The following is a 1,019,000-nucleotide window of genomic DNA, read 5'->3' as shown; positions in this document are numbered from 1 at the left end:
CACTCACACTCTGCACAGGACACTCACTCCCTGCAAAGGTCACGGAGACTCTGCACAGGACACTCACGCTCGGCACAGGACACTCACGCTCGGCAGAGGACACTGACACTCTCCACAGGACACTGACACTCTGCACAGGACACTGACACTCTGCACAGGACACTCGCACTCTGCACAGGACACTCGCACTCTGCACAGGACACTCGCACTCTGCACAGGACACTCGCACTCTGCACAGGACACTCGCACTCTGCACAGGACACTCGCACTCTGCACAGGACACTCGCACTCTGCACAGGACACTGACACTCTCCACAGGACACCGACACTCTGCACATGACACCGACACTCTGCACAGGACACGGACACTCGGCACAGTACACGGACACTCGGCACAGGACACGGACACTCGGCACAGTACACTGACACGCTGCACAGGACACTCGCACTCTGCACAGGACACGGACACTCTGCACAGGACAATGACAGTCGACATAGGACACTGACACTCTCCACAGGGTCCTGACACTCTGCACAAGACATGGACACTCTGCACAGGACACTGACACTTGGCACAGTACACTGACACTCTGCACAGGACACGGACACTCGGCACAGTACACGGACACTCGGCACAGGACACGGACACTCGGCACACTACACTGACACGCTGCACAGGACACTCGCACTCTGCACAGGACACGGACACTCTGCACAGGACAATGACAGTCGACATAGGACACTGACACTCTCCACAGGGTCCTGACACTCTGCACAAGACATGGACACTCTGCACAGGACACTGACACTTGGCACAGTACACTGACACTCTGCACAGGACACTGACACTCTGCACAGGACACTCACCCTCTGCACAGGACACTCACCCTCTGCACAGGACACTCACCCTCTGCACAGGACACTCGCACTCTGCACAGGACACTGACACTCTGCACAAGACACTCACCCTCTGCACAGGACACTCGCACTCTGCACAGGACACTGACACTCTGCACAGGACACTCACACTCTGCACAGGACACTGACACGCAGCAAAGGACACTCGCACCCTGCAAAGGACACTCAAACACTGGACAGGAGACTGACACACGGCACAGGACACTCACACTCCACCCAGAACACTCGCACTCTGTCCCGGAAACACGCACTCAGACCAGGACTCTCACACTCTGCACAGGACTCTCACACTCTGCACAGGACACTGACACTTGGCACAGGACACTGACACTCTGCACAGGACACTGACACTCTTTACAGGACACTCGCACTCTGCACAGGACACTCGCACTTTGCACAGGACACACACTCTGCACTGGACACTGTCACTCTGCACAGGACACTCACACTCTGCACAGGACACTCACACTGTGTCCAGGAACATGCACTCTGACCGGGACTCTCACACTCTGCACAGGACACTCGCACTCTGCACAGGACACTGGCACTCTGCACAGGACACTCGCACTCTGCACAGGACACTTGCACTCTGTCCATGAAACACGCACTCTGATCAGGACTCTCACACTCTGCACAGGACACTCACACTCTGCACAGGACACTCGCACTCTGCACAGGACACTGACACTTGGCAGAGGACACTGACACTCTGCACAGGACATTGACACTATGCACAGTACACTCACATTCTGCACAGGACACTGACACTCTGCACAGGACACTGTCATCAGCACAGGACACTCACACTCTGCACAGGACACTGACACTTGGCAGAGGACACTGACACTCTGCACAGGACATTGACACTATGCACAGTACACTCACATTCTGCACAGTACACTGACACTCTGCACAGGACACTGTCATCTGCACAGGACACTCACACTCTGCACAGGACACTGCACAGGACACTGACACTCTGGTAATAACAGGTATTGCAGTACCTGAGAAGTGAATGACCATTGGCTAGACCTAGGGGTCTACCATTGGCTAATGTACATAGCCCCACACTGAGAGGTGGGGTATAAGAACCGATGCCGTCACAGCAGCCTTCACCTTTTGTATCGTAGCTGCTGGGTACAGTTCTAGCTGATTAAAGTCGATTAGATATGACTCCCCTTTGTCTCGAGAGATATTGATTGTGCATCACACTTCGCACAGGACACTCGCACTCTGCACAGGACACTGAGACTCTTTGCAGGACACTCGCACTCTCCACAGGGTCCTGACACTCTGCACAAGACATGGACCTCTGCACAGGACACTCGCACTCTGCACAGGACACGGACACTCTGCACAGGACACTGACACACTGCACAGGATACTGACACTCTGCACAGGACACTCACACTCTGCACAGGACACTCACACTCTGCACAGGACACTCACACTCTGCACAGGACACTCACACTCTGCACAGGACACTCACTCCCTGCAAAGGTCACGGAGACTCTGCACAGGACACTCACGCTCGGCACAGGACACTCACGCTCGGCAGAGGACACTGACACTCTCCACAGGACACTGACACTCTGCACAGGACACTGACACTCTGCACAGGACACTCGCACTCTGCACAGGACACTCGCACTCTGCACAGGACACTCGCACTCTGCACAGGACACTCGCACTCTGCACAGGACACTCGCACTCTGCACAGGACACTCGCACTCTGCACAGGACACTCGCACTCTGCACAGGACACTGACACTCTCCACAGGACACCGACACTCTGCACATGACACCGACACTCTGCACAGGACACGGACACTCGGCACAGTACACGGACACTCGGCACAGGACACGGACACTCGGCACAGTACACTGACACGCTGCACAGGACACTCGCACTCTGCACAGGACACGGACACTCTGCACAGGACAATGACAGTCGACATAGGACACTGACACTCTCCACAGGGTCCTGACACTCTGCACAAGACATGGACACTCTGCACAGGACACTGACACTTGGCACAGTACACTGACACTCTGCACAGGACACGGACACTCGGCACAGTACACGGACACTCGGCACAGGACACGGACACTCGGCACACTACACTGACACGCTGCACAGGACACTCGCACTCTGCACAGGACACGGACACTCTGCACAGGACAATGACAGTCGACATAGGACACTGACACTCTCCACAGGGTCCTGACACTCTGCACAAGACATGGACACTCTGCACAGGACACTGACACTTGGCACAGTACACTGACACTCTGCACAGGACACTGACACTCTGCACAGGACACTCACCCTCTGCACAGGACACTCACCCTCTGCACAGGACACTCACCCTCTGCACAGGACACTCGCACTCTGCACAGGACACTGACACTCTGCACAAGACACTCACCCTCTGCACAGGACACTCGCACTCTGCACAGGACACTGACACTCTGCACAGGACACTCACACTCTGCACAGGACACTGACACGCAGCAAAGGACACTCGCACCCTGCAAAGGACACTCAAACACTGGACAGGAGACTGACACACGGCACAGGACACTCACACTCCACCCAGAACACTCGCACTCTGTCCCGGAAACACGCACTCAGACCAGGACTCTCACACTCTGCACAGGACTCTCACACTCTGCACAGGACACTGACACTTGGCACAGGACACTGACACTCTGCACAGGACACTGACACTCTTTACAGGACACTCGCACTCTGCACAGGACACTCGCACTTTGCACAGGACACACATTCTGCACTGGACACTGTCACTCTGCACAGGACACTCACACTCTGCACAGGACACTCACACTGTGTCCAGGAAACATGCACTCTGACCGGGACTCTCACACTCTGCACAGGACACTCGCACTCTGCACAGGACACTGGCACTCTGCACAGGACACTCGCACTCTGCACAGGACACTTGCACTCTGTCCATGAAACACGCACTCTGATCAGGACTCTCACACTCTGCACAGGACACTCACACTCTGCACAGGACACTCGCACTCTGCACAGGACACTGACACTTGGCAGAGGACACTGACACTCTGCACAGGACATTGACACTATGCACAGTACACTCACATTCTGCACAGGACACTGACACTCTGCACAGGACACTGTCATCAGCACAGGACACTCACACTCTGCACAGGACACTGACACTTGGCAGAGGACACTGACACTCTGCACAGGACATTGACACTATGCACAGTACACTCACATTCTGCACAGTACACTGACACTCTGCACAGGACACTGTCATCTGCACAGGACACTCACACTCTGCACAGGACACTGCACAGGACACTGACACTCTGGTAATAACAGGTATTGCAGTACCTGAGAAGTGAATGACCATTGGCTAGACCTAGGGGTCTACCATTGGCTAATGTACATAGCCCCACACTGAGAGGTGGGGTATAAGAACCGATGCCGTCACAGCAGCCTTCACCTTTTGTATCGTAGCTGCTGGGTACAGTTCTAGCTGATTAAAGTCGATTAGATATGACTCCCCTTTGTCTCGAGAGTTATTGATTGTGCATCACACTTCGCACAGGACACTCGCACTCTGCACAGGACACTGAGACTCTTTGCAGGACACTCGCACTCTCCACAGGGTCCTGACACTCTGCACAAGACATGGACCTCTGCACAGGACACTCGCACTCTGCACAGGCCACGGACACTCTGCACAGGACACTGACACACTGCACAGGATACTGACACTCTGCACAGGACACTCACACTCTGCACAGGACACTCACACTCTGCACAGGACACTCACACTCTGCACAGGACACTCACTCCCTGCAAAGGTCACGGACACTCTGCACAGGACACTCACGCTCGGCACAGGACACTCACGCTCGGCACAGGACACTCACGCTCGGCACAGGACACTCACGCTCGGCAGAGGACACTGACACTCTCCACAGGACACTGACACTCTGCACAGGACACTCGCACTCTGCACAGGACACTCGCACTCTGCACAGGACACTCGCACTCTGCACAGGACACTCGCACACTGCACAGGACACTCGCACTCTGCACAGGACACTCGCACTCTGCACAGGACACTGACACTCTCCACAGGACACCGACACTCTGCACATGACACCGACACTCTGCACAGGACACTCACACTCTGCACAGGACACGGACACTCGGCACAGTACACGGACACTCGGCACAGGACACGGACACTCGGCACAGTACACTGACACGCTGCACAGGACACTCGCACTCTGCACAGGACACGGACACTCTGCACAGGACAATGACAGTCGACATAGGACACTGACACTCTCCACAGGGTCCTGACACTCTGCACAAGACAAGGACACTCTGCACAGGACACTGACACTTGGCACAGTACACTGACACTCTGCACAGGACACTGACACTCTGCACAGGACACTCACCCTCTGCACAGGACACTCACCCTCTGCACAGGACACTCACCCTCTGCACAGGACACTCACCCTCTGCACAGGACACTCGCACTCTGCACAGGACACTGACACTCTGCACAGGACACTCACACTCTGCACAGGACACTGACACGCAGCAAAGGACACTCGCACCCTGCAAAGGACACTCAAACACTGGACAGGAGACTGACACACGGCACAGGACACTCACACTCCACCCAGAACACTCGCACTCTGTCCCGGAAACACGCACTCAGACCAGGACTCTCACACTCTGCACAGGACTCTCACACTCTGCACTGGACACTGACACTTGGCACAGGACACTGACACTCTGCACAGGACACTGACACTCTTTACAGGACACTCGCACTCTGCACAGGACACTCGCACTTTGCACAGGACACACACTCTGCACTGGACACTGTCACTCTGCACAGGACACTCACACTCTGCACAGGACACTCACACTGTGTCCAGGAAACATGCACTCTGACCGGGACTCTCACACTCTGCACAGGACACTCGCACTCTGCACAGGACACTGGCACTCTGCACAGGACACTCGCACTCTGCACAGGACACTCGCACTCTGTCCATGAAACACGCACTCTGATCAGGACTCTCACACTCTGCACAGGACACTCACACTCTGCACAGGACACTCGCACTCTGCACAGGACACTGACACTTGGCAGAGGACACTGACACTCTGCACAGGACATTGACACTATGCACAGTACACTCACATTCTGCACAGGACACTGACACTCTGCACAGGACACTGTCATCAGCACAGGACACTCACACTCTGCACAGGACACTGACACTTGGCAGAGGACACTGACACTCTGCACAGTACACTCACATTCTGCACAGTACACTGACACTCTGCACAGGACACTGTCATCTGCACAGGACACTCACACTCTGCACAGGACACTGCACAGGACACTGACACTCTGGTAATAACAGGTATTGCAGTACCTGAGAAGTGAATGACCATTGGCTAGACCTAGGGGTCTACCATTGGCTAATGTACATAGCCCCACACTGAGAGGTGGGGTATAAGAACCGATGCCGTCACAGCAGCCTTCACCTTTTGTATCGTAGCTGCTGGGTACAGTTCTAGCTGATTAAAGTCGATTAGATATGACTCCCCTTTGTCTCGAGAGTTATTGATTGTGCATCACACTTCGCACAGGACACTCGCACTCTGCACAGGACACTGAGACTCTTTGCAGGACACTCGCACTCTCCACAGGGTCCTGACACTCTGCACAAGACATGGACCTCTGCACAGGACACTCGCACTCTGCACAGGACACGGACACTCTGCACAGGACACTGACACACTGCACAGGATACTGACACTCTGCACAGGACACTCACACTCTGCACAGGACACTCACACTCTGCACAGGACACTCACACTCTGCACAGGACACTCACACTCTGCACAGGACACTGACACTCTGCACAGGACACTGACACTCTGCACAGGACCCTGACGCTCTGCACAGGACACTCACGCTCGGCACAGGACACTCACGCTCGGCACAGGACACCCACGCTCTGCACAGGACACTCATTCTCGGCAGAGGACAATGACACTCTCCACAGGACACTGACACTCTGCACAGGACACTGGCACTCTGCACAGGACAATGACACTCTCCACAGGACACTGACACTCTGCACAGGACACTGGCACTTTGCACAGGACACTGACACTCTGCACAGGACACTGACACTCTGCACAGGACACTAACACTCTGCACAGCACACGGACACCCTGCACAGGACAATGACAGTCGACATAGGACACTGACACTCTCCACAGGGTCCTGACACTCTGCACAAGACATGGACACTCTGCACAGGACACTCGCACTCTGCACAGGACACTCGCACTCTGCACAGGACACGGACACTCTGCACAGGACACTGACACTCTGCACAGGACAATGACAGTCGACATAGGACACTGACACTCTCCACAGGGTCCTGACACTCTGCACAAGGCATGGACACACTGCACAGGACACTCGCACTCTGCACAGGACACGGACACTCTGCACAGGACAGTGACACTCTGCACAGGACAGTGACACTCTGCACATGACACTGACACTCTGCACATGACACTGACACTCTGCACATGACACTGACACTCTGCACATGACACTGACACTCTGCACAGGACACGGACACTCTGCACAGGACACGGACACTCGGCACTGGACTCTGACACTCTGCACAGGACACGGACACTAGGCACAGAACACTGACACTCTGCACAGGACACGGACACTCGGCACAGGACACGGACACTCTCCACAGGGTCTTGACACTCTGCACAGGACACTGACACTTTGCACAGGACACGGACACTCTGCACAGGTCACTCACACCCTGCACAGGACATCTGGCACTCTGCACAGGACACGGAAACTCTGCACAGTTCACTGACACTCTGCACAGGACACTGACACTCTGCACAGGACACTGACACTCTCCACAGGGTACTGACACTCTGCACAGGACACTGACACTCTGCACAGGACACTCACACCAGGCAGAGGACACGGAACTCTGCACAGGACACTCACGCTCTGCACAGGACACGGACACTCTGCACAGGACATTGACACACTGCACATGACACTGACACTCTGCACAGGACACCCGCACACTGCACAGGACACTGACACTTGGCACAGTACACTGACACTCTGCACAGGACACTCACACACTGCACAGGACACGGACACTCGGCACAGTACACTGACACGCTGCACAGGACACTCGCACTCTGCACAGGACACGGACACTCTACACAGGGCGCTGACAGTCGGCATGGGACAATGACACTCTCCATAGGGTCCTGACACTCTGCACAAGACATGGACACTCTGCACAGGACACTCACACACTGCAAAGGTCACGGACGCTCTGCACAGGACCCTGATGCTCTGCACAGGACACTCACGCTCGGCACAGGACACTCAAGCACGGCACAGAACACTCACGCTCGGCACAGGACACTCACACTCTGCACAGGACACTCACACTCTGCACAGGACACTCACACATTGCACAGGACACTCACACTCTCCAGAGGGTCCTGACACTCTGCACAGGACACTACCACTCTGCACAGGACACTCACACCCTGCAAAGGTCACGGACACTCTGCACAGGACACTCACGCTCGGCACAGGACACTCACGCTCGGCACAGGACACTCACGCTCGGCACAGGACACTCACACTCTGCACAGGACACTCACACTCGGCAGAGGAAACTAACACGCTCCACGGGGTCCTGACACGCTCCACAGGGTCCTGACACTCTGCATAGGACACTGACACTCTGCACAGGACATCTGGCACTCTGCACAGGACACGGACACACTGCACAGGACACGGACACTCGGCACAGGACACTGACACTCTGCACAGGACAAGGACACTCTGCACAGGACACTGACACTCTGCACAGGACACTGACACTCTCCACAGGGTCCTGACACTCTGCATAGGACACTGACACTCTGCACAGGACACTCACACCCTGCAGAGGACACGTACTCTCTGCACAGGACACTCACACTCGGCACAGGACACTCACACTCGGCACAGGACACTCACACTAGGCACAGGACACTCACAATCGGCACAGGACACTCACACTCGGCACAGGACACTGACACTCTTTACAGGACATTCGCACTCTGCACAGGAGACTCGCACTCTGCACAGGACACTTACACGCTGCACAGGACACTGACACGCTGCACAGGACACTCACACTCGGCACAGGACACTCACACTCGGCACAGGACACTCACACCCGGCACAGGACACTCACACTCGGCACAGGACACTCACACTCGGCACAGGACACTCACACTCTGCACAGGACACTGACACTCTTTAAAGGACACTCGCATTCTGCACAGGACACTCGCACTCTGCACAGGACACTCACACTCTGCACAGGACACTGACACTCTACACAGGACACTGACACTCTGCACAGGGCACTCGCCCTCTGCACAGGACATTGACACTCTTTACAGGACACACGGACTCTGCACAGGACACTGACACTCCACCCAGAACACTCGCACTCTGTCCCGGAAACACGCACTCTGACCAGGACTCTCACACTCTGCACAGGACTCTCACACTCTGCACAGGACTCTCACACTCTGCACAGGACACTCACACTCTGCACAGGACACTCACACTCAGCACAGGACACTCACACTCTGCACAGGACACTGACACTCGGCACAGGACACTGACACTCGGCACAGGACACTGACACTCTGCACAGGACATGACACACTGCACAGGACACTGACACTGTGCACAGAACACTCACATTCTGCACAGGACACTAACACTCTGCACAGGACATTGTCACTCTGCACAGGACACTCACACTCTGCACAGGACACTGAATCTATGCACAGGACACTCACCCTCTGCACAGGACACTAAAACTCCACACAGGACACTGACACTCTCCACAGAGTCCTGACAGTCTGCACAGGACACTGACACTCTCCACAGGGCCCTCGCACTCTGCACAGGATACTGACTCTGTCCAGGACACTCATACTCTGCACAGGACACTGACACTCTGCACAGGACTCTCGCACTCTGCACAGGAGACTCGCACTCTGCACAGGGCACTCACACTCTGCACAGGACACTCACACTCTGCACAGGACACTCACACTCTGCACAGGACACTCACACCCTGCACAGGACATCTGGCACTCTGCACAGGACATGGACACACTGCACAGGACAGGGACACTCGGCACAGGACACGGACACTCTGCACAGGACACTGACAATCTGCACGGGACACTCACGCTCGGCACAGGACACTCACATTCTGCACAGGACACTCAGACTCGGCAGAGGACACTGACACTCTCCACAGAGTCCTGACACTCTGCACAGGACACTGACACTCTGCACAGGACACTCGCACTCTGCACAGGACACTCGCACTCTGCACAGGACACTCGAACTCTGCACAGGACACTCGCACTCTGCACAGGACACTCACACCATGCACAGGACACTCACACCCTGCACAGGACATCTGGCACTCTGCACAGGACACGGACACTCGGCACAGGACACGGACACTCGGCACAGGACACGGACACTCTGCACAGGACACGGACACTCGGCACAGGACACTAACACTGCACATGACACTGACACTCTGCACAGGACACTGACACTCTGCACAGGACACTGACACACTGCACAGGACACTCACACTCTGCACAGGACACTCACACTCTGTACAGGACACTCACACTCTGCACAGGACACTCACACTCTGCACAGGACACTCTACTCGGCACAAGACACTGACACTCTGCACAGGACACTGACACTCTGCACAGGACACTGACACTCTGCACAGGACACTGACACTCTCCACAGGGTACTGGCACTCTCCACAGGGTACTGACACTCTCCACAGGGTACTGACACTCTCCACAGGGTACTGACACTCTGCACAGGACACTGACACTCTGCACAGGACACTCACACCATGCAGAGGACACGGAACTCTGCACAGGACACTCACGCTCTGCACAGGACACGGACACTCTGCACAGGACAGTGACACACTGCACATGACACTGACACTCTGCACAGGACACCCGCACTCTGCACTGGACACTGACACTTGGCACAGTACACTGACACTCTGCACAGGACACTGACACTCTGCACATGACACCGACACTCTGCACAGGACACTCACACACTGCACAGGACACGGACACTCGGCACAGTACACTGACACGCTGCACAGGACACTCGCACTCTGCACAGGACACGGACACTCTGCACAGGACACTGACACTGTGCACAGGGCGCTGACAGTCGGCATAGGACACTGACACTCTCCATAGGGTCCTGACACTCTGCACAAGACATGGACACTCTGCACAGGACACTCACACACTGCAAAGGTCACGGACACTCTGCACAGGACCCTGATGCTCTGCACAGGACACTCACGCTCGGCACAGGACACTCACGCTCGGCACAGAACACTCACGCTCGGCACAGGACACTCACACTCTGCACAGGACACTCACACATTGCACAGGACACTCACACTCTCCAGAGGGTCCTGACACTCTGCACAGGACACTCACACCCTGCAAAGGTCACGGACACTCTGCACAGGACACTCACACTCGGCACAGGACACTGACACGCTGCACAGGACACTCACACTCTCCACAGGACACTGACACTCTGCACAGGACACTAACACTCTGCACAGGACACTCACACCCTGCAGAGGACACGGACTCTCTGCACAGGACACTCACACTCGGCACAGGACACTCACACTCGGCACAGGACACTCACACTATTTACAGGACACTCGCACTCTGCACAGGACACTCGCACTCTGCACAGGACACTCGCACTCTGCACAGGAGACTGACACGCTGCACAGGAGACTCACACTCTGCACAGGACTCTCACACTCTGCACAGGACACTCACACTCTGCACAGGACACTCACACTCTGCACAGGACACTCACACTCGGCACAGGACACTCGCACTCGGCACAGGACACTCGCACTCTGCACAGGACACTCGCACTCTGCACAGGACACTCACACTCTGCACAGGACACTGACACTCTGCACAGGACACTCGCCCTCTGCACAGGTCATTGACACTCTTTACAGGACACACGGACTCTGCACAGGACACTGACACTCCGCACAGGACACTCACACTCTGCACAGGACACTCACACTCTGCACAGGACACTCACACTCTGCACAGGACACTGTCACTCTGCACAGGACACTGACACTCTGCACAGGACACTGACACTCTGCACAGGAGACTGACACGCGGCAAAGGACACTCGCACCCTGCAAAGGACACAGACACCCTGCACAGGACACTCAAACACTGCACAGGAGACTGACACACGGCACAGGACACTCACACTCCACCCAGAACACTCGCACTCTGTCCCGGAAACACGCACTCTGACCAGGACACTCACACTCTGCACAGGACTCTCACACTCTGCACAGGACACTCACACTCTGCACTGGACACTGACACTCTGCACAGGACACTGACACTCTGCACAGGACACTGACACGTGGCAAAGGACACTCGCACCCTGCAAAGGACACAGACACCCTGCACAGGACACTCAAACACTGCACAGGAGACTGACACACGGCACAGGACACTCACACTCCACCCAGAACACTCGCACTCTGTCCCGGAAACACGCACTCTGACCAGGACACTCGCACTCTGTCCAGGACTCTAACACTCTGCACAGGACACTGACACTCTGCACAGGACACTGACACTCTGGTAATAACAGGTATTGCAGTACCTGAGAGGTGAATGACCATTGGCGAGACCTAGGGATCTACCATTGGCTAATGTACATAGCCCCACACTGAGAGGCGGGGTATAAGAACCTATGCCGTCCCAGCAGCCTTCACCTTTTGTATCGTAGCTGCTGGGTACAGTTCTAGCTGATTAAAGTCGATTAGATATGACTCCCCTTTGTCTCGAGAGTTATTGATTGTGCATGACACTCTTTGCAGGACACTCGCACTCTGCACAAGACATGGACACTCTGCACAGGACACTCACACACTGCAAAGGTCACGGACACTCTGCACAGGACCCTGACGCTCTGCACAGGACACTCACGCTCGGCACAGGACACTCACGCACGGCACAGAACACTCACGCTCGGCACAGGACACTGACACTCTCCACAGGGTCCTGACACTCTGCACAGGACACTAACACTCTGCACAGGACACTCACACCCTGCAAAGGTCACGGACACTCTGCACAGGACACTCACGCTCGGCACAGGACACTCACACTCTGCACAGGACACTCACGCTCTGCACAGGACATGACACACTGCACAGGACACTGACACTGTGCACAGAACACTCACATTCTGCACAGGACACTAACACTCTGCACAGGACATTGTCACTCTGCACAGGACACTCACACTCTGCACAGAACACTCACACTCTGCACAGGACACTGAATCTATGCACAGGACACTCACCCTCTGCACAGGACACTGAAACTCCACACAGGACACTGACACTCTCCACAGAGTCCTGACAGTCTGCACAGGACACTGACACTCTCCACAGGGCCCTCGCACTCTGCACAGGATACTGACTCTGTCCAGGACACTCACACTCTGCACAGGACACTGACACTCTGCACAGGACACTGACACTCTGCACAGGACTCTCGCACTCTGCACAGGAGACTCGCACTCTGCACAGGGCACTCACACTCTGCACAGGACACTCACACTCTGCACAGGACATCTGGCACTCTGCACAGGACATGGACACACTGCACAGGACAGGGACACTCGGCACAGGACACGGACACTCTGCACAGGACACTGACAATCTGCACGGGACACTCACGCTCGGCACAGGACACTCACATTCTGCACAGGACACTCAGACTCGGCAGAGGACACTGACACTCTCCACAGGGTCCTGACACTCTGCACAGGACACTGACACTCTGCACAGGACACTCGCACTCTGCACAGGACACTCGCACTCTGCACAGGACACTCGCACTCTGCACAGGACACTCACACCCTGCACAGGACATCTGGCACTCTGCACAGGACACGGACACTCGGCACAGGACACGGACACTCGGCACAGGACACGGACACTCTGCACAGGACACGGACACTCGGCACAGGACACTAACACTGCACATGACACTGACACTCTGCACAGGACACTGACACTCTGCACAGGACACTGACACACTGCACATGACACTGACACACTGCACAGGACACTCACACTCTGCACAGGACACTCACACTCTGCACAGGACACTCAAACTCTGCACAGGACACTCTACTCGGCACAAGACACTGACACTCTGCACAGGACACTGACACTCTGCACAGGACACTGACACTCTCCACAGGGTACTGACACTCTCCACAGGGTACTGACACTCTGCACAGGACACTGACACTCTGCACAGGACACTGCCACTCTGCACAGGACTCTCGCACTCTGCACAGGAGACTCGCACTCTGCACAGGGCACTCACACTCTGCACAGGACACTCACACTCTGCACAGGACATGGACACACTGCACAGGACAGGGACACTCGGCACAGGACACGGACACTCTGCACAGGACACTGACAATCTGCACGGGACACTCACGCTCGGCACAGGACACTCACATTCTGCACAGGACACTCAGACTCGGCAGAGGACACTGACACTCTCCACAGGGTCCTGACACTCTGCACAGGACACTGACACTCTGCACAGGACACTCGCACTCTGCACAGGACACTCGCACTCTGCACAGGACACTCGCACCATGCACAGAACACTCACACCCTGCACAGGACATCTGGCACTCTGCACAGGACACGGACACTCGGCACAGGACACGGACACTCGGCACAGGACACGGACACTCTGCACAGGACACGGACACTCGGCACAGGACACTAACACTGCACATGACACTGACACTCTGCACAGGACACTGACACTCTGCACAGGACACTGACACACTGCACATGACACTGACACACTGCACAGGACACTCACACTCTGCACAGGACACTCACACTCTGCACAGGACACTCTACTCGGCACAAGACACTGACACTCTGCACAGGACACTGACACTCTGCACAGGACACTGACACTCTCCACAGGGTACTGACACTCTCCACAGGGTACTGACACTCTGCACAGGACACTGACACTCTGCACAGGACACTCACACCATGCAGAGGACACGGAACTCTGCACAGGACACTCACGCTCTGCACAGGACACGGACACTCTGCACAGGACAGTGACACACTGCACATGACACTGACACTCTGCACAGGACACCCGCACTCTGCACTGGACACTGACACTTGGCACAGTACACTGACACTCTGCACAGGACACTGACACTCTGCACATGACACCGACACTCTGCACAGGACACGGACACTCGGCACAGTACACTGACACGCTGCACAGGACACTCGCACTCTGCACAGGACACGGACACTCTGCACAGGACACTGACACTGTGCACAGGGCGCTGACAGTCGGCATAGGACACTGACAATCTCCATAGGGTCCTGACACTCTGCACAAGACATGGACACTCTGCACAGGACACTCACACACTGCAAAGGTCACGGACACTCTGCACAGGACCCTGATGCTCTGCACAGGACACTCACGCTCGGCACAGGACACTCACGCTCGGCACAGGACACTCACACTCTGCACAGGACACTCACACATTGCACAGGACACTCACACTCTCCAGAGGGTCCTGACACTCTGCACAGGACACTCACACCCTGCAAAGGTCACGGACACTCTGCACAGGACACTCACACTCGGCACAGGACACTGACACGCTGCACAGGACACTCACACTCTCCACAGGACACTGACACTCTGCACAGGACACTGACACTCTGCACAGGACACTGTCACACTGCACAGGACACAGACACTCTGCACAGGACACTCACACTCTGCACAGGACACTGTCACACTGCACAGGACACAGACACTCTGCACAGGACACTCACACCCTGCAGAGGACACGGACTCTCTGCACAGGACACTCACACTCGGCACAGGACACTCACACTCGGCACAGGACACTCACACTCGGCACAGGACACTCACACTATTTACAGGACACTCGCACTCTGCACAGGACACTCGCACTCTGCACAGGACACTCGCACTCTGCACAGGAGACTGACACGCTGCACAGGAGACTCACACTCTGCACAGGACACTCACACTCTGCACAGGACACTCGCACTCGGCACAGGACACTCGCACTCGGCACAGGACACTCGCACTCTGCACAGGACACTCGCACTCTGCACAGGACACTGACACTCTACACAGGACACTGACACTCTGCACAGGACACTCGCCCTCTGCACAGGACATTGACACTCTTTACAGGACACACGGACTGCACAGGACACTGACACTCCGCACAGGACACTCACACTCTGCACAGGACACTCACACTCTGCACAGGACACTGTCACTCTGCAGACGACACTGAAACTCTGCACAGGACACTGTCACTCTGCACAGGACACTGACACTCTGCACAGGACACTGACACTCTGCACAGGAGACTGACACGCGGCAAAGGACACTCGCACCCTGCAAAGGACACAGACACCCTGCACAGGACACTCAAACACTGCACAGGAGACTGACACACGGCACAGGACACTCACACTCCACCCAGAACACTCGCACTCTGTCCCGGAAACACGCACTCTGACCAGGACACTCATACTCTGCACAGGACTCTCACACTCTGCACAGGACACTCACACTCTGCACTGGACACTGACACTCTGCACAGGACACTGACACTCTGCACAGGACACTGACACGCGGCAAAGGGCACTCGCACCCTGCAAAGGACACAGACACCCTGCACAGGACACTCAAACACTGCACAGGAGACTGACACACGGCACAGGACACTCACACTCCACCCAGAACACTCGCACTCTGTCCCGGAAACACGCACTCTGACCAGGACACTCGCACTCTGTCCAGGACTCTCACACTCTGCACAGGACACTGACACTCTGCACAGGACACTCACACTCTGCACAGGACACTCACACTCGGCACAGGACACTCGCACTCGGCACAGGACACTCACACTCTGCACAGGACACTCGCACTCTGCACAGGACACTCACACTCTGCACAGGACACTCACACTCGGCACAGGACACTCGCACTCGGCACAGGACACTCGCACTCTGCACAGGACACTCACACTCTGCACAGGACACTCACACTCTACACAGGACACTGACACTCTGCACAGGACACTCGCCCTCTGCACAGGACATTGACACTCTTTACAGGACACACGGACTCTGCACAGGACACTGACACTCCGCACAGGACACTCACACTCTGCACAGGACACTCACACTCTGCACAGGACACTCACACTCTGCACAGGACACTGTCACTCTGCAGACGACACTGAAACTCTGCACAGGACACTGTCACTCTGCACAGGACACTGACACTCTGCACAGGACACTGACACTCTGCACAGGAGACTGACACGCGGCAAAGGACACTCGCACCCTGCAAAGGACACAGACACCCTGCACAGGACACTCAAACACTGCACAGGAGACTGACACACGGCACAGGACACTCACACTCCACCCAGAACACTCGCACTCTGTCCCGGAAACACGCACTCTGACCAGGACACTCACACTCTGCACAGGACTCTCACACTCTGCACAGGACACTCACACTCTGCACTGGACACTGACACTCTGCACAGGACACTGACACTCTGCACAGGAGACTGACACGCGGCAAAGGACACTCGCACCCTGCAAAGGACACAGACACCCTGCACAGGACACTCAAACACTGCACAGGAGACTGACACACGGCACAGGACACTCACACTCCACCCAGAACACTCGCACTCTGTCCCGGAAACACGCACTCTGACCAGGACACTCGCACTCTGTCCAGGACTCTCACACTCTGCACAGGACACTGACACTCTGCACAGGACACTGACACTCTGGTAATAACAGGTATTGCAGTACCTGAGAGGTGAATGACCATTGGCGAGACCTAGGGATCTACCATGGGCTAATGTACATAGCCCCACACTGAGAGGCGGGGTATAAGAACCTATGCCGTCCCAGCAGCCTTCACCTTTTGTATCGTAGCTGCTGGGTACAGTTCTAGCTGATTAAAGTCGATTAGATATGACTCCCCTTTGTCTCGAGAGTTATTGATTGTGCATGACACTCTTTGCAGGACACTCGCACTCTGCACAAGACATGGACACTCTGCACAGGACACTCACACACTGCAAAGGTCACGGACACTCTGCACAGGACCCTGACGCTCTGCACAGGACACTCACGCTCGGCACAGGACACTCACGCACGGCACAGAACACTCACGCTCGGCACAGGACACTGACACTCTCCACAGGGTCCTGACACTCTGCACAGGACACTAACACTCTGCACAGGACACTCACACCCTGCAAAGGTCACGGACACTCTGCACAGGACACTCACGCTCGGCACAGGACACTCACACTCTGCACAGGACACTCACGCTCTGCACAGGACACTCACACTCGGCACAGGACACTCACACTCTGCACAGGACACTCACACTCGGCAGAGGAAACTAACACGCTCCACGGAGTCCTGACACGCTCCACAGGGCCCTGGCACTCTGCATAGGACACTGACACTCTGCACAGGACATCTGGCACTCTGCACAGGACACGGACACACTGCACAGGACACTGACACTCGGCACAGGACACTGACACTCTGCACAGGACACTGACACACTGCACAGGACACGGACACTCGGCACAGGACACTGACACTCTGCACAGGACACTCACACCCTGCAGAGGACACGGACTCTCTGCACAGGACACTCACACTCGGCACAGGACACTCACACTCGGCACAGGACACTCACACTCGGCACAGGACACTGACACTCTTTACAGGACACTCGCACTCTGCACAGGACACTCACACTCTGCACAGGAGACTCACACTCGGCACAGGACACTGACACGCTGCACAGGACACTCACACTCTGCACAGGATACTCACACTCGGCACAGGATACTGACACTCTGCACAGGACACTCACACTCTGCACAGGACACTGACACGCTGCACAGGACACTCACACTCTGCACAGGACACTCACACTCTGCACAGGACACTCACACTCTGCACAGGACACTGACACTCTACACAGGACACTGACACTCTGCACAGGACACTGACACTTTTTACAGGACACTCACACTCTGTACAGAACACTCACACTCTGCAGACGACACTGAAACTCTGCACAGGACACTGTCACTCTGCACAGGACACTCACGCTCCACAGGACACTCGCACTCTGCACAGGGCACTCGCACTCTGCACAGGGCACTGACTCTCTGTCCAGGACACTGACACTCTGCACAGGAAACTGACACTCTGTGGTAATACCAGGTATTGCAGTACCTGAGAGGTGAATGACCATTGGCTAGACCTAGGGGTCTACCATTGGCTAATGTACATCGCCCCGCACTGAGAGGCGGGGTATAAGAACCGATGCCGTCCCAGAAGCCTTCACTTTTTGTATCGTAGCTGCTGGGTACAGTTCTAGCTGATTAAATCCGATTAGATATGACTCCCCTTTGTCTCGAGAGTTATTGATTGTGCATCAATTTAATCAGCTAGTACTTTTGAAGGATGGATCTCCGCATCAAGCCGGCGTACCTTCAGCTCAGCCCCCACGCAGACAACTCCGAAAATACTTTTAAGCATTGGCTGGCGTGTTTTGAGAGCTAACTCGACACAGCTGCCGACACCCCCACGGAAAGGCAGAAGATACACCTCCTACGCTCGCGGGTCAGCCCTGCCATCTACCCCCTGATCGTTCACACACACAGGCCCCTGTTCTCACACACAGGGTGTGATTCTCCACTCCCACACCGAAGTGGCCGCGCCATCGTGAACGCCGTTGAGGTTCACAACGGCGCGGAACGCCCCGGTCCCGTCCGATTCAGGCCCTGACAATGGGCCAGGATCGGGGCCGCATCATCTACACGCGCCAGGCCTTGTCACCGGCGTGAAAGCGGCACCGCATAGATGATGCGGCCGGCGCCGCATAACGGGCGTCATCCGCGCATGCGCGGGTTGGCCGGCGCCAACCCGCGCATACGTGGTTGCCGTCCTCTCTAAGTCCTTCCCACAAGAAGATGGCGGACGGATCTTGCGGGGCCGCATAAGGAAGGAGGTCCTCCTTCAGAGTGGACGGTCCGACGATTGGTGGGCACCGATCGCGGGCCACCCCACATTTCAGGTAAAGCCCGGTGCAGGATCCCCCCTCGCCCCCCCCCCCCCCCCCCCACAGGCCGCCCCCCCCAGCGTTCACGCACCGCCCACGACTGCAGCGACCAGGTGTGGACGGTGCCGGGGGGGGAACCCGCCGTTTTGGCCTGGCCGCTCCGCCCATCCGGTCCTCAGAATAGCGGGAGTGCCGGAGAATCACCATTTTCGGTGTCTCCGGCGATTCTCCGGCCTGCGGCCCGCGAAACTCGACCGGGCCGTTCCCGCCGCTTGGGAGAATCACGGGAGGGCGTCGGACCGGCGTCCCCGGAATTTTTGGCGGCCCAGGCGATTCTCCCAACCGGCGTGGGAGTGGAGAATCGCGCCCCCTGTCCCCGATTCACACAAACACCCCCATGATTCACTCACACAGCTCCCGATTCACACACACACAGCCCCCTGATTCACACACACAGTCCCCGATTCACAAACAGCCCCATAATTCACTCACACAGCTCCCGATTCACACACACAGGCCCCTGATTCAAACACAGAGGCCCTTGTTTCACACGCACAGGCCTCTGAATCATACACATAGTCCTCTGATTCACAGAGCCCCATGATTAACACACACAGGCCCCCAATTGACACACACAGCCGCCCGATCACTCACACAGGCCCCTGGTTCACTTACAGAGGCCCCTGATTCAGATACACAGGTCCTGATTCACACGCACAGGCCCCCGATCACACACTGATGCGACCATCAATTCACACGAGATGGAGCGTTGAAGTGAACAGTGGTTTTAATCAGCTAGAACTGTGCCTGCCTGCGACTGCTCTGTACTGAATGCCGCCTACAGGCTACAGATCTATATACCTCCCCCGAGGAGGCAGAGCCATAGGCGAAGCCCACAAGGGCATCAACATAATGCAGTGTAATGTAATACAATGGTGAATGGTCGCAATAATACATTCACCACACACACACAGGCCCCTGATTCACACAAACAGCCCCATGATTCACTCACAGAGCTCCCGATTCACTCTCACAGCTCCCGATTCACACACAAAGGCCCCTGATTCACATACACAGGCCTCTGATTCACACACGCAAGTCCTGATTCACACACACAGGCCCCTGATTCACACACACAGCTCCCTGATTCACACACACAGGCCTCTGATTCACACACACAGGCCTCTGATTCACACAGCCCTGATTCACACACACTGGCCCCTGATTTGCACACACAGATCCCGATTTACACACAGAGGCCCCTGATTCACAGACACAGGTCCTTGATTCACATATTTGGGCTCCTGGTTCACACACATAGGCCCTTGATTCACACAGGCCCCCGATTCACACACACAGGCCCATGATTCACACACACAGGCCCCCGATTCACACACACAGGCCCCCGATTCACACACACAGGCCCCCGATTCACACACACAGGCCCCCAATTCACACACACAGGCCCCCGATTCACACACACAGGCCTCTGATTCACACACACAGGCCTCTGATTCACACAGCCCCATGATTCACACACACAGGTCCTGGTTCACACACATAGGCCCCTGATTCACACACACAGCTCCTGGTTCACGCACACAGCTCCATGATTCACGCACACAGCTTCTGATTCACAACAGAGCTCCCAATTCACACACACTGCTCCCTGATTCCCACATACAGCTCCCTGATTCGCACACACAGCTCCCTGATTCACACACACAGCTCCCTGATTCACACACACAGGCCCCTGATTCACACACACAGGCCCCTGATTCACACACACAGGCCCTTGATTCACACACACAGGCCCTTGATTCACACACACAGGCCCCTGATTCACACACACAGGCCCCATGATTCAATCACACAGGCACCTGATTCACACACAAAGGCCCCAGATTCACACACACAGACCCCCGATTCACACACACAGGCACCTGATTCACCCACAAAGGCCCAAATTCACACACAGACCTCCGATTCACACACACAGACCCCCGATTCACACACACAGGCCCCCGATTCACACACACAGGCCCCCGATTCACACACACAGGCCCCCGATTCACACACACAGGCCCCCGATTCACACACACAGGCCCCTGATTCACACACACAGGCCCCTGATTCTCACACACAGGCCCCTGATTCACACACACAGGCCCCTGATTCACACACACAGGTCCTGATTCACACACACTGGTCCCTGTTCACACACACAGGCCCCTGATTCACATACACAGCTTCTGATTCACACACACAGCTCCCTGATTCGTACTCACAGGCCCCTGATTCACGCACACAGGCCCCCGGTTTACATACACAGGCCCCCAATTCACACACACAGGTCCTGATTCACACACACACACAAGTCCCTGATTCACACATAGCCCCATAATTCACACACACAGCTCCCGATTCACACACACAGGTCTTTGATTCACATACACATGTCCCTAATTCCCACACACAGGCTCCCGATTCACACACACAGGCCCCTGATTCACACACACAGGCCCCTGATTCACACAAACAGGCCCCTGACTCACACAAACAGGCCCCTGATTCACACACACACAGGCCCCTGATTCACACAAACAGGCCCCCGATTCACACACACAGGCCCTGATTCACACACACAGCTTCTGATTCACACACACAGCTCCCTGATTCACACACACAGTCCCCGATTCACAAACAGCCCCATAATTCACTCACACAGCTCCCGATTCACACACACACAGGTCCTAATTGACACACACACATCCCTGATTCACACACAGCTCCCTGATTCACACACACAGGTCCCTTATTCACACACGGCTCCCTCATTCACACACAGCTCCTGATTCACACACACAGGCCCCTGAATCAGTGAGGCGAAGGGTAAGACATCTGCCCCCACACCCACCTGCAGGCCTGGCCGGTCCGACAAATGGTCCTGAAAATGGCTTCTCAGGGCCCTGGTTCCAGGTTCACACCCGGGATAACATTAAAAACCTCCCTCCAATACACCTCCAGCTTCGGGCAGGACGAAAACATGCGAACATGGTGTGCGGGGCTTCTCCCACAGCGCGCACATAAATCCTCCACATCCTCTAAGAGTTAGCTCATCCTCGCCCTCGTGAGGTGCGCCCTATACACCACCTTCAGCTGTATCAGCCCCAACATTGCACACAAGGTTGAAGTGTTCACCCTCCGGAGCACCTCACATCACAAACCATCTTCCATAATCTCCCCCAACTCTTCCTCCCACTTGGTTTCAATCCCCTCCATGGACATCCTGTCCTCCCCCAAAATCTTCCCGTAGATCGCCGACACTACCCCCTTCTCCATTTCACCGCCGTCAATCCCCTTCCAACAATGAGGGGGCTGGCACTTTCGGGATATCTGAACCTCCTTCCTGGCAAAATAATATAGATTGATATATAGGTGTTATGGGCCAGGGTTTAGAGAACTCCAAAATATATCATGGAGATCACCTGACCCACGACTTTTATTAGATTGTGGTATGGTGAGCACTCGGCCCACTCTACAGGTGTGGTGCAGCGGAAATTTTAAAGTATTTTTTGAAGCAAAACTATGTTTATTCTATGAACTCAGTTAACCTTTTTAAAACATACAGTGGACATCTTAGCAACCATCAATTGAAATACAACCCCCAAAGAATACAACACTCTAAGTACTCCTTAAACTTTTCTTTTAACATCCATAAGACAAAAACCCTTTTTACAGAAGCACATCAGGTTTAAATTCTCTACTGAGAGCAGTTATCACTCTGAATTCACCAAATGGTCTAGAGATAGGTTTTAGATGGCAGAGAGATCAAAATTACACCTTCTTTGGCTGGCTGCAGCTCCAACACCAAAACTAAACCAAAAACAGACACACCCAAGCTTTTCCTCGAAGCAAAACTAAAAAGCAGAGCCAGAGCTCAGCTCCACCCACACTCTGACACCACTGCAGCCACTTGAGCAAACATTTCTTAAAGTGACATTCACTACAGATTATTTTATAAACACCCATTTCTTAAAGGCACTCTCACATGACATAGGTAAAATAGGACTACATAGGATTATATATAGGTAATATAGGATTATATATGTGGTGATACACCACTGTACCTCCCTACCATTGTACATAGTATATAATAGTTGTGTGTAACGTGGCCCTGTAATACTGTGTATTGTACTGTAACTCTGCAGAGGTTCGGTCACTGGTAGGTAACCCGACCTGGCCACGGAGAGCTCCGCCTTAGCCACTCCCCCGGGAGTCAGTATAAGAACCTCTTCTGGGACAGCCCCCATTCTTTCTGGGGTCGTCTGTGTCGGGTAAGCCTCCCTTGTAGTATATTAAAGCCTGAGTTAAAGTCTCACATGTCTTTGTGGTTCTTGACGCTTAGCGCATCAATATATAAATAATATGATTGTATATCATTATATATGTAATATCGGATATATATAGTTAATATTAGGATAACATATAATAATACAGGGTTATATATAGGTAATATAGGATTGTATAGAATTTATATTTGGGTAATATATGATTATGATATAGGTAATATTAGGATTATGTATGGGTGATATAGGATTTTATATATAGGTTTTATAGATTGCATAGGATTATATATAGGTATTTTAGAATTGTCATATTAGATCAGTCATGATCTCATTGAATTGCGGAGCAGGCTCGATGGGCCGAATGGCCTACTTTTGCTCCTACATCTTATGGTCTGAAAATGCTTCGGCCTGAAATGGTGAATCCATTGTTAATTTCACATGCTCTATCACATGCAGGTATCTATGAAGGATTTGCTCGTGGATGGGCAGAAATAGTTGAGTTTGGTTGGTGTTTAATCGCCTGTCTTGCCCCCTGCTGACCGTGTCAAATTAAATTAGGACCCTGCCCTGGCCCAATGCCCAGTGTGGGTAAACGTGCGAGCAAGTGGCAGCTAATTGCTCCGGTGCCAGTCTGAGTGCTGCCGGGCCCAGTGTCACTGCAAGTGCGAGTGAGTCTGTTTGCAAACCCGCGGCACACAGCTGCAGGCAGAGAGGCTCCGCGCCGGCATTCCCCTCTCCACACTCACTTCCCTGCTTCATGTCCAGCTGTGTTCCCATGTGATCCAAATCATTGCCAAATTTATTCCTCGGCTAGGTTCCCCACTCCCCCGCACTCATTTCCAGGGAAACTAGCTCCAAAGTTAATGCTCAGCTCTCCGTTTAGGGTTATTGTCTATTTTTGTTGAGCAAAGTGCAATCGGCCCCAATAGAGACAGAGGAGCAGTTTACCACCCCTCCCCTGCTTCCAGCTTCGATATTGCACTCTCACCAGTATAATAATAACATGATTAAAGTACACCATGTACACTGGTATAAATTCTATATCGAAGATATGTGACATAAACATTTACATTGTCTTGAGAAATATATGCGAGAATGCATATGCAAATAGAGGATATGTCTCCCCAATGTACATGGAGGATATGTGTATGGAGTACATTTCAAATTCATAGAACCCCTACAGTGCTGAAGGAGGCCATTCGGCCCATCGAGTTGGCACTGACTCTCTAAAAGAGCAGCCGGCCCAGGCCCATTGCCCTGCCCTATTCCCGTCACCCACGCTGACTCGGGGAGAACGTGCAAACTCCACACAGACCATGACCCAAGGTCAGAATTAAACCCGGGTTCCTGGAACTGTGAGGCAGCAGTGCTAACCACTGTGCCACCTGAAACAGAAGTACATGGATCATAGACAACGTTAAAAATAACACAGCAAGTTTGGACGTGAATCACACTTATTGGAAAGAGAAGCAAAGGGCTGTAGACAGAAGATTGGATTGGATTGGATTGGATTTTGTTTATTGTCACGTGTACCGAGGTACAGTGAAAAGTATTTTTCTGCGAGCAGCTCAACAGATCATTAAGTACATGGGAAGAAAAGGAAATAAAAGAAAATACATAATAGGGCAACACAACATATACAATGTAACCACATAAGCACTGGCATCGGGTGAAGCATACAGGGTGTAGTGTTAATGAGGTCAGTCCATAAGAGGGTCATTTAGGAGTCTGGCGACAGTGGGGGAAAAGCTGTTTTTGAGTCTGTTCGTGCGTGTTCTCAGACTTCTGTATCTCCTGCCCGATGGAAGAAGTTGGAAGGGTGAGTAAGCCGGGTGGGAGGGATCTTTGATTATGCTGCCCACTTTCCCCAGGCAACGGGAGGTGTAGATGGACTCAATGGATGGGAGGCAGGTTCACGTGATGGACTGGGCGGTGTTCACGACTCTCTGAAGTTTCCTGCGGTCGTGGGCCGAGCAGTTGCCATACCAGGCTGTGGTGCAGCCCGATAGGATGCTTTCTATGGTGCATCTGTAAAAGTTGGTAAGGGTTAATGTGGACATGCCGAATATCCTTAGTTTCCTGAGGAAGTATAGGCGCTGTTGTGTTTTCTTGGTGGTAGCGTCGACATGGGCGGACCAGGACAGATTTTTGGAGATGTGCACCCCTAGGAATTTGAAGCCTCTAACCATCTCCACCTCGGCCCCATTGATGCTGACAGGGGTGTGTACAGTACTTTGCTTCCTGAAGTCAATTACCAGCTCTTTAGTTTTGCTGGCATTGATGGAGAGATTGTTGTCGCTGCACCACTCCACTAGGTTCTCTATCTCCCTCCTGTATTCCGACTTGTCGTTATTCGAGATCCGGCCCACTATGGTCGTATCGTCAGCAAACTTGTAGATGGAGTTGGAACCAAGTTTTGCCACTCAGTCGTGTGTGTACAGGGAGTAGAGTAGGGGCCTAAGTACGCAGCCTTGCGGGGCGCCGGTGTTGAGGACTATTGTGGAGGAGGTGTTGTTGTTCATTCTTACTGATTGTGGTCTGTTGGTCAGAAAATCGAGGATCCAGTTGCAGAGTGGGAGCCAAGTCCTAGGTTTTGGAGCTTTGATAGGAGCTTGGCTGGGATTATGGTGTTGAAGGCGGAGCTGTAGTCAATAAATAGGAGTCTGATGTAGGAGTCCTTGTTGTCGAGCTGCTCTAGGGATGAGTGTAGGTCCAGTGAAATGGCATCTGCTGTGGACCGGTTGCGACGGTATGCGAATTGCAGTGGATCAAGGCGTTCTGGGAGTATGGAGGTGATGCGCTTCATGATCAACCTCTCGAAGCACTTCATTGCAACTGAAGTCAGAGCCACCAGACGGTAGTCATTGGGGCACGTTGCCTGGTTCTTCTTTGGCACCGGTATGATGGTGGTCTTCTTGAAGCAGGTGGGGACCTCAGAGTGGAGTAGGGACAGGTTAAAGATGTCCGCGAACACCTCTGCCAGCTGGTCCGCGCAAGCTCTGAGTGCACGACCAGGGATCCCGTCCAGGCCCATCGCCTTCCGAGGGTTCACTTTCAGGAAGGCCGATCTGACTTTGGAAGCTGTGATGATGAGTATGGGTGAGTTATTGGCTGCGGGGGCACTCGACAGCGGATTGTTGGTTACCTGCTCGAACCGAGCATAGAATGCATTGAGTTCATCGGGGAGGGGTGCGCTGCTGCCGGAGATACTGCTCGGCTTCGCTTTTTAGCCCGTTATGTTGTTTAGTCCTTGCCACAACCGCCGAGAGTCTGTCTGTGACTCTAGCTTGGTTTGATATTCTCCATTGGCATCTCTGATGGCTTTGCGGAGGTCGTACCTGGATTTCTTGTATAGGTCAGGGTCGTCTGACTTGAACGCCTCAGATCTGTCCTTCGGTAGGGAGTCAATCTCACGATTGAGCCATGGTTTCCAGTTGGAATTGTACGTACCGCTTTCTTTGGCATGCAGTCGTCCACACATTTGCTGATGAAGTCTGTGACGGTGGTGGCATACTCATTTAAGTTGGTCGCTGAGTTCTTAAATATGGACCAATCCACTGTCTCTAAGCAGTCACAGAAGAGCTCTTCTGTTTCCTCGGACCAGCACTGCATGACCTTCTTAGCTGGATTCTCACGCTTGAGTTTCTGCTTGTATGCTGGGAGAAGGAGCACCGTGCGGTCAGGAGATGGAACGGTAGGCGCCCTTGATTTTTGAGTAGCAGTGGTCAAGAGTCTTGTTGCCCCTGGTGGAACAGGAGAAGTGCTGGTGGAATTTTGGCAGTACACTCTTGAGGTTGGCCTTGTTGAAGTCTCCGGCCATGATGAACAAGGCCTCTGGATGTTCTGTTTCGTAATTGTTTATAACTGTGTACAGTTCGTCCAGCGCCTTCCTCACTTCTGCCTGGGGTGAGATGTAGACCGCTGTGATAATTGCTGAAGTGAACTCACGTGGAATGTTCAGACTGGAGTCCAGTTACTAGTGGTGTACCACAAGGACCTGTTTTGGGGCCACTGCTTTTGTCATTTTTATAAATGACCTGGAGGAGGGGGTAGAAGGATGGGTGAGTAAATTTGCAGATGACACTAAAGTCGGTGGAGTTGTGGACAGTGCAGAAGGATGTTACAAGTTACAGAGGGACATAGATAAGCTGCAGCGCTGGGCTGAGAGGTGGCAAATGGAGTTTAATGCAGAAAAGTGTGAGGTGATTCATTTTGGAAGGAATAACAGGAAGTCAGAGTACTGGGCTAATGGTACAATTCTTGGCAGTGTAGATGAGCAGAGAGATCTCGGTGTCCATGTACATAGATCCCTGAAAGTTGCCACCCAGGTTGAGAGGGTTGTTAAGAAGGCGTACGGTGTGTTAGCTTTTATTGGTAGAGGGATTGAGTTTCGGAGCCATGAGGTCATGTTGCAGCTGTACAAAACCCTGGTGCGGCCGCATTTGGAGTATTGCGTGCAATTCTGGTCGCCGCATTATAGGAAGGATGTGGAAGCATTGGAAAGGGTGCAGAGGAGATTTACCAGAATGTTGCCTGGTATGGAGGGAAGATCTTATGAGGAAAGGCTGAGGGACTTGAGGCTGTTTTCGTTAGGGAGAAGAAGGTTAAGAGGTAACTTAATTGAGGCATACAAGATGATCAGAGGATTGGATAGGGTGGACAGTGCGTGCCTTTTTCCTCGGATGGTGATGTCTAGCACGAGGGGACATAGCTTTAAATTGAGGAGAGACAGATATAAGACAGATGTCAGAGGTAGGTTCTTTACTCAGAGAGTAGTAAGGGCGTGGAATGCCCTGCCTGCAACAGTAGTGGACCCGCCAACACTAAGGGCATTCAAATGGTCATTGGATAGACATATGGACGATAAGGGAATAGGGTAGATGGGCTTTAGAGTGGTTTCACAGGTCGGCGCAACATCGAGGGCCGAAGGGCCTATACTGCGCTGTAATGTTCTATGTATGTTCTATGGGCGCCACTTCACGTTCAGGTATTCCAGGTCCGGGGAGCAGTAGGTCGCCAGGGTCGCCACATCCAAGCACCAGGAGGAGTTGATGAGGAGGCACACCCTTCCATCCTTGGCTTTGCCTGACGACGCAGTGCGGTCCGCCCGGTGAATTGAGAAGCCTTCAGGTTGTATGGCACAGTCCGGTGAGGTGGGGGTGAGCCATGTCTCTGTGAAACAGAGCACACAGCAGTCTCTTACTTCCCTCTGAGAGGTAAATCTGGCGTTAAGTTCATCCAACTTGTTTTCGATCGCTTGGACGTTGCTTCAGTCTAACCTGCAGGCCGCCGCGTGCGAGGAGCAGCTAAATAACTGCCATGCAGACTGGAGTAGCCGATTAGACCAGTCAACAAGTATTATTCAGCAGAAATATCTTTAATGATACAAAGTATGCAGAAACAATATTTTGGATGTATCAGTACATGGCAGGAGGCAGCAGCTTAATGGACAGGCACTGGCTTGTGTTCATGATTTGGTGGGAGTATTGCTAAATCTTCAAACCTATACTGAACAAAGAATTCGGATCGTCCCCATTGAGTCTGCACCAGACACCCCAGATCTCCTTTGAACCAAAGGTTTTGCAAACACCAGCATGAAGATGTCGCTGATGTGCGCCCCCTAGAGGAAGGAATGTTGCTTCTAATTGCGAGCATTGCTGAAAAAACTGTTACTACACTGGAAACTGCTGTGGAGCTCCAAACCATTTTCAGATGTCCCTACTCCTTGCTCTTGCTTCCCGAAGAAAATTCTACCGCATCAATTTAAAGTTTGGAAGAAGAACGTTAGCACCCAGTGGATAAAGTTTTCAAATGCCGTGACATACTTCGTAGTATTTGTTTGGCTGGATACTTATCCAGGGCAGCACAGTAGCCTTGTGGATAGCACAATTGCTTCACAGCTCCAGGGACCCAGGTTCGATTCTGGCTTGGGGCACTGTCTGTGCGGAGTCTGCACATCCTCCCCGTGTGTGCGTGGGTTTCCTCCGGGTGCTCCGGTTTCCTCCCACAGTCCAAAGATGTGCGGGTTAGGTGGATTGGCCATGATAAATTGCCCTTAGTGTCCAAAATTGCCCTTAGTGTTGGGTGGGGTTACTGGGTACGGGGATAGGTTGGAGGCATTGGCTAAAGTAGGGTGCTCTTTCCAAGAGCCGGTGCAGACTCGATGGGCTGAATGGCCTCCTTCTGCACTGTAAATTCTATGATAATCTATAATGGTGGAATTGAACAAAACTGCAAATGATTGATGTTAATATATGCTGCATCTTTCCCTGGGCTGCTGTATGACAGTCCGAAAGAACACTCTCAGCATCAGCAATAGTGAGCTTCAAACCCTCTGATAAAGTGAATAATATCTTGCTAAGAGTCTCCATGGATGACAGTATCCCAGTGTTACTTGGTGGCCCTGGAAGCCTTCCGAGGTCCTGTCTTTTCAAGAACAAAAGGGGGGTCCCTGTCTCACTAATTCTGTCCGTGCACATTTCTACTTCCAATTTAAGACGGGACTTCCATTTCAGCGAAGTACAAATCATTAAAATTAAACATGTTGTAACTTAATTCTAACAGTAAGCCTCTTCGTTGGATGTGACTTGTTTTGGGAGCGCCTCCCGCAGGTTAACTGTCACTGATTCCACTTCCCTTGGTGAGCAGAGCCAGTTTACAAGAGCCCAATAATTGGGGGGAAAGGGAGATTTCCCAGTGAAGCAGACGCGCCTGGAGCGGTTGAACCTGCGCAGTTCGCTCTCCAATTTAAACCACTGCTAATCCCCTGGCGAATGCCACGATTCTTCATTTGTGTCTCTGGCAGGGACACTGTATTTTAACTCGCATCTCTCTGGGACTAATTGGTTTCAGCATCTCCCCCGCTCTGCAAATCACCGACTGAAACATTTCATCTTATGGAGGGGACTGGCAGCACTCCCCAACACGCGGTTAGAGTTCACAACAAACCATATACATTGGAGCCAACTGTCCAATTTGTAATCTCAATCTGTCTACAATATCCCCGCTGTTCACAACACAACACACGCATGATAAATGAAATGACAGTACAGGGCTCGAGCCACATTTGGAGTGACTGTGGACAGTTCCAGGCACAGCACCTCAGGAACATTGTGGACAACACTCACTCGCCAGAATGTTACCCTGGCCATTGATTAATGAGGGGAGATAACATGAACTGGGCTGGAATTGAAGTTTTTGTTTAGGCTTTTGAAAGAAACTGAGGAGGTAGATGAAGGGGAACATTTTCTGCCTGTGGAAGACTCTAGGAGGCTATTCGGGAGAGAAGTTAGGAAAGATTTCAACACACAAAGGAGATTTTTTCTTCCTTATTCATTCATGGGATGTGGGCATCGTGGGCAGAGCCAGCATTTATTGCCCATCCCAATTAAGGGTCAACCACAATGTTGTGGATCTGCAGTCACATATAAGCCAGATTTTGTATGGCAGATTTCCTTCCTAAAGGACATTAGCGAATCATATGGACTTTTATGACAATTGAACATGGTTTCATGGTGATCATTAGAATTTTAATATTTATTTATTGAATTCAAATTCCGCCAACTGCCCTGGTGGGATTCGAACCCTGGTTTTCTGGAGTTCTAGTCCAGTGACAATATCACTTCCACTCCCTCTTTCTCTCCCAGGAAAATAAAAGCAACAGATGCAAGTTGAATTAATCATTTGATATTGGAGATTGATTGAGAATATTGCCAGGAAATCATATGGAAACAAGAGTGCGTGGATAGAGTGAGCATTCAAATATATATCAGTCGTGTTCGCATGGAATGGTGGAATAGACTCAAAGGGTGGGATGACCTCGTCTGTTCCTATGTTCCTGTTAATGTTGTAATGTAAATTCCCTACACTACAACAGTCACTGCGTTTCAAAAGTGCATCATTGTTATGACAGTCTTTGGGGCATCCCAGCATGGCAAAAGGCATGTTTTCTAAATAGTTTCTTTCTTTATACAAGCTAACCTTTCACCTTTTTATTTTAGGCAGTGATTCGTGCTGTGAATCCACCAATCTGGGTGTAACCCCCTGTGATTTTAACCAACAGATATTTGCTTCGCCAGATTACTAACCAGATGTTGAAAGTTAAAATTACCCCGTTCGGAGTGTTTATTGCAAATACAAATCTACATTTTGGACCTCGTTAAAAATCATGGAAATGCTCACACTTCCAGTCACAAATATCCATTGCTGTTGTTACAATTCTGTCACACTATCATGTTGACATTTAACATTGAAATTATTTTATGAACATTTTTAAATGTTTTCTATTCAAAATGTCTATTTCTTTTCCAATGGAAGAACTAATCGATCTAAAGAAAAGCATTGTTAAAAGTTACAGCACGGAATGAGGCCACTTGTCAGTTTTGCCTATGGGTCTTTGAATGAGCTATTCAATCAATCCCACTCCTCATTCCTACAAATCTTTCCTATTCAACAAGATATCCAATTTCCCTTTGAGAGTTGCTACTGAATCTGCCTTCACCTTTTTCTCAAGCGCCTGTTCCATGTTGTAACAGCTAACTGCCTTAAATAGCATCTCCTCTTTTCACTCTTGGATGTTTTGCCACTTATTTTAAAATGTGTTCTTTGATTCCTGTCCTGCCATGTGTCTCTGTCCAGCTTTGACAAAGGGTCACCTGGACTTGAAACGGTAGCTCTTTTCTCTCCCGACAGATGCTGCCAGATCTGCTGAGACTGTCCAGCATTTTCTCTTTGGTTTTAGATTCCGGCATCCGCAGTAATTTGCTTTTATTTTTTTCTGCCAGTGGGAAATGTTTTCACAAATACATCATCAATAAAGCTTAAATCCTCGTAATCAAATCTCCCTCAATATTCTCTCCTCTAAAGACAATAATCCCAACTTTTCCAGTCTCCCCATGTGACTGAAGTCCTTCATCCCTGGGACTATTCTACACAAAACTCCTCTGTACTCATTCCAAGGTTTTGACATCCTCTCTAAAGTATGCTTCACAGAATTTGCAACAGTACTCCAGCTGAGGCCTGACTGGTGTTCTATAAATGTTTCACCTTCTTTTGAAGGCTATTCAATAATTTTCAGACATTTCTGTATTGAATTTCATCTGCCATGTGTCTCTGCCCATTTCACTAGCCTGGTAATATCCTCTTCGTTGTTAAACATCCTTCTTTATGTAGTTTAATGCATTCATTTACAAAGCCAAAGATTGTGGATGTATTTGACAGCCTCACCAAACTCTCCTGCCATTTCCAGAGATGTGAACTTGCAGGTCTCTCAGTTCCTGAACCATTTTTAATATTGCGTCATTTAATTTATATGGCCTCTCTTAATTTTTCCTCCCAAAATGCATAATTTCACATATTTCTGCATTTAGTTTGATCTGCCGTGTGTCTCTGTTAATATCTTTCTCATTGTTCACTATATTTTCAAGCTCCATGTTGTCTACAATCTTTGAAATTATGTCCCCTATGCCCAAGTTCAGGTCAATGATATATCAAAAAGAGCAGTGGTTGCAATACTGACCCCTAGGGGACACCACTGCATACCTCTCTTCCGTCTGAAAATTAACTTCACCACCGCACTCTGCTTTTTATCTCTTTGCCAACTTTGCATCCATGGAGGCACTCCTCCTTTAAACCTAAGGGCTTTAATCTTCTTAACCAGTCCATGATGTGGCACATTTTAAAAACCACTTGAAAGTCCAGATACTCATCAACCGCACTATCCTCATCAACCCTCTCTGTTATTCCATAAAAGAAATCAAGCAAAATACCCTTTTTGAAAAAAACTTCTCCCACTCACAAAAATGTATAATGCTCAAAATACAGATGAAACGAAAATAAAATCAAAACTACACACGTTCAGAAAAATGGATTAACCTGTTTTTCTATCCTGGGATGTGCTTGTTACCGCCAAGGCCAGCATCTGGTGCTCATCCCGAATGGCCCTTGATCTGAATGTTTAGCTCGGCCATTTCCGAGGGAGTTAAGAGTCAACCACATTGCTGTGGATCTGGAGTCACATGTAGGCCAGGCCAGGTAAGGACAGCAGATTTCCTTCCCTGAAGGACATTAATGAACCAGATGGGTTTTTATGACAATCATTTCATGGTCCCCATTATTGAGACTAACTTCCAGGTCTTATTAATTTAAATGTCACCAGCTGTTGTGGTGGGATTTGAACCCATGTTCCCAGGTCATTCACCAGGGCCTTGGGATTTCTCGCCTAGTGACATTAGCACCAAACCATTGTCTCGTTATAAATTTACATGTTCATTTGTCTTTTCATATTTTCACCAAAGTATTAAGTTCAAGGCTCAAGCTTCTCTCAAAAGTCTTGCCCTTTGCAGTATACATTTCCTCAATAGCCAAGCACATTTTAAATCAGATCTGTACATTTTGAGCATCTGCAGGAAGCTTGAAGAACATTGCAGAATGCAATTTGAACGGGAGTTGAAATTTAGAAGACTATACCATAGAATCTCGACAGTGCAGAAGGAGACCTTTCGGCCCATTGTGTCTGTACTAACCCTCTGAAAGAGCACGTCACCCAAGCCCACATCCTACCCTATCCAACTAACCCCTTAACCTAACCTACACATCTTTGGACAAGCGCAAACTGGAGGAACAGCAACTCATCTTCTGATTAGGCACGTTACATCCTTCTGGACTTAACATTGAGTTCAGCAACGTCAGACTGTGAACTCTCTCCTCCACCTTCAGCCCATTTTATTTCTATCAATTTCTTCCATTGATCAGTTTTTCCCTCACCATTGTCCCCCGCCCCACTTGGGCCAACAGTCCCAAGTTGTCCTTTGACACACTTTACCTTTGTTCTGCCATTCACACATTCTAATCTCTATGTGCCACTATCAGCACCCTTCTTAGCATTAATCACCCCCATTTACATTCTTTTTGACTTTCTGTCCACGGTGGGGGGGGGGGGGGGGGGGTGGAGATCAAGGCAGCGTACCAAAATGGTGCCCCGACCTGTGAGGGGCTTGTCAGCAGGAAATCACTCTTAAGTGTGTCCTTGGTGGACTGAATCTCCCCAAGGCTAAAGAAATTGGCAAACTGCTGCCAAATAGCGAGCTGTTTCTCGGCGCTGCAGGCGCCAAGAAGCACCCCGCTAAACGTTTCTATTACCAGACATAGAAATTATTCGGGTGATTAGTGCCCTTTGTCAAAGTTTTGACAAAGAGTCATCCAGACTTGGTGAGGTGGCTGACTACACTTATGTTTCCAGGTTTTGAGACACTCACTTTTAATCAATGTTCTTACTCTAAGGAAACACTGAGAAATTCAATGTTTTAACTTGAGTGAGTTGCTGCTCAATTGACTAGATGTGTCCGGCTCCATTAATCTCTCATTTCCCCTCGATTGTAGAAATTATGAATTTGGAAAAGTTATGACACAGTTGCCATGAATTATGGAAATGTTTACAGCAAAGATGGATTGGTAGGAACAATTGAGAATTCCAATAACTTTCCTGCAGCAGTTTAAAGAGTAAGTGATGAATTATTCAGAATAACTAAAATCACGATATGTCCTTTCCAGAAAATATTTTAATCTTCCCCTATTTTGGTTATTCAGTGCAAACTAAATATATATTACGATATCGGAGCAATTTACAGAAATATTATCATTTGCTGATGGGAGAGGTGTTCAAAATGTGAAAAAAATGGGTGTGGGGATTAACCAGCGCCGCTCAATGCAATGTAGGCAGAATATCACATTCTGTCTGAAATGAAAACAGTAAATGCTGGATAAACTCAACAGATCCGTGGAGAGAAAAACAGAGTTAACGTTTCAAGTCCAATAGACCTTGCCAATTCTGACGAAGAGTCACATGGACTCGAAATGTTAACTCTCCTTCTCTCTCCATAGATGCTGCCAGATCGGTGAGTTTCTCCAGCTTTTTCTATTTTTATTTCAGATTTCCAGCATCCACAGTATTTTCCTTGTTTATCTTGCTTCCGCCTGCTCCCTTCCAGGATTTCAGTTTTAGTCAGCACACCCTGTGCTGTCCATTGAGTGCACCCGTCTGCAGGAGGCCCAATATTAGGCATATGTAACTCTAGCCTGTGCCTCTTAAAGAGGAGGTGCACTGAGGCTGGAGGCTAAGATTACAGAATCACCAGAATCACACATTGTTATGGCGCAGAAGGAGGCCATTCAGCCCAATGTGTCAGCACCAGCTCTCCAAACCAGCATCAGGGCCATTCCCCTGCCTTTCTCCCGTACCCCTGCAAATAGTTTCTATTCAAATAGAACATAGAACATACAGTGCAGAAGGAGGCCATTCGGCCCATCGAGTCTGCACCGACCCACTTAAGCCCTCACTTCTACCCTGTTCCCGTAACCCAATAACCCCTCCTAACCTTTTTTGGTCATTAAGGGCTATTTTATCATGGCCAATCCACCTAGCCTGCACGTCTTTGGACTGTGGGAGGAAACCGGAGAACCCGGAGGAAACCCACGCAGACACGGGGAGAACGTGCAGACTCCACACAGACAGTGACCCAGCGGGGAATCGAACCTGGGACCCTGGCGCTGTGAAGCCACAGTGCTAATCACTTGTTTAGGGGCTGTTTAGCACAGGGCTAAATCGCTGGCTTTGAAAGCAAACCAAGGCAGGCTAGCAGCACGGTTCAATTCCCGTACCAGCCTTCCCGAACAGGCGCCGGAATGTGGCGACTAGGGGTTTTTCACAGTAACTTCATTTGAAGCCTACTTGTGACAATAAGCGATTTTCATTCATTTCATTTCATTTCATTTCATTGTGCTACCATGAATATTAGAATCATCTAATATTCTTTTGAATTCCTTGACTGAACCTGCCTCCACCACACTTCCAGGCAGCTCATTCCAGACCCCAACCACTCGCTGTGTGAAAACGTTTTTTTCATATCACATTTGCTTCATTTGCAAATCACTTTAAACCTATGCCCTTCTTTCTCGATTGGAAGAGTCAACAATGACTGACCCTGGGAGAGAGTGAGCACCAAAGAACAATACAGCACAGGAACAGGCCCTTCAGCCCTCCAAGCCTGTATCGGTAAAGGTCTTTGGATGTGTCCCAGGTGGTCTTGGTAAAAGAGCTGGAAAAAAGAGAGAGATGTCCTGTATCCTCAGGAGGGGAGAGGTGCAGTAGCCCTTCAGGCACGTGCTCATAAACCAATTCCAAATGATAACCTGAAGATCGATGCCAGGAAGGATAACCACGAAGACCAGAATGATCTCTGTTATGGACAGGGAGAGATAGTGGGAAAAAGTTTCTCTTTTTTGTCACCTCTTGAGTGTCCGTGACAAAGTGCACCTTTTGGAGGGATGGTTTTAAAACCCTTTTGGAGTCATGATGTTTAGCAATAGACAGGAAGCAGGCTTTCTGGTAAGTTTAAATCAGAAGTAAATATCACATACAACACTCCAAAATGTAAACACAATGAAAAACATTCACCCCCTCATGCACACAGGCAAACACACGCAGGTAATGATGGATTCAGGAGGGCAAAGCATGTAGCTAGAAGATAAGAAACAAATCAAATCCAGAATGAGTCCTTTAACGTGTATACATTGCAGGTCTGGATAAGTTCCATCTCGTGGCTCTTTGGAGATGAACAGGAGTCAGAAACCGTCCGAAATCGGAGTGAGGACAGAGTGACTGCTGGGTAAGTAGTACAGATTTAAATTGTTTGCGCGGGCCCATAACAGCTGATTGCTGTTATAGTGCAGGACGCAGTGGTTGCTGGTTAAGTGTTTTATTTTTACCTGTATTTAAGTTGAGCGGTTGCTAAACCGAGACACTACACTTGTAATGTCCCCTACCCTTCCACCCCCTCTAACCTAAGGGGTTGAGTGAATATCAGGTAAGGTCTTTCTTTCTTTTTCTTGTTTTTAACTGCAAGTTATCTCGGGGGGATGGCAGGGAAGGCAGTGCAATGTTCCTCCTGCAGAATGTTTGAGGTGAGGGACACCGTCAGTGTCCCTGCTGATTTCACCTGTGGGAAGTGCCCCATCTCCAGCTCCTCAGAAACCGCGTTAGGGAACTGGAGCTCGAACTGGATGAACTTCGGATCATTCGGGAGGCAGAGGTGGTCATAGATAGTAGCTTCAGGGATATAGTTACTCCGAAGAATGAAGATAGATGGGTGACGGTGAGAGGGGCTGGGAGGAAGCAGTCAGTACAGGGATCCCCTGTGGTCATTCCCCTTAGTAACAAGTATACCGCTTTGGATACTGGTGGGGGGGGACTTATCAGAGGTAAGCCACGGTGACTCTCCAGCGTTGAGTCCATTCCTGTGGCTCAGAAGGGAAGGGGGGAGAGCAAGAGAGCAATAGATATTGGGGACTCGATAGTTAGAGGGACAGGTAGACGGTTCTGTGGCAACGAAAGAGACTTATGGATGGTATGTTGCCTCCCGGGTGCCAGGGTCCGCGGCGTCTCGGACCGTGTTTTCAGAATCCTTAAGGGGGAGGGGGAACAGTCAAAAGTCGTGGTATACATCGCTACCAACAACCTAGGTAAGAGTAGGGACAGGGATTTAAAACAGGAATTTAGGCAGCTAGGGTGGAAGCTGAGAGCCAGGACAAACCATGTTGTCATCTCTGGTTTGTTGCCGGTGCCACGTGCTAGCGAGTTGAGGAACAGGGAGAGAGTGCAGATAAACACGTGATGCAGGGATGGTGTAGGAGGGAGGGTTTCAGTTACGTGGATAATTGGAGCACATTCTGGGGAAGATGGGATCTGTACAAACAGGACGGTTTGCACCTGAACCAGAGGGGCACCAATATCCTGGGAGGAAAATTTGCTGCGGCTCTTCGGGGTGGTTTAAACTAATTTGTCAGGGGGCTGGGAAAACGAGCTGTAGTCCAGAAGCCAGTGTTGAGAGTAGTGAGGTACTGAGGAGGGTATCAAGGTCGCAGGAGTGTACCGGCAGACAGAAAGGTGGGTTGAAGTGTGTCTACTTTAATGCAAGGAGCATCCGGAATAAGGTAGGTGAACTTGGAGCATCGATTGGTACTTGGGACTACGATGTTGTGGCCATTACGGAGACATGGTTAGAACAGGCGCAGGAATGGTTGTTGGAAGTTCCGGGATATAGATGTTTCAGTAAGAGCAGGGAAAGTGGTAAAAGAGATGGAGGAGTAGCATTGTTAATCAAGGATAGTTTAACGGCTGCAGAAAGGCAGTTCGAGGGGGATCTGCCGACTGAGATAATATGGGCTGAAGTTAGAAATAGGAAAGGAGCGGTCACGTTGTTAGGAGTTTTCTATAGCCCCCAAATAGTAATAGAGATGTGGAGGAAGAAATTGCAAAGCAGATTATGGATAGGTGTGAGGTCTCAGGGTAGTTGTCATGGGTGACTTTAACTTTCCAAATATTGATTGGAACCTCTATAGGTCGAACAGTTCGGATGGGGCAGTTTTTGTACGGTGTGTGGAGGATGGTTTCCTGACACAATATGTGGATAAGTCAACAAGAGGTGGGGCCACATTGGATTTGGTACTGGGTAAAGAACCGGGCCAAGAGTTAGATTAGTTTGTGGGAGAGCACTTTGGAGATAGTGACCACAATTCGGTGTCTTTCACTATTGCAATGGAGAGGGATAGGGCCATATGGCAGGGCAAGGTTTATAATTTGGGGAGGGGTAATTATGATGCGATTAGGCAAGAATTAGGGAGCATAAGATGGGAACAGAAACTGTCAGGGAAAGGCCCAAATGAAAAGTGGAGCTTGTTCAAGGAACAAATACTGCGTGTCCTTGATAGGCGTGTCCCTGTCAAGCAGGGAGGAAATGGCCGTGTGAGGGAACCATGGTTCACAAAAGAGGTTGAATGTCTTGTCAAGAGGAAAAAGGAAGCGTATGTAAGGATGAGAAAACAAGGTTCAGTTGGGTCGCTTGAGGGTTACAAGGTAGCAAGGAATGAGCTAAAGAAAGGGCTTAGGAAAGCTAGGAGGGGGCATTAGAAGTCCTTGGCGGGTTGGATCAAGGAAAACCCCAAGGCTTTTTACTCTTATGTGAGAAATAAAAGAATGACCAGGGTGAGGGTAGGGCTGGTCTGACTCAATGCAACTTGTGCATGGAGTCAGAAGAGATAGGAGAGGCGTTGAATGAATACTTTTCTTCAGTGTTCACCAAGGAGAGGGGCTATGTTTTTGAGGATGAGAAACATCCTCAATACTCCAAACGTGGTCTCACCACGGGCGGGTAGGCTGGAGGAGGTAGATGTTCTGAGGGAAGATGTATTAGCAATTTTGAAAAACCTGAGGGTCGACAAGTCCCCTGAGCCAGTTGGGATATATCCTAGGATTCTTTGGGAGGCAAGGGATGAGATTGCAGAGCCTTTGGCTTTGATCTTTGGGTCCTCACTGTCCATGGGGATAGTGCCAGAGGACTGGCGAATGTTGTTCCTCTGTTCAAGAAAGGGAATAGGAATGACCCTGGTAATTATAGGCCGGTTAGTCTCACGTCGGTGGTCGGTAAGTTAATGGAAAAGGTCCTGAGGGATAGGATTAATGACCATTTGGAAAGATGCAGCTTAATCCGGGATAGTCAACACGGATTCGTGAAGGGTAAGTCTTGCCTCACAAATTTGATTGAATTCTTTGAGGAGGTAACTAAGTGTGTCGATGAAGGTAGAGCAGTTGATGTCATCCACATGGATTTCAGTAAAGCGTTTGATAAGGTTCCCCATGGTCGGCTCATGAAGAAAGTAAGGAGGTGTGGGATAGAGGGAAATTTGTCCAATTGGATAAGTAATTTTCAGACTGGAGACCAGTTACCAGCAGTGTACCATCGGGATCAGTGCTGGGTCCTCTGCTATTTGTGATTTTTATAAATGACTTGGAGGAGGAGGCTGAAGGGTGGGTCGGTAAATTTGCTGATTACACCAAGATTGGTGGAGTGGTGGATGAGGTGTAGGGCTGTTGTAGGCTGCAAAGAGACATTGATAGGATGCAGAGTTGGGCCGAAAAATGACAGATGGAGTTTAACCCTGATAAGTGCGAGGTGATTCATTTTGGTAGAAAAAATTTGAATGCGGATTACAGGGTCAACGGCAGGGTTCTGAGGGATGTGGAGGAACAGAGAGTTCTTGGAGTTCATGTCCACAGACCTCTGAAGGTTGCCACTCAAGTGGATAGAGCCAGGAAGAAGGCCTATAGTGTGTTAGCATTTATTAACAGGGGGCTTGAGTTTAAGAGCCGTGGGGTTATGCTGCAACTGTACAGGACCCTGGTGAGACCACATTTGGAGTATTGTGTGCAGTTCTGGTCACCTCACTATAGGAAGGATGTGGAAGCATTGGAAAGAGTGCAAAGGAGATTTACCAGGATGCTGCCTGGATTGGAGGGTAGGTCTTATGAGGAAAGGTTGAGAGAGCTAGGGCTTTTCTCATTGGAGCGAAGGAGGATGAGAGGCGACTTAATAGAGGTTTATCAGATGATGAGGAGGATAGATAGAGTGGACATTCAGAGACTATTTCCTCGGAGGGATGTAGCTGTTACAAGGGGGCATAACTATAAGGTTCAGGGTGAGAGATATAGGAGGGATGTCCGAGGTAGGTTCTTTACTCAGAGAGTGGTTAGGGTGTGGAATGGACTGCCTGCTGTGATAGTGGAGTCGGACACTTTAGGAACCTTCAAGCGGTTATTGGATAGGCACATGCAGCACACCAGAATGGCAGGGCGTGGGATAGCTTGATCTTGGTTTCGGGCAAAGCGCGGCACAACATCGAGGGCCGAAGGGCCTGTTCTGTGCTGTACTGTTCTATGTTCTATGTTCTGGATTTCCAGACAAGGTTATGCCGAGTTTCTGTAGAGACTAATCTTTGCAGTCAAGAACGAATTCAACCCCTCACACTGCATTGGTTGATTAATTGCGAGGCAATTTTCTGTTCTCCCTTGGCTGGAGGAAAGTTCCCTCTTGCCCTGATGTGTCCACACTGATCTAGCTCTCCTATGGTTCCTGGGGTAATAATATTTGTGCTATGCAGGCAATTTCAGTCACACGAGCACCCAGAATGATTTAGAAGTTTGAAGCTATTGATATACAATGGAGAAATGGATGATTATTCACACCTCCTTTTGATGAACTGTTTTTTGCACAGCTCCCTTTTGTTATGTGCCAGGGTTTAGAGAACCCCAAAGTGTATCATGGAGTTCATCTGACCCGCAACTTTTAATAGATTGTGGTATGGAGAGCACACGGCCCACTCTACAGGTGTGGTACAGCAGAAATTGAAAAGTATTTTTGAAAGCAAAACAATGTTTATTCTATGAACTCATGTTAACCTTTTTAAAACATACAGTGAACATCTTAGCAACCATCAATTCAAATACAACCCCAAAAGAATACAACACTAAGTAATGCGTTCGCTGTCCTTTTAACATCCAGAAGACTTACAAAAAAACATAACCTTTAACAGAAGCACATTAGGTTAAAGTCACTACTCAGAACATTTATAATTCTGAATTCACCAAATGATCAAGAGACAGTCTTTTCATGGCAGAGAGAACAGCAGTACAGCTGCTTTGTCTGGGTGGTACGCAGTTGATTTACATTGTTTTATTCCTAAGCTATCCATAACTTCTTTGAATAACCTTGAGGTCAAATTTGATCCTTGATCCGATTGTCTTTCTGTGGGTAGTCCATATCTAGTAAAGAATTTAAGTAACTCCTCCACAATCTTTTTAGCCGTAATATTATGTACTGGAATGGCCTCTGGAAACCCAGTAGACACATCCATTATAGTCAAAAGATATTGATTCCCACTTTTTGTTTTCGGAAGCGGTCCTATGCAATCAATTGGGACCCTTATAAAAGGCTCCTCAAATGCTGGAATGGGTATTAAGGGCGCTGGTTTTATCACTGCTTGAGGTTTCCCTATCATGTTTGACATAATTGACAAAATTTTACTACATCTTTATGTAGTCCAGGCCAATAAAAATGTTTCTGGATTTTAGCTTGAGTTTTCCTTACTCCCAAATGACTTCCAACTGGTACCTCATGTGCAACTCGCAACACCTCCTTTCTATACCCTACCAGCAATATTATTTGATGAACTTCTGCCCACTTTTCATCCGCCTGCATATGTAAAGGTCTCCATTTTCTCATCAAGACATCACTTTTACGGTAATAACACATTACGTAATAACACATTGTGTGGATAGCACAAATGCTTCACAGCTCCAGGGTCCCAGGTTCGATTCCGGCTTGGGTCACTGTCTGTGCGGAGTCTGCACATCCTCCCCGTGTGTGCGTGGGTTTCCTCCGGGTGCTCCGGTTTCCTCCCACAGTCCAAAGATGTGCGGGTTAGGTGGATTGGCCGTGCTAAATTGCCCATAGTGTCCAAAATTGCCCTTAGTGTAGGGTGGGGGTTACTGGGTTATGGGGTAGGGTGGCGGTGTGGACCTTGGGTAGGGTGCTCTTTCCAAGAGCCGGTGCAGACTCGATGGGCCGAATGGCCTCCTTCTGCACTGTAAATTCTATGATTCTATGAACACTCTAGTATACACTCAGATTTCTCTTCCGAGTATGCTTCCTGGTAAATCCGTTTTATTTCTACATCTTTCTGTTGTAACTCCGCCAATTTTCCTGAACTAAGAATATACGCCTCATCCTCCACCTGTTCTTGTTCTTTTTCAACCATCTGATCAAAAATCGTTTCTGATAATTGCACTTCAGCTTTATCTTCACTCTTTGGTTTCTCCTGTTGTCTTAACCTGTGACTTTGGGACCTTGTTACGACACAATCTGGAAAAATCCCAGGATATTCATCCTTCAACACTTCAGTTGTCTGATTTTTCACTGGCTTATCAACCACAGTAGGCATCACTCCCACCTGCGATCCAGCTATATCATTACCCAAGATAAACTGTATTCATGGACAAGATAGTTTCTCTATTACGCCTACTACCACTTCACCACTCTTCACTGGACTTTCCAACCTTACCTTATATAATGGAACACTACTCCTCTCACCCTGAATTCCACATATTACCACCTTTCCTGGCAACATTCTTCCCAAACTACATAACTCCTCATCTCTGACCATTAAAGATTGACTACCTCCCGTATCTCTTAAAATTGTGACTTCTTTACCTGCACCTCCTGATACACATGAGTAAACTTTACCTACACAAGTAAATTCTTTAAAGAGATCTGGCACCTTCTTGTCAATCACCTCTTGACCAGGCTGTACAATAGATTATCACAGAATTTACAGTGCAGAAGGAGGCCATTCGGCCCATCGAGGCTGCACCGGCTCTTGGAAAGAGCACCCTACCCAAGGTCAACACCTCCACCCTATCCCCATAACTCAGTAACCCCACCCAACACGAAGGACAATTTTGGACACTAAGGGCAATTTATCATGGCCAATCCACCTAGCCTGCACATCTTTGGACTGTGGGAGGAAATTGGAGCACCCAGAGTAAACCCATGCACACACCGGGAGGATGTGCAGACTCCACACAGACAGTGACCCAAGCCGGAATCGAACCTGGGACCCTGGAGCTGTGAAGCAATTGTGCTATCCACAATGCTACCGTGCGTGCTGCCCCTTTTGCACCTCCTTTGCTTCACTTGGGCTTTCCTTTACCACTTTCACAAACCCCACTGTTTTATCCTGTTTTACCACATCAGCCTTCCCAGTGCTTTTCTTTAACCACCAGCACTGTGACTTTACATGGCCTAGTTTATTACATTGAAAACATTTGAAACTTTTCATGTCTCTTCCACCCTCCTGGATTTCTGAGGTACACTCTCATTATCTCCCATCAAATCATCTTTACTTTTACCATTTGAGTATTTCTCATGTCCCCAGTTTCTATCCCTCACAGACTGAAACTGATTTCGGAAACCAAGCTTTGATTTCTGAACTAATTCATAATCATCTGCAATTTCTGCTGCTAACCTCACAATTTTAATCCTCTGCTCTTCCACATGAGTTCTCACTACATCAGGAATTGAATTTTTTAACTCCTCCAAAAGTATAATTTCTCGGAGAGCTTCATACGTTTGGTCTATTTTCAAAGCCCTTATCCACCTCAAAATTACTCCGTTTGAGCCTTTCAAACTCCATGTATGTTTGACCAAATTCTTTCCTTAAATTTCTAAACCTTTGTCTGTGGGCTTCAGGCACTAGTTCATATGCAGCTAAGATGGATGTTTTCACCTCCCTATACATCCTAGATACCTCCTCCGGTAGTGATGCAAACATTTCACTAGCCCTATCTATCAGCTTTTTTTGAATCAGTAGTACCCACATGTCCTGTGGCCATTTCATTTGTTTAGCTACCTTCTCAAATGAAATGAAAAAAGCTTCTACCTCCTTCTCATCAAACCTTGGTAATGCTTGGACATATTTAAATAGATTCCCACCAAGCCTTCGACTTTGACGCTCTTTCTCACTATCCTCATCACTATCCTCAAACTGTACATTTCCCTTTACGCCTGCCAATCTTAACTGACTGTCATGTTTCATGGCCATTTTCTGAGGTTCAAACTCTCTCTCTTTATATTTTCCCCTGATCTGTTTCTCCCGTTCTCTTTCGTTTTGTTCTGCTAAGGCTATCCTTTCTTTTCTCCTTCTCTTTCCTTTTCTTTTTCCTCTCTCTCTCTTTCTTTTTCCTCTCTATCTCTTTCTCTTTCTTTTTCCGCTCTCTCTCTTTCTTTTTCTTTTGCCGCTCCCTCTCTTTCTTTTTCCTGTCTTTTGTATTCAAGCTGCTTTAATTCTTTCTCATGTTCCATTTGTTTAATTTGTAACTGATTTTTTGCCATTTCCAAGGAGTCAAACTGTATCTCAGGCAACTTTAAATGCTTAGCACCACCATAATTACCTCATCTTCATGCATTTTGGCAGGCAATGTAAACTGCAATGTTTTTGCCAAATCTAACAGTCTGCTTTTAGTCTCTGTCCATAAGGTACTGCGTGTAACCGTCTCCACCCCCAAAAACTTCAGAGCCTCTGAAAGAGCCATTGTCCACAACACACTCCCTACTTAAACTGGAATACCACACCTGATAAGCAACCACAATATGCTCAACCCTCACTGTCAAAAATTCACTAAGCCAACCCAATAGATAGACTTTTATGCCCCTCGAGCCCCCAATTTGTTATGGGCCAGGGTTTAGAGGACCCCAAAGTGTATCATGGAGTTCACCTGACCCACAACTTTTAATAGATTGTGGTATGGGGAGCACACGGCCCACTCTACAGGCGTGGTACAGCCCACATTGACTGAAGTCCGTATCTTGAAAGTTAAGAATATCGTATCCTTACTGGGTATGACATCTCACGCTAGCTGGCAACATGAGTGCATCTTTTAATATTGAGTCGTACCAACTACAACACTAGCCTGATTCACTGTTCAATTCACTCCAACCCCATAACCACCTACCAACAATGACTAGCAATCAGGACTCATATCAAATATTTATACATTTGACTTCACCCTCACACACTTTGCGTTATTGCAAGCCTTCCACCCAAACCTCAAAGTTTGAACTTACTGGCATCTATTCAACCATAATAGCCACATCATCCAAACACATTTCACAGCACTCACTGATACAATTGCCTCTTTCATGTGGGGCAAATTGTATTAGCATGGGATGAATTCTTTTGATAATCAGTTCATCGCCCCCTACACCATGGGCTACAGTTATTTTGTAATCCAAAGGAAACAATTCACATATACAAGAGGAAGGCTTGTTAACACCGCCCCGTATCAAAAAGACAGTCTGTTTCTTTACTGCCCACCCTCAATGATACATACAATCCAGCCCTCCTGCTGTCAATCAAGGTGTGAAGAGAGGCAGGGACAGGGAGATTGAGGGGGGGGGGGGCTTTCCTAGTTTTTTTTCCATTTTTTTCAGTGCAGCCTGACACTGTGGTGACAATTTTCTGAATACATCCACCATACCAGACTCGTCATCAGACCTGTATTCGGACTCTCTGTATAGTGACAATGGGTGGGGCACATACATCGCTCTATACGGCTCTCTGTGATACATCTCTCTGGGTGGTTCTCTGTGGTAAATTTCTCGGGGTTGTCACAGTGGGCGGGGCCTATACCGCTCCTGTACATATCCCTGTGTGGTGACAGTGGGTGGGGCCTATACCGCTCCCGGTACATATCCCTGGGCGGTGACAGGGGGCAGGGGCTATACTGCTTTCTGTACATATCCCTGGGCAGTGACAGTGGGCAGGGCCTATACTGCTCTCTGTACATATCCCTGGGCAGTGACAGGGGGCAGGGGCTATACCGCTCTCTGTACATATCCCTGGGCAGTGGCAGGGGGCAGGGGCTATACCGCTCTCTGTACATATCCCTGGGCAGTGACAGTGGGCAGGGCCTATACCGCTCTCTGTACATATCCCTGGGCAGTGACAGGGGGCAGGGGCTATACCGCTCTCTGTACATATCCCTGGGCAGTGACAGGGGGCAGGGGCTATACCGCTCTCTGTACATATCCCTGGGCAGTGACAACGGGCAGGGCCTATACCACTCCCTGTACATATCCCTGGGCAGTGACAGGGGGCAGGGCCTATACCGCTCTCTGTACATATCCCTGGGCAGTGACAGGGGGCAGGGGCTATACCGCTCTCTGTACATATCCCTGGGCAGTGACAGGGGGCAGGGGCTATACCGCTCTCTGTACATATCCCTGGGCAGTGACAGTGGGCAGGGCCTATACCACTCCCTGTACATATCCCTGGGCGGTGACAGTGGGCAGGGCCTATACTGCTCTCTGTACATATCCCTGGGCAGTGACAGTGGGCAGGGCCTATACCACTCTCTGTACATATCCCTGGGCGGTGACAGTGGGCAGGGCCTATACCGCTCTCTCTACGTATCCCTGGGCGGTGACAGTGGGCAGGGCCTATACCACTCCCTGTACATATCCCTGGGCAGTGACAGGGGGCAGGGGCTATACCGCTCTCTGTACATATCCCTGGGCAGTGACAGGGGGCAGGGGCTATACCGCTCTCTGTACATATCCCTGGGCAGTGACAGGGGGCAGGGGCTATACCGCTCTCTGTACATATCCCTGGGCAGTGACAGTGGGCAGGGCCCATACCGCTCTCTGTACATATCCCTGGGCAGTGACAGGGGGCAGGGGCTATACCGCCCCCTGTCCATATCCCTGGGCAGTGACAGGGGGCAGGGACTATACCGCTCCCTGTTTGTCTCCCTGGGTGGTGACAGTGGGCAGGGCCTATACCGCTCCTTGTTTGTCTCCCTGGGCGGTGACAGTGGGCATGGCCCATACCGCTCCCTGTACGTATCCCGGGGTGGTGATAATGGGCAGGGCCTATACCGCTCTCTGTACGGCTCTCCGTGCGTAGAATCATGTCCCTGACACCCCTTTGGTTTCGCCCAGCACAACCTGGTCCAGTGCCCGTCCTTTCCTCAACTGTGGCATTTTCCTCATATTTGTTTCGGCTCCCGTGGAACTTTTGAATTAGATAGGGCAACAGTTATCGACTGAAACGGTAAATCTTCAGGGTTTAATCCAGTCTGGAGAGCACAAATCTTAGCTTCCATGTCCCGGTCAATTTTGATGCATCGGTCTACTAATATCGCGTATGTCGTTGCTACTCAGTCCCGCTCAGGAAACACCAATTTTAATGCATTAAACAATTCTGTTTTCAAACCAGCAACAAAGGCAGAATTCAACGGTCCGAACGTACTTGTGTCCCAAGTTTCCTGCCCCTCCGGCATTTTCATTCCTGAATGCTCCTTCCATATTGCTCTAAACCTTTCTTCAAATTCTGATCCTTCCTCTGCCTTCTTCTGAATACAAACGGTGACCTTTCCCCAATCCTGTTTTTGGTGGGTTGTATTTTAACAGCCACTGATTAACTACAGTCCACGCCTCTTCTAGCTGTTGTTCATCAGTCCCTAGGGCTTCTTTAACATCTCTGGAAAGCTGTCCCATCTAGGGATCATTACTGACATAACCTCGACTCCGTCCAACGGGTGGAGATTCTAACTATGTCGTAATCGCTCAAGCCCTTCCCACGTTCGTTCCCATTCCCCCTTTCTTGGGATTAGGTAATTCTTCAGACCATCGATCAATCTTTTCCGGATTAGCTGGTTCATGGACCAACCGTTCGGTATACTTGGCTCAGGTAATTCTTTGTTCGTTTTCCACTGTTCTTACTGACTCGGTCTTTTAAAAAAATATATTTAGAGTACCCAATTATTTTTTCCAATTAAGGGGCAATTTAGTGTGGCCAATCCACCTACCCTGCACATCTTTGGGTTGTGGGGGTGAAACCCACGCAGACACAGGGAGAATGTACAAACTCCACACCGACAGTGTCCCGGGGCCAGGATCGAACCCGGGTCCTCAGCGCCATAGGCAGCAGTGCTAACCACTGTGCCACCCTGCCTCAGTCTTATACCGTTTTGACTTTAAAGGGGCTAACCGTAGGCTGTGAGTCCTTCGGGACTTTGTTTTTCTCTTTCGGGGTGTTTCCTCCTCCTGACTAATCTCTCCACCAGAGTCGCTATAGGATTCCGAACCAGTTACAAAATCGGGTCTGTGACCACCTCTGGTGGTTTCTTTTTCGAATGCTCTTGTTTAATTACTTTTACTTCAGAATGAAATGAAACTACCACGGAAGAGCTTGCGGTTGCGGCCGGCTTCTTTTTCATCGGGACGGTACGTCTTATGTCGGGAACGGCCTCTATAACCTTGCGGGCGGAGGCGGGACTTCTGGAGTTGGGTCTACAGTTTCTCCGACGGGACTCGGTTGTATGAATGTTGAGGGCCCATTGAAAAGACGTTCCCTCCCCCCGGGTCAGGGATTTAGCTGATAACTTCTCTTTAAGTTCCCTATTCTGGGTCAGAAGATCTTTTACTCCCAACTGAAGTTTTGATACTTCCGCTTTAAGCTTTGTATTTTCAGATGCTAACTCGCTATTTATTAATTTGAGCTTGTCTCTTTCCGAGTTAGAATCGCTAAGGTTTAATTTCAGTTCAGAGACTTCACATCTGAGTCCCTCAACCTCTTCTTCTAAACTTTCTAGCTTTTCAATTTTGGGTTTGTCTCTCTTTATCGCCTCACAGGCTGCGCGTAATTGCTCCTTTTGTTTTTTTATTTGCGATCATAGTTGGGACTTGCTACAGTCTCGTTTCTCTTTTGGAGCTGGCTCATTATAACCAGGGATCATTTGGTCCATTTTTTATCTCTCATGCGGGTAGTTTTTCCCCAAACCCTTCTTGTGTCATCTAGGGACCATTGTCCTTTGGAAGTATTGTACTTTAGAAATTTCTGTTCCATCTCCGTACTGGTTTCGGTCAAGTCAAATTGCTGTCTATGTAACTCTTTTGTTATCTGTAACATTTGAACCTGGATGTTTTTGTGAGGGGTGCGTAGGAGGTCACCCGACTCTAAACGGCCACAGACATGAGGGTCTCTTACCTAGGTTCTGCCGATCCGCTGCCTGATGCCTCAATGTGGTGTTTGGGCTCTTCCAGGCTGGTTCGCTAAATTGTGGGACTCTTATTTTACCTTCTAATAGGAATCGGTAGTCTGGTTGGTGGGAGATATCAAAAATACGACTTTATTATTGTTAATTACTCACTGGTATACACTTGAATAAGAACTGAATAAAAGCTTAGAAACAAAATATCAAACAACACATCAAAAAGTCAAGCACATGGCAAAAAGTATAAAGCATAAAAGGAAATCACTTCGATAGAAACAAACAGATAGATGATTCAAGAATTCAGGAACAAAGACCTCAACCATGAGGTCCTACTTTTAAGAGAATTCTTATCTTTGGTTTAACCCCTCATTTACTTTCATTGGTTTCTAATTCTCAGCTGAGACTTCCTGGTTTGTTCAAATGAATGTCTGTTACTTAGAGGATGAGTTGTTAATCAAACATTGGACATTACTTAAGATTTATTGGTGCCTATCAAAACCAGCTTAGCGTCTGTGTGCGCAGTCTTAAGAAAAGTACTGCATATGTTTTCTCACATTTTGCTGTGTCTCATAGCTTGGCGGAGACCTTAAGAATTGATTAGTTGATTAGACAGAGAACAATACGTTCCAGTGCTGAATACACTGGAATACAATGGTTAATTCATTATATGAGGCAATGACTGAGTGCACACAGTCAAGGCACTTTTAATATTTATCTCCTTTAGCTATATGCATTCAACTAAACCCTATATGAATAAAACTATGAATAAAACTAGATTCTATCAACATGATTCATCTACTGGGACAGCCAGATCCATCTGCACCTCAGAGTTTTGCAATCTCTATACATTTAATAATTTGCTGCTTTACTATTCTTCCTGCCAAAGTGAACAAGTTCATACTTTCCCACATTATACTGCATCTTGCCAAATTTCTGCCCGCATATTAAACCTATTGGTATCCCTTTGCAGAATCCTTATGACCTCTCCACATCTTACTTTCTTACCAATCTTTGTGACAGCAAAAAATTTAGCAAATGTACATTCGATCCCTTCATCCAAGTTGGTACCATATTGGGGCACAGTATTCTGTAATTTAGGACATGATGGAAAGAGCAAAGGTCCACAGGGTCCTGCTTATGATCCCCAGAAGGTACCGACCAGGTTACTGAGGAGATTCATAGAATCATAGAATTTACAGTGCAGAAGGAGGCCGTTCAGCCCATCGAGTCTGCACCGGCCCTTGAAAAGAGCACCCTACTTTAGCCAATGCCTCCAACCTATCCCCGTACCCAGTAACCCCAGCTAACATTTTTTGGACACTAGGGGCAATTTTTCATGGCCAATCCACCTAACATGCACATCTTTGGACTGTGGGAGGAAACTGGAGCACCCGGAGGAAACCCACGCACATACGGGGAGAACATGCAGACTCCGCACAGACAGTGACTCAAGCCAGGAATCGAACCTGGGACCCTGGAGCTGTGAAGCAACTGTGCCGAATACACTGGAATACAATGGTTAATTCATTATATGAGGCAATGACTGAGTGCACACAGTCAAGGCACTTTTAATATTTATCTCCTTTAGCTATATGCATTCAACTAAACCCTATATGAATAAAACTATGAATAAAACTAGATTCTATCAACATGATTCATCTACTGGGACAGCCAGATCCATCTGCACCTCAGAGTTTTGCAATCTCTATACATTTAATAATTTGCAGGCCCCTTTAACAATATAGCTTCTGCTGCACAGAAGTGTGCACATACAGTGAGAATGCCATTTTGGGAATTGAAGAGGCTTGTAACATCCAGAAACCAGACACTATTTTCAGTCGAGTCCATTTCACCCCCAATCTATTTACAATGAAAAGGCTGCACGCGAGCCATTTTCTCTCAGCTTTCTCTGTACCTCTGCGTAAGGTGGGGAGTTATGTTGGAGTATCATCCAAGCACCAATGCTTTATAAATAGGCTTAGACTGGCTTAGGTAGGTAACTAACCATAGACCACAAGGGCCATAAGTTGCTCTCTCTATTAAACAGAGACAATTGGCACCATTTTTTTAAAAGTCATTTTTATGGGATGTAGCCATCGCTGGCTAGGCCAGCATTTGCTGCCCATCCCTAATTGCTATTGAGCAGGAGAGGATGAGCTGCCTTCTTGAACCGCTGCGGACCATGTGATGTAGGTACACCCATTGTGCTGTTAGGGAGGGAGTTCCTGGATTTTGACCCAGTGACAGTGAAGGAACGGCTGATATATTTCCGAGTCAGGATGGTGAATGACTTGGAGGGGAACTTCCAGGTGGTGGTGTTCCAATGCATCTGCTGCCCCTGTGCTTCTAGATGGCAGTGGTCATGTGTTTGGAAGGTTCTGCCTAAGGAGCCTTGATGTGTTCCTGCAGTGCATCTTGGAGATGACACACATGGCTGCAACTGTGCGTCGGTGGTGGAGGGAGTGAATGTTTGTGGAAGGGGGAGCAATCAAGTGTCCTGGATGATGTCGAGCTTCTTGAATGCAGTTGGAGCATTTATCCAGGCATGTGGGGAGTATTCAATCATGCTCCTGACTTGTGCCTGGTAGGTGGTGGACAGGCCTAGGAGAGTCAGGAGGTGATTTATTCACCACAAGATTCCAAGCCTCTGACCTGCTCCAGTACCACATCCAGCATGAGGCAAGCAAAGCAGGTCCCAGGTCTATCTCAACCAGCATCCACTGTTGGTGATATTCTGAACCACGCAATAGCCATCTAGCCAACTGAGCTAACCAGTCCCCAGTCTTGCATTACTGGTTGGTTATTTAATAAAGCCTGATGCAGGTACAGATACTATTCACACATTCTAAAGGAGTAGCTAGGTGCTAGTCAGGAACATGAACACTTACTAACTGTTTTTTGTTGTTCAGATGATTAATTGTAGAGATGAACCTGTTACCTTCCCAGTCTCCATGAATCAGTGTGGCTCAGGGAAGTGAGTGGCTTATTCACATGCAAGTATTCAAGGGGCTTCTGAAGTTCTCACTGACTCAATTGTTGTTGGAGCCAGTTAATCTCTGAAAAAGTACTAAAATAATTGATGGTTGTTGAAAGATCAAGCTATAACTTTCACAAATCCATTCAGTTTAAGACAGAGGGAAATGAAATGAAATGAAATGAAATGAAATTAATGAAATGAAAATCGCTTATTGTCACAGGTAGGCTTCAAATGAAGTTACTGTGAATAGCCCCTAGTCGCCACATTCCGGCGCCTGTTCGGGGAGGCTGTTACGGGAACTAAAGGAAGATTTATGGGACTGGTCAATGATAGAAGCAGCTGCAAAAAAGTAGCATTTATTGAAGGAGCACCGTTTGTGGTACCCTCAATAACGACGCTTAGAGTGTAAACGGTAAAGAAGGCTTTAATAGACTAAGAACTATGCTAGAGCCGAGACATGTGCTAACTGCTGCACAGCCCACAAGGCAGCCCCTTATATATGGCTCACAGATGGGCGGAGCCAGAGGCAGAGTCCCCAGGGTTCCAAGCCCGGTCTTAAAGGGGACATCACCTTACATGATGACAAGGCAGTAACCATTCATCACACCGTTATAATCTAGACATTTTTGGCAAACCATTTTCTTCACAGATGCAACAATGCAAAAGCAGAACCGCCAGCAAAGTACATAATTGATTCATTACTGCATAATATTACATGACCAATCTATGTGAATGTATTCTCTTGCTACAAAAGCTTTGCTTGTGAAACTAAGGTCCAGTTTTGCGACTTGCCTCTACACTATTATCAGCCCGTGAATGTTCTTCCCTTGCTGCTCTCGGTGCTCTGTAATGAAGCTCAGCACTTGACCTGCTTTGTCGATTGCTGCTGTCTGTTTTGAGTACATGTATCAATACCTTCATTTGCTACTTCTAATTTTCTTGGTGTGTATATGTATGGATATGTATGGTATGTGGTGTGAATATGTAACGCCCATATCTTCTTCCTTTGTGCAATACACATGGTATTCATTGGTATCAAATTTCATCCGCATCGCCTCCCCAATTGCTACTTAAACACTCAAGGGTAATATCATTGATGCAGGTGCTTGGTTCCGAATCCAGGTTGGCTGAAAGTGATAGCATTACTCACCTATCCTCTTGGCAGCCAGGACACAGCATCGAGACGGGTCCAAGGAGCCATAGGTACACGGCATTCACTGCCAACTCACCTGTGTCAACAAATCCAGTTATTTAACTTGTACGGTTAACAGAGACTTAAAAGTGATTATTAACAAATGAACAGGTGGAATAACATAAATTTGGATCTACAACGTAAAGATTATCCCAATAGGATTCACACCAGCAATGGATTTAGATCAGATATCATTGTAAACGTGCAGAGTGGAATTCTCACTGCTGTAAGTCATGCTTAACAGGAGCTTGTTGCAAATTAAAAACACATCAAATTTGCTGTGTTTGGCATTGATGCCTTTAAGTAACTTTCAAGCTGTAGTGTCGCATTAACAGGAATATGAGAAATAATATATCATACAAATCTTCCAAAAGTCCTGTTATATTTTTCAGTAGCTCAGTATCACATGTGGCCAACTGATGCAAAGAAGGGCAGTGTGAATGTGGACAAAGAGTGACTTTGACACTGATGCAGGAGGTGAGAACCTCAGGGTTCTTTGCATTGACCAATGGGTTTTCCCAGCTTCAACCTTGAAATGAGCTGAGAAGAGAGAGCTTATAACTGAGCCAAGTCTGTACTCACTCTCACAGAGCAATGAGCTGGGATTGTTATTCTTCAGTTAAGATCATGATGAGAGCAAAGCAGCAAATGCTCAGGAAGAAGTCAGCGTTCAGTCCAAGAACACAAGAGGAGTTACAACTGCACCCCAATGTTCTGCAACAATCTGAAAAAGCTAAGTGAAACATTCATAATCACGCTTCACTTGCCACTTGTCTGGCTTCCAGAACTCTCCCCCAAACGTTACTGTTACTGGGATATTGTCTTGTCCCTTGTGTGTAGAAATTCAAACAGAATTTAGCACCACTTTCCAGATTAAGGTTCCTAGGGTTGGGGTGGTTGTGGTGGTGGGTGGGGGGGGGGGGGGGGGGGGGGGGGTCATAATGTCAGAAATGCGAGATACCCTGGACAATTTCTCTAGATCTTCCTTTTTTTTATTTTCTTCATGAGACGTCGGCCTTGCAAATTAAAATCTTATTATCCACGGGGAAGGCATTGGGGCAGTTAAGGAGGGCCGGGGGCAGTTTAAGAATATGGGGCTATGGGGATATATAACTATCTTTAAAAAATATTTTTATTAAGAGGCATTTATAAATATATACATAAAACACAGTCCAAAACCAAGAAAAAGAGAACAAACAGGAAATCACCTAGCCAATAAATAACACCCCACACACTACCCTCCATGCCGTTCCTCTCCACCCACCCTGCCTCCCCCGTATTTACCCCCGATATACCCCCCCCCCCCCCCCCCCCCCCCCCCCCACCACCGCTGACATCTAAACTATCCTTGAAGAAGTCGATGAAACGGCTTCCATCTCCGGACGAACCCCCCCACCCCACAGACCCTCTCAAGGTGAACTTGATCTTTTCCAGCTTCAGGAATTCCTCGAGCTCACTCACTCACACCCCCAGTTTCGGCAACCCCGAGTCCCTCCGTTCCAACAAGATCCGTCTCCGGGCTACCAGGAAGGCAAAGGCCAAAACATCAGCCTCTCTCGCCCCCTCGACACCTGGGTGTTGCGGCACTCCGAAAATCGGCATTTCTGGACTCGGGATAACCTTCACCCTCAATACCAAATCCTCCTCCACTTTGGGGAATTCCAGTCCATCCAGAAAATGCTACATTTCCTCTGCCCCCACCTGGGGCTCAAATTTATATAGCCTCCTATGAAATTCTTCAAACGCTCCATTCATCCCCACTGGATCCAGGACCACCCTTCCCCTCCCATCCTTCATCTTTCCCATCTACCTCGCCGCCTCCTGCTTCCTAAGTTGGTGAGTCAACATCCTGCTCGCTTTCTCCCCATATCATACACTGCCCCCCTGGCCCTCCTTAATTGCCACACTACCTCCCCCGTGGACACCAACCCAAACTCCATCTGGAGCTTCTGTCGCTCCTTCAACAACCCTGTCTCCGGGGCCTCTGAATATCTCCTATCTACCAGCAGGATCTCCTCCACCAGCCTTGCCATCTCTGCCCGCTCCATCCTGTCCCTGTGCACCCCAATCGATATCAGTTCCCCCTGCCCACCTGAATATTGGAAAAACTCATCAGGTCTGACAGCAACTGTAGGGAAAGAGAAACGTTAAAGAATTAACGTTTCACATCTGTTTCAACATATAATTCAACAATGTTAGATTGTGTCCTTTCTCCTTTACATTAGTCCCTTATTTTTAAAATATCCTATCCTTATATTGGCCCCAGTGCAAATTGCCCTTCCGCTTCTCACACCAGATCATCTGCCTTTTGCTCTTAATGTTCCTATTTGTTGCAATCTCCCCCAGCTACAGTTTGATATCCAACACATTCTCCCTCTCTTTAGTTCTGATGAAGAGCCAAAAGGACTCGAAACATTAACTCTGTTTTCTTTCCTTACAGATACTGCCAGGCCTGTTACGTTTTCCCAGTATCTCTGTTCTTATTTCAGATTCCAGCATCTGCAGTATTTTGCTCATTTTAGTGCTTTTTATGAGTTTGGTTAAAGGATAAATATTGACCAGAACACCAGGAATAACTCCTCTGCAACTCTTCAAAAGAATTCCATGGGATCTTGTATGTCCACCTGACAGAGCTGAAAAGGCTTACCATCTCAACTGATCTACATTTAATATAAAATTTATAACAACCTCACATCCTAATTTTGCAGTGTTGACATTTGACAGAACATTCTGCTCCTGTGGTTGTTTGAGAACTCACATTACAGGGGTTTGAACATGAAACCCAGCGCCCATTGGAATTTGGAGGAGGATTGCATACAACATTTTGGCCAAATGATTTAATTTGGAGCTGAAAATTCTATGTAACTTACCTCGCAGGAGGTGGAATTCTTCTTAGTTAGCAAGCAGCAACCCATGCTAATGAAACACATTGACTCACAGAAAAAGAAACTCTTCCTTTCTCTCACAACACATACCTGCCAGAAGCATTAAAAGGTGCCATGGAGAGGTCTATGACCCTGCAATGGAGAGTTCAGGCCCCAAGAACTGCTTAGCTTTTCTTGAGTTGGATGGAAGATCATAGAATCTATAGTGCAGAAGGAGGCCATTTGGCCCATCGAGTCTGCACCAGCCTTTGGACAAACCACTTAAGCACCATATCTCCACCCTATCTCTGTAACCCCATCTAGCCGTTTTGGGCACTAATGGCAATTTATCATGGCCAATCCACCTAACCTACACATTTTTGGACTGTGGGAGGAAACCGGAGCACCCGGAGGAAACCCACGCAGACATGGGGAGACCGTGTAGACTCCACACAGTGACCCAAGCCGGGAATCGAACCTGGGCCCCTGGCACTGTGAAGCAACTGTGCTAACCACTGTGCTACCGTGGTGATGGGAAATTTCCAAAGATGCTGGATTCTCCGGTCACCGAAATCATGTTTGGCAAACGGCCGGAGAATCACATTTTCCGACTGAATTGGGGGCGGCGGCGCATTCACGATGCTCTGCCCCCTCCAAAGCTTATCGAAGGCCTCAGGCAATTGCCTGAGGCCCGCCTCCCGATGCTCCGCCCCCGACTGGCTGAGTTTCATACAGTGCTGGACACGTGTGGTCTCATCAGCTGCGGACTCAGTCCAGCGCCGCCACAGTCAGGGGAGGGCTGGTCCTCAGGGAGGAGGGGGACATTATTTGGGGCTGGGGGCACTGTGGTGGGGACTATTTCGCAGGCCGGGTCCGCGAGCGACCTCTGCCATGAAGCACGGCGCGGCCGCTGCACGGCCACGGACCCGGCAATTCTCCGGGTCGTATCGGCAGCTAGAGCCAGGTGCTCTACGCTGCCTTCCTGCTAGCCCCCAGCAAAACGGGAATTGGTGGCCATTTTGCGCCAGTTTTCCTGGCGTAAAATGCCATCGTTCCCACACCAGCGAGGGGACATAGCCCCAGAATTGGAGAATCCAGTCCTTGATTCTGCATTGTCAGTAATCCAGGTGCAATCTAATGCTCTGGGGACAAGGGTTCAAATCCCACCATGGCCGGCACAGGATTCGTGGAGTTCCACGACAGCAAACCTGGCGCCGCACCTTGACCAATTCCGTACTGTTGAAGGGCTAGCATCAAGGCCACGTGGAACACAATCAATTCCAATGAGAAACGGTGCCGGATTCGCCAGTTCCACGATTAACACTCAGGAAGCTGACAAGCAGCAGCCACATAAACACACTTCACTCCCCACACCCACTGTCGTAATATGCACCCATGCACATCATGAGGTAAAAGCAGGCAGTGACAGACACCCAGGTGAGCCAATCATAATACAGAACAGAACACGACCAATCACCAGACAGAACACCAGAGGGGGGGCTTCCAACCATAAAACACACGAGGCATCAGCACTCTGCTCTTTCCACTGGTGACAACTGTAGTGACAGTCAGGGTGTACAAATCATTCAACACCTTCTGCACGTGGATCAGAGCAAGCCTGGTCGAGATAGTTAATGTTAATTTACTTAGAGTAGTAGAGAGCAGCACCCCATTCAGTGATGCTGAGCTGGAGACCCTCCTGGGCGTGGTGGAGGAGAGGCGGTTGACCCTGTACCCCGGCCCGGGAAGGAGGCTGCCAGCGTGGGCGCAGGTGGCAGAGGTGGTCAGTGCCATGGGTAACACTGTATGGACCAGCCAGCAGTGCCGGACAAAACTGCAAAACCTCCTCAGTGCGGCCAGGGTGAACCTGCAATTCCTTCTGTGATACATACCTGCCGCACAGTGGGGTGGGGGCCCTGGGTTGGCAGAAACACCGGGTCTGGTCCATGGGATGGAGGATGATGACAACCCGCTCTGCGATGAGCTCTGGTGCACCACATCATCTGACAATGTCTGACTCCTGCCCACGGTAGCACTTAGGTCTGACCCGGAATTGTAATAATTATAATAATGGCGATATACGGCAGATGCTGCAAACCTGAAATAAAAATAGAAAATACTGGTTAAATTCAGCAGGTTTGGCAGCATCTGTGGAGAGAAACATGGTGAGATAGTCTGGCTGTTCACACTGGCGGGATCGTGCGGTGCCACTGACGGTGCACCCCTCCATTGGTATCCCGGCAGCCATGGGTCGATTTAATGGGAAATCCAATTGGCATCGGTGGGACCAGAAAATTCTGCCACCCAGTCAAACCTGCCCCTGGCCAGTCCCACCCCCCCCCCCCCCCCCACACCGAGTTGGTGAACCTGGTGCCGATCAAAGGGTCCCGTGCGCATTGGCCCTGGCACATACGTCATGCGGCCTCCTGTGCCCGCCTGGGCTCCATGTCCTGCCCACTCTTCCCTATTCCCTCCTCGTCGGACGAGGCCTGCCGTTCATCCTCCTCCTCTGGCACGTCACCCGTCTGCTGCGTGATGTTGTGCTCCATGTCCTGCAGGCCTCCACGATGCAGGTGATCCTCTCAGCGTCATATTGGAGGGCCCTCCAGAGCAGTCTAACACCTGAACTGCATCATCAGGAGGCTGAAGCATTGGCCAATAACGCTCCTGGTTGCTGCATGGATGTTGCTGCAGCGGGTCTCTGCGTCGGTCTGTGGCCTCCGGATAGGTGTCATGAGCCACGATCACAGTTGATAACTCCTATCACCCAGGAACCAACACCAGTTGGCACGGCAGGCTCTGCCCCCGCATGTCCCACCCCCATCTCTGCACCCCTAGCCCCGTTGATGCCCGGCACCTTCGGGACTCTGGCCCTGGCACCCATCCCTGCTCCAGGGGTATCGTCGGCTGGCGCTGTCCTTGCCAGTGGTATGCTCTGCAGCCTGCACCCGCCGCCTCCGTAGGGGTTACAGTGGGCATTGCCCTTGAGTGGGCAGCATGATGCCCCAACAGTGGCTGGCAGCTGGGTAGGGGGTATGGCAGAGGTTGGGGTGTGGGGGTGCGGGAGTTGGGGGTTGGGGGACAACCATTCAGCCGGTGTCACTCTGCAGAACCAGGGGCCATGGTGGATGGTCAACGGGGTGCACAGCAAGATGGCTGTCTTGCAGGCCTTCGCAATGGCGGTCCGTGCCTGGACACGCCCCAGTCCTGTTGGGGGTTCACCGCGGCCCCATGGCCTGTTCTCCCCCACCCCCACCCCCGACCCTGGCAGGCACCCCCCACCCAACCATCCCGGCCAGTGTCTGGCCCAGAGGCCCACAGTCGCGCCCCTCTGTGTCCTACCCTATCTCTGTTCAGAAATTGCGATTTGGCGTCAATTCGGCACCCGCAAAGATTTTGCCTTCAGAACCTTTTCTCCGCCAATCATTTTTCCGATTTCGGTGTCAGCCAACGGGGAATCCCGCCCAAAGTATTTGAGATTTACAACTATTCCGCATTTTAGAATGCTTTGCTATCTCCTTAAATAGGATGCAAAAGCCATGAAAGTGAGTTTAGATTTATAGTACCACCCACCTGGACAATAATTAGCAAGGCCTAACAATGGCCCTGTTTGGTAGGTGTTGGATTGGTATTTGATTGGTGTGTGGGAAACTCCATTGTGCAGTGGGCTGCATGAGACACCATGATGAAATTTCAATATTGCAGCAATTCTCTCACGCTGAAAATATACTTTTACTTACCAGAATGTTTAGCCTGGCAGCAATTCAGCAAAGCTGTGTAAAATTGGCAACAGACTGTATTGCGTTCACTCACCAGCAGTAAAAGAAACGGATTCTCTGGATCATCATAAAAATGAGTAAGATGTGTGGCTTACTGAGCCAGCTTTGTGACTCAGTGTTTTACACTGTCGGTGAGTCATGGCATCTGGAATTCACTTACCCCCAGAAGGCTGGCTCAACTGAAATTTTCAAAGTTGAGATCAATGGGTTTTTACTGAGTAACCGTTTCTAACAGTGGAGTTCCCTTCAGTCGGGCGATAGCATCAGAAGTTGGACCTGCTTCTGCACGAGTGACACATCACCAGCCAAATATAACCAAGGCAGTGGGTGGCCAATCAATTGCCTGGAAACTGCGCCAATGAGGTGTCAATCTCACCATGACCTGATTCAAAGGCAGCCATCTTTAAACAGCACTGAGGTCTGAATGCTCTGATGCCTTGATGTTCATCGCTTTTTTTAATTTTTCCAATTAAGGGGCAATTTATTGTGGCCAATCCACCTACCCTGCATTTCTTTGGGTTGTGGGGGTGAGACACACACAGACACGGGGAGAATGTGCAAATTCCAGGCAGACAGAGATCTGGGGTCGGGAACGAACGCAGGTCCTCAGCTCCGTGAGGCAGCAGTGCTAACCACTGCACCACCGTAATACTCTTTTATCCGCATTGTTGCCTCAGCAATGGCATTGGAGACCACTGGCAGGACGAAGGACCCCAAGGCTGCTATTATTATTATTATTAGATGGTTATCTGGCTGCGTGTGACAGACGGTAAACGCCCTGGGTATGACAGACGGTAAACACCCTGGGTGTGACAGACGGTGATCACCCTGGGTGTGACAGACGGTGATCACCCTGGATGTGACAGACGGAGATCACTCTGGGTGTGATAGACAGTGAACACTCTGGGTGTGACAGACGGTAAACACCCTGGGTGTGACAGACGGTGATCACCCTGGGTGTGACAGACGGAGATCACTCTGGGTGTGACAGACGGTGATCACTCTGGGTATGAAAGACAGTGAACACTCTGGGTGTGACAGACGGTAAACACACTGGGTGTGACAGACGGTGATCACTCTGGGTGTGACAGACGGTGATCACCCTGGGTGTGACAGACGGTGATCACCCTGGGTGTGACAGACGGTGATCACCCTGGGTGTGACAGATGGTAATCACCCTGGGTGTGACAGACGGTGATCACCCTGGGTGTGACAGACGGTGATCACTCTGGGTGTGACAGACGGTGATCACTCTGGGTGTGACAGATGGTGACCACTCTGGGTGTGACAGATGGTGATCGCTCTGGGTGTGACGAGGGTTTAATCACGCTGGGTGTGGCAGATGGCGATCACCCTGGGTGTGACAGATGGTGAACACCCTGAGTGTGACAGACGGTGATCGCTCTGGGTGTGACAGATGGTAAACACCCTGGGTGTGACAGACGGTGATCACCCTGGGTGTGACAGACGGTAATCACCCTGGGTGTGACAGACGGTGATCACCATGGGTGTGACAGACAGTGATCACCCTGGGTGTGACAGACGGTAATCACCCTGGGTGTGACAGACGGAGATCACTCTGGGTGTGACAGACGGTGATCACTCTGGGTGTGACAGATGGTGATCATTCTGGGTGTGGCGAGGGTTTAATCATGCTGGGTGTGGCAGATGGCGATCACCCTGGGTGTGACAGATGGTGAACACCCTGAGTGTGACAGACGGTGATCGCTCTGGGTGTGGCGAGGGTTTAATCACACTGGGTGTGGCAGACGGCGATCACCCTGGGTGTGACAGATGGTGAACACCCTGAGTGTGACAGACGGTGATCGCTCTGGGTGTGACAGACGGTGATCACCCTGGGCGTGACAGACGGTGATCACTCTGGGTGTGACAGACGGTGATCACTCTGGGTGTGACAGATGGTGATCACTCTGGGTGTGACAGACGGTGATCACACTGGGTGTGACAGACGGTGATCACTCTGGGTGTGACAGACTGTGATCACTCTGGGTGTGACAGATGGTGATCACTCTGGGTGTGACAGATGGTGATCACACTGGGTGTGGCAAGAGTTTAATCACCCTGGGTGTGGCAGACGGCGATCACCCTGGATGTGGCGAGAGCTTAATCATGCTGGGTGTGACAGACGGTGAACACCCTGGGTGTGGCGTGAGTTTAATCACCCTGGGTGTGGCAGACGGCGATCACCCTGGGTGTGGCGAGGGTTTAATCACGCTGGGTGTGACAGACGGTGAACACCCTGGGTGTGGCGAGGGTTTAATCACCCTGGGTGTGGCAGACAGCGATCACCCTGGGTGTGGCGAGAGTTTAATCACCCTGGGTGTGACAGACGGTGATCACCCTGGATGTGGTGAGGGTTTAATCACCCTGGGTGAGACAGATGGTGATCATTCTGGGTGTGACAGATGGTGATCACTCTGGGTGTGGCGGGGGTTTAATCACCCTGGGTGTGGCAGACGGTGAACACCCTGGATGTGGCGAGGGTTTAATCACACTGGGTGTGACAGACGGTGGTCACCCTGGGTGTGACAGACGGTGATCACTCTGTATGTGACCGACGTTGATCATTCTGGGTGTGACAGATGGTGATCACTCTGGGTGTGGCGGGGGTTTAATCACCCTGGGTGTGGCAGACGGTGAACACCCTGGATGTGGCAAGGGTTTAATCACACTGGGTGTGACAGACGGTGAACACCCTGGGTGTGGCGAGAGCTTAATCACCCTGGGTGTGACAGATGGTGATCATTCCGGGTGTGGCGAGGGTTTAATCACGCTGGGTGTGGCAGATGGAGATCACCCTGGGTGCGACAGATGGTGAACACCCTGAGTGTGACAGACGGTGATCGCTCGGGGTGTGGCGAGGGTTTAATCACGCTGGGTGTGGCAGACGGCGATCACCCTGGGTGTGACAGATGGTGATCACTCTGGGTGTGGCAGGTGGGGGTAATCACCCTGGGTGTGGCATGAGTTTAATCACCCTGGGTGTGGCAGACGGCGATCACCCTGGGTGTGGTGAGAGTTTAATCACCCTGGGTGTGACAGACGGTGAACACCCTGGGTGTGGCGTGAGTTTAACCACCCTGGGTGTGATAGACGGTGAACACCCTGTGTGTGGTGAGAGTTTAATCACCCTGGGTGTGACAGACGGTGAACACCCTGGGTGTGGCATGGGTTTAATCACCCTGGGTGTGGCAGACGGCGATCACCCTGGGTGTGGCGAGGGTTTAATCACGCTGGGTGTGACAGACGGTGAACACCCTGGGTGTGGTGAGAGTTTAATCACCCTGGGTGTGACAGACGGTGAACACCCTGGGTGTGACAGACGGTGATCACCCTGGGTGTGGCGAGGGTTTAATCACCCTGGGTGTGACAGACGGCGATCACCCTGGGTGTGGCGAGAGTTTAATCACCATGGGTGTGGCAGACGGCGATCACACTGGGTGTGGCGAGAGTTTAATCACTCTGGGTGTGATAGACGGTGAACACCCTGGGTGTGGTGAGAGTTTAATCACCCTGGTTGTGACAGATGGTGAACACCCTGGGTGAACACCCTGGGTGTGACAGACGGTGAACACCCTGGGTGTGACAGACGGTGATCACCCTGGGTGTGACAATCGGTGATCACTCTGGGTGTGACTGACGGTGATCACCCTGGGTGTGGCGAGGGTTTAATCACCCTGGGTGTGATAGACGGTGAACACCCTGGGTGTGGCGAGAGTTTAATCACCCTGGGTGTGACAGACGGTGAACACCCTGGGTGTGACAGACGGTGATCACCCTGGGTGTGACACACGGTGATCACACTGGCTGTGACAGACGGTGATCACCCTGGGTGTGACAGACGGTGATCATGCTGGGTGTGACAGACGGTGAACACCCTGGGTGTGACAGATGGTGATCAACCTGGGTGTGACACACGGTGATCACACTGGCTGTGACAGACGGTGATCACTCTGGGTGTGACAGACGTTGATCTTTCTGGGTGTGACAGATGGTGATCACTCTGGGTGTGGCGGGGGTTTAATCACCCTGGGAGTGACAGACGGTGAACACCCTGGGTGTGGCGAGAGTTTAATCACCCTGGGTGTGACAGATGGTGAACACCCTGGATATGGCGAGGGTTTAATCACACTGGGTGTGACAGACGGTGAACACCCTGGGTGTGGCAAGAGTTTAATCACTCTGGGTGTGACAGATGGTGAACACCCTGGGTGTGACAGACGGTGATCACCCTGGGTGTGGCGAGGGTTTAATCACCCTGGGTGTGACAGATGGCGATCACCCTGGGTGTGGCGAGAGTTTAATCACCATGGGTGTGGCAGACAGCGATCACACTGGGTGTGGCGAGAGTTTAATCACCCTGGGTGTGACAGATGGTGAACACCCTGGGTGAACACCCTGGGTGTGACAGACGGTGAACACCCTGGGTGTGACAGACGGTGATCACCCTGGGTGTGACAATCGGTGATCACTCTGGGTGTGACTGACGGTGATCACCCTGGGTGTGGCGAGGGTTTAATCACCCTGGGTGTGATAGACGGTGAACACCCTGGGTGTGGCGAGAGTTTAATCACCCTGGGTGTGACAGACGGTGAACACCCTGGGTGTGACAGACGGTGATCACCCTGGGTGTGACACACGGTGATCACACTGGCTGTGACAGACGGTGATCACCCTGGGTGTGACAGACGGTGATCATGCTGGGTGTGACAGACGGTGAACACCCTGGGTGTGGCGTGAGTTTAACCACCCTGGGTGTGATAGACGGTGAACACCCTGTGTGTGGTGAGAGTTTAATCACCCTGGGTGTGACAGACGGTGAACACCCTGGGTGTGGCATGGGTTTAATCACCCTGGGTGTGGCAGACGGCGATCACCCTGGGTGTGGCGAGGGTTTAATCACGCTGGGTGTGACAGACGGTGAACACCCTGGGTGTGGTGAGAGTTTAATCACCCTGGGTGTGACAGACGGTGAACACCCTGGGTGTGACAGACGGTGATCACCCTGGGTGTGGCGAGGGTTTAATCACCCTGGGTGTGACAGACGGCGATCACCCTGGGTGTGGCGAGAGTTTAATCACCATGGGTGTGGCAGACGGCGATCACACTGGGTGTGGCGAGAGTTTAATCACTCTGGGTGTGATAGACGGTGAACACCCTGGGTGTGGTGAGAGTTTAATCACCCTGGTTGTGACAGATGGTGAACACCCTGGGTGAACACCCTGGGTGTGACAGACGGTGAACACCCTGGGTGTGACAGACGGTGATCACCCTGGGTGTGACAATCGGTGATCACTCTGGGTGTGACTGACGGTGATCACCCTGGGTGTGGCGAGGGTTTAATCACCCTGGGTGTGATAGACGGTGAACACCCTGGGTGTGGCGAGAGTTTAATCACCCTGGGTGTGACAGACGGTGAACACCCTGGGTGTGACAGACGGTGATCACCCTGGGTGTGACACACGGTGATCACACTGGCTGTGACAGACGGTGATCACCCTGGGTGTGACAGACGGTGATCATGCTGGGTGTGACAGACGGTGAACACCCTGGGTGTGACAGATGGTGATCAACCTGGGTGTGACACACGGTGATCACACTGGCTGTGACAGACGGTGATCACTCTGGGTGTGACAGACGTTGATCTTTCTGGGTGTGACAGATGGTGATCACTCTGGGTGTGGCGGGGGTTTAATCACCCTGGGAGTGACAGACGGTGAACACCCTGGGTGTGGCGAGAGTTTAATCACCCTGGGTGTGACAGATGGTGAACACCCTGGATATGGCGAGGGTTTAATCACACTGGGTGTGACAGACGGTGAACACCCTGGGTGTGGCAAGAGTTTAATCACTCTGGGTGTGACAGATGGTGAACACCCTGGGTGTGACAGACAGTGATCACCCTGGGTGTGGCGAGGGTTTAATCACCCTGGGTGTGACAGATGGCGATCACCCTGGGTGTGGCGAGAGTTTAATCACCATGGGTGTGGCAGACGGCGATCACACTGGGTGTGGCGAGAGTTTAATCACCCTGGGTGTGACAGATGGTGAACACCCTGGGTGAACACCCTGGGTGTGACAGACGGTGAACACCCTGGGTGTGACAGACGGTGATCACCCTGGGTGTGACAATCGGTGATCACTCTGGGTGTGACTGACGGTGATCACCCTGGGTGTGGCGAGGGTTTAATCACCCTGGGTGTGATAGACGGTGAACACCCTGGGTGTGGCGAGAGTTTAATCACCCTGGGTGTGACAGACGGTGAACACCCTGGGTGTGACAGACGGTGATCACCCTGGGTGTGACACACGGTGATCACACTGGCTGTGACAGACGGTGATCACCCTGGGTGTGACAGACGGTGATCATGCTGGGTGTGACAGACGGTGAACACCCTGGGTGTGACAGATGGTGATCAACCTGGGTGTGACACACGGTGATCACACTGGCTGTGACAGACGGTGATCACTCTGGGTGTGACAGACGTTGATCTTTCTGGGTGTGACAGATGGTGATCACTCTGGGTGTGGCGGCGGTTTAATCACCCTGGGAGTGACAGACGGTGAACACCCTGGGTGTGGCGAGAGTTTAATCACCCTGGGTGTGACAGATGGTGAACACCCTGGATATGGCGAGGGTTTAATCACACTGGGTGTGACAGACGGTGAACACCCTGGGTGTGGCAAGAGTTTAATCAGTCTGGGTGTGACAGATGGTGAACACCCTGGGTGTGGCGAGTGTTTAATCACCCTGGGTGTGACAGACGGTGAACACCCTGGGTGTGGCAAGAGTTTAATCACCCTGGGTGTGGCAGACGGCGATCACCGTGTGTATGGTGATGGTTTAATCACCCTGGGTGTGACAGACGGTGAACCTCCTGGGTGTGACAGACGGTGATCACCTTGGGTGTGACAGACGGTGAACACCCTGGGTGTGACAGATGGTAAACCCCCTGGGTGTGACAGATGGTGAACACCCTGGGTGTGACAGATGGTGAACACTCTGGGTGTGACAGACGGTGACCATCCTGGGTGTGACAGACGGTGATTACCCTGGGTGTGACAGACGGTGATCACTTTGGGTGTGACAGATGGTGACCATCCTGGGTGTGACAGACGGTGATTACCCTGGGTGTGACAGACGGTGATCACTCTGGGTGTGACAGACGGTGATCACTCTGGGTGTGGCGAGGGTTTAATCACCCTGGGTGTGGCAGGCGGTGATCACCCTGGATGTGACAGATGGTGGTCACCCTGGGTGTGACAGACGGTGATCACCCTGGGTGAACACCCTGGGTGTGACAGAGGTGAACACCCTCGGTGTGACAGATGGTGATCACCCTGGGTGTGACAGACGGTGATCACCCTGGGTGAGACAGATGGTGAACACCCTGGGTGTGACAGAGGTGAACACCCTGGGTGTGACAGACGGTGATCACCCTGTGTGTGACAGACGGTGATCACCCTGGGTGAGACAGATGGTAATCTACCTGCATGTGGCAGGTGGGTAATCAACCGGGGTCTGGAGGGGTGCAGCTGTAGTGGCTTCCGTACTGCGCCCCACCAGATGATTGGAGATCCTTTTATGTCGAATGGGCTATCATCTATATGCTCACTATTATCTGTAGGGTTTTGCCACCTCCATCAATTTTCCTGATCCTCAATATTTCCTCTCAGACTCCTCTTTATTGTGACCAACTTCAATATTTCCTTTTCCAGGGCAGTGATCAGATCACTTTGGTCTGTTGAGGCCTCCTCTAGCTCCTTTATGGTGCTTTCGTGGGCTTCCAATTGCCCCTCCGTCTTGTCTAGGGCCACCTGCATGACCTCTAGAGCTTCCACAACCCCCACCGTGACTGCAGCCTGGATATCAGTTTCCGTCTCCTCTCTATGTTCTGTCAGTTCCCTGATGATAAACATCCTCCAACCACCATCTGGTGAGGGTTCCAAGTTGTAGGAGAAAAGGGCCCATAACAACTAGATGGGAAGAAGACTGATATTCATTCTGTAACAGCAGCCTGAGGGAGGAGCCCTGGTGCTGGATGCTCGCAGGGAGGTAGCATGATTGTCAATGGTGCAGTAGGAGTTTCAACCCCAGGGAATGAGGAAGCATCATGCTCCTGTGCCTACCACTAGACATGTGAACATCCACATTAGGACTGGCTGGGCTGAGGAGATGTAATCCCTAAAAATGTTTGCTCTCTCATTTAAAAAAAATATTTTTATTATCCCCCTTTTTCACATTCTCTCCCAAATTTGCACCCACCAACAATAAACAATAACCAGTAACGAATATAATGTCAATCCCCATATCAACAACAACAATCCCATCCTCCCACCAACCCCCAAACAACTGCCCGCATGTTAACATAAACAAATATCAAGAAGGAATCAGGAATCCCACATAGTCACCATCAACACACACAGTCCCCCTCCCCCCAACGCCCCCCCCACCCCCCCCTCCCGACTAATGTTCGATGCTATCCAATTCTTGAAAGTGCATAATGAATAATGCCCATGAATTGTAGAACCCCTCCAACCTTCCCCTCAGTTCAAACCTAACCTTCTCAAGAGTCAAGAATTCCAACAGGTCCCCCCGCCACACCAGGGCACAGGGTGGAGAGGCTGCCCTCCAACCCATCAGGTCCACCTTCGGGCGATCAACGAGGCGAAGGCTACAACATCTGACTCTGCGCCCGTTTCCAACCCCGGCTGGTCCGACATCCCGAAAGTGGCCTCCCGAGGGCCCGGGTCCAGTTTCACGTGCACCACTTTAGAGATTACCCTAAATACTTCCTTCCAGTAATTCTGCAACTTTGGACAGGACCAAAACATATGAACGTGATTAGCGCGGGCCCCCCCCCCCCAACCCCCCGGCAACGTTCACACACATCCAGGCCCTCAAAGAGCAGGCATATCCTCGACTTTGTGAGGTGTGCTCTATATACAACCTTCAGCTGTATCAGCCCCAACCTTGCGCATGAGGTGGAGGTGTTCACTCTCCGGAGCACCTCACACCAGAACCCCTCCTCCATATCCTCTCCCAACTCTTCCTCCCACTTTGCTTTGATCACTTCCAGTGGTGCCTTCCTTCTCCTCTTCCAAAACAGCCCCGTAAACCGCCGACACAACCCCCTTCTCCAGTCCCCCTGTCGTCAGCACCTCCTCCAGCAATGTGGAGGCCGGCTCCACCGGGAAGCTCTGTATCTCCTTCCTGGCAAAGTCTTGAACCTGCATGTATCTAAACATTTCCCCCTGCTCTAGCCCAGACTTTGCTCCCAGCTCCTTCAATCCTGCAAACCGACCCCCAAGAAACAAATCTTTTAGTGTCTTAATCCCTCTCTCCTCCCATTTCCGAAAAATTCTGTCCCACTTCCCTGGCTCAAATCTGTGGTTCCCCCCAATCGGCATTTCCCTTGACCCTGCCCCCAACCCGAAGTGTTGGCGAAACTGCCTCCAAATTCTCAACAAAGCTATTATTACCAGACTCCCTGAGTATTTCCCCGGGGCCATCGGGAGCGGCGCTGTCGCTAGCGCCTTCAATCCCGACCCCCTGCACAAACTCTCCTCCATTCTGACCCATTGGGAGTCAACCCCACTGACCCAGCTCCGCACCTTCTCCACATTCGCCGCCCAGTAATAATACATCAGGTTGGAAAGACCCAAACCCCCTGCCTGCCTTCCCCTCTGTAGCTGCACCTTTTTAACTCTGGCCACCTTCCCTCCCCATATGAACAAAGTAATCCTTCCCTCAATCTCTCTGAAAAAGGCCTTTGGCAGGAAAATCGGCAGGCATTGAAAAATAAACAGAAATCGCGGCAACACGTTCATTTTAACCGCCCGTACCCGACCCGCCAGTGACAGAGGGACACCATACCACCTTGCCAGATCAGCTTTCACTCTCCCCACCAAACTAGAAATGTTGTACCTACGGAGCCCCCCCGCCGCCCCCCCCCCCCCCCCCCCCCCCCCCGCCGCCCAATCGCGAGCAACCTGCACCCCCAAGTATCTAAAGTGAGTCCCTGCCCTACGGAATGGCAGCCACCCCAGTCCTGCCCCCACACCCGGCCAAGACACCACAAAATATTCACTCTTGTCTAGATTTAATTTGTACCCCGAGAAAGACTCAAACCCCAGAAGCAGCTCCAGTATTCCCCCTATTGACACACTTGGTTCCGACACATATAACAAGTCCTCAACATATAAGGACACTCTATGCTCTATCCGCAGCCCCCCCCCCCCGCACTATACCTTTCCCTATCCCCAAACCTCTTAACGCGATGGCCAACGGCTTAATCGCGAGTGCAAACACCATGGGGGACATAGGACATCCCTGCCTAGTCCCACGGTGGAGAGAAAAGTATCTTGAGCTGATGTTATTTATGCGGACACTCGCCCTCGGCTCCTTATATAGTAGCTTTACCCAGTCCACAAATCTTGGTCCAATCCCAAACCGCTCCAGAACTGCCATCAAGTACCCCCCATTCTACCAAGTCAACTGCCTTCTCAGCATCCACTGCCACAACCACCTCTGTTTTCTTCCCCTCCGCCGATGCCATAACGACATTCAATACCCTTCTAACGTTCGAAAAGAGCTGCCTCCCTCTCATGAACCCTGTCTGATCTTCACCTATCACCTTTGGGACGCACTCCTCCAGCCTACCCGCCAGTACCTTCGCCAATACTTTTGCGTCCACGTTTAAAAGTGATATGGGCCTGTACGACCCACACTCTGTCGGATCCTTATCTTTTATAAGCAACAGGGAAATCGATGCCTGCCCCAAAGTTTGTGGTAACACCCCTTTCGCAATCGCCTCCTCAACATCCCCATCATCAGGGGTGCCAGCTCATCTCAGTTGACGCACCGCCTTCCTGGTAGATAGTCGGTCAAAGCTCACTTGTAGTTCCTTCATCTTTTCCAACTTCGCCGGGTCCCCATCTTCTGCATAACTCCTATCTACCTCCAGCATCTCATCTATTAGCCTCTGCCGCTCCAACCTCTCCTCTTTGTCCACCCTGGCCTTAAACGAGATCACCTCACCCCTCACCACCACCTTTAGAGCCTCCGAGACAACTGTCTTCGACACCTCACCTGTACAGTTGAAACCTACATACTCGACAAGAAGGACACCTATGTAAGATTGCTGTTCATCGACTACAGCTCTGCCTTCAACACCATTATCCCGACAAGACTTATAACCAAACTCTGCAATCTTGGACTTGACCCCTCCCTGTGCAGCTGGATCCTTGACTTCCTCACCAACAGACCGCAATCTGTCAGGATAGGTAACAGCACCTCCTCCACAGTAGTCCTCAATACCGGGGCCCCGCAAAGATGTGTGCTCAGCCCTCTACTGTACTTCCTATACACGCATGACCGTGTGGCAAGACTTAACTCCAGCTCAATCTATAAGTTTGCGGGTGATACGACTGTGGTGGGCCGTAACTCAAACAACGATGAATCAGACTACAGGAGGGAGATAAATCACTTGGTTGCATAGTGTACCGAAAATAACCTTTTTCTAAATGTCGGAAAGACCAAGGAACTGCTCATCAACTTCAGGAAGCGTAGCACGACACCCACTCCCGTCTGCATCAATGGCTCCGAAGTGGAGATGGTCGATAGCTTTAAGTTCCTGGGGGTCACCATCACCAACATTCTGTCCTGGTCCACTCACGTTGATGCAACTGTCAAGAAAGCCCAACAACGTCTCTACTTCCTACGGAAGCTAAAGAAATTTGGCATGTCTGCATTGACTCTCACAAACTTCGACAAATGTACGATAGAGAGCATCCTATCCGGCTGCATCACACCCTGGTATGGCAACTGCTTGGTCCAAGATCGCAAGAAACTGCAGAGTGTGGTGAACTCAGCCCAACGCATCACACAAGCTTGCCACCCCCACATTGATTCTGTCTACACCTCCCGCTGCCTCAGGAAGGCAGACAGCATTATTAGAGACCCCTCCCACCCAGGCATTCCCTTCTTCCAGACCCTTCCATCAGGCAGAAGGTACAGAAGTCTGAAGACTCGCACATCCAGACATAGGAACAGCTTCTTCCCCACAGCTACTAGACTCCTCAACGACTCCCCCTCGGACTGATCTGTTCCCTGTAAGATAAGAACATTATTCACAACGCCCTATGCTGCTCTTGCTCATGTATTTGTTTTGTTTGCTTTGTTTGGCCCCTTGTTCCGCACTGTAACGAATCACTGTTTGTCGATGTATCAATTGTCAATGTTTGTGTTGATTATTCTCTTTGTCTGCTATGTACATACTGTGTACGTTCCCTCGGCCGCAGAAAAATACTTTTCACTGTACTTCGGTACATGTGACAATAAATCAATCAAAATCAAAAATCAAATTTCAAATCAAAATTTCAAAATCAAAAATATTCCTCAATTACTTTTTCAATTTTGTCACAGAACCCTCAGTCCCCCAACAGTCCCACATCTAATTTCCACATGTACTACCCACTTCTCCCATACCATATCCACCCAATGCGGAGCATGATCTGATACTGCAATTGTCGAGTACTCTGATCCCTTAACCCCACCCAGCAAAGCCTTCCCCACCATGAAAAAGTCAATCCGCGAGTACACCTTATGGACCGCCGAGAAAAATGAGTACTCCCGCTCCCTCGGGTGCAGAAACCTTCAAGGGCCCACCCCTCCCATTTCCACCATTAGCCCAGCCAACGCCTTCGCCCCCCCCCCCCCGATGGGACCAGCGAGCGCGGCCGTGACCTGTCCAACCTTGGCTTCTGCACCAAGTTCCAGCCCCCCCCACTATCAGTTTGTGTGTGTCCAAGTCGGGGATGGCCCCACACACCTTCTTCGCAAATCCCACATCGTCTAAATTGGGACCGTGTACACTTAACAGCGCCACTAACCTCCTCTCCAGCGCCCCTGTCACAATCACATATCTACCCCCCTAATCTGCAACCACCTTCTCCATCTGGAACCGTACTCTTTTGCTGACCATTACCGCTATCCCTCAAGCCCTTCTGTCAAATCCAGTGAAACATCTGACTAACGCAGCTCTTTTTAAGTCTCACCTGGTCCTTCACCCTCAAGTGAGTCTCCTGCAGCATTGCTACATCAGCAACAGGATGGTATGTTGCCTCCCTGGTGCCAGGGTCCAGGATGTCTCCGTACGGGTAGAGGGAATCCTGAAGGGGGAGGGCAAACAGGCAGAGGTCGTTGTACATATTGGTACTAACGACATAGGCAGGAAGGGGCATGAGGTCCTGCAGCAGGAGTTCAGGGAGCTAGGCAGAAAGTTAAAAGACAGGACCTCGAGGGTTGTAATCTCGGGATTACTCCCTGTGCCACGTGCCAGTGAGGCTAGAAATAGGAAGATAGAGCAGACAAACACGTGGCTAAACAGCTGGTGTAGGAGGGAGGGTTTCTGTTATCTGGACCACTGGGAGCTCTTCCGGGGCAGGTGTGACCTGTATAAGATGGACGGGTTGCATCTAAACCGGAGAGGCATAAATATCCTGGCCGCGAGGTTTGCTAGTGTCACACGGGAGGGTTTAAACTAGTATGGCAGGGGGGTGGGCACGGGAGCAATAGGTCAGAAGGTGAGAGCATTGAGGGAGAACTAGGGAATAGGGACAGTGTGGCTCTGAGGCAGCGCAGACGGGGAGAAGTTGCTGAACACAGCGGGTCTGGTGGCCTGAAGTGCATATGTTTTAATGCAAGGAGCATTACGGGTAAGGCAGATGAACTTAGAGCTTGGATTACTAGTTGGAACTATGATGTTGTTGCCATTACAGAGACCTGGTTGAGGGAAGGGCAGGATTGGCAGCTAAACGTTCCAGGATTTAGATGTTTCAGGCGGGATAGAGGGGGATGTAAAAGGGGAGGCGGAGTTGCGCTACTTGTTCAGGAGAGTATCACAGCTATACAGCGAGAGGACACCTCAGAGGGCAGTGAGGCTATATGGGTAGAGATCAGGAATAAGAAGGGTGCAGTCACAATGTTGGGGGTATACTACAGGCCTCCCAACAGCCAGCGGGAGATAGAGGAGCAGATAGGTAGACAGATTTTGGAAAAGAGTAAAAACAACAGGGTTGTGGTGATGGGAGACTTCAACTTCCCCAATATTGACTGGGACTCACTTAGTGCCAGGGGCTTAGACGGGGCAGAGTTTGTAAGGAGCATCCAGGAGGGCTTCTTAAAACAATATGTAAACAGTCCAACTAGGGAAGGGGCGGTACTGGACCTGGTATTGGGGAATGAGCCCGGCCAGGTGGTAGATGTTTCAGTAGGGGAGCATTTCGGTAACAGTGACCACAATTCAGTAAGTTTTAAAGTACTGGTGGACAAGGATAAGAGTGGTCCGAGGATGAATGTGCTAAATTGGGGGAAGGCTAATTATAACAATATTAGGCGGGAACTGAAGAACATAGATTGGGGGCGGATGTTTGAGGGCAAATCAACATCTGACATGTGGGAGGCTTTCAAGTGTCAGTTGAAAGGAATACAGGACAGGCATGTTCCTGTGAGGAAGAAAGATAAATACGGCAATTTTCGGGAACCTTGGATGACGAGTGATATTGTAGGCCTCGTCAAAAAGAAAAAGGAGGCATTTGTCAGGGCTAAAAGGTTGGGAACAGACGAAGCCTGTGTGGCATATAAGGAAAGTAGGAAGGAACTTAAGCAAGGAGTCAGGAGGGCTAGAAGGGGTCATGAAAAGGCATTGGCAAATAGGGTTAAGGAAAATCCCAAGGCTTTTTACACTTACATAAAAAGTAAGAGGGTAGCCAGGGAAAGGGTTGGCCCACTGAAGGATAGGCAAGGGAATCTATGTGTGGAGCCAGAGGAAATGGGCGAGGTACTAAATGAATACTTTGCATCAGTATTCACCAAAGAGAAGGAATTGGTAGATGTTGAGTCTGGAGAAGGGGGTGTAGATAGCCTGGGTCACATTGTGATCCAAAAAGACGAGGTGTTGGGTGTCTTAAAAAATATTAAGGTAGATAAGTCCCCAGGGCCGGATGGGATCTACCCCAGAATACTGAAGGAGGCTGGAGAGGAAATTGCTGAGGCCTTGACAGAAATCTTTGGATCCTCGCTGTCTTCAGGGGATGTCCCGGAGGACTGGAGAATAGCCAATGTTGTTCCTCTGTTTAAGAAGGGTGGCAGGGATAATCCCGGGAACTACAGGCCGGTGAGCCTTACTTCAGTGGTAGGGAAATTACTGGAGAGAATTCTTCGAGACAGGATCTACTCCCATTTGGAAGCAAATGGACGTATTAGTGAGAGGCAGCACGGTTTTGTGAAGGGGAGGTCGTGTCTCACTAACTTGATAGATTTTTTCGAGGAGGTCACTAAGATGATTGATGCAGGTAGGGCAGTAGATGTTGTCTATATGGACTTCAGTAAGGCCTTTGACAAGGTCCCTCATGGTAGACTGGTACAAAAGGTGAAGTCACACGGGATCAGGGGTGAACTGGCAAGGTGGATACAGAACTGGCTAGGCCATAGAAGGCAGAGGGTAGCAATGGAGGGATGCTTTTCTAATTGGAGGGCTGTGACCAGTGGTGTTCCACAGGGATCAGTGCTGGGACCTTTGCTCTTTGTAGTATATATAAATGATTTGGAGGAAAATGTAACTGGTCTGATTAGTAAGTTTGCAGACGACACAAAGGTTGGTGGAATTGCGGATAGCGATGAGGACTGTCTGAGGATACAGCAGGATTTAGATTGTCTGGAGACTTGGGCGGAGAGATGGCAGATGGAGTTTAACCTGGACAAATGTGAGGTAATGCATTTTGGAAGGGCTAATGCAGGTAGGGAATATACAGTGAATGGTAGAACCCTCAAGAGTATTGAAAGTCAAAGAGATCTAGGAGTACAGGTCCACAGATCACTGAAAGGGGCTACACAGGTGGAGAAGGTAGTCAAGAAGGCATACGGCATGCTTGCCTTCATTGGCCGGGGCATTGAGTATAAGAATTGGCAAGTCATGTTGCAGCTGTATAGAACCTTAGTTAGGCCACACTTGGAGTATAGTGTTCAATTCTGGTCGCCACACTACCAGAAGGATGTGGAGGCTTTAGAGAGGGTGCAGAAGAGATTTACCAGAATGTTGCCTGGTATGGAGGGCATAAGCTATGAGGAGCGATTGAATAAACTCGGTTTGTTCTCACTGGAACGAAGGAGGTTGAGGGGCGACCTGATAGAGGTATACAAAATTCTGAGGGGCATAGACAGAGTGGATAGTCAGAGGCTTTTCCCCAGGGTAGAGGGGTCAATTACTAGGGGGCATAGGTTTAAGGTGAGAGGGGCAAAGTTTAGAGTAGATGTACGAGGCAAGTTTTTTACGCAGAGGGTAGTGGGTGCCTGGAACTCACTACCGGAGGAGGTAGTGGAGGCAGGGACGATAGGGACATTTAAGGGGCATCTTGACAAATACATGAATAGGATGGGAATAGAAGGATACGGACCCAGGAAGTGTAGAAGATTGTAGTTTAGTCGGGCAGTATGGTCGGCACGGGCTTGGAGGGCCGAAGGGCCTGTTCCTGTGCTGTACATTTCTTTGTTCTTTGTTCTTTGTTCTTTCAAACTTTTAAGATGCGCAAGCACCCTTGACCTCTTGACTGGACCTCCTAACCCCCTCACATTCGTTTCTGCTCTCTCATGCGGGTCGCAGCATTCCCGAAGGATAGGCAGTTGCAGATCTCAAGAATCTGGAGTCCACCTCTGAGAAACATGAGGAAGGACCCACAGAAGATACAGCGTGACATCATTCCCATCTTCTTCCTCTGCCCAGATACTCTTATGTCGGTGGGTATGAGTTTACAAGGAGACTCAGGGTCACAGGCTGGTGAGCACACACAGGTGTGACTGTATGGTTGACGGGGGCACTGACAGGCCCACCCTGAGCCCCAGACTGACAATGGGCTTTTGGTGTTGAACACAGGGAATCTGCCAGAATTGTGGGGTAAGCGGGGAGCTGCCAGAGACTATGCCAGGAATGTGTGGATAATGAAGGAGCCCAATAGGCCTCGGGCACTGCCATGTCTCAGATGTGTGAGTATAAGATTGGTGACACTTACAGGTCCAGTAGATCAGTCGCTCAATGGTGGAGATGTCAACAGTCTGCATACCATCACATTGTCCATGAGGTTAACACAGCCAAGAAAGGCGGGCAACAAATCTCCATCACAAGTGTGCCTCCCACATGAGGTGTGGCTTCCATTCTGCTTCTCTCAGGCATGGATAGGGGTTCCTCAGCCCCTCTGCCCATGATTCCAGGGACTCCAGTAGCCACAGCTACCTACGAGGTTCTGCATCTGTGCTGGAATCCATCAGCCACGGCACTCCAGGCCTCGTGGGCAGCAATGTTGCTATCTTTTAGGGGCTATAAATATGGCAGTTAATAAGGTCGCCTTTCTTAATCTTAATTATGAATACGCTTTTCAGAGTCGCCAGGTATCTCTTGATACCGCCACAAGGTTCAACCGAATATCGATCAAAGAGCCAATACACCAGTTAGTTAGTTCAAAGTCAATGGTACTTCATTTACACACAGTATGATTTACTCATGCGCAATAACACTACAGGCTAAACTATGTCTATCACTAACACCTATACTTAACTTTGGGTACCCGCTTAGGTCAGAGGAACAGTGGCTGTTGTTTGGATCTGAGGCTGTTGGGTTCGAAGAGGTAGCAGGAGTGTAGCTATGATCGTCCGTCTGGTAGCGAGCATTGAACTTGAACTTGCTTCTGGTGGTGCAGGTGGAAGGGTCTCTCCAGTTGAGAGCCGAATCCAAGAGAGCGAACACATGGCGGGGTTCCTTCTTAGACTCGGGGGGGCTTTGTGCGCTTTTAGGCGGGCCTTAAACTTGGTCCCAATCAATTGGGCATCTTCTCGATCACTGCTATCGATCTGAGCCAATAAAGGGGCAGGTGCCTTGATGACTGGGCGTGTCCTAAGTGGCCGTTGGCCTTGCTTTGTTTGTATCTTCTTGCTGAGGTAGTGGCTCCGGAATGTCTGGGACGGTATCGGCTACCTGAGCACTAGTCTTTGTTCATCGGAGATGGGCCACAATGTCCAAGAGTTTTGGTTCTGTCTGCAGTCTGTCTTCTAAATACACATTCAGGCTCTGTGCCTGCTTGTTACTTTGCATTGTCCATTTTTCCCTGTATGCTCTGCGAGTGTCCATTTTATATGCTGAAAGTGGCCATCCCAGATGGCTACAGCATGGTAGCACAAGTGGATAGCACTGTGGCTTCACAGCGCCAGGGTCCCAGTTCGATTCCCCGCTGGGTCACTGTCTGTGCGGAGTCTGCTCGTTCTCCCCGTGTCTGCGTGGGTTTCCTCCGGGTGCTCCGATTTCCTCCCACAGTCCAAAGACGTGCAGGTTAGGTGGATTGGTCATGCTAAATTGTCCTTAGTAACCAAAAAGGTTAGGAGGGGTTATTGGGTTACGAGGATAGAGTGGAAGTGAGGGCTTAAGTGGGTCGGTGCAGACTGGGTGGGCCAAATGGCCTCCTTCTGCACTGTACGTTCTATGTTCAGGAAGTCAGAGACGCCCCCCCCCCCCCCCCCCAAGGTCAGCCCAAGTCACAGGCAGCATGACCAACAGTTTGCCTCCAGCTCAGTTGCAGGTGCAGGGTGAGTACCGTGTAACAGCGCAGCCTGGAGAATGAAGGAAAGTTCTGACACTGCCTGGGATTCATGCTGATTTGGACTTTGTCAATTTGAGGCTTGTGCTAATCAATAAAGGTTAGACTCACTGCTGTGGCCATTCTTTCAAATCTTGGTGCCTTATTTGACAGTATCTATGGACTCGATTTAACGGAAACGTCTTCATGCGTGGTAGCGAGCAGGAACTGCCACGAACTTCCCGATGCTCTGCCCGGGGAGGCCATCGGCGGTATCAAAAATTAATTGGTCCACTTAACGAAGTCCCATGGGCTTCATGCAGCAAATGATGGTCCTGCCGGCTGATTTGCCAGGACCACTAACAAGGGGAAGCCGCATTTAAACCGATCCTGCAGAGCAAACCCACACAGCTCACAGCCATGCCACCGAGGAGTGCAGTCCCACAATCCGGGGATGCCAACCGGGCCAGATAGTTGGACGCGGTCGAGACCAGACAGGATGCCCTATTCCCACAACGGGCTCAGAGGGTCAGCCACAGGGCAGCCAGTGCCACCTGGGAGGAAGTGGCAGCAACCTCCAGATCGAAGAGCTTCACCAGGACGACCGGCACCCAGTGCCGTAAGACGATCAATGACCTCCACCAGACCACAGGGGTGCATTGGCACCTGCTCCTTGCCACTGCTCCCACACTCCAGAGACTTCCACGGTCAGTGAGAATTATGGGTGATTGGTGTGACAGACAGGCATGGCCTAGGGTTGCCCCTGTAATGGGTACACATGACGGGAGGGTGGTATGGTGGATCTGCGGGTGATGAGACATCCACCCATGCCCAGCCCATGCCCCCCCCCCCCTTACCGATGTCAGCCCATCCTGACTGAGGCTGCCCCCCACTGGAGATCCCCACCCCACCTTGTGCACCTTTCCCACCTCACCCCTGGTGCCCCTAGTACCCAAAAGTGATTGGACATATGTGTGAGTGATTGGGCAAGTGCGGGAGTGATTGGGCTGTTGTGTCATTCATTGGACAGGTGTGTGAGTGATTGGGAAGGTGCATGAGTGATTGGACAGGTGTGTAAGTGATTGGACCGGTGTGTGAGTGATTGGACTGGTGTGTGAGTGATTGGACTGGTGTGTGAGTGATTGGGAAGGTGTGTGAGTGATTGGGAAGGTGTGCATGTGAGATTGGACAGGTGTGTGATTGATTGGACAGGAGTGTGAGTGATTGGACAGGAGTGTGAGTAATTGGGAAGGTGTGTGTGTGAGATTGCACAGGTGTGTGAGTGATTGGGAAGGTGTGTGTGTGAGATTTGACAGGTGTGTGAGTGATTGGGAATGTGTGTATGTGAGATTGGACAGGTGTGTGAGTGATTGGACAGGTGTGTGAGTGATTGGACAGGTGTGTGATTGATTGGACAGGAGTGTGAGTGATTGGACAGGAGTGTGAGTAATTGGGAAGGTGTGTATGTGAGATTGGACAGATGTGTGAGTGATTGGGAAGATGTGTGTGTGTGATTGGACAGGTGTGTGAGTGATTGGGAAGGTGTGTGTGTGAGATTGGACAGGTGTGTGAGCGATTGGGAAGGTGTGTGTGTGAAATTGGACAAGTGTGTGAGCGATTGGACAGGAGTGTGAGTGAATGGGAAGGTGTGTGTGTGAGATTGGACAGGTGTGTGAGTGATTGGGAAGATGTGTGTGTGAGATTGGACAGGTGTGTGAGTGAATGGGAAGGTGTGTGTGTGAGATTGGACAGATGTGTGAGTGATTGGGAAGATGTGTGTGTGAGATTGGACAGGTGTGTGAGTGAATGGGAAGGTGTGTGTGTGAGATTGGACAGATGTGTGAGTGATTGGGAAGATGTGTGTGTGTGATTGGACAGGTGTGTGAGTGATTGGGAAGGTGTGTGTGTGAGATTGGACAGGTGTGTGAGCGATTGGGAAGGTGTGTGTGTGAAATTGGACAAGTGTGTGAGCGATTGGACAGGAGTGTGAGTGATTGGACAGGAGTGTGAGTGATTGGACAGGAGTGTGAGTAATTGGAAAGGTGTGTGTGTGTGATTGGACAGATGTGTGAGTGATTGGGAATGTGTGTGTGTGAGATTGGACAGGTGTGTGAGCGATTGGGAAGGTGTGTGTGTGAAATTGGACAAGTGTGTGAGCGATTGGACAGGAGTGTGAGTGATTGGACAGGAGTGTGAGTGATTGGGAAGGTGTGTGTGTGAGATTGGACAGGTGTGTGAGTGATTGGGAAGGTGTGTGTGTGAGATTGGACAGGTGTGTGAGTGATTGGGAAGATGTGTGTGTGAGATTGGACAGGTGTGTGAGTGATTGGGAAGGTGTGTGTGTGAGATTGGACAGGTGTGTGAGTGATTGGGAAGGTGTGTGTGTGAGATTGCACAGGTGTGTGAGTGATTGGGCAGATGATTGGACAGGTGTGTGAGTGATTGGACAGGTGGGTGAGTGATTGGACAGGTGTGTGTGTGATTGGACAGGAGTGTGAGTGATTGGACAGGTGTGTGTGTGATTGGACAGGTGTGTGTGTGATTGGACAGGAGTGTGAGTGATTGGGCCATTTGGTGAGTAAGTGGATAGGTGTGTGAATATAAAGACCCAGGAAGCCAAGCATTAAGGTGGCTGTTGTTTTATTACAGTCACAGAAAGTCTGCTTATGGCAATGAATATATTTACAGAGGACAGTGCCATTGGGAGAACCAAGCTCCCGGTCCCTCTACGGGCTGGCCTTTATACTGAGATCTTATGAACCTCAGCTGGGCGGGCCGCGGCCCACTAGAGGCGAAGCTCATATTGAACATGCCCCTCAGGGATATCAATCAGAGTGTCCCCCTGGGCCTTGTGAGGGATATTACAGTGAGTGATTGGACAGGTGTGTGAGTGATTAGAAGATGTGTGAGTGATTGACAGGTGTGTGAGTGATTGGACTGGTGTGTAAGTGATTGGACAGGTGTGCGTGTGATTGCACAGGTATGTGTGATTGGACAGGTTTGTGAGTGATTGGACTGGTGTGTGAGTGATTGGACAGGCGTGTGAGTGATTGGGAAGGTGTTTGTGTGATTGGACAGGTGTGTGTGATTGGACTGGCGTGTGAGTGATTGGACAGGTGTGTGAGTGATTGGACTGGTGTGTGTGTGATTGGACTGGTGTGTGAGTGATTGGACAGGGGTGTGAGTGATTGGACTGGTGTGTGAGTGATTGGACTGGTGTGTGAGTGATTGGGAAGGTGTGTGAGTGATTGGACAGGTGTGTGAGTGATTGGACTGGTGTGTGAGTGATTTGACAGGTGTGTGTGATTGGACTGGTGTGTGAGTGATTGGACTGGTGTATGAGTGATTGGACTGGTGTGTGAGTGATTGCACAGGTGTCTGAGTGATTGGGAAGGTGTGTGAGTGATTGGACAGGTGTGTGAGTGATTAGAAGATGTGTGAGTGATTGACAGGTGTGTGAGTGATTGGACTGGCGTGTGAGTGATTAGACAGGTGTGTGAGTGATTGGGCAGGTGTGTGAGTGATTGCACAGTTGTGTGATTGATTGGGAAGGTGTGTGAGTGATTGGACTGGTGTGTGAGTGATTGGTCAGGTGTCTGAGTGATTGGGAAGGTGTGTGAGTGATTGGACAGGTGTCTGAGTGATTGGGAAGGTGTGTGAGTGATTGGACAGGTGTGTGAGTGATTAGAAGATGTGTGAGTGATTGACAGGTGTGTGAGTGATTTGACTGGTGTGTGAGTGATTGGACTGGTGTGTGAGTGATTGGACTGGTGTGTAAGTGATTGGACAGGTGTGCGTGTGATTGGACAGGTGTGTGTGATTGGACTGGTGTGTGAGTGATTGGACAGGTGTGTGAGTGATTGGACTGGTGTGTGTGTGATTGGACTGGTGTGTGAGTGATTGGACAGGGGTGTGAGTGATTGGACTGGTGTGTGAGTGATTGGACTGGTGTGTGAGTGATTGGGAAGGTGTGTGAGTGATTGGACAGGTGTGTGAGTGATTGGACTGGTATGTGTGATTGGACTGGTGTGTGAGTGATTGGACTGGTGTGTGAGTGATTGGACTGGTGTGTGAGTGATTGCACAGGTGTCTGAGTGATTGGGAAGGTGTGTGAGTGATTGGACAGGTGTGTGAGTGATTAGAAGATGTGTGAGTGATTGACAGGTGTGTGAGTGATTGGACTGGCGTGTGAGTGATTAGACAGGTGTGTGAGTGATTGGGCAGGTGTGTGAGTGATTGCACAGTTGTGTGATTGATTGGGAAGGTGTGTGAGTGATTGGACAGGTGTGTGAGTGATTAGAAGATGTGTGAGTGATTGACAGGTGTGTGAGTGATTGGACTGGTGTGTGAGTGATTGGACAGGTGTGTGTGATTGGACAGGTGTGTGAGTGATTGCACAGGTGTGTGAGTGATTGGGAAGGTGTGTGAGTGATTGGACAGGTGTGTGAGTGATTAGAAGATGTGTGAGTGATTGACAGGTGTGTGAGTGATTGGACTGGTGTGTGAGTGATTGGACTGATGTGTGAGTGATTGGGCAGGTGTGTGAGTGATTAGAAGATGTGTGAGTGATTGACAGGTGTGTGAGTGATTGGACTGATGTGTGAGTGATTGGACTGGTGTGTGAGTGATTGGGAAGGCGTGTGTGATTGGACTGGTGTGTGAGTGATTGGACTGGTGTGTGAGTGATTGGACTGGTGTGTAAGTGATTGGACAGGTGTGCGTGTGATTGCACAGGTATGTGTGATTGGACAGGAGTGTGACTGATTAGACTGGTGTGTGAGTGATTGGACAGGTGTGTGAGTGATTGGGAAGGTGTGTGAGTGATTGGACAGGTGTGTGAGTGATTGGACTGGTGTGTGAGTGATTTGACAGGTGTGTGTGATTGGGCTGGTGTGTGAGTGATTGGACTGGTGTGTGAGTGATTGGACTGGTGTGTGAGTGATTGGACAGGTGTGTGAGTAATTGCACAGGTGTGTGAATGATTGGGAAGGTGTGTGAGTGATTGTACAGGTGTGTGAGTGATTAGAAGATGTGTGAGTGATTGACAGGTGTGTGAGTGATTGGACTGGTGTGTGAGTGATTAGACAGGTGTGTGAGTGATTGGGCAGGTGTGTGAGTGATTGCACAGTTGTGTGAGTGATTGGGAAGGTGTGTGAGTGATTGGACTGGTGTGTGAGTGATTGGTCAGGTGTGTGTGATTGGACACGTATGTGTGATTGGACAGGAGTGTGACTGATTGGACTGGTGTGTGAGTGATTGGACAGGTGTGTGAGTGATTGGGAAGGTGTGTGAGTGATTGGACAGGTGTGTGAGTGATTGGACTGGTGTGTGAGTGATTTGACAGGTGTGTGTGATTGGACTGGTGTGTGAGTGATTGGACTGGTGTGTGAGTGATTGGACTGGTGTGTGAGTGATTGGACAGGTGTGTGAGTGATTGCACAGGTGTGTGAGTGATTGGGAAGGTGTGTGAGTGATTGGACAGGTGTGTGAGTGATTAGAAGATGTGTGAGTGATTGACAGGTGTGTGAGTGATTGGACTGGTGTGTGAGTGATTAGGCAGGTGTGTGAGTGATTGGGCAGGTGTGTGAGTGATTGCACAGTTGTGTGAGTGATTGGGAAGGTGTGTGAGTGATTGGACAGGTGTGTGAGTGATTAGAAGATGTGTGAGTGATTGACAGGTGTGTGAGTGATCGGACTGGTGTGTGAGTGATTGGACAGGTGTGTGTGATTGGACAGGTGTGTGAGTGATTGCACAGGTGTGTGAGTGATTGGGAAGGTGTGTGAGTGATTGGACAGGTGTGTGAGTGATTAGAAGATGTGTGAGTGATTGACAGGTGTGTGAGTGATTGGACTGGTGTGTGAGTGATTGGACTGATGTGTGAGTGATTGGACTGGTGTGTGAGTGATTGGGAAGGCGTGTGTGTGATTGGACTGGTGTGTGAGTGAATGGACTGGTGTGTGAGTGATTGGACTGGTGTGTAAGTGATTGGACAGGTGTGCGTGTGATTGCTCAGGTATGTGTGATTGGGCAGGAGTGTGACTGATTGGACAGGCGTGTGAGTGATTGGGAAGGTGTGTGTTTGTGATTGGACAGGCGTCTGTGATTGGACTGGTGCGTGAGTGATTGGACAGGTGTGTGTGATTGGACTGGTGTGTGAGTGATTGGACTGGTGTGTGAGTGATTGGACTGGTGTGTGAGTGTTTGCACTGGTGTGTGAGTGATTGGACAGGTGTGCATGATTGGACAGGTGTGTGAGTGATTGCACAGGTGTGTGAGTGATTGGGAAGGTGTGTGAGTGATTGGACATGTGTGTGAGTGATTGGACAGGTGTGTGTGATTGGACAGGAGTGTGAGTGATTGGACTGGTGTGTGAGTGATTGGACTGGTGTGTGAGTGATTGGGAAGGTGTGAGTGATTGGACTGGTGTGTGAGTGATTGGACTGGTGTGTGAGTGATTGCACAGGTGTGTGAGTGATTGGGAAGGTGTGTGAGTGATTGGACAGGTGTGTGAGTGATTGGACAGGTGTGTGAAAGATTGGACTGGCGTGTGAGTGATTGAACAGGTGTGTGTGCGATTGGACAGGTGTGTGAGTGATTGGGCAGATGTGTGGACTGGTGTGTGAGTGATTGGACAGGTGTGTGAGTGATTGGACAGGTGTGTGAGTGATTGGACAGGTGTGTGAATGATTGGACAGGTGTGTGAGTGATTGAACAGGTGTGTGAGTGATCGGACTGGCGTGTGAGTGTTTGAACACCATCATTCCGGATACTTATCGGGATTAGAATCGTTCCAATTCTCCCACCACCTTCCCCCATCCCTGGCGTGTGAGTGATTGAACAGGTGTGTGTGCGATTGGACAGGTGTGTGAGTGATTGGTCAGATGTGTGGACTGGTGTGTGAGTGATTGGACAGGTGTGTGAGTGATTGGACAGGTGTGTGAGTGATTGGACAGGTGTGTGAATGATTGGACAGGTGTGTGAGTGATCGGACTGTCGTGTGAGTGTTTGAACACCATCATTCCGGATACTTATCGGGATACTTATCCCCCATCCCTGCGACAAATCTCAAGGCTATTTTCCTGCCTGTCAGACCCTACCTTTCCATGGAACATTCTTTGTGAAAGATATTGTGTAAGCAAGGTAACAACTGCATGTGACCCCCGGCGGGGGGTCGGAGAATCTCGCCCTCTGTCCCTCAGAATACCTTCTAACAACTTACTCACTACAGAAGTAAGGCTAACCGGTCTGTAGTTCTCAGGCTTATCCCTACAGCACTTCTTAAACAAGGGCACAACATTTGCTACCCTCCAATCTTCGGGCGCCTCTCCTGTGGCTGTCGATGATTCAAATATCTCAGCTAGGAAGCGGACAATTTCCTCCCTAGCCTCCCACATCATCCTGGGATACATTTCATCAGGTCCTGGGGATTTATCTATTTTGATGCACTTTAATACCTCCTTCTCCAGCATCTCCTTCTCTGTAATATGTACACTTCTCAAGACCATCCATGTGCTCACCCTGAACCCTAGCGAACACCTTTTTGAAAGACTCTCACTTACCAGCTGTCCCCTTGCCTGCAAATAGGCACCCCCATTCAACTTTTGAAAGTTCCCACCTGAAATTGGCCTTGCCCCAATTTATAATTTTAAGTTTTGGGCCAGAACTATCATTCTCCATAGTTATCTTAAACCTAATGAAATTATAGTCACTGGTCCCAAAGTGATCCCTCACTAACACTTCCGTCACCTGCCCTTCCTTATTCCCCAAGAAGTTTCTTCCTGAATACATTTCTCTCCATCCAAACCCCGAGTGCAATGGCTGTCCCAGTTAATGTTGGGAAAGTTAAAGTCCCCAACTATTGCCACCCTATTTTTCCGGCAGCTATCTGTAATCTCTTTACATATTTGCTCCTCAATATCCCGCAGACTATTTAGGGGCCTGTAGTACAGTCCTATCAAAGTGATCTCACCCTTCTTATTTTTCAGTTCTACCCGTATGGACTCAGTGGGCGAACCCTCAGATATATCCTCTCTCTGTACTGCCGTGATATTCTCCCTAATCAAAAACACAACTCCCCCTCCTCTCCTATTTCCTGTTATATCTTTCCTGTAACATCTGTACCCTGGAACATTGAGCTGCCAGTCCTGCCCCTCCTTTAGCCATGTTTCAGTAATTAAAAAAAATATATATATTTTTATTCTCCATTTTCACATTTTCTTCAGAATTTACACCCTACAACAAGCAGTAAACAGTAATGAATACAATGTCAATCCCCTTATCAACGACAACGATCCCATCCTCCCACCACCCCATACAACGGCCCACCTGACAATATAAGCCTCAAATAAAACAAACCCTCCCAAGGTGGAAAAAAAAGGAAAAAAGAAAAAGGAATCAGGAATCGCCTATGGTCACCATTGACATATACAGTCCACCCCCCAACCCCCCCCCAATAATCAATGCCATCCAATCCCCGAAAGAGTACCGTGAATGGCACCCATTTATTGTAGACACCCCCCAACCCCCCTCCCAGATTCCTCCCCTCCACTTGCTCTTGTAAATTCCTCCACCAACCTCAGTTCCTTTCCCCAACTTTTCACCCCGGCTCGACTCACTGAAACCTGTTCTGCCAGGCTCTGATGGCCGCAGACCCTCCCCCCACCTCACTCCCGTTCACTGGTCGGCTTAAACTGGCCAGTGTGGAGGCCCCCCGCCCGGGTCTCCTTCCCCCTTTCCCAGTCCCAGGAAAACCAAGAAATCCCCTTCAGCACACAAACCCCGCATACACACCCAAGCCCCAAAGAACCATCATTGTAAATGAAAGTCCCAACTCTTCCCTTGTCCAAATACACAGCGTCGACTCATTTAGTACATACACTAACACACAGTGAAAAAAATAAAGTTGCATGAGGCTACATCGGTACACGACCATTTCTCAATTCTGCCACAGTCCTTCTGCCTTCACAAACTCCTCCGCTGCTTCCGCCATCCCAAGATAAAAGTCCTTGGATTTGTAGGTCACCCTCAACTTAGCTGGATATACTATGCCGCACTGCACCTTGCTGATATACAGTGCCTTCTTCACCCGGCTGAAGGCAGCCCGCCTCCTCGCCAGCTCCATCGTAAAGTCCTGGCATATGCGTATACCAGCTCCAGCCCACTGCACCACCCGCTTCTGCTTTGCCCAGCTCAGGATCTTCTCCTTCACGCTATACCTACGGAAACACAGAGTTACTACTCTTGGCGGCTCACTTGCCTTTGGTATAGGTCTCCACGACCGATTAGCCCGATCCAGTTCATATCGGGAGGGATCGTCCCCCCTCCCCCAATAGCTTCGCCAACATCGTGGCAAAATACTCCGTCGGCCTCGCGCCTTCCACCCCTTTGGTCAGACTCACAATTCTCATATTCTGTTGCCTGGATCTGTTTTCCAGGTCTTCCATTTTGGCTCGCAGACCCTTGTTGGTCTCTATCACCTTCCGCAACTCCTTCCCCATCGAGGTGAGTTGATCATTGTGCTGCGATAATGCCTCTTCCACTTCCTTCAGTGTCTCACCTTGCTCCCGCACCTCCGCGGCTGCGCTTGTTACCGCCGCCCTCACTGGGGCAATCACCTCCTCCACCAGCACTTTCAATACCGCCTCCATCTCCTTCTTCATCGCTTCCATGTGTTTTGTGAACTGATTTTCAAGTTCCACAGCCATCACCTTCGTCATTTCTTCTGCTGTGAGCGATGCGGCCTCCCTGGTGCTCCAGCCTCCGCTTTCCTTACAGTTCCTGCGCTGACATTTTCACTCCCCGGCGGACTTCTGTTAACCCCCTTTTTCACAGCCGTTTTTCTCCCAAACTTGGACATTTCTCCTCCCTGTGCCTTCTTACAGCCTCTTCAGCCACCGTTGCCCCCGGGACCGGGCGTTAAAACTCCAAAATTCGTATTCCCGAGCGGGAGCCCTCCAGTATGCGGCTGCCTCCCGCCCGCCGTCACCGGAAGTCTCCGCCATGTTTCAGTAATAAATGCAGTTCTATCTGTTTCTCTGCCTTCCATTTTTCTTCTTCCTGACTTTTGTTGCTATCCTCTCTTTACTATCCTCCAGCTTCCTGCATTTGTTCCCATCCCCCTGCCACATTAGTTTAAACCCTACCCTAGGTAATGGTTTAATCTATTCAGAAATGCATGTTGGATGAAAGGTTTGAAGATTAATAATAGTCTATCCAAAGTGTGCTGCTGTTACTGATCTTTTGTTATTTTTACAGTCTGAGCATTTGTGCAGTGAATACATTTACATTTATCTTCACGCTGAAGTTTGCAATTGTCAGAAAATGGGACCATATGTTGAAAAGACACAAGAGGCAGCAGAAGAACATTACCACACAGTAAAAGGAACAAGTTATTCATTTAATGTTGCCTTTTGATTTCAAATTCCTCCAACTCCACTTTAGGAATTAGGTTACTGGATGAGCACGGGAAAATTGTCATAATTATATCTCCCCTGTGCCAATTGATCGCTCTCTGTGCCTTGCCATCTCTCACTCTCTCGTCCTCTCTCTCACTCTACAACGTGTCCACTTTATTGACATTTCTGATCACATGTGCATCATTCGGTGATGAGTCCTACATCTGGGAACTTGAATGTCAGCACCAAGTGTGATTCACACACGTCTGTACATTCTGTTGTTTTTTTAAAAACAAGCTGTTAGGACAGGAAGTTAGAGAAGTTTTAGAAACACAAATAAAAGGCAACTGAAAATGATCCTTAGGTTTGCTAAAGTTGTTGAATTTGTTGTTGGGTTGGCACCGACATTGTTATATATGTGGGGTTAACATGATGGATATTGCACAATAGCCCCAGCCCAATGATACAACATGATCGTATGGTCTAAAGACTGATGTAAAATTCCTCTCCTTTTGGTGGCCATCAAATCACCTCTGTTTTCAGTTGGGATACTGGAATTCCTTTGAAATTCCAAGGTCTGTGTCGCGGCGGAGAAAACGCTTTCTGAATGCATTTCTTGAAATTTTCGGCAAGTAGCATTGGGCGGGATTCTCCATTGGCCGACGGTGGAATCGGGAAAAGCGATTGGGCGGAGAATAGGTTCCAACGTCAAAATCACAGTGGGCGCCGATTAGACGTCAAATCACAATTCTCCATCACCTCGACAACGGTCGGATTCTCCATTCCTGAGATGAATGCATGTACACTAAACACCATTTGCATATCATTATCGGGCACGACCCGCTATTCTCTGGGGCCTTCGTGATTCTCCTCCTCCAAAGGGCTGAGTTCCCAATGGCGCGGTTCACTTGTGCTTTTAATTAAGCAGGCGTCATTGTGCTTTTAATGAAACAGGCGTCATTGCTGATGAGGGAGAGAGAGAGGAGATAGGACACAGAGATGGGCGACTGTGGGCTGTCGGTCCACACACTGGCCAGGCTGGCTGTGGTGGGAGAGGGGGCACTACCAGGGCTTGGGGGGGGGGGGGATATGCCGAGTGGCCAGGGTGACCCTCCACGGGACTGTCACAGTGTCCAGTCATAAACCGCCATTACCGCGGCCTGCAAGGCAGCCATCTTGCTACGCATAGCCGGACCACCCTATCTTGGTCCCTGGTTCTTCAGAGTGACATTGGCCATATGGGTGCCCCACACCCCATCCCACCCTCTGCCACCCCCCCCCCCTCACCCGGCTGACACCCGCCGGAGGCCCACCATAGGCAATACCCACAGTAGCCCCTATGGGTGTGCTAGGCTGGGGCCGAGGAGCGTACTGTTGACAAGGGCAATGCTAGCTGACCGTATCCCTGGCATCAGGGACAGTCGCCAGGGCCAGAGGCCCCCAGGGAGCCGTCCAACGATGGGGCTGGGGGTGTGGCGATGGGGGGTAGGGAACATGTGGAGGCAGAGCCTGGAGTGCCAACTGGAGCGCCATGTAACCTGGTGGACCTGGTTGGGCACAGGGGTAGGTACCATGTTAACATGTCGGCCTTTCACCCCCTGCAGACAATTGGTATTGGAATTCAACCAGCAATGATGGCCTTCCAGTTTATAGCCGCAGCCCTGGGGGATGTCCCAGGGCTGTACAAGCTGGAGCTGCTCAAGGAGGAGGAAGCTGCAGCAGCAGAGCGGGTAGCAGCGGGCGTCACGGGTCGGGCCCATCACCTCCTCCTCCCTCGGAGTGCCCGATGGTCCCCGGGCTACTCCGTGGGACAAGGGTGTGAGTGGAGCTAACCCCTGAGGCTCCCCCAACACCTGGCACTGCCAGTCCTGGAGACCCGCTCTGGTGTTGACCAGGGTCTGCATGCTCGTGGCCATGGAGCACGGAAAGTGGACTATCTCCATCTGGGACTGTGCCACATCACCCATTGACTGTGCTGCCACCTTCTGGGTTGTGTCACATCAACCAGTGACTGTGCTATATCCCTCTGGGACTGGACCCCATTCCGCTGTGGCTGCGCCACGTCGGGCAGCGCCTGGGCAATATATGCAATGTTCCCAGCCATGGCCTGATGTGACTGGACCACGCTCAGGAGGGCCGCTGTAATGTCCAGGTGGCTCTGGCACAATGTTGCCTGTGAGAAAGCAAACCTGGCTCTGCGACTGCATCTCCACGATCAATGGAACCGTCTGTTCCAGGAGCGCGAATCCCGTCTAGATGGCAGCTAGTCCCTGGGGCTAGGTTACCCTCCGACCGTCCGCCCCCCCTCAGGAGTTTCTATTTCCACCTGCTGTATTGGATCAGCTGTGTGGTGAGCAGCAGATAGTGTCCCGGGAGCCTCTTCACTAAAGTGCCCAACCGAGGTGAGTGCCTTTGGGATGGTGGAGGGTGTTGGAGACAGCTGTGACGGGAAGTCACTGACAACCTCCAACTCGAGCTCAGGGGTCTCTGATTGTCTGGTGTCCGAGCTGCTCTCATCGCTTCTCAGCTCGGGAGGGGGGGGGCTGCGGCGCTGGCTGAGGGCGGGGGACACCAGATGGATCCGCCCCATCACCAGCAGCTCCTGCAAGGCACAAGATAAGAAGCATGATTAGACGTGGGCCGGGGGTGGTGGTGGGGGTGAGGGTGATGTGGGGGTGAGAGTGGGAGTGAGGGCGGAGGGGGTGGAGAAAAGTTACAGTGTTAGAAATTCCGACGCATGCAGCCCAGGGGGTGGGTAGCTGGTGGCCTTAGTGGCCAGGACACCCGGCCATGGCGGTCTGTATGGGTATCGGCATGTGGCACAGGGTGGGGGTTCGCCCGCCCTCCAGGTGGAGGTGTCATGTTACGGGTGTGTGGGATGGGGGTGGGTGCCAGGAGCACAGTGCTGCCTGCTCACCCTGGCCACCCTGAGGAGGTTGTGCACTTTATTTTGGCACTGCTGGCCGGTCTGGATGACGTAGCACATGGCGCTGACCGCCTCTGCCATCTGTGCCCAGGCACAGTGAACGGGGGTAGCTGGCAGCCTCCCTGCCGGGCCAGGTTACAGGATCATCCTCCTCTCCTCCACGCGTCCAGGAGGGTCTCCAGTTCTGCGTCTCGGAACCCTGGGGCTGCTCTCCTCGCTGCCATCGTGTTGGCTGGGATGGGGGGTTGTGGGGAGTGCAGTATGTCTATGAGGCTGCAGCTTGTCAGCCTCCTGAGTGTCAATCATGAAACCCGCGAATCCGGCACCCTTTCTCATTGGAATTGATTGTGTTCCACGTGGTGCCGGTGATAGCCCCTCAACAGTCATCGAATCGGTCCCGGTGCGGTGCCAGTTTTCCACTAATTCCAGCATTAGTGTCAACACTCAGTTTCAGAAATGGAGAATCCTGCCCATTGACACTGCTTTTTAAAGTGAAGCAATCGTCCAGCTTTATTTTTTAAAAATTTAGAGTACCCAATTATTTTTTTCCAATTAAGGGGCAATTGCAGTGTCCTATTGAGCACCCCCCCCCCCCCCCACCCCCCACCCCCTCCGCCAACACCCTGACTCCATCCCTCCAAACTGTAGTGTTACCTGCATGGCCGACAACACGTGTTACTCAATCCTTGGCTGATGGTGAGGTCCTCTGAGTCTTGCTGAAGAAGACTCGAACTCGTCCAGTAACAACAAAGATTTATTTAGTAACTATAACTATAAATGCGTGAGTTCTTTACCTTAACATGGAAACTAGGAATTGGTTAACAAGATTTAACAATAATAACTAAACGTAACTCCACTAACTATCTATGTGGTTCTGATGTTACCCTGTTCACAGTACACCTACGAGAGAGAGAGTGAGAAACCCCGTGTGGCTGCTTTTTATACCCCTGTTGGTTCAGCCCCCTGGTGATCATGTGGTGTTGCTATTTACCCATTAACCCCTTGTGTGCATGCACCTACAGAGATCACTACATCTCCCTCTTTTTAATGTGTTACAGATTTTCTGTATGGTGTAATGAAAATTGAACAAACATAATGAATTAAGTCAACTGGGAACAGATAAAACAAGTAACGCTGTGTCCAGAATGTGATGGTAATAGTGACTGTACAAAGTCAATCAACGTTTAAAAAGTCCATCCTAACGAAAAACTTTGTGAGTCCAGACTGTATGAGTTTGATCATATATGTTGTGACCACCGTCAGTGTTTATGTGTGTATGTGAGGACATCACGAGACATCAGAATGGTTGAAGTAATTTGGTGTTAGTAGCGGACTTTCTTTTGTGCTTGCAGTGTTGACTCCGTATGTCATCGTTTTTGCAAGCTGGGTTGGGTGATTGCTGCGGCGCAGACACAAAATCATGAGATCTGTTGTTGTTGTGGTTTTATTCACTGCTTTTATCAACAGTGGGTAGACATTTAATGTCTGCTGCTGGCTGCTCATACAAGGCAGTTAGACCGTCATAGTCTTCCTCATTCACGGCTGTCGCTCCGGAGTCGTTGTTTGTAGCCATTCTGGAGCCTGTCAACGAGCTCGCTATGGAGGCCGGTATCACTCCCTTAGTGGAGTCAATCTGTGCTCTCTGTGTGGTGTTGCCTTCTGCTAAGATATGTGACATGTGGCTGTCATCCATTTTGTCGACGAGCTGCCATGTCGTCATGGTACTGGATTCTCCCACCATGAGACTCGAATGGAACTTGGCACCCATGGTGCTGCTGCAATGACCATCCGATCCGGAGAACTGATCCATGGCTGAGTGGCATTCATCAGCGAGCAAATCATCGTTTCTTGTCAAGGATGTGACATGGTGCTCTATTTGTCCAATGAGGAACTCATCTCCTGAGTAATCATCGTCAATGAACAAATCTTTTGCTATGGATTTGTCATTGTGCTCTTCTCTTTGGGTGTTGCAAACTGTATGTTTCAGGGTGCTGCGGCAGTGATCTTTAACTGTGAGTGGAGGCTCGGGCTTCATTCTGTCGCTGGGGAAAATAATTTTTTGTTTTGAAACTTTAAACCCCTTGTTGTTCACTCTGGGGCATTTTGGCTGAGGTGTGGTGACGTAAGATTCTCAGTTACACCGTAGGAGTCATCCTAGGCAAGGTCATCATTTTCGGACAGGTAATCACTGTATATTGGTTGACGGTCCATAGATGCCACGTTCCTAACGTTGCAGGGTCTTAGTTGTTGCCCCGTGGAAGTCATCTGTAGCACAGCTCGACATTTGAATGCATAGTGGTTCTATCTTCCACGCCTCAGGCACTGGTTGCCAAAAGCTGGACATTGCCCTTTTAAGTGGGCGTGTCTGCAGTTATGACATGTCCTAACGCCATCCCGCCAAGTTTGCGCATGCGCAGTAGCGTTGTCAGCCGGTTCCAGTCTCGGTGCAAACTGTGCATGTGTGTGGGCCACTTGCAGATTCCCGCGTGCGCGATTGCCGGTGAAGGAGCGCCTTCGAGAAGCCTGGGCCACCATTTTGACAGCTCCAACCACGTGGTGGAGGCCTTGGTCCCAGTAAGTAAACTGTTGATATTGTGCTTCAGTGATTTCGTGAGCAGAACATAGTGGTATAGCCTTTTCAAGATTAAGATTTTTGTGCTTCAGGAGAGATTTTCTGAATCCCTCATCAGAGATGCCAATGACAATTTGGTCTCTGATGAGGGAGTCACGGAGGGTCTCATAATTACAGGATTGGGCCAGCAGCTTTAAGTCAGTGATAAAGCTGCTGAACGATTCGCCTGGTCTTTGTATGCGCCTGGTGAACTTGAAACGTTCAAATGTCTCATTCACCTCCGATTTGCAGTGGGTATCAAATTTTTAAAAAGTTATGCCCCACTTATCCTTGTCCTCCCCTTCGGCGTAGGTAAATGAGTTATATATCTCCATGGTCAGTTTCCCTGCTGCAGCTAAGAGGTATGCTATTTTTTTGGAATCTGGCACAGCGGTCATGCCCTTAATTTCCAGAAACAAATTAAATTGCTGCAGGAAAATCTTGCAATTATACTGGAGATTACCAGAGGTTCTGAGGTGTTCTGGAGCTGGAAGTGATTCCATCTTACCAGTTTGTGCCCGAGAGACCCAAGTGGGCGATGCCTTCCTTGGCTGAATATCTTATCCGAGTTTTTTTTCTTTTTCTTGTCTGTCGAACCTAATCTAGCTAGTTTCTGTTTATGTTGTTAAGGCCAACAGTTCTTGGTACCATGTGGTGTTACCTGCGTGGTCGATAACAATTGTTACTCAATCCTTGGTTGATGGTGAGGTCCTCTGAATCTTGTTGAAGAAGACTCGAACTTGTCCAGTAACAACAAAGATTTATTGAGTAACTATAACTATAAATGCATGAGTTCTTTACCTTAACATGGAAACTAGGAATTGGTTAACAAGATTTAACAATAATAACTAAACATAACTCCACTAACTATCTATGTGATTCTGATGTCACCCTGTTCACAGTACACCCACGAGAGAGTGAGAGACCCCATGTGGCTGCTTTTTATACCACTTTTGGTCCAACCCTCTGGTGATCATGTGGTGCTGCTATTTATCCATTAACCCCTTGTGTGCATGCACCTACAGAGATCACTACACCAACCATCCTCCTTTCCCCTCTCGCCCCACCATTCCCCTTCCTTTCCCTTCTGTTCGTACAGAGACGAGGGTATCTGCTCTCTCCAGCGCAATGTTTAGTGCTTGTACCATTTGTTTTTTTTGTACAACTGTGTTGTGAACTGTTTTAATAATCAGAGTATCCTACCCCCCTCCCTGTATGTTGGTACTGAGGGGAGGGTGCGCAGTTTCTCCAACACAAAATTAGTGTTTGTACCGTTTGGCCTTGTATATAGTTTTACTGTTTTAATAAAAAGATATGGCCAATCCATCTGAAACCCATGCAGACAAGGGGAGGATGAGCAAACAGCCCACGGACAGTTACCCAGGGCCGGGATTCGAACCAGGGCCCTCAGCGCCATAGGCTGCAGTGCTAACCACTGTGCCACATGCCACCCGGATCTTCCAGCTTTATGATGTGATGTGATGGCGTTGACCAATATCAAATTTTTCTTTTGGTCAAAAATGAGAATTAATGTTACTTTATGTGGCGGACCCGGTGGGAGGAATGCCAGAGGTAATGAGGATCCTTAGGGAATTCGGGGACTTTTCGGGGTACAAGCTCAATATGGGGAAGAGCGAGCTGTTCGTAGTTCAGCTAGGGGACCAGGAGAGGGGGATTGGCGAGCTCCCACTAAAAAGGTCGGAGAGGAGTTTCAGATATTTGGGGGTCCAGGTGGCCAGGAGCTGGGGGGGCCCTGCATAGGCTTAACTTTACAAGGCTGGTGGAGCAAATGGAGGAGGAGTTCAAGAGGTGGGACGCGTTGCCGCTGTCCCTGGCGGGTAGGGTGCAGTCAGTCAAAATGACGGTGCTCCCAAGGTTTTTGATCCTGTTCCAGTGCCTCCCCGTGTTTATCCCGAAGGCTTTTTTCAGGCGGGTTAACAGGAGTATAATGGGGTTTGTGTGGGCGCGAGGGACTCCGAGGGTGAGAAGGGTGTTCCTGGAGCGGAGTAGAGATGGAAACTTACCAGGTGATGCAGGAGGAGGAGGAGGCTTCGGTGGTGGAGTTGAAAAGTAAGTGGGAGGAGGAGTTGGGAGAGGAGATCGAAGAGGGGACGTGGGCAGATGCCCTAGGGGGGGTGAACTCTTCCTCTTCATGTGCGAGGCTCAGCCTCATACAGTTTAAGGTGCTGCACAGGGCACACATGACCGGGACAAGGATGAGCAGGTTCTTTGGGGGGTGAGGACAGGTGTGTTAGGTGCTCAGGGAGCCCAGCAAATCACACCCATATGTTCTGGACATGCCCAGCGCTGGAGGAATTTTGGAAGGGCATAGCGAGGATGGTGTTGAGGGTGGTAGGATCCAGGGTCAAACCGGGCTGGGGGCTCGCAATATTTGGGGTGGCAGAGGAGCCGGGAGTGCAGGAGGCGAAAGAGGCCAGAATTCTGGCCTTTGCGTCCCTGGTAGCCCGGCGAAGGATTCTCCGTCAGTGGAAAGATACGAGGCCCCCAAGCGTGGAATCCTGGATCAGCGATATGGCAGGGTACATTAAATTGGAGAGGGTGAAATTCGCCTTGAGAGGGTCGGTACAAGGGTTCTTTAGGCTGTGGCAACCGTTCTTAGACTTTCTGGCAGAACGATAGACATTGGTCAATGGCAGCAGCAGCTCGGGGGGTGGGAGGTGAGGGGGGGGGGGGTTACTTTATTTTTGTTTATGTTATTTACACTGGAAGGGTCTGAGGGGGTGTATACACCTGTTGTCATAAGTCGGGGTGTTAATGTTAATTTATTATTTAGGTACAGGGGGGGAGGGGTTTGGGGGGTTGCTTTTTTAGATTGTGTTTTGTACTTTTTTCTTTCTCATTTTATTATTGATATTTTATGAAAACCTTTAATGAAAATTATTTTTTTTTAAAAGAGAATTAATTTGAGAGTCATCGGAAAGTTTCTCCAGAGATCTGCTTAATTCTCCCAAGTACCGTCTCTTCCCTCTACTGCCCCTCTCCCCGCTCCTGCCCCCCCCCCCCCCCGGTCTATCTCTCCCTCTCATGCTTTGGCTACTTTCCCCTGTTTCTTGGCTACCTGGCTATTCTTCTGCTTGTTTGTTGGCCACAGACAGGTCTCGGAACAATTGGGTGAATGGCTCCCACGTTCTGTGGAAGCCGCCGTCTGACCCTCGGATGGCGAATTTTATTTTCTCCATTTGGAGAGATTCCGAGAGGTCGGACAGCCAGTCTGCAGCTTTGGGTGGTGCTGCTGACCGCCAGCCAAACAGGATTCTACGGCGGGCGATCATGGAGGCAAAGGCAAGGGCGTCCGCTCTCCTCCACAGGTATAGATCTGCCTGGTCTGAAACCCCGAAGACCGCCACTTTCGGGCATGTCTCCACGCTCATCCCCACCACTTTGGACATTGCCTCGAAGAAGGCTGTCCAGTACTCCACAAGTCTGGTGCAGGGCCAGAACATGTGGGCGTGGTTGGCTGGGCCTCCTTGGCACCGCTCACATCTGTCCTCCACCTCCGGGAAGAACCTACTCATACGGGTTCTTGTTAAGTGGGCTCTATGTACCACTTTTTGTTGCGTCAGGCTGAGCATGGAGGTGGAGTTGACCCTGTGCAGTGCTTCGCTCCAGACTCCCCACCCTATTTCGATCCCCAGGTCCTCCTCCCACTTCATTCTTGTTGCGTCCAATACGGTGTCGGCCCCTTCTACCAGTCGGTCATACGTGTCACTACAATTTCCTTTATCTAGTATGACTGCGTCCAGTAACTCTTCCAGTAGGGTCTGTCATGGTGGTTGTGGGTATGTCCCTGTCTCCTTTCCTAGGAAGTTTTTTAGTTGCAGGTACCTTAGCTCGTTCCCCCTGGCTAGCTGGAATTTCTCTGTCAGTTCGCCCAGTGTTGCGATCCTGCCGTCCGTGTATAGGTCCCTGACTGTCAGTGTCCCTCTGTCCTGTCCCCACCTTTTGAAGATGGCGTCAGTCAGCGCTGGCGTGAACCTATGGTTGTTGCAGATGGGAGCTTTACCCGACATTCTGGTCAGGCCAAATTGTTGCCGTAGTTGGTTCCAGGACTGGAGGGTGGCTATTACCACCGGGCTGCTGGAGTATTTTTTGGGTGGGGATGGGGATGGGAGCGCCCCCGTGGCGAGGGCCCGGAGGGAGGTCTCCATGCAGGTGGCCTCTTCCGCGCGCACCCACTCGGCTTCTGGCTCCTTGATCCATCCCCTTAATCGCTCGGCCGTCGCCGCCCAGTGGTAAAGTTGTAGGTTTGGGAGGGCTAGCCCCCCCCCCCCCCACTGGATTTTGTTTTTTGTAAGACCTTCTTTGGGATCCTAGCATTCTCCCCCCCCCCCCACCTCCTCATATGAACGCCATGATTAGTTTGTCTAGTGCTTTGAAAAAGACCTTGGGGATGTAGATCGGGATGGATCTGAATAGGAAGAGGTACCTGGGCAGCACGTTCATTGGGAGGGGGGAGGCATGGAAATGTTAACAAACTTAACGTCCACAGGAACAGAGAAAACGGGGAAGACGGGAGGGCCGCAAAAGCGGAAGTGCGCAGAAGCGGAACGAGACGACAATGGCAGCGAACTCTGCCTGGGAGAAGCAAGGGACGACAACACCACGAACAGATGCCTACTTTTGTGTGTAAATAATTTTGCCAAGTGTACAGAGCTGCTGCTGTTGAGCGGGGGCATAATACCGTCCGATGGCTTCTCAGGGAAAATTAAAACGTCAGCAGCAGCAGCGACCCGTAGGGGAGTGGGGGTGAGTGCTCCGTTGGGAGGGTGTGGGAAGGCTGAGGCGCATGGGGTCACGTCTAGTCAATTGCTATTGTATATTCTCTTTTTGCACTATGTTAATGTTCACTCTATTTTGCTGTGTTAGGAAAAAAATATTTTTTTAAAATAAAAAATTCTCCCAAGTATACGACGACACTGTGACTGCTGGTCAAGTTAATGGGACGGGGGCAGCACGGTGGCGCAGTGGTCAGCATTGCTGCCTCACGGCGCTGAGGTCCCAGTTTCAATCCTGACTCTGGGTCACTTTCCGTGTGGAGTTTGCACATTCTCCCCGTGTTGGCGTGGGTTTCGCCCCCATGACCCAAAAATGTGCAGCGTAGGTGGATTGGCCACACTAAATTGCCCCTTAATTGGAAATAATGAATTGGGTACACTAAAATTTATTTTAAAAAGTCAATGGGACAACAATTCACAAAGGTCAATGTTGCATTTCAGTTACATCAGTCACATCATGATAACACCAGGAAAGGTTTACTGATAGGAGGTTTGTGCTTTGCACAAAATTTTGGCCAGTTGTTCTTTCTGTTGCACATGAGGAATTGAGAACATGTGCAGGCTTGAGCGGTGCTGGAGGCTGGAGGAGGCAGGGCATGTTGATGTAATTCAGTCCCCATTATAAAATGGGCACTGAATTACATTTTAAAAAGCTGATCTGTTACACTCGCAGGTGGAGCTGAGGTCGAAGATCAGTTGTGAACATAATGAAGGTGTCTAAAGGCCTGTCCAGCACCTATTTCCTACTGTCATCTGAATTTCCAGCAAAGCCCACCTAATTCCCAAGCTACAATCCTGGTAGCTGCATTCTACATGCAATAATGGTGTTTAATGAATAATTAAGGTGATTAATCTTTATCTCCAACAGTCTACATCAGATACCAAAATGGAAAGGAAAACAAACATGTGGGATTTAAACACTCTAGAATAAGTTGTATGGCAGAAGGTTGGGTTACAAAGTTAAAATTCAGAACCTTGATCTCAAACCTGCTTTTTTCTAGATTTTAACGGAAGCAGGATAGGGATTTACAGCAAACCAACTCCAAGGAGGCAAGTTGATATTGTAATTATGTCAATGAGGCTGTTCGCACCTGAATTTATCAGCTTTTCAGGATTAACTGTGGCCAAAAAGGATGCAAGGAACCCTGGAGCTGAAGGGAGGCACCTTCGGGGGGAAGGTAAGTTAATTTACAGCACGGCTTGTGGGTCAAGAGGAACAGGTTTGTTTAACATGCCCTCTACCCTTCCCCAAAATAAACTCCTTGATATCAGAGACAAAGACAGCTGGAGGTCAGGACCCCATTGCTCCTGTGGGGCAGTCACAACAGGGTTTCTGATCCAAAATCCCTTAATTGCCCTTACTACCAAAAAGTCTGCATTTCAAAATGAGGTCTTGTTTCTATGCATCATAATATGCAGGTTTAAGTTACGAATGTTTTTTGGCAGTAGGAAAGAGAAGAGCAGACATATGACTTGGGGATACCTCCTGGGCAGTCCTGATCTCTCACTCGGTCTGCTTGTTCACCTATCAACAGGTGGTAAAGGATAATGCTGCAATGTTCTCAGGGTCCTGATGTTTCACAGTCCACTCACACCACTTTGAGCAGGGGCTTGAAGATTCTGGGACTCCATCTTATGTATGTTTAAATGGACAAATCACATGCCAACACATCATACTTGTCACGTCTACAAACACTGCGGGATGAGGGTGGTCAGGATCATGGGTAAGGCACCCCCGGAGCGATGGGTGTGCAGATTATTTCTCTGAATTCCTGCTGCTCCAACCCCCACCAAAATAACTGACACTTGGTTTTGGGCAAGAGCCTCTTCGTTTTCATTTGTCTATGGATCCGGCCTGTGTCACCAGCTCTGGAACCAATCAGTTCTGACCTAAAATGACAAACGGAGTCCTATCTGCCTGTCATATAAACGAGGGCCCATTGCCTGAAACAGGCGATGCATTGGACAGCCACTAGTAGGCCCCTAGGGGAGCTGGTTAAATTGCCCTGTTAATGGGCTATAAGGCCACCTTACTCTACTGGTTACTGTAGTGAAAACTAACCATCAGCCTCAATCCTGTCCTTTGGCACTCCTCACTATTACACCTCTTATACCTCTTCACACCACTTTTCCCTGTTCCTTCCTATCTTTCTCTTCCTGCCTTAAACCCCGTGCTGCTTAAAAGTAATCAATGCTCCAATCCGCAATAATCATCGGTTTGCCCCGGGGAGGCTGGATATAGGGTTTCAGAGATGGCAAAGAGCAGGGATCGAGAGGGTGGGAGATCTGTTCATAAAGGGGAGCATTCCCAGCCTGAGGGAGTTGGAGAAGAAATTTCAATTGATGGAAGGGAATAAGTTTAGGTACCTGCAGGCGCGAGATTTCCTACGCAGGCAGGTCTCAATCTTCCCGCTCCTACCACCAAGGGGGATACAGGACAGGGTACTTTCTAGAGTATGGGTGGGAGAGGGGAGGGTTTCGGACATCTATAAAGAACTCATGGGGTCAGAGGAAACACAGACCGAGGAGCTGAAACACAACTGGGAAGAGCAGTTAGGAGGAGAGATAGAGGATGGTCTCTGGACGGATGCATTGAGTAGTCAACACGTCCACATCATGCACCAGGTTCAGCCTGATACAGTTTAAGGTCGTTCACCGGGCACACATGACAGTGGCCTGGATGAGCAGGTTCTTTGGGATAGAAGACAGGTGTGCAAGGTGTGCGGGAGGACCAGCGAACCATGTTCATATGTTCTGGGCTTAGGGGATTCTGACAGGGGTTTGCGGATGTCATGTCCAAGGTGTTAAAAACAAGGGTGGCACTGAGTCCAGAGGTGGCGATTTTCGGAGTATCGGAGGATCCAGGAATCCAAGAGGAGAAAGAGGCAGATGTTCTGGCCTTTGCTTCCCTGGTAGCCCGGAGATGTTACTATTAGCTTGGAGGGACTCAAAGCCCCCGAAGTCAGAGACCTGGATAGCTTTCTCTGTCTGGAGAAAATCAAGTTCGCCCTGAGAGGGTCAATGTCAGGGTTTGTCCGGAGGTGGCAGCCGTTTGTCGACTTCTTTAGAGAAAACTAACTGTCAGCAGAGAGGGGGCGGGGGGGTGGGGGGGGGGGGGGGGGTAGCTTAGATTAGTGTGTAAGAAAGGTGGGACCTGTGAGGGAGAAAGACGGCCTTTGCGCTATGTTTATATTTGTATGTACACTGTTTCTTCTGTTATTGTTACAAAATCACAAATACCTCAATAAAATGTTTTATTAAAAAAAAGTAATCAATGAAAGCTGGGGCCAAAACTTTCTCAACATGCACTCCTGGTGCCTGCCCAGAGAACAGAGGCAGAATTTTCAATGTCCTGTCAGTGAATTTTCTCTTACAAAGTCATTACATTGGAGAGCTGGATCTGCTTTGACTTTGGTGGAGATCTCCTAAGAAAAGGTCAGTTCTGTCCAAAGTTAATGAGGACCAAAATGAAATAGTTGTGATTAAAATACACAATTTTCCCGATTAGTTTTCCCCGGAGTGGTTATAGTATGACGAACATGTGATGAACCGGAATGTTTTCTCCCTTCTGTCAGAGTTTGCTTTTGGTACCAATCAGCTCTCCAAATGACGGGTTCCTGCTTGGGATGGGCTCGGGGTCCTCTTCATTACGAAGTCTGCAGAAAAATAAAAGCATTGGGCAATACCATCACTAATTGGATGAAAAATAAGAAAGCATTGGATGAGCGATAACCATTTTTATCTGTCCTATTCATGTCCATCCTTGATTCAAACTAGCCTATTTAAACCCCTGAGGAAAGGTTCACCAATCAACAAAGATCATCAACTGAGACAAGAAACGAATTACCATCCCACTTATTTACAGGTGAATGTAATCTTTAAAACAATGAGTCTGAGCAGGCTTGGGTGGGCATTTACAATCCCATGGCACCATTGAAAGGAGTTCTCCCAGTGTCTGGGCCAACATTCCTCCCTCAACACAACAGAAAGACATTGGCTGGAATTCTCATGTCGTCGGGATTTTCTTTTCTCACTGGAAGTTCCTGCGGGTTTTCCAATGGTATGGGGCGTCTTCAATGGGAAATCCCATTGACAAGCGGCGGGAAGAGAGAATCCTACCGCCAGTGAAAGGTGCGCCATCGCACTGAGGGACGGAAGGATCCCACCCAGTACCTAGTCTTTCATTTATTCATTGTTTGTGAACCTTTCAACGCGCAAGTTGGTTACTGTAATCATTTGAAAAGATAAGAGGCTACTTTTCAAAGAAATAGTTATCTGTTGAATGTAAAGTCCTTTTGATGTCCTGAGAATGTGTTAGATATTCCATAAACATGCCTTTTTATAGTTTCTAAATCCTTTTCCAAGATGTCAATGGCTTAGGGCCTCCTTTGGTCGATCCTCCACCCTTAGATTTACTGAACACTTCCAAATTAACCTAATCTCATCCTCCTCCACAAGATCAGTACTGTGCCATTCAGCCCATCCGAATTGGCCCCACCCAAGAGATTCTTCTCCTTGTAGCATCCAACTGATGCTTAAATGATTCTCTGAGTTTTTGTTTCCACTCCTCTATGTGGGAGTGTATTCGGCATGTTCATCGCTCTGTGTTAAGAGGAATTTCTGATATCAATCCTAAAATGATCTTTTCTCAGCTTAATCCACTGTCCACTTTTCTACTCCTGCAGTTTCATTTTAAGTAATATTCCAGTTTAACGCTTTTTGATCCCTTTAATAATCTTGCATAACTCTATAAGGTCACCTCTCAGATGCCCTCCCTTGTCAGGTTCTCGTCTCCCAGCTCTCCATTGGCCAATCCCCTGGCTAAAGGGAAAGGTGTAAGGATATGGTCAAGGCTGTCCTAAAGCAAAGGCACTGACACCACTAACTGAGAGGAGAAGAGTGTGGGCCACCGGGCATCGCTCCACCTGGTCCATCAGGGCATGAGCAGCTTCGGGACTCAGCCACCTGACAGCGGGGTGGGACGGGCCACTCACCCTCCTCTCCGCGCAACAACATGCCGCCACTGCGGAAGAGCTGGTGCATCCAGAATCGGGCTCCTTAGTCATCTAAAGACTCACCAAGCCTGACGGATGTCATCCTCAACACTCATAACATTTAAGAAGGTTTTACATATAGATATTTATTGAGATTTTAATGGTTTTTTCCAAAGTTTACAAAAAGACCGTACATTAACATATGATGAAGGATTAGTCCCCTCCCCTCCACCCTTCACACCAATATCAATTAACCCCCCCCCCATCTCAGCCCCCTCAACTAATTAAGTATTTCATTGGCATCATGTTCTATATTTCATATTTTCAGGGTTTCAGTTATTTACAACAAAAAGAAAAGAAACGACGGAGAGGGAAGTGGAACATTTGCAGTACCTTGCCTCCGTCCCTGTCCCCCCTCTTTGGGTGCACAATGGCTCGGCTCATTCGCTGGTTTTATTTACACGTTTCCATCTTGAAGGGGTGGGGGTTACAGGGTTCGTTCAATCTGTGCGTGCCTCCATTCTGACTTGGGACCTTTTGACCCTGCCATCCTCTGCGGCCTTGCTCTCGCACTCCTCGGTCTTCCCCGGCTGTTTCTGCCCCCCCACCCCCCCTCCCCCCTACAAGCCTTTGTTCTATTGGCTGTTGGCTTCAAACAGGTCCTGGAGCAAGTTGGTCAGCTTTTGTTTTGTGGAAGCCCTCTTCCGACCTCTGGATGGTGAATTTGATCTTCTTCCGGTGGATACATTCTGACAGGTCAGCCAGCCAGTCTGCAGCTTTGGGTGGTGCTGCTGATCGCCAGCCGAGAAGGAGCAGGATTCCCCGGCGGGCGATTAGGGAGGCAAAGGCAAAGGTGTCGGTCCCCCTCCCCATAAAGAGTTCAGGCTGGTCCGGTGCCCCGAAGACTGCAACTCTTGGGCACAGCTCCACCCTCAACCCCACTACCATGGACATTGCTTCAAAGAAGGCTGTCGAGAACCCAAGAAGTTTGGGGAATACTCAGAATATGTGGGTGTGGCTGGCCGGACCCTCTGGCACCGTTCACATTTGTCCTCCACCTCCGAGAAGAACCTGCTCATTCAGGTTCCAATTAGGTGTGCTGCGTGCACCACTTTGAAGTGCATGTGTGGAGATGGAGCTGGCCCTGTTCAGTGCTTCGCTCCAGAGTCCCCATCCTATTTCAAACCCTAGTTCTTCCTCCCATTCCTCCTGTGCCTCATCCAACAGGAGCGTACTCCTTCTAACATTTCTCATATAGGTCCGCGCAGTTCCCCCACCCAGGCTGTCCACTTCCAACAGTTCCTCTAACATTGAGTGTCTCGGTTTCCATGGGTATGATGTTGTCTCCTTGCGGAAGAAGTTTTTTTACTTGTAAGTGTCGCAGTTTGTTCCTGTTGGGCCATTGTAACCTTTCTGTCACTTCCTCTAACGTCTCTAGTCTGTCGTCCATGTAGAAGTCCCTAATTGTCAGCGTCCCTCCGTTCTGTCTCCGCCTCTTAAAGGTGGCGTCCATCGTGGCTGGCGCGAACCTGTTTTTACCACAGATGGGGGCCATGGTGGTCATTTCGGTCAGACCGAGTGCTGTCTCAGTTGGTTCCAGGTCCGGAGTGTGGCTATTGCCACTGGGCTTGTTGAGTGGTTGGCTGGCGGGGATGGGAGTGCTGTTGTGGTGAGGGCTTGGAGGGACGTCCCTCCATCCTCACCGATTCTGCTCCTGGTTACTTCACCCATCCCCTCACTCTCTCTGCTGTGGCCGCCCAGTGGTAGTATTGTAAGTTTGGGAGGTCCAGGCTCCCCATACTTATTTTTCTTTGCGGGGCGCTTTTGGCGATCGTTGGATTTGTCCCCCCCACAGATGAATGACATGGTCAATTTCTCAATTGTGTTAAAAAAGGCCTTGGGGATGTAGATCAGTACGGATCTGAACAGAAAGAGGAGCCTTGGCAGTACGTTCATCTTGATCATATACACCCTCCCCGCAAGGGAGAGTGGCAGTGTGTCCCACCTCTGCAGGTCCTTTTTCATAGATTCATAAAATTTACAGTGCAGAAGGAGGCCACTCGGCCCATCGAGCCTGCACTGGCCCTTGGAAAGAGCACTAAGCCCACACCTCCACCCTATCCCCATAACCCAATAACCCCACCTAACTTTTTTTTGAACACTAAGGGCAATTTATCGTGGCCAACCCACCTAACCTGCACAATTTTGGACTGTGGGAGGAAACCGGAGCACCCGGAGGAAACCCACGCAGACACGGGCAGAACGGGCAGGCTTCGCACAGACAGTGACCCAAGCCGGGAATCGAACCTGGGACCCTGGCGCTGTGAAGCAACAATGCTAACCACTGTGCTACCATGCCGCCCATACCACTATGCTACTCTACTGCCCCTTTTTAACTTCCTCCGCCAGACTGCTCAGTTTCTGGATCTGGGTCCAATCATGGGCAATTTGGATCCCCAGGCAGCGGAATTTGCTTTGGGCTCGCTTGAACAGCAGTCCCTCCAGCTCTGCCTCTCTCCCCTTCAGGTTCACGGGGAAGATTTCACTCTTGCACAGGTTGGGTTTGTAGCCCAAGAAGGCCCCAAACTCTTTCAGGAGCTTCATGATCCCTTCCATGTTGCCTTGCGGGTCCGAGGCGTAGAGGAGCAGGTCATCCGCATAGAACCTCTGTGCTCTCTGTCCCTTCTCTTTTTTTAAATTTGTTCATAGGAATGGGCGTCGTAGCTGTGCCAGCATTTATTGCCCATCCTTTTTTTTCAATGTATTTTATTCCAAACATATATGAAAAGTTACACCATATAAACAATTTGGGAAACACCCTTCCCAACACACAACTATACAGTTTGTACAAATTTTCCCCCTTTTCCACCCTCCCCCTCCTCACCCCCCCGCCCCCCCGCCGATGAACAACTTCCCAAACACGGTCACTGTCTTGATATGCACTCATGAACATAATGAGATACAGACAGGCAGTGACAGACACCCAGTACAGCCAATCAACACACAGGACAGAACACAACCAATCACCAGGCAGAACACTAGAAGGTGGTCTCCCACTATAAAACACACGAGGCATCAACACTCTGCTCTTTCCACTGGTGACAACTGTAGTGACAGTCAGGGTGTATATATCAGTTAGCACCTTCTACACGTGGTTCAGAGCTAGTCTGGTCTAGTTAGTTATTGTAAGCATGCTTAGATTAGTAGAGTGTCAAACCCACAGCGAACTGTGTACACTGCTTAACAAGTTCAATAAAGCGTACTGAACCAACACCAAAGCTTGGAGTCTACTTTCAAGTACAACTGCATCCAGTTGCAGTCCGTGTTACCCCAGGGTGCATAACACAACAGTCACGAACATCCCCCACCTTGCCTCGCAACCCTCCGCTGAATCCCTTAAATCGTATTTGATCTTTTCCAGCCAAAGAAAGTCATATAAGTCACCCAGCCAGGCGTTGCTGACCGCCACTCCAATAAACTTTGTCGCCAGGCAATCAGAGAGGCGAAGGCCATAACGTCGGCCTTCCTATCTTCCATCAGCTCCAGCTTCTCTGATATCCCAAATATCACCACCAAAGGGTCCGGTCCAACCTCCTCCCCCACTATCCTCGTGAAGACTCCCACCCAGAATCGCCCCAACTTTTCACAGCCCCAGAATATATGAATATGATTCTCCCACACTTCTCGCCAGCACTTCTCGCACTCGTATGTCACTCCCTGGAAGAACCCACTCATTCTCGCCCGAGTCATATACACCCTGTACACCACCTTGAACTGTATCAGGCTCATCCTTGCGCACAAGGAGGTCACCTTTACCCTGCATAGCGCCTCACTCCATACACCCCAGTTTATCTCCCCTCCCACTTCTCCTTAATCCTCACCAGCTGCTCACCTGCCTACTCTCCCAGCCACCTGTATATGTCCCCGATCCTGCTGTCTCCTTCCACATCTGGAAGCAGCAGTTGCCCCAGCAGGGTGTACCTCGGCAACCCGGGGAACTCTTTCCAAACATTCTGCACAAAGTCCCTTACCTGCAGTTACCTAAACTCACTTCCTCTCGGGAGCTCTGCCCTCTCCTTCAGTTCCTCTTTACTGGTAAACCCTTCTTCCAGGTACAAATCCCTCACCTTAACCAGCACTTCACTCCACTTCATATACATACCATCTATCCCCCCCCCCGGCTCAAACTCATGGTTTTCACACAACGGTGTTAACACCGCAATCCCCTCCATCCTGAAGTGCCTCCTCAACTGGTTCCAGATCTTCTCCGTGGACTGCACCACCGGGCTCCCTGAGTACCGGCTCAGCGCCATTGGCAATGCTACTGCCACCATAGCCCTTAAGCTGGATCCCCTACAGATTCCTCCGCCATCCTAACCTATTCCACCCCCTCTCCTTCCCACCATCACCTCAACTTCTCCACGTTCGCCGCCCAATAGTAATGTATATAGGTTCAGCAACGCCAACCCTCCCTGCTGCCTCTGCCTCTGTAGCAGGGTCCTCTTAACCCTTGTCACCTTCCCTGCCCATACAAAGTACAAAATAATTGTGTCCAGTTACTGAAAGATGGCCTTCGGTATAAAGATCAGGAGTGTCTAGAATATGAACAGGAACCTCGGTGGAATGTTCATCTTCATGACTTGGACCCTCCCTGCCAAAGTCAAGTGCAGCATGTCCCACCTCTTGAGATCCTCCCTAGACTCCTCCACTAGTTTTGTTAAATTCCATTTATGAAGCATCTCCCATTCCCTCGCTGCCTGATTCGCCAGTATTTGAACCTGTCTCTGGCCACCTTAAATGGCATCTCCCCTAAATTGGTTTGCCGACCCAACTCATTCACCGGGAACATTTTGCTTTTCCCTACATAATAATAATAATCACCTATTGTCAGAAGTAGGTTTCAATGAAGTTACTGTGAAAAGACCCTAGTCGCCACATTCCGGCGCCTGTTCGGGGAGGCCATACGGGAATTGAACCTGCACTGCTGCCTTGTTTCATTACAAGCCAGCTGTTTAGCCCAGTGTGCTAAACTAGCCCCTGGTTTACATTTAACTTATATCCCGAGAACACCCCAAACTTCCTCAACATGCCCATGATCTTGTCCATGCTCTCCAGCGGGTCCAAAACATACAATAGTAGGTTGTCAGCACAGAGCGACACCCGATGCTCCCTCCATCTCCTCGTAATCCCATGCCACTCTGTCGACCGCCTAAGAGCCATTGGCAGAGGCTTTATAGTCAGTAAAAAGAGCAGCGATGATAGCGGACACCCCTGCCTTGTTCCTCAGTGCAGTTCGATGTTCCGTGAAACCATGTCGTTGGTCCGCACACACGCCATCGGTGCCACATATAACAGGCGCACCCATACCACAAACCCCGGCAAAAACACAAACCTTCCTAGGACCTCAAACAGATATCGCCACTCCACCCTGTCGAAGGCCTTCTCTGCGTCCACGGACACCACTACCTCCGGTACCTGAGATCCCAACGGGGTCATAATCACATTTAACAGTCTCCTTATATTGCTAGAAAGCTACCTGCCCTTTACGAAGCCTGTTTGGTCCTCCACAACAACCCCCGGGATTCATCCTTCCATCCTTCCCACCACCAACTTAGCCAGCACTTTCACGTCTGCATTTAACAGCGATATGGGCCTATATGACCCACATTCCAAAGGGTCCTTCCCCTTTTTTGGTATTAACGTGATTGTTACCTGCGTCATCGTCTCCAGCAACTCCATCTTTTCCAATGCCTTGTTAAACGCCCCCAAAAGATGTGGTGCCAGATCCGCCGTAAACTCCTTATACAATTCCGCCGGGTAGCCATCAGGCCCCGGAGCCTTCCCCAACTTCATACCCCTTACACTGTCCAATACCTCCCTCAGCCCCAAGGGCTCCTATAGTGCCCACCTCTTCACTTCCTCCAACTGTGGAAACTCCAGTTCATTTAAGAACCATCCCATGTCCGCCCTGTACAGCTCCTTATAATAATCCCTAAGCGCCTTGTTTATCTTCCCCGGATCCGACCACATATCCCCTGCTCCAGTCCATATCTCAATATTTCCCTGGACGTGGCCTGCTTCCGCAGCTGGTGCGCTAACATTCGGCTCGCCATCTCCCCGTATTCATACTGCACCCATCTTGCCCTATGTAGCTGTCCTACCACCCTCCCTGTTAGCCTATCAAATTGCCCCTGTAATGCTTTCTTCCTCACCAATCCCTCCGTGGTGGGCACCCTTGAGTACTCCCAATCCACCTCAACTATCTCATTCATTGCCGTTCATATTCCTCCCTCATTTTCCTATCTTCATGTGCCTTGAATGAGATAATCTCCCCTCGGACCACCGGTTTTAGTGCTTCCCAAAATGTGGCCGCGACACCTCCCCATTCTGGTTCAATTCTACATAATCTTTAATCACAGTCCGCACTTTGTCACAAAACCCTCAATCTGCCAACAACCCCGAATCGAGCCACCATACCAGCCTCTGCTCCCGTCCTGATCTGAGCCAAATCCCTAGCCAATGGGGTGCATGGTCCGAGATTACTATCCCCGCATACTCTGTCCCCTCCACCCCAACCAAAACCTCCTGGCTCAACACAAAAAAGTCAATTCTGGAATATACCCTGTACACATGCAAAAAAAAGGAATACTCCCTTCCCCCCTGGGTTCTTGAAGCGCCATGTGTCCACCATACCCATATTTTTTATTAACGCACCCAGATCCTTTGCCATTCGTATCCTACCCATTGACTTGGGGCTCGAAATATCTACCTACGGCTCTAGAACACAATTAAAATCTCCTCCCATGATCAACTGGTGTGTGGCCAAGTCTGGGATCCCCCTCATACAACCTACATCATCCCGATTCGGTGCATACACATTCACTAATATCACCGATATCCCTTCTAATACCCCACTCACCATTACCTATCTCCCATTCGGATCCCTCACTTCCTTCGCACTCACACACCCTGTTTTCTTACTCATCAAAGTTGCCACTCCCCGTGACTTTGAATCAAGCCCCGAGTAGAAAACCTGACCCACTCATCTCTTCTTCAGCCTAACCTGGTTCTTCACATGGAGGTGCATTTCCTGCAGAAAGTCCACCTCCACAGGTCTCTTCCAACTCCTTCACCTTCTTCTGTCGGGTTTGATAACCAGCATACACACCACTCCCGGGAGGGGGGGGGGGGGGACTTCTCCGCCCTTCAGGTACACTTTTCTGTCAAAGTTGTTGCAATTCCAGGTAAAATTAGCTCTTTTCTACACCTTCAAGCAGGAGCTGCCCTGTGTGTGACCATTTTATCACAGCCGCCAGTGGAGGTCCCTTATTGCCCATCCCTAATTGCCCTTGAAGGGGCAGTTAAGAGTCAACCACATTGCTGTGGGTCTGGAGTCACATGCAGGCCAGACCAGGTAAGGACGGTAGATTTCCTTCCCTGAAGGACATTAGTGAACCAGATGGGTTGTTACGATAATCGACAATGGGTTCATGGTCATCATTAGACTTTTAATTCCTGATTTTTATTGAATTCAAATTTCACCATTTGCCGTGGTGGGATTTGAACCTTGGCCCCCAGAATGCTACTCTGGGTCTTCTTGTTTACTAGTCCGGTGTGTCATGTGAGTGACCCTTTAAGAAAGGTTTTGTGTCTTATCACATGGCTTCAACGATGTCATTTTGTGGGTGGAGCTGAGCTGTAGCTGTGAGGTTTGTTTTACTTTCGCTTTCTGTTTTGACTGCCGTGGTCTACAGACAGAGAAAATAAGTGTTTTGGCCCATCTCTCTCTATTTTCATTTTAAAGAGTTGCTCCAAAACCCATTGATTATAGTTACTTGTTTTGGTAACATAAAAGATATAGTTTTCTTCCCAGAAGGGTTTAAACCTGCTGATGGGACGGCATCAGAATCTGAGGGAAAGCCAGTTTTATTCAAGTGAGAATGCAGAGTTCTGGACCACGCCCTTGAAAAGGGGTTTTTGGTTTATGGGATTTTGTTTTTGAATTGGAACAGTTAAGGGGGAATTCATTAAGTGTTATACAAAGATTACTGTAGCTGGGGGTGTCTTTAAGTTTGCAATTGATAAAATTTCTTGCTGTGTGTTTCTATAAATGTTAACTAAGTTCTTAGAATAAAGTTTGTTTTGATTAAAGAGTCTGGGAAGACTGATGAATCACACCTGAAAGGAAGGGTCTTGTGCTCATCCTCGCCAAATTCAACATAAAGGTTGTAGGTCAGGTGGACTTCATAATATACTTTGGAATTTCTAAACCCTGGCCCATAACAAGTGACAATACCACTACCCCACCACCCCTTCCAATTTTTCGCCGTTCTGAGGGCGATTGCCAGCAGCTCAATTGCCAGGGCATTTAGAAGCAGGTTCAGCAGGCATCCCTGCCTTATGCACCTGTGCAGCTGGAAGTATTTAGGGCTGGTGGTGTTGGTCCGTTCGCCAAGGAGGTGAACTCTGTTCCCAGTTCAAACCGCTCTAGTATCTCACTCGGTCAAAGGCTTTTTCTGCGTCCAGGGAGATGATTACCTCTGAAGACCTATCCCTATATGGGATCATTATCACGTTCAGCAGGCGCCTGCTGTTTGCTGTTAACTGTCTACCCTTGAGGCATGGTAGCACAGTGGTTAGCACTGTTGCTTCACAGCGCCAGGGACTCAGGTTTGATTCCCGGCTTGGGTCACTGTCTGTGCGAAGTCTGCACGTTCTTCCTGTGTCAGTGCGGGTTTCCTCCGGGTGCTCCGGTTTCCTCCCACAAGTCCCGAAAGACGTGCAGGTTAGGTAATGTGGACATTCTGAAATCTCCCTCCGTGTACCCGAACAGGCGCCGGAATGTGGCGACTAGGGGATTTTCACTGTATCTTCATTGCAGTGTTAATGTAAGCCTACCTGTGACAATAATAAAGATGGTTCTGATTAAAGCGCGTCTGATCTTCTGCGACCTCCTCGCAGTTCTCCAGTCACTTGGCCAAGATTTGTGCCAGTATTATCACGTCTACATTGAGCAGCGAAATGAGTCTGTATGACTCGCATTCTGTTGGGTCTTTGTCTTTCTTGGGTACCAGCGATATAGTGGCTTGTGCTAGTACAGTCTTGAGTTGCTAGATCTGTTCGATTTAGCACAGTGGTAGTGCCTCTCCACCAGAAGCTCCATGGGTGGGACCTACGAGTAATGCCATCCCCCTCCCATGTGAAGTCGACCAGGTAATGCCTAGCTACCCTCTCTATGCCCTTTGTAGCCTCTTCTCTGATCACAGCCTTCAGCACCTCCCAGACATAGAGGGCAAGACCTCCCCATTATGATTATTAGTAATATACTCATCCATGGCCTGTGATAGCTTTCCGCAGAAGGCCTTGTCGGCCAGGAGGGTCGTGTCCAACCTCCATGGGGGGCGGTGGGCACGACCCGTCACCAACCTCACTTCCATAAATGTGGAGTGTGGTCGGAGATCCCGATCGCAGAATATTCCACTCTTGCTATCCCGAGAAGCACCAATTTCTCCATTACAAAGAAGTCAGCACGGGTGTAAGCCCTGTTTGGGGACCCTCCAAAGTGGTTCCTTGTTATCTCGTGTGGTCTGTTGTTGCTTTGCTCCTGTACCGAGCACTTGCCCTCCCTTGTCCCTTTGTGCCCCCCGTGGTTCTGCTTCTCTCTCCTTCTGCTGCTAACCTGCTTCCCTATTGTTGTCCCCTTACTCTTTCTCCCCCTCCCCCACCTAACCCTCTAGCTATTCCCCCATTGGTGGTGCACACCCCCATGTCGGCAGGTGCTCTCTCCCCGATGGGGGATGCGCCGTGCACCTCCCCCCCCCCCACCATTCATACCTCTTGGCACTAGCTTTCCCATTAGTGCAGTGGCCCCACGCCTGGGGTAACCCGAACCCCTTTTAGACCTTCTGTGTTGATTTCCCCTCTGTCTCCTCCTCACCCTCTCCTTCACTCTGCTACGCTCGCCCCCTCCTTTCTGTGTACTGGTTTGCATGTTCAGGACTAGGCGGTACATCTGCATCTCCGGTGTCTGCCTCATTATTGCCTCTGCTGCTGTTTGCCCAGCCCGATCTTTTGGACAAACTCGTCCGCATCCCACAGGGGTCGTGAAATAATGTTCCCCGCCCTGGTACCTGACCCAAGTCTCCCCCCCCCCCCCCCCCCCAGGTGCAAGCCTTCATTCGTCTGGCCCAGTGTTGGATTTTCTCCTGGTACCGGTGCAGTTTCGCGATGATCGCCCTCGGCTGCTCCCCAGCCTTGGGTTTTGGCCGGAGTGGGCCCTGTCGATCTCTGGTGGGTTGGGGAAGCTGTCCCTACCCATCAGGTTTCTCACCATCTGGGCCACGTAGTCTGTCGGGCCCCTGCCCTAGGTTCCCACTATCCTGAAATTTGGCGCTTTGAATGGTTCTCCTGGTTCTCAATCTTTCCCTTAAGTTTCCCCTAGGTCGCCACCAACCTCTTTATTTCCGCCTCCAGGGCGACGATCGAGGCGCTCTGGTCTGTCGAGGCTTTTTCCAGGTCCTTGTTCGTGTTTCTCTGGGCCTCCAATCTCCTTTCTACTTTGTCGAGGGACACCTGCATGGTGGCCAACACTTCTGTGACCGCCACCATTTTTGTTGCCTTCATCTCGACCTTAATTCATTCTTCAGGCGCGGTTCATCTTATGGGTTGCTGGTCTCCCTCTCTCTGGTGTGACTACAGACCCCTCCATATCGTGGGTCCGCTGCTCCGCTCACTCCCTTCTCTTGTCCTTTGCCGCAGCTTTTGGGCTCTCTGCGGACTCTGCAGTTACTGTTTCCTGACGGTTTCCCTTGTCTGTGTTTTGTACAGGGTGAGGGGATTTATTTTTTCCAATTTTTCCGTGCTAATTTTAATTGGAAGTGCCTATTTTCTACTTCTTTGGAGGAGAGCCACCTTGTGTGCATCTGCTCAGCACATCCCCATTACCGAAATTCTGCCAAGTCTCTTCTGACCTTGCAACAAATTGATCTCCTCTTTAAGAAGTATTTAGATGTGCATTTCTGACGCCAAGGATTACAAGACTGTGGACGAAGTGCTGGAAAACAGGATTAGAATAATTAGGTGGTTGTTTTTGACCGGCGCATACACGACGTGCTAAAGGGCCTTTTCTGTGCTGTAGACCTCTGGGGCGAAATTCTCCCCCAACGGCGGGATGCCCACCGACTGGCGCCAAAGCCGGCACAAATCAGACGGGCATCGCGCCGGCAAAAAGGTGCGGAAGTCTCCACATCTTTGGCGGCCTAGCCCCAACATTGAGGGGCTAGGCCGACGCCGGAGGGATTTCCGCCCCGCCAGCTGGCGGAAATGGCGTTTGTTGCCCCGCCAGCTGGCGCGGAAATGCGGCGCATGCGCGGGAGCGTCAGCGGCCGCTGTCAGTTTCCCAGCGCATGCGCGGGAGCGTCAGCAGCCGCTGTCAGTTTCCCGCGCATGCGCAGTGGGGAGAGTCACTTCCGCCTCCGCCATGGTGGAGACCGTGGCGGAGGCGGAAGGGAAAGAGTGCCCCCACGGCACAGGCCCGCCCGCGGATCGGTGGGCCCCGATCGCGGGCCAGGCCACCGTGGGGGCACCCCCCGAGGTCAGATCGCCCCGCGCCCCCCCCCAGGACCCCGGAGCCCGCCCACGCCGCCTGGTCCCGCCGGTAAATACCAGGTTTGATTTACGTCGGCGGGACAGGCAATTCCTGGGCGGGACTTCGGCCCATCCAGGCCGGAGAATCCAGCGGGGGGTCCCGCCAACCGGCGCGGCCGGATTCCCGCCCCCGCCCAATCTCCGGGAGCGGAGACTTCGGCGGGGGCGGGATTCACGGCGGCCAACGGCCATTCTCCGACCCGGCGGGGGGGTCGGAGAATGACGTCCCTGATTCCTAGAGACTGCTACCGCCCACCTCTCAGATATTCCCCTTTCAGATTACAAAGTTCAAATGTCCCAGTTTTTCCTCATAATTCACACATCTTGACATTGAAGTTCAAACTTGAGCCTCTTTTCTCTCCTGTTTCCAGTGCTTGAAAGGGTCTCTTATTTCATGGGGAGCGTCTTTGTTGGATCTTGGTCCTTCAACTTAGTTTCTCATTGTTTTTATCAGTAAAAATAAATGATCAATCCCCCAGCTCAACCCAACCAACCTGGTGTTATGTTTACCACAACTAACGGTGTTGCCGTCTTCATCACGGCAGAACAACATTGTGCATTAATTAGACTGTCTTCACAGTGAGAGCAGAGTGCAGTTGGCAGACTGGATTTTGAGAGCCAATTCACATCAGACCTGGTTTATACAAAATAAAATTTTGCAAAACAATGGGCTGTTTTAAAAGTTCCAGAACTTTCAGAAAATGAAGTTTAAAAATAAATAATTCCACACACCTGCTGTTGGGGGTTTAAGAGCGATGATTAATAACCGGTGATTTATGATTCTAATAAATTTCCATGGAAACTTGGAACCTCTGAAAACTCCACAGAGAAGCTGGTTTTTGGTACGTGCCTTTTGGGTCTGTGTGAATATATTTGTACTACGTAACATCCAGTAGAAAATGGACCATTTACCTCAAGATTTTTTGTACAATCCTTTTGGATTTTGAGACAGCCACACAATGATTAAAGTAAAAATAACAACTTGCCTGAGCCTTGCATGAAGTTTAAAAAAATCCTCCTTGCTGGGAAGTCGCGTGACAACAACAGATGTGAAAGCAAGACGGCAGAGGAAGAACATGGGACTGGAATGAAAGATGGAGGTGGTGGAGATACGATGATGATGGGCATGAACTCAAAGGCTGGTGGTCGAGGCCTGTGGGAAACTGCAGAACTTGCCGGAATTCCATGAAAAGGCTTTGGGGACGTTCGAGGCGGAGGCTTGTGGATGAAAGATGATGAAAATGAATTCCTTATTGTGAGAAAAATAAACGGATATCGGATCAATGTGTTTGACTAAAAATCTAACTTCGGAAATCTTGCCTCACCATGAGTGTCTTTATTGTGTTAAAATGAAGCTCTTTATCCCATTATGGTGTAAGTTTTGCATTATTATATTCGATCATTTTTATCCGTAATCGTTTCGCTTTTGTATCACCTTGTGCAGAGGCAGCAGATTCGGTGAATCTGAAGCTAAAGTCATTACAGAATCTGTCCATCATTCTACATCTTCACTGATATGACAATTCACATTGTTTCCTAAGCGTTTTGCAAATGGATCACTTTCCAAAGTTTACAGTGCAGTGTTTATTGTTGGCGGTTCCTTTTTTATCAAATTAACATATGATTCAATTAATTCTGACTTATTTATATTACAAAAACCAGAATAAATAATTCTTAATCTGCCAAATTTGAGTTTAAGGAAGGTAATCTTTCATCTGTTTAAGTATAATGTCAACAGGTGTGAAAAGTGAAGTCTTTCAGGATAATATTTGTTTAATAATCTTAACTTAAAAAAAAGACTGATGGGGAAGTTGTCTCCACTAATGTTACAAGGTAGCCTCATCCCAATGTCTATGAACAAACTCTTCTGGCCAGAAAGCAATGGAATCCAATCGTAATATTCAGATCTGAAAATCCCTCAACAGTAACTCAGGTCCAATGACACATTCACCAGTTAAAGGCCAACTTTATAATGCTTTTATTTGAAGAAAACTAGACAAACATGCCAGTGAGGAGGGATTATTTATCACGGCTGGAATTTCTGCACCAGCTTCACAGCTGGAATGGAATGTTTAAAGATGAAAAGATTTGGAGACAGTTGTTTCAGACAGTCCTTCTTAGTCAGGAAGAGGAAGGAGTCAGTTACTGAGCAGTGGAGAACAAAATTTAAATCAAATCAGTTGGGCAACATTACACATTTTGATGGGGTATAAACTTCATGGACGGATTTGTCAGCTGTTGAATCGACACCAAGGTGTCTTCAGGAGAAATGATCAAGGAGAATGTGATCTGCTAAAGTTCCCTAGATTTTAGAATTGTTCCTATGGATTGGGAAGTAGCAAATGTATTCCCACTGTTCAAGAAAGAACTGAGGGAGAAAATTGGAAACTATAGCTTGGAATCAATTGTGGCGAAAATGATGAAATCTATTGTAACAGACTGTGTAACAGGGAACGTGGACAATCACAATATGATTGGGCAGAGTCAACAGGGTGTTAACTCATGTTTGACAAAACTATTAGTGCTTTTTGGGTTGTAGCTAGCAGGGTAGATAAGGGAGAACCAGTGCATGTAGCATATTTACATTTTCAGAAAGCTTTCCATAAGGTGCCCCCACAAGAGGTTGTTGCACAAGTTCATGGAACAGAGGGAATATATTAGCATGGATGGAAAACAGAGAGGAGGACTAAACAAGTCATTTTCATGTTGACAGGTTGTAAATAGTGGGGGGCTATAAGGATCTGTATTTGGCTCTCAGTTTACAAACTATTGACTGTAACATATATAAACTTGCTGGAAAAGTAAACAGTGAGTAGGATGTAAAGAGGCCGCAGAAGGATACAGACAGGTTAAATGAGAGGCAAAATGGGGTGAAAGATGAAATAAACTGCAGGGAAATACAAAATTATTGATTTTGGTAGGAAGACCGAGAGAATACCCTTGAAATGTGGGAGACTAGAAAATGTTGGTACTTGTACATGAATCACAAAGTTAACCTGCAGGTATAGCAAGCAATTAGGAGATCCTTTTTTTGCGAGAGTATTGCAGTATAAGAGTAATGATATCTTACTGTAATTATCTTGGGCTTTGGTGAGACTAGTTTTTATCTCCTTACCCGAGGAAGGATATACTTTTTTTTTTCTTTCATGGGATGTGAGTGTTACATCTAGTGCTCATTCCTAATTACCCCTGACGTGTGGCTTGCGAGACCATTTCAGAGGGCAGTTAAGAGTCAACCATATTGTTCGGAGTCACATGTAGACCAGACCGGGTAAGAACGGCAGATTACTCTCTGGAGTTTAAAAAACGATGCATATTAATGTCGGGAATTCTTAGAGGGATTAACAGACTGAATTTCCTGGTTGTGGCAGCTGGAACACAGAGTCACAATCTCAGGATCAGGGACCCATCATTTAGAATGGAGATGAAGAGAAATTTCTTTAGTCAGAGTGTGGTGGATCTTTGGAATTCTCTACGTAGAGGCAGCGGATGCTCAGTCATTGAGTATGCCCAAGACAGATACAGATAGATGTTTGGACACTGAGGGAATCAAACAATATGGAGACAGTGAAAGTAGAGTTGAGCTTGAAGATCAGCCATGACTTTATTGAATAATGGAGCAGATTCAAACAACCATGTGGCCTGCTCACATTCCTGATTCAGATAGTCTTCATTTCTGGCTTAAACACAGTTCCTGGATTTTTAATCACATGCCTTGTGTTCATTTTTGTGCCTCACTTCATCATCCAGACAGGTTTCTAGTTGTAGAACTGCACACAGTATTCCAACACTGCAGTCTCACTGAGGTTTAATTTAGGTCCATCATTGCAGGTTTTATTTGATCTACATTTTACCATAAACTCCACCTATTCCTCCAGCTTTTACAACCCACATTTAGACTCCAGGCAGATTTCCTTCCCTGGCTTTGGTCTTTCGTGAAGCTTGTGGGCAAAGCGAAGCCATGCCCACACAAACCAAGGCAGATGTCAATACTTGATGTACCGAACAGAAAATTGAAATTTTTCCAGGCTGTAACTGTGACCTCTCAGGATGGAACTTGGGACAGATAACAACTGACCAACACGAAGAAGGTGTTGTAGCGGCACATTCTGATACTCCTGATGCAATGACTCAGTCTCAGCAACATGATAGCACATGGCAGAACGGTAGCACAGTGGGTTAGCACAGTTGCTTCACCGCTCCAGGGTCCCAGGTTCGATTCCCGGCTTGGGTCCCTGTCTCTGTGGAATCTGCACGTTCTCCCCGTGTGGGCGTGAGTTTCCTCCGGGTGCTCCGGTTTCCTCCAACAGTCCAAAGATGTGCGGGTTAGGTGGATTGGCCATGCTAAATTGCCGTTAGTGACCAAAAAAGGATAGGTGGGGTTATGGGGATGGGATGGGCTTGGGTAGGGTGCTCTTTCCAAGGGCCAGTGCAGACTCGATGGGCCAAATGGCCTCCTTCGACACTGTAAATTCTATGATTCTATGATGAAGGCAAAATTCTAGTTGTTGCTCTCCATTCAGATGAGCCACATGAAAAAAAAGAGGAGATTGTAGTTTCCTGGCTGCTACTATAGGAAGGACCTACCCTGATTTTGGTTCGGGGGTAGGTGAGGAGGTGGAAGCTGGTTAAAAGTTCTCACTGAATCTTCTTGCTAATCCTTTCTGCTGCTTCACTTGGATATTCTTGAACACCCAATAGGGAAAGTCTGAGGAAAGTGAATTGGGAGGATGGGTTGCTTTGCCATTATGCTCATTGTATGAAATACACTGGGCCCACATCTACCAGAGCTGTAGGCCTTACTCTGGGTGATAGAGGCAGCCAAGACCGGATGTGTCTACATCCCAAGCCTATGAATGAATACGCTGGGAGGGAAATGAAGAGGAAAAGATTGTGTGTGTGGGTGTCGACAGTATGTGCATCTCCTTCTTGTGTTCGTCTCTCTTCTCCCTCCCCTCTGTCTCTCTCTTTGCTGCATCTTTGACACCTTCCTACCTCTGTCAAATCTTTTTCTTGCAAGTTCTTCTCTTTTAACCAAACCTTATCCGTGCCTCCATTCTCCCTCCCTTTTACCTTTCTTTCTTTCTCATTCTTGGTTTTTTGTTCATTTTCCTCATCCTTTCTCTGCCATTCTCTCTTTCCCATCCCCTCCTCTTTCACCTCTTTTCTTCCCACCTCAATCCTTCATTCTGTGTCCTTTTCTCCTATTTCCCTTCTCTTGTCTCCTCTTAATCATCTCATTGTTTCTTTCCTTTTCTCTCTCTCTCATACGAACATATGAATTAGGAGCTGAGTAGCCCGTTCAGCCCCTTGAGCCTGCTCCCCATTCAATAAGATCACAGCTGATCGAATTGTAACCTCAGCTTCACATGCCTACCCCCGATAATGTCGACGAGGTTTACTACAGGTTTTAAAAAACGGAACCAGGCAAAGGAAACCCGATGAGGTCTCACGGGTTAAGCACATCCCCTGTGGGGAGAGGGACATGCCTCCGCAGTTCCCTGGCACTTCCCCCGGTATCCGGCACTGCCCCTTCACACTGCCCCTGACATCCTGACACTTCCCCCTCACACTACCCCAGCATCCTGGCACTGCCCCGTCACACCGCTCCAGCGTCCTGGCACTACCCCCTGGCACTGCCCCAGCACCCTGGCACTACCCGATCACACTGCCCCAGCATCCTGGCACTGCCCCCTGCCACTGCCCCAGCACGCTGGCACTACCCCGTCACACCGCTCCAGTGTCCTGGCACTGCTCCTTCACACTGCTCCAGCGTCCTGGCATTACCCCATCACACTGCCCAGAGCACCCTGGCACTGCTCCCTGGCACTATCCCAGCACCCTGGCACTGCCCCCTCACACTGCCCCAGCACCCTGGCACTGCTCCCTGGCACTGCCCCAGCACCTTGGCACTCTGGCTCTGCCCCTGGCACCCAGGCACAGCCAGGGACAGTGCCAGGGCAGCCCCTGGGAATTCCATGGGCCCTTGAAAAATGGCGTCCCTGTCTCTGGAGGGCTGGTTTATTCAGGCCCCGCCCACCAGCTTGACAGTGTGGGACTCGCCTCCAGGATTTATTTTTCTAAGCGCTGTAAAATATGGTGAGGAAAACCGACTGAGCGGCAGGCGACCGAAACACAATGGGCTGGATTCTCCGATTTTGCGGCTAAGTGACGACGCCGGCGTGGGAACTGTGGCGTTTTACGACGCCAAAATCAGCGCTGAAGCCGCACTGATTCTGGGACCAGTGAGGGGCTAGCAGCGGCTCTGGGTAAAACCCCTGGCTCCCGTGCCAAAAACGGCCGGAGAAGGTCAGGTCCGTGGCCGCACATGCGCACGGCGACGACCTGCAGCGGTCACACCACACAACATGACGCCGGCCGTGCGTGGACCCCACCTGCCAAACACTGCCACCCCCGGCCACCCCCAACCAGTCCCCCCAGCCCTCGCGGAAATCGCCCCGGCCAGCAGCATGGCTTCTGCCCGACTGTGGTGGCGCTGGACAGTCTGTGGCCCCCACGTTGGGACCCCGACCACTGAGACCACACGTCAACCGCGCGGTCGGGAACTCGGCCCATCAGGAGCGGAGCATCAAGGGAGGGCACTCTGATGATGGATCAACGCCGTTCCAACGGCGTGCGGCTCGCAACGCGATGACGTCATTCGAGGGGGAGGAGAATAGAAAATCAGCATCAAACCGGCGCCGCCCCTGATTTGGCCGTCAGAGTGGATTCTCCGCCTGATCGGCGCTTACGAAATCGGCATCTGGCAACGGAGAATCCCTCCCATTTTCCTCGCCGGAGCCAGCACTCGAGGGAAAAAAGGAAATTTCCGCCCTCTGCTGTCACAGCATTTTGAGGAGAGATTTCAACAGATTCTTCACGCTCTGACCAAAAAGATTTATCTCCATCTTCATCTTAAGTGGCTGAAGCCTCGTTAAAAACAGTGGCCCCTAGTTCTAGATTCTCCGACAAGAGGGAATATCCCGTCCTCATGCACCCTGTCAGTACCCCTCAGGATTGCAAAGGTTTTGATCAAGTCACTGCTTGCTCTTCTAAACACTAGTGGGTACAAAACTAAGGTCTCCAAACGTTCCAGAAATTTGATGGGATAGCTTATTGAGCTAATCCATCAATCACCAGTGGATGTCAGGCTAGGAACATTACAACAGGCAGAGAATGTGGGTGTTGCTATACAGATTATGACAGGCAGAGACTGCGGGTGTTGCTGTACAAATTGCAACAGGCAGAGACTGCCGGTGTTGTTGTACAGATTACAACAGGCACAGATTGTGGGTGCAGCTGTACAGATTACAACAGGCAAAGACTGTGCATGTTGTTTACAGATTGCAACAGGCAGAGACTGTGGGTTTTGTTGTACAGATTACAACAGGCAAAGATTGCGGGTGTTGCAGTACAGATTACAACAGGCAGAGACTGCGGGTTTTGTTGTACAAAATACAATAGGCAGAGACTTGCGGCTTTTGTTGTACAAATTACAACAGGCAGATACTGCGACTTTTGTTGCACAGAGTACAACAGGCAGAGATTGCGGGTGTTGCAGTACAGATTACAACAGGCAGAGACTGTGGGTGTTGCAGTATGGATTACAGCAGGCGGAGACTGCAGGTGTTGCAGTACAGAATACAACAAGCAGAGACTGCGGGTGCTGCAGTACAGATTACAACAGGCTGAGACGCCGTGTGTTGCAGTACAGATTGCAGCAGGCAGAGATTGCGGTTGTTGCAGTATAGATTATAGAAGGTGGAGACTGTGGGTTTTGTTGTACAGATCACAACAGGCGGAGGTTGCGAGTTTTTTTGTACAGATTACAACAGGCGGAGTATGTGGGTTTTGTTGTCCATATTACAACAGGCAGAGACTGCGGGTGTTGCAGTATAGATGACAGCAGGTGGAGACTGCGGACGTTGTACAGATCACAACAGCTAGAGGCTGCGGGTTTTGTTTAACAGATTACAACAGGCGGAGGATGTGGGTTTTGTATTACAAATTACAACAGGCTAACACTGCGGGTGTTGCTGCACAGATTGCAACAGGCAGAGACTGTGGGTGTTGCAGTACAGATTAGAACAGGCAGAGACTGCGGGAGTTGCTGTACAGATTGCAACAGGCAAAGTCTGCGGGTGTTGCAGTACAGAATACAACAAGCAGAGACTGCGGGTGCTGCAGTACAGATTACAAAAGGCAGAGACTACGTGTGTTGCAGTACAGATTACAGCAGGCAGAGATTGTGGGTGTTGCAGTACAGATTATAGAAGGCGGAGACTGTGGTTGTTGCAGTACAGATTACAACAGGCAGAGACTGTGGGTGATGTACAGATTACCGCAGGCAGAGACTGTGGGTTTTGTTGTACAGATTACAACAGGCCGAGTATGTGGGTTTTGTCATACAGATTACAACAGGCAAAGACTGCGGGTGGTGCTGTACAGTTTGCACCAGGCAGAGACTGTGGGTGTTGCAGTACAGATTACAACAGGCAGAGACTGTGGGTGTTGCTGTACAAACTACAACAGGTAGAGACTGCGGCTGTTGCAGTATAGATCATAACAGGCAGAGAATGCAGATGTTGCAGTACAGATTATAGAAGGTGGAGACTGCGGTTGTTGCAGTACAGATTACAACAGGCAGAGACTGTGGGTTTTGTTGTACAGATCACAACAGGCAGAGGCTTCAGGTTTTGTTGTACAGATTACAACAGGCGGAGTATGTGGGTTTTGTCATACAGATTACAACAGGCAAAGACTGCGGGTGTTGCTGCACAGTTTGCACCAGGCAGAGACTGTGGGTGTTGCAGTACAGATTACAACAGGCAGAGACTGCGAGTGTGGCAGTACAGATTACAACTGGCAGAGACTGTGGGTGTTGCTGTACAAACTACAACAGGTAGAGACTGCAGCTGTTGCAGTATAGATCATAACAGGCAGAGAATGCAGGTGTTGCAGTACACTGCAACAGGCAGAGGCTGCGGGTGTTGCAGTACAGATTACAGCAGGTGGCGATTGCGGGCGTTGCTGTACAGACTACAACAGGCAGATACTGAGGCTGTTGCAGTACAGATCACAAAAGGCTGAGATTGCAGGTATTGCAGTAGAGATTACAGCAGGCAGAGACTGCAGCCATTGCAGTAATGATTACAACAGGCAGAGATTACGGGTGTTGATGTACAATACAACAGGTAGAGACTACGGGTGTTGCAGTACAGATTACAGCAGGCAGAGATTGTGGGTGTTGCAGTACAGATTATAGAAGGCGGAGACTGTGGTTGTTGCAGTACAGATTACAACAGGTGGAGACTGTTGGTTTTGTTGTGCAGATCACAACAGGCGGAGGCTGTGGGTGATGTACAGATTACCGCAGGCAGAGACTGTGGGTTTTGTTGTACAGATCACAACAGGCAGAGGCTTCAGGTTTTGTTGTACAGATTACAACAGGCCGAGTATGTGGGTTTTGTCATACAGATTACAACAGGCAAAGACTGCGGGTGGTGCTGTACAGTTTGCACCAGGCAGAGACTGTGGGTGTTGCAGTACAGATTACAACATGCAGAGACTGTGGGTGTTGCTGTACAAGCTACAACAGGTAGAGACTGCGGCTGTTGCAGTATAGATCATAACAGGCAGAGAATGCAGGTGTTGCAGTACAGATTATGGAAGGTGGAGACTGCGGTTGTTGCAGTACAGATTACAACAGGCATAGACTGTGGGTTTTGTTGTACAGATCACAACAGGCAGAGGCTTCAGGTTTTGTTGTACAGATTACAACAGGCGGAGTATGTGGGTTTTGTCATACCGATTACAACAGGCAAAGACTGCGGGTGTTGCTGTACAGTTTGCACCAGGCAGAGACTGTGGGTGTTGCAGTACAGATTACAACAGGCAGAGACTGCGAGTTTGGCAGTACAGATTACAACTGGCAGAGACTGTGGGTGTTGCTGTACAAACTACAACAGGTAGAGACTGCGGCTGTTGCAGTATAGATCATAACAGGCAGAGAATGCAGGTGTTGCAGTACACTGCAAAAGGCAGAGGCTGCGGGTGTTGCAGTACAGATTACAGCAGGTGGAGATTGCGGGCGTTGCTGTACAGACTACAACAGGCAGATACTGAGGCTGTTGCAGTACAGTTCACAAAAGGCTGAGATTGCAGGTGTTGCAGTAGAGATTACAGCAGGCAGAGACTGCAGCCATTGCAGTAATGATTACAACAGGCAGAGATTACGGGTGTTGATGTACAATATAACAGGTAGAGACTACGGGTGTTGCTGTATAGATTACAACAGGAAGAGACTGTGGGTGTTGCTGTACAGATTACAACAGGCAGTGACTGTGGGTGTTTCTGCACAGATTACAACAGGAACAGATTGTGGGTGTAGCTGTACAGATTACAACAGGCAGAGACTGTGGGTGTTGCAGTACAGATTTAAAAAGGCAAAAATTGCAGGTGTTGCAGTACAGATTACAACAGGCAGAGACTGCAGGTGTTGCTGTACAGATTGCAACAGGCAGAGACTGTGGGTGTTGCTGTACAGACTACAACAGGCAGATACTGAGGCTGTTGCAGTACAGATCACAACAAGCCGAGATTGCAGGTATTGCAGTAGAGATTACAGCAGGCAGAGACTGCAGCCATTGCAGTACAGATTACAACAGGCAGAGATTACGGGTGTTGATGTACAATACAACAGGTAGAGACTACGGGTGTTGCTGTAAAGATTACAACAGGAAGAGACTGTGGGTGTTGCTGTACAGATTACAACAGGCAGTGACTGCGGGTGTTTCTGCACAGATTACAACAGGAACAGATTGTGGGTGTAGCCGTACAGATTACAACAGGCAGAGACTGTGGGTGTTGCAGTACAGATTTTAAAAGGCAAAAATTGCGAGTGTTGCAGTACAGATTACAACAGGCAGAGATTGCGGGTGTTGCAGTACTAATTACAACAGGCAGAGACTGCGGGTGTTGCTGTACAGATTGCAACAGGCAGAGACAGCGGGTGTTGCAGTACAGATTAAAACAGGCAGAGACTGTGGGTGTTGCAGTGCAGATTACAGCACGCGGAGACTGTGGGTGTTGCAGTACAAATTACAACAGGCAGAGACTGCTGGTTTTGTTGCACTGATTACAATAGGCAGAGGCTGCGGGTGTTATACAGATTAAAACAGGCAGAGAATGTGGGTTTTGTTGGACAGATCACAACAGGCGAAATATGCAGGTTTAGTTGTACAGATTACAACAGGCGGATTATGTGGGTTTTGTTGTACAGATTATAACAGGCAAAGACTGCGGATGTTGCTGTACAGATTGCAACAGGCAGTGACTGCGGGTGTTGCAGTACAGATTACAGCAGGTGGAGATTGCGGGCGTTGCTGTACAGACTACATCAGGCAGATACTGAGGCTGTTGCAGTACAAATCACAAAAGGCTGAGATTGCAGGTATTGCAGTACTAATTACAACAGGCAGAGACTGCGGGAGTTGCTGTACAGATTGCAACAGGCAGAGACAGCGGGTGTTGCAGTACAGATTAAAACAGGCAGAGACTGTGGGTGTTGCAGTGCAGATTACAGCACGCGGAGACTGTGGGTGTTGCAGTACAAATTACAACAGGCAGAGACTGCGGGTTTTGTTGCACTGATTACAATAGGCAGAGACTGCGGGTGTTATACAGATTACAACAGGCAGAGAATGTGGGTTTTGTTGGACAGATCACAACAGGCGGAATATGCAGGTTTAGATGTACAAATTACAACAGGCGGATTATGTGGGTTTTGTTGTACAGATTATAACAGGCAAAGACTGCGGGTGTTGCAGTACAGATTACAGCAGGTGGAGATTGCGGGCGTTGCTGTACAGACTACATCAGGCAGATACTGAGGCTGTTGCAGTACAGATCACAAAAGGCTGAGATTGCAGGTATTGCAGTAGAGATTACAGCAGGCAGAGACTGCAGCCATTGCAGTAATGATTACTACAGGCAGAGATTACGGGTGTTGATGTACAATACAACAGGTAGAGACTACGGGGGTTGCTGTATAGATTACAACAGGAAGAGACTGTGGGTGTTGCTGTACAGATTACAACTGGCAGTGACTGCGAGTGTTTCTGCACAGATTACAACAGGAGCAGATTGTGGGTGTAGCTGTACAGATTACAACAGGCAGAGACTGTGGATGTTGCAGTACAAATTTAAAAAGGCAAAAATTGCGGGTGTTGCAGTACTGATTACAACAGGCAGAGACTGCGGGTGTTGCTGTACAGATTGCAACAGGCAGAGACTGTGGGTGTTGCTGTACAGATTACAACAGGCAGATACTGAGGCTGTTGCAGTACAGATCACAACAAGCCGAGATTGCAGGTATTGCAGTAGAGATCACAGCAGGCAGAGACTGCAGCCATATCAGTACAGATTACAACAGGCAGAGATTACGGGTGTTGATGTACAATACAACAGGTAGAGACTACGGGTGTTGCTGTATAGATTACAACAGGAAGAGACTGTGGGTGTTGCTGTACATATTACAACAGGCAGAGACTGCGGTTGTTTCTGCACAGATTACAACAGGAACAGATTGTGGGTGTAGCCATACAGATTACAACAGGCAGAGACTGTGGGTGTTGCAGTACAGATTTTAAAAGGCAAAAATTGCGAGTGTTGCAGTACAGATTACAACAGGCAGAGATTGCTGGTGTTGCAGTACTAATTACAACAGGCAGAGACTGCGGGAGTTGCTGTACAGATTGCAACAGGCAGAGACAGCAGGTGTTGCAGTACAGATTAAAACAGGCAGAGACTGTGGGTGTTGCAGTGCAGATTACAGCACGCGGAGACTGTGGGTGTTGCAGTACAAATTACAACAGGCAGAGACTGCGGGTTTTGTTGCACTGATTACAATAGGCAGAGACTGCGGGTGTTATACAGATTACAACAGGCAGAGAATGTGGGTTTTGTTGGACAGATCACAACAGGCGGAATATGCAGGTTTAGTTGTACAAATTACAACAGGCGGATTATGTGGGTTTTGTTGTACAGATTATAACAGGCAAAGACTGCGGATGTTGCTGTACAGATTGCAACAGGCAGTGACTGTGGGTGTTGCAGTACAGATTACAGCAGGTGGAGATTGTGGGCTTTGCTGTACAGACTCCAACAGGCAGAGACTGAGGCTGTTGCAGTACAGATCACAACAGGCCGAGATTGCAGGTATTGCACTATAGATTAGAGCAAGCAGAGACTGCAGCTGTTGCAGTACAGATTACAACAGGCAGAGATTATGGGTGTTGCTGTACAATGCAACAGGCAGAGACTATGGGTGTTCCTGTACAGATTACAGCAGCCAGGGACTGCCGGATCGCAGTACAGATTACAACAGGCGTGGACTGCGGGTGGTGTACAAATTACAACAGGCGGCGACTGTGGTTACTGCAGTACAGATTACAACAGGCAGAGATTGCAGGTGTTGCAGTACAGATTACGACAGGCGGAGATTGCAGATGTTGTACACATTGCATCAATCGGAGACTGTTGGTGTTGCAGTACAGATTACAACAGGCAGAGATTGCGGGAGTTGCAGTACTGATTACAACAGGCAGAGACTGCTGGTGTTGCAGTACAGACTACAGCAGGTGGAGACTGCGGGTGTTGCAGTACAAATTACAACAGGCATATACTGCGGGTTTTGTTGCACAGATTACAATAGGTGTCATATGCACATTTTGTTGTACAGATTACAACAGGCGGTGTATGTGGGTTTTGATGTACAGATTATAACAGGCAAAGACTGCGGGTGTTGCTGTACAGATTGCAACAGGCAGAGACTGTGGGTGTTGCTGCACATATTGCAAAAGGCAGTGACTGCGGGTGTTGCAGTACAGATTACAACAGGCAGAGACTGCGGGCATTGCTGTACGAAATACAACAGGTAGAGGTTGCGGCTGTTGCAGGACTGATCATAACAGGCAGAGAATGCAGGTGTTGCAGTACATTGCAACAGGCAGAGACTGCGGGTGTTCCAGTACAGATTACAACAGGCAGAGACTGTGGTGTTGCTGTCCAAATTACAACAGGCAGAGACTGCGAGTGGTGCTGTACAGATTACAACAGGCAGTGACTGTGGGTGTTGCTGTTCAGATTACAACAGGCAGAGACTGCGGGTGTTTCTGCACAGATTACAACAGGAACAGATTCTGGGTGTAACTGTACAGATTACAACAGGCCGAGATTGTGGGTGTTGCAGTACAGATTACAACAGGCAGAGACTGCGGGTAGTGCAGTACAGATTACAGAAGGTGGAGATTGCGGGTGTTGCTGTATAGACTACAACAGGCAGAGTCTGTGGGTGTTGTAGTACAGATTAAAGCAGGTGGAAACTTCTAGTGTCAGATTACAGAAGGTGGAGGCTGTGGGTGTTGCAGTACAGAAGAATGCAGGCAAAGAATGCAGGTATTGCTGTATAGATTACAGAAGGTGGAGACTGCGGCTGTTGCAGTATAGATTACAGATGGCAGGGACTGCGGGTGTTGCAGTATAGATTACAACAGGCAGAGACTGCAGGTGTTGCAATACAGATTACAACAGGCAGAGATTGCGTGTGTTGCAGTACATTACAACAGGCAGAGTCTGTGGGTGTTGCTGTACAGACTACAACAGACAGAGTCTGTGACTGTTGCAGAACAGATCATAACAGGCAGAGAATGCAGGTGTTGCAGTACATTGCAACAGGCAGAGACTGCAGGTGTTGCAGTACTGATTACAGCAGGTGGAGTTTGCGGGCATTGCTATATAGCCTACAAGGCAGAGACTGCGTGTGTTGAAGTACAGATTGCAGCAGGCAGAGACTGTGGTTGTTGCAGTACCGTTACAGCAGACGGAGACTGCGGATGTTGTACAGATTACAACAGGCAGAGACTGTGGGTGTTGCAGTACAGATTACAACAGGTAGAGACTGCGAGTTTTGTTGCACAAATTACAACAGGCAGAGACTGCGGGTTTTGTAGTGCAAATTACATCAGGCTGATACTGCGGCTTTTCTTGCACAGATTACAATAGAGGGAGACTGCGGGTATTGTACAGATTACAACAGGCAGAGACTGTGGTGTTGCAGTACAGATTACAACAGGCAGAGATTGCGGGTGTTGCTGTACAGATTACACAGGGAGAGACAGCAGGTGTTCCAGTATAGATTACAACAGGCGGAGACTGCGGATGTTGTACAGTTCACAACAGGCAGAGACTGCGTGTGTTGCAGTACAGATTACAGCAGGCAGAGATTGTGGGTGTTGCAGTACAGATTATAGAAGGCGGAGACTGCAGTTGTTGCAGTATAGATTACAACAGGTGGAGACTGTGGGTTTTGTTATACAGATTACAACAGGCGGAGGCTGCGGGTTTTGTTGCACAGATTACAACAGGCGGAGATTGCGGGTGTTGCTGTACAGATTGCAGCAGGCAGCGACTGTGCGTGTTTCTGCTCAGATTGCAACAGACAGAGACAGCGGGTGTTGCAGTACAGATTAAAACAGGCAGAGTCTGTGGGTGTTGCAGTGCAGATTACAGCACGCGGAGACTATGGGTGTTGCAGTACAAATTACAACAGGCAGAGACTGCGGGTTTTGTTGCACTGATTACAATAGGCAGAGGCTGCGGGTGTTATACAGATTACAACAGGCAGAGAATGTGGGTTTTGTTGGACAGATCACAACAGGCAGAATATGCAGGTTTAGTTGTACAAATTACAACAGGCGGATTATGTGGGTTTTGTTGTACAGATTATAACAGGCAAAGACTGCGGATGTTGCTGTACAGATTGCAACAGGCAGTGACTGTGGGTGTTGCAGTACAGATTACAGCAGGTGGAGATTGTGGGCTTTGCTGTACAGACTCCAACAGGCAGAGACTGAGGCTGTTGCAGTACAGATCACAACAGGCCGAGATTGCAGGTATTGCACTATAGATTAGAGAAAGCAGAGACTGCAGCTGTTGCAGTACAGATTACAACAGGCAGAGATTATGGGTGTTGCTCTACAATGCAACAGGAAGAGACTACGGGTGTTCCTGTACAGATTACAGCAGGCAGGGACTGCCGGATCACAGTACAGATTACAACAGGCGTGGACTGCAGGTGTTGTATAAATTACAACAGGCGGTGACTGTGGTTACTGCAGTACAGATTACAACAGGCAGAGATTGCAGGTGTTGCAGTACAGATTACGACAGGTGGAGATTGCAGATGTTGTACACATTGCATCAATCGGAGACTGTTGGTGTTGCAGTACAGATTACAACAGGCAGAGATTGCGGGTGTTGCAGTACTGATTACAACAGTCAGAGACTGCGGGTGTTGCTGTACAAATTGCAACAGGCAGAGACAGCGGGTGTTGCAGCACAGATTACAACAGGCAGAGTCTGCGGGTGTTGCAGTACAGATTACAAGAGGTAGAGACTGCGGGTGTTGTAGTCCCGATTACAACAGGCAGAGATTGCGGGTATTACAGCACAGAGTACAACAGGCAGAGTCTGTGGGTGTTGTAGTACAGATTAAAGCAGGTGGAAACTTCTAGTGTCAGATTACAGAAGGTGGAGGCTGTGGGTGTTGCAGTACAGAAGAATGCAGGCAAAGAATGCAGGTATTGCTATATAGATTACAGAAGGTGGAGACTGCGGCTGTTGCAGTATAGATTACAACAGGCAGAGGCTGCAGGTGTTGCAATACAGATTACAACAGGCAGAGATTGCATGTGTTGCAGTACATTGCAACAGGCCGAGACTGCAGGTGTTGCAGTACAGATTACAGCAGGTGGAGTTTGCGGGCATTGCTATATAGCCTACAAGGCAGAGACTGCGTGTGTTGAAGTACAGATTGCAGCAGGCAGAGACTGTGGTTGTTGCAGTACCGATTACAGCAGACGGAGACTGCGGATGTTGTACAGATTACAACAGGCAGAGACTGTGGGTGTTGCAGTACAGATTACAACAGGCAGAGACTGCGAGTTTTGTTGCACAAATTACAACAGGCAGAGACTGCGGGTTTTGTTGTGCAAATTACATCAGGCAGATACTGCGGCTTTTCTTGCACAGATTACAATAGATGGAGACTGCGGGTATTGTACAGATTACAACAGGCAGAGACTGTGGGTGTTGCAGTACAGATTACAACAGGCAGAAATTGCGGGTGTTGCCGTACAGATTACGCAGGGAGAGACAGCAGGTGTTCCAGTATAGATTACAACAGGCGGAGACTGCGGATGTTGTACAGATCACAACAGGCAGAGACTGCGTGTGTTGCAGTACAGATTACAGCAGGCAGAGATTGTGGGTGTTGCAGTACAGATTATGGAAGGCGGAGACTGCAGTTGTTGCAGTATAGATTAAAACAGGTGGAGACTGTGGGTTTTGTTATACAGATTACAACAGGCAGAGGCTGCGGGTTTTGTTGCACAGATTACAACAGGCGGAGTATGTGGGTGTTGCTGTACAGATTGCAACAGGCAGGGACTGTGGGTGTTGCAGTACAGATTACAACAGGCAGAGACTGCAGATGTTGCTGTACCGATTGCAACAGGCAGAGACTGCGCGTGTTGCAGTACAGACATCAACAGGCAGAGACTGCAGCTGTTGAAGTACAGATTACAACAGGCAGAGATTGCGGGTATTGCAGTACATTACAACAGGCAGAGACTGCGGGTGTTGCTGTACAGATTAGAGCAGGCAGTGGCTGCCGGGTCACAGTACAGATTACAGCAGGCGGACACTTCGGGTGTTGTATAAATTACAAATGGCATGACTGTGGGTTTTGTTTTACAAATTACAACAGGCAGAAACTGTGAATGTTGCAGTACAGATTACAACAGCAGAGATTGCGGTTGTTCCAGTACTAGTTACAACAGGTACGGACCACAGGTGTTGTAGTACAGATTACAGCAGGTGGAAACTGCGGGTGCCAGATTACAGCAGGCGGAGACAGTGGTATTCAGAACAGGTTACAGAAGGCGGAGACTGCGGGTGTTGCACGATTGATTAAAACAGGTGAAGACTACGGGTTTTGTTAAAAAAATGTCAACAGGTAGAGACTGCGAGTGTTGCAGTACATTACAACAGGCAGAGACTGCGGGTGTTGCTGTACTGATTACAGCAGGCAGAGACTGCCCGGTCGCAGTACAGATTACAGCAGGCAGAGACTGTTGGTACTTCAGTCCAGATTACAACAGGCAGAGATTGCAGGTGTTGCCGTACAGATTGCAACAGGCAGAGATTGCGGATGTTGCAGTACAGATTACGGCAGGCAGAGATTGCAGATGTTATGCAGATTGCAACAGGCGGAGACTGTGGGTTTTGCAGCACAAATTACAACAGGCAGAGATTGCGGTGTTACAGCACAGATTACAAGAGGCAGAGAATGCGGGTGTTGCAGTACAGATTACAACAGCTAGAGACTGCGGGTGTTGTAGTACATATTACAATAGGCAGAGACTATGGGTGTTACAGTACAGATTACAGAAGGTGGAAACTGCAGTTGCCAGATTACAGCATGTGGAAACTGTAGGTATTGCAGTACAGAAGAATGCAGGTGAAGACTGCAGTTATTGCAGTACAGATTACAGAATGCGGTAACTTTGGCTGTTTTAGTATTGATTACAACAGACAGAGACTGTGGGTTTTGTTGTGCAAATAACAACAGGCAGAGACTGCGGGGATTGCAGTACAGATTACAACAGGCGGAGACTGCGGGTGTTACAGCACAGATTACAGCAGGTGGAGATTGCGGATATTGTACAGATTACAACAGGCAGAGACCTTGGATGTTGCAGCACAGATTACAAAAGGCAGGGTCTGCAAGTGTTGCAGTACAGATTATAACAGGCAGAAACTGCGGGTGTTGCAGTACAGATTACCAGCAGCAGAGACTGCGTGTGTTGCAGTACAGATTACAGCAGACAACGACTGCGGGTGTTGCAGTACAGATTACAGAAGACGGAGACTGTGGGTGTTGCAATATAGATTACAACAGGTGGAGACGGCGGGTTTTGTTGTACAGATCACAACAGGCGGAGATTGAGGGTTTTGTGCAGATTACAACAGACAGAGTCTGCGGGTGTTGCAGTACAGATTATAACAGGCAGAAACTGCGTGTGTTGAAGTACAAATTACAGCAGGCAGAGATTGCGGGTGTTGCAGTCCAGATTTCAACAAGCAGAGACTGCGCGTTTTGTTGTATAAATTACAACAGGCAGAGACTGCGGGTTTTGTTGTACAGATTACAATAGGCGGAGACTGCGGGTGTTGTACAGTTTACAACAGGCAGAGACTGTGGGTGTTGCAGTGCAGATTACAACAGACAGAGATTGTGGGTGTTGCAATACAGATTACAGAGGCTGTGGGTGTTGTAGCACAGATTACAACAGGTAGAGATTGCGGGTGTTGCAGTACAGATTACAACAGGCAGGGATTGTGGGTGTTGCAGTACAGATTGCAACAGGCAAAGTCTGCGGGTGATGCAGTACAGAATACAACAGGCAGAGACTGCGGTTGTTGCAGTACATCTTACAACAGGCAGAGACTGTGTGTGTTGCAGTACAGATTACAGCAGGCACAGATTGCGGGTGTTGCAGTATAGATTTCAACAGGTGGAGACTGCGGGTTTTGTTGTACAGATCACAACAGGTGGTGGATGGTGGTTTTGTTGTAGAGATTACAACAGGATGGAGAATACGGGTATTGTACAGATTACAACAGGCAGAGGCTGTGGCTGATGTACAGATTACAACAGGCCGGGCTGCGTGTGTTGTACAGATTACAACAGGCAGAGACTCCGGGTGCTATTTTTCGATTCATTCAGGGATGTTGGCATCACTAGCAAGACAATCATTTGTTGCCTATCCTTAATTGCCCTTGATCGGAGTGGCTAGTTGTGGGCAGTTAATTGCCAACCAAATTGCTGTGGGTATGGAATCACATGTAGGCCAGACTGGGTATGGATTGCAAATTTCCTCCCCTAAAGGACATTAGTGAAGCAGATGGGTTTTTCTGAAAATTGACAATGGTGCCATTGTCATCATTAGACTTTGATTCCAGATCTTTACTGAATTCAAATTTCACCATTTGACATGGGGGGATTAGAACCTGTGTCCCCGGGGAATTACCTCCGGTCTCAGCACCTCCCAGAACAGTTTACAACAGGCTCAGCCTGTTGGTGTTGGAGTACAGATTACAACAGGCAGAGATTGCGGGTGTTGCCGTACAGATTACACAGGGAGAGACAGCAGGTGTTCCAGTATAGATTACAACAGGCGGAGACTGCGGATGTTGTACAGATCACAACAGGCAGAGACTGCGTGAGTTGCAGTACAGAATACAGCAGGCAGAGATTGTGGGTCTTGCAGTACAGATTATAGAAAGCGGAGACTGCAGTTGTTGCAGTATAGATTACAACAGGTGGAGACTGTGGGTTTTGTTGTACAGATTACAACAGGCGGAGGCTGCAGGTTTTGTTGCACAGATTACAACAGGCGGAGTATGTGGGTGTTGCTGTACAGATTGCAACAGGCAGGGACTGTGGGTGTTGCAGTACAAATTACAACAGGCAGAGACTGCAGATAGAACATAGAACATAGAACAATACAGCGCAGTACAGGCCCTTCGGCCCACGATGTTGCACCGAAACAAAAGCCATCTAACCTACACTATGCCATTATCATCCATATGTTTATCCAATAAACTTTTAAATGCCCTCAATGTTGGCGAGTTCACTACTGTAGCAGGTAGGGCATTCCACGGCCTCACTACTCTTTGCGTAAAGAACCTACCTCTGACCTCTGTCCTATATCTATTACCCCTCAGTTTAAAGTTATGTCCCCTCGTGCCAGCCATATCCATCCGCGGGAGAAGGCTCTCACTGTCCACCCTATCCAACCCCCTGATCATTTTGTATGCCTCTATTAAGTCTCCTCTTAACCTTCTTCTCTCCAACGAAAACAACCTCAAGTCCATCAGCCTTTCCTCATAAGATTTTCCCTCCATACCAGGCAACATCCTGGTAAATCTCCTCTGCACCCGCTCCAAAGCCTCCACGTCCTTCCTATAATGCGGTGACCAGAACTGTACGCAATACTCCAAATGCGGCCGTACCAGAGTTCTGTACAGCTGCAACATGACCTCCCGACTCCGGAACTCAATCCCTCTACCAATAAAGGCCAACACTCCATAGGCCTTCTTCACAACCCTATCAACCTGGGTGGCAACTTTCAGGGATCTATGTACATGGACACCTAGATCCCTCTGCTCATCCACACTTTCAAGAACTTTACCATTAGCCAAATATTCCGCATTCCTGTTATTCCTGATGTTGCTGTACCGATTGCAACAGGCAGAGACTGCGGGTGTTGCAGTACAGATTACAGCAGGCAGAGACTGTGGGCATTGCTGTACAGACTACAACAGGTAGAGACTGCGGCTGTTGCAGTACAGATCATAACAGGCAGAGAATGCAGATGTTGCAGTACATTGCAACAGGCAGAGACTGCGGGTGTTGCCGTACAGATTACAGCAGGTGGAGATTGCGGGGATTGCTGTACAGACTACAACAGGCAGAGACTGCGGCTGTTGAAGTACAGATTACAACAGGCAGAGATTGCGGGTATTGCAGTATATTACAACAGGCAGAGACTGCGGGTGTTGCTGTACAGATTAGAGCAGGCAGTGGCTGCCGGGTCACAGTACAGATTACAGCAGGCGGACACTTTGGGTGTTGTATAAATTACAACAGGCATGATGTAGATGTGGGAAATGCTGTTCCAATCAAACAACATCCATATAGACTTTAAAATTAGCACAGAGTAACAAGGAGATTGAGAGTATGCTTAAAAATGGCATAATTGAAGTGGGTTGCAGGCAATGGAGCTCTCCCATAATGATGGTGCCAAAACCAGATGGTACCCAATGGTTGTGTGTGGATGATAGAAAGGTTAATGCTGTTACAAGAACGGACTCTTATCCTATCCCACGTTTGGAGCATTGCATTGAGAAAGTGGGACAATCCGCTTGTATTTCCAAAGTGGATTTACTTAAAGGTTACTGGCAGGTACCTTTATCCGAAAGGGCGAAGGAGATGTCAGCTTTTGTGACTCCAGGTGGTATATTCCAATTCAAAGTTATGCCATTTGGTATGAAAAACGCGCCAGCCACATTTCAACGGTTAACTAATATAGTTGTTTCAGGATTACCCAATTGTGCGGTATACATCGACAATCTGGTAATTTTCAGCCAGACATGGAAAGAACATTTAAAATATCTGAGGGAGTTATTCGATCGACTTCAGGAGGCGGGTTTGGTGATAAACCTATCCAAAAGTGAATTTGGAAAAGCCTAAGTCACTTTCCTTGGCCATACAATCGGACAGGGTCGAATGGTCACACGGGATGTGAAACCAACAGTCATTGAGGAGTTTCCGATACCCTCGACACGATGGGAAATTATGCGATTTCTTGGCATGAATGGATTTAATCGAACATTGGTGAACAATTTTTGTAGCGTGATTGCTCCACTGATGGACTTGCTGAAGAAACATCGAAAATCTCAGTGGACAGCGGAGTTTCAACAGGCATTTGACAGCCTGAAAGCTGTGATAACCAATGCTCCTGTGTTGGAGAATTACAAGGGACTCTGTGATCAGATTGAACTAAAGTATCTGACTTTAAAGAGAAATGCCGAGGCGTAGAGGAATGGATGGATCGTGCAGAGACCTTCTTGTTCAAAGAGACTGTCAATCGAGAAGGATTTCAGTTGGAGGAAGATGAACGGGAAAAAAATGGACTATATTATTATACCTGTTTGCGTGTGTTGTTTTTTGAAACAAAAAAGTATATTTACTGTGTGCATTTCTGAAAGGATAGTGAAAAGGTGAAAAATGAAACCATCTTGAAGTTGATGGGGTTTTTTTTCTTGAGTGGAGGTGTCATGTGAGAGTACCTTTGAGAAATGGGTGTGTATCAATGGGTGTGTATATAAATATCTGTAGTGAGAGTACCTTTAAGAAATGGGTGTTTATTACTGCAGTGATGCCAGAGAGTAGGTGGAGCTGGGCTGTCTGTCAGCTTTTTAATTTCGTTTTAGGCTGTTTGCTGCAGGGTGTGTTTTAGTTTCATTTTCAGAGCTGGATAGCTGCAGTCACGGCCAGAAGGTGTATGAATCTCTCTCTGTATTCTAAAGACTGTAAATCGATCCTTTAGTGATTTAAAATCAATAACTGCTCTTCGTAGTGACTTTAACCTGATGTGCTTCTGTAAAGGTTATGTTTTTAGTAAGTCTTCTGGATATTAAAAGGACAGATTACGCATTACTTAGTGTTGTATTCTTTGGAGGTTGTATTTGAATTAATGGTTGCTAAGATGTTTACTGTATGTTTTAATAAGGTTAACTTGAGTTCATAGAATAAACATTGTTTTGCTTTAAAAAAATACTTTTCCATTTCTGCTGTACCACACCTGTAGAGTGGGCCGTGTGCTCCCCATACCACATCTATTAAAAGTTGTGGGTCAGGTGACCTCCATGATCCATAACAGGAATGCAGCAATTGCTTTACTCTGTTGAAAGCTTCTTCCTGGGAGGTCTTCCAAGACCAACAAGGGGGTTTCTTTAGCAGAATATGTAAGAGGCCAAGACCATCGATACGTTTGGTACAAAACCACCTCGAGTAATTTATGATGGCCAGGTAGGTCACCTGTTAGAGTCCTTCCTTTAGATTTCCCTTTCTTCCCATTTATTTTGTTCTATTTTATTATTTTTGGTCTGTGGACTCACAATCGGAATGTGCCTTGAAGCAGGAGACGTAGGCTGACGCAGCCTGCCAGTCAGGAGAGGGTGTTCCAGGATTTGTTGTTTTGGAGACGAGAATACAGAGGGGAACCGTAAAAAACAGCTTTCGAGGAAGTCGGTTTGATCGGCTGGCTGGCAACCTGTGGGTTAGTTGGGTACAGTGTTCTGGCTGACAACCTGTGGGTTAGTTAGGTACAGTGCTCTGGCTGACAAGATGTGGGTTAGTTAGGTACAGTGCTCTGTCTGACAAGCTGTGGGTTAGTTAGGTGCAGTGTTCTGGCTGACAAGCTGTGGGTTAGTTGGGTACAGTGCTCTGGCTAACAACCTGTGGGTTAGTTACGTACAGTGCTCTGGCTGACAAGCTGTGGGTTAGTTAGGTACAGTGCTCTGTCTGACAAGCTGTGGGTTAGTTAGGTGCAGTGTTCTGGCTGACAAGCTGTGGGTTAGTTGGGTACAGTGTTCTGGCTGACAACCTGTGGGTTAGTTAGGTACAGTGCTCTGGCTGACAAGCTGTGGGTTAGTTAGGTACAGTGCTCTGTCTGACAAGCTGTGGGTTAGTTAGGTGCAGTGTTCTGGCGGACAAGCTGTGGGTTAGTTGGGTACAGTGCTCTGGCTGACAACCTGTGGGTTAGTTACGTACAGTGCTCTGGCTGACAACCTGCGGGCTAGTTGGGTACAGTGTGCTGGCTGACAAGCTGTGGGTTAGTTGGGTACAGTACTTTGGCTGACAACCTGTGGGTTAGTTGGGTACAGTGTTCTGGCTGACAACCTGTGGGTTAGTTGGGTACAGTGCTCTGGCTGACAACCTGTGGGTTAGTTGGGTACAGTGCTCTGGCTGACAACCTGTGGGTTAGTTAGGTACAGTGCTCTGGCTGACAAGCTGTGGGTTAGTTGGTTACAGTGTTCTGGCTGACAAGCTGTGGGTTAGTTGGGTACAGTGTTCTGACTAACAACCTGTGGGCTAGTTGGGTACAGTGTTCTGGCTGACAAGCTGTGGGTTAGTTGGGTACAGTGTTCTGGCTGACAAGCTGTGGGTTAGTTGGGTACAGTGTTCTGGCTGACAACCTGTGGGCTAGTTAGGTACAGTGCTCTGGCTGACAAGCTGTGGGTTAGATGTGTACAGTGCTCTGGCTGACAGCCTGTGGGTTAGTTCGGTACAGTGCTCTGGCTGACAACATGTGGGTTAGTTAGGTACAGTGCTGTGGCTGACAAGCTGTGGGTTAGTTGGGTACAGTGTTCTGGCTGACAAGCTGTGGGTTAGTTGAGTACAGTGTTCTGGCTGACGACCCGTGGGCTAGTTGGGTACAGTGTTCTGGCTGACAACCTGTGGGCTAGTTAGGTACAGTGCTCTGGCTGAAAACCTGTGGGTTAGTTAGGTACAGTGCTCTGGCTGACAACATGTGGGTTAGTTAGGTACAGTGCTCTGGCTGACAAGCTGTGGGTTAGTTGGGTACAGTGTTCTGGCTAATAACCTGTGGGTTAGTTGGGTACAGTGCTCTGGCTAACAACCTGTGGGTTAGTTGGGTACAGTGCTCTGGCTGACAAGCTGTGGGTTAGTTGGGTACAGTGCTCTGGCTGACAAGCTGTGGGTTAGTTGGGTTCAGTGCTCTGGCTGACAAGCTGTGGGCTAGTTGGGTTCAGTGCTCTGGCTGACAAGCTGTGGGCTAATTAGGTACAGTGCTCTGGCTGACAACCTGTGGGTTAGTTAGGTACAGTGCTCTGGCTGACAAACTGTGGGTTAGTTGGGTACAGTGCTCTGGCTGACAAGCTGTGGGTTAGTTGGGTACAGTGCTCTGGCTGACAATCTGTGGGTTAGTTGGGTACAGTGCTCTGGCTGACAAGCTGTGGGTTAGTTGGGTACAGTGCTCTGGCTGACAACCTGTGGGTTAGTTAGGTACAGTGCTCTGGCTGACAACCTGTGGGTTAGTTGGGTACAGTGCTCTGGCTGACAATCTGTGGGTTAATTGGGTACAGTGCTCTGGCTGACAAGCTGTGGGTTAGTTGGGTACAGTGCTCTGGCTGACAATCTGTGGGTTAATTGGGTACAGTGCTCTGGCTGACAATCTGTGGGTTAGTTGGGTACAGTGTTCTGGCTGACAAGCTGTGGGTTAATTGGGTACAGTGCTCTGGCTGACAAGCTGTGGGTCAGTTGGGTACAGTGCTCTGGCTGACAAACTGTGGGTTAGTTGGGTTCAGTGCTCTGGCTGACAACCTGTGGGTTAGTTGGGTTCAGTGCTCTGGCTGACAAGCTGTGGGTCAGTTGGGTACAGTGCTCTGGCTGACAAGCTGTGGGTTAGTTGGGTACAGTGCTCTGGCTGACAAGCTGTAGGTTAGTTGGGTACAGTGCTCTGGCTGACAAGCTGTGGGTTAGTTGGGTACAGTGCTCTGGCTGACAAGCTGTGGGTCAGTTGGGTACAGTGCTCTGGCTGACAAGCTGTGGGTTAGTTGGGTACAGTGTTCTGGCTGACAACCTGTGGGTTAGTTAGGTACAGTGCTCTGGCTGACAAGCTGTGGGTTAGTTAGGTACAGTGCTCTGGCTGACAAGCTGTGGGTTAGTTAGGTACAGTGCTCTGGCTGACAAGCTGTGGGTTAGTTAGGTACAGTGCTCTGGCTGACAACTGTGGGTTAGTTAGGTACAGTGCTCTGGCTGACAAGCTGTGGTTTAGTTGGGTACAGTGCTCTGGCTGACAAGCTGTGGGTTAGTTGGGTACAGTGATCTCGCTGACAACCTGTGGGTTAGTTGGGTACAGTGATCTCGCTGACAACCTGTGGGTTAGTTGGGTACAGTGATCTCGCTGACAACCTGTGGGTTAGTTGGGTACAGTGATCTCGCTGACAAGCTGTAGGTTAGTTGGGTACAGTGCTCTGGCTGACAAGCTGTGGTTTAGTTGGGTACAGTGCTCTGGCTGACAAGCTGTGGGTTAGTTAGGTACAGTGCTCTGGCTGACAAGCTGTGGGTTAGTTGGGTACAGTGCTCTGGCTGACAAGTTATGGGTTAGTTGGGTACAGTGCACTGGCTGACAACTGTGGGTAAGTTAGGTACAGTGCTCTGGCTGACAACCTGTGGGTTAGTTGGGTACAGTGCTCTGGCTGACAACCTGTGGGTTAGTTGGGTTCAGTGTTCTGGCTGACAAGCTGTGGGTTAGTTGGGTACAGTTCTTTGGCTGACAATCTGTGGGTTAGTTGGGTACAGTGTTCTGGCTGACAACCTGTGGGTTAGTTGGGTACAGTGCTCTGGCTGACAAGCTGTGGGTTAGTTGGGTACTGTGTTCTGGCTGACAAGCTGTGGGTTAGTTGGGTACAGTGCTCTGGCTGACAAGCTGTGGGTTAGTTTGGTACAGTGTTCTGGCTGACAAGCTGTGGGTTAGTTGGGTATAGTGTTCTGGCTGACAAGCTGTGGGTTAGTTGGGTACAGTGTTCTGGCTGACAAGCTATGGGTTAGTTGGGTACAGTGTTCTGGCTGACAAGCTGTGGGTTAGTTTGGTACAGTGTTCTGGCTGACAACCTGTTGGCTAGTTGGGTACAGTGTTCTGGCTGACAAGCTGTGGGTTAGTTGGGTACAGTGTTCTGGCTGACAATCTGTGGGTTAGTTGGGTACAGTGCTCTGGCTGACAAGCTGTGGGTTAGTTGGGCACAGTGTTCTGGCTGACAAGCTGTGGGTTAGTTGGGTACAGTGTTCTGGCTGACAAGCTGTGGGTTAGTTGGGTACAGTGTTCTGGCTGACAAGCTGTGGTTTAGTTGGGTACAGTGCTCTGGCTGACAAGCTGTGGGTTAGTTGGGTACAGTGATCTCGCTGACAACCTGTGGGTTAGTTGGGTACAGTGATCTCGCTGACAACCTGTGGGTTAGTTGGGTACAGTGATCTCGCTGACAACCTGTGGGTTAGTTGGGTACAGTGATCTCGCTGACAAGCTGTAGGTTAGTTGGGTACAGTGCTCTGGCTGACAAGCTGTGGTTTAGTTGGGTACAGTGCTCTGGCTGACAAGCTGTGGGTTAGTTAGGTACAGTGCTCTGGCTGACAAGCTGTGGGTTAGTTGGGTACAGTGCTCTGGCTGACAAGTTATGGGTTAGTTGGGTACAGTGCACTGGCTGACAACTGTGGGTAAGTTAGGTACAGTGCTCTGGCTGACAACCTGTGGGTTAGTTGGGTACAGTGCTCTGGCTGACAACCTGTGGGTTAGTTGGGTTCAGTGTTCTGGCTGACAAGCTGTGGGTTAGTTGGGTACAGTTCTTTGGCTGACAATCTGTGGGTTAGTTGGGTACAGTGTTCTGGCTGACAACCTGTGGGTTAGTTGGGTACAGTGCTCTGGCTGACAAGCTGTGGGTTAGTTGGGTACTGTGTTCTGGCTGACAAGCTGTGGGTTAGTTGGGTACAGTGCTCTGGCTGACAAGCTGTGGGTTAGTTTGGTACAGTGTTCTGGCTGACAAGCTGTGGGTTAGTTGGGTATAGTGTTCTGGCTGACAAGCTGTGGGTTAGTTGGGTACAGTGTTCTGGCTGACAAGCTATGGGTTAGTTGGGTACAGTGTTCTGGCTGACAAGCTGTGGGTTAGTTTGGTACAGTGTTCTGGCTGACAACCTGTTGGCTAGTTGGGTACAGTGTTCTGGCTGACAAGCTGTGGGTTAGTTGGGTACAGTGTTCTGGCTGACAATCTGTGGGTTAGTTGGGTACAGTGCTCTGGCTGACAAGCTGTGGGTTAGTTGGGCACAGTGTTCTGGCTGACAAGCTGTGGGTTAGTTGGGTACAGTGTTCTGGCTGACAAGCTGTGGGTTAGTTGGGTACAGTGTTCTGGCTGACAAGCTGTGGGTTAGTTGGGTACAGTGTTCTGGCTGACAACCTGTGGGCTAGTTAGGTACAGTGCTCTGGCTGACAAGCTGTGGGTTAGTTAGGTACAGTGCTCTGGCTGACAAGCTGTGGGCTAGTTAGGTACAGTGCTCTGGCTGACAACCTGTGGGTTAGTTGGGTACAGTGCTCTGGCTGACAAGCTGTGGGTTAATTGGGTACAGTGCTCTGGCTGACAACCTGTGGGTTAGTTAGGTACAGTGCTCTGGCTGACAAACTGTGGGTTAGTTGGGTTCAGTGCTCTGGCTGACAACCTGTGGGTTAGTTGGGTACAGTGCTCTGGCTGACAAGCTGTAGGTTAGTTGGGTACAGTGCTCTGGCTGACAAGCTGTGGGTTAGTTGGGTACAGTGCTTTGGCTGACAATCTGTGGGTCAGTTGGGTACAGTGCTCTGGCTGACAAGCTGTGGGTTAGTTGGGTACAGTGTTCTGGCTGACAACCTGTGGGTTAGTTAGGTACAGTGCTCTGGCTGACAAGCTGTGGGTTAGTTAGGTACAGTGCTCTGGCTGACAAGCTGTGGGTTAGTTAGGTACAGTGCTCTGGCTGACAAGCTGTGGGTTAGTTAGGTACAGTGCTCTGGCTGACAACTGTGGGTTAGTTAGGTACAGTGCTCTGGCTGACAAGCTGTGGTTTAGTTGGGTACAGTGCTCTGGCTGACAAGCTGTGGGTTAGTTGGGTACAGTGATCTCGCTGACAACCTGTGGGTTAGTTGGGTACAGTGCTCTGGCTGACAAGCTGTGGGTTAGTTAGGTACAGTGCTCTGGCTGACAAGCTGTGGGTTAGTTGGGTACAGTGCTCTGGCTGACAAGTTGTGGGTTAGTTGGGTACAGTGCTCTGGCTGACAACTGTGGGTTAGTTAGGTACAGTGCTCTGGCTGACAACCTGTGGGTTAGTTGGGTACAGTGCTCTGGCTGACAAGCTGTGGGTTAGTTGGGTTCAGTGTTCTGGCTGACAAGCTGTGTGTTAGTTGGGTACAGTTCTTTGGCTGACAAGCTGTGGGTTAGTTGGGTATAGTGTTCTGGCTGACAACCTGTGGGTTAGTTGGGTACAGTGCTCTGGCTGACAAGCTGTGGGTTAGTTGGGTACTGTGTTCTGGCTGACAAGCTGTGGGTTAGTTGGGTACAGTGCTCTGGCTGACAAGCTGTGGGTTAGTTGGGCACAGTGTTCTGGCTGACAAGCTGTGGGTTAGTTGGGTACAGTGTTCTGGCTGACAAGCTGTGGGTTAGTTGGGTACAGTGTTCTGGCTGACAAGCTGTGGGTTAGTTGGGTACAGTGTTCTGGCTGACAAGCTGTGGGTTAGTTGGGTACAGTGTTCTGGCTGACAACCTGTGGGCTAGTTAGGTACAGTGCTCTGGCTGACAAGCTGTGGGTTAGTTAGGTACAGTGCTCTGGCTGACAAGCTGTGGGCTAGTTAGGTACAGTGCTCTGGCTGACAACCTGTGGGTTAGTTGGGTACAGTGCTCTGGCTGACAATCTGTGGGTTAATTGGGTACAGTGCTCTGGCTGACAACCTGTGGGTTAGTTAGGTACAGTGCTCTGGCTGACAAACTGTGGGTTAGTTGGGTTCAGTGCTCTGGCTGACAACCTGTGGGTTAGTTGGGTACAGTGCTCTGGCTGACAAGCTGTAGGTTAGTTGGGTACAGTGCTCTGGCTGACAAGCTGTGGGTTAGTTGGGTACAGTGCTCTGGCTGACAAGCTGTGGGTCAGTTGGGTACAGTGCTCTGGCTGACAAGCTGTGGGTTAGTTGGGTACAGTGTTCTGGCTGACAAGCTGTGGGTTAGTTAGGTACAGTGCTCTGGCTGACAAGCTGTGGGTTAGTTAGGTACAGTGCTCTGGCTGACAACTGTGGGTTAGTTAGGTACAGTGCTCTGGCTGACAAGCTGTGGGTTAGTTGGGTACAGTGTTCTGGCTGACAAGCTGTGGGTTAGTTAGGTACAGTGCTCTGGCTGACAAGCTGTGGGTTAGTTAGGTACAGTGCTCTGGCTGACAACTGTGGGTTAGTTAGGTACAGTGCTCTGGCTGACAAGCTGTGGGTTAGTTAGGTACAGTGCTCTGGCTGACAAGCTGTGGGTTAGTTAGGTACAGTGCTCTGGCTGACAACTGTGGGTTAGTTAGGTACAGTGCTCTGGCTGACAAGCTGTGGTTTAGTTGGGTACAGTGCTCTGGCTGACAAGCTGTGGGTTAGTTGGGTACAGTGATCTCGCTGACAACCTGTGGGTTAGTTGGGTACAGTGCTCTGGCTGACAAGCTGTGGGTTAGTTAGGTACAGTGCTCTGGCTGACAAGCTGTGGGTTAGTTGGGTACAGTGCTCTGGCTGACAAGTTGTGGGTTAGTTGGGTACAGTGCTCTGGCTGACAACTGTGGGTTAGTTAGGTACAGTGCTCTGGCTGACAACCTGTGGGTTAGTTGGGTACAGTGCTCTGGCTGACAACCTGTGGGTTAGTTGGGTTCAGTGTTCTGGCTGACAAGCTGTGGGTTAGTTGGGTACAGTTCTTTGGCTGACAAGCTGTGGGTTAGTTGGGTACAGTGTTCTGGCTGACAACCTGTGGGTTAGTTGGGTACAGTGCTCTGGCTGACAAGCTGTGGGTTAGTTGGGTACTGTGTTCTGGCTGACAAGCTGTGGGTTAGTTGGGTACAGTGTTCTGGCTGACAAGCTGTGGGTTAGTTGGGTACAGTGTTCTGGCTGACAATCTGTAGGTTAGTTGGGTACAGTGCTCTGGCTGACAAGCTGTGGGTTAGTTGGGCACAGTGTTCTGGCTGACAAGCTGTGGGTTAGTTGGGTACAGTGTTCTGGCTGACAAGCTGTGGATTAGTTGGGTACAGTGTTCTGGCTGACAAGCTGTGGGTTAGTTGGGTACAGTGTTCTGGCTGACAACCTGTGGGCTAGTTAGGTACAGTGCTCTGGCTGACAAGCTGTGGTTAGTTAGGTACAGTGCTCTGGCTGACAAGCTGTGGGCTAGTTAGGTACAGTGCTCTGGCTGACACCTGTGGGTTAGTTGGGTACAGTGCTCTGGCTGACAACCTGTGGGTTAGTTGGGTACAGTGCTCTGGCTGACAAGCTGTGGGTCAGTTGGGTACAGTGCTCTGGCTGACAACCTGTGGGTTAGTTAGGTGCAGTGCTCTGGCTGATAACCTGTGGGTTAGTTGGGTACAGTGCTCTGGCTGACAAGCTGTGGGTCAGTTGGGTACAGTGCTCTGGCTGACAACCTGTGGGTTAGTTGGGTACAGTGCTCTGGCTGACAACTGTGGGTTAGTTGGGTTCAGTGGTCTGGCTTACAACTGTGGGCTAGTTGGGTACAGTGCTCTGGCTGACAACCTGTGGGTTAGTTGGGTACAGTGCTCTGGCTGACAACCTGTGGGTTAGTTGGGTACAGTGCTCTGGCTGACAAGCTGTGGGTTAGTTGGGTACAGTGTTCTGGCTGACAAGCTGTGGGTTAGTTGGGTACAGTGTTCTGGCTGACAACCTGTGGGCTAGTTAGGTACAGTGCTCTGGCTGACAAGCTGTGGGTTAGTTGGGTACAGTGTTCTGGCTGACAAGCTGTGGATTAGTTGGGTACAGTGTTCTGGCTGACAAGCTGTGGGTTAGTTGGGTACAGTGTTCTGGCTGACAACCTGTGGGCTAGTTAGGTACAGTGCTCTGGCTGACAAGCTGTGGGTTAGTTGGGTACAGTGCTCTGGCTGACAATCTGTGGGTTAATTGGGTACAGTGCTCTGGCTGACAACCTGTGGGTTAGTTAGGTACAGTGCTCTGGCTGACAACCTGTGGGTTAGTTGGGTACAGTGCTCTGGCTGACAACCTGTGGGTTAGTTGGGTACAGTGCTCTGGCTGACAAGCTGTGGGTCAGTTGGGTACAGTGCTCTGGCTGACAACCTGTGGGTTAGTTAGGTGCAGTGCTCTGGCTGATAACCTGTGGGTTAGTTGGGTACAGTGCTCTGGCTGACAAGCTGTGGGTCAGTTGGGTACAGTGCTCTGGCTGACAACCTGTGGGTTAGTTGGGTACATTGCTCTGGCTGACAACTGTGGGTTAGTTGGGTTCAGTGGTCTGGCTTACAACTGTGGGCTAGTTGGGTACAGTGCTCTGGCTGACAACCTGTGGGTTAGTTGGGTACAGTGCTCTGGCTGACAACTGTGGGTTAGTTAGGTACAGTGCTCTGGCTGACAAGCTGTGGGTTAGTTGGGTACAGTGCTCTGGCTGACAACCTGTGGGTTAGTTGGGTACAGTGCTCTGGCTGACAACTGTGGGTTAGTTGGGTACAGTGCTCTGGCTGACAAGCTGTGGGTTAGTTGAGTACAGTGCTCTGGCTGACAAGCTGTGGGTTAGTTAGGTACAGTGCTGTGGCTGACAACCTGTGGGTTAGTTGGGTACAGTGCTCTGGCTGACAACCTATGGGTTAGTTGGGTACAGTGTTCTGGCTGACAACCTGTGGGTTAGTTGGGTACAGTGCTCTGGCTGACAAGCTGTGGGTTAGTTGGGTACAGTGCTCTGGCTGACAAGCTGTGGGTTAGTTGGGTACAGTGCTCTGGCTGACAAGCTGTGGGTTAGTTGGGTACAGTGCTCTGGCTGACAAGCTGTGGGTTAGTTGGGTACAGTGCTCTGGCTGACAAGCTGTGGGTTAGTTGGGTACAGTGCTCTGGCTGACAAGCTGTGGGTTAGTTGGGTACAGTGCTCTGGCTGACAAGCTGTGGGTTAGTTAGGTACAGTGCTGTGGCTGACAACCTGTGGGTTAGTTGGGTACAGTGTTCTGGCTGACAAGCTGTGGGTTAGTTGGGTACAGTGCTCTGGCTGACAAGCTGTGGGTTAGTTGGGTACAGTGCTCTGGCTGACAACTGTAGGTTAGTTGGGTACAGTGTTCTGGCTGACAAGCTGTGGGTTAGTTGGGTACAGTGTTCTGGCTGACAAGCTGTGGGTTAGTTGGGTACAGTGTTCTGGCTGACAAGCTGTGGATTAGTTTGGTACTTTGTTCTGGCTGACAACCTGTGGGCTAGTTGGGTACAGTGCTCTGGCTGCCAAGCTGTGGATTAGTTGTGTACATTGTTCTGGCTGACAACCTGTGGGTTGGTTGGGTACAGTGTTCTGGCTGACAAGCTGTGGGTTAGTTGGGTACAGTGTTCTGGCTGACAACCTGTGGGTTAGTTGGGTACAGTGTTCTGGCTGACAAGCTGTGGGTTAGTTGGGTACAGTGTTCTGGCTGACAACCTGTGGGTTAGTTGGGTACAGTGCTCTGGCTGACAAGCTGTGGGTTAGTTGGGTACAGTGTTCTGGCTGACAACCTGTGGGCTAGTTGGGTACAGTGATCTCGCTGACAACCTGTGGGCTAGTTAGGTACAGTGCTCTGGCTGACAAGCTGTGGGTTAGTTGGGTACAGTGATCTGGCTGACAAGCTGTGGGTTAGTTGGGTACAGTGCTCTGGCTGACAAGCTGTGGGTTAGTTAGGTACAGTGCTCTGGCTGACAAGCTGTGGGTTAGTTGGGTACAGTGCTCTGGCTGACAATCTGTGGGTTAGTTGGGTACAGTGCTCTGGCTGACAATCTGTGGGTTAGTTGGGTACAGTGCTCTGGCTGACAACTGTGGGTTAGTTAGGTACAGTGCTCTGGCTGACAAGCTGTGGGTTAGTTGGGTACAGTGCTCTGGTTGACAACTGCGGGTTAGTTAGGTACAGTGCTCTGGCTGACAAGCTGTGGGTTAGTTGGGTACAGTGCTCTGGCTGACAAGCTGTGGGTTAGTTGTGTACAGTGTTCTGGCTGACAAGCTGTGGGTTAGTTGGGTACAGTGCTCTGGCTGACAAGCTGTGGGTTAGTTGGGTACAGTGTTCTGGCTGACAAGCTGTGGGTTAGTTGTGTACAGTGTTCTGGCTGACAAGCTGTGGGTTAGTTGGGTACAGTGTTCTGGCTGACAATCTATGGGCTAGTTGGGTTCAGTGCTCTGGCTGACAACCTGTGGGCTAGTTAGGTACAGTGCTCTGGCTGACAACAATCAGTGATTGGTTTCTGAAGCAGGATGCTTTCTGAGAGAGCTCGACAAAAGTGGTTAGACCTTGAACAAAGAAGGAGTTTCCACTTTCTCTGCTGAAGTAAAGGACTGCTTTATCGTTCTAAAAATCAGTGAGTGCCTGGCACATATTTACTATGTAATTGAAATGATCTTCAAACTACAAAGAATGTAGACAACCTTGCCAGAGAAAACTCTCTCAAGCTGAGAGGAAGAAGCATCAAAGTGAAAGCTTGAACTCCTGAAAGACTTCAACTGAAAACCATCACAGTGCTTGGAGCTCTTTATCCTTTTCATTTTAGCACCATTTTTATTCCCTCTCCACCGCCCTTTCCCTCTATTTTGTGTGTGTGTATATCTTACATATAATATATATACAATATATAGAGTGGGGAGGATTGGATAGGTGGGGTTGGGTAAGGAGTATTGGGTAGTCAGTTACATTTTTGTCAGTTTAATGATATTGCTGTTAAATAATAAAAGGTTACTTGTGTTAAATTTACAAACCTGTTGACTGCAGTTTATTGGGCTCAGCCAAGGCCTTCAGGAATTTTAAAATAAAATCCAATTTCACTTGCATTGTGACTCTGGGTCGGGTGGGGCTGGAATTAACTGCTTGAAAGGCGCATTTCCTTTTCTGGAGGTGAACTCCAGCCTCCTGAAATCTCTTTTACACCTCCTCTAAGTTTGTTATATGCGTAGTCTCAGTTGATCCAGTTATAAGGACATCATCAAGGTAACCCCTGTAGCAGACTCTCCATTGTCCTTCAGGATATTGCACATTCTGAAGACACACCAAAAGGCAGGCGCGTGTACTAGGACGGACCTTTGTGTGTGTTTATCGTGACATACCTCAGGGAAGTATAATCTAATTTAAGTTGCTGGTAAGCATGATTCATAGCCAGCTTTATGTCAGACTGACCTCCTCCCAGCTTTTCATGCAGCTCTTTGTTATATATGTGGGTTGATATTTGTCCCTTTAAGAGTTGAGGCACATGATAGTCAGTGACGTCATTGGCTACTTCGTGGGCTTAGAGGTAATAGAACATAGAACAATACAGCGCAGTACAGGCCCTTCGGCCCACGATGTTGCACCGAAACAAAAGCCATCTAACCTACACTATGCCATTATCATCCATATGTTTATCCAATAAACTTTTAAATGCCCTCAATGTTGGCGAGTTCACTACTGTTGCAGGTAGGGCATTCCACGGCCTCACTACTCTTTGCGTAAAGAACCTACCTCTGACCTCTGTCCTATATCTATTACCCCTTAGTTTAAAGTTATGTCCCCTCGTGCCAGCCATTTCCATCCGCGGGAGAAGGCTCTCACTGTCCACCCTATCCAACCCCCTGATCATTTTGTATGCCTCTATTAAGTCTCCTCTTAACCTTCTTCTCTCCAACGAAAACAACCTCAAGTCCATCAGCCTTTCCTCATAAGATTTTCCCTCCATACCAGGCAACATCCTGGTAAATCGCCTCTGCACCCGCTCCAAAGCCTCCACGTCCTTCCTATAATGCGGTGACCAGAACTGTACGCAATACTCCAAATGCGGCCGTACCAGAGTTCTGTACAGCTGCAACATGACCTCCCGACTCCGGAACTCAATCCCTCTACCAATAAAGGCCAACACTCCATAGGCCTTCTTCACAACCCTATCAACCTGGGTGGCAACTTTCAGGGATCTATGTACATGGACACCTAGATCCCTCTGCTCATCCACACTTTCAAGAACTTTACCATTAGCCAAATATTCCGCATTCCTGTTATTCCTTCCAAAGTGAATCACCTCACACTTCTCTACATTAAACTCCATTTGCCACCTCTCAGCCCAGCTCTGCAACTTATCTATATCCCTCTGTAACCTGCTACATCCTTCCACACTATCGACAACACCACCGACTTTAGTATCGTCTGCAAATTTACTCACCCACCCTTCTGCGCCTTCCTCTAGGTCATTGATAAAAATTACAAACAGCAACGGCCCCAGAACAGATCCTTGTGGTACTCCACTTGTGACTGTACTCCATTCTGAACATTTCCCATCAACCACCACCCTCTGTCTTCTTTCAGCTAGTCAATTTCTGATCCACATCTCTAAATCGCCCTCAATCCCCAGCCTCCGTATTTTCTGCAATAGCCTACCGTGGGGAATCTTATCAAACGCTTTGCTGAAATCCATATACACCACATCAACTGCTCTACCCTCATCTACCTGTTCAGTCACCTTCTCAAAGAACTCAATAAGGTTTGTGAGGCATGACCTACCCTTCACAAAGCCATGCTGACTATCCCTGATCATATTATTCCTATCTAGATGATTATAAATCTTGTCTCTTATAATCCCCTCCAAGACTTTACCCACTACAGACGTGAGGCTCACCGGTCTATAGTTGCCGGGGTTGTCTCTGCTCCCCTTTTTGAACAAAGGGACCACATTTGCTGTCCTCCAGTCCTCTGGCACTATTCCTGTAATCTAGGCCAGTTGGACAGTTAACAACCATCCAATAAACCTCTGTTAATTACTGCATTCAACCCATGTGTTTCAGTATTGCCAATCTTTTTATCCTGCAATTACAATACACAACAGGATAAAAAGAAAACTGGAATGGATCAGAAAAAAAATATTTTTAATATAACTGAAAAGAAAATCAAAGCTGTCGATGGTTGGCATTGAGGCAGATCAAGAGTGGCTCAGCAACTGTACCTCACACAACATATCATGCACCTGGCGTCAGACCGATAAAGTTGTTGGGCAAATAAAAGAGAAGGCTCTATACCTTAATTTTAATCCAGCACCACAAGGCGTTCAGGCTGCAGAGCTCTCCGCGTGCAGTTGCGTAAGACATCGGCAAGTGAGAAAAGAATTTGGGCATCGCTAGCTGATACAGTTGGCTATTCACTATATTTAAAATTGACCATTATAGAAGGGAAGTTGCGAGAGCATTCTGATATCGTTGAAAAATGGCGGCAAACTTTGACATCATTGGTGCATTTGAGGAAGACTCAGAAAACTGGAAATCATATGCAGAGAGATTCCATATTATACCCTGGCCAATAAAATTTCAGACGAGATTCAGGTCACTGCTTTTCTTCAATCAACTGAAAGCAAAACTTCATTTGTTCAGAAGTTTGGTCCAAACCAGGTGACAAAAAAAATAGTTTGTTAAAATATTTTTGAAGATCATTGTGCACCAAAGCGTTTAATTATCACAGAGAGGTTTCAATTTCACTGAAGGAATCAGCGAGAGGGGGAAAAGCATTGCAGAGTTCATTGGGACCCTCAAGCACTTCGCGAAGCTTTGCAAATTTGGTGAATCACTTGATGATACCATGAGAGATCAGTTGATTTGTGGGTTGAAAAATGAGGCCATTCAGAGGAGATCATTAATGGAAGAAATCTAAAACAGCATTAGATATTACCATTTCAATGGAACTTACTGCTAAATAGGTTTCTTATCTCGGAAAAGGCACAAGGATCCATAAACTGGCTACCCTCAAGAAAACGTCGACCCAGCAACAGGCGTGCCATCACTGTGCAAAAATGGGCAACTCACAGGCTGATTACTGGAGCAAGGATAGCAAATTCAAAAATTGTGGCAGGACTGGTCACACAGCAAGAGCTTTGTTGAGTAAAGCAGTTTCTCCAGAGAAGAATGTTCAAGGAAAAACACAGAACACTTCTAAAAGAAGAAACAAAACAAATACAACTAAGAAAATTCCTAATTGGGGAGAGTGGAGAAGAGGGATAGTAGAGGAGAAGGGAGGAGGAGAAGGGGAGGTTCTCCTGAATTTCTAGGTCTGGAAAGAGTGGTTCAATTACTTCATTAATGTTAACAGAATCATAGGATTAACTTGCTGCTTTTAGTTCTGCCATGGGAATGTCACTTTAAGAAATGTTTGTCTTATCAAGTAGCTGCAGTGATGTCAGTGTGGGGGTGGAACTGGGCTCTGGCTCTGCTTTTTACTTTCGTTTTGAGCTGAAAGCTGTTTGTAGCTGAGTTTTAGTTTCGTTTTCAGTTGGGGAGCTGCATTCAAACCAAGGAGGTGTATTTTGGCCTCTCTCTCTCTGCAGGCTAAAGAATGTCTACAGCTCACTTGATGATTTCAAAGTAATACCTGCTTCTGTAAGGAATGCAAACCTACTGTCTTTGTTAAAAAGGGTCTTTGACTTATGGATCTTGTTAGGAAAGTTACTAAGGGTTACCCATGGAGTACTGCATCTTTTTTTTTGGGGGGGGGGTATTAGTGTTGGTAGTTGATAAGATGTTTACTGTGTGTTTATTAAATGGTAACTGGATTCATAGAATAAACATTGTTTTGTTTAAAAATACTTCAGTTCTCTGTTGCATCACACCTATAAAGTGGGCCCTTGTGCTCCCCATAACCAAAATCTATTAAAAGTTGTGGGTCAGGTGAACTCCATTATATAATTTGGTGTTCTCTAAACCCTGGCCCATAACGAGCATTAATCTTATGTTGTTTAAGAAAAATAATACAAATTTTAGATAATTTTTACCAGCACTTCAACATGGTACAGGGAGTATAATGTGGGAAAATGTGAACCTGTCCACTTTACGAGACGGAATGGAAAATCAGTGTAATATTTTGAAGGGAGAGAAATTGAAGAAAGCTCCGGCACAGAGGGAACCGAGTGTCCTGCCACATGAATCAGTTCAGAGAAGGTTTACTCCACTGATTGCTGGAATGAATGGGGTTATCTTATGAGGAAAGGTTGAGTAGGTTGGGTCTATATTGTCTTGATTATGGAGCAAAACCTGAAAAAATGTCTGCACATAGTGAACATTTAAATAAGGCGTGCTTTAAAAATGAACAAAAGTCAAGGATGGCTGATGATGTAAATTCTGAAAATGTAAATTCAGGCACTGACTGAGGATTTCTTGTGCGGATGATACTAGGCCCTGAGAGACAATGGAATATTACATCTCTCTCTCTCTTCGCCCCCCCTCCCCTCCCCCTCCTCGCCCCCAGACAAGAACATGTCAAAGGCACAAAGCAACTGACTTTAATCTCTTGTGGAGATAATGGAAGATGATTATCATTGCAGTGGGAATCACACCCTGGTTAGTTATGTCCCACACCTGGGGCGAAATTCTCCCGAAACGGCGCGATGTCTGCCGACTGGCGCCCAAAACGGCGCCAATCAGACGGGCATCGCGCCGCCCCAAAGGTGCGGAATGCTCCGCATCTTTGGGGGCCGAGCCCCAACATTGAGGGGCTAGGCCGGCGCCGGAGGAATATCCGCCCCGCCAGCTGGCGGAAACGGCCTTTGTTGCTCCGCCAGCTGGTGTGGAAATGGCATCCCCGGGCGGCACATGCGCGGGAGCGTCAGCGGCCGCTGACAGTTTCCCATGCATGCGCAGTGGAGGGAGTCTCTTCCGCCTCCGTCATGGTGAAGACCGTGGCGGAGGCGGAAGGGAAAAAGTGCCCCCACAGCACAGGCCTGCCCGGGGATCGGTGGGCCCCGATCGTGGGCCAGGCCACTGTGGGGGCACCCCCCGGGGTCATATCGACCCGCGCCCCCCCCCCCCAGGACCCCGGAGCCCGCCCACGCCGCCTTGTCCCGCCGTTCAAAAGGTGGTTTAATCCATGCCGGCGGGACAGGCAATTTATCGGCGGGACTTCGGCCCATTCGGGCCGGAGAATCCAGCGGGGGGGCCCGCCAACCGGCGCGGCCCGATTCCCGCCCCCGCCGAATATCCGGTGCCGGAGACTTCGGCAACCGGCGGGGGCGGGATTCACGCCAGCCCCCGGCGATTCTCCGATCCAGCGGGGGGTCGGAGAATGACGCCCCTGGGTTGTGAGTTCTCCCCCTTTTCCAGGAGTACACAGAAGAGTGGGATAGAAAGCCAGCTGAAAACATGATGTGTGTGGACTAATACTGGGTGTGTGAAACAGAAGCAAGAAAAGGCAGCAGTCGTTACCCATGCTCTGGCAAGTAAAATAAAGGTCTCGCTCTCTGATCACTGGAAGCAGCAGTCAGTGAAGTCACTGCTGAAAAAAAAGCTGGACAATTTCTCAGCTAATCTGCAGGACTCTGGAATCGCAAAAACAACTATTCAACTGAAGTCAGCGCGACTGGAATCACAAATCACAAACAGCTGCAATGTTTCACCATCTACTCCTTATGGATGAGTCAAAGACAGATTTGCATATCTTTATTTAAAAACTTATTTTTGGACTCACTACTCATTTTCAATCTGTATGAATGTATGGCCATGCAGTTTTTATTTATTTTTTTCACTCAAGAAACTCTGGTTAAATTAGCTCCATTTAAAACATAAATACATTGGGATTGTGAACAGATACCCACAAGGGAAGGGATCCTTTTGAAGCGATCTTGTTGTGACCAACAAAGCTCTCGTCACTCCAAGGCAGAACAATTTGTGGGTATCCCATTGGAATTTAACAAATTGGGGCTTGTGCCAAGACTGTAGTTGCGCCACATCTAGCCGTGAATGGTGGTGGACAATTAAACAATTCACTGGAGGAGGAGGTTCCGCAAATATCCCCATCCTCAATGATGGAGGAGCCCAGCATTTTTGTGCAAAAGAAAAGGCTGAGGCAACAATCTTCAGCCAGAAGTGCCGAGTGGATGATCCATCTCGGTCTCCTCCGGAGGTCCCCAGCATCACAGATGTCAGTCTTCAACCAACACGATTCAATCTACGTGATATCAAGAAATGGCTGAAGGCACTGGATACTGCAAAGGCTATGGGCCCTGACAATATTCCGGCAATTAAACTGAAGACTTGTGCTCCAGAACTTGCCGCACGCCTAGCCAAGCTGTTGCAGTATAGCTACAACACTGGCATCTACCCTGTAATGTGGAAAATTGCCCAGGTGTGTCCTGTGAACAAGAAACAGGACAAATCCAATCTAACCAATTACTGCCCTATCAGTCTACTCTTCATCATTAGCAAAGTGATGGAAGGAATCATCAACAGTGTTATCAAGCGACTCTGACTCAGCAATAACTTGCTCAGGGACGCCCTGTTTGGGTTCCGCCAGGGTCACTCAGCTCCTGACCTCATTGCAGCCTTGGTTCAAACATGGACAAAAGAGCTGAATGCCAGAGGTGAGGTGAGAGTGACTGCCTCGACATCAAGGCACCATTTGACCGAGTATGGCATCGAGGAACCCAAGCTAAACTGGAGTCACAGGAATCAGGGAGAAACCTTTCCATTGGTTGGAGTCATACCTGCCATAAAGGAAGATGGTTGTGATGGTTGGAGATCAATCATCTCAACTCCAGGACATCGCTGCAGGAGTTCCTCAGGGGAGTGTCCTGGGCCCCTTCAGCTACTTGATCAATGAACTGCCTTCCAATATAAGGTCAGAAGTGGGCATGTTTGCGGAAGACTGCACAATGTTCAGCACCATTCACAACTCCTCAGATAATGAAGCAGTCCATGTCCAAATGCAGCAAGACCTGGACAATATCCAGGCTTGGGCTGACAAGTAACAAGTTACATTCGCGCCACACAAGTGCCAGGCAATCATCATTTCCGACAAGAGAGGATCTAACCTTCGCCTCTTGATGTTCAATGGCATTACCATCGCTGAATCCCCCACAATCAACATCCTGCGGGTTACCATTGATCAGAAACTGAACTGGACTAGCCACATTAATACTGTGACTACCAGATCAGGTCAAAGGCTAGGAATCCTACGTCAAGTAACTCACCTCCTGACCCTCCCAAAGCCTGTCTACCGTCTATAAGACACAAGTCAGGAGTGTAATGCAATACTCTCCACTTGCCTGGATGAGTGCAGCTCCAACAACACTCAAGATGCTCAACACCATCCAGGACAAAGCAGCCCTGCTTGATTGCTCCGCTTCCACAAACATTCAAACCCTCCACCACTGATGAACAGTGGCAGCCACGTGTACCATCTACAAGGCGCACTGCAGTAACTCACCAAGATTCATTAGATTACACCTTCCCAAACCATGACCACATATCATCTAGAAGGACAAGAGCAGCAGATACCTGGGAACACCACCACCTGGAGCTTCCCCTCCAAGTCACATATCACCCTGACTTGGAAATATATCACTGTTCCTTCACTGTCGCTGGGACAACATCCTGGAACTCCCTCCCTAACAGCACAGTGGGTGTACCTACACCTCAAGGACTGCAGCGGTTCAATAAGACAACTCACCACCATCTTCTGAAGGGCACCTAGGGATGGGCAATAAATGAATACAAAAATTAAAATGAAAAGTTTCCACAGAGGGGATGGAAGACTTGGGGACCTCGTCTGGAGACCATTCATAATGGTATCCATTGGAGATTAGAAGATTGAGAAGTGCTCTTATTGAAACATTAAGGATTCTGAGGGGACTTGACAGGATGGATGCTGAGAGATGTTTCCACTGGTGGTAGAGACTGGAACCAGGGGACACAAGTTTTTAAATGAGTGCTTTCCCATTTAAGACTGCATTAAAGATAATTTATTTTCTCTCAGAGGGTCATTGGTCTGTGGAATTCTCTTCTGCAGAGAGCAGGGGGGGCTGGGCCATTAAATATATTCATGGCTGAGTTAGGCAGAGTTTTGATCTACATGGCGGCGGGGTAGACAGGAAAGTAGAGCTGAGGCCATCATCAGGTCAGCCATGACTGAATGGCAGAGCAGGTTCGAGGGGCTGAATGGCTTACTCCTAATTCTTTAGCTTTGGTACTCATATTGATGGAGACACACCTGTAATACCGCAGCTGAAGGCTTTTGGCTTTCGATGGCCGGCATTATTGCAGTGAAATTGTGTTTGTTTTACTGAAAAATATGTGTTATACCAAAGCTCGAGAGAACGCATGTCTGGAAAGCATTACAATGAACTAATTTCACTTGAAGGATTGGGTTGTTTCATAATCCCTGAACTTGAAACTTGGGCAGTTTACTCCATAGTCTGAAATCTGAGATAAGAAAGCAGTTTTCAAACTATTTCAGTGCATTAAATGTGTAATAATGTAGTGCCATGCTCAAAGGCTGACTTATTTAGTTTTGGGATTTTGATTCTCTTCAGTACAGATTCTGATAACCCTCGTGCCCTGGCTGTGATTCTTATAAAGACATCAATGGCAGCCTATCATAGAAAGTTATTAAGTGAAAATCAAAGACTAATTGCCAAGGTCCACAGTCGGTATGCAGTGAAATGGTCACCCTATAGGAAGTTGGCATCACCTTGATTCATTCAAATAAAATGGGGCGGGATTCTCTGTTAGCGGAGGCCAAAATCGGGGCAATCGATTGGGCGGAGAATCGGTTCCAACGCTGAAATCATGTCAGGTACCGATTTGACACCAAATCGCAATGCTCCAGCACCTCAATAGCGGCGTCAATGCATTTTCCGGAACACACGTACAGTAAACACCGTTTGCATATCATTAGCAAACCCGACCCAGTATTCTCCGGGGCCTCCGTGATTCTTCGCCTCCGATGGGACAAGTTCCCGACGGCACCGTTCACTTGTGCTTTTACAAATCGTGAAACCGATGTGGTGGCTGGTGAGAGATGAGGTATGGAAGGTGTCCAACATGGCCATAGTTTGCAGAAAGTTGTGCCACTGGCCGGGGGGGGCTTCTGCCAGCTGGGAGTGGGGGGGGGGATAGCAGGGGGTGACCAGGAAGTGGGCTATGGCGTCAGGGTGGATGGGCATGGAACACCATTGCTGCAGCTGGCAAGGCAGCCATGCAGCTGCACACTCCGCTAACAGCCCACTTTGAGCTTTGTGCCATGGAATGTATAGGTTCCCCCCCCCCCCCCCCAGGGCTCCCCCCTGGGTGCCCTCTGGCCCCCGCCGACCCATCAGCTATATGGGCTCACTCCAGCGCCATCTTGTTGGCTGGGATGAGTGTGTGTGGGGAATGTAGTATGTATGTGCAGCTACAGCTTGTCCCCAGTGTCGATCACGGACCAGGCGAATCCCCCACCATTTTCCATTGGAATCGATTGTGCTCCACGGGGCTAGCCCCTGAATGGTAGCGAATCGGTCCAGGTGCGGCGTTGGTTTTTCTGTGGTAAAAGTCCACGCATTCTGCATTGGCGTCAACACTTAGTCTCAGAAACGGAGAATCCTTCCCATGGTGTTTGGGAAGCCATGTTACTATTTCCGTCAAATCATAAAAACTTACAACACAGTGGGAGACCATTCAACCCATTGTGCTGGCTCCTAGAAAGTGTAGTCGTGCTTTCTGTTGACAACTCAACAACTTCCTTATTCTGAAACACCAGTCCAACACGCTTTTAAAATTATTTCAGATCAAATTCCTGATCCTGACAACGGAGTGAAAAATGTATTTTCATCTCCCTCTAGGTCTTTTGCAACTGATTTTAAATCTGTTACTTCTAGCTTTTGGCCAGAAAGAATAATTTTTCTATATGTACTCTATCCAAACCACTCATCATCTTAAAACTTGACTGGGAACTCTCTTTTGAGCTGTACCTGCCTCACTATTGTGAATTAATTCTTAATTTCCGCCACAGGCACGGTAGCATATTGGTTAGCACTGTTGCTTCACAGCTGCATGGTCCCAGGTTCCTGGCTTGGGTCACTGTCTGTGCGGAGTCTGCACGTTCTCCCCGTGTCTGTGTGGGTTTCCTCCGGGTGCTCCGGTTTCCTCCCATAAGTCCCGAAAGACGTGCTGTTAGGTGAATTGGACATTCTGAATTCTCCCTCTGTGTACCCGAACAGGTGCCGGAATGTGGCGACTAGGAGATTTTCCCAGTAACTTCATTGCAGTGTTGATGTAAGCCTACTTGTGACTATTAATAAAGATTATTATAAGTTGCAAAGGACTGGACTGAGAGCAGCTCTAAGGAAACTCGCGCCTGGCCTTTCACTTCCAAAAGCCTAGGTTCAAATCATCACCAGACCGGGACAAGGCTGGCTGGGGACCAGGCAGTGGTGGAGGTTGGTTTCCTTACTATTTGTAATGTATGGGCGACAATATAAAACTGCCCATAATTCACGGCTGCCTGATTGAATTGAGGACAGTGACCACTCAGTCTGTCTCGTGTGAAAAATTAGAATGTCACACTGGTTCCAGGAGAGGATTCTTGACTGAGTTTGGAGATAGGTAAATGATACCCCATCAGATTTACTTTATATTTGGCTCGACAAGTCAGTACGCAAGCAGTTTAACTTTATCTGCCCAAGTTATCTATCAACCATTAGTGATGAATGTTCAGAGATTCTGCAGCATGGACATCCCTCATCTGTTTCATATCTTGGAGTAATGCAGAAATGAAACCAGTTTTAAATGTTCATCAGGTCTATCACAAGATGCCTGAACTCTTGCTGAGATCTCAGCTTCTAGTAGCTTCTGTGGTGTATGTGTACTTTGTTGTGAGTCCACACTCCAGTTTAACCAATCAAGCACCATGAGCATAGATCAATTACCAGGCTCTCATAATCAAACACAGATTGATTGAACAATTGAACACTAGAATCTCCACAGGGAAATGATGAGCCATTGAAAGGACCCGCAATACATCGAGATGTTTCTCCATATCTGTTTATTAAAGCAGTAAAAAATATATACAAGGCCAAACGGTACAAACACTAATTTTGTGTTGGAGAAACAGGGCACCCTCCCCTCAGTACCAACGTACGGGGAGGGGGAGGGGGGGGTGGATAGACTGACGATTAAAACATTTCACAACACATATCTACAAAATACAAACGGTACAAGCACTACACTTTGCGCTGGAGAGACCGGATACCCTCCACCTCTGAACCAACAGAAGGGAAGGGAATGTGTATTTGGGGTGTCTTATCACCTTTTTACACATCAAATTGGGCGTAATATCGCAGCAGAATATGGAGTTCGACAATGGTTCATTACAAATTAGCAATAACAAGGGGCTTAAGGTGTGTTTTTGTTACAGGCTGGAACATAGGAACAGGAGGAGGTCAAAAGCCCTTGAGTCTCTTCTGTCATTCAGTGAGATCACGGCTAATCTGTACATCGATCCATATTGGAGAGAGGAAAGAAAACACACACTGGGAAGTCAGCAACTTGACTGCATTCATGGAAGCTGGATACAGAGAGCAAGGAAGGGGGGTGACTGGCTGCGAACAGCAGGAAGACAAAGAACAAAACCCCACAAATAACATATCTCATCATATAAACATGGAGTAAGATACTTGACAATATTGTATAAAACTGCCAAGACTTCTTGGCCGGAATCACAGTCTGAGCCATGCACCGTCTCTAAAGTGGTTGGGCAGATATGCACGTGGCCTGTGGTTCAAACTGTTTAGTGCAGAATCATTGTCCTTAATGTTTTTTTCAGCACTCGCAGGAAAGGGGTGAATGAATTCAAACATGTCCACGATCCACGCTCAGCATGGGGGGCCTTCAGTTAGCAGTTAATTCCATAACCAGCTCCTTCTGGATCTTCCTTTGGACATTATTTTTTTAAAACAGAGTGGAAAATGACCAAACAATCAAAACAACAAATTGTCTGCACTGTAGACTAATAAAACAGAACTGCTGACTATAATCGTGTGGCTACATTCCCTTTTAGTTTTAATAGTTTGTTTTGAATCAGACAAGTTAGTTTTCAGCCCAAATGAAAAGTACCTTTATGACATGAGGTTTTCAAACAAGGTTTTAAAGAGTATGTCTCACCATGAATTCCCTTTTGAAGAGGCAGTCTCGCCAGCATTTTAAAAACCAAACTATTGCAGAAAAAATGCTGATCAACTCTTCTGCTCCCTTTTTACATGTTGTTTTCTTTAACAGTGAGTAGAAACGATACTGGGAAAATCTGCTGGTGCATTACTGAACATCGAACATAGAACGATACAGCGCAGTACAGGCCCTTCGGCCCACGATGTTGCACCGAAACAAAAGCCATCTAACCTACACTATGCCATTATCATCCATATGTTTATCCAATAAACTTTTAAATGCCCTCAATGTTGGCGAGTTCACTACTGTTGCAGGTAGGGCATTCCACGGCCTCACTACTCTTTGCGTAAAGAACCTACCTCTGACCTCTGTCCTATATCTATTACCCCTCAGTTTAAAGCTATGTCCCCTCGTGCCAACCATTTCCATCCGCGGGAGAAGGCTCTCACTGTCCACCCTATCCAACCCCCTGATCATTTTGTATGCCTCTATTAAGTCTCCTCTTAACCTTCTTCTCTCTAATGAAAACAACCTCAAGTCCATCAGCCTTTCCTCATAAGATTTTCCCTCCATACCAGGCAACATCCTGGTAAATCGCCTCTGCACCCGCTCCAAAGCCTCCACGTCCTTCCTATAATGCGGTGACCAGAACTGTACGCAATACTCCAAATGCGGCCGTACCAGAGTTTTGTACAGCTGCAACATGACCTCCTGACTCCGGAATTCAATCCCTCTACCAATAAAGGCCAACACTCCATCGGTCTTCTTCACAACCCTATCAACCTGGGTGGCAACTTTCAGGGATCTATGTACATGGACACCTAGATCCCTCTGCTCATCCACACTTCCAAGAACTTTACCATTAGCCAAATATTCCGCATTCCTGTTATTCCTTCCAAAGTGAATCACCTCACACTTCTCTACATTAAACTCCATTTGCCACCTCTCAGCCCAGCTCTGCAGCTTATCTATATCCCTCTGTAACCTGCTACATCCTTCCACACTGTCGACAACACCACCGACTTTAGTATCGTCTGCAAATTTACTCACCCACCCTTCTGCGCCTTCCTCTAGGTCATTGATAAAAATGACACACAGCAACGGCCCCAGAACAGATCCTTGTGGTACTCTACTTGTAACTGAACCCCATTCTGAACATTTCCCATCAACCACCACCCTCTGTCTTCTTTCAGCTAGCCAATTTCTGATCCACATCTCTAAATGAACCTTACACATCTTTACATTTAAGAGTAATTTGTATTAATTTGGGTCTCTTTTGGTGCTTTTTCTTGGCTTTGTATTAGAAACAACAAAGTAAAATGACCTCTGGCTCTTTAACAGGAGAGTTAGACCGTAAGACAGAGGATCAGAAGTAGGCCATTTGGCCCATCAAGTCTGTTTCACCATTCAATGAGATCATGATTGATCTGATAATCCGCAATTCCACTTGCCCGCCTTATCTTCCCTTACATATTAATAATCTGTCTATTTCAGCCTTGCACATACTGAACGACCCAGCCTCTACAGCTTTCTGCGGTAAAGAATTCCATAGATTCACTACCCTCTAAGAGAAGAAATTCCTCCTCAGCTCTGTCTTAAATAGGTGACCCCTTACTCTGAGATTACACCCTCTGGTCCTAGAATCTCCCACAAGAGGAAACAACTGCTCAGCATCGACCCTGTCAAGCCCACTGAGAATCCTATATGTCTCAATTAGGTCACACCTCATTCTTCTAAACTCCAATGAGTTAACAGACCGATCTTGACACTGGGGAGGATATTTGATCAGGTGATCAAAAGCTTGGACTTGGTATTTAGGGAGCATCTTAGCGGAAAGGGAGGTCCCACAAAAGCCCCCAACCTGAATTCCAAAATACACTCATTTAAATCTGGTGCTAACAGAGTTACCCATACCTGTCAATTTCTTGTTAACTTTCGTTACATTATTCAAGACCATTTTCCACACCGTGTATAGGAATGAAATGCTACAGATACAGAAAACTGGTAATATCACTTAGTTCACAAGATAATTACACGCGGAAGTCCATTTGCTCTGTCTTAATTCATCCATCCAGAGGTCCCAATGAAAGAAGTCACAAAGGGCATTGGAAATTTGAAATTCTCCTGAAAATGGCAACTGATGCTTAATCAATTACAAATTCTGATATTAATTGATTTTTGTTAACCAAAGGCATGAGGGAGTACAGGACAAAGGCAGGTACATGGAGTTAGGTCCCGAATCAGCCACCTTGTCTCAGAATGGCAGAACAGATTAGAGGAGATTAAATGGCCTAATCGCGTTCCTATATTTCCAAGGTCCACTCAGTGTAACATCTAATTATTTAAGTGATCTCTGGGTTTTTGCTTCCATGACTGGACGTCTAATCCACATGTTGTGCAAAGAAGAATTTCCTGATACAAGTCTTCAGATAGTTATTGTTAGAATTGAGGACTCTTTGTCCTATCCGTGTGATTTTATATCACCCTTTCTCCTCTCTGACAGTCTTCCCAGGTTGAAAAGCACAAATATTTCGAAATTAGTTCCATCAAGTTTATGTGGTTTGTTTGTTTGCTTTTGGGGAATGGCGAGGAAGCGTTGGATGGTTATTTAGTGATCAACATGTCTTTTGAATTGTCACCGCTTCTGATGATGCAATGTCAGGAACAGCATTTATCTTTCCAAACTTGACCAAATATGATTAAATGTGCAGATGAAACGTAAGAAATGTAAACTCACACTAATCAAAACATTGTGGAACCGCCGAGATAAATCTTTCAGTTTCTCACCATACTTGCCTCGTTCAATGCTGATTAAAATCCTGTCTTCAATAAAACTTTTGGTCATCTGTCTCTAATATCTCTTCCAGCTCACAGTGCCATTTTGTCTTATTACCCTTTTATTAAATAACTTAGGATGTTCCTCTATGTTAAAGACACATTATAGATGTAAATTGTTGTTCTTTTTATCTGCTGCATTTAGGATTTCAAGAAATTCCCAAACACCTTTGCGTATGAATTATTCCACAACTGATCACAAATGCCATCTCCTCCCTTCTCACCTTCTTCCCTATCCTCTAATCTGGGAGATCATTTGTTAGGTGGGAGTGTGGTGAAAGGGGCCAATTACACTGCGTGTTATGCTCGCAAAGTCATTTTCAACAGTTCTGGGCAGCAATTGGAAATCATCACAATCTCTGCTAACCCAAGGACAAGCAGATTGGAACAACTGCTGCTGATCACTTTAAAATATATCCACCCCCACTGTGCTGAAGCACAGAGCATCTGACAAGTCTAAGGACAAGGTCCCTCATTCAAAAGCACTCTCGTAATGGGCGAAACATCACCTCCATGAAACATCACTAACAACACTCCCTCCAACAAAAAGGAGGGCGGTGCCACTGGAAAAGTCAGGAAAACCACCTTCGTGAAAACCCCGCACCTGCATATACCTAAAGACCTTCCCCCACGGAATCTCAAACTTCTCCATCAACTCCTCCAAACTAGCGAACCACCCTTCTAGAACTATTTCCTTCATTTCCATCAACCCCCACCCCCCCCCCCCCCCCCCCCCCCCCCCCCGCTCCTCCCATCCCTGATACCCAGCATGCAGCCTCACCGGCTCAAACACATGATTCCCTTAGATCGGCATTAGCTTCGACCGTGTCCCAAACTCCATGGGCGCCATTCTCCGATGCCGCGCCGTACCGGAGAATCGATGTTTTCGCCATTTTTCCGCGCGTCGCCGGTCCGACGGCATCCCGCTATTCACCCAACCGGCGGGAACGGCTGATTCGTGGTCTGCGCCGCGCCCCCAACTAACGGTTGGCCGCGGGACGGAGAACCCCCGATGGAGTGCGGCGGCAGGAGGGTGGTGAAGACATCGAACCAAGCCGGCGCCGTGGTGAAGAGGTTTGTCTGCTGGCCGAGCGATGCGGAGGCATGGGTTGAGCAGTGTGGGAAACGGATACCGTGGCGGGTGGGACGGTGCGTGTCTGATTGAGCAATGTGCAGGCTGCCTGGGCACCCATTCATACAAAGGGCACTGGCTGCCACTTGTCAAAGCGCCCTACTAACAACCGTCCTTGCCTCTCCCTCCCATGCCAACCCCCCCCCCCTTCAAGTGCATGATGTTTTCGCAGCAGCCGTTGATGTTTGCCGCCTTGGCGGCAGCGGCAGCCGTCCAGATGGCAAACCGTCGCGTGCGAGGAGGGAGGCTCATGGAGGGTGCGGCAGAGGGAGTGGCAGCGGAGGGCCCCGTGCCAGGCGCTGCTGCTGCAGGCCACCATGGCCGACCAGTCCACGAGGAGGAGGAGAGTGCGAACCACCCCCACGTCGCCAGCCGGGAACAGGGCGACGACACAGATCCTGAAGCGTCACCTAGGGACGAGGACGATCAGGTGGTCGTTCCAAGGCAGCGGAGGCGTGTCATGCATGACCAAGTGTACCGGGACTGCATCTCGTACGAGGACATGACGGAGGTGGCATGCAGGAGCAGACTCCCGGATGAGCCGTGGGACAGTTGCACATACATGCAACCTGCTGGCAAACCTGGAGCCACATGGAACAGGGGGAGGACATGCCCTCCCAGTGAGGGTGAAGATAACTGTGGTCCTGAATTTCTTTGTGACCGGCTCCTTCCAGTCGCTGAGCGGGGACCTGTGCGGGATCAGTCAGGGCTCGGTGCACTGGTGCATCCGGACAGTAACCGATGGCCTCTATGCAGTCACGGGATGGTTCATTGACTTCCCGGAGGACCGCGCTCACCAGGCTGCCAGGGCATCGCAATTCGTCAAGATGGCCGGCATTCCGATGGTACAGGGCGTCGTGGATGGTGTTCATGTCAACCTGTGTGGACCACCGCGGGACAGGGACGTCTTCATGAACAGGAAGGGGGCATACTCGATCAACGTACAGATGGTGTGCGACCAGGGGATGAGGATTATGCACGTTTGCGCCCAGTATCCGGGAAGCGTGCATGACGCCTTTATTTTGGCACAGTCGTTCATCCCCGCAATTTCCGAGAGTTACCCACCCCGGATGAGGGGCTGGTTGCTGGGCGACAGGAGTTATCCGTTGCGGCCGTGGCGATTGGCGCCCATACGGAGGCCAGAGACCAACGCAGATCGCCGGTACAATGAGGCGCGCGCAGCAACCAGGGGTGTCGTGGAGAGGTGCTTCGGTCTCCTCAAAATGAGGTGCAGGTGCCTGGACCGATCAGGGGGCGCCCTGCAATACGACCCTGACAGGGTCGGACGGATCGTCGCTGCATGCTGCGTTCTGCACAACATCGCCCGACAGAGGGGAGATGTCATGGAGGAGGAGGACGGACATGAGGCCGAAGAGGCCGCCGACGCTGATCATGAGGAGGAGGGTGTGGTGGGGGAAGAGGAGAGGGGGAGGGCAGGAGGGAGGCGGGGCATAGACACCATTGGGGCGCGGGATACGGCCGAGAGGCTGCACGACGGAACCGATTGGGGCAGCGGGCACGCAATGCGCTGATCAGCGCACGGTTCGTTCACTGGGGGAGGGCATCGTTCTTCAGGGCACTGGCACCATTGACCACGCGCATTGGCACCACGCAGCACCCCCCTCACACACATCCCGCACCAACGCCCAACCCTACCAGACACGGCACCACCATCACGCCGCACTGCACCTGCGGCACCTCGTCACTGTCGGTAGGCTGCTACCTCCGTAAGCGGGTGTGAACACTGCCATGCTGGGTGATGACAACCCGCTCTGCGATGAGCTGTAAGCCACAAATCGCTACTGACCGTCTGACTCATGGCCATTTCTCAACACCGCCACCTCGGTGTCCCCTCTATGCGTCAGGGACACTCCATCACATGTCCATGTGGGGCCACGGGCGTTGTCGCACGGAGGACAAGGCGTGTTTGGTGTCGGGGTGGGGTCCACTCCCGGCCTCACCCTTGCGGTGATCCTCGGCCAGAACCGTCAGTGGGCATCCCCACTTCCCCCCCTAACCCCCCCTTACGGCCACCCCCGCCCCTAACCCCGCCACCCTCCCTTTCCCTTTCCCTCCTAACCTCCCCACACCGCCACCCTCCCTTCCCCTCCTAACGTCCCCACACCACCACACTCCCTCCCCCCCAACACCGCCACCCTCCCTTCTCCCCCTAACCCCCCCACCCTCCTTTCCCCCCTAACCCCCCACACTGCCACACTCCCTCCCCCCCTAACCCCCCCACACCACCACTCTCCCTCCCCCCAACACCGCCACCCTCCCTTCTCCCCCTAACCCCCCCACACTGCCACACTCCCTCCCCCCCTAACCCCCCCACACCACCACTCTCCTTTCCCCCCTAAACCCCCCACACCCCCTTCACCCCCTAATCCCCACAAACCGCCACACTCCCTTCCCCCCTAACCCCCCCACACGGCCACTCCCGCCCCTAACCCCGCCACCCTCCCTTCCCCTCCTAACCTCCCCACACCACCACACTCCCTCCCCCCAACACCGCCACCCTCCCTTCTCCCCCTAACCCCCCCACACTGCCACACTCCCTCCCCCCCTAACCCCCCCACACCACCACTCTCCTTTCCCCCCTAAACCCCCCACACCCCCTTCACCCCCTAATCCCCACAAACCGCCACACTCCCTTCCCCCCTAACCCCCCCACACGGCCACTCCCGCCCCTAACCCCGCCACCCTCCCTTCCCCTCCTAACCTCCCCACACCACCACACTCCCTCCCCCCAACACCACCACCCTCCCTTCTCCCCCTAACCCCCCCACACTGCCACACTCCCTTCTCCCCTAACCCCCCCACCCTCCTTTCCCCCCCTAACCCCCCCACACTGCCACACTCCCTTCCCCCCTAACCCCCCACACCACCACTCTCCTTTACCCCCTAATCCCCCCACACCCCCTTCACCCCCTAATCCCCCCACACCGCCACACTCCCTTCCCCCCCTAACCCCCCCACACCGCCTTCCCCCTAACCCCCCACACCGCCACCCTCCTTTCCCCCACTAACCCCCCCCACACCGCCACATTCCCTTCCCACCTAACCCCCCACACTCCTTTCCCCCTAACCCCCCACACACCGCCACACTCCCTTCCCCCCCTAACTCCCCCCCCACACCGCCACCCTCCTTTCTCCCCCACACCGCCACATTCCCTTCCCCCCCTAACCCCCCCCCCACACCGCCACCCTCCTTTCTCCCCCCAACATCGCCACCCTCCCTTCCCCCCCTAAACCCCCCACACCACCACCCCCACCCCTAACCCCCCCACACCGTCACCCCCCTTTCCCCCTAACCCCCCACACCGCCACCACCCTTTCCCCCTAACCCTGCCACACTCACTTCCCCCCTAACCCCCCCCACACCGCCACCCCTGCCCCTAACCCCGCCTCACCGCCACCCTCCTTTCCCGCACTAGCCCCCCCCACACCGCCACCCTCCCTTCCCCTCCTAACCTCCCCACACCGCCACGCTCCCTTCCCCCCCTAACCTCCCCACACCGCCACGCTCCCTTCCCCGCTACCCCCCCCACACCGCCACACTCCCTTCCCCCCCTTAACCCCCCCCACACCGCCACCCTCCCTTCCCCCTAACCCCCCCTCACCGCCACCCTCCCTTCCCCCCTAACCCCCCCACACCTGCTTCCCGCCCCAACCCCCCTACACCGCCACCCCCGCTTCCCCCCCTAACCCCCCCACACCCCCAGAAAAAGGGCAGATGCATGGAGGTTTGGAGTAGCAACATTTATTGTGACAATGCAACACACGTGCCTTGCCCCTATAACTAATCTGTGCCCTGCACCCGTGCCAACTTACTATGTGCCTAATTTTTTTTGCCTTACGTGCCCTACCACTACGTCTAGGTGTTCCCCCAGACGGTACAGCAGGAGTGGATGCGGACTGCTGAGTGTCCTGCCCTTCGACTTGGCTTCCAGTCGACGCATGCTCCTGGGGCGGCCCGGCCTGCATGGGCCAGGCTGCTCGGCGGGCGTGCAGGATGGCATGGTGACACCCTCCTCTGCCCACTGCCCACCAGATGCACCAGGGACATGACGGGGTGAGTGCGAGTGCCCCGATTCCTCCCTTGCTGTGACTACAGGGACAGGCACCGGGACCTCCTCCTCCCCCGTGGAGCCAGTTGGCCCCCGGGCCTCGCTAAGGGACAGCGGTGCGCGGGGAGGCAAGCCCCGTTACACCACCGACACCTGGCGCTGCCAGACATGGAGACCCGCTGTGGTATCGACCCGGGTCTGAACATTACCAGCTATGGAGCTGAGGGAGTGCGACATCCCTGTCAGGGACATCGCTACCTCCCGCTGGGTCTGGGCGATGAAGGCCGCCGATGCTCTCAGCGATGGCCTGCTGAGACTGGGCCAGAGCCCGGAGCGCGGCGGTAATGTCCATGTGGCTCTGGAGCATGGCTGCCTGTGAGAGGGTAGTCCTGTCATGGGCCACGGATGACGCGTGCGCACTAAGCCCCACGTCCTGAAGAACCTGACCCATGGCCGAAACCGTTGCCCCCATTGCCTCCATCGCGGACGCCACCCGTGCGGTGTCGGCCTGGGTTGCAGCCATGACCGGCAACACACCCTGCTCCTGGTCGCGGATGGACTCCTCCAGCTGCGTCTGCAGTTGCCGGAAGACAGCCGTCATCCCGTCGTCTGGTCCTTGGGGTGCCAATGCATCGGGTCTGTGGGTGGGCCTGGGATGGCCAGGAAAGCGGGAGCCGGCTGAGCAGCAGCTGGGTGCTGGGCCTGGCCTGCGCTCCGACCGTCCGGCCCCTCGGCTTCTCCTACCTCCACCTGCTGTACCGGTTTGACTGTGTGGTGCGCACCAGTCTGTGTACCAGATGCCTCGCCACTAACTTGCCCAACCGAGGTGGGTGTATCTGTGGTGTTGGGGGGTGTGGGTGACAGCAGTGCCGCGGCCGCTCGGTCTTCGCCTGTCCCCAGCTCTGTCTCCTGGGTGGAGCCGTGGCCCGCTGGGTTTCGACCACGGCCGGTGCGAGGTTCCCTGCCCCTGTGCCTCGAGTGCCGCGACGTCCTCTGTGCGTCACTGTCCGGACTAGCTGTCCACTCCCCGTCCATCAAACTTTCATACGAGTCGTTATCGTCCGTCCTGACGTCTCTGTCTGTCCTCTGTGCGTCAGGCCTCGGTGTGCCAGCCTCAGAGGATGGCTCTCCTGCCCGTTGTCGTCCCCGTCTGTCTGGATGGATACTGTGGCCGTGAGAGGTTGGGGCTGCACGTCGGCGTGGTGAACAGTCAGTCCCACGGCGGTGCTCGTGTGGCCCTGGAAAACACATTAAGGCAGGTCTCGGTAGTCTGCGTCGTCGTTTGTTAGGGGTTGAGCGGGTGCGTAGTGAGGGTGTGGACTGTGGGGTGGTGCAGTGTCAGGCGGTGGGGTGTGAGGGTGTGGACTGTGGGGTGGTGCAGTGTCAGGCGGTGGGGTGTGAGGGTGTGGACTGTGGGGTGGTGCAGTGTCAGGCGGTGGGGTGTGAGGGTGTGGACTGTGGGGTGGTGCAGTGTCAGGCGGTGGGGTGTGAGGGTGTGGACTGTGGGGTGGTGCAGTGTCAGGCGGTGGGGTGTGAGGGTGTGGACTGTGGGGTGGTGCAGTGTCAGGCGGTGGGGTGTGAGGGTGTGGACTGTGGGGTGGTGCAGTGTCAGGCGGTGGGGTGTGAGGGTGTGGACTGTGGGGTGGTGCAGTGTCAGGCGGTGGGGTGTGAGGGCGTGGACTGTGGGGTGGTGCGGTGTCAGGCAGTGGGGTGTGAGGGCGTGGACTGTGGGGTGGTGCAGTGTCAGGCGGTGGGGTGTGAGGGGGGGACTGTGGGGTGGTGCAGTGTCAGGCGGTGGGGTGGTCTGGGCGTGGACTGTGGGGTGGTGCAGTGTCAGGCGGTGGGGTGTGAGGGCGTGGACTGTGGGGTGGTGCAGTGTCAGGCGGTGGGGTGGTGAGGGTGTGGACTGTGGGGTGGTGCAGTGTCAGGCGGTGGGGTGTGAGGGCGTGGACTGTGGGGTGGTGCAGTGTCAGGCGGTGGGGTGATGAGGGTGTGGACTGTGGGGTGGTGCAGTGTCAGGCGGTGGGGTGGTCCGGGCGTGGACTGTGGGGTGGTGCGGTGTCAGGCGGTGGGGTGTGAGGGCGTGGACTGTGGGGTGGTGCGGTGTCAGGCGGTGGGGTGTGAGGGCGTGGACTGTGGGGTGGTGCAGTGTCAGGCGGTGGGGTGATGAGGGTGTGGACTGTGCGGTGGTGCAGTGTCAGGCGGCGGGGTGGTGCGGGCGTGGACTGTGGGGTGGTGCAGTGTCAGGCGGTGGGGTGTGAGGGTGTGGACTGTGGGGTGGTGCAGTGTCAGGCGGTGGGGTGTGAGGGCGTGGACTGTGCGGTGGTGCAGTGTCAGGCGGTGGGGTGGTGAGGGTGTGGACTGTGGGGTGGTGCAGTGTCAGGCGGTGGGGTGTGAGGGCGTGGACTGTGGGGTGGTGCAGTGTCAGGCGGTGGGGTGGTCTGGGCATGGACTGTGGGGTGGTGCAGTGTCAGGCGGTGAGGTGTGAGGGCGTGGACTGTGGGGTGGTGCAGTGTCAGGCGGTGGGGTGGTCTGGGCGTGGACTGTGGGGTGGTGCAGTGTCAGGCGGTGGGGTGGTGAGGGCGTGGACTGTGGGCTGGTGTTGTGTCAGGCGGTGGGGTGTGAGGGCGTGGACTGTGGGGTGGTGCAGTGTCAGGCGGTGGGGTGGTGCGGGCATGGACTGTGGGGTGGTGCAGTGTCAGGCGGTGGGGTGATGAGGGTGTGGACTGTGGGGTGGTGCAGTGTCAGGCGGTGGGGTGGTCCGGGCGTGGACTGTGGGGTGGTGCAGTGTCAGGCGGTGGGGTGTGAGGGCGTGGACTGTGGGGTGGTGCAGTGTCAGGCGGTGGGGTGGTGCGGGCGTGGATTGTGGGGTGGTGCAGTGTCAGGCGGTGGGGTGTGAGGGCGTGGATTGTGGGGTGGTGCAGTGTCAGGCGGTGGGGTGTGAGGGTGTGGACTGTGCGGTGGTGCAGTGTCAGGCGGTGGGGTGGTGAGGGTGTGGACTGTGGGGTGGTGCAGTGTCAGGCGGTGGGGTGTGAGGGCGTGGACTGTGGGGTGGTGCAGTGTCAAGCGGTGGGGTGGTGAGGGGGGGACTGTGGGGTGGTGCAGTGTCAGGCGGTGGGGTGATGAGGGTGTGGACTGTGGGGTGGTGCAGTGTCAGGCGGTGGGGTGGTGAGGGGGGGGACTGTGGGGTGGTGCAGTGTCAGGCGGTGGGGTGTGAGGGTGTGGACTGTGGGGTGGTGCAGTGTCAGGCAGTGGGGCGGTGAAGGGGGGACTGTGGGGTGGTGCAGTGTCAGGCGGTGGGGTGTGAGGGGGGTGGGGACAGAGATGGGCTGAAGGACTGCATGCATACAGTGGACTCTCACTTGGAGCTTCGCCTCCGACCTGGCACGGCGCTCCCTCCCGGCTAGCGGCTCCCCCGGCATGGTCCAGTGCCCTCTGCTCACATGGGGTCAGGGGGTGCAGCTGGGGAGATCCCCCTCCGGAAGTTGCACGCTCCTGGGAAATTGTGCGCAGTCTTGCCCTTGGGGGGGTGGGGGGGCGGTGGAGCACATGGTTAGACGCACATTTGCAGGACACTTGTATGATCGCAACTTTATCACACACCGGGGACACTCCAACCCACGTCATGGCACCTGCCCGTGGGGGGGGGGGGGTGTCCACATCTGTCCCGGGTGCAATCAGGCCCCACCCGGCCCCCTGGCTCCACCGTGCCCCCCCCCCTCCCCTCCAGCGTGGGCAATGGGGGGGGCATTGCCCGGGGCGGGGCTCAGGGAACCTACCCTCTTGAGGTCGTGCAGCTTCTTCCTGCACTGTTCTCCCTTGCTGGGGATGTGCCCCACAGCGCTGACTGCAGCCCCCACCTCTCGCCATCCAGCCTCATGGTGCTGCTCGACTGCCGTTGTCCTCGTTGGTGGTAAAGATGCTCCCCCACTGCATCCAACAGTGACTCCAGGTCACTGTCCCTGAAGCAGGCTGCGGCGCGACGAGGCTCCTCCATGTCATCCCCCGGTGTTTCTATGCCCCCTGCGCACTTCCTTATACGTGGCGCGACATCATCGTGGCGTCGCGCGATGACAGCGCCGCTCCAGCGCTCTGCACACCGCGTTCCTCGCGGCGCCGCTGCTGGCCCCCCCTCAGGTAGTGAATTGGCCGCGCCGTAGGCCCGTTCGCGCCGTCGTGGAACGCTACGGCGTTCACGATGGCGAGGGCACTTGGTCTCCATATTGGAGAATCGCCCCCTCATATCTTCAGCATGGCCACCACCATTGGACTATTTGATAGATTGGAGACTCAGGCACAAAAATGGCAGATGGAGTTTAATCCGGACAAATGCGAGGTGATACATTTCGGAGGATCAAATCTAGGTATGAATTATATTGTAAATGGCAAAACCCTTCGGAACATTAACATAGAGAGATCTGGGCGTGCAGATCTACAGTTCCCTAAAAGTGGCAAGACAGGTAACCAAGGTGATTAAGGCGGCATATGGCATGCTGGTCTTCATCAGCTGGGGCGTTGAGTACAGGAGTTGGGAAATCATGTTGCAGATGTATTAAACCTTGGTTAAGCTGCATTTGGAGTTTTGTGTGCAGTTCTGGTCACCACATTATCAGAAGGACGTGGAAACGTTGGAGAAAGTGCAAAGAAGGTTCACCAGGATGTTGCCTGGTCTCGAGGGTGTTGGCTATGAGGAGAGGTTGAATGAACTAAGATTGTTTACACTGAAAAGATGGAGGCGGAGGGGAGACCTGATAGAGGTCTACAAAATTCTGAGAGGCATAGGCAGGGTGGATAGTCAGAGACTTTTTCCAAGGGTGGAAGTGTCAATTCTGTTATATTACGATGTTGTAATATATATATTACTCTTTTTGTAATATATATATTACAAATCACGAGTTGTTGAAATATAGACATAGTCTTCCAGTGATGATGTAAGTAATTAAAGTAATCGACTGAGTAATATAAAATAATCTCGAGTTCTTTTTACTTAATACTAAACTAGTAAACAAACAAATAACTGTAGATCAAACTAGTAAATAAGATAAAGATAATTACTTATAGCTATTAACTTCTTCTCTCCAGCTCTGTACTCTCTGCACTCCAGACACACACTCCTCTAGGAAAGAGCGGGAAAACCTTTATACAGGTCCTGATAGTGTGGCCATCTAGTGTTCAGTTGCCTGAACTAGCTTAACATAGTCTGATCATGTATCAATACATACCGAGATCAGGAAAAACTGGTGTATGAATCTTAACTTGAAGAAGATCACGACGATTTCTTCTGATTAACACGCCATCTGATGTTTTTACCAGGTATGATCTAGATGAAACTTGTCTAAGAACTAGAGCAGTGTCTGATCAACCTCCTTCAGGAAGTCTGACGCGAACAGTATCATCTACTTCAAGAGGTTTCAGATTCTTGGCATGTTGATCATAGTACTGTTTCTGTTTCTGACATTGATGCAGTTTTTTCACAACATCAGGTTGATCAGGATCTGGAATATTTAGCTCACTTAGTGTTGTTCTGATGTTCCTGTTAAACAACATCTGCGGTGGGTGGAGATAATCCTGTGGTCAAAGGTGATGATCTGTAAGCTAACAAGGCTAAGTAGATTGTGAGTCTCTGGCTTTACTTAATAACTGCTTAATTATATGAACGCCTTTCTCAACCTTTCTGTTAGATTGCGGGAAATGAGGGCTTGAGGTGATATGTCTGAAATTGTATGTCGTTGCAAATTCTGTCCATTCCCAACTGTTAAAACACGGACCATTATCAGACATTATGGTTTGAGATATTCCATGTCTAGCAAAGATGTCTTTGCATGCTTTAATAACAGTTGTGGATGTGAGATCATTCCGTTTCATTACTTCTGGAAAATTTGAATAATAGTCTATGACTCAAATGTAATCTCTGCCATATGAATGAAAGAGGTCAATACCTACTTTCACCCATGGTGATAATGTAATATCATGTTGCTGCAATTTTTCCTTGCACTGTTGACTTTGGTGTTTCTGGCAGGTGGAACAGGAAGTAATCATGTCTGTGATGTCTTAATTAATACCTGGCCAATAAATCAATTGCCTGGCCCTGCGTTTACATTTCTCAATGCCCAGATGACCTTCGTGAAGTCTAGTTAGATTTCTGACTTCATAGGCTCTGGAATGACGATTCTGTCATGTTGCAGTAGAATACCATCTAATATCGTCAGTTCAGACTGTATTCTCTGGTATTCTGGACAGTGACCTTTTGGCCATCCATTCTGCAAGTGATGGATTACACTGTGTCTCCTCGCATATTTGCTGAAGTTTGTGATTGGACACAGGAAGTAGTTCTTTAAACAATTGTAGATAAGCATTGTCATTTATTGATTCTGTTGATGTGATCTCTGTGTCAATTGATCTGGACAGAGTGTCAGCTACGATCAACTCTTTGCCTGGAGTATAGATAAGGTTAAAATCATATATACGCAGTTTCATCATAAGCCTTTGTAGTCTAGGTGTCATATCATTAAGATTCTTGTTAATAATGTTGACAAGTGGAGCTTCCGGGTGCGGCGATGACCAGCTAAGTCGCACGTTTCGGCACCTCCCGTTGAAACGGACTTTTGGGCTCTTATTAAGAGCCCCAACGGCAATTTTTAACGGCCAAAATCATTGTGCGGTGAAATAGGAGGGAATCCCCCCGGATAAATATGGATAAAGGAGAGGATAGCGGCCGAATTGCAGTGGATCCACTGGAGCAGCAGCAAGGAAGGGAAGCTCGAAGCAAGATGGCGTTGGAAGGTGGCTGTTCGATATGGGGCCCGGAGCAACAAGAGTTCCTGCGGCGCTGTGTGGAAGAGCTGAAGAAGGAGGTGTTGGCCCCGATGCTACAGGCGATTGAAGGGCTAAAGGAGGCGCAGAGGACCCAGGAGTTGGAGCTTCGGGTCGTGAAGGCAAAGGCTGCAGAGAATGAGAATGAAATACAGGGCCTGGTGGTAAGGACAGAGGCGCACGAGGCACAGCACAAAAGGTGTGTGGAGAGGTTGGAAGCCCTGGAGAATAACTCGAGGAGGAAGAATTTAAGAGTCTTGGGTCTTCGCGAAGGCACAGAGGGGGCGGACGTCGGGGCATATGTGAGCACGATGCTTCACTCGCTAATGGGATCGGAGGCCCCGACGGGCCCTTTGGAGGTGGAGGGAGCTTACCGAGTTCTGGCGCGAAGACCAAAGGCAGGAGAAATACTTCGAGCCATAGTGGTGAGGTTTCACCGCTACAATGACAGAGAGATGGTTCTAAGATGGGCGAAGAAAACTCGGAGTTGCAGGTGGGAGAACGCGGTGATCCGCGTGTACCAGGATTGGAGTGCGGAGGTGGCGAGAAGGAGGGCAAGTTTCAACCGGGCCAAGGCGGTGCTCCACAAAAAGAAGGTTAAATTTGGAATGTTGCAGTCGGCGAGACTGTGGGTCACACACCAAGGGAAGCACCACTACTTTGAGACGGCAGAAGAGGCGTGGACATTCATTGTGGACGAGAAGCTGGAATAGTCTGGCGAGAGAAAAAGCTTCTGTAATAAAGTGGTGGGGTGACTATGTGGGACGAGGAAGGGGGGGGGGGGGGGATTTTTTCAATTTTTCAATTTTGTAACTTTTCTCTTTTCCCTCGTGGGGGGGGGGGGGTGGGGGGTGGGGGGGGGGGGGTGGGGGGTGGGGGGGGGGGAGTATGGGGAACTGTGGGTGCCGGTGGGAAGGAAAGGGGAAGGAGAAGGGAACTGCGCCATCAGGGGCGGGGCCGAGTGGGAAACGCGGGCTTTGTTCCCGCGCTATGGTAATTGTGGCGAGAACGGGGACGCAGGAAGGAGGGGGCCTCGCACAATGATGGGCCGAGGCCAAACGGGGGAAGCCGAGGTCAGCCAGAGTTTGCTGACTTCTGGGAGCAACATGGGGGGTGCAACTACGCTAGAAAAGGATCTAGCGGAGGGGGGGGGGGGGGGGGGGGGGAGTTAACTGGGTTGCTGCTGCTAAGGGGAAGGGGGAGCTGTTATGGGGCGGGGTGGTCGGGACGGGAGAGCACCATCGATGGGATATACGGGTACGTGGGAACCGGGTGAGGAGCTGGGTTAGAAAAGGGGATGGCTAGTCGACATGGGGGGGGGGTTAAAGAGCCCCCCAACCCGGCTGATCACGTGGAACGTGAGAGGGCTGAATGGGCCAATTAAAAGGGCACGGGTACTCGCACACCTAAAGAAATTAAAGGCAGATGTGGTCATGTTGCAGGAGACGCACTTGAAACGGGCAGATCAGATCAGACTACGTAAAGGATGGGTGGGGCAGGTGTTCCATTCGGGCTTAGATGCGAAGAATAGGGGGGTGGCTATCTTAGTGGGGAAACGGGTACAGTTTGAGGCAAAGACCATAGTGGTGGACAGCGGGGGTAGATACGTGATGGTGAGTGGCAGATTGCAAGGGGAGGTGGTGGTTCTGGTGAACGTCTCCGCCCCGAACTGGGATGATGCAAACTTCATGAAGCGCATGCTGGGGCGTATCCCGGACCTGGAGGCGGGAAAGCTGGTAATGGGGGGAGACTTCAATACGGTGCTTGATCCAGGGCTGGACAGGTCTAGGTTTAAGACCGGGAGGAGGCCGGCAGCGGCCAAGGTGCTTAAGGACTTCATGGAGCAGATGGGAGGAGTAGACCCCTGGAGATTTATTAGGCCTAGGAGTAAAGAGTTTTCATTTTTCTCCCATGTTCACAAGGTGTATTCACGGATAGACTTTTTTGTCCTGGGAAGGGCACTGATTCCGAAGGTGACAGGGACGGAGTACATGGCCATAGCCATTTCTGACCACGCTCCACATTGGGTAGATCTGGAGATAGGAGAGGAAAAGGAGCAGCACCCACTCTGGAGATTGGATATGGGGTTGTTGGCGGATGAGGGGGTATGTCTAAGGGTGAGGGGGTGTATCAAAAGGTACCTGGAGCTTAATGATAACAGAGAGGTCCAGGTGGGAGTGGTCTGGGAGGCGCTGAAGGCGGTGGTCAGAGGGGAACTGATATCCATAAGGGCCCATAAAGGGAAGCAAGAGAGCAAAGAAAGGGAGCGACTGTTGAGAGAACTTCTGAAGGTAGACAGGCAATATGCAGAGGCTCCGGAGGAGGGACTGTACAGGTAGGACAAAGGCTACATATGGAATTTGACCTGCTGACCACGGGCAAGGCAGAAGCACAGTGGAGGAGGGCACAGGGAGTACAGTATGAGAATGGAGAGAAGGCTAGCCGGTTACTGGCCCAACAACTGAGGAAGAGGGGAGCGGCGAGGGAGATAGGTGGGGTGAGGGATGAGGAAGGTGAGATGGAACGGGGAGCGGAGAGAGTGAATGGGGTGTTTAAGACATTCTACGAGAGGCTTTATAAGGCTCAGCCCCCGGAAGGAAAGGAGGGAATGATGCATTTCCTAGATCGGCTGGAATTCCCGAAGGTGGAGGAGCAGGAGAGGGCGGGACTGGGAGCACGGATTGAGGTGGAGGAGGTGGTAAAAGGGATTGGGAGCATGCAGGTGGGGAAGGCCCCGGGACCGGATGGGTTCCCGGTGGAATTTTATAGGAAATACATGGACCTACTGGCCCCGCTTTTGACGAGAACCTTTAATGAGGCCAGGGAAATGGGGAAGTTGCCCCCGACTATGTCGGAGGCGACGATATCGTTACTCTTAAAGAAGGAAAAAGACCCGCTGCAGTGCGGGTCTTACAGGCCTATTTCCCTCCTGAACGTGGATGCTAAGCTCCTGGCCAAGGTGATGGCGATAAGGATAGAGGATTGTGTCCCGGGGGTGGTCCACGAGGATCAAACTGGGTTCGTTAAGGGGAGACAGCTGAACACGAATATACGGAGGCTGCTAGGGGTGATGATGATGCCCCCACCGGAGGGGGAGGCGGAGATAGTGGTGGCGATGGATGCTGAGAAAGCATTTGACAGAGTGGAGTGGGACTACCTATGGGAAGTGTTGAGATGATTTGGTTTTGGAGAGGGGTTTATTGGATGGGTACAGCTGCTATATAGGGCCCCGGTGGCAAGTGTGATCACGAACAGGCAGAGGTCCGACTACTTCCGTCTTTATAGAGGGACAAGACAGGGGTGTCCCCTGTCCCCGTTACTGTTTGCATTGGCAATTGAGCCGCTGGCCATAGCACTGAGGGGCTCTAGGAAGTGGAGGGGAGTACTCAGGGGAGGAGAAGAACACTGGGTATCATTGTATGCAGATGATCTATTGCTGTATGTTGCGGACCCAGTGGAGGGGATGCCTGAGATAATGCGGACACTCAGGGAGTTTGGGGAATTTTCGGGGTACAAATTGAATATGGGGAAGAGTGAGTTGTTTGTGGTGCAACCGGGGGAGCAGAGCAGGGGAATAGATGATTTACCGCTGAGGAGGGTAACAAGGGATTTCCGGTACTTAGGGATCCAGATAGCCAGGAGCTGGGGAACCCTACATAGGCTTAATTTAACACGATTGGTGGAACAGATGGAGAAGGATTTTAAGAGATGGGACATGGTGTCCCTGTCACTGGTGGGTAGGGTGCAGGCGGTCAAAATGGTAGTCCTCCCGAGATTTCTTTTTGTGTTCCAGTGCCTCCCGGTGATGGTTACAAGGGCTTTTTTCAACAAAATTGAGAAGTGTGTTATGAGCTTTGTGTGGGCTGGGAAGACCCCGAGAGTGAGGAGGTGTTTTTTGCAGCGTAGCAGGGATAGGGGGGGACTGGCACTGCCGAGCTTATGTGATTATTATTGGGGCGCCAATATCTCAATGGTGTGAAAGTGGATGGGAGAAGGCGAGGGAGCGGCGTGGAAGAGACTGGAAATGGCGTCCTGTAAAGGAACCAGCCTACAAGCATTGGCGACGGCGCCGTTGTCGTTCTCCCCAAAGAAATACACCACAAGCCCAGTGGTGGTGGCAACGCTGAAAATTTGGGGGCAGTGGAGACGGCATAAGGGAATGACGGGAGCCTTGGTGCGGTCCCCGATAAGGAATAATCATAGGTTTGTCCCGGGGAGAATAGATGGGGGATTTAGAGCATGGCAGAGAGCAGGGATTGTGCAACTGAGGGATCTGTTCCTAGATGGGACTTTTGCGAGTCTGGGAGCGCTGACGGAAAAATACGGGTTGCCCCAGGGGAATGCATTTCGGTATATGCAATTGAGGGCTTTTGTGAGGCAACAGGTGAGGGAATTTCCACAGCTCCCGACGCAGGAGATTCAGGATAGAGTGATTTCGGGGACATGGGTGGGGGATGGTAGGGTGTCAGATATATACAGGGAAATGAGAGACGAGGGGTAGATCATGGTGGATGAGCTGAAGGGAAAATGGGAAGAAGAGCTGGGGGAAGAGATCGAAGAGGGGCTGTGGGCAGATGCCCTACGCAGGGTAAACTCTTCGTCCTCGTGTGCCAGGCTTAGCCTGATACAATTCAAGGCCTTCCACAGGGCGCACATGACCGGAGCAAGGCTCAGTAAACTTTTCGGGGTAGAGGATAGGTGCAGGAGATGCGCGAGAAGCCCAGCGAACTACACCCACATGTTTTGGTCATGCTCGGCACTGCATGGGTTCTGGGTGGGGGTGGCAAATGTGCTTTCGAAGGTGGTGGGGGTCCGGGTCGAGCCAGGCTGGGGGTTGGCTATATTCGGGGTTGCAGAAGAGCCGGGAGTGCAGGAGGCGAGAGAGGCTGATGTTTTGGCCTTTGCTTCCCTAGTAGCCCGGCAAAGGATATTGTTAATGTGGAAGGAAGCTAAGCCCCCGGGCGTGGAGACCTGGATAAACGACATGGCAGGGTTTATAAAACTGGAACGGATAAAGTTCGCACTAAGAGGTTTGGCTCAAGGGTTCACCAGGCGGTGGCAACCGTTCATTGACTATCTCGCAGAACGATAAAGGAACTGGGAAAGTAGCAGCAGCAACCCGGGGGGGGGGGGGCTCGGGCTCGGGCGGGTCCTCAGGGGTGTTTTTGTATGGATATTTTTACTTGGATATGTACATAGGCTTGTTTGACTTTATTATTTGGGAGAGTTAATATTTTGTTATGGCAGTTGCCATTTAGTTTATATATTATTTATTTATTTGTTAAAAAACGGTCATTATTATTTATATTGTTTTATTGTTGTAAAAAGGGAAAAAAAATTTGTACTGTTTTGTTTGGCCGAAAAAAAAATTTGAATAAAATATATTTTTTAAAAAAAATAATGTTGACAAGTGGATGATGGTCTGTTTCCACAGTAAATTTTGATAAGCCATATTCAGAATCATGAAATTTGGTTATTCCAGTACCAAGTCCAAGACACTCCTTCTCAATCTGAGCGTACCTGCACTCAGTTGAGGTCATTGATCTTGAGGTGTAACTTATGGGAACCCAGTTGCTGTGGTGGACGTCCTGTTGTAGCAATATGGCACCAATGCAATTCTGACTGGACTGGCATCAGTCGAAATTTTAGTGGTTAAGTGGGGTCAAAAAATGTCAAGCTTGGAGCCTGAATCAGCTGTTGTTTCAAATCTAACCATTCTTCATTGTGACGCTGAGTCCATTCGAAATCAGTGTTTTTCTTGATTAGCTGATGTAATGCAGTAGTTCTGGTTGAAAGATTTGATATGAATTTCCCCAGGATGTTCATAAATCTGAAGAAACGCAAAACAGCCTTCTTATCTTTCGGTTGCTGCATTGTTTTAATGGCTTCAATTTTATCATTGTCAGGTGTGATACCATGAGCTGATATGTTGTCACCAAGAAATTTTAGAGATGAGGTGGCAAACATGCACTTCGATTGGTTAAGTTTTAAACCATACTTATGTATCCTTTCAAAGACTTTTCTGAATCGAATCATGTGATCTTCTGCTGTCGTAGACCAGATGATTATGTCATCAGCATAAACACGAACACCTTCAATGTTCTCTGTCATTTGTTCCATTATATGATGAAATATTTCTGATGCAGAAATAATACCCAAAGGCATTCTATTGAAACAATACCTCCCAAAAGGTGTGTTGAACGTGCAGAGGAGCTTGCTGGAGCCATCAAGCTGCATCTGCCAAAATCCTTGAGATGCATAATTTGGTGAATATTTTGGCATTGGCCATTTCTGAGGTGATTTCCTCTTTTAGGTATTGGGTAATGCTATCGACGAATATTTCTATTGAGATCTTTAGGACCATGCATATCCTTATATCACCAGATAGTTTTTTCACACAGACTAGGGAACTTACCCAATCTGTTGGCTGTGTCACCTTTTATATAATTCCTTGAGCTTGCAGTCTTGAGAGTTCAGCTTTCAGTTGTTCTCGGAGGTGTACTGGTACTCGTCTTTGCGGTTGTATTACTGGATTGTGTAGCCATGTAAAATGGCTGCGTTCCGATTAATCTGGCCAAAACCCAGTTTAAAACGGCTAACCCAAAAGACTGCTGGGAAAAGCAGCCAAGAAGACACAGGCAGGCAGCTGCAGACAGGTTTGCATATTCAGCTCTGGGAACGTAGCCCAGATCGATACTCAGGGCTATCAACAGCCCATCAACCCAGGTATCCGCAGTTGCATTCAGGACTGTTTACACCTAATCTACTCAGACATCCACAGTTAAATCGGCTATCCCCGGGAACATATTAGCAATTGAATACCGGGCCAGTCCTGTCGGCGCCTGCAGTGGCCGAAACAAAGGCAGGTGAGCGACCACCCCCCGATCGAGGAATCGCCTCACCATTGGACACATCGACCCCAGAGATTGGGGACAGAATCCAATCACTTGGGACTCAGGGTCAAGGGCCGCCCCGGGAGGCGGGAAGCCCCTGGGCCCTATAAAAGTGAAGGTCCAAGTTCAGATCTCTCTCTCTCTCATCTTTGCCTGCTCGAGACCTTCGCAAGACCAGCCACCGTGTATAGTAAGTTTGAATCCAGCGATCGCTATCCGGTAGAGGCACCTAGCCACCGACCTGTAGCAGCCTTTTGAATCCCGCGGGCCAGATTTGATTGGACAAGCCAGTCGTTTCCCTGACCTGGTGGGCGCTTCCAAAGTTAAGTATTGGCCAGTAGTGATAGGTTTATTATATAGAAAGTAGTATTAGGGTATTAATATTGCATGTTGTGTATAATAAATGACCGTTGTTTTAATCCTTACTAAGCGGTGTGCTGTGTTATTAATCATAACCTGAACTTGAACCACGTGGCGGTATCATAAAGATACCTGGCGACTCATGAGCAAAGGTGACCTAAACAGAGCAAATAGACTAAGGTTAAAAAGAGCAACAATTGGCATCTTTTTTAAGAAGAATTTTTTATTGATATGGCAGTGTGTCCATGGCATGAAAAACATCAGGGTATTATTTTAATAATTGCTGGATGTCATCGTGTATTGTAGGTGTCTCAGACATATTCAGGAAGATTCTCTGAATTAGCTGTAAATCTTTACACGCCTGAGCTTCAAATAGCGAAGATCGATGATCATCCACTATTTCAAACCGTAACTTTTTGTGAATGTCCCTGTTGCTGCCATTTAGATAACACGAGCCATGCTAAATAATTTGATTGCCATTGTAATCTTACAATGAGCATTCTGCAGGAACTCTGTCGTAGTCACCTGTGATAGTAGACAAGTCTTTGGAATTGAGAAGATTTGCTGAAGCGCCTGTCTCTAATTTGAAAGTTATAGGTCAATAGTTGATACATACTGTAGTCATCCACTCATTGCTAACGATGTTGAACATAGAACAGTACAGCACAGAACAGGCCCTTCGGCCCTCGGTGTTGTGCCGAGCATTGTCCGAAACCAAGATCAAGCTATCCCACTCCCTGTCATTCTGGTCTGCTCCATGTGCCTATCCAATAACCGCTTGAAAGTTTCTCAAGTGTCCGACTCCACTTTCACAGCAGGCAATCCATTCCACACCCTAACCACTCTCTGAGTAAAGAACCTGCCTCGGACATCCCTCCTATATCTCCCTCCCTGAAACTTATTGTTATGCCCCCTTGTAACAGCTACATCCACAGGAGGAAATAGTCTCTGAACGTTCACTCTATCCCCCTCATCATCTTATAAATCTCCATTAAGTCGCCTCTCATCCTCCTCCATTCCAAAGAAGCCCTAGCTCCCTCAACCTTTCCTCATAAGACTTATCCTGCAAACCAGGCAGCATCCTGGTAAATCTCCTTTGCACCCTTTCCAATGCTTGCACATCCTTCCTATAATGAGGAGACCAGAACTGCACACAATACTCCAAATGTGGCCTCACCAGGGTCATGTATACTTGCAGCATAACCCCGCGGCTCTTAAACTCAAGCCCCCTGTTAATAAACGCTAACACACTATAAGCCTTCTTCACGGCTCTATCCACTTGAGTGGCAACCTTCAGAGATCTGTGGACATGAACTCCAAGATCTCTCTGTTCCTCCACATTCCTCAGAACCCTGCCGTTGACTCTGTAATCCGCATTCAAATTTTTTCTACCAAAATGAATCATCTTGCACTTATCAGGGTTAAACTCCATCTGCCATTTTTCGGCCCAGCTCTGCATCCTATCAATGTCTCTTTGCAGCCTACAACAGCCCTCCACCTCATCCACTACTCCACCAATCTTGGTGTCATCAGAATTTACTGACCCACCCTTCAGCCCCCTCCTCCACATCATTGATAAAAATCACAAACAGCAGAGGACCCAGCACTGATCCCTGTGGTACACCGCTGGTAACTGGTCTCCAGTCTGAAAGTTTTCCATCCACAACCACCCTCTGTCTTCTATGTGATAGTCAGTTACTTATCCAATTGGCCAAATTTCCCTCTATCCCACACCTCCTTACTTTCTTCATGAGCCGACCATGGGGAACCTTATCAAACGCCTTACTGAATTCCATGTGTACGACATCAACTGCTCTACCTACATCTACACATTTAGTTACCTTCTCAAAGAATTCAATCACATTTGTGAGGCAAACTTACCCTTCACGAATCCGTGTTGACTATCCCGGATTAAGCTGCATCTTTCCAAATGGTCATAAATCCTATCATTCAGGACCTTTTCCATTAACTTACCGACCACCGAAGTAAGGCTAACTGGACTATAATTACCAGAGTCATTCCTATTCCCTTTCTTGAACAGAGGAACAACATTCGCCACTCTCCAGTCCTCTGGCACTATCCCCGTGGACAGCGAGGACCCAAAGATCAAAGCCAAAGGCTCTGCAATCTCATCCCTTGCCTCCCAAAGAATCCTTGGATATATCCCATCTGGCCCAGGGGACTTGTCAACCCTCAGGTTTTTCAAAATTGCTATTACATCCTTCCTCAGAACATGTACCACCTCCAACCTACCCGCCCGAATCACACTCTCGTCCTCAATAACATGGCCCCTCTCCTTGGTGAACACTGAAGAAAAGTATTAATTCAATGTCTCTCCTATTTCTTCTAACTCCTTGCACAAGTTCCCACTACTATCCTTGACCGGCCCTATCCTCACCCTGGTCATTCTTTTATTTCTCACATAAGAGTAAAAAGCCTTGGGGTTTTCCTTGATCCAACCCACCAAGGACTTCTCATGCACCCTCCTAGCTCTCCTAAGCTCTTTTTTTTTAGCTCATTCCTTGCTACCTTGTAACCCTCAAGCGACCCTACTGAACCTTGTTTTCTCATCCTTACATACTCTTCCTTTTTCCTCTTGACAAGACCTTCAACTTCTTTTGTGAACCATGGTTCCCTCACACAGCCATTTCCTCCCTGCCTGACAGGGACATACCTATCAAGGACACGCAGTATTTGTTCCTTGAACAAGTTCCACTTTTCATTTGTGCCTTTCCCTGACAGTTTCTGTTCCCATCTTATGCTCCCTAATCACGTCGTAATTACCTCTCCCCCAATTATAAACCTTGCCCTGCCGTATGGCGCTATCCCTCTCCATTGCAATAGTGAAAGACACCGAATTGTGGTCACTATCTCCAAAGTGCTCTCCCACAAACAAATCTAACACAGTGGCCCGGTTCAGTACCCAGTACCAAATCCAATGTGGCCCCCCCTCTTGTCGGCCTATCCACATATTGTGTCAGGAAACCCTCCTGCACACACTGTACAAAAACTATCCCATCCAAACTGTTCGACCTATAGAGGTTCCAAACAATATTTGGAAAGTTAAAGTCACCCATGACAACGACCCGGAGACCTACACACCTATCCATAATCTGTTTTGCAATTTCTTCCTCCACATCTCTATTACTATTTGGGGGCCTATAGAAAACTCCTAACAATGTGACCGCTCCTTTCCTATTTCTAACTTTAGCCCATATTACCTCAGTAGGTAGATCTCCTTCGAACTGCCTGCTGCAGCCGTTAAACTATCCTTGATTAACAATGCAACTCCTCCACCTCTTTTACCACCTTCCCTGCTCTTACTGAAACATCTATACCCCGGAACCTCCAACAACCATTCTTGTCCCTGTTCTAACCATGTCTCCGTAATGGCCACAACATCGTAGTCCCAAGTACCAATCCACGCTCCAAGTTCACCTACCTTATTCCGGATGCTCCTTGCATTGAAGTAGACATACTTCAACCCACCTTTCTGTCTGCCGGTACACTCCTGCGACCTTGATACCCTCCTCAGTACCTCACTACTCTCAAGACTGGCTTCTGGACTACAGCTCGTTTTCCCAGCCCCATGACATGATTTTTTGTTGCTTGAAGAGTTTTCTTGGTTGCGTGAAGAGCTTTCTTTTTTGCTCGAAGATCTGTCTTCGCTGATGCTTCAATCACTCCGACAAAGAAGGTATTTTCCAAGGAGAAAATTTCATCACCTTGTGAAAAATCTTGTGGTGAATTGACTTTTACATCCGTTTCAACTGCTCTCATGTTGTAATTCTTCTTGTGTGTAGGAGGGAGATACTTTGCTGAAGACGGGCACTGAAAAGCATAATGATTCACCTTGGAACATCTCAAACAACATTTTCCAAAAGCTGGGCAGTTTCCCTTTAAATGAGCATTGCCACTGGGGCTGTTTAGCACAGGGCTAAATCGCTGGCTTTGAAAGCAGACCAAGGCAGGCCAGCAGCACAGTTCAATTCCCGTAACAGCCTCCCTGAACAGGCGCAGGATTGTGGTGACTAGGGGCTTTTCACAGTAACTTCATTGCAGCCTACTTGTGACAATAAGCGATTTTCATTTCACATTGTGACACGTCATCACGCTGTAGCCGTGACGCATCATTGACATTCGCGCATGCGCAGACCTCTTCTGCGGCGTCTCGCATTTCTGTGCGAAGTGCGCATGTCCCGAGTTGGAAAATGCGTGCGCAAGATAGCTGCCTTGTCTGTACTGCCTGCGACACCATTTTTATTTTCTCAGCCTCGAGGTGGACTTTTGCACCTTTTTCTTTCGGATAAAACTCTAAGTATTGACTTTTACTTTGTTCACTGGAGATGCATTTTTCAATAGCGATTTTCAATGTAAGATTATTTTGATGTAATAAGGCTTCTCTTAAAGATTAATCTGTTATACCATAAACGATTTGGCCCTCGCTAGAGTCATGCAGATCCGCATAATTACTGGTCTGAGCTAGGAGTTTTAGATCAGTTATGAAGTTGTTAACAGATTCTCCAACTTTTTGCACTCGCTTATGAAATCGGTATCGCTCCAACATTTTGTCAGTTTGCATTCTGCAGTCATCATCAAATTTGGCGATTATATGTTCAAACTTGGTTTTATCTTCGCCCGCAGCAAAAATAAATGAGTTATAGATTTCAATTGCCTGCTGTCCTGCTAGGGACAGAAGCAAAGCGATTTGTCTAGCTTCTGAAGCAGTATTCAGATCACTAGCTTCCTGATAAAGCTGGAATTGTAGCTTAAACAGTCTCCAATTAAGATTAAGGTTACCGGTTGTCTTCAGATGTTTGGGAGACTGCACTTGATCCATCGAAAATCGATCCGTAGTCGAGGATTCAGTTTCTGCGATAACTTCACCAGTCGAATAGTTGGTATCAGAACTTTAATAATAATAATCGCTTGTCACAAGTAGGCTTCAATTAAGTTCTTGTGAAAAGCCTCGAGTCGCCACATTCCAACGCCTGCACGTGGAGGCCGGTATGGGAATTGAACCTGCGCTGCTGCCTTGGTCTGCATTACAAGCCAGCTGTTAGCCCACTGTGCTAAACCACCCCAATATTAACTACCCCCCCCTCCTCTCCCCTTAACAGCTAATGGTGATTAACTCTTTAGAGTAGGAAATGAATGGCTACCACCTCAGGTAAAACCCCTCCACTGACCCCCTAGAGTTTGGACGATTGAGGGATGATCTAATTGTTGTGCTTAAATGATAATTGAACTCAACATGGTAAACATGGAGAAGTCACTTCCTCTGCTGTTACACAATCTTAAAATTAGATTTGGAAGTTTTAGGTGCAAAATTAGGAATTATTCACACAAATGGTATTGAGGTCTGGAATTCTCTCCCTCAACTGACGGATTCATAATCGAAAAGTGGCAAAATTTTGTTTGGTTGGTTATCAAGGGATTGTGGTTATATCGATCAAAGGTGGGTAAGATAGAGGTGAGATACAGAACTGCCGTGATCTAACTGAACGAGAGACTAGGCTCAAGGGAATCAATGTCTCCTCCAAGTTGGCTGTAATGCTTTCTCTGATCCATTCAACGAGGAAGAGCCGCCAAACAATTAGGTTACCAAGGGTATTACCTACCAACAAGGAGTCAGTAACCTTCAGGTGAGATAGGTAGAGAGAAAATCGATGTGAAACACGTGTCAAAAATGTCAAGAAAATTCCACGACAGGGATAATTTGGTTCTAACTGTTCTCAAGTGATTTGCAAAAGTAAATGTGATGTGAGAATTTTTTTCCCCAAACAATAGTGTGGTGTTCCGGTCTGGAATGCACTGCCTTAAGTGTGGTGGAGGCAGGCTCAATTGAGGCATTACAGCGGGCAGCACAGTGGTTAGCACTGCTGCCTCACAGTGCCAGGGACCAGGGTTCAATTCTGTCTTTGGGTGACTGTGTGTGGAGTTTGCACGTTCTCCCAGTGTCGACGTGCGTTTCCTCCTGGTGCTCCGGTTTCCTCCCACTCTCTAAAGATGTGCAGGTTAGGTTATGTGCATGATCAATGCATGGGATTACAGAGATAGAGCAGAGGAGAGGACTTAGGGAGGGTGCTCTTTCAGAGGTTCGTTGCAGACCCGATGGGCTGAATGACCTCCTTCTGCAATGTAGGGATCCTATGGCATTAGATGATTACTTGAATAGAAACAATGTCCAGGGCTATGGGGAAATGCTAATGCTCGTTTGGAGAGCCGGTGCACACATGATGGGACAAATGACCTCCTTCTACACCGTAACAATTCTGTGATTATTGTGGTGTTGATAAACATTCATCTGGAATTAGGTAGGGCCTGAAAAGACAGCGAACCCAATCAAAACTACAAGAAATTTCAAAATTCTGTATTTCTTTTTCATTCCATCATTACTTACTGATTAATATTTCAAGGGTCCAGGTCAAACAATGTTTTTCCTGCAAAAATTTGAAACTTATCTCCATGTAGTGGCCCCTGAAAATATTAATATACTTTCGGGAAAACAGTGAAAATATTGTTACACTCCCAGGTAATTTCCCTTCAAATATTTATGCACTTTAAGGGCGAACAAGCTGTAAGTATTGATATACTTTGAAAGTAACATCCACCAGAAAGTAATATAAAAGAAAAATATGGTAGATGCTGGAGATCTGAAATAAAAAGTTCAGCAGGTCTGGCAGCATCTGTGAAGAGAGAGAGAGACAGAGTTAACATTTGAAATTCAATCAGACTGAAGAGTCGCATTGGACTCAAAATGTTAACTCAGTTTCTCTCCCTTATCCTGCGGTCAGTGATATAGATGCGTTAATAATTACACACTTCTCTACAAATTTGGATTTAATTTGTCACGGGTACCGAGGTACAGTGAAAAATATTGTTCTGCGTACAGTCCAGACAGATCATTCCATCCATGGAAAAACACAATGTAAATACATAGACAGTCATCTGGTGAAGCATATGGAGTGTAGTACTACTTAGTAGGGATGATGTGGGAAGAGGTCAGCTCAGTCCATAAGAGGGTCATTCAGGAATCTGGTAAAAGTGGGGAGGAACCTGTTAGTGCGTGATCTCAGACTTTTGTATCTCCTGCCCGATGAAATGAAATGAAAATCGCTTATTGTCACAAGTAGGCTTCAAATGAAGTTACTGTGAAAAGCCCCTCGTCGCCACATTCCGGCGCCTGTTCGGGGAGGCTGTTACAGGAATTGAACCGTGCTGCTGGCCTGCCTTGGTCTGCTTTCAAAGCCAGCGATTTAGCCCTGTGCAGATGGAAGAGAATAACCTGGGTGGGAGGGGTCTTTGATTATGCTGCCTGGTTTCCCAAGGCAGCAGGAGGTGTAGACTGAGTCAATGGAGACAGATCTGTATGATGGACTGGGCTGTGTTCACGACTCTCTGTAGTTTATGGTCTTGGGCTGTGATGCAGCCAGGTAGGATGCCTTCTACAGTGCATCTGCAAAAATTGCTAAGAGTCAATGTGGACATGCCGAATTTCAAAAAACAAACAACAAAGAAAAGTACAGCACAGGAACAAGCCCTTCGGCCCTCCAAGCCCGTGCCGACCATGCTGCCCGACTAAACTACAATCTTCTACACTTCCTGGGTCCGTATCCCTCTATTCCCATCCTATTCATGTATTTGTCAAGGTGCCCCTTAAATGTCACTGTCGTCCCTGCTTCCACCTCTTCCGGCAGCGAGTTCCAGGCACCCACTACCCTCTGTGTAAAAAAAAACTTGCCTCCTACATCTACTCTAAACCTTGCCCCTCGCACCTTAAACCCATGCCCCCTAGTAATTGATCCCTCTAACCTGGGGAAAAGCCTCTGACTCCACTCTGTCTATGCCCCTCATAATTTTGTAGACCTCTATCAGGTCGTCCCTCAACCTCCGTCGTTCCAGTGAGAACAAACCGAGTTTATTCAACCGCTCCTCATAGCTAATGCCCTCCATACCAGGCAACATTCTGGTAAATCTCTTCTGCCCCCTCTTTTCGTCAAAAAGAAAAAGGAGGCATTTGTCAGGGCTAAAAGGCTGGGAACAGACGAAGCCTGTGTGGCATATAAGGAAAGTAGGAAGGAACTTAAGCAAGGAGTCAGGAAGGCTAGAAGGGGTCATGAAAAGTCATTGGCAAATAGGGTTCAGGAAAATCCCAAGGCTTTTTACACGTACATAAAAAGCAAGAGGGTAGCCAGGGAAAGGGTTGGCCCACTGAAGGATAGGCAAGGGAATCTATGTGTGGAGCCAGAGGAAATGGGCGAGGTACTAAATGAATACTTTGCATCAGTATTCACCAAAGAGAAGGAATTGGTAGATGTTGAGTCTGGAGAAGGGGGTGTAGATAGCCTGGGTCACATTGTGATCCAAAAAGACGATGTGTTGGGTGTCTTAAAAAATATTAAGGTAGATAAGTCCCCAGGGCCTGATGGGATCTACCCCAGAATACTGAAGGAGGCTGGAGAGGAAATTGCTGAGGCCTTGACAGAAATCTTTGGATCCTCGCTGTCTTCAGGGGATGTCCCGGAGGACTGGAGAATAGCCAATGTTGTTCCTCTGTTTAAGAAGGGTAGCAAGGATAATCCCGGGAACTACAGGCCGGTGAGCCTTACTTCAGTGGTAGGGAAATTACTGGAGAGAATTCTTCGAGACAGAATCTACTCCCATTTGGAAGCAAATGGACGTATTAGTGAGAGGCAGCACGGTTTTGTGAAGGGGCGGTCGTGTCTCACTAACTTGATAGAGTTTTTTGAGGAGGTCACTAAGATGATTGATGCAGGTAGGGCAGTAGATGTTGTCTATATGGACTTCAGTAAGGCCTTTGACAAGGTCCCTCATGGTAGACTAGTACAAAAGGTGAAGTCACACAGGATCAGGGGTGAACTGGCAAGGTGGATACAGAACTGGCTAGGCCATAGAAGGCAGAGGGTAGCAATGGAGGGATGCTTTTCTAATTGGAGGGCTGTGACCAGTGGTGTTCCACAGGGATCAGTGCTGGGACCTTTGCTCTTTGTAGTATATATAAATGATTTGGAGGAAAATGTAACTGGTCTGATTAGTAAGTTTGCAGACGACACAAAGGTTGGTGGAATTGCGGATAGCGATGAGGACTGTCTGAGGATACAGCAGGATTTAGATTGTCTGGAGACTTGGGCGGAGAGATGGCAGATGGAGTTTAATCCGGACAAATGTGAGGTAATGCATTTTGGAAGGGCTAATGCAGGTAGGTAATATACAGTGAATGGTAGAACCCTCAAGAGTATTGAAAGTCAAAGAGATCTAGGAGTACAGGTCCACAGGTCATTGAAAGGGGCAACACAGGTGGAGAAGGTAGTCAAGAAGGCATACGGCATGCTTGCCTTCATTGGCCGGGGCATTGAGTATAAGAATTTGCAAGTCATGTTGCAGCTGTATAGAACCTTAGTTAGGCCACACTTGGAGTATAGTGTTCAATTCTGGTTGCCACACTACCAGAAGGATGTGGAGGCTTTAGAGAGGGTGCAGAAGAGATTTACCAGAATGTTGCCTGGTATGGAGGGCATAAGCTATGAGGAGCGATTGAATAAACTCGGTTTGTTCTCACTGGAACGAAGGAGGTTGAGGGGCGACCTGATAGAGGTATACAAAATTATGAGGGGCATAGACAGAGTGGATAGTCAGAGGCTTTTCCCCAGGGTAGCGGGGTCAATTACTAGGGGGCGTAGGTTTAAGGTGAGAGGGGCAAGGTTTAGAGTAGATGTACGAGGCAAGTTTTTTACGCAGAGGGTAGTGGGTGCCTGGAACTCACTACCGGAGGTGGTTGTGGAAGCAGGGACGATAGGGACATTTAAGGGGCATCTTGACAAATATATGAATAGGATGGGAATAGAAGGATACGGACCCAGGAAGTGTAGAAGATTGTAGTTTAGTCGGGCAGTATGGTCGGCACGGGCTTGGAGGGCCGAAGGGCCTGTTCCTGTGCTGTACATTTCTTTGTTCTTTGTTCTTTTGTTCTAAAGCCTCCACATCCTTCTGGTAGTGTGGCGACCAGAATTGAACACTATACTCCAAGTGTGGCCTAACTAAGGTTCTATACAGCTGCAACATGACTTGCCAATTCTTATACTCAATGCCCCGGCCAATGAAGGCAAGCATGCCGTATGCCTGCTTGACTACCTTCTCCAACTGTGTTGCCCCTTTCAGTGACCTGTGGACCTGTACACCTAGATCTCTCTGACTTTCAATACTCTTGAGGGTTCTACCATTTACTGTATATTCCCTACCTGCATTAGACCTTCCATTTACCTCACATTTGTCCGGATTAAACTCCATCTGCCATCTCTCCGCCCAAGTCTCCAAACAATCTAAATCCTGCTGTATCCTCTGACAGTCCTCATCGCTATCCGCAATTCCACCAACCTTTGTGTCTTCTGCAAACTTACTAATCCGAACAGTTACATTTTCCTCCAAATCATTTATATATACCACAAACAGCAAAGGTCCCAGCACTGATCACTGCGGAACACCTCTAGTCACAGCCCTCCAATTAGAAAAGCATCCTTCCATTGCTTCTCTCTGCCTTCTACGACCTAGCCAGTTCTGTGTCCACTTTGCCAGCTCATCCCTGATCCCGTGTGACTTCACCTTTTGTATTAGTTTACCATGAGGGAGTTTTCTGAGAAAGTATAGGTGCTGTTGTGATTTCTTGGTCGTAGCGTCGACATGGGTGGATCAGGACAGATTTTTGGTGACATGCACACCTAGGAATTTGAAGCTGTCGACCATCTCCACCTCGGCACCATTGATGCTGACAGGGGCATGTACGAATTTTGCTTCCTGAAGTCAACAACAGCTCCTTAGTTTTGCAGACATTGAGGGAGAGATTGTTGTTGTTACACCATGGCACTATCTCCGTCCTGTACTCTGACTAATCGTTGTTTCGATATCTGTCCCAACTTGGTCGTGTCATCAGCAAACCTGTGGATGAAGATGGAGCCAAATTTTGCCAGTCATGTGTGTTAGCAGGGGACTAAGTACGCAGCCATGCAGGGCCCTGGTATTGAGGACTATTGTGGAGGAGGTGTTGCTGTTTATTCTTACTGATTGTGATCTATGGGTCAGGGAGTCGAGATAGGAGCCAAGATCTAGGTTTTGGAGTTTTGATATGAGCTTATCAAAATACTCTGTCCAAAGTTCTGAAAGATAGGCAGTGAAAATTGGGCTAACCTCGGAAGAGAAAAATTCAAACAGTAATATAGATAATAAGCCAGAAAGTACAATATGTAACACTTGGAAATTTAATAGATTTCATTTGGAAATTTAATAGATTTCTTCTGGATCACAAGAATCTTTACAGGGCAGACGAAGGCCATTCAGCCCATTGAGTTTGAATTGGCTTTCTAAAAGAGCATTCTACATTGTCCCATTCCAGTCTTATAACTGTAACCTTGCACATTATTTCTTTTCAGATTGCATTTCAATTCCTTTTTGAATACCTCGATCAAACTCACCTCCACTCCTCCCTCCCAGGAAGTTTGTTCTGGACTCCAACCACCCTCTGGGTGAATTTCCCCCCCCCCCTCAGATCTACTCCTTTTGCCAATTATTTTGTGCCCTGTTGAAAATGTTCAGTATAGTTCTCGGAACAAAAAGCAGTCTACTTGTTCAACTGGAGGGTAATGTTTCCAAATTTCTCATATCTCACAATAACTTCAGTCTGGAAAGTTCGTCATATTTCTTTTGCAAGTTAGCACAGCAGAAAATAGTGGGTACAGCATGTACAGAAAAACAAGTATTGCAGAGATGAGTTGTAACCCTGATACTAATTAAAAAGAGTGGGCACAGCGACAAGATTTCAAGATATTAGCTGAATTCTGGTCTCCCTGATACAATTCATGGGTGTATGGAAGACTCCATCAGTCCAAATGTGAGCCTTGACGGGGTGGGGCCTCATGCTGAAGGCGTCTGGGTGGTTTACAAAGGAGATTACAATGGGATGAGAGAAGAGCTAGCTAAGATAGACTGGGAGCAAAGACTTTATGGTGTAACAGTTGAGGAACAGTGGAGAGCCTTCCAAGCGATTTTTCACAGTGCTCGGCAAAGGTTTATACCAACAAAAAGGAATGACGATAGAAAGAGGGAAAATCGACCGTGGATATCTAAGGAAATAAGGGAGAGTATCAAATTGAAGGAAAAAGCATACAAAGTGGCAAAGATTAGTGGGAGACTAGAGGACTGGGAAATCTTTTGAGGGCAACAGAAAGCTACTAAAAAAGCTATAAAAAAAGAGTAAGATTATGAATAAACTTGCTCAGAATATAAAAAGATAGTAAAAGTTTCTACAAATATATAAAACAAAAAAGAGTGGCTAAGGTAAATATTGGTCCTTTAGAGGATGAGAAGGGAAAATTAATAATGGGAGATGAGGAAATGGCTGAGGAATTGAACAGGTTTTTGGGTCGGTTTTCACAGTGGAAGACACAAATAACGTGCCAGTGACTGATGGAAGGAAATGAGGCTATGACAGGTGAGGACCTTGAGATGATTTTTATCACTAAGGAGATAGTGACGGGCAAGCTAATGGGGCTAAAGGTAGACAAGTCTCCTGGCCCTGATGGAATGCATCCCAGAGTGCTAAAAGAGATGGCTAGGGAAATTGCAAATGCACTAGTGATAATTTACCAAAATTCACTAGACCCTGGGATGGTTCCAGCGGATTGGAAATTAGCAAACGTGACACCACTGTTCAAAAAAGGAGGTAGGCAGAAAGTGGGTAATTATAGGCCAGTTAGCTTAACTTCGGTAGTAGGGACGATGCTGGAATCTATCATCAAGGAAGAAATAGCGAGGCATCTGGATGGAAATTGTCCCATTGGGCAGACGCTGGTTGGGTTCATAAAGGGCAGGTCGTGCCTAACTAATTTAGTGGAATTTCTTGAGGACATTAACAGTGCGGTAGATAACAGGGAGCCAATGGATGTGGTATATCTGGATTTTCAGAAAGCTTTTGACAATGTGCCACACAAAAGGTTGCTGCATAATATAAAGATGCATGGCATTAAGGGTAAAGTAGTAGCATGGATAGAGGATTGGTTAATTAATAGAAAGCAAAGAGTGGAGATTAATGGATGTTTCTCTGGTTGGCAATCAGTAGCTAGTGGTGTCCCTCAGGGATCAGTGTTGGGCACACAATTGACATAGATGATTTGGAGTTGGGGACCAAGTGCAATGTGTCCAAGTTTTCAGACGACACTAAGATGATTGGTAAAGCAAAAAAGTGCAGAGGATACCGGAAGTCGGCAGAGGGATTTGGATAGGTTAAGTGAATGGGCTAGGGTCTGGCAGATGGAATATAATGTTGACAAATGTGAGGTTATCCATTTTGGTAGGAATAACAGCAAAAGGGATTATTATTTAAATGATAAAATATTAAAACATGCTGCTGTGCAGAGAGACCTGGGTGTGCTAGTGCATGAATCGCAAAAAGTTGGTTTACAGTGCAACAGGTGATTAAGAAGGCAAATGGAGTTTTGTCCTTCATTGCTAGAGGGATGGAGTTTAAGACTAGTGAGGTTATGCTGCAATTGTATAAGATGTTAGTGAGGCCACCTGGCGTATTGTGTTCAGTTTTGGTCTCCTTATCTGAGAAAGAACGTACTGGCGCTGGAGGGTGTGCAGAAGAGATTCACTAGGTTAATCCCAGAGCTGAAGGGGTTGGATTACGAGGAGAGGTTGAGTAGACTAGGACTGTACTCGTTGGAATTTAGAAGTATGCGGGGGGGGGGGATCTTATAGAAACAGATAGAATTATGAAGGGGATAGGATAGATGCGGGCAGGTTGTTTCCACTGGCGGGTGAAAGCAGAACTAGGGGGCATAGCCTCAAAATAAGGGGAAGTAGATTTTGTACTGAGCTTAGGAGGAACTTCTTCACGTAAAGGGTTGTGAATCTATGGGATTCCTTGCCCAATGAAGCAGTTGAGGCTCCTACATTAAATGTTTTTAAGATAAAGATATAGTTTTTTGAAGAATAAACGGATTAAGGGTGTTCGGACCAGAAAGTGGAGCTGAGTCCTCAAAAGACCAGACATGATCTCATTGAATGGCAGAGCAGGCTCGAGGGGCCAGATGGCCTACTCCTGCTCCTAGTTCTTATGTTTCCATTTGCAATGCCCCATCCTCTGCCCACGTGACTCATCTTCAGTTAAGACCCTCCATATTGAGTCTGGAGTAACATATATGGGTGTTTCAATAAAGGCTGTGCACAAGAAGGGGGAGGGGGTGATCTCAGATTTGGAAATAGGTCGTCTTCATAATGGAAAAGATGACAGCTTGGGGGGGGGGGGGTCTAAAAGGACTCTTGTTCATTCACTTACAGTAACTCTTCATCATGACTTGCTATCCAATCTATTAATTCCCTGCTCGATGTTCTTGAAGCCCAAAATCTTTGTGCAGCTGTTTCACAAATACCTTCTTGAAATACTTACATTCCATACCCTTTATCGATCTCATCAATGGCTTAAAAAACAGATAAATTTATTAGGCTTGACTGGATTTTAACAAATCTGCGCTTGCTGCCTGTTAAACAGTATATTTCAAAATGTATATGCATTTTATCACAAATTATGTATTCTATGAGTTTGGCCACAAATAAGACTATTTAATCTATAATTATCTGAGTTTTGCTCTGCCCACATTCTAAAAGAAAACATGTTAACTTTAGTATCTTTCAGTTCTCTGCCTGTGTAGAAGATTGAAAAAAATGTTTTTAGAAACTTTGCTACTTTCCTTTCAAAAATTAAAGTCCCAGGATCTGGTACATCACTGAGTTCTGCCAACCTTTCCACAGCTAATCCTTTTTGTACTGTGAAAGTCTATCAACTTTTTTTTTCATTCATGGGATGTGAGCATTGCTGGCTAGGCCAACATTTATTGCCCATTCCTAATTGCCCTTGAGAAGGTGGTGGTGATCTGCCTGCTTGAACTGCTGCAGCCTGTGTAGGTACACCCAGATTGCTGTTAAGGAGGGCCATTGAATATCAAGGGATGGTGGTTAAATCCTGTCTTGACAGTCATTGCCTGGCACTTATGTGGCAAGAATACTTGCCATTTGTCAGCCCAAGCCTGGATATAGCATGGTGGTTAGCACAATTGCTTCACAGCTCCAGGGACCCAGGTTCGATTCCCCGCTGGGTCACTGTCTGTGCGGAGTTTGCACGTTCTCCCCGTGTCTGCGTGGGTTTCCTCCGGGTGCTCCGGTTTCCTCCCACAGTCCAAAGATGTGCAGGTTAGGTGGATTGGCCATGCTAAATTGCCCTTAGTGTCCAAAATTGCCCTTAGTGCTGGGTGGGGTTCCTGGGTTATGGGGATAGGGTGGAGGTGTGAACTTGGGTAGGGTGCTCTTTCCAAGAGCCGGTGCAGACTCGATGGGCCTAATGGCCTCCTTCTGCACTGTAAATTCTATGTAATCTATGTAATATTGTCCAGGTCTTGCTGCATTTGGACATGGACTGCTTCATTATCTGAGGAGTTGCAAATGATGCTGAACATTGTGCAATCATCAGCAAACATCCCCAGTTGTGACCTTATGATGGAAGAAAGGTCACTGATGAAGCAGCTGAAGATGGTTGGGCCTGGGACACTAACCTGAGAAACTCCCGCAGTGATGTCTTGGAGCTGAGGTGATTGACCTCCAACCACCATAACCATGTTCCTTTGTTCCAGGTATGACTCCAACCAGTGGAGAGCTCCACCCCAGATTTCCATCAACTCCAGATTAGCTGGGGCTCCTTGATGCCATACTGGGTCAAATGCTGCCTTGCTGTCAAGGAGTCACTCTTACCTCACCTCGTGTTCAGCTCTTTTGTCCATGATTGGGGCTGCATGGTAGCACAGTGGCTAGCACAGTTGCTTCACACCTCCAGGGTCCCAGATTCGATTCCCAGTTAAATAATAATAATAATCGCTTATTGTCACAAGTAGGCTTCAATGAAGGTACTGTGAAAAGCCCATAGTCGCCACATTCCGCCGCCTGTTCAGGGAGGCTGGTACGGGAATTGAACCCACGCTGCTGGCCCTGTTCCGCATTACAAGCCAGCTGTTTAGCCCACTGTGCTAAACCAGCTTGGGTCACTGTCTGTGCGGAGTCTGCACGTTCTCCCTGTGTCTGCATGAGTTTCCTCCAGTTTCCTCCCACAAGTCCCGAAAGACGTGCTGTTAGGTACTTTGGACATTCTGAATTCTCCCTGTGTGTACTCGAACCGACGACTAGCGGCTTTTCATAGTAACTTCATTGCAGTGTTAATGCAAGCCTTCTTATGACAATAAAGATTATTATTATTAAAGGCTGTAATAATAATTTTTATTACTGTCACAAGTAGGCTTACATTAACACTGCAATGAAGTTACTGTGAAAATCTGTGTAATGAGGTGAGGAGCTGAGCGACCCTGGCCGAACCCAAACTGAGCGTCAGTGAGGTCATTGCTGAGTAAGTGCCGCTGGATAGCACAGTTGATGACCCCTTCCATCACTTTGCTGATGATCAAGAGTAGACTGATGGATTGATAATTGGCGGGGTTCAATTTGTCGTGTTTCTTGTATACAGGAAAGACCCGGGCAATATTCCACATTGCTGGGTAGATGCTAGTGTTGTGGCTGTACTGGAACAGCTTGGCGTTAATTGCAAGGAAACTGCGGAATGGACTGTTGGACAAGCAGTCTAATAACATGAGAGTCAGTGGACAAGCCAAGAGATGTAGACAGGCAGAGCTGGGAATTGTCAGTGTGTATGTGGAACTTAACACATGTAAGTTTGCCAAAAGGCTTTTATGTAAATGAGGAAAAGGAGAGATGGAATCAGTCACATCTCATTGGACCCTGACTTTTAGCTTCATGTTTTAGTTCAACAAGGAATTAACAACAACCGAACTCCAAAAGGTCATCAAGAAGGAAGACACAGATTTAAATGTGATGTTGTAATTAGTTTTATTTACACCACAATAGCGAGTTGTCAGAATGTGGTACAAAATACTGGACTGCTAACAAAGTCAAAAATGAAGTCTGTACTGTCAAGGAGATACACCATTGGACAGTCTGAAAGTCTGATCCATTTCAACAGGCAAATGAATTCCATCAAAAGCTACCACAATAAGGCTATCACCAATAAAGTAGGTCCATACAATAATTGATTGTGGCTAAAATACAGAAAACCCGTTCACTGGTACTGATAACAATGGTGGTGTCATTTTTGAGTATGGATAGGTACAAAGAAGGTTAAAATATAGTTACAACTTCCATTACTACATACCTGAAATAAAAGTTTTTGGGTGAACAAACTTTAAAATCCATCTCACACATTTTTCATCCCCTCAAACTGGAAAAGAAAACAAAAGGCGCCTCCACTATGGAGCACAAAATGTAATACACCGTAACGTGATACTTTGTAGTCAATATCAAAACACGGAGGGAGGTGAGGCTGACAGGTAGCCATCACTCCTGCTTCTTAACTACAATACCGCCCCCAAAAACCTCTCTTTGTAAATATTCATCCACATCGATCACAATACACAACTGCTAAGTGGATTACCGCTACACGATTTATGGTGGCAGAGATAAAGAACAGCTGCGCTGAAAGGTTAACTGTTTATGATCTTAAATACTTAGTCCAGAAAAAAAATTGCTTGTCTCAAAAGGGTTGGCCCCAAGACGACGCAGGCAGTTAACAGTTTTACAATTTTTTTTGCTGTGTTCTTAAAATTTTATATGCAGATTATGCAATATTCTACTGGTAATGACACAAGTGCTAAATTTTTTTTGTCAAATTTAAGTATCAATTTATAACAGTATTAAAGAGAGTGATATTTGAAGATATTTCAATAAGTCACAGGCATCTCCTTTTGAGGTTTAGCAATATGTTCATCAGAAAAAAAGTCAAAACCTCATCTTCAGATGCCAAGAAGAAAAAAAGCGAAACTCGGTAAGCTGCCCTGGAAATAACTTTGCAAATTGCGTGCATACCTGTACAGAACAAATGATATCTCTGCTTGTGGCACATGCAAGCTCACTATCTTCCATTTCATGAAAAAAAAATACAGTTCAATGCCCCTTAAAAGAAAACAAACAATGGGCCCTCTTAAAACAATGTTTAAATTCACCTTATCAAAAGAAGGAATGAATACATAACTCCACTTATTTAAAGGAATGTTTAACATCAAGAGTAGATGCAAACAGTTTCTTAAAAGTCACAGAATTGATGTGTTAATTGCTTTGCAATCAAACATACATAATCCTATAGAAAGTGTGGAACACTGTCTTAAAGATTACAGCTGGTTATATTTTATGTTGTGTAAATCTGTTTTAAAACAAAAATACAGTAGTGCCCTTATTCAGTGTTGCCAAATATCTCACACACGCACACATGCTCCACGTACTCCTCACAGCGCTAAATTCATTAAGCTTCAAGCAACCATTACAAAAGGAGGAATGAAAACCATTTACTCATAGAGAAAAAAGTTACTAGTTAATGACCCCCATGTCAGTTGTCCCATAAATTCCAGAGTGAGCGTGCTTGTGTACTTAACAGATGGCAGGACAGTGCACCTTCTCTCCCACACTCCAGTGAGAATGCTGTTTTACAGCCCAGGCTTCAACCAGCATTAGTCACATTCTGGGGCCAACCCAAGCACCTGCAGAATTGAATCAACCATGGGCCCAGGACCAAGTGCTTTCCATCCCTGTTAATAGTTGATAAGCACAGCTCACAGACCTACACTGTAAAAACAATCAGTCTTTGGACAAAAACACCATCACAATCTTCCTTCTTGGTTTCAGAATGGAGCAACTGAAAACCTTATGCTAACTCCCCCTTAGCAAACGGCAGCCTTCTGCAGTGCAACCAGTTACAAATATCAAATATAGTATCACTGTAGTATTACTCATATTTAAATGGGTATGATATCACCTTGCAATACTATTCTTACAAGACTTCATTTATAAATCTACTTAGAACAGATCATATAGTAATATACACCAACTGGAATCATTACACAAAGCTTGAACAAGATCCCTCACTCAAGGTACTTCCTCCTAAAAAAAAACTCCAGTTCACTTCTTTAAGCCATCAGAAAGCTACGTTCCATGTAGGGAAACAAAATAAGGAAAATTAAAATTAGACTGGAACCAAGGAGTAATCACAAAAAAAGTCATGAAAAGAACAGAAGAATTTCAGCAAAATATTAGTGGGAAAGGTAACTGGAATTCTTACCAAAAAAGTAATTTAAAAAACCAAGTTATTAGGTCTTATGAAACATGGTTTAAAAACTTGTAAGGACTTCTTTGTATAAAAGTAGACATTATTTTGTTAAATGGTTTACCAGGAGTAAAAATAAACACAAATAAAAAAAAGTTATGATTAAGGTAGTTGCCAAGTGACTTAAACATGTTGGCTCACCACAAACATTCATAGTGAGGTATTCCTCGAAGTGTCCACAATCCTTCTGTTCCCATCTTCAGTAAAAAGCCATCATTTTCCCTGTAAGTGCCCACCTAATAAAAATCAAACTTGGTCTGCTAAGAAAACGTTTATACATGATTATCTTCTGTACTATTAACAAATTACCTGGTCTTATCGTCAAAAAACCTCTTGTTGTCTAATGGATAACATTACTATTGGTTTATATTTTCATTTTTTATTAGAAATGAGGACCACCGAAGTGGAAGTCTGGAAAAAAAATCCTGCAATCATGCTTTTGAGTAACATTCCAATCTTTAAACATGTTTACCTGTCGCAATTCAACCTAACACATGCTTTGTTATTGGTTGATTCCCTATACTACTGTGTTATATAACTCACCATAATAAGTAAAGCAGGTTCTAATGACAACCTGCCAATTTCCAACAGTATATCTGCCACTCTGGACTGGCAACTACCTTAAAATAGGTTAGGGTTCGTTTGGAAAAACAGCAAAAATGGTACTCCAACAGGGTATTAAAATCCAGAGACTGGATTTCAGATTTTTTTTTGCATGCATGCCAGGAAACACAAGGCTTCTTCACCACCATATTTCCACGTCACAACAGTGGAGGAATCATTTCCACACTTTTAAGGCATTGTTCCTCAATTCAAAAATCAGCAACCATCTGTTGATAAAAAGGCACAAACGCTCATGTCTTCGTAGGGATTCTTAGAAAACACCCTCTTAATTCTCTTCCATTCTGGTATAGTCTTTCTCTCCACACTGTAAATGTTCTCGGAATAATTACTGTACGTCACATGATTTTGTTGAGATTACAATCAATGCATCTGGACTTGTAGATGTCATTACATCCTTTGCTAAGGACAAGAACATTAGAAACAGTGGTTGACTGCCTGAGACAGGAGAACTTTTGAGTAGGTAAACTCAGAGCAGGGCTTTGAGATTACACCTCCTTGGTGACTCTGCCAAAGTAAGTGCTGGCTGTCCCACAAGCCTATTTCAGGAATGGACAGAGGTAAAAAATCTTTACTTTTTTATTGCCAGCATTTTGCTCAGTCGTCCTTGGATTCTGGAAGAACACCACAGCAGGACACAGGAGATGCAGAATGAAGTCTTGGCAGAGTTAGAGAAATAAAGATATTGTGTGCAAAAGAGAGAACTCCAGCTGGCAACTACATAGGTGGTTCTTCCTCCATGGGTTCATCATCTGGCCTGCAGGAAAGGAAAATAAAATATGCTAGTAACTTACATACAGAAAAGACAAAGGCTCCTATAGTCATGATCTGAACAAGTGCCACACACTATCTAGTTTGTCATAACAAGTGCTGTTTTCCCAAGAAGCGAACACCACCGCCCAGCTATCAACACAGAAGCAAGTCTTGTTTACAGTGTCAAAAGTGAGATATTCCTTCCTGCCTCACCTCTTCTCAGCATTAGACCCTTGTTTAACACCCATTGACAATGAAGCCATAGCTGTTACTGTGTCAGCTTCTTCCTTATCACACTTTTGTGCCTCTATCAGTGAATAGCCCGCAGTAGAGGAAAAGCGTTGTAGCGACTTCCAGTATTTACCTAAGAATACATAAAAATGCAATTAATAATCATAAGTTTTATACATCTGCTGGTACCAGTCTGTCAGCAAGAAAGATATAAATTTAATTAGGATTTATTCAATAATACTTAGTTGTTTTAAATGAGTTAACACTTCTTAAATAGCAGACAGAAGACTCTAATGCAAACAAGCTCAGTGCTTGTCTGCTAATATTATTAATAGCAATTTTTAGTTTTACTCTGTTGTAATGATTTAATTACATTCCCCTCTAAAACTATGAATAGTGAACATACAAGCTTGGTGGACAGTGAAAATCACCGTTGTCCCAGATGACCATAAGCTGCTTTTCCCTTTGTAGGGGAGCGCTGACTGGTGGGTATTTAATCTGAGGATCACCACACCACAGTCGAGAGGCAAGGTTGAGAAGGCCTTCATGAATAACCTCAGCCGATACGGGAATTGCACCCACGCTGTTGGCCTCGCTCCGCATCACGAACCAGCTGTCGAGCAAACTGAGCTAACCGACCCCCAGGAAATATATTCAGCAGACTCAAAAGACATTTTATGGGGTAAGAATTACAACAAAATGAATTTTTAACATCATAATTTGTGAAAGTATTACAGGCTCTCAACAATAACCATTTTTGTCACATCTGTACAGAAAGAGTGTATTTTAAATGTTAGAAAGTCCTTCTTTTATAAATATTATTTGAACAGGTTTATTTCTAAAATGGTATTTGCATGAACTATATTGGGAAAACTTTGCTTAAAAAACTGCCCTCTAGTGGAAATATTAATTATTAGACGTGTAATTCATAAACTAAGCTAACATTGAAAGCCCTTTTGAGACCAATTTGCAAGTACTTTGGTTGGTTTCATTTGATGAATGTGTAACATTTCCTTCCTCGACTATAAATTTTTCCATACCAAGAAAAAAAACATAGTTGCATTGCCAACACCTACTTAAATAAGCAAGTCTAATTCCAGTTTACAGCAACAGCTATGCTATGTAAACTAATGGTGCCACAATGTCATTCTTTGTTCTATCACTGCGGTGTTAGAGTAGGTTATTGCAGGTTGCTATAAATATTACAGCACCAGAGCAGCTTCTCTGGTTCAGTTTTTACCGTTAGGTTAATGGCATCAAATGGAACAAAACTGAAATTGCATATCACCAATTTAAACTTTAATGCAGACAGCTCCTGAAAATTGCACTGATGGCTAAAGTACTTATTTGGCTTATCTTTTTGATTTAAATAAGCAAATTTAAATTTTGCAAGTGTGATAGTACAGTGCGATTGTGAGCACTTATCGGTCTGTCTTAAAGAAAAAAAGAAATACACAAGGTTTAGTTGATACACAAACTAAGTTCAAAGTTTTTACTGATCCCAAATGTACCAGTCTCCCAGTATTTGTCGAGTGTTTAAATCACCTTATCTTGATTCTAACTTTTACAACAATTTCTTGCTTAAAATCTTCATAACCTGATTTGTTCTTCTACACTTCGAAGTACAAATAATACAAAAGATGGTAATTTCTTTGCTTCTGCCTTTTTAGCCCTTCCGTCCCACCATTGCAAACAATTCCCCATATGCACATCACTGCCAACCCCACTCGACTGTGCTAGGTGTCGTGCGTAGTATGACTTGGTGACTTGCGCATGAGTGATATTAATCAGTAATTTCATCTGCTGATGAAACATATATTGAGCTGTTTAAAAAGGACTTTTAAAAATCAAGAAAATATACTGATTTGATGGCTGCCACAAGTCACCTGCCATCTGGTACTTCAAGTCGACCGTTTCTGGAAATTTCCAATGTGAATGACCATTCAGACGTACCATGAATCCCTTCTCATAAATTTCATAGCTGCTGATGTCATCAACTACTTCAAAAGATTTACTGAAACTGTCCTGCACTTCTAAAAGGCTTTCTCTCAAGTGGAGGCAGAAACTCCACCAGGACTATAGTTATAAGGAAAGGGTTTTATGATCTCAAGATGGATGATGAATAATTCAGCAGCAAATGGTTGGAACATTATTGGCCATGGGATAAGAGCAACAATCTGTTCAGATATCAACTAAGCAAATACATTCTGAAATAATGATGGGGATAGAGATCATGATTGGAGTAACCGTTTTCTGACTGTCTTTTAATAAAGCACACAATTTGCTAAAACAAAGTAGTCTCGAAAAGCTGGCAATGAAGCAGTAACGGTCTCCTTCATCTTTTCTCCCAAGATCAGGACCATATCTCTATACATTATAAAATCTATTACAGAGATAGCAAATTTCCATTGAAAGGAATCTCAGGTGCAAAAATCATCGACTTCTGGAAAAAATGGATTAGGTTTTTTAAATAAATTACCTCCGACAACTGCAGTTTCACATGGGCTTAATCTACTAGAATTTCAAGATCACGGTGAAGAAAAATATGCCGTAGTCAAGGATACCAGAAAAGGACTCATAACAGTTGACTTTTTAAAAACTTTTTAGCGGTGAATGTGAATTTGGCTGAGAAAATAACTTCTACTGTATAGTTTGAATTCTGCATGTGTGTGTGTGTGTGTCTGTAAGTGGGTTGCAAAGATCGGGTGCAGGTTTTTATATCTTTAGCTGCGTGGATTTTTAATTTCATAAAATCTACCTTTTCTTTGTTTTAAATTCAATAGAGTCTGCCAGACTGGGTTTTTTTTTGCAAGTACAAAAATGATTAAACACAGACAGTGAATAAATACCTTCATCCCCACTAAATTCACACAAAACCCTGTCACTGTCATTCTTGAAATGGTATCACTGGGGAGTCATTTTCATCCCTCCTGTGGCCGTAACATAGAAAATTATGAGATCAGACTGGACTGACTGCTCCTGAGATTGTTTTCTGCTGTCCCGCTGAAGGGAGCTGAAGAGGTTTATTTTGAATGGTCAGCTGAGTTCATACAATTCATACCTGGAGGTCATGGGCAGAAAATTGAATTTTATCATTCCAACATGTGCAACTGTAGCTCTGGTTAACTTGCCATTTGATTACAGATCTGAAATATTTATATTTCCTGGTCCTGTGTAATGAGACAGGAATAATGAATGATCTCACAGTTATTCCTTCTCAGAATGTGCGATCATAGTGTGGTTGAATTTAAAATACAGGAGTGAGAGAAGGAAAAATCCAATACCAGTGCCTTGTGCTTAAACAAAGGAGACTACAATGGTGGCACAGTTTCACACTGGTTAGCAATGTTGCTTCAGAGCTCCAACGTCCCAGGTTCGATTATGGGTTTGGGTCACTGTCTGTGTGGAGTCTGCACGTTCTCCCCGTGTATGTGTGGGTTTCCCCTGGGTGCTCCAGTTTCCTCCCACAGTCCAAAGATGTGCAGGTTAGGTGGACTGGCCATGCTAAATTACTCTAAGTGTCCAAAAAGGTTAGATGGGCTACTGGGATGGGGTGGAGGTGTGAGCTTAAGTGAGGTGCTCTTTCCGGGGGCCGGTGCAGACTTGATGGGCTCCTTCTGCACTGTAAATTCTATGAATGGGATGAGGGAAGAGTTGGCTAGGGAAGATTGGGAGCAAAGACTGTGTGGTGGGACAATTGAGGAGCAGTGGAGGGTTTTCAAAGAGATTTTTCACAGTGCTCAGAAAAAGTATATACCAGTGAAAAGGAAGGACTGTAGGCTCTAAGGAAGTAAAGGAGGCTATCAAACTGAAAGAAAATGCATACAAAGTGGCAAAGAATAGTGGGAAACTGAAGGATTGGGAAATCTTTAAAGGTCAACAGAAAAGCCAAGAAAAAAGCTATAAAAAAAGTAAGATAGATTTAGATTATGAGAGTAAACTAGCTCAGAATATAAAAACAGATAGCAAACGTGTCTACAAACATATAAAATGAAAAAGAGTAGCTAAGGTAAACATTGGTCCTTAAGAGGATGAAAAATGGGATTTAATAATGGGAAATAAGGAAATGGCTGAGGTATTGAACAGGTATTTTGTGTTGGTCTTCAGAATGGAAGACGCAAATAACGTAAGAGGTGGCGGGGGAAATAGCAAATGCGCCTGTGGTAATTTACCAAAATTCACTGGTCTCTCGGGCGGTTCCAGCAGATTGGAAAACAGCAAATGTGACGCCACTGTTGAAAAGAGGAGGTAGACAAAAGGTGGGTAACTATAGGCCGGTTAGCTTAATTTCTGTAGTGGGGAAAATGCTTGAATCTATCATCAAGGAAGAAATAGCGAGACATCTGGATAGAAATTGTCCCATTGGGCAGGCGCAACATGGGTTAATGAAAGGCAGGTCATGTTTGACTAATTTAGTGGAATTCTTTGAGGACATTATGAGCGCAGTGGACAACGGAGAACCGGTGGATGTGGTGTGTCTGGATTTCCAGAAGTCAATTGACAAGGTGCCGTCCAAAATGCTGCTGCATAAGATGTGCATGGCGTTACGGGTAATGTATTAGCATGGATAGAGGATTGGTTAACTGACAGAAAGCAAATAATATCAAAATGGACTATTATTTAAATGGTAAAAAATTGCAGCATGCTGCTGTGCAGAGGGGCCTGGGTGTCCTGGTGCATGAATCACAAAAAGTTGGTTTGCAAGTGCAGCAAGTAATTAAGAAGGCAAATGGAATTTTGGCCGTCATTGCTGGAGGGATGGAGTTTAAAAGCAGGGCGATAATGTTGCAGCTGTATAGGGTGCTGGTGAGGCCACACCTGGAGTACTGAGTACAGTTTTGGTCTCCTTACTTGAGAAAGGATGTACTGGCACTGGAGGGTGTGCAGAGAAGATTCACTAGGTTTATTTCTGAGTTGGGAGGATTAGCTTATTGAGGAGAGACTAAGTAGACTGGGACTATACTCATTGCAATTTAGATGTGAGGGGGGATTTTACAGAAACATAGAAAATTATGAAGAGAATAGATAGGATAGAAGCAGGGAGGTTGTTTCCACTGGCAGGTGAAACTAGAACAGGGGGCATAGTCTCACAATAAGGGGGAGCAGATTTATGACTGAGTTGAAGAGGAATTTCTTCACCTAAAGGGTTGTGAATCTGTGGAATTCTCTGCCCAGTGAAGCAGTTGAGGCTACCTCGGGAAATGTTTTTAAGACAAAGGTAGATAGATTTTTGAATAGTAAAGGAATTAAGGGTTATGGTGAGTGGATGGGTAAGTGGACCTGAGTCCACAAAAAGATCAGCCATGATCTTATTAGATGGCAGAGCAGGCTCGAGGGGCCAGATGGCTTACTCCTGCTCCTAGTTCTTATGATTGTTTTTCAAATGCAACATGCAAAATACTATTTTGAGCAGAAATATTTAAGTATTTTTACTGCTTATAATGTAGTTAATTTTTTGGACATCGTCAAATCTGAAGGTTTCAGGTTGCACAAAAAACAAATTCACAGCTTTTAGATGTTCGTTGACAACTTGTCTTGTAAAATTCTGCCCTGATTCAATGGGGTGAGAATTCAGTCTCGATAGGACACTAAAGGCTGCAAAGGAAGGTCTGGGGCTCATTACTCACTCTCCCCGAGCTGGAGAAAAACAGAGCTTGCTGCCAGATGCTTTATGTATACTAATATTCAGTGACATTCTGTTGTGCATGACATCATCATATTTAATCTGATTTTTCTTTCCTTCCGAAGAAAAGGAAAGCTTTGAAGTTCAACAAAAGTGCTTCTGACCTACCACTAAATCAAATATCTTAAAAGTTAGTTAGTTCAATACAGTCATCCACAGATACAACAGCAGAAAATCAGTATAGTTCTATTACTGTCCACACTCACTTTGTATTTCGATTACGTTCTCAATAGAACGAACAGCATTGGGATTTGGTCTTTGCTGTAACACTTCTTGTGTGAATGGCTCAAGCTGAAGAGAAAGAAATCCAAAAATAAATAATTAATGCTTTAATGAAAAGTGCAAAACCTTTTGTTCCTTTCTTTTATTGAAGCACAGAAATGTGTTTTGCAATTTGACGCACAAAATTACAAAAGCATACTGACATGGCAAACCTAACTGGAAGCCACAAACCCCAAGGTTCTGTAGTCTCTCGGTTTGTAATATGTATACAGGGGTGACGAGCAAGTCAAGTGACAAATTCTACCTTGAAAAATGGATGCTTTCAAGTTTTTGCGATGATGGGGCCAAGCTGCTTTTCAAAATTCCAGCCAGCTGCTTTTCAAAGAAACCAGTCAAGTCCTCATCTTTGCAAGTTAATTCCTGAAAATGCTCTGAGCCATCATTTCCAACATCCTACATTTTGGTCTCTTCAGTTAGTGACAAAGGAGTCAGGTCACATGCAAGCATTGTCAAGATTTATTTATTCACTTCTCTGCTGCTATTTGTACTTTAAAAAGTTGTTTTTAAGAGAATAAGACAGAAACTATAACTCCATTTATATCTTGCTTTTGTTGAAGCACTGACACTCCAATGGCCAGTGCGATTGTCCCAAATCCTTTATATCCATTTTGTTTTCCTTTTCATAACTGTTGTGATCTATATGCACATATAGGAACTTGTGTTATGCTGCTTCGTGTAGCATAAACTGCTTCCTTGATGTATGCTTTGACAAAGGATGCTCCAGACTATGAAATGAGTTCAACGTGTTTATTGAACTATTAACACAGTTCTTAAATGAGTTCGACTCTCTGCTAATCCAACTGTAGTAACTCAGTCTATCTTTACCAGCCTGCTCTAAGCCACGTGCTGGGTGTGATGCTGCTGATCAACCCTGATGTACTCGCTAGATGTCTGTCTGTGGAAAGAGGCAGAGCATGTGTGCCCTGTCCTTGTATATGGGTTGTAAAGTGCCCCCTTGTGGTAATGCCACCTCTGGGTGTCCTGATTACCCATTGGTTGTGTCCTGTTGTAATGACCCATTGGCTGTATGTCTGCATGTCATGACATCTCTGGTGCTCCCTCTAGTGGTTACTTAGTTGTAGTATATTTACATTAACCCCTTGTGTATATCACCACATCCCCCCTTTTTTCATGTTACATGTTTTCTGTACTTGGTTAAAGAAAATTGAACAAAATAGGTAGATAAGTGATGACATGTACAAGTCATGATGACAGTGCTGATTATACAATACCAAACAATATTTATGAGTCTAAAGTTCATGAATTTATACGGTCGAGTGGCTTTCTTGTTTTGTTATTGAAGTGTCGATGTTGATGTTGTCATTTCCTTGTGAATGCCGTCAGTGTCCCTGCAGTTAAGGAACCAAGAAGTCATCAGGAGGTGTTCAAATGGTCAAATCACTTCGTTGTCTGATTTGGACTCTTTTTGTTTTCGATGCTTGTCGTAGTGAGTCTTGTTGTCATCTTTCCTGTCTGACCTGGACTGGTGTCTGTGTTTGCGGTATTGATGCCATATGTCAGCTGCCTTGAAAGCTGGTCTGCTTGTTTGTAGTGTAGCAAATGTGAATTTGTAAGGTGCGTTATCATACCATGGTATGTCTGCACACTTGCCATTGTCTTGAGCTGTGCTGTCACAGTGTCCTGCATTTGCAGAGTTGTACCATGTCGTACCAGTCGTTGTTCCAGTGTTGTTGGTTTTGTCGTGCTTGTTGTTGACATTGGTGCCTTTGGTATGCTTCTTGTTGTTGTCTGTGTTGTTTTTGTATGTTTTGTTGTTGTGTTTGTTGCGCTCAATGACCATTTCGAGCGGAGAATTTGAGTCCTTCACAAAGTTACTTGTGTCAGTGTCCTTTGTGGCATCTGCTGCTTCATTGAGCGTTTTGTCTTTGATTCCTCGGTGCTCTCCGTCTGGAGTCATGTCCGGTTCACTTGAATCATCTTTGGCTTGTCGATGCTTCCCGTCTGGAGTCCATTCTGGTTCACCTGGTTCATCTTTGGTTTCATGATGGTCCTGTGTCGGAGTCATTTCAGGTTCACTTGAATCATCTTTGGTTTCTTGATGCTCCTCGTTTGGAGTCAAAATGTTCAAGATTTCATTTTCTTGTGGAGAGGCTCGAGTGGATGAGGTTTCAATTGATGTGGTCGCACTAGACTCACAAGTAGTTTCACTTGGATTGTCGAGTGCCTCTGTGCATACGAGCAGAGATCTGTCAGTCCCGCTGTGATGTTGCACATCTTGTATGGGAATTGTGATGCCTTCGTCACTTGTCGCACATACAATGGGTAGACCTGCAGTGTCTTCTTGTTGGTTAGATGAGCTGGGTAGACTGTCAGAGTCTTCTTCTGGTGGCTCAAGTAATCTGGGTAGACTGTCATAGTCTTTCTGTTGTTCACGTGAGTGTGGCAGACTTGCATCGTCTGCTGCGGGTTGATAAGGTGGATAGACCTGCACGGTCTTGTTCATGCATGGACTGCACTTGAGTCTTGAGTTGCTCCCATTGTGGAGTCTGTCAATGAGCTCGCTGTGGAGGCTTGTATCACTCTCTCTGTGGAGTCTGGCATCGTTCCCTGTGTGGAGTCGTGCAGTGGTCTCGCTGTGGAGTCGATCTGCGGGCTCTCAACGGGGTCGTGCATGGTCTCGCTGTGGAGTCTTTCATCGCTTTCTGTGTGGAGTCGTGCAGTGGTCTTGCTGTGGAGTCTTTTCATCGCTGTGTGTGTGGAGTCGGGGACTCTTCATGATGCGTGGACCACTTATTGTGTGGCATCAGGCCGCTCTCTGTGGGCTTCATCTTCTTCGTGGGTATTTGACAGGTTACTGTCATCCAATGTATCGACGATCTTCCATGGCATCATGGTACTGGATTCATCTACCATGAGCCAAGTCGTTTTGAGCTTTTCAACCGCGGCGCTGATGCTTGTATGATCATCATATCCGAATAACTCAGCCATGTCTGAGTAGTATTCTTCGATAAACCAATTATCTTCTTGTGTTTCGGTATTGTCATTGTGCTCTCTGTGTCCAAGGAAGAAATCATCGTCTGAGTAGTAGTCTTCAAGGACTAAATCATCTCTTTGGGCGGTGCTAACTGCTTGTATCAGGGTTCTGCGGAGCTTATTTTCATCTACTGGTCGAAGTTCAGGCATTGTGCTGTCTTTCCAGGTGAAAGAATGGTGTTTTGTAGCTTTAAAACTCTTCTTTTTAATTTTCGGACATTTCCCCTTTAAACGGTCGTGGTCTGGGGCCTCTGACGTCATGACGCTCGTGACGTCATGCGTAGGACTCACCTGCGCATGCTGAGGTTCCTTTACTGTGCGCTCTTTACGGAACTGTGTATGCGCGGCTTCTCGCGCATGCGCAAACTGACTTTTCTGTACTGTACGCTCTTTTTGCAACTGCGCATGCGCGGCTTCTTGCGCATGCGCAAGACACAGTTTTGCCGGTTCGCTTCTTCTTGGGAACTGCGCATGTGCGGACTGGGCTGGCTGGATATGCGCAAGATGGCTGCCAATCAAAATTGCAGTTTGCTTCTGTTGCAACCCTACCTTTGCCTCGTGGTGAGTATTGGCGGGAGTTGAACCAATTTCTTTTGTGTTTACCTTGCAGTAGCTTTCAAATTTGTCAAGGACTGTCTGGAATTGTGTTCTGTCCTGCCCTTTGGAGTATTTAAAGGAGTGGAAGATCTCTGTTGCATGTTCACCCGCAATGGTGAGTAGAAGAGCAATCTTCTCAGCATTGGCCGCGCCAGTTAGGTCGTATGCTTCCATGTAAAGCTGAAATCGTTGCTTGAATGCACGTCAGTTGGCAGTGACATTGCCGTGGTACCCGAGTGGATTAGGAACCGGAATCTCGATCATCGTGCCTGTGTTCGGTTGCTGATTGTCGCGGATCTTGCTGAGTTGAACTAAATAGATGAAACAGGCACTCCTGGTATCACGTTATGTTATGCTGCTTCGTGTAGCATAAGCTGCTTCCTTGATGTATGTTTTGACAAAGGAAGATCCAGACTATGAAATGAATTCAACGTGTTTATTGAACTATTAACACAGTTCTTAAATGAGTTAGACTCTCTGCTAATCTAACTGCAGTAACTCAGTCTATCTTTACCAGCCTGCTCTAAGCCACATGCTGGGTGTGATGCTGCTGATCAACCCTGATGTACTCTCTAGGTGTCTGTATGTGTGCCCTGTCCTTTTATATGGGTTGTGAAGTGCCCCCTTGTGGTAATGCCACCTCTGGGTGTCCTGTTTACCCATTGGTTGTGTCCTGTTGTAATGACCCATTGGCTGTATGTCTGCATGTCATGACATCTCTGGTGCTCCCTCTAGTGGTTATGTAGTTGTAGTGTATTTACATTAACCCCTTGTGTATATACAGTGATGCATATCACCACAGAACTTAAAATAGGAAAACATTTTGAAAACCAGGAAGAAACCCTGGAATTTTAAGTCACATCATCAAATACACAAGTTCCACACATTTACATATCTTAACAAACCATTATAATATTTCAGGAAAACATCCAATTGGATATTAAATTAGTTATGAACAAGAGACTCCTGAACAATTTTACAGCGTTCATTCTCTACCTTTATCATGAAAAAGGTTGTCTGGAAAACCCCCTGCTATATTTTGCATCATAAAGAGCAATAAAACAGAAGCACAGAAGACATGGCTGTTTACCAAATCTAAATTACAGAATACACTGAAATAGTTGCAACCCTATGATGAATAATTTTATATGCTGAAAAACAGCAAAGTTGTCAAGATCTGGAATGGCTCCGGTTGTACAGGACAGTGTATCCTCACTGTGCTTAGGAGCACTTCCACAGGCACATCTGATGAATATAAGTTTGATGAAATGTGAACCAGCTCCCACAATACAGATTTCTATATGGCAGCTATCCATCATCTATATTGAACTGAAAAGGTATGGAATTATGGTGCACAAAATAATTGTAGAATCTGAGAATAGACACTATCTGAATTAACATCAAGTTTATATTTGAATAATATCTTTCACCCGGGCTGGGATCAAACCCAAATGACTCTCCATTGAATGGGGGAGTGGGGGCTGGGGGTGGGGTGATGGAGGTTAGCTTTTCATTTCTATTTGTTGCAAGGGTAAGATTTCATCTGAGTATTAGAGGATCAAAATGTTCTGTGGAAACGTTTTCATTTGCTGGTGCTTTTCCTCTGTGGCAATTTTCAGGAAAAAAAACAAGGTGTAAGAAAAGCAATTTCAAATCATCCACGCCAATTTCTTTTTTGGGCTCTGCATGTAACACATTTGGACAGTAGAATTCTTATCGGCCTAATGCTTTGATATGAAATAAACCCTTAACTTTAACCATGTAACCACAGTTTTTGGATGTAGATGCTTTTGTGCTAAGATTATATAATATTAAGTTAACTGAGCCTATTCAGATTTCATCACAAAACGTGAATCATAGCAGTAAGATAATCATGTTCCTTGCCATTTTCTCCTGAAAAATCAGAGAAAGAGTAAATCATTTCAATCATCTATCTTAGTTTAACTATCAATAAAATCTATCAAAGAGACCCCATAAAACATTTTAATATTTATTTTAAAATTAGTAACTTCAACCAGAGGCACGAGATCTATCTAATAGTTGATCCACTGAGGGCACACCACAGGATCATGAAATTTCCAATCTTATACATTTTTTTTTTAGCTGTAATAAGCACGTTATCTGGGTGTGTTTGTGTGTGTGTGTACCATGTTGGTTTTGGTCTGGATTCAAGCGGAAATTACACCAGTGTTAAATTCAAGTGGATATTGGCACTTCTTTGAATGATTTGCCATATTTGATGTCCAAAATGATTCTGGAATAAGTCCAAAAATAAGTTTTTATTTCCAAAATTCAACTTTTCCTTCTTCTGTCAATTAAAAATCACGACAAAATAAAATCAAGATAGAAATTCCCAGCGTAGCAGCCAATCCAATATATACAGTTGTACACATATTTTAAAAGGTACATATGAGGGTTAAGCACCCAATCTTGTGATTAATGTTCCTTCTGGTGCCGGATTATATATTTTTTCCACATGAAAGCCTTGTAATGCCAAAATTTCATTTTAAAAGGAATTTGGAAGCTAGATGATCCAAAATGTTCTGCATATGCTTATGTTGGAAACATGCTAACCTATTTTACTTCTATGCCAGGGGGAAATAATGTGCGTTAATAACTATGACAAAGATATGGTATAGTTTACAGTCTGCGAGATACTCTGTAATCTAACTGCGGTATGATTCTAAGCATGATCAAACATTTGACTCTTGGCTGTTTTTATCCCTAACCCCTCTTTCATAAAATACTACATTTAATCCATGAAAGACCAATTTGTTTCCCTTTTTAACTAAAAGAATTATTAGCATAGAATTTAGGAGCCAAAACGTACACCATCTCCCTTTCAGCAGTAGAGTCAAAATGAAGAACAAATGCTCTCCGAACTAATGTTTGTTTTGTGAGAGAGTCCGAAAAGGAACTGAAAAATGCTTGACCGAACACAAACGTTGTCTTGTTCAAAGATATGGTGTAGCCTACAGTCATCTTGTTCAAACACTTCATGCCACTGCCAGCAATAGCAAGTAGTATTTGTCAGGTCAGAGTAATAATGTCTCCTCTGCGGTTCTGTTTCACAAGGGCCAGATTTCTAGTCAGGTCAAGGAAACTCCAGTTAACATTTCATCACAGTTTTTCCACATGCCAATTTGATCAATTTTCCACGGTTCCAGCTGCAGCACATATCTATACATGTGTGCCGACTTCTGCTGACATTCTTCCATTTTACAAGCAGACACCAGGACTAATGTTTGAAATTCCAGTGCTCTCACCACTGAGATGTGGCAGTCTGACAAACCCAAATGTCTGATTTCTCTTTTCCTCCCCCCCCCCCCCGCTCTCCTTTAGCACTAGTCAGGAAAGTCAACAGTCTGTGAAAAACCCTTATACAATTTACAAAATATCCCCATCCAAACAGCATTACTGTTTCTAAGGAATCAGCAGCAAATATTAGGTCAAAGTGCACAGATTGTATGTAAACACAAATAAAACCACTTGCCAAGTGCAGTGAAACATCCCTTTACAAAGCTGGAACTCTGGATATTCCGTAATCACATTCTTGTAAGAGCTGTAATCCTCTACTCAGTCCCTTACGTATTGCTTCGCATATCTCAAAATTCCATTATATTCTATTACTCAGTCCATCAGTTATTGTTATTCAGTCCAAACTGTGACACTGCAGGTTCCATCAACACATTTCATGGAATGTGGAAGCCACACGGGTCATTTCACTATGTTGGCTCACTGATTTCCTTTAGTTTGGTTGCCATCTTAATTCTGATTAAATCAGACAAATTTAATTAATTTCTAAGACTTTTTCTTAAAACTATTCCCCAGCCTTCCTTCTTAGGCAGGAACTGGTAGATCCAGCTCAGAGATCTCATGATAATGCTTGGTTGAGCTGATAATGTGCTGGGAGTGCCACAGGTACTGGCGACCGATTAAAGGGAAGGCTGGTCCATCGGAAGGAAAAGGCAGCCAGGGGTCAGGGTCTCAGGATAAAGGCCTTAGCCATTCAGGATTGTGATGAGGAGAAATTCCGTCACTCAGAGGATTGTGGATCTTTGGAATTCTGTACCTCAGAGAGCAGTGCTCAGTCGTTGAACAAATTCAAGAGTGAGACTGAATGGCAGAGCAGGCTTGAATGGCCAAATGGTCCACCTATGCTCCTATTTCTTATAGTTCTTATGTTCGTAATTATAAATTTTTTGGCAGACCTCCCTTCCAGCTGTATTATGGGACATACCTCTACTAGAAATATATTATGGAGCCTTTATTTGATTGGTGTGCAGGTTCCTAGCTCACTGGGTCTGTCTGCATTAGAGTGAATTGAGCTGAGTGGCCATGGAGTAAGCTACTGTGCCATCAGCATGGTGTATTTACATTTCTAGGTCCCTTTGGGATAATGGTTACTAGGATGAGATCAAGTGTCCCACATCACAAATATTTAATTTTACTTTATTTGCACTGCTTGTTTGAAAAGCATATAATCTGCCGCAAAGTGGAAACATAGCTGAGTTTTATCAACGTAATGGTGCAATGCACCACATGCACGCTCCTCCACTTATAACGTTCTTGATCAACTATCCACACTGATCCTGTGCAAAACTACAATAAACATTTCCCTTCGAACCACATTTCAGTATTTTTATAGTTTGGGCTGTACTGGCTATCTTTTGTACCCATTACATTAGCCAACACTCATGTGAAAAGGATTTACTTATATCAGGCATGATTGTTAGTTTAATAATTCTTTAATTCACATCTATTTACAGCCTTAGCATGGAAAAGGGATAATGCTCATGGCCTGCAACTCTGCTAATGCTGTTAAGCATCAAGGTTAGTCACGTCTGTAATTTTTGCCTTGCAAATTAGGAATCTTTAACTTGTTTGTTGGCAACATACATTTATTATACATCACACTGTGTACCATGCATATTATTGAAGTGGTTTGAAACAATAATGTATATTTAAATAAAAAACTTCATCTAAAATTAAATATCTTGCATCACATTTAGTCTTTTAGCTGCAGTAATACAGTGTTTAACGAGAAGTTTACACAGATGTGCAACCAGATGTTCGACTACTTCTGAGTCAGCTTTGAAAAGTATTGCACACAAGCACTTAAACCAACCACTGATGTTTACCGTTTGGAGTTTCCATTTTTTTGGTTCTCATTTATGTGACATAGAGTATTGTTGCAGAGCTGCTTTGCTTAGATGCTGTAATTCACAGTTGACATTCCAACAATTCTGTCTACATGTAGTTGCGCTTGGACATACAGAAGTACATGTATTTAATTAAGCTTTGATACAGCAAACCAATGGACTCCCACAAGGCTCAGTACTGGTTCCAACCCTGTTTATGTTGTACACAAAATTACCTCTGAAATTTCCTGTATGCCAATGGCATCTGCCTCGTAACTCAAGCCCCTGACATCAGATACCTTGGACCAGAACTTAAATGAGGACGTATGAAAACTTGAACAATACTGCAACACATGGCAACTCAAGCCAAGCCCTCAAAAATAGTATCCAGCTTATTCAATTTTTACAACGCAAAAGCGAATAAAGAGCTTAACATCTAAATGAATGGCTAGAAGTTAAAGCACCATCAAGCTCCAACATACCTCGGGATTGACCTTAGATAGGACACTGACCTTCCAGGAACATCTAAAAACAACTGCAGCCAAGGCCAAGTCCAGAAACAAGTTGATTGTCAAACTAGCCAGCTCAATGTGGGATGCTGCTACCACCACCCTCTGAACCTCATCATTTGCACTCTCATACTCAGTAGCAGAATACTGCCCCCTGTTTGGTCAAGTTGATCACACTCGCACAAAGAGTTGATACCCAGCAGAATGCTATCATGTGTATCATTACTCGAACCACTCCCGTGGCTCCTTGTCATGGCAAACCACACTCCCCCACATTTCTGCTGACTTGCAATAACACACAAAATGATAGAAAAAGTTCAGAGTGCCCCCCACCTGACACTTCATGCTGGTCTATTCGGCCCACCCAAGGTACGACTCCCATCAAGAAAGCCGATCTGGAAAAACCCTTCTACATAGCACTTCAGTACAAATTCCACCTGGACAAATAAATGGGAATCTTTGGACATGACAAACAAGTACCTGGTCTCAAACCCAACCCAACAGCTACCTGGTTTTAACCTTCCAAGGAAAGAGTGGTCCGTCCTCAGGACCGGCCACAACCCCTGCTTAGGGCCACAGATGGATCATTAGTGCCAGCCTCTTATGTGCCTGTGGGGGAGAGTAAACTGCACCACATCATAGAAGAATGTCCAATCCACAGATTCATTGGAGGCCTTCATGCATTCAACACAGCAGGACCAGAAGAAACGGCTCGCCTAGGAACTTTGCATTTTTTAGATAAATAATAAATAAAATGCAGCAAATGGGTCATGAACAAAACTCCTAACATTTCAGGTCAAAAAAAAATAGGTCACCCTCCAGTTTAGTACAGAACTGGTACAGAACAATATGTAGTTACATATTAACTTAGTTATAAAAAATGGTCAAATGGTGAACCACTTAGCAATGGCTTTCATGAGAGATGAAACTCTTTCTGTTGTTAAATGCTCAGTCAACTTCTCTGTTCAACTCACAATGCCAAATGATCAAGCACTGGTCACTCATCTACAAAATGTTGTATTATGTGGAAAGGCTGGGGAGCAGCAAAAACAAAAGAACAAAAAGCAGAGACAGAAACAAAACAAAAAGAATAGAGTACTGGCAATAAGCTTAGGCTGGCTGTCCTAAACTGTAACTATCATCGCTCACCTCTCCTGCGGGAGAATATCCATTTCACCAGCAGCAGAACTTCAGAACAAACAGAAGTTTTGTATCATGAATTATAAGTATGGGGAAATACTTTAAAGGTGAAATATTTCAGCACACCAACAGGCTGCAGAGTTGTTTACTGCTTCAAGGCCAAATACTGAGACTCTAATCTGAACTGAGCTGCTGCAAAGAGGATGGGCACCTACACAGCTGGGGTTTGTGTGAGGCAGGGGCAGGGGTTTTAAGAAGCAACCTCCAAGCAGAATGTTTTGGAATTGCATTGCTGGATGCAAACGGTGGTCATTATGGGCAGTTCAGTGAATGGGAGAAAAAAATGACTTGAAAAGAGAGAGTTTCACCTTTACAAGAGGAAAATGAAGTACGGAAATGTTTAGGCAGAATTGTAATTTCTTTTTAATGTAATTGTTCTAATTGTTCTGATCCAAACAACTTTCCAGGACTTTTCCCAGTTCATTGTTGCAACTGGTTATTATAATTATTTCATCTAAGTTACTGATAAATTAGTCCTGTGGAATTATATTTCTTTTGGAAGTCTGCCTTCATTTCATTCATAATCTGCAGCAAAAGGCACACCTGTGAGTTCTTGAACTTGTCAGCTTATAATGTGCATTGATGTTTTACCTCATTTCCAAGTAAAGCAGAAACACATGCTTCTGAGGCATCACAAATGGCAGTGAGATCATGGCCCCCTTCCAGGGCTAGCACGACACGGCCTCCAGCCAGGCCCATCAGCTGTTTGGTAAGGTAGCCAAAACCTGTGTCAGGAAAGAGGAAATGCAAGAGAAGTTAAAGGTCAGAAGCCTACTTTGACGCTTGGCATACGATCAAAGATTCCAAGTATTACATCACATCTGAAATGGCCACCAGGGATTACTGGGACTAAATGTATAATATAAGCCAGGTTTAATTTCAATAAATACAATTTACTATTTCAGCTCAGCCCTTTTTGATCTTCTGTTTAATATATGCATTTTTTTGTGATAAATGTTTTGAATTTCCTAAAGTGGCACGCCATCTACCTCCAGGGCCTCCAGAAAAATGCCCACTTCTCGTTTTCTCCAAGGCAAAAGCAGCAAACAATATAAACAAATATCTCAGAAATGCTCAGGATTTCTACTCATAAAAAAAGCCGATTAACTATTTCTAAAAATTCTTTCTATTTCAAACCTCAAATTTTAACATATACTCTTTTGTTTATGGCTTTTCAAACAAAGACTCATTTTACAGCTCAACCAATAAACCCGCAGCTCCGAGGATGGATTTAAACCTCTTTTTGAAGATTAGTGTTCATAAATTCCTTCCCTCCTCCCTAGAGCTGGAAAACATGGATCATTTACTCTCATTAATTTGGGTCCCAAATAATTTCAAAACAACTCTGCTCTAATTAAACCACACCACCCACTTGAAATAAAACAATAATTTCAGCTGTCATGAGAAAACTTACATTTAGCAGAGACTTTGTAACCCCCAAGAGGGGCAGGGTGCCCTTCTACTGCATCAAATCCAGAGGACACAAGTACCATATCAGGGGCAAATTCATTGGCAATGGGCATCACTACTGTCCTGTAAAGAAAAACAAATATCATCCTTCTTAGACTGCAAATAATTACTGACCTTCATGGCACTCAATTGTTTTTCAAAATGTTCTTACTAATTAAAAAGGTCAACAGTGAAGGCATTATTAAATTAAGTTTATTTTTGGGTTCATTTTACACTAAAATTTAAAAATTATGAAGGAAAATTATGCTGACTTTCGCAGCTAGCAATCCGATGCTTTTAGATATTAGGAAGATGCAGCAGTTGAATTTTAACCCTTTATGCTTATTAAACTAAGGTTATTGGAGGCGTGCTAAGCACTGAAACATTAATATTTTAATGCCAGTTAGGTTCTTGTTTGGCAAGGGAATCAAAGGTTATCGGGAGTTGACATGAATGTGGAATTCGAACACAAACAGATAAGCCATGATCTTACTGATTGGCAGAGCAGGATTGAGGGCCAACTGGCCTACTGCAGCTTCTACTTTGTATGTTTATAACATTCTGCTCCTGAAGTATGAGAATATAGTTCAATTGTTAATTCTGCTCAGAACCCAATTTAAGCTGTATAGAACAGATGGTGCAGCATAGCAAATTGGCTCAATCTGTTTGTTTCCATATACCAGGGGCTGGATACTCCCAAAATGGGGCTATGTCCCCACTCGAGCGTAAAAAAGGCTAGCGTTCCACGCCAGACTTTCCATATAAAAATTTACAACGATTCTCCCACCCGCAGGTGCTGGCAGGGCCTCGGAGTGCTTCTCGCAGCTTTCGCTGTGCGAATGGGCCCCCGCTCTTCCGGTCGGGTATCCGCGCATGTGCACAGTGACGGCCTGCAGCGGCCGCGCCGTGCGCCAAAGCGGACTCGGACCACGGACTGACATCAACAATGTTGGTTCCCCCGAGATGGCGCATGTCCGGAGATCTGAGCAGCCTGATCGCTGCCCTGGCCGCCCATGAGTCCCCTCCTGGTGCTCCATCCTCCCCCACCCCCCACAGGGTGGCCGCAGACTGAGTCCGCAGCTGCCACCCGAGGTTCCCAATCGATAATACGTGGTTAGAACCACACTGTCGGGAACTCGGCCAATTTTGCCCGGAGAATCGCTGGGCGGGCATCTGTCAATGGTCCCCCAGCCGCGCCGCGTAATCCGCGTGAGAGCGACTCTCCCGGGACCAGAGAATCGTGGGAGTGGTGCCGGCCATAATTCCCGCGTGAACATCGATTCTCCGCTCCTGCGCCAAACGCGATTTCGACCCGGGGCTGCGGAGAATCCCGCCCCAGAAGACTGGCAATTATAGTCTGGCTGAACCAGGATATGGAAGCGAGATGGGGAATATTAAAATTGAAGAGCTTAGCCTCCATGGTGGCACATTGATTAGCACTGCTGCTTCACAGTGCCAGGGATCCAGGTTCAATTCCAACTTCGGGTAACTGTCGTGTCTGGAGTTTGCACTTTCTCTCTGTGACTGCGTGGATTTCCTCCAGGTGCTCCGGTTTCCTCCCACAAAGATGTGCAGGCTAGGTGTATAGGCTAAGCTAAATTGGCTCTAGGTGGAGTTACAGGGATAGTGTGGGGTTTGGGCCTAGGTAGGGTGCTCTTTCAGAGGGTTGGTGTCGACTTGATGGGCCAAATGGCCTCCTTCTGCACTGTAGTGTAGTGCATAATAATTTCTATCCAAAACTGGAGACCCGTGGAAATGAAAGCTGCATATCTCACAAAACATCCCAGAACATAAAGATTGAAATAGTGGCCAAGATTCTCTGTTTGGGAGACTATGCCAAGGATTCTCCGATCGCTGAAATCGCATTCGACGAGCGGCCGGAGAATCCACTTTTTCGCTGGAATTGGGGGGCAGCGCCGTTTTTGCAATGCTCCGCCCCTCAAAAACGTCATACTCTTTCGGCCCTCTCCCGATGCTCCGCCCCCCGATGGGCCGAGTCCCGACGGCCCGCTCACGTGTGCTCACACTGTTCGGAGACTTCATGTGGCAGCTGTGGACTGTGTCAAGTGCCGCTACAGTCGTGGAGGGTGGAGCCGTTCCGCTGGCAGGGGGGGGGGGGGGGCCTTGGTGGGGGTTAGGAGGACTGGTGGGGGGGGGGGGGTGGTCTGGGGGTGGTGAGGGCGGTTACAGGGGGTCAGCTTTTGATAGGCTGGGTCTGCGCACGGCCGGCGGCATGCTGTGCGGCGCAGGCCGCCCCTTGCGCATGCGCGGCCTCGTACCCGGCCTTGCTGTGGCAGTATCCGCAGGTAATGTCAGGGGGCTTTACACGGCGTGGCTGTTAGCCTCCCACCGGGCGGAGGGCCGGTGCGGGGGCAGTGCCGACGTTCTGGAATCACCTGATGAAGGAGCTGTGCTCCGAAAGCTAGTGATTACAAACAAATGTGTTGGATTTTAACCTGGTGTTGTAAGACTTCTTACTGTGCCCACTCCAGTCCAGCGCTGGCATCTCCACATCATGAATTTAACCACAGGCATACTAGAAACTGGCAAATGCTAATTTTAAATGTCTTTACTCTAACAATACAACAGTACGGTATGACCTAAAAAAAAAGACATGCTTACAAGGGAAAAGGGAGCTGGCCCTCTCTTTTCCAAATGTTGAATTTGTATGAAGATGTTTTAAGTTTGAGGTGGAATAGTTGGCAATTATACTCTGAAAAAATCATCTGAAGGTTTTCATGTGTGACACCTACACCTGTTACAGAAATCAATCATCTTCTACATGTTGGACTTTTCATTAACTGAATGAAAGAGAAAGAGCGATGGTGCACAGAACACATGACTCCAACCAAATTCTGAGCACCTCCATCTGGCTACCATTGCAGTGGTGCAAGACAAAAATCTGAACCAATCCACGCATTAAACTTATTCACATAATTGCTGCGATTCTCCGGCCGTGTTGCACTCAAGCGAGAGCACAATGCAGCCAGAGAATACCGGGAGAGGCTGCAGCAAGTCCCATGAGTCAGAACTCCATCCCAAATGGGCGGGACCAAATGGCCCTTGCGAAACTAGGTCGTAAACCTACTTACGACCTACCTGCCTGGGATTCACCAGCCTCTCTCGATTCTCCAGCCTCTCCAGGGAGGCTGTATGTGGGCGCCGATCAGTGCTGGTCCACACAAACGTAGACCAGCAGGAACGGCACCCTGGGGTGGGGGGGGTCTCACGGGCCATTAGAGACCCCTGGGTAGTCTGGGTAAGTGCAGGATGGCTCCCTGACCTTCTCCCTGGAACTGCCAAGGTGCCCGATGGCACTGCCAAGCTGGCAGGAGCATTGCTTGAGTGCCAGGGTGGCAGAGCAAGGGTGCCCGAATGCCCAAGGCGGCACTGCAAGTGTCTTAATGAGCGTATGGGCTGAAAGAATAAATTCTGTTTGCCACGTGACTCTTAAAGTACTAAGTATATTTGTTCCTAAAATAAATTGTAGAAGTAACAGGATGTACATGAAAAGGTACTAAAATAGATGTTGATTTAAAAAAAACACGTTTCCATCTTAACAAATAATGCAACAAAACCACAGGAATGGTACAGCACAGCAAAAATACATAGGTACAGAGGACAGAAGAACAGCAATACAGTTGACCCAGTACAATCACTAAACTTTTTTTTTAAATTTAGAGTACCCAATTCATTTTTTTCCAATTAAGGGGCAACTTAGTGTGGCCAATCCACCTAGCCTGCACATCTTTGGGTTGTGGGGGCGAAACCCACGCAAACACAGGGAGACTGTGCAAACTCCACATGGACAGTGACCCAGAGCCGGGATCAAACCTGGGAACTCGGCGCCGTGAGGCAACAGGGCTAACCCACTGCGCAACCGTGCTGCCCTACAATCACAAAACTTGACTTGGCTTCTCTCTACGCATTACCAGAAAACAATGAAGAGGAGGATGAGGCCATAAAAACATGGCAAAATAAATGCACATCTTCCCGCGCGGCGATTGCTCGCAACGACCATGAGAATTCAGGATAAGGTCTTTGCGCCATTTTCAGGCGTGTACCAGAACATATCCCCCTTGGCTCCAGCAACATCAAAGGCACCAATAACAGGCTATAATGCCCTCCTCTCAGATATCAGAGCTGTCTATACTCTTGCAGGAGTCAACCACGGATTCTTCAACCTCATAGTAACAGAAATTAAAAATTACAGAAAAGAAAAATCGGCAGAACACCAATTCTAAGGATATTTTGCAAATACCAGAAGATGCAACAAAACCCCAAACTCATGCACAGTACGGAACGATCATCATTCCACATATTAACACAGAGGGGACCAGCAAATATTCATACAATAGGTTCGGAATATAGTCAGTGCAGTCAGCTACTCCCAACAAACTAACCAAGGCAGGACAAAAATGGAGAACTACCAGGAGCAGAAGGTCTCAGGATATAAAGGACCAGAACACAACCATAAGCCATGATCCTCCGGCGCATGGCCCTCACCACAAGACCAAGAAAAAAAGCTGCTTGTTCAAACTTCACTTAGCCTCTCATAATATCCGTCTAAGAAGGAACGTTCCGAGTGGAGGAACAGGATACCAACCACAGTACAGGACCTGGCCCAGCCCTGCACCCTCGTGCACTTTGGAGTCAGTGATCTAAAGATACTCAGAACGCATCAAGGCTCAGCCTCTCATGATGTTTCTGGTAAGTGTCTTTAAGAAGGAACCGCCCAAGAATAAAGGTGCACCAGGGTACCAGCCACTGTACCAGACCTGATCCTAGTCCGGCACATTCTTGAATATAGGAGTCAGTACCCCCAGAATACCCAGCCAAGTCTCACCACCCAACGAACCTCACTCCTCACTAACTGCACACAAGGCAGCAGTCTCAACAGACCAAAAACACTGCCTCTCCATGGAAGACCTGACTGCAAGGAGGGGACTCAGGAAGCCAGCATACTACTTGGAGGGCAGCGCAGATCTTCCCCATCTAGCCTACCTCAAACCTAAGAAGGACTCCAACAAAGCAGATCCACAGCATACAGACTCTTATTACAACAAATCAAGCAAGGATCAACCGACCACGCCCAGGCCCACACCATCACACATTTCCCCTTACTCCAACAACTCCAGAGACGCCAACCAGAAAGAAGAATCTCAGGGATACATGATGTGTCTGGGCTTTAGTAGGAGATAAGCACGGATTCTCAACATAAGTAACAAAAATAAATAATCTCTATAAATAAGTTGAGTGGTGTCTACAATGCACTTCCTCTTTGCAAATGCACGGAGTATAGCACATAAAAAACAGCAAGAGTATGCACAAACCACATGTCACATTACTGACTTAATATGGCTTTTGCCAAAACAGGATAACCAGGCAATCCTCCCCTTTGTGCTCATATATCATATACCATTGTCAGGAAAAAAGGCAATGACGTGAAATCAACAGCATAATCTGCAGGTGAACTGCAGGGTATCAACACCATTCTTGGCGCTTAGAAAGGACAAAGCCATGACAGGATAGTCGAGCAACATTCAGGATCCTCCCAAAGTTCCATCAAACTTCCGCCACGCCTGTCTTCTCGATGCCCAGGCAGCAAATCTAGGCCCTGACAGGACACGAGGAGCCGCCTCAAACCCTTCATGACAAGCAATGAGGACAAGACAACATAAGACCAGTAGTTGAGGTCTCCGACCAACCCCAGCCCCGAAGACCAGATACAATGAGCTCCATCGAACCTAAAATGCCAAACCATCAAATCGAGATTGCAAAAACATGGCAGCCAACTCTCAAAATCGGTTGGAGATTCGTCCTCCACTCCCCACAAGAAGCGAGATGTACGAGCACTCCCCGTCTGGCATCTACTCCCGAGTCAGTCAGGATAAACGACAAACCATGCAACTGGATTTCCAAGGACTGAAGGAGAGTCCTCACCAGGGAGAGCACTCAATGAAATAATAGGATTCTCTTCTCTGCTTCCACTATTTTCTCAAGGGTATTTCGCAGTTCATAAAAGTGAGGACCAAAAACCTGTACCATGGAGCAGAGACCATCATCCAGAACATCATTCGCACTGGCGGCCATCACCTTGATGTCAACAGCATCACCAAGGCGCAGACCGACTCATGAGTAAAACTGCCACTGCAAGCTGGACCCCACCCCAGCCGCCTTAATCAAAAAAAGAAGTTTCAATTTAACCCAGACCCTCATCGTGAAAATCGAGCCAGGATTTGCCAGGGACGTAGTAAAAGACATATATCCTAAAAGTAATTATGGGATGCGCATTAGTATAAAATAAAGGATTAAAAGGCAAGTAGACCAGAGCTTGGCTAAAACACAGCCACTTCCATGGTCACATCATGTGACCCGTGATTTAAAGAAAAAATTATTTAGTGTGGCAACATTAGGAGGCTGCTCCCCTCACAGCATTTGTGAATAGAGACCCAAGAATTATATTGGAAAAAATACTGAAGCTAGCACGACACCATTTAGCTACTTGGGTCAGGCACCAACTGGTCAAATACTGTATCGTATTGAACCCAAACTGATTCTCTTAAAATGCAGATTTCCAGAATTTCTAAGGTATCTTTTGTTAAAAATATTTTCAATGGCTTATATTTGCATTTCAAAGGCAATGGGGAAAAGAGCAACAGCTTGTGCAATGTTCTTGCAACACAGGCAACTATTGAACCATATATACACCAAGAAATAAATCTTCTTAGTGCCTTCATGAAGTTAAATTAACCATGCAGTCACTTTTATGGGATTAAGATAGGGCTTATTTAAACCAAAACAATCTATTCCAGAGGTATTTTCTTCAACAGGTATAAAAACCTAGGCTTATATTCTAGCCAACAGTAACCATACTGATTCGGCATGAACGCATCAGGTGAACTTATGGTATTCAAATGTATCTCATCTGTGTCATTGCCATCAGTTCAGTAAAGACCATCATTTCAAGTAGCAATTCTAAACTTTGAGCAAGTAACAAAATGACCCACCATTTAAAATAGCATCTGCAACAAACTACAATGTATGTAAAAAACATTTTGGAAGTTGAAGGCATAATTTCCCTTTGTAATATGAAATTTAAGCAGTTTAATAACAGAATTCACATGTCCATTGTTTGATTCTTTTGTGTAGCAGCAAAAACAGGCCAGGGGAATTTCTTACACTCAGGCTCATCACTGGCAGTCTCCAGAGGCTGAACATTTGCTATTGTTAGACAGGAGTTCACTTAGTCATCCCAGATTTTCCAGAAATAGAATGAATAGAAAATAGATTTCCAGTATCAAGTTTAACTAATATTGTATATTAGTTGTAATCCCTATTTATGCACCACAATTGTGTTAAAACATGTCTTTTCTAAACCTAGAGAAATTTAAAGAGGCATTGTCCTCAAACTGACTTTGTGCATTGAAGATAAAGAGTCAGAAAAAGTATGCTTCATTTTTGTCGCAATGATGATGCCACATGCGAGTGAAGCAACGGTTTGTTTCAAGTGATGTGCACCATTCTGCTCTGCATTAGTGAAGAAAGTATAAGATTTGCCAAATTTCTCCATGAAAATTGCATTCCTTTGAAATACATCGCCGTTTCAGAGAATCGCCTGGGTCGCCAAATTTTCCTGCGACGCCGGTCCGACACCCTCCCGCGATTCACGGAAGCGGCCAGATCGGCACAATCGCGTTTTGCGTGGTCCAGTAAATCGCCCGAGACAGCCAAAATGGCGATTCACCGGTACCCCCGCGATTCTCAGTGCCGGATGGGCTGAGCGGCCTGCCCAAAACGGCAGGTACCCCCCGGCGCCGTCCACACGTGGTCGCTACCGGCGGGAACAGTGCGGGAACGCTGGGGGGGGGGGGGCATGTCAAATGGGGTCTGGCCCACGATCGGTGCCCACTGATCGTTGGGCCGGCCTCTCTGAAGGAGGACCTCCTTTCTTCCGCAGCCCCGCAAGATCCGTCGGACATCTTCTTGCGGGGTGGACGGCAACCACGCATGCGCGGGTTGGCGCTGGCCAACCCGCGCATGACGCCAGTTATGCGGCGCCGGCCGCGTCATGTATGCGACGCCGCCTTTACGCGGCGCCAAGGACTGGCGCGCGTAAATGACGCGGCGCCGCTCCTAGCCCATTTCCGGGCCCTGAATCGGTCGGGATAGAGGCCGTTTCGCGCCGTCGTGAACCTCGACGGCGTTCAAGACAGCGCAAACACTCTGTCTCCATTTCAGAGAATCGCGCCCATGGACTAAACAGAAGACAAATAGAAGAAATCACAGTGAGCTCATTAAGCAGACTATAACTCACTCTCAGCTTCTCCCTTGAGTTATTCAGTCAGCCTCGCTTGTGGAGCTGTTTATCACTTCTTGGGACTGACTAGGATGTGACGGTATATATGGCATAAGGGAGTTTTTGTTATAAACTAAAACAAATTAAACTTTAAAAAAAACCCACAAGTTTTTATATAAAACCAACCTCACTGCTAAGTATTTGATGGTATTATGAGCAGCTATTAGATGCTTTGAAGTAGAGCTGGGGTATCGGTGCAAAGCCATAGGTATGAATAATCACAGAGTCATCACTTCTTGAGGCTAATATTATTTCACCCCACAGGTTAAAACACCTGCAATTCCTAATCTTGAAGTTGCTGAATGATAAACATGGACAAAAGATAGATGCTCAAGGTAAGGAACATGATTATTTTTCTTCCAATGCAAAATGCTAGTTTAGGTTAGATCACGTGTTGCCTGTTCCGCTCCCCCCCCCCCCCCCCCCCATAGCACACTCACACCCGCATGCTGCAATCTGACAATTAATGAATACTGTTTCTTGTTTAGGAAAAAAGGGAGCCCTGAAATCTATGCAATTCACTGGTAAAGCAGACTGGCATTGTGCTCAGAGCAACTTATACTACTTCTATGGGGCAGATGACAAGCTGAAGGCTGGATACTTCGCCATATGAAGGGAGGAAAGGAAAGAGAAAAAATAATTAAAACAAACTGAAGGTGAGCAAGTCACCACAGGCCATTCTTGCCCCCATTTTAGTTACAATTTGAAGCAGCATTAGTTAAGACTTTCTTGATAGGAAGAAAGCTGCAAGGCAGGGGGAAACTTAAAAGGAGGGGAGAGAGGGGTAACGATCAACAAAAATACAAGAAGCTATAAAATAACTTTAGTGCGTTTCATATACATATCATCGGTGACATAATTATTGGCCACATGAGTTGTTGGCGAAAGGGTTAAACATCTATGAGCGTGAGACATTTAATTACTGTATTAAAATTGTGCGCTTTCCACAACTTCAGTGTCCTAGGGATAGCTGTATTCCGCATGCAGATTAGGCCATGTAAAAAGACATCTCTAGACACTGACCAGCTAGCACTGTTTTATTTGAGCCACGCCACCAATAACTATTTCAAACATGCTGCATGTTGCACCCAACAATCACTTGACCTATAGTTGCGCTGCCACTCTGCGATATTGGAGCACGCACTGCAAAAACTAGAGAACCATTACAATATTGGAAATCTGTTCATGTTAAAAATATGCAGGAAAATAAACATTGTACCAGCTTGTAGCACTTCAATTACAAACTAATCTTTAGCCCAATCAAAATGTGTGTGTTGGGACATTTCGTTCACTGCACATTGTTTTGCATAGATTCTTTCAGATTACATTTCTGATCACTTCATTAACAATGCAATTTCTTATCCAGCCGGATCAACACTTGCAACAAGATAATAAACACTTGTGTGAACAGGTACTAAATTGTTCTCTCAACTGCTTTAGTTAATTTACTGGCTTCTGCCATAAGACATTGCAAATATAAATAGGTTACAATTGATAATTTTGCATCCAAACATAGCTGACTGTTTCCCTTGGAAGTGATGCAATGCCATTAGGTTATACCCGTGCCCTACTGTGTGAAGTTTCTTAACACTCCTCCCCAGTAAATTTCCTGCAAATACACAGAGAACTTTTTTTTGTATTCATTTACCCTGTACATTTTTCTAAAGGCAGAGCTTGAGACTATGGCAGGCCTAGTCAAAAGACACTGAGCCGTTTGGACTGAAAATAAATGAGGCAAAGACCAATGTTATGGCTCTAGGTGGCAATGCAAAAGTCAAGATTAGAAGTACCGTGATAGAGGCAGTGGAAAAATTCATCTTGGCTTGATGATAAACACCAAAGTTACATCCAAGAATGAAATCCAGGTTAGATTAGCTAGAGGTGTGGCCAGTAACTTAAACAGGTCTGGAAGTGCATCAACACAAAGCTGAAAAAACATCTTGCACAATCACTAATGTGGATTGTTGAACTCAATGGAGTTAATACTCTGAAGAGGATGAGAGGAAGATAAAGCTTTTGAAATGTGGGTATTGCGGAGGATGTTTCAGAGTCAGCTGGATGGGCAAAAGACAAATGAGTTAGATCAAGAGTAAAAGTTCAGGAATCAAAAGCGTTGTTAATGGACAGCACAGCAGCACAGTGGGTAGCACTGTTTCTTCACAGTGTCAGGGACCCAGGCTCGATACGCAGCTTAGGACAACTGTCTGTGCGGAGTCTGCACGTTCTCCCCGTGTCGGGGCGAGTTTCCTCTGGGTGCCCCAGTTTTTCCCCCTCAAAGTCCCGAAAGACGTGCTTATTAGGTGAATTGGGAATTCTGAATTTCCCCTCTGTGTACCCGAACAGGCGCCGAAAAGTGGTGACAAAGGGATTTTCGCAGGAACTTCATTGCAGTGTTAATGTAAGCCTACTTGTGACACTAATAAAGATTATTATAAATACAGTTAGAGAGAGAGAGAGATGGCCAAGTATGCACACTTGAAATGAAGATCAGACAGTCTTGCCGTGGCAACAACAGGAGAAATCTGGGGTAAAAATAGAAGAAAAAATTGGATGGGTGGATAAAATGAGGCGTTGAGTGAGGGAGGCTTGAAGAAACTGGCGAAGAAGCAAAAGGATGTCAACTGCCCCACTAAGGCTTTGGTGACAACGAACAAAAAAATGAATGAACACTTTTCCAACACCAATTCCTGCCTTTAGTCAAACTACGTGTTACCTGGTCAGTCTGAGTATATAAAAGCAGAAATGTGACTTGTCATAGAAGTCATGGAATTTACAATACAGAAGGAGGCCATTCAGCCCATCGAGTCTGCAAAATGATTTATATGCAGTGACTGGCACCATGCCTCATTTGGATGCCTGGAATCATGCTCAAGCCACATGCTCGTCATGCCTGCTGTTTGAGCACCCTATCCCCGTAACCCAGTATCCCCACCTGTCTTTTGGAACTATGGGACAATTTAGCATGACCAACCGACCTAACCCTTTGGACTGTGGGAGGAAACCGGAGCACCCGGAGGAAACCCACGCAGACACAGGGACAACGTGCAGACTCCGCAGTGACCCAAGATGGGAATCAAACCTGGGTCCCCAGCGCTGTGAAGCAACAGTGCTAACCACTGTGCTACCGTGCCGCCCCCTGTGGTCCTGGGTGTGTGACAGCTGCTGCCAGTGGATCATATCAATGTTCATTTGAATGCTGTCATCTTTGTTATATAATGTCATAAATTTGAAGAGCATATTTTTTCATCTCCACCCACTTACCTCATAGAAGTAATTACAGGCATTTCACACCCATGATATGCAGGGTCTATTCTTCACAGTGTTTCAGCAGTTTTTTTGCATCCCCACATTACCTGCTAGCTGGGTGGGTACATCCAATCTGGTCTCTAGCAAACTGCTTGTAGATGTGAGAACATGACTGGGGTAGGATGTGGAGGAAGGCAAAAAGAGATCCATCAGAAGATTTTCTGTCTGGAGATGAATTTGTGATTTATCTGTGGTGAGGTGAGAGTGCAATGATTTTTTTGTGCAGCTGGGTGCCTCCAGGGTGGAGGTGGAGATATTTGCAATATCTTGTGGTTTACCATCCACTGATGAGTAAGAGGTCACGGAGGACCTCTATTCAGAGATCTGATTTTTATTTCATTCTCTCTCACCAGAAAACAGCAGGCATGATGAGCATGTGGCTTGAGCACGATTCCAGGCATCCAAATGGGGCATGGTGCCAGTCACTGTATATAAATCATTTTGCAGGCACTGCATGCCAACTTTTGTCCTATAGCAGAACCAAAAGAGATTCCATTCCCTCAATACCTAGCTGGTGTGAGATCATAGGCAAAGAAACATTCAGATCTACGCTTGATGTCTGGGCAGCAGTCTGCTGTGCCAGCTACATTTGAGCAACCAGGGGAACCAAAAGGTACCTACTGTGAGACACAGCTGATGACTCTGAGCAGCAGGTGAACAAGGAAAGTCATGCTACCACACAATAAGTGAACGAGCAGCCCACTGGTGTGTTAGAACGTTTCCACTGTCTCGACTGCTCTGGAGGAACCTTGCAAAACACGGCAGAGTGGGTCTCAAGATTCAGTTCCTGATCCACCTTCTCACCACTTCCCTCTTCTGAACCTGGGTTCCTGTTCAATCCAGGTCTGATCCGATTCCAGAGCTCCAGAGTTGTGAAAGTGAGAGTCCTGTTGGTGTTGAAGCACCGAGCTGGGGCTGTGATATTCCAGGTTTAAAAAAATGACTAGAATCTGCTCCTTCTGCCTCTAGCTGCTCATTTCCAGAGCACTCACTCACAGTGAGGGTTCAGGGTAGGGAACTGGCGAGGAGTATTGAGGAAAGAAAAACATGGATTACAATAGCCCCAGCTTGGCACTTCTGCACCATTTGGACTTTCACACCCTGGAGCTCCTGCACCAGATAAGATATGCATCTTGAACAGGGACGCAAGTGCGAGAGGGACAAGCGGTGACATGGGGAGTCAGGGAGCAAGAGCTTTGACAAGAGAGTGGGTCAGGGGTAAGAGAGAGACTGCAAGTTGGAGGTTGGGGAGGGGAGAGCGTGCAAGTCGGAGAGTTAAGGAAGGGAAGGATCTGCAGCTACCGCAGTGGAGAATCAGGAAGCAGGAGGTTTGGGAAGCAGAAATGGTGGCAAGCAGGAGTTACTGCAAGTGGAAAGTTACATGTTTCTTTGATATTTTAAAATTTAATTTATTTAAAAAGCTATTTTGTTTACCAGTGTAGGAATTTGGCAATGTAAAGTATATCAACTTACATGTTACAGTATGTTTTCATGTTTTTTTCTAATAAGGAAGATCCGACAGAACCTAACTCTAGTTTTAATACTGATTCCTGTGGGAACCTATACCAAGTGATTTCACTTAAGGTCGCAATTTTCAGGAACGCAATCAGAACCTTTAAGTTTCTGCCTGTATGGAGTTTGCACTTTCTCCCAGTGTGTGCATGGGTTTTCTCTGGGTGCTCTGGTTTCCTCCCACAGTCCAAAGAAGTGCAGGTTAGGTGGATTGGCCATGATAAAATGCCCCTCAGTGTCCAAAAGGTTAGATTGGATTACGGAGATAGGATGGATGCATTGGCTTAAGTAGGGTGCTCTTTCGAAGGGCCGGTGCAGACTCAGTGGGCACAATGGCCTCCTTCTGCACTGCAGGAATTCTATGGAAGATTCACCATTAATCGCTTATGATGAAACTACTTTGCTTGCATAACCAGTTTCAAATCTTCTCCCTTTATACTGCTTTTGTGAACAAGGAAGTGATCCTGTCAGGTGGCATGAGTTGCTCTAACAGTCCAGCTTCAATCATCATTGTGGCAGCCAATTCCATTTTAGTCTCATTGAAATACTTCCGACAATCCGGCCTACTCGCTTTGAACCTGGGAGACTTGGACTGATTTTTCTCAACAATTCCTCCCAGATTTTGTTTTCTGTAGAAGGAATGATGCGCTGTCTTGAACAATATTTTCCTGTTGTGAAGAACAGTAAGTCAATGCACATCAGCATCAAAGCCTATACACTGCCTGCTGCATGATAATGTAGATGCTAATGTATATCGTGTAAACTACTTTTTGACGTATGTAACACTGGGTCCCTTAAAATTAGTCAAACCAGTCGTTCATACCGTAGTGAGATAATCACTTGTTTGGTTGGGTCATGCAAAATACAACATGTACTGAAGGTAACATTTTAATATTAATTTAGTACTGAAATCAGCACTGGCACCATGGTAATTGAAAATTAATTTTGTTAGATACACCAGAAATAAAAACACAAAGGAAAATCTATTTGAAAATTCTGTTTTTGACCTAAAGGTATTCTTTACCAATGCTTTATTCTCTTTGGGTTATATATTTCATTGTCTTTTAATACCAAATTTTATTTGCTGGTAAATTTGAGAACTGTCTTTGCAACATCCAGATTCCTGGTTATGAAGCTAAATAGTCATCAGCTCTGACGATTTGTAGCCAGCTATGGAGAGATGTGTAGAAGTAGCCTGTGACAACAACTTCCACAATATCCCTTTACCTTCAGAAGGGTCTAGCCTTCACTTAGTTCCTTTGCAACAGCTCTGATCAAAATTAGGAACTCTCAAAGTGGGAAAAGATACAAATGTAAAGCCTGCACCCATGGCACAGCACATTGATACACCTGCCTTTTTTAGAAAGATCAGTATGCTTCTGATTAGATATACATTCTAAAACTAATTGCTTTCCAACAGGACTGGACTGAATGTTTCAGAGTCTTTGTTTATGGCAGCATGTTCACATCAGCAAAGAGAGAAACTCTCCAGAGATTTAATGGTTTGATGTCATTTATATTTTCGTATGTTATTAATTTGTGATGCAATTCCTGTAATTATTTATTTTAAATACAAACAAAAAATGCTGGAAATACTCAGCAGATCTGGCAGCATCTGTGGAGAGGGAAACAGAGTTAATGCTTCAAGTCGATGACCATTCATCCATTTTAAGTTTGCTTCTCAGTAGCTGTTTAACATTCCTGTATATACCTGTAAATAGCAATTCGTCCTTGATCCATGATGCCATATTCAGGAGTAAAAATTGAATAAAAGCAAACTGTTAGGGCTTACCCATTTTTTCTTAAGTTTTCATGATCATAATTATAAGCGGAATGTTTTTCACTCTGCACCATTAAGAGTTAAAACACGTATCTTCGAGCACCATCGAGCGTAAAGTACTTCTGATTCCCCACAAACTTCAAAGACCTTGCATTTGGCATTTCCAAGACTGGTTTGAATTAAGTTCAATTCTACACTACACTTCCAAGTTCATGGTGAAACTGAGTGCCTTCTGGATTTCATTATGTCCAATTATCTTATCTTTTTTCATCTTAGGCTTGATCCCCTGCAAATGCAACGTGGCATTCTATGGGTCTAAATAACAAGGTGCTGCCTTGAAGGCATCTATTGTCTCCTGGGACCTGCAAACTGCTGAATATATGACCTGCTGCAATTTTTTCCTAAGCCCGTGCGCGCTATAAATTCTATACTTCAAAGCATTATTTTGCTAGAAATTGGTGAAACAACTTGCAGAAAAGAGTTAGTTAAAATATGTTAACTTCAAATCCCCAAAATACATGGCATCACTCGAGGAACTTGGCAACAGATTAAAAACTCCATCGGAATTGTTTTTAGCCTATACAATTTGTAAATGAGGCTACAAAAATCTTGCATCTTTACTTGAACAATTGCATGGTATGTTCTGAAGCCTTATCTGAAGATTGGGTCGTAGGTTTCCAAAGGAGATGTTTGCAAATTTCAAAAATGTGAGAAGTACTCTTTTGAAAATAGCTGGTTAGTAAGACAGTACTAAACTTTGTGTTGACCTATCTAATTAAGGCAAACAATTTCAATCAATAACTTATACACTTGGATGATTCATGCACATTAGAAAGCTATTTATACTGAAGACGGATAGACAATTTTATTAAAGATAAAACAAAGCCTAAAGCTGCTATTCGGAGTTGATGCAACAAGATTTATTGCAACTGACCTCGGTAGCCCAAGTAACAAAATAGAAATCAGTGAGGGTTGTTGTTTTCAAATTAGTGAAACTGTACATGCTAGGATATTGAGTGAGGAGAGGGTTAGGCTTGAGAGTCTTCCCCCTCCCTCATGGTTATAAAGGGCACAAAACCCAATGCCAAAGGCAAATAATGCCTTCTACAAGAAGTTATTGCAGAATGCTGTGCCTACAGAACTATACCCCAACACTTTCAGGGATAAAGAGAAAGAGAAACTAAGTGGGAAGAGTTAAAACTTTTTAAAAATGCAAGCGAAGATTAAAAAGGAAAGGTGAGAAGGTAAAAGCAATACACTGCGGACGCTGGAAATTTGAAATAAAAACAGAAAATGCTCGCGAGGCTCAACAGGTCTGGCAGCATCTGTGGAGATAGAAACAGAGCTAACGTTTCGAGTTCATATGACTTCTTCAGAACTCTGAGGACAAGAAGGTATTATATGCCGGAATACCAAACCTTCCTGTCTTTGGTCGGTTCAAATACCTTTTAAAATAATATTTGTAATTTTCATCAAAATTCCAAGAAACCCGACAAACTCCCCAAGTATTTATTTAATGACATTTCTCAGAATACTGGATAGATACTGCACATACTGTTCAGAAACATTGGGTTGGATTCTCCGTTGCGCCGACAGCGCACCCATGCCCGGGGATTTCCCGACGGCGTGGGGCAAATGGGGAACCCTATTGGCCGGCTGGCAGAATGGAGAATCCCGCCCATAGTTCTTTATTTTCAACAATACATCAATAATAAACAAGAAAGCCAGAATTGTGTCCACAAGCAATCTATAGCCCTTTTCCACTCCAGAAATTTTTTGCCGTGTAGCGAGGCTTCACTACCCTGAACATATGCAGTTCATGTACTATGAAAAGGTTTCTAGATCAGATTTCAAGACTTGCAGGTACTGAGTTGTAACATTCAAATTATCAGATGACACAAGTGTAATTATAATCATTTATAATTTCACATCCTTTATTTCTTTCTAGTTTGTCTCATACACCTAATACAAAATCAGCTTGGTTTCTTTATTTTCATTTAAATCCATAGGGCGAGATTCTCCGGAAAGATTTCCAAGTGTGGTAGCGAGCAGGAATAGCCAAGAGCTTACTGGCGCTTGGCCCGGTGAGGCCGGCAGCGTAAAACAATGTTAATTGGTCCATTAAGAAGGCCCCACGGGCTTCATGCCAGAAATTAGGGGCAGCACGGTCGCATTGTGGATAGCACAATTGCTTCACAGCTCCAGGGTCCCAGCTTCGATTCCCGGCTTGGGTCACTGTCTGTGTGGAGTCTGCACATCCTCCCCCATGTGTACGTGCGTTTCCTCTGGGTGCTCCGGTTTCCTCCCACAGTCCAAAGATGTGCAGGTTAGGTGGATTGGCCATGATAAATTGCCCTTAGTGTCCAAAATTGCCCTTAGTGATGGGTGCGGTTACTGGGTTATGGGGATAGGGTGGAAGTGTGGACCTTGGGTAGGGTGCTCTTTCCAAGAGCCGGTGCAGACTCGATGGACCGAATGGCCTCCTTCTGCACTATAAATTCTATGAAATGAAGGCTCACCATCTGATTTGCCAGGACTGTGGTCGCCAGCCGCCCGCTAACAAGGTCAAGAAGCACTTAAACAGCTCTTGCACAGCCAGCCGCACTCAGTATGCAGCCATGGCACTGAGGCGACTGGCCCCGAGATTTGGAGACGCAGACCTGGAGGCGCTTAGAGGTGGTTGAAGCCAGGAAGGATGTCCTGTTCCTCCAAGGATCCTGGCAGGTGAGCCACAGGGCAGCCAGTGCCACCTGGGATGACGTAGCTGTGGCCTTCAGCTGGGCAGCGTGACCAGGAGTCCAGTGCCGCAAGAAGTTCAATGACCGACATCAGGCCACATGTGTGAGTTGGCAGGACCCTCCCACCCCCAAATCACTTGAGCCACTCCCCCAACTTTTCCTTCAGCCCCCCCCAACCCTTCCTTTCCCCCCCCCACCCTTCCTTCCTCCCCCCCCCCCCCCCCCACGGTGAACCACACGTGCGGCTAATGATGCCCTCTCTTGTGACCCAGCAGGAGAAGCTGACCCACGATCGGGAGAGGGCCCATTCTGGAAGCGGGGAGCAGACATTGAATCCGCACGACCTTCAATAAAGCATAAAGGTCAAATCAGCAGACAGCAAGAGTAGTCAGAAAGAAAAAAGTTCTGGGTCCAAGGGGAAGAACAAATTGGATCGGAAATTGGCTTAGTGGCAGGAAGCAATGGCCATTGGGTGTTTTTGAGTTGAAGGTTGTTTCTAATGGGGTTGCACATGGTTCCTTTGCTTTTTGTGACATGTATCAATGAGTTGGAATAAGTATAGGGGGTAGGATTAACAAATTTGCAAATGATACAAAAAAATGGCCATGTGGTTGATTGTGTGGAAAAAGGCTGTAAATTGCAGAAACATATCAATTGACTGGTCAAATGGGACGAAAAGTGGCACATGGAATTCAATCTGGAAAGTGTGAGGTAATGCACCTGAGAAGGGAAAACAAGGCAAGGCATAACACAATAATGGTAGGGACCTGAGAAGCATAAATGGACCTTGGAGTTAATGCCATAGATCCCTCAAAGTTGCAGAATAAGTAAATAAGCTGCTAAAGAAGCCATGCAAATGCTCTGAGGCACAGAGCATAAGAGTAAGGAGGTTATGCTGGAGGCCACTGTATGCAATTCGGGTCACCACATTACAGGAATAATATGATTGTACTCGCGAAGGTACAAGAGAAGATTTACAGGGATTTTCTTCTTCTTCATTCTTTCAGAGGATCGGGGCATCGCTTGCAAAGTCAGCATTTTTTGCCCATCCCTATCTGCCCTGGAACTGAACATTTCAGGAAATAGTTAAGAGTCAATCATATTGCTGTGGGTCTGGAGTCTCATGTGGGTGAGACCAGGTACAAACAGCAGATTTCTTTTTGTGAACCAGATAAGTCTTTATGACAATCGATGATAGTTTCATGATCAACATTACTGATCATCATTAGCTTTATATTCCAGCTTTATTAATAGAATTTAGACCATAAAACATAAGAGAAAAATTAGGCCATTTGGCCCATCGAGTCTGCTCCGCCATTCAATCATGGCTGATATGTTTCTCATCCCCATTCTCCTGCTTTGTCCCCATAACTCCTGATGCTCTTATTCATCAAGAACCTATCTAACTCTGTCTGAAAGACATTCAGCGATTTGGCCTCCACAGCCTTCTGGGCGAATAGTTCCACAGATTCACCGCCCTCTGGCTGAAGAAATTCCTCATCTCAGTTTTAAAGGATCGTCCCTAATGTCTAAGGCTTGGCCTCGGATTCTAGCTTTTCCAACTAGTGGAAATATCCTCTCCTCGTCCACCCTATCTAGGCCTCTCAGTATCCTGTAAGTTTCAATAAGATTCCCCGCTCATCCTTCTGAACTCCAACGAGTACAGACCCAGAGTCTTCAGCCGCTTCTCATATGGCAAGCTTTTCATTCCAGAGCTCAATCTTGTGAACCTCCTCTGGACCCTTTCCTTAGATACAGATCCCAAAACGACTCACAATACTCCAAATGGGGTCCGACCAGAGCCTTATACAGCCTCAGAAGTACATCCCTGTTCTTGTTTCCTAGCCCTCTCGACATGAATACTGACATTGCATTTTCCTTCCTAACTGCCGACTGAACCTTAAAAGAATCTTGAATAGTACTCCTCAGTCCCTTTGTGTTTCTGATTTCCTGAGCCTTTTCCCATTTAGAAAATAGTTTATCCTTCCATTCTTCCTACCAAAGTGCATAACCTCTCAGTTTTCCACATTGATTTCCATCTGCCACTTCTTTGCCCATTCTCCTAGCCTGTCCATGTCGTTCTGCAGCCCCCCTGCTTCCTTAAGACGACCTGTCCCTCTGCATATCTTTGTATCATCTGCAAACTTAGCAACAGTGCCCTCAGTTCCTTCTTCCAGATCATTAATGTATATTGTGAAAAGTTGTGGTCCCAACACTGACCCGAGGCACACCACTAGTCCACGGCTGCCATCCTGAAAAAGACCCTCTACCCCCACTCTCTGCCTTCTGCCAGTGAGTCAATCCTCTATCCATGCCAGTATCTTACCCGTAACACCATGGGCTTTTAACTTATTTAACAGCCTCCTATACAGCAGCTTGTCAATTTAAATGCCATGGTGGGATTTGAACTTGTATCTTTAGAGCCTGGTCCTCTGGATTACTGCTCCAGTGACATTACCACTGCGCTACCATCTCCCCCATCATGTGTCAGGACTGAAGAAAGAATGGATAGGTTAATGCTGTTTCTTTGGAATAGCCGAGCCTGAGGGGAGATTTGAGGTGAATAAAATAACATGGTGCCTACATAGGATGGACCTATTTCTTTTTCCAGATATATTAACACACAGAGGCATAGATTTAAAATAATTGGTAGAAGGGTTAGAGAGCAGTTGAGGAGAAATATTTTTACTCAAGAGGATGCTGGGGATCTGGAAATCACTGCCTGAAGGGATAGTGGAGGCAGAAACTTTCGTTGTAATTAAAAAGTACTTGGATATACACTTGAAGTAGTGTAGCCTACAAGCAACGGACCAAGAGCTGGAAAGTGGGATTAGGCTGGATGGATCTTTTTGGCTGGCACAGACATGACGATGGGATAAGTGTCTTCCTTCTGTACTGTAAATTTCTATGTTTCTATTATACCTCTACATCCCTATCAAGGTTTATCCTTGGGTGATTGACTAGCATTCACTTTTGACCCAGTAAAGCACAGCAAAGCTTTGCCCTTATGTAACCTGGATGAGAATGCTAGGGATGGGAATTTGAATAAGAGTTTATTAACTGAGAGTCAACACCGTAGTGTTATTGTATCTAGTCACCCCTAAAAGTTTTATTTTTAAATTAATTCACACCTCCAATAGCACTGAACTGCTCATCCCTTAACTATTAGATTTTGAATGCTGCACAAAATGTAAGAAAATATAATACTTAAACTTGCCTTCAAAATGACTCATTAAATCAAACGCATTTAACAACACGGTTCACAATCTTTACTCACATCACTGAATATTTATGAGTCTCACCTAAATGCAGTCAAATATTCAGCATCGCCCATTGGTGGATCCAGACCTCCAGTCCAGGCCATATTGAGGTTAAACCCTACCCCTGCGCCAGTCCCAACCTAAAATTCAAAAATCAGAAACACTTTCAACAAAGAAACAATGTCTTCCCATTTCAAATTAAATGTTTACATCTTAAATTACACAGCAACTCCAAACAACTTTGGGATTGCTGTTATTTACAAAACAGCATACTTTATACCTGATATTCCTGGCTATTTATGACTATTCTATGTGCAATTTTATGCTATATAATGACTTAGAATAAAGAGCACACACTTGCTTCATAAAATGTTAATAATAATAATCATTATTATTGCCACAAGTAGGCTTACATTAACACTGCAATGAAGTTACTGTGAAAAGCCCCCAGTCGCCACATTCTGGCGTCTGTTCGGGTACACAGAAGGAGAATTCAGAATATCCAAATTACCTAACAAGCACGTCTTTCTGGACTTGTGGGAGGAAACCGGAGCACCCAGAGGAAACCCACGCAGACACGGCGAGAATGTGCAGACTAGTACACAGTGACCCAAGTGGGAATCAAACCTGGGACCCTGGCGCTGTGAAGCAACAGTGCTAACCACTGTGGGTTAATAGTCTTGTCTGATTTAAAGCAGTATCGATCACTATATCTTTCAACAAATTAAACATCACACGGTAAACAAATCAGAACTCAGAACTAGGTTTCATCTTTAGTAGGATAGTGATCATGATAGCAATCATAACAATTTGAAAATAAATGCTGCCATGTCTTCTCTATTATTTAATTATCAAACAATTCAATTACCTGACAAATTCATTACAATGAAAAGGAATAGAAGCCAAATTAAATTATTTTTAGGTTTATGATTGATGCTTTAAATGACATGAGACTTCTTTTGTAATCTAAGCAATCTGCATTACTTGCCTCATCTGGGGCTCCACTGCCAGGGAAGAAGTTGCCATCATCATAACGATGCAATGAAATGTACAACACGTTGGGATCACTGTAGAACGCCTGTTGGGTGCCATTACCATGATGCACGTCCTGTTACACAATATCAGAAAGCAGATTGAATGGCCATGTTTGAAAAGTAGAATTTTGGACTCGTCTTTAAATCTGGATCAGAATTTAATTTGTGACCAAAGGATTGCAGATTCTTTCAACACAATTTCTTCCTGACTGATGGTCACTAACATTCAAACATGTTCACCCTCTTTTATCTCTTTCCCCCACCCAGTCCTCACCCCAGGAATCAGTCTTTTGCTGCTCCACTGTGTTCTTTTGAGGGAAAGCAAACTCTAATTACAATCTACAGCACAGCTTTCACACATTTCAATCGACTACAAAACACAAAACAATTCATAACTCAAAAACAAATTACAAACTGATACAGTGATTAAAATAATTTAAAAAGCATGCCCAAAATGTCACTCGGTCCAAGTTCAACTGAAATGATCAGATGAGATCAACATATTTAAACACCAACTGGATGTGACCTTAAATAAGAGCACACAACAGATTTGACTAAAATTGGGCTGTAAAGCAGAATAAGTCTCTCCTCTAATTTGTGCCTTGCTTTTGGCCTGATTCACTCACCCAGTCCACTATAAGGATTTTGCTGACATTCAACCTCTGCTGCAGGAGTTTGGTAGCAATGGCCACGGAATTGAAGTAGCAGAATCCCCTGGAGGCAAGAGAAGTGGGGAAGAGAGAAAACAAGTGGAAATGGTTAATAGCAGTGTTCTTGATTTTAATCATTTGCATTCCTTCACTAATTTATCAGAGGGAAAAGCACAGTAGGACAAATTTTCACCAGCTTTTGTCTGAACCTCATATGCTGCCAATTACACACAAACTACACCAGAATGGCAAGTGGCTTTGGTTTGTTTGTACATGGAATTGGGCTTCACCGGCTAGGCCGACATTTAGTGCGCATCCCCCATTGTCCTCGAGAAGGTGAAGGCAAGCTGTCGTCTTCTTGAACCACTGTAATCTGTACAAAGTATGTATTTGTAAGTAACAGAAGTTGTTTTTCAGTGAAGAAGGCTGAACCAGTTACTTACATTGGTGTGCTCTCCTCTGCATGGTGTCCAGGAGGCCTCACGACCGCAAATCCATTCTGCAAAACACCATCATTTACATAATTCAGTACAAGCTGCAATTTGCACTGATACACATGTACTTCCAGTCAAATTGCACAGATGAACAACAAATAATCTGCTCTGATGATATTTCAATAGGTTAAGGTAATCAGTAGCTCAGTATGCAGACTAAAGATTTTCAGGTTTGATCTGTGTTAGCTGGCTGCCTCAGCAGATAGCAGACATTTTGGCAATGTATTGGAGGTTAAGTGGTGCACATGTTTCTCCGGCAAGAAGCCAGTTCTTTCAGGAAAGAAGAATGGAAACTTGCAAGATAAAATTCAAAATAATTAATCAGTCACGTCCTTCACTCTCAAAAATAATGGGCGGAATTTAAAAGAACAAGTTCTAAGCTAATTTTTGGGGGGTTTTACAGGGAGTTTCCCGCCGGGTATGCCGGAGAGTTCCCCACCGCTATCAAACAACATTTAGTCACTTTTTGGGGCCCTGAGGAGTTTCTCATCGGTTTCGTCCACACTGAGAATTGTTTTCAGCACTGGGGAGCTGAACTCAGAGGTCGGGTCACTATTTTGAAAGGGTGCCCGATCTCTAAGGGAGCTTGTGGGTCCCCCACACCCCCCAGCCATGGGCAATGTCACCCCCCACACCCCCCAAGTGAGTACACCCTGCTATGGGATCCCTGAGGACCCCCTTCTTCAGGCTCCCCACTGCCCCTTTCAGGTCCTCCACCCGTCACTCCCCCAAACTCTCAGAGGCCCCTACTTACCTGCCCTGCACTTCCCCATCCTTCATACCCCCCCACCCTCCAATCATGGGCATGGCACCCTTTGGGCCCTGACCCTTGGCACTGCCACTCTGGCACCATTTCACTGCCACTCTGACAGTGCTCCTGTAAGCTTGGCAGTGCCACCCGGATACCTTTGGTCACGCCCCTTTTGGCAGGAGTCTGATTCCGACACCTCGCGGACTTGGGTATATCCCGCAAGGCTTAATGACTGCCGCGAAGCCTGTGGGAGGCCTCTCACGGGATCTATCAGCCGCGTTGCGCTATTGTGATCAATAACTGATTACCCAAGCTACTTAAAAGCACTAATGAGTTTCATTACATGCTTTATTTTAATTATGAGAAAAGATAGTTAAGCATGAGCCTTTGTGCCTCAGCAAATAAAATAGGACCACTTAATTACAAGTTTAAGTTTTATTGCTAATTAATCAGAATTACAGAAGGAATTTCAAAATTTGTCGACTTCAGTAACGATTCAGAGGACTCGACTAATAATGGAGAGCACAGGTTCAAATCATGGTAATTTGAGAATTTGAATACGTTAAAATAAGATTAGCATCAGTAAAAGCACTGACAAGGTTCACTTGAGACTTTTGTGGAAGGAAACCTGTTGTTGTTGCCAATATGTAACACCAATCCTTCAGCAATGAGTGTGACTATTTTTTATTAAAAACACTCCTCTGAATTTGCCTGGAAAGCTACTTAGTTATCGTATCAACTTGGAATGGACTTTAATGAACACAACAAGGGTGTTAAATACTTTTTCACTAATTTTAGGCCACTGGCCAAGATCAATTTGACCCCATTGTGTCAACAGATCAATTCCCTGAGTCCTAAGGATGCTCCATATAAATGTTCAACTGTGATACAAAAATGCATTGAGGAATATAAAGCAAAACCCAATTTTACAAGCCACAGAATAATGACAGGGTATTTTAAAGTTGGAAGCAATGCAGGATATAGATTTCTTATTTGCAAATCCATCAAGCATACCTGTGGTGATTGTCTCTATAAGGGCAACACAACGGCTTGTACCTTCCTCAGAGTGGCAATTTCGAGGGACTTACTTCGCAGAAATTCTAAAGTTCGTGTTTCACCCACTCTTCCTGTAGCCACCTGAGTTGGCCACTTCCCGACTTAAAATGGAGAACTGCAAAGGCTGAAGGGAAATTCAGCCAACACAGGCAAAGACTAGCAAATACAGAAATCATGTGTATTAAGACCTGTAAGGTACCAGACAGCACTGAAATCAGCAGCCATCTGCATAGTAATGTAGCAGCCATCTACATATTAATGAGCGATCCCCAGGAACAATCGAAACATTAAGGTAAACAAAGCCAAGCCAGACTCCTCGGCGCCAGCAGGAGCCAATACAAAAGAGGTTAACGGACACTTAAAGATCGCCCAACGATCAGGGAACTGCTCCAGCATTGGAGAAATCGAACCAAGCGATTGGAACAAAGTCCAATCACTTGAAACCAGGTACGGGGTCCGCCCAGAAGGGAGGGAAGCCCCTGGGGACTATAAAGCAAAGCCCCTAAGTTCAAATCGTCCTTCTTGACAGGGTCACTCAGCAATGCGAAGCAACCCCTGAGAGTGAACCGTCCAGCGGCCTCCAAGCAAGTAAGTTTCAAGTCAACGCTCGCTATGAGATAGGCGCTCCTAGCTACCAGTCCATACCAGCTTTTGAATCCCGTAGACTCGGGACCTGAACGAAAGGCCATTTGTTCCCCTGACCTGGTGGGCCAGTCCGAAGCTAAGTATAGGCCTGTTAGTTATAGAGATAGTTTATTAAGTAGAATTTATGCATGAGTAGCGATTGACTGTGTATAATAAATGTGTATTGATTTGAATCTTACGAATTGGTGTGTTGAGTTATTGATCATTACTTGACCTTGAACCTCGTGGCGGCATCATAAAGATACCTGGTGACTCGAGAGCAAAGGTTATAAAACAGAGCCAATTGAACCAACCAAAAGTTAGCAACATTCCTCACTCAGGCTGGGTGAGACAGGAGCAGTGAAGCACGCTTCCAGCGAGGAGTAACAGGATGCAGGGAAGAAACACACTGTGCTGCACTAGCTGTTCTAAAGGAGGTGTTTAAAGTAACAAATTAATTTAAATGTAAGTGGTTCAGACAACGGGGAGGGGGGGGTCAAGTCGATTGGGCCCAGGTGAGGGATCTGCTTGAGGGGTGTGGTGGGGGAAGGGGAGGGTGGTCATGTGTCTGCAGGGTGTTCCGTGCGAAGCTGGTTCTGGATGTATTTAGTTACTCTGGAGTTAGAAGTGATTTTTTTTTTGTTCTAATTCTTTCAGAGTGTGCAGGGCAGGTGGATTGGCCACGCTAAATTGCCCCTTAATTGGGAAAAAAAGACTTAGGTACTCTTTAAAAAAAAAAGAAAAGTTCAATTATCAGGGTTAAACTGGCAGAACCATCCGAAGTTAACAATTTAAATCATTTCTGTCGGATGGTTCCCAGCCTAGCGTAATTGTCCAGAGGAAGTTAGCGCTTATGGGCAATTGCCGAGTAAACTCTTGCGTGGAAACTTCCTGGAGGGATTCCCCAGCGCATCTTTGGGGTATCCCCTAATGCAACGCTGAGGAACCATGAAGTTTTGCATCTATATCCTGCTATTGTTCCTTTAATTTTGCAATATATCCTAATTTTGCCAGAGTAAGGCACTGTTTTGTAAAATAATTTGCTACAGTGCTAGCTGCAAGACAAGCAAATTTATCTTTTAACACATTACATTCATTTAGAAATGCTATCTAATCCTTCTGGTTTTGGAAGAAGTTCAGAGAGAAAAATCATTCCCTGTGGTGAGTTGGGCAATAATCAGAAGTCATGGATTTAAAATCATTGGTAAAACCTAGAGGCATAGGAGGTGATTGTTTTCACTCATAGTTGTTGGGATCTACCTGAAAAGGGGATGCAAGCTGATTCTGTAAATAATTTTTTAAAAAGAGAGTTGGATTTGTGACTGAGGACAAGGACTTATAGTAGACAAAAAGAAGAGGCGTGAGACCGAACACCATTGCTCGTTTAAAGAGGTAGCAGAAATAGAACAGGCCTAATGGGTTCCTTCTGTGCTGTAAATTTTTTAATATTCCACTCTAACAATAATTCTACATTAAAATAGTGACTATATTTCAGAAGTATTTATTGGCTGTTGTTATGGGTCAGGGTTTAGAGAACCCCAAAGTGTATCATGGAGTTCACCTGACCCACAACTTTTAATAGATTGTGGTACGGGGAGCACACGGCCCACTCTAGAGGTGTGGTACAGCAGAAATGGAAAAGTATTTTAAAAAAACAAAACAAAGTTTATTCTATGAACTCAAGTTAACCTTTTTAAAACAAACAGTGAATATCTTAGCCACCATTAATTCAAAGATAACCCTCAAAGAATACAACACTAAGTAATCCTTTAAGCTGTCCTTTTAACATCCAAAAGACTTAACAACCTTTAAACAGAAGCACATCAGGGTTTATATTCAATACTGAAAATATTTAAATTTCTGAATTCACCAAATGTCCAAGAGATAGTCCTTCATGGCAGAGAGATCAACAGTATAGCTGCTTTGGCTGACTTCAGCTGCAACACACTGAAAAACGAAACCAAAAAGACAGACACACCCAAGCTTTTCTCAAAGTGAAACTAAAAGCAGAACCAGAGCTCAGCTCCACCCACCCTCTGACATCACTGCAGTAACATGAGGAGCCAAACATTTATTAAAGCAACATTTTCATGACACCTCCCCCCAAGAAAAAAAATAAACCCATCAACTTCAAGATGGTTTTATTTTTCACCTTTTCACCATCCTTTAAGAAATGCACAGAGTAAATATACTTTATCGTTGCAAAAACAACACACGCAAACAGGTATAATAATAGTCCATTTTTTTTCGTTCTTCTTCCTCCAACTGAAATCCTTCCTGATTGACAGTCTCTTTGAACATTCTCTGCACGATCGGTCCATTTCTCTACGCCTTGGCATTTCTCTTTAAAGTCAGATACTTTAGTTCAATCTGATCACAGAGTCCCTTGCAATACTCCAACACAAGAGCATTGGTTATCACAGTTTTCAGGCCGTCAAATGCCTGTTGAAAGTCCGCTGTCCATTGAAATTTTCGACCATCAGTGCAAGTCCATCAGTGGAGCAATCACGCGACAAAACGTTTGCACCAAAGATCGAACAAATCCACTCATGCCAAGAAATTGCATTATTTCCCTTTGTCTTGAGGGTATCGAAAACGTCTCAAGGAAAGTGACTTGGGCTTTCCCAAATTTACTTTTGGCTAGGTTTATCACCAAACCCGCCTCCTGAAGTCGATAGAATAACTCCATCAGATGTTTTAAATGGTCTTTCCATATCTGGCTGAAAATGACCAGATCGTCGATGTATACCGCACAATTGGGTAATCCCTAAACGACTGTGTTAGTTAACCGTTGAAATTTGTCTGGGGCGTTTTTCATGCCAAATGGCATAACTTTGAATTGGTATCTACCATCTGGAGTCACAAAAGCTGAAATCTCCTTCGCCCTTTCAGATAAAGGTATCTGCCAGTAACCTTTAAGTAAATCCACTTTGGAAATAAAAGCGGACTGTCCCACTTTCTCAATGCAATCCTCCAAACATGGGATAGGATAAGAGTCCGTTCTTGTAACTGCATTCACCTTTCTATAGTCCACACACAACTCTTGGGTACCGCCTGGTTTTGGTACCATCACTATGCATGAGCTCCATTGGCTGCAACCCACTTCAATTATGCCATTTTTAAGCATACTTTCAATCTCCTTGTTAACCTGTGCCAATTTTAAAGGGGTAAGTCTGTATGGATGTTGTTTGATTGGAACAGCATTTCCCACATCTACATCATGTGTAGCCATTTTAGTACTTCCCAATTTATCCCCACAAACTTGCCCATGTGATATCAATAACTCTTTCAGGTCAGTTTGTTTTTCCTCTGGAAGACAACTCAACAATTTATCCCAATTTTTAACAACATCCTCATTTTCCAATTTAATTTGAGGTATGTCAAATTCACAGTCATCTGGATTTGGTTTGTCACTTTGAGTTAGACTCATTAAAATCTCCTCCTTTTTCTCTCCTTCCCTTTCAAAGTACCTTTTAAGCATATTCACATGACACACTCGGTGAGTCTTCCTTCTATCTGGTGTTTTTACCACATAATTCACCTCACTTAATTTCCTTTCAATCTGATAAGGTCCACAAAACCTAGCTTTTAAAGGCTCACCTGCCACTGGTAACAATACTAAAACTTTATCTCCACTGGCAAAACTACAAACTTTAATTACTTGTCCGTGACCCGTTTCATCACATTTTGTGCAACTTTCAAATGTTGTCTAGCCAATTCACCTGCTCTATTTAATCGTTCCCTAAAATTTGACACGTAATCCAATAATGTAATTTCCGATTTCTCACCCAACAATTTTTCCTTAATCAATTTAAGTGGTCCTCTTACCGCATGACCAAAAATTAGTTCAAAAGGAATAAATTTGGTTGACTTATTAGGTGCATCCCTAATTGCAAACAGTACAAATGGAATTCCTTTATCCCAATCCTCTGGATAATCTTGACAATAAGCCCTCAACATTGTCTTTAATGTCTGATGCCACCTTTCTAACGCTCCCTGCGATTCTGGATGGTACGCAGTTGATTTAAATTGTTTTATTCCTAAGCTATCCATAACTTCTTTGAATAACCTTGAGGTAAAATTTGATCCTTGATCCAATTGTACTTCTGTGGATAGTCCATATCTAGTAAAGAATTTAAGTAACTCCTCCACAATCTTTTTAGCTGTAATATTACGTACTGGAATGGCCTCTGGAAACCTAGTAGACACATCCATTAACGTCAAAAGATATTCATTCCAACTTTTCATTTTAGGACGCGGTCCTACGCAATCAATTAGGACCCTTGTAAAAGGTCCCTCAAAAGCTGGAATGGCTATTAAGGGCGCTGGTTTTATCACTGCTTGAGGTTTCCCCATCACTTGACATGTGTGACATGATTGACAAAATTTAACTACATCTTTATGTAGTCCAGGCCAATAAAAATGTTTCTGGATTTTAGCTTAAGTTTTCCTTATTCCCAAATGACCTCCCACTGGTGTCTCATGTGCAACTCGCAACACCTCCTTTCTATACCCTACCGGCAATACTACTTGATGAACTTCTGCCCACTTTTCATCTGCCTGCATATGTAAAGGTCTCCATTTTCTTACTTTTACGGTAATAACACTCTGGTATACACGCAGATTCCTCTCCTGTGTATGCTTTCTGATACATCCGTTTTATTTCTATATCTTTTTGTTGTAACTCCGCCAATTTTCCTGAACTAAAAATATCCGCCTCATCCTCCATCTATTCCTGTTCTTTACCAACCATCTGATCAAAAATAGTTTCTGATAATTGCACTTCAACTTCATCTTCACTCTTTGATTTCTCCTCTTGTTTGCGATCTAGTTACTACACAATCTGGAAAAATCCCAGGATATTTGTCCTTCAACACTTCAGTTGTTTGATTTTCCCACTGGCTTATCAACCACAGTAGGCATCACTCCCACTTGCGATCCAGCTATATCATTACCCAAGATAAACTATTCCTGGACAAGATAGTTTCTCTATTATTCCTACTACCACTTCACCACTCTTCACTGGACTTTCCAACCTTACCTTATATAATGGAACACTACTCCTCTCACCCTGAATTCCACATATTACCACCTTTTCTGACAACATTCTGCCCAACCTACATAACTCCTCATCTCTTATCATTAAAGATTGACTAGCTCCCGTATCTCTTAAAATTGTGACTTCTTTACCTGCTCCTCCTGATACACGAGTAAACTTTACCCACACAAGTAAATTCTTTAAAGAGATCTGGCACCTTCTTATCAATCACCTCTCGATCAGTCTGTACAATCTTTTACACCTCCTTCGCTTCACTTGGGCTTTCCTTTACCACTTTAACAAATCCCACTGTCTTATCCTGTTTTACCACATCAGCCTTCCCAGTGCTTTTCTTCAACCACCAACACTGTGACTTTACATGGCCTAGTTTATTAGTGAAAACATTTGAAACTTTTCATTTCTTTTCCACCCTCCTGGATTTCTTTTTTAATCTGAGGTACACTCTCCTTATCATCTCCCATCAGATCACCTTTACTTTTGCCACTTGAGTATTTCTCATGTCCCCAGTTTCTATCCCTCACAGGCTGAAACTGATGTCAGAAACCAAGCTTTGATTTATGAACTAATTCATAACCATCTGCCATTTTGGCTGCTAACCTCGCATTTTTAACCCTCTGCTCTTCCACATGAGTTCTCACTACATCAGGAATTGAATTTTTAAACTCCTCCAAAAGTATAATTTCTCTGAGAGCTTCATACGTTTGGTCTATTTTCAAAGCTCTTATCCACCTATCAAAATTACTCTGTTTGATCCTTTCAAACTCCATGTATGTTTGACCAAATTCTTTCCTTAAATTTTTAAACCTTTGTCTGTAAGCTTCAGGCACTAGTTCATATGCGCCTAAGATGGATTTTTTCACCTCCTCACATGTCCCAGATACCTCCTCCGGTTGTGATGCAAACACTTCACTAGCCCTACCTACCAGCTTTGTTTGAATCAGTAATACCCAAATGTCCTGTGGCCATTTCATTTGTTTAGCTACCTTCTCAAATGAAATGAAAAAGGCTTCTACCTCCTTCTCGTCAAACCTTGGCAATGCTTGGACATATTTAAATAGATCCCCACCACGCCTTTGACTTAAGACGCTCTTTCTCACTATCCTCATCACTATCATCCAACTGTACGTTTCCCTTTACGTCTGCCAATTTTAACTGACTGTCATGTTTCATGGCCATTTTCTGAAGTTCAAACTCTCTCTCTTTATCTTTTTCCCTGATCTGTATCTCCTTTTCTTTTTCTTTTGCTAGGGCTATTCTTTCTTTGTTTCTTTCTTCTCTCTCCTTTTCTTTTTCTCTCATTGCATATTCAACCTGCTTTAATTCTTTTTCATGTTCAAGTTGCTTAATCTGCAACTGGATCTTTGCCATTTCTAATGAGTCAGACTGTATCTCAGGCAACTTTAAATGCTTAGCCACCGCCATAATTACCTCATCTTTTCGCATTTTGTCAGGTAATGTTAACTGCAATGTTTTTTGCCAAATCTACCAGTCTGCTTTTAGTCTCAGTCCGTAAGGTACTGCGTGTGACCGTCTCCACCCCGAAAAACATCTGAGCCTCTGAAAGAGCCATTGTCCACAACACACTCCCTACTTAAACTAAAATACCACACCTGAAAAGCAACCACAATATGCTCACCCCTCACTGTCTTTAACTTCACTAAGCCAATCCAATAGATCGACTTTTATCCCCCTCGAGCCCCAATCGTTATGGGTTAGGGTTTAGAGAACCCCAAAGTGTATCATGGAGTTCACCTGACCCACAACTTTTAATAGATTGTGGTACGGGGAGCACATGGCCCACTCTAGAGGTGTGGTACAGCAGAAATGGAAAAGTAATTTTAAAAACAAAACAATATTTATTCTATGAATTCAAGTTAACCTTTTTAAAACAAGCAGTGAATATCTTAGCCACCATTAATTCAAAGATAACCCGCAAAGAATACAACACTACGTAATCCTTCAAGCTGTCCTTTTGACATTCAAAAGACTTAACAACTTTAAACAGAAGCACATCAGGGTTTACATTCAATACTGAAAACATTTAAATTTCTGAATTCACCAAATGATCAAGAGATAGTCCTTCATAGCAGAGAGATCAACAGTACAGCTGCTTTGACTGACTTCAGCTGCAACACACTGAAAAACGAAACTAAAAAGACAGACACACCAAAGCTTTTCTCAAAGTGAAACTAAAAAGCAGAACCAGAGCTCAGCTCCACCCACACTCTGACATCACTGCAGTAACATGAGCAGCCAAACATTTCTTAAAACAACATTCTCATGACACTGTGAAGTACTTTGGGATGTGGTTTAGATAAGGTGTTTTATAAATTCAATTAATTTATGTTTGTAATTTCATCTCCCAGGTGGATCTGTGACAATTCTAATTTTTTCTTATTATGGCTGAAATGAATTATACAGACCAGCAATCATAGGCCTAGAAGAATCTGTCCCATATTGCAAGTTATGCATACTGTTAACTGACAGAAATTAAGAATTTCTATAGCGCCCGTCATGACAACAGAACATATCAGATCAACCACGATCTCACTGAAGGGCGGCGCATACTCAATGGCTGAATGGCCTACTGCTGCTCCTATGTCTTATGGTCTTATGAACATTCCAAAGCCAATTAAGCACTTTTTGAAGTGTAGTCACTGCTGTAATGTAGAAAACACAGCAACCAATTTGTACACAGCAGGTTTCCACAAACAGTAATTGCTAATTGACCCTAAATCTGTTTTAGGCATTGGATGAGGGATAAACATTGGCAAGGCAATGGGAAGAAGCCCACTGCTCTTCTTTGCCTATTGCCAAGCGATCTTTTATACCCACATGATGAGACAAATGGGGCCTCAATTCAATGTTTCATTCGAAAGACGGCATCTCTCCAACAGTGAAGCATTCCCCAGTATTATACTGGGGTGTCAACGTGGATTATGTACAAGTCTCTGGAGTGGGACTTGAACTCTCAAAAACCCTGTTTCTGAGAGCTACCATTGAGACACAGCTAACACAAATATCCCAACTTACCAATAAAATAAAAGGGTGTAAAAGTAATTTAGACCAGGTGACCAAAAACATTAGTACTCTAAAATTTGTAAATGTTTATATTCAGTGTCCCGGATCCAATGGCAGCGTTTTCTACATCTAGGTGAATTTCCCTTTTCATAACTTCCCATTTATTAGTTATTGCTTAAGTTAAGAAAAAGACTCACCTTCAATTCCTTAGTCGCCACTTTAAGAACAAGCTCAATCACACAGCCTGCTGCCAAGCGTGCAGCACTAGATGAGTGGATCTCATTCCAAATTGTATCACTGTCAACCTAATCACCAAAACAAAGAACTGCTGAATTAACAAAGGGGCTTACATAAATGCCAGTCACTTTTTAAACAAGTTAGCTGAGGCAATGCTGCCTTTAAAATGCAGACAATAGGTAAAGGATTATACATGCTTAATGAAAATAGTCAAGATATTTGAGCAATGTAAAATATCATACATATCGTACCAGTCTGATACATGCCCTGGTCAGGTTTGAACAAAATAAAGTCTCTTGCCTGCAATTGAGGTTTGCTGCCATCCATCCATATCTGGATTCATTTTGTGCTCTCATTGTGTATTAGGCTTTATGCATCCTAATTCATGAAGTGAATGGGAGTGGGGTGAGCAGGAGGAAAGGAAAACTGTTGGCAAACGTATCTCTATATGATGCCAGTAATTTCCTAGTAATGTAACTTTACTCCTTGGTGTAGGTAGGACTCTGATTTAAGCAGGCGCCAAACTAAAGTAGGCAATTTAGCTTATTTTCAGCATCTAATTGATTTTGCTTTGCACTGAGTTTTAAATAAACAACTGTCTTGACAAAATAAATAGGGCATAATATCAAGCAAAATTTTATTTGGATGAGGCAGAATAAATGACTTTAATTTCCCAGTTTAAAGAAACATTTATATAACACCTTTAACATATAATAAATATTCAAGGAGCATTATCAAACTAACTGACACCAAGTTACATAAGTAGATAAATGACTAAACATCTGGTCAAAGCAGGGTTTATGGAGTGTCTTTAAGGAGCATCTTACTGAGATCCTGGGAGGAGGTGTTAGGGTTGCTATCTCAGATTGTGGGGGTGGAGGTCAGGCCGGGCCCTATGGTGGAGCTTTTTGGGGTATCAGAAGTGCCGGAGCTTCTGGAGTGGACGGGGCCGATGTTGTGGCCTTCGCCTCTCTAATTGCCCGGCCAAGGATCCTGTTAAATTGGAGGTCGGATACACTTCCGGGGATGGCAGCCTGGCTGGGGGACCTGTATGACTTTCTCCAGTTGGAGAAGGTTAAGTTTGAGTTGAGGGGGTCAGCGGAGGGCTTCGAGATGCGGTGGGGGTCGGGGTGATAAAAGGGGGGAAAATTGTACAAACTGTGGATTGTGATTTTGTGGCGTTCGTATTTTATTTGTTGCAGTTTTACAAATGTTTGGAATAAAGTATTTTAAAAACAGAAGCATCTTACTGAGGAGAGAGAGATAGAATGGTTACAGCGCGGGAGGCCATTCAGCCTTTGTGCCTGTGCTGGTTCTCTGCAACACACTCCCATGTCGTCGTCCCCGCCCCCGCGGCCCACAATTTCTTTCTCTTCAGATAATAATCCAATTGCTTTTGCAAGCCATGATTGATTCCACCACACACTCAGGAAGTGCATACCAGATGCTAACCACTCGCTACGTGAAAAATGTTTTTCCTCATGTCGCTGTTGCTTCTTTTGCCAATTATCTTTGATGCCCTCTCGTTCTCGATCCTTTCTCCAATGAAAACAGTTGCTCCCTATCTACCTAATCCAGATGCCTCAGGATTTTGAACACCTCTGTCACATCTCTTCTCAATCTTCTCTTCTCCAAGGAGAACAGCCCCAGTCTACCAATTTAACCATATAATTGAAGTCCCTCATTCTTGCTAATTATACTCTCCAGGATGTCAATGGTTGGGGTCTTGGTGATGGTGGCACCCTTAAAAGGTCCTGAGGATAGGGCAGCATGGTGGTGCAGTGGTTAGTACTGCTGCCTCACGGCGCCAAGGTCCCAGGTTCCATCCCGGCTCTGGGTCACTGCCCGTGTGGAGTTTGCACATTCTCCCCGTGTTTGCGTGGGTTTCGCCCCCACAACCCAAAGATGTGCAGGCTACATGGATTGGTCACGCTACATTGCCCCTTAATTGGAAAAAGTGAATTGGGTATTCTAAATTGATTTTTTAAAAAAGGTCTTGAGGAGGTGGATGTGCATTGTTGGGCAGGATTCTCTGGGAATCGGCGGGGCGGGCAGAAACGGCGCAGTGGAGTGGAGGGAACCACTCCGGCGTCGGGCCACCCCAAAGGTGCGGAATCCTTCGGACCTTCAGGGGCTAGGACGGCGGCGGAGTGGTTTGCGCCCCGCAGGCCGTCGTGGAAGGCCTTTGGCGCCCTCCGGCCCCGGCTGGCGCGGGTCCGTGCATGCGTGGGAGCGTCCGCTGACGTCATCCCCGCGCATGCGCAGGGGGGTTCACCTTCGCGCCGGCCATTGCGAAGGCATACACGGCCGGCGCGTAGGAATAGAGTACCCCCACGGCACAGGCCCGCCCGCGGATCGATGGGCCCCGACCGCGGGCCAGGCCACCGTGGGGGCACCTCCCGGGGCCAGATCCCCCCCGCGACCTCCCAAGAACCCCGAAGCCCGCCCGCGCCGCCAGGTCCCGTCGGTAAGTGACCAACTCCAATTTACGCCGGCGGGATCGGCATAGAACAGGCGGGACTTCGGCCCATTGTGGGCCGGAGAATCGTCGGGGGGGCTGCTGCCAGCGGCCGCCGCGATTACCGCCCCCGCCAAATCCCCGGTGCCGGAGAATTCGGCAGCCGGCGAGGGCGGGATTCACGCCGACCCTCGGCGATTCTCCCACCCGGCGGGGGGGTCGGAGAATCTTTCTTTCAAAAGTTGTCTTTCAAACTTTGTTAAGTCACCACAATATGTAGACTGGATCACGTAACACTCACATGAACCAAAGAATAGGCCTATGTGGTCAGCAGCCTGGGTTGTGATTCCACATATTCTTGGTCAAATAGTTTTGCAACATGCAGTATTTAAGCTGGGGTGACAAGTTTAACTAATAGTAGATAGAAGTCTATGGAAGTAGAGGGAAGTCTTGCTAAAACTATACAAGGCACCATTAGAGTACACCTGGAATAATATGAATAGTTTTGATCCCCTTATCGAAGGAAAGATATACTGGCATTGGAAGCAATCCAGAGAAGGTTCACTAGGTTGATCTTGGGTATGGCGGGATTTTCTTATGAGGCTATGTTGAGTAGGTTGGGCCTGTACTCATTGGAGTTTAGAAGAATGAGAGGCAGCCTTATTGAAACATATAGGATTCTCAGGGGACTGGACATGGCAGATGCTGAGAGGATGTTTCCTCTGGTGGGAAAGTAAGGGGTCACCCATTTAAGAGGGTAGTGAATCTGCAATTCGTTATCACAGAGAGCTGTAGAGGCTGGGTCGTTATGGCTGGGAAAGATTTTGAAATCAGTAAGGAAATCAAAGGTAATGGGGATAAAGCAGGAAAGTGGAATTGAGGATTATATCAGATCTCATTGAGAGGCGGATATGTTTTATGGATCTATTTTTATTCTTTCAGGGATGTGGATGTTGCTGGCAAGTATAGTATTTGTTGCACATCCCTAATCGCCCGTGAACGGAGAAGCTTGTTGGGGCATTTTAGAGGGCAGTTAAGAATCAACTACATTGCTGTGGGTCTAGAGTCATATGTAGGCCAGACCAGGTAAGGAGAGGCTGAGCGGTTTAGGGAGGGTATTCCAGAGCTTAGGGTTATGGTAGCTGAAGGGGTGGCCACCAATGATGAAGTGATTAAAATGGGGAATGTGCAAGAGGCCAGAATTAGAGGAGTGTGGTGAGTTTGGGTGGCTTTAAAGCTGGAGGAGGGTAGAGAAAGGGAGGGCAAAAGTCATGAAGGGATTTGAGCACAAGGAGAAGAATTTTAAACATTGCCAAACTGGGAGTCAAAGTAGACAAGTGAACACTCAGGTGATGGGTGAAGATAAATTGGTATTAGTTAGGATATGGACACAAGAGGATTGGATTAGTTGAAATTATCAGAGAGTGGAAAACTGAAGGCTGGTCAGGTGCTTATTTTAAATATTTACCATAACTGGTGCAACAGCAGGTAAGCTAAGGCCATAGATGGTAGAAGTGTCAGAAGAACATGATTGGACCACGAACAGGAAATGTGAATATTGCAGTCAGTAAATGTGAATCTGTTCAGTAAGTGAGGACCTATCTTTGAAGCGCAGCCTTGTTTCATCATTTTTCAAAGTTCACAATTCTCATGCCAAAAGTGGCTAAATGAAGGAGAGACAGTTGCACAGAACGTCCAGATTTTTGTTGAGGGTTAAAGGCTGGTAGAGATGATATTCAAGCTGTGATCCACCTCAACAATTAAGCTGACTGAATTCTATTCTGCAGTTACAAAATCTAGGATAGAGCATAGATAAGTAAAATGGAGGGAATAGTTAGAGGGGAAGAGAATACAGAGAACAAAAGAGAGAAATGAGATTAGAAATGACAGCCAGATCAATCCGGAGAATTGCAGGTTGGTGTCAACAGAACTGAAAAAGTCCAGCCATAAAATATATTGATAGTCTTGTAAAATAATGTGAAGATGAGGGGAAAAAAACCACATGTTTGCTCCAATCCTATCAAACATTCTCCCATAATGTGCCTGTGTTTCAGCAAGCGAAAATGCTGTTGCCTTGTGCATTAAATTAAAAAAATACAAAAAGCTTTGAAAAAAACTATTTCCCATGTATATAACAAGGGTCTGGTGTTAAGTGAAACCACAATGTATTTGTATGCGAGTAAACTATTCAACATAAAAACACATGCTAAGGAACTTCCATTCACACGCACGCTAAGTCCAATGCTGTTAGGCCTGTCTTTGTGCCTCTCAATTCTTTTGTTTATTGAGCAGATTGGGAGAGTGGTGAACACTAGTTCTGGGAAGTTCACACTGTTGTGACAAGTTGGGATTCTACCGCTGCCCTGTCCTTTACAAACACTCAATTCAGAAAGAAATGAAGTCACCTTCATTATCTCCAAGTCACTTGTCTTACAAAACTGCCAGATGTGTCAAACTCTTTTTACTAAGAATATTTGTGGAAGCAAAATGAAGAAAATTTGTTTTTAAATTAAAGTTTTAAATAGTTAATAACTGTTGGGAGCACTCGAAGCACGTTCAACTAAATAGATACAACTGCTACCATGAGACGTTACGTGGGAAATAGTTCTTGGCATTTCTTTCAAAGCTTTTTGTATTTTTTTATATAACGCACAAGGCATTTTCACTTGCTGAAACACAGGCATATTATGGGAGAATATTTGATAGGAATGGAACAAACTGATGAGTTTTGAGTTTTTCCCTATCATTTTAACATTATTTTACACTCACACAGCACTAGCATCTATGAGTCAGTCAAAACAACATTTTAAAAATTAAAACTGGTCTCTAAAAATACTGCTCTAACAATTCTAATCAAATAGCATTAGCGCCACATACTATTATTAAAAGTTTTCATCAAAACATTTAACATACAGCAGGTTGTTGCATCTACAGCCAGAATATTAAAGCAAGTCAGAGTTTCTAAGTGCTCACAGGGGAACTGAGAATCCATAGAATTCCTACAGTGCAGAAGGAGGCCATTTGGCCCATCGAAATACACCAAAACTCTGAAAGAGCAATCTATCTAGGCCCACACCCTTGCCCTATCCCCATAACCCCACCTGTAGAAGGGACTTTAGTTGGCGGATTAGTTGCCTTAATACCCTGTATTCATTTTAACCAGGTGCTTGACTATATTTCATGGAAATAGGCACTTGGCAAAGCATGATAGATATTTAGCCTTATTTTTAGTCAAGAAGTTCTGTAGGAAACAGTCAGAAGGTCATACAATGTAAACAAGCACATTGTTTTGCTGACAGCAGACAATTATTATTTTTCTTAGGCGAGGAACTCAAGGCCTGTTATTAAACTCTAACTCTGGCCTGCTCGCTTTTCTGTCTTTTTGGTAATCTAAAGAATGCGTTTTGTCCTAGATATTGCTTACTGCATCATATAAATTGCTTGCCTTACCTTTGTAAAGCGGGGAAATTTGGAATGACTGTGGTCTCTCTAATCCCCACACGAACTTGTTGAAAACTCGAAGTGCTGACTTATGATTTCTTCAACAAATTGGCGTAGTCGTTGCAGTTTCCCTAATTTACTGGGAAGTGAACCCTGAAACGAATCTCTAAACAGAGACTCTCTTAGCTGAAAGGGAGAGTGCCATAGCGCGACCCCAGCTGAAAGGGGAGTCTGCGGCTCAGCAGCCTTAATTACTGGCCAGTGACTCATGCTAGGAGAGTTATCTTAATTAATAAATTACTGATAGCTGCATGAGAAGAACAAAGGTGCCTTAGAGACTGAAAAAACCCCAAACTGAACAATCAGAAGGGTTCGAGATTCGCAAAAGGACTAACATCGGTGTGCGCTCCTTGTAGTATTTGATAATAATCTCCCGTGGTCCTTGTTATATGTATATGCTCTAAAATATTTTTCAGAAGGAACGATGAGCAATAAACTCGACGCCCCCTCACAGGTCGTCCCGAAGCCTCAGTAAAGACATCCGGAGCGAGAAAGAAGGTGAACTCCTTAAAGAAGACAGATGAGGGAGTCAAAATGAGTAAGAAAATGAAAAGAAACAATCGTAAAGCAACGGAATGAGGTAGGAAAACCTATATGTCCTGCATAGGAATCTAATGAAGCTGACCCGCTCTCAGGAAAAAAAAACAGGGGACTAAAAGTAAACAGAAGATTAAGGTAAAAGCGTAACAGATGGGTTCCTGTCGAAAAGGGAATTCAGATTTTCTGTAGCCGTGAGATAAGGCTCACGGTTAACTGGGATATTTGTGAGCTGTGAGAATGTGTGTTTTGTTTAACCAATTAATTTTGGTCAAAGCATAAAGTGCTAAATGGGTTGTATTTTTTATCGTCTGTCACTGTGAGTCCGAGTATATAACTTAAGTGATTTGTGTTGAGATTTCTCTAATGCACTGAAACATTGGAAATTAAAATCAGTTTAAAAGAAAGTGCCTTCACAAATAAAATTGAATATGAATAAGTTTTTAAATTACGTGAAAAGACGTAAATGGCATCTTTCCAAGTTCTCCGCCCCCTTAGGTTTTGCAGGAAACATTAACCATTTCAACAGACAGATGACCTTTTCTGAATTGACAAAGTAAAATATACATCTCTAAGAATAGCTAATGGCTATAAAATCAATCATTGGAAATTGACTTAAATGTGTGGTATTTATAGTCCCCTCCCAGGGGATGTTTTGCTGCTTCTAAAATACTCTTATGGTGCATCTTGGCCAGCTTTGAAGGATGGGATTGCAGTTCCACCCGGCATAAACAGGGACTGGGCTTACAATGATGATCATTTAAATGAAGGAAAGAGTCCCTTGAACACTGGTTAGCAAATGGGGGGAAAGAGGCTATCATGCAAGGGGCCAAGAAGCATAGTGACATAGGCAAGGTGACACAGTGTTTGCAGAAGAAGGGTGAGAGGTTGCCCGAATTTGTGGCCAGTTTTAAGAACTGTTGGGAGGAACATACCGGTGTTGCATTGGAAGACAATGGACCTTTAGTGGTGCAGACATTATTGAATTGCATGCTACCAGAGCATGCGCAAAGTTACAAAATGATTAATCTCACCTGGCAAACACAGCCATGGACGGCAGTGGTTACCTCCTTGGTAAACATGGACCGAGAAGGACTGTACACAGCCCCCAAAGATCAAAAGCCTAGAATCACAGGGCAATTCTACCAAGGAAAGAGTGGGCAGGATCGGGGTCAACAGGTCAGCAGAGAGCAGAGAGGTAGGGGTAAGGCAGAGGACAGTGGCAAAGGAGGGATAGATCCCAGGATCAATGTAGAAGATGTGGGGCAAAGGGACATTGGGCTCGTGAATGTAACTTTAACCCCCAGGAAGGATGCACCCCACTAGGAGACATGCCCCCTCCCCTGCCTCCCTTTACGTACTCTGACCCGAACCCTAATCAAAACCAATAGGGGTGTCATGGAGAAAAGGTGGTACAGGTGGCCATGATCAGAATGTCCAATTCAGTAAGAGACAGTAGCCTATGACAACGGTTAAAATAGGAGATCATTATGTGGACCTTCTGATCGATACCAGTGCTACTATGTTGTCTGTGCCCCCCTCCGTGGAACTAACCCCCATTGAGTCTTCTATTGTCACTGTGTGAGTAGCCAGTATTCCCATGACAGAGCCTGTCACACCTGTATCACGCCCGACTAACCTGGAAATTGATGATAGCCCCTGGTCGATACTATGATTATTTCAAAAACTAGCCCTCTCTCTGCTTGGCAGACAGACACTCTGCAAATTGGGGGCAATAATACATTGCACTAACAATGGCATGTTCATGGAACTGCCTCAGATACGCGCTCATCAGTTCTTGAATTTAATAGCTTCTGACCAAGAGCCAGATCGCTCTGTGTCTGTGTTGTATGCTGGCAGCTGAGCATTAACCCTTACAGTGCCACTGTTAAAAAAAAAAAAAAAAAATTTTTAAACTGCAGGAAGTCTTACAAAAGGTTAATGACCCTTGGGCACAGCGATTAAAACACCTGAGAGAGTCCAAACGAGAGAATATCGTGATCCACTGCACGGCTTGGTATGCTCGTGAGGATGAGCCCGCATACAATTTAAAAGCGCAATGTCACCTAGGAAAGCAGACAACATTGCATGTCACACCATTTTTATTTTTCGGTGTTGTGGGATTAGGAATGTTAGTACAGTTGACCGATAGTCAGAGGGACCTCTTTAGGATGGGTTTAATTTCAGAACCCCATTTAACATTGGCCGTAAGACATCCCACTAAGGCAAAGCAAATTGGAGAACTGATGAAAGAGGCCAGAAAAAAAAAGGTGATACATCAGATTGATGTTGAAGTAGACGGACAAAATTGCCTGATAAGAGTTTTATGGCAAACAGGAGGGCAGAGAGACCTGGAAAGAGGAACAATGGCCCGCTACATTTGAAAGACAACAACCGCCCCACAACATCCATCATTTACTCCCTTCAGTCCTGGCCCAGGTACTGGCACATCTATGAGCCCAACAAAAAATGTTGGAAAAGTACATTCTGCCCCAGCGCATAGGGTGAGTTTACAGAAGAACAATGCCCTGCCCTGCTTAAAACTATACTGGTTCGCACTGGAAGCAGAAAAAGGGATAGAGGGAGTGATCAATGCACTATTACAGCAAGGGGTGCTGAAGAGAACACAAAGCCCCTGTAACACCCCTATACTCCCCATTCCAAAGGTAGGAAGACCCAACGAGTGGTGGTTTGTGCAAGATCTCAGAGCCGTTAATAAAATTGTTAGCCCGATTGCTCCATTGGTGCCGGACACAAATGTAATTTTGTCTTCTATACCACCAACAGCAGACACCTTCTCTGTCATAGATTTATGCTCAGCCTTTTTCTCCATACCATTGCACCCAGAAAGTCAATATCTATTTGCCTTTGTATATCGGAATCAACAGAATCATCCAGCAGAGGGCAGTAGAGCGGAGCTGCTGATTGGCTGTCGCGGGGGAAATTTGCATACGCCATTGTGCTCATCCTAACTTGAAGATGTACCCGAGCAAGAGACCCTAGCTGTTCAAGTGAAGACAAGCATCCAGCAGAGGGCAGTAGAGCGGAGCTGCTGATGGGCTGTTGTGGGGGAAATTTGCATATGCTGTTGTGCTCACCCTAGCTTGAAGGTGGTTTGTGGAGGAGCTGTTGTCAAGTGACACTTAAACCCAAAACACTTCTTCAGTGCTTCCCTCCCTACTCCCTCCTCTAACCAAAAAAACCCAACCGCTGTAAAGATCAAGAGGAAGGCTCGAGAGCAGGTAGAAGTAGAAAGAAGTTGAACCGTGACGTCACGGTCTGCAGGTAAGGGATTGGCTGGTGACAGGTAAGGAGTTTTTCTTTTCTTTTCCCTCAGGTGTTATTGTGCGGGGCGCAGAGGTTGCTGAGTGAGTGCTTGCTGAGAAGGGGAGTGAACAACAGGTAAGCTCTTTCTTTCTTTTTCTTTTTTAATCTAGAGCGGATGGCAGGGAAGGCAATGTTCCTCCTGCAGAATGTTTGAGGTGAGGGACGCCGTCAGTGTGCCTGCTGATTTCATCTGTGGGAAGTGCACCCATCTCCAGCTCCTCAGAAACCGCGTTAGGGAACTGGAGTTGGAGCTGAATGAACTTCGGATCATTCGGGAGGCAGAGGTGGTCATAGATAGAAGCTTCAGGGATGTAGTTACTCTGAAGAATAAAGATAAGATAGGTGACGGTGAGAGGGGCTGGGAGGAAGCAGTCAGTACCGGGATCCCCTGTGGTCGTTCCCCTTAGTAACAAATATACTGCTTTGGATACTGTTGGGGGGGGGGGGGGGGGAAAGAGACTTACCATGGGTAAGCCATGGGGTACAGATCTCTGGCACAGAGTCTGTCCCTGTTGCTCAGAAGGGAGAGGAGTAGAGCATTAGTCATTGGAGACTCCATAGTTAGGGGGATAGATAGGAGATTCTGTGGGAACGAGAGAGACTAGCGGTTGGTGTGTTGCCTCCCAGGTGCGTGATGTCTCGGATCGTGTTTTCGGGATCCTTAAGGGGGAGGGGGAGCAGCCCCAAGTCGTGGTCCACATAGGTACCAACGATATAGGTAGGGATAGGGATGTAAGGCAGGAATTCAGGGAGCTAGGGTGGAAACTTAGATCTAGGACAAACAGAGTTATTATCTCTGGGTTGTTACCCATGCCACGTGATAGCGAGACGAGGAATAGGGAGAGAGAGGAGTTGAACACGTGGCTACATGATGGTGCAGGATGGAGGGTTTCAGATTTCTGGATAATTGGGGCTCATTCTGGGGTCGGTGGGACCTCTACAAACGGGATGGTCTACACCTGGATCAGAGGGGTACAAATATCCTTGGGGGGAAATTTGCTAATGCTCTTTGGGAGGGTTTAAACTAGTTTGCAGGGGCTTGGGAACCTGAATTGTAGCTCCAGTGTACAGGAGGTTGAGAGTAGTGAGGTCATGAGTAAGGTTTCAAAGTTGCAGGAGTGTACCGGCAGGCAGGAAGGTGGTTTAAAGTGTGTCTTCTTCAATGCCAGGAGTATCCGGAATAAGGTGAGTGAACCTGCGGCATGGGTTGGTACCTGGGACTTCGATGTTGTGGCCATTTCGGAGACATGGCTAGAGCAGGGACAGGAATGGTTGTTGCAGGTGCCGGGGTTTAGGTATTTCAGTAAGCGCAGGGAAGATGGTAAAAGAGGGGGAGGGGTGGCATTGTTAGTCAAGGACAGTATTACGGTGGCAGAAAGGACGTTTGATGAGGACTCATCTACTGAGGTAGTATGGGCTGAGGTTAGAAACAGGAAAGGGGAGGTCACCCTGTTAGGGGTTTTCTATAGGCCTCCGAAAAGTTCCAGAGATGTAGAGGAAAGGGTTGCAAAGATGATTCTGGATAGGAGCAAAAGCAACAGGGTAGTTGTTATGGGGGACTTTAACTTTCCAAATATTGACTGGAAACGCTATAGTTCGAGTACTTTAGATGGGTTCGCTTTTGTCCAATGTGTGCAGGAGGGTTTCCTTACACAGTATGTAGATAGGCCATCGAGAGGCGAGGCCATATTGGATTTTGTACTGGGTAATGAACCAGGACAGGTGTTAGATTTGGAGGTAGCTGAGCACTTTGGTGATAGTGACCACAATTCAATTACGTTTACTTTAATGATGGAAAGGGATAGGTATATACCGCAGGGCAAGAGTTATATCTGTGGGAAAGGCAATTATGATGCGACGAGGCAAGACTTAGGATGCATGAGATGGAGAGGAAAACTGCAGGGGATGGGCACAATGGAAATGTGGAGCTTGTTCAAGGAACAGCCACTGCGTCTCCTTGACAAGTATGTACCTGTCAGGCAGGGAGGAAGTGGTCGAGCAAGGGAACCGTGGTTTACTAAAGCAGTCGAAACGCTTGTCAAGAGGAAGAAGAAGGCTTATGTAAAGATGAGACATGAAGGTTCAGTTAAGGCGCTCGAGAGTTACAGGTTAGCTAGGAAGGGCCTTAAGAGAGAGCTAAGAAGGGCCAGGAGGGGACATGAGAAGTCTTTGGCAGGTAGGATCAAGGATAACCCGAAAGCTTTCTAGAAGATATGTCAGGAATAAAAGAATGACTTGGGTAAGAGTAGGGCCAGTCAAGGACAGTAGTGGGAAGTTGTGCTTGGAGTCCGAGGAGATAGGAGAGGTGCTAAATGAATATTTTTTGTCAGTATTCACACAGGAAAAAGACTATGTTGTCGAGGAGAATACGGAGATTCAGGCTACTAGACTAGAAGGGCTTGAGGTTCATAAGGAGGAGGTGTTAGCAATTCTGGAAAGTGTGAAAATAGATAAGTCCCCTGGGCCGGATGGGATTTATCCTAGGATTCTCTGGGAAGCTAGGGAGGAGATTGCTGAGCCTCTGGCTTTGATCTTTAAGTCATCTTTGTCTACAGGAATAGTGCCAGAAGACTAGAGGATAGCAAATGTTGTCCCCTTTTTCAAGAAGGGGAGTAGAGACAACCCCGGTAACTATAGACCAGTGAGCCTTACTTCTGTTGTGGGCAAAATCTTGGAAAGATTTATAAGAGATAGGATGTATAATCATCGGGAAAGGAATAATTTGATTAGAGATAGTCAACACGGTTTTGTGAAGGGTAGGTCGTGCCTCACAAACCTTATTGAGTTCTTTGAGAAGGTGACCAAACAGGTGGATGAGGGTAAAGCAGTTGATGTGGTGTATATAGATTTCAGTAAAGCGTTTGATAAGGTTCCCCACGGTAGGCTACTGCAGAAAATACAGAGGCATGGGATTCAGGGTGATTTAGCAGTTTGGATCAGAAATTGGCTAGCTGGAAGAAGACAACGGGTGGTGGTTGATGGGAAATGTTCAGACTGGAGTCCAGTTACTACTGGTGTACCACAAGGATCTGTTTTTGGGGGGGGCCACTGCTGTTTGTCATTTTTATAAATGACCTGGAGGAGGGATTAGAAGGATGGGTGAGTAAATTTGCAGATGACACTAAAGTCGGTGGAGTTGTGGGCAGTGCGGACGGATGTTACAAGTTACAGAGGGACATAGATAAGTTGCAGCGCTGGGCTGAGAGGTGGCAAATGGAGTTTAATGCAGAAAAGTGTGAGGTGATTCATTTGGAAGGAATAACAGGAAGACAGAGTACTGGGCTAATGGTAAGATTCTTGGCAGTGTGGATGAGCAGAGAGATCTCGGTGTCCATGTACATAGATCCCTGAACGTTGCCACCCAGGTTGAGAGGGTTGTTAAGAAGGCGTACGGTGTGTTAGCTTTTATTGGTAGAGGGATTGAGTTTCGGAGCCATGAGGTCATGTTGCAGCTGTACAAAACTCTGGTGCGGCCGCATTTGGAGTAATGCGTGCAATTCTGTTCGCCGCATTATAGGATGGATGTGGAAACATTGGAAAGGGTGCAGAGGAGATTTACCAGAATGTTGCCTGGTATGGAGGGAAGATCTTATGAGGAAAGGCTGAGGGACTTGAGGCTGTTTTCGTTAGAGAGAAGACGGTTAAGAAGTGACTTAATTGAGGCCTACACGATGATCAGAGGATTGGATAGGGTGGACAGCGAGAGCCTTCTTCCTCGGATGGTGATGTCTATCACGAGGGGACATAGCTTTAAATTGAGACAGATGTCAGAGGTAGGTTCTTTACTCAGAGAGTAGTAAGGGCGTGGAATGCCCTGCCTGCAACAGTAGTGGACTCGCCAACACTAAGGGCATTCAAATGGTCATTGGATAGACATATGGACGATAAGGGAATAGTGTGGATGGGCTTTAGAGTGGTTTCACAGGTCGGCGCAACATCGAGGGCCGAGGGGCTTGTATTGCGCTGTAATGTTCTATGTTCTATGTATTAAAAAATACTTGGACGAGTGCCAGTTGTCTGCAGGCTCAACATTCCCTCAATATGATGATGATTTATTGATAGCCTCAGAGGGAGGGCTAGTTTGTCAACAGAATACCCTTTTGTTATTATCACATCTGGCATAGGGTCTCAATGGACAAACTGCAATTCTGTCAAGAGACAGTTCAGTATTTGGGATTTCAGCTTCAGCGAGGACAGTGGAGGCTTGGGTCTGAAAGAATACAGGCTGTAGCAAGGGTTCCAACTCCACACATGAAAAAGGAAACCTTTACCTTCCTCAGAATGGTGGGCTATTGCAGGCAGTGGATGCTGGACTATAGAGAGATGGACGCAGTACTGTACAAGGCTACCCTACATGACGCCCCTTCATTTGTTACCTGGACCCCAGAGAGGGAGCAAGCATTTTGTAATTTGCAACAAGCCATGATTCGTGCCCCTGCCTTGGGACTTCCTAATTTCACCAAGCCCTTTACTCTTTATGTGAATGAAGCAGGGGTATTTGCAACAGGGGTCCTGGTCCAAGAGCATTGAGGAGGGAAAAGACCCCTTGCCTATTACTCGGTCGCCCTATGTGCAGTGGTAAAGGACATGCCAAGTTGCTTAAGAGCAGTAGCAGCCACGGCAGCCATAGTAGAACAATCAGTACCCCTTGCACTCGACCACTCGTGTACAGTATTGGTTCCTCACTCTGTTTTGCTGCTGCTTAATTCATCCGCAATGCAGCATTTTACTGCGGCTCGAAGCACTGGGTACGAGGTAATCCTTCTCTCGAAGACTAACTTTACCTACAAGCGAGCACCAGCTATCAACCCTGCTGCACTCTTACCCGTGCCCTCAGAAGAAGAACATTTGTTTCATCATGACTGTGTACAATTGGCTGAAGCCACCACAACCCCTTGCCCTGATTTATTGAGTCACCCACTAGAAAATCCAGACATCATCTTTTCCACCGATGGGTCAGCAAACCGACCAAATGATATAAATCAGAAAAATCGCAATACAGGCTTAACCCCGTATGAGATATTAATGGAACACCCCATGACAACTGGAACAAAACCCCCAATGACCCCAGTGGCAGTAACCTTAATATGGGCAGATGAGGCATCACTAAAATATGCCCAGGCCATGTGTGAAACCGCTGAAAAAAATATACATGAAAAGGTGTGACAGGCTCAGATGCATCCAAAAGAGGGAAATACACACCCCTTTAAACCTGGAGATCAAGTATATGTGAAAACACTAAACAAAGATTATTTTTCTCCTCGGTGGAATGGACCCTACCAAGTGCTGCTAACAACCCAAACAGCCGTTAAAGTAAAAGAAAAGCCAGATGGGATCCACGCAACTCGTGTAAACTACATCATACAGAACTTTGAGAGTACTAGCAAAACGCTGACCTGAAGAGAATGACGGCATTGATGTTTTTATATTATCATATTAATCCAACATCATGGAGAGGGTAAACTGAACATTAACACCTTGATATACATGTCCCACTCATACGCAGAAAGGGTAAATAAATCCAGTTGTTGGGTTTGTACACAAATTCCCAGATGCTCGGGAGAGGGCATCCCCGTGCGACCCATCCCATTCACCAGTAACGAGATAGCAGAGTGGGCCCTGCGACTGAATAATACAGGGCATGGTGAAGATACACAGGATATGTTAGATTGGAGATCAGCTGGATACGATATGAAAAGGTTTAAAGGATGGTGGTGGCCTAGATTTAATGTGACACCCTGTTTGATCCTTCCCAATTATATTGGAGTCCCAAAGGGTAGTATATGCTTTAGGAAACATAAAACATATGAGACCTACCCAGTAGGCACGAGTCAGTGCGACCAGACCTTGAATTGGCAACCCCCTATGCTCCGCCTTACAGTTAAAGGGCTATTCATCTATGACTGGTCAGCGGTTGAAAATCGAACTAGTGGAGGCCCCTGGGGAGGGGATCCGATTAGACTAATGGTGACTGATAGTAACGGAAACCTGACCGCATATAACGGCATATATTTTATCTGTGGATGTAAGGCATACCCGTGGTTACCAGAAATTTGGGGGGGCTCCTGCTATTAGGGATATGTAGTCCCTTATGCACATCACGTCCAGTAACTGCAGGACCATCCACAGCACAGGACGACACGAAGTGTTATGACATGGGCACAAATGCTGGGAATCATGATACCACCATTATGAATAGCCACTAATGCATACGACCTACGCAAATTACGCGACATCCTTGAGCAGGTAGCTAATTACACTGCGGAAGCTGTTAACCAGATAGAAACTGAGATGGTTGCTATAAGAGCGGTTGCCCTACAGGAATTGGATGGCCCTTGATTTCTTGTTAGCTGAAAAGGGAGGTACTTGTGCCCTGATTGGCAGTGACTGCTGCACATACATCCCTGATAACTCAGAGAAAATTGATAACCTGGTGGATCACATTCGTAGAGAGGTAGCACGATTGCATGCGGATGGGGGATGGGACTTTGGCTTTAGGTGGTTGGGAACATTAGGACAGAGGATTGTGATTTGGATTATAATCATCATTGTAGGGCAGCACGGTGGCTCAGTGGGTTAGCCCTGCAACCTCACGGCGCCAAGGTCCCAGTTCAATCCCGGGGTCACTGTCCGTGTGGAGTTTGCTCATTCTCCCAGTGTTTGCGTGGGTTTCGCCCCCACAACCCAAAAGATGTGCAGAGTAGGTGGATTGGCCATGCTAAATTGCCCCTTAATTGGAAAAAAATGAATTGGGTACACTAAATTTTTTTTTTTTTTTTTAAATTAAAAAAAATCATTGTAATCCTGATTGTCGTATGGTTACTGTTTAAATGTTGCTCGGGGTGTTGTCAGGGCATGGGAGCAAATATGACGGCATTGCCTCCGTGGTCCCAGCCACTTAATAATCAGGTGCCTATCATACGTCCATTCCCCTTACATTATCGCCCACCCTTTGCTGCTGAGGACACTGTAATGTACTAACAATGTGTTGATCATAATGAAATGAAAATCGCTTATTGTCACGAGTAGGCTTCAATGAAGTTACTGTGTCCTAGTCGCCACATTCCGGTGCCTGTCTGGGGAGGCTGGTACGGGAATCGAACCGTGCTGCTGGCCTGCCTTGGTCTGCTTTAAAAGCCAGCGATTTAGCCCAGTGAGCTAAACCAGCCCCTGGTCAACAAGATCAACAAGGAGGGAATTGTAGAAGGGACTTTAGTTGGCGGATTAGTTGCCTTAATACCCTGTATTCATTTTAACCAGCTGCTTGACTATATTTCATGGCAATAGGCACTTGGCAAAGCATGATGGATATTTAGCCTTATTTTTAGTCAAGAAGTTCTGTATGAAACAGTCAGAAGGTCATACAATGTAAACAAGCATACCGCTGCACATTGTTTTGCTGACAGCAGACAGTTATTATTTTTCTTAGGCGAGGAACTCAAGGCCTGTTATTAAACTCTAACTCCGGCCTGCTCGCTTTTCTGTCTTTTTGCTAATCTAAAGAGTGCTTTTTGTCCTAGATATTGCTTACTGTATCATATAAATTGCTCGCCTTACCTTTGTAAAGTGGGGACATTTGGAATGACTGTGGTCCCTCTAATCCCCCCACAAACTTTGTGTTAAATAAAGGACCTTTGGCGAAAACTCATAAGTGCTGACTTATAATTTCTTCAACATCACCTAACCAACAGATCTTTGGACACAACTGTGGCTTATTCCCACACTGAACAGAATAACTTGGAATGGAATTAACTGAATTTTTCAATTAGAAAAAATAATCAATTCATTATTGTATCTTTATTTAACACATTATATAACTCTTGTAATGGTATCGAATGTTTATCCATTATGCAGCTGAGCTATGTATAGCAAAAAGTTAAAAGGTACGATCCAAAATCTGTGTTGACTTCTCCTAACTTGGTTGAGGCAATGGTAGACACACAGCAATTGGTTTCAACGACCCACATTTTGCAAAGACAAAATCAAGGCTCCTACAGCAGATTATAATTTTTTCCAGAAATGTGTATGTGTGGCTGCTGGTGAGGACAATTCTTGGTCAAATGTGCTGTTCCCAATAGATACTGTCATTTATGAATAATGACCATTCAATTGAAATACTGAGGATGAATATGATCTGTATCCAATTAAGAGACAACATTTCCATAAAAAGGCTGAGGGGCGGGGAAGAAATTGGCAAGAAAAGAATTGGACTTCCTTTGTTTTCTCCCAGTGCCAAACATAATTTGTGGCTAACGGAGGTATGCAAACAACGGTTCCCATGCAGCTAGTTATGTTGGTCTGAATTGGCTGCTGTATGTCAGGAGGACAAATTTCTCTCCCACCCTCTGGAAATGTAGTCAACCTCTAATAAACAATTCCTCACAGCTGAGAAAGGGAACTGAGCTGTCTGGTGGAATCAGGGTATTTACAGAGTAAATTCACACCCACCAGGCCTACGCACGTTTTGCAAGTCCCTGCTCTAAGGTGAGATCAGGAACATTTCTTTAGTTATCATTTAATTTCCCTGAATCTGTTCCCTGAACAATGTCACACATATTCCAATTGTGGTTTAGCCAACATTCTTAGTACAGCAAACCTTGAATTCCTGTTTGTAGGGGACATCTGTTCTCAATTATCTGCTGAGTAGAAGTCAAAGCAACAATTTATGTTGCCGTTGAGATGGAAAGAACAAACAAGACATTATTTACGCATTTTAAAAGGGAAAAAAACTTACTCCAAGACCGCCACAAGGAAGCATAACAAACATCGGGGTGATGGAACCTGTGGAATAATATTTAAAAAGAGCATTTGGTTAACAGTACCAAGATAAATCAACGTTTGTAGCAATATTGTCATCACAACTCAATGGTGGGGATTACAAATACATATGAATGTCTATAAGGTGCATCTTCCCTTAAAGCTGTGTTAACCCCCTTTTAGTGGCCTCTTGGGCCCATGCAAAAGCTTTTTTCACCGAAACAGTTCTTCACAGTTTATTTGCTGTGTTAGAGTATTCAAAGCTATTTTCCTTTCTTTCAATTCTTTTTGTCAGTTGACTGGAACTTAATTGGTTCATAGTCTACAAACTATGCAAATAAAGAAAGAAATTGAAAAAAGTTATAGTCAAGTAACTATGCAAATTAACAGATGTTTATGCACACCAGGGGATTCTGGCTTCAAATCTAAAAACTTGTTTGTATAATAGCAAGGAACAATGTATTTTTTCTTTCATGCTTACCACAACAGAAGCCTAATTTCCCAAAAAACTACAGTGCATGATTCCATAATGTATACTTACAATTAAGGCAAATAGGAATGCAACACTACTAGATTCATGGGGTCAGAGGCCTCCTACTTCTTTTGTGAACTAGCAATTAGGAAAATGTCACGAATTATGGCAATCCACAAGACCAATAGGTTTCGGGCAGACCAAAGAGCATGTTTCATTGGGTTGATGATCTTCCAGCAACTGCTGATGTTTGTTTCAGTGTGCGTCCCTGGGAAAAGCCTGTTGAACACAGTCCTGCGCCAAGGAGCTGCTTGGGATGAACCCTGACAAAAGCCACCCATCTCTCTCCAGACCTTCTTTCCAAAGGCACATTCCACTTAGAGATGGACAGTGGTCTTTTCCCCACCACAGTCAGCTCAAAGGCAACTTGCAGATCAGGTGAGACTCCGGGCATGTAGGAAGGATCTGATGGGGAAGGCCTGTCTCACCACCAGCCATGCTAGATCTTGTTTGAAAGTTATGATTAGGCATTTTGCCAAATGACATTGACAGTCTGCTCACCATCTTCTTTTCCTGTAGGGCATCCAGGATGTTACACACAAATCACAATCTGATGAACTTGTGGCCAAGTTGTCTAGTTGTATAAATGTTTCCACAAGGGACAGGTGGTACGGCATGGTCCAACTATTTGGGAGTGCTCTACGGCAGCTTGGCCATACCCATCATTTGCAACACTTGGGACATGTAGAACCTCAGCACGTAGTGACACTTGGTCTTTGCAACCGAGGACTTACGCACAACTTGGTACAGCCGCACTCAAAGGTGGCCATCAGGATTAGGGCAATGTTGGGCACGTTTTTCCACCCTTTTATCGAGCGGTTTATACATTGTGTTCCTTTGAACATGGTCCATTTTTGACCTCCCATATGAAGCAGAAAATAACTCGGATGATTGTCACAGCATAGAAGTAAGGAAAAGGCCAGATTGGCACCATGTATAGCAACACCAAGAACGTCTCACAACTGATGACCAGCTTCTTAGCTGCAATGGAGAGAGATCGTCGTTCCCACATACCCAGTTTTTGGTTATTATACCCATTTGCTCCATCCAGTTTATAACACATGCCCTGGTCCATCCGAACCATATTGCCAGCACCTTCAGGCCACTTGACCGGACGGTGAAAGGGGGCAAGGAATCAATTAGCCCAGTTCCCAACATGGCCTTGCTCTTGCCACAATTTACCTTGGCACCTGAAGCCAGTTCCAACTGGTCACAGATGTTGATCAGTCTGTGCACTGACAGCAGATCTGCGCAAAAGATGGCTACATCGCCCATGTACAGGGAGGCTTTGACGCGAGTGCCTCCACTACCCGAGATCGTGACTCCTCTTATGCCCGAATCCTTCCCGATGGGCTCAGAAAAGGGTTCTATGCATAACATGAACAGAACAGCAGAGGGCAGCCCTACCTGACTTTTGGATTTAATTGGAAAGCTTTCTGATTCCCACTCGTTGATTGATACTGCGCTATTGATGCTTGTGCAGAGCAGTTGGATCCAATTGCGGATTCCCTCCCCAAACCAATTTTGGAGAGCACATGTAGGTGTGTGATATTCTGCCAAAGGCCTTCTCCTGGTCCAGACTGATGAGGCAGGTGTCCATCCTCCTGTTCTGCACATAGGCAATCATATCCCTTTGTAGTGCGAGGCTCTCAGAGATCTTCCTGCCGGGTACAGCACAGGTTTGGTCAGGGTGGATCACCAATTCCAGAGCAGACCTGACCCAATTGGTAATGACCTTATCTAGAATTTTATAGTCTGCATTCAACAATGAAATGCGTTGCCAATTTCTAATTTCCTCCCTTTCCCTCTTCTGCTTGTAGATTAGGGTAATGGTGTCTTTCCTCATGAATTCTGACATGCTCCTGGCCAGAAGCATACTTTTGCATATCTCCAGCAGGTCTGGGCCGATACAGAACCGAATACAACTCAGCCTGTAAACCATCACCTCCGGGAGTTTTACTCTCCTCGAAGGACTCAAGGGCCATAGTCAACTCATCCAGAGTTAGCGGTATGTCCACATTTAAAAGCCATGGTTTAGCACAGGGCTAAATTACTGGCTTTGAAAGCAGACCAAGGCAGGCCAGCAGCACGGTTCAGTTCCCATACCAGCCTCCCCAAACAGGCACCGGAATGTGGCGACTAGGGGCTTTTCACAGTAACTTCATTTGAAGCCTACTTGTGATAATAAGTGATTTTCATATCTGTGCAGTAATTAAGTATCAGCAAAGTGAATTTTAAAAATGACTTTACTAAATCAAATAGTTAGGTGAATTTGTTAGGTGAATTGGCCATACTAATATTGCCCAAAGGTTAGGTGGGGTTATGGGAATAGGGACGGGGGATTGAACCTCGGTAGGGTGCTCTATTGGAGCAAGGGCTGGCGCAGACTCGATGGATCGAATGGACTATTTCTGCACTGTAGGGATTCGATCATCTGAAAGGAGTCTTTTTACATTGAAATCTTACGACCATCTGGAAAGAAACAAAAACTGACAGCTTTTTCTTACACGGCAAGGTCTTCTCTTTGAAATTAAAGCATCAGAACACACATGATGTAAGCATTCCAATAGGTGATAAAGCAAAGATAAAAATACAATTGGACATTTGACAAAAAAAGTGATTGTTGTGTTGTGGGAGTTTTAACAGGTAGAAATATTTTAGATTCACAGGAAACCCCGCAGACTACTTTCCAGTATATAAGTAAATATAAATTGTTTGGTTTCCCTTTTACTCATTTCCTTGGAAACAGAAGTTACATTCGCGCCATAGAGTGCCAGGCAATGGCCATCTCCTACAAGGAAGGATCTAACCATCGTCCCTTGACATTCGATGGCATTACCATTACTGAATCCCCCACAATCGACATGCGGTTTACCATTGATCAGAAAATGAACTGGACTAGCCATATTAATATTGTGGCTACCAGGGCAGGTCAAAGGCTAGGAATCCTACGACGAGTAACTCACCTCCTGGCCCCCCAAAGCCTGTCCACTATCTACAAAGCACAAGTCAGGAGTGTAATGGAATACTCTCCACTTGTCTGGAAGAGTGCAGCTCCAACAACACTCAAGAAGCTCAACACCAAACAAGACAAAGCAGCCCGCTTGATTGTTCCTCCTTCCACACACATTCAAACCCTCTACAAGATGCACTGCAGTAACTCATCAAGGTTCCTTAGACGACACCTTCCAAACCCACGACCACTATCATCTAGAAGGACTGCAGCAGTTCAGGAAGGCAACTCACCACCAGCTTCTGAAGGGCAACTAGGGATGGGCAATAAATGCTGGCCTGACCAGCGACGCCCAAATCCCGTAAATGAATTTTTTAAAAACTAAACACACGCAGAGAGTGAACATTTCCCCTTATGGAAAGAGTATAACTGGAGGCCATCAAAATAAGAGTTACCAAGAAATCCAATAAGGAATTCAGAAGAAACTTCTTTACCCAAAGTGTGGTAAGAATCTGCAACTCGCTACCACAGGGAGCGACTGAAGTGAATAGTATAGATGTATTTAAAGGGAAGCTGGACAAGTACTTGAGGGAGAAGGGAATAGATAGTTACAATGGGATATAGATTAAAAAGATGGGAGGAAGCTCGAGTGCACATAAACACTATTGTTGGGCTGAAGGGTCTAATTCTGTGTTGTCAACCATATGTCAACCACTGCATAGAGAATTGGTCCCAAAACCTTTGGATCGATTTAGACAACTTCTAGTGTTTGATTGGCAGACGTTTCCGGTTTGGTCTACAGTTGGTGATTCTTTTCTCCCTAACGGAAGTCTTATCAGGAGCAAATATGACAGGGATTTATTTTCAATTCAATGAGAAAGGGGAATAGGGAGCAGAGATCAGTACATGGAAGTAACCAAGCATGGGAAATGAAAGCAAGGAGAGCTGTTTTAGAACAAGTTTTAAAACTAAAAAGATGAGCAATGAAAAGGTGTCTGAATGGGTTAAAAAAGGGGTTAAAAAGGAAGACTAAGTCACAAAAACAGCAAACAATAATGAACATGACAAACAAAAACAGCACAAATAAATGGTACTGTAAATAAGACAAGTTATGGACAAAAAAACAACTAGAAAATTGATCAATATCTAAATTAAACAAGTATGAGAAGCAAAAATATTTAGTGCAGTAGGTGCTGAAAGTGCTTTTCATAAGGGTTGCATTTTACTTAAATGAATTGCATCACAAAGTTTAACTGCAAACGTGAATCTGAATGTTGGAAGTCAAAATTTAACATTTTTGTATCAATTTTGTAGCCATTTGAAATGTTTTTCAAACTAATGTAAAAACTTAAATACGAAGGACCACCATTTTGACCGACTGCACTCTACCCGCCAACGAAAGCGGCAACATGTCCCATCTTTTGGAGTCCGCCTCCATTTGGTCTACCAACCTCGTCAGATTCAATTTATGTAGGGTCCCCCAACTCCTGGGCTATCTGGATCCCCAGATACCGAAAGCTCCCCTCCCCCTATCCCTCTTTCTTGGTCTCCCGCCTGTAATACAAAGAGCTCACTCTTCCCTACATTGAGCTTATAGCCCGAAAACTCCCCAAACTCCCTTAGAGTCTGCATGACCTCCACAATCCCCTCCATTGGATCCGCCACGTACAGCAACAGGTCATCTGCATATAGCGACACCCGATGCTCTTCTCCCCCTCGGACCACCCCCCTCCATTTATTAGACTCCCTCAATGACATGGCCAATGGTTCGATCGCCAATGCGAACAACAGGGGAGACAGGGGGCACCCCTGCCTCGTCCCTCGGTACAGTCGAAAGTACTCCGACCTCTGCCGGTTCGTCACTACACTCGCCATCGGGGCTCTGTAAAGGAGTTTAACCCAATTGATAAACCCTACCCCGAACCCAAACCTACGCAGCACCTCCCAGAGGTACTCCCACTCTACTCGGTCAAAGGCTTTCTCCGCGTCCATAGCTGCCACTATCTCCATCTCTCCCTCCTCCGATGGCATCATTATCACGTTTAAGAGCCGCCGCACATTGGTGTTTAGTTGCCTGCCCTTTACAAATCCCGTCTGGTCCTCGTGGATTACCCCCGGGACACAGTCCTCGATCCTCGTGGCCAGCACTTATGCCAGCAACTTTGCATCCACATTGAGGAGCGGGATCAGCCTGTACTATCCACATTGCAGTGGGTCCTTGTCCCGCTTTAGGATCAAATCTACCGCTTTGGCCAAGCTTTTTGGTCATCTGCCTTAATATCACCTTAAGTGGCTTGGTGTCAAATTTTGCTTTCTGCACTCCTGTAAAGCAACTTGGGATGTTTTATTACATTAATGGTGGAACATAAATATAAGTTGTTATAGCTGTTTTGTGGCCAGTCCCTGAAGCACTTGATTCTGCATACAATAAAAGGTGATATTATGTTGAAAAAGGTATTAAATTATAGAAACAGCTCAAAGAAAAATATCCTGCAATTGATTACTTTTGTTGAAAAAAGACAATATTTTCAGCATATGAAAATTGGGAAAATAGTTGTTGGTTTATAGTTTACAACATCATAGGTGAACTTAGTTGTCTGGGCACATTCAGGCCCTGAAGGCCACAGACTCTTTTACTCACCTTCTAGCAACCCTTTGGTCCTGTCAAACTTTATACATTGTTGGTTTCTGACTGGCTGAGACTGGCTTTTAGGTCTGTCTTTACAGCTAGTCAAACAGCAACTTCTTTTTGCAAGTTGTGTCCATTGCCAAAATGTAGCTGTGGCAACAACAAGTACTTTTATAATTTTAAAGAGAGGAAAATAAAATTAAAGTTGAAATAATAAAAAAACAGAATGCAGTAAGAAATTGGAAATCAAGCATTCCAATCAAGAAATTGGAAAGAAAGGAAATCAATGGGAAAATGGGAGAATGGTACTTCATTACATCTTAGTTAAACTGTTCACTTTAAATGGTTATGTAAATTAAACTTAAGTAATAAAGTAATATAACAAAGCTTTATTACTGTAAGTTTAGTGATTGTTTCAGAGACAATGTATGAGTTGACATTTCCCAGCCCAGTGAGAATGCTAGTTCTCGACTTGCTAGCAGGTTAAAGGGTTAAGGGTTCAGTTCCCCACAGGAAGATCATATTCTTTTAATGCAACCCAGCTGGATTACATTTAAAATAAGTAAGGACAACGTGACATGCATAAAAAAGAACATCCATTAAGTGCAGGTAGCTCCTCAGAAACCCTTTAAAACAAACAGGCAAATTACAGAACTTAAGACTTCGGAATCAAATACTGTTGTTATCTGTTAAGCATCGAAACTATTGCAAAGGAAAGAATAAATAAAAAGGTTTGGGGAATTTTTCATCTTTTATTTTATTGTTTACTAATGTTATGTCATTGCCAATGTCTGGGATATAATAGCTACTTTTGGAATGCTGCATCAAAAGGTAAAGAGGAGTGAACTGCACTGTACCTAGCAGTTTCTTACTGTCAAGCTTCTGTCGATTCAATGGGTTTGTGCCATAAAGTAATGCATGCTGCTCCGAATGGACAACCTGTAGTTCTTCCAGTGATGCTTTCCTTCCTCTGATACACTATAGAAATAAATAAAACCAGGTTAAAGATATAAATACAATGGTAAACTGAAGCCAGAGGTGGCTCAATCCAATATAAATCAACAATACTTCTTCGAACAGTTAAATTACGCTTGTGATGTTTAAAATATTATGTTGTAGAACTGTATCTTTTAGACTTATAACATTTGGGACTGTCAGCGAAATTTTCCGCAGCAGATGCAGCGAACCATTGACTGCTGGTGGGATCCTCTGGTCAATGGGATTTTGCATGGCATCCCCAGTGGCGAGAGATTGACTACGGCAGACTGGAAGATCCTGCCGGCAGGAAGGGCTAGAAATATCCTGCCCTGTATCTTTAAACATAAAGTAAATAAAAGAGGCCATGTGACCTGTTCTGAGGTCTGTCTGACAGTAAGCCTGGGTGGTTTGGTTGTTAGCGGTCAAAGGACGGCTTAGATTGTTTTGTTGAAAATAGGATGCAAGATATTTATGCTTGGGGGCCAATGATCACAATTCTGAAGTATATCATGACTAGACTCTGAGTTTCCCAAAGTCCCTGAAAGGTGGTATAGATACGGATTTGTAAACAATGGTACTGCAACCTATCCAGGTACTTCTAAGATGGAAAGGATTTGGGGTTCAAAGGTACTGGGCGGAATCTTCCACTCTGAAGTGTTGGCTGGGATGAGAAAATGGGTGTATAAGTTTTCTCTCTCAATTCTCTGGCACTCTGTGCACAGAAAATCTGGGGTGTGGTTTTTGCTGTCAGGCTGGTGGGCAGGGCCTAATCGAGGCAGCACACACCGGCTCCACAGAGATCAGAGCACCATTTTCGGAGGGCACTCCAACCTGGGTTAAACAATACCCTCTCCCCCCAATATGGTGGGAAGTCTTTAGGTATATGTAAATTAATTAAAATAGATTTAAATGAGGGAACCTTATTATGTCACCGGTGAGTGCAGGGAAAATCACAGAATAAGATCTTGCTGCCGTGATTCTCGTTTAACCGGTCATGAGATTTTCTGCTGACATCGCTATTTTTGCCTGTGGCAAACTCCAGCAGAAAATCCTCCCCCCCACGAATCACCATTTCTACTTCAATACTTCAAAAGTGGATGTGTCTCCTGTTGCTATGGCGAAGTAGGTAGATGACGCCATTTTTGAAATTAAGTTACAAACTTCCGCATATAATTACGAATATCACAGACAGCAGTTTCAATTGTTGTCTTGTGTGCTCTGCAGCCATCTGAGAAGTAGAGGGCAAGTGATTAAAGCAAACAGGATTGCGCCCGATGGAGAGAAAATGCTGACTCTATTGTTTACCACGCAGAACGTTTGTGAGTGCTCACACTCAGATCAACCATGATCTTATTGAATGATGGAACAGGCTCAAGTGACGGAGTGGCCTACTTTACCTCCTAATTCATAGGTTCGCATGAAGATTGAGTTTGTGAGGATTAAAAGGAGGCTGGAAGATTTGCTTAGCTTGGAGCTAGAGGGAAGGAATTTACAGTATAATTCTACAGAGAAAATCAGTTCTGGGATTAGACATTACCCAGCTAGGAAATTAAAAAGAAAGCAATCCATTGGGAGCTGAGAATTATTTTAGAATGGTTCCTGGAGGATGAAGTGTCTACTTAAGGGACAGTGTAACGCATGATCATAGTCGGAGATTTTTGGTCGTTCTAAAGCTTAAATGGGCAATCTCCTTTACTGTAATTTAAAGCATAAGTTATTGGGGCAGCACGGTGGTGCAGTCATTAGCACTGCTGCCACACGGCACTGAGGTCCCAGGTTCGGTCCCAGGTCACTATCCATGTGGAGTTTGCACATTCTCCCCGTGTGTGTGTGGATTTCGCCCCCACAACCCAAAGATGTGCAGAGGGTAGGTGGATTGGCCACGTTAAATTGCACCTTGATTGGAAAAAAATAATTGGATGCTCTAAATTTATTAAAAAAATGAGTTGCCTACAAAAATAAAAGTGTTTAGCCAATAGTGGTTTCAGTAATTTGTAACAGTAAAAGTTTTAAAACGTAAAATGTTGACATGTCATTCTTTCAACTGTTAACCAACTTTGAATTATCAGTCTTTACAGAGTTGTAACAGTTACTACATTAATATCTTTTATCCCTGACATTTTTCCCTTTCTACACAAATAAACCAGTAAACTCATCTCTGGGGTGGAGTAAAAAAAGAGTGTGACAACAATGAAAATAATAAACATTTGATGTGATATGCAAAGGACAACAGGCAAATATAGTGAATTGCAAAGCTCTCATTTGATCAAGTGATTTGACTGCTTTCATATTGGTAAACTGATCAAACTATGCTTTTACAACGTCAAGATTGTTCCCATATTTCCACAGTGTTATGGCCGAGAACAGTATCTCAGATGTGGAGGGCCACACCAGAGTCTCTTAATGCCAGTATTGTGTACATAAGCCACCGTGGACAGTGGTTTGGCCAGATTAGAGCTAGAGAGAAGGAATCTACAGTGTTACCCCTACAGCGAAAATCAGTTCTGGAATTAGACATTGCCCAGCTAGGAAATTAAAATGAAATAAATCCAATGGAAGCTGAATAGAATAGTTCCTGGAGGATGAAGTGCCCACTTAAGGGACAGTGTAACGGATGACCATAGTGGGAGATTCTTGAGAAAACGCAAACCACGTACCTCTCTCCGCTATTTTAACTGGTGTTAACCAGTTTGTTTTAAATAGACTAACATTGCCACTAAAAGTACATTGTGGACTTTACAATAAATGTTCTAAGCATTTGTATGCTAGACAGTAATGTCAATTTATAGTGGCTATGAAAGAAAGTTTTCTGCTCACACTTAAGGCAGTCACTATCACTTTGGCACAGGAGCTAAAGGCAGTCACTATCACTTTGTGACTAAGCCAAAGAAATCATATCAGCATATTAAAATGTTTTTCCCCTAACAATCATTATTGTGCATTATTGCTGAATGCTCTTAAAGTAAATCTAGGCGACATGCACATGCCTTTAATTGTATTTTTAGTCATAAAATATATATTGCCATTTTGTTCACAATATTCCCCAAAGTGATAGATACGGTTCTAAACAATTGAACAGAATATGCCTGAAATGTGTAATTGAAAGCAATGGTACCTGTGGTAAAGTTAATAATGTGTTGGAGGAGAGGAGCACATTAAAGGGGCCGTTTCTGTAAAAGCGCAAAGTTGGCATTAATAAGTTCTTTATAGTTCTTTTTTTTAAAAAAAAACAACATGGATTTTCCACCTCCCAAAGAAATAAAAATCACATATTCTCAGTTTCTGCATTTGAAATAGTAGAGTCATTCCAGGAATTCAAAACTGAAAATATGTATGGTATCTTTAAAATGATCTTTTGCACAGATCAAAAACTATCCCTCATCAGTTTTGGTGATATCCTGATGTTGTCATTCAAAATTACTGCTGCCCCCTGCTGCCCCCTGTTGGCTATGAAACATATCTTACTGTTACCAGAGGTGCAAACAGCAGGGGGCATATGCGGTTCTGCTTAAATATGCTGAGTGGAATCTATTTAGGACACAAACTATATAAAATTGAACAATGTGCATTAATTAAGCTCCACTGTACCATTTAGATAGACAAATAGATTCTCAAATGTATACCCCAAAGAATTTCACTGCTGTAGTTATGTTAAGTCGGTTTAAAATTACATTTACTGAAGTAGCTTGCAGTCAACTTTATAGTTAGTTGAAGTCTTCTGATCACCATAATAGAGAAAAGCTGTTCAAGTATTCTGTTCAAATGGGTTGGAATTCCTCTTTAATATTCAATCTCTGTATCTTAGCAGATGGGATTCTTATATACATTGTTTTACACCAAAATGACTGCAGTAGTTTAATCCCAATAAATTAGAATGTAGTTTCTCAATTATGGATAAGATTCTTTGGCCTCCCTGTGGTGAGAGGTGACCTGCAGTTGGCTGAATCTGCCCCACACAGCCAGGAAATCTGTGGGGTTGTACCGTCGGCAGGACCAGAAAATCCTGCTGGCGTGAACAGTTGCAAGATCTCGTCCTGGGTTTGGATACGTGGACTGGATGGACTACACCCCAGGGTTTTAAAAGAGATAGCTGAGGAGATAATTTCATAGAATTTACAGTGCAAAAGGAGGCCATTCGGCCCATCGAGTCTGCACCGGCTCTTGGAAAGAGCACCCTACACAACGTCAACACCTCCACCCTATTCCCATAACCCAGCAACCCCAACCAACACTAAGGGCAATTTTGGACACCATGGGCAATTTATCATGGCCAATCCACCTAACCTGCACATCTTTGGACTGTGGGAGGAAACCGGAGCACCCGGAGGAAACCCACGTACACACGGGGAGAACGTGCAGACTCCGCACAGACAGTGACCCAAGCCGGAATCGAACCTGGGACCTTGGAGCTGTGAAGCAATTGTGCTATCCACAATGCTACCGTGCTGCCCAGGAATATTTCAGGAATCACTGGAGATAGGAGGGTCCCAGAGGACAGGAAAGTGGCTAATGTAACACCGCTGTTTAACAAGGAGGGAGGCAGAAGATGGGAAATTATAGGCCGGTTAGCCTGACTTCGGTTACTGGTAAGATTTTAGAATCCATTATTAAAGAAGAGATTGCGGAGTACTTGGAAGTGCATGATAAAGGTCCTTAAAGGACTGAGTCAGCACTGCTTCGTCAAGGGGAGGTCATGATTGACAAGTCTATTAGAGATCTTTGAGGAGGTAACAAGGAAGTTAGGGAAAGGAGAACCAGTGAACGTGATTTACTTAGATTTCCGGAAGGCCTTTGACAAGTGGCGCATAGGAAACTGTTAAGCACGTTAAGAGCCCATGGTGTTAAGGGTTAAGATCCTGGCATGGATAGAGGATTGGCTGACTGGCAAAAGGCAGAGAGTGGGGATAAAGTGGTCTTTTTCGGGATGGCAGACGGTGACTAGTGGTGTGCCTCAGGGGTCGGTGCTGGGACCACAACTTTTCACAATTTACATTAATAATAATAAACATCTTTATTGTCACAAGTAGGCTTACATTAACACTGCAATAAAGTTACTGTGAAAAGCCCCTAGTCACCACATTCCGGCGCCTGTTCGGGTACATGGAGGGAGAATTCAGAATGTCCAAATGACCTAACAGCACATCTGGAAGAAGGAACTGAAGGCGCAGTTGCTAGGTTTGCAGATGATACAAAGATCTGTAGAGGGACAGGTAGTATTGAGGGAGCAGGAGGGCTGCAGAAGGACTTGCACAGGTTAGGAGATTGGGCAAAGAAGTGGCAGATGGAATACAATGTGGAAAAGTGTGAGGTTATGCACATTGGAAGGAGGAATGGAGCCATAGGCTATTTTCTAAATGGGGAAATGCTTAGAAAATCAGAAGCACAAAGGGACTTGGGAGTCCTTGTACACAATTCTCTTAAGGTTAATATGCAGGTTCAGTTGGCAGTTAAGAAGGTAAATGCAATGTTAGCATTCATGTCGAGAGGGCTAGAATACAAGATCAGGGATGTACTTCTGAGGCTGTATAAGGCTCTGGTCAGACCCCATTTGGAGTATTGAGAGCAGTTTTGGGCCCTGTGTCTAAGGAAGGATGTGCTGGCCTTGGAAATGGTCCAGAGGAGGTTCACAAGAATGCTCCCTGGAATGAAAAGCTTGTCGTACGAGGAATGGTTGAGGACTCTGGGTCTGTACTCGCTGGAGTTTAGAAGGATGAGGGGGGGGGGGGGGGGGGGGGGGTCTTATTGAAGCTTACAGGATTCTGCGAGGCCTGGATAGAGTGGACATGGAGAGGATGTTTCCACTTGCAGGAAAAACTAGAACCAAAGGACACAATCTCAGACTAAAGGGAAGATCCTTTAAAACAGAGATGAGGAGGAATTTCTTCAGCCAGAGGGTGTTGAATCTGTGGAACTCTGCTGCAGAAGGCTGTGGAGGCCAAATCACTGAGTGTCTTTAATACAGAGATAGATAGGTTCTTGAATAATAAGGGGATCACGGGTTATGGGGAGAAGGCAGGAGAATGGGGATGAGAAAAATTTCATCCATGATTGAATGGCGGAACAGACTCGATGGGCTGAGTGGCCTAATTCTGCTCCTGTGTCTCATGGTCTTAAGATAAGGAATTCCAACAAACTGGCTGATTTATATATACAGAATTTCAAAAGATTTCATACCAAAGCTCATATATTCATTCAGTAAATCAATCAAAACAAAAGCAGGGAAAAGTTGAGCCAATAAATTTATTTTGGAACACAGTTCTGCGATTTTTAAAACATATAGTTATGTCGGTGAAATTTCTTTGTAATTGGTCTTGTGTGGAGGAATGAAAAAAGAGATGAAAGAGAAACACTTGGGTCAGAGGTTTGCTACAACAGGAGTGACTGTAACAGAGATGATTTGGCAATCTGGAATTCAGTGCGTATTTGGATCAAATATCTAGTAGCCAGAGTAAGTTTAGATTTAGCCAATTGTGGTGCGCATCTATGTGACATATTGCAATAATATTTCTCTATTTCCAAAATATCTGAAGAAGCTTAAACAACCTCATGCATCAACACATCATCAACCCCTGCTAATTTGAACACAATTAATGGTACCTTAAACTAAACTTTATGGAAATAAATCCTTTTTGGTTTTGCACAAATCAATTTGGTCTGCACACTGAAATTATTAGAATAAAGTTTTATACTTTCCATTGCCTGCATTGTGCTTAATTTCTAGCTATGTTTTTTCCAATATGTTTTTAAAAAAAGGAAAGCACAAGGAAGCTCCGCCACCCGTAAAATTGGTTTTATTTATTCTGCAGTCAAAAGGTCTGTAGCCGTTGACTTTAAAAATAAAAGCTTCACCAATCACAACATGAAAACCTGACATCTGTTTTTGGGTATATGGCCTGTAGCCTGAGGGGTAATTCAACATTGTAAATTTTCAGGGATACAGCCTCATCTTAGCACAAGAACAATTCATTCTGCTTTAAATGGTATAAAAATCTCATCACTAATGTTTGACTTCCTCTGAGCAATACCACAGGAAGCATTAACCATGTCGAACTGTACTGAAACTGCTGTAGCAGTTTCTGGAAGGCACAGGTTATTCAACAGAATGGGATTTAGCATTGTAAAACAGGGAGCTAATATGACTACCATATATTATTTTAGTATGTGGGACAAGTTTAATCAGAAGCTCTCCCTGAAATCATGAGCATGGGCGAGCCCATTATCAGACTAGTTATACCTTCAACGTAAAGGAAAGAATACTTTCATGTCAGAGATTCGCCACGTTGTCACTACATATATTGGTGCTGTACAAGTATATATGGTCTACTTTTTCTGAAAGCTGTTTCTATTAAAATATTCACTTTAAACAATTCAGACTTTTTTCTTCTGATTTTCAGTTTCAAATACATTTACTGTATTGAAACTTCTGCCAAAGCTCCAACAGCATCCTGATTTCCCCAGGTAAACCTTTCATCATGTTAAGATGATTTTTTTTTGATCTTACATATTAAATGTATCCCTCTTCCTAGCCAAGCTTTAAATGTTGCACAACCCTCACCCACTGTTAATATCAACTGCACTCCTGCTTTGCCCCTGCTCAAGCTGACAGTTCCCTCCTGTTTCAAGCTATTGTTGAGAGAGGAAGTAGAGTAAATGAGGATGGGAAACAGTTTGAGAAGCCTCAGATCTCCAGCACCCTCCGGGCGGGTGGGGGGGCGGCCGCAGTTAACAAGATTTGTTGGGAGGAGAAGATAGAAATATGAAGTAACTGACAGTGGAATAAGTGTAGTTAACGATAGAAGGATTGAGAAAATATTTTAGTATCAGAGGATATGACCAGTTATGGGAGTGACGGGCAGGTAGGAAGGAGTGGGGAAGGCAAGGGAGGGGGTGGACAATGAGGAGAATGTGTCTGCGGTAGAGGATGGAAATTGCTCTGCTGAGGGATATTTTTCACACAACTCTCACCCAAAAGCTGCCTGCAGCCATTGGTGGTTCCTCTCTCTGATGTAACATCCACATCCTCCATCTGAAAGGAAAGGGGCAGCAAGAAGACACAGAAGCAAAACAAAGTTAGGGAGAGAAGCAGAAGAGGAGCGAAAGGAAAAAAATCAAGCAGTGAGAGAGGTGAACGGCAATATGATAACGATAGAGACATGTGGGAGAGATGTCGTTCCTCTGATTTACTGGGTACAATGGGTACTGGGGCAGCACAGTAGCACAAGTGATTAGGGCAGCATGGTAGCACAAGTGATAGGGGCAGCACAGTAGCACAAGTGATTAGCACTGTGGCTTCACAGCGCCAGGGTCCTAGGTTCGATTCCCTGCTGGGTCACTGTCTGTGCGGAGTCTGCACATCTCTCCGTGTCTGCGTGGGTTTCCTCTGGGTGCTCCGGTTTCCTCCCACAGCCCAAAGACGTGCAGGTTAGGTGGATTGGCCATGATAAATTGCCCTTAGTGACCAAAAAAGGTTAGGAGGGATTATTGGGTTACGGGGATAGGATGGAAGTAAGGGCTTAAGTGGGTCAGTGCAGACTCGATGGGCTGAATGGCCTCCTTCTGCACTGTATGATCTATGTTCCATGTTCTATGTAATGCTACAGGAGATCAACTAGTTATTAAGAAAGCGATAATCAATTTGAAATTGCAATATTTCAGGATCATATATTTTCTTCTTTCCTTTAGATATGCCAGGTATAAAATAAAATATATCCATGAGGTTGAATTATTTTTGAGGTTCACCACATATTATTCAAAATTGTTTACATGGGGATGGAGGTTTTGGGAAGACAAACGTAGATGTCATAACCTTTGCAATAAAGTATTTGAGGTATAGTGACAAATACATTACTGGTATTGCCAAAGTTCCCTCAGTCCCCCTTTCAGATACATCGACAGATGGCAATATATTAATTCAAAGCAATATTTCCCTTATACTAAATTAGATCTCAAGATATTAAAAAGTATGTTCAACTATTAGCAAATTATTTACCCTGGTCAGGAATTACACCAGTTCAATATACACATCATTAATTGCCTCATATTATTGGATGAAGGAAAACTGTGCAGAATACAATCAGTAACGCAGGTTAGTAAGGTAATTTTGAAAATTCCTTGCAAAAATACAGTACAGTATACACAGAGGGATATATAAAATATGTTCTATTTATTGACCAATCCACCAGTGGGTGTAACTCGATCAGCAAATCTCGAGGGATGTGCTAACCATATAGGTTTTCATATAATTCAATACAATACATGACACATGGAAATAATATATTCCAAATCTTACCAAACATTGTTTTGTTACTATTTATACTTCATCCATATGGGATTACTGTTCAATACGATAATGTACCAGTATAATCTTTTTGTAGGTAAAAGTTCAGATGGACTGGTGCCAGTATCATGCTGAGCTTCAGGTCTTTCAAATCACATTATAAATATGTTTGTACTTAGCGATATGTTTCAGTTTTAAACTAACCAAGTGATGGTCTCACCCGATGAAGATCATTGGTATTACTAAAGATGCCAACATGTTTTAAAAACCTTTTTGTTTTATAAATAGTTTCAACAAAAATACTTTGGGGTGGGGAGCGGTGAGGGGTCAAGGTTCTATATTGGGTTTGGGAATATGTAAATGTATTGACATGCCTTTTCAATATTGCACATAGCTCATCATGAAAAATTAAATTAATAATGCAGGTACAAGAATCAGTGGCTACATTGACAACTCAAAGAATCTTATTTTTTGGAAAAGGAATGGTTCGAACAAATACATTAATAATAAATATATTTAAAAAGAATAGAAAAGTAGTCCCGGTAGATTTTACCACATTCAGGATATGGGGAAACTGAAATGTTTCTTCTGCTCATTAATTTTAACAAACATGGGGAAAATATAATAATTAGTGCAGGTATGCTTGGCAATCCAACCCAATCTGGATAAATGACAGACAGAAAGAATGTCCTGCTAAATAGATCTACAAAAAGGAAATGGTTACATTTCACTGTTAGCTATCCAAAAATATAACTTGACTTGGGAGAATGGTCTGCTGATAGAAACGCACAACTATTTCAAGAGCAAAGGCTTCTTTAAAATGTAACTGTCACACTACTTTCTTGGTGTAGACTGTTTCTTTAACAGACAAGGAAGAATATTATGAATCAAAGAAAATAAAATCCAAAATTGCATTGCTGCACAGCGGCGTGTTAAAATTCAATATCTGGAGTGCAAACCAGAACAAAAACCCAGATTGAAATCAATGAATTATCACTGCTTTAATCCATTTTTGTTTTAAAAAACAAGTAATTTATAGAACATTACACCTCGCATAAGATGTATCCATCATACTTGCAGCATTATCCTGCATAGATGCAAATTAATTTCTGAATTATTTTTATATTTGATTGTGTCAAGTTTCATATCACAATGGGATAGGTTGCTAATGTACTAAGTGGGTCAACAAACTTCTAATGTGGATGTGTGAAAAATCAAATTAATGAAAGAGTGAGCCTTTCACACTCTCAGATGTGCCAAAGTGCTTGACAGCCAATGGAGTACATTTGAAGTATAGTCACTATTGCAATGCAGGAAAGACAGCTGTAAATTTGCAAAGAGCCAAGTTCCACAAACAGTAATGAGATAATGTCCAGATAAGGGCGTGCATTTAAGACAGAGATGAGGAGGAATTTCTTCTCTCAGAGGGGCAATGAATCTGTGGAATTCTTTCCTGCGGGGAGCAGTAGTGGCTGGGTCATTAAGTATGTTCAAGACTGAGATAGACAGATTTTTTAATCAGTAAGGGAATCAAGGGTTATGGAACAAGATGGGAATGTGGAATTGATGATTATCATTTCACATCAGGAATGATCTCATTGAATGGCCGGAGCAGACTCGAGGCCGAATGGCTTACTTCTGCTCCTACGTCTTATGATCAGTTACCACTTCCCTACCAGTAGCTGATCACTCTTGTCACTGAAAAAATGGCTTTTAAAGCAGCTCCACGTCCCAGTTCCACCAAAGTCCGGTTCTAGCACGACAATACAGAGTTATCTCCTACAGCTAATGTAACGTGCCTACAATAGGCAATGGACGGTTTATGTAAATCTATGTTGTTCGTTTATATCCCAATTGAGTGCTGCAAATGAATCACTTCACCAGTTTTATTTCTTATGCCACTGAATAAAACTGAACATAGGTTGTCTTACACAATTCTCACTTGCTACATTTAGTTGTGTCAACAAATGAAGGATGACTTCCGGTTGCGGCTATGCGGAGCTAAGCCGCACGATTCGGCAGCTCCCGCGAAAACGGACTTTCAGGCTCGATAGAAGAGCCCCAACGGAACTTTTTTCACAGCCAACCCATGGGGAAGTGAGGAGAGAGGTCCCCTACTAACTTGTATGGACCGGACCCGCAGCGAAACGGCCAAAAAAGTGGCATTGGAGCAGCGGGAGAAGAGAGGGAAAACAAGCAAAATGGTGGCGGCCGGGGACAAAGAGGAGATGCAGGAATTCATCAAGCACTGCTTCGAGGAGATGAGTAAGGAGATGGTGGTGCCTATGTTGGCAATAATTGAAGGACTGGGGGCAACCCAGAAAGCCCACGAGGTGAAGATCCAGGACAAAGTGAGTGAGAATGAGGACGAGCTCTTGGGCCTGGCGGTGAAAGTGGAGCGGCACGAGGCGCTACGCAAGACGTGGGCGGGAAGACACGAAGACCTGGAGAACAGGTCGAGGAGGAATAATCTGAGGATCCTGGGTCTCCCAGAAGGAGTGGAGGGGGCTGACGCCGCGGCATATGCGGGCACAATGATCGGGGCGCTGATGGGCGCGGAGGCCCCCCCGGGATTGCTGGAGCTGGAAGGGGCGCACCGAGTGCTGACGAGGAAGCCCAAGGCAAATGAGCCGCCAAGGGCGATGGTGGTGAGATTTCACCGGTTTACGGACAGAGAGAGGGTCCTGAAATGGGCCAAGAAGGAGCAGGGCAGCAAGTGGGACAACGCAGAGATCAGAATATACCCAGACTGGAGCGCGGAGGTCGCGAAGCGGAGAGCGGGTTTCAACCGGGCCAAAGTGGTGCTGCATCGGAAAGGAGTGAAATTTGGAATGTTGCAGCCAGCGCGACTGTGGGTTACACATAATGGCCAACACCACTACTTCGAAACGCCCGAAGAGGCGTTGACCTTTATACTAACTGAAAAGTTGGACTCTAATTGAGGGTTTGTGAGGGTGGGGGGTGTTTGAGGGTTAAAGTACGATGGTTGTTGTATATAGGGGGTCAATCACGCGGAGGGAATGTTATATGGGCTGGGGGAGAGAGACAAGGCCGCGACAGGAGCTGCGCCAGAGGGGGCGGGGCAGGCTTTGGAAAGCGCGTTTTTTTTCCCCCGCGCGCGGGAAGAATGGCGGGAAGGGGAACGAAGGAACGTATATTGATGGGGAGACTCCCACACGGGGGCGGTCAAAGGGATGGCGGGGGAAGCCGGGGTCAGCAGGTGTCAGCTGACTTACGGGAGTGATATGGGGGATCAAAAAAGCTAGACAGGGTTCTAGCGGGAAGGGGGGGGGAAAAGGGTTGCTGCTGCACTGGCCGAAAGGGAATGGGACACAGAAGAGGTGGTCGGGACGGAGGTCCCCCGGCTGGGGGACCGGAGGGTGAGGGAGACGCGGACACGGGTCTGGCCCAGAAAAGGAGATGGCTAGTTGGCGGGGGGGGGTTAGAGCCCCTCCAATCCGGCTGATAACGTGGAACATGAGGGGCCTGAATGGGCTGGTGAAGAGGGCTCGAGTGTTCGCGCACTTGAAGGCAGACGTGGCTATGCTCCAAGAGACACACCTGAATGTGGCGGACCAGGTTAGGTTAAGAAGGGGATGGGTACATCAGGTATTTCACTCGGGACTGGACTCGAAAAATAGAGGGGTGGCAATTCTGGTGGGAAAGCATGTGTCATTTGAGGCCAAGACTATCGTAGTGGAGAATGGAGGGAGATATGTGATGGTGAGTGGTAGGTTGCAAGGGACGTGGGTGGTGTTGGTAAATGTATACGCCCCGAACTGGGACGATGCTGGATTCATGAAGCGCATGCTGGGGCGCATTCCGGACCTGGAGGTAGGAGGACTGATAATGGGAGGGGACTTCAATACAGCGCTGGATCCAGCACTGGACCGCTCCAGATCAAGGATGGGAAAGATGCCGGCGGCGGCCAAGGTGCTCAGGGGGTTTATGGATCAGATGGGGGGAGTGGACCCATGGAGGTTTGTAAGACAGCAGGCCAGGGAATTTTCTTTCTTCTCCCATGTACACAAAGCCTACTCCCGGATAGATTTCTTTGTTCTGGGTAGGGCGCTCATCCCAAGGGTGGAGGGGATGGAGTATTCGGCCATAGCCGTTTCGGACCATGCCCCGCACTGGGTGGAAATGGGGCTGGGAGAGGAGAGGGACCAACGCCCACTGTGGCGGCTGGACGTGGGACTGTTGGCAGATGAGGTGGTGTGTGGGAAGGTGAGGGGGTGTATCGAAAGGTACTTGGAGGCCAACGACAACGGGGAGGTGCGAGTGGGGGTGGTATGGGAGGCGTTGAAGGCGGTGATCAGGGGCGAGCTAATCTCCATCAGGGCTCATAGGGAGAAGACAGAGGGCATGGAAAGGGAGAGGTTAGTGGGGGAGATTTTGCGAGTGGACAGGAGATACGCAGAGGCCCCGGAGGAGAGATTACTTGGGGAAAGGCGACGGCTCCAGACAGAGTTTGACCTGTTGACCACGGGGAAGGCGGAGGCACAGTGGAGGAAGGCGCAGGGGGCGACCTACGAGTACGGGGAAAAGGCCAGTCGGATGCTGGCACACCAGCTCCGTAAGAGGACGGCAGCGAGGGAAATAGGGGAAATCAAAGATGGAGGGGGAGCCATGGTTCGGAGTGCAACGAAAATAAACAAGGTATTCAAGGCCTTCTATGAAGAGCTGTACAGATCCCCGCCCCCCGGGGGGGAGGGGGGGAAGATGGGATGAGACGATTCCTAGAGTAACTGCGGTTCCCGAGGGTGGAGGAGCAAGAGGCAGCTGGTTTGGGGGCACCAATCGGGTTGGAGGAGCTGAGTAAGGGTCTGGGGAGTATGCAGGCGGCGAAGGCCCCGGGGCCGGACGGGTTCCCGGTGGAGTTCTATAGAAAGTATGTGGACCTATTGGCCCCGCTACTAGTGAGGACCTTTAACGAGGCAAGAGAGGAGGGGACCCTGCCGCCGACAATTTCCTTGATTCTGAAGCGAGACAAGGACCCACTGCAATGTGGATCGTACAGGCCGATTTCGCTCCTCAATGTGGACGCTAAGTTATTGGCAAAAGTGCTGGCCACGAGGATTGAGGACTGTGTACCGGGGGTGATACATGAGGACCAGACGGGATTCGTAAAGGGCAGGCAATTAAACACTAACGTGCGGCGGCTCTTAAACATGATAATGATGACGTCGGAGGAGGGAGAGGCGGAGATAGTGGCAGCTATGGACGCAGAAAAGGCCTTTGACCGAGTAGAGTGGGAGTACCTCTGGGAGGTGTTGCGTAGGTTTGGGTTCGGGGGAGGGTTTATTAGCTGGGTTAAGCTCCTTTACAGTGCCCCGGTGGCGAGTGTGGTGATGAACCGGCGGAGGTCGGAGTACTTTCGGCTGTACCGAGGAACAAGGCAGGGGTGCCCCCTGTTGTTTGCATTGGCGATTGAACCCTTGGCCATAGCACTGAGGAAGTCTAATAAATGGAGGGGGGTGGTCCGCGGGGGAGAAGAGCATCGGGTGTCGCTATACGCGGATGATCTGCTGTTGTACTTGGCGGACCCAATGGAGGGGATGGTGGAGGTCATGCAGACTCTGAGGGAGTTTGGGGAGTTCTCGGGCTATAAGCTCAATGTAGGGAAGAGTGAGCTTTTTGTATTACAGGCAGGGGACCAAGAAAGAGGGATAGGGGACCTACCGCTGAGGAGGGCGACTGGGAATTTTCGGTATCTGGGGATCCAGATAGCTAGGAGTTGGGGGGCCCTACACAAATTGAATCTGACGAGGTTGGTAGACCAAATGGAGGCGGACTTCAAAAGATGGGACATGTTGCCGCTTTCGTTGACGGGTAGAGTGCAGTCGGTCAAAATGGTGGTCCTTCCGAGGTTTTTGTTTGTGTTTCAGTGCCTTCCCATCGTGATTACCAAGGGCTTTTTTAAGAGAGTAAGTAGGAGTATTATGGGGTTTGTGTGGGCGAATAAGACCCCGAGGGTAAGGAGAGGGTTCCTGGAACTCAGTAGGGACCGAGGAGGGTTGGCGCTGCCAAACCTAGGGAGCTACTACTGGGCAGCAAATGTGGCGATGATCCGCAAGTGGGTTATGGAGGGAGAGGGGGCGGCATGGAAGAGGATGGAGATGGCGTCCTGTAAAGGAACGAGCTTGGGGGCGTTGGTGACGGCACCGCTGCCGTTCTCGCCATCAAAGTATACCACGAGCCCGGTGGTGGCGGCAACGTTAAGGATCTGGGGTCAGTGGAGACGGCACAGGGGTGCAGTGGGAGCCTCGGTGTGGTCCTCGATCAGCGGTAACCACCGGTTTGTCCCGGGGAAGATGGACAGGGGGTTCCAGGGCTGGCATCGGGCGGGGATTAGAAGAATGGGGGACCTGTTCATTGACGGGACATTTGCGAGCCTAGGGGCACTGGAGGAGAAGTTTGAGTTACCCCCGGGAAATGCATTTAGGTATATGCAGGTGAGGGCTTTTGTGAGGCGACAGGTCAGGGAATTCCCGTTGCTCCCGGCACAAGAAATTCAAGACAGGGTGATCTCGGGTGTATGGGTCGGGGAGGGCAAGGTTTCGGCAATACACCGAGAGATGAAAGAAGAGGGGTAAGCCCTAGCAGAAGAGTTGAAGGGTAAATGGGAGGAGGAACTGGGGGAGGAGATCGAGGAAGGTTTGTGGGCTGACGCCCTGGGTAGGGTTAATTCCTCCTCCTCATGTGCCAGGCTCAGCCTGATACAATTTAAGGTGGTTCACAGGGCGCACTTGACGGGGGCGAGGTTAAGTAGGTTCTTTGGGGTAGAGGACAGATGTGGAAGGTGTTCAGGGAGCCCGGCGAACCATGTCCATATGTTTTGGTCATGCCCGGCACTGGAGGGGTTCTGGAGAGGAGTGGCGGGAGCAATATCTCAGGTGGTGAAAGTCCGGGTCAAGCCAAGCTGGGGGCTAGCAATATTCGGAGTAGTGGATGAGCCGGGAGTGCAGGAGGCGAAAGAGGCCAGAATTCTGGCCTTTGTGTCCCTAGTAGCCCGGCGAAGGATCTTGTTATTGTGGAAGGAGGCGAAGCCCCCTCGCCTGGAGGCCTGGATAAACGACATGGCTGGGTTCATTAAGTTGGAGAGGATTAAGTTTGCCTTGAGAAGGTCTGCGCAGGGGTTCTACAGGCGGTGGCAACCGTTCCTAGACTACCTCGCGGAGCGTTAGAGGAAGGCCGGTCAGCAGCAGCAGCAACCCTGGGGTGAAACGAGAGACTGTTTGAGGGGATGGATGAGCGGGAGATAACATGGAGGGTGGGGGAAACTGGCACGTGCGGGCGAGAGCCAGTGTATAAAGCTATGTAAATATACCATTTTGCCATGTATATATCTTTCTCAGAGTGCGATTTAGTGTTATTTTGTTATGGGGGGTGGTTATTGTTTGTAAAGGGAGAAAATTGTGTTGTCAAAAAATCTTTATAAATATATTTTAAAAAACAAAAAAACAAATGAAGGATGAGATTTAATTCTCATCGACACTCATTTTGGGTTTCTCTTGATCCAAACATGGCCAAAAGAGATAATCTCGAGGTGAGGCAAGAGTGACTGCCTTTAACATCAAGGCAGTATTTGACAGAGTCAACAGGGGGAATACTTTCCACAGGTTGGAGTCATACCAGGGCGGCACAGTGGTGCAATGGTTAGCACTGCTGCCTCATGACGCTGAGGACCCAAGTTTGATTCTGGCCCCAGGTCACTGTCCGCGTGGAGTTTGCACATTCTCCTCATGTCTGTGTGGGGAGGACTTCCTGTTGCGGCGATGCTCAGCTAAGCTGCACGTTTCGGTGGCTCCAGCTCCGACGGACTTTCGGGCTCTTTTTGAGAGCCCCAACGGGATTTTTTTTTTGACAAAACCCGGTGTGGGGTGAAGAAATAAGGAGTCCCCCCCCCCAGTGTGCAGGAAAAAGATCGGTGGCGGTGGTCAGATCACGGAAGATCCTCGAGGGCAGCGGCAGAGGAGAGAAAAGAAGGAAGCAAGATGGCGTCGGAGGGAGGCCGGGCGACATGGGGACCGGATCAGGATGAATTCCTCAGAAGGTGTGTGGAGGAGTTAAAAAAGAAGGTGCTGGCCCCGATGTTACTGGCAATCGAGGGGCTTAAAGAGACACAAAAGGCCCAGGCGATAGAGCTCCGTGTGGTGGAGCAGAAGGTAACTGAAAACGAGGATGAGATCCTGGGCCTAGCGGTCAAAATGGAGACGCACGAGACGCTACATAAGAAGTGCATTGAAAGAATTGAAGTCCTGGAAAATAGATCAAGGAGAAAGAACCTCCGGATCCTGGGTCTCCCCGAGGGAGTGGAGGGAGCTGACAGCGGGGCTTACGTGAGCACGATGCTACATTCGCTAATGGGAGCTGAGGCCCCCTTGGAGGTGGAAGGGGCTCACCAGGTCCCTGCGAGGAGACCAAAGGCTGGAGAACCACCAAGGGCGATGGTCGTGAGATTTCACCGCTTCAATGACAGAGAGGTTGTTTTGAGCTGGGCCAAGAAGGTACGGAGTAGCAGATGGGAGAATGCGGTGATACGAGTGTATCAGGACTGGAGCGCGGAGGTGGCGAGAAGGAGAGCGAGTTTCAATCGAGCCAAGGAGGTGCTGCAGAAGAAGAAAGTAAAGTTCAGGATGCTGCAGCCGGCGCGATTATGGGTCACGTACCACGATAGACACTATTATTTTGAAACGTCGGAAGAAGCATGGACCTTCATCCAGAACTGAGGGACTGATGTTGGGCGGGAAACGACAATTTTGATGTATAGAAATGTAAATTGGGGAAAGGGAGGTTCACTCTATCGGTACGGTCTTTGACGGGGGACACACTGAGAAATGTGGGCGCCGGTGGGGAAAAAAGGGACATAGGTGGGGGATGGGGAATGGGAACTGGGCTGTAGGGGGAGCTGCGCCATAGAGGGCGGGACGGTTCTAGGAAAGCGCGGGTCTTTTCCCGCGCTAGAGAGATGATGGCGGGAAGACAGGCGCAAGGAGGATGGGAGTTCCACACACGGGGGGGGGTCAAGGAGAGAGCGGGAGAAGCCAGGGTCAGTTGAAGTCAGCTGACTTTCGGAAGCAATATGGGGGGAGTAACCATGCTAGCTGGGGATCTAGCCTGGGGGGGCGGGGGGGGGGGAAAGAGAGGGGGGGGGGAAATAACTGGGTTGCTGCTGCTGGGATCGAGAGGGAGCTGGTAAGAGAAGAGGTGGTCGGGGCGGGAATGCGCCGCCTGGGGGACTGGTGGGTGCGCGGGACCTGGACGTGGGACTGGCCCAGAGTGGGTGATGGCTAGTCGACGGGGGGGGGCAGCCCCGCAATCCGGCTGATCACGTGGAACGTGAGAGGCCTAAATGGGCCGATTAGGAGGGCCCGAGTGTTCGCGCACTTAAAATGACTGAAGGCAGACGTGGCCATGCTTCAGGAGACGCATCTGAAGGTGGCGGATCAGGTTAGGTTAAGGAAAGGATGGGTGGGACAGGTGTTCCACTCAGGGTTGGACGTAAAGAATATTGGTGGGGAAACGGGTGTCATTCGAGGCTAGGAATATAGTAGTGGACAACGGTGGCAGATATGTGATGGTGAGTGGCAGACTGCAGGGAATGGAGGTCGTGCTGGTAAATGTATATGCCCCGAACTGGGACGATGAGGGATTTATGAAGCGGATGCTGGGACGTATCCCGGACCTGGAGGTAGGAAACTTGGTAATGGGGTGGATTTCAATACCGTGCTGGACCCAGGGTTAGATAGATCGAGATCCAGGACCGGAAGAAGGCCGGCAGCGGCCAAGGTGCTTAGGGGGTTATGGACCAAATGGGGGGGGGAGTGGATCCGTGGAGATTTGCTAGGCCGCTGGCCAAAGAGTTCTCCTTTTACTCCCATGTCCATAAGGTATACTCCCGGATAGATTTCTTTGTTTTGGGTAGGTCACTGATTTCGAGGGTGGAAGGAACGGAGTTCTCGGCCATAACTGTTTCAGACCATGCCCCGCACTGGGTGGATCTGGAACTAGGGGAGGGAACAGCGCCCACTCTGGCGACTGGATGTGGGATTATTGGCGCATGAGGGAGTCTGTGGAAGGGTGCGGGGATGTATCGAAAGGTACCTGGAGGCCAATGATGATGGGGAGGTCCAAGTGGGGGTAGTATGGGAAGAGCTGAAGGCGGTGGTGAGGGGAGAGTTGATCTCCATCAGGGCTTACAAGGGGAAAACAAAGGCCAAAGAGAGGGAGAGATTACTGGGGGAGATTTTGAGTGTGGATAAAAGATATGCGGAGGCCCCGGACGAAGGACTATATAGGGAGAGGCAAAGACTCCAGACGGAGTTTGACCTGCTGACCACAGGGAAGGCAGAGGCACAGTGGAGGAAGGCACAGGGGATGAGATACGGGTATGGGGAAAAGGCGAGTAGGCTGCTGGCCCACCAGCTTCGTAAGAGGACAGTGGCGAGGGAAATAGGGGGAGTTAGGGATGAAACGGGAACTACGGTGCGGAGTGTAGGGAAGGTAAATGAGGTGTTTAAGACCTTTTATGAGAGGTTATATAGGTCCCAATCCCCGGAGGGAAAAGAGGGGATGCAGCAGTTTCTGGACCAACTAAGGTTCCCGAAGGTGGAGGAGCAGGAGGAGGTGGCAGGCCTGGGGGCGCCAATTGGGGTGGACGAGGTGACTAAAGGGCTGGGGAACATGCAGGCAGGGAAGGCCCCGGGACCAGACGGGTTCCCGGTGGAATTTTATAGGAAATATGTGGACTTGCTGGCCCCGCTGCTGGCAAGAACCTTTAACGAGGCCAGAGAAGGGGGGACTCTACCCCCGACAATGTCGGAGGCGACGATATCACTAATCCTGAAGCGAGATAAAGATCCGCTGCAATGCGGGTCTTATAGGCCTATCTCGGTCCTGAATGTGAATGCCAAGTTGCTGGCAAAAGTGCTGACAATGAGGATAGAGGATTGCGTCCCGGGGGTGGTGCAGGAAGACCAGACAGGGTTTGTAAAGGGGAGACAATTGAATGTTAACGTGCGACGGCTGTTGGGGGTGAGAATGATGCCCCCAGCAGAGGGGAGGCAGAGATAGTGGCAGCAATGGATGCAGAGAAGGCATTTGATAGGGTAGAGTGGGAGTACTTATGGGAGATGCTGAGGAGGTTTGGGTTCGGGGAGGGGTTTGTCAGCTGGGTTAAACTCCTCTATGGGGCCCCAGTGGCAAGTGTAGTCACAAATCGGCAAAGACCGGAGTATTTTCGGTTACATAGGGGAACAAGGCAGGGGTGCCCTCTGTCCCCATTACTGTTCGCGTTGGCAATTGAACCCCTGGCCATAGCGCTGAGAGACTCTAGGAAATGGAGGGGGTGGTTAGAGGGGGAGAGGAACACCGAGTGTCACTCTACGCAGGTGACCTACTGCTGTATGTGGCGGATCCAGTGGGGGGGGGGGCGACAGAGGTTATGCAGATATTGAGGGAGTTTGGAGACTTTTCGGGATATAGGCTTAACATGGGAAAGAGTGAGCTTTTCGTAATACACCCTGGGGACCAGAGTAGAGGGATAGATGGCCTGCCGCTAAGGAGGGCGGAAAGAAACTTCCGATATTTGGGGATTCAGATAGCCAGGAGCTGGGGAACCTTACACAAGCTCAATCTGACTCGGCTGGTGGAGCAGATGGAAGAGGATTTCAAAAGGTGGGATATGCTGCCACTGTCACTGGCGGACAGAGTGCAGGCGATTAAGATGATGGTCCTCCCGAGGTTTCTATTTGTGTTTCAATGTCTCCCCATCTTGATCACTAAGGCCTTTTTTAAGACAATAGATAGGAGCATTATGAGCTTCGTGTGGGCAGAGAAGGCCCCGAGGGTAAGGAGGGGGTTCCTGCAACGCAGCAGGGACAGAGGGGGACTGGCGTTGCCGAATTTAGGCGACTATTACTCACCCCCACAACCCAAAGATGTTCAGGGTAGGTGGATTGGCTACACTCTAAATTGCCCCTTAATTGGAAAAAAGAATTGGGTACTCTAAATTAAAATTTAAAAAAGGTTTGGAGTCATACCTAGCATAAAGGAAGATAGTTGTACTTATTGAATTTCAAATCATCTTAATCCTGGGACTTCGCTGTAGGATTTCCTCAGGAGTGCAGCTCTAATAAAACTCAAGAAGCTTGATACCACCCAGGCAAAGAGGCCCACCGTAAACATTCACTCCCTCCACCACAGACTCACAATCGCAGCAATGTATGTCACCCTGCAGCAATTCACCAAGGTTCCTTTGACACCACCTTCCAAACCCACAACATCTACCACCCAGAAGGACAAGGACAGCAGATGCATAGAAACACCACTACCTGCAAGTTCCGCTCCAAGCCACACGTCATCCTGACTTGGAAAGATATCTCCATTCCTTCACAGACACTGGGTCAAAATCCTGGAACTCCCTTCTTAACAGCACTGTAAGTGTACCCTTACCACATGGACTGCAGTGGACCAAAAAGGTCAACTCACCATCACCCTCTTAAGGGTAATTTAGGGATGGACAATAAATGCTAGCCTAGCCTATGATGCCCATATTCTGTGTAAGAACAAAAAAATTGTAAACTGTTGCCAATGGATGCCCAAAGTCAAAATGACTTTTCGGTATCATCTTAACATGTGAAATCTTTCAAAAACTAATAATTTGCCTCTGTATATCTTTTAGTGCTGCATTATCTGGGTGCAACCTGAAACTGATGAGCATATTTTAGTCTCCATATTTCTCTGCTCAACCAAAAATTATATTCTGCGCAAACTCTGAGCCTGTGTGAACTTAACAACATTAAGGGAACAACAAGAAGGGAACAAGAGAAAAGATGGAAAATTATAGGCCAATTAGCCTAACCTCGGTTGTTGGCAAGATTCTAGAATCCATCGTTAAGGATGAGATTTCTAAATTCTTGGAAGTGCAGGGTCGGATTAGGACAAGTCAGCATGGATTTAGTAAGGGGAGGTCGTGCCTGACAAACCTGTTAGAGTTCTTTGAAGAGATAACAAATAGGTTAGACCAAGGCGAGCCAATGGATGTTATCTATCTTGACTTCCAAAAGGCCTTTGATAAGGTGCCTCACGGGAGACTGCTGAGTAAAATAAGGGCCCATGGTATTCGAGGCAAGGTACTAACATGGATTGACGATTGGCTGTCAGGCAGAAGGCAGAGTTGGGATAAAGGGTTCTTTTTCGGAATGGCAACCGGTGACGAGTGGTGTCCCGCAGGGTTCAGTGTTGGGGCCACAGCTGTTCTCTTTATATATTAACGATCTAGATGACGGGACTGGGGGCATTCTGGCTAAGTTTGCCGATGATACAAAGATAGGTGGAGGGGCAGGTAGTATTGAGGAGGTGGGGAGGCTGCAGAAAGATTTAGACAGTTTAGGAGAGTGGTACAAGAAATGGCTGATGAAATTCAACGTGGGCAAGTGCGAGGTCTTGCACTTTGGAAAAAAGAATAGAGGCATGGACTATTTTCTAAACGGTGACAAAATTCATAATGCTGAAGTGCAAAGGGACTTGGGAGTCCTAGTCCAGGATTCTCTAAAGGTAAACTTGCAGGTTGAGTCCGTAATTAAGAAAGCAAATGCAATGTTGTCATTTATCTCACGAGGCTTGGAATATAAAAGCAGGGATGTACTTCTGAAGCTTTATAAAGCACTAGTTAGGCCCCATTTAGAATACTGTGAGCAATTTTGGGCCCAACACCTCAGGAAGGACATACTGGCACTGGAGCGAGTCCAGCGGAGATTCACACGGATGATCCTAGGAATGGTAGGCCTAACATACGATGAACGTCTGAGGATCCTGGGATTATATTCATTGGAATTGAGGAGGTTGAGGGGAGGTCTAATAGAAACTTACAAGATAATTAATGGCTTAGATAGGGTGGACATAGGGAAGTTGTTTCCATTAGCAGGGGAGACTAGGACCCGGGGGCACAGCCTTAGAATAAAAGGGAGTCACTTTAGAACAGAGATGAGGAGAAATCTCTTCAGCCAGAGAGTGGTGGGTCTGTGGAATTCATTGCCACAGAGGGCGGTGGAGGCCGGGACGTTGAGTGTCTTTAAGACAGAAGTTGATAAATTCTTGATTTCTCGAGGAATTAAGGGCTATGGAGAGAGCGGGTAAATGGAGTTGAAATCAGCCATGATTGAATGGTGGAGTGGACTCGATGGGCCGAATGGCCTTACTTCCACTCCTATGTCTTATGGTCTAAGGCTTTGTGGTCTTCAAAGGACGGTGTTTTAACATAGCAGAATAAACAGTGTGTATTACATGGTGGAACATTCCTTCCTATTATTAAACTATACACAATTCGCTCCATTGAAGATGCAATATTGTTCTATAAAACTATCACTAGCAGACTTCACACTCTAGACATTATATTTGGCTATTGATGCAAAATTCCTCAAATATTTGGTGTTTCTGAGCTGCAACTTAAACTGATGAGTACATCCTCATCTGAAAACTTCCCGACCAAACAGCAATGAAACTAATAAAAAAGAAAAATACTGCGGATGCTGGAAATTTGAAATAAAAAAATCTGAAATAATGGTCACTGGCCTGAAATGGTAACTCTGCCCTTCTCGTCACAGATGCTGACAGGCTTGCTAAATATTTACAGCTATGAAAGTAAGTGACTAGGGTGGCACGGAGGCGCAGTGATTAGCACTGCTGCCTCATGGCACCAAGGATCCAGGTTCGATTCCGGCCCTGGGTCACTGTCTGTGTTGAGTTTGCACATTCTCCCCATGTCTGCGTGGGTCTCAGCCCCACAACCCAAAAAGATGTGCAGGGTAGTTGGATTGGCCACGCTAAATTGCCCCTTAATTGTGAAAAAAATAATTGGGTATTCTAAACTTAAAAAAAAAAAATGAAAGTAAGTGACCTTTGACTCTGCGTTCACTTAAGGGGCAGGCCACCTTAACTACCTCAGCAACAGACTAATAACAGATGATGCATTATATAGTATAATGCTCCCATCTTTACAAAATAGCATATCCTCAGATTTACCATAAGCAATGCGATAAAAAGATCTGCTGTATTAATTGTCTTACATCTGGCATGTGTCTGTCACACATACAGTATGACATATGGAAAAACAATCTATTTTAAGGTAAAACGCATATACTAGTCATTGATCATGGCAATTTATAGATAGTCACAAGATTTAGTGCTGAGAGTTATGAAGTAAACAAGCCAACCATATTCTAGATCTAAGAACACCTGCGAACACTATCAGTCACCCTATTTTTATATATGCATTTATACTTCAAAACACTTTCTGTATGAAGGAATTGCGACTTCAAAGAAAGGAAAAAATATACATAAACAGCGGGTAGAAAAGAATTGGAGAACTGGACAAAAATGTTGCGAATTTAGTTTCTAGATTTCTAAGTCAGAGCTAATTGGTCATTTGTTCATAACAGAATTCTGGATTCGCCCAAATAGAATCACAGAAAGGTTATAGGACAGGAGGAGACCATTTTGCCCAGTGCCGGTCTCTGCAAGATCAATTCACATAGTCCCATTTCCCCACTTTTCCCCTGCAGCCCTGCAAATTTCTTTCTTGTCAGATAATTACCAACTTTCCTTTGAAAGTCATTTAAACCTGCCTCCACCACACTCTCAGGCAGTGAATGCCACTCCTAAGCAATCACTGGGCAAAACATTTTTCCTCATAATGCCTTTGGTTTTTTTGACAATCGCTTTAAATGTGTGTCATCTGGTTCTTGACCCTTCTGCCAATGAGGACACTTTCTCCCCATCTACTCTGTCTAGGACTCTCATGATTTTGAAGACCTTTATCAAATTTCCTCTTAACCTTCTATCTTCCAAGGAACACAGTCCAGGCTTGGCAAATCTATTCCTCATCCTGGAAACAATTCTCTGAATCTTTTCTGTATCTTCTCTAATACCTTCATATCTTTCCTAAAGTATGGTGCTCAGAACTGGACATAATATAAAATGCTGATTCAAGCCTCAGTTGAAGTAAAGGTTCACCAGAACTTCCTTGCTTTTGTACTCTATAAAGCCTACGATTCCATATGTGTTATTCAACTGAGTTCTCAACTGCCCTCCTACTTTCAATCATTTACACACATATAATACCATGTCCTTTTGCTCCTGCACCCATTTTAGAATTGTAAACCTTATTTTATATTGCCTGTCCTTGTTCTTTCTACCAAAATGTACTACTTCACAATTTTCTACATTAAACGCCATCTGTCATGTGCCTGCCAGTTCCACCATCCTGTCGAGGGCATCTTGATGTCTATCATTATCCTCCTCACAGATCACAATGCTTTCAGCTTTGGTGCCAGAGCTAGAAATTGCCAAACAGTTAGGCATTATTCGTTGGATGATTTAAATAGTTGTTTTGATCGTTAATATTACTGGCAGTTCTGTAATGTAATAAACTTTAAAACATTCCCCAGAGAGCAAGTTGTAGTAACAAAGTACATCAGCTTCCACATTCCTGCAATCCTGAAAATGCCACATCCAGAAGCTCTGTGTCTAGTTCCATGTTGTTCCCAACAAAAATCATACACATTTGAAGCTGATAGTGGCTATATAAACAGTAATCACTTGAGTTTCATGAACTCAGCAGCTCAGAGAAGGCCACTGTACATCTATAAACTTCTCAGTATAAAATACTCTAGTGCTGTGAACAGAAATGGTACAGCAGCATGAGTCTTTATTGGGGGGATTTTCAGCCCAGGTTTGCCACCAGTGAGAATGGCAACGCAGGTGGAAAATCTGTAGAGAATTGGGAAATGTAATTCTCTCCAGAGGGGGCTGCACAGGAAGTTCCCTGGTACTGTGCCAGTGATCAGTGCCAGGGGCAGGCCCTCGTGGGAGTCCCATTGGTGAGGAGTTTCTAGTTTGTCTGTGTTGGGGTGGAGTGGGCACTGAGTGGGCGGAGAATGCCAATGATACTTCAGATGATTGTTTTGGGGGGGGTAGCGATCGGTGCCCTTTAAAGGTGTCGGCTCTATCATGCCCCACACGGAGAGCTACACTTCTTTTCTGTCTGAGCCTGACACTTGAAAAAAATGGTGAGATTCCACCCTACAATTTCCAGTCATTATAGCTTTTTTGAAAAAAAATCTTTGCATTATGAATAAAATTTATACATGCTATGTGGCATATTTACCTAAGTCACCATTAACAGTTTTCCTACAACATGCCCAAACATAAATACAGAAGCGTATTCCACCAATTTAAATCAAGTTAACATGCCATGACAGATCTAATAACTAACACTCAACTATGCAGATAAGTTAAAATAATTCTTCTCTGCATAAGTTACATACAGCTTTAAAATAGTTCAAAGGTAATATGATCATGCAATTGGATAAACCTAAACCCTTACATTATTCTTAAATTTTGCATTTGACCAAGGTTGTATTTTAACTTTTTCTAATAATCATCCTATACTATTCAACAAGGATAGTGAAAGTGTGTTTCCATATTGGCTTATTTCAAGGAGTTGCTATCTCTGGAAATTACCTCACATTTGCTGCGTAGGCCAGTCTCTTGGAGTCGAGACCAGATACTCTGGATTCTGCCAGCATGTTCTGGATGACTATTTGTATTTCCACAGGTACAATGGTGTTTTAGCATCAGTGTATCATATATTAGACCTGTTATAGGAATGAAAAGAAAGCATTCAAGAAAAAATAGACCAGAACTAAATGAGCAAAAAAAAAAAGTGTAAAATATAACTAAATCTTCTTGTGGGGTACAAGACTATAACAGGAAATGGAGATTTGGTGAAATTCTTGTTTGTTCAGGAATGACGTTCATAGATTGTCAACATGTTCTTCTGTTTACTAATTTTAGCTATATGTAAATATGATCATTAATTAGGAAGAACCACTGTTAATAACAGAACTGCCAACCCTCCAGTCAACTACAGAAAATGTACATTGTGCCTGGTGTACTGGAAGAGAACCTATAGTTCTCAGGAGGTAAAACAATATTGCAGTGGCCAATCGCTCGGAGAAAAACTCCCAGGGAGACAATGGAAACAGTCAAGTGTTAATTTATTGCAACAAATTAGAAAGCTTTTTCGGAAATTATCGAATCAGAATACAATGCATGGTAATTTGAGATGTGAAATGTAGTAAATGTAGCATGTTTGAGAGGGAAAAGGTGATTTTGGACTGGTGATTCCCCAACTGGTGAGTTTGTTTCTCACGTCGTTTAGAGGTCTGTTGTAGATCTATCGATAGAGATCAACTGCCATAATAAGTCAGATAATGAAATTCTCATACCAATGAATCCACAGCTTTCAGGAAGAAGGTGAACTGGGTATTCTTTTCAACCAATGGGTGGTTTGGGTCTGGAATGCACTTCCTGAAAGTGTGGTGGAGGTAGGTTAAATTGAGGCATTCAAGGAGGCATGAGATGATTATTTGAATAGAAACAATGTGCAGGGGTACAGGGGAAAGGCACAAAGTCATGATCACATTTGGAGAGCTGGTGCATACATGATTGGCTGAATAGTCTCTTTCGGCACCGTAACAATTCTGTGACTAGAATACTAGATGAAATAGTGGTAAAGTTTGAAACACACACAAAAAAATCAAAGAACTCGAATATGTTCGACGCAATGTTGAGAATCAAGTCTTTCAAGTTAAGTGGCATATTTTCAGTGACACGGGCTTTAAAAAAAATATTTCAGGGGATGTGGAAGTCACTGGTCAGGCCAGCATTTAATTTCCATCCCTAAATACCCCTTGAGAAGGTAACACTGCGCTGTCTTCTTGATCTGCAGCAGCCCATGTGGTGTAGGTACACCTACAGTGCTGTTAGGGAGAGTGTTCCTGGAATTTGACCAAGTGACGGTGAAGGAACTGCGATATATTTCCACATCAGGAAAATGTGTGACATGGAGGGGAATTTGCAGGCGATGGTGCCCCATGCATCTGCTGCCCTCGTCTTTCTAAATGGTAGAGGCCACGGATTTGGAAGGTGCTGTCCAAGGTGGCTTGATGATTGCTGCAGTGAATCATGCAGCTGGCATACACTGCTGATATTGTGTGATGGTGGTGGAGGGAGTGGATGTTGAACATCGTGGACAGGATGCCAATCAATTGGGCAGTTTTGGCATGGATGGTGTTGAGTTTCATGAATGTTGTTGACACCCTTGATGCACAAATATAGCCCACAGCCAGAGAGATTGGGCCCCAATTTTAGTTCTGTGTAAGTAAATGGGTTGCTTCACAACCAGATTCAAATCCAGGCAGATTACAGAAAGCAACCAAACACTAATGTGATTCTGTAGCTGACTCTGCCTCCACAGTGAATTACTATAATAGCTTCTTAGCATTGGCTAGATTTATGGATGAGCTTTGGATAGTTCATTTCCTTGATCTAGGTGATTGGGTGGGTAATAATGATCAAGGAAGATGCCCTCTTTCTCTCAGCGAAATATATTCACTGGTCCTATTTTCAAGTATTTCTGTCAAGAAACCTTTGGTTCTGTAAATGTAAAAGCTTCTCCCTTTGCCAAACTTTAAAAAATACCATTATGTCAGAGAACCTGAGGGGCAGCACGGTAGTACAGTGGTTAGCACTGCGGTCTCACGGCGCCAAGGTCCCAGGATCGATCCCGGCTTTGGATCACTGTCCGTGTGGAGTTTGCGCATTCTCGCCGTGTTTGCTTGGGTTCCGCCCCCACAACCCAAAGATGTACAGGGTAGGTGGATTGGCCACGCTAAATTGTCCCTTAATTGGAAAAATAAATTGAGCGCTCTAAATGTCAGAGCCTGGCCATTGAGTACCATTATTTTGTAATTCCATAGAGGTCAGGAAGTCCTCATTTATTTTAAACCCAAGGATCCATATCTCCCTTATTCTGAAGAAGCCATTCAAGTTGGCAAATTTAGCAACATGCATTTTTGGTGCACTACTGTGTAGCGGCTTTGGAATTTTCAGAAGCATACTTTAACAATGTTTTTCAAGAACCACAACTACTTGTGCAAGCTTTTGCCATGCGTCCCAACTTCAAGGGCCTGAACAGTCACAAATCTTTTCCCATTATGCTGGCATTTCTACAGCTCTGCCCATATCTAAATGGCTAGTTTGTCAGAGTTCCCTTTCACACACCATAGGCAGCTATCCTCTCCAGTACTAATCCAGTAAGATGACTTGATATTTTTGCACTGTAAGAAATTCATTATCCAGTGTGGGATTTGTTCTTAATAAAAACGTCCCCGACCCCTTATGTCCCTCTGACAGCAGCTTCCTGCTATTCCCCAGCCACCAACATTGGCAATTGTGCCAGTAGCTGCCTAAACCCCCATGCTCTTCTAAAATCCCCTCATTAAACTTGCCACCTCTCTATTGCCCATCTCCAGAGCAGGGGTGTCAACCGCAGGGTGGCTTGGACAGTTAAAGGTACAATCACGAACGGTGGGGTAAAGGGAATGGGGTGATTCCAGAGTTGGAGAAATGTAGAGGTATGTTGGGGAAGATTAGAGACACATGGGTGGCAGGGGGAGGGTGCAAGACTTTGAAGGGATTTCATCTAAGATGAAGAAAATTTTTAATATGAGGCATCGGAGGACAGAGGTTACTGGTGAGCAGGACTTGGAACAGGTCTGAGGATGGAGAATGGGATGCAGCCAAGAGTACTATGGCATACTTGAGTGAGATAATTATAAAGGCTCGGGTGATATAACATTTAATAGGTGGGTTAAGACAAGGTGGGGGAGGGATAAATGTTCTTTGTTGGAATGTGGATGTTGCTGGAAAGGCCAGCATTTGTTGCCCAGCCCTATTTCCCTTGAACTGACCGTGTTGGGTTCAGTCGACTGACCATGTCTGGGAGATGCCGCTAATAGGTAGCATGCAGATCAAGATTATAATTCTGATTAAAAAGTTCAGTAATATATTTGGCACATATATTTTGCTACTAAACGATAAGCACATCAAGCATAATGTAGTAATGTAACTTCTAGCAGAATTCAAACACTTTGCAATAGGTAGAGTGATAAAGACCTGGATATGTAAAATTGATCAGGGGTAAAAATTCAGGATTGGAAAAGTGCTTACCTGTAGTGAATTGAGGTTTACTGGGTGGTTCTTGAACAGAGATAGGAAAAGTGGCAGAAGCAGGTGATGACTGCGCTCGGGAGAGTGGACGATGTCCGCTATAGGACACTGGAATCCCTGCCGCTTCCATGGATGCTTGATAATTGCGAAGTTGATGAATACGTTGCTGTTCAAGGAGAAGAGCTTGCTGTACCATAGAGAGAAATAATAAAGTAAAGCTCAATGTTTGAATAAATTAAACATAAAGATTTAATTCTTGGCTCTTTATTATCCTTCCTGCACTCCTTATGTACTTTTATTTTTTGATTATTCTCTCAGGTGAGTCACATAGTCACAATATACGTCAATGACTTGGATGAAGGTACCAACTGTAATATTTCCAAGTTTGCTGACGACACAAAACTAGGTGGGAATGTGATAGGTGAGGAGGATGTTAGAGACTTCAAGGTGAAGTTGAGTGAATGGGCAAATGCATGGCAGATGCAGTATGACATGGATAAACGTGAAGTTTAGATAAAGAAACAGAATGGCAGAGTATTATTTAAATTGTGATAGATTGAGAAATGTTGACAAAGGAACCTGGGTGTCCTAGTATACCAGTCACTGAAGGCAGGCATGGTACAGCAAGCAGTTAGGAAGGCAAATGTTGGACTTCAATGCAAGAGGACTTGAGTGCAGGAGCAAGGATGTCTTACTGCAGTTGTAAACGACCTTAGTGAGACCACACCTGGAGTAGTGTGGGCAGTTTTTTTCTCCTAATCTAAGAAAGGGTATACTTGACAAAGAGAGAATGCAGTGAAGGTGCACCAGATTGATTCCTGGGATGGCAGGATTGCCGTATGAGGAGACATTGGGTCGACTGGGTCTGTATTCACCAGAATTTAGGAGAATGAAAGAAGATCTAATTGAAATGCATACAATTCTGACAAGACTGGATGTAGGAATGCTGTTCCTTCTGGCTGGGCCCAGGGTGTGTTTGTGTGTGTGTGTGTGTGTGCGTGCGCGCTAGAACAAGGAGTCAGTCTCAGGATGCGGGCTAGGCCATTTGGGACTGAGGTGGGAAGAAACTTCTTCACTCAGAAGGTGAACTTGTGGAATTCTCTACCATAGAAGGCTGTGGGAGAAAAGTCACTAATATATTTAAGAAGGAAATAGATTTCATGGAATTTACAGTGCAGGAGACCATTCGGCCCATCGAGTCTACACTGGCCCCTGAAAGAGCACCCTACCCAAGCCCACACCTCCACCCTATCCCCGTAACCCAGCAACCCCACCTAACTTTTGGACACTGCGGGACAATTTAGCGTGGCCAATCCACCTTACCTGCACATCTTTGGACTGTGGGAGGAAACCAGGACACCTGGAAGAAACCCATGCAAACATGGGAAGAACATGCAGAATCAGCACAGACAGTGACCCAAACCGGGAATCGAACCCGGCTCCCTGGCGCTGTGAAGCAACAGTGTTAATCACTGTACACTAAAGGCATCAAGGGGTAAGGGGTGAGTGTGGAAATGTGGCATTGAGTCAAGAGGATCAGCCATGATCACATTGAATGGTGGAGCGAGCTTGACGGGCCGAATGACCTACTCCTGCTCCTATTTTCTACGTTCTTATGTTCCGCAGCTCCTTATAGCTCGGTGAACATTTTCATTAGTCCTGGTATCTAATTAAGCTTTTGGTAATACGCCCAGGATATTGTATAGAAAAACTGGTTTTATCTGTATTTTCATTGGACCGGTCTCCAGACCTTGTTTCCGACTTTGGCTAAAATGACAACTCATTTACCAATAAATAAGTGAACCAGTATGGCATACAGGCTGGGTTTTCAGCTTCTGTGCTTACCAGCCATGATTCCCACCCATATTACCCTGGTGAGCATAGCAGCAGAAAATCCTAACCCTTCTGTTTTGTGACAGAACTTAAAGTAACCATGAGGCTAAAACTGATAAAAATACTTGACTTTTGTCACAGGTGCCACCACATTACCAGAATTGTTGGGTCAATGCAAATTTGAACAGAAACCAAAAAAAAAGACATCAAATAAATATTATTCCTATTTCAATGAGTTAGGATTCACCAAAACACAATGGATTAACCATTACCCTCTTCCCAATGTAAATTATATGCTGTTGCTACATCTCATCTACACGCAGTCCTTTGGTGAAACATATGAAAGCCCACTGTTAGTTTTCATATATATAGTGACAGCACCCAACTCTACCTCATCACCAACTCTTTCAACTACTCCACTGTTACTAAATTATCAGACTGCTCATCTGCCATCCAGTACTGGATAAGCAGACGTTTCCTGCAATTAAATACTGTGAATACCGATGTCATTTACTTCAGGCTTCGTCACAAACTCCAACCTATAGCTACAGACTCTATTCCTCTTCCTGGCAACAGTCTGAGATTAATCAGTCTTGTAGTGAAGATTCTTTATCCTTGTATTATATTTAACTTCTCCTGTAGAGGGCAGGATTGAGACAATATCAAGACAATGCTATATCCTTGCATCTTATAGCAAGTTGAAAAATGGGAAACCAAAACAAATCCTTATATCTATTAGAAAAAAGTTGAATAAAAGCTGGACTAGCCAAGTAGTCAGAGTAAATTTGTATCTGAAACTGAACATTAAAGGAACAGAGCAACAGGCCATTTTGGCCCTCCAGCTGGCTCTGCCATTTAGTTAGATTAACTAACATCTTCTTTGCAGCAGTGTACTACAGATAACTTCAAGAGCTAATAAATTTGGAGAATTAAAATATCTTAAAATAATACATTTTCATTTTTGAGTTTACCTTCCCTCAATAAGATTCTCAACCAAAAGGATCTGCCTCTAATGTGATCCAGCACTACAGGCAAATTTTCAAAACAGTCCAATGAAAAAAAAAAATAGAAATTTTTAAAGCATGCCATTAATTCATTCTTTGCACAATGTCAATTCTTAAATGGCTCAAGTGTACAAACACAATTGCTTGCTCTTTTCCCCATCACATAATTCAAGGTAAATGTACATTTTTTTTTAAAGCTGTCTTCACTCTAAATGTTTCGAGCACTGTCTGTAGATCCATGCAGAGAACCTAGAGAAAACACCTGCTGAGCCTTTGAAGTGGACAGATTAATGGTCGTCTCCAGCATGCTTTGAACTGTGCGCAGAGCAATTTGTAATCTGCTCATTAGAGATAAAACAGAGCCTTCCACTCCAGAGTTGAAATTATGCTTTATTAGCTAGTTGCAATTCAAAAAGTGACTTACTTTAACCAACATGTAGAAAGATGTATGTAGCTTTCAAACTCAGCTATACTGAAGTTTCCACTCAACAGGTCTGTGTCTTTAGATCTTATAGGCTTGAGACTGGGACACCTTAACTGCTACAGAACACCAACATTTTAACTCCTTTTCGAAAACAAATATGCACTCATTCCCTCCAGTTTTACCCTCATTGAAAAACGTTCACTTTCATATAGCCTTCTGAACAAAAGCTATATTCCAAGACTTTCATGGTCTTTTCTACGCTGTAGATTATAATAGGAAGTGTAACTCTATGGGAAACACAGAGGCAGTTTTTCCACAGCCAGAGCAACAGGCTGGATGTGGTGCTCTTCGTAGTGTCTAAAAAGCTACAGCAGCTGAATTCTAAAACAGTGGAAATATGGAGTCAAAGTTATAATACACTGTATTGTGCTGTATAAAGCTAATTAAATCAAAGATAATAAAATTTTAGAAGATTCACTTCAACAACTTCAAATCTGTTTTCTCTATGCTAATTCAGAAAGTAGACTCCATCTTAAATCCTTTGAAGCTCTATCGTATTTTAATTAAAATGAAGTGACTAGCAGTAGCAAAATAATATGCTCTGTATTAAATAGTCTTGACCTGCAAGAACAACAGTCCCTTTTAATTTAAACATGCATTTCTTTCCTTTCCTTGGCATTCTGAAATTCTTTCCTTTTTCCCTTTCCTTTCCATGAAAACTCCTTTTTGATTCTATAATACCTCAGGAAAGGGGCTTGACAGATTAATCAAATCTCAAGACTTCTATCAGGAAACAGTTCTGTTTTCTCTCCAAATTAATGACATCGCCAAAAAAGCAGCCAAGAGAGTTCTTTCCTCCTAGACATTATAACTGGCACAGGATAATTCCCAATGGTTAAGACCATTACCTGACTTTAGTGAAAACTTAAGGGATAAAGTTAATTTTACGCCTTTCATCTATATCATGAGCACAGGTTTCCCCATCAGTAAGCCTAACCACTGGTGTCAATTCAATCAAACATAGAATTTGCTAAAATTGTTTCAAACATATCAGGAGCCCCCCATTGGTGCAGGTAACCACTTAGGTCTCAGTGCAATTAATTGGAGTCTTTTCTGCTAACCATGAAGCAGAGCCCTCTGTCAAGTTACTAGCTGTGTCCCAAATGTTTTCATGGCAGCTGTACTTTCACACGTCTGCACATTTTAAATGGGTTAACCCCTTGTGGAGTTTAAATACAGTACAACACCGTGTACTATTCTTATTGGCTACATACATAAGCTTTTTGGTGCTGACACGTCATCAGAAATAGAATGTTCCTATGACTCTGCTTACAGACAGACATCCCGCCAGCTGTCACTCATGGGAATGCAACAGAAAACATGGCGTCACAAGAGGCCTAATTTAAAAGGAATACAATTTATTTATACAAACACAATCTGAAATCCCTGCAGAAGCCAACTGCAAAAAACCCTGCTGGTGCCTTCTACGATTACTTAGCTGGTGTCAACAGAAATGCACAACATTAGTCTCAAGATACCATACTTAATTTTACATGAATAATTCTACTCATACAAGCCAGACTCTGGTCAATGCTAAAGACCATAATTTGAAAGTTACAGGTGATGCAGAACTCATCAAATAACCCAGCACAAAGGAAGATGGTTTTGGGTAGCCCCAGACCATTGTTGCATACTCAGGGGAGCATCATTGGCCCAATCATCTTCTGCTGATTCATTGTTGACTGTCCCTTCATCATATGGTTGGAAGTGGGGATGCTCACTGATGACTGTATAATGTTCAGTCCCATTTGTAACTCCTCAGATACTGACACAATCCATGCTTGCATGTAGCAAAACCTGGATAATACTCAGACTTGGGCTGGAGTGGCAAGCAGCATTCCCAACACACAAATGTCAAGCAAAGAGTGTCGTGTTAGGTACACTGGTATAACACTGGCTGCAACTGGATGCACCATAGATCAAAAAGATACTTCAGACCTTGAAGGTAGTTCAATCAGGTTTATTGAACTAATAGCACAGTTAGCACAGTTCTGTGAGTTCGACTCTCTGCTAACTTAAGTGTGGTTACTCTGTCTGACTGAACCAGACTAGCTCTTAGCCACGTGGTGGGGGTGTGAAATTGAAACAACACCCTTGACTGACTCTCTAGATGTTCATCAATGGAAAGAGGCGGAGTGTGAGTGCCTCGTGTCTTTTATAGTCAAATCCCACCCGAGTGCCTGCTTATTGGTCATGTCCTGTTTTCTGTGTCCATTAGCTTGCTTGTCTGTATATCATTATGTGTGTGTCCGCAAATCATGACATCTCCCTTTTTTCAATGTATTGCTGGAAAATGACCGCGCATTGATTTTTCCCCTCTTCTTATGGTCTGATTGGTCTGGTCACTCGCGGTTGGTACGGAAAGATCATCTCGGCGAAATCAAAGGTCAGTCTGGGGATTAGAAAATTAAACTGATGGGATATCATAATTGATAGTTCAGTTTTGGGTTAATTGTGGAACTGATGGGACATCTGGAAGATGGTTTAGTTGCACGAGTGTTGTTGATGAACTGATGGGACATCGGAAGATGGTTCAGTTCTACGAGTGTTTTTGATGAACTGATGGGACATCGGAAAGATGGTTCAGTTCCACGAGTGTTTTTAAAACTATAGTTGATTAAGCTAAAATTGTATCCTTGGACTGAAGTGGCGAGAAACGATAAATTTTAAAAGAAACTGGATGCTGCATGTTAGTTAAAGCAGAAGTCTCTCAAAGGGTTAACAGCAGCTTGAGTTAACAGGAAGCTTGTGGCGTAATTGGATACCTTTCCTTCGAGTCAGTGAACTCCAGCAAAGTTACGTTTTGAATTAATTAAAGGAAACCAGTGGGTTTCTCTACCTCTTTGATAAAAGTTATTATTTTCGAAAGCAATTGATTGAAATTGCCAGAATCTTAAGTTTTACTTACTTGAAATAAAGTTAATCTCATTTTATTTGTGAATTAATAGAAACTTAAAGAAACTCACTGACACCATTTTAAAAAGTGTAAATCTGGAAATGACAGTTGACTTTGCTCCGGTATACATCACCGCAGCTAACTGCTTCCTCATTGATAGCAGCCAACATTTTTGTGAATGTAAGAAAAACTTGTTAAAAGAAAAATTGTTAAGATAAAGAATTAATTAAGTTGTAAAAGTTATACAAGTTTGTGTTTAGCAAATCGTAAATTTAGTTCTGAGCTGAGATCAGAGCTAAGCTTGCAGGTTGCAGTAATTCAATTTGAATTTTCAAACGTTTTAAGTTTTAAAGGAACACTGTTAGAACCTTTTCAATAATTTTGCCAAGTAGCAAAAATTGCCATTGGTTATAAATAGGCAAATAAATAAAAAAATAATAATAATAAAAAAGAAAGAGAACCAAAGTATGAAAGCTAAAGAGTTAATTAGATTATGGAGACAATATTGTCAACATGAGAGGCATAAGATCATGTTATTCAGTTGGCAAGAAAATGCCCTTAAAATGGGGATTCCAATTAGTGAAGAGGGTAAAAAAAGAAAACGCTAGACATCTTGACAAAGGAGTGTGCATTAAAAAAAAACAATGGGCTACATAGTTCAATGGCTGGCCTTGCATTGACAGAGACAGAGGATGAAGATTAAGACAATTTGACCAGGTCGGCTAGGATTCCGACTGCACCTGTAGCATTGTCTGCACTAATTCCGGAACCACTAGAGTATCATAATTTATATCCAGTCACTGCTCCCCAGATTCAAATCACTCCAGCCCCTTCGGTTGATAGCGTGGGTCCTATTTTACCATCTTCACTATCTAAGAGAGAAGGGGAGCACTGTTCCACAAGCCCAATTAGCTCTAGGACCTGATCTCGGACAGCGAGAGAAGGGCCTGATCCTATCCAGAAACAATCAAGCATACCAACTAAATCCCTTCAGACCGATAAGGGGGAACAGAAAACTCCGAGAACATAGGGAGAGGAAAGGGATGGTTCTGAGGAGAAGGAGCTCCCTCTAGTGACAGGGAGGGACGTCAAAGTCTTGGAAGAGCCAGAGGAAATAGCTAGAGTGCCCCCTGGTGAGACTCTGAGACAGTTGCCGATTAGGAAAATACCAAACCCTGACGCTGTGACGGCGGCCGCCCAGCCCACGATAGACGTTTATTTCCCATGGAGACCCAGTGAGATGATGGCTATTATGGCTACAATCCCAGACAGAAAAAAATCTCCTGCTGCGTTTGTGGATCACCTGAGAACTACCATCTCAATTTATCAAGCTGATTCTAGGGACCTCTGGGCCCGAGTCCAGCAGGTTTTAACCCCAGCAGAGTACCGCAATCATCTTAATCACTTGAATTATGCTAGCCACGCTGCACTTCAGCAAGCCCATGCGTTGGACGATGATAGACGGACACAAATCCTGAATGCGTTGAATAACACATTTCAAAAGCACATAAATATTTCTGCTATCTAAGCTCTCAAACCTAAAGAGATTGAAGAGCCAGAGGAATTTCTGGAACGTTTTAATGAAATCTACCGTGGACAGTCAGGCGACTTGCCATATCAAAATGGTCAGAATTCCCCTCAATATTGTGCTATGTTAATGCGTTGCCTGCCACCTTCCGTGGCTACTGCCGTGAAATGTAACAACATGAATTGGACAGAGAACGACCCTTCCCGAATGGCCAGGGCAGTCAGATTTTATTGGAAGGAGGGTGTAGGCCAGGAAGGAGGCTCAGTTACAAAGCTTAAGACTGAGTATGTAATGAAAAAGGATGATCTGAGACCCCAACCAGCGGCAGAAACGGTGGCTTACCAGCTGGAACCCCAATATTGTGACTTTGGGTGGGTGGATCAGCAAGGGGGAGGATATCAAACCCACCCAAAGGGACCCTCAGCTCCTCTTTATGGCCCACCGTATGTACCAACAGCTTTACAACCGCCGCCCCCTCTGAGGGGCCATTGGTCTACTGGGAGAAAAGGACGGGGCAGATATAGAGGGAGCAATGCATGTTTTAATTGCGGCCGTGCAGATCACTGGCAACAGGAATGCCCCTTTAAAAGACGGGCAGCAGAAGGAGACTACCCGACCCAAAGGAGGAGGTACCCACCAAGGGGAGGACAGACGAGATACACTGACTTCTCCCAGGCAAACCTTTCACAACACAGGATTGACTAGATAATTTAGTCATAAGGACTCTCCAATCGGAAAGGGAACCTATTATCTCTCTGCAGATAGGAGATCAACATCACCCATTTGTAATCAACACTGGAGCAGCCATGTCTTCAGTGCAATCAGAACTTCGACTGCCACTATCTGACCACACGCAGTATTTGTCGGGGTTCCAAGGACAGGTGTGTGAGTATCCTATCTCTGAACCTGTGACAGTCACTTACGAGAATAAGTCTGCAGATCATCAGTTTGTAGTGACTACTGGATTGGACTGTAACTTGTTGGCCCGAGATTTACTGTGTATCTTCCAGCTACAGCTAGAGTGCGGAGACGAAGGGGTGACTGTTCAATCATGGAGGATGAGACAACAGTGCTATATTTCTATCACCCCCCAGTGGTGGACGTTAGACATTGAACATTCACTGCATCACGTTACCCTGGCCTATGACAGAACCGGACAAAACAGGGAGTTGGAGGACAAATACCGGCTGCTAATTGGGACCGAATGGCCAGTCAAGGTTATAGCCATAGTCACGGGAAAAGAAGGTATGGCCGATTTTGTTACAATACCACCACATTTATGGCTACAGTCAGCTTCGGTAAGCCCTCATATTACACGTCAGGTCCACGTCCGGTACCATGCCAAGGATCTGGGGCCTATGGTAAGGAGGGCAGTGGATCATTCAGGTCCAACAGAGAGCGCACTTCAAGTGACGCCAGACGGCACTTCCATAAAATATTTTGAGGGCCCTGAAACGATTAACACTCGACTTCAGCCAACCCACAGCTCTGGAAGAATAGGGGATTCCTTGCGTCGGCAGGCACGGAAGTATCCCACCGGGGTTTAGTTAAAGACCTACTGCAGGCCCTCCTTATGCCCGCGCAGATTTCCGTCATCAATGCGCTGCCCATACAAACGGTAAGACTCCAGTTGACGTGGGTAATGTACAAGCAGATTGTGCAACGCGGACAGCCGTGCAAATTTAGCAAGTGATGGTGCCTAAAATGTTAAGCCAGACTAAACGATCTGCTATAACTAGGTCTGCTTCTGACAAGCCAATGCCAACCATCCAAGACGTCATAAGGTTCCAGGAGGACGCTCCTGAGAGTGATAAACAAATGTGGAAACGGTTAGGTTGTACATATGATTCTGTTTCCTCTTTATGGACCACGCCAGCACATCAGACTTGGATGTCTGATGTACTGGCTTTATGGGTCACTGAATGTGTACACTTTGCAACTCATTGTGGGGCTCGGGGGACGAGTGATTTGTTGCTGGACACTTGGTGGCACCCTAAAATGCAGGGGTTGGCTCAGAGTATTAGCACTCGGTGTTTGATTTATCAGCAATATAACACCGGCAAAGGTATCCCTTGTGGTATGGGGCAAACCCCGTTGCCCACTGGTCCCTTTGAGACGCTCCAGGTGTTTACATTGAGTTGGAAAGGTGTCAATGTTGTCAATATTATAAATATGTTTTGGTTATTGTGGATGTGTTCAGTAGATGTGTCGAGGTGTATCCGACTATCGATAATAAAGCTGCTACTGTGGTTAAAGTTCAGGGGCGAAATTCCCCGGAAACGGCGCGATGTCCGCCGAAACGGCGCAAATCAGACGGGCATCGCGCCGCCGCAAAGGTGCGGAATCCTCCGCATCTTTGAGGGCCGAGCCCCAACCTTGAGGGGCTAGGTCGGTGCTGGACGAATTTCCGCCCCGCCAGCTGGCGGGAGGGGCCTTTGGTGCCCCGCCAGCTGGCGCGGAAATGACATCTCCGGGCGGCGCATGCGCGGAAGCGTCAGCGGCCGCTGACGGGATTCCCGCGCATGCGCATTGGAGGGAGCGGAAAGGAAAGAGTGCCCCCACTGCACAGGCCCGCCCACGGATCGGTGGGCCCCGATCCCGGGCCAGGCCACCGTGGGGGGACCCCCCGGGGCCAGATCGCCCGGCGTCCCCCCCAGGACCCGCCCGCGCCGCCTTGTCCTGCTGGTAAGGTAGGTGGTTTAATTTACGCCGGCGGGACAGTCATTTTAGCGGCGGGACTTCGGCCCATCCGGGCCGGAGAATCGAGCGGGGGGGCCCGCCAACCGGCGCGCCGCGATTCCCGCCCCCGCCGAATATCCGGTGCCGGAGACTTCGGAAACCGGCGGGGACGGGATTCACGCCAGCCCCCGGCGATTCTCCGACCCGGCGGGGGGGTCGGAGAATCTCGCCCCTAATGCGGGAAATCATTCCCCAGGTATGGTATACCAGCTCAGTTGAGTTCTGATAACGGGCCTCATTTTCTTGGACAGATTAACCTGCCTCCCTTCTCCAGTGCTATTTTACAGGTGTGGAGCATGATGGGGTGGCTACGCACCGCCTGTGTGATCTTCGGCCTCACCTCGCTTGGAGTGTCATCGGCGACGGACATGGAAAAGGGAAAGATTATCTACATTTGTAACCCCAGCCAAACTACAAGGACATTTTGTTTATGCAGAGGTGATGTTCTTCGATGCCCCCATATACGAGGGCATGGTATCGACTCAGGGAAATTCATCAGGTTAATTGACAATGCAGGACTCATGAAGCAATTGCACTGGTCCCGGCGATGGGAAGGAAACATTACATGGACATTGCCTTGTTTTTGGAGTACATATAAATTTGATTTTGGATGTGTTAAGCTTGGTGCCATAAAGGTACAATCAGACCGTCAGGAGAGGGTAGGAAGAGGTTGTGGAAGAGAGTGGGGGAATAGAGAGAGGACGGGGCGTGTAAGGAGGGGAGTACAACTAGAACGTAAGGTTATCAGGAGATACACTTACTTAATTTAGAGGCCAAACTGAGGAAAACCCGGGTAGTATGAATCTCTTCTACCAGATTTACCACCGCTTGTATGGCCAGGGACGGGTTGTCTGCTACCCGAACCCCGCAGCGGTGTTTAGGTTATTTTCTGTTTCACCGCTTTGGGGCACTCTCCAAACGGTGGTTCATTGTCAGCGTTCCGAGCCACCGCCCGAGCAAGTCACTCTTCCTTACGATCCGGGTTCAGCACCACCGGCTATTTGCCTTCCCCTTCCTCGGGATAATTACCGTTCACAGTAAGATACGCTGCAACGGTGGAGGGCGTACATACCTAGCCATTTCACTCCCAATAGGGACTCCTGGTCGTACGAGAATTGATTCAGCAGTGAAGGATACATTGAACGCCGGCCTGCAGCTCCTTTGTGGCTGGGCGAATGTCTCTTGTATCACTATTGGGACTAGGACTTTCCGCATTGCTAGGCGGCCCAAATGGGTAAACTGGGCTACTGGGGGATCCCTACGCAACCGATATAATGATTGTGATGCTAGCCTGTACACGGAGCAAGGATACTTCTTTTTATTTAATGGCACAGCGATCAATGTTTTGTCACCCCCATTTCCCCACCAAATTGCTATTCGGACTCTAGTCCCTACCACAGTCCCCTGCCCCTCGGCGTGGATGCTGCATAATCAGTTAGCACGCCGGGCAGTCTCAGCTGAATTCTGCGAGAACTGGAAACAAACTCAGGTTCTCGCACCCAACCGGGGCCACTCAGCCGGGCGGGGAATTCTGAGCGTCTTGTAGCTGCGGTTGTTTGCAATGCAGAACCGATTATGCTCTTGACTATCTTCTGGTCAGTGAAGATGGGGTATGCGCCATAGTACAGGGCAAGTGTATCATGGGAGTTCAAGACTTAACCGCTAACATCGCTAAATTTATGGATCGTATACGGGATCACCTGGACGGAATGCAGGATCCTGGTTCTTGGGGTAACTGGGGATTTGGAGGTTAGAAGGATTGGTTGATAAATATGGCCATGTATTTAGCAGTGACTATTGGCTGCATCTTTGTGGGCCCAGCCATCCTTAAATGCGTGATGGGTAGAATGCGGGGTGCACTGGAACAGATAGATGCCCCAAGAATCTTGGCTGTTAGGATCCACGAGAGTGCAGCGGATGAAGGGGGCTACTACAGGAATTGGAAATGCAGCGGCAAATCTTTTTAGATGAGGGACCGTAGCTATGGATTGAATAGTTCGGTTATCATGAAATGATAAAAGGAGGGAATGACAAATGTGATATAAAATAGTTACTTTTGAGGTATTAGCTATTGTAATGTAAATATAGGCCGGTCTGATTCTGTTAGTTCACAGACAAAGGATTTCAGAACGCATGGCAAAGCAAGGGGGAGGGGTGTCCAGATAAGCAGGAGAAAAGGATGCTGGGTAATAGGAGGCCAGAGGAAGGGATGAGAAGTGAGCCAATCAGGATGTATGGTCAGGTCAGGAGGGGTATAGGATGACCTATGGGAATCGTGTATGTTACACTTGATGCCATTTGAATGTATTTGCAGAAATCCCTTTGTCTCCTTCTTCATTCGTTTTCCAGGGGTATAGGAGACTTGTTCTGTGTCCTGTGTCTGTGAGAAACGAATCGGATTTGCAAGTCAAATAAAATAACTAATGCTATACCTGCAAATCCATCTCGACTTTTGTTGAGGCCAGACTGACGGGTAAAGAAATTTATATTTGTCAGCATGACATGTTTGAACGTATTTACAAGAATAGGCCAATATTAACATATATACATGCAGTGGATGTGAACATATGTACATGTGAAAACAGCTGTCTAATGCGAGAACACAGAACATAGCAAACAGAACAAATGTTCATAAGTCCAGTCTCTGTGGCTCGAGTCTGATCCTGGTCAACCGCCGGAGAGGTGGTGGTGGGGACGACAGTGCCTTGATGGGCGGGAGAAGCCTGACTGGTGGCCTTGTGGGTCGAGGTATCAGGAGGTGGCAAAACAACAGAAGGAAACGGAGAAGAATGTGGCTGCGGTCATGCAACTTTGCGCAGTGCCCTTCTGTTTTGTCACACAACAGAACCATCAGCCAGACGCACAACATACGAGCGGGGGCCAGCCTGTCGAACAACGACAGCTGGAGCTGACCAGCCTCCATCAGGGATCTTGACCCAAACAGTGTCGGACGGGGGTAACACGGGTAAATCGGTGGCATGAGCATCATAGCCCCGTTTTTGCCGGTCTCGGAGTTGCTGCACCTTCTGCAGCACTGGGAGGTGATCCAGGTTGGGCACGTGTATGGCTGGAAGTGTCGTTCGCAGGTCCCTGTTCATCAGGAGTTGAGCCGGCGACATGCCAGTGGACAGTGGGGTCGTCCTGTACGCAAGCAGCGCAAGGTGAATATCAGACGCAGAATCCGCGGCCTTGCAGATGAGCTGATTCACTATGTGCACCCCTTTCTCAACTTTTCCGTTTGACTGCGGATAGTGTGGGCTGGAAGTGACGTGTTTGAACTGATATGACTTGGCAAACATAGACCATTCATGGCTGCTGTAGCACGGGCCATTGTCACTCATGACAGTAAGTGGGATACCATGCCTGGAGAACGTCTCCTTACAGGCCTTGATGAGGGTCCGAGATGTCAGGGTAATTGGAAAAATAATCAATGATTAACACGTAATCACGACCATTTGCATGAAAGAAGTCGATGCCAACCTTGGACCACAGTGAGGTTTCGATTTCATGCTGCTGAAGTGTCTCCTTACTCTGTGCTGGCTGGAAGCATTGACAGGTCGCACAGTTAAGGACCATGTTCGCGATGTCCTGGCTGATCCTGGGTCAGTAGACAGTCTGCCTGGCTCTGCGTCTGAACTTTTCCATGCCCAGGTGGCCCTCATGGATTTGACGGAGCACCAAGCTCTGGAGACTGTGTGGAATTACAATCCGGTCCAGTTTGAGGAGGATGCCATCAACCACCGCCAGGTTGTCCTTTACATTGAAAAATTGAGGGCACTGCCCTTTTTGCCAGCCATTGGCGAGGTGTTGCAGAACACACTGCAAGAGGGAGTCTTTGGCTGTCTCCTCGTGGATACGAATCACCTTCTCATCAGGTGCGGGAGGGTGCGAGCACACAGCTGCACTTGTGACTCAACCTGTGACTCAATTTGCCGGATGACGTTCAGTGGTTCACTAGGCAGGGTGATGGAGCGGGACAGTGTTTCAGCAATGATGAGCTCCTTGCCAGGCGTGTAGACCAGGTCAAAGTCGTACCTTCTGAGTTTGAGGAGTCTTTTATCGTCAGATCCCACCCCGAGTGTCCTGCCTGCTTATGTGTGTCCCCGCACATCAAGACATAGAGTATCTCCAAAATGAAAGAGAATCAAACCATTAGCATTGATCAGGAACTTAAGTGAATCAGTCACATAAATTCTGTGGCTACAAGAGCAGATCAAAGGCTGGGAAGTCTGTGAGTTATTGCCAATAACTTGCCTCAGGACTCTCCAAAGCCTGTCCACCGTCTACATGGCAAAAATGGAGTGATGGAATACGCCCCACCTGTCTGGATGAATTCAGCTCCAACAACACTCAGAAACTTGATACAATCTACTTGATAATCGCCCCATCCACTACCTTAGTCATTCATTCCCTCCATAATCAGTGCACATCAACAGCAGTGCGTAACATCTATAAGATACACAGCAGCAACTCACCAAGATTCCTTCAATAATACATTCCAAATGCATAACATCTACGACCTAGAAGAAAAAAGGCAAGAGGCATATGGCAACACTGCCATTCTGATTCAAAATTATATTCCTGTTCCTTCACTGTCAGAGTCAAAATCCTGGAGCACCGTTCCTAAAAGTAACGTGGGTCGACATGACAGAGACCAAAGCGGAGATGGTGATATAGTGGTAATATCACTGGACAAGTAATCTGGAGACCCAAACTGATGCTCTGGGGACCTGGATTCAAATCCCACCACGGCCATTAACTTTTTTTTTAATTAAATGTTTTATTGAAAATTTTTGGTCAACCAACACAGTACATTGTGCATCCTTTACACAATATTATAGCAACACAAATAACAATGACCTATTTTATAAACAGAAAATGAATAAATAATAAATAACAAAAATGAAAACTAACCCTAATTGGCAACTGCCTTATCACAAGTAACACTCTCCAAAAATATAATTTAACAGTCCAATATATAATTATCTGTAGCAACGACCTATACATATTATACAGTATATATTAACAACCCTGAGAGTCCTTCTGGTTCCTCCCCCCCCCCCCCCCCCCCCCCCCACCCCACCCCCCACCCCCCAACCGATCCTGGGCTGCTGTTGCTGCCTTCTTTTTTCCATTCCATCTATCTTTCTGCGAGGTATTCGACGAACGGTTGCCACCGCCTGGTGAACCCTTGAGCCGACCCCCTTAGGACGAACTTAATCCGCTCTAGCTTTATAAACCCTGCCATGTCATTTATCCAGGTCTCCACCCCCGGGGGCTTGGCTTCTTTCCACATTAGCAATATCCTACGCCGGGCTACTAGGGACGCAAAGGAAAAAACATCGGCCTCTCTCGCCTCCTGCACTCCCGGCTCTTGTGCAACCCCAAATATAGCCAACCCCCAGCTTGGTTCGACCCGGACCCCTACTACTTTTGAAAGCACCTTTGTCACCCCCATCCAAAACCCCTGTAGTGCCGGGCATGACCAAAACATATGGGTATGATTCGCTGGGCTTCTCGAGCACCTCGCACACCTATCCTCCACCCCAAAAAATTTACTGAGCCGTGCTCCAGTCATATGCGCCCTGTGTAATACCTTAAACTGAATCAGGCTTAGCCTGGCACACGAGGACGACGAGTTTACCCTGCTTAGGGCATCTGCCCACAGCCCCTCCTCGATCTCCTCCCCCAGCTCTTCTTCCCATTTCCCTTTTAGTTCATCTACCATAGTCTCCCCTTCGTCCCTCATTTCCCTATATATATCTGACACCTTACTATCCCCCACCCATGTCTTTGAGATCACTCTGTCCTGCACCTCTTGTGTCGGGAGCTGCGGGAATTCCCTCACCTGTTGCCTCGCAAAAGCCCTCAGTTGCATATACCTGAATGCATTCCCTTGGGGCAACCCATATTTCTCGGTCAGCGCTCCCAGACTCGCGAACTTCCCATCCACAAACAGATCTTTCAGTTGCGTTATTCCTGCTCTTTGCCACATTCCATATCCCCCATCCATTCCCCCCGGGGCAAACCTATGGTTGTTTCTTATCGGGGACCCCCCCAAGGCTCCAGTCTTTCCCCTATGCCGTCTCCACTGTCCCCAAATCTTCAGTGTAGCCACCACCACCGGGCTTGTGGTGTAGTTCCTCGGTGAGAACGGCAATGGGGCTGTCACCATAGCCTGTAGGCTAGTCCCCCTACAGGACGCCCTCTCTAATCTCTTCCAAGCCGCTCCCTCCTCCTCTCCCATTCACTTACTCACCATTGAAATATTAGCGGCCCAATAATACTCACTTAGGTTTGGTAGTGCCAGCCCCCCCCCCCTATCCCTGCTACGCTGTAAGAATCCCTTCCTCACTCTCGGGGTCTTCCCGGCCCACACAAAACCCATGATGCTCTTTTCGATCCTTTTAAAAAAAGCCTTCGTGATCACCACCGGGAGGCACTGAAACACAAAGAGGAATCTCGGGAGGACCACCATCTTAACCGCCTGCACCCTCCCTGCCAGTGACAGGGATACCATATCCCATCTCTTGAAATCCTCCTCCATTTGTTCCACCAACCGCGTTAAATTTAACCTATGTTCAATTTATACCCTGAAAAATCCCCAAACTCCCCAAGTATCCGCATTATTTCTGGCATCCCCTCCGCCGGGTCTGCCACATATAGTAACAAATCGTCCGCATACAAAGATACCCGGTGTTCTTCTCCTCCTCTAAGTACTCCCCTCCACTTCTTGGAACCCCTCAACGCTATCGCCAGGGGCTCAATCGCCAGTGCAAACAATAATGGGACAGAGGGCATCCCTGCCTTGTCCTTCTATAGAGCCGAAAATATGCAGATCCCCGTCCATTCGTGACCACGCTCGCCATCGGGGTCCTATACAACAGCTGCACCCATCTAACATACCCCTCTCCAAAACCAAATCTCCTCAACACCTCCCACAAATAATCCCAACTCCACTCTGTCAAATGCTTTCTCGGCATCGATCGCCACTACTATCTCCGTTTCCCCCTCTGGTGGGGGCATCATCATTACCCCTAACAGCCTCCGTATATTCGTGTTCAGCTGTCTCCCCTTCACAAACCCAGTTTGGTCCTCGTGGACCACCCCCGGGACACATTCCTCTATTCTCATTGCCATTACCTTGGCCAGGATCTTGGCATCTACATTTAGGAGGGAAATAGGTCTATAAGACCCGCATTGTAGCGGGTCCTTTTCCTTCTTTAAGAGAAGCGATATCGTTGCTTCAGACATAGTCGGGGGCAGTTGTCCCCTTTCCTTTGCCTCATTAAAGGTCCTCGTCAATACCGGGGCGAGCAAGTCCACATATTTTCTATAGAATTCGACTGGGAATCCATCCGGTCCCGGGGCCTTTCCCGCCTGCATGCTCCTAATTCCTTTCACCACTTCTTCGACCTTGATCTGTGCTCCCAGTCCCACCCTTTCCTGCTCTTCCACCTTGGGAAATTCCAGCTGATCCAAAAAGCCCATCATTCTCTCCCTCCCATCCGGGGGTTGAGCTTCATATAATTTTTTATAAAGTGTCTTGAACACTCCATTCACTCTCTCCGCTCCCCGCTCCATCTCTCCTTCCTCATCCCTCACTCCCCCTATTTCCCTCGCTGCTCCCCTTTTCCTCAATTGGTGTGCCAGCAACCTGCTTGCCTTCTCCCCATATTCGTACTGTACACCCTGTGCCTTCCTCCATTGTGCCTCTGCAGTGCCCGTAGTCAGCAAGTCAAATTCTACATGTAGCCTTTGCCTTGCCCTGTACAGTCCCTCCTCCGGTGCTTCCGCATATTGTCTGTCCACCCTCAAAAGTTCTTGCAGCAACCACTCCCGTTCCTTACTCTCCTGCTTCCCTTTATGTGCCCTTATTGATATCAGCTCCCCTCTAACCACCGCCTTCAGCGCCTCCCAGACCACTCCCACCTGGACCTCCCCATTATCATTGAGTTCCAAGTACTTTTCAATGCACCCCCTCACCCTTAGACACACACCCTCATCTGCCATTAGTCCCATGTCCATTCTCCAGGGTGGGCGCCCTCCTGTTTCCTCCCCTATCTCCAAGTCTACCCAGTGTGGAGCGTGATCCGAAATGGCTATAGCCGTATACTCCGTTCCCCTCACCTTCGGGATCAACGCCCTTCCCAGCACAAAAAAGTCTATTCGCGAGTAGACTTTATGGACATAGGAGAAAAACGAGAACTCCTTACTCCTAGGTCTGCTAAATCTCCACGGGTCTACACCTCCCATCTGCTCCATAAAATCTTTAAGTACCTTGGCTGCTGCCGGCCTCCTTCCAGTCCTGGACTTCGACCTATCCAGCCCTGGTTCCAACACCGTATTAAAATCTCCCCCCATTATCAGCTTTCCCATCTCTAGGTCCGGAATGCGTCCTAGCATCCGCCTCATAAAATTGGCATCATCCCAGTTCGGGGCATATACGTTTACCAAAACCACCGTCTCCCCCTGTAGTTTGCCACTCACCATCACGTATCTGCCCCCGTTATCCGCCACTATAGTCTTTGCCTCGAACATTACCCGCTTCCCCACTAATATAGCCACCCCCCTGTTTTTCGCATCTAGCCCCGAATGGAACACCTGCCCCACCCATCCTTTGCGTAGCCTAACCTGGTCTATCAGTTTCAGGTGCGTTTCCTGTAACATAACCACATCTGCCTTAAGTTTCTTAAGGTGTGCGAGTACCCGTGCCCTCTTTATCGGCCCGTTCAGCCCTCTCACGTTCCACGTGATCAGCCGGGTTGGGGGGCTTCCTACCCCCCCCTTGTCGATTAGCCATCCCCTTTTTCCAGCTCCTCACCTGGTTCCCACGCAGCTGTATCTCCCCAGGCGGTGCCCCCCCGCCCATCCCCTCCCATACCAGCTCCCCCCTCTCCCCAGCAGCAGCAACCCAGTAATTCCCCCCTCCCACCCCCCCCCGCCCCCGTTAGATCCCCCGCTAGTGTAATTACTCCCCCCATGTTGCTCCCAGAAGTCAGCAAACTCTGGCCGACCTCGGCTTCCCCCCGTGACCTCGGCTCGCACCGTGCGACGCCCCCTCCTTCCTGCTTCTCTATTCCCGCCATGATTATCATAGCGCGGGAACCAAGCCCGCGCTTCTCCCTTGGCCCCGCCCCCAATGGCCAACGCCCCATCTCCTCCACCTCCCCTCCTCCCCCCATCACCACCTGTGGAAGAGAGAAAAGTTACCACATCGCAAGATTAGTACATAAAACTCCTCTTTCCCCCCTTTTTAACCCCCCTCTTCGCCCCCCACATTCGCCCCACCACTTTGTTCAAACGTTCTTTTTAATAACCCGCTCATTCCAGTTTTTCTTCCACAATAAAAGTCCACGCTTCATCACCCGTCTCAAAGTAGTGGTGCCTTCCTCGATATGTGACCCACAGTCTTGCCGGTTGCAGCATTCCAAATTTTATCTTCTTTTTATGAAGCACCGCCTTGGCCCGATTAAAGCTCGCCCTCCTTCTCGCCACCTCCGCACTCCAGTCTTGATAAACGCGGATCACCGCGTTCCCCCATTTACTGCTCCGAGTTTTCTTTGCCCATCTAAGGACCATTTCTTTATCCTTAAAACGGAGGAATCTCACCACTATGGCTCTGGGAATTTCTCCTGCTCTCGGTCCTTGCGCCATCACTCGGTATGCTCCCTCCACCTCCAACGGACCCGCCGGGGCCTCCGCTCCCATTAACGAGTGCAGCATCGTGCTCACATATGCCCCGACGTCTGCTCCCTCCACACCTTCAGGAAGAACAAGAATCCTCAGGTTGTTCCTCCTTGCATTGTTCTCCAGTGCCTCCAACCTTTCCACACATCGTTTCTGATGTGCCTCATGCATCTCCGTCTTCACCACCAGGCCCTGTATGTCGTCCTCATTCTCGGCTGCCTTTGCCTTCACGACCCGAAGCTCCCGCTCCTGGGTCTTTTGTTCCTCCTTTAGCCCTTCGATCGCCTGTAGTATCGGGGCCAACAGCTCTTTCTTCATTTCCTTTTTGAGCTCTTCCACACAGCATTTCAAGAACTCTTGTTGTTCAGGGCCCCATGTTAAACTGCCACCTTCCGACGCCATCTTGGTTTTTGCTTGCCTTCCTTGCCGCTGTTCTAAAGGATCCACTGCAATCCGGCCACTTTCTCCTCCTTTTTTGATCCGTATCCAGGGGGGGAATTCCCTTCTGGTTTACCGCACAGTGTTTTTAGCTGTCAAAATTGCCGTTGGGGCTCCTATCAAGAGCCCAAAAGTCCGTTTCACCGGGAGCTGCCGAAATGTGCGACTCAGCTGGTCATCGCCGCACCCGGAAGTCCACGGCCATTAACTTAACCATGAAACCATTGTTGAGTGTTGCAAAATCTCATCTCCGTCCTTACCTGATCTGTCCTACATGTGACTCCAGACCTACAGCAATGTGACTACAAACATGGCAATTAGGGATCGGCAATAAATGCTGGCCCAGCCAGCGAACCCTACATCCCTTGACTTAATAAAAACAGTGGCTCTCAATGGCAATCAGGCATGAGGAATAAATGCCTGTCTTGCCAGCAAGATTCAAATCCCATAAACGAATATAAAAAAAGCGATGCTTAAACCAAATGCTGTACAATCTATGCAGCATATGCTGTAGCATATATTTTCCTGTGGGGCTTGATATATTGAACAGCACATAAACAGTCACTCAGCTGTGATCACTTGACTATTCAAAATATTGGGAAATGAATCTGAATGAAGCAAAAACTACTCGGCACATCCTTCTACAGGTACTGATAATTTCACTGGAGTAACAAAAGCACAAAGTTTATTAAAAGGAATCTATGTATATATTTAGATTCAAGTTTTAAGTTCACATACATTTTAGTGATAACAATTAGGCTTGCAAGTTTCTCCCACCTTCCAATACTTTTATTTCTCCATTGCATCAAAGAGGAGGTTTCCAGGTCAAGATCACATGCCATTTATTACAATATAAAGTGATAGGTTTCCATTGCATATACAATATTTAAATGGAATACCATGGGAATGTAGCTGTGATTTATTGGTGTTGTTCACCTTAGAGTGAAAGGATTGAGGGGAGATTTGGTAGAGGTGTACAAACTTATGACAGGTTTAGATAAGGTAATCAAAGAAAAGTTGGTCGCATTAGCTGAAGGAATGTGCAAGAGATGCAAGGGCGATGCGAGGCTAGCATTTATTGTAGAGTGGTAATGATCGAGAACTCACTGCCTACAAAAGTGATGGAAGTGAATATGCAAAATGATTTTAAAAGGTAAAAAGCAATTGAAGGAAACAAACTTGCAAGGCCATGTGGATAGAACAGGGGAATGTGACAGATTGGGTTGCTCTATAGAGATCCAGTATGTACCTGATGAGCTGAATGGCCTCCTTCTGTGCTGTGATGATTTTATGACATGGGCAAGCGTGCACCTATTTCAGCCAGCGTCACAAAATAAACATTTACGGTCAAACATAGCCCAGGTATTAAAACTAGAGCCTTCTGACTGAATGGTTAGTTTGACACAAGGAGACATCTTGATTCCTTCAGTTACTTGGTGATCAGGAAAGTGGAAACTTTTTTTTATTAAGGAATGGAGAAAGGAAGTAAATATATTTGTGGAAGGTCAGGAAGACCAGCACAGGACTAAATCGCTGGCTTTAAAAGCAGACCAAGGCAGGCCAGCAGCACGGTTCAATTCCCGTAACAGCCTCCCCGAACAGGCGCCGGAATGTGGCGACTAGGGGCTTTTCGCAGTCACTTCATTGAAGCCTACTTGTGACAATAAGCGATTTTCATTTCATTTTCATTTCAAGAGTGGACTTGCCAAAATTGGGAACTTTACTGGTGAAATCCTGACTTAGAAAATGAGAAAATCCAGGGTTGGAGCATCTTTTAAAATATGATAGACGATTTTCACCTTTCCCTCTTTATCTCCTTCCTCCATCTACTTTTGTTCTGTTACTGACAGTGACCACAAGTCACTACTGACTGCAGCGGTTCAAGAAGGCAACTCACCACCACCTTCTAAAGGGCAACTGGGGAGGGGCAATAAATGCTGGTCTAACACCTAGATCCCATAAATGAATTTTCAACAAAATATGGCTACTTTTTACATTTGAAACTGCATCTTCAGTTGGAGAACAGAAGTAACATACCCAATTTAGACTTTCCACTTTTGGAACTAGATTATAAACAGGGAATAATGGCGGTCAGCAGATTCAAGTTATAATAATTAACTGAAAACACTAGAATACATAATATATTTACAATTAAAGTTTATATTGAGTGATTTAAATCTAGCGCCTATGAAAGCTTGCACACATCAGAATGCTGACAGAAAATGTTTAAAGTGTTACATTTATTTATCCGGATGCAAGTTTTTTTTAATGAAAATATTTTTATTCAAGGTATTTTCACATATTGAAAAAGAATCAGAAGAGCAGAACAAAACAATTCAATAAACAACCACACCCCATCTGCTCCCCTGACGCCAACTCCACCTCGCATAACGCCTTTTCCATTTTGACCGCCTTTCCACTCCACCCCCTTGCTGACCCTTCAAACCTCCCGAAGGAAATCAATAAATGGCTTCCACCTCTGGGTGAACCCCTCTACCGACCCCCTCAAAGCGAACTTGTCCTTCTCCAGCCTCAGGAATTCTGCCCAGTCACTCAGCCACACTCCCGCTTTAGGTGGCTCCGAGTCCTGCCATCCTGGCAAAATTCTACACCTGGCTATCAGGGAGGCAAAGACCAAAACATCGGCCTCTCTCACCCCTGGACTCCCGGATCTTCCAACACCCCAAATATTGCCAGCTCTGGACTCGGAAACACCTCCACCACTGGCATCTCGGACATCATGTCCGTTAACCCCTGTCAGAACCCTCTCAATCTCGGACAGGCCCAGAACATGTGGAAGTGATTTGAGGGCCCCTCCCCACATACCACCCACACCTATCCTCTACCCCCTCAAAGAACCTACTCATCCTCGCCACTGTCATACGAGCCCTATGTACCACTTTAAACTGGATGAGGTTTGACCTCGCACATGACAAGGACGCATTCACCCTTCGGAAGTCCTCCGCCCACGTGCCCTCCCAGCTCCTCCTCCCATTTACGCTTAATATCCCCACAAGGATTTTCTCCCTCTCCATCAACTCCTTATCGGCATCTGACACCTTCTCCTCCAATATTTTGTCCTTCGACAGCACCTTGTCCGACAACCCCAGGGGCGGCAGCACAGGAAAGGACAACACCTCTCTTCTTACAAAGTCCCGAACCTGCAGGAACCCAAGGCCATTCCCCCCGGGCAACTCACACACTTTCTCCAGCCCCACGGATTTGCCCCCTATAAACAAGTCGCCAAAGCGCTCAATCCCTGTCTGCAGCCTTCCTAAACCACACATCCAGCCCCGCCAGTGCAAACCTATGGTTATTGCATATCTACGCCCACACTGAGGCACTCTCGAGCCACAGATGTTGTCTCCACTGCCCCCATGCCCTTAGGGCCAACACTATCACGAGGTACACGGAGTACCTGGCTGGTGAGAAGGGTAAAGGGCAAAAACAACAAAGCCCTCAAACCACGTATTCCTGCAGGATGCTGTCTCCACCCGCTTCCACACCAACTCCTCCCTCCACTGCCCATTTCCTTACCATAGCAATATTCGCCACCCAATAATAGTTCATCATATTTGGCAACGCCAGCCCATCCGCCCCCGCTCCAAGAAAGCCTTGTTCATTTGCGGGGTCTTCCCCGCCCACACAAACTCATTGACTTTCCTAAAAAACGACTTGGGAACAAAGATTGGGAGGTTCTCAAATACAAACTGAAACCTCAGCAGCATCATCATTTTCACTCTCTGCGCCGGCCCTGCCAGCGACAGCACATTCCAACCTCTTAAAATCCACCTTCATCTGCTCCACCAGCCGAGCCAAGTTCAGTTTATGCAACTGCGCCCAGCTCCACACTACCTGGATACCCAAATTCCTGAAACATGACCCCACCACCCCAAATGGCACCGCCCCAGCACCTCCAACAAATATGGTCACTCCAACCAATCAAAAGTCTTCTCCATGCCCATTGCCACTACTACCTCCACCTCCTGTCCCCCCCACCCCCCGAACGCATCATAATTACATTGAATAGCCTCCTCACATGCGCCGACAACTGCCTCCCCTATCACCCCCGGGACACAGTCCTCAACTTGCGATGCCAACACCTTCGCCAATAACTTGGCATCTATGTTCAATAGTGATATCGGGCAGTACGACCCACACTGCTCTGGATCCTTATCCTTCTATAAAATCAGGGAGAAGGAAGTCTGCGGCAATGTGGGGGGGGGGGGGGGGGGGCTCTCCCTTGCTTCATTATATGCCCTTACTAGTAGTGGCTCCAGGTCCACCCCAAACTTTTTATAAAACTCTGCCGGGAACCCGTCGGGCCCTGGAGCCTTCCCTGTCTGCATTCGTCCCACACAATGCATCGCTCCACACTATACATCACCTCCCTCAGCCCAATTGGGGCCCCCAGACCCTGAATCAGCGCCATCTCCACTTTGAGAAACTCTAACCCAGAAACCGCCGCAGCCCCTCCTCCCCTGTTGGGGGCTCCGACTCGTAGTGCCTCTCATAAAACACCTTGAACACCCCATTTCCCCCTCCTGGTCCATCACTACCTTGCCCTTAACATCCCCAACTCTACTAATCTCCCTCACCACCTCCTGCTTTCTTAATTGGTGCGCCAACATCCTGCTCGCCCAATGAGAGTCCGAGACCATAATCTTCCCCAACATCCGCCTCATAAAATCCACGTCATCCCAATTTGGGGCATAAACATTCACCAGAACCACTGGCATCCCCTCCAACTTCCCACTGACCATCACATACCTATCCCCTGCATTGGCCACAATGCTCCCCACCTCGAACGCAACCCGCTTATTAACCAACACCATCACTCCGCTCATCTTCATATCCAGACCCGAATAAAATACCTGCTCCACCCATCCGTTTCTCAATCTCATCTGATCCCCAGCTTCGAAGTGGGTCTCCTGCAAAAAAGCCACGTCCGCCTTCAAACTCCTCAGATGCGTGAACACACACAACCTTTTAACCGGCCCATTCAACCCCCTCACCTTCTATGTGACCAGTCTTTTCGGGAAGGTTCCCCACCCCCTTCCCCTGCTGATCAGCCATATTGCTTTTTGGGCCAGCCCCCGGCCCTCCAGGCCTGCCCTCAGATGTCCACCACCATCGATCCCTTCCAAACGGGACCACAGCAACCACACCCATGTCAACAATCCCCTCCCTGACACTCAAACACGCCTTCCCCCTGGTAACCCCTCCTACTTTACTCCCATTAACTAGCCCGCCCAGCTAGCATGGTGGCCCTCGCCCAAGTCCTCCAACCACCCTTCCTCCCTCCAGTTCCCCTCCCCCACCAACCAACCCAACTGTCAGCCCTAAAGACTAACAAAAGGCACATGCACCATTTTTGCTCCAGCGTAAGAACCTGCCCAGAAAGCCAACCAGCCAACACTTTAAAAAGCACAGAAAACTCCTCCAAAGTCCAGTGTCCTCACACTCCTGCCAGTTCATTATCCCTCATAAATCTTATCGCCTCTTCTGGCATGTCGAAATAAAGCTCTCGCTTCTAGAAAGTCACCCACAGGCGGGCCTGGTACAGCTGCCCAAACTTCGCCCCCTTTTCAAAGAGGTAGCCTTAATCTAATTAAACCCGGCCCTCCTCTTCACCAGCTTCGCACCCAGGTCCTGATACACCTGACAAATATGATATAAATAGTTAGTTTAAATATATTAGTTACAGTAATGTAGATGTAGGCCGGTCTAATTCTAGTGAGTTCACAGACAAAAGATTTCAGAAAGCATGGCAAGGAAGGGGGAGAGGTGTCTGGCAGAGGAGGAAAAAGGATGCTGGGTAACAAGAGGCCAGGGTTAAGGAATGAGAAGTGAGCCAATTAGGATGTATGGCCAGGTCAGGAGGGGTATAGGATGACCTATGGGAATCGTGTATGTGAAACTTGATGCCATTTGAATGTATTTTGTAGAGATTCCTTTGTCTCCAATAGCACTCGATTCGGAAGACCATGGAGGCAGCTTGTGTTCTGGGTTTTTGTGAAGCGAGTCAGACTTGCAAGTTGGTTAAAAATAAATAATACTATGCCTACAAATCCATCTCGAGTTTTATTGAGGCCAGACTGACGGGTAAAGAATTCAACATTTGTCATTTGGTGCCGGAAACCCGTGATATCTCAAGACGGTTACCAACCAACCGCGAAATCAGAATTAGACTGATTTTGGACAAGGAAAGTGGAAAAGGGCCCACAATGTGTAGCTGGAAAATGACCGCGCATTGATTTTCCCCTCTTCTTATGGTCTGATTGGTCTGGTCACTCGCGGTTGGTACAGAAAGATCGTCTTGACAAAATCAAAGGTCAGTCTGGGGATTAGAAAATTTAACTGATAGGATTTCATAATTGATGGTTCAGTTTTGGGCTAGTTTTGGAATTAATGGGACATCAAAATTGATGGTTTAATTCCATATGTGTGTAGTTTTGGGATTGATGTGACATCAAAATTGATGGTTTAATTCCATATGTGTGTAGTTTTGGAATTGTTGGGACATCGGATGATGGTTTAATTCCAGGTGTGTGTGTTTTGAAATTGATTTAATTCCACGTGTGAGTGTTTTGGAAACTATAGTTGATCAAGCTAAAATTGTATCCTTGGACTGTAGAATAAACGCCGTCTTGAGGACTAGTTTGAGATTATGGGGAATTGCTTGGATAACACGAATGATCCAGGCACGCCATTGCAAATAGTATGTGATATTTATCCAGATAAAGCGAGAGATTTTAGGAAAATGTCAGCAACCTTAAGGAACAAATTGGGTGACGAATGGCCACTAGGGGGCACTAAAGACCTGGATATCATTAAGAAAATTCAGGGAAAAATCTGGAAAAAGAGCCAAAGTATGAAAGCAAAAGAATTAATTGGATTATGGAGACAATATTGTCAAGAGGAAAGAGATAAGATCATGTTATCAAGTTGGCAAGAAAATGCCCTTAAAATGGGAATCCCAATTAGTGAAGGGGGGGAAACCAGAAAACTCTGGAGATCTTGAAAAAGGAGTGTGCATTCAAAAAACGTGCAAGTAACGAGAGGGTGGACTCGAAAAGAAAAAGGGCTACGTAGTTCAATGGCTGGCCTTGTATTGACAGAAGCAGATGAAGACTTCGAAAATTGGACCATGTCAGCTAGAGTCCCGACTGCACCAGGAGCATTATCTGCACTAATTCCGGAACCACCAGGGTATCATAATTTATATCCAGTCACTGCTCCCCAGATTCAAATCATGCCAGCCTCTCCAGCCCCTTCGGTTGATAGCTTGGTCCGATTTCAGCATCTTCACTGTGAGTTAGAGAAGGGGAGCTCTGTTCAACAAGCCTAGTTAGCTCTAGGACCCGATCTCGGACAGTGAGAGAGGGGCCTGATCCTATCCAGAAACAATCAAGCATACCACCTGGATCGCTTCAGACCGATATGGTAGGACAGAAAAGTATGAGAACAAAGAAAGAGGATGTGAATGGTTCTGAGGAGCTGGAGCTCCCCCTAGTGGCAGGGAAGGACGAAGTCTTTGAAGAGCCAGAGGAATCCGCTAGAGCGCCCCCCTAGTGAGACTCTGAGACAGTTGCCGATTAGGAAAATACCAAATCCTGACGCTGTAACGGCGGCCGCCCAGCCCACAATAGACGTTTATTTCCCATGGAGACCCAGTGAGATGATGGCTATTCTGGCTGCAATCGCAGACAAGAAGAAATCGCCTGCTGTTTTTGTGGATTATCTGAGAACTACCATCTCAGTTTATCAAGGTGATTCTAGGGACCTCTGGTCCCTGGTCCAGCAGGTTTTAACCCCAGCAGAGTACCGCAATCATCTCAATCACTTGAATTATGCTAGCCACGCCGCACTTCAGCAAGGCCATGCTTTGGACGATGATAGATGGGCACAAATTCTGAATGCGTTGAATGTCACATTTCAAAAGCCCATAAACATTTCTGCTATCTTAGACCTCAAACCTAAAAAGACTGAAGAGCCAGAGGAATTTCTGGAATGTTTTAATGAAATCTACCGTGGGCAGTCAGGCGGCTTGCCATGCCAAAATGGTCAGAATTCCCCTCAATATTGTGCTATGTTAATGCATTGCCTACCACCTTCCGTGGCTACTGCCGTGAAATGTAATAACATGAATTGGACAGAGAACGACCCTTCTCAAATGGCCAGGGCAGTCAGATTTTATTGGAAGGAGGGTGTAGGCCAGGAAGGAGGCTCAGTTACAAAGATTAAGACTGAGTATGTAATGAAAAAGGATGATCTGAGACCCCAACCAGCGGCAGAAACGGTGGCTTACCAGCTGGAACCCCAATATTGTGATCTTGGGTGGGTGGATCAACATGGGGTAGGATATCAAACCCACCCAAATGGACCCTCAGCTCCTCTTTATGGCCCACCGTATGCACCAACAGCTTCACAACTGCCGCCCCCTCTGAGGGGCCATTGGTCTACTGGGAAAAGAGGACGGGGCAGATATAGAGGGAACAATGCATGTTTTAATTGCGGCCGTGCAGATCACTGGCAACAGGAATGCCCCTTTAAAAGACGGGCAGCAGAAGGAGACAACCCGACCCAAAGGAGGGAGTACCCACCAAGGGAGGACAGACGAGATACACTGACTACTCCCAGGCAAACGCTTTCTCAACACAGGATTGACTAGCTAATTTAGCCATAAGGACTCTCCAATCGGACAGGGAACCTATTATTTCTCTGCAGATAGGAGATCAACACTGCCCATTTGTAATCGACACTGGAGCAGCCATGTCTTCGGTGCAATCAGAACTTCGACTACCACTATCCGACCATACCTAGCATTTGTCGGGGTTCCAAGGACAGGTGTATGAGTATCCTATTTCTGAACCTGTGACAGTCACTTACGAGAATAAGTCTGCGGATCATCAGTTTGTCGTGACTACTGGATTGGACTGTAACTTGTTGGCCCGAGATTTACTGTGTATCTTCCAGCTACAGCTAGAGTGCAGAGACGAAGGGGTAACGGTTCAATCATGGAGGATGAGACAACAGTGCTATATTTCTATCACTCCCCAGTGGTGGACGTTAGACATTGAAAATTCACTGCACCACGTTACCCTGGCCTATGACAGAACCGGACAAAACAGGGAGTTGGAGGACAAATACCGGCCGTTAATTGGGACCGAATGGCCAGTCAAGGTTACAGCCACAGTCACGGGAAAAGAAGGTACAGCCACATTTATGGCCACAGTCAGCTTCTGTAGGCCCTCATATTACACGTCAGGCCCACGAACAGTACCATGCCAAGGATCTGGGGCCTATGGTAAGGAGGGCAGTGGATCATTCAGATCCAACAGAGAACGCACTTCAAGTCACGCCAGACGGCACTTCCATAAAATATTTTGAGGTCCCTGAAACGATTAACACTCGACTTCAGCATCACCGGGGACGTGACGTTTTGGAATATGTCAATCCACAGGTCTGGGCGGAATACCCATCACAAGTGGGAAAGACAAATGTTACACCTATTAAGGTAACGATTAAGGACCATGTGAAGCTGCCTTCCATTCGACAATACCCCCTGAAACCCCAAGCTGCCCAGTCTATAGATAAATTAATCCGAGAGCTGTTGCAACAGGGTATTTTGGTCCCTTGCCAATCAGAATGTAATACCCCCATACTTGCTGTGCCTAAACCAGCCAAACCAGACCAGTACCGATTAGTACAGGATTTACGTTCAATCAATGCCATTGCACAGCCGTTAGGCTCAAATTCCAGCTCGAGCCCGGGTCTTCGCCATAATTGACCTTCAGCACGCTTTCTTTGCCCTTCCACTCGCATCTGAAAGCCAATATTTGTTTGCCTTCACTTACAATGGACAGCAGTATACCTGGACCCGACTGCCTCAGGGGTTCGTCAACTCAACTACGCTCTTCTCCAGATGTCTGCAGACCCAACTCCAGGCCTTGACATTGGAGCATGGTTCCACTCTAGTGCAGTATGTAGATGACATATTGGTAGCGAGTCCTGACGAGCCCAGTAACAGGGATGATGTGATCCAGTTATTAAACCACCTATCCTCGTTGGGCTATGTTGTTTCACAATCAAAGGTCCTGGTGGCTCAGACAAAGGTCAAGTTCTTAGGAGTTTTACTTACAGCCACAGAAAGAAGTCTCGAACCCAGTAGGATTGAACCAATATGCCAATTCCCCGCCCCTACCACAGCCAAAGAGGTCCGTCATTGGCTGGGTATGGTGAATTATTGTAGGCAGTGGATACCAAACATCGCTGTCTATACAAAGCTGCTGACGCCTTACACTAGTGAAGGGGGGAATTTTACTCACACCACCGAGGTACTCGAAGTCTTCCGTTGCCTGAAGCAGGCCTTGATACAAGCACCGGCCCTCGGTAGGCCCTTGTACGACCGACCGTTCCAGATATACTGTACTGTTCTGGAAGAATGTTCAACAGCGGTACTCACCCAGCAACATGGGGACAAGCACCGGACCGTAGCATATTACTCTTCCAAACTTGATCCAGTGGCGTTGGGCCACCCTGTTTGCACCCAGATCTTGGCAGCGATATACAAGTTTGCAGGCTGCTGCCAATATAACTCTCCAACTGGATATTACGGTGTATAGCTCCCACTCGGTCATCGCACTACTGGGGCAACTGCAGACTCAGCATCTTACCGCAGCTTGTCAGAATAAGTATGAAATATACCTTTTGAACAATCCACGTCTGACATTTAAATACTGTACCACTATCAATCCAGCCTGTTTTCTTAGCGGTCCCCCTGTCCATGAAGACGCACCTGGCCATGACTGTTTAGCCTTGATTCAGGAAACTACCACAATAAGGGACGATCTGAGTGATATTCCGTTAGAACAACCTGACATGATTATGCATGTTGATGGCAGTGCATTAATAAGCTCCACTGGCCAGAGACTGTCCGGTTACGCAATCGTAGATCAGGATGGTCTGATCCTAGAAGCGGCCGCTTTTCAGACCCCTTATTCAGCCCAACAAGCCAAACATTTTGCCCTTACCCGTGTATGTATACTTGGGGTAGATTGTCGGGTAAATATTTACACTGACTCCCGATACGCCTTCGGGGTAGTTCATGATTTCGGACAGCTCTGGAAGAATAGGGGATTCCTTACCTCGGCGGGCACGGAAATACCCCACCGGGGTTTAGTTAATGACCTACTGCAGGCCCTCCTTATGCCCGCGCAGATTTCCGTCATTAATGCGCTGCCCATACAAACGGTAAGACCCCAGTTGACGTTGGTAATGTACAAGCAGATTGTGCAACGCGGACAGCCGTGCAAATTCAGCAAGTGATGGTGCCTAAAATGTTAAGCCAGACTAAACGATCTGCTGTAACTAGGTCTGCTTCTGACAAGCCAATGCCAACCATCCAAGACGTCATAAGGTTCCAGGAGGACGCTCCTGAGAGTGATAAACAAATGTGGAAACGGTTAGATTGTACATATGATTCTTTTTCCTCTTTATGGACCACGCCAGCACATCAGACTTGGATGTCTGATGTACTGGCTTTATGGGTCATCGAATGTGTACACTTTGCAACTCATTGTGGGGCTCGGGGAACTAGTGATTTGTTGCTGGACACTTGGTGGCACGCTAAAATGCAGGGGTTGGCTCAGAGTGTCAGCACTCGGTGTTTGATTTATCAGCAATATAACACCGGCAAAGGTATCCCTTGTGGTATGGGGCAAACCCCGTTGCCCACTGGTCCCTTTGAGACGCTCCAGGTGTTTACATTGAGTTAGAAAGGTGTCAATGTTATAAATATGTTTTGGTCATTGTGGATGTGTTCAGCAGATGGGTCGAGGCGTATCCGACTACTGGTAATAAAGCTGCTACTGTGGTTAAAGTTCTGATGCGGGAAATCATTCCCCGATACGGTATACCAGCTCAGTTAAGTTCTGATAACGGGCCTCATTTTATTGGACAGATTAACAAGGAGTTCTGCTCCCAGTTGGGCATACGCCAGCAGTTACACTGTGCGTACAGACCGCAGGCGGCCGGGTTGGTTGAGAGACACAATCAGACCCTCAAAACTAAATTGGCTAAATTAAGAGCAGACACGGGACTGACATGGCTTAAGTTGCTCCCTGTTGCCCTCTTCCAGCTGCGGGTTATGCCTGCGGGACCGGCCCAGCTCTCTCCTGCCAAAATCCTTTTTGGCAGACCCTTTAGAACTCCCTGGAGCCTGCATGTTCCCAGACTGGTTCAGTTTCGCCATGTGACTGAAGAAATGACCACCTATGTTCTCGCCCTCACTAAGGTCCCCAAGGAGCTCCATGGCCAGGTCCACGCGGCTCACCCGCCACCGCCCCCATTACCTAGCTCACTTTCAGGACTCATGAAGCAATTGCACCGGTCCCGGCGATGGGAAGGGGACATTACATGGACATTGCCTTGTTTTTGGAGTACATGTAAATTTGATTTTGGATGTGTTAAGATTGGTGCCATAAGGGTAAAAATCAGACCGTCAGGAGAGGGTAGGAAGAGGTTGTGAAAGAGAGAGGGGGACTAGAGAGAGGACGGGGCGTGTAAGGAGGGGAGTACAACTAGAATGTAGGTTATCAGGAGATACACTTAATTCATTTAGGGCCCAGACTAGGGAAACCCGGGTAGTATGAATCTCTTCTACCAGATTTACCACCGCTTGTATGGCCAGGGATGGGTTGTCTGCTAGCCGAACCCCGCAGCGGTGTCTAGGTTATTTTCTGTTTCACCGGTTTGGGGCACTCTCCAAACGGTGGTTCATTGTCAGCGTTCCGAGCCACCGCCCGAGCAAGTCACTCTTCCTTACGATCCGGGTTCAGCACCACCGGCTATTTGCCTTCCCCTGCCTCGGGATAATTCCCACTCACAGTATGATAGGCTGCAACGGCGGAGGGCGTACATACCTAGCCACTTCACTCCCAATAGGGACTCCCGGTCGTACGACAATTGTTTCAGCAGTGACGGGTATGGCTGTTTGCTGTTAGAAGTGGAAACGAACATAACATGTCTGTTCCCCACCTGTACGGATAGGAGGTGTCATATCACCCAGGCGTCTGGCCAATGTGTTTGTTACAACACCACCTGCGTTCCATTGAACGCCGGCCTACAGCTCCTTTGTGGCTGGGCGAATGTCTCTCATATCACTGTTGGGACTAGGGCTTTCCGCATTGATGGGAGGCCCGAATGGGCGTTCCAAAGCTGGATAAACTGGGCTACTGGGGGATCCCTACGCAACCGATATAATGATTGTGATGCTAGCCTGTACACGGAGCAAGGATACTATTTTTCTTTTTAATGGCACAATGTTTTGTCACCCCCATTTCCCCGCCAAATTGCTATCGGGACTCTAGTCTCTACCACAGTCCCCTGCCCCTCGGCGTGGATGCTGCATAATTAGTTAGCACACCGGGCAGTCTCAGCTGAATTCTGCGAGAACTGGAAAAAACCTCAGGTTCTCGCACCCAACCGGGGCCACTCAGCCGGATGGGGAATTCTGAGCGTCTTGACACTGGGAGGTGTGGGGGATTCCTTGGCGGTCAGCGATAGGAATTATTTTATTTGTGGCCTTACCATCCTGGGAAATGAAACCTTGGGAGCCCTCGGGGCAATAACCAAGGAATTGTCTCAGCTGCGGTTGTTTGCAATGCAGAATCGGTATGCTCTTGACTATCTTCTGGCCCGTGAGGGTGGGGTATGCGCCATAGTGCAGGGCAAGTGTATAATGGGAGTTCAAGACCTAACCGCTAACATCGCTAAATTTATGGATCGCATACGGGATCACCTGGACGGAATGTAGGACCCTGGCTCTTGGGGTAACTGGGGATTTGGAGGTTGGAAGGACTGGTTGATAAATATGGCCATTTATTTAGCTGCGGCACTCGGCTGCATCTTTGTGGGCCTGGCCATCCTTAAATGCGTGATGGGTAGAATGCGGGGTGCACTGGAACAGATAGATGCCCCTAGAATCTTGGCTGTTAGGATCCACGAGGGTGCAGCGGATGAAGGGGGGCTACAACAGGAATTGGAAATGCAGCGACAAATCTTTTTAGATGAGGGGCCGTAGCTACGGATTGAATAGATAGGTTATCATGAAATGATAAAAGGAGGGAATGACGAATGTGATATAAAATAGTTAGTTTAAATATATTAGTTACAGTAATGTAGATGTGGCCGGTCTAATTCTAGGGAGTTCACAGACAAAGGATTTCAGAACGCATGGCAAAGCAAGGGGGAGGGGTGTCCAGATAAGGAGGAGAAAAGGATGCTGGGTAATAGGAGGCTAGAGGAAGGGATGAGAAGTGAGCCAACCAGGATGTATGGTCAGGTCAGGAGGGGTATAGGATGACCTATGGGAATCGTGTATGTGACACATGATGCAATTTGAATGTATTTGTAGAGATTCCTTTGTCTCCAATAGCACTCGATTCGGAAGACCCTGGAGTCAGCTTGTGTTCTGTGTTTTTGTGAAGCGAGTCAGACTTGCAAGTTGGTTAAAAATAAATAATACTATGCCTACAAATCCATCTCAAGTTTTATTGAGGCCAGACTGACGGGTAAAGAATTCAACATTTGTCACACCCACAGCTCACTCCCCACCTAGCTCACTCCCTTCCAAGGTACATTTCTTGGTCTGTCTCGCCCATCGAAGGATCTTCTCATTGTCCAGAAAGCGGCGCAACCGCACCACCATTGCCCTCGGCGGCTCGTCCACCTGCAGCCACCCCCTCAGTGCCCAGTGTGCTTGGACCACCTCCAGAGGCCAATCGAACGCCCCCCCCCGCCCCATCAATTTCTCCATTATCCTTGCCACATACACAGCAGGCTGCGCATCTCCAATGCCGACAATCCATACGTTTTTCCTCCTGGAGCGAGTCTCCAAATCCTCCACCTTCTCCCTCAACCTCTCCTGGTTCTCCTCATCACTCCCACCTCTGCCACCAATGAGGCCAACTGCTCCTCATGGTCCCCCGCCGCCTCGTCAACTTTCTGGATAGCCTGCCCTGGGGCTTCAGTCTCTGCTCAACTCGCTCAATCCCAGATCTCAGCAGTTCCATCAACTTGGCTAGGTCTCCCAGGGCCTCTTTGCTCTGTTGCCGAAATTTATTATTTGGGAACTCTACCAACTGCTGTGTCGACCACTGGGCAGGCAGCGCCCCTCCCCGCCCCCCTTATCCTCAGTTATATTTACTTGTGGTGTACCACAAAGACTCTCCTGCTCCCCCTGCTCTTTCTTTCTTGCACCACTCCTTGTCCGTGGATCCATCTATCAGCCACACCAGAGGAATATTACCTTCCCCAGGCATTCCTGTACATTTTTCACTGAAATACTTTTAGGCAGGAGAAAGATTTTTTTAAATCCGCCTGGAGCAGGGGCCATCAAAGTGCGACCATTCACTCCATGGCCAGCACCGGAAGTCCTGGATGTAAATTTACTGAGATACTTAAAGACTCTGCAGCAGTGTGTTGTGCAGCCAGTGCAAGTTGCGTTGTAGGTTTCATAGATCATAGAATTTACAGTGCAGAAGGAACCCATGGAGTCTGCATCTACCCTTAGAAAGAGCACCCTAACTAAGTTCACACTTCCACCCTATCCCCGTAACCCAGTAACCCCACCCAACCTTTCTGGACACTAAAGGCAATTTAGCGTGGCCAATCCACCTAACCTGCACATCTTTGGTCTGTGGGAGGAAACTGGAGCACCCGGAGGAAACCCACAGAGATACGGGAAGAAAGTGCAAACTCCACACAGACAGTGACCCAAGCTGGGAATCGAACCTGGGACCCTGGATCTATGAAGCAACTGTGCTAACCACTGTGCTACCGTACTTTCAAACAATAATAAGGATTATGTTGTACAACATATTACAAAATGAGATAAAATTCCAATTATTATTGACATATTAGCTGAAACCAAGGCCTGAATTTATTATCGTGCACATAGTTAATTTCTGTCAGAAAAAAATACTTTAAGACCATTGATGTTTTCTGATGCGATCAGCTTCATTCTACTACATTCCCTAGCATTGAATACTTTCAACTACACCAACAGTATAGTTATTCCCCATCGAATTAGCCAGAAAAAGATAGCAGTCACTTAGAAATGAATGAAACTCAATTTATGGCACCGTACAAACATTTCTTCCTTTCCTTCATGATCCTGCTTCTTGAAAACTGAGCAGTCATAGGAACAGGAGTAGGTCATTCAGCTCCTCAAGGATGCCCCGGCGTTTAATAAGATTATGGCTGATATGTGGCCTTACTTTGGCCCATATCCCTCAACATCTTTGCTTAACAAAATCTATCTCAGATTTAAATTTAACAACTGTTCCAGCTTCAACTGCTGTTTGTGGGAGAGAGTTCCAAACCTCTACCACCCTTTGTGTGAAGAAGGGCAACCTAACATATCTCCTGAACGGTCTAGCCCTAATGTTTAGACTATGCGCCCTAGTTTTAGAATCTTCAAACAGTGGAAGTAGTTTATCTTTCCCTGTTAATATCTTGAATGCTTAGATCAGACCACCCCTTAACCGTCTAAATTCTAGTGAAAACAGGCCTAGTTTGCGTCATCTATCTTCGTAACTTAATCCCTGTACTCCAGGTATCATTTTTATAAATCTACGTTGCACTTCTTCCAAGGCCAAAATATCCTTCTTACGGTGTGGTGCCCAAAACTGCTCAGAGTTCGCCAAGTAGGGTCGAACCAGGGTTTTGTATAGCTGCAGCTTAACTTGTGTCTTTATACTCCAATTCTCAACTCATGCACGGCCTTACAAATAGTCTTAGTATTATCATATCGTTTGCTTCTTTCAGTCAGTAACACAACAGTAACATGGTTCCTCGCCATCTCCTGACTCCAAGTGAGCTTTGCCGCTTCCTATCAAGCCATTCCCGGACATTGTCCATTGGCAATATCCCAGGAGCAGCCCAGCAGAGAGGATGAGAAGATGTGGCATTTTCACAACAGCATGGAACAACAAACTTTCCTGTCAATTATACCATTTGCTTTTCTTCGTCGCCCAATATATAACCTACTTAATTCAGGAAGGTAGCACCTAAAATGCAATTTAAAAAAACGCTTGCATGTATTAATAATTCTTGAAGCACCATATATTTTTCTAAATTGTATAACATTGGGATTGGTGACTGTTACAATTTTATCTTCCACATTTTTATCTCTTTTCAAAATTGGATTTGGATTTATTGTCAAGAGTACTGAGGTACAGTGAAAAGTATTGTTCTGTGTACAGTCTAGACAGGTCGTTCCATACATGAAAAACCTAAATACACAATGCGAATACATAGGTGCTGGCATCGGGTGAAGAATTTGGAGTGTAGCGCTACTCAGTAGAGATGCTGTATGAAGCGATCAGTTCAGTCCATAAGAGGGTCATTCAGGAGTCTGGTAACAGCGGGGAAGAAGCTGTTTTTGAACCCGTTAGTGCAAGCTCTCAGACTTTTCTATGTCCTGCCCGATGGAAGAAGTTTAAACAGAGAATAACCCCGGTGGAGGGGTCTTTGATTATGCTGCCTGCTTTCCCGAGGAGAGTCAATGGATGGGCGACAGGTCTGCGTGATGGACTGGGCTGTGCTCACGACTTGGTGTAGTTTCTTACGATCTTGGGCCGAGCAGTTGCCATGCCAGGCTGCAATGCAGCCAGATAGGATGCTTTCTATGATGCATCTGAAAAAAACGCTGAGTCAATGTGGGCATGTCAAATTTCCTTAGTTTCCTGAGGAAGTATAGGCGCTGTTGTGTTTTCTAGTTCGTAGTGTTGACGTGGGTAGACCAGGACAGATTGTTGGTGATGTGCACACCTAGGAATTTGAAGCTTTCAACCATCTCTACCTCGGCACCATTGATGCAGACAGGGGTGTGTACAATACTTTGCTTCCTGAAGTCAATCACCAGCTCTTTAGTTTTGCTGACATTGATGGAAAGATTGTTGTCATTACACCATGCCACTAATCTCGCTCCTGGACTCTGACTCATCATTGTTTGAGATCCAACCCATTACGGTTGTGTCATCAGCAAACTGGTAGATAGTGTTGGAGCCAAATTCTGTTTTTTTTTTTTTTTAAAAGCTTTTTATTGGCATTTCTCATATTTATAAACAATTGTATATATACACATCACATTTTTCTTACCCGCGTTAATTTACTTTATTGTACAGAAAGGTTTATTTTGTCTTTCTTTTAATTGGTTCTATATACATTTCGCTGCCCTCTGGGTCGGTCTATGGTCTCTCCTGCCCCCCCACCCTTGCATACTCCCCCTATCCCTTCCCCCCCTCCCCCTGTCAGCTTCAGCTGAGCTTTGTTTTTATTTTCAGGGGGGGGGGGCTCTCCTCTTCGCTTCTCTTCTTTTTGTGGTCTCTCCACCTTCCTGCCCCCCCCCCTCCCCCAGGTTGCGCAGTCCTTTGGTTCCTCATCCACCTTGTTTTTTAAAAAACCTCCACCTTCTTTCCCAGGCCTTTGATGGTTCGGTGCATTTGGTTTGTCGCCTTCGACATCACCTCCTTCATCATCGTGTGGAGCTCCTCCCTGATCCCCTTCTTTATGGTGTTTAGCTCCCTTTTCAGCACGCTTCTCCATTCTGCCCCCTTTGCGGGGGGAGGGGGGGGGGGGGGGGGGAATGGTTGAATGGTTGCCGCATCCTGTTCCTGCTCCGCTGTTCAGACCGTCATCTTCGTGGGGCCGTCTGCCTGCGCGCCCGCAGCTCCTGCCCTTTTCCTTCACTGCTGCTCCTTACATCTCGCCATTCTCTCAAATTACTATTTCCAGGCATATTCCTTTTGTGTGCCTTTCGCCTTTGGCTGGGTCTTGGTGGGATTTTTAAGCTGAAATTCTCGATAAATTACCTTTGTTGGGTTCGTTTGGCAGGAGAGCCACCTGATGTGCATCCGCTCAGCATGTCGCCGCCATCAGAAGTCAGAGTTGGAGCCAAATTCTGCCACTCAGTCGTGTGTGTATAAGGAGTATAGTAGTGGGCTAAGTACGCAGCCTTGTGGGGCCCCAGTATTGAGGACTATTGTGGAGGAGGTGTTATTTATCCTTATTGATTGTGGTCGATGGGTCAGGAAATCGAGGAGCCAGTTGCAGAGGGAGGAGCCAAGTCCTAGGGTTTTGGAGAATTTCTTGAGGCTTCTCATGTGTCTGCTCATTTGCAAATCCTAGCTTCTGACTTTTGTTGAACTTCTAATTTAATCTATCCCCTATTGTACATAAACATGTTATTAAATTTTCTTAAAACCTAGTAATAACTTTGTATTTTAAAATGGTGCCATTGGCAAATATATAGTACTGATGAGAAAGGCAATTTGGCGCACCTAGTTCATCCAAACATATCTGGTATATAATACAATAGAAAGGAAATCATAAAATAATTAAAGATTAATTAAGACCCTTTCTTCCTGGCTTCTAGTTACTTCCTCGTCTTGGTCTTTCCATAGTTGGCCCTGCTTTTGCAATTCTGGCTCTCAAACCATGGGAGGTGCAGCCTAGAATGACATTCATGGGAACTTCCCAGCCATCACTTGATGATTTCCAATGTCAGCAATGGAGAGGTTAGGTATTCCATATAGAGGAAACTCCATACGTTCTCATTTGACTAACATTTAACATAAGTTAGCTCCAACACATTTCACCAATGTTCTGGGTTTAGAATCTCTAGGGGTTGGATTTTAAAGACGAGTCATCGTACAATTCGCTGCTGCTGACTCTCAGAAGCCCATTGCCATTTAACGCTCACTTGAGCATTGATTGGCAGTGGGTGGGAACTGCCCACTCTTGGAAGTCCCACCCATGCGAGCTATGAACCAGATTGGCCTACAGCTATCCAACCTGGCCAAGCACAGTGCTGCAGTGGCCAGAAACGGGACTGCACCACTTTGTCTGGAACTAAGTCCAGGGGCCATTGTAAAGATAAGTCCTGGGGTTGGAAGGGTAGGAGATGCCCTGGGGGTGAGGAGATCACAGATCACAGTGTTGAGGGGTAGCCCAGGGGAGGGCCATCATATTGAAGTGCCTCCACCCCCCTTCCTACCCGAGATAGAAAACCTTTTTTTCTCTGTTTCCCACCCTACTCACACTGGCTTCCGTCATGTGAATCCTGCCTAACTGTGAATTTTACACTCCCCCCCCCCCCCACCTCAGAACCTGTCTTGGGCGGGGGGGGGGGGGTTAAAATTCTTCCCTAGGTTATTTAGCTTAGAACCAGGGTTTAAAAAAATATTTTATAACATGTTTATGCACAATAAAGGATAGATTACATCAGAAGTTCAATATGAGTCAGTTTGGATTTGCAAATGAACAGACAAATGAGACACCTCAAGCAATTATGCAGTTAGTTGCACAAAAAAAATACAAATCACTTCATAGATTATAGATGTAACATGATTTTTTTCAAATGGAGCCATTTGTGTTTTATGTATGGTGAGAATAATTAAGTTGAAAACATTTTGTGAAAAATGATAGAAATATCTCTAATATTTCTATCTTAACCTCAACAACCCTACCAGCACTGCCTTCCACTGACCAGGATTATTAGATTCCAATCTGTCACTGATTCTTTTGTCACACGTCCTGGACAAAGATTGGAGTCAGATATTATTACCCTGGATGTCAGCGAACTTGGTTCCTAACATTTTTGTACTAGGGTTTTGTTTGTGTGAACTGTAGCCAACCCATGACGGCTAGCTGAATTAAAGAAACACACAAGACCAAGATGTGTGTTTACCTTTGGCACAGACCACACACAATTCATGGTCCAGAGTGTTTATTTGTTCTTTTGAATACATACACATGCAAAATATATTTCATGGCTGGCTGTACTCAGGAGTTGAAAGTAACAAACTTGAGATTTACAATTAGAAAAATCTATCAAGACGGCAGCAAAATAAATTAAACAAGTCAGTCACTAAAATTATGCCTGTATCTTGCATTTGTGAGGTTACACTATCTAAATGTTAATCACAGTTAAAATCAAGAGCAAGTTGGAATAAAACCAGAGGGCTGATTTAAACTCCCAGTGGGAAATTAGCAAAAGCAGATGGCATTCCTGTCCAGCAACTCAACTTGAAGGCTGGCAGATTAAACAGCCTGCCAGTCAGCTCGTTGTCCGTATTGAATAGAAAACAACAGCTGGCTACAGATGGATAAAAAAATTTTGAGCACTCATTGCTGTTGAGTAACTCAAGACAGCAATTTTTGACATCTGCAGGTGCAGTTAAATGCTGAAATCAGGAATTTGTTGTCTAAGTCACACTGTTCCTCCAGATGTTATGATATACCATTATCTTCTTGAAATATTCAAAATTCAAGCACGTGAAGGGCATGAAGTTGTGGTACTTACCCACTAAATACCTTCCAAAAATGCCAGTAAGTTAGAACTTGACCATTCAAAATGTTTTTTAAAACAGCATGGTGTTGGACAAGTCTTAATTACTGCCAACTCTGACCTCGAAAATTAACTCAATAGTGTGGAGTCTCATTTCTGAAGATTTTTGTTGTCGGAAATTTAAAAAAATAATTTTTGGGTGTGATTTTCTAGTTGTTCCCACAGGCCGGATCATCTGGTTCCCCAGCGGTGGAGGTGTGACCAACGGGAAAGCCTGTTGACAGTGAGCCGCACATTGGCGAGTTGTCTCTGCCACTGTGGGGAGGAGGGCAGAAAATCACACCCAATGTTTCACTTTTTCGGTTATCTTTCACTTAAGCCCACCTCTATATTTCCCGCGTGGTCTGTGCATGATTTGACACTGAATTAAACATTCTAACTCACATCTCTTGGTTTGGACTCTGTGGTAAGGAGATGTACAGCTGTTTGCAATGTTCAGATAAGTCAAGATCCCCTGTATTTTTTTGATTCTCTAATTACCACAATAAGCAGTGCAGAAACCCACAGACATTTAAGGTGTAATGAACGGGACCGTTCCTTGTCGATTGAAAAATCCCTGCCATTTACCCTTGGGTAAACAAAAAATTAGTCTGAAAATATTGTCAGCTGACAATTTTGTAATGGATCCAATTTTAAACATCACAAAAGCTAGCTTAAGAGTTATTTACTCATGCACTCTCACCCTTCACCTCCACATGAATCATTACACTAGCTGAATTTGTACAAAGTCACTGATACTGTACATATATATATGTTCACTAAAACACAAAAATACCTGTCTGAAAAGTAGTTCCTGCTGTTGCTCCGCCTGCCTCTTTCTTTGCTCCATCTCATGCTGCTCTTCCCCTTCTTCATCACTTTCGATTGGTTCTTGTTTGACCTGTACCACCTTGTTCATAGTTGTGGACTCATTTGGATTGACACCTCTGTCTGAGTATGGTTCTTCTGGCATGGCCTGATGTTCTCTGAGCTCCTCTTCTGTTTCTTCAGGGTGACTTTCATGCTGCCTGGGCTGCTCGCTAGGCTTTGGCATCAGCTGTTAAATGACAAGAGGAAGGAAAGAATCGATAAATAATTTAAGCATCAAAGCCAACTCATACTACTTCAGATCCAGAACCTTTAAAAACTTCAGGTCCGAATAACCATATTTTCACAATAGAAAGAAATTTGCCTGCAAACTGTTTCACAATCAACTTGCAGTGATTTCTTTATAATTGTTAAGCCTTTCATTATAAAGTTAACAGCACACTAACAAAGGACACTGTCAAACTAATGTCACACATTAAACAAAAACATAGAAAGCTATTAATCCACACATCTCAAATTCAGTGCTCCAATTGACAGCCCAGATGATGTTCCAAAACCACTTGGGCTTTACAGCACGAATTAATGGAAAAAAACGTTTGTTGGGTGTTGTAGCACTGGGATGATCACGTTATCGAACGAGACTCTTATTTTTTCGAGCCTCAGCGGGGAACGCCTTGCCGAGGCCACGCTTCATTTCCTGCACTGAGGAGCTCCGCTTGCTAGTACAGGAGATCAGAGCGCCATTTTTAAATGGCGTCCCGATCTCTTGATCCCCCAACGCAATCCAACCGGACTTCCCCAATGCCCCAACATACCTGTTGTGGAGTCTTCAAGCCACCCCCACAAACCCACCTCATAAGGGCAGGGCACCCCCGGGCCCGATTCCAAGCAAGGGCAAAATGCCACCTTGGCACAGCCAGCCTGTGCACCCTGGCAGTGCCACATGCAGTGTCAGGCTGGCACCCAGATGGCAGTGCCAAGCTGCTTGGGTGGCATCAGCAGTGCCAGGGTGCCACCCTGTCCAGAGGCTGACCACCCGGTGGCCTTAGTTTGCCTGGCAAAATCTGGAACAAGACCTTTTACTCAGTGGTCCAGGTGAACATTCATTGGCACTGACCATCAAGGTGCCTGTTACTAGAGGGTCACCCTGACTCCAGGTCTCTCCCCAAGGTTGTGCATTCTCTTCTCCTACAATGAGAGGAAGTGTGAATCATGACATATGTGACTAGCAGGACAGACAACATTTGTGAGGCATCAGTGTGAGAGGGAAAGAGGATTAATCGGAGTGTGCATGTGTGACTGTTCAGATGGAAATGTGAAGTGCCTGGAGAAAGAGGAATGAGTGGGACCTGCAAGGTCCGTTGCAAAGGAGAATGCTTGGAAAGTCAAAGTCTGGGGCTTGGTTTCTGAAATTCCAACATCATTTTCCTCAATCTCCTGAGCTGATTGATCTTCTTGATGCACTATCTGCTGATTGGAAGGACCACACTCCCGCTCTGACTTGCTCAGCTATTTTCATCCATGCCTACGTGCATTCTTCCTCCTGTCCTGAGAAATCCCTCCTTTGACATAATCAATGTGTCATCATGCCTCTCTCTGGCCAAGGAGTTCAGCGGTGGAATGCTATTCCTATGGCTTGCTGGAGAGTTCATTGGGCTTGTCTCGTCAATGCTCCTGCTGTTGTGGCAGGAATATGGCACCATTCTAATGTTACAGTAATAAAATGAGAGGAATGCTGAAGCACTTTCATGACCATTATCTTAACTCTAGATTACAGGAGTCACTAAAGCATGATGCAAAACGCTCTTGCAAATCCAGTGCAACCTATTTCCTTTTATTCTCTCTCCTGTTTATTGTTTTGCATACATATTTTTTTCCTGTTTGGTTTAACAACTTTAAAACTTGGTCCCTTTTTGCCCTGGCTATAACTTCCATTTTGAAAGAAAATTAAATCAGAATTTATTTGGCTTCTCGTTTCCAGACAATCAATCAAAACTTTTACATTAACCCACAGCAAAGTGCAAAAACACACAAAAGCAGGAGAAGAAAAAAAATCAGTCAGTTATTTTGGAGTCTGATAGCATCCACACGACTAAACTTATGCACAATGCTGTAGGAGTTAAAAACAAATTGTTCTTGTGCCGTCCATTATTTAGGTATTCAAGTTCTCCAGCTTTTATAGTCACAGTAATGACCTCTGCTCTTTGCCCTTGGGCTCTGATTGCATTTGGAAGAAATTCAGTGGAGAAGATCTGAGGTCAGTGCTCCAAGTTCACAAAATGCATATTCCTGAAACTGCCCTTTACTCTGCACTGAAATATCTTCACATTGAGCAGCACTCAACAACGAAAAACAAACACTAGGGATAATAGCAGCTAAGTTGAAAGAAAAAGCATATAAGGAGGCAAAAGTCAGTGATAGCCCAAAGATTGAGATAAATTCAGAATCCAGCAAAGGAGGGCTAAAAAGATAATAAAGAGAGAGAAAATAAACTACATGGACAAACTAGTGAGGAATACAAAAACTGACAACAAGAGCTTCTTTAAATGTTTAAAAAGGAAGAGAAAGGTCAAAGTGAACATAGGCCCCTTAGAAAATGAATGTGGAGAGATAGTTATGGGGAACAAGAAAATACCAGAGGGCTTAAACAGATATTTTGCATCGTCTTTAGGATGAAGAAACTTCGAACATCCCATTAATAATAAAGAATATGGGGGAGGAATTAAATACTTTCACCATCACTAGAGCTGTATTAGATAAACTAAAGGGGCTAAAGGCAGTTACGTCCCCTGGCCCCGATGGCTTGCATCCTAGGATCCTAAAAGAAATAGCCACAGAGGTATCCTTGGATTCTGGAGATGTACCGGATGATTGGACAACTGCCAATGTGACATCCCTATTCAAAAATGGGGGGGGGGGAGGCAAAAGGTGGGTAACTATAGGCAGATTAGCCTAACATCTATTGTTGGAAAAATGTTGGAACCAATTATTAAGGGAGTATTAGCAGCACATTTGGAAAATCATAATCTAATCAAGCAAAGTCAGCATGGCTTCATGATAGGGAAATAGTGTCTGACTAGTTTTTCGAGGAAGTCACAACCAGAATGGATAGAAGGGAATCAGATGTGTTTTATTTGGAATTCCAGAAGGTATTCAACAAGATACCTCGCAAAAGGTTAAGTCATAAGATAAAAGCCCATAAGATAAAAGCTGGCATGCATAGCGAATCGACTAATTAAACTCCTATTTATGGAAAGAAATACTGCACACGTCATCGGGACATAATGCATCTTCTTACATCCCACAATCTGCACTCAATTCAGAACTACAAGGCTGAGAGTCACAAAGGAATTCAATGTGTCACTTCCTACAAAATTCCTTTATAGCATTTATCTTGGCAAATATGAAAATGCAGTTTGGGGACAGGTGTCAGTAATAGGACCAGTACCAGTAATAGATCTGACCCTTCACAATCAAGAGGTAAAACACTCCTCTCTCCTCTTGTTGTCTTCCATTTCAAATGCCATTGTCATGATTCGAAGTAGAGGATTGTATTATTCAGTAGGAATTTTGCAAAGGCCTGAAGCTATTGCAAGTTCTGCACCAAGTGAAATACTATGCAGGATAATATTCCAATGAAATACAATAATGTAAATTAAATACAGTAGACATAAATTTGAATTCAAAAACAAAGTAGGTGGATTGCTTTGAATGGCCATGGCTAGATTCATATGGAGATTAAAATTCTAAAATACAAATAAAAGTTATGCCCATTTTGGTTTTAAAAGTTTGTTATTTAGTCATTGTCTTCAATCTCTGCCACAAACTTTGCTCCCTAGCCACTTACTCCATATCTCTCACAAGTACCTGTCTGAGAATACACAGCTGATCGCAACAATTTAAAAAAATATATTTTTTAATTCTCCTTTTTCACATTTTCTCCCAAATTTACACCCAACAATAAACAATAGTCAGTAACGAATTCAATGTCAATCCCCATATCAATAACAACGATCCCATCCTCCCACCAAACCCCCAAACATTAGCCTGCATGTTAACATAAACAAATGACAAAGAGGAATCAGGAATCACCCATAGTCACCATTAATACATACAGTCTCCCTCCCCCCAACCCCCCAATGTTCGATGTGATCCAATTCTCAAAAGTGCATAATGAATAATGCCTATGAACTGTAGAATCCCTCCTTCCTTCCCCTCAGTTCAAATTTGACCTTTTCAAGCGTCAAGAATTCCACCAGGTCCCCCCACCACGCCAAGGCACAGGGTGGAGAGGTTGATCCCCACCCTAACAGGATCCGCCTTTGGGTGGTCAACGAGGCGAAGGCTACAACATCTGCCTCTCCGCCCGTTTCCAACCCCGGCTGGTCCGACACCCCGAATATGGCCTCCCGAGGGCCCAGGTCCTGATCGCAACCTTAGTGTCATATTTGACTCTGAATAAGATTCTAACTAAATATCCGTGCCGTCACTAAGGCCATATATCTTTACATCCATAATATCGCCTGATTCCTCCCCCCCACCCCCCCGCCTTAGCTCATTCGCTATCTAAACTTTCATCCATGCCTTCATTATCTATGGACTTGACTATTGCAATGCATTCCTGGCTGACCTCCCACCTTTTACTGTGTAAATTTGGTTAAATAAGTGCAGGAAGGCACGAGGAAGAAAGATGTCCAAAACCCAAAGGAAAGCTGCCGTGAAGAAGGCGGCGAATGAAAGTTCGCCGTCGAGTGGAAGGGTTGGCTCAGCATCTGGAAGGATGCCGGAGGCTGGGTCGCTGAGTGGGGCCGCACTGTTCACGGCAGAAAAGATGACCGAGGTGATGGTTGTGGAACTTGAAAAACAGTTCACAAAGCACTTGGAGGTGATGAAGAAGGAGATGATGGCAGTATTGAAGGTGCTGGTGGAAGAGGCGATTGCCCGGTGAAGACGTCGGTGTTGAAGGCATCGGCCAAGGTGCGGGAGCAGGGTGAGAAACTGAAGGGAGTGGAAGAGGCCTTGTCGCATACAGTGACCAACTCACCTCGATGGGTGAGGAGCTGCAGAGGGTGTTGGAGGCCAAAAAGGGTATGTGAGCCAAAGTAGAAGACCTTGAAAATAAATCTGAGGATCGTGGGCCTGCCCAAAGAGTGGAGGGCCCGAGGCTGATAGATTATTTTGCCAAGGTGTTGGCGGAGCTGTTGGGGAGGGGGAAGATCCCTCTTGGTACGAACTGGATCGGGCTCATAGGGCTTGGAGGCCTAAACCAAAGACGAATGAGCCGCCAAGAACAGTGATTATTTGTTTCCGTAGGTACTGCGTGAAGGAGAAGGTTCTGTGTTGGGCAAAGCAGAAGCGGGAGGTCCATCCTGTGACATACGTATATACCAGGACTTTACTGTGAAGTTGGCGAGGAGGTGGTTGAGTGAAGAAGGCACTGTATAACAGCAGGGTGCGGTTTGGTGTACTGTACCGAGCTAAGTTGAGGGTGATCTCCAACACCAAAGACTTTTATTTCGAGACGATGGAAGCGGCAGAGGCATTTGTGAAAGCAGAAGGACTGGGGCAGAAGTAAGAAATGCGGCTGAGGATTGGTCTTGGACTGAGGATAGTGGATTTGGAGGAGTGTATGTAGCTCTATTTTTCACTGCATGTTGTTATATGTGCTAAATGAGTTGACTTTGCCTATTTGGACAAGGTAAGAGTTGGGATTTTCTTTTGCAATGATGGTTCTTTGGGGGTTTGTGTATTTACACTGGGGTTGTGTGTTGAAGGGGATTTCTTTGTTTTCCTGGGACCGGGCAGGGGGGAGTGGATTGGAGGGGAGAGAAGCTTGGGCAGGGGCCTCCACATTGGCTAGCTCAAGCTGGCCAGTGAACAGGAGTATGGTGTGGGGAGGGGCTGCGGCCATCAGAGCCTGGTAGAACAGATTTCAATGAGCCTAGGAGATGTGAAAACTTGGGGGAAGCGGACCGATACTGGGTGAGATGTTTTCAAGATGAAGTGGATGGGAGGATTCTGGGAGGGGTGGGGGGAGGTGCTTGATGGTAACAATAGGATAAGGTGGGCCAAGCCCAGGGGGCAGGGCCTGGAGTTATGAGGATGGTGGATAGGAGGGGGGTTTGCGGGGAGGAGGGGGGTTTGCGTGGTGGGGGGGGGGGAGAAGAGGGGTGAGTGACCCCCAGTTAGGGTAGTTACGTGGAATGTGAGGGGTTTGTTGATGGGAGGATTTCAGGGTCATCTCGGGGGCAGTGCTTGTGAACTTGGAACCAGGGCCCCTAGAAGCCATTTTCGGGGGGTCGGACAGGCTCGGGCAATAGGCGGGTGCGGGGGCAGAGGTTTGCTTCTCCATCCTGTGACACAGCTTGGCGGGGGGGGGACCAACTTGAATTTCTTTGACTCCCGGGAAGGTGAAGTCTCAGCTGAAGTGGATGAAGGAAGAGTTTCAATTCATATTTACGGATTGTTAATTTGTGTTTTTTTTTTAACCTGGAATGTACGCGGGATGTTTTGGTCTCTATATATTGAGTGGGGCGCGGTTTGTGTGTCGGGGACTGTTACTGTATTTGGTTTGGTTTGTTTTTTCTTTGGTTGTTAATTGATGAAAGTGTTGAAAATGAGGAGAATAAAAAGATTTTTAAAAAAGAAATGAATGTGTATTTTTTTATTGATTTACCTGGACAATCACAGAAACATAATCCTCAAATTTCCAGATGATACCAAAATGGCACACAATCAGAGTCAAAGGATTGAGACAATTGGGCCAGATGTGCAACATAATTTGGATTAGTCGAAAGTGGGTTCTTACTATTCCTACGTCAGGGCCAGAGCTCTGGGTTCAAGGCCCACTCCAGGATTTGATGGCCACGGAAGGCATTTTCATAACATGGCCAATGAGTTGATTATCAGCCTGTAAATGTTTTCAATAAGCCTGATGGTAGGCAGTAAGAATGGGAGAGTTTTCTGGTCAGTCAGCCTGCAGCACTTTGCTCAACATAATCATGGATTAATCCAAAGGAAGCCCATGATCACCAACACCCACTTTGGGCAGACAACCTGAAGGAGGAGGAGGACAAGATGCCAAAAAGGAAGTCATATGTAAGGCTAATTTTAAAAAAAATCGGGAGCAATTGGGGTTAAATCTGTAAATCCATCTCCCCCAGATGGAACTACAGTATATAAAAACAAATAACCTACTGATTTGCAGCGGTATTTCGACAGTTTTAATATTGAGAAATAACTCAGAATCTTTATGGTGCAGGAGGCCATTCAGCCCATTGAGGCTGTTCAGTAGTGTCATATGAGAGTACCTTTAAGAAATGGGTGTTTATTACTGCAGTGATGTCAGAGAGTGGTGGAGCTGGGCTGTCGGTCAGCTTTTTCCTTTGGTTTTAGATTGTTTGCTGCAGGGTGTGTTTTAGTTTTGTTTTCATAGATCATGGAATTTACAGTGCAGAAGGGAGCCATTCGGCCCATCGAGTCTGCACCGGCTCTTGGAAAGAGCACCCCACCCAAGGTCAACAACTCCACCCTATCCCCATAACCCAGTAACCCCACTCAACACTAAGGGCAATGTACCACGGCCAATCCACCTAACCTGCACATCTTTGGACTGTGTTTCAGTGTTGGAGCTGGAGCCAGACAAAGCAGGTGTACTGTTGATCTCTCTGCCATGAAAAGACTAGCTCTTGATCATTTGGTGAATTCAGAATTATAAATGTTTTCAGTAGTGAATGTAAACCTGATGTGCTTCTGTTAAAAGGTGTTTCTTTTGTCTTCTGGATGTTGTTTGGGAAATTATTAAGGATTACTTAGTGTTGTATTCTTTGGGGGTTGTATTTGAATTGATGGTTGCTAAGATGTTCACTGTTATGTTGATGTTTATGTTTTAAAAAGGTTAACTTGAGTTCATAGAATAAAGTTTTGCTTTAAAAAATACTTTTCCATTTCTGCTGTACCACACCTGTAGAGGTGTGGTACAGCAGAAATGGAAAAGTATTTTTTAAAGCAAAACTGTTTATTCTATGAAGTCAAGTTCATAGAATATGAACGATCCAAAGTTCTCTTGGCCAGCTGCCCCCCGCAACCCACCTTGCACCTGTTCTACACTTATGCTCATCCAAAACCCTGCTACCTGTGTGTTTGCAGCAAGTATTGCTCACCCATCCTACATTGGATGCTGAACTGTCAACTAATCCATTTGGGGCTGTTTAGCACAGGGCTAAATCGCTGGCTTTGAAAGCAGACCATGGCAGGCCAGCAGCACGGTTCAATTCCCGTAACAGCCTCCCTGAACAGGCGCCGGAATGTGGCGACTAGGGGCTTTTCACAGTAATTTCATTGAAGCCTACTTGTGACAATAAGCGATTTTCATTTCATTTGAAAATTCTCATCCTCTCCCTATCTTTGTAGCCTCCTCTGGTTCTACAAGACTTGGATTCCTCTGTCCCTCTTAAGATGGAATTATCTCTCCAAGCCTTGCCACCTCTTCACAATGCTCTGGTTCTTTAAGCCACTATTTAGAGCCCATCTCTGACCAAGTTTTTGATCATCTGTTGCAATATCATGTTATGAGGCACAGGGCCAAGTTTTGTTTGATAGTGCTCTTGTGAATTATCTTTGGACACTTTATGATGTTAAAGATGCTATATAAATGCAATTTGTTGTTGCTGAGGAGAGAGAAGTAGGTTGGATGGAAGTTTCAGACAGCAAGACTGAGATGGCTGAAGGTTTTGGCCCTAACAGTGATACAAAGGATTAGTGGATCACAGGACATGGAAGGTGAGTCTGTTGCAGCTTCTGAACTGCTCCATCATCTCTATCTTTGATGTAGTTGTCCTCAGGAAAAAACATATCGTCTCCCATTCAGGTCACTTCTCCTGTACACTTTGCTCCTCAATGGGGTAGTGTTTAGCCTATTTAGTGCACAACCTGCTTAACCATCCATCGCCAGATTTGGCAGACACATCAAGCACAATGACGCATTACTTGATTACCCCTTTTTCTTTCTTCCACCCTTCTCCCCTGTTACCCCCTTACACTCACCACCGACAGAAAGTGCAAAGTGCTCAAGAACTACTGTTAGTAGAGTCTTCTGCTGACCTCATCCTTTGTTGCCTACAAAGCCAAGCTTTTTTCAAGGTTACTCCCTGCCAGAAATCTGATCCGATATCTGTTTTTAGTTTCTCTATCTTCCCCTCACATTCTCTCTGAGCTAAGTCTGTTCATGAGTTACACCTCTTGTATGCCCAATTATGGACATTGTACATCCTTGATTTTCATTACCACATTGGTGGAAATGCCTCAACTCTTCTCTGACCTCAATTATGGATTCCCTTCCAAAACCTCTCTGCCTCTCCTCCTGTAAGACTCTCCTTAAAATCTATTCTTTTAACCAAGCTCTTAGTCACCTTTCCTAACATCTCCTCCAACTTTGGCTGACTGTCAATTTCTGTCAGATTTCACATCTGCAAGATGCCTTGGAAATGTTTTTCCCTGTTAACAGTACTACATAATTGCAATTTGTAAATGAGCATTTCAAACTACTATGTTAAGGGACGGAGGTAATTTCAGTGGAATGAGGAATGAGCGGCAATGGATGACATTAGGAATACGTCCTCTGGTAATTGCTGATTTATAAGGTGTTGATTGCAGCACTGAAACAGACTGTATTATTGAATTCAAGATACAAATTGATGCATATCTAGTCATACACAGGATTCAGGGATGTGGTTTACTTAACCAACCTCCCAGACTCAACAAGATGTCTCCATGAATTTTTTTTTCAATTAACATTTTATTGAGGTATTTTTGGTATAGAAACAACAACAAAATAGAATAAACCATAAACATAGTGCAAAAACAGTTTACCTTTCATACAGGTCTCACCCTTACTCTCTCTTCCCCCCCCCCCGGTCTGCTGACGATTAATTTTCCGCAAGGAAGTAGACGAACGGTTGCCACCTCCGGGTGAACCCTAACAGTGACCCTCTCAAGGCGAACTTAATTTTCTCCATACAGAGAAAGCTAGACATGTCCGATAGCCAGGTCTGCGACTTCGGGGGCTTTGGGTCGCTCCATGCCAAAAGTATCCGTCTCCGGGCATATTGTGCACCTGTCCTCCACCCCAAAGAATCTGTTCATCCGGGCCACTGTCATGTGAGCCCGGTGAACGACCTTAAATTGTATCAGGCTGAGCCTGGCACATGTTGCAGACGTGTTGACTCTACTAACGCGTCTGCCCATAAACCATCCTCTATCTCACCTCCCAGCTCCTCCTCCCACTTACGCTTCAGCTCTTCGGTCTGAGTCTCCTCCGACCCCATAAGCTCCTTATAGATGTCCGAGACGCTCCCCTCCCCTACCCATCCTCTGGAAATTACCCTATCCTGAATCCCCCTCAGCGGTAGGAGTGGGAAGGTTGCCACCTGCTTATGAAGGAAGTCCCGCACCTGCAAGTATCTGAATTAGTTTCCCCTCGCCAGTCCAAACTTTTCCTCCAGCGCCCTTATACTCAGGAAACTCCCTCTATGAACACATCCCCCATCCTTTCAATCCCTGCTCTCCGCCATACCCGGAACCCCCCATCCATACAGCTCTACTGCTGGTTCCAAGCAAAACGAAAAACTTTTTACAAAAACAGAGAAACAAAACAGAGAAAACAGAAACACGAACGTTGCAGCCAAGTTCAAAAAGTTCTCAGTCCTTGGTCAGCCCTTTCTTTCTTGCAAAGTCCAACGCGTCCTCAGGCGACTCAAAGTAAAAGTCCTGATCCTCATGCGTGACCCAGAGACGGGATGGGTATAACAGTCCAAACCACCTTTTTCTTGAAAAGGATCGCCCTGATCGGATTAAAGCCTGCTCTCCTCCTGGCCAACTCCACGCTCAGGTCTTGGTAAACCCGCAGGATGCTATTGTCTCCCACTTACAGCTCTGTGTCTGCTTGGCCCACTGCAGAATACGCTCCTCATCCGAGAACCTGTGGAATCTCACCACCATAGCCCTCGGGGGATCTCCCATTCGCGACTTCTTCGCAGGTGCTCTGCGAGCCCTATCCACCTCCAAGGGCCGGAAGAAAGCCCCATCCCCCAGTAACTTCTCAAACATGCCTGCGACATATGCCCCAGCGTCCATTCCTTCGGACCCCTCCGGGAGCCCGACAATTCTTAGGTTCCGCAGGCGGGACCTATTCTCTAGGTCCTCCATCTTCTCCAGAACCTTCTTTTGCTGGTCACTCAGCATCCCCACCTCCAGCTCCACTGCGGTCTGATGCTCCTTCTGCTCAGCCAGCGCCTTCTCCACCTTCTGGATCGCACGATCCTGGGCATCCAACCTGAGCTCCAGCCACTCAATCATCGCTTTTATTGGGTCCCAGCAGTCCCGATTCTGTGTAGCAAAGCCCTCCTGGATGACTTGCATCAGCTGCTCCATAGACTGCTGGGTCAACAAGCCAGAGGTTCGCCTATCCGCCATGCTGTCCTCTGTTGCAACTACAGCCCAAGTCTTCTCTGTCTTCCTATTTCTGCCCTTACGAACACTTTTAATCCTTTTCTCCATGCACTGAAGTGGGAATTCCGTAGAGAATTGCAACTGACATCCATTCTGCAATTCAAGTCCGTTAAAAGATCGGGGGGGAAAAGGTCCAAAAGTCCGACCAGAGCGGGAGCCACCAAATGTGCGACTTATTCCTTCATAGCCGCCACCGGAAGTCGATGTCTCCATGAATTAAATGTCCTATTTTTTTTCTCTATGTTGGCAAGTCACAAAAGTAAGTAATGTGGCTTTATTATAATGCCCACAAAACATTTAGCTGCAGTTCATGGTTATAGTGAAACCAAAATTACCAGGAAATATGCACGTTCTAAGATCAACATGTTCTAAAATCAGAATAACACTGTTTAACATGCAAATAGAAACCATTGTAATACACTCATGGATGATCAGATTAATCTCACACACTGAGTGTACCAGTTATTTCATGGTTACACACACATCCACTTTTAGTTGCATCCTTTCCATGTGATGTGTACATTGAACAGAAACTTTATAAGCTCACTGTACTCCAGTGGCTGCAAAGAAAAAAAAGCTAGCACTCGATCTCCACAGTTTTGTAAATTAAGATTTTAGATTGCCAAAGCAGCTTTAATACAAGATTAAAAAATGACTAGCAGCAAGTCAATTTAACAATTCCAAGAATGTTAAAAGTGCAGGGGGGAAGCTCAATTTACTAATATGACCAAAATCCTGAAGATGAATCATTGACAAGTTCACTACATTGTATATTTTTGCATGAAGTTAAGGTTACTTTTAAATCTCAAGTCCAGGATACAATCTGATATTGGTAAAATAATAATAATAATTTTTATTGTCACAAGTAGGTTTACATTAACACTGTAATTAAGTTACTGTGAAAAGCCCCTAGTTGCCACATTCTGGCGCCTGTTCAGGTACTCGGAGGGAAAATTCAAAATGTCCAAATTACCTAACAGCACGTCTTTCGGGACTTGTGGGAGGAAACCGGAGCACCCGGAGGAAACCCACGCAGACACAGGGAGAACGTGCAGACTCCACAGACAGTGATCCAAGCCAGGAACCTAACCTGGTACCCTGGCGCTGTGAAGCAACAGTGCTAACCACTGTGCTACCTTGCTTCTCTCTTTCCCACCCTCCCCACACCAAATATGACAAGAAAATATATCAGTGTATCGAACTTCTGTCCATCTTTTTAAGGACTGTAAACACCATGGTAGTTATGCATATATTAAAATTTCAAACAAAAAGATAAAATTTAAAAATAATCAAATATTAAGGTACATCAGACTATATCCTTCTAACAAAAGCAACAGTGTAATACAATTCTTTAAGCTCAACAATACCAATTATAAACTGTCACAGTTGATGAATTCAAGGGCTACAAAGTTGCCTTAACAACCATGGTAACAAACCACATGAATACTCTTATTTGATGTGGTCAACAGTGGGCATACGCAGAATATAGTGGCAGTTCTCCAAAAGTACAGCATTGACGTCAGAAGGTTGTGCAATCATCTCATTTTGGCTCTAATCTATAAACAATGAACAAGCATTGGACATCCATGCAATGGAGCTAATGTTGTATTTGCAAAACACAGTCCTGGCATTAAATATATATGACATCTAGAGGAAGAAACTCACAAGCCAATCAAAGCCGCTTTCCTATCCCTCCTCCCCAACTCCAGTTAGGACCACATGCATTAAATGCATTCTGTAAACTTCTGAAAAACATCTCTAGTGTTGACAAATAGTTCTGCTTTAACATTAAAAATGTTCAAATAAATAATATCCCCCAAACAACAAATTCTTAGACGGTAAATAAGAAAATTATTTAAATATACAGAGCCAAATGGTCACAAAGAGCCAATCGCCTTCCTCTATATTAATTTTTATTAAATTATAAATATTGGCCTGGTGAAATAGTCTGCACATACATTGCATTAATATATGATGTTTTAAACCAAATATTTCAACTATCCAAAAATCTTCTATGCAAGCTTGGCATTTCTTTATAGGAGTGTAGGGCGGCACGGTAGCACAGTGGTTGGCACTATTGCTTCACAGCGCCAGAGTCCCAGATTCGATTCCCAGCTTGGGTCACTGTCTGTGCGGACTCTGCACGTTCTCTCCGTGTCTGCGTGGTTTCCTCCGGGTGCTTTGGTTTCTTCCCACAAGTCCCGAAAGACGTGCTCGTGAGGTGCTGTCTGCCAGTATCAAGACCCGCCAATCTCACCCCTCACACAAACTTCACTCAGCCACTCAGTGTCCTTCACAGGCCCAAGCTCCAACAGTCTCAATGTTGCAAGTACTGTCCCCGCCTCCTCCTATTGGTGAGTGGAACAATGTGGCTATGGATGTGATGCTAGGAAAGTTAATTGAATAATTTGGACGCTATTCGGATGGAACAAGGCAAAATATTGCGGGTGCAGGCAGCTGCGACCAGCATTTTCAATCTAAAAGCCGGTTGCGGCCTGGGTGCTTCTCCCACGCACACCACGACCGATTGCTCCGCGACCCAGCCGCAGGTCGTGACCCTGAGTTTGAAAAACCCTGTTTTATAGGATTGTGTGAAATGATTATGCATATTGTCTAGATTTTTTCCATTTACACAAGTCCCGGCAGCAATTTATGATTCCACTACTCAGGGTTAAAGAATATGTTAATAGCATTTTGCTAAAGTGTGTCAACATGCGTACTAAGTATCACAGTTGGCACACTTTACCTTTGGCCCATAGTTTTGGATCCAGCTGTGAGTAAATGTAATGAAAAGGTCTCCTTTCTGTGCTAGCTGTAAGAATGGTACAAGACGTCTGAGCACACTGACAGAGTAAGGGGAATTTATTCTGCATTCAAACAATGCCAGATCTGACCGGAGAGCAATCCATCCAACAGCAAATAATTTGGAAAAGTGTATATATTTACATTGCCACTATTTCCTCATGGATTAATTTAAACTCAAAATTCAAGTCTTTGTAATATTGAATTTCAAACATATTTACAGTGATATAGATCATGGTTAGAATTAAAAATTCTCCAGATAAATCCCAAGCAATTACATAGAACTGCACATAAAAACCAAGATTTTCTCAAATAAATAGTCTTGGTGCAGCTATAAAATCAGATTTACTATCAGACTGCTCAGCTATTTTTCTGGCCCAATGTCATAAGATAATAAAAGAAATCTTCAAATGAAAGACAAAAATACATTACTGAAAAAGGCACAGAGGAAGCAATCAGTGACAGTATCTGTTCACTCAAGCTGCCATTTCAGTTAGAATGTAAAACAGTATTCACCATGTTCAGCACTCAAGTGGTTAGCACTGTTGCTTCACAGCGTAAGGAGCCTGGGTTCGATTCCCGGTTTGGGTCACTGTCTCTGCTGAGTCTGCACGTTCTCCCAGTGTCTGTGTGGGTTTCCTCTGGGTGCTCCGGTTTCCTCCCACAAGTCCCAAAAGATGCACTTGTTAGGTGAATTGGACATTCTGAATTCTCCCTTGGTGTACACAAACAGGTGCCGTAGTGTGGCGACTAGGAGATTTTCACAGTAACCTCATTGCAGTTTTAATGTAAGCCTACTTGTGACACTAATAAAGATTTTTTTACAAATAGTGCAGGATGGTGTAGAGGCAGCAAATGCAGTGGGATTGGATTTACTGGCTGCCCTTTCCAAACCACATCTTGCATCTGCAGGTTGCATTACATGTCCACATCCTTGACACAAAACCCAAAATATAAAGTGCTAAGTGTACTTTCCCATAGCATCTAAGAATTTTGTTTTCCTAGCAAATGGTAGTGAAAATATAAATGTTAATTTTGTTGAATAGCTCAGCACTAAAGTAACAGTTATGCACAATATACATCAACCATGAACACATAAACAAGCAAACATTTACGTCTCTACTCCTACAAAGCAGTCCAGTGCTGTACTTTTCTTTGTTCTTTGCATCTTGACAGATACATGAATAGGATGGAAATAAAGGGATATGGACCCTAGAAATGTAGAAGATTTTAGGTTAGTTGAGCAGCATGGTTGGCGAGGATTGGAGGACTGAAGGGCCTGTTCTTGTGCTGTACACTGTTCAACACACTGCTTCTGCATGCAGCTTGGAGAATCTGTGGTGTCATCAGTTCTGTACATGAAGCCATTCCACATACAAGTGAAGAGCAAGACTGGAATTCATCAGAATATCCTACCTAGTCACATACAAAAAGCTGGGTAACTAGCACTAGGCTATTAAAATTAATGCCCATGATATTGTGAAAATATCCCCTCCCATGCATCAATGTAATATTGCACATTCCCTTTCATCTTATTCCTTAAATCTTTTCCCGTTTTCAAACTTATTACATCCCTGGCAAAAGAATGCCAAAAATCCATCTGAAACAAAGTAGAAATTTAATTCATAAATAACTACAGATTCATGATACAACTACATTTTCAAATATAGAATTGGAACTATGCTTTGCTATTTACCCATAAACCACTGAAATCTATCCCAATTTAACAACTATTTATTGAGCCCTTTTGAGCCCATTTTGAATTTTTAGAAGGGTCCAGGTGTTGTAAATGGTTAGGATTAATGGCCATTGTTCAGATTGTGGATCTAGATTTCGATGATTTGGTGTACAATGCTAAAATCTGCTGACAATGATCAAAATAGGGTTCTAGCTGTAAACAATGTGGAAAAATTGCAAAAGGCAAGTTTTGTAGAAGAGAATTTCAAGAGTCAGGTGTAATTTAATGTGGAGGGTTGGGAGATAATATATTTTTGGAAGAAAAATAAATGCATATTCTGTGGGAAGATGTAAATGAATATGGAGACACAAATGGTGAAACTGGTCTACTCCAGAATCACAAAATGAATGGATTTTACATTGAGCCAATTTTCATTCCCAGCAACTAGCACGTACCAATTTCACCACCGAAACATCTTGAAAATAGAGGTCCAGGCAAATAAAGCCATATAAAAAGAGGAACGGCATTTTGGAATGATGAGAGTGGCCGAAGACAAAAAGGTCTGAATATTTTTTGTGACGAGGAATCAAGGAATTATCGCACTTTTATAAGAACTAGGAGCAGGAGTAGGCCATCTGGCCCCTCGAGCCTGCTCCACCATTCAATGAGATCATGGCTGATCTTTTGTGGACTCAGCTCCACTTTCCGGCCCGAACACCATAACCCTTAATCCCTTTATTCTTCAAAAGATCTTTTATGATCTGCATTAAATGTAAATGCTTTTGGGTGACTTCAAAAAGGTGAAATTATTTGACTTCAAGTCAGTAAAACCATTCAGTTTTCCCTTTTAACTGATATTATCGTCACTTCTGTTAACCAACGCATTTGCATCAATCACCAAAATGGCCTCATCATTTAATGCAGTTATTGCAAGGACAGGACGAAAGTTCATACGGTTATATATGTGGGTTGTTGCTGCAATGTCTCTTTAAGAGTTAGTAGGTCACTTGATAGTCCAGGATAGAAATGGCAGCACGGTAGCACACGTGGCTAGCACTGTGGCATCACAGTGCCAGGGTCCCAGGTTCGATTCCCCGCTGGGTCAGTCTGTGAGGAGTCTGCACGTTCTCCCAGTGTCTGCGTGGGTTTTCTCCGGGTACTCCGGTTTCCTCCCACAGTCCAAAGACGTGCAGGTTAGGTGGATTGGGCATGCTAAATTGCCCTTAGTGTCCAAAAAGGTTAGGAGGGGTTATTGGGTTATGGGGATAGGATGGAAGTGAGGGCTTAAGTGGGTCGGTGCAGACTCGACGGGCCAAATGGCCTCCTTCTGCACTGTATGTTCGATGTATCTATGATGTCACCGGCTGCTTTGTGGGCTTTTGCCTTCGGTCAAAAGCTGCTGCAATCGGCCAGTCATTTTTTTTTTTACTACACGAGTATCTGAAGGGGAGTTGTGAGAGCACACAAAGATTGCTTAAAAAAAGGTGGAAAACTTTGGGTATGATGGGCTCATTTGATGAAGACTCAGAAATCTCAGATCATACTCTTGATAGATTCCACTATTTTATTCTCACAAAAGTACTAGATCATGATGTTGATTATTTGATTGAAATGGAAGCGGAGGACGACATTTGACTTATTTTCACCAGAGGAGACATCTGACATGGTAGAGTAAAACCAACAGTCACAGATCCTGAGACCAGAAAATAACTCATAGAAAAGCCTGTTTAAACAAAGTGAGCAAGTGCCAGAACACAGCTACACCATCAATGACAAGTGGGTTCCTGCAACTGTTTTGGTTCAGACTGGCCTAATCTCCTACACAATCCAAACAACAGATGAATTCATGTGGAGATGCCATGTTGATCAATTGTCATCCACTCTCGTCAATGTGCCAGTGCCACAACTACCTCTTGAGGGAACAGCCTTCATTCCACCTGATTGCGTTCATCTGCAGAAGCAGAGATCGTACAATATGTGCCAGTACTAGTCTTCCCTCTGAAAATGAGACTGTAATGCCTTCCAGGGCAGTCATCAACTGAAGAGCCTGAAAATACATCTAAGTTGTGAACAACATAATCCCGGAATTGCACAGGCGACATTCCGGGACATCACTGGCTATTTCAAGGGTTTTTGGCTTCAGTCTGGTTCCAGCTCTTGCACAGCGTACAGCTTGCAAATAAATCTCCGTTGATTGTTACCGTAAACCCACGTACTACAGCATTCTCTTCTTTTAAAGTACAAGATACAACTACAAATCTAAAATGTACCAACAAAACAGGACCTTGCTGGATTATGTACATGCAGCAAAGCAAAGGACTACGGCATTGCTTTTCAAACAATCCTACAATATGACCCCATTTTAACTCTCTGCCACCTACTCAAGGACAATTAGATATGGGAACAAATACTGGCCTTACCAGCAATGCCCACAATCCATGAATAAATTTATAAAATGTTTAAAATTAACAGACCACAGATGCCAACAAAAACAAAACAGTAATAAAGCAGAATAGTATTCAGCATATAAAGTTCACATAATGGTGGAGATGGTTAGCAGTTTCAAATTCCTAGGGGTGGACCAGGACAGATTTTTGGAGATGTTGATGCTACCACCAAGAAAGCACAACAGCGCCTATACGTCCTCAGGAAACTAAAGAAATTCGGCATGTCCACATTAACCCTGACCAACTTTTACAGATGCACCATAGAAAGCATCCTATCGGGCTGCATCACAGCCTGGTATGGCAATTGCTCGGCCCAGGACCGCAAGAAACTTCAGAGAGTCGTGAACACCGCCCAGTCCATCACACGAACCTGCCTCCCATCCATTGACTCTGTCAATGCCTCCCGCTGCCTGGGGAAAGCGGGCAGCATAATCAAAGATCCCTCCCACCCGGCTTACTCACTCTTCCAACTTCTTCCATCGGGCAGGAGATACAGAAGTCTGAGAACACGCACGAACAGACTCAAAAACAGCTTCTTCCCCACTGTCACCAGACTCCTAACTGACCCTCTTATGGACTGACCTTATTAACACTACACCCTGTATGCTTCATCCGATGCCAGTGCTTATGTAGTTACATTGTATATGTTGTGTTGCCCTATTATGTATTTTCTTTTCTTCCCATGTATTTAATGATCTGTTGAGCTGCTCACAGAAAAATACTTTTCACTGTACCTCGGTACACGTGACAATAAACAAATCCAAATCCAAATCATATAAATAGAAAAAATATTTCCATATTCCCTTTGTGATGGAAGACTCAGTAAATCCCATTTTCCTTTCTCACACACTTTGTAATAAGCCCCTCGGTCCCACCACAAATTCTCACTCACGCTCTACTTCGTAAACCCCCTCCCCCCCAACTCACTCGCTGAGCAGCACCTTTCTTTCTTTTTAATAATATTTTATTGAGGTATTTGAAAAAGTTTTGTAACAGTAACAAAAACAATGACATCAACATGGTAAAATAAACATTTCCCCCCCCCAGCCCAATCTTCACGCACCTCAACCATACAACAACAATCGATCCGCCCCCCCTCCCCTTGGAATACTGCATCTGCTGACATTTTAATTTTCCCCGAGAAAGTCGACGAACGGCTGCCACCTCCGGGTGAACCCAAACCTTGACCCTCTTAAGGCAAACTTTATTTTCTCGAGACTGAGAAACCCAGTCATGTCACTACCCCAGATCTCGACACTTGGGGGCTTCAAGTCCCTCCACATTAACAAGATCCGTCACCGGGCTACCAGGGAGGCATAGGCCAAGACGTCGGCGTCTTTCGCCCCCTGAACTCCCGGATCTTCCAACACGCCAAAGATGGCTACCTCCGGACTCAGCACCACCCGTGTTTTTTGCACCGTGGATATTATCTTAGCAAAACCCTGCCAAAACCCTCTAAGCTTCGGGCATGCCCATAACATGTGGACATGATTTGCTGGGCTTCCCACGCACCTCGCACACCTATCTTCTACCCAGAAAAACTTGCTCATCCTAGCCACTGTCATGTGTGCCCAGTGGACTACCTTAAATTGTATCAGGCTAAGCCTGGCACATGATGAGGAGGTATTAACCCAGCTTAGGGCATCTGCCCAGAGATCCGCCTCTATCTCTCCACCTAGCTCATCAGCCCACTTGCCATTAAGCTCCTCCAACGGGGTTTCCTACGCCTCCGAAAGCTCCTGGTAAATATCTGATACCTTCCCCTCCCCCACCCAGGTACTGGCAACTACTCTATCCTATATCCCCAGTGGCGGCAGCAGCGGAAAGGCCGGCACCTGTTTTCTCAGGAAGTCTCGCACCTGCAAATACCTAAAACTATTCCCTGCTAGCAATTTAAATTTATCCTCCAAGGCTTTCAAGCTGGAAAGCTCCCATCAATAAATAGATCCCCCATCTTTCTAATTCCTGCCCTTTGCCAACTCCGGAACCCGCCATCTAGCCTACCCGGTACAAACCTATCATTATTATAAATCTGGGTCCAAATCGGTGCTCCCTCCTCTCTCTTATATCTCCTCCATTGCCCCCAGATTCTCAAAGCTGCCACCACCACCGGACTTGTGGAGTATCGGGCCGGCGAGAACGGAAGAGGTGCTGTTATCAGTGCTCCCAAACTGGTGTCTTTACATGACGCCGCCTTCATCCGCTCCCATGCTGACCCCTCCCCCACTACCCATTTCCTAATCAATGATATTAGCCACCCAGTAGTAATTAGAAAGTTCGGCAGCGCCAACCCACCCTCCCCTCAACTGCGCTCCAGTGACTTTCTTTATTCGTGGGGTTTTGCCCGACCACACAAAGCCCAAAATAATCTTATTCACCCGCTTGAAAAAGGCCTCAGGGATGAAGATGGGGAGGCACTGAAAGACAAACAGAAATCTGGGGAGGACCTTCATTTTCACGGTCTGCACCCTCCCCGCCAGTGATAGCGGGAGCATGTCCCATCTCTTCAAGCTCCTTCCATTAGTTCTACCAACCGGGATTGGATTATGCAGTACCTCCCATTCTCGGGCCACCCGGATTCCCAGATATCGAAAGCTCTTCCCTACCATTCTAAGCGGTAGCTCTCCCAGTCTCTCCTCCTGGCCTCTTGCCTGGATCACAAACATCTCGCTTTTCCCCATGTTCAATTTATACCCCGAAAAATTGACAAATTCCCCCAAGATTTGCATTACTTATCCCATCCTCTCCAGGGGGACCGAAATGTACAAGAGCAGGTCATCTGCGTAGAGCGAGACCCAGTGCTCCACCCCCCCCGAACCAGCCCTTTCCAGTTCCTAGAGGCTATAACACCATGGCTAATGGCTCTATGGCCAGAGCAAACAGTAGCGGGGAGAGGGGGCACCCTTGTCTCGTCCCTCGGTATAGTTTAAAATATCCTTCTCCTGTTTCAAGTTCAATGAAGTAGAGGCCTGCAACACTGTTGGGGGAGGACTCCCTTCTCTCTTGCTTCGTTAAATGTGCTCACCAGCAGTGGGCTCAATATCTCTGAAAACTTCTTATAGAATTCCACTGGTTAGCCGTCAGGCCCCAGGACCTTGCCCGACTGCATGCCCTCCAGCCCCTTGATTATTTCCTCAATCTCAATTGGGGCTCCCAGCCCCTCCACCAGGTCCTCCTCCACCCTCGGGAACCTCAAGTGATCCAAAAACTGCCTCATCCCCTCTACCCCAACCGGGGGTTCCGACTCTCATAATCTACTATAGAAGTCCTTAAACACCTCGTTTACCCCGCTGGGCCCAGGACAGTATTACCGGCTCTACTCTTTACTTTACCTATCTCCCTAGCCGCCTCTCTTTTCCTGAGCTGGTGCACCAACATTCTGCTTGCCTTTTCCCCGTACTCATAGATCACCCCCCTTGCCTTCCTCAACTGTTCCACTGCTTTCCCTGTGGTCAACAGCCCAAACTCTGCGTGTAGCCTCCGCCGCTCCTTCAGTAGCCCCGCGTCCGGGGCCTCCGAGTATCTCCTGTCCACCTGGAGTATCTCCTCAACTAACCTATCCCAGTCAGCCCGTTCCACCTTTTCTCTGTGGGCCCGTATCGAGATTAATTCCCCTTTGACTACTGCCTTCAAAGCTTCCCAGACCGTCGCTGCAGAGGCCTCCCCCGTATCATTTGTTTCCAGGTAGTTCTGGATGGACTTGTTAACCCGCCCACAGATCGCTTCGTCCGCTAGCAATCCCACATCCAGTCTCCACACTAACCCGTAGATCCACCCTGTGCGGGGCATGATCCGACACTGCGATTGCCGAGTATTCAGTATCCACCACCTTCGGTATTAGTGCCCCGCTCAGAACAAAAAAGTCGATGCGAATATACCTTGTGGCATGTGGAAAAAAAGGAAAACTCCTTTGTCCTCGGCCGTGCAAACCTCCATGGGACTACTCCTCCCATCTGTTCCATAAAACCCTTCAATTCCTTTGCCGCAGCCGGCCTTCTCCCCGTCCTAGATTTTGACCGGTCCAATTCCGGATCAATCACTGTATTGAAGTCCCCTCCCATGATCAGGTTATGTGACTCTAAGTCTGGGATTTTACTTAACACCCGCCTCATAAATTCCACGTCGTCCCAATTCGGAGCATACATGTTCACAAGTACCAGTCGCACCCCCTCCAACCTCCCACTCACCACTTCATGCAGTACCTACCCCCCCCACCCCCTTGTCTGACACGATTCTCCCTGCTTCGAATGCCACTCGTTTGCTGATCAAGATCACTACCCCCCTGGTCTTTGAGTCCAGTCCTGTGTGGACACTTGGCTGACCCACCACTTCCTCAATCTCGTCTGGTCTGTAACCTTTAGGTGTGTCTCTTGCAGCATTGCCACGTCCACCTTCAGCCCCCTCAAATGCGCGAACACGCGAGCTCTCTTGACCGGCTCATTCAACCCTCTAACGTTCCATGTAACCATCCTGGTCGGGGGACCTCCAACCCCAACCCGAATCCCCCCCCCTCCCCTCTCCCCCTTAGGCCAGCCTTGAGCTCACGCCCTCCGCTTCCGCGAGTCCTCGGGCAGTCGCTGTTCCTGACATCCCATTTGTCCCCTAGTAACAGCTCTTCTCCTATCAGCAAAACAGCTCCCACCCCTTCCCTCTCCCCCCTAGCAACAACGCTAGAAACGCAATCCCCCAAGTCAAACTCCAGCTTAACACCTGCTCACTTCCCACTGCACTTCCGAGAGTCAGCTGACCCATGCTGACTTGGTAGCTCCCGCCCCTGGCACCAAGCAGTCTGTCTCCATATTGTACTCTCCTCTCTTCCCCCCCCCACATGAATAAACATTTTAAAAGCATCATATTCCCCAGTAAACAATCAGAAAAAAGTGAAGAAACAGTCACTTTAGAAAATAGTCACCCAAAAAGCAGAACCAAATTCAAAGCCACTCCCCCCTCTAACCAGCTCCCTGCAAGACGAAACAACCTTTAACCACCCACACAGCCCATCATTTCACATAGCCCTGCTTAAATTTCCACATTCCAGCGCTACTTAAATTTCTACAATCCAGCACAACAAATTGCCGCCACAGTACTTCTCCAAGGCTTCAGTGTCTTTTAAATCGCCTCTAGTTTCATTTCTTTAATAAAGGTCCATACTTCGTCTGGCATTTCAAAGTAGAAGTTCCGTTCCTCATGTGTGACCCACAGGCGGGCTGGGTACACTATCCCGAACTTCACCCCTTCTTAAAGAGGGTAGTTTTTGCCCGATTGAACCCAGCTCGCCTCTTGGCCAAATCCACTCCCAGGTCCTGATAGATGCGCAACTCACAGTTCTCCCACTTGCTGCTCCGTTCTTTCTTGGCCCACCGCAAAACGTGTTCCTTGTCCATGATACGATGAAAACGTACCACCATGGCCCTCGGCGGCTCGTTTGCTCGGGGCTTCCTCGCGAGGGCTCTGTGCGCTCTGTCCAATTCCAGGGGCCAAGGGAACGCCCCAGCCCCCTCAACTTCTCCAACGGCCGTCACATTAGCCCTTGCATCCGATCCCTCACTGCCTTCAGGGAGGCCAACAATTCTGAGATTCTGCCTCCTCGACCTATTCTCCAGGTCCTCCAGCTTTTCCTGCATTCTTTTCTGACGGTCGTTCATCATCCCCACCTTGCTTTCCAGCACAGTTATATACTCCTCGTGCTCGGACAACTTTTGTTCCACCTCCTGGATCGCTCTCCCGTGGGTTTCCTGATTCTGAACCGCTTGATCAATCGAAGCCTTAATCGGGTCCAGTGTGTCCTTCTTCAGCTTGGCGAAGCAATCCTTGAAAAACTTCACCAGCTGCTCCGTCGACCACTGTGCCATCTCCCCACTGCCCTGTTGCCCCGCCATGCTGTCCCGTGCTACCAGCTCTACTTGCGTCTCCCTTATAGGACTTTGTCTTCTCACACAGCCACTTCTGGTCCAATTCTCCATACACCGGAGGGGGATTTCTCCTCACTGTCTCACTCTTCACTGATTTATCCCATAAAATCCGGGAAAAAACAGGGGAAAAAGGTCCAAAAGTCCGTTACAGGCGGGAGCTATCAAATGTGCGACCTACTCCTCCATGGCTGCCACTGGAAGTCCGAGCAGTGGCTTTTCTAACTGCCTTACAGCAACACCAAGTTGCTCTGGGGCCCCAAAAGCTCCTTCATGGCCAGGCCACTGTGACTGAAAACTGGTACAGATTCACTATACTCAGCAGAGAATGGGGCTTTGCTGCACCGTTCTGGGTAGTTAGTTGCACAGTGGTAAAGCATGTCAATTACTATATCCATTTTATCCTATTTTGGATGGACTTTCATTCAGACTTGATTGAATGAAAAACTCAAACAAAAACGTACCAGTCTGAGTTAGCAGTACGGGCAAATTGTCAAAATATATTTAGAATAGAAATATGGTTGTGCTAAGTGTAGTTAGTCAATGAATAATACTTTTCACAATATCTGCATCTTTGAACTGTTTACGGAAGATTCTTACAAATTAAGTTTCTTCGTTTTTGTTTTGCAAAGACAAGTTTTGAAACATCCTGCATCTTAAAGCTAATTATAGTGTAACATCTCAATCAATAAAGAAAATAATGTTTGTGTCTTGTGAGCTTTTTTTAATGCAGCAAAGAATTCTGTAATTTATTTTTTTGCTGGTGTTTGGAGGTTATCAGCTTTTGCTTCCAGTGCACAAGTTTAAACATCTCTTTTAACTTGGCAAATCAATAAATAACGTGCAGTGGAAAATTTACTCACTAACTTTGGAAATTTTCAGTTTTGACACATCTTCATTTATATCCTCTACAGTCACTGTTTCCAAGACTTGCAGAAGAAAAAAAGTTCTGCATCAGGCTCAGGTTCCGTGGCTCCCTCTCCTTCCTGCACCTCTCCTTCCGGCCTTCCGAACCCTGGCTATGCTGCACTACCTACATCACTCACCCCACCCGGGTTGTAAAACTATGCTACCCATATCCTTACCTGCAGCAGGTCCTGATCACCCATCACCACTAAACTCACACTTACAGTAAGCCCCAGTACCTCAATAGTTCTAATTGAAGATACTCATCCTTGCGTTTCAAATCCCTTAGAGGGCAGCATGCTGTAGCACAGTGGTTAGCACTGTTGCTTCACAGCACCAGGGACCCGGGTTCGATTCCCGGCTTGGGTCACTGTCTGTGCGGAGTCTGCACGCTCTCCCAGTGTCTGCTTGGGTTTCCGCCGGGTGCTCCAGTTTCCTCTCACAAGTCCGGAAAGACGTGCTTGTTAGGTGAATTCGAAATTCTGAATTCTCCCTCTGTGTACCCGAACAGCCGATGAGGAGATTTTCACAGTAACTTCATTGCAGTGTTAACGTATGCCTACTTGTGCCACTAATAAAGATTATTATAAGAAATGCCATATTCCACTTTGGTAACATCCTCCAGCTCTAGAATTCTCTAAGAGCTCTGCATTCCTCCAACTATGGCTTCTTGTGCACCCAGCTTACATTGGTCCATGAATTCCCTCCCTAAAACTCTCCACATCTCGACTTTGTTGTCCTTCTTTAAGACCTTTTAAATGGACCTCTTGACCAAGCCTTCCAATTACTCCACCGAATACCATGATCTTTTGCTCGCATCAATTATTGTCTGCTTACGCTGTCATGAAGTTTGTTGAAACCCTGGATCATTTTTCTATGTTAAAGATGATATCTAAATGCAAGGTGTTGTTTTTGAGCCTGTTAAATAGGATTGAATTTTATAGCCCCCTCCTTTGTATTTATAGGTAGGAGCATGTAAAATAAAATGGATGCCTAAGGCATCAGCCAGCCACCCATCCTTTTGGTCAATTGAGGCCTTTGAGTTGGCAAGGGCCCCCCAAGATGGTACATCACTTTTTCCATCCCTCCCTGCCTTCTAGAACCCAACCCACAAGCCCTTTCCCTCTCCTCGCTAAGGTTCCAATCTCTCCCCGAAAAACCCTGGACATAACTTTCAGTTCGGTATCTGAGGCTCTTCTTCTCAGGACTCCTGATCGTCCCAGAAGTGCCCACTGTTATATTTTAGCACTGCTGGGATTATTCAGCTGCTGGCTAATCAGCTCAAAGGCAGGACTTTGTGTGCATGAGGAGCAGAAGTCTTACTCTCACATTGTTAAGGCCACCCCCAGAGTACTGGCAAGCAACATTCCCCGCCCTCTTTCCCCCACAATAATATTCACCCCATGTAACTAATTTTAAATTAGAATATGCAAGTTGTTGTTCGGTAAGAAAGTTAACTTTTTTTTTTAAAAAGTGTTTTTTATTGAGTTTTTGGTATGCAAAACAAATATAAATACGAACAAACAGTGGGAGTTAAACAAGAGAATGTATAAGAAGTAAAACTAGAACTATTTACACCAAGGTCGGTTTTGACTATTTACATAAATACATCACAGTTTCCCCTTCCTTTTCTTTTATTCCTTCCTTACAGTGTTTGCTGCGGTGATTGTGGCCCCCTGCGTTACGCTCCCCACCGGTTTTCCCTTTGCTTTTCTTCGCTTTGGTTCAGGTTGTTGTTGCCCCTGCCCCCCAGGATGGTATGTTGCCTCCCTGGTGCTAGGGCCAAGGATGTCTCGGAGCGGGTACAGGACATTCTGGAGCGGGAGGGTGGATACCCAGTGGCCGTGGTACACATTGGTACAAACAACATTGGTAAAAAAAGGGATGAGGTCTTAAAAGCAGAATACAGGGAGTTGGGAAGGAAGTTAAGAAATCGGACCTCGAAGGTAGTGATCTCAGGATTACTACTGGTGCCACGTGCTAGTCAAAGTAGAAATGACAGGATATATAGCATGAATACGTGGCTGAAGGGATGGTACCAGGTTTCAGCTTGAAGGGGTGAGGGTGGTCCTAGTGAATGTTTACGCTCCAAACTGGGATGATGTAGATTTCATCAAAAGGCTGCTGGGGAAAATCCCCGACTTGCATTCGCACAAGCTGATTATGGGTGGGGACTTTAATACAGTCCTTGATCCCGACCTGGATCGGCCGTGCTCCAGAACGGGCAGGGTCCCGGCAATGGCAAGGGAACTGAGGGGGTTCATGGAACAAATGGGGGGGTAGACCCCTGGAGAATCAGTCGGCCGACGGGGAAGGAGTTCTCTTTCTATTCACATGTTCACAAGGTTTATTCTCGTATTGACTTCTTTATTATGAGTAGGGACTTTTTGGAGGGGGTGAGGGATACAGAATATTCGGCGATCACTATTTCGGGCCATGCTCCACATTGGGTCGACCTGCAGGTCTGCAAAGAAAGTTACCAGCGCCCACAATGGAGGTTAGAGGTGGGATTGTTGGCAGATGAGGGAGTGCGTGAGAGAGTGGGGAAATGCATGCAGAACTACCTGCAGGTCAGTGATACAGGGGAAGTCTCAGCAGCGGTGCTCTGGGAGGCGCTGAAGGCGGTGGTGAGAGGGGAACTGATCTCAATCCGAGCCCATAGGGGCAGAACGGACAGGGCGGAGATGGACAGACTGGTTCAGGAGATGATACGGACGGACAGGGAATATGCGGAGTCCCCGAGGGCAGAGCTACTTGGGGAACGACGGAGATTGCAGGCAGAGCTGGGGGCACTATCCACTGGGAAGGCCGTAGAGCAGCTCAGAAAGGCAAGGGGCGCGGTGTACGAGTATGGGGAGAAAGCCAGCAGAATGCTTGCACAGTAACTTAGGAAGAGGGAGACGGCCAGGGAAATAGGAACGGTAGTGGGCGGGGCAGGGAACCAGGTTGGAGACCCGGCAGGATTGAACAGGTATTCAGGGACTTTTACAGCAAGCTGTATACCTCGGAACACCCCACGGGGCCGGAAGGGATGAGGCGCTTCTTAGATGGGCTTACCTTCCCAAAGGTGGGCAGGGGGATGGTAGAGGGGCTGGGGGCCCCAATTAGGGCTGAAGAAGTAATGGGGGGCCTGAATGGGGGCAGTCGGGTAAAGCCCCGGGGCCGGACGGGTATCCAGTGGAGTTCTACAAAAAGTTCTCGGGGATAGTGGGGCCGGCGCTGGTTAGGGTGTTTAACGAGGCGAAGGACAATGGGGTGTTACCCCCGACGATGTCGCAAGCCACCATCTCGCTGATATTAAAACGGGATAAACATCCGGAAGCCTGTGGGTCCTATAGGCCAATCTCCTTGATTAATGTTGACGCTAAACTGCTGGCCAAGATCCTGGCGTCCAGAATCGAAGACTGTGTACCGGACGTGATTGTGGAGGACCAAACGGGGTTTGTAAAGGGCAGGCAGCTGGCAGCCAACCTAAGAAGGCTGCTTAATGTGATTATGATGCCTCTGGAGGGCAGAGAGGTGGAGGTAGTGGTGGCAGCAATGGATGCCGAAAAGGCTTTTGACCGGGTGGAGTGGGACTATTACGGGGAGGTGCTGGGACGGTTTGGGTTTGGGGAAGGCTTTGTGGACTGAGTTAGACTGCTATATCAGGCCCCGGAGGCTAGTGTAAGGACGAACAGGACGACATCTGAGTATTTCCGACTATACTGTGGGACAAGACAGGGATGCCCCCTCTTGCCGTTGCTGTTTGCATTGGCCATAGAGCCGCTGGCAATTGCTCTGAGAGCCGCAAGGGGATGGAAGGGAATGGTCGGGGGGGGGGGGGGGGGGGGGGGGGGGGGGGGGGGGGGGGGGTAGAACACAAGGTCTCGCTCTACACGGATGACCTGCTTTTGTACGTGTCGGATCCAGTGGCAGGGATGGTCGGGATTATGGAAATCATTGGGGAATTTGGCCGGTTTTCAGGGTACAAGTTGAACATGGCAAAGAGCGAGATGTTTGTGGTGAAGGCGAGGGGTCAGGAGAATAGGCTGAGGGAACTACCGTTTAGGCTGGTTGGGGAAAGTTTTAGGTATTTAGGGATACGAGTGGCACGGACTGGATAAGGATGCATAAGTTGAACTTGTCTAGGCTGGTGGAGCAAATGCGGAGCAAGTTTCGGAGATGGGATGCGCTCCCGCTGTCACTAGCGGGGAGTACTGATGGTGAAGATGACGATCCTCCCGAGATTCCTGTTTATTTTTCAGTGTCTCCCTATTTTCATTTCGCGGTCCTTCTTTAAAAGGATCAATAAAATCATCCTGGGATTTGTTTGGGCGGGGAAGTCCCCGCAGGTAAAGAGGGGGATGCTGGAGCGGAACCGTAGCGAGGGGGGACGGGCGTTGCCGAACCTCAGCAACTACTACTGGGCGGCTAACATAGCCATGATAAGGAAATGGATGGTGGGTACGGGGTCGGTTTGGGAGCGGGTGGAGGTTGCTTCGTGCAGGGGCACCAGCTTGGCAGCCCTGGTCACGGCTTCTCTGCCGCTCCCGCCGGTCAGGTACTCCACCAGCCCTATAGTGGTGGCAGCTCTGCGGATTTGGGGTCAATGGAGGGGGAAGCATGCGGGGGAAGTGAGAGCGTCGGTCTGGTCCCCAATATGCGATAACCACCGATTTGCCCCGGGGAAGATGGACGGCTGGTTTCGAGCGTGGCGGAGGTGGGAACGATGGCCGACTTGTTCCTGGAAGGGAGCTTTGCGAGCATGAGGGCGCTGGAGGAGAAGTTCGGGCTGGCAAGGGGAAATGACTTTCGGTACTTGCAGGTGCTGGATTTCGTACGTAGACAGGTCCCGTCCTTTCCACGCCTTCCACCAAGAGGGATCCAGGACAGGGTAGTTTCCAGGTGAGAGGTAGGAGAGGGGAGAGTCTCGGATGTTTATAAGGAGCTTATGGGAGCGGAGGACACAGGGACTGAGGAACTGAAACTCAAGTGGGAGGAGGAGCTTGGTGGGGAGTTGGAGGGAGGCGTATGGGCAGACGCTCTGAGGAGGATAAATGCAACCGCAACATGAGCCAGGCTCGGCCTGATTCAGTTCAAGGTAGTTCACCGGGCCCACATGACGGTGGCCCGGATGAGTAAATTCTTTGGGCTGGAGGACAAGTGTGCTAGATGTGCGGGAGGACCAGCGAACCATGTCCACATGTTCTGGGCGTGCCCAAAACTTTGGGGGTACTGGTAGGGATTTGCAGACGTCATGTCCCGGGTACTGAAAACAAGGGTGGCGATGGTCATGGGGTGGCTATTTTTGGGGTGTCGGAGGACCGGGGAGTCCAGGAGGGGATAGAGGCCGGCGTTGTGGCCTTTGATTCCCTGGTAGCCCGGCGATGAATACTGTTGGCCTGGAGGGATTCAAAGCCCCCAAAGACCGATGTATGGCTGTCGGACATGGCAAGTTTTCTCAGCTTGGAAAAAAATCAAGTTCGCCTTACGAGGATCACTATCGGGGTTCGCCCGGAGGTGGCAACCATTCATTGACTTCTTCGTGGGGAACTAATCGTCCCCTAATCGGAACTCAGTGGTTGGGGGGAGGGGGCGGGGGGGTAAAATAGTGTAGAGTCGGGGGGAAGAATAGGCGGGTCTTTTTGCGAGAGAGGAACTGTTATTTGCACTATGTTTTTGTAATTGATATTTGCACACTAATGTATATTGTTGCTGTTTACAATGCCAAAAATACCTCAATAAAATTGTTTGTTAAAAAAAAGAAACAAAAGACAATAAGAGGGAAAGTGTATGACAGAGAAGCCACAGTCAAAAATCAAAAAGAGCGAAAGTACAAGGTACAGTGACTGAGGGGTTCTCAGTGAATAGACCCAGTAATACTAAAAGGAATAAAACGGGAAGTAAAAACATAAATGGAAAGCGACGCGGCAGGTTGTTACATGAAGATATGGGTTCAACGAAAAGGAAAATTTAGGGGAACATTAAGAGGAAAAATAACTTAGGAGAGGTTACTGATCAAGGTGTTAAGATTCAAAACAGAGGTATAAAAGCCAACATAAGTGTACTTTACCTGAATGCTCGTAGTATTCGGAATAAGGTAAATGAGTTGATGGCGCAAATCATCGTGAATGACTATGATTTAGTGGCCATTACTGAAACATGGTTAAAGGATGGTCATGTCTGGGTGTTAAATATCCAAGGGTATCAAACTATTCGGAAGGTCAGAGTGGATGGTAAAAGGAGGTGGTGTAGCTGTTATTTAAGGATGATATCCGGGCAATAGTAAGGGGTGACATTGGTGCTATGGAGGATATGGTTGAATCCATTTGGGTAGAAATCAGGAATAGTAAGGCGAAAAAGTCACTGATAGGAGTAGTCTATAGGCCATCAAATAGTAACATTATGGTGAGGCAGGCAAGAAACAAAGAAATAACTGATGCATGTAGAAATGGTACAGCAGTTATCAAGGGGGATTTTAATCTACATGATGATTAGTTTAACCAGGTTGGTCAAGGCGGCCTTGAGGAGGAGTTTATAGAATATATCTGTGATAGTTTCCTAGAACAGTACGTAATGGAACCTATGAGGGAACAAGCGGTCCTAGATCTGGCCTGTGTAATGAGACAGGATTGATTAATGATCTCATTGTTAGGGATCCTCTCGGAAGGAACGATCATAATATGGTGGAATTTAAAATACAGATGGAGGGTGAGAAGGTAAAATCAAGCACTAGTGTTTTGTGCTTAAACAAAGGAGATTACAATGGGATGAGAGAAGAGGTAGACTGGGAGCAAAGACTTCATGGTGAAACAGTTGAGGAACAGTGGAGAACCTTCCAAACGATTTTTCACAGTGCTCAGCAAAAGTTTATACCAACAAAAAGGAAGGACGGTAGAAAGAGAGAAAATCGACCATGGATATCTAAGGAAATAAGGGAGAGTATCAAATTGAAGGAAAAAGCACACAAAGTGGCAAAGGTTAGTGGGAGACTAGAGGATTGGGAAATTTTTAGGGCGCAACAGAAAGCTACTAAAAAAAGCTATAAAGAAGAGTAAGAAAGATTATGAGAGTAAACTTGCTCAGAATATAAAAACAGACAGTAAAAGTTTCTACAAATTTATAAAACAAAAAAAGAGTGGCTCAGGTAAATATTGGTCCTTTAGAGGATGAGAAGGGAGATTTAATAATGGGAGATGAGGAAATGGCTGAGGAACTGAACAGGTTTTTTGGGTCGGTCTTCACAGTGGAAGACACAAATGACATGCCAGTGACTGATGGAAATGAGGCTATGACAGCTGAGGACCTTGAAATGATTGTTATCACTAAGGAGGTAGTGATGGGCAAGCTAATGGGGCTAAAGGTAGACAAGTTTCCTAGCCCTGCTGGAATGCATCCCAGAGATGCTAAAAGAGATGGCTAGGGAAATTGCAAATGCACTAGTGGTAATTTATCAAAATTCACTAGACTCTGGGGTGGTCCCGGCGGATTGAAAATTAGCAAACGTGACACCACTGTTTAAAAAAGGAGGTAGGCGAGGACTTCCGGTTGCGGCTATGCCTGGGTAGGTCGCACGTTCGGCAGCTCCCGCCGTGAACGGACTTTTGGGCCCTCTTGAGGAGCCCCAGCGGCACTTGGACGACGATTCCCGGTGTGGGAAGGCAGCAGTAAGGTTCCCCCAGCACTGTATGGAGTGGACCAGGAGTGGAGCGGTCAAAAAAGTGATCTTGGAGAAGAGAGGAGAACGGGCGCGAAGAAGTAAGATGGCGGCGGGCGGAGACTAGGCAGCGTGGGCGCAATGGTTGCGGAAGCAGCAGGAGTTCCTGAAAAGCTGCTTTGCGGAGCTGAAAACAGAGATGCTGGCCCCAATGAAAGCGTCGATTGAGAGGCTGGTGGAGACCCAGAAGGCTCAAGGGACGGCGATTAGAGAGGAACAGCAGAAAGCCTCTGAAAACGAGGACGAGATCCTGGGCCTGGAGGTGAAAGTGGAGGTGCACGAGGCGCTGCATAAAAAGTGGCAGGAAATGTTTGAGGACCTGGAGAACAGGTCGAGGAGGAAGAATCTCCAGATTCTGGGTCTCCATGAAGGTGTGGAGGGATCCGACATCGGGACATATGTCGCCATGATGCTGAATACGCTAATGGGCGCGGGAGCCTTCCCGAAGCCCCTGGAGCTGGTTGGGGCTGACAGAGTCCTGGTAAGGACGCCCAAGGCAAATGAGCCGCCAAGGGCCGTAGTGGTGAGGTTTCACCGCTTCACGGACAGAGAGTGTGTCCTGAAAAGAATGGAGCAGCAGGTGGGAGAATACGGAGATGCGCATCTACCAAGACTGGAGTGCAGAGCTGGCCAAGAAGAGGGCAGGATTCAACCAGGCCAAGGTGGTTCTCCACCGAAAGGTGGTGAAGTTCGGGCTGTTGCAGCCAGCGCGATTGTGGGTCACTTTTCAGGACCGCCACCATTATTTTGATACGCCGGAGGAGGCGTGGACCTTTATTCAGTAAATTTGACTCGAACTAATGGTTTGCTATGGGTTTTGGGAAAGCTGAGGAGTGGGAAGGGGTGATTGGATGTGCTTTGTGTGTTTTAATGGCCATGGGTATTGTTTTGGAGGGGCCACTCCTCGCGTTCAAAGGGTGGAGGGGGGGGGGGGGGGGGGAGAGGCCCTGGGTCGTTGGGAATTGGGGAGAGGCTGCAGGAGAAAGGAGCTGCGCCACAGGGGGCGGGGCTGGCCCAGGTAGAAAATCGCATGCTTTTTTCCCGTGCTAAAGGGGGGGCGTGGCCCGACGGGAGGGGTGGTGCCGGAGGGGTGTCCGTATCGACTTGAAGGGGAAGGGGGGAGACTTTGACGGGGAATCTAAACGGGGGGATCGTTGGCAGTGGCGGGAGCGTCTGGGGTCAGCTGACTTACGGGTGTGCAATGGTGGGAGTAAGGAGGCTAGACAGTTTTCTAGCCGGGGGGGGGGGGGGGGGGGGGGGGGGGGGAGACTGGGTTGCTGCTGCATTGGCTGAAGGGGAGCTGGAGGTAAGTGGGAGAGTCGGGGCGGGGATCCCCCGTCTGGGGGGCTGGAGAGTGCGGGAGACTTGGGCACGTGGCTGGCCTAAAAAGGAGATGGCTAGTCGGCAGGAGAGGGGCCGGCAGTCCCCCGATCCGGCTGATCACATGGAATGTGAGGGGCCTGAACGGGCCGGTCAAGAGGGCCCGGGTGTTCACGCACTTAAAGGGACTGAAGGCAAACGTTGCTATGTTGCAGGAGACGCACTTGAAAGTGGTGGATCAGATCAGGCTGAGAAAGGGATGGGTGGGGCAGATCTTTCATTCGGGGCTGGATGCGAAGAGTAGAGGGGTTGCAATCCTGGAGAGTAAGCGGGTGTCGTTCGAGGCGCTGAACATTGTGGCTGATAATGGGTGTCGATATGTGATGGTGAGTGATAGGCTGCAGGGGACCTGGGTGGTGCTGGTGAATGTGTATGCCCCAAATTGGGACGATGCAGGGTTCATGAAGCACATGCCGAGTCGGATCCTGGATCTGGAAGCGGGGAGCCTGATATTTTAATACGGTACTGGACCCGGCACTGGACCGATCCAGGTCGAGGCCGGGCAAGAGGCCAGCTACGGCCAAGGTTCTCAGGTGGTTTATGGATCAGATGGGGGGAGTGGATCCGTGGAGGTTTGCTAGGCCGGCGGCCAGAGTTCTCTTTTTTCTCCCACGTGCATAAGGCCTATTCACGGATAGACTTCTTTGTGGTGAGCAGGGTACGGATTCCAAGAGTGGAGGGAACGGAATATTCGGCCATAGCTATTTCGGTCCACCTCCCGCACTGGGTGGAGTTGGAGTTGGGGGAGGAAAGGAACCAGCGCCCGCTGTGGTGCTTGGACGTGGGACTGTTGGCAGATGAGGAGGTTTGTTGGCGGGTCCGGGGTTGCATTCAGAGATACATAGAGGCCAATGATAATGGGGGGGGGAATGCGGCGGTTCCTGGACCAATTGAGGTTCCCAAGAGTGGAGGAGGGGCAACTGGAAGGCCCGGGGGCCCCGATTGGGATATAGAGGAGCTGGTTACAGGGTTGGGGAGTAGGCGGGCAAGGCCCGGGGGCCTGATGGGTTCCCGGTCGAATTTTACAGGACGTTTGTGGATCTGCTGGGTCCGCTGCTGGTGAGAACCTTCAACGAGGCGAGGGAGGAAGGGATTCTCTCCCCGACAATGTCTCGGGCGCTGATCTCGCTGATCCTTAAGCGGGACAAGGACCCGCTGCAGTGTGGCTCATATAGACCGATCTCGCTCCTTAATGTAAATGCCAAGTTGCTGGCAAAGGTCCTAGCCACAAGGATTGAGGATTGTGTCCTGGGAGTGATACACGAGGACCAGATGGGGTTCGTGAAGGGCAGGCAGTTAAATGCAAATGTGCGGCAGCTCCTGAATGTGATTATGATGCCCTCGGAGGGTGGGGAGGCAGACGTGGTGGCGGCAATGGACGCGGAGACGGCCTTTGATCGGGTGGAGTGGGAGTACCTATGGGAAGTGCTTGGCAGGTTTGGGTTCGGGGAGGGGTTCATAGGGTGGGTCAAATTGTTATACCAGACCCCGGTAGCGAGCGTATCTACGAACCGACGGAGATCAGAATATTTTAGGTTGTCTGTCCCCTCTGTTGTTTGCTTTAGCAATTGAGCCGCTGGCCATGGCGTTGAGGGAATCTAGAAACTGGAGGGGGTTGGTCCGGGGAGGGGAGGAACACCGGGTCTCGTTGTATGCTGATGACCTGCTTTTGTACATCGCAGATGCAGTGGAGGGGATGGTGGAGGTCATGCGGATCCTTCGGGAGTTTGGGGACTTCTCAGGCTACAAGCTTAACGTGGGGAAGAGTGAGCTCTTTGTGGTGCATGCAAGGGGCCAGGAAAGGGGGCTGGAGGAGCTGCCGCTTAAGAGGGCAGAGAGGAGCTTCCGATATTTGGGTATACAGGTGGCCAGGAGTTGGGGGGCCCTGCATAAGCTTAATTTGGCGCGGTTGGTAGACCAGATGAAGGAAGACTTTAGGAGATGGGACATGTTGCCACTCTCACTGGCGGGCAGGGTGCAGTCCGTTAAGATGACAGTCCTCCTTAGGTTCCTGTTTGTGTTCCAGTGCCTGCCCATCCTCATCCCCAAGGCCTTTTTTAAGTGAGTAAGCAGGGGCATTATGGGGTTTGTATGGGCAAGTAAGATCCCGAGGGTCAAGAGGCTGTTTCTGGAGCGTAGTCGGGACAGGGGTGGACTGGCGCTACCGAACCTCTGTAGTTATTATTGGGCAGCCAATGTGGCAATGATTCGGAAATGGGTAATGGAGGGATAGGGGGTGGCGTGGAAAAGATTAGAGGTGGCGTCATGCGTGGGCACTGGCTTGGGAGCGCTGGTGATGGCACCTTTGCCATTACCGCTGACGCGGTACACCACGAGCCCGGTGGTGGCGGCGACACTGAGGATCTGGGGGCAGTGGAGACGGCAGAGGGGCGAGTTGGGGGCCTCAATTTGGTCCCCAATACGGAATAATCATAGGTTTGCACCGGGCGGGATAGATGGCGAATTCCTAAGCTGGCATTGGGCGGGAATTAAAAGGATGGGGGACCTATTTATCGACGGGGCTTTTGCTAGCCTGGGGGCGCTGGAGGAGAAATTTGGGTTAACCCCGGAAACGCTTTTGGGTACATGCAGGTGAGGGCATTTGTGAGAAGGCAGGTAAGGGAATTTCCGCTGCTTCCCACACGGAGGATTCAGGACAGGGAGACCTCGGGTGTATGGGTGGGAGAGGGCAAGGTCTCAGCGATCTATCAGGAGTTGCAAGAGGCGGAGCAAGCCTCGGTGGAGGAGCTGAAGGGCAAGAGGGAGGAGGAGCTGGGCGAGGAACTGGATGAGGGCTTGTGGGCGGAGCCCTGGGCAAGGTTAACTCCTCGTCGTCTTGCGCCAGACTTAGCCTGATCCAGTTCAAAGTGGTTCACAGGGCACATATGACAGAGCACGTATTTTGGGGTGCAGGACTGATGTGTGAGGTGCTCGGGAAGCCCAGCAAATCACGCCCATATGTTCTGAGTGTGCCCAGCGCTAGAGGGGTTCTGGAGGGGCTTCGCAAAGGCTATGTCCAAAGTCTTGGACACTCGGGTAAAACCGAGCTGGGGGATAGCAATATTCGGGGTATCAGATGAGCCGGGAGTACAGGAGCCGAAAGAGGCCGGAGTTCTGGCCTTTGTGTCCTTGGTAGCCCGGAGGAGGACCCTACTAATGTGGAGGGATGCAAAACCCCCAAGCGTGGAGGATTGTATTAATGACATGGCAGGGTTCATCAAGTTGGAGAGGATAAAGTTTGCCTTGCGAGGGTCTGTGCTGGGGTTCTCCAAGCAGTGGCAACCGTTCCTAGACTTTCTCGCGGAATGTTAGGTGGAGGTCAAGAGCAGCAGCAGCAACCCAGGTGGGAGACGGGGGGGCGGGGGGGGGTTGGCTTGTTTTTATTATTGCAAGGGGCGTTTGCCCCATTTTTGTTCTTAGTTTGTTAGATAATTTAATGTTTAGTGGTTTAAGTTGTTGGAGTAAGGCCCCCCTTTTTTATTTTTCTTATGTATATTTTCTTTCCTTTTTGGAGTGTTTTGTAAAAATTTATTGAAAACCTTGAATAAAGATTTTTTTTTTTTTTTAAAAAGGAGGTAGGCAGAAAGCGGGTAATTATAGGCCAGTGAGCTTAACTTCGATAGTAGGGAAGGTGCTGGAATTTATCATCAAGGAAGAAATAGCGAGGCATCTAGATGGAAATTGTCCCATTGGGCAGACGCAGCATGGGTTCATAAAGGGCAGGTCGTGCCTAACTAATTTAGTGGAATTTTTTGAGCGCATTGCCAGTGTGGTAGATAACGGGGAGTCAATGGATGTGGTATATCTGGATTTCCAGAAAGCTTTTGACAAGGTGCCACACAAAAGGTTGCTGCATAAGATAAAGATGAATAGCATTAAGGGTAAAGTAGTAGCATGGAGAGAAGATTGGTTCATTAATAGAAAGCAAAGAGTGGGGATCAATGGGTGTTTCTCTGGTTGGCAATCAGTAGCTAGTGGTGTCCCTTGGGGTTCAGTGTTGGGCCCACAATTGTTCACAATTTACAATGATGATTTGGAGTTGGGGACCAAGTGCAATGTGTCCAAGTTTGCAGATGACATTAAGATGAGTGGTAAAGCAAAAAGTGCAGAGGATACCGGAAGTCTGCAGAGGGATTTGGATAGGTTACGTGAATGGGCTAGGGTCTGGAACATGGAATACAATGCTGATAAATGTGAGGTTATCCATTTTGGTAGCAATAATAGCAAAAGGGATGATTATTTAAATGATAAAATATTAAAACATGCTGCTGTGCAGAGAGACCTGGGTGTACTAGTGCATGAGTCGCAAAATTTGGTTTACATGTGCAACAGGTGATTAAGAAGGCAAATGGAATTTTGTCCTTCATTTCTAGAGGGATGGAGTTTAAGACTAGGGAGGTTATGCTGCAATTGTATAAGGTATTTGTGAGGCCACCTGAGAAAGGACGTACTGGCGTTGGAGGGTATGCAGACGAGATTCACTAGGTTAATTCCAGAGCTGAAAGGGTTGGATTAAGAGGAGAGGTTGTGTAGACTGGGACTGTACTCGTTGGAATTTAGAAGGATGCGGGGGTATCTTATAGAAATGTATAATATGAAGGGAATAGATAGGATAGATGCAGGCAGGTTGTTTCCACTGGCAGGTGAAAGCAGAACTAGGGAGCATAGCCTCAAAATAAGGGGAAGTAGATTTAGGACTGAGCTTAGGAGGAACTTCTTCACCCAAAGGGTTGTGAATCTATGGAATTCCTTGCCCAGTGAAGCAGTAGAGGCTCCTTCATTAAATGTTTTTAAGATAAAGATAGATAGTTTTTTGAAGAAGAAAGGGATTAAGGGGTTGGTGTTTGGGCCGGAAAGTGGTGCTGAGTCCAAAAAAGATCAGCCATGATCTCATTGAACGGCGGAGCAGGTTCGAGGAGCCAGATGGCCTACTCCTGCTCCTAGTTCTTATGTTCTTTGTGCCTCCTGGTTCTTTTATTGGGCTTGGCAGCGTGCCAACCCTACTTGGGGACATGCCAACCCGACGTCATCAATATGAGCCGGAAGTGATGTATCGTGGGAACCGGATGTGATGTAATGTGGGAATTATACATTGGACCGGACATGATGTCTAGTCAACACCGGATATGACGCTTAGTCACGCCCTCCTCAATAATTAACAGGGTGGTGGTGGTGAGAGATAGCTCCTGGTCTTCCCCAAGTCCAAAAATGAAAGTTTTGTATTTAAAGCCTTTTATTGTTTCATTTTGACAGTATGACATTTTAAATGACATTACAAGTACAATTGAACTAGCTGGATTCTTTTTTCATCTGAGGATACAGTTTAGGTTCTCCAGAGGTACTCGCTTCGCAAATAGGTGTTGGAGTTTGTCCGCTTGATCCAGCAGTCTAAACGTCCATTGATGTGTCCATGTGAGTTATTTCACATTTATCCACCAATTTACCCTTCACTGTGGCTGCCGTTCTAGACATTCCCTCTGTATGAGGGAATAAGGCTTTTACTTTGGTCAAATCTTCGACGTTTGGTTTTGTGCTTCCTTCTGTGATATTCCATTGCGATTTTGGATACTTCATCTGATATTTAATTAACAATTCTACTCTTATCCATCCTTCTACTGATTTTTGAAATATTAGGTCTGGACTCCAACCTGGGTCTGATTTAATCAAGATTTGTGGTGCGTTAGGAACTAATTATATCTTAGACCGTTTGGAAAGTCAACATGATCAGGTGTTCTCAGAAGTATTGGATCTGTGCTTTCCCAATGTGGTGTCAAATGTATTTCACCCACTAACGTAGATACTCCCCCACCCCTCCTGTGTCCTGGCTACGCCCTCCTGATCTTTGGCTTCCTAGTGTTGGCTATCAACAGGTCTTGGAACAATCAAGTGAATAGCCCCACGTTTTGTGGAAGTCTTCTTCCAACCCTTGAATGGCGAATTAAATTTTCTTCATTTGGAGAAATTCCGATAGGTCGGACAGCCAGTTTGCAGCTTTAGGTGGTGCTGTGGACCGCCAGCCGAGCAGGATTCTCCTGTGGGCGATTAGGGAGGCAAAGGCAAGGGCGTCGGTCCTCCTCCCCATGAAGAGATCTGGCTGTTCTGATACTACTACTCTCGGGCATGGCTCCACCCTCAACCCCACCACTTTGGACATTGCCTCAAAGAAGGCTGTCCAGTACCCAGAAAGTCTGGGGCAAAACCAGAACATGTGGGCATGGTTGGCCGGGCTTCCTTGGCACCGTTCGCATCTGTCCTCCATCTCCGGGAAGAACCTGCTCATTCTGGTTCTGGATAAGTGGGCTCTATGTCCCAATTTTAGCTGCATTAGGCTTAGCCTTGCACATGTGGAGGTGGAGTTGACCCTGTGCAGTGCTTCCCTCCAGAGTCCACACCCTATTTAAAACCCCAAGTCTTCCTCCCACTTCTCCCTTGTCTCGTCCAGTTGGGTGTTGACCCCCCTTAGCAGTCGTCCATACATGTCACCACAGTTCTCTTTCCCCAAGATGTCCGCGTCCAGCAGGTCCTCTAGCAGTGACTGTTGTGGTGGTCGTGGGTACGTCCTTGTTTCTTTTCATAGGATGTTTTTGAGTTGTAGGTACTTAAGTTCGTAACCCCCCCCCATCAGCTGGAATCTTTCTGTTTGGAGAAAAGACGCTCTCTCTTGGAGCATTGTTAACCTGTTGTTGGTGTAAAAGTTCTTAATCTGTCAGCCCCCCCCCTGTCCTGTCCCCATCTTTTGAAGGAGGCCCCCATGGTCGCTGGTGTGAACCTGTGGTTGTTGCAGATGGGGGCTTTATCGGACATCTCAGTTAGCCCGAAATGCTATCGCAGTTGGTTCCACAACTGGAGTGTTGCTACCGCCACTGGGCTCGCTGAATATTTATTAGGTGGGGATGGGAGTGCCACCGTGGCTAGGAGCCCTCCTGCATGAGCACCCACTCAGCTTCTGGCTCCTTTATCCACCCCTTTACTCTCTCTGCAGTCACTGCCCAGTGGTAATATTGGTAGGTTTGGAAGGGCTAGGACCCCATTGATCTTGTTCTCTGCAGTACTCTCTTTGGGATCCTTGCATTCTACCCCCCCCACATACAAACGCCATAATCAGTTTGTCCAGTGAGTTGAAAAAGGTCTTGAGGATGTAGATTGGGATGGATCTAAACAGGAAGAGGAACCTGGGCAGCACATTCATTTTGATCGTCTGCACTTTCCCTGCCAGGGAAAGTGGGAGTGTGTTCCATCTCGGCAAGTCCTTTTTAACTTCCTCCATCAGGCTGGTCAGGTTCCACTTCTGGATCCCTGTCCAGTCGTGTTGTGGATCTCTGTCCAGTCATGAGCGATTTGGATTCCTAGTAGCGGAATCTGTGCCATGCCTGTCTAAACGGCAGCCGCTACAGCTCTGCACCTCCCCCTTGCAGGTTCACCGGAAGATCTCACTTTTGCTCAGGTTAAGTTTGTAGCTCGAGAAGGCTCCAAACTCTTTCAAGAGCGCCAAGATTCCTTCCATGCTGCTTCGCGGGTCCGAGATGTAGAGGAGCAGGTCATCTGCATAGAGCGAGACTCTGTGCTCTCTGCCTCCTCTCCGGATCCCTTTCCAATTCTTTGCCATCCTGAGCGTGATCGCTAGTGGCTTGATTGCTAGGGCGAACAGCAGCGGGGACAACGGGCATCCCTGCCTAGTGCCTCTAGGCAGCTGGAAGTACTTAGTGCTGGTGGTGTTTGTCCGTATGCTCTCCGTGGGAGTGTTGTACAGGAGTTTCACCCGGGTGGTGAACCCTGTTCCAAGCCCGAACCGCTCCAGTACCCGAGGTACTTCCATTCGACTGTCGAAGGCCTTTTCAGTGACCAGGAAGACAATCACCTCAGGTGTTCTCTCCCCGGATGGGGTCATGATCACATTCAGCAGGTGCCTGATGTTCGAAGTCGGGTGTCTACCCTTGACAAAACCCGTCTGGTCTTCTGCAACTACATCTGGTACGCAGTCCTATTTTGCACAATATTTACCAATCACCAGTCATCATCAGAAAAAAAATGTACAATTTCCTGCCATTCGATGCCCATTTATTGTCAGGTCCTACTTACATAATAACTTTACCATTTCATCTAGATTGATATACTTTGACAATATGTAGTATGAAAATAGTATAATGGCAAGAAATATAGAAAACAATTACTTTTAATGCATGACAAGTAGCCGTACTGAGATGATGGTTATGACTCAATCTCAAGATTCTGATTTGAATTGCAATCTAAACATTCATTTTACAACTCACATTAAATAACAAAATAACTCTAATAAAATATAATCTTAACATGACCTTCACAAATAGAAACCATGACTTGTACATTACCTTGCTGACATGAAAAAAAATACATTTCATCTCCCTGAACAGATGTGGTATAATGTATACTGATCAGCACATTGAGCCCTCAGGTTTATTTGGCAAATAATTGCTACCTCAGTACTGACCTTGTTAATGTGAATCTGTTGCTGCTGGAACTGCTGTTTATGTTTCTCCAGAAACTGCTGATGTTGCTGCTGTATGACCAGCTGTTGCAAAGCCTGTGCGTTCTGTGGTAGCGGTGCTGACTGCGTTCTCCCTAATGGACGGTGCTGCCTAAGCTTGTGTATGGAAGGTGAAACTCTGTCTGGACCAACAAGCGACTGTGGGTGAATGGGCAACGCTCCCAATCCTGAAAGATACCAGTCTAAGATATAATGCAGAAAACAGCAGAAGAAAAAAGGAGGGGAAGAAAAGTGGCTGTTGAGTAATTATGGCAACAAGAGACTATTGCAGCCAGCCATTTTCTACTTCAAATACTCGGTTATAATTAACTTAATTTGAGGGAACAAAATCCAAGACAACAAAACTTTCAACATTAAAGACTTCTACAAACCTAAATCTGCAAAACAGCATTCCAACTCAATGTAGTGTAACAGTTTTAGCAGAGCTAACTCACCAAGTAAAGAAAAAATACTTTTATGCAATATAAAGATGAGCAAAATTCAAATAAAGTTGCATTTAAACCTATCGGCAGAACTGAAATATATAACAGAGGACAATAATATAGAATATCAATTGTCACAACATTTTCAATACGCATATGCTATTAAAAGGCACTTGATTACTACATCACTGATACTTCAGCATGCAACCTCCCTGACTATTTCAGTTGAATTCCACATGTCCTAACTAGAGAGATTCTGATCACCAAAACAGGTACTAAAAACACACTAGAAAATTAACACCTTTTCCTTTCTTTCTTTCACTAATTTTCTCCCTTTGTTTTAAAGCATTGATTCAATGTTGATGCACGATTCTAAACTGCCTATTCCATTAACTCATCCAAGTAACCATTACCATGAGCCTCTTCCATGAACAACGACAGGTTTTCAATAATGACATGGGGACTTCACACTCTAGCCTGATCCTGACCTCTCAATTTTCAGCTGGAATCTCTAGATAGCATCAAGAGTGTATAAATTAATTGAATAACTCAAGGATGCTGTAACTAATTCTATTCTTTCCATTGCCTTAGAAAACACATTATAGTATAAAAATTTCAGTATAAAAATGGGTCTTATATATTTTTAAAATAATAAAACCACATGATTATCAGAAATCATTTGAGTACATAAACTAGTATGGCGGGGGGTGGGAATCGGAGCAGCAGGCCAGCAAGTGTAGAGACTGGGGAAGGGCTTGAGACTAAGACAAAATAGCAAAGAGGAGAGCAGGCAGAGGGAGGTTGCTGATCTCAGTGGCTCTGGAGGTCTGGAGTGCTTTTGCTTTAATGCGAGAAATAAAACAGACAAGAAGGGTGAACTTAAAGCTTGGATTAATGTGGGAATTATGATATTGTTGCTATTACGGAGACATGGTTAAAGGAGGGACTAGACTGGCAGCATAATGTTCCGAGAAATCGATGTTTTATACGAGACAAAGGGGTTAGCAGAAAGGGTAGGGGAGTTGCATTATTGGTTAGGGAATATATCACAGCTGTGCTGAGGGAGGATATCTTGGAGGGATCTTGCAGGGAGGCATTATGGGTAGATCTAACGAATAGGAAAGGTGCAATCACAATGTCGGGGTTGTACTATAGGCTTCCCAATAGCCAGCGGATGTAGAGGAACAGATGTGTACTCAGATTCAGGAAAGATGTGAAAATAGCAGGGTTGTGGTGGGCGATTTTAATTTCCCCCATATTGACTGGGACTCCCTTAGTGCCAGAGCTTCGGATGGAGGGCAATTTGTTAGGTGTGTCCAAGAGGGTTTTTTAAAACAGTATGTTGATAGTCCAACCAGGGAGAGGGCCTAAATGGACCTAATATTGAGGAATGAGCCCAGACAGATGACCAAAGTTTCAGTATGGGAACATTTTGGGAATAGCGATCATAATTCCGTATATTTTCGAATACTCATGGATAAGGGCAAGAGTGGTCCTCGAGTGAGGATGCTAAATTAGGGAAAAGCTAACTACAACAGAACTCGGCAAGAGCTGGAGAACGTGGATTGGGAGCGGCTGTTTGAAGGTAAATCCACATTTGATATGTGGGAGTCTTTTAAAGACCAGTTGATTAGAGTGCAGGACAGATTCCTACAATGTCCCTGCGAAAATGAAGGACAGAAGTGGCAGGATTAGGTAACCATGGATGACAGGGGACATTGTGAGACTAGTCAAAAAGAATAACAAAGCATACACAAGGTCTAGGTCACCAAAAATAGACAAAGCTTTTGAAGAATATCGGGTAAGTAGGAACATCTCAAAAAGGGAGGTTAGGAGGGCTAAAAGAGGCCATGAAATGTCATTTGCAAGCAGGGTCAAAGAAAATCCCACGGCCTTTTATGCATATATAAAGAGCAAGAGGGTAGCTAAGGAAAGAGGAGGCCCACTCAAGGACAAAGAAAGGAATTTATGCATGGAGTCAGAGGAAGTGGGTGATATCCTTAATGAGTATTTTGCACTGGTATTCACCAAGGAGAAGGACATGACGGATGTTGAGGCTAGGATTGGTGTATGAATACTCGAGGACATGTCAGCATAATGAAGGAGGAAGTGTTGGATATCTTAAAACGAATCAAGATAGAATGTCCCCTGAGCCGGATGGGATATATCCCAGTTTACTGTGGAAGGCAAGAGAGGAAATAGCTTGGGACTTAACAGATATCATTCCATCATCTCTGACCACAGGCAAGGTTCCAGAGGACTGGAGACAGAGATGGTCTGATTAACAAGTTTGCAGATGACACTAAGAAAGGCGGAGTTGCAGATAGTGAAGGGGACTGTCAGAGAATACAGCAGAATATAGATAGATTGGAGGGTTGGGCAGATAAATGGCAGATGGAGTTCACTCCCAACAAATGCGAGGTGATGCATTTTGGAAGATTAAATTCAGGTGTGAATTATATAGTAAATGGCAGAACTCTTATGAGTATTGACATACAGAGGGATCTGGGCGTTTCAGGTCCATAGTTCCATGAAAGTGGCAATGCAGGTGGATAAGGCAGTCAAGAAGGCATACAGCACGCGTGCCTTCATTGGCCGGGTCATTGAGTACAAGAGTTGGCAGGTCATGCTGCAGTTCTATATAAAACTTTAATTAGGCCACATTTGGAATATTGCGTGCAGTTCTGGTCGCCATACTACCAGAAGAACATGGATGCTTTGGAGAGAGTGCAAAGAAGGTTTACCAAGATTTTGCCAGGTCTGGAGGGTGTTAAGCTGTTAGGAGAGGTTGAATAAACTCGGATTGTTTCTGTTGGAAAGACGGAGGCTGAGGAGAGACCAGATTGAGGTCTTCAAAATTCCGAGAGGTATAGACAAGTTGAATAGGCAGAAGCTTTTTCCCAGGGTGGAAGACTCAAATACAAAGGGGCACAGATTTAAGATGAGAGGGGGAAAGTTTAGGGGAGATGTGCGAGGAAAGTTTTTCACGCAGACTGTGGTGGGTGCCTGGAACGCTTTGCCAGTGGAGATGGTGGAAGCAGGTATGATAGCAACATTTAAGATGTACCTTGATCAACACATGAATGGAGAGATGCAGATCGTTTGGGCAATAAGTAGTAGGTCTAAATAAGGAATCTGGATCAGCAAAGGCTTGGTGGGCTGAAGGGCTTGTTCCTGTGCTGTAATATTTTTGTTCATGTAGATTGTCAAGACCATGTTCGTCTTGATCACAATAAGTTGGATTTATATTAGACTTAAACTTGATCACTTCCCATTTTTGATGTAAAAGGAAACTCCAATTTGTCTCCACTACTATCTATCACAAGCCTATCTTCACTGGTCTATATAAGCACTGGGGTTCCTACAGTTCTAGGCGCTATGAAGTTCCCCTTATCAGCAATCTTTCAAATAGGGCCAGAGAAATTTGCTCACGTGCAAGCTTGATGCTCAAATAGTGCGACATCAAAGACATCCTGTGGGATAATGACTACCTGGATCAGATCATTGCTCGCAAACTCATTAATGGTCCCAAGGTCTTTGTTCCTAAAAAGTGCCCAGTCTACCTCAGATTACCGTAGAAGGATAAGGTGTCTCAAAATGTGAGCAACAGATGAAGCTAGCTGTTGCATACTGTTACTGGACAGTAGCAACAGGAGTGGTATTCTCCAATGCCATAAAGCCAAAAGAATGATCTATGTATCAACAAATGAGTAATGTGATATATGAATTTCAGTGCTGTTGTGATGCCAGGTACGTAGACTGTAGGCCCCATCGACAGGTAGGTCGTATCAAACAGCACATCCCTTCAGCAGTTCACAACAGACAAAGTACTGACCAAAGCCCACCAGCCCGTGCTTGCAAAACTTAAAACAGTGTCCAACATTATGTGTGATTCTGAGATTGGACACTTATTAAACAATTTTTATTGTGTTAAGAATTACCCTTAAACCCAATTTAAAATTATCAGCTGGGCTCACAGTGTAGCTCACTTATGCGTGCTAAAAGCTACATATATTCACACACAGAGCCCTGTCCTTTGCACACAGAAGGAGCACATCCACACATTTTGCCTTTTTCAACTAAACAAAAACTGGGATTGAGCCATTCCCTGGTCCATTTCCTATAGCAATGCCTTGACCAATCAGAATCGATCTATCTGGTTTGAATTTGAACAAATGCTTGACAGTTAGCTGTTCCCTGGTGCATTCTCAATAGCAACACCGTTATCAATCAAAGTCCAATTGCCAACTTTCCTCCTGTGGCATAAGGTGCTGTTCCCTTTACTGTTGGTACTCTTGCAGACTGCCCTGATGCGCAAGACAAAAAGCTTTGACAGCTTATCTTTGTTTCAGCAATACTCAAGAACCATAAAAATTTCTCTGCCAAGTAAGATTTCCTGAATAACAACTTAAATTAAGTAATGCATTTAACATAGTAAAGCATTTTGACTTTCGATGGCGGCCATGTGATTGACGGTCGTGAACTTGGTGGCTCCCGCGCGGAGATTTTTTTCTTATCTAAAGTCCCGATCAGACTTTTGATTTCAGTCCCGAAGTGCGAGTTTAGCATTGTGAAAGTGCTGGCAGACTTCTCGAGCAGTCTGGCATGCATTCAGCGAAAAGCAACGGAGGGAAAAAAACGGCAACAGACAGACAGATTCTGGAGAGCGCAGTCGAAGGCGTGATGGCGGCAGGCCCGGAACCTGTACTCCCGGCCCAATGGTCTATGGCACAATTAGTGGACTTCTTAACCACATAATTTCAGAAGAGGATGGAAACCTCGGAAGACCTGGTAAGGGCCATTGACCCGATAAAAGCAGCAGTGGAGAGGGTTGAGCAGCAGATGGAGTCCCAGGGAGCTTCACTTCAAAAAATGGAGGAGTCTATCACTGAACACGAGGACCGGTTGGCCGTGATGGAAGCAAAGCTTTCCGTGATTGTCGGCAGTTGTAAAAAGGTACAGGATAGAGTGGACTAGCTGGAGAACCGCAAGCGGTGGCTGAATATCCGGATAGTAGGTCTCCAGGAGGGGCTGGAAGGTTTGCAACCTTCGGAGTGTCTGTGGCACAGATGCTGTGAAAGCTGGTAGGGGAGGAAGTTTTTAAATCGCCCCAGAGGTGGATCGCGCATAGAGGGTGCTGAGAAGGAAACCAAAGGCAAGTGAACAACCAAGGGCAATGATGATACGTCTACATAGATTCCTGGACAAGGAAAAAATCCTGAGATGGGCTAGGCAGGCAAAGAAAAGCACGTGGGAGGGGAGCGTTATCAGAATATACCCCGATTGGGGGGGCGGAACTGCTTAAACGCCGTGCCGGTTTTAATAAAGTCAAAGCAGTTCTCCACAAGGAAGGTGTGAGACTTGGTATGCTGTATTCAGCCCACCTGTGGGTCACCTTCCATATAAAATAATACTTCTTGGACACCCAGGAGGAGGCGGATATGTTTCTTCGAGACCATGGGATTGGGATCTTGTAAATATGTTAAACTGTTAAAATGTTCTTGTTCTACTTGTAAGGGACTGTATTATTACTTTGACTGTTGTGTATTCTAATACTGTTACTATGTTCCTCTCTCCATCACTCTCCTCTCTGTTTGAGCTGGACTGGTGCTCACGGGCTGGTGGGATGGCGGGTGGGGGGTTCTGCTTACTTGGGTACTTTCCTTTTTATTTGTCTGGGACAGACCTAGATTCGCACAGGCTCATTCTGGGGGGAGATTTTAATACTGTCTTAGAGTTAGACCGATCTAGCCCGAGGTCTGGGAGGACGTCGGCGATGACTGGGGAGCTGTCAAAATTAATGCAGCTCATGGGGGGGGGGGGGGGGGGGGGGGGCGTAGATCCGTGGCGCTTTGGGAGGCCTAAGGCGAGGGAGTTTTCTTTTTTTTCTCATGGTCACAAATGTTATTCCCGAATTGACTTTTTGTTTTGGATAAGTCGTTGATTCCTGGAGTTGCGGGGACAGAGTACTCGCCGATCACAGTGTCTGACCACGCCCCTAACTGGGTAGACCTGCGGGCAGAGAAACTATACACTTCTGGACCTCAGTGGAGAATAGGAATTGGTCTCCTTGCGGATAAGGAGTTATGTGAAAGATAGGAAGGTGGCAGTCATAATTATACAGATCAGAACGTCACTGGTGAAGTCTCTGCCAGGGTGCTATGGGAGGCACTGAAGGCGGTGTTAAGGGGAGAATTTATTTCGATCCGGGCAAACAGGCTAAGGGTGGAGCGAGGAGAACAATTGAGATCGGTGGAGGCGATCTTAGCAGTTAATCGCAGATTCCTGGAATCACAGGATGAAGTACTATTGAGTGTGCGTCAGAGGCTCCAGATGCAGTTTAATTTGTCACCTCAGAGGAGATGGAGAGATAGCTGCATAGAGCCAGGGGGTTCTTGTACGAACATGAGGTAGGATGCTCGCCCATCAACTAAGAAAGCAGATGGCGGCTAGGGTTATAGGTAGACTCAGGGACGAGGGGAGGGAAAAGAGGTGGTTACAGACCCTGCGGGGCTTAATAACATCTTTGCGTCCTTCTATCAAAGGCTATACCAATTAGAACCACCACCGGGGTGCGAACTGAGAAGTAGATTCCTAGATGGGTTGGAGTTTCCGACGGTGGGTCAGGCTCGGGCGCAAGGATTGGGGGGGTTCGGTAGTTCTGCGGGAGTTGCTGGGGTGTGAATTTGATGCAGTCAGGGAAGACCCCGGGACTGGATGGACTCCCACTCAAATTTTATAAACATTTTGGTACGCTGCTGGGTCCGTTGATGGCACGGATGTACCATGAAGCACTGGAGAGGGCTCGATCCCCCACACTGTCGCAGGCCTCCATCACCCTTATCCAAAAAAAGGATAAGGATCCTGAGCAATGCGATCTTATCGTCCTATTTCCCTCCTGAATGTTGATGCAAAGCTTCTGGCCAAGATCTTGGCCACCTGTATTGCGTGCCAGAAGTGGTTGGAGAGGATCAAACTGGGTTTGTAAAAGGCAGAGCGTGGCAGCTAATATTCGGAGGCTACTTAATGCTATCATGATGGCCGCTGGAGGAAATGAGGTGGAGATTGTGCTGTCAATGGATGCTGAGAAGGCATTCGACCCAAGTGGTGTGGGCGCAACTATTTGACGTTTTGGAGCGGTTTGGGTTTGGACAGGGATTTGTGGACTGAGTTAAAACTGTTCCATACAGCCCTGAAGGCAAGCATCTAATGGGGTTAGTTCTGAGTACTTTACTCTGCAGCGTGGGACAAGGCAGGGGTGCCAGCTCTCTCCTTTGCTATTCGCTCTTGCGATCGAACCTTTAGTAATAGTGGAACATCAGCTTTCCTTGTATGCGAATGATCTCCTACTGTATGTTTCCAATTCCTTGGAGTCTATTGATAAGCTCCTGAGAATTTTGAATAATTCAGCTCCTTCTCTGGATACAAGCTTAATACGTCAAAGAATGAGATTTTCTTGATTGGCTCCGGGGGGCAGGAAGGGTATGGTGGCTCCTGTTTCGCCTGGCTAGAAAGAGCTTTTTCAGGTGGCGTGGGAATGGGCCCAACTTCACAAACTCAATCTGACATGCTTAGTAGAGGGGATGAAGGAGGAGTTCAAAAGGTGGGGCAGTCTGCCTCTATCTTTGTTCGGAAGAGTCCAGACTATTAAGATGGTGAACCTGCCGAGGTTCCTACTTGCTTTTCAGAGCCTCCCAATCTTTCTGCCAAAATCCTTTTTCAGCCTTAGGCTTTGTATGGGTGGGGAGGGTCCCCCATATTAAAAGAGTTTGGCTGGAGAGGAGTAAATGGGGGGTTGGCCTGGTCCTTCCCAATTTTCAATGTTACTACTGGGCTGTTAATATTGTTATGGTCCGAAGATGGTTGTTGGACCAGGGGTTGGTATGGTGTAGAGTGGAGGAGGCCTCGTGTAGGGGGACTTCCTGAAGGGCATTGGTTTTGGCTCCCCTTACTTTCTCGCCAGGTTCTCATCAAACCCAGTGGCGGTTTCCACTTTGAGGGTTTGGAACCAGTGCCAATTACATTTTGGTTTGGAAGACATGAACAGGAAGGCTCCGTACAGTGGCAACCACAGATTCATTCCAGCGAGCCTGGATGCTAGGTTCAAGGAATGGGACCTCTTGGGGTTCCACTGCTTTAAGAACCTGTTCTTGGATGGGAAGTTTGCGGACCTAACTGACCTGACAGAGGGCTATCAAATGCCCAGCAGTAATGAATTTAGGTATCTCCAGATAAGGGCATTTTTGAGCAAGGAGTTGAGTTCATTCCAAATGCTACCACCCTCGGGTCTACAGGAAAGGTTCTGCCTGGATGATGAGATTGGGGGTTAAGATCTCCAATGTGTATACTGAGTTGGCCAGTAGGGAGGAAGTCACGATGGTGTTGATGCTGCAGAGATGGGAGAGGAATTGGGAGGTGCGGTGCAGGGTTGAATTTAGGAGGAAGCGTTGCATAGGGTTGCATCCTCGTCATGTGCTAGGCTAAGTCTCATACAGCATAAGGTTGTGCACAGAGCGCAGATGACACCTGCTGAGCTGAGCCATTTCTTTCCGGAAGTGGCTGGTCAATGTACACGATGTGCCGGATCCCCTGTGAACCATGTTCATATGTTCTGGTCCTGTCCAAAACTAGTGGGGTTTTGGAAGAATGTTACGGATGTACTGTCTCGGGTGGTGGGGGTAGTGGTCACGACTTCTCTATGGGTAGCTAACTTTGTTCTGTCTGAGGATCCTGGTGTCATGGTGGGAAAGGGGGCCGACGTTGTGGCATTCACCTCCTTACTGGCACGAAGGAGAATTTTGCTTAATTGGAGGGCCACAGAATTGCCAAGCACTGGGTCATGGGTATGAGATCTTGCTGAGTTCCTTCATTTGGAGAGAATCAAGTTCACCATTAGAGGTTCGGATGAAGGGTTCTCCGTGGGGTGGAAGCCGTTCATCCACTTTTTCAAGAACTACTCGACCGTCAGCAAGGTGTGGGGGGGGGGGGGGGGGGGGGGGGGGAAGAGGAGAAGACATAGTACTTTTGGTTCATTATTTTGCTTTAATAAGAAAAAAAAATGTTTACTCTTTTTTTTCATTTGAGAGCGTTGGCATCATATTTGTGTATATGTAGGGGGTTCCTTTGTATTGTATTGTTATAGTGTTATATGCATTGTTAATATGTTATGCAGTGTTTGTTGTTGTTCAATATTATGGATTGTTCCTGTTTTTGTATTCTCTATATGCTTTGGATGTGCCTTCAATAAATTATCTTTCAAAAAAAAACCATAGTAAAGCATTTCAAGGTGCTTAACAACAGTGAAATCAATAAAAACATTTTTGACACTAGGCTGTAGAAGGAAAAATCTAAATGTAACAACAGCTTGGAAAAGGGTAGGTTTTAAAGGGAGTCTTAAAAGATGAGACAAAATGGCAAAAAAAATTAGGAAGGTAGTTCTAGAGCATATGTCAAGGTAACAGGAAGCTTAGCTGCCAATGGTGGAGGAAGTAAAATTGGGGACGGCTTTAGGCCAAAATTGGAGGAGCGCTGAGATCTCAACTGGCTTCTAGAACTGCAGAAGCCTACAGGGATAGGGAGGGGTCATGGCATGGAAGGATGTGAAAACTGATGCTGCTTGTTGGGGAAGATGGCGAAGGTCAGCATGCACAGGTTTAATGTGTGAATTAGATTTGGAGCAAGTTCAAGTTAGGGCAACAGACTTTTGGATGAGTACAAGTTTATGAAATGTGCATGACAGAAAGCCAGTCAGGAGTGCACTGGAAAGTCAAGTCTAGAAGATGTAGATGACTTTTCCAACACAGGATGCTGAGGCAGAATAGGAGTTGAACTATAGAGATGAAAGTAGGTAGCCTTGGTGTTGATGTAAATATCTGATCGGAAACTCATCTTGGAGTCAACACTGAGGTTGTGAATGGTCTTGCGCAATGCAAAATGCAGACAAGGAAGTGGAGTTTGTGGCGGGGACCAAAGACCACAGTCTTCTCAATGCTTATTTGGAGAAAATTGCTGTTTGTTCAATATTGGATGTCAAGCAAGCATTGCGACAATCAGAGACAGTGGAGGGCTCCAATGAGGTGGCTGTGATCACAGGGTTGAGTGTTATTGCTGTATATTTGGAACCAGATATTGGCTTTTTCAGATGATATTACTGGGGGGGAACATGTAGATAAGAAATAGAAAGGGATAACGACATACCATTGGAGACACCAGAGGTAACGGGGGGGGGGGGGGGAGAGAGAGAGAGAGAGAGAGAAAAACCATGGTAGATGATTCACTAGCTACAATCAGATACATAAGAATGGAACCAAGCTACTGTTTCACCCAACTGGACAACTGAAGAGAGATAATAGATGATGGTGCTATGGAGAGGTCAGACATCTGATGAGTAGGATTCAAACATGGAATTGTGGAAAAGATAGGCATGAATTTGGAAAGCAGCAATATGTTCAAGGACTTTGTAGAAGGGAGGTTCAAAATGAGATGGTAGTTTCAAGAGATTAAGGAGGGTCAAGGGTAGGTTTGTTGAGGAGAAGGGGAGATGGCAGTAGATTTAGAGTGACAGTACCCAATGACAGTGAATTGTTAATAATATTTTTAAAATTTAGAGTACCCAATTAATTTTTTCCAATTAAGGGGCAATTTAGCGTGGCCAATCCACCTACCCAGCACATCTCTGGGTTGTGGGGCGAAACCCACGCAAACACAGATAGAATGTACAAGCTCCACACGGACAGTGACCCAGGGCCGGGATCGAACCTGGGACCTCAGCGCCATGAGGCAGTAGTGCTAACCACTGCAACTGTGAATTGTTAATAATAACATCTAAAATTAGACACAGTGAGCAAATTGATCAACAGTTAAGTTGGAATAAGATCTAAAGTGCGGGAAGTGGATCTCATGGACAAGGTAATCTCAGATAGAGCAATGCATGAGATGGCTACCAAAATTTAGAGTATCCAATTCTTTATTTCCAATTAAGGGGCAATTTATCAGGGCAATTCACCTACCCTGCACATCTTTGAGACCCACGCAAACACAGGGAGAATGTGCAAACTCCACATGGCCAGGATCGAACCCGGGTCCTCAGCGCTGTGAGACAGCAGTGCTAACCACTGCATCAAGAATCCCGAGAAACATGAGAGGGAAGTGTCAGGGCAGCTGGGTTGTTTGTCCAGAAAACTAGGGAAGGGAGGGGAGGGAGAGGCAAAGGCAGCTGAGCAGATGGTCTTTATCTTTATGACAAAAAAAAATTGTGAGCTCTACATATGGCATGGTGGCACAGTGGTTAGCACTGCTACCTCACAGCTGCAGTGACCCCATTCAATTCTGGCCTCGGGTAACTGTGTGGAGTGTGCACTTTCTCCAGTGTCTGCGTGGGTTCCTTCCAGGTACTCTGGTTTCCTTCCACCGTCCAAGGATGCGCAGATTAGTTGGATTGGCCATTCTAAATTGTTCCTTAGTGTCCATAAGGTTAGGTCGGGTTACTGGGATATGGTGGAAGCGTGGGCGCTCTTTCCAAGGGCCGGTGCAGACTCGATGGGCCGAATGGCCTCCCTCTGCACTATAAATTCTATGATTCATTCCTGGAGGTGAACTTTAAAACTTCTAGATGACCACAACTAATTCCACAGATTGGCAATTAACATCATTCGCTTGGTAACTAATAACAGGGATGAGAAGTCTCAGGACAGTTTTGTTCCAGTATTCAGAGAGGAGTACATAAAAATTGTAAAAAGGTGTTAAAAGCATATATAAATTACTTTCCCAGGAATGGCTCTCCTTCGGACGTCGGAAAAAACAAGCAACAAAACCAACAGAAAGTTGCAAAATGGAACTTGCAAGGAAAGTTTATTTTATTGCCCATATCATGGTGAGGGACTAGTATTGCAAGTGCTGGGGAATGCAATATCGAACACCAGAATCATGGTTAATTATTACTCAGTACTCCCAATGGCATATCAGGAAGTTCTGCACCTCAGCCAATGATTTTCTGGTCATTAAAACTCAGTCAGAAAAGCCATGGCTACTATTGAAAATCACAGTATTGGTCAGAATCGAGCCAAGAAGGGTAAAGTATGACCAAATGCAGAACAAAGCTACCCCAGTTCTGTCCCAGCTTTTTAAACAAAAACATATTTTTAGACAATATTAACTCACATCTTAAAACTCTTCAGAGAAAAAATTACTTTGAAATGCAATGACTATCATCACATAGGCAAACAGGGTACCATTTTCGGAACAGCAAGATCCCGTCAACAGTCTGGAGATGAATAACCAGTTAATTTGATTCTGTTGGAAGAAACCTTGCCCAGGATAAAGATTCCCCATTCATCATCAAATAGCATCAGTGATTCTTTAATTTCAGCTGTAGTACTGGAACCAGCATGTTTTAATCATCTACATCCCCAATTCCCGACTGTAGGAAAACACACCTTAATACACACTTAACTAACATTTCCACAGCAGCTCTTTGATCAAGTTTAACAATGTAGTGTCAAAGTGTGGCCAATTATGCAGAATCCACAGGTACTAGAAACATGGGGCACTGACACCTATCAGAGAGAGAAGACTCATCGGTCTGGGCTGATTCAAATTCAAAATAAGTGAAAGAAAGTGTTTGAATCTTCTGCCCCTGAGCTTGTTTATTTTGTTAAATATGGTATTGCAATGTTGAGGAAAAGAGAATCTTGCATCGAAACACGTGCAACTGCAGAAAGGGGAACTTTTAGTAAGGAACAAAATCCACCTATAGGTCAGCAAAATTAGGTTAACAAGAGTAGGTCATATGCACCAAGATGTAAATGTTTTTACTAAACAGAAAAACATTTTCAAACATTTTGAAGTTCCTCCAAGCACTGATGCTTGACAAACAAGCCAACAGTCAACCAATTCTTGAGCTTCTGCCACAACAGCTTTTGAGCCAGTTGCTAGTAGCTATCCCAGAGTGACTTGGGTGTCTCAAACTCAAATTGTAAATGAACAGGCTATGGTCACAACTCTAATAGTGATTATTAGCTAATAAGTGTTTAATACATGCATTTAAAAATCCTTCGACTATTATTTCAAGAGATATTAACACCTCTGTTAAAAAGGTAAAGGAATTTCATATGAGTACACTCTTTTCTACCCCAACCTTTTCACTGTGTAATTTCAAAGGCCCAGAAATCAAGTTTCCTTTTCTTTTTTAAATATACATACCAGATACACATTGTTGAATCCCTAGTTTTCATAATAGTCCATTAGAAAAGATAAATCACCTATACGTATCTGAATCATTATGGAGTTACTTACCAGTTACTAGTGGACTCTGGGGTGTAGGTTGGTCCAACAAGACCATATGCTGCAAGAGAGGTGTATGCCCACTACTGCCATCTTTATCCAAAGTGGCGATGTAGTGTGGCAGATGAGTACCAGCAATAAATGGAGTGTTCAATGGGAGTCCTTGCATGCCCACTCTCTCACCTTCTGCTTGGCCAGAGGCTCCCTGTACGCAAATAAAAAACACATTGAACATTTTGGTAGTAATAACCATAGATATAAATCTCCGCTATAATAGAGATGTGAGAAGTTGTATAATATGCATCTCACCAAGATATTGATAACTTAACTGAAACAAAGCTTCAGTAGAAATGCAGGGGAACCCGAGTAGAACAGAATTGAGAACCTGGGCGAGATTCTCCGCTCGCCGGGGGCTGGCGTGAATCCCACCCCCGCCGGTTGCTGAATTCTCCGACACTGGAGATTCGGCGGGGGCGGGAATCACGCCGCGCCGGTTGGCGGCCCCCCCCCCCGCGATTCTCCAGCCCGGATGGGCCGAAGTCCCGCTGATAGAATGCCTGTCCCGCCGGCGTGGATTAAATCACCTCTCTTACTGGCGGGACAAGGCGGCGCGGGGCGATCCGGCCCCGGGGGGTGCCCCCACGGTGGCCTGGCCCGCGATCGGGGCCCACCGATCCGTGGGCGGGCCTGTGCCGTGGGGGCACTCTTTTCCTTCCGCCTTCGCCACGGTCTCCACCATGGCGGAGGAGAAAGAGACTGCCTCCACAGCGCATGCGCGGGGATGCAGTGAGCGGCCGCTAACGCTCCCGCGCATGCGCCGTCCGGAGATGTCATTTTCGTGCCAGCTGGCAGGGCACCAAAGGCCTTTTCCGCCAGCTGGCAGGGCGTAAATCAGTCTGGCGCGGGCCTAGCCCCTCAAGGTTAGGGCTCGGCCCCCCAAGATGCGGAGGATTCCGCACCTTTGGGGCGGCGCGATGCCGGACTGATTAGCGCCGATCTTGGTGCCGGTCGGCGGACATCGCGCCGATACTGGAGAATTTCGCCCCCTGTCTTTGAAGTATCAGTAAATTATTATGCATCTCTTTCAAAGTTCACAAATGGGGAAATCTTAACACATGCATATACACATTGATTATTTTTGGGGTATAAAAATAATGAGTCTTATTTAAAATAAATTGTTACAAGCAAGTAATATAGTGTTATGCTAAATTATATATTTAAATATAAAACCCTTAAAACCATTCCGACCAACGTACCCAATTTCAAAATGTATGAAATTGTAAAATGTAAAACGTTCTATGGGATTCGATGTCACAGATGTAATTTCTGTGTATCTAAATAGAGGCAGAACCAATTTGCTGAATATCCTCATCCTGAACTAGAGTGGGATTGCAAGAGACATGGAAACAAGAGCAGAAGCAGGCTATTCAGGCCTTCAAGCCTGCTCTGCCATTCATTTATGATCATGGCCGATCACCCAACTCAGTAATCTATTCCTCCTTTCTCCCATATCGTTTGACCGCTTTTGCCCTAGTTATATCGAATGCCTTCTTAAAAATATACTTTTTGGCCTCAACTACTTTCTGTAGGCTCGCCACTCCCTGCGTGAAGAACTTTTTCCTCATCTCAGTCCTAAATAGTCTACCCCTCAGACTATGACCCCTGGTTCTGGACTCACACGTCATCGGGAATATCCTTCCTGCATCTTCCCGGTCTAGTCCTGTTAACATTTTATATGTTTCTATGAGATCCCCTCATTCTTCTAAACTCCAGTGAATGTAATCCTAACTGACATAATCTCTCCTCATACATCAGTCCCACCATCCCAGGAATCAGTCTGCTAAACCTTTGCTGCACTCTCTCCATAGCAAGAACATCCTTCCTCAGATAAGGAGACCAAAATTGCACACAATATTCCAGGTGTGGTCTCACCAAGGCCCTGTATAATTGCAGCAAGACATCCCTGCTCCCTGTACTCGAATTATCTCACCATGAAGACCAACATATTATTTGCCTTCTTTACCACCTGCTGCACCTGCATGCTTACTTTGACTCGGTGCACGAGGACACCCAGGTCCTGTTACACATTTCCCTCTCTCAATCTATAGCCATTCAGATAATAATCTGCCTTCCTGTTTTTGCTCCCAAAGTGGATAATCTCACATTTATCCATATTATACTGTATCTGCCATGCATTTGCCCACTCACTCAACTTGTCCAAATCACACTGAAGCATCTATGCAGCCTCCTCACTGCTCACCCTCCCACCCAGCTTTGAGTCAGCTGCAAATTTGGAGATTTGGAGGGGGCGGCATAGTATTTAGCACTGCTACTTCACAGCTCCAGGGACAAGGATTCAATTCCGGCCTCGGATGACTGTCTGTGTGAGAGTTTGCACTTTCTCCCAGTGTCTGCGTAGGTTCCTTCAGGTGCTCCGGTTTCCTCCCAGAGTCCAAAGAGGTGCAGGTTAGGTGGATTAGCCATGCTAAATTTCCCTTAGTGTCCAAAAAACGTTGGGTGGGGTTGCTGGGTAATGGGGGTAGGGTGGAGATGTGGGTTTAAATGGGGTGCTCTTTCTCGGGGTTGGTGTGGACTCGATGGGGCGAATGGCCTCCTTCGGCACTGTAAATTCTATGATTCTACATTTTGCTCCCTCATCTAAATCATAATATAGACATAATATATATACACACATATATATAGTGAAGGTCCTAGCACCAATCCCTGCGGTACCCCACTCGTCACTGCCTGTCATTTGGAAAAAGACCCATTTATTCTTACTCTTCGTTTACTGTCTGCTAACCAGTTTTCTACCCATCTCCATACACAGCCCCCCATCGCGAGGTTTAATTTTACAAAGTCTTATGTAGGACTTTGTCAAAAGCCTTCTGAAAGTCCAAATATCCATCCAATGGCTCCCCCTCGTTAATTCTACTAGTTACATCCTTGAAGAATTCCAGTAAATTTGGCAAGCACAATTTCCCTTTTGTAAATCCATGCTGACCTCTGTCCAATCCTGCCACTGTATTCCAAGTGCTTTGCTATTAAATCTTTAATAATAATGGACAATAGCATTTTCAGACAAAGCTGAAGTGTTTGGCAAGTGCCTTCAGATAAAAGTATTGAGTGCATGATTGCGCTCCACTATTTCCTCATGATTGGGGTTCACTCCATCTGTCATTGAGAAATGGTCGAATACAACAAACACAGAAAACGCGACAGACCTTGACCATATCCAGGCTATAAAACTGACAACCTGTGCTCAGGCATTAGTTGTCCCCTTAGCCATGTTGTTCCAGTAAATCGAGGACAATAGTAACTACTAAACAGTGTAGATATGTCCTGTCTACAAAAACTTGGATACATCTAGTCCAGTAATTACCACCCTATCAGCCTCCTCAATCACCAATGAAATGATGAAACGGGTCAAGAGTGTGCCACCAAACAACTTCTACTCAATAACATCTTGCTCATCAACCCTCAGTTTTTGTTCAATCAGAACAACTCAGTGGCTAATCTCATCACAGCTTACATGCAGACATGAAGGCAACTTGAATGCCAGTGAGGTGAGATGCAGCTACAACAAGAAATTCAACACCATCAAATGGAGAGAAGTTTGACTGGTGCTCAATAACTATCACTATTGGCATAGAGTGGTTGCAGTGTATACATGATACACTTTAGTAACTCATCAAGGTTACTTTGATTGCACCAGCCTCCTCTGCAACCTTTACCATGGAAGAGGAGGAGAGCCACAGTGTTGTGTTTACCATCACCGGAGGACTCTCTTTCAAACTACACACCAACCAGTCTTGGATATGTATCGTCGGACCTTTATCATCGCTGGGTCAATATCCTGGAATTTCCTAATTAGTGCCATGGTGGGAACACAATTACTACAAGCGCTGCAGCAGTTAAAGGAGAAAGCCGAATCACATATGGCAACAAATGTGGTATTGCCAACATTATCCATGCCCCAAGAATTCATCTTTTAAAAAATATTTGTTTCCCTTTGGACAGATTAACATATCAGGAAAATCACTGCTGTGTATTGTGCAACCGAGTACTGCTATTTATTCACTCTGCAATTAGTGTAAGAGTCGAGTGTTCAGGCAGCAGCAATTAAATTTTGAACCAGGTTCCTTCCCTGAACTTCACAAAATCGGGCTGGTTTAGCACAGTGGGCTAAACAGCTCGCTTGTAATGAAGAACAAGGCCAGCAGCGCGGGTTCAATTCTCGTACCGGCCTCCCCGAACAGGCGCTGGAATGTGACGACTAGGGGCTTTTCACAGAAACTTTATTGAAGCCTACTTGTGACAATAAGCAATTATTATTATTATTAAGTTCTAATGAATCTCAGAATCAGGTGTCAGAGTATGAACGTGCCCTGCATTTTATTCAATGTGGACAGTGTATTAAAAATTATGAAAATAAGCTCACTAGGAGTTTAATGCTTTTCCCAGTATAGTTTTCTACAATTTCCTGCATAAGACGCATATTGATCTGCTCGCAGACCTCTGCTACTGCTGAAATGAATGCCTGCAGAATTGGGAGGGGGCAATAAGTGCTGTTTTTCTGTTTTTCAACTCTGGTAGGAACTGCCCAACTTTCATCTGATGCCTCGAATAGCTTAGCCCAAGATCAAGAATTCACTTTGTGGAGAAAACTGCGTCCAAATCGCCAGGGTATATTGCATTGCGGAACCAATGGATCCAGAAAATCACCCTAAACTGCCATTTATTCCAACACATCATTTTCTGCAATGGAAATGGGGATTTGGGAGGGGGAGGTGCAGTGACGCTGTGAAGGAGTAATGGCAAACTCTCTATTTACATGGCTGCAGGTTGGAGGATTGCTCAACACCACTGCTGGGATCGGCCCACCACTGCTGGGATCGGCCCACCACTGCTGGGATCGGCCCACCACTGCTGGGATCGGCCCACAGATCTTCAACTGCCAACAGGATTTCTACCAAAAGAGTGAAATGAATAAATGAAATGGAAGGCTAGCCAATAGCAGATTTTAAATTGTATGCTAGATATTTCCACTCTAATTTATCATTAATGATACATGTGCAATATCAGGCGGTTCAAGTACTTACACTAGAGGGACCTGTGGCTGGCAGACCTAAAGTTATGTTGGGCAATGATGGTGAAGTATACAGAGGCAATTGCGTCACTGAGCCATCTCGAGCAACCAGTTTGTGAGGCAAAGTAGACTGAAAGAAGAAAAGGACAGTATATAAATGTCAACAACAAAATGTATCAAATTGCTATGTGCCAAAAAAAATTTCATTATATTGATCTAATTTTTAATGAGGTCCCCAAAAGACCAATCAGAAACTTAGATTTTCATGACTATAAACTTTCCCTTTTATCTGTAAACAAGTAAAAGTGGTTTTATCTACAAGAATGCAGTGTTGCTGATTGGTGCATGCTAAACCATGTTACCATAGGCCAGATTTCAAAAGGCAACACGCCTTCTAAACGAGCACCAGAAATATATAAAATGAGACGAGCGCTGTAAAAGAGCTTTTACAAGCTCATTAAGTAAAAATATTGCTGAAGGGTGGGACCACTTAGAACCGAAGGGGACATTGTGGAACTAAAAAGATGCATTGATAAAAATTTTGCTTCAGTATTTACAAAAGTGGCAACGGAATAGGGGTGACACCTAAGAACAAAATGCTGGAGATAAACATTCAACAATAGGCAGGTACCATGTTCCAGATGGTGTGCACACCAGACTGATGGGAAGTTGGGGAATGGTTGGTAGAAACATTAAGTATAATTTTTCAAACAACTAGGAACCAGAATTACATCAAAGTACGGGATGGTGGTAAATGTTGCACTCTTGTTGAAACGGAAGGATAAGTTTGGAAATTCTGATCATTTAATTTCATTTAGGGTTGTGGATAAAAGCTCCATAATAAGATGAAATTAAATCAACACTTAGAAAGCAAAGAGCTAATCAGGATGTGTAATGCACATGTCATGTTTGACTGATTGAACTGATTGAGAAAATCACATTGTTTAGATAATAAGAATCTGAGAATTACAGAGCTGTACAGCAGCAAGGCGGTCATTTAGCCCATCATGTCTGGGCAAGCTCTCTGAATGAACAATGATTGTTGCGCATAGACAACAAATGCTGTCAATAAGAATTTTTTGAAGGCATTTGCTAGGATTCCACACAAATGGTATAAAAGGTACACAACCAAATAAGTGGAAACAGCAAGGGAACACAAAACAAAGAGTATAGACAGATGGTCTGCAAGTAATGATGTGCCCTTGTTCTGGGATCTCCGAAACTTCATTTATATAAATTTTATTTTTAAAATAAATTTAGAGTAGCCAATTATTTATTTTTTCCAATTAAGGGGCAATTTAGCATGGCAAATCCACCTAACCTGCACATCTTTGGGTTGTGGGAGTGAAACCCACGCAGACACGGGGCAAATGTGCAAACTCCACACAGACAGTGACCCAGGGCCGTGATTCGAACCCGGGTCCTCAGCGCCATGGTCCCAGTGCTAACCGCGCTGCCACGTGCCACCCTCTCCATTTATATAAATGATCCAAGCACAAGAAGGAAGACTACAGATACTATAATGGAAAGTCCACAAAAACGTGGCAACAGTGCAACAAGACATCAGTTATCAGAGTGGGCAGATAGATGGTAAATGCAGTTCAATGCAAGGAAATATGAAGTAGTATATTTAAACGTGACCTAAGAGATAATATTCGGAACTGAATGGAGGAGCAAAGATTTAGCGATACAGATAGACAGAAAAGTGGCAAAGTAGAAAAGATGATTTAAAAAACGTGATTCTGGGTTGATGCGCATGGGCATTGTAAACAAATGCTAGGGGGTGGCACGGTGGTTAGCACTACTGCCTCATGGCGCTAAGGACCTGGGTTCGATCCCAGCCCCGGGTCACTGTCCGTGTGGAGTTTGCACATTCTCCTCCTGTTTGCATAGGTCTCACCCCCAAACCCAAAGATGTGCAGGATCAGTTGATGGGCCATGCTCAATTCCCCTTAATTGGAAAAAAAAGAATACAAATGCTAGGAATTTGTTGTTCAATTCGTACAAGACATTGTTACTTTTATTATGTGCTATTCTGGAGAAATGAAGATTCACTTCAGTGATACCAGAAATGAGAAGTTATGATGCAAAGCACAAAAAAATAGGATTCCCCCCCCCCCCACAGGAACAGAAATGGTAAACGAAAACGAGTTTTCAAGATAGTGACAATTTTTAGAGGTTGAATATTGAAAGAGTGTTTTAACCGATTGCTGAATCAGAAACAAGGAGGCATAAACTCAAGGTTACGAGGAATACAGAAGGGAGTGAGAAGATTTGTCCTCCCCAATGAGGAATGAGGGTTATTAGAATATGGGATGTTATACCACAGGTAGGTATTTGAGGCAGGGACTATAGCACCAAGGAAACTGGATGTGTATTTTAACATTACACATTGCTATTGAAAGGCAGAGCAATGAGTTTAGAGTAAATCGTAAATAAACATGAGCATTGGTACTAGGTTAATGAATTGAATCACTCCCTTATTGATGTCATCTCTGTGATTCCAAAGCAATTCAGTTATCATCTTGGAACATATCCCACTATTCGAGCCACCCATCCCATCCTTTCTTTCACCTACTCCATTCTCCAGCACCTCTCATGGACTTGCATGCTGCCTTTTTCCCCACCCCATTCATCAGAGCCAACCCACTTGTCATCAATTCCATCCCCGTCTCATAGCCTGTCCACTTCACCAGACCCAAACCAATATGTTTAGTGGGCAGTAGAGTATTCTTTGCATTTGTCGATGGCATAACAAGTTGCTGTTCGGAGCAACAGATTCAGGGTACTAGATCTAGCAGATCAGCCTAGTCCCCAAGCGCTCATCCTAGTATTCCAAAAATAGAATTGAAAAGCATCAGGACGAATGTTGTGCAAATGAACTGATTCAATAGGTACCAGACTGAGCAGTAAACAACATTGCTCAAAATTACTGCCATTTGACATTGTAAGTACCATTGTGGGATATCTGAGTTTTTTTCAAATTAATTATTTTTAAATTTGCTGAATAACTTCTAAAGTGGAAGGTTTATATTTCAGAAAGTACAAATTTCTTCGGAAACAAATATAAAAGGATTCAAAAACATATAAAGATTTATAACATATCTCTTATGAAATGACGTACTTCATTTTTTAAAAAACTTACAAATCATTGTTTAAGCTATAATAGGGAACAATAGCACCGATCTTGGACAATTTCAAAAACGTGGCCAGATGAATAGGCAGATAGGTGGTCGGAAGTTCATCTTGGGACTAAACGATCTAGCCTCAGTTAGTTGTTAGGACAGTGAACAGTACTTATGATTGAAGACAGTATCAGGGTAATTTATTTATGATGACTAAATAAATCTGAATCCGATTTTTACCAGGGTTTTGGGATGAAATTGTCTCGATAACTACACGAAAGACTTGACTGGTTGAATGACTTTTTCTTTTTATCTGGACATGTGCAGCATGCATGTCTAATATGGATTGAAACAGTATGATAACCGACACTTTAACTTGGATAGCCTGATCATTGGAGGATGCATTTACATGTGTTCCTATGAATTTGGGAGTATGGGGAACAAACAAACCATTTTAAAATCAGAAAGAATTGTTACCCAAAACTTCTTGTTTGCCACAGAAAGGTTACCTCAGTTGGCATATTGGTTGCTGATCCTGCTATCCCATTTTCTGTAGTGATGTTGTTGGAGCTGTTGTTGGGGGAGCTTGGGCCAGATCCAGGAGCACTGTTACAAGCTGAATCTGATCAAAGGAAAAAAACAATTAACAAAATCTCACTGAAAGAAATTTAAAGTTTAAAATATCATATCACAGTCTACTTCTGTTAAATCACAAGTGAATACAGTAATAACTACTACTGTGTTATTGATATGCCTCATGCTCCTCCATTGGCAAGCACTATATACCTTCCAAAACAAAGATTCCATATCCCATTTTCCTTTATCCACTGGACAGTGTTTTGTGCCACTTTTTACCAACTGATATCAGAATGGAGATTTGCAGGCATGAATCTAGACTACTACTCGATGCAAAAACTATGACTGCACTATCTGTACATCTACCTCCCAAGACATTCTTTGAATCAACATAACATAAATTATAGGAGCTGCTCGATTTCTCTGCTAGCCCAGTGCAAGGAATCGTTCATTTTGATTTGTTAACCCTGTCAACGCTAACTTGGGACATTCTGGGCGGGATTCTCTCAGGCTTAGCCGGTTCGGAGAATCGCAAATCGCGACGGTTTTTCACGCGATGCCGGTTCACGATTCTCACAACCAGTGAAAATGGCGTGATCGTGATCGGCGCCGCGCTGCCCAGAGAATCGTCCGAGTGGGCCCGTTCATCGATTCTCCAGGCTCCTGGGGATACTGCGGCCCAGATGGGCCAAAGTCCCGACGGCGTAACCCCAGGTCACGTCTGCATCGTTATAACCTGCTAATAAAAATCGCCAGCCAGTTGTGCTGGCTGACGATGCGGGAGCAGGAGGCGAGGGCCCAGCATGTGGGGGGACACATGTCTGTCGGGACACTGTGGTTGGGGGCGAGGACCTCCATGTTCGGTTGGGGGGGGGGGGGGGGGGAGGCGTGGGGACGACAGGGCCGCCGGCCTGGGACTGCCCGCTATGGCAGGGCGGTGCTAAAGCCACGGCCGCCATTATGGCGGCCAGGCTGATGGGCATCAACCCCGGGAGCTGGCTGAGTGCAAGCCTGCCGGATATGCGCATGGGTGCCGGACCCCCCAGGCGGCAGCCCTCCCAGCCGGCGGCACCCACCGGCGGGTATGTCCAGGGCCGCAGCCATGGCAGCCCCCTGTGAGGGCATTGCCATCCAACAGTGGCGCTAGCAGGAAGGACGGGCAATAGTGGTCGGAGCACTGAGGGTGTGGGCAGGGGTCTTGGTGCATGCGTGGCTGTGGTGCAATCACCCAACCGGGGCAGACATGTAGCCCATGGCACCTGGCTGTAGAGGGGGCCATGCACCTTCGTTAAACATGTGTACCACCCGCCCCCTGCAAATCATAATGTTTGGCACCAGCCAGCGAAGTTGGCCACCGTGGTGGGAGCCGCTGCCCTGCATGCAGCCCTGTGGCAGAGTCGGCGCAGGCGGCTCAGAGAGGCTGCGGCAGCAGTGGCTGCAGCAGAGGGCCGGGCTGCAGCAGAGGGCCGGGCTGCAGCAGAGGGCCGGGCTGCAGCAGAGGGCCGGGCTGCAGCAGAGGGCCGGGCTGCAGCAGAGGGCCGGGCTGCAGCAGAGGGCCGGGCTGCAGCAGAGGGCCGGGCTGCAGCAGAGGGCCGGGCTGCAGCAGAGGGCCGGGCTGCAGCAGAGGGCCGGGCTGCAGCAGAGGGCCGGGCTGCAGCAGAGGGCCGGGCTGCAGCAGAGGGCCGGGCTGCAGCAGAGGGCCGGGCTGCAGCAGAGGGCCGGGCTGCAGCAGAGGGCCGGGCTGCAGCAGAGGGACAGGCTGCAGAGGGCCAGGTGGCACCCGCTCAGGCTGCAGGGCCACCCGCCCGACGGGCGCAGGAGGAGGAGGACGACAACAACGAGGGCGAGGCACGGGATGAGGATACCAATGTGGATGAGGAGCAGGAGGAGGAGGAGATGAAGGAAGAGGAGGCGGTGGTGCCAAGGCGCTGGAGGCGCCCGATGAGGTCTCGTTTCTATCGGTGCCGCATGTCCTTCGGGGACCTGCTGGACAGGCCATGCAGGAGGAGACACCGGATGAGCCACCGGATGAGCCGGAAAACCGTTGCCCACATCTGCCACCTGATGGCACACCTGGCACAGCGTAGCACAGGGGGAGGACATGCTCTCCCGGTGGCCGTCAAGGTGACAGTGGCCCTGAATTTCTATGCCATAGTGTTGTTCCAGTCGCCGAGTGGGTACCTGTCCGGCATCTCCCAGCCATCGGCGTCCCGGTGCATCCATGCAGTGACGGACGCCCTGCATGACATCGTGGACCGGTACATCCAGTGGACCGTGTCCACCAGGATGCCCAGGCAGCGGGATTAGCTGCCGTGGCCAGGATACCCATGGTACAGAGGGCGATCGATGGGGTGTACGGCGCCATGCGCCCACCAGCAGAGAACAGGGACGTGTTCATGAACAGGAAGGGGACTCACTCCATGAACATTCAGGTGGTCTGTGACCACCAGATGAAGATCCTGCACGTCTGCGCCCAGTACCCGGGCAGTGTACATGACACGTTTATCCTGGCACACTCGTTCACCTCTGGTTCGAGGGATGCCGAATGGCTCCTTCTGCACTGTAGGAATTCTATGGACTTGTTACTTTGCTGTCTGGATCCTGTACAAGTCCGATTAGACAGATTTGGATGGTAAGACAGGGTGGCGGTGGAGGATTGATGGCACAAGGTTCTTTTGCATTCTTGGCAGCAGGTGGAGTTTTGGACTTTACATATGATGGTCTTAGATTTTTTACTAGAGAGACCTTGAAATTTTTATGTGGGGTGGGGTGATTAGTTTTAGGTGCGCGAGCTTGGATCTTTATTGTGGGAGTGGGTACAGATGGAAGATTCAGTGATTGTGTCATGAGAATCTGGCCAACTGTTTTGAAAGATTGGACATTCTTGCTCCAAATGGTCTGCAAGTTGGATTCTATATATATATAATATGCAACTTTAAGAGGTTGTCACCAATTCTCCCTCTAAGTTACGCCCATGTGACCATACAACCCGGATGTAACTATGCAGTCTGCTCACAAGTTGTCTCCTTTTAGATATTGCATGCACGCAGCCATGCAAAAATAAATTAGAGGTTCTGCATACTTAAACGAATAGGCTGCACACAACAAAACATAATTAGATGGGATATTTTAAAAGTAATATTTTCACAGGTTCATGTCACTGGTTGCTCCTGGGTAGTACTCTTTTCTTCTAACTTATCCTGCATCATCTAATTGGACAAGAGCATGACTAAAAGGTCATAAAAATGAAAACTTAATCCATGCCCACTGAAATATCACATATACCATGCCATATGAATTCTCTGCTCTTCACACAATGCTGACTGAAAGTACGCTATCAACATCAAATGGATAGAATGGTAAACATTACAATCAATATTCCTGTGATCTTAGCTATGGAAGGCAACTTACTACAGCATCACTTGGTGTAGGATCAGCTTTCAGGCTTTTAAAATACACTGCCCTGAGGAATTACTGGTGAAAAAGCATAGACCACTTTGTGGAGTCTACTGCCCCCTTAAGTCAATGAGATTTAGGTTTGATTCAATGAGTGGTTAATCACGGTTACTACCCAGAGTTGAACCCCTTTCTTTTGATGTGCACGCAGAGGCCCTCCTATATTTGCTTCAGTTAAGCCTCCCAATGAGCAAATGGAATGAAAATAAAATTAGACCCTCAGTTAGAACAAGGAGTGATCAGCCCACAGTAAGGGAAAATATTTGAAATGGTAAACAACAACCCACCTTTGAATAGTTAGTAAAAAAACCAAATCACTATTATTGGGAGAAGCCTTAAGCTGCGAATGCCCCCTTTGGGGGAAATTAGAACCAGGAGGCACAGATATTTAAGATGTTAAAACCTTAACTGAGGTGAAGATAAATTCTTCTCTAGTCAGTCTTTTGAGTTTTCTTTCCCAGATAGCAGAATATATTCAAGGCTGAGTTAGAGAGATTTTGATCGACAAGGGAATCAAAGGTTATGGGGGCAGACAGGAAAGTGTTAAAACACAATCAAATCAGCCATGATCGTGTTGAATGAGGGAGCAGGTTCAAGGGATCGAATGGCTTACTCTTGCTCTTATTACTGAGGATAGAAAACAGAGTAGTAATAATTGGATCATTTTGAGGATGGCAGGGGGTAACCAGCGACGTATCACAATGATCTGTGCTTGGCCTTTAGTGAGTTACAATCTATATCAGTAACTTAGATGATACATCGAAGCTCACAAGCGATGCGTAGCTAGGTGGAAAGTAAGCTCTTAGGATGTAATGAGAGAGCAAAGAGAGATATAATTATTTAAGCGAGTGGGCAGCATTTGACCGCGTATGGCATCAAGGAGCCCTAAACTGGACTCAATGGGAATCAGGTGGAAAACTCTCCGCTGGTTGGAATCATACCTGGCACAAAGGAAGATGGTTGTGGTGGTTGGAGGTCACTCATCTCAGCTCCAAGACATCACCGCAGGTGTTCCTCAGGGTAGTGTCCTAGGCCCAACCATCCTCAGCTGCTTCATCAATGACCTCCCTTCCATCATAAGGGCAGAAGTGGGGATTTTGCAGATGACTGAACAATGTTCAGCACCATTCACGACTCTTCAGACAATTAAGTAGTTTGTATCGAAATGCAGCAAGACCTGAACAATATCCAGGCTTGGGCTGACAAGTGGCAAGTTACATTCATGCCACACGAGTGCCAGGCAATGACCATCTCCTACAAGAGAGGTTTTAACCATCACCCCTTGACATTCAAAGGCATTACCATCACTGAAACCCCCACAATCAACATCCTAGGGGTTACCATTGATCAGAAACTGAACTGCACTAGCCATATTAATACTGTGGCTACCAGGGAAGGTCAAAGTCCAGGAATCCTACGGCGAGTAACTCACCTTCTGACCACCCCCCACCCAAAAAGCCTGTCCAACATCTACAAGGCACAAGTCAGGAGTGTAATGGAATGCTCTCCACTTGCCTGGATGAGTGCAGCTCCAACAACACTCAAGAAGCTCGACACCACGCAGGACAAAGCAGCCCGCTTGTTTGCTCTCCTTCCACAAACATTCAAACCCTCCACCGCCGACAAACAGTGGCAGCCGTGTGTACTATCTACAAGATGCACTGCAGTAACTCACCAAGGTTCCTTATACAGCACCTTCCAAATCAATGGCCAGTACCACCTGGAGGAGGTTCCCCTCCAAGTCACTCACCACCTTGGCTTGGAAATATATCACCGTTCCTTCACTGTCGCTGGAGCAAAATCCTGGAACTCCCTCCCTAACAGCACAGTGGGTGTACTTACACCGCAAGAAGGCAACTCACCACCACCTTCTGAAGGGCAACTAGGGATGGGCAATAAATGTTCGCCCAATCAGCGATGCCCACATCCTGTAAATGAATAAATTAAAGAAAAAGAAATGATCTACTTTGGTAGGAAGAATAGAAAAGCTGAATATTTTTAAATGGGGAGAAGACTAATAAATGTTTGCATTCAAAGGGGTTTGGGTGTCTTTTACACTAATGACGGAAAGTTAACATGCAAGTACAGCAAACGATTAGGTATGCGAGCCTTTACTGAAGGGAATTGCAGTATAAGGGTAGGGAATTCATGCTGCAACTACACATGGTTTTTGTAAGCCCACACCTTTAGTACTGTGTACAGCTTTAATCCTCATGACTAAAGAAGGATACATTTTCCTCAAAGAGGGCGAGTAGTGAAAGTTCACTGGATTGATTCCCGGAGTGGGAGGCAGTTGATTGTTGACCCATCTCTCTTTTGACAACCTACCTTGTCTTTCTCATGATACTACAAAGATTCACTAGTTTTCTTATGAATTTCTCTATTTTGTTCATTCCAAGTTTAAAAAAATATATTTTTATTAGGGTATTTGCAAGTTTTTATAATAATAACAATAACAGCGACATACACATAGTACAATAAGCATTCCCACCCCCATCCCAATCTTCACACCCCCCCAACAATAAAACAACAGTCTAGCCCTACCCCCCCTCCCCCACTTTTGGAATTCTGCTTCTGCTGACATTTTAGTTTTCCCCGAGAAAGTCAACGAACGGCTGCCACCTCCGGGTGAACCCGACCATTGAGCCTCGTAAGGCGAACTTTATTTTCTCGAGACTGAGAAACCCAGCCATGTCACTAACCCAGGTCTCTGCGCTCGGGGGCTTTGAGTCCCTCCACATTAACAAGATCCATCTCTGGGCTACCAGGGAGGCAAAGGCCAAGACGTCAGCCTCTTTCGCCCCCTGAACTCCTGACTCTTCCGACACTCCAAAGATTGGCACCTCCGGACTCGGCATCACCTGTGTTTTGAGTACCCTGGACATTGCCTTAGGGAAACCCTGGCAAAACCCTCTTTACCTTCGGGCATGCCCAAAACATAAGGACATGATTTGCTGGGCTTCCTGTGCACCTCGCATTCTTGTCCTCTACCCCAAAAAACTTGCTCATCCGGGCCACCGTCATGTGTGCCCGGTGGACTACCTTGAACAGTATCAGGCTAAGCCTGGCACATGATGAGGATGTGTTAATCCGGCTTAGGGCATCCGCCCACAGACCCGCCTCTATCTCTCCTCCTAGCTCGTCTTCCCACTTGCCCTTAAGCTCCTCCACCAGAGTTTCCTCCGATTCCAAAATTTCTTGGTAGATATCTGATACCTCCCCTCTCCCACCCATCTCCCACCCAGGTACTGGAGACTACTCTAATCCTGTATCCCCTGTGGCGGCAGCGGGGGGGAAGGCCGAAAACTGCCTTCTCAAGAAGTCTCGCACCTGCAGATACCTAAACCCATTCCCTGCTGGCAATTCAAATTTATCCTCCAAGGCTTTCAAGCTGGGGAAGCTCCCGTCTATAAATAGGTTTCCCTCATCCTCCTAATTCCTGCCCTTTGCCATCTCCGGAAGCCACCATCCAGCCCACCCGATACAAACTGATGATTATTATAAATCGGGGTCCAAACCGATGCTCCCTCCACTCTCTTATATTTCCTCCACTGCCCCCAGATTCTCAGAGCCGCCACCACCACCGGCCTTGTGGAGAATCAGGTCGGCGAGAACATGAAAGGTGCTGTTATCAGGGCTCCCAAACTAGTGTCTTTACATGACGCTGCCTCCATTCGCTCCCACACCGACCCCTCCCCCACTACCTGCTTCCTAATCATGGCTATATTAGCCGCCCAGTAGTAATTGCAAAAATTCGGCAGCGCCAACCCACCCTCCCCCCGACTGCACTCCAGCAATACCTTCCTCACTCGCGGGGTTGTACTCGCCCACACAAAGCCCAAAATAACCTTATTTACCCATTTAAAAAATGCTCTCGGGATGAAGATGGGGGAGGCACTGAAACACAAACAGAAATCTGGGGAGGACCATCATTTTCACAGTCTGTACCCTCCCCGCCAGTGATAGCGGGAGCATATCCCATCATTTAAGGTCCGCTTTCATTTGTTCTACGAGCCGGGATAGGTTTAACTTGTGCAGTGCCTCCCATTCCCATGCCACACGGATTCCCAGATATCGAAAGCTCCTTCCTACTATTCTAAATGGCAGCTCTCCCAGTCTCTTCTCCTGCCCTCTTGCCTGGATCGCGAACATCTCGCTTTTCCCCATGTTCAATTTACACCCCGAAAAATTACCAAATTCCCCGAGGATCTGCATAACTTGCCCCATCCCCTCCAACGGGTCTGAAATATACAACTGCAGGTCATCTGCGTAAAGCGAGACCCGGTGCTCCACCCCCACCCCCCCTCCTCCCCCACCCCACCCCAAACCAGCCCTTTCCAGTTCTTAGAGGCTCTTAACGCCATGGCCAATGGCTCTATGACCAGAGCAAACAGTAGCGGGGAGGGGGGTCACCCTTGCCTTGTCCCTCGGTATAGTTTAAAATACCCAGACCTCAGCCAGTTCGTACGCACTCGCTACTGGTGCCTGATAGAGCAACCGCACCCAGTCAATGAAGCCCTAACCAAACACAAACCTTCGAAGCACCTCCCACAGGTAATCCCACTCCACCCGATCAAAAACCTTCTCCGCATCCATCGCTACCACCACCTCCATCTCCCCTCCTTCTGAGGCCTTCATAATAACATTTAAAAGCTTTTGAACATTGGACGTGAGTTGCCTGCCCTTCACAAATCCCATTCGGCCTTCCCCTATCACCCCCGGGACACAATCCTCTTTCCTTGTGGCAGTATCTTAGCCAGCAGTTTACGCCCACATTCAGTAGAGAAATTGGCCTTTTGATCCGCATTGCTCTGGATCCTTCACCCGTTTCAGGATCAATGAAATCGAGGCCTGCGACATTGTTGTGGGAGGACTCCCTTCTCTCTTGCTTCATTAAATGTCCTCACCAGCAGTGGGCTCAATATCTCTGAAAACTTCTAAGAGAATTCCACTGGGTAGCCGTCAGGCCCCGGGGCCTTGCCCAACTGCATGCCCTCCAGCCCCTTGATTATTTCCTCAATCTCAATTGGGGCTCCCAGCCCCTCCACCAGGTCCTCCACCACCCTCGTGAACCTCAACTGATCCAAAAACTGCCTCACCCCCTCTACCCCAACCGGGGGTTCCGACTCTCATAATTTACTATAGATGTCCTTAAACACCTCGTTTACCCCGCTGGGCCCAGGACAGTATTACCGGCTCGACTCTTTACTTTACCTATCTCCCTAGCCGCCTCTCTTTTCCTGAGCTGGTGCGCCAACATTCTGCTTGCCTTTTCCCCGTACTCATAGATCGCCCCCCTTGCCTTCCTCAACTGTTCCACTGCTTTCCCTGTGGTCAATAGCCCAAACTCCGCATGTAGCCTCTGCCGCTCCCTCAGTAGCCCCGCGTCCGGGGCCTCCGAGTATCTCCTGTCCACCTGGAGTATCTCAACTAACCTGTCCCTCTCAGCCCGTTCCACCTTTTCTCTGTGGGCCGTATCGAGATTAATTCCCCTTTGACCACTGCCTTCAAAGCTTCCCAGACCGTCGCTGCAGAGACCTCCCCCGTATCATTTGTTTCCAGGTAGTTTTGGATGGAATTGTTCACCCGCCCACAGATCGTTCGTCTGCTAACAACCCCACATCCAGCCTCCATAGCGGACGTTGTCCTCTCTCCAAACTAACCTGTAGATCCACCCAATGTGGGGTATGATCCGACACTGCGATTGCCGAGTACTCAGTCTCCACCACCCCCGGTATTAGAGACCTGCTCAGAACAAAAAAGTTGATGCGAGAGTATACCTTGTGGACATGGGAGAAAAAAGAAAACTCCTTCGCCCTTGGCCATGCAAACCTCCATGGGTCAACTCCCCCCATCTGTTCCATAAACCACTTAATTCCTTTGTCACGGCTGGCACCCTCCCTGTCCTGAATTTTGACCAGTTCAATTCCGGATCAAGGACTGTGTTAAAATCTCCCCCATGATTAAGTTGTGTGACTCCAAGTCTGGGATCGTACCTAAAACCCGCCTCATAAATTCCACATCGTCCCAATTCGGAGCATATACGTTCACGAGTACCACCCGCACCCCCCTCCAGCTTCTCACTCACGATTATGCACCCCCCACCCCCCCCCCCCACCCCCCGTGTCTGACACGATTCTCCCTGCCTCGAATGCCACCCGTTTATTGATCAAAATCGCTACCCTCCTGGTCTCCAGCCCGGAGTGGAATACTTGGCCAAACCACCCCTTTCGCAATCTAGTCTGGTCTATAGCCTTTAGATGTGTCTCTTGTAACATTGCCATGCTGTCCCGTGTTACCAGCTCTGCTCACGTCTTCCTTGTAGAACATTGTCTTCTCACACGGTCACTTCTGGTCCAATTCTCCATTCAGCTCCCTCAAATGCGCAAACACGCAAGCCCCACCCCCCCCATCAACTTCTCCAGCATGTTCGTCACATAGGCCCTCACATCCGATCCCTCACTGCCCTCAAGGAGGCTGACGATTCTCCGGTTGTGCCTCCTGGATCTGTTCTCCAAGTCCTCCAGCTTCTCCTGCATTATTTTCTGGTGGTCATTCATCATCTCCACCTTGGTCTCCAGCACAGTTAGGTATTCCTCGTGCTCGGACACCTTTTTCTCCACCTCCTGGATCGCACGTCCGTGGGTTTCTTGACTCTGCACCACCTGATCAATCGAAGCCTTGATCGGGTCCAGCGTGTCCTTCTTAAGCTTGGCGAAGCAATCTTCAAAAAACTTCACCAGCTGCTCCATCGACCACTGTGCCGTCTCCCTGTGGTCCTGCTTCTCCGCCATGCTGTCCCGTGTTACCAGCTCTGCTCGTGTCTTCCTTGTAGAACTTTGTCTTCTCACACGGCCACTTCTGGTCCAATTCTCCATACACTGGAGGGGGATTTCCCCTCACTGTCTCCACCGATTTATCCAATAAAATCAGGAAACAAACGGGAGAAAAAGGTCCAAAAGTCCATCACAGGCCGGAGCTATCAAATGTGCGACCTACTCCTCCATGGCCGCCACCAGATGTCCTTGTTCATTCTAAGTTAAAATACTCCATCTAGTCAAAGAGTCACCCAGCACATCGAGCCCATCGAATCTGCACTAGTCAAAAACAACCACTAACTATTCTAATCCCGGGCAGCATGGTGACGCAGTAGTTAGCATTGCTGCCTCACGGCGCCGAGGTCCCAGGTTCGCTCCCGGCTCTCTGTGTTTGCGTGAGTTTCGCCCCGCAACCCAAAAATGTGCAAGCTCGGTGGATTGGCCAGGCTAAATTGCCCCTTAATTGGAAAAAATGAATTGAGTACTCTAAATTTAAAAAATTAAATAAAAAAAAAAAGATAAGAGTGTCTCTGCCTCTACCACTCTTTCAGGCAGTGTTATCCACATCCCCACCACCCTTTGGGTTAAAGGTTTTTTCCTCACATCCCCTCTAAACCGCCTGCCCCTTATCTTAAATCTATGCCCCCGGTCATCGATCCTTCCACCAAGGGAAAAAGCTTCTTCCTGTCTACTCTATCTATGCCTCTCATATTTTTATACATCTGAATCATGCCCCCCCTCAATCACCTCTGCTCTAAGGAAAATAATCCAAGTCTATCCAATCTCTCTTCATAACTAAAACTCACCAGTCCAGGCATCAGTTCTGGGACAGGGGGGACCTATACCGTTGGGATGGTCTCCGCCTGAACCAAGCTGGGACCAGTGTTCTGGCGAAAAGAGTAAATAGGGTGGTCAATAGGACTTTCAACTAGAGATTGGGGGGGGGGGGGAGGGAAGGGAAAGTCAGGGAACCAAGAGGTGAAGTAATCAGTGGGAAGCGTAGCTGCTTAGGAATACAAAAAAGCACGAAAAGACATAACTCAGGAGAGGTTACGATAGTCCCAATCCCACAAAATATGACACAGTGTATGGAAAGGCTCAGTAAACCAAGGTCCACCACACTAAGAAAACAAAAAGGGACGGTCAATAGAGAATTAAAGGTGCTACATTTAAATGCGCGCAGTGTACGAAACAAGGTAGATGAGCTTGTGGCCCAGATTGTGACTGGCAGGTATGATGTGGTAGGGATCACAGAGACGTGGTTGCAGGGGGTTCAGGACTGGCATTTAAACATCCAGGGATTCACAACCTATCGAAAAGACAGAGAGGTGGGCAGAGGGGGCAGGGTTGCCTTGTTAATTAGGAATGAAATTAAATCAATAGCACTAAACGACATAGGGTCAGATGATGTGGAGTCTGTGTGGGTAGAGTTGAGGAACCACAAAGGCAAAAAAACCATAATGGGAGTTATGTACAGGCCTCCTAACAGTGGTCAGGACCGGGGGCACAAAATGCACCACGAAATAGAAAGTGCATGTCAGAAAGGCAAGGTCACAGTGATCATGGGGGACTTCAATATGCAGGTGGACTGGGTAAATAATGCTGCCAGTGGACCCAAGGAAAGGGAATTCATTGAATGTTTACAGGAGGGCTTTTTGGAACAGCTTGTGATGGAGCCCACGAGGGAACAGGCCATTCTGGACTTAAGTGTTATGTAATGAGCCAGACTTGATTAAAGATCTTAAAGTAAGGGAACACTTAGGAGGCAGTGATCATAATATGGTAGAATTCAATCTCCAATTTGAAAGAAAGAAGGTAGAATCAGATGTAAAGGTGTTACAGTTAAATAAACGTAACTATAGGGGCATGAGGGAGGAACTGACGAAAATCGACGAGGAGCAGAGCCCAGTGGGAAAGACAGTAGAACAGCAATGGCAGGAGTTTCTGGGAGTAATTGAGGACACAGTACAGAGGTTCATCCCAAAGAAAAGAAAGGTTATCAGAGGGGGGTTTAGGCAGCCATGGCTGACAAAGGAAGTTAGGGAATGCATCAAAGCAAAAGAGAAAGCCTATAATGTGGCAAAGAGTAGTGGGAAGTCAGAAGATTGGGAAGTCTACAAAAACAAACAGAGGATAACAAAGAGAGAAATAAGGAAAGAGAGGATCAAATATGAAGGTAGGCTAGCCAGTAACATTCGGAATGATAGTAAAAGTTTCTTTAAATACATTAAAAACAAACGGGAGGCAAAAGTAGACATTGGGCCGCTCCAAAATGACGCTGGTAATCTAGTGACGGGAGACAAGAAAATAGCTGAGGAACTAAATAAGTACTTTGCGTCAGTCTTCAGAGTAGAAGACATGAGTAATATCCCAACAATTCCAGAGAGTCAGGGGGCAGAGTTGAATATGGTAGCCATCACAAAGGAGAAAGTGCTAGAGAAACTAAGAGGTCTAAAAATTGATAAATCGCCAGGCCCAGATGGGCTACATCATAGAGTTCTAAAGGAGATAGCTGAAGAAATAGTGGAGGCATTAGTTATGATCTTTCAAAAGTCACTGGAGTCAGGGAAAGTCCCAGAGGATTGGAAAATTGCTGTTGTAACCCCCCTGTTCAAGAAGGGAACAAGGAAAAAGATGGAAAATTATAGGCCAATTAGCCTAACCTCGGTTGTTGGCAAGATTCTAGAATCCATTGTTAAGGATGAGATTTCTAAATTCTTGGAAGTGCAGGGTTGGATTAAGACAAGTCAGCATGGATTTAGTAAGGGGAGGTCGTGCCTGACAAACCTGTTAGAGTTCTTTGAAGAGATAACAAATAGGTTAGACCAAGGCGAGCCAATGGATGTTATCTATCTGGACTTCCAAAAGGCCTTTGATAAGGTGCCTCACGGGAGACTGCTGAGTAAAATAAGGGCCCATGGTATTCGAGGCAAGGTACTAACATGGATTGACGATTGGCTGTCAGGCAGAAGGCAGAGAGTTGGGATAAAAGGTTATTTTTCGGAATGGCAACCGGTGACGAGTGGTGTCCCGCAGGGTTCAGTGTTGGGGCCAAAGCTGTTCTCTTTATATATTAACGATCTAGATGACGGGACTGGGGGCATTATGGCTAAGTTTGCCGATGATACAAATATAGGTGGAGGGGCAGGTAGTATGGAGGAGGTGGGGAGGCTGCAGAAAGATTTAGACAGTTTAGGAGAGTGGTCCAAGAAATGGCTGATGAAATTCAACGTGGGCAAGTGCGAGGTCTTGCACTTTGGAAAAAAGAATAGAGGCATGGACTATTTTCTAAACGGTGACAAAATTCATAATGCTGAAGTGCAAAGGGACTTGGGAGTCCTAGTCCAGGATTCTCTAAAGGTAAACTTGCAGGTTGAGTCCGTAATTAAGAAAGCAAATGCAATGTTGTCATTTATCTCAAGAGGCTTAGAATATAAAAGCAGGGATGAACTTCTGAAGCTTTATAAAGAATTAGTTAGGCCCCATTTAGAATACTGTGAGCAATTTTGGGCTCCACACCTCAGGAAGGACATACTGGCACTGGAGCGGGTCCAGCGGAGATTCACACGGATGATCCCAGGAATGGTAGGCCTAACATACGATGAACGTCTGAGGATCCTGGGATTATATTCATTGGAGTTTAGGAGGTTGAGGGGAGATCTAATAGAAACTTACAAGATAATGAATGGCTTAAATAGGGTGGACGTAGGGAAATTGTTTCCATTAGCAGGGGAGACTAGGACCCGGGGGCACAGCCTTAGAATAAAAGGGAGTCACTTTAGAACAGAGATGAGGAGAAATTTCTTCAGCCAGAGAGTGGTGGGTCTGTGGAATTCATTGCCACAGAGGACGGTGGAGGCCGGGACGTTGATTGTCTTTAAGACAGAAGTTGATAAATTCTTGATTTCTCGAGGAATTAAGGGCTATGGAGAGAGAGCGGGTAAATGGAGTTGAAATCAGCCATGATTGAATGGTGGAGTGGACTCGATGGGCCGAATGGCCTTACTTCTGCTCCTATGTCTTATGGTCTTATGGTAAATCTCCTCTGGACCCTTTCAAGTGTTATCACATCCCTCGTATAATGTGGATTCCTGAAATGCACACAATACTCCAGCTGCGGCCTAACCGACGTTTTATATAGGTCTAGCATAGCCTCCCTGCTCTTCAACTCTATGCCTCGGCTAATAAAGGCAAGTATACCATATGCCTTCTTAACCACCTGCTCTGCTACCTTGGGACAGATGTACATGCACACCAAGGTCTCTCTGATCCTCGGTGCTTTCCAGGGTCCTGCCATTTATCATGTATTCCCATGGCTTTTTAGTCTGCCCAGATGCACCTCAAACCTATCCAGATTGAATTCCATTTGCCACTGATCAGCCCATCTGACCAGCCTGTCAATATCCTCCTGTAATCAAAGGCTATCCTTCTCACTATTTACCACCCCACCAATTTTCATATCATCTACAAACTTACTGATCAGCCCTCCTACATTCATATCTAAATCATTTATATAAACCACAAACAGCAAGGGCACCAACACTCATCCCTGTGGGACCCCACTGGACATAGGGCTTCCAGTCAGAAAAATACCCTTGACCATCACCCTCTGCTTCCTGCCACTCAGCCAATTCTGGATCCACGTTTGCCAAATTTCCTTGGATCCCATGGGCTCTTACCTTCGCTATCAGTCCCCATGTGGGATCTTATCAAAAGCTTTGCTGAAGTCCAAGTAGACTACATCAAATGTATTTCCCTCATCTACACACCTGGTCACCTCTTCACAAAATTCAATCAAGTTGGTCAGACATCACCTCTCCTTTACAAAACCATGCTAACTGTTCATAATTAATCCCTGCCTCTCCATATGCAGATTAATTCTCTGTCTCAGAATTGCTTCCAATAGTTTCCCCACCACTGAGGTTAGGCTGACTGGCCTGTAGTTTCCTGGTTTATTCCTTCCTCTCTTCCTGAATAATAGTACCACACTGGCTATCCTCTCTCCAGTTCTCCAGCACCTTTCCTGTGGCCAGAGAGGAATAGAACATTACTGCCAGTGCCCCTGCTATTTCCTCCCTTGCCTCACTCAACAGCCTGGGATACATTTCATCTGACCCTGGAAATTTGTTTACCTTTCAGCCTGCCAGGCTTCTCTGTCTATCTTAATCTCTTTAATTTTATTGTAGTCCTTCTCCCGGATTTCTATGCCCACACTGTCCCTTTCACAAGTGAACACTGACACAACATATTCATTTAGAACCCCACCTACATCCTCTGGCTCCATACACAAATTACCATTGTGGTCCTACTGCACTCATTTTACTTTCCTACATCCACAATATGTTGAAACCAAGTCTCACAAATAGTTTCCTCCTTTAACTCCTGTTTCTTGCACTGCAGGCATTGGTCTTTCACCTTGGTTACACAACTTTTTTTTAAAAAGAAAGGGGAGTACTGCTTTTGCTGAAGGTTTCTCACGTCCTTACATCTAGTGGAGAAAGATCAGCCTTACTGTAAAGTGGTGAAATGTGATTTACCACCAGCAGCAGTATGATACTAATTTTTGAGCCATCTTTTTGTGGAGTCAGAGTTAGCACAAAAACAAAGGCCACATTATTGGTTGTCTCCATCCTTTCTAGATCTTGGGGCAAAGCCTTCCTTGGTTTGAAACAACATCAGCTCCCCTTTGTGACGCACCGTATGAATCAGACACAATGCATGTCAAGCCATGCTCCAATAGCATAGATCTCATAATCCTTTTATGTTTCTGAAAATTGACAAGGCCACCTTTGAATTGTTTTCAGAATCCTTTACAGAGGAAAGATAAATCCATGAACCTCTTTTGGAGGAATGCAGGAAAGCACAGGGTGGGATTCTTCGACCGTGCCCACAGGATGACCGGAAATTCCAAAGGAAGACATTTCTCCTACTCTAACACCCCTACTTGCTACTGCTTTAGAAATTTGAAATTAGAAGGATCGAAGCCTAACGATATGCAGATGAACTATACAAATTACACATGATCTTCTGGCAAGATGTACTTTTCTAGAAGGATATACCTTACATTATGAAATACAAACTAGCCACTTTTTCCATTAGAAAGGTCTAAGGGCAGCTGAAACATAGATCAGTGTCATAAACAGATCACAGCCATTTGCGTCCTATACAATTCAAATTGAAAACAGATCAATGTCTCAACATTCACCTCTATAAGTCAGATTCACGGAGAGTGGCACAGCAACCATCTGTCACTATGCAACTAATTTATGAAGTTGAAACTTTGAATTCCGTGTGCAACGATGAGAAAATGGCATTGCCACAATGGTAGTAGGTTAAGCCTATTTGTTGTCCGACATTGTTTTGAATCGCATGGTACTTTGTGGGTGATAGATTGTTCTCATCATCATTAAAATGTTTCTCTTATGCTATCCAAATGACAGCAGACTGATTTAGAACTATTATGGACCACATAGAGAAAGAACATCTATTGCCACTTAGTGTGCATTACCCCACTGAAGAGTTCTAATAAACTCCAGTCAAAATCCAATATCAATATTCCAAATTCAGGATATATTTATAGCTTCGTCCCTGACCATGTAACACTGCTATAATAGTATTGATATAAAGCTCAGGCAAAGTGGTCTCAAAACTTTTATATTTTTTGTACTTAAATGTACTTTCATTTCTTGAAGCCTAGATGGCACTACATATCTTTCTGTATCTCTGAAGATGAGTTGGACTTATTGATAACATTCCTGACAATTGGTCACATTTACACCTTTTATTGGTATATAATAAAAATCTTTATTTTCACAAGTAGGCTTACATTAACACTGCAATGAAGTTACTGTGAAAAGTCCCTCTTCACCACATTGCAGCGCCTGTTCAAGTACACAGAGGGAGAATTCAGAATGTCCAATTCACCTAACAAGCACGTCGTTCGGGACTTGTGGGAGGAAACCAGAGCACCCGGAGAAAACCCATGCAGACACAGGGAGAACGTGCAGACTCCACACAGACAGTGATCCAAGCCAGGAATCGAACCATAGACCCAGGCGCTGTGAAGCAACAGTGCTAACCATTGTGCTACCATGCCGCCACATAAGTCTATAAGCAACAGTTTTATAAACACAGATATCTAACAAATAGGGCTGTTTATTTTCCTTAGTGGTGCCATAGATATGTGGTCAGAGGCATATCTCAAAAGACTCGGTGGCTAAGGAATGGAATTTACAGTGGGGGCTGAAGACAATGCCTTTGGTCTTCTCACATTTAATTGGAGGAAATTGCTGCACATCCATCACCGGAGTCTGAACCCCCCCCCCCCCGCCCCCCTCCCCCCGCCCCCCAACGGCCAGCACGGCTGCAGGTCCGAGCTCCCGCTGGGTGGAACCATACCGGAACCACGTTGGCGGAATTCAGCCGGTCGATTGCGGAGAATCGTCGCGGGGGCCTGTTTCAACGGCCCCCAACCAGCGCCGCGTCGACCGCGTGCGGTTGGCAGTGATTCTCCGGTCCGCGGAGAATCGTGTCCCGGCGCTGCGGGTCTGAGACCCCATTCTCCGCCCCTGCGACCAAGATTTTTAAAATCATCTTTACTTCCTTCTCTTTGGAGAGTGCAATTACTATCCAGATACGCATGTGGACATTGAGTGAGACCACAGATGCAATTTGCATTGTTGAATAGGCTGGGGACATTCACTGTCTAAATTTATACAAAGAACCATACTCCATAAAGGAGTTAACACTTTAAATGGAGGAGAAGGAAGAAACAAAATAGGCACTAAGGCAAGTCTACTTTAATACAATGATATTTTCAGATATGAGGTTGGGAGGACTGCATTGTGCTTTGCTCAATGGTCGAAATATGGTTAAATTTAGTGACTGGATATGTTTATAATTAGATTCATAGATTCCCTACAGTGCAGGAGGCCATTCGGCCCATCGAGTCTGCACTATCCCTCTGAAATAACATCCCACCTAGGTCCACGCCCCACCCTATTCCCATAACCCAGTAACCCCACCTCACTTTTTGGACAGTAAGGGGCAATTTAGCATGGCCAATCCACCTAACTTGCAAACCTTTGGACTGTGGGAGGAAAATATACCCAACTTTGCAGAACAATGCCACTAGTTTTCTAGAGAATAAAAAAAATTAGTGGTTAATGAATTGCCTGAAAGAAGTGGTTTTACACCACTAGCAGTGAGCATTGACTGCAGTCAATGTACTGCATATTAAACAATAATTAATCTGCAATGACTGGAAAGACGGAATATGCATTTATGTAACATCTCATTGTATTTCCAGGACATTAGAAACATAACTATCCCACAACTTGAGTATGGAACTCTGCCTGCCCCACTAAGTCATTGTGTAATCAGACAGTATAAACCTGAAAATCAGGGATACAGGTCTTATAATAGCAATGCCAGTTGTGACTTTGTAGAACTCTCGCCTCGGAGTCAGAAGATTGTATCTTCATGACAGAAACTTGGGCACAAAGATTAGGCTGACATTCCAGTGCAGTACTGAGGGAATGGTATACAGAGGTACAATCTTTCAGTGAGACTTTAAATTGTCCTCTCAAGAAATGTACAAGATCCCATGGGACTGTTTCAAAAAAGAGCAAAGGAATTCTCCCCATTGTTCCGGACAATTCCTCAATCATAGAATCCCTACAGTGCAGACGGAGGCCATTCAGCCCATCGGGTCTGCACTGGCCCTTGGAAAGAGCACCCTACTTAAGCCCACCTCCACCCTGTAACCAAACCTAACCTTTCTTTGGACACTATGGGCAATTTTAGCATGGCTAATGCACCCAGCCTGCACATCTTTGGACTGTGGGAGGAAATCGGAGCCCCCGGAGGAAACCCATGCAGACACTGAGAGAAAGTACAAACGCCACACAGTCACCCAAGGCTGGAATTGAACCCGGGACCCTGGAAGTGTGAGGCAGCAGTGCCAACCACTGTGCTACTGTGTTGCCCTTCATCACTAAAAACAGATTATCTGGTCATTATGATATTGCTGTTTTTGGGAGCTTCCACAACACAATTTGGCTGCTGTGTTTTCTGTGTTATGACAGTGCCCACTTTTCAAAAGTACTTAACTGGTTATCAAGTGCTTTTGAACATCCTGAGGTCAGGAAAGGTGTTGTATAATGCAAATTCTTTGAATCATATGGTGTTGGAGGCTATTCAGCCCATTGTGCCTGTGTCACCTCTTTAAAGAAGCTGGCCAATTAGTACCACTTCCCTTTCGCTAAAGCAGAGCAAGTTTTCCCTTTATAAATCCTTCTGATTGTGATAAGTTAAAATCAGGTTCAATATTTCACCATGGTCTATCAATCTTTAAGTAGTTTTAGTCATATATGTTTTTGTTAAAGTTAAGCCAAAACACTAAATTTGTTCGTCGTCTACACTTTGAGGGATAATGATTTTAATTGCCTTTTGACAGCCTGTATCTTAAGTATTAAATTATTTACCATCAGGATAGTGAGTGTTATTGCCATGATTAAGAGGTATTGACAAATAAATGTAGCATTTAAAACCGTATTCTCAATCAAATTCTGCAACAAAAGTAAGAATTTGAGTTCAAATCTGTAGTGGTCACATTTACCGTACAGTGTCTGGTCAGACCCACCTGGAGAGCCACACACCATTCATATCTCTGCGACACAATGCTCCCTGCAGAGCCTTGAGGCAGTGCAGAGAACTACAATAAGCTAGAGCTCCTGCAGCTTCAAAAACAAACATCTCAAGGGGAAACATACAAGCTACTTAATAGAATAAAAAAAGTAACGTGAAACAATGCATTCGGATATGCTAGAACACTGGTTCAAAATTACAAATTAGTAAGAGATGCCAAGATACATTTCTTTACACAGACAGTGATCAATAGAATTAGTTGTCAGCAATGGTAGTCCAGAGAACAGGACACAGCTAATTCAAGAAATAGAAAGCGAGGGGTAATATGAAAACATTCAGATTGAAAGGATCAAATCACGTGAGCTGAAGGGCCCACTTCTTTTGAATAGGTCTGGCAAATTCTAAGGTATTCAAGATGATGCGTCAGGAGTGATCTTCAACAGTATTATAATAATAATAATTATCATCTTTTTATTGTCACAAGTAGGCTTACATTAACACTGCAATGAAGTTACTGTGAAAAGCCGTAATACCATAACCTCCTGAAATGTGCAGGTTAATGCGATCAACTAATACAGGGTAACTGTGGTAGGAGGCTCAAAACATTATTAAACACGTAGATGCAAATTTATACAAATTATTTAGAACTTTTTCAAACAGTAACACAATGGCTATACCAGCTCAGGAGAAATAATCTATCAGGAATTGACACCAATGTATAAACACAGGAAACACGAACAGCTGCTATTGACATACCTGGAACATCCATGGGTCTCTTTTTAAGTGTGGTTATGGCGCTGCCATCTTTTCTCCGAAGTAAAGGGCTACTTCTTCTCTCTGCCACTTTCTGTTTTAGTCTGGAGCGTACCTTTAGGTTTGGCTCAGATGCTGTTAGATCAAACACCAGAAATTACATTTTGTAACAATAATCCTGAACCTTTCGTTCAAAAGTACAATTCACTGTGAAGCAATCTGCTCCAATTAAACAACTTTAAACCAGTATAAAGCACAATTCTGTAGGGCCAGTTCAATTTTTATCACAAATTCATCTACAAACAAGGTGTTTCTTCCTCAATTCTTTCCCATCTTTTCCCAGTGTTGACTCCTCACTAGGACGACCATCAATCTGCTGGCCTCATGTGCAGGGTGTTGGCAGTCGAGTCACACAGCATTGCAACTGAACCTAACCCGATTCCCAACTGAGATCTGTACATGCTCGCTTTCTGTTTTGGTTACTGGATAGCAATTATGAGTGGGAACCAATGCGAATTTATATCTCCCTAAACCAGGGTACTGATGAGCTCAACATACTGTAGCAATATTTTGTTCTATATAGCTCTGTACCCGTTGGGTAAACCTGGTAGACCATTAAGGGGGTTGCAATAGCCATTTTAGTAAGTGGTTGATTGATTACTGTAATAGGTTACAGGTAACCACCTAAGTATAAAAACAGAAAATGCTGGAAATATTCAGCAAGTCTGGCAACATCTGAGGACAGAGAAACAGTTAACTTTTCAGATTTCTAGTATCCGCAATATATTGCTTAAACAAAATGGTTTTGTCTCTGCCAAGGCAAGTAGCCCATTGATAACAATCACATTCAATGACGCAAAGCTATCTTTCCCTTTCAGTGGCTAGGAATGATTCCCGATCACTACGCAAAGTTCATGTGTGTAACTAGCTAACAAAATGAATGTTACAAATTATGCCAGAGCTTTTACACATGGAGATAGAAAAAATGAACATTGGAATTTTTAAGAACACAAAAGGGTTATTAGGATCAACAAACATATCACTTTTGAAATGCAAACCTGACTACAGCATTTCAAATCTTTCAACAAGGTTGAAGATTTATCATAAAATCTAGTGCATGGGCCATATGTTGCTGCATGGTTTTATCTCATAACATAGGGGCTGGATGCAAATTTTAGCCCACATTTGCCATCAGAGAGAACAGCGACATGAGAGGAAAATCCGGAGAGAATCGAGAAACGTGGTTCTCTCCAGAGAAATCGATTTCCTGATTTTCCATGCCTCTCGCTGGCGACTTCACCAAGTTGACACCCACAAAGCATTATACGGGTGATGGAGAGGGGAGCGCCGAGCCCATTGAGATGGAACTTGCAGCGCCGGGGTGCAGGCAGTGAACTCCGGCGATAATTTCACAGGGGAGGGGGGGGGGGGGGGGGGGGGGGGGAGCGAGAGCCCAATGATTGCAGCGGGCGGAGTTGATATTCAGTTCTCATCTCTGTTCTTGCTGGCTCTATCCTGCCCTGCGAGAATGATGGCAAAAGCCTCACCCACTCATTTGTTTTCTTCAGAGAGGCTCAAAGTTTGGGGTGAAATCTGGTCTGTGCAGCTAGAGAGCTACACAACTGGTTTCAGTCAAAGCCTGGCACTTTGAAAGAATGTGGTACGCTTCCACCAGTCATTTATATTTTTGGAGCTTGGGCTTTATTTTTTTTTAATGTTCTCAGTTTTTACATCAACAAACATATCTTCAAGAAATTTTCAAAATATCTTCACACCGAAAGAGATTGCGATGGGTCGTTCACAGTTCTGGACTTTATGCCTCCACTGGAAGTGTATTTCATGCTTAAATGCACATTAGGATACTTCCAAAACGCCTCAGTTTACATTTTTCTTTCTTATGAATATTTGTGGTTGACATTTGAAATGTTTGGTGACCTGTTTAGCTCAGTTAGCTGGTCTGCCAGTTCGTAATGCAGAGCAAGGCCAAGAGTGCAGGTTCAATTCCCGGCTGAGGTTATGCATGAAGGCCCTGCCTTCGTAACCTTGCCCCTTGCCGGAGATGTGGTGATCCTCAGGTTAAACCACCACCAGTCAGCTTTCTCACTGAAAGGGGAAAGCAGCCTGTGGTCACCTGGGACTATAACGACTTTACTTTATATAAGGATCATTCACATTTTGCACAGTCTATTGGCAAATTTAGAAATGAATTAAGACTTATATTTACTCACAAAGATTAGGAGATTCAGTCAAATACTATTATTAAATTGTTGTGGATGCGTAATTTCTTATTAATGCTCATTCATTCAAGAAATTCTAGTTCATTCCAGTTTTAATTTCTAATCCTCTTGAAACAAAGACCTTTGGAAAATAGTTTGAGACTATAAAGCTAATTATTAAATGTATTTCTTTGCTATTTAATTTTGAGTTTGCAAATGAACTGTATAGTAAATGTGGAAAATGAAACAGTAAAAATTTCTGAAGTGTGCTGCATCTGAACTCTGTAGTTATAAATACAATTGCGAGTTTTTAAGGACTGGATTCTCCTGCCCCATCTGATGCAAGATCACCAAAGGTGGGACGTGGAGCACGTAAAGGCCCATTGATCTCAGGCGGTAATTTCCAGTCGCCGGGCTGGCACGGCCGCAGAATCCAGTCGTAAGATTTGCTTGGGTACTTCACAGAATCGCAGAAGGAAGCAGTTTAGCCCACCCTGTTTGCACTGGCTATCCACATCAGCATTATAACTTTGTGCCATTCCCTTGCCTTTTCCCCATACCCTTGCATTGTTTCTATTCAAATAATCATCTAATGCCCTCTTGAATGCTTCGATTGAATCTGCCTCCTTCCAGGCAGCGCATTCCAGACCCCAACCAATCGCTGGGTGAAAAAGTTTTTTTCACATCATGTTTGCTTGTTCTGAAAATTACTTTAAATTTGTGCCCTCACGTTCTTGATCCTTCTATGAGCAGGAACAGTTTCTTCCCACCTATTCTTCTGTCTCCTCATGATTTTGAACACTTCTATCAAATTTCCTCTCAGCCTTCTTCTCTTTAAGAAGTACAGTCCCAACCTCTCTGACATTCACTCTGATCCTCTGAGAGAGCAGCTACTGAAAATCAAGCATATGACACTGTCAGTCGTGACTGAAACATGCACAGTGCATGATCATGCCAAAAATCACTTTGCCCAGTACAAATCGGCTGAAAATGAGAAACTTGCCTCCCACGAGGCTGAGAATGTGCAGGCCATCTCCTGGATGCAGCGCCTCAGCATTGATGAAAGCAGCTTTTGCGTGCTTTCCCCGGGGCTCCACGCATGTGGGATAACGAAGCAGCCGACACCTGCACTGCGCATGTGCGACGACGCTCGGAGCGTCAGGACGCCGATGTCATGACGTGCTCGAACTGCGGCAACGCCTACTTAAAGAAACACTGCCCTGCAAGCGGCAGGCGATGTTTCAACTGCGGGAAGCCTGGACACTATGCAGCCTTGTGCAGGTCTGCACCACCAGTCAGGGGCCAGCGCTCCCAATTCAGACAATGGCGCGTTCAGTGTGCAACAGCGATTACAGGATTTTGATCCTGGCAGCACAACTGATCCAGAGGAAGAATGCCTGGACTCCAATATGTGAATATGCCACATCCAACTCTCACAAATTCAATCCATCCTCGCTGTGGATTCTGCGGACGAATGGCGTGCGGTGATGCAGGTCAACCACTGCTCCATCCAGTTTACACTGGACACAGGTGCTTCTGCCAACCTCCTCTCACAGGCAGATTTCAAATGCATCAAGAAGCCCCCAAAGGTCCTTCCAGCAGCCTGCAGGCTCCTGGACTACAACGGGTAAGCCATCACGGCACTGGGATCCTGCCATCTACTCGCCTCCAACCGGAGTACCCATGCACAGTTACGTTTTGAAATTGTCAAGCCAAACAGGACATCCCTACTTGGCGCATGCCTGCAAGCAGCTGAACTTCGTGCAGCGGGTTTACACAACCACATCCTCCAATGTGGGTCTTCAGGCCGGCATTGACGACATCCTCGCTCAGTATCCGGATGTGTTCGACGGGATGGGCACGCTGCTATATCAATACAAGATTCTGCTACGACCTGATGCCAAGCCAGTGGCCCACGCATACACGCCGGGTCCCGGCTCCGCTGATGGAGCGTCTGAAGGGACAGCTCAAGGATCTTCAGCAATAGGGCATCATTTCCAAGGTAACCGAACCGACTGACTGGGTCAGCTCGATGGCATGAGCTAGAAAGCCTTCGGGAGACCTGCGCATCTGCATTGATCCCAAGGATCTCAATAAGAATATAATGCGTGAACACTACCCCATCCCGAAGCGTGAGGAACTCGCCAGTGGGATGGCACACGCAAGTCTTTTCACCAAGTTAGAAGCGTCACATGGATTTTGGCAAATCCAGCTGGATGAGTCCAGCAGAAGGCTCTGCACCTTCAACACACCGTTTGGCAGATACTGCTATAATCACATGCTGTTTGGCATTGTCTCGGCATCGGAGATCTTCCATCGCATCATGGAGCAGATGATGGAGGGCATTGAAGGGGTTCGTGTGTACGTGGACGGCATCATCATATGGTCCACGACCCCTGAAGAGCATGTTTCCCGTCTCCAGCAGGTATTCCGCCGTGTCCATGCCAATGGCCTGAAGCTGAACAGGTCCAAATGTTGCTTTGGCATGTCGACACTCAAGTTCCTAGGTAACCAGATCTCTCAGAAGGGCGTGCGCCCGGACACAGACATCAAAGCCATGACGGTCCCTGAAGACAAGAAGGCGGTGTTGCGCTTTCTGGCCATGGTCAATTTTCTGGGCAAGTTCATCCCAAACCTGGCCCCTCACACCACGGCCCTACGAAACCTGGTGAAAAAGTGAATACTGCCTTTGAGTGGGAGGCAGCACATCAGGCAGTGGTTGGAACTGAAAGCCAAGTTCACCACTGCACCCGTCTTGGCATTTTTCGACCCAGGCAGGGAGACGAAGATCTCGACAGATGCGAGCCAGGATAGCATCGGTGCGGTGCTGCTTCAACGCGATGACACTTCATCCTGGGCACCGGTAGCCTACGCATCGAGGGCCATGACGCCCACCGAAACAAGGAATGCGCAAATAGAGAAGGAATGCCTGGGTCTCCTCACTGGCATTCTCAAGTTTCACAACTATGTCTACGGCCTGCCGACATTCACAGTCGAGACGGATCATAGGCCTCTGGTCCACATTATCCACAAGGACCTGAACGACATGACGCCTCGGTTGCAGCGCATCCTCTTCAAACTCAGAAGTTACGACTTTGACTTGGTGTACAAGCCTGGCAAGGAGCTCATCATCGCTGATGCATTGTCCCGCTCCATTACATTGCCTAGTGAACTGCTGGAAATCATCCGTCAGATTGAATCACAGGTGCAGCTGTGTGCTAGCACCCTCCCGGCGTCTGATGAGAAGGTGGTTCGTATCCGCGAGGAGACAGCCAAAGACCCCCTCTTGCAGCGTGTCATGCACCACCTCGCCAATGGCTGGCAGAAAGGGCAGTGCCCTCAATTTTACAATGTCAAGGATGACCTGACGGTGACTGATGGTATCCTCCTCAAGCTGGGCCGGATTGTCACTCCACTCAGTCTCCAGAGCCAGGTGCTCCGCCAAATCCATGAGGGACACCTGGGCGTCGAGAAGTGCAGACGCAGAGCCAGGCAGGCTAACTACTGGCCCGGTATTAGCCAGGACATCTCGAACATGGTCCTCAACTGTGCGACCTGTCAATGCTTCCAGCCAGCGCAGAGCAAGGAGACGCTCCAGCAGCATGAATTCGAGACCTCCCCGTGGTCCAAGGTTGGCATCGACCTCTTTCGTGCGAATGGTCGTGACTATGTGTTAATTATTGACTGTTTCTCCAATTACCCTGAAGTCGTGAAGCTCTCAGACCTCACATCTCGGACCGTCATCAAGGCCTGTAAGGAGACGTTCTCCAGGCATGGTATCCCACTCACTGTCATGAGTGAAAATGGCCCGTGCTTCAACAGCCACGAGTGGTCTATGTTTGCCAAGTCATACCATTTCAAACATGTCACTTCCAGCCTACACTATCTGCAGTCCAATGGGAAGGTTGAAAAAGGGGTGCACCTTGTGAAACAGCTCATCTGCAAGGCCACGGATTCTGATTCTGACATCTACCTCGCATTGCCTGCGTACAGGGCAACCCCACTGTCATGTTGCCGGCTCAACCCCTGATGAACAGGGACCTGCGGACGACATTTCCAGCCATATACTTGCCCAGCCTGGATCACCTCCCGGTGCTGCAGAAGGTGCAGCAACTCCGAAACCAGCAAAAGCAGGGCTATGATGCTCATGCCACCGATTTGCCAGTGTTATCCCCGGCAGACACTGTAAGGATCAAGATACCGGATGGTGGCTGGTCTGCTCCAGCTGTCGTTGTTCGGCAGGCTGTGCCCCACCCTTATGTTGTACATATGGCTGATGGTTCTGTTGTGCGACGAAACAGACGGGCACTGCGCAAAGTTGCCTGCCTGCAACCGCTTTCTACTCCGTTTCCGTCCGTTGTTTTGGCACCTCCTGATACCTCGAACTACGAGGCCAACAGTCAGGTTTCCATCCCGCCTGTCAAGGCGCCGTCGTCCCCACCACCACCTCTCCGGCAGTCGACAAGGATCAGACGCAAGCCCCAGAGACTGGACTTATGAACATTTGTTTTGTTTGCAATGTTCTGTTTTCTCACATTAGACAGCTGTCTTCACATGTAAGTACGTTCACATATGCCACCGCTTGTAAATATGTTAATATATGCCACCACATGCAAGTACGTTCCTATATGCCAACAAAACATTTTTTATAAAGGGGGAGATGTCATGATATGCAGACATGCAGATAATGAAGTACAGACAAGCACAGACAGGCAGCTAATGAACACAGAAAACAGGACATGACCAATGAGCAGGCAGGACACTTAGGGGTGGTATCTCACTATTAAAGACACGAGGCACTCACACTCCGCCTCTTTCCACTGATGAACATCTACAGAGTGAGTCAGGGTGTATGTACAGTATCACACCTCCAGCACGTGGCTAAGAGCTAGTCTGGTTCAGTCAAACAGAGTAACCACACTTAGGATAGCAGAGAGTCAAACACATAGAGAATTGTGCTAACTGTGCTACTGGTTCAATAAATCAGATTGAACAAATTTCAAGGTCTGGAGTATCTTTTGGTTAAAGCTGCATCCAATTGCAGCCTGTGTTATCCCAAAGTACATTGCACAACAGAAACAGGTGTTGTTAATGATGGCATGAACATGTGGTCAGAAGCTCATGTTTTGTGTCAAAAATACAATTCTCTCCTTACACCTTTTTCGCCTCTCTACCTCATCTTCCTTCTTTTTTTAAAAAATAATTTTTATTCAAGGTTTTCATAAAATATCAATAACAAAATGAGAAAGAAAAAAGAACCCAACAGGGTCAAGTACAAAACACAATCTAAAAAAGCAACCCCCCAAACCCCTCCCCCACCGTACATAAATAATAAATTAACATTAACACCCCGACTTAAGACAACAGGTGTATGCACCCCCTCAGACCCTCCAGTGTAAATATAATAAACAAAAATAAAGTAACCCCGCCCAACCCCCGAGCTGCTGCTGCCATTGACCAATGTCTATCGTTCTGCCAGAAAGTCTAAAAACGGTTGCCACCGCCTAAAGAACCCTTGTACCGACCCTCGCAAGGCGAATTTCACCCTCTCCAATTTAATGAACCCTGCCATATCGCTGATCCAGGATTCCACGCTTGGGGGCCTCGCATCTTTCCACTGAAGGAGAATCCTTCGCCGGGCTACCAGGGACGCAAAGGCCAGAATTCCGGCCTCTTTCGCCTCCTGCACTCCCGGCTCCTCTGCCACCCCAAATATTGCGAGCCCCCAGCCCGGTCTGACCCTGGATCCTACCACCCTCGACACCGTCCTCGCTACGCCCTTCCAAAATTCCTCCAGCGCTGGGCATGCCCAGAACATATGGGTGTGATTTGCTGGGCTCCCTGAGCACCTAACACACCTGTCCTCACCCCCAAAGAACCAGCTCATCCTTGTCCCGGTCATGTGTGCCCTGTGCAGCACCTTAAACTGTATGATGCTGAGCCTCGTGCACGAAGAGGAAGAATTCACCCTCCCTAGGGCATCTGCCCACGTCACTTCTTCGATCTCCTCTCCCAACTCCTCCTCCCACTTACCTTTCAACTCCACCATCGAGGCCTCCTCCTCCTCCTGCATCACCTGGTAAGTTTCCGAGATCTTCCCCACTCCCACCCAACCCCCCCCCCGAGAGCACCCTGTCCTGTACTGTGTGTGGCAGTAGCCGCGGGCATTCCACCACCTGCCGTCTGGCAAACGCCCTTACCTGTAAGTACCTGAAGGTGTTCCCCGGGTGAGCCTGTGTTTCTCCTCTAGCTCACCCAAGCTTGCGAACTTCCCGTCCACAAACAGATCCCCCAACTTTCATATCCCTGCCCTGTGCCCCCCCGAAAACCCTCCACCTGTTCTTCCTGGGGCGAACCGGTGGTTCCCCCGTAATGGGGTCCACGCCGAGGCCCCAACTTCCCCCCCTATGCCACCTCCACTGCCCCCAAATTTTGAGGGCCGCCACCACCACCGGACTCGTGGTATACCTCCTTGGAGGGAGCGGCAGCGTTGCCAGCGTCCCCAGACTCGTACCCACAGGACTCCATCTCCAGCCTCTTCCATGCAGCGCCCCCTCCCCCTCCATCACCCACTTGCGCACTATTGTCGCATTGGCGGCCCAGTAGTACCCACAGAGGTTGGGCAGTGCCAGTTCCCCCCTATCTCTACTCTGCTCCAGGAACACCCTTCTCACTCTTGGAGTTCCTCGCGCCCACACAAACCCCATTATACTCCTGTTAATCCGCCTGAAAAAAGCCTTCGGGATAAACACGGGGAGGCACTGGAACAGGGTCAAAAACCTTGGGGTCATCTTCCTTCTTTAAGGCACTCCTTAAAACCCAACTCTTTAACCGAGCCTTTGTTCATCTGACCCACGAAAGACATGCTTGTTAGCTGAATTGTACATTCTGAATTCTCCCTCGGTGTTCCCGAAAGGGTGCCAGAATGTGGCGACCAGGGGCTTTTCACAGTAACTTCATTGCAGTGTTAATGTAAGCCTACTTGTGACAATAAAGATTATTATTGGTAAATATCCCTACGTGCCTCGGTGTCATAGTGCTCCTCTGACGTTTGATCATGTTGAAGGTGCAAGGTAAATACAAGTTATTGTTGTTATTTTTTTTTAAATTCAATCTAGTCAGAGCTTAATTATCTAATTTAAGCCATGGTGACACTAGGTCTGTAAGTGGTTTTGGAAGTTAAGCAGTAAAAACTAATTGAGTTTCTCACTCCAGGTTATTATACAGTGATTTTGCAGAGTTGAGCCTTATACAACCAGTACTCAAGGCTCAGGTAACCTGTGATACTCACTGTTAAGGTTCTCATAGTCTCCTTCAGCGAGGCACCAGAGTGTACCTAGCGCTTATTGACTGTACTCGGCGCTGCCTTCAAAAGAGGGGTTTGGGAGCAGAAAATGTGGTGAAAAATTAAGCTGGAAGATAGATTTGGTAAATATTCCATGATATTGCTTGGCACAGAAATAAGACTTTATTTTTAGCAATGAGGAGGACAAGACTCACAATTTGAGGTGTCTATATTCCCTCCCTTTCTTATTTTTAGTCATTTTGCACTGCGCCTAAATGCTGGAAACAGCAGTCAGTTCCAGGAATGGCAGCGTTATTTATTTCATTACCCAGTCAGTTCCTAGCTTCTGTTCAGCAATGACATGGCAGTGATTGGGCATTTAGTTACATTGTGGGCACAACCTGTAGCTCACCCCTTCATTGCCATTGGTGTTTCAACATGCTGCCCTTACGACGAGGGCAAGTGATTGAGAACAGGGCCTAATCAAACCCAACTTTTATATTCAGTTATGCACAACAGGATGATATACTGAGAATACTGTAGAAGTTGTGAAAATGAGAGGTTTTGAACAGTAAAAAAAATCACTTGCTGCAAAAAGTCACTCATCTACTTGTACCACTTACTGTACTTAACCCAACTTTCCAAGTCCATCAAATGTGTTTACTCAGTCATCTCATCTACTGTGATAAACATGTCATTAAAAAAAGTTAAATTAAATTAAAGTTATTTGGATATATAAAGGAAATAAATTGTTATATTTTCCTTTGGCACATGTCTGAATAGAAAAAAAGTTTGTACATCTGCAAATGTAGGCAATTTGTTCCAAAGAAAATATAACTTCTTATACGTATTCACTGAAGGAGGCAAATTTACCTTGCTTGCAAGATGAATAACAATTACGTTTCACAAAGAGTGTCATCAAATTAAGCTTTCGTTCTTGGTCTTACACATTCCACCTGATTTATATAATGTAGATTTACTTCTAAGATTGTGCCTATCCCATCCCCAGAAATCAACTATTAAAATTTTTCATCAGGCTGTTTTAATTAAGTGACATTTGGGTTAGAATCTTGTGCTCTCGTGGATGGTAAACTTGGAGGAGGGAAGGGCATTTACTTGGGTGGGATAGTGTCATACCTGAACCCTCCACCCGAATTAAGTTCTGGGCAGGAATGTCCATGGTAGAACATCCCACTCTGCTGCCGATTGAAGCCCTTAAGTGGCCAATTAATGATTACTTAAGGGTCTCGTCTTGCCACCACTGGTATCAACCCAGCTGCAGGTGAATTTATGGCCACGCACAAGTAAAATTGTGCAGCCAGCTCAGCGGCTCTGGGAGTCCCTTGATCAAAGGCACTCAGTGGCTGATTGAGGGACTGGACATCCCGGGGGTGGGGGCCCGGCTTGGGTCATGTCTGTGTGGAGTCTGCACGTTCTCCCCTGTCTGCGTGGGTTTGCTCCAGGTGCTCCGGTTTCATAGTATCCAGAATTTACAGTGCAGAAGGAGGCCATTTGGCCCATCGAGTCTGCACCGGCCCTTGGAAAGAGCACCCTACTTAAGCCCACACCTCCACCCTATCCCCGCAACCCCACCCAACCCAACCTTTTTGGAGACTAAGGGCAATTTAGCATGGCCAATCCACCTAACCTGCACATCTTTGGACTGTGGGAGGAAACCCACGCAGACACGGGGAGAAAGTGCAAACTCCGCACTGACAGTGACCCAGCTGGGAATCGAACCTGGGGCCCTGGAGCTGTGGAGCAACTGTGCTAACCACTGTGCTACCGTGCCGCTCCCCCCCCCCCCCACCACAGTCCAAAGATGTGCAGGTTAGGTGGATTGGCCATGCTAAATTGCCCTTAGTGTCCAAAAAGGTTAGGTGGAGTTACTGGGATAGGGTGGAGGCGTGGGCTTAAGTAGGGTGCTCTTTCCAAGAGCCGGTGCAGACTCGATGGGCTGAATGGCCTCCTTCTGTACTGTAAATTCTTTGATTCTATGATTACTTACCAGTGGCCTGGGTTGCTCTGCAATTGTGGGACTCCGCCCTGACCTTCTGGCAGCAGGCACCACTACCCCAATGGCTTTGCTGGGCGTAAGAACCGCCGGTCTCGATTTGGCCTGCAACTCAGTAGGTGAGATTTCCACTCCGGGAACCTTGGTTCCAGGGTACTGTCCACTGCTGGCCTCGCCACTGCCTAATTGGCGTGCGGCTGGGCAGGTTTTCCCAAGAAGAGGTAGCACAGGTCTCTCGCCATCTCTACAGTTGGCAGGTGAGTCTCTCGATGCCTCAACAAGATTCTGGCCTTAGTCTCCTTTCAGAAGTGGCCAAAGTGGAACTGAAATTGAGCATCTTTCATTTCAAACCATATCATAAATTAAATCCAGAGAGCAGCACAGTGGCGCAGTGGTTAGCACTGGGATGACAGCGCTGAGGTCCCGCGTTCAAATCCCGGCCCTGGGTCACTGTCCATGTGGAGTTTGCACATTCTCCCCATGTCTGCGTGGGTTTCACCCCCGCAACCCAAAGATGTGCAGATAAGGTGGATTGGCCACACTAAATTGCCCCTTAATTGGAAAAAAAATAATTGGGTACTCTAAATTTATTTTTAAAATAAATTAAATCCGGGATTGTGTGATTCATTAGATATTCCAAAACTAAGCCTATTATATACTTAAAACAGGAACTATAATATTTTTTGTTCCCTGCTTCACTACCTGCTGATACCTTTCTCCCTAAAATTATGCTTTATTCAGCAAATTTGTAAAAGTACAATGTGAAACATTTCAAATTGATCACTACAGAAAGGCAAAAAAAAGCTTTTCTCAATACAGCATGTTCCAATTTGAGGTGCCTCAATATTATAATCTACTGGTCTTCCAGTGCGAAGAGTTGCCCTCAATCGAATGTGGCAGACTGGCACATTCCCAGGTCCAGGACTTTGTGCTGAGGTACGCACTAAAGCTTCAGTCAACCTCTGCTGAGGTGCAATGGGGAAAAGCCACTATCTAAAGTTTTCCAGCTAGAGTACACAAAGGGGCCGGAAACTATGGCGAAGCCTGTCTGCCTGCCATGGAATGCATATTGTGAATATCATGGGTGGGATTCTCTCAGCCCAGGCCGGGCCGGAGGATCGCCGGGACGAGCGAGAATCGCGCGATGTCGCCCCGACGCTGGCCCGCCAATTCTCCGGAGAGCGGAGAAACGGTGCCATTGTCGGCAGTTGGGGGCCGCGTCATTCTCTGCCCGGGATGGGCCGAGCAGCTGCGCAAGAAATCTGAGTCCCGCCGACACCGTGGGGGGTGGGCTCCGCCGTGGCATGGCCCGCGATCGGGGCCTACCGATCGGCGGGCTGGCCTCTCCGGCTGGGGGCCTCTTTTGTACCGCGCCGGCCCCTGTAGCCCTACGTCATGTTGCGTCGGGGCCGGCGTGCATTGGCGCCGGTCCCACTGCGCATGTGCAGACCCGTGACGCCCATCTGACGCCGGGAACGGCAGCTGGAGCGGCGTGGGTCGCTCCAGTGCCGTGTTGGCCCACTGTAGGTGTCAGAATCGCTGCTCCTGAAGGCATGTTGACCCCGTTGAGAAACGCAGCGGCGTCAACACTTGGCCTCAGGATCAGAGAATCCCGCCCCATGTGTATTATAAATTATATTGAGGCATCTCCGAAACAAACATGCTTTCTGGAGAAAAGTTGAATCCTATTTAACTTTCAGGAATATTCAATTTGAAATGTTTTGCCCTTGGGCTGTATGCTTGACATGGGGTGTGTACATAAGAACATAAGAACTCGGAGCAGGAGTAGACCATCTGGACCCTCGAGCCTGCTCCGCCATTCAATGAGATCATGGCTGATCTTTTGTGGACTCAGCTCCACTTTCAAGCCCGAACACCATAACCCTTTAGTCCTTTATTCTTCAAAAACCTGTCTATCTGTTTCTTGAAAACATTTAATGAAGGAGCCTCAACTGCTTCGCTGGACGGGGAATTCCATAGATTCACAACCCTTTGAATGAAGTTCCTCCTAAGCTCAGTCCTAAATCTACTTCCCCTTATTTTGAGGCTATGCCCGCTAGTTCTGCTTTCACCCGCCAGTGGAAGCAACCTCCTTGCATCTATCCTATCTAATCCCTTCATAATTTTATATATTTCTATAAGATCTCTCCCCCCCCCCCCCCCCCGCCTCCTTCTAAATTCCAATGAGTACAGTCCCAGAGTACTCAACCTCTCCTTGTAATCCAACCCCCTCAACTCTGGGATTAACCTAGTGAATCTCCTCTGCACACCCTCCAGCGCCAGTACGTCCTTTCTCAGGTAAGGAGACCAAAACGGAACACAATACTCCAGGTGGCCTCACTAACACTATACAGTTGCAATATAACCTCCCTAGTCTTAAACTCCATCCCTCTAGCAATGAAGGACAAAACTCCATTCGCCTTCTTAATCACCTGTTGCATCTGTAAACCAACATTTTGTGATTCATGTACTAGGACACCCAGGTCCCGCTGCATAGCAGCATGTTTTAATATTTTATCATTTAAATAATAATCCCTTTTGTTGTTATTACTCCCAAAATGGATAACCTCACATTTGTCAACATTTGTATTCCATCTGCCAGACCCTAGCCCATTCACTTAAACTGTCCAAATCTCTCTGCAGACTTCCAGTATCCTCTGCACTTTTTGCTTTACCACTCATCTTAGTATCGTCTGCAAACTTGGACACATTGCACTTGGTCCCCAGCTCCAAATCATCTCTGTAAATTGTGAACAATTGTGGGCCCAACACTGATCCCTGAGGGACACCACTAGCTACTGATTGCCAACCAAAGAAACACCCATTAATCCCCACTCTTTGCTTTCTATTAATTAACCAATCCTCTATCCATGCTACTACTTTACCCTTAACGCCATGCATCATTATCTTATGCAGCAACTTTTTATGTGGCACCTTGTCAAAAGCTTTCTGGAAATCCAGATATACCACATCAATTGGCTCCCCGTTGTCACCACACTGGCAATGTCCTCAAAATTTTCCACTACATTAGTTAGGCACGACCTTCCCTTTATAAGCCCATGCTGCGTCTGTACAATGGGACAATTTCCATCCAGATGCCTCGCTATTTCCTCCTTGATGATAGATTTGAGCATCTTCCCTACTACAGAAGTTAAGCTAATTGGCCTATAATTACCCGCTTTTTTGAACTGTGGTGTCACGTTTGCTAATTTCCAATCCTCTGGGACCACCCCAGAGTCTAGTGAATTTTGGTAAATTATCACGAGTGCATTTGCAATTTCCCTAGCCATCTGTTTTAGTACCGTGGGATGCATTCCATCAGGGCCAGGAGACTTGTCTACCTTTAGCCCCATTAGCTTGCCCATCACTACCTCCTTAGTGATAACAATCGTCTCAAGGTCCTCAGCTGTCATAGCCTCATTTCCATCAGTCAGTGGCATGTTATTTGTGTCCCACTGTGAAGACTGACCCAAAAAACCTGTTCAGTTCCTCAGCCATTTCCTCATCTCCCATTATTAAATCTCCCTTCTCATCCTCTAAAGGACCAATATTTACCTTAGCCACTCTTTTTTTGTTTTATAAATTTGTAGAAACTTTTACTGTCTGTTTTTATATTCTGAGCAAGTTTACTCTCATAATCTATCTTACTCTTCTTTATAGCTTTTTTTAGTAGCTTTCTGTTGCGCCCTAAAAATTTCCCAATCCTCTAGTCTCCCACTAACCTTTGCCACTTTGTGTGCTTTTTCCTTCAATTTGATACTCTCCCTTATTTCCTTAGATATCCACGGTCGATTTTCTCTCTTTCTACCGTCCTTCCTTTTTGTTGGTATAAACTTTTGCTGAGCACTGTGAAAAATCGTTTGGAAGGTTCGCCACTGTTCCTCAACTGTTTCACCATAAAGTCTTTGCTCCCAGTCTACCTCTTCTCTCATCCCATTGTAATCTCCTTTGTTTAAGCACAAAACACTAGTGCTTGATTTTACCTTCTCACCCTCCATCTGTATTTTAAATTCCACCATATTTTGATTGCTCCTTCCGAGAGGATCCCTAACTATGAGATCATTAATCAATCCTGTCTCATTACACAGGATCAGATCTAGGATCGCTTGTTCCCTTGTAGGTTCCATTACATACTGTTCTAGGAAACTATCGCGGATACATTCTATAAACTCCTCCTCAAGGCTGCCTTGCCCTACCTGGTTAAACCAATCGACATGTAGATTAAAATCCCCCATGATAACTGCTGTACCATTTCTACATGCATCAGTTATTTCATGGTTTATTGCCCGCCCCACTGTAATGCTACTATTTGGTGGCCTATAGACTACTCCTATCAGTGACTTTTTCACCTTACTATTCCTGACTTCCACCCAAATGGATTCAACCTTATCCTCCATAGCACCGATGTCATCCCTCACTTCTGCCCGGATGTCATCCTTAAATAACAGAGCTCCACCACCTCCCTTATAACCCACTCTGTCCTTCTGAATAGTTTAATACCCTTGGATATTTAACTCCCAGTCGTGACCATCCTTTAACCATGTTTCAGTGATGGCCACTACATCATAGTTATTCACGATGATTTGTGCCATCAACTCATTTACCTTATTCAGAATACTCTTCAGCATTTGGTAAAGTACCCTTATGTTGGCTTTTATACCTCCATTTTGAATCTTAACACCTTGATCAGTAACCTCTCCTCAAGTTATTTTTCCTTTTAAATTTTCTCCTCATTTTCCTTATCATTGAACCCATATCTTCATGTAATAACCTGCTGCTTCACTTTCCATTTATGTTTTTACTTCCCGTTTTATTCCTTTTAGTATTACTGAGCCTATTCACGGAGCTCTCCTGTACTGCAAGCATCAAGACAATTTCATGTTTGCAGGGAACAGGGTGCTGTGCTGGGTGTAATCCCAGTCCTGCCATACCATGCTATGTGTTTATAACCTGCCTACTTACCATTGGCTGGGGACTAATGACTATCCCACAATCATGTGGGAGTATGAGCTTCCCCAATGAGGGGGGCGGAGAAACCACTAGTAAACTCCTAGTATAAATAAAGCTGGCCAGTTCAGGAACCAGCAGGAAGGAGTATGTAGCAAGGGAAGTTACTGCTACTGTTATGTATATATGTTATAGTAAATAAATGTTATTACTTTGTATCCTTAAAACTCGTGCTGGATTCTTCGTGGCCCTTACAAAACTGGTGACGAAGGTTAAAGTGAATAGCTGTCTACACTACTGAAGCCACCTCCCTGGATTTTTGTTGGATACAGGTTGGAAGTTGTTTTCTATTATACCATGCCTCTGTACGGACGTTTGGATGTTTTTGATGCTGCGCTGGAAAGCTGGAACCAGTACACACAACGGATGCGTTACTATTTCCATGCAAACAATATCACCGAAAACGAGCGCCAGGTGGTCATATTGCTCACCGCCTGCGGCCCGCATACGTTTGGGGTGATTAGGAGCCTTACGTACCCAGCTGCGCCGGACAACAAAACATTTGATGAACTTGTGAATATAGTGGGGCAACATTTTAACCCAACCCCGTCCGCGATAGTCCAGCGTTACCGGTTTAATACCGCTGAGAGGACCCCTGGAGAATCCCTTGCCGATTTTCTATCCAGGCTACGCAGGATTGCGGAGTACTGTGACTATGGTGAGACCTTGTCAGAAATGTTACGCGACCGTTTGGTTTGCGGTATTAACAATGCGGCCACCCAGAGAAAGTTGTTAGCAGAGCCAACATTGACTTTTCAACAGGCCATTCAAATAGTATTGTCCCGAGAGAGCGCAGAGCGAGGAGTACAGGAGCGACAGGGAATGGAAGTGCATGCCTTGGGGCGCAACCCCTTCCGTCCGAAAACGTCCCCCCGCACTCCTGCGGTACCTTGGGCGAGGCAACGTCCAGACCAACGCCAATGGCCGTCGGACATTCCTCCCCGAAGGGAGCCTTCTCCAGAACCAATGGATGAGGAGCCATGTCCGTGTCAGACTTGTAGGCGCGGACCCCGTCGCGGACGGCGGTCCTGGGGGCACCAGAGGTGCCGTTGTTCCGACCGAAACTGGGACCAGCCCAGGGGCCGTAACTGGGACCAGCCCAGAGGCCGTACCTTCCATGTGGATGAACCTGCGGCGACTACTCCTGTGGAAGTGGAGACGGAGGACGACTGCCTGCAGCTGCATTGTGTGGCACCTCCCCGTGTGGCCCCCATTAAGGTGACAGTACGGGTCAATGGCCACCTGCTTGAGATGGAGTTGGATACTGGCGCAGCGGTCTCCGTGATCGCCCAGAGGACATTCGACCGCATCAAGCAGGGTATACAGACCCTTACATTAACCGACTCACAGGCCACCTACACGGGGGAACCACTGGACATTGCAGGAACTACAATGACCCCTGTTGTCTATGGACGCCAGGAGGGGCGTTTCCCACTTATCGTGCTGCACGGCCATGGGCCCAGCCTGTTGGGTCTGGACTGGTTGCGCCATTTGCGGTTGCAATGGCAGCACATCCTCCAAACAGTTTCTGAAGGGTTGACTGAGGTGCTGGGACGAAACCCAGATGTATTCCAGCCTGGTTTGAGGAAAATAAAAGGGGCCGTAGCCCATATCCAAGTTGAACCAGGAGCCACGCCGCGCTATTTCCGGGCGCACCCAGTGCCTTACGCCTTGCTCGAGAAGGTAGAAGGGGAGCTCACTTGTTTGGAGAGTTTGGGTATTATCAGGCCCGTCCGTTTTGCTGACTGGGCAGCACCAATTGTACCTGTAATTAAGCCAGATGCCACAGTTTGCTTGTGTGGCAACTATAAACTTAGTGAATACGGTTTCCCGACTCGACCAATATCCAATGCCTCGCATAGAGGATCTCTACGCGAAACTTGCAGGTGGACTCTCGTTCACAAAATTAGATATGAGTCACGCCTACCTGCAGTTGGAGCTGGACCCTGCCTCCCGACCATATGTAACGATTAATACACACCGGGGCCTGTATGAATATACACTGTTGCCCTTTGGAGTATCCTCTGCCTGCGCAATTTTTCAACGTGTTATGGAGGGCATTTTGAGAGGTTTACCACGTGTGGCTGTCTACCTAGATGACGTTTTGATTACAGGGACGTCGGAGCAGGAACATTTGGAAAATCTGGAGGCTGTCCTTAGACGCCTTTCGGAGGCTGGAGTCCGTTTACGTCGCAAAAAGTGCGTATTTCAGGCAAAGGAAGTAGTCTACCTAGGTTATCGGGTGGACCGCGAAGGTCTGCACCCCATCACAGAGAAGGTGCATGCAATTCAACATGCCCCCGCCCCAACTGACACTTCGCATCTTCGTTCTTTTCTCGGTCTCGTAAACTATTACGGGAAGTTCCTCCCCAATCTGGCAACTACGCTGGCCCCTTTGCACCTTCTGCGAAAGAAAAATCACACCTGGGTTTGGGGTCAGCCGCAAGAAACCGCTTTCCGGCGGGTAAAGCAACAATTGTCGTCGTCTGGGTTACTAACCCACTATGATCCTGGAAAGCCTTTGCTCGTCAGATGTGATGCATCCCCGTATGGTATTGGGGCCGTCCTGTCTCACAAGATGGAGAACGGGGCCGAACAACTGATAGCTTTCGCCTCCCACACATTGACTGCAGCGGAGAAAAAGTACGCGCAGATTGAGAAGGAGGGCCTGGCAGTGATTTTTGCAGTGAAACGCTTCCACCAGTACGTGTATGGCTGCCATTTCACTATCGTGACTGATCATAAGCCTCTGCTGGGACTTTTCAGAGAGGATAAGCCAATACCACCCATTGCTTCTGCACGGATCCAGCGCTGGGCTTTGTTGCTTGCTGCATACGAGTATTCTCTGGAGCACAAACCAGGTACGCAGATAGCAAATGCTGACGCACTGAGCCGATTGCTTTTATCGACCGGCCCCATGTCGACCCCCACGACCGGTGAGGTGGTTGCAACCCTAAACTTCATGGACACCTTGCCTGTCACGGCATCACAGATCCGTGAGTGGACCCAGACGGAGCCAGTCCTGTCAAAGGTTCGGCACATAGTCCTGTATGGTGGGCAGCATAGACAGCTCCCAGGCGAGTTGCGGGCATTTTCCTCCAAGCTGTCAGAATTCAGCATGGAAGACGGCATCCTCTTGTGGGGGACGCGTGATTGTCCCGGAAAAAGGCCAGGAGCTGATACTATCAGACTTGCACAATGGGCATCCAGGCGTGCCCAAAATGAAAATGTTGGCCCGGAGTTATGTCTGGTGGCCAGGCCTCGACACCGACATTGAGAAGCCCAAAACTGCTCCTTTACCAGGAGCATCAGAAGCTTCCGCCGGCCGCGCCCCTACATAACTGGGAATGGCCAGGGCGGCCTTGGGCACGCTTGCATGCCGATTTCGCAGGCCGTTTTCAAGGATCCATGTTCCTTCTACTAATTGACGCCCAGTCCAAATGGCTAGAGGTGCATAAGATGCAGGGGACAACGTCCTGCGCAACAATTGAAAAGATGCGTTTATCGTTTAGTACGCATGGCCTCCTCGAGGTGCTGGTCACGGATAACGGCACTCCATTCACGAGTGAGGAGTTTGTGAGGTTCACGAAGATGAACGGCCTCCGCCATATCCGCACTGCCCCTTACCACCCGGCTTCAAATTGGTTGGCAGAGCGCGCAGTGCAGACATTCAAAAGAGGCCTAAAGAAGCAGTCTTCCGGATCAATGGACACGAGACTGGCTCGCTTTCTGTTTACGTACAGGACCACCCCCCATGCAGTGACTGGGGTAGCTCCCGCAGAACTCCTAATGGGCCGGAGACTTCGCACCCGCCTTAGTATGGTTTTCCCGGACATTGGCGCAAAAGTACGCCGCACACAAGAACGGCAGGGACAGGGATTTTCTCGGCATCGGCCGATTCAGCAGTTTGCGCCCGGTGACCCAGTGTTCGTTCGGAATTTTGCTGGTGGTGCCCAATGGGTTCCTGGTGTAATCTTTCGCCAAACGGGCCCTATATCTTACCAAGTGCAAGCCCAGGGTCGTCTCCAGCGAAAACATGTAGATCACGTTCGGTCCAGAAGACCATCCCCTCAAAAGATTCCTCGCCCCCGGAGCTCATTTCAACAGCCGCAGAGACCAGAGACAAGGGAAGGTAGTCCTCACAATCTTCCACTGGTGCCTCACTCGAAGCCTGCGCAGGTCGTTACGGGACCGAATGGAGATAGAGACGCTGACATGACGGAGGCAGCAGACTCTGACTCCGAGATGGAGACACAGGATGCATCAGAGGGGGAATCCTCGGGTCCCCGGGCCGTGGATGTACAACCGCGCCGTTCATCACGGAAGCGCCGGTCTCCGTCTCGTTACACGCCGTCTGATCAAGCGCCGCGTGCAAATGGTGTCCGGCCTGCGGCCAAACGAGTTCGACGCCCTCCTTCGCCAGGGTCTTCGGTGGATTCCTTGGACTTTGGGGGGGAGGGATGTTATAACCTGCCTACTTACCATTGGCTGGGGACTAATGACTATCCCACAATCCTGTGGGAGTATGAGCTTCCCCAATGAGGGGGGCAGAGAAACCACTAGTAAACTCCTAGTATAAATAAAGCTGGCCAGTTCAGGAACCAGCAGGAAAGAGTATGTAGCAAGGGAAGTTACTGCTACTGTTATGTATATATGTTATAGTAAATAAATGTTATTACTTTGTATCCTTAAACCTAGTGCTGGATTCTTCGTGGCCCTTACAAAACTATGTCCAAAATAACCTCAGCATTTCATTGTTAAACTGTGCAAGATCTTGCTGTACCTTTACTGGGAAATGGAGGAAAAGTGGCAATTGTGGAAGAAGTATTGAATTGCTCCAAACTTCCTAACTGTGTACTGTACAACAATGTTGCTCAAGTCTTATAGGCTCATATCCTGTGCCTATCATCAAGTTCCTGTCCCATGTAGTATCCTGCATCAATTACAACAGTGTACTGAAATGCAACACCAATTCATTCATGAAAATATAGCTGTGAAAAGCTGAGCCATTGCCAATGTTAGGAGGCTGTGAATGAATAGTTCCATTTAAATAGTATGGGGTTAACCTGAGCTTCATATCAGAAGGAATCATCACCTGCTTTCAACTGATAATATCACAAATGTTTATTATCAAAGCAATTTATATGCAAATTCAAGAGTGGAAAGACAAATGTAGCTTTAAAGCAAATGAGTTGCCTTTTGAAATCTCTGAAGGAACTTGTGTCTCAATTACATTTAAAAATAATTAAACTTATAATTCAAAACAATCTGCCATTTTGAATTTTCAAACATATTAGAAATTATTGCAAATCTACAGTTTGGTGCATAAGTAATGAAGTCTAGATGCTTAAATTGTAATATTAACTGCTTCTCTCCCCAATGATGCTGTTAGGCCATCTGAGCATTTCCAGAATTTTAATTTATTCCAGATTTTCAGTATCTGTAAGATTTTGCTTTCACATCCAATAAACCCACTCTGACTCCAGAATAATCATTTCTGCAGAACAGAGTGTGATTAAAAATGCTGTCTGTGTAATTATTAATCCTTCACATCATAATCTGAACAACATAAGAACAGTTGCCATCCCTTGGCTTGAAGATGAAATTGTGAGCACGTTCCCTCAAGTGCTTCCCCAGGAAAACTCTTCTTCCCCACAGCAAATTACTAGTCGAGTATAAGGCCCTTTGGGTCAGTATGCATTCAGTTTTAATGACAAGTTGTAAGTATATTCCGTTTGACTGAGCGTGGGCGCTGGACAAAGAGTACGCAGACAGAACAGGAGTGATTGGTCTGCTGTTCGACAGGAAATGTGTGTGGGCAGATGACAAAGATCACCTCTTCAACTCAAGAGACAGAACATTTAATACTAAGCTCAACAAAGCAGCTACACAAATTACAGGCTTCTTAGTGTCAGCCCACTCAAGCAGCTTCAGCTTCCTTTGAATTACAGTACTTTCAATGGTGGAAGCTTTGTTGTTCTTAAATAGTGGTGACCTATACAAAAAGTCTCTAATTTATCTACTCACAACTGGGGTGCTTTTATTCATTTTCATCTGTGAATCTAATTGGTATTACCTGCTTGCAATACAGTACTTCACTAAAAATGAGCACTAAACACAATTTGAACAGCTCTCATCATGTAATTTGAATTGTAACCTACATATTAAAGAAAAATGTGGCACTGTAGCTAGAGTGTAACATTAACACCAAAGTGAAATGCTGATTTTACAGAGTTCTAAACTAGCCATTCAAATTTCCCCAAACTTAAAAGTGGGTAGCTTTAATAGCACAATTAAAGGATTGGACTAGTTATTTTCAAACGTACAATTCAAGACCAATAAAAGTAATTCCAATAAAGTCAGATTATTTTCAATTGCAGAGTTTTCATTCTATTAATAAATTAATATTTGAAGTAGACTACATGTCTTAATATTATTGGCAAGTAATTGGCAAGTTTGTAAAATTAATTATAGAGGTCAGGAATAGTATTAATCACCTCAGCAATGATGATCCAGCCCAAACCATGGTCCACCATGATTTATCCTTTTAAGTGATACTAATAAAAATCAGAGGTTAACAAATCAAATTTTCTGAGGAGCCTTACTTCTTACTTCTCTACACTGGCCCCAACAAGTGTAAGTGGTGGAGACCAGAAAACTAGTGTATTCACGTTACAGAATGTCTTGAGGAAGTCGACATGCAATGCCTACTGTGACTCTCTATGCTGCAGAAACCTCCTCTATTTAGACTAAAGTGACTTCAAAAATCCAGGATTTACATGTGTAATCAACTTTGTCATTTTTGTTGAGAAGACCCGGGGGGAGGTCAATAATGCAGCTGCCATTAACTCCACAGTACTGAAGTCAATGGAGTATAGAACTTTATCTACAGAATTCTTAGCCTTTTAAGCTTGACTATTGAAACTTATCTTTGACTTCCGGTTGAGGCTATGCGGAGCTAAGCCGCACGATTCGGCAGCTCCCGCGATTACGGACTTTCGGGCTCGCTAGAGGAGCCCCAATGGAATTTTTTTTACAAACAACCCGTGGGGAAGAGAAGAGAGAGGTCCCCTACCGACTTTTATGGACCGGACCCGAAGTGCAACGGCCAAAAAAGCGGCATTGGAGCAGCGGGAGAGGCGAGGAAAAAAAAAGTAAAATGGCGGCGGCCGGGGACAAAGAGGAGATGCAGGAATTCATCAAGCGCTGTTTCGAGGAGCTGCGCAAGGCGATGCTGGCGCTTATGCTGGCGGTAATTGAAGGACTAGGGATAACCCAGAAGGCCCACGAGGTGAAGATCCAGGAGGTCCAGAAAAGAGTGAGTGAGAATGAGGACGAGCTCTTGGGCCTGGCGGTGAGAGTGGAGCGGCACGAGGCGCTACACAAGAAGTGGGCGGGAAGACTCGAAGACCTGGAGAACAGGTCGCGGAGAAATAATCTGAGGATCCTGGGTCTCCCAGAAGGAGTGGAGGGGGCCGATGCCGTGGCATACGCGGGCACGATGATCGGGGCGATGATGGGCGCAGAGGCCCCTTCGAGGGCGCTGGAGCTGGACGGGGCACACCGGGTGCTGGCGAGCAAGCCCAAGGCAACTGAGCCGCCAAGGGCGATGGTGGTGAGATTTCACCGGTTTACGGACAGAGAGAGGGTCCTGAAATGGGCCAAGAAGGAGCGGAGCAGCAAGTGGGACAATGCAGAGATCCGAATATACCCGGACTGGAGCACGGAGGTTGCCAAGCGGAGAGCGGGTTTCAACCGGGCCAAAGCGGTGCTGCATCGGAAAGGAGTGAAATTTGGAATGCTGCAGCCAGCGCGACTGTGGGTCACATACAAGGACCAACACTACTACTTCGAAACGCCTGAAGAGGCGTAGACCTTTATACAAACTGAAAAGTTGGACTCTAACTGAGGCTTTGTGAGGGTGGGGGGTGTTTGAGGGTTGAAGTATGATGGTTGTTGTATATAGGGGGTCAATCACGCGCAGGAAATGTTATAGCGGCTGGGGGAGAGAGACTAGGCCGCGACAGGAGCTGCGTCAGAGCGGGGCGGGGCAGGCTTTGGAAAGCGCGGGTTGTTTTTCCCACGTGCAGGAAGAAAGGCGGGAAGGGGAACGAAGGATTGATTGGGAGACTCCCACATTGGAGGGGGGGGTCAAAGGGACGGCGGGGGAAGCCGAGGTCAGCAGGTGTCAGCTGACTTACGGGAGTGATATGGGGGGAGCAAAAAAGCTAGACAGGGGTCCAGCGGGGGCGGGAAGAGGGTTGCTGCTGCACTGGCCGAAAGGGAATGGGACACAGAAGAGGTGGTCGGGACGGAGGTCCCCCGGCTGGGGGACTGGAGGGCGAGGGAGACGCGGACACGGGACTGGCCCAGAAAAGGAGATGGCTCGTCGGCGGGGGTGGGTGGGTGAGAGCCCCACCAATCCGGCTGATAACGTGGAACGTGAGGGGCCTGAATGGGCCGGTGAAGAGGGCTCGAGTGTTCGCGCACTTAAAGGGACTGAAGGCAGACGTAGCTATGCTCCAAGAGACACACCTGAAGGTGGCGGACCAGGTCAGGTTAAGAAGGGGATGGGTAGGACAGGTATTTCACTCGGGACTGGACGTGAAAAATAGAGGGGTGGCAATTTTGGTGGGAAAGCATGTGTCATTTGAGGCCAAGACTATCGTAGTGGATAATGGAGGGAGATATGTGATGGTGAGTGGTAGGTTGCAAGGGACGTGGGTGGTGTTGGTAAATGTATACGCCCCGAACTGGGATGATGCTGGATTCATGAAGCGAATGTTGGGGCACATTCCGGACCTGGAGGTAGGAGGCCTGATAATGGTAGGGGACTTCAATACAGTGCTGGACCCAGCACTGGACCACTCCAGATCAAGGACGGGAAAGAGGCCGGCGGCGGCCAAGGTGCTCAGGGGGTTTATGGATCAGATGGGGGGAGTGGACCCACGGAGGTTTGCAAGACCGCAGGTCAGGGTATTTTCTTTCTACTCCCACATGCACAAAGCCTACTCCCGGACAGACTTCTTTGTTCTGGGCAGGGCGCTCATCCCGAGGGTGGGGGGGACGGCGTATTCGGCCATAGCCGTTTCGGACCACGCCCCGCACTGGGTGGAAATGGGGCTGGGAGAAGGGACCAACGCCCGCTGTGGCGGCTGGATCTGGGACTGCTGGCAGATGAGGTGGTGTGTGGGAAGGTGAGGGGGTGTATCGAAAGGTACTTGGAGGCCAACGACAACGGGGAGGTGCGAGTGGGGGTGGTATGGGAGGCGTTGAAGGCGGTGATCAGGGGAGAGCTAATCTCCATCAGGGCTCATAGGGAGAAGACAGAGGACATGGAAAGGGAGAGGTTAGTGGGGGAGATTTTGCGAGTGGACAGGAGATACGCAGAGGCCCCGGAGGAGAGATTACTTGGGGAAAGGCGACGGCTCCAGACAGAGTTTGACCTGTTGACCACGGGGAAGGCGGAGGCACAGTGGGGGAAGGCGCAGGGGGCGACCTACGAGTACGGGGAAAAGGCTAGTCGGATGCTGGCACACCAGCTCTGTAAGAGGACGGCAGCGAGGGAAATAGGGGGAATCAAAGATGGAAGGGGAGCCACGGTTCGGAGTTTAACGAAAATAAACAAGGTATTCAAGGCCTTCTATGAAGAGCTGTACAGATTCCAGCCCCCAGGGCGGGGAAGAGGGTATGAGACGATTCCTAGACCAACTGAGGTTCCCGAGGTTGGAGGAGCAAGAGGTGGCTGGTTTGGGGCACAAATCGCGTTGGAGGAGCTGAGCAAGGGTTTGGGGAGTATGCAGGCGGGGAAGGCCCCGGGGCCGGACGGGTTCCCGGTGGAGTTCTACAGAAAGTACGTAGACCTGTTGGCCCCGCTACTAGTGAGGACCTTTAACGAGGCAAGAGAGGAGGGGACCCTGCCCCCGACAATGTCAGAGGCGACAATTTCCTTGATTCTAAAGCAAGACAAGGACCCACTGCAATGTGGATCGTACAGGCCGATCTCCTCCTCAATGTGGACGCTAAGTTATTGGCAAAAGTGCTGGCCACGAGGATTGAGGATTGTGTCCCGGGGGTGATACATGAGGACCAGACTGGATTCTTAAAGGGCAGGCAATTAAACACTAAGGTGCGGCGGCTCTTAAACGTGATAATGATGCCATCGGAGGAGGGAGAGGTGGAGATAGTGGCAGCTATGAACGCGGAAAAGGCCTTTGACCGAGTAGAGTGGGAGTATCTCTGGGAGGTGTTGCGTAGGTTTGGGTTCGGGGGAGGGTTTATCAGCTGGGTTAAGCTCCTTTACAGAGCCCCGGTGGCGAGTGTAGTGATGAAGCGGCGGAGTACTTTCGGCTGTAGCGAGGCAGGGGTGCCCCCTGTCCCCCCTGTTGTTTGCATTGGCGATCAAACCCTTGGCCATATCACTGAGGGAGTCTAATAAATGGAGGGGGGGTGGTCCGAGGGGGAGAAGAGCATCAGGTGTCTCTATACGCGGATGACCTGTTGCTGTACGTGGCGGACCCAATGGAGGGGATGGTGGAGGTCATGCAGACTCTTAGGGAGTTTGGGGAGTTCTCGGGCTATAAGCTCAATGTAGGGAAGGGTGAGATTTTTGTATTACAGGCAGGGGACCAAGAACGAGGGATAGGGGACCTACCGCTGAGGAGGGCGGTGGGGAGTTTTCGGTATCTGGGGATCCAGATAGCCAGGAGTTGGGGGGCCCTACATAAACTGAATCTGACGAGGTTGGTGGACCAAATGGAGGAGGACTTCAAAAGATGGGACATGTTACCGCTCTCGCTGGCGGGTAGAGTGCAGTCGGTCAAAATGGTGGTCCTTCCGAGGGTTTTGTTTGTGTTTCAGTGCCGTCCCATCGTGATCACCAAGGGCTTTTTCAAGAGAGTAGGTAGGAGTATTATGGGGTTTGTGTGGGCGAATAAGACCCCGAGGGTAAGGGGAGGGTTCCTGGAACGCAGTAGGGACCGAGGAGGGTTGGCGCTGCCAAACCTAGGGAGCTACTACTGGGCAGCAAATGTGGCGATGATCCGCAAGTGGGTTATGGAGGGAGAGGGGGCGGCATGGAAGAGGATGGAAATGGCGTCCTGTAAAGGAATGAGCTTGGGGGCGTTGGTGACGGCACCGCTGCCGTTCTCGCCAGCAAAGTATACCACGAGTCCGGTGATGGCGGCAACGTTAAGGATCTGAGGCCAGTGGAGATGGCACAGGGGAGCAGTGGGAGCCTCGGTGTGGTCCCCGATCAGGGGTAACCACCGGTTTGTCCCGGGGAAGATGGACGGGGGTTTCCAGGGCTGGCATCGGGTGGGGATTAGAAGAATGGGGGACCTGTTCATTGACGGGACATTTGAGAGCCATGGGGCACTGGAGGAGAAGTTTGAGTTACCCCCGGGAAATGCATTTAGATATATGCAGGTGAGGGCTTTTGTGAGGCGACAGGTCAGGGAATTCCCGTTGCTCCCGGCACAAGAAATTCAAGACAGGGTGATCTCAGGTGTATGGATCGGAGAGGGCAAGGTTTCGGCAATACACCAAGAGATGAAAGAAGAGGGGGAAGCGCTAGCAGAAGGGTAAATGGGAGGAGGAGCTGGGGGAGATCGAGGAAGGTTTGTGGGCCGATGCCCTGGGTAGGGTTAATTCCTCCTCCTCATGTGCCAGGCTCAGCCTGATACAATTTAAGGTGGTTCACAGAGCGCACTTGATGGGGGCGAGGTTGAGTAGGTTCTTTGGGGTAGAGGACTGATGCGGAAGATGTTCAGGGAGTCCGGCGAACCATGTCCATATGTTTTGGTCATGCCCGGCACTGGAGGGGTTCTGGAGAGGAGTGGCGGGAGCAATATCTCAGGTGGTGAAAGTCCGGGTCAAGCCAAGCTGGGGGCTAGCAATATTTGGAGTAGTGGACGAGCCGGGAGTGCAGGAGGCGAAAGAGGCCGGCATTCTGGCCTTTGCGTCCCCAGTAGCCCGGCGAAGGATCTTGCTAATGTGGAAGGAGGCAAAGCCCCCCAGCGTGGAGGCCTGGATAAACGACATGGCTGGGTTCATAAAGCTGGAGAGGATTAAGTTTGCCTTGAGAGGGTCTGCGCAGGGGTTCTACAGGCGGTGGCAACCGTTCCTAGACTATCTCGCGGAGCGTTAGAGGAAGGTCGGTCAGCAGCAGCAGCAACCCGGGGGGGGGGGGGGGGGAAGAGAGAGAATGGGGGATTGCTTGGGGGGATGGAGGAGCAGGAGATAACATGAAGGGTGGGGGAAACTGGCACGTGCGGGAGAGAGCCAGTGTATAAAGCTATGTAAATATACCATTTTGCCATGTATATATCTTGCTCAGTGCGACTTTGTGTTATTATGTTACGGGGGGGGGGGGGGGGGGGGGGGTGTTATTGTTTGTAAGGGGGAAAAATTGTGTTGGTAAAAAACTTTAATAAATATATATTTTTTAAAAAGAAACTTATCTTTAACAAGTTTTAAATTGAGACTTGACCTTCACTTAAGAATAAAACCATGGACCGGAGAAGCATTATTTAAGAGGGGCCAGTGTCACTGTTCACAAAATCAGTAGATCCCTCTGGCTGATGGCAACACAATTAAAATATGAATACGTGCAGCAGTCTACTTCGCAGTTTCACATCTTTGTAGGTCTAGTTAGTTTGGTGGGAATGCAGAGTGTCCCATGAAATACAACTGCTACGTTCCACTGCCCTATTGATTGCCAAAGAAAGCCAAATATGAGCACTCCATATCTCACCAATGCATTCTATGTACCAAGGAAGAAGTTTCAACTTATTCCATCAAAGAACCGTAAGGATAACTGACCACAGAATTCTGACAGAGTTAGGGTCACCTTTTTTTTGTTTTCTAGCTCTCTCATGCAATCATTATAACTATCAGGATTGTAACTTCATTTCTTTACTTCATTACAATCATTTTTATTTACAAGTAATATGGAAAAATATTTGACATTGTACAAAGCGGTCTAATGTAAATACTTTCCACCTTTTGAAATGACAGGAGCTGTAATAAACTTCCAACATGCTCAATCACATAAGTAATTTACTGTGATGGAGTTTAATTATTACTTGAATGTTAATTCAATAAGACAACATGCAAAATAAATAGGCATGAGTTCATGAGAGGTGAGATCTGCTTATGAAAACGTGTCAAGCTATTAACAAAAGAGGTGCCAGAGTTGCAGATGTGACACTCTTATGATTTGTTATGGTGTAGGTGTAACATAAGCGGCTTCCTTGTGGTGCACTTGACAAAGGAAGGTTCAGACGTAGAGATAACTTCAACACGTTTATTAAACTATTTGTACTTCTATTACTTGGGTTCGACACTACTGCTAATCCTACTATAGCTACCCAGACTGACTAACCAGTTGCTGCAATCCACGTGGTGGGTGTAATATTGAATCAACCCTGTGTCTGTTCTCACTGACTGACTCCACTGGAAAGAGGCAGATCATGTGCGTGGTGTCCTTTATATATGGGTTGCTGTAATGCTCCCCTGTGGTCGTGTCACCTCCGTGTGTATCGTGCAAGTCCATTGGTCGTCTTCTATCTAACTGATCTATTGGCTGAGTGTGTGTGTGTGATGTTTCTGCTGCTTCCTCTAGTGTCTAGCTAGCCTACATGCACATCACCACATCTTATTCAATAAAAGGTGTAATGACAGTCCTAACAGCTAAATGGCCAGTTAGTTTAACATTAATGATGGTTTGAGAAACAATATTCAGAGAAAGAAGTCAACAGACACTTTGGAGAGGGTCGAGTTAATTAACGATAGCTAACATGGATTTATAAAAGGCAGATGGTGCTTGACTAATCTAATTGAATTTTTTGATGAAGGGAATGCAGATGATGTTGTTTATATGGATTTTAAAAAAGCATTTGACAAAGTACCACTAAAAAGTTAGTGTGTATGCAGGGACAGGAAGACCTGGGGGTGCACGCAAATAGACCTTTGAAGGTGGTAAGACATATTGAGAGAATGATTAGCGAGGCATATGGGATCTTGGGTTTCATATATATGGGCAGTGAACACCAAAGCAGAGATGTTAGACTGAACCTTTATAAAGCTCTGGTTAGGCCCCAACTGGAGTAGTGTGTTCAGTTCTTGGCACCACACTTCAGGAATGATGCAAGGGTCCTTGACAGAGCTCAAAGGAGATTTACCAGAATGGCTCTGGGATGAGGGTTAGCTACAAGGTTAGGCTGTAGAAGCTGGGTGGCTCTCCTTGTATCAAAGAATCTTGAGAGAGGATTTAATTGAGGTGTACAACACTATGACAGGTTTGAATAAGGTGGACAAAGAAAAGCTGTTCCCATTAGCTGGTGGTACAAGGACTTGGGGACGCAGATTTAAGGTTTTGCGAAAGAGGTTCAAGGGATGTGACGAAGAACCTTTTTTACAAAGCAAATGGCAAATACCAGGAACTTGCTGTCCATGAGTGTGGTCGCTGTTAGACGTTTTAGTTGCTGTGAAATGAAGAGTCTAAAGTTCTTGTTCCTTTTCAACAAACACCATTTATTTCACTTCCACAGCCTCTGCACAAAACTCTTAACACACCACCTGACAGAGGCCACCTGAAGCCCCTTTACATATCAGTGTCAATTAATGGATACTTAACATAAATGAGACAACTTATTGCAATGTCTCTTAACCCATTACTTAACAGTCGCAACAGAGGCGATCAATGATTTCAAAAGGAAATTGGATTCGCACTTTAAGGAAAAAGACCTGCTGGACTACCAGAATGGAACTGACTGGACTGCTCCATGGAGAGCCAGTAGACGGTCGATGGGTGGAATAGCCTCCTTCTGTGCCGTAAATGACTTCAGACTATGACCGTAGGTAATTGCATTAAGCTCAGACTGTAAAGAAGACTTGCTGCGTGATATTTTCTGAATTTGCCCTTCTAGAAATCTACCTTCATAAGCTTATATTAAGGTTTAGTACTCTTAACACCTTTTTTCAGAAGGGGTAAAAAGAATGCGAGTCGTGCAGAAGTTTCCTCAATTTTTTATGAAAAGGGAATTCACCAAAAGAATTCTCAATTCAATAAAGAATTTAAATTAAGTTTTAAAAAAGCCTGAACTGAGCATTGGATTTTCAACTAAACAGTACATCAAATTTAGTGAATTTCTCTTTATGATAAATCTGATGCCATAGTTCCTCCCCTGTAGAACAAGATGTGGAGATGCCGGCGTTGGACTGGGACGGGCACAGTAAGAAGTCTTACAACACCAGGTTAAAGTCCAACAGGTTTGTTTCGAATCACTAGCTTTCTCCTGCAGCACTAGGTTGTCTTTTTATTGAAGTTGCATTCCCTGTATTTTCCAGGATTTAAAATCCTATTTTTCTCAGGAGGAATCAAAGGATGAATTGCACGAGAACTTTCAACTAAAAATGATAATTAAGCCAACATTTTTTCCAAATATCTAATCCTCTAATTATTCTACTTCTATAAATGAACATGTGATGAAGAACAGGTAGTCAAGTGTATGTAAAACAGCTATACCAAAAGGAAATAGACAATTTAGAACAAACAGAAAATGATGAATGTGTGGTACAGAATGACTAGAAGACAGAAAAGGTGGACAGCATTACTAAGTTCAAGAGGGAACTGTATATTGTATATAATGGAGAAGTCAAGATGGCAAGATTTCAGGATCAGCCAAATGATCTTCTTTCTAGGCTTCTTAGTGTTGGAATCTTAACTTTTGAAATATATTTTTATTTTAAAATATGGAAAGACATTGCATTATGGACGGCACAGTAGCGCAGTGGTTAACACTGTTGATTCACAGCGCCAGTGTACCAGGTTCGATTCCTGGCTTGGGTCACTGTTTGTGTGGAGTCTGCAAGTTGTGCCTGTGTCTGCGTGGGTTTCCTCCGGGTGCTCCGGTTTCCTCCCACAAGTCCCGAAAGACGTAATGTTAGGTAAATTGGACATTCTTGAGGTGTTGGGTGCTCTGAGGTACAGACGAACCAACACGGTTGCGATTGGTACAACGCAGTTTTATTCCATTTAACTATTTATGCATCAGACTTGGTACTCAGCACGTTGTGACTGTGTGAGTGTCTTGCTATGAGGTCCTGGCCCTGTGCTGTCTCCAGATGGACTGCCCAGGAAGTGTCGTGTTTCTTGTCTTATACTGTGTCTGCTCTTGTCTGTGATTGGCTGTCGTGTTGTGTGCTAATTGTTCCGTTGGTCTGTCTATCATTATGTATGTGTTATGATGTATGTTTGAATAGCATGACATCCCCCCCTTTTTTTTTTTACAAGATTATGTGCCTACGTGGTTATAAATATAAATGTGTCCTGAGTGCAGCTAAAGGTGTGTGTGTGTGTGTGCGTAATATTTACATCATGTACATGGGGCTTAACTATATACAAGGGGCAATGTCAGGTGTGACATGCTAACGAGGTTGTACCATAACAAAAGAACGTGGAAATTTGGAACGATCAAACGAGGCCTGTAACGATAAAACAGTGACATGTTATAAAACAGTGGTTGCAAAAGTTTGACGTGTGAACAGTCTCATAAGTCCAGTCTAGTAGCTGGGCGACGAATTCGGGTTGACCGCCTCAAGGGTGGGTCGAGAACCACCGGCTGAGGTGCGAGCCTGGCCACGGGCGGCGACAGAAGGGGCATGGTATATGGCAGCTCCACGAAGTCGCTATCAGGAACCAGTGGAGGACACGGCGTCTGTGTAGGGTCCCGTTGCGAGCGTGGAAGTAAGCGAAGGGCTCGGCGATTGCGCCTACGCACGGATCCATCCGGCATGCGTACCAGGAACGAGCGGGGAGCCACGTGTCGGAGAACTTCGGCAGGTGCTGACCAGCCACCGTCTGGTAGGTGGATGCGGACGTTGTCTCCAGGGGCCAGGGAGGGAAGATCAGTTGCCCGTATGTCGTACGATCTCTTCTGGCGACCGCACTGCAGTTGCATCCTATGCCGTACCGGAGCATGGTCTATTGTTGGTGCCAGGATGGAAGGCACAGTGGTTCTGAGGGCGCGACCCATCAGCAGCTGTGCTGGTGAGAGACCAGTGGCTAGTGGGGTCGAGCGATAGGCCAGCAGGGCGAGGTAGAAGTCCGACTCGGCAGCAGCAGCCGTGCAGAGGAGCCGCTAGGCAATGTGAACGCCCTTCTCCGCCTTTCCATTGGACTGGGGATGCAGAAGGCTGGACGTCACGTGTGTGAAGCCATACGAAGCAGCAAAGGACGACCATTCATGGCTGGCAAAATAGGGCCCATTGTCCGACATGACAGTCATCGGAATGCCGTGGCGAGCAAAGGTGTCTTTGCAGGCCCTGATGACAGCAGACAACGTCAAATCGTGCAGGCGTATGACTTCTGGGTAGTTTGAGAAGTAGTCAACTATGATGACATAGTCCATGCCGAGCGCGTGAAATAGGTCAACACCCACCTTCGCCCAGGGGGGCGTCACCAGCTCATGGGGCAGAAGCGTCTCAGGAGGCAGAAGCGTCTCAGGAGGTTGCGCCGGCTGAAACCTTTGGCAGGTTGTACAGTTGAGCAACATGTTGGCAATATCGTCACTGATGACCGGCCAGTATACCGCCCCTCGAGCCCTCCGTCTGCACTTCTCGACCCCCAAGTGGCCTTCGTGTAGTTGGTCGAGAACCAGCTGGCGCATGCTGTGCGGAATCACAATCCGGTCCAGCTTCAGAAGGACACCATCAATGATGGCTAGGTCGTCTCGTACATTGTAGAACTGCGGGCACTGCCCTTTGAGCCATCCTCCCGTCATGTGGTGCATCACTCGCTGCAGAAGGGGGTCGGCCATAGTCTCTCGGCGGATACGGGCCAGACTGGAGTCGTCAGCCGGCAGATTTGCCGCTGTAAAAGCCACCTGTGCCTCGACCTGACGTACAAACCCCTCCGCATCTGGCGGCGTGCTCACTGCTCTGGCTAGGGCATCCGCCACGATGAGGTCCTTCCCTGGAGTGTAGACCAGTTGGAAGTCATACCTCCTGAGTTTAAGTAGGATGCGCTGGAGGCGAGGGGTCATCTCGTTCAGGTCCTTGTTTATTATGCTGACCAGGGGGCGGTGGTCAGTTTTGACCGTGAACCGTAGAAGACCATAGACGTAATCGTGGAACTTGTCTAAACCGGTTAGCAAGCCCAGGCATTCTTTTTCGATTTGCGCGTAGCGCTGCTCTGTGGGGGTCATGGTCCGCGATGCATAGGCCACTGGGGCCCATGATGCCGTGTCATCCCTCTGCAGGAGCACTGCTCCAATGCCGGATTGGCTGGAATCAGTTGAGATTTTGGTGGCACGAGACGTGTCAAAAAACGCCAAAACTGGTGCCGTAGTGAGTTTGCGTTTGAGCTCCTCCCATTCCAGCTGGTGTGTGTGTTGCCACTGGAACTCTGTGGATTTTCTGACGAGGTGGCGCAGAGTCGTCGTGTGGGAGGCAAGGTTGGGAATGAACTTCCCCAGGAAGTTGACCATGCCAAGGAAGCGTAGGACAGCCTTCTTGTCGGCCGGCTGCGGCATGGCTGTGATGGCGCTCACCTTGTCTGCATCCGGACGGACCCCTGGCCGGGAGATACGGTTCCCCAGGAACTTCAACTCGGTCTGGCCAAAGGAGCACTTGGTTCGGTTGAGGCGCAGGCCGTTTTCCCGTATGCGGGCAAAAACGCGTTGGAGACTATATATGTGCTCCTGCGGTGTGGTGGACCAGATGATAACATCATCCACATATACGCGCACCCCTTCGATGCCTTCCATCATCTGCTCCATGATTCTATGGAAGACCTCGGATGCCGAGATGATGCCAAATGGCATCCGGTTGTAGCAGAACCTGCCGAAAGGGGTGTTGAAGGTACATAGCTTTCGGCTGGACGGGTCCAGTTGGATCTGCCAAAATCCTTTGGAAGCATCCAGTTTCGTGAATATCTTCGCTTGGGCCATTTCACTGGTGATCTCCTCCCGTTTGGGTATGGGATAATGTTCCCTCATAATATTATTATTGAGGTCTTTGGGGTCAATACAGATGCGGAGCTCGCCAGAGGGCTTCTTGACACACACCATGGAGCTGACCCATGGCGTGGGCTCCGTGACCCTGGATAGGACCCCTTGGTCCTGGAGATCCTGCAGCTGTTGCTTGAGGCAGTCTTTAAGTGGCGCAGGAACCCTGCGAGGTGCGTGAACGACCGGGATGGCGTCCGGTTTGAGGCGAATTCGGTAGGTGTATGGCAGTGTTCCCATGCCTTCGAATGCCTCCTGGTTGTGGGCGAGGAGCGATTGGAGCTGTGCGTAGAACTCTGCATCCGGGAAGTCAGACGTGCCGTCTGGAGAGAGAGAGAGAGAGAGAGAGGATTCATTGCACAAGGTGGAGAGCCTTGCATGCCTGTGCGCCCAGCAGGGAGTCCTTCGATGAGCCAACTATCTCGAACGAGAGTGTGGCCGTGTGTGTGTTGTGTGTCACCTGGAGCTGGCAGGATCCCATGGCCGGGATAACGTTCCCGTTGTAGTCGACCATCTTGCACCAGGATGGCTGGATTGGTGGTCTGACCTTCATTGCGTAGAAGGCTGACCATGCTATGAGGTTGGCGGAGGCGCCAGTGTCCAGGCGGAAAGTGATGGGCGATCGGTTGACCGTTAGGGTGGCACTCCATTCATCGCCCAGATTGATGGTGTTGACCCGGTTCGCATCAATGACCGCAACCCAGAAGGCGTCTTGGTCATCTGTGTCGTCGGTTTGGATGTCGTGATTTGGAGGCTGAATGGTCCGCACGTGTCTGCGAGGTTGTCGGAGATGTGGAAGATCAACAGGTTGAGCCGCTCGACAGTAGGCAGCGTAGTGGCCCATCTTGCCAAAGCGTAGGCAGTTGGGTTTTTGCAGGACATTGCCCTTTTAAATGTGCAGCTCCATAGTTGCCGCACGTCATGACGTTCGGTACGCCACTGCGCATGTGCAGTTCGGTCTTGCGTCGGGCGCGCCTGCACAGCACGTCCCTCAGTGTTGCCGTAGGTTTTGGCGCGCACAAACGCGGGAGGCCTTAAAAAGCGCGCGAAACGGCCGCCCTCATCCGGGCCGCGGGCCAAAGAGAAACTCGATTGCCTGGTCGCGTTCGGCCTCGTGGGTGGCCTGGCTTGCCGATTCGATCGCGTGGGACCCCCTCCGTGCCGATTCGGTCGCCTGAAATTGGGCATAGCGGCTAGTCGCATTCTCATGCAGGAGACAGGCTTCAACTGCAGATGCTAGGGTCAGGCCTTTAATTTTTGGAAGCTGCTGGCGTAGGCCTCTGGAGGCAATGCCAAAAACGATCTGGTCCCGGATCATGGACTCTGAGGTGGTGTCGTAACCGCATGACTGCGCGAGTATGCGGAGGTGCGTCAGGAAGGACTGAAAGAGCTCATCCTTACCTTGCAGGCGCTGCTGAAAGACATACCTCTCAAAACTTTCGTTGACCTCAATGTTGACGTGCTTGTCGAGCTTGAGGAGGACCGTGTCATACTTAGCTTTGTTCTCGCCTTCCGCGAACACCAAGGAGTTGTATACATCGATGGCGTGCTGACCTGCGTTAGTGAGGAGCATGGCAATCTTTGTTTCGTCCGAGGCGCCCTGTTTTTCATTGGCTTGCATGAAGAGTTCTTAGCGCTGCTTGAGAGCTTCCAATTTGTGCCCAGGTTCCCAGCGACTTGCAACGGTTGCGGTTTGTTGCGGGTGTCCATGGCTCAGGATGGCAGATTTGCCGGTAGATATCGATTCACTCCTGGTATCATGAGGTGTTGGGTGCTCTGAGGTACAGACGAACCAACACGGTTGCGATTGGTACAATGCAGTTTTATTCCATTTAACTATTTATACATCAGACTTGGTACTCAGCACGTTGTGACTGTGAGTGTCTTGCTATGAGGTCCTGGCCCTGTGCTGTCTCCAGATGGACTGCCCAGGAAGTGTTGTGTTTCTTGTCTTGTACTGTGTCTGCTCTTGTCTGTGATTGGCCGTCGTATTATGTGTGCTAATTGGTCCGTTGGTCTGTCTATCATTATGTATGTGTTACGATGTATGTTTGAATATCATGACAATTCTGAGTTCTCCCTCTGTGTACCCGAACACGTGCCGGAATGTTGCGACTCGGGGTTTTTCACAGTAACTGCATTGCAGTGTTAAGCTTACTTGTGACAATAATAAAAATTATTATCTGGACGCTTGGATGCTGACCTGGAGATTTTTTTTGATGGTCATAAATTCACATTTGGACTGGGAGCAAGCCTGTCTTTTTCCAAGAAATCTCGTGAACAGCATAGTATTTGAGGGGGAAATGAGCTGTTGATTGCTTTTGAACTATAATCTTTTATTGATGGGGAAAAAACTGGCAAAGCCTAGTGATTTACTAGAAATCTCATGGCCGAGACAAGCTTTAAGTTTTAGATCTGTGGTTTTTAAAATCACTGTGTTTTGGGGAATAGGCCGAGAAGGAAGGCTGCCCTAGTTCATTCTCTCCCTGTCTTGCTGGAAATTCCATGAATGGTTATCAACCTGCTGAGAGAATCCTCATTCGAGTATAACCTGTCTGCATTTGGAAACCTGAAAAGCTGAGACAAGAAGAATTGATCCATCTCTTTATTCTCTGCCACCCAAAGCTCCATTGTTGAGAACCTCCAGACATCTACGGGGTCCTCACGTGAGGGAGCTCCAGATTGACAGCATCAAAAACCTGCAAACATTATCCTTTATTTTATAAAGCAAGCCTCCAAAGCCCATCTGTTTGTCCGTGTCTGTATGTTAGTGTGCATGCTGGGTTATTTTAAAAAAGGGATAGCTAATTATGCTTCCAGTGTGCAACTGTGTTTGTACCAGTTTTGCAACTTGTTTTAAAAAATAAGCTTTTGTTTGATAATAAATCAATCATTTTGAGTTTATTAAAGGGCTGGTTAAAGTCACTTTACTCTGGCTCTAAGTGAGGCTAAATCAACTGCACACTCCACCTATCCCGTTCGTAACATAAGTCAGAAAAATATTGCAAAAAGTAACAAACTGAAATGTTCAGCTTGCAGTCATTTTAACTACTACTTGTTGAAGTGTATACGGTCAAAATCAGAATATGTACCAATATGGCTGCTTGACCATGCCTGTAATGCAGAACTGATGGACAAAACTTTGTTTAATTCTAAAAGCAAAATACTGCAGATGCTGGAGAAGAAGTCATACTGGACTTGAAATGTTAGCTCTTTTATCTTTCCAGAGATGCAGTCATACCTGCTGGGTTTTTCCAGCACTTTCTGTTTTTATTTCTTGTTGCATCATAGTGCTTGGGAATAGCTTTGTTTTCTAGTTGTAACTAGTACAATAATTATTACACAATGTAACCACATATACTAAAGTAGGTAATTGGTGAAGTAATGAGGATCTTGTTTTCCTGCTTAGCATTCCTTTGTTTTGTTGAATTCAGCTCGCATATGTACGTACAATTGCCAGCTCTTGTTTGCAGAAAGTACACCCGTAGAGGTTTCAGTTGGCATTCCACCACTAGCCTTAAAATTGACCGAGCAATTACAAGCATTAATTCTGTGTGCTTATTGTGGATTTTGGCACGTCACCTCTCCACAGAATGGGATTATTACTATCTCATTAAAGCAGCCAAATGTATACAGGAAAAAGGGTTGCTATGTTTCATGTTAATAACATACAAGAACAAAGAAAAATACAGCACAGTAACAGGCCCTTCGGCCCTCCAAGCCTGGACCAGTCATGATACCACCCTTGGCCAAAACCCTCAGCACTTCCTTATGCCGTATCCCTCTATACCCATCCTATCCATGTAGTTGTCGAGATGCCTTTTAAACACCTTTAATGTATCTGCTTCCACAACCTCCCCTGGTAGCACGTTCCAGGCACTCACCACCCTATGTAAAAAATCTGCCTCGCACATCTCCTCTAAACTTGCCCTATGGACCTTAAACCTATGCCCCCTAGTGACTGACCCCTCCACCCTGGGAAAGAGTGCCTGCCCATCCACTCTATCCATACCTCTCATAATCTTGTAGACCTCTATCAGGTCACCCCTCAACCTCCGTCATTCTAATGAAAATAGTCCAAGTCTTTTCAGCCTTTCCACATAGCTAACACCCTCCAGACCAGGCACCATCCTGGTAAACTTCTGCACCCTCTCCAAACCCTCCACATCCTTCTGGTAGTGTGGCGACCAGAATTGTGTGCAATATTCCAAGTGCGGCCTTACCAAGAGTCCACACAATTGTAGCATGACTTGCCAGTTTTTATACTCGATGTCCCATCTCATGAAGGCAAGCATCCCATATGCTTTCTTGTCTACCTTGTCCACTTGTGTTGCCACTTTCAAAGATCTGTGGATCTGCACGCCCAGATCTCTCTGACTTTCTATATTCCTAACAGTTTTGCCATTTATGGTATATTTCCCCTCGATATTAGACCTACCAAAATGTATTACCTCACATTTGTCCGGATTAAACTCCAATTGCCATTTCTCTGCCCAAGTCTCCAACCCATCTATGTCCTGCTGTATCCTGTGACAATCCTCAACACTATCTGCTACTCCACCAACCTTGGTGTCATCTGTGAACTTACTAATCAGACCACCTACATTTTCCTCCAAATCGTTTATGTATACTACAAACAACAGAGGCCCCAGCACCGATCCCTGTGGAACACCACTAGTCACAACCTACCATTCAGAAAAACACCCTTCTCCTGCTACTCTCTGCCTTCTGTGACCGAGCCAGTTCTGTATCCATCTTCCCTCCTCACCTCTGATCCCGTGTGACTTTACCTTTTATACCAGTCTGCCATGAGGCACCTTGTCAAAGGCTTTACTGAAGTCCATGTAAACAACATCTACTGCCCTCTCCTCATCAATCATCTTTGTCACCTCCTCAAAAAACTTGATCAAGTTGTGAGGCACGACCTCTCCTTCACAAAACCATGCTGTCTATCACTGATGAGTTCATTTTTGTTTCCAAATGGGTATAAATCCTGTCCCCGAGAATTCTCTCCAATAATTTACCTACTACCGACATGAGGCTCACCGGCCTGTAGTTTCCTGGATTATCCCTGCAACCTTTCTTAAACACAGACAACAACACGGTAGCACAATGGTTTGCACTGTTGCTTCACAGCACCAGGGTCCCAGGTTCGATTCCTCGCTTGGGTCACTGTCTGTGCGGCATCTGCACATTCTCCCTGTGGCTGCATGGGTTTCCTCCGGATGCTCTGGTTTCCTCCCACAAGTCCCGAAGCCATGCTGTTGGAAAATTTGGACATTCTGAATTCTCCTTCTGTGTACCCGAACAGGCACCGGAATGTGGTGACTAGGGGCTTTTCACAGTGGCAGTTGAACCCAGCCCAGACCAATTGGGCAATGGTTTGCTTTCTCTGCTTCTACGTGAAATTAACATTTCATTTTCATTTCATTGCAGTGTTAATGTAAGCCTACTTGTGCCAATAATGATTATTATTATAAACAAGGTTTAAAAATGCAATGAATGCCTCAATTTACATTGTGCATGCAAGTGATCATTTCATGACTTCAAAGCACAATTTAAAGAGGGAGGATAGGGACAAAATAACAAATTTTATTATAAATACTTCATTAATCAACCCGAAACAACCTTTACTCAATAAATCCAAATTATGAACAGAATTCAGAGAAACCGAATACCTCCGGGTCGAAGAGCACTTGAATTCCAGTCTCCAGTTTATGCTGCCTGTATGGTTTAGCATGTAGCTGCCATATAATTACCTGCATGTTTGGCACTGGTATATATTTGCAAATATTTTCAGTGAAAAGTAACTGCCGTCTAGTGCTACATCTGATGCTCTGGCTAACCGTTGCATTGGAAATTAACTTGAATATCTGCCTCAGTATACAAAATATAAAGCCAAAATCTTTGTATTTAAAAAGTTTGAATTGCATGCAAATAAATACGGAAACAGCAGGAGCTGATGACTGCAGTACTGGTCAAACATGCTACGTGGAGGAATAGTGAAGGTGACTAAATATGAAAGACCAAAACATTTAGAATGGAGAACTAGGAAATGCTAGTCAGAAATAAATGCAACCAGCAGAAATAGATCACAATGTAAAATGGAATTAATCCAATTTTTGGAAATTGGTAATTTCCCACCCAACTTTCATTATTTAGGTATGTGGGAATAAGAAAATTAATTAAGACAGATCAATAAAGTGTGTCTGTCTGTAATCTTAAATGTTTACACCCCAGTGCTACTTTCTGTAGTATGCTCAATATCTTTTCAGTTAAACCCAATAAACTGGCCGCGCTGATGAGTGAGTTTGCACAATATCCTTACTCACCTGGGACCTGGCAGTTGAATCCAACCTAGACCAACTGGATAATGGTTTGCTTTCTCTGCTTCTATGTGAAATTAATTTAGTCAATCTCAAGCCTGTTCCTGATGGGTGTCAGTCCGCATTTCAAAACTACCCTTTATATTAACCTTTGGAGTTGGACACATTGTGGATGAAGGATGCCCATTAGGTCACTGGTAAGGTCAATATTTATTGCCCAACACTAATTATTCTTGAGCAGTGGGGGGGGGGGGGGTTGCTGCCTTGAACCACTTCAGTCCATGTGGAAAGGCATACCCTGGGTTGTTGGCTAGACGTTCAAGAAGTTTGACCCAGTGGCGGTGAATTATATGCGAGTCAGAATGGTGTGTGACTTGGAGTTGGAAGGGACTTGCAGGTGGTGGCGTTTGCATGCACCTATTGACCTTGCCCTTCTATGTGGTAGAGGTCACAGATTTGCCCAAAAAAAAGCCTTGGTGAGTTCCTGCCATGTATCTTGAAGATGGTACAAACTCTGCCAAGGTACCCAGTGGAGAAACTGAATGTTGAGGTAGTGGATGGGGTACTAATCAAGCAGACTACTTTGTCCTTGATGGTGTTGAACGTGGTTATTATTGGGGCTGCACTCATCCAGGCAAGTGGGGAGAATTCCATCACACTCCTGACTCATACCTTGTAGATGGTGGACAAGTTTTAAAGAGTAATGTGAAGATCATTCACCACAGAATACACAGTCTCTGACCTGCTCTTGTGCAGCTGATCCTGTTAAGTTTCTCCCTTGATGTTGATGGTGGGAGATCCAACAATAGTAATGTCAAGGGGAGGTGCTATGCTCTCATTGGAGATGGTCATTGCCTGACACTTGTGTGCCTTAAATGTTACTTCTCACTTGCCAGTCCAAGCCTGGATATTGTCCAGGGCTTAACGTGAGTGTGCACAAATTGCTTCAGTGTCCGAAGAGTTTTGAATAAAACTGAACAATGTGCAATCAGCAAACATTCCTACCTCTGACATTCTGATGAGGGGAAGGACACAGCTGAAGGTGGTTGGGCCTTGCACACATGATTGGCCTCTAACAATCACAACCATTTTCCTCTGTGCTGGATATGCCAGGAGAGTTTTCCATCAATTCCTAGTTTCACTGGCACTCCCCTGATGCTATACTTCAACAATTGCTGCATTGATGCAAAAGGTAGTCATTCTTACATCACTTGTAATTCAGCTCTTTTGTCTACATTTGGACCAAGGCTGTAATGGGATTTGGAACCAAGTGAGCCTGTCAGCACTTAACTGAATATCAGTGAGCAGGTTATTGGTGAGCAAGTTTCACTTGATAGCACTATTGACAAAATCTTCTGTAACTTTGCTGAGGATTCAAAGTAGGCTGATGAAATGGTAATTGGTCCAATTGGAATTGTCCTACTTTTTGTGCATAAAAGATACCTGGGCAATTTTCCACACTGTCTGGTAGATGTCAGTGTTGTAGCTGAGAACAATGGATAATTTGTATTGTGATTCACAGAATGGAAATTGTGTACATTTTTCACATATCTCAGCAGTATTAAAAATAAATCAACATAATTTCAAAATTACATCCATGGTTTTGAAATTGTTGTGAAAAGATAAAGTCTAGGTGCTATTTTAGCACCTAGACACAGCCATGTGAAAAGCCAAAATAGCATTCAAATGCTGAATAAGAGCAAGATCAGACTCTTATTTACTCCTCAAGGTAGTTATTGCAAATAATTCTCTGGAACATTTGATGGCTGCAATGCCAAATCTCGTACTCTAGCTGGTAATCACACTCAGTGGAATATTGGCTAAATTAATTCTCAGGTGTGGACCTCACTGGCAAGGCATCTATTGTCTAGTTGCCTTGAGAAGATGATAGCATTATTGAGCGGTTTGCTAGATCACTTGAGTGCAACTAATAGTCAGTAACAGAATTATTATGCCACTGAACCCAACTATTCTAGACTGCAATTACATCCAATTAAATATATATGGTCATTGATTGTACCTGTTGCAAGAAGCAAAGGAAATGCTCTACATTAAAGACATGCCTCTTGTCGTGGAATTTGAAAGGAACTGAACACTCCTATCATTAGCATACATCCTCACTTTTGATCTTCTGGAGGGAGGTCACTAATGAAACAAGATGCACTTTAAGTCAGAACTGCAAAACGAGAAGCAAGTCTTCCTTTCTTGTTCTATAGTCAGTTGAATCAATGTAAGCAATAAAGCATTTCAAAATGAAGTAACAACAGGAAGATAGGGGCCTTAGTTTAATCTCATCTAACAAATCAACAATGAAGTTCTTCCCTTTCAGCATTTTAATGAAGTGTAAACCTATTTGCTCTGAAATGGGACTTGAATCCGCAACTTCCTGCTTCATCACAACTGAGCCGCTTGATGTTAGTTGCATCCAAAACAATCCAACATAAAATAAAGTACATACATTTTCTTTATTTGATGCAGGACAAAAGTCCTACTTTTGCATCATTGATGCAGGACAAAAGCTTTGCTTTTGCATCATTAAAAACAGTTATATGAAAAACTGTACTTAAGTGAAACAATACCTGTTTTTCTAAGCGGGAAGTCATCTTTAGGATCATACATCCCGAGGACTGGATGATTATATGAGGCAGATATGCTGCTTTGAGGTGGAGAACTCTGGTCTAATGAGCCATGCTGGGTTTTTCTGCAGTAAAAAGAGACACCATAATCAGGTTGTAATTCCTGTAAAACATGCAACTATTAAAGCTATTGAAACACGTAGGAATTCAGATTAATGGACTAAATTGTACCTACCATTTTAATTAAAAGGAATCATTGTAAATTGTAACCAAACCAGATGCTATTTAATTAAAAATTTTACAACAATCACAACTTGTTAGTAAAGTCACAGCTTTTAGTCCCCCTCCAAGGTACTCAGTAGTTTTACAAAAAGGAATAGCTGGACCTAATAAAGTAGGTCCAGGTTTAATCCCCAAATGATGCTGCATTAATTGATATCAACTAAAGTTATGACTTCAATGCTTCTGTGTGAGGAGGACATTCAGCCTCATTCATATCTACACCAGCTTTTTGAAAGAGCATCTCGTTAGTCCTACTCTATTCCCTTTCCCCGCAACTCATTATTTTTTTCAGTTTATATCTAATTCCCTTTTGAAATTAATACCGAATCCACTTCCACATTTCTTTCAGGCAGTGAATTATTGACAATAATAATTTGCTGCATAAAAAAAATAATCTTCTCATCTGCGCTCATATTCTTTTGCCAATGATCGTAAATCTGCATCCTCAGTTGAGCAACCCACCCACATTAAGGGAGGGAAGATCATGTAAAGTTTCTGCTCCTGGCCTCTTTCAGAAGTCACTATAAGTGCACATCTTGGGATGCTGATTGAGGACAAAATCAGGCTTACCAACTGCCCCTCGACTCTCCATTATAGAATAGCATTCTGATGCTTACATTCTAGGCTTCTACGTGAATTATTCCCTCAGTAAAGTCTAGCTTGGAGTGGAAGTTCCGGTGGTGGCGATGTGCTGAGCGGATGCACATCAGGTGGCTCTCATCCCAATCCGACCCAAAATAGCAAATTTTCCAGGATTCTTGGCTCAAAAAGCCACCCAAAACTCCAAAAAACCCAAATGTCACCAGTAGTGCAGAAGCAGAAGGGAAGATGCCTGCAAACGGTAATTCAAAGAAGGCAGAAGCGGTGGCAAGGGGCAGGACCAGTGAATGCATGGGGTGAGGCAGAGGCCTCTGCGAAACAGGAGAGGGGGGTGACCGGCGACGCAACCAGAGGAGCATGAACAGGCAGCGACCCCCCCGGGGGAGGGATGGCAGACATTCCTTAAAAAAGAACTGGCTACCATGAGGGAGGCGTCAAAGTGGAACTCCAGGTGGTGATGAAAGGTGGTGAAGGAGGTGGTGATGGAAGCGGTGGTCGCCCTCCAGTGCACAATAGACGGCCTGGGAAAGAAGGTGGAAGCCCTGGACCTGGAAAGGGCGGCAATGACCAGAGTGATAGGATCGTGGCTCTGGAGACTGAGGTGAAGAGGTTGGTGGCGGCCCAAGTGAACCTGAGGGGAAAGGTAGAGGACCAGGAAAACAGGACCAGGTGACAAAACGCCCTTATTGTGGGTCTGCCAGAGGGGGTGAAGGGAAGGGGCCCAATGGCCTACATTGCCCACATGCTGGGCAACCTGGTCGGGAGGAACAGCTTCCCAAATCCCCCCAGAACTCGACAGGGTACACAAGTCGCTCCGGCCAAAACCCAAGACTGGGGAGCAGCCGAGAGTGATCATTGCGAAACTGCACCAGTACCAGGATCGGAAAAAGGTCCTGAAGTAGGCCCAACAGACAAAGTCGTGCTCGTGAGAAGGACACAGAATAAGGTTCTATCAGGACATTGGGGCTGACCTCGCAGAATAAAGGGCCAAATTCAAGAAGTCGAAATCGGCGCTCTACAAGAGCAGGGGTGAGGTTCTGCGTGTTGTTCCCAGCAAGACTCTGGGTAACCTATAAAGGAAAAGAATATTACTTCAGCATCCCAGCGGAGGCTGAAATGAAATGAAATGAAAATCGCTTATTGTCACGAGTAGGCTTCAATGAAGTTACTGTGAAAAGCCCCTAGTCGCCACATTCCGGCACCTGTTCGGGGAGGCTGGTACGAGTTTGTGAAGCCCAACAATCTAGAAAAGGAACAAACGCTGCAACAGTGAGGGCAGAGGGGTATAATGCGGAATGTGAAGGACAAAACAGGACCAAGATCTGTTGTATGGACACTGCGTTTGCGTGGGACTGTGCTGCCTTGTTCTCGGACTAAAGTAGGAGGACAGAGATAGGGAAGCGAGGATTGGGGAAACAGGTGAGGGGGCGAGGAAGGAAACGGAGGCGGGCAGACAGAACAGAGACAGGGCGAGACCAGCCCAGGGCGGGGAGCCACCGTACTAGCAGGGAGGGCTAGACGGGAAGACAAGCAGTAAAGGGGGCCGCGGCGCACCTCTCAGGGGACAGCGTGTGCCTGGCCAAGGGGTGGAAAGGGGGGAATCGGAGGGCGACGACGACAGAAATGGTTGGCAGCGAGACTGGCACAGGTCTCAGCAGGCATGAAGCAGGCCGAGGAATCAAGATGGCGCCGCAAGCAGCCATTTTGGTGGGTCCCTAAACAAAGGGAGATCCCAGAGTGCAGAGGCGCACCCACGTGGCGTACACGCAGTTGGCTGCCACGTTGGATGCCCCATGGGCAACGGGAAATCCTGGAGTGCAGGGGCCCAACCTCATGGGGAGAGCGGCGACTGTGGCCACTTTGGACGGCCCCCTAACAAAGGGGGTCACCAGTTAAGTATCGTTCATCCTGCAGGACTGAGGGGGGGGGGGGGGGGGGGGGGGGGGGTCAGAAACCCCCCACCAGGATAGTCACCTGGAATGTAAGGGACAACGGCCCAGTGGAAAGATCCAGAGTCTTCGCCCACCTGAGATGCCTAAGGTGGACATAGTCTACCTGCAGGAGACACACCTGAGGGAAAAGGAAGGGCTGGGTGGGACAGACATACCATTCATGCTTCGGGACGAGGGCTAGGAGAGTGGCCATACTGATCAGGAATAGAACGGGATTTACTGAGACGAGGACTGTTATGGACTCAGGGGGATGGTATGTCATGGTCAGCAGTGTCCTGGAAGGGGCACCAGTGGTCCTGGGAAATGTGTACACTCCAAACTGGGATGACACAGACTTTATGAAAAAGACCATGGCGGACATCCCTGACATTGACACGCACCAACTGATTATGGGGGTGCGACTTTAACTGCGTACAGGACCCGCTGACCAACCGATCAAACCCCAGAACGGGGAAAAAGACAGACATGGTTAAGGAACTGCGAGCATTTATGGAGCAGATGGGGGCGGTGGAGCCGTGGAGGTTCCTGCACCCGTGAGAAAAAGAATTCTCGTTTTTTTCACAAGTGCACAAGGTATATACCCATACTGACTTCTTTGCAGTGGGTAAATTGGTGCTTCCAGGAATTACAGGAGAGGAGTACTCCACGATAGTCATTTCCGACCACGCTCCGCACTTTGTGGATGTGAGGTTGGAGATGGGCCGTGCCCAGCTCCCCACATGGAGGCTGGACACGGACCTGCTGGCCGACAAGGCCTTCTGCCAAAAAACATCGCAGGCCATAGGCAACTACGTGACTAACAACTGGAACGAAGTCGTCTCACATTCCACATTCTGGGGGGCACTGGAGGCAGCGATTCGAGGGGAAGTGATAGCCTACAAGGCATGCAGAGATAGGCAAGAGAGGCAACAGCTCATCGACTCCATCTTGGAGGTAGACTGAAAATACTCAGAGGCCCCGACTGTAGAGTTGCTGGCGGAGAGGAAATAGCTACAAATGGACTTTAACCTGCTATCCACTAGGAAAGCAGTGTACCAACTCCGCCAGACACGGGGGAAGTTTTACGAACACGGAGAAAAGGCTGGCCGCCTACTGGCTCGCCAGCTGAGAAAGCAGGCAGCCACGAGGCAAATAGTGCAGGTAGAGAATGGTAGAGGCAGAATGGTAGCGGAACCAAAAGAGGTCAATCAAGCATTGGAGACCTTTTACCGAAGACTGCACACCTTCAAACCCCCCGATGGGGCCAGGGGGGTGAAACAGTTCCTCGATGAACTGGAAATGCCGGTTGTGGGAGAGGACAGACAGGGGGAGCTGGAAGGACCAATAGATCTGGGAGAAATCATGGAGAGCATCAGCTCCATGCAGGCAGGGAAGGCGCCGGGACTTGATGGGTTCCCGGCGGACTTCTACAAAAAATTTGCACCGGCCCTGGCCCCACATCTAAGGGACATGTTCGCAGACTCACTGGCATGGGGCACTTTGCCTCCTACATTCCCAGAGTCAAATGGAAGTACCTCGAGGTACTGGAACTTTTTGGGCTAGGGGCAGGATTCACCGCCTGGACGAGACTCCTGTACAACGCTCCCAAGGCGAGCATTTGAACTAACACCACCAGCTCTGAATACTTCTAGCTACAAAGAGGTACAAGGCAAGGATGCCCACTGTCTCTGCTCCCATTTGCCATTAGCAGCCGAACCCCTGCCGATAGCCCTATGGGGTGCAAAAAACTGGAAGGGCATCCAAAGAGGAGACAGAGAGCACAGAGCTTCGCTCTAAGCAAATGACCTGCTCTTGTATGTCTCAAAGCCACAGGAAGGACTGAAAGCAATCATGTGGATCCTGAAAGAGTTCGGAACCGTCTCAGGTTACAAACTCAACCTGGGCAAAAGCGAAGCATTCCCAGTGAACCCAAACGGGGGAGGGGCAGTGCTGGAAGGACTCCCGTTCAAAATAGCCCAAAACAGATTCTGATATTTGGGGATCCAAATAGCCGGAGACTGGACACAGCTCCACAAACGTAACCTGACCAGCCTGGTGGAGGAAGTCAAAAAGGACCTACAGAGGTGGGACGCACTCCCACTCTCCCCGGCGGGGAGAGTGCAGACGATCAAAATGAACGTGCTGCCGAGGTTCCTCTTCCTGTTTAGGTCCATACTGATCTTCACCCCCAAGGCCTCCTTCCAAAACTTAGATAGCTCAATTATGACATTTGTGTGGAGGATAAGAACCCAAGAGTCTCCAAATCAACAAGAGGAAAATTAAGGGAGGCCTGGCACGGACAAACCTGTAATATTACCACTGGGCAGCAACAGCGGAAAGAGTGAGGAGATGGGTGCACGAGCCCAACCCGGGTACCCGGGATGTGGGTACAGATGGAGGAGACCGCCTGCAAGGAAACGACCCTTTGGGCTCTGGCCACGGCAGCACTCCCATCACCCTCGGCGAAATACACATCGAGCCCAGTGGTAACGGCCACACTGAAAAAGTGGGGTCAGCTAAGGCAACATTTCGGGCTGACCGGGATGTCCCCCATGGCTACATCCACGGTAACCACAGATTCCCGCCAGCCATGCTAGACAGACGTTTAAAAAATGGAGACAGGACGGGGGAAACGCTGACAGTTAGGGACTTCTATGTAGGGCACAGACTAGCGACACTGAACGAACTGATGGAGGAATGGGAATTGCTGACAGGACAGGAAATGAGACACTTACAAATAAAACATTTCCTCTGCAAAGACACAGTAGGATACCCCAGGGCCCCGGAGACCACGCTATTAGAGGACCTGATGACCATGGACAGTAAGGAGGGGCGGACTCTATAGGAAAATATATAGACAGCTACTGGACAGAGCCTGAACTCCACTGGACAACAGATGGAAATGGGAGGACGGAATGGGGACAGAAGTGGGGTGGGGACTCTGGAGCGAAGCACTGAGCAGGGCCAATTCCACCTGCGTGGGTCTCCTCCGAGTGCTCCGGTTTCCTCCCACAGTCCAAAGTTATGCAGGTTAGGTGGATTGGCCATGCTAAATTGCCCTTAGTGCCCAAAAACATTAGGAGGGATTATTGGGTTACGGGGATAGGGTGGAAGTGAGGGCTTAAGTAGGTCGGTGCAGACTCAATGGGCCGAATGGCCTCCTTCTGCACTGTATGTTCTATGTTCTATGGAAGGATCAGCCTCATGCAGTTCAAAGTGGTGCACAGAGCGCTCCTGACCAGAACCCGAATGAACAGGTCCTGGAGGTGAACGATGCCAGAGGGGCCCGGCCAACCACATGTTCAGGACTTGTCCCAAGCTTGCTGGGTTCTGGTCAGCCTTCTCCGAGGCAATGGCCAAGGTTGTGGGGGTGAGGGTGAAGCCATGCCCAAATGTGGCAATCTTCGGGGTATCAGAGCAGCCAGAGCTACACATGGGGAAGAGGGTTGATGCCCTAGCTTTCGCTTCCCTAATCATACGCCGGAGAATCCTGCTCGGATGACGATCAGCAGCACAACCCACAGCTGCAGACTGGCTAGCAGACCTTTCAAAATTTCTCCATCTGGAGAAGATAAAATACGCCATCCGAGGGTCGGAGGAAGGCTTCCTTACTGCACGGGGGCAATTTGTTAGTCAGTTCCAAAACCTGTTTGAGGCCAACAAAAGCCAGTAGAGGGGGAAATGGAAGGATTAGAGAGGAAAAACACCAAAAGACATGGAGGAATGCCAGGGATCCGCAACCGGGAGAGCGGGGGGGGGGCACAGAGTCTGAGACGGGCAAAAAGGGACAACACACTCTCTCTCTCTCTCTCCAGAAAAAAAACGTCTGAAGCAGAGAAAGGGAGAAGAGGGGGGGGGGGGGGGGGGGGGGGGGGGGGGGGGAGAAGAGAGAGGGAAGAGCAACGAAAAGGGGGAGCACCCCCCTGGATCGGCCTGAGAGGATAGAAGGGGGGGGGGAGGGAACACGCCGAACTAGACGGCAGCAATCTGTAAAGAAAGAAAAGTAAGATAAAAGCCTTTTTGCGTTACACTGTACAATAAATAAACACGAGCATCAATGTTCATAATGTTGAAAAGGCCAATGAAAAGATTTTTTTTTTTAAAGTCTAGCTTGAAGTGGAACTTTACCACAGGGAGACCATTGGCAGAGAAATAGCAACAAACCAAACAGACTGATGGAATTTTACTCTTGTTCTGGTCCCACTTGCCATATTTGTTTGAGTTGAGTTGTGTTACTTGTTAAAATATATAATTCAATGCATCAATTTGTCTACCCTCCTGGATTAATGCAAAATGATAACAAATACAATGCAATACTTCAACAAAAATGGACATCTAATCTTTCAAGGAGAGCAATTAACACAGAAATGCTCCGAGTCAATAGCTAAATAATTGTTGTGTCTTAGAAGGGTTAGCTTCAGTGGGCTTAAGAGAGAAATTGTACCTGATTTTATTTGATATAACTGAACTTAAGTGATAGCTATCAGAGAAATAACACACAAAAGTATACAAAGTATATTTGATATGAAACAATGTATTTGAAGTCAATAAAGGAAATAATGTTTATTTAAATGCTTGAAAATTTGTACTACAGGAATACAGTATCTGCATGAGCATTAATGGTTTTCAAAGAAAAACTGATGACATCACAAAATACAACCCCAAAACATCAGTAAAAGTCCAAACTCCCATGTAATATAACTGAAATTGGAAATATCTTGGATATGGGCTGTTTCTGAGATGATGTGGAATGGAATGAAGCATGAGCCAAAATAGATGGAAAAAATGAAGGAATTTTGAGTTGAGCATGGCCCGACTGGATTAGATTTTACTTTCTATTGCTCACCACTTCATTGACTCTCAAAGATTTGCTAATTTTCAAATCTGTTTCCCAGAAGAATTGGAATGCATCACTAGAGGTTTTTCACATCTTATGGGGCATACCAAGTAAGACAATTTTGCATTAAGTAGGAAAAACAGTTTTAGTCCCATGTCTTCAGTAAAGCCTTTGACAAGTGCCTCATGGCAGACTGGTAGAAAAGGTGAAGTCACACGGGATCAGAGGTAGCACAGTGGTTAGCACTGTTGCTTCACAACACCAGGGTCCCAGGTTCGATTCCCGGCTTGGGTCACTGTCTGCGTGGGTTTCCTCCGGGTGCTCTGGTTTCCACCCACAAGTTCCGAAAGACGTGCTTGTTAGGTGAATTGGACATTCTGAATTCTCCCTCAGTGTACCCAAACAGGTGCCGGAGTGTGGCGGCTAGGGGCTTTTCACAGTAGTTTCATTGCAGTGTTAATGTAAGCCTACTAGTGACACTAATAAAGATTATTATTCAATTATTATTATCATGTGAGGTGGTAAGATGGATACAGAACTAGCTCGGTCACAGAAGGAAAAGGGTAGCAGTAGAAGGGCAATTTTCTGAATGGAAGGTGTAACTAGTGGTGTTCCACAGCGATTGGTGCTGGGGCCTCTGTAGTATACATAAACGATTTGGAGGAAAATGTAGGTGGTCTGATTGGTAAGTTTGTGGATGAACCAAGGTATGTGGAATGGCAGATAGTGTTGAGGATTGTCACAGGATACAGCAGGACATAGATGGGTTGGAGACTTGGGCAGAGAAATGGCAAATGGAGTTTAATCCGGACAAATGTGAGGTAATACATTTTGGTAGGTCTAACATCGAGGGGAAATATACCATAAATGGCAAAACTGTTAGGAATATAGAAAGTCAGAGAGATCTGGGCGTGCAGGTCCACAGATCTTTGAAAGTGGCAACACAAGTGGACAAGGTAGTCAAGAAGGCATACTGAATGCTTGTCTTCAGAGGCAACTGGAGGGTCATGTTGCAGTTGTGTAGAACCTTGGTACGGCCGCACTTGGAATAAAGCGCACAATTCTGGTCGCCACACTACTAGAAGTATGTGGAGGCTTTGGAGAGGGTGCAGAGGAGACTTACAGGATGTTTCCTGGTGTGGAGTGTGTTAACTATGCAGAGGGGCTGAATAGACTCGGACTGTTTTCATTAGAATGACGGAGGTTGAGGGTGAACTGATCGAGGTCTACAAGATTATGAGGGGCATTGATAGAGTGGATGGGCAGGCACTCTTTCCCAGGGTGAAGGGGTCAATCACCAGGGTGCATAGGTTTAAGGTCCGTGGGCACAGTTAGAGGAGATGTGCAAGGCAGGTTTTTTTTAATTTTTACACAGAGGGTGGTGAGTAGCTGGAACGCGTTGCCAGGGGAGGTTGTGGAAGCAGATACATTAAAGGAGTTCAAAAGGCATTGTGACAAACACATGGATAGGATGGGGGAAAGAAGGATATGGCACAAGGAAGTACGGGTTTTGGCCAAGTATCATGACCGGTACAGGCTTGGGAGGGCCTAAGGGCCTGTTCTTGTGCTGTATTGTTCGTTTTTATTGAACTATCATAATGAAAGTACTTGCTTTTATAGAGTGCCCTCTATAATCTCTGGACATTTTAAAGCGTTTTACAAACTTTGAATTATTTTTAAAGTGTATTATTATATTTTTATATAGTGAACAGAGGGAAATATGACCCTTTCAATTCTTAGTTACCTTTCTGAAATGTTTCAGTTCCCCAGGACACAAGATACATGAGTGTATCTGAAAGCACTACTGAAATCATTAAAGTACTGCAAAATAGGTGTCATTCTGGCAATACATCTCACCTGTTTCAGTCTCACTAGCTTTGCTACAGCCAAGATCAACATTTGCTTTGCCATTTTAGCCTCCAGTGGTTAGCTAAACTGCTTATGAATCAACAACCCCTTTCTTCACCTACATGTAAACTCTTAATCACTACTTCAGTGATGTTTTAAATACTTAAAAGTTGTCCCCTTTGGGGTGCCTTAAAAAAAAAAATCAGGATTCACTCTGAACAATCGGATTTTATCATCTCCCTCAGCAGTATTCAAAGAAGAATTTTAAATGTAAGAGATACTCTTATTTTGCCTTGCAACAGGAAAAGTCCCATGCAGATAATGTATTCAGTGGGTCAGTCCTGGGCTAGTTCATTCAGCAGCGTTTCCATTATGTAATACGCTATTTGAATATCAACCATGACACTCAGTCCAACTTTGCACTTTTTAAAAAGATGCACTTGCCGTTGTGGCAGAATCAATAACAACATGTGGGAATGATGCCTCTTGCTAGCTGCAGCTAGCCACTGAAGATTTCTGGCAGATTCAGAGAGCGGCAAGTGGGGGGGGGGGGGGGGGGGGAAGAGAGAGAGAGAGAGAGAGAGAGAGAGAGAAGAGAGAGGAGGAGGAGGAGGAGAGCGAGAGAGAGAGAGAGTGCTGGTGGGGAACATCCACGATGCTAGGTCTCTGCTTTTTGTTGAATACAACCAGGATAACAGAAAACATTTTGAATTCTGTTTTTCTCTTTTTGTATGAGTGAAGTATTTTTGGAGAGAAGACTACATTGAAAGTCCCAAGAGGAGAATTCTCTATTAAAGAATGAATAATTAAGACATAATTAAAAACAATTAATTGGTGTAATTCAGCAAAATGGATATTTCCACAATTTAGAGCTCCAAACACTTTTCCCTCAATTAGATCAGCCAAGCATGCTCTCACTTAGAGGTAATCAGCACTTTATGTTCAATTTATTCACAAGAAAAAAAAGTGGTTAGTTTGTTTTTAAAATGAGAGGTATAGCTGGCAAGATACCCTCAAATTAGTGGTTAAGCTTCAAAATCATTAGCAATTAAAACCTCCCATGATAGTGTTTTTTTCAAATAGACAGGGTACTTGGTTTCTTGATGTTCATGTACTGATCCATATACTCCTAGATACTTTATTAAGTTAAAGGCACAAATTTGTGCAAATTGCTGTTGCTTTCTCAGGGAGTTTGATTGCCACAATCAGCTGAGAATCATACTGCACAGGAGGACATTACGACACAGCACATTATGCCTGTGATAGTTCTTTGAAAAAACTACGGTATCCATTGTTTCCATCGTCCTCCTTGTTCTTTCCCCGTGGGCCTGAAACTTATTTTCTTTTTTCATTGTTAGTCTGTTATTCAATAAACTGAGACCTGCATTGTGGCACACAGCCTTGGCGCAACTAACAAAATTATGAAGGGATGATGGTCAAGTCCCTAATCTCCAGAGTTTGTCATCTTAGCCCCAGTGTGTGTATAGAGGCCCCATCATTAGACCAGATGGTTCACTGAACAAAAAAAAAAATGATCTGATGTTTAACAGGTGGTTGGTTGCTCTTAGCACTATCCACTATTCTGGGTTCTTCCAGGGCTACTCAGCTTCTGACCTCATTACAGCCTTGATCCAAATATGGACAAAAGAGCTGAACTCAAGAGGTGAGGTGAGGTGAGAGTGACTGCCCTTGATATCAAGGTAGAACTTGACTAAATGTGACATCAAGGAGCCCGAGGAAAACCAAAGTCAATGGGAATTGGGGGGGAAACTCTCCACTGGTTGTACCTGGCACAAAGGAAAATGGTTGTGGTTGTTGGAAGTCAATCGTCTCAGTTCCGGGACATCACTGTGGGAGTTCCTCATGGTAGTGACCTAGGCCCAACTATCTTCAGGTGCTTCATCAACGACCCTCTTTCCATCATAAAGTTAGAAGTGGGAATTATTGCTCACGATTGCACAATGTTCAGCGCCACTTGCAACTCCTCAGTTAACGAAGCAGCCCATGTGCAGCAAGACGTGGACATCATTCAGGCTTGGGCTGATAAGTTGTAAGAACACTTTTTTGCTACCCAAGTGCTAGGCAATAATCATTCCAACACGAGAGACTCTAACCATAGCTCCTTGACATTCAATGACATTACTACTGCTGAATTCCCCACTATCAACATCCTGGGAATTACCATTGACCAGGATCTGAACTGGACAAGCCTAATAAAAACTGTGGATACAAGAGCAGGTTAGAGGCTGAGAAATTCTGTGGCGAGTAACTCACCTGACTACCCAAAGCCTGTATACATCTCCAAGGCACAAGTCAGAGTGCAATGAAATACTTTCCCCTTGTCTGGATGAGTGCAACTCCTGCAACACTCGAGAGGCTTGACACCATTCAGGACAAAATAATTCACTTGACTGACACTATATCCACCACCTAAACCATTCACTCCCTCCACCACCAATGCACAGTGGCAGCAGTTTGTACCGTCTACAAGAGTCAGAAACTCACCAAGGCTTTTTTGACAGCACCTTCCAAATCTGTGAAGGCAAAGGGCATCAGATGCATGGGAACACCATCACCTGCAAGTTCCCCTCGAAGCATCCACACACCATCGCTGTTCCTTCACTGTAGCTGCATCAAAATTCTGAAACTCGCTGCCTAACAGCATTGTGGGTCTACCTACTTCACATGGATTGCAGCGGTTCAAGAAAACGGCTACAATCAGCTTTCAACAGCAGTTAGGGATCGGTAATAAATTATGGCTCTGCTGATGAAGTTCATATCCTCTGAACAAATAAGAAAAACTAAAACTGTCCCCGACTTGGGATTATTGGGAGTAGGAGGAATACGAGGGCAAAGGGGAGAGAAAAGATAACCAAAATTCACTTCCTGATCATCTTTCTGCTGCACCTAGAAAGCACAAACATGTCGATGTTGACAAAATGGGACTTATCATTAATGTCTTGTACAGTTCAATAGCTTGCGAAAACTCAGTTGCCTGGGATCACAGAAGAACAGCAATCACTTTTGGCGTATGGACGAATGAATGGTATAATGAGATCACATTCAAATAAGAAAGAGGCGAGGAACTTAAGAAAATTTAAAAAAATAATGTGAAGAATCAAAAGTCCCAGGTTCAAGAAATGAACAAGGCTGAAAATTGGGGAAGAAGTGAAGGCAAGGGTAAATTAAGGAGTCAGGTAACTCCAAGATTAGGTTGATGAAGTCTAAAGGTAAAGTCCATACTACAGTACATATGACAATCAAAGAACAGCAACACAGGAAACAGGCCTCATGTGCTGTCCTCTACAGCGTAAAGGCGTTAGTATAAGATTTAAGGCAGGAGGAAAGATTTATGATGATAAAACAAACTGAAAACAGATGAGTGCTCTTTATTCCTAAGCAATAAAATGTTCGCCCTCTCCACAAACAGGGAAAATTAATTGGCATACAAATATACAGATAGCACAGCTGGAAATCTTAGTTGGTAACTAGAATCAGAGAATTTACAGTGCAGAAGCCGGCCATTCGGCCCATGGAAAGAGCTCCCCAGTTAAGCCCACACCTCCACCCGACCCCCGTAACCCCTAACCTTTTTGGACAATAAGGAAAATTCAGCACGGCCAATCCATCCTAACCTGCACATCCCTGGACCCCGGGAGGAAACTGGAGCACCCGGAGGAAACCCACACAGACTATTTTTAATATTGTATTAGGTTGGATCCTAAAAGGAAGGTTAAAAAGAGAGTAAGAGATAGGAGAGATTATTTACATGTAATTATGTGATCCAGTGTGTAAAGGGAGCTTGTCTCAGAATATCACATGCATCTTAATATGGCCTACCTGTGAATATTATCTGCTGGAATTGCAAAACTGAGGAATCACCCTTCTGAATAGTAATTCTACGCAATATTTTTTAAATTCATTCACAGGATGTGGGCAACCCTGGCAAAACCAGCACTAATAGCTCTTGTAAAATAAGTGATTTGCTAAACCATTTCAGAGGGCAATTAAGAGTCAACCACACTGCTGTCACGTACAAGACAGACCAGGTAATGGTAGAAGATTTCCTTCTGTAGAGGACATTAATCAGATGGGTGTTTATAAAGCCTGGCATTACATGGCTGCCATTACTCTTACCAGCTTTCACATTTATTTAACAAATTCAAAGCTGCATGGCACGAACTGAACCTAGGCCATTAGTCCAGGCCATGGGATTACTAGTTCAGTAACACAACAACAATGCTACTATTACTTGTAATTTGGGTTTTGATTTATTTGTGCTGATCAAGCAATAGGGCAGTTCTTTTGGGGAACAAAGCCGATTTATTCCACAGTTACTGTCACACTTAAGTTTAAGTTAAATACAAGGAAAGGCTCCTGTTTAACTTGTTCTAACATTGTCCCCTATTGGATCAGTGAATTTTACATTTCTCCTGAGTCGTCCTTCTGGATTGTGTGTCAAATTATTGATTTAGGATGAATTATGGTCTGTGCCTTCATTATGTTTCAGGATTTTTTCAAAAACCTTATGCTCACTGCAGCAAAAAAACCTTTCACAAGCAGGTGGAGTTTGTGAGCCCACTTTGCGCCATGAATAGGATAACTTGCCCAGAAAGAACATTCCAGCTGTGGTATGGACTTCTGGATATCACATAGAATGCCAACCATAGTCTTAACTTCTTTATAATAGAAACAATACAGCACAGTACGTGGACATTCATCCTATTCTCCCCTTGATGGCTCTTTGAAAGAGCTGCTAATTTAGTTCAACTCCCCTGCTCTTTCCCTGTAGCTGTGCAAAACCTTTCCTTTCCAAGTAAATATTCAATTGTCTTTTGAAAGTTATGACTGAATCTCCTTCCACCACCCTTTCAACAATGCATTTTAGATCGTAAGAACTCACTGTGTAAAAAAAAACAAAGATACCTTGCCAGAATAATGCATATGTATTAAAACTATTTAACAGCAAGCTCATTAACAGTTAAAATAATGCTCCGGAGCAACAAAGGGCTATGACGTCTGAGCTTCAGGGCAGTATAACTGGGGGATACCCCAAAGATAAACACCACCCCCAACCCCGCAAGCCAATCCCAGGTAAGGACTGCATGGCAATTGCCTGGGAAGCTCAAATGGGAAATATCCCAAAATGCTATTTGATATAAATCGTAACTTTGGATGGTTCTGACTGTGTTACATCAATAGTTACCCAGAAACGTTAGAAGAAATAAAACCACTTCTGGGTAACTATTGTAATGATCTGCCCCAGACCCCCCACCAGACTATAACCCTCCCCATCACATCCTTTGGTGCCCAGAGTTGGGAACCATAGTCACAATGGGGTCAAAATATTTAATATAGGCTTAGAAAAAACTCGTGGCTTTTGTACTCTGCCTCTATTTATAAAGCCCATCGAAAACTCAAGTTTCACTATGATACACTTTTACAAGCACGGCTTTGTCAGACAATTACACACAACTCAGGCATTCATATTATGCAACTAGTTCCTCTTCTTTGAACTTGGCCCTATGCAATATCCCACTGCATCACCCAAAGATTTGAACTTCACAAATGCCTCAAACAACAATCCCATGTACAAATGTGAAAATCTTGAGCTAACAGTGACGTATTCTATTGGTTTCACCTCCAAGTTTAAAAATGGCAAAATCTTCCAGTAAACTAGTAGCAACCAATTAGCCTGCAATAATTTCCATCCATGCAACTGGGCTTTGTTAACAAATAAATTGCATTGAGTGACAAATATTTTCTCAATTTAAGTTGAAACTAACCACACTTACAAATGCCCAGCAACCAGCATATCAAAGGGGAGCAAAAGTTGTGAAAAATAAACAAAACGCTGGAAATATTCAGCAGGCCAGGCAGCATCTCTGGAATGAGAAACAGAGTAATTGTTGCAGGCCAATGATCTGCATTGATTACGACGAAGAGTCATTAACCTCTGTTTCTCTCTGCACAGATGCTGCCAGATGTGGTAAGCATTTCCAACGCTTCCTGTTTCTACTGGAACAAAAATAATCCCTTTTGCCAGCCCTTCAAATAGCAATCAGACTTCTTGTGAGTCTCTCATTCCCCTTCAGCAAGAAAGCCAGCAGCAACTGCTTGAGATCTGGTTTGATTAAATATAATTTTTTAAAAAAAGCTAAGGTATGAAGAAAACAAACAACTTGCAGAGCCGAAACAATTAATGTCAAAATAATAAATTGATCATTAAAAAAGAATTAATAAAAATCTCAATTAAAAAGTGGCACTCAACAACTAATAAAACCTTCTTTGTCCTTTCACTTCAGAAACAGAACTAGAGAGAGAGACAGACTAGGCCCCAGGTCCGTATCACTAGGGAATGGGAAGGGGACTGGGGCCAAACTAAGGAGCTGAATTCATATGCTATGTGCGTGTGTCTCTCAGGAGTTGCTATTTTTAAAAATAAATTTAGAGTACCCAATTCATTTTTCTTCCCAATTAAGGGGCAATTTAGTGAGGCCAATCCACCTAGCTTGCACATCTTTTGGGTTGTGGGGGCGAAACCCACGCAAACACGGGGAGAATGTGCAAACTCCACACAGACAGTGACCCAGAGCCGGGATCGAACCTGGGACGTCGGCGCCGTGAGGCCACAGTGCTAACTCACTGCGCCACCGTGCTGCCCCGTCTCAGGAGTTGCTGATGTGAAGTGGTAATTGTGTTACTCGGGAAGAGGTCAGGCGGGAAGCGCCTTCATTGGGTAATGGGGAGGTAGATAAAGAAAACGTAGAGGCACCTTACACTCCAGCAGCCTCCAGCAAGAGAAGAAAGCAGGACATGAGTCGAACAAAAGTCCACGAGGAGGTAGACACGTAAAGGAGGGACTGGGGAATCTAGCTTGTTCGACTGAGCCAATGACGCTGCTGTTCAGATCAGTAACCATTGGCCAAGTAGTCTTTCAATTTGGATGGGCATGCATTAGATTGGCTGCTTTGGACACTGACCAAATGATAGGGCACTAAGCAAATGAGCCCAGCCCCACTCCCCTGCTTGAGAGCATGGGCTCCAGTGATTAGTACTGTCTGGAACCCCCTCTCCCGGGCCCTGCTGCTAATATTCTTGCAAACAGCTTGGTTTAGTGACTGAGCAACCAGAAAAATGAGATTAATTTACTAAATGGTCCACCAATCAACATATGTTAAGATTTTGCCAAATGTTGATGATTGACTTAAATTCGGAATAAAGGGATAAACAAAGAAAATTGAATTAGGACGGGTAATATTTATTGAAAATACTTTATGACCTCACCAGTACTATGTTTGGTCAACAGGGAAAAAACAACTCCGTTAGATATACAGTTGGAAGTTTTATTGAAACAAAATAGAGATTAATCTCAGTTAAAATTATTAACATAAATTCTCAAATTTTCCCAGTGTTGTTAACACAACAGACGTACAGCAGGAACTAGATACAACAGTGCTAAATTCATTTCATAAAGTGGTGTGTGCCTTCACAGCTAGCCTTTCTAGACTTTCATTTAGGGTTAATTTGAAGTCAGCTTTTAGGGCGCATCAATGGCATACTGACCCACTGCATCACACTGATATATTCCTGATATTTATGAACTTAAAATTGCATTAAAAGGTCTGTTTAATATGAAAAGATAATTTGTACATAACATCAATCTCCAGCCATTCCGACTTCATATGCAGTATTTGCGATCAGTTACGCAAATCGAGACTTGGCCTAATGTCACACGAGGCAATATCAAAATAGGCAATAAACTGTCATTCTTTTGCCGAACACTCATCCGTCAAAGCGATGGGAGAATCTATAATATTAATCTAAGTTATAGATGCTAATGAATATCACGGGCATGAATAAGATCATCTCAATCACTGTAGTACCCAAACCTATGTGCCTCAGGGTCCAGGCTTTAATACAAGTATTAGCAGACCGTTAACCTTCAACATTGCTTCTATTGCAGAGATCATTTTTCTTGTAATTGAAACAGAAACCCAATAAATCAGAATTCAAAATGGGTTAACGTGACTCACAGTAACAACTTAAAACATAAATATAACCATTATACCTTCAAAAATGATCAGATTTGACATTGGGGTATCATAATAGCTTGGTAAATTCATACTGGCAAGTATTACTTTATATTAGTAACTAAGTGCGATTCAGTCTTCCAAACAAATGCGAAATCGGAACAGTCAATTATTTTTGGACCAAACTGTAATGCCATCTTCCTAATAATCTTTAATTGTTCCATTAGGCACTAGATCATATATGACCTCATGATGCAACCCCAGCCTGTCAAATCGTCTTAAAATTTCATCTTGCCTTATACCAGAAGTCTTTCTTCACCCACATCTCTATTACCACAAACTCTTGTGAGCACTAAACACTACCTGACAGCTTCTGAAAAGTTCAGATCATTACAATTTTATAGACTACTGACATGGGGCATTCCCCAGCAGTCACTACTGTTTTCAGACACAGGAAGAAAGTTTGAAAGTGAGTTTTTAAAGTGGAGTTTCCCACTTACCTGCTTTTTCCTCATTCTGCTCTTAATCCCAGTCCTAAGACTAGTTGTCTACATGGTATGGCCATCACTGGTCATAATGTGCCAGATTTGCCAACATGAGGCATTATTAAATCACTTGTGCTATCCAAGAATATGTAGATCAGTAAAGAAAAAAAAAGGAAAAGAAAACAGACAAAAAAGCCAAAAGAGAGCGTACTGAAGAAAGAGTACATATGTCCCAATTCTGAACTCCCTCCTCAGTCTCTATGTCCTGAAACTGCCACTCCTCTGGCACCCCAAACTCTTTCCTCGCGAGAAGTTCACAAAATAAAGTGCCAGAGAAGGCAAGGAAGAAAGAATGAGAGAAAAAGGGGCAATATTTATGAAGGGAGAGGATGTGCATTTTGTATAAGGCAAATAGAAATTTTACTTGTGTTGATTCTTCAGTAACTTGATTTGGAGATCTTTCATTCAGATGGGTCTTTGCAGACCAGATATGTGGCTGGCCAAAACAGTCACTGAACACATTATCACATTATTGCAGCTAATCAGTTATACTTACCCGTACCAAAACCTTGGGTCATTTGGAATGGAATGGTTTATTGCCCGATGTGCTGCAGCTTTCTTTTTATTTAGGACAAACTCTTGAAGTCTCAACTTTACTTCTGTGCTTGCTACTGCACCTAAGAAACACAAAGTTCCAGGTTATCACAGGAATCAAGCATTTAAGAACAAGGCAGATTACATAGTAAATTTTCTCCAATAAAATAGGTGCTTTAGTTTATTTCACAAAAGTGAGTGATACTCTGCAGCTCAACAGCCATCATGTTCAATCCACACAATAGGCTCAATACGCGAGATTCACACAATCATCAAGCTCATCTCCTCCCATGTGAAAAAGGTTACTGCTTGATTGAGAGCAGACTGGTGCACAGGAAAGTAGAATTTGTATGAAGAGAGTTAGGCTTCCAACACTCCACTTCTGCTCTACTCTGTGGAATGTCATCAAACTGCATGTGCCGCAGTACGGTGGCACAGTGATTAGCACTGCTGCCTCACAGCACTGTGGTCCCAGGTTCGATCCCGGCTCCGGGTCACTGTCCGTGTAGAGTTTGCACATTCTCCCCGTGTTTGTTTGGGTTTCGCCCCCACAATCCAAAGATGTGCAGGATAAGTGGATTGGCCATGCTAAATTGCCCCTTAATTGGAAAAAATGAATTGGGTACTCTACATTTATTTTTAAAAACTGCATGTGCCAATGACTTTTGCAGCAGAGACCTCAAATTGAAAACACTATTCAGGAAGGTACTCACTGAAAATAGCTCGGCATTGAGGTCCACACTCCATGATGTGACAATTGTTAGGTTTAGCATATTTGGAGACAAAATATAGATTCTCAATTCTATACTTTTCCATACGACAGGCTTGGCCTTGTTCACAGAATGCATCACCAGCCATGGGAGCAGCCATGTCCTGGAGCAGGTTGTCCTGCATTCGCAATGAGAACCTGCCTCTGGATAAATGACTGAATAAGCTGCAGCAAGAAACACCAACAGGCAGAATAGTATTGGCTACTGCTAGCTCACACAGTGAACCATCTGGATCCACACACAACTGTGTGGAGTGAAATTGCAACCAGGTTATCAATAATAGACCAACTTTACTCCTTTAGGTATGGATCAGGTAAAATTGCCGTAGTAGAGACAATGCACAGTGCCATAATATGGGTAAGCATAATGTACAATAGTACATCAGCACAATAATATTCAGAGTCCACACAGCCAATTGAAAAAAAAATAGAAACATTATGGGGGCGATTCTCCGATATTGAGGCCAAGTGTTCGCGCCGTCGTGAACGCCGTCGCGTTTCACGATGGCGCAAACAGGGCCCGAACATGACCTATTCTGGCCCCCACAGGTGGCCAGCACGGCGCTGGAGCGGTTCACGCCCAAATGGGCACCGCGCCAACCCACGCATGCGCAGTTAGGGCAGCCCAATCCTGTGCATGCGCAGTTGGGCAACGCCATCCTGCGCATGCGTGGGGAACGTCTTATGCACGCCGGCCCCTCACCAACATGGAGCCGGTCTTCTGGGGCCGCGCACGGAATCGTGGTGTGATTCGCGCAGCGGCCCGACGATTCTCACAGCCGGTGGGGGGTGGGGATAGCGCCCTATATGTTAAAACAGGAGTCCTTGAATTGTGGTTCCTGACTCCCGTAACCCAGTAACCCCCACTTAACCTTTTTGGACACTAAGGTCAATTTAGCATGGCCAATCCACCTAACCCGCACATCTTTGGACTGTGGGAGGAAACCGGAGCAGCCGGAGGAAATTCACGCAGACACGGGGCGAACGTGCAGACTCCGCACAGACAAGTGACACAGCCGGGAATTGAACCTGGGACCCTGGAGCTGCGAAGCAACTGTGCTAACCACTATGCTACCGTGCTGCCCTATTGAAATTGAAACATATATTAAAGGAGTAGTGGCAGAATGGATATGAAATAGGATAAGAAACTGAAGGTGAACAACTGTTTATTAGACGAGAGGAAAGGATACAGTGGAGTCCTCCAACAGTAGGACCACTGCTCTTTTTGATATACATCAACGACCTGGAAATCCAGAAAACAATGTTTCAAGGAGACACAGATTAGTGGAAATTGGCAGACACATGGCGTATAAAATTTAATGCAGAAGAATGTGAAGTGATGCATCCAAAAAAAATAATGAGAAGCAATATAAATTAATTGGCTAAATGTTAAACATGATGCAGGAACAGAGAGCAAACATTTTTTTTTTTTTTTTTTAAGGTGGCCAGCCAAGTTGGGACAGTTATGAAAAAATACATATAGGATCCTAGATTTGTAGATCAAGGGACAAAAGTAAAGTGATGACAAACCTTTATAAATAACTGGTTATGTCACAACTAAATAGGGTGTTCACTTAGTCATAGAATTTACAGTGCAGAAGGAGGCCATTCGGCCCATCGAGTGGACACCAGCCCCTGAAAGAGCACCCTACCTAAGCCCACACCTCTACCCTATCCCCGTAACCCAGCAACCCCACCTAACCGTTGGATACTACGGGGAAATTTAGTATGACCAATCCACCTAACCCGCATATCTTTGGACTGTGGGAGGAAACTGGAGCACTCGGAGGAAACCCACGCAGACACGGGGAGAATGTGCAGACTCCGCACAGACAGTGAACCAAGCTGGGAATCGAACCCGTGTCCCTGGTGTTGTGAAACAACAGTGCTAAGCATTGCGTTAACATGCTGCCCTTAAAGGCGCCCACTTCAGGACATTAGGGGCAAAATTGACCCACAAAATGGCAACGTGTCAGGTTCTGACTGAAAACAGGCATGCTTCTCCCCTGAAACACAGCCAGGTTTTCCCTCAAGATCATCTGACACCTTGTCAAAAAAGAAAACGGGGGGGGGGGGGGGGGGCGCGTGTTTTGTGCCGTCACTCTGTCAGGGCGGTGCCTGAGAGGCGGCAAGCCGTTTTTAAAGGCCGCCCTAATCTCAAGGTGCAGTTAAAGCCTCTCCCCACGCCGTGCCCGCCCCTCCACACCCCGTCCTCCTTACAACCTTGATCCAAAAATGGACAAAAGAGCTGCTTTCCAGAGGTGAGGGTAGAGTTTCTGACCATGAGATCATGGCAGCATTTGATGGATTGTGGCCTCAAGGAGTCCTAGGAAAACTGAAGACAATGGGAATCAGGGGCAAAATTTTCCACTGGCTGAGGTCATAACTAGCATTAAGGAAGATAGTCTCAACCCAGCAACATTATCCTGAAGAACTCTCACAGCAATGTCCTGGATCTAACTACCTTCAGCTACTTCATCAAAGTCCTTACCCCCAATATTAAGGTCAGAAATAGGTACATTCCCTGTCGATTGCACAATGCCCAGTTTGATTTGCAAATCCTCAAAGAGTTGTGATGAGTTGTTACAGGCCTGAAACGTTAACCCTGGCCCGGATTTTCCTAGAGTCATGGAGAATTCACACCCCACCAAAAAAGTGTCAGGACCCTGGATCCATAGGTCCTGCTCCCATATCCACAACTTCTAAGGGAAAGGGTTTGGGATTTGATTCTTAAATCCCAATTGGGCCATTTGAATTCAATGCGGAGTTCAAACAATTCCCCATTTTCGTTGAACATCCCTTAGTATGTGACTTACGATTTAAGAGGAGAAGCAAATGCTCATAAAAGGCAGATAAGGTCTTTGGAACTGTAAAGCTATCAAATTATTGAAATGCTCTGCCCTTTAAATTTAAAAAAACAGCCTGCTGTGTCTCCCAGTTGAAAGAAATTGGTGCTTGCAGTTTCAATAGCTGTTTGTTGACATAAACTCAAGGGCTGTCATCATAATATTATCACAGCCTGAAAGCATCCCACAACTTATCGTAGTGGGTACCTGTTGGTTTACTGTTTGATTGACAGCTCCACGTATGTAAGGGAATGGCTGTCTTTGATGTGGGGCTATGACTACGGATGTTTGTTTTTTAAAATAAGGAATTAAGTGTTTACGTGGATTTAAATGCATTAAAAACTAGGAGGAGTGGGTCATTCGGCCCTTTAAGCCTGCTCTGCCATTCATTATCATGGGTGATCGTCCAACTCAGAAAGCTGTTCCTACCTTCCCCCATATCCTTTGATTCCTTTGAGCTATATGTAACTCCTTCTTGAAAACATACAATGTTTTAGCCTCAACTATTTTGTGGTAGCAAATTCCACAGGTTCATCACTCTCTGGATGAAGGAATTTCTCATTTCAGTCCTAAATGCTCGACCCGTATCCTCAGACTAGAATCCTGGTTCTAGATACCTCTGTCATCCAAAACATCTTACCTGTATCTACCCCATTTTGTCCTGTTAGAATTTTATAGGTTTCTATGAGATCCACTCCCAGCCCTCAATTTTTCTAACTCCAGCGAATTTAATCCTACAATCTCTCCTCATACGTCAGTCCTGCCATCCCAGGAATCAGTCTGGTGAATCTTCTCTGCACGCCCTCTATAGCAAGAGCATCCTTCCTCAACTAGTGAGACCAAAATGCACACAATATTCCAGATGTGGTCTCACCAGGGCCCTGTATAATTGCAGCAATCTTCTTGCTATGAAGGCCAACATACCATTTGCCTTCTTTACCGTCTTCTGCACTTGCATGCTTACTTGTAGCGATTGGTGTACAAGAACACCCAGGTCTCATTATACATTCCCCTCTCTCAATCTAAAGCCATTCAGATAATAATCTGCCTTCCTGTTTTTGCTACCAAGGTGGATAACCTCACATTATCCACATTATATTGCTTTTGCCATGCATTTGCCCACTCACTCAACTTGTCCAAATCACACTGAAGCATCTTTACATCCTCCTCACAGCTCACCCACCCACCGAGCTTTGTGCTATCTGCAAATTTGGAGATATTACATTTAGTTCCCTCATCTAAATCATTAAAATATATATATATATATATATATATATATAGTGAATAGGTGGGGTGCTAGCATATTTATCAATTTGTATTTTTTTAATATAAAGTCTGTAATAAATACTTAGAACTTTATTTTATTTAATCTCAGCATACTGCCCATAGTGGATATTGCATGAGTTGGCATGAAGGGTGCAAGGGCACAGGTTGACATCTTGGTACTAAGTTGGCCTACAGGCTAAAAGGGGCCATGGAGATTTGTGAAGCGCATAGGTTGGTATGGGGTTATAAGGGGACATGGAGTTGAACAGAGGGGCATGGAGAATAGAGGGACCATTGGAGTTGGGTGGGGATGTGGGTTGGCATGCATTGTCATGGATGGATCACTAGGACTGGGTGGGAGTGTGGTGAGGTGTGAGGGCTGGCTATTCAACCATACAACTAGATGAATTCCCAATGCACCAAGGCGGGCCTTAACCACTTTGGTACTCGGCGGCTCCTGTGGCTCCCTTCAAACCATTTGCATAGGTTAGCCGACTCCAGCATGCACCCACACGCTGGACCATCATTGAATTCTCCCATCTGTATCCTTGGGCTCATCAATGATCAGAAACTGATTTGGATCAGCCATATAAATACTGTGGCCACAAGAGCAGATCAGAGGCTGGAAATCCTGTGGCGAGTAACTCACCTCCTGACTCCTGAAAGTTTGTCCATCATCTACAGGACACAAGTCAGGAACGCAATGGAATACTTGGCCACTTACCTGAAAGAATGTAGTTCCAACAATATTTAAGCAGCTCAACACCACCCAGGACAAAACAATCTGCTTGGTTGGCACCCCATTTACCACCTTTAACATTTATTCCCTCCAACAAGGTGCCTAGAGGTAGCAGTGTGCACCATCAACAAGATGCATTGTAGAATTCATCAAGGTTCCTTCAACAGCCCGCAACCACTAATGCCTAGAAGAACAAGGACAGCAGGTGCATGGAAAGAAGGTCACCTGCAAGTCACACAACACCCTGATTTAGATAAAAGCAAATTATTGCGGATGCTGGAATCTGAAACAAAAACAGAAAATACTGGATAATCTCAGCCGGTCTGGCAGCATCTGTGGAGAGAGAAGAGAGGTAATATTTCAAGACTGGATGACTCTTTGTCAAAGCTGGTCAACCCCGATTTGGAAATCTCTTAACATTCCTTCAGTGTGGCTGGGTAAAATGCCTAGAGCTTCCCTAACAGCACTGTGGGTGTACCTATCCCATATGGACAGCAGCAGTTCAAGATGAGAACTCACCACCACCTTCAAGGACAATGATGGGTAGAGAATAAATGCTAGTGATGGCCCCATCCCATGAACAAATAAAAAAACACATGTTTGGCTGCAGGGGGACCAGTGAGGAATCCCAGTTGGGGCAAACTTGATGCCAACCACACTCATCCCAAACAATCTTCAAATCAGGACATTCTAATTTATATATTGAAGAGAACCAATACCTGGTTTACATCTGGGAGTTGTACTAAGTAAAATACATCTGCTTGTCCAGTTGTAGAAAAATATTAAAAGTCTGTATCTTTATTAAGACACAGCCACTTCACATAATGGACTTTTGAGGTTACTGTAGCTGATATGGTGCCTCAGTTAAAACATTCCTATTTTTTGGACATCCAAAATCTAGATAACAAAGAACAAAGAAAAGTACAGCACAGGAACAGGCCCTTCGGCCCTCCAAGCCTGCACCAACCATGCTGCCCGTCTAAACTAAAATCTTCTACACTTCTGGGGTTCGTATCCCTTTATTCCGATCCTATTAAGACCATAAGACATAGGAGCGGAAGGCCATTCGGCCCATCGAGTCCACTCCACCATTCAATCATGGCTGATTTCAATTCCATTTACCCGCTCTCTCTCCATAGCCCTTAATTCCTTGAGAAATCAAGAATTTATCAGCTTCTGTCTTAAAGGCACTCAACGTCCCGGCCTCCACCTCCCTTTGTGGCAATGAATTCCACAGACCCACCACTCTCTGGCTGAAGAAATTTCTCCTCATCTCTGTTCTAAAGCGACTCCCTTTTATTCTAAGGTTGTGCCCCCGGGTCCTAGTCTCCCCTGCTAATGGAAACAACTTCCCTACGTCCACCCTATCTAAGCCATTCATTATCTTGTAAGATATCATGAAGATGCCCCTTAAATGTCACTATCTTGAGGGTTCTACCATTCACTGTATATTCCCTACCTGTATTAGGCCTTCCAAAATGCATTACCTCACATTTGTCCGGATTAAACTCCATCTGCCATCTCTCCGCCCAAGTCTACAAACGATCTAAATCCAACTGTATCTTCTGACAGTCCTCATCGCTATCCGCAATTCCACCAACCTTTGTGTCGTCCGCAAACTTACTAATCGGACCAGTTACATTTTCCTCCAAATCATTTATATATACTACGAACAGCAAAGGTCCCAGCACTGATCCCTGCGGAACACCACTGGTCACAGCCCTCCAATTAGAAAAGCACCCTTCCATTACTACTTTCTGACTTCTATGACCAAGCCAGTTCTGTATCCATCTTGCCAGCTCATCTCTGATCCTGTGTGACTTCACCTTTTGTACCAGTCTGCCATGAGGGACCTTGTCAAAGGCCTTACTGAAGTCCATATAAACAACATTCATTGCCCGACCTGCATCAATCATCTTTGTGACCTCCTTGAAAAACTCTATCAAGTTAGTGAGACATGACCTCCCCTTCACAAAACCATGCTGCCTCTCGCTAATACGTCCACTTGCTTCCAAATGGGAGCAGATCCTGTCTCGAAGAATTCTCTCCAGTAATTTCCCTACCATTGACGTAAGGCTCACCAGCCTGTAGTTCCCTTGATTATCCTTGCTACCCTTCTTAAACAAAGGAACAACATTGGCGATTCTCCAGTCCTCCAGGACATCACCTGAAGACAGTGAGGATCCAAAGATTTCTATCAAGGCCTCAGCAATTTCCTCTCTTGCCTCCTTCAGTATTCTGGGGTAGATCCCATCAGGCCCTGGGGACTTATCCACCTTAATATTTTTCAAGACGCTCAACACCTCGTCTTTTTGGATCTCAATGTGACCCAGGCTATCTACACACCCTTCTCCAGACTCAACATCCACCAATTCGTTCTCTTTGGTGAATACTGATGCAAAGTATTCATTTAGTACCTCGCCCATTTCCTCTGGCTCCACACATTGATTCCCACCCGTATCCTTCAGTGGGCCAACCCTTTCCCTGGCTACCCTCTTGCTTTTTATGTATGTGTAAAAAGCCTTGGGACTTTCCTTAACCTTATTCGCCAATGTCTTTTCGTGACCCCTTTTAGCGCTCCTGACTCCTTGCTTAAGTTCCTTCCTACTTTCCTTATATTCCACACAGGCTTTGTCTGTTCCCAGCCTTCTAGCCATGACAAATGCCTCCTTTTTCCTTTTGACAAGGCCTATAATATCTCTCGTTATCCAAAGTTCCTGAAATTTGCCATATTTATCCTTCTTCCTCACAGGAACATGCCGGTCTTGAATTCCTTTCAACTGACATTTGAAAGCCGCCCACATGTCAGATGTTGATTTACCCTCAAACATCTGCCCCCAATCTAGGTTCTTCAGTTCCCGCCTAATATTATTATAATTCGCCTTCCCCCAATTTAGCACATTTACCCTCGGACCACTCTCATCCTTGTCCACCAGCACTTTAAAACTTACTGAATTGTGGTCACTGTTCCCGAAATGCTCCCCTACTGAAGCTTCTACCACCTGGCTGGGCTCATTCCCCAATACCAGGTCCAGTGCAGCCCCTTCCCTAGTTGGACTATCTATATATTGTTTTAAGAAGATCTCCTATTTTTCCCCCGCTTTTAGCATATCTTACTTGCTGCACCCATGCTGTTTGAAGTTCCCTATTGCTCATAACCACAAGCTTTCTTGTAGCTTTACTGAGATACAACCTCTGCTTGCTCCTTCATCTATGTTAAAATGGGAGTAATTGTTGCAATTTAGAAAAACAAAATTCTGGAGGAAATTTGCAATATTTCTCTTTAATTACTGCTTAGGAAATCTGCAAACCATTTGTGTGTTGTGTTGCACAGTTTTACTTCCAGAAGAACTTTTAATTAAATCTAAAATAAACTCCTAGTTTTCCACAAATTTTATATGTGCTCCATGGATAGATATCATTTTCAGGAAATCAGACCCCAAGTTTTTAAACATAATCTAATTTATTTACTGTGTTCAGAGATGTGAGAGAATGCCTCACCGAAAAGTTTGGAGTTTTGATACAGATCATATGAATACTCATGCTTGTTTCAAGTGCCTCAACCACTTCCGATTCTCAAGGTTTGTTCCAAGTTTAGTCTGCACTGGAAGGGAAAGATCAGCCCCATGACTAACTTTGACACAACTGCACAAAACTAGGCAAACTGGTTTGCTATATTTAGATAAAAGGAAACATCTTGTTCAATTCTGAAATATTTTGTTAAAAGAGGAAATATCCTACTGATAGAAACTATCTAGTTTCTATTCTTTTTTTTTAGTATTTCTGTCTTCAGGCATATGCGCAATCTGGGAAGTTTAGACTATGGACGAAAGAACTCAAAAGTCTGGTAGTGATGGGGATGAAACATTCTTATCACATGATGACCTTCTTGAAGTTATTTTTTATCTCATTCAGAATATGAAAATTCATGTTGAACAGCCCATGCCATTAATCTCCAACCCTGATCATCTGTCACACTGATCACTCATCCAGTCACTTATTCTCTCCTACTGCTTGATGATGTACATTTCTCTCACTATTACATTTTCTCTCAGTATTACATTTTTAAACAGCTTAAACCTCTCCTGCACACCATATTTTCTTCTGTATTTCTTATGCTGGCTATTCTTCCAGTGACAGTGAGCACCAATTATTATTATTATGGTTGAGACTATTTTACATGTACCAATGAACTGTTCAACTCTTTCACTGATGCTAATAATAGCTGGGCAGCCTCTCCTGCATTCTACCACCTATCCCACTGGAAAGTTGAGGAGATGATAGAGGTAACAATGAAGGCAAAGCATGAAGCATGAGTAACTAAAGAGCTTTAGTGGAAAGAGTACAAAGATAGGCAAAGATAGGAAAAGGGCCCAACGTTGGAATTGTTAAAGCAATATAAGTGGATTCTTTACATTTCTAGAAGCTCATCATGTAGATCGAGGCCGCTATCCTTTGGATTTAATGCTCATTTTATTAAAAAATTGAAGGCACCAGGAGGAAAATAAGTTATCATAATAGAGATACAGTAATATTTGTCCCCCTAAATAACAGATGAGACATTGCAATAAGCCACTCAATGCGTCTTTATTTAGTTAAGGATGGTTAAGCTCCCCATCCCTGTGGGATACATGGATGCGAAAGAATAAAGCTTTGTCTTTCTGACAAGGAATCATATTACCCTGCAACCATACATATTCTGGCATTTCCTTTATAAAACCTTCGGAAAGCAGCATGCAGCAGTAGCTGGCTGGCACAAATTTCTGCCAGTGTTTTACAGATAAAATTCGGATGGGTTTTGACATTAAAGTAAATAGATAATTGGAATCATAAAAGCAGCATCAAAAATATTTCAATAGCTATTCTAACAGTTTAGGTCCCAAGTCACTTCACAGTGTAGAAGCAAATACACAGCAGTAGTATGAGTTAGGATATGATCAAAAGCAGGCAGAACAATTTTGAAGAGGCTTTTATTCGCACTTGGAAGATTGCGTACAATTCTGGTCGCCACACTACCTGAAGGATGTGGAGGCTTTGGAGAGAGTGCAGAGGAGGTTTACTAGGATATTGTCTGGCCTGGAGGGTGTTAGCTATGTGGAGGGGCTGAATATACTCGGACTGTTTTCATTAGAAAGACGGCGGTTGAGGGGTGACCTGATAGAAGTCTACAAGATTATAAGAGGCATGGATAGAGTGGATGGGCAGGCACTCTTTCCCATGGTGGAGGGGTCAGTCACCAGGGGGCATAGATTTAAGGTCCATGGGGCAAAGTTTAGAGGAGATGTGTGGGGCAGGTTTTTACACAGAGGGTGGTGAGTGCCTGGAACACGTTGCCAGTGGAGGTTGTGGAAGCAGATACATTAACGGCGTTCAAAAGGCATCTTGACAAACACACGGATGGGATGGATATAGAGGGATACGGCACAAGGAAGTGGTGAGGGTTTTGGCAAAGGTTGGTATAATGACCGGTACAGGCTTGGAAGGTCGAAGGGCCTGTTCCTGTGCAGTATTGTTCTTTGTTCTTTAAAGGCAGGAAGGAAAATTGCAAGAGACCTTTAAGAGGGAGTTATGGAGATTAGGTCTCAGGCAGCTAATTACTTTGCTTTCAGTGGTAGAGTGGAGGAAGGGAGCGCATGGTTTATTATTTGGAGGAATGGAAGGCACAGAGTGGAATCTTGTGATCTCCACGATGGCAGATCTGATGGTAGGGGCATTTATCAGGTGGGAGGGTGACTGATTGGGACCTTGACAACTTCCCACATCCACCCCAATTAATGCCCACTTCAGGGCCTTATCAGACTACTGCTAGTATTAACCTGGTTGGGTGGCTGGGTTCCTTTATTCAATGCACTCAGTGCTTCGAGGAGCCTGTCATTCCGGAGGCTCAACATCCCCTCCCCTTCCTTCCAACCCCCTCTTCCACCATCACTCATCTCCATCCTGGGATTCAGCAATGATACTAGATCCCAGATGGGTTCTGTATGGGCATAGACCATTATCTTCCCTCGTGACCTCTCATTGGCTGGATGTTCTTGGTGGGCAAGGTTTCTGCCTTGGGGTCCTTGATCCTGGGGGAAGGCCTGACATTGGCTTGTTAAGTTCCTGAGTGGAACAAGATGTGGCAGGCACAATGTTGTGGCATGTGGAAGCTAACAATGTTACTGGATGAGAGTTGTGATTTGAAGCTTAGTTGTAGGTCAATAGGAGAATTAAGTTATGCTCCAAGTTGTGAAACCTACATGACAGGACGTGAGCCGTGGCTGGAGTCACTGTGGTGCATCCAGGAGGCTGACAGCTATGTGGACTCTGTGCCCCTATGATAAGGGACTCAAGGGGCACAGATAGATGCTTTTGTGGAAGAGATTCCTGTATAGTATGTTGCCTCCCTGGTGCCAGGGTCAAGGATGTCTCTGAACAAACACAAGACATCCTGAACGGGGAGGGTGAACAGCCAGAGGTCGTAGTACACATAGGTACTAACGACATAGGCAGGAAGAGTGATGAGGTCCTGCAGAAGGAGTTCAGGGAGTTAGGCAATAAGCTAAAAAGCAAGACCTCTAGGGTTGTAATCTCAGGATTACTCCCTGTGCCACGTGCCAGTGGGGCTAGAAATAGGAGGATAGTGCAGCTAAATACATGGCTAAATTGGTGGTGTAGAAGGGAGGGTTTCAGATTTCTGGATCACTGGGATCTCTTCCAGGGCAGGTGTGACCTGTACAAGAAGGACGGGTTGCATCTAAACTAGAGGGGCACCAATATCCTGGCTGAGAGGTTTGCTAGAGTCACTCGGGAAGATTTAAACTAGTATGGCAAGAGGATGGGAACCAGAACACTAGCTTAGAAGGTGTAATAACTGAAGGGGAAATAGAGAACAAAAATAAGAGAACAACATCACCCAGTCTGCTCAAATGCAATGGTTTGAAGTGTATTTGTTTCAATGCCAGAAGTATAGCGGGTAAGGCAGATGAACGTAGAGCACTTATAGTACTTGGAATTACGATGTATTGGATATAACAGAAACATGGTTAAAGAAAGGGCAGGATTGGCAGCTGAACATTGGACGATATAGATGCTTCAAGAGACATAGAGGGGGATGTAAACAAAGTGGGGAAGAAGCGTTACTGGTTAAGGATAATATTATAGCCGTACTGCGGGAGGACACCTTGGAGGGCTCCTACAATGAGGCAATCTGGGTAGAGCTCAGGAACAGGAAGGGGGCAATCACAATGTTGGGCGTTTATTACAGGCCCCCCAACTGCCAGCGAGAGATAGAGGAGCAGATAGGTAGAGAGATTTTGGATAGGTGCAAAAATAACAGGGTTACTGTGGTAGGGGATTTTAATTTCCCCTACACTGACTGGGACTCACTTAGTGCTAGGGGTTTGGATGGGGCAGAGTTTGTAAGGTGTATCCAGGAAGACTTCTTGATGCAATATGTAGATAGTCCAAATAGGGAAGGGGCAGTACTGGAACTGGTATTGGGGAATGAGCCTGGACAGGTGGCTGAGGGATCAGTCGGGAAACATTTTAGGAGTAGTGGCCACAATTCCGTATGATTTAGGGTACTTTTCGACAGGGATGAAGGTAACACTCGCATTAAGGTGCTAAACTGGGGAAAGGCAAATTACAATAACATTAGACAGGAATTGAAGAATTTAGATTCGGTGCGGCTGTTGGATACTAAATCAACATCGGACATGTGGGAGTCTTTCATGCGACAGCTGATCAGGATTCAGGAAAGAATTCCTGAGAGAACGAAGGATAAGTATGGGAAGTTTAGGGAGCCTTGGATAACGAGGGATATTGTGAACCTCGTCAAAAAGAAAAAGGAGATTTTTGTACGGTCTAGAAGGGTGGGGGCAGTCGAAACCCTTGTGGGCTATAAAGAAAGTAGGAAGCTACTGAAGCGGGAAATTAGGAGGGCTAGGAGTGGTCATGAAAAGTCCTTGGCAAGTAGGATTAAGGTGAATCCCAAAGCTTTTTATTCATATGTAAAAAGCAAGAGGGTGGCCAGGGAAAGGATTGGACCACTTATGGACAGTGGGGGGAATCCATGTGTTGAGCTAGAGGAAATGGGCGAGGTACTAAATGAGTACTTTGCATCAGTGTTCATCAAAGAAAGGGACTTTGTGGAAGATCTTCGGTAGGGTGTGTGAACAGTCTGGACCATGTTAACATCGAAAAGGAGGAGGTATTGGATCTTTTAAAAGATATTAAGGTTGATAAGTCTCCTGGGCGGGATGGAATTTTAAAAAATAAATTTAGAGTACCCAATTATTTTTTTTCCAATTAAGGGGCAATTTAGTGTGGCCAATCCACCTACTCTGCATATTTTTGGATTGTGGGGGTGAAATCCACGCAGACATGAGGAGAAAGTGCAAACTCCACACAGACAGTGTCCAGGGCCGGGATCGAACCCAAGTCCTTAGCGCCATAGGCAGCAATGTGGTGGGATGGAATTTACCCCAGAATACGGAGGGAAGCAAGGGAGGAAATTGCTTGGGCTTTGACTGACATCTTTGTATCCTCATTGGCTACAGGTGAGATCCCAGAGGACTGGAAAACAGCTAATGTGGTATCGCTGTTTAAGAAAGGTAGCAGGGATAATCCTGGAAACTATAGGCCAGTGAGCCTCACGTCGGTAGTAGGTAAACTATTGGAGAGAATTGTCAGGGATAGGATTTATACCTAGTTGGAAACAAATGGACCTCATAAGTGATAGACAGCATGGTTTTGTGAAGGAGACTAACTTGATCGAGTTTTTTGAGGGGGTGACAAAGATGTTTGCTGAGGGGAGGGCGGCGGACTTCAGTAAAGCCTTTGACAAGGTGCCTCATGGCAGACTGGTACAAAAGGTGAAGTCACACAGGATCAGAGGTGAGGTGGTAAGATGGATACAGAACTGGCTCGGTCACAGAAGGTAAAGGGTGGCAGTAGAAGGGCGTTTTTCTGAATGGAAGGTGTGACTAGTGGTGTTCCACAGGCATCTGTGCTTGGGTCTCTGTAGTGTACATAAATGATTTGGATGAAAATATAGGTGGTCTGATTAGTAGTCAGAGAGATCTGGGCCTGCAGGTCCTCAGATCTTTGAAGGTGGCAACACAAGTGGGCAAGGTAGTCAAGAAAGCATACGGAATGCTTGCTCTCACTGGATGGGGCATGGAGTATAAAAACTGGCAAGTCATGCTACAGTTGTATAGAGCGTTGGTAATGCCGCAATTGGAATATTGCGCACAATTCTGGTCGCCACACTACCAGAAGGATGTGGAGGGGGTTCAGAGGAGGTTTACCAGGATATTGTCTGATGTGGAGTGTGTTAGCTATGTGGAGAGGCTGAATAGACTCGGACTGTTTTCATTCGAAAGATGGATGTTATGGGGTGACCTGATGGAGGTCTACAACATTATGTAGGCAAGGATAGAGCGGATGGGCAGGCACTCTTTATCAGGGTGGAGAGGTTAGTCACCAGAGGGCATAGGTTTAAGGTCCGTGGGGCAAAGTTAGAGGAGATGCCAGAGACAGGTTTTTTTACACAGAGGGTGGTAGGGTGGTGAGTGCCTGGAACACGCTATCAGGGGAGGTTGTGGAAGCAGATACATTAACAGCAATCAAAAGGCATCTTGACAAACACATGGATAGGATGGGTATAGAGGGATACGCACAAGGAAGTGCTGAGGGTTTAGGCAAAGGTTGGTATCATGACCGGTACAGGTTTGGAGGGCCGAAGGGCCTGTTCCTGTGCTGTATTGTTCTTTGGTAGCACATTCAAAGAGATGGTCACATTGCAGCTTAGGAGCCTGGAGGCAGAAAGGGAATGGGTGATTGCCAGGCAGTTCAAGAAATCTATGCAGGTAGTGCAGGAGGCCCCTGGGTCCCACTCACCAATGGGTTTTCCATTTTGGATATTGGTGAGGGCGTTGATTCCTTGGAGGAGTGCAATCAGAGCCATGTTTTTGGCATCTCAGGTGGCTCTGCTGTACAGGAATGTAGATAGAAGTGGGGAACATTTGGATTAAGTTTATTGTCACATGTACTGAGGTGCAGTGAAACATATTGTTCTGCGTACAGTCCATACATGAAAAACATTGGACATAAGATAGTTACACATTATAAATACATCGACACAGACATTGGTTGAAGCATAGAGAGTGTAGTACTGCTCAGTTGAGAAGATGCATGGAGAGATCAGTTCAGTCCATAAGAGGTCATTAAGGAGTCTGGTAACAGCGGGGAAGAAGCTGTTTTTGAATCGGTTAGTGCATGTTCTCAGATTTTTGTATCTCTTGCCCGATGGAAGAGGTTGGAAGAGTGAGTAAGCCAGGTGGGAGGGTTCTTTGATTATGCTGCCTGCTTTCCCCAGGTAGCGGGAAGTGTAGACAGAGTCAATGGATGGGAGGCGGGTTTGCGTGATGGACTAGGCTGTGTTCACGACTCCCTGTAGTTTCTTGCGGTCTTGTGCCGAGCAGTTGCCATACCAGGTTGTGATGCAACCATATAGGATGCTTTCTATGGTGCATTTGGAAAAAAATTAGTAAGAGTCAATGTGGGCATGCCGAATTTCCTTAGTTTCCTGAGGAAGTATAGGCGCTGTTCTGCTTTCTTGGTTGTAGCATTGACATGGGTGGACCAGGACAGATTTTCTTTTTATCAATTTAGAGTACCCAATTCATTTTTCCAATTAAGGGGCAATTTACCGTGGCCAATCCACTTACCCTGCACATCTTTGGGTTGTGGGGTGAAATCCATGCAAACACGGGCAGAATGTGCAACCTCCACATGGGCAGTGACTCAGACCTGGGTTCGAACCTGGAACCTCGGCACCCTGAGGCAGCAGTGCTAACCATTGCGCCACTGTGTTGCCCGGGTGCACCAGGACAGATTGTTGGTGATGTGCACACTTAGGAATTTGAAGCTGAAAATCATCTCCACTTCGGCACCACTGATGCAGACAGGGATGTGTATGATACTTCGCAGCAGTAGTGATTGGAGATTCATTGGTTAGGGGAAGAGACAGGCATTTTTGTGGTGGCAGATGTGACTCTAGGCTGGTATGTTGTCTTCCTGGTGTTATGGTCAAGGATATCACAGAATGGCTGCAGAACATTCTCCTGGGGGAGGGTGATCAGCCAGAGGTCAGTTGGAACCAATGACTTAAGTAGTAAAGGGGAAGAGCTGTTTTTCGGGAGCTAGCAAGGAGATTGAAAAGCAGGACCTCTAAAGCAGTACTCTCAGGATTAATCGTAGTCCCACATGCAAACCAGTATAGAAACAGGAGAATTGAGCGGTTTAACATATGGCTGGAAGCTGGTGTAGGAGTGCCGCATCAGATTTGAGGACCAGTTCTAGGAAAGATGGGACCTCCACAAGCCAATGGTATACACCTCAACAGGTATGGGACGAATATCCTCTCAGGGAGATGTGTTAGTGCTGTTGCAGGGAATTTAAACTAGATTGGTGGGGGGGGGGGGGGGGGGGGGGGGGGGTGTTGAGGGCAAATTCAGAGCAGGGAACAGGAGTTGGGTAATTAGTGTAGGAGTCAGAAAGAAACAAGCAGCACAGGTTAAAAAGCGTACAACACAATGTTAAAAGGTATATATGTAAATGTAAGGAACATAGTAAATAAAGTCACTGAGCTGAGGACACAGATTGAGACACATAGCAGCATGACATCAGCTATAACGGAAACTTGGCTTAAGGCGGAGCTTTCAGGCAGGATACGGAGGGCGATAAAAATGTAGGTATAGCATTATTGACCAAATAATCAATTACAGCTGTGAGGAGGAATTATATACTAAGTGAAGCTTCAAATTAGGCCATATGGGTTGAGCTCAGAAATAAAAAAGGGTCAGCCATACTGCTAGGAATTTTCTATAGACCCACAAATAGTGGAAAGGGGTTGGAAGAACTATCCTCACGGCAGCACGGTAGCACAGTGGTTAGCACAATTGCTTCACAGCTCCAGGGTCCCAGGTTCGATTCCCAGCTTGGGTCACTGTCTGTGTGGAGTCTGCACGCTCTTCCAGTGTGTGCGTGGATTTCCTCGGGTGCTCCGGTTTCCGCCCATAGTCCAAAGATGTGCAGGTTAGGTGGATTGGCCATGCTAAATTGCCCTTAATGTCCAAAATTGCCCTTAGTGTTGGGTGGGGTTACTGGGTTATGGGGATAGGGTGGAGGTGTGGGCTTGGGTAGGGTGCTCTTTCCAAGAGCCGGTGCAGACTTGACGGGCTGAATGGCCTCCTTCTGTACTGTAAATTCTATGATTCTATAAGAACAAATATTAAGACAGATTTTGGAGCACAAAAACAGGGCAGTAATCGCTGGGGACTTCAATTACCCTGATACGAACACTGTAAAGGGGACAGAGAGAGCAAAATTCTTGAACTGCATTCAAGAGAACTCCTTTAGCCAGCATGTAACAAGCCCAATGATAGGGGGAGCAATTCTGGATTTAGTCTTAGGAAATTAAGCTGGGCAAGTGGATGAAGTAGCAGTGGGTGACCACGTTGGAAGTAGTAACTATAAGATTTATCATTAACGAAAAGAACAAAGGTAGAATAGGAATAAATATTTTCAATGAGGGGGGGGGGGGGGGGGGTGCACAGATTTTACAATGCTGAAAGGTGAGCTTGCCAGAGTGGGCTGGATACAGATATTAGAAGGGAAAACTGTCAAATCATGGGGAGGCATTCAAAGGCAAAATTCTATGGGTACAGTGTAGACAGGTCTCCACAAAGAAAAAGCGTGATACTGCCGAATCTAGAGCCTCCTGGATATACAGAAGCATACAGGCTAAATTAAAGCAGAAAAAGAATGTTTTTGACAGTCATAAAACACTTAATACTAGAGGAGCATAGAAAGTACAAGGGTGAAGTAAAAATGGATATTCGGAAAGCAAAGAGAGAATACAAAGAAATATTGGTAAGCAAAATCAAAGCAAATTCTCAGCTGTTTTACCAATACATTAATAACTAAAAATAACTAAGGAAAAGGTAGGCCTATCAGAGATGTACATTGTAACTTGTGGATTGATTCTGAAGATGTGGGCACAGTTCTCATTGAGTAATATGTCTCTGTTTGCACGAAGGACATTCTAGTTAGTGTGAAATATTACATACAATAAGCATAGTGAGATGAAGTAAAGGTGGTACTGACATCCTTGAAGGTGGATAAATTACCAGATAGTTGTATCCTGGCTGTTCAAGGAAACCAGGTAGGAAAGAGCAGATACTATGAGGATCATTTTCCAATCCTCACTACATACAGATGAGGTACCGAGGACAGGACATCTGCGAACATTGTACCATTATTTAAAAAGGGTGTGAGGGATAGGCCAGTCAGTCTGATTAGAGTGCAGGGCAAATTATTAGAAACAATTAAAGTCAAACAGTCATAGAAGTCCACAGCACAGAAAATGCCCTTCAGCCCATTGGGTCTGCGCTGGTCAAAAAGAACCACCAATATATTCTAAACTAATTTTCCAGCACTTGGCATATAGCCTTGTATGCCTTGAGATTGCAAATGCACATTTAAATACGTCTTAAATGTTCTGAGGGTCTCTGTCTGCACCATCCTTTCAGACAATAAAGTTCCATATTCCCACCACCCTCTGGGTTTTCCATACATCCCCTTTAAGCCTCCAGCCCCTTAACTTAAATCTATACCCCCTGGTCATTGATTTCTCCACCTCTACTCTATCTATGTCCCTCAGAATTTTATACATCTCAATCATGTCCCCCTCAGTCTCCTCTGCTCCAAGGAAAACAACCTAAGTCTATCCAATCTCTCTTCATAACGGTAGCACAAGTGGATAGCACTGTGGCTTCACAGCGCCAGGGTCCCAGGTTTGATTCCCCGCTGGGTCACTGCCTGTACGGAGTCTGCACATTCTCCCCATGTCTGCGTGGGTTCCCTCCGGATGCTCCGGTTTCCTCCCACAGTCCAAAGACGTGCAGGTTAGGTGCATTGGCCATACTAAATTGTCCTTAGTGTCCAAAAAGGTTAGGAGGGGTTATTAGGTGGAAGTGAGGGCTAAAGTGGGTCGGTGCAGACTTAATGGGCCGAATGGCCTCCTTCTGCGCTGTATGTTCTATGTTCTATAACTAAAACTCTCTAGCCCTGGCAACATTCTGGCAAATCTTCTCTGCACCCTTTCCAGTGCCATCACATCCATCCTGTAATGTGGGTTCTACAACTGCACACAATACTCTAGCTGTGGTCTAACCAACATTTTGTACAACTCCAGCATAACCTTCCTGCTCTTAAACTGTATGCCTAGGCTAACATGCCTTCTTAGCCACTTCATCCGCCTGCCCTGCTACTTTAAGGGACCGGTGTATATACACACCAAGGTCCTTCTGATTCTTGATACTTCCCAGGGTCCTGCCGTTTATCATGTATTTCCTTGCCTTCGGTGCCCTGCCAAGTGCATCATCTCACACTTATCCGGATTGAATTCCATTTGCCACTGATCAGCCTGTCTGTATCCTCCTGTAATCAAAGGCTATCCTCACAGTCAGTAGTGAGGAAAATTCTAGAATCCTTATCAAAGATTTTATAGAAGAGCACTCAGAAAACAGTGGCAGGATTGGGCAGAGTCAGCATGGATTTATGAAAGGGAAATCATGCTTGACAAATCTACTGGAATGCTTCGATGGATGTAACTAGTAGAATTGTTGAAGGGGAGCCAATAGATGTGGTGAATTCGGACTTTCAGAAGGGTTTTGACAAAGTCCCGCATAAAAGATTAGCGTGTAAAATTAAAGCGCATAGGATTGAGGATAGTCTAGTGAGATGGATAGGAAACTGGTTGGCAGACAGGAAACAAAGAGTAGGAATTAACGGGTCTTCTTCTAATTGGCAGGCAGTGACCAGTGGGTTACCGAAGGGATCGGTGCAAGGCCCCAGCTATTCACAATATATATTAATGATTTAGATGAGGGAACAGAATGTTACATCCCCAAAATTGCAGGTGACACCTAGTTGGGTGGGAGGGCAAGCTGTGGGGAGGATGCAGAGATCCTTCAGTGTGATTTGGACAAGTTGAGTGAGTGGGCAAATGAATGGCAGATGCAGTATAAATGCGAGGTTATCCACTTTGGTAGCAAAAACAAGGCGGCAGACTATTATCTGAATGGCCACAAATTAAAAGAGGGGAACGTGCACGAGACCTGGGTGTCCTTGTTTACCAGTCACTGAAGGTAAGAATGCAGGTGCAGCAGGCGGTAAAGAGGGCAAATGGTATGCTGGCCTTCATTGCGAGAGAATTTGAGTACAGGAGTAGGGATGTATTGCTGCAATTATGTAGGGCCTTGACGAGGCCACACCTGGAATATTGTGTGCAGTTTTGGTTTCCTTATCTGAGGAAGGATGTTCTAGCTATAGAGGGAGTGCAGCGAAGGTTTGCCAGAATGATTCCTGAGATGTCAGTATTAACGTACGAGGAGAGATTGAATTGGCTAGGTTTACATTCGCTGAAGTTTAGAAGAAAATGTCACGGTAGCACAGTAGTTAGCACTGTTGCTTCACAGCGCCAGGGTCCCAGGTTCGATTCCCAGCTTGGGTCACTGTCTGTGCAGAGTCTGCACGATCTCCCTGTGTCTGCGTGGGTTTCCTCCAGGTGCTCCGGTTTCCTCTCACAAGTGCCAAAAGATGTGCTTGTTAGGTGAATTGGACATTCTGAATTCTTCCTCAGTGTACCCAAACAGGTGCCTGAGTGTGGCGACTAGGGGATTTTCACAGTAACTTCATTGCGGTGTTAATATAAGCCTACTTGTGACAATAATAAAGATTATTATTATTAGAATGAAGGGGGATCTCATGGAATCCTATAAAATTCTAATAGGGTTGATGCAGGAAGGATGTTCCCCATGGTGGGGGTGTCCAGAACCAGGGGTCACAGTCTGAGGATACGGGGGTGGACCATTTAGGACAGAGATGAGGAGAGATTTCTTCACCCAAGAGAGTGGTGAGTCTGGTAATTCGTTACCACAAGAAGTAGTTGAGTCCAAAACATTGTATGGTTTCAAGAAGCAGTTAGTTTTAGCACTTCGGGCGATGATGATCAAAGAATATGGGGGAAAGCGGGATTAGGCTATTGAGTTGGATGATCAGCCATGATCATAATGAATGGCGGAGCGTGCTTGAAAGGCTGAATGGCCTCCCCTGCTCCTATTTTTTCTATATTTCTATGTTTCTCCTCACTATTTACCACCCCACCAATTTTCGTATCATCCACGAACTTACTGATGAATGCTCCGATATTCATATCTACATCGTTTATATAAAGCACAAACAGCAAGGGCCCCAACACTGATCCCTGCAGGACCCCACTGGACATAGGGCTTCCAGTCAGAAAAACACCCTATGACCATCACCCTCTGCTTCCTGTCACTCAGCCAATTCGGAATCCAATTTGCCAAATATCCTCAAATCACATGGGCTCTCACCTTTGCTATAGTCTCCCATGTGGGGCTCAAAGACGAGATAAACTCACTTAGAAGGCACATATTGATCAAAGATAGCCTGGTTTTGTTAAGGGAAGACGTCTTATTAACTTAATAGAATACTTTGAGGAAGTAACAAGGAGGATTGATAAGGGTAATTGAGTTAGGGCTAATTTTAATAAAGTAAAACAGGATCTGTCTAAAGTTAACTGGAAGCAGTTATATGTAGGAAAATCTACAAGACAACAGTACAATTTATTCAAAAAGGAAATAGAGAGCATACAGGGCCAACATGTTCCCATGATTAGTGTCAAGGGATATGCAGGGTCGGATAACAAAAAAAAAGGGAGGCTTATGCCAGATACCGAGGGCTCAAAACAATGAAAGCCCTGGAGGAATATAGAAAGTGCAGGGAGTTACTGAGTTACTTAAGAAAGCAATTAGGTGAGCGAAGAGTGGGCATGTAAAAGCACTGGTGGGTAAAATAAAGGAAAATCCAAATGTGTTTTATAAGTATATTAGGGGAAGGAGGTTGACTATGGTAAGAGTAGGGCCCATTAGGGACCATCGTAGCAGTTTGTGTGTGGAACCGGAAGATATAGGTGCAGTTTTAAATGAGTACTTTGCATCTGCGTTCACTAGAGAGAAGAGTGATTTAGGTATAGAAATCATGGAGGTACATTGTGATTTACTTGAGCAATTTAACATTGAGAGGGAGGAGGTATCAACAGTTTTAATGAGCCTAAAAGTGGATAAATACCAGAAGCTAGATGTGATACATCCCAGATTGTGTGGAAGGCAAGGAAGGAGATTGCAGTTGCTCTTACAAAACATTTCCACGCCCACATTCATGGGCAGCACGGTAGCATAGTGGTTCGCACAATTGCTTCACAGCTCCAGGATCCCAGGTTCGATTCCGGCTTGGGTCACGGTCTGTGCGGAGTCTGCACATCCTCCCCGTGTCTGCGTGGGTTTCCTCCGGGTGCTCCGGTTTCCTCCCACAGTCCAAAGATGTGCAGGTTAGGTGGATTGGCCATGATAAATTGCCCTTGGTGTCCAAAATTGCCCTTAGTGTTGGGTTGGGTTGTGGGGATAGGGTGGAGGTGTTGACCTTGGGTAGGGTGCTCTTTCCAAGAGCCGGTGCAGACTCGATGGGCCGAATGGCCTCCTTCTGCACTGTAAATTCAATGATAATCTATGATTTCAAATCTTCTCTGGCCACAGGATAGGTGCCAGAGAACTGGAGGTCAGCTAACGTGGACAGCTATTATTCAAGGAGAGAAGTAGGGACGAACCAGGAAATTTCAGGCAAGCGAGTCTAATTTCACTGTTGGGAAACTACTGAAAATAATTCTGAGGGACAGAATTAATCTCCACTTGGAGAGGCAAGGATTAATGAAGGATAGTCAGGATGGCTTTGTCAAAGGGAGGTAAGGGGCGAAATTCTCCCCCAACGGCGCGATGTCCGCTGACTGGCGCCAAAAACGGCGCCAATCAGACGGGCATCGCGCCGGCCCAAAGGTGCGGAATGCTCCGCATCTTTGGGGGCCGAGCCCCAACATTGAGGGGCTAGGCCGACGCCGGAGGGATTTCCGCCCCGCCAGCTGGCGGAAATGGCGTTTGTTGCCCCGCCAGCTGGCGCGGAAATGGGGCGCATGCGCGGGAGCATCAGCGACCGCTGACAGTTTCCCGCGCAGGCGCAGTGGGGAGAGTCTCTTCCGCCTCTGCCATGGTGGAGACCGTGGCAGAGGCGGAAGGGAAAGAGTGCCCCCACGGCACAGGCCCGCCCGCGGATAGGTGGGCCCCGATCGCGGGCCAGGCCACCGTGGGGGCACCCCCCGGGGTCAGATCGCCTCGCGCCCCCCCCAGGACCCCGGAGCCCGCCCACGCTGCCTGGTCCCGCCGGTAAATACCAGCTTTGATTTATGCCGGCGGGACAGGCAATTTCTGGGCGGGACTTCGGGTCATCCAGGCCGGAGAGTTGAGCGAGGGGTCCCGCCAACCGGCGCGGCCTGATTCCCGCCCCCGCCCAATCTCCAGTACCGGAGACTTCGGCGGGGGCAGGGGCAGGATTCATGGCGGCCAACGGCCATTCTCCGACCCGGCGGGGGGTCGGAGAATGACGCCCCATGTCTTACAAATTTGATTGAATTTTTTCAGGCGGTGTCAAGGTATGTAGGTGAGGGTAGTGTGGTTGATGTAGTCTACATTACATGGGCTTTAGTGAGGCTTTTGACAAGGTCCACATGGGAGACTGATGAAGGAGTTCTGAGCCCATAGAATCCAGAGCAATTTGGCACTAACTTAGTTGTAGGAGGCAGAGGGCGATGGTTGAAGGTTGTTTTTCTGACTGGAAACCTGTCCAGTGATGTTTTGCAGAGATGATCTAGATGTGACTGTAGGAGGTATGATAAGTAAATTTGCAGATGACCAAAAATTGGTGGAGTTGTAAATAGTGAGGAGCAAGGTTTAGATTACAAGACAATATAGATGGGCTGGTTAGATGGGCAGAAGATTGGTAAGTGGAATTTAACCATGAAAGTGTGAGGTAATGCATTTGGGAAAACCAACAAGGCAAGGGACCCTACTGTGGACCCTAGGAAGTACAGGGGATTAAAAGGATTTTCCTTTAAAATTGTCGACAGATCTTTGAAGATAGCAGGACAGGTGGATAAGGTGGCTAAGGCCTATGGGATTCTTGCCTTTATTAACTGAGGCAGTGAATATAAAAGAGCAGGGAGGTTATGTTGGAGCTGTAGAAAATGCTGGTTAGGCCCCAGCTGGAGTACTGAGTACAGTTCTGGTCACCACATTATAGAATGGAAGTGATTGCACTGGAGAGGGTGCAGAGGAGATTCACCAAGATGTTGCCTGGGCTGGATAGTTTCAGCTATAACAAGAGACTGGATAGACTGGGGTTGTTATCCCTGGAGCAGAGAAGGCCGAGGGGGGACCAGATTGAGAGACATAAATAGGGTGGATAGGAAGGTACTTTTCCCCTTATTGGAGGAGTCAATAACAAAGATTTAAGGTAATGGGCAGGAGGTTTAGAGATGTGAGGAAAACGTTTTTCACCCAGAGGGTGGTTGGAATCTGGAACTCACTGCCTGAAAGGATTTTAGAGGCGGAACCCTCACAAATTTTAAGTATTTAGACGAGTGCTTGAAATGCCATTGCATACAAGTGCTGGAAAACAGGATTAGAATAGTTCAGTGCTTGATAGTAGGCATGGACGCATTAGGCTCAAGGGCCTCTTTCCCTGCTGTAAAGCTCTATGACTCTAGTGCAATGAATATTGTCTACATGGATTTCAGTAAGGCATTTAACAAGGGCCCACATGGCAGACTGGTCAGAAAACTGGGATTGCATAGAAGACAGGGGACCTCTGTAGGTTGGATCCAATATTGTCTCAGTGACAGGAAACAAGAGGGTAAAATGGTCAATGGATGCATTTGCGAATTGAAAACAATTTCCTGTGCTTCCACAGGGCTCAGTGTTGGGGCCCTTGCTGATGGTTGTACATGTTAATGATGGTTGTACATGTTAATGATTTAGACTTGAATGTTGGTGGCATGACTTAGATATTTCTAGATAGGGCGGCACATGGCACAATGGTGAGCATTGCTGCCTACAGCGCTGAGGATCCGGGTTCGATTCCCAGCCCTGGGTCACAGTCCGTGTGGAGTTTGTATACTCTCCCCGTGCCTGCGTGGGTTTCATCCCCACATCCTAAAGATGTGCAGGGTAGGTAGATTGGTCACGTTAAATTGCCTCTTAATTGGAAAAATAAACAATTGGGTACTCTAAATTTAATAAAAAGATATTTCTAGATGACACAAAAATTGACAATGTAGTTTTTTAAAATTTAGAGTATCCAATTCATTTTTTCCAATTAAGGGGCAATTTAGTGTGCCCAATCCACCCAGCCAGCCCATCTTTGGGTTGTGGGGACGAAACCCACGCAAACAAGGGGAGAATGTGCAAACTCCACACGGACAGTGACCCAGAGCCGGGATCAAACCTGGGACCTCGGCGCCGTGAGGCAGCAGTGCTTGCCACTGCGCCACCATGCTGCCCCATTGGCAACGTAGTTGATAGAGCAAAGGATAGTTGTCGACTCCAGCATGGATTAGTTGAGTAGACAGAGAAGTGGCAAATGTAATTCAATCTGGAAAAGTGTGATGTAATGCATTTGGGGAGATCAAACAAAGCAAGGGAATACTCAATAAACAGGAAGACATTGCGAGGAATTGAGGAAGAGAGGCACCTTGGAATGCATGTCCACAGACCCTTAAATGGCGGCAGGACAGGTGGACAGGGTGATCAAGAAAGCACTTGGAATGCTTTCCTTTATTGGGCAAGGTATTGAATACAAAAGCAGGGATGTACTGATGGAACTGTATAAAATATTGGCTAGGCCACAGCTGGAGTTTTGCATACAGTCGATCACCATATTACAGGATGGATTTGATTGTTCTGGAGAAAGTGCAGAGGAATTTACAAGAATGTCGTCAAGGCTCGAAAATTGCAGCTATGGGGATGGATTGGGTTGCTTTCCTTAGAACAGACAAGTCTAAAGGGTGACCTCATTGAGGTGTACAAAATTATGAGGGGCTAAACAGGGTCGACAGGAAAGACTTGTTTTCTTTAGCTGAGGGGTCAACCATTAGGGGGCATAAATTTAAGGTGATTGGTAGAAGGATTACAGGGGACACAAGGAAATACTTTTTCACCTAGAGGGTTGAAGCTGAAATGCTCAACTCATGTAAAAGGAACCTGGATCTGTAACTGAAGTGCTGTAACCTGCAAGGATATGGGCCAGGTGCTAGAAAATGGTATTAAAATAAGTAGCTCGTTTCTTTTTTTCCGCTTTTATGGCCAGTACATTGGGCAGAAATGGCCTATTTCTGAACCATAGAAAAGAGTCTTGGGTGCTCTAGCAATACCGGTCAGGGGTGAGGAGGAGAAGCCAGTGCTGTGAGCCACACTAGGGGTGGGATTCTCCGACCCCCCGCCGGGTCGGAGAATCGCCGGGGGCTGGCGTGAATCCCGCCCCCGCCGGTTGCCGAATTCTCCGGCACCGGATATTCGGCGGGGGCGGGAATCGCGCTGCGCCGGTTGGCGGGCCCACCCCCCGGCGATTCTCCGGCCCGGATGGGCCGAAGTCCCGCTGCTGGAATGCCTGTCCCGCCGGCGAGAATCAAACCACCTCTCTTACCGGCGGAACAAGGCGGCGTGGGCAGGCTCCGGGGTCCTGGGGGGCGATCTGGCCCCGGGGGGGTGCCCCCACGGTGGCCTGGCCCCGATTGGGGCACACCGGTCCACGGGCAGGCCTGTGCCGTGGGGGCACTCTTTTCCTTCCGCCTTCGCCATGGTCTCCACCATGGCGGAGGCAGAAGAGACCCCCTCGACTGCGCATGCGCGGGGATGCCGTGAGCGGCCGCTGACGCTCCCGCACATGCGCCCCCCCGGCAAAGTCAGTTTCGCGCCAGCTGGCGGGGCACCAAAGGCCTTTCCCGCCAGCTGGCGGGGCGGAAATCAGTCCGGCGCGGGCCTAGCCCCTCAAGGTGAGGGCTCGGCCCCTCAAGATGCGGAGACTTCTGCACCTTTGGGGCGGCGCGATGCCAGACTGATTCGCGACGTTTTTGGCGCCGGTCGGCGGACATCGCGCCGATTGCGGAGAATCACGCCCTAGGAGTAGGACAGCTAGAAGTAGACTGAAGCGAGGGGGTTTCCACAGAGGAGGACAATAGAGAAAACAGTGAAGGGTTTCATGATCAATGATATCAAACTTGCTAGACAGATAATGGAAGACTGGAAAGGATAATGCATAATTGGATTTTGTTTGTTTGGAGGTTGGAGAATACTGTAGGTGCAGGTATTCAACAATTTCAGGTAATTCCCACTCTTCAGTAAATACCTCAAGCCATACAATTTCCGATCAAAACTTCCTAAACTGCAACGGTCTCATGTAATCATTACAGCAAAAGCTTGAAGCACTCAATAAATCAAATTCTCTACATTAGACAAACAAATATACATGCATACATGCAATTATTTCATTCAGGGAAGAACATTTTGTCGACACAAAGGTGAGATTAGAGAAGACTTGTACTGAAAAATCATAAAAGCAATAGTGTAAGGAAACTCAACACTTTGATCTGGCCCCAGGGGGGGGGGGGATCTGGCCCTGGGGGGTGCCCCCACGGTGGCCTGGCCCGCGATCGGGGGCCACCGATCCGCAGGCGGGCCTGTGCCATGGGGGCACTCTTTCCTTCAGCACCGGCTGCTGTGGACCTCCGCCATGGCCGGTGCGGAGATGAACCTCCCCTGCGCATGCGCTGGGTTGACGCCAGCACACGCTGGCGCTCCCGCGCACGTGCCAACTCGCGCCGGCCGGCGGAGGCCCTTTGGCACCGGTTGCCGTGGTGCCAATCCCGCCGGCGCCGGCCTAGCCCCTGAAGGTGCGGAGGATTCCACACCTTCTGGGCGGCCCAACGCCGGAGTGGTTCACGCCACGCCTCGGCGCCTGGACTGCCCGCCCCGCTGGGTAGGGGAGAATCCCGCCCAAAGTCTTTTAACAATGGCGTTTTTTGATTAAACCAAAGGAAAACTGGTAACATTGTTCATTTGGTGAATAAATCTGCTATGTCTTGATTCACAAAAGCTGAAAGGCCGAAGTACGGAACACCAGAGGATCTTGCCAAAAGTGTTTCTTCTGCTACAAAACGTGGTCATATTAACCAAAATTGAGCAATACTAGTAAGATAAAATTATATTCTGTATTACTTTATTGTACGTGTTATGATCTTTGGCCAGGCCCCCAAGTTGTTGGTAAGATCTGGTTCATGGTCAGTAACGTTTTGTTCAAAATAGGCCAAGTTTGCGATTTAAGTGAATAAGTGACAAGATTCCATGGGCTTTGAGCAAATAAAAATAAACTTTACAATACAAGGTCAGAAAGATAAAACAATTTACAATATATACCTTATACTAAACATACAAGGTTAATATGAGGTACATGTAAATCAACAGGCAAACTGTGGTCAAACAGACCACTCTGCACAATAAATGGCAGACGCTACCAAGACAAATTCCATGAGTTTCTTAACAACCTGCCCAGATGTCAGTAAGTACTGAGAGTCAATCAATCTCACTGAAACATTCTCTCTCACAAGGGATTCAAAACTTCAACTTCAAAGATATCACCTTGGAATTCTCACCAAATGTCACTCCAAGTCGGACAGGGTCAATGAGAGCCCATCTCATAAGGTTTCAACCTGTCTCCTGAGATTCCGCCCCCCTGAATTCCCAAGAACTCAAGCACCAACTTGAGTACAATTTGAGCTCTTCAGCCGTATTGAGTAGAACTACTGCTCCAAAGGGGTACTTTTGCCCCAGTGGCCCTCAGCATGGGGGTCACCAACCTTCAGCTGCCTACTTCCCTCAATAGGTCTGCTCCCTGCAGCCCTTTTCCGGTTTGGAGCCAACTTATCTGCGTTTCTCTTTAACTGAATTAGAATATTTTGCTGTCCCCCCTTTGGGATCTCTCCCTCCCCTGCCTGGGACCGTTCTTCTTAATGGCCCTCTACTCTTGGCCACCCGCCTGTGTTTTTGCATAGTTTTTTCTTCTGACACTGGCTGAGGCATACTGGACCTGAAGAACCCCAAAATGCTGATCTCTGCATATGCAGCCTTCTGCAACCGCGCCCCCCCCCCCCTCCCCCACAGTCTACGCATATGCAAAAGCTTGGAGGTTCATTGGGAGTTGAAATTCCCAACCTCCACTCTCAACACCAAGGTAAGTTTGGTTTTCGTGGTGGTGTGCCCCCCAACCAGGCTGATCACCTGGAATGTCAGTGGACTAAATGGGCCAGTCAAAATGGCACGTGTGTTCGTGCACTTGCAGGCTCTAAAGGCGGACGTAATTATGTTGCAGGAGACACATTTGAAAGTGTCTGACCAGACTAGGCTAAGGAAGGACTGGACCAGCCAGGTCTTCCACTCGGGCTTGGACTCTGTCAAGGGGGGTAGCAATTATGATCAATAAGCGGGATCAATTTTAGGCAGAGGGCGTAATTGCAGACAGCGGGGGCAGATTCCTTATGGTAAGGGGCAAGCTGGAGGGGTGGAGAGTGGTGCTGGTGAACATATATGGTCCAAACTGGGACGACGCTGACTTTATTAAAAGAATGTTGGGGAAGTTCCCAGACCTAGACTCACGCAAGTTGATGATGGGGAGGGACTTTAATATGGTCCTCGACCCGGGGCGAGACCAGTCATGTCCCAGAACGGGTAGGCTCCCAGCAATGGCAAGGGAGCTGAAGGGGTTCATGGAGCAAATGGGGGCAGTGGACCCATGGAGAGCCAGACAGCCGACAGGAAGGGGCTACTCGTTCTACTCGTATGTTCATAAAGTATACTCTAGGACTGATTTCTTTATTTTGAAGTCTTACAATTTCTTTATTTTGAGCAGGGACTGTGTAGGGGAGGTAAAGAATATGGAATACTCGGCAATCACTATTTCGGACCATGCCCCACATTGGGTGGACCTGCAGGTTGGTGGGGCGAATTATCAATGCCCGCAATGGAGGTTAGACCTAGGATTATTGTTGGAGGAGGGGATACGTGAGAGACTGCGGAAGTGTATGCAAAATTACTTGCAGGTGAACGATACGGGGGAGGTTTCAGCAGCGACCTTGTGGGAGACGCTGAAGGCAGTAGTGAGGGGGGAGCTGATCTCAATTCGAGCTCACAGGGATAGGGCGGACAGAGCAGAAATGGATAGATGCTTAAGGAGATTCACCAGATAGACGAAGAGCATGCGGGGTCCCCGGGGGAAGACCTACTCAGGGAAAGATGGAGACTGCAGGCGGAACTGGGGGTGCTATCCATGTGCAGGGCCGTGGAACAACTTAGGAAGGCAAGGGGAGTGGTGTTTGAGCATGGGGAGAAGGCCAGCAGATTGCTAGCGCAGCAACTCAGGAAGAGGGAGGCGGCCAGGGAAATAAGTAGAGTGGTGGACGGGAAGGGGAGCAGAGTGGAGGACCCGTCAGGACTGAATAATGTATTTCAGGACTTTTATAGTAAGTTTTACACTTCAGAACCCCTGGAGGAGACGGAGGGGATGAAACGGTTCCTGGACGGACTAACCTTCCCAAAAGTAGGCGGGGGACTTGCAGGTGAACGATATGAAAGGACAGGCTGGGAGTCCCGATTAGAGCGGAGAAGGTACTCGGGGGCCTAAAGGCCATGCAGTCGAGGAAGGCCCCATGACCGGATGGATACCCAGTAGAGTTTTACAAAAACTTCTCAGAGATAGTGGGACCGGTCCTGACTAGGGTTTTTAATGAGGCGAGGGACAGAGGGAACCTGCCTCCGACGGTGTCGCAAGCCACCATCTCGCTGATATTAAAGCGGGACAAGGACCCGGGATCCTGCGGGTCATACAGGCCAATCTCCCTGATCAATGTGGACACCAAGCTCCTGGCGATTAGAATTGAGGCCTGCGTACCGGAGGTGATTGGGGACGACCGAACAGGGCTAGTGAAAGGCAGGCAGCTGACAGCCAAATTGAGAAGATTGCTTAATGTGATTATGATGTCCCTGACGGGCAAGGAGGTGGAGGTAGTGGTGGCAATGGCCGCTGAGAAGGCCTTCGACTGGGTGGAGTCGGACTAGACAGGGATGCCCACTCTCCCCGTTGCTGTTCCCGCTGGCCATAGAACCGTTGGCGATTACGCTGAGAGGTGCAAAGGGGTTGAAGGGAATGAGAGGTTGAGCACAGGGTCTATCTCTATGCGGATGACCTGCTCCTGTATGTGCCGGGCCCACTGGCCGGGATGGAAAATATGCTGGAAACATTGAGGAAGTTTGGCCGGTTCTCAGGGTACAATTAAATATGGCCAAGAGTGAGATGTTTGTGGTGCAGGCAAGGGGCCAGGAGAATAGACTGAAGAAGCTGCCATTTAGGCTGGTGGAGGAAAGTTTCCGGTACTTGGGGATACAGGTGGCACAAGACTGGGGCAGGTTACATAAGTTAAATTTGACTAGAGTGGTGGAACAAATGAAGAGGGAGTTTCGGAGATGGGATGCACTCTAGCTGTCACTTGCGGGGAGGGTGCAGACGGTAAAGATGACAATCCTCCCTAGATTCCTGTTCATCTTCCAGTGCCTCCCGATCTTTAACCCACGGTCCTTCTTCAAAAGGACCGGCAAAATCATCATGGGCTTTGTCTGGGTGGGAAAATCCCCACGGGTGAGGAAGGCGATGCTTGAAAGGAGCCACAGCGAGGGGGGGGGCTTGCATTGCCGAATCTCATCAACTACTATTGGGCGCTAACATAGCCATGATAAGGAAGTGGATGGTGGGTACGGGGTCTATCTGGGAGCGGGTGGAGGCAGCTTTGTGCAGGGGCACCACTTTGGCAGCCCTGGTCACAGCTCCCCTACTGCTTGCGCCGGCCAGGTATTACACCAGCCCGGTAGTGGGGTGGCCATGTGGATTTGGGGCCAGTGGAGAAAGCATGCAGGGGAAGTGGGTGCGTCGGTCTGGGTTCCAATTTGTGATAACCATCGGTTCGCCCCCGGGAACATGAATGGAGGGTTTCGGACATGGTGGCAGGCAGGGGTGAGCAATGTGTTCCTGGAGGGGAACTTTGCGAGTTTGAGGGAGTTGGAGGAGAAAGCTGGGCTGGAAAGGGGAAATGACTTTAGGTACTTACAGGTACGGGACTTTGTACGCAGACAGGGCCCATCCTTCCCACGCCTCCCGCCAATAGGGATCCAGGGCAGAATAGTCTCTAGACGAGAAGGAGGAGAAGGTAGAGTCTCGGATATTTACAAGGTGCTCATGAAGGGGGAAGAGTCCCAAACGGAGGAACTGAAACTCAAAAGGGAGGAGGAGTTCTGCGGGGTGATGGAGGACGAGGTATGGGCGGAAGCCCTGAGTAGGGTAAACTCAACCGCAACATGTGCCAGGCTCAGCCTGATTCAGTTTAAGGTCGTTCCGGGCCCACATGACGGTGGCTCGGATGAGCAAATTCTTTGGGGCAGAGGACAAGTGCGCTAGATGCACGGGAGGACCAGCGAACCACGTTCACATGTTTTGGGCATGCCCTAAGCTTAGGGGGCACTGGGAGGGATTTGCGGGGGTCAAACAAGGGTGGTGATGAGTCCAGAGGTGGCAATTTTCGGGGTTTTGGAAGACCCGGGAGTCCAGGGGGAGAAAGAGGCCGATGTTCTGGCCTTTGCTTCCCTGATAGCCCGGCGGCGAATACTGCTGGCATGGAGGGACTCAAAACCCCCAGAGACCGAACTATGGCTTTCGGACATGTCAAGTTTTCTGGGTATGGAAAAAATCAAGTTCGTCTTGAGGGGATCTGTATTGGGGTTCGCCCGAAGATGGCAACTATTCATCAACTTCTTTGCGGGAGAGTGAACATCAGGAGAGGGGGGGGGGGTATTAGAGTACAGTAGGAGGGATAAATAGGCGGGTAGTGTCCATGGGAGAGGAGCGGGTATGTGCATTATGGTTTGGTTGAAGTGTTGGTTTTTCGCTGATGTTTGCATATTTCTGTAATCTGTAACTGTTTACAATGCCAGAAAATACCTCAATAAAATTGTTCGTTAAAAAAAAAGTTTGGTTTTCGTAACAACTGAATAAATTGTAATAACGACAGAATTTATAAAATACTCTTTGGTAAAACTACCAATCTAGTTTTGTTACCAACATCAGCAATAACATCAATTCACTGGTGGTGTTAAGGGCATGACAACTTCAGAGAACACAATGTGCTGCACCATACATCTGAACCAGAAAAAACAAATGAACTCCCAATAATATTTCAGATAATTAATCACATATAAATATTTTACAGGCAGGATTTTAAGCTTGCAACTCTAACTATGCTGGAATCAACAAAACTCTTTTCACCGTATAGTTAGCTAGATACTACTATCAGTGCTCGACAGACATCTTACCTTTGCCGATAAGTTAATTACTGATTAAATTATTTCTAAGGACACTGGCATCTCTTACTTTCTTTTCCTTTCTCTTTATTTTTTAGCAGCAGTAATTTTTGTTCTCTGTGTTGTTTCTCCATCTCTTGTTCCTGACGATGCTGCTCCAGTTTACGTTGCTGTTCCAAAATTTCTTGTTGGTGCTTCAATGCAAGCAAGTCCTGTTGATGCTTAAAAAACACAAAGGAAGAGTAAGCAGCTGCCTACATGTCACCCATCTGATAGCTGAACCCTTCCCTGCATTCCCAAGTCCATTGTAATTGCAAAATGCATGACAGCTTTTACTTTTCAGCTAACATACGGAGATGAGCGACCTGTTTCAGACAGGCATCCTTTCGTAATATGCAAATGGGAGTCCACTTATGTACAATGTACACTCTGCCTATTTGTATTAACACTGAGAAACACTGAATATGTCAGGAAAGAATAATGACCATTCGCAGATGGGAAGTTATTTCTGCTCGTCAATTTTTGGTTCAGTAATACAGTTGTCAATGGACTGTATTAGAGCATTTCAACTGACAACAATGAGCTACAGGGAAAACAAAGTCTACAGATAATGTCCCTTATGTTTTCACATAGGCAACCTGCCAGGTTGGTTACCTGTGCCCTGTTGTGAATTTTCTAATGAAGAGAATCCCATAGATATGGCAACTACAATAATATTGGCGGGATGGGCATGGTTAGGAATTTGGATTAGTTTGGGCGATCCAATCAGCAATGCATTTGCCAGCTCTTAGCTCAGTCTAAAGTAAACATATTGTTTAAAAAGATTATTTTCTGTACTAAAAATGTAGCCAAACCATGCATATTCCTCTATCCTAGTTACCCTGAGTAGGTGGGAGTGGGATTTCTGTCAGAGCGACTAGTCTTTAAGGTGCTCTCGATGGTGTTGGGAGTATATTTCTAACAGTGGAATATGTCTAAGTTAGGATGATGCATAACTTGGAGGTAAACTTACAAATATTGCCATGCCCATCACTTTATTTCTCTGGTTCTCAATGGTAAAGCTTATGGGACTACAGTGCTGTTGCAATAAGTTGTTATCCTATAGATAGTGCACACTATAACTATGATGGGCAGTTGTTGCAGCACGTGGACATTGACCAAATTCAATTAATTGGACTGCAGTTTTGGATGATGCCACACTTCAAGTGTTCTTGTGCGTGCTTCAATCTAGGAGTTTCAGCGGGAGCGGAGTACAGAGGCTGCTGGTGGGTGAGTATTGAAGTTTAAAATAACTTACCTTGCAGGAGCATCTCTTGGAGTTTCAGCGGGAGCGGAGTGCGGGGGCTGCTGGTGGGTGAGTATTGAAGTTTAAAATAACTTACCTTGCAGGAGCATCTCTTGGAGTTTCAGCGGGAGCGGAGTACAGAGGCTGCTGGTGGGTGAGTATTGAAGTTTAAAATAACTTACCTTGCAGGAGCATCTCTTGGAGTTTCAGCGGGAGCGGAGTGCGGGGGCTGCTGGTGGGTGAGTATTTAAGTAAACACTTACCTGGTCCCGTTTCTGTTCCTCTTTGCTGCTGTTGTATTTTTATTTTTTATTTTATTTTTTAAGGCGGGAACAGGAAGTTCGACCCGCGGACTTCTGGGAAGTCCCTCACCAATAAATTCTGGTGGAGAGGAAACCCGAGACACTACACGTATAGTGTCTCCCACCCGCCCTCCTCCTCTAACCTAATAATAAAACCCATTGGTGTGAGGTAAGTACCATATTGTATTATTATTATTATTTTTAAAAAATTTAGTTGTTAGCCAGATCTTGGTTGAAAGTTAGAGGGATGGCAGGGAAGGGAGTGCAATGTTCCTCCTGCAGGATGTTTGAGGTGAGAGATGCCGTTAGTGTCCCTGCTGATTTTACCTGCAGGAAGTGCTGCCATCTCCAGCTCCTCCAAGACCGAGTTAGGGAACTGGAGCTGGAGTTGGAAGAACTTCGGATCATTTGGGAGGCAGATAGCAGCTTCAGGGAATTAGTTACACCAAAGATTGGAGATAGATGGGTAACTGTAAGAGGGACTGGGAAGAAGCAGTCAGTGCAGGGATCCCCTGCGGTCGTTCCCCTGAGAAACAAGTATACCGCTTTGGATACTTGTGGGGGGGGGGGGACTTACCAGGGGTAAGCCATGGGGTACGGGCCTCTGGCACGGAGTCTGTCCCTGTTGCTCAGAAGGGAAGGGGGGAGAGGAGCAGAGCATTAGTAATTGGGGACTCGATAGTCAGGGGCACAGATAGGAGATTTTGTGGGAGCGTGAGAGACTCACGTTTGGTATGTTGCCTCCCAGGTGCAAGGGTACGTGATGTCTCGGATCGTGTTTTCCGGGTCCTTAAGGGGGAGGGGGAGCAGCCCCAAGTCGTGGTCCACATTGGCACTAAGGACATAGGTAGGAAAGGGGACAAGGATGTCAGGCAGGCTTTCAGGGAGCTAGGATGGAAGCTCAGAACTAGAACAAACAGAGTTGTTATCTCTGGGTTGTTGCCCGTGCCACGTGATAATGAGATGAGGAATAGGGAGAGAGAGCAATTAAACACGTGGCTACAGGGATGGTGCAGGCGGGAGGGATTCAGATTTCTGGATAATTGGGGCTCTTTCTGGGGAAGGTGGGACCTCTACAGACAGGATGGTCTACATCTGAACCTGAGGGGCACAAATATCCTGGGGGGGAGATTTGTTAGTGCTCTTTGGGGGGGTTTAAACTAAGGGAGCAGGGGCATGGGAACCTGGATTGTAGTTTTAGGGTACGGGAGAATGAGAGTATAGAGGTCAGGAGCACAGATTTGACGTCGCAGGAGGGGGCCAGTGTTCAGGTAGGTGGTTTGAAGTGTGTCTACTTCAATGCCAGGAGTATACGAAATAAGGTATACTTATTATTAATGGCAGCATGGGTTGGTACCTGGGACTTCGATGTTGTGGCCATTTCGGAGACATGGATAGAGCAGGGACAGGAATGGATGTTGCAGGTTCCGGGGTTTAGGTGTTTTAGTAAGCTCAGAGAAGGAGGCAAAAGAGGGGGAGGTGTGGCGCTGCTAGTCAAGGGCAGTATTACGGTGGCGGAGAGGATGCTAGATGGGGACTCTTCTTCCGAGGTAGTATGGGCTGAAGTTAGAAACAGGAAAGGAGAGGTCACCCTGTTGGGAGTTTTTTACAGGCCTCCTAATAGTTCTAGGGATGTAGAGGAAAGGATGGCGAAGATGATTCTGGATAAGAGCGAAAGTAACAGGGTAGTTATTATGGGAGACTTTAACTTTCCAAATATTGACTGGAAAAGATATAGTTTGAGTACAATAGATGGGTTGTTTTTTGTACAGTGTGTGCAGGAGGGTTTCCTGAAACAATATGTTGACAGGCCAACAAGAGGCGAGGCCACGTTGGATTTGGTTTTGGGTAATGAACCTGGCCAGGTGTTGGATTTGGAGGTAGGAGAGCACTTTGGGGACAGTGACCACAATTCGGTGACATTTACGTTAATGATGGAAAGGGATAAGTATACACCGCAGGGCAAGAGTTATAGCTGGGGGAAGGGCAATTATGATGCCATTAGACGTGACTTGGGGGGGATAAGGTGGAGAAGTAGGCTGCAAGTGTTGGGCACACTGGACAAGTGGGGCTTGTTCAAGGATCAGCTACTGCGTGTTCTTGATAAGTATGTACCGGTCAGGCAGGGAGGAAGGCGTCGAGCGAGGGAACCGTGGTTTACCAAGGAAGTGGAATCTCTTGTTAAGAGGAAGAAGGAGGCCTATGTGAAGATGAGGTGTGAAGTTTCGGTTGGGGCGATGGAGAGTTACAAGGTAGCGAGGAAGGATCTAAAGAGAGAGCTAAGACGAGCAAGGAGGGGACATGAGAAGTATTTGGCAGGAAGGATCAAGGAAAACCCAAAAGCTTTCTATAGGTATGTCAGGAATAAGCGAATGACTAGGGAAAGAGTAGGACCAGTCAAGGACAGGGATGGGAAATTCTGTGTAGAGTCTGAAGAGATAGGCGAGATACTAAATGAATATTTTTCGTCAGTATTCACTCAGGAAAAAGATAATGTTGTGGAGGAGAATGCTGAGCCCCAGGCTAATAGAATAGATGGCATTGAGGTACGCAGGGAAGAGGTGTTGGCAATTCTGGACAGGCTGAAAATAGATAAGTCCCCGGGACCTGATGGGATTTATCCTAGGATTCTCTGGGTGGCCAGGGAAGAGATTGCTGGACCTTTGGCTTTGATTTTTATGTCATCATTGGCTACAGGAATAGTGCCAGAGGACTGGAGGACAGCAAATGTGGTCCCTTTGTTCAAAAAGGGGAGCAGAGACAACCCCGGCAACTATAGACCGGTGAGCCTCACGTCTGTAGTGGGTAAAGTCTTGGAGGGGATTATAAGAGACAAGACTTATAATCATCCAGATAGGAATAATATGATCAGGGATAGTCAGCATGGCTTTGTGAAGGGTAGGTCTTGCCTCACAAACCTTATTGAGTTCTTTGAGAAGGTGACTGAACAGGTAGATGAGGGTAGAGCAGTTGATGTGGTGTATATGAATTTCAGCAAAGCGTTTGATAAGGTTCCCCACGGTAGGCTATTGCAGAAAATACGGAGGCTGGGGATTGAGGGTGATTTAGAGATGTGGATCAGAAATTGGCTAGCTGAAAGAAGACAGAGGGTGGTGGTTGATGGGAAATGTTCAGAATGGAGTACAGTCACAAGTGGAGTACCACAAGGATCTGTTCTGGGGCCGTTGCTGTGTGTAATTTTTATCAATGACCTAGAGGAAGGCGCAGAAGGGTGGGTGAGTAAATTTGCAGACGATACTAAAGTCGGTGGTGTTGTCGATAGTGTGGAAGGATGTAGCAGGTTACAGAGGGATATAGATAAGCTGCAGAGCTGGGCTGAGAGGTGGCAAATGGAGTTTAATGTAGAGAAGTGTGAGGTGATTCACTTTGGAAGGAATAACAGGAATGCGGAATATTTGGCTAATGGTAAAGTTCTTGAAAGTGTGGATGAGCAGAGGGATCTAGGTGTCCATGTACATAGATCCCTGAAAGTTGCCACCCAGGTTGATAGGGTTGTGAAGAAGGCCTATGGAGTGTTGGCCTTTATTGGTAGAGGGATTGAGTTCCGGAGTCGGGAGGTCATGTTGCAGCTGTACAGAACTCTGGTACGGCCGCATTTGGAGTATTGCGTACAGTTCTGGTCACCGCATTACAGGAAGGATGTGGAGGCTTTGGAGAGGAGATTTACCAGGATGTTGCCTGGTATGGTGGGAAAATCTTATGAGGAAAGGCTGATGGACTTGAGGTTGTTTTCGTTGGAGAGAAGAAGGTTAAGAGGAGACTTAATAGAGGCATACAAAATGATCAGGGGGTTGGATAGGGTGGACAGTGAGAGCCTTCTCCCACGGATGGAAATGGCTGGCACGAGGGGACATAACTTTAAACTGAGGGGTAATAGATATAGGACAGAGGTCAGAGGTAGGTTCTTTACGCAAAGAGTAGTGAGGCCGTGGAATGCCCTACCTGCTACAGTAGTGAACTCGCCAACATTGAGGGCATTTAAAGGTTTATTGGATAAACATATGGATGATAATGGCATAGTGTAGGTTAGATGGCTTTTGTTTTGGTGCAACATCGTGGGCCGAAGGGCCTGTACTGCGCTGTATTGTTCTATGTTCTATGTAAGGTAGGGGAACTGGCAGCATGGGTTGGTACCTGGGACTTCGATGTTGTGGCCATTTCAGAGACATGGATAGAGCAGGGACGGGAATGGATGTTGCAGGTTCCGGGGTTTAGGTGTTTTAGTAAGCTCAGAGAAGGAGGCAGAAGAGGGGGCGGTGTGGCGCTGCTAGTCAAGAGCAGTATTACGGTGGCAGAGAGGATGCTAGGTGGGGACTCATCTTCCGAGGTAGTATGGGCTGAGGTTAGAAACAGGAAAGGAGAGGTCACCCTGTTGGGAGTTTTCTATAGGCCTCCAAATAGTTCTAGGGATGTAGAGGAAAGGATGGCGAGGATGATCCTGGATAAGAGCGAAAGTAACAGGGTAGTTATTATGGGAGACTTTAACTTTCCAAATATTGACTGGAAAAGATGTAGTTCGAGTACATTAGATGGGTCGTGTTTTGTACAGTGTTTTCAGGAGGGTTTCCTGACACAATATGTTGACAGGCCAACAAGAGGCGAGGCCACGTTGGATTTGGTTTTGGGTAATGAACCTGGCCAGGTGTTGGATTTGGAGGTAGGAGAGCACTTTGGGGACAGTGACCACAATTCAGTGACGTTTACGTTAGTGATGGAAAGGGATAAGTATACACCGCAGGGCAAGAGTTATAGCTGGGGGAAGGGCAATTATGATGCCATTAGACGTGACTTGGGGGGGATAGGTTGGAGAAGTAGGCTGCAAGTGTTGGGCACACTGGATAAGTGGAGCTTGTTCAAGGATCAGCTACTGCGTGTTCTTGATAAGTACGTACCGGTCAGGCAGGGAGGAAGGTGTAGAGCGAGGGAACCGTGGTTTACCAAAGAAGTGGAATCTCTTGTTAAGAGGAAGAAGGAGGCCTATGTGAAGATGAGGTGTGAAGTTTCAGTTGGGGCAATGGGTAGTTACAAGGTAGCGAGGAAGGATCTAAAGAGAGAGCTAAGACGAGCAAGGAGGGGACATGAGAAGTATTTGGCAGGTAGGATCAAGGAAAACCCAAAAGCTTTCTATAGGTATGTCAGGAATAAGCGAATGACTAGGGTAAGAGAAGGACCAGTCAAGGACAGGGATGGGAAGTTGTGTGTGGAGTCTGAAGAGATAGGTGAGGTACTAAATGAATATTTTTCGTCAGTATTCACCCAGGAAAAAGATAATGTTGTGGAGGAGAATGCTGAGACCCAGGCTATTAGAATAGATGGCATTGAGGTACGTAGGGAAGAGGTGATGGCAATTCTGGACAGGCTGAAAATAGATAAGTCCCCGGGGCCTGATGGGATCTATCCTAGGATTCTCTGGGTGGCCAGGGAAGAGATTGCTGGACCTTTGGCTTTGATTTTTATGTCATCATTGGCTACAGGAATAGTGCCAGAGAACTGGAGGATAGCAAATGTGGTCCCTTTGTTTAAAAAGGGGAGCAGAGACAACCCCGGCAACTATAGACCGGTGAGCCTCACGTCTGTAGTGGGTAAAGTCTTGGAGGGGATTATAAGAGACAAGATTTATAATCATCTAGGTAGGAATAATATGATCAGGGATAGTCAGCATGGCTTTGTAAAGGGTAGGTCATGCCTCACAAACCTTATCGAGTTCTTCGAGAAGTTGACTGAACAGGTAGACGAGGGTAGAGCAGTTGATGTGGTGTATATGGATTTCAGTAAAGCGTTTGATAAGGTTCCCCACGGTAGGCTATTGCAGAAAATACGGAGGCTGGGGATTGAGGGTGATTTAGAGATGTGGATCAGAAATTGGCTAGCTGAAAGAAGACAGAGGGTGGTGATTGATGGGAAATGTTCAGAATGGAGTTCAGTTACAAGTGGCGTACCACAAGGATCTGTTCTGGGGCCGTTGCTGTTTGTCATTTTTATCAATGACCTAGAGGAAGGCGCAGAAGTGTGGGTGAGTAAATTTGCAGACAACACTAAAGTCGGTGGTGTTGTCGACAGTGTGGAAGGATGTAGCAGGTTACAGAGGGACATAGATAAGCTGCAGAGCTGGGCTGAGAGGTGGCAAATGGAGTTTAATGTAGAGAAGTGTGAGGTGATTCACTTTGGAAGGAATAACAGCAATGCAGAATATTTGGCTAATGGTAAAGTTCTTGGAAGTGTGGATGAGCAGAGGGATCTAGGTGTCCATGTACATAGATCCCTGAATGTTGCCACCCAGGTTGATAGGGTTGTGAAGAAGGCCTATGGAGTGTTGGCCTTTATTGATAGAGGGATTGAATTCCGGAGTCAGGAGGTCATGTTGCTGCTGTACAAAACTCTGGTACGGCCGCATTTGGAGTATTGCGTACAGTTCTGGTCACCGCATTATAGGAAGGACGTGGAGGCTTTGGAGCGGGTGCAGAGGAGATTTACCAGGATGTTGCCTGGTATGGAGGGAAAATCTTATGAGGAAAGGCTGATGGACTTGAGGTTGTTTTCTTGGAGAGAAGAAGGTTAAGAGGAGACTTAATAGAGGCATACAAAATGATCAGGGGGTTAGATAGGGTGGACAGTGAGAGCCTTCTCCCGCGGATGGAAATGGCTGGCACGAGGGGACATAGCTTTAAACTGAGGGGTAATAGATATAGGACAGAGGTCAGAGGTAGGTTCTTGACGCAAAGAGTGGTGAGGCCGTGGAATGCCCTACCTGCAACAGTAGTGAACTCGCCAACATTGAGGGCATTTAAAAGTTTATTGGATAAGCATATGGATGATAATGGCATAGTGTAGGTTAGATGGCTTTTGTTTCGGTGCAACATCGTGGGCCGAAGGGCCTGTACTGCGCTGTGCTGTATCGTTCTACGTTCTATGTTCTAGGTAAGTGGTGATGATCAAGCTTGTGACTCGGTGGCGAGAGTTTCAGGATTCAGGACTGAACCACTGTCCCTTCTAGACATTTATTATCAGTGATTTCATAAGGTGGCCTTGCAGTGAGGAAACTTATAAATTTGATAAAACAAACCTAGATGACTTTTTGCTAGTATATATTTTGATATAGGAAAGGGGAATGCTCAATCATGAGGATTGCCTAAATTTTCCCTTTGAAGAAATTCTATGCTTGAGGGTAGGACTGCCATGTTGGAAGGGACTTTACATAGACAGAAACCTATTTTCTAAAATCACCATTTTGGTTGGCTTCCTCTAAAATAAGAATTCTTATAATATTGCTTAAAAACCAAAAGAACAATATAATAAAATTCAAATATCAAAAAGCAAGATTTTTCCAAACTGAGTTCCAAGTATATGGATAGCACATTCTGCTATGAAAACCCCTTGCATTTAAAGACACTCCAGAAGTCAAAGAAAAATTAACAGAGCCACAAAGGAGAAGCTCAGGGGTGACAAAAAAGATGCTTTGAAGAGATGCCAAGAAGACATTTGAAGAAGAAGTGGCAAGGTTTAATGAGGAACCTATATCGTGAAAGTCTCTGTTATTATTAGTGCTGGGGCAAAGTGTCAAGGGATAGACTAAATTATAGAGCTTTAGGAGGTAAGAAGAAGTGGCAAAAATAATCGATCTTTCAGAAGAGGCAGAGCAAAACGATTTAATTAAAAATTAGAAACTTATCCTTCCCCATCCACTATTTTTCTAATACATGATTAGAATACCGACTACTCTATACCTCACAGTCCTCCACTGCCGTCTTCTATTGTTTTAACTGCTTTGTGCACTCAACTTCATTGTTATTGGGCGTTAATGATAGAGATATGTAAAGTTAACTCTTTGTTGATAGTTAATTTAAGTTCGAGTTGAAACCACTCCAGATATTTGTGGTTTCGCTTTAGCAGCAATACTTATTGAATGTTAAGTATAATTTTAATTGCTTGTATTGCAGTTGAATTGTTATCAATCGCACCCATAATTGGCATAAGAGATACTCGCTGGCACGATTGTGATGAGCAAGATCAAGACAGTAAACTGGGGGCAACACGGTAGCTCAGTGGTTAGCATTGCTGCCTCACGGCACCGTGGTCCCAGGTTCGATCCCGGCTCTGGTTCACTGTCCGTGTGGTGTTTGCACATTCTCCCCGTGTTTGCGTGGGCTTCGCCCCCACAACCCAAAAGATGTGCAGGCTAGGTGGATTGGCCATGCTAAATTGCCCCTTAATTGGAAAAAATGAATTGGGTACTCTAAATTTATTTTTTTTAAAGACAGTAAACTGAAATTTCTCTTAAAACACAGGTGACTTCTACTTATATTTTGAAGTTAAATAGATGGATGGAGATGTAATTTAGGCAGAAAGGTTAATGAATTCTGTTCAACTGTGATTACCATCAGTTGAGATACAGACAGGGATGGAGATTAATCAAATATAATTTAAGAATAAAGGAGATTTCAAACAGCATTCTTCATTTTTCTTACATTTGGATTTTTTATTTTGCAATGAATTTTTCTGTTAGTTTTGATTTTTTCCAAATATTTCTTGCTTGCTTTTTTGTAATTTTCGCCCTTACATTATTGGTCATCTTTATTTTTTTCAAATTAATGCTATGCATTAGAAATAATAAGGCTTCTATTGAAACCATCCCTCAAGAGAAACCAGTAAAACAATGGGAATGATGTATAGGATCGTTGAGCCAGTTTTAAGGATATCAAACACTAATAATGACTTTATGAACCTGTGATTATGCACACATCAGCATATTGATGCATTCTAAAATTACCATGCATTGTTATATTGTTGTGTTTGATAAATCAAACCATTAATCGTGTGTTGTTAATTGTGATATTTTAAATGCAAAAGATTTTCTTAATGTGATGTACCTGATACTATGGTGGAATATGGACTGCCGCGACTCAAGAAGATGCTCACTACTACCTTCTCGAGGACAATTATGGATAAGGAACAAAGGCTGGCCTTGCCAACGATGCCCATATCCCATGAATAAATATTTTTTTTAAAACAGGTAATCTGACTCTTGAAGCACACAATACTTAATTGAGCCTGCTCCTTTAAGGCCACTGCTTGTGTACTTCCAAAGCAGATATTTCCATAAATTCTGAAGACAATTACAACCCAACATAATAATAATAATCTTTATTAGATGTGATTTGGGAAGGGCAGCAAGTAAATCCAATCCCACTACATTTGCTGCCTCTATAGCATCCTGAACTATTTGTAAATAATAATAGTAATCTTTATTAGTGTCACAAGTGGGCTTACATTAACACTGCAATGAAGTTACTGTGAAAATCCCCTAGTCGTCACATTCCGGCACCTGTTCAGGTACACTGAGGGAGAAATCAGAATGTCCAATTCACCTAACAAGCACGTCTTTCGGGACTTGTGGGAAGAAACCAGAGCACCCGGAGGAAACCCACACAGACACAGAGAGAACGTGAAGACTCCGCATAGAGTGACCCAAGTCGGAAAACGAACCCGGGACCCTGGCGCTGAGAAGCAACAGTGTTAACCACTGTGCTACCGTGCCGCCCTGACAAATTTTCTGTAGATTGGTAGCTGCTTAGTGTTTCTTCATAACTTAATCTTTCCAGTTTACCCGAGGCTCAGAAAAAAGTACAAAGTAACTGGGTTGCCACCTTTTTTCATTTGTTAATGACTGTTCAATTATAATTTATTGTGTTTGCAATAAATGTGAGACAAGCAGTGTGACATATCAGACAGTGAAGGTGTCCAAAGAGATGGTGGTGAGATAAGAGCTGAGATAAAGTCGGATACCATCTGCAAATATCTGGAACTTGTGTTTTTGGATTATACCTTTGAGGGGCAGCATGTAAATGGGAAATAGAAGGGGATCAAGGATGGACCCTAGGGGGACTTTAGAGGAATGGGAGAGGTTATGACAGATAATTCTCTATGATTACTTAATTTTTAAAAAATCAACTAACTTTGATTATACATACATAGATACATAGGAGCAGGAGGAGGACTTTTGGCCCTTTGAGCCTGCTCCGCTATTCATCTCTATCATAGCAGATCATTCAACTCAATAGCCTAATACTGCTTTCTCCCGATAACCTTTGATCCCATTTTCCCCCAAGTGCTATATCTAGCCGCCTCTTGAATATATTCAATGTTTTAGCATCAACTACTTCCTGTGGTAATGAATCCACAGGCTCACCACTATTTGGGTAAAGAAATATCCTCATCTCTGTCCAAAATGGTTTACCCTGAATCCTCAGACTGTGATGCTGGTTCTGGACACACCCATCATTGGGAACATCTTCCCTGCATCTACCCTATCAAATCCTGTTAGAATTTTATAAGTCTCTATGAGATCCACCCTCATTCTTCTGAACTCCAGCAAGAACAATCCTAACCTAGTCAATCTCTCCTCATATAACAGTCCCGCCACTCCTGGAATCAGTCCGGTAAACCTTTGCTGCACTCCCTCGAGAGCAAGAACATCCTTCCTCAGAAAAGGAGACTAAAACTGCACACAATATTCTCGGTGTGGCCTCACCAAGGCCCAGTACAATTGCAGCAACACATCCGTGCTTCTGTAGTCGAAACCTCTCGCAATGAAGGCCAACATACCATTAGCCTTCTTTACCACCTGCTGCACCTGCATGCTTACCTTCAGCGAATGGTGCACAACGACACCCAGGTTCCATTGCACACTCCCCTCTCCCAATTTACAACCACTCAGGTAGTCATCTGCCTTCCTGCTTTTGCTTCCAAAGTGAACAACCTCACACTTATCCAAATTATACTGCATCTGCTGTTGATTTGCCTACTCGCCCAACCTGTCCTGATCATGCTGTAGGATCCCTGCATTCTCGTCACAGTTCACCCTCACACCTAACTTGGTATCATCTGCAAACTTTGAGATGTTACATTTTATTCCCTCACCCAAATCATTAATATATATTGTGAATAGCTGGGTTCCCAGCACCAATCCCTGTGGTACCCCACTAATTACTGCCTGCCAATTTGAAAAGGACCATTAATTCCTACTCTTTGTTTCCTCTCTGCCAACCAGTTTTTTATTCACCTCAATGCACTTCCCCCAATCCCATGCGCTTTAATTTTTCACAATAATCTCTTATGCGGGACTCTGTCAAACGCCTTCTGAAAGTCCAAATATACCACATCGACTGGCTCCCCCTTGTCAACTGCACTGGTTACATCTTCAAAGAATTCCAATAGATTTGTCAAGCACGATTCCCCCTTCACAAATCCATGCTGACTGACTGATCCTGCCACTGCTTTCTAAATGTTCCGCTATAAAGTTCTAGATAATGGATTCAAGAATTTTTGCCGCTACCGATGTTAGGCTTGCTGCTCTATAATTCCCTGCTTTCTCTCTACCTCCCTTTTTGAATATTGGAGTGACATGAGCTACCCTCCAATCTGAAGGGACTGTTCCAGAGTCTATAGAATCCCTTCTTTGCTGAATTCTAAACTGCTCCCAATCCTCAGACCTATTATTTTTCTTGGCCATTCTGTATGCTTCTTCCTTGGATCGGATACCATGTCTAATTTCCTTTGTAAACCATGGATTGGCCCTCTTACCCATTTTGCTTTTGTGCCAGACAGGAATGAACAGTTGATGCAGTTCCCCCATATGTTCCTTGAATGTTTGTTTGCCATTGCCTATCCACTGTCATCCCTTTAAGTAACTCTCCCCAATCTATCAAGGCCAACTCACACCTCATATCTTCAAAGTTTCCTTTATTAAGATTCAGCACCCTAGTCTCCGAATCAACCACTTCACTCTCGATCATGATAAAAAATTCTATCATGTTATGGTCGCTCATTCCTAAGGGGCCTCGCACAGCCAGATTGGTAATGATTTCCTCCTCATTACACAGTACCCAGTCTAGGATGGCCTGCTCTCTAGTTGGTTCCTGCAATATTGGTCAAGAAAACCATCCCGTATATACTCCAGGAATTCCTCCTCTACGGCACTTTGGCTAAATTGATTTGCCCTATCTATGTGAAGATTAAAATCACCCATGATCACCAATATTCCCTTATTACATGCATCTCTAATTTCGCGTTTAATGCCATTCGCAACGTCACCACCTCAGTTTGGGGTCTATATATGACACCCACTAATGTTTTTTGCCCCATGGTATTTCTCAATTCTACCCATACAGACTCCACATCGTCAGAGCTAATATTCTTTCTCACTATTGTGTTAATTTCCTCTTTAACCAGCAGTGCTATGCCTGTCCTTCCTAAATACTGAAAATCCTGGGACATTCAGTTCCCATCCCTGGTCACCCTGCAGCCATGTCTCCGTAATCCCAATGATATCATACCCATTTATATCGATCTGCGCGATTAGTTCATCCACTTTATTACAAATGCTCCATGCATTAAGGCACAGAGCCTTTAAGTTTGTCTTTTTCACATTGTTTGACTTGCTCCCAACATTTTTCTCTTTTGCCCTTGGTTTCTCCACCTATCACTTTTCTTATTCATTTTTCTACCTTTTGTTTTTGTCCTTGCTCCCTCTTTCTCTGTCTCCTTGCATAGGTTCCCATCCCCCTGGCATATTAGTTTAAACCCTCCCCAACTGCTCTAGCAAATAGCCCCACTAGGACATCAGTCCCAGTCCTGTCCAGGTGTAACCCGTCCAGTTTGTACAGGTCTCATCTCCCCCAGAAACAGTCCCAATGCCCCAGGAATCTGAAACCCTCCCCTTGACACCATCTCTTCAGCCACGCATTCATCCAATATATCCTGTCATTTCTACTCTGAATAGCACGTGGCACTGGTAGTAATCCTTATTAATTATTTACAGCTTCTTCCAAAATCTTTTTCCCTTTCACCCCCACTTCCAGCAAATGCAAGGGGCTTATGGAATTCTTTGTCTATGATTGAGATTGGCCAATCATCTGCCTGCTGTTTCATTTGCCCATCGGGCCCAAATTTTCTCTAAAGCCTGTCCTTGTATCTTTTTCAAGTTTCTCTCATATCGCCCTTCATTTTCTCTCAGAGTTCAGCTTGGCCATGAGACCCACCTCCTAGGAGCACAGGAAATAGGAGCAGGAGTAGTCCATTCGACCCCTGAAGCTTGTTCTGCCATTCTAGATTATGGCTGACATTCTAACTCAACACCATTTTCCTGCATTATCCCCAAAACCCTCAATGCCGGTCTTGAATATACTCAATGATTGAGCCCTCTGGAGTAGAGGATTCCAAAGATTCATCGCCCTCTGAGTGAAAAAATTCCTCATCTCAATCCTAAATGGCTACTTCTTATTCGGAGGTGGAGTCCTTGGTTCTATACTGCCCCTAGCCTTTCTGCATCTACCCTATTGAGCCCTGAAGAAAACTTTGCTTGCTTCAATGAAATCATCTCATTCACCTAAATTCAAGGCACATAAGACCATAAGACATAGGAGCAGAATTAGGCCACTCGGTCCATCGAGTCTGCTCCGCCATTCAATCATGGCTGATATTTTCTCATCCCCATTCTCCTGCTTTCTCCCCATGACCCCTAATCCCCTTATTAATCAAGAACCTATCTAATTCTGTCTTAAAGACACTCAATGATTTGGCCTCCACAGCCTTCTGCGATAAAGAGTTCCACAGATTCACCACCCTCTGGCTGAAGAAATTCCTCCTCATCTCGGTTTTAAAGGATCGTCCCTTTAGTCTGAGATGGTGTCCTCTGGTTCTATTTTTTCCTACAAGTGGGAATTCCTCTCCACATCCACTCTATCCAGGCCTCACAGTATCCTGCAAGTTTCAATAAGATCCTCCCTCATCCTTCTAAACTCCAACGAATACAGGCCCAGAGTCCTCAACCGTTTCTCATACGACAAGTTCTTCATTCCAGGGATCATTCTTGTGAACCTCCTCTGGACCCTTTCCAAGACCAGCACATCCTTAGATACGGGGCCCAAAATTGCTCACAATACTCCAAATGGGGTCTGACCAGAGCCTTATATAGCCTCAGAAATACATCCCTGGTCTTGTATTCTAGCCCTCTTGACATGAATGCTAACATTGCATTTGCCTTCTTAACTGCTGACTGAACCTGCACATTAACCTTAAGAGAATCGTGAACAAGGACTCCCAAGTCCCTTTTCACTTCTCATTTTCTAAGCATTTCCCCATTTAGAAAATAGTCTCTGCCTAAATTCCTCCTTCCAAAGTGCATAACCTCACACGTTTCCACATTGTACTTCATTTGCCACTTCATTGCCCACTCTCCTAGCTTGTCCAAATCCTTCTGCAGCCCCCTTGCTTCCTCAATACTACCTGTCCCTCGACAGATCCTTGTGTAATCTGCAAACTTAGCAACAATGCCTTCAGTTCCTTCTTCCAGATCATTTATGTATATTGTGAAAAGTTGTGGTCCCAGCACAGACCCCTGAGGCACACCACTCACCAGTGGTCACCAGCTGCCACCTGAAAAAGATCCCTTTATTCCCACTCTCTGCCTTCTGCCAGTCAGCCAATCCTCTAGCCATGCCAGGATCTTACTCTTAACACCATGGGCTTTTAACTTATTTAACAGTCTCCTATGCGGCACCTTGTCAAAGGCCTTCTGGAAATCTAAATAAATCACATCCACTGGTTCTCCTTTGTATATCTTTCTTGTTACTTCCTCAAAGAACTCCAACAGGTTTGTCAGACACAACCGCCCTTTGACAAAGCCGTGCTGACTCAGTCCTATTTTACCATGCACTTCCAAGTACTTTGCGATTTCATCTTTAATAACAGACATGGGCCCAGTCTCCTCAATCTCCCTTCATAGGACAACCCTGCCAACCCAGGGATCAGTCTGATGAACCTCTGTTGACTCTCTCTATTGCAAGTATTTCCTTCCTTTGGTAAGATGACCAAAATTGTCTACAAAACTCCAGGTGCGGTCTCACCAAGGCTCCATACTCTTGCATCAAGGCACCCTTACTCCTGCATTCAAATTATCTTGCAATAAAGGCTAACATACAGTTTTCTTTTCTAATTTCTTGCTGCACCTGCATTTCAGCTTTCAGTGACTTGTGAACACAGACACTAAGGTACCTTTGACCATCAACACTTCCCAATCTCTCACCATTTAAGAAATACTCTGCATTTTTGTTTTTCCTACTAAAGTAAATAACTTCACGTTTTTCAAGTATTCCATCTAGCATGTCCTTGCCCACTCAGTTAGCCTGTCTAAATCCCAAGAAGCCTCTTTGAATCCTCCTCACAACTTACATTCCCACCCAGTTTTGTATCATCCTCAAACTTGGAAATAATACACTTGGTCCCCACATCCAAATCATTGATACAGATTGTGAATAACTGGGGCCAAAGCATTTAATTTAAAGAGCGAGAAAGGAGCTTTTGGGAAGGTTTGGGCCGAGATTTGTGGCATGGGTGAGGATGCTGTATGTGGCACCAAGGGCGGGGGTGAGGACGAATGATATGAGTTCACAAAGCTTTGACTTACACAGGGGTACGAGGCAGGGATGCCCGCTGTCGCCATTGCTGTTTGCGATGGCTCTCAGGGGGTCGGTGGAGTGGTGGGGGATTATGAGAGGACAGAGGGAGCATCGGGTGTTGCTCTATGCCGATGACCTCTTGCTGTATGTTTCGGAACCGTTGCCAAGTATGAGAAGGATTATGAGTCTGCTGGAGAGGTTTGGAGAGTTTTCGGGGTACAAACTGAATGTAGGGAAAAGCGAGGTATTCCTGGTGAATGAGCTAGGAGGAAAAGCGAGGTTTTCCTGGTGAATGAGCGAGGAGGGATGGCTAATTTAAGGGGGATGCCATTTACGGTATAGAGGGACAGGTTTAGGTATTTGGGGATTCAGGTAGCGAGGGAATGGACAGGGCTCCACAAGTGGAACTTAGTGAAGCTGGTGGAGGAGGCCAGGGTGGAACTTAGGAGGAGGGTCCAAGTGGTGAAAATGAATATTCTGCCGAGGTTCTGGTTTATCTTTCAGGCTCTCCCGATCTTTTTCCAAAGGCCTTTTTCGGAAAGTGGACACGATCATCTCGGACTTTGTATGGGCGGAGAAGGTGCTGAGGGTGGGGAGGACCCAGGGCGGGGTTGACGTTGCCGAACTTGCTTCATTATTATTGGACGGCAAATGTGGACATGGTGCAGCGGTGGTGGGAAGGAGACGGGGTAGAGTGGGTCAGGATGGAGGCGGAATCATGTAAGGGGTCTAGTTTGAGGGCTATGGTGACGGCCGCGTTGCCAAAGGCTCCGAGTAGGTATTCAGGGAGCCCGGTGGTGCAGTCCACGGTGAAGTATGGAATCAGCTGAAGAGATATTTTAGGATGGAAGGGATGTCGGTGCTAACGCGCTGTGCGAGAATCATGGGTTTGAGCCAGAGGAGGATGGATAGTGTATACAGGAGGTGGAGGGAAGAGGGGCTAGTCAAGGTGAGGGATTTGTATTTGGAGGAAGGGTTCGCCAGTCTGGAGGAGCTAAGGGAGAGGGTAGAGCTGCGAGTGGGAGTGAATTCAGGTATCTGCAGGTTAGGAACTTTGCGCGAAAGGTCTGGAGATGGTTCCCGAGGTTGCCGGGATACACCCTGCATACACCCTGCTGGAGCGACTGCTGCTTCTGGATGTGGAAGGGGAGGGAAGAATTGGGGATATATACAAATGGCTGGGGGGGCAGGGAAGCGAGCGGGTGGTGAAGATCAAGAAGAAATGGGAATCGGTGTTGTAAATGGAGATCAATTGGGGAGTATGGAGTGAGGCACTACGAAGGGTAAATGGGACCTCCTCTTGTGCAAGGATGAGCCTGATATAGTTTAAGATGGTGCACAGGGTGCATATGACTTGGGTGAGAATGAATGGGTTCTTTCAGGGGTAGCAGATGAGTGCGAGAGGTGTGGACGGGGGCCAGCGAATCACGCATATGTTTTGGGGTTGCGAACAATTGGGAAGATTCTGGGCGGGAGTGTTCGCGGACTTAGCCAGGATAGTGGAGGAGGAGGTGGACCCGGACCCTTTGGTGGCGATATTTGGGGTCTCAGAGAAGCTGGAGTTCATGGAGAGGAGGACGGCCGCTGTCGTGGCCTTCGCCTCTCTGATTGCACGGCGGCGAATTTTGCTGGAGTAGCGGTCGACATCGCCACCGGGGGTAGTGGCATGGTTGGGTGACCTGTACGGCTTCCTGCGATTAGAGAACATAAAGCATGAGTTAAGGGGATCAGCAGGGGGGTTTGGGAAAAGGTGGGGACGTTTGTGACCGTGCTTGAGGAGCTATTCGTCGCAGGAGAGGGGGGGGGGGATGATGGGAGGCGTGGGGGTGAAAAAGGGGAAAAATGTTAACAGACTATATAGTTGATTGTTGGGAAGTATGTTTCCCAGGGTGTTTATTTGCTGTAATCTGCCTTGATACACATTTGTAATAAAATACGTTTTCAAAAAAAGTATACTGCTCTGCGCTCTAATTTAAGTTGGGAGTAATGTTTATCTTTACTGTCATGTTGCCAGGAAGTCATTGTTATTGTTTTGTTTCCTTAAAACTGACTCAGATGGGCCGATCCATCTTTCCCATCATTTTACTGGTAAAATCTAGTTCTTTGATCAAATGTTTGGGCATTCACTCAGCATTTTTATTCATATTACTCTTAAGAGCCTTTGAATATTTCATGACATTAAATCTGCTTTATAAATGTAAATTGTTGTAAAAAAAATCTATCACAACAGCTGAAATCACAGTATCTGGTTAACCACATCCTTATAAATCAGTTCAGAACGGATACCCCTTTATTAGGTCCAGTTTGAATTGGTCACAGTGGTTTTAATATTTTGGGTTACCTTTATGTGCTCCTGTAGTTGGGCTTCATGTTGCCGTGAGAGCTGCTCATGTTGTCTCTGAAATTCTGCTATAAGAAGCTGACGTTGGATTTGCTGTTTTTGTTTTAGAGCAATCAATTCCTGTTGTAGTTGCTGTTCTCGTACATTGGGGTCAGCAGCTGGCACTGTAAACTGATGATCAAGCCGAAGATCCATTGGTGTACTGGGTTGGACTTGAGGAGGCAATGGTGTGCTTATATCAACTATGAATAAAAAATACAATATAATAATTAGAACCAGTAACTCATTCTGGTATTTTTAGCATGCCAACATTATAACAAAAAACTCATTACAAATCTCGGGAATCAATTAAAGATCCCTATTGTAATAGATATGGGTACTGACACACGCACAAATTAGGAGTACAATGAAACCAACGTATAACAGAACGATCACTGTCCAGTTTACACAATATCTGTTGTAAACAGCCGAATACCTCCATCGTTTTCCTGAGTGCCATTGCTTTGAAGGATGTGTCAGAGAGCAGGACAGCAAAACACAGGAATACAGAACCAGTGTGAACCAAGCTACAGGCTTGGCTGAACAAACTGAAGAAACATTGATACATTTGCATTCATTTGGGTAGTGGAAGTAGTCTGTCTGGATGTGATAGAAATAGATTGTAGCCTGACTGAAAAGACTGGTAGAATTCCTTGAATGAGATTAATCAGAAACTAAATAATCTCTTAAAATATTTACATGTACCTTATTCAAGACTTTAATCTTTCCGACAACTATTTCCTCAGATTATTTTTTGCTAAAAATCTTCACCTCTCACAACAACGACAATAAAATAGTTTTGTTAATTATTGTTAAAAGAATATTGAAAAATTGATAGCCTGAATTCAACATAGCAAAACATGAATTTCCGAAAATGATATATCATGTAGATTTGCTAAAACTGGATATCAAATCGAAAAGCGGTCAGGGGTTCTGCGGAACCCTGGAGTTCTGCTGGATACATCCAGGAGTTCTACCGTAGACCAAGCTGATGTATGGGAACATAGGAACAAGAGTAGGTCATTCAGCCCTTCTAGCCTGCTCTGTCATTCAATGAGATCATGGTTGATCTGTGACCTAACTCCATATACCTGTCTTTGGACCATATCCCTCAATACCTTTGCTTAACAAAAAACACTATCTATTTCAGATTTAAAATGAACAACTGATGAAGCATCAATTGACATTTGTGGAGAGGTCCAAACCTCTACCACCCAGTGTGCGTAGAAGTGTTTCCTAACATCTCTCCTGAACGGTCTGGCCCTAATTTTTAGACGATGCCCCCTAGAATCTCCAACCAGTGGAAACAGTTTATCTGTGCAATATCCCGCATGGAACCTACAGGGTGGGAATGCTCATCATCCTCGTGCTCCTGGTGGAGTACGAGCTCCCCCGCTAGGGGTGCGGTATCTCAATTAACCCAGGTATGTAAGGTTGGCCAGTAAGGCACCGTCGGAGCAGGAATCCGGTAGGGATCTATTAGGTAGTGTACATATTGTTTGTGTAAATAAAACTTTAGTGTCTTATTTTACTAGGTGTGGACTTCCAGTGCCCTTATTAAATTGGCTGTGAGTAATAAACTGATATGCTGCCGACGCTGCGACATACTCAGCTGAGCCACTGCCCCAATTTTCTGGATCCAGGCTTGGATTTATTTGGTTAGCCATACCTCTGTTTGGGCGGTTAGATGCATGTGACGGCTGTGTTGAAGACTGGAACGCTGAACGAATGCATTATTTCTTCCTGGCCGACAATATCACAGAGAACGAGCAGCAGACTCAGGTGATTCAAGATGGCACCGGAGCAAGGCGACGTCTTGCAAGCTGTGCCCAGCATACCCTATAATTCAATCTTTTACTCTCGTTCAATGCTTCTAAAACTACATTCTAACTGCTTTAAACTACCTACCTCGTATTAAGTTGATCTTTTCTCTACACCTTGCTATAACTGTAACATTATATTCTGCAGTCTCTCCTTCCTTCCCTATGTACGGAATGCACTGTTTGCACAGCATGCAAGAAACAATACTTTTCACTGTATACTAATACATGTGACAATAATAAATCAAATCAAAAAGACGGTGACACTATTGACGGCCTGTGGACCGCATACGTTCGGGTGATCCCGAGTCTCACATACCCGGCGACTCCGGATACGTAATCTTTGACCAGCTTGTGACGCTTGTGGTACAAGACTAACCCGACCTAGTCAATAATCATTCAAAGATATTGGTTTAATATGGCAGAGGTCCTCCTGTGAGTCCATCACCAAGTTCTTAACCCGGCTACGGAAGAATTTTGAGAGAATGGAACTATTTTGGCCGATATACCCCATGATCGTTTGGTCTGTGCTATCAATATTATATGGAGATTCAGAAAAAACTTTTATGCAGTCTCCCTAACTTTTCAGCAGGTGCTACTGCACTCCGTCTCAAGAAAGCACAGAATGTCCAAGAGATATATGGAATGGAGGAGAGTATCTTGGGATATCACCCCTCACGTGGTCTCCCTGCGCCATGGCAGAACGCCGCTATGAGTCTGCCACCTGGACAAAGAACTGGATACAGAAACCTGAAGGTGATTCTGGCCCGTGCACAACATGTGGACGCCACTCCAGGCGTACCCGCAAGCAGTAGGGCCAGCACTCCAGGCTCCCCAGTTGAGGTAGGCGTCAGCAGCATCTGGATGACACAGAAGAGGCAGAGGATGAGGCTGAGGTGCAGCTTAATGGTTTGGCAGTGCCCCATGTAGCCCCTATTCGTATTCCGATATGAGTAAATAGCCAGATGCTCCAAATGGAGCTGGATACGACAGCGGCTGTTTCTCTAGTGGCGCAGAGCACTTTTGATCCTTTAAAACAAGGAGTGCATACTTTGTCTTTGGGTAACACGGCAGCTCGTTTGGCCACTTCTACAAGGGAATGACTAAATATCGTATGGTCCACCCTCACTCCAGTGGTTCATGGTACCAATCAATGGAGTTTCGCTTCATTGTTGTGCAAGGAAACGGCCCTAACCAGTTGGGCTGCGTCGCTACACCAGCTTCAGTTGGATTGGCAGCATTGGATTGGATTAAATTGGATTTGTTTATTGTCACGTGTACCGAGGTACAGCGAAAAGTATTTTTCTGCGAGCAGCTCAACAGATCATTTAGTACATGAAACAAAACACAAGGAACACAATATAAATACATAGACACAGGCATTGGAGGAAGCATACGGGAGTGTAGTAGTAATCAGAGCAGTCCATAAGAGGACCATTTAGGAGTCTGGTAACAGCAGAGAAGAAACTGTTTTTGAATCTGTTCGTGCGTGTTCTCAGACTTTTTTATCTCTTGCCAGATGGAAGAAGTTGGAAGAGTGGGTATGCCGGGTGGGAGGGGTCTTTGATTATGCTGCCCACTTTCTCCAGGCAGCGGGAGGTATAGATAGAGTCAATGGATGGGAGGCAGGTTTGTGTGATGGACTGGGCAGTGTTCACGACTCTCTGAAGTTTCTTGCGGTCTTGGACCAAGCAGTTGGCATACCAGGCTGTGATGCAGCCAGATAGGATGCTTTCTATGGTGCATCTGTAAAAGTTGGTGAGAGTCAATGTGGGCATGCCTAATTTCCTTAGTTTCTTGAGGAAGTATAGGCGCTGTTGTGCTTTCTTGGTCATAGTGTTGACGTGGGTGGACCAGGACACATTGTTGGTGATGTTCCCAACTTAGGAATTTGAAGCTGTCAACCTTCTCCACCTCGGCACCATTGATGCAGACAGGGGTGTGCACAAAACTTTGCTTCCTGAAGTCAATGACCAGCTCTTTAGTTTTGCTGACATTGAGGGTTTGTTGTCGTTACACCATTCAATTAGGTTCTTTATCTCCCTCCTGTATTCTGACTCGTCGTTGTTCGAGATCCTACCCACGATGGTCGTATCATCAGCAAACGTGTAGAAGGAGTTGGAGCCAAATTTTGCCATGCAGTCGTGTGTGTATATGGAGTTTAGTAGGGGGCTAAGTATTCAGGGTCCTGGTACTGAGGACTATCATGGAGGAAGTTTTGTTGTTTATTGTGGTCTATGGGTCAGAAAGTCGCATGTCCCCAAAGTGGGGTCTGGCAGTCTCTGTATGGAACGGAACAAACTCACGGAGGTTTTTCAGCCTGGTTTGGGTACCATTAAATGGGCCATGGCCAAAATCCAGTTGGACCCGAAAGCCAGGCTTCGATATTTTTGTGCTCGCCTGGTTCCCTACGCTCTAGTGGAGAAGGTTGAGACCTAACTTTGGCATTTATAAAGTTTGGGCATCATTCAACATTTGCACTTCGCTGATTGGGCAGCGCTGGTGGTCCCCGTAATTAAGCCGGAAAAGACAGTCTGCCTATGCAGAGACTATAAATTGACCGTGAACATGGCTTCGAAATTGAACCGTTGTCCTTTACCAGGCATCGAAGATTTCTATGCAACATTGGCCAGTGGCTGTACATTCACGAAATTGGACATGAGCAATGCTTATCCACAGCTGGAGTGCGATAAATCCTCCTGGAAGTACATCACAATTATTACTCACAAAAGGACTCGATGAATGCACCCGACTCCCGTTCAGGGTATCCTCGACGTGTGTAGTTTTCCAGCACATCATGGAGAACATCCTGCGTGGTTTATCACACTGCGGTTTATTTAGGCAACGTGTTAGTCACAGGGACCATGGATCAAGAACATTTGCAGAACCTCGAGGCGGTCTCAAAGTGTTTTTCCGAATATGGGGTCTGCCTACGTTGCGTGAAGTGCCTGTTTCACGTGAAAGAAGTGGCATGTTTAGGATGTCGGGTGGACCGAGACAGCCTACACCGGGTCATCAAGATGAGACGGGCGATCAAAGCGCCCCCGCTCTGCGAGATGCCACAGAACTTTGTTCTTTTCCTGGACAAGTAAATTACTATGGTCGATTTATTCCAAATGTGGCTACCGTCCCAGCCCCCCACTTGTTCTTGAAGAAGCGCCAGCCTTGGGCTTGAGGCCAGGACCTGGAAGTAGCGTTTTTAAAGGTGAAGCGGCGGTTGTCCTCTTCGGGAGTGTTGACACATTTTGACTCTTCAAAACTATTGTAACTCATGTGAGATGCTTCACTGTATGGCATTTGGGCAGTTCTGACCCATCGGATGAGCAACGGCTGTGATCGTTCAACCGCTGCTGCGGCCAAGAGAAAATATGCCCAGATCGAAAAAGAAGGTCTGGTGGTCGTATTCGGTGAAAAGAGGTTTCATCAATAAGTCTATGGCTGCCATTTTTTAATGGTCACCAATCAAAAGCCATTGCTAGACTTCTTCAGTGAAGACAGGGTAATTCCGCCAATAATGTCTGCGAAGATCCAGTGCTGGACTTTTGTTATTGGTTGCTTACAAATACTCTTTCGAGCACCGCCCAGGGACCCAGATTGTGCATGCGGCGCATTGAGTCATCTTACCTTGTGGATCAAATCCTCAGCGGACAAAGTAATTGCTGCCTTGAATTTTATGGACTCCTTGCCTCGTGTGTTTGTGACAGGATGCAAACCGACCCTGTACATACCAATGTGTGACAACTGGCGCTATATGGTGGGCAGCAGTGACAGCTAACAGGGGAATTGAACGCTTTCTCCTCCAAATTGTTGGAGCTGACCGTGGAAGACTGTATTCTCCTGTGGGGCACGAGGGTTGTTGCCCAGCGAAGGGCCAGGTCATCATGTCGAAGGATCTTCACAGCGGACATCCCAGAGTGTCCAAAATGAAGATGCTGGCGAGAAGCTACGTCTGATGGCCGAGTTTGGACACGGATATTAAGATGTTGGCCCAACAGTGCTCCATCTGTCAAGAGCACCAGAGGCTCCCTGCGGTGGTACCCAGACATCCTTGGGAGTGGCCAGGGTACTCTTAGGCTCGCGTACATGCCAGCTTCACCCATCCCTTCTTGGGTTCAATGTTACTCATCCTGGTCGATGCCCAAAGTGGCTGGAGGTCCACAAAATAGCAATCACTCCTCAGGCGATCATCGAGCGATTGCACCGAAGTGGGAATTCAGTAAACAATTGCCACTAACATCCGTTTTACAATTCAAGTCCGGTAGAAATATGGGGGAAAGGTCCAAAAGTCCGACCAGAGCGGGATCCACCAAATGCACAACTTAACTCTTCCATAGCCGCCACCGGAAGTCACAAAAACAAATTTCTAAGGGCATGATTCTCTGGCCACAGAGCGTCTGGCACTGATCCGGCTATTCCAAGTGAATAGTGGGAGAGCCCCTAAACGTGTTCGATCTGGGCATCAAACTGGTCACGGTACCCCCCACCCTCGGCGCCCTCACTGGGCGTGATCCAGATCCACATATTTAAATGAGTCTTAAAATTCACTGAAATATGCACAGCCCGGTCGAGGTCAGCACCAATCGGTACTGGTCTCCATCAACAGAGACCAGACTTGACCATGACGTATGGGATTCGGAGGCCATTGGAGCCCTGGGTGATCGGGGACAGGGCAGGACACTGCCTTGGCACCTGGGAAATGCCACTCTAGCAGTGATACCCTGTTGGTGCCACATCTGTACCCTGATGACAGGATGGCACTTCCAGGGGGTCAGATTGGTGGTGCCAGGCCTTTAGGGGGCCAGAAGGGAGGAGGCCCGTAGGGGTGTATGAAGGGTGGGGGCCTGAGGCAGGTGCATGGCATGGGGACCTCAATAAAATGTTTATTTTTTTTTAAAATTGTTTTTGTATGTTTTCTTTAAAATATTTTTATTCTCCTCGTTTTCCACTTTTTAATCAAATATACAACAAAAAAAAGATAACCAACAATAACAAATACAATAACAATCCCCCAACCTGATTCCTTTTCAACGAACAAACCCAAACATCACCCCTACATTCCATATGCAACAAAACAAAAAAGACCAATAGTGAATCCACGGTCATCCCATACATAGTAAACAATACACTCCCCACCGACTCCCCCGATGCCCCCTCCTAATGTTCGATGGCATCCAATTCTTGAAAATGCAAGATAAACAATCCCCATGAATTGTCGAACTCTTCCATCCTCTCTCTCACTCAAACTTCACCTTCTCGGGTGTCAAGCATATCCCCTCGCCACGCCGAGGCACAGGGCATGGAACCTGACATTCACCCCAATAGGACGTACCTTCGGGCTATCAGCGAGGCGAACACTAAGGCATCTACCCCCACACCCACCTGTAGCCCGGGCTGATCCCGAAAATGGCTTCTAGGGGCCCTGGTCCGAAATGCACCAACCCCGAGATAACATTAAAAACTTCCCACCAATACCCCTCCAGCTTCGGGCAGGACCAAAACATGTGCACCTGGTTTGCGGGGCTCCTCCCACAGTGCTCGCATACATCCTCCATCCCCTCAAAGAGTCAGCTCATCCTCGCCCTCGTGAGGTGCGCCCTTTACACAAACTTCAGCTGTATCAGCCCAAACGTCGCACACGAGGTTGAGATGTTCACCCTTCGGAGCACCTCACACCACAGACTCTCCTCCACAGCCTCCCCTAACTCTTTCACCCACTTTAATCCCCTCGAATACCTTATCCTCCCCTAGAATCTTCCCATAAATCGCCGACATCACGCCCTTCTCCGTTTCCCCTGCCGTCAATACCTCTTCCAACAATGTGGAGGCCGGCACTATCAGGAAGCTCTGAACTTCCTTCCTGGCAAAATGCTGGATCTGCAGCTATCTAACGACTTCCCCTTGTCCCAGTCCATATTTCTCCCCCAACTCCTCCAGCCTCACAAAACAACCTCCCAGGAACGGGTGCTTTAATACCCTAGCCCCCTTTTCCTCCCATCTTTGAAACCTCCCATCCCATTTCCCTGGCTCAAACTTATGTTCCCCCTAATAGGCATCTCTCTTGACCCCGCCCACAACTTAAAGTAATGCCTCAACTGCCTCCAAATCTTCAGCGTTGCCACCTCTGCTGACTCCCAGAATATTTCCCTGGGGCCATCGGGAGCGGCGCTGTTGCCAATGCCCCCAGCCCCGAATTCCTGCACAGACTCTCCTCAATTCTGACCCATTGGACACCCCCCCCTCACTTTTACAGCATTCGCTGCCAAGGAATACATTAATAAATTCGGGAGGCCCTGCCCACCCGCCTGCTGTCCTCTCTGCAGAAGCACCTTCCTAATCTTAGCCACCTTCCCCCTGCCCCCCCCCCCCAAATAATTGACTTCTCCACCTCCTTGAAAAATGCCTTTGGTAAAAAGATCGGTAGGCACTGAAATATAAACAAAAAACGCGGCAGCACATTCATTGTAACCGCCTGCACCCGGCCTGCCAGTGACAGAGGATGACCATCCCACCTTGCCACGTCCGCCTTCACCCTCCCCACCAAGCTAGTACGATTGTACTTACGGAGATCCCCCCCAGACCCGCGCCACCTGCACTGCCAGAATGACAGCCCCCCGCACTCCTGCCCAGGACACCAAAGTATTAACTTTTATCCAAATTTAACTTATACCCCGAAAAGGACCCAAACGTTCGTAACAGCTCCAGTGTATCCCCCACCGACGTACTCGGCTCTTGACAAACACAATAATAAATCATCTGCATACAAAGACACGCTGGCGGGATTCTCCGGTTGCCGACGTCAAAATCACGTTCGGTGATGGGCTGGAGAATCCAAGTTTCCGACCAAATCGGGTGCTTTCGCGAAGCTCCGCCTGTTTCGTGATGCCCTGCCCCCTCCAACTGCGGTGTACTGACGGCCTCAAGACGTTACCCGAGGCCCTCCCCGCAATGCTCCGCCCCCGACCGGCCGAGTTCCCGACGGCGTGGGTCTCTCATAGACTCAGTCCAGCGCCGCCACAGTCGGGGGAGACCCGATCCGCAGGCAGGGACGACTTTGTCCGGGGCAGGGGGCACTGTTGGGGGGTGGTCCAGGGCTCCGCGAACAGCATGCCGCGGCTGCTGCAGGTTGCCTGCCATGCGTGGCCAGGGACCCGGCAAATCGCTGGGCCGTGTCGGCAGCTAAAGCCGGGTGCTCTATGCTGCTCGGCTGCTAGCCCCAAACAAACGGAGGAATGGTGGCCATTTAACACCAAATTTCCAGCCGTAAAACGCCACCGTTCTCACGCCAGCGTGGGGACATAGCCTCAAATTCAGAGAATCCAGCCCCCTACGTTCCAGCATCCCCCCCCCATCCTGCAATATTCCTTTCCACACCCCCAAACACCTCAGCATAATGGCCAACGGCTCAATCACCTGCGCAAATAACAGAGGGGACCTAGGACACCTCTGCCTGGTCCCCCGGTGCAGAGCAATATACCCCAAACACATTATTTGTGTGGACACTCGCCCTCCGCCCCTATACAATACCGTACCAACTCCACAAATCGCAACCCAATCCAAACCGCTCTAATACCATCATCACGTACCCCCACTATACCCAATCAAATGCTTTTCTGCGTCCAGTGCAACCACCACCTCTGTCTCCCTCCCCTCCGCCAGTGTCATAACCCAATTAACACCCTCCTAATATTCGACAATAGCTGCCTCCCTCTCACAACCTGTCTGATCCTCCCCATCACATTTGGGAGGCACCCCTCCAACCTAATCGCCAGCACCTTCGCCAGTATTTTCGTATCCACATTCAATAACGATATAAGTCTGTACGACCCACACTCTGTTGGATCTTTATCCTTCTTTAGCAGCAAGGAGATCGAGGCCTGCCCCAAAGTCTGTGGCAGCACCCCTTACCCTATCGCCTCCCCAAGCAGCCCCATCAGTGGCGCCAACATATCTCTAAATTTCTTATAATACTCCACAGGGAATATATTTGGCCCTGGCACCTTCCCCGGCTGCATCCTCCCAATTGTCTCCTTTATCGCCTGCTCCCCTATCACTCCCTCCAATGTGGCCCTAACCTCGGGTATTCCAAACCGCCCAGGAATTCCCATATCTCCTGGTCCTCTCCCGGTGGCTCTTACCTATACAACTTCTCATAAAACTCCTCGAACGCCCTATTAATCTGGGGCCATCACCAATTTCCCCGTCCTATCCCGCACCTTAACAATTTCCTCGCCGCCGAAGTTGACCTGCCAACATGCGTCCGACCTTCTCCCCATACTCAAACTGCTCCCCTCGCCCGCCTCAATTGTCGCATCACTTTCCTTGTGGACAACCGATTAAAACTAGCCGATAGCTTCCTCCTTCTATCCAAAAGCACTGAATCTGCATGCCCCACATACCTCCTTGTCCACCCACCTCCAACATCTCATCCATCAACCTTTGCCACTCCACCCTCTCCTCTTTATCCACCTTTGCCTTAAAACAATATCACCAGCCCCTCACCTCCTCCTTCAGAGCTTCCGATACCACTGTCTACGATTCCTCCACCGTGCAATTAAACCCCACCTATTCCTCAATTACACTCCTGATCTTTTCACAAAAACCTCGGTCCCGAACAACCCCACATCCAATCTCCACCCCGGCCTCTGCACTGTCCCCTTCTCCAAAACCATGTCCACCCAATGCATGATCCGAAATTGCTGTTGCCGAGTACTCCGATCCCTTAACCTCAGCCAATAGCACCTTCCCTACGACAAAAAAAATCTATCCTCAAATAGACCTTATGGACAGAGTAGAAAAACGAATAGCCCCGTTCCCCTGGGTGCAGAAACCTCGACCTATCCAGCCTTGGCTTCTGCACCAAGTTCCAGTCCCCACCCACTATCAGCTCATGCGAATCCAAGTCAGGGATGGCCTCACATACCTTCCTCACGAACCCTACATCGTCCCAGTTACGGCCATACACGTCTGCCAATGCCACCAACCTCCCTTCCAAAGCCCCGTCACTATCACGTACCAACCTCCCTGGTCCGCCACCACCTTCTCCATCTCGAACCTCACTCTCTTACTAACCAAAACCGCTACCCCCACCCCGTGCCCTACTGTCAAACCCCAAATGAAACACTTGGCTTACCCAGCCCGTCCTAAGCCTCACCTGATCCTTCACCCTCAAATAGGTCTCCTGCAGCATAGCCACATTGGCCTTCAAACTTTTAAGTGCGTGAGAACCTTCGGCCTCTTCACTGGCCCTCCCAACTCCCTCATGTTCCACATAACTAACTCTCCACTCACCCCTCCCAGAATCCCTCCCATCCACCTCCTCTCGTAAACACCTCACCCAGTATCAATCCCTTCCCTCTCCGTTTCACACGACCTCGGCCCATTGAAACCTCAGAAGGTTAAAAGGGTTCCGTGGTTGGTAAGGTTTACAAAACCCTGCCATAGACCAAATCAAAATAGGTCAGCCCAATTTAAAAGATGTAAGAAAATACAAGTTGGTACATGTAAGAATCAGTGTAATCCATCCAAGTGCTAGAATGCAGTTTTGTGGATTTGAGGGATAGCATTAGGTTTGGCTAAAATATCCAGGTTAGACCTATATTAATTGAGGTGACCTTATTGAAATGTATAATATTCTGAGAGAACTTGACAGGGTAGATGCTGGGAAGATGTTTGTAGGGTAGCCTGTGACAACTGTAAGATGTTTGGAAAATTGGATTATAAATGTAGTGGGCAATTTAAGGGTTAAACAGCATGAGTTAAAAAGTGTTTGTTTAAAAAGAATTCTGTTCTGCAGGGCCTGGGTGGGTTTAGCAGCCAGTAGGTGAAATTGAAGAAGGAATGTGTTTTTCAGTCTGAGTTAACGCATAGTGGTTTGCCTGGGGAAGTCCCTGGGGAGTTGATGTGCTTGCAGCCTGCAGAGACAAGTTGTTTTTCAGCTTGGAGAGATCAGCAGCACAGTAGATAGCACTGTTGCTTCACAGCTCCAGGGTCGCAGGTTCGATTCCCAGCTTGGGTCACTGTTTGTGTGGAGTCTGCACATTCTCCCCGTGTCTCCGTGGGTTTCCTCCAGGTGCTCTTGTTTCCTCCCACAAGTCCCAAAATAAGTGCTTATTAGGTAATTTGGACATTCTAAATTCTCCCTCTGTGTACCCGAGCAGGCGCTGGAATGTGGCGACTAGGGGCTTTTCACAGTAATTTCATTGCAGTGTTAATGTAGAACAACGAACAAAGAAAATTACAGCACAGGAACAGGCCCTTCGGCCCTCCCAGCCTGCGCCGATCCAGATCCTTTATCTAAACCTGTCACCTATTTTCCAAGGATCTACTTCCCTCTCTTCCCCGCCCGTTCATATATCTGTCTAGATGCATCTTAAATGATGCTATTGTGCCCGCCTCTACCACCTCCGCTGGCAAAGCGTTCCAGGCACCCACCACCCTCTGCGTAAAAAACTTTCCACACACATCTCCCTTAAACTTTCCGCCTCTCACCTTGAAATCGTGATCCCTTGTAATTGACACCCCCACTCTTGGAATAAGCTTGTTGCTATCCACCCTGTCCATACCTCTCATGTAAGCCTACTTGCGACAATAAAGATTATTTAAAAAAATAGATCATTGCTGGCTGGAGACAAGGAACGCAGAGAGACATTTTGGAAGCAGTAGAGGGAGTTGGTGGTGAAACTTTGGAGAGGAGTTGCCTTCTGATCTGCCTGATACTGAGTCCATAATTCTTCCACAGCAAGATAGATTGAGATCTGTAGGTTTATTTTTTTGTTGTTTAATGGGAATTTGTATAGTTGTGTTAAGGTGTAAATTGTAAGCTGTTCTTTTTAGGTGGGAAGTTAAAAAGTTTAATATTGTAGTTATAATAAAGTTTTGTTTTAAAAATAACCAAGCCCTATTTCTTCATGCAATCACTCCTGGAGCAAATCATTCTTTTCACACAGTTTTTCAAATGAACTAAAATATTGGGGTTTCAGTCCAGTATCCTAGCCTCAATTGTGATCTGGTCTGTGATTGTAATAAGTCTAATTGGAGATAAGGAGAAATTACTTCTCTCAGAGAGTATTAGACATTGGACTTTTCTTCTCCAGAGAATGGTGGAATTTATTCTAGGCGGAGTTAGACAGATTTTTGATCAACATGGGAATCAAGAGTTATGGAGAACAAGCAGGAAAGTGAAGAAAAGGCCATTATTAGATCAACCATGATGGTGGAGCAGGCTCACGGAGTCAAATGGCCTTCTCCAGCTCCGAATACTTGTGGATCTTAAGGGGACTCAAATCATATTTGATCTAAGTGAAGGAAAACATACTTGATTTAAAATTATTTAACAATAAATACAACATGATAATAACAGAATAATGTTTGTGTTCGCAATATCATTATTAATGGGATTAAGAATGAGCGTGCTATTATGCCAAAATATTCAAGTTGCTGAACACAAGATCGTAGTTTATCACACACTAACCAGGATGATGACAGCAATGCAATTCTTTGAACTTGCCTTGAAGCGTAGTTAAGTGTCGAGAAAAAAATGTTTGACCTTTCAAGATCAAGTATGACTCAATACGACTGACGAACTTCCATTCCCTCATTGGCACAAAGTATAAGATAATCTGACAGTTGTTGAAACTATTAGTAGTGAAGAGAACTTTCCACATTTATGCAAATTCCATATGCTGTAAACCCCAAAGTTTGTTTATTTGCAATATGTTATGTAACTATTGCTTATCTAACAATTCCATTGACTTGTTAGCAGGAAGAGTAGAGGCACAAACTGAAAAACTCCTCTGTAAATAGAAGTTCACGGGCGGCACGGTAGTGCAGTGGTTAGCACTGCTGCCTCACGGCACCGAGGACCCGTGTTCAATCCCGGCCCCTGTCCGAGTGGAGTTTTCACATTCTCTCCCGTGTCTGCATGGGTTTCACCCCCACAACCCAAAGAAGTGCGGGGCAGGTGAATTGGCCAAGCTAAATTGCCCCATAATTGGAAAAAAGTAAATGGAAGTGCATACACATCCTAACGTTATTGTAATGTTGGAGAGTTTTGGGTACTAATGAAGAGAATCATAGAATTTACAATGCAGAAGGAGGCCATTCGGCCCATCAAGTCTGCTCCGGCCCTTGGAAAGAGCACCCCACTTAAGTGCACACCTCCACCCTATCCCCGTAAGGAGTCAAGTTAGCCAATTAAATATTTTAATAAGACTGGGCAGATTCGTATTTAATCTACTTTTTGGGTTTAACTCAGGCCTCAAGAAATCTGACATCTGAAGGGACACAAGAGCAGCTCTGGGAAGAAGGTAAGTTTTTCTCTTCCCAGGTTGATGATCGGACCGCACCATTTACTGAGATAGTGAGGGGCAAAACCATGGAAGGATTTGAGAACAAGGGTGAGAATTTTAAATCAGGATGTTGCTTGACCAGGAACAATGTAGGTTACAGAGCACCAGAATGAAAGGGAACAGGACTTGCTGTGAATTATGACATGGGAGGAGAGTTTTGCATGACCTCCAGTTTGGAGGGTAGAACATGTGAGACCAGTCAGGCGTACGTTGTCAGAATTGAGTCTATAGAGGTATTGAAGGCATGAATGAGGGTAACCGCAGCAGATGAGCTGGGTCAGCAGCGAAGTAAGGTGATGTGATGAAGATGGAAATAGGTGGAGTTAGTGCTTGTGAGAATTTGTGTTTGGAAGCTCACCTCGGGGCCAAATATGACATTAAGGTTTCAAACATGTGTCCTGCCACAGCCAGGGATAGGTGGCTAGGAAGCAGTTTATGGTGAGCACTGAAAACAATGGTTTTCATCTTCCCAATGAAAGGCAGCATGGTGGCACAGTGGTTAGCACTTCTGCCTCTCAGTGCCAGGGATCCGGATTCAATTCAGTCTTTGGGTGACTGTGTGGGATTTGCACATTCTTCGCGTGGTCTGCGTGAATTTTCTCAGTTTTCCGGTTTCCTCCCACAAGCCAACGATGTGCAGGTTAGGTGGATTGGCCATGATGAAATTGACCCATAGGTTAGGTGGGGCTCGGGGATAGAGTGGACGAGTGGGCCTAGGTAGAGTGCTCTTTGAGGGTTGGTGCAGACTCGATGCGCCAAATGGCCTCCTTCTGCACTGTAGGTATTCCATGGTTCCATGATTTTATGTTACATTGGAGGGAATTTCTATCCATCCAGTACTGGATATTAGACATGTGATGTGACAATTTAGATACAGTGGAGGAGTCAAGAGAGGTGATATTTGAGGTAGAGTTGGATGTTACTGATGTACTAGTGGAAATCCAGTGTGTTGGTCAGATGATGCCACCGAGGAGCAGCATCTAGATGATAAATATGAAGGACCCATTGACAGATCCTTAAAAGACACCATAATGGTGCTGGAGTAGCAAGAAATGCAATTCCAGGGGATTCTCTGGCTATGATTAGACATGTAAGAATGGAACCAGGCAAGTGCAGTCATACCTAACTGGATGACAGTGGAGAAGGATAAATTGACAAAACATGTCAAAGACTGCAGCACATCTTGCCATATGGATTCTTAAGCACCAGAAAAATGGGCGATGTGCCATCCAATTGCTAGACTCGAGTCTTTGCATCAATTTTCTTTTGAAACCCTGCACATTCACAAACTTCCACACAAGAGGGATGACTTATACTTCTTTCATGGTTAATTATGGTACAATTGGCACTGTGAAACAATTTAGAACCTTGTTGAAGTTGTTTCTCAGGGTTGTAGATATATGGATTTGATTCTGAAGAAATGCTTTGATGTTTCGCAATTCTAAAATTATACTGCCATCAGACAGCAAGATATAGATACATAGATATATAGAAGATAGGAGAAGAAGGAGGCCTTTTCGCCCTTTGAGCTTGCTCCCCCTTTTATCATGGCTGATCATCCAACTCAATAGCCTAATCCCGCTTTCTCCCCATAGCCTTTGATCCCATTCACCCCAAGTGCTATATCTAGCGCCTCTTGAATATATTCAATGTTTTAGCATCAACTACTTCCTGTGGTAATAAATTCCACAGGCTCACCACTCTTTGAGTGAAGAAATGTCTCCTCATCTCTATCCAAAATGATTTACCCTGAATCCTCAGACTGTGACCCCTGGTTCTGGGCACAACCACCATTGGGAACATCTTCGCTGCATCTACCCGGTCTAGTCTTATTAGAATGTTATAAGTCTCTATGAGATCCCCCCTCATTCTTCGGAATGCCAGCGAGAACAATCCTAACCTAGTCAATCTCTCCTCATGTGACAGTCCCGCCATCCCTGGAATCAGTCTGATAAACCTTCACTGCACTCCCTCGAGAGCAAGAACATCCTTCCTCAGAAAAGGAGGCCAAAATTGCACACAATATTCTAGGTGAGGCCTCACCAAGGCCTTGTATAATTGCAGCAACACGTCCCTGCTACTGTACTCGAAACCTCTCGCAATGAAGGCCAACATACCATTAGCCTTCTTTACCACCTGCTGCACTGCACCTACATGCTTACCTTCAGCGACTTGTGCCCAAGGACACACAGGTCCCGCTGCACACTCCCCTCTCCCAACTTACAACCATTCAGATAGCAATCTGCCTTCCTGTTTTGCTTCTAAAGTGAGTAACCTCACACTTATACAAATTATACTGAATCTGCTGTTGATTTGCCCAACCTGAGCAGATCTTGCTGTAGGATCTCTGCATTCTCGTCACAGTTCACCCTTCCACCCTCCCAACTTGGTATCATCTGCAAACTTTGAGATGTTACATTTTATTCCCTCATGCAAATCATTAATATATATTGTGAATAGCTGGGGTCGCAGCACCGATCCCTGTGGCATCCCACTAGTTACTGCCTGCCAATTTGAAAAGGACCCATTAATTCCTATTCTTTGTTTCTTCTCTACCAATCAGTTTTCTATCCACCTCAATACACTTGCCCCAATCTCATGCACTTTAATCTTGCACAATAATCTCTTTTGCGGGACTTTGTCAAACACCTTCTGAAAATCCAAATATACCACATCGACTGGTTCCCCCTGTCAACTGTACTGGTTACATCTTCAAAGAAGTCCAACAGATTTATCAAGCATGATTTCCCCTTCGTACATTCATGCTGACAGGGTATCACTGCTGCCTCACGGCCCCGAGGTCCCAGGCTGTGGGTCACTGTCCGTGTGGAGTTTGCATATTCTCCCTATGTGGGTTTCACCCCCACAACCCAAAGATGTGCAGGGTAGGTGGATTGGCCACGCTAAATTGTCCCTTAATTGGAAAAAATTAATTGGGCACACTAAATTTATTTTTAAAAAAGAATCCATGCTGACTCTGACTGATCCTGCCACTACTTTCTAAATGTTCCACTATAAAGTCCTTGAGAATGGATTCAAGAATTTTCCCACTACCGATGTTAGACTTACTGGTCTATAATTCCCTGTATTCTCTCTACCTCCCTTTTTGAATATTGGATGACATTGGCTACCCTCCAAACTGCAGGAACTGTTGTAGAGTTTATAGAATCCCAAAAGGTGACCACCAATGCACCCACTATTTCCAGAGCCACCTCCTTAAACACTCTGGGATGCAGATTATCAGACCTCGAGGAATTATCTGCCTTCAATCCCATCAATTTTCCCAGCACCATTTCTTTACTAATATTGATCTCCCTCAGTTCTTCCCTCTCACTAAACTTTTCATTCTCCAATATTTCTAATATCGGATTTGTGTCCTCTTTTGTGAAGACAGATTCGTCTAGACATAATACATAAAAATTATAGTCACAGATGACACCCAGTAAAGATGCACTTAATAAGCAGTACAGTATACCAATACCAGACCTACATAATGTTAACAGGAATAAACATTTAACTTAACAAAACACAAACTTATAAAAATTATAATGACTGCTCTCTAAGATAAATGGCAAACATAAAACCAAAAGCAAACAAAAAGAATATCCCTCCAAAGACCTGAATGCTTTAAATGCCTAGTATTCAGAATCATTGAGTAATTGCACCTGTTTTCTATTTCCACTGGATATTTTCTCATCAGTTTCACAAAAAGTAAACAGGATGTGGACTACAAAGGACCGACTGTACAGAGTTCAAAATCAACCTCCCAGAACAAAGAATTTATCACCATATATTGAGCAAATGAGTGCTTCCACATATACCAAAATATTTTCCAAAAGTCTATTTGAACACACAGATGAAATAATATACAAATGTGGTTATACAACTTTTGGATCAGTTTTACAATTCAAATGCTCATTATCAATTTCCCCTGCAATCTCATGTAAAAAATTAAACTGCTACCAGGCCCTTCCCAGTAGCAAACAATTCTGATGGCAGTAAACTGTCAGTGACATAAATTAAAACTCAATAAAACAAGAATGCACGTTTCAAAATGCTTTTAGGTGGCAGTGGTTTTGGAAGGCACACCATAGCAGGAATATGGGGTGGGATTCTCCGCCGGCGGGATTCTGTTTTGCCGGCACCTGGGGTTTCCCGACAGTGTGGGGCTGCCCAACAATGGGAAACCTCATTGACTGGCCGGCGTCATGGATAATCCCGCCGGTGGGTCGAGGCAGAAAAGTGGCGCAGCGGGGAGGAGAATCCCGCCCATGATTTATTCAGATTACATTCTTAAAGTTATACTTTTTGTCAATAAGTTTTATGAGGTACGGGCATCTCTGGCTGGGCTAGCATTTATTGCCCATCCCTAATTGCCCCTTGAGAAGGTGGTGTTGTGCTGCCTTCATGAACCGCTGGCCATACAGTGTTCGGGAGTTACCGGATTTTGACCAAGAAACAGTGAGGCAACAGTGATGCATTTCCAAGTCAGGATGGTGTGTGACTTTGAGGGGAACTTGGCAGGTAGTGGTGTCCCATGCACCTGCTGCCCTTTTGGGTGGTAGAGGTCATAGGTTTAGAAGGTGCTATTGAAGGAGCCTTGTTGAATTGCTGCAGTGCATCATGTATATGATCTCACACTGCTGCCATTGGGGTGCCAGGCAAGCAGACTACTTTTTTATGTAAACCTTCTCGAGTGCCCTCGGAGCTGCATTCATCCAGGCAAATGGAGAGTATTTCATTACATTTCTGGCATGTGCCTTATAGGTGGTTGACAGACCTTGGAGAGATAAGAGGTGGGTTACTCTCCGCAGAATTCCCAGCCTCTGAACTGCTCTTGTGGCAGGTCGACTTCAGTTTTTCTCAATGGTATTCCCAGGATGTTGATAGTGGGGATTCAGCGACAGTAATACTATTGAATATCATGGGGAAATGGTTAGACTCTCTCTTGTTGGAGATGGCGTGAATGTCATTTGCCACTTGTCATAGCTTGGACATTGTTCGGGTCTTGCTGCACATGGGCATGGACTGCTTCAGTACTCAAGTCGTCACTAAGGATGGAAGGTCATTGACGCAACAGCTGAAGATGGTTGTGCCTAGGTCTCTATCCTGAGGAACGTGCAGATATCGATGGGTGGTCAGATGTAATTGCCTATTAGTGCTTATTCATAGTGTCAATACAGGTCCACAGAACAGCTAATAAACCAAAGCTGAACCAAGAAAAAAAAAATTCTTATGGTTGAGAAAAAAAAATGAGATTATATTGTGTGGAGGGATAGAGAGTGAGATTTCAACACTATAATTTAACTGCAGATGTTCACAAACATTGCATCTCTTCTCTGGTTTAGAATGCCAGGCCCTTTATACTAACTGCTCCATGTAAACAACTAAATTACCAGCAACATGAATGTTAACATCGTGCCCATAACGTCAGCATGTTTAGACAACCCCTAAATTCATTAGTTTGTTCTTTCTGTGTGTAAAATGTAGGGCCCTGTGTATTAATATATGTACCTTCCAGACAGAAAGAACATGAAACAGAAACTGCGCTATTTCAGCTAAACAAAATAAATGACAGCCATTTGCTGACTGATTCCTCAGGGCAATGCCTTGACCAATCAGGGTCAAACTGCCTGGCTAAAATTTCAAACAGTGCTTGGCAGTTAACTGTCTGTTATGTGGTGCATTCTCCATGACAATGTCTCAACCAGAGTGTACTTGTGAAACAATCAGCAATATCTTCTCACCGTTGTTTTCCTCTTATGTCAGTATACTTGTGAAGTGTCCCGATGAGTGCAAGGCAAAAAGTTTTGACGTGTCTCTTTTTTCCATAATACTCATGCAAAATTGTTCCCTGTGCCACGTGCCAGTGAGGTTAGAAATAGGAAGATAGAGCAACTAAACACGTGGCTAAACAGCTGATGCAGGAGGGTGGGTTTCAATTATCTGGGCCACTGGGAGCTCTTCCGGGGCAGGTGTGACCTGTATAAGAAGGAAGGGTTGCATTTAAACTAGAGAGGCATAAATATCCTGGCCACGAGTTTTGCTAGTGTCACACGGGAGGGTTTAAACTAGTATGGCAGGGGGGTGGGCACCGGAGCAATAGGTCAGAAGGTGAAAAGTTTGAGGGAGAACGAGGAAATAGGGCCACTATGGCTCTGAGGAAGAGCAGACAGGGAGATGTTGATGAAAGCAGTGGGACTGGTGGCCTGAAATGCATATGTTTTAATGCAAGAAGTATAACAAGTAAGGCAGATGAACTTAGAGCTTGGATTAGTACTTGGAACTATGATGTTGTTGCCATTACAGAGACCTGGTTGAGGGAAGGACAGGACTGGCAGCTAAACATTTCAGGATTTAGATGTTTCAGGCGGGATAGAGGGGGAGGTAAAAGGGGCAGAGGAGTTGTGATACTGGTTAGGGAGAATATCACAGTTGTACTGCTGGAGGACACCTCCGAGGGCAGCGAGGCTAAATGGGTAGAGATCAGAAATAAGGGTGCAGTTACAATGTTGGGGGTTTATGACAGGCCACCCAACAGCCAGCGGGAGATAAGAGGAGCAGATAGGTAGACAAATTTTGGAAAGGAGTAAAAGCAACAGGGTTGTCGTGATGAGAGACTTTAACTTCCCCAATATTGACTGGGACTCACTTAGTGCTAGGGGCTTGGACGGGGCAGAGTTTGTGAGGAGCATCCAGGAGGGCTTCTTAAAACAATATGTAGATAGTCCAACTTGGGAAGGGGCTGTACTGGACCTGGTATTGGGGAATGAGCGCAGTCAGGTGGTAGAGGTTTCAGTAGGGGAGCACTTCGGGAACAGTGACCACAATTCAGTAAGTTTTAAAGTGCTGATGGACAAGGATAAGAGTGGTTCTCGGGTGAATGTGCTAAATTGGGGGAAGGCTAATTATAACAATATTAGGTGGGAACTGAAGAACATAGATTGGGGGCGGATGTTTGAGGGTAAATCAACATCTGACATGTAGGAGGCTTTCAAATGTCAGTTGAAAGGAATTCAGGACCGACATGTTCCTGTGAGGAAGAAGGATAAATATGGCAAATTTCACGATCCTTGGATAACGAGGGATATTGTAAGCCTCGTCAAAAAGAAAAAGGAGGCATTTGTCAGGGCTAGAAGGCTGGGAACAGACAAAGCCTAAGGAAGTAGGAAGGAACTTAAGCAAGGAGTCAGGAGAGCTACAAGGGGTCACGAAAAGTCATTGGCAAATAGGGTTAAGGAAAGTTCCAAGGCTTTTTACGCGTACATAAAAAGCAAGAGCGTAGCCAGGGTAAGGGTTGGCCCACTGAAGGACAGGGGAGGGAATCTATGTGTGGAGCCAGAAGAAATGGGCAAAGTACTAAATGAATACTTTGCATCAGTAATCACCAAAGAGAACAAATTGGTGGAAGTTGAGTCTGGAGAATGGTGTGTAGATAGCCTGGGTCACATTGAGATCCAAAAAGACGAGGTGTAGGGCTTCTTGAAAAATATTAAGGTGGATAAGTCCCCAGGGCATGATGGGATCTACCCCAGAATACTGAAGGAGGCAAGAGAGGAAATTGCCGAGGCCTTGACAGAAATCTTTGAATCCTCACTGTCTTTAGGTGATGTCCCGGAGGACTGGAGAATAGCCAATGTTGTTCCTTTGTTTAAGAGGGGTAGCAAGGATAATCCAGGGAACTACAGGCCGGTGAGCCTTACGTCAGTGGTAGGGAAATTACTGGAGAGAATTCTTCGAGACAGGATCTACTCCCATTTGGAAGCAAGAGGTCGTATGAGCACAGTTTTGTGAAGGGGAGGTTGTGTCTCGCTAACTTGATAAGAGTTTTTCGAGTAGGTCACAAAGATGATTGATGCAGGTAGGGCAATGGATGTTGTCTATATGGACTTCAGTAAGGCCTTTGACAAGGTCTCTCATGGCAGACTGGTACAAAAGGTGAAGTCACACGGGATCAGAGGTGAGCTGGCAAGATGGATACAGAACTGGCTAGGTCATAGAAGGCAGAGAGTAGCAATGGAAGGGTGCTTTTCTGATTGGAGTGCTGTGACTAGTGGTGTTCCGCAGGGATCAGTGCTGGGACCTTTGCTGTTCGTAGTCTATATAAATGATTTGGAGGAAAATGTAGCTGGTCTGATTAGTAAGTTTGCGGACGACACAAAGGTTGGTGGAATTGCAGATAGTGATGAGGACTGTCAGAGGATACAGCAGGATTTAGATCGTTTGGAGACTTGGGCGGCGAGATGGCAGATGGAGTTTAATTCGGACAAATGTAAGGAGATGCATTTTGGAAGGTCTAATACAGGTAGGTAATATACAGAGAATGGTAGAACCCTCAAGAGTATTGACAGTCAGAGGTATCTTGGTGTACAGGTCCACGGGTCACTGAAAGGGGCAACACAGGTGGAGAAGGTAGTCAAGAAGGCATACGGTATGCTTGCCTTCATTGGCCGGGGCATTGAGTATAAAAATTGGCAAATCATGTTGCAGCTGTATAGAACCTTAGTTAGGCCACACTTGGAGTATAGTGTTCAATTCTGGTCGTCACATTACCAGAAGGATGTGGAGGCTTTAGAGAGGGTGCAGAAGAGATTTACCAGGATGTTGCCTGGTATGGAGGGCATTAGCTATGAGGAGAGGTTGAATAAACTTGGTTTGTTCTCACTGGAATGCAGAAGGTTGAGGGGCGACCTGATAGAGGTCTACAAAATTATCAGGGGCATAGACAGAGTGGATAGTCAGAGACTTTTTCCCAGGGTAGAGGGATCAATTACTAGGGGGCATAGGTTTAAGGTGCGAGGGGCAAGGTTTAGAGGAGATGTGCGAGGCAAGTTATTTTTTAAACAGAGGGTAGTGGGTGCCTGGAAGTCGCTGCCGGAGGAAGCAGGGACGATAGTGACGTTTATGGGGCATCTTGACAAATACATGAATAGGATGGGAATAGAAGGATACGGACCCCGGCAGTGTAGAAGATGTTAGTTTACACGGGTAGCATGGCCGGCGCAGGCTTAGTGGGCCGAAGGGCTTGTTCCTGTGCTGTACTTTTCTTTGTTCCCAGTTTTCCTCTTTAAATACAGCAAGATCGAGGTCCACTATCAGTGATACTGCCCCATTTAAGGCAACCCCTTGGGAGTAAAATATCCCCTCTTTATGTCACCTTTGCTCACGAGTCGCCAGGTATCTTTCTGATACCGCCACGTGGTTCAAGCTCGAGTTATGATTAATAAGTCAGCACACCGCTTAGTAAGATTGAAATCAACGGTCATTTATTATATACAACAATTAATGCTTACACAATAATCCTACTATCTATATAGAAACCTATCACTACTGGCCAATACTTAACTTTAGGAAGGGCCCACCAGGTCAGGGAAACGAATGGCTTATCGAATCGGATCTGGCCCGCGGGATTCAAAAAGGCTGATACGGGTCGATGGCTAGGAGTCTTTATCGGGTAGCGATCGCTGGAGTCAGACTTACTGTTTCTGGTCGATGTTCTTGCGAAGGTCTCGAGCAGGTGAAGAAGGGAGAGAGAGAGATCTGAACTTGACCCCTCACTTTATAGGGCCCAGGGGCTTCCCGCCTCTCGGGGCAGCCCTTAACCCTGAGTCCCAAGTGATTGGACTTGTTCCCAATCACTGGGTTCGATATGTCCAATAACGGCGCGATTCCTCGATCGGGGGGTGGTCGTTCACCTGTCTTTGTTTCGGCCACTGCAGGCGCCTACTTGGCTGGCCCGGCATTCAATTGCTAATATGTTGCAATTGTTCCCAGGGATAGCCGATTAAACTGCAGATGTCTGGGTTGATGTGCTGCTAATAGTCTTGAGTATCGATCTGGGCCGACTTCCCCAGAGCCGAATACGCTATTCTGTCTGCAGCTGTCCGTTTGTGTCCTGTTGGCTGCTTTTCCCATCAGCCTTTTCGGTTAGCCATTTTAAATCGGGTTTTGGCCACATTAATAGGGAATCAGCCATTTTAGGTGGCTACAAACTTGACTGATTTATATCAGTAAGTATCCCTGATGGAACCTGGTTGGTTCAAAATTTCCTTCTCAGAAATCAAAGGTTCAAGAAAATTACAGTAGCAAAGACTAGGGGCTAGATTCTCCCTCAGCGGGATCCTCCGTTTCGCTGGCAATGCACTCATGCTCACAGATTTCCTGACGGTGTGGGGGTGCCCACAATGGGGAAACCCCATTGACCGGCTTTCAGGACGGAGAATCCCGCACCAGGAAACGGGTGTGGCGGGATGAAGAATCCCACCCCTAGATCCTAGCAATAACTCTCCTCATGGCATTAAAACAAAGGGCATTTCAGCATTTATATTCATTCTCTGCCAGTCTGATTAAATGTTACTGGTAGTCCTAAGCAAATTATGTTCAGACTGCCCCTCATCACAAGTGTAAAAATTGCTATCTGAAGCAATGTAAAATAGGTCTCAACTTAATAGATGCAGTGCAATCAAAACTGATCTGTTAAAACTTTATGCAATAAATTTCATCCTGTATTGATCATAGCTGATGAAGCATTAAATGAAGTATAGAAAGGCATTAAAGTAGCATAAGACCATAAGACATAGGAGCGGAAGTAAGGCCATTCGGCCCATCGAGTCCACTCCACCATTCAATCATGGCTGATTTCAACTCCATTTACCCGCTCTCTCTCCATAGCCCTTAATTCCTCGAGAAATCAATAATTTATCAACTTCTGTCTTAAAGACACTCAACGTCCCGGCCTCCATCGCCCTCTGTGGCAATGAATTCCACAGACCCACCATGATATTATAATAATAATCTTAATTGTCACAAGTAGTCTTACAGTACCCCTGCAATGAAGTTACTGTGAAATGCTCCTAGTCGCCACATTCCGGCACCTATTTGGATACACAGAGGGAGAATTCAGAACGCCCAAATTACCTAACAGCACGTCTTTCGGGACTTGTGGGAGGAAACCGGAGCACCCTGAAGAAACCCAGGCAGGCACAGGGAGAACGTGCAGACTCCGCACAGAGACAACTTGAAATTGAAAATGGGAAGCGCCTTGGTTAGCCTTGGCACAGTGGTTAGCACTGTTGCTTCACAGCACCAGAGACCAGTGTTCGATTCCCAGCTTGGGTCACTGTCTGTGCGGAGTCTGCACGTTCTCCCCATGTCTGCGTGGGTTTCCTCCGGGTGCTCCGGTTTCCTCCCACAGTCCAAAGATGTGCAGGTTAGGTGGATTGGCCATGCTAAATTGCCCCGTACTGTCCAAAGGTTAGGTGGGGTTGCTGGGTTACAGGGATAGGGTGGAGGTGCGTGCTTAGGTAGGGTGCTCTTGTTGGGGCCGGTTTAGACTCAATGGGTCAAATGGCCTCCTTCTACACTGTAAATTCAATGATTCTATGAGCAACTAGAGATAACTGTAAAACCATGAGGTGCAGAGAAATGAGTTGAGGGGCTGCCCTTAGGCAGATTATTACTACTACAGTTGTATTCTATAAAATTCTCCTTTGCAAGATGTTACCCCTTACAGGTTGAATACCCTGCACTTGTGAAACGTGCCATATATGTGGCTTAGTTCTGTTTTACATTTGTTTATGCAGCAGGCATGTTATTGACAAACCGTACTCCAAAAGCTTGTAAAATACAAAACCACAAAAAGACATGTTCCATTCGAATCAACTGCTTTGGCAGTAGCTGAAAGTTCTTTTTTTTTTAATGTGTGGCAGATAAGCCTTCAAACTCTTGAAGACTAACATTATTTCACATACACTATTGTGCTACTTCTCTGAACTACTACAGCAGATCAATTGGGTCATTAGTATTCAGTATTTATGAACTCTCCAAAGGAGGCAAAGTACTGCAGTACACATTGTAGACATATTTTGCAACATGTCTTTAGTCATCATTACAAACAAGTATTGTATAATTGATTATGGTACACCTTTTAAACAAAGACTAAAAGTAGATTTTAACCAAGATACAAAATGTGTTTATTTAGATGTTAAATAAAGGTCAGCACGGTAGCATAGTGATTAGCACAATTGCTTCACAGCTCCAGGATCCCAGGTTCGATTCCCGCCGTGGGTCACTTGTCTGTGCACGTTCTCCCCGTGTGTGCGTGGGTTTCCTCCGGGTGCTCCGGTTTCCTCCCACAGTCCAAAGATGTGCAGGTTAGGTGGATTGGCCATGCTAAATTGCCCTTCGTGTCCAAAATTGCCCTTAGTGTTGGGTGGGGTTACTGGGTTATGGGGATAGGGTGGAGGTGTGCAGTTGGGTAGGGTGCTCTTTCCAAGAGCCGATGCAGACTCGATGGGCCGAATGGCCTCCTTCTGCACTGTAAATTCTATGAATAACTGACCTTTATCTTTCCAGTTTACTCTTCTTATTCACAGAATTCTGCCTGCTCTATAGGGACATTGGTATCTTTGGGTTTGTACTTTCTGTTGGCATGTAGCATCATGTGTGCGCGTCAAACCAAGTCATTTGACAGGTTTTCTATGAAGTTACCTTAGGCAAGACGGTGATGTGTTAGGCCACATAAGATCCTGCAGGATTGCGCCTGGAAACATCTCAGGAAGTTGAAACATAAGAAAGCTCAAGCTTTGCCATGTCGTCCTTCTCTTTATGAAAACACAGCAACTATTTAAAGTACATTGGTTACCACAATTTAAGAGAAAAATTAAAGTACAACTGTAACACCATACTGATACCATTTTATGATTTTCACTAGCTGAGAAAGCAAATCAGTCACTAATCATTTGGTAGTACTGAACTTGAATATTGCGGAATAAAAAAGACATCTCAAAGCTTTCACCTTGCACTCATCAGGACATTTTGCAAGAATACCGATAAAAGGAAGAGAAAAAAATTTATTCTGTAAAAGACAAAAGAGCCTTGAAATTTTTTCAGCACAATTTGAAAGAGTGTGTAACAATGTAGAATGATGGAGTACAAGATGCTTGACCATATTCAGTTCTCCATGGAAGCATGAGGGAAAGAAAGTCAAAGGACACTAGCTAGCAAATAGACTCTGATTGGTAGAGGCGTTGCCTTGGAGATTGCACCAGGTGACTGATAGTTAACTGCATTGTTTCGAATTTAAACCAGGCAGTTTGATCCTGATTGGTTAAATATACTCGCCAACTAATCAGTACTTTCTTCTCAGTGTAAATTGTTGTTTGCATTTTATATTGGTATACTTGGATGTGCCTGATGAGTGCAAGACGAAAAGCTTTGACATGTCTTTTTCTTTCAGCAATAAACTAGTCATTAAACAAATCAGAATGGTATCTTAAAGTAGTTCTGTAATCCATTATTGAGTATGTGATTGAAGTAATATATATGCTACTCAGTCACATAAGTTTGATATCATTCATAGATTATCATAGAATTTACAGTGCAGAAGGAGGCCATTCGGCCCGTCGAGTCTGCACCGGCTCTTGGAAAGAGCACCCTACCCAAGGTCAACACCTCCACCCTGTCCCCATAGCCCAGCAACCCCACCCAGCACTAGGGGCAATTTTGGACACTAAGGGCAATTTATCATGACCAATCCACCTAACCTGCACATCTTTGGACTGTGGGAGGAAACCGGAGCACCCGGAGGAAACCCACGTGCACACGGGGAGGATGTGCAGACTCCGCACAGACAGTGATCCAAGCCGGAATCGAACCTGGGACCCTGGAGCTGTGAAGCAATTATGCTATCCACAATGCTACCGTGCTGCCCGATATGTTTGAACATTTTATTATTCTAAAAGCATCTTTCTGACAGTACAATGCAATCTCAGACTTTTGACTCAGACTTGGTCTGGGGGAGACAATTTACTGTCATAAAGACCAAGTTTTACTTTTTAAACAGTGATCGATATTATGTTTCTTTTCCAAGCTTTGACTTTACTGTAAATAGAAGCATGGTTTAGTAATAAATTATTTTTAAAAATAATTTCACCAATCTACATATTAATATTTGTGTCACAGCTGTTTCCAAGAGCCCATAGTCTAAAAAGGGACTGAAGTTCTTAAAAGACACACAATGAAATTTGAAAATATCTCATTTTCTACCAAAAGCCAATTTAGAATAGTACATCTAAATCATAGCATATGGAAATGTTTTTTTTAAAAAATGAAATGACCACATTTCCTACATTAAACCGGTGTATGTATATTTAGACCGGGTTGGTTCCTATACCATGTCCTACATTAAAAGGGACAGAGTGAAGCATTACCTCAACAATACATGGTAAGCCATTTCTCAATGAGGACAGGCCAATCTGAATGTCAATCAACACTGACTTTAATTTTTTGATTAGAAATTCAATACACTTCCCTCATTGCAACCGCAGGCAAAATGATTCGTCATTTGCACTCTTGGTTTATTCTCATACTCAACTCTACACAGTTTTCACGTACTCCATGCAAAGGTTATACAGCAACACATTTTGCATAGGCGTTCAGCATTTTTAGGCCATGCTAATATACATGTTCCAGGATACAAATATCAGTATTGCTCGAGGCTCCTTCCTCCCATTTTTGCCACAAGATATCAATACAATTTAGATTTAGGATTCTGATAATTATTCCGATGTAATGAATGTCAGTTATGCATAATATGTAAATGCAGGCGATAAGCAAATGACCTGCTTCCAGATACTTTTCAAACTAGAAACTACACATTAATAGGAGTTGGGAGAAATACGTGTAGATTAAATTCCTATGTTTTTTCTTTCCCTCATGCTTCCATGGAGAACTGAATATGGTCAAGCATCTTGTACTCCATCATTCTACATTGTTACACACTCTTTCAAACTGTGCTGAAAAAATTTCAAGTTCAGTGTGATAAGCCAATGCAATTAACATGCCAAAAGATGGTACTAACATATATCCTAAGGACAAGATATCACTTCACTTAGGAGAACTGTGAATGCTCCCAGTAATATAACCTGCTGCATAGTTCCCCATAACTCGGGAGCTGCTAATTAATCTTTCTATTTTCTGGATTTTAAACTTGTGAGTTCCTTTTAATTTGAATGCCATGCTCTGTTACTGATGCATCAGCCATGACTCGTTCATTTCTATGGTACAGAAACAAGTCAAATGCCACAAGTTCCTGACAGCAACATTGATTACAACTGACCTCCTCCTGCCCTCATGAAATCTGGAAAGAAATTTTCTACTTAATGTAAGCCACATCAATACAAAAGGCCTGTATTTCATGAATATTTTATGGCAAAATAGAAAACTGCTTTCATACGCTTTGCCTCGAGAACTTCTGAAAACAGTCTGTATTCAAGATGCTAATGAAAGCACAAAGGCTATATTGAGATTCTAATTTTCAGACAATCACTGTATGAAAAAGGAGCAGCTGAACGGCTAAAACAAAAACGCAAGGCAATCTAGCATCAAATAAAAAAGGGCACTACTTCAGTACATAATTACATACACTTAACATAGTATCTACTTCTGAATAATCACCGAAATGCCACATACTGAAGAACAGTATAGAAAGCATGGATTGAAACATTTTAGACTCCACAGTCTAGAATCTATCGGCCACTCCACATCTGTTGAGACACAGCAACGGTTCTATGCTGACACAGCTCCTTGTAAATTCATTAATGCAAGAGGAACTAAAGGTTCAGAAAGGAGGTTTGAAGTACAAGTCAGCCGTGGCTCAGTTAATAGCACTCTCACCTGAATCACAAGTTTCCCAGTTCAAGTCCCACTCCAGAACTTGACAAAATCCAAGGCTTGGCATTCCAGTGCAATACTGAGGAGGGCTGCACTGTCGGAGGAGCAGAGACATAAAAAGCTGAGGCCCCCATCTGCCTGATCAGGTGGATGTAAAAGATCCCATTGCACAATTTCAAGGAACAGCAGGGGTGTTAGCTTGTCACCTCGTCTAATATTTATCCATCAATCAACATAACAAAAACAGATTATCTGGTCATTATCTGTTTGTCAGAGGTTGCCGTATGCATATTGGCCACTGCATTTCCTGCATTACAACGGTGACTATACTTGAAATTAAGCACTTTGAGACATCCGGTAGTTATGTAAAGTGCTGCAAAAATGGAAGGCTTTCTTTTCTTTTTAGCGCGAGTAGGAGCAGCTGAAGTATTTTATTCTAACATCGGGCCTGCCCCTTTGCTGTATGCGCAGCTTGATTTTGAGCTTGATTCTGTACAATTACTCTACCCAAAAGCAACGTAGAGGATGGTGAATCTGTGGAACTCTGGTGCAGAACGCTGTGGAATCCAAGTCAGAGTGCCTTTGTCATAGTACCATGGAATTTACAGTGCAGAAGGAGGCCATTCAGCCCATCAAGTCTGCACCGGCCCTTGGAAAGAGCACCCTAGTTAAGTCCATGCCTCCACCCAATCCCCTTAAACCCAGTAACCCCACCTAACCTTTTGGACACTAAGGGACAATTTTTCATGGGTTATCCATCGAACCTGCACATCTTTGGACTGTGGGAGGAAACCGGATTACTCGGAGGAAACTTACGCAGACACGGGGAAAAAGTGCAAACTCCACAGTTACCCGAGGTCGAAATTGAACCCGGGCCCCTGGAGCTGTGAGGCAACAGTGTTAATCACAGCACCACCGTGCCAGAGATAGATAAATTCTTAATAAGGGGATCAGGGGTTATGGGGCAAAGGCAGGAGAATGGGGATGAGAAACATATCAGCCATGATTGAATGGCGGAGCAGAGTCGCTGGGTCGAATGGTCTAATTCTGTTCCTACGTCTTATGGTCTTATTCCAGCTGTAATTAGTGCCCCTTTACCATTCAATGGTATGATGGAATTTTTAGTAATTCTGGCACAGATTTCCAGGCCATACAGGTTGCATATTATAATCCTGCATCAAAAGCTCTGGGGTCTTTATTTATCTTTGTTCCTATTAACCCTCATGCTGCAAATATTGTTTTATTAAGGCTATGTCTTGTTGTGGTGGCTTAACCTAGGTTCCCTTTGGCTTCCATTTTAAACAATTGCCATGAAGCAATTTTTGAAAAAAATAAAAAATATTTTGCAGAATTGCAAGATTACCTTTGTTCTTTCTGCCCTCTCAATTTTTATATAATTTCCGTTGCTAAACTTTCCCTTAGCCCATTGTTTCTCATGTTGCGGCTTTTTCATTCCTCGATTTATTTTTAATTTTGCTATATTGTCAACATGCTTTCACCCTTCCAAAGAAGTCTACTTTTTTCCTCTGAATTTTGCTTTTCCTCAGTAGACTCTCATTTCTCAAGTTCCACTCAACTTTCTTCAGAAGTATGATGCATGTCATTCCGCTTTCAAGCGGCAGTTATGTTTTGCTTTCCCCATCACAAGTCTCTTCCCTCAACTTGTAAACAAGCCACATTGACAATACACAAAATAGCTGATCACTAAAGTACAAATCTTCCACACAGCTAAAATGCATAATCATAGACTTCAGTCCAGTTGCAGGTTCAGAATCTTCAGCTGCTTCATCGATGACTTTTCTTCCATTATAAAGTCAGAAGTGGGGATGTTCGCTGATGATTGCACAATGTTCAGCACCATTCAAGGCTTCTCAGATACTGAAGCAGTCCGTTCCCACATGTAGCAAGACTGGAAAATATCCAGGTTTGGACTGATGTGGCAAGTAATATTTATGCCACACAAGTGCCAGGCAATAACCATCCTCCAACTAGGGAGAACCTAACCATCGCCGCTTCACATCAATGGCATTTCCATCGCTAAATTCCCTACTATCAAAATCCTGAGGTGACCATCGATAATAGAAACAAAACTGAACTAGCCATATTACTACTGAGGCTACAAGGGCAGTTCGGAGGATGGAAATCCTGCAACAAGCCACTCACCTCCCAACTCTTCAAAGCCTGCCCACCACAAGGTACAAGTTAGGAGTGTGATGGAATACTCTTCACTTGTGTGGATGAGTATAGCTCCAACAACAAGCTAGGAGTTTAACACTAGCCAGGACAAAGCGGTCCACTTGATTGGCACCCCTTCCACATACATTCGTTCTCTCCACCATCGACCCACAGCACTATCTATAAGATGTACTGTAGGAACTCCCCAAGCCTCTTCCCAAACCCACAACCATAACTATATAGAAGGATAAGGGTAGCAGACTCTTGGGAGCGCCATCACGTAGAAATTCCCCTCAGAGCGACTCACCGCCCTCACTTGAAACTGTACCGCCGTCTCTTCACTGCCGTTGGGTCAAGATCCTGGAAGCCTCTCCCTGACAGCACCCTGGGTGTACCTACATAATATGGTAGTTCACCACCATCCTCTCAAGGGCAATTAAGAATGAACAATAAATGCTGGCCTGGCCAGTGCCACCCACTCCATCAATGAATAGAAAAAAATAAAACAGAACATGGAAGTCCACGATTAAAAACATTTATGAAAACAGTAGTTCAATTTTGCATAGACCCAAGTTAATTTACATGATTTTTTCACACAACGTCCCGAAAGATGTTAGGTAATTTGGACATTCTGAATTCTCCCTTTGTGTACCTGAACTGGCAACCAGGGGATTTTCACAGTAACTTCATTACAGTGTTAATGTAAGCCTACTTGTGACAATAATAGATTATTATTACGTATGGTCCAAAACGTAGCATTACACAAATAGATAATGCTGGTCTGGATATTTCAGCAACAGAATTGCAAAAAGGGAACCTCTCCAATGAATATTTAAAATCTAAATTGCAGGAAAACATCTTGTTGAATTCAGAGAGGCCAGCTGCATAGACAATAGCATGCCCAGCTACTATTATGTATTGATGGTGAATGATGACTGAGGGAGGAGGTACAAACTTGATGCCAGTCATACAACTTTAAATAGGGGAACATAGGTCAGCACGGTTGCGCAGTGGGTTAGCCCTGCTGCCTCACGGCGCCGAGGTCCCAGGTTTGATCCCGGCTCTGGGTCACTGTCTGTGTGGAGTTTGCATTCTCCCCGCGTTTGGGTTTCGCCCCCACAACCCAAAGATGTGCAGGCTAGGTGGATTGGCCACACTAAATTGCCCCTTAATTAGAAAAAAAATGAATTGGTTACCCTAAATTTATATTAAAAAAATAGGGGAACTTCAGAGCATACTATAATTTGATACTCCCCATGGAGAAAAAAATCTATACATCTGCAGCAGTCCCTTCAAAATTAATGCATTTCAACTTAAACCAGCTGTGCTTTCCTAAACTATGCAATCAGTCCCCAGTCATTACTCGCCTCCCCAAACCCGACCTTCTTTACCAATGGATAATAGGCCAAAACCATTCACATCTTCAGTGACACCCTTGATTAATGCTGTCCATTGTAACAACAGGTTTCAATAACATTTGGCTAACAGCAAAGATGCAGTGTTGCAACACTGTTTTTAGCATTACATTATACCTTGTATAGCTGACACTCTTGTGGGAGTCATTGGTACCATCTCAATGTTAACAAATAGCTGCTACTGAAAAGCTAGACACGCAAAGTACACCAAACTGCTGAAGCCAGATTACACTACAGGCGTTAGCACAACAGATGATAAGGCCAAAAGTTCAGCATAACCACCCCCAGAGTCCTGGAGTCAGAAATGGAGTCTAAAAATAAATATTACTTTTGTACTTTCCTTCACCTTGCGCTTCAGTGCTCCTCCCATACTGTGCAACAGCACTAAGCACTCAACAATGCTCATTACAAAGCAGTGACTAGATAATTAAACCATCTACTCGAAATCTTTCCCTGCCTGTTTTAGATAAACACCTCTCCAAATTGATAATAGTATGTGAAAATCTATTAATCCTACAACATGCAGCTGAGCATCTATACCGGGATCACCTCCAATTGTCTGCTTTTCATTAAAATAAAGGTACAAATTCTCTGGCCACTGGGATTCTATTCCCATTGGCGGGGTTCTAGAGGTAAGGGGTGGCTACAATGGGAAATCCCATTGACAAGCTGCAGGAAGAGAGAATCCTGCCACCAGCGGATGGCGCACCACCGATAAATATGAGGATGGGGGACCGGAGAATCCCACCCAAGATGGGGAATTCCTTTTGGAGTGGTCATCTTTTACATGCATCACATATTTTGAGAATAAGAATGATACTCATTTTCATAGATTATCATAGAATTTTATATCGAATGTCAGTGTCAAGCACAGCTCAAATACCAGGTACTGTCTGATGTTTCTATTTTCATTGCTACTCCTTTCTGTCAAGTATTAATTCTTTGATTGTGGCAAATACGATTCAACTTCAGTTCCCAATACCAAGCGTGACAATTATGTGTTATCTTCAGCTTTGGAAACCTGCCATTCTTGTAAATTTCCAAATGTTGCAAGTGTAAAAGACGTTGCTCTCTGGACTACTCCAAAATCAAAAGGAGGTGCGAAAGGAACACCAATCTGAGTACTTAAAACGTATTTGCTTCCTCCTTATTGCTGTTTAACCACTCAAAATAACAGGTCAAATGTAGCTCAGGAAGTCAAGATTTAAGAGGAGAAATAAAACAGAAAATTATGTATAGACAGTTTTAGAGAAAGTAATAACTTTATGGTTGAAGCAGTAAGCACAGCACTGTTTCCAAGGCTAAAGATGGTGGGTTTCAGCTATTTACATGCTTTTCTCTGGTTTCTGCTAAAATCTCCCAGTAGTATATCAAGGCAGCATTTTTGGAGAGGAAAAACTTGCCTGTCCAGAGCCTTTCTAAAAAACTGTATTCAAGAAACAATTAATTGCAAATTGCATGGGGTTTGAAATGTAGCTTGAGCTTCACTCCCCACTTTCACAGAAAGCAAAAAGACCATTGGTTCAAACGCAAGTCCCAATTTTTAAAAAATCAGCTCACAGCAATTAAATAAACTGCTCATTTTTCACCAAGGAATGAATGGTTAGAAAGCTAGAGATTTAAAGATAGGTATAGATAAAGCTGATACATGAAGAATGAAGAAACTTAATTAACCAGGTTACATAGTGTAGCTATTTATCGATTTATTTTAAATGCAAGAACCACAGAAACTTGTTAATAATGGGAATAGGCTTTGAGATCTCAACAAATCAGACCCCTTTTTAATAGTCCGGCAATACTCAGCAACCTAACCATATGCCTCAATTCCTTCTCTCTCAAGAGATGCATCTAACTGTCTTTTGAACTTATTTTAGGCTATTTTACTTACAATCATTGAATAGAATCATAGAATACCTACAGCGCAGGAGGCCATTCGGCCCATCAAGGCTGCACCAACCCTCTTAAAGAGCATCCAACCTGGCCTAATCCCCCACCCTAACCCCGTAACCCCAACTAGGGACAATTTAGCATAGCCAATCCACCTAACCTGCACATCTTTGGACTGTGGAAGGAAACCGGAGCACCCGGAGGAAACTGACACGGACACTGGGAGAATGTGCAAACTCTACACAGACATTCACCCAAGGCCAGAATCGAACCTGGGTCCCTGGCGCTGTGAGGCAGAAGTGCTAACCACTGTGCCACCGTGCCACGCAATGATTACCAAAAAGAACTTTCCACAAGTCAGTGATATTTGTAAAAAAATGGTGTGTCTGACTCACGTTCATCCTCCTAATCTCTTTTTAAAAATTTGTCTTCCTTGCAATTGAACCGTGTGAAATCATAAACAACTTTCCTTGGCCAGCCTTAATTAGATCATTGTGAAAAGCATAACTTTCCTAAATTTCCAATACTCAGAATTGTCTCTGCTGTTTGCCTAAGCATGTGTTTGTGCACTAGCGAGGAAACCGTACATGTGAACAATACTCAAAATAGAAACTGCCCAGTAAATTGTTTGGCAACGTGCAGTCTTTTAATTTCTATAATATCCCTGTGGTAATAAAACTCATTCCCTTGTTTGCTTTTTAACTGTAACCAAGTACTAGGCTAATGGTTTATGAATGTAACTACAATAACTCCAAAGCTTGCTTTCCTTGAGCAGGCAGAATGTTGTAAGCATTCTATTCAATATAAATTACTCATTTTGATTCTTGTTCACATGCTAATTATTTTACACTAATCAACATAAATTTCATCAGCCATCTGCTGGTCTAGTCACCAATGGTCCCAGATCTTCCTGAATCGGACAGCAATAATCCTCATGGTTCTGCTTTCTATTTTAATATATGAAGCAAACTTGGAATTTATGTTGACCGCAATCAATGCCCCTTGAAGCCCAAAAGATCTGCATATGAATATTACAAACCAGGAGCTGGAGTACACCATTCAGCCCTTCCAGTCTGCTCTATTTGGCACGATCATGGATACCGGATTGTTGCCTCAACCTCTACTTTCCTATCTACCGCCGATACCTTTTGGCTCCCTTGTCAATCAGGAACCTATCGGACTTAGCCTTAAAAATATTCAATGACCCAGCTTCCACTGCTCCCTAGGGAAGAGAAATCCATAGGCTAATGACCCTCAGAGAAAATATTTCTCATTACTGTGTTAAATGCGAGACCCCTTATTTTTAAACTGTGGTCCCTAGTTCTAGTTTTTCCCACAAGGGCAAACATCCTTTCAACATCCACCCCGCTAAGTCCCCTCAGGATTGGATATGTTCCAATAAGATCACTTTCCATTCTTCTAAACTCAAATGCATTTCCCCAAATTGACTATGTCAGCAATGGTTCTCCTTCCTAGTTAGGAAAAAGACAAAATCTTTGCCACATAGCCACTCTCGTGCATCACTATCAATCATTCTGATCAGAGCAGCTAAACACACAACTAACATAAAGCTATTGTTAAAAAAAAAATCAAAACGCCTCGTTCTGTCAATGGTTCAGTGCAGAATGCACTCCATTGGCTTGTTACTGAGCCATACATGTAGTGAAATTCACAGGTTTTATTCCTGGTCTGCACTCAGTTTGCTACTACCAATTGGAGGTGTTCAGAAGGACCACATCAATGGGAAAAAATGAAGCAGTCAGGCGTCTTTCTTGATCCTCAAATTATTACATAGTGACCCCTACCAAAAAAGTGCATGAGATTAGATCAGATGGTCTGCTGATCCCCATGAAGTCATGATCTCCAGGAAAGAATAGGACAAAAGTCGAGGAGGAAGGCAAAAAAATAGAACATGCATGGACTTGGCAGCCGTGCATTACCTTTCAAACTATTTTTAAAAAGCAATGGAGCACAGAAGTGCACAAACTTGTAGCACTCTTAATAATAATAATCTCTATTATTGTCACAAGTAGGCTCACATTAACACTGCAATGAAGTTACTGTGAAAATCCCCTAGTCGCCACATTCCAGTGCCTATTCAGATACACAGAGAGAATTCAGAATGTCCAAATTACCTAACAGTACGTCTTTCGGGAAACCGGAGCACCCGGACACGGGGAGAACGTGCAGACTCCGCACAGACAGTGACCCAAGCTGGAAATCAAACCTGGGACCCTGGCACTGTGAAGCAACACTGCTAACCACTGTTCTACCAATACGTGCAGAACATAGCAAAATGTGCTGCTGTTTAAGAACAATCAGGAACATTTACCTCAATTCCATTTTATCCCTCTTCTGACAGAGGTGAATGCATGTTTTAAATTTATCAGCCAGAGCACAAACCTTGAATTGATATTAATACCACAATTACAGCAAGATTATGTTGTTGGTCAAATTTGACATTTAAAAAAGCCCACACACAAGCAAAATAATAAAGTAAGGAAGTCACCCTTCTGCAGGAATTGTCAAAATCTCAAATTAATTGAGGAGAAATCGTCTGAGGTGGATATTTTGCAACATATGTAGACATTAAGCCACTAAAACACAACCGATCAGCACTTTAGCATAACCCCACAATTCAAATTTTGCATTGATATGTCAAAGTATGTAAAATAAAAGATGACCACTTATTCAATTAATTTAAGTACAGGGCATAGCAAGGTGGCTGGAACTCCTGCTTGGGCAAGTGGACAAGGTGGTAAGGACTTGTGACAGTTCAATACATGGAACAAACGCCTATACAAGAAACATGGCTCTAGAATATTCATGTTGAGGTAAAGGTGCAGGTTTTACTCAGAATTCCATACATGTTACATTTTTAACCAGAGAACATTGCCTTACACATCAATCGCATGACCCAGAGAAGACTAAATTTCTACCTCACTCCCTACTGTATATATTCATCATTTTTATATTGTTTTATTACTGTCCTCCAAAACAGTGTCCCAATGTAGGAAAGATCAAATTAAAAGCAACAGCAACAATTTGGGTGTGTTAAAGTAAAGTATACGTTGCAATAAATGTCAATAACTGCCTCAGAATGAGATCAGGGTTATTTTTAGCTACAGGTTCTTCTTACAGCTCCTGCAGCACCTGACTGCGACACCCACACAAAACAGACAGACGATAATCAGAGATAAAACTAGAAAATAACATAGGCTTGCAAACATCTACGAGAAACCATACACTGTACTGAGAAAACAAAGTTGAAGCACATATCCATTTTTTAAAATATAAAACAACATTATACACAAAAAGGTGTTTTAAATTCTTACCATGTAAATTATCACTATTTTCTAAACGAAAGCTGCAAAAATTGTTTTGGCTTTGAAATATTTTACTCAAAACCCACAGTATTAAACAGACTGCAGCTTCCATATTAAACCAGTTAATCTAAATGATTAATCCATTTTTTTGCTGTTGCCTAGCAGCCTCAAAAGAAGGGAAGAATAGTATCCTACTATTGGAAATTAATAGGACAGACCTGTCTTACCATCAAAATATCAATGACCACAACTTCATGCTATAAAAGGATAACCTCGGGAAACCACATGAGCAACATTCCACTGCAGCAAAGAACAGAAAATGAGGCTGTAATCCAGGACGCTCCCTGCTAACATCTGATGTCTACAAGCTGCAAATGGTTTCTTCAGCTTTTCCTTCGTACAATAGTTAAAATTTTCTCTCAGCTAATACAAGCCGAGACAAATCATTCATTCAGCGTATGAGGTAGACTGTCCCCATGGTTACCTTACCCATTTATTGCAGTTCAAAACTTGAGGTAATTGTTAATGGGAAAGAAATTAAGTTTCAGTTAGAACAAGCCAGCTTTGGCCCGTGTTACTTGCTTCTTTAGTGATGATGACATCAGAACACTCTCTCAAGCATACTGAACACTTACTGCACAGTCGCCCATTTCCTGGAAACTCGGTGAATACATTTAGTCCCAGAGAAGCCGTACCCCCTGTACAGCTTTGCCAGCATCATTAAATGTAGCCACCCACTGGTTCACACTTCTATAATACAGCCAATCAAATCTCACTGCTTGGAAAATGATCTTTCGACATGCATGCATAGCACTTCGCAACAGACTTCAGGGATTGAAACAGTCCTGTTTTCAATGTATACTGCATTTTAAGGTAAATAATAAACTGCAACTTTCCAAAACACTTGAATCTCATCAATTATGGTTTTTAAAAAATAAAACAAACAAATCAAAGTGCTGCAATGTTATTTACACAAACAGCCAAACAAAAGTCCAAAACAATAGCAAGGTAAACCAATCTTGAGGTGAGTTACTACATGGTTCACTTTTATTCTTATGAAAACACCCAAGCCAAACATTAGGTTGCTAATTGTGTTGCACGCTCCACATTGGAAAAATGCAGAATCTGCAGGGAGTTCTACTATGCTGCACAAGGTGAGGAGAAGCAAAAATCAACCCATACCAGAATGCATTGCTAATTGCTGCAAGGTATCTAAGAGCTTCACATCACAAAGTGTAAGTATTCCTTACAACTATTGGAACTCATATAAGGAACAAACTTCTAGCGACAAATTTTCATGCAAAATACACAGAGGAAGACAAAAATGTCACAGCTCATGTGTTGAAAAGTGCACTTGTTGGAGCTGGCAATCATGTTTTTAAATTTTAATTACAGTGGAATAGATAGCAATGTTAAATAACATAAAAGCCAGAGATACAACAAAACAGGCAAATTTATTGAACTTTACAAGGCTATTTAACTCTTGTGTTTATGCCAGTTCTTTGCCAGGACAATCCAGAACTATTCTCTCTGCGTTGCTCACTTCCTACAGTGCTTTACTTCACCTGCTACAAATCCACTTTTCCCTGAAAGGATGAAATGGTTTCTGAGAATACCACTCCTTGAGACAAAATAATTCTATGCATCAATATGGTCTCCTTATCTCTCACACAATGAAGAAGAGCAACAAGATAATACAAATTGGTGCAATTTCGATAAGAGGCTTTTTTGTACATCCAATGAACTAGTGACTGAGGTTTTGAATAGATGATAGTGAGCAACTAAGAATGGTTGCAAAGTAACTTGGTTTAGATATACAAAATAAGTAGCGACGTGGGCAGCACAGTACATTAAAACACAGTGTTACAATCTGTTGATCCAGCCCCGACTAATGGGAAGGAAAAGTTACTAGCTGATCCTGTGTGAAAGTCTTGAACTAATTCTTAAAGGGTGCAGGCTCGCAAATGCAGTTGCGACAGGAAATTGAACTTCAGAAAAATGTCCCATGAGCTTGAAGAGCTGTATGTTGGGGGAGAAAGAGGTAAAGTAGAAACTAGAAAGAGTTGGGGTTTTTGAGCAGGGTTGGCTTATTGGACAAGGCAAAGGTGAGGTAGCAGCAATGGTTTATTTCTTGAAAACAAAGGAATCCATGAGTTCCTCACCTGTTGGTAAAGGCAAAAGCAGAAGATGATTCAACGTTCCTGGAGCCAGTTGATAGAACAGAGATGTTTCAAGGTTCTCTTTGCTTTACAGGATAATCATAGAGCAACAGACTGTTTTGGTAGAGGGGAACAGAGCTTGAAAACGTTTGATGCATTGGGGCCTGAACTAACAGTGGACAACTACATCAATGTTGCACCAAGCAAGCTCAAAATTATGTCACATTGACTTGTTGTAGCGGAGAGATTTAAAGAGGGAATTCCAAAGTATGGGGTCTTGGTAGCTTAAATTTCAGTCACCAAGGGTGGAGTGATTAAGATTGGAATGCACCAGAGGTCAGAGTTGGAGGGATGCAGAAGGAAGGGTAAGATCATGGAGGGATTTAAAACAAGATCAGGAATTTTAACACTGAGACTTCCAGTACAAGGCAGCAGAATATTTATAGGAGGGTAAAAAGGGCTTGAATGAGAGTGAAATCATGGAGAATGATTCTCAGTGTAGACTGAAGAAAGAAGAAAGGATATCTCCAGAAAAAATGTTGGAGGGGTGCTAGACCAAAATTTTAAAGGAAGGTAAGAAGCCAGGAAAAGGATGAAGTGCTGAAGGAAAAGTTGCTGGAGGTAGGGGAAGAAGTCAAGACCTTGCAGTGGCTTGGGCAGTACATGTGCTGGAAAGTAGTACCAAGATATGGAGATTTTGGTTAAGGTGCAAGGGATTCCCAAACTATGGGTTGCAACGATCATCTTGGGTAGTGAGTTCCGAGGCAGTGAGTGGAGACTGGCAGGACAGTACTAGAACTAGTGATGACAGTCCATTACACTAGGAGGCTACAGAGTCTTTAAAATGGTTGTGAATAAAGCCATTGACTCCTGCTCAGTGATTTTACTCCCCACTCCGTTCAATGACTCTCTCTACCTCTGCCTCCCCCCCACCACTGAGGTCACATGAAATTTCAAGCATTAAAATGGGGTCCACAATGGGAAAAGTTTGAGAAGCAATGGTCATCACCAACAGACAGGTTAATGTCGAAGTCAAGATGCCAATTTGATTTCCTATATTAAGGAAGCAAAATGTTCCGACATTCTGAAGGAAAATGTTGGGAATTGTTATTGTTATCCACTAGCATTCAGAAGATTGGTGAAAGTGGATTGACAACAGGAATGAAGGAAAGATGAGGGGTGGGACTCTCCGGCCATGCCGCCTGACGACTGGAAATTCCTGCCCGATGTCAATGGGCCTTTAAATGGTCCACGTCCCGCGTTCTTGCGGCAGAAGGGGCTGTAGAATCCAGCCCGAGGTGTCTGATGGGCTGAGTAAAACTGGGGAGTATGGAGGTAAGATGTTGCTTACTTTGGCATCCCAGAAATTAGGCAAGATACATTGTAGTCTTAAACTGACGACAGGAGAAAAACTATACTAAACACTCCAGGATTGAATTCCAAGAATCGGGTGTCTGTGGTTGGATAAAGCCTACAAATACACAGCATGGAGTCAGCTGAGATCAGCTATCAAACACTGTCAAACGTGGACCCAGTAACAGTAAGAGGTAAATCCAGAAGCCATAAGAGGAGTGAAGTACTAACCAAGACATGACATTGTCTGCAATTTGTCATTAAACTATCGAGGCCAAAACTCACTTAAGAGTTTATTACTCTCAAGTTTATTGTCTTTTCTGATCATCCAAGGCGCATTTTTGGTACACCGGCCTTATTTGGCATCACCCATAATTTCATGCTGCTCTACTGAGGGACTGAAATACTCAGCGAGTCTGGTAATAATAGCTTCATTGAGAATTTGGAGGCAGTTTCGCCAACACTTTGGGTTGGGGACAGGGAAATGCCGATTCGGGGGAACCACAGATTTGAGCCAGGGAAGTGGGATGGAAATTTTCAGAAATGGGAGGAGAAGGGGATTAAGACACTAAAATATTTGTTTCTTGGGGGTTGGTTTGCAGAGTTTTTTTTAAAAAAAATTTAGAGTACCCAATTCATTTTTTCCAATTAACGGGCAATTTAGAATGGACAATTCACCTAACCCTGCACATTTTTGGGTTGTGGGGACCAAACCCATGCAAACACGGGGAGAATGTGCAAACTCCACACGGACAGTGACCCAGAGCCGGGATCGAACCTGGGACCTCGGCGCTGTGAGGCAACAGGGCTAACCCACTGCGCCACCGTGCTGCCCTCGGTTTGCAGGATTGAAGGAGCTGGGAGCGAAGTATGGGCTGGAGCAGGGGGAAATGTTTAGATACATGCAGGTTCGAGATTTTGCCTGAAAGGAGACACAGAGCTTCCCGGTGGAGCCGGCCGCCATATTGCTGGAGGAGGTGCTGACGACAGGGGGACTTGGAGAATGGGGTAGTGTCGGCGGTTTACGGAGCTATTTTGGAAGAGGAGAAGGCACCACTGGAAGGGATCAAAGCAAAGTGGGAAGAGGCGTTGGGAGAGGATATGGAGGAGGGGTTCTGGTGTGAGGTGCTCTGGAGAGTGAACGCCTCCACCTCGTGCGTGAGGTTGGGGCTGATACAGCTGAAGGTGGTATATAGAGCACACCTCACAAGGGCGAGGATGAGCCGATTCTTTGAAGGGGTAGAAGATGTGTGTGACTATGTTGCCGGGGAAGGGGGGGGGGGTGGGGGGGGGTGCAAATCACGTTCATATGTTTTGGTCCTGATGGGATGGAGAACAACCTCTCCACCCTGTGCCCTGGTGTGGCGGGGGGACCTGTTGGAATTCTTGACTCTTGAGAAGGTTAAGTTTGAACTGAGGGGAAGGATGGAGGGGTTCGACAATTCATGGGCATTATTCATTGTACAATTTCAAGAACTGGATAACATCGAACATTAGTTGGGGAGGGGGTGGTTGGGAAGGTTGGGGGGAGGGGGGCTGTGTGTGTAAATGGTGACTATGGGTGATTTCCTGATTCCTTTTTGTCATTTGTTTGTGTTAAGATGCAGGCTAATGTTTGGGGTTTGGTGGGAGGATGGGATCATTGTTATTGACATGGGGATTGACATTATATTCGTTACTGATTATTGCTGGTGGGTGCAAATTTGGGAGAAAATGTGAAAGAAGAGAATAAAAATAATTTTTTAAAAACATTAAATGATGCATGTAATTTCAAACAGAAATAACTAAAATGTTGATGTTGCACTGATAAACATAATACAATGCAAGCTTTACAAATATTATCTGTATAGTTAACATTAATAAACCAATAGCAGCTGTTCCCCCAAAACATTCTGATATGCAAAAGGTGATCAAAATTTCTGATGGAGCTGAATTTGGTGCACAATAGTTTGTGCAAGTTATTCAGTTATCAGAACAAACTTCTCTTTGTATAATACCTTTCACAACCACCCATCTCCCAAAGTTCCTTTTTTTTAAATTTAGAGTGCCTAATTATTATTTTTTTCCTAATTAAGGCGCAATTTATTGTGGCTAATCCAATCTTTGGGCTGTGTGGGTGAGACCCACGCAAACACAGGGAGAATGTGCAAACTCCACGCGGACAGTGACCTGGGGCCGGGATCGAACCTAGATCCTCAGTGCCGTGAGGCAGCAGTGCTAACCACTGTACCACCGTGCTGCCCATCCCAAAGTTCCTTATACAGAAATAAGCCTTCTCTTCTTCGAATAAGACCATGGAACCTTTTATGCCCACCTAAGAGGGCCTTTGATTTAACACCTCAGCAGTAGGATGATACCTTCCTCAGCATTGAAGCGTCAGCCTTCTCCTCAGTATTGAAGGTCAGCCTAACTCATTGCTCAAGTTTCTGGAGTAGAGAACACCATACACTCAGAGGTATCTGTTAGCTATAAGTCAGAACTGACTTATAGAACTATCTAAATTCACACATTGCAGGAAAAAATAAACGCTATTTACCACCTCATTGTTTTTGTCCTTTGTCATCCAGACTTTAATCAGTACGGTTTGTTCTTTCTGATCAAAGATCAAAAAATGTGAACAAAATTCAGGAAAGTCAAATTATTCATTCCAGAATTCTTATTCAATTACATACTAACAGACCCAGCCCTTTACCATAACGGATCACAGGCTCCCTCAATCAAGTCATTTGACTTGTGTTCATTTGCTGCTACGCTACACAATTTGACTGAAGTATCAGGATTGTTTTCCTGCATACCAGTACTCTGTATTTTACAATAATATATTATATTGGTAGAGACAGATCTGCACAGTCCCAACCAAAACAAAGGTCTGAATACAATCTAATTTAAATAACCGGTGCAATAGACTTGACACAGACTGATCTGATTAAAGTGAGTTACAAAGACAATTTTGTATGAAGAGTAATGTCCCCACATATAAAACTACAATTTTATCACTTTAGCAAAAGATGAGGCTGGTGCACCACTTAACTAATCAAAATAATACATCTCTGCTTATTCAAAATAACCCCACAAAATTCCCCACCCTCTCACGTGATCTAACTGTGGCAGCCTGTGAGCAAAAATATTGCAAACTTCACACAAATGCTAACCTTTTCTGGCTTTACTCAAACGAGTAAAACCGATATTTAAATTGCTTAAAGACCAAATATCTCATTTGTAGGTGAGCTAGGTTTGAGAATCGGGCCATCCCCAATTTGATAGGCTCGGCTCACTCAGAAGATGCACATTAGCAAAGTTCTCATGAACAAATCATAAATAAATTAAGACAACTAAACACAATTTCACCTGCTTTTTGAGACAAAACAGAATAAATAGTCCATGGAACACAAATAGTGCCAGATGAATGATTGGCAATAATTCTGACCATGCTGAAATCAATGTAGTACCAAGTTCAAGCTATGATATCCTAGAATCAATTTGTTTGTTCAGAGGCCAAATTTGAACACTCTCCTGAATAAATAATCAGTGATTCACTGGCATGTCATGCTCTATGACCTTGGGGAAACCCCAATGGTATTATTATCTTTCCTGCTAGATATCATACACCTCTGCACAGGTACTCCAATCCAGGCCATGAAAGAAGTCGCCAATGCAGTCAGTTTTTGAAAGACAATTTAAAAATTTACTCTCAATCAGCTGCCTAATATTCAAACATTATTATGACACTCTTGACAATTTCACTTGGTTTTTAAAAAATGCAAAAGCATCTCACATAGCAGGGGATGTTTTCTCAATTTCCACATATTATATTTTATCTATATTAACTGCAGGCCATGTTTCGTGGCAGAACTGACAATGGATTCTGTCACCAGCTCTTTCAATCACCTCTGCCACCCCAACTCTTACTGAACTCTTCAGCTGCCTTTGCAAACTTCAAATTCATTTTTGAAAATGGAATTACTACACATTTCACAATCAACTAACAAAGCTATGGCAGAATTTGGTGGCATAGGATTCATTAAAATCAACAGTACTTCAAAATTGACTGACAGCAATCCAGTTATGAGCACCAAATGAACTATGCCAAAGAGGGTTGATTAGGTTATGCAAAACAGACTATGCCGTTCTTACCCCCGTCACGGGTTTCCCAGTTGCGGCGGGATTTGCGTAGAATGCAAAACAGGTGATCAGAAGAACGCGCTGCCTGCCGATGGTGGGTTGGTTGCTTTGGCTGCCATGAAGCACACCATGGGGCACGCTGAAAATCTCACCCTATGTGAAATGGGCTCAACTATCTCATGGGAAAGCTGATATAACCTATCATTGCACCCAGGTACCATAAAGCAAGCAGGTAGGTGGATGTAAAAAGAGCACCATGGGCATTCAGAAGAGACTGCACCAAGATGTACACCAAGAAGAGCACTAAAAAGGTAAATGCTATCAAATTGGTCTGCACTAAAGGAAGCACACAGGAGGTGAAAATTGGTTAATAGTTTTGAAAGAAACCAAGTAGCAACATTTGCACATGAACAGAAAAACATTCTAAATACGGAATACCAAAAATCTGATCAGTGCTCGAGGTAACAGAGCAGAACATAGGATGCAAACAAAATTACAAGTGAGGTCAGGAGATTTAAACTAATATATCAACCGTTGCACTGCGTGCAGTTTATTTCCCAATATTTTAAATACTGCCAAAATAAACATGAGAGGCCTTAAAAGTGTATCTGCTTGCGTCATGTAAGCTCAACTTGCTAACCTTCTTTAGCACCAAGCACTCTTCAGCTTACTTTGCAAATTTCGAATATGGAATTAATACACATTTCATAATCAACTAATATTTAACAGAAAGCTTATGGAGGAATTTGGGGACATAAGAAACTTTGAAAAAAGTCAACAGAACTTCATAATTGAATGACAGTCATCCATCCAGTTATGAGACAGTTTGACATCATGTTGCATGTACCCAATATAATTTTGGTTTATATACGCTTCAGGAAGTGTAGCACGACACACACTCCCGTCTGCATCAATGGCTCCAAAGTGGAGATGGTCGATAGCTTTAAGTTCCTGGGGGTCACCATCACCAACAGTTTGTCCTGGTCCAATCACATTGGACCAACAATCAAGAAAGCTCAACAACGTCTCTATTTCCAATGGAAACAACGCCTCTATTTCTTATGGAAGCTAAAGAAATTTGGCATGTCTGCATCGACTCTCACATTGACTATTTCAAACTTCTACAGATGTGCGATAGAGAGCATCCTATCCGGCTGCATCACAGCCTGGTATGGCAACTGCTCGGTCCAACATCACAAGAAACTGCAGAGTTTCTTGTAGTGAACTCAGCCCAACGCATCACACAAGCTTGCCACCCCCACATTGATTCGGTATACACCTCCTGCTGCCTCAGCGACCCCTCCCACCCAAGCATTGCTTTCTTCCAGACTCTTCCATCAGGCAGAAGGTACAGAAGTCTGACGACCCACACACCCAGACATAGGAATAGCTTCTTCCCCACAGCTACAAGACTCCTCAACTACTCCCCCTCGGACTGATCTGTTCCCTGTAAGAACATTATTCATGACGCCCTATGCTGCTCTTGCTCATGTATTTGCTTTGTTTGGCCCCATGTTCCGCACTGTAACCAATCACTGTTTGTCAATGTACCATTTGTCAATGTTCTCTGTTGATTATTCTTTTTACCTATGTACATACTGTGTACGTTGCCTCTGTAGCCACCTGAGTTGGCCACTTCCTGACTTAAAATGGAGAACAGCAAAGGCTGAAGGGAAATTCAGCCAACACAGGCAAAAACTAGCAGGTGCAAGTTTACTGTGTATTAGACTCTGCAAAAACCCAGACAGCATCGATACAAGCAGCCATCTGCATAGTAATGCAGCAGCCATCTACATAGTAATGAGCGATCCCCGGGAACAATCAAAACATTTGAGGTAAACAAGGCCAAGCCAGACTCCTCGGCGCCAGCAGGAGCCAACACAAAAGAGATTAACGGACACTTAAAGACCGCCCAACGATCAGGGAATAGCTCCAGTATTGGAGAAATCGAACCAAGCAATTGGAACAAAGTCCAATCACTTGAAACCAGCTACGGGGTCCGCCCCGAAAGGCGGGAAGCCCCTGGGGACTATAAAGTAAAGCCCCCAAGCTCAAATCGTACTTCTTGACAGGGTCACTCAGCAACGCGAAGCAACCCTTGACAGTGACCTGTCCGGCGGCCTCCAAGAACATAAGTTTCAAGTCAACGCTCGCTATGAGATAGGCGCTCCTAGCTACCAGACTCAGAACCCGAATGAAAGGCCATTTGTTCCGCTGACCTGGTGGGCCAGTCCGAAGCTAAGTATTGGCCTGTTAGTGATAGAAATAGCTTAGAAAGTAGAGTTTATGCATGAGTAGCGATTTACTGTGAAGAATAAATGTGCTTTGATTTGAATCTTACCAATTGGTGTATTGAGTTATTGATCATTACTTGAACTTGAACCTCGTGGCGGTATCATAAAGATACCTGGCGACTCAAGAGCAAAGGTTATAAAACAGAGCCAATTGAACCAACCAAAGTTAGCAACATATTACAGGCGACATCCTGATGGGACCCGGTCTAGAAGTGGCTTAACCACTCCGGGAGAACCCAAAATTTGAATTAGAAATCCAATTGGGAACAGAAAAACCACAAGTGTTCAAGCAGTTCTGATCAATCCTCATAATTCGGAAGTGTATGAATGCATGTGTAACTAACAGGACGATAAGGTAATACTGATAGATTTTTTGTTGCAACAAAACTGTCGGGAGTTTGTATTCCGGAAAGTAGCAAAAGCTGTACACGTAATTACAGCACCGCCTGAATACACCTTCTTCCAAATTTTAAAAGAGCATTCAGAGAGGAAAGATGGCAATGCAGGCAATGCATCGCCTCATGAACCCCGAAGAATTTGTGGTCGCAGTGACCAGCAGTAGAGTAGGACAGTATCCCGTTTGGGAAGAGGAAATCAGAAAGTACCTCAAAGGGAAAGGATGGCCCCTTTGGAGCAAATTCTGTGAAAATGAGGAAACAGGTCCAGGGAGTTAGGACATACTTGGTGGGAGAACCTGAGCGAGATTCACAAGAAGAGCTTCACATCGAATGAGCAAGGTCAATGTCAGTGAGGTAGAGAAAGAGAATGTAGAATTAAGGAGAAAGTTAGCACCAAAGGACGGAGACGTGGATGATGCCAAGGAGGCACACCAGTCTTGTCTGGCACACTTAAGCAGCTTCCAATCCCAGTGTGAAAAGGCCTATCAGAGCACACAACGTGCAGTCCTGATACGAGAGGAAACCGAGAAGCAGATAGAGGCATTGCAGAGGCAGTGTAGTGGCCTGAAGGCAGCGTTAAGAGCACTCCATGCTGCCACCACGGAGCAAAGGACATCATTAGACCACGCGAAGTGCCGGAAGCAGATTGCAGAACTGCAATCTCTGCTTTCAGTTCAAAAAGGATTCCAGGAAACCTTTGGATCACAGTTAGATGAGGAAGACGGCCCTGATTGGGAAGAATTGAGTGAGACAGCGCAGAGATATGTTCAGGGAACATGTGCGCAGGGAAAGCCCCAGAAGAGAAAAGCGCCCCAACCCCCCACAGAGCAGATAGTTCAGGCTCCAATGAGCCCAGTCACCACCCACCGCACAGCCACATCGCCAACACAAAATTTATGTACACTACCCCCTTAAAAGTGACCCAATTACGGGACGCGTGCGATAAAATCAAACCATTCCTCCCCACCTCAGACCCCCATCACGTCTTTGCCAGAGTAAAACAGCAGGCTATCATGTACGGCCTGGATGAGCGAGAGAACGTAAATTCACAGTTTTGAGTTTAGACCCTTCGGTCGTAGCAGCCCTTCCCGACCCACAGAATGTAGGATGAGGCATCCTTGCAGAAATGCATACCGCGATCCTGGACGCGATCGGGTATAACAGGGGTGACCCCGTAGAAGGCCTCAATAAGTGCAGGCAAAAGAAAACCGAGCACCCCACAGCATTTGCTGGACGCTTGTGGATCCATTTTGCAGCAGTTTTCGGAGACTTAGACCGCGCCCATTTGTCCCCAGACACCATGGCCAAATGGACCCGCACCCTTGTCTCCGACGCCACAGAAACAGGACAAAAAGCTTGCGCCAATTATGACCCCTCAGAGGAAGCTCATAACGAGAAATGGGTTGGAAAAAGGTTGTCCCGCTCCTGGAAGCAATCCGTTCAAAACAAACCCACGAATAAAAATCCCGAAGTACAGCAGGCAGAAGCAGACATACAAGGAGTTAAGGCACACCAGAACCCTGCATGGGTAAATGAAGGCAAGAACAGCCCCCCACAAAAGTCACAGGAGTGTTACAACTGTGGACAGTTCGGACACTTTGCAAGAGAATGCAATGCCCCACAAAAGCAACAGACAGCCCAGCAGACAGGCACTCTAAATAAGAACAGGACAAAGCCAATACATAGCATTAGCACCCGTTCAGATCAGACGGACCTGACCGGAACCGACTGATGGTATTCGGGCTCCCCAGTTGGGTCTGCGACACCCTTTGGGATAGGTCCGGCCGACCAGCAGTTGCAGCAAAAATACGGGGACAGCCCATTGAGTTTCTCTGGGACACAGGAGGGTCCCGCACCACGATCAATTCCTCCACCATGTTTCAAAAGGACACGTGGCCCACTACAGCCACCATCACCCTCAGCGGCTTTACAGGCCACTCACAGCAGGGACACATCACAGCCCCTGTAGCCATTCAAATCGGCAACACCACCACCAAGCACCCCACAGTTTTAGTCGATCTACCCCACACAGCAGAACACATTTTAGGCATAGATTTTATGAATTTCCACAACCTAGCCTTTGATCCAGTCAACCAATGTGTCTCGAAAATGGCAAAATCCACAAGAGCCCCCGCAACGCTCACCATAGGAGAATATGCAAACACGATTAGCGCAGTAGGCAAATTTTGGGTTGACCCGACTACGAGTAACACGGACAAGCAGGTTAGGGCAGTTTTACAAAAGAACAGGACAGCATTCGTGACCCACAAACACGACTGTGGCCGGATGACTGGTTCAGAACAAATCTCTGGACCTGACCCTAGACCCCAAAAGCAATATGGATTTCCCCAAGAGGCAGAGGGAGAAATCGCAAAAGTTATCGACAGCTTATTAGAGCAGGGTGTACTCAGATCAGTAGCCTCTACTAATAATGCCCCTATTTGGCCAGTGAGAAAGCCCGATGGATCATGGCGACTGACCATCGATTACCAGGAACTCAACAAAGTCACCCCCGCAGCAGCCCCCACGGTAGCCACAAGTCCCGAGACCATGCTCAAACGGGGACTCAACTCACGATACTTTACGGTTTTGGACGTCAGTAATAGATTCTGGTCCATTCCATTGGCAAAAGCGTGCCAATACAAATTTGCCTTCACTTTTAAAAATCAGCAGTACACGTGGACGTGCCTTCCACAAGGATTCCACAACTCCCCCTCCATTTTCCACCGAGAGCTGGCAAATGGATTATCAAAATTTTCTCGCCCCGAATGTCTGGTCCAGTATGTGGACGACCTATTACTGCAGACAGACACCAAGGCAGAGCACATCGAGCTTCTGGCCGAACTCCTGGAACTCTTACAGAAAATTGGTTGTGAAGTAAACCCCAAAAAGGCCCAGATTTTGGAAAACAGAGTGATATATTTGGGTACAATTATCACGCACGGTAAACGTGAGATCGAGCACAAAAGAAATGACTCGATTGCCAAATTGCTCCTTCCCCAGAATGTTTCAGCCCTCCGGTCATTTTTAGGACTGGTTGGCTACTGTCAAAACCACATTGACGGTTTCGCCAGCATGGCAGCACCCCTCTCAGACCTCCTAAAGAAAGGAGCCCCCTGGGAATGGCTTCCGCTGCATACGGATGCTGTGAACTCGTTGAAAAGAGCACTCATTGCAGCCCCCGCACTACAAGTTCCAGGCCCACTCTCCCCCTATGCGATAGAGGTAGCAAGCACAGACCGCACCCTTTCGGCCATGCTCCTTCAGGAATGGCACGAACAGTTAAGGCCCGTGTCTTACGCCTCCAGAGTTTTAGATGCTGTGGAGCAGGGATTTTCAGTCTGTGAAAGGCACCTGCGCGCAGTTTTCTGGGCAGTTCAGTATTTTTCTTACATAACCGGACTAAACCCCATCACAATCCTCACAGAACATACCCACCCCCACCCAACTTTTACTGGACGGACGACTCAAGGGCGGTACAGTTAGTCAGATTAGAGCAGCCAGATGGACCCTTCTTTTGTAGGGATGGGACATCACTGTTAAAAGGACCAAGACCCACACTTTCTTAGCAGATGACCTACAGTATCCAGGCACCCCCATGAATGTGAAGTCATCTCACCGCACCACAACACAGGCCCCTTTATTGCGAAACCCCCCCCCCCCGAAAGATAGGTAGTCCAACCCAGAGCCCCAAGCACACAGACACGTGCGAATCCATAAGAATATATGTGGATGGATCTTCCACCATATTAGAAGGGCAACACATAACAGGATGCGACATTTATGTCGAGGACGCGCAGGGACGCGCCTTAGAAGAAATCGCTATAAAACTTCCAGGACACTTAGGCGCGCAGGCGGCAGAACTAGCAGCGTACATTGTAGAACACCCAGATTCCTTCCCCAGCCCAGCAGACATATACTCGGACAGCCTCTATATCTGCAACAGCCTTACAGAGTTCCTACCCCTGTGGAAACCAAGAGGATTTGTTTCCGCAGATGGAAAACCACTCCCCTCAGCCCCATTGCTCCGTCACATTTTAGAAAAGGCAAAGGGCAGGACTTTTGGAATAGTTAAAGTTCGTAGTCACCATCGTTCCTCCCCCCCTGGAAATGTAAAAGCCAACGCACTGGCAAAAGCAGGTTCCAGGCACGGATATTTTTGGACAGCCCCCGAGAGCGCACCAGTGAATGCAGTTCAGGTCTCGCAGACTAATAGAGGATTTAGTACAGGCCCAGAAGCAGGACAGCAATCTCAGGGAGATTTTGAAAGGAAACTATCCAGCACCCGATGATAGATTTTAAAATGCACTGACCACACACGACGGTGTGGTGTTAAAAGAGGCCCTTTATGTGGTTCCTGAACAGGACAGGTATCAGCTCATTTGTTTATTCCATGACAGTCATGGACATCAGGGAATTGATCCCACTACAGCCCACCTCAGGCAGCTCTGTTGGTGGCCAAGTTTAAAAGAAGACGTAGCGCACTACGTTGAGAATTGCCTTATCTGTGCCCAGACCAATCCGGACAGATATGCCAAGAAAGCTCAACTTAGTCACACCCGCCCCGTTAATGGCCCCTGGACTAACCACCAGATTGATTTTATAGGACCATTGCCCCCTTGCAGGAATGGTTATAAGTATGTACTCGTTGTGATAGACACGTTTACAAAATGGGTAGAGGCATTCCCATCCAGAATGAACATGGCAAAGACCACAGCCAAGATCTTAACCCACCACATCTTTACGAGATGGGGACTCCCCCGCAGCATTGAATTCGACCAAGGTTCCCATTTTACGGGACATGTCATGAAGAACGTCCTCACGATATTTGGGATTACCCAAAAATTCCACATCGCATACCACCCCCAGTCAAGTGGTATCGTGGAGCGCATGAATCGGACCCTAAAAGCTACTCTCTGAAAAATGGTCCAGCAAAACACCACCACTTGGGATTCAGTCCTCCCTTTTGCGCTGATATTTTTGCGAAATACAGTTTCAACATCTACATCGACCGGACGCCCCATGAAAGGCACAGAATTTTTATTGGGATTAGATTTGACCAGCCCCGAAGTGACGGCCCTCACACACGAGAAAGCAGGATAACAACTGGTACAGAATGTTAAAAAGGCTCAGCTAGCAGCCGCGGTACGATTAGGCACACGAAAGAAACAGAGCAAGGCCTGTTTCGATAAGACAGTACATGCGACTGAGTTAAGTGCAGGACAGCAAGTCATGCTCTCCATATACAACCCCAGCACCCCCAGCACATTCCTGTCACCTAAATATTCGGGTTCGTACTCCATTGCGGACAAAGTAAGCCCCTCCGTGTACAAAATAAAGTTCCCCAACGGAAAGACTGCGTGGTTCCACATTAACCAGCTTAAGGCATATGGATCACAGTCGAACCACGCACACCACGTCATGCTCAACGCAGCAGACCACGCCCCGCCTACAGCCAACGTATCCCTACCCTCCCCCAACACGTCCAGCCCAGCCACGGACTCAACCCAGACTCCACCCCCGAACTCTAGACTCCGCCCCGGAACTCCCACAGACTGCAGCCGCAGGGACTGTGACTGTGACAATAGCCACAGCACGCCTCCCTACTATCCGCATGCAACAGGACCCACACCCAGCGAATCTGACCACGATTCGGGTGACCCCTTCATGATCACTTTCCTAAACAAACCCCACCACCGACCTACAATGACGACCCCGAGTCCGTCCCCACAGAACTAGACGCCACCTTTTGGCACAGAGATAACCCATACAGACTCGTCCGGAATGACGAGAGGGATCCCAAAATCACACCATGCAGCCCTATCCGCCCTGATACACTCGCGAGTTTGGCATCCGGGAGAAGATGACGACTTTGAATCTGACTCCCAAAACGAGAACCCCTTTGCGACCCTGATCGAAACCGATAACTGAGGTGTCCAGATGATGTTTTAAAAAGGAACCGCTTGGGAGAAAATGGTGTCCTTTCTGATGGAACCTGCAGCATGTTTTATGTTGTTTGTAGTGGTATTGTTTAATGTTGTTTGTAAGATCGGGGAAAAAAATTTCCACGGCCCCACGCCACCACCCTTCTGACGCCCACTGACAGTCAGAGAAACTAGTTTGCCCTGGACGCTAGTTCAGAGGACCTAGTTTGTCCACAGAGACTTGTTAATGTCCCAGACACCAGTTCAGAGGAACTCGTCTGTCGACAGAAACACAGACCCCCGTTCATAACTGCCCTTCTGGTTCGAAGGCAGAACCCATACGGCAACCCCCCCACAATGCCTACATTTCTTGCCCGTTCTGGTCGGTTGCTCAGGCAGTAGAGAAACTGCATTGGGACCTGCCTTGCCTGGGAACCCCCCCTCTGGTCAGCTACCCCCTCGGGTAGAGCACACACGGCATTGGCCGCCGTCCTACCCGGGGATTCCATCCAAATGTTACCCGTCGCGGCCCATACACACCTCATTTCGGCACTTTTCGTTCAAAAAGTTTTGTTTCGTTTTCCGTTAACCCTTAGGTTGCCATCATATGCTATTTACATCCTCAAACATTTGGACGGTAAATCGCACAGCCTGCGAGATGGCTCGCACTGTTTCAGTATTTTTAAGTGTGTCTTGTCCGGAATATTCGGTTTTTTTTTTAATGAGGGAGTCACACATGGTGACAAATTGTAAAGGGAGAATTGGCACAAAAGGACAGACATACTAACAGACGAGATATTAAACCAAGATAGTAACAGACATTATGCTTGATCCCACAGAACCCCAGAAGCTCCAGGAAAAGAGACAAAGAGAAGAAAAGAGAAAGAAGAAGAACCATGAGGACATCCTCCGTGTTGCTCATCACCCTAATGAACATTTGGTTGCGCGCGAACGCGAACCCCTTGACCCCAACCCCCCCAGCCGTCAATGATTCACTTCCCCATAGCACCCAAAGCCCAGTCACAAGCGACACCACACCATCTTGGTGTAACAGGTTTAACCTGGTACTCCCTGTCCTACTTAATAGAATCCCTACTAGTATTGGCGATACTCTGCTGCATTGTGCAGACTATTCATCTGAGAAAATGGCGAAGGAGAGCCTACCGCGCTCGCACCCCGGTATATAGGATAAGATCCCCTGTTTTTGGTTATGATCAGACCCCCGCAATCTATAATAAATAACATTAGTTTGCGTTCTTTTTGTGAATAAAGAAATGTGTTTCATGAGCGATTGTACAATCCTGAGCTTGACTGCCAAGCCAGGAAAAATGTGAATAATGCTGCCATGATTTTGTGTGTATTGTTAAAGATGTTTGAGTGTTTGAATGTGTTTGAATGTTTGAGTGAGTGTAGTTTATTAAGGACAGTTAGAGGTACCGTTTTTCTTATTTTGTAATGCATGTCCCTGTTTTGATATAGCGCCACTTAGAATTGTCAGTTAAAATTTTCTTGCATAGTTATGGTCAGTGTAGAGGCCATAGAAGAGTGCTCGCCGGGGCAGGGAATGAAGACAACGCAGTTATGTGATCCTTCACGCTTCGCGTTAGGATCACAAGGAGGGAGTGTAGACACCTGAGTTAGCCACTTCCCGACTTAAAATGGAGAACAGCAAAGGCTGAAGGGAAATTCAACCAACACAGGCAAAAACTAGCAGGTGCAAGTTTACTGTGTATTAGACTCTGCAAAAACCCAGACAGCATCGATACAAGCAGCCATCTACATAGTAATGAGCGATCCCCGGGAACAATCAAAACATTTGAGGTAAACAAGGCCAACCAGACTCCTCGGCGCCAGCAGGAGCCAACACAAAAGAGGTTAACGGACACTTAAAGACCGCCCAACGATCAGGGAACAGCTCCAGTATTGGAGAAATCGAACCAAGCGATTGGAACGAAGTCCAATCACTTGAAACCAGCTACGGGGTCCGCCCCGAAAGGCGGGAAGCCCCTGGGGACTTTAAAGTAAAGCCCCCAAGTTCAAATCGTCCTTCTTGACAGGGTCACTCAGCAACGCGAAGCAACCCTTGACAGCGACCTGTCCGGCGGCCTCCAAGAACATAAGTTTCAAGTCAACGCTCGCTATGAGATAGGCGCTCCTAGCTACCAGTCCATACCAGCTTTTGAATCCCGCAGACTCAGAACCCGAACAAAAGGCCATTTGTTCCCCTGACCTGGTGGGTCAGTCCGAAGCTAAGTATTGGCCTGTTAGTGATAGAAATAGCTTAGAAAGTAGAGTTTATGCATGAGTAGCGATTTACTGTGTATAATAAATGTGCTTTGATTTGAATCTTACTAATTGGTGTATTGAGTTATTGATCATTACTTGAACTTGAACCTCGTGGCGGTATCATAAAGATACCTGGCGACTCTAGAGCAAAGGTTATAAAACAGAGCCAATTGAACCAACCAAAGTTAGCAACACCTCGGCCGCAGAAAAATACTTTTCACTGTACTTCGGTACATGTGACAATAAATAACATCAAATATGTATGGCACTGGCAAATTAATTTAAAGACCTGCATGGATAATATAAAAATATATTTCACTTACTCTAAACTCAAATCACAATGCTTAACAATGAAATGATTAAAGAATCATTTTATACTTCTGAATGAATGTGTCATTAACGATACTGGGTATTTTATTCCGTGAGACTAAACAATTGTAATTACAGGAATATCTGGTGTATAATGGTAATGGATCCCTACATTCATATTCCTCACCAAAGAGACAGGCAACCACTGAAACAGGTTTATCAGTCCCTCCTATTTTCCCTGGAAAAGGACTGCCATTGCATTCTTTAAGGTGCCTTTAATGACAGACAATGCACTCTTGGGATGTACTAACCTGGACCAATCACTAAACAAAGAGCAAAGAATTCTATTGGCAAATGGTAGTGCTCACGTTTTACACAATGGATGAAATGACTCAAGGTTAGAAAATACTGGAGGATGCATTCTTCACAAATATTAATGGAATATTGTCAGGCAAATTACCCTACAAATAAATATCAATTTATTATTGTAAACAGGAAATGTTTCATTCTCTTTCCACACCAAAACAATTTACAGGAGACAATAATGGCACAGCCGCGAAAAACAACAATATACTCATTCACTAATTTACTTGTTGCAGATCATAGATTCAACCAGTATGGGTTGGTAATGTCACAACTACAGATCACAATTCACAGGATCAGCTTGCTGTGAAGGCACTGGCAATTAAGCCACAAGCACCCTGGTTATCCAAAAGCTCACAGATTAATTTGTTATTTAAGACCAAAGTACTTATATTTTTACCAAGAGCAATTGGCAATTACAATCTCTGCACTCATCGCATTGAAAAAAATGGATTAAAATAGTTGCGTAATTTATATTCCGGATGCTGCAGTATTTACATTAAAGAGCAAAAACATCAGCAAATTGTGGAAGGTATTATATTAGAACTGTAGCATAAAAATGTTTACTTTTCACATTTGGGTGGAATTTTAGGTTGCAAATAAAATTGCTTTAAGCTTTGTTTGTCAGGAAATGTACACTAGGGTTAGTCATTCAAAACAAAAAAAAGTTTAGTGTTGCTTTCATTGCAGTCACTGGACTCAGCAAGGATTATTATACATGCAGACTCTACGTGCACAGGCATAGCCAGCATCAACACAGTCATCTGATTTTTATTACAACTTTTTTGAAACCATGAAATTATTCTGGCCGACATTTCAAATTAATTGAAACCAGTTTTTGTTTCACAATGCCGCAGCACCAAAGTTGTGCAGCACAACTCCTGATTCAAGGTCCAGCCTAACCCCAGAGATAAGTGGCTAAAGACTCCCTGAAGAAGAGAACCTAGCACACATCCTTTTGACACTGCCAAGAGTAAATCCCGTGCAATGTGAAAATTGTCCAGACTTTACGGACCGCCTAGTCACATCATTACACCAGCCTGTATTTAACTGAGATTGTCTTGACAGCCTGGATGATGTCTGATCATTTAAAATTGAACTGTTGATAAACAGATGAGGGAAGTAAGTATATGTTGAGCTTTTTATTGAGCAGTGGAATTCAAATTCACCCAGGTAATAAACGAGTCTGCAATCTGTAAATTCCGGGTTTATCCTTGCCTTTGCAGAATGACGTTGAGCTTCTTAGATGAGGTTTGTTGGACTCTGACTGCTGGAGAAATAGACTGCAGCCTGCATACTATACTCAAGGAACATTAAACCTATTTCAAACACCATGAATTGGACAAGTCAGCTATTGTCAAACATGTTAGACTTAACAATCACCATATCCGATGGTCCAACTCTAAACTTTCCTCATCCATCATATACTTGCGTTCAAAGCACATCAGAGGGGCTATGGGGATCTAGCAACACCGCGTCATTTCCAAAGAAAGTGACCTTCTCATCAGTGATGTCTGACTAGTCTTATTCAAGACTAGTCATACTGCACAATTAACCAAACAGCAGCAAGAATGTAAATGTGACGCTTGGAGGGTTTCAGGAACATTAAAAGCTTGGGGTTATAGTGTGTTTGACTGCAATGGTCATGGTTTTGAAAAGGATTTTGTTTTGCTTCTAGGAAATAGCAGGTGAAATTGGCCAGGGGAATGTGGCTTGACTGGGGAGGTTCTTGGGGAGTTAATGTGCTTTTACAACCTGCAGATATAATTTGTTTTTCAGTTTGGAGAGATGAGGTCATTGCTGGGTGGAGCGTAGAAAGACAGAGAGGCCGTGAGTTTTGGAGAAGCTTTGAAAGAGAGAGAAGAGCTGAATACTGATCTGCCTTACCCAGAGTCCACAATTCTTTCCCAGTTAGGATAGTTTAAAAGAGAGCCCGTACCAGCCTCCCCGAACAGGCGCCGGAATGTGGCGACTAGGGGCTTTTCACAGTAACTTCATTGAAGCCTACTCGTGACGATAAGCGATTTTCATTTCATTTTCTTGTCTGAAGACAAGAGGTTGAAACAACCTTGTTGACGCAGCTATTTGAAGACATTCAGCCAGAATCTACAGGGGCTCTAACCAAGGCCCAAATCTGTTCTACAAAACAAGTTTACTCTAGACCCTGCTGATTTTTAAGCTGGATTGACAGTTGTATGTTTTTCTTGTTGTTTAATGGGAAATTCTATAGTAGCGTTCAGGGGGAATTGTAAGCTGGTCTTTTCAGGTGTGAAGTGAAAAAGTTTAATATTGTACTCATAATGAAGTTTTGTTTTAGAAATATCAAAGACCTATTTTGTTACACAATCACTCCTGGAGCAAATCAATCTTTGCGCAGTCTTAAAATAAATTAAAATATTGGGATTTTGGTCCAGTATCCTAGTCACGGCTGGGGTCTGGGATCGTAATATAACATGTATTGACCAATCAGCAATAAGAATGTTAACATATACCACCCTATTATAAATACAATAGCTTTACCAATCAGCAGTAAGATCTTGCCCCATTCCCATCTCCCACTATATATAAAACTACTTCTTCCACCTGTTCTAGTCGTTCCCCTCAAAGATTGGCAGCGTTTGAAATATCGATGCCCACCAATTCAACTAAGGACACAAAAACAGAAAATGCTGGACAATCTCATCTGGTCTGACAGCATCTGTGTAGAGAGAATGGATCTAACATTTTGAGTCTGGATGACTCTGTGAAATATTTGACAAAGAGTCATCGAGACTCAAAAGGTTAGCTCCCTTCCCCACAGATGCGGTCATATCTGCTGAGATTGGTCAGCATTATCTGTTTTTGTTTCAGGTTCCAGCATCCACAGTAATTTCCTTCTATTTAATTCAACTAACGAACTCTTTTAAGGGAACTAAATATTCAGAGCAAACTTTTATATAGTGCAAGTGTAAATTTGTCTTCCTTAATGTAATTAATTACAATTAAAATATCATGAAATGATAGTATTGATGGACAGAAATTCTTCGAGTAAATATATAATTCATGTTGGAAATAAAGACTTGTACTTGCAATGTAGGAAGTCCCATTGAGATTGATGGGGAAGAGGGCAAACATTGTGCCATGAGGCATAATGGTAAAAGAGACCAACAGATTTGTTTGTGCGAAAAATTGCCTCTCTGCAGAATGACTTTCATGGGAACAGCCAAAATGACTACTTTCAACTGGACATTGTGCTGATAAAACTTAGTTTTGAACAAGGTTCTCTCAAAGACAAATTAGGCCAGTATGTGGTACAGGTTTATTTATATTAACTCTAAACTACAAGCTAAAACATTATAAAATAACAGGGACCTCCAAGATTCAACGGCGACAACCTTGGGATCAACATTCTCAAGACAAGCTCCCGAGTTTGAGAACTCAAAGCGCACACCCTCCAGAGGAAGCGTGGCCAAGTTCTCTCCAGCGGGCAGTATATTTTGGTTCAAGTTGAGAGTCTTGAAACTTATGTAGCTGTTTAAATGAGCACCAGTCTTAAAGTGAATTAAATAAAGTTGTGTTTAAAAATTAAATCAAACTTGCAGTGAGTATCAATTTGTCTGTGTCGTCAGAGTTGATGCCAGCAGAGGGCAGCAACAAGATTGTAGTTGATTCTATAAAATCTGTATCCTGGCTATCAGATTGTGCATTGTACAGGCAAGAATACATGAGCACCAGAGACTTTATACTGCAATAGGCAGACCCTTTTCTTGCAGCAACTATTTTCAACAACTTAACATTCAACTCTAGATGAACCCTATCTTTAAAACAAAGGAACATCATAGCTTTGTTGAAATATTTTTCAGTAAATTGAATGCTATAACATTTCAGACATCTACTCACCAATGTGGGGGGGGGGGGAAAGAGATAAAGAAAATGATGCTTTCTTCAACGTCACAATTCAAAGCCACATGACTCTATACGTGTTTTACTATATGCTAAGCTCCATGGCAATGATGATGTGACAGCTGATGCCATTGTCACCCAATTGCAGCTTTACATAAATGCATTGCCAACAGGGAGCGTCACTATGAAAACTCTAGGTAGAAACCCAAAGTGATTTCCCTTCACTATCTTAGGGCTCTGCAGTTCCTACTACAATGTTCCTACAGCTACCCTAGTTGGAAGTGAACTTGGGACTATGTCGATATGGGTCAGAAATTAGGATTTGACCACTTAGTCATCAAGACAATGTATGTTCTTATTGTTTTCTGTTGTGTTCAATACAACATAATGTCACATGTAACTTTTTAATACCAACTAGGAGATTTTCACAGTAACTTCATTGCAGTGTTAATGTAAGCCTACTTGTGACATTAATAAAGATTGGTAAATGAAGAATATGTAATTGAGGTAAGCAAGGAAATCCAAACAAGTATCTACAATCCATAATGTATTGAGTAATATTTCAAAACACAAGCAAAACATTGGAATAGCACTGGGTGGCACAATGGCGCAGTGGTTAGCACTGCTGCCTCATGGTGCCAAGGTCCCAGGTTCCATCCCGACCCTGGGTCACTGTCCGTGTGGAGTTTTCACATTCTCCACGTGTCCGCGTGGGTCTCACTCCCACAACCCAAAGATTGTAGGGTAGGTAGATTGGCCATGGTGAATCGCCTCTTAATTGGGGGGGGGGAAAATTAATTGGGTACTTTAAATTCTTAAAAAAATCATGGGAACAGCAGTGGAATGCTGTAGGTTCTACTGGCTATGCTTTTACTATTTTAGTTTTTTACCATATTTAAGTACTTACAATAGTAGAAACATAAAACACTATTACTCTAAAGCTCTGCAACTACAGATAAATAGATCTGCGTAGAAAGGAGGTTACAAGAGCTAGAGCAGATAAGCACTGATCCATTTTCAGTCTTGACTCCCCTTAATTACCTTATGCTAATAATAATAATCACTTATTGTCACAAGTAGGCTTCAACAAGGTTACTGTGAAAAGCCCCTAGTCGCCACATTCTGCCGCCTGTTCGGGGGAGCTGGTACGGGAATTGAACCCACGCTGCTGCCTTGTTCTGTGTTACAAGCCAGCTGTTTAGCCCACTGTGCTATTTATGACCTATTTGTAGACCAAAAGCATGGATTGACTTTTACACAGATAATGCTTTTGAGGAATTGACATGAGTATGTAACTTGGGCCCAAAATAGACTGTTGCAATGGAATAAACTATGTCAAGAACACTGAAGAATTCATACTAAAATATTACAAACTATATACATTTTGACCAACACAAAATAAATATATACCATATCGAATTAACGACTATATTTCACAATAAAATTCTTCAAAACCACACTGATCACCATTACAATCAACAAACAATTTTCCCAATAGACTGCTGTATAACATCACATGTATCTTCCTTGTCTTCATCATGGCATCTCCATCATCACTGGTTGTACCGGTAACTTCAGCATTGCCATTCCAATAATTATCCACTAGAGAGTGCATTCGATATTCCACCTCATAGAAATGAGATTTTTTGAAAATATTAGGATCAAATTCATTTCACACATCTATGACCCATTGACACAATGTTGCTGGTGAGGGTACTCACATATTTTCTCCCCTTAGTGAATGCTTCCTTGCCACTGAACATCCAATTTGTCCACATCTTTCAGATACTGTCCTTGAAAGGTTTATTTATACACACATCCAAGGGCTGAACAACTATGGAATAACTGTGGGAATAACTGTGTTGGTTGATCTCACATCATGGACTACATTGTCAACAAAATGGGATTTGAACATGTGCCAGGCAAACAAATGTTTCTCTTTGCTCAGGCCTCCTTGTTTCAAATTTCACACTTCTTCAATCCATTTCTTGCAACTGCCTTCATCCATCCAGTCTCCCTCATGAATGTGCTGGCAACAATTTTCTGAAATTTCTCTTTAGTAAGGGTTTTGTGCTTGAATATCACCAACGGCTTATGTACCATCCACCATACAAAATTCAACCAAGTCTTCTCATGGCCAGTCATGGTTTTTGCACCAATTTTGTAATGGTTTTATTTGCTCGACATCAAAGTTCATTGGTGTTTGATCCATCTTTCTAATGTAGGCCAATTGATATGCAGTCTTCTCTCTGTTGGATGATAAAAGGGTAATTTGATGATTTTATTGCTGAGTTCAAATGGTAGATGATGTGACATTTCTCAAGGAGTACTAAATTGTGCCTTTTCTTAAATCTTGCACATCACTCAGCAAGTGGCCTTTAATTCTGGAATACAACCTTTCTTCGCTTCTCAGAGGGTATATGGTCAGATGGCTCTTCAGGTGAGATGACCACCATTTTGCTGATGTCCATTAACCCATTCAGCCATGTCCTCCTCCAGGTAAGACCCCTTGATCATCTTCTGCTGGTCCATTCTATTCTTCAGCATCTTGTCTAATTCATTAATTATCTTTCTCCAGTCAGTAATTATTTCTTGGAAACATTAAATCCTTGTTGCAGCACAATTATTAGCCTCCTCGGTGAATGTCCCAACTTTCAATTTGAAATGAGCTGCTACTTGTTATTAATTTTCAAAGGCATTTGGTCTTTATTCTTTGCATCATGATAGGAGGATCATGTGGTACACACTGGTCTTGTTGATTGGCGGGCGATCGCCGCTACAATTGGTGGAGAGAAAATCGAGGTTCTGCCATGTACCTTTAAACGAACCGGACTACTAATTACCAGTAATTAACAATCACATGTGGTTTGATTCCTGAAAATCTGTTGATTTTTCTAAGAGGTATACCAGAAGTTCAGGGATTTAAAAAAAGTCAGACATCATGAGATCAACTTTTACGCAACTGACTTTTATGAGTATATACGGTAAATGTTTATACACAAAGAATTTTGGGAAATTATACAAATGTATTAGATAAGACACCATAAATGTATACAATTGGTTTACAATTGAGAGAAGCCAGAGGATCTGCTTGCAAACAAGTGCTTAGTTACATTTCAGACTCGAGTCACACAATGAAGAACTGTAACAGGAATTTTTTAAAATTCTGTATATTAAAACAATTAGGTGTTGCCCTCCAACAGGTTTTAAACCTTCTATTTAGGCATGGTAAGGGAGAGAGGAATGTATGGGCTTGATGCAGATAGTTTCTACTAAAGAATTCAAAGGATAATAAACTTGTGATTTGGGACTTATTGTCTCAGGAATTCACAATCAATCAGCAGGTTTCAAGGAGCCTGCCGAAACACATTGCCTTGTCAGGACGATTATCACCAATTTAAAAACATTTAAATGAGCATATCACAATTGTAAACCTATTCCAACTGAAATAATCTCAGTTACCCTGCCTTCCCGAGGTACTGATTAGCCAATTTGTGGCCTTTGAGGGGCTCCTCAGGAAGTACATTTGAAAAACACTTGGATATGCATTTGAGGTGCTGCACTACAGGTTTACATAAATTAAGGGTTAAACTGGATAATCATTTCAGCTGGCACAGACATGATGGGCCAAATGGTCTCCTGTGCCACAGATTTTTCTGTTTCTAAGTGGACTGGCCAGGTGGTCACTCAGTAAGGCAAATTTTCATTGAACATTTGTGGGTAACTGAATTGGTTGGAACACAAAGAACAACAAAGAACAAAGAACAAAGAAATGTACAGCACAGGAACAGGCCCTTCGGCCCTCCAAGCCCGTGCCGACCATACTGCCCGACTAAGCTACAATCTTCTACACTTCCTGGGTCCGTATCCTTCTATTCCCATCCTATTCATATATTTGTCAAGATGCCCCTTAAATGTCCCTATCGTCCCTGCCTCCACTACCTCCTCCGGTAGTGAGTTCCAGGCACCCACTACCCTCTGCGTAAAAAACGTGTCACTCAAGAGGAATAAAGGCAGTTTTCCTATCACTCAGTCACCAGAGTTCCACTGAGAGCAACATTTAATCCGAGATCTCAGACAACAAGTGTGAATAATTAAAAAAAACAATGGTGGAAAATTTTAAACCTTCTTAATGGGATTTGAATCCTCTTGAATTTCTCGAACTTCCAGAAACTGAGCAAAAAGATTTCTGAAGGTGAAGGATTAAACTTAACATAATTTCAGTTGTATTTGGTTGTCAATTTTCCTTTTAAATCAACATATGGATACCAACTAGAAATGGCTCAACTATTAATGCCAAGTTATTAGAAAATGTTTTTCAGAAGGCTGCAGAGATATCCAATATAACCTGCACAACTACAAAAAAACCCAGTTTGCCAACCACAACGTACCAATCTGTTTGCTTTTTTAGCTGCAGCTATATATTTTTTAAAATTCACTTATGGGATGTGAACTTCGCTGGCTAGACCAACATTTATTGCCCATCCCTAGTTGCCCCTCAGAAGGTGGTGGTGAGCAGCCCTCTTGAACCGCTACAGTCCCTGAGGTGTAGGTACACCCACTATACTGTTAGACAGGGAGTTCCAGGATTTTAACCAGCGACAGTGAAGGAAGGGCGATATATTTCTAAGTCGGGGTGGTCAGTGACTTGGAGGGGAACCTCCAGGTGGTGGGGTTCCCAGGTATTTGCTATCTGCTGCTCTTTGTCCTCCTAGATGGTAGTGTTGTGGGTTTGGAAGCTTTTGCCTAAGGAAACTTGGCGAGTTACTGCAGTGCATCTTGCAGATGGTACACACGGCTGTCACTGTTTGTCAGTGGTGGAGGGTTTGAATGTCTGTGGAAGGGGAAGCAATCAAGTGGGCTGTTTTGTCCTGGATGGTGTCGAGCTTCTTGAGTGTTGTTGGCGCTGCATTCATCCAGGCAAGTGGAGAATATTGATCTGACCTGGTCTTGCAGCCTCAGGATTTATATGGCTAATCCAGTCCAAGTGGAGAATATTCTATTACAGGCTTTGGGGGGCTCAAGAGGTAGGTTAGTCCCTGACCTGCTCTGGTCGCCACAGTATTAGTATTAATAGGGCATGGTAGCACAGTGGGTAGCACTGTTGCTTCACAGCTCCACGGTCCCAGTTTCGATTCCCGGCTTGGGTCACTGTCTGTGAGGAGTCCGCACATTCTCCTAGTGTCTGCGTGGGTTTCCTCCGGGTGCTCCGGTTTCCTCCCACAAGTCCCGAAAGATATGCTGTTAGGTAATTTGGACATTCTGAATTCTCCCTCTGTATAACCGAACAGGTGCTGGAATGTGGCGACTAGGGACTTTTCACAGTAACTTCATTGCAGTGTTAATGAAAGCCTACATGTGATTATCATATGGCTAGTCCAGTTCAGCTTCTGATCAATGGTAACCCCCAGAGTGCTGATTGTGAGTGTTTGAACGATGGTATTGCCACGGAATGTCAAGAGGCGATGGTTTGATCCTCTCTGGTAGGAGATGGTCAAGATGGTCATTGTCTGGCAGATTGTTCGTAGGGTATTTTTGGATTGGATTGGATTTGTTTATTGTCACGTGAACGGAGGTACAGTGAAAGGTATTTTTCTGCGAGCAGCTCAGCAGATGATTAAGTACATGAAATGAAAAGGAAACAAAAGAAAATACATAATAGGGCAACAGAAGGTACACAATGTAACTACATAAGCACCTGTGAGTATGAACTACGTCAGATCGTCGCTTGACTAGTGTGTGAGACAGCTCTTCCAAAATTGGCACAAACCTCCAGATGTTAGTAAGGAGGACTTTGCAGGGTCGACAGGGCTGGATTTGCCATTGTCGGTGTTTAAGTCGACACCGACGCCAGGTTCCTTCTTTGTGTTTTCGTACTGGTTGAATACAACGGAGTGGCTTGCTAGGCCATTTCAGAGGACATTTAAGAGTCAACCATATTGCTTTTGGTCTGGAGTCACATGTAGGCCAGAATGGCAGATTTTGTTCCCTAAAGGACATTAGTGAACCGGGTGAGTTTTTATAACAATTAACAATGGTTTCCTTAGACTTTTAATTCCACTTACTTTATTGAGTTTAAATTCCACCATCTGCCATGGTGAGATTCGAACCTGGGTCCGCAGATCTCTGGATTACTAGTCCAGCGACAATACCACTATTCCACCACCTATCTTATACAATAGAGAAACCAATGACTAAGCCAATAATCCATCCTGCTTTGTGTGCAAAAATGCAATAGAGCTGTGCAAAATATGAAACAACCTATTTGCACACATCAGTAAAGTTAGTCAAGTGTTTCAACAGACTTTGAATAAATCATGATTATTCCAGGATACATAAGACCATAAGACACAGGAGCAGAATTAGGCCATTTGGCCCATCAAGTCTGCTCTGCCATTCAATCATTTTAAAAATGTATTTAGAATTTTACAGAATTTACAGAAAAAAATCATGTATTTACATATGAATAGCTTCCCTCCCCCGGTCAGGTAGCCTCGCCCGCCCTTCCCTTGGTGTCTTGGTTTGTTTGTATTTTTGCAGGGTTTTGTTTGTTTACATGTGCCAGCCCCGACAAGAGTCCTAGATCATGCGACTGGTTCTGTTTGTTTGCCGGCTAGAATGGACCCCGTTGTCTATTCCGGCTGTATATCCGTTTCCTCCTCCCTCGTCTTATCCTTTGGTGTCTTAGTGGCCACCCTCCTCTTGTTCTAATGGCTGTTGCCTTCAAACAGGTTTTGGAACAAGTTGGTGAATGGCTTCCATGTCTTGTGGAAGCCATTTTCTGACCATCGGATAGAGAATTTGATTTTCTCCAGTGGAGGAATTCCGATAGATCAGCCAGCTAGTCTGCAGTTTTGGGTGGTGCTGCTCATTGCCAGCCAAGAAGGATTCTTCGGCGGGCGATTAGGAGGCAAAGGCAAGGACGTTGGCCCTCCTCAACATAAATATCTCTGGCTGGTCTGATACCCCAAAGACTGCCACAAAGACTGCCACTTTCGGGCTTGGCTCCACCCTCGCTCCCACAACCTTGGACATCACCTCGAAGAAGATTGCCCAGAACCGGACCAGTCTGGGACAGGCCCAGAACATGTGGGTGTGGTTGGCTGGGCCTCCCTGGCACTTTTCACACTTGTCCTCCACCTCTGAGCAGAACCTGCTCATTCGGGTTCTGGTTAGATGTGCTGTGTGCACCACTTTCAGTTGCATGAGGCTTAGCCTTGCACAAGTGGAGGTGGAGTTGGCCATGTTCAGGGCTTCCATACAGAGTCTCCACCCTATTTCAATCCCCAGTTCTTCTTCCCATTTTTCCTGTGTCTTGTTCAGTGGGGACTGCTCCTTCTAGTAGTCGTCTGTACAGGTCCCTACAGATCCCCCCTCCCAGATTGACTGCGTTCAGTAGTTCTTCTAACATTGAATGTTTCAGCATCCATGGAGATGTTGTTGTCTCCTTATGGAGAAAGTTCTTTACCTTTAGGTGTCACAGTTTGTTTCCATTGGGTAGTTTAGTTTTTCTGTCAGTTCCTCTAACGTGGTGGCTAGTCTGTCTTCCGTATAGTAGTCCCTAATGGTCAGCATTTCCTCGTCCTGTCTCCACCTCTTTAAACGCCATTCAGTCATGGCTAATATGTTTCTCATCCCCATTTTCCTGCCTTCTCCCCATAACCTTTGATCCCCATATTAATCAAGACCTATCTATCTCTGTTTTAAAGACACTCAGTGATTTGGCCTCCACAGCCTCTGCGGCAAAGAGTTCCACAGATTCACCACCCTCTGGCTGAAGAAATTCCTCCTTATCTCTATTTTAAAGGATTGTCCCTTCAGTCCGAGGCTATGCCCTTGGATGATGTAAGTATCACTCCTTAAAGAACCTAAAATGATTAAATAACCAAATTTTGGACTTTTTCTCTACTTTCTTTGCTTTGACATTTCCAAAGTTTTACACACTGTAATTTTGAAATGCAGTAGTGTCTCCATTGCAAGATCCATAAATACAGCAGGTTAAATAAACCAGCAATTCTTAAACTGAAAGTAAGTAAAATAACTGTATCCCAGTGGGGGACAACAAAAATATTGAATGATACAGACATTCCTGACTATTTAATTCAGCCTTATCAAGTGTCTCCATTAGAGGGCACTCTACAACAGAAAATGATCAAACACAAAAACAGAAGCATATTGTACACATAGACATAGAATTTACAGTGCAGAAGGAGGCCATTCGGCCCATCATTTACAATAAACTCAAAGTAAATGCCCTCAACAATTCTCTACATCAGATATATTATATTTACAATTTCTGAGGCTATCCTTCCTCCTCCCTTTAGTCCAAAACACAATCAAAGCGTACTCTTTCCCCATAAATGTTGCCTCCATTTTGACCAGTGCTGAGGCTTGCCACAGAAAAGCTCCCATCCTATATCCTCCCAGCTTTTAGTTGAAGAGCAACAGCATGACGATAGGGAGTTCAAGGTCAAGATAATATAATTTGAGTACACGATTGGAAAACATCGATTACCAAATACAGGAAAGTTATGAATTGTATTGTAATAATCTACAATACTTCCTGATTAAGAATAAACAATTCAAATTTGGGAATATTGCATCTGAAGGCTACCCAGTTGCTTACAATTTACAGTAACACGATAGTGAATAAAATCGACTTGTGAAGGCCAGGAACATCAGATAAGATAACTGATAAATTAATAGAAATTGATTCACAAATTCTTCCACATGTATACTTTTGAAAACAAGCTTGCAATATTTTTAAAGTTATAAACATTATTAAACACAAGTTTCTTGGGGTAATAGTCACATTTAATAAATACATGTAGGAAATAAAAAGTTGGCAAAATTGAAAGAATTGGAATCACCAACAATGCTCAGACCTACTTGTCACAATCAAACACTTTAAAGTTTCACAAAGCCAATTTCCGATCAGGGTATGTTGTCCTTTTTGGAAGATTGCAAGTTCATTTTGCATTTAGTTCAACACAAACATATAGACAAGTCGATCTATTGCGAGAACTTACTGTAGAGAATGAACTCTGGCACACTATCAGAAATATGGCCAGGTTGCAAGTCTGCTCCAAGATTGCATCTGGAGTATCATGACAATGTTAGCAATGTCTGCCATGTGTATATCAACCATCACAGCAGCAACACCGTAATATTTTGCACAGGCCAACAAGTTAGAATGCAGAGGTAAATATTCATACATGTTTTCTCTTGCTTGTGGAACTCTTCCCAGGATCTCTGTTCAATTGTAGGGTAAACTATCATTTGCTGAATCAAAACTACAGCAGCGCACTGGACATACCCACTTGGACCTTCACCATTTTCCATATTTGATGGCGGCTAGGTAAGTTGAGAAAATCTTTTTTTTTTTTTTTTTTTTAAACATGCAATCCTTGGTTTACAAACATAGAGCACAAATCAAAGTTCAATCAAATCTTTATAAAACATTGGTTAAAGTTCCGCTGTATTATTGGGTTCAATTCTGGGTTTCACATTTTAGGAAGGATGTTAAGGTTTTAACAGGGTGTAGACATAGTTTTCTGGGATGGTACCAGGGGTGAGGAATTTCAGTTATGTGGAGACAGCACAAGCAGAGATGCTCTCCTTGGAGCAGAGAAAAAACCTCCTTTGAGATTCTTTATTTCAAAATAACAATTATTTGACTTAATGCGTTTTCTACAACATTGTTGTCACTGCCAGCATCTGTCTATATATATGTTTCTGGAACATACCTCTTCATTCACCTGAGGAAGGAGCAGCGCTCCGAAAGCTAGTGACATCGAAACAAACCTGTTGGACTTTAACCTGGTGTTGTAAAGCTTCTTACTGAGCAAAAACAAAGCCCTACATTTCATCACCATTTCCATAGTAGGTTAAGAGAAACTAACAAAGTATCACTTGGAGCATATAGAATTGCAGGCAATTGGGATCACAGGTCCAAATCTGGAGTGGTGTATGGATTTGTTAAATTTTGATTTTAAATGAAGTTGTAATTGGCAACTTACATAACTGTGCAATTTCAGGAGCTAATGATTATTACACTTGGGCTGCTATGTCAAACTTTAATTTATTAGCAAAACACTACAAATGCTCAGTAGGTCTGGCAGCAACCATATGGAAAGACAGAGTTAATATTTTGGGATAACAAAATCGATAATCAGAACTGATTAAAGGGAATCAACCCGAAACGTTAACACTGTTCCTCTCTCCAGGGATGCTGTCAGACCTGTGGAATATTGCCTGCCTTTTCGGTTTTTATTTCAGATTTTCAGCATCTGCAATATTTTGCTCTAAACAAAGCATGACGTTGAAATTCAGCCCCATGATCATATACACTTTTTAACATAATATAGCAGCTATTTCTGAAGCTTATACAACAAACCTGTCAACAGGATGATGCAGCAAACCTGCATTTGGGTAACAAGAGCGACTAAACATCAACGGCCTGATTACTGTCAGCATAAAGACAAAACAATGTATTTACCACACATTTTTCCAAAGATCACTTTTATTCAAGTGTAATTAAAGATAGCATTAAAGTGTGAGCCAACAGGCAGCAACGAAACTCAAACCAAGTGCCCACGTACATGAACAGTTTTAAAAAAAAAACAACCAGTATCAAACAAGCGAACTCAAGTTAATTTTTCAAAGCTAAATGCTCATACGAACATTGCATCACTGTATATGTTCAAATTTTCTTTAGTTAGCATACTTACTTCAACTATATTGCAGGTACAGAAATTAAATGTTACTTAGAATTGCTCTAGAAGCCTATTTTGACAAATAAAGTCATCAGGTTTTCCAAACCGAACCTTAAAATTGAAAGCAGTTGAGAATTTTGTCAAAATTTAACAGGGTTTTTAAAACATAAAAGAACAGAGGTAATTTTTAAAAATAAATTTAGAGTACCCAATTTTTTTTTTTCCAATTTAGGGGCAATTTAGCGTGGCCAATCCACCTAGCCTGCACATCTTTTGGGTTGCGGGGGTGAAGCCCACGCAAACACGGGGAGAATGTGCAAACACCACACGGACAGTGACCCAGGGCCAAGTTCGAACCCGGGTCCTCAGCGCTGCAGTCCCAGTGTTAATCGCTGCGCCACATGCCACCCAGAACAGAGGTAATTTTTGTGGAGTATTTTTTGCAGCATGTAACTGGTCTGGTAGATGAAGGGGAACAGACTTCCGATGGCGGCCATGGAGTGAGCGGTCGCACACAGGGCAGCTCCTGCTTGAAGGCATAGAACCAAGCTCTTCTTACCCGAAAACGGGAGATGTTTCGGCAGTAAGGTGCAGTTGAAGGTATGGGAAAAGTTCCCCCTGGGTGTGGCACTGCTTGTTACCAGACCCGGCAGAAGGTGGTGGAGGACTGGCCAAGGAGTTGGAAGAGACCTGGGGCGCAGCAGTTATTGGAAAGATGATTTGATTGATTGGTTTTGATTTTGTCACATGTATCGAAGTACAGTGAAAAGTATTTTTCTGTGGCGAAGGGAACGTACACAGTACGTACATAGTAGCCAAAAAAGAATAATCAACAGAGTACATTGACAAATGGTACATCGACAAACAGTGATTGGTTACAATGTGGAACAAGATGGCGGAGGTGGAAGGGCAGGTGCAGGGTGGAAAGTCCCAGATGGAGCAGTTGATGGCTTTTAGTGGGGAAGAGCAGTAAAGAGATGCAGGAGGACCGATCGAAGGCCATTAAAGGGGCTGTGGAACACCTCAAGGGCTCAATGGAAAGGGTCAAGAAGTGTTTGGAGGCACAGGGGTCACAGATCCAGAAGATGGAAAGGGTGTGTTGGACCAGTGGTCAGATGGCGGCATTGGAGGCGGAGGTGGATCTCCTGGGAGACCTTCGCAAGACGTTAAGAGCAAAGCTGGAAGAGCAAGAGAACAGGTATTGAAGGCAAAAAGCGAGTATCGTCGGCTTGCCTGAAGGAGCGCCACGAGGTATGTCTCGAGGATGCTGCCAGGGTGTGTGGTGGAGGGGGTGTTGGACAAAGCCCCGGAGGTGGCTAGAGTGCACAGATCTCTAAGGCAGAAGCCAAGAGCAGGGGAGCCGGCATGGGCAGTGATCGTAAGACTCCATAAGTTTGTGGAGGAAAAGGAAAAGATCCTGTGGGCCAGGAAGAAACGGAACTGTGAATGGGAGGGGAACAAAGTCCGAATATACCACGATATTGGAGCAGAACGGCGTGCTGGATTTAATAGGGTGAAGGCGGTGCTTTATCGATGACAGATCAGGTTCGGCAAAACTGTGGATGACTTAGGAAGTCCGGGAGGATTACTTTGAAATCCCAGAAGCGGCCAATGGCTTAATTAAAAAGACCACAAACTGGGGGAGAACTGATGGGAGCCGCAGGAGGAGGCACTATGGAGGATAGGGATAGTTTGGGGGTTGGAGTGTGTGTTTTTTTCTTTTCTTCCTAGGTGGAGGGTTTTTGTTGGGTCAACTGTCTTTTGAAAGGGTAATAAGTATGTAAGAGGACAGGTGTTTTCCACCCCCTTCTCCCCCCGCTGCTGCCTGTGGCGTTGTTAATTTTTTTGGAGGAGGCGACCTGTGATTCAGGCTTTGTCATTGTTTGGGTGAGGGAGGGGGAGCCCCACAGTGAGCCTCTTAAGCAGATCAAAGAGGAGAGCCTTCGGGCAGAAGTTGTCGTGCTGGCATGTAATGTTGGTGAACGGAAGTGGGGTGCAAGAAATGGCCCGTGGGGGGGGGGGGAAGGATATGCTAGGTAGGATTGGAGAAGAAGAGTGGTCAGGGCGGGGAAGGGGTCATCTGGGTTGGGCCCAGGTGAAATTTGATGGATAGAGCCGACAGAGGAGGATGGTGGACAGTAGAGGTGAATGGAGGCATAGGCCTCCAGTAAGGCTCATTACATGTAACGTGCAAGGGCTCAATGGGCCAGTGGAGCGATCTCGGTTGGGTCTTAGGAGTTTGAAGGCGGGGTGGTCTTTCTGCAGGAGACGCACTTCTGTGTGAGAGGTCAGGCTGAGAAAGGTCAGGTATTCCACTCGGAGTTTGACTCGAAGTCGCGAGTGGTGGCCATTTTGAGTAAAAGATGGGGTTTGTGAGTGCAAAGGAAGTGAGGGACCCTGCTGGGAGATATGTGATGGTAGGCAGGTAGTTGGAGGGGATGGTGGTGGTGTTGGTGAATGTATACGCACTGAATTGGGACGATGTGGGGTTTGTGAGGGGAGTGATTTTGGACTTGGTCACTCATCAGTTGATTATGGGAGGAGACTTTAACTGCATGCTGGAGCCGAGAGTGGACAGGTCGAGTCCCAGGTCGATGGGAAGGCTGCGAATGGCGAAGGAGCTGTGAGGGTTTATGGAAAGGACGGGCATGGTGGACATGTGGCGATTTAAGAACCCGGGGGGTACATAATACGAGTAGTTCATCATCATCTGCATGTGTATTATAAGTTGTTTGTTTTCCTGTTGTAGTTCGAGCATCCGACCACCAGCTGGGGCGAGTATGCAGTCCCGGTACCCAGATGCACCATGTGTTCCATCAGAAGGTGTTTGTAAGCAGTTGATAGCAGTCTCATATTAGAGTAGCTCTGTAGTATCTTAGTGTAAGTTAGTGTCAGACATTTATTTCCAACTGTATTCATCTTAGACATTTTAGTTATTCGTTAGTTTAGTGTTAGTAATAAATAACTTTGCTTATAAAACAAAGTCTAATGTTCTTTGTTCACACGGCAATATCAAGATTCCACATTAGCCCAATCAAAGAACATTGCAAGAAGGTTTTGTGATACGGTGCAGTCAGTGATTAAGGACTATGTGGCGTTCAACCAAAATGGGGAGGTGCCAGGGGCCACATTTTGGGAGGCATTGAAGGCGGAAGTGCAGGGGGAGATTATCTCATTCAAGGCACATGAAGATAGGAAAAGGAGAGAGGAGTACGAACGGGCGAATTGGGCGAGATAGTCGAGGTGGACAGAGTATTCGAGGGCTCCCACCACGGATGGATTGGCGAAAAGGAAAAAGCTACAAAAAGCGGAATTGACACCACATCTACTGGGGGCGTTTCGTGAGGCCATGGAGAAGGGGGAGCTACCGGAGACAGCGACACAGGTGATGATTACGTTTTTCCAAAGAAGGGGAAGGACTCGTTAGAATGTGGGCCATACAGGCCCATATCACTGTTGAAAAAGACATAAAAGTGCTGGCCAAGCTAGTGGCGGGGAAGATGGCACGATGTGTCCCGGGGGTGATTGTGGAGGGCCAAATGGGTTTCGTAAAGGGCCGGCAACTCTAGAGTAATATAAAGCAATTCATAGAATTTACAGTGCAGAAGGAGGTCATTCAGCCCATTGAGTCTACACCAGCACCTGACAAGGCACCCTACTTAAGCCCACACCTCCACTCCATCCCTGTAACCCCATCCAACCGTTGGACACTAAGGGGCAATTTAGCACTGCCGATCCACCTAACCTGCAGATCTTTGGACTGTGGGAGGAAACCGGAGCACCCGGAGGAAACCCACGCAGACACGGGGAGAAAGTGCAAACTCCACGCAGAGAGTCACCCAAGGCTGGAATTGAACCCGGGTCCCTGGAGCTGTGAGACAGCAGTGCTAACCACTGTGTCACCGTGCGCTTGTTGAATATGATTACGACCCCATCGAGAAGGCGGGTACTGGCGGTGGTGGTATCCATGGACGCGGAGAAGGCATTCTATCGTGTGAAGTTGCGGTTAGAGTTCCTGGGAAGGTGAGCTAGAAGAGGGGGTTGGTGAAACCAAACTTGCTGCATTATTACTGGGTGGCGAACGTGGAGAAGGTCAGGCAGTGTGGGAAGGAGAGAGGGTAGAATGGGTTAGCTCTGTAGGGGGTCCAGCCTGAGGGCCATGTTGACAGCGGCGTTACCGCTGGCACCAAGGGGATATATGGAGAGCCCGGCTGCACAATCCATGATTAAGGTGTGGAACCAGCTGAGGAGGCATTTTAGATAGAAGGAATGTCGGTGTTAACGCGATTCTGTGAGAACCACGAGTTTAAGCTGGGGGCGGTGACGGTATGTACAAGAAGTTGAAAGAGGTGGAGCTGGTGAGGGATTTGTATCTGGAAGAGAGATTCGCAAACATAGAGGAGCTGAGGGAGAGGATAGGGTTCCTGAGGGGAAGTGAATTTAGATTTCTACAAGTAAGGGACTTTGCATAGAAGGTGTGCAAAAGGTTTCCCAGGCTGCCGAAGCATGCCCTATTGAAACGGTTGTTGCTTCTGGACGTGGAAGGCGAGGGTAGGATTGGGGACATACATGTGTGGTTGGGGGAACAGGGGTTGTGCAGGTGGTGAGGATCAAGGAGAAGTGGGAGGAGTTGGGAGGGGTGATAGGTTGGGAGTGTGAACTGAAGAATTGCGCAGGGTGGACCCGACCTACTCGTGTGCGAGGATGAGCTTGATACAGTTTAAGGTGGTACACAAGGTGCATATGACTCGTGCGAGAATGAGTGGGTTCTTCGATGGAGTGGCAGATGAATGCGAGAAGTGTGGGCGGGGACCTACAAACCATGCGCATATGTTCTGGGGCTGTGAGGAGCTGGGGAGATACTGGGTGGGATTGTTCGGGGCACTAACAAAGATTGTGGGGGAGGAGGTCAAGCAGAACCCTATTGTGGCAATCTTCAGGGTATCGGAGAAGCAGGAGCTGATGGGAGGGGAGGAAGGCCGATGTCGTAGTCTTCGCCTCGCTGATTGCCCGACGGAGAATTTTATTGGAATGGCGGTCGGCAACGCCGCCGGGGTGGTGGCTAGGGGATCTGTATGATTTCCTCCAATTGGAGAAAATCAAGTATGAACTGAGGGGCTCAGTGGAGGGCTTTGAGACACGGTGAGGACTGTTCCTGGACATGTTAAAGGAGCTGTTCATCGCGGGTGTGGGGTGAAAATGGGGAGGAAACCTGTACGGACTGTAAAATTGAGAGTTGGGGAGCATGTTCTCTGGAATATTTATGTCTTGTAACTGTTTGAATAAGTTTGGAATAAAATACATTTTTTTTAAAAGATGAAGGGGAATCAGTAGATGTAATAATTTGGATTTCATTTGATAAGGTGCCACACAAAAGATGACTGCAAAATGTGGCTCATGGAGTTGGGGGTAATATATTAACATGGTTGGAAAATTGGTTAGTGGGCAGGAAGTAGAGGGTAGGGCTAAGTGGAGCATTTTCAAGTTGGAAGGCTGTAACTAGTGGAGCACTGTAAAGACCAGAGCTGCACCCTAGTTACTTACAATCTATATTAATTACTGGGTCAAAGAGACCAAGAGTAACGTATCTAAGTTTGGTGACATTAGAAATTGGATAAAAATGTGCATGCTGTGAACGTGCATGGAGATATAGACAAATTAAGTGGTCAACAAGGCAGCCTATGGGAGTATAATGTGAGGAAGTGAGACGTTATTTACTTTGCTAATAAGCAATTTTTTTTAAAGGTGTGAAATTTCTAAATGATGTTCAGAGTGACTTGGATGTCCTCCTACAAGGAATAAGGTTAGCAATGTACTGATGAATGGGCCACCATGTCTGAAAAGTTAACTCTGCCCATCAACTTCCAAGCACCAAGACAGTGTATCTGGAGGGGACTCCAAAGATTGGATCCCCCATCCCAGAGGTTTCCAGGTAAGGATTGAACAGCAATTGCCTGGGAAGTTGAAATTTCCTTTGAGCAATTGCCCCACACTGGGAACTATCTTACTATTTAATAATGCGATTTAAATCTCAAATTCTGGACGGTTCTGACTGTCTTACAGTAATAGTTATTCAGAAAACGTTAGAATTAAAACCTTCTACCTTCAGGGTAACTAAAGCATTGACCCACCCCCAACTACCCAGGGGACTGCCCCACCCAACTGCCTATGGGACTGACTCAACCCCCCATGACCGTCCATGGGACTCCCCCGTTACCACCCCTCTGACCCCCACAGGACTTCCAAACCAGTACCCCCCTCCCCCTACCAGGGCCCAGCCTGACCCTAATGCATCTAGGGCTATAAAATAGGGAGCGTGGCTTACTTACTTTCGACTCTCCTGGACTTGACAGTAGGCTACAGGAAAAGCTTTGGTATCCATTACTAAGAAAAGCTAAATTTGCAGTGGAGGTGGTACAGCAAGTGCTCATGCTTGGTTCCTTGGATGACAGGGTTGTCTGAGGATGAGTAAAATAGGGCCTATACTCTCTGGAGTTTAGAAGAATGAGAGATGATCGCATTGAATCCTAAGATTTTGAAGGGGTTTGGCAGGGTAGACGCAGAGGTTGCTTTCCCTGGTTAGGGTGTCGAGGACACTGGAGCAATTTCTTGATAAGGGGCTGGTCATTTAAGACCGAGATTAGGAGAAATTACTTCAAAAGGGTTGTGAATTCTTGGAAATGTCTACCGCAGATGATTGTGGACGCTTCATCGTTGAATATATTTAAGGCTGAGATAGATCTTTGGTCTCTCAGGGAATCAAGGGATATAGGAGCAGGCAGGAAAGTGGAGTTGCGAGAGGAGATCAACTATGATCCTACTGAATGGCAGATCAGGTTCAAAGATCCATAAGGTCTTCTTTTGCTCCTAATTCTTATGTCTCAAATCACCATGAAACAATGGCCAATGCTGGTAGTTAATTAACTGGTGACACTGAACAAAGACAAAGAATACTAAGCTCCCATACATGATTGGAGATCACAGTGACCCAAATCTGCGTAGGGTTGTAAAACTGTAACAATGCATGTTTCTTAAACTCTGAAATAAGTACCTTTAGGGGACATATTTTACTTGATTACTAGAAATGGCACAATACACACCCCATATACTGCAGCAAATGGATTAGAAATTGGCACCAGATTTATTTATTAATACTGGTTATAATCAAGCTTCAAAAACATTTCACTTCAAGGTGATCACCTTCCAAAAGAATTCTCCCCGTCTACAATACATGACTTGCAATTGATATGTATCACAACTGTGGCAAATCATCATGATGCTTTCAGATGTACTAAGAATTCATTAAAAATAATTAACAGAAATCGAGACAGTTGTAATTATTTGTACTAAATGAAAAAGAGCACTTGAGCCAGGACAGAAAGTACAAAGATATCGAGAAGTCAGCATGACCTCCCTCTTTGGAGTCAAATCCAAAAAATGTACTAAATTCTGGTAGTCTGCAGAAGATACCTGTATACATTGTTTCTGCTTCATTTCACAGTCCTTCATAAGCTAATTATAGAGTAGCTTGGGAACAGAAGCCATTCAGCCCCTCAATACAGCTTTGCGGCTAGATCACTGTTGCTATGTAGCTCAATTCCATTATTTGATATCTTTATTTAACAATCTCCATTGTCCCATGATGTCTTGGGAGGAGAATTCCATATTTCTACCATCATGTGTGAAAAAGTGCTTCTAGCTGCTAAATGGTCAAGACCCAATTTTAAAATTTCCTTTCCTCTTGGTTCCACCATTAGAGGAAAGGATTTCTCTGTACCCAACTGTACAAGGACATTGCCATACATTGCCGTAGGAGTTTCTCAAAGTCCTAGGCCCAATCATCTTCAGCTGCATAGAAGATAATGAAGCAGTCAATGCCCGCATGAAGCAAGACCCAAACAACATTCAGGCTTGAGCTTATCAGTGGCCAAGTAACTGCAAGGCAATGACCATCTCCAACAAGACAGAATCTAACCATCTTGTCTCAATGTTCTCACATTACCATCACTGAATCCCCGACTCTTAACATTCCAGGAGTTACCATTGATCAGAAATTGATCTGGACTTCCCAATAGTAGGTCAAGCGGTTGGGAATTTTGCAGTGAGTAACACATCACGCAACGTTCCAAAGCCTGTCCAACATCTATAAGGCACAAGTCAGGAATATTCCCCACTTGCCAAGATGAGTGTAACTCATTAAAGCTCACCACCATCCAGGATAGAGCAGCCCATTTTATGGCACTCCCTCCATCACTTTAAAGGCAATTAGGGGTGGGCAATGAATGCCAGTCTTACCAGTAATGCTAATATCTCATTAAAGGATTTTTAAAACTCTACTGAATCCTTGATCATTAAGTATCACTATGCAACCTGCCCCCATAATTTTGGGTAAATGTTCGTGGGATGTGGACATTATTGGCAAAGCCAGCTTCTGTATGTGCCCAGAGAATGAGTTCATTACTGACTCCTTCAAGGACCAGGACCTCAAATCTGGGACTGAGGACATGGTTTCCCAGGTAGTGTGGTGTCCGTGCTCCTATATGTTTTGGAGGCTTGGACAATCTACAACAGACACAAGGAATTGAAGCAATACCAACACAGTTTCCACAAAATACTTCAAATTAATTGGCAGCATAAATGCAGCACCCTCTCACAAGCCAAGGTACCCAGCATCAAGGCTTAATCACCTAAAACAAGTTTTCTTAGGCGAGTCACAATGTTTGCATGCCGGACACCAGGATCTGAAAAAACTGCTTTACTCCAAATCATTACAGCAAAAGGCTCCAAAGGGGACAGCGCATCTTTTTGAAGAGATCCAACATATCTACTCAGTAACGGGAAGCCCTGGCACACAGCCATCCAAAATGGAGATGGAGCATTCCAGAAGGCACAAAGCACCTCGAAATACTTCACAGGAGTATACAGAAGCAAAGTCCAAACATCAAAAGGAACACACAGCTCCTCAAGCAACTCATCTACCCGATCCTCCATGTAGCAAGTGTCTGCAGATCGCATGTGGATTCATTAGCCATCATATAACGCACTGAATTGGAGCAGGAGCAAGTTATTCTCAATCCTGAGGTACTACCGAAGAAGTAGTTCAACTTGCCTTTTAAAATATTTAAAGCTATTATCTTGTGAACCCATCTTCCCAATCATCTTGTGGTTACAGTTGAGTCGAGTGATGCACTAAACCATAAGTCAAGATAATTCCAAATTTGGTTCTTATCATGATATTCAGATAAACATCATGGTGCAAACACACATACACACTGATGGACAGATCAACGGACTAATCAACACACACGCAACATCACAGCCAATCACAAGCAAGAGCACACGCACTATAAAACGGGGAACATCACAGTTCCCACTGATTCCAGCAGGAGACAGCTCAGGGCACAGAGCTCACAGCAAGCCACTCAGACATACACCATGTGCTGAGTGCCTCTCTAAGATAGTGTAAGGGCTGGGTCCACAGGTTAAAGGGTAAAGAACGAACCACAGTCATAAGTTTACAGATGTTGTTATTGATAGTAATAAAACAGAGTTGTACCATCTGCAACCGTGTTGGTTCGTCTGGATAGCGGAACACCCAACACGACAGTTCTGAGCCTGTGTGGAATTAGTTGATCAAATCCAGGGCTACAGCTGGAATCCCTAGGCTAATGGAGGAAATAAAAGAATACCAAAAATAGCCAGGTCTGCTGCTGTTAATTGCTACACAGCAACTCAAAGAAAAAGATTTTGTGCCGGCAATTCACTGAGAACTAGATGAAATGAAATGAAAATCGCTTATTGTCACAAGTAGGCTTCAAATGAAGTTACTGTGAAAAGCCCCTAGTCGTCACATTCCGGCGCCTGTTCGGGGAGGCTGTTACGGGAATCGAACCGTGCTGCTGGCCTGCCTTGGTCTGCTTTCAAAGCCAGCGATTTAGCCCTGTGCTAAACAGCCCCAGAGATTAACCTAGGCCTAATGTTTTCGGCCATCAAATTGCCTGCAGATACTTATCATTGTGGCTATGAAGAAGGTAAGATAATACACCAAGTGTGCATACCTATGGAAAGGAGGGGAGAAAACTGGATCTCCTTAAAAATTGGATAATTGTCTTGTGGTACTGAGGAGCATTCAACTGTGTCACAAGATGAATACTTGACAATCAATCCATACTCCAGACAAGCTAATAATAATAATCTTTATTGTCACAAGTAGGCTTACATTAACACTGCAATGAAGTTACTGTGGAAAGCTCCTAGTCATCACATTCCGGGGCCTGTTCGGGTACACAGAGGAAGAATTCAGAATGTCCAAATTACCTAACAGCACGTCTATTTATGAAGGAATCATACCTCACACAGTGAATCATTCAAAAATTCAAATTTGATGTGGGTTTGGAGAGCGGATTTGTGTTGTCTTTTCCAACCCCATTCTCACTTCCTCTTTCTTTTTTTTTTACAAATATTTTATTGAAAATGTTTGGTCAACCAACACAGTACATTGTGCATCCTTTACACAATATTATAACAACACAAATAACAATGACCTATTTTATAAACAAAAACAAAAAAAAAATGAATAAATAATAAATAACAAAAATGAAAACTAACCCTAATTGGCAACTGCCTTATCACAAGTAACACTCTCCAAAAATATAATTTAACAGTCCAATATATAATTATCTGTAGCAACGACCTATACATATTATACAGTATATATTAACAACCCTGAGAGTCCTTCTGGTTCCTCCTCCCCCACCCCCCCTCCCCCCCGATCCTGGGCTGCTGCTGCTGCCTCCTTTTTTCCATTCCATCTATCTTTCTGCGAGGTATTCGACGAACGGTTGCCACCGCCTGGTGAACCCTTGAGCCGACCCCCTTAGAACGAACTTAATCCGCTCTAGCTTTATAAACCCTGCCATGTCATTTATCCAGGTCTCCACCCCCGGGGGCTTGGCTTCTTTCCACATTAACAATATCCTGCGCCGGGCTACTAGGGACGCAAAGGCCAAAACATCGGCCTCTCTCGCCTCCTGCACTCGCGGCTCTTGTGCAACCCCAAATATAGCCAACCCCCAGCTTGGTTCGACCCGGACCCCCACTACTTTTGAAAGCACCTTTGTCACCCCCATCCAAAACCCCTGTAGTGCCGGGCATGACCAAAACATATGGGTATGATTCGCTGGGCTTCTCGAGCACCTCGCACACGTATCCTCCACCCCAAAAAATTTACTGAGCCGTGCTCCAGTCATATGCGCCCTGTGTAATACCTTAAACTGAATCAGGCTTAGCCTGGCACACGAGGACGACGAGTTTACCCTGCTTAGGCCATCTGCCCACAGCCCCGCCTCGATCTCCTCCCCCAGCTCTTCTTCCCATTTCCCTTTTAGTTCATCTACCATAGTCTCCCCTTCGTCCCTCATTTCCCTATATATATCTGACACCTTACCATCCCCCACCCATGTCTTTGAGATCACTCTGTCCTGCACCTCTTGTGTCGGGAGCTGCGGGAATTCCCTCACCTGTTGCCTCGCAAAAGCCCTCAGTTGCATATACCTGAATGCATTCCCTTGGGGCAACCCATATTTCTCGGTCAGCGCTCCCAGACTCGCGAACATCCCATCCACAAACAGATCTTTCAGTTGCGTTATTCCTGCTCTTTGCCACATTCCATATCCCCCATCCATTCCCCCCGGGGCAAACCTATGGTTGTTTCTTATCGGGGACCCCCCCCAAGGCTCCAGTCTTTCCCCTATGCCGTCTCCACTGTCACCAAATCTTCAGTGTAGCCACCACCACCGGGCTTGTGGTGTAGTTCCTCGGTGAGAACGGCAATGGGGCTGTCACCATAGCCTGTAGGCTAGTCCCCCTACAGGACGCCCTCTCTAATCTCTTCCACGCCGCTCCCTCCTCCTCTCCCATCCACTTACTCACCATTGAAATATTAGCGGCCCAATAATACTCACTTAGGCTCGGTAGTGCCAGCCCCCCCATCCCTGCTACGCTGTAAGAATCCCTTCCTCGCTCTCGGGGTCTTCCCGGCCCACACAAAACCCATGATGCTCTTTTCAATCCTTTTTAAAAAAGCCTTCATGATCACCACCGGGAGGCACTGAAACACAAAGAGGAATCTCGGGAGGACCACCATCTTAACCGCCTGCACCCTCCCTGCCAGTGACAGGGATACCATATCCCATCTCTTGAAATCCTCTTCCATTTGTTCCACCAACCACGTTAAATTTAACCTATGCAATGTGCCCCAATTCTTGGCTATCTGGATCCCCAGGTAACGGAAGTCCCTTGTTACCTTCCTCAACAGTAGGTCCTCTATTTCTCTACTCTGCTCCCCTGGATGCACCACAAACAACTCACTTTTCCCCATGTTCAATTTATACCCTGAAAAATCCCCAAACTCCCCAAGTATCCGCATTATTTCTGGCATCCCCTCCGCCGGGTCTGCCACGTATAGTAGCAAATCGTCCGCATACAAAGATACCCGGTATTCTTCTCCTCCTCTAAGTACTCCCCTCCACTTCTTGGAACCCCTCAACGCTATCGCCAGGGGCTCAATCGCCAGTGCAAACAATAATGGGGACAGAGGGCATCCCTGCCTTGTCCCTCTATGGAGCCGAAAATATGCAGATCCCCGTCCATTCGTGACCACGCTCGCCATCGGGGCCCTATACAACAGCTGCACCCATCTAACATACCCCTCTCCAAAACCAAATCTCCTCAACACCTCCCACAAATAATCCCACTCCACTCTATCAAATGCTTTCTCGGCATCCATCGCCACTACTATCTCAGTTTCCCCCTCTGGTGGGGCCATCATCATTACCCCGAACAGCCTCCGTATATTCGTGTTCAGCTGTCTCCCCTTCACAAACCCAGTTTGGTCCTCGTGGACCACCCCCGGGACGCATTCCTCTATTCTCATTGCCATTGCCTTGGCCAGGATTTTGGCATCTACATTTAGGAGGGAAATAGGTCTATAGGACCCGCATTGTAGCGGGTCCTTTTCCTTCTTTAAGAGAAGCGATATCGTTGCTTCAGACATAGTCGGGGGCAGTTGTCCCCTTTCCTTTGCCTCATTAAAGGTCCTCGTCAATACCGGGGCGAGCAAGTCCACATATTTTCTATAGAATTCGACTGGGAATCCATCCGGTCCCGGGGCCTTTCCCGCCTGCATGCTCCTAATTCCTTTCACCACTTCTTCTACCTCGATCTGTGCTCCCAGTCCCACCCTTTCCTGCTCTTCCACCTTGGGAAATTCCAGCCGATCCAAAAAGCCCATCATTCTCTCCCTCCCATCCGGGGGTTGCGCTTCATATAATTTTTTATAAAATGTCTTGAACACTCCATTCACTCTCTCCGCTCCCCGCTCCATCTCCCCTTCCTCATCCCTCACTCCCCCTATTTCTCTCGCTGCTCCCCTTTTCCTCAATTGGTGTGCCAGCAACCTGCTCGCCTTCTCCCCATATTCGTACTGTACACCCTGTGCCTTCCTCCATTGTGCCTCTGCAGTGCCCGTAGTCAGCAAGTCAAATTCTACATGTAGCCTTTGCCTTTCCCTGTACAGTCCCTCCTCCGGTGCTTCCGCATATTGTCTGTCCACCCTCAAAAGTTCTTGCAGCAACTGCTCCCGTTCCTTACTCTCCTGCTTCCCTTTATGTGCCCTTATTGATACCAGCTCCCCTCTAACCACCGCCTTCAACGCCTCCCAGACCACTCCCACCTGGACCTCCCCATTATCATTGAGTTCTAAGTACTTTTCAATGCACCCCCTCACCCTGAGACACACCCACTCATCTGCCATTAGTCCCATGTCCATTCTCCAGGGTGGGCGCCCTCCTGTTTCCTCCCCTATCTCCAAGTCTACCCAGTGTGGAGCGTGATCCGAAATGGCTATAGCCGTATACTCCGTTCCCCTCACCTTCGGGATCAACGCCCTTCCCAGCACAAAAAAGTCTATTCGCGAGTAGACTTTATGGACATAGGAGAAAAACGAGAACTCCTTACTCCTAGGTCTGCTAAATCTCCACGGGTCTACACCTCCCATCTGCTCCATAAAATCTTTAAGTACCTTGGCTGCTGCCGGCCTCCTTCCAGTCCTGGACTTCGACCTATCCAGCCCTGGTTCCAACACCGTATTAAAATCTCCCCCCATTATCAGCTTTCCCATCTCTAGGTCCGGAATGCGTCCCAGCATCCGCCTCATAAAATTGGCATCATCCCAGTTCGGGGCATATACGTTTACCAAAACCACCGTCTCCCCCTGTAGTTTGCCACTCACCATCACGCATCTGCCCCCGTTATCCGCCACTATAGTCTTTGCCTCGAACATTACCCGCTTCCCCACTAATATAGCCACCCCCCTGTTTTTCGCATCTAGCCCCGAATGGAACACCTGCCCCACCCATCCTTTGCGTAGCCTAACCTGGTCTATCAGTTTCAGGTGCGTTTCCTGTAACATAACCACATCTGCCTTAAGTTTCTTAAGGTGTGCGAGTACCCGTGCCCTCTTTATCGGCCCGTTCAGCCCTCTCACGTTCCACGTGATCAGCTGGGTTGGGGGGCTTCCTACCTCCCCCCCCCCCTTGTCGATTAGCCATCCCCTTTTTCCAGCTCCTCACCCGGTTCCCACGCAGCTGTATCTCCCCCAGGCGGTGCCCCCCCGCCCATCCCCTCCCATACCAGCTCCCCCCTCTCCCCAGCAGCAGCAACCCAGTAATTCCCCCCTCCCACCCACCCCCGCTAGCATAATTACTCCCCCCATGTTGCTCCCAGAAGTCAGCAAACTCTGGCCGACCTCGGCTTCCCCCCGTGACCTCGGCTCGCACTGTGCGACGCCCCCTCCTTCCTGCTTCTCTATTCCCGCCATGATTATCATAGCGCGGGAACCAAGCCCGCGCTTCTCCCTTGGCCCCACCCCCAATGGCCAACGCCCCATCTCCTCCACCTCCCCTCCTCCCCCCATCACCACCTGTGGAAGAGAGAAAAGTTACCACATCGCAGGATTAGTACATAAAACTCCTCTTTCCCCCCTTTTTAACCCCCCTCTTCGCCCCCCACATTCGCCCCACCACTTTGTTCAAACGTTCTTTTTAATAACCCGCTCATTCCAGTTTTTCTTCCACAATAAAAGTCCACGCTTCATCCGCCGTCTCAAAGTAGTGGTGCCTCCCTCGATATGTGACCCACAGTCTTGCCGGTTGCAGCATTCCAAATTTTATCTTCTTTTTATGAAGCACCGCCTTGGCCCGATTAAAGCTCGCCCTCCTTCTCGCCACCTCCGCACTCCAGTCTTGATAAACGCGGATCACCGCGTTCTCCCATTTACTGCTCCGAGTTTTCTTTGCCCATCTAAGGACCATCTCTCTATCCTTAAAACGGAGGAATCTCACCACTATGGCTCTGGGAATTTCTCCTGCTCTCGGTCCTCGCGCCATCACTCGGTATGCTCCCTCCACCTCCAACGGACCCGCCGGGGCCTCCGCTCCCATTAACGAGTGCAGCATCGTGCTCACATATGCCCCGACGTCCGCTCCCTCCGCACCTTCAGGAAGACCAAGAATCCTCAGGTTGTTCCTCCTTGCGTTGTTCTCCAGTGCCTCCAACCTTTCCACACATCGTTTCTGATGTGCCTCATGCGTCTCCGTCTTCACCACCAGGCCCTGTATGTCGTCCTCATTCTCGGCTGCCTTTGCCTTCACGACCCGAAGCTCCCGCTCCTGGGTCTTTTGTTCCTCCTTTAGCCCTTTGATCGCCTGTAGTATCGGGGCCAACAGCTCTTTCTTCATTTCCTTTTTGAGCTCTTCCACACAGCATTTCAAGAACTCTTGTTGTTCAGGGCCCCATGTTAAACTGCCACCTTCCGACGCCATCTTGGTTTTTGCTTGCCTTCCTTGCCGCTGTTCTAAAGGATCCACTGCAATCCGGCCACTTTCTCCTCCTTTTTTCATCCGTATCCAGGGGGGATTCCCTTCTGGTTTACCGCACAGTGTTTTTAGCCGTCAAAATTGCCGTTGGGGCTCCTATCAAGAGCCCAAAAGTCCGTTTCACCGGGAGCTGCCGAAACGTGCAACTCAGCTGGTCATCGCCGCACCCGGAAGTCTCTCACTTCCTCTTTCAAAAGTCAATTTTCAAGTCCTGCTACATTTGCTGATCGTGACATTACAATGCAAAGAGGAAGGATTTGGAACCAAAGTTAAACACCACACTTTATAGTTCTGAATGTAATCAGGAATCAAATCTATTATCTTGCTCGGTATTTACATTCCACATTTAGCAGTGAAGCAGAAAGCATGGCGTTGCCATGTAAAAGTTAATGTGTAAAATGCATCCTTATTCGGACTGGTCCAACCAAATTTTATAAGTTTTAATATCCTGATAATTAGTTTGCAATGCAAAGTTTCATGACAAATCTAAGTGTTCAGAAACATAATTCTGCCATATCTTATTTGACTGTTAACATTAGCATTTCACAAATGTTATAATTTAATAAATGCTTAAGTAAACTTTTTAATCTTCTAATTCATTGTTACTGGGAGTCCTCAACACTCATTTTGGCTGGGATGGATCGAATGCCAAAAATCTCGAGAAATTTTCTCAGTTGGCGATCTGGGAATAACCCAGGAAGAAGACAGAAGTCAGGGATTAACAAAAAAAATACATTTAGAGTACTCAATTCACTTTTTCCCCATTATCGGGCAATTTAGCGAGGCCAATCCACCTACCCTGCACATCTTTGGGTTGTGGGGGTGAGGCCCATGCAGACATGCGGAGAATGTGCAAACTCCACACGGACAGTGACCCAGAGCCGGGATCGAATCTGGGTCCTCAGCGTCGTGAGGAAAGTCAGGAATTTTATGTCCAGAAAGTAGAATTCAAAATGAATCAGTAATCCTCTTTCCTAGTCTTCAAAACAACAGAAATAAATGCACTGAAAGACGATAGGAATTTATTCTGTCAAAATTTGGACAAAGACAAAAAGCCATAATGCCTAACAGTCAATTTAGAAGATGGTTACAAGTTCCAATAGCAAAAAGCACACAATAGTTGCCCTGGACTTAAATGTAATCCTTCCTTTTAACCTAAAAACAAATGAAAAACACAATTGTTAAAATTTATTTCTTATTTAAAATGGCCCCCGAATTTTTATTTCCTTTCTTCTGGTAGCTGGAATCAGCAATGTCCATCCTCAAGAAATTTGACTCTTTGTAATAGTCAACCTCTTGGCAGACTGACTGTTGTTATTAAAAAAGTGTTTTAAAAATTACATGAATCTCTACTGGAAAACCAAAATAACAATAACTAGGTCAGCAATATACATAAACAATCTATCTAGCATACACAGAACTCTTTTTAAAAAAAGCTAATGCTGGATTTTAGCCACTAGAGTGGGATTTGTGCAGCTGTTCGCAAAAGGAGATAAACTTGCAAGATCTGTCTTGGACTGGTCATGAAGAATGCCTGGTTTGCTTTACGTTGGGAACCCCCATTGTGTCACCAGTTTCCCTGGAACCAGTAAATCTGCTGCTCCACAACAGCTGCAGAATCATCATTCACATATATGGCTGCTCTGTCCCAGCATCATAACATTACATAGATGCGCCAGCTAAATATCACATTCTGTATGCTGTGGGACTGTGACAGTTAGTTTGTTCCATTTGGGGAACCAAATGGTCTACTCCCCGTTCTATTTCTTATGTTATGAACTCAATGAGAAGATGTGTACGGATTGTCCTCAACAAATTCATCCTTCTTAAAAGAGTGTAAGACTATGTGAATAGATTAGAGAATATTAAATTATTGGCTGGAAATTAACCTGAAAGCACTTTTCCACCATCAGTAATTCACATACATGTTTCAGTATCACCAGGATGAACACAAATATATCACATGCGTCAGTACATTAATTTGAGATATACATCCTAGTTTGGAGAAGGTCTTGCGGTGCAGTGGGTGGTGCCCCTGCCTCTGTGCCAGAAGCTCTAGGTTTAAGTTCTACTCTGGGACTTGATGGCAACTGAAGGTGTGTTGATAACCTGCCTAAACAGGTTGTAAATCCTTCCAATATCCCTAATGGCAGCAGAGCTTCCTGGTCAACCATAGGTAAAGTAAAGTCGCCATAATCCCAGATGACCATGGGCTGCTTTCCACTTTAAGGGGCGTGCTGAGTGGTGGTGAATTAACCCGAGGATCACCACACCTCAGGCGAGGGGCATGGTTGAGAAGGCGGGCCTTCATGAATAACCTCAGCTGGTATGGGAATTGAGCCTGCGCTGCTGGCCTTGCTCTGCATGACAAACCAACTGTCTAGCCAAGTGAGCTAAACCTACAGGACTTAAAGGCAAACCACTGCAGTACTTTACCGAGCATAATCGTGGACCAGTCCAGAGGGAATCCTTGGTTACTAACACCCTGTTTTTGCCCGGGACCCATTTTTACCAACGAGCCTTCCTTCGGGATCCACACCGGCTGGCCTTTGCAACCTACGGGGCCCGAACTTCGCTATTTTCAATTACCTTTAATGTGACAGGTGAGCCAGCTTGGTCCTCACGATCTCACTGGCTCTGTTATTCAATGTTATATTTCTGCTAAGGACTTCAGTTGATGAGTTAAGATCTCACTGCATCCGTTGAAAAAAATCAAGAAGTTTGCCCTCAAACTCATCTTATAATGCCTGTTTTGAGAGTTTTAATCTTTCAATTGCCAATGCTTCCCTGAAAACGACACACATGAGCTTTGAATCCTGATTTGCACTGGCACAATTAACAAACCCATACCTCAAGTAATCATCTTTATGCTGCTTTGAACCTGATTTCTGCTTTTTCTTCATGGGTTGTTCACCAGAGGCCCTGGAATTCTCACCAACACTGCTGGCAGCTGCAAAATGGAGTGATATCTCTCACGTCCAGAACACATGACATCAGCGTGACCTGCTCTCTGCCACCGCTCCAGTCAGGAGGACTCCAACGATTTTAAAAAAAAATCTCCTCCCTGGTCAGCACGCTGACGTCAGGATGAGGCATTATGCCTCGCTGCGCTGTGGGCCTGTACACTGTTGACGGAGCACGCAACATTTAAGATCAAAGAATGAACATAAATATCATCTTTGTCAACTGTACATGTCATATTTAATGAAATTCTGACTTTATGGCCTGGATTCTATATTTTCTTTCTACAGAAGTCTCACTGAGAACATAAAACTGCTCCCAAAGAGGCTACAATAAACAAATCTTTATTTTCCTTCCAAGAAGGCAAAATATAAAAATGCAACTAATTTGGTTATTCTATTCTCACCAAGGTGCTTTGCAAATTTGTAAAAATATGATCTAATTGCAACCCTACTTCAAACTCATAAAATGCATATTACTGTAGAGTCATGATCACTCTCGATAAACAGGTACAGAAATTGGTAACCAACCTAAATTTGGTTTCCTGTAAGCCAACAATAGCAAACCTACAATTGACGCAATACATCAAATATCTAATGTAATTAGTATCAATAGGAGATTAAAAACTGCAAATGGATCAAGCAATTCATTATAGAGCTCGAGAAAACGCAAAATCTTTTTACTATCATATACTACAGTCAGCTCAGAAAATAAAATAAATGAACCTCTAATAGTTTCATATTTCCAAAATCAAAAGTCCCACCACCAACTGGCAGGCTCACTCATGGCTGCCACAGGATGATTTTGACCATCTACCATCGGGGGATTTGAGCCTGCAACTCCAGAGCATTGCTCTAAGTTTGTGCTTTACCAGTTCAGTGACGTAGACCACGAAGCCACAGGAGACACTAAAGGTGACTAATAATTGAATGGAATTCTAAATAAGGACAAATTGTTAACTAGCACCTGATTTGTAAAATACAAACACCAGCACACAATTTGTGGCGAGTACCTGCATAGGTAGAAATAGGCAGAATAGTCCCACAACCACCAGAAGTTTTATCAAAATGTAAAACCTTGTTTGGTTCATTTAGGAGGGTGACACACTGATTATGATTTTGGATTATTAATCAGAGGCCTGAACTAATAATCTAGAGAGTGATAGTTAATATCCCTTTTTGGGCTTTTAATTTCAGTAATAAACAAATAACCCTTTAAACAAAGCTAGTATCAGTGAGCATGTTCATGACGTTGTCAGATTACCAGTAAAAGCCAATTGGTCCACTATTCTTTAGAGAAAGATACCTGCCATCCTTACCCATCCTGAAGGACATAGCTCCCTGACTGATATTATGAGAGAGTTAAGAGGGAATAAAACCTACTTGATTTTGATTATACCAATCTATCACAGCAATAAGGGTATTGGTAATAGTGACCACCAAACAGTCCTAGAGGACACTATCTATTACATCGTGTGGCATTACACCATGTGAAGAGATATAGCTGCTAAAAATTGAGCATTCACATGACATTGTGAACCATCAGCAGCAGAGGAATCATTCCATCTCAATCAGCAACCTCATGTCACAACACAACTCTCATTCCATTGCCATCAAATCAGATGGTCAGCTTGGTTTAACAAGGAGTGTGGAAGAGCATGTTAGGACCAGCAGTGCCTGAACAATAGTTACCAACCTGAAGTTACAGCATAGGACTGCATGCATGCTAACCAGAGAAACAGCATTCTACGAACAGAGCTAAGCAATCTCACAAGCAACAGATCGGATCACAGTTTTGCAGTCCTGCCACATACAGTCGTGAATGGTGGTGGACAATTAAGCAATAGCTCCATGAACATTCCCCATCTTTAATGATGGCAGATGCCAGCAGATATGCAAAAGAGAACACTAAAGCTTTTGCAACCATCTTCAGCAGGCAGCAAATGCTTTTCCGCATGCGGTCTCCTTTGGGGGGGGGGTCTCCACTATGTCAGTCTTTAACCAATTCCACTAATTTCATGCGATACGAAGTAGCAGTTGAAGTGTACTGGACACAACAGATCTAGGAGCTCCAGCCACATCCTTGCTATAGTGCTGAACACCAGGCCACATACATTGATATTAGGACAGATGACCAAAACTTTGAACGAAGAGGTGTGTTTTAAGGAATGTCTGAAGGGAGGAAATTCAGGGATGCACAAACGTCAGAAATGAAAAAGCACAGCTAGTGGAGGAATAAAAAAGGGACAGCTACATTGCTAGGTGTTTATTATAGACTCCCAGATAGTCAGCGGGAAATTGACGAGCAAATGTGCGCAAATTTGGATTGGGGGAGTTTAGATTTTAACAAAATAAGGCAGGGACTGGCCATGGTAGACTGGAAAGAGGTGCTTGTGGAGAGACCTACAGAAGAGCAGTGGGGAGCGTTCAAAGATGAAAGGGGAGGGTACATGCCCAATATGTAATAGGAAGGTGTAAAAAATCCAGACAACCATGGATGACCAGAGATATTTAAGGTATGATGTGAAGGAAAAGAGAGGCTTTTAACAAGTGTAAGGGAGCAAATCAACAGAGGCATTAGTGGAGTACTGAAAGTGCAGACTAGACCTTAAGAAATCAATTAGGAGAGCAGAGGGGATATGAGAAAGCGCTGGCTGGTAAAAGTAGGGAAAATCCCAAGATATTCTATCAGTACATCAATGGGTAGAGGATAACCAGGGAAAGAGTAGGGCCCATTAAGGGACAATGGGGTAATTTGTAGGTGGAGCCAGAGGACGTTGGTAGGGTGTTGAACGAATATTTCACATCTGTCTTCACCCAGAGAATGAGAGGTAGTTATGGAACTCTGGGAGAGAGATTGTGAGATTCTTGAACAAATTGTCACAGGGAGTGGACAGGGTATTGGAATATTGGTGGTCTTAAAAGTGGACAAATCTCCAGGTCCGGATGAATTTTAGCCTATGCTTGTGAACTTGTAGTGGTAGCAAAGGAAGGCTTTTGATGAAGTGTATGAAAGAACCTCTCGTGTTGTAGTGATAAGCACTGGGATTTTATGTTGTGTTCAAAAAAGAAATGGTTTGATTCAAAGTTATAGTTGTTGTCCATGAATTGACTGGAGCAAGGGTCTTTTGCAATGCCTCCACCACTTCCTCCGGATTCAATGGGAAGACCTTTGAACAAACCCTAGTGTCCTTTTTGAAGCCAGCTCTTTTGCTTTCAGGCAAAACTCCTGAAAAGTCAACTTCAATGGACATAACACTGTCCAAGTGGTCAAAAACCATCTCCCTTGTTTTCTCAACTGTCAATCGGCCTATGTTCCAGGGCAAAGGTCATCACATTCTGAAGCTATCTTTGAAGCACAGCAGAATTTACATTAATGACTGGGGGAGCTTTCTGCCAATTGTTCAAAATGGCAACAAACTTGTCCATCAAGCTAATCACATTTTGAGTCACAATGTCTTCATGATAAGGCAGGGCAGCAGCAGGGAAGAAAATAAAAGGAAGAAAATTCTGCACCCCTGATTCCACTACGTCATGGGGCATCCTTCTTCATTTGTCTAAAGATCTGTGGGTCGGGAATTAGACTGTTCAATTACATGAACACCCATGGCAGAAGCATACGGCCCTCAGTAGACGTCTCTCTCGAATTGAGGGATAGTTGGCAGTATACACTCAATGTCCAAATTATTCATTGTACCTCAGTATTTGTATATAAAAATTGTATAATATTAGTTTGAGTCAGACATTCCTATTCTCTCCTTGTGACTCTCCTACTTTGCATGCAAATTTACAGGGGCTATTTCTGGCCTGGGGAATCACTCTTTTGTTTCGCAAATGAATATTTCTGTGTATGATAAATGAGCTGTTCGAACAATTTATGAAAATAGAACTGATTACCAGGTGCATTGAATTGAGGAAAATTACTATTAACAACTTGGGGCAGCACGGTAGCATTGTGGATAGCACAATTGCTTCACAGCTCCAGGGTCCCAGGTTCGAATCCAGCTTGGGTCACTGTCTGTGCGGAGTCTGCACATCCTCCCCGTGTGTGCGTGGGTTTCCTCCGGGTGCTCCGGTTTCCTCCCACAGTCCAAAGATGTGCAGGTTAGGTGGATTGGCCATGATAAATTTCCCTTAGTGTCCAAAATTACCCTTAGTGTTGGGTGGGGTTACTGGGTTATGGGGATAGGGTGGAAGTGTTGACCTTGGGTAGGGTGCTCTTTCCAAGAGCCGGTGCAGACTCGATGGGCCAAATGGCCTCCTTCTGCACTGTAAATTCTATGATAATCTATGATAACTTTCAAATATCAAGAAGCAAGGTGGTTTTTGCTTATGGTTTCCACAGAACATTATTAATCAAAGCTGTTTTCATATTTTGCTCTGCTCAATTATTTTTAGAATTGCTGGAGGCAAAGTAAAACAGTATTTACTAGAGAAACATTGACTAGCAATACAACCGGCCTCAAGACTGACAGATATTTCAGTGCTGCATCCAAAAATAGTAATGGCCTAATCTTTCATGTGTGGATGAATATCTAAAATGGCAGTTCTGTACTAGATATTAGGACAGTCAACCTTAAAAAATAAATTACGGTATTGTGATACAATATAAACCAGCCATTACTGGATGCCAAATGTGAAGGCAAAGGCGAAGCATAGAGGTTACTGATTAAATCTCCACAAACAGTTCCAATGTAAGTATTTTGAAAATATGCAAGTAATAATTCTGAGTGTAGTTCTGTGTTTCTGGAAGCCCTTAAATCAGAAGACTGCTATCTGGCCCAACATGGAAGTCTTGCATTCAGCTCAGTACAATTTAATTTACTGTGATGAATGTAGGCAATTGTTGTACATTATATTTATAATTTCTTGTAGTTGTGTTAGTAAAAACCCTAGTTCAAATACATAGACAGTATGTCTGCTAAAGCTGTAATTAAGGTGTCATAAAAGTGATGTCATCATTGATTGTAACCATTTACTTGCTTACAGAGAGATGGCTTGTAGTAATCCAGGAGACATGAAAGTGAAGGTTTAAACAGAATTATTCTAAGCTCAGAAGCTGCACTCGCGGCGCACAACACAAGTGTCCCAGCCCCAGAAGTAACAGAACATCTGTGGGACAGCATTTAAAGGGCTTGGTATTAAGTCCTCCACTGGGCGGGCCTCTGCCTGTTACCATGGAAACTTGTACTCCACGAGCTCCGTGGGGAGACCGATGAGTGATCCTTGTGAGGATCATTCTCCCCCCCCCCCCCCCCCCACAAATCACTTCCTAGCCAAGCATCGAAAGGCCACAAATTAGGTTTCTTCCCGATGTTGGCTTCCGGCTACAGATGAGACATCAAAGTCTCCATTTGTGAGCCTGAGCCTTCATCCATTTGGGGGATAACTCTTGGGTTTAACATGGGCTGTGTCCCTTGCCTGAAAGTAGGTTCCAAGGAGGTTGAGGGCATTGCCCCACCCAGAGTGGTGACTGCTGTTCTCTGCTCCTGAGATTGTCCATGCGTTTTTTTTTTTTAAATACAGTCCTCTCCCTGATCCTTGTACAGCACAGGGCCAGTCTTTTCCACTCCAACTTCCAGAATCTAAGGGGATCTGTCTCTGAAACTACAAACACAGAGGGTATCGCCCAGCTTAAAGGTCTTGTCGGGTTATCGGGTATCCATTGAAACCCTACAGTGCAGAAGGATTCCATTCGGCCCGTCAAGTCTGCACCAACCCTCCAAAAGAGGAGCCTCACTCCTCTGCCCTACCCCCATAACCCCACCCAATCTGCACATCCTTGGATACTAAGGGACAGTTTAGCATGGCCAATCTATCTAACCTTATTTCTGAGCCTCTTATTTTGGCTTCACTTTCCCACCTAGGTTGGGAAACAATAGACTGAGCCTGGCCCGGAGGCATCAGCCCATCAGCAATTCCGCCTGTACAACCCCATCATAATATGTGGCATGGTCCTCTAATTGAAGAGGAACTGAGTCAATTTGGTGTCGAGCGAGCTGGCAGTCTGCTTCTAATGCTGTTTTTAAATGTTTGGACCGCCCAGTTGGTTAGGCCATTAGAAGATGGGTGTTATGGCACCGTTCGGTTGTGTTTCATCCATTTGGACTTGCGAATGCCTGGAATTCTCCAGTTAACGGGGTCCCGTTGTTGATTCCCAAATTTCTTTCTCTGTCAGTCTGGCCTCAATAAAAGTTGAGATGGATTCGCACGTAAAAAGAAGTTATTTATTTAGCTTGCAAGCTTAATTAATCTTACAGAAACATAAGAGACATCCAGCCTCTTAAGCTCCAGAAAAACGACTGAACAAAGAGACAAAGGGATCTCTGCAAAATCAATTCAAATGGTATCAAGTTTCACATACTCGACGGACATAGGTCAGCCTATGTCCCTCCTGACCTGTTTGATCTATTCTGATTGGCTCACTTCCAATCCCTTTCTCTGGCCCCTATCAATGCAGCATCACTCTCATAGACACACCTCTTCCTGCTTTTTCCATGCGGTCTCAAATCCCTTTGTCCCTAACTGCCAGAATCAAAGTGGCTTATTTCCACATTACATTAACTAGTATCTCTAAAGTAACTATTTTATATCACATTCGTCACCGTTGTTGGACACGAGGACCTCTGATATCCCATGGGTACAAAATGCCCACAATTAGCCCATTGAGCTAAACCAGCCCATTATTACATCATCTCGGTACAATGCCACCCGAGGCAGTCCTTGAAGATTTTTTTCCATTACGCACTGGAAAATGGCGCATGCCAATGAGAAAGGCAGTTGAGTATATTCATATAACCCCTTATGCGTGTTGATGGTGACATATTTCTTGAATGCCGTATCGAACTCGAGCTGGCTCATTTCCAACTTGGTAAATGCATGGCTTCCAGTCAGGTCTGCATACAAGTCTTCGATGCACAGCATGGGGCACCAGTCAAGGCAGAAGGCTCTGTTGACAGTTCCTTTATAGTCTCCACAAAGGCAGACTGACTTGTCGGGCTTTAGTACTGGATCTACTGGCACAGCCCATTCCAATTGCACTGGACATGTATGCCAAGGCTCTCCAACTGCCCAAGTTCGGCCTCAACCTTGATGAGCAAGGCACAGGCACAGGGGACTGGTTGCGCTCTGAAGTACTTAGGTAGGGCCTCAGGATCTGTGCAAATATTTGCCGAGGCCGTCCTGAAATACCTCTCTATTTTTCCCGATGACTTTGTATAGGCCACTGGTTCGCATTTTGAAAATTTGCTGCCAGTCCAATTGGATTTTTTGTAGCCAGTCTCTGCCGGAAAACTGGGTCCTGGTCGACTATTAGGGGGGAGTCTGACCATCTGTTGCCTATGATTTTTCTTTTACTTCCAAAATGTATTACTTCATAGTTTTCTTCATAAAATGTAACTAACACTCAATCGCCTATCCCATTAGTCTGTGTATACGCTCATGTTCCTTGTGACAATTAACTACTTATAATAATAATATTAATAATCTTACTTGGTATCATCAGAAAATTTAAAAGTGTTTCTTCAATTTTCAAGTTCAGAGAAGACCAAATACTCCCAAACAGCATTCGCCACATTATTCCAGTCCCTTCACCACTACCCTCTGAAATCTCTCGATCCACTAAGCTATATTCCATGCATCATTATCTTTGCTGTAGCTCTCTTATGATACCTTATCAAATGCTTTTTGGAAATCCATAAACTTAATCTATTGCAATGTATGCAGCTATCCTTCCCTATTTTTGCTGGAAGAATTCTGGAATTTTAGTCAAGCTCATGTCCTATACAAACGCTGATGAAAATAGGTTTCTCCAAACACTTGGGTATTTTAAGCCATCTGCACTACTAGCTAAAACTAATTGGCCTATAATTTCTTGGACAATCCCCAATTCCTTTTTTGAAAGAGTTTGCTATCTCTCCACTTTTCTTATTGTTTTCCACAAAATTTTGAAAGATTAGTCAGTGTTTGCTATTTCGTCCCTAGTGTCCCTCTGGACTTTCACATGTAAACCACCAAGTTCCCTGCAATCTGTTTATCTTACACAGAGGTAGCATTTTTTTAAGCATGATATCTCTTTGCAGAACAACCTTCCCAAGCAATCTACAATTATACCTGAAAGTTCTGCTTTCGTAATGCAGAATGGGAAATGTGGATTTGTTTCATGAAAATGTAGAAACTGTATCTATCTAGTAACCCTCGCATTCAATCATTGTCCAGTACAAGTTTACTTCTTTCAGCTCTTTAATGGTGTTATCCCACATTGATTATCATTTTACTCTCAATATACCATCTTATTTGATTATTTTGTTCATGTTTTCTCATACTCCCTACGTTTTTGTAGCAGATACTATGTGCTTTTATCAAGTTTCAAATTTGGTATCATTACTGTCTTGTCAATTACATTCATGTAAATTACAATGTCATGGTGAGTGAAAGAGGTGATGGATACGAATTGTCTTTCTGCACATATAAATAGGGGACTGGTACATCATCACCCCCAGGAATGATATTTGTGTTTAATTATTTAGATTTCTTTTGCCATTTTGTTTTAGTTGCAGTACCCCACCAGGGCCTGTCACCCCGGTCATTTGTGCTTAATTTATTGATTATTGGTTTTATTAAATTTACAAACAGGGTTTAGCTGGGACACTGTGGAGCGGGAGGAGGGCTGTGAGACTGAACAAGTGAATAAACGCTCTCAATAAAGAAAAGGAGCAGGATTCACAGTTCCCCGACACCGATTTTGTAATTGGCGATGGGGCGGAGAATCCCTGTTGACTCCGAAATCGGGGGTGGCGTCGGTTTGACGTGGGTTTTGTATGCTCTGCCCCCTCTGAAACAGCGTCATTGCGCTGCATGCCATTGGGACGGCCTTAGCGCGTCACCTGAAGGCCCTCCCCGATGCTCCTCCCCAATGTACCGAGTTCTCGACCGCGCGGTTGACGTGTGGTCTCAGCAGTCGGGAACCTGGCGTGGTGGCTGCGGACTGTGTCACAGTCGGGCGGGAGCAGTCCTGCCGGCTGTGGGGGGTGGTGGGGGGGGGTGACGACACTATCTGGCAGGTTGGGCCCTCATATGGCCGGCGCCATGTTTTACAGTGAGACCGCTGCAGGTCATCGCCATGTGCATGCACAGACACAAACCCGGCCATTCTCCAGCCGTTCATATTGTGGAGACCGAGAGTTGTACGCGGCACAGCTGCTAGCCCCTGCGGCGCTGATTTTTTTTCACGCAAAACACCACAGATCCTCCGTACTTCGCCTCAGAAATGTAGAATCCAGTTCCAGGTTTTTGTCTTGACTTCAACTTCACCAACCAGCATGGAACCTATTAACAGGTTTACCCCCTAGTTTACTGGAATAGACTTCATTTGTAACCTTTTTATCTCTGGTTCAAGTATTTCCCATTGCTGATCAGCAGTTCCAATCACCAATGTTTCCTTCCATTTGATCTGGGCAAGGTTCTTTCTTAATCTTTTGTAAATTGCTTTTATCTAGTTGGTTAGATATTCATGCCCTTTTATTTTTCTTGCATGGATCCGAATTAGATGGTGGTGACCAATTTCCAAATGTTCCCCACTTGTAGGTTACCTACTTGTTCTCTTTCCCCCAGTCGAACAAAGCTTGCTCATTGCAAAAGCAGCAAAGATTCAAAAATCCAAGAAAACCTCTCCATACCACCAAGTACATTTTCTTCATCAAAATCTAACATAATTAAAACCTTACACGAATTGTTAATTCATGCTGATTTGCTTTCACCTAAATCTCTCCCTCCCAAAAAGAAATTAATGATTTAATTGACAGTTCGTGTTTTAAGTTTCAGTTACTGCTATTATGTAATTTTCCATTTTAAATCAATGATTCTAGTTCCTATTTCTGTCTTATATATTGTGCATCAATATAACAACATTTTAGTTTGGATTGGTTCAGTGATTTTTCTTTTTCCGACCTGATTCTTTCTTTACCATCTTATTCTGTTCAACTTCTTTCAGCTTTTCTATTTCCTGATGTCCCGAAACATTACTTCTACTTCTATTCTACAATACTGCATCTTCCCTCAAACAGGTACGATTTACCCCAAAGTTCAACCTTCATTGGGAAATCACATGCTACGTTTTCACACATAATTTACCATGTCTTTGATCAGATGACCTCCCTATTCTGGAACATATTTTCTGTTCCTCAACTGCAAGCAGCACATTAGCAACTGCAGGAGCAAAAACAAACATGGTTCAAAAAAGCACACAATCGTCACACTGCCATTTCCCACCTTACCTTTGACATCCCTTTCAAAGCCTATCTTTTTAAGTGCAGCTAAGCCAGCTTCCTCAAGTCCTCTCTCACTCAATACATCTTTTTGCTGTGCAAAGTGCACTGGGATATTTTTAATTGCATAAAGGTACTGTGCAAGGTGTTATTGAGGTTAAATTACTTTCAAAGAATGAGGAATGCAGTATCCACTATGTACAATATTTCATTATTACTAATTCCCCACCCTTACAAGTATACAAAATAGTACAAAGACTGGCAATGGAGCTTTATGAGGGTTTTTTTTTCAGATCTAGAGCTCCAAATTCAAAATGGGTTGAAGTTGACCCCAAATCCAAGTCAGATATCAGGTTTTCCAGACAGCAGTAAAGGGGTTACAGTGTGCAAATGTGGTACTGGAATAAATAAACTGCAGACTTCTTGTTCTGGACTGCTACTAAATAATTCTTCTGGTAATGTGCACATGCCCATTTTGGGTAACAGCACTACTGGACTCTGATGCGCTCTGTAGTACAACAGGAACATAGGAAAAGGAGTAGGCCGTTCAGCCCCTTGAGCCTGTCCCACCATTCAATGAGATCATGGCTGATCTGTGACCTAACTTTATATACCTGCCTTTGGCCTATATTCCTGAATATATTTGCTTAACAAAAATAGCGTTTAACTCGCTGCCAATTGTCATGCAGACATAAACCTATCACCACCTTGCTTACCAAAAACCTATCCAGCCGTCTTTAACATATTCCCAGATTCTGCTTCCACTGCCCTTTCAGGAGTTCCAAACACTCAATCCTCAGAAAAAGATTTGCCTCACTTCTGTTTTAAATGGGCGATCCCATATTTTTAATCGTGATGCCTAGTTAAAGGTTCTCCCACAAGAGGAAATATCCTTTCCACATCTACCCTGTTAGGTCCCCTCAGGATCTTATATATTTCAATCAAGTCACCTCTTACTCGTCTCACAGCTCCAAGGACCCTGGTTCGATCCTGGTCCCGGGTCACTGTTTGTGTGGAGTTTGCACATTCTCCCGGTGTCTGCGTGGGTCCCACAAGCCAAAAGGATGTGCAGGGTAGGTGAATTGGCCATGCTAAATTGCCCCTTAATTGGAAAAAAAGAATTGGGTACTCTAAATTTTAAAAAGTAATCGCTTACTCTTGTAAACTCCTCTTATGAGGAAAGATTAGACAAGCAAGACAAACTGCCCATTCCAAGCATTAGACAAACTTCCAGAGCATTTATATCTTTCCTTAAATAAGGTGACCAATACAGTATACGGTACTGCATATGTGTAAAATAAGATCCATTAAGTGGGGAAAAGGAGATCAAGTTTAATTAACCTCCTGCAGTTAGTCAAATACAAAGCCGTACATCACTGACATGCAGGACAAGTGAAGTTAAAAATTAGTTGTGGGAAAGAAAGTTGGTAGAACTTTTCAGCCACTATGCAATAAAATGTTCATTTCGAAACAAGTAATATAGGGCGGCACGGTGGCGCAGTGGTTAACACTGCTGCTTACGGCGCTGAGGACCCGGGTTCGATCCCGGCCCTGGGTCACTGTCTGTGTGGAATTTGCACATTCAACCAATGTCTGCGTGGGTTTCACTCCCACAACCCAAGATGTGCAGGTTGGGTGGATTGGCCATACTAAATTGCCCCTTAATTGGAAAAAAATAATTGGGCACTCTAAATTTACTTTTTTTTTAAAAACAAGTAATATAATTAACAAAGAACAAAGAACAAAGAAATGTACAGCACAGGAACAGGCCCTTCGGCCCTCCAAGCCCGTGCCGACCATACTGCCCGACTAAACTACAATCTTCTACACTTCCTGGGTCCGTATCCTTCTATTCCCATCCTATTCATATATTTGTCAAGATGCCCCTTAAATGTCCCTATCGTCCCTGCCTCCACTACCTCCTCCGGTAGTGAGTTCCAGGCACCCACTACCCTCTGCGTAAAAAACTTGCCTCGTACATCTACTCTAAACTTTGCCCCTCTCACCTTAAACCTATGCCCCCTAGTAATTGACCCCTCTACCCTGGGGAAAAGCCTCTGACTATCCACTCTGTCTATGCCCCTCATAATTTTGTATACCTCTATCAGGTCGCCCCTCAACCTCCTTCGTTCCAGTGAGAACAAACCGAGTTTATTCAATCGCTCCTCATAGCTTATGCCCTCCATACCAGGCAACATTCTGGTAAATCTCTTCTGCACCCTCTCTAAAGCCTCCACATCCTTCTGGTAGTGTGGCGACCAGAATTGAACACTATACTCCAAGTGTGGCCTAACTAAGGTTCTATACAGCTGCAACATGACTTGCCAATTCTTATACTCAATGCCCCGGCCAATGAAGGCAAGCATGCCGTATGCCTTCTTGACTACCTTCTCCACCTGTGTAGCCCCTTTCAGTGATCTGTGGACCTGTACTCCTAGATCTCTTTGACTTTCAATACTCTTGAGGGTTCTACCATTCACTGTATATTCCCTACCTGCATTAGCCCTTCCAAAATGCATTACCTCACATTTGTCCAGGTTAAACTCCATCTGCCATCTCTCCGCCCAAGTCTCCAGACAATCTAAATCCTGCTGTATCCTCAGACAGTCCTCATCGCTATCCGCAATTCCACCAACCTTTGTGTCGTCTGCAAACTTACTAATCAGACCAGTTACATTTTCCTCCAAATCATTTATATATACTACAAAGAGCAAAGGTCCCAGCACTGATCCCTGTGGAACACCACTGGTCACAGCCCTCCAATTAGAAAAGCATCCCTCCATTGCTACCCTCTGCCTTCTATGGCCTAGCCAGTTCTGTATCCACCTTGCCAGTTCACCCCTGATCCCGTGTGACTTCACCTTTTGTACTAGTCTACCATGAGGGACCTTGTCAAAGGCCTTACTGAAGTCCATATAGACAACATCTACTGCCCTACCTGCATCAATCATCTTAGTGACCTCCTCGAAAAACTCGATCAAGTTAGTGAGACACGACCTCCCCTTCACAAAACCGTGCTGCCTCTCACTAATACGTCCATTTGCTTCCAAATGGGAGTAGATCCTGTCTCGAAGAATTCTCTCCAGTAATTTCCCTACCACTGAAGTAAGGCTCACCGGCCTGTAGTTCCCGGGATTATCCCTGCCACCCTTCTTAAACAGAGGAACAACATTGGCTATTCTCCAGTCCTCCGGGACATCCCCTGAAGACAGCGAGGATCCAAAGATTTCTGTCAAGGCCTCAGCAATTTCCTCTCCAGCCTCCTTCAGTATTCTGGGGTAGATCCCATCCGGCCCTGGGGACTTATCTACCTTAATATTTTTTAAGACACCCAACACCTCGTCTTTTTGGATCACAATGTGACCCAGGCTATCTACACCCCCTTCTCCAGACTCAACATCTACCAATTCCTTCTCTTTGGTGAATACTGATGCAAAGTATTCATTTAGTACCTCGCCCATTTCCTCTGGCTCCACACATAGATTCCCTTGCCTATCCTTCAGTGGGCCAACCCTTTCCCTGGCTACCCTCTTGCTTTTTATGTAAGTGTAAAAAGCCTTGGGATTTTCCTTAACCCTATTTGCCAATGACTTTTCATGACCCCTTCTAGCCCTCCTGACTCCCTGCTTAAGTTCCTTCCTACTTTCCTTATATGCCACACAGGCTTCGTCTGTTCCCAGCCTTTTAGCCCTGACAAATGCCTCCTTTTTCTTTTTGACGAGGCCTACAATATCATTCGTCATCCAAGGTTCCCGAAAATTGCCGTATTTGTCTTTCTTCCTCACAGGAACATGCCTGTCCTGTATTCCTATCAACTGACACTTGAAAGCCTCCCACATGTCAGATGTTGATTTGCCCTCAAACATCCGCCCCCAATCTATGCTCTTCAGTTCCCGCCTAATATTGTTATAATTAGCCTTCCCCCAATTTAGCACATTCATCCTCGGACCACTCTTATCCTTGTCCACCAGTACTTTAAAACTTACTGAATTGTGGTCACTGTTACCGAAATGCTCCCCTACTGAAACATCTACCACCTGGTAATTAGGCTAAAGAGTTAAATAATCACATGTGCTATGGCACTGGAGGTCTTTCGGTCCATCGAGTCCATACCGTCTTGGCAGTGTGGATGAGCAGAGAGATCTCGGTGTCCATGTACATAGATCCCTGAAAGTTGCCACCCAGGTTGAGGGGTTGTTAATAAGGCGTACGGTGGGTTAGCTTTTATTGGTAGAGGGATTGAGTTTCGGAGCCATGAGGTCATGTTGCAGCTGTACAAAACTCTGGTGTGGCCGCATTTGGAGTATTGCGTGCAATTCTGGTCGCCGCATTATAGGAAGGATGTGGAAGCATTGGAAAGGGTGCAGAGGAGATTTACCAGAATGTTGCCTGGTATGGAGGGAAGATCTTATGAGGGAAGGCTGAGGGACTTGAGGCTGTTTTCGTTAGAGAGAAGAAGGTTAAGAGGTGACTTAATTGAGGCATACAAGATGATCAGAGGATTGGATAGGGTGGACAGTGAGAGCCTTTTTCCTCGGATGGTGATGTCTAGCACGAGGGGACACAACTTTAAATTGAGGGGAGATAGATATAGGACAGATGTCAGAGGTAGGTTCTTAACTCAGAGAGTAGTAAGGGCGTGGAATGCCCTGCCTGCAACAGTAGTGGACTCGCCAACACGAAGGGTATTCAAATGGTCATTGGATAGACATATGGACGATAAGGGAATAGTGTAGATGGGCTTTAGAGTGGTTTCACAGGTCGGCACAACATAGAGGGCCGAAGGCCTGTACTGCGCTGTAATGTTCTATGTTCTATGTCTCACAATGGAACAATCCCATCTGTCCCTTTCCCCTGCTCTTTTGCTGTAACCTTGCAGGTTTATTTCCAGCAACTACCTACCTGATTTCCTTTTGAAAGGACTAAACGGACAAATGAAGAACTTGTTAGTTACTGCATTTTTGTAAGGAAGTGATTTTATTCATGTTCAGCAGAAGTGTTTTTTTAATTCATTGATGGGATGTGGGCACCGCTGGCTGGGCCAGCATTTATTGCCCATCTTCAAATGAGTGGCTTCCTGGGCTATTTCAGAGGGCATTTAAGATCTGTAGATCTGGAGTCACATGTATGCCAGACCAGGTGAGGATGGCAGATGGGCAATGGTCATGGTCATCATCAGACGTTTAATTATTTTTATTGAATTCAAATTGCACCATTTGCAGTGGTGAGATTTGAACCCAGGACCCCAGATCATTAGTCTGGGCCTCTGAATTACTAGTCCAGTGGCAATACCATTACAGCATTACCTACCTTAAGTGGTACAAATGATCCTTTTCAAGACTCAGAAAATTCCATTTACATCATGTTATTCAATATCTATGATAATGCCCAGAAATATATATATGTATTATTCTCAAGCATCACTCTGCATCCACCTAGGAATCCCCCTGCAATCAGTTTGAGTCTTCACATTTTCAGTCCAGTGATCTTGCAGCAAGTAGTTTCAACTGACTTGTAGCCTAATTATGTTGTCAATGGTGATATTTAATATAAAACTGTAAATAATATTTCAGAAATATGCTACCTTTTAATGATGTTCAAATTTTGAGTCTTAAAATGTGGGGCACAGAATAGTTGACAGAAGCCAAAGAGTATGCTAAAGAGGCTATTGGGACTGAGATTGGAAGCCCTATCACACCAAATGTAGAGATTGCAGCCGAGATGCAGACAAATATGATTACAGGATTCAGATATTTATTTTAAATGTGAAAAAATAGTGTTCTTCACAATGGATAATGCTTAATGTTCACATTTAAAGTTTAACACCTTTTCCAGCCTCCTCCCCACAACTTCATTCTCCTTGGTATCAATGGTTCTATAGGTAATTGCACAATGATACAAAATTATGCTGCTTCGGTACCTAGAAGAGACCTCAGCTGGGGAAACACAGGACATAAACCTAGTGTCACTGACTGTCTACTTGGGGTGAAAGGAAGGAACAGAAGAACCAGAATAAGCATGTTTTTGACTACCTCTCAGGTATCCTTAGTGCAGATGTGCAAACAGCAATAGATCCAACCAACACCTCACCAGCACACTTTGTCCAGCCTCACAGATGAAGAATAGTCACATTAGTAAAGTACTAGAGTGTTATAGCAACCTGTAAAACTATTCCCCAGCACAGTAGGACAAAATTTAGTAAGGCTTTATGAAGCTATTATTTTTACGGAAAAAAGACCACTTAATTTCAGTGGAAATATTAAATGTGGATGTAAAATTATAGTACTGACAAAAATATCACTGATCCAAGAAACAGGAAACCCCACCCAGGCACACAGACCAGGTTTCCTCATAAGAAACTGGTCTAAGCATGTTTGGAGACAAATTCAAATACTTGCGTAAACAAACCTGGATGCCCAGTATGATGGTGCAGTCACTAAATTTTCAAGGCTCTGCTAGGAGTACATAAGTAAACTTCAAGTGATTTACAGATTCAAATTCAGCTTTTCCCACTATATCCGGTGAATGAGGAAGCTACACAATCACCTAGAAAAAGTTGCAAATATTCAGTCTTATAAAAATGTAACCAAAAGGTACTGAATAAATACATTTTAAAAACTTGTATCTATAGGTTGGCACATAGAGAGCAACTGCAAGCTGAACAAAGTTTTTAAAACATTCTTTCATGGGATGCGGGCGTCACTGGCTAGGCCAGCATTTATTGTCCATCACTAATTGCCTTGAGAAGCTGGTGGTGAGCTGCCTTCTTGAACTTATTGCAATCCTAGATCGGACCAGACCCCAACAGTTACTAGGATACCGGACAGAAACGTCACTATTTTGTTTAATTTGTAAGACTGAGGAAAGGGTACTTTGCTCCAGGAGTGATTTTACGTAAAAATAGGGATATGGTATATTATTACTAACACAGTATTACTAACTTTATCACGTACTTGTTAGGTGAATTGGACATTCTGAAATCTCCCTCCATGTACCCGACCAGGCGCCGAAGTGTGGCGATGAGGAGATTTTCACAGCAACTTCATTGCAGTGTTCATGTAAGCCTATTTGTGACACTAATAAAGACTAGTATAAAGACAACAGCTTTCAATTACAGGTTAAACAATGCTTAACAAAACAATTAAATGATAACCCTCAACTGCTATCTTGATCTCCACTCAAACAAAATCCATCTCAAGTCAAAATCACTTTTAAATACAGTTCGCAAAATCAGGAATGCTTGCTGTAAACAGATGACTTAAATAAAACACTTCGAGAGAGATCCTTCAGGATCTCAAACTACTGTTTGAACTGACAGCCTGGGACACTGCTCCATAGAACATAACAGCGCTGTACAGGACCTTCAGCCCTCGATGTTGCACCGACCTGTGAAACCACTCTAAAGCCCATTTACACTATTCCCTTATCGTCCATATGTCTATCCAATGACCATTTGAATGCCCTTAGTGTTGGCGAGTCCACTACTGTTGCAGGCAGGGCATTCCACACCCTTACTACTCTCGGAGTAAAGAACCTACCTCTGACGTCTGTCTTATATCTATCTCCCCTCAATTTAAAGCTATGTCCCCTCGTGCTAGACATCACCATCCGAGGAAAAAGGCTCTCACTGTCCACCCTATCCAATCCTCTGATCATCTTGTATGCCTCAATTAAGTCACCTCTTAACCTTCTTCTCTCTAACGAAAACAGCCTCAAGTCCCTCAGCCTTTCCTCATAAGATCTTCCCTCCATACCAGGCAACATTCTGGTAAATCTCCTCTGCACCCTTTCCAATGCTTCCACATCCTTTCTATAATGCGGTGACCAGAATTGCACGCAATACTCCAAATGCGGCCACACCAGAGTTTTGTACAGCTGCAACATGACCTCATGGCTCCGAAACTCAATCCCTCTACCAATAAAAGCTAACACACCGTACGCCTTCTTAACAACCCTCTCAACCTGAGTGGCAACTTTCAGGGATCTATGTACATGGACACTGAGATCTCTCTGCTCATCCACACTGCCAAGAATCTTACCATTAGCCCAGTACTCTGACTTCCTGTTATTCCTTCCAAAATGAATCACCTCACACTTTTCTGCATTAAACTCCATTTGCCACCTCTCAGCCCAGCGCTGCAGCTTATCTATGTCCCTCTGTAACTTGTAACATCCTTCCCGCACTGTCCACAACTCCACCGACTTTAGCGTCATCTGCAAATTTACTCACCCATCCTTCTACGCCTTCCTCCAGGTCATTTATAAAAATGACAAACAGCAGTTTACAGCAGTATACAGTCCTGTAGAGAGGCATATCTTTGCTCGCTGTCTTGGGAACATCTGCTTGTCTGGTCTGGCCCCAGTGAAATCTTTAATTGAACTGTTTTTTTCCCAGAAACTTCTGGTCACATCCCAATTTAAAACTGGAAAACTCCAACTCCTACTGATTTAGCCCCTGGCTCTCCCATTAACTGTATGATCTTACCAAAACTAAACACGATGGGCGGGATTCTCCATCCCCCCCCCCCCCCACCCCACCGGACCGGAGAATCGCCGGGGGGGGGGGGGGGGGGGGGGAGCATGAAGGCCGCCCCGCTGCCAGATTCTCCAGTGCCAGTTTTTCGGGGGGTCGGGAATCGCGTCGCACCAGTCGGGGGCCATTGGCAGTGCCCTCCCCCCCCGGCGATTCTCCACTCCGCGATGGGCCGAGTGGCCGTCCGTTTTCGGCCAGTCCCGCTGGCGTAAATCAAAAAAGGTCCTTACTGGCGGGACCTGGCTCCGCGGGCGGTCTGCAGTATCCTCGGGGGGGGGGGGGTCACGATGGCCTGGCCAGCGATCGGGGCCCACCGATCTGCGGGCGGGCCTGTGTAATGGGGGCACTCTTTCCCTTCGCGCCGGCCGCTGTAACGGTCCGCCATGGCCAGCATGGAGAAGACCCCCCTGTGCATACGATGGGATCACGCTGGCGCTCCCGCGTATACGCCAACTCGCGCCGGCCCTTCGCCACTGGTTGGCGCGGCGCCAACCCTGCCGGCGCGGCGCCATCCCCGCCGGCCTAACCCGAAGGTGCAGAGAATTCCGCACCTTCTGGGCGGCCCGACGCCGGAGTAGTTCACACCACTCCTCGGCGCCAGTACGGCCCGCCCCGCCGGATAGCGTAGAATCCCGGCCAATGTCTCTAATTATCTACTCCCCAGGGAACCTTCTTTATATGAACAAACGTCCATTAGCCCAACTGCAGCAAACAATATCCCTGGCTGGAATGAATTAAGATCTTACTTTTGCGAGGCTTCAATTGCATCTCTGTGTCCAAAAGGTGGAGCTGTCTTTCAAATCAGGGCTTTTAAAAGACATGACTGTAGCACTCACATATTAACCGAGCTTTTAACCCTTACTACACTAACTACATATAATACATCGGAAATTCTGACATTCATCACACTCCCCCCGTTAAAAAAATTAACCAGCAATATAAAAAGTTGGCTTCATTTTCCAAGCTTCTCAACTCTAAAAATTATTGATAATAATCTTTATTGTTTTATAATAATCTTTATTATTGACACAAGTAGGCTTACATTAACACTGCAATGAAGTTACTGTGAAAATCCCCTAGTCGCCACACTCCTATTACTAAACATTAATAATACTCTATAAGATACATATATTACACTTAAGCATGCACATTGAAACAAGAGACTTGTCCATTTCAGTCTTTCTTTTCAACCGTTAAATGTTTCAGTCTTCTCTCATCTCAAAGTTGTGATAAAGCAGCTGCTATCATGTTTTCTCTTCCTGCTACATCTTTAATTTTTAAATTAAATAGTTGTAGCAAAAAAACCTCCACTAAATAGTCTTGCATTTTGCTACTTAAACGTCTCCAAAAGTTTTAAAGGATTATGGTCTGTATATACAATTGTCTCCGATGACATAAATGTAAAAATGTTGTAACGTCAATGTCAAACTCGCTCCTTCTCGCCGGCCGAATATTTCTTTTGATGGATATTTAGTTTCTGAGAAAAATAACCTACAGGCCTTTCTATTCTTTCGCCATTTTCCACCACCAGTACATCACCAACACCCATATCACTCGCATTAATTGCCACCTTAAATTGCTTGGCATAATTCGGTTTAGTCAACACTGATGTGGTGGGTAACAGTTCAGATTGTCAAATGCCTTCTGACATTCTGACCTCCACTGAAATTTCTCATGTTTTTTCAGAGGTTCAGTCAGTGGAGCAACCACACTGCTAAAATATGGCACAAATTTCCAGTAGAAACCACTCAACTTCTCTCCTTGTTGATAATATCGGAAACTTTCTAACAACTTTTGTTTTCACATTCCGTGGGGACATCTAACCTTATTCAATTGTATGATCTAATATTGTGACTTGAGCTTTCACAAATTCATTTTTAGTCACATTTGCTACCACTGCAGCCTTCTGTAGTCAATTGAACAATTCCTTTACATGTTCCAAATGCTCCTTCCATGTTTGACTGAATATCATCAAATCATCAATGTACATTCATAATTCTTTAGCCCAGAAATTAACTTGTTGGTTAATCTTTGGATAATTTTGAATGTTGCTGGCACATTTTTCATTCCAAACATCATAACTTTAAAACTGATACAGACCATTGGCGTTTCAAAAGCCAAAACTTCCTTTGCCCTGTCATCAAAGGTACTTGCCAGTCAAGTTTGGTAATAAAATTCCCTTGTCCCACCTTTTCAACACAGTCTTTCAAATGAGTAATAGGATACATATCGGATTTCGTAATGACATTGACTTTTCTATAGTTCACACACAAACGTTACGTTCCATCTGGTTTTGGTACCATGACAATAGGTGAGCTCCAATCACTGCAACTCACTTTGATGATATCATTCTTTAGCATGCTTTCAATTTCCTTTTGTACCTAACTTTAGTGGATTGAGCCTGTATGGATGTTGCTCAATAGGAATAGAATTTCTCATACCTACATAACCTTACTAAAACTAAACAAAGTGGGTGCGATTCAGCGGACTGTATTTAAAGTCCACTGATTGGCACATGTGGCAGGGTGTCTCTCGGTGGTTGCAGTGCTAAGGAACACCACACATATTCAACAGCACTTTACCGTTTCTTTTGGCCTCGGGGAGATTCGCTCCACCGAGGCCGCACTTAGAGGGATTTCCTGCTGCCGCGTTTAAAGGCTCCTCGCAGGTGTCATCAGAGTATTAGTATTACTAATTACCACTGTGCCACTGCCTCTCCCAATGTGAAACTCTCCTCCCATGTCAGCCCATACATGGGTCAGGATGACCTGGGACTTTAATGATGATGAGATCACAGGGAGCCTTCATGATACCTTTATTTTTATAAATTTACCTTTATTTTTATAAATTTAGAGTCCCAATTATTTTTTTCCAATTAAGTGGCCAATCCACATACCATGCACATCTTTGGGTTGTGGGGGTGAATCCCACGCAGACACGGGAGAATGTGTAAACACCACACGGACAATGACCCAGGGCCGGATCGTACCCGGGTCCTCAGTGCCGTAGGCAGCAGTGCTAACCACTGCGCCATTGTGCCACCCTTCATGATGCCTTTTATCACAATTCAACTATACTGATGCACTGACCTAGCAAAGTGTACGAGCAGGCCAAAGAAGAGGATAGTTGTTCTTATGTTACAAAGCAAGTCCCACACAAAAATAGATCTCAGCTGTGGTAGCCATGTATGGACATTTGGTCAACTTAATGAGCGAGGCCTGCATATTGTAATCACCTATATTCCAAAAGTACCTGCAGAGTTAGGGAGGGGGAACTAAGCCTTGCTCACTCCAGAATCAGCATGCCTAAGTCACTACCTTAGAAACATGAATAAATGACCTATTCACAGTGGCGATTATTTCAAGTCAGCTACAATTATGAGGAAATTCAGGTAACAGATTTCTTTTTTTTTTTTTTAAATTAAAAGTACCCAATTCATTTTTGTTACAATTAAGGGGCAATTTACCTTGGGGGTGAGCCCTTGTACACATGGGAAGAATGTGAAAACTCCACATGGACAGTGGCCCGAGGCCGAGATCGAACCCGAGTCCTCAGCAGGTAACAGATTTCTGTGCTGTAAGCTCACACCTTTATTTGATGCAGAGGCAACAGGGCTAAGTGGGTAATTGCATACTGGCGCTGTTGAAAGTATTCTTACCACAAATTCCAGCTTCAAAAAGCAACTTTTAGCTGGTTCCAACGGACTTTCTTCCACATAACATGCACTGTCATGTTGAACAGTGAATATAGACAGCTCATTAAACAAATGTGCATCAGCATCACAGAATGTCACACCAAAACATGTACACAACTGTATGCCAAGGAACCACCATATGCCCAGAAACATGTGTACCAGGCACATCCCCTCGAGCCTGCTGCACTATTTAATAACATCATGGCTGATCTGACTAACCTCAAATCTGCACCCCGCCTACACCTGATAACCTATCACCCCCTTGCTTATCAAGATTCTATATACCTCTGCCTCAAAAAAATGTAAAGGCTCTGCTTCCACCACCTTTTCAGGAAGAGGAGTTCCAAAGACTCACGAGCATCAGACAAATAAATTCATCTCATCTTTATAAATGGATGACCCCTTATTTTTAAACAGTGACACATAGTTCTAGTTTCTCCCACAAGAGGAAACATCCCCACCACATCCACCTTGTCAATACCCCTGAGGATCTCAAACAAGTCATCTTTCATTCTTCTAAACTCAGATTGATACAAGTCTAGCCTGTCCAACCTTTCCTCATAAGATATCTCATTCCAGGTATTATTTTGGTAAAGCTTCTCTGAACTGCTTCCAATGCATTTACATCCCTTAAATAAGGGGACCAATACTGTACACAGTACATAGATCTGGTCTCACTAATGGCCTGTTTAACTGAAGCATAACCTCCCTACTTTTGTAATCCATTCCCCTCACAATAATTTATAACATTCTATTAGCTTTCCTAGTTACTTGCTGTACCTGCATACTAGCTTTTTGTGATTCATTTAAAAAAAAAATTAAATTAGAGTACCCAATTAATTTTTTTTCCAATTAAGGGGCAATTTAACATAGCCAATCCACCTACCCTGCACATCTTTGGTTTGTGGGGGCGAAACCCAGGCAAACACGGGGAAATGTCCGAACTCCACACAGTCTGTGACCCAGAGCCGGGATCGAACTTGGGACCTTGGCGGCGTAAGGGAACTGTGCTATCCACTGCGCCACCATGCTGCCCTGCTTTTTGTGATTCATGCCAAGTCTCCTCCATCTCTCCCTCTGCATCCCATCAACATTCAGATTATATTCTTCTCTTTTATTCTTCTTGCCAAAATGTCCAATTTCACATTTTCCCACATTATACTCGATCTCCTACTAGATAAAGGAAACTGTAGCGACATGTATGACCGACTGATAGAAAAGGCCGACACCGTACTGGACGCAACAAGAAAGAAATGGGAGGAGGACCTGGGGATTGAAATAGGGCGAGGGCTCTGGAGCGAAGCACTGCACAGGGTCAACACCACCTCCACGTGCACAAGGCTCAGCCTGATGCAGCTAAAAGTGGTACATAGAGCCCACTTAACAAAAACCCGTATGAGTAGGTTCTTCCCGGAGGTGGAGGATAGATGTGAATGGTGCCAAGGAGGCCAGGCCAACCACGCCCACATGTTCTGGTCTTGCTCCAGATTTGCGGGGTACTGGACAGCTTTCTTCGAGGCAATGTCCAAAGTGGTGGGGATGAGGGTGGAGCCATGCCCAAAAGCGGCGGTCTTCAGGGTTTCAGACCAGCCAGATCAATTCCTGGAGAGGAGGGCAGATGCCCTTGCCTTTGCCTCCCTGATCGCCCGCCATAGAATCCTGTTCGGCTGGCGGTCAGCAGCACCATCCAAAGCTGCAGACTGGCTGTCCGACATGTCGGAATCTCTCCAAATGGAGAAAATCAAATTCCCCATCCGAGGGTCAGACGACGGCTTCCACAGAACGTGGGAGCCATTCACCCAATTGTTCCGGGACCTGTTTGTGGCCAACGAAGAAGCAGAAGAATAGCCAGGTAGCCACGAATCTGGGGAAAGTAGCCAAAGCATGAGAGGGGGGGATAGACCGGGAGGGGGACGGACAGACGGACATAGCTAAACTTAAGAGGAAAGTAAGGCGAACCACAAGGGGGGGGGGGGGGGGGGGAGAGAGAGAGGGAAGGGACAGGGAACAAGAGAGGAGAACCAGGGAGGTGGCAGGGAAATGATAGCCGGAAGGAGGGCACGGGATACGATATTGTAATTTTCTTGAGTACCTCCCTCCCTTCCATTTCCTGATTTATAGCTGCTTCTGAGATGTTACTTGTGTCCTCAGTGAAAGTACATGTTCAAGTCACCTGCCATCTCCTTGTTTTCCATTATAGATTTTCCAGACTCACTTTCTATTGGACCAATGGTCATTTTGTTAACTCAATTCTTTTAAAAATATTTATAGAAACTCTTACAACCTCTTTTATATTTCTAGCTAGCTTTCTCTCGTACTCTAATTTTTCCCTCCTTATTAATCTTTTAGTCATCCTTTGCTGTTCCTTATATTCTGTCCAATATTCTGACCTTCACCTATCAGAAATCATATAATTGTTACTGTGCAGAAGGAGGCCATTTTGTCCATTGTGCCTGCACAGGCTCTCCAAGTGAGCATATGACTTGGCGCCATTACCCTACCTTTTCCTTGTTCCCATGCACATGCAATGCCCTCTTGAATGCCTTGATTGAACCTGCCTCCACCGCATTTCCAGACGGTGCATTCCAGACTTGAACCACTCGCAGTATGAAAACGTTTCTCACATCGCATTTGCTTCTTTTGTAAATCATTTTAATCTCTGTACTATAAGTTTAATACTATCTTTAACTACGGATGGTGTGTCCGTCCCTTGGACATTTTCTTACTCGACGAAATGTATTGGAATAAAGTTATAACTGGCATTAGCAATCTAGAGTCAGCAGCAAATATCTTTTCAGAATACAGCTGGACATGCATTGCATCCCAACCTGAGGTTACACCTTCCTTCTAGAAGGATCATATACAAGCATTGTCCAATTGAAATCACTGACAAGCTATATGCGATCACAGTGAGAGAGTTCAGTTACAGGATTAATTTTAGTAGAATGTAATTGCACACAATGGGGCGGTACGGTGGCCAGTCGGGACCCGGGTTCAATTCCGATCTCGGGTGACTGTCCGTGTGGAGTTTGTACGTTCTTCTTGTGTGTGTGGGTTTCCCTCCGGGAGCTTCGGTTTCCTTCCACAGTCCAAAGATGTGCGGGTTAGGTGGATTTTGCCATGCTAAATTGCCCCATAATATCCAACGGTTAAGTAGGGTTCTGGAATACGGCAGGGGTGTGGGCCCAGGTAGTGTACTCTTTCAGAGAGTCGGTGCAGACTCAATGGGCCAAATGGCCTTCTTTTATACTGTCGGGATTCTATGAATACAGGTAATTCAGACTTAGAGGGTGGGCAAAAACTTTGCAGATGCGATAATGTGGATAAGTATGAGGTTATTCGACTTCCGGTGGTGGCATGTAGGAGGAGGTCGCACATTGGAGGACTCCTGCTCGAGGCTTGATTTTTTAGAATTTAATGCCTGATCCCAGGGGCAATTTTTGGTTAAATAAGTGCAGGAAGACATCAGGAGGAAAGATGTCCAAAACCCAAAGGAAAACAGCCTGGAATGAAAGTTCGCCATCGAGTGGAAGGGTCAGCTCAGGAACTGGAGGGAAGGCGGAGGCTGGGTCGCCGGGTGAGGCCGCACTGCTCACGGCAGAAAATATGACCGAGGTGATGGTCGTGGAACTTGAAAAACAGTTCACAAAGCACATGGAGGTGATGAGGAAGGAGATGGTGGCGGTATTGAAGATGCTGGTGGAGGAGGCGATTGCTCCGGTGAGGGCGTCGGTATCGAGAGTATCAGCCGAGGTGCAGGAGCAGAGTGAGACATTGAAGGAAGTGGAAGAGGCCTCATCGCAACACAGTGATCAACTCACTTCAATGGGTAAGGAGCTGCGGAGAGTGGTGGAGGCCAACAAGGGTCTGCGAGCCAAAATGGTGGCAAAATCTGAGGATCGTGGGTCTGCCCGAAGGGGTGGAGGGCCCGAGGCCGATAAAAGTATTTTGCCAAGATGTTGGCGGAGCTGTTGGGGGAGGGGGAAGATCCCTCTCGGTAGGAACTGGATCGGGCTCATAGGTCATGGAGGCCTAAACCAAAGGCGAATGAGCCGCCAAGAGCAGTGACTATTTGTTTCCGTAGGTACCGCGTGAAGGAGAAGGCCCTGTGTTGGGCAAAGCAGAAACGGGAGATTCAGTGTGCTGGAGCTGATATACGTATATAGCAGGACTTTACTGTGGAGGAGGCGGGAGGCACTGTATAACAGCAGGGTGCAGTGCGGCACAGTGTACCGAGCTAAGTTGAGGGTGACCTACAAATCCAAAGACTTTTATTTTGAGATGGTGGAAGCGGCGAAGGTGTTCGTGAAGACAGAAGGACTGTGGCAGAATTGAGAAATGGGACTGCGGATTGGTCTTGTGCTGAGGGTAGGGGGTTTGTAGGAGTGTATGTAGCTTTATTTTTTCACTGCATGTTGGCATATGTGCTAAATGAGTCGACGTTGTCTGTTTGGATATGGTAAGTGTTAGGATTTTCTTTTTCAATGATGGTTCTTTGGGGTTTGTGAGTTTACGCTGGGGTTGTGTGTTGAAGGGAATTTCTTTGTTCTCCTGGGACCGGGCAGCGGGGAGGGGGTTGGAGGGGAGTGAGGCCTGGGTAGGGCCTCCACAATGGCTACTTTAAGCTGGCCAGTGAACGGGAGTGTGGTGGGGAGAGGGCTGCGGCTATCAGAGCCTGGTAGAACAGGTTTTGATGAGCCTAGGAGGGGTGAAAAGTTGGGGGAAGGGACCAATACTGGGTGAGGTGTTTGCAAGAGGAAGTGGAGGGGAGGAGTCTGGGCGGGGATTTCTACAATTCATGGGTGTCATTCATTGTACACGTTCGGGAATTGGATGGCCTTGAATATTGGCAAGGGGGTGGACTATATATGTTAATGGTGACTATGGGCGATTCCAGATTACTTTTTGGGTTTTTTATTTGATGTTTATGTTGTCATGCGGCATGTTGTTTGGGAGTTGGTATCGTTGTTGTAATGAGGGGATTGACATTATATTCATTCCCGTTTACTGTTTGTTGTCGGGTGTAAAGTTTAAAGAAAATGTGAAAAAGGAGAATAAAAAAATTTTTTTTTTTTTTTTTTTAAAGTGAGAGGTTATTCACTTTAGTAGGAGGAACAGGGTGCAGTGTATTTCTTAAATGGTAGGAGGTTGGGAAATGTTGATGTCCTAAAGGACCCGAGTGTCCTTTCAAGTCACTGAAAGCTACCATGGAGGTGCAGGAAGTAATTAGGAAGGTAAATTGTTTGTTAGCCTTTATTACAAGAGGATATGAGTACAGAAGTAAAGTTATCTTGCTTTAATTGTGTAGATCCTTGATTAGACTGCATCTAGAGTATAGGGTACAGTTTTGGTCCCCTTACCAAAGGATATACTTGCCATAGAGGGAGAGAAGCAGAGGTTCGCCAGACTGATGCCTGGGGTGGCGGGATTGTCCTTTGAGGAGAGATTAAGGAGACTTGGCCTACATTTGTTAGAGTTTGGTTAAATGAGAGGTGATGTCATTGAAACTTACACAATTCTTACAGGTCTAGACAGAGTAGATGCAGAAATGATGTTTCCTCTGGCGGGGGTATTGGAGTCTTGAACCAGGGGGCGCAGTCTCAGAATAAGGGGCAAGCTACTTCGGACGGAGTTGAGGAAGAGTTTCTTCAGTCAGCGCGTAGTAAATCTTTGGAATTCTTTACCGCAGAGGCCGTGGAAGCTCAATCATTGAGCATGTTCAAGGCAGAGATCAACAGATTTCTAGATACCAATGATATCAAGGGATATGGGGATACTGCAGGAAAGTAGCGTTGGGGCAGATGATCAGCCATGATTCGGTTGAATGGTGGAGCAAGCTTGAAGGGCTGAATGGTCTACTACTGCTCCTATGATCCTAAATATGTTCTGCACGTCTGTAACACCATTCAACAAACAAAGCAGACACATTGACCAGAAAACATGCACACACTACTTTAAATCTTGCCATTTTAACAACAAATGCACAGAAATCTTAAAAGTACATATGATGGCACCATGCGAATAATAATATTGACATCAGGGACGGGATTCTCCGGTTTCCCAGCCGTCAGGAAACCTGCAGGCGGGGTTGCTATGCCAGCAAGAAAAGAGAACCTCAATGGCCGGAGAATTCCCAAAGGCCAGATTTATTAATAATTGTTTATTTACTATTCGAAATGTGCAATTAGCCACATCTGAATTCCCAATTAAAACCCTAAAAGCATAGGAACTATGAGCAGGAGTAGGCCATCTAGCCGCTCGAGTCTGCTCCGCCATTCAATAAAAACATGGCTGATCTTTTTGTGGACTCCGCTCCACTTACCCCCTCAGTCACCATCACCCTTAATTCCTTTACTGTTCAAAAATCTAGCTATCTTTGCCTTAAAAACATTCACTGAGGTAGCCTCAACTACTTCACTGGGCAGGGAATTCCACAGATTCACAACCCTTTGGGTGAAGAAGTTCCTCCTCAACCCAGTCCTAAATCTGCTCCCCCTTATTTTGAGGCTATGCCTCCTAGTTCTAGTTTCACCTGCCAGTGGAAACAACCTCCCTGCTTCTATCTTATCTATTCCCTCCATAATTTTATATGTTTCTATAAAATGCCCCCTCATTCGTCTAAATTCCTGTGAGTGTAGTCCCAGTCTACTCAGTCTCTCCTCATAAGCCAATCCTCTCAACTCTAGAATCAACCTAGTGAATCACCTCTGCTCCCTCTCCAGTGCCAGTATGTCCTTTTCTCAAGTAAGGAGACCAAAACTGTACACAGTACTCCACGTGTGGCCTCAGCAACACCCTATACAGCTGCAAAATATCCACCTGTTTTTAAACTCCATATCTCTAGCAATGAAGGACAAAATTCCATTTGCCTTCGTAACCATGTGGTTAAAGTATTGGAAAACATGGTCCTACATTGCTCCCCAACCGGAAGGATAAATGACAGTAAATGAAGGACATACAAAAATTGCCAGGATGCCTCAATAAATGCTTTTACTTTTGGTTTTCTTTTGGGGAGATGGGGTGGGAACTTAGCAAGCCTCTATTCAAAATCGTTAGCAATGCTTTGTTGGGAACTGTGCGCATCCCACCACTCTGTGGTAAAGCTGGAAACAGTTGGGCTTAATTCACAGCCATGAGGAATGCAAGATACAAAAAGTTAATTATGAGTGAGAACAACTACAAAAGAGCTCAAAAAGTGCAAAGGTCTGCATTCTACAAAATAGGCGACTGAAATAATTAGGACATAATTTTTACCATTTTTTTTATCTGTAGCAATGAAAACTGAACTACATGGGTGAAAGACTCAGCTATATAAATGTATTTATTGAACAAATGCAAATCTCTGAAACCAAGGGATAGCCTAACTTGCTGAGTTCAAGGTGATTAGTCCTTATAAGCCCCTTGGAGGCCAAGGATTGTGCTCCATTAGTTTTCCCCCTTACACAGTTGAGTATGAACTCCCCTGGTAATTGGGGATGGGGTTTCCCCTTCACAAGGAAAATCCACATAGTATGAAAACCCTGACCTGGGTGCAGATCAGGGACGTTGGCCCTTCGGGAAGAGGAGTCTTTTGTAGTTTTGTGTAATGCAATTTCTGTCGTTAATTTCTACACTATCTTGTGTTCCTGTCATGTCTCCTGTTGGGGTCCTACAACGACATTCCCCAGTAATGTGCAGCATTGTTTATGTCTCCCCACTGGTGCATAAGGGATTTGTACTGTGGTCCCAGCAGAAGTTGGCTGCTCAAGTGATCTTGGCCTGTCCTGAACCGGTTTAGCAAACGCCAGTCTCACTGTGGTAGTTCAACGCCTGCCATTTGACAGATGTCGTTCATCACAAGGAACATGATGACTTCCTCCGTTTCCCATTCCTTAATCCAAAGAATGTTTGCTGGTGGATGGTGCTCAGAAATGGTGCTCCATATGGGCCATGGAGATGGAAGGTGGATTGAGTAGGGCATCATTGAGTGATAAGAAAGGTGCAGCAAAGATGGTTTTAAGCAGCTTGTGAGTTTTTGGTAGGCAGCAGATGTGTGGGAGAGTGATGTTTGTGAGGACAGGAAGCCGGAGGATGGGTGATGAGTGAAGGGTTCCAGTTATGATGCACATTACTGTATCCAATTGAGTGTCCACAGGGTGTGTGTATGTGATCATCTTTGCCAGACAGGTGCACATACTCTCCTGCAGATACAGAAGGGCAAGTGCGGAGGTCTGGACCTCACTGCAACGGTAACCAGGAGTTCCAAGTTCAAGAATTATAGAAACAACATCACGGAGGCTGGCACTGCTGCCTCACAATGCTAAGGACCTAGGTTAAATTCCAGCCTTAGGCAACTGTTTGTGTGGAGTTTGCATATTCTCCCCGTTTCTGCCTGGGTTTCCTCCGGGTGCTCCATTTTCCTCCCACAGTCCAAAGATGCGCAGGTTAGGTGGATTGGCCACGTTGAATTTCCCCTTAGTCTCCCAAGATTAGGTGGGGTTATGGGGAGGGGGAGTGGTCCTACATGGAATGCTCTTTCAGAGGGTCGGTGCAGACTCGATGGGCTGAATAGCCTCCTTCTGCGCTGTAGGTATTCTATGATTCTACCTAAGAATTAAATAAGAATACCTTAATTAAATAAAGTCAACCGATATTTAATTAGAAAAAATACCTGGGGTATTTTTCATATCGCACCTTAAATATGATGAAACATCCCAAAGCACTTCACAGCAGGGTTACAAAGCAAAATGAAACACTCATTAGTGACAAAATAACATATTAAATTTAAAATAATGAGTAAAATATGAGAATAAATGGAAAAATGACTGGCTGGGGAAAAGATCCAGGTACAGCATGTAGGTAGTATTATACTTATTACTTGCAGTAATGAAAAACATACAGATTTAAACAGTCTAATACTGGTCTTCAAGAGCCTTTCTCCATCTGAACATCCTTGGAAGCAGTTCTCACATTCTCTTTTGGAAACTATACTCAGCAGGTGACAGAGGTGTTTTTACATGGAGTATAATGACATTTAAAAATATAAGTATCCGCAACTTCTGCTGGTTACGGAAAATGTGTGCACAAATCATGGGAATGTAAATGATCATGGTTCCACTGTAGCTTGCTTCTGAAAATAGTTATTCTACTGAGACATTATCATGACCTACTTAAACTACATTAGTAACAGAAACAAAATTTAGCAGAGACTTTCACAATTACAACCAGTGATGGAGTTTGGGAATGAGATGCATCATTAAGCATTAGCTTTGTTTAACTGGCAGCACTTGCACCTCTAAATTTGAAGGCTGTGAATTCAAGTTCCACCACTCTACAACACACTAATGACATTTTAGAGATGTCAACTTTCTGGATCAGGTCTTATCTGTTTGTTTAGCTGGTGAAAAAGGTCTGACATGTGATCCAAATAAGAGTGGGGAGTTCTTCTGTTAGCATTCCTCCCTTGAACACTGGAAGACAGGTTATCCAGCCATTCACTTATAGTTTGTGGAACCTAAATGTGCCCAAATTGACCACTCGTCACTGGCTGTAAAGGCAAGTTCTTGCTACAAACGTTGTTCTGTTACTTCCGCAGTAGAAGATTTTTTTAATAGTTGGGAGGATAGCTTCCTACTATTGCCCAAGACTCCAGCCTCAATTTATTGAACTCAGTCTTTACCTGGATCATCTAAGCCATCCAAGATCAGTTTGCTATAAAGAAATAAGAAGGGTTGTAATTTGGATTATATATTAAATCAAAATACAGTTTTGATACAGTAATCCATTACTTCTATTATATTAGACTTGAGTCAAAATAGTTGACGAAATTCAGGAAAATATACTTCAATTGAAATAACAGTACCATCAGTAGGGATATACAGTTATGATTTAATATTACAGGTTGCTTAAGTTCAGTGACTCAATGCACTAAAGCCAAGATCAGAAGTGTCTTAAGCACTATAATAATAATCTTTATTATTGTCACAAGTAGGCTTACATTAACAATGCAATGAGGTTACTGTGAAAATCCCCTAGTCGCCAAGCTCCAACTTCTGTTCGGGTACACTGAGGGAGAATTCAGAATGTCCAATTCACCTAACAAGCACGTCTTTCGGTACTTGTGTGAGGACGGTGGAAACCCATGCAGGCACGGTGGAGAACATGCAGACTCCGCACAGACAGTGACCCAAGCCGAGAATGGAACCTGGGACCCTGGTGCTGTGAAGCAACAGTGCTAACCACTGTGCTACCGTGCCACCTAAAATGTAGAACTTCAGGGTTACTGAAATTAGAGGTCTTTAACAAGGTGCTGCCAAATTGGAAAGTATGCAAGAGACACTGTACCATTGCCTGATCAGACAGAAGATAAATTATCCAGCATGACTTAGTGACAGAACCTTCTTAGTATCTACCGAGATGAATATTTTGAGACACAAGTTTTAAAGAGACTAAAAGCATGGTGATAGTTAATTTACTCCCTTATCCCACAAGGACAAGTTTCTATCTAAATCTCCACCTAATTATCTCAAAATAGACATGCTGTTGAAGCTTTTTGTCTTGTACTCATCAAGACAGATTGACAAGAATACCAAACCTCAATGGGAACAACAATTCATACTACATGAGAAGAGAGTGACTGTTTGTCAAGCAGACTCTGATTGGTAGATGCTAATGCACCAGGAAATAGTTAACTGTCAAGCTTTTGTTTAAATTCAAATGTGTTCATTGAACTCTTGAACTCATGAACTCTGCTGCGTTCAGTATTAATGGCACTATGAATGCCAAAATAGGTGGTATTGCCTTGTGATCCCTCTTGGCCCAGCTCTCGCCAATATCGGGCAGCACGGTAGCATAATGGTTAGCACTGTTGCTTCACAGCGCCAGGGTCCCAGGTTCGATTCCCACTTGGGTCTGTCTGTGCGGAGTCTGCATGTTCTCCCCCTGTCTGCGTGGGTTTCCTCCGGGTGCTCCGGTTTCCTCCCACAAGTCCCGAAAGACGGCTGTTAGGTCATTTGGACATTCTGAATTCTCCCTCCGTGTACCCGAACAGGCACCGGAATGTGGCGACTAGGGGCTTTTCATGGTAACTTCATTGCAGTGTTAATGTAAGCCTACTGTGACAATAAAGATCATATCTCTGTTGGTTTCTGCAAAAAAAATGTTTTAAATGAATGACCTGTAACCTCTTGTCCTTTGCATTTTTCTAACACAGATGATAAGTTTGCTATATTTGAATCTGCAACTGAATGTAAGAATTTCCTCTAACACTAAATGGACTCCATCCTGCACTCAAATTTGCCTTTGAAATGGAGCAGTCAAATTAGCTCCTTTTCATTTACGTGTTAGTTGCAAAATATGCCAATGGATTTTCTACTACTGTCTACCGCAAGCCCATCTTCAATGGTCAATATATGCGTTGGGATTCCTATGGGTTATAAGATTGGCCTTATCGGCAACCTCCTAAATAGGGTCTGAGCTATTTGCTCACCATGCAAGTTTGTTGCCAAAATTGCGAGCACTAAAGCTATCCTGCAAGAGGATGGTTACCCTCATTTGATCATTGTTCACTAAACACTGTGCAAACCTATGAATGGACATAAGGTCACCTCTCTCGGTCCCGAAAAGCGCCCAGTGTACCTCAGATTATTTTGGAATATTAAGGTATCTCACAATTTTGAGCAACAGGTGCAGCTAGGCGTTTCACAAAGCCACTATTGTGGTAGCAATCTCCTCTAACAGAATGTTGCCATCATGCTAAAAAGACATTCTGCCTACCACACAAATGAGCAGTGTAGGTAGCATATGAATTTCAGTGTCAGTGTGATGCCAGGTAGGCCATACATCCCAACCAGGAGAATGTATCAAACAGCACATCCCTTTGGCTACTCACAACAGGCAAAGTACTGATCATACTGAACCAGCCTGTGCTTGCAAAACTCAAAGCATAGTGTCCAACATTGGATGTGATTCTGCAGTTGGACAACGCTAAACAATCCTTATTGTACCACGAATTGACACCAATTTACGGTTATTAGTCAAGCTTACAGTGTGGCTCACTTACCCATGTTAGAGGCTACATATAATCACACACATGGCCATGCATTGCAGCTTTTTCAACAAAGAAAAAACTAGCGGGACAGCCAATCCCTGGTTTAATCCCGTTGGCAATGCCTTGACCATTCATAGTTGACCAGGCTGGTTTGAATTTTAACCAAAAACTAAGCAGTTAACTGTCCCTGGTGTATTCTTCACATCAATGTCTCTACCAATCAGAGTCCATTTGCCAACCAAACACCACCCTGTTCTCATGCATTATACGTTGTTCCCTTGAAATTTGGTATTCTTGCAAATCTGTCCTGATCAATGCAAGGTGAAAAGCTTTGGCAGCATGTCTCCTTTCTCAGCAATACTCACTAGCAAGTGACTGCCTTAAGATTGTACAGAAGCAAAGTGTCAGGTGGATGTACATTTAAGAAATGGGTGTTTATCAAATAGCTGCAGTGATGTCAGTGTGTGGGTGGAGCTGGGCTGTCTTTCTGCCGTTTTACTTTCGTTTCGAGCTGAAAAGCTGCTTTGTGGCTCTGTTTTTGGTTTGGTTTTCAGAGTTGGAGAGCTGTATTCAAAGCAAGCAGATGTGTAAAATGATCTTTCTCTCTACAACTAAAGAATGTCTTCAGCTCATCGAATGATTTCAAAGTAATACCTGTTTCTGTAAGGAATGCAAACCCACTGTTTTTGTTTAAAAAAAGGGGGTTTTGACTTATGGATGTTGTTCGAAAGGTATTAAGGGTTACCTATGGAGTATTGCATCTGTGGGGTTAAGGGTTTTGGTGGTTGATAAGATGTTTACTGTGTGTTTATGAAATGTTAACTGGGTCCATAGAATAAACATAGTCGTGGGTCAGGTGAACTCCATGATATATTTGGAGTTTTCTAAACCCTGGCCCATAACAAATGTTTCGTAACTGCAAAGAACAATTCTGGTGAAAGGTCATTGACTTGAAAAGTTTACAGTTTCGCTCTTCAGAGGCAGTCAGATTTAAGAGTATTTCCAGTATTTTTTGGTTTTCAACTTCAAATGGTGTTGCTCAACTCTTTCAAAAACAGCTTAATAAATGTCTAGTGAGGAACATAATTGGTAGTTACAGGCATCAGTGTGGACTGAAATAATTATCTACTTCCCAGGCCATAATAATATTCTGCTGTTGAGATCTGGTGTGGGAAGAATGCTATCCGCAGAAAACAACTGGGCAGGGTTGATTTATTAAACATTCCTTCACTGGATGTGGACATTGCTGGCTCGGCCAGCATTGTTGCGCATCCTTGATTGCTTTCTTGAACCGCTGCAGTCGACGTGGTGTAGATACATCCACAAGGTCTTTGGGAGTTCCAGGATGTTACTCATCTACCGTGAAAGAATGATGATACTGTACAACATCAGGATGGTGTGTGACTTGGGAAAGGCCTTGAAGGTGGTGGTGTTCTCATGCATTTGCTGCCCTGGTCTCTCTAGGTGGTAGAAGTTTCAGGCTTGGAAGGTGCTGTTGAAGGAGCCTTCATGAGCTGATGCAATGCATCAGGAGGTGCACACTGCTGCCACTGTGCGTCAGTGATTGAGGGAATGAATGTTGAAGGTGGTGGATGAGGTTCCAGTCAAGCGGGCTGTTTTGTTCTGGATGGTCTTATATTTCATGAATGTTTAGTGGAGCTGCACACATCCAGGCAAGTTGAGAGTGTTCCATCACACTTCTGACTTTTAGATGGTGGACAGGCTTTGTGGAGTCAGGAAGTGAATTACACGCTCCACAATTTCCGGAATCTGACCTGCTCTTGTAGCCACAGTATTTATTTGGCTGGTCTAATTTCTGTTCAATAGTAACCCTGAGGATGCTGATCGAGAGGTGTCAGTGATGGCAACACCACTAAATGTCATAGGGAAGTGGTTAGATTCTCTTCTCCCGTTTTACTTTGCATCCCACGCCAAGCTCCGCTCACTGTCTCATTGTCTCCAATTTCCTTCCCTGGATCTGTAATTTTCTTTCCTGGACCTGTGCTCTCAAGGTTCCTCTCTTTGGCTGCCTCACTCGTACCTCTCTTTTTCCAGCTGGCATCTAGCCGCCACTTCTTTTTGCCAGAACCACCTTGTCCACAAAATGATGCAAGCTACCCTGACCACATGATCGATCTACCTTTTTCTTTCCACCATTTTCTCCTGTGTGAATGCCAGTGATGAGTGCTCTGCTGCAGAACGCTGTTGCTACAGGCTGCTTTGACACATTCCCTGCATGCAGGGACAAGCAAAGGATGATGATTGTGCAGCTGCCATTTACAGCTCCTCTAAAATCATCTTTTGTTTCTTCATTTGTTCTATCACTGCCCTTTTTTGCCTTGCAACATCATCTCCTAATCTCAATCTTTTTTACCCTTCACAGACTTTCCTTTTCATTCTTTCCTCTCCTCTACTCTTTTACTAACTTAAGATCTGATACATCTGCAATATTTTCCACTTCTGACAAAAAGTCGCAGACCTGAAACATTTAACTCTGTTTCAATATCTCCATATATGCTGCCTGATCTGCTGAGAATTTTTAGCATTTTCAGTTTATATTATATAATTTCTAAGGTTGCATATAGATTGTTGGTTAAGCCGCAGTTCGAACATTATATTCTGTTTTACATGCCTCATATCAAGGTCATTGTGAGATTATAGAACTATTTCACTAAGGTTATAACATAAATGAAAGACTTCAATTATAAAAAACAGAGATAACTGGGGTCTATTAGAATAGATACTTTTTTTTTTACAGAAGTAACAAAATCTTCAAATTGAATCAAACATTTAGAAAATCCCACTGGTCAGTGAAACAGTAAGCAGAGGACATCAATTTCTGATCAAAAAACCAAAGAAAGGGATTAAAGTAAACTTCCGTACACAGGGGTATAAGCATAGAATGCCGATGGAAGTGGAATCTATAGAGTTTTTGGAGAAGAATAAATATTTGGAAACAAAATATCCAAAAGGATATCAGGAAAGGACAGGAGAATGAGATCAAGTGGGCAGCACGGTCGCACTGTGGATAGCACAATTGCTTCACAGCTCCAGGGTCCCAGGTTTGATTCCAGCTTGGGTCACTGTCTGTGCGGAGTCTGCACATCCTCCCAGTGTGTGCGTGGGTTTCCTCCGGGTGCTCCGGTTTCCTCCCACAGTCCAAAGATATGCAGGTTAGGTGGATTGGCCATGATAAATTGCCCTTAGTGTCCAAAATTACCCTTAGTGTTGGGTGGGGTTACTGGGTTATGGGGATAGGGTGGAGGTGTTGACCTTGGGTAGGGTGCTCTTTCCAAGAGCCGTTGCAAACTCGATGGGCCGAATGGCCTCCTTCTGCGCTGTAAATTCTATGAAGTACACAGGTTCTTGCAAGGATGCTATGGTTTTAATGTCCTATAGTTCAATGAACACCTGGAGATATAATGTCTAGCTTTTCTCACAACTAATCTAATTTAATCAGCAAGTACCAATTTTTCAGATCACCACTACCACCACCAGCAGCAGTGTCTTTGACATAAGTTAGAATATGTCCCAAATACTTGAGGTTTTGGGGAAGAAAACAGGCACAAAGATTTAGAAATTATAAATGTGTTTTTGTATAGTGCCTCTCACAACTTCAGCATTTCACAGTCAATGATGTACTCTGAAGTATAATCGCTGGTGTTACAATGTAAGTATTTGGGACTGCTATTTAGAAAGGATGACCAAATGCTTAGTATAAGAATAAAAGCAAAATGCTGTGGATGCTGGAAATCTGAAATGAAAACAGAATTTGCTGCAAAAACTTGCAGAACTGGCAGCATCAACGGAGAAAGAAACAAAGTTAACATTGTGAGTTCAATATGACTCTTTTTCAGACCTGCTGAATTTACCAGCACTTTCTGCTGGCTGTAAGCAGACCTTAAGGGGAAGGAGGAGATGAAGACCCAAAGGAGGTTTGGCAAAGAGATTCTTAAGAATAGGGTCTGGGTGATTGAAGGCAAAGCTGCCAATGTTAAGCTAAAAGGACATTGACCGTCTCAATTTCTCTGCCCCTCTCACCCACTCCTTCTGAACTGGCTGCACTCCGCTCTCTCAGGTCCAACTCTGATCATCAAACCCACTGGCAAGGGTGCGGCTGTTGTTGTCTGGCGTACTGACCTCTACCTCACAGAAGCTGAACGCCAACATTCCAACACTTCCTCCTACCTCACCCTGGACTATGGCCTACCACCGAACATCAAGCCAGGACTGTCACTGACCTCATCTCTGGAGATCTTCCCTCCTCATAATCTCCCAACTCCGCCAGCCCGCTTCTACCTCCTACCCAAAATCTACAAACAGGACTGTCCCGGCAGGCCCATTGTGTCAGCCTGTTCCTACCCCACGAAACTAATTTCCCCCTACCTTGACTTCATACTCTCTCCTCTTGTTCAATCCCTTTCTACCTTAATTCACGATTCCTCCAATGCCCCACGCCATATCAACAACTTCTAGTTCGCAGGCCCTAACTGCCTCCTCTTTAATATGGATGTCCAATCCCTACATACCTCCATTTCCCCACCAGGATGGCCCGTGGGCCCTCCGCTTCGTCCTCAAACAGAGGCCCTCTGGCTGAACTTGCCCTCTCACTCAACAATTTCTCCTTTAGCATATCTCATTTCCTCCAAACCAAAGGTATAACTGTGGGTACCCGCATTGGTCCCAGTCTCTTTATGGGATATGTGGAACATTCCTTGTTTCAGTCCTACTCTGGCCCCATTCGACAACTCTTTTATTGGTTCAATGACGACTGTTTCGGTGCCACTTCATGTTTCCGTCTTGACCCGGAAAAATGTATTAATTTCACTTCCAATTTCCACCCCTCTATCACCTTCACATAAGATCCATCTCCAACATTTCCCTTCCCTTCCTTGACCTTTCTGTTTCAATTTCTGTGGGTACACTGTTCATTAATATCCTTCACAAACCTACCGACTCCCACAGCTACCTCGACTACAGCTCTTCACACCCCACATCCTGCAAGGCCTCCATCCCATTCTGTCAGTTCCTTTGCCTCTGTTCTGATGATGCCACTTTCCAAAATGGTGCCACTGACATGTCTTCATTCTTCGTTAATCGTGGCTTCCCACAAAGTGGTCGACAGGGCTCTCAATATTGTCCGACCCATCTCCCGCCGCCCCCTCCGGTCCCTCCCAGAACCAGGTTAGAGTTCCCTTGTCCTCATTTTTCATCCCACCAACCTCCGCATTCAAAGAATCATCCTCCGCCAGTTCCGCTAACTCCAGCATGATTCCACCACCAAACACGTCTTCCCTTCACTCCCCATCAGCATTTCACAGGGACCGTTCCCTCCGGGATACCCCGAACATCTCACCGTCTACCCATGGCACATTCCCATTCAATCGCAGGTGTAACACCTGCCCCTTTACCTCCTCCCTGCTCACCATCTCGGGCCCTAAATACCCTTTTCAAACGAGACAGCGCTTCACGTACACCTCCTTCAATCTGGTCTATTGCATTCGCTCCCAGTGTGGTCTACTCTACATTGGAGAGACTAAACGCAGATTGGGTGACCGCTTTGTAGAACACCTCCGATCCGTCCGCAAGCAGGACCCAAACCTTCCTGTCGCTTGCTATTTCAGCTCACCGTCTTGCTCTCACGTCCACATGTCCTTCCTTGGCCAGCTGCAATGTTCCAGTGAAGCCCAGCGCAAACTGGAGGAACAGCACCTCATCTCCCGATTGGCACATTCAGTCTTCCGGACTTAACATCGAGTTCAACAACTTCAGACTGTGAACTCTCTCCACCATCTTTACCCCATTTTTATTTCTATCAATTTATTTTTCTTTTCATTTCATCCATTGTTCTGTTTTTCCCTCACCATTATTCCCCTCCCAACCCCTCTCCACTTGGGCCAACTGTTCCTAGTTGTCCTTTACACGCTGCTTGTCTTTCTTATGCCATTCACACATTTTAATCTCTTTATGTGCCACTATCAGCACCCTTCATAGCCTTAATCACCCCAATTTACATTCCTTTTATCTTCTGTCCTCGACATCTTTGTCTATCTCCACCTATCGCTGGCCCCTATCCAGCCCCACCACCCACCCCACCCCCAACTACAGTATAAATCTGACCCCATTTCAAGTTCTCTCTAGCTTTGACAAAGTCATCCAGGTCTGTCAGACCTGCTGAGATTGTCCAGTATTATGTGTTTTTGTTTCCGATTCCACCATCCACAGTTATTTGCTTTTACTTTAAGCTAACGAGTGGGCTTAATCGCAATGCTGTACTTTTTCTTGAAAGCAGTATTTTTTGGAATGTTTCTGGAACTACTGCAAGATTCAAAATCTACTTTTAGAAATGCAAGAGTTGAGGGGCAAACCTCATACTATGTACAAAATCAGTTTTTCCATAACTCTGAGACAGAAGGATTAGATCTCATTCAAAAGGTGCTATGTTTGCTGACAGAGGAATAGAATAGAACTCTTAAAAGATTGTTTAAAAGTCCTGAAATCCCTTGTAATGAAACAGAATTAAACATTTACAAACAGCAAGCATGCTAGATTGCTGTATAGTGACCACTGTTGGATCTGCATGTTCATGGTGTTGAATTAGAGCAGCAGCAATGTTGTCCATTATGTTCTGACAGTCAGTCTGTTGGCAAGACTCACACAGGACGAATAGCCATTTGGACAAGACTTGAGGGAACAATCTCCGCTCATGGAAAAAGATTACAGAAAGGAAGAAGAAAAAGCTGGGGGTGCACAAAATATGAAAATATTAAGAAAAATATATGAAGAATGCAAAAAGAGCATAGAAACTAAATGGAAGTAATCACTGATGGCATTTATTGCCTCTTATTGGACTTGCAATGAAAATCTTTCAAACATAACAGTGTAAATGCTATGATCAAAATGAATTAAAATTTGAAAAAAACCTGAAAACACTATTTTTCACCAGTTTGTCTGAAGACAGCCACCAAGTTCAGTCACATTCTTTTTCAATAATTTTCCCAAGCATGAACACAGCATTAAATAGCCCTCCAACATATCAGCGTTTATCATCTGACCTACTAATGTCTTATTTTATTGCCTAATGTTGAGTAAGCATTTTCTGAAATTTCATTCTTGGGATGTGGGCGTCACTGGCTAGGCCAGCATTTATTACCCACCCTTAATTGCCCTCAAGAAGGTGGTGGTGAGCTTCCTTCCTGAGCTGCCAAAGTCCATGTGGCATAGGTACACCCACAGTGCTGCTGGGGAGGGAGTTCTAGGATTTTGACCCAGCAACAGTACAGGAACAGCGATATATTTCCATGTCAAGATGGTGAGTGACTTGGAAGGAAACTTCCAGTTGGTACTGTTCCCACGTGTCTGCTGCCCTTGTCTTCCTTGGTGATAGTGGTTGTGGGTTTCAAAGGTGCTGCCTAAGGAACCTTGGTGAGTTCCTGGAGTGCATCCTATAGATGGTACACACTGCTGCTACTGTACGTCAATGGTGGAGGGGGGGGGAATATTTGTGGAAGAAATATACTGCTGCTACCCTGGGTCGGTGGTGGAGGGAGTGAATGTTTGTGGAAGGTGTGCCAATCCAGCGGGCTGCTTTGTCCTGGATGGTGTCAAGTTTCTTGAGTGTTGTTGGAGCTGCAGTCATCTAGGCAAGTGGAGAATATTGATCTGATCTGTTCTTGCAGCCTCAGGATTTATATGGCTAATTCAGTTCACTTTCTGGTCAATGGCAACCCCCAGGATCTTGATACTGTTGAATTCAGCAATGGCAATGCCACTTAATGTCAAGGGTGACAATTACATTCTGGAGAAGGCCATTTCCTGGTATTTTTGGCATGAATGTTACTCGCCACTTGTCAGCCCAAGCCAGGATATTGTCCAAGTCTTGCTTCATTTGCACGTGGGCTGTTTAGTATCGGAATCGTGAATGGTGTTGAACATTGCATAATCATTGGCAAACATCCTGAAGATGGTTCGGCCAGGCCGAATTCCTAAAGTGATATCCTGCAGTTGAAATAACTTACCTCCAACAACCACAAACATCTTCCTTTGTATAACACAACTCCAACCAGCAGAGAGATTTCCCCCTCATTCCCACTGATTCCAGTTTTTCTAGGACTCCTTGATGCCACATTTGTTCAAATGCTGCCTTGATTTCAAGGGCAGTCATTCTCACCTCATCTCTGGAGTTCAGTTCTTTTGCCCTTGTTTGAACCAAGGCTACAATGATGCCAGGAGCTGAGTGGCCCTGGCGGAACCTAAGCTGAGCATCAGTAAGACGGTTATTGCAAGCGTTGCTTGATAGTGATGTTGATGGCCCTTCCATCATTTTGCTGCTGATCAAGAATGGACTTATGGGCAGTAATTGGCTGGGTTGGATTTGTTGTGCGTTGTGTGTATAGGACATACCTGGATAAATGCTGGTGTTGTAGTTGTACCAGAACAAGTTGGCTAGGGCTCGTGCAAGTTCTAGAGCACAAGTCTTCAGTTCTATTGCCAGAATATTACATGGCCAATAATAGCCTTTGCAGTATCCAGTGCATTCAGCCATTTTTTGATAGCACATGGAATTAATCAAATTGGCTGAAGACTGGATTCTGTGATGCTGGGGACTTCAGGAGGAAGCCGAGTGGATCAGCCACGCGGCACTTCTGGTTGAACATTGTAGCAAATGCTTCACTCTTGTCTTTTGCACTGATGTACTGGACTCCCTGATCATGGAGGATGGGGGTATTTGTGGAACCTTCTCCTCCAGAGTCTTTGATTGTCCAACATCATTCACAGTTGGATGTGGCATGGTTTCAGAGCTGAGATCTGACTGGTTAATTGTGGGATCGCTTAGCACTGTCTATCACTTGATACTTACTATGTTTGGCACGCAAGTAGTCCTGTGCTGTAGTTTCACCAGGTTGACACCTTATCTTTAGATATGCCTAGTGCGGCTCCTGACATGCGCTCCTGGGCTCTTCATTGAACCAGGGTTGATCCCCTTGCTTGATGATAATGGTAGAGTGGGGGTCATGCCAGGCCATGTTACAGATTGTTGTTGAGTGTAGTTCTGCTGCTGCCAATAGTGCACAGCACCTCCTGGTTGCCCAGTTGCAAGATCTGTTCAAAATCTATCCCACTGAGCATGGTGGTAGCGCCACGCAACACGATCGGAGTATCCTCAATGTGAAGACGGAACTTTGTTTCCACAAGGACTGCGCAGTGGTCACTCCTACCAATACTGTCCATGGACATATACATCTACGGTGAACTATCAGGTCTTTTTCCCTCTTGTTGGTTCCCTCACCACCTGCCGCAAACCTAGTCTCGCAGTTCCGTCCTTTGGAACATGACCAACTCGGTCAACAGCGGCGATGGACATTGAAGTCCCCCACCCGAAGCACAATGCCCTTGCCACCTTCAGCGCATCCTCCAAGTGGTGTTCCACATGGAGGAGCACTTATTCATCAGCTGAGGGAGGGCAGTGAATGAGAATCAGCAGGCGGTTTCCTTGCCCATGTTTGACCTGATGTCATGCGACTTCATGGGCTCCAGAGCTGATGTTGAGGCAATCCCCTCCTTAATGTATACCACTGTGCTGCCACCTCGGGTAGGCCTGACCTGCCAGCGGGACAGGGCATATCCAGGGATGGTGTTGCCAGTGTCTGGGACATTGAGGTATGATTCCCTAATTCTGACTAGGTCAGGCTGTTGCTTGACAAGTCTGTGAAACAGCTCTCCCAATTTTAGCACAGGCCCTGAGGTTAGTAAGGAGGACTTTGCTGGGTCAATAAGGCCGAGTCTGTCATTCTCATTTTCGGTGCAGAGGTCGATGCCAGGTGATGCATTCAGTTTCATTCCTTTTTGTCGACTTTGTAGAGGTTTTGATACAACTAAATGGTTTGGTAGGCCATTTCAGAATCAACCACATTTCTGTGGGTCTGGAGTCACATGTAGGTCAGGCCAGATATGACAACAGGTTCTTTTCCTAAAGGACGTTAGTGAAGCAGCTGTGGTTTTTACGACAATCAACAATGGGCTCATGGTCATAATTCGACCTTTAATTCCTCTTTTGCCAGTCAATCATTCGGGTTGAACTTTCAGGTGTTTCACAGAACATTTTGTTTCACAGCCTATTTTATCAGGAAAAAACTGAATACTTCAGAATTAACAAAAACACATGCTAATAGCCAATAGTAACAATTGATAATTCATTGTGAAATCATTTCCTTTAGGAGTACTGACAATATTTAGAAATAACTCACGACTTTGATAAATTAATCTCACAATTAAAAATGGAGTCTTACCAGTACTGGACATATGATTCACTCTTGAAGGGGTCAGCAGCTCAATTGACTGATCTCGACCGGAAAGTCCATCTGAAAGTGAAAAGGATTCAAACTCATGAACAGTCTGCGGCATCTGTTGTAATCCAGGCAGTTATATTTCCAACAGCATGGGGCATTCAGGGCGGGGAGGCGGGGCCAAAAAGAGGGTGGAACGAGGAGAAATGGGGGGAGGGAAAGAGAGAGAGAGATTGAGGGGAGAAATAGGAGAGATGGGGGAGAAAGAGAGGAAGGAGAAAGAGGAGAGATAACGGGGAGAAATAGGAGTGGTGGTGGGAACAGATGGGAAGAAAGAGATGGAGGAGAAAGAGAGATGGGGTTCGGGGGGGGGGGGGGGGGGGAGAAAGTGTGCATGCAGCACACGCCCAGCTATGTATGGAATAGACCCTTTATCACAAACAATGGAGTTTCCTCGGAATCAATATTTCATTTGGTTTGCCAGTATTCACGTTTCTTTTGCAACATTTAACGTATACTTGAAATTGACAAAGTTACAAAGCACGGGGGGGGGGGGGAAGGGAGGAGGAGAGATATTTCATTCTCATGTGATTTACCGACAATGTGGCTTGCTGTTGACAGAAACCGAACCCTGGGAGGTGCGTCTAAAAATAGCTCAAGCACGCCAGGTCATTAAAATGTATAAATATGAGAGGAAGGCGGTTTTGTCAGGCCTCGGGGTCAGTGGGAAATAGTTCTGTTTCTGGTCAGACAATGAACAACCAATGTGAACAAAATACTGAATAAATACCTTTTATTTTTAAATCGCGTTATGTATATACGTGGTGTACGCTATTTAATTCCCCCATGTTACCCACGTATACAAGGAGTCATTTTACTCTCCTTTGCTTTCTCCGCTCGTTTAAAACTACTGAAATCACAGAAAGGTTACAGTTTTTTTTTAAAGGGAATATTTTGTGTACACTTTTCCGGCGTTGGACTGTTTCAGATTTTTTTTCTGCTTTCACCTATTGCAAAAGACATTGATTATCAATCGTTCGAAAAGTCACCTCCGATCGATTTCCAGATCTCCAGTTTCACTTCCCGCTCACATTTAACTCTGACGTTAACATCCCATTTACTATTTTTAAAACCAAACTTTGTTTCCATTCGGACAGTCACCAAAACTCATTTGTACAAAAGTGTAACTCGATTACCCAGGCGCCATTACAATAAAATCATGGAGAAAATTAAAAATGAATATTTTAAAATGGCATTTTTCCATCACTTTGCCTAACGAGAGAGGTTTGCCCGGTCCTTTTCGGAACAGTCGGCTAATAATAGTAACCGTGGCATTTTATTATTTAAGTTGACGCAAGTCACTGCCCACTCGGGCGGGGGGAGAGAAGTGTAACAGTGAAAAATAAAAAGCCCCACGTAGAGACGCTGCCCTTTGCCATCCACAGTATTCGCTTCCAGTAATTCCAGTCCAGTGCTGGCTGCTTTGTGACAACACACTCAAAACCCTATCAACGCACTGCTCATCTACAGAATGATGTACCGGTAAATACGGTTTAAAACAGAATAGAAACGTCGACCAAGAATATACCCTCCCCACCCCCCAATTTGTTCGGACAACTTTCACCTACACAAATTGTGAAAAGGCAGTTCCAGTGTTTAATTCAGTGTTTTCCTCCCACCAGAAGGGGATTCGCATGCGATAATGACGCAATCAACAAGGAAATGACCCAATTTCATTCAATTCCTGTGAACTGAATCAAGTGATTGTATATTCTGCAAGCAGAGGAGCACCGTTCAATGTGGCACTGCCAGAGTCATGCTGCTTCGCATATCAAATACATTCAAATATTACTGGAGAACGGGAACTGTTGAACATTTCATCAACTCTCCTCTCGGATGCCCCAGGCTCAACCCCAGACAGCGCAAGTCAATTCGCTCAAAGTCCTATCTCTGTATTGTGCATCATAGAATTTACAGTGCAGAATGAGGCCAATCGGCCCATCGAGTCTGCAACGGCTCTTGGAAAGAGCACCCTACCCAAGGTCAACACCTCCACCCTATCCCCATAACCCAGTAACCCCACCCAACACTAAGGGCAATTTTGGACACTAAGGGCAATTTATCATGGCCAATCCACCTAACCTGCATATCTCTGGACTGTGGGAGGAAACCGGAGCACCCGGAGGAAACCCACGCACACACTGGGAGGATGTGCAGACTCCGCACAGACAGTGACCCAAGCTGGAATCAAACCTGGGACCCTGGAGCTGTGAAGCAATTGTGCTATCCACAATGCGACCGTGCTGCCCACTTGATCTCATTCTCCTGTCCTTTCCTGATATCCTTTTGGATATTTTGTTTCCAAATATTTATTCTTCTCCAAAAACTCTATAGATGCCACTTCCATCGGCATTCTATGCTTATACCCCTGTGTACGGAAGTTTACTTTAATCCCTTTCTTTGGTTTTTTGATCCGAAATTGATGTCCTCTGCTTACTGTTTCACTGACCAGTGGGATTTTCTAAATGTTTGATTCAATTTGAAGATTTTGTTACTTCTGTAAAAAAAAAGTATTTATTCTAATAGAACCCAGTTATCTCTGTTTTTTATAATTGAAGTCTTTCATTTATGTTATAACCTTAGTGAAATAGTTCTATAATCTCACAATGACCTTGATATGAGGCATGTAAAACAGAATATAATGTTCGAACTGCGGCTTAACCAACAATCTATATGCAACCTTAGAAATTATATAATATAAACTGAAAATGCTAAAAATTCTCAGCAGATCAGGCAGCATATATGGAGATATTGAAACAGAGTTAAATGTTTCAGGTCTGCGACTTTTTGTCAGAAGTGGAAAATATTGCAGATGTATCAGATCTTAAGTTAGTAAAAGAGTAGAGGAGAGGAAAGAATGAAAAGGAAAGTCTGTGAAGGGTAAAAAAGATTGAGATTAGGAGATGATGTTGCAAGGCAAAAAAGGGCAGTGATAGAACAAATGAAGAAACAAAAGATGATTTTAGAGGAGCTGTAAATGGCAGCTGCACAATCATCATCCTTTGCTTGTCCCTGCATGCAGGGAATGTGTCAAAGCAGCCTGTAGCAACAGCGTTCTGCAGCAGAGCACTCATCACTGGCATTCACACAGGAGAAAATGGTGGAAAGAAAAAGGTAGATCGATCATGTGGTCAGGGTAGCTTGCATCATTTTGTGGACAAGGTGGTTCTGGCAAAAAGAAGTGGCGGCTAGATGCCAGCTGGAAAAAGAGAGGTACAAGTGAGGCAGCCAAAGAGAGGAACCTTGAGAGCACAGGTCCAGGAAAGAAAATTACAGATCCAGGGAAGGAAATTGGAGACAATGAGACAGTGTGCGGAGCTTGGCGTGGGATGCAAAGTAAAACGGGAGAAGAGAATCTAACCACTTCCCTATGACATTTCGTGGTGTTGCCATCACTGACACCCCTCGATCAGCATCCTCAGGGTTACTATTGAACAGAAATTAGACCAGCCAAATGAATACTGTGGCTACAAGAGCAGGTCAGATGCCGGAAATTGTGGAGCATGTAATTCACTTCCTGGCTCCACAAAGCCTGTCCACCATCTAAAAGTTACAAGTCAGAAGTGTGATGGAACACTCTCAACCTGCCTGGATGTGTACAGCTCCACTAAACATTCATGAAATATAAGACCATCCAGAACAAAACAGCCCGCTTGACTGGCACCTCATCCACCACCTTCAACATTCACTCCCTCAATCACTGACGTACAGTAGCAGCAGTGTGCATCATTGTGTATGTGTTCCCATCTATTTTGTGCTGCTAGGGATTGAATAATGATTTTCACAAAACCCTTCAGTAAATCAAAAACACGGACTTGAAGCGTTCTGGGAAAAAGTGACAAATTGGAAATTTCGTCAGCTACAGGAATCTCCGTGTTCAGTGAGAAACTACAGTGCAGAAGGGGACCATTCGGCCCATTGAGTCTGCACCGACCCTCTGAAAGAGCATCGACCGATCCCCGTAACCCAATAACCCCACCTAACTAACCTTTTGGACACTCGGGGGCAATTTAGCCTGGCCAATCCACCTAACCTTCACATCAATGGACTGTGAAGAAACTGGAGCACCTGGAAGAAACCCACGCAGACATGGGAGAATGTGAAAATTCCACACACCCGAGGCCAGAATTGAACCCAGATCCCTGGGGCTGTGAGGCAGCAGTGCTAACCACTGTGCCGTCCCTGGTAAACCAGTCTTCTTTAGTGTTTCTTCTAAGCTGCCCAAATTTGGTTACATAACTCCTCTCAATGCCAATTGGCAGTTAAGGCAGTACTTCATAATTACATTTGAAATGGGTGGGCCTGTAAATAATGATTACGAAACCACAATTTCACAGGTTTCCTGTGCTTCGAACGACTCAATGTATAGCGCCACCTAGGCTGTTAATAATCGGTCTATTAACACTTTCCGTGCAGTGTCAGGCTGTCTGTAGTTATTAGCACAATTAAAATGGGCCCGTTTCCCCTTCCTATAAGATACTAATATTTCGCCTGTCTGCATTGAAGGAGCAAATAATTCTGTAGCAGTTATGAACTTTGCAACATAGAACATTTCGCGAATTTGCACTCCTTTATCTGAATCTTAAACGGCACATCATGTAATGCAATTGAAAGCATTTTTAATACGGAATCTGACTAATAAAGGAAATAAAACACATGCTAATACAGTTTGTTAGGGTACAGAAAGCAATAAAGAGCCAGATTAGTTGTTACTGCAACCTATTACTAATTATTGTTTTATATTAAATTTAAATAAGAGCAAATTTAGAACAACATGAGAACTCAAGATAATGCATATGGAGATAAAGAGCTGCATTTCTTTATTTTCCACTAAGGGTATATATATTCAAGATGGTAGCTCCCATCACTATAGCAAATTCATTTATGTTAATGTTTTATATAAACTGATTTTTGCCATCAATATTGCCACTCTAGTGGCAGCACTTCAAGAAACAAAGAAATGTTACAACAGTTACCACTTAAATACAAATTTAAATGGAAAGAGCGTTCCAAAGCACTTCACAAATTGACATGAGGCAAAACAACTGAGAGAGAAAATATTTAGCAGGTTGACTGATAACTTGGCCACATAATATTTTGAGACGGTTCTGAAAAGGAAAATGAGCTGAAGAGATTTAGGGAGGAAATTTCAGAGAGATCCCAGGGTCACTCATGCCAATGATCTGCCAATCACACAAATGAGTAATATAGTATAGGAATTTCAGTGCCAGTGGGATGTTAGGTGTGTAGGCTGCAGGTCCCAATGACTGGTGGTCATATCAAACAGCATGTCCCTTTAGTTGTTCACAACAGGCAAAGTACTGACCACAAACCTGTGCTTGCAAAACACAAAATATAATGTCTCCATATTAGATGTGATTTGGCAATTGGACAATATTTGCTGAGTGTGTTAAGAATTACACTGCCAACCCATATAAGATTATCAGTGGGGCTCATAGTGTGACTCATTTACAAGTGCTAGAAGCTACATATATTAATACACAGGTTCCTGTCCTTTGCAGACAGAAGTAATATGTCCACACACTGTGCCTTTTCAACTAAACAAAATAGGTGACAGCCGATCCCTCGTTCATTCCCCAGGGCAAAGCCTTGACCAGAGTTGACCTGCCTGGTTTAAATTTGAACAAAGCCTGGCAGTTAACTGGCAGCAACCTAAACCAGAATCCACTTACCACCAATTAGCACACTCTTCTCATGCAGTATAAATTGTTGTTCTCTTTACTTATTTTTTCAATTGTCCTGAAGCGTGCATGAAAAGCTTTGACAGAGGTATATTTTTTTATGAATACTCAAGTTCTGTACTACCAAACAACTGTACTTTTAGTTTCATAATCCTTGTTCTAATAATAATAATCTTTATTGTTGTCACAAATAGGCTTACATTAACACTTCGATGAAGTTAATAGTTACGGACAATGTAATAAGATAATAAGATGACTATGTTTTGTTGCAATGCTGACTACTGTATGAAGCATAGGATCTATTTCAACAGGATTGTACACCAGCATTTACTATCAACTCTATCACAGTTAACAAGAGAAAATATATTGTTAAAATGTCAGAACTATTTTGGATTGAGAAATTTATTTGGTAAAAATTTAGGAGTAGTTATTGGCAAATATGTGATTTTACGCACATGCATTTTACACATTTTATGCACATGGGGTGGCACGGTGGTTAGCACCTCTGCCTCACTGCGCCTGGGACACGGGTTGAACAAAGAACAAAGAAATGTACAGCACAGGAACAGGCCCTTCGGCCCTCCAAGCCCGTGCCGACCATGCTGCCCGACTAAACTACAATCTTCTACACTTCCTGGGTCCGTATCCTTCTATTCCCATCCTATTCATATATTTGTCAAGATGCCCCTTAAATGTCCCTATCGTCCCTGCTTCCACTACCTCCTCCGGTAGCGAGTTCCAGGCACCCACTACCCTCTGCGTAAAAAACTTGCCTCGTACATCTACTCTAAACCTTGCCCCTCTCACCTTAAACCTATGCCCCCTAGTAATTGACCCCTCTACCCTGGGGAAAAGCCTCTGACTATCCACTCTGTCTATGCCCCTCATAATTTTGTAGACCTCTATCAGGTCTCCCCTCAACCTCCTTCGTTCCAGTGAGAACAAACAGAGTTTATTCAATCGCTCCTCATAGCTAATGCCCTCCATACCAGGCAACATTCTGGTAAATCTCTTCTGCACCCTCTCTAAAGCCTCCACATCCTTCTGGTAGTGTGGCGACCAGAATTGAACACTATACTCCAAGTGTGGCCTAACTAAGGTTCTATACAGCTGCAACATGACTTGCCAATTTTTATACTCAATGCCCCGGCCAATGAAGGCAAGCATGCCGTATGCCTTCTTGACTACCTTCTCCACCTGTGTTGCCCCTTTCAATGACCTGTGGACCTGTACTCCTAGATCTCTTTGACTTTCAATACTCTTGAGGGTTCTACCATTCACTGTATATTCCCTACCTGCATTAGACCTTCCAAAATGCATTACCTCACATTTGTCCGGATTAAACTCCATCTGCCATCTCTCCGCCCAAGTCTCCAGACAATCTAAATCCTGCTGTATCCTCCGACAGTCCTCATCGCTATCCGCAATTCCACCAACCTTTGTGTCGTCTGCAAACTTACTAATCAGACCAGTTACATTTTCCTCCAAATCATTTATATATACTACAAAGAGCAAAGGTCCCAGCACTGATCCCTGTGGAACAACACTGGTCACAGCCCTTGAATTCGACCTTGGGTGACTGTCACAACGTTCTCCCTCCCTGTCTGCATGGGTTTCCTCCGGATGCTGCGGTTTCCTCCCACAGTCCAAAGATGTGCAGATTAGGTGGATTGGCCATGCAAAAATTACCTCTTAGTGCCCAGGATGTGTAGGTTAGGTGGAGTTACAGGGGTCAGGCAGGGGAGTGTGCCTAGGTGGGTGCTCTTTCAGAGGGTCAACGCAGAGTCAATGGGCCGAATGGCCTCCTTCTGCACTGTAGAAACACTATGGATTCTATGAATCAATTCTCATAAACTTGATTATCGTAAGCTTGCAAAGTCCTTAATTCAATGACTCTTTCAACTTGTCCCAAAACAAAGAGTTAACGGGCAAAATAGGAAAATAAAATTTGATTTGACAAGTTGTTGAACCCATGTTCAATAAATGCAAACTTTCTTTGTAGTCTAGTCACAAAACAACATAAAATAGTGATTTTTAAAAGGATTTTTAAAAGGAAACCATAATGTCAACATAAGGTGCAAAGGTATCAAATGACTTTCATATTATGAATAAGGCTTACTGTTTTTTAATTCATTAGAACATGGAACAGATGCAAAAATAACCCTTCCATGACATACAAGCACTTTACTTTACAAATAAGGCTTATATGCCAAAGATAAAATGCACTATTTTGAGACAATTGAGTGGATTTCAATTTTGTGTTTTAGTTCAATTCATTTTACCATAAAAATATACTAGATCTGTCTTCATAAGTGTATATGGCCACTGTTCTATTTAAAAGCTTACATTGCAACTTAAAATCTACATGCTGTGTGTGTTTAGGTCAGCAAACCCAAAACCAAAATAATCCAAAATCCAAAATTATTATTTCATGAACATTTATATTGAGTTATCCTAATGTCAGCAGGAGTTTTAACAGACTGACCAAAAAAGTTGGTAATTGAAGCTCGTTGCAATCAACAATGAATAAATAACTGTGACGATAGCTCAGTAACTAACCATCCTTTAATAATACAACCTAAACAAGGATCATAGCAGACCTTCTTAAATGGTCTAAACATGACAGAATTCTCAAATCAGCAAATTCTTGTCAGTTTAGCAATGCAACAGCTGTGGCGGTTAGTGTACTAACTCCAGTATTCAAATTCAAATCATAAAAAGCTGTTCATTTTACAAAAATCAGTATTAAATAGTTTGTCAGATATATATAACTGTACAAATAAGATGAAACTTCATTTTCATTCTGATGATCTGTACTATAATGTGAACACTTTCCTTCCATTCAAATCTGTTCACTTTGGGATTATTTAGCAACCTGTCTGTATATTGTACCACGGTTTATGAAGCAACAGCTATGAAACTGTCAAACCTACGAGCATATAGTAGGTGATTACATGACAATAATTTATATGGTACATTTGTGCTATGGGAAAAACTGGCTTATATTGCTTTTCAACTGAAAAATCATACAAGATAATGCTCTGGTTTTGTGTTAATGGTGAAGCTACATTCACTATTATTAGGGAGTCAATCTGATAGCAACACCTGGCATCTGCACATGCAATTTTGAACATGAAAATCCAGACGTTTCTGTCAAATATATCTAACTTTCACATGATATGCCGTGACAGTACCAGCATTGATATGCTGTAACAGTATCAGCATTGAAAGATATGCAATGGGGTGAACCTTGGATACTTGCCCACTAATCCCCCACTAAATTCACTACAAACGTTAGGCTGGTACATTCAAGAGAAAGTGAAAGTTGTACAACCTCTCTGGCCCTGAAAAAGTTAATTTTACAAATTTAGTATTGCAAATTTACTTTTCTTGTCAATTTCTCTTGCATCTCTCTTAACTAATCTTTATTCTATCCATCCTTTAAATCTAATCTGTATTTCTTGGTTTAGACTCTGCATGGCTCAGAGGGATATTCAGTCTAATAGGTTGAAGAAACTCACTTTTTCTGTGACCCACACTAGATCAGAGGCTGACTTAGAAGTCTTTAAGTCAAACTTAAAAGTTAAACTGTTTACAAATTGTTATTTTGTGGCAACTTGTGGCTAGCACCATGACTTCACAGCACCAGGGTCCCAGGTTCAATTCCACGCTGGGTCAATGTCTGTGCGGAGTCTGCACGTTCCCCCCCCCCCCCCCCCCGTGTCTGCGTGGGTTTCCTCTGGCTGCTCCGGTTTCCTCCCACAGTCCAATGACGTGCAGGTTAGGTGAATTGGCCATGCTAAATTGCCCTTAGTGTCCAAAAAGGTTAGGAAGAGTTATTGGGTTACAGGGATAGAGTGGAAGTGAGGGCTTAAGTGGGTCGGTGCAGACTCGATGGGCCAAATGGCCTCCTTCTGCACTGTATGTTCTATGTATAGGATGGACCTGAAATTGACAGGGTTACTTTGTACAATCATTACTTTTCCCCAATGGATTTCAGTTACCTCTTTTAGACTGGTAGACATAGGCATACTAATAATATTTTGCTTTCCTTACTGTACAAATAAAGTAACATGCAGCTATAAAACACCCAATATCTAAAGGGAGAATCTACACTGACTTGATTTTTAAAACGGTCAATGAGAAGATACCAAAGCTGTAACTGTGATTCATCCTTAGCCCCATATTCTTCATATACCTACTGTACCTTGACAACATCATCCTAAAACATGAGCACCATCCAAAGATATAGGGTTAGCTACCAAATGAATGCAGATGATAATCAACTTGATCTCTTCATCTGTTTGGAACCGACTATGAATTGGCATAATCTCAGATTGCTTGTCAGATGTACAGTTGTAGATGAACCGGATTTTGTCAAATTCAATATGGGAAAGGTCACACCCATGATCTTCAGCATCCATTAGAAACTCCATACCCTTACCATGAATTCCACCATTTCCCCAGACCATTTACAACCTTGCTATGCTTGACGTCAAGTTTCTCCTCCTATTTCACCTGCTTCCAGTTCTTAACATCACCTGCCTCCACTCATCTGTTGCTGGTGGGCCCCGTTCCTCCACAAATTTTAGTTCAGCCTAAACTCTGTTGCCTTTCACTCTCCCAAACCATCTCCTTTTACTTGTCAACCCAGTCCTTAACCATGTTGGAGGTATTGGGGACCAGGAACAAATTTAAAATTCGCAACCTAGCGTTTGCATTTCTTCATAATCTTGTCTCCCTATATCTGTATCTTTCCCCAGCCCTACAAAGCCTCCCGAGAACTCTACCTCAGACTGTGTATCTGCCCCTACTTCACCCAACCATCAGTATCCGTACCCTTCCTTCCTAAAAACGTTCTGCCTCATCACCTCCCTTTTCTCATTTAAGGACCCCTCTTTCACCGAGCTTTTGATTATCACTTCAAATATCTCTCCGTCCTCACCCATTTTTGTCTGATTATGCTTTGAGTGTTGTACATATTTTTGGTGGTTGTCATTGTTGTCACTATAGGGGTTTTTTTTGGAAGCAGGTGTAGTTACTGTTGGTAGGCTGCCAATGTGTGGACAGCAAGGCCACAGTAAAAGCAAACAGTGGTTTTCATTTAGGGATGTTTTTCCACAACACAGTGACAATGCCCTTAAACTACTTCATATAGTGTCACTGGATATTTTACAACCACTGAAGCAGGCAGGTGGGGTTTCAGTTTATCTTCTAATGGGAAAGACAACACCTCTATCAGTGGAGCACTTCCAGTACTACACTGAAGTGGCAACCTAGATTAAGTGCTCACTTCCAGTAGGGGTTTGGAACCACAACGTTCTGATTCAAGTCAGAGTAATGTCACTCAACAGGCTGACAATGCAACAATAGACAAACTGCCTCACTATGTGTCCCATGCCATTCAATCTTACTGCCTGTTCTCAAGGCCTCTTCCCATGCTCTTCAAATAAGCCGGTAAAGAAGGCACAAAAACATACTCACTTTTATGAGTATAGGGATACTGCTGTTCAAATTCCACAACTCGTGTGTTCAGGAACCAACAGCTGCTCTGTTTACACTGCAAAATTCTGTGGGTTAACAAAGTAATGTAAACATCAAAAACTGGCTTATGGGTGCATCTTGGAATCCAAACAAAAAGACATATCAATTAAAAACAGGTACCTCCCTAGAAGGCACTACAAACTCGGTGTAAGGTGCATAACTTGTTTTACAAAATGTTACAACATTATTGTCACTTTGAAAAGACAACAACTCTAACTACAAATGGAATATTGTTAATGTTTAATGTAGAGGTCATCAGGAACAGAACATGGCGAATAAATGAAAACAGACTAACAATAGCTTTCTGCGAGACTAGCTGCCTGCCACATTTACTTTCCAGAATGCTGCTTCATAGTTTATTACTTTTGCAGCAGTAATTAAAATATCTTTTTATAACATTCATTATCCAAATACCCTGACAATTTTTTTAATCAACAAAACCCAAGTTAATACCATCCTTATATCTTGATACAGATGACAAAGCAGAACTGCGATCGATGCCAGGCATTGTATTTTTTAAAAATAAACAATCTGAGAAGATAGCCACGATTTGACACAAATCTGAATCACCACAGCTAAAATGTTTCCAATTCCTTTAAAAACAACATAGACTTTCCTTTTAAACAATGCAGCTGACAAAATCCTGTGTGAATCCAATAACCCTGGGGCAAAGCACGTGCATTTTTATTGGGAATGGTCCCATTCTCGTTTAAGGCAAAACTTACAACAAGAAAGATGTCAAACAAAAGCAGATTTAATAATAATAATCGCTTATTGGCACAAGTAGGCTTCAATGAAGTTACTGTGAAAAGCCCCTAGTCGCCACATTCCGGTGTCTGTTCGGGGAGGCTGGTACAGGAATTGCATCCTCGCTGCTGCCTTGTTCTGCATTACAAGCCAGCTATTTAGCCCACTGTGCAGCATCACTGATTGCATGGCTGTGGTTATGGGATTGCATAAGCAGCAAATTCTAATCTGACTTTTCTGAAAATATTTAGTTCCAGTTTAGCTGAGTACCAGCATTCTGAGTCAGGAGGTTGCAGGTTCAAGTGCTTTGTCAAAATTGAAAAGCATAATCTAAGCCGATACGTCTGTACACTGCGAGAATGCTAGGTTGTCAAAGACGCTGCCCTTCAGAACAATCATTAAACAGAAATCCTGTTTGGTTGAAAGTTAGATTCCCTGACACTACCAGAAAAAGTGACAAGAGGACTCCCAAGTGTCCTTGCCAATATTTTCTCTCCATCAAATATCAAAAGCTGATTAACTGGTCATTCATCTCATCATTGTTGTGGGATCTTGCTGAACCAAAGTAACTGTATTGTACAGAGTAGTTGCCACCAGCCTCCCGTACCAGCCTCCCCGAACAGGCGCCGGAATGTGGCGACTAGGGGCTTTTCACAGTAACTTCATTGAAGCCTACTTGTGACAATAAGCGATTTTCATTTCATTTTTCATCACACTCCTGTACTGCAGTGAGACCCAGACTGTGCATCTGCGACACACAAGAGCTAGAAATTTCCATCACCATTGCCTCTGCTGCATCCACCAGATTCAATGGGAGGATCATCAAACAAATGGCAGTGTCCTTCATGCAGAACTCCTGCAAAAATTAACAATGATGGACTGGACACTTGAGTTCTCGGGCCTAAAATCGTCACCCCAGCCAGGTCATTTCAACGCTCAAATACCATCATTCCAGGGAAGGACAAGGAAAATACTTCAAAGACACCCTGAAGCTCACCTTGAAGAGTGGTAGCATTGTCATTAATGATTGGAAGTAGCTTGCTATCATTCAGAACGGTGTCAACTTGTCAATCAAGCCTTGAATCACATCTTAATGATGAGTTGGAACGGCAGCAGAAAACTGGAACAGCCTCCCCGAACAGGCGCCGGAATGTGGCGACTAGGGGCTTTTCACAGTAACTTCATTTGAAGCCTACTTGTGACAATAAGCGATTTTCATTCATTCATTTTCATTCATTCATTCAAAAGGAAGCAAATCCTGCACTCTGGATCCTTCTACCTCATGGAACATCCTGCTCCATGTGTCAAAGATCTGTGGGTCAAGAATTGACCTATCCAATCACATGAACAGCCATGGCAGAACCTCAAGACCCTGAGTTGTCATCATCCTTGAAAGGGACAGCCAACTACTTCAGAATTAAGTGATTGTATGTTAAGGGTGTCAGGGAAACAAGTTTTAAGGGATTTATATTTGCATTGGTAAACATTAGAAATAAGGTATAGTTGGCAGCATGGTGGCGCAGTGGTTAGCATTGCTGCCTCATAGCGTCGAGGACCCGGGTTCAATCCCGGCCCCGGGTCACTGTCGGTGTGGAGTATTCCCCCCCCCGTGTCTGCTTGGGCCTCACCGTCACAACCAAAAGATGTGCAGGGTAGGTGGATTGGCTCACTAAATTGTCCTTTAATTGTAAAAAAAGAATTGGGTACTCTAAACTTATTCACAAAGAGAAATAGTTTTTGTTAGAAATGGGTTTAATTTAATGTTTCTGTACCTGCAAAGGAAAACCTGTAGTTCGATTCATGTCGGACAAAGATGTTTTTGTGTGGGGGCTGGTTCACTTCCAAATATGTTTCTATTGTGCTTAGAGAGGGTTACGGGGGTGACTTCCGGTTGCGGCAGGGATGAGCTAGCCGCACGTTTCGGCGGCTCCAGCTCCGACGGAACTTCGGGCTCTTTTAAGAGCCCCAACGGGGACTTGGACGGCCGCAAAACCCGGTGCGAGGCGCGAGGGAAGGGAGTCCCCCCCGAAAGACGGAGGGAAAAACCGGCGGCGGCGGCTGCAGCCCGAAGAATCTGCAGCCAGAAGGTCAGAGGGAGTGGAACAAAATGGCGGCGGAGAAACCACAGGTGACATGGGGGCCTGAGCAGGACGAGGTGGTGAGACGGTGCATGGACCTGCTGAAGAAGGAGGTAATGACCCCATTGTTACAGGCAATTGAGGGGCTTAAGGAGACTTTAAAGACCCAGGAGACTGAACTTCGCGTGGTGGAGCAGAAGGTATCAGATATTGAGGACGAGGTCCTGGGCCTGGCGGTCAAGACTCAGACGCACGAGGCACTTCATAAAAAGTGTGCTGATAGGATTGAGGCCCTTGAAAATGGAGCGCGAAGGAAGAACCTTAGGATACTAGGTCTCCCGGAGGGTGTGGAAGGAGTGGACTGTGGAGCGTACGCAAGTAAGATGCTGAGCTCACTGATGGGTGCTGAGGCCCCTGCGGGCCCCATGGAGGTGGAGTGGGCAAATCGGATCCCGGCGAGAAGACCAAAAGCGGGAGAACCACCGAGGGCGATAATCGTGCGATTCTACCGCCTTAAGGACAGAGAAGAGGTCCTGAGATGGGCTAAAAAGTTGCGGAGTAGCAGATGGGAGAATGCGGTGGTAAGGATCTACCAGGATTGGAGTGCGAAGGAGGGCGAGCTTCAACCGAGCCAAAGAGGTTTTGCACAAAAGGAAGGTGAAGTTTGGGATGCTGCAGCCGGCAAGACTATGGGTCACGCATCAGGAGAGACACTATTATTTCGAGACGGCGGAGGAAGTATGGTCCTTCATCAATGAAGAGAAACTGGACCGGAACTGAGGGACTGATGCTGCAGGGAACTGTTATTGTTGTTATTATTGTTTTTGTTAATGGGATGGTGAAAGTTAATCGAGAAGTAAACAGGGAAGGGGGGGACACTGGGGAAATGTGGGCGCCGGTGAGGGGGGAGAGGCGGGACATAGTCAGAGAATGGGGAAGGAGAGGGGGAGGGGAAAGGAGCTGCGCCATAAGAGGCGGGACAGGTAAAGGGATGTTCCCGCGCCAGAAAGAATAAGGCGGGAAAACAGGCGCAAGGCGGATGGGAGTTCCCTCACACCGGGGGGGCCGAGGAGCGAGCAGGAGTAGCCGGGGTCAGTTGAAGTCAGCTGACTTACGGAAGTGATATGGGGGGAGCAATCAAGCTAGATAGGGATCTAGCTGGGGGGGGAAGGGGACAACTGGGTTGCTGCTGCAGAAATCCAAAAGGAAATGGTGAAAGAGAGGGTGGTCGGGGGCGGAATGCGACGCTGGGGAGCGAGCGGGAGCGCGGAGGCGGGATATGGGACTGGCCGAGAGAAGGTAATGGCTAGTCGACACGGGAGGGGGGCAGGTAGCCCCCCAGTGAGGCTGATCACATGGAACGTGAGAGGCCTGAATGGACCGATAAAAAGGGCCCGAGCGCTCGCGCATTTGAAAGGACTAAGGGCAGACGTGGTTATGCTCCAAGAGACGCACCTAAAGGTGGCGGACCAAGTTAGGCTAAGGAAAGGATGGGTGGGACAGGTGTTCCACTCAGGACTGGACGCAAAGAACAGAGGGGTGGCTATTTTGGTGGGGAAACGGGTAGCATTTGAAGCAAAGAACATCGTAGCAGATAGTGGAGGTAGATATGTAATGGTGAGTGGTAGGCTGGAGGGAATGGAGGTCGTGTTGGTTAATGTGTATGCCCCAAATTGGGACGATGCGGGGTTCATGAGACGGATGCTGGGGCGTATTCCGGACCTGGAGGCAGGAAATTTGATTTTAGGAGGGGACTTCAATACGGTGCTGGACCCGGGGCTAGATAGATCCAGCTCAAGGACTGGAAGAAGGCCGGCAGCGGCCAAGGTACTTAAGGGGTTTATGGACCAAATGGGGGGAGTGGATCCATGGCGATTTCTTAGACCCAGGGCTAGGGAGTATTCCTTCTTCTCCCACGTCCATAAAGTGTACTCCCGGATAGATTTTTTTGTTTTAGGAAGGTCGTTGATCTCTAGGGTGGAAGAAGCTGAATACTCAGCCATAGCGGTTTCGGATCATGCCCCACATTGGGTGGACCTGGAAGTAGGAGAGGACAGAGAGCAGAGAACACTCTGGCGATTAGATGTGGGACTGATGGCGGATGAGTGAGTGTGTGCAAGAGTGAGGGGGTGTATCGAGAGATACCTGGAGGTCAATGACGACGGCGAGGTCCCTGTGGGAGTGGTCTGGGAAGCACTAAAAGCGGTGGTCAGAGGAGAGCTGATTTCTATTGGGGCCCACAAAAGGAAAACAGAGGCCAAGGAAAGGGATAGATTACTGGGGGAGATTTTAAGGGTGGACAGGGAATTTGCAGAGACCCCGGAGGAGGAGCTGTACAGGGAGAGGAGACGACTCCAGACCGAGTTTGACCTTCTGACCACCAGAAAGGCGGAGGTACTGTGGAGGAAGGCACAGGGGAGGAGGTATGAATATGGGGAAAAGGCTAGTCGCCTGTTGGCGCACCAACTGCGAAAGAGGGCAGCAGCGAGGGAGATAGGAGGAATTAGGGATGAAAGGGGAGACACCGTGCGAAGGGCAGGAAAGATAAATGAGGTGTTTAAGACCTTTTATGAAGAACTGTATAGGTCTCAGCCCCCAGAGGGAGAGGAGGGGATGCGGCAGTTCCTGGACCAGTTGAGGTTCCCGAAAGTGGAGGAGCAGGCGGTGGCAGGCCTGGGGGCGCCGATTGAGGTGGACGAGGTTATTAAGGGACTGGGAAGCATGCAAGCAGGGAAGGCCCCGGGGCCAGACGGGTTCCCGGTGGAATTCTACAGAAAATATGTGGACCTGTTGGCCCCGTTGTTGGCGAGAACGTTCAATGAGGCCAGGGAAGGGGGGACACTACCCCCGACAATGTCGGAGGCGACGATATCGCTAATTTTGAAGAGGGACAAAGATCCGATGCAGTGTGGGTCCTATAGACCTATTTCACTATTGAACGTGGACGCCAAACTGCTAGCAAAGGTGCTGGCATCGAGGATAGAGGACTGTGTCCCAGGGGTGGTGCACGAAGACCAGACAGGGTTCGTAAAAGGGAGACAATTGAATGTTAACGTGCGACAGCTATTAGGGGTGATAATGATGCCTCAGTGGAGGGGGAGGCAGAGATAGTGGCGGCAATGGACGCAGAGAAGGCATTTGATAGGGTGGAGTGGGAGTATTTATGGGAAGTGTTAAGGAGGTTTGGGTTTGGGAACGGATTTATTCGCTGGGTTAGACTACTTTATGGGGCACCGACGGCAAGCGTCGTTACAGGTCGACATAGATCGGAGTATTTCCGATTATATAGGGGAACAAGACAGGGATGCCCGCTGTCTCCATTGTTGTTTGTGCTGGCAATTGAACCTCTGGCCATGGCGCTGAGAGACTCCAGGAAATGGAGAGGGGTGACTAGAGGGGGAGAAGAACACCGAGTTTCGTGATACGCGGATGACCTATTGCTATACGTGTCGGACCCAGCGGGGGGGGATGATAGAGGTTATGCGAATCTTGAGGAGGTTCGGGGAATTTTCGGGGTATAGGTTAAACATGGGGAAGAGTGAATTATATGTGATACATCCAGGGGACCAGAGTAGAGAGATAAAAGGCTTACCGCCAAGGAAAGTGGAAAGAAACTTCCGATACTTGGGGATTCAGATCGCTAGGAGCTGGGGAACCTTGCACAGACTTAATCTGACACGGCTGGTAGAACAAATGGAGGAGGACTTTAAGAGGTGGGACATGCAGCCTTTATCGCTGGCGGGCAGGGTGCAAGCAATTAAGATGATGGTCCTCCCGAGGTTCTTATTTGTATTTCAATGTCTCCCTATTTTAATCACCAGGACCTTTTTTAATAAAATAGATAGGAGCATTACGAGCTTTGTGTGGGCAGGAAAGGTTCCGAGAGTAAGGAGGGGGTTCCTTCAGCGCAGTAGGGACAGAGGAGGACTGGCACTACCGAACTTGGGAGATTATTATTGGGCCGCCAATGTGGCAATGATACGTAGATGGATGATGGAGGGTGAGGGAGCGGCGTGGAAAAGGCTGGAGAGAAGGTCCTGTAAAGGGACGAGTCTAGAGGCGCTGGTGACGGCGCCGCTACCGTTCTCACTGAAAAGGTACACCACGAACCCGGTGGTGGCGGCAACACTGAACATATGGGGACAGTGGAGGCGACAGAGAGGGGTGTGGGGAGCCCTGGTGGGGTCCCCTATCAGGAACAACCATAGGTTCGCCCCAGGAAGAATGGATGGAGGATTTCAAAGCTGGTACCAGTTGGGAATTAGGAAGGTGGGAGATTTATTCATAGATGGGACTTTTGCGAGCTTGGGAGCACTGGAGGAAAAGTATAAGTTACCCCGGGGGAATTTCTTGAGATATATGCAGGTGAGGGCGTTTACTAGACAACAGGTGAGGGAATTTCCACGGCTCCCGACACAAGGGATACAGGACAGGGTGCTTTCAGGGGTGTGGGTCGGAGAGGGCAAGGTGTCAGAGATTTATAGTGAGATGAGGGAAGAGGGGGAGGAGTCGGTGGGCGAACTAAAAAGAAAGTGGGAAGAAGAATTAGGGGAGGAGATAGAGGAGGGTATGTGGGCTGATGCCCTAAGCAGGGTAAATTCCTCTTCCTCATGCGCCAGGCTTAGCCTGATTCAATTTAAGGTGCTACATAGAGCACACATAACAGGGGCAAGATTGAGCAGGTTTTTTGGAGTGGAGGACAAATGTGGGAGGTGTGGCGGGAGCCCGGCAAACCATGCACATATGTTTTGGGCGTGCCCGGCACTGGAAGGGTATTGGAAGGGAGTGACGGGAGTGATTTCGCAGGTGGTGAAGGCCCAGGTCAAACCAGGCTGGGGGTTAGCTCTATTTGGAGTTGCGGAAGAGCCGGGAGTGCAGGAGGCGAAAGAGGCCGATGTCGTGGTCTTTGCGTCCCTCGTAGCCCGGCGCAGGATCCTACTCATGTGGAAGGAGGCGAAACCCCCCGGACTGGAGGCCTGGGTAAACGATATGGCGGGGTTTATTAAACTGGAGCAGATAAAGTTTGCCCTGAGAGGATCGGCTCAAGGGCTCACCAGGCGGTGGCAGCCATTTCTCGACTACCTAGGGGAACGTTAGAGGGAAGACGGATGACCAGCAGCAGCAACCCAGGGGGGAGGGGGGGGGGGGGGAAAGAGGAGGGGAGGCAGTTGAGTATAGGTCAATAGAGTACGAGGTTTTGTTACTTGTATATTATTATTATCATTATTATTATTGTTAAAAAGTTAAAAAATTTCTGTTTTGTTACTGTTATCGTTTCGCTTGTTTTGTAAGCGGGAAAAATGTTGCTCAGGGAAAAAAAATTTCAATAAAATATATTTTTTTTTTTAAAAAGAGAGGGTTACGGTGTGAAAAAAGGAATAAACGTGTGGGTGTTGCTTAACAACTGGGGCCTAGTAAGGTAGAGAAGATTTTAAGTTTTAGTTAGCTAATTCGATTACAGTTGGAGATATGTAGTGAGCGAGAAGGCAGCGCTCTCAACTCTGCTAGAAGCAGTTAGTTCAGAAGGCTAGAAAAGGAACATCTCTCTCAGCTTTGTTAGAAGAAAATCCATACCATGAAGTAATGGTTGAGAAAACAAGTGCAGATATTTGATGAGCAGCTAGTTAAGGAAACTAGAGTAATGAAGAAAAATGTGTCCAAGAAGTCTGAAGTTAAGAGGACAGAGACCAAGATATTCAGAATAATTCAAGTAAGTGTTAACAAAGCATTTTGAGTTAAAGAGACAATTGCAGCAACTAGATTCAAGGTGATGAAAGGCTTGATGTCATTTTAATACAGGCCGGGAATTGAGAGTTGAAGCAATTATGAGCAGTTTGCACATCAGCCAAGCCAAAGATCTCCAAAAAGGTTGGCGTAAATCCTGGATTGGATTCACTGTTAAAGGTGGAGTGGAAGGTTTGTTTAAAAGTGTCATTTGGAGGTCCCAGACCCCAGGGGGAAAAGAGGGGATGCGGCGATTTCTGGACCAACTGAGGTTCCCAAGGGTGGAGGAGCAGGAGGTGGTTGGTTTGGGGGTGCCACTTGGGGTGGAGGAGCTGGTTAAGGGACTGGGGAGCATGCAGGCAGGGAAGGCCCCAGGGCCGGATGGGTTCCCGGTGGAGTTCTATAGGAAGTATGTAGACCTGTTAGCCCCGTTGTTGGTAAGGACCTTCAATGAAGCAAGGGAGGGGGGGACCCTGCCCCCGACAATGTCGGAAGCAGCGATCTCTTTGATCTTGAAGTGGGATAAGGACCCACTGCAATGTGGGTCATATAGGCCGATCTCGCTCCTTAACGTAGATGCTAAGTTGCTGGCAAAAATGTTGGCCACGAGGATTGAGGACTGTGTCCCAGGGGTGATTCACGAGGACCAGACGGGATTCGTAAAGGGTAGGCAGTTAACTACTAATGTGCAAAGGCTCCTAAATGTGATAATGATACCATCGGTGGAGGGAGAAGCGGAGATAGTGACAGCCATGGACACGGAGAAGGCCTTTGATCGGGTAGAGTGGGAGTATCTCTGGGAAGTGTTGAGGTGGTTTGGGTTCGGGGGAGGGTTTATCAGTTGGGTCAAGCTCCTGTATAAAGCCCCCGTGGCGAGTGTGGTCACGAACCAGCGAAGGTCGGAGTATTTCCGGTTGTATCGAGGGACGAGGCAGGGATGCCCCCTGTCCCCTGTGCTGTTTGCATTAGCAATTGAACCTTTGGCCATGGCATTAAGGGAGTCGGGGAAATGGAAGGGGGTGGTTCGAGGGGGAGAGGAACATCGAGTGTCGCTATACGCAGACGACCTGTTGCTGTACGTGGCGGATCCAGTGGAGGGGATGGTTGAGGTAATGCAGATCCTACGGGAGTTTGGAGACTTTTCGGGCTATAAGCTCAATGTGGGAAAGAGCGAGCTCTTTGTGATCCACCCGGGGGACCAGGGAAGAGGGATAGACGACCTACCGTTGAGGAGGGCGGAAGGGAGCTTTCGATACTTGGGGGATTCAGGTAGCTAGTAGCTGGGGGGCACTGCACAACTTAATTTGACGTGACTGGTGGAACAGATGGAGGAGGATTTCAAAAGGTGGGACATGCTGCCACTCTCGCTGGCGGGTAGGGTACAGTCGGTCCTCCCGAGGTTTCTTTTTGTATTCCAATGCCTCCCAATTGTGATTACTAAGGCATTCTTTAAGAGGGTAAGTAGGAGCATTATGGGATTTGTGTGGGCGAGTAAGATGCCAAGGGTAAGAAGGGGGTTCCTGGAGCATAGCAGAGATAGAGGAGGGTTGGCGCTGCCGAATTTGGGTGGTTACTATTGGGCAGCCAACGTGGCAATGATCCGTAAGTGGGTGATGGAGGGAGAGGGGGCAGCGTGGAAGGGGCTGGAGATGGCATCCTGCAAAGGAACGAGCCTGAGGGCGCTGGTGACGGCACCGCTGCCGCTCTCGCCGACAAGGTACACCACAAGCCCGGTGGTGGCGGCAACGCTAAAGATCTGGGGGCAGTGGAGACGACATAGGGGTGCGAGGGGAGCCTCGGTATGGTCCCCGATTAGCGACAACCATCGGTTTGTCCCAGGAAGGATAGACGGGGGGTTTCAGAGCTGGCATCGGGCAGGGATTAGAAGAATGGGGGACCTGTTCATTGACGGGACGTTTGCGAGCTTAGGGGCGCTGGAGGAGAAGTTTGGGCTACCCCCGGGAAACGCTTTCAGATATATGCAAGTGAGGGCGTTTGTGAGGCGGCCGGTGAGGGCATTTCCGCTACTCCCAGCACAGGGGATTCAAGATAGGGTGATTTTGGGCGTATGGGTCGGGGAGGGCAAGATGTCGGCGATATACTGTAGCCATGTAAAATGGCTGACTCCCGATTAGAATGGTCAAACCCCGATTTAAAATGGCGAACAGAAGAGGCTGATGGGAAAATCAGCCAACAGGACTCAAACAGACAGCTGCAGGTAAAACAGTGTATTCGCCTCTGGGGAAGTCAGTCCAGACCGATACCTGCAGCCATCAACATCACAGCACCCCAGCCATCTGCATAGTAATCAGCCATCCCCGGAACAATTGCAACAAATTAGCAACTCAAAGCCGACCCAGACCTTTCGGCGCCAGCAGGAGCTGACACAAAGAAAGGTAAACGACCACCCCTCGATCAAGGAATCGCTCCAGTATTGGAGAATATCGAACCAAGTGATTGGGACCAGGTCCAATCACTTGGAACCAGGTACAAGGTCCGCCCCGAGAGGCGGGAAGCCCCTGGGGACTATAAGAATAGGGGCCAAGTTCAACCCAACCCTTCTCCTCCTCTCCGCACCCTTCGAGACCCTTGCTGCAAGAAGACCGTAAGTTTTACTCCAACGATCGCTACCAGATAGACACTCCTGACTATCGACCTGTACCAGCTTTTGAATCCCGCAGGCTCAGAACCCATTCGAAAGACCATTTGTTTCCCTGACCTGGTGGGCCATTTCCAAAGTTAAGTATTGGCCTTTTAGTGGTAGGTAGTAGTTTAGAAGTAGAATTATTGTATAAGTATTAATTGCTGTATATAATAAATGAGCGTTGATTTAACTCTTACTAAGCGGTGTGTTGCATTATTAATCATTACTTGGACTTGAACCATGTGGCGGTATCAGAAAGATACCTGGCGACTCATGAGCAAAGGTGACAGAATTAGAGCAAATAAACTAAGGCTAAAACGAGCAACATTTTGGCGACATCCTGACGGGACCCGATCTAGAAGTGGAAAACCACTCCGGGAGAACCCAAGAAATTTTGAATTAGAAACCCAATTGGAAACAGAAAACCACAAGTGTTCAAGCGGTTCTGATTAATAGTCATAATTCGGAAGTGTGTGTATGCATGCGTAACTAACAGGGCTATAAAGGTAAAACTGATAGATTTTGTTGCGTCAAAACTGTCGGAAGTCTGTATTTTCAGAAATTAGCGCAAGCCGTACCCGCATCTACGACACTGCCTTAGCCCCCTGTTCCAAATTTAAACGAAGCAAGCGGATAGGAAAGGTGGCCATGCAGGCAATGCAGCGCCTCATGAACCCTGAGGAATTTGCGGTCGCAGCGACCAGCAGCAGTAGATTGGGACAGTGTCCCATTTTGGAAGAGGAAATCCGGAAATATCTCAAAGGCAAAGGATGGCCCATGTGGAATGATTTCTGCGATAATGACGAATCAGGTCCCGGAAGTATAGGGCACACTTGGTGGGTGAACATGAGTGAGATACATAAAAAGAGCTTAGCGAAAGCTCGCAAGCCGATGGCAATCATGTCCTGTTTGGCACAATTGCGAGGCACAGAGGAGGTCGTCAAGACGCTCCGCACAGAAGTTGAGGGCATACATCGGATGAGTAAAGTCGATGTTCAACCCGACCACGCTTAGCACGGACAAGCAGGTTAGGGCAGTCCTGCAAAAGAACAGGGCAGCATTCGCGACCCACAAGCACAACTGTGGACGGATGACTGGCTCCGTACAAGTAACAGGACCTGACCCTAGACCCCAGAAACAGTGCGGATTTCCCCTAGAGGCAGAGGGAGAAATCCTAAAAGTTATCGAGAGCTTACTAGAGTAGGGCATACCTAGATCAGTAGCCTCCATTAATAATGCCCCGATTTGGCCAGTGAGAAAGCCCGATGGATCATGGCGACTAACGATTGATTATCGGGAACTCAACAAAGTTACCCCCGCAGCAGCCCCCACCGTAGCAACAAGTCCCGAGACCATGCTCAAGCAGGGACTCAATTCCCGCTACTTTACGGTTTTGGACGTCAGTAATGGATTCCGGTCCATTCCATTGGCAAAGGCGTGCCAGTACAAATTTGCCTTCACCTTTAAAGCACAGCAGTACACGTGGACATGCCTGCCACAAGGCTTCCATAACTCCCCCTCCATTTTCCACCGACAGCTGGCAAATGGACTAGCAAAATTTTCTCGCCCTGAATGTCTGGTACAATATGTAGATAACCTACTACTGCAGACAGACACCCAGGAAGAGCACATTGAGCTTCTGTCCGAACTCCTGGAATTGTTACATTCAATTGGTTGTAACGTCAACCCCAAAAAGGCCCAGATTTTGGAAGAAAAAGTGGTATATTTGGGAACAATTATCACACATGGTAAACGCGAGATCGAGCATAAAAGAATTGACTCGATCGCTAAATTGCCCCTTCCCCAGAACGTTTCAGCCCTCCGGTCGTTTTTAGGACTGGTTGGCTACTGCCGAAACCACATTGACGGTTTCGCCAGCAAGGCAGCGCCCCTCTCAGACCTCCTAAAGAAAGGAGCCCCCTGGGAATGGCTTCCGCAGCATACGGATGCTGTGGACTCGTTAAAACAGGCACTCATAGCCGCCCCCGCACTACAAGTTCCAGACCCGCTTTCCCCTTACACCATAGATGTAGCGACCACAGACCGCACCCTTTCAGCCGTGCTCCTGCAGGAACGGTACGAGCAGTTAAGACCCGTAGCTTATGCCTCCCGACTTTTAGATGCTGTGGAGCAGGGATTTTCAGTCTGTGAGAGGCACCTGCTCGCAGTTTTCTGGGCAGTCCAGTACTTTTCGTATATTACCGGACTGAACCCCATCACAATTCTGACCGAACACACCCCCACCCAACTTTTACTGGACGGACGACTCAAGGACGGTACCGTCAGTCAAATAAGAGCAGCCAGATGGACCCTTCTCTTGCAGGGACGGGACATCACAGTAAAACGGACAAAGACACACACATATTTAGCCGACAATTTACAGTACCCCGGAACCCCCCCATGAATGTGATATCATCTCTCCACACCATAACACAGGCCCCTTTATCTCAAAAACACCCCCCAGAAAGATAGGAAATTCAACTCAGAGCCCCCTGCACACGGACACGTGTGAGCCCATTAAGATCTATGTGGATGGATCTTCCACAGTCTTAGATGGGAAGCGCATAACAGGTTGCGGGATTTATGTTGAGGACGCGCAGGGCCGCGCCCTCGAGGAAATAGCACTGAAACTACCCAGACACTTAGGCGCGCAGGCAGCAGAGCTTGCGGCCATTGCCTATATAGTAGAGCACCCAGATTCCTTCCCCAGCCCAGCAGACATATACTCGGACATCCTCTATGTCTGTAACAGCCTTACGTAAATTACTGTGAAAAGCCCCTATTCGCCACATTCCGGCGCCTGTTCGGGAGAATTCAGAATGTCCAAATTACCTAACAGCACATCTTTCGAGACTTGTGGGAGGAAACCGGAGCACCCGGAGGAAACCCACGCAGACACAGAGAGAACGTGCAGACTTCGCACTGACAGTGACCCAAGCCAGGAATCAAACCTGGGACCTTGGCACTGTGGAACAACAGTGCTAACATATTGAATGAGTTTGGCAGATGTGATTATTTGCTATAACAGTGCAAACTTTCTTTCCTTCTGTCCAGAGAGCAAAATCATCAAGTATATTCATTCAGTAATTAAACATACATTAATATTCTACAATAATAGGTGGTCTCCAACCTCTTTTGTCAACCAAAGCAGCCAAGAAATTGCTTCAAATGAATCTTAATTTAAAATAATGCTGCATAATACCTCATTTTGTGTATCAAATGTATTCATGTGCAGGATTTCACTCTAGATTATAATCCAAACTGGTACATACAACCTTGTAGTTTCCTCACTCATTCTGAAGCTTTCCAGTGTTCTTAATAAAAATGTATTGATTGAATGAAGATTAACTCCTTTGAAAATTCCAGCATGCTATGTATTCAAGTGAAGTTTAAAGATTCACTAGGCCTAAAGAAAACACATAGTCCAAACATTAAGCGTTGAAAACAGCCTTCTATCATAACCATATTAATGATTCAACTTTTATGTATCTAAAAAAAACATTATTTTAGAGAATGACTATGCCCTTCAATGCAGTGTAATACAATGCTTTCACAGGACAGGAGTAGGATTAAAATGAGATAACTCTTACATAGAGCTAGTACAGGCATGATGGATTGAACATGCTTCAAAATCTTAAGACTACTTTTTACATCACAAGCTATACCATGGGACCTCGTTTCTGCAATTATAAATAGTCGCTATTTAAACTGCACTCAAAAGAAACCGGCTTTGCAGTGCGTGTAAGCAAGTAAGAATATGTTTAAGACTAAAAGAATGTAGCCTTACCATCTATAAACCATTAGGTCCCAAAACCAAATACCTGCTGTAGTAGCCAAATTACTTAGCAAAACCGGTGTTCCTTTCCAATGTCATGCACTTATTTATTTTATATTTTCCTGATAGTTAAATAGATGCTAGTCAACCAAATACAACAGAGGTCCGTCCCTGTGTGATACTATTTCACAATTTCGTCAACTCTGTTATGTGCATCGATCTGCTATTGCATTGGCATCCACATTACTGCAATGTACAAATGTTCAATTCCTTTCTTCAACAAAAGCAAATAACCATAATTGATGACCAATGACACAGCTTTGTAGGTCTGTTCATTGTTTCCAAAACCAACAGTGGTCTTAGATACATGCACTCTATCCACGTCCAAGTAGAATTAGTGTAGCCTTGACAAAGTGAAACCTGGAAGCAAAAACTGGTTGGGAATTATTTAAACAAATCCTACAATAGATGAATGTCTTGTTTTTACAATGCAGAATGATCAACACCATTGCTGCAAATTAACTTAATTAATGACAACTGCAAGGCATCTGCAGCCTTGTTACAACCTACTCTAACAACTGCTAACTGACCTTCAACTCCCAGTCAGCTACCCCTTGAAGTAGAGTATACAATATTACATCTAATTAATACTGGAACCTACAACCACAATTGCCCCATCATGAAATTGGTTATCTCACTTTTACCAGTCGAGATAAGTATTTCCTGATTGAAATGTTACTGATTGCCCTCAGCAGTTTTTTCCCCAAGTCATGACATTTCAGCACCCTGCAGTCATTATCTTATGAAAAAACGTAGCCTTGCCCATGCTGAATGAATTCATAAATCATAAATATTAAAAAGCTAGTGCTTCATCCATCCCAATTCTGAATCAAGGTTCCCAGAAAAAATGCTCAACTTCCCAAGCACAAGAATAAAATCACAAACTCCAATCAGACAAAAACAATCAAGTTCTAAAGGCAATTTTAAAACTTTCTTGTATGCAAAATAGGTTATGTGAAATTCCTTCAAAAGAATGTTTTTAAATTTTTGTTCTCTGAATTTTCTTGAAGTTTTTCTTTTCCTAATGACAGATCAACCCGGTCCTTGCTGACTTGGCTCCTGGTTAAGCAAGGCCGTAATTTTAAAGTTCTCATTCTGGTTTTAAAATTTCCCCTTAGTTTCACCTGTCCCTGTCTCTGTAATTTCCTCCAGCCCCACAATCCTCGAGATATCTGCACACCATTAATTCTGCCTCCTTGACCATCCCCAATTTTAATTGCTCCACCATCAGCGGCCATGCCTTCGGCACCAAAGCCCTAAGCTCTGAATCTCCCTCCCCAAGCCCCTTTGTCGACCTCTCATTCCTGGTTTAAGACGTCATTAAAACCTACTTTGACCAAGGTTTAGGCCAGATACCTAGAATTTCCTTTCTTGACTTGGGTGACAAATTTTGTTTGATAATCGCATCTGTGCCTGTCAAAAACAACCAGCTAAGTATTGTAATCCCATTTTCCAGCACTTGGCCTATAGCCATGCATGCCTTGGCATCGCAAGTGCATATCTAAATACTTCTTAAATGTTATTACTATTGAATTATCAGACAGCTTATCCATCATCCAGTACTGGATGAGCAGAAATTTCCTCAAATAAATATTGGGAAGATTGAAGGCATTGTTTTCAGTCCCCGCTCCAAACTCCATTCCTAGACACCGATTCCCTCCCTTCTCTTCCCCTCCCCCTGGCACTCCCCCATGCTCGGTGACTTAATTTAGCTTTCAGTCATGCAACGCCTTGGCTTTACAATTCTTATCTTAGTTTAATGCCTTCATGGTCTTGCCCCTCCCTGTTTTTGCAATCTCCTCAAGCCCCACAATCAAATATCTGCACTCATCAAATTTTGGCCTTGAGCATCTCCAATTTGAATTGTTCCATTTTGTGTTATATCCCTGTGAACCACATTGGGACATTTCATTCTGTTAAAAGTACTACAAAAATATAAATTGGTGTTGTCATCTTGGCCACTGGATTGTTTTCTCTTTGACTCTCATGGATATAAACTCTGCTTGTTCTCCTTGGTTCCATATTTGGTCCAATGTTATTTCCATGTCATGAGCTGATTGGTGAGTTCTTCCATCACTTTACTGGGAGACAACATAAGGGGTATTCAACAGGACATTGTGAATCCAAGTTTATGTGAATAGAACATACACCCAATTAGCCTTTCACATCGATGATAGATGCCAGTGTCATTACACACACACATATATATATATATATATATATATATTGTATATATATATATATATATATATATATATATATATATATAGAACATTTTTTAAAAATGGGTAGCAATGACAAACAAAGGTTCTACAATTAAGCCAATAACAACATTTGTTTGAAAAAGCCTCCGATGGAATGGTTACAAGAACATTCCTTTTTTGGGAACTTTAGTCCCATTGCGGTCACGATATCTTGAAGGTGGTTTGTGGAGGAGCTGTTGTCAAGTGACAGTTAAACCCGAAACACTTCTTCAGTGCTTCCCTCCCTACCTCCTTCTCTAACCAAAAAAAAAAGACCATCACGGTAAGGAGCCCAGCCGAGTAAAGATCAAGAAGGAGACTCTAGGGCAGGTAGAAGTAGAAAGAAGTTGAACCGTGACGTCACAGCCTGCAGGTAAATAATTGGCTGGTGACTAGTAAGTAGTTTTTCTTTTCCCTGAGGTGTTCTCGCGTGGGGCACAGTGGTTGCTGGTTAAGTGTTTTATTTTTACCTGTATTTAAGTTGGGCAGTTTCTAAACCCTAGACACTATACTTGTAGTGTCCCCCACCCTTACACCTCCTTTAACCTAAGGGGTAGAGTGAATAACAGGTAAGCTCTTTCTTTCTTTTTCTTTTTTTTATCTAGAGGGGATGGCAGGGAAGGCAGTGCAATGTTCCTCCTGCAGAATGTTTGAGGTGAGGGACACAGTCAGTGTCCCTGCTGATTTCACCTGTGGGAAGTGCACCCATCTCCAGCTCCTCAGAAACCGCATTAGGGAACTGGAGCTGGAGCTGGATGAACTTCGGATCATTCGGGAGGCAGAGGTGGTCATAGAACATAGAACATTACAGCGCAGTACAGGCCCTTCGGCCCTCGATGTTGCGCCGACCTGTGAAACCACTCTAAAGCCGATCTACACTATTCCCTTATTGTCCATATGTCTATCCAATGACCATTTGAATGTCCTTAGTGTTGGCGAGTCCACTACTATTGCAGGCAGGGCATTCCACGCCCTTACTACTCTCTGAGTAAAGAACCTACCTCTGACATCGGTCTTATATCTATCTCCCTCAATTTAAAGGTATGTCCCCTCGTGCTAGACATCACCATCCGAGGAAAAAGGCTCTCACTGTCCACCCTATCCATACCTCTGATCATCTTGTATGCCTCAATTAAGTCACCTCTTAACCTTCTTCTCTCTAACGAAAACAGCCTCAAGTCCCTCAGCCTTTCCTCATAAGATCTTCCCTCCATACCAGGCAACATTCTGGTAAATCTCCTCTGCACCCTTTCCAATGCTTCCACATCCTTCCTATAATGCGGTGACCAGAATTGCACGCAATACTCCAAATGCGGCCGCACCAGAGTGTTGTATAGCTGCAACATGACCTCATGGCTCCTAAACTCAATCCCTCTACCAATAAAAGCTAACACACCATACGCCTTCTTAACAACCTTCTCAACCTGGGTGGCAACTTTCAGGGATCTATGTACATGGACACCGAGATTTCTCTGCTCATCCACAGCTGCCAAGAATCTTACCATTAGCCCAGTATGCAGTCTTCCTGTTATTCCTTCCAAAATGAATCACCTCACACTTTTCTGCATTAAACTCCATTTGCCACCTCTCAGCCCAGCGCTGCAGCTTATCCATGTCCCTCTGTAACTTGTAACATCCTTCCGCACTGTGCACAACTCCACCGACTTTAGTGTCATCTGCAAATTTACTCACCCATCCTTCTACGCCCTCCTCCAGGTCATTTATAAAAATGACAAACAGCAGTGGCCCCAAAACAGATCCTTGTGGTACACCACCAGTAACTGGACTCCAGTCTGAACATTTCCCATCAACCACCACCCTATGTCTTCTTCCAGCTAGCCAATTTCTGATCCAAACTGCTAAATCACCCTGAATCCCATGCCTCCGTATTTTCTGCAGTAGCCTACCATGGGGAATCTTATCAAACGCTTTACTGAAATCCATATACACCACATCAACTGCTTTACCCTCATCCACCTGTTTGGTCAGCTTCTCAAAGAACTCAATCAGGTTTGTGAAGCACGACCTACCCTTCACAAAACCGTGTTGACTATCTCTAATCAAATTATTCCTTTCCAGATGATTATACATCCTATCTCTTATAAACCTTTCCAAGATTTTTCCCACAACAGAAGTAAGGCTCACTGGTCTATAGTTACCGGGGTTATCTCTACTCCCCTTCTTGAACAAGGGGACAACATTTGCTATCCTCCAGTCTTCTGGCACTATTCCTGTAGACAAAGATGACTTAAAGATCAAGGCCAAAGGCTCAGCAATCTCCTCCCTCGCTTCCCAGAGAATCCTAGGATAAATCCCATCCGGCCCAGGTGACTTATCTATTTTCACACTTTCCAGAATTGCTAACACCTCCTCCTTATGAACCTCAAGCCCTTCTAGTCTAGTAGCCTGAATCTCAGTATTCTCCTCGACAACATAGTCTTTTTCCTGTGTGAATACTGACGAAAAATATTCATTTAGCACCTCTCCGATCTCCTCGGACTCCAAGCACAACTTCCCACTACTGTCCTTGACTGGCCCTACTCTTACCCTAGTCATTCTTTTATTCCTGACATATCTATAGAAAGCTTTAGGGTTATCCTTGATCCTACCTGCCAAAGACTTCTTATGTCCCCTCCTGGCTCTTCTTAGCTCTCTCTTTAGGTCCTTCCTAGCTAACTTGTAACTCTCGAGCGCGCTAACTGAACCTTCATGTCTCATCTTTACATAAGTCTCCTTCTTCCTCTTGACAAGCGTTTCGACTGCTTTAGTAAACCACGGTTCCCTCACTCGGCCACTTCCTCCCTGCCTGACAGGTACATACTTATCAAGGACACGCAGTAGCTGTTCCTTGAACAAGCTCCACATTTCCATTGTGCCCATCCCCTGCAGTTTTCCTCTCCATCCGATGTATCCTAAGTCTTGCCTCATCGCATCGTAATTGCCTTTCCCCCAGATATAACTCTTGCCCTGCGGTATATACCTATCCCTTTCCATCACTAAAGTAAACGTAATCGAATTGTGGTCACTATCACCAAAGTGCTCACCTACCTCCAAATCTAACACCTGTCCTGGTTCATTACCCAGTACCAAATCCAATATGGCCTCGCCTCTCGTTGGCCTATCTACATACGGTGTCATAGATAGTAGCTTCAGGGATGTAGTTACTCCAAAGAATCAAGGTAGATGGATGACGGTGAGAGGGGCTGGGAAGAAGCAGTCAGTGCAGGGATCCTCTGTGGTCGTTCCCCTCAGTAACAAGTATACCATTTTGGATACTGTTGAGGGGGACGACCTACTAGGGGTAAGCCACGGTGAACGGATCTCCAGCACTGAGTCCGTCCCTGTGGCTCAGAAGGGAAGGAGGGAGAGCAGGAGAGCAAGAGTTCTTGGGGACTCGATAGTTAGAGGGACAGATAGACGGTTCTGTGACAGTGAAAGAGACTCACGGATGGTATGTTGCCTCCCGGGTGCCAGGGTCCGTGATGTCTCGGACCGTGTTTTCAGAATCCTTGACGGGGAGGGGGAGCAGTCACAAGTCGTAGTACACATCGGTACCAACGACATAGGTAAGAGAAGGGACGGGGATTTAAAACAGGAATTTAGGGAGCTAGGGTGGAAGCTGAGAGCCAGGACAAACCATGTTGCCATCTCTGGTTTGTTGCCGATGCCACGTGCTAGCAAGGTGAGGAACAGGGAGAGAGTGCAGATAAACACGTGGCTGCAGGGATGGTGTAGGAGGGAGGGTTTCAGGTACGTGGATAATTGGAGCACATTCTGGGGAAGGTGGGACCTGTACAGACAGGACAGTTTGCACCTGAACCAGAGGGGCACCAATATTCTGGGAGGGAAATTTGCTACAGCTCTTCGGGGGGCGGGGGGGTTTAAACTAATTTGTCAGGGGGCTGGGAAAACGAGCTGTGCTCCAGAAGCCAGTGTCGAGAGTAGTGAGGTACCGAGGAGGGTATCAAGGTCGCAGGAGTGTACCGGCAGACAGAAAGGTGGGTTGAAGTGTGTCTACTTCAATGCAAGGAGCATCTGGAATAAGGTAGGTGAACTTGGAGCGTGGATTGGTACTTGGGACTACGACGTGGCCATTACGGAGACATGGTTAGAACAGGGACAGGAATGGTTGTTGGAAGTTCCGGGGTATAGATGTTTCAGTAAGATTAGGGAAGGTGGTAAAAGAGGTGGAAGAGTAGCATTGTTAATCAAGGATAGTTTAATGGCTGCAGAAAGGCAGTTTGAAGGGGATCTGCCTACTGAGTTAATATGGGCCGAAGTTAGAAATAGGAAAGGAGCGGTCACATTGTTAGGGGTTTTCTATAGGCCCCCAAATAGTAATAGAGATGTGGAGGAAGAAATTGCAAAGCAGATTATGGATAGGTGTGGAGGTCTCAGTGTAGTTGTTATGGGTGACTTTTAACTTTCCAAATATTGATTGGAACCTCTATAGGTCGAACAGTTCGGATGGGGCAGTTTTTGTACAGTGTGCGCAGGAGGGTTTCCTGACACAATATGTGAATAGGCCGACAAGGGGGGGGGGGGCACATTGGATTTGGTACTGGGTAATGAACTGGGCCAAGTGTTAGATTTGTTTGTGGAAGAGCATTTTGGAGATAGTGACCACAATTCGGTGTCTTTCACTATTGCAATGGAGGGGGCTAGGGCCATATGGCAGGGCAAGGTTTATAATTGGGGGAGGGGTAATTATGATGCGATTAGGCAGCATTAGGGAGCATAAGATGGGAACAGAAACTGTTAGGGAAAGGCACAAATGAAAAGTGGAGCTTGTTCAAGGAACAAATACTGCGTGTCCTTGATAGGCATGTCCCTGTCAGGCAGGCAGGAAATGGCCGTGTGAGGGAACCATGTTTCACAAAAGCGGTTGAGTGTCTTGTCAAGAGGAAAAAGGAAGAGTATGTGAGGATGAGAAAACAAGGTTCAGTAGGGTCGCTTGAGGGTTACAAGGTAGCAAGGAATGAGCTGAAAAAAGGGCTTAGGAGAGCTAGGAGCGGGCATGAGAAGTCCTTGGCGGGTCGGATCAAGGAAAACCCCAAGGCTTTTTACTCTTGTGAGAGAAATAAAAGAATGACCAGGGTGAGGGTAGGGCCGGTCAAGGACAGTAGTGGGAACTTGTGCATGGAGTCAGAAGAAATAGGAGAGGCGTTGAATGAATACTTTTCTTCAGTATTCACAAAGGAGAGGGGCCATGTTTTTGAGGAGGAGAGTGTGATTCAGGCGGGTAGGCTGGAGGAAGATGTTCCGATGAAGGATGTATTAGCAATTTTGAAAAACCTGAGGGTCGACAAGTACCCTGGGCCAGATGGGATATACCCAAGGATTCTTTGGGAGGCAAGGGATGAGATTGCAGAGCGTTTGACTTTGATCTTTGGGTCCTCGCTGTCCACGGGGATAGTGCCAGAGGACTGGAGAGTGGTGAATGTTGTTCCTCTGTTCAAGAAAGGGAATAGGAATGACCCTGGTAATTATAGGCCAGTTAGTCTTACTTCGGTGGTCGGGAAGATAATGGAAAAGGTCCTGAAGGATAGGATTTATGACCATTTGGAAAGATGAAGCGTAATCCGGGATAGTCAACACGGATTCGTGAAGGGTAGGTCTTGCCTCACAAATTTGATTGAATTCTTTGAGGAGGTAACTAAGTGTGTAAAGGTAGAGCAGTTGATGTCATATGCATGGATTTTAGTAAGGCGTTTGATAAGGTTCCCCATGGTCGGCTCATGAAGAAAGTAAGGAGGTGTGGGATAGAGGGAAATTTGGCCAATTGGATAAGTAACTGGCTATCACATAGAAGACAGAGGATGGTGGTGGATGCAAAACTTTCAGACTGGAGACCAGTTACCAGCGGTGTACCACAGGGATCAGTGCTGGGTCCTCTGCTATTTGTGATTTTTATCAATGACTTGGAGGAGGGGGCTGAAGGGTGGGTCAGTAAATTTGCTGATGACACCAAGATTGGTGGAGTAGTGGATGAGGTGGAGGGCTGTTGTAGGCTGCAAAGAGACATTGATAGGATGCAGAGCTGGGCCCAAAAATTGCAGATGGAGTTTAACCCTGATAAGTGCGAGGTGATCATTTTGGTAGAAAAAATTTGAATGCGGATTACAGGGTCAACGGCAGGGTTCTGAGGAATGTGGAGGAACAGAGAGATCTTGGGGTTCATGTCCACAGATCTCTGAAGGTTGCCACTCAAGTGGATAGAGCCGTGAAGAAGGCTTATAGTGTGTTAGCGGTTATTAACAGGGGGCTTGAGTTTAAGAGCCACGGGGTTATGCTGCAACTATACATGACCCTGGCGAGACCACATTTGGAGTATTGTGTGCATGTCTTGTCACCTCATGATAGGAAGGATGTGGAAGCATTGGAAAGGGTGCAAAGGAGATTTACCAGGATGCTGCCTGGTTTGCAGGATAGGTCTTTTGAGGAAAGGTCGAGGGAGCCAGGGCTTTTCTCTTTGGAGCGGAGGAGGATGAGAGGCGACTTAATAGAGATTTCTAAGATAATGAGGGGGATAGATAGAGTGGACGTTCAGAGACTATTTCCTCGGGTGGATGTAGCTGTTACAAGGGGGCATAACTATAAGGTTCGGGGTGGGAGATATAGGAGGGATGTCCGGGGTAGGTTCTTTACTCAGAGTGGTTAGGGTGTGGAATGGACTGCCTGCTATGATAGTGGAGTCGGACACTTTAGGAACTTTCAAGCGGTTATTGGATAGGCTCATGGAGCACACCAGAATGACAGGGAGTGGGATAGCTTGATCTTGGTTTCGGACAATGCTCGGCACAACATTGAGGGCCGAAGAGCCTGTTCTGTGCTGTACTGTTCTATGTTCTATGTTCAGTGTAAGACGCACTCACATTTGCTCTGTAGGTAGGAAGCAATTCATTCAAAGTTTTCCACGTGTGGGTAGAAGTTTGCTTTCTTCAAGGAGATGGCGCAGAGACAGTTGAAGATATTGAGATTTGATTTATGGTAAACGTAATATGGGAAGTAAATGGCTACAATAACGTTAACTTTAATGAAACAAATGTTTGCTGTTGTGTACTCATGTAAAAGTATACCTTTCAAAAAGGAACATCGGAAAGAGGTGAAAGCAATTAATTTTTATATGACATGTTACTGAGAAGAAACAAGGACTTGAAAAGCTTGGATCTAAGCCAACTGGAGAAATTTACACAAACTAACCCAAGCAATTTGATCAAAACTCAGAAATAAAAGTTTATTTTTCATGTTGGTTGTTTCCCTGCAACAGGGAGACTTGAAGTTCAGATTCAGTCAAATCTTTCACAACCAACACAACTTCAAATCTCTAACAACTGGCCCAAGGTGGTAGACGTTTATGAAAGCTGTCTACAGAAAGTTCCCGTTGGGGTCAATGCTTTCCAAACTGACAATGAGCATTGCTTCATATACACCTGAAGTATGATATCCGTTGCAGAAATAAATTATGGGGTCACGATATACAAGTTCATCGAATGCTCCTATAACAGTAGATAGCAAATAAAAAGTCATATTGATGCATAAAGCTTTTTGGAAGTCCCTGCACACCACATCAAAGGTCATGTCCTCATCAATCCTCTCTGTTACCTCAGCAAACAACAATGATTTGCCTTTAACAAAGTCGTTCCAGCTTTCTTTAATTAACCCACATTTGCCCAATTTTGTCTTCTTTTATTATTTCATGTGATTTGGGCATTGCAAGCAGGGCCATAATTTGTTGCCACCTAAACTTTCCTCAAGAAGGTGCTGGTGAGCCCTCCAAAAGCCTTCCTCCCGCCAAGGTTAAATTCATTGGCCTTTAGTTGCTGGGCTTATCTATAGACCCTTTTTTGAACAAGGGTGTAACATTTGCAATTCTCCAGTCCTCTGGCACTGCTGCTGTAGCTATGGAGGATTGGAAAATTATGATCAGTGCCTCCACAACTTACACTCTCACCTCCCTCAGTATCCTTGGTTACATCTCATTTGGTCAGATTTAAATAGTCAGCCTATCCAAGACCGCTGATTTTTCAATGTTAAAAGCAGTTAAAACCAGTCAAGAGTCTGAGCCACCTCCTATTACGCCATAACTATAACCTGTGCAGCAACTTCTTGCTTGGTAAAAACAGATACAAATTATTCATTTAGTGCCTCACTTATGCCTCATCTCCACATGTAAATCCCCTTTAGGTCCAAATCAGCCCCACTATTCTTCTTGCCTCCCTTTTATTATTTATATGCCTATAGCAGACTTTTGGATTCCATTTCATGTTCATTGCCAGTTTCTTCTTATTTTCTTCTTTGTTTTTTAAATTCCCCTCTGAACATTTTATTTAATCCTGATTCTCAGTTGTATTATCCACATCACATCCATATATGCATTGTTTTTATGCTTTATCTTTCTCTCTCTTTCACCATCCAGGGAACTCTAGATTTGTTAGCTGCACCTTTCCCCCCCTCTTGAGAATATATCTCATCTGTACCCAAACTCTTTATCCTTTAAAAGACGATCCATTGTTCAGCTACAGTTTTGCCTGCCTATCCACAGAACCCCTACAGTGCAGAAGGAGACTATTTGGCCCATCAAATCTGCACCGATCCTCTGAACGGGCACCTCACTTCGGCCCACACTCCCGGCCTATTCCCTTAATCCCGTAACCCCACCTAACCTGCACATTCTTGGACTGTGGGAGGAAACCGGTGCACCTGGAAGAAACCCATGCAGACACAGGGATAACATACAAATTCCACACAATCACCCAAGGCTAGAATCAAGCCTGTTTCTCTGGCATTGTGAGGTAGCAGTGTTAACCACTGTGCTGTCTCAATCGTTTCTTCCAATTTATGTGGACCAGGTCCACTTTGACCCCATTGAAGTTGGTTCCCCTCAGTTAATTATTCTTGTAGCCAACTGAAACCGTATGGTACAATGGGCGGGATTTTCTGGCGTTTACTCTGGCGGGATCTTGCGGTCCCACTGATGACGCACCCCAACGCTGTGGGTTTTGCGGTGGCAAGGGGTCTGTAAAACGGGAAACCCTGTTGACAACAGCAGGACCAGAAGATGCCATCGCTGGCCACTGTGAGCTGCCCTCTGCTACTGCAGAACATGCCGCAGAGCAGAGGAAAATCCCACTCATTATCCTAAACCAGTTCCAAACAGTTCAGAACTGCCATTTGAAATTACGTTTCACTCTTTCTTCCCCTGATTTTACTATATTTTGCATCAGAATATGTTTTAATTCTGTAACCTGTTAAGAACCCCAATGGACGGGGCAGCACGGTGGCGCAGTGGGTTAGCCCTGTTGCCTCACCGCGCCGAGGTCCCAGGTTCGATCCCGGCTCTGGGTCACTGTCCGTGTAGAGTTTGCACTTTCTCCCCGTGTTTGCATGGGTTTCGCTCCCACAACCCAAAAATGTGCACGGTAGGTGGATTGAACATGCTAAATTGCCCCTTAATTGGAAAAATAAATAAATTGGGTACACTAGATTGTTTTCTTTTAAAGAACCCCGATGGTGCTACCTACGCGAGTGTCTCAAAACGCCAAAGGATAACTGGAACAATAGTTCCAATGGGTGGCACGGTAGCACAGTGGTTAGCACCGTTGCTTCACAGCGCCAGGGACCCGGATTCGATTCCCAGCTTGGGTCACTGTCTGTGTGGAGTCTGCTCTTTCTCCACATGTCTGGGTGGGTTTCCTCCAGGTGCTCCGCGGAGTTTCCTGCCACAAGTCCCAAAAGACGTGCTTGTTGGGTGAATTGGACATTCAGAATTCTCCCTCTGTGTACCCGAACAGGCGCCGGAATGTGGCGACTTGGGGCTTTTCACAGTAACTTCATTGCAGTGTTAATGTAAGCCTACTTGTGACACTAATAAAGATTATTAGATTATTATTCTTAATAATGTATTTTTGTTTGGAATGTGAGGAACCAGCCCAGTCGCTGTGTAAATAATTAATCAGGAATACTTAGTAACGTAAAAGAAAAAAAACACACAACAAAAAATGAAAATATACACCATGACACAAGTATATGATTAACCAAATATAGTCGGCGCGATTCTCCATTCCCACGCCGGTTGGGAGAATTGCCTGGGCCGCCAAAATTTCCAGGGACGCCGGTCCGACGCCCTCCTGCAATTCTCCCAAGCGGCGGCAATGGCCCGGTCGAGTTTCGCGGGCCGCAGGCCAGAGAATTGGCGGAGACACCGAAAATGGCGTTTCTCCGGCACCCCCACGATTCTGAGGCCCGGATGGGCCGAGTGGCCAGGCCAAAACGGCGGGTTCCCCCCGGCGCCGTCCACACCTGGTCGCTGCAGTCGTGAGCGGTGCGTGAACGCTGGGGGGGGCGGCCTGTGGGGGGGGGGGGGGGGGGGCGCGAGGGAGGATCCTGCACCGGGCTTTACCTGAAACGTGGGGTGGCCCGCGATCGGTGCCCACCGATCGTCGGGCCGTCCTCTCTGAAGGAGGACCGCCTTCCTTCCGCGGCCCCGCAAGATCCGTCCCCCAACTTCTTGCGTGGCGGACTTAGAGAGGACGGCATCCACGCATGCGTGGATGACGCCCGTTATGCGGCGCCGGCCGTGTCATCTATGCGGCGCCGCTTTTACGCGGGCGACAAGGCCTGGCGTGTGTAGATGACGCGGCCTCGATCCTGGCCCATTGTCAGGGCCTGAATCGGTCGGGACCGGGGCTGTACCGCGCCGTCGTGAACCTCAACGGCGTTCACGGCGGCGCGGCCACTTCGGCGTGGGAGTGGAGAATCGCGCCCAGTGTTTTCTGAAGTTACCTCTTGTTCTCAAAATTTACCATGTTCCCTGAACTCACTGACACACACCTTTTCTCAAGCAACATCCAACTTTAGTAAATCTATAGATCAAATCCCGCTAATAGTTGCAACACAATACTGCTTAGGTGACCAAGTCTGGTAAAACGTCTCTTCCTGGTTCATCAAAGGTACGAAACTGCAACTTTTAAAGGAGAAGATCTACATCTGCCATGACTCTAAATATTAACTGGAACAGGCATCAATGGCTCGGATCTCAGATGGAACTGCCTGTTTGTCGGGATGGAGAACTAGCCTCTTTCCCAATGAGGGTGCTGGCAATTATACAGTTTAATCTCTTTGATATTCCCCTCTGTGGATTCTGCTGTCTACCTCACTGCATTACTTGCCTTTAGCATTACTTGCCTATTGAAGTTATAATTTGTACAGCTTCCCTGATCTCTGGTAAATAATGTTTCTGATATGGTCATTCGCACCTCAGTGTCTCTCGACTCCTGCTAATCTTGTTATTGGACAAATCACGTCTCATTATTCCTTCAGATGCCTGCTGGTGTTGTTACTTCTCTGTTATTTTATTTTCATCCCAAATTCGTTGTTAATTTTGTTAATTTTCCACACCCCAGACAAGCCTAGAAAACAGATGCATTTGTTTCATCGTCAAACACTAGTTAAATCAGTCCTACTGTGACAACTCCTATTAACACATGACAATCATTCACTTTCACAGAACATTATCGCTACCCAGCTGATGTTTGTTCACAAGTCTTTCTGATCAGTGTTGTTATAACATTTACAGAATATATACATTAAAGACAATGGCCTGAAGTTTGTAAAAAAATGGATGCACAAGCCATTCATTACGCTTACACTTCTCCACAAACTTTGTGAGTAGATTGTGATTTGAGGTAATTAGAAATCCAAACTGTGCTGCCCCCTCCACAGGGAACCTGGGAGCTGTGTGAAAGGATAAAGCACTGGCGTGTCTCCTCAAGCAGCTTGAAGAAACCTTACTGAGGTATATAGAGTTTAAAGCAGGAAGTGCATATTAAAATATTTATTTTAATGTAAAAATCATGTACAGAAAGTGAAAGAGACACAGAAAGATGGGACTAAGAGAGACACAAATGAACAGAATTTTTTTTAAATGTACAAACGTTTTTTTTTTAATCTCTCTCAGAAATTAAAAGCTGAAGGAATGCTGCTAGTGGTTTGTAAACATTAATGTTTAGTGCTACTGAGGGACAACATCCTTAAAATTTTGAATCGCACATCAATGGTCAAGCCTCAACATTCTCTGGTGTGCATATTGGTAATTAGCAAGTAATTACTGCAAATTCACACCATTGCACATTATGTGAATGCAAAGTCTATTGAAAGGAAGCTTCTGGAGTAGCAGCGCAAATTTACACAGCAATTTCTTGATTTTCATGTTTAATAGCATGTGATGCTGAAAGTTGCTGTCCGATTTAGCCTTTAGTAACAGTGAGCTCTGATAGCCTCTCTATTATTCTTGCTGCAAATTTTTTTTTAATACAAATTTAATGTACCTAATTCTTTTTTTCCAATTAAGGGATAATTTTAACATGGTCAATCCACCTACCTGCACATCTTTGGGTTGTCGGAGTGAGACCAACGCAGATAGGGGGAGAATGTGCAAATTCCACACGGACAGTGACTCGGGATCGAACCTGGGTCCTTGGCGCTGTGAGGCAGCAGTGCTAACCACTGCACCACCATGCCACCCCGGAAAGATTATTTATTTAATTTTTCCAACTAAGAGGCAATTTAGCATGGCTAATCCACCAATTCCCTACACATCTTTGGGATGTGGGGGTGAGACCCACACAGACACGCTTTGTACATGATTTTATATTAAAATGTGCAAACTCCACACAGTGTTAACCAGTACCCCACCGTGCCGCCCTTTCTTGTCGTAAAATTTGCAATGTCGGGGCAGCACAGTGGCACAGTGGTTAGCACTGCTGCCTACACGCTGAGGAACGAGTTCGATCCTGGCCTTGGATCACTGTCTGTGTGAAGTTTGCACATTCTCCCCGTGGCTACGTGGGTTTCACCCCCACAACCCAAAAATGTGCCGGTAGGTGGATTGGCCACACTAAATTAATTGCCCCTTAATTGGAAAAAAATAATTGGGTACTCTAAATTTGTATTTAAAAGATCTGCAATGTCACTGCCGGGAAATTTTGGACCACACGTACATCAATTTGACCGAATACTTTGCTTAAGAATTAAAACATTCTTTGAATCCTTTTCCGTACCAAGTGTCACAAGCAAAAGTTAGCACATATAACAGCTTTCCTTCCAAAATGTAACAGAAAAATGTTGTTTTTTGTGAAAATGGATATATTTTAAAACGTACATGTGGAAAAAGGTTAGCTCCTTAATTGCTCATTTACATTGCAAGCGTCAAAACAATACCTCCCATCATACATGCAGCACTTCTGAGGAATATGTTACATAAACATTTGTGAAATTGAGGTTTGAGATTTCATGTGGTTAAACAGCAAAATAATTCAATTTTCATGTTTATCAACAACTACTAGCTAAATAGTATTACACGTGCAATGAGAAGTCTACCATAATCGCAGAAAGAAGTCTTACAACAACAGGTTAAAGTCCAACAGGTTTGTTTCAAATCGCTAGCTTTCAGAGCGCAGCTCTTTCATCAGGTGACTGCCCGATGAAGGATCTGCGCTCAGAAAGCTCGTGATTTGAAACAAACCTGTTGGCATTTAACCTGGTGTTTTAAGACTTCTTACTGTGCCCACCCCAGTCCAACGCCGGCATCTCCACATCATAATCTCAGAAGATGACTTACTCAGTGAAATGAATACGGCAGCTGAGGGGAAGGACATGCATGTTTCTGTTGGAGCTTTGGATAGTAGCTTTGATATTTGGGAAGTACTTGAATTGATTTTCCATTCAGAGTGTAATGCAAAAATGAAAGGAAACTGGAATTCAGCCAGCTGATGGCAGTTCCTTGATTACAGTAATTAAAACCAAAATGAGCACAAATAGCCAGTATATATCTGCATTTATGTTCACATTACCAATGTACCAGACGGAGCGGACCATTACTTACAGCTTCTATTTATTAGAACGTGTTAAGCTACTGGCAATTTTAGAAATATGAAACTAGACTCAAAACATGACTTGACAAATCCAAGTAGTGCTGGATGTTCAATATTCAAGCCAATGTCAGACATTTCCATTTAGCAACTACTGACCAGTTAAATAGATTTGTTTTGAATAATATAAATAAGTTTGCCATATGGTAAAAAATAAACTGGAAACCTTGTTGGATTTATTTAGAGATTCCACAAAGCTTGGCACAGAAACAGCAGAAACTGCAATGGCATACTGTCAGCAACTTTGTACACTTTTTTTTCATAGCTACACAAACAGTCCCTAGCATTTACACCTTGGAATATGTTAACTGCTAAGTATTTTTTGTTTTCTTTAAAAATAACCATTAGCAAACTAGGAGGAAAAAAACGTAAAGTAAAAAAAAATGAAAATAAATAGAAACCAAGTGAGTATCCTAACTTCCCATGAGAAATGCAGACTATCAAGCCATATGATTGTGGTATTTAAATTTCTGAAGGGAATAGGTTCTGTTGAGGTGTATGGTGTATATGTGTGTGTGTATCTGTATGAGAGAGAGGGAGAGAAGTGGAGAGAGGGAAGGAAAGGCCCGGAGGCATCATTGTAAAAACATCAGAATTATGTTAGATGGCGGGGGCGGGATTCTCTGATCCCGCGGCAGAGTGTCCATGCCATCGTAAACGCCGTTGCGTTTTACGACGGCGTGAACGGGCCGATCCAAGGACAGATTCTGGCCCGCAAAAGGGGCCAGCACGGGTGCCGCGAGACGCACGGGGGTCGTGGCGCCAGACCGCCGTGGTATTTGCGCGATGCCACGATGATGCGGCGCCGTGTCGCATAAAAGGTGCGCATGTGGCGCACAGCCCCGAAACCGGCGAGATGGACGTCCCCTGCCATGCCTCCCCGAGGTTCAGGGACCATGACCTCGAGACGCTGCTGGACGCGGTCGAGGAGAGGAGGGCGATCCTGTGCCCTAGACGGGGCCATCGGCACCCAGCGGAATTGGCGGGAGGTGGGCAATGACGTAAGCAAGGTGGGGCACACCCCACGGACGGGCGAATAGTGCCACAAGAAGATGCACGACCTGGCGAGGACAGCCAGGGTGAGTACAACGAGACGTGCCCCTGGCACCACCCAACCCCTACCACCCATACATGTGACAGTAAACCCCCCCCCCCCCAAAGGAGCGGGACAAAAACCCCCACCTGACCCGCATGAGCACACCCCTGAGAGCCGCCTTGGCCAGGTGCCCAGTGCTCCCATGCCATCATCTAGCCAACATCTGCGCGGGATGCTGCGGACCGCCTAACTCTGATGCTTTCCCCCTCCTGCAGGATAAGACCGCCCACAACCACAGGGAGCGTGTCAGAACTGGAGGGGGATCCACCTGTACTGCACACCCTCACAGTCCACAAGCAGAAGGCACTGGACCTCGTAGGCGGAGCCGGGGACCTGGAGATTGCCCCTTCCCAGATCGGAGGCGCACTAGCAAGTGAGACTCCCCTGCCCGTCTCCACACCCTCAACCCATTCCCCCCCCCACTCCACCCCCTCACCCCATTCCTCCCCACTCCACCCCATTCCCGCTCCCTCTCCCTCTCCACCCCCTCACCCTATTCCCCCCTCTCCACCCCCTCACCCTATTCCCCCCCACTCCACACCCTCACCCTATTCCCCCCCACTCCACACCCTCACCCTATTCCCCCCCTCTCCACACCCTCACCCTATTCCCCCCCATTCCACACCCTCACCCCATTTTTCCCCCTCCGCCCCCTCACCCCATTTTCCCCCCTCCGCCCCCTCACCCCATTTTCCCCCCTCCGCCCCCTCACCCCATTTTCCCCCCTCCGCCCCCTCACCCCATTTTCCCCCCTCCGCCCCCTCACCCCATTTTCCCCCCTCCGCCCCCTCACCCCATTTCCCCCCTCCACCCCCTCACCCCATTTCCCCCCCTCCACCCCCTCACCCCATTTCCCCCCCTCCACCCTCTCACCCCATTTCCCCCCCCACCCTCTCACCCCATTTCCCCCCTCCACCCTCTCATCCCATTTCCCCCCCTCCACCCTCTCATCCCATTTCCCCCCTTCCACACCCACACCCACTCCACCCCCTCACCCCAGTCCGCATGTCTAATGATACATGCGGTCTTGTGTCTTCCAGGACCTGCCGCCGGTCGTCCCGACCCGTCTGGCGTACCTCGCCCACGACCATTGCCAGGTCTAGATGCCTCCAGGGACGCACGCCACAGCGGGGAGGGTAGACGGCAAGGAAGCCCTTCCACCGACACTGGGACCCAGGTCACGGACTCACAGAGGACAGACACCCAGGACACTGATGAACAGATGACGGACACCCAGGACACGACAGCCAGGACACGGAGACGCTGGACACTGATGCACATGACAGCTAGGCCAGTGACACACAGAGGACGGCGACACCGTTGACGGATAGCGGACAGACCGGACAGTGCCCCTCAGATGGTGGCGACACAAGGAACATCGGGCCAAGGCTCGTCGCAGGAGCCCTCAGACTTTGGGTCCGATGAGGACATAAACTTGGCATCACTGCTGTGACCCACACCCTCCACCATCGCAGAGACTCTCACCTCGGTTGGACACGTTAGTGACGAGACTTCTGGAACACCGACTGGTGCGCACCACACAGCCGCTCCAGTACAGCAGGTGGACGGTCGGAGGGTGGCCCAGTCCCAGCAACCAGCTGCCACCCAGACGGTTCCCAGGTTCCTGCCACCCAGACGGTTCCCAGGTTCCTGGACTTTCCAGGCCCACTCACAGATCCGATGCATTTGGACACGCAGGGACTAGACAACAGGATGACGGCCAGCATCCAGCAGCTGCAGACGCAGGTGGAGGAGTCCATCCACGTCCAGGAGCAGGGAGTGGTGCTGGTCATGGCTGCCACCCAGGCTGCCACCGCATGGGTGGCGTCCGCGGTGGAGGCAATGGGCGCAATGGTTTTGGCCATGGGTCAGGTAATGCAAGGCTTGGTGCTTCATGTGCATGCATCATCCGTGGCCCAGGACAGGGCTGCCCTCTCACAGACTGCCATGTGCTAAAGCCAGCTGGACATCTCAACCGTGCTACGCAGTCTGGCCGAGTCTCAGCAGGCCATGGCCCAGTCTCAGCAGGCCATCGTTGAGAGCATCGGCGGCCTCGCCCAGATGCTGGATGGCGTCGCATAAGCTCAGAGGGAGGTGGCACAGTCCCAGACTGGGATGGCCCACGCCCTGAGCTCCATCGCTGCTGACATAAGGACCCTGGTTGATACCACAGTGGGCCTCCAGGACTAACAGCACCAGGTGGTGCCTCAGGCCTGGTCTCCGCTCGCACCCCCGTCCCATAGAGAGGCCCGTGGGCAACCAGGCACCCCGAGGGAGGTGGTGGTTCTGGGCCCATCCCGGTGACTCCCCACGTTCCGTCCCTGGTGCATCTGGTGGGCAGCGGGCACAACAGGGTGGCACCACATCATCCAGCACGCCCCGGCGCAGACTGGCCCATCCAAGCTGGGCTGCGCCGGGAAACGCGCGCCAACGGGGAGCCAGCTCGCAAGGCAGGAGTCTCAGCAGTCTACCTCCACTCCTGTTGTACCGCCTAGGGAAACACCGAGACGTAGTGGTAGGGCCCGTACGGTCAAGAGGTTTGACACCTAGTAAGTTGGCACGGGTGCAGGGCACAGTTTAGTTATAGGGGCTAGGGCACTTGTATGTTACCTTTGGGCACTTGTATGTTACCGTTCCAATTAAACTCACTGTTACACCAATGCAGGATGCCTCTGTGCTATGTCCGGTGCCTGTGGAGTCGTGAAGGGGACTGAGTGGCACTGTGGTCAAAGGTCGGTGGAACGGTGAGCTCAGGTGTGTGTAAATCTCCCCCCCCCCCCACCGTCCTCGGAACACCGCAGCCAGCTCCTCAACATGACCATGTGATGGGAGTGTCCGTAAAGCATACAGGTAAAGGGACCAACCAGGTGGAGGGTGTAGCTGTAGCCATGAGTCAGACATTGGCTAACGATTTGGAGCTCACAGCTCATCGCAGAGCGGATTGTCATCATTCGCCATGGCATTGATCACATCCGCTTCCACAAGCAATCGTGGAGACCAGCCCATTGTGCCGCAGGTAGAGGGTGCTGTGCATGTGGTGGTGTGGGAGCTAAGGTTGTCGGGCGGTGTGGGAGGTGGGGGTGCTGGGTGGTGAGGTGTGGCGGTACGGTGGTGCCAGTGCCCCTGCTCAGAGAGCCCCTACCCCACTAGTTGGTGAAACGTGCGGCGGTCAACCGTGTGTTCGCTGGCCATCCCTAAACATGTTGTTTACCCCCACCTTGAGTGCTCGCTGGCCAAGCCGGTGGCTGCAGCCTCCCGTCCACATCCAGCCCCCATGCCGCATCTGTTGCCCCCCTCGTCCCCATCCTCCTCATCTGGAGAGGTGTCCCCTTCTGTAGGCTCCCCCTCTGCCTCCTCCTCCTCCAGCACATCGCCCCTCTGCTGGGCTATATTGTGGAGGACGCAGCACGGATCCATCACTGCACGGATGCACCGGTGCGCCAATGGCTGGGAACTGCCAGACAGGTCCCCACTCGGCAACTGGAACGACCCCGTCGCATAAAGGTTCAGAGCCACCGTAACCTTGATGGCCACCGGGATAGCATGTCCTCCCCCTGTTCCACACAGTGCCAGGTGTGCCATCAGGTGGCAGATAAGGGCGACGGTTTCCCGACTCATTCTGAGTCTCCTCCTGCATGCCCTGTCCGGCAGGTCCTCGAAGGACGTGTGGCGACGATAAACACGAGGCCTCATGGGGCGCCTCCGGCGCCTTGGCACCACCACCACCTGCTCCTCCTCCTCCTCATCCACATCGGTATCCTCATCCTCTGCAACTCGCTCGTTGTTGTGGTCGTTGTCCGCCTCCTCCTCCTCCTGCACCTGTCGAGTGGACAGCCCTGCAGCCTGAGTGGGTGCCACTTGGCCCTCTGCAGCCCGTTCCTCTGCTGCAGCTGCCGCAGCCGCTCTGAGCCGCCTGCGCCGACGCTGCCACAGGGCAACATGCAGGGCAGTGGCTCCCGCCACGGCGGCCAACATCACTGGCTGGCGCCCAAACATTCGGATCTGTGGGGGTGGGGGTATACAACATGTTTAGGGATGGCCCATGGCCCCCTCTACAGCCAGGTGCCATAGGCTACATGTCTGCCCCGGTTGGCTGGTTGCGCCACAGCCACGCATGCACCCAGACCCCTGCCCATACCCTCCGTGCTCCGCCCACTATTGCCCGTGACTCCTGATAGCGCCATCGTTGGATGGTTGGATGGCTATGCCCTCATGGGGGGCTGCCATGGGGTGCAACCCTGGCCCTTGGGTGTCATCTGCTGGGAGGTCGGGCCCCTGGGAGGTGGTTCCGACACCCGTGGACACGGCCTGGAGCCATGCGGGCAGCCAGCGCCTGGTGTCGGTGCCCATCAGCCTGGCTGCCGTACTGGCGGCCGTGGCTTTGGCACCGCCCTGCCATGGTGGGGCGTTCCAGGCGGGCTGGCCTGTCATCCCCCCCGCCCCCCCCCCATCCCCGAACATGGAGGGCCCCCCCCCCCCGAACATGGAGACCCCTTCCCCAACACCCCCCCCCCCAGTCCCAGCCGTGACGACAGACTCAGGAAGCACAAAACAGCGGCCGCTCACCTCCTGTCCCGCTTCGTCAGCCATCACAACTAGCTGATGATTTTTATTTGCAGATGTGAACGGCGCCGGCGTTACGGGACTTCGGCCCATCCGGACCACAGAATCTACGGGAGCCCGGAGAACCCCCCGAACATGGAGACCCCTTCCCCAACCACACCCCCCAGCCCCGGCCGTGACGACAGACTCAGGAAGCACAAAACAGCGGCCGCTCACCTCCTCACCCGCTTCATCAGCCATCACGACTAGCTGATGATTTTTATTTGCAGATGTGAACTGCGCCGGCGTGACGGGACTTCGGCCCATCCGGACCGCAGAATCCACGGGAGCCCGGAGAATCGCTGGATTTGCCCCCTCGGGCCATTCTCCGTGCGGCGCGGCGCCGATCACGATGATGCAGTTTCTCGCTGGTTGAGAGAATGGCGGAATGGCATCGGACCGGCGTCTCGTAAAAAAACAGCGCGATTGGCGAGTCTCTGACCCGGCCTGGGGTGAGGGAATCCCGCCCAGGGAGTGTTTATTTTCCCAGTGAGTGACCAACCTTTGGAATAAATTAGTATACTGTGTGGGGAGTTGAATTGGCTAAATTAAAGGTCTTCAACAGGGAGTCGGAAAGTTCCTATGAATGGAAGTTTCTTCAAGCTATAGAAGGTGATCAAGGATGAGCTGTAAATAGCGAGATTAAGTACAGCAGTCTCCTGGAGCTTGCTTGATTCATGCAAATACATCTGGTAGAAGCAGTGGGGATCACAAACACGCTATTTAAAATTGGAGACTTCCCAGCAGAGTCAAGAACTTTCTCTGGAATTGCATGCGATAGTCACTATTTAAATATCAAAAGCACTGGGATGGTACAGGAAAAGGAACTGCAGATAGGTATCACTGTTAAAGTGCTGCAGCATGGTCCAGTATCTTTCCAGAAGTTGCACAGCCAACATTAGACATCTGATGGATGACACAGCCCACATCAAGAGAATGTCTCTCTATGTTTAGCCCCAAACAGAAATATAGAGTATAAAAATGGTGGGAGCAATTCTCCAAAGGCTGCTGCTACTCATTGTAATGAAAGAGTTTAAGAAAACCTGCATGTTTTACTTTTTATTTTAATCTATGATGACAATGACATATTATTTTATGTGTATGAATGCGTAAAAACAGTATGCCATACTCCAGAATAGAGACCCATCTCAAGGAACGAAAACAAATTTTGTAGCAAGCAATTATAAGCAGGTGTCTCAAAAGGAAATGTGGCCATTCAGAACAATCTATCGCTAACTTATCTGGTTATACTAACTTTACTACAACTATTGTATCTTAATATTACCGGAAACACTTGCATTGCAACAGCTATGTTACTGTTCAGCACATAACCACTAGACATAAATATTCACAATGTTCTAATTTCAATTTGTTCTAATTTTAGTAAACTGGAGAATTAATTACAGGTTTGTTTCCTTCTAGAAACATCTTTCATTTGTTACAACTGAGATAAGCAAACCAGTTCCGTTTTGTCTTTAGAATGCTTTGCATGCATACTTTGAAGTTAGAAAACAGGAGAAGGAAATGGCTAATACCAGCAACGTCTGCACATTTCCTTTTAAACCCAGTCTCTGTTGTACAATAAACATGTCCATTTCTTCAAAAGCACTACCGAGCATGTCAAAACAACACATTAAATCCTTATTTCAATATAAACATCATTTGTTATTTTTTTCAAATCAACAAATCTTCATCTGATAAAAGTAATCAACTATAATTTTAAAAACATTTTAATTGATAAACTGAAAAAAGCACTTTTAAAATGTGTGGACATAAAAGGCTAGCATATGCAGTATGTTTGTACTGTAATTAAGAGTACACTATGATTGAAATTTAAATAAAATTTAGTAGATTAGTTTTCATTTGTTGATTGCAAACCTGGATATTATGCACGGCAAGCATTTTGTCTTTTTAAACCAAGTAGCTTTTGTTTGATTCAAGATCAAAGCTGTGTGTTGAATCAATTTCACTGGGTGTGGTCACTGATTTAGATGCCCACAGGGTTAACCAAGATTCATACATATCTATAGAGATGATGTTTCATAAAACCAGTAGCATGTTGATGTACAAATGTCATGGCGTGGTAACAGATTCTTACCCACATGATAAAAATCTGATGTTACCCAAATTACTTGGAGGAGAGAGAAGCGATTGCAAATCAAGTAAAGCCCAAGTATGCCAAAGAGATGCAGAGTGCAAATATCAAAAAATGTCAACCATATCTAGTATCAATAACCCAGCAGTAACCAACAATAATCTACTGCAAGACATTTGTGTGTGTTTTAAAGCAAATGAAGGTTTACTTTATTTTGTTGGTCTTTGTTCTTAGCAAACTCTCTTAGTAATGCCAAGACAAGTCCTGGAGTTCATCAAAGTTAATGGAATTAATTTTTAACTGCCAATTCTCTTGACCCCCTCCACCGTTTCTAAATTATTGAAATGCTCATCTAACATCCAGTGCTGGATGAGTCGACATTTCCTGCAACTAAATACTGGGAAGAATGAAGCCACTGGCTTCAATTTTGCAAGTCAGCAGTGAACGAGTGACACTAGCCATTCATTACACATGACAATTGTCCATAGACTGTGGGTTTTTACACTGGAATTTTCAGTGATGAGGAATCCAAAGCAGCACAGTGCCCTCTACATAGGATCTTGGACCTCGTGAACGAAAAAACAACTGTGTATCCTCCTAACCAATTAGAATGAAGAGATCCGAATGAGACATGCAGAGTCTAAACCAGAAAGTATAAAATTAGAATATTTATTTCAATACCGGATCATGTACAGAAAGCAAACTAAAAGGAGGGAAAGAAAGATGGGATTAAGAGCAAAATGGATAAACGAAGAATTGGAGAGGAAAAGTATTTAAATTTTACATTTAAAAAAAAATCTTCAAAAATAATTAAAATCTGAATTAATAAGACTCCATATTTATAAAAGTTAATTTGCCAGAGCAGTTGGTCAATGGTAAGACCCATCACACCATTAAAATGCACTTACACACTAATGGACAAGCTCTATTTTTTTTTTCTAGGATGCTTAACAGGCGGCTTTCACCCAAATAGCTCAACTTCACGGCCTGACATATGTTTAAATGATAGAATACCTGTTATAGCAAAACCTCTGGTAGAGCAGGTGACCTTGGCAACAACTTCCTGATTTCTACATTTAACTACGCATGTGCAATCATTGAAAGTTAGTGTCCAAATTTCTCTTCAATAATGGTGAGCGCTGGCAGCCTTACCATTACATTTAGACACAAAATCTGGACCAATGTCTTTGGTCACCGCCACAAACACCGTTCCCTAGCCACTGGCTCCATCCCTCTTTTTGCTCGCTGGCTAAGGATAATCTAGACTATTCTCAATCTTGGGTGTACTACTTGACACAGAGATGAGAATCAGACCACATATCCTCTCCACCATCAAGACCTTCTACCTCAACCTTCTTAAAATTACCCATCTATGCCCCGCTCTCAGCTCATCTGTTCCTGAAACTCTCATGCATTTGTTGCTTCATGACACACGCCTATTTTAATGCTCTCCTAACCTATCTCCCATCTTTCACGCTACAAAAGCCAGAGATCTTTCAAAACTCTGCTGCCAGTATCTTCAACTCAAGAGTCCTATTCACCTAAAACCGCTGTGCTCGTTGATTGACCTACATTACTTCTCAATCTGGCTATGCCACAATTTTAGAATATTCATCCATGCTTTCAGATCCCTCTGTAACCTCGACCCTGCCTTTGCAACCATTATGTGGAGATGCCGGCGTTGGACTGGGGTGAGCACAGTACGAAGTCTTACAACACCAGGTTAAAGTCCAACAGGTTTGTTTCGATGTCACTAGCTTTCGGAGCGCTGCTCCTTCCTCAGGTGAATGAAGAGGTATGTTCCAGAAACATATATATAGACAGATGCTGGCAGTGACAACAATGTTGTAGAAAACGCATTAAGTCAAATAATTGTTATTTTGAAATACAAAATCTCAAAGGAGGTTTTTTCTCTGCTCCAAGGAGAGCATCTCTGCTTGTGCTGTCTCCACATAACTGAAATTCCTCATCCCTGGTACCATCCTAGAAAACTACGTCTACGTCTACACGCTACATTCACCCCCCACCATCTGGCCTGCAAAATCCTACCAACTGTCCTGGCTTGACACAATTCACACCTCTTTAACCTGAGGTTACCCCATCTCTGGATCTGTAAAGATTTAATCACCTGCTAATTGTCGCATTCCAAGCACTGTCTGGCGTCTTTGAATTTGTCTAAACAAACATCGAAACAAACCTGTTGGACTTTAACCTGGTGTTGTAAGACTTCGTACTTTGCAACCATTGTTAACCCTGCAACCTTTGGAGTCTTCTCTTGCGCATCCTGATTTTAACGGTTTCATCAGTTGCCAATCATTACACTTGTCTGTAGACTGTGCGTTTTTACACTGGACCTCCTCCTTAAACCACTGCATCAGCCTCTCCTTCTTAAAGACATTCTTCAGACTCTACCTCTGATCAAACTTTTGGGAATCTGTCCCAATGATTCCTTGGATCTGGTGTCAGTTTTTATCTGATTAAGTTCAAGCGCAATGTCCTAGGATTAAATAGACTGGTTACTGGTCAGCTGGTTCGGGTTGAAGATATGTGATTGTGGGATGGGGGGGGGGGGGGGGGGGGTACCGTGAGGGAGTCCCTGTGGGGTCAGGAGTGCAGGAGAAGTCCCATGCCATGATAGATCTGGGTATTTAAAATGTTTATGCTGAAGTTAAAAGTTAACATTGTCAGAGTAACTATTAGCATAACAGAAGTTAGCGATTTAAATCACTTTGTCGGATGGTTCCCACGCAGTGCAATTTGTCCAGGGGAAGTTAGCGCTTCTGGACAATTGTGGTGCTAATGCCTGCTTACCTGGGAACTTCAGAGAAGGAATCCCCATGCATTTCTGAGGTATCTCCCAAATCCGGCGCTGGGGAGCCAAGATGTTACAGGCCATTAACTCTCTCTCTCACCATAGATGTCACTGGACCTGCTGGGTATTTTCAGCATTTTGTCTTTATTTTCTTTTTCTTTCCTAGGCTAGCAGTTCAGTTTAGTAGAGACAGCATCCTGTATCTTTCAGATGAGATGTCTTATGATCCCAGATGAGAACCCAACTATTTGCAATTTGTAAAATTGTGAGGAAATGTTCCTGCACCACAGGAGCTATAACACTAATCCATAGGTATCTTTTATGGTAAAACCAACTTTAATTGAGAAACTGTATTAACCACATTAGCAACAAAGAAATAGTCTTTACAGTTAACAGTTACAACAGCTCTTAAGCAAAAGAGAAAACCTTGTAAAGCTGCCACTATATTCCAATTAAACAAACCAATATATTTCAAATATCACTAATGAATAAAGTTACAAACCAGGTTTCTACTCGCTTTTCTCTGTGCAGAAACTTTGGTGAGAACACATTTCAGGACCAAACTGAAGCATCTCTGTTCAAATGAGAATTCTAGGACCAACTGACTTTCGCTGGCAGACCTGGCTCCTCCCATTAACATCATCATCTGTACCCAAATCATAAGGCATTAATTTGTCTCTTCTTACAAGATGTCCCCTTGACTTGTTTAGCCAGGACCAAACACAATACCCCTCAAATTATCTACTCCTCAGGGGTCCGTAAAAGGAAAACAATATTCCATTACCTAGCTATCTGTAGACAAGTAAATGGTTCTCAAGATCTATGAGCAGAACACATCACTTGCAAATCAATTATTACCTAACCTTTAAGACACTTTAATCACAGCATCAGCAGTCATACTGTCTGTATGCATCTCACTCAGATTTTAATAACATTTTGCAAAAAAAAAAAGACAATTTCTTACATTCATCACAGATGACAAACAGAAGCCCATGTGCCTATTCAGTCAGATATGAAAAAAAATCTAGGATTTAGTTAAGCAGCAGCTAACCTTCTTCCCTGCGGTCGCTCCCATAACCAACTATACTTTAAAATAATGAATTGGCTATGATGCATTTTGTTTGTGAAAAATGCTACAAATAATTCATCCCTTAATGTGCTGCAGCTCCCCACCATTCAACCCAATCTCCATAATTTTCTATAATTATTACACATTCAACTTCAGACTCCAACATGATCCTATCATCTTTAAAAACAATAAGCCTTTCACGTTATCACTACACTGATCTCTCAATAAAAAGGGTTGTTCGAAAAGTTGGGTCTACTAATGTTAAGTGCATTTGTTCATGCATTACTGTACTTTAGAGAAAAATATAGTTAAAATATATAAAAATATAGTTATAAAGAATATCCAGTGGTATGAACACAGCTGCCTCACAGCGCAAGGGACCTGGGTTTGATTCCGGCCTTTACTGAGTGGAGTTTGCATGTTCTCCCCAGGTCTGTGTGGGTTCCCTCCGGGTGCTCCGGTTTCCTCACGCAGGTCAGGTGGATTGGCCATGCTAAATTGCCCCTTAGTGTCCAAAAATGTGCAGGTTAGGTTCTGAAGATATGGCAGGGCAGTGAGCCTAAGTTTTTTTTCAATATATAAAAGGTAAGAGAGAGGCAAAGATAGACATTGGACCACTGGAAAATGTGGCTGGAGAAGTAATAATAGGAAACAAAGAAATGGCAGAGGAACTGAATATTTACTTTACATCAGTCTTCATGGTGGAAGACAGTGGGCAGCACAGTAGCATAGTGGTTCGCACAGTTAATTCACAGCTCCAGGGTCTCAGGTTCGATTCCCGGCTTGGGTCACTGTCTGTGCGGAGTCTGCACGTTCTCCCAGTGTCTGCGTGGGTTTCCTCCCACAGTCCAAAGATGTGAGGGTTAGGTGGATTGGCCATGCTAAATTGTCCTTGGTGTCTACAAAATGTTAAGTAGGGGTTACGGGGATAGGGTAGATAGGTGGGCTTCAGTAAGGTGCTATTTGTAAGGGCCGGTGCAGACTCGATGGGCCGAATAGCCTCCTTCTGCACTGTAAAGTCTATGAAAAGACACCAGTGGGATACCAGAGCTTCCACGAGAATCAGGGGCAGAGGTGAGTGCAGTGACCATCACTAAGGAGAAGGTTCTGGGGAAACTGAAGGGTCTGAAGGTGGATAAATCACCTGAACCGGATGGACTACACCCCAGGGTTCCAAAAGAGATAGCTGAGGAGATTGTGGAGGCAATGGTGGTGATCTTTCAGGCATTACTGGAGGCAGGAAGGGTCCCAGAGGATTGGAATGCAGCTAATGTAACACCGCTGTTTAAGAAGGGAGGGAGGCAGAAGACGGGAAATTATAGGCCGGTTAGCCTGACTTTGGTCATTGGTAAGAATTTAGAGTCCATTATTAAAGATGAGATCGTGGAATACTTGGAAGTGCATGATAAAATTTGGGGCAGCATGGTAGCATTGTGGGTAGCATAATTGCTTCACAGCTCCAGGGTCCCAGGTTCGATTCCGGCTTGGGTCACTGTCTGTGCAGAGTCTGCACATCCTCCCCGTGTGTGCGTGGGTTTCCTCCGGGTGCTCCGGTTTCCTCCCACAGTCCAAAGATGTGCAGGTTAGGTGGATTGGCCATAATAAATTGCCCTTAGTGTTGGGTGGGGTTACTGGGTTATGGGGCTAGGGTGGAGGTGTTGACATTAGATAGGGTGCTCGTTCCAAGAGCCGTTGCAGACTCGATGGGCCGAATGGCCTCCTTCTGCACTGTAAATTCTATGAAAAATAGGACTGTCAGCACGGGAAGGTCATGACTGACAAGTCTGTTAGAGATCTTTGAGGAGGTAACAAGGAAGTTAGAGAAAGGAGAACCAGTGAACGTAATTTATTTAGATTTCCGGAAGGCCTTTGACAAGTAGCGAATAGGAGACCGTTAAATAAGTTAAGAGCCCATGGTGTTAAGGGTAAGATCCTGGCATGGATAGAGGATTAGCTGACTGGCAGAAGGCAGAGAGTGGGGATAAAGGGGTCTTTTTCAGGATGACAGCCGGTGACTAGTGGTGTGCCTCGGGGGTCGATGCTGGGACCACAACTTTTCACAATATACATTAATGATCTGGAAGAAGGAACTGAAGGCACTGTTGCTAAATTTGCAGATGATACAAAGATCTGTAGAGGGACAGGTAATATTGACAGGTTAGGAGAGTGGGCAAAAAAAGTGGCAGATGGAATACAATGTGGAAAAGTGTGAGGTTATGCACTTTGGAAGGAGGAATGGAGGCATAGACTATTTTCTAAATGGGGAGATGCTTCGGAAATCAGAAGCACAAAGGGACTTGGGAGTCCTTGTTCACAATTCTCTGAAGGTTAATGTGCAGGTTCAGTCGGCAGTTAGGAAGACAAATGCAATGTTAGCATTCATGTCGAGAGGGCTAGAATACAAGATCAGGGATGTACTTCTGAGGCTGTATAAGGCTCTGGTCAGACCCCATTTGGAGTATTGAGAGCAGTTTTGGGCCCTGTGTCTAAGGAAGGATGTGCTGGCCTTGGAAAGGGTCCAGAGGAGGTTCACAAGAATGATCCCTGGAATGAAGAACTTGTCGTATGAGAAACGGTTGAGGACTCTGGGTCTGTATTCATTGGAGTTTAGAAGGATGAGGGGGGATCTTATTGAAACTTGCAGGATACTGTGAGACCTGGATAGAGTGGATGTGGAGAGGATGTTTCCACTTGTAGGATAAGCTAGAAGCAGAGGACACAATCTCAGACTAAAGCGACGATCCTTTAAAACAGATGAGGAGATTTCTTCAGCCAAGGGGTGGTGAATTTGTGAAACTCTTTACCACAGAAGGTTGTGGAGGCCAAATCACTGAGTGTCTTTAAGACAGAGAGAAATAGGTTCTTGATTAATAAGGGGATCAGGGGTGATGGGGAGAAGGCAGGAGAATGGGGATGAGAAAAATATCAGCCATGATTGAATGGCGGAGCAGACTTGATGGGCCGAGTGGTCTAATTCTGCTCCTGTGTCCTATGGTCTAACCAGGGTGATCTTTTGGAGGGTCGATGCAGACTTGATGGGCCAAATGGTCTCCTTTTGTACTGTCAGGATTCTATGGAACTGGCCACACAGCAGGGCCTTCCTGAAGACGGTTCAAGGAAAAATACAACACTTTTAAAAAAGATTAAACCGAATGCAGCCAAGAAAATTCACAATGCGGAAGAAAATAAGAATAACAACCGTGAAAATACAGCAAACAAAATTAGAAAATACTGGACAATCTCAGCAGGTCTGACACCATCTTGTGTGGAGAAACAAGGGAGCTAACGTGGATGACATTTGTCAAAGCTAGAGAACTGGAAATAGGTTTACATTTATGCTGTTCTGGAGGTGGGGGGGGGGGTGCGTGGAGCAGGATAGAGCGCCAGCGATAGGTGGAAATTGATATCGTGGACAGACAGGCAAACAGAATGTCAACGGTGGTGATCAAGGCTAGGAAGGATGCTGATAATGGCACATTAAGAGATCAAAATATGTTAATGGCAGAACAAAGGTAAGTAGTGTCAAAAGACAACTAAGAAAAGGGAACAGATGGCCCAAGTGGGATGGAGTGAGGGACAATGGTGAGGAAAAAATGAATCAATGGAAGAAATTAAAATTAATTGATAGAAAGAAAAATAGGGTGAAGGTTGTATCCATGGGAGTGGCCTAAAATGACGTGGCAGTGTCTACACATTGACTTTGCTGGTCCTTTCGAGGAGCACATGGTCGTGGTCACAGTAGACGCACATTGCAAGTGGCCTGAGGTGGTCCTGATGAAATCAATAATGCAGAACAAACCATTGAAAACATTGATGAGAAATCACCACATTCAAGTATTCGGGCATCACCAAAATGTTCCTCCTGACTAATTCCTAACTGAGAAATTAAACCTCACCTCTGCTTCCTCAATGAACATTGGACCTTTCAGCAGGAAGTTTCATTATATTTTGAACTTGGACATACAGCCTGGATCAATGAAACATTAATTAATAGATGTCAATATCATAACTATGCAACACCGTCCTTTAATCCTTCTCCTCTTAACTTTCAACATCATTCAAGTTCCTTTGTAAAGATCTTAAAGTAAGGGAGCACTTAGGAGGCAGTGATCATAATATGGTCGAATTCAATCTCCAATTTGAAAGAAAGAAGGTAGAATCAGATGTAAAGGTGTTACAGTTAAATAAAGGTAACTACAGGGGCATGAGGGAGGAACTGACGAAAATCGACTGGGAGCAGACCCTAGTGGGAAAGACAGTAGAACAGCAATGGCAGGAGTTTCTGGGTGTAATTGAGGACACAGTACAGAGGTTCATCCCAAAGAAAAGAAAGGTTATCAGAGGGGGATTAGGCAGCCGTGGCTGACAAAGGAAGTTAGGGAATGCATCAAAGCAAAAGAGAAAGCCTATAATGTGGCAAAGAGTAGTGGGAAGTCAGAAGATTGGGAAGGCTACAAAAACAAACAGAGGATAACAAAGAGAGAGATAAGGAAAGAGAGGATCAAATTTGAAGGTAGGCTAGTAAAAGTTTCTTTAAATACATTAAAAACAAACGGGAGGCAAAAGTTGACATTGGGCCGCTCCAAAATGACACTGGTAATTTTGTGATGGGAGACTGGAAATAGCTGAGGAACTGAATAAGTACTTTGCGTCAGTCTTCACAGTAGAAGACATGAGTAATATCCCAACAATTCCGGAGAGTCAGGGGACAGAGTTGAATATGGTAGCCATCACAAAGGAGAAAGTGCTAGAGAAACTAAGAGGTCTAAAAATTGACAAATCTCCGGGCCCAGATGGGCTACATCCTAGAGTTCTAAAGGAGATAGCTGAAGAAATAGTGGAGGCGTTGGTGATGATGTTTCAACTGGAGTCAGGGAAAGTACCAGAGGATTGGAAAATCGCTGTTGTAACCCCACTGTTCAAGAAGGGAACAAGGAAAAAGATGGAAAATTATAGGCCAATTAGCCTGACTTCGGTTGTTGGCAAGATTCTAGAATCCATTGTTAAGGATGAGATTTCTAAATTCTTGGAAGTGCAGGGTCGGATTAGGACAAGTCAGCATGGATTTAGTAAGGGGAGGTCATGCCTGACAAACCTGTTAGAGTTCTTTGAAGAGATAACAAATAGGTTAGACCAAGGAGAGCCAATGGATGTTATCTATCTTGACTTCCAAAAGGCCTTTGATAAGGTGCCTCACGGGAGACTGCTGAGTAAAGTAAGGGCCCATGGTATTCGAGGCAAGGTACTAACATGGATTGACGATTGGCTGTCAGGCAGAAGGCAGAGAGTTGGGATAAAAGGTTCTTTTTCGGAATGGCAACCGGTGACGAGTGGTGTCCCGCAGGGTTCAGTGTTGGGACCACAGCTGTTCTCTTTATATATTAACGATCTAGATAACGGGACCGAGGGCATTCTGGCTAAGTTTGCCGATGATACGAAGATAGGTGGAGGGGCAGGTAGTATGGAGGAGGTGGGGAGGCTTCAGAAAGATTTAGACAGTTTAGGAGAGTGGTCCAAGAAATGGCTGATGAAATTCAACGTGGGCAAGTGCGAGGTCTTGCACTTTGGAAAAAAGAATAGAGGCGTGGACTATTTTCTAAACGGTGACAAAATTCATAATGCTGAAGTGCAAAGGGACTTGGGAGTCCTAGTCCAGGATTCTCTAAAGGTAAACTTGCAGGTTGAGTCTGTAATTAAGAAAGCAAATGCAATGTTGTCATTCATCTCAAGAGGCTTGGAATATAAAAGCAGGGATGTACTTCTGAAGCTTTATAAAGCATTAGTTAGGCCCCATTTAGAATACTGTGAGCAATTTTGGGCCCCACACCTCAGGAAGGACATACTGGCACTGGAGCGGGTCCAGCGGAGATTCACACGGATGATCCCAGGAATGGTAGGCCTAACATACGATGAACGTCTGAGGATCCTGGGATTATATTCATTGGAGTTTAGGAGGTTGAGGGGAGATCTAATAGAAACTTACAAGATAATGAATGGCTTAGATAGGGTGGACGTAGGGAAGTTGTTTCCATTAGCAGGGGAGACTAGGACCCGGGGGCACAGCCTTAGAATAAAAGGGAGTCACTTTAGAACAGAGATGAGGAGAAATTTCTTCAGCCAGAGAGTGGTGGGTCTGTGGAATTCATTGCCACAGAGGGCGGTGGAGGCCGGGACGTTGAGTGTCTTTAAGACAGAAGTTGATAAATTCTTGATTTCTCAAGGAATTAAGGGCTATGGAGAGAGAGCGGGTAAATGGAGTTGAAATCAGCCATGATTGAATGGTGGAGTGGACTCGATAGGCTGAATGGCCTTACTTCCACTCCTATGTCTTATGGTCTTATGGTCTTTCAAATTCATCCTGCAAATGTGAATCATTAAATCTAGCACAGCTACAAGTCTTCCTAACTGGAGTGCCATTTATTAAAACTAATCCTTCTGAACAAAACACTCTGCATAAACACATAAACCTCTTGAAACACAATCACAATGCCTGAAAAATATAAACAGATTTGCAATTCACTAATTAGTTCATAAATTCAGTTGTTCATTCCACCACAGGCTTAAGCAGCATTTCAAAGAAATGCACAACCAAACAAAATTTCACTTCTCCAAAGCCAAAATCAGGGGCGAAATTCTCCTACCCGCCCCGCCACATTTCTGCCCCGACCCGCCGGCGGGAGTCTCCGTAACACCGGCCGGTCAATGGGGTTTCCCATTGTGGGGCAGCCCCACGCCGTCGGGAAACCCCCGGGCGCCGGCAAAACGGAGACTCCCGCCGGCGGAGAATGACGCCCCTTGTTTCCATTTCTCATTCCATATATCCAAGTACTCCAGCTTTCTCCCCTTTCTCTGGTACTCTCCGAATGATTCTTTGGACCTTTTTTCCTTTCCTGATCGGCATAACCTGTCACAATCTATATATTTCATTTCTGTTATGAGTTTCAGTTGAAAAATATAGTAAAATCTCCCGCAGAAGCACTGGCTCATCAGATTATAAGAAAACGAGCCGGATTAGCCTATTTGGCTTCTTTAGCATGTTCTACGATTCAACAAAATGTTTGATCTCAGCTACACTTTCTGCCCGATCCCCATATCCCATCGATTCCTTTCGAGTCCAAAAATCTATTGAGCAAAGCCATGAAAATCTTCAACATCTGAGCATCCACAGTTCTGAGATAATGATTATTTTTATTAATAACAAGAACTATAATGAAATATGCAGCAATAGAGAGAGAGGAACAAGCAAAAGAGAGAGAGTTCCAGTTTAAGGTATGGGAAATTAGAGGGGACCTGACGGGAACTAGAGGGGAGCTTAATCCTAGAAAGGAACCAGTGGCAATTTGTACAGGCCCTCCCAAAATTTTAAGACAGAAAGAGGTTGAAACCTTTTTGGGGGCTTTTGAGAAAATAGCAATCTTTAAATGGAGTGGTCAAAATAAAAGTAGATATTACACATGCAAAGTAAATTGGTGGAGAGGACAGGAAGTTTATGCTTCCCTGTCAGGCGGGGTGTCTAAGAACCATGACGAGGTAAAAAAAAAAAAGGCTATTCTGGGTTTATATGAATTGGTTGCCAAAACGTACAGAATCATAGAATCCCTACAGTGCAGAATGAGGCCATTTGGCCCATTGAGTCTGCGCCGAACCTCCGGAAGAGCACCCCACCTATAGCCAATCCTCCGTCCTATCCCCATATCCTCACCTAGCCTTTGGACACTAAGGGACAATTTAGCACAGCCAATTCACCTAACCTGCACATCTTTAGGGCGACACGGTGGCGCAATGGTTAGCATTGCTGCCTCACAATGCTGAGGCCCCAGGTTTGATCCCTCCCCTGGTCACTGTCCTTGTGGAGTTTGCATATTCTCCCCGTGTCTGCGTGGGTTTCACCCCCACAACCCAAAGATGTGCAGGTTAGGTGGATTGGCCACACTTAATTGCGAAAAAAAGAATTGGGTACTCTAAATTTGTAAGAAAAAATACAATAACCTGCACGTCTTTGGACTGTGGGAGGAAACCGGAGCATCCAGATGAAACCCACGCAGACATGGGGAGAATGTGCAGACTCCACACAGACAGTCACCCAAGGTCGGATTCGCATCCGGGTCCCTGGTGCTGTGAGGCAGCAGTGCTGATCACTGTGCCACCGTACCGTCCCAATGGCCAAAAGCTTTGGAATCTAAGGAGACAGTTGTGACAGACAGAATTTGAAAGGGTTAAGCAGAACAATATTAGAGCACTGGAAGTTGCAACTCCCTTTGAATCTCAGAGAGGTAATTCTCTGAGGAATTGAAGAATTCCCTACCTTTTAAGAACTCATGTTGAAGACCAAAGGGTGACGACTGCTAGACAAGCAGCAATTATGGCTAACGATTATAAGCTGATCCATAAATTTAAACTTTTGTTCCATCACCCCCATAATTCTGAAAAGGATAAGATGTGGGACAGTGAAAGGAAGGCAGGTAGCCATGGTAAGGATTGAATAGCTGGGAATGCTCCAGGATCTCCTCCTCAGGCCAGGAAGGAAGATACTGAGGGTGAAGGTACAACTCAAAAGCCTAGGTGTTGCCATTGTAATAAAGTGGGACACGTTCGTTTTAGCACGTTGGAAGTTGCAAGGTACGCCTATGGGCTTGTTGGAGTTCATAAGGAGGATTTTGAAAAGGTAACAAAAGTGGAAAATACTACATGGCAGACTAGCTTTAACTGGACTAAGGATACCTTAAGTAAATGCTGCTGTGGTAGCAGGTATGATGAATGAGGTAGACAAGAGATATGCAGGGTTTTTGTTGAAGGGGAAGATCATGCCATTTTCCTCAACTGATACAGCCAAACCCATATCTATCTTAAGGGACACAGCTGCTACTTAAACTCTCTTACTGGAGAAGGATTTGGTTTCCCCTCTAGAGAGTTCAATGAAAGATATGGTATTGGTGAATAGGATAGGTGGAGTTTATCCTACTTCCATTGTATGACGTTAAATTGGAGTGTGCTTTAGTGTCAGGTCCAGTTGCTGGAGTGGTTAAGGAGTTACCAATGGACAGAGTAAACTTACTTTTGGGGAATTATTTGGCATTAGTGAAGGCTGCAGCTTCACCCAAGGTTGCAGCTTCACCCAGAGAATCCGAGGGAGGTACTACAGGTAGCACGTGAGATGCCAATGGCAGGACAGGTGGGAATTAGGAAAGCTCACTGGGAATGCCCCAAAGAAATGATGAAAGACATAAATCACGTATCAAATGACAATGGTAGTGAATTTGAATCAGCTGATACTGATGAAATTACCTCTACAAGAATGATTTCTCACAAAAGTTTGTCAAAGATAAAATCTAGCGGACAGCCAGATTTAGAGAACTCCAAGATGATCCTGAGAAAGAGGAATCCGAATCGAACAGTAATAACAGTGGTGAAGATTCAAACAAGAGTTCTGAATCCCATTTGGTTTCTGATTATGAACAAATGATAAACTACCGAATAGACCTGTCATTAACTAACCTTGAACTGATGGCAACTAATTCTTCCAAAGCTCGGAAAAGAGAGCAAATCAGAAGAAGAAAATGAATTGGACTTGTTACAGCCTCTTGCAGTAAACCCAATTCCATTCACTGCAGGTGCAAATATTTCCCAGAGCATGCCTGTTTTGAAGGAATATAGCATGGCATAAGCTATTCAGGATGAGGTCTGTGAAAGGACACCAAGTAAACAACTGATTAGCCCACGTCCTTTGAAAAGCCCACAGTGCCTCTTCAAGGTAAAGGAAGCAAATCAGCAAAGGAGATGAAATAATTAGTGATCAATTCCCTTTTAAAATGAGGAGGAAGGTGGAACATTCCACCTATAGTGGAACCATAGTGATTCTGCAACAACATCTGTTAACCAAAAATGGAAAGTTCATGGAGCCGACAATGTGCTATCCTCTGATTCCAAAAGTAAAGAAGAACAGTGGAAGACAGTTGAAATCTGGAAAGCACAAACTGTATCGGTCCGTATTACTGAATGGAGATAAGAGCTGTAATTCCGAAGACTCCGATGAGGAGGTAAAAACTGAAAACAAAGAATGGTGCATATAAAGCCAACAAACTCTGCGAAGATTGAACCCTCAGCTTTTCTTGTCGCTGAAAATAATCATCACAGAATAATACAGTGCAGAGAAGGCCCTTCGGCCCATCGAATCTGCATCAACACATGAAAGTCATCTGACCTGCCTACCTAATCCCATTTGCCATCACTTGGCCCACAGCCTTGAATGTTATGACGTGCCAAGTACGCATCCAGGTACCTTTTAAAGAATGTTAGGCACCCCGCCTCTAAATCCTTCCCAGGCAGTGCTTTACTGACCATCACCAAAAGTTCTTCCTCAATATCCCCCAAAACCTCCTGCCCCTTACCTTGAATTTGTGCCCCCCTCGTAACTGATCCTTCAACTTAGGAGAACAGATGCTCCCTATCCATCACGCCCATGTCCTCATAATCTTGTATACCTTGATCAGGTGCCCCTCAGTCTCCTCTGCTCCAGCAGAAACAACCCAAGCCTATCCAACCTCTCTTTATAACTAAAATGTTCCATCCTAGGCAATATAAGAACATTAGAACTAGGGGCAGGAGTAGGCCATCTGCCCCCACGAGCCTGCTCTGCCATTCAATAAGATCATGGCTGATCTTTTTGTGGACTCAGCTCCACTTACCCGTCCTCTCATCATAACCCTTAATTTCTTTACTGTTCAAAAATCTATCTATCTTTGCCTGAAAAACATCCAACAAGGTAGCCTCAACTGCTTCCCTGGGCAGAAGAGTTCCTAGGTGACTGCTTGGACACAGTGAACCGGTCCATATTTAAGACCTCAGTGATCAGCCTAAACGTGTATGCCACCACTGTCACAGACTTTATCAGCAAATGTGAGAAGACTGTGTGCCAAAGGAACTAGTGCGTACGTTCCCCAACCAGAAACCATGGCTAAATTGAGAGATTGACTCCCTACTGAAGTCCAAGTCTGAGGCGTTCAAGTCAGGCAACCCTGACCTATACAAGACCTCCGCACGGTCATCAGGGATGCCAAGAGACAATATCAGACCAAGCTACAGTCACAGACTAACGTCACGGACTCTCATTGGTTGTGGCAAGGCTTAAACAACATTATGGGCTACAAAGCGAAGCCGAGTAGAATCTCGGGTACACTAAATTTAAAAAATAATGAAACGTCTGTGCCCTGACGTTTCATTCCTTTTGGGGGGATGGGGGGGGGGGGGGGGGGTATGTAAGGGTCCTTCCTGATGATTCCCTTATTTCCCCTTTCTTTATTTGTTTGCCGCAACATCATATATGGTGCTTGCTTTGGACAACAGAACTCAAACTATGTGGCACCCAAGATATGGGGTGGGACTCAGTTCTATTGGTTGGCTCACGGCCAATGAATTGGCCAAAAGGCAGTATTCTGCCCGGTAATAGGTGATGATTGGATCCTGTCGGAGTGGGAAGATTTCCTGATATCTAAAGAAAGCAGAGTTGAGACCTGAACACACAGAAAAAAGACTGTTCGCTCTCCCTCATGTTTTCTCCAGAAATACTGTGAACTGCTGTATTTCTGAAACGGTAGAGACCTGAATGAATGAATCTACGGTGAAAACCAGTACAGATTGGAAAGCAGAAATCTCGACCTGAAAGTCTGGTTTGAAGGACAGTGTGCTAGAAACAACCATCTGAAACAAAGACTTTTATTCCTTTCATTATAATTTTTACACCCTTCGTCTCTCCACTGTGCTTGTCTGTCGTGTGTGTATCTATATATATATATATATAATATAGAAGGCGGGACAAGTTAAAGTGGGGATTAGGGATTAAATGATAGTTTCTCGAGGAATTAAGGGCTATGGAGAGAGAGCGGGTAAATGGAGTTGAAATCAGCCATGATTGAATGGTGGAGTGGACCCGATGGGCTGAATGGCCTTACTTCCGCTCCTATATCTTATGTCTTAACCAATTGTATTTGCTGCATATTTCATTATAGTTATTATTAATAAAACAGTAATTGTGCTTAAAGTTTCAAACCTGGTGACTGTAATTATTGGACAGCCAAGTGCCAAAGACTTCGAGCACTTTTATAAGAATTATTTGTTAATTCCATTGTGTTGTAATTCCGGGTCAAGGAGGGCTGGAATTGACCACGTCCTGTCAGGGTGTCGTAACATAGCACAGATTATCTCAGCAAACTATTACTAGCACAGGAAATTATACAACTTTTCTGTATTCGTTCATGGGATGTGGGTGTCGCTGGCCGGGTCAGCATTTGTTGCCCATCCCTGAGGGCATTTAACAGTCAACCTCATTGCTGTGGATCTGGAATCACATGTAGGACAGACCAGGTAAGGATGACAGATTTTCTTCCCTAAAGGACACTAGTGAACCAGGTGGGTTTTTACAACAATTGGTAATGGTTTAATGGTCATCATTAGACTTTTGATTCTAGATTTCTATTGAATTCAATTTCCACCATCTGCCGTGGTGGGATTCAAGCCCATGTCCCCAAAGCATTGCCCTGGGTCTCTGGATTATTATCCACGACAATACCACTACACTACTGTCTCCAAAATCTTCCTGGTACAGTAACCAACTGACAGCTTCAATAATGGTGTAATCACACAATTTAAATACACTGCCATCAAAGTGGATATAACAGTTTGAACAAGATTGGACTCTCTCAATTTATTTATGTTATTTGCTAAGCAGTTGTTCAAAATTATATTTATCCAACGAATAAACTGAATTGCACAACACTTGCATACAAACAAGCAACATGCATGTTAATTAGTCTCAGTGCATATTAATTCACTCCCAGGTGTATAGAATGCACATGGTATGTTCAAATAAATTTATAATTACAACATAACAATCTGCTGCTTGATCCAAATTTGGGTTGACCTGTGTAGACGTGAAGCAGCTTGCAGGTGCACCGGGAGCTATCCATGATAAATGCTTTTTTTCCTGTACCCAGGTGCCGTTTTTACTGAAAAGTAAAAGGTTTCATCAACCACAAAGTTGTGTATGTGAAACAAGAGAATCAAAATTATTTTGTAATATAGCTCATTATCTAATTTCACATAAGTAGATAGCTCAGAGACCTTGAATTCATTTTTTCCATATCTTAAAGAGTTTGTGCCTGGAAATGGAACATATCTGTACCTCTGGAAAAGACAAAACCCTCCCAGCTCGGGTAGGTGCAAAATTATGCTCAATCTCTGCCCAACAATACGTCTCAGCCCCACCTCAAGAAAGCTGCAACTACTGTATCAACATCCACTTTTCCCAAATTCCATGGGCGGGATTCTCCAATCCCGCGGCAGAGTGTCCATGCCGTCGTAAATGCCGTTGTATTTTACGACGGCGTGAACGGGCCACTCCCGCGTCTAATTCTGGCCCCTACAGGGGGCCAGCATGGCACTGGAGCGGTTCGTGCCGCTCCAGCTGCCGATGATCCCAGCGTGAACAGTGCGCTGCGGGGTGTGCCGCGGGATCCGCGCATGCGCAGTTGCGTAGGCGCCAACGAGGACATGTGCAGTGGCCTCCTTCGCCGGCCCTGACGCAACATGGCGCAGGGCTACAGGGGCCGGCGTGTAGGAAAGGAGGCCCCCAGCCACAGAGGCGTGCCTGCCGATCGGTGGGTCCTGATCAAAGGCCAGGCCATATCGGAGGCCCCCCCTCGGGGTCAGACCCCCCCTTACCCCCCACAGGCCACCACCCGACCCTTACACGCCTCTTTTCCTACAGCCGCTCGGCCCATCTGGGCCAGAGAATCGGCGGACCGGCCCATTCGCACATCTGTTCACGGGGATTCTCTGGCCCGGCGCAGGGCTGGGTGAATCCCGCCCCATGTCTTTGGCCTCAATCAAGTTTTTCATGGCTAAACCAGGCCTACAATGTACTGGATTGAGATTACCAGACTCATTTAATTTGCTATATTCCGAATAACACATCATTCCCTTTAGTCAAAACAATGAGATGTCCTAAACCATCTCTCTTCAACTCCCAAACATTAGAGAATGCGGAGAGCAGGTAGAGGATCAATGAGCTACGGTTCAGGGATTCCAGGAGCGGATATGCAAGGAAGTGGGGCCCAGGCATCCCGCGTGGTGCATGAGGCACTGTGAACAGGGCCCACGAGCATCAGAGTGGACAGGGGGGAGGGGGGGCGGGGGGGGGAGAGAAAGAGAGAGCGAGCGAGAGAAAGAGTGCGTGCACATGAGGGGGGAGAAGAGAGAGAGGGAAAAAGAGTGGGCAAGAGAAGAAAGAAAGAGAGGGAGAGAGAGTGGGCGAGGAGGGATGCGAGAAAGAAGGGGAATGGGCAAGGGAAGAGAGTGAGCGGGGGGTAGAAGAGAGTGAGCTATGGAGGAAGAGATAGTGTGGATAAGGGGGGTGGGAGAGAAGAGAGTGAGCGAGGGGAAATGAGAGAGAGAAGGGGAATGGGCAAGGAGAGAGAGCGGAGAGGGAGAAGAGAAAGAATGGGCGAGGGGGAGAAGAGAGTTGGGCGAGGGGGAGGAGAGAGAGTGGGAGGAGGGAAGAGAGAGAGTGGGCGACGGGGGGGGGAAAAGAGAGTGTGGGCAAGGGGGGGAGGGGAGGGAAATAGAGAGTTGGTGAGGGGGGAAAGAGAGTGGGCGAGGGGGGGGGAGAGAGAGTGTGCGTGAGGGGGGAGGAAGAGAGAGAGTGTGCGAGGGGGGGGAAGTGAGAGAGTGGGCAAGGTGGGAAAGAGAGAGAGTGGGCGAGGGGGGGTAAGAGAGAGAGTGGGTGTGGGGGGGGGGAAAAGAGAGAGTGGGCGAGGGGGGAAAGAGAGAGAGTGGACGAGGGGGGGGGGAAGAGAGAGTGGACGGGGGGGAAGAGAGAGAGTGGGTGTGGGGGGTGAGGAAGAGAGAGTGAGCGGGGGAGAGAGTGGGCGAGGAGGGGAAGAGAGAGTGTGGGCGAGGGGGGAGAAGAGAGAGAGTGGGCGGGGGGGAAGAGAAAGAGAGTGGGCGCGGGGCGAAGAGAAAGAGAGTGGGCGCGGAGGGAAGAGAAAGAGTCGGCGCGGAGGGGAAGAGAGAGAGAGTGGATGTGGGGGGGGAAGAGAGAGAGTGGGCGAGGGGGAGGGGGGAGAGAGAGTGGACGAGGAGGGGAAGAGAAAGAGAGTGGACGAGGAGGGGAAGAGAAAGAGAGTGGACGAGGGGGGAAAGAGAAAGAGAGTGGGCGAGGGGGGAGAGAGAGAGAGTGGGCGAGGGGGAGAGAAAGAGTGGGTGAGGGGGAGAGAAAGAGTGGGCGAGGGGGAGAGAAAGAGTGGGCGAGGGTGAGAGAAAGAGTGGGCGAGGGTGAGAGAAAGAGTGGGCGAGGGTGAGAGAAAGAGTGGGCGAGGGTGAGAGAAAGAGTGGGCGAGGGTGAGAGAAAGAGTGGGCGAGGGTGAGAGAAAGAGTGGGCGAGGGTGAGAGAAAGAGTGGGCGAGGGTGAGAGAAAGAGTGGGCGAGGGTGAGAGAAAGAGTGGGCGAGGGGGAAAAGAGAGAGTTGGAGAGGGGGAATGAGAGAGTGGGAGGGGGGGGAATGAGAGAGTGGGTGAGGGGGAGGGAAGAGAGAAAGTGGGTGAGGGGGAGGGAAGAGAGAGAATGGGTGAGGGGGAGGGCAGAGAGAGAGTGGGTGAGGGGGAGGGAAGAGAGAGAGTGGGCGAGGAGGGAATAGAGAGAATTGGGGAGAGGGGGAGTGGGCGAGAGGGGGAGGAAGAGAGAGAGTGGGCGGGGAAGAGGGAATAGAGAGAATTGGGGAGAGGGGGAGTGGGCGAGAGGGGGAGGAAGAGAGAGAATGGGCGGGGAGGGGGAGTTAGAGAGAGTGGGCAAGGAGGGTAAAGAGAGTAGGTGAGGGGAGGATGAGAGAGTGGGCGGGAGGGAGGAGAGAAAATGGGCGGGGGGAAGACAGAGTGGGCGAGAGGGGAGAAAAAAGTGGGCGGGGAGGGAGAGTTAGAGAGAGTGTGGGCGAGGGGGGGGGAAGAGAGTGGGCGAGAGGGGAGAAAAGAGAGCGTGGGCGGGGGAGTTAGAACGTGGGCGAGGGGGGGGGGAAGAGGGAGAGTGGGCGAGGGGGGGGTGGAAGAGAGATTAGGTGAGGGGGGAAAGAGAGTGGGCGAGGGGAGGGGGGAGAGGGAGTGGGCAAGGGGGGGAGGGAGAGTGCGCGAGAGGGGGAGAGAGAGTGCGCGAGAGGGGGGAGAGAGCGTGGGCGAGAGGGAGAGAGAGTGGGCGAGGGGGAGAGAGAGTGGGCGAGGGGGAGAGAGAGTGGGCGAGGGGGAGAGAGAGTGGGCGACGGAGGGAAGAGAGAAAAAGTGGACGAGAGGGGGAAGAGAGAGGGGGAAGAGAGAGTGGGCGAGGGGGGGGAAAGAGAGAGAGTGGGCGGCGAAGGAGAAAGGGAGAGTGTGCAAGAGAGAGTGGGCAAGGTGTCAGTATCCCAGTATCAGGGTTGATATTCAGCTCACACACCATCCTGCACTCTCAGGCTGAATGAGTGAGCACAGTGAGACTGGGAGTGAACCAGAGATGCACGCTCTCACCCTATTACATTCTAGTACCGATCTTTCTTTATTACTCAAGTTTTCTTTTCTTGCTCAGTAAGTTGTATTTTAAATTATTTTTTATATTCATGTGTAATGAGCCAAAATTTGTGTTTCTGAAATTTCCTCATCGGCTCCTTGAGTGAGAAAAATTTTGAAATGTGTCCCACCCCGGGCAAAAGGTTGGGCAAGCTTGCTATACACAATAAGGAATGCTTGTATGGACACAATGCAGAAACCAGAATCACCAAATAGCAGCCAAAATCAGGCTGTTGCAATGTAGGGTGGGAGCTGTGAAACAAACATTCAGATTGAAATGGGAAGGGGTGACTAGATATAACAGTACCAGTTTGAATTAGACTAAATACAGTTCAAATTGAATGAAAAGAAAAAGAAAGAACACCAGTATGAGTCAGCAGAAGAGCACTTTCTGTGGAGGAGTAGGAAGGCACAGTATTAGGCGAGTCATTGTTAGCCAGAGAGTGGATACAGCCATAATGCAGAAAAGTGAAAGACTCACTTCAGTTGAGGGCCTCTTATAAGCTTCATTGTGTGTTATGTCCCACTCAATATTGGGTTTTTGCATGAAGACTTTTTGACTGCTATTTTCAATCAATTAAGCGGATGTGAAATTTGCAGGGCAGAATCAATCCCTGGTTGTCTTTTTGCTCCATTTCTTCACATTGCACATCCAGAACCGAGTGATCTATAACGAATTAATTCTATTTACCTCACCTTGCCAGTAAAACTCTGCAACAACATCTAGTCACATTTAATTCCCAGTCAAAAACAGTTAATTCAGATTGGACCTCTCCATCTGTTATAGAAGATGACATGCTTCCTATATTCAACTAGCATGGAAAATTGAAAGCTGATGGCAGATGATTCAAGATTCTCTTAAGGTTAACGTGCAGGTTCAATCGGCAGTTAGGAAGGCAAATACAATGTTAGCATGTCGAGAGGGCTAGGAAACAAGACAAGGGATGTACTTCTGAGGCTGTATAAGGCTCTGGTTGGACCCCATTTGGGAGTATTGTGAGCAGTTTTGGGCCCCGTATCGAAGGAAGGATGTGCTGACCTTGGAAAGGGTCCAGAGGAGGTTCACAAGAATGATCCCTGGAATGAAGAGCTTGTCGTGTGAGGAACAGTTGAGGACTCTGGTTCTGTATTTGTTGGAGTTCAGAAAGATGAGGGGGGATCTTATTGAAGCTTACAGGATACTGCGTGGCCTGGATAGAGTGGACATGGAGAGAATGTTTCCACGTGTAGGAAAAACTAGAAGCAGAGGACACAATCGCAGACTAAAGGGATGATCCTTTAAAACAGAGATAAGGAGGAATTTCTTCAGCCAGAGGGTGGTGAATCTGTGGAACTCTTTGCCGGAGAGGCTGTGGAGGCCAAATCACCGAGTGTCTTTAAAACAGAGATAGATAGGTTTTTTGATTAATCAGGGGTTATGGGGAGAAGGCAGGAGAATGGGGATGAGAAAAATATCAGCCATGATTGAATGGCGGAGCAGACTCGATGGGCCGAGTCTCCTAATTTTGCTCCTATGTCTTATGGTGCACTTAAGCACTCTGATACCTTCATGAACTTTGGCTATTCCTACAAGTAGCAATACTGCTCATTTCATTTTTTAAATTAGCCAGTCTGATTTGAAGTTCTCTTTCCAAAAACTTTATGGAAAGAATAGTAGAGTTGTTTTTGAAATAGTCAGACAAATTAAAAAATATAATGCACTTATGACTTAGTTGTTTGAGTTCTATGTCCCAAACACTCCCCAAGTTGTTTAAACGTCAGCACCCTTTAAGTGTTGTATTTACATAATTCTCAATTAATTTTAAAGAGTTACGATTTATTTAAGAAAAGGGCTTACTTACACCCACACAATATTATGTTTCAGTATGGTGGTTGGGAACTTGATTTGGTGATCTGGTTTCTACTCTGGGAATCATGTATCTCTTGTACCATGAGTTCATGGAAGACACTGGAAAAACACAAAGCTAAAATTTGGGTCTAGATTTTACTGGTTTCAGATTGATTTTTCAGTCCATTATTGATTTCCTCTGGATTGCTCTTTTTACCCAGATATTTTAAAGAAGGGCAACAAAGAACTTCATGATTGGAGGGTACATCTCAACAATCGCAAATGGCTCAGTAAAAAAGTGGTTATCACACTTCTCCCAAAACCACACCCAAAATTTAAAGTTCACACGCCCTCAGTTCTGCCAGCTCCACATTAGCGCCATTTATATTCTTTGAGGAAGAACTGTTGTGATATCTATGCACAGCAATATCATCAATGCATTTGAAGAAAACATGTTTCAAACAATGCTACATATTGTGACCACAAAGATACTTGCCCTGCCTCCACACAGTTTTATTCCTGCACAGGTATAAACTTAATTCATGTTTGCTGAACAAAGAATATATTGAGTCATAGGCAGTTTAATTTTACTTTATTTGTAGCTGGCTCCCATCATTCAGCATTATTTAATTAAAAAGCTGGTTACCAATACATTGAAGCAAGTGGACCCAACGGAAAAGATTTTTACTGCATATGAACAAACCTGAAAGATGGCTCACAGAAAAAAGTACGTCTCAGCTTCTCCCAATGGTTTAGAAGGAAATGTGGAAATGTAATATGACATTATGGGATACAAGCCAGCTCATCCCTAATTCATTCCCTAGACTGTGTTGAGTGTTGTGATCTCATCCAAGACATCAGTTACCAGATTGCCTCAGGAGTTAGCAAGGTTTAAAAAAAACAAGCATGTCAGTGAAATTACGTCCCCCCTCCCCCCCGCAGCCCCCCCCCCCCCCGCCAACAACAACCTTCATTGAGAGTTGTGCATCAAGAAGAATATCAAAATTGCAGTGATGCCCTCCACACAAACCATCAATAAGCATTTTCTATATTCAATAATAAATAAGTAATTTGAGCAAAGTATTAAAGGGATAGCAGAAGAGGAAGGAAATGGAGAGAGAAAAATATCTGAAATGTCACTGCATGCTGCTGAGAGATAAACTTTACACCATGTAGCTGAAGGGGGAATTAACGCATTTTTTGAATTACAATGTCCTTTTTTAATCTTGTTTTAAACACACCAAATGTGTGTGCAGCATACAAATTTGCTTCAATCAATAGGTCAAGAGTCAAACAAATCCCCTCTCACTTCAGCCAAGAGTCATTCCAGCAAAGCTCTTCTGAATAAAGAGCAGCATTGCATCAAAGGTTTACCAAGTTTCAAAGCAAGACATACGGTCCTGATCTCTACCCAGAGTATCCAATCTGAATCTCTCACAGTTGTCACTTTTTTTAAAAACAAATTTTTATTAAGGTTTTCACAGAATATCAATAACAAAATGAAAAAGGAACCCAACAGGGTTAAATACAAAACAGGCAAAAAACAACCCTCCATACCTCCTCCCCCTGTACAAAAATAATAAATTAACACCCCAACTTAACACAGAGCCAACATAGTAAATAAACATAAATAAAGTAACCCCCCCCCCCCCCGCCCCGTTGCTGCTGCCATTGACCAATGTCTACCGTTCTGCCAAGAAGTCTAAGAACGGTTGCCACCGCCTGAAGAACCCTTGTACCGATCCTCTCAAGGCGAATTTCACCCTCTCCAACTTAATAAACCCCGCCATATCGTTGATCCAGGATTCCACACTTGGGGGCCTCGTGTCCTTCCACTGAAGAAGAATCCTCCACCGGGCTACCAGGGACGCAAAGGCCAGAATACCAGTCTCTTTCCCCTCCTGCACTCCCAGCTCCTCTGCCACCCCAAATATTGCGAGCCCCCAGCCCGGTTTGACCCTGGATCCTACCACCCTCGACACCGTCCTCGCTACGCCCTTCCAAAATTCCTCCAGCGTTGGGCATGCCCAAAACATATGGGTGTGGTTTGCTGGGCTCCCTGAGCACCTAACACACCTGTCCTCATCCCCAGAAAAACGGCTCATCCTTTTCCCGATCATGTGTGCCCTGTGCAGCACCTTAAACTGTATGAGGCTGAGCCTCACGCACGAAGGTGAAGAGTTCACCCTCCCTAGGGCATCTGCCCACGTCCCTTCCTCAACCTCCTCTTCCAACTCCTCCTCCCACTTACCTTTCACCTCCACCACCGAGGCCTCCTCCTCCTCCTACATCACCTGGTAAGTTTCCAAGATCTTCCCCACTCCCGCCCAACCCCCCCAAGAGCACCCTGTCCTGTACTGTGCGTGGCAGCAGCCACGGGAATTCCACCACCTGCCGCCTGGCAAACGCCCTTACCTGTAAGTACCTGAAGGTGTTCCCCGGGGGGGGGAGCCCATACTTCTCCTCCAACTCACCCAGGCTCGCGAACTTCCCGTCCACAAACAGGTCTCCCAACCTTCGTATCCCTGCCTTGTGCCACCCCGAAAACCCTCCATCTGTCTTCCCTGGGACGAACCGGTGGTTCACCCGTATTGGTGTCCACACCGAGGGCCCAACTTCTCCCCTGTGTCGCCTCCACTGACCCTAGATTGTGAGGGCAGCCGCCACTACCAGGCTCGTGGTATACCTCCTTGGAGGGAGCGGCAGCGGCGTCGTTGCCAGCGCCCCCAGACTCGTACCCACACAGGATGCCGTCTACAGCCTCTTCCATGCAGCTCCCTCCCCGCCATCACCCACTTGCGCACCATCGGGCAGCGCCAGCCCCCCCCCCTATCTCTACTCCGCTCCAGGAACACCCTTCTCACCCTCGGAGTCCCTCACGCCCACACAAACCCCATTATGCTCCTGTTGATCCGCCTAAAAAAGGCCTTCGGGATAAATGCGGAGAGGCACTGGAACAGGAACAAAAACCTTGGGAACACCGTCATTTTGACTGACTGCACCCTACCCGCCAAGGACAGCGGCAACGCGTCCCACCTCTTGAACTCCTCCATTTGCTCCACCAGCCTTGTGAAATTAAGCCTATGCAGGGCCCCCCAGCTCCTGGCCACCTGGATCCCCAATACCTGAAGCTCCTCTCCGCCTTTTTTAGTGGGAGCTCACCAATCCCCCTCTCCTGGTCGCCTGGGTGAACCACAAACAGCTCGCTCTGTTGAGCTTGTATCCCCGAGAAATCCCCGAATTCCCTGAGGATCCTAATTACCTCCGGCATTCCCACCACCGGAACCGCCACATATAACAGCAAGTCGTCCGCATAGAGCGACACCCTATGCTCCTCCCCACCCTGCACCAACCCCCTCCAGTTCTTCGACTCCCTCAGTGCCATAGCCAGGGGTTCAATCACCAGTGTGAAGAGCAGGGGGGGACAGGGGACACCCCTGCCTCGTCCCTCGGTGCAACCGAATGTACTCAGACCTCCTCCTGTTCGTGGCCACATTCACCATTGGGACCTCATACAACAGCCTGACCCACCTGACAAACCCCTCTCCAAACCCAAACCTCTTCAGCACCTCCCACAGGTACCCCCACTCTACCCTATCGAAGGCTTTCTCAGCGTCCATCGTCACCACTATCTCCGCCTCCCCCTCCCTCGCCGGCATTATGATAACGTTCAGAAGCCTCCGCACATTCGTGTTCAACTGCCTCCCCTTTATGAACCCAGTCAGGTCTTCGTGGATGACCTGCGGCACACAATCCTCAAGGCTAAGACCTTCGCCAGCACCTTGGCATCTACGTTTTGCAGCGAAATCGGCCTGTAAGACCCACACTGCAGGGGATCCTTGTCCCGCTTCAGGATCAAGGAGATCAGTGCCCGGGACATCGTCGGGGGCAAAGCCACCCCCTCCCTTGCCTCATTAAAGGTCCTAACTAGCAACGGGCCCCAAGAGGTCCATAAATTTTGTATACAATTCGACCGGGACATCGTCCGGCCCCGGTGCCTTCCCCGCCTACATGCTCCCTATCCCTTTGGTCAGCTCCTCCAGCCCAATTGGGGCCCCCAATCCCGCCTCCACCTTCGGAAACCTCAATTGGTCCAGAAAGCGGCCCATCCCTCCCTCCTCCAATGGGGGCTCGGACCGATACAATTCCTCATAAAGGTCCCTGAAGACCCCATTGATGCCAACCGCACTCCGCACCACACTCCCTCCCCTGTCCTCAACTCCCCCGATCTCCCTAGCTGCGTCCCGCTTCCGGAGCTGATGCGCCAACATCCGGCTTGCCTTTTCCCCATACTCGTAGACCACCCCCTGGGCCTTCCTCCATTGCACCTCCGCCTTCCTGGTGGTCACCAGGTCGAATTTGACCTGGAGGCTGCGCCTCTTCCTCAACAGTCCTTCCTCAGGCACCTCCGCAAACCTCCTGTCTACCCCCACCATCTCCCCCACCAGCCTCTCCCTCTGCTCCTTCCTCTACTTGTGGGCCCTAATGGAGATCAGCTCTCCCCTAACCACCGCCTTCAGTGCCTCCCATACCATCCCCACTCGGACCTCCCCGTTATCGTTGGCCTCCAGGTACCTCTCTATGCTTCCTCGGACCCCCTCACTCACCTCCTCGTCCGCCAACAGCCCCACCTCCAAACGCCACAATGGGCGCTGGTCCCTCTCCTCCCCCAGCTCTAAGTCCACCCAATGCGGGGCGTGATCCGAAATGGCTATCGCCGAGTACTCAGTATCCTCTACTCTTGCTATCAGCGCCCTGCTCGAAATAAAAAAGTCGATCCGGGAATAAGCCTCATGGACAAGTGAGAACAATGAAAATTCCCTAGCCCCCGGCCTTGCACATCTCCAAGGGTCCACCCCTCCCATCTGGTCCATAAACCCCCTCAGCACATTAGCTGCCGCCGGCTTCCTACCCGTCCTAGACCTGGAGCGATCCAGTGCCGGATCCAACACCATGTTAAAGTCTCCCCCCATTATCCCCCCCACATCCATATCTGGGATCCGACCCAACATGCGCCGCATAAAACCCGCATCGTCGCAGTTCGGGGCATACACATTGACCAGTACCACCCTCTCGCCCTGCAGCTTACCACTAACCATTACGTACCTACCGCCATTGTCTGCCACAATGCTCGACGCCTCGAACGATACCTTCTTTCCCACCATGATCGCCACCCCTCGAAATTTGGCATCCAGCCCCGAATGAAACACCTGACCTACCCACCCTTTCCTCAATCTTACCTGGTCTGCCACCTTCAGGTGTGTCTCCTGAAGCATGACCACGCGGGCCCGCTTGACAATCCCGTTCAGTCCCCTTACATTCCAGGTTATCAGTCGGATCAGGGGGATACCCGCGCCCCTCCCCCATCGACTAGCCATAACCCCTCCTCGGCCAGCCACGCGCCCGCACCTCTCGCCCGGCCCATTCCCCGCGGCGGCAGACCCCCGTCTCGACCCCCCCCCACTCGCTCCAGCTCCCCCTTGACCATAGCAGCAGCGACTCGATTCCCCCCCACCCGGCTAGGACCCCTCCTAGTTGCTTTACACCCCCCATTGCACTTCCGCAAGTCAGCTGACTCCTGCTGACCCCTGCCACTCCCTTGACTCCTCCCATTGTGTGACACACCTTCCATTCCCCATCCGCAGGCTCTCCACCTCCCCCTTCCAACCCAAGCACAGGAAACAGCCCTCGCTTCCCCGTCCTGGCCCCGCCCCCTCCAATCTTCAGCGTGGGAAAAAGCCCCCGCTTACCACCTACCCGGCCCCGCCACCTCTGTCGCAGCTCTTTTTACAGGCCCAGTCCCCTCACCCCCGACTCGGGCCTCCCCCTCCCCCGCAGGGCCCCATCACACTGCCGGCCATCCACCCCTGTTCCATTTGCTTAACCCCCCTCCAAGAGCCCCCCCGACCAACCCAACAAAAACAGTGCCCAACCCGCCCTAACTACCCTCCCCCAACCAGAAAGAAAAAAACAAGAGCAAAGGACCCCCCCTCAAAAAGTAACATGTCAACCGCAATCCCCAAACGACCATCCCGACCCTCAATCTGTGTCCAACTTTTCGGCCTGAACAAAGGTCCACGCCTCCTCCGGAGACTCAAAATAATGGTGCCGGTCCTTGTAGGTGACCCACAGTCGCGCCGGCTGCAACATGCCAAACTTCACCCCCTTCCTGTGCAGCACCGCCTTCGCTCGATTGTACCCGGCCCTCCTCTTCGCCACCTCCGCACTCCAGTCCTGGTATATTCGAACCTCCGCGTTCTCCCACCTGCTGCTCCTCTACTTCTTGGCCCACCTGAGTACGCACTCCCGATCAGCGAACCGATGAAACCGCACCGGCACCGCCCACGGAGGCTCGTTAGCCTTGGGCCTCCTCGCCAGCACTCTATGGGGCCCCTTCCAGCTCCAGGGTCCCCTGGAAGAACCCCGCTCCCATCAGCGAGTTCAGCATGGTGACCACATAGGCCCCCAAGTCCGGCCCCTCCAGCCCCTCCGGGAGGCCCAGAATCTGCACGTTCTTCCGCCTCGACCGATGTCTCCATCTCCTCGAACCGCTCCTGCCACTTTTACCGCCAGGCCTAGAATCTCGTCCTCAGAGATCTTTTGTCGGGCCTCGCTGATCGCCACCCCCTGGGCCATCTGTGTCTCCAGCAGCTTATCGATAGAAGCCTTCATCGGCTCAAGCAGGTCCGCTTTAATCTCCCTAAGGCAGTGCTGGATAACCTCCTGTTGCTCCTGCGCCCACTGCATCCACGCTGCCTGGTCTCCGCCCGCCGCCATTTTGTTCTTCTTCCCTCGCACCTTCTTCGGGTCCACCACCACTTTTTTAGTCGCCCCACTCCTGGTAAAAGCCATATACTGTCGGGGAACTATTGTACTCTCCTTCCCACAGCGGGAAACATCGAAAAAATTCCTCTGGGGGCCCTAAAAAGAGCCCAAAAGTCTGTTTTTTGTGGGAGCTGCCGAATGTGCGACTTAGCTCCGCATAGCCGCAACCGGAAGTCCACGGTTGTCACTTTTACCAAACGACAATAAAAAAAAATCATTGTTTTTGTTTATTTTTATCATAATAAATCATAGAATCATAGAATCCCTACAGTGCAGAAGGAAGCCATTCGGTCCATTGAGTCTGCACCAACACTTCGAACGAGCACTCTACCCATTTACACTCCCCCATTCGCCGCACCCTGTCCCTCTAACTCAGAACCTAACATGCACATCCCTGGACATTAAGGGGCAATTTATAATAATAATAATCTTTTATTGTCACAAGTAGGCTTACATTAACACTGCAATGAAGTTACTATGAAAAGCCCCTAGTTGCCACATTCCAGCGCCTGTTCGGGTACACAGAGGGAGAGTTCAGAATGTCTAATTCGCCTAACATGCACGTCTTTTGGGACTTGTGGGAGGAAACCGGAGCACCCGAAGGAAACCCACGCAGACATGGGGAGAACGTGCAGACTCTGCACAGACAGTGGCCCAAGCGGGAACCGAACCTGGGACCTTGTCGCTGTGAAGCCACAGTGCTAACCACTGTGCTACCGTGCCGCCCATTTATCATGGCCAATCCACCTAATCTGCACATTTTTGGACTGTGGGAGGGAACCGGAGCACCCAGAGGAAACCCACACAGATACGGGGAGAACATTCAAACTCCACACAGACAAGCCGGAATTGAACCTGTGTCCCTGGCGCTGTGAGGTAAGAGTGCTAACCACTGTGCTGCCTGAGAGAGTGCCCCTTCATGGCATCCTTCTTCACATGAAATGGATTGATGTTGAGATTCTCACAGTAACTAAATGGTATGAAGGCTGGGGGTTTTAGTCTGATTACGGAGTAGACAAGACTGGAACCAAACACCATTGACTAAAAATTGGATTGCTCCCACTTTCAGGCATGGGGGGGGTGAATTGTAATTAGCCTTCTCCTCATATTACTGAGATAGAGGAATTGAAGCAATCAGTGGAGCATGACCGGTGCTGCTTATCACAATCCCAGACCATACCCCATAAGTGGCTAGGTTATTGGACTGAAACCCCAATAATTTAATTAATAATAATAATATAATAATAATCGCTTATTGTCACATGCAGGCTTCAATGAAGTTACTGTGAAAAGCCCCTAGTCGCCACATTCCGCCGCCTGTTCGGGGAGGCCGGTATGGGAATTGAACCCACGCTGCTGCCTTGTTCTGCATTACAAGCCAGCTGTTTAGCCCACTGTGCTAAACCAGCCCCTAATTTTGTAAGACTGTGAGGAAAGGATACTTCGCTCCAGAAGTGATTGTTTGCATGAAGAAATAGGGATATGGTATTTTAAAGCAGAACTTTATTACGAACACAGTATTAAGATCTTTAACATCACATCCGAAAATAGCTTACAATTAGCCCTTAAACAACACTACTCAATACACGGAGTACAATACCTTTACTCACTATCTTTATTCCCACTTAAACATCAAGAAAATGGACCATCCCAGCTCTCAATCAACTTTAAATACCAATGGGACAGTGGAATATTTGACAAAACAGTTATTCTTTGAGAAAGATTTCTTGACACTGCTTTACAGAACGTTCTTGACTCCTGTCCGGACCCCTGCAGACACATTGGCTGGATGTCTTCAACAGCTGTTTTCAGCTGGCTTGTTTCATCTTTCCCTTGTCCTGAGACATGTCAGTACACCTTTGAATATAGTTAATCTCTTTTAATTAACTTACAGTGAGAGCAGAGCTGTTTCACCATGCACACCTTTAGCCAGATCAGAACTCAACCGGGAATTCTTTTGCAAAATGCCTGATGCCTTAGCTCCACCCAACAATGACCGCCTCACCAAGATGAAAACTAACTCACCAGGAAATCCCCTTAGTCAAAACAAAACTGCATTAGACCAAGTTTTTACAATGGTTAATTGCACCTCAAGCTCCTAAAAGCTTTGTCTTTCAAACGAAGATAATTTTTAAAACATGACTGCAGCAGTCAAACACGCTCTCACCCAGGCTTTTAACCCTAACCAAATACCTATCATACAATATATCTGAAATTTCAACATTTATTACATGCACCATGTGTGAATGATCAACAGGGCACCGAGTCGTGTATGTGGCTAGCCTATATTTCAGCTAGCTTGCACCTCTTAAAGCAGTCTGCCTTTTTAAAATTAAATTAATTTTGAGTATCCAATTTTTTTTTTCCAATTAAGGGGTAATTTAGCGTGGCCAATCCATCTTTTGGGTTGTGGGGGTAAGATCCACGTGGATATGGGGTGAATGTGCAAACACCACGCAGACAATGACGCACGGCCTGAATCGAACCTGGGACCTTGGTGCCATGAGACAGCAGTGCTAACCATTCTGTGCACCGTGCAGCCCCAGTCTGCCTTTCTTAAAGGGAGCTGCACTCTGCTGATTGCCTGCACCATAAGTGGCTGTAATGAGAAGCACAGCATAATGAGCCAACAGCCAAGTGAGGAGCTCCCATGCTCTTGAAGGGAGTGCTGAGGCCTTAGTCCAGAAGGTCGACAAGAGAAGAGACCATATTCCTGTGGAAGATCAGGAGGCCCTCAAGGAATACTGGGAGTGTGAGCAGGTGGAAAGGGAGGTCAATTCCCAGAGTCTGGATCTGAGAATCTGGCAGCAGTGCAAGAAGGAATTCCATGACTATATGTAGGTGGTCAAGGTCAGTGAATGCATCTGCAAATAACATCTCCTACTGACCAGAATAAAAATATCTCCTGATGCTCAATGTGCCTCATCCTCACTCATCCATCAACAATCTCCATCAGGCAGGAATAAGGCCAAGCATTCAGTTGTTCCATCTCACCTTCAAACACTCACCAAAGATGCCAGCCTCTCATACCTGCAGATTCCCGTACCAGCCTCCCCAAACAGGCGCCGGAATGTGGCGACTAGGGGCTTTTCACAGTAACTTCATTTGAAGCCTACTTGAGACAATAAGCGATTTTTGTTTTTTTTTCATTTCATTTTCAGCTATGGCAGGCACATCAGTCAAGCACACTGCAACACATTATTTCTGCTCACCAGCAGGACAAAGTAGCTTATAAACAGCAGGGACCAAGGCAGACCTGCACCCTGTAAGTCATGGAGGAGACTGTGTTCAGCATCATGGGTCAGCAGTGACAGACATCATTTCATTCAAAGCCACCGAGAACATTTGGGATGATGGTATGTTCCTAACTTAACAACATTTCTCAAAACTTACTTCATACTCATCCCATTATCTGGTATGAGGTGCAAGCTGCAGATTATGTGACCATGGCACGTCTTACTGTCCATAAGCTATTTTCGAAAAGCGCCAGGCTTCAAATGGGTAGAAATATGCAGGTTGAAACAATACAGACTAGATAACTGTGTTGAACCCTCAGATTGTATGCCTGACATGGAATGTAAATTGTAAATATCAAGAGAATTTAAATTACGTGAGGAATTTCATAGTGGAACATGCAGTGCGGAGAAAAGTTGCATTTTATTGCACTTGCTGCAATATTCAATTTGAAATGTTTTGCAAAGTAGTTTTGCAATTTTTTTTAATAAATTAAATTTCTGGAAAAATAATATTTTGCTCATCAGTTAATATTGTTGTGCTTCTCGTTACGACACCCTGGTCTAGTGTGCTGTCAATTCCAGCCCCACCGATCCCAGAGTCCCAACACAAGTAAATTAACCAATAATTCATATACAATTCACAGAATCTTTGGCCTTTGACTGCCCAATACGTTATAGCCACCAGATCTGCAAGTTAAGTACAACAGCTGTTTATTTATAACAGAAACAAAGTTGAAATCATTACAACAGAATAACAGTCAGCGACTCTACTACTCCCCCCTTTTACCGCCCTACCCTTTATACACACACACACACACACACACACACACACACACACACACACACACACAGAAGAGTTAAATAATTGGGATTAAAATGAAATGAAGGACCCTTGCTTCTGAGGTCGAAGTCATTGCAGCAGGCTGTGCTCCCAGGATGCTTGGTGATTGAAACCACCGGTTGGATTGCGAATGAGGGGGCAGCACGGTGGCACAGTGGTTAGCACTGCTGCCTCACAGAGCTGAGGATCCGGGTTTGATCCCGGCCCCGGTCGGTGAGTTTGCACATTCTCCCCGTGTCTGCGTGGGTCTCACCCCGACAACCCAAAAAGATGTACAGAATAGGTGGATTGGCCAGGCTAAATTGCCCCTTAATTGGAAAAAAGAAATTGGGTTCCCTAAATTTAAAAAAAATGATTGCTAATGAGGATTTTCTGGCAGGACATTCATTCAGCTCTTCCAGGCTGTAGTGTTTCCTCCGCAGCTAGTCGCTGGACTAGAATTCCCTGCAGTTCAGTCTGGCTGTGGAGAAAGGTTTTTACTTTTGATCTTCAGCAACAATCCATTAGATGAGAGAGAGAGAACGGAGCTGTGACCCTCCAGCTTCTGACCAAAACAAAAGTAAAAGAAAACAGAACATTCCAGAAAAAACCCCGACCAATTGGTAGGGGCCATTAATAAGACCCGGCAATTCGAAACAGTCCATTGGTCGACAGCCAAGTCCATCACGATGTGTCATCACTGATCTTCCTTGAATCTGCAGATCCGAAACATGAGCAGCTCTTTGCAACCTGCCTTGCCTGAGGTCATAAGTCAATCCTCAGTCTACCAGCCACTCAAATTAAAGTTGCAGTCCATCTTAAAGGCAAATGGCACATTAAATGGTCTGTGTACAAAAACTTAAGTAACAGAATTACAGAAATTAAAAGGAGGAAAACGGAACAGACAGGGATTAAACAGGAGGATCCCTACACTCTCCTATCCAGTATCAAATTGAAACAGACACCATTTTTAAAGTAAATATTTAAATTTCCGCCCCCCAGAAATTCACAAAAGATTCCTCAAGGCACTTTATAGAAATGTAATTAGGCAAAATGTGCCCCTTAGCCAAATAACAAGATAATGGGATCGGCGAGCAAAAGCTCATTTTGAGCACACAATATGAGCACACCATCCAGAGGTGGAATCTGTGGAACTCACTGCTGGAAAATACTGTGGAGGCCAAGTCACTGAGTGCCTTTAAGACAGAGATGGATATGTTCTTGATTAATAAGGGGACAGGCCTTAGGGGGAGAAGGCAGAAGAATGGGGACGAGAATTATATCAGCCATGATTGAATGGAGAAAACTCAAATGGGCCAAATAAATGTATTCAAATATTAACACTTATACATTTAGCACATAACATTTGTTATGGGCCAGGGTTTAGAGAACCCCAAAGAGTATCATGGAGTTCCCCTGACCCACAATCTTTAATAGATTGTGGTATGGGGAGCAGAAGGCCCACTCTACAGGTGTGGTACAGCAGAAATTGAAACGTAGTTTTAAAGCAAAACAATGTTTATTCTATGAACTCAAGTTAACCTTTTTAAAACAGTGAACATCTTAGCAACCATTAATTCAAATACAACCCCCAAAGACTACAACACTAAGTAAACCTTTAAGCTTTCCTTTTTAACATCCAGATGATTTAAAAACAAAACCTTTATCAGAAGCACATCAGGTTAAAGTCACTACTGAAAACATTTATAATTCTGAATTCACCAAATGATCAAGAGATAGTCTTTTGATGGCAGAGAGAACAGCAGTACACCTGCTTTGTCTGGCTTCAGCTCCAAAACTAAAAACGAAACTAAAACACACCCTGCAGCCTGCTCAAAAACGAAAGTAAAAAGCTGAGACAGCCCAGCTCCACCCATTCTCTGACATCACTGCAGTAGTAAACAGCCATTTCTTAAAGGTACTCTCACTACAGATATTTATATACACACCCATTTATAAACACCCATTTCTTAAAGGTACTCTCACATAACACATTACAAAACAAAATAAACCCAACACCAACTCCTTAATCCCACCCCCACACCCGTAGTTGACAATAAGCTGTTCCCCGAAATGCAGTATAAACAAACCCCATCTTTTATGGAACCCCCTCACTAACCCCTCTTAAAGTGAATTTCACCTTTTCTAAGTGCAAGAATACAACTCTAGCCATACCAAGGCACAGGATGGAGAAGCTGACTTCCGCCCCAATAGAACCCATCTGCAAGCGATCAACGAGGCGAAGGCTAAAATATCTGTCCCCCCTCCCGTATGCTAGTCCGACACCCAGAAAATGGCCCCCATGGAATTAGGCACTAAATCCACATGCAAGATCGCCGACATGGTGATGAAGAACAACCTCCAAAATTTCTCCAACTTCAGACAGGACCAGAACATGTGTACGTGATTGGCTGGGCTCCTCCCACACTGCTCACAACATATTCTCCACCTCCTCAAACAGCTGGCTCATCCCCGACTTTGTCAGGTGCGCTCTATGTATTACCTTTAGCTGCATCAGCCCCAGCTTCAAACACGAGGTTGAGGCATTCAAATGGCCTAATTCTACTCCTATATCTTATGGTTTCTATTCCCCTTCGATCCATCACCACAATTGTTTACAGATCTTATACAGCAAATGACCAATGCTCTCCTTCCACCAAGATTCAAACACTCAGATTAATATTCAGTTAGTACTGTAAGGGTCCTATCTGATGATTCCCTTATTTCCCATTCCTTTATTTTTTTTGCCATTATCATTTTGATCCATAAATGCTTAATGGGCATGTATTTTTAAGTCAAGCAGCAGAGAGAATGAAGAATTCAAAACGTTGCAACATTGAACATGGTGTTATCTTTCAAGCAACATAAATGAGGTAGGACTCGGTTCGATCGGTTGGCTGGTGGCCAATGATTTGGCCAAAAGGCCGTATTCTGCCTGGTAACAGATGGTGATTTGATCCTACCCGAGTAGGATGATTTCCAGAGACCTAAGGAAAGCAGAGTTGGTCCTGGAGGCTCAAGGAAGGAGCTGCAATTTTGTGCTCCCTCCTCTGCAGTGAAAACCATTAGAGACTGAAGATGTCAACCTGAAAACCAGTGTACCTAAAGACAACCATCTGAAATTAAGACTCTTTTACTTATTATTCTAAGAATTATCGGTTTATTGAATTGTGTTGCAACTCCAAGTTAAGGGGCTGGAATTGACCACGCCCCAGCCCAGGGTGTCGTAATATAATTTGGGGTCTCGGGTCTGGGATCTTTGGAACGGGAGATGGCAATGTTTCGAGTTACAGTAGCGTATAACAAAATGGCTCTGGAAACTGCGAAGACTTTTCTTCAGTTGGACGACTTGTCTTTGGTTTATTTAAAAGCGCTTTGAAAAAACAAGCTAGTTGAATTGATGGGTGAATTAAAAATAGAGATACCAGCTAAAGCCAGGAACGCTGAGATAACTGAAGTGATTGCTCGCCATTTAAGTTTGGACATAAAAATTGGACAGAAATACCAGAAACACACCTGGATCATGGCAGCCAGCATTGGATTAGCTAAAATCCAGTAACAAATTGGGAGATGCCGCAAAATGAAAGAGCTTTTCAAATGGAAATTGAAATGAATTTCAGAGAAAGGCGAATGCAAAAGAGAGAGAGTTCCAGCTCAAGGCACTGGAATTTAGAGGGGAGCTGACAGGAACTAGAGGGTAGCTTAATCATAGAAAGGAACCCCGTGGAAATATGTTTAAGTATATACAAGCCCTCCCAAAATTCAAAGGGAAGGGGGTAGAAACCTTTTTTGGGGCTTTTGAGAAAATAGCAATCCAAATAGTTACCAAAATAAGATTGGACATTACCCATGCAAAGTAGATTGACAGGGTGGACACAGTAAGTTTACGCTTGCCTGTCAGATGGGGTATCTAAGGATTATAGAATTTACAGTGCAGAAGGAGGCCACCCGGCCAATCGAGTCTGCACTGGCTCTTGGAAAGAGTACCCTACGCAAGGTCAACACCTCCACCCTATCCCCACAACCCAGCAACCCCACCCAACACTAAGGGCAATTTTGGACACTAAGGGCAATTTATCACGGCCAATCCACCTAACCTGCACATCTTTGGACTGTGGGAGGAAACCGGAGCACCCGGAGGAAACCCACGCACACACGGGGAGGATGTGCAGACTCCGCACAGACAGTGACACAAGCCGGAATCGAACCTGGGACCCTGGAGCTGTGAAACAATTGTGCTATCCACAATGCTACCGTGCTGCCCCAATGACTAGGCAAGAAAGGCTATTTTTGGTGCATATGAATTGATTCCCGAGGCATATAGGCAAATGTTTTAGAATCTAAGGTGAGAGCCAGGATAGTGTATGCCGAATTCGAAAGGGTTAAGCAGAACAATTTTGATAGACTGGTACGAGCATTACTATTTATGAGGCTCTGAGAGAGGTCACTCTCAACTGCCCACAGGGGTGTGTGAACAGCAGCTGGTACATTTTGGAAATAGCCCTTCGGATGTCTTCAGTGTTAGAATTTTCAACACAAGGGTGGGGAATTGGGACCAGAGAATCCCGCCGCCAGCGAACGGCCAGAGAATTCCAGCCAATATTCTCCCACTTCGATCCAATGCAAAAAGCCTAAATTTGTAGAATATGCTTGCATATGATCCATTGGCTTTCAAAAATGAAAAAAAAATTTGGTTGGCCAATACAAAGTCCTTGGGGGAGAAAAAAACGATCTACAGACATAATATTACATACAGTGCCATGTTCCATATGATACCAGATCAAACACACTTTCTAAAACAGGATTATCTCGAAATTTCCAATTACGAAGTCATTCACAATTAAAACCTTGCGTCATATTCCCTGGGAACCTTTCTTGTATGTTTTACATCTTCAAACTAAGAGCTTTGAAAACCCATGGGAGAGTTGTGATGACACATCGCCAAATAGTTGTAATCCACTGACGCAAATGGCAACAGACATGTCTGTTCAAATCTTTTCTGAAACTGTACAATATTTTTGTGGTATATAATTTGATAGAATGCAGTAACTTACTTGGTATGATAATGAAATTCCACAAGCACGAATATGTAATTTCTACTAAAAAGCACAAGGAACACACCCCATATTACAAATACGTTTTTAGAAAGTAATTATACAAACAATACCACACATCAACAAACATGAGCTACAACCTTGAACACTCTTTCTATTTCCCCCCCAATAATCTATAAAAAGACAACACAAACAATGGCTAGCTTAGTTTTCACTGTGCATTCAAAGATGCAGAATAGAGGGCGGCACGGTGGTGCAGTGGTTTGCACTGCTGCCTCACGGCGCCGAGTAACTGGGTTCAATCCCAGCTCCGGGTCACTGTCCGTGTGGAGTTTGCACATTCTCTCGTGTCTGCGTGGGTCTCACCCCCACAACCCAAAAATGTGCAGGATAAGTGGATTGGCCATGCTAAATTGCCCCTTAATTGGAAAAGAAAATAATTGGGTACTTTAAATTTATTTTTTAAAATGTTTTTAAAAGATGCAGAATAGGAAATAAATAACAGCTCAAATTGGACTCTGGGAAACAAACATTGATGATCTGACAGTACGTGTTAAAACTATTAAATTAAAATTCAGTTCCTTTATCCCAATACTCGGCTAGTAGGAACACGTCTTCCTGAGTCAGAACTTAAAAAAGGCAGACGACAAATGAAGGTAGGAATCTATTACAAATTCAGTTCAATTATTTGTGGCCAGTTTAAGACAGCAACATATGAAAGTGCTATACAAGGGCTAATAGAGCTGATCCTGTTTTTATTTTTTAAAAATCATGCATGGAATGTGGGCGTTACTGGCAAGGACGGCATTTTATTGCCCATGCCTAATTGCCCTTAGGTGATGATGGTGGACTTATTTAAACTGCTTCAGTCCATGTCGTGAATGAGTTCCCAAGGCTAGCGAATGAAGTGTCAATAATACAGAATTTAAACGAAGTATTGATAAATCGCTTGTGCTTCCCACTTCTCAAAGATATCAACAGCTTTCTGATGTACAGCTAGCTTCACAGACATACGTTACATTCTATCACATCTGGCAAGTGATTTTTCGCACAAGTTTCAGTGTTGAAGGTTATCAACTGCCAATAACACAACAGCCCAAGTAAGAATCACCATCTTTAACCCATATTTGCAGCAAAGATCAATGAATACTCGTAAGGAGTGGTCAGTTTTTGTAACCCACAGCACTGTGACCTGTTCACATCTCCAGTGTTCAATTTGGGATTAAGAGATAGCAAGTCTGAGAAAACTACCTGTTTACAAACAGGACCATCCCTTAATTATTTAGCACCATTAATGTTTACCATGTAGTTGCTATTATTTAATATGACTACCTAACAAAAATTGTGAATCTGATTGGATTAGACTGTTGAAGAAAGGAACCATGATTTAAGTACTGGTTGGTGATTTCATTTTTATTTCTAGCGTGCGAAATTGCGGGCAGCACGGTAGCACAAGTGGATAGCACCGTGGCTTCACAGCACCAGGGTCCTAGGTTCGATTCCTCGCTGGGTCACTGTCTGTGCGGAGTCTGTACGTTCTCCCAGTGTCTGCGTGGGTTTCCTTCGGGTGCTCCGGTTTCCTCCCAGTCCAAAGACGTGCAGGTTAGGTGGGTTGGCCATGATAAATTGCCCTTAGTGACCAAAAGGTTAGGAGGGATTATTGGGTTACAGGGATAGGGTGGAAGTGAGGGCTTAAGTGGGTCGGTGCAGACTCGATGGGCCGAATGGCCTCCTTCTGCACGGTATGTTCTATGTTCTATCCTAAATAACAGAACACAAACAACCAGTGGGTTTTGACCTGAATAAATCCTTAAAATTAACCAGCAGATGCAAACATCTGACAAATGCAAAACCATTCCCAGATTCACAGAACCATTCGCAAATCAACAAGTCGTTGCAAAATTGCAGACACTATTGCACCAAGTTAAAAATAAACATCTTGTATTTTTAGTCATTGTTAATTGATTGGGGCAAGAGAGGAAAATTAATGTGCCATGGATAAAGTAAGCAAATGTGCACACAATATTGTCATATCAGACACTAGGCACACACTTAATCAGGACATTGTGCAATATTATCTCAGTGGCAAGTTCATGGTATCAAAGAAATATTTAAACAATCACCATGTTTGATTGCCCAATGATTTAACACAAATTAAATCTGAAGCCAGGACAAATCATTTTTCCATCTGAGTTACTAGTGTGTCATCGAAAACACCGGAATCCCTATTTTTGCTTGGACAACCTTCACAAACCTGTTGTTTTACACAATTTAGAGTACATTCATTTCCCCAGACCTACCCAACAAGTAATACATTCCTCTGCCATTAATCACTCGGACAGCTAAGTGATCTGGAACACATTGGTAAAACTGTACCATACCAACCCATCTGAGCAATTACCTCAAAGATTCAATGCACCAACTGTTGAGCATTAATTGCCTACATCTACTTGGCAAAAAAAATATGCAGCAGTTTTCATCCAAAATGTGGGTGGGATCATCCACCATTGTGGGTGGGATCACTTTTTAGCGAATCTGCATATTAGTGAGACAGCTAGTCTCACTTTAATATGCAGTGTCTCACGGTACCCGAGATATTGGGATCTAAACCCTTTTTCTCGGAGACCTCGGGCTAGCACTGTTCAGCACTGGTCCCCACAAGCGGGGGCCAGATGGACGGTACTTGTGGGGGGTCTCCCAGGAGATCAGAGCCCCCCCCCGCTTCCCCACAGTTTGTGGTTACTAAAAGCTTGCAATTAAATCAAGTAAATCTGACCCATCAGAAAAAAATTAACCCAAATGATAATACCCACTCTAACACAGAGCAGATGCAAACCACTTATAACATTGTATTTCAGTTGAAAAAAAGAGCCACCACTGTATAGACCACATGAAAAACTGCTGGCTTATAACTGTTACCTATATAGAATACACTGTCACACTGAAAGTTTTAACAGCACTTCCACAAATTAACAGATCCCATTTACCAAATGAGAGGGAACTAACAAAGGCATGCAGATTATGGCTTTAAATATACTGTAAATCACCTTTGGCGCAATTCAACTAAATGGGAACAAAGTCCCTCAGTGAGCACATTTAGCCGCATGTTCCCTGGTTCTCGCAGCGGCAAGCAACACATGGCTGTACAACGTGACTCGAGTTAAATAAGGAGCCTCAGCGGGGAACGGGCAGCCAAAGCCGCACATAGCCCCGGTTTTCTACACCGAGGAACTCCGCTGGCCGGAATCCCTCAGTGTAGAGAGATTGTGACGCCATTTCTAAATATAGTTTTTCCATGTGTATATGGACTTTCATAAGATGTGAAATGGGGATACTTTTCTTAAATACATGCATTTATGATGCTCTAGAAGGTTGCAAGTAGATTCAAGACTTCACGGAGGCAAGTGCATAAATATGGCAGAGGAGTTAGACTAAACAGACAGCTATTTTGAAGAGTTTCCTTCTTTGCTACATTATACTGAGCAGCACAAATAAATTACTTTTTCACCATGAGGAGTGTTTGGGACCGTGCATCGTGAGAAAGGAGGATGTAAAAGTAGCTGTCTGTTTAGTCCAACTCCTCTGCCATATTTATGCACTTGCCTTCGTGAAGTCTTGAATACACTTGCAACCTTCCAGAGCATCACAAATGCATTTATTTAAGAAAAGTCTCCTGGTTTCACATCTTTTGAAAGTCCATATACACAGCAACTCTGAGGTGTTGCACCTCCTGTGTTTGTCTGGGAAGGACAAGGGTTGTAGAATTCTGGATCAGTAGAGGGAAAGAACCATTCCGAAACCTGAAAAGGGAAAAGGAAGAAAGATATGGTTGATTGTGGAGGGTGGTGAGATGAAAGGTGAGGACAAACAATTTCCTATTCTAGGAAGGAAGATTCTAGGAGGGATAAGGGTGGAATTGCTTGCTCACTTGCTCATCCATGTAATAAGTCTTCAGGAAGTCACAAAGATGTGAATCAATATACCCAGTCAAAAGTTTGTGCAGATCCAGGTTCACATTCTTTTCCATCTGCAGAGCTCCCTGCATTGCCTCCAGACCACAGTGGAAGGTGAGACATTATGTATAATGTCGAGAACATTAAGAGTTAATGTTTTATCCTACCACCAGATAGAGCTGGGGAGCAGACCTATAAAAAGGATGCCTCTCAGACTTCTGCGAGAGGGCAGGAGAAGGTTAGAAAGAGTAGGAGGAGAGCAGAGAACAAGTAGAGACCGTGTGTGTGAGATAGGTGTTAGCATAGTGTAGATTGTAATTAATAGTTTAGAATATTGCTAGCTTTAGGAACAATGTTCGAACTTTATAATAAGTAGCGTAATAAAATTTAGTTTTGTTAATTTAACTTAGCTTTGTGGTCTTTGTGTACACTACGTCCAGAATCCATCCTGTGTATTAGCAACACAGAGAACATCACAGAAGGGAAGGCTTAGCTGAGGCTGAAGAAGACATTTTGTGGAAGGTAGCATCGTTGGAACAGATATGCAATAAAATGTTGGGCATTGCACAGGTATTATTAACCTGTTGCTAAAATGAAACTGTGTACCTCTGCATCCACAGGAATAAAGAGAGTATAAATACAGCCTGTGATCAATTACACTTGGACAAATATTGAGAATAATAAAAAAGATTATTTTCTGTTAGTTGTGAAGTTTGTCAGTAGATTGATGGGGCTTGTAAATCCCCAATTCCTCCCTAAGGTCCAATAAAACTGTCAAGAAGTAGCTAACTCTTTTATATTTTGCTTTGAAGTATAATAGGAAAGTTTTCATGTGTTTCAAATTCTGACGGCATATCAGAATACCTGAACAAATGCATGAAATAGAGCACAGTTATACTAATGTTAAACCCATTTTTTAAAAACATTAGCGGAATATTTAATATTAACCACAGTAGGAAACATAGCTGCAGTAACCTATACAAGAGATTAACTGACCTATTTAAAAATCTATATCAACCGGTACATAAATTACAATTAACAGAAGGAAGGAATCAAAAACTAGTAGCTGAAAATATCTAATTCCTTACCACTTGATCTCAAAATCATTCATTAGTGCTAACGTGAAGCAACTTCTTCCAATTTGCCTTACAGAAGTAGATCTGATTTAACTATATGTTTGTGATGTAACATTTTGCTTGCTGAGGTCGACCCCCTTTTGCTCACACAAGATACCAACAATTTCACAGTTAGTACTGCAGTAGCATGCACAATAATACACTAATACACTTAGTATCCATCAGTAGAGGCAGGATAACAGAAATAGTAAAAGCATTTTTCCTTCAATCTGTTCAATGAACCACATGAACATCACTACATTCTGGCAAATCTTGTAACACTACAATGCAAAATTAAACGATCATGCAAATATAGAATTGGAAAGAAAGGAGAAAAGCTTGCAAAATACTTTTACTTTCAGATTACCAGATTGGGCAGCAGCAGTTTATTGGTGTGCGTAGATACCTCTACATACTTTTGTTTATACAGAGGCTTGGGCAAACAGGCAAATCTTCACAGTTGATGCTGCAGATTCAAACTCAACTGGAAAATGGGTTTCTAGTCATAAATATCAAGAACTTGACAAGTGCATTTGCATATTAATTGCATTGGTGTTTTCATACCTTGTGATGTGTGATTAGGTTAGATGAAATGAAACAGTACATAGAACTGTTATCCAAAGTAAAACCAAAATCAAATTCTCAAAAATATCCACCAAAATGTATTTCAATCAATGATTCTTCAAACTGAATTTGCAAGAATTAGAAAAACAACAGAATAGGGACTGCATGTAATTTCTCAACAATGAGCTAGAGGACATGTGAAACATTGATGTAAAAGGTTAGGTAAAATCCCTTTATGACAACTTACCAGAAACAATTTGAAAAAAAATATTTTGCAACCAAAGCATCCCGAAATACATCCACAGTAAAAATGCAATTGCTTCCTCTATTGTTTTTCTCTTTTTAATTCTAAACTGGGCAGTTCCACAAGCACGGCTTTATAATGTTGACTTGCATTAACTAAATGACTTAATTACCTTTCTTCTGTTCTTACAACACACTTTATTTTTCTGACTTTTCCTTGAGTAAAGGTGTTTCTATTTGATCAGAAAGGGGAATAAACGGTTTTCCAAAATCATTAAGCCACAATCCACACCATTAGTCCCTTCCCCTGTCTTCTTTAAATCAATTTTGCAAAACAAATATTTATCTTTGTAAAAAAAATTCAGTCTTACGTTTGACAGAACATAAATTACCATTCAATCTACTACTGAAAGTGTAAATTCTTGCCAAGCACACATTCATTTATCAGTGGTAAAAATGACTACTCCAGTATTGTGCTTATGACTAAGTGAAATCTTGTTTCAGTTGCACGTGCCATCAGCTGTGTTCCCTGAACAAAAGTACATTTCATATTTGTTGGCAAACACACAAGGGGAAAGGGTCTCAAACTAACACTTGGGGGCAGATGTCTAAACGCCAGAACAGCTGGGAGACATGCTCGACATTCAATAGAAAGACTTTCAGATTCACTAAGCCATTTTTAGCCACAAGTTGAAAAACTGTACATAGAAAAGAAACAACTGTTCACTATCCTACCCACGGACAATGATCAATAACAGTTTAACAATCAGTCTACAGTACGTCAACTGTGCTGGTACTAAAAGCAACCACCCTATAATTAGACCAAACATAAAGCATTGTGTTGTTTCTGCAACCTGATCTACTGAAGAAATCCTCCCACCTCACGTTTGAAGCATCTGCAGAAAAAATGTGATTGAACAATTAAACTATCAAATCTAAGATGAAGCTTTTATATTATCCATTCTACAGTTTTGCTAAAGGAACATAGTGCTTGGGAGCAGGAGTAGCCTGCTCTGCCATTTAATAAGATCATGAATGACCTGATTGCAGCCTTAACTTCACTTTCCTGTCTGCACCTCATAATCCTTGACACCCACCCCCGTCCATCAAAAATCTATCTAACTCAGCACTGAATAAATTAATTGACCCACCCACCACTGTTTCCGCAGGAAGAGAATTCCATAGACTAACGACTCTTTGAGAGGAAAGAAAATTCTCCTCATCTCCATCTTAAATGGAAGATCTCTTATTTTTAAACTGCAGCCTCTAGTTCTAGTCTCCTCCACAAGAGGAAACATCCACCTGGTATCCGCCCTATCAAGTCTCCTCAAGATCTTATATGTTTCAATAAGATCACTTTCCATTCCTCTGAATTCAAAGAGTTAAAACCCAATCTGATCAATCTTTCTTCATTAGAAAAGCCCTCCATCCCAGGAATGAGTTGCGTGAACTTTCTTCGAGCTGCTGTGAATGCAATCATATCCTTTTTCAAATAAGGAGACCAAAACTGTACATGGTATTCCAGGTGTGGTCGCACTAAGGCCCTGTACAGTTGCAGTAAAACTTCTCTACTTTTCTCTTCCATTACCCTTGCAATAAATCGGCGGGAACTCAGCTGTTGGAGTGGGCGGAGCTACAGAGTCGAGCGGTGAGTATTTAAACTACCTGCTTCACGGATTAGAGTATTTTCGGCGGGAACTCAGCTGTTGGAGTGGGCGGAGCTACAGAGTCGAGCGGTGAGTATTTAATCAAGATGCTTCGTGGACTCGAGTATTTTCGGCTGGAATTCAGCTGTTGGAGTGGGCGGAGCTAGAGTCAAGCAGTGAGTGTTTAAACTAGCAGCTTCGCTGCTTAAACAGCGGCTACAGGGTCTTTGGGGATAAATTTGAAGAGTGACATCACAGCAAAGCAGTGACCTGATTGGCTGGTAAGGAAAGTGCTCCAATTAGCAGTAGCTGGGAGAAATTTAACTTCGTGTGTTGGTAAGTATTGTGATTGGCAAGTAAAATCTTTGTTCCTTTCACTTATTCATTTTGATATTATATTTGTAAACAGTTAAGGTAAAGTGTAAAAATGGCAGGAGATTCCAGACCCATGTTATACTCCTCGTGATCAATGTGGGAGTTCAGGGACGCGGCCGATGCCCCTGACTCCTTCATGTGCGGGAAGTGTGTCCAGCTGCAGCTCCTGTTAGACCGCATGACGGCAGATGGACTCACTTTGGAGCATCCGCGATGCTGAGGAGGTCGTGGATAGCACCTTCAGTGAGTTGGTCACACCGCAGATTAGAATTGGTGAAGGAGACAGGGAATGGGTGACCAAAAAGCAGAGAGAGAGCAGGAAGGCAGTGCAGGTGTCCCCTGCGGTCATCTCCCTCCAAAACAGATATACCGTTTTGGATACTGTTGGGGGAGATGACTCACCAGGGGAAGGCAGTAGTAGCCAGGCTCATGCCACCATGGCTGGCTCTGCTGCACAGGAGGGTGGGAAAAAGTCATAGGGGATTCAATCGTAAGGGGAGTAGACAGGCGTTTCTGTGGTCGAAAACGAGACTCCCGAATGGTATGTTGCCTCCCGGGTGCACGGGTCAGGGATGTCTCAGATCGGCTGCAGGACACACTGAAGGAGAGGGTGAACAGCCAGTTGTCATGGTGCATATAGGCACCAACGATATAGGTAAAAAACGGGATGAGGTCCTACAATCGGAATTTAGGCAGTTAGGAGATAAGTTAAAAAGTAGGACCTCAAAGGTAGTAATCTCTGGATTGCTACCAGTGCCACGAGACAGTCAGAGTAGAAATTCAAGAATAGTCAGAATGAATACGTGGCTTGAGAGATGGTGCAGGAGGGAGGGGTTCAGATTTTTGGGACATTGGAACCGGTTCTGGGGGTGGTGGGACCATTACAAATCGGATGGTCTACACCTGGGCAGGACTGGAACCAATGTCCTAGGGGGTGCTTTTGCTAACACTGTTGGGGAGGTTTTAAACTAATGTGGCAGGGGGATGGGAACCAGATTAGGAAGTTAGAGGTCAGTAAAGAGGCAGCAACTAAAGCCAGTAAGGTACTAGATAATAAACCCATTGTGACTAAGGGGAAGAGTAGACAGGGAAGAGATGATGAATGCAAAGGGACAGGTGGTCTGAGGTGCATTTGTTTTAATGCGAGAAGTGTAGCAGGTGAGGCAGATGAACTTAGGGCTTGGATTAGTACCTGGGAATATGATGTTATTGGTATTACTAAGACCTGGCTGAGGGAAGGGCAAGATTGGCAACTAAATATCCCAGGGTATAGATGCTTCAGGAGGGATAGAGAGGGAGGTAAAAGGGTAGGAGGAGTTGTATTACTGGTCAGAGATGATATCACAGCTGTGATTAAGGAGGGCACTATGGAGGATTCGAGCATTGAGGCAATATGGGTAGAGCTAAGAAATAGGAAGGGTGCAGTAACATCGTTGGGACTTTACTACAGGCCTCCCAATAGCGAGCATGAAGTAGAGGTACAAATATATAGACAGGTTATAGAAAAATGTAGGAGCAATAGGGTGGTCGTGATGGGAGATTTTAACTTCCGCAACATTGAATGGGACTCATGTAGTTTTGGAGGCGTAGATATAGCAGAATTTGTAAGGAGCATCCAGGAGAGTTTTTTCGAGCAGTATGTAAATAGTCCAACTCGGGAAGGGGCCATACTGGACGTGGTATTGGGTAACGATCCTGGCCAGATGGTTGAAGTTTCAGTCGGTGATTACTTTGGGAATAGCGATCAAAATTCCGTATGTTTTAGAATACTCATGGACAAAGACGAGAGTGGTCCTAAAGGAAAAGTGCTAAATTGGGGAAAGGCCAAGTATAACAAAATTCGGCAGGAGCTAGGGAATGTGGATTGGGGGCAGCTGTTTAAGGGTAAATCCACATTTGAAATGTGGGAGTCTTTTAAGGAAAGGTTGATTCGAGTGCAGGACAGACATGTCCCTGTGAAAATGAGGGATAGAAATGGCAAGATTAGGGAACCATGGATAACGGGTGGAATTGTGAGACTAGCTAAGATGAAAAAGGAAGCATACACAAGATCTAGGCGATCGAGAAAGTAGGACAAATCGCAAACGCGCAATAAAGAGGGCTAAAAGGGGTCATGAAATATCTTTGGCTAACAGGGTTAAGGAAAATCCCAAAGCCTTTTATTCGTATATAAGGAGCAAGAGGGTAACTAGAGAAAGGATTGGCCCACTCAAAGACAAAAGAGGGAATTTATGCTTTGAGTCAGAGGAAATGGGTGAGATTCTTAATGAGTACTTTGCATCGGTATTCACCAAGGAGAGGGACATGACGGATGTTGAGGTTAGGGATGGATGTTTAAATACTCTAGGTCAAGTCGGCATAAGGAAGGGGGAAGATTTGGGTATTCTAAAAGGCATTAAGGTGGACAAGTCCCCAGGTCCGGATGGGATCTATTCCAAGTTACTGAAGGAAGCGAGGGACGAAATAGCTGGGGCCTTAACAGATAGCTTTGCAGCATCCTTGAGCACGGGTGAGGTCCCGGAGTACTGGAGAATTGCTAATGTTGTCCCTTTGTTTAAAAAGGGTAGTGGGGATAATCCAGGGAATTATAGACCTGTGAGCTTGACGTCAGTGGTAGGCAAACTGTTGGAGAAGATACTGAGGGATAGAATCTATTCACATTTGGAAGAAAATAGACTTATCAGTGATAGGCAGCATGGTTTTGTGCAGGGAAGGTCATGTCTTACAAATCTAATAGAAGTCTTTGAGGAAGTGACAAAGTTAATTGATGAGGGAAGGGCTGTAGATGTCATATACATGGACTTCAGTAAGGCGTTTGATAAAGTTTCCCATGGTAGGTTGATGGAAAAAGTGAAGTCGTATGGGGTTCAGGGTGTACTAGCTAGATGGATAAAGAACTGGCTGGGCAACAGGAGAAAGAGAGTAGTGGTGGAAGGGAGTGTCTCAAAATGGAGAAGGGTGACTAGTGGTGTTCCACAGGGATCCGTGCTCGGCCCACTGTTGTTTGTGATATACATAAATGATCTGGACTAAGGTATAGGTACAGCATGCTTGCCTTCATCGGATGGGGTATTGAGTACAAGAGTCAGCAGGTCATGTTACAGTTGTATAGGACTTTGGTTAGGCCACATTTGGAATACTGCGTGCAGTTCTGGTCGCCACATTACCAGAGGGATGTGGATGCTTTAGAGAGGGTGCAGAGGAGGTTCACCAGGATGTTGCCTGGTATGGAGGGTGCTAGCTATGAAGAAAGGTTGACTAGATTAGGATTGTTTTCGTTGGAAAGACGGAGGTTGAGGGGGGACCTGATTGAGGTCTACAAAATTATGAGAGATATGGACAAAGTGGATAGCAACAAGCTTTTTCCAAGAGTGGGGGTGTCAATTACAAGGGGTCACGATTTCAAGGTGAGAGGGGGAAAGTTTAAGGGAGATGTGCGTGGAAAGTTTTTTACGCAGAGGGTGGTGGGTGCCTGGAACATTTTGCCAGCGGAGGTGGTAGAGGTGGGCACGATAGCATCATTTAAGATGCATCTAGACAGATACATGAACGGGCGGGGAACAGAGGGAAGTAGATCCTTGGAAAATAGGCGACAAGTTTAGATAAAAGGTCTGAATCGGCGCAGGCTGGGAGGGCCGAAGGGCCTGTTCCTGTGCTGTAATTTTCTTTGTTCTTTGTAAATGTCAACATTCCATTTACCTTCCCAATCACTTGTTGTACCTACAGAATGATCTTTTGTGATTCATGTACCAGAACACCCAGAATCCACTGAACCAAAGTTCTGCAATCTCTCTCTATTGAAATGATGTACTGTTTTTCTAATCTTCCTGCCAAAGAGGACTAGTTCACATTTTCTAACATTATACTTTGAAGACACTTTACCACCGATCTTGGTGGTTTTGTTGTTTCTCTTTGCATAGGTCTACGTATAAAAACAATGCAGTTGCTTTAGCTCCCAATTAACTTCCTGTTTGTAGGAAAGCATTTTTTTAAATCTTAATTTGGCTTCACCCTTAATGCCTGGTGAAATTGGGCACTCCAGGTGGAAGAAACCACAAATTCAGTCTTGTATTTGGCACAACATTTAAATGGAACGTTTATAACACAAATCTAATCCAGCAAGTTATGTTTCAATTTTAGAACTTTTGTGCTCGTATTTCCATGAAATGATATTTAGAGATATTCTACAGAGGAGTCACCCTTAACTTTACACGGTTAAGAATGAAATGGGTGATGCTACTAGCAGGTCATTGGGGTAGACAGTATGCCAACAAAAATGAATACTTTCAGGAGACAAAGAAAGAAAACTGAAGAATTGCTTATTTAAACAAAATCTTGATGAAATTATCAGCCAAAGGCACAAGGGAAAATTATACACATCCTTATCTCCACCATGTTCCTCACCAGAATATGAGTGCAGATAATTTCTCTTCAAAAAGAGAGAATCAATCATTATTGCAGCATAGGGGAACGTGGCAACCAACTTGCAAAGATCCCAAAAACAGCAATGAGATAAATGATCGGATAATCTATTTTAGTGACAGAGGTTGAGGGGTGAATATTGGTTAGGACAACAATATAATTTCCTTGGTCATCTTCAAAAAGCACCATGGAATCTTTCATCTCCACCAGAGACATCAGACGAGCTTCAGTTGAACATAGTGTCCAACAGACAACACATTTGACAGCGCAGCGCTCCCTTGGTACTTAAGTGCCAGCCAATATTATATGTACTCAAGTCTCTAGAATTGGATTTGAATCCATAACCTTCTGATTGTACAACAAGATCTTTACCTGTGAGCCAAGGCTGACAGAGTCACTGACCTTAGATGGGCTACTATTTTTAAAAGTGACAGAGTAGCTGTATCAATGCATGTTTAAGGAATTGTTCTTGCAATCATTTCCTTCCTTTACTATTCCCTTTAACGTTCTTGCAAGTGGGATAATCTTTCAGTTATGTCATGCCCCTTTGCATAATCCAGAACATGCTTTATACCTCAAAGCAAAAACATTGAATCATCAAAGAATTATGGCACGCAACTTCACATCGACAATGGAATCATTTTGCTATAGTCAAACAACTTTCATATATATTCTTACAAGCAAGACTTTGTTAGATAAATTTTGTAGTGATAAAGAATGGTAGAATTGTAACATTGTGAATAAAAACGAACATTTAGTCAACAACTTATGTTGTAAATTAACAGATTTTGACATTTCAGGTTGTGCTGAGTTGTTTTTTTTATAAACAGCAAACAGAGGGGAATTCTCAAAAAGATGTTTCCCCCAGTGCAGAACAGACAATACTCCTTGTTGAAACTTAAATTAATAGATATATATTTGGTTTGCCATGACATAAATATTAGATTAATCACAAAGACTAAAGCATTTTCAATAGTTAACATATGGATTCAGGCAATAGAATAGAAAATGTGCGGCAGGGAATGAAGTTGCCCATTAATTGAAATGCAAAAGCTTTTTGGTACATCACGGCATTCTTACCAGAAGAACTTTCAATTCACTTTCACCAGCCTGCACTACTGCTTTCATTTTAACTTATGCAGACAAAAGAATATGAGCACACACACACACACACACACACACACAGAACGTTGCAATAGGTTGGGTTGCTTTCAATATCCGGAGAACTCTGGAGAGAAATTATGAGCAGTAAATTTCATTAAAGAACACACAGAAGCCCCATTTACCGTTAAGGAATGTGACATTTCAGCAGTTAATGCATTGATAGAACTCACTCATTTATTTTAATAGAGGCACTTGCCAAGTTCCGAGAAGTCAGCTCCACAGACGACTTTAGATGTTAGCAGAAATTTAAAGGTGGGAAGGGAACCCCCGGTAGCCAGTATCAATTGAACTGCACAAACCTAAAAAAAATCATATTTTAAAAGCATGACAGGACTCTGCTACAATGACAGAAAATAGTCAGACCACTCGATTGGTAAAATTGTGATATGCTAAACCCATCTCCCACTTGCCTGTGCCTTCAATGTACATACGTATACAATTTTATTTGTTGTAGCAACTATTAGAAAACCATGCTCATCTGTGAAAGAATTTAAAATGAGAAAAGTTTGCATATGCATTTAAGTCCAAAAAAGAAACAAAAAATCTGAGCTTGATTCTATTCTTATATGAAGTTAAAAGGAAAAGACACAATTACAGGTGCAATTTTATGGCCACATCATCCGTGAGCGAGAGTGCAACGAGGCCGTTAAATCACGGGAGGCCAAAAATTAGAGCCATGCCGGGCGCTGATCTAACCAGCCCACTCCCATTGGCGGAATCAGGATCATGCTGTAGCGTGGCGAGAAACCAATAATCACCACTTAAACCCAATGTCCATACAATTAACAGGAGCAACCCCATGGGCTAGATTCTCCGCAGCCTCCCGCCGAAATCGCGTTCGGCACGGGGGCGGAGAATCCAATTTCACGCTGAAATCGGGCCCAGCGATTTTCCGGGACCCGAGAATCGGCGAGTTCGCGGAGTACTCTGCGTGGCTGGAGGCTGATTGCCAGAGGCCAGCCCAGTGATCCTCCGCTCTCGACGGTGTGGAGCTAACCACCTATTGCTGGTCGAGATGCTCGCGTGGCGGCTGCGGACTCAGTCGGCGGCCGTGGGACAGATCGGCGCAGTCAGATCTTCAGGCGTGTGGCCGATCCGGGGGGGGGGGGGGGGGCTGTAATTTCTATGTCTGCCTCCGCGGTCCGAGTCAGCCATGGCGCTCGGCACGGCCGCTGGAGGCCGTCGCCGTGCGCATGCGCACTCAAAACCTGAAGTGCGGAGGCCCGTATCCGCAGATAGAGCTGCGTGAATTACTCTGGGTCCCTCCTAGCCCCCTGCAGGTCACTGAATCAGCTCCACTTTTCCCCAGGAATCTTCAGAGTAAAACACCAGCGTATTTACGCCGGCGCGGGGACGTACTCCCATTTTGGGAGAATCCAGCCCCACATCTTTTTCTTTTGTTGAAATATTTTTATGACAATTTTTAAACAAGTTTAATTCAAAACCTACAAAAACACAGAACAATTAAACAGTAAATGTCCCCTCCCAAACTTCCCTCTTGCCTTACAACAGTAAATCATAGATACGAAGTCCTCCTCATCCACTGATTCGTCCCCCGCCCCCCAACAGCTAACAGTGGCCAGCTCTTTAAAGCACAATTAAACGGCTGCCATCTGCCCTTCCACTGACCCTCTCACAGTAAACGTAATCTTCTTTAGATGCAAAAACTCCACCATGTCACCCAGCCTTGGCGCTTGGTGGTGTAATCGACCTCCAACCCACGAGGATCCGCCTCCTTGCCACCAGTGAGGCAAAGGCCACTACGTCTGCCCCCGCCGCAGTCCAGAGTTCCAACACAACCAAAACCCCCAAAATCACCACCAATGGGCAAGGCTCCATCCCAGTGCCCAGCATTTATTTAATTATTATTTTTTTCATATAAATTTAGAGTACATAATTATTTATTTTTTTCCAATTAAGAAGCAATTTAGCGTGGCCAATCCTCCTAACCTACACATCTTTGGGTTGTGGGGGTGCAAACTCTCCACGGACAGTGACCCAGGACCGGGATTCAAACCAGAGTCCTCTGCGCCGCAGTCCCAGTGCTAACCACTGCACCACGTGCCACCCTTCAATGACCAGGATTGCCGACATAGTCTCAAAAAAATACCTCCAGATGTCCACCAGCTTTGAGCATGACCAGAACATGTCCGCATGATGTGCCGGGCCCCCCAGACACCGATTGCATCTATCATCCACCACATCAAAAAATTGCCTCATTCGAGCCTTCATAAGGTATGTCTACACCACTTTAAGCTGGATGAAACTCAGCCTCTCACTCCAAATCTCTTTCTCCAAGAGCGAACCCAGCACCTCCGTCCACTTTGCTTTCACATTTGTCAACAGAGCCCATCTCTTCCCCCATCATCCGCTGACGTGCTGGCCATCTTCAAACCAGAGCAGGATAAGATCCGCTCAAGCTTGGCTGCTTCATTGTAAAGGCTGAAAAGTACTTTTTGACTCAGCTGTGCACCTGGAGATACCTGAACCCATCAGCATCTGTGAGCCCACATTTTTCTTTCAGTTCCCCTAAGCTAGCGAACTGACCTTCTAAAAATAAGTCTCACACTTTCTCTAAACCTTTATCCTTCCATTCCCTAAATTCCATTCCCAAAATTTCACATCTGACCGAGCAGGTTTGAATAACTGATTTACAAAGATAGGAGTCAGCCTAGAGGCAGCTCTCTTTGCCTCCAAATTTGTAACATAGCTACTACTGCCAAGTTAGGTGAGTGTTTCTTTGGTACCATTGGTAACAGAGCTGACACCAGCGCCACTAGGCTTGCTCCCCTCACAGACTCTGCTTCCACTCGAACCCAAAGCTCATCCAAATCTCCGAACCACTATAGTACCTTTTCAGCATTAGCTGCCCAATAATAGTATTGAAAGTTTGGCAAGGCCAAGCCCCTAATTGTCTCTCTCGCTGGAGCAATATCCTCACCATCCCAACTACCCAGTCGAATGCCTTTTCTGCATGATTATGATCTTCGGGACCCAACCTTCCCCGGAACAAGCACCACATTTAACAGTTGTCTCACGTTCGCTGTCAACCGCTGCTCCACCACCTCTGGCAGACAAGGCTCCAGTCTTCACGACAACACCTTAGCTAACAGCGTCATGTCCACATTTAATAGGGAGACTGGACAATACGACCCACAATCGAAGGGGTCCTTGCCTTTTTTCAAGAGCAGGGAAATTGAAGCCTGCCTCAGCGTCTGTGGCAAAGCGTCTTTCTCCAAGAAGTTCCCAAACAGCCCTAACAATAGAGTAGAGGGGCTAATGGGTCTATGAATTTTTTTTAAATTCCACCGGGAACCCATCAGGTGCTGGGGCCTTCCCTGATTGCATCAGTTTCATCAACTGCTTCATCTCATCCAAATCTAACGCAGTTTCAAGGTTCTCTCGTAACTCCTCCTCACCCAGGAATTCCACTATAACTTTCACATTTCATTGAGGGTCCGACCTGTATAAATTTTATTAAATACTAATTTACCTTCTTCTGATCAGAGACCAGTCCCCATTCCGTGTCCTTTTTAAACTAAATTTAGAGTACCCAATGCTTTTTTTTTCCCAATTAAGGATCAATTTAGCATCGGCAATTCACCTACCCTGCACAAGTTTTGGGGGTTGTGGAGGTGAGATCCGCGCAGATACGGGGAGAATGTGCAAACTCCACAAGGATAGTAACCCTGACTGGGATTGAACCTGGGTCCTTGGCGCCATGAGGTCGCAGTGTAGCCACTGCGCCACCGTGCTTCCCCAAAATATTTTCCAATTAAGGGGCAATTTAGCGTGGCTAATCGACCTACCCTGCACATCTTTAGTTGTGGGGTTGCGACCCACGCAGACACGGGGAGAATGTGCAAACTCCACATGGACAGTGACCCGGGGCCGGGATCGAACCTGGGCCCCATCCTGTGTCCTAAAGTGGGCAATCTCCCTCTCATCCAGCTTCCTCAGTTCATATGCCAGGAGCCGACTTGCCTTCTCCCCATATTTGTAACTAGTCCCTTCAGCTCACCTCAGCTGTTGTACCACTCTACCTGTAGTGATCAGATCAAACTGAGTTTGCAGTTTCCTCCTCTCCGCTAATAATTCTGGGGGTGGGGTGTCCAAATACTTACGATCTACCTTTATAATATTGTCTACTCGTTTTCCCACTCACGCCTTACCTCCGCTCAACATGGACCTTAAAAGATATAATTTATCCTCTAATTACAACCTTCATGATTCCCATAGAATCGAGGGAGAGACCTCCCCATTGTCATTGTTCTAAACATAATTCTGGATATCCCCGAGATCCTTGCACAGAACCCAATGTCCATTACCTGACCTTCATCCAGCCGCCATCCCTTTCGATGCCCCTTACCTATCCCCAACTTAAGGTCCATCCAATGTGGGACATGGTCAGAAATGATCACCGCCGAGTATTCTTCACCTCTGCCATTAGCGGTCAGCTTATGACAAAATAATCAATTCTGGAATAAACATTGTGTACGGAGGAGAAAAATGAGAGCTGTTTTTCCCTCGGGTGACTAAACCGCCAATTGTATCATCCCAATTCGGTGAGTAAACATTCACCAACACCACCGGTATCCCTTCCAACACCCCAGTTACTATAACACACCTCCCTCCTGCATCTGATAATACCTTCTCCGAATAAAAGTGGACTCTTTTATCAATAAAGATCGCCAAACCCCCGGACCTTGCTGTCAAATCCTGAAGGGAAATCTCGGCTCACCCAAGAATTCCGAAGCCGTGCCTGATCTCACTCACGCATGTGGATCTCCTGGAGGAATGTCATATCGGCTCCCAAGTTCTTTAAATTAGCAAAATCCCCACGCTCTTTTGACTGGGAACCCCAGGACCCACACATTCCAGGTGACGACCCCCCCCCCCCCCCCCACAACCATCCCCCAACTTCCAAAGGACCTTGCTCATGAACATAAGCAATAAAAACAGTAAAATATTAATGCCCCAACTGACCACTTGCCCGCATCCCTCAAGCCGCGCCCAGACCACGATCTTTGATAAAGTCCTCCGCCTGCTTGGGAGTTTTGAAATAGAAATCTTTCGAGTTAAATGTGACGCTTAATTGCACTGCGTACACAACCCCAAACTGCACCCCTCGATTAAACAGGACCGTCTTCACCTTATTGAAGGCTGCCCATCGTTTCACCAGGTCTGTGCAAATGTCCTGGTAAATCCTTACAGTCCCAGTTGCTGTTCCGAGTTTACAGGACCCACTCCTTTCTCTTAAAACTATGAAACCAAACGATTACTACTCAAGGTGGCTCATTCGGTCGTGGTTTCTGCTTCAAGGCCCTGTGTGCTCTGGTGAGCTACTACGCAGCAACTATCTCATCACCGCTCATCAATTGGGAAAACCTTGCAGCAAAACACTCAATCGGCCTTGCACCCTCAACTCCATCGGGTAGACCCACCAGTCCCAGGTTCATGCGCCTGGACTTATTTTCTAAATCATCCAGCTTCGCCTTGAAGCCCTTGTTCCTGTCTCTGACGATCGCATTTCAGCCCCCAAAGACGCAAGTCTGTCTTCATGCTGGAATATGGCCCCCTCCACCTTTTTCAATTTCGCCACCGGCATGCCTACTGCTTTAATTGTTTTGCTCAGTTGCTCCCTTACTGGGCTCAAAACATCCTCCAGCGTGGCTTTAAATGAAGTCTACAATACCTGACCGTGTTTCTTGGAAGTGCTCATCCATTTCTGTATCAAATTTCTTTCATTCTCTGGCTACCACCCCTGCCATCATGTCGAGGGTGTTAGGCTTGGCTGCCTTCTCGGCCATCCTTGATGCCTCAGTGCTCGGGATCGACGTTTGTAATTTCCCCCCTTGGCCCCTCTTTGATGTCAATTTCAACATCGCACTCTGTGATCAATTTCACTTCCAGGATAGTCCATTTTTAAAAAACTGTTTTGCGATCGCCAGTTAAGCCCAAGTGCCGGAACTTGAATGGGAGCCACCCGAGATGCAGCAGCTACTTCAATCCTTCACAGCGGAAGCTGTGACGATTAGTACACATTTTTTAAAAATGTGAAACTGGTGAAGGGCTGCTGTAAAGACCCGAGGAGGTGAGTAGCCATCTTCGTTCACAGACAAAGTGGCCTGGCGCACTAGGGTTGCTGACCAAGTGTTCGGACAGGGGTGGGGGGGACCTCACGCCCGCAGGTCCAGCATGTCAACCCCTGGGTCGCGTGGTACCATTCCGGGAGCAACCCCAGCCCATCTGCTCCACTGACCACCCATTACTCCCACTGACTGTGGAGATTTCTGGGTGCACAGGTGAAGGGTATTGCTAATAGGGAATTGGCAATCGTAGTTAAGTGAGCACCTTATATTTCCAAGTTGATTCCCGTGGTTAGGTGTGCCATGTAGCATCTGGGGGTTATTGCTTAGCATCCCAATCAGACCATGGGGCGGGATTCTCCCATCCCGCGGCAGAGTGTCCACGCCGTCGTAAATGCCGAACAGGCCGATGCCAGGAGTCGGGGCGGCGTGGCCCAGTCGCAGGGATTCTCCGGCCCGGCCCAGGGCTGGAAGAATCCCGCGCATGGTGCCTGGACACTGCAGGAAGCAACACCATGGACGCAGTGGCCAACATCCAAACACCCAGGGGTTGGGCCCCAGCACCGGGGACATTTCTGCAGCCTGAGGGTGGGTGAGTGCATAACTAAGTGGATTTACAGAATGCATGCTGGTTTAGGGGAGTTCACCTAGAAACAAGCTACATGCACATTATTAAATTTAAGCATTTCATTGGCTAAAATTAAAACTGCAAACATCACCACTTGCTATGGTGAAATTACATCTTGTGCTACATTACCCAGCCAGTGATTGTGGATCAAGCAACTCTTTTGACAAAATAATTAAATATATATATGTGGATAGTAAAGATTTAAAAATAAAGACTGAATGTTAAAAATACAGTTTGTAGGCTTATATATGTGGACAGCCACTAAGAATCAGAAATAAAGCTATGTCTGAGTGGCGATGGAATTATGCACCCTGGCTTTCCAAACACAGCAGGTGCAGAAGGAACCGAGCAGACCGAGTCAGTGAATGAGTCGCACATACAGAAAGGTGTGCTTTTAACATGTCAATCAAGGGCAAAATGATTTCTGTTCCATTCCAAATTTTTTTTATAAATAGCACCCAATTATCTTTTTTCCAATTAAGGGACAATTTAGTGTGGCCAATCCACTTACCCTGCACATCTTTTGAATTGTGGGGGTGAGACCCACGCAGACACAGGGAGAATGTGCAAATTCCACACGGACAGTGACCCGGGGCCAGGATCGAACCCAGGTTCTCGACGCTGAGGCAGAAGTGCTAACCACTGCACCACCATGCCGCCCTTATTCTATTGCTGCTGTACTAGAACAGCTTTGCTAGGGGTGCAGCTAGTTCTGGAGCCTACTCTTCAGTACTATTGGCAGAATGTTGTCAGGGCCAAAGACTTTGCAGTATCCCGTGCCTTCAGTAATTTCTTGACATCACGTGGAGTGTATTGGAATTTTCTGAAGACTGGCATCCGTGTTGCTGGGGACCTCCAGAGGTGGCAAAGATGGATCATTCATTCAGCACTTCTGACTGAAGATGGTCGTGAATGCTTCAAGCCTTTCTTTCACACAGAGGGTGGAGATATTTATGAAGACTCCTCCTCCGATTATTTGTTTATTTGTCCACTACCATTCACGACCCAATGTAGCAGGACTGCAGAGCTTAGACCTGATCCATTACTTGTGGGGTTACATCTTGTGCTATATTAGCTCTGAGTATTGCATGCTGTTTACGCTGTTTGACACACAAATAGCCCTGTGCTGTAGTGTAGCACCGTCAATATGACGCGAGGCAGGTTGAGGTAATGTCAATTGAAGGCTTTATTAAGCAGAACTTTATCCCCAGCAGCGTGGTTACAGATTGCAGCTGCTGAGGGAAATGGAGGGAAAAGCTGGGTTCTTATACCGGCATTTCTGGGTGGAGTCCAGTAGGTGGCAGATCCTATCAGGACCTGGCATCGCTCCACCAATAGCCTGTCGACACGTGGTGTACCGTATTACCCCTAATACATACCACCACATGTAGCTTCACCAGATTGACATCTAATTTTTAGGTATCCCTGATGCAGCTCCGGGCATGCTCTCTTGCACTCTTCATTGAACCAGGGTTCATCTCCTTGCTTGATGATGATGGTAGAGTGGGGGTTATGCCTGGCCACAAGGTTACAGATTGTGGTTGCATAGAATGCTGTGGATGACTTAGCGCCTCACAGGTGTCAAGTTTTGAGTTGCTAGATCTGTTCAAAATCTATCTCATTTTGCACAATGGTAGTACCAGACAACAAGACAGAGGATATCCTCATTGTGAAGATGGGACTTGTCTCCTGTCAGGGACAAAGGCATCTGCAACAGGCAGATTGGTGAGGATGAGATCAAGAAGGTTTTTTATGTCCTCTAGGACTCAGTCAGTAGTGGTGCTAGACTATGAAGTTCCTCACGTTCCTCACTCTGAGCACATCATCATTGCCACCCTCAGTGTTCCCTCGAGTTCTGTTCAAAGTAGAGGAGTACTGATTCATCAGCTGGGGGTGCAGATGTTAGCCAGTGGGAGCTTCTCTTTCCCATGAGTGACCTGATGCCATCAGACTACATGGGGTCTGCAGTCAATGTTGGGAACTCACATGGCTACTCCCTCCCTACTGTATAGCACTGTGTCACAACGTCTGGTGCTAGTGGTGTCAGGGACATTGTGAGTATGACTATATCAGGCTGTTTATCGACTAGTCTGTGGGACAGCTCTCCCAATTTTGGCACCCCAGAATTGACTATGGTGGACTTTGCAGACTTGACAGGGCTGGGTGTGTCGCCATCATTTCTGGCGCCTAGGTCAATGCTCTATGGTCGATCTGGTTTCAATCCTTGCTTTATTCTTGTTACAGTTTGATACAATGGAGTGGTTTGCCAATCCATTTTAGAGGGAAGTTAATCATGATTCTATGACACGTAATCCAAACCATAGAAAGATGCAGATTTCCTTCCCCAAGGACATTAATGAACCAATTTGAAAATTGACAATGATTTCATTTTCACCATTACTGAGAATAGCACTGAATTGGCAATTTTTATTAATTGAACTCAAATTCCACCAGCTACCATGGTAGAATTTGAATCCATGTCCCCAGGACATTAGCCAGAGCCTCTATATTATTAATCCAGTGACATTACCACTTTGCCACTATCTCCCCACTAAATTCCGCACATGGATGAGGTTTTATTTAGTGCTGAATATTTTGGTCATGAATCTTTTGTTCTTCCATGGAGACCAATAACGTGAATACCACATAACTGGGCTCAAGATACCAAATAAAGACACCGGTATTTCTGAGTGTCTAGCAGCTGCTGCTTCTGGAGGAAGTGAATGAAATGTAAACAAGAGCGCAAACCGGTTCGACCCACCACTCATCAAAAAACCTAATTACATTTGCCTCCGGCAGCAAATTGTTTTGCAACCAAGTGAGAGCTAAAACTTTTTCTGGGAAGAAAAATAAGAAATAGGATTGTATGTACAACGAAAAGCTACTGAAGGATGCCACGGAAACAATGGGTCTTATGGTCTCTGAAAGTTTCTCCTTATATCTCCCCAGATGGCTGAGTGAACTAGCATAATAACCTTTTCCTAAATTACATTGTTTGACTATAAAGTGCTTTGAAATGTTTGATGGTCTTTAAAAGGTGCTATATGAATGCAGGTCTTCCTCCTCCCCCCCAAAGTGTCAGCACAAGGTAATCTATATAAATAGACAATCCTAAAGATTTGAGATACTCAAATAACTCACATGATAACTAAACTAGAGTCGTTTTTTTTGTCATTGCAGATTAATGGGCCGAAGGGCCTCTTCTCTACTGTATGATTCTATAAAATATTCAAGAAGCACTTTAAAACCACAAGCACAGGTTATCAAAAGTATTGACAGCCTTCAACGCACCAAGTCCTTTTACAACTTAAAACACGGGGAACAGATTGTTACAAAGCTGATGTATGTAGAACTTCCATAGAGTTGGGATTACTAGTCCGCTTGCACTTTACTTCCTTTCTGCCCTCAAATTTTTGGAGGTCAGTGTATGCCAGTCAGTGCGAGGCAGTAGCAAGCTTTGTGAAAACATCTTTTTGTGGAATGAGAGCTCTTTATCCAGCGTGCATAGCAGCAGAGAACATGTGCACTCTCTCCAATTGTGTATTACACAACTTTATTCCAGGGATAGAACGGTTTCCCTGCCACTATGGATGCTGGGTAAATAACTCTGCATTCTATAGATTTTTAAAAAATAAGCAGATTGCATACAATGGCCTATTTGAAAAAAATGAAACACCTTCAAAAAACAGATATGTGTCCCAGTTCCCAAGGTGTTTGTAATTTACAGGTTTCACTGTACCATGGCTGTTCTTCAAAATAGATGGTTAATGATTTAATTTTTTCTTCCAAGGATTTAAAAAAATTTTTTTTAGAGTATCCAATTATTTTATTTTCAAATTATGGGGTAAATTAGTGTGGCCAATTCACCTAGCCAGCACATCTTTTGGGTTGTGGGGGTGAGACCCAGGGCCAGGATTGAACCCGGGTCCTTAGCGCCGCGAGGCACTGCGCCACCGTGACGCCTCAAAGATGTTTTTGAAGCATTTGCTTGTTATTGTGTTGCAGGAATAGCAATTTCAGTGGAGACAGTACTGTATAATTCCATAAAATATTTTTTTAAAAGGTTGGCAGCAAACAATATAGGAAAATAATGTCAATTAGCCCTGAGCTATCTGCCAAAACAAGCTTTGCATCTATCCAATGTCCAGCTGGAGATGGATCTGGAGCCAATATTTACACAAATTTATATTTATTTAGAGTTATACAACACAAGCATAGACCTCCTAAATTTAATAACTTCAGCTTTAGTCAGTGCCTATTTATAGGCAGCTTAATATACAATAAAGTAAGCAAACTCGGCATAGTCCCAGATGACCATAGGCTGCTTTCCCCTTTGAGGGGGAGAAGTGACTGATGGTGATTTAGCCAGAGGATCACCACACCGCAGGTGAGGAGCAAGGTTGAGAAGGTGGGGCCTTCATGAATAACCTCAGCTGGTATGGGAATTGAACCCAGGTTGTTGGCCTCGCTGTGCATCACAAACCAGTCATCCAGCCAACTGAGCTAAACCGGCACCCACAATCAACAAAATTCACAAGTTTAGTAGGGAGCTTAACTGCAGTCCATTCCATTATTTCTTCACACATATCCACATCCCCAGATAGAAACTTAACCCATGAAAATCCTCCAGGTCTATAAAATCTGGTAATATAGACCCTGCCTGCAAATAAAACGCATACATAATTTCCAGCTGTAAACAGATTCCGATACAAATGGGTCACCCAAAGGATGTGACCAGTTGAAGTGTATTTGCAATCATTTATGGTTTTTGACCATTGCCTGTACTCGCAAGCAAGTACTCTGTCTGTGTTTATGATGTTCCACTGCAACAAAAATAAATTAGACTAAGAAGGGAAGAAGTTAATGTCAGCCTTACCACGGTCTAAAGAGATATTTAGCAAAAGTTCACATTCTAAGTAAAGAAAGGTCTTTCTCAGCCTATATCTTTTTAAAAATAGCATTGTATAAAAATGATTTATGGAAGCCAGCATTAGAATGCCAAATGTTGACATAATGCTTCTTATAGAGGGTTTGTACGTCACAATGGAACTGACATGGTGTTGTGGTTAAGACTTCTCCACAGTAGTTCATTTAACAGTACTAAATTCATGCCTGCAGCCCGCAATTACATCAGCAAGCTGTTAAACCAGCCCACGTACAGACAAAGTAAATTTATTCAAGCATATAGTGATCTATTCAAAAATGTACCAAAAGCCAGATTTCATACATCAGATACCGTAATCACAAATGAATTTAAGGTTTCATAGTCCAGCAATCATTTACATTTTTCCTGGCTACAGAATTAAATTTGCTTTTAAATCAGCAAATTGCACTCAAAGTATTGTAGAGTTGTCATTCTCAATGGAAATCAGAAGCAATACAAAAACAATTAAAAATTAATCAACCCATTCAAATTAATGATTTTGGTATTAAGACGCTATAAGTTAACACCAGCAGGAACTTTGTCCCACAGACTCCTATTCATCCAATTAACCTTGAAGAGTAGCCTCAGCAAAAAAGGCAAATGGTTAAAGTACATTATTTTGTACTTTCAGCTCTCCAATAATTATAAAGGTCCGTCCCAGGAGCAACTTTTGAGGAAACAAGGCTAGGAAGGCACAGAGAAGAGAGATGTCCAAAGCTCAAAGAAAAACAGGCGTGATAAAGGGGGCTAGTGAAGGTCCGACGGTGGGTGGAAAGGTCGGCTCAGGAACTGGAAGGAAGGTGGAGGTGGGGGTCACCAGGTGAGGCCACACAGCTCACGGCAGAAAGGATGACCGACGCGATGGCCGTGGAACTTGAAAGACAGTTCACAAAACACATGGAAGCAATGAGGGAGGAGTTGGGGGCGGTATTGAAAGCGCTGGTGGAGGAGGCAATTGCCCCAGTGAGGGCGGCAGTATCGAGTGCAGTGGCTGAGGTGTGGGAGCAGGGTGAATCACTGAAGGAAGTGGAAGGGGCACTAACGCAACACAGTGATCAACTCACCTCGATGGGGAAGGAGCTGCAGAGGGTGATAGAGACCAACAAGGCTCTGCGAGCCAAAATGGAAGACCTGGTAAACAGATCCAGGCGGCAGAATCTGAGGATCGTGGGTCTGCCCGAAGGGGTGGAAGGCTCGAGGCCGTCGAAGTATTTTGCCACGAATTTGGCGAAGCTATTGGTGGAGGGGAAGATTCCTCTCGATACAAACTGGATCAGGCTCATAGGTCGTGAAGGCCTATACCAAAGACGACTGAGCCGCCAAGAGTGGTGACTGTTTGTTTCCGTAGGTACCGCGTGAAGAAGGTCCTGTGCTGGGCAAAGCAGAAGCAGGAGATGCAGTGGGCTGGAGTTGGTATACGCATATAACAGGACTTTACGGTGGAGTTGGCGAGGAGGCAGGCAGCCTTCGGCCGAGTGAAGACGGCTCTGCATAACAGCAAAGTGCGGTGCGGCATAGTGTATCCAGCCAAGCTGAGGGTGACCTACAAATCCAAAGACTTTTATTTTGAGACTGTGGAAGCGGCGGAGGTGTTTGCCAAGGCATAAGGGCTATGGCAGAACTGAGAAATGGGACTGAGGACTGGTCTTGTACTGAGGGTAGGGGGTTGGTGGGAGAGTATGTAGCTTTATCTTTTCACTGCCTGTTGTTGTATGTACTAAATGAATCGATGCTGTCTATTTGGACAAGGTAGGAGTTAGGGCTTTCCTTTGAAATGATGGTTCTTTGGGGCTTGTGTGTCTATGCTGAGGTTGTGTGTTAAAGGGGATTTCTTTGTTTTCCTGGGACCGGGCAGGATGGGAAGGGGACTATACATGTTAACGGTGACCATGGTCGATTCCCGATTCCTTTTCTGGGTTTTCTTTATTTCATGATTACGTTGTCATGCGGGCTGTTGTTTGGGGGTTGATGGGAGGATGGGATTGTTGTTGTTAATCAGGGATGTGACATTGTATCCGTTACTGTTTATTGGTGGGGGTAAATTTTGAAGAAAATGTGAAAAAGGAGAATAACAACATTTTTAAAAAAAAGAAGCCATGGCTCATAAAACTGTAAAGCCCAAGAGTTGCTTGTTTCTGTAGAACCATACCATAGCAAGACCCCAAATCATCAGGAAGGGATGCAAACTGGAAACAACATTCTGACTTTAAAGTAGTCATTTTGCCCCAGTGGTCAGGCCAAAAATAATTTTAGTTTCACTATAACACAAAGTTTTATTTCAAATTCGCACCATAACTTTTGGATCTGGGATCACAAGAAATGATGTATGTGAATGGGCAGAAACAATTTCATCTCCATTATTTCCTTGAAAAGAATTCCCAATAATCTATTGATAATGCTTCAAGAAACATTTTTTTAAAATGTTCTTTTCCTCAATAGAAACAGAGAAATATAGAAAATAGAATCATGAGTAGGCCACTCGGCCCTTCAACCCTACCCCCTCATTCAATATCATAACTGATCCTCAACACCATACTCTCGCACTCTTCCCCTTTTCGCTTGACATCTTTGGAGTCCAGAAATCTATTTCCTTCATAAATATAAATTGACTTGGCCTCCACAGCCGTCTGTGGTAGGGAATTCCACTGGTTCACCATCTTTTGAGTGAAAAAGGATCATCATACAGTACAGAAAAGGGTCTTCTCTTCGACCCATTAAACCTGCACCGACTAAAACTACTCCAATCCCATTTCCCAGCACTAGTTATGACATTTCAAGTGCTCATCCAAGTACTTTTTAAAGATTGAGGTTTCTTGCCACAACTACCCTCCCAGGCAGTGCATCCAGATTCCCACCACCCTCTGGGTGTAAACCCTTTTTCTCAAATCCCTCTAAACTTCCTGCCTTTCACCTTAAAATTATGCCCCCTCGTTATTGACCCGTCAACTGAGGGGGACAGCTGTTTTTTATCCATCCTGTCCATACCCCTGAATCTTACATACCTCAATCAGGGCCCCTCTCAGCCTTCTCTGCTCCAAAGAAAACAACCCAAGCTTATTCAGCCTCTTTTCATAGCTAACATGCTCCATCCCAGGTAACATCCCGGTGAATTTCCTCTGCACCCTCTCAAGGTTTCTCCCTCACCCCTAAATGGCCTACCCCATATCCTGAGACTTTGGCCCCTTGTTCGACTCTAGAACTTCCCCCGGTCAGAAGAATCAACATTCCTACATCCAGTCTGTCCAGCCCTGTCAGAATAGTACATGTTTCAATTAGATCCCTTTTCATTCTTCTAAACTCGACCCCATCTCTCTTCATACAACAATCCTGTCATCCCAGAAATCAGTCTGGTGAACCTACACTGCACTGCCTCTATGGCAAGTATACCATTTCTTAGATAAGGAGACCAAAACTGCACATACTACTCCAGGTGTGGTCTCACCAAGGTACTGTACAGCTGCAGTAAGACATCCTGGTCTCTGAACTCATGTCCTCTTGTAATGAAGGCCAACATACCATTTGCTGAACCTGCATGCTTGCTTTTAGTGACTGGAACAGAAGGACACTCGTATCCCTCTGAACAGCCTATTTGTAACTTTAACACAAATCAGAACCACCTTAAATTAAACCTGAATTAGGCATCAAATGTTAATTTTTTTAAAAAAAGATTTCACTTTAAATAGTTGCAGCAGCAAAGGTACATTTTACACAACATCAAAACATTCCCTTTCAGCACGTCTGGCATTACGTAGCCCTCTTATTTTTGCTGGATGCTATTTGGCCAATAAGTTTGATTGGACAAGAACAATCCACATAGACCAGCCTATCCTACACACAGAATCATTTTGTCCGCTGCAAACAATATTCTGAGACCCTGTCGAGAATTGGTTCTTGGAACTCAGACAGCAGCTACAATCATGCTTCCAATTCCTGAGGCACAAACTGGGGCACATGTGAAACCACAGAAGATTTTTGTTTTTTAGAGTGCTCAAAACAATGTTATGAAAATTTTGTGATGCAGGAATAGTTATGTATCCTTCAAGAAAGTTTTATCAAGACAGGAACACCAGTTGAACACAAACATTTTGAGAACTGGAACCAAAGCAGGTATGCAACCTGCTGAATTCAAAATTAAACATTCACAGGGAATTGGTGAAGACTCTTTCCCCAAGGTTGTACTTGGATTCAGAAGACATGGACTCAAAGACCCTGAGAAGAAAGAGCTACTCAGTCGGCACATTACAGCTAACCTGGCGAAGTTTTAGTACTTTTCATCTTCAGTCATTAGACCAACTACGATCAGTTCCAAACCATCTCTTTTGTTCAGACTTCAGGGTTGCTTTATGCAACTTGGGCTATTCAACCATATATGGAATTTTAAGAAGAATCCTGCGGGAAACTGGACCCCAAGTTCCCATCTCTTGCTCACTCACTTTTTATTTTTATATATATATATATATATATATATATATAAAAAAGTAGAGTATCCAATTTTTTTTGTTTTCCAATTAAGGGGCAATTTAGCGTGGCCAATCCACCTAACCTGCACATCTTTGGCTTGTGGGGGTGAAACCCACGCAGACATGGGGAGAATGTGCAAACTCCACACGGACAGTGACACAGGGCTGGGATTCGAACCTGGGTCCTCAGCGCCGCAGGCCCAGTGCTATCCACTGCACCACATGCCGCCGTCATGCTCACTCTCTTGCAGAGGTGACAGAGCAACCAAGGACATTACTACTAACTCAAGAGAACAGAGAAACGGGACAAATGTTTTTCGGAAATACCTAAGCCAAGACTCTCCCTTCAGACAATTTCAAAGCAAACTGTTCAGGCTTGAAATTGTTCAACCTGAATCATATTTCACTCTGTCCCAAGTTACAATTGAAAAGAATGCTGTGGAGGAGTGGAGAGATATTTTTCCTTCTCTCAAAAGATTCAAATCATGATTTTATTTTGTTGGAGGAAGAACTACCAACCAGCTATTGCTTTTCACCCTTATCTTTTTAGCAGCATCAGCTAACACCAAAGACTCGTGCAAGAATTGAAGTGGGGCCAGTTGGCATTGTAGTGATATCATGGTTGTGTTGTAATTCACCGACTGACCACCAGGAGTCTTATTAGTATATAAGTGAATGTTAGTCATTCATTATTCATCTGTTGTTTGTTTATATTTGACCCACAGTTAATGTTAATAAATCGTTTATGGCTTTAGCTACAAGTGTTCTTGTAATATAAATCGGGCCATCCGACAAGAATATTACATGGTACTAGTACAAGATGGTGTTAAACACTGAGAAAAAACTATCATCGAGTGAAGCCTGCCGCGAAGTCCACAGAGATTTGAAGATTTTGCAGACTGCGCTAATGATCGACGGAGTCGTTGAAGCCACCAATGAGTCTCAGATTTTGTGGTAATGTGGACAGCAACTGGCGTGTGTTTAAACAACAAATTAATCTGTTTCTTATTGCAGTAAGTTTAGGAGATCAATCTGATTTGCGTAAGGTAGTGATGCTCTTAACTGCGGCAGGCCCCAAAGCAATTGCTGTGTTTAATACTTTTATTTGCAAACGATGAAGATAGTAAAGATTTTAACAAAGTAATTAGAAGATTTGATGAACATTGCACCCAGAGGAAGAATGAGAAAGCTATGTGTTTAAATTACATTTACAGAAGACAAAAGAGCCCATAGATCATTTCATCACTGATTTAAAGTTAAAAGCTAAAACCTGTAATTTTTCTGCGGTTGAATCTTCCATGATTCGGACCAAATTGTATTTGGTGTGAATCAAAACCAGCAGAGGGAACGGTTGCTGAGGGAATTGGCGCTGTCCTTGAAACAAACAGTTAAGATTAGTCAGGCTCACGAGCTAGCAGCACAGCATTCTAAAAGGTTTCCCAGTAATGGCAGTGGCTTCTTGAAGGAAAGCACTCTGGTTGCTCCCCTTTTTCCAAAAAGGCGGGAAGCTTAAAAAAAAAGGTGGAAAGTTCCTGCAGCTCCTCTCACGCCAACAAACAGGCTAATTTAAAAAAAATAATCTTTATTGTCACAAGTAGGCATACATTAGCACTGCAATGAAGTTGCTGTGAATATCCCCTAGTCCGGCATCTGTTCGGGTACACAGAGGTAGAATTTAGAATATCCAATGCACCTAACAGCACGTCTTTCGGGACTTGTGGGAGAAAACCAGAGCACCCGGAGGAAACCCACACAGACACCGGGAGAACATGCAGACTCCGCACAGACAGTGACCCAAGCCGGAAATCAAACCTGGGACCCTGGAGCTGTGAAGCAACAGTGCTACCGTTAAAGATCAGGACAAAGTATTTCTGTGTAAAAGACGTGGCCAAAGGCACAATTTAAGGCAGTGTCCAGCGTTTGGCAAGTTTTGTTCCAGACACAAAGGGGAAAAAAAAATCACTTTTCTCGGAATTATTATTCTAAGCTCAACCTCAGAGCAGTCAGCACAAAAGACAGTCTCTCGTGATGAAACATCATTGTTTGTTGGACCCATAACTCTGCTGGCAATCTACCATGCGACAATGGTAAAGCTTTGTAACTTGATTTCGCGAGATAAGGCTACGAAACCCCAAATTATCAAGGAGATAGAAGAACCTACCAGTAGGGTAAATTCCATGGTACATGTGAAACAAAAAAATGGTGATGCTCGTAAAGGCACGGATCCCAAATATCTTAACGAAAAAGTGAACATATTGTAAAACAATTGTTACAGAAAGCAATGGACAGCCAATCTGATCCTTATCTCGCAAAATCACATTACAAAGCTTTACCATTGTCGCATGGTAGATCGCCAGCAGAGTTACACATGAATGGAAGGTTGTGTACCACACTTCCATGCTTGGAAAAGGAGGAAAATGCAATGGTACTGCAGGAAATGCAAAACATTGAAGCAAAACAAAAGTAGTTCTATGACAGTGTCTAGAACTTTACCACCTCTGGGTAGTGATGACATTGTGAGAATTGAAGATTCAGGTGATTGGTCAAGAAAAACCATTGTACTTGAAGAACTTGCACCTCGTTCTTACAATGTACAGACAGAGGAAGGGTTGGTTTTAAGAAGAAATCATCATGCAGCTTGAAAACCAGGGACGACTTTCACAACAATGTGATGGATGACGTTGATTCTGACGTAGACTCGTCAGCTGCAGCGTCAGATAGTTCAGCAGTTCCTGAGCATGAGAATGTCATGGAGAACATTGAATTCACAAGTTCATATATATATATACACATTTGTTAAACCAGTATTAAAAATTTTTAAGAAAAAAAGCGAATGATATCACATGTAAACATACTGATGACACTGTATTAATTTATTCCTTCAAAGGAAAGGGGATGTAGTGATATCATGGTTGAGTTGTAATCACCGCTAAGATTGACCACTAACAGTCTCATCAGTATGTAAGTCGATGTTAGAGTCAGCTGAACTCAGACTGACTAGGAAGCTGGGAGAGAGGTTGCTGGTGCATGTTCATACTATTATTCATCTGTTGTTTGTATAAATTTGACGCACCTTTTTGTTTTGAGAAATATTTTGAGGCATTTATATATTTACACATCAAACACAACTATAAAACAAAACAAGCCAACAGGGCTGCAAATAACCAAATCAACAAAATACCTAACACCCCACCATCCAATTCCCCCACTCCTCTAGCTCCCTGACATCCCCATTTTATCCCACCCCCCACCCCCCAACCCCGCCCTCCCCCCCACTACTGACATCTTAACTGTTCTCAAATAAGTCGATGAATGGCTGTCATCTCCGGGAAAACCTCTCCACAGACCCTCTCGAGGCGAACTTTATCTTTCCCAGCCTGACAAAATCTGCCAGGTCACTCACACCGAGTCACGTGCCCAGAGTCCCTCCAGTCTAATAATATCCGTCTCTGGACTACCAGGGAGGCATGGACCAAAACATCGGCTTCTCTCGTTCCCTGGACTCCCGGGTCTTCTCACACTCCAAAGATCACCACTTCTGGTCTCGGGACCACCTTCACCTTCAGGACCTCCGACATAATGTCGGCAAACCCCTGACAGAATCCCCCAACCTTCGGACAAGCCCAAAACATATGGACATGATTCACCGGCCCACCCACACAATGCCAACGCCTATCTTCCACCCCTTCAAAAAAGTTGCTCACCCTGGTCACCGTCATGTGCACCCTGTTAACCACCTTAAACTGAATAAGGCTGAGCCCAGCGCACGATGAGGATGCATTCACCCTCCTGAAAGCCTCCTCCCACAGCCCAGCCTCCAACTCCCTACCCAACTCTTCCTCCCACTTGCACTTTACTACCCCGATCAGGGCCCCCTCCCAATCCATGAACTCCTTGTAAATTTCTGAATTTTACCCTCTCCTACCCCAGTTCTTGACACCACCTTGTCCTGCAGCCTCTGGGGCAACAGGTGAGGAAAGGACGGTACCTGTTTCCGAATAAAATCCCTCACCTGCAAATACCGGAACCCATTCCCGGTGGGCAACTCAAATTCCTCCACTAAGCCCTCCAAGCTCGGAAAGCTGCCCTCAACGAATAGATCCCGAAACCACTCAATCCTCGCCCGTTGCAATCCCCAAAACCCCCGTCCAACTCCCCCAGAACAAACCAGTGATTCCCACATGTCAGTGTCCAAACTGAGGCCCTCTCCAGCCTCGGATGCTGCCGCCACTGTCCCCACACCCTCAGGGCCGCCACCACCAACAGGCTTGCATCTGGCCGGCGAGAACGGCAAAAGCGCCGTCATCAACGACCCCAAACTGGTGCCTTTACAAGACGCTGCCTCCATCCACTCCCACACCGACCCCTCCCCCACTACCCACTTCCTCACCATAGTTATAATCACCATCCAATAGTAGTTCATTAAATTCGGAAGAGCTAACCCACCCCCCCTCAACCAGCACCTTCTTCACTGCAGGGCTTTACCCGCCCAAACAAACCCCCAAATCAGTGCATTCACCCTCCTGAAACAATGCCTTAGGAATGGAGATTGGGAAATTCTGAATCACAAAAAACAAGAACCTCGGGAGAACCGCCATCTTCACCGATTACACCCGTCCCGCCAGCGACAGTGGGAGTACATCCCACATCCTGAATTTTCCATTCATCTGTTCCACCAACCGAGTCAAATTCAGCTTATGCAGCTGCTCCCACCCCTTCGCCACCTGAAATCAAAATATCTACTAGCCTTTTCCCCATATTTACATACCGACCCTTTAGCCCTCCACAACTGTCCCACCACTTCTCCCATGGATAGCAGCCCAAACTCCATCTGTAGCTTCTGCCGCTCCCTCAGCAACCCCACCTCCAGGGCCTCCGAATATCTCTTGTCCACCTGCAAGATTTCATCCACTAACCTCGCCATCTCCGCTGCTCTGTCTTATCCCTGTGTGCCCATGTCAAAATAAACTCCCCCCTCCCCCCCTTACTACTGCCTTCAATGCCTCCCACTGTGTGGCGGACGATACCTCCCCCCATGTCATTCAGCTCCACATATCCCCGAATGGTCCGAAACCACAATTGCCGAGCACTCCGAACCGTCCACCCCACTAACAACGTCCGATCGACTATAGTCGATTCGGGAGTACACTCTGTGCACATGGGAGAAAAACAAAAATTCCTTCACCCTCGGCCTACCGAACCGCCACGAGTCCACCCCCCTCCCCATTATCAACCGGTGCAAGTCCAGGTCCTTCCCCAACACCCGCCTGATCAATTCTACATCGTCCCAGTTCAGGGCATAACCATTCACCAATACATCCGGCATCCCCCCCCAATTTCCCACTCACCATAACAAACCTCCCCGCGGAGTCCGTCACTATGTTCCCCCACTTCAAAAGCTATCCATTTATTTATCAAGACCGCTACCTCCCTCGTCTTCAAATCCAGTCCAGAGTGAAATAGCTGCCCTACCCACCCTTTCCTGAGCCTAGTCTGCTTCCCAATCCTCAGATGCGCTTTCTGCATCTGAGGATTGGGAACTTTTGCCAGTTGATGTGGGGGTATTTGAAAATGTCATTATTATTCTATATCTATAACTGGTTTCATAAACTTGCTTATATTCTGTCCCGTACTACTTCCCTACCACAAGTAGCTAGTCCTTAGAATACTCCCATTGGTGATCATTTACCTTTTATCTTGGGAGCATGTTAATGGAGGATAGAGACGGGGAGGAAATTCTTGTACTTGGAACCTAGAGAACTGAAGGTGAGGCAAATGAAATTGGGGATGCACGGGGGGATGGAACTGGAAGAATGCAGTTTTTGCAGAGGGTTGTGGAGCTGACTGCAATATGAAAGAATGAAGCTACAAAGAAATTTGACATGGATGAGAATTTTAATTTCATGAGGTTGCCAGACCAGGAGTCAAAGTCAGCCAGCGAACACAGGAGTGATGAGTGAATGGGATTCAGTGCGAGTTAGAATACATGCAGCAGAGTTGGAATGAGTTCAAGCTTATGTAGGATGGGAAAATCAAGGGCAGCTACAAGAGTTTGGAATAGTTGAGAGTGGAGGTAATAAACATAATAAATATCCCATCAGCAAATGAGCTGAGTCAGGGATAGAGACAGATGATATTATGGAGGTGGAAGTGATGGTCTTAAGTGGTGGAGAGGAGATGATGTCATGAACTCAGCTCGTGGTCAAATAGGATGCAGAGGTTGTGAACCGCCTGCTTCAGCCCACGACAATGGCTAGGGGACATGATATTTGTGTTTTCACTCTTCCCCTCATTTAAACGTTTCTGCTCACTCAATGTTGGATGTCAGAAAAGCAGTGCAGGTGCGAGGTTGAAAGAGGTTGTTGCGAAGTAGAACAGGTGTCATCAGCATATGTGTGGAATCTGACACTATTTTCAGATGACATTGCCGAGGGGTAGCATGCAGATGAGAAATAGGGGATCAAGGATAGATCAAGGATAAATCCTTGTATCACATTCCTGCCATTAGAAATGAAAAATAAAATGTGCATTTCAATAAACCTGGTTTGGAGCAACGCAAGGTTTTTTATGGGGTTACATTTCATAGAACATACAGTGCAGAAGGAGGCCATTCGGCCCATCAAGTCTGCACCGACCCACTTAAGCCCTCGCCTTCCACCCTATCCCCGTAACCCAATAACCCCGCCTAACCTTTTTGGTCACTAATAGCAATTGATCATGGCCAATCCACCTAAGCTGCACGTCTTTGTACTGTGGGAGGAAACCGGTGCACTCGGAGGAAACCCACGCAGACACGGGGAGAACGTGCAGTCTCCACACAGACAGTGACCCAGAGGAGAATCGAACCTGGGACCCTGGCGCTGTGAAGCCACAGTGCGAGCCACTTGTGCTACCGATTTCGTTGTTGTATGCTGTACTATGGCAGGAACTGCACTGTGTAGCCATGTTTCATTCTGCTGGTATTGCCTACAGTCAAACTTAAATGTTTGATGATACAATGATTTATTTTAAGACTGGTAGAGTTAAAATGTACAAGCTAGGTAGAGATCAAAAGATCAATTAGTCATTCTTTATTCATCAGCCAGAAAGATGGTGCAGTTCATTTCTTCCTCTCAATCCAGATCAGCATAAATGGTTCCATTTTTTTGACTCATACCTGATCTGGAAGTTTGTTTCTTGTATTGGTCACACTTTGGAAAAACTGTCTTGACATCAGTCTTAGATTTGCTGACCCGTGGTTCTGTATTCCTCGGAAGTAACGAGCTGCCAGTATCTTTCCAAGGCCAAGTCTTTTCCTGTCTCTTGTTATCTCTTCCACTTTTTAATGCCCTGGCCCCAGCCCCTATGTTCCTCTGATCTTGTCTTTCTTTGCATACTCCATATGTGAAATAAGAATTTATCCTTGAACTGCTCCACCTGTTTTTCTTTCCACACCTTTGGAAATCATTCCAGCATCCTCTTATAATTTTGATTTCCGGTTCAACTATCCGAATCTCACCTAACATCCCCACTGCTTCTCAGCATCCATTCTTACCCCTCCTATGAAATGCTTTGGGACATTTTTCTACATTAAAAGGTGCTATATAAATTGCAGTTGCTGCTGTTATTAATTGGATGAATAGGTAGGTGCACAGAATGGAAAAGAAAAGTTTAGCATTTCTTATTTAACAGTCAATAGCAAGGATTAAATAATTGCAACAGAGAAAAACCTATTAATATCCAAGGATGAACAATGATTCAAGTTCTGCCTGAGCCTTAACAAAATAATTATCTCAATCCAATCCAGTGCAGCATAGCAATTACCCCAAGACAAAGTATGAAAGACCCAAACAGCCTTGTTCACGAGTTGCTCTTTACAGAATATGCTGATCTTCAAGAAATGCACAAGAATGTTCAAATACATCAACAGCCTTGAGGTGCAATATATGTTCCTGAAAACCATTGCAGCAAAGTCTAGAACAATAAACTCCAAAGTCATGAGACACACTACACAAGTAGTTGAGGTGAATAGCATAGGAATAGTTAATGGACAGCTCAATAACTACATGAGGGGGAAAAGATTATGCCGTCATAAATTGTTACTACCTAAGATTTCCTTGGGGCTCTTGACTTGGTTATAGTTATAACTCTTTATTGCTACAGTCTCCTTTTCAATCCAAGTGATTTTTGTTTACTACTGTAATCTGGGATTTTTAAAATACCTTTCTTTCGCTGTCCAAGTTCGTAGTTAACTGGAATAAATTGCTGTTTTCTAGAAATAAGGATGATTTTATGACAATTTTGATTCACTCGTTTTAAATTATAACAATATTCCTTCAGCAGTGGAAAGTGACAGGTTATTAAGAATCATGCTGTCTTGTGGATTTTCATTCTGATTATTTACAGTAACAAATTAAATCTGGCCAAGATGGGTTTTGTGAGGGCCACGAAAAATCCAGCACGAGTTCGTAAAACGGAAATAAAACTTTATTTTTCAATAACACATATATTTTATATATATATATATATATATATATATATATACACACACACACACAACAGCAGCAGTAACTCCCTTGCTGCTCACTCCTCTCTAGCTGGTTCCATACTGGCCAGCTATGCAGGGACCTGTTAATGATTTCTCCGGCCCCCCTCATTGGGGAAGCTTATACTCCCTAAAGATTGTGGGATTGTCATTAGTCTCCAGCCAGTGGTAAGCAGGCAGGTTATAGCAGTGGGTGGCATGTGCATTATTAATACAAAATGCAGCTTGGATATACTCTGTCCATTTTGCACTTCAGCATCAAGTTTATGTATTGGGTATAGAAACAATGGGTATGCAAATCTGAATGTTATAACATACCCTTCTTCTCTCTCCCCCCTCCCCCCCCCCCCCCCCCCCCCAAAGTCCAAGGAATCCACTGAAGACCCTGGCGAAGGAGGGCATTGGACTCGTTTTGCCGCAGGCCGGACACCATTTGCACGAGGCGCTGGATCGGGCGGCGTGTAATGAGACGGAGAACGGCGCTTCCGGGATGAACGGCATAACGGCTGTACACCCACGGCCCGTGGGACCGAGGACTCCACTTCTGAGGCGTCCTGTGTCTCCATCTCGGAGTTGGAGTCCAAAGCCTCTGTCATCTCGGCGTCCCTATCTCCACGCAGTTCTGCAACGACCTGTGCAGGCTTTGAGTGCGGCGCCAGAGGAAGATCACAAAATTTTGAATGAACACCGGGTCACCAGGCGCAAACTGCCGAATCGTCCGATGCCGAGAAAGGCCATGTCCCTGCCCTTCTCGAGTGCTTTTGCGCCAATATCCAGGAAAACCATGCTAAGGTGGATGCGAAGTCTCCGGCCCATTAGGAGCTACCCCAGTCACCGCATGTGGAGTGGTGCTGTATGAAAACAAAAAACGAGCGAGTCTCGTGTCAATAGACCCGAAGACAGCTTCTTTAGGCCCCGTTTGAATGTCTGCACTGCGCGCTCCGCCAACCCATTGGAAGTCAGGTATGGCGTCTGGCGTTTATCTTCATGAACCTCGCAAACTCCTCACTTGTGAAAGGAGTGTCGTTGTCCGTGACGAGCACCTCGAGGAGGCCATGCGTACTTAAAGACAAACGTATCTTTTCGATCGTTGCGCAGGACATTGTGCCTACCATCTTATGCACCTCTAGCCATTTAGACTGGGCATCGATTAATAGAAGGAGCATGGATCCTTGAAAAGGGCCAACGAAATCCACATGCAAGCACGCCCAAGGCCGCCCTGGACATTCCCAGTGATGTAGGGGCGCGGCCGGCGGAAGATTCTGATGCTCCTGGCAAATGGAGCAGTTTTGGGCCACCTTTCCAATGTCGGTGTCGAGGCCTGGCCACCAGACATAGTTCCGGGCCAGCATTTTAATTTGTCACACCTGGATGCCCATTGTGCAAGTCCTGTAGTATCAGGTCCTGTCCTTTTTCCACGAGGACCACACGAGTCCCCCACAAGAGGATACAGTCTTCCACGCTAAATTCTGACAGCTTGTAGGAAAATGCCCGCAACTTGCCTGGGAGCTGTCTATGAGCCGGACCTTTGACAGGACTGGCTCCGTCTGGGTCCACTCACAGATCTGTGATGCCATGACAGGCAAGGAGTCCATAAAAGTTAGGGTTGCAACCACCTCACCTGTCGTGGGGGTCGACATGGGGCCGGTCGACAAAGGCAATCGGCTCAGTGCATCGGCATTCGCTATCTGGGTCCCTGGTTTATGCTCCAGAGAATACTCGTTTGCAGCGAGCAACAAAGCCCAGCGCTGGATCCGTGCGGAAGCAATGGGCGGTACTGGCTTATCCTCTCGGAAAACTCCCAGCAGAGGCTATCAGTCACGATAGTGAAATGATGACCATACACATACTGGTGGAAGCATTTCACCGCAAAGACCACCCGCCAGGCCCTCCTTCTCGATCTGCGCGTAGTTCCTTTCCGCTGCAGTCAATGTGCGGGAGGCAAAAGCTATCAGCCGCTCGGCCCCATTCTCCACCTTGTGGGAAAGGACGGCCCCAATACCATACGGGGATGCATCACACGTGATGAGCAAAGGCTTTCCAGGATCGTAGTGGGTTAGTAACCCCGACGACGACAATTGCTGTTTTACCCGCCCAAAAGCGGTATCTTGTGTCTGACCCCAAACCCAGGTGTGATTCTTCTTTAGCAGAAGGTGCAACGGGGCCAGCATAGTTGCCAGATTGGGGAGGAACGTCCCATAATCAATTACAAGACCGAGAAAAGAACGAAGGTGTGAAGTGTCAGTTGGGGTGGAGGCCTGTTGAACTGCACGCACGGGGTGCAAACCTTCATGATCCACCCGATAACCCAGGTTATCGCCTGAAAGATGCACTTTGTACGACGTAAGTGGACTCCAGCCTCTGAGAAGCATCTAAGGACAGCCTCCAAATTTACCAAATGTTCCTGCTCCGACATTCCTGTAATCAAAACGTCGTCTAAGCAGACAGCGACACGTGGTAAACCTCTCAAGATGCCCTCCATGACATGTTGACAGATAGTTCAGGCAGAGGATACCCCAAAGGGCAACCGTGTATATTCATACAGGCCCATGTGTATTAATGGTTACATATGGCCGGGAGGCAGGGTCTAGCTCCAACTGTAGGTAGGCATGACTCAAATCTAATTTCGTGAACGAGAGTTCGCCCGCAAGATTCGCGTTGAGATCCTCTATGCGGGGCATTGGATATTGGTCGAGCCGGGAAGGCGTATTCACTAAGTTTATAGTCGCCGCACAAGCGAACTGTGGCATCTGGCTTCGTTACAGATACAATTGGCGCTGCCCAGTCAGCGAAACAGACGGGCCTGATAATACCCAAGGACTCCAAACGAGTGAGCTCCCCTTCTACCTTCTCGAGCAAGGCATAAGGCACCGGGCACGTCCGGAAATAGCGCGGCGTGGCTCCTGGTTCGACTTGGATACGGGCTACAGCCCCTTTCATCTTCCCCAAACTGGGCTGGAATACATTTGGGTACTGTCCTACTACCTCCATCAACCCTCCAGAACCTGTTTGAAGGATGTGCTGCCACTGCAGCCACAAATGGCACAACCAGTCCCGACCCAACAGGCTGGGCCCGTGGCCGCGCACCACGATAAGTGGGAAACGCCCCTCCTGGCGTCCATAAACAACAGGAGTCCTCGTAGTTCAAGCGATGTCCAATGGTTCCCCCGTGTAGATGGCCAACCTGGCCTGTGTATCGGTTAATGAAAGGGTCTGTATACCCTGCTTGGTGTGGTCGAATGTCCTCCGGGCGATCACGGAGACCGCTGCGCCAGTGTCCAACTCCATCTCAAGCGGGTGACCATTGACCCGTACTGTCACCTTAATGGGGGCCACACGGGGAGCTACCACACAATGCAGCTGCCGGCAGTCGTCCTCCGTCTCCATGTCCTCGGGAGTAGTCCCCGTAGGTTCATCCAAATGGAAGGTACGGCCCCTGGGCAGGCCCAGTTTCTGTCGGAACGACGGCGCCTCTGGCGCCCCCAGGATCGGTGTCCGCGACGGGGTCGGCGCCCACAAGTCCGATACTGACATGGCTCCTCATCCATCAGTTCTGGAGAAGGCTCTCTTTGGGGAGGAACGTCCGGCGGCCACTGGAGTCGATCTGGACGCCGCCCCGCCCAAGGTACGGCAGGGGTGCGGGGAGACGTTTTTGGACGGAAGGGGTTGCGCCCCAAGGCGTGCACCTCCATTCCCTGTAGCGCCTGCACTCCCCGTTCTGCACTTTCTCATGACAGTACTATCTGAATGGCCTACAAAGAACTAAGAAAAGTACAGCACAGGAACAGGCCCTTCGACCCTCCAAGCCTGTGCCGACCATGCTGCCCGTCTAAACTAAAATCTTCTGCAATTCCGGGGTCCGTATCCCTCTATTTCCATCTTATTCATGTATTTGTCAAGATGCCCCTTAAATGTCACTGTCGTCCCTGCTTCCACCACCTCCTCCGGCAGCGAGTTCCAGGCACCCACTACCCTCTGTGTAAAAAAACTTGCCTCGTACATCTACTCTAAACCTTGCCCCTCACACCTTAAACCTATGCCTCCTAGTAATTGACACCTCTACCCTGGGAAAAAGTCTCTGACTATCCACCCTGTCTATACACCTCATAATTTTGTAGACTTCTATCAGGTCGTCCCTCAACCTCCGTCGTTCCAGTGAGAACAAACCGAGTTTATTCAACCGCTCCTCATAGCTAATGCCCTCCATACCAGGCAACAACCTGGTAAATCTCTTCTGCACTCTCTCTAAAGCCTCCACATCCTTCTGGTAGTGTGGCTACCAGAATTGAACACTGTACTCCAAGTGTGGACTAAGTAAGGTTCTATACAGCTGCAACATGACTTGCCAATTTTTATACTCAATGCCCCGGCCAATGAAGGCAAGCATACCGTATGGCGCAACATCGAGGGCCGAAGGGCCTGTACTGCGCTGTAATGTTCTATGTTCTATGTATGCCTTCTTGACTACCTTCTCCGCCTGTGTTGCCCCTTTCAGTGACCTGTGGACCTGTACACCTAGATCTCTCTGACTGTCAATACTCTTGAGGGTTCTACCATTCACTGTATATTCCCTACCTGCATTAGACCTTCCAAAATGCATTACCTCACATTTGTCCTGATTAAACTCCATCTGCCATCTCTCCGCCCAAGTCTCCAAACAATCTAAATCCTGCTGTATCCTCTGACAGTCCTCATCACTATCCGCAATTCCACCAACCTTTGTGTCGTCTGCAAACTTACTAATCAGACCAGTTACATTTTCCTCCAAATCATTTATATATACAATGAACAGCAACGGTCCCAGCACTGATCCCTGCGAAACACCACTAGTCACAGCCCTCCAATCAGAAAAACACCCTTCCAATGCTACTCTGCCTTCTATGACCTAGCCAGTTCTGTATCCATGTTGAAAAGTCAATGTTGGCTCAGCTAACAACTTTCTCTGGGTGGCCGCATTGTTAATACCGCAAACCAGACGGTCGCGAAACATTTCTGACCATGTCTCACCATAGTCACAATACACCGCAATCCTACGTAGCCTGGATAGAAACTCTGCAAGGGATTCTCCTGGGGTCATCTCAGCAGTATTAAACCGGTAACACTGGACTATCGTGGACGGGGTTGGGTTAAATTGTTGCCCCACTAAGGTCACAAGTTCGTCAAACATTTTGGTGTCCAGCGAAGCTGGGTACGCAAGGCTCCTCATCACTCCAAACATATGCAGGCCGCAGGCGGTGAGCAAAATGACCACCCACCGCTCGTTTTCAGTGATGTTGTTTGCCCGGAAATAATAACGCATCCGTTGTGCGTACTGGTTCCAACTATCCAGCGCAGCATCAAAGACGTCCACACGTCCATAAAGAGGCATGGTGTAACAGAAAAAAACTTCCGACCTGTATCCAACAAAAATTCAGGGAGGTAGCTTCAGCAGCGTAGACAGTTATCCACTTTAACCCTCGTCGCCACTTTTGTGAAGGCCACGAAGAATCCAGCACGAGTTTGTAGAACAGAAAGAAAACTTTATTTACAATAACATATATATACACAACAGCAGCAGTAACTCTCTTGCTGCTCACTCCTCCCTAGCTGGTTCCATACTGGCCAGCTTTATTTATGCAGGGACCTGCTAATGATTTCTCCGCCCCCCTCATTGGGGAAGCTCATACTCCCTAAGGATTGTGGGATTGCCATTAGTCCCCAACCAGTGGTAAGCAGGCAGGTTATAGCAGTGGGTGGCATGTACATTATTAATACAAAATTCAGCTTGGATATACTCTGTCCATTTTGCACTTCAGCATCAAGTTTATGTATTGGGTATAGAAACAATGGGTGTGCAAATCTGAATGTTCAAGCAGTGCAGCAGCAAAGATAACGTTAAAGATAACGCTGATAGGCAGTAATTATGAGGATAGGAAGTAAAAGAGCCAAGATCACGAGAATATTAGATAGAGAGAATTGTTTTGTAAGAAAGTCTCAAATAGAAGTTAAAAGCTGTCCACTATAAACCATGCCATAAGGCTTGGACACAAGACACTCCTTGTGAGGGAAAAAACGATTAGTTAAGTTTTGCTCAAGATTTTAAAATATGTGCTTAAAGTATTCCGTGGCCTTTTCTAATATAATCCACATTTTCTCTGAAACTGCAATCAACTGAGTGTTGAAGAGTATGTTAGGAAAGGTTTAATGTGATTTTATCTTGATTGATTGTCCCATTTTACTATTGACGCAAAAGGGTAATACCCTTTGTGTACATATCAGGCACTGCGTTGATGTTGAAGAAGAACTTGCATTCCTGGGCTTGAGTCCATAATCAGCTGGAATGTGAAAAACCATTCCCATCAAACAATACTGTGAAAAACAATTTTATTATTTTAATTGTATATTTTTAAAGTTTTGCCAACAAATGAAATGAAATGAAAAGAAAATCGCTTATAGTCACAAGTAGGCTTCAAATGAAGTTACTGTGAAAAGCCCCTATTCGCCACATTCCGGCACCCGTTCAGGGAAGCTGGTACAGGAATTGAACCCGCGCTGCTTGGCCTGCTTTTAAAAGCCAGCTATTTAGCCCTGTGCTAAACCAGCAGTAATATACTCTGTGCTTTACAGCTGTCTATCCAACCATATCAATGTCATAATATGCCATTTGAGCTTTCATTTTATAAAGCCGGTGGTCTTGACTGTAAGAATAATCTACAATAACATTTTTGGGCCATCTTTCACTCCGATCCCATTATTGGCAATTGATAATTGGAGCATGTCAAAGTAATGCAATGCTGATTTTCAAAAAACTCCTGCAGAGCTTTAAAATTCAATGTTAAAGTATAGGTCTATTATGATGCAGTTTTATCTTGCCTCCACGCCAATTGTAAAAATAAATTTCATTCAGTATCCACTGCATACTACCTGTATTTTCAATATTTTCATGTCACTGCTGCAGAAATGATGTGGACTCACCATGTAATCCTACATTTTTTGAATTTGCTTTCTATAATTCTCTCTTGATAAATACATGTTCTATTCTTTCCACTGGCATTAAACAACTTGCATTAATAAAACACCTTTTAACAGACATTGATTTGGAGGTGTCCTTTCTCCAGCCAATTGCTTTAGTGCCTGTAACGTTCTGGTTGGATGGTCTGATTTATATTACAAGAACATTTGTTGCTAAAGCTATAAATGATTAACATTAACTGTGGGTCACATTGACGTCCTATGGCGGCCGTGGTGTGAGTGGTCACGCATTTGGTAGCTGCCGCTTGTGGCGGTGTTTTTGGACCTTTTCCCCAGGTGACGGGCGGACTTGTTGATGAAAAAAGGTGCAGGAGGGGTGGAAGAGAAGTGTGATTCACCGGTGGATGGATTCATGGACCAGAAGTGGTTTTAAGCAAAAGGAGCAGTTGGAGCGAGAAACAGTGCCTCCTTACAGGAACATACCGGTCCCGAATTCCTGTCAACATACACTTGAAAGCCTTCCACATGCCAGATGTTGATTTGCCTTCAAACATCTGCCCCCAATCTACATTCTTCAGTTCCTGCCTAATATTGTTGTAATTATCCTTCCCCCAATTTAGCACATTCACCTGAGGACTACACTTATCTTTATCCTTAAAGCTTGGTGAATTGTCACTGATCCCGAACTGCTCCCCTACTGAAACGTCGATCACCTGGCCGGGTTCATGCCCCGATTCCAGTTCCAGTATAGGCCCTTCCCTAGTTGGACTATCTACACACTGTTTCAAGAAGCCCTCCTGGACGCTCCTTACAAACTCTGCCCGATCCACACCCCTCGCACTAAGTGAGTCCCAGTTAATATAGGGAGGTTAAAATCACCCACCACAACCACCCTGTTATTTTTACACCTTGCCAAAATCTCTCTAGTTCCCCTTCAGTTAATTCACCTTTGCTTTGGGTCCCACCCCCCTGCCAAATTAGTTTAAATCCTCCCGTGACACTAGCAAACCACCCGGCCAGAATATTTTTGCCCCTCCAGTTTAGTTGCAACTTGTCCTTCTCATACAGGTCCCACCTGCCCCGGAAGATATCCCAATGGTCCAGATATCTGAAACCCTCCCTCCTACACCAGCTGTTTAGCCACGTGTTGAGCTGTACTATCTTCCTATTTTTAGCCTCACTGGCACGTGGCACAGAGAGTAATCCTGAGATTACAACCCTAGAGGTCCTGCTTTTTAACTTTCTACCTAACTTCTTAAACTGCTGCTGCAGGACCTCGTCACTGTTCCTACCTACGTTGTTAGTACCAATATGTACCACGGCCTCTGGCTGTTCACCCTCTCCCTTCATAATGCTTTTTGCCCGTTCAGAGACATCCTGGACCCTGGCACCAGGGAGGCAACATACCATCCTGGAGTCTCTTTCAGATCCACAGAAGCGTCTATCTGCACCCCTAACTATAGAGTCCCCTATAACTATTTCTCTCGTGGTCTTTGTCGCTCCCTGCTTAACAACAGAGCCAGTAGTGGTGCCACTGTTCTGGTTGCTGCTGTTATTCCCCGATAGGTCATCCCCCCAACAGAATCCAAAATGGTATACTTGTTAGAATATTCAATTCGGTTTTGAAAACCATGACTAAATCTGCCTTCTCCATACTCTCTTAACAGTGCATTCCATACCCAAGCCAATCACTATATAAAAAGGTATTTCTTGATGCTGCCTTTGGTCCTTTTATCAATCACCTTAAATCACGGTCTGAAGTTCTTGAACCCCTCCACTAATGAGAACAGTTTCTCCCTGTCTAGATCCCTCATGATTTTGAAAACTTATGTCAAATCTCATCTGAACACTCCTTTCTCCAAGGAGAACAACCTAAGCTTCCCCAATCTATCCACATAACTGAAGTCCCTCATCATTGGAACCATTCTTGTAAATCAATTCTGCACCTTCTCTCATGCATTCACATCCTTCCTGAACTGTAGTGTCCAGAATTGGACACAATACTTCAGTTGAGGCCAAGCCAGTCTTTAATAAACGTTAGTCATAATTTTCTTGCTTTTGTACTTACTCTATGCCTACATTTATTCCAGAAAATACACAAGGCCAACACACCAGGTCGTCCTATCGTTTCAAGCAATGGGACCCTGTGTGAGAACCTCTCTGGCTACATCGAGGGCATAGAACATAGAAAAATACAGCACAGAACAGGCCCTTCAGCCCACGATGTTGTGCCGAACCTTTGTCCTAGATTAATCATAGATTATCATTGAATTTACAGTGCAGAAGGAGGCCATTCGGCCCATTGAGTCTGCACCGGCTCTTGGAAACAGCACCCTACCCAAGGTCAACACCTCCACCCAACACTAAGGGCAATTTTGGACACTAAGGGCAATTTATCATGGCCAATCCACCTAACCTGCACATCTTTTGGACTGTGGGAGGAAACCGGAGCACCCGGAGTAAACCCACGCAGACACTGGGAGGACGTGCAGACTCCACACAGACGGTGACCCAAGCCGGAATCGAACCTGGGACCCTGGAGCTGTGAAGCAATTGTGCTATCCACAATGCTACCGTGCTGCCCTTGAAACCCATCGTACAAGGTACGCCCAGCTTCTATCGCGACACGATGGACTTCCTACAGAAACTCAGCACCCATGGACCAGTTGAATTAGGAACATTCCTCGTCACAATGGACGTCTCGGCACTGTATACCAGCATCCCCTATGACGACGACATTGCTGCAACAGCCTCAGTACTCAACACCGACAACTGCCAATCTCCAGATGCAATTCTGCAACTCATCCGCTTCATTCTGGATCACAACGTCTTCACCTTCGACAACAAGTTCTTCATCCAGACGCACGGAACAGCGATGGGGACCAAATTCGCACCCCAATACGCCAACATCTTCATGCACAAGTTTGAACAAGACCTACTCACCGCATAAGACCTTCAACCGACGTTATACACCAGATACATCGATGACATTTTTTTCCTTTGGACCCACGGCGAAGAATCACTGAAACGACTGCACGATGACATCAATAAGTTCCATCCAACCATCAGACTCACCATGGACTACTCTCCAAAATCAGTTGCATTCTTGGATACACTCGTTTCCATCAAGGACGGTCACCTCAGCAGTTCGCTTTACCGCAAACCCACAGATAACCTCACGATGCTCCACTTCTCCAGCTTCCACCCTAAACACATTAAAGAAGCCATCCCCTATGGACAAGCTCTCTGTATACACAGGATCTGCTCAGACGAGGAGGAGCATAACAGACATCTACAGACGTTGAAAGATGCCCTCGTACGAACGGGATATGGCGCTCGACTCATCGATCGACAGTTCCAACGCGCCACAGCAAAAGACCACACTGACCTCCTCAGAAGATGAACATGGGACACAACCGACAGAATACCCTTCGTCGTCCAGTACATTCCCGGAGCGGAGAAACTACGACATCTTCTTCACAGCCTTCAACAAGTCATCGATGAAGATGAACATCTTGCCAAGGTCATCCCCACACCCCCACTACTTGCCTTCAAACAACCGCGCAACCTCAATCAAACCATTGTTTTCAGCAAACTACCCAGCCTTCAGAACAGTGACCACGACACCACACAACCCTGCCATGGCAATCTCTGCAAGACGTGCCAGATCATCGACATGGATACCACCATTACACGTGAGAACACCACCCACCAGGTACGCGGTACATACTCGTGCGACTCGGCCAACGTTGTCTACCTCATACGCTGCAGGAAAGGATGTCCCGAAGCGTGGTACACTGGCGAGACCATGCAGACGCTGCGACAACGAATGAACGGACATCGTACGACAATCACCAGGCAGGAATGTTCCCTTCCAGTCGGGGAACACTTCAGTGGTCAAGGGCATTCAGCCTCTGATCTCCGGGTAAGCGTTCTCCAAGGCGGCCTTCAGGACGCACAACAACGCAGAATCGCCAAGCAGAAGCTTATAGCCAAGTTCCGCACACGAGTGCGGCCTCAACCGGGACCTGGGATTCATGTCGCATTACATTCATCCCCCACCATCTGGCCTGCGAAATCCTACCAACTGTCCTGGCTTGACACAATTCACACCTCTTTAACCTGGGGTTACCCCATCTCTGGATCTGTAAAGATTTAATCACCTGCTAATGCTCGCATTCCAAGCATTGTCTGGCATCTTTGAATCTGTCTATATATATGTTTCTGGAACATACCTCTTCATTCACCTGAGGAAGGAGCAGCGCTCTGAAAGCTAGTGACATCGAAACAAACCTGTTGGACTTTAACCTGGTGTTGTAAGACTTCTTACTGTACATTTATTAAGCCCACAATTCTGTATGTTATTTTAACTACCTTCTCAACTTGTCCTGGTCATGTTCTTTTTTTATAAAATATTTTATTGAAGCATTTGTAATTTTCAGTTTAACACATTAACATTTCTTAAAGGAAAAGAAAAAAACCCTTGTGGGCCGGCGCACGCAAAAAACCTAAAAAACAATGTCTCCTACTGCCAGCGCCCTATTCCCTAATTACCCGTTTACTGAATTCCCTGGCCTTATCTAACACTACCATGCCTCCTATCTTCTCCATCCCCCCCTTATTGCTGACGTTCAATTTTCTTTGAAGAAGTCGATGAACGGTTGCCATCTCTGAGCGAACCCAAGTTGATCCTCTCGAGGCAAACTTGATTTTTTTTTCCAGGCTGAGAAACCCTGCCATATTGCTGACCCATACACCTAACTTCTGGGGCTCCTTGTCCCTCCATCCCAGCAACATCCGTCCCCGGGTCACCAGGGAGAAGGCCAGGACATGGGCATCGCCCCCCCCCCCCCCCCCCCCCCCCCGATACCCCAAATATTGCCAGTTCTGGACTCGGGGTTACCCTCCCTTCCAGGACTTCTGACACAACGGCCACAAATCCTTGCCAGAATCCCCTCAACTTCGGACATGCCCCCACATAACCATATGCACATGGTTAGCCAGGCTACCCCCACATCGCCCACATCTATCCTCCACCTCCTCAAAGAACCTGCTCATCCGGGCTACCGTCATGTGTGCCACTTTGAACTGGATCAGGCTAAGTTTGGTCCTGGTCATGTTCACTTATTTACATACATATGACCACACAAAATAGGAGAAATAGACCACACTCGTCCAAGTGACTTAATTTTGTCCCGGATTATTGTTTCCAAAAGCTTTCTCACCATGGTGGTTAAACCGATTGGCCAGTAGTTCATCAGCTTATCCTTCGACCATCCTTACTTGCCTCAACATCCTCAGATGCATTTCAAATGGTCCTGATGACCTATTAACTTTAAAGTACAGTCAGCCTTTCTAATACTCCGTTATCATTTTTAGCCCATCCAGTATCTCAATTACCTCCTGAGTTGGATAGCATCTTTTTCCTTGGCAAAGAGAGATGCAAAATACTGATTCGTACCTTGCCCTCTGTCTCCATGCATAGATCCTTTTTTTTAAATCCCTAAATGGGCCACCTGTCCACTTACTACCCTTTTCATTGTTATATGACAATGTAAGACTTTTGGATTACCTTTTATGTCAGCTGCCAGACTCTGCTCACATACTTATTTCCTTATTCAGTTCCCTTCTGAGCATTCTATTTTCAGCCTGGTTATGACATTTTTCTGTTTCATCTTACTCTGCATCACTTGTCATCCAGTGAGCTCTGATTTTGCTTGCCCCACCTTTTTCCATCGTGAGAATATTCCTCAACTTTAACCATCTCCTCTTTAAAGGCAGCCCATTGTTCCATTACAGTTTTTCCTGCCAATCTTTGATTCCAATTTACCTGGGACAAATCCATTTCATTTACATTAACAATTAAAAATCTCAAACTGGAAGTTCAATTTCAAAATACGCAGGCAAACCAAATTGGGGGTAGAGGTAATACTGAGCAACACTATGATAAAGTTCAAGAAAGCATTAATAAATTTGCAGAATGTGTGCATAATTAGTAAATCAGTACAGTGTGCAACACAGGATTAATGCCATTAGAGGGAAAGAAAATCTAAGCCCTGGAGTTCAATTCTAGAGGGATAGAATTGAGAAGCAGATAAGTTAGTTAAATTTGTTTAAAACTTTTATTAGTATTTCACACATTTCTGATCTTTTTAATAAAAAGTGAATATAGTGGCACTGGGAGGGAGCAGGTGCAAAAAAAAACAATCACAAGGATGATGTCCTAAGAATATACTTATCAGAAAAGCTGAACATACTGGGGCTTTGTTCCCTAGAAAAGGATGAGGGATGACCTAACAGGGTTCAGGTTTATGACAGGGGTTCATGCGGTAAGTTAACAGAAAATGTTTCCATTGGTGGAGGAATCCAAAACTGAAGGTCACAAATAAAATATAGTCACTAATAAGTCCAACCACGAATTGGGGAAACACTATCCAGAGAGGCTAGACTTCGGATCTCATTACAATAACAAATAGAATTGCATAAGTATACATAAGGGGAAGCTAAATAAAAACATGAAATAAAGAATTATGCTGACTGGGTGAGGAAAAGAGGAGCGGACAGTGATTCATGCGGAGTATAAAGACCAATTTCAGTTGAATCAATTGATTTGTTCCTGTTCTGTCCACTTCATGAGTGAATTTTAATTCATGCAAAACACTCTTGCATGTGTTAAATTTGGCCCATGCAAACATGACGGTCCTCAAAACTTACCTCTTTGACCAGGTTTTTGGCCCCCTGTTTCAATGTTTTTTTTTGTCCAATTGTAATCTTATGGAATGCTTTGGGACATTTTACTACATCAAATGTGATATATAAACCTAAAGTTGTCAAATGTTTTGCTGGCAAAAAAGGGACATTTGTTGTTGAAGCTTGTCGTCTTGCACTCATCAAGACAATTGGAAGAATACAATGCAAAGGAGATCAACAAATCTATACTGTTTGAGAAGTGTGCTGATTGGTTGGCAAGTGGACTGATTAGTAGAGGTGTTGCCAAAGAAGACACTTTCAGTCATCATCAGCTGGTGCATTCTCCATGGTGACATCTCTACCAATCAGAGTCCATTTGCCAACCAATCAGCACTCTTCCCAAACAGTATAAATTTATTGATCTCCCCTCACATTGTATGTTTACAATTGTCTTGATGACTGTAAAATGAAAATCTGCGACAAAAAATCTTTATTCAGCAATACTCAGGTTCTGCATTACCAAACAACTATTTGTTAAAAGTTATCAAAATGGGAAAATGTCAAAGAATGTCATTAAAAAAATTAGATAGGACAGCATATTTAGTAAATGAAACAGCACAACAGATTTTGGAAACAGACCAAATTGCTAACTCCTATGACCTACAAACCTCTTCAAGCTAAATGTTTCTTTATATAAAAGTTAAGCAGTCCTGAACATGTAAAAAGATCATCTTCAAAAGCCGCAACAAGGAAACTGTTGGGGTGGAGACAAATAATTTTGAAAAACAGAAATATTTGGAAACATCTCAGCAATATAGCTGGCAGCTATCTATGATGGAATTTTGATAAAAGGAGAAAGAACTGTTTAAAGATTTCACTTTCAGTCAAACGTATTCTATTGAAGGCTCTGCTCTCCCCTCACGAAAGAAACTTCCAACGAGCAGAACATGTTACACACATTCACATCATCACTTGCAAAGGAGGAATCATATCTGTAAAGTTCCAGGCGAGCAACCACATGGAAGGGCTGACTGTAAGAAAAACTCTAAATTTATTTTACCTATTATATTACACCTCCTACTATCCAAAGGGTCTCCCGCGCCCGGCCCTCACTTGGGCCAGAGTATTTATGTCCCAGAAGCTCCTGGCTTAAAGGAGTGGCTCCACCTCCTCACCTAGGGAGATCATATTCAGGTGAGGTCACAAGGACTCGGAGGTTGCAAACCCCATGGTCTCCGGTCAGGTTATAACACCCCGCCCCCCCCCCCCCCCCCCCCAAGTCCGATTTGTCTTCCATTTCGACGGCAGGGGGAGGGAGGGGGGGAATCCTTCACCCGCCTTGCTCGGGGCTGTCTCTCGAATACCAATGTTCTGGGTCCGGAGGGTGTATCAAACCAGGAAGCGACATTTGTGGGCCAAATGCCTGGGTGGTTCCACTGCGTTTGGCCCCTGGGCCCTTTTCGACTATTGTTGGCAGAGTCTCCATGTCTGATTCTGTCATGGTTGAGTCGACCTCCTGCATCTTCGAATTAATAAGCTCATCCGCCTCACTGGGTATCACAGCTGGCTGCTCCGGAGGAAGTGGCACCACCGGCCGTGGGGGCATTGATCTGTCCTCGAGTACCTGCAAGGCTCAGCTGCGGAGGTGATCCATGTGCTGTTCGGTTCTTTACCTTATACATGTACAGAGTATGAGGCCAGTCCTGATCGCTTTCCCACCGTCCCTGGGATCCACAATGCCCCATCGGCAAAATTTCAGATATAGACTGCATCGCCCGCGACAAATTTCCGATGGGTCTGAACCGTCATGTTTCGGCATGTTCGTGCCAGTCACGGACCTTTTCCCTGATATCTGGCAGGACGAGGCTCAACCGCATGCACAGCCGACAGCCCATTAACAATTCAAGAGCACCATACCAGTGGTGTTGTGTTGTGTGGTCTGGTAATAGAAAAGGAAACGGCCAGATGGGTCTCCGGGAAACCAGAGGTCAAGCTTATGTCTGCACCGCCCATTCGGCCAATCATTGGATGACAGCTGCTAAGGTGCAGTCCCTACATGGCGGATCCAGTTTTGCTTCAGAAAGTCGGTGAATTCCACATTCATAAAAGCTGTGCCGTTGTGCGATATCAACACCTCGGGAAGTCTGTGAACACTAAAGGTTTGTCTGAGCCACTCAGTAGTGGCCCGCAATGTCGTCGTGGTCATTCGGTAGACATCCATCTACTTTGAATGGGCGTCCACAATAATTAGATACGTGGCTCCTTGAAAGGGTCGAAGAAATCTATGTGGTGGATAGACCATGGTCAGCCCGGCCATTCTCATGGGTGGAGTGGAGCTGCATGGGGTAACTTCTGGTGCTCTTGGCACCTTGTAGTTCCATATCTGTGTCTATTCCAGGCCACCACACATACCTCTGGTCCAACATCTTCATTTTGGAGACTCCTGGATGTCCTCTGTGGAGGTTTCGTAGGTTTGCTCCCTTGCCTCGCTCGGGCACGACCACCCAGGAGCCCCACAGCAGGGTGCAATCCACCACACTGAGTTCGGCCACCTTTGTGGTGAATGCGTGCAGATTCTCTGGGAGAGTGCGATGCCGGGCTCCGTACAGCACTAGGCCACAGATCAGCCACGATCTTAGGAGAACTAGGAGCAGGAGTAGGCCATCTGGCCCCTCGAGCCTGCTCCGCATTCAATAAGATCATGGTTGATCTTTTTGTGGACTCAGCTCAACTTACCCAAACCTATCTACATTTGCCTTGAAAACATTTAATGAGGTAGCCTCAACTGCTTCACTGGGCAGGGAATTCCAGACTTACAACCCTTTGGGTGAAGAGGTTCCTCCTCAACCCAGTCCTAAATCTGCTCCCCCTTATGTTGAGGCTATGCCCCTGAGTTCTAGTTTCACCCGCCAGTGGAAACAACCTCCCTGCTTCTATCTTATCTATTCCCTTCATAATTTTATATGTTTCTATAAAATCGCCCTCATTCTTCTAAATTCCAGTGAGTATAGTCCCAGTCTACTTAGTCTCTCCTCATAAGCCAATCCTCTCAACTCCAGACTCAACCTAGCGAATCTCCTCTGCACCCCCTCTAGTGCCTGTGCATCCTTTCTCAAGTAAGGAGACCAAAACTGTACACAGTACTCCAGGTGTGGCCTCACCAGCACCCTATACAGCTGCAACATTACCGCCCCGCTTTTAAACTCCATCTCTCCAGCAATGAAGGACAAAATCCCATTTGCCTTCTTAATTCCTTGCTGCATTTGCAAACCAAATTTTTGTGATTCATGCACAAGGACACCCAGGTTCCTCTGCACAGCAACATGTTGCAATTTTTTACCATTTAAATAATAGTCCAGTTTGCTGTTATTCCTACCAAAATGCATGATCTCCCTCACATTTACCAACATTGTATTCCATCTGCCAGACCCTTGCCCACTCAAACTATCTATATCCCTCTGCAGACGTTCAGTGTCCTCTGCACGCTTGGCTCTACCACTCATCTTAGTGTCATCTGCAAACTTTGACACATTACACTTGGTCCCCAACTCCAGATCATCACATTAAATGTGGGACAGGCTTGAGGGGCTGAATGGTTTACTCATGTTCCTATGCACTTCACAAATACATTTTCTAGTAGATTTCACAGCCCATTCCTGACAGTTTTACAATATGTATGATAGCTGTACTACCAAATACCAAATTATTGATTTGAGGTCTCTTCTCACTGTGCCTATCTTGCTAGGCTGCCTGATTTCAAAATCCACCTGGGAAACCTTAACACATGTCAGGAGTTGGGAGGTAAAGTTTACATTAAAATATCAGTGTTACAGCAGCAATGGACACTCTTTTAACCTACTGCATTTTTTATTCGTTCATGGGGTGTGAATGTCACTGGCTCGGGCAACGTTTATTGCCCATCCCCAATTACCCTTAAGAAGGTAGTGGCAAGGCAACTTCTTGAGCCGCTGAAGTCCACGTCCTCCAGGTACACTCACAGTGCTAGTAGTTCGAGGATTTTGACCTCCCCAGTTAAACAAGCATGAAACGTTAAATTAATCTCTCTTTCCTGACTCCTTCTGCCAGTTCAAAAAATTAGAGACGGCCTGGCACAACAGACACAGGGATTTCAAATCAGCAGCTAGAGCTGACTTCAAAGTTTCCATTCGTACACCACAATGATCACTGAGCAATGCAGTGTAACAGCTGCAGTATGTATTGATACAGTGCTTATGGGTCCAGTATCATTTGAGAAATTGCTTTGCTAAGAGGTGTCATGATATTCAGGTAAACATCATAGCACAAACATACATACATACTGATGGACAGATCAACGGACCAATCAACACACACAACACCACAGCCAATCACAGGCAAGAGCATACACAGTACAAAACAGGGAACACGACACTTCCTGGGGATTCCAGCAGGAGATAGCTCAGGGCACAGAGCTCATAGCAAGCCACTCAGACATCCACCATGTGCTGAGTGCCACTACAAGATAGTATTAGGAATAGGCATACAGATTCTAGGGTTATGATCGAACCTCAGTAACCAGTTTACCACTGTAAATAAATGTTAGTAATAAAACTGAGATGTACCATTCGCAACCGTGTTGGTTCGTCTGTGTAGCAGAGTACCCAACACATCAAGAGGGACAACTATAACCCAATTTCCATGTATTGATCAACATTCCATTACCTTTAGCACAAAATAAAATGTACTAAACATTTCACTTTAATACCCTTGTATATGTATTCAGTATGATCTTAAAAATCTCTTCTTCAGGTTTTCTATTGTACATTTATGGGATGTGGACATCGCTGGCTGGGTCAGCATTTGTTGTCCATCCTTAACTGCCCTTGAACTGAGTGGCCATTTTAGAGGACATTTAAAACACAACCATATTGCTCTGGATCTGGGTCACATGTAGGCCTGACCAGGTAAGGATGGCAGATTTCCTTCCCTAAAGGACATTAGAGAACTAGATGGGATTTTATGACAATAGTTTCATGGTCATCATGAGACTTTTAATTCCAGATTTTCATAGAATTTAAACTTCACCATTTGCCGTGATGGGATTCGAATCCTGTTCCCCCGGTCGCTAGCCCAGTGACAAAACCTGATCTGTATGGAGAACATTAGTGCATAGATTTGGGTTCACTGCAAAAAGAAATTGAATGATTTTAAAAAATATATTGGGCAGCACGGTGGCGCAGTGGTTAGCATTGCTGCCTCAAGGCGCCGAGGTCCCAGGTTCAATCCCGGCTCTGGGTCACTGCCCGTGTGGAGTTTGCACATTCCCCCGTGTGCAGGGTAGGTGGACTGGCTACTCTAAATTGCCCCTTAATTGGAAAAAATTAATTGGGTATCAAAATTTATAAAAAATAAATAAATAAATATATCAAAACATTTTTCGATAAGAGGGAATTTTTCTCTGGGTCGGACGCAGCAGAATTCTCTTGGCCATTCTTTTATGCAGCGAGACTCCGCCTCTCTACGGCAAGGCGGCACCAGCAGTGTCCATTATGACAGCTGTCTGCCTTTGTAGCTCACTCTCTGCAGGCAGTTCCCGCCTCCTGGCAAAACCTGGCACCATTAAGTAGGCACTGAGCTCATCTCCAGCCCAATTACCTAATTTCTAAATTCAGTTGTGTTCAGAATTTGAACAAAAACAAGTGGTTGGAAAAGATAAATGGCATCCTGGGCTTTAGAAATAGAGGCATCGAGTACAAAAGATAGTTAATGATGAATAACCTTCCTGAAACACTAGTGATAATAATAATCATTATTGTCACAAGTAGGCTTACATTAACACTGCAGTGAAGTTACTATAAAAGCCCCTAGTCACCACATTTCAGCACCTGTTCGGGTAGTGAGGGAGAATTCAGAATGTCCAAATTACCTACCAGCAAGTCTTTCCGGACGTGTGGGAGGAAACTGGAGCACCCGGAGGAAACCCACGCAGACAAGGTGAGAACATGTAGACTCCACGCAGACAGTGACCCAAGCCATGAATCGAACCTGGAACCCTGGCGCTGTGAAGCAACAGTGCTAACCACTGTGCCACCCACGTTTGGTATCAGGTGGAGTAGTGTCTCTTGTTCTGGGCACAACACTTTTGGAAGGATATGAAGGCTCTAGAAAGAGCACAGAAAAGGTTCACCAGGATGTTTGTGGGAATGAAGAACTTCAGTTATGTGGATAAATTGGAGAAGCTGGGACCAAAGAGAAAATGCTGGAAAATCTCAGCAGGTCTGGCAGCATCTGTCGGGAGAGAAAAGAGCCAACGTTTTGAGTCCAGATGACCTTTCTCAAAGTCAGCTTTGGTTTCAGATTCCAGCATCCGCAGTAATTTGCTTTTATGGAGAAGCTGGGACTGGTCACATGGATAAATTGGAGAAGCTGGGACTGTTCTCCTTAGTGAAAAGAACATGGAAGAGAGATTTGATAGGAGTGTTACAAATCACAAACAGTCTCTACAGGGTAGTTAGGAAGAAACTGTTCCCATTGTTGAAGGATCAAAAACCAGAGGACACTGACTTAAGCTGCCTTACTGACTTGGCAAAAAAGCAAAAAGTGGTATGAGGAAAATCTTTTTATATAGTGAGTTATTAGGATTTGGAACGCACTGCCCGAAAGTGTGGTGGAGGCAGATTCAATCAAAGATTCAAAAGAGAATTTAAAACAAACCAAAGAGAAAATTTGTAGGCCACAGGGAAAAGAAGTGAATTCTTAGAGTTCTGGTAGTGTTCCACAATTACTTTATTCAGTAAGCTTGTGAAGCTGCGCAGCAATTCAAACTTCCCTCAATCATTCGGACACATTCCTGACAATGAAAATACATTCTTTGACTTTTTAAAAATATTCTGTATCTTTTTTTTAAAAATGGAGTTAAGGGGGCAGCACGATGGCGCAGTGATTAGCACTGATACCGACGGCGCGGAGGACCCGGGTTCCATCCGGCCCCAGGTCACTGACTAAGTGGAGTTTGCAGATCTCCCTGTGTCTGTGTGGGTTTCACTCCCACAACCCAAAGATGTGCAGGTTAAGTGGATTGGCCACGCTAAATTGCTCCTTAATTAGAAAACAAAATAATTGGGTACTCTAAATTTATGGGGGGGGGGGGGGGGGAAACGAAGTTAAAATAAAAAACGTTAACTTTTTTTTTTTAAAAGTTAGCTTCCATGGATGCTCAACAAGTTAATCCAGTAATTAGTTGAGCTGTATAATCAGGTTTGGTTTTTAGGACATCCGTAGATATAAGTGGTCTCAGCATCATTAAATTATGGATAAATGAGCTAGGATTCCCACTGCTGATTATCCTATTGGAAACGCACATCTATGTTGAGTAATAGTGACCAGATTGAACTTGATAGTGATATACCTTTGAAAAATAGGCTTCCATTGCCAACTGTCATGATGAATGGGAAGTGTTGGCAGGATACTGAACAAAGCATGCATCACTGAATAAAGATCACTAAAATGAAACATATAAGATTCTGAAAGGCCTTGACAGGGTAGACACGGAGTGAGGTACCCTCAATAACGAAGCTTAGAGATTAAACTGTAAAGAAGGCTTCATTAGACTAAGAATTATGTTAGAGCTGAGACAAGTGCTGACTGCTACACAGCCCATGAGGCAGCCCTTTATATATGGCTCACAGATGGGCGGAGCCAGAGGCGGAGTCCCCAGGGTTTCAAGCCCGGTCTTAAAGAGGACATCACCTTACATGATGATAAGGCAGTAACCGTTCATCACATTCACCCCCTGTTTAAAAAGAGTCCGGCGGGGGTGAGGTGCCATCATAGGCCCATCCGTCTCGGTGGCCGGATCGTCCTCATCGACCTCCTCAGTTCGGGCGGTGGTGCGGCGGGCACGGACGTCCCGGTTGAGGGCACATCCGGGAGCACAGCGGTCGGAGCTTCGGTCCGGGTCGTGGCAGGGGTACTAGGCAGGGCCGAGGGTAGCGATGCCGGCGCCGGCGGGATGTGTAAAGGGGGGACGCAAGGGGCTCACCAACTTGGGCCGGAAGGGGGTGTATTGTAGGGGGCGCCGGGTTTTGCAGGGGAGCGGTGCGGGAAGGGGCGTCTGTGGTGGGGATCCAGCGGGTGCCCGATCCCGGAGGGAAACCGTATCTTGCCTGCCGTCGGGGTACTCAACGTAGGCGTAACTGGGGTTGGCATGGAGCAGCCGGACCCTTTCGAACAGGGGGTCCATTTTATGGCTCCTCGCGTGCCTCCGGAGAAGAACAGGTCCCGAAGCCATCAGCCAAGGTGGAAGCGAGACCCCGGAGGTAGACTTCCTGGGGAAGACAAACAATCGGTTGTGAAGGGTCTCATTCGTGGCCGTGCAGAGGAGTGACCTAATGGAGTGTAGGGCATCGGGTAGGACCTCCTGCCAGCAAGTGGTTGGGAGACTTCTCGACCGCAGGGCCAGAAGGACAGCCTTCCACACTGTTGCGTTCTCCCTCTCCACCTGCCCGTTTCCCCGCGGGTTATAACTGGTCGTTCTGCTCAAGGCGATGCCTTTGCTGAGCAGATACTGATGCAGTTCATCGCTCATGAACGATGTACCCCGGTCGCTGTGGATATAAGTGGGGAAACCAAACAGGGTGAAGATGCCGTGCAGTGCCTTAATCACAGTGGCTGAGGTCATGTCGGGGCAGGGAATGGCGAATGGGAAACGGGAGAACTCATCGATCACAGTGAGGAAAAAGGCATAACGATTGGTGGACGGGAGGGGCCCCTTGACGTCCACGCTCAGTCGCTCAAAGGGACCCGAGGCCTTCACGAGTGAAACCTTGTCAGGCCGATAGAAGTGCGGTTTGCACCCCGCACAGACTTGGCAGGCCCTGACCATGGCCTTGACCTCCTTGGTTGAGTAAGGTAGGTTGCGGGACTTGATAAAATGGACGAGCCGGGCAACCCCCAGGTGGCAGAGGTCATTGTGGATGGCTTGCAGGCGGTCCTCCTGCGCGTTGGCGCATGTGCCGCGGGACAGGGCATCTGGGGGCTCGTTGAGCTCCCCTGGACGATACTTGATATCGTACGAGTAGGTGGAGAGTTCGATCCTCCACCTCAATGTTATCGTTTTTTATTTTGCCCCGTTGCGTGTTATCGAACATATAGGCGACTGACCATTGGTCGGTGACGAAGGTAAACCTCCTACCGGCGAGGTAGTGTCTCCAGCGCCGCACAGCCTCCACAATGGCTTGTGCCTCCTTTTTGACTGCAGAGTGTCGAACCTCGGAGGCGGTGAGGGTTCGGGAGAAGAACGCTACTGGTCTGTCGTCCTGATTAAGGGTAGCAGCCAGAGCGATGTCTGATGCATCGCTCTCTACCTGGAAAGGGATGGTTTCGGCCACCGCGTGCATAGCGGCCTTGATGATGTCGGCCTTGATGCGGTTGAAGGCCAATTGAGCCTCAGCCGTGAGGGGAAAGATGGTGGTCTTTAGGAGGGGCGGGCTTTGTCCGCATACTTGGGGACCCACTGGGCGTAATAGGAGAAAAGCCCCAAGCACCGTTTGAGGGCCTTGAGGCTGCGGGGGAGAGGGAGTTCCTTAAGGGGGCATGCGGTCCGGGTCGGGACCTAGGACCCAGTCTTCCACGACATAGCCGAGGATGGCCAGCCGGGTGGTGTGGAAAACGCATTTGCCCTCGTTATAGGTCAGGTTAAGGGCTCGGGCGGTCTGGAGGAACTTTGAGGTTAGCGTCATGGTCCTGCTGGTCATGGCCGCAGATGGTGACATTGTCCAAGTACGGGTATGTAGCCCGCAAACCGTACTGGTCCACCATTTGGTCTATCGTCCTTTGAAAGACGGAGACCCCATTTGTGACACCGAAGGGGACCCTGAGGAAGTGGAAGAGCCGGCCGGCTGCTCCGAAGGCAGTATAGGGGCTGTCTTTTGGTCGGATGGGGAGCTGGTGGTAGGCGGATTGGAAGTCGACCGTGGAAAAGATTCGGTATTGGGCGATCCGATTTACCATTTCCGCGATGCGAGGAAGGGGGTACGCATCAAGCTGCGTGAATCGGTTTATGGTCTGGCTATAATCCATGACCATCCGTTTCTTCTCCCCGGACCAGATTACCACCACTTGCGCTCTCCAAGGGCTATTGCTAGCCTCGATGACCCCCTCTCCCGGTAAACGCTGGACCTCTGACTTGATAAAAGCCATATCTTGGGCACTGTAGCGCCGGCTCCTGGTGGCGACGGGCTTACAGTCGGGAGTGAGGTTCGCAAATAGCGAAGGGGGTGCGACTTTCAGTGTCGCAAGGCAGCAGACTGTGAGGGGGGGGGCAAAGGTCCGCCGAACTTCAGTGTCAGGCTTCGGTGGCTGCACTGGAAATCCAGTCCGAGCAGCAGGGGGGCACAGAGGTGAGGGAGGATATAAAATTTGAAACGGGTGTATTTGGCGCCCTGGATCGAGAGATCCGCAATACAGTACCCCTTGATTTGTACCGAGTGGGACCCTATGCGAGGGCTATGGTTTGGGATGTGGGATGGGTGCATAGGGAGCAGCGCCTTACCGTTTCAGGGTGGATAAAGCTCTCAGTGCTCCCGGAGTCAAAGAGGCATGCAGTGTCGCGCCCGTTGACCTGGACCTGCATCATGGAGTTCTGCAGGTGTTTTGGCCGCGTTTGGTCGAGGGTGATCGTACCCACTCACGGGTAGTCGGAGTCCTCAGCCAAGTCGGACTTGTAAAATGGCCGCCGCTGTCGGTCGCACGTGTCGGGTCGAGGTGATGGCCACCGACAAGATGGCCGCTCCCATGATTCGCACGAGGCTGATGACGCGTCAGAAGGGGGGGTGCCGGGTCGGTGCGCAGCAGCATTGCGAGGCCAGCGGGCCTGAGAGCCTGATTATCGGGACGGCTGTTCTTTGTTTTTCTGGCCCCTGGGTCTGGCCAGGCTGACCCTCGCAAAATGCCCCTTCTTCCCGCAGTCGCTGCAGATCGCGGAGCGGCCTGGACAGCGTGGGCGTGGGTGCTGGCCCTGTCTGCAGAAGTATCACGGTGTGCCCCCAATTAATACGGCTGAGTCGGAGGAAGTCCGGGGGGGTCTCGCAGAGTCCACGGGGTACGTACCCAAGTTATGGCGGGCCACCTCCAGCGAGGAGGCGAGCGTTAGCATGTCCTGGAGGTCATTTGCCCCGTTTTCGAGCAGCCGCTGCCGGATGTAGGTCGAGCGGATGCCGGACTCGAAAGCGTCTTTGATGTGCAGGTTCATATGGACTTCCCCTGTCACATCCTGATGGTCACAGTCCCTTGCAAGCGCGGTGAGTTTCTCAACAAACTCGTCTAGCGATTCCCCCGAGCGCTGCTGGCAGGTAGAGAGCAGATACCGGGTGTGCACCTCATTGATGGGTTTGACAAACCGCTTGCGGAGTAACTCGAACGCCTCATCATAAGTCGTCGCCTTTTCGAGCGTGGCGGAGAATCTGTGACTCACCCGGGCGTGGAGTAGACGCAGCTTGCGTGGCCCCAGGATGGGAGTCTCTGCGGAGTCCAGGTAGGCCTCGAAGCACCGCAGCCAGTATTTAAAAATTTCCTTCGCCTCCGGTGTTTGTGCTTCCAGATTGAGCTTCTCTGGTTTTAGGCGTGCATCCATCCTGAATCTAGTTTAGCTTAATAAATTGAGGTACCCTCAATAACGAAGCTTAGAGATTAAACTGTAAAGAAGGCTTCATTAGACTAAGAATTATGTTAGAGCTGAGACAAGTGCTGACTGCTACACAGCCCATGAGGCAGCCCTTTATATATGGCTCACAGATGGGCGGAGCCAGAGGCGGAGTCCCCAGGGTTCCAAGCCCGGTCTTAAAGGGGACATCACCGTACATGATGATAAAGCAGTAACCGTTCATCACACAGAGGTTATTACCTGGGGACACAGGGTCACAGACTCAGGATAGGGGTTGATCATTTAGGATGGAGATGAGGAAGAATTTCTTCACTAAGATGGTTATGAACCTTTGGAATTCTCTACCTGGAGAGCTGAGTTAGACTATTCTTTGTCTTTCGAGACATCAAGGGATGTAAAGTTATTTGGGGGGAGAGGCACTGAGTGGCAGAGGCATGAGGGGGTGAATGGTCTGCTCCAGCTCCAGCTCCGATTTCTTTTTTAATGTAAATTTAGAGTACCCAATTAATTCTTTCAATTAAGGGGCAATTAAGTGTGGCCAATCCACCGAGCCTGCAAATTTTTGGGGTGTGGGGGCGAAACCCACGCAAACACGGGGAGAATGTGCAAACTCCACACGGAAAGTGACCCAGAGCCAGGATCGAACCCGAGACCTCAGTGCCATGAGGCAGCAGGGCTAACCCACTGCGCCACCATGCTGCCCCACCTCCGATTTCTTATGAGACATTGGAGGGAAAGAATCTAACTTCCAAGGAATAAATGCATACGCTGTTGATGTGTTTGGGAGGAAATTGGCAAGTGACAAAGAGAATGGTAATTTACAGCGAGCTGCAGCAGCTGCAGTAAACAGCAAACAACATTGTATCAATTAACTGCCGTTTCCTCAGACGATCGGGCTAGGGAATTCCTTCAGCAAACAATGTGACTAGCATGCTGCAGCACTTTTCATGATGCCATCTAAGCCGGTGTTTTTAAAACTTTTTTTCGGGGATCCATTTTTACCAACTGGCCAACCTTCGAGATCCATGCTGGCCGACCTTCGCAACCCACGCCGGCCGAGCTTCGCGACCCACTATTTTCTCTTACCTTTAATGCGAGAGGTGAGCCTGCTTGATCCTCATTTACTTGTTTGCTGCTGACAAAATGGAGGATTCGCAATCGCACCCAAAGCACGTGACGTCAGTGTTCAAGGCATGTGACCTGCTCTCTGTCTCGTTTCAGACAGGCAGGTTGCATTGAATTTTTTTTAAAAAATCTTCTCCTGGGTCAGTGCGCTGAAGTCAGGAGGAGGCGATGTTTCTCGCTGGGCTCCGCGCATGCGCACTGATGAGCAGGCACACATGCGCAGTGCGCCCGCATCTTCTTTAGCTGGTCGCGGCTGTCATTTTTAAAGCCGCTCGCAGCCGGCATTTTTAAAAGCTGGCTGCTGCGGCTGTTACACGTGAATTCCCGCGATCGAGAACGCTGCGATGGATGGCACCGTGGCCCTCCCGACACCCGCCCGCGAGTCGCGACCCCCACTTTGAAAATGCCTGATTTAAGTTAATAGTTGAGCTGCCCTATGTGTACACAGTGTGAAAATTCACCGAAGAACTAAATACTGGCCAAATTGTAAAGTGGGATTATACGTCCATAGAAAAAACTAGTTTCTCATCAATTAAAGTTGTGGAAATCAAGGGTTGAGCTGTGAATCCAGACTGAATAAAAGGTTTTCAAACTAAGGTTCTTTGATTCAAGGCACACTGCAAAGAATTTTCGTAGTAATGTTAGGTCAAATTTTTTTAAACAATTCTGTCGTTTTCTGCATTTCTTGACTTAGATATATTATTTCGGTTGCTGTACACTATAAGCGTTTTCTGTAATAAGTAGATTTTTCATGGAACAACCAATACCATCTTTCAGAAAGTTGGGACAAATAGTTGCAAGATACCCTTGGCAGGGATTGCACAACAGGCCAACAATCAGTAGATACTACTGCTCAATGTCAGAACTTGTTGAGAATTTTTTTAAACTCTTGTTTAAAAGTAGAAAATAACCCCATGTAAATTTGCACACTTGTTCTCACCACAGTTTGAAAATAGGAAGTCCACCTGGTGGAATATATTTTAGTGATTAAGCAAACCAGCTGGTTAATTTTCTCCAAATGTCTATGTTGACGTGGTTATTTAATTTCAGCTGATATCTGCAGTGCAATAGGGGAAAAACTTCAATTCAAAATATGCAACACTTTGCAACAACCTGTTATTTGGAAATATCATACTGGGACAGGGCTAATACAAAATGGCAAGACCAGGAAGATCAGTGTTTTTTACATCAGCATTTCTCCTGAATTTAAGCATCATGGGCACTTGTGCTTTTTCCTCTTTCTCCATTTCCCACAACATTTTCATTTCCCATCAATTGAAGAGGAGTAAAAGAGAAGTAAGGTAATCTTGTAAGCCAGTGACTTTCAAAGTGGGGGGGGGGGGGGGGGGGGGGGGGGGCACGACCCGTGGATGGGTCACGGGATTGTGTAGAATGAGTTGACAAAAGGTCCCTAAAAATCGCCTGGCCATTTTCTCTGTTTTCTGGCGAGGTAAAATCTCACTGCAATACAGTGTATGACCATACAAGGCTGATGTAGAAGCCAGTGCCATGAACTTTCTTGCCTATCTGGGCCACAGTGTAGTTGGGGCAGTTTGCAGCCGGTGACCTGTGAAATTCTCTTTCGGTGGCATTTCCTGCTACTGTGTTCAGCGTTAGGATCTGTATTATTTCTTGAGTTCAGTGTGTCACTAACAAATCCCGTGCGTCCTTTATCATTCTCTCAATTAACTCCAACAAGTCTCTATGCCCACTCCTTCCACTTCCAAATTGTCTCTCCACACTGGGGTTCTCATCCTTCAAGAACGCTTCATTTTTCATCACCTCCCCCGTCGCTATTCACCCCCTCTTCCCAGGTACTCGTCCCCAAGCATCTGTCTCTGGCGTGTGGCTATATGAACTCCATCAGCTGAATTGTTCCTCTACTGCAAGGATTTTTGCTTCTAGCTTTATCTGAATTTTAATTGTTTGCCAAGGATGGCATCAGCTGGTGATTAAACTACACTCATGTATGGAGGAGCCGGTAAAATGTTCCAGGTGTATGGAATGGAATGTGTCTGCACACTTTGCACATTGGTCAGCTGAGTTGTACCCAGCATTTTTTTTTAAAGCATGTTTTCAGTCTGTTACAAATTTGCCTGGGAAACGGTACTGACAGGAGTCCAGTGACATTCTGTCTGACCGTGTTTTTAATTCAGCAGTTCAGGCTACTGTTTCTAAGGGAAGTTTTAAGATTAATTTCCTATCCAAGGTCGTGTTAGGTTTTTAACGCGTGAACATGACGTTGTTAAAACTGTACAATATTAAGCCTGTAAATCTTTCCAGCGCTTCAATGTAATTCTTCAAATGCTAGCAATGGGTGTGAAGATATAAAATACCAAATAATCCTGAGTTACAGCCTTTAGCAACGTGTCAGGATAGAGCTGTCCTTTATGATAAAACAGCAGCGCAATTTACAATTTTTACATTTAATAAAACAGCAGTGCCAACAGTGAGTGTGACGTTTATAAAAGTAACTATGGAGAATCTATTGTGAATGTGGTGTGGGTCGCGAGAGTCGGTCATATTGTCAAAATGGGTTGCCGGAAAAAACATTTTAAAAACACTGTTAGAAGCAAATGTTAAGGAAAAACTGTCCAAAACAAATTATTTGTTTTGTGTTCCTATTTCTACATATGGAAAGCCATCTCACTTCACAAACATATGGAAATCCCTGAGGTGGGTTACAAAGATCTTGGCACCAAAGTATGTTTCTCCTGCATTGCTCAGAGGTTACCTAGACAACTATGTGGCTAAGCTGAGAGAATGACAGGATGTTCTTTTGCAGGAATTTGCCACCTGGCACAGCATGCCTAACACTAGCAATGCATATTGCTGGCTTGCTTTGCAGTAACAGACTTATGGATGCTATATTATAAGCCACCATTTCCAAACTGCTCAGAAAAACATTATACTTATGAATGCAGTGAACACAAGGCTGAAAGTGTTGTGTTAGGTAAACTGGTCTAACACTGGCTGCAACTGGATGCAGCTTAGATCTGAAAGATACTCCAGACCCTGACGTTAGTTCAATCAGGTTTATTGAACTAATAGCACAGTTATCTGTGAGTTCGACTCGCTGCTAACTTAAGTGTGGTTACTCTGTCTGACTGAACCAGACTAGCTCTTAGCCACGTGGTGGAGGTGTGAGACTGTAACAATACCCTTGACTGACTCTCTAGGTGTTCATCAGTGGAAAGAGGCGGAGTGTGAGTGCCTCGTGTCTTTTATAGTCAGATCCCATCCCTGAGTGTCCTGCCTGCTTATTGGTCATGTCCTGTTCTCTGTGTCCATTAGCTGCTTGTCTGTATATCATTTTGTGTGCGTGTCTGCATATCATGACATCTCCCCTTTTTTTTTAATGTTTGGATGACATATGTGAACGTATTTACAAGAATAGGCCAATATTAACATATATACATGCAGTGGATGTGAACATATGTACATTTGAAAACAGCTGTCTAATGCAAGAACACAGAATATAGCAAACAGAACAAATGTTCATAAGTCCAGTCTCTGTGGCTTGCGTCTGATTCTGGTCGACCGCCGGAGAGGTGGTGGTGGGGACGACAGCGCCTTGATGGGCGGGATTGAAGCCTGACTGGTGGCCTTGTGGGTAGAGGTATCAGGAGGTGGCAAAACAACAGAAGGAAATGGAGAAGAAAGTGGTTGCGGGCAGGCAACTTAGCGCAGTGCCCGTCTGTTTCGTCGCACAACAGAACCATCAGCCAGGCACACAACATACAAGCGGGGGGAAGCCTGTCGAACAATGACAGCTGGAGCTGACCAGCCTCCATCAGGGATCTTGACCCGAACAGTGTCTGACGGGGATAACACGGGCAAATCGGTGGCATGAGCATCATAGCCCTGTTTTTGCCAGTCTCGGAGTTGCTGCACCTTCTGCAGCACCGTGAGGTGATCCAGGTTGGGCACGTGTATGGCTGGAAGTGTCGTTCGCAGGTCTCTGTTCATCAGGAGTTGAGCCGGCGACATGCCAGTGGATAGTGGGGTCGCCCTGTACGCAAGCAGCGCAAGGTGAATATCAGACGCAGAATCCGCGGCCTTGCAGATGAGCTGCTTCACTATGTGCACCCCTTTCTCAACTTTTCCATTTGAATGCGGATAGTGGGGACTGGAAGTGACGTGTTTGAACTGATACGACTGGGCAAACAGAGACCATTCATGGCTGCTGTAGCACGGGCCATTGTCACTCATGACAGCGAGTGGGATACCATGCCTGGAGAACGTCTCCTTACAGGCCTTGATGACGGTCCGAGATGTCAGGTCTGAGAGCTTCACGACTTCAAGGTAATTGGAAAAGTAATCAATGATTAACACGTAATCACGACCATTTGCATGCAAGAGGTCCATGCCAACCTTGGACCATGGAGAGGTTTTGATTTCATGCTGTTGAAGTGTCTCCTTACTCTGCGCTGTCTGGAAGCGTTGATAGGTCGCACAGTTAAGGACCACGTTCGCGATGGCCTGGCTGATCCTGGGCCAGTAGACAGCCTGCCTGGCTCTGCGCCTGCACTTTTCCACACCCAGGTGGGCCTCATGGATTTGACGGAGCACCAAGCTCTGGAGACTGTGTAATTACAATCCGGTCCAGTTTGAGGAGGATACCATCAACCACCGTCAGGTCGTCCTTTACATTGAAAAATTGAGGGCACTGCCCTTTTTGCCAGCCGTTGCCTAGGTGTTGCATAACACGCTGCAAGAGGGGGTCTTTGGCTGTCTCCTCACAGATACGAATCACCTTCTCATCAGATGCCGGGTGGGTGCTAGCACACAGCTGCACCTGTGACTCAACTTGCCGGATGACGTTCAGTGGTTCACTAGGCACGATAATGGAGCGGGACAGTGTATCGGCAATGATGAGCTCCTTGCCAGGCGTGTAGACCAGGTCAAAGTCGTACCTTCTGAGTTTGAGGAGGATGCGCTGCAACCGAGGCGTCATGTCATTAAGGTCCTTGTGGATAATGTGGACCGGGGGCCTGTGATCCGTCTTGACTGTGAATGTTGGCAGGCCGTAGATAAAAGTCGTGAAACTTCAGAATGCTAGTGAGAAGGCCCAGGCATTCCTTCTCGATTTGTGCATACCTTTGTTCGGTGGGCGTCATTGCCCTTGATGCGTAGGCAACCGGTTCCCAGGATGACGTGTCATCGCGTTGCAGCAGGACCGCACCGATGCCATCCTGGCTCACATCTGTCGAGATTTTTGTTTCCCGATCTGGGCCAAAAAATGCCAATGGGTGCAGTGGTGAGCTTGGCTTTCAGCTCTAACCACTCTGCCTGATGGGCCACCTTCCACTCGAAGGCAGTGGACTTCTTCACTCGGTTTCAGAGGGCCATGGTATGTGAGGCCATGTTTGGGATGAACTTACCCAGAAAATTGACCATGCCCAGGAAGCGCAATACCGTCTTCTTGTCTTCCGGGTCCTTCATGGCTGCGATGGCCTTGACCTGGTCTGTGTCAGGGCACATGCCCTGCCGAGAGATCAGGACTCCTAGGAACTTGAGTGTCGACATGCCAAAGCAACATTTGGCCCTGTTCAGCTTCAGGCCATTGGCGTGGACACGGCGGAATACCTGCTGGAGACGGGAAACATGCTCCTCCGGGGTCGTGGACCATAGGATGACGTCGTCCACGTACACACGAACCCCTTTGATGCCCTCCATCATCTGCTCCATGATGCGATGAAATATCTCCGTTGCCGAAACTATGCCGAACGGCATACGGTTATAGCAGTACCTGCCAAACGGTGTGTTGAAGGTGCAGAGCCTTCTGCTGGACTCATCCAGCTGGATTTGCCAGAATCCATGTGACGCGTCTAACTTCGAAAAGCCGTGCATGTGCCATCTCACTGGTAAGTTCCTCCCACTTCGGGATGGGGTAGTGTTCACGCATTATATTCTGGTTGAGATCCTTGGGATCAATGCAGATGTGCAGGTCTCCAGAGGGTTTTTTTTATAACCACCACCATCGAGCTGACCCAGTCAGTCAGTTCGGTTTCCCTAGAAATGATCCCCTGCTGCTGCAGCTCCTTGAGCTGTTCCTTCAGGCGCTCCTTCAGCAGAGCCGGGACCCGGCGTGGTGCACGGACCACTGGCTTGGCATCAGGTTGCAGTAGGATCTTGTACCGATATGGCAAAGTGCCCAACCAGTCAAACACATCTGGATACTGAGCGAGGATGTTGTCAATGCCAGCTTGAAGATCCACGTTGGAGGATTGCGTTGAATAAACCCGCTGCACCAGGTTTAGCTTTTTGCAGGCATGTGCGCCCAGTAGGGATGCCCTGTCCAGCTTGACAATTTCAAACCTTAGCCGTGCATGGGGTACTCCGGTTGGAGACGAGTACATGGCAAGACCCCAGTGCCGTGGTGGCATTACCGTTATAGTCCAGGAGCTGGGAGGCTGTTGTAAGGACCTTGGGCGGCTTCTTGATGCATTTGAAGTCTGCCTGTGAGAGGAGGTTGGCAGAAGCACCTGTGCCCAGCTTGAACTGGATGGAGCAGCGGTTGATCTGCATCACCGCATGCCATTCGTCCTCCGAATCCACAGCGAGGATGGTCCGAATGCGAGATGAGTTAGGTGGGGTATGTTCACGTGTGGTAATGATGCCCACTCGGTAGGCGGACTCCAGGCACTCGTCCTCTGGATCCGTTGTACTGCCAGGATCAGAATCCTGTAATCGTCGTTGCACATTCTGGATGCGCCATCTTCGGAATTGGGAGCACCGGCCTCTGACTAGTGGTGCAGACCTGCATATGGCTGCATAGTGTCCAGGCTTCCTGCAGTTTAAACATCGCTTGCCTCTTGCAGGGCAGTGTCCCTTTAAGTGGGCGTTGCCACAGTTCGGGCACGTCATGACGTCGGGACGTGGTGTACGTCGTCGCACATGCGCAGTGCGGTCGGCAGACGTCTGCACCTGCGCAGTGTGGGTTTCGGCCGTTTCGTTATCCCGTTCGCATCACGCGTGCGTGAGGCTCCGGGAAAAGCGGGCGAGATGGCTGCTGTCTTCAATGCGGAGGCGCTGCATCCGGGAGATGGCCTGCACACTCTCGTGGGAGGCAAGTTTCTCATTTTCAGCCGATCTGTATTGGGAATACCGATTTTTTGCGTGCTCATGCACTGTACATGTTTCAATCGTGACTGGCAGGGTCATATGCTTGATTTTTAAGAGCTGCTCTCTCAGAGGATCAGAGTGAACTCCAAACACGATTTGTTCTCTGATCATGGAGTCAGCAATATCACCAAAGTTGCAGGACAGCGCTAGCAGGCGGAGGCTACTTAAGAAGGCATTGAAAGATTCATCTTTACCTTGAAGACTTTGTTTGAATATGTAGCGCTCGAAGATTTCATTGGTGTCCACTTCACAGTGACTATCGAACTTGTCCAGTATGGTCTGAAATTTTGTCTTGTCTTGGCCTTCAGTGAAGTTAAACGAGTTGAAGAGTTTGATGGCTTGATCACCTGCTGTTGAGAGGAGAAGCGCGATCTTTCTTGCATCAGATGCACCCTCGAGGTCTGAGGCTTCGATGTACAGCGGAAACCTCTGCTTGAATATCTGCCAGTTGGCACTGAGATTGCCAGAAGTCCTGAGCTGGTGAGGAGCCTGAATCTTCTCCATGGTGCCGGGATACATTTGCTGGTTCGTCATGGAACGGACTGAGGTAAGCCACCTTAAATTAGTAGTCCCCTGGTATCATGTCGTGTTAGGTACAGTGATCTAACACTGGTTGCAACTGGATGCAGCTTAGATCAGAAAGATACTCCAGACCCTGAAGTTAGTTCAATCAGATTTATTGAACTAATAGCACAGTTCTCTGTGAGTTCGACTCTCTGCTAATTTAAGTGTGGTTACTCTGTCTGACTGAACCAGACTAGCTCTTAGCCACGTGGTGGAGGTGTGAGATTGTAACAATACCTTTGACTGACTCTCTAGGTGTTCGTCAGTGGAAAGAGGTGGAGTGTGAGTGCCTCGTGTCTTTTATAGTCAGATCCCATCCCAGAGTGTCCTGCCTGCTTATTGGTCATGTCCTGTTCTCTGTGTCCATTAGCTGCTGGTCTGTATATCATTATGTGTGTCTGCATATCATGACAGAAAGCAATAGCGATTTTGGAAATATGTCAAAATCTTCCTGCAAGTTACTGAAATGCAAAAATTATCAAGCTCTGATAAGCCAGTTTATAGAATTCCTCACATTTAAAGTAGCAAAACTCATTTTGAATCCAAATACCCACTTAGTCATCAGCCAACAATTTTAGTTCCTGAAATTGCAACTTTATGTCGAGAACCAGAACAAAATATTATTTTGGGTTCCAATAGTCAGTGGATATACTTCAATTCAGACTGGAGGGGAAATCATCCAAGAGTAATTTTAATGTTTTTCACTGTTAGTGCCAAAAGGAAAAAGCATAATCAAAACAGAAAGCAATTATAGAAAACGAAAAAGTGTAAAAATGACAAACAGTGGATAAATGATACCCTATAAAGGTAAACAATAACATCTGTAATGAAATGAAAAATGAAATGAAAATCGCTTGTCACAAGTAGGCTTCAAATGAAGTTACTGTGAAAAGCCTAGTCACCACATTCCGGCGCCTGTTCGGGGAGGCTGGTACGGGAATTGAACCCGCGCTGCCGGTCTGCCTTGGTCTGCTTTAAAAGCCAGATATTTAGCCCTGTGCTAAACATATGCTGAGATCCCATCATTCTAACACGTCTCTGACAGCATAAAATGTACTTTGAAATTAAGTTACATAAAATGTCTACACAACTGGATGTATAAATCGTATTGCATTGTTGTTGAATTTGCCTTGATATTTAAATGACAGATTCAACCCAAGTTGAAACAGATATTAAGAAACCACTAACAATGGAGGCAGTTCAGTAAGATAAATAGCAAACCAAAGAGAAAATGCTGGAAAATCTCAGCAGATCTGGCAGCATCTGTAGGGAGAGAAAAGAGCTAACGTTTCGAGTCCAGATGACCCTTTGTCAAAGCTGACTTTGGTCATCTGGACTTGAAACGTTAGCTACTTTCTCTCCCTACAGATGCTGCCAGACTTGCTGAGATTTTCCAGCATTTTTCACTTGGTTTCAAATTCCAGCATCCGCAGTAATTTGCTTTTATCCAAGATAAATAGTATATCAGTTGCACCAGTGAGAGAAAGAATCAAGGGAAGTTCAGTGTCACAAAACCTGAAAATGCACCTTGGACAAGAATAGCAGAATAAACACTAATAGATAGCTTCAATAACTCTATTTGGTGCAACTGTCTCACTAATAACAATCTAATAATCTTTATTAGTGTCACAAGTAGGCTTACATTACCACTACAATGAAGTTACTGTGAAAATCCCCTAGTCGCCACATTCCGGTGAGAGGATTCAGAATGTCCAATTCACCTCACAAGCATGTCTTTCGGGACTTGTGGGAGGAAACTGGAGCACACAGAGAAAATCCACGCAGACACGGAAAGAATGTGCAGACTCCGCACAGATAGTGATCCAAGCCGGAATCGAACCCAGGACCCTGATGCTGTGAAGCAACAGTGCTAGCCACTGTGCTACCTATAACTATGCTCGGTATACCTCCAAAATAATTTTCTTAACTAAGCTCAAAATCCAGACGTAATCATTTTCTTTGGCTTTAACTGTACAAAAGGTATTTTCTCAGTTTGCATTTTAGCAGGTACCTAAAAATATTCCTTAATCGGGAGAAAATGCAAGTTAAAGTCTACAGAATAGCAATGTACATGTGTTTTTCCAAACATTTTGAATCAATTCTATTTAACCAACATTTTTTTATTCATTCATGGGCTATGGGCTATCATTAGCAGGTCCAGCAGTTATTGCTCACACCATCACCATCTCAAGGGCAATTAGTGAGATGCCTTTTTGACATTTCCAAGTAGCTTGCTGGGACATTTCAGAAGGCTTTTAACAGTAACCCACATTGCTGTAGCTCTGGAATGACAACATACACCAGACTGAGCAAGGCTTCCATCCCTAAAGAATATCAGTGACCCAGGTGATTTAAAAAAAAAGAAAAATCCAGTAGTTCCACAGTCAACATTACAGATAGTAGCTTTTTTATTCCAGATTTATTGAATTGCCGGAATTAAAATTCCCCAGTTGCCATGATAGAATTTGAGAAAGTAACAATCGTTATGCTACCATTTCCCTTAGTACTGCTAAAACTCTTACTTTTACACTAGATAAGGAGGGAGGACAAACTAATTTGCCATGGGATGTTTTCTGTACATTCTACAGTAACAAAATCAGGTTCCATTGTATTATCAGAGAAAATAACATCTTCCAACTGCCAAAATATTAATTGGCATAGTCTTCAGCACACAAAAGGTCACAACTTAAAAATATACAAAGGATATCTGCTTGCCTTGGAACAACAGTACAATATGAGAAAAATGTAATTGCAATTAGTCTTTCAGTGTTCATTTTATAGTGGGGGGGGGGGGGGATTTCCATTACAGTTATTCAAACATTGTGAAAACACTGGAACTAATGAGATCATTCTGTGTCACACGCTGCCGCTTTGTAGAACATTTAAAATGCAAAAGAATGAAGTACATTCCCCTTTCCCACAAAAAAGCTCTCAGACGTGAACATACAAGTGTTAAAAGAACCACTGGAGAGGCCCCATAACAATACCAAAATTCATTTTGGCTTCCCACACTGGCTCAACTGCACCAGATTTGTGAAGCATGGGAAAGTACAATCTATGGTAGTGTTTCAAACGTTTTTCCCTGGGACCCACTTTTACCAATTGGACGAACTTCAGGACCCACGCCAGCAAATCTTCATGACCCATGACCTTCACAACACACCATTTTCTCTTGCCTTTTATGTGACAGGTGAGCCTGCTAGGTCCTCACAATCTCACTTGTATTATGACATTACAGTCTAATCACAGTGGATAACAGATTCGCTCAGATGGATTTATAATAGAAAACCCATCTCATGAAGTATTCCTATCTCAAAACATTACCTCAATTTGAAATTTAAAAATTCACAGAGCCAAGAGAGGCAGTTGCTTTTCCTATATTGCCATGTATTTATCCACAGTAAACAACATGCCACTTAGCCTAACTTTCTGAACGATCCATTTCCTCCCACGTTCCATGTTATTTGCACCTCTTCTCCATAAGTTTTACATCTTCAACAAAATCAGAAAACTCGGTTCAGATAATTCCCAAATCAGTTATGTTCATCGTAAACAGGAACAAGCTGAAAACAGATCCCCAAAGCACACAACTAATCCTCACTTGCATTTCAACGTAGGTCCATGTGTATATATAGCTTACCCTAGGTTTCCTCGGATTCAGACAAATTCCCATTTCCTACCATCCCCAAACCACCACCAAACCACTCCAGCCCCCCAACCTCCACACAATCATTCCTATTGCCAAAATTTGGGATACTAAACACAAATTAAAACCACATATCCTATATATAGTACAGCGAGTCTGAATAACTATTACTTGTCAGAATATACAATTTTTCACGTATATTTTAGCAACAAACCTTTTATGAAAATCCTATGGCTAATTAATATATTTAATGAGCCCAACCATGCTCATTTTATTATTTCTCCATTTTTACAACCCACACCCCTGTTCTCAGCATTTTTCCTTGCTACTTTGAAGCGGGAGCAGTTCAGAAATATGAAATACAGCTAGACCTGAGTAAATACCTCTTGATTGCAGTGAAACGCATTGGTTCCAATTAGATTTGGTCATCCAAAGATGCAAATCTCACAGACATAGGTGAGCAATAGTCACTTGGGTGAAGTATCCAACAATCAGCAGGCCTAAAAGTGGATAATGGGGATCCTGTAGATGTAGTATATGTGGACTTGCGGAAGACATTTGGCAAGATGTCACACAGAAGGTTAATTCACCAGATTATATCACATGGTATTAGGTGTAATTTATTACCTTGGATAGAAAACAGGTTGATGGACAGAAGTCAGAATGTCGGGATAAATGGGTCATTTTTCTGGATTGCAAGATGTAACTTGTGGGATGCCACAGGGTTCGGTCCTTGGGCCCAACTGCTTACAAACTATATAAACGACTTGGACACAGGGATAAAAGGTTGCACAGCCACATTTGCAGACAACAAAAAAATAGGCGGGAGAGTAAGTTGCAATGGAGAAATAAGAGGCGGGAGCCGACCCCACGCTGGAGATTTGCGGTGGGGGGGGGGGGGGGGGGGGAGGAGTGAATCACGCGACGCCACTCCGACGCCAATTCTCCGGTGACCGGAGAATCAGTGCCAATGCAGCGCCGGTCAGTGGCGCTCAACAAGGCCCCCTCCGGCAAATCTCCCCGTGCGATGGGCCGAGTGCGGCTGAGTCCCGCCGGTGTCGTTCTCGTGTGGTCCGACCCGGCGGGACCTCGGCGTTCTGGCTGCGGGGGCTGGCATGGTGCGGGGGGGGGGGGGGGGATCCGACTCCCGGGGGGCCTCCACGGTGGCCTGGCCCGCGATTGGGGTCTACCGATCGGCGGGCGGGCTTATCTCAGTGGGAGACAATGTTCCTCCGTGCCGGGCCCCTGTAGGGCTCCGCCATGTTGGGTCGGGACTGGCGCGGAGACATCAACCCACGCGCACGCGTGAACTCGCGCCGGCCTTGGCGCGCATTTGCGAACTCGCGCCGGACGAGCTGACGCCCGCATTGGCAGCTGGAGCAACGCGAGACTCTCCAGTGCCGTGCTGGTCCCGTGCAGGATCACTTATCCTAGGGGCCAGGATTGGAGAATCCCGTCCAAGAACTTTACAAATGAATATCGATAGTTTAGGAGAGTGGGCCAAAATATGACAAATTAAGTTTCATTTGGATAGGTCATGCATTTTGGTCGGAAAATAGGACAGCAACTTATTGTCCGAATGAGGAGACTCTTCAGGATGCTCCCGCAGAGGGATCTGGGGGTCCTCGTTTCATGAGTCACAGAAAACTAGCATGCAGGTGCAGCAGATAATAAACAAAGCAAATGGAATGTTGGCATTAATAGCTAAAGGAATACAGTACAAAGGTAAGGAAGTGTTGTTGCAACTGTACACGATATTGGTGAGACCGCACCTGGAGTATTGTGCACAGTTTTGATCCCCATAATTGAGGAAAGATGCAGTGGCATAGGAGGCAGTTCAGAGGCGGTTCACTCGGTGGATTCCAGAGATGTGGGGTTTAATCGTACGAAGAGAGATTGAACAGTTTAGGCCTATACTCGCTAGAGTTTAGAATAATGAGAGATCAAATTGAGGTATACAAGATGGTAAGAAATATGGATAAAGTAGACATGGAGCAGATGGTTCCTCTTAGGATAAGTGGGAGCAAATTTAAGACAGTGTTGAGGAGAAACTACTTCTCCCAAAGGGTTGTGAATCTGTGGAATTTGCTACCCCAGAGTAGGGTGGATGCTGGGACAGTGAGTAAATTTAAGGAGGATTAGACAGATTTTTAATTGGTAATGGGTTGATGGGTTATGGAGAGCGGACAGGACGGTGGAATGAGGCCAGGTGACTTTAGCCATTATCGTGTTAAACGGTGGAGCAGGCTTGAGAGGCTAAATTGCCTACGTCTAGTCCAGATGTTCTAAGAAAGAATTATTCTGGTTGATTTCACCATCCAACTCTTGGTCTGTAGCTGTAGGTAACAGCACCCCAAGCACAAATATGGTGCTCATCATCAATAAGGGAATTTCTTGATTAATATGAAGATCACGGGTTACGGGGAGAAGACAGGAGAATGGGGGTGAGAAACATATCAGCCATGATCGGAGCAGACCCAATGGGTCAAATGGCCCAATTCTGCTCCTATGTCTTATGAACTATAAAAACAAATAACACAATTGTTACACTTTCCAATACATGCCAAACTAGATCATGTTATCAGCAAGGAGTTTCTTTAAAAAGATTTCCCCTAACATCACCTCGGTGTGAGATCAGTCAGGTGAGCAAACTGTATCAAGGCCTTCTTCATCAGTCTTTCACCATATATATATATATATATATTTTTTTTTAAAAACATTTTATAGTTTTATAATTACAAAAGACACGTACAGATTTTTTTTTTTATAAATGTTTTTTATTGGGGTTTTGAACAAAGTATATTTACCGTTATGTACACAAAACAGAATACATACATAGAAGAGAAGGGAACACACACCAAGCAAAACAAACAACAACAAAAAAAAAGTTAGATTAAAATAATTGGTAAGGTATTATTTGCTAGTTCAACAACAGCAGCTCTGTATAAGTAAGCATGTTTGCGGTGGGGGGGAAACTGAGGGGGATACATATACATTTGGGCGCCGGGGAAACAATTGCAGAAAAATTACAGAGGGTAATACGCAAATGGATCTGGTGTTGGTGTTGTCGCTTACTTCTCCCGGACGGTTTTCGTTGCCGTTGTCGTCTCGCGACCACCTCTGCTTCCGCTGTTCGTCCCGTCTTTCGCCTGGATTTTCTTTGTTCTCTGCTCCTGTAGATGCCAAGTTTGTTATCGTTTCCCATGCCCTCCTTCCGGCTGTCATTCCCTTGCCTCCCCCCCACCTCACTGGTCCCCCTCTATTGTTCCCGGTCTCCTCCCTCTTCCCCCCCTTACCCCCCTTCCTCCTGTGGTTCGCCTTTCTTTTCTCTTAGGTTTAGCTGCTGCCCCCCCCCCCCCCCCCCCGCCAATCTATCCCTCCCTCCCCCGCCTCGGCTGCTTTCCCCTGATTCTTGACTACCTGGCTATTCTTCTGCTTGTTCGTTGGCCACAAACAGGTCCCGGGACAATTGGGTGAATGGCTCCCACGTTCTGTGGAAGCCGTCTGCCGTTGTCTGACCCTCGGATGGCGAATTTGATTTTCTCCATTTGGAGAGATTCCGAGAGGTCGGACAGCCAGTCTGCAGCTTTGGGTGGTTCTGCTGACCGCCCGCCGAACAGGATTCTATAGTGGGCGATCAGGGAGGCAAAGGCAAGGGCGTCCGCCCACCTCCCCTGGAATAGATCTGGCTGGTCTGATACCCCGAAGACCACCACTTTTGGGCATGGCTTCACCCTCATCCCCACCACTTTGGACATTGCCTCAAAGAAGGCTGACAAGTACAGATATAAACATAGTTCAATGCGTAACACATCCCTTCCATCTCCCACAATTCTCGCCCAAGCTAGACCAACGTAGTCTAAATCCCTCCCCCCTACCCCACCCCTTGCTCCCTAACCAACCCCCCATATTGAATCTGCTGACGGTTCAATTTTCTCCGAAGAAGTCGATCAACGGCTGCCACCTCCAAACGAACCCTAATGATGAACCTCTCAGGGCGAACTTGATTTTCTCAAGGCTGATAAAACCAGCCATATTCACTAACCCAGATCACTGCTTTCGGGGGCTTCGAGTCCCTCCACGCTAGTAAGGTTGTCTCTGGGCTACCAAGGAGGCAAAGGCCAAAACATCAGCCTCTCTTGCCCCCTGGGCTCCCGGGTCTTCCAACACTCCAAAACTTGCCACTTCTGGACTCGGTGCCACCCTCACCTTTAACACCCTGGATTTGACATTGGCAAATCCCTGCCAGAATCCCGAGCTTCGGGCATGCCCATAACAGGTGGATATGATTTGCGGGCCCTCCTGCACATCACCCACACCTGTCCTCTACCCCAAAAAACCTGCTCATCCGGGCCACCGTCATGTGTGCTCGGTGGAGCACCTTGAATTGTATCAGGCCGAGCCTGGCAGGGACTGGTTTAGCACAGTGGGCTAAACAGCGGGCTTGTAATGCAGAACACTGCCAGCAGCACAGGTTCAATTCCCGTACCGGCCTCCCTGAACAGGCGCCGGAATGTGGCGACTAGGGGCTTTTCACAGTAACTTCATTAAGGCCTACTTGTGACAATAAGCAATTATTATTGCTATTATGAGGATGCATTGACTCTGCTCAGGGCATCCTCCCACAAACCCGCCTCTCCCTCCTTTCCCAACTCATCTTCCCATTTACGTTTCCTCCCACTCCATGAGTTCTTTGTAGATTTCCGATATCTTCCCCTTCCCCACCCCCGTTCTAAAAGCTACCTTGTCCTGTAACCCATATGGCGGAAGGAGAGGAAAGGTAAAAACCTGCCTTCGCATAAAATCCCTTACCTGGAGATATCAGAACCCATTCCCTCTCGGCAATTCAAACTTCCCTTCCAGATCCTCCAGACCGGGAAAGCTCCATCAATAAACAGATCCCCCAGCCTCTCAATACCCGCTCTCTGCCACCTCCGAAATCCCCCATCCTTCATCCCCGGCACAAACTGGTGATTACCACAGATTGGAGCCAACACCGACGCTCACTCTACTCTCTTATGCTTCCGCCATTGCCCCTAGACTCACAGGGCCGCCACTACCACTGGGCTTGTGGAGTACCGGGCCGGCGAGAACGGCAGAGGAGCCTTTACCAATGCCCCAAACTTGTGCCCTTACATGATACCGCCTCCACCCGCTCTCACACCGACCCCTCCCTAATTACCCATTTCCGAATCATGGCTATATTCGCAGCCCAGTTGTAGTTCCTAAAGTTCGGCAGTGCTAGCCCTCCCTCCCCTCAGCTCCGTTCCGTTCCAGCAACACTTTCTTTACTCGTGGGGTTTTACCCGCCCACAAAAACCCAAATATCACCCTGTTCACCTGCTTAAAAAAGGCCTTTGGAATAAAAATAGGGAGACACTGAAAAACAAACTAAAATCTTGGGAGAACCGTCAGTTTTACGGTTTGTATCCTCCTCGCGAGTGACAACAGGAGCATGTCCCACCTCCGAAGTCCTCCTTCATTTGTTCCACTAATCGGCTCAGATTTAATTTGTGTAGCTGCTCCCATCTCCTGAATACCCAGGTAACGAAAAATCCGTCCCACCACCTTAAACGGCAACTCCTCCAGTCTCCTCTCCTGCCCACTTGCTTGGATCACACAAACCTCACTTGTACTCATATTCAATTTGTACCTCGAGAACCGGCCAAATTCCCCTAAGGTCTGCATAATCTCCCCCATTCCCCCTAACGGGTCAGAAGTATATAGGAGAAGGTCGTCTGCATATAGCGAGACCCTGTGTTTCTCTTCCTCCTCCTCCCCCCCACCCCCCCCACCCCCCACCCCACCCCACCCCCCCCCACCCCCCCCACCCCACTCCCCCCCACCCCACCCCCCCCACCCCACCCCACCCCCACCCCCCCCCCCCCACCACCCCCCCCCACCCCCCACCCCCCCCACCCCCAGACAAGCCCTTTCCAGTCCTTTGACGCTCTCATCGGCATCGGTTCTATAGTCAAGGCAAACAACAGCGTGGAGGGGGGACATCCGTGCCTCGTCCCCCGGTGCAATCTAAAATAGTCCGAGCTCACCCAGTTTGTCCGCACATTCGCCATCGGTGCCTGGTACAGCAACCGAACCCAGTCAATGAAGCCCTACCCAAACCCGAACCGTCGCGGGACCTCCCACAAATAATTCCATTCCACCCGGTCGAAGGCCAACTCCGCGTCCATAGCGAACACCACCTCTGCCTCCCTTCCCTCGTTGGACATCATGATCGCATTCAGGAGCCTGCTAACATTGGCCGTAAACTGCCTACCTTTAACAAACCCCGCCTGGTCTTCCCCTATCACCCCTGGAGCACAGTCCTCTATCCTCGAGGCCAGGATTTTTGCCAGCAATTTAGCATCAACATTTAACAGGGAGATTGTTCTGTATGACCCACATTACTCTGGGTCCTTGGCCCGCTTCAGGATCAATGAAATCAAAGCCTGTGACGTTGTTGGGGGAAGAGCACCTCGCTCTCTTGCCTCATTAAATGCCCTCACCAGCAGTGCGCCCAGCATCCCACAGAACTTATTGCAAAATTCCACTGGGTAGCCATCCGGTCCCGGGCCTCGCCCAACTGCATGCATGGCGTTCAATCCCTCTCGTATTTCTTCAATCCCGATCGGGGCTCCCAGCCCCTTCAACAACCCTTCCTCCACCTTCGGAAACTTTAACCTTTCCAAGAACTGCCTCATCCCCTCCACCCCAGCTGGGGGCTCCGACTCTTACAACCAACTGTAAAACTGAACACCCCATTCACCCCCGCTGGGTCCAGTACCATGTTTCCTTCTCTGTCCTTCACTCTTCCTATCTCCCTGGCTGCCTCCCTTTTCCTGAGCTGATGCTTTCACCATATACTTATGACCACACCAAATGGCTCCATGTTTCCTGCCAACACATTTTTCCTCTCTGCCCCTGGAAGAATTTCTATTTGCACCCCCACAATTAAATCCAATTCAGATTTTCATGTTACAGCTGCTTTATCGGCAAAAATTTACAACTTGATTTCAGTCTTGTGGCTTCTATAGAGCATCCACTTCAGGCACTTTTTTTTTTTTTTTTTTAAATGTAGTATCAAAATTTTCATTTTAAACTGAAACAAAAACAAAAAAAAAAGCAATTGTCAGCAACAACATACTTTAGAAACTGCAAGGGTAAATTTTAATTTTAAAAATGGTTTTGGCAAAAAGATCAAGAGAAAAAATAAATCACAGCTCCTGACTCAACATTTCCTAATATTTTCAGGGAGTAATTAAAAAATGAAATGCCGACATGCAATAATTGAGGTGGTCAAAGTCTCAGTACACTGATAGATGTATCTGCTGTGCCTTTTATGATGGTTTGAGATAAGAGAGGAAGAATAACTTGATACAGAAGATATAAAATGTTTTAAACGAATTACATTGAGGTAGACTACAGCTTGCACGGGCCACAAACTTATGCAATGCTTCCTGTAAGAGTGAAGCAAAACAAAGGGGGGTTGGCAGCAAGTTAGCCTAAAGATAATCATTTACAAATGAAAAGGGAGATGATGAGAAACAGAATTCTAAAAATGTCTGGACAAATCCATTACTGACTCAATGGAGTTCCAGCCCACTGTTTATGTTTCAGTCAGACAACTAGGCTTGCAACACACATTGCTGACTGCAAATGACGATTTATTGACGCAAACACTATTTCACATGGCATGCCAACAATTAATCACAGGAGTTTTTTTTGAACAACGTTTCTACAATGTAATTTAATGGCTGAGAATTTGCGCTCTCAAACCTCCAAACCGTCATGCTATTCACTCTGGGGTAACACGGACTGCAACATGATGCAATTAAATGACCAAGCATACACCAAACGTAGGCGTTGGTTCAATAAGATTTATTGAACTACAGTTACGAAACACACAGCTGCCTGTGGGTTGACTTTCTACTACTCTAAGTAAACTAACATTAACTATCTAGACCAGGCTTGCTCTGATCCACGTGCAGAAGGTGTTGAATGATTTGTACACCCTGACTGTCACTACAGTTGTCACCAGTGGAAAGAGGCAGAGTGCTGATGCCTCGTGTGTTTTATAGTTGGAAGCCCACCCCCCCTCTGGTGTTCTGTCTGGTGATTGGTCGTGTTCTGTTCTGTATGTTGATTGACTCACCTGGGTGTCTGTCACTGCCTGCTTTTACCTCATGATGTGCATGGGTGCATATTATGACATCCCCCCTTCTTTTAAAAAAATTGTCGGCTGCTTAGTCCATATACGACATATTTACAAAAGTAACTATATACAGCAATTGGTGAGTGAATGGATATGTACATGTAAGGTGTCTAGCGTGCAGAAACATAACAGTATATATACAAAGGAACTATTTATAAGTCCAGTCATTGGGGCTGTCGTCGGATTCTTGTGGACTGCCTGAGAGGTGGACGCGGGGATGATGGTGTCTTGACAGGTTGGCATGCAGCCAGATTGGTGGCCTCGTGGAGAGAGGTGTCCGGATAAGGCAGAACGACATCTGGGAATGTGAGATCCGGTGGTGGGCAGGCAAGTTTGCGTAGTGCCCTTCTGTTGCGCCAGACAATAGATCCATCAGCCATGCGAACCACAAACGACCTGGGAGTAGCCTGTCAAACAACAACAGCTGGAGCTGACCAGTCTCCACCAGGTTACTTGACGCGAACAGCGTCCTTCGGAGAGAGCACGGGCAGATCAGTAGCACGAGCATCATGTCAGCTTTTGCCGGGTTCTGATCTGCTGCATCTTTTGCAGCACTGGAAGGTGATCCAGGTCAGGTACATGAATGGCCGGAACAGTCGTCCGCAGGTTACATTCATAAGGAGCTGTGCCAGAGGGGTTGCCCTGTATGCCAGAAGAGCAAGATTAAAGTCCGAAGCGGAGTCCGCAGCCTTACAGGGCATCAGCTTCACGATATGGACCCCTTTTTCGACCTTCCCATTAGGTTGCGGGTAATGTGGGCTCGAGGTGATGTGCTGGAAGTGGTATTGCTTTGCGAAGTTGGACCATTCTTGACTATAGAAACAGGGACCGTTGTCACTCATAACCGTGAGCGGGATTCTATGCCTGGCAAATGCCTCATTGCAGGGCTTTGTGACAGTCCTGTATGTTAGGTCAGACAGTTTCACTACCTCGGGGTAACTGGAGAAGTAATCAATTATCAGGACGTAGTCACGCCCGTTGGCGTGAAAAACGCCAACTCTGGCCTTAGACCACGGAGCGGTCACGATCTTGTGCTGCTGGAGCGTTTCTTTGGGCTGAGCAGGCTGGAAGCGCTGGCAGGTCGCGCAATTGAGGACCATGTTTGATATATCCTCATTGATGCCAGGCCAATAGACAGCCTGCTGGGCCCTCCGCTTGCACTTCTCAATACCGAGGTGTCCCTCGTGTATCTGCGTGAGCACCAAGCTCTGGAGGCTGTGCGGAATGACGATGCGATCCAATTTCAGGAGGATCCCCTCGACAACAGTTAGGTCATCCTTTACATTATAGTATTAGGGGCATTGGCATTTCTGCCAGCCATTCGTGAGGTGATGTATGACCTGCTGCAGAAGAGGGTCCTTGGCAGTCTCTTCTCGAATGATGACGAGTCGTTCGTCGGATGTTGGGGGGGTGCTGGCACACAGTTGCACTTGTGCCTCAATGTCATGTATGAAGTCTACCTGCTCACATGGCGAGGTAATGGCACGCAACAGGGCATCCGTGATGATTAGCTCCTTTCCAGGTGTATCAACCAGTTCAAAATGATACCTGCGGAGTCGAAGGAAAATGCGCTGGAGCCTGGGTCTCATGTCATTTAAGTCCTTGTGTATAATGTGCACAAGGGGTCTGTGGTCCGTCTCCACTGTAAAGGTCGGGAGACCATAGACATAATCGTGGAATTTCACGATGCCAGGGAGAAGGCCCAGGCATCTCTCTCTATTTGAGCATATCGTTGCTCAGTGGGGGTCATGGCCCTTGACGCGTAGGCCACTGGGGCCCAGGACGAGGTGTCGTCCTTCTGGAGGAGCACCGCCCCAATGCCGTCCTGGCTGGCGTCTGTGGAGATTTTAGTCTCCCTCGCTGGGTCAAAAAAAGCTAGAACAGGAGCGGTGGTTAACTTCGCTTTCAACTCAAGCCACTCTGCTTGATGTGCGGGTAGCCACTGGAAAGCGGTGGACTTCTTCACCAGGTGCCTGAGGGCCGTGTGTAGCGCGAGGTTGGGAATGAACTTTCCCCCAAAAATTACCAACCCCAGGAAGCAGAGGACCGCCTTCTTGTCCTCTGGGGTCTTCATTGTGTTGATGGCCTTGACTTTGTCAAAGTCTGGTTGTACGCCCTGCCGGGAGAACTGATCATCCAGAAACTTAATTGACGACATGCCAAAGGAGCATTTGGTTTTATTTAATTTCAGGCCGTTGGCATGTATGCGCCTGAAGACTTGTTGCAGACGAGAAATATGTTCCTCCAGGGTCATGGACCATATGATGACGTCGTCAACATAAACCCGCACACCGTCAATGCCCTCTAGCATTTACTCCATTATTCGATGAAAGATTTCGGAGGCCGAAACAATACCAAGCGGCATGCGATTGTAGCAATATCTGCCGAAGGGTGTATTAAAAGAGCAGAGCTTCCTGCTGGACTCGTCTAGTTGTATCTGCCAGAAACCACGCGATGCATCCAGCTTTGTACAGAATTTGGCATGTGCCATCTCACTCGTCAGCTCCTCCCGCTTCGGGATCGGGTAGTATTACCTCATAATGTTGTGGTTCAGATCCTTGGGATCGATACAAATGCGCAGTTCTCCAGAGGACCTCTTGTCACAGACCATCGAGTTGACCCAGTCAGTTGGTTCCGTCACCTTGGATATTATTCCCTGATCTTGGAGCTCCTGCAGCTGCGCCTTTAGATGGTCTTTTAGGGGCACCGCACCTGGCGTGGCGCATGGATGACAGGCGTGGCATCAGGCCCGAGCAGAATTTTATAGCGGTAGGCAGCGAACCCATCCCACTGAACACATCCGAGTATTGCAATAGTAGCTCCTCAATGTCGGCCTGAAGAGTGCTGTTGGCAGAGGACATGGCATGTACACGCTGGACGAGATGGAGTAGCTTGCATGCATGGGCACCAAGGGCTTGACGATCTCAAACCGCAAAGTGGCCTTGATGGCCTTGTTGGGTACATGCAGGTGACAGGACCCTAACGCAGTGATGGCATTTCCATTGTAGTCGAGCAACTGGCAGGCCGGCGGAAGAATTATTGGCTGCCTTTGGATACGAGCAAGATCTGCTTGGGATATTAGATTGGCCGAAGAACCGGTGTCTAGCTTGAACCAGATGCTACAATCGTTGACTTGTACTGTGGAACGCCACTCGTCCGCATAATCCACATTGAGGATTGGTGTGCTTGTTGCTGAATACGAGAAGGCCTTGTCATGCATGGTGATGATGCCCACTCGATATGGGGACTCCGGGCAGTCGTCCTCTGGATCCATGACGGGATCAGGTTCCAAATCCAGCAGCCCTTGCTGCACACTTCGAACGTTGAGACATCGCCTGCTTCTTGCAGGGCATTGCCACTTTAAATGGGCGGTGCCGCAGTTGGGGCATGTCATCACGTCGACGTCGTGACGCTCGGTGCGTCGTCGCACATGCGCAGTCAGCTGCCGCTTGCACCTGCGCAGTGTAGTTTTCGGCCGCTTTGTTCTCCCGACCGTGGAGCGAATGCGTGGGACTCCTGGGAAAGCGCGCGAAATGGCCGCCTTCATCGATGCTCAGGCGCCGCATTCGGGCGATGGCCTGTACACTCTTAGCCTCGTGGGACGCAAGCTGGTCCTGCTCTGCCGATTTAAGGCGGGAATAGTGACTTTTCGCCTGTTCGTGGACTTTGCACGTCTCGATGGCCACTGGCAGGGTCCTATTTTTTATTTTTAGGAGCTGCTCCCACAGGGCGTCGGAGTGGACGCCAAACACGATCTGATCCTTGATGAGGGAGTCAGCGGTGTCACCGTAGTTGCAGGATTGCGCTAGAATGCGAAGATAAGTGAGAAAAGACTGGAAAGGCTCATCCTTACCCTGAAGGCGCTTCTGGAAGACATAATGCTCTAAGCTTTCATTCATCTCGACCTCAGTGACTGTCAAATTTGGCAAGATGGTCTGGAACTTGGTCTTGTCCTCAACGTCAGCAAAAGTAGGCGAATTGAAGATTTGGGTGGCCTGGTCCCCCGCAGTCGAAAGTAGCAACGCGAGGATTTTTCGGGCATCGGACGCACATTTGAGGCCCGAGGCCTCAAGGTATAGACTGAATTTCTGCTTGAAGACCCGCCAGTTGGCGCCAAGGTTCCCGGAGATCCGGAGGTGTGGAGGTGCCTGGATCTTTTCCATGCCGCTGGAAGGCAGTTGATGGTCGTCAGTGAATTTTCGAAGGTAAATTACTTGGAAGCAGTAACCACTCCTGGTATCATGTCGCGTTATTCACCCTGGGGTAACATGGACTGCAACACGATGCAGTTAAATGATCACGCATACACCAAACGTAGGCGTTGGTTCAATAAGATTTGTTGAACTGCAGTAATGAAGCACACAGCTGCCTGTGGGTTGACTCTCTACTACTCCAAGTAAACTAACATTAACTATCTAGACCAGGCTAACTCTGATCCACGTGTAGAAGGTGTTGAATGATTTGTACATCCTGACTGTCACTACAGTTGTCACCAGTGGAAAGAGGCAGAGTGCTGATGCCTCGTGTGTTTTATAGTTGGAAGCCCCCCCTCTGGTGTTCTGTCTGGTGATTGGTCATGTTCTGTTCTGTATGTTGATTGGCTCACCTGGGTGTCTGTCACTGCCTGCTTTTACCTCATGATGTGCATGATTATGACACAAACTATCAAGAATACAAGAAAAATAGACCGGACTAAAAAGAAGAAAAAGTAGAAGAAAAAGCTGGTACAATAATGACCATGTTTAAAGAAGAGGCATTGAAGCTGCCTAGAATTTAAATAAAAGTAAGTAGGCTTTGCCGAGTCTGAGCATAAGTGATTCATATACTGACGTTCTCATCTCACCAAGTGGGAATTCCAATCTTACATAAAAGGCTTTCTATAACTTCATTTTCAGCTAGGCCTTCTAGAATTCTGCTAAATGCATTTTAGTTTGCTCCAACATTTGAGATCCTCGTCCAAAACAAAAGCCTCCAAAATATTTGAACTAAAATTTAATTTCAAAACTTTCACAGTGGAGCAGTATCAGCTAAGTGAATAATAAGACAGACCATGCCTACAACACCACAAACAGTGAATTCCTCATCTCAACAGCATTGAAGATTAGGCTTAACCACATACAAACAAAGAGCCAACGATAAAGCAGGTTACTTCCCTACTTATTCAAACAAAGAATGCCTTGTGCCATAGATAAAAATCAGAGGTGGAATGAATAAAAGCAAAGCATCTCATGAAAGGTTTCTCAATGGTGTCTCAACAGCAATATGCCTGGGCTTCCAACTTCAAATACTTGCCAACTCAAGACTATGGACTTTGACTTATGAATTTGCGAAATGTGAGAGCCTGAGAATGTAAGAGAAAATTTAACGGAATCTAAACAATTTTGCCCTTCATTCCAACTGATTATCTCCCACGTTTCATTTCCAGAAACTTCTGGGCAGCAGCTCAGTTTTAAAAACTTCACAGGGGTTGGTTTAGCACAGGGCTAAATTGCTGGCTTTTAAAGCAGACCAACGCAGGCCAGCAGCACGGTTCAATTCCCGTACCAGCCTCCCTGAACAGGTGCCGAAATGTGGCGGCGAGGGGCTTTTCACAGTAACTTCATTTGAAGCCTACTTGCGACAATAAGCGATTTTCATTTCATTTTTTCATTTCATTGTACAAACATGAAGCTAGGCAGTGAGGCCAATGATTTATTCAATGTTGGGACTACCAGAGCCAGGTCAAATTTCTTACAAATTCACTTGTAGTACAGGTTACTGCATAATGATTGGAGAAGAAATCGCAAACTCAAGGATACCAAGGTTAACCACTATGCTCCTTTGGTGGCAAATATCAAATCATATGAAAGGTTTATATTATTTAGAGCAGTGAAGGCAAAAACTCTGGAAGCATTTCAGAAACAGCTGGATTCTCCAGTGGGTGTTTCAGGGTGGGTGAGTTTAAATCAAACAGCCTTCTTTCTCCATAGTTTATTGTTGACCTTCTGCTTTCATCAACTAAAATGTCTATTGCAACAGAGAGCAGTGAACAAACTTGGGACCTCTTGGTTCCATGCTATTCCACACAATGCATGTGTCCAATCAGGAAATCTTTACTGTAAGTGAATGAGGCAATCAGTGGTCACAGAACCTATTGATCAGATCAACAATCTGAGGGCAGCCAGGTAAAAGCAATTCTCTTGTCCAGATTGGATACCCTTATATGAACTTGTGGATGATGCCAAGCGTCGAGATTTTAACATCTAATGTCAATTTTTACTATTCTTGCACTGAATCAGTCTGTAGTTTGACAATTGTTTTCCCTAAATAAAATAAATACCAGTTTGCATATATTCCCATTTGAAACTACAATGTTCATAAGTTCATAGGATATAGGGCAACACAGCAGCACAGTGGTTAGCACAGTTGCTTCACAGTTCCAGGGTCCCAGGTTAGATTCCCGGCTTGGGTCACTGTCTGTGAGGAGTCTGCACATTCTCCCCGTGTCTGCATGGGTTTCCTCTGGGTGCTCCGGTTTCCTCGCACAGTCCAAAGATGTGCAGGTTAGGTGGATTGACCGTGCTAAATTGCCCTTAAGTATCCAAAAAGGTTGGGCAGGTTTACTGAGTTACGGGGATAGGGTAGAGGGTGCTCTTTCTGGGGTCCGGTGCAGACTCAATGGGCCGAATGGCCCCCTTCTGCACTGTAAATTCCATGATTCTATAATTATAGGAGTAGAATTAGGCCATTCAATCCATCGAATCTGCTCGGCCATTCGATCATGGCTGATATGTTCCTCATCCCCATTCTCCTGACTCCTCTCCAAAACCCCTGACCTTCATATTAATCAAGAAACCCCCTTATTGAATATCATATTTGGCCAGAGTAATTCGTTCTTAGAACACCTGAACTAGGAGTAGGCAATTTAGCCTCTTGAGCCCCCTCCACCGTTCAATATGATTACGGATGAACTCATCCTGGCCTCAACTCCACCGTCCTGCCCATTCTCCACAACCCTTCAATCCATTACCAATTAAAAATCTGTCTAACTCCTCCTTAAATTTACTCACTGTCCCAGCATCCACCACACTCTGGAGTAGCGAATTCCACAGATTCACAATCCTTTGGGAGAAGTAGTTCCTCCTCAACTCTATTTTAAACTTGCTACCTCTTATCCTAAGATTATGACCTCTTGTTCTAGAATGCCCCACAAAAGGAAGCATCTGCTCTATGTCTACTTTATCCATACCTTTTATCATCGTGTACCTCAATTTGATCTCCCCGTATTCTTCTAAACTCTAGAGAGAAGAGGCCTAAACTGTTCAATCTCTCTTCGTATGATAAACCCCTCAACTCTGGAATCAACCTAGTGAACCTCCTTTGAACTGCCTTCAATGCCACTACGTCTTTTCTCAAATAAGGGGACCAAAACTGTGCACAATACTCCAGGTGTGGTCTCACATGCCTTGTATAGTTGCAACAACACTCTCTTGCATTTATACTCTACTCCTTTAGCTACAAATGCTAACATTCCATTCACTTTCTTTATTATCTGATGCACCTGAAAATAAAAAAATGAAATGAAAATCGCTTATTGTCACAAGTAGGCTTCAAATGAAGTTACTGTGAAAAGCCCCTAGTCGTCACATTCCGGCACCTGTTCGGGGAGGCTGGTACGGGAATTGAACTGTGCTGCTGGCCTGCCTTGGTCTGCTTTCAAAGCCAGCGATTTAGCCCTGTGCTAAACCAGCCCTGCAACCCTCCACCATTTAAAAAAATATATATTTTATACCAACATATATCAAAGCAGGTTACAGCAAATAAACACCCCGGGAGACATACTTCCCAACAATCAACTATACAGTCTGTACAGATTTTCCCCCTTTTTCACCCCCCACCCCCAACGAACAGCTCCTCAAACACGGTCACAAATATCCCCCACCTTTTCTTAAACCCCCCTGCTGAGCCCCTTAACTCATACTTTATCTTCACCAACCGCAGGAAGTCGTACAGGTCATCCAATCATGCTGCTACCGCCGGTGGCGATGCCGACCGCCACTCCAGCAAAATTCGCCGCCATACAATCAGAGAGGTGAAGGCCACGACATCGGTCCTCCTCCTCTCCATGAGCTCCAGTTTCTCTGAAACCCCAAACAGTGCCACCAAAGGGCCTGGGTCCACCTCCTCCTCCATTACCCTGGCTAAGACCACAAACACACCCGCCCAGAATCTTCCCAATTTTTCGCAACTCCAAAACATGCACATGTGATTCGCTGGCCCCCGCCCACACCTCTCACACTCATCTGCAATCCCCTGTAAAAACCCACTAATTCTCGCCCAAGTCATATGCACCCTGTGCACCACCTTAAACTGTATCAGGTTCATCCTTGCACAAGAGGAGGTCCCATTTACCCTTGTGCCTCACTCCTTACTCCCCAATTGATCTCCCCTCCCAACTCTGCTTCCCATTTCTCCCTGATCTTACAACCCTCCACCATGACCATAGACCTCATGGAAATCATGGTGCTCTTTGGAGAGTGTTTATCCTGTCCCGAATTTTCCATCTCCAATAAACTACTACAAGATAGGCTTCTGTAAAGATTCACGCCGCTTTTTTTTCCATTTGTTGATCCTTCACCTCAATCTGTAATCATGATTAATTGTGCAAGGCTGGTAGTATAACTGAACTGAACGGGCGCATGGTGGCACAGTGGTTATCACTGCTGCCTCACAATACTAAGGACCCAGTTGAATTCCAGCCTTGGATCTTTGTCTGGGTGTTGTTTGCACTTTCTCCGCGTCTGCATGGGTTTCCTCCGGGTGCTTTGGTTTCCTCCCACAGTTTAAAGATGTGCAGATTAGGTGGATCGGCCATGCTAAATTGTCCCCTGGTATCCAGGGATGTGTAGGTTAGGTTAAGGGTTATTGAGATAGGGTGGAGAAGTGGGCTTGGTGGAGTGCTCTTTCAGAGGGTCAGTGCATACCCAATGGGCCGAATAGCCTCCTTCTGCACTGTAGGACTTCTATTCTATGAACTAAGGTAAACCAAAAGTTGTGCAGTGCCTCATACTTTGACCAATAACACTCCATCGATAGTGAAACTATACAGGTAAGAACTATTGCTGATCTAATCCCCAATCTGTGCCGAATTAGCTAATTTCACCTCGTGTTGATTTCACCACCTCCCAATTTGTTCTCGGCTGGTAATCAAAACTGCTTTTAAAAAAATATAAATTGGCTGTTCTCTGTCACGAAGCACGCTGTTGCTATCTGTGAGTGTATCCCAACCTGGAACACTGGTTTGTGGGGAGGTAGAGTGTAAGAGCCCTTCCTATTTATTTCCTTCATTCCCATTTTCTTTTGTTTATGATTTTTGGTCCATGGATCCTTAATCAGAATGTGCCTTTAAGTGGCGGACTCAAGCTGAAGTAGCCTACTTATCAAGACATTTGTGTTCATAGATTATCATAGAATTTACAGTGCAGAAGGAGGCCATTCGGCCCATCGAGTCTGCACCGGCTCTTGGAAAGAGCACCCTACCCACCAAGGTCAACACCTCTACCCTATCCCCATAACCCAACCCAACACTAAGGGCAATTTTGGACACTAAGGGCAATTTATCATGGCCAATCCACCTAACCTGCACATCTTTGGACTGTGGGAGGAAACCGGAGCACCCGGAGGAAACCCACGCAGACACGGGGAGGATGTGCAGACTCCGCACAGACAGTGACCCAAGCCAGAATCGAACCTGGGACCCTGGAGCTGTGAAGCAATTGTGCTAACCACTATGCTACCGTGTTCCCAGGTTTTGTATTTTGGAAATGAGAAACAGACTCGTCGGTGTTGAGGAATCTAAGGAACCAGCTTTTGAGGGAGTTTGAACATAGAATTTACAGTGCAGAAGGAGGCCATTCGGCCCATCGAGTCTGCACCGGCCCTTGGAAAGAGCACCCCACCTAAGCCCTACACCTCCACCCTATCCCCGTAACCCAGTAGCCCACCTAACCTTTTTGGACACTAAGGACAATTTAGCATGGCCAATCCACCCAACCTGCACATCTTTGAACAGTGGGGGGAAACCGAAGCACCCATTCAGACAATGACCCAAGCCGGGTATCGAACCTGGGACCCAGGTGCTGTGAAGCAACTGTGCTAACCACGGCAGCACGGTAGCACAGTTGGTTTGGTTGGTTGGCTGGCAACCTGTGATTTGGCCAGGGACAATGTTCTGCCTGACAACAGTCAGTGACTGGTTCCTGCATGATGCTTTCTGAGAATGCTGGACAGAAAGGAAAGGGCCCCTCTGCTGAAGTAAAGAACTGCTTTATTGTTCTAAAACCAGCGAGTGCTTATCACATCTTTTCTGTAAACTTGAAATAAGCCTGAATCGACAGAGAAAGTAGACAACCTTGCCAGAGAAATCCATCTCAAGTCTAGAAGGATGAATTACAGAAATGAAAGCTTGAATTCCAGGAAGACTTCAACTGCAAACCATACTAGTGCAAAGATCCTTTATCCTTTTATTTATAATTAATTTTTCTTTAACTCTCAATCACCCTTTCCCCCGTGTGTTGTGTGTCTGTGTGTACATATGTACATACTTATACATCATCTGGAACTTGGTGTTTTGGGGGGGGGGGATAGATCAGTTACATTTTTCTGACAGTTTAAGTGTAGTACTGTACATGATAAAAGGTGCAATTTATTGGGCTCAGCCAAGGACCTCAGGTGTTTCATAATAACATCTAATTTCATTTGTGTCACGACTCCGGGTCAATTGAAGCTGGAATTGACAATAGTTTTGTTTTGACATGAAGTGGGAATACACAGCCCAGTCATTGTGCAATAATTACTAAAGACTATTTATTGAAGAAAGAAAAGACAAGACACACTAACAGGACTACTCTACTCTCAGACAATTAAGTATATGAATTACTAACACAACAGTTTATGTACAGCGTCCCCCTTATTCCAAAACATACGTACACTACCCAAACCCTCAAGACTTCCCCCATTCCCCAAACAACATCCAAATAACCAGCTTACCGTCACCACACAATACATGGATGTTACTCAAATCTGGTAAACGTCTTTTCCTGGTCCAACAAAGATATTTAAAGCTGCCATTACAAACGTTTACTGCACTGCCTTGGCTCAGAGACTTTTTTGTAAATTAAGGGCCAATTTAGCGTGCCCAATCCACCTATCCTGCACATCTTTGGGTTGTGGGACTGGGGTGAGACTCACGCAGACACAGGGAGAATGTGCAAACTCCACATGAACAGTGACCCAGGGCCAGGATGGAACCCGGATCCTCAGCGCCGCGAGGCAGCAGTGCTAACCACTGCACCATGCCGCCCAGTTTCTTCGATGTAAACTTATCCTCTGGGTCGTGAGCTGGAAAACTGGCTGTCTGCCCCTATCAACTTCTTTGACTGTACATTAACATATGTTTACCTCATTGACCTTCCCAAACCTCTATAGGCTGTTTCTCCTCACCCATTCACATTTGATTCTTATATAACCTGCCTTCTAAACCCATTACTGGGGAGACGCATATCATTGGGACTTTTTGAAATCTGTCCACTGCTGTCTCGAAGCAGATTTCTATCTGCTGCTGGAGATCTCGCATCCTAATTGTTAAATTTGTTTTGCTGCTGTTGCCGGATAATTAATCGATGTCTACCTTTTGCAAATAAGGCGAATATGCTTCAACATTTTCATTACCTGAATAAAAAACATAACTGTGGTTGGCCCTGGTGTATTCCATGATTATATAGCTTCTAAACACTCAGCCTCAAGCCTCACACATGAATCAGCCATATGGATCGAGTGGATAGCCAGAGACCTTTCCCCAGGGTGGAAATGGCTGTCACGAGGGGACATAATTTTAAGGTGATTGGAGGAAAGTATAGGGGAGATGTCAGAGGTAGGTTCTTTGCACAGAGAGTGGTGGGGACTGAACTGCCAGCGGAGGTGGTGGAGTCAGTCATTAGGGACATTTAAGTGACTCTTGCACAGGCACATGGACAGCAGTAAATTGAAGGGGTGTAGGTTAGGTTGACCTTAGATTAGGGTAAATGGTCGGCACAACATCGCGGGCCGGAGGGCCTGTACTGTTCTATGTTCTATAGTCAATGCACTGAAGTATAATCATGATTAAAACTATGTACCAGCAAGAAATTTGAAAGAGAACATTCAGGATAATTATCAAACTGATTCCAAGTGTACAATCTGTGCCTTCCTTCCCCAGTGCGATCTCATTTGGTGCTTTGCATTATTCAAATTTCACATGGTTGAAGACTTGGCAACTCTATTAACAAATCATAGCACCAAAATCCATTGGTATCTTGAAACATAGGTGGCTTTCTCCCATTTTAATGCAAAAAAAAAAAATCAGAAAAACCTTTGCAAGTTAATGGGAATAAGAATTTAAAGATTATGGCTTGGTCTTTCCAAAAATTTGTGCTATTCTTTGCCATACCTGAAGTTGGCCACACCAGCCCCAAAAATCAGGGCATTTGAACAAATTACACCCAGTGCGATTTTTTGAAATAGTTTTTAAAAACATGAATATGAAAGACACAATTTGTTATACAAATAAAAAACTTTATGTTTACCAATAAACTGACTATTATACATAGAGGTAATAGTATATGGTTCTGTATAGTTTTTTAAAAAGTTTTCTACACTTAACTTATATATTTTGAAAATTGGATGACTCCCAGTTGTGGACTGATTAAAAATTTGTGATAAACCTATTTTCAGCTGCATTCATCAAACTGCATCAAGTTACCACTAAAGAATACAAATAAATATAATTAGTCCGACTCTCTACAGGCGAGTTGGCAAATTAATCTTATCTCAGCAAATGACGAGGCTTATCACTTGGCTTCAAGTAAATAAATCAAGGACTTCAAAAGCAATTTTTTGAAAAATTGTTCCAAAACACTACTAGATTTTATATTTGGTGAAATTCAAATGCATTTACGCAGAAACTTATGGAGAAAAATTAAACACTTCTGAAAACTAGCAGAATATTGGGAACCATATACATCTGATTGCCAGTGCAACCAAAGCAGAAACTCTCCACCTATGTAAATCTACCAACATTCTATTGGAGGTATATGGGACGGGTTCTCCAATAATGGGATTATATCCCCACTCCAGCGTGAAAACACGGACGAATCACTCCGAACTTTCCTGAAGAAAGTCCAGAGTGATTCTCCTACCTGGAGGGGGCTAGCAGGGCCCCAGAGTAGTCCTCGCAGCTCTCGCTGACAATACGGGGCCCTGCACTTCCGGTCGGGGTCCACGCATGCGCAGGGCGGAAGGCTGTGTCGGCCGCCCTGCGCGACATGGCGGACCCACACCATGCACCAACACCAAGAAGATAGGTTTCCGACCCCCCCCCCCCCCCCCCGAAGATCGCACGCCTGCAGATCGGTAGCCTCCGATCAATAGCCTGGCTGTCTGTGAAACCCCCCCCAATGAAGGATCCCCCCCCCCCCCATCCCCCTACCAGGGCGGCCGCGGACTGAGTCCGTAGCCGCCACACCAAGTTCCCGACGCGTGGGACCATGAGAGAACCACGCTGTCGGAAACTCGGCCAGTTACTCTTGGAGAATCGACGCGGAGGCCTCCGTCTATGGGACCTTGCCCGCACGTGCGCGATTCGCGGCGATTCTCCGGGGACCAGAGAATCCCGGGAGCGGCGGCGCGTTGGATTTTGGCGTCTCCGCCCATTCTCCGCCCCCCTGCCGATCGTGATTTCGGCGTGGAGGCTGGGGGAATCCCGCCCATGAAGTTTATAAACTATTACATTTCATGATGTGGAGATGCCGGCGTTGGACTGGGATGAGCACACTAAGAAGTCTTACAACAGCAGGTCCAACAGGTTTGTTTCAAACACTAGGTTTCAGAGCACTGTTCCTTCCTCAGGTGAATGAAGAGGTATGTTCCAGAAACATATATATAGACAAATTCAAAGATGCAAGGCAATGCTTAGAATGCGAGCATTTGCAGTTAATTAAGTGTTTACATATCCAGAGATAGGGGTAACCCCAGGTTAAAGAGGTGTGATTTGTCTCAAGCCAGGACAGTTGGTAGGATTTTGCAAGTCCAGGCCAGATGGTGGGGGGTGAATGTAATGCGACATGAATCCCAGGTCCCGGTTGAGGCCGCACTCATGTGTGCGGAACTTGGCTATAAGTTTCTGCTCGGCGATTCTGTGTTGTCGCGCGTCCTGAAGACTGGAGATTGGCAGTTGTCGGTGTTGAGTACTGAGGCTGTTGCAGCAATGCCGTCATCATGGGGGATGCTGGTGTAGAGTGCCGAGACAACCATTGTGACGAGGAATGTTCCTGGTTCAACTGGTCCATGGGTGCTGAGTTTCTGTAGGAAGTCCAACAACGAATGAACGGACATCGCGCGACAATCACCAGGCAGGAATGTTCCCTTCCAGTCAGGGAACACTTCAGCAGTCAAGGGCATTCAACCTCTGATCTCCGGGTAAGCATTCTCCAAGGCGGTCTTCAGGACGCGCGACAACGCAGAATCACCGAGCAGAAACTTATAGCCAAGTTCCGCACACGAGTACAGCCTCAACCGGGACCTGGGATTCATGTCACATTACATTCACCCCCCACCATCTGGGCTTGCAAAATCCTACCAACTGTCCTGGCTCGCATTCTAAGCATTGTCTTGTATCTTTGAATTTGTCTATATATATGTTTCTGGAACATATCTCTTCATTTACCTGAGGAAGGAGCAGTGCTCCGAAAGCTAGTGTTTGAAACAAACCTGTTGGACTTTAAACTGGTGTTGTAAGACTTCTTACTATTACATTTCAGCCGCTGCGAAAGTTATTCAATTTGACTGACAATATGGACAAAGATATTGGACAAGTAAACGTTAATTATTGAATCATAGAATCCCTACAGTGCAGGAGGCCATTCGGCCCATTGAGTCAACACCAACCCTCGGAATGAGCACTGTACTAGGCCCAGTCCCCTGCCCTATCCCTGTAACCCCATAACCTCACTGAACCTTTGGGCACTGAGGGACAATTTAGAAAGGCCAATCCACCTTAACTGCATTTCTTTGCACTGTGGAAGGAACTGTAGCATCCAGAGGACACTCACGCTGACACGGGAAAAATGTGCACACGGTCACCCACGGTCGGAATTAAACCCTTGTTTCTGGCGACAACAGTGCTAACCACTGTGCCACCTTGCTGCCCATAATTGGTTCTCTTCTGCAGAAATAAAGAAAGCTGAAGTTGGGATTTATTTTTATTCGTATTTTTTTTAAAGTAAAATTAGTACCCAAATCATTTTTTTCCAATTAAGGGGCAATTTAATGTGGCCAATCCACCTAACCTGCAAATCTTTGGGTTGTGGGGGTGAGACCCATGCAGACACAGGAAGAATGTACAAACTCCACACAGACACTGACCCGGGGCCAGGATCGAACCCGGGTATTAGCGTCGTAGGCAGTAGTGCTAACCACTGCACCACCCTTTCATTCGTATTATTATACTAACAAATATACACCTCAACAGAAATGGCAAAGTCTACAAGTGGCTAATGCTGAGCTGGTTCCAGTATTGCCGATACTTTTCAACTATACTTCCTGTTTCTGTATCTTTACAGCGGCTGTTAAGATAGAAATACTGCAGGCATGTAAGCTAAAAATAGCACAGATGGGAGTGCAGCAATGTGGTCCTTTGATTTTGCTTCCTTCTTTTCCTTGCTCTTCCCCATCCCAATATCTGACAGATGGTACTTCCCATTGCAATTTAAGTGCAATCACGGATTTATAGGAATATATTACATACATATTTCAATTTATCTGTAGCAAACATGCACCCTTATAAAAATAAAGGCAATTCTTTATCCCAAATGCCTGAATTTATTGCTGGGACAAGAACCTTTAATCATTTGTGCTTATTGGGCAGTGAAACATAAGCCAAATGCTATTTGTCCAAGATCCACTAACAAATTCTGACAAGTTGGCAATGCAGAAAAAGCCTGCATCAAAGTCACACCAAAAGGTGACTGCTATTCACACACCTTGCACTCCGTCGTTTCCACATCGTGTTATCATCTTCTGTGAAAACACTATTTAGCTTCCCTGACAAATGCAGACTCCACTCGGTGCAGAAATCAACAAAATCACAGTCAGAAAAAAAATGATGAACGGTGGCACGGTGGCTAGCACTGATGCCTCACAGCGCTGAGGACCCAGGATCGATCCTGGCCCCGGGCCACCGTCCGTGTGAAGATTGCACATTCTCCCAGTGTCTGCGTGGGTCTCACCTTGCTAAAATGCCCCTTAATTGGAAAAATTAAATTAAAAAAATTAAGCAAGAAAGAAAATGATGAAGGATAGCAAAGGCTGTGGGGAGGGAGTGCCCTGGAAATCATTTAGGGAAAACCATTAGTAAAAGACAAATCTTTTTATGAAAGTGAAATATAAAGAAAAGTACTGCCATGAAAGAATTAGAACACTTCTCCCTACTCTAAATAAGCCATGCATCACAATTAATATAGCATATATAAAATATTTTTATTCTTGAACCAGTCACAGTTGGTAGACATCTACAAACATTTTTGTGTAGCTAAGATTAAGATCAGTAATTCCACAACTCATTACATAAATTGCACAATTGACATACTTTGAATCACTGTACAAACTCGAGATAATCTGCAGGTAACCCACTAGTATAGTACTTATGTATACAAACACACAAGAGCAGGAAAATATGGCCTGATCGCACCAATTCAACAAACAATGATTCCCAGTCTGTGAGGCATGGGAGCGAAGCACTTTCTCACAGGGAGAAAGACAACTTTCAAGTTTTGCTTCCAAGTCCATTAATAATTAGGAGATAATGGGAGTTACCAGTAACAGAAACTGATCAGGACCTGCCATACAAATACTGTGGTTGCAAGAGCAAGTTACAGGTAAGAAATTCTGAGGGCAGTAACTCACCTCCTGACTCCCCAAAGCCTGTTCATCACCTACAAGGCAGCAAGATTGCGATTTCTGATTTACAAACCCCATTGCCACTGGAGTAACATGCTCAGATCACTCTCACCTTCTTGGTGCTATTCGCAGCGGAAAGGTTGTGTGGAGGGAGGGGGGGGGGCACCCAGAAAACCTGCGCCCGGGAATGGGTTTAGTATTGCCAAGTCGGGGGGAGAGGTTGATCGCAGGTCTTACCTTTCCTTCATGTTTGGATGCCCCTTGGTTTAAAAGGTTGATCGCAGGTCTTACCTTTCCTTCATGTTGGGATGCCCCTTGGTTTAAAAGGTATGATGGCTGGCATGCAGGCAACGCTTCCTGTATCCTCCTTGCTGGGCCTGCGTCAATATCGCTGCCGAGGGAGAGTGCCCTTCCAGATGGGAGCTGAAAAGTGGTTGGGAGGAGTGATAACAGAGACCCAGGACTGGGGATGACTGTTAGGTTCTTGGGTGGGGTCCTAGAAGATGCCAGGCTTCAAGGCAGAGTGTGTGTGCGTGTGTGTCTGTCTGGGTTAGGTACCACTGAGATTCTCGGGGGTCGACGTGCCTCATCCAGATGAAGTTGAGGGGAACAACTATGGGGAAGAGCTATTGTGTTAAAGGGGAGGGAGTGTGGCTTAGTGGAGAGCCAATCACTGAAGGAGAAGCACGTGGATGGATGTCCCAGAAGTGTCGAGGGCTGAGAATCGAGGCACTGTCAAGAATACCTCATTGCTCACTTTGACGCTCTCTTCCTTTACGTTTATGATTCTGGACAATCATGGAACCAGCTGAGTTGGCTATTCTTGTGATTGTGATTGACCAACAGTAGCGACATCAACATTCCACTGCTCATGGTCAGGAACAGCGCCCTGCAGTTGAGGGGAGGCCGGACCCGTTGAAGACTCAACTACCAAAGGTTCTTCCAACATCAAACAACCTACCTCAGAGCTGCATCTAACCCGGGGGACAGTGGATCAGCTTTGCCAGGTTATGCAAGAGCTGGCACCACATAGGCTTGGAGGTCACGGATTGCCTCTGGCCCTGAAAGGTACCGCCGCTCTGAATTTCTATGCCAATGGCTGGTCTCAGGGCAGCACATGTTACCTGTGCAGTGTATCCCAGGAAGTTGCGTATATAAAGGAGGTCACAGATGCGCTATTCACAAGGGCTCACAAGTACATCAACTTGGACCGGCACCAAGCGAGCAAGGATGCCAGAGCAATGGGACTCACGTGCTTAGCAGGCATGCTCCAGGTGCAGGGTGTCATCAACTGCACCCATGTAGCTCTGCAGTCCATGGTAGCATGGGGCGCCATTTGAGCGATGGCTCCTCGGGGACGCGATTCTCCCCCCCACGCCGAGTGGGAGAATCGGCGGGGCGCCGCGTGAATCGCGTCACGCCGCCCCGACACCCGCACGCGATTCTCCCACCCCCCGGAAACCAGCGGCGCGCGATTCGCACCGAGCCGCTCGGAGAACCGGCGAGCAGCGATTCTCCGGCCCGGGTGGGTCGAGCGGCCGCTATGACACGACAGGTTCCCGCCGCCGCCGTCGCTGCCGGCGGGAACTCTGCAGGAACGCTGGAGGGTGGCGGCCTGTGGGGAGTGGTCTGGCCCGCGATCGGGGCCCACCAATCGGCGGGCCGGCCTCCCCCCCTCCGGGCCTACCTCCACTGCCCCAGAACACTGGCGCCATGTTGGTGAGGGGCCAGCGTGCGTAAGACGTTCCCCACGCATGCGCAGGATGGCATGGCCCAACTGCGCATGCGCGGGTTGGCGCGGCGCGTGAACCGTTCCAGTGCCGTGCTGGCCCCCTGTGGGGGCCAGAATAGGTTGTGCCCAGGCCCTGTTCGCGCTATCATGAAATGGTGTTCACAATGGCGCGGGCACTTGGTCCGCGCCGCGGAGAATCGTCCCCAGGGTACCCACTCGGGAGGTGACTGACGACTCCAGTGTGAAGGCAACAAACATCTTTGAGACTTGCTAGATCTAGGCTTCTGCGTCAATGCATGCACTGCCCAGGCAGGCAATTGGACTGTTCAAGATGCGACTCTGGTGCCTGGCAGTCAGGGGGAGTTCTCCAATATAGCCCCCAGAGGGTGTCCCCGCATCAATGTAATCCACTGCGCTCTGCACAACCTGACACTGCAGCAGGGTGGGCAGCTGGACCAGGCAGGGCTGGAGGACAGTCACATCGCCTCAGATGAGGTTGCCGAGGGTCAACATGTGGATGAGGAGGAGGAAGGACATTGGGCGATGGCCAGTGCCTGCATGTTATGACGGGCTAGGGACGCCCTCATCACTACTCGGTTTCAGGACGACCAGAACCAGGGAGTGAAGAACTTTACAATCATGGGTCTGACTCCTGCAAGACAGAGAAAATGCAGGCGTCATGCCAATGAACAGGCCTGCCTGTGCGTGCACGTGCCTGTCTGTCTGTGTGTGTGCACGCCTGTCAATCTGTGACTGCCTGTGCGCACCTGTCTGCCTATGCGTGCGCAAGCCTGTCTGCCCGTTCGTGCATGCGCCTGCTTGTGAGTGCATGCACCTGCCTGTGCGTTCATGCGCCTGCCTGTGCGTGCGTGCGGGCGCCTGCCTGTGCGTCCGTGCAGGGCCTGTCTGTGCGTCCGTGGATGCGCCTGTTTGTGTGTGAGGGGGTGCGCCTGTCTGGGTGTGCGCCTGTCTGGGTGTGCGCCTGTCTGGGTGTGCGCCTGTCTGGGTGTGCGCCTGTCTGGGTGTGCGGGGGTGCGCCTGTCTGGGTGTGCGGGGGTGCGCCTGTCTGGGTGTGCGGGGGTGCGCCTGTCTGGGTGTGCGGGGGTGCGCCTGTCTGGGTGTGCGGGGGTGCGCCTGTCTGGGTGTGCGGGGGTGCGCCTGTCTGGGTGTGCGGGGGTGCGCCTGTCTGGGTGTGCGGGGGTGCGCCTGTCTGGGTGTGCGGGGGTGCGCCTGTCTGGGTGTGCGGGGGTGCGCCTGTCTGGGTGTGCGGGGGTGCGCCTGTCTGGGTGTGCGGGGGTGCGCCTGTCTGGGTGTGCGGGGGTGCGCCTGTCTGGGTGTGCGGGGGTGCGCCTGTCTGGGTGTGCGGGGGTGCGCCTGTCTGGGTGTGCGGGGGTGCGCCTGTCTGGGTGTGCGGGGGTGCGCCTGTCTGGGTGTGCGGGGGTGCGCCTGTCTGGGTGTGCGGGGGTGCGCCTGTCTGGGTGTGCGGGGGTGCGCCTGTCTGGGTGTGCGGGGGTGCGCCTGTCTGGGTGTGCGGGGGTGCGCCTGTCTGGGTGCGCGGGGGCGCGCCTGTCTGGGTGTGCGGGGGTGCGCCTGTCTGGGTGCACGGGGGCGCGCCTGTCTGTGTGGTGTTGGGGGGTGCGCCTGTCTGTGCATGCGCTTGTCTGTCTGTGCGTACGCATGTCTGGCCGGCAAAGATCAGGACCGCACCTGCACAGAGGCGAAGTGGGGCAGCAGAGAAAAGTGAAAACCCTGAAGACATGCAGTCTTAGTTCAAACCTCACGCGAGTAAACTTTCACCCATCACTCTGCCCCTGTGATGCACTAATGCCATCTCCATTCCCTTTCAGGTCAATCAACTACAGTTTCACCAACATAAAACGATCAAGGCACCAAACTAAAAAGTGAGAACGGACAATACTGGTAATCATTTTAAAATCTATCCTGTAAATTTTCTATTTTGATATATCAAAAATAAACTGGATCGGTCGACTTCCGGGTGCGGCGATGACCAGCTGAGTCGCACGTTTCGGCAGCTCCCTGTGAAACGGACTTTTGGGCTCTTGATAGGAGCCCCAACGGCAATTTTGACGGCTAAAAACACTGTGCGGTAAACCAGAAGGGAATCCCCCCTGGATACGGATGGAAAAAGGAGGAGAGAGTGGCCAGATTGCAGTGGATCCTTTAGAACAGCGGCAAGGAAGGCAAGCAAAAACCAAGATGGCGTCGGAAGGTGGCAGTTTAACATGGGGCCCTGAACAACAAGAGTTCTTGAAATGCTGTGTGGAAGAGATCAAAAAGGAAATGAAGAAAGAGCTGTTGGCCCCGATACTACAGGCGATCGAAGGGCTAAAGGAGGAACAAAAGACCCAGGAGCGGGAGCTTCGGGTCGTGAAGGCAAAGGCAGCCGAGAATGAGGACGATATACAGGGCCTGGTGGTGAAGACGGAGACGCAGGAGGCACATCAGAAACGATGTGTGGAAAGGTTGGAGGCACTGGAAAACAACGCAAGGAGGAACAACCTGAGGATTCTTGGTCTTCCTGAAGGTGTGGAGGGAGCGGACGTCGGGGCATATGTGAGCACGATGCTGCACTCGTTAATGGGAGCGGAGGCCCCGGCGGGTCCGTTGGAGGTGGAGGGAGCATACCGAGTGATGGCGCGAGGACCGAGAGCAGGAGAAATTCCCAGAGCCATAGTGGTGAGATTCCTCCGTTTTAAGGATAGAGAAATGGTCCTTAGATGGGCGAAGAAAACTCAGAGCAGTAAATGGGAGAACGCGGTGATCCGCATTTATCAAGACTGGAGTGCGGAGGTGGCGAGAAGGAGGGCGAGCTTTAATCGGGCCAAGGCGGTGCTTCATAAAAAGAAGATAAAATTTGGAATGCTGCAACCGGCAAGACTGTGGGTCACATATCGAGGGAGGCACCACTACTTTGAGACGGCGGATGAAGCGTGGACTTTTATTGTGGAAGAAAAACTGGAATGAGCGGGTTATTAAAAAGAACGTTCGAACAAAGTGGTGGGGCGAATGTGGGGGGCAAAGAGGGGTTTTATGTACTAATCCTGCGATGTGGTAACTTTTCTCTCTCCCACAGGTGGTGATGGGGGGAGGAGGGGAGGTGGAGGAGATGGGGCGTTGGCCATTGGGGGCGGGGCCAAGGGAGAAGCGCGGGCTTGGTTCCCGCGCTATGATAATCATGGCGGGAATAGAGAAGCAGGAAGGAGGGGGCGTCGCACGGTGCGAGCCGAGGTCACGGGGGGAAGCCGAGGTCAGCCAGAGTTTGCTGACTTCTGGGAGCAACATGGGGGGAGTAATTACGCTAGCGGGGGATCTAGCGGGGGGGGGGGTGGGAGGGGGGAATTACTGGGTTGCTGCTGCTGGGGAGAGGGGGGAGCTGGTATGGGAGAGGATGGGCGGGGGGGCACCGCCTGGGGGAGATACAGCTGCGTGGGAACCGGGTGAGGAGCTGGAAAAAGGTGATGGCTAATCGACAAGGGGAGGGGGTAGGAAGCCCCCCAACTCGGCTGATCACGTGGAACGCGAGAGGGCTGAACGGGCCGATAAAGAGGGCACGGGTACTCGCACACCTTAAGAAACTTAAGGCAGATGTGGTTATGTTACAGGAAACGCACCTGAAACTGATAGACCAGGTTAGGCTACGCAAAGGATGGGTGGGGCAGGTGTTCCATTCGGGGCTAGATGCGAAAAACAGGGGGGTGGCTATATGAGTGGGGAAGCGGGTAATGTTCGAGGCAAAGACTATAGTGGCGGATAACGGGGGCAGATACGTGATGGTGAGTGGCAAACTACAGGGGGAGACGGTGGTTTTGGAAAACGTATATGCCCCGAACTGGGATGATGCCAATTTTATGAGGCGGATGCTAGGACGCATTCCGGACCTAGAGATGGGAAAGCTGATAATGGGGGGAGATTTTAATACGGTGTTGGAACCAGGGCTGGATAGGTCGAAGTCCAGGACTGGAAGGAGGCCGGCAGCAGCCAAGGTAGTTAAAGATTTTATGGAGCAGATGGGAGGTGTAGACCCGTGGAGATTTAGCAGACCTAGGAGTAAGGAGTTCTCGTTTTTCTCCTATGTCCATAAAGTCTACTCGCGAATAGACTTTTTTGTGCTGGGTAGGGCATTGATCCCGAAGGTGAGGGGAACGGAGTATACGGCTATAGCCATTTCGGATCACGCTCCACACTGGGTGGACTTGGAGATAGGGGAGGAAACAGGAGGGCGCCCACCCTGGAGAATGGACATGGGACTAATGGCAGATGAGGGGGTGTGTCTAAGGGTGAGGGGGTGCATTGAAAAGTACTTGGAACTCAATGATAATGGGGAGGTCCAGGTGGGAGTGGTCTGGGAGGCGTTGAAGGCGGTGGTTAGAGGGGAGCTGATATCAATAAGGGCACATAAAGGGAAGCAGGAGAGTAAGGAACGGGAGTGGTTGCTGCAAGAACTTTTGAGGGTGGACAGACAATATGCGGAAGCACCGGAGGAGGGACTGTACAGGGAAAGGCAAAGGCTACATGTAGAATTTGACTTGCTGACTACAGGCACTGCAGAGGCACAATGGAGGAAGGCACAGGGTGTACAGTACGAATATGGCGAGCAGGTTGCTGGCACACCAATTGAGGAAAAGGGGAGCAGCGAGGGAAATAGGGGGAGTGAGGGATGAGGAAGGAGAGATGGAGCGGGGAGCAGAGAGAGTGAATGGAGTGTTCAAGACATTTTATAAAAAATTATATGAAGCTCAACCCCCGGATGGGAGGGAGAGAATGATGGGCTTCTTGGATCGGCTGGAATTTCCCAAGGTGGAAGAGCAGGAAAGGGTGGGACTGGGAGCACAGATCGAGGTAGAAGAAGTGGTGAAAGGAATTAGGAGCATGCAGGCGGGAAAGGCCCCGGGACCGGATGGATTCCCAGTCGAATTCTATAGAAAATATGTGGACTTGCTCGCCCCGGTACTGACGAGGACCTTTAATGAGGCAAAGGAAAGGGGACAACTGCCCCCGACTATGTCTGAAGCAACGATATCGCTTCTCTTAAAGAAGGAAAAGGACCCGCTACAATGCGGGTCCTATAGACCTATTTCCCTCCTAAATGTAGATGCCAAGGTCCTGGCCAAGGTAATGGCAATGAGAATAGAGGAATGTGTCCCGGGGTGGTCCACGAGGACCAAACTGGGTTTGTGAAAGGGAGACAGCTGAACACGAATATACGGAGGTTGTTAGGGGTAATGATGATGGCCCCACCAGAGGGAGAAACGGAGATAGTAGTGGCGATGGATGCCGAGAAAGCATTTGATAGAGTGGAGTGGGATTATTTGTGGGAGGTGTTGAGGAGATTTGGTTTTGGAGAGGGGTATGTTAGATGGGTGCAGCTGTTGTATAGGGCCCCAGTGGCGAGCGTGGTCACGAATGGACGGGGATCTGCATATTTTCGGCTCCATAGAGGGACAAGGCAGGGATGCCCTCTGTCCCCATTATTGTTTGCACTGGCGATTGAGCCCCTGGCGATAGCGTTGAGGGGTTCCAAGAAGTGGAGGGGAGTACTTAGGGGAGGAGAAGAGCACCGGGTATCTTTGTATGCGGACGATTTGCTACTATACGTGGCGGACCCGGCGGAGGGGATGCCAGAAATAATGCGGATACTTGGGGAGTTTGGGGATTTTTCAGGGTATAAATTGAACATGGGGAAAAGTGAGTTGTTTGTGGTGCATCCAGGGGAGCAGAGTAGAGAAATAGAGGACCTACCGTTGAGGAAGGTAACAAGGGACTTTCGTTACCTGGGGATCCAGATAGCTAAGAATTGGGGCACATTGCATAGGTTAAATTTAACGCGGTAGGTGGAACAGATGGAGGAGGATTTCAAGAGATGGGATATGGTATCCCTGTCAATGGCAGGGAGGGTGCAGGCGGTTAAGATGGTGGTCCTCCCGAGATTCCTCTTTGTGTTTCAGTGCCTCCCGGTGGTGATCACGAAGGCTTTTTTTAAAAGGATTGAAAAGAGCATCATGGGTTTTGTGTGGGCCGGGAAGACCCCGAGAGTGAGGAAGGGATTGTTACAGCGTAGCAGGGATAGGGGGGGGCTGGCACTACCGAGCCTAAGTGAGTATTATTGGGCCGCTAATATTTCAATGGTGAGTAAGTGGATGGGAGAGGAGGAGGGAGCGGCGTGGAAGAGATTAGAGAGGGCGTCCTGTAGGGGGACTAGCCTACAGGCTATGGTGACAGCCCCATTGCCGTTCTCACCGAGGAACTACACCACAAGCCCGGTGGTGGTGGCTACACTGAAGATTTGGGGACAGTGGAGACGGCATAGGGGAAAGACTGGAGCCTTGGGGGGGGGTCCCCGATAAGAAACAACCATAGGTTTGCCCCGGGGGGAATGGATGGGGGATATGGAATGTGGCAAAGAGCAGGAATAACGCAACTGAAAGATCTGTTTGTGGATGGGATGTTCGCGAGTCTGGGAGCGCTGACCGAGAAATATGGGTTGCCCCAAGGGAATGCATTCAGGTATATGCAACTGAAGGCTTTTGCGAGGCAACAGGTGAGGGAATTCCCGCAGCTCCCGACACAAGAGGTGCAGGACAGAGTGATCTCAAAGACATGGGTGGGGGATGGTAAGGTGTCAGATATATATAGGGAAATGAGGGACGAAGGGGAGACTATGGTAGATGAACTAAAAGGGAAATGGGAAGAAGAGCTGGGGGAGGAGATCGAGGAGGGGCTGTGGGCAGATGCCCTAAGCAGGGTAAACTCGTCGTCCTCGTGTGCCAGGCTAAGCCTGATTCAGTTTAAGGTATTACACAGGGCACATATGACTGGAGCACGGCTCAGTAAATTTTTTGGGGTGGAGGATAGGTGTGCGAGGTGCTCGAGAAGCCCAGCGAATCATACCCATATGTTTTGGTCATGCCCGGCACTACAGGGGTTTTGGATGGGGGTGACAAAGGTGCTTTCAAAAGTAGTAGGAGTCCGGGTCGAACCAAGCTGGGGGTTGGCTATATTTGGGGTTGCACAAGAGCCGGGAGTGCAGGAGGCGAGAGAGGCCGATGTTTTGGCCTTTGCGTCCCTAGTAGCCCGGCGCAGGATATTGCTAATGTGGAAAGAAGCCAAGCCCCCGGGGGTGGAGACCTGGATAAATGACATGGCGGGGTTTATAAAGCTAGAGCGGATTAAGTTCGTCCTAAGGGGGTCGGCTCAAGGGTTCACCAGGCGGTGGCAACCGTTCGTCGAATACCTCGCAGAAAGATAGACGGAATGGGAAAAAGAAGGCAGCAGCAGCAGCCCAGGATCGGGGGGGGGGGGGGGGGGCGGGGGGGAGGAACCAGAAGGACTCTCAGGGTTGTTAATATATACTGTATAGTATGTATAGGTCGTTGCTACAGATAATTATATATTGGACTGTTAAATTATATTTTTGGAGAGTGTTACTTGTGACAAGGCAGTTGCCAATTAGGGCTAGTTTTCATTTTTGTTATTTATTATTTATTCATTTTTTGTTTATAAAATAGGTCATTGTTATTTGTGTTGTTATAATATTGTGTAAAGGATGCACAATGTACTGTGCTGGTTGACCAAAAATTTTCAATCAAATATTTAATTTAAAAAAAATAAACTGGATCTAAATATTACAATTCCTGCAACATAATTTGTTTTCTCTCAACAAGGAAATCTAAATATTACCCCTTGATATCCAATGGCATCACCATCACCAAATCTCCCACTATCAATTTCCTTGAGGTTACCATTGACCAGAAACTGAACTGAAACAGCCATATAAATGCTATGGCTACAAGAACAACTCAGCTCCTGACTCCCCAGAGCCTGTTAACCATCTAAATGGCACAAATCGGGGATATGATGGAATATATCCCACTTACCAGGATGGGTGCAGCGCCAAGAATACTCAAGAAGCTTGCCACCACGGAGGTAAAAGCAACCTGCTTGATTGGCACCCCATCCAGCATCATAAACATCTAATCCCTCCACCAACTACATAAATTAGCAGCAGAATATGCCATCTATAAGATGTACTGCAGCAACTCGTACCCGACAACACCTTCCAAACCTGCAACCTCGACCATTTAGAAGGACCACAGGCGGCAGATACATGGGACACCATCACCTGCAAGTTTCCTCCCCCCCCCCCCCCCCCCCCAATCTGGACTTGGAACTTTCCTCAATGTTGCTGTGTCAAAATCTTGGCACTCCCTTCCTCACAGCACCAGCTTCTACATAATGTAGCCTGCAACGGTTCAGGGTGGCAGCACCCTACCACCTTCTCACTTCTCAAGAACAATTAGGGCTGGAATTTTCCAGCAAACCCGCCGTGGGTTTTCCTGCGGGCGGGCCAGCAAGCCATTGAAATCTCGGTTTACGTTGGCAGGACCAGAATATACCGCCAGAGTAAAGAACTTAAAATTTCCAGCCTCAGAATAGATACTAAATGCTGGCCTAGCCCCCTGAACTTGCAAACAAAAGGCTGTGACCAGATTTAAAAACATTCAGCCACACTGAGCATGCGTGCTCGATCATCGGTGCGCATGCGCAGTGCGGCCAAATTTTAAAAATCTGTTCCTGGCCATTTTGAAGGCCGCTCGCAGCTGGCATTATTAAAAGCCAGCTGCTGCGGCTGTTGCGCGCGGATTTGGGCGATCGGGAGCGTCGCGACGGACAGCTCCGCGACCCTCCCGACACCCACCCGCAAGTCACGCCCCCGAGTTTGGCAATGCCTGGACTACGATATCTAGAAAAATGAAGCAATTTTTAACATATGGACGACTGCCGCTTGTGGCACAGTCCAAAGACTACCTTCAGCGACGGATAAATAGATTTAAGACCACAAGGCATAGTAGAATTAGGCCATTCAGCCATTGTGTCTGCTCCGCCATTCAATCATGGCTGATATGATTCTTATCCCCATTCTCCTGCCTTATCCCCATAACCCCTGACTCCCTTATTAATCAAAAACCTATCTATCTCGGTCTTAAAGACACTCAAGTGATTTATCATCCACAGCCTTCTGCGGCAATGAGTGCCACAGATTCACCACCCTCTGGCTGTAGAGATTCCTCCTCATCTCGGTTTTAAAGGATCGTCCCTTCAGTCTAACGCTGTGGCCTCAGGTTCTAGTTTTTTTCTATTCGTGGAAACATCTTTTCTATGTCCACTCTATCTAGGCCTCTCAATATCCTGTAAATTTCAATAAGATCCCCCCTCATCCTTCTAAACTCCAATGAGTACAGACCCAGAGTCCTCAACCACTCCTCATAGATTACAAACCTAGGGACATTCTTGTGAACCTCCTCTGGACCCTTTTCAAGGCCAGCACATCCTACCTTAGATATGGGACCCAAAACGGCTCACAATACTCCTAATGGGGTCTGACCAGAGCCTCTTTCAGCCTCAGAAGTACATCCCTGCTCTTGTATTCTAGCCCTCTCGACATGAATGCTAACATTCCATTTGTCTTCCGAACTGCCAACTAAACCCAAAGAGAATCTTTAACGAGGACTCCCAAGTCCCTTTGTGCTTCTGATTTCCTAAGCATTTTCCCATTTTGAAAATAGTCTATGCCTCCATTCTTCCTTCCAAAGTGCATAACCTCACACTTTTCCACATTATGCTGCCAGTTCTTTGCCCACTCTCGTAGCCTGGCATATGGGACACTGGTTTATCAATTGAGGCATAGATTACAAAAACAGGGGGATCATGTTGGAGTTGTATAGAACTTTGGTGAGGCTACAGCTGGTGTAGTGTGTGTAATTCTGGTCGCCACATTTTCGGAAGGATGTGAATGCACTGGAGAGGGTGCAGAGGCGATTCACCAGGATGTTGCCTGGGATGGAACATTTAAATTATAAAGAGAGGTTGGATAGGTTTGGGTTGTTTTCGCTGGAGCAGAGGAGCGACTTGATCGAGGTGTACTTGATTATGAGGAGCATGGTCAGAGTAGATAGGGGCAGCTGTTCCCCTTATTTGAAGGGGAAGTTACGAGAGGACACAAGTTCAAGGTGAGGGCAGGAGGATTAAGGGAGATTTGAGGAAATTTTTTTTTGCCCAGAAGGTGATGACAGTTTGGAATACTCTGCCTGGGAGAGTTGCCTGATATCCTTTAAAAAGTACCTCAATGAGCACTTGACACGTCATAACATTCAAGGCCATGGGCCCTGCTGGCAAATGGGATTAGGTAAACTGGGGGGGGAGAAAGAGAGAGGAGAGAGAGAGCTTGCTGTGTACAAATTGGCTTATCGCATTTTCTGCGTTACAACAATGACTGTAGCATTCATTGGCTGTGAAGAAATGGTGAAGGGTACTATAGTGCAAGCCTCTTTCTGCAGAGGTTTTGATGCCGGTATGGAGTCTGTTTGTGACAGATGGAAAGAGAAATCAACAGGAGAAGAATTACCCCACCAAACCCATCACCCCCTAAAAAAACAGGAACATGATTATTATGTGAAACTTTTGGTAAACAACGAACAACGATGGCTTGCACAGTCATCAAAGTACCATCTCTCAGGACCGTTCCCTTCAAAGTTAGCACCATCAACAATATATGGGGAACATTATTACACTATTACTATTCAACATATGGTCGGCTTTAAAACTGCTGCTTCAAAATATATATATTTATTTTCAGTGGGACAGAAGATAGAAAGCAACAGAGATTATTTCCAAATTTTCTTTCTCCAAGAGCAGACGGCACCAATGTTTCTGCTGCAGAGAAAATTAATCTAACATGTATTGCAAAATACCCATGTCAAAATATATATTCAGTCTATTTTAAACACTGTTTGATCCATGTAGAAAGCATCATTAAGCAATGGATTCAATCAGATGAAGAATGCAATAAATCCAATACAGCTCTGGAGGTGTTGTTATTATCACAAGGCTAGACATTACTGTTAGCAGTGTGGTGGGCAAACACTTAACTCACCCTTCTGATATTTCTCAAACACTTACCAGAGCTTCCAACCCCAGGTTAATGCAGGGTATGATAGCAGAGGGATGTTATATTAGTGTTACATTATGTGTCTGCAAATATTGTTAAGGAATTTTGCATATTTCTGCTCCGTAAATATAAATAACAGAACTGAAAATTCCAGCTTCAAAAGAAAAGCTCTAGTCTCATTCCCATTTCTACGATGGTATGTTTGAGCTTTAACTCAATGATTTTTTTATTACAATTTCTCTCCAGCTACAGCACATAGCATACTGTACATAGTATAGGGCACATGGTCATTTGAGGCACAGAATATCGTTATAATTGATCTGCGAAGACCTCCCAGATTAACTGTGCTGTGGATGCGATTGTTACACCAGGAAAGATATTCAAACTACTAACTTTGCTTATCTTCCATCCTTATCTACACCACGATAAGAACAAAATTAGACTGAAAGAATATGATCAACCCAAGTACAACAGTAGCATGGTCATCCGGTGTCAACACAAGAAGTTGCCAATGGGCAGAACAGAACTGAACTGCAGTTGCTCCCAGCAGTGTTACAGGTCCCTATATTTGGCATGCAAAGACAAATTTGAGGAAAAGTAAACCTCAAGGAAGGACTTTGAAGTAGTCAATTATAGATGTGTCTCATACAGTTTGTCTTTTGTGTGTTAAATGTACCATCCATGAAAAATGAAATTTGAAGGGTCGTTTCAATAAACCTATTTCCTGATGTCAAAAATATGTACTCCAGTAAGTCGGCCTAAGGGGTCCCTGTGGAATGCACATTGATTCCCCAGCAATGATTTCTATATACATGCTCAGTTTCAAGACCAATAAGGGGGTGTTTTAAACACACACAGCCATACTAAATTGAGCCCCTGCTGAGTTAAAGGCTGCAGCACTCAAAGCATATGGAGATATTCCATATTCAACATACAGTAAGGGTTTGGTACCAGCTATAGAAACAAAAATATTTGTGCTTAATATTCTGGAATATTGAACAATATGAAGAATGGTGGTCAAGGAATAAACCTTCTCTCATTCCGGTATTGCACTCTATCATTATGTGAAGGCCTTGACTGCAAACTTGTAACATATTGCTGGAGTTTTAAATATTGCTTCTGCAACAATCTACAAGCTCTGAAACTGACACTGACTTTCTTTCACTAAAGTTTCACTGCAGCATCACAGTCTTTAAAGTGAAAGTTGTATTTGCAACTATTTATTTTTTGAACTTCAGAATTTCCCAATTTGCATAACAAATCCATGCATAAGTTACATCCTACATGATTGAGTGTTGCATTATCCTTTCTCATCCTTCTTGGTCAATCTGCAGTCTTTGGCACAGTTTAGTACACCACCCACCTCCAAGATCCCAGTTGAGTAGCAGATTGCCAGTCTTACTCCATGCTTATTTATTCAATCCCAACTAGAGAATGTTCTGCAATGGTATCTTTTACCACAGCTGCAGTTATTGCTCGAGGCGCCCAATGATCTATAGTTGGTCAGGGAGAAGTTTGGGATCGGTGGAAAGGGAATGGTAGTAAGTGACGGGGCCCAAAGACAATAGCTTCCGTCTTCCCAATGTTTAATAGAGGCAATTATATTAATCCAAGGCTGGATGCCAAACAAGCATGATGGCAATGCGATATTGGAATAGAGTAAGATGCAGCTGGGTGGCAGCAACATATATGTGGAAGTTGACCCTATGTCTGCAAATTCCACAACTGTATAAATCTGACCGTATTACCAGTTCTCTCCAGCTTTGATAAAGAGTCATCTAGAATCAAAATATAAGCACTCTTCTCTCTCCACAGATGCAGTCAGATCTGCTGATTATCCAATATTTTCTGTTTTTGTTTCAGATTCCAGCATCCGCAGTAATTTGCTTTCATATGCAAATGATGTACACCAGAATGGGGGTGAGGTGAAAGTATGATAACTAGGTTTTGCTTAAGTTCCTTCCTACTTTCCTTATATTCCAGACAGGCTTCGTCTGTTCCCAGCCTTTTAGCCCTGGCAAATGCCTCCTTTTTCTTTTTGATGAGGCCTACAATATCACTCGTTATCCAAGGTTCCCGAAAATTGCCATATTTATCCTTCTTCCTCACAGGAACATGCCGGTCCTGAATTCCTTTCAATTGACACTTGAAAGCCTCCCACACGTCAGATGTTGATTTACCCTCAAACATCCGCCCCCAATCTAGGTTCTTCAGTTCCCGCCTAATATTGTTATAATTAGGCTTCCCCCAATTTAGCACAATCACCCTAGGACCACTCTCATCCTTGTCCACCAGCACTTTAAAACTTACTGAATTGTGGTCACTGCTGCCCTACTGAAACTTCTACCACCTGGCCGGGCTCATTCCCCAATACCAGCTCCCTTCCCTAGTTGGACTGTCTACATATTGTTTTAAGAAGCCCTCCTGGATGCTCCTTACAAACTCTGCCCCGTCTAAGCCCCTGGCACTAAGTGAGTCCCAGTCAATATTGGGGAAGTTGAAGTCTCCCATCACCACAACCCTGTTGTTTTTACTCTTTTCCAAAATCTGTCTACCTATCTGCTTCTCTATCTCCCGCTGGCTGTTGGGAGACCTGTAGTAAACCCCCAGCATTGTGACTGCACCCTTCTTATTCCTGATCTCTACCCATATAGCCTCACTGTCCGCTGAAGTGTCCCCCCCGTAGTACAGCTGTGATATTCTCCCCAACCAGTAGCGCAATTCCGCAACCCCTTTTACATCCCCCTCTATCCCGCCTGAAACATCTAAATCCTGGAACGTTTAGCTGCCAATCCTGCCCTTCTCTCAACTAGGTCTCTGCAATGGCAACAACATCATAGTTCCAAGTACTAATCCAAGCTCTAAGTTCATCTGCCTTACCCGTAATACATCTTGCATTAAAACGTATGCACTTCAGGCCACCAGACCCGCTGAGTTCAGCAACTTCCCCCTGTCTGCTCTGCCTCAGAGCCATACTGGCCCTATTCCCTAGTTCTCCCTCAATGCTCTCACCTTCTGACCTATTGCTCCCGTGCCCACCCCCCCTGCCATACTAGTTTAAACCCTCCCGTGTGACACTAGCAAACCTCACGGCCAGGATATTTATGCTTCTTCAATTTAGATGCAACCCATCCTTCTTATATAGGTCACACCGGCCCCGGAGGAGCTCCCAGTGGTCCAGAAAATGGAAACCCTCCCGCCTACACCAGCTGTTTAGCCCCGTGTTTAGCTGCTCTATCTTCCTATTTCTAGTCTCACTGGCACATGGCACAGGGAGTAATCCCGAGATTACAACCCGAGAGGTCCTGTCTTTTAACTTTCTGCCTAGCTCCCTGAACTCCTGCTGCAGGACCTCATGCCCCTTCCTGCCTATGTCGTTAGTACCAATATGTACAATGACCTCTGCCTCTTTGCCCTCCCTCCTTCAGGATACCCACTACCCGTTCGGAGACATCCTGGACCCTGGCACCAGGGAGGCAACATACCACCCTGGAGTCTCTTTCACGTCCACAGAAGCGCCTCTCTGTGCCCCTGACTATAGAGTCCCCGATGACTATTGCTCTTCTGCGCTTTGACTCTCCCTTCTGAACATCAGAGCCAGACATGGTGCCACTGCTCTGGCTGCTGTTGTTTTCCCCTGATAGACTATCCCCCCCGACAGTATCCAAAGGGGTATACCTGTTCGAGAGGGGGACAACCACAGGGGATTCCTGCACTGACTGCCTGCCCTTTCTGGTGGTCACCCATTTCTCTGCCTGCACCTTGGGTGTGACCACATTTATATAACTGCCATCTAGGATGCTTTCCACCACCTGCATGCTCCTAAGTGCATCCAACTGCTGCTCCCACCGAACCATGCGGTCTGTGAGGAGCTCCGGTTGGGTGCACTTTCTGCAGATTAAGCCATCCGGGACGCTGGAAGCCTCCCGGACCGCCACATCTCACAGTCAGAGCACTGCACCCCTATAATTGATATTGCGTCAATTAATTAGTAAATTAAATTTAAAAGTTAAAAAAAAGTTACTGTTAACTATATGTTTCCTAGCACTAGATTTCTACTATAAATGTGAACGCTAAATACAGTACTCTCCGATCTCTGGCTTCGATACACCTCAAAATTATAATTAAGTAATTATGTTTAATTAGTTTACCAATGCTTAATTATTTTAATTTAGTGTAGGTTCCCAACCAGCCAATCAGGTCACAGCTTTTCTGTGTTGTCACCTCAGTTTCCCCCCCCCCCCCCCACCCACACACAATTTGGAAAGGTAATAAAAGTAAAAATCATTTACTTACCTTCCGATGGTCTCAGATGTTCTCTGGTTCTCTCCCTGCAGATTAAAAGTTACAGGCCAGAAGAAAGAGAGAGAACAAAACAGTAGGGAAAAAGCACCTTCTCCCACTCTGCTCAGAATTACCTCACTGCACCAAATTACCAAGTTCCAAATTCCCACTCTGGATGTGTCTCACTCAGGCGGTGTCTCTTTGACCTGCGCAAAGCTTCTCTTACTTGATTACTATTTGGTGATGAGCATGAGTGCAAACGTGACAGTTTTAGATATGTACTGGTAGAAAATGTGGGTATGGATTACAAAAGGCAATAAGATATATTTTTAAAAGTTTTTTTTCAAGTTAACATTTGAAAAACATTAAAGCACAAAAATAAACGCAATACAAAACCCCACCCCCGGTCCCCCCACCCCCCTGCCAGCGGCTCCCCCCAAGCAGCTGACGGTAACTAGTTCTCCAAAATGCAGAATAAACAAACCCCCATCTCTTGTGGAACCCCTCATTCAGTCCTCAGAACAAAATTCACTTTCTCGAAATGCAGGAGCTCCATTAGATCCCCCAGCCACAATGAGGCACAGGGTGGAGAAGCTGACCTCCACCCTAGCAAAACCCACTGCGGGTGACTAGCAAGATAAAACATGTGGCCTAGCTCCCACCTACAACTCAGGCAAGCTGAATATGACCCCAGAGGACTGCGCTCTAAATCCACAGGCAAGATCATCAACATGGTGCTGAAAAACTACCTCCAAAATTTCTCCAACTTCAGGCAGGACTGGAACATATGTACATGATTAGCTGGGCTCCTCCGACACGGTTCACAACTTTCCTCTACCCTCTCAAACAGCCGGCTCATCCCAATTTCACCAGATGCACCCTAAGTACCACCTTTTAGCTGCATCAGCCACAGCCTCACACACGAGGATGTGGCATTCCGCCTCCGCAGCACCTCACAACTCAACCCTTCCTCGAACGCCATGCCATTCCCAGCTCCTCATCCCACTTGACCTCGTCTCACCTGCTCTTCCTCCAAAGTCCTTCCATCAATCGCCGAGACGACCCCACCCTCCAACCCCATCACCGAAACCTGCTCCAGCAATGAGGAAGGTGCTACTGGAAAGGTCGGAAAGACCTTTTTCGCAAATTCCCGCACTGCATGTACCCAAAACTCTCCCCACAAGGGAACCCAAACTTCACCCCAACTCCCCAAACTTGTGAACCGCCCTTTCAAAAACAAGTCCGTCATCTCCATCAGCCCTCTTTCCTCCCATCCCCGAAACCTCGCATCCATCCTCCCAGGCTCAAACCCATGGTTCCCTCAGATTAGCTTCAACCTCGACCCCGCCCCTAACCTGGAGTGCTGCCGAAAGTACCTCCATATTTCCAGACTGGGCCACCACCACACGGCCCCCCGAATACCTACCAGGGGTAAACGGGAACGGCACCACTGCCAGCGCCCACAACCGCGACCCCCTACAAGAACCTGCCTCCATCCTCGCCCACAAAGCCTCCGTCTCCCTACTCCAACCCCGTACCTTCTCCTCACTTGCCGCCCAGTAATAATACAACAAGTTCGGAAGGGCCCACATTTCTTCCCCCCCCCCCCACCCCGACTGCCGCCCTCGCTGAAGCGCGATCTTCCTAATCCTAGTAAGAAGTCTTACAACACCAGCTTAAAGTCCAACAGGTTTGTTTCGAATCACTAGCTTTTGGAGTACTGCTCCTTCCTCATTCACCTGGGAAGTTGTGCTTGGAGTCCGAGGAGATAGGAGAGGTGCCAAATGAATATTTTTTGTCAGTATTCACACAGGAAAAAGACAATGTTGTCGAGGAGAATACTGAGATTCAGGCTACTAGACTAGAAGGGTTTGAGGTTCATAAGGAGGAGGTGTTAGCAATTCTGGAAAGTGTGAAAATAAATAAGTCCCCTGGGCCGGATGGGATTTATCCTAGGATTCTCTGGGAAGCTAGGGAGGAGATTTCTGAGCCTTTGGCTTTGATCTTGAAGTCATCTTTGTCTACAGGAATAGTGCCAGAAGACTGGAGGATAGCAAATGTTGTCCCCTTGTTCAAGAAGGGGAGTAGAGACAACCCCGGTAACTGTAGACCAGTGAGCCTTACTTCTGTTGTGGGAAAAATCTTGGCAAGGTTTATAAGAGATAGGGTGTATAATCATCTGGAAAGGAATAATTTGATTAGACATAGTCAACACGGTTTCGTGAAGGGTAGGCCGTGCCTCACAAACCTTATTGAGTTCTTTGAGAAGGTGACCAAACAGGTGGATGAGGGTAAAGCAGTTGATTTCAGTAAAGCGTTTGATAAGGTTCCCCACAGTAGGCTACTGCAGAAAATACGGAGGCATGGGATTCAGGGTGATTTAGCAGTTTGGATCAGAAATTGGCTAGCTGTAAGAAGACAAAGAGTGGTGGTTGATGGGAAATGTTCAGACTGGAGTCTAGTTACTAGTGGTGTACCACAAGGATCTGTTTTGGGGCCACTACTGTTTGTCATTTTTATAAATGACCTGGAGGAGGGCGTAGAAGGATGGGCGAGTACATTTGCAGATGACACTAAAGTCGGTGGAGTTGTGCACAGTGCGGACGGATGTTACAAGTTACAGAGGGGCACAGATAAGCTGCAGCACTGGGCTGAGAGGTGGCAAATGGAGTTTAATGCAGAAAAGTGTGAGGTGATTCATTTGGAAGGAATAACAGGAAGACAGAGTACTGGGCTAATGGTAAGATTCTTGGCAGTGTGGATGAGCAGAGAGATCTCGGTGTCCATGTACATAGATCCCGGAAAGTTGCCACCCAGGTTGAGAGGGTTGTTAAGAAGGCGTATGGTGTGTTAGCTTTTATTGGTAGAGGGATCGAGTTTCGGAGCCATGAGGTCATGTTGCAGCTGTACAAAACTCCGCATTTGGAGTATTGCGTGCAATTCTGGTTGCCGCATTATAGGAAGGATGTGGAAGAATTGGAAAGGGTGCAGAGGAGATTTACTAGAATGTTGCCTGTTATGGAGGGAAGATCTTATGAGGAAAGGCTGAGGGACTTGAGGCTGTTTTCATTATAGTGGACTTGCCAACACGAAGGGCTTTCAAATGGTCATTGGATAGACATATGGACGATAAGGGAATAGTGTAGATGGGCTTTAGAGTGGTTTCACAGGTCGACGCAACATCGAGGGCCGAAGGGCCTGTACTGCGCTGTAATGTTCTATGTTCTTAACCCTACCTATCAGATTCGTAAAGTTCAGCTTATGAAGTCTGGCCAAATCTCGGGCCACCTGCACTCCCTGATACATGAAGTGGGCCACTGCCACTCAAAATGGCCCGGGTCAAAATAGACAACAACATATCATTAGCATACAGGGACACCCTATGCTCCAGCCCCCCACCCTCACTAACCCCCCCATTCATCCGAGCACCTCAACTGAGCACCTCAACGCTATGGCCAAGGGCTCTATTGCCAGCGCAAACAGAAAGGGATACATGGGGCATTCCTGCCTCATTCCCCTGTGCAATGGAAAGTACCCTGAATTCATTTCACTTGTTTGCCCATGCGCCATCGGATCCTTATACAACAATTTCACCCATGCCACACACTTAGGCCCAATCGCAAACCTCTCCAACACCACAAATAGATAGCTCCACTCCACCCAATCAAACGCCTTCGCCGCATCCAGCGCTGCTACCACCGCCAACTCCCTCCCTTCTGCCGGAGAAAACAGCATTTTCAACAGCCGCCGCATATTTTATGACAACTGCCTCCCCTTTATAAATCCCATCTGATGGGCCCCAAATACCTTCGGCAGGCACTCCTCCAACCTGAGCGGCAGCACCTTCACCAACATCTTGGCATCCACATTCAACAGAGATATGGGCCTACCATTTTCAACAGCTGCCGCATATTTGATGACAACTGCCTCCCCTTTACAAACCCTGTCTGATCTGCCACAATCACCTTCGACAAGAACTCGCCCAACCTGAGTGCCGGCACTTCCTCCAACATCTTGCAATCCACATTCAACAGAGATATGGGCCTGTACAACCCACGCTTCACCGGATCCTTGTCCTTTTTAAGTGGCAATGAAATAGAGGCCTGACCCATCATCTCTGGCAATGCAGGGGCAATAATATTTAAGAGTTAGGAGAGGAGGAGTTTGGAGATGGAAGTCAAGATTAGAAGGGTCGAGGTTGGGTTATTTTGGGGAAGGAGTGACGAGGGCAGTTTTGAGAACAAGGAGGAAAGTACTGGCGAGAGAGCATAATTTAGAATCCCAACTTGCATGGGAGAAAGGAAGGAAAGTTGACTGACCTACAATTTAATGGAAATGGAGTAACTGGGAGGAGGAGGGGGGTGGCAGGAAAGAGAGGTTGAGGAGAGATAGGAGGACAAATTAAAGAAAAGGGCTAGGACAGGAGAGAGCTTGCGGGAGGGAAGAGTTGGTTTGGTGTGCAAGAGGCAAAACAGATGGCTTCAATCTCAATTAGAAAAGAAAAGGTCAAAAAGAAGCATTTGTAGAGTGGGGTGAAGGAAGCGGGATTTAAGATGACAGTTTACAGTGCAGAAAAAAACCCAGGGTTAGCTCTTCTCTGCAGAATGCTTCATGTGGAGTAGGTAGTTCTGGTAGAGGAGAGTGAGGCTTGATGTACTTGATATTATTAAGCCATATCTCGTGATTAATAACTGGTTTTGCACTAGGGCTCCAATCTAGCTCTAGGATTCTGTCCCTTCAGCTTTTCTGTGAAACATCTTTCGAGCATTGTCTGAGGCAAGTGTTAATTTGTTCAGCAAAAGAAATGCAGAGCACATTTTTCCCACATTATAATAAATGTAATCTGTGGTTTTGTTTGCAAGCTATATTCATTCAGACGAGTCAGTAGCTAGGAGGCACACATGCAGCCTCATTTAACTCCCTCCAACTGCTGTAAACAATAGTAGCAGCCAGCAAAAAGTGCAAGGAAACTACTTACGCTGCTACTTCAACGCCCCAAGATGGCCGGCCAGAAAGCCTACCGATGAGGTCCTGTGATTGGGGATGTAGTATACTTCGCAGAACAGGCTAAACATGCATGGTGAATGTTCTGTCTATTTGAAGTTAGCAGCCTAATACGAAGTCTAAAAAGGACCACTGGAGATCACTTAGAAAAGTCCAGGTACTATCTAATCTGCCAAGTGTTCCCCATGTTGCGATTTTACATCAAGAATTTAAAAAAAACTATTTTAGTAGAATCAGGCAGCTGCAGCTGATATTTGTAACTGGCTGTTCAACTTTTACATTAAGTACATATTGCAAATCAATTTTGTTCCATTTGTCAATGGTGAATGTACAGTTGGTTTTCTATAGGTGAGAAACTTAAGAAAAGCTTAATATCTAATCTGGGGGGGACAATGTTTTCAAAAATAGTTTATCAACTACAAAGTTTAAAACATGTTTTAAACAATGAAGCTTACAGGACGTTCAGCAAAACAATTAAAATGGTTCATTTTTAATATAACACCGAGTAACTGATTTCTACCTTCCCAGAAAGCTCACTTTAACCAAAGGGTCAGTACCAGATACTGACAATAATTTCTAATGTTGAACTCATCATTTCCAATAAGTGAACAATTAGCCTGTTGGTGAATGGAAATTCCTGCTGATTATATTCTAACCCCCACTCTGGTATTTTACATCATTATCCTGAAGAAAGCATCACATTTCCAACTTATTCTCCTCTGAACATTGTGAACACTGGTTAATGGCTACCAGAACATAAATCAGGGTCCCATTATGATATTCTACTGCATATTTTATTTAGAATGTTAAAATCAGCCACTGCTCTTTATGCTGCTGTAAATAATATTAGTTGCAAAGCATGCCTTACGCACTTGGTATATGACCATAATTAACATTGCCCTCCGAAATCCATAAATAATCAAACAAGTTTAAAGATGAGAATGTGATCTCAGGTCAAATGTTCACAACGCACAAATCGTCATTCTTGCAGTTTTTGACATGAACTGAATCCCTCTATTGGATTATAGCTCGGTAACATCCCGCCACATATCTATTCAGAACAGGAGTGTCAAAATTCGGGGCTGTATGTCATACACAGCCTGTGATGTTTAGGCAACTCAGCTCTATTTGCACTTAAGATATTTCTTACTTATTGATTTGTCCTGTTTATGTTTCATGATCTGGAGGCATGGATATTGATGATCTTAAAGCTATTTCCTCATTAGTGGCTGAATTCCAAATAAAAATATCAAGATGTACTAGTGCGTATAGCTCAACATATGGTCATGTTACCGATAACAAATTATACACTGTTCACAACATTCTGTAGTACACATACAAGTGGCCCACAAAGGTAATATAACATGTACACATTTTGTAATCATGTATCAGCATTTCATAAGTATAATGCCCACATAGGATGGATAACCAAAGAGATATCCATTAAACAAGATCATGGACGTGATTCAGCCACCGTGTTGCACCCAGCAAGGAGCCGGTCGCGACTGTTAAATCCCGGAAGAGGCCCAAATCGGGCTTAGCATCAGGCACCGGGCCAGTCGCAAGTCACACGAGGCGCGGTGCCGAGCACGATCTGGATCACACCCGTGCTGGGTGCAATCCAGATGATATTTAAGTGAGCTATTAGGCTGATTTAAATATGCCGCCGCCGCATTTACCCAGCGTGGGGTCACCGGCTACACTGGCAAGGCCTCAACTGGGTGCAGGTTAGTAATGGGTGTCCCTCTGTTGGTTGGGGACAAGACAGGGCAGTACTCTGGCACTCCTCATGGCACCCGGACCCCCTGGCAGTGCCAACCAGGCACCCTGGCAATATAAACATTTCTAGAGTCCTGAAGAATTTCACATTATACTGAACTACTTCAAATAATATACGACAAATTAGAAGCAATAACTACAGTGCTCAATTTTTGAAGAGATTTAGGCACTATCTACAATTCTAAATATAGATCATGATTGAAAAATTCCTGTCAGCAAAATCCCTGCTGTACACTCTGGAGGGAACTTTAGTCAAGCTTAAATCTATCATTTTCCATGAAAAAGGACTTGAGTATTGCTAAAAGAAGACACGCTGTCGCAAATTTTCATCTTGTACTCATCAGGACAGATTGACAAGAATACAAATTGTAAAGCAGACAAAAATTTACACTCCATGAGAAGAGAGAACTATTGGTTGGCAAGTGAACTGTGGTTGAGACATCGCTATGGGGAATACACCAGTTAACAGTCCAGTTGTCGTTTAAAGTCAAACCAGGCAGGTCCACTCTGATTGGTCAAGTCATTGCCCTGGGGAACAAACAAGGGAATGGCTGTCCGCCAAGCTTTTTTTTCAGTTGAAAAAGCTGCAATCAGTGAGTATACTCTTTGTCTGAAAAGGATAGGGCCCTGTGTGTGATAAAATGTCACGGGGGGGGGGGGGGGGGTATGATATATGATTATTTTATGACATATGTATGGAGCTGGATTCTCTATTTGAGAGACTAAGTGCTGACGCCAGTGGAGCATGTGTGGTCTTCTATGATTGAAAATACGGCATTAAGCCCTCATCGATTCCGTTATCGGTGAGGGGCTAGCATCAGCGCCAACTGAAACTCCCGCCGCCATGGCAAAAACAGCTGGAGAATGGCCGTGTCCCAGGCCGCGCATGCATACTGCTGACGACCTGCACCGGTCACGACATGTGCCGGCCGTGCGCGACCCCACAGCCCACCCCTACCAGTTCCCCCAGCTCTTGCAGAAGCCCCCCCCCCCCCCCCGGGTCAGTGGCAAGGATCCCGGCCGAGTGCGGTGGCGCTGAACACAGTCTGCAGCCGTCACGCACGGTTAGGACCACATGTGGCCTGCGCTGTTGGGAACTCGGCCCATCGGGGGCGGAGCATCGCGAGTGGGCCGGCCGATGACACACCAACGCCGTTGAAACGGCACAGGCGCGCGTCACGATGGCGCCAGTTTGGAAGGGCGGGGCATGGCGGACTGGCGGCGGCCCCTATTTCGGTGTGAAAATCCATTCTCCGCCCGATCGCCGAACATGATTTTGCCGTCGGGCTATAGTGAATCCCGCCCATGAGCTATGACATGATATGGGGGAGGGGGGGGGGTAGCGGGATTATTCTATTGAGTTGGACGATCAGATGAATTGGATAATCAGCCATGATCATAATGAATGGCGGAGCAGGTTCAAAGGCTGAATGAGCTCCTCCTGCTCCTATTTTCTATGTTTCCAACACACACGTGAGCCACTTTGAAAGTCTGACTGATAATATTAAATTGGTTGTCAGCATAATTCCTACCAGAATCAGAATTTTTTAGTAATTGCTGTCCAATTGCAGAATCGTATTTAGCATTGAGCAAAATTGAGTTTTGCAAGCACGGGTTCGATGGGTACAGTCTGTACCTTTGCCTATTGCGAACAGCTGAAGGAACATATAATTTGATACGATCCACCAGTGTTATGGGCCAGGGTTCAGAAAACCCCAAAGTATATTATGGAGTTCACCTGACCTATAACTGTTTATTGAATTTGGCTATGATGAGCACAAGAGCCTGCCTTTCAGGTGGTATTGAATAGAGTTCTTAGGTGCTTTTAATCAAAGAACAAGCTTTATTCTACGAATTTAGTTAACATTTGCATAAACGCACACGGTAAGAATTTTTATCAACTACAACCATAAAGACCCCACACAGCTCCAGTAATCTATGTATAACCCTTAATGAATTCCCCCTTAACTATTCCAATTCAATAACAAAATTGAGTAAAACCAGAAACCCCTTTCTTAACAAAATTCAAGTAAAACCAGAAACGGCAGTCTTACTGATATAAGACTGGTTATTGATGCTCTGTTCCCTTTTTCAAACAGCAGGTTTGAATTCCTTGCAGAAAGCAATTATCTCTTTTATAAGTAACCAAGTCGTCTGGAAACAGCATTTAAAATGTAGAGAGACACTTGTTTCAATCTGTGCAGTTCAAACCAGTCCAAACTCAAAGCGAAAGGAAAAAAAAATCACAGTACCACAGCCCAGCTCCACCCACACAATGACATCACTGAAGCCATGTGATAACACAAAAGCATTTCTTAAAGGGACACTCCCATGACACCAGTCTTTTTGACGTTGGGAGGTCTCTCCTCAGTGCATCCAGATCTATGTGTACATTTCTATGCCATGTAGAGCTATGAGACGTTTGATGCTGGTGGTGCAGGGAAATGTCAGAGCTTCAAAAACTACTCCTCTGCCCCAGTGAAGGCTGGCAGGTGAAGGGGAGTGAATCATCTAGACAGAATCAGATGCAATCACCTATTGGCAAGATTAGCTTACCTAGACAGCATAGATCAGTTGAGGTATACAGGCAAATTTCTGGATTCCAAGAATTTGAGAGAAGCAGACAGCCAAACACAGAATGTAGAATCAGGGGAGGGGGGGTGGGGAGAATGGTATAACTGCCAGAAAATTGATCAGCCCTGTATTGTGTGGTAACTCTAAGCTGGATTTGACTTGAACATTTAGTTAAATTGGATGCGGTTTGGAGAAAGAATACGATTTAAGAAGTTCAGGGATCGTATATACAGCTTGGAACAAAGGGTTCTACACAAACTGTGTGTGTTTAGTGATTCATATATTTAATTATCTCAGCATGGGATAGTCCTGTTCGCGTGTGTTTGTCTTTAATGTAATAAATAGCCTTATAGACTTCTGGTGGCGGCCATGGTGTGAACAGCCGCACATTTGGTAGCTGCCGCTTATGCCGGTGTTTTTGGACCTTTTGTCCGGCTAATGGGCGAACTTGTTGATAGAAAAAGGTGCAGGAGAGGTGGAAGAAGAGTGTGTTCCACCGGTGGATGGATTCATGGACCAGAAGTGGTTTAAGTGAAAGGAGCAGTTGGAGCGAGAAACTGTGCCTGGGACACGGGACGTTGGCAGAGGGTAAGGGACCGGTCCCAATGTCTCAGTAGTCTATGGTGCAGCTGGTGGACTTCTTGAATGAGAAGTTCACCCAGCATAGAAAGGAGACTCTGGAGGATGGTGGATCCGATTAAGGCGGGGATCGACCGCATGGAGATGAGGTTGGGAGTCTCAGAGCCAGAGCGGATCCAGAGGTGGACCAGGTAGACGAGGCGATGTATCTGGGAGGGCAGTGAGCTTCGAGTGCATCAGGACCTGGGTGCAGAGCTGGCCAGGAGGTGAACGGGTTTTAATAAGGTGAAGTCTGTCCTCTTTAAAAATAAATTTGGGATGCTGCACCCAGCTCACCTCTGGGTGATCTACAATGGCAGTGAACTTTATTTTGGAACGCCGGAAGAAGCAATGGAGTTTTTGAGTGACAATGGACGAGCAGGAGAAGGAGGACATTGAACTTTGGAGGAGGTGTTCTTTTTCTTTTGGGGACCATTGTCCGATGTACCTCTGTGGGTTATGGGTGGCTGCTCTTGTCTTTATTTTTGGTTTTTGAAGGTTGGCATTGTTGATTGGGCGGCTCATGAGGGCTCGCATGTTCACGCATCGGAGGAGCCTCAAGGTGGGCGTGGCATTTCTACAGGAAACATGATTGGGGATCAAACTAGTGTAAGGAAAGGGTGGGCCGGGCAGGTATTTCACTCTGGATTGTATTTGAAGATGAGGGGGGTAGCGGTCTTGATAAACGGGTAGCTTTTGAAGTGGGGAACATAATGACAGTCTCTGGGGGAGGTTTGTTGTGGTGAGTGGGAAATTGGAGGGGATGCTAGTGGCATTTGTGAATAGTTATGCTCCGGATTGGGACAATGTAGAGTTTATCAGGCGGGTGTCGGGGAAGATTCCGGACCTGGACTCACACCTGTTGATAATGTGGGGGGGTGGATTTTAACACAGGTTTCGAGCCAAAATTGGATCGGTCGAGTCCAAGGTCGGGGAAAGTATTGGGGGTTGCGAGGGCAATGAGGGGGTCCATGGAGCGCATGAGGGGGGTGGACCTTGTTTGGTAGGCCAAGGGCGAAGGAATTTTCATTTTTCTCCCATGTGCATCGAGTGTACTCCCGAATCGACTATTTTCTGTTGGAGAAGGTTGTTGGTGGGGGTGGTCGGGTCGGAGTACTCGGCAATTGTGGTTTCGAACCAGGAGCCGCATTGGGTGGACTTGCAGATGAATGGGATGGGGGGGAGGGGGCAGCGCCCGCAGTGGAGGCTGGATGGGGATGTTGGCAGATGAAGAGATTTGTGAGCGGGTAAGGGCTGCTATTCAGGGGTAAGTGGAGCTGAAGGACACGGGGGAGGTTTTGGCCGCCACGCTGTGGGAGGCATTGAAGGCAGTAGTATGGACGGAGTTCATTTTGATACGGGCACACAGGGATAAAATAGAGCAAACGGAGTTGGCGAGGTTAGTTAAGGAGATCTTGCAGGTGGATAGGAGGTATTCGGAGGCCCCGGAGGCAGGGTTGCTGAGGGAGCGGCAGGAACTACAGTTGGAGTTTGGGCTGTTATCTATGGGTAAGGCCGTGGGGCAACTGTGGAGCTAAAGGGGCGGTTTATGAATATGGGGAGAAGACGGATATTATGTTGGCACTTCAATTGAGGAAGCAGGAGGCAGTGAGGGAGATCGGGAAGGTGAAAGATAGGGGAGGGAAGGTGTTCTTGGACCCGGTGGGGGGTGAATAGGATGTTTGGGGATTTTTATAAGAGGCTGTAAGAGTCGGAGCCCCCAGCTGGGGTGGAGGGAATGAGGCATTATTTTGGAGGGGTTGGAGTTCCCAAGGGTGGAGGACGATCTGGTGGAGGAACTGCGAGCCTACATTGGGCTGGAGGTGGTGGAGGGTATGGGGGCAATGTAGGCGGAGAAGGCCCCGGGCCCGGACAGGGTCCCAGTGGAATTTTACAAAACGTTTTTGGGGAACCTGGGGCCCCTGCTGGTAAAGGCGTTCAATCAGGCGAGGGAGCAGGGGGTGCTCCCCCGATGTTATCGCAGGCCTAAATCTCCTTAATTTTAAAGCGAGACCAGGATCCGGAGCACTGTGGGTCCTACAGGCCAATGTTGCTGTTAAATGTGGATGCCAAGTTACTGGCCAAAATCTTGGCCTCAAGGATTGAGGACTGTGTCGGGGTTGATAGGGGAGGACTAGACGGGGTTCGTTAAGGAGAGGCATCTGTCAGCCAACATCAGGTGGCTGTTGAATGTTATAATGATGCCCCCAGAGGGACGAAGTGTGGAGGTGGTGGTCGCCATGGATGCGGAGAAGGCCTTGGACCCAAGTGTAGTGGGACTATTTGTGGGAGCTGCTGGGGCAGTTTGGGCAGGGGTTTATGGATTGGGTCCGGTTATTGTGCCAGGCACTAGTTGCGAGTGTGCGAATGAACCGGGTGAGCTCGGAATATTTCAGGCTATATCGGGGAACGAGACAGGGATGTCCACTCTCCCCATTACTCTTTGCTTTGGCTATAGAGCCATTGACAATGGCGCTGAGAGCGTCAAGGGACTCGCAGGGGATAGTACGGGGGGGGGGGGGGGGGGAAAGAGAGCATAGGGTTTCGCTGTATGCGGACGACTTGCTGCTTTATATTTCAAACCCATTGGTAGGTATTGGGGGGATTAAGAGTATTTGGGATAAATTCGGAAGGTTCTCGGGGTACAAATTGAATATGGGAAGAGCGAGGTCTTTCGTATTCAAGCAAGGGGGCAGGAGAAGAGGCTGAGGGAGTTGCTGTTGAGACTAGTGGGGGCAAGCTTTCGAGACCTGTATATTCAGGTGTTGCGGGGGTGAGAGCAGCTGCACAAGCTGAATTTGGCTCGGTTGGTGGAACAGATGAAAGGGAATTTCAGGAGGTGGGATGTACTCCCGCTGCCTCTGGCGGGACGGGTGTAATTGGTGAAGATGACGGTTCTCCCGACGGTTCTGTGTTTCAGAATCTCCCGATCTTCATTCCTAAAGCTTTTTTCAGGAGGGTGAATGCGCTGACTTCAGGGTTTGTTTGGGTGAGTAAAACCCCGCAGGTGAAGAAGGTGCTGCTGGAGCGGTATCGGGGTGCGTGGGTTAGCTATCCCTAATTTAATGAGCTACTATTGGGTGGTGAATATAGCCATGGTGAGGAAGTGGGTAGTGGGGGAGGGGTCGGTGTGGGAGTGGATGGAGGCAGCCTCTTGTAAACACTCAAGTTTGGGGGCTTTGTTGACAGCGCCTTCACCGTTCTCGCTGGCCAGATACTCCACAAACCGGTAGTGGTGGCGGCCCGGAGGGTTTGGGGACAGTGGTGGCAGCACCAGAGGCTGGAGGGGGCCTTGGTATGGGCACCGATCTGTGGGAAATCACCGGTTTGTTCCAGGGGGGATGGATGGATGGAGAATTTTGATGTGGCAACGGGCAGGGATTGCGTGGTTTGGGGATCTATCCGTGGAAGGCAGCTTTCCGAGCCTGGTGGAGGAGTTTGAGTTGCCCACTGGGAATGGGTTCCGGTATTTGCAAGCGAAGGATTTTGTCCAGAAGCAGGTACCATCCTTTCCTGACCTGCCGCCCCAGGGTCTACAGGACAAGGTGGTGTCAGAAATTTACAAGGAGTTGATGGATTGGGAGGGAGCTCTGATAGGGGAAGTGAAGTGCAAGTGGGAGGAAAAGTTGGGTAGGGAGTTGGAGGCTGAGGCTCTGAGGAGGGTGAATCCAGCCTCGTCTTGTGCTATTCAGTTTAAGGTCATCCACAGGGCACACATGACGGTGGCTAGAGTTTTGAAAGGGTAGAAGATAGATGTGGGCGGTGTGCGGGTGGGCCCGCGAATCATGCCCATATGTTTTGAGCTTGTCCTTAGCTTGGGGGATTCTGGCAGGGGTTTGCTAACGTTATGTCGGAGGGCCTGAAGGTGAAGGTGGTCCCAAGTCCAGAAGTGGCGATCTTTGGGGTGTCAGAAGGGGTCCAGGGGGGCGAGAGAGGCCGATGTTTTGGTATCCCGGAGACGGATATTATTAGAATGGAGGGACTCAGGGCCCCCGAAACCGGGGTTGTGGGTGAGCGACCTGGCAGAGTTTCTCAGGCTAGAAAAGGTAAAATTTGCCTTGAGGCCCACTGCCTGTAAAATGCAGAATCCTTAGTTAAAACAAGTGCCTGACAAATGCACGGGGGTACCCTGCTCACCAAACAGACTCCGGTGAAAACCAGCAAAGGGCTAGGTGACATCCAGCTTCAGACCCAAAGTCACTTTTTTTTAATAAATGTTTTTTATTGGATTTTTGAACAGAGTATATTTTGCCGTTATGTACACAGGATAAGATATAGCAATGCAAGTAGGCATCCGTTTGTGCCGGCGAGGCACTCCCGGAGGCCAATCCGCGAGTGGGTCTGGTGCCGGTGTTGCCCCTCGCTTCTCCTGGTCGGATTTTGCCACCGTTGTCTTCTCTTGCACGCTGCCGCTTCAGCCGGCCCCCTGTCCTCCGCCTGTATTCTCCTTTTTCTCTGTTCCGGTGGATGTCAAGTTGGTTAACGTTTCCCTGCCTCACGCCCCCCTCAACCTCCCTGGCTCTCCTCTATTGTTCCCGGTCTCTTCCCTCCCCACCCCCGCGGATCACCTTTCCTTCTACCCCCGCACACCCCCCCCCCCCCGCCCCCCCCCCCCCGCGGTTCGCCTTTCCTTCCTCTTTTTATTCAAACTTTTACAGAAACTTTACAAAACCACTACTAAAAGGCAAAAAAAAAAAAATTAACTTAACAAAACAAGGTGGGATGACTACCATATGCAAGAAAAATCTATCCACAACTCATACAGTTTCCCCCCCCCTGGTTTGCTGCTGCTGCCGACCTCCTCACTTAACGTTCCGTGAGCAAGTCAAGCAACGGTTGCCACCGCCTGGAGAACCCCAGCAAGGACCCTCTCAAGGCAAACTTTACCCTCTCCAAACCTAGAAACCCAGCCATGTCACTGACCCAAATCTCCACACTTCGGGCTTTCGCGTCCCTCCACATTAACAAGAGCCGTCTCCGGGCTACGAAGGAGGCAAAGGCGAGGACCCCGGCTTCTTTCGGCTCCTGCACTCCCAGATCTTCTGACATCCCAAATATCGCTATCCCCAGACTCGGCTTTACCCGAGTGTCCAAGACCTTGGACATGGCCTTTGCAAAGCCTCGCCAGAATTCTTTAAGTGCCGGGCATGCCCAAAACATATGGACATGATTTGCTAGGCTCCCTGAACACCTCACACACCTGTCCTCCACCCCAAATAACTTGCTCATTCTTGCCGCTGTCATGTCCACCCGGTGTACCACCTTAAACTGAATCAAGCTAAGCCTGGCACAAGATGAGGAGGAATTGACCCTGCCCAGGGCGTCCGCCCACAGGCCCTCATCCAGCTCCTCCTCCCATTTGCCCTTCAGCTCCTCCGCCAAGGCCTCCTTCACCTCCTGGTATATGTCTGATACCTTTCCGTCTCCTACCCACATGCCCGAGACCACCCTGTCCTGTATCCTTCGGGCAGGTAGCATCGGAAATTCCACCACCTGCTTCTTCAAGAAAGCGCGGACTTGCAGGTATCCAAAGGTATTGTAGCCACTTAAATTGGCCAACTCCCGATTCAAAATGGCGAACGGCAAAGCCTGATGGGAAAGTCAGCCAACAAGACAAAAACCAGCAGCTGCAGGTTTGCTGTGTATTTACCTCTGCAAAAACCAGACAACATCGATACCAGCGACCATCAGCATAACAAAGTGAACAGCCATCTGCATACTGATGAGTGTAGCCACGTAAAATGGCTGCTTCCCTATTAATTTGGCCAAAACACGATTTAAAATGGCTAACCGAAAAGGCTGATGGGAAAAGCAGGCAACAGGACACAAACGGACATCTGCAGGCAGAATATCATATTCGGCTCTGGGGAAGTCGGCCCAGATCGATACTCAGGACTATTAACAGCCCATCAACCCAGACATCTGCAGTTATACTCAGGGCTATTAGCAGCCCATCAACCCAGACATCTGCAGTTTAATCGACTATCCCCGGGAACAATTGCAACATATTAGCAATTGAATACCGGGCCAGACCTGTCGGCGCCTGCAGTGGCCGAAACAAAGGCAGGTGAACGACCACCCCCCAATCGGGGAATCGCCTCGCAATTGGACGTATCGAACCCAGTGATTGGGAACAAGTCCAATCACTTGGGACTCAGGGTCAAGGGCCGCCCCGAGAGGTGGGAAGCCCCTGGGCCCTATAAAGTGAGGGGCCAAGTTCAGATCTCTCTCTCTCCCTTCTTCGCCTGCTTGAGACCTTCACAAGAACATCAACCAGCAACTGTAAGTTTGAATCCAGCGATCGCTATCCGATAAAGACTCCTAGCTATCGACCTGCATCAGCCTTTTGAATCCCGCGGGCCAGATCCGATTCGATAAGCCATTCGTTTCCCTGACCTGGTGGGCTCTTCCTAAAGTTAAGTATTGGCCAGTAGGGATAGGCTTCTATATAGATAGTAGGATTATTGTGTAAACATTACTTGTTGTGTATAATAAATGACCGTTGATTTCAATCTTACAAAGCGGGGTGCTGACTTATTAATCATAACTTGAGCTTGAACCACGTGGCGGTATCAGAAAGATACCTGGCGACTCGTGAGCAAAGGTGACATAATCAGAGCTAATAAACTAAGGCTAAAAAGAGCAACATGAGCAATCCCCGGGAGCAATAAGTAACATTTTGACACACAAAGCAAAGCCAGGCTCCTCGGCGCCAGCAGGAGCCAACACAAAGGAGGTGAACGAGCACCTCAAGACCGCCCATCGATCGGGGAACCGCTCCAGTATTGGAGAAAATCGAACCAAGCGATTGGGACAAAGTCCAATCACTTGGGACCAGGTACAGGGTCCGCCCCGAAAGGCAGGAAGCCCCTGGGGACTATAAGAGGTGAGCCCCAAGTTCAAATCACTCTCTCTTCACTGCTCTCTTCTTCCTGCCCGGGTCACCCAGCAATAGGAACCAACATTGACCGCGACCGGCACAGTGACTCCAGTGATCATCAAAATCGTAAGTCTTAATTAAACGCTCGCTACGAGATAGGCGCTTCTAGCTACCAATCCGTACTACGAGATAGGCGCTTCTAGCTACCAATCCGTACCAGCTTCGAATCCCGCAGACTCAGAACCCGAACGAAAGGCCATTTGTTCCCCTGACCTGGTGGGCCAGTTCAAATTTATGTATAGGCCTGTTAGTTGTAGAAGTAGCTTAGACGTAGAATTTGTGCATGAGTAGCGATTACGGTGTATAATAAATGTGCTTTGATTTGAATCTTATTAATCGGTGTATTGGATTATTGATCATTACTCGGACTTGAACCTCGTAGCGGTATCATAAAGATACCTGGCGACTCGAGAGCAAAGGTAATAAAACAGAGCAATTGAATGAAGGAGAAAATCAGCAACATTATTCCCTGGGGGCAACCTGAATTTCTCCTCCAGCGCCCTCAGGCTAGCAAAAGTCCCATCTATAAACAAGTCCCCCATCCTTTTGATACCCGCTCTGTGCCAGCTTAGAAACCCTCCGTCCATTCTACCCGGGACGAACCTGTGGTTGTTTCGTATCGGGGTCCAGACGGAGGCCCCTACCTCCCCCTGTGCCTTCTCCACTGACCCCAGATCCTCAGTGCCGCCATCACCACCAGGCTCGTGGTGTACCGTGTCGGCGGGAGCGGCAGCGGTGCCGTTATCAGTGCCCCCAAGCTAGTATCCCTGCAAGACGCCGCCTCCAGACGCTTCCACGCCGCCCCTCCTTATACTACCCATTTCCGAATCATAGATATGTTCACTGCCCAATAATAGCTGCAGAAGTTCGGCAGCGCCAGCGCCCCCCTCCCAATTTGACGCACCCTATGACTTCCTCGCCAAATCCAAATCTGCCTAACACTTTCGACAGGTACTCCCACTCCACCCGATCGATGGCTTTTTCCACATCCATTGCAGCCACCACTTCTGCATCCCCTCCTTCCGAGGGCATCATGATCACGTTCAAGAGCCTCCACACATTCGTGTTCAGCTGCCTGCCCTTGACAAACCCCCGGGACACAGTCCTCAATTCTAGTGGCCAGGATCTTGGCCAACAGTTTGGCGTCTACATTAAGGAATGATATTGGCCTGTAGGAGCCACATTGCAACGGGTCCTTATCTCGCTTAAAGATGAGCGAGATCAAGGCCCGCGACATCGTCGGGGGAAGGGTTCCCCTTTCCTTAGCCTCGTTGAAGGTTCTCAGCAATAGTGGGCTCAACAGCTCTGAGAATTTCTTATAGAATTCTACAGGATATCCGCCCGGTCCCGGGGCCTTGCCCAACTGCATACCCTCCAAACCTTTAACCAATTCCTCCAACTCAATCGGGGCCCCTAATCACACTACTAGCTCCTCCTCCACCTTCGGAAACCTCAGTTGGTCCAAGAATTGCTTCATCCCTCCCCTCCCCTCCGGGGGTTCTGACTCATACAATTTACCATAAAAATCCTTGAAGACCTCATTGATCCTTTCCGAGCTCAGGATCGTGCTACCCCTCCTGTCCCTAATTCCCCCAATTTCCCTGGCCGCCTCTCTCTTCCATAGTTGGTGCGCCAGCATCCTACTTGCTTTCTCCCCATACTCTTACACCGCTCCGTGTGACTTCCTCAACTGAGTCTCTGCCTTCCCTGTGGTAAGCAAGTCAAACTCCGCCTGCAGGCTCCGGCGCACCTTTAGCAGCCCCTCCTCGGGGGACTCCGCATACCTCCTGTCCACCCTGAGTATCTCCCCCACCAACCTCTCCCTCTCCATCCTATCCCTCTTCTCTCTGTGGGCCCTGATAGAAATTAGCTCCCCCCTGATAACTGCCTTCAGCGCCTCCCAAACCATACTCACTGAAACCTCCCCTGTATCATTGGTCGCCACATAGTTTTGGATACTCCTACTAATCCGCCCACAGACCTCCTCATCCGCCAATAGTCCTACGTCAAGTCTCCATAGAGGGAGTTGGCCTCTCTCCGCCCCCAGCCTCAACTCCACCCAGTGCGGAGCATGGTCTGAGACCGCAATGGCTGAGTACTTTACCTCCTCCACTCTCGGGATTAGCACCCTGCTCACCACAAAACGTTCCTTTCTCTTCAACTGAGTTGTCCCCCCCGCCCCCCTCTCCCTGTCTATCTCCCCCTCTCATGCTTTGGCTGCTTTCCCCTGGTTCCTGGCTATTCTTCTGCTTGTCTGTTGGCCACAAACAAGTCCTGGCACAATCGGGTGAACGGCTCCCACATTCTGTGGAAGCCGTCGTCTGACCCTCGGATGGCGAATTTAATTTTCTCAATTTGGAGGGATTCCGAGAGGTCGGACAGCCAGTCTGCAGCTTTAGGTGCTGCTGACCGCCAGCCGAACAGGATTCTATGGCGGGCGATCAGGGAGACAAAGGGAAGGGCGCCTGCCCTCCTCCCCAGAAATAGATCTGGCTGGTCTGAAACCCTGAAGACCGCCACTTTCGGGCATGGCTCCACCCTCACCCCCACCACTTTGGACATTGAGTACTGGACTGCCTTTTTCGAGGCAAAGTCTGGGGCAAGACCAGAACATGTGGGCGTGGTTGGCCGGGCATTCTTGGCACCGTTCACATCTATCCTCCACCTCCGGGAAGAACCTACTCATACGGGTTCTTGTTAAGTGGGCTCTATGTACCACTTTCAGTTGCGTCAGGCTGAGCCTTGCGCAGGTGAAGGTGGAGATTACCCTCTGCAGTGCTTCGCTCCAGAGTCCCCACCCTATCTCGATCCCCAGGTCCTCCTCCCATTTCCATCTTGTTGCATCCAGTACGGTGTCGGCCCCTTCTACCAGTCGGTCGTACATGTCGCTACAATTTCCTATCTCTAATATGCTTGCGTCCAGTAACTCTTCCAGTAACGTCTGTCGTGGCGGTTGTGGGCAAGTCCTCCTCTCCTTTCGTAGGAAGTTTGAGCTGCAGGTACCTTAGCTCGTTCCCCCTGGCCAGTTGGAATTTCTCCGTCAGTTCGTCCAGTGTCGCGACCCTGCCGTCGGTGTATAGGTCCCTGACTGTCAGTATCCCCTTGTCCTGTCTCCACCTTTTGAAGACGTCAGTCAGTGCTGGTGTGAACCTATGGTTGTTACAGATGGGAGCTTTGTCTGACATTTTGGTCAGGCCAAATTGCTGCCGTAGCTGGTTGCAGGACTGGAGGGTGGCTATCACCACTGGGCTGCTAGAGTGTTTTTTGGGTGGGGATGGGAGCGCTGCTGTGGCGAGGGCCCGGAGGGAGGTCCCCTTACAGGAGGCCTCTTCCGCACACTCACTCGGCTTCTGGCTCCTTGATCCATTCCCTTATTCGCTCGGCCGTCGCCACCCAGTGGTAGAATTGTAGGTTTGGGAGGACTAGCCCTCCCCTTGATTTTGTTTTTTGTAAGACCTTCTTTGTGATCCTAGCATTCTTCTCCCCCCATACGAACGCCATGATTAGTTTGTCTAATGCTTTGAAAAAGGCCTTGGGGATGTAGATCGGGATGGCTCTAAATAGGAAGAGGTACCTGGCCAGCACGTTCATTTTGATCGTCTGGACTCTCCCGCAAGGGAGAGTGGGAGTGTGCCCCATCTTTGCAGGTCCTTTTTTTCTTCCTCAGTCAGACTGGTGAGGTTCCATTTGTGGATCCCTTTCCAGTCGTGGGCTATTTGGATCCCCAGGTAGCAAAATTTAAGTCGGGCTTGTTTAAACGGCAGTCCCGTTAGTGCTGCCCCACCTACTTGTGGGTGTACCGGGAAGATCTCGCTTTTGCCCATGTTGAGTTTGTAGCCCGAGAAGGTGCCAAACTCTTTCAGAAGCGCGATGATTCCGTCCATGCTGCTTTGTGGGTCCAAGATGTAGAGGAGCAGGTCATCTGCATAGAGTGAGACTCTGTGCTCTCTGCCGTACCTTCGGATCCCGCTCCAGCTTTTTGCCGCTCTGAGCGCAATTGCTAGTAGCTCGATCGCTAGGGCGAACAGCAACGGGGACAGTGGGCATCCTTGTCTGGTGCCCGTGCAGCTGGAAGTATCGGGAGTTGGTGTAGTTTGTCCGTACGCTCGCCATGGGAGCGTTGTATAGGAGTTTTACCCAGGAGGTGAATCCTGTTCCAAGCCCGAACCACTCCAGTACCTCTATGAGGTATTTCCATTTGACTCTGTTGAAGGCCTTTTCTGCGTCTAGGGAGACGATCACCTCTGGTGTTCTCTCCCCAGAGGGTGTCATTATCATGTTCAGCAGGAGCCTGATGTTGGCGGTAAGCTGTCTACCTTTGACAAAGCCCGTCTGGTCTTCTGCGACCACCTCTGGCACGCAGTCTTCTAGCCTTTTGGCTAGAATCTTGGCCAGTATTTTGGCATCTGCGTTCAGCAGTGAGATGGGTCTGTATGACCCACATTCCGTTGGGTCTTTATCTTCCTTAGGTATCAGCGAGATTGAGGCCGGTGCTAGCGTGGGTGGCAGTATGCCCTTGGCCAGCGAGTCTGTGAACATCTCCCGCAGGTGCGGGGCCAGTGCTGTCGCAAATTTTTTGTAGAAGTCCGCCGGGAATCCGTCCGGTCCCGTTGCCTTCCCCGCCTGCATGGAGCTTATGCTGTCCATGATCTCTCCCAGTGCTAGTGGTGCTTCCAGGCCCCGTTTTCTGCCCTCCCCCATGACTGGTATGTCCAGTCCATCAAGGAACCGTTTCATCCCGGACTCCCCCATTGGGGGCTCTGAGGTGTACAGCCCTTGGTAAAAGGCCCTGAATGCCTTATTGATCTTTTCTGGCTCGGTTTGTAGTGCGCCTCCAGTGGTGACTGCCTGCTTTCTCAGCTGATGTGCCAACAGGCGGCTGGCTGGCTTTGTCTCCGTGTTCGTATGGGGTCCCACGTGCTTGGCGGAGTTGAAGCACTGCTTTCCTGGTGGAGAGCAGATCAAAGGTCCTTTGTAACTCTTTCCTCTCCGCCAGGAGCTCTACGGTCGGGACCTCGGAGTATTTACGGTCTACCTCCAGTATGGAGTCGACCAGCTGCTGCCTAGCCGCCCTTTCCTCCCTATCTCTTTGCGCTTTGAAAGCGATGATTTCCCCTCTTAGTACGGCCTTTAGCGGTTCCCAGAACGTGGAGGGTGAGACCTCCCCGTTCTGATTGTTCTCCGTGTATTCTGCTGTGGCCCGCGATATCTTCTCGTTGATGGCCTTGTCAGCTAGTAGGGCAACGTCCAACCTCCATGTGAGGTGTTGGGCCCTGCCCGTTTCCAGCCTCACGTCCATGTAGTGTGGAGCATGGTCTGATATCACAATTGCGGGGTATTCCACTTTGTCTATCCCCGGAAGCACCGTTTTCCCCACCACAAAGAAGTCAGTTCTGGTGTATACGTTGTGTACTGGGGAGAAGAAGGAAAACTCCTTCTCCCCATGGTGGGTGAACCTCCAGGGGTCCACCGCACCCATCTGTTCCATAAAGTGACCGAGTTCCCTTGCCACATTTGAGGTTTTCCCCGTCTTGGGATTCGATCTGTCAGTCGTTGGGTCCTGTATACAGTTGAAGTTCCCCCCCATGATTAGCCGGTGCGTCGCTATGTCAGGGATTTCTGCCATGGTCTTCTTAATGAAGCTCGGGTCGTCCCAGTTGGGCACTTACACGTTAACTTGTACTACCAGTGCCCCGTCCAGGGTCCCGCTAACCATGACGTACCGTCCCCCTGGGCCCGTAACCATCTTTGTCGCCCTAAACATCGTCCATTTGCTGATCAGTATTGCCACCCCCCTGGCCCTCGTCCCGTAACAGGAATGGTAGGTCTGTCCCACCCAGCCCTTTCTTACCCGCAGTCGGTCCTGCTCTCAGGTGTGTCTCTTGGAGGAGGATTATGTCTGCCTTCATGTTTCTTAGGTGGTTGAGGACTCTGGATCTTTTCACTGGGCCATTGAGTCGCTTCTGTCCCCTCGCTCCTGTGGGATTAACCATATTCACCTGGTGGATGCGCCCCTGCCCTCCGGGGTTCCTTCTTGTTAGGGGGCCATCCAGGATGGTCGCTGTCACTGCTCTCTCCATGCGCTCCGGGGCTTCCCTCCGTCCAGGGGGCCCCCGCCATGGTCGCCAACTGTGCGGCCGCCACGCGGGTAGCCCCCTTCACTCTGGGGTTTCTCTTCGCCCAGAGGCCGTACTGGGTGGATGCTTGCAGCGATTCCTTGTTCCGAGCCCTTGGTTGCGGCACACTGTAGCCCTGTTGCTGTTCCTTTTCTAGCCTGGTTTGTCCCTCCGTTCCTGTGTTCCGCACCCCCCCCCCCGCAGTCCCTCCCTTTCCTCCCCCTTTCTCCCCCTCTCCCGTATATCCCTTCTTTGTCCCTCTTTCCCCTGCTCCTATCCCAGTTTGCTCTCCCGCCTCTGTTGCGTGGTCCCACCCGCCCTCTGCCTGGCGCCATCCCCTCTGTTGGGGGCGTGCTGCGGCCCTGCTTTTTTTTGCATGTTCCCGGTGCTAGCTTTCTTGCTAGCACGGTGACCCCCCTCTAGGGAGTTACTGTTCTCGCTTCTCCCCTGCCCAGCCTCTGCGTTTTTTTTGCCCACTCTTCCCCCGCCCTACCCTGCGCTGTTTGCTCACCCTTCCCCGCTACTCTCATACACTTGTGCAGGGGCCTGGTTTCCCACCTATGTCGGTTCGTTGGGTAGCGGTTTGCTTTTTGTTCAGGGTGCGCTTGCCATGTTGGAGGTGGGGGCGGGGGGGGTCCTGGCATTGCCTCACCACCCACCCCCCTCCCCGTCGGCGTGCTGTTGCCCCTTGCCAGGGACCCCGTGTTTCTACCCTTGCTGTTGGTTTTCCAGCCCGTGTTCTTCGATAAATTTGGTTGCGTCGGCAGGGGCTGTAACGAAGTACCCTATTTCTTGGTATGTGACCCAGAGTTTCGCTGAGTACAGCATACCAAAGTGCACATTGTTCCTGTGAAGGGCTGCTTTTGCTCTGTTGAATTCAGCCCGTCTCCTGGCGTGGTCTGCCCCAATGTCCTCGTGCACTCTAATGGAGTGTCCTTCCCATCGGCAGGTTCTGTTTTGCCTGGCCCAGCGTAGGATTGTTTCCCTGTCTTTGTACCGGTGCAGTTTGGCTATAATTGCCCTCGGGTGTTCCCCCGCCCTGGGTTTCGGGCGCAGCGACCAGTGCGCTCTGTCCATTTCTGGTGGGTTGGGGAAAGTTTCCCTCCCCACTAAGTTGCCCAGCATCTCAGCCACGTAGGCCGTGAGGTTTCTACCCTCGATCCCCTCTGGTAGGTCCACTATTTTGACATTTTGTCTTCTTGAGCGGTTTTCCTGATCGTCCACCCTGCCCTTCAGTCACTTCCCTGCGTTGTGCCCAGTCTCGCCACCTCTTTCTCCAGGGCCGTGATCCAGTCGCTCATGTCAGACGCAGCCCTCTCCAGCTCCTTAATGGTCACCTTTTGGGTTTCCAGTTTGTCCTCCTGGGCTTCCAGTTTCTTCTCTGCTCTGCACAGGTCGAGCTGCACCTCCGCCAGGGCCTTGGCCATTGCTGTCTGTACTGCGGCCTCTATGTCTGCTTTGGTCCCTGCCTTGCACCAGTGCACCTTTCCTCTCCCCGGGCCGCAGCTTACCGCACCGGTCCCTTGCGGCCTCCTCGCCTTCTCCCCGGGGGGGTTCTCCCCTCGTGCTTCCGCTGCCGCTCGCTTCGCTCCCGAGCGCCCAGGTCTCCGGCCCCGCTCCGCCTCGGAGTCCGGGTTGCTCTTCTTCGTTCTCTCCCACCGTGCGGGGGCCCAGTCGGCCAAGCTCGCGCACCCGGGCGCACATTCTTCGTGGGGGGAACGGGACGCAACTATGTCTCTCTCCCCCCCCCCCCCCCCGCCCTCCGGAGCTCCTCTACGCGCGACCGCTCCCCTCCACCGCTGGAAGTCAAATCCCCAATGTCACTTTTAATGGATTTAACTCCCCACGCAACCCACCTCCCCTTGCCTGGGAAAATTGATCACTTGATCACTTTTTATGCAGCTGCTTAAACCCTCCTAGCACTTCTTTCACACTTATGGGCATTTGCAATTAATTTCATGTGATCTGATTCTTAATAATTCTCTCAGAACCTCGAAGTTCTGAATTCTTCCAAATCACTTACAGTCTATAATACTGCGGTCACAAGGATTAATTAACATAATCATATTAAGTTACTTGAGGGAGAAAATAAAATCATATTAAGCCAATACCCTGCATATTTTGTATTAGCATTAATTTAACCCTCAATGTTATTTTCGCCAGTGACAGTCTTGTAATCAGCACATCACCCTAAAATTATACATCTTAGGTGTGAAGCATTTTGGAATGTCTAGAGATCATCAATTGCACTAAATAAATGCAATTTCTTTCTTTATATCGGTCAAAAATTGTCTCTCAGGACATAATATAAATATGGAAGAGCAAAATCTCTTATAACTTACTGGAAAATTTCTGCTTTTTAATACCCCTTTGTATTTGCTGTTCTAATCCTATTTCTTGATTTATCACAGCTTCTCGTTAACTGTTTTCAACTTTGATCATGTCCTCTTGTTATATGCTTAGCTAGAACATCTCGGGTTCTCATTTTGTAAAATAAAAATGAAAATATAATTAATCTCTGAAAACCACACCCAAAACTCCAATAACTGCAAAGTACAACAAACACAAATACCTTAATGTATACAGAAGTGTCTTCATCTCTACAATACATGTAATTTCCACAGTTAGGCAAGTATACTACATAACTTTAAAGGATATAAACTGAAAACTATTCTTGGCAAATACATTCTGCAGGCATTTAATTTCAATTTTGTCCCCACAGATTAGATTTATTACTTTCGCAAAAAAAAAAGGGGGGGGGTGGATACTTTGATTATTAAAACAGGTCACAACACACTTCTACAAAAAACAAATGGTACAAGCACTAAACTTTGCGCTGGAGAGACCAGATACCCTTGCCTCTGTACCAACAGAAGGGAAAGGAAGAGGGTGGTGGGGAAAGAGGGAAAAGGAGAGTGGTGGGGAGGGAGGGAGTCATCGGGATGTTGGTGGAGGGGGGGGGCCCCAATAGGGCACTGCCTGAACTATCTACGGAGACAGAAAAATAAAAGAACCTTCAATTATGATGTGCCAGGTTCCGGGAGTCCCCCAGAGGGGGTGAGGGGCGACACAGTGTCAGGCATGAGCGAGACCCCCACCCCGCTACAGAGCGTCTCGTGCACCCTGCGCTCCCGACACTGGGCGGCTGACAGGCTTCGGACAGTCGCCCTCCAGGCCCGAATCCTCCACCACACTGTGTGCAGCAGGCGACACGGGCCCACCAACCAACCCAGGGGCTGCCTTGATCCCGCCTCCGGGATCATCGACAGGCGGGATCTCCTCAGGCTCCTCCCGGGGGCCTGTGCCAGCTGGAGGCGGTGGTGCAGATGCCTGCTCCGCCCCCGCTGCCTGGTCACCGGAAGGTCTCGAAAATAACTCTGGAAACAGTTCTGGGATGGTGGCATAGGTGCCCGAAGACAGCGGTTGGGAGGGTCTTCCAAACTATAACCCGCTAAGAACCTAAGAAGCAGGGGGTTATCGCTGACCTCCTCCCCTGAGAAATTGAACAAACTTGGGGGTCCTAAATTGTGCCGGGTGGAACTGGCCCTCTCGGGTCCCGTCTGACCCTGAAGCACCCTGGTCAGGGGATAGCAGCAGCTGCTGGGATGCTAAATTGCCCCTTAATTGGAAAAAATGAATTGGGTACTCTAAATTTTTTTTTTTTTTTTTTTTTAAATCTGGTTTCTTCTGAGACTTCCATTTTAGCAAATTTGTATAGTTGAATTGACGCTGAATATTTTGGTTTGCTACTTTTGATGGTAGATATCCACTATCCTGCAGGCTAACATTCTGATCTAGTGCAATTTCATTCTGGAAATCACTACTACATGGATTTCAGCTGAGGCTGTCTGGTGACTGGCGTCCTAGAGTTTGTAGTACGAACACCCCGTTATCATTTCGAGCAACAGTAATTCTCTCAAAAGCAGTACTGTCTGTTAATTGTGATGAAAGTTACCTTTAACTTACTGACGTGATATTTTCTTTGCTGAATAGTTTGTATTTCTGTGTTGTGATCACCCAATTACATCCACAGAACCTCCTGGCTAAAATCAGTCCCACCCTCTACAATCGAAGCCAGAAATGTAGCATTTAGATTCTTGAATCTATCACATACTCCAATTTCAATTAAGCAATTATCTGCATGAAAATAACGAAACTAATTTTCTAAATCAAACTAAAACCATTTAAAATGTTTTGGTGTATTATTGAAGAATACATAAATTGATTGTGGGAACAACTGGGATATATGAAGAAATTCCATGAAAAGCTTCTATTGCAATGGTTTCAGTATTCACATCAATGCTTAGTCGCTGAAGTATTGGAAACAGTCAAATGAAGGGCAAAACCGAATACATGATTTAATGTTACCAACTGGCAACACCCATGAAGTTTTGAAAATGGCAGAATGTGCATGAATCTACGCTTGAGAAAAAAAGTCATTAGTTTTGCAATAAAGCAAAATAAATGAATGTGTTGAAATGTTCTAAATTTATACTAACTGCTTTGAAATACTTAAAGCATACAGCTGGAAGTAATAACAGTAATCCTCTGTGAAATCTATAGATCCAAACTTCATTTTAAATTCATTGTTCAATAAGATATGGAGGCATCTTTAGTTTCAATATTTCCTGAGTTTCAGTATGCTTTTACAGATTGCCACTTCAAACTGAGATGTATAAAACATATGCAAGTGAATTGCCTGTGACAAATCGATGATACAAATTACATGCAAAAAACTAGCTTCATGAGTCATCTAGGGACTTTGAAATGTTTACATAGCAATGTCTAACAAACAAGCACGACTACAAATCATGACAACAGGAAGATATACATACGCACACAAAATATCTCAACGATCAAAAATTCTACAGGAATAAAGATTCTATTTCCCTTCTGGTATGAGGCGCATTGTGTTAACAGAATGCATTTTTCTGAACCTGTGGTGAGTGTTGAAAGAGGGTCAGCATTTTACCAAATTTTTGCTCATTACATATTATGAGCCAGATTTTGCTGTGAAAATAATGGTGAGGCAAATAGTGCTCAGTGCTGTTAATGCACAAATGGGACAGCAACTTCAGGCAAACAGCAGGTGCATGGTCAGATGTCAAACTACAGCCACATGTGGTCCAGTATATTCTTTATAAATCATTGCAACCCATTCATTTATCTAAAGCTATAAATGTTTTTGAAGCTGCTATCATTCATTTGTAAGAAAGTTTGCATCATCACAAAAACGGCTGTGTTTTGTGTTTTTCTCTCTTTCCTCTTCGCCCACTCTTACAGGTGGCCATTGCTGGTCCCCTTCAGTCAGGCAGTGAAACCAACAGGAAATCAAGGACCTAACCACAAGTGCCACCGATACCACTTCATGAAACCTGCTGACAGGAAGGCAATTATATAATTCTGGAACTAGAATTCAAACTCAGACTCTCTTGGGACACAAGCCCAGGCCTCAACTTTACCAACTTCCTCTATTGTCATGTGACATTAATTATTTTCAGGCAATTGCCTTTCTGCATTCGATCTTAAGACTACAGAAGTAGGCAACAATAGCTGCTGTCGTATTCAACTTGGTTTGTGTGTGCGATGTAAACATTCTTGATCAAATGAGCTAATCTTTCTGCAGAAGTTAATACTTGCACATAATGCAAGATGAACAAGTTAGAGAATGCAACATAAAATTAAGCCACATAATCATTGAAGTTCTAAAAGTGGTAACAACCATTTCAATAGTCAAAGACAACAGGACTACCCGCTCAGCAGTTCTGGAATGCAAGTCATGACATCTGTACTAACCCTCAAAAGCTCTGTTGAACTACTGGAACCAGCCACAAATATCCAGCCGATTGCAACCTCCTGTCACCACTGAAAGGTTTATGACAGTGTAAAGGGAAATTAATGCTTTTTCGCTCACCTTTCTATTGTTTTTTTCCCCTCTCCTGAAAAGGTTAGCACATAGTTTTTTAAAAAAATTTAGTGTACCCAATTCAGTTTTTCCAATTAAGGGGCAATTTAGCATAGCCAATCCACCTACCCTGCACATCTTTGGGATGTGGGGGTGAAACACACGCAAACACGGGGAGAATGTGCAAACTCCACACAGACAGTGACCCAGAGCCAGGATCGAACCTGGGACCTCAGCGCCGTGAGGCAGCAATGTTAACCACTATGCCACCGTGCTGCCCTGGTTAGCACACAGTTGCACAAAAGTGTTCACTATTTGCCGACATTTACTTACTTTCAATGTTGAATGAGTGAGTATAACGGCAAGAAAAATGTCAGAATAAAAGCATAAGCTAAACAGTTTTAAATTTATCAGGTTTTTAAGAAAGATTTTTGAAGCAAATCAGCTTTACATCTCAGGAGCCACTAGCTTACAGATTTTCTCCAATTCACGCAAAATATAATGGCCAATCATATTTTATTTGTGCTTTTTTTCTTTATAATGGAAGTCCTATGTTGTAACATTTTGGTGACCAAAACTATTAAATTCTGTATTTAAAAAATCTGGTTCACTAATGCCCTTTAGGAAAGGAAATCTGCCATCCTCACCTGAAACATCCCAAGGCGCTTCACAGATATACAAAACAAATATGGCACCGAGCTATACAAGGAGATATTAGGTCAGATGACAAAAAGCTTGGTCAGAGGAGTGTCTTAAAAGAGGTAAGTGAAGTTGAGAGAATTCCAGAGCTTGGGGTGTTGATACATAAAGACATAGCAACCAATGTAAGAGCAATTAAGATTGGGTATTCCCAAGAGGCCAGAATTATAGGAGCGCAGCTATCTCAAAGAGTTGTGAAGCTGGAGGAGATAACAGAGTGGGAGGGGTAAAGTAATAGAGGAATTTGAAATAGGCTGCAAATTTTAAAATTACGATGTTGCTTGACCGAGAGCCAATGTAGGTCAGTGAGCACAGGAGTGGTAGAGGAAACTGGACAGAAGTTAATACAAGTTAATACAGAGTTTTGGATAACCTCATGTTTACAGAGGGTAGGGACAACCGGTGGCGGCCATGGTGTGAGTAATCGCATACAGGGCAGCCCCTGCTTGAAAGCACAGAAAATAGCTCTGTCTACCCGATATTGGGTGCAACTTTGACAGAAAGGTGCAGTTGAAGGTCAGAGGAGTAGTTTCCCCCAGGAGTGGTAGGTCCGCTGGTTACCAAACCCACAGAAGACAGTGAAAGACCTGGTCAAGGAGTTGGAGGAGTCCTGTGGTGCAGCAGCCAGTGGAAAGATGGCGGAGATGGAAGGGCTTGTGCAAGTCGGAAAACTCCAGATGGAGCAGTTGATGGCTTTCATCAAGGATGAGTTCCGCCAGCAGAGGAAGAAGATGCAGGAGGATCGTTCGAAAGCCATTGAAGGGGCTGTGGCACCCCTGAAGGGCTCGATGGATAGGGTGGAGAAATGTTTGGAGGTGCAGGGGACGCAGATCTGAGAGATTGAGAGGGTGATGGCAGATCACAGAGATCGGGTGGTGGCATTGGAGGCGGAGATGGGGCTCTTAGGAGATCGTTGCAAGACATTGAGAGCAAAGGTGGAGGAGCAGAAAAACAGTTTGAGAAGACAGAACCTGCGGATAGTAGGCCCACCTGAAGGAGTGGAAAACGTGAGTGCCACGAGGCAAGTGTCGAGGATGCTGGCGAGGCTGATGGCGGAGGGGGGCTAGATGAGGCCACTGAAGTGGACAAGCGCACAGATCTCGGAGGCAGAAGCCTAGAGCAGTGATCGTGAGACTCCATAAGTTCGTGGAGAAAGAGAAGATCTTGCGGTGGGCCAGGGAGAAGCCTAACTGTGCATGGGAGGAGACAAAAGTGCAATTATGAACTGCCAAAACGGCGTACAGGGTTCAACAAGGCCAAGACAGTGCTATATTGGCAGCAGGTCAGGTTTGGGGATCAGGTTTGGGGCACTCCCCCCAGCAAAATTATGGGTGACGTTTGAAGGCTGGGAATATTACTTTGAGACCCCTAAGCAGCCAAGGACTTCATCAAGGAGCATAAACTGGGGGAGAACTGAATTGAACAATTCTGGGACTGTGGTGCTGGCACTTGAAATGATTAGGAAAATGTGTGGAGTGGGGGTAGGGAATGGGGTGTTTTCTTTTCCTCCGATCTGGAGGGGGTTCTTCTTGTTTGTTATTTACTGTTGGGTTACAAATTGTAGCAGGGCTGAAAAGTTTATGCGGGGATGGTTGTCCCCATCCCTCCCCCCGCTCCCCCTTCTCTTACTTGGGGCTGTGTGTTTTATCTCCTGTTTATTTGCTCTTGGGAGAGGTGACCTGCAGTTCAGGATGAATCTTTGTTTGGGTGGGGAAGGGTAAGGTCAACAGGGAGTCTTCTTCACTTGAGTAGAGGAGTGGGGGTGGGGGAATCAGTGGGAAGAGCCTTTGGGCAGGGGCTTCCACGCTAGTAAGTAATGCTGGTGAACGGATGTGAGATTGAGGAGAAGGCCGAGAGAGGTGGCCGTGGTTTGGGGGGTGACGCAACAAACCGAAGAGGGAGAAGAGGCATGGTCAGTGGCAGAGAAGGGGGCCATCCTGGATGGGTCAGGTATAGGGTGGAATTAACGGGGCTGGAGCTAATAGGGGAGGATAACAGACGGTAGAGAGGAATAGAGGCGTAAGCCTCCAGTGAGGCTGATAACGTGGACCAGTTAAAAGATCTCGGGTTTTTGCGCACTTCAGGAGCTTAAAAGTGGAGGTGGTTTTTCTGCTGGAGACCTCTTCACCTCTGCGTGAAGGACCAGGTTAGACTAAGGGAGGGATGGGTTGGTCAGGTTTCCCACTCGGGGTTTGATTCAAAGTTGTGGGGAGTGGCAATTTTAATGAGTAAGAAAAGAAGTGAGGGACCAGGGTGGGAGATATGTGATTGTGAGTGGGGTATTAGAAAGGACGCCGGTGGTGTTGGTGACTGTGTATGCACCAAATTGGGACAATAAGGTTTTATGAGGGGGTTGCAGGCAGCAATACCCAACGCGTCCACGCACCAGTTGATTATGGGAGGAGATTTTAACTGTGTCCGAGAGCCGAGGGTGGATAGGTCGATCCCCAGGTCGATGGGTAGGGTACGAATGGTAAAGGAGTTGGGTGGGTTTACAGATCACAGAATTTACAGTGCAGAAGGAGGCCATTTGACCCATCAGGTCTGCACCGGCTCTTGGAAAGAGCACCCTACTTAAGCCCTCACCTCCACCCTATCCCCCTAAAACCAGTAACCCCACCTAACCCAAGGGCAATTTAACATGGCCAAACCACCTAACCTGCACACCTTTGGACTGTGGGAGGGAATCAGAGCACCCGGAGGAAACCCATGCAGACACGGGGAGAACGTGCAGACTCTGCACAGATAATGACCCAAGCTGGGAATTGAACCTGGGACCCTGGAGCTGTGAAGCAACTGTGCCAACCACTATGCTACCGTGCTGTCCACGATGGAAAAGATGGGTATGGTGGACGTGTGGCATTTCATGAACCCAGGGGGAAGGGAATTCCTTTTTTTCCTCCACATGTCTATAGGGTGTATTCCAGAATTGACCTTTTTATGTTGTGAGCCAGGAGATTTTGGTTGGGCGGAGGGGGCAGATTGAGCAGGGATAGTAATTTCGGACCATGCTCCGCATTGGCTGGAGATTCGGCTCAGATCGTGATGGGAGCAAAGGTTTGATTCAGGGTTATTGGCAGATGGAGGCTTTTGTGACAAGGTGCAGTCGGTGATTAAAGATTATGTGGCGTTGAACCAGAAAGGGGGGGGGGGTGTCGGCGGCCACCTTTTGGGAAGCGCTAAAAGCAATGGTCCGGGGGGGAGATTATCTCTTTCAAGGCTCATGCGGATAGGAAACAGAGGGAGGAATATGATTGGCTCATGAATGAGATTTTGGAGCTGGATAGGGAGTACTCCCTATCGATAGGATGCCCACCACGGAGGGATTGGCGAGGAGGAAAGAAAAATCACATAGGTGATTAGATAGGGTGACAACGGAGAGGATGGTAGGACAGCTGCGTAGGCAAGAGGGGTGCAGTACGAATATGGGGAAAAGGTGAGTCGAATGCTAGTGCACCAGCTACTGAGGCAGGCCGCGTCCAGGGAAATATCGAGGATACGGACTGTGGCTGGGGATGTGGTGTCGGAGCTGGGGAAGATCAATGAAACGTTCAGGGATTACCGTAAGGAGTTGTACAGGGCGGACCCAAGGGACTGAAGGAGGAGACATGGGAAGAATTTTAGATGATTTGGAGTTTCCTCAGCTGGAGAAAGAGAAGAGGCAGGCGCTAGAGGAGCCCCTGGGGCTGAGAGAGATATTGGACAGTGTAAGGGGTATGAAGTCGGGGAAGGCTCCGGGGCCTGATGGATATCCGACGGAATTTTATTATTTTTTAAAATATTTTTTATTCTGCTCCTTTTTCACATTTTTTCCCCAAATTTACACCCAACAATAAACAATAATCAGTAACGAATGTAATGTCAATCCCCATATCAATAACAACGATCCCATCCGCCCACCAACATCCAAATAATTGCCCGCATGTTAACGTAAACAAATTACAAAAAGGAATCAGGAATCACCCATAGTCACCATTAACACAGAGTCCCGCTCCCCCCAACCCTCCCAGCAGCCCCCCCTAATGTTCGATTTGATCCAATTCTCACAAGTGCATAATTTGTAGAACCCCTCCATCCTTCGCCTCAGTTCAAATTTGACCTTTTCAAGCGTCAAGAATCCCAGCAGGTCCCCCCGCCACGCCAGGGCACAGGGTGGAGACGTTGATCTCCACCCTAACAGCATCCGCCTTCGGACGATCAATGAGGGGAAGGCTACAACATCCGTCTCCGCGCCAGTTTCCAATCCCGGCTGGTCCGACACCCCGAATATGGCCTCCCGAGGGCCCAGGTCCAGTTTAGAGATTACCCTAAAAACCTCCTTCCAGTAATCCTCCAGCTTTGGACAGGACCAAAACATATGAACATGGTTTTCAGGCCCCCCCCCTCCCCGTCAACGCTCACACATCTTCTACCCTCCCAAAGAGCCGGTTCATTCTAGCCCTTGTAAGGTGTGCTCTATACACCACCTTCAGCTGTATCAGCCCCAACCTCACACACGAGGTGGAGGCGCTCATCCTCTCATTCTCCAGAGCACCTCACACCAAAACCCCTCCTCCATACCCTCTCCCAACTCTTCCTCCCGCTTTGCCTTGATCCCTTCAAGTGGCGCTTTCTCCTCCTCCAAAATAGCCCCGTAAACCGCCGATACTATCCCCTTCTCCAGTCCCCCTGTCGTCAGCACCTCCTCCAGCAATGTGGAAGCCAGCTCTATTGGGAAGCTCTGTATCTCCTTTCTGGCAAAGTCTTGAACCTGCATGTATCTAAATATTTCCCCCTGCTCCAGCCCATACTTCGCTCCCAGCTCCTTCAAACCCGCAAAACGACCCCCAAGAAACAAATCTTTTAGTGTCCTAATTCCTTTCTCCTCCAATCTCCGAAAATTTCCATCCCACTTCCCTGGCTCAAATCTATGGTTCCCCCGTATCTGCATTTCCCTTGACCCTGCCCCCAACCCGAAGTGCTGTCGAAACTGCCTCCAAATTCTCAACGAAGCTATTACTACCGGACTCCCAGAGTATCTCTCCGGGGCCATCGGGAGCGGCGCTGTCGCTAGCGCCTTCAATCCCGACCCCCTACCCAAACTCTCCTCAATTCTGACCCATTGGGAGTCAACCCCTCTGACCCAGCTCCGTATCTTCTCCACATTTGCCGCCCAGTGATAATACATCAGGTTCGGAACTGACGGAATTTTATAAGGAGTTCGCAACAGACCTGGCACCACATCTCTTGGGGGCGTTTAATGAGGCTCTGGAGACGATGAAGCAGGCAGCGATCATGTTAATTCCGAAAAAGGGGAAGGGGCCAGTGGAATGTGGGTCATATAGGCCCATATCTCTGTTAAACACAGACGTGAAAGTGCTGGCTAAGCCATTGGTGGGAAGGATGGAAGGTTGTGTCCCCAGGGTGGGTGCGGAGGACCAAACAAGCTTGGTAAAGCCAGCTCTCTGGCAATACAAGGACACTGTTAAATGTAATTATGACCCCATCGGAAGCCAAGGTACCAGAAGTAGTGGTGTCCGTGGAGAAGACCTTCGACCGGGTGGAGTGGCGGTACCTGTTGGAGGTCCTTGGAATGTTTGGATTTGTGCCAAGGTTTGTGGCATGGGTGCACTTGCTGTCTGTGGTACCGAGGGCGAGCGTGCGGGCTAATGGCATGGGCTCACGGAACTTCAAATTGCAAAGGGGAACAAGGCAGGGGTGCCCGCTGTTGCTGCTGCAGTTTGCACTGGCTATTGAACCTCTGGCAATGGCTCTTAGGAAGTCGGCAGAATGGCAGGGGATTATGAGGGTACGGAGGGAGCATTGGGTGTCGTTCTATGCAGACGACCTACTGCTCTATGTTTTGGACCCGTTGGAGAGCATGGAGAGGATCATGGGCCTGTTGGGGAAGTTTGGGGCATTCTCGGGGTATAAGTTGAATGTAGGGAAAAGTGAAGGGTCCCCGGTGAATGAGTTTGGAAGGCGAGCCAATTTAGGGGGGGGATGCCATTCAAGGTGGCTAGAGACAGGTTCAGATACCTGGGGATTCAAGTAGCAAGGGACTGGGCGTACTTCACAAGTAGAATTTAACGAAGGTGGTGGAGGAGGCCAGGGAGGAAATCAAGAGATGGGATTTGTTACAATTGGTTTTGGCGGGGAGGGGCCAAATGGCAAAGATGAACATTCTGCCGAGGTTCCTGTTCATTTTATAGACACTCCCGATCTTTGTTCCGAAGGCCTTCTTTCAGAAACTGGACACAATTATTTTGGACTTTGTATGGGAAGGTAAGGTGCCAAGGGTTAGCAGGACCCTGCTACAGATGCAGAGGCAGCAGGAAGGATTGGCGTTGCTGAACCAGCTTCATTACTATTGGTCAGCGAACGCGGAAACGTTGAGGTGATGGTGGGAAGGAAAGGGGGTAGAATGGATTCGGATGGAGGAGGAATCTTGTAAGGGTTCCAGCTTAAGGGCTATGCTGACGGCAGCGTTGCCAATGGCATCGAGCAGGTACTCAGGGAGCTGATGGTGCAATCCACGGTGAAGATCTGCAACCAGTTGAGGAGGCATTTTAGGACGGAGGGGATGTCGGTGAAACGCCATTGTGTGAGAATCATGGGTTTGAGCTGGGGGGGGATGGATGGCACGTGGAGAGAAGTGGGACTGGTCAATGTGAGGGATTTGTATCTGGAGGAAGGGTTTGCCAGTCTGGAGGAATTGAGGGAGAGGGTAGAGCACCCGAGAGGGAGTGAGTTCAGGTACCTGCAGGTAAGGAACTTTGTGCGGAAAGTTTGGAAGGAGTTCTCTAGGTTGCCGAGGTACACCCTGCTTGAGCAACTGTTGCTTCCGAATGTGGAAGGGGAGGGTAGAATTGGAGATATAGACAGGTGGCTGGGGGAGCAGGGAGGGGAGCGGGTGGTGAAGGGGAACTAGGAGGGGAGATAAATTGGAGAGTTTGGAGTGAGGCACTGCGAAGGGTGAACGCGACCTCCTTGTGAGCAAGGATGAGCCGGATACAGTTCAAGGTCGTACATAGGATACATATGACTGGCAAGAATGAATGGATTCTTCCACGGGGTGGCAGATGAGTGTTAGAGGTGTGGATGGGGCAGCGAATCAAGCGCACATGTTCTGGGGCTGTGAAAAGTTGGGAGAGATTCTGGGCAGGAGTGTTTGCGGCCCTAGCAAGGATAGTGGGGAAGGAAGTGGAGCCATATCCTTTAGTAGCGATATTTCGTGTTTCGGAGAAGCCGGAGCTGATGGAGGGGAGGAAGGCCGATGTTGGTTTCGTATCTACGATTGCCCGGCGACGAATATCATTGGAGTGGCAATTAGCAATGCCACCGGGGATAGCGGCCTGGCTAGGTGACCTGTATGATTTCCTTCGGCTGGAAAAGATAAAATACGAGTTAAGTGGAGGGGTTTGAGGCAAGGTAAGGGATGTTCGTGACCTTGTTTGGGGAATTGTTCATCGTGGGGTGGGAGGGGTGAAAAAGAGGGAAAATGTGTACGAACTGTATAGTTGTTTATAGGGAAGCCTGTTTTCGGAATTGTTTATGTGTTGTAACTTTTTATATACATTTGTAATAAAATACATTTTTTGAAAGTTTACAGAAGGTACGTGTGGGTCTGGCCAGGACTTCATTGGAATAGTCGAGTCTGGAGGTATCAAAGGCATAGATGAGAGTTTCAGCAGCAAATGAGTTGAGACTGGGAAAAGTCAGGCAATGTTACGGGTGTCAAATGGATGATTTAAGTGATGGCATTAATAGGGGGTTGGAGGCTCATCACGGGAACAAATGTGACACCAAGATTGCGATCAGTCTTGACTGTTGCCAAGGGGAGAGATGGCGTCAGTATCAAAGGAACACAGTTTGGAGCGGGGACAGAAAATAACGGCTTCAGTCTCCAATACTCGACTGCAAAAAATATATGCTCATGCACCACTGGATGTCAGATGGGCAGTCTGATCATTTTGTAACAGTGGAAGCTCGAGAGACAGAGAGAGAGAGAGAGAGAGAGAGAGAGGTGGTGGTGAGGTAGAGTTGGGTGGCTGCCATCAGCATATATGTGCGTACATGTGAATATTAACCGTGTATCTTCAGATGATTCCATTTGTATTTTCAGATGATGCCACTGAGGGCCAATGTGTAGATGAGAAATAGGAGGACAGATCCTTAGGAAACATCAATGGTAACGGTGCAGTTAATATCAGATAAGGTGCATATGGATAGGGAGGTACAGGTGGAGTGGCAGAGGTTGGTGAATGCTATCCTGGAGGTGGACCGCAGGTATTCATGGGCAGGTGTATAGCACCGTGGTTAACACAGTTGCTTCACAGCATCCAATTCCCGCTTGGGTCACTGTCTGTGTGGAGTCTGCACCTTCTCCCCGTGTCTGCGTGGGTTTCCTCCGGGTGCTCCGGTTTCCTCCCACAGTCCAAAGATGTGGTTAGGTGTATTGGCCATAATAAATTGCCCTTAAGTGTCCAAAAAAGGTTAGGTGGGGTTACTGGGCTACGGGGATAGGGTGGATGCGTGGGCTTAGGTAGGTTGCTCTTTCCAAGGGCTGGTGCAGACTCGATGGGCCAAATGGCCTCCGTCTGCACTGTAAATTCTATGATCCTATCCTGGAGCTCCTGGCAAGGAGGAAGAAGCTGCAGACGTCGTTCGATTTGTTGTCCACAGGCAAGGTGAGCCAGCTGAGGCATTCGAGGGAGTTTTGTTTAATGAATATGGAGAGAAGGCCAGCCATTTTTTAGCCCATCAGCTGAGGTGGCAGGTGGCATCCCGGGAAATTATTCAAATTAAGGATTTGGAAGGCAGCTTTGCTTCCACCCCAGATAAAGTCAAAGCTTTGAGGCCTTCTACAAGGGTCTCTATAGGTTGGAGCCCGGTTGGGGAGTTGGAAATGTGGACATTTTTTGATAGATTGGCTTTTCCACTGGTGGGGGTTGAGAGATGGAAAGAGTTGAAGGCCCCGTTAGGCCAGAGGAGATTTTGATAGGTATTGCGCAGATTCTGAGAGGTAAAGCTCCCGACCCCAGTGGGGTTCTTGTCAAATTTTACAAGAAGTTTGCGGATAAATTGATCCCATTGCTGGTGTACATATTTAATAATACCTTGTCCTGGGGTCTTTGCCCACTACACTCGCAGGTTTCTATTTTTCTTTGATTGAAAATGGATAAGGACCCCACAGAGTGTGAGTCACACCAGCCTAACTCGCTATTGAATGCTGACGCCAAAATACTGGCTACGGTGTTGGTGTCGAGGCTGGAACCCTGGGGTGATTGTGGAGAATCAGACAGGCTTTTTTTTTTATAGAAAAGGGTTGGCAATTGTCAGTCAATATTTGATGGCTGTTGAATATTGTTCTCTCCTCTTCCATTGGGCCCATGCCAGAGGTGATTGTGTCATAGGATGCCGATAAATGATAGGGTGGAGTGGAGATATCTTATTGAAGTCATGGAGAGGTTCAGTCTAGGGCCAAAGTTTATTTCATGGGTACAGTTATTGTATAAGGCCCCCTGGCTAATGTTCATACAAATGCCTTGAACTCGGGGTACTTCTTATTGAATAGGGGGACAAGACAGGGGTGTCCGATGTCCCCTCTATTTGCTTTAGCAATTGAACCCTTAGCCATTGCAATGAGAGCTTTGGTTAAGTGGAAGGGGATAAAATTACAGACCCAATCCCACTGTGGGTTAAATAATGAAGCTACTGAGGAGCTTTGGCTCCTCTTCGGGATACAAGTTGAATCTGGAAAAGAGCAAATACTTTCCGGTTAATCCCCCGGGGAGAGGAGCCAACTTGGGGTTGTTGCCTTTTCACCTTGCCAGATCTAGCTTCCGGTATCTGGGTGGCCCACAATTGGGTCCAGCTCCATAAATTGATCTACGCGAGTCTGGTGAGTAAAGTCCGATTTGCAGAAGTAGGACAGCCTTCCCTTGTCCTGCCTGGCAGTGTCCAGTCTATCAAAATGAATATTCTCCCATGTTTTGTTTCCTTTTTAATGTCTTCCTGTTTTTCTCCCCAAATCTTTTTTTGTTAAGGTTAATAGGCTGATATCATCCTTTATATGGGTAGGCAGGGCCCCGAGGATCTGCAGGACAGTTCTTCAAAAGAATAGACAGTCAGGGGGCCTAGCATTGCACAATTTGCCTTTTTATTATTGGGCGGTCAATGTTGAGAAGGTGCTGGGCTGGTGCATTGTTCTAAGTTCCATATGGGGACAAATGGAAGCAAGGTCGTGTAGGGGATCTAGTTTGGTGACGGCCTTGCTTCCGTTTTCTACGGCATGGTACTCTTCAAACCTGGTGATTGTTTCCACTCCTGGGATATATAGACAATTCAGTAGCACTTTACGCTTGGATCCATATCGAGATTGGCACCTAATTTGTGTTGATCATTTACTCGAGCCATCGAGACTGGATGCCACGTTTGGGGTGTGGGGTGGGAAGAGGCTCGAGAGGTTGGTTTGTGGAGGGACGGCGGTGAAGTTGGTGGACCCGACCTGACCTCCACGACCTGGAAGTGGATCGGGCCCAAACCAGAAGTGAAGCCCCGACCTCGATTTGGAGCCGACCCAGAACTCTGAGCTCCCAACCCGGCCTAACAACCGACGCCAGCCCTCGGATGGCCCTAACGCCCGGCCCAGTCCCCGGAGCTCCCAACCCGACCCCCGACGACGAGACCCAGCCCAACTCGACCCCGAGAGACCCGCCCAGCGACCCGACCTAGAGAGGCCCCCCCAGCAACCCGACCTACCTGGAGATGGAAGAAAGAAAAATCCACATGGAGGCCCTACTGGGCCTACTGCAAGACCCTTCTGCACTGTAAATTCTATGATAATCTATGACCACAATAGCGCCCAGGGCGGGAACAGACAACGGGACTTAGCCCAACCTGCCTCAGGAAGCCCCTGCCCATGACCCAGGACCCGCGAAATGGCGAGACCCCGCGCGAGGACCCGAACGTGCTGCAAGGTATTCACATGCCCGCAGAACGCCGGGACACATCCGGATCACAAACATTCCCCCCAAGCAATCCCTCTACCTCAACCAGCGTCCGGGACCCTGCCAGGCGCAACCCCTGAAACGTAACCAGTGCCCGGGACCTTGCCAGACACAACCCCGGAAACGTAACCAGCGCCCTGGTCCCCGCCAGCGCCCTGGTCCCCGCCAGCGCCCTGGTCCCCGCCAGCGCCCTGGTCCCCGCCAGCGCCCTGGTCCCCGCCAGCGCCCTGGTCCCCGCCAGCGCCCTGGTCCCCGCCAGACGCAACCACCTACCTTCCACAAGGTCAGGCTTCTCCCAGCGGATCTCAGGATCATCCAGCCGCAGCCGCCGACCGAGAAAGCGAGGGAAACGTGGAGGGTTGCAGGTTAGACTGAAGCAACGCGGTTTCAAGACCCCTCTCCCCAGCATACCCCTGGCAAACGTCCAAGCGATCGAAAACAAGCTGGATGAACTTAACGCCAGACTTACCTCTCAGAGGGAAGTAAGAGACTGCTGTGTGCTCTGTTTCACAGAGACATGGCTCACCCCCGCCTCACCGGACTGTGCCATACAACCTGAAGGCTTCTCAATTCACCGGGCGGACCGCACCGCGTCATCAGGCAAAGCGAAGGGTGGAGGGGTTTGCCTCCTCATCAACTCCTCCTGGTGCTTGGATGTGGTGACCCTGGCAACCTACTGGTCCCAGACCTGGAATACCTGACCGTGAAGTGCCGCCCATACTATCTTCCACGTGAGTTCACTTCAGCAATTATCACAGCGGTCTATATCCCACCCCAGGCAGAAGTGAGGAAGGCCCTGGACGAACTGTACACAGTTATAAACAATTACGAAACAGAACATCCGGAGGCCTTGGTCATCGTGGTCGGAGAATTCAACAAGGCCAACCTCAAGAGTGTACTGCCAAAATTCCACCAGCACATCTCCTGTTCCACCAGGGGCGATAACACTCCTGACCACTGCTACTCAGAAATCAAGGGCGCCTACCGTTCCATCCCCCGACCGCACTTTGGGAAATCAGACCATAAGACGGTGCTCCTTCTCCCGGTATACAAGTAGAAACTCAAGCGGGAGAATCCAGCTAAGAAGGCTGTGCAGTGCTGGTCTGAGAAAACAGGAGAGCTCTTACGTGACTGCTTAGAGACAGTGGACCGGTCCATATTTAAGAACTCAGCGACCAACTTAAATGAGTATGTCACCACCGTCACAGACATCATCAGAAAACGTGTGGACAACTGTGTGCCAAAGAAAGCATACGTTCCCCAACTGGAAACCATGGCTCCATCGCGAGATTGACTCCCTACTGAAGGACAGATCTGAGGCGTTCAAGTCAGACGACCCTGACCGATACAAGAAATCCAAGTACAACCTCCGCAAAGCCATCAGAGATGCCAAGAGAGAATATCAAACCAAGCTAGAGTCACAGAGAGACTCTAGGCGATTGTGGCAAGGACTAAACAACATAACGGGCTACAAACCGAAGCCGAGCAGTATCTCCGGCAGCAGCGCGCCCCTCCCCGATGAACTCAATGCATTCTACGCTCGGTTCAAGCAGGTAACCAACAATCCGCTGTTGAATGCCCCAGCAGCCCATAATTCACCCATACCCACCATCACAGCTTCCGAAGTCAGATTGGCCTTCCTGAAAGTGAACCCTCGGAAGGAGACAGGCCCGGACGGGATCCCTGGTCGTGCACTCAGAGCCTGTGCGGACCAGCTGGCAGAGGTATTTGCAGACATCTTTAACCTGTCCCTACTCCACTCCAAGGTCCCCATCTGCTTCAAGAAGACCATTATACCGGCCAAAGAAGAACCAGGCAATGTGCCTCAATGACTACCATCCGGTGGCCCCAACTTCAGTCCGAATGAAGTGCTTAGAGAGGTTGATCATGAAGCGCACCTCCATACTCCCAGAACACCTTGATCCACTGCAATTCGCATACCGTCGCAACCGGTCCACAGCAGACACCATTTCCCTGGCCCTACACTCATCCCTAGAGCATCTCGACAACAAGGACTCCTACATCAGACTCCTATTTATTGACTACAGCTCTGCCTTCAACACCATAATCCCAGCCAAGCTCATTTCAAAGCTCCGAAACCTAGGACTTGGGCTCCCCACTCTGCAACTGGATCCTCGTTTTCTGACCAACAGACCACAATCAGTAAGAATGAACAACAACACCTCCTCCACAATAGTCCTCAATACCAGGGCCCCGCAAGGCTGCGTACTTAGCCCCCTACTGCATTCCCTGTACACACACGACTGCGTGGCAAAATTTGGTTCCAACTCCATCTACAAGTTTGCTGACGATAGGACGATAGTGGGCCGGATCTCGAATAACGACGAGTCAGAATAGAGGAGGGAGATAGAGAACCTAATGGAGTGGTGCAGCGACAACAATCTATCCCTCAATGCCAGCAAAACTAAAGAGCTGGTCATTGACTTCAGGAAGCAAAGTATTGTACACACCCCTGTCAGCATCAACGGGGCCGAGGTGGAGATGGTTAGCAGTTTCAAATTCCTAGGGGTGCACATCTCCAAAAATCTGTCCTGGTCCACCCACATCGAAGCTACCACCAAGAAAGCACAACAGCGCCTATACTTCCTCAGGAAACTAAGGAAATTCAGCATGTTCACATTAACCCTGACCAACTTTTACAGATGCACCATAGAAAGCATCCTATCTGGCTGCATCACAGCCTGGTATGGCAACTGCTCGGCCCAGGACCGCAAGAAACTTCAGAGAGTCGTGAACACTGCCCAGTCCATCACACAAACCTGCCTCCCATCCATTGACTCCATTTATACCTCCCGCTGCCTGGGGAAAGCGGGCAGCATAATCAAAGACCCCTCCCACCCGGCTTACTCACTCTTCCAACTTCTTCCATCGGGCAGGAGATACAGAAGTCTGAGAACACGCACAAACAAGACTCAAATACAGCTTCTTCCCCACTGTTACCAGGCTCCTAAATTACCCTCTTATGGACTGACCTCATTAGCACTACACCCTGTATGCTTCATTCGATGCCAGTGCTTATGTAGTTACATTGTATACCTTGTGTTGCCCAATTATGTATTTTCTTTTATTCCCTTTTCTTCCCATGTACTTAATGATCTGTTGAGCTGCTCGCAGAAAAATACTTTTCACTGTACCTCGGTACACGTGACAATAAACAAATCCAATCCAAGTTTGGACTTTCGGTGAACTCGTTTGAGTTGGGGGGGGGGGGACCTCTTTGGATCTACTTATTTAGCACCATGTTAGCAATTCTGAATATTGATCTGGAGCCTTTGTCCTTTGGTGGCCGTTTTCAGGGTGTTGGATTCACCAGGGCTGCATACGAGGATGAAGACAGGCGTCTTTGCCTTTGGCGTGTTGATTGCCTGGAGGAGAGTTCTGGGGTGGAGGACCCCTATTCTGCCCAGTGCCTCGTATGGTTGACTGTTCTAATGGAATTCTTGTACTTGGAGAAAGTCAAGTACACCGTAAGGGGGTCGGTTGAGGGGATCTACCCCAGATGGCAGCCATTCATTGCCCACTTTAGGAATTTCTAAAGGGGGAGGGTTTAGGGATTGGGGGGCTGGGTTTTATTTTTCCTTTCTTTTGTGGGTGAGGTGCATATGGGTGGTTGTGTTTTTCTTTTGTTGTTCTGTGTTACATCCGCTGTTTGTGATGTTGGCTTCGTTATAAAATGTATTGTAAATGGAAAATCTTAACAAAAATATATTTTTTAAAGGAAAAGGCAATGGTGTAGGAGCAGCCAAGACAAGCCATTGCAAGTGATTCTCTGGCTCCAATTAGGAAAGAATGGAACCAGGTTCTCTTTTTATTCTTGATAGGTTGTGGATCGCTGGTAGGGCCAGCATCTGTTGTCCATCCCTAATTACCTTGAAATTGGTGGCTTGCTTGGCCATAAACTCCTCTCCCCTCCACCCTTGCCTCTAACAGAGGGCAATTAAGAGTTAAAACACTTTGCTGTGGGTTTAATGTCACACGTAGGTCAGACCATGTAAGGATGGCAGATTCCCTTCCCTAAAATATATTAGTGAACCAGATGGGTTTTTATGACAACTGATGATCGTTTCAAGGTCACCATTATGGAGGCTAGCTTTATAACCCAGATTTTATTAATTGAATTTAAATTCCACCATCTGCCATGGAGGGATTTGAATCCACGTCCCAGGGCATTTGCCTGGACCTCTGGATCACTGGTCCAGTGACCTTATCACTATGTCACTGCCTCATCAAGAGCAGCTGAGAGCAGTCCCACCCAGCTGTATGACAGTGTAAATTCGTTCAGAGGAGGATGGTGTGGTCACTATGTGGCTTGGGCAGCACGGTAGCATTGTGGATAGCACAATTGCTTTACAGCTCCAGGGTTCCAGGTTCGATTCCAGCTTGGGTCACTGTCTGTGCGGAGTCTGCACATCCTCCCAGTGTTTGCGTGGGTTTCCTCCGGGTGCTCCGGTTTCCTCCCACAGTCCAAAGATGTGCGGGTTAGGTGGATTGGCCATGATAAATTGCCCTTAGTGTTGGGTGGGGTTATCGGGTTATGGGGATAGGGTGGAGGTGTTGACCTTGGGTAGGGTGATCTGTCCAAGAGCCGGTGCAGACCCGATGGGCCGAATGGCCTCCTTCTGCATTGTAAATACTATGAATTCTATGATGTCAAACATTGCTGACAGCTTAAGGAGGACAAGGAGGGAATATTTACCTTTGTCATCGTCACACAGGATATCATTTGTGAATTTGATAAGAGCTATTTTGTCACTATGGCAGTGGTGGAAACCTGACTGGAGGAATTCAAACCTGGAGTTCCAGAAAAGATGGGAGCGGATTTGGGAAGCAACGTCATATTCCAAGGCTCTGGAGAAGAAAGGGAGGTTTGGAAGCGGGACGGTAGTTTTCAAGGAGGTAGTTTGTACTTACATTGTGTATTTATCGTATGTCCTATGTATGCATAGTATATGTGACAATAAATCTAAAACTCAAAAAAAATCTGAAGAAGAGGGGTGATGATGGCAGGTTTGAAGAAAAAGGACAACACCTGAAAAGACAGTTTAGCATGAATCGAATCAAAGAAACAAGATAGGTCTCATGGACAAGTTGAACTTAGAGGCATGTGGAGAGATAGGAGAAAAGCTAGAGAAAGATGAGAGTTCGGGGCCAGGACTTGTATTAACAGTAGTATGACCAGGTGGGCGCAAGTGGAAGGAGGACATGGCGAGGCAGCTGATTGGACTGTCTCCGTTAGAGGCACGGGTAGAGGGAGAGGAGTTTAAGACTATTTGCAGAAGAAAACAAATCATGAGATCATGGATGATCTACATCCCAACTCCAAATACTTGTCTTTGCCCACCCTTGGATAACAAAAATGTAATCAATCTCAGATTTGAAATTAACAATAGATCTAGTCTCAATTGGCATTTGCAAAAGAGAGTTCCAAACTTGTCACCTTTGTGTGAAGTGTTCCCTGATTTCACACCGGAAAGATTTGGCTCTTATTTTTAGACTCTGCCCCCTAGTCCTAAACTGTCTCTGTGGAGTCTGCACGTTCTCCCAGTGACTGCGTGGGTTTCCTCCGGGTGCTCCGGTTTCCTCCCACAGTTCAAAGATGTGCAGTTAGGTGGATTGGCCATGATAAATTGCCCTTAAGTGTCCAAATAGGTGGGGTGAGGTTACTGGGTTACGGGGATCGGGTGGAGGTGTGGGCCTGGGGAGGGTGTTCTTTCCAAGGGCCGGTGCAGACTCGATTGGCTGAATGGCCTCCTTCTGCACTGTAAATTCTATGATTCTACCCCTCGCACACAGGCTTTTCCCTCTTCCAGACCCTTCCATCAGACAGTCTGAAGTCTGAAGACCCGTACATCCAGACTTAAGAACAGCTTCTTCCCCACAGTTATCAGACTCCTCAACGACTCTCCCTCGGACTGATCTTTTCCCTGTAACACACAGTTCACGACGCTGTGTGCTGCTCTTGCTTAACTGGAGTCCAGTTACTAGTGGTGTACCACAAGGATCTGTTTTGGGGCCACTGCTGTTTGTCATTTTTATAAATGATCTGGAGGAGGGCGTAGAAGGATGGGCGAGTAAATTTGCAGATGACACTAAAGTCGGTGGAGTTGTGGACAGTGCGGAAGGATGTTACAAGTTACAGAGAGACATAGATAAGCTGCAGCGCTGGGCTGAGAGGTGGCAAATGGAGTTTAATGCAGAAGTGTGAGGTGATTCATTTTGGAAGGAATAACAGGAAGACTGCGTACTGGGCTAATGGTAAGATTCTTGGCAGTGTGGATAAGCAGAGAGATCTCGGTGTCCATGTATATAGATCCCTGAAAGTTGCCACCCAGGTTGAGAGGGTTGTTAAGAAGGTGTACGGTGTGTTAGCTTTTATTGGTAGAGGGATTGAGTTTCGGAGCCATGAGGTCATGTACAAAACTCTGGTGCGGCCGCATTTGGAGTATTGCGTGCAGTTCTGGTCGCCGCATTATAGGAAGGATGTGGAAGCATTGGAAAGGGTGCAGAGGAGATTTACCAGAATGTTGCCTGGTATAGAGGGAAGATCTTATGAGGAAATGCTGAGGGACTTGAGGCTGTTTTCGTTAGAGAGAAGAAGGTCAAGAGGTGACCTAATTGAGGCATACAAGATGATCAGAGGATTGGATAGGGTGGACAGTGAGAGACTTTTTCCTCGGATGGTGATGTCTAGCACGAGGGGACATAGCTTTAAATTGAGGGGAGATAGATATAAGACAGATGTCAGAGGTAGGTTCTTTATTCAGAGAGTAGCAAGGGCGTGGAATGTCCTGCCTGCAGCAGTAGTGGACTCGCCAACACTAAGGACATTCAGAATGGTCATTGGATAGACATATGGACAATAAGGGAATAGTGTCGATGGGCTTTAGAGTGGTTTCACAGGTCGGCGCAACATCGAGGGCCAAAGGGCCTGTACTGCGCTGTAATGTTCTATGTTCTATGTTCTATGTTGTATTTGCTTTTAATTTGCCCTTGTTCCATACTGTAACTAATTACTTATTTGTCGATGTACTGTGTACTTTTTCGCATTCATAGTAACTATCTACTTTTTTTTGTCTACTATGTTCCTTGGCCGCAGAAAAATACTTTTCACTGTTCTTCGGTACATGTGACAATAAATAAATCAAATCAAATCAACCAGCCAAATAGGCTGGAAAGAGTGAAACTCTCTGTTCCCTAATATCTTGAAAACTTTGATCAAATTATTCCTGAACCGTCTAAATTCCAGGGAATACAATCCTAGTTTGTGTAATCTCATTACAATTTAACCTTTGAACCCCCAAGATCTTTCAGCCTCCAACGTTTCTAGCTTCCATCATTGAGAAAGCATTCTGCTATCCTTTTTAGCCTCAAAGTGGATGATCACACATTTGGCACAGTTTTGCCCATACCTCTGTCCTTGACCAAGCCTCCATGGCTCTCTACAAAAGGCAATGTGTCAAACCTTGCTGAAGTGGCACATCTCTTGGGTGTGTCATTTGTTAGATGGGGACGGGCACGCGGAACCTTAGGGAACGGCAGAACCAAGTAGATCTCGTTAACCAAAGAGACTTCAGAATTGATAAACAAAAATAAAGTAAAATAGAGTCAAATGAGGGCAAGTAAAGGAAATAAAGTGGAAAAGATTGTGCTGAAAGGAGACTGAAAGGAAGGAAGTATAAGATTAAAATGTAATCTTTTTAAATCTCTAAATTGAAGACATACAAGAATGAGATTGTACAATATAATTTGATCTCTTTCTGAAATAGTGGTTAATTGGCATATGAACAATTATCAGGTTGTTAAAAGAAGATTTTAGTTTAGACGGGCAGCATGGTCGACACAGGCTTGAAGGGCCGAAGGGCTTGTTCCTGTGCTGTACTTTGTTCTTTGTTAAACTTTTGCAGAATGTTAAGGCAGTACAGCACAGAACAAGCCCTTCGGCCCTTCAAGCCTGTGTCTACCATGCTGCCCGTCTAAATTAAAATCTTCTGCACTTCCAGGGTCCGTATTCCTCTATTCCCATCCTATTCAAGTATTTGTCAAGATGCCCCTTAAATGACACTATTGTCCCTGCTTCCACCACCTCCTCCGGCAGCGAGTTCCAGGCACCCACTACCCACTAATGGGCAATTGATGTGCAAACTCAGCAGGTCATTAAAAATAATGCAGAAGTTAAGAGCAGAATACAGTTTCTACCTCAACCACCAAGATCTGGAGAAGCGTATCTCTTAAACCCCTCAACTTGCTGGACTATTTGCATATTAATAAAGCGCTCACTAACACACCATTATTTTTCCAGAAATGCTCAGCCATACTGACCTGAACACTATCTTTTCAACGAAGTAAAAAACAAATGCAATGGTTGTTTTGTAAGCCTAATGGATGGCCAAGCCTAATGGATGGCACAAGGATAAGGCATGCTGCAAATATTCCTGCTTTCACATATGCATTCACTGCATAAAGCAGTCAATCAAGGATAACCCCTGGTGTGATGCAGGGGCTGGTTTAGCACACTGGGCTAAATCGCTGGCTTTTCAAGCAGGCCAGCAGCACGGTTCAATTCCCGTTCCAGCCTCCCCGAACAGGCGCCGGAATGTGGCGACTAGGGGCTTTTCACAGTAACTTCATTGAAGCCTCCTTGTGACAAGAAGTGATTTTCATTTCATTTAATTTCATTTCACCTTCATGCCTGATTATGTAGATTACAGCCAAAAGATTAGAATCAAGTTACAAGTTTTCTCTACTGCCTTTCCCCAAAATATCTATTTTAGTTCTATCACTTGCTAAATTACATTGAGTATTCCAGTCAACAGAAAGTTTGAAACTTATCGAAAACCAATCAAGTTAGAAAATCCAATCAACATGAAATCAGACAATGAAAGCATTGCTACCGAAATACGGAAATAAATGCAAGTTGTTTATTTTTCTTTCTTCAACATGGTTAAAAGCCTTTAATTACTTTTGAGATTACGTGGGAATCCCCTACGTAGTGCACATTCAGCAGTCAGAGATCTTGTGCGATCAATGTTTACCTAGTTGGTAATAAAGCTTAACATCTGCTGTAAGGACAGTTAAGACACTAATGGTCATAGCAAATTTACTGAGCAACAATTGGCACAACTCTAAATGTAGGGCACACTCCAAGAAACCACAACATCTTCATAATATGCATTATGGATTGTTTGCTACAGTAATGAATCCCTCTTTTTAGAAAAAGGCACAATATTATGAAAATAGGTCTGATGTATAAGTTTTAAACTCAAATTATGCAATTTCGAAAGCAACATTGTACCATGCAGAATTTACTTTTGAGATTCCTCCCCTCCTCTGTGAGGGTGCAGTCTCAGGTTGGGTTAAGCCTCCACTATTGCCAACAACCTTATAAATTATATGTTCAAGCCCAGTAAACAGACATCACAATTCCCAAGACCAAATCTGTCCTCTCAGAAGATCCACGCACTTTCAACAGGAGTCACTAGATACTAATCAGAAGCAGGAAGCCTACACTACACATGACTAGATGGCTGGATGGTGGAGCAGGAACTTTGTATAGTTTCATCCCCATATTAAATTGCATGATCCCAGAGGTGCATTATATTACTGTTTTAATTTTAGCATCACACAGCACAAGACAGATATTGAAAATGGCTTACCTGAATGGCTTTGTGAGGTCATCATTTAGACAGCCCACTGTTGCAGCAAATGGTAATAGGTCAAATTTTCCCAACAAGTAAAAGGACAGCCCCCAGGAACTCCAACACTCCAGGAATACATACAAACTTGGTATATTAATACAGTCTTGGTTGGTTATGCATCCTCTTCGGCAGCCAAGGTAATATTTTCCAAACTAAGTCTTTTGTTCACTGCACTGCCAACCTGTTGGTAAAGACATTTTGGTTATTTATGATCAGAAAAGGACCTTTGAATCTGTAAAAACGGTCCAATACATTTTGGGTATTTTAAGCTGATAAATACAAAATAAATTCAATGAACACAAGAACCAAAACCAAACTATGCTTTATTATTCATTGACAGAAACCTTCAGTCTTCCCTGAATTCTTCATAATCTCACTGCAAGAAATAATGTTACTGCTAAAATTATAGAACATAGAAAAATACAGCACAGAACAGGCCCTTCGGCCCACGATGTTGTGCCGAACCTTTGTCCTAGATTAATCATAGATTATCATTGAATTTACAGTGCAGGAGGCCATTCGGCCCATTGAGTCTGCACCGGCTCTTGGAAAGAGCACCCTACCCATAGTCAACACCTCCACCCAACACTAAGGGCAATTTTGGACACTAAGGGCAATTTATCATGGCCAATCCACCTAACCTGCACATCTTTGGACTGTGGGAGGAAACCGGAAGCACCCGGAGGAAACCCACGCAGACACGGAGAGGATGTGCAGACTCCACACAGACAGTGACCTAAGCCGGAATCAAACCGGGGACCCTGGAGCTGTGAAGCAATTGTGCTATCCACAATGCTACCGTGCTGCCGTTAAGAACAAATAAATCTACACTATATCATTTTACCGTAATCCATGTACCTATCCAATAGCTGCTTGAAGGTCCCTAATGTTTCCGACTCAACTACTTCCACAGGCAGTGCATTCCATGCCCCCACTACTCTCTGGGTAAAGAACCTACCTCTGACATCCCCCCCAAAATCTTCCACCATTCACCTTAAATTTATGTCCCCTTGTAATGGTTTGTTCCACCCGGGGAAAAAGTCTCTGACTGTCTACTATATATATTCCCCTGATCATCTTATAAACCTCTATCAAGTCGCCCCTCATCCTTCTCCGTTCTAATGAGAAAAGGCCTAGCACCCTCAACCTTTCCTCGTAAGACCTACTTCTCCATTCCAGGCAACATCCTGGTAAATCTCCTTTGCACCTTTTCCAAAGCTTCCACATCCTTCCTAAAATGAGGCGACCAGAACTGTACACACTACTCCAAATGTGGCCTTACCAAAGTTTTGTACAGCTGCATCATCACCTCACGGCTCTTAAATTCAATCCCTCTGTTAATGAACGCGAGCACACCATAGGCCTTCTTCACAGCTCTATCCATTTGAGTGGCAACTTTCAAAGATGTATGAACATAGACCCCAAGATCTCTCTGCTCCTCCACATTGCCAAGAACTCTACCGTTAACCCTGTATTCCGCATTCATATTTGTCCTTCCAAAATGGACAACCTCACACTTTTCAGGGTTAAACTCCATCTGCCACTTCTCAGCCCAGCTCTGTATCCTATGTCTCTTTGCAGCCAACAACAGCCCTCCTACTATCCACAACTCCACCAATCTTCGTATCATCTGCAAATTTACTGACCCACCCTTCAACTCCCTCATCCAAGTCATTAATGAAAATCACAAACAGCAGAGGACCCAGAACTGATCCCTGCGGTACGCCACTGGTAACTGGGATCCAGGCTGAATATTCGCCATCTACCACCACTCTCTGACTTCTATCGGTTAGCCAGTTCGTTATCCAACTGGCCAAATTTCCCACTATCCCATGCCTCCTTAATTTCTGCAGATGTCTACCATGGGGAACCTTATCAAGTGCCTTACTAAAATTCATGTACACTACATCCACTGCTTTACCTTCATCCACATGCTTGGTCACCTCCTCAAAGAATTCAATAAGACTTGTAAGGCAAGACCTACCCCTCACAAATCCGTGCTGACTATCCCTAATCAAGCAGTGTCTTTCCAGATGCTCAGAAATCCTATCCTTCAGTACCCTTTCCATGACTTTGCCTACCACCGAAGTAAGACTAACTGGCCTGTAATTCCCAGGGTTATCCCTATTCCCTTTTTTGAACAGGGGCACGACATTCGCCACTCTCCAATCCCCTGGTACCACCCCTGTTGACAGTGAGTTTGAAAAGATCATTGCCAACGGCTCTGCAATTTCATCTCTTGCTTCCCATAGAATCCTTGGATATATCCCGTCAGGCCCGGGAGACTGGTCTACCCTCAAGTTTTTCAAAATGCCCAACACATCTTCCTTCCTAACAAGTATTTCCTCGAGCTCACCAGTCTGTTTCACACTGTCCTCTCCAACAATATCGCCCCTCTCATTTGTAAATACAGAAGAAAAGTACTCGTTCAAGACCTCTCCTATCTCTTCAGACTCAATACACAATCTCCCGCTACTGTCCTTGATCGGACCTACCCTCGCTCTAGTCATTCTCATATTTCTCACATATGTGTAAAAGGCCTTGGGGTTTTCCTTGATCCTACCCGCCAAAGATTGTTCATGCCCTCTCTTAGCTCTCCTAATCCCTTTCTTCAGTTCCCTCCTGGCTATCTTGTATTCCTCCAATGCCCTGTCTGAACCTTGTTTCCTCAGCCTTACATAAGTCTCCTTTTTCCTATTAACAAGACATTCAACCTCTCTTGTCAACCATGGTTCCCTCACTCGACCATCTCTTCCCTGCCTGACAGGGACATACATATCAAGGACACGTAGTACCTGTTCTTTGAACAAGTTCCACATTTCACTTGTGTCCTTCCCTGACAGCCTATGTTCCTAACTTATGCACTTCAATTCTTGTCTGACAACATCGTATTTACCCTTCCCCCAATTGTAAACCTTGCCCTGTTGCAGCACCTATCCCTCTCCATTACGAAAGTGAAAGTCACAGAATTGTGGTCACTATCTCCAAAATGCTCCACCACTAACAAGTCTATCACTTGCCCTGGTTCATTACCAAGTACTAAATCCAATATTGCCCCTCCTCTGGTCGGACAATCTACATACTGTGTTAGAAAAGCTTCCTGGACACACTGCACAAACACCACCCCATCCAAACTATTTGATCGAACGAGTTTCCACTCAATGTTTGGGAAGTTAAAGTCACCCATGACTACTACCCTGTGACTTCTGCACTTTTCCAAAATCTGTTTCCCAATCTGTTCCTCCACATCTCTGCTACTATTGGGGGGCCTATAGAAAACTCCTAACAAGGCGACTGCTCCTTTCCTATTTCTGACTTCAACCCATACTGCCTCAGTAGGCTGATACTCCTCGAACTGCCTTTCTGCAGCTGTTATACTATCTCTAATTAACAATACCACCCCCCCACCTCTTTTTCCACCGTCCCTAATCTTATTGAAACATCTATAACCAGGGTCCTCCAACAACCATTTCTGCCCCTCTTCTATCCAAGTTTCCGTGATGGCCACCACATCGTAGTCCCAAGTACCGATCCATGGCTTAGGTTCACCCACCTTATTCCTGATGCTTCTTGCGTTGAAGTATACACACTTCAACCCATCTCCGTGCCTGCAAGTACTCTCCTTTGTCAGTGTTCCCTTCCCCACTGCCTCATTACACTCTTTGGCGTCCTGAATATCAGCTACCTTAGTTGCTGGACTACAAATCCGGTTCCCATTCCCCTGCCAAATTAGTTTAAACCCTCCCGAAAAGTACTAGAAAACCTCCCTCCCAGGATATTGGTGCCCCTCTGGTTCAGATGCAACCCGTCCTGCTTGTACAGGTCCCACCTTCCCCAGAATGCGCTCCAATTATCCAAATACCTGAAGCCCTCCCTCCTACACCATTCCTGCAGCCGCGTGTCCAGCTGCACTCTCTCCCTATTCCTAGTCTCGCTATCACGTGGCATCGGCAACAAACCAGAGATGACAACTCTGTCTGTCCTGGCTTTTAACGTCCAGCCTAACTCCCTAAACTCATTTATTACCTTCACAACCCTTTTCCTACCTACGTTGTTGGTACCAATGTGCACCACGACTTCTGGCTGCTCCCCCTCCCCTTAAGGATCCTGAAGACACGATCCGAGACATCCCTGGCCCTGGCACCCGGGAGGCAACATACCTTCCGGGAGTCTCGCTCGCGACCACAGAATCTCCTATCTATTCCCCTAACCATTGAATCTCCTACAACTATTGCTTTTCTATTCTCCCCCCTTCCCTTCTGAGCCCCAGAGTCGGACTCAGTGCCAGAGACCTGGCCGCTAGGGCCTTCCCCCGGTAGGTCAGCCCCCCCAACAGCATCCAAAACGGTATACTTGTTTTGAAGGGGAACGGCCACGAGGGTTCCCTGCACTGTCTGCCTGTTTTTTTTTCTCCTGACTAAACCCAGCTATTCTTGTCCTGTACCTTGGGTGTGGTTACCTCCCTATAACTCTTCCCTATCACACCCTCTGCCTCCCGGATGATCCGAAGTTCATCCAGCTTCAGCTCCAGTTCCCTAACATGGTCTTTGAGGAGCTGGAGTTGGGTGCACTTCCCGCAGGTATAGTCAGCGGGGACACCGGTGGTATCCCTCACCACCCACATCCTACAGGAGGAGCATGCAACTGTCCTAGCCTCCATCCCCTCTTACCTTACAGAATATAGCTGCCCTGTGGACCAACTGGATCTCCGCCCTCCGACTCTGCTCCCAGTCAGCTGCACTCTCTGTAAACTCCTGGCTCTCTTCTCATCTTTGCGGAAATGTAGGAAACAAAATGAAAAGAGCACCTTACTCCCTCCTCACCTAACTCCCTCAGTCACCAAACTCTCACTGTAGCACTCAAATGCACCAAATTCAGCACGCAGTGCAAACAAAGTCTGCACTGTAGGGGATCACTTTTATACTGTGAATCTAGCCTCTGAAAACTGGCCTAATCCAATTAACTAATTAACAAGCTCCAGCTGCAAGTGCCTACAAGTAGAAGCTTTGTTTAAAGCTGATTGAAAATTCACCTTCTTCTAAACCAAACAGCAACTTTTAAGTTAATTAACTAAATAAAAGAAAGACTAGACTTTAGATAAAAATGAAGCCTTATACTCCCTCAGTCACCGAACTCTGACTATAGCACTCAAATGCACCAAATTCAGCACTCAGTGCAAACACTACAAAATGATGTAGTGTAGTGATAAATGCAAGCAAAAGTGTAGACCAAATAACTTATAATTTGGGAAAATCAATAACTGGTTTTGTTCCTCCTCATCTCTGCGATCTCCTCTGGTCCTACAACCAGGAATTTTTGCGCTCCTCCACCTTGTACCTAATTTTTAAATCGCACCATCATTGATAATTCACTGCTACAGTCCTACGTTCTGGAATTTCCTTCCTAACCCTTTACAGTACCTACCCTCTGTGGAACGCTTCTTAAAACCTACTTCTTTGATTAAGTTTTGGTCACCTTTCTCAATGTCTCCTTGGTTCAATTGATTGCACTCTTGACCTTGAGTCAGAAGATTGTGGGTCCAAGTCCCATGTCAGAGAGTAGAGCATGAAAGTTTATGCTGACAGTCCTGCACAGTACTGAGGGAATGCCGAACATTTGAAGGTACTATTATTCAGACAAGACATTAAACCAAGGCCCCATCTGCTCACTCAAATGGAAAAGATTGCAACACTTTATTATGAAAAAAGGCTTATCTCCAATGTCCCTGAATTAACATCCCTAAAAAAATTTTTAATCGGTTTGCGGTATTTGAGGTGGAATAATTTAGGCTCTCGTGCTTCCTACATTAGGACAGTATTCACATTTCAGAAATACTTAATTGGCGGTAAAGGGCTTTGGGGCATCAGATCAACTACATAATTGCAAGTCTCCTTTTTGTGTGGCTCAGTGTCAATTGTTTTGTAATAACACTGCTGTGAAGCACCTTGGGACATTTTGCTACATTAAAGAGGCTATATAAATGCAAGTTGTTGTTCCTGAAAACTTTGGTGCCTGAATAAAACCAGTCCCACTTAATTTCATCATGAGCAAAATGCAAAAGGGCCTGGGTTTGCTTGAGTTCAAATCTATCAAGTAAAACACTGCAGCAAGTAACAACACCAACACCAGATCCATTCTCGTATTGCCCTCTCTGTATTGGACACAACTACTGTAATTGTTTCACCGACAATCAAATGTATATATACCTCCCCCAGTTTCCACCCCCACCCCCTCCCTCCACAAACATGTGTCTATTTATTTGTTAAACATAATATTGCTAACTGTACAGAGTTGCTGTTTCTGAGATGGTGTACAATATCCTACCAGTTTTTAAAAATATATTCCATTCTGTGTACATAACTGTAAATGTACTATGTTCAAAAACCCAATAAAAAAAGGTGTTTTCTGGTATCAATTTTCTAATAGGAAATTAATGAACCAAAAGGAGATTTAAATTTAATATTTATAAATCTAATTCATTTGCAATTGCAAATGTGTACATCTTAAACTATTGTATTGGAATAAATTAAAACAGAGTGAAGAATCTGAAACAATTATGTAATAGTGCGACCAGACAACAAAAGCACTGAACTACACCCTGTAACAAGTTCACATGGCAATGCAAAAGAGCAGCCCAAAGAAGTACAAAGGATAAACAATTCAGTCATATGACTATTAGATTCAACATGTCCCTTTGTTTTTCTTTTTTTTTTTAAATATATTTATTAAAAGTTTTTTAACACAATTTTTCTCCCTTACAAACAATAACCCCCCCCTCGTAACAAAAAAACGAGAAATCGCACAGAGCAAGATATATACATGGCAAAATGATATTTTTACTCAGCTTTGTACACTGGCCCTCACCGTACGTGCCAGTTTCCTCAACCCTTTATGTTATCTCTTGCTCATCCACCCTCCCAGGCAGTACCCCCCCCCCCCCCCAGGTTGCTGCTGCTGCTGACCGACCTTCCTCTAACGCTCCGCGAGATAGTCTAGGAACGGTTGCCACCGCCTGTAGAACCCCTGAGCAGACCCTCTCAAGGCGAACGTAATCCTCTCCAACTTTATGAACCCAGCCATATAATTTATCCAGGCCTCCAGGCTGGGGGGCTTCGCCTCCTTCCACATTAGCAAGATCCTTCGCCGGGCTACTAGGGACGCAAAAGCCAGAATGCCAGCCTCTTTCGCCTCCTGCACTCCCGGTTCGTCCACTACTCCAAATATTGCTAGCCCCCAGCTTGGCTTGACCCGGACTTTCACCACCTGAGAGATATTGCTCCCGCCACTCCTCTCCAGAACCCTTCCAGTGCCGGGCATGACCAAAACATATGGACATGGTTCGCCGGGCTCCCTGAGCACCTTCCACATCTGTCCTCCACCCCCAAAGAACCTACTCAACCTCGCCCCAGTCAAGTGCACTCTGTGGACCACCTTAAATTGTATCAGGCTGAGCCTGGCACACGAGGAGGAATTAACCCTACCTAGGGCATCAGCCCACAGACCTTCCTCGATCTCCTCCCCCAGCTCCTCCTCTCATTTACCCTTCAACTCTTCTACCAGCGCTTCCCCCTCTTCTTTCAACTCCTGGTGTATTTCCGACACCTTGCCCTCCCCGACCCATATACCCGAGATCACCCTATCTTGAACTTCTTGTGCCAAGAGCAATTCCCTCACCTGTCGCCTCACAAAAGCCCTCACCTGCATATATCTAAAGGCATTTCCCGGGGGGTAACTCGAACTTCTCCTCCAGTGCCCCTAGGCTCGCAAACGTCCCGGCGATGAACAGGTCCCCCATTCTTCCAATCCCCACCCGATGCTAGCTCTGGAACCCCCCGTCCATCTTCCCCGGGACAAACCGGTGGTTACCCCTGATCAGGGACCACACTGATGCTCCCATTGCACCCCGGTGTCGTCTCCACTGGCCCCAGATCCTTAGCGTTGCCGCCACCACCGGGCTCGTGGTATACTTTGTCGGCGAGAGCGGCAGCGTTGCCATCACCAACGCCCCCAGGCTCATTCCTTTACAGGACGCCATCTCCATCCTCTTCCATGCCGCCCCCTCTCCCTCCATAACCCACTTGCGGATCATCGCCACATTTGCTGCCCAGTAGTAGCTCCCCAGGTTTGGCAGCGCCAACCCTCCTCAGTCCCTACTGCGTTCCAGGAACCCTCTCCTTACTCTCGGGGTCTTATTCGCCCACACAAACCCCATAATACTCCTGCCTACTCTCTTAAAAAAGGCCTTAGTGATCACGATGGGACGGCACTGAAACACAAACAAAACCCTCGGAAGGACCACCATTTTGACCGACTGCACTCTACCCGCCAGCGAGAGCGGTAACATGTCCCATCTTTTGAAATCCTCCTCCATTTGCTCCACCAACCTCGTCAGATTCAGTTTATGTAGGGTCCCCCAACTCCTGGCTATCTGGATCCCCAGATACCGAATGCTCCCCTCCGCCCTCCTCAGCGGTAGGTCCCCTATCCCTCTTTCTTGGTCCCCCGCCTGTAATACAAAGAACTCCACCGGGAATCCGTCCGGTCCCGGGGCCTTCCCCGCCTGCATGCTCCCCAAACCCTTGCTCAGCTCCTCCAACCCAATTGGTGCCCCCAAACCAGCCACCTCTTGCTCCTCCACCCTCGGGAATCTCAGCTGATCTAGGAATCGTCTCATCCCCTCTTCCCCCGCTGGGGGCTGGGATCTGTACAGCTCTTCATAAAAGGCCTTGAATACCTCGTTTATTTTCGTCGCACTCCGAACCGTGGCTCCCCTTCCATCTTTGACTCCCCCTATTTCCCTTGCTGCCATCCTCTTACAGAGCTGGTGTGCCAGCATCCGACTAGCCTTTTCCCCGTACTCGTAGGTCGCCCCCTGCGCTTTCCTCCACTGTGCCTCCGCCTTCCCTGTGGTCAACAGGTCAAACTCCGTCTGGAGCCGTCGTCTTTCCCCAAATAATCTTTCCTCCGGGGCCTCTGCATATCTCCTGTCCACTCTCAAAATCTCCCCCACTACCTCTCCCTTTCCATACCCTCTGTCTTCTCCCTATGAGCCCTAATGGAAATTAGCTCTCTCCTGATCACCGCCTTCAACACCTCCCATACCACTCGCACCCGCACCTCCCCGTTGTCGTTGGCCTCCAAGTACCTTTCGATACACCCCCTCACCTTCCCACACACCACCTCGTCCGCCAGCAGTCCCACATCCAGCTGCCACAATGGGCGTTGGTCCCTCTCCTCTCCCAGCTCCAGTTCCACCCAGTGCGGGGCATGGTCCGAAACGGCTATAGCCGAATACTCCGTCCCCTCCACCCTTGGGATGAGCGCCCTACCCAGAACAAAGAAATCTATCCGGGAGTAGGCTTTGTGTACATGGGAGAAGAAAGAAAATTCCCTGGCCTGCGGCCTTGCAAACCGCCATGGGTCCACTCCCCCCATCCATAAACCCCTTAAGTACCTTGGCCGCCGCCGGCCTCTTTCCAGTCCTTTATTTGGAGCGGTCCAGTGCTGGATCCAACACTGTATTGCAGTCCCCTCCCATTATCAGGCCTCCTATCTCCAGGTCCGGAATGCGCCCCAGCATGCGCTTCATGAATCCTGCATCATCCCAGTTCGGGCTGTATACGTTTACCAACACCACCCACGTCCCTTGCAGCCTACCGCTCACCATTACATATCGCCCTCCATTGTCCGCTACAATAGTCTTGGCCTCAAATGACACCCGCTTTCCCACCAATATTGCCACCCCTCTATTCTTCGCGTCCAGTCCAGAGTGGAATACCTGTCCTACCCATCCCTTTCTTAGCCTGACCTGGTCCGCCACCTTCAGGTGTGACTCTTGGAGCATGGCCACGTCCGCCTTCAGTCCCTTTAAGTGCGCGAACACTCGAACCCTCTTCACCGGCCCATTCAGGCCCCTCACATTCCACGTTATCAGCCGAATTGGAGGGGCTCTCACCCCCCCCGCCAACTAGCCATCTCCTTTTCTGGGCCAGTCCCGTGTCCATGCCTCCCTCACCCTCCAGTCCGCCAGAGGGGGGACCCCGTCCCGACCACCTCTTCTGTGTCCCATTCCCTTTCGGCCAGTGCAGCAGCAACCCTTCCCCCCCCCCCCCCCCCCGGTAGACACCTGTCTAGCTTGTTTGCTCCCCCCCCCATGTCACTCCTGTAAGTCAGCTGACGCCTGCTGACCCCGGCTTCCCCCGCCGTCCCATTGACCTCCCCGCGTGGGAGTCTCCCAATCCATATGCATTCCTTCGTTCCCCTTCCCGCCTTTCTTCCCGCGCGTGGGAAAACACCCCACGCTTTCCAAAGCCCGCTCCGCCCCCTCTGGCGCAGGTCCTGTCGCGGCCTTGTCTCTCTCCTCCAGCCCATGTAACATTTCCTGCGCGTGATTGACCCCCTATATACAACAACCATCACACATCAAACCCCAAAACATCCCCCCCCCACCCTCACAAACCCTCAGAGTCTAACTTTTTGGCTTGTACATAGGCCCACGCCTCTTCAGGCGTTTCGAAGTAATAGTGTTGGCCCTTGTATGTGACCCACAGTCGCGCTGGCTGCAGCATTCCGAATTTCACTTCTTTCCGGTACAACGCCGCTTTGGCCCGGTTGAAACCCGCTCTCCGCTTTGCAACCTCCGTGCTCCAGTCCGGGTATACTCGGATCTCTGCATTGTCCCACTTACTGCTCCGCTCCTTCTTGGCCCATCTCAGGACCCACTCTCTGTCCGTGAACCGGTGGAAACTCACCACCATCGCCCTTGGCGGCTCATTTGCCCGGGGCCTCCTCGCCAGCACCCGGTGTGCCCCGTCCAACTCCAGCGGCCTCGAAGGGGCCTCCTTGCCCATCATCGCCCCGAGCATCGTGCTTGCGTATGTCCTGGCATCGGCCCCCTCCGCTCCTTCAGGGAGACCCAGGATCCAAAGATTCTTTCTCCTCGACCTGTTCTCCAGGTTTTCGAGTCTTCCCGCCCACCTCTTGTGTAGCGCCTCGTTCTGCTTCACTCTCACTGCCAGGCCCACGGGCTCGTCCTCGTTCTGACTGACTCTTTTCTGTACCTCCTGGATCTTAGCTTCGTGGGCCTTCTGGGTGATCCCGAGTCCTTCAATTGCCGAAAGCATAGGCGCCAACATCTCCTTGCGCTGCTCTTCGAAGCAGCGCTTGATGAACTCCTGCAGCTCCCCTTTGTCCCTGGCCACTGCCATTTTGTTTTCTTTCCCTCGCTTCTCCCGTTGCTCCAGTGCCGCTCCTTTGGCCGTTACACTTCTGGTCCGTTTCATAGAAGTTGGAGGGGGACCTCTCTCTTCCCTTCCCCACGGGTTGCGTCAAAAAAAAAAAAAAGTTCCGTTGGGGCTCCCCTAACGAGCCCGAAAGTCCGTGGTAGCGGGAGCTGCCGAATCATGCGGCTTAGCTCCGCATAGCCGCAACCGGAAGTCGAGGGGGAATCCTTTTGGCAGTGTTCGCTTCACCAGTCTGACCCAAAAAGTCTATAGAAACTCCTGAAAAAGGTCTGAAAGTCCGTTCCAGACGGGAGCTGCCGAATGCGCGACCTACTCCTCCATGGCCGCCACCGGAAGCCTCGTCCCTGCTTCTTCAATGGCCTTGGTAGATCTTTTCACAGTTGTTCCCTCTGCTGCTAGAATTCACCTTTGATAGAGTCAAGTCAGATTGCAGCTTTAAGCTTGCCCTTCCCCCGCTTGCATGCTGGAAGAGGCCTTTGTCTATTGCTGCAGCTCAAGCCAAATCTTTTACTGTTTCTGCCGGGTCTGGTAGCCAAAAGACATAACATTCCTGGGGGACAGTGTCAGGGAAATTCTGCCGTCTTCTTCCCACACCGGGAAATGTCAAACAAATGCCGTGGGGGCCCTGTAAAAGAGCCCAAAAGTCCGTTCCAAGCGGGAGCTACCGAATATGCGACCTAGCTCTGCATAGCCGCACCCGGAAGTCTCCCTTTGTTTTTCACCCAGCTGGTTATCGTGTTATGATGAAAGAATTTTATCACTAAGTGAAATATCAAATCGTGCACAATTCCGGTGATGAAAAGATTACTGTTAATTCTTTTCTCCAACAGCAAACAGTGTAAAGCAGATCTTAAGAAGGGTGCAGTCACAATGTTGGGGGTATACTACAGGCCTCCCAACAGCCAGCGGGAGATAGAGGAGCAGATAGGTAGACAGATTTTGGAAAAGAGTAAAAACAACAGGGTTGTGGTGATGGGAGACTTCAACTTCCCCAATATTGACTGGGACTCACTTAGTGCCAGGGGCTTAGACGGGGCGGAGTTTGTAAGGAGCATCCAGGAGGGCTTCTTAAAACAATATGTAAACAGTCCAACTAGGGAAGGGGCGGTACTGGACCTGGTATTGGGGAATGAGCCCGGCCAGGTGGTAGATGTTTCAGTAGGGGAGCATTTCGGTAACAGTGACCACAATTCAGTAAGTTTTAAAGTACTGGTGGACAAGGATAAGAGTGGTCCGAGGATGAATGTGCTAAATTGAGGGAAGGCTAATTATAACAATATTAGGCGGGAACTGAAGAACATAGATTGGGGGCGGATGTTTGAGGGCAAATCAACATCTGACATGTGGGAGGCTTTCAAGTGTCAGTTGAAAGGAATACAGGACCGGCATGTTCCTGTGAGGAAGAAGGATAAATACGGCAATTTTCGGGAACCTTGGATGATGAGTGATATTGTAGGCCTCGTCAAAAAGAAAAAGGAGGCATTTGTCAGGGCTAAAAGGCTGGGAACAGACGAAGCCTGTGTGGCATATAAGGAAAGTAGGAAGGAACTTAAGCAAGGAGTCAGGAGGGCTAGAAGGGGTCACGAAAAGTCATTAGCAAATAGGGTTAAGGAAAATCCCAAGGCTTTTTACACGTACATAAAAAGCAAGAGGGTAGCCAGGGAAAGGGTTGGCCCACTGAAGGATAGGCAAGGGAATCTATGTGTGGAGCCAGAGGAAATGGGCGAGGTACTAAATGAATACTTTGCATCAGTATTCACCAAAGAGAAGGAATTGGTAGATGTTGAGTCTGGAGAAGGGGGTGTAGATAGCCTGGGTCACATTGTGATCCAAAAAGACGAGGTGTTGGGTGTCTTAAAAAATATTAAGGTAGATAAGTCCCCAGGGCCTGATGGGATCTACCCCAGAATACTGAAGGAGGCTGGAGAGGAAATTGCTGAGGCCTTGACAGAAATCTTTGGATTCTCGCTGTCTTCAGGAGATGTCCCGGAGGACTGGAGAATAGCCAATGTTGTTCCTCTGTTTAAGAAGGGTAGCAAGGATAATCCCGGGAACTACAGGCCGGTGAGCCTTACGTCAGTGGTAGGGAAATTACTGGAGAGAATTCTTAGAGACAGGATCTACTCCCATTTGGAAGCAAATGGACGTATTAGTGAGAGGCAGCACGGTTTTGTGAAGGGGAGGTCGTGTCTCACTAACTTGATAAGAGTTTTTCGAGGAGGTCACTAAGATGATTGATGCAGGTAGGGCAGTAGATGTTGTCTATATGGACTTCAGTAAGGCCTTTGACAAGGTCCCTCATGGTAGACTAGTACAAAAGGTGAAGTCACACAGGATCAGGGGTGAACTGGCAAGGTGGATACAGAACTGGCTAGGCCATAGAAGGCAGAGGGTAGCAATGGAGGGATGCTTTTCTAATTGGAGGGCTGTGACCAGTGGTGTTCCACAGGGATCAGTGCTGGGACCTTTGCTGTTTGTAGTATATATAAATGATTTGGAGGAAAATGTAACTGGTCTGATTAGTAAGTTTGCAGACGACACAAAGGTTGGTGGAATTGCGGATAGCGATGAGGACTGTCTGAGGATACAGCAGGATTTAGATTGTCTGGAGACTTGGGCGGAGAGATGGCAGATGGAGATTAATCCGGACAAATGTGAGGTAAATGCATTTTGGAAGGTCTAATGCAGGTAGGGAATATACAGTGAATGGTAGAACCCTCAAGAGTATTGAAAGTCAAAGAGATCTAAGAGTACAGGTCCACAGGTCATTGAAAGGGGCAACACAGGTGGAGAAGGTAGTCAAGAAGGCATACGGCATGCTGGCCTTCATTGGCCGGGGCATTGAGTATAAGAATTGGCAAGTCATGTTGCAGCTGTATAGAACCTTAGTTAGGCCACACTTGGAGTATAGTGTTCAATTCTGGTCGCCACACTACCAGAAGGATGTGGAGGCTTTAGAGAGGGTGCAGAAGAGATTTACCAGAATGTTGCCTGGTATGGAGGGCATAAGCTATGAGGAGCGGTTGAATAAACTTGGTTTGTTCTCACTGGAACGAAGGAGGTTGAGGGGCGACCTGATAGAGGTATACAAAATTATGAGGGGCATAGACAGAGTGGATAGTCAGAGGCTTTTCCCCAGGGTAGAGGGGTCAATTACTAGGGGGCATAGGTTTAAGGTGAGAGGGGCAAGGTTTAGAGTAGATGTACGAGGCAAGTTTTTTTAAGCAGAGGGTAGTGGGTACCTGGAACTCGCTACCGGAGGAGGTAGTGGAAGCAGGGACGATAGGGACATTTAAGGGGCATCTTGACAAATATATGAATAGGATGGGAATAGAAGGATACGGACCCAGGAAGTGTAGAAGATTGTAGTTTAGTCGGGCAGTATGGTCGGCACGGGCTTGGAGGGCCGAAGGGCCTGTTCCTGTGCTGTACATTTCTTTGTTCTTTGTTTTGTTAAAATGTTGCATCATTCAAGAAGTTTAAAATAAATTTTTAAATGTTGGAGAAGAAATACAAACAACGATTTTATCATTTCATTATGAGCAATGAAAAGAATTAGCATTTCAACAGCATTTGCTGACTGGAAAAATGGTCAGAGGTAGCTGCATAACTCGTTTGTTGGTTGTTAATCACTAAGCAAATCAATACCGATAGCATTGCAACCCAAAGTCTGGAATACTCACTATTTAAATAACCATCCCATATAAGCAAAGGGAAGCCAAGAAAAAGGCATTAAATCTTTGTTATATATTAAATGGCACTGACAGATGTCTCCCGAAATTCACTCCTTGTTTCAAGGGAACAAAGATAAAAGATACTGTGGGGAAAAAACAGAATTTCCATTGCCTACCAGATGCTCTAACATGGACTGCTACGGTACCTGAGGAGTCGCAAATGATGCTGAACAATGCGCAGTCATCAGCTAATATCCTCATTTCTGACTTTATTGTGGATGGTCATTGGTGAAGCAGCTGAAGATAGTTGGGCCTAGTACACTACCCTGAGGAACTTCTGCAATGATGACCTGGAGTTGAAATGATTGACCTCCAACCCCCACATCTTCCTTTTTGCCAAGTATGACTCCAACCAGCAGAGAATCTTCCCCTGATTACCATGGGCCAGTGTTGCCATGGCTTCTTGATGAACACTCGGTCAAATGCTGCTTTGATATCAAGGGCAGTCACTCTCACCTTACTACTGGTGTTTAGTCCATGTTTGAACCAAGGCACACCCCCACTCCCCACACACACACACCCACTCTCCCCCCCCCCACACACCCCCACTCCCCACACACCCACTCTCCCCCCCACACACCCACACACACCCACTCTCCCCCCCACACACCCACACACACCCACTCCCCCCCACACACCCCCACTCCCCCCACACACACCCCCACTCCCCCCACACACACCCCCACTCCCCCCACACACACCCCCACTCCCCCCACACACCCCCACACACACCCCCACTCCCCCTACACACACCCCCACCTCCCCCACTCCCCCTACACACACCCCCACTCCCCCCACTCCCCCCACACACACCCCCACTCCCCCCACACACACCCCCACTCCCCCCACACACACCCCCACCTCCCCCACTCCCCCTACACACACCCCCACCTCCCCCACTCCCCCCACACACACCCCCACTCCCCACACACACACCCCCACTCCCCACACACACACCCCCACTCCCCACACACACCCACTCCCCACACACACCCACACACACACCCCCACTCCCCACACCCACCCCCACTCCCCACACACACCCCCCCACTCCCCACACACACCCCCCCACTCCCCACACACACCCCCCCACTCCCCACACACACCCCCCCACTCCCCACACACACCCCCCCACTCCCCACACACACCCCCCCACTCCCCACACACACCCCCACTCCCCACACACACACCCCCACTCCCCACACACACACCCCCACTCCCCACACACCCCCCCCACTCCCCACACACACCCCCCCACTCCCCACACACACCCCCCCACTCCCCACACACACCCCCCCACTCCCCACACACACCCCCCCACTCCCCACACACACACCCCCACTCCCCACACACACACCCCCACTCCCCACACACACACCCCCACTCCCCACACACACACCCCCACTCCCCACACACACACCCCCACTCCCCACACACACCCCCACTCCCCACACACACCCCCACTCCCCACACACACCCCCACTCCCCACACACCCCCACTCCCCACACACACCCCCACTCCCCACTCCCCACACACACCCCACTCCCCACACACACACACCCCACTCCCCACACACACACACACCCCACTCCCCACACACACACCCCCACTCCTCCCCCCCACACACACCCCCAGCCCACCCCTCCCACTCCACACACACATCCCTCCCACCCACTCCACACTCTTCCCCTCCGACCCACTCCACACACTCTTCCCCTCCGACCCACTCCACACACTCTTCCCCTCCCACCCACTCCACACACTCTTCCCCTCCCACCCACTCCACACACTCTTCCCCTCCCACCCACTCCACACACTCTTCCCCTCCCACCCACTCCACACACTCTTCCCCTCCCACCCACTCCACACACTCTTCCCCTCCCACCCACTCGACACACTCTCTCCCCCCCCCCCCCCCCCCCACTCCCGCTCCCAGTCCACAAACCCCTCCACACCCTTGTTAGCACACCGCTCACCAACATTTTCTTTGGGTTACTCTTCCCTCCTCCCCATCTTAAAGTGCCATCATTCACCACACCTCCCTCAAATCAACCACCATTGAAATCTGCCCATCAACTAATACACCATCTCCAACCTCCACTTCCTTTCAAACTTTCTAATGTGGCATCACCCTCCAGCTTCATGGTGGCCTCCCTTATCACTCTCTCTTTGAATCACTTTGATATATTTAGCGGATCAAAGTATTCTATTTGATCTTTACCATAGAATGTAATCCTACTTCAATCTTAAAGACATCACCATAGCATTCAACACAGTATCCATCTCCTACTCCGCGTGTGGCTATTCCTACCAGATCTGTCGCCATGGTATATCATGCGCATTTGTCTTGCATCATTCTCGCCCATTGTAGCTTTTCTGCAACTGCTCTATGATATCCATCATCCAACTATGCCTAGATTGACTCCTCTTTCCACTTCCCTACAATTTGCTTTTCAGCTCTGATCAAATAGCGAAATACTGAAATTCTCTTTTCACAATGTCACTTTTTAGAAACATAGAAAATAGGATGAGGAAGAGTAGGTCATTTAGCCCTTCAAGACTGCCCCCACCATTCAATATGAACGTGACTGATCCTCTCTCTCAACGCCATCGCTCTCTCCCAATATACCTCGACACATTTAGAGTACAGAAACCTAATTCCTTCTTAAATATATTCACTGACTTGGCCTAGAGAATTCTATAGCTTCAACACCTCTTGATGCAAATTTTTTAAAAATTCATTTCAGGGATGTGGATGGCACTGGCTGGCGACTTCCAGGTTCCATGTATCTGGTTCCCTTGTCCTTCTAGATGGTGGTCCTTCTAGATGACAGAGATCATGGGTTAGAAGGTGTTGCATAAGGAACCTTGGTGAGTTTCTGCAGTGCATCTTGTAGATGGTACACATGGCTAGGGGGTGAATGCTTGTGGAAGCAGTCTGTTTTGTTCTATATGGTGAGTGTGTTGGAGTTGCACTCATCCAGACAAGCAGAGTGTATTCCATCACACTCCTGACTTGTGCCTTGTAGATAGTGGACATGAGGGGAGTTACTCACCTCAGGATTCTTAGACTTGCTCATGTAGTCACAGTTTTTATATGGCTAGTCCTGTTCAGTTTCTGGTCAGTGGTAACCCCCCCTGATGTTGATAGTGGTGGATTCAGCAATGGTAATGCCATTGAATGTCACGTAGTGGGGGCTAGATTCTCTTTTTGTTCGAGATGGTCATTGCCTGGCACTTTAATGGCGCAAAAATTACTTGCCACTTGTCAGCCCAAGCCTGGATATTGTCCAGGTCTAGTTTCCCCTCACCACAGTCCTAAAAGGCTTACCCCATATCCCGGGACTGTGACTCCTTATCCGAGACCCCCCAGGCCAGAAAAATCATTGTTCCGACATACAATTTGTCCAACTCTGTCAGAATTTTAAACATTCCCTCTAATTATTCTAAACGCCAGTGAATAAAGTCCGAGACGAACCAATCTCTCCTCATACGACAATCCTGCCATCTCAGGAATAAGTCTGATGAACCTTTGCTGCACTCCCTCTACGGTAAGTATTTCCTTAGGTAAGACCACCAAAACTGCACACAATACTCCAGGTGTGGTCTGATCATGGCACTGTGCGGCTGCAGTAAACCGTCCTTGTTCCTGAACTCAACTCGTTTTGCAATGAAGGCAATACTATCTTTGATTTGATTTGTCACATGTATTAGTATAGTGAAAAGTGTTGTTTCTTGCTGCTATACAGACAATGCATACCGTACATAGGGAAGGAAGGAGAGACTACAGAATGTAATGTTACAGTCATAACTTGGATGTAGAGAAAAGATCAACTTAATACAAGGTAGGTCCATTCAAAAGTCTGATGACAGCAGGGAAGAAGCTGTTCCTGAGTCGGTTGGTACATGACCTCAAACTTCTGTATCTTTTTCCTGGCGGAAGAAGGTGGAAGAGAGTATGTCCAGGGTGCATGGGTTCCTTAATTATGCTGGTTGCCTTTCCGAGGCAGCGGAAAGGCCTTCCGAATGGTCTGTGATCCTGTATGCTTGCTTTCAGCGGCTGGTGTCACCCAGGTCTCTTTGTACATCAACATTTCCCAATCTATCATCATTTAAATAATAAATTCACACTTATCCACTTTATTCTGCATCTGCTGTGTATTTGCCCACTCACTCAACTGGTCTTCGCCTTCAAGCCTCTTAACATCCTCCTCACCATTCATATTCTCACCTAGTTTCGCAGTATCAGCAAACTTGGAAATATTACATCCAAATCATTGACATATATAGTGAAAACCTGGGGCCTAAGCACTGATCCCTGTGGTAGCTCACGAGTCACCCACTACCTGCCAATCCAAAAAAAAACCATGAGAGGCCTAAAGCTGGGAAAGAATGAGTCACTGGGGGGGTGGGGTGGAAGACATGCAGCAAACACACGGAAAACAGAGGGAAAAAAGGGTGTCTTCATATAACAAATCAATTTGCATTCTGAAGCTAATTAATCTTAGTATTTTACTGACAATTAGAGAAAGTCAAACACGTTCTACATCAGTGAAACTGATATTTTAAATTGCAATAAGAATAGTTATGATCCCAGTTGATGTTACTGTAAATTCTATGATAACTGAACAGGAATATCCTCGAATGAAACCCTGGCTCAAATGACCGTAACTTTTTTAAAGCATGGAGTAACAGAGTTACAGCACCGTTAAGTATATTTATTAAACATGAAAAAATTGGAATATAATGCAATACACCTTTACTCCCCAGTTTAACAGGCTTTAGGATTAACATGGATTACAAAGTACATGTTAATTTGAAATGGTCTCATTGACACAAAGTCCTTTTTAAGCACATGATTGTGGGCAAATACACTTTCCACTCTGAACTGCATGTAAATTAGGGTTAGGGTTAGACGGAGATTTAAAAAGAGCAGGAGCTGCGAGTCGGAGCGGAGATTTAAAAAGCGCAGGAGCTGCGAGTCGGAGCAGAGATTTAAAAAGAGCAGGAGCTGCGAGTCGGAGCAGAGATTTAAAAAGCGCGGGAGCTGCGAGTCGGAGCGGAGATTTAAAAAGCGCGGGAGCTGCGAGTCGGAGCGGAGATTTAAAAAGCGCGGGAGCTGCGAGTCGGAGCGGAGATTTAAAAAGATTGCGGCCTAGTTTCGGGAGCCGTTCGGAGGAGGAGGAGCAGTCTCTGTCAGGGAGAGAACCCGAGAACATCGGAGACCCTCAGAAGGTAAGCAAGTGATTTTTACTCATTTTTACTTTATTACCTTTTCAAATTGTGTGTGTGCGTGTGTGGGGGGGGGGGGGGGGGGGGGGTGGGGGGGAGAGCGAACTGAAGTGACATCACAGAAAAGCTGTGACCTGAGTGGCTGGTTGGGAATCTACACTAAATTTAAAAAAATTAAGCATTGGTAACTAATTAAACATAATTACTTAATTATAATTTAGCGGGATATCCAAGCCAGAGATCGGAGAGTACTATATTTAGCTTTCACATTTATAGTAGAAATCTAGTGCTAGGAAACAGATAGTTAACAGTAACTTTTTAAAAAACAATTTTTTAAACTTGTAATTTTAAGTTACTAATTAATTGATGCAATGTCAGTTAGAGGGGTGCCGTGCTCGGACTGTGAGATGTGGCAGGTCCAGGAGGCTTCCAGCATCCCGGATGGCTTCATCTGCAGAAAGTGCACCCGACTGGAACTCCTCACAGACCGCATGGTTCGGTTGGAGCAGCAATTGGACGCACTTAGGAGCATGCAGGTGGCGGAAAGCATCATAGATCACATTTATATAAATGTGGTCACACCCAAGGTGCAGACAGAGAAATGGGTGACCACCAGAAAGGGCAGGCAGTCAGTGCAGGAATCCCCTGTGGTTGTCCCCCTCTCGAACAGGTATACCCCTTTGGATACTGTCGGGGGAGGGTAGCCTATCAGGGGAAAACAGCAGCAGCTAGAGCAGTGGCACCACAGCTGGCTCTGATGTTCAGAAGGGAAGGTCAAAACGCAGAAGAGCAATAGTAATAGGGGACTCTATAGTCAGGGGCACAGATAGGCGCTTCTGTGGACGTGAAAGAGACTCCAGGATGGCATGTTGCCTCCCTGGTGCCAGGGTCCAGGATGTCTCCGAACGGGTAGAGGGCATCCTGAAGGGGGAGGGCAAATAGGCAGAGGTCGTTGTAGATATTGGTACTAACGACATAGGCAGGAAGGGTTATGAGGTCCTGCAGCAGGAGTTCATGGAGCTAGGCAGAAAGTTAAAAGACAGGACCTCTAGGGTTGTAATCTCGGGATTACTCCCTGTGCCACGTGCCAGTGAGGCTAGAAATAGGAAGATAGAGCGGCTAAACAGCTGGTGTAGGAGGCAGTGTTTCCGTTATCTGGACCACTGGGAGCTCTTCCGGGGCAGGTGTGACCTATGTAAGGACGGGTTACATCTAAGCTGGAGAGGCACAAATATCCTGGCCGCGAGGTTTGCTAGTGTCACAGGGTTAGGGTTTAAACTAGTATGTCAGGGGGTGGGCACGGGAGCAATAGGTCAGAAGGTGAGAGCATTGAGGGAGAACTAGGGAATAGGGACAGTGTGGCTCTGAGGCAGAGCAGACAGGGAGATGTTGCTGAATACAGCGGGTCTGGTGGCCTGAAGTGCATATGTTTTAATGCAAGTAGTATTACGGGTAAGGCAGCTGAACTTAGAGCTTGGATTAGTACTTGGAACTATGATGTTGTTGCCATTACAGAGACCTGGTTGAGGGAAGGGCAGGATTGGCAGCTAAACGTTCCAGGATTTAGATGTTTCAGGCGGGATAGAGGGGGATGTAAAAGTGGTGGCGGAGTTGCGCTACTGGTTAGGGAGGATATCACAGCTGTACTACGGGAGGACACCTCAGAGGGCAGTAAGGCTATATGGGTGGAGATCAGGAATAAGAAGGGTGCATTCACAATGTTGGGGGTTTACTACAGGCCTGTCAACAGCCAGCGGGAGATAGAGGAGCAGATAGGTAGACAGATTTTGGAAAAGAGTAAAAACAACAGGGTTGTGGTGATGGGAGACTTCAACTTCCCCAATATTGACTGGGACTCACTTAGTGCCAGGGGCTTAGACGGGGCAGAGTTTGTAAGGATCATCCAGGAGGGCTTCTTAAAACAATATGTAGACAGTCCAACTAGGGAAGGGGCGGTACTGGACCTGGTATTGGGGAATGAGCCCGGCCAGGTGGTAAAAGTTTCAGTAGGGGAGCATTTCGGGAACAGTGACCACAATTCAGTAATTTTTAAAGTGCTGGTGGACAAGGATAAGAGTGGTCCTCGGATGAATGTGTGAATGTGCTAAATTGGGGGAAGGGTAATTGTAACAATATTAGGCGGCAACTGAAGAACGTAGATTGGTGGCGGATGTTTGAGGGCAAATCAACATCTGACATGTGGGAGGCTTTCAAGTGTCAGTTGAAAGGAATTCAGGACCGGCATGTTCCTGTGAGGAAGAAGGATAAATATGGCAATTTTCGGGAACCTTGGATAACGAGAGATATTGTAGGCCTCGTCAAAAAGAAAAAGGAGGCATTTGTCAGGGCTAAAAGGCTGGGAACTGACGAAGCCTGTGTGGAATATAAGGAAAGTAGGAAGGAACTTAAGCAAGGACTCAGGAGGGCTAGAAGGGGTCACGAAAAGTCATTGGCAAATAGGGTTAAGGAAAATCCCAAGGCTTTTTACACGTACATAAAAAGCAAGAGGGTAGCCAGGGAAAGGGTTGGCCCACTGAAGGATAGGCAAGGGAATCTATGTGTGGAGCCAGAGGAAATGGGCGAGGTACTAAATGAATACTTTGCATCAGTATTCACCAAAGAGAAGGAATCGGTAGATGTTGAGGCTGGAGAAGGGCGTGTAGATAGCCTGGGTCACATTGAGATCCAAAAAGACGAGGTGTTGGGCGTCTTAAAAAATATTAAGGTTGATAAGTCCCCAGGGCCTGATGGGATCTACCCCAGAATACTGAAGGAGGCTGGAGAGGAAATTGCTGAGGCCTTGACAGAAATCTTTGGATCCTCACTGTCTTCAGGTGATGTCCCGGAGGACTGGAGAATAGCCAATGTTGTTCCTCTGTTTAAGAAGGGTAGCAAGGATAATCCAGGGAACTACAGGCCGGTGAGCCTTACTTCAGTGGTAGGGAAATTACTGGAGAGAATTCTTCGAGACAGGATCTACTCCCATTTGGAATCAAATGGACATATTAGTGAGAGGCAGCATGGTTTTGTGAAGGGGAGGTCGTGTCTCACTAACTTGATCGAGATTTTCGAGGAGGTCACAAAGATGATTGATGCAGGTAGGGCAGTGGATGTTGTCTATATGGACTTCAGTAAGGCCTTTGACAAGGTCCCTCATGGTAGACTAGTACAAAAGGTGAAGTCACACGGGATCAGGGGTGAGCTGGCAAGGTGGATACAGAACTGGCTAGTTCATAGAAGGCAGAGAGTAGCAATGGAAGGATGCTTTTCTAATTGGAGGGCTGTGACCAGTGGTGTTCCGTAGGGATCAGTGCTGGGACCTTTGCTGTTTGTAGTATTTCTAAACTATTTGGAGGAAAATGTAACTGGTCTGATTAGTAAGTTTGCAGACGACACAAAGGTTGGTGGAATTGCGGATAGCGATGAGGACTGTCAGAGGATACAGCAGGATTTAGATTGTTTGGAGACTTGGGCGGAGAGATGGCAGATGGAGTTTAATCTGGACAAATGTGAGGTAATGCATTTTGGAAGGTCTAATGCAGGTAGGGAATATACAGTGAATGGTAGAACCCTCAAGAGTATTGAAAGTCAGAGAGATCTAGGAGAACAGGTCCACAGGTCACTGAAAGGGGCAACACAGGTGGAGAAGGTAGTCAAGAAGGCAAACGGCATGCTTGCCTTCATTGGCCGGGGCATTGAGTATAAGAATTGGCAAGTCATGTTGCAGCTGTATAGAACCTTAGTTCGGCCACACTTGGAGTATAGTGTTCAATTCTGGTCGCCACACTACCAGAAGGATGTGGAGGCTTTAGAGAGGGTGCAGAAGAGACTTACCAGAATGTTGCCTGGTATGGAGGGCATTAGCTATGAGGAGCGGTTGAATAAACTCGGTTTGTTCTCACTGGAACAACGGAGATTGAGGGGCGACCTGATCGAGGTCTACAAAATTATGATGGGCATAGACAGAGTGGATAGTCAGAGGCTTTTCCCCAGGGTAGAGGGGTCAATTACTAGGGGGCATAGGTTTAAGGTGAGAGGGGCAAGGTTTAGTGTAGATGTACGAGGCAAGTTTTTTACGCAGAGGGTAGTGGGTGCCTGGAACTCGCTACCGGAGGAGGTGGTGGAAGCAGGGACGATAGTGACATTTAAGGGGCATCTTGACAAATACATGAATAGGATGGGAATAGAGGGATACGGACCCAGGAAGTGTAGAAGATTGTAGTTTAGTCGGGCAGCATGGTCGGCACGGGCTTGGAGGGCCGAAGGGCCTGTTCCTGTGCTGTACATTTCTTTGTTCTTTGTTCTAAATGTTTGTGGATGTCTCCTCAGAATCCCCCCCAGATGCTTATCACGTGAGAATTTCCAAACTCCACTCCCAAACACACGCTTTAAAATTTCTCTCATCTCGCACAGCCGTAAGCGTTCGGGTACTTGTTGCGAGGAAGGTTTATTCAACGTTTCCGGTTGTGCCGCCCCTGTCATTGGTGGAAAGGGTGCAGACTCTGGCCAGGTTGGAGGAGGGCAAAACTTCAGGTACCTATGGGAGGCTGCTGGTTGAGGACGGGGCCTTGCTGGAGGGGATTAAGGCAAAATGGAAGGAGGAGCTAGGGGATGAAATCGAGGAGGGGGTGCGGTGTGAGGCCTTACGGAGGGTGCATGCCACCTTGTTGTGCGTGGCATGGGCTCATAGAACTGAAGGTGTGCATTGGGCACACTTAACGAGGGCCAGGATGTTTGAGGGGGGGGGTAGAAGAGAAGTACGGACAGTGTGGGAGGGGCCCAGCAAATCACGTACATACATTCTGGGCATGTCCTAAACAAGCAAACGTTTTGGGCTCTTTCTTCAGCACCATGTCAGCGATCTTAGGCAGGGAACTGGAGCTGTGTCCACTAGAGGCCATATTCGGGGTGTTAGAGCTGCCGAAGTTACAGGCGGGAGCAGGGGCAGGGGCAGACGTTTTAGCTTTTGCCTCGCTGATGGCTCGCAGGCGGGTTCTGCTGGAGTGGAGGTCAGCTTCTCCACCCAGTGCCTCGGTGTGGCTGGGGGACCTCCTGGAATCTTTGTATTTGGAGAAAGTTAAATAGAAGCTGAGGGGGCGGATTGGGAGGTTCTATATAAGATGGCAACCGTTTGTTATGTATTTTAAGGAGCTGATCATGGTCAACTGTTGGGGTGGTAGGGGTTTTGGGGGACTGTTCTTGTATTTGTATATAAATTTTAAAATATTCAATAAAAATATATTTTAAAAATTCTCTCTCATAATTATGCGCTTTCATTCAGAAATCCATCTCCGGTTTTCCAAATGACGCTGTTAAAAGTGGTACAGAAACTTTGTTTAACAGCAAATCCAATATAGGTTTTCACACCAACTCCTTTAGGATTTCTTTGTCTTGACTGCTCTGCAAACTGCTCACATTTGCTTTTACTCTCAATTCCCAGACTGTATTAAAATAGCATCAGACTTTTGTTTTTGAAGGCTGCTGTCTGACTTTAAATCTGGTTACTGCAGTTGTCTCTTTAACTCAGAACACTCTGTTTACTCATCCTTGAATTCTTCTGAATTGTACCTTGGTCTCTATTCACTTTATTCCAGACTTCTTATTCACTGCTCTCCATTTCGCTAGATTCCTTATCTAACTGGACTTTAGAATTCCAGCATCTATCTTCTTAACCATTACTCTATGGTATGGCTTTTCTTCTATCAAGGCTGAGAGATGTTTCCTCTTTAGCCTTCTAAAACCAACTGCTTCTCTCTAACTAGCTATCTTAAACTACAATCAAATTAGCCAAACTAAAACTTAAAAGCCTCACTGCCTTAACAAGGCCCCAGTTGCGAAGCAATCACTGCTGGTTTATTTACTCTTCATACCATAACGCTCTCTAAGAGGGCGCTGGAAACGCTCAGCAGGTCTGCCACTGCCAACATCTATCAGGAGAGAAACAGAGTCAACACATCAAGTCACAAACCCTTTGTTTTTCCAGCGTCCCCTGTTCTTGTTTCTGATTCCAGCATCTGCAGTATTTTGCTTCTTTTAATTTGCAACATCTGTGAGATAAAGGGGTGAGCAAAGGAAAGGCAAGAACAAGAAATGGTGGTTGCGCAGGTTCCTTCCTAGTTTTAATTACATTTTTTAAAAATTTAATTCAGATAGCAAAGTCTCAAAGACAGACACTGCAACAAATGCAACGGAGGTAAATACATTTTCTCCAACTTCCCAGATGCAAGATCACAGATCAACTTGGAATATTAGAACTTTGGTCTGCGAATGGGAGAGGGATTTTAGGCAACAAATAACCCATGGTTTCAAGATCAAGCCCAAAAGAATACTCCTGATTCTCTTGTCCCACAAGGAAACCATTAATAGTTTACACAATTTTACTATTGCAGGGTCTCTTGTAACGCTCATTGATTAAACTAACCCTCATTCATTTAACAACAGTTTTCCACAGTGGGATTGGTATTGTGTACGTCTCCCATGCTCCATGGTTAATACTGAATCAGTCTCATTAAACCCTGGCTTATGAACATTAATAAAAGCCCTCACCTGCCTGCAGCAAGTGCCTCACATTGCTCCCAAAACCTTGAAATTAAAGGAGTGGCCAGTGAGATTGCGATGCAAATGGGAAATTAATTCTGTAAAATATCTCTGCATCCAGAAAACAATATCCAAAATGCATTTCGTGAAGACAGATGTTTTGCCTCAGCTTAGATACATCCCCTAAGGATTCATGAGGAAATTCAGCATTATATGGACCACCTTGCAATTTTCTGTTTCCATTTCTAGATGAGGAGGCCTTGGTGCACAATGATACGTGATCACTTCCTTGTCATATTGTATGGGATCAGGTCAGGAGTGTTAGTAACATTTATGTTCCTGGCCGATGGGAGAGAATACTGTAGCCATCTAGGATGGCAACTTATAGAATACAAAATGGATGCTCGCAATGAATGTAGGGAACTATGGACAATGTTAAGAAAGCAAGCAGGCACAGAACCTGTATGCGTATTAAGAAGGCAGCTCCCAGACAAGACTGAAACTGTAGGTCAATTAACATATTGATGGCCCATCTCCGGGAACAAAGGAAAGACACTGAAGCAACCGATCTAACTCCAGACACACGGCGCCAGTTCCCCAAACCGAAAGCGTAAACAATGCCAGCCCTAGGCCACCTAGGACACGCCCAGCCATCAGGGCACCCACCCCTTTATTGGTCAAGATCAATACCAGTGATCAAGAAACGGCCCAATTAATTGGGGCCAAGTTTAAGGTCCGCCCAAAAGTGCGCGAAGCCCCTCCGGGTCCAAGAAGAAACCCCCGAGAGAGAATCGCTCTCTTGGATTTGGCTCTCAAAGCGGAGAGACCTGTCCACCAGCTGCACCAGAAGCAAGTAAGTCCAAGGTCAACGCTTGCTACCAGACGGACGACCTTAGCTGTTCTCCTGCACCTCTTCAAACCCAACAACCTCCGATCCAAACAATGGCCATTGTTCCTCTGACTGAGTGGGCACCCGAAGCTAAGTATAGGTGTTAGCGTTAGAGATAGTTTAGTTTGTAGTACTTAGTGCATGAGTAGATATTACTGTGTGTGTAAATAAATAGTATTGACTTTGAACTAACTGGTGTATTGACTCTTTGATCAGTATTCTGGTTTGAACCTTGTGGCGGTATCGAGAGATACCTGGCGACTCGAAAGCAAACATAATTAGGATTAAGGAAGGTGACCAGATTGACCGCCATATTTAGAACCAGAGAAACAGAGCAACAATACTATCACTCATATATTACACCATAATTATCTTTTTAATTTTACATGAAACAAAAGTGCAGAACAGTCAATGGAAAAAGGAAACCTAGTACCATGTAAACTAGGTTGACAATTGAATATTGGCTGTGATCAGAAAAAAAATTATGATTAGGCAAACTGTTTAAGTTGTGTCTATTTGTCAGCTCATGCAAATAAATTTCCAAATTATTCATTCAAAAAAAAATTTGAAAATAGAATGATTGCAATGATCAACAAACTTTGGTCAATGCAACACATATTATTTCAAGAAATTTCAATACAAAATAATTTAACAACATTTTTGAGTGATGCTGGAGGACAATAACAAATTGCAATTAACTGGATTTGATATAGGAGTTGGTGCAGAAGAGCATAAAACCAAATCAAACCAAATTCATGCCCCTGGGAACTATTTAACGGTCTCAGCTAAAAGAACAGCATTAGAAAAAGGACAGATTTGGACTACTGCACTACCCAACAACCACCTCAACACTGACAGGTGGAGAGCATTGTTGGATTATTCAAAGCTCAGGTGTTGGATGAATTGTCACAATAACGTCCACCTTAAGCTCATCTAGAACTCTTCTGTGGTGTCCCTACAAACATCCAGAACTCTATTTAAGTACTTCTTACTTGCTGACATATATTGGCTGCTGATTCAGCAACATCAGTTTAAAAATTCTTAATTTCATTTTGGAATTCCTCCATGGACTTACCTCACCCTGCCTCCATCTCTGTAACCTCCTTATGGCACAGATCTCGGTGCTCCTCTAATTCTGAACAGGTGCCAGAATGTGGTGTAGCCATGTAAATTGGCTGCGTTCCGATTAATCTGGCCAAAACCCAGTTTAAAACGGCTAACCCGAAAGACTGCTGGGAAAAGCAGCCAAAAAGACACAAGTAGGCAGCTGCAGACAGGTTTGCATATTCAGCTCTGGGAACGTAGCCCAGATCGATACTCAGGGCTATCAACAGCCCATCAACCCAGGTATCCGCAGTTGCATTCAGGACTGTTTACACCTAATCTACTCAGACATCCACAGTTAAATCGGCTATCCCCGGGAACAATTGCAACATATTAGCAATTGAATACCGGGCCAGACCTGTCGGCGCCTGCAGTGGCCGAAACAAAGGCAGGTGAGCGACCACCCCCCGATCGAGGAATCGCCTCACCATTGGACACATCGACCCCAGAGACTGGGGACAGAATCCAATCACCTGGGACTCAGGGCCAAGGGCCGCCCCGGGAGGCGGGAAGCCCCTGGGCCCTACAAAAGTAAAGGTCCAAGTTCAGATCTCTCTCTCTCTCCTCTTCGCCTGCTCGAGACCTTCGCAAGACCAGCCACCGTGTATCGTAAGTTTGAATCCAACGATCGCTATCCGGTAGAGACACCTAGCCACCGACCTGTAGCAGCCTTTTGAATCCCGCGGGCCAGATTTGATTGGACAAGCCATTAGTTTCCCTGACCTGGTGGCTCTTCCTAAGTTAAGTATTGGCCAGTAGTGATAGGTTTGTTATATAGAAAGTAGTATTAGGGTATTAATATTGCTTGTTGTATATAATAAATGACCGTTGTTTTAATCCTTACTAAGCGGTGTGCTGTATTATTAATCAGAACCTGAACTTGAACCACGTGGCGGTATCATAAAGATACCTGGCGACTCATGAGCAAAGGTGACATAAACAGAGCAAATAGACTAAAGCTAGAAAGAGCAACAGTGGCGACTAGGGGCTTTTCACAGTAACTTCATTTGAAGCCTACTTGTGATAATAAGCGATTTTCATTTTCATTTCCTAATTGCCTTTATTTAAGTTCAAAATATTAGTCTTGGACCTACTCTTTTCTTCAAACTCAATGTAAAATTCAATCATAGCATTATCACTGTTACCTTGGGTCGCCTTCACTATGAGGTCATCAATTAATCCCATCTTGTTGCACAATGCCAGTTTAAAATTAGAGCGAAGCCATTCGGGAGTGATATCACACAAAGGGGAGTTGAAATCTGGATCTCCCTCCCCAGTAGATTCAGAGTCCAAGTCACCTAAAAATTTCAAATTGAGATTGATGGATTTTTGTTAGACAAGGGTATTGAAGGTTATGGAACATGTGGATAGACCAGTCTTAATCTAATTGAACAGATGAAGCTCGAGGAGCTGAATGGCTTACTTCTCCTGTTCCTGGCAATGTTCCCTATAATATTAATAAAGAAAACAGAAAATGCTGGAGACTCAGGTCAGTCAGTAAAACTTCAGGTGTAGTTCCTTCATCAAAATACTTAACCTGCCTAATGTTGTCAGCATTTTCTGTTTTAGTTTCAGATTTTTGCTTTTTTAATCTCTATTGATGTTAACACACACTAGTAGCAGGATACTAAGGCAGAACTGTAGAACTTCAGATCAAGCGTTATGCCTGAAGCACTCATTTGTCACTTCACTAGATGCTGGCGCCTGACTTGCTAAGCAATTGCAACATTTTCTGTTTTTCTTTCTGATTTCCAGTTTTGCACTACATTGTTGTGTACTGTTTTCAACCACACTAGCAGAACGAGACAAAACTGAGAACATGTGCTTTACAAAGGAAAGATGGAAAAAGAAAACATATAAATTGATCATAAATTAAAAAAGTTACGGTTGTAATTTAAGATTCAAATGTCCGGCCCCGGGTCACCGTTCATGTGCAGCTTTCACATTCTCCCCGTGTCTGCGTGAGCCTCACCCCCACAACCCAAAGATGTGCAGGGTAGGTGGATTGGCTATGCTAAATTGCCCCTTAATTGAAAAAAAAAGAATCAGGTACTCTTAAAAAAAAAAAAAATTTAAGATTCAAATGATAATTATAAACCACTCTGGCTCCAGTCCTTTGCCAATATTATCATTCTGCGAATCTAATTAACATCTATTTAATCAAATTGAGCGGCAAATCTACATTTCAAGAATGAAAGGGCGAGCAGCAGGTATTTTGTTGAGGCAAACTTACATGACAAGGCTGTTGAGTTAGTAACTGAAATTTTTTCAAACTTTGTTTCTTCAGAGGATTCATTTTTTTCACAAACTCAAAACGGAAAATCACATTGCTATGATATATTTGCATATGTAGTATCAGTGGCAAAACAATAATTGAAGAAATACACTGTAGAAGATCAACTTTGTCAACAAATTGTACACCCTCAATTACCATTAAGTATTCTCATACAATGCTGCTGTTGGTAAGGGCATTCAATGAAGCAAAGGAGCTGGGAGTGCTTCCCCCGACGTTGTTACAGGTGTCGATCTTTCTCATTTTGAAGCGGGACAAGGACCCGGAAAATTGCGGGTCATATAGACCAATCTCCTTATTGAATGTGGATACCAAACTGTTGGCAAAGATCCTGGCCTCACGGATCGAAGATTGTGTCCTAGGGGAAGATCAGACGGGGTTTGTTAAGGGATGATACCTGGCGACCAATATTAGGAGGCTCTTGAACGGAATCACGATGCCTACAGAGGAGCGCGGGGTTGAGGTGGTGGTGGCTATGGACGCAGAGAAGGCCTTCGATCGGGTGGAGTGGGAGTATTTATGAGGGGTCCTGGGTCCAGTTGCTTTATCAGGCACCGGTGAGGTTGGAATATTTTAGGCTGTCCCGGGGGACGAGGCAGGGATGTCCACTCTCCCCACTGCTGTTGCCGTGGCCATAGAGCCTTTGGCAATGGCACTGCGAGCTTCGAAGGTTTGGCAGGGGATAGTAAGGGGGGGGGGGGGTGAAGCATAGGGTCTTGCGCTATGCGGACGATTTGCTCTTGTATATATCAGACCCGTTTGGGGGGGGTTGGAGGGATTATGGGGATCCTAGAAGAATTTGGCCTGTTCTCTGGGTATAAATTGAATGAGAGTAAAAGTGAGGTTTTTGCGATCCAGGCAAGGGGGCAGGAGAGGAGATTGGGGGAAGATGCCATTCAAGGTGGTGGGAGGGAGATTTAGGTACCTGGGCATCCATGTGACACGGGAATGGGGACTGCTCCACAAATTGAATATGGATAGGCTAGTACAGCAGATGAAGGGGGACTTCAGGAGGTGGGACGCGCTCCTGCTGTCTCTGGCATGGAGGGTACAGACTGAAAACGACAGTCCTCCCGAGGTTGCTGTTTGTTTTTCAGTGTCTCCCAATTTTTATCCCGAAGGCGGTTTTTTAGGAAGATGAATGTGGTAATTTTGGGATTTTATTTGGGCTAATAAAACCTCGCGGGTGAGTAAGGTGATGCTGGAGTGGGGCGTGGGGAGGGGGGACTGGCTCTTCCGAACTTTATTAACTATTACTGGTTGACGAATATATCGATGGTCAGAAAGTGGGTAGTGGGGGAGGTCAGTGTGGGAGCAGGTGGAGGCGGCATTCTGTAAGGGCACAAGTTTGAGGGCATGGTTAACGGCACCTCTGTCGTTCTCGCCGGCTCGGTACTCCACAAGCCCGGTAGTAGTGACAGCCCTGAGTGTGTGGAGAGGCAGCGCATGGGTTTGCAGGGGGTGTCATTGTGGGCACCAATATGCGATAACCATTGGTTCGCTCCGGGGGGCTGGACGGGATCTTTCGGAGGTGGCAGTGGGCAGGGATCAAGAGATTTGGGGATCTCTTTCTTGATGAGGGTTTTCTGAGTTTGGAGGAGCTAGAGGAGGAGTTTGAGTTACCAGGGGGAACAGGTTCCGGTACCTACAAGTGAGGGATTTTGTACGGAGGCAGGTCTCAAGCTGTCCACGCCTCCCGCAAAGGGGGTTACAGGATAAGGCGATGTTGAGAATAGAAGTGGGGGGGGGGGGGGGTCCTCGAGAGATTTACAAGGAGCTGATGGGAGTGGGAGGGAATCCCAATAGGGGAGGTGAAGAGAAAGTGGGAAGAGGAGTTGAAGGTGGGGGGGAGGGGAAAAGAGAGGGAGGCTGTGTTATGGGAGGAGGCCCTGCGGAGAGTTAATGCGTCCCCGTCGTGCGCTAGGCTCAGCCTGATCCAATTCATGGTGGTCCACAGGGAACACATGACTGTGGCCCGGATGAGCAGGTTCTTCGAGGAGGTGGAGGACAGGTGTGGGCGATGTCCTGCGAATCATGTACACGTGTTCTGGGCGTGTCCGAGGCTGAGGGGCTTTGGGCAGGGATTTGTGGGCATCATGTCAGAGGTCCTGCAAGGGAGGATGGCTCTGAGTCCAGAGATGGCGATCGTTGAAGTGTCAGAAGACACTTCTGGGGGAGCCCGGGGAGGGTGGTTTCACTCGGAGGTGGTAGCCGTTCATCGACTTCTTCGAGAAAAATTAGACCGTCAGCAGGGGGGGAGGGAAAAGGGGAGGCATAGAAGTGACGAATAAGGGTAGGAAAACCAATGGCGGGAGGGCCAGGAAGGGCTAGCAATGTGTTTTTATACGCCTTGTTGGTTGGGTTTTGTGTTCGGCGGGGGGTTCGTGTTCGGGGGGGGGGGGGGGGGGGGGGGGGGTGATGGTTATTTTGTTGTAGGTTCTGTCTCTGTTGGATGTTGTTGTTGAAGAGTGTTAAAATTATAAATGTCTCAATACAATATGGTCTAAAAAAAATCTTCTCATGCAATGCTTACATTTATTAATACTTATGCTCAATTAATAAAATACAAAATTTAAATCCATATTTTAATAAGGTCTCTGGGTCACAGCTGCTAGAGTTAGAAATAGCCAGCATGATGAAAACATTTTATTCAAAATTACACTGAAAATATTACACTATCAGCATTTCCTGCAGTTTTGCTTTTTTTTAAATAAATATTTTCATTCAGGTTTTCCATTTTTATAAAGTACAAAATAAACAAGTCTGTGTAGACCAGATACAATTTACAGAAGCCAAACATTGGAAATAACTCCCAAGACCCTTAACCTCCCTGACCGCCCCCCCGGCTTTCCTTTTTTTAAATCTTATTTTAAAATATTTTGATTGAATTTTAACATCTGTGCAATACACAATAGGTGAGCAAGATGGTTCATATGTACAATTTACATGTTCCCCTTTCATCGGCCTTCACTCCCACCCCTCCGTTGAACCCCCCTTCTCTCCCCACCCCCTCCCCAGGTTGTTTGGGCTCCATCTTGGCCCTTTCTTCCATTGTAGATGCTGAAGGCCTTCTTTCGTTTGGATTTCACTGTTGCCCCTATGGCTTTGTTAGGGGGTAGGAGGGGGGGGGGGGGCCTCTGGCCCCCTCATCGGTCTTTTCCCCGTGTCTCCTCCTACTGTTTCCCTGGGTTCCACCCTTCCCCCCTGTTCCTGTCTGGCCTCATTGGTCCCACGCACCCTCCTTTCCGCTATTAGCCTCGAACAAGTCTTGGAACGGGCTAATGAACAGCCCTCATGCTTTGTGGAAACACTCATCCAACCCTCGAATGGTACAGTTGATCTTCTCCAGGTGGAGAAATTCTGACAGCACTGCCAGTCAGTCCGCAGCTGTCGCTGGTGCTGATCACCAGCCTAGCAGGATTCTCCGGCGTGCAATTAGGGAAGCAAAAGCAAGATCGTTGGTCCTCTTCCCCATATGAAGTTCTGGCTGATCCGAAACCCTGAAGACTGCCACTCTCGGGCACAGCTCCACCGTCACCCCTATAACCTTGGACATCGCCTCGAAGAACCTGACAAGTCCGGGGCAGACCTAGAGCGTCAGGCCTCCCTGGCACCGTTCACATTTATCCTCCACCTCGGAGAAAAACATTCGAGTTCTGGTTAGGTGTGCTCTGTGCACCAGATTTAAAAATAAATTGAGCACCCAATTCTTCTTTCTTGCGATTAAGGGGCAATTTAGCATGGCCAATTCACCTATCCTGCACATCTTTGGGTTGTGGGGGTGAGACCCACACAAACACAGGAAGAATATGCAAACTCCACACGGACAGTGACCTGGGACCAGGATCGAACCTGGATCCTCACACTGTGCTGTCCCTGTGCACCACTTTAAACTGCATGAGGCTGCGCCTTGCGCAGGAGGTGGAGTTGGCCCTGCTCAGTGCTTCGCTCCAGAGGTCCCACCCTACTTCCGTCTCTAGTTCTGCCTCCCATTTCTGTCTTACTCCGTCTAGTGGTGTGCTCGGCCTTTCTAACAGTCGCCTGTAAAGATCCCCACAGTTCCCTTCCTCCATACCATCCACCTTCAGCAGTTCCTCCAGCATTGTGTATCCTGGGGCCTAAAGGTACCTTGCCTTCTTTTTACGGAGAAAGTTTTTGATTTGCAAATGTCGGAGCACCTGTCCGTTCGGTAGCTCCAGTCTTTCCGTCAGCTCGTCCACGGTTGCAAGTCCCCATGTAGAAGCTCCATGTAGAAGCGTCCCCCTGTCCTGTCTCCACTTCTTAAAAGTGATGTCTAGCATGGCTGGTGGGAATTTGTGTCCCACCCTCCCCTACATCACCCACCCCCCTGCCCGCCATGTCACACACACACACACACCCACCCACCCACGTCCCTCCCTTCCTCCCCTACACAGCCCCCCCCCACCACCCTTACATTCCCATCCCTGCCCCGTGGTCCCTCATTCCCTCCTGCCAGACGCTCCCTCCCTTCCAGGAGGTGCGCCGCGGCCCTCCTTGCTTTCATATTTCCCGCACTAGCGTTCCCTGTCAGTGTGGTGGCCCCACCCCGTGACTGATCTGAACACTTTTCCATTCCCGTGAAATATCTGTTCCCTCGGTCTCTGCCTCACCCTCTCCAGTGTTCCACCGCCTCGCCCTTCTCGGTGGTCTGATCTTTCTGATCAAAGCGAGACAGTAGAATCCCGCACAACCATACTGCACGTCCATCACAGTTCTTTTTCCCCCCCTCTTTCCTACTCTGCTTCCTCCTCAGCCCTTTGTCGATGCCGTTCATCTGAACAAACTCGTCCGCTTCTGTCTGGATATTAAAAAATGTTCCTTATTTTGGAACGTGACCCAGAGCCTGGCTGGGAAAAGCATCCCAAATCTCACTCTGCTGCTTCCGATTTCACCTGGTTGAACTTGGCCCTGCGCTTTGCCAGGTCTGCCCCAATGTACTAGTACACCGGATTCTATGTACTTCCCAGCTGCTCGCCTTCGCCTGCCTACCGCAGAATCCTCTCACGATCCTGATAACGATACAGTTTCGCAATTATTGCCCTTGGTTGTTCCCCGCTTTGGTCGGAGCAATCGGTGCGCTCCTTCGATCTCCAGTGGTTTGGGGAAGCTATCCCTCCCGATTAGGTTCCCCAGCATTTTGGCCACATAGCCAGTCAGGTCCCTGTCCTCGACCCCGTCTGGCAGGCCTACAATCCGGATATTCTGGCGCCAGGACCTATTCTCCTGGTCCTTGACTTTATCCTTCAAGCTCCCCTAGGTCGCCACCAATCTTTTGATCTCGGCCTCCTGAGCGACAATCCTGCTGCTCTGATCCGTTGACTCCTTTTCTAGCTGGAGGATAGTCTTCTCCTGCACCACCACCTTCTTCCCCAGTCTCCTGCGCCTCCATCTTCTTCCCCAGTCCATCAATCACCATCTGCATGGCGACCAACGCTTCAGTCACTGCGACCTTTATGGCCACCTGGATTTCCACTTTTATTGCGTCCCTCATCGGCGTCAGTTCCTTAGTCAGCAATTCCATCCATCTCCAGGTATTTTTTGTTCGTGTCGTCGGCCCCCCTCTCTCCGGGGTTGCCAGGGCTCCTCCCGCCTTGCGGGTCTGCCAACTTGTCCACCCACTGCTCATGGCCTATCCCTCCGCTTCTGCCATCTCTGCGGCCTCCCAAATTCCCTTTTGCTGGCATGGTGATACAGTCCTTTTGGTGGGTAAGATACGGCCGAATTTGCAGGCTAATTTCAACTGAAAGTACCTATTTGGCTATGATCTGGAGGAGAGCCACTTGATGTGCGTCTGCTCAGCACGTCGCCGGAAGCGCAGTTTCGCTTTTTAATGCAAAGAAATTATTCATGCATCTTTATTCGAGAAAAATCTAAGTGATTTGATTATAAAGGTTACTAACTGCTCCAATGTTAGAGGCTGAACTACTCTACCTGCCTGTGTTACACTTAATGTTTTTGGGTAATTAACCATATTAACATGGCTACAGATTAAATCAATCAGTAATTTCAACTCTCAGTTCTGGGAAATCTGTACTCTGGGAAAGTTGGCAAAAGCAAGTTTCTAAGTAATACCATAACCACACATTGCAACTCCGTACCAATAGTTTATCAACAGAAATTAGGTTTTTCCACCAGAGTTAAACAAATGCACAAATGATGCTTTATAAACAGCAAAAAGGTTATCAAAACTTCAATTTGTGATCAGGGTGAGCTCGGAGGAGCAGCAGGCGGGGAAGCCAAGCCTCGCAGTGCGAGAGGTGACAGCGAGTGCGGGTGAGATGAGAGCCTGTGTGTGTGAGAGATGAGAGCCCGTGTGTGTATGTGTGTAAGAGATGAGAGCCTGTGTGTAAAAGAGAGATGAGAGTCTGTGTGTGAGAGAGATGAGAGTCTGCGTGTTTGAGAGAGATGAGAGTGTGTGTGCGCGTGTGAGAGAGAGAGAGAGCCTGTGTGTGTGTCCGCGCGTGTGTGTGAGAGAGATGAGAGTCTGTGTGTGTGTGTGTGTGTGTGAGATAAGAGTGTGTGTGCGCGAGAGAGGTGAGTGTGCCGGTGTGAGGGAAATGAGAGTGTGTGTGTGTGTGTGTGCGTGTGAGAGATTAGTGTGTGAGATGAGAGTCTGTGTGTGTGTGTGTGTGTGTGTGTGTGTGTGTGTGTGTATGTGAGAGATGAGAGCCTGGGTGTGTGTGGGTGAGAGATGAGAGCCTGGGTGTGTGTGTGTGTGTGTGAGAGGAGTGTGAGAGAGATGAGTGAGGTGAGAGTCAATATTTGTATCTGTGAGAGAGTCTGTGTCAGACAGAAAGGTGAGAGTGTGTGTGTGTGAGGGAGAAAGGGGGGGGGGAAAGAGTTTGTACAATGAAATTCCAGTAGCACTCTGAACTTATTAATCATAGTAAATGTAAACATAAAGGAAATAGAAAATACTTCCATAAATTAGGTTTTTCTATGTTTGGACCTATTGCACATAAAAATCTTTATGTGGTTTGACTCGTCAACACAATAAGAATGTTTCTCAAGAGTTCCTTCAGTAGTCTTGGGAGGTCAAAAAGATTTTGTGGCTGGCAGGTTTGGGAAACCCTGACCTAGTCAATTGAACAGGTGACAGGGGCATTTTATGACAGGGTCTTTTTCTCGAAAATAAAGCATACTTCAGATCCCGACGACATCAAAGAATGCTGTAAATGTTCAGCAAGTCATGCAGCATCTGTGGAGAAAATGTTTCAGATCTGTGACCTTTCATCGATTCAAAATGTCAACTCTTCTCTCTGCACGGATGCTACCTGACCATTTCCAGCATTTTGTTTTTTATTTCAGATTTTCAGCATATGGATCTGCACTCCCACCAACCCCACATCTTCCTAATCTAATGAGACTCTTGCATAGAAACGTAGTAAATAGGTGCAGGAGTAGGCCATTCGGCCCTTTGAACCTGCACCACCATCCAACAGATTGGCCTTGGCTGCTAATCCTGCTTCTTAGCTGTCTGCAGACTATTTCTTGCCAATTTCTTACCAGATTGGACAGAGTTAAAGTACCCTTGCCTTCATTTCTGCAGCAGTGGTTAACTTTCTCACTTCTATCACTGTCTACTCACCCAAATAAAAAATGGCCCAGAGTCAAAATCAGGGTCTACATTTTCTTTTACATTTGATTTCAGGGGCTGGATTCTCTGCTTGCGGGGAAGGTGGTGGCAGAGTGGTATTGTCATTGGACTGGCAATCCAGAGACCTTGGGTAATGCCTGGGGTACCGGCTTCGAATCCCACCATGGTAGATGGTGAAATTTGGATTCAATAAAAGTCTGGAATGAAAAGTCCATGAAACCATTGTTGATTGTCGTAAAATCCCATCTGGACTTCGTAAGTTTCAAACTGAGGAAGAGAAACAGTTTCTCTGCCAGCGGGATGCTCCGTTTTGCTGGCAGTCCGGGGGTTTCCCGACGGCGTGGGGCTGCCCCACAATGGGAAATCCCATTGACCAGCCGGCGTAGTGGAGCATCCCGCCGGAGGGGTGAAACAGAAATATAGCGGGGCGGGGCAGAGAATTCAACCCCAGATGTCTGATGAATTGTACACACAAGCGTTATGTGAATTATTTTTTTTAAATGATTGTGGAAGCAACTTCCACTGAAAGTAATGAGAAATCAATTGTATAACCTTACCGAACTGCATTTTAGTCAATGATCCTGCGTAAACAGAAATTAGGTTTATTTGTGTGACCCAACCAAACATCAAATCCCTGAGTCTAATCAAAATAGCAACAAGTGTAACAGGGTCAGATATTAACTTTATTTTACTGGTCCTGTGCTTCACTCTAAATATTTGTTACAAGCAAGGATGCAAAGCAGCAGAAGCATGCAATCCAGGTTAGCAGAGTGTACAAAGTGCCACTTGTATATACAGTATCAAAAATGGATCAATCTATTATTATTTCACGGTTTAAAAGAATCCTGGTGTTGAACAACTTCCTCCGCCCCATGGTTGCAACAATGCCAGAGCATACTGGTTCTCTAACAAAGCTCGTGATCGGCACCAAATCACAAGGGAAGAGGTAGTAAGCTGATGCCAGGCACTTCCCCATAATGAAAGAGGTAAAAATAGAAAAGTAAACCAAAACTGCCCACAAGTGTAATGAATGCTCACATCGTGTTTCCACAATCCCTTCTTTTATGTTCTTTAATGGTATGTGGGCATTTGTTGTTGCTATGAGGTATACAGTAGGAGGTACAATGAGAAAGGGCTAGGGGCTTGATTTGGCATGAAGGGGTATCAGGAAGATCTTTTGAATTTATCTATTTACTGGGTTATGGGGATAGGGTGGCAGTGTTGACCTTGGATAGGGTGCTCTTTCCAAGAGCCAGTGCAGACTTGATGGGCCGAATGGCCTCCTTCTGCCTTGTAAATTCTATAATCTTTTAAAAGGTTTCCTAATCCAGACTATGGTTCACAATTCCTCAGGAGGGATTGTGATCCACAATTCATGGGGGGCAGGGGGAGCTAGAAGATGTCTGCTTCCACAAGAAAGCTGGCCAGACCAGGAGTGCAGGGTGTGGACTCACCATCTGCACCCTTATTCCGTGCTAATGAAAAACGGGGGTACCCAGAAACTTGGGCGAGAACCTTGGAATCGGATACCACCTGCCATTTTTAAACAGTTCATTCTGATTCTCCGAAATTGCAGGACTATGGGTCTAGCCATGGATGGCAGCCATTGTCCGATTTGGTCATCCCTCCCACTAGCACTGTAGCCAGTTAAAATGGCTAACCCCGATTTAAAATGGCAAACGGAAAAGGCTGATGGGAAAATCAGCCAACAGGACTAAAACAAGCAGCTGCAGGTAAACTGTGTATTCACCTCTGGAAAGGCCAGACAAGATCGATACCTGTAGCCATCAGCACAACAAAACACCAGCCATCTGAATACTAATGAGCAATCCCCGGGAACAATGTGCAACAATTTAGACATACAAAGCCAACCCAGACTCTTCGGCGCCAACAGGAGCCTACACAAAGGGAGGTGAACGATCACCCCAAGACCGCCCATCGATCAAGGAATTGCTCCAGCATTGGAGAATATTGAACCAAGTGATTGGGTCAAAGTCCAATCACTTGGAACGAGGTACAGGGTCCGCCCCGAAAGGCGGGAAAGCCCCTGGGGACTATAAGAATAGAGTCCAAGTTCAAATCGGCCCTTCCGTCACCCTTCTGCTAGCCTTCTGCACTCTTCAACAGCCGCTCAAATCGTAAATCTTACTTCAACGCTCGCTACAAGATGGGCGCTCCTAGCTATCAATCTGTACCAGCTTCGAATCCTGCAGGCTCAGAACCCGAACGAAAGGCCATTTGTTTCCCTGACCTGGTGGGCCATGTCCAAGTTAAGTACTGGCCTGTTAGTTGTAGGAAGTAGCTTAGACGTAGAATTTATGCATAAGTATTGATTACTGTATATAATAAATGTGCGTTGATTTAACTCTTACTAAGCGGTGTGTTGGATTATTGATCATTACTCGGACTTGAACCACGTGGCGGTATCAGAAAGATACCTGGCGACTCAAGAGCAAAGGTGATAGAACAGAGCAATTAAACTACGGCTAAAGTTAGCAACAACAGCACCCCCGTTACTTGTTGGTTGCTGGACACGAACAGGTCTTGGAACAGGCAGGTGAATAGTGTCTATGCACTATGGAAGACTTCCACCGATCCCCGAATGGTGGCTTTTATTTTCTCCAATTCGAGGAACTCGGTCAAGTCGGAGAGCCAGTCTGTGTCCTTAGGTGGTGCTGCTGATCTCCAACCAGGCAAGAGTCTTCGGCAGGCAATAAGGAAGGCAAAAGCTACCCCTCCCCCATAAAGAACTCTGGCTGCTCCGATATCCCGAAGACTGCCACCAGAGGGCACATCTCCACACTCACCCCCATCAGTACCCGACGAGTATGGGGCAAGACCAGAACATGTGGGTATGTGGTTGGCCGTGCCTCCCTGGCACCGTTCACATTTGTCCTCCATCTCAAAGAACCCGCTCATTCGTGTTCTAGTTAAGTGTGACGTTAGCCTCAGCCCTGCACATGAGTAGGTGGAGTTTTCCCTGTCCAGTGCTTTGCTCCAGAGTCCTCCCCCTAGATCTTTCTCCCATGTCTCCCGCATCTTGGCCAGTGGTGACTGTACCTCCTCTAGTAGCCGTCCATACATTTCCGCGCAGTTAGCGTCCTCTCATTCACCCACAGATCATATTCCATTTGTAATTTATTTCTTCTCTGCCCGTAATTCCAATGTCGGAGCCATGAAGTACCGCCAGCCCACCTCCAATATGGAGTCAACCAGCTGCTGCCTAGCTCCTTTCTCCTTCCTGTCCTACGTGCCCTGACTTCCCCAGTCTGGTTACAGGATACTTGCCCATCGATGACTTTGTGGCATGCTTGGTATATCTTTCAAATCCAGCTCTTTCTTACCCAGTCGGTCCTTCTCCCTCAAGTGCGTCTCTTGGGAGGAAGATTATGCCGGCCCTCAGGCTTTTCAGATGGCCTAAGACTGTGGATCATTTTACTGGGCCATTCCCCGACGTTCCAGGTGATTATCCTGATGAGGGTTTCTGTCACCCGCCTCCTGCAGGGTCAGCCATACTCACTATGTGGATGGACACGCTGCTGCACTCCGGGGTTTCCCTTTGTTTGGGGGTAATTCAAGATGGCCACCATTGACCTTTGTTCCAGCCCCATGTGCGACCTGTTGCAACCAGCATTCCACCCTCTCTCGCCTCCCCCACCTAATCCCTGATCCCCTCCCTCCTGAGCCCCTCTGCTCCCCTCTCTCATGCCCTTGTGGATCTTCTCTGCCCCCCCCACCCACCTTCTTCCCCTTCGCCACCTTTCCCCATGACCTAGTGTTGTGCCCTCCCATCTGCCAGGCGCTCCTGCCCTTTTGGGAGCTATGCCACGCCCTCCCCTCTTACCTCCCTGTACCAGCATGTTCGCCAGCATGGTGCCTCCTCCCAGGAGTGACTTCCCCCACTCGTTCTGTTTCCCCCCTCTTCTCATCTTGGTGCCTTCTCCTCCTAACTCTCCCACCACCGCCCTCCACCACCCTCCCACGACCACGCACAGTTGTTAGGACAAGAAGAAACATAATCATCGTCAATTCTCCATACCTGTCCCTTACTGTTGCTGTTTTACCATCCCGTTCTTGCGAATAAACTCCCGGCATGGTGAAGAAACGTCTCCCTATTTCCATAAGTTCCCCAAAGTCTTGCTCAGCCCAGCATTAAAACCGTACCTTGTTCCTGAATAGAGCCGTCTTGGCTCCATTGAACTCGGCCAGTGTTTGGTCAGGTCAGCTCCAATGTCTTGATAAATATGGATTGTATGCCCTTCTATTCGCAAAACCGCGTGTTCCTTGCCCAGTTTAAGATCCGTTCCATGGCCTGGAATCTGTGGAGCTTGGCAATAAATGCCTGCAATGGTTCTTCTGCCTTAGGCCTCTGCCGGAGCAACCCACGGGCGGGCCCTGTCCACATGAGGGGGCTTGGGGAAGCTTTTTCACCCGACCAGCTTTCCCAACATCTGCGCCTCATAGTCCGTTGGGTTTCTACCTTCTGTGCCATTTGGCAGTCCAATAATCCTAAGGTTCTGCCGGTGAGACCCATCTTCCTGGTCTTCCACCTTCTCTTCGAGTGCTCCTGGACTGTCACCAACCTTGCCACCTCTGCTTAGAGTGAGGTAATCTGATCACTCTAGTCGGTTCTCTAATTCCCGCACCGTCGCATCCTATCGACATTTCTTCCTCTCCAACGCCTCCTTGAAGAGGGTCAAGGCATCTGCTACCGCCGACTTCACAGCACCATGATGTCTTAATGGAGTCCCTAAGTTTTAGGGGTTTTCGCTGTGAGAAACTCTACCCATTGCCCTGTCAGCGAGAGGATCGGCGGTTGCATTGGTGATTCCACTCGATCTGCCATGTCCTGCTCTGCCTCGCTCCTAGTGTCTGTGGCCTCAATCTTCCTCTACTGGCTCTTGCTGTTCTTGTTGTCTTTTCGGCCCCATTGCTGGTTTAAGGACATTTCTTCAGATGCTTTATGTCTCAGTGAGGGTACGTTCGTTTAGTGACCGATTTTTTGAGTCAAATGTACCTAGGTTGGAGTCTCTAGGGGGAGAGCAACCTTTCATAAAACTGCTCAGCACATCCCACCACCTGAAGTCATTCAACTTCATTCCTGAACCTAATAATCATCATCACCCTAATCCTTCTGGCAGTCTTCAACTTGCAACTATTCACTCTGCAAACCAAATTTATAACTAAGAGAAAATGACAAAAATTATTTTCTTCTACCACTGCTCTGTATAAATCAAGTCAATTTCTAGGTTTAGAAAGCATTGAACATGGCGCCGAGGACCCAGATTCAATCCCGGCCCCAGTCACTGTCCAGAGTTTGCATATTCTCCCTGTGTCTGCGTGGGTCTCACCCCCACAAACCCAAAGATGTGCAGTGTAGGTGGATTGGCCACGCTAAATTGCCCCATAATTGGAAATTTAAAAATAAAATAAAGCATTTGAAAATACTGCGAGTTCACCGTAAAGGGGAAGGAGAGTTCAAGAGTTATGCAGATGGTCAACCTGCAGCTGCTGCCTGGCATGGAGAGATCAAGGAAATCTGGGCATAAAAACAAACATTATATATTGCCACAACAAGAACAGTAATACCACAACAGATCCTGAAGTTTTATCACTGTGGGAACAAATTCACTATGATTTTTAAGAATTCAGAGTTTGAAGTTTAACACATCAAAAAAATTGCATTGGTGCAGTTTTGCCAGATCTGATTTAATCCATGGTTTATCCTCATTAAGTAAACTTCAATATGGATTTATTTCATTTGAGTTTTGTGAACTTTATTGGTGTCAATGTATATTGTGTTCATGACAAGGCAATTTAAATCAGTTTCACTGTTCATAAATAGAAAGGCACTTTCAGCCTATTTATAGATTCTGATCCTCCAATCATCTACATCCCAGGCAATGCAAATGCAAACAAAAATAAACTTTAAAAATATGACATATGGGTGCACTGAACAATTGTTTTGCTTAAAATGTTCTTCCAGGGGGACTTCCGGTGACGGCTACAAGGCAGTAAGGCGCGTACTTGGTGGCTCCTGCTCTGTCCTGACTTTTGGACCTTTCTCCCCGACTTTTTTGTATTTTGGCTTTGTAGGCGCAGATAATTTGGCTCTGGATCCACGCATTGGTGGATAGAACGGAGAACGCCAAGGGACCGAAAAGGAAGAAATAAAAAGATAAGCAAGGGCCGGGTGGAGGCTGCGGCTGAAGACAACATGGCTGATGTCCGGAACCCTGCTGCAACGGCCCAGCCATCGACTGAGGAGCTGATGCAGGTCATCCAAGAGGGCTTTGCCAGACAGAAACGGGACTGTCTTGACCCGATAAAGGAGTCGATCGATCGGCTGGAGTGCAGGCAGGATGCTCAGGGTCGGACGATTCAGAAGCTGGAGAAGGTGCTGGCGGACCAGGAGGAGCACCAAACGGTGGTCGAGCTGGAGGTGGGGATGCTGAAGGATCGGCAAAAGAGATTGCTGGAGAAGGTGGAGGATCTGGAGAACAGAACTCGCCGGCAGAACTTTCAGTAATTACTACTGGGCGGCCAACATTACAATGAGTAGGAAATGGGTGGTGGAGGCAGGGTCGATTTGTGAGCGGATGGAGGCAGCTTCATGTAGGGGCACCAGCTTGGGGGCGCTGATAACGGCACATCTGCCGTTCCCACCGGCGAGATACTCCACCAGCCCCGTGGTGGCGGCGGCTTTGAGGATCTGGGGTCAGTGGAGGAGGTACGTTGGAGCAGTGGGAGCATCGGTTTGGTCCCCAATATGCGACAACCACCGGTTTTCTCCGGGGAGCTTGGATGGGGGGGGTTTCGAGTGTGGCGGCGAGCGGGAATTGAGAGGATGGGGGACCTGTTCCTGGAAGGGAGCTTCCCTAATTTGAGGGCGCTGGAGGAGAAGTTTGCGTTGGTAAGAACATAGAACATAACAGCGCAGTACAGGCCCTTCGGCCCTTGATGTTGCGCTGACCTGTGAAACCACTCTAAAGCCCATCTACACTATTGCCTTATCGTCCATATGTCTATCCAATGACCATTTGAATACCCTTAGTGTTGGTGAGTCCACTACGGTTGCAGGCAGGACATTCCACACCCGTACTATTCTCTGAGTAAAGAACCTACCTCTGACATCGGTCTTATATCTATCTCCCACAATTTAAAGCTATGTCCCCTCGTGCTAGACATCACCATCCGAGGAAAAAGGCTCTCACTGCCCACCCTATCCAATCCTCTGATCATCTTGTATGCCTCAATTAAGTCACCTCTTAACCTTCTTCTCTCTAACGAAAACAGCCTCAAGTCCCTCAGCCTTTCCTCATAAGATCTTCCCTCCATACCAGGCAACATTCTGGTAAATCTCCTCTGCACCCTTTCCAATGCTTCCACATCCTTCCTATACTGCGGCGACCAGAATTGCACGCAATACTCCAAATGCGGCCGCACTAGAGTTTTGTACAGCTGCAACATGACCTCATGGCTCCGAAACGCAATCCCTCTACCAATAAAAGCTAACACACCGTACGCCTTCTTAACAACCCTCTCAACCTGAGTGGCAACTTTCAGGGATCTATGTACATGGACACCGAGATCTCTCTGCTCATCCACACTGCCAAGAATCTTACCATTAGCCCAGTACTCGGTCTTCCTGTTATTCCTTCCAAAATGAATCACCTCACACTTTTCTGCATTAAACTCCATTTGCCACCTCCCAGCCCAGCGTTGCAGCTTATCTATGTCCCTCTGTAACTTGTAACATCCTTCCGCACTGTCCACAACTCCACCGACTTTAGTGTCATCTGCAAATTTACTCACCCATCCTTCTACGCCCTCCTCCAGGTCATTTATAAAAATGACAAACAGCAGTGGCCCCAAAACAGATCCTTGTGGTACACCACTAGTAACTGGACTCCAGTCTGAATACTTCCCATCAACCATCACCCTTTGTCTTCTTCCAGCTAGCCAATTTCTGATCCAAACTGCTAAATCTCCCTGAATCCCATGCTTCCGTATTTTCTGCAGTAGCCTACCGTGGGGAACCTTATCAAACGCTTTACTGAAATCCACATACACCACATCAACTGCTTTACCCTCATCCACCTGTTTGGTCACCTTCTCAAAGAACTCAATAAGGTTTGTGAGGCACGACCTACCCTTCACAAAACCGTGTTGACTATGTCTAATCAAATTATTCCTTTCCAGATGATTATACACCCCATCTCTTATAAACCTTTCCAAGATTTTGCCCACAACCGAAGTAAGGCTCACTGGTCTATAGTTACCGGGGTTGTCTCTACTCCCCTTCCTGAACAAGGGGACAACATTTGCTATCCTCCAGTCTTCTGGCACTATTCCTGTTGACAAAGACGACTTAAAGATCAAAGCCAAAGGCTCGGCAATCTCCTCCCTAGCTTCCCAGAGATTCCTAGGATAAATCCCAACCGGCCCAGGGGACTTATCTATTTTCACACTTTCCAGAATTGCTAACACCTCCTCCTTATGAACCTCAAGCCCTTCTAGTCTAGTGGCCTGAATCTCAGTCTTCTCCTCGACAATATTGTCTTTTTCCTGTGTGAATACTGACGAAAAATATTCATTTAGCAACTCTCCTATCTCCTCGGACTCCAAGCACAACTTCCCACTACTGTCCTTGACTGGCCCTACTCTTACCCTAGTCATTCTTTTATTCCTGACATATCTATAGAAAGCTTTAGGGTTATCCTTGATCCTACCTGCCAAAGACTTCTCAAGTCCCCTCCTGGCTCATCTTAGCTCTCTCTTTAGGTCTAGCTAACTTGTAACTCTCGAGCGCCCTTACTGAACCTTCACGTCTCATCTTTACATAAGCCTCCTTCTTCCTCTTGACAAGTGTTTCGACTGCCTTAGTAAACCACGGTTCCCTTGCTCGACCACTTCCTCCTTGCCTGACAGGTATCATGGACACGCAGTAGCTGTTCCTTGAACAAGCTCCACATTTCCATTGTGCCCATCCCCTGCAGTTTTCCTCTCCATCTGATGCATCCTAAGTCTTGCCTCATCGCATCATAATTGCCTTTCCCCCAGATATAACTCTTGCCCTGCCGTATATACCTATCCCTTTCCATCACTAAAGTAAACGTAATCGAATTGTGGTCACCATCATCAAAGTGTTCACCTACCTCCAAATCTACCACCTGTCCTGGTTCATTACCCAGTACCAAATCCAATACGGCCTCGCCTCTCGTTGGCCTATCTACATACTGTCAGGAAACCCTCCTGCACACATTGGACAAAAACGGACCCATCTAAAGTACTCGAACTATAGCGTTTCGAGTCAATATTTGGAAAGTTAAAGTCCCCCATAACTACCCTGTTGCTTTCGCTCCTATCCAGGATCATCTTTGCAATCCTTTCCTCTACATCCCTGGAACTTTTCAGAGGCCTATAGAAAACCCCGAACAGGGTGACCTCTCCTTTCCTGTTTCTAACCTCAGCCCATACGACCTCAATCGACGAGTCCTCATCAAACGTCCTCTCTGCCACCGTAATACTGTCCTTGACTAACAATGCCACCACTCCCCCTCTTTTATCACCTTCCCTGAGCTTACTGAAATATCTAAACCCCGGCACCTGCAACAACCATTCCTGTCCCTGCTCTATCCAGGTCTCCGAAATGGCCACAACATTGAAGTCCCAGGTACCAACCTTGCAAGTTCACCCACCTTATTCCGGATGCTCCTGGCATTGAAGACACACTTTAAACCACCTTCCTGCCTGCACACTCCTGCAACTTTAAAACCTTACTCATGACCTCACTACCCTCAACTTCCTGTATACTGGAGCTACAATTCAGGTTCCCAAGCCCCTGCTGAACTAGTTTAAACCCTCCCTAAGAGCATTAGCAAATTTCCCCCCCAGGATATTGGTACCCCTCTGGTCCAGGTGTAGACCATCGCGTTTGTAGAGGTCCCACCGACCCCAGAATGAGCCCCAATTATCCAGAAATCTGAAACCCTCTCTCCTGCACCATCCCTGTAGCCACGCGTTCAACTCCTCTCTTTCCCTGTTCCTCATCTCGCTATCATGTGGCACGGGTAACAACCCAGAGATAATAACTGTTTGTCCTAGATCTAAGTTTCCACCCTAGCTCCCTGAATTCCTGCCTTACATCCCTATCCCTTTTCCTACCTATGTCGTTGGTACCTATGTGGACCACGACTTGGGGCTGCTCCCCCTCCCCCTTCAGGATCAGGTTTCTTAAAAATTCATTTTTGCAGGATGTGGGTGTCGCTCGTTAGGGCAGCATTTATTGCCCATCCCTAGTTGCCCTTCAGAAGGTGGTGGTGAGTTGCCTTCTTGAACCGCTGTAATCCTGGAGGTGTAGGTACACCCAGTGCTGTTAGGGAGGGAATTCTGGGATTTTGCCCCAGTGGAGGAATGGCGATATATTTCCAAGTCAGGGCAGTAAGAGGGAACAAATTCAGATATTTGCAGGTGCGGGACTTCCTGCGCAGGCAGGTATTATCCTTCCCGCTCCTGCCACTAAGGGTGATCCAGGATAGGGTAATGTCTAGGAGATGGGCGGGAGAGGGGAGTGTCTCGGACATTTATAAAGAACATATGGGGCCGGAGACACAGACTGAGGAGCTGAGGCATAAGTGGGAGGAGGAGCTTGGGGGTGAGATGGAGGATGGCTTACGGGTGGACGCTTTGAGCAGAGTCAACGCCACCGCTACATGCGCAAGGCTCAGCTTGATCCAATTCAAGTTGGTCCATCGGGCCCACATGACAGGTGGCCCGGATGAGTAGATTCTTTGGAGTAGAGGACAGGTGTGTAAAATGTGCAGGAGGACCAGCGAACCATGTCCACATGTTCTGGGCATGTCCAGAACTTACGGGATATTGGCAGGGGTTTGCAGACGTCATGTCCAGAGTATTGAAAACAAGGGTGGCAATGAGTCCAGAGGTGGCGATTTTTGGGGTGTCGGAAGATCCGGGAGTCCAGGAGGAGAAAGAGGCAGATGTTCCGGCCTTTGCCTCCCTGGTAACCCGGAGACGGATATTATTAGCTTGGAGGGACTCAAAAGCCCCCGAAGTCGGAGACATGGTTAACCGACATGGCGAACTTTCTTGGCCTAGAGAAGATTAAGTTCGCCTTGAGGGTCTTTGTTAGGGTTCGCACGGAGGTGGCAACCATTCATTGACTTCTTTGGGGGAGGCTAGGGTAGCATAGAATAGGGGGTTGAATAGGCGGCTCTTGGAGAGATGGGAGTCGGTGTTTGCACTACGTTTATTGTTCTTTGTTTTCATACTGTTGCTGTTTGTAATGCCAAAAATACCTCAATAAAATAGTTTGTTAAAAAAAATGTTCCTCCAGATATTCTTCATCATTTCGAAGACATACCTGGCCATTTTTTTTAAAGCATGTTTAACTAACAGAAAACCCGAACGCGTTCCCACTAACATTGCTGAATCCAATAACGATGCTGAATCCAATAACGATACCAATTCTGAAAAGCAGGATGAAAGTACATAACTCTAATCCAAAACTAACTTTTCAATAGGGACAACTATCCAAATATAATCACCTTCTGCCCCTTGGTTTATATGTTTCAATGATTGCTCAACTCCAGGTGTAAATGGCAAATTATGCTCCCATGATCACCAACAACTCAGGATTCTATATGCAGTGCAAAACAGCTCCTGCAGGAGAGGCAGGTTTGGTCAAAATAGGTCAACAAGTACTGCAAGAGACTGAAGAACAGATCACCCAATAATCACTTACCAAGAAAAATGCATAGACTGGGGCGACCTGATAGAGGTCTACAAAATTGTGAGGGGCATAGACAGAGTGGATAGTCAGAGGCTTTTCCCCAGGGTAGAGGGGTCAATTACTAGGGGGCATAGGTTTAAGGTGCGAGGGGCAAGGTTTAGAGGAGATGTGCGAGGCAAGTGTTTTTACACAGAGGGTAGTGGGTGCCTGGAACTCGCTGCCGGAGGAGGCGGTGGAAGCAGGGACGATAGTGACATTTAAGGGGCATCTTGACAAATACATGAATAGGATGGGAATAGAGGGATACGGACCCAGGAAGTGTAGAAGATTTTAGTTTAGACGGGCAGCATGGTCGGCACAGGCTTTGGAGGGCCGAAGCGCCTGTTCCTGTGCTGTACTTTTTTTAGTTCTTTGTTCTTTGGAATGGACAACTTGCATTTATTAAGCAGATTTAAAATGGTAAAACACCAGAAGAAGGGTTATCAGACAAAGTTTGACACAAAGCCACATAAGGAGATAAGAATGAGGAAGCAGTTTTTAAAGGGTACCTTAAAGGAAAGAGGCATGGAAAGGTTTAGTGGTGATCTCCATAGCTTTAAATCCAGATAGCTAAAATTTGGGGATGCGCAAGAAAACATGATAACTGAGGGAGGGAAAAGAAAGAAAATAAAATTCCTCTTAACATGTATTATGATACCACAGCAGCAAAGTAATAAGTCACGATGATCTGGAAGTGTATTTGGTTTAAAATTGCTTCAGCAGTTACTAAATTGTTATACCCCAATGATTTGTAAGATTGAAGAAAATTAAAGCTGAAAAACTGCACAATATTGCAACCCAAGCTCCAGTTAATGTTAAGTCAACATTTTGAAAATAACTGTATATGTTTAAATTTGTACTTTTCGTTTGCATAGCTTTGGTACCGATTTAACTATACTAAGCCATAGATATTTAATTAGTGCCTCATGCTTTTAACTTTTCACCATTAGGGCTTCCGGTTGCGGCAATGTGGACAGAGCTAAGCCGCACTTTTCGGCAGCTCCCGCTAGAACGGACTTTTGGGCTCTCCGGAGGACCCCAATGGAACTTTTTTGATCTAATCCCGTGTGGTAAGGTGCAGTAAGGTCCCCCTTCGGTCGTGTATGGAGGGGACTAGAAGTGGAGGGACAAAAAAACGAGGCTTTGGAGCAGTGGCAGAAACGAGGGGGAGAAAACAAGATGGCGGAGATCGAGCAGCATGGGGGCCTGACCAGCAGGAGTTTCTCAGGCGCTGCGTGGAGGAGCTTAAAAAGGAGGTGCTGGCACCAATGCTGTTGGCGATCGAGGGGCTGAAGGCGACCCAGAAGGCCCAGGCGATAGAGCTCCGAGTGGTGAAGGAAAAAACTAATGAGAATGAGGACGAGATTTTGGGCCTGGCAGTGAAGATGGAGGCACACGAGGCGCTGCATAAGCGGTGGGCCGAGAGATTCGATGTCCTGGAGAACAGGTCGCGGAGGAAGAATCTCCTGATTCTGGGTCTCCCCGAAGGAGTGGAGGGGGCTGATGCTGGGGCGTATGTGAGCACGATGCTCCATTCGCTGATGGGTGCGGAGGCCTCTCCGAGCCCCCTGGAGCTAGAAGGGGCTCACCAGGTCCTGGCGAGGAGACCCAAGGCTGGTGAGCCGCCAATGGGTGATAGTGGCGAGGTTCCATCATGTCGCGGACAGAGAGAGTGTCCGGAGATGGGTCAAGAAGGAACGGAGCAGTAGATGGGAGAATGCGGTGATCTGAGTCTACCAGGACTGGAGCGCGGAGGTGGCAAAGAGGAGAGCGGGCTTCAACCGGGCCAAGGCGGTGCTGCATAAAAAAGGGTGCGATTCATAGCCGTTTCAGACCATGCCCCGCACTGGGTGGAATCAGAGCTGGGGGAGGAGAGGGACCAACACCCGCTGTGGCGGTTGGATGTGGGACTGTTGGGAGATGAGGTAGTGTGCGGGAGGGTGCGGGTGTGCATCGAAAGGTATCTGGAGGCCAACGACAACGGGAAGGTGCAGGTGGGAGTAGTATGGGAGGCGCTGAAGGCGGTGGTTAGGGGAGAGTTAATCTCCATCAGGGTTCATAGGGAGAAGAGAGGGGACAGGGAAAGGGAGAGGTTAGTGGGGGAGATTTTAAGAGTGGACAGGAGATATGCAGAGGCCCCTGATGAGGGACTACTCAGGGAGAGGCGAAGTCTCCAGACGGAGTTCGACCTGTTGACCACAGGGAAGGCAGAGGCACAGTGGAGGAAGGCACAGGGGGCAATGTATGAATATGGGGAGAAGGCAAGCCGGATGCTGGTACATCAGCTCCGTAAGAGGATGGCAGAGGGGGAAATAGGTGGAGTCAAGGATGGAAGGGGAACTACGGTGCAGAGTGCGGTGAAAGTGAATGAGGCATTCAAGGCCTTCTACGAGGAGCTGTATAGATCCCAGCCCCCAGGGGGAAAAGAGGGGATGCGACGATTCTTGGACCAACTGAGGTTCCAGAGGGTGGAGGAGCAGGAGTTGGCTGGTTTGGGGGTGCCAATTGGGGGTGGAGGAGCTGGTTAAAGGACTGGGGAGCATGCAGGCAGGGAAGGCCCCGGGACCGGATGGGTTCCCAGTGGAGTTCTATAGAAAGCATGTAGACCCGTTAGCCCCGTTGCTGGTAAGGACTTTCAATGAGGCAAGGGAGGGGGGGACCCTGCCCCCGACAATGTCGGAGGCGACGGTCTCTTTGATCCTGAAGCGGGATAAGGGCCCACTGCAATGCGGGTCGTATAGGCCAATCATGCTCCTCAACGTAGATGCTAAGTTGCTGGCAAAAGTGTTAGCTACGAGGATTGAGGACTGTGTCCCGGGGGTGATTCACGAGGACCAGACGGGATTTGTAAAGGACAGGCAGCTAAATACCAATGTGCGGAGGCCACTGAATGTGATTATGATGCTGTCGGTGGAAGGAGAGGCGGAGATAGTGGCAGCTATGGACGCAGAGAAGGCCTTTGACCGTGTAGAGTGGGAGTATCTCTGGGAAGTGTTGAGGAGGTTTGGGTTCGGGGGAGAGTTTATTAGTTGGGTTAAGCTCCTGTATAGAGCCCCTGTGGTGAGTGTGGTCACGAACCGGCGGAGGTCAGAGTATTTCCGGCTGTATCGAGGGACGAGGCAGGGATGCCCCCTGTCCCCCCTGCTGTTTGCATTAGCAATTGAACCTTTGGCCATGGCGTTAAGGGAGTAGGGGAAATGGAGGGGGGTGGTCCGAGGGGGAAAGGAGCATTGAGTGTCGCTGTACGCAGACGACCTGTTGCTGTATGTGGCGGATCCAGTGGAGGGGATGTTTGAGGTCATGCAGATCCTAAGGGGGTTTGGGGACTTCTCGGGCTATAAACTCAACGTGGGAAAAAGTGAGCTCTTTGTGGTGCATCCGGGGGATCAGGGAAGAGGGATAGACGAGCTACCGTTGAGGAGGGCGGAAAGGAGATTGATACTTCGGGATCCAGGTAGCTAGATGCTGGGGGGCACTGCACAAACTTAATTTGACGCGGCTGATGGAACAGATGGAGGAGGATTTTAAAAGGTGGGACATGTTGCCACTCTCGCTCGCGGGCAGGGTACAGTTGATTAAAACAGTGGTCCTCCCGAGGTTTCTTTTTGTATTCCAATGCCTCCCAATTGTGATTACCAAGGCCTTTTTTAAGAGGGTAAGCAGGAGTATTATGGGATTTGTGTGGGCGAGCAAGACCCCGAGGGTAAGGAGGGGGTTCCTGGAGCGTAGTAGAGATAGAGGAGGGCTGGCTTTGCCGAATCTGGGTGGCTACTACTGGGCAGCCAATGTGGCGATGATCCGTAAGTGGGTGATGGAGGGAGAGGGGGTGGCATGGAAGAGGCTGGAGATGGCTTCCTGCAAAGGAACGAGCCTGGGGGCGCTGGTGACGGCACCGCTGCCGCTCTCGCCGACAAGGTACACCACGAGTCCGGTGGAGGCGGCAACGCTAAAGATCTGGGGCAGTGGAGATGACATAGGGGCGTGATGGGAGCCTCGGTGTGGTCCCCGATCAGAGGTAACCATCGGTTTGTCCCAGGAAGGATGGACGGGGGCGGGGGGTTTCAGAGCTGGTATCGGGCAGGGATTAGAAGAATGAGGGACCTGTTCATCGATGGGACGTTTGCGAGCTTAGGGGCGCTGGAGGAGAAATTTGGACTACCCCCGGGAAATGCCTTCAGGTACATGCAAGTGAGGGCGTTTGTGAGGCGGCAGGTGAGGGAATTCCCGCTGCTCGACCCGGCACAGGGGATTCAAGACAAGGTGATTTTGGGCATATGGGTCGGAGAGGGCAAGGTGTCGGCGATATACCAGGAGATGAAAGAAGAGGGGGAGGCTTTGGTAGTGGAGCTGAAGGGTAAATGGGAAGAGGAGCTGGGGGAGGAGATTGAGGAGGGTTTATGGGCTGATGCCCTAAGTAGGGTTAATTCCTCTTCCTCGTGTGCCAGGCTTAGCCTGATACAATTTTTCACAGAGTGCATATGACGGGGGCGAGGCTGAGTAGGTTCTTTGGGGCGGAGGACAGATGTGGGAGGTGCTCAGGAAGCCCAGCGAACCATGTCCATATGTTTTGGTCATGCCCGGCACTGGATGGGTTCTGGAGGGGAGTTGCGAGAACAGTATCCAAGGTGGTGAAAGTCCAGGTCAAGCCAAGCTGGGGGCTAGCACTATTTGGAGTAGCGGACGAGCCGGGAGTGCAGGAGGCGAAAGAGGCCGGCATTCTGGCCTTTGCGCCCTGGTAGCCCGGCGAAGGATCTTGTTAGTGTGGAAAAATGCGAAGCCCACCAGTGTGGAAGCCTGGATAAATGATATGGCAGGGTTTATCAAGTTGGAAAGGATAAAGTTTGCCTTGAGAGGGTCTGTGCAGGGGTTCTCCAGGCGGTGGCAACCGTTCCTAGACTATCTCGCGGAGCGTTAGATGGAGTTTGGTCGACAGCAGCAACGGGGGGGGGGGGGGGGGGTTCTTCGGGGGGCATCTTGAGCAAGAAAAGCATTAACGATTCAGAAAACTTATATGTACAGGAGGAATCCAATGTACAAAGTTCTGTATCATATTGATTTGCCATGTTTATGTCTTGCTATGCGAGTTTTTTCTTCTTTTTTGTTACGGGGGGGGGGGGGGGGGCGGGGTGTTGTTTATATGGTTGAAAATTCTGTTAAAAGTTCTTAATAAATGTTTTTATTTTTTTATAAACTTTTCACCATTAGTAGGACACCTAAGCAAGCAGTCAGATGATCAAGTTTCTTAAAAATTCATTTTTGCAGGATGTGGGTGTCGCTCGTTAGGCCAGCATTTCTTGCCCATCCCTAGTTGCTCTTCAGAAGGTGGTAGTGAGTTGCCTTCTTGAACCGCTGTAATCCTGGAGGTGTAGGTACACCCAGTGCTGTTAGGGAGGGAATTCTCCAGTGGAGGAATGGCGATATATTTCCAAGTCAGGGCAGTGAGTGACTTGGCTAGGAACCTCCAGGTGGTGGGGTTCCCAGGTATCGTCTGCTCTTGTCCTACATTAAGAAGTCTTACAACACCAGGTTAAAGTCCAACAGATTTGTTTCGATGTCTCTAGCTTTCGCAGCGCTGCTCCTTCCTCAGGTGAATGAAGAGGCATGTTCCAGAAACATTTATATAGACAGATTCAAAGATGCCAGACAATGCTTGGAATACGAGCATTAGCAAGTGATTAAATCTTTACAGATCCAGAGATGGGGTAACCCCAGGTTAAAGAGGTGTGAATTGTGTCAAGCCAGGACAGTTGGTAGGATTTTGCAGGCCAGGTGGTGGGGGATGAATGTAATGCGACATGAATCCCAGGTCCCAGTTGAGGTCGCACTCATGTGTGCGGAACTTGGCTATAAGTTTCTGCTCGGCGATTCTGTGTTGCCGTGCGTCCTGAAGGCCACCTTGGAGAACGCTTACCCGGAGATCAGAGGCTGAATGCCCTTGACTGCTGAAGTGTTCCCTGATTGGAATGGAACATTCCTGCCTGGTGATTGTCACATGATGTCCGTTCATTCGTTGTTGCAGCGTCTGCATGGTCTCGCCAATGTACCACGCTTTGGGACATCCTTTCCTGCAGCGTATGAGGTAGACAACGTTAGCCGAGTCGCACGAGTATGTACCGCGTACCTAGTGGGTGGTGTTCTCACGTGTAATGGTGGTATCCATGTCGATGATCTGGCACGTCTTGCAGAGATTGCCATGGCAGGGCTGTGTGGTGTCGTGGTCACTGTTCTGAAGGCTGGGTAGTTTGCTGTAAACAATGGTTTGTTTGAGATTGCGCGCCACAGTTCCAACGCACCACAGCAAAAAACCGCACTGACGTCCTCAGAAGACAAACATGGGACACAACCGACAGAATACCCTTCGTCGTCCAGTACTTTCCCGGAGCGGAGAAACTACGACATCTTCTTGAACATCTTGCCAAGGTCATCCCCACTACTTGCCTTCAAACAACCGCGCAACCTCAAACAAACCATTGTTTGCAGCCTTCAGAACAGTGACCACGACACCACACAACCCTGCCACTTCGCCTGGGGGGGGGGGGGGGGGGGGGGAAGAGAGAGAGAGAGAGAGAGAGAGAGAGAGAGAGAGAGAGAGAGAGAGAGAGAGAGAGAGAGAGAAAAAGAAAGAAAGAAATGAGGAACAGAATGGATGGGGGAAATGGAGGAGTCACTCCCAGGAGAGGAGTCACCAGGCTGGCGAACATGCTGGTACAAGCAAGTAGGTGGGGTGGGGGAAGGGCTGCAGCACCTGGCAGAGGGGAAGAGAAAGTCCACAGGGAGGGGGGAATGAGACGGGAGGAATAGACAGGCCCGGGGGAATCAGGTAATAGGAGGGGGAGGGGAGCTCGCTGGTTATAACCGGTTTCACATGGCGACGGCTGGAATAAAGGAATCAATGATGGCCATCTTGGATAAGTGTGACTGACCCTGCCGGGGTTGGGGGTGTGGGACGGGGGACAGAACTCCCTCCATCACGATAGTTACCCGGTGAAAATATCCAGAGTCTCTGCCCACGTGAAAACCTTGAAGACCGACATAGTCTTCCTCCAAGAGACACACCTGAGGGAGAAGAACCGACTGAGGTAAGAGAGAGTTGGATAGGGCAGACGTACCAAGCGTGCTACGGGACAAGGGCGAGGGGGTGGCCATACTGGGGGGTACATGTGTACGCCCCTAATTGGGACGACACAACCTTTATAAAAGAGGACCAAGACAGAAATCCCCAACCTAGACTCTCACCGACTTGTCTTCAACTGCATACAGGACCCATGGACAGACAAATCCAGCCCCAAATTGGGGAAACGATCAGCCAGAGCCCTCCTCGCCGATAAGAATATGTCACAAGCCATCGATGGGTACGTATTCTGCAACCAGAATGGGGAAGTCTCACCCACCGCATTCTGGGAGACACTGAAGGCAGTGATAAGGGGAGAAATAATAGCGTACAGGACTCAGGGACAGGAAGGAGAGGGCGGCTAGGCAGTAGCCGTTCAATTCCACATTGGATGTGGATCAGCAGTACTCCACAGCACCAACCGTGTGGCGTCGAGGAATACATTACAAATGGAATTTGATCTGCTCTCCACTGGGAAAGCAGCGAACCAGCTCCAGCAGACATGGTCGACCTTTTATGAGCATGGGGATAAAGCCAGACACCTGTTGGCTCACCAGCTGAGAAAGCAGGCAGAGGAAAATAGCACAGGTGAAAGATAGAAACGGCAGGCTAGTGACAGCGCCGGATAGGATTGGTGAAGCCTACACAACTTTCTACCGAGAGTTGTACAATAACATACAGCGGGGGACTCGGAAGTTGAAATGGTTCCTCGATGGGCTGGACATACCAATCGTGGGGGGAGGAAAAGAGCCAGTGCCTGGAGCACCATTAGAACTGGGGGAAGTCATGCAGAGTATTCAGCTCCATGCAGTCGGGGAAGGCGGCAGGTCCAGACAGATTCTCAGTGGACTTCTATAATAGATTTATTATGGGCGTCATTATGGGTCCCGCATCTGCGGGAGATGTTCAATGATTCTCTGTTGAGAGGGACTCTGCTGCCCATGCAGGCATAGACCTCAATATCACAGATCTCTAAAAAAGACAAAGACAAAGTGCTGGTCATAGAGACCCATCTCACTCCTAAACACGGTTGCCAAGTTCTGGCAAAGGCTCTGGCGAGGTAACTGAAATGCTCTGTGCCGGAGGTATTCATGGAGGACCAGGTGGGCTTTGTGAAGGGCAGACAACTAATGGGGAACATCAGGTGCCTGCTGAACGGAATCATGATCCCACCCAGGAAGGAGACATCAGAAATGATCATCTTCCTGGACGCAGAAAAGGCCTTCAACAGAGTCGAATGGGGGTACTGGAATGGTTTGGACCAGGGTTCACCTAGTGGGTGAAGCTGCTGTACAATGCTCCCATGGCAAGCGTACAGACAAACACCACCAACTTTGAATACTTCCACTGCATAGAGGCATGAATGCCCATTGTCCCCGTTGTTATTTGCCCTGGCGATCAGGCTACTGGCTATCTCTCTCAGATCAGCGAACGAGTGGAGAGGCATTCAAAGGGAGGGCAGAGAATATAAAGTCTCACTCTACGTCTCACTCGCTCACTCTATGAGGAGAAATGTCTTCAGCCAGAGTGGTGGGTCTGTGGAATACATTGCCACAGAGGGCGGTGGAGGCCGGGACGTTGAGTGTCTTTAAGACAGAAGTTGATAAATTCTTGATTTCTCGAGGAATTAAGGGTTATGGAGAGAGAGCGGGTAAATGGAGTTGAAATCAGCCACGATTGAATGGTGGAGTGGACTCGATGGGCCGAATGGCCTTACTTCCGCTCCTATGTCTTATGGTCTTACGTGGATGACCTGCTCTTTTACGTCTCGAACCCCCTGGCCAGCATGGGAGGAATAATAGAACTCCTAAGGGAGTTTGGTGCTTTCTCAGGTTACAAACTGTACCTGAGCAAGAGTGAAACATTTCCCGTGAACCCACCATGGAGGGGAGAAGAATCTGGGGATCAGGAAAAGTGCGCTACAAAGAAGGAGGAATATGGGAGCCTGGTCTCCCCGAATCTCCTTTCTACCTACCACTCGGAAGTTACTGCAGAGAGAGTACGGAGATGTGTAAAGGAGCCGGGAGCAGAATGGGTCAAAATGAAGGAGAATTCCTGCCCGGTAACATCCCTCAGAGCACTGGCCACGGCCCCACTCCCATTTCCCCCAGCCAGATGCTCAAGAAGCCCAGTGGTGGTGGCCATGTTAAGAACGTGGAACCAACTGCAACACCACTTCGGTCTGACCATGATGTCCATCATGGCCACCAGCTACAAGAACCACAAATTCATCCCTACGACTATGGATGCCTCCTTTAAAACGTGGAGACAGGCTGAAGAGGCACTAACGGAAGGGGAACTATATGCGGGCAACTGAGTAGCTGTCCTGGGGGAACTCAAGCTCAAAACCAAACAGGAAACAAGCTACAATAGACGTGCAAGTTAGAAACTTCCCCCGAAAGCAGATGCCAATATTCCCCCAGCTACAAGGACACTCCCTACTGGACAGACTCCTGAACTAGGGGACGGTAACTGCACTGACATGTGTGAACGGCTACTAGAGGAGGTACGTTCACCTCTTTCCAGATATAGGAGAAGTAGGAGGAAGAGTGAGGCATAGAGATAGGGGAAGGACTCTGGATCGAAGCACTGAATAGAGGGAACTCTACCTCTTCATGCAAAGTCCTGAGCCTAACGTAGCTAAAGGTGGTGCACCTAACCAGAACACAAACCAGCGGGTTCTCCCCGGAGGTGGAGGACAAATGTGAACAGAGCCAGGGAGGCCTGGCCAACCACACGTTCTGGTCCTGTCCAGGAGTTGTCGTGTACTGGACAGCTTTTTTCGAGGCTATGTCCAAGGTTGTGGGGGTGAGGGAGGAGCTCTGCCAGCTTGTGGCGATCTTTGGGGTATCGGGAGCAATCAGAGCTCTTTATGGAAAGAGGGGCAGATGCACTAGCCTTAGCCTCCCTCATCACCCGCTGAAGACTCTGCTCAACTGGCACTCAGCAGCGCTGTCCAAAACCGCAGACTGACTGTCCGAATTGGCTGTTTCTCAAATTGGAGAAAGTAAAACACACCATTTGGGGATCAGAGAAAAGCTTCCACGACACATGGAGGCTATTCACCAGCCTATTCCAATAAAAATAAATAAATAATCTTTATTATTGTCACAAGTAGGCTTACATTAACACTGCAATTAAGTTACTGTGAAAATCCCCCAGTTGCCACACTCCGACGTGTGTTCGGTACACGGAGGGAGAATTCAGAATGTCCAATTCATCTAACAAGCACGTCTTTCGGGACCTGTGGGAGGAAACCAGAGCACCCGGAGGAAACCCACGCAGACACGGGGAGAACGTGCAGATTCCGCCCAGATAGTGACCCAAGTGGGAATCGAACCCGGGATCCTGGCACTGTGAAGCAACAGTGCTAACCATTGTGCTACCGCCCTGTTCGTGACCAAGAAGCAATAAGCAAAGGGCAAGGGAGGAACAAAACGGATAACAGAAGAAAAAGAGGAGATAGGTGGGATGTGGGGTGAGGGACACTGGGAGAGGCGAAACACAGGGCAAGCAGGCATGGGGAACCAGAAGAGACAAAGGGCAAGGGCACACAGGGAAGTGACCACAGCAGTAGGAACAAAGCATGCCCAGCCGATCCCTGGTACATTTTAGTACCAGGATGCAGCGAAGGGACCGAAGCTACATGGCGGTGGCAGCCGACCTCTGGCGGCTCGCAAGTAGGCCCCAATACCTGTACATAGTTAGCGTTACTGTGTATTATACACTACTGTGTATTATACACAATGTTATTGTAAATAATTCCAAAACCAATAAAAATATATTTTTTAATTAACAAAATGGATATGGATAATGTTAATTCCTCATACCCACTGTCCTTTATGCATTGCCCATTATATATTTTGCAAAAGAAAACTTCAATGTTTATGCACAACTACATTTTTTCAACTTCTAAATTATTGCCTGTGATTTGTACCTTGATGTTCCCACCATACCGTACAGAATAAAAAAATTAAAAGTAAACTATGTGTGCTTCTGAACTAATCATGATACTGTACAGTTTCTGCTTAAACAGCACCATCACTTTTATCACTCACCTGTACCATACTAGCACAGCCATCCTCTGCACATCCCCAGCTAACAGCAAAAACTATAATGCTATAATAAAATGAAACTTTAGTAGTGCTTTAATCTTTCAGTCTGTTGATGTTCATGTTTTATTCTTGTGGTTGATAATACCATTAAAATGGCAACATACTTTATACAGTATTACCTGAAATTCAATGTTTTCCTAAACGGATCCAGTTTACGCCTGTAATCTTACAAAAGTGAAAATGCTCCACATACAAATCATTTAAAACATTACAGTTAACAAGCACACATGTTAGATTATAGTTTTAATGGCCAGTGCTGCCCCTTATTCCACTCAATACTGCATGTTGTATTTTTCAAAGATCTCAATCTACCTACATGCGCAAACAATACCGGCTTGCGTTTGAACCAAAGGGCAAGTACTCTACCGATCAGATAGATGCCTGTTTGTAATGCAAACGTGGCTCATCATTTAAATACATGTGACACGACAAAGACAAAAAAATGTGTAGTTTTCTACTTGTTGCCGTTTCCATAATGTTTAGGGTCGAGGGGAAAGTACAATACACATGGGCATCCTTTTGGATGAGACTAAGCAATGTAATCTACCATCAGTTACGTCTCTCCACAGGGACATACAAATCACATTTTCAATGGGTGGAAATATAGAATCACCCCTCATGCAACTTACAACTCCTTACTTCTAACCAATGTACACATTGCACATATTTCGACAACTTATTTTTCTAAAAATCAATGAATAAAAAAGAACACCAGAGGTTTCAAAATTTAATACAAAAACACTAACGATTAGGTAAGATCGTTATTAATTCAAGTCATACAAGATGACGGGAGTGACATTCAAAGATATTTTTATCTTACTACAATGTTTTTTCCCCAGAAAACTGTTGAATGCTGTTTTCACACAAGTGCACTCTTATTGGGTCGCTGGCTTTTACTGTTACATTGCGTCGTAAAAGGTCCTCAATTAAGACTTCATTTGTTTTAAATTTACAGTCGGTCGACAGTTGGAATAACTAAGTCAATGTCCTCTTATTGCTTAATTGACTTTCTGAATTTTATCATCCACGCTGCTGTCTGGAGCGATAGAAAATACTTGCTTCTCAAAAAATAACTCCAATTTGAACCATCCCCCCCCTCTTCCCACCTTCGTCAATCCAAACGGAGCTCGATCTAAAATTAGTTAGAAACCAAATTACGGTTACGTCCGAGTTTACCCCAATCTTGACAAGCAGGTGAATCTAAAATCAATAATTTTCACATTTTTAACAGTTAAAGTTAACAAATGCCAATTCCTAAACATTGACGTTAGTTACTGAACGATATTTGAGCAAAAGGAAAACGGCGGGGATTTGGGCTGTCTCTTCATCTCAACTTAACAAAAAACTTTCATAAATGAAGATCAAGAAATTATTAAAACCCGAGCAAAACTCACTACCATTCGGTCGCTTTTGCAGTTGCACTAATAAAAAAACTGATATATATCAATCACTTCAACCGTCTTGGCTATTTATGTTAATTCTGTTCAATTAATAATTTTATAGACTCGAATCTTTAACAAGAAACAACTCGCTGGGGCTCTTTGGAAGGTCCATTTAGTCCAGAGTACCAAGGTACACTCAACTCATCAACTCAAACTAGAAAAATATAACGTACAATCCAGCGTCTACAATCGCCCTCTGTCTTCTCTGACATCTATCTCATCAGCCCTCCAGTAAAAGATAAAGTCGCCGCAGTCCAGATGACGCTTTGAAGGGAGAGCTGACTGGTGGTGATTCAACCCGAGGATCACCACACCTCAGGCGAGGGACAAGGTTGAGAAGTCAGGGCCACCGTGCTGGTCTCACTCTGCATCACGAACCAGTTATCTCGCCAAGTGAGCTAAACCGGCCCTCAAAACCCTCCAGTAAGCCAGAGGTCACGAGCTCCTCCAGTCATTTCATGGTTAAACACACTTAAACGTGACACTCTTCAAAGACCAGTAAAGTCTTAGGTTAGATCCCTGATCTCCAAAGAATTGGCCGGTGTCAAGAGAGTGGAGAATCACTAGAATTCAGGCCAGCCTTGGAAAATAAAAGTACAACGGGCCAAATATCTCAAACTGGATTACTATCCAAAGACTCCTATTGGAAGTGTACTTATGTGAACACTGAAGAGGGAAAGAAAGATCAGCTCAGCTGTCATAGTAACCAGGAAGAATGGATATTTGAACAAAAATACCACATGACAGCTAGTCGGGACTGCAGGTCAGGGAGGAAAGTCAGCGAAAAACTAAATCCACCTGGTTATCCCTCCATCCTTCATGTCAGACAGCCTCCATTTAGGACTCTGACCAGTTAGAAAGATTTGATCCCCAACGTGCGACAGTACTCATCCCATTCCAGTTTAGCTTGATCTCGCTTTAGACAGATGAGACCCCCACTCCCAAATGGTTGGATTCGCCCAGCCCACTACAATTAACTTCTGGGGGCGGGCCATTCCAGCCAGACAGAGACCTATCCCGTTCCACACTTTGAATATCTCTGCTTGGTCAACTTGAAGTCAAATAGCTGATTCACCCATTTCAGCAGAGTTGCTGCTTCTCAGGGGATTCGGATTTGATTTGCGTCCATCCAGGGGATCGGTGAGGTTCAGCCTCACGGGGTTAGACGCTATGGAGGAGGTGGGGGAGTAAAGTATATTTTATGCACGCGATTTGAAGAGACTGGCTCAAGCTGCACTGAGCAGCCCAGTTTAAAGCCACACGTTACACAGTGCGAGGTATCTTGAGTCTCAGTTCAGCCACTCCGCCTCAACCTACCTTGACCGGACGGAAGTCCCACCCTCGTAGCGCGCCCATTGGAGAAT

General features: G+C 46.6%; 2 protein-coding genes across 12 annotated transcripts in view; both read right to left on the bottom strand.

The window, feature by feature from the left end:
- The window catches only part of LOC140407074 (ankyrin repeat and SOCS box protein 1-like), a 91,490-nt gene extending 33,590 nt beyond the window's left edge, over positions 1–57,900 (bottom strand). Inside the window, exons 1-3 of the mRNA XM_072494822.1 lie at positions 57,822–57,900; positions 57,387–57,511; positions 52,220–52,301 (exon numbers count right to left, since the gene is read on the bottom strand). Of these exons, the coding sequence (XP_072350923.1) occupies positions 52,220–52,301; positions 57,387–57,511; positions 57,822–57,900 (286 nt within the window). The remainder of the gene's footprint in view (positions 1–52,219; positions 52,302–57,386; positions 57,512–57,821) is intronic.
- Positions 57,901–204,398: 146,498 nt separating this feature from the next.
- On the bottom strand, positions 204,399–984,541 carry hdac4 (histone deacetylase 4). Of its 11 annotated transcripts, none has more exons than XM_072481039.1 (28): positions 984,412–984,541; positions 954,485–954,707; positions 799,820–799,948; positions 697,643–697,714; positions 561,453–561,694; positions 542,119–542,269; positions 507,979–508,099; positions 489,410–489,531; positions 444,976–445,107; positions 424,231–424,343; positions 420,610–420,726; positions 415,520–415,712; positions 401,748–401,986; positions 358,920–359,180; positions 316,115–316,301; positions 312,563–312,696; positions 285,639–285,759; positions 278,645–278,691; positions 260,048–260,155; positions 249,289–249,344; positions 248,822–248,909; positions 248,150–248,269; positions 247,204–247,301; positions 226,172–226,290; positions 225,349–225,482; positions 214,241–214,325; positions 208,334–208,484; positions 204,399–208,124 (listed from the first exon to the last, which is right to left on the bottom strand). In XM_072481039.1, exons 3-28 carry the CDS (start codon positions 799,821–799,823, stop codon positions 208,085–208,087), a joined length of 3,255 nt encoding a protein of 1,084 aa, XP_072337140.1. In that variant the 5' UTR covers positions 799,824–799,948; positions 954,485–954,707; positions 984,412–984,541; the 3' UTR covers positions 204,399–208,084. The 11 variants fall into 11 exon arrangements, with proteins under 11 accessions (XP_072337140.1, XP_072337158.1, XP_072337132.1 ...); XM_072481057.1 differs by having other exon boundaries at positions 799,846–799,948; XM_072481031.1 differs by lacking the exon at positions 799,820–799,948.
- Positions 984,542–1,019,000: the final 34,459 nt, after the last annotated feature.

The sequence above is a fragment of the Scyliorhinus torazame genome, chromosome 2, assembly GCF_047496885.1.
Source record: "Scyliorhinus torazame isolate Kashiwa2021f chromosome 2, sScyTor2.1, whole genome shotgun sequence".
Taxonomy (NCBI): Eukaryota; Metazoa; Chordata; class Chondrichthyes; order Carcharhiniformes; family Scyliorhinidae; genus Scyliorhinus; species Scyliorhinus torazame.
The sequence above is the reverse complement of the archived record's forward strand: the minus strand, read 5'-3'. Positions and strand labels throughout refer to the sequence as shown.

What these genes read in the sequence shown, in the direction of transcription:
- hdac4 (XM_072481031.1), bottom strand. Translation starts at nt 954,509, where the DNA reads ATGATGACCTCACAAAGCCATTCAG. An exon ending in TGGCGACTAAGGAATTGAAG is followed by an intron (nt 249,345 to 260,047) that starts GTGAGTCTTTTT and finishes GGTGTTTTGCAG; the next exon opens with AATGGATTTGCGGTCGTGAG. An exon ending in GCAGAGGAGAGCACACCAAT is followed by an intron (nt 248,910 to 249,288) that starts GTAAGTAACTGG and finishes TCTTGCCTCCAG; the next exon opens with GGGATTCTGCTACTTCAATT.